We start from the raw sequence: 1,064,864 nt of genomic DNA, 5'->3' as shown, positions 1-1,064,864 counted from the left end.
TAAGCCAAGCAGAGAATAGTCTCCAGTGCCACTACGGTGTGGCCGGAATCTGCCAGCTTCACAGAATGGCAACTCCATGATGACAGTTGTCAATTGCCACTGCGTACCAGTAATGGCCACCAGGTGACAGCAGAGGACCAACGTATTGTATTTGCCAGACAAAGTCAGGCCCCACCCCCAGAGCTAATGATCCCTGTCACCTTTAGACTGAGAGATCAACTGTGGAGAGGAACCAGAGGAACCACAGTCCCAGTAGGCCATTTTATTCTCTGTGGCACTCAGATGAGGTTTAACTTTTGAGTCTATTGTGTTAGTGGCAAGATTACCATCTCCAGTCCAATAATGGATTGAGGCAGTGATGCTGGCCACCAGGGCTGGAGGGTCCAGTCACCCACTTGGCTTCATGTTGTCTCACCTCATATGCATCCCTTCCATGGCATCCACAAGGGTTACAAAAATGTCTCCTGAGGCTGCAGTAGTGGCTGTCAATAGCTTATAGCCCCATAGAGGAGTGTCCTTAATATACCGGTCAGTTGTCACCAACCAGACAGCTTGCTGGCTGTACCCAAGAGTAGGTGAAAAAGGCATGTCTGGTTCTTACGAGCACTGAATAAGGCAAAGGTAATGGCTTTCCATATAGCTCATTGGGCTACGGGCTCCTCCTGCAGCAGCTCTTCCAGAGTTGTCTCTAGGGCTAGATGGCTGCTGCCACCAGGTGGACACCAGCACTTTTAGTCTTCAGTAAACCAAGCCCCAGCATCCTCACAGACTTCCTGGGAGTGGTCTCCAGGTAGTCAAAAGCTGTCCCTCTGAGTAATCAAGAGAGGGACAAGAAGACCCTAAAGGTGAGGTCTCAACTTACTTGTGTAAGGAGAATTATCTATGAGACCAGACTTGCCCTATGAAGTGTTCCACTTCCATTTAATATGAGAAATCTGTGCATTTTCGATTCTGCCCTTAGTACTTGAGGGGAACCTGACAGGTGGGGCTTTAGTTTTTACAAATAAGGCAAATAGTTGTCCAATTAATCAAATGGATGGATTTAAACTGGTGGCATTGACCTACATGATCTCCACTATACATTCCTGCACTTACGTTCAGCAATTCAAAGGTTATTTGATTTGGGGGGCATTTTGGACACTAGGACAATTATTGACATTTTTCACAATTATCAATCACACCTTCTGCAGAAAAAATTTAAGTGATTCCAGATGATGCATAAATTATGGCATCTAGCTGCTTTGAATAAAATGGCTAAGAAAAATATGAGCATAAAAATCCTTTGCTAGGTGACACAGTTTGGCCCTATCTCCACCCAAATCTCAACTTGAATTGTATCTTCCAGAATTCCCAATGTGTTGCAGGAGGGACCCAGGGGGAAGTAATTGAATCATGGGGCCCAGTCTTTTTCCCATACTATTCTCATGATATTTAATAAGTCTCATGAAATCTGATGGATTTATCAGGGGTTTCTGCTTTTGCTTCTTCCTCATTTTCTCTTGCCGCCACCATGTAAAAAGTGCCTTTCACCTCCCACCGTGATTCTAAGGCCTCCCCAGCCATGTGGAACTGTAAGTTCAATTAAACCTCTTTTTCTTCCCAGTCTCAAGTATGTCTTTATCAGCAGTGTGAAAATCGACTAACACAGTAAATTGGTACCAGTAGAGTGGGGCGTGGCTGAAAAGATACCCAAAAATGTGGAAGCGACTTTGGAACTGGGTAACAGGAAGAGGTTGGAACAGTTTGGAGGACTCAGAAGAAGACAGGAAAATGTGGGAAAGTTTGTCACTTCCTAGAGACTTGTTGAATGGCTTTGTCCAAAATGCTGGTAGCAACATGGACAATAAATCCAGGCTGAGGTGGTCTCAGATGGAAATGAGGAACTTGTTGGGAACTGGAGCAAAGGTGACTCTTGTTATGTTTTAGCAAAGAGACTGGTGGCATTTTGTCCCTGCCCTAGAGATTGAACTTGAGAAAGATGATTTAGGGAATCTGGTGGAAGAAATTTCTAAGCGGCAAAGTATTCAAGAGGTGACTTGTGTACTGTTAAAGGCATTCAGTTTTAAAAGAGAAGCAGAGCATGAAAGTTTGGGAAGTTTGCAGCCTGACTATACGATAGAAAACAAAAACCCATTTTCTGGGGAGAAATTCAAGCCAGCTGCAGAAATTTGCATAAGTAGCAAGGAGCCTAATGTTAATTCCCAAGGCCATGGGGAACATGTCTCCAGGCCATGTCAGAGACCTTCAGGGCAGCCCCTCCCATCACAGGACCAGAGGTCCAGAAGGAAAAAGTGGTTTAGGGGGCCAGGCCCAGGGTCCCCATGCTGTGCGCAGCCTTGGGACTTGGTGACCTGTGTTCCAGCTGCTCCAGCCATGGCTGAAAGGGGCCAATGTAAAGCTCAGGCTGTGGCTTCAGAGGGTGGAAGCCTCAAGCCTTGGAAGTTTTGAGTCTCACAGGGGCACCAGCTGCTGGGTCCATCCCGCAGACCCTGGCCAAGCGACAGATGAAAGGAGTACTCAGACACAGGCATGCAGTGTAAGAGCAGCTAGGGGGCTGCTGGCACTAGGGACCAAAGAAAAGAGCAGCCTCGATAAGCTGGAGCTGCTTGCTTTTATTTAGTACAGGCATAATGCCGAAAGCCTGGAGCAAACACAGTCTGTGGGTAATTAACATTTATTATTCTCCTTTTAGGGAACTGGTCACGCGCGGATGATCAAAGGTCTTTTTCTGGTCAAAATGAGTAAACAAGCCTATTTAGATAAATTCCCCTGCACTCCCTTGTACCTACTTCTCACCCACTGCCTCAGGGTAAGAGAACAGCTGCCTTTATCTTATTCTCCCTGAAGCTTTGCAGAGCCTTCTGACCTTTCCAAAGGTTTGTGCCCTTTGCCTATAATTTCTCCCACCACTTTGACTGATCTCCTACAGTGTTGAGCCTGCAGATGCACAGAAGTCAAGAGCTGAGGTTTGGGAACCTCCACCTAGATTTCTGAAGATGTATGGAAATGCCTGGATGCCCAGGCAAAGGTTTGCTGTAGGAGTGGGGCCTTCTTGGAGAACTTTTGCTGGGGCAGTGCAGAAGGGAAATGTGGGGTTGGAGCCCCCACACATAGTCCCTACTAGGGCACTGCCTAGTGGAGCTGTGAGAAGAGGGCCACTGTCCTACAGACCCCAGAATGGTAGATCCACCAACAGCTTGCACTGTTGTGTGCCTGGAAAAGCTGCAGACACTCAGCGTCAGCCCATGAAAGTACCCAGGAGGGAGGCTGTACTCTACAAAGCCACAGGGACAGAGCTGCCCAAGACCATGAGAACCTACCTCTTGTATCAGTGTGATCTGGATGTGAGACCTGAAGTCAAAGGAGATCATTTTGGAGCTTTAAAATTTGACTGCCTGGCTGGATTTTGGACTTGCATGGGCCCTGTAACCCCTTTCTTTTGGTCAATTTCTCCCATTTGGAACAGCTGTATCTACCAAATACCTATACCCCCATTGTATCTAGGAAGTAACTAGCTTGGTTTTACAGGCTCATAGGCAAAAGGGACTTGCCTTGTCTCAGATGGGACTTCATACTGTCAACTTTTGGGTTAATGCTGAAATGAGTTAAGACTTTGGGGGACTGTTTGGAAGGCATGATTGGTTTTGAAATTCAAGGACATGAGATTTAGAGGGGGCAGTGGCAGAATAATAAGATTCAGCTGTGTTCCCTTTGAAATCTCAACTTGAATTGTATCTCCCAGAATTCCCATGTGTTGTGGGAGGGACCCAGGGGAAGGTAATTGAATCATGGGGGATGGTCTTTCCCATGCTATTCTCACGGTAGTTAATAAGTTTCATGAGATGTGATGGGTTTATCAGGGATTTTGGCTTTTGCTTCTTCCCCATTTTCTCTTACTGCTACCATGTAAGAAGTGCCTTTTGCCTCCTGTCATGATTCTGAGGCCTCCCCAGCCATGTGGAACTGTAAGTCCAATTAAACCTCTTTTTCTTCCCAGTCTCGGGTATGTCTTTATCAGCAGCATGAAAACAAACTAATACACCAGGCATAAGAATGACACAGTGGACTCTGGGGACTCAGGGGGAAAGCGTTGGGAGGGGGTGAGGGATAAAAGAGTACAAATTGGGTTCAGTGTATACTGCTTGTGAGATGGGTGCACCAAAATCTCACAAATCACCACTAAAAAACTTATTCATGTAACCAAATACCACCGGTTTTCCAAAAATCTATAGAAATAAAAAAAAACTAAAAATCCTTTGTTGTGTTTCTAACTACTAATATGTAACATATTTTTGTGCCCCACAATGATTACAGTTAATAATCAGCACAGAGGAACTCTTAAAGGACATATTTTGCCTCTAGATCAAGCCTAATGCCCTTCTGTAGGCAGCTGGGAGGTTTTGTAGCTGTTCCTTAAACAACATCTTTCTTACCTTACCATGAAGTCATTAGCTATTGACACCTTAGAAATTAGAGCTGAGAAAGTCTTTAGACCTATTAAATGAGAGTGACCTGTTTTATGTGAGCACATATTCACCATCTCTCTCTAGCCTTTGAATTACTCACCCTTTGTCTCACACCTCCCTGGAAGTATCTGTTCCCTTTCTTTCTCTCCTTTTCTGTGGTCCTCTCTGCTTCTTGAAGCCAAACCAGGTCAGGCTGTGAACTGAAGAGGTACCAAGATTTCCCCTGTGCAGCTTTCTGCTGGACTCTTCCTAGAAGCATGCATCAGTTACTGCCAGATTTAGTTTTGGATTGTGGTATCACTTTTCATCTTTTTCCACCAGAGTAAGAAAAAAATACTGTATTTTCTCTACTAGAATGGGAGAGCTGGGCCTAACTTTAGCAAACGAGTACTTGTTGAAATGAAACACTTCAACAAACTTGAGGGAAGTCACTAAAGAAGTCAGTTTCCTCATCTTTATTTCAGGTGATAATAATGGCTACTCCTTATTGAGGACTATCGAGATCAGATGGGGCTGGGAGCAGTGGCTCATGCCTGTAATCCCAGGACTTTGGGAGGCCAACACAGGAGGATTGCTTGAGTCCAGGAGTTCAGGACCACCCTGAGCAAAATAGCAAGATGCTGTCTCTGCAAAAATAAATAAACAAACAAACAAATAAATAAAATAATTTTAAAAAGATCTAATATAGTAATAATACACAGTGAAGGGCTTTGACAATGATATTGTGCTATGCAGATTCATAGTATGATTATAAATCAGGTAGACAGATAAACTTGATGAAACAGGAAGGAAAAACTCTTCATACATCAGACTGGTCTTCCTGGATAAGGTTGCCACATGCTATCTCAATGGAGTCACAGATGCTTCTGAAAACTGGAAATATGAGTCTTGCAACCAAATCTGGGAAAGACATGAGCCTAAATCAGCCTGATCACTGCAAAATATGAAATCACATCACTGCTAAATATGGAAATTTGTCACAACATTTTGTTAGTGTAAGTTCTAAGCCTAAGACAAATTAAGTTGTTGAATTTATTCAGATAATTGTTTTAAAGGGAGAGTGAAACAGGTTTCTGGCCCCTTTTTTGTTTTCAGATCATTTACATTGAAAGAAGGGGGAACATGTTACTAAATCAAACCTGCCCCATGGGCAGGAGTCTAATTCTCTATCCCTCCCTTTGTCACACTCAGATGACACCGTCCTTCTGTAGGGTTTGTCTCCGCCATGTTTGAAATGGTGTACAAGTTCTCAGGATGAGCTGGTTATGGGATGCCTATACTGTTTTTCCTCTTCCAGTGCCCCAGTGGAATTTCTTCCCCTTGGTCATTCGGGAGCGGCAGCCTGTGTTATCTCAGAGTTTTCCAAGTGGTGACCCCAAAGGACTCCAGAGCAGGGCCTGGCTTGGGGTAGGGAGAATAGAGGACATTGGGCTAGAAGGGGGAGATGTAGGGATTCATGAGGCCATTAAATTAGCAACATATTGCCAGGCACAGTGGCTATAATCTCAGTGCTTTGGGAGGCCAAAGCAGGAGGATCACCTGAGTCCAGGAGTTCAAGACAAGTCTGGGCAACAAAATGAGACCCTGTCTCTACAAAAAAAACTTTAAACTTAGCTGGGTGTGATGGTGTGTGCCTGCAGTCCTAACTATTTGGGAGGCTGAGGTGGAAGAATCACAGGAGCCCAGGAATTCAAGGCTGCAGTGAGCCATAATTGTGCCACTGCATGCTGGCCTAGGTGATAGAGTGAGACCCTGTCTCTAAAAAATATTTATTTATTTATTTATTTAGAGATGGAGTCTTTCCAGGCTGGAGTGCAGTGGTGTGATCTTGGCTGACTGCAATCACTTCCTCTCAGGTTTAAGTGATTCTCAAGACTCAGCCTCCCAAGTAGCTGGGTTACAGGGGCTCACCACCATCCCTACCAGCCAATTTTTGTGTTTTTATTAAAGAGAAAGTTTTTCCATGTTGGCCAGGCCGGTCTCAAACTCCTGGCCTCAAGTGATCTCCCTGCCTCAGCCTCCCAAAGCGCAGGGATTACAGGCATGAGCCACCGTACCATGCCTAAAAAATATTTTAAAAGAAAAAATAAAAATTAGTAATATTTATTGTAAACAAATGTACAATTCATTTTCAAATGACCGTAGATAGCATTGTGGTAAATAAAATGCAACTGTATTTAAAGGCATTACCAATCCCATGTACTATTGTGCCACTTTTTGTTTTCTTTTTTCTTTTTTTGATAGAGTCTCACTTTGCTGCCCAGGCTGGGGTGCAGTGGTGCAATCTCGGCTCAGTGCAACCTCTGTCTCCTGGGTTCAAGCGATTCTCCTGCCTCAGCCTCCCACGTAGCTGGGAATACAGGTGCCCACCACCAGGCCAGGCTAATTTTTGTATTTTCAGTAGAGACGGGGTTTCACTATGTTTGCCAGGCTGGTTTCTAACTCCTGACTTCAGGTGATCCACCTGCCTCGGCTTCCCAAAGTGTTGGGATTACAGGCATGAGCCACCGCACCCGGCCGTGTGGCACTTTTTGATAACATAGGTTAAGTGAATACATTTTTTTGAATCAATGACCTGTTTTGGACTCTGGCCCATCGTTCACTAGCTGTCTGGTTTTGAGTGATCTTTTATTTTCTCCTCTCCATAATGTGAATAATAACAGTACCTGTCTCCTAAGCGTGATTCAAGGATTACATGAGATTATCCACACAAATTCCAAGGAGTAATAGCTCAAGTGGTAGCTGCTGTCACTCTTACCATCACATTGTTTCTCAGTCACAGTTTGTGATTGAGTGCTGCGACGGGCAGGTCTGCACAGAGTGTGGATGTTGTAAGAGGATCCTCATCCTTGGCAAGGTTGACAGCCCCTGGTCTGGATGAAGCCTAAGGTGAAACCTTGAATGTTCCCCCGCAAACCTCTTTGTTGACCTTATCCGTAGCTTTCTTCCAGCACAGGCAATTACATTATAGGTTCTCTCCCTTCTGGGAACAGCGCTCTCCTTCTGGGAGAATAGTTGCTCCTCCTCCAAACCCAGCTGCATGTTTCAGAGGCCTGGGCCATTCATCATAGAATCCTGCTCTTTGGCCATGGTTGACAAATCCAATGGCAGGAATGCGACTCAAGACCAACCTATCATATCTCTCCCTGGGATTGTTCGCACTTCTGCTTGGCTTGGAACTGGTGACACCCGTGTTTCCCACGAAGTAGAGAAAATTAGTCCGAGAAAACAAAGTACAAATGCGGAGAAAAGCTGAGGTGATACAAAACCAAGCATGATGGTGACATTCATGTTCCTTAATCTATGAGACTGGGTGGTCGTATTAATCATGTGCTTTTATTTTTTCAACTCATGCTGTTTTGATACCTTTGGGAACCTGATAAATTCAGGGAGAGACAGACCTCCCTGGGTTAGCTAATTCCTAAAGATGACACAGTATGTTTGGGATCACGCCTGTCACATGTAAACCAACCATTCCCTTTATCTAACTCTCACATACCAAGCCAGTATTAACCCTTACCCTAAATCTACCTGGAGACAGGACCAGACAGCCACACCACGTGCCCCAGAGCCTGCTGGAATTATTAAAACCAGCACATCCGAGACCATATTCTCCATCCAGCCTCAACTTTCCCTCGGAAACGATGATAAGGGCTCTGGCCTAGGTGTTCCCTCGCTCCTGCTTTCACCACCTGACCCAAACCTCATGTTTCTCCTGCTGAAGCCCTGTGTGCTGTGGCATGCTCCTTCTCTTTGGAAAGGTGAGTACAGTCATGCCTGGGTATTTAAGGAGGATTAGTTCCAGGACCTCCATGGGTACTCAAATTTGCAGATGCTCAAGTCTCCTCTGTAAAATGGCATGGTATTTGCATATAACCTATGCACATCTTCCTGTATACTTTAAGTCATCTCTAGATTACTTACAATACCTAATACAACATAAGTGCTATGTAAGTCATTGTTATAGTGTATTATTTATTTGCATTATTTTTCATGGTTTTTTTTAAATTTTTTAAAAAATATTTTTGATCTGCAGTTGATTGAATCCACAAATGTGAAACCTGTAGATACGGGGGTGTGGGGAGGAGGTAACTGTAGTAAATTATTTTTTCAATGGCACCAGCCTCTTTGTGTCATCATTCAGTCACGTTCATGAGTTAAAATCCCACAGGTACGTTTTGGGACAGTTGAGCAGCCGGCAAGGTGACTCAGTGTTCCATAAGGACCGTGCCTCCTTCTGCTCTTGGCTCGTTAGCTGACTGTGCCAACCACATATACTGTATTATCTTTAGGAATTAGCTAATCCAGGGAGGAATTAGCTCTACTTGGGAGGGCATTGCCGGCCGGTGGGGTGCCTGTGCTTTGGCTGCCATTGCCTTGTGCTACCTCTGCTGTGCCCTTTCACAGTTTTCTAGTCTAAACTGTGGCAAGGGAAGGACCTCAGATCTTGCTTTGCACAGGTAGTAGTACCATTGGGAGTGAGAGAGGTCCCCAGTGCACACCTTACTGGACCAAGTGACCAGGCAGATGTGAGGTTAAGCAGGCAATTTGGGTAATTAGTACAGTAAACGCTTTCTGGAGAGAGGAGGAGCAGGGAGTGGCTGCCCCTAGGGTGCTTTGAGGGCACCGAGACTGATGACCTGCCTGCCAAGACCGTAGACAGGGCTCACCATAGAGAATTCAGGAGCTGGGCATTCAGGCCCAGGCACAACTCCCTTCTTGTAACAAATCTTCTCTTACTCTGGTGGACAAAGTCCTGGACAAGTGAGGTCCTCCTTGAACAGTCCATCACAGGTTGACATTGACTGTTGGGCCCCTGAGCATTGGGACTCTATGAAGATACTCACCCATTTGATTCCAAATTTAGACAGGCCCATCTCTAATGGTTGGCGGCGAGGTGTAGGGTGTCTCCCCATGGAAAACTGTGACTCCTAGAAACCTTAAATATTGCTATATGGGCAAATCTCTTTGTTGTTACTGGCCTTGCTGCTATTGTGACCTGAGCCCATGACCCTCTATACTCATTATGTTTTGGGTCATAGGTACAGTACCCACAAGCTTCACACAGCTACTGAGGGCATCTTAGACAGGATGGAGCCAATACTGGGTCCTTGGGCATATTCTATCTCTATAGGGTTGTAGCTTTGTTCATTCTCAGTCACCTGGTAGATGTCATTGTGCTACAGGAGATTATAGGTCTCAGAAAACTGGTGTTGTTGAGATACAAAATGGCCTCCTCAAACAACTTCTTTTAAAATTTCAGGCCATCAGATAAACACCTAAATGAGTTTCTTTTTTGCCCAGGACTTAAGGTGTCTTTATAAAAATTCCATCTTGCCTCCATCACGTAAGGGGAGGAGGCCAAATGTAGGGCCCAAACTCTACAGGGATCAATTACCATAAATTGTCCCAAGGGCTAGGCAGATATGAGACTGATTTCTTCTATCATAATTGAAGCTACCTGGTGTCATCCTGCACACCATTCTGTTGACTTTTGATTTTATTACTCTTGGTCTGTGCCTTCCCAACAAAGCTCATATAGAGGCATGGTCCCCAATGTAATGATGTTGAGAGGCATTACAGGCATTTGGGTCAGGAGGGATCTGTCTTCATTAAAAGATTAATGTTGTCTTGTGGGAATGACTTCTCACTCTCATGAGAGTAGATTAGTTAACACAAGAGTGGGTTGTTATAAGGCTAGGTCCCATTTGTGTTTGGTTTCCTTTGCACATGCCTGTTCACTGCTCTCACAGGCATTCTCACCACTTGATGCTATCCACCATGCTATGTTGCAGCATGAAGCCCTTCCCAGATGCAGCTGCCCAATCTTAAACTTCCCACCATCCAGAACAGTGAGTCGAATAAACTCCTTTTCTTTATAATTACTTGGTCTCAAGTATTCAGTTATAGCAACAGAAAATGTACTAAGAAGTCAGTCTGGGTTCTTTCATTAATTTATGATCCAATGGCTCACACCCTCCTAATAAGCCATTGCTTTAACCAAACATGGCCAATGGTAAGACTCACATCAACTCCACTGGGTACTTAGTTGGGAAAGATATGGCCTTCCAAATGGACATGGCCCTTACTCAGAAGTTTATCACAAAAATAACACCACCCCAGACAACATCACCTCTTAATTTGATGTCAAAATGTCGGAGTGATGAGGTATCACCACTACAGCAATCATCAAAGTGTGAGCCATAGACTCACCTGGTCAGGTCTAGGAAAAAGAGCCAAACCATGTTCATCTTATCTTCCCTTGAGTGCCTGATACTTCACCTTGCTGAGAGTGGTTACTGAATAATGACTGAAGAGATAACATCCCCTTTCCCCCACTGTTGAGCTGTGTTTGCATAATTGCAGGCTCTTGAGAAATTCTTGTCTGCCTCTGGTAGGCTAGATGTCCCAACTCAAAGCACCACAGCTTTCCCTCCAACATAGTCATTAACCTCTGTGTGGTCATGACTGATATCCTTGACGTTTCCCCTATTGTCTGCTAACTCCTCAAGGGTAAGGACCATTTTTCTTGACTGCACTTCCAGGCAATCATTAACACTGAGGGCCTGGACATAGTAGGTGCTTCATGCGTGCTTTTAGGATGAATGAAAAAATGACTGAGTGGTAGTAGAAATGAGGTCGCATTAGGGTCCAGCCTTGCAGAGTCTCATTCCCCTGCTCATTCTTGTCTTCTCCTAAGCAGCATGCCACATGTGTGAGTCCTTTTGCTCTTTGTGTAAGGGCATTCAGCACAGAAGGGTATCTTTCTGTGAGGTGAGGTCCTCCTTGAACACTCCATCACGGGTTGACATTCACTGTTGGGCCCCTGAGCATTAGGACCCTCTGAAGATACTCACCCATTTGATTCCAAATTTGGAATCAAATTTGGTATCCTTCAGCGCTGAATGCCCTTACAGGTCTTTTCAGAGGTGCTTTTCTGGTTTGATTTTTCTAAATATTGTCATCTCTTCATGTGAAGAAAGGGATGTGGTCATAAGCCAATGTGCCTCGTGACTCTCAGCCTTAACACCAAGAAAGGGCAGCTTACCTTCTCCCTTTTTCAGCTTTCAAAGGGAGCAACTGTTGCTCTTTGTAGCACACATGGGCTAGAGGCTGAAAATCCAAAAGGGAGACTCTCTAGGTCCTTCTTTTTCTCCAAGATAGGAAGGGAGGTAGAGGTGGCATACAGAAATGTGTACTTGTGTGGGGTTTTGTGATGTGTGAGCATGTGTGTGGGAATGGGTGTGTATATGTGAGTGCTTTCTTAAGTGCATGTATGTGGGGGTACCTTGAAAAATGTTGTCCAAAAGACACAGACCTCTTTAAAGGGTGTTTGACTGTTTAAGAATGATTTACTTAAAAACAAAGATCCAAAAAGCAAAGAAGTGATCAAAAAACTTGATTTGTAGGGGCAATTGATTATAGAAGAGCTAAAAAAAAAAAACTTTTACAAAAAGAAAACACTGTAAAAGGCTTTGAAATAGCCCTATTACTTGAGAAAAAATACCTATTATTATTAAGTGGTTTCATTCAAATGGCTGATATTCTAGCATTTTTGACATACTACAAATAGTAGTTTCGTATGATTTAACCTAACACAAAAATTGGAGTTAGGTTTCAAATGTGTTGAGAATCAGAACCAACCATTAAACATTGTTTCTAAAAACATGTTGATATGATTCCACTGCTGGGTATATACCCAAATGAAAATCATTCTACAAAAAAGTAAATAAATAAAAATTTAAAAAAACAATATGCACTCATATGTTCATTGTGGTAATATTCACAACAGCAAAAACATGGAATCAACCTGGATGCCCATCAAAGGTGAATTGACAAAAGAAAATGTGGTACATATACATTATGGGATACTATCTATGCAGCCACGAAAAATAATGAATTGTGTCCTTTGCAGTAACATGGATGCAGCTGGAGGCTATTATCCTAAACAAATTAATACAGGAATAGAAAACCAAATACTGCATGTTCTCACTTATAAGAGAAGGAGCTAGACCGAGCACAGTGGCTCACGACTATAATCCCAACACTTTGGGAGGCCGAGGCAGGCGGATCATGAGGTCCGGAGTTCGAGAGCAGCCTGGCCACCATGGTGAAACCCCGTGTCTACTAAAAATAAAAAAATTAGCCAGGCATGGTGGCAGGTGCCTGTAATCCCAGCTGCTCGGAAGGCTGAGGCAGGAGAACTGCTTGAAGCCAGAAGGTGGAGGTTGCAGTGAGCCAAGATCGTGCCACTGCACTCTAGCCTGGGTGACAGAGCAAGACTTTGTCTCGGAAAGAAAAAAAAAAGAGAAGGAGCTAAATATTAGGTAAGCATGGACATAAAGATGGCAAAAATAGGGCTGGAGACTACTAGAGTGGGGAGAAATGGAGGGGGGCAAGGTTAGAAAAACTACCTACTGGGTACTATGCTCACTACCTGAGTGATAAGATCATTTGTACAGCAAACCTCAGCGACATGCAATTTACCCATGTAACAAATCTACACATGTACCCTCTGAACCTAAAATAAAAGTTAAGAAATGTGTTAATATTATGTGGTTAATAACAACATTCTTTCTAAAGTAAATAAACTTAATAGGTTTTCACCTTGCAATCATACCCAATACTATAGAATCCACACTCTGCTATCTCTTCATTTTCTAAAGAAATAAAACTTTCATTGTCCTGAACAGGAATCCTGAAATCTCATGATGAATGAGCACTTTAAATTTGGAATGCAAATATTCTTTTTTTTTTTGTCTCACTTTGTCGCCCAGGCTGGAGTGCAGTGGCACATCTCGGCTCACTGCAAGCTCCGCCTCCTGGGTTCACGCCATTCTCCTGCCTCGGCCTCCTGAGCAGCTGGGACTACAGGCACCCGCCACCATGCCTAGCTAATTTTTGTGTGTGTGTGTGTGTTTTTAGTAGAGACAGGGTTTCACCATGTTAGCCAGGATGGTCTCGATCTCCTGACCTCATGATCCGCCTGCCCTGGCCTCCCAGAATGCAAATATTCTTGAGTAGGTCTAAGATTAATGCTTTTTGCCAGATGAATTAGATTTTACTGATGTTTGCTTAGCCCAATTTCCTTATTTTCTGATAATAAATGTATTTTAATGCACATTATTTGCCCAACAAATTAATATTGCTTTAGTGCAGCAGCTCAGCATTTGCAATGTCTGTTTGTAAAGTAACGTTTGAAGGAAGGGTTGATTTTTGACAACTTTGGCCTGGCAATAAGTTTGGCACAGTTAAGACTTACCTCAGAACCAAATTGCACCCATTATATGAATAATCTCTGGTGACTGCATAAGTAGGGCCAGGCCTCTAGGTCAAGAAGCTATGTGGTAGTAACAGGCATGAGAGTAAAATCAGCTTTTGAACTTCAAATCCCCAGCTGGTGACCAGACATGCATTCAATTACCAGCCTTAGCCAGTGTGTTTTTACCAATTGTGTTCAGACTTCCTTTCACAATCCCAAAGAAAGTATTCATCATTTAAGTTTTGTGTGATCATGAGAAGAATAACATGATCCCAATCTAACCAGAACATGCCAGACAATTTCCAAATTAAGGACATTCTCAAAACACCTAACCAATTCTTCTGCAAACTGCCATAGTCATCAAAAACAAGCAACATCTGAGAAACAGCCATAGCCAAGAAGAACCCAAAAAGTCACGATCACTAAATGCAACCTGGTGTCATGTTGGGATCCTGGACAGAAAAAGAACATTAGGAGCTGAAAATTTAATTCTACACCAAACCTGCACATGCATGTTTATAGCAGCTCTATTCATCACTGTCAAAATTTAGAGGCATCCAAAATGTCCTAGATGAATGAACAAATGAACTCGGGTACATCCAATCAATGGAATTTTAGTAGTAGGTGAATGAATAAAGGGACTTGGATATATCCAATCTTTGGAATTTTATCAGCACTTAAGAGAAATGTGCTATCAAGTTATGAAAAACATAGAGAAACCTTAAGTGCATATTACTAGGTAAAAAAGTCAATATAAAAGGTTACATATTGTGTGATTCCAACTATTTGAAATTCTTAAAAAGATAAAACTGAGGAGACAGCAAAAGGATGAGCATTGCCTGGGGTTGTAGGGGATGGAGTGGTAAGTAGGCAGAACACAGAGAATTTTTAGGGCAGCTAAACTATTCTGTATGATACCATAGTGGTGGGTACCGTCATTATACCTTTCTTAGTTAATTGATATTATGCATGTCATTATACATTTCTCAAAACCCAAAGAATGTACAGCACTTAGAGTGAACCTAATGGAAATGATGGACATTGGGTGATAATGACATGTTAATGTAGGTTTATTACTTACAGCAAATGTACTACCCTGGTTCATGATGTTGAAGGTAGGGGAGACTGTGCCTGCGTGTGGGGAGGGGTATATGGGACTTTTGATACTTTCCACTCAATTGTGCTATGAGCATAAAACTACTCTAAAAAATAAAGTCTGTCAATAATAATAATAATAATAATAAAAACTAGAACAACAGGTAAATCCTAAGCAAGTCTGAATAAAGTATGGACTTCAATTGACAATAATGTATCAATGTTTGTCAGTTGTGACAAACGTACCATAGTAATGTAACAGGTAAATAGGGAACCCAGGTGAGAATTGGAATGATAACTATCTTTGCAATTCTCTGTAAACCTAAAATTATTCTAAAACTTTAAAAAAAAATTTAAAGGGAAGGTATGAAGGGGCAAAGAGAGGAGAATTCCACAATTTATCAGTGTATGCGTACACTGCCTCATTTGTGTTTAGAATGATAGCAGCGGCCTCCAGATAATTCTTCTCTAATTGTGTGTCAGACACTGTGCTTAGTCCCCCTAAGCCTTGCCTCCACATCTGTCCCATGAGGACCTGGGCCGACTTTCCTCCTGGGGTTCTTGTGCAATGGGCCTTTATGTACTCATCCCCAAGAATTACAGAGCCCCTCAGTGCTGGGAGCATGGGGAGGTGGAGGGGCCTGAAGTTACTGGAACCTGCTATGCACTGCGTGGCTGGGGCTCCATGTCCTCTGCAGTCTCCCCAGAGCCACTGGAAAAGGACATCGTTTCCTTAGTTCATGGAGATACGAAGAAAGCTTGGGAAACAGCCTTAGCACAGTGCCTGGCACGCTGTAAGCTCATTGGAGGAAGTGTGCCATTTCTCCCCGTGGACATTCTTAAAGATGTGGGTGGCATGCAGGGCGTCAGGAGCCAATGACACCAACAGAGAGGGGCTCGCATTGGAGCCTGGCCTTGAAGGATGAGGCGGTGTGTGCCAGGCAGAGAAGGAAGGGAAGGGGATCCCAAGTGCAGGGAACAGCAGAGGCAAAGGCAGGAAGTGGGCGCATGCATGGAGTATCTGCAAATGGTGGGACAGGGTTTCAGTGTGGCCAGATTGCAGTGTGTGTGTGCATGTGTGTGTGTGTCTGTCTCTGTGTGTGTGTCAGTGTCACTGTGTGTGATTCTGTGTGTGTGTGCCTATGAGTATGTGTGTGAATGTGTCTAGGTGTCAGTATGTGTGTGTCTCTGTGTGTCTATGAGTGTGGTGTCTTTGAGTGTGTTTGTGTGTGTTTGAGTGTGTCAGTGTGTGTTTGTGTGTGTCTTTGTATGTGTGTCAGTGTGTATGTGTATTTATGTGTCTGCGTGTGAGTACCTGGAAATGAGGTTGGAAGGGCAGGATGAGCCAAGGAGGTGACTGCCCCACAGCCTGCTCTGATGCTGTGCTGCTGAGTCTAGAAGGGAAAGAGCAAAGCAGACGCTGGGATGGGAGTCACAGGAAGGGGAAGGGCCACAAGGAGCCAGTGGGGAATGTGCAGTGTTACCTGGCAAAGCTCAGAGAAGCACTTCCCAGAAAGACCCCGGAGTCCACATGTTTCCTTGTAAATATGTTTTGTGTTCCAACTGCAATCTGCCTCCAGAAAGAATCTGCCTGCCTCCCAAGGATCAAGTAGAATTTTCCATTTTGTAGGAGACTCCCCTTGTTGAGCAAAGCAGCTTTGCCTTGCCTATGTCCAAATAATCCTCCAAAATACCGCATGAGAGAGCCTGTTCGTGGAGGTCAGGGCCTCAGCGGGGTGTTTGTGAGGATAGTGAGGACGGACCCCTGGGTGAGGCAATTTTAGGAGAGAGGCACACAGCTTCAGAAATGGCTTCTTCCAACAGATTCATGCAGAGACTGAGCCTCTGAGTAAATTGGTCAACATCTATAGCTATGACCACGGAATTCTCAAACAGGTGGATCGTTCATAAAATCCAAACACAGTTACAAGTTTTGGCCTGCATAGTGTTGAGCTACAGCTTTATTTTTAGAAAATTTTAATTAGCTGCCAACCAATTTCATATAAACACATCTGGATTTGGGGATGTCATTTTAAAAATCAGACAGTGTGACAATACTGAGCCTAATCCCTGCATTTTCTCAGTCAATTGGAGATGAGTGTTGACCTCTATGGAGGCAGAGACTCTCTAGTTTGCCACAGTCCCCATCACTCCCTATTGCCTTATCTCAAACCCAAAAGTCAGTTGCCATTTAATATCACACTAAACAATAGTTTTCTTATGGCTGAATTAAGGAAAAGTGAACAATTTCTTCTTCTGAAAATCTATGAAAGGTGAGGTGATAATATATAATGAGGGCCACATCTTCCCTGTAGAAGTGAGTTTCTTTTTAAATGCTGCATATGTAAATAACAAATGTCTGTTTTCAAAGTATACAACTTAAGACCCTGTCATGAGGCAAAACGATTCTGCTCCACTTTATGTTAACAGCTTAGCCCAGTAAAAATTTAGTATGCAGCTATAAAGGAGACGTTGTTATTGTCAGCACACTGCAAATGGATGATGGGAGAGGCTAAGTGGTTTGGGCATAGCACTCAGCTAAACACATGCTGTGGCCAGGATTCCACCTGGGTCATTCTGGTGTGGGACTGTGCCTGTAGCAGGCAGGGCAGCCTGAGCTCTCTGAATGAGACCTGAAGGTAAGTATTTACAACAGTAATCTTATATTAAAAATTCCCTCTTTACCAGCCTCTCAGAGCCTGGTAGAATTCCCTGATAAAAAAGAGGGAATTTTTAATGTAAATTTCCCTGCCTCTAGAATTAGGGTATCCTCTGCTTATGTAGTAACTTCAGATGGAAAAAGGAACTCAGACACTACGAAAACTTCGGCAACTTCAGTCACCCATTCAACAAAGATTTATTGAGAGTGGCAGGCAGGAAGAGATCAGACCATGGATGTAGAGAATCTCACTTTTAATTTTGAGATGTTCCTTTTCCTGCCTCTGTGAACTTGGACAAGCTCTTACATATCTCCAGAACCAATTCCTGCTTTTGTAAAAGGGGAGGAATCATTGCACTCCCTACTAGAGCGGATGTGATGAGGGAAAAGGAGAACTCAGGTAAAATGGGCTCAGTAGTTTGGCAGCTCGGATCATGTCATTATAGTTATTTTACTCCTCCATAGACATCACTGCTGGGGTCCTCTCCCCATCAAGGAGGGTCACTGTGAGGCTGAGTTGTCCTCCTATCCTGGCCACAGGGTGGACAGGGAAGGGCCTAGAGGAAGCGTTTGATGGCATGCAGGTAACCCCCCTTTTCACTGGATTACATCCAGCACTTTCCCTGCAGGAACCGGCTCCCTCGGAGGGGCGTGGCTGGGAGGAGCTGTGAGTAACGTGCCACAGTGTTGTAAAAACCCAGTGAGTGTTATAAAAACCCAGTCAGCCTGGCTCCTGTTGAATAGTCTACCCCCCTTGCACTCTACCTGACACAGCTGCAGCCTGCAATTCACTCGCACTGCCTGGGATTGCACTGGATCCGTGTGCTCAGAACAAGGTAAGAGCCTCGCTCCTTTAACAGCTTTATTACCTGCTGCCACTTCTCACTCCACCAAGGGCCTGGAGTTCCTTGGGCCTGCATTCCATCATGGGCAGGTGGGGGCTGAGCCCCAGGGCCGTGAGAAATGACTGGGTGTTTTTCTGGCATATCCAGTCTCCTCTTCACCATTTATTGCTGTTCTCTGCCCTTTTGTGATTGTCTTTCTCCTTCTTAACCCTAGAAGATGGCCAACTTCTAGGGTAGAAATCAGATCAGGACCATTTCCTGGGTCTGCCTCTTTTTATAAAAAATTCTGTGTTTTGTTTTAAATGGAGCACAAATAATACAAATCATCTTATCATTATGTGTTATATGAAACTAAATTGTCATTGTTCATAGTTGTTTTTCTTATTCTTTGGCAATGTTTTTAAAGGGCAGAGTAAATGTGAAAAGCAAAAAGTGATCAACCAGGGGTGACAGAAAGGAATAAGGAGATTGATCTGGCTACCCATACCAGCTTTGAACTTGCCCACTATGAGATCCTGAGCAATTTACTTACCTGTCTGAGCCTTAAGAGTCAGAGCTGTCACCTGGGATGACATATTAATAGCTACCTGGAAGAGCTCTTGTGTGGATTTCACAAGGTGGGAATCAAACCCTAGACCAGTACTTAGCACACAGGAGGTGTCATATAGAAACTGACTTCTCTTCTTCTGTTAAGCATGGGTTTTTATTGTACACATGATCAGATTCATGCAGTTCAGTGTGACGTTGGTGTTCATCCTATTGATTCAATGATTTCTCATGATCCTTGTCTTCGATCTTGTAGTGTGAACTATCTGGTTGAAATTCACCTCTCTCCACCCTGATTCACTTTGCCCAGGCAAATCAGACAACCACCCCACCTCACACCTTTCCTTAAACTCTTACTTCCCCACAAAAAGCTCCCCCACCCCCACAACCCCACCCACCCCACCCAAACCCCAGGCATGTTCAACTCTGGGTCAACATCACCTTTCATGATGCTTACCACATCCTTTCTCATTTTGGGCATCTGTCATGTCTTTTCTCATTTTGGGCATCTGTGTCCATATGGAGTCATGAGATAGAAATCCAGCCCTTTGGAGCTGAAAGTTTGGAGCAGTAACTTGTTTCATATCAGAAACAGAGATGACGGGATAGATTCCCTGATCAATGCTATTTAAATTCTCCCAAAGAGTGGTCTCTAAGCTCTTTCAAATCTGAGGCTTTCTCAATCATGGTGATTTCTTCAACACCTAGTCTGGTGGGGGGCATATAGTAGGTGCTCAGTAAATGCTTGTTGAATGAGTGAATGAAAGAGTGAGGAGTGAGCAGATGCAGGAGTTAATGAGTGAATAAATGATAAATGAGAGTTCGTGAGGCTCCAAAGAGTGGTACTTTTGTGACACTCAAGACTCAAGTCAAGTGGAAATGTGAGTAGACAGGCTGTTTGTCTAGTGACTCCAGGAGCCAGAAGCGTTCTTGGTCTACTCTGAAATCATGTAGGCACCTGTCAGGGTAGGGGGAGGCCAGCGTGTAGTCCTGCACAGCTGAACTGCTGCCTGCCACTGACTCACTTGCCTTTTGTCAAACAGGTGAACGCCCAGCTGCAGCCATGAAGATCTGTAGCCTCACCCTGCTCTCCTTCCTCCTACTGGCTGCTCAGGTGCTCCTGGTGGAGGGGAAAAAAAAAGTGAAGAATGGACTTCACAGCAAAGTGGTCTCAGAACAAAAGGACACTCTGGGCAACACCCAGATTAAGCAGAAAAGCAGGCCCGGGAACAAAGGCAAGTTTGTCACCAAAGACCAAGCCAACTGCAGATGGGCTGCTACTGAGCAGGAGGAGGGCATCTCTCTCAAGGTTGAGTGCACTCAATTGGACCATGAATTTTCCTGTGTCTTTGCTGGCAATCCAACCTCATGCCTAAAGCTCAAGGATGAGAGAGTCTATTGGAAACAAGTTGCCCGGAATCTGCGCTCACAGAAAGACATCTGTAGATATTCCAAGACAGCTGTGAAAACCAGAGTGTGCAGAAAGGATTTTCCAGAATCCAGTCTTAAGCTAGTCAGCTCCACTCTATTTGGGAACACAAAGCCCAGGAAGGAGAAAACAGAGATGTCCCCCAGGGAGCACATCAAAGGCAAAGAGACCACCCCCTCTAGCCTAGCAGTGACCCAGACCATGGCCACCAAAGCTCCCGAGTGTGTGGAGGACCCAGATATGGCAAACCAGAGGAAGACTGCCCTGGAGTTCTGTGGAGAGACTTGGAGCTCTCTCTGCACATTCTTCCTCAGCATAGTGCAGGACACGTCATGCTAATGAGGTCAAAAGAGAACGGGTTCCCTTAAGAGATGTCATGTCGTAAGTCCCTCTGTATACTTTAAAGCTCTCTACAGTCCCCCCAAAATATGAACTTTTGTGCTTAGTGAGTGCAACGAAATATTTAAACAAGTTTTGTATTTTTTGCTTTTGTGTTTTGGAATTTGCCTTATTTTTCTTGGATGCGATGTTCAGAGGCTGTTTCCTGCAGCATGTATTTCCATGGCCCACACAGCTATGTGTTTGAGCAGCGAAGAGTCTTTGAGCTGAATGAGCCAGAGTGATAATTTCAGTGCAACGAACTTTCTGCTGAATTAATGGTAATAAAACTCTGGGTGTTTTTCAGAAATACATTCAAACATTGCTTGGTTTTCTCTGTGTCTGGTCCCAAATAAACTCATTAAGTAGTCCCCATATATCAATGGAAAAACAATCTAAACAGGAACTTCCAGTTCCCCACCCTTCGCAAGTTATCTCTTTCTGGAATCCTTCTTTATAATTGTATCCATTGGTCAGTGGTGTTTGGTGTTTATTGAAGTATAATAACTAGGATCCCTGTTTTCAGGTGGGACACCTGGTATATAATGTGATTAAATCATTTGTCAGGGACTCATAGATGGTAAGAGGGCCGGTAGGATTGGAACCCAGGAGCTCTGACAGCTGAGTCTACAGGGTTGAGGAACCTCCGCTACTGATTCATGTCAGAGCTGCCCATTCCCTCCCCCACCCGAAAGACCCCGGCCTTGCAAAGCTCAATTCTGGAGAAGAAATGAGTTTCATTCCTTCATTCTTCATTCTTGGAGAAGAAAGGCCTAGTTAAGTACAGTGGCCCAAGATAAGGGCTATAAAGGAAGGGGGAGAGGGCTACAAGGAAAACCAGAGAGAGAAGGCAGAAACTGCTGTAAGATCTGGGCTTGAGTGTAACAGGGGAGGGAATAGTGGAGCTGGATTTTGGAAAGAGTATCTGTGGGAATAAAATGGGGCAAAGTGGAGGCACTTTAGGCATTTGATAACATGAATGAAAGTGAATAGATGGGAAGTTTCAGATTCTGGGAGAGGTCAGGTGTCTGGGATCGGATGGGATGCAGCGATGAGACTGCCATTATTCATTTATATGTTAGTATGAAGGATCTGAAAGTTGTATTTTAAGAGTGGGGGAGAGAGGATGAACTGTCTCCAATGCCTTGTCACAATTCCACAACCAGGGAAAGGAGGAGCAGAAGCTGACGAAAGCACTGTTCTTTAGCATGTCTGATGGTGGCAGGGAGGAATGGCAGGTGGGGGGGAAGGAAAGCCTTTTACATTCACCAACCTACTGGGATGCACACTGAGGACGTCAGAGGCCAATCCACAGTGCCACAGCCTCAGAGTGACATTTGGATGTCATCATGATCATCAATAAAAAGAGCACTTATCTCTTACCTGCTATGAGCAAGCACTGTTCCAAGTTTTCCCATGGATAGTGGATTTATTCATTCACTCACTCACTCAACACATAACTTACAGAGCACTGACTCACTCCAGGTTGTGTTCCAGGTGCCAGAGATACAGCAATGGATGTACAAGAGACGAGTGTTCTGCCCTCATGGAACAGTGGGAAAAGTGATGATGAGCTCATGATACATGATACACGATAGAGAAGACTATTAAAGCAAGGGAAGGGGATAAAGTGATCGAGGGTAATGAGCTTTAGATGGGGTGGAGAGGAAAAGCCTCTCTGTGGTGGTTACTTTTGAGCTTAGACCTAAAAAGAGGAATCTCTTTTTAGCCAGGGAACTCTCCTGGGTAAGCATGTTCCAAACAGAGGGACCAGTCAGAACATATGCCCTGAAATCATGGTTAATCTATTTATTCAATCCTATTTGTCCCTTCTTTTTGCCAGGAACTCTACCATAGGTGAGAAATAGCAATGAAGGAAAGAGAAAAAAGAAATCCCTGTCTTCATGGCACTTCCATTCCCATGACAGGGATCATGCTTGGCATGTTAGAGAAATGTCCAAGAGGGTGGGGTCATTGTAGGATGGGGCCTGGGGCCTGACCTGTGAACCTTACCACCAACTCCAAGAGCACTGAAGCAACATTCCAGACCCTCCCCAAGCTCCTTCAAGCCACAGCAAAGAAAGGATATTTTCCCTTAAGGTCTACACAGGTTCTCAGCCCTGTGGCCCCCTCCTCCACATATGTAACATAGCCCTGAGATAGAAAAAGAATAATAATCTCCTCCAGGAGTCACTCAACAGTCATCAGGTTTGTTATGGGTTGGCAAGAACATTGGAGAACAGACCCAAAACCTCCTTAAACTCCTCCAGGCCCGCAGTTGCTGGTTTGAGTTCACTCCTGGCCTCTGGTCACTGGCAGAACTGGAAGGAGTTTTGCCTCTACCATGGAAGAGTGACCTGGATCTCAGCACAAAGTTTGCTTCTGCTGATAGATAACCAGTCTCAGGGCCAATTATTTAATCTTCTGAGCAGAAATGAGCTCATCTTGACAATGGAATCATGAAACCCACCCATTATTAAGGGTCCTGAAACACTGACATTGGTCAATATCTCTGAATCTCTTAATACTATGCCAATAGTTAGATAATAGTTGTTCAACACCACTGACCACTTAAAGTCCACAGCAGGAGACTGAATTGTAGAGGGAAGTCAAAATTCCCAGTGAAAACTCTCTAACTGTGGAAGGTTTTTGGTTTTGTTTATTTGTGTCTGTAGTACAAGTGGCCAGGAGCCACCATTATGGATCACCCACTGTGTGCCAGTGGTTTTGCTCCATTGTCTCGTGAATCCCCCACAACTCCATCTGGTAGGAGTCTCACCTTCATTTTCTAGATGAGGAAAGTGAGGCTGAGAGAAGCCGAGGAACCTTCCCAGGGTTATGAAGTTATTAAATGGCAGAGCCTATAATGGGAATCCCTGGCCTGGAGGTCCCAAGCCCTTTCTGCCTCTGAAGTGCATGATTTTCTTCACTCAGTGATAGAAGAGTGACATTTATGGTCTCTGGATGTAGGCCAAACTTGACAATGAACAATATCCATCAGTCCATTCCACATATATATCTTCTTCCTGTCCTTACAGAGAGAAAGTTCTAGAAGTGAACACTTCCATTGCACTCAGCCTCCGATCATAGTCATATGCTGAGGGGATGTTTTAAGAACACAGTAAAAAGAAATATGTAAATAGAGGCTCCACAGATTTACATTGACTTTCTTTTTTTACCTTTTTTCTTTTTCTTTTCCTCTTTTTTTTTTGAGACGGAGTTTCGCTCTCGTCACCCAGGCTGGAGTGCAGTGGCATGATCTCAGCTCACTGCAACCTCTGCCTCCCAGGTTCAATCGATTCTCCTCTCTCAGCCTCCCGAATAGCTGGGATTACAGGCACCTGCCACCACGCGCAGCTAATTTTTGTATTTTTAGTAGAGACAGGGTTTCAACATGTTGGCCAGGCTGGTCTTTAACTCTTGACCTCAGGTGATCCACCCGTATTGGCCTCCCAGAGTGCTGGGATTACAGGCATGAGCCACCGTGCCCGGCTACATTGACTTCTATTCACCTTAGTGCTACATATTTTCTCCCTGAGAACTTTCTGGATATGAAGTAGAGAAGCCAACTTTCTCTGTGTGTGTGGTCTTTAAGATATGACTTGTTTTGACAGCAAAAGATGGAAATTTTTCGGTAGGTAAGATGTGCTGAAGATTGGCATGTCTGTACCCCCTAAAGCCACTCAGAAGTGGGAATGTCTCTCTTTCCTTATAAAACCACATCTCGGCAGAAAGAGGGTCTCTTCCTTCGGGCACCCCAGCTCTGTGTGGTAACTCACAGTCACACCAGTGCTGACTTGAATCTCTGGAATCCAACAGATCTCACCTAGCCTCCTTCCCCAGCCTCTCTCCGAAGTTGTTTTTGGCAGAAATGGCAGGAATGCCAAAGTGTTTGGGGCTGAAAGCTTTCAAGCAGATATGACACCAGCCATCCTCTGATGTGTTGGTTTGCATAATGTGCTGTGTACAATGCTCACCATTTCATGCAGCAATATCCAAGAAAATCTTTTTGAGACTCCCTCTGAAGAATGGGAGGGATGGGGAGAAGATTCTAGAAGAAGGCTGGCTTGGGACCTGGAGCGCTTGAGGTGAGCTCTCCAGGGGGAGTTTCCATAAAGTAGTTGAAAATGTGTGATATGGTTTGGCTGTGTCCCCACCCAAATCTTATCTTGAATTGTAGCTCCCATAATTCCCACACATCATGAGAGGGACCCAGTGGGAGGTAATTGAATCATGAGGGGCAGGTGTTTCCCATGCTGTTCTCATGATAGTAAGTCTGATGACATCTCATGATTTCATAAAGGGTAGTTCCCCTCCGCAAGCTCTCTCTTGCCTGCAGTCAAATAAGAGATAACTTTGCTCCTCATTTGCCTTCTGCCATGATTGGGAGCCCTCCCTAGCTATGTGGAACTGTGATTCCATTAGATTTCTTTCCTTTATAAATTACCCAGCCTCAGGTATATCTTTATTAGCAGCAAGAGAACAGACTAATACAATGTAGGTAATAACAGCAGAAATGAAATCTGTCTTGTCCACCATCATAGCCCTGGTGCTCAGTGCATGCCCAGCACACAGTGGATCCTCCATAAATATTGGTTGAGTATATGAAAGAGAAGGAGAGAAATCACTGCAGGGGCAATGATTACGGGCTCCAGAGTAAAAGAAAAGTGACCTGTAACAAGTTATTTCATCTCACATTTTCCATTTCTAAAATGGGTCTGGAATATGCATCCAATAAGAACTATTCATAATTAAAACCTAAATCTAGGTCCTTACACATATGTATTCTCATTAAATTTTTGTTATAAGTAAGTGAATGAAGGAACCAATTAGCTGAGACAGGAGATAAGAAGGCAATTTTTGAAAAAAAGCTACACCAGACTCAAGATAGGCCATGCCAAGGACCTGCCTGTGAGATGGAGCCTGGCTGTGTGCAGCATGATCATGGGGTTCCTAAAGCCTCTACCCAATGGGCCTTAAGAACCCCATGCTCATGAAGTTCACAGAAGCACTTTGCATGACGAAGGAGGAAGATGGAGACAAAGCTGGCGCCTATGAGTAGCCTCTGCGACTTTCTTAACCTGACTTCCAGCTCACTTCCTACAGGCTCCTCCTGCTCAGGCTCCTGGGTGGCTGGTTGTCCTGGAGACCCTCCTGTGGGTACAGCAGCCCCTACCTTCACTGCTCTTAGATCTTGGTGCTCAGGGGAGCCACTGATAAGAATCAGGATGCCACTTGCTGTGGGCGCTGGGTGAGCAGAGAATGGATCTGCTTCGCTTCCTACTCTATTCTTAGCACCCACGCAGTGCATGGCAGCTGCTCAATAAACCTCAGAGGTTACCGAAGCGTTTCTCAACCTCGACAAAGTTGAGAGTTTGGGCTGATAATTCCCTGGAGTAGGGAACAGCCCTGTGCATACTTGGCTGTGGAGTAGCATCCCTGGCCCTAGTACCTAGATGACTGTAGCAACCTTCCCCCTGTTATGACAACCAAAAATATGTCCAGAAGTTGCTAAATGCCTCCTGGAGATGAAGTTACCCACAGTGGAGAACAACTGGACTACGGTGAAGTTGTAGCACATTCACAATTCACTTAGGCTCCTTCAACAATATGTGTCCTGCTGTGGAGGGGGAAAGAGAGAAGTGTAAAGACATGAATACTGTAAGCAACTTAATCCACCCTTGGATGCAGTGAAAATGTGCCCGGGGTGTACTTAAGATAGCGGATGGGAGTTTGCTTCTTTTCTGTCTGTCTCTGGTCTTCCAGTGTTTAAAAATAGGTATTTTATTTTTGCTCTAAATGCAAACCAATGCCTTTATCTGGTACCCAACAAAAGAAAGGTTGTCAAATGTGATTTTGACTAAAATAAATTTTACAAACATAAGCACTGCCTCCAGAACCTGACTGCCAGGCACAATGTGATTTAGTAGTGGCACATTTGCTACCAAATGCTGTCAGCACTAGCTTCCGAAGTAAAGCAACAGCCCCCTCCCATTGAAAGTAGCCAAGGTGAGTGATGTCATAGGAGAGTCCCAGAGTTATCTAGGGCCCCTCAAAGCTGAAAGTGCCACCTCCTTCTACACCCACTCCCATTAACACAACTGTGAATTCAGTTCCTGGAATTGTCTTTCCTGGACTGAGTATGAAGCTTGCTCTAAGCCAAACATTGGTAGCCCCAGGGTAGGCTGGGGTTTTGCAACGGCAGGAATCCAAGGACCCAGATGGACCATCCTGGCATATGTGCCCATGTTGTTGGAAAAGCCCAAAGCCAACCCCTTAGTCGCTGGGAAACCAGGCAGGGCAAGGGTGGGGAGGGGAGTGGTCATGGCTTCAGAGCAGAAGCAGGTGTGGGGGCCAGACAGGACAAAAGAGTTCTAGCCAACATTTATTAGGTGCTTCCTGCATGCTAGAGGCAGTGGTTCCCAGCCCTGGTTACAGGTTAGAATCACCTGGGGAGCTTTAGAAAATCCTGATGCCCAGGCTGCACCCCAGAGCAGTCCCATCAGAATTGTAGGGGTGGACAGCTCAGGAATTTTTAAAGCACTCCGAGCGATCGCACTGGACACCCAAAGTGGAGGTCCACTCCTCTGGGCACTGTTCAAACTGCTTTCCCTGCATAAGCTCTTTCATCTTCACGACCACCCTATTGTCAAGACTGTCCAGGGAGTGTAAGGAGTTTTGTCACTTTCCAGGGTCACAGAGTTAGTAAGAGCAGAGCCTGGAACCTCCCCGGGCAGCTGTGCTCTCAAGCACTCATACTGGAGCAGAGGAGTCTGCCGGGGAGGCAGCCCCAGGCAGTGGAATGAGCAGAGCCCTGGGTTTCAAATTCATTCTGCCTCCCACTGTCTGGGGAGGCCTCAGACAGTCATTTCATTTCTCTGATTGTCTTAGCCTTCTTGTCTGTGCTTTGGGGGAATGTTATCACCACGGCAGAGTGCAGGGAGGATTCGGTGAGATGGTGTTTATGAAGCTCCTGACAACATTTCTGGGACATAGCCCAGTGCTCGGTTATTTATCCTTATTATTAGACCACGTTGCCAAAAATGGGTCAGCAGGTGGAAAAGCAGATATTGAAAAGGATCATCAAGAGACATTGACATCCTGGGCCAGGCACAGTGGCTCACGCCTGTAATCCCAGCACTTTGGAAGGTTGAGGCGGGCAGATAACCACAGGTCAGGAGTTTGAGACCAGCCTGTCCAACATAGTGAAACCCTGTCTCTACTAAAAATATAAAAAAAATTAGTCAGGCGTGGTGGTGGGTGCCTGTAATCCCAGCTACTCAGGAGGCTGAGGCAGGAGAATCACTTAGACCTGGGAGGTGGAAGTTGCAGTGAGCTGAGATCGCACCACTGCACTCCAGCCTGGGCAACAGAGTGAGACTCTGTCTCAAAAAAAAAAAAAAAGAGAGAGAGAGATTGACATGCTGAGGGGCAGGTGTCAGTAGTCAAATGCAAAGGCAAAACAGAGGCAGCGTCCAGGAGGGAGGACCACGTAGTACAATAGACATAAACATGCAAGAGGGAACAAGGCCAGGATGGCTGGGGGCATGGGAAGGGGCCATGCCAGGCAGCACCTCCCACTGTCAACTGCACACCCTCACCCACACTCTTGATTGTGGCATCTGTGTTTAGCCACTTTGTTGTGTGGAAGATGTTGTGGCCACCCCATCTTCTTTAGTACTCCTTTTTCTCTTCCCTCCCTCTGTCCCTAGCCTATGCCCATTTTTTTCCTAAGCCTTGCCTGGAAAAGTTGAGCAGACAACTGACATTTACTAAAAAGAAGCCAAGGTGGGACCCACTGGCTTCCCTACCCCAATACATGCACATCGTCAACCAGGGCCCTGCCCCTTTGAAAAGAGACATTGAGGCCAGGCACGGTGGCTCACACCTGTAATCCCAGCACTTTCAGAGGCAGAGCCGGGTGGATCACGAGGTCAGGAGATGGAGACCATCTTGGCTAACACAGTGAAACCCCATCTCTACTAAAAATACAAAAAGTTAGCTGGGCGTGGTGGTGGGCGCCTGTAGTCCCAGCTACTCGCGAGGCTGAAGGAGGAGAATCACTTGAACTGGGGAGGTGGAGGTTGCAGTGAGCCAAGATCACACCACTGCACTCCAGCCTGGACAATAGAGCAAGACTCCGTCTCAAAAAAAAAAAAAAAAGAGACATTGAAAGAAGGAAGGGAGGAAGGAAGAAAGAATGTATTCATTTTTTTTTTTTTAGAATTTGAAAGTAATGATTGTACATAACAACAAACCAACCAGAGAGCACAAACAAGTCAAAGGAAGAAAGAGCACAGGCCCGCCCATTCGAAGGCACCACCCTTCGCGCTTGGGCACAAATCCTCCTTAGACACATACACAAATCTTTTAATTGGATGGTAATATCACAGGCTGATATCTTTTCTTTCACTTAAAATATCACAAATCCAAAAAAAAAATCACGAATGCTGCAACATCTTTTCAAGTCGGAATCGTGTTTTGTGTGTGGATATATTGTAAGTTATGACAGGACCATCCCACTGCTGGAAAATCAGAATGTTGTCAATTGTTTGTTATTATAAACAACGCCGTTAAAACCCATCCTTGAAGAGAATTTGTTTTTTTAAATCATTCTCCAAGGTCCAAGATTTTGCTTTTGGAAATCAGGGGGTTTTGGGAATTTTTTTTTTTTTTGAGACAGGGTCTCACTCTGTCACCCAGCCTGGAGTGCAGCTGTGGCACTATCATAGCTCACTGCAGCTTCTAACTCCTGGGCTCAGGTGATCCTCCTGCCTCAGCCTCCTGAGTAGCTAGGACTACAGGCCTGCACCACCACATCTGGTTAATTTTTTTTATTTTTTGTAGAGATGGGGTCTCACTGTGTTGCCCAGGGTGGTCTCAAACTCCTGGCCTCAAGCAACCCTACCGCCTAGGCCTCCCAAAGAGCTGGGATTACAGGCATCAGATACTGTACCTGGCCAGAAAATAGTTTTTATTATTGAAGAAGTCAAACATTTATAAGTAAAGAGGACCAGAGTAATGAGTGCCAACGTATCCGTCATCCAGCTCAAACAACTGTCAGCTCGTGGCCCATCTTGTTGCATCTATGCGAGATCCTACTTATCCCCACTCCCTGGATTGTTTTGAAACAAATTCCAGACAGCATGTCATTTCATTCATGAGTATTTAACACGTATCTCTCAAAGATAAGGCAAGAGTACACATGTTTAAAACTTTTGGTATGGACTGCCAAACTGCCTGCCAAAAAATTCTGCAACAATTTCCATTCCCACCAACAGTATAAGAATGTGGCCATTTCTCCTCGGTCTTGTCAACCCCGGGTCAGTGTCCAGTTAAGAAGAGGTGAGGGAATGAGACAAAACTGAAATAGATAGTTCAACAGAGGTGATTAAAAATGGGAAACCAGGCTGGGTGTGGTGGCTCACCCCTGTAATCCCAGCTTTGGGAGGCCAAGGTGGGTGGATCACCTGAGGTCAGGTTTTCCAGATCAGCCTGGCCAACATGGTGAAACCCCGTCTCTACTAAAAATACAAACATTAGCTGGGCGTGGTGGCGGGCACCTGTAATCCTAGCTACTCGGGAAGCTGAGGCTGGAGAATCTCTTAAACCCGAGAGGTGGAGTTTAAGTGGGCCGAGACCATACCATTGCACTCCAGCCTGGGGGACAAGAGTGGAACTCCATCTCAAATAAATAAATTAATTAAATAAAAATAAAATGGAAAACCAGTTACAAAGATATTGGAAAAGCTAAAAGGGCAACCTGGGCACAATGGAGCAATCCAACAGCCAGAAGCTTCCCACGGGAAGCCCCATGGCTGGAATGACAAATGGTGGAGGCGGGGTTGCCAAAGCCCGGGGGCCAGGGCACCCAGCTGGAGCCAGGAAACTTTGGCAAGCCTGCAGCTGCAATGGAACCCTGGAGAGAGCAACCACTTCAGGGACACTGGAGTCACAGTGACTGCTGAAAATGCCACCAGAAACAGAGAGAAGCAATGTCTTGGCTTCTTCCCTTCCTCTGCTCCTACTGGCCACATCTCATCAGAAGCAATGAGCAGGGGAGCCTGGGAAATGAGTCTGCATCCACAGCCTCACCTCAACCCCATATAGACCAGTGGGGAGTGTGGGGCGATGGATCTGAGAGTCCGCAAGGCAGTGACGGGCACTCTGAGCATTGCTGCTTTAGTTTAGCTTGTTTAATGAATACGATCTTTTCTGGACGAAAATATTCTTTAAGTCATGAGGGAAGGCATGAGTGTAGACTACAGAGAGAGAAGCCACACTAGTGGGGAGAATGCAAATGAGGACAACCCATTTTCAGAAGAATCTGTCAATAGCTCTCTGAGTTTAAAATCACAATCCAGGCCGGGAGTGGTGGCTCATGCCTGTAATCTCAGCACTTTGGGAAGCTGAGGCGGGTGGATTGTTCTGAGCCCAGGAGTTTAAGACTATCCTGGGAAACATGGTGAAACCTCATCTCTACAAAAAGTACAAAAAATTAGCCAGGCATGGTGGCACACACCTGTAGTCCCATCTACTCAGGAGGGTGAGGCAAGAGGATTGCTTGAGCCCAGGAGTTAGAAGCTGCAGAGTAAGTTATGATTGTGCTGCCACTGCACTCCAGCCTGGGTGGCAGCACAAGACCCTGTCTCAAAAAATAAATAAATAATTTAAATTAATTATTAATTAAATTTTAAAAATAAAATCACAGTCATTTCCAGAGATTTATGCTACATATATTTGCACATCACAAAGATGTGTGTGTAAAGATGTTCATGATGACATTGTTTTTCTTCTGTTTTTTTTTTTTTAGCTTTTATTTTATTATTTACAGTACCAAAGACTGGAAGCAATGGATGTACTCACTCATAGGTACTGGCTAAAAAACATGAATGAGTTAGCTGGGATGATTTCTAAGCGAAATCTATGCTAAATAAATAAAGATTAAAAAGCTAGTGTGTTTCAGAGACTGAAAGCTCACAGTTGCCAAGTGTTTCTATATGTCCAGCACTGTGTTACGTACTCAGCGCACATGGTTTCATTTATGAACTACCATGATCCTATGAGGTAGGGATTTTTCCTTTTTAGAGGGGAAAACTGAGGCAGGACCAGAGTTTGAACACAGGCAACCTATCATTAAATTTTGTGCTCCTAAGTGCTAAGAGAAGGGAATGATTTAACAGGAATGTGTCAGATGCAATGAAAGTGGGCAGAGACCTACACCTAGCCTGGGACAGACAGAAGCCTTTTAAGAGATGACGCTTCAGAGGGTCATTAGACCATGTAAGGAGGAATGGGAAGGGTGCTGTAGGCAGAGGGCTAGCCTGGGCAAAGGCTTGGAGGTGAGGAAAAGCAAGGCTCCTGTGGAGAAACCAAGCAGAAGCAGTGCGGTGCTGCTGGGATGCAATGCCTGAGGATAGAATGGGGGAGCACAAAGATGAGAGTCTTAGCAGGTAGCAGGCACAACATACAGAGTGGCTGAGGAGTATTAATGGGGGGCCTGTTAGCAAGGATGCGGGCAGAGTTAAGGGAAACCAACAATGGGTTACGAGACACCTGGGCTAGCAACTGCAAGTCCAAGAGCCACCACCTCCCGTAGGCTAAAAGAGGCAAAGAGGGAGACCAGAACTCAAGAAAGAACGGTGGCTGTGGCTTTAACACTAGGGACCCCCTCCTGCTACCACCACCACACACCACTGGAGCTGGAGCTTCTGGTAGAGAAGCCTGCAGCTGGGTTGAAATGGAGGCAAGAGAGTAAATATCCCAGCTATTTTTCTCTCCTGCATTCTGACATCTTTCTCATGCCTCCCAATGGCCAAACCCATCCAGAAGGAAGAAGGCTCAGCTGAGGCAGTAGGTGGAGGTCAGCCTTCCAGGTCGGAGAAGGACGAGAAAGGTGGTGAGTGAGTCCAGAAAGGCAGGTGGAGGATACCCAGCACACGTGGTTAAGGAGTTGATATTTTATCCTATCCGTGTCCAGGCTCCATTGAGGGGTTTTAGGTATGGAGGCAACATGGTCAGATATGGATTTTAATAAAGACCTCTCTGGCAGCAATTCAGTAGACAGAGCTGTGGGCCATGAGGGATGAGCCTGGGAGACCAACTGAACCACGGAAATAAGGGCCAAGGTGGGAGATGGTAAGGCTGAAAAGGGCATAAGGTGGAAGGAGATAGAACTTACCCAGGTGAGAGATGAGAAGGAGCTGAAAAGGAAGTAACAGAAAGGACACAAATTAGATTCAACTTTGATTTTTTTGAAAAATTGAGAGGTCATAGTGAAGACAAAAGCCAGGCTTCATATTTGGATAATCAACTGAATTTTAGTGCCAATAACTGAGATTAAAAATAAAAATACAGGGCCGAGCGTGGTGGCTTATGCCTGTAATTCCAGCACTTTGGAAAGCCAAGGCAGGCAGATCTCTTCAGCTCACAAGTTTGAGACCAGCCTGGGCAACTTGGTGAAACCATGTCTCTACAAAAACAAACAAACAAACAAACAAACAAACAAACAAAATATATATACACACACACACACACACACACAGAAATTAGCCAGGGTTGGTGGCACATGCCAGTAGTCCCAGCTACTTGCAAAGCTGAGGTGGAAGGATGGCTTGAGCCCGGGAGGCAGAGGTTGCAGTCAGTCAAGATCATGTCACTGCACTCCAGAGCCTGGGCATCAGAGCCAGAGCTTGTCTCAAGATAAATAAATAAAAATAAAAATAAAATTTAAAAACTAAAATAAAAATACAAAAGTAGCAAAAAAACAGGTTTAAAGAATGGTGACTGATGAGTTTTGTTTGGGACAAGTTGGGTTTAAGTTGCTTATAGAACATCCAAGTGTAAATGTCTAGCAGGCATTCAATTTGAGTTCAAATATTGAGTGTTCTCTGTCTGGAGATTTGGATATTAAAGGCACCAGTAGGCCGGGCGCAGTGGCTCACTCCTGTAATCCCAGCACTTTAGGAGGCTGAGGCAGGCGGATCACCTGAGGTCAGGAGTTCCAGACTAGCCTGGCCAACATGATGAAACCCCGTCTCTACTAAAAATACAAACATTAGCTGGGCGAAGTGGCACATGCCTGTAATCCCAGCTACTCAGGAGGCTGAGGCAGTAGAATCGCTTGAACCTGGGAGGCAGAGGTTGCAGTAAGCCAAGATTGCACCATTGCACTCCAGCTTGGGTGACAAGAGTGAACCTCTGTCTCAAAAATAAATAAATAAAGCTACCAGTAGGTAAATTCTAGTTAAAACCCTGAGAGTAAATGAGATGTCCCAGGGAGAAGGAGCATCTAGAAAAGTGGGCGGGTTGTTTGGGGAGCACCAGCACTGAGAAGTGAAAGGAAGAAGAATCTACAAAGCTATAGACAAGGAATGAAAGATCTGAGAAGACAAGAAGAAAGAAGCTTCCTGGGAGCAGAGGCTGGAGTGATCAGTAGCATTAAATATGGTGGTAAATAAGAGACAAAGAGTATCTGCTTCTTAGGACTGTGAAAGGAAAATATCTTGGGCTCCCAAAAACACTAAGCTAAAAGGAAAATTCAAGCTGGAAACTGCTCCAGTCAAACCTGCCTCCCGTTCTATTCAAACTCATCCCTCTGCTCATTGAGATAGATGCATATTCTGATGGCCTCCTTTGGAAAGGCTTATCAGAAACCCAAAAGAAGGCAACCATTTGTCTGTCACCTACCTGTGACCTGGAAGCCCCCTCCCTGCTTTGAGTTGTCCCCGCCTTTCTGGACAGAACCAATGTACTTCTTACATATACTGATTGATGTCTCAAATCTCCCTAAAATGTATAAAACCAAGCTGTGCCCTGACCACCTTGGGTTCACGTCATCAGGACTTTCTGAGGCTGTGACATGGGTATGCATCCTCAAAGTTGCCAAAATGAACTTTCTAAATTAACTGAGACCTGTGTCAAATTTTGGGGGTTCACAGAACTTAGGAGGTTGTAGGTGACTTTAGAAAGAGCAGTTATGACTCTCTTGGTGGATGGATTGCTGTGGGGACTCTCTTGGTGGATGGATTACTGGGGGTTGAGGTGTGAAGTGAAGGTAAGGTAGGCATTGAGGATGTAGATTACTCTGTTTAGAAGTCTGGATGAGGAAGGAGAAAAGTAGGATGATACCTAGGAGGGACCGCCAGGCCAGTGGATGAGTTTTATGGTATTAGGGGAAGGTAGAGAGGGAGAAGCTGAGGATGCTGCAGAAGAGGGGAGATTGTTAATGAAGCCCAGACCTGGAGGGGCCAAGAGGGCACAGATCCAGGCTCTCTCTGTGCTCTTATTGCCTGATCACTTGTCCATCCTCTACATCCCTCTACTAGTCAGGGAGCTCCATATATGCTGTGCTGAGAGTGTTGCCTGGCACACAGCCATGGCATACTTGCTGAGTGAATGGATAAGTGATTCATACTTGCTGAGTGAATGGATAAGTGATTCATACTTGCTGAGTGAATGGATAAGTGATGGTTGAGTGGATGGTCAGGGATATAAACCCGGATAGAAGCAAAGTGTCTTTGGCAAAACTTCTGTAACTTGCACAAGATGGCCAAGGTCTAAAACATGACATCTCCAGCCAGATAATTGTCTGTAGTAAGGAAATCGTCAAGATTTACCTTACAGATACACACCCAATAAGCAAAACCTCCAAACACAGCAGGCTGAATGAAGACCTCTATGGTGAGGGTTGTTGGATTAGAATCAGTGATGCTGGAAACTGACAATCTTCATGTTTAAATCAATTGGGCACTTGAACAGGCCTGATTTTTATTAGCTCATTTAATTTGACTTAAAAGGTTGCTATAGTTGTGCTATCTTGCTTTTTATCTGGGGCAGGGGATGGAGTTAGATTCTGTCTTGGGACTTTTTCAAGTTTTCAGTTTACTTTTCTTCCCAGAGTGACTAAGGGTTTAGCCACTTGCAAAGAAAGTGGAGGAAGGGGTTTTTGCTTTACTTGATCAAGGTCTCTGAGGACTGGAGTCTCCATTACTCATCCCTCCTATCTGGCAACAGGAATATTTGGGTCCGCAGTAGGCTGGATCAACAGGGAAGTCAATGCATGGCAGCTGAGTGAGAAGCTGCTGGAAGCAAAACCGGGAACATAGTAACTTAGGGAAGGGAGTGAGGGTAAATGAGGAAAGCAAAGAATTAGTATTTCTTTTACCAACCAAGTTACCAGTAACTTGAAGGAGCAAAATGCACTCACACCTTGGGTCCCAGCCTCACATTTCCCATGCATTTGGGCAAACCTCCATGAACCTTATTTGTGAAATGGGAACATGTTACCAGCGTAAAGTATCCCATGGAAGGTACCGGGTGGTGAATCCGTATGGGTCTGCAACAACCTCAATTCTTGCCTCTTCAGGAGAAAGAATTTGACAGAGGGGCATAAGGCAGAAAAGGAGCCCAAGGCAAGTTTCAGAGCAGGAGTAAAAGTTTCTTTAAATGCTTTAGAACAGGAAAGAAAGGAAAGGAAAGTACACTTGGAAGAGACCCAAGTGGGCACCGAGGACAAGTGCGATGATCCTAGGACTTTATAGGCTGGCCCTTTTCCCATGATTCTTCCCTTGGGGTGGGCTGCCCGCACCCACCGCGCCTTCCTTACCCTCCGGAGGTGAGCATGCGCAATGTGTTTAGGAAGTGGTGCACATGCCCATCATCGCTTTTCCAGCAGAGTGCCCCGAAGGTCCGAAGGTCAGACTCTGCCATTTTGTCTCTTTTCTTTTCTTTCTTTCTTTTCTTTTTTTCTTTTTTTTGAGACGGAGTCTCGCTCTGTCACCCTGGTTGGAGGGCAGTGGCGCGATCTCTGCTCACTGCAACCTCCACCTTCTGGGTTCAAGCGATTCTTCTGCCTCAGTCTCCCCCGGCACCTGCATTCAATTAACACTTTGGTGCAAAAGGTGTGGATCATCAGGAAATGATCTCTGTCTCTGGTGTTGGCTGCGAGTTTATAAATTTTAGAGAGGGAATGTGATCATTACCAAACCATCACCCAACATTCCTAGTGGATGGTGGGAGAGCCCTCTCCTGCGCGGCTTGTGCCTGTCTAACTGCCTGTAACAAAGTCATTCAATTAAAATTTAGTTACCCTCTGTAATGTGCCACACACTGCCCCAGGCACTTGGAGAATATCAGTGAAGGATAATTCCCCTTCTTCAGGATGTTTTGAGGAATAAATGAGGTAGTGCATGTAGAATTACCTGGTGATGATCTGTAAAAGGTGCTGAATTGGAGGTAACTGCCATGATGATGGTGGTTCTCATACATATAAAACAATGATATGAGGGTGGTAGTGGACTGATGGTTGATGGTCTCACTTGTCATCTTGGCTGTGAGCTCTCTGAAGCAAGCTGGGGACCATTTTGGAGTCCTGGTAAGTAAGCAGTCACTAGGAAGGGGCCCCAGGTAGGGCAGGGCCCCACGTGGGGAAGAAAAATGAACAATTGTTATTTGAGAGATGGCTAATCACAAACAACCCACCGAAATTAGCTCCCTCCAGCCCCTGCCTCTTTACACACAGCCCCTTCTCTGCTGTTGCTGCCTGTTGCAACCTTGCAACATATTTTCATACTTTGTCTAATAAATCTGCCTTTCTTTACCTATAACTGTCTTGGTAAATTTTTTTACCACCTGCGAAGTCGGCCCCAACCATTTGTACCTATGATAGCCATGTCTGCCTTATATATCTCTCTGAATTCCCGGCACAGTGCATGGCGTAAAAAATATGTGATCATCAGTAAGAAATCATTCTCAACCAATTATTGCCAATTAAGTTATGTATCCCTTTAAAGTTCACATTCTTAAGCTATAAACACACAATGTCCTAGGGCCTTTCTGACAACTAGAGAAGTTCCAAGGTACTGGGTGCAATGTCTGGTCCATAGGGGTTACTGGAAAACCCAACCAGTTCCTGCTGGTCACTTCCTATTGTAGACTCAGCCCAGTTTCACTTACTCACCTAATGTTCACAAGAGGGAGTCTCCAGAGCTCCTCCAGTGGTCCCCACCGTGTACAGGAGAGGGATTAGGCACAGTGATGGGAAGGGGCAAGTGCCCAGAGCCACTCACCAAGAAGAGACAGAGCTGTGGCTGGGCCAAGCTGACGGACGGATGCAGGAGGCTGGTCAGTGCCCTCAAGGAATATCTAGTGTAATGTGGGAGATAAGCCACTCACAAGTGAAACACTTAAATCCACTGTGGCTGATTAAATGCCAAGTGCTGGCAGAGTCCCAAGTGCGGAAAGAAGAACAGGTATAAGGGAGGAGTCTGCATGGAAATGCTGAAATCTCAGCTGGGTTTTGAGTGAGATAAGAGGAGGAGACAGGGAGGGATTTATAACCAGAGAGAACAGCATGAGCAAGGGCTCAGAGGTGAGAGCAGGTGTGGCCAATCCAGGGGGCAAAAAGGAGAGCCAGACTGTGGGAAAGAACCAAGGTTACCTGACCAAGTCTCTGTTGCATGCCTGCCAGGGCTTTCTATCCTAGTTCATTTCATTTCACCCCTCCCAGAAACTTGTGAGACAGATTTTGTTGTTGTTGCCATTTTAAAGACAGGAAAACTAGGACTCCTTGGGATATGGCAAAGCTGGAATTTGATCCAGGTCTAACAGCAAAACTCTTGAGCTTTTCACTCTGCCTAGGTATATTCCTGCACGGTGCAAAAGGGGCTTCATCGGTGACGAGATCTCCCACTGGAACTTGGGAGATCCTGGTTCTACTTCTGAATAGGCGAGAACCTGGGCAAGTGATTTAGCCACTCTCACCCTCCTTCCCTCCTCTGTAATATGGGACATTAATAATTCCTATTATGCAATGGGAACAGCAGTTCCTGCTACAGTTGACCCTTGAATAATGCAGGGCTTAGCGGAACAAACAAACCCCAGTGCAGTCAAACTTTTGACTTTCCCAAAACTTAATAACCTACTGTTGACCAGAAGCTTTACCAATAACCTAAACAGTCAATTAACACGTTTTGTAGTCGTATGTATTATACACTGTATTCTGAAAATAAAGTTAGCAAGAGAAAAGAAAATGTTATAAGAAAATCATAAGGAAAAGAAAATACATTTACAGTACTGTACTGTATTTATTGATTCTGTAAGTTTACAAGATGAACAGTCAATCTAAAATGGCAGCAACTGCAACTGCAGACCTCAATTGATGGTCCATATCTAGCAATTCGACGTTTTCTTGTATGTCAGCTTGTGACTTTTCTTCTTGGGAGGCCTTCTACCATCACTAAATGGCACTGCCTTTGTATGGGATCCCCTGGTGTTATTCAAGATTTAGGGTATTGCACTTAACATGATGTAAAATACTTGAGAACCACACACTATCACTATTTACTGCAATAAGCAAAATGCTGGAGAAATGAGCTGTTCATGTGGAGTTGATTAGCGTCACAAGGCATTTAGAGTGGATACTCACAACAATTGAGCTCACTGTAATAGCAGCCAGCAGTGGCTACAAAATTATTACAGTAGTACATATAGTATGTGCTACAGTTAATTTTATGCAGTTATGATCTAATACTGCATCCTTACATTTATCTACATTTCTCTTGACTGTGAATGGCGCCATGTATGGTCTGTAAGTGTTTGTGTAAGTTTTGATAAATTTTAAATTTTTATTATAGGTTTGTGTATATTTTCTGGTAATAAATGATAAAATAGACTAGTATCTACATGTATTCTATACATTCACAACATACTTAACTTTTTCTAAATTTTCTATATTTTTGGGATACGTGGTTCATCTGCAAGTTTTTTCAAATTGTCACAAATCTACAAAAAATATATTTATTGAAAAAAATCCACATGTAAGTGGACCTGGATGGTTCAAACCTGTGTAGTTCAAGGGCCAGCTGTATATGCCTGTCTCAGATCAGTCCTGTTTCAGATCAGCCTTGTCTCAGATTAGCCCTGTCTCAGATCAGCCTGGGGGGAAGGGGGTGTTCCTCTGTGGGGTTCTCACACCAGGACCTGGGCAGATGGAATGCTGTGGTCACTTTACCTGTGGAAAAGAAGGAGCATGGCAAATCAACATGGCTTCTGAAGCTTCCACCCAGTGACATGCTCATTTTGACTTCTTTGGCCAATGCCAAGCCAGTGGCTACACTCAAGCTTAAGGGTGTTGACAAGTTCCAATTACTATGTGTTGGGAACAGGCCCCCAAAATTCTGGCCATAAACTGGCCCCAAAACTGGCCATAAACAAAATCTCTGCAGCACTGTGACATGCTCATGATGGCCATAACGCCCACGCTGGAAGGTTGTGGGTTTACCGGAATGAGGGCAAGGAACACCTGGCCCGCCCAGGGCGGAAAACCACTTGAAGCCATTCTTAAACCACAAACAATAGCATGAGCGATTTATGCCTTAAGGGCATGTTCCTTTTGCAGATAACTAGCCAGACCCACCCCTTTATTTCGGCCCATCCCTTCGTTTCCCATAAGGGATACTTTTAGTTAATCGAATATCTATAGAAACAATGCTAATGACTGGCTTGCTGTTAATAAATATGTGGGTAAATCTCTGTTTGGGGCTCTCAGCTCTGAAGGCTGTGAGACCCCTGATTTCCCACTTTACGCCTCTGTATTTCTGTGTATGTGTCTTTAATTCCTCTAGCGCCACTGGGTTAGAGTCTCCCCGACCAAGCTGGTCTCAGCAACTATGTATCTGGATGGGAGAAAACTGAAAATATTAATGATCACATGTATTATTCTGAATGTTTTGCAAGAGCTTTTTACATACCCGAGTTCTTTTTCATCTTTAGAACTCCCCGTGAAATTTCAAATCTCAGGATGAAGAAATTAGATGTGATTCTAATCAATGGGGGAGTTCTTTAAGGTTTCTGAGGAAGGAAAGATAGAAGTGCTGAAGTTCAATAAGTCAGTGAAAGCTATAATCAAAGAGATGTTGAAGATAAATGATAATGGTGAAAGAATGCAGAATGCATTTGCAATGGGAGAATCTGAAAACATGGGAGCTGTGGAAAAGATAATGCAATTGAGGCAGGAGAATAAGGAATTAGGGAAACCAAGGATTAAGGCATAAGCAAAAGAACAGCAGGTGCAGCCAGTTCTAGGCAAAATTGGGCAGCATACAGGCCCCATCCTTACTCCTGTGATAATGAGACAGAAGCTTCCACTTCAGCCTCTGATTGGTCACAGGCCAATCCTTCATAGGGTGTAGCCAACTGGAGGCCTCTAAAGGGCACTTAGGGGTGTTGCCAAATTTTTTTTAGCTTAATAAAAGCCCTAAAGAACATTGTAATCATGGCTCTTAAGCCTCTTACTAGAGCCTCCTCCCACTCCATGGAGTGTACTTTTGCTTCAATAAATCTGTGCTTTCCTTGCTACTTTCAGTGCTTCATTCTTTTGTTGGTTTGTTTGTGCGTTTTGTCCAATTCTTTGTTCAATGCACCAAGAACCTGGATGACTCACAGTGAAGACTTTCCATCTAGTAGCAGAATGATCCAGGTACAACCTCGACTTAGGATGCTAGTGATGGAAAGAAATGGCACATTCTGCAGAGACAATTTCATGCAATAAACACTAATTTTGAGAACCCACTTTCTGCCAAGCACTGTTTGGAGATAGATAAGAACAATCTTAATGCCAAGGCACCACTGGTTCTTGTGGATGAGACAGATGTGAACTCAATGTGTCTCACCTCCCTTGGGCAGCCTCTGTCCCCATTCTGTGCCCACCTCAGAGAAAGAACCAGCACTGAGCTGCATCCTCAACAACATCCCGTTAATGAGTGGTCTATATTTTCCTGAAGATGTGGAGAGACTGAGAATGCTATATGGCACACTGCACAGCAAAATGCGTTACCAGTTCCTGTCCCTTCACTGTGGATAGCTCAGAACAACTCAGAAATGACTCAACTAACCAACCCAAAACTTGCTTACCCCACCTTGACCATTTCTTCCTGCAGAAACCAAAGGCTGCTGCCACATTTTCCTCCTGCTCCCCCTGCCTCCTGGTGCTTCCCCATGTGGCCCTGAGCAGTGTAGCACACCCCTTCTCCTGGTGCTTGCCCACCCTGAGTGGTGTGGCATGCTCCCTCCTGCAGGGAACTATGAGTAACAAACTATTTTTTCAATGGCAGCCATCTCCTGGTCTGTTGGCCTCACCACACCTGAAGAATACAATAAAACCTACATTTTAAAACACCCACTTTGTGCAGAGGGCCCAAAACAGTGTATGCAATATCTGAATGCTGCTTAGTTTTGCCTTGGATGCGAAGGAGGGGTCTCTGACTTGTCTCGATCTTTTGATGTCCTGAAACTTCACTGTGATTAACAGAATTAAGGTAAGATCTGGGACAGAGAGGTGAGTCATTGACAATTTGACAGGTCCTAAAACAGAATTAACATTGGTACAGGTTTCCCATGTGCTGTGGTTTTGTGGTGAAGTTTGTCAGTATCCTAAGCCTGTGAACACTTTTTCCACAAAATCCCACAGCCTTCCTAAAGCAAGATATCTATTATACAAGATGAGGAGCATAAACACTTAACCTATGAAATTTGGGCCCTTTTAAGAATTTTATTTGAAAATTGATTACACGTCTCTACTTTCTTATGTGACGTTCATTCAAAAGGGACATGTATTGTCCATAGACTGGCAACCAAAAGAAGATTTACAGTCATTGTGAAGGCCCAACATACACAATCATCTTTCAGCAGAATGTATGAATTTTAGTGTCCAACTAACTATTTCAATGGTTTAAAAGACATTTGTCTTATTTCTTTCTAGCTTTTTGGAAAGTTGTAGCGATACTAATTTTTATTAGTATAATTAACAGTCAGATACCTTGACTGATTATTTACTATCCTCATTGACAGATGAGGCAAAGAAAGATTAGAGAAACTAAGCACCCCAAGATTTATGGCTAGAAAATAATGGAGCTGCGATTTGAAGCCAGATCTCTATGGTCTGATTTCTAAACCTCATGTCTATGCCAAACAGCTAACATTATCAGGTTAGTAACTTGTGGATGACTGGCGTGCTACTGAGTTTCACCTACAGCAAGACTCATTTGTAATGCTGTTGGAATGAAGTGGAATGCCACTAAAACTGATAGAATAGTACAGAGTCAAGCTCCAGCTGGTAGTTTCTATGACACACTTCCTGATGCAACAAAACACCGTATCATTGCTCATTTAGGGAGAGTTTACCCATAGGCTATTTCCCTGCAGGTTTCCCAATCTGAGAGTGTTTTATTCAGCTTTTTGTTGCTTTGTTTGTATTTACCCAAATGTCATGAATATCAGCTTTTCACCAGAATCGCCTGATTAAGAGCTTGTCCCTTATCTAGTACCAGCTGTGTTGCAGTTTTGAAGTCTAGTGACCTGGAGCCATGTGCATCTTTGCCTCAGAAATATCTTCCACAAAGTACTCTTGAGAAATTAATTTGAGACACAGTTCTACACTCCACCGTGGCAAATTTGGTGCAGTATTCACATAACTATAAGTCCTCCTTGCTTTCTAGTATAATGAGCCTTTGTTATCAAGCCAGGAGTGTGTGTCTTATTCTCAGCCTTTCTGCAAACAAGATGTCACCAAGGGCAAGTCATTTAATTTTTATGGACCTTAATTTCAGTCAGCTCACTTAGAAACCATTCACTGAGGTCCTACTAAACGCCAGGCCCCAGGTTAGGTCACGCATCATAGGTGTTAAGAATGCAGATTTTGAAGCGAGACAGACCTTAGTTCACATTCCAGCCAATGACCTCATGAATCCTGTGAACGTGGGCCAGCCGCATCCCTTCTCTAACCCTCTGTTGATGAAATCAGTGTTGCTGAATGGATTAGAGAAGGAATGGTACAAAGAAAATGCAGAAAGTTCCAATTTCCTTCTCCTGCTTCCTCTTACAAAGGCTCTGCTGAGGCCATTGCTATACTTAAATACGTTTGCTCAATGGCACAGAATTCAAAGAAGGGAATTCCTGATAGAGTGACCGATTGTCCCTGTTTGCCCAGGACTGGAGGTCAGAATGTCCAGAGCACAGGACTTTCAGCGCTAAAACTGGTTAAGTCCTGTGCAAGCCAGAATAAAGTGGTCACCCTAACTTCTGGGTTGCTGAAAATGCTCAAGCTGTAAAAATCCCACAAGGCACGGTCACAAAGGGGTTAGCTTGCTAAATCTCTTTCCCTGTGAGAGGAAACAGTTAACCTGCTTTTCAACTTATTTATCTCACAGATATCTCAGGATCCTTTGAAACTATAGGCTCCTTGACTTATTAGGGTGCGGAACTGCACAACTATAACTTTTATTCCTTGCCAAGTGTTGGTTTAATTTATTTGAAGTTGTCATAGTTTCCGATTCCTCCTTGTCCTTCCTGTGAAACCTAAACAACACCCAACAGTCTCTAGGGAAAGAAGCAAAGAGACACTCAATGTTTTGTTCACTCAATGTGTCATCTCTAACACATACAAAATTGTGTTCGCACCCCTGGTGGCTTGTGGCCAACGAGAGTTTGTGGTAAAAGCATCTTCACCGAGGACCAGAGCTCCTTGGGAACTTGAGCTTGGACAGAGCACATCCTTCCTCGGGAGAGGTCGAGTCATCCAGCCTCTGAAACTGCTCTTCTGCTCCTCTTCTTGGCTTGTGGATGGCCATCTTTTCCTGGGTCCTCCCATGTCATCCTACTGTGTTTATCAGTGTCCCAATCTCCCCTTCTTAGAAAGCCATCAGTCACATTGGATTAAGGCCCATCCTAATGCCTCATTTTAACAAATGAATTCTTGAAAGGCCACATCTCTGAATACAATTACATCCCGACGACTTCAGGATAGGAAATACTGGGAAGCACAATTCATGGTTCGACAATTCCAGCAGAGCAAAAGATACAACATGAAAATGGAAGCAGTTTTCCTCTTTCCCATGGCTCTCCACACAGGGAACCACTGCTAACAGTTTCTTAGAAATCTTCCCCTGCCCCCTCCCCACTTAATTTATATGCATAGAGTAGCATAGACACTCCCCTGTCCCCCACCATGAAAATCATGTTGGGAAATGGGATTGTAATTTTTACAGAGTTTTGTATCTTGCTTTGTCCACTTAACAATATATCTTGGTTATCTTTCCACATCGACATACAAATCTGTCTCACTCTGTATGAGCTGCAGAGCCTTCAAGCACAGAGAAGTACCTACTTCTTTTAATTTGGCCCCTGTGGATGAAAACTTGGATCACTTTCTATATTTTTACTATCACATACAAGGGTACAGTGAACATCATCGCATGTTTATCTGGGCAGACTTTTAAGAGTAAATCAATGGAATAAGCTCCTCTTGGGTGGACTGCTGGATCAAGAGATCATGCAGCCTTCATTTTGGAGGTTTGTGTCAAATCTCCCCCTTGTTTATGTTCCTACCAAGAGTGGATGAGGGAGCTCATTTCCTGAGACTAATATCTATGTTGTGTATAATAAATTTCTCCCCTAATCTGATGGGTGTTAATTCATCTAACATCATCATTGCATGCCCTTTGGGATAACTTTGTGCCTCCTGTCCCTCCAGGTGTTTGGGCAGTCACTTCCTTCTGAGTCCCCAACTGCTCTTCTGCCTTTTTTACAGCTGCCACAGTTCCCTGCATGCATTGATTTAGCTGTGAGCTCCTGAAGGGCATAGAAATGTCTGCTTTACCTCCATATACCTAATGCCTGGATCTTAGTAAGTGCTCCTTAAAGTTTAGTGAATTGCAGATTGACTGCTGGGGTCCCTTGTTAATCTTACAATCCTGTGAGTCTGTGTTGGAGATGGTGTTTTATTCACCTGTGTTTCCCTAAGCCTGAACACAGCACCTGACACAGATGAGATATTTAAGAAAAGGTTCCAGAATGGAGCATGTTCTCAGATGATGAACTGACTCTGCTTGTTTTGTCCCCTCTGCTGAGGGCAGGGGCACTGAAGTTGCAGAGAAGGCAGGTAAGATGTGAAAGCATGGTCCGATGGCAGAGGCACTTTTTGCTCTGCGGAAGCTGTACCCAGAGGGTCTTCAGACCAGGTACCCGAGGAGCAGAGGACCTTATGCTGAACGAGACATGCAAGCCAAGTCCCAAGGCATCTTGGGGTAGGTCTGAACCTGCCAGTCAGAGGTGGTGATAGAGTCCATATGGCCTGTCAACTGAAGAATGTGAAGGTTCATAAATCTGGAAAGGAGAGCTTTATTTCTCATAAACCACTGCCGCCTGCAGGGTGACCATTCTGATAGGCTAGGAAGCAGAGTCTGGCCAAAAGCCAACAACAAAAACCTTAGGGGAGAGGCAAGGGGAACAGGAATTTATGCTGAGCATGGTAGCTGAATATATATATTCTATAAGCTATAGGAGGAGTCATGAATATTTACAAAAGGAGAAATATACACGATTGAACTTCATGCCACTTCTGGAGTCCCATGCACAAAAAAATGGCAGTGTTAGCATGATCTGAGGGTGGAGTTTTGGGCCATCTGATGCCCAAAGGTGAAGCAGAGGACACACAAACCCTTAATAGGCATTCTCCCATTAGACTGGTTGGAACCACTCCCTGGTCAGTAGTCTCTTATTAGGCAAAAAAGGAGGAGCAGCATCAGGCAGTTAGTTGACAGTAGTGGTGAGGTCTTTTGAAAGGGCTGGTTTCTGTTTAGCCCTTAGGGAAGAAAGGCTCATGGTGGCTTATGAGGAAGGAGGTATAAGGTGGTGTGTTCAACCTCCTATACTGTCATACCTGAGAACTCAGTTTTCAAGGTTGGGGTCTCCTTGCCCAAGAGATGGTTCATTCAGTCAGTTGTGGGGGCTTAGAATTTAATTTTTATTTCTTAGGCTTCATTGTGACAGGCAGGTCTCCTTGACTGGGACCTCCGGGTGGGGAGGTGCTACCTCTCTGATGTCTCAGTGTCCATCAAAGTAGAGATGGCTCCCCTCACTTGGCAAGCCAGGACTTTGATTTTTTTTTTCATTGTAAAGCTTTAGAAACTCACTTTAGGAGGCTGAGTCAGGTAGAATGCTTGAGTGCAGAAGTTTGAGACCAGCCTTGGCAACATGGCAAAATCCTGTATATACAAAAATCACAAAAAATTAGCTGGGTGTGGTGGCCTATGCCTGTAGTTCCAGCTACTTGGGAGGCTAAGACGAGAGGATCACCTGAGGTCACGCTGAGGCTGCAGTGAGCGAAGATCATGCCACTGTGTTCCAGCCTAGGTGACCTAGTGACACCCTCTCTAAAAAAAAATTTTTTTTAAATTAAAAAATAAACTTCAGAAATTTCAGGATACCTAAGCAGACACCTAGCGTGCCTTTCTTGCCCATCAAATACATTGCCAAGTAATGTTCAACTCTTACCTGCACTGCTTCGAGCCTTCCACTGAGAGTGGTGTTCTTGGAAGTTTGGAAAAGTCCTGGGCCCCGAGCTATCAGGAAGTCATATTTTGTGTATGGTCCATGGCCAAGCTCTGTGGGATCAACCAGGTAACTATTTCATGTGGTGACAATCAGGAAGAAAGTGGATTGTCCTGTTATTTCTTTCCCCAGGCAGAACATGTCTGTCCACAATATAACACAATCATTATTCTCTTATTTCACTTAAGACATCGAGGGTCTCTGCCCAAATCTCATATTGAAATGTAATCCCCAGTGTTGGAGGTGGGGCCTGGTGGGAGGTGATTGGATGATGGGGCGGATTTCTTATGAATGACTTAGCACCACCGCCTTGGTATTGTCCTCGAGATAGTGAGTGAGTGCTTGTGAGATCTGGTTGTTTAAAAGTGTGTCACCTCCTCCCTCACTCTTTTGCTCCTGCTCTGGTCTTGTGACATGCCTGCTCACTCTTTATCTTCTGCCATAATTGTAAGTTTCCTGAGGTCTCCCCAGAAGCCACACAGATGCCAGCATCATGTTTCCTGTACAGCCTGAGGAACTGTGAGTCAATTAAACATCTTTTATTTATAAATTACCCAGTCTCAGGTATTTCTTTATAGCCATAGGAGAACAGACTAATACACTTCATAAGAAAGCAAGCCAGCACTCTCCAAACAGGTTTTGAGCAAGAGCTTCCGACGTGTCAATGTACACTTTCCTCTTCCTAGGTATAGGGTAATGGGTATCGTCTGGGGATACCCAGACCTTGATGTAGCCTTGTTTAAGGACAATAGACAGGGGTCTCAGCTCATTGATTAGAGAGGCTGTATACTTGAACTCCTCATTTCCGTTAGCCCCCCTGGACTTCTCTGTTGGCCTGCCCTGCACAGCCTGGGACACCCCAAATTCTAGTGGAGGAAAGAGAAGGCAGAAGCAGTGTGTTAGTTTCCTATGGCTGATGTAACAAATTAACTCAAACGTAATGGCTTAAAACAACAGAAATGTATTATCTTACAGTTCTGGAAGTCAGAAGGCCAACAAGTTCTCACGGGGCTAAAATCAAGGTGTTGGCAAGGTGCATTCCTTTCTGGAGGCTCCAGGGAACAATCCACTAATTCGCCTGATGCATCTTCTAGAGGGCATTCACATTCCTTGGCTTGTGGTTCCTTCTTGAATCCCCAAAGCCAGCATCATTGCATCTCTCTGACCACCCTTCCTTCCATAGTCATATTTCCCTCTGACCACAGGTGAGAAAGGGTCTCCTTTCTTTTAATGATAAACATGACTATTACTGGGCCCACCTGGATAACCCAGGATGCTCACTCCATTTTAAGATTCTTAATGTTGACATAACTACTAATTCCCTTTTGCTGTGTAAGGCAACATATTCACAGGTTCCAGAAATTCAGATGTGAGCATCTTGGAGGCAGGGGAATTTTTCTGCCTACCATAGGCAGGGACTCTCTTGCCCTGGTATATTGTCAGTTTCATATACTCACATTGGTACTGATGAGTGTCTTTGGGTATACAAGCTCATAGGTATTCACAATTTTCTGATTTTATTGTAGTTAGGAAGATACTGAATTGAAATAAGAAGAAAATATTTTTCAAATGGCTCCATTTTATTTGGTTTAGGGAGTTACCTATTTTACTGTTTGATGTCCAGGACCCTTACAAGCTTTATTTAGATGAGTGAGCACAAAGCAGTAATGTTTGGCAGAATATGAATTGGAAATGAAAATCAAGCAGTCCAAGACTTGGTCTGGAGACTTCCCAAAAGTCTCAGACCCTTACAGGGGTTTCTAAAGTCACAACTATTGTCCTAATATACTAAGATATTATTTGCCTCTTTCACGCTCTCTCCCTCCAGGGCCACTAGTGGAGTTTTCCAGAAGCTACAGTGGTATCATGACAGATTGGATGCAGAAGCAGAAAAAGCCAGCTGGCTTTCATTAAAGCAGACACTAAAGAGATTTGCAAAAATGTGAACCAATGTCACTATTCTAGTTATGTTTGGTTTTGGAAAATACAGTTATTTTTTATAAAACTGTTTCTGTGAACATGTCATGGGTTTACTATTGTTTTAAAATAATGGTTTTTTATTTTCTCAGTTTTAATTTCTAATACAGTAACTATTAACAGCCATAACTCACAGAAACAGAAGCTTTTTGGAGTTCTCAATAATTTTTCAGATCATAAAGGGGTCCTGAGGGCAAAATTTTTGAGACCTCTGAGGCAGGCAGTCAAGATGCAGGGTCACCTCCTATATCCAGAACAATCTGGAGGGGACTAGGCTGGCCTGGCCTGGTTGGAGCTACAGGCAGGAAGAGCCTACACTTCCTAGGCTGCCAGGAGAACAGTCCAGAGGCAGTGGGCAGTTTGGACCCCTTTCTAAATTTCTGATTCAGTGATTCAGTGACATTAGAAATTCAAGGCCAAGCGCCGTGGCTCATGCCTGTAATCCCAGCACATTAGAAGGCCCAGGCAGGAGGATTGCTTGAGCTCAGGAGTTCAAGATCAGCCTGGGCAACGTAATGAGACTTCATCTCTACAAATAATTAAAAAATTAGCCAGGTGTGGTGGCATGCACCTATAGACCCAGCTCCTCAGGAGGCTGAGGTAGAAGGATCACTTGAGCTGGGGTGATAGAGGCTACAGTGAGCTATAATGGCGCCCCTGCATTCCAGCCTGGGCAACAGAGTGACCTTTGTCTCAAAACATTAAATAAAATAATGAAATAAAATAAAAACAAATAAGAAATCCAAGACAAACAGGTTTGAAGGGCAGAATTGGGAGCATCATTTTCAGGCTGGTGGAAGTTGAGGTCTGTGTGGGCTCCTTGTCACCACCTATAATGCGAAATATTAGTTTTAAGTCCCCAAGAAAATCTGGGATAAATAAGAAGATGCTTATTCATGGCAACTTACATTCCTTTAAAAAAAGAAAAAAGAGGATGGGATTGGTTCAGTCCTTTTCAAGGCAAGGGGCTGAGGCTGGAAGCCTGACTGCAGCAAGGGGACAGTTCTTATCTCTCTGCGCCCCCCTTCTCCTTACCTATAAAGTAGGAATTTAAAGCAGCCTCTACTGTCGGGCTTGCTGAGAGGGTGCAATGAGCCAGAGCGCATAAGCACGCCACACAGTGCCCGGTACTTAGCAGATGGGTCAATACATGGCCCTTTGTATGGAGGGGAAGCGGAAGCTCCTTTGAAAGTGGCCATCTCTGCGTCAGGAAACCTTTCTCATTCTTTCCAAATTCACTTTCTCACCCCACCCACCTGGCAGAGTGAGTCACCCACTTGGCAGCCAGCAGCTGGGTGCTCGCAAGCTTGCCTAATCACACCTGGAGAAAAAGGGAACTCGGGCAGGGGCAGGACGCACCCAGCAGAGCAGTGGCGCCCCAGGCCAGAGGCCAGCCCCGCCCGGGCCCGCCCGCCGCCTGATGTCGCCCCATACGCGCGAGGCCAATCCGCGGGGCCGCCGCCCTCGGCAGGCACCCGGCTTGCACTTGCCCCAGCGAGCTGGCGGGCTCGGGGCGCGCTCCCCGGCCCCACCTCCTCCCCTGCTCCAGCCCGCTCCGAGCTGGTTTTAAAAAACAAAACAAAAAAGCAAGAGCTGGGCTTAGACTAGCTTTTTAAAATTTTATTTATTTTCCCTAAGACCTAAACTGGCTTTTTCCGCGTCACTGGCAAAAGTCATCACATGGGATAGGAAATGAGGACTAGGCAAGATCAGCTGGTTCGATGTGAAGACAGTGGAAGGGGGGTGTCATGGTCCCAAAGGTGTGGCTGCCAGGCCACCCCCATCCAGTTACACCATGAGTGCCCTTAAAGCAAGAAGCTTCATCTGACTCGGAGTACCCCCTCCGGGATGCACATTCTAGAGGAAGATATAAAGCCTCCCTTAAATACTAATAATTTGTTAAGACCTATTAAGCGCTTATAAAATGGCAGGCATCCTGCTAAAATGCTTTTGAACCGTTATCTTGTTTAATCTTCTCTGGGAAGTTTGCATCATTGCCCCCAATTTGCAGATAAGAAAACTGAGGTCCAGGGAGGGTGGTTTACACAACGAGTAGGGGCAGCCGGAAAGCAAAGCCCTGGATGTGACTGCTCTGCATGTGTATCCCTCTTAATCCCTACGGGATCAGTTGGCATTCAACAGAGACTCAGACTAGAACACACCAGTTTCCTGGGCAGAGAACATGAAAACAGGATGAGGGAAAATATCTATTTAGTGGTGACTGTCCAACTCACTCTGTCTCCATAGCCCGCCATCAGAATATTCCATGATTCATTTACTCTTTCATTCAACAAACGTGGAGCCAGGCAGTGCAACAATCAGGCAAAAATCCTGGTGGAAAGCGGAAGACCGGCAATGAACAATAAATGTAAGAAAATCATTTAATTATATAGCAAAGTAAGTGCTATGAGAGAAAGCAGAGCATTATGGGGAATTGAGAATGGAGGGGAGGCGAAAGCAGATTGCCATTTTAAATAGGGTTTTCATGGTACAATTCATTGAGAAGACAGCCAGGGTGTGAGCTTGCTGATATCTTGGGAAAGAGTTTTCCCTGTGGAGGGAATGGCTAATGCCGTAATTCTGAGGCTGGAGCGTGTCTGGAGCAACAAGGAGGCTAATAGGGTTGGAGAGACAGGGAAGAGTGAGGGGGAAAGAATGGAAGGATCTAATGTTTGGGTGGGGGTCAGGGTCAGGTCATGACCCATAGGATCTTGTATGTCATTATGAAGACCGACTTTCACTCTGGGTGGCATGTGAGGCTATAGGAGGAGTGACATTATTGGACTTTTATCTCAAACAGGTTACTCTACTGGTATGCTGAGAATAGCATACAGGGTGTCATGGGTGAGATAGAAGACCAGGTAAGAGGTAGTCCCAGCAATCCAGCTGAGAGACCACTGTAGCATGGACCAAGGTGGGAGCAGTGAAGGTGGAGAGAAAACTTGGATTATGGATATATTTGAAGCTGGTTTCAATAGGATTTGGAGATGGACTGGCATGGGTTATGAATAAGAGCAGCCAAAAATTGTCTGAAGGTCTAACCAAATTCAAAGAATGGAGTTGGCATCACCTGAGACAGGAAATGTTGTAGAAGGAACGTTGGTGGTGGAGATTAGGAGTTCACTGTTGTTTCTCAGCAATTGGGCAAACAAGTGATAAGGCACGACCATATTTGGTGTGGGTTGTTTTAGTCCATTTTCATACAGCTATGAAGAAATGCCTGAGACTGGGTAATTTATAAAGAAAAAGAGGTTTAATGGACTCATACATCTGCATGACTGAGGAGGCTTCACAATCATGGCGGAAGGCGAAGGAGGAGGAACGGCACATTTTACATGGTGACAGTCAAGAGAACGTGTGCAGGGGAACTGCCCTTTATAAATCCATCAGGTCTAGTGAGACTTATTCACTATCATACAAACAGCATGGGAAAACCTGCCTCCTTGATTCAATAACCTCCCAGTGAGTCCCTCCCACAACACGTGGGGATTATGGGAGCTACAATTCAAGTTGAGATTTGGGTAGGGACACAGCCAAACCATATCAAGAGGCTTTCCCACACTCCAGCACCTTGTTTCATCATGTTGATTGGACTTGCACACCTCCATGCCCTGACTTCTGTGGCCCACTGTGACCACAGCTTCCTTTCTACCACCACTGCTGGGTCAATTTCCACTTATCTGTAAAATCTTAGAAAAATGACATCTTTCTGCGTGAATCCTCTGGTTACACCCAGGCCTCATTCCCATGAACAATCTCAGTCCCTATAGTGTATGCCATCCAACTGGACACTTGATTATCTGCAGTCATTTGTGGTTCACCAATTCCTTGAAGTTTGCCAGCTATCTTTCTTAAAAGATCAATTCTTACACTTCATCTTTGGCATCTCACAGGGCACTTAAACGTGGAGGTTGGCTCATAATGAGACATTGATTGAGCTTCTTTTATACATTGTGGTGATTGGCAATTGCCACATCAGATGGGAACCACAGATTTGGAATCATTCAGCATTTCTCTAGGTCAAAGCTCTTTTCATCAGATGAGAAACTGGAGTACCAGAGAGTGGAAATAACTTGCTCAGTCTTTTAGGGAATTAGAGAGCCATGACCAGGACATAGAAGCTCTGATTTTTAGACCAGTGCTCTTTCCCCTATACTCACAAAGCTTGAGCCCTGGACAAGGGGCACCTATAAAAACAGACTCCAGGCTGGGTGCTGTGGCTCACACCTATAATCCCAGCACTTTGGGAGGCCAAGGTGGGCAGATCACTTGAGATCAGGAGTTTGTGACCAGCCTGGCCAACGTGGTGAAACCCTATCTCTACTAAAAATACAGAAAAAAAAATTAGCCAGGTGTGGTGGTGCACACCTGTAATCCCAGCCACTTGGGAAGCTGAGGCAGGAAAATCACTTGAATGCAGGAGGCAGAGGTTGCAGTGAGCTGAGATTGCCACTGCATTCCAGCCTGGGTGACAAAAGAGATTCTGTCTCAAAAGAAAAAAAAAATAGCAACAGACTCCAGTTTGAGACTCTTATTGCTTAAGTGTGGGCACAAAAGAGGATGTTTTGAAACAGGCACTCTCCGACTCTGTTAGTAGTAGTATGATTACCACAATCTCTTTAGAAAGAAGTTTGGTAATATCTATTCAAACTTTTAAATAAGCCAACCCTTTAACTCAGAAGATCCATTTCTGGATATTGCCCTAAAATACATGTGGTAAGTGACATGTATGCAACATTAGTTATTGCAGTAGTGTTTGTAATAGCGAAAGCTGGAAACAACCTAAAAGAACATTAGTTGGGAAGTGGCAAGATAAATCGTAGATATCCATCTAAGGTTTGCAATTGTGAAAAGGGATGCAGAAGATATTTTGGGCTGATATAAAATCAGGCCCAAGGGGAAAAGGCAAAATACAGAACAGTGTGTGTGCAAGATGTTCTCAATTGTATAAGAAAAATATGGACATGTCTATATAAGTATGTTTGTTATATACACAATATATTACTAGAAAGAAATATAACAGTAGCTGTTTAAAAGAGGATAACTGGGGGGAAAGTCTTTTTACTTTATACACATCTGCATTAAAAAATTTTAACGTTCATGTATTGCCGTTTTAATTTAAAAAATTGTTAACAAAATCTATCCATATAATTTAAATACTAAATATTGCCATAAAAGTTGGCAAATAGATGTTGCTACCCACCTTTTCCTTGCCTTTGACCAAGATGAGTAAATCCACCAACCCTGAGAAAGGAAATCTGTCAGTAACCACTTCCCTTAGAAAATTCATTCGCTTTGACTGTCATCTGTGCTTTCATTCTTGCTGATGACTTTTGACAAATTGGGAAAAGACTCCACCAGCGAGGTGTCCCTGAGAGGCCAACTTCAGAAGGGGATCAAGAAAATGAGCCTCCACCTGTTATCTCTCCCTAGTAGCTGGGACTACAGGTGCCTGGTTGTTCAGGGATGGGCTCCAGGCTTGTGCAGGTGTGAATCACCCACTTCTGGATGGCAAATATGGCAGCTGCCAGGCCTGACCTAATGAATTAGAATCTCTGTTATGAGGCTCTGACAGCTACATTTTTAAAATCCCCTCCCTGCCACTTTGAGGTAGTTCTGAGACCCACAGCTTGGTTAACTGCCTCCCTCTCCAATTTACACTTAAATGCCCTGAATTTGGCCTCACTAAAAGATGACAGTTTCCTAATGGACTTCTCAGCAAGATGACATAAAAAGTATCCCCTATGAAGCTGGAGGCAGAATACTGTTCAGTCCCCAACAAGGGTGTCCATGTTCTAATTCCTGGAACCTACATATATGTTATCTTCCACGACCAAAGAAAATTTCCATATCAAGGTAAGGGACTTGAGATGGGGATGGCATCTTGAATATCTAGTTGGGCTCAATCTAATTACATGAACCCCTAAAAGAGAAGACCCTTTCCTAGCTGTAGTCAGAGAGAAATGTGTATGGACAAAAAGAGATGATGGTGCTGGCTTTAAAGATGGAAGATGGGGCTACAGCCAAGGAATGTGGGTGGCCTTTAAAAGATAAAAAACTCAAGGAAACAGATTGTACCCTGAAACTCCTAGAAAAGAACATAGCCCTGCCGACATGTTGATTTTCGTCCGCTGAGACCTGTGTAGGGCTTCTAAGTACTCAGGAGGCTGAGGCAGGAAGATTGGCTTGACCCCAGGAGGTTAAGGCTGCAGCAAGCCATATTTCCAGTACTGTACTCCAGCCTGGGCGACAGGACAAAACCCTGTCTCTAAAAAAAGAAGAAGAAGCAGAAGCAGAAGAGAAGAAGAAGTGGAAGTGGAAGTGGAAATGGAAGAGGAAGCATTAGCAGCAGCAGAAGAAGGAGAAGGAGAAGGAGAGGAAGAAGAAGAGAAGAAGGAGGAGAAGAAGGAAGAAGCAGCAGACACTGCATGGCAGGATTGAGGACCCAATCAGAATAAATTTGTGTGAGATGATAAATTTGTCTTGTTCTGGGCCACTAAATTTGTGATACTATGTTACAGTGGTAATGGGAAGCTAATATATAAATATTTTGGGCAAAAGTGTTCAATGTGAATCTAAGATTACAAGAAATACAGCGACTAAAGGAATGATTTAAATGATATTAGAAAGAAATAACCAGGGCTAGGTATGGTGGCTCACACCTGTAATTCCAGCACTTTGGAATGCCAGTGTGGATGGATTGCTTGAGTCCGGGAGTTCAAGACCAGTCTGGGCAACATGGCGAAAGCCCATTGCTACAAAAAATATGGAAAATTAGCTGGGTGTGGTGGTGCATGCCTGTAATCCCAGCTACTCGGGAGGCTGAGGCAGGAAGATCTCTTGAGCCCAGGAAGTGGAGGTTGCAGTGAGCTGAGATCATGCCATTGCTCTCCAGCCTGGGCCACAGAAGAAAATCCTGTCTAAAAAAAAAAAAAAAAAAAGAAAAAGAAAGAGAAAAAGAGAAAAAAGAAGGAAGCAACCAGCAACCAGGCAAACTAAGATTTAGTATGTTATTGAATCAGCTAATTCTTAGTTTGGCTTTATAGATTGGCTAGATTATTCACAAGGCAATGTTAAGCATAAAAAATCCAAAAGGGACTGCTTTGGGTGAAAACAGACAAAGGAAACATAACCAAAAGTAATATATGATACTTGATTAGATCCTAATAAAGCAGCCTATAAAATACATTCTTGAGGCAAATGGAGAAATTTGAATATAGTCCTTATAGTAGATTATATCATAGAATTATTATTAATATTCTTAGTTATGATAATGTGGTTAGTAGAAGAATATTATTATTCCTGGGAAATACTTGCTGGAACAGTTAGGGGCAAGGTATCATAGTGTCTGCAGCTTACTGGAAAAAAAGAAGGAAGGGAAGAAGGAAGAAAATGAATGAAGAAGGAGAAATAGACAGTAAAGAAAGAGAAAGAAATAAGTATAGATGGCAAAATGTTGACTCCTGTGTAACTGGACTGAAGGGTTTCTGGGAGTTCATTGTACAATCTTTCTATTTTGCTTATATTTTAAGACATTCATAGCAAGACTTGGAGACCTGAGCTAGTGGAGAGTTTGAAGACAGAAGAATGGACCCTGAATCATCTGTCTTGGAGATACTATAGATGGGTTGATCCTTGTGTGTTGGATTTTGCTATGGCTTTCATTCATGTCTTCATTCATTTATGTATCCTTCTAGGCACATACTTGTCAAATACACATTAAGTATCTCTTCTAATCTGGTTCAACTTTTATGTAACAAAGTTGTGAATTGTTTTTCAGTTGCCATGGCCCCCCGGCTTAAATGTCAGATAACCTGAGCATGCCCAGATCAACCAAGTGTGCAAACATGCTGGTACCTGTTCTCAGACTGAGAGCAAAGACTGAATTAAGAAGTGGACACTGGGAAGATGCAATGGCTCACTACTGGAATCCCAACACTTTGGGAGGTTGAGGCAGGAGAATCACTAGAGCCTGGGAATTTGAGACCAGCCTGGGCAACAGAGCAAGACCTAGTCTCTACAAAATAAAAAATAAAAACTTAACTGGTTGTGGTGGCACACAACTATGGCCCCAGCTACTCAAGAGGCTGAGGCAAGAGCATCATTTGAGCCCAGGAGGTCAAGGCTGCTGTGAGCCATGGTCATGCCATGTGCTCCAACCTGGGCAACAGAGCACCACCCTGTCTCAAAAGAAAAAGGAGGAGAAGGAGAGGGAGAAGAAGAAACAGAGGATCCAATCAGATCAATCCCTGGCATTTCCCCATGGCAGGACCCAGTCAGATCATCACCTCACTGAAAGATCCAATCAGATCACACCTCATTACCTTATGCTTATAAAACCTGACCCAACCCCAAACTCAGAGAGACAGATTTGAGCACTTCCTCTTGTCTTCTTGCTAGTTGACTTGCAATAAATCTTTCCTTTTCTCAAAAGCCAGTGGCATGATGTTGGCTTCTATGTGCCTTGGGCAGTGAGCCCATTGATTGCTCATTAATAATGTATCCTCAAAGAGATCACAGGGAAAGGACTCCTCCCAGAGGAATTGAATGATCAGGTTGATACTTCCTGCCAACCCCTGGGCAGTTGGCTAACCTCAAGTGAGGAAGAACCACTTCAAGTGAGAGCAGGTCAGGCCGGAAGAGATCTTTGCAGCATTGCCTTTTCTGGGGGTCATTGAGTGGCAAGAGGGAAAGGAAGGGAATGGGAAAGACCTCCTCACCCTCTCCCCAGTTACTCTGAAATCCAAGTTTGAGAAGTTGTGTTTTGCCTCAATCCCAGGATACATCAAGCAGGACACTTGACCCAAACCCCATTCATCTTTTAGAGCAGAACCAAATCATTCCTTCTTCCATTAAACCAATATTTGTTGAACTCCTATCATGTGTCAGGAGCTGATCTTGATTCTCATAGTGGAGAAAACAAAGCTTCTACCCTCATGGAGTTTATATTATTTTTGAGGATGGAGATGAAAAAAAAAGCTAACCTAATAATGTCAGGCAGTCATAATTACTACAAAAACAGACAAAGAAGAATGGGGTGTAGAGAGCCCAGGGGATCTTTTGGATAGAGTAGTTGGCAGTGGCTTCCTGAGGAGCTGACCTTTCAGCAGAGACCAGAGTGAAGTGAGAAAACGTGCCTTGGGGGACAGATGTCTTGGGAAGGGAAACAGCATAAATGGAGTTCCTTGTGGAGAATGTTTTTCATGTATTCAAGCAAGGAGACAGAGTGGTAGGAGAGGGAGCAGGAGAAGAGGAAAAGAGGTTGTAACATAATAATTATATTTCTTAAAATAGCCCTTGTCTAGGGTTTCTGGCACAGAGCTCCCAAAGCCTTTAGAATTTCCTGAGTAACAGAGGTGAGAGGAATGTCTTTTGCTGTTCTTAAGGAGCCCCTTTCACCCATATCTCAGTTTATGCTAATAAGACTACTCTTGGAGGACCCCTGGATAGCTTCAAGATGGGGGCTGGTCACCAGAAAGACTAAGCCTTTGTTATAAGCTTGGAGTTTTCAACTAACCTCGGGGAGGGGAGAGATGTTGGAGATTGAGTCCAATCTCCAATGGCCAATAATTTACTCAATCATGTCTACATAATGAAATCTCCATAAAAACCCCTAAACAATGAGTTGAGAGGCTTCCAAGTTTGCAAACACTTCCATGTGCCAAGAGGATGGTGCACCTCAACCCCGTGGAAACAGAGATTCCTGCACTTGGGACCTCACCCTATGTACCTCTTCATCTGACTGTTCATTTGCGTCCTTTATAATCAACTTTAATAGTAAATAGAATGTTTGCATGAGTTCTATGAGTCATTCTAGCAAATTATTGAACCTGAACCTGAGGCAGGGGGAGGGTGATGGAAATCCTCAACTTTGTAGCCAAGTTGGAAGAAATGGAACTGGTCACTTGCAATTGGCATCTCAGATGAGGGCAGTCTTGGGAGACCAAGCCCTTAAACCTTTGGAGTCAGAGACTTACTCCAGGTAGTTAATGTCAAAATTGAATTGTAGGACACCCAGTTGGTGTCAGAGAATTGGTTGGTTAGAGATAAAAACCCTGTAAATGTCGAGGGTGCCCAAGAACCAGACTGTGAAAGACCTTACAGGCTATGAAGAGAAGTTTGGATTCTAGTCTAAGTAATTGCTTTTGTATCATTTGTATTTTTGGAATACAACTCAGTAACCATCTCTTTACATACACGAATTCCTTTATTTTCAACATTCACAATGACTCTTTGAGATCAGTATCATCATGCCCATTTTACAATTAAGATAAAAGTAAGGCTCAGAAATCATGGGTAGCTTACACACGGTATGCAAATTGGAATGGACATTTGAATTCAGTCCTGCCTGGCAATGACCTGACAAGGACAGTGGCAGGGATAAGGGCGGACATCTCCCCTGGCTGCACATGGCTTCTTTGAAAAGCAGCAATAAGAATGTGCACTGGTGAAGTTCACAACAGGAGGCCACTGCTCAGAGATTTCCCCTGGAGTCTCTCTGAATCTGCTGTGATTCTGGGGGCTGCCCAATTCGCAAATTGTTCATTGTTCAATTAAACTCCTTTAAATTTAATTTGGCTGAAGTGTTTTTTTTCTTTTTAAAAAACAGTTTTGAGTCTCAAAGTTGATTTTCTAGAGTCCCTAGGGAGACAGTAGTGTTGAATCCAAGGCTTTTCTTTTTTTTTCTTTTTTTTTTTTTTCAGGAGAAAAGGGTTTCTCTACATTGGAAAAGTTCCCCTTTACTTATCAAGAGCCAAGCCTAGCTGTGTAGGATCATAGCTACAACACAGGCCAGAGGGGAGACTCCCACCTCAGCCTCCCAAGTAGCTGGACTACAGGTGAGCAGCACCACATTCAGCTAATTTTTCTATTTTTAGTAGAGATGGGGGTCTCACTATGTTTCCTAGGCTGGTCTGGATCTCCTGGGCTCAAGCGATCCACTTGCCTTGGCCTCCCAAAGTGCTGGGATTATAGGTGTGAGCCACCATACCCAGCCTTAAATTTTTTAAAAGGAGGGTTTATTTTGTTTTTGATTTTATTTTATTTTTATGTTAAAATAAAAGCCAGTATAATTTTATATATCAGAAAATAAATACTCCCTGAAGAAATTTCAGTTCTTAAAGTCTAGCTAGAAACTGCTGCCTCATCTAGGCTCTGAGACTGAGTCCTGCTCCCTTTTTGAAGAAAGAAAGAAAGAAAGAGAGAGGAAGGGAGAGGGGCAACGAAGAAAAAAAGAAGGAAGAAAAGAAAAAAGAGAAAAGAAAAGAAAAATGAAGGGCATGGGGGAGAAAAGGAGACATAATAAAAGGAGAAAAAAAATTAAAGGAAATAGTTTTCTTAACCCAAGACTTGTTATTATGTTGTTTCTGGGAATTATCTAAAATCATTAAAAATGCCACCAAAAATTGTCTTTCATGGATATTTATTTTACTTCTTAGAAAGCATAAACTCCTAAGAGGGAGGCTCTGCTTTCAAACAGAGGGAATTCAGTGTGTAAAGCTAAGAAAGAGAGAGAGAGAGAGAGAGAGAGAGAGAGAGAGAGAGAGAGAGAGTACATGTTTGGTGGATATTTGGGGAATGAAATGCTGCATGCACTGTAAACTATTTTCTCTCTTTTCCCTAAAAACCTATCAGTAAAATCTACTTGGGATGCTAAGCAATTAGTTCCTTCAGAATGTAAAAAAAGCACTGAATTGTGCTTCAAAGTTGCTACTTGGCAAAAACAAAATCAGTCAGCCAGCCAACACATGGGCATAAATGCTATTTCACTCAACAAGCAGGGATTGGACATCTGTTAAGTCCAGGCTCTGGCCCCGGCACCGGGAGAGTGTGGAAATGGAGAAGACCTGCTCCCTCCTCTTGTGGTGCTCACAGTAATTAGATGGATGTAGTGGGGGTGAGTTGTCTTCCAAGAACAAATGAGCTTTCACAGGGTTATATGTTGAATTCTCTATTTTTTTTTTTTTTTTTACATTTTAGAGTAAGAAAAGAATGTTTAAAGACCATTGTGGTTTTAAAACAACTGTAATAAATGAGTTTCACTAGCCGGTGATTTTTGTCTCAACCAATCCTGACTAAAGTTGGAGAAATCAAGCTGGTAGCCCCATTGGGGTTACAAATTCAAGATTTCCTCTTCCTGTTTTAATCTGCTATCAGTGGCATACATTGGTAACTGCTTCAGAATGTTGCTTCTTAAGTCTGGCCAACAGATTCATCCATCAGTACTCTTGGGTTTGGAGCCAACCAAGTACTATTGTTCAATAAGAATCACGGTGTTCTGACATTTAAAGATGAATCAGATGTCCCACTGGTAACTTATTGCTCTATAGATGATTCTTGGATTATAAGAGCTTCCCTGTGGAGGAAATCTAGAGGGAAATACCAAGCAATAGAACTTGTATTGAACATGTTTGAGCCTAAAGATAGTGAAAAGGACATCAAACCTCTCTGCCCACCAGGCTGTCAGGACAGGGTTCAAAAAAGATTCTCATTGAGACCAGTAGTGAGTCACCTGCTTTAATCAGTTTCTTCATGTCCCACTGAGTAAGTGTTAGGATTAAAGGAAGTGAACCTTGCATAAGCCTGGAGCATCTCTTAAAATTCTTTCAATACTGGAATTGAACAGAAAAAGAACTAACCCTTTGCTTAAGCCAGTTAAGCAAAAGGAAACATAGAATATTTTATCATTATCATTATTATTACTAAAAATCCCTCTTAGATAAGTCTTTACATTTGCTCTTATTTCCAAATATTCCATATTAATGCATTTATTTGTTCACTGTCATTCATTAAACAAACATTTGCTGTTCATATCTTATGACAACCACATAAATTGCCTTTTCCCTTGAAGAACGGATGGATGTAAATAAGCAAATTGGCCATTTTGGCATATTATCAGCAGCTAAGCCAGGACAGTCAGGAGAGGCTTCCTGGTGTTGGAGAATGGGATTCTAGAGAGAACAGCACAAAGGAAGGACTAAATCTGGGAAAAGAATGAGAACAGCAGATGCTCAGTGTGACTGAAGTGATGGCACCTGGGGGTGATGGTGGGAGAAAAGTTTATAGAGTTTTAGCCCAATCACAAAAGTAGTGGAGAGCTATTTAAGAAATTTAAATTAACTTGGCCCCTTCAGTACCATGTAGATGAAGTAGTAGTAGTACCACTGACAGTAAGGGCCATCTCACACCAATTTTTTAAAAAAGTACATCTAAAACCACAACACAGTGTCTTCTCACCCCCACCAGACTGGCTAAAATGGAAAAAAAATAAACACCAAGTGTTGGCAAGGCTGCGGAGTGACCAGAAGTCTCATACCTTGGGAGACTGTCTGTTTTGACAATCACTGTGGAAATTTTTGTTGGTAGCAACTACTAATGCTGAGCACATGCGTAACCTATGACTCAGCCATCCACTCCTTAAACATACCTAAGAGAAATGTGCACACAGATTCGCCAAGAGGCATGTACAAGAATGTAGCAGCGTTACTCTTATTAATCCCAAACTGGAAAGTACCCAAATGCCTATTAAGAGTAGATAAAGAAACAAATTATGATATATTCACACAACAAAACACTGGGTAGCAATAAGAATGAGAAAATTATAGCACACAACAGGAATGAATCTTGCAAACACAATGTTGATCTGAAAAAGCCAAATACAAAAAAGTTAATGAAGTGTGGTTCCATTTATATATATTAAGTACATGTCATTGGAGACCATAGAGGGAAGAATTCTGAATTAATTCAGGTCCTGAAATAAATGCTATTCAAAAATATGTGGTACACATAAAACTTTGTGGCACACAAAGTTCAAAAGAGGCAAAAAACCACTCTGTGGTGTTAGAAACCAGGATGTAGTTATCCTTGCGGGGCAGTTACAGGAAAAGGTACAAGGGACGTTTTACAGTGGTGCAAATGTTCTTTCTTGACCTGGGTGCTTGTTACACGGTGTGTTCATGGGTGTTCATTGTCCATGTGTGGTGAGAGAGACAGCAAGCTCTCCGGGACCTCTTCTTATAAGGACATGAACCCTGTCAGGTCAGGGTCCCATCCTCATGACCTCCTGTAACCTTAATTACATGGTTAGAGGCCCCGTCTTCAAATACAGCCACATTGGGGGCCAAGGCTTCAACATACGAAGTTGGCAGGGAGTGGGAGCCACAGACATTCAGCTCATAACAGGAGCCGCAAACACTTCATATCCATTTTTAATTTGCCACACAGGAAGTGTTCAAGGTACTCAAGGGCAAGAAATGGAGCAGGAGCTAACAGGAAGTGGAGCTGGACACTGGGAATCCCTGGAAGCTGAGGGTGCCTCTCACTCCTTGTTCTCCCTCAGTGCAAGTGCTCCATTCTCTTCTCTCTATACCGATTCCTGGGTCTATTGCTTGTGGGGTATCCCTGACCCTAGACCTTGAACTCCCAGTTTCTATGGTCATCGTCAGATGCCATCATTCTCTGGCCTCCTGTTTCAAATTATAGACACATAGAGAGAAATCTGATTGGCTCAGCACAGGCAATACTCTGCCCTAACCCTGACACACACCTCTTGAGTCAGGTTTCCATGAGCTGTTTCAAGGACTATATTATGTGATGTCTTGTGATGTCTAGGGCTGCCCTTTCCAGAAGCAGAGGACTTAGCAGAAATGTTTCCAATATAAGTCCTTATGGGTCTTAAGTAGTTATTGTGGAAAAGTTTAAAAATCCAAATCTTCTAGTCTATAATTTGAGGTTTCCCAAACCAACCCACCTGTACCCATTAAGAATGCCTTCAATCACAAGTAACAGAAAATGAGGGTCTAGATTTATATTTAACACATTATAAGATGTTTAGAGCTGGGTAATTCCTGCCTTTAGTTCAGTGGTTTGATGTGCCAAGGCCAAAGTCTCTGATATTTTCTAGGCCTTACCTTCATGCTTATCACCACATCGTCTCAAGGTGGCTGCTACACCTCCAGACATCACATCCACTAGCAGTATGTGTCTGCCTTTTCCAGAAAAAAAAACAAAAAAAACAACCTTAACCAGAGCTCCCAGAAAACTTCCGCAGAGACATATCATTGGCTAGAATTATGTCAAACGACAACCCCAAGCTTTAAAAGAGTCTGGACAGATATTCATATATATATACACACATATATATATATATATATATGTGTGTATATATATGTATATATATGTGTGTGTGTGTATATATATATATATATATATATTTTTTTTTTTTTTTAACTTTTCTAGACCTTAAAGTAAAAGGTGGCAAGACAGAATAGAGCTGAAAATGGCAGTTGGGATAGCCAAGCAGAAATATGTACCACATTCTTTTGAATAGTATTTCAGGACCTGAATTAACTCAGGATTCTTCCCTCTGGGGTCTCCAGTGACATTTATCACATACAAAAAATAGAAATGTTAGAAAACAAAGAAACAGACACATGAAAAAATGATGATCTTTTTATTTCCCATCAAATGCAGCCCCAAAGTGTTATCCGGATATCACGCACGTTGCCCCATCCTCTGCCTGGTGGGGCGTTGAGCCATCCAGCAACCCAGAACTGGCTCCTCTGGCACCTCAGAGAAGGGAGTGTCCACATCCTGTAGCAGGTCTCTGCCAGCATGATTCGGCAGCCATCACAAAAAAACAGAAATAGAGAATCCATCCCAAAGAACAGAAGTTGAGAACAGGAGCCAGGGAGACCTACATGTTACCTTGTTTGGGGAATGCTCAATTGAGCCATCCAAACAAGGCTCAGTTTGAAAAACTGAAGGACAGATTAGTTTTCCTCTTCTTGAATAAAAACATTTAAAACCAGAAAGCAAAAATTTTAGACAAGAAGGACTTTGTTGGGGGGAATATGCAAACTCTACGTGTTTTCTTCCTGTTTCTGTCTTCTGGAAAGGGACTCATAAATCTTTGCAATAATTTGCTTAAGAATAATCACCAATTGTCTCACTTCGCTATTTACATTTTGGAAAGGAAGATCATTACCCAGTAATGCCACAGGGGCTCAGAGGGACCCAGGGGATTTTCCAAACAGATGTTTCAGTTCAACCAGATTGACTTCATTAGCCACACCGTGATTATTTGTGCTGGCAAAACTTTGCTTAAACCCTTCCCCTCACTTAGAATACCTTTGCTCCTCCACCCCGTCTACTAAAGTCATCTCCTTCCTTAAAGACCATTGCAGTTAGAATTACCTTTTGCTGCAAGAAAACAGTAACTTACATAAGTTTTATGCTCCTCATATAACAAAAAACCTAGAAGCAGAAAGCCAGGGCTGGTGCATCAGCTCCTCAGTACTATTAGGGATCCTAGCTTCATTCGTCTTTCTGCTCAGCTACCCTTATTGTTGTGGTTTGAGTGTTTTTGTTCCCTCCAAATTCTTGTGTTGGGAGCTGAATCCCCCATGCAACAGCACTGGGAGATGGTGCCTAATGAGAGGTGTTTAGATCTTGAGGTGGTGCCTAATGGGAGGTGTTAGGTCTGCCCTCATGAATGAAATAATGCCTTATGAATGGATTCATGCTGGAATAAAGCTCTTCACTATAAAAGTGGCCTATGAGAGAGGGTTTGCTTTCCTGCTGTTCTGTCACATGAAGAAGTTTCCCTCTCCCCTGGTGGATGCAGCATTCAAAGTGTTGATGGCTGCTGTGATACCTCAGATCTTGTCTTCTTGGTTTAAAAGAATTTAAACAAAAGACACACAGCAAAGGAAGTGCAGCATAGAGCAATTTATGGCAAAAGAAAAATAATACAGAATAGACAGTACACCCTGAGAGGGAGATTTCAGGGCACGCTGCTTGTAAGGGTGAGACAGCAAAGACTGGCACTAGGGAGACTCCCTTTATATGGGAGCCTTACATGGTTATTCATAAGGAGGTATAAAGAGGTGTTACTAGCAAGCATGTTCTAGGTAGTCCTCTGGGTACACATGGGCAGTAGCTGTACATGCTTGTTCATTTATCACATTCTCATTAGCATCTTAAATCTCCACCCAGGGGTGTGGTTTTTACTATTATAATGAGCAAGGGGTAAGTTTGAGGACAGGTAAAATCAAAGTGTGTAGGCTCTCTAGAGGGGAAAGTCCCTATTGAAGATAGTTTTGCTTGAATGAGCTCAATTATAATGCGAATGCTAAGGCTTATTGTGTTGGCTGTATGGTCACCACGACTGCTACATTCTGAGAACATGGTCATTTCCTTGACTACCTATCCTGCCTCAAAGGCACCATCTTGGAGGAGGAGACGCAGCCCCTCACCAGACAACAAACCTGCCAGCACCTTGACCTTGGATTTCCCAGTCTCCAGAACTGTGAGAAATACATTTCTGTTCTTTATAAATGAACCATTCTCAGGCGTTTTATCATAGCAGCACAGCATGGACTGATAAGCTGATGGTGTCCATCATGATGCTTGTTGTTTTGTGATTTTCAATTGGCTACTCCACCTCCGGCCTCTTATCCACATTGCAGATAGGAAGACAGGGAAGGACGAAGGACCAAACGAAGACTTGGGTCAGTTCATCTGTCCTTTGTCAAGAGCTTTCCTGGAAGATTCTCATGGAAATGGGTTTATGCCTCAGTCCTAGACTTAAAGTGAGGCTGTGATGGGATGTATGGCTTTTTTGCTGGTTTGTTTTCAGTGTTTTTTGTTTGTTTGTTTTTTGAGACAGAGTTTTGCTCCTGTTACCCAGGCTGGAGTGCAATGGCGCAATCTCAGCTCCAGCAACCTCCGCCTCCTGGGTTCAAGCAATTCTCCTGACTCAGCCTCTCGAGTAGCTGGGATTACAAGCATGTGCCACCACGCCTGGCTAATTTTGTATTTTTAGTAGAGACAGGGTTTCTCCATGTTGGTCAGGCTGGTCTCGAACTCCCAACCTCAGGTGTTCCACCTGCCTCGGCCTCCCAAAGTGCTGGGATTACAGGCGTGAGCCACCACGCCCAGCCTTGTTTTGGTTTTTTATTAACATAAATGATCACACTGCAGCCCTGAACAAAAATCTATGCTATGCTTAGAGAAAAAAGGAGAAATTGATATTGAGTAGGTAACCAGCAGTATTCGCCACAGAACCCATCTCAAATTCTGTCTCCTTAATGAAGGCTTAGCTGACATTCTCAGCCACAGTGGTCCCTGCTTCCAGAGCTCCCATAGCACTTTATGTCTGCATTGTGCATTCTTAGTAAGGTTTTCATGCCTGTCTACCTAGGACGTTCTTTGAGAGCTATAAATCTTTTGTGCATCCAGACAATGCAGTGCATTTCCTTGAACAGAGCAGATATAGTGATTAAATAGTTCAAAGGATAACAAATATATAGGTCCTCATAACTTTTCTGTGGACAACACAAATCAGCTTTTTTTGTCTTTTTGTTTGTTTTTTTACTAAAGTGTTTTTAATTTAAATTCCCATGTGTTTTATAAAGACAAATTCAACTTCAATGTTTATCCGCCTAGTATGATTTGATGTTCTGATCTGACAAAACTTTTGCAAGTGGATTTGCCTCCCAGCAGGGTTTATTCCTGAGTCCTAAAAGTTTCATTCCACTTGACATGTCTAAATTCTTAATAAAATATTATTAAAATTATGTTAATATAATTTTAGAAATTATCCTATAACATCTTTCTATCAAGGTTTTGATTTGATTTCACCACCTCCTTTCAGCTTCCATTGCAATGCTGAAGAGCTGATTTTTCAAAGCCCTGTTGTATTAGTCAGTTCTCGCATTGCGATAAAGAAATACCCAAGACTGGGTGATTTATAAAGAAAAGAAGTTTAATTGGCTCACGGTTCCACAGGCTGTACAGGAAGCTGATGGCGTCATCTGCGTGGCTTCTGGGGAGGCCTCTGGAAACTCACAAACACGGCAGAAGGTGAAGGGGAAGCTGGTGCTTCACATGGCTAGAGCAGGAGGGAGTGGGTGGGAGAGGCGCTACACAGTTTTAAACAACCAGATCTCACGATAACTCACTCACTCACTGTCACAGGAACAACACCAAGGGGATGGTGGGAAACCGTTCATGAGAAACTGCCGCCATGATCCAATCACCCTCCCACTAGGCCCCATCTCCAACAATGGGAATTATAACTGAACATGAGATTTGCATGGGGACACAGATCCAAACCATACCACCTGTCAACGCTACCTGTAGAGCTGGAATGAGGGTGGCACTTTGCATTTTTACAATACAGTCTTGATGATCAGAAATTTTGTGTGCAAAAGTTTTCACTTTATGCTTCTTGGTCATTCTCATGAGATTCTTCAGACCTCTTCAAAATAGGAGTAAATTCAGTTTGCAGGCCGGGCGCGATGGCTCACGCCTGTAATCCCAGCACTTTGGGAGGCCGAGGCGGGTGGATCACGAGGTCAAGAGATCGAGACCATCCTGGCCAACATGGTGAAACCCCGTCTCTACTAAAAATACAAAAAATTAGCCTGGTGTGGTGGCAGGCGCCTGTAGTCCCAGCTACTCGGGAGGCTGAGGCAGGAGAATCACTGGAACCCGGGAGGCAGAGCTTGCAGTGAGCCAAGATCACGCCACTGCACTCCAGCCTGGGTGACAGAGTGAGACTCCATCTCAAACAAAACAAAACAAAACAAAACAAAACAAAACAAAACAAAACAAAACAAAACAAAACAAAACTCAGTTTGGGGAAGAGTTTGATGAAGAAATGCGAATTTGTGAAAAGCTACTCTTCACTGTGCTGACCTCAATGGATTGACTGCTAGCATTCTGTTTTGAACATATTGTTTTTCCTGGTTCCTAAAGATTACAGTGCTTTCAGATGACTCAGTTTACTATTCAAATTGCTATTGTTTATTTAATATGTTTATCGTATATGCATTACATGGTAACAGGCACTATGCTAGCCATTTTATATATGTTTTCTTATTCAATCTATACAACAACAATATGTATCAGAAATTTTATTCTGACTTTGCAGATGGGAAAACAGGCTCTGAGTGGCTAAATATGCCCAATGTCACATAACTAAGGAACAGAGAAGGCAGGACTTAAACCTGGGCCTGTCACCTGCAAAGTCCACCCTCTAAACCATATGCTGCCTTATTCCATCCTGCAACCAGGGTTTCAGGATCCCTTCCAGCAGAAGAAGGTAAAGGTTTTTCAGCAATAATGAGTGTCTTTCCGTGGACTCCTGGTACCCTGATATTTAAACTATGGAGGACAAAACCAAGATTGAAGGACCCAACAGTCTCATTGTAGATGCTGATGAAATTTATTAGCAGAATACAAATAAATCTCATATGGGACCCTCCCACACCAATGATATGAGTTAAAGTAAGACTGGGCATTTGCTCCTCATACCTGAAACTTTTTTTTTCTTTGAGACAAAGTTTTGCTCTCATGGCCCAGGCTGGAGTGCAATGGCATGATCTTGGCTCACTGCAACCTCCACCTCCCAGGTTCAAGTGATTCTCCTGCCTCAGCCTTCTTAGTAGCTGGGATTACAGGCATGCGCCACCAGGCCCGGCTAATTTTGTATTTTTAGTAGAGATTGCATTTCTCCATGTTGATCAGACTGGTCTCCCAACCTCAGGTCATCCACCTGCCCACCTCGGCCTCCCAAAGTGCTGGGATTATAGGCATGAGCCACCTCACCTGGTGAAACTTTCTTACAGATGATTTTCCTGCATTAAAAAAGCTCTATATCCTAGAAAAGGAAAGTATAATTTTTTTGATAATTGAAATGTTATTAGTTCCAATAAATGGATAGTAGGACAGTTTTCTGTCATATGAAAAGAATCTTACATGTAAAATGGTATGAATATGAATATGAATTTAATGTCCCAAGAAAAATTTAAATACCAGCTCTTCTACTTGTTAGTTGAGTGGGGCTGGGTGAGTCTTTCCACGTCCTTGAGATTTGGTCTGATCATCTGTAAAATCAAGTCTTATCACACCTGCTTTACCCACTTTATAGGATCACAGTGCTTCAGAGATTGTCTGTGCTCAAATTCCAAGTCTACTGTTTACTATTCGTGAGGCCGGGTGCAAGTTATTTAATGCCATGATGGCTTCAGTTTTCTCAACTGAAGTGAAAAATAGTAACTCTATTTTCCTCATAGAATAATTCTGAGGATTAAATGAATTTATACAAATAAAGCTCTTAAAGCAGTGCTTGGCATAAGGTGTGCCCTAGAGGGATATTTACTATTATTCTCAATAGTGGTGTGTGTCTGTCTGTGCTTGAAAACAAGCACCACACAGGGTTTGTGGTTGCTATTATCAGAGGACATACTCACATCAGAGAGGGTCTTCTCGATCTGCATACAATGACATCAAGGGTATCTGTGTAACAGGTGAATTGGTGGACACAGTCAAAAGCAGTGCCAGTCTGGATAACAAGATCCAACACAAAGATTTTGAGAACTGGAGGGATTAATTTAGAAGAATCCAAACCTCAGTGTGGTTGAGCCATCCACATTTAACTAACAGTTAATTAGCCATAAAAAATAACTAATTATACTAGATGGATTATTCATGTTACATCATCTGCCTGGTTGCATTTTGTTGTCTGCAACTAACTTCTCATCATCTCCATATCCTTCGTACAATCAAAGTTCTTCCTTGACTTTACTTAAAAATGCTTTCTAAAGTGATTTATCTTTTTTTTAATCTCGTGTGAGTTTATTTAGAAAGAAATCCTCATTTACTCATTAAATGCTAATACAAAATGATACCATCTGTGTAGAGAGGAAATTATTCATGCATTTACCCTTTGTTCCAACAACTGAGGTCCTAGGAACTCATCCTGCAGTAGACTGCATAGGTAAGAAACACCGCGAATGCCAGGTAATTCACTGTGGACGTGACTGAAAAGTCAAGATTGGAAACAACCCGAATATGTAGCAATAGGGACTGGTTGAATAAGCTGTGGAACAGCCACACAATGAAGTATTGTGCAACCATTAAAAAATAATGATAACTATCTGTTCGTATTGATATGGAGACATATCCAGAATGAATATATTGTTCAGTCAAAAAAAGCAAAGTCTTTAACCACATACAGTACGTTGTCTTTTGTATAAAAAGAGAGAGGATCACTATATATCTATAATATGTATATGTGTTTAGATGTGCACGTGCATGTGTATTCATGTATATATATGAATAAACCAGAGACTAATAAAAATGCTTTACCTGTAGAGGGCAGGAAGGAAGAAGATGGGAGACACAGAACAGAAGGGCTTTTCAGTTGATCTTTCTAAATAGTTTTGACTTTTGAATCATGTAAATGCCTTGCCTATTCCAAGGGGAGAATCCCATCACCCAACAATGAAATAAATTTTAAAAAATTTAAAAGAAGCCCTATTACTATCATAAATGGAAATGCCACTTGCCATAAATACATAGCAACCATAAAAATAAATCATTACTAAAATCTCTCTCTGCTCTCTGTTTCTCTCTCTGTCTCTCTCTCTCTCTCTCACACACACACACACACACACACACACACACACACATGCATTTGTATCTGCCCCTCTCTGGGTACCACCCTTTGGAAAACATTCTTTTAAACACTGCCTTAGAGGTTGCCCAGTCTAGGAAGCTCATTTGAACCTATTCCCAGGATGGGTTAGGTTCCCCTGCTGTGGGCTCAGTCACTGCATGTGTCACACTCTATTCTAATGATTTATTTGGGATTCTATCTTCTCTGCTGGACTTGAATTCTCTGACGGCAGGAAATGTCTTTTTCGTCATTATAACCCCAGAGTCTAATTATTTGTAAGTGAATAAGTAAATTCATACATAAATAAAGAATGAGTTACTGAGTGCGTTTTTATTTAACCAGTGCTCTCTATGGACTGCAGTTGTCTTTTAACAACAGTAGTCTGGGAGAGGCTATGGTCCCGAATATGCCCCATGTGTGCCTCTCTGGTCTCATAGCCTTCTGCTATTATTTGTGTGTCTCCAGAAGCAATTGGCTCAGGAGTTCCTTAACCTCTGCCTGCATACACTTGAATGTAGTTGACTTCCCAGCAGTTGCATGTCCTGCAGCCAAAGAAAATGCTCTGGTTTCATCCCATTTGCTCTTGGAATGCCATTGCCTCCCCCGACAGTTCCAAGGGTGCCTAGGTAATGCTGATGTTATTCTGTTCAACTCTCACTCTAGATTTCTTCTCTTGCTGAATTGATATCTCTGCTTGCCTGTTTGCTTGTCTCCTTGCTGTATGGCTAGGCCATATTGCAGATGAAGGTTTGGGGGTAAGGGCAGGGGGACTTTTCATAGTGTTGAGAAATAAAAATAAAATTCTAAGCCCCCCAACCAACTGAATGAACCTCTGCTTGGCCAGGGGGCCCCAGAAAAACCTTGAAAACTGAGTTCCCAACCATGACAGGATGGGACATCAGACACACCTCGTTACAGCCCCTCCTTTGATAATCACCATTAAGCTTTCTTCCCTAAGTGTTAAACAGAAACCAGCCCTTTCGAAGACTTGCTCTGCCACTGGTTTCAACCAACCGCCTGCTGCTACTCCTCCCTTTTTGTGGGCTTAACACAGAAACTGACCAGCATTCTCTTCTGGTAAGAAATCCTGGACCATGAAGTGGTTCTGGCCAGTTGATGGAGCCTGCGTGCTGAGTGCTTTCATGTCCTTTGCTTCACCTTTTGACATATAAAGTCTAATTGTAGTACATCTAAATGTGAAGCCTCCACCCAAAGCAAACATATAACATAATGTTAGCTTACTGCACATGTGCATGCCTCCCCTTCATGAATATTCAGAGCTCCTCCTACAATCTGTTGAATATGTCTACTTAGCCAACCTGTTCAGCATCAATTCCTGCCTCATCCTTCCCTCTCTCAAAATGCCTGCTTCCAGCTCTTGCCAGAGGCTACATTTCCAAGCCTGCAGAATGGCCAGCCTGCTGGAGGTAGCTCTTTATAAGAAACAAAGGTCTCCTTTCCAAATTTATTGATTCTTCAGTTGACAGTGGGGAACATGAAACCACTTAAAACTGATAATGAGACATCACTGTTCAAAAGTCCCCAAACGACCCTCCAACAGTGACTGGCTCCTGGGCTGTCTCAGTCCTTGCTCTCCATCCTGCCCCCACGTTGTTGGGGCAAATGTCTCCTGAGAACCTCTCCCAGCTCCCCCTTCCCTAAGTTCCAAGACCCTCACTCTCACTCTCCTGGGCATCTCCAAAAACTGAAATTCCTGTTGGCATATTTTATAGAACTCCTTAATGCTTTGATTGTCATTTTCCTCTTCTAGGCCCTGTTCAAAGAACCTCATTCATCTCAAAGGTAAAGTCCTTTCCAAGATTTTGCCTGAACCAGGGTGCCATGAAACCAGGTCTTGCTTTGAGCTCAAGCTATGATGGCATTTTGTCCTACATCCAGTTCTTAGGGTCCCTCCTGGATAATAGCTCCTGTATGTAAAAAAGAAATAGAAAATGGATTCCTTCCCATGCAGCTGGAGTAAAGCCCAGAGGTTGTAGGGTGGGATGAGATGGTTCCTCCTGCTCCAGGGATTTCTATGAAACGTCACTTCAACTTGATTATCACTGCTGCTGCCCTTGCTTCTGCTCCTCCTCTCTGTCACCAGGTGTATAGTTTCCTGTGGCTGCTGTAACAAGTCACCACAAACTTGGTGGCTTAAAACATCACACATTTATTCTCACAGTTGTAGAGGCCACAAGTCCAAAATTAGCTTCACTGGACTGAAATCAAGGTGTTGGCAGCACACATGCTCCCTCTGGTGGCTGAAGAGCAGAATCTCTTGCTGTCCTCTTCCAGCCTCTAAGAGCTGCAGTCCTTACACTGCTTGCAGGTGGCTTCCACCACTATTTTAGAAGGCATCAGAGTAGCATCTTGCCCTAGTGGTCACATTGCCTTCTTTGTCAGACCTCTCCCTGCCTCCTTCTTATAAGGACACTTGTGATTATATTTAGGGCCCACCTGGATGATCCAGGATACTCTCCCATCTCAAAATCCTTAATTTAAGCACTTGTGCCAAGCTTATTTTGCCAAACAAAGTTATCATTCATACATTCCAGGGATTAGGGCCTGGATCTCCTGTGGGGCATGATTCAGCTACCACACACCTGTCCTGCTGTGCTATTCCAATGGAGCATCCTGCTGCCTGGTACGGGATGCCTCTCTCAGTCCTCATCATAACGGCCCCTTGCGTTTCTGCTGACCTTCCATCCTACATGATTCTCCAGTCTCTCTGGCAGCATTCGGGGAGGAAGGATCGATCTGGTGTCCGCTCACTGGGCTGAGAAGAAACAGCTACCAGATGCGATTCCACCCTTGGGGCCATTATCCTGGAAACAACAGACATTTTACCTTTTATTATTTTTTTTCTATATGCTTTTCCCAAAACTTTTTGCTCTCTGGGCAAAAACCAGGACACATAATAAAATGGTAGAAAATGTAGCAGAATCTCAAACTGCAGGTGTTCCTACCAAGAGGTCAGCATAAATCCATCAACTGTTTGCTGAGCCTCTGCATGTGGGTTACACCCGTGTTTCATAAACAACTGTAGACATCATCAGGGTTACTTCCCACACTTTATTAAATTGGAAATGGCAACAGGAAACGGGAAAACAGGAGAGGGACTATATTGCTATTTAGTTCCTCGGCACATAAGAAAGTGATTTAGAGGGAACTGGGAGGATTTCTGACCCTGCTAATTTGCATTCTGGGATCTGCCAACTTTTTGCCCATGTCATCACTGATAGTGGGTCAGTGTTCTAAAATACTAAGAGGGAAGATTCATGAGTCAAATTGCCTGAGTACATACAAGTCATGGTGCAGCCACTCACTAGCTATGCGCCTTGGGCAAATGATGAACTTTTCTACTGTGCCTCAGTTTCCTCGTCTAGAATATTAGTATCTGTCCTGTAGAATTATTTTTGGAATCAAGTGAGCTAGTACATAGAAAGCACTTTTAATACTCCCTGGGCCTTAGCAAGCTGAACTATGGTGCTATAATAAAGGGAAAGGTATGAATACATTGAAGATGAGTAGACTAGGACTCAAATCTGAACTCCCATACTTACTACTGGGAGTACAACTTGCAGTAGATGAGGAGAGATCTAGCAATTAGACGATTTTTGGGGTCATCAGTATATGGATGGTATATAAAGCAATGAGATTAGAGGCAAGAAAGGAAGTGAATGGGGCTGGGCACAGTGGCTCATGCCTGTAATCCCAGCATTTTGGGAGGCCGAAGTGGGTGGATCACCTGAGGCCAGGGATTCGAGACCAGCCTGACTAATATGGTAAAACCTTGTCTCTACTAAAAATACAAAAATTAGTTGGGTGTGGTGGCGGGTGCCTGTAATCACAGCTACTTGGGAGGCTGAAGCAGGAGAATCGCTTGAACGTGGAAGGAGGAGGTTGCAGTGAGCCGAGATCGCACCCTCGCATTCCAGCCTGGGTGATAGAGCGAGACTCCATCTCAAAAAAAAAAAAAAAAAATGAAAGGGAGTGAGTGTACATGGAGTTCAAGGACTGAGATCTGGGTCTACAACATGAGACCTGGGTGAAAAACAGGAAGCAGCAAAAAGGGGACAAAGAAGGAGTGGGCCATAATACAGGGCATCAACCGAGACAACATGGCATCCTGGAAGACAAGTGAGGAATTGCCAGGGATGCAGTGACCAACTACACAAATACCAAAGTGAGCATTGATGAAGGACCAGTGGACTTAGCAACATGGAGATCATTATGACTTTGGCAAAAGCTCTCTTGTTAGAGTAGTGGACCAGAAGGAAGACAGAATGAGTTCAAGAGAGAATGGGAAGCGAAAAAGTAGGAGTCAGTAAGTTTAGTCAACTCTTCCATAAAATTTTACTATGACAGGGAGCTAATAAACGAGTCTCCAAATGCAGGGGTCCAGAAAAACTGATTTTCTATTTGTATGCCTATTTTTGGCTAAATGTGAGAATTAACTGCATGTTTGTAGGCTGACGAGACTAACCCAACAAAAAGGAAAAAATATATAGAGAACAGAGGGGAATTTCTGGAAAGTGTTCTTTAAAAGACAACAGGAGTGAGATCTAGTCCACAAAGTGATTGGCTTTATATATCGTCTATGCTGGTAGCTGAGAACAAAGAGTATATGGGTACAGATGCTGGTTTATGGAAAACCTCTCTGATTCTGTTTTCTTATCCCTAACTGCAGCTTATAATGCTAATCTCATATAGGTTATATGGGGACTAAATGAGTTAACATAGATGAGTGTCTGGTTTCAAGCAGCACTCAAACAAATGGCAATCCCTGACTTGTCACATTGTCCCTAAGTCACAATTTTCCAGACCTGGGAACCTCTCCACTGAAAGGTTGTGCATATATTAGATAATTGCAGAAGCTAGTGAGTCTGGATTTATCCATAAATAACTCATCAGACTTTTAAAACACTCCACTTTTAATAAAATGCCTCAGGACACTACATAAAATGCATCTTATTAAAATATTAAATCAAAGGCAATGACAAAATCTGACAGCATATCATATTTCATATCTTTAGTGTCCTGTCTGGATAAGCTAGTTAAAACTTAAGATTTGTGTAAATGTTCCATATCCTTTATGACAAAATTAAAGTACAATATCTGCTCCGGGCTATAGGTCAGAATCTGTAAGAAACTACCTCCTACCATACTAGGTTTCATAGAACAAATTAGCCAAATGCATGAGCCAAAAGTTTGAAGTCAGCCAAATTGTACCAGGCTTAGCTCAAGGCTGAGTTCTAGCCTTGAGGTTGACTTGTCCTAATGGACCTAACCACTGGAAAGATATTTAACTTTCTGGACCTGTTTCCTAATCTGTAAAACAAAAAGCTTGCACCTGATGACCACACTTCTCCTCTCAGAGTCTATGATTCTGAGAGTTTAAGATTCAGTAACAATTTAAGGGCAGTGGAAAATGGATTGGAGGCCACCACTATCCTTCTGTGGAATGTGGCCAGATTGTTCAACATTTTTGAGCCTTAGTTTTCTGAAGGGGTGGCCAGACCCTCTACACCTGTGGGTATATCTCATCAGGTGGGATGAGAGACTGAGAAAAGAAATAAGACACAGAGACAAAGTATAGAGAAAGAAAAGTGGGCCCAGGGGACCGGCACTCAGCATACCAAGGACCTTCACCTGCACCGGTCTCTGACTTACCTCAGTTTTTATTGATTATTATTTTCACTATCTCAGCAAGAAGAATGCGGTAGGAGAGCAGGGTGATAATAGGGAGAAGGTCAGCAAGAAAACATGTGAGCAAAAGAATCTGTCATAATTAAGTTCAAGGGGAGGTACTACGCCTGGATGTGCATGTAGGCCAGATTTATGTTTCTCTCCGCCCAAACATCTCAGTGGAGTAAAGAATAACAAGGCAGCTTTGCTGCCAACATGTCTCGCCTCCCGCCATAAGGCGGTTTTTCTCCCATCTCAGAATTGAACAAATGTACAATTGGGTTTTATACCGAGACATTCAGTTCCCAGGGGCAGGCAGGAGACAGTGGCCTTCCTCTATCTCAACTGCAAGAGGCTTTCCTCTTTTACTAATCCACCTTAGCACAGACCCTTTACGGGTGTCAGGCTGGGAGACGGTCAGGTCTTTCTCATCCAACGAGGCCATATTTCAGACTATCACATGGGGAGAAACCTTGGACAATACCCAGCTTTTCAGGGCGGAGGTCCCTGTGGCTTTTCGCAGTGCACTGTGTCCCTGGTTTATTGAGACTAGAGAATGACGATGACTTTTACCAAACATACTGCTTGTAAACATTTTGGTAACAAGGCACGTCCTACACAGCCTTAGATCCCTTAAACCTTGATTCCATATAACACATGTTTTTGTGAGCTCAAGGTTGGGGCAAAGTGGCTGGGGCAAAGTTACAAATTAACAACATCTCAGCAAAGCAATTGTTTAAGGTACAGGTCAAAATGGAATCTCTTATGTCTTCCCTTTCTATGTAGACACAGTAACAGTCTGATCTCTCTTTCTCTTCCCTACAGTTTCCTATCTTTCATCTGTGTTGTGAGAACCAAATACACTCCTTCGAGAAATCCCTTTATTAGGAGTACCCTCCTATTCCATCTAGCTGCTAAAGCAGCCGCTGTCAACAAGGAGAGGGCAGAAAGTATCAGAATCAACCTGTGGAGTGTTTTCAAAACATTTATTCTCCCACACCTCAGAAGCTGAGTCAGGGGATAAATAGGTTTCTTCTCTCTTACAAACTATTAGATTGGTGTATTGGTCTGTTCTTGTATTGCTATTTTAAAAATCTGAAGCTGGGTAATTTATTAGGAAAAGATGTTTAATTGGCTCACAGTTCTGCAGGCTGTACAGGAAGCATGGCGCTGGCATCTGCTTGGCTTCTAGGACACCCTCAGGGAGCTTTTACTCGTGGCAGGTGAAGTGGGAGCAGGCATGTCACATGGCCAGAGAGGGAGCAAGAGAGCAAGGGGGAGGAATGAACTCATTACCATAGGGAAAGTACTAAGCCATTCATGAGGGATCTGCCCCCACGACCCAAACACCTCCTACCAGGCCCCACCTCCAACCCTGGAGGTCACATTTCCGTATGAGATTGGGAGTGGACAAACATCCAAACCATATCAATTGGTAATGGTTGCCTAGACCCTTTTATGGAGAAGACTGCTAAGGACATGAATGGACTTAATTAAACAGTTTTGTGGTTGATGAATGCTGTCTACAAGGGATATAGGATTAGGGAGAGGTAGCTGTGGCTGTGTGTTTGCAACCCTAGGTTTGAAAGTTACAAGTCTGCCAGGATTATTTCTCACTTCCATTTCATTCTTTTTTTTCTTTGTTAACCAATTTTTCTCACTTCAAGACCCTGTTACTTCCCTAGATAAGACTTGAGTGCTATTGGCATTTCAGCTGAAACTGAGAGAAGACAAGTTGGTAAAAGAAGGTGAAAATGACTTTCTTCACTGGATTCTGTTAGACTCTCTGTGAAGACGGTCACTGTGCCTCTACTCCCATTGGGAGGAGAGCCTTGTGAGACCACAAGGGTGATCTGTTCTAGCTGGACCCTGCTCAGATTCCCAGCCCACAGAACCATGCACAACAAAATGGTTATTTTTCTAAGCCACTACATTTTGAGGTGATTTGTGATGCAGCAACAGATGGTGGAAACAGTTTCCAGCAGGGCTTTTAGTTTATTTGAGCACAGAAACGTGTAAGTAAAGAAGAACATTTAAATGTTCAAGCTACAAGTGTCTTATAAACCATGCAGCTCAAAAAGTTCATTTCACTCATGAGAAAATCAAGACTCAAATAAGTTATTTTACCCAAAGTCACAAAAAGAGTGAATTTCCTCTATGCTCTCCATTTTGTTAGCATATAGTTGTTCATAATAGTCTCTGATGACTTTTGTATTTCTGTCGTATTTGTTGTAATGCCTCTTGTTTCTTTTCTGATTTTGTTTCTATGGGCCTTCCCTCATCTTTTTTTGGTCTATCTAGTAGTTTATCAATTTTGCTTATCTTTTTAAAGAATCAACTTTTTCTTTTATTGACCCTTTGTATTTTTTGGTCTGTATTTCATTTAATTCTTCTCTGATGTTTATTATTTCTTTTCTTTCTGATAATTTGAGGTTTTGTTCATTTTTGCCTTTCCAGTTCCTTAGGATGCATCATTAGATTGTTTATTTGAAATCTTTCTACTTTATTTTCTGTTTTCTGATTAAATCTTGATGATATAACTGACATGGCAAATAACCCAAGAGGGTAAAGTGGAACTCTCAATGGAGATATTTAGATAGAATAGATTTAAGAGACCAAAGGGAATTGTGAGTCAGATGCCACAATCCTAAGAATATGCAAAAGATGAGGAAACAAAGAATTACTGTAAACTCTTTGCACCCCTTGAAGATTGAACTCTACAGCCTGCATGCTCCAGGCTTCAATGCACTCTGCCTTTTGGTTGGGTTCAGCCAATAGGAAGCATTAGCAGGAGCTAGGGGTGCAGTAGGAGAAAAGAGAGAGTGCTTATGTGAGTCCCTTGAAACACAATCATGGTGCCAGTATGGTGAGGTCAGGTGGGAGTTCTAATCTTAGCCACACACCAGCCAGAATAAGCCTTTTTATCATTTCATTTCCTTTCTTCCAGGCTGGGGTGGCTGCTTTCCTCACTTAGGGCCACTCGGCAGGTGGCTGATCTCCAATATCCAAAACTATCAACAGGTTCCAGGTACACTCATACCAGGGGGTGGTAACAGCTCCCCAGTGTTGCTACTTCTGTATGCTTCACCATCCCTGGCTGGTCTCATTAACCCTCCCACATATTTGGTAAATGACTCCTCTTTAAGTTCTCTTCAATTACCCTTCTGAGTGTGCCTCTGTTTTCTGTAGATACATGCCCTCATACAGACAGCATACAGGGGCAGAGAGCTGGGATTGAAGGGAGGACCTGTGAAGGGGATTTCCTTTGAGAGAGCTATACTGTGAGCCCCCACCTGACCTCAGCATACTGGCACCATGATTGTGTTTCAAGAGACTCATGAAAAAAGAAGGAAGGCATTCTCCCCACCTCACTTCAAGTCAAGAGGGGAGTTTTCACAAAGCCACTCAGAAAGCTCGACCTTTCCCTGGTGTGCAGGGGGATAAAATATCCCGTCTGATTACTTCATGAGAAATCTAAAAGTTGAAAGGTCAGTGGAACAGTTGCTGGCAGCTGAGGCTAGAGGAGAAGTGTCTGTGAGGGAACTTGCTGGTGTTCTGGTGTTCACTGGAGCAAAGGATGCCTGAGTGTGTCACATGAACCAAATACGGGTGAAATCAGAGCAAATCAGCATAAGACTTCCCAGGTCCCATCCAAAAAGGTCTTTAGGGAAGCCAAAGGCAACGTTGTAGAACATTTGAAGCTCCAATTTCCCAGGAGTTAAGAAGGGTAAGCAGAGCTGGGCATGGTGGCTCACATCTGTAATCGCAGCACTTTGGGAGGCCGAGGTAGGCGGATCGCTTGAGCTCAGGAGTTTGGGGCCAGCCTGGGCAACATAGTGAAACTTGTTCTCTACAAAAAGTACAAAAATTAGCCAGGCATAGTGGTGCACACCTGTAGTCTCAGCTACTTGGGAGGCTGAGGCATGAGAATCGCTTGGACCCAGGAGGCAGAGGTTCCAGTGAGCTGAGATCACACCACTGTACTCCAGCCTGGGCAACAAAGCAAGACTCCATCTCAAAAAAAAAAAAAAAAAAATGTCATGGGCCTTGCCTGAATTCTCATCCAGGGGCAAGAAAACAACAGCCCTGTGCACACAAGTGAAGGGGCAGTGACAAGCCAGCATCAAGTTGCTTTGCAACCACTTCCCACAGGCTACGCTTATTCAAAATAGCTGTTACAGCAACGCATATTCCTTTCTTTCTGTTAAAAATAGAGATGGAGTCTTGCTATGTTGCCCAGGCTGGTCTTGAACTCCTGGGTTCAAGGGATCCTTCTCCTGTGGCCTCCCAAAGTGCTAGGATTACCTGCAGGAGCCACTGTGCCCAGCCAGCTATGAATATTTTTCAAGCATTAACTGGCAAAACTAAGTAACAGGATCAAATCCATTCCTTAAATTGGGGCAACAGATCACCGTGTTTCTCAGGGTAAGAAGGATAGAGGAAAGTGCACAGCACCAGCCAGCCAACACAGAAAGCCAGGGAAACGGGACTCTGCAGGAGCATAGAGCCCCACCCGGTTCTAGTCTCCAGGGATTGGGAATTCAGGAGGATGAACATTGCGTGTGCCTGGAGAAGATAATGAATTAGGTTTGAAACAAACACACTGAGTTTGTAGAGGTTGCTCTTTGTACTGAGAAACTATAAGGCCTTGGGTATGTTTTTTATTCTCTTTGGGCCTCAGTTCCCAAATTCATAAAACATGTTGTTTAAATCAGATGATATTTAATGTTTATTGGCCTAAAAATATCTGAATAACATGTACCTAACCAGAAAAAGAAAAAAGCACTAAAGTATCCCGTTAATTTAGAAGATTGCATTAATCCATGTTAATCCATGTTAGCCTGGCCTTTTTTCTACCTCAGACCATTAAGATTATGTAAAATGAATGTATTAACCTATTCTCACACTGCTATAAAGAAATACCTGAGACTGGGTAACTTATAAAGAAAAGAGGTTTAATTGGCTCGTGGTTCCACGGGCTGTACAGGAAACCTTATAACTTCTGCTTCTGGGGAGACCTCAGGAAGCTTCCAAACATGGCGGAAGGCAAAGGAGGAGTGGCACATCACATGGCAGGAGCAGGAGGAAGAGAGAGGGGAGGTGCTACACACTTTTTAACAACCAGATTTCACGAGAACTCACTCGTGATGACAGCACCAAGGAAGGATGGTGTTAAACCATGAGAAACCGCCCCCATGACCCAATCACCTCCCACCAGTCCCACCACTCCTCCACCAGCATTGAGGATTACTTCAACATGAAATTTAGGTGGGGACACAGATCCAAACCATATCAATGAATAACAACTTTTAAAATGTTCTGCGTAACTTCCATTGCAGGGTAGAGTGGTTTGTTGGTGTAAAAGGTGTTCCCGGAACATAAACAAAACTAATTAAAATATTGACAAGAAAAAGAGCCCTGGAGGTAGAGGAGGAGACTGCCTCTGTTCCTTTTATTCTCTCCTGTATTTGAGTGAAGTGGCTGCCTGGGCCTTGGACGTCTGCAACGATTAACAAAATGAAAGCACAATTCTCTCTGAGTTAAAAAAGAGATAAGATTTGAAAACTTGGATGTCCTTAAACAAAATAGTAAGAAGGTTATTTCCCTCCTGCTGTATTATCTTGTATTATTTTGCTTTGCTCTATTCCTTTTAGAAAGCTAATTCCATTCTTTTTTTTTTTTTTTTTTTTTTTTGACATGGTCTGGCTCTATTGTCCAATCTGGAGTGCAGTGGTGCCATCTTGGCTCAGCATAACCTGTGCCTCCTGGGTTCAAACCATCCTCTCACCTCAGCTTTCTGAGTAGCTGGTACTACAAGTATAAACCACCACACCCGGCTAATTTTTGTATTTTGTAGAGACGGGGTTTCGCCATGTTGCCCAGAGTGGTCTTGAACTCCTGAGCTTAAGTGATCTGCCCTTCTCGACTTCCCAGAGTGCTGGGATTACAGGCGTGGGCCATCATACCCAGCCCCATTCTAATTCTTGATTCCTTTTACGTGATATAACTGAAAAAATATTTTTTTTCTTTGGTCAAATTGTTCCCTGAACTCTAAAATTTCACAATGCCGTGCCCTGGCAAAATTCTATTTTCATCTCTGTTTTGGATACTTGGTGGCCTCTTCCTATTTTGAAATTCAGTCCTTCAGTTCAGAAAAATGCTCTGGATATTTTTAGCAGTGACTTCTTCCCTCACTATTTCTCTCTGTTCTTTCTTTCTGGAATTCTTATTATAGGATGCTGACCTTTTGGTCCGGTTCTCTCATTTTCTTCTCTGTCTTATTTTCCATCCCTTTTTCTTTCTTTCTTTTTTTTTTTTTTTTTTTTTTTTTTGAGACGGAGTTTCGCTCTGTCGCCCAGGCTGGAGTGCAGTGGCGCGATCTCGACTCACTGCAAGCTCCGCCTCCCGGGTTCACGCCATTCTCCTGCCTCAGCCTCCCTTGTAGCTGGGACTACAGGCGCGCGCCACCATGCCCGGCTAATTTTTGTATTTTTAGTAGAGACGGGGTTTCACCGTGTTAGCCAGGATGGTCTCGATCTCCTGACCTCGTGATCCGCCCGTCTCGGCCTCCCAAAGTGCTGGGATTACAGGCGTGAGCCACCGCGCCCGGCCCCCTTTTTCTTTCTATCCAAGTTTTTGGTAGCTCTCTTCAACATTATCTTCCAATCCTTTGACTACAATTTTCATTTGTTCTATAATATTTTTAAGTTCCAAAAACTGTTTTTTTCTCTAAATACTCCTCTTTTCTTTCTAAAAAATAGCATCTGTTATTTTTTGATTCTCATATCTCTGCCTATATTTATTACAGCTTGTTTTTAAAGTTTTCTTCTTCCATTTTAAATTTTCCTCCAGATTTCTTCCCTGTCATTTGAGTATCTAGTTTCTATACCAGAGTATTTTTTTTTTTAGATGTCTGGTGATCCTTAGTTACCTTTTTATCCATCAGAATAATTAGATCATGTTGCAGTCGCAAAGAGGGTAGAAATTTCAGTAGTGTAAAATAACCATGTTCATTTTTTGGTCATGGTATGTGTCCTTCATGAATTGGCCAGAGAATTGGTCTCATCACCTTCACTCTTCAAGCCCCAAGCTCCTGTCTATTTCATACTGTCTCATGTATGTTTGCTCAAAGAGGCAGGGAAAAGAGAGCATGCCCTGGCTTTTAAAGCTTCTTTCCAGAAGTGACACACAAGACTTCCCTTCACACCTAAATTAGCCACATCAGGTCACATGGCTGTGTCTGAGTCCATATGGTGGGGATTATACTCCTTTCTCAGGGAGGGACACAGAGTATTCGTGAATAATACCATAGTCTGCCACAACTGCTCATATTATACAATGAGGCATTGAAACACCAATTGGAAGTTGGCACAAAGGGCAAAAATGAGGGGGCTTATTGAATGTGGGCTTCATTATATGGTGATCTGACTGGACTATTTCATCAAGGGAACCTCTGATGTCTTGGGCTGGTTCAATTCACTAGAGACAATTCTTCAAATCTCTCCTGAAGATTTCAATATTCTGAAATCCATGCTTCAATATCCTGGAGACTGAGTGAAGAAAGAAGGCTGGGAGCAATGTCTCAGCATTCAGAATGTAAATTTTACTTGATTCTTTGTTTTGTTTTGGTCTTGCACCTTATTCTCTCATCTGACTGTTGCCCTGGTCGACAGATTCTTTCTACATTATCCTCAGAAGAAAATAAACCTCAACAATCTCTGGGGATGAAGAATCAGTGGGAACATCAATAGATTCTTAATCAGGCCTTTAAGGAGTCCTCTGGTCTAACACACCACTCTCCTTTTCCTTCCAGAGGTATTTGTTTTCATCAACTCCTTTTGAAGGATTGCAGTGTGCTAGTTTGCTAGGGCTGTCATATCAAAGTACCACAGACTGGGTGGCTAAAACAACAGAAACTTTGCTTACAATTCTGGAGGCCGGATGTCCAAGATCAAGATGTCCATAGGGTTGGCTTCATTCTGAGGCTTCTCTCCTTAGCTTGTAGACGGCGCCTTCTCCCTGTGTCTTCACGTGGTCTTTCCTCTGTTGGAGTCTGTCCTAATCTCCTCTTCTTCTAAGCACACCAGTAAAATTGAAATAGGGTCCACCTTAATGACCTCATTTTAATTTAATTACCTCTTTATAGTCACATTCTGAGGTACTGGGGTTAGGACATCAGGGTATAAATTTTGGGAAAATGCAACTCATCTCACAACAAGTAACATAAAACCAGGCTATTTTGGTCTTCTCAGTGCTAGCCTTAATTTAGCTTTCTAGATTTAAGTCCACTCAACCAGCACCTTCCACTTGCCAAAATGTAGCTCCATTAACTAACTCTTCTCATAAAGTCTTTATCCTGAAAGGTTTATATCTTTCTACATATGTCTTGATTATTCTTTTTTGTGTTGTTTTGGAAGTCAGCAAAAGTAGGTGAAAAAAATATTTTGCAGTAAGCAGCTAATTTATACAGAAGAAAAATGATTACTTATTTGTTTTGCTTTATTCTAATCAGCAAAAGTTAGAGTGCTGACTGCTGAAATAAAGAAGAAAAGAAAAGGAAAGAAGGAAGGAAGGAGAAAGAGAAAGAAAAGAAAGAGATAGAAAGAAAGGACTAACCTAATATTTTTTCCAAATTATTGGGAACTCTTCCTAAAGCTAATTTTTACTACTGTATAAGTGAACCTTCTAACAGAAGGCTATCATGTTCTATCGACATGACTTCCTCATCTGGGGTAAATACCCGGGGCTTCTTGTCTTGTGCCAATAAAATTTAGGACATGGAAACATACAAGGAGTTTAGGAGTGGAGGTTTAATAGGCAGAAGAAAGAGAAAGAACAGCTGAGAGGGGCTTCCTAAAGGAAAAGACCAGCCAGCAGCGGATGCGCCGGATTTTACAGGCAGGCTTGAGGAGGCAGTGTCTGATTTACCTATAGCCCACAGACTGCAGGTGTGATGTTTACATAGCATGCGGGGAAGGATGGCCATCCAATCCTAATCTTATTATGCAAATGAGCTTTCCACTCGACTAGCGCCATCTTGTCTGCTTCTTACTATACACGTGGCTGACAAACAGAAGGGAAGATGGAACCGCCATTTTGGACATGATTGGCACAAGTACTGGCATCCATGTCTGCAGCTCGATTTTACAGACTGCTCTTTATTAGAAAGGAAAGTTATTTGGGGCTGCTTTTCATTAAAAGGAAAACCTTGCCAAGGACTTCTGTACCCTCAATATCTGCGTAAGTAATTTCTCTTTAACTCCTATATCACCATTAATCTATTTGACCTATGGTAGTATTTCTAAGTTTTCAAAAAAAAGAAAAAAACACTACAGTAAGCATCTAGTCAAGAGTATATTTCTTGATAAATACCTTAATTCATCAAATCTGAAATATTATCTATTGTAAGACACAGAAAAAGGGTGGAAGATTGTTTCTGATGAGGAGGGAAGCTGGGTTTGTGACGTAAAGAGATTGATTTTTTTCGAAGTTTTTAAAAAACAATTTAATTCTGTGTACATCTATTAAATCTGATAAAAATAAAAACTGAGGGGAAAAAATGAAGCCCGAAAATTATGTATATGATATGTACTCAATTATTTAAGACTAATAAAATTCGTAGAAAAACTACTAAGGATCAACAAGCGTAAGTTTACAGGTGAGTTTTATTTTCATTATTATGTATTTCTAGATTTTTCACAATATTTTGTGGTAAGCAGCTAGTTTATACAAAAGAAAAAAGTTTACTTGTTTTGTTTGTTTTGCTTTATTCTAAAAAGAAAAATGATCAGAAAGAAACATAAACAATGGCACTTGGGTGGTGAAAGTATGGATGCTATTTCTTTTTTGGGCTTCTCTGAAGTTCCCCAACGTCTTCTAACGAGAATGTTTTAAGGGCTTTAGGTTGAGAAATAGACAAAGAAGTAAAGCAGATGGAGAATACAATATCACCTTTAAAATTAGTAAACACTTGGTTGGAGGACTTGCTTAAAAGCCAGATTTCTGTGTTGGCTAGTTAATTAATCAAATTAACTGGAAACCTACCAAATACACACTCTGCTTTGCGCTGTGAGAACCATCCAAATGTGCACTTGGACTCAGTTGCTGAGGTATGACACAGCCTTTGGGATCTTTTATCATCCTAAACATCCAGAGAATCACCAAGAAAATGTCAATTATTCCCATTAGTGTTATCAAAGGGTGGTTATTTTTCTGTTGCTAAGTGACAACTCACAATATTTAGCATGGGGACAACCAGGAATGGAAAATGGAAACTCTTGCTAAAGTGATTGATTAGTAAGTTTCATAAATATTTGTTAAAGTGCTACAGTGAGAACAAAATTAAGAAACAAAAATGTAAATGTGGGTAGGGGAAGCCTAGGTAGTTTCCAGGGCACACTCCAAGGGGAACTAGAATTTTCCCCGGGCGTCTAGAAATCATGTCTTTCTTGTCAGTCTGGTATTGTCTAATTGGCGAATGTATGCATCTTATCATTTGAAGATGAGCACTTTGATCTCATTTAAAAAAGACAACAAAGAGAAGGAGCCTCTGCTTGGAGCAAGGCCAAAGGAGAGGACTTTCAACCTAGAGCAGGCCTCTACCTTCTCAGTCATTCACTTCATGGTTACCAAACTGTTACAGGAAAGAGGTCCTGATCCAGACTCCAAGAGAGGGTCCTTGGATCTCGCACAAGAAAGAACTCAGGGCGAGTCTACAGTGCAAAGCAAAAGCAAATTTATTAAGAAAATAAAGTGGTGAAAGAACAGCTACTCCATAGACAGAGTAGGGTGTTCCCAAAAGTAAGAGGAGGATCCACAAGATTAGTATTATAAGAGGGACATGGATCCTCCTAAAATGTAGATGTAGCTAAATGATAACCAGACATTGTTCCCTGTCTTACCTTTTTTAATCTCTTGCTGCTCTGGAGTCATAAAGCCAGAGGGCACAAGATTTATGACTTCCCCAATTGCTTCTATAGATAACATCACTATTGTAGAACTTAAGATTGGTCTTTTGAGGTGTTTGTCAGACTTTTTCATTCTGGGCACCAACGGACTCCATCCAGACCCAGGATTCATGACTCAACCGGTCCTATGGCCCCACCCAGAGGCAGACTCAGTGCTTAAGAACTGTTTTCAACATTTTTTTTTTTTTTGAGAGTCTCGCTCTGTCACCAGGCTGGAGTACAGTGGTGTAGTCTCAGCACACTGCATCCTCACTGCACCAACCCTCCATGTATGTATGTATATTTTTATATATTATATCTTATATATATATTATATATAAATATAATATAATATATATTATATATAAATATAATATATATTATATATAAATATAATATAATATATATTATATATAAATATAATATAATATATATTATATATAAATATAATATATATTATATATAAATATAATATATATTATATATAAATATAATATAATATATATTATATATAAATATAATATATATTATATATAAATATAATATAATATATATTATATAAATATAATATAATATATATTATATAAATATAATATATATTATATATAAATATAATATAATATATATTATATATAAATATAATATAATATATATTATATATAAATATAATATAATATATATTATATTATGTTATATATGTATTATATAATATATAAATACAATATAAATATATTATATTATTATATTTATTAAATATATAAATCCAAGCCTCTTGTCACTGGAAAAATATGCCCTGTATGACCAGGAACCTTGGATAATATAGAAACAAAACTAGAGACCACCATAACATTTCTTTACATCTTATGTAGTGTTTTTCTAATTTCTCCTAATAATAATGACTATTTATTGCATCCTTCCCCCATGTCAGATATTGCATTAATTGCAATAAGTATACCAGGCCATTTAATATCCACAACATCTCTATGAAGTAAATGTCATTATTAATTCCATTTTACATGTGAGCTCTCGGAGGTGTAGACACAATGTAACTTCTGTGTGGTTCTTGATCATAAACACAAGAGCTGGGATTTGAAGCTAGGTCTACAGTCCTCACCATGTTTTCTCAGCACCCCGGACTGTGGGAAGCAGTAGGATATCAGAATTTAGAATAACATATTTCCTCTACTGTAAGTGACCTTTCATTGCCAGATGTGTCATCAATAAAAGTTTTTCAGAAGAAAAAAAAACAGAAAATAATCACATCAATTTTAAGACACTCCCAGTTTTTGAAATGGGATCATATAAAATGAATGGGCTTCTTGGATTTGAAGAAATCAGATAAGAGCTTGCCTTTGTGTGGCATTCATAACTTTCCAGAATGCTCTTATATCCAAACCCCATTCACTTGGCTCACTTGCTCAGCAATACTTGCTGCCTCCTGCTGCCTGGCTTTTGCTGAAAAATAATCATTAGTCTTCAGCAAAGAAATGAAATTTTAAAACACCATGCAGAAAAACTGACCAATTGCCCTTCCATATCAATCTGTAATATTTGCAGGACATCTAGTAACGAGCTTCCAGGTTATATGTCTTTCATGAGCCCAGGTCAGTGCTTTAATAACACAGAAAATGGAAAAGCCTAGATCCCTTTTTCAAGTTGAAACTTGGCCTTTGCTTCTCCTGATTTTCAAGGAAATCAGGTGACACCCATGTTATAACTCAAAAACATGGTTTTCTGCAAATGAAATTAAACATTAATGATTTGTCTTATAAATCTCCCTGATATGACATTGAATACTTCGAAAACTCAAAGATATACTACAGCCTTGAAACCAAACACAAGATACATTTACCAGCATAATCAGATGTCAGGGCTCAGCTTGGGTCATAGCTTAATCTACCAAGGCTCAGAATTTTCTTTTGTTAATTAAGGAAAATGCGTCCTTGAGTTAGCAAATATCTGAGGGGTGGAGGATCCCATTTCACTGAGTAGCAGACCATTACAGTCACTGGGAGGGATTATTGCCTTGATACTAGAAGCCAATAATAAATGTAAATTTAACCATGAGTTCTTGAGCTCCTCCTGAGTCCCAGGCACCATTTTCACCTGAGATCTCCACCATAGGCCTGGGACAGAGGTGCCACTTTTTCTATTTTATGCATGAGGAAACAAACTCTGAGAAACGAAGTGATGTGCTCAAAATCCCACAACTAGGTTATGGCTCTGACTCCAAGTAAGGATGACAAGTCATCTCACTTGCCTGAAACCGTGAGGGTTTCCCAGATGTGAGACTTTCAGTGCTAAAACTGGGACAGTTCTGGGGGCTCAAACTGGGACAAGTAGGCCATTGTCTATTCAAGGCCAGTGCTCCTTCCACCAGACAACTCTAGTCAAGGGGTTACATGGGCTGCTGTGAGATGGTCTGGTCATCCAACCAGTGTTTAAAACATGGGAATTTCAAACACCTAGTTTAAGGTACCCTTTCATGCTCCTCCTTTTAGCCAGTTTTATCATGGTGGCCCACAGCTCCACATCATGGTTATGACCTAGATTGGTTTTCTTTTTTTTTTTTTAAGACAGGTGTCACTCTATTGACCAGGCTGGAGTGTAGTGGCACGATCTCGGCTCATTGCAACCTCTGCCTCCTGGGTTCAAGCAATTCTCCTGCCTCAACCTCCTGAGTAGCTGGGATTACAGGTGCCCACCACCACACCTGGCTAATTTTTGTATTTTTAGTAGAGACAGGGTTTCACCATGTTGGCCAGGATGGTTTTGAACTCCTGACCTTGGGTGATCCTCCCACCTCAGCCTCCCAAGTGCTAGGATTACAGGCATGAGCCACCACACCCAGCTGGTTTTCTATATCTAATCATTATTTTGAGGATTTAGAAAAGATATTTATTCCTCATGGATTAATCACAGATGGGACAAAATGGCTTGTTCTTGAAATTCTGTGGAGGTAGGAGGCAATCAGATTGCAGCCCTCTGCACATGCCAAGAGACCATAAATTCTTTGCTGATTTGCTGAATAGCAAAGCACTTAGCAGAAATAAGGACATATCCATTCTATGACTGCAGATTTTATCAGATCAAACAGTTACTGTAATGGCCAGTCAATTCGGGCAGAAAAGTAATTTAGGAAGATGATTTTACAACTTTAACTGGAAAGAATATCTTTTTTAAAAAATTACTTTATTTTCACTATCCTCAATCTCGATGGGAATGAGAAGAATGTCTTGATTGAAAAAGATACAATTTACCCTGACAAAACAATGCAAACCTGGCCTTCCTTGACCAAGCAGTATAATCCAAAGATGATCAACATTGCCAGATGGATATGCACCAGAACTTTTGGGTACAGACCAGACAGAGATGGATGTGAAATTCCAGACCAATTTGTTGTAGGATATGTCCTTGACTATAATTAATACTTTAAGGATTTGAATCATGTTTGTGTCATTAGTAAAATTGGAAAAGCAAAATACAAAGGCAAAAATGAGGGTCAAGTAGAGTAGCAGAGTTTGGGAACATCTGGAGTCTCATTGACATTGCCAGTAAAAGTGTCAAATGTTGCATTTCTGTGGTCATCTGCATAGTAGAGCTTTTTGCATGGATCTTTGGGAATTTTATCTGTTGCATATTTTAGATATAACAGTTGCTGCCATCCTAAACTCATTGTTAGCACTAAGAACCAATAGATCATCAGTTCCCTTTGGATAGGTTGTTGTTCCACTTGTGAATAAAAAACCTCTCAGAAAAAAACAAAACAAATAAAAATCTCTTTAAGAAACATTGAAAGAGAAGATATATTCATTTATTATTTGGTATATTAATATTTATTTAGTCATGAATTTATGAAAAGAACAGAATTAAATACAGTTAATTATTACACCACTTTAAAAACCAAAAAACAGTCAGTTTTCTTATCCTACAGCATATAAGACGTTTTATTCTATTGTATAAACCACGTTTCCTGGAATCATCTTAGTAGTGTTTCAATAGTATTAACTGAATTTTCCCATTTCTTGAGATTATTTCTGATGAGTCAGTCACTTTCTATGGTTTCTTTAAATATAAATTAGTGTGTTTTAAAAACTTTTACACATTTGGAATTCTTCAATAAAAAATCCTTAAAGACTGCCTGTTTTTTTTTCTTTTTTTTTTTTTTTTTTGGAGTTTCGCTTTTGTTGCCCAGGCTGGATCTCAGTGGTGCGATCTCGGCTCACTGCAACCTCCGCCTCCTGGGTTCAAGCGATTCTCCTGCCCCAGCCTCCCAAGTAGCTGGGATTACAGGCATGCACCACCACACCCAGCTAATTTTGTATTTTTAGTAGAGACGGGGTTTCTCCATATTGGTCAGGCTGGTCTCGAACTCCTGACCTCAGGTGATCCACCCACCTTGGCCTCCCAAAGTGCTGGGATTACAGGCGTGAGCCACCGCGCCCGGCCGGCTCTGAAGTTTCATATTCCCTTTGAAGTTTCTGATTCAAAACGTACACGCACACTCCCAATTTGGTGATAGTTCCTGAACAGAATGTCTTACTTGAGTTAAGAGGAAAATCCCATTTTCAAACACTCTATTATTTATGCAGCTTTCCATTTCATTCTACCAACTTTTTTTTCTTTCATACGTAATTTATTCAGGTAAAATATCTTCCCTTCAGGTATTTTTTTAAACTATGTACTGATCTTTCTATTCAATTAGGAGACTAGACTGTATTTTAAACCAAAAAGACCACAAATATTTCCATCCCAAAGCATTTTAAAGAGTGTATGTCTTAATTTACAGAAATAACAATTTTATCTATCTTCTTCAGATAATTTTTAAACACATGGGAGAAGCCTTAGGAGGGATGTCCTGGAGAATACACCTAGCCTTTCAAACACAATAATTGTGGACCCAAACAGTGAAATCCCAGGAACTTTAGAGCTGAGAGACTTTCTTCTGAGGAAGCCACATGGTCTTCATATGAGCAAGTGTGTGTAGATGGATAATGATGATAATGATGATGGTAATGGACGTTGGTTATACACTTACTGTGTGCCAAGGACTAAATGGTAAACGTGTCTCAGCAAAGTAGCTGTCTCTCCAGCACTCATTCTTACCTTCATCTAAAGGAATAGCATTTTTAGGTGGTTCATGGCTGGACAGAATAAAACTTTCATTTTCTTACCTCTTCTCTGACTGATAAAGTCACATGACTAATTTCTAGTCAATGAGGTATTACTACAGGTGTCCTATGGCTGCTTTCTGGAAACTTCCTTAAAAGACAGTGCAAAGTTAGTTACTCTTCAGTTCTTTGTCATGCTTTTCCTCCCTTCCATTACTTGGAGCATTGGTTAGATGACTGGAGAGCCATCTTGGACCACGAAAATTAAAGGATGATTTTTAGTGATAAGGAAGGCAGCCAGGACTCTGAGGATCCTACAGAGCAGAGCTGTCCTACAGGCCCCAGACAATTGGCCTTTGGGCTTTTACATGAAAGAGATGTAAACATCTATCAGATTTAACTAACTGTGATTGCAGATTTCCTGCCCCTTGGAGATAAGCCTAGGTTTTACTAATTCTTATTCAGCCCTCACAGCAACCCAGCAAAGGAAGTTACTGCTGTAATTCCCATTTTACAGATGAGAAAAGTGAAGCACAAAAAAGCTTACAGCCAAAGGGAGAAAGAGCTGGAATCCTCACAGTCTAGTCCAGAACAGGAGCTCCATGAAGGCCCTGTTCTCATTCTTACTCGTTGTGTCTCAAATTGGAACTCCACAAGGCAGTACAAGCTTTAGAAAGTAATAATACTGATAGCAGCTAATTACTGAATCCTTATGGCAAGCTAGGCACTTACTATTTTATGCTTAGGAAAGCTGAGGACTGGAGATGTTAAGCACACTGGCCTAGGTCACACAACTCACAAGAGTCGCAATAGAATTCAAGGTCAGTAATTCAGCCCAGAGCCTCATTCAACCACTAAATTTTACTGCCAGACAAGAGTGTGCCAGCCAGAAAGCAGTGTGTGCTGAGGGTGGTGGAAGAGCAGGCATGGAGGAAGCTGCGGCTGAGGGCAAGAGGGAAAGATGGTTTGAGAGTGGAAGGATGAGCAGGGCTACACCTTTCCCTGAGTAGTCACCACTGATCCTATTCATTACCTTTCTACTCACTGCTCAAGGATAAAAACAGGGAATTTCTTACTGGAAAATGCTCCCTGGGTGAGACATGTTCTTTCATCAGGTTCCCTCATCTGCAGTGGAGTCTGTTTGTCCACCCTGTTCTGGTCACCTGCACGTGAAAGCACACAGCCACTGTGGGGATTTGCAATACTAACCTTCCTCAGTCGAGGGGAACCACAAGCAGCCTTGCACCTCTGGAGTCTTTCTATGTAGATTTAGCACATTCTGGAATCCTTTAATTCATTAAACTTCTAAATTCCTCAACCACCCCCAACTCTCAGAGTATTCCAGAAGGGATGTCATTAACCTCCCTGTTGCCAATTTCAAGAGCTACCTTTCTGCCCAAGGTTTTCTTTATAATTTCTGACATTTCAATCATCTATGAACCTTTCCCCTCCCCTCACTTTTCATAAGTGGCTTTCCTTCTACCCCTCTGGCTGTTACCTTTCAGATTCTTACTCACACATTTTCCTTGGACTCCCACTGCCTGGGAGGGTTGTGGAAAGAGCTTCTTCACAGCCTCTCTGTGTCCAGTGAAGCTACTTTCCCATTAATTCTGTATAGAATCACCAGGGTACTGTTTCTATAATGCAGATCTGATCACGTCTCTTCCATGTTTAAAATCTTCCCAAGTGTTGTTGATTGTAAAAACAGTTTCCACAAATTCCATGTTGTATTAGTCTGTTCTCACGCTGCTGAGAAAGACTTACCCGAGACTGGGAGATTTATAAAGGAAAGAGGTTTAATTGACTCACAGTTCCGCATAGCTGTGGAGGCTTAAGGAAACTTACAATCATGGCAGAAGGAGAAGCAAACACATCCTTCTTCACAGGGCATCAAAAAGGAGAAGTGCCGAGCAAAGAGGGAAAAGCCCCTTATAAAACCATCAGATCTTGTGAGAACTCACTTTCATGAGAAGAGCATAAGGGTAACCACCCCCATGATTCAATTACCTTCCATCAGGTTCCTCCTACCACATGTGGGGATTATGGGAACTACAATTCAAGATGAGTTTTGGGTGGGGACACAGCAAACCATATCACATCTGTTCTTATGTATACACATTCCTTTGCAATGTTAATTGGTAGTTTCCCAATCACAAGGTAAAGTTTATTTCTCTACCTCTTGAATATGAGGTTGGCCATGTGACTTGTGACTTGTTGGACTTGCATTGTTTATAATGGCTTGTTTTTCTTTTTAATAAATTTATTTTTTCGAGTAGTTTTAGATTCACAAAAAACTGAGTAGAAAGTACAGTCTTCATATAATCCCTGCACCCACACGTGCACAGCCATCCCAACCATGGTTTTTATAAAAAATGAAAATAAAATACTTGTACCAAATTAGGGGATGAATAAATTATGGTACAACAATATTCTTTGCCAATGAAAAATAACAACGCAGAGCTCTATTTATTGACTTAGAAAGATATTCACAACATATTAGTTTGAAAAAAGCTAGTCACTGTAGGGTGAGATAGCATTTCTCTAAACATATGATCTCATTTCTCTAAACATATACCTATTTCATTAGATCTAAGATGTCATCAAGTATAAGATAGACTATTAATTATTCATTACTAAGAAAAAGGATGCTTCCACTTAAACTGTCATATGTTGTTTTGTAAATACATTGATTCTAAGATACAGCCTGATGTCAGAAATTCTAAAATCTTTTTAAAAATGTTTCTTAGCTTGTGCATATGTGGTTGATATAAAAATGTAATTTTTAAATTTATTGATACATAATATTTGTACACATTTATGAGATACATGTGATATTTTGTTATGTGCATTGAATGTATAATTATCAAGTCAGAGTTCTTAGGGTATCCATTGCCTCGAGTATTTATCATTTATATGTGTTGGGAACATTTCAAGTTCTCTCTTCTAGTTATTTTGAAAGATACAATACGTTGTTGTTACTTATAGCTACCCTACTCTGTTATGAAATATTAGAACTGATTCCTTCTATGTAACTGTATGTTTGTACCCATTCAGCAACCTCTCTTCATCCCCTCCACCACACACACACACACACACACACACACACACACACACACACACACCCTTAGCCTTTGGTCTCATTCTACTCTCCACCTCCATGACATCAACTTTTTAAGCTCCCATATATGAGGGAGAATATACAATATTTGTCTTTCTATGTCTGGCTTATCTCACTTAGCATGATGACCTCCAGTTTCATTCATGTTCTGAAAGTGACATGATTTCTTTCTTTTCCATGACCAAATAGTACTCCATTGTGTATATACACCACATTTTCTTCATCCATTTATTAATGGATAATTTGTTAATTCATATCTTTGCTATTGTGAACAGCACTACAATAAACATAGGGGTGCAAGTGTCTTTTGATATACTGATTTATTTTCCTTTGGATAAATATGCAGTTGTGGGATTGCCGGGTCATATGATAGTTCCATTTTTAGCTTTTTGAAAACTCTCCATACTGTTTTCTATAGTGACTGTACTAATTTACATTCCCACCAACAGTGTATAAGAGTTTCCTCTTCTCCACATCCTCATCAGCATCTGTTAATGTTTGTCTTTTTAATAATACCCATTCTGAGGTAAGATAATACCTCATTGTGGTTTTGATTTGCATTTTGATAATTAGTGATGAACATGTTTTCAAATACCTGTTGGCCATTTGTATGTATTTTTTTGAGAAATGTCTCTTCCTGTCCTTTACCCACTTTTAAATGGGATTAATTGTGGGTTGGTTTGTTTGTTTACTGTTGAGTTGTGAGTGCCTCGTATATTCTGAATATTAGTCCCTTGTCAGATGAATAGTTCACAAGTATTTTCTCCCATTTGACAGGTTGTCTCTTTACTCTGTTGATTATTTTCTGTGCTGAAGCTTTGTATTCTAATATAGTCCCGTTTGTCCATTTTTGCTTTTGTTGCCTATGCTTTTGAGGTCTTAGCCATAAAATCTTTGCCTAGATCAATGTCTTGAAGTGTTTTCCCTATGTTTTCTTCAAGTAGTTTTATAGCTTAGGGTTTTGTGTTTAAGTATTAATGCATCTTGAGTGGATTTTTTGTATATGATGAGAGATGGAAGTACAGTTTTATTTTTCTGCATATGAATGTCCAATTTTCCCAGCACCATTTATGGAAGAGGGTGTCCTTTCTCCAATGTATGTTCTTGGAGCTTTTGGTGAAAATCAGTTGGCTATAAATATGTGTATTACTTTCTGGGTTATCTATTCTGTTCTATTGGTCTATGTGTTGGTTTTTTGTTTCTGTTTTTGTTTTTGAGAGAGAGTCTTGCTCTGTCACCAGGCTGGAGTGCAGTGGTGCCGTCTCGGCTCACTGCAACCTCTGCCTCTCAGGTTTGAGTGATTCTCCTGCCTCAGCCTCCCAAGTAGCTGGGACTACAGGCCTGCACTGCCACACCCAGCTAATTTTTGTATGTTTAGTAGAGATGGGGTTTCACCATGTTGGCAAGGATGGTCTTGATATCTTCACCTCATGATCCACCTACCTCGGCCTCCCAAAGTGATGGGATTACAGGCGTGAGCCATACCACCATGTTGTTTTGGTTACTATAAGCCTTGTAATATATTTTGAAGTGAAGTAGTGTGATGCCTCCAGCTTTGTTCTTTTTGCTCAGGATTGCTTTGGCTATTTAGTTCTCTTTTTTTGTTCCATATGAATTTTAGGATTGTTTTTCTATGAAAAATATGATTTATATGAAAAGTGTACAATATATACATAAGATGTTATCAGTGGTAACCACTGGTAACCTGGGTGGTAAGATTATCAATGAGTAGAAAGTATAGCACTGATATATTTCAATGATTTTGTCTTTATTTTTTATTATCTGTATTGCTTACATCAAAGAAATGGTAACTTGGTTAAAAATAAAAACATTTTAAAGGAAAACTCTCAATCTCCCCTGTTTGGGGAAGCTTTCATCATCCCTCTCACATCACCCCAAATTGTACTTTGTGCTCATGGGGCATGTTTGTGTCATTGACAGTCCTAACCATCTCATTCTCAGTCCTCCTAAAAGACCAGAGTTTTCCAGACAACACAGTGGGCAGCTGGAAAGGGGTATGGGGGAAATGACTTTTACCAAGTTCAGGCTGAAGTAGAGATTCCCCCTTGAATACACAGGGAGTGGGCCATCTGCTCCACGGCAGTAGCCCATGCCTGTTTCTGTCAATACTCTGTCACCAGCACCTTGCACCTAGAAAAGGATCAGCTAATACTGGTGATCAAATAATCAGTAGGTCAATTATTTAATAGTGAGGCTAAAGTGGCCAGCAAAGCCAAGTCTGGACAAAGAAACTGAGCTACAGCGGTGAGGATTAAAGAAGGCATTATGGAGACAAAAGCCCTGAGAGCAAATACTGACTGAGTTTCTGCTCTGTGTCTGGGATTGAGGATAAAGCAATGAAGAAAAAGACCAGGTCTAGCCATCATGGAAATGAGATTCTGGGTGAAACTAGATCAGAGGAAGAGAGGAAGAGAGAAGTATCTTTTTCTAGAGTTTGGTACCCTCTGCTTATGGCTTCCATTTTCTAAGTCCAAGGCTGCTGCTGAAATTTCATTGTTTTTCAGCAAAGTAAAGGAGATAAAAGTGAAAATTTAGTCCATTGATGATAGACTGGATCAAGAAAATGTGGCACATATACACCATGGAATACTGTGCAGCCATAAAAAAGGACGAGTTCATGTCCTTTGTAGGGACATGGATGAAGCTGGAAACCATCATTCTGAGCAAACTATCACAAGGACAGAAAACCAAAAACCACATGTTCTCACTTATAGGTGGGAATCGAACAATGAGAACACATGGACACAGGGTGGGGAACATCACACAATGGGGCCTGTCGTGGGGTCGGGGGAGGGAGGGAGGGAGGGATAGCATTAGGAGAAATACCTAATGTAAATGACGAGTTAATGGGTGCAGCATATCAACATGGCACATGTATACATATGTAACAAACCTGCACGTTACGCACATGTACCCTAGAACTTAAAGTATAATTTAAAAAAATGAAAATTTAGAGCAAGTGGCTGTTTCTAAGGTGACTAGGCAATTGCATTAATCATCTCCATTCATACCCTATTGGCCAGAGCCAGCTGCAGAGCTGGGATCTGTTCTCTAGCCGTGAAGTCATGCCCTGATTAAAAATGGCAGATGGGGAAATACTGTTTATTTTTTTTAAAAAAAGAAGAAAAGAACACATACTAGGCAACAGTTAGCAATCTCCACCACACCTGTTTGTGGATTCTTAGGCTTTTTGATAGGAAAGAAAGACATGGAAGGAGAAAACCTTGACTCCTAAACTATTGCTCACAACTCCACACACCTTCCACAACCCCAGAAGGACTTAGTATCTTCACTTGTCAAGTAAAGGAGATGAGCCACTGATGTGCCATCATTGTGTTCCATGGTTCTTTCATGATTCTGTAATAAATTATTACAGAAATGTCTATTTTGTTACTTTTACTGTGGAAGTATTTGACATGTTCATGGTAATGAGTGACACTTAGAAAACAACAGGCCGGGCGCAGTGGCTCACGCCTGTAATCCCAGTATTTTGGGAGGCCGAGGGGGGCGGATCACAAGGTCAGGAGATGGAGACCATCCTGGCCAACATGGTGAAACCTTGTCTCTACTAAAAATACAAAAATTAGCTGGACATGGTGGTGCGTGCCTGTAGTCCTAGCTACTCAGGAGGCTGAGGCAGGAGAATCGCTGGAACCTGGGAGGCGGAGGTTGCAGTGAGCCGAGATCACGCCACTGCCCTCCAGCCTGGCTACAGAGTGAGACTCCGTCTCAAAACAAAAACAAAAACAAAAAAATACATTTTAAAAATAATCCCATCTGATAGCACAGAGTCACCCGTGTTCTAAAAGGCTGACAGCAGGAAGGACACCTGATGAGATCCCAGCTTGCTTCCTTCCTCTCACATCACCAGGCCAAACAAGCTGTGCCTGGAGAAGCTCATGACTTCTGTGGCCCAGCGCCAAAGTCATCAAATTCTGAGCGTCTAAGAAGAATCTGGGACTTAGCAGCAGCTCCCACAGGGCATCTTTCCCTCCAACTTGTATCTGATTATTCTACCAGTGCAGGAAAATTCCCTGGAAGGCAAGGCTGGGAAAACTGAACCAATTATTAAATATTATTCACAACGGGAGATTTGTTCTTGTGCAGAAGGTCAGAGATAGCTGTCCCATTTCTTCTTAGCTCTCCTGCTTTCTCAATGTTCTTTCAGCTCACTGATTCCACAGGGAGAAGATTTCTACTCCCAGCACATCTTGTCTTCTGGCTTCGTTGCACCAAGGAAGGCTGCGTGCCTTAACCATCATCAGAGCAGTAAGTACCTGGTCAGGAGAGCAGGGGCTTGAACTGGCAATGCTAAGGGAGGCTGTTGAACTCTTGATCAGCTTGAAGGATGAAATTTATACATTTGAACTTCTTAGATTTGGGAGCAGTGGAGTCTATTGCTGCATTTTTGTCAACCTCCAGCTTGGGATGGGCCAGCTCTTAGTGAAAGGTATCTGGCCCATTTCTCTCTTAGGTGGGAAAGTTCTAATCATCTAGAATGATTCAAAGCTTGTGAGAGACTATAGCTGATCCTGTTGGTTGGCAAGAGAGCCATTCTCTACCCTCTTCTCCATTGTCCCCTAGGTCTCAGGGTCTCAGCATCTAAACTAGGTAGGCTTGTCAAGGAATTTCCTCCGGAATAAAAACAGTCTCAAAAATAAAATAAAATAAAAATAAAAAAATAAAAATCCTAACATTGATACAGTTCTTCATATGTATTAAGCATTATCCTAAAAATTTTGCACATATCACCTTACTTAATGCTCAAAACAACCCAAAATGATAGACACTCTTATCACTCCCATTTTACAGACAGAGAAACTGAGCTCTGTCCTAAGCATTTTACCTGTATCAGGCCCTACACACTGAATGTATCTGTGCAACCGTGAATCTGTGGCTGGTGAGGAAGGAAAGCAGGTGCCATGCACCATCCACCATTCTCTTTCATTACTTCTGTTCCCAGAAATAGCCATGTCTGTGTTCTGGCAGTGATAGAGCGACAGCCAAGTGTCCATAGGGCAAGCGGCAACTTTTCTACCTGACAAGCCAGTAGAGTAATCTGGAGTGTTGTTCTTGGCTAAGTGGCTTCCAAACTATTTTCTCGCCCTCCCAGACAATCTATAAGCTCTTGATAGTTTTTAGAAAATTCACTTTCAGCCTGTGATGGTTGAGTGTCAACTTGATTGGACTGAAGGATGCAAAGTATTGTTCCTGGGTGTGTTTGTGAGGGTGTTGCCAAGGGAGATTAACATTTGAGTCAGTGGACTCGGAGAGGCAGACCCACAGTCAATCTAGGTGAGCACCATCTAATCAGCTATCAGTGCAGCTAGGATAAAAGCAGGCAGAAGAACGTGGGAGGACTAGACTGGCTGAGTCTTCTGGCTTCCATCTTTCTCCCATGATGGATGCTTCCTGCTCCCGAACATCGGATTCCAAGTTCTTCAGCTTTTGGACTCATGGACTTACACCAGTGGATTGTCAGGGGCTCTCAGGCCTTTGGCCACAGACTGAAGGCTGCACTGCTGGCTTCCCTACTTTTGAGATTTTGGGACTCGGACTGGTTTCCTTGCTCCTCAGCTTGCAGACGGCCTATTGTGGGACTTCACCTTGTGATCATGCAAGTCAATACACCTTAATAAACTCCCTTTCATATATCTATCTGTCTTTAGCTCTGTCCCTCTAGAGAACCCTAATACACAGCCAGAGTGGTGTTCTGTTGTTGCAGCTGAGAGCACAGGCTGATACAATGTGTGAAGTACCTTGTACAATAAACATTGGTTTTCTCTTTTCTGCAGGCTGGCATTTTGCATCAAGTTTTTTTGTTTTTTGTTTTGTTTGTTTGTTTGTTTTGAGACAGCAACTAAATTTCTATTGTCCAGGCTGGAGTGCAGTGGCACAATCTCAGCTCACTGTAGCCTTGATCTCCTGGGCTCAAGCAATCCTCTCACCTCAGCCTCTCAAGTAGTTGGGACTACAGGAACATGCCACCATGCCTGGTTAATTTTTGTTTAGTTTTTTTCAGAGATGAGATCTCATTATGTTGCCCAGGCTGGTCTCGAACTCCTGGGCTCAAGCAATCCTCCGTTCTCGACCTCCCAAAATGTTGGGATTACAGGCACGAGCCACCCTGCCAGGTCTTTTGCATCAAGTCTTTAAGTGTTGTTTCATGTTTATGTCACTTATTAAGAATCACACACAAGATCGTCCTTTGCAGGGACATGGATAGGGCTGAAGGCTGTTATCCTTAACAAACTAATGCAGGAACAGAAAACCAAATACCTCATGTTCTCACTTATATGTGGGCGTTAAATGATGAGAACACTTGGGACACAGTGAGAAACAACAAACATTGGGGCTTATTGGAGCATGGAGGGTGTGAGGAGGGGGAGGATCAGGAAAAATAACTAATGGGTACTAGGCTTAATACCTGGGTGATGAAATAATCTGTACAACAAACCCCCATGACACAAGTTTACCTGTGTAACAAGCCTGCACCTGTATGCCTGAACTTAAAAGTTTTTTTTAAAAAAATAATCACACATGTTGTTTTCATTATGTTAAATCCTGTGAGGTCTCAAGGTGAGTCTCCTTAATAGAGAATAAAAGATGCGTCATCACGTGATTCTCGAATGTGAGACTCCTACTGAAAAGCAAACAACATTCTTCTTCAATGTGTTGAAGAATAAAGAGGTGTGAGTAAGGATTTTCAGGTCTTTGTAGACAGTAGCACTGGACTCTTGTTGGCATCTATTCCCGCTTATTCCACCACTGAGACACACCAGGACAGTGACCCATCCTTTCCCCAGCTACCTAACTCACTCAATCGTGTAGTGCAGTAGGTAGGAAGTCCTGTTGTCTTCAGCAATGTGCCACCCACTGAACATGTCCCTTAGTTCTTTCAAGCCCAGAGACAACTCCTTTTAAAAGAATTATTCAGCACAGTTCTTTATTATACTTTTATTGTTTGTTTAATTCATTTTTGTCTGTTACAAATAAATTTCAAACTAGAGAGTCACAGATGTTAATAAACTCGCCCAATGCATCACCTGCCTCCGAATTCCATAGTTTCCACCGCCTTGCGCTACTTGCATTCTGATTAGAGAATGGTAATGTGTGCCTCTCTGAATCAAGTTCAAGAATAAATGCCCTATCCTGGCTAACACGGTGAAACCCCGTCTCTACTAAAAATACAAAAAATTAGCCGGGCGAGATGGCGGGCGCCTGCAGTCCCAGCTACTTGGGAGGCTGAGGCAGGAGAATGGCGTGAACCCCAGGGGGTGGAGCCTGCAGTGAGCCGAGATCGCGCCACTGCACTCTAGCCTGGGCGACAGCGAGACTCCGTCTCCCAAAAAAAAAAAAAAAAAAGAATAAATGCCCCGTTAGGGAATAGTTCAAAGCCTGTTGTGCTTTGTGTGGGTGAGCTAAGGCCAAGCTAATCACCACTTCTCTGGGCAGCACCTCTCAGCTGCCTACTGAGTTCTTGGTGGATTGCTTAAAATACATACTAAAATGATGACTCTTCATAGTAAAAGTAAATTAATTGCTCTGTTATTCAAAGAAAAACTGCGGGAAAATATCTGGATTAGCAATGTGTTGATAAAATGACTTAAAGTTATACAGTATTCTAGGTGTATTTTAATATTTTACTTTATACAATTTTTATGTCATACTTAAAAACTATCCAGCACATATAACAACTTGCCTTTTAAAAACCCACAAAAGCAGTTTTCTGTGCAGTATGGAATCTTCCTGAGAAACTTAAGTTACAGATTTAGGAATTGTTCTAAGGAGGAATAAGGCACCAAGAAGTAAGTCGATGTCGATGCTGTCCCCCTTGTATCACAGTGTGCAGACATGGGTTGAGCTTCTTCCAAACAAGAGCTACAAAAGGCACAGAAAGTTACCAAGGCAAAGCCAAAGAAACAATGTGTTTTGCCAAAATATTTGATAGCTCTGCCAGTTACATGAGAGACGTGGACATGGCACTAAACACGTTGACACAAATGGTGACTCAGGGCTAAAGTAAGACCTACTGGATGCTGCAATTACTGTGGATTGAGAGACACTGTTGTTGTAACAGGAAAGTATATATACAGTCATGTGTCGCATAACCACTTTTCAGCCAATGATGGCCCAAACAGTGGACCACATATATGATGACGGTCTCATAAGATTATAATACTGCATGTTTACTGTACCTTTTCTATGTTTAGATATGTTTAGATACACAAACATTTACCATCAGGTTAAAATTGCCCACAGCATTTAGTACAGACACACGCTGTACAGGCTTGTAGCCTAGGAGGAATAGGTGATACCATGTAGCCTGGGTGTGTAGTAGGTTAGACCATCTAGGTTAGTGTAAGTACACTCTATGATGTTCACACAATGACAAAATCATCTAATGATGCATTTCTCAGAACATATCCCCACTGTTGGCATATGATGTATGCAGGCTTGTGTGCGTGTGTTTGTGTATGTATCATATGACTGTATACAGGCACGTGTGTGTGTGTGGGTGTATGCAGTCATATGCACTTACGTATGTGTGTGTGTGTCCTTTCAAGTATTCAGTCTGAAATCAAAGGACTATATTTGAAAAGGTGCCTCAAACATTATAAGGTCAAGAACCATTACAATAGGAAAATGGTGAGCCTTAGGAATTTAGAAAAGGGGCATTAGGGCCCAGGTCATTCCCACAGCCTTTGGGTAAGCATGATGGTGGGTGAAAGTTGGGATGGTAAGAGAATTTTCTACAGCAAATGAGAATGGAGTAGGCAGACAGGGAGTAGTAGATTTACGAGTAAAATATGAGGTGTATGAGCAACCAGTAATCCAGTAGAGAAGTCACTTATAGGAAAAGTAATATATATTGTGAGGGGGTATTTATACATGTAGGTCAGAAAGTCCTTCGGGCCAGAGATGGCAAAGATACCCACGTTGGAACTACAGGGGGAAAGGAGGTAGAGATGAGGCATTGTGGTAATGAAGATAGACACACAAGGTCATGCACGGAGAAAAGAGCACCCAGCCCCTCACCACCTCTGTGGCTCCCTGGGACCCTCTAAAGCACTGTGCAAAATCCTTGTGACCACCCTCCCCTAAGGTCTCCACTGGCTCTGAACTTGAACACTCAAATGAGTCTTCCTAGGGGAAATTTCAAAAATTGATTTCTAATATTTTGATTTCTTGTTTGGAAGGGGATGTGGCCCAGGCAGCCACTTCAAGGGGTATCCTGTTGAGCAAGGACTCGATGAGTCCCGAAAGCAGCAACCAAAGTGGAAAGGATCTTAAGAGGAAAACAGCAGGTCACCCAGGAGACTGACCGGGCCCCGATTCTGAAGACATTCTGCAGGGGGAGCTAATGGCAACTTGGGGCAAGTCTGATTCTCACTCAGAACTGGTCCCAAACCCCCATCCTCATGTCGAGCCAAGACTAAACTCCCACAAGGATGTCTGCCAGGGGAGAAGGGGCTAGTGAAGAATCCCTGGACTGACCATGGTGGCTACAGCTACAAAGGCTCCTGTGGGAAACTGGATTGTCAAGCAGGGGAGGAAGAAAGGAACCAACTCTGTTGAGTGCTTGCTTATTTAGGAAGCTCTGTGCTGGACTCAATTTTTGCTGTCGTCTTTAGTACTTACCACATTTTAAGTTTTGTAATCCTTATTTGAGTGGCAAGGAAGTTGAAGTTCAGAAAGGTTAGGCATTTTGTTCAAGATGACAGCATGATGTCAAAATATGAATCCAGAAATGCCTGACTCCAACATTTAGGCTATTTTCAATAAATTGTGGTCATTCCCTGAAGGAGTCTCAAATTAATTTATTAATCCTTTGTTCAACACATATGGTTTATTTTCTTTATTTTTGCTTTTATTGAGACAGGGTCTCAATCTGTCACTCAGGCCAGAGTGCAGTGGTGTGATCACAGCTCCCTGCAGCCTCAACCTCCCAAGCTCAAACAATCCTCCCACCTCAGTCTCCAGAGTAGCTGGGACTACAGGTGCACAACACCATACCCAGGTAATTTTTTTGGAGATAATGTCTCACTGTTATTCCCAGGCTGGTGTAAAAACTCCTGAGCTCAGGCGATCCTCCCGTCTCGGCCTCCCAAAGTGCTGGGGATACAGGTGTGAGCCACCATGCCTGGCTTATGTTTTTTTCAAAACTAGAAAATCTCCAGATGTTAAAAACTAGGCACATATTTTTATATAACAATGAATTGAAAGATATTTTTAACTGAAGGATAATAAAGAGAGGCATATCAAAACATAAGAGCTGCAGCTAAAGCAGAACTCAAGGGAAAATATATCGTCCTAAAATCTATGTATACAAAAAAGAAAACAAGCTGAAGGATCAGTGATCTAAACTTCCATCTCAAGAAGCTGAATACGTAAATCTACCCAAAGAAATCAGAAAGCATTTCTATGTTTCCAATGCTAAAGAGAAGAGCAAAACCCAATTAAATAGAAAAAAATCAATGAAGCTAAAGCTTAGTTCTTTGAAAAAGTAATACAATTGTTAAAGCCCTCAAGCAAGGTTAATCCATGAAAAAAGAGAGAAAATATAAGCTGCCAGTACCAGCAACAAGTATATTTTAACTGTATACTACATATATAAAACACTGAGCATGAAGAGGAGGAGGAAGACGGGGGAAGAAAAACATGTGTTTTGGAGCCATCCAGAAGAACTATATTCCAGATTCCATTCTAGTCAATTTAATCCAATATGCATTTGTTGGAAGAGAATATAAACTACTATTAGTTTGGTATGAAAGGCCTAGAAGGAAAAAGCACATGAATTTTGGAGTTGGACAGAGTTGAGTTCAAATTCAGTCTCTAGCTTGATACTAAATGTAGGACTTACGGTAAATTATTAGGTTGGTTCAAAAATAATTGTGGTTTTGCCATTCCTTTCGGTGGCAAAACTTGCAATTACTTTTGCACCAACTTAAATATATAACCTCTCTGAGCTCCCATTTTCTCATCTAAAAAATGAAATAATACCAACCTCACAGCACTGTTGGAAGGGTTGGGGTAAAGCACCAAGTACGTGGGTAGCTTATATCCTACAGAATAATTTTCACCAACATGACCCATGACCATGAAGTTTATGGTTTGACTATCTGTAGGAAGGGTACAAAAATACATCATGCAACAAGGTCATTCATTTGGAAATGTAATGCTTTCTGAAAAACTTGAGCATTCACTTTTCTTCACTTGCCTGTTCTAATAAGAGAGGTTTGGTGTGGTGATTTTTCAATAGAAAGGATGTTACCAATATATAAATAACATAAAAGGATCACATGAGAATTAAAGTGAAGTAACTTAACATACAATTTTCATTCTAATCTTATACAATAATTTTTCTTGACTATTGATAGATCACAATAAAGGTATGCTGATGATATAAGTTATTTTAAGACTTTGGGGAAAAAGGCTTCCGTCTCTGGCATTGACCTTATTGTGGAGGACCCTCCAAAATCTTCAGCTCTGCACCAGCAGGTATGCTGAGTCATGTATGATGACATAAACCACAAGGAGTCAAGGAGCTAAAACAACCACAGCGACTGGCTCAGATCTCAGATGTGCAAGATGAATCCTCAGGATTTTTCACACACTGAAGAAACTTGTCAGGTCTATGACAAGAAAGCAAAAAAGGAAATCAAGAGACCGTAGGATACATCTGTCGTCCAATTCGCTAATGGAGGAAGCCCCTTTTTTAGCGACGACAAGGTGCACAGACCACTTAGCATCCATATAAACTCCTCTCCTGCAGTGACATGTCGGGAGGGGAGCTATCCATGCCACCTGCTGGTCAAAAAAACAGCAGGAGCAGCAACCAAGGCCACGGACCCCCACAGCTTCTGTGGCTAATTTGCTTTCCTCTCTTCCGAAGCTTCCTGAGGGAATGTTGAATCCAGGGTCAGAGGCAGAGTCTGGGAAAAAGCTGGAGACCCTCAGCAAGGGGACCAAACTTGCTTTGAAACAAACCTTAGATAAGTACCTAACAGGTGAATGACTATTATTTTCATAAAAATTAGCTAAAGCAACAGGATCCAATAGGAGTGGCTGGCACATGAATAGGGGGATGGTGGATAGCGAGGAATGGGGTTCTTTAAATTTGATTTTGCTAAATATGAGCCAAGGAAGAGAGAGATCCTCAGAAGCAGCTGCCAGCACCCCTGGGCTTCTGGAAGGAAGAGGTGTCAGAACCTGCCCTTGTGATGTGTCACCTGGTTCCCATTATGGGCCACTGTCTGTACAAGTCCAAATGGAAGCCATGCCCATATTTTCTTTCCAGATGGAGAATGAGTGAGCTCACTTGGAGCCTAAAGCAGACACAAATGAGGGGAGTTGACGAATTATAATATAAAGGTCTTCTGGTCATTTATGAGAAAAAGGTTAATGTTTCATAAGACAAAAAAGGTAAAAGAGTATTGGGGATAAGACCATCTTTATTTCCCAGTCTTTGTCTAGGTTTCTACTATTCTATTTTCTCCATGCAACATATCTTTGAACAGCTTAGACTCGTCAGATATCTGCAAGATTGCTTTTTTTTTTTTTTTTTTTTTTTTTTTTGCTTCTGAGAGTTGTTTTTTATTTTTTATTTTTTTTATTATACTCTAAGTTTTAGGGTACATGTGCACATTGTGCAGGTTAGTTACATATGTATACATGTGCCATGCTGGTGCGCTGCACCCACTAATGTGTCATCTAGCATTAGGTATATCTCCCAATGCTATCCCTCCCCCCTCCCCCGACCCCACCACAGTCCCCAGAGTGTGATATTCCCCTTCCTGTGTCCATGTGATCTCATTGTTCAATTCCCACCTATGAGTGAGAATATGCGGTGTTTGGTTTTTTGTTCTTGCGATAGTTTACTGAGAATGATGGTTTCCAATTTCATCCATGTCCCTACAAAGGATATGAACTCATCATTTTTTATGGCTGCATAGTATTCCATGGTGTATATGTGCCACATTTTCTTAATCCAGTCTATCATTGTTGGACATTTGGGTTGGTTCCAAGTCTTTGCTATTGTGAATAGTGCCGCAATAAACATACGTGTGCATGTGTCTTTATAGCAGCATGATTTATACTCATTTGGTTATATACCCAGTAATGGGATGGCTGGGTCAAATGGTATTTCTAGTTCTAGATCCCTGAGGAATCGCCACACTGACTTCCACAATGGTTGAACTAGTTTACAGTCCCACCAACAGTGTAAAAGTGTTCCTATTTCTCCGCATCCTCTCCAGCACCTGTTGTTTCCTGACTTTTTAATGATTGCCATTCTAACTGGTGTGAGATGATATCTCATAGTGGTTTTGATTTGCATTTCTCTGATGGCCAGTGATGATGAGCATTTCTTCATGTGTTTTTTGGCTGCATAAATGTCTTCTTTTGAGAAGTGTCTGTTCATGTCCTTCGCCCACTTTTTGATGGGGTTGTTTGTTTTTTTCTTGTAAATTTGTTTGAGTTCATTGTAGATTCTGGATATTAGCCCTTTGTCAGATGAGTAGGTTGCGAAAATTTTCTCCCATGTTGTAGGTTGCCTGTTCACTCTGATGGTAGTTTCTTTTGCTGTGCAGAAGCTCTTTAGTTTAATTAGATCCCATTTGTCAATTTTGTCTTTTGTTGCCATTGCTTTTGGTGTTTTGGACATGAAGTCCTTGCCCACGCCTATGTCCTGAATGGTAATGCCTAGGTTTTCTTCTAGGGTTTTTATGGTTTTAGGTTTAACGTTTAAATCTTTAATCCATCTTGAATTGATTTTTGTATAAGGTGTAAGGAAGGGATCCAGTTTCAGCTTTCTACATATGGCTAGCCAGTTTTCCCAGCACCATTTATTAAATAGGGAATCCTTTCCCCATTGCTTGTTTTTCTCAGGTTTGTCAAAGATCAGATAGTTGTAGATATGCGGCATTATTTCTGAGGGCTCTGTTCTGTTCCATTGATCTATATCTCTGTTTTGGTACCAGTACCATGCTGTTTTGGTTACTGGAGCCTTGTAGTATAGTTTGAAGTCAGGTAGTGTGATGCCTCCAGCTTTGTTCTTTTGGCTTAGGATTGACTTGGCAATGCGGGCTCTTTTTTGGTTCCATATGAACTTTAAAGTAGTTTTTTCCAATTCTGTGAAGAAAGTCATTGGTAGCTTGATGGGGATGGCATTGAATCTGTAAATTACCTTGGGCAGTATGGCCATTTTCACGATATTGATTCTTCCTACCCATGAGCAGTTCTTCCATTTGTTTGTGTCCTCTTTTATTTCCTTGAGCAGTGGTTTGTAGTTCTCCTTGAAGAGGTCCTTCACATCCCTTGTAAGTTGGATTCCTAGGTATTTTATTCTCTTTGAAGCAATTGTGAATGGGAGTTCACCCATGATTTGGCTCTCTGTTTGTCTGTTGTTGGTGTATAAGAATGCTTGTGATTTTTGTACATTGATTTTGTATCCTGAGACTTTGCTGAAGTTGCTTATCAGCTTAAGGAGATTTTGGGCTGAGACGATGGGGTTTTCTAGATAAACAATCATGTCGTCTGCAAACAGGGACAATTTGACTTCCTCTTTTCCTAATTGAATACCCTTTATTTCCTTCTCCTGCCTGATTGCCCTGGCCAGAACTTCCAACACTATGTTGAATAGGAGCGGTGAGAGAGGGCATCCCTGTCTTGTGCCAGTTTTCAAAGGGAATGCTTCCAGTTTTTGCCCATTCAGTATGATATTGGCTGTGGGTTTGTCATAGATAGCTCTTATTATTTTGAAATACGTCCCATCAATACCTAATTTATTGAGAGTTTTTAGCATGAAGCGTTGTTGAATTTTGTCAAAGGCTTTTTCTGCATCTATTGAGATAATCATGTGGTTTTTGTCTTTGGCTCTGTTTATATGCTGGATTACATTTATTGATTTGCGTATATTGAACCAGCCTTGCATCCCAGGGATGAAGCCCACTTGATCATGGTGGATAAGCTTTTTGATGTGCTGCTGGATTCGGTTTGCCAGTATTTTATTGAGGATTTTTGCATCAATGTTCATCAAGGATATTGGTCTAAAATTCTCTTTTTTGGTTGTGTCTCTGCCCGGCTTTGGTATCAGAATGATGCTGGCCTCATAAAATGAGTTAGGGAGGATTCCCTCTTTTTCTATTGATTGGAATAGTTTCAGAAGGAATGGTACCAGTTCCTCCTTGTACCTCTGGTAGAATTCGGCTGTGAATCCATCTGGTCCTGGACTCTTTTTGGTTGGTAAACTATTGATTATTGCCACAATTTCAGAGCCTGTTATTGGTCTATTCAGAGATTCAACTTCTTCCTGGTTTAGTCTTGGGAGAGTGTATGTGTCGAGGAATGTATCCATTTCTTCTAGATTTTCTAGTTTATTTGCGTAGAGGTGTTTGTAGTATTCTCTGATGGTAGTTTGTATTTCTGTGGGATCGGTGGTGATATCCCCTTTATCATTTTTTATTGTGTCTATTTGATTCATCTCTCTTTTTTTCTTTATTAGTCTTGCTAGCGGTCTATCAATTTTGTTGATCCTTTCAAAAAACCAGCTCCTGGATTCATTGATTTTTTGAAGGGTTTTTTGTGTCTCTATTTCCTTCAGTTCTGCTCTGATTTTAGTTATTTCTTGCCTTCTGCTAGCTTTTGAATGTGTTTGCTCTTGCTTTTCTAGTTCTTTTAATTGTGATGTTAGGGTGTCAATTTTGGATCTTTCCTGCTTTCTCTTGTAGGCATTTAGTGCTATAAATTTCCCTCTACACACTGCTTTGAATGCGTCCCAGAGATTCTGGTATGTGGTGTCTTTGTTCTCGTTGGTTTCAAAGAACATCTTTATTTCTGCCTTCATTTCGTTATGTACCCAGTAGTCATTCAGGAGCAGGTTGTTCAGTTTCCATGTAGTTGAGCGGCTTTGAGTGAGATTCTTAATCCTGAGTTCTAGTTTGATTGCACTGTGGTCTGAGAGATAGTTTGTTATAATTTCTGTTCTTTTACATTTGCTGAGGAGAGCTTTACTTCCAACTATGTGGTCAATTTTGGAATAGGTGTGGTGTGGTGCTGAAAAAAATGTATATTCTGTTGATTTGGGGTGGAGAGTTCTGTAGATGTCTATTAGGTCTGCTTGGTGCAGAGCTGAGTTCAATTCCTGGGTATCCTTGTTGACTTTCTGTCTCGTTGATCTGTCTAATGTTGACAGTGGGGTGTTAAAGTCTCCCATTATTAATGTGTGGGAGTCTAAGTCTCTTTGTAGGTCACTGAGGACTTGCTTTATGAATCTGGGTGCTCCTGTATTGGGTGCATAAATATTTAGGATAGTTAGCTCCTCTTGTTGAATTGATCCCTTTACCATTATGTAATGGCCTTCTTTGTCTCTTTTGATCTTTGTTGGTTTAAAGTCTGTTTTATCAGAGACTAGGATTGCAACCCCTGCCTTTTTTTGTTTTCCATTGGCTTGGTAGATCTTCCTCCATCCTTTTATTTTGAGCCTATGTGTGTCTCTGCACGTGAGATGGGTTTCCTGAATACAGCACACTGATGGGTCTTGACTCTTTATCCAACTTGCCAGTCTGTGTCTTTTAATTGCAGAATTTAGTCCATTTATATTTAAAGTTAATATTGTTATGTGTGAATTTGATCCTGTCATTATGATGTTAGCTGGTGATTTTGCTCATTAGTTGATGCAGTTTCTTCCTAGTCTCGATGGTCTTTACATTTTGGCATGATTTTGCAGCGGCTGGTACCGGTTGTTCCTTTCCATGTTTAGCTCTTCCTTCAGGAGCTCTTTTAGGGCAGGCCTGGTGGTGACAAAATCTCTCAGCATTTGCTTGTCTATAAAGTATTTTATTTCTCCTTCACTTATGAAGCTTAGTTTGGCTGGATATGAAATTTTGGGTTGAAAATTCTTTTCTTTAAGAATGTTGAATATTGGCCCCCACTCTCTTCTGGCTTGTAGGGTTTCTGCCGAGAGATCCGCTGTTAGTCTGATGGGCTTTCCTTTGAGGGTAACCTGACCTTTCTCTCTGGCTGCCCTTAACATTTTTTCCTTCATTTCAACTTTGGTGAATCTGACAATTATGTGTCTTGGAGTTGCTCTTCTCGAGGAGTATCTTTGTGGCGTTCTCTGTATTTCCTGAATCTGAACGTTGGCCTGCCTTGCTAGATTGGGGAAGTTCTCCTGGATAATATCCTGCAGAGTGTTTTCCAACTTGGTTCCATTCTCCACATCACTTTCAGGTACACCAATCAGACGTAGATTTGGTCTTTTCACATAGTCCCATATTTCTTGGAGGCTTTGCTCATTTCTTTTTATTCTTTTTTCTCTAAACTTCCCTTCTCGCTTCATTTCATTCATTTCATCTTCCATTGCTGATACCCTTTCTTCCAGTTGATCGCATCGGCTCCTGAGGCTTCTGCATTCTTCATGTAGTTCTCGAGCCTTGGTTTTCAGCTCCATCAGCTCCTTTAAGCACTTCTCTGTATTGGTTATTCTAGTTATACATTCTTCTAAATTTTTTTCAAAGTTTTCAACTTCTTTGCCTTTGGTTTGAATGTCCTCCCGTAGCTCAGAGTAATTTGATCGTCTGAAGCCTTCTTCTCTCAGCTCGTCAAAATCATTCTCCATCCAGCTTTGTTCTGTTGCTGGTGAGGAACTGCGTTCCTTTGGAGGAGGAGAGGCGCTCTGCGTTTTAGAGTTTCCAGTTTTTCTGTTCTGTTTTTTCCCCATCTTTGTGGTTTTATCTACTTTTGGTCTTTGATGATGGTGATGTACAGATGGGTTTTCGGTGTAGATGTCCTTTCTGGTTGTTAGTTTTCCTTCTAACAGACAGGACCCTCAGCTGCAGGTCTGTTGGAATACTCTGCCATGTGAGGTGTCAGTGTGCCCCTGCTGGGGGGTGCCTCCCAGTTAGGCTGCTCGGGGGTCAGGGGTCAGGGACCCACTTGAAGAGGCAGTCTGCCCGTTCTCAGATCTCCAGCTGCGTGCTGGGAGAACCACTGCTCTCTTCAAAGCTGTCAGACAGGGACACTTAAGTCTGCAGAGGTTACTGCTGTCTTTTTGTTTGTCTGTGCCCTGCCCCCAGAGGTGGAGCCTACAGAGGCAGGCAGGCCTCCTTGAGCTGTGGTGGGCTCCACCCAGTTCGAGCTTCCTGGCTGCTTTGTTTACCTAATCAAGCCTGGGCAATGGCGGGCGCCCCTCCCCCAGCCTCGTTGCCGCCTTGCAGTTTGATCTCAGACTGCTGTGCTAGCAATCAGCGAGATTCCGTGGGCGTAGGACCCTCTGAGCCAGGTGTGGGATATAGTCTCGCGGTGCGCCGTTTCTTAAGCCGGTCTGAAAAGCGCAATATTCGGGTGGGAGTGACCCGATTTTCCAGGTGCGTCCGTCACCCCTTTCTTTGACTCGGAAAGGGAACTCCCTGACCCCTTGCGCTTCCCAGGTGAGGCAATGCCTCGCCCTGCTTCGGCTCGCGCACGGTGTGCACACACACTGGCCTGCGCCCACTGTCTGGCACTCCCTAGTGAGATGAACCCGGTACCTCAGATGGAAATGCAGAAATCACCCGTCTTCTGCGTCGCTCACGCTGGGAGCTGTAGACCGGAGCTGTTCCTATTCGGCCATCTTGGCTCCTCCGCCGCAAGATTGCTTTTACAGTTGCTCCTTCATTCATTCTTTCTGTTTTCCTGTCTAACTGCTGTAGAATGCTCATGGCCTTTTCTGGCTGTTTCCAGATAGAAGCAAGGTGACTCATGGGGAATTCAGGTCATTTGGGAAACAAAAGCCATCAGTAGAGTCTCCAGAATCTATCCTTCTGCTTTTCTGATGTGGTTAGTGAGAGAAGGTAGTGACATGGAAACAGGAACAATATTCTAGCATCTCAGCTTCTACCTCCTTTGAACAGCTTTTCCTCTCTGCATCAATCTTGTTCCAAGCTATTATACGTGGAAAAATCTCCAAAGATGCTTCTACCAATGAGTACCTACCTACACCATTGGTCACAACTGCTTAAAAATGAGTGAGGGGTCTCAGTTTTGAAACTAGAATTATATGTGACTTTAAAAAATATATATCTATCTGTAATTTTAAACTGTTTTCTAATAAACACAAATTATCAGAAAAATTTTGTAAATACTTTTTTTTTTAATTTAAAAAATATAGATTTTGGTAGACTGCCGTGTGACGCCTTGTCATGTGTTAGGCATCTGTACTCAGATCCAACTAAGGAAGCTTCACTTGCAAAATGATGTCAAGTCACAAGGATTTTACAACTTGGGAGAAAGGGCTTAGCAAAACATTCCCTTGCTCCCCTGAAACCTAGTAGGCCAGTGAACCCTGGACTGGGCCACTCACACTGGGAATGAAAAAATATGCCATCAAAGGTTGTGTCAGCTTTAGAGGCAAGTCCTACTTGGGATCAATAGAGACGGATGAGGAAAGGCAGCCAAGTGAAGGCCACTAGCTTGGATACCTTCTGGACTCGGCTTGGAAGGAGGGACAGAGATCACCAGAGGTTGCCATCTGTGATCATCATCAAGGCCCAAGAAAGATTCACACAGCCCTCCAAGCTCAGAGGAGGCTAAGGAAAAAAGGAAATTCTACAGGTGACAAGACAGTCATTTTTTTCTTCAAGAAGAAATTAATTACCTGTAGATATTCTTGCAGGAAAATTGAATATTCCTTTTGCTTATAATCGATTCCAGCTCTTTTATGGTGGGATCCTGGCATAAGTCTCTGGGGAAGAAAGAAGAAAGTATTAAAATTACAAGATCTCACAAACATTTTTGGAGTCTCTTTGTTTTTGTAGCACGCCCTGGACAAGGCCCTTGGATAAAGAGGTAAAGTAGAGGTAAATCCTCTAAGAGCTCCTGGGTCAGCAGGAGAGCTGAAGTGTCAAGCAGTTAAATATCCTTTGTGGAGATAAAGTTAAGAGGCTGTTGGGATTCATGCACATTCATGTAGTTTCATTTCCTGAGTCAATTTGTTCCCAGTGCGTGCTTGTGACTGTGGATTCTTTTGTGGACTGATTCATAAAATAACACTTGGGTACAAAGTAGTAAGATATACCTGGAATCTTCTCTTCCACCATGTATCACCCAGGCCTCTAGTGTCTGAACCTTCTCTGGTTGCAAATTATGGACTTCCACACTCCCAAAAGTGCTAAAATAGAAGAAACAAAGAACCCCAAACATCAACCCCAAACGAAAGCATCCACACCCCCCTCAACAACCAGCAGGCAGAAAGGCACTGGCTAGGACCTATCCTTTAGAGTTGACACATCAAATTGCAAATCAGTCAATAACCTTTTCTTATTCAGCATGACCCTCGGTTAACAAGATTCTCAAAATAAAATTCTTAATTTGTGCATTAATGTTGATTCTTTAAATATTTGCTATTTGAAGAGTGGTCCTTAGACCAACCTAATGAACATCACCTGGGAACTCATTAGAAATGTAGAATTTCAGCCAGGCATGGTGGCTCATGCCTGTAATCCCAGCAATTTGGGAGGCCGAGGCAGGCAGATCATGATGCCAGGGGATCGAGACCATCCTGGCTAACACTATGAAACCCCGTCTCTACTAAAAATACAAAAAATTAGCTGGGCGTGGTGGTGGGTGCCTGTAGTCCCAGTTATTCAGGAGGCTGAGGGAGGAGAATGGCGTGAACCTGGGAGGCTGAGCTTGCAGTGAGCGGAGACCGTGTCACTGCACTCCAGCCTGGGCAACAGAGCGAGACGCCATCTCAAAAAAAAAAAAAAAAAAAAAAAAAAGAAATGTAGAATTTCAACCACTATAACCTGCTGAAATGATCTGCAGTTGAACAATCCCCACGTGATTCACATGCTCAGTGAAGTTTGAGAGGCAATGCTTTGAAAGACTATGGTTGCCTGCCCTAATCCCATTCCTAAACTCTTCCCTGTTAGTCTCTGACAACTGACACTCCTGTTTCAAGTGCTTGAACCATAATATTAGATCATAAAATTCTGAAATGTTAATGCTTTTACCCAAAAAAATTGGGATCAGAAGACGAAAGGACAAATGCTTCCTTGTAGAATTAAATATTAAAACAGGAGAGAAGAAAAATTAATTTGGGGCACCTAGAGTTTATAAGGCAAATTAATATATGCTTCCTCCTTTCAGTCAGCCTTATGTGGGATTAGAGAACAAAAATTAGAGAACAAAGGCCGAAAAGGTAATCAACATAGTAAAAACTGTAAATATAGAAGGAGATCAGCCAAGGAAGGCACAGGTGTGGCCAGATTCAGTGGCAAGGATCAGCAAATGAGAATAATAGCTGATTCTCATTGAGCACTTTCTCTGTTGTCAGGCACAGAGCTCAGCATTTTTCATCTGTTGTCTCAGTTAATCTTCCCATCACCATCAACTCTTTGGTACATATTCAGGGGCTCACAGAGGTTGACTGCCCTGCCTGAGGTCACACAGATGATATGTAATGACCGCCAGTACCTGCTTTCAACCACTACAGTACATTGTTGACAATGTCTGCAAAAAGATAGTGAAGGCCAAGAGCCCAGCACAGTTCCCGATGTTCCCGGTAGTAGTTTTACTACTGAATTGGGGTACACAATTTTCCTGGAGGAGAGGAGGGTCAAGGCAGGTCTTCATGGATGGTGAAGATTTAGACAGAAGGGAGCAGGGGAGCAGGGGAGGCAGGTCATATGGGGGAACGGTGTGAACAATGGTGAGCAATGGGTAGGGTGGAGGGTAACGGGAGAGAAAGCTGAGAAAATTACACCAGGCCTGCAAAAGTTAAGAGCAGGGGCTAGATACAGTGCAGTGGCCATTAGAACCTGGTAGACAATTTTTGGCAAAGGAGAAATCAGACAAACACATTGACAGGAGACAACTCTCTCCACGGAATTCAAAATTTTTACCTTTTTTGGCCCTAATCTTCAGAACTGACCTGAAACATGAAAAGCATATTCTTTCTAGAGATGAAATATTCACTGTGATATTTGCAACAGGATACTTGCAAACAGGATGCAAAATAAATGTGTACCTGTTTTTGTCAAAGATTTTACTGCGGGATCCATTGAGCATCACATGGACCACATCACAGGCAGCTTCTGCAAACTTAAAAAAAAAAATGCCCACCATTCATCATGCAAACTTAATCACCATCCTCCAGCAGTTTCATTCAAAACAATACTTAGCAATAGCTGGTTAAGGAAGGATATCCCATATGGTTTTAGCCCAGGAATGTCAGGTCTACACAATTTTTATTCCAAGCCACTGGACGGATTATGCTTCATATCAGAGTTCTTGAAGCAGTTGCTCCAATCTCTAAGTGAACAATGTTCAGTGTTATAGTTCATAGAGCTGGTGGTTCAGTGGTTCAGAAGTCAGAAGTCCAGAGGAGTAAGAGGAATGTCTAGAGGGGGAAGATGAAAGTGCTTTCTCAGTGTCATGCACTGTAAACATTATGCTTCATTTAGTGGGAACAGGTGGATGATTCAGGGATGAGGGAAATGGGAACACCATAAGAGGGGAACCTGAGGAGAGAACAGGGGACCCTTAGGCCTGGAAAAGCACAGAGAGAAAGGAGGACTGAATAAGTGAATGAATAAATATGCTTGAGCAAAGGGTCTTATTTCTCCATGCAAGAAACATTCAGCAGGAATCTTTGTTAGACTTTGGAAAAATGAAATGAACAAAATAGTGTTCTATATGCTCCCTCCAGGAGGCCTCCCCAACCCCTGGGACTAGCTCAAGTCCCCTTCTCTGACTCTGACAGCATCTTACATTCCCTCCACATTATCCAACTGTATTGTATTATAATGATGAGTTTAACCTACCCACAAAAATTAAAAATTAAAAAAAAACATGGCCTCTGTTATCAGAAAAAGAAAGGGACAAGTCTGAAAAAAGAAGTCCATCCACATACATCCATGAGTGATTGGCAAAATAAAGGTGCTGGTAGCTCACAAGGGCAGGACGCCTTCAATCACGTGCACCTCTGTATTCCTAGTGCCAGGGACTGAGTGGGGAACGCAAGGAGGTTCTTGATACATATAAAATGTGACTTGGCTTTAAAAGATTTTAGCAACAGCACTGTCCTAAAACATACCATAGAGTAGTGAAATGGAAACTATTCTCAGAAAAAGCAAACAAACAAAAACTATAAAGTGCCCATGAATGTTCACTGTCCATAGTAAGTACTCAATGAATTATTTTTGAAGTGGGTGGATTTTGGGTTATGTTATAGGATGGTGGTATCTCATTTAAACATTGCAGTAACCCTATGGAACAAGTATATTTTGATTTCCATTTGACAAATGAGGAATCAGAAGATCAGAATGAGTAAAGGAATCTGCCCAAGTTTAAACATGGTCTCCTTATGTCAACTTCCAGGCTGTTTTTCTGTTTCCATCGTACCAGGGTTTACATGAATCCCCCTAAGACAGAGATTTAGCTAGGTACCAACCTAGAGTTAAGATCAAACCTGTCATTTAAAAGACAGAACCAATAAGCAGATTCAAAGAACAAAATTGAAGAGCATGGCTTTGGAATCAGGGAGGCCTAGGTTAGGCTCTTAGGTCTGTAACTTATTAGCCCAGGGAACTTGGATGAGTCACTTAACTTCTGAGTCTTAGTTTCTTCACCTTTAATGTAGGGATTTGTCACACTACCTATGGGGATGACTCAATGGGAATGACAGAGGAACTACTTCAAGGCTTGTCACAGATATGCTGCTATGATTTGAATGTATGTGTTTCTTATGTTGATACCTAAGACCAATGTGATGGTAATAAGTAGTGAGTCCTTTAGGAGATAATTGGGCCCTAAGGGTTCTGCCCTCATGAATGGGATTAACACCCTTATGAAAGGGCTCCAGGGAACTAGCTAGGTTCCTTTAGCCCCTCTGCCTCTGCCATGTAAGGACACAGCAAGAAGGCACCATTTTGGAAGCAGACAGCAGCCCTCACCAGACATTGAATCTGCTGGCACCTTAATCCTGGATTTCCCAAGTATCCAGCACAATGAGAAAATAAAACTCCTGTTTTAAAAAAATTACCAAGTCTCAGGTAGTTTGTGATAGCAGCACAAATGGACTAAGACATATGCACTTAACAAATACATTTCCACCTGCCCCAGTTCCTCAGATGTCTAAGTTTAATTTTGAAAGTTATAATTAGTGTATTGTTACTCACACCTTTTTCTTTCATTTCTTTCTTCCTTCCTTTCTCTTTTTTTCCCTAACACACTTGAAAAGAAATGTTTCCTTGTCCACTTAACACTGAAGCAACTTACAAGATAAATAAATATACACAGGTAGCTTTGAGTAAAGTTAGAAATAGATGGGGGTATATGTGCACAATGGAATTGTATTCAGGAATTAAAAAATGTATTCCTGGCCAGGTGCAGTGGCTCACCCCTGTAATCCCAGAACTTTGGGAGGCCAAGGTGGGTAGATCACCTGAGGTTAGGAGCTTGAGACAGCCTGGCCAACATAGTGAAACCCTGTCTCTACAGAAAATACAAAAATTAGCCGGGCATGGTGGCCCATGGCTGTAGTCTTAGCACCTTGGGAGGCCAAGGCTGGCGGATCACCTGAGGTCAGGAGTTTGAGACCAGCCTGGCCAACATGGTGAAACTCCGTCTCTACTGAAAATACAAAAATTAGCCGGGCATAGTGGCCCACACCTGCAGTCCCAGCTACTGGGGAGGCTGAGGTAGGAGAATCGCTTGAACTTAGGAGGTGGTGGTTGCAGGGAGCCGAGATCACACCATTGCACTCCAGCCTGGGTGACAGAGCAAGACTCCATCTCAAAAAAAAAAAAAAAAAAAAAAAAAAAAAAAAGTATTCCTGTCATTTGCAGCAACATGGAAGGAACTGGAGGGCATTATGTTAAGTGAAGTAAGCCAGAAACAGATGGTTAAATACTACATACTCTCACTCATATATGGAAGCTAAAATTAAGTTGATCTTATGGAAGTAAAAGGCAGAACAGAGGCCACCATAGGCTTAGAAAAGTAGGAGGAGGAGGAGATAGGTAGAGATTTGTTAAAAGATACAAAATTATAGTTAGATAGGAGGAATAAATTCTGGTGTTCAATAACACTGTAGGAGGACTACAGTTAATAATATGTAGTTTCAGCTAGCCAGAAGGGGGATATTCAATGCTCCCAACACAAAGAAATGATAAATGTTCGAGATGACAGATATGTTAATTACCCCGATTTCATCACTATACCTTATATGTATCACCACATCACTATATACCCCATAAATATGTAAAACTATTATGTATCAATTTTTTTAAAAAAAATAGGTAGAGGGTGGAGTGGTGAGTTTTTCCCAGCCTAGATTCTGAATCTGGAGTCAGACAGCTTGGGATAAACTCCCACATATGCCTCTTACTAATTCTGTACATTTAGTAGATTCCTTGTTTACTTGTACCTTCACGTTATGTGTTAAATGGTTACAATACTCATGGCACCTGCTTCACAGGGTTCTGGTGAAGATGCAAGTTACTAGTTCATGTAAAGATCTGAGGACCGTACCTGCCACATAGTAAGGGGTCTATACATGTAGATTGTTACGACTGTCCCAGGTATCTAAGATTGACTAATACCTGAATCAGAGGATTAAACCAAGCCCCAGGTTCCTGGTAGCCAAAGTCAGAGTGGGTACGTGCAAAGATTCTGCAACTGGAGCCCATGGACCCTCTAAGAATGTTCTAAAATTGGATGTGTAAATTTTCTGGCATGTGCATCTGAACCTTTTTCTCAGGAATGAATCCTATATTTTCATTCCTAAAAGTATTTGTAATCCAAAAGTGTTAAAACCAAGCACTGACTGAGTAACGTCTTAAGTTCTGTGGTCTCCAAAGCTCTAGAATTTCACTACTTGGTACTTACCCTGCGGGAAACCGTTTTCCAGAATACTGAAACAGGGTTGTTGCTGCAGTCCTTTCTCCAGTCTGGGCAAGATTGATAGTTTATTTCTAAAAGACATAGTTTGTAGAAAATAAAGTGGAAAACAGAGAGTATAAATAAGCTGTACTCTTCCCTGGCTGTTCAGTCATAGTGGAACCATTTTCCAATGTGTCACTGCCAAGACGGAGGCTGGAGAATGGACACATTTTGACCCAATTTAACTAAGTGTCCCCTGAATTCTTTCCAAGTTCTTACCTTATCTTCCAAATCCCAGATGGGAACACAGTGGCAAGTTTTGAGTCATGGTTCTGGGAAATGCTACCAAAAGTTCATCTGACAGAGACAAGCCCTCTAGGATTATCCCCAGTCCAGGAAGAATTAGAGGTAAAACCAGTCCTTCAGTGGTTGCTTTTGCCAACTGCTTTTCTGCTTCCTGACAACTCTCTCTTGCTGTGTTTCCTGCCCCACTTCTTAAGTCTTCACCACTTACTCTCAGATGGCCTCAGAGTCTTCCTACACTTGCCCTCATCAAGGCAGTCTTAACCCTGAGTGAAGTACAATGGACACAGAGCATGAATACATAGTTTCTGTGTCACTTCTCCCAAGGATATCTGCCTTAATGCACATTTATTGAGTTTTAGGTCTTAGAGGTAGAAAGATAAAATAGAAAAATTAGATGGGAACTTTGCCTTCAGAGAGCACATGATATAGTAATTCTAGGAGTCTTGTAATGATTAAATGCTTTAAAACCAAAACCACACAAATAAAAAAGAAACATTCCCATGTGTAGATATAAATAATTATTGTGGAGTCAAAAGGAATTATCTTCCCAACAGAGGTAAAAATGTTGATGGTGGAATGGACATACATTTCATAAGGTGCTTTAAAGTATATATGTTTTCATGAAAATAAACCTCTTTTATCTTCACAACGACATCTGGAGAGAATTCATCACCTACTAACTGAAGAGCCCTTGGGCCCTGAAAAACCAGAAGTGATACCCAATTAGTATGTCATGGGCCTTGGGTGAGACTCTGTGACTTGCTGGCTTCAGGTACAGCCACAGAGAGGTAGAGCACCAACTGGGCTTGGGGTCCCTGATTCCAGGATGTGGCTCTTGGATAGCATTTCTGGGCCTGCCCTGGGCCAGAGGGGAGCCCACTGCTTTGAAGGGTGAGTCCCAGGCCAGGCAGCATTAACCACAAGCTGACTGAAGAGTCCTTGGGCCTTGGAATATTAACAGTACACTGGCAGTACTCCCTGTGGGCCTGTGGTGGTGGTGGCCATGAGGTGAGGCTCCTTTGCCTTAGAAAAGGGGAAGACAGCATGGGAAGGACTGTGTCTTGTGGTTTGAATGCCAGCTTAGTCACAGTACAATGCAATACTAGGTAGACTTCTAAGGTTTTTTACTCTAGTCCCTGGCTTCTGGATGGCACCTCTGGACCAACCCAGGGCCTTGGGAAACTTGCCAACCTGAAGAGAAGAACACGGGTCTGGCTGGCTTTCTCACCTACTGATTGTAGAGCCCCAGAGCCTTGAGCAAATATAGATGGCAGCTAGGAAGTGGTTACTGCAGGCCCTGGGCAAGTGCTGTACTGGCTTCAAGTCTTACCCAGCAAAGTCCTAGTTGCGGTGGAGTGTGTCACCAGCTTTATGTGGGTCAGAACAGAAAGAGAGAGACTCTGGGAGAAAGTAAAGGGACTAGAAAAAGAATCTCTGCCTGGTAATCCAGAGAATCCTTCTAGATCTTGTCCAAGACCATCAAGGTGGTACCTCCATGAGTGTGTACAAGACCCACAGCATTACTAGGCTTGCAGGGCCCCCTACAGCAGATACAACGTAGATCACAACATCCGAGTCCTTCAAAATATCTGGAAAGCCTTTCCAAGGACAAGTACAAACAGGCCCAGGTTGTAAAGACTACAATAAATACAATGCCTAGATGCAGAAAAATATCTACAAGTATCAAGACCATCCAGGAATACATGACCTCACCAAATGAATTAAATAAGACATCAGAGATCAATCCTGAAGAAACAGAGATATGTGAGACAGAGAATTCAAAATAGCCATGTTGAGGAAACTGAAAGAAATTCAAGAATTCTATCAGATGAATTTAACAAAGAGATGGAAATAATTAAAAAGAATCAAGTAGAAATTCTGGAGCTGAAAAGTACAAATAACACACTGAAGAATGCATCAGAGTCTTTTTATAGCAGAACTGATCAAGCAGAAGAAAGAATTTGTGAGCTTGAAGACAGGCTATTTGAAAATACACAGTCAGAGGAGACAAAAGAAAAAAGAATAAAAAACAATGAAGCACACTGGCAGGATCTAGAAAATTGCCTTAAAAGGGCAAATCCAAGAGTTATTGGTGTCAAAGAGGAGGTAGAAAAAGAGATACAGGTAGAAAGTTTATTCAAAGCAATAATAACAGAGAACTTTGCAAACCTAGAGAAAGATATCAATATCCCAAGTACAAGAAGGTTATAGAACACCAAGCAGATTTAACCCAAGAATGCTGCCCCAAAGCATTTGATAATCAAACTCCCAAAGGTCCAAGATAAAGAAAGGATCCTAAAAGCAGCAAGAGAAAAGAAACAAATAGCATACAAGGGAGTTTCAGTACATCTGGCAGCAGACTTTTCAGTGGAAACCTTACAGGCCAGATGAGAGTGGCATGACATATTTGAAGTGCTGAAAGACAAAAAAAAAAGTTTTTACTCTAGAATAGTATATCTGGTGAAAATATCCTTCAAACTTGAAGGAGAAACACAGACTTTTCCAGACAAACAAAAGGTGAGGGATTTAATTAACACGAGACCTGTCCTAGAAGAAATGCTAAAGGGAGTACTTCAATTAGAAAGAAAAGGATATTAATGAGCAATTTAATCATCTGAAGGTACAAAACTCACTGGCAGTAGTAAGTACACAGAAAACCACAGAATGTTATAACACTGTAACTATGACGTGTAAACTACTCTTGTCTTAAGTAGAAAAACTAAATGATGAGCCAATCAGAAATAATAACTACAATAACTTTTCAAGACATATAAAGTACAATAAGACATAAATAGAAACAACAAAAAGTTTTAGAGTGGGAGAATGAAGTTAAGGTATAGAGTTTGTATTAGCTTTCTGTTTGCTGTCTTTGTTTCTTTATGCAAACTGTGTTAAGTTGTTATCAGCTTAAAATAATGGGATATAAGATACTATTTTTAAGCCTCATGGTAACTTCAAACTCAAAAACATATAACAGTTCCACAAAAAATAAAAAGCAGGAAACTGAAAAAATCACCTCCACTGAAAGGAAGACAGAAAGGAAAGAAAGAAGGAAGAGAAGACCACAAAACAAACAGAAAACAAGTAACAAAATGGCAGGAGTAAGTCCTTACTTAAAAATATAACATTTACGTCAAATGTAAATGGACTAAACTCTACAATCAGAAGGCACAGAGTGGCTCAATGGATAAAAATGAAACTAGACCCCTATCTCAAATCACATACAAAAATAAAATCAAAATAGATTAAAGATTTAAATCTAAGACCTCAAACTATGAAACTACTGCAAACTACTACAAGAAACCACTGGGGAAACTCTCCATGACATTTGTCTGGGCAAAAAAAATTATTGAGCAATACCCCATGAGCACAGGCAACGAAAGCAAAATGAACAAACAGGATCACATCAAGTTAAAAAGCTTCTGCATAGCAAAGGAAACAATCAACAAAGTGAAGAGAGAGCCCACAGAATGGGAGAAAATATTTGCAAACTACCCATTCAAGAAGGCATTAAAAACCAGAATAGATAAGTAATTCAAACAACTCTATAGGAAAGAAATCTAATAATCCAATTAAAAATGGGCAAAAGATTTGAATACATATTTCTCAAAAGAAGACATACAAATGGCAAACAGGCATATGAAAATGTGTTCAAATCATTGACCATCAGATAAATGCAAATCAAAACTATCATGAGATATCATCTCACCCCAGCTAAAATGGCTTTCATCCAAAAGTCAGGCAATAACAAATAATGATGAGGATGTGGAGAAAGGGGAACCCTTGTACACTGTTGGTGGGAATGTGAATTAGTACAACCACTATGGAGAACAGTTTTGAGGTTTCTCAAAAAAATAAAAATAGAGCTATTATATGATCCAGCAATGCCACTGCTGGATATATACCCAACAGAAAGAAAATCAGTCAATGGAAGAGATATCTGCACTCCCATGTTTATTGCAGCACTGTTCACAATAGCCAAGATATGGAAACAACCTAAATGTCCATCAATAGATAAATGGATAAAGAAAATGTGGTATTTATACACAATGGAGTACTATTCAGCCACAAAAAAGAATGTGTTCCTGTCATTTGCAACAACATGAATAGAACTGGAGGTCATTATGTTAAGTGAAATAAGCTAGACACAGAAAGATAAACATAGGATGTTCTCACTTATTTTAGCATCCAACAAATCAAAACAACTGATCTCATGGACATGGAGAATAGAAAAATGGTTACCAGACGCTGGGAAGTGTAGCAAGACATTGTGGGGAGGTGGGGATGGTTACCAAAAAATAGTTAGAATGAATAAGACCTATTATTTGATAGCACAGTATGGTGACTGTAGTCAATAACAATTTTGTTGTACATTTTAAAAAAAGCTTGTCCAACCCATGGCCCATGGGTCTCAAGCAGCCCATGACAGCTTTGAATGCAGCCCAACACATAAGTTCAATTCATAAACTTTCTTAGAAATTAGGAGATTTTTTGCGATTTTTTTTCAGCCCATCAGCTATCATTAGTATTAGTGTATTTTATGTGTGGCCCAAGACAATTCTTCCAATGTGGCCCAGGGAAGCCAAAAAATTGGACACCCCTGTTTTAAAATAACTAAAAGAATAAAATTGGATTGTTTGTAACACAAAAGATAAATGCTTATGGGGAAAGAGACATTTTTCATGATGTAATTATTATGCACTGTATATCTATATCAAAACATCTCATGTACACACATCCCATATATACACCTATTATGTATGCACAAAAATTAAAAATTAAAAAACAAACAAAAACAAAATACATAAGGAACTCAAACAACTCAAAAACAAGAAAAAAAATCAATTTAAAGGTGGGCAAAGGACCTGAATAGACATTTTTCAAAAGACATACAAATGGCCAACAAATATATTTTAAAATGCTCAAGCTTCCTAATTAATAGGGAAACAAAAATTAAAACCACAATGAGACATCATCTCACACCTGTCAGAAGGGTATAATCAAAAAGATGAAAGATAAATAACAAGTGTTGGCAAGAATGTGAAGAAAGGGGGTTATTTGTACACTATTGGGAAAGTAAATTAGTATACCCATTATGGAAAATGTGATGAAAGTTCCTCAACAAACTAAAAATAGAATACTACCATATGATCCAGCAATCCCACTTCTAGGTATTTACCCAAAAGATTTCAAATCAGTTTGTCAAAGAGATACCTGCTCCCCCATGTTCATTGCAGCACTATTTACAATAGCCAAGATATGGAATCAACCTGAGTCCATCAATAGACGAATGGATAAAGTGTGGTATATATACACAATGGAATACTATTCAGACTTTAAAAAGAAAGAAATTCTGTCATTTGTGACAATATAGATGGAACAAGAAAACAATATGCTAAGTAAAATAAGCCACCCACAGAAAGACAAATGCTGCATGTCCTAATACATATGGAATCTAAAACAATCAAGTTCATAGAAGCAGATAATAGAATGGTGGATACAGAGACCAGAAGTTGGAAGGAATGGGGAGATGATGGTCAAAGAGTACAAAATCTCAGTTAGAAAGGGTTTTTAAAAATATTTATTGCACAGCATGGTGATTGTAGTTAATAATAGTGTGCTGTACATTTCAACATTGCTAAGACAGTAAACTTCACATTTTCTCACTACAAAAAATAAGTATTTGAGGTCGGGCCTGGTGGCTCACACCTGTAATCCCAACACTTTGGGAGGCTGAAGAGGGTAGATCGCTTGAGCCCAGGAGTTCAAGACCAGCCTGGGCAACATGGTGAAACCCTGTCTCTAAAAAAAATACAAAAAATTAGCCAAGTGTGGTGGCAGGCACCTGTAGTCCCAGCTACCTGGGAGGCTAAGGTAGGAGGACCACCTGAGCCTGGTAGGTCAAGGTTGCAGTGAATTGTGATTGCACCACTGCACCTCAGCCTGGGTGACAGAGTGAGACCCTGTCTCAAAAACTAAAAAAAGTATTTGAGGCGGTGGATATGTTAATTAGTTTGATTTAATTATCCCACATTGTATTCATAAATTCATTTTTCACCCCACAAATACATACAATTATAAATTGTCAACTTAGAATAAAAAGTAAATAAATACATATACATCAGGAACTTGAAAGATAATCTATAAAATAAGAAGAAATTAAAAATTGAGGCCAAAGTATTAGAATGTAGATAAATAAAACTACATATACATAATTCAATTTAAAAGAAGGCAAAAATAAGGAACTCTGAACTGTAAATAAATCAGTTCTTAAAAATAAATTATTTCATTTTCTCTACTTTATTTCAAGAAAAATTGAACAAATTAAAAAATAAAACAAAAGGAGAGAAGTCTACTGTAAATACATTTAAAAGCTAAATGTTAAATGAATGACCAATAAAACAGTCATTGTTAAAAGGGAAATTTAAAAAGGAAAACATGGAACATGGGAAAAACTGTAAAATCTAAAAAAATTAATGGAAAAACATATTTATATTACCATATTCTAGGTGGGAAGACTCAGATCTAAATATGGAAAATATTTTAAACATTGTGAAAGTAAAAATAGTAGGTGAAAATACAGAAGAATGCTTCTCTAAGAAGATCTTTTTAAGGAAGATATGAAACACAGAAGCTATAAGGAAGAGAACAGACAGGTTTTCTGCATTTCTGGGTGGCAAAAGACAGACCATAAACACCGTGTAAAGTCCAAAATAAGAAAAATATATTCGCCAACTTGAGCCAGAAAGTGGGCAGAAAAACATGGCAGTTAAGAGCAAAGTTTCTCAAGTTAGTCTGAGAAACTTTGCTTCTTGCTTTGCCACTTACTGGCTGGCAAATTACTTAACTCCATGCCTCAGACTTCCTATCTCTAAAATGGGATCACCATATGACCTCATGGGGCTGTGGAGGATTAAATGAGTGACTACTTACGTAGCACATGGAACACTGGCACTTTGTAAGTACTTAATACATCGTAGCTCTTATTAATTTATAAAGAACTTCTACTAATTAGAAAATAATAGATACCGCATACAGATGGTCAAAATATATGAACTGCCAGCTTACAGAAGAAACAGAAAATCTACCATTTATGTATATATAGTAGCCTCACCATCAAAGAACTTCACACTAAATTGAGGTATTATTTTCTTCTGAAATGAGCCAAAAATTTTAAAGTAACAATACCTGGTGTTAGTGGGGATATAGGTAAATAAACTATCTCATATACATTCTTTTTTTTTCTTTTTTTAGTGTAAAATAGAGATGGGGTCTTACTATGTTGCCCAGGCCGTTCTTAAACTACTGGGCTCAAGTGATCCTCCCTCCTCCACCTCCCAAAGTGCTGGGATTGCAGGTATGAGCCACTGTGCCTGGCCTCATATATATACTCTTGATGAGGGTATAGTTACCATCTTTTAAATGACATGTTACCAGTTTCTATTACAATTTATCCTTTAACATTGAAGTTTCATTTATAAAAATTTATCGTTCAAGTATGCAGGTGTGTGTGTGTGTGTGTGTGTGTGTGTGTGTGTGTGTGCGCACAAAAGTGTTTCTTACAATAATGACATAATAGCAACCAAAACTAAAGCAACTTAATATCCATTAATAGGATTCTTAATGATAAAGCCTTTTAAAAGAGGATAGCTATCTTTATACCTACCAATTTTAAGTGAATAAAGCAAGTTGCACAACAGCGCGTGTACATTTTAAATATATATGTTTACATTAGCATAGGAAAAGTCTAGAAAGATCTATATCAAATTGCTGATAATAGTTACCCTTTGAGAAGTGATGCGGAGGTAGGAGGTGAAGGGAAAATTCAGAGTGACATTTGCTTTTTGCTTTTATGCATTTCTGTAATGTGCAAGTATTTTTTTTTCAAATAATCATGCTTTATTTTTGTAATTGAAAGTAATGCAAACCTGGGACAAAGAAGCTATAATAAGATAAGCTTTTAAAAACAAACAATGAAAAACAGTAAAAATAAGAATAAAACTATATAAAGTAAAAATATCCACCATATAAACAAAAAGAAAAAAAAAAGAAGTGAAAACTGCAGTAGGGTTTTGGTTGTAGGAAATCCCTTCCCCTGGTGAGGTGTTGAGTCTTTCTGGGCAGGATAAGGCTACATCTGAAAAATGATGGCAAAGCCAGTGCCTGAGATGGAAGAGTCCAGTCCATGGCTACTGTGATGATTCTGAAGAGCAAGAACCTTGGTCTAGGTCCCACTGAGACCTCATCCTGTTCTAGACTTCTTTGGACCTGAATGATGACCTTACAGAGAGCAAAATACCAAGAATTCGGAAGCAGGCTATGTGAGCACTCAAAAGAAGGGAATTAGGGAGCATGGGCAATCCCCAACTCTGAAGTCAATTTTTCAAGAAAACAGGGAATGCTACTTTATATCAGCCTGAGTTGCCATTAAGGGTAGTGCTATAGTTTGGATATTTAACTCTCCAAACCTTATGTTGAAATTCGACCCCCAGTGTTGGAGCTCGGGACTAGTAGGAGGTGTTTGGGTCATAGGGATGATCCTGCACGAATGGCATGGTGCTGTCCTTATAGTAATGAGTTCTTACTCTACTAGTTCCCAGGACAGCTGGTCATTACAAACAGCCTGGCACCTCCCCTGACCTCTCCTTGCTTTCCTCCCTCACCATGTGATCTCTGTAAATGCCAGCTCCCCTTCCCCTTCTCCATGAGTGGAAACAGCCTCAGGCCTTCACCCGAAGTGGATGCTGGTACCCTACTTCTTGTACAGCCTGCGTAACTGTGAGTCAAATAAACCTCTTTTCTTTATAAATTACGCAGCCTCAGGTATTCCTTAATAGCAACACAAATGGACTAATATAAGTATAGATGGCATCAGGATGGGTGCCTGTGGCTCTGTCCTCCACACTAATCATTCAGGGCCTCCAGCAGAAGTCACTCTGTTCACCCTCCACATCCCTGGGCAATCCCACAGGGCCCAGAGCCTCACTGGAAGTGTTGAATTCACCACACCATGTGAGGTCATCAGCAAGGTAGCCTAGCAGCGTGTCCTCCAGGGTGAACATGTCCCGCTGGACCTGTGTGAACTGATGGGCCAGATCTTTTATTCTGCTCCAAAGAAGAATCTAAGGAAGAATAAATACAATCTATTACTGAGATCAATTTAGCATGTCAAAAAAAATTAATCCACAGTTTTGTAAATGAAAAAAAAAACAGAGCATATCAAAGTAAATCACCCATAGTAAGAGTAAGAATTGTTGTAAGCATCAATGATTTCTGTGTGCAGGAGAGTGGCGGAGAGAGAGTGTGTGTGTGTGTGTGTGTTCTAGGTCACAATGTAAATGAATCTTTTATTCTAGGTTGCAGTCAAAAAAGTCTGAAAGCCACTGATCAAAATCTTATAATCAACATAGGATCACATATGGAGGTGGCATCAGAGAGTTACGATATTCCTAAGGTTATCTCCAAAAAAACTTTGTCTACGTGCTATTTTCAGGAAGATGTGCTATTTGATTCTTAAAGAACTATATAACCCCTTCCAAATTCCCTAAATATTCCCTACCCCTACTAAAAAAAAAATACAATAGATTTTTAAATTTAAGGGTCCCTCTTAAAGGTACAGGGAGTCAAAGTTCAGAATTATATTCTGTTTTATGAATCTATTATTTTTATTTTTATTTTAAATAAAATGTATATCCTGGGCATGTATATCCAGGGTATACATGCAGGATGTGCAGGTTTGTTACATAGGTAAATATGTGCCATGGGTTTGCTGCACCTATTAACCCATCACCTAGGTATTAAGCCAAGTATGCATTAGCTATTTGTCCTAATGTTCTCACTCCCCTCACCCCAACCCCAACAAGCTACAGTGTGTGTTTTTCCCCTCCTGGTGTCCATGTGTTCTCACTGTTCAGCTCCCACTTATAAGTGAGAACATGCAGCATTTGCATGTTCCTGTGTTAGTTTGCTGAAGATGTGGCTTCTGGCTCCATCTATGTCCCTACAAAGGACATGATCTTGTTCCTTTTTATGGCTGCATAATATTTCATGGTGTATACGTACCACATTTTCTTTATCCAGCCTATCACTGATGGGCATTTGAGTTGATTCCATGTCTTTGCTATTGTGAATGGCACTGCAATGAACATATGCATGCACATATCTTTATAATAGAATGATTTCTATTATACCCAGTAATGGGATTGCTGGGTCAAACGGTATTTCTAGTTCTAGATCTTTGAGGAATTGCCACACTATCTTCCACAATGGTTGAACTAATTTACATTCCCACCAACAGTGTAAAAGCATTTCTATCTCTCCACAATCTCACCAGCATCTGCTGTTTCTTGACTTTTTAATAATGCCATTCTGACTGGCATGAGATTGTGGTTTTGATTTGCATTTCTCTAATGACCAGTGATGTTGAGCTTTTTTTCATATGTTTGTTGGCCACATGGATGTCTTCTTTTGAGAAGTGTCTGTTCATGTTCTTTGCCCACTTTTTGATGGGGCTGTTTATTTTTTTCTTGTAAATTTGTTTAAGTTCTTTGTAAATTCTGGATATTAGACCTTTGTCAGAGGGATAGATTGCAAAAATCTTCTCCCATTCTGCAGGTTTTCTGTTCACTCTGATGATAGTTTCTTCTGCTGTGCAGAAGCACTTTAGTTTAATTAGATCCCATTTGTCAATTTTTGCTTTTGTTACAATTGCATTTGGCAATTTCATGAAATCTTTGCCTGTGCCTGTGTCCCAAATGATATTGCCTAGATTTTCTTCTAAGGTTTTTATAGTTTTGGGTTATACATTTAAGTCTCTAATTCATCTTAATTTTTGTATGAGTTGCAAGGAAGGGGTCCAGTTTCAATTGTCTGCATATGGCTAGGTAGTTCTCAAGCACCAGTTATTAAATGTGGATTCCTTTCCCCATTGCTTGTTTTTGTCAGGTTTGCCAAAGATTAGATGGCTGCAGATGTGTAGTTTTATTTCTGAGATCTCTACTCTGTTCTATTGGTCTATGTGTTTATTTTTGTACAAGTACCATGCTATTTTGGCATCTGTAGCCTTGTAGTGCAGTTTGGAGTTGGGTAGCACGATGCCTCCAGCTTTGTTCTTTTTGCTTAGGATCATCTTGGCTATATGAGCTTTTTTGGTTCCATATGAATTTTAAAATAGTTTCTTCTAATTCTATGAAGAATGTCAATAGTAGTTTAATGGGAATAGCACTGAATCTATAAATTACCTTGGGCAGTATGGCCATTTTCACGATATTGATTCTTCCTATCCATGAGGAAGGAATGTTTTTCTATTTGTTTGTGTCCTTTCTGATTTCCTTGAGCAGTGGATTATAGGTATCCATGAAGAGGTCCTTCACTTCCCTTGTTTGCTGTATTCCTAGGTATTTTATTCCCTTTGTGAATGGGAGTTCATTCATGATTTGGCTCTCTGCTTGCGTGTTGTTGGTGTACAGGAATGCTTGTGATTTTTGCACATTGATTTTGTATCCTGAGACTTTGCTGAAGTTGCTTATCAGCTTAAGAAGCTTTGGGGCTGAGATGATCCGGTTTTCTAGTTATAGGATCATGTCATCTGCAAACAAAGACAATTTTATTTCCTTTTTTCCATTTGAAAAGACTTTATTTCTTTCTCTTGCCTGATTGTCCCGGTCAGAACATCCAATACTATGTTGAATAGGAGTGGTGAGAGAGGACATCCTTGTCTTGTGCCGGTTTTCAAGGGGAATGCTTCCAGCTTTTGCCCACTCAGTATGATATTGCTTGTGGGTTTGTCATAAATGGTTCTTATTATTTTGAGGTATGTTCCTTTGATACCTAGCTTATTGAGAGTTTTTAACGTGAAGGGATGGTGAATTTTATCGAAGGCCTTTTCCGCATCTATTGAGATAATCATGTGGTTTTTGTCTTTAGTTCTCTTTATGTAATGAATTACATTTATTGATTCATGTACGTTGAACCTGCCTTGCATCCTGAGGATGAAGCCAACTTGATCATGGTGGATAAGCTTTTTGATGTGCTGCTGGATTCAGTTTGCCAGTATTTTGTTGAGAATTTTTGTATCGATGTTCTTCAGGATATTGGCCTGAAGTTTTCTTTCTTTCTTTTTTTTTTTAAATCTCTGCCAGTTTTTATTATCAGGATGGTGCTAGTCTCATAAAATGAGTTAGGGAGGAGTCCTTACTTTTCAATTTTTTGGAACAGTTTCAGAAGAAAGGGTATCAGCTCCTCTTTGTAAATCTGGTAAAATTCAGTTATAAATCTGTCTGATCCTGGGCTTTTTTTTTTTTTTTTTTGGTTGGTATTTATTACTGCCTCAATTATAGAACTTGTTATTGGTCTGTTCAGGAACTCAACTTCTTCCTGGTTCAGTCTTGGGAGGGTGTATGTATCCAGAAATTTATTCATTTCTTCTAGATGTTCTAGTTTATTTGCATAGAGGTATTTATAGTATTCTCTGATGGTTGTTTGTATTTCTGTGGTGATATCCCCTTTATCATTTTATTGTATCTATCTGATTCTTCTCTATTTTCTTTATTAGTCTAGCTAGCGATCCATCTATTCTATTAATTTTTTTTCAAAAAACCACCTCCTGCATTCATTTTTTTTTGGAAGGGATTTTTGTGTCTCTATCTCCTTCAGTTCTGCTCTGAGCTTGGTTATTTCTTGTCTTCTGCTAGCTTTGGGATTTGTTTTCTCTTGGTTCTCTAGTTCTTTTAGTTGTGATGTTAGGATGTCAATTTGATATCTTCCTAGCTTTTTGATGTGGGCATTTAGTGCTATAAATTTCCCTCTTAACACTGCTTTAGTTGCATCCCAGAGATTCTGATACATTGTCTCTTTTTTCCTATTAGTTTCAAAGAACTTCTTAATTTCTGGCTTAATTTTATTATTTACCCAGGAGTCATTCAGGAGCAGGTTGTTCAATTTCCATGTAATTGCATGGTTTTCAGTGAGTTTCTTAATCTTGAGTTCTAATTTGATTGTGCTGTGGTCTGTGAGATTGTTTGTTATGATTTTAGTTCTTCTGCATTTGCTGAGGAGTAATTTACTTCCAATTGTGTGATCAATTTTAGAGTAGATGCCATGTGGCACCAATAATAATGTATATTCTGTTGCTTTGGCATGGAGACTTCAGTAGATATCCATCAGGTCCACTTGATCCTGAGCTGAGTTCAGGTCGTGAATATCTTTGCTAATTTTCTGTCTTGATGATCTGTCTAATATTGACAGTGGGATGTTAAATTCTCCCACTATTATTGTGTGGGTATCTAAATCTCTTTGAAGGTCTCTAAGAACTTGTTTTATGAATCTCGGTGTTCCTGTATTGGGCACATATATATTTAAGATAGTTTGCTCTTCTTGTTGAATTTACCCCTTTATCCTTATGTAATACCCTTCTTTTTCTTTTTTGATCTTTGTTGGTTTAAAGTCTGTTTTGTCATAAACTAGGATTGCAACCCCTGCTCTTTTCTGTTTCCCATTTGCTTGGTAAATATTCCTCCATCCCTTATTTTGAGCCTATGTGTGTCTTTGCATGTGAGATGGGTCTCTTGTATACAGCACACCAATTGATCTTGACTATCCAGCTTGCCATTCCATGTCTTTTAGTTGGGACATTTAGCCCATTTACACTTAAGGTTAATTTGTTATGTGTGAATTTGATCCAGTTATCATGATGCTAGCTGGTTATTGTGAAGATTTGTTTACGTAGTTGCTTCATAGTGTCATTGGTCTGTGTACTTCGGTGTGTTTCTGTAGTGGCTGATAATGGTTTTTCCTTTCCATATTTAGTGCTTCCTTCAGGAGCTCTTGCAAGGCAGGCCTGGTGGTGACGAATTCCCTTAGCATTTGCTTGTCTGAAAAAGATTTTATTTCTCCTTCATTTATGAACTTAGTTTGGCTAGATATGAAATTCAAGGTTGGAAATTATTTTCTTTAAGAATGTTGAATATTGGCCCCCAATCTCTTCTGGCTTGTAGGTTTCTGCTGAGAGGTCTGCTGTTAGTCTAATTGGCTTCCCTTTATAGGTGACCTGGAGAATCTGATGATTATGTGTCTTGGGGTTGATCTTCTCATGGAGTATCTTACTGGGGTTCTCTGGATTTCCTGAATTTGAATGTTGGCCCATCTTGCTAGGTTGAAGAAGTTCTCCTGGATGATATCCTGAAGTGTGTTTTCCAACGTGGTTTCATTCTTCCTGTCTCTTTCAGGTACCCCAATCAGTCATAGGTTCTTTTTATGTAATCCCATAGTTCTCAGAGGTTTTGTTTGTTCCTTTTCATTCTTTTTTCTCTAATCTTGTCTGCCTGTCTTATTTCAGCAAGATACTCTTCAAGCTCTGATATCCTTTCTTCTGTTTGGTCTATTTGGTTATTGATACTTGTGTTTACATCTTGAAGTTCTCGTGTTGTGTTTTTCAGCTCCATCAGGTCATTTATGTTCCTCTCTAAACCAGTTATTCTGGTTAACAGCTCCTATGTTTTATCATGGTTCTTAGCTTCTTTGCAGTGGGTTAGAATATACTCCTTCAGCTCAGTGAATTTCATTATTATGCATCTTCTGAAGCCTACTTCTGTCAATTCATCCACCTCAGCCTCAGCCCAGTTCTTTTTTTTTTTTTAACATTGGGTAAATGTAGCTAGTATCTTTTGTTTTTTTATACTTTAAGTTCTGGGTTACATGTGCAGAATGTGCAGTTTTGTTACATAGGTATACACATGCCATGGTGGTTTGCTGCACCCATCAACCCGTCACCTACGTTAGGTATTTCTCCTAATGTTATCCTCCCCTAGCACCCACCCCTGACAGGCCCTGGTGTGTGATGTTCCCCTCCCTGTGTCCATGTGTTCTCACTGTTCAACTCCCACTTATGAGTGAGAACATGTGGTGTTTGGTTTTCTGATCTTGTGATAGTTTGCTGAGAATGATGGTTTCCAGCTTCATCCATATGCCTGCAAAGGACATGAACTCATCTCTTTTTAGGGGCCTCAGCCCAGTTCTATGCCCTTGTTGGAGATGTGTTAAGATCATCTGGAGGAGAAGAGGCACACTGGCTTTTTGAGTTTTCAGCATTTTTGTGCTGATTCTTTCTCATCTTCTTGCATTTATCTACCTTTGATCTTTGAGGCTACTGACCTTTGGATGGGTTTTTGTGGGGTCTTTTTCATTGATGTTGTTGCTTTCTGTTTTTTCTTTTAGCAGTCAGGCCCTTTCTTCCATAGGGCTGCTGCAGTGTGCAGGGGGTCCACTCCAGACCCTATTCACCTGGGTTCCTCCCGCACCTGAAGGTATCACGAGTGGAGGCTACAGAACAGCAAAGATGACAGCCTGCTCCTTCCTCTGGAAGCTTCATTCCAGAGGGGCACCGGCCTGATGCCAGCCGGAGCTCTCCTGTATGAGGTGTCTATCGACCCCTGTTGGGTGGTCTCTCTCAGTCAGGAGACACAGGGGTCAGGGACTCACTTGAGGAGGCAATCCGTCCTTTAGCAGAGTTGGTGTGCTGTGCTGGGAGAATCCCTCTTGTCAGGATCAGCTGCTGTCTTCAGAGCCAGCAGGCAGGAATGATTAAATCCACTGAAGCTGTGCCCACAGCTGCCCCTTCTGCCAGGTGCTCTGTCCCAGGGAGACGGAGGTTTTGTCTGTAAGCCCCTGACTGGGGTTGTTACCTTTCCTTCAGAGATGCCCTGCCCAGTGAGGAGGAATCTAGAGAAGCAGTCTGGCCACAACCACGTTGCCACACTCAGTCCAGACTTCCCAGCCCCCTTAGCACTGTCAGGGGAAAACCGCCTATTAAAGCCTCAGTAATGGCGGACGCCCCTCCCCCCACCCAGCTCCATCATCCCAGGTCAACTTCAGACTGCTGTGCTGGCAGCAAGAATTTCAAGCCAGTGGTTCTTAGCTTGCTGGTCTCCGTGGGAGTGAGACCCGCTGAGCGAGACCACTTGGCTCCCTGGCTTCAGCCCCCTTTCCAGGGGAGTGAACAGTTCTGTCTCACTGGGGTTTCAGGCGCCACTGGGGTACGAAAAAAACTCCTGCACCTAGCTTGGTGTCTGCCCAAACAGCGGCTCGGTTTTGTGCCTGAAACCCAGGGCCCTGGTGGTGTAGACACACGAGGAAACCTGATCTCAGATGGAAATGCAGAAATCACCCACCTTCTGCGTTGGTCTCACTGGGAGCTGCAGACTGGAGCTGTTCCTATTCAGCCATCTTGGCTCCTCCCCCTATTCATTCTTAATGGGAGTCAGTGAAGGATACTGGTTTAAAGTATGGGCCCTAAAATCCCAGCCCTTATTGAAGCCCAGCATCATCATCACTTATCAGGTGTTTCACCTTGAGCAACCAAAACATCACTAAGCCCCACTTTCTACACCTGTAAAATGGTAATGATAATGACTGAAATAAACTAATGGGGTGCTAGGGAAATTAACTGAGATAAATGCAAGTAAATTGCTTAGCATACTATCCATCGCATAGTCACTTATTTGACAAATGTCAGCCTGGGTTATTATTTGCCAAACACCTTCTCTGCATAGGGCATCACGCCTAGTGAATGGAGAAGTTTCACAATGACTCCAGCTCACTAACAATGGAATGAGAGGCTGTAATTTCTGGATGGATTTAAGGGCTTCACAAAGAAAATTTTAGGCACATGGAATTTTGCCTTAAACATTGGCTATAGAAAAGGTGCACTCTGATAGAGCTTTTCCAATATAACCAATGTATTAGAATCCAGGCCTCTGTGGCTCCAGGTCTCATACCATTTACATTTAAACTGGTCACTTTGAAGCCTGTCAAACTTGGGCAACACTGGTCACCTAAACACACCAACCCTCAGTTTTCTCACTGGTGAAATTGGGATGCTGACACCTGATGTGCCCATTCCAGAGAATGGCTATGAAGGCCTAAGAAAGTAAGGATTAGGAGAGTCTTTTGTAAGCAAGAAAAAGAAGAAGCAGTCTGCAAGTGTAACTTGGCATTGCTGTTATTACTACTACTACTACTATTATTATCATAGGTCAGGGGAAAGTTTTGTTATTATATAGGTCGTGTTAATTTGTTTGTTCGAGTTGGGTTTGGTGTTAGGTTTTTTCTGCCTAGTTTTTGGCCAAAGCCCCTTTCCTATCTCTGTATCCCTATTTCTCTCTCTTAGCTCCCTTCTCCAGATGTCCTAAATCTTAATTATATCATGGCCCCTCAATGGCCTGCAAATTCCATTCCTACCAACCACACTCACACTATAATGTCTGGATTTTTCCTCTTCCTTCATTCTAATAAAAATTTGGACCTATGAATTGTTACCATTGGCTTTTATCCCCAGTTTTAAAATCAATGGCATGCCCCCAATTACCTTGTTGCAAGGTACGGTCTGAGTTCCCAACTTCATTAGTGGCTGATAGTCTTCTTCAGTAATGTTGCAAGGATGTTTTGAAATAAATGCACCCTTGAAAGCATCCCATACACTTTGGCAGTCTACATGTCTGAGATAAAACACAGAAAATAAAACATAAATTATTTGATTTTAAAAATATTTTTGGAGCATAATTATTTTTTAGAATCTTATTTAGGAAGCATCTATTATATGCCAGGTAGTTCATACATATTATCTCGTCTAACATGCAGTCTACCAGGGGTACAAAGAGGAGCTGGTACCATTCCTTCTGACACTATTGCAAACAATAGAAAAAGAGGGACTCCTCCATAAGTCATTTTATGAGGCCAATATCATCCTAATACCGAAACCTGGCAGAGACACAATAAAAAAAGAAAATTTCAGTCCAATATCCCTGATGAACATCGATGCAAAAATCCTCACTAAAATACTGGCAAACTGAATCCAGCAGCACATCAAAAAGCTTATCCACCACGATCAAGTTGGCTTCATCTCTGGGATGCAAGGCTGGTTCAACATACACAAATCAATAAACATAATCCATCACATAATCAGAACCAATGAAAAAAATCACATGATTATCTCAATAGATGCAGAAAAGTCCTTCAATAAAATTCAACATCCCTTCATGCTAAAAACTCTCAATAAACTAGGTATCGATGGAACATATCTCAAAATAATAAGAGCTATTTCTGAAAAACCCATAGCCCATATCATACTAAATGGGCAAAAGCTGGAAGCATTCCTATCGAAAAGTGGCACGAGACAAGGATGTCCTCTCTCACCACTCCTGTTCAACATAGTATTGGAAGTTCTGGCCAGGGCAATCAGACATAAGAAATAAATAAAGTGTACTCATATAGGAAGAGAGAAAGTCAAATTGTCTCTGTGTGCAGATGACATGATTGTATATTTAGAAAACCCCAACGTCTCAGCCCAAAACCTCCTTAAGCTGATAAGCAACTTCAGCAAAGTCTCAGGATATAAAATCAGTGTGCAAAAATCACAAGCATTCCTATATACCAATAATAGACAAGCAGAGAGCCAAATCACGAGTGAACTCCCATTCAAAATTGCTACAAAGAGAATAAAATACCTAGGAATACAACTTACAAGAGACATAAGGACCTCTTCAAGGAGAACTACAAACCACTGCTCAAGGAAATAAAGGACACAAACAAATAGAAAAAATTCCATGCTCATAGATAGGAAGAATAAATATTGTGAAAATGGCCATATTGCCCAAAGTAATTGATAGATTCAATGCTATTCCCATCAAGATACCATTGACTTTCTTCATAGAATTAGAAAAAAACTACTTTAAATTTCATATGGAACCAAAAAAGAGCCCGTATAGCCAAGACAATCCTAAGCAAAAAGAACGAAGTTGGAGGCATCACGTTACCTGACTACAAAGTGTACTACAAGGCTACAGTAACTACAGTACTAGTACCAAAACAGATATATAGACCAATGAAAGAGAACGGAGACCTTGGCCGGGCACGGTGGCTCACGCCTGTAATCCCAGCACTTTGGGAGGCTGAGGCAGGCAGATCATGAGGTGATAAGTTCGAGACAAGCCTGACCAACATGGTGAAACCCCATCTCTACTAAAAATACAAAAATTAGCCAGGCGCGGTGATACATGCCTGTAATCCCAGCTACTCAGGAGGCTGAGGTAGGAGAATTGCTTGAACCAGGGAGGCGGAGGTTGCAGTGAGCCGAGATCGTGCCACTGCACTCCAGCCTGGGTAACAGAGCGAGATCTCATCTCAAAAAAAAAAAACAAAAAACAAAAAACAAAAAACAAAAACAGAACAGAGACCTCAGAAATAATACCACATGTCTACAACCACCTGATCTTCAACAAACCTGACAAAAGCAAGCAATGGAGAAAGGATTACCTATTTAATTAATAGTGCTGGGAAAACTGGCTAGCCATATACAGAAAACAAAAACTGGACCCCTTCTTTACACCTTATACAAAAATTAACTCAAGATGGATTAAACACTTAAATGTAAAACCTAAAACCATAAAAACCCTAGACGAAAATCTAGGCAATACCATTCAGGACATAGGCATGGGCAAAGACTTCATGACTAAAACACCAAAAGCAATGGCAACAAAAGCCAAAATTGACAAATGGGATCTAATTAAACTAAAGAGATACTGCACACCAAAAGAAACTACCATCAGAGTGAACAGGCAACCTACAGAATGGGAGAAATTTTTTGCAATCTATCCACCTGACAAAGATCTAATATCCTAAGTCTACAACTTAAACAAATTTACAAGAAAAAAACAACCCCATCAAAAAGTGGGCGAAGGGTATTAACAGATGCTTCTCAAAAGAAGACATTTATGTGCCCAGCAAACATATGAAAAAAAGCTTATCATCACTGGTCATTAGAGAAATGCAAATCAAAATCGCAATGGATACCATCTCACGCCAGTTAGAATGACGATCATTAAAAAGTCAGGAAACAACAGATGCTGGTGAGGCTGTGGAGAAATAGGAATGCTTTTACACTGTTGGTGGGAGTGTGAATTAGTTCAACCACTGTGGAAGATAGTGTGGCGATTCCTCAAGGATCTAGATCCAGAAATATCATTTGACCCAGCAATCCCATTACTGGGTATATACCCAAAGGAGTATAAATCATTGTACTATAAAGACACATCCACACATATGTTTATTGGAGCACTATTTACAATAGCAAAGACTTAGAGCCAACCCAAATGCCCATAAATGATGGACTGAATAAAGAAAATGTGGCACATATACACCATGGAATACTATGCAGTCATAAAAAAGAATGAGTTTATGTCCTTTGCAGGGACATGGATGAAGCTGGAAGCCATCATTCTCAGCTAAAAAACACAGGAACAGAAAACCAGACACCACGTCTTCTCACTCATAAGTGAGAGTTGAACAGTGAGAACACATGGACACAGGGAGGGGAACAACACACACCGGGGCCTGTCGGCGGGGGTGGGGAGCAAGGGGAGGGAGAGTATTAGGACAAATACCTAATGCATGTAGGGCTTAAAACCTAGATGATAGGTTGATAGGTGCAGCAAACCACCATGGCACATGTATACCTATGTAACAAACCTGCACGTTCTGCACATGTGTCCCAGAACTTAAAGTAAAATTTAAAAAAAAATTAACATGTAAAAATCCATCAATTTAATGTGCTGTATTTTGTAGAATGACAAAAACCATATGATCATCTCAATAGACACACAAAAATATTAACAAAATCCAACACTCTTGTGATGAAAAAAACACTGAGCAGATTAGAAATAAAATTTCCTCAACCTGATAAAATTCATCTATTAAACCCCACAGCTAACATTATACATAATGGCAAAAGACTGGATGCTCCCCCTTAAAATCAAGTACAGTCCAAAGATGTCTGATTTCATTACTTATATTCAACATTGTATTGGAGTTCTAGCCAAGGAATTTAGGTAAGAAAAATAAACTAAACTCATCCAGATTAGATAAGAAGAAGTAAACCTATCCCCTTCATGGATGACATGAAATACTGTATATAGAAAATTATAAGAAATCCACAAAAAGGAAACTGTTAGAACGAGTAAACATGGTCAGCAAGGTTTCAGGTTACAAAATCAGTGTACAAAAATCAATTGTATACTATCAATGAAAAATATACTATCAATGAAAAATATAAAATCAAAATTTAAACAATTCCACTTATAATAGCAGCAAAACAATTAATATTCTTAGGAGTAAATATAACAAAGAATTACAGGACTGGAACATTGAAAAATACACAACACTGTTACAAAGTAAAGAAGACCTGAACAAATGGAAAAACATTCTACATTCATGGATCAGGAGACTTAATATTGTTTTTGTTTTTGTTTTTTTGAGACAGAATCTCGCCCTGTTGCCCAGGCTAGAGTGCAATGGTGCGATCTCGGCTCACTGCAACCTCTGCCTCCAGGGTTCAAATGATTCTCCTGCCTCAGCCTCCTGAGTAGCTGGGATTACAGGCACATGCCACCATGCCCAGTTTTTTATTATTATTATTTTTAGTAGAGACGGGGTTTTACCAGGTTGGCCAGGCTGGTCTCGAACTTCTGAGCTCGTGATCCACCCGCCTCGGCCTCCCAAAGTGCTGGGATTACAGGCGTGAGCCACCGTGCCCGGCCAGAAGACTTAATATTGTTAAGATGACAGTATTCTCCAAGCTGATTTACAGCTTCAATGTAATCTCTATAAAAATCCCAGTTCCTTCTTTTGCAGATAGTGACAGTTTAACTTAAAATTCATATGGAAATGTAAGGAACACAGAAGAGCCAAAAATCCTGAAAAAGAAGACCAAAGTTGAAAGACACAAACTTCCTGATTTCAAAACTTACTACAATGCTACAGTAATCAAGATAATTGGTACTGGCATAATGATGTAATCACAGGACCAGTTCTAACTGGCCCTACTCTGATGATAATAGTATGTCAAGTTATTTAACAGGCACAAAGTCAAAAAGTTGTTAAGTCATGCAGCCGAAGCAATGCAGAAAAGAAGACCTCAACCTTGAATAACACCCAGAAGAAAAATTCCTCTCCTGCCCCACCACAGAAGAAAATGGTCAAGACATGACTGGAACCTGAGGGCCCAAACATTTTTAAAAGCAAGAAACCTGAGCCCAGGCATGTCCAGTGTTAAGACCCTTACCATACCTTACCATAAATGGTCTTGTTTAAAGTACTTCCAGTTGAAACCTGCCCTACCAGTGCTTCTGCATACCAGCTTGCCCTCCCTAACCCATAAAACTTGTCCCAGATCCCAGAAGGGGAGACAGATTTGAGCTTTGCATCCTGTTTCCTTGCAAGTCAACCTCACGATAAAGCTTTTGCTTTTCTCAAAAACCAGTTCCATAATATTGGCTTCCCTATCTGTCAGGCAGCAAGCACATTGCTCAGTAACAATGATAGAAATATAGATCAATGGAATAAAGAGTCCAGAAATAAAGTCTTACAGTTACCATCAATTAATTTTAGACAAGAGTGCCAAGGCCATTCAATGGGAAAAAAAAAACAACACTTTTCAACAAATGGTGCAGGGACAACAAGATATCCACATGCAAAAGAATAAATTAGGACCCATACTTTACACCATATACAAAAATTGACTCAAAATGAATGAAAGACCTAAATATAAAAGGTAAAATTAGAAAATTCTTAGAGGCAAACATAGAATAAAAAATTGTCATAACCTTGGATTAGGCAATTATTTCTTAAATATGATACCAAAAGCACAGCAACAAAAGAAAAAATACATAAATTACACTTTATCAAAATTAAAATCCTACGTTCTTCAAAGGACGCCATCAAGAAAGTGAAAATAAAATTCACAGAATGGATTAAAATATTTGTAAATATTATTTCTGTTTCAGGACTTGCATCCAGAGTAGTAAAGAGCTCTTATAATTCAATAATAAATGGATAACCCAATTAACAAATGGGCCAATAATTTTATACACATTTTTTCATAAGAGATATAAAAATGGCTAATAAACACACATAAAAATGCTCAACATCATTAGTCACTAGGGAAGTAGAAATCAAAACGAAGAGATACCACTCACCACTCACTAGGATTGGGCTAGGGGTTGAATTATGTCCCATTTGAAACTCACATAATGAAGTCCTCAGCCCAGTACCTTAAAATGTGACCATTTAAAAATAGAACAGTTGCAGGTGTAATTAATTAATGCAAGGGTGGCATCCAACAATCATGTTTTAATAAGCCCTCCAGGCAATTCTGATGCAAGTTTAGGTTTGAGAATCATTGGGTTATACATGAAAATGTGAAGAGTTCAACAGCGGTTTCTTTCCAATATCTGTGCACCATATTTCCACTTCATCCACACTTGCCTTTGAAAGCTATGCCAGGAAACCATTATCAACCTGGTTTTCTCCGTACATTATATATTTAAGGAAAAAAAAGCTTATTACATTATGTACTTCAATGTCAATGAAAATTTATGGGGCACCATTTTGGATAGTTTAGAGAAAAGAGATTTGGCAGCGATTTTCCTTTAGGGGATCTTGTTTCAATTCTATTAATGCAGTGGCCTTCTTGGGAACTTCCTGTTCCCATACTCCAACTCCCTTGTAAAACTCTTCTACATCTTTCCTTAGCAGCATCTTTGCAGACAAAGATGGAAGAATAAGATAATTTTCCACTACAAAAGATCTGGCAGGAAAGAGAAATTCATGTGCACTGAGCACCTACATGTACCAGATGCTTTCATAAGTGTGTTTATATATAATCACCAAAACTTTTATTGAGTCCCACAGAGAATTAAGACACCTCCAGAATTATTTTTATTCTTCTTGGGTATATATATCCTACTTCAAGAAACATTACCTCAGTATTCAAGAAAGTCCAGGTTACAAATTTAACAGAATTCCTTGTTTAGACGGAGCAGAGCTATAGAACGTTAGAGTTGAAACAGACCTAGGAAGAGTTTGTAACTTAACTCTCTGCCCTTTCTACATCTTATGAATCCGAGCTTTCAGTGTGCCCTACAAATTAGAGAAAATGAGTAGAGGCAATGAGAAATCTGGGGGCAGGTTTTATGAAACTATTTATTTTATCCTTAAAGCCAAACACCTCACCTTGGTTGTGCGAGTCAATTTTTTTGTTGGTTTGGATATATATGTTGAAATAAAAAGGGATTGGGACTGCAGTAGACAGGGATGGGGGCAGATCTTTCCAACTAAAGAAGGAGCAGAGAAGGAATGAATCATTTCTGGAAGTTCAATAATATTTTTTTCAAAGATTCTTCTGTTCCAAAATTGGAAGTCTTCATCAGGAGACGTCTAGGGGTGCCTGCAGTTGGGACAGGGAGACAGTGTCACGGCAATTACTAGCTCAGCAGCCGTTCCTGAGAGCTCATTCTGTGCCGGTGATTTGCTCCTTCCTAAACCAGAAGTGCTGTTGGAAGTCAGAGGTTCTCAGCCCTGGCCACACTTCAAGGTCACCTGAAGAGCTTTGGAAAAGCTGCAGTGCCTGCTTTCAGACCCACCAAGTGAGAATGGGGAAAATGGAAGACCCCAGAACCAAGAATTTCTAAAAAGGTCTCCCAAACGATTCTAATGGTCAACCAGGGGTGATGAGAAGTAACCTAACGAAACCCCTTCATTTCGCAAATGAGAAAAAGGAAGTTTATAAAGGAAATGTGACTAGCCCGAGGTCACACAGCTGTTAAATGTTAGACCAGCAGTTATTCAACTAGTTTTCCCCAGCACTTAAACTCAGGCAGAACCAGAACCTCCAAGTGTCTCCTGATTCCCTCCACCACCTCCCTCAGCTGCTACTGCCTTACTTTACTTTCATTTCTTACCGCCAGTTAGCCAACAATCAGCAATGACTAATCATTGTACTAATTATAACAACCACAACAATTAGCATTTACCAAGTGCTTTCTTCACGCAGCCATCTGGCTAAGTGTTTTACAGGCATCTCATTGGATCCTCATTCACACATACCTATTATCTCCAGTTTACCTATAAACTCAGAAGACCAAGTAACTTGCCCAACACTCCACAACTAGAATATCCCAGCCAGAATTTGCATCTTGTCCTGTCCAAGTCCAGACCACATACCCCTAGACACTTCACCAGACAGCCTCCCAAGAGGCCATCCCAAACGTTGCTTCCAAGAACAGAGGGCGAGCCCCCTACAATATTTTTAGAGAAAGAAAAGCTTTTCTTGAATAGCTCTTTTTCCAGAGCCACCTACTCAGCCACCATGATGGAACCAAATAGTTACCGTAGGGCCAGGCAAGGCTAATGCAATCAAGCAAACAAATCTGAAAGTAATTCATAACATCATTTTGAACTGTTCAACTATAATTCCTTCATCCTAAGACCTTAAAACCAGGGCATCTTCAATGCTTCTCTGTCCAAAAAACACTAGGAGAAATCACCCCACACTGATCAATCCATGTTGTAAGAATAGCTATCCCTGGACTAGTATAGAGTGGTTTTGTGACCTTCTATTCTCCTTCTTATAGTCTCAATTTTTCTGCGATAAGCATAAATTACAATGGGGGTCATAACAAAAATTTGATTTTCTTGTTAAATTGCCTGGGCAACTATACCAAATGTTGGAGAATCTTGGAGGGTCTTAGGAAATGGAAACATCTCAGGTCCAAGCACCCTTGGTGGTCACCTGTTATTTTTGTGCCTCTCCCAGGTCTCTTGGTCACAATGTATCCTTTCGCATCCCTCATCCAGATAAAGACCACACTGTGTAACAGGTAAGACAGTGTTGGTGCCCCAGACCCATGTGCTGAGGTCTAATGATGTGAAATGTGGGGTGGGGAGGGAGGCTAGGACTACAGACCTCTTCCAATAGAGCTTTCTCCCCAAACACTTCCTTGCATCCTTAAGCAAAATTGGATACCTAGTCACAAGAATCACAGAACACACCCAGAATCACACTACAAATAATGTCAGGGAGACAGGTAATAAAGAGTCTCAAGCAAAGCAAGGAGAGAATGGCACAACCTGCAAAGCCCCACTGGTCCTGCCTTCCTTCCTGCATGAGACATATGCTTTCAGGCCCAGAAGAATGAATAAAGTCACTAAGTGAGGTTTCGTGGGGTTCCTCACACAGTCAAAGGGATCTAAGGGATGAAGTCTCCAATTTATTCCATAGAGAATTGTACAGCTTACATGATCTTCCAGGGAATCATGCCTCACGGATTCTGGATTTAGTTTTCAGAAATAATCCTTTAATCAAGGACATCCTGCTAAGGGTATTCTAGAGATGGAGCTCTTTGTTTTAGCAAATATTTTCAGTCTATCTGCATAGAGCTCCAATAGAAAAGGAGATCAGACCAGCTCATCTGCCTTCCTCTGGTTCCCTCAAGAGCACTCCTCTCCTCAAATTGAGTAAAGTGATCCCAGTCTAGCTGCTTTAGCTCCTTCCTTCTGGGACCTCACATGCACAGGCTGTATTGTATGTGGAGATGTTGATAATGACAAAGCAGTGCAGCCCCCCCTGACACTCAGGAGCTGGCCTGGCCCCCACAGTTGGGCCTTAGTGTCCTTCAGCTGAGCATAATCAACTCCATGGGACACCAGCATCAGACAAGGCCACTGTGTACGTGGCCTATCACCATGATAGACCATGATGTGAACACAAGCAAAAATAGCATCCAAACCATAAAGTAATAGCCAAACATCCTTTTATCATAGCTGATAGGAGTGACTGCCACTTCTTTACTTATTACAGCTTCAGCCTTCTCATTCTTCCAGCCCAGTAGAGGAAATTTATTTAAACATCCTACCACAGACTTACTACCATCCCACTACTTCCTGGCAGCATCCAGGAAAAGCCAGTCTCCTTGAACCTTTCCCCCAAATCTCCTAAAACAAGCCCAAATCCTCAGTAAGTCCTTTCTAACGTCATCGGATAAAACCTGCCCCACCCTCATGAGTCTCTACGCTGAGTGTCCTCCCTTCTTGCAGAGAGCAACAAACCCACCTTTTTCAATTACAGTGTGTTCCTGGTGGTCTTAGGTTGTGGGGGCATTGACAATAACAAACAATCTTGAAGGTGATATTAAAGAATCAAAGGGATTATGACAATTGGACTGCCATAATCAGTGTTTATGCTTGGCCAAAGCTCCGTGATCAGCTTCTGAACAAGACAACTAACCCACTGATGAAAGTTTACCTAGAAGGCTGGAGAAGCCTCGATCTGTTAGCAGTTTTCTGCTCACCTCCGCAAACGGTGACCTGAGGCTCAACACAGCATAGGATGGGCACAAATGTCAAGATTCAAGGTCAATGGCATGTTTTCCCTTTCCTACCATTCTGCTCCTGCCAATAGATCCCAGACCTCTCACTCACCCTATCGCCCTGTACATCATTCCGTCGAGTTCACCTCCCACCACTTTCTTCTGCCTTCTCTGACCTACCCAAGGTGGATTGACTCCAGGTGCTCAGAGGGAGGAGGCAGCACTACCAGGAGAAAGGGATAGTCATGATCACCAAAGAGCATTCACCACCTGCCACTGTGCCAAGTACCTGCCATTTAAATCTCATACTAGTCCATGGGCGGGGTATTAGCATCTTCCCTGTTTTAGAAATAAAGAGACTAAAGCGTTATCACCTTGTCCAAGTGGCAGAGCTGCCTCACATGCCAAACTGTGTTCTTTTTGCAAAGCAATGCTGCCTCCCACAGGAAATTTACAACCATGGCCCTACCCACAGAATAGGATTGGTTCTAACAGAAATGAGGATCTGAGACCCCAAGAGGAGTTCTCATTTCCCTAGATGGTACAAAAGGGTCAGGACCAGAATAGGGCACAGTTATTCCCCAGTGCTGGGGTAAAGTGAGTCAGATAAGAGGGCACGGGGCAGGAAGACATGAAAACACAGATATATTTGGTGGTTAAATCCAATTTGTCTGCGGTCAGCCTACTTCAGGTGTCACAGCTCTGTGCTAGCACCTCTCTCTAAACCTATACCATTCTCACAAAGAGCAACTATGTTTCAAAGTCCCCATCAATTAAGCAATATCACCTTCATAATGTGTCCCTCTCCAGGAAAACTCTCACCCCCTAAATCCTCTTGCCTAAAAGCACTCAGATCTTGCAGGGTAATTACACTCGTCCTTTAAATTTTACAGCTGTCAGTTCCCATAGGGCAGGCTGTCTGGGCTCAAAGAAAACAAGCAGGTTAACTCAGCTATTAATTCTCAAATTTGAGGCTACCAGAACCTGTGTTGAAGGTAAAGACTGCCACCTTGTGGGAGAAGTGAGTGACTGGTGAGAGTCACTGAGACAATTAGGATTATCTAAGTAGAATCTTACAATCAGAAAACTCTTCAGGCTGAAGGAAAGCTTAGAAATCATTAATTCATCAACCTAGCAAATATTTATTGAGCAAATACTAGGTGCTAGAAACACTTGTGAGCACTTAGGGTACATCAGTGAACAAAACACAGGTCTCTGTTCTTCTAGGAGTTTACATTTTACTGGAACAAAGACGGACAATAAACAATAAACATAATGAATATGTAAGTTATAAAGCATGCTAGAAATTTATGAGTTCTATGAGAAAAAAATGTAAAATAGACTAGAATGAATGTCAAGAGTGAGGGGGGAGGAGGTGTTAGTGATATTAAATAGGGTGGCATTAAATACGGTGGACAGTTGACATTAAATAGGGTGGACATATTTGAGTAAAGAATTGAAGGAAGCGAGGACTTAGCTCCACAAACATCCCAGGAACATTCTAGGCAGAAGGAATAAGCGTCACAAGCCATATTAGAAAAAAGTTAACAAACTGGACCTTAACTAGATTTTTTTAAAACTTTGTTTTTTAAAAGTTTTTAAAAGTTTCCATTAAAGAAAATGGAAAGGTAAGTCATAAAATGAAAGAAAATATTTTTAGTACACATCTGAAAATGGACTTCTTTTCAGAATATATAAGCTTCCTACGAGTCAATAATAAGATCAAAAAAACTAATTTTTCTTATCACTTTTAAATGACATGTAATTGCACATATTTATGGGGTGAAGTGACATTTCAATACGTGCATACAATGCATAATGATCGAATCTGTGTAATTGGCATATCCATTATCTCAAAGGTTTATCATTTCTTTGTGCTGGTAATGTACAAAATTTTCTCCTCTCAGTACTTGAAAATATACAATAAGTTATTGTTCACTATAGTCACCCTACAATGCTATAGAACACTAAAACTAAAACTTATTTCCTCTATCCATATATATAATTTTGTATTCATTGATCAATCTCTGTCTCCCTACCCTTCTCAGCTTCTAGTAACCACTATTCTACTCTCTACTTCTCTGAGATCAACTTTTTTAGCTCCCACATGTAAGTGAGAATATATGAAACTTGTCTTTCTGTGCCTGGCTTATATCACTTAACATAATGTCCTCCAGGCTCATCCATGTTGCCACCAATGATAGGATTTCATTCTCTTTTATGGCTGCATTCCATTGTCTATATATCCCACATTTTCTTTATCTCTTCATCTGTTGATAGACACTTCGGTGGATTCCATATCTTCATTATTATAAATGAAACTACAGTAAAGATGGGAGTGCAGGTATCTCTTCGACATATGATTTTATTTTCTTTGGATATAGGTCCAGTAGCGAGATTACTGGATCATATGGTAGTTCTATTTTTAGCCTGTTAAGGAACTTCCACACTGCTTTCCATAATAGCTGTACTAATTTACATTCCTACCAACAATGTGTGAGAATTTTCTTTGTCGCTTATACACTGTTGGTGGGAATGTAAATTAGTTCAACCGCTGTGAATATCACTTTGGAGATTTCTTAAAGAACTATTAATAAAAACTGAATTACCATTCAACCCAGAAATCCCACTACTGGGTATATGGCCCACAGGAAAATAAATTGTTCTACCAAAAAAAAGACATGCACTTATATGTTCATTACAGCACTATTCACAGTAGCAAAGACATGGAATCAACCTAGATGCCCAATAATGGCAGATTGGATAAAGAAAATGTGGTGGTATGTATACACCATGGAATACCATGCAGCCACAAAAAGAAGAATGAAATCATGTATTTTGCAGCAACATGAATGCAGCTGGAGGCCATTATCCTAAACAAGTTAACGCAGAAACAGAAAACCAAATACTACATTTCTCACTTATAAGTGGGAGCTAAACATTGGGTACGCATGGACATAAAAATAGGAATGCTAGGCACTGGGGAGTATAAGAGGAGGGAGGGAAGGAGGAAGGAAGGGTTGCAAAACCACATATTGGGTACTATGCTCACCACCTGGGAGATGGGTTCAATCATATTCTGAAACCTCAACATCATGCAATACACCTGCACATGTAACCCCTGAATCTAAAGTAAAAGCTGAAATGTTTTAAGTTTCCTTTTATCTGCATTCTTGCTAGCTTTGTTATTTTTTCTTCTTTTTGATGATAGCCATTCTAGCTGGCGTGAGATAATATCTCACTGTGATTTTGATTTGCATTTCCCTAATCATTAGTCACATAGAGCACTGTTTCAAATACTTAGTGGCCATTTTATGTCTTCTTTTGAGAAACGTCTGTTCAGATCAATTGCCGATTTTAAAAATCAGATTATTTGGCTTTTTGCTGTTAAGTTCCTTGTATATTCTAGATATTAATTCCTTGTCAGAGAAACCGTTTGCAAATATTTTATCCCATTCTGTAGTTTGTCACATGACTCTGTTGATTGTTTACTTTGCTGCACAGAAATGTTTAGTTTGATGTAATCCCATTAGTCTATTTTTGCCTTTGTTGACTGTGTTTTGGAGGTCTTATCCATAAAATCTTTGCTCAGAACATTTTCCTTATGTTTTCTCTTAGTAGTTTCATAATTTGGGGTCTTACACTTAAGTCTTTGATTCGTTTTGAGTTACTTTTTTATATTATGATAGATGGGGCTCTAGTTTCATTCTTCTGCATATGAATATCCAGTTTCCCCAGCAATATTTATTGAAAAAGGTGTCCTTTCTTCAGTTTATGTTCTTAGTGCTGTTGCAGAAAATCAATAGGCCATAAATATGTGAATTTATTTCTGGGTTCTCTATTCTGTTCCATTGATTTATGTGTTGCTTTAATGCCAATACAATGCTGTTTTACTATAGTATTATATTTTAAAGTAAAGTAGTGTGATCCCTCCAGTTCTTTTTGCTCAGAATTGCTTTGGCTTGGCTAGGAGCAGAGGCTCATGCCTGTAATACCAGCACTTTGGGAGGCTGAGGCAGGTGGATCACTTGAGGTCAGGAGTTTGAGACCAGCCTGGCCAACATGGTGAAACCCTATCTCTACTAAAAATAGGGCATGGTAGTGCATGTCTGTAATTCTAGCTACTGAGGTGGCTGAAGCAGGAGAATTGCTTGAACCCAGGAGGGAGAGATTGCAGTGAGCTGAGATCATGCAACTGCACTCCAACCTGTGTGACAGAGGGAGACTGTCTCAAAAATAAAATGAAATGAAGTGAAATAAAATAAAATAAAATAAAATAAAATAAAATAAAATAAAATAAAATAAAATAAAATAAAACAAACAATTGCTTTGGCTATTTGGGGTCTTTTATGGTTCCTAACAAATTTAAGAATCTTTTTTTCCATTTCTGTGAAAAATGCCATTGAAAATTCGATAGAGATTGCACTGAATCTGTAGATTCCTTTGGGTAGTATGGAATCTTAACAATATTAATTTTTCCAATCCATGAACATGGGATATCTATCCAATTTTTTATGTCCTCTTCAATTTCTTTTATTAGTGTTCTGTAGTCTTTATTCTAGAGATCTTTCACCTCTTTGGTTAAATTTACTCCTAGGTGGAGGTTTTTTTTGGGGGGTAGCTATTGTAAGTGGGGTTCCTTTTACAGATAGTTTATTATTGGTGTATAGAAATGCTACTGATTTTTGTATGTTGATTTTGTATCTCACAACTTTACTGAATTTGTATATCAATTCTAAGAGTTTTTTGGTGGAGTCTTTAGATTTTTCTGTAGGTAAGAGGATGTCATCTGCAAACATGGTCAATTTGACTTATTCCTTCCAAATTTGGATGTCTTTTATTTCTTTCTGTTGCCTAATTGCTCTGGCTAGAACTTCCAGTACTATGTGGAATCAGAGTAGTGAGGGTAAGCATCCTTATCTTGTTCCAGTTTTTAGAGAAAAAACTTCCAACATTTCCCTGTTTGGTACAATATTAGCTGTGGATTTGTCATATATGGCCTTTATTAAGATGAAGTGTGTTCCTTCTTCTAAACCTAATTGTTTGAGAGTTTTTATCATGGAGGGATGTTGAATTTTATCAACTGTTTTTCTGCATCTATTGTGGTGATCATATGATTTTTGTCCTTCATTCCGTTGATGGGATGTATTATGTTTGTTGATTTGCATATGTTGAACCACTCTTGCATCCCTGGAATGAATCCCACCTGGTTTTAGTAAATAAACTTATTAATGTGCTGTTGGATTCAGTTTGCTAGTATTTTGTTGAGGAACTTTCCATTTATGTTCATCAGGGATACTGGCCTGCAAAATTCTTTTTTTGTTGTTGTATCCTTGTCTGGTTTTGTATCAGGTTAATTCTGGCCTTATAGAATGAGTTTGGAAGAATTCTCTTCCCTTCAATTTTTTGGAATAGTTTGAGAAGAATTGGTAGTTATTTTTCAAAGTTTGGTAGAATCCAGCAGTAAAGCCATCCAGTCCTGAGCTTTTTTTTTTAATTGGGAAACTTTTTATTGTTGTTTAATAAAAATTATTATTGAGGTTCCTCAATAATTGTTATTGGTCTATTCGGATTTTGTATCTCATCCTGGTTCAATCTTGGTAGGTTGTAGGTGCCCAGAAATTTATCCATCTCCTCTGGGCTTTCCAATTTATTGGTGTTCATAATAGTCTCTTACGATCCTTTATATTTTTGTGGTATCAATTGTAACATCTCCTTTTTCATTTATTTGGTTCTTCCCTCTTTTTTCTTAGTTAGTCTAGGTAATGCTTAGTCAATTTTTTTTAAAAAACAACTTTTCATTTTGTTGATCTTTTGTATTACTTTTCCAACCTATTTCATTTATTTCTGTTCTGATCTTTATTATTTACTTCCTTCTACTAATTTGGAGTTTGGGGGTTTTGTTGTTGTTGTTTTGCTTTTATAGTTTCCTGAGGTTCACTGTTAAGTTGTTTTAAATCTTTCTACTTTTTTGACGTAGGCAATCATTACTATGAACTTTCCTCCTAGTACTGCTTTTACTGTATTCCATAGATTTTGGTATGTTGTGTATCAATTTTTATTTGTTAGACATGTTTTCATCATTTTCAGTAAGTTTTTTTATTTTTCTTAATTTCTTCATTGACCCATTGGTCATTCTGGAGTATGTTGCTTAATTTCCAAGTATTTGTACAAAACAAAAACCCTAATTTTTAAAGATGGGCAAAAGATTTGAACACATACTTCAAAAAGCCTATGAGATGATCCTCAGCATCATTAGTCATGGGGGAAATGCAAACTATAACCACCATAAAATAACACTATAAATTTTTAGATGGCTAAAATTTAAAAGTCTGACAATACCAAATGTTAACAAGGACGTAGAACAACTAGAATATTCACACACTGATGCTACACATGTAAAACTATACAATTGCCTTATAAAACAGTTTGGTGGTTTCTCAAAAAGCTAATCAACTTATGTACCATATGGCTCTGCTATTCTATTTCTGGGTGTTCACTCAAGAGAAATAAAACAGTATGTGTAAGAATTAAAGAAAGAGGAAAAAAAACACGAAAGGTGGCTTGCCAGTTAAGACAGGTTTATTTTAGAGAAAACGAACCTGTGAGGAGCTTTTGGCTGAGCTAGGTCAACAGCACACTCTCTTACAGACTAAGAGTTTTTAAGGATTTAGGATAGGAGAGTTTATTAGAGGCTTGGACTGCTTTTGTGTTTTTTGTTGTGCTTATTTTGGAGGGAGAGTTGTGTGTCTGTTTTTATACATTTTTCTGCAGCTGCAGGCATACCCCCCGAGTCTGCTTTTAGCTTCCCTATTTTAGTGCACCTGAAGGGAAAATAATGTGTTTATTAACGCCCACTGTTTTACTGGGGCCCACTGTATGAGGGTGAAGTGTGGCAGTTACCCAAGAGACTTTTCTCCCTCCTCCCTCTGTGCCTGAGCTGTTTTATCTGTGGTTTACTGTTTGCTCTTTCTGGCTACTTGTAGTTAGAAGAGAAGTGATTTCCCTGAGATGCATGAGGCTAAAAATGGAGCTGGAACTTAAAGTGGCAGTGTTTGTCCAAGAGGACTGTGCTCCTGCTCTGTCAGTATGTCCATACAATAACTTGTACACTAATGTTCATAGAACCTCTATTCATTGTATCCAAAAAGTGACTACAAGCCAAATGTCTATCAATAGATAAATAAACAAATTGTGATATATACACACAATAGACCCAATAATAAAAAGGAACAAGCTATTAATACATACAACATGGATGAATCACAAAAACATCATGACAAAGACATACAACTCAGACACAAAAGAGTAAATGATATGTATTCCATTTATATAAACTTCTTAAAAATGTAAATTTATCTCCCGTAACAGAAAGCAGACATGTTCTATTGGATATCAAAGCATTAGTAATTTAAACAACGTGGCAGTGGTATAGCGACAAACAGACCATAAAACAGATTGGAGAGTCCAGAAATAAACTGACATACATAAAGAAACACAAGATGCAACAGAAGTGGCATCAGAAAACCCTCGATAAAGGATGGATTATTTGATAAACAGCACTTACACAACTGACTATCCATCTGGGGAAAAATGAAATGGGCTTCCTAATTTCACCACACACAAAGATAAATTCCAAGTGGATCAAAGATCTAACTATGAAAAGCAAAAGTTTAACATTTTTAGAATATTTATAACCCTTTTGTGATCTCACATTAAAGAAATCAGTTCTTAAATAAGATACAAAAGGCACAACCCTAAAAGAAAACATAAATTTGATCATATTTAAATCTTTAGTAAATAAGGGACGTGATAAATATAGTGTCAAGAGTTAAGCCATAGACTGGGAGACTTTATTTGCAATCCACATAACTGACAGAAGATTAGAATCCTGAATGTGTAGAGACAATTCAACATAAGAACAAGCAAAAGACAGAAATAGGCTTTTCACAGAAGAAACCTGAATGACAAATAAACACATAAAAAGATAATTACTTATGTTAATGATCAGGGAATTAAAAAAATAAAACAACAAGGAAATGGGCATTTTTTAAATTTGAGAATTCCGAATGATGACGAGGATGAATAGCAATGAGGACTTTACACCAATTTTGTGAAAATAAAGTGATACAACAAATTTGGTGACCATTTGGCCATATGCAACGTGGCAGACGCCGTTGGTTCCGTACTCTCCAGAAGATTTCTTTTACCCTTCTTTCCTATTGGCAAAGCATGTCTCCTATTATGATTCAAAATATCAAATTCTCACTTCTCAAGCCTCTTTTATACCTTTGGGTAACCGTGTGGCCCAATTCTGGCCAGTGAAATTTAAGGAGAAGCCTAGAGAGGGTTGAAAGAGGGCTGCTGGGAAATATGTTACTTTGGGATGAAAAGAGACTTGAAATGGGGGTGTGCTCTTGCCCCTCTCCCTGCCCTCTGTTCCAGGTATATGAGGACATAATGCAGCAATCTTGTGACAAGAAGCTGAAAGCCACTCAAGGGAGATGGAAGAGTGGAAGGAAAGAGCCTCGGCCATCACTGTGCTGCTGAACCGATCCTATGACCACCCCACTTCTGGATGTCTTGTTATGTGTGTCAACAACATTTTAAAGTGGCCAGGCTCTGTGGCTCATGCCTGTAATCCCAGCACTTTGGGAGGCCAAGGTGGAAGGATTGCTTGAGGCCAGGATTTTGAGACCAGCCTGGGCAACACAGTCAGAACTCATCTCTATAAAACATTTGTTTAAAATTTACAATATATTTTAAACCTTTTCAGTTGAATGTTCTGTTAGTTGCAGCCAAAAACATCTTAACTGGTATACCTGTTGTTATTGATTGAATTTTACCCCCCCAAACGATGTTGAAATCCTAACACCCAGTACCTCAGAAAATGACCTTATTTGGAAATAAGGTTTTACAGATGATCAAGTTAAGATGAGATCATTAGGGTAAGCCCTAATCCCATACGACTGGGTCCTTATGAAAAGGGGAAATTTGGGCATAGAGACAAACACAAACACAAACAGAGAGAAGACAATATGAAGACACTGGGACAACACCATCAACAAGACAAGGAACACCTGAGGTTACTAGAAGCTTGGAAGAGGGCACGAAGCAGATTCTCTCTCACACCTTCAGAAGGCACCGACCCTTCTGACACCTTGATTTTAGACTTCCAGCCTCCAGAACTGTGAGACAGTACAATGCTATTGTTGAAGCCACCCGGCTTGTAGTACTTTATCACGGCAGCTGCAGCACACTAGCATACCCAGTAAAGGTGAAGATGGCATACCTGCCACACCTCAGAACTTTAGTCATTCTACCTTAGTCATTCTATTAAACACACTGGGAAAAAATCATATGCGCAAGTAGACATGTATGCTTTAGCATTGTTTATGCCCACAAAAACTGACAAAAAAGATAACAGACTAATTAACAAGTAGATAATAATAAATAAATGAGTAGTATGGTCATTCAATAGGATACTATATAGCACTTAAAATTGCAGAACCAGAGTTTATATATTAGCATGGGTAAATCTCAAAAGTAATGTCATTAAAATCACAAAAATATATTGTTAGGTAGAAAAGTAAAATTCACTCTACAGGGCAAAAACACATAGTAAATGCAAATAAAGATTAAACTGAGGTAACGTTCCCTTATCAGACCAGCAAAAATCAGAAAATTTGAAGATACTCTGGGTAGTATGGGTATGGGGAAATAGGAGTTCTCATTACCTCAAGAAGATAATTGCCTTGTGAAGAGAAGTTCGACAATTTTTTCAAAATTAAGTAGCATATGCTTTAACTTAGCAATTCTACTTCCAGAATTATATCTTATACACACATCCACGTATGTATACATACAGAAGGATTTCATTGCAGCATTGTCTGTAATGTTGCCAAAGGTTTAAAACAATCGAAACGTTCATAGATACAAGTCCAAAGTATAGTAAATTTGTAAAGTGGAATCTATATAATTATTAGAATGAAACAAAGCTACACTGATCATCAAGATACATTGTAGAATGAAAAAAACTAAGACACGGAAGAGATACTATGTGTGGAAAAATATATGGATATATGCTTATATATGCAGAGAATATTTCTAAAAAGATACAAGAGAAGCAAGTAGCAGTATTTGCCTCTGAGACAGGAGAAAAGAAAATCGGCGGAAAGAGTATTTCGATTTTATTTGTAACATGTTATTTCTTTAAAAACTAGAAAAAAGATGTAAAACAAATATGGCAAATTTTTATTGTCTATTAACTCCATGTGGTGGGTAAATGGGTATTTGTACTACTATTCCATGAACATTTCAGTGTATTTAAAATGTTAATAATTTAATTTTTAATTTTTAAATGGAAAAATTGAGAGGAGATATTGACTGAGAAACATTGAAGGAGGATATGAGGATATTGAAGGAAGAAAAGGAGTTCCCTCAAGTAGGAAAAATGAAGAAAGCCAGACCTGGGAAACACAAAGTATACAGTTTTCAGAGATAAACAAATTAATATATTCAGATCCTGGGGTTCAAAACTACCTTTGAAAAAATTTTATCTGGAAGTATTAACACATAAAAGCAGGACCCCAAAACGTGAACAACTAACTAAATCTTACATTTTTTTTGTGGTTTTAAATCTCTCTCAGTTTCAGCAAGGTGTTTTCAGTCCTTCTTTGCCTTTATTAAGAATTCCCATGGAGATTTAATTACTGCCAACTTAGACAACGTTAGAGATAATTTAACTCATAAACTATCTCTTTTAGGAACCAAGATAATCAATGAAGCAGTTTTATTCAGAATTTCACAATATTTCATCTATGAAGTGCCAAATTCACAAATAACTTTATAATATTTGCTTGATAGTCATAAGATAAAATGAACATTTGGACAATATCAAGGCAAATATGGATCATGGCCAGAGAAAAATATGCCGTCGGAAATTTATAATGTCTCTTCAAATCAAACTTTGCTAATTGCTTCAAAACATCCAAAGACCAAAAATGTAGAATAACTGTCTACTATGTGGATGCAGCATGTTTGATACATTCTAGCAGGGAGTAGACAACTGAGCTTAGCAATTTTTTAAAACATCGTATAATAGAAAAAAAATTAATTGTAACTGTAAGACTACTTATGCTGAGGCCGTCCACTTAAGCAGGTATATATCTTCCTTTTGTGGATCTCCTTATTTATTTTTTTAAATCGTGGGTTTCTCCGCTATTTAGAATTCTACTTGGGGGCTTAAGCGATTTTACATTCTTTTCTATATTTTTGTATTCATCCAAATATTCTTCAATGGGCATGTTTTACTTTTATAATTTTTAAAAAAGAAGAGTTATTAGAGGGAACAAGAATGTTAGCATCTTGCTACATTTACTCTTTAAATTTCTGACCTCAGTTTTCACCTTTTTGGTCTTTAAATAGAAGATTCTTATCCTCTATTTCCAGAGTAGACATTTGCTGGTAATATTTTGCTGAAAAAAAGGTAATCTCCTATTCCCTATTAAGATCAACTACAAAAATCTGTGAATATAACCATTCCTCCCCTTTCAGCCCTTTTCTGTGAAATACACACACACACACACACGAAACTAATTCTTGATTTCATCTATTGTTGAGTTTCCTGTTTTTTCTCAGCATCTTACATCCATTTTTTCCCACCACCCCCTTATTCAAGAAAACTGTCTTTGTGGTTTTCTGACCTAATCTATTACTAAGAGTTTCCTTTAATGGAAGAATAATGCCTAGCCAATTCTAAATGTACTTATTGTCTCAAAAAATTCAACTGATACCTATTTAACTGACTCACTATACTAATCAACACTATTCATTCCCTCTATAAAAGCAAGTTTTCTGTCTTCTACACAGCTAATAAACTACTCTTTTGCACACCTGAGAATTTTTGTTTCTATCTACTTTGTTATTTATTTACCTATTTATAAACATGTTCGTGCTTGTGGTTTTTACTTATATAATGTAATGAAATTGTGCACAAAATTGAATAAGTAGAAAAAGAAAAACCATTTTTTTCCTATGAAAACTAAGTTTCATGTTTTGGAAAACATCCAGCCACTACTTCACTTGTATTTCTGTTCTCCTGGCCAGCAAAACCTCTTGCAAGAGTTGTCTGTGCACAACAATCTCTAATTCCTCTCTCTTCTGTTTTTTTCTTGAATTTGTTCCACATAAGCTTTCATCACTACCACTCCTCCCAAACTGACCTTGCCAAGTCACCGATCCATTGGTCAATTTCCAATCTTCATCTTACTTGGCCAATCAGAATCACTTGAACAAGCTGATTATACCCCCTCTTTCTGAAATGTTTTCTTTCCTTGTGTCTGTATACGCTGTTGATTTCCAAATTTATATCTCCAGCCCAGACCTCTCTCCAGGACCCCCATATTCATATGAACCAGTCTTCTGGTCAACATCTCCACTAAAACAGTAGTCTCCCTTATCTGCCAGGGTTATGTTCCAACCCCCTCAGTGATGCCTGAAACTGCAGATAGTACTAAACCCTATGTATATGTACTGCTTTTTCAATCTGATAACTGAGATGGACACTAAGCAAGTAGCCATCCACTTGCTTAGGCAAGTAACAGGCAGGTACAACATGCAGCATGGATATGCTGGACAAAGGGATGATTCACATCCAGGGCAGAAGACAGCAGGACATCATGAGATTTCATCACGCTACTCAGAAGAGTGCTCAATTTAAAACTTACGAGTTGTTTAATTCTGGAATATTCCATTTAATATTTTCAGACTGTGGCTGGCCATGGATAAGTGAAACTGCAGAAAGTGAAACCCTAGATAAGGGAGGGTTACTGAATGTGGAAAACTGAGCTGCTGTTTCCTTCCCAACTTGCTTTACCACAGTCTTTCTCTTTCTGATAAATGGAAATTCATTTTTTCAGTACCTCTGCCCCAAAATCTTGGAAGCATTGTTGTTTCTTCTTTTTCTCTCACATTCCATATATTAGCCCATGGCAAATCACATGGAACCTACTTTCAAAACATATCCAGAATCCACCCACTTCTCAACATCATCCATCACCATCCAAGCCAAAATCAAATCTTATCTGAATCACTAAAGAGCTTCCAGATGGCTTCCAGGCTGATGTCCTTGTCCTGCTACCATCTGTTCTCAATGCAGCAGCCAGAGAGATCCTTTAATTAAGGTATCAAACACTGGTACATAGTATTTTGACTACACATCACTAGTGGGATAAGTCCTGTGTCCCAAGGACCAAAAGAATCACAGAGAAAACTTACATCATTCAGTAGACGTTTCATTAGCAATAATATATATGCACATATGTATATATAAAACAATTATATACAACATATATATGGGAAGTAAATACATAATTATATTAATGTCATTGAGAACTAAGATTTTCAGTGTAAAAGAGAAACAAGCATAAAATTAACATGTTAAATAAAAACTTTGTTCCCTTTACTTTGAAATGAAATTATCAATATGAGCTCATACTTTGTCTCTTTCTCAAAATGGATATATTTTCTAGCATTGGATACTAAAAAAATCAGAAAGTTATGAAAAACACAGTAGCAAGCAGAAGTACTGGAGAGAGGTCTGGGTTGGAGATATAAATTTGGAAGCCAACAGTGTGTACAGACTCAAGGGAAGAAAACGTTTCAGAAAGAGGGGGTGTAATCAGCTCGTTCAAGTGATTCTGATTGGCCAAGCTGTCAGTCAACAGATAATAAAGGGAATAGAGGAGGATTTTAAATAACACCACAAGGATGTAATTGGCCAAACCCAGAAGGTGGGAAATTCTACAAGATGAATTGCCCAGTCTGTTTAATAAATTAATATGCACTCTTAAATGGGGGAGGGAAATGGTTGTAAATTAAAGGAAATTTAAGATACATATATTTTTAATGCAATGTGCAAATCTTGATTAGAACAAATCAATTATAAAACTACATTTTAAAGAAAATCATGGAAAATTAAACTTCTGATCGATATTGGATGATATGAAAAATTACTCAGTTGTGTCAGGTAGGATGATGGTATGATAGTTGTGTTTTTTAATGTTCTTTTTAGAGTTACAGACTGAAAGATTTAGAGATACAGACTGAAAGATTTACAGACAAAATTATACAAACTCTGGAATTCGCTTTAAAGTACACTTTTTTTTTAATGGGTAAATAGATGAAATAAGAACAGCAGAATGTTGATAGTTGTTGAAGTTGGGTAATGGGTAAGTAGGGGTTAATTGTATTATTAGCCCTAGTTTTACATATCTTTGAAATTTTCCATAAGAGAACATTCCAAACACACTGGCTGGCTTGCTGCTTTTCTTTTCTTTTCTTTTTTTTTCTTGATTCATTCCTTTTTTTTATTTTATTTTATTTTTATTGATCATTCTTGGGTGTTTCTCGCAGAGGGGGATTTGGCAGGGTCATAGGACAATAGTGGAGGGAAGGTCAGCAGATAAACAAGTGAACAAAGGTCTCTGGTTTTCCTAGGCAGAGGACCCTGCGGCCTTCCGCAGTGTTTGTGTCCCTGGGTACTTGAGATTAGGGAGTGGTGATGACTCTTAACGAGCATGCTGCCTTCAAGCATCTGTTTAACAAAGCACATCTTGCACCGCCCTTAATCCATTTAACCCTGAGTGGACACAGCACATGTTTCAGAGAGCACAGGGTTGGGGATAAGGTCACAGATCAACAGGATCCCAAGGCAGAAGAATTTTTCTTAGTACAGAACAAAATGAAAAGTCTCCCATGTCTACTTCTATCCACACAGACCCGGCAACCATCCGATTTCTCAATTTTTTCCCCACCCTTCCCGCCTTTCTATTCCACAAAACCGCCATTGTCATCATGGCCCATCCCCAATGAGCCGCTGGGCACACCTCCCAGACGGGGTCCTGGCCGGGCAGAGGGGCTCCTCACTTCCCAGTAGGGGCGGCCGGGCAGAGGCGCCCCTCACCTCCTGGATAGGGCGGCTGGCCGGGCGGGGGGCTGACCCTCCCACCTCCCTCCCGGACGGGGCGGCTGGCCGGGCAGAGGGATCCTCACTTCCCAGTAGGGGCGGCCGGGCAGAGGCGCCCCTCACCTCCCGGACGGGGCGGCTGGCCAGGCGGGGGGCTGATCCCCCCACCTCCCTCCCGGACGGGGCGGCTGGCCGGGCAGGGGGCTGACCCCCCCACCTCCCTCCCGGACGGGGCGGCTGGCCGGGCGGGGGGCTGACCCCCCCACCTCCCTCCCGGACGGGGCGGCTGGCCGGGCGGGGGGCTGATCCCCCCACCTCCCTCCCGGACTGGGCGGCTGGCCGGGCGGGGGGCTGACCCCCCCCCACCTCCCTCCCGGACGGGGCGGCTGGCCGGGCAGAGGGGTCCTCACTTCCCAGTACGGGCGGACGGGCAGAGGCGCCCCTCACCTCCCGGACGGGGCGGCCGGCCGGGCGGGGGGCTGACCCCCACCACCTCCCTCCCGGACGGGGCGGCTGGCCGGGCAGGGGGCTGACCCCCCCTCCCCCCTCCCGGACGGGGTGGCTGGCCGGGCAGAGGGGCTCCTCACTTCCCAGTACGGGCGGCCGGGCAGAGGCGCCCCTCACCTCCCGGACTGGGCGGCTGGCCGGGCGGGGGGCTGACCCCCCCACCTCCCTCCCGGACGGGGCGGCTGGCCGGGCAGAGGGGCTCCTCACTTCCCAGTAGGGGCGGCCGGGCAGAGGAGCCCCTCACCTCCCGGACGGGGCAGCTGGCCGGGCGGGGGGCTGACCCCCCCCCACCTCCCTCCCGGACGGGGTGGCTGCCGGGCGGAGACGCTCCTCACTTCCCAGACGGGGTGGCCGCCGGACGGAGGGGCTCCTCACTTCTCAGACGGGGCGGTTGCCAGGCAGAGGGTCTCCTCACCTCTCAGACGGGGCGGCCGGGCAGAGACACTCCTCACCTCCCAGACAGGGTTGCGGCCCAGCAGAGGCGCTCCTCACATCCCAGACAGGGCGGCGGGGCAGAGGTGCTCCCCACATCTCAGACGATGGGCGGCCGGGCAGAGACGCTCCTCACTTCCTAGATGGGATGGCGGCGGGGAAGAGGCGCTCCTCGCCTCCTAGATGGGATGGCGGCCGGGCAGAGACGCTCCTCACCCTCCAGACTGGGCAGCCAGGCAGAGAGGCTCCTCATATCCCAGACGATGGGGGGCCAGGCAGAGACGCTCCTCACTTCCCAGACGGGGTGGCGGCCGGGCAGAGGCTGCAATCTCGGCACTTTGGGGGGCCAAGGCAGGCGGCTGGGAGGTGGAGGTTGTAGCGAGCCGAGATCACGCCACTGCACTCCAGCCTGGGCACCACCGAGCACCGAGTGAACGAGACTCCGTCCGCAATCCCGGCACCTCGGGAGGCCGAGGCCGGCGGATCACTCGCGGTCAGGAGCTGGAGACCAGCCCGGCCAACACAGCAAAACCCCGTCTCCACCAAAAAAAAAAAACGAAAACCAGTCAGGCGTGGCGGCGTGCGCAGGCACTCGGCAGGCTGAGGCAGGAGAATCAGGCAGGGAGGTTGCAGTGAGCCGAGATGGCAGCAGTACCGTCCAGCTTTGGCTCGGCATCAGAGGGAGACCGTGGAAGGAGACCGTGGAGAGAGAGGGAGAGGGAGGGGGAGGGGGAGGGAGAGGGGGAGAGGGAGAGGGAGAGGGAGAGGGAGAGGGAGAGGGAGAGGGAGAGGGAGAGCGGCTTGCTGCTTTTCAAGGCCTTTGCACATGCTGTTCCTTTTACCTAGGATGTTCTCCCCAGATATTTCTATGTTTCACTCTCCCTCTTTCTTTAGGTCTTTGCTAAGAGGACACCTTCCAGTAAAGCCTCCTGTTTTAGTCATTTTCTGTTGCTTATAGCAGAATACCTGAAGCTGGGTAATTTATTTTAAAAATGAATTTATTCCTTAAAGTTATGGAGGCCAAAAAGTCCAAGGTTTAGGGGACACATCTGGTGACAGCCTTCTTGCTTACCAGAACTCCGCAGAGTCCTGAGGCAGGACAGGGCATCACACGGTGAGGAGGGTGAGCATGCTAGCTCAAGTCCCTTTTCCTCTCCTTGTAAAGCCTGCCATTTCATTCCAAGGATAACCCATTGATCCATTAACCCATTAGCGTATTAATCAGTAATCCATGAATGGATTAATCCATTCATGAGGGCAGATCTCTCATGACCCAGTCACCTCCTAAAGGGCCAATCTCTCATCCTGCCACTTCTGGGATTACATTTCAAACATGAGTTTTGGAGGGGACAAATGTGCAAACCATAGCATCTTCTTTACTTTAGGTTTCCATACCTAAAAAAGAAATCCCCAAAGTTTATGGCTTTTTATCGCCCTGAGAAACTAACCACTTTTAAATGTACTCGGTGCCTCAAGATGTTCTTTGAACTGAGTTTATCATCTTGCTGATTCCTTCATAAATGAGTAAGTTGTAAACACTACACAGCACTCTTTTTAATACTTTCCACCATCTGCCATACTATGTATTTTTCTGTTTCAATGTCTGTCTCCCCTACTAGAATATAAGTTCCATGTGAGCAAGAATTTCATCTGTTTTGTTTACTGCTATATCTCCAGGATCTAAAAGAGTTTCTGGGACATCATAGGAGCTCAATACATATTTATTGAATAGATATCTTACAAAAATACCTAAAACGTGGAAATAAGGCAAAAAGATGGGCAGCATGTCTTTTCAGAGTCACACTGGGGTACTGTTTGCCAGGTTTACCAAGAATTACTTAATTATCTGGTAAAACATATATTTGTCTTTTCTATTTACCATTCATTAATAACTCTATGAAGTTTTATTCGAACCTTATGAAGTTAGATGGTAACTTGGAGATCTTTTCTGTTAAGTATGCAAATAATTTCTGTCTGATAAAAAAGAAATCCCCAACGTTTATAGCTTTTTATTGCCCTGAGAAACATTAACCAGTTTTATATCTACTCAGAGCCTCAAAATATTCTCTGAACTAAGTTTGTCATTTTGCTGATTCCTTCATAAATGAGTAAATCAATCTTTGATGTGTGTTGATTCTGCATGCTATGAAAGCCACGCTCTTACCTTTTTGAAAACTGATGTTAAATTGTGATGAGCTGGGCAAATTCAGCTGTTACTCTTGCCTATTCACTATTCGGGGTCCTGATTCTGATGTGTGTTTACACAGCACACACCTACCCCCGTGCAACAAGTCTGTTCTTCATCAGCAGAGAACACTCAGATGCACCCCACCTCCCATCAGATTCATCCAAGCTAAGCAGCCCCAGGACCTTGACTCTCTTCATCTGGCTTCTCATCCTGCCTCCCCTCTGTTTGGGGACCTGCGCTCATATGTCAGTCACTTTTTTTTAAAGTAAGCTCCCAGGACTGAAGGTGCATGGAATGATGATGGGATCTTCCTGGGGGCGGATAACGTGTCAGGTTTCCCTGTTTCGGCTGACAAACAACATGTTTCTAATGCAGAATCACAAGGAAATGTCACCTCTCAGAGCAACTCCAACCAATTGGTAGCATCTCCATGGTGCACTGGGTGGAAGATTCTGAGGCTGAACCAGGCTCATCCAATATGCTCTGAACAATCAGCAATGCCCATCATGGGCACAGTACTAGGAGTGCCAGGTGCATGCTGCATACTTCCTGACCCAGCTCTAAGAAGTGATTGTTAAGGTGAGATCAAATATAGGAGATCAGTCAGAGTAGTGGGAGAACCGATAGGGAAAGAAGAAGACCTTTTGAAAGGTCAGAAGGCTCTGCAAAGCTTCGGGGGAGAATAAGCTGAAGGCAGCTGTTCTCTTACCCTGACGCAGAGGGCGAGGAGTGGGTACAAGGGAATGTAGGGGAGTTTGTCTAAATAAGCTTGTTTACTTCCGGAAACCAACCTTTCATCATCCTCTGGCGAGACTGCTCCCTGCACGGCGGAACAACAATGTTAATTACCCACAGACTGCGTTGGCTCCAGGCTTTCGGCATTATGTCTGTACTGAATAAAAGTGAGCAGCTCCAGTTTATTGAGACTGCTGACTCTTCGGCAGTCCCCTAGCCGCTCTTTCACTGCGTACCTGTGTCTGAGTACTCCTTTCATCTGTCGCTCAGCCAGGGTCTGCAGGGCAGACCCGGCAATTAAACCACAAGGAACACGTCCTGGCAACCAGGAGAGGACGTGGCATTCTGCCGCTTTACCTACAAAGATTCGTAATCATTCCTGAAGTACAAAGACAAGGCGTCGTGACTCCCTAAAAGGAGGCCAGTGACCCTGAAGCCTCAGGACTCACCTTTGAGGTCTACAGAAAAATGAGCAGACACCCTGTCCCTGCAAGTATCCCTGTGCCCAAGAGGGCTCAACATTAAATAGCAACCAAACACCAGCATGGCAGGTGGAGGAAGAGACCCTGGAAGAAAGGAAAAGCTGTTTCCTGCTTTTTGAAAAATGAGCCCCACATTTTCATTCTGTACTAGGCTCCATAAATTACATAGCCAGAGTGACTATAGAATATCACCAAATTACTTAATCTCTCTCAGGGTCCATTTCCCCAACCCTAATGAGAGGAGACAACGTGCTGGTGGCCCTCGCTCGCTCTCAGTGCCCCCCGGCCTCTGCGCGCCCACTCTGGCCGTGCTTGAGGAGCCCTTCAGCCCACAGCTGCACTGTGGGAGACCCTCTCTGGGCTGGCCCAGGCCGGAGTCGGCTCCCTCTGCTTGAGCGGAGGTGTAGAGAGAGAGGCGCTCGTGGGCCAGCGCGAGTTCCAGGTGGGCGTGGGCTCCCCAGGCCGCACTCTGAGCGGCCGGCGAGCGCAGCAGGCCCCGGACAGTGAAGGGCTTAGCACCCAGGCCAGCAGCTGTGGAGGGTGTGCCAAGTCCCCCAGCAGTGCTGGCCCACTGGCGCTGCGCTCCAATTCTTGCTGGGCCTCAGCTGCCTCCCCGCGGGGCAGGGCTTGGGACCTGTAGCCCACCATGCCTGAGCCTCCCCCCACCCTCCCTGCCGTGGGCTCCTGTGCCGCTGGAGCCTCCCCGACGAGCACCGCGCCCTGCTCCCTGGCGTCCCATCCACCGTCCAAGGGCTGAGGAGTGCGGGTGCATAGCAGGTGACTGGCAGGCAGCTCCGCCTGCTGACTTGGTGCACAATCGGCTAGGTGAAGCCAGCTGGGCTTCTGAGTCTAGTGGGGACTTGGAGAACATTTATGTCTAGCTAAGGGATTGTAAATACACCAATCAGCACTCTGTGTCTGGCTCAAGGTTTGTAAACGGACCAATCAGCACCCTGTGTCTAGCTCAAGGTTTGTAAATGCACCAATCAGTGCTCTGTGTCTAGCTAATCTACTAGGGACTTAGAGAATCTTTATGTCTAGCTAAGGGATTGTAAATACACCAATCAGCACTCTATGTCTAGCTCAAGGTTTGTAAACACACCAATCAGCACTTTGTGTCTAGCTCAAGGTTTGTAAATGCACCAATCAGCACCCTGTCAAAACGGACCAATCAGCTCTCTGTAAAACAGACCAATCAGCCCTCTGTAAAATGAACCAATCAGCAGGATGTGGGTGGGGCCAGATAAGGGAATAAAAGCAGGCTGGGGGGAGCCAACACTGGCAACCCATTGGCGTCCCGTTCTACACTTCTACACTGGGGAAGCTTTGTTCTTTTGCTCTTTGCAATAAATCTTGCTGCTGCTCACTCTTTGGGTCCACAGTGCTTTTATGAGCTGTAACACTCACCACGAAAGTCTGCAGCTTAACTCCTGAGCACAGTGAGACCATGAACCCACCAGGAGGAACGAACAACTCCAGATGGGAGGAACGAACAACTCCAGACGCGCTGCCTTAAGAGCTGTAACACTCACCGTGAAGGTCTGCAGCTTCACTCCTGAAGCCAGCGAGACCACGAGCCCACCAGAAGGAAGAAACTCCGAACATGTCCAACACCAGAAGGAACAAACTCTGGACACACCACCTTTAAGAACTGTAACACTCACCACGAGGGTCCACAGCTTCATTCTTGAAGTTAGTGAGACCAAGAACCCACGAATTCCGGACCCACTAAGATGTGATTGCTGGAACTTTCCTGACAGGATTCAGAGAAAGTTTAAAAAGAACCAACTATGTAGTTTCCAGCACATTGCAGGCAACCTGTAAACATTGATTCCCAACTTTTTTCCCTCCAAAATATCTAAACTGACATTTGGCAGCTGTTTTTCAAGAGTCCTAAGACAAAGAAGAAAGGAAGAAGCAGAGAAGCCATGAGTGTTTATTGTGATAAAAAAAAAAAGAAAAGGAACGTTCTCCAGGCTGAACACCACCACTGCTTGCAGAGCTATTATGACACCAGAACAAGGAGCAAGTGTGTGTTTTGAGCAGTGGGTTCCACTGACCTTGCTGGGAACAGTGTCTGAAGCAAAACACAAGGCCAAAAGGTATAGAAATAGGTATCTTCTTCTCCCTCTCCTGATATCTGTTGTTTCCCACTGAGCCTTTTCATCCACTCTGGGGGCTTCCAAACAGCCTTTGCTTCAAGAAGATTCTATTCCCTGGCTGTATTCTCCCTGATACCCTGGTAGCACCCCAAGCTCCCAGAATTAGCTAATTTGCGTAAGTACTCCACTCTACCCTTCCTTCCACAGGTAACTGAGACCTATAGTCTCACTTCCCCATTTGTAACTATAGCAGCACCCAGGCCCCACACCTGGAAGGCCTGTTTCACTTCCCCTTCCACATTCAATCTGTCTCAGGTGCACCTGAGATTTTTTTTTTTTAAGACAGAGTCTTGCTCTGTCACCCAGGCTGGAGTGTAGTGGCGTGAGCTCAGCTCATTGCAACCTCCGCCTCCCAGGTTCAAGCGATTCTCCTGCCTCAGCCTCCTGAGTAGCTGGGACTACAGGTGCACGCAACCACACCCGGCTAATTTTTGTATTTTTAGTAGAGACGGGGTTTCACCATGTTTGCCAGGATGGTCTCAATCCCCTGACCTCGTCATCCACCCACGTCAGCCTCCCAAAATGCTGGGATTACAGGTGTGAGCCACCGTGCCTCGCCTGCACCTAAGATTCTTAGAACCCCAGAACAAAAGGTAGGACTGAAGGAAGCCTTCAATCATAACACTAAGCATTAAGAAGACACAGGTAAGCATGAAGCTTTCCAGCACTCTACTGAATCTCATGGTCTCAGTGAGGACACTGATGTTGAGCAGGTGGTCATTCCATCACTCCAGGGGAAAAACATGCTGGAATTCTGTCCTGTGCAAAATGGTCACCCTCATAGTCTCTTGTGTGCTGAGAAGGTCCAGCTGTGGACAGACCAAGAGGAAGTCCAGACCCTCTCACCAGCAGAATCCTCCCCAAGATCCCCAAACCTTTAAGGGTTTAGTCAATCAATTGGCCAATCTTCCCTGGCAGTAGCATCTTACCTGACCGCCAGGATTTTCTCAGCAGGGTAACACACACTCTCCAGAGCACCCTCTTGTTGAAATTCTACCTTTAAAGGAAGACCTGAAATGCTATTTCTTTCTTAAAGTGCTTCCTGACTCTGCCCCACCACATGGGGCACGTCTGCATCTCCATGGCATTGTGCTGGTACTCCACTCACATATTCAGCAATTCACATAGTCTTTCTTGTTTGATAGGGGTACATTTCTTACATCCCTGCAGAATCTAGCGCAGCACTAACTGCACAGAAGCAATGGCTCCTTCCTCAGTGACCTCTTGGCTGTGTACAGGCCTCTTTTTCATTACAGATCACATGGTGTTGCGTTGCTCTGTTCCCAGGTTGGTCCTCCGCATACCTCCCACTGCAGGATCCTGGAGATCAATGCTTGTGTTTCTTCATTTGTGAATCTCCCATGTCTCACCCTAGCATTAGGCAGACAGCTAAGTCTTTGCTAAGTGTTTGCATAAATTTGCTGTTTTGCTCATGTTGTACTAACAAGTTTTGCTGAGTAGACCCTGAGAAAATCCTACAGTCATTAAAATGGGAGGCATGGGGAAGTAAAAATGGAGAATTGGCTCCCAAGAAATCCTGCCAGAAATTTTGAAGAGGAAGTTAAATAAAAAAGAAATCGACATGAACATGAATCAGAAAAGATGGTCCTTGTGGGCACAGAAGTGATCATTAGAACGTAAGGTAAGACAGATGAAAGATTTTCTCTGATTAAGTCTCCCACAATTTCTACTTATGTTCAACCAGCATGATGTGGACTCAAGGCAGCTCAATATAGCAAGCTTCTATTAAGAGACTGTTAGGTGATAAGCAATGTGTTAGACAACTGGAGATGCAGAAGTGAATAAAATAGTCCTTCCCCACAGGGCCCCCACCTTGTCTTGGGGCAGGGATAAGGGGAGCTCTCAGAAATGCCTGCTCCCATCCCTGCATGCTTGCCTAGACCACCAGCAGTCTGCAGCTATCGTCAGTACCTGCAATCACCATCATCCATGGAGAGGGCTGGTTTTCACCCAGGTGAGATTAGTGGAACTGAAGTTACACTCTCTGGATATCTTCCTAAATTCCCAGCTTCCCCTAGGTGCTGGCTCTCCATTCCCTCCTGCAGGCCCCACCCCACCCCTGACATCACCTGGGTCCGTCCTGACTATCACCAGACACTGGGCTCCCTCCCACAGTACCGAGATGCTGTCAGCTCTGACAGTCAGCAAACGCTTTGTTGAGTCTTGGCCATGTGTATTTCAGGTCTCATGTGCCCAGAGACATCTTGGTCAGAAGGCAGCTCTTGTGTGTGGCCCTTGAGACAGCAGAACCAGAGGTGATCTGTTCAGGAATATTCCGCATGTAATGCCCCTGGTTCAACTCAAAGAACCAACCTGGTAACGCCAAGAACAAGCTTCAATACTCACCTACCCACACTAAAAAACTTGCAGAAAGTGAGTTTCTCTGGAGACCCTTACTACTATACTGTGGCACTATTACTAAGACTGTGTGACAGGCAGGAGAGGGGAGTTCTAAAGGAGACTGTTAGTGCAGGCAAGATGGACTTGGGAGAAATTGTTGAGAGATGTTTGGAAAAGGACAACCAAGGAAAAGGAACAGTGAGGAAGATAAAGTGCTACAACCTCTAAAGAAATACTAAGGACCTACTACACAAAGGAAAAATTAACAGTTTCTATGCTCAAGACAGAAATTGAGGGTTTGGGGAGTAATGGTATTAGGTCGTTCACTGGGGAAGTATATTTATTACAACTTTGTTTATGTTATTTTTAATACCCTGGCTTATATACCATTCATTTAATTCAGCTAAATATTTAATGACTATTGTATTTCAGGCACTATTCTAGGTCCTCAAGATATATCATTAAACAAAAGTCCCTAGGCTCAAGAAGACATTCCAGGAGGCATGTATTAGATTTTTATCATCTTAAAAGCTAATTGATAAAAGGTAATAAAATAAGTGTAAGAGAAGGACAAAAGAAAGACCAGAAGAAAATGAAAACAGAAAAGCTAACAAATCCAGATGTAAAGGGTAAAAACTGTCTACATTATTTTTGCTACTTCCTCCATGGAGGGGTGGAGTTTGTTTCTCCTTCTTTTGAATCTGGGCTGGTCCGGTGATTGTTTTAACCTATAGAATCTGTGGAAGGGAAGCTGTGCCAGTTGTGGATCTGAAGCTTTGAGTGGGCTTGCCAGGCTCCACTTTTGAGAGTTTAGAAACCTTGAAGAAATTCACCTCCACCAGGGAGAGACCATATGGAGAGGCCACATGGATAGAGAGAGGCCGTGTGGCAACACAGAGAGGAAGGGAGGCCTGACCAGCCCAGCTGAGCCCAGGAGCCATCGTGTTAAGTGGGACATCTTGGATGTTCCTGCCAAGACAATGTTGCAGATGCCTACACCCCCAGCTGACACCAAGTGAAACAGGCCACTCAGCTGATCCCAGTCAAACCACAGAACCATGGCAGACAATAAATGATTGTTGTTTTAAGTCACTAAATTTTAGGGTGGTTGTTTATTATGCAGCAACTGATGACCAAAACAGAAAGTGATACTTGGAAGTGAGGTCTTGTGTAACAAAACCTTAAAACATGTACGTGATGATTAATTTTAAGTGGCAATTCGCCCAGGCATGGTATCCAGATATTTGGTCAAACACATCTAGTTGTGATGTGAAGGTATTTTTTAGATTTTAAGTCAGGAGACTCGGTGTAAAGCATGTTACCCTTCATAATGTGGTGGGCCTCATCCAATCAGTTGAAGGCCTTAAGAGAAAGACCAAGGTCCCAGAAGTAAAAGAGAATTCTGCCAGAGACTGCCTTTGGACTCCAGCTGCAACATCAACTCTTCCCTGGGTCTCCAGGCTGCTGGCCTGTCCAGCAGATTTGGGGCTTGCCCGACTTCACAATGATATAAGCCAATTTCTTAAAATCTCTTTCTCTCTATTAATGTATTTATATTATGTTATATAAATGTTGTTTCTCTGGAGACCCTTACTACTATACTGTAGCATTAGTACTAGGAATGTGTGACAGGCAGGAGAGGAGAGGTCTAAAGGAGACTGTTAGTGCAGGCAAGATGGACTTGGGGGAAATTGTTAGCAACTAGAAGAAAGGCAGACCCTATTATGTCCTGGTAAAAAGTTTGGTAACACTGTCACCTGTCACAATACAAAGTGCAGAAAATATACCTAATGATCTTATAGGTTTGGTAAGGAGATTTCCAGGCAGAATGTTGAAAGTGCCAACTCACTTCTTTTTTTGGTTTGGTTTGGTTTGGTTTTGAGACGGAGTCTTACTCTCTTGGCCAGGCTGGATCTTGGTTCAGTGCTACCTCCTCCTCCTGGGTTCAAGCGATTCTCCCACCTCAGTCTCCAGAGTAGCTGGGATTACAGGCACGCGCCACAACACCCGGCTAATTTTGTATTTTTAGTAGAGACGGAGTTTCAGCATGTTGGCCAGGCAGGTCTTGTACTCCTGACCTTAAGTGATCCACCTGCCTGGGCCTCCCAAAGTGCTGGGATTACAGGTGTGAGCCACAGTGCCTGGCCCAACTCACTTCTTTTAGCTGTTTCTGATAAGGTGCAGAAAGAAAGAGAGAAAATAATTCTTTATTTTTTTAAAAGCAGAATCAAGAGCAAACATTTCCATGCCAGGATTTGTTGGGTTTGAAAATAAAACTGTCATTGTTAGTCTTTCCAAAGAATATCAAAAAAGAAATAGTCTCAAGGCAATGATCGAGTCCAGAGTGCTGCCAGTAAAACATGTTCACAAGGTCAAGATTTCAGGGATGTGGCTGTAAGACTGTATGTGTGTGTGTGTGTGTGTGTGTGTGTGTGTGTGTGTGTGTGTGTGTGTGAGAGAGAGAATATTATCTAAAATATATAAAAATCTCCCATAAGAAATAAATAAGCAGCTCAATAGAAAGTATCAAGTATCTGGACAGGAAAATCACAGAAAAAAATATAAATGGCAAATAAACATATACAAGATGCTTAGACTCACTGATACTGAGGGAACAATTAGATGCTCTTTTTTCTCTTAAGTAAAAAAGTTGAAAATATTCAGCATTCAAGAGATTGTGGGAAAGCATCCCCTCTGATAGACTGATGATGGGAGAGTAAAATGGCACAACTATTTTGGAGTATATATGGAATACCTGGAATTTGGAAAAATCAAAACTTAAAATATGCATAATTCTCCCTTTTACTCAGCAGTTTCATCACTAGAAATCTATCCTACAGAAATACTCCCATATGTACACACAATGTATGTATGAAGATTTTCATTGCATCATGTTTCTCCCAACTAAGGTGAAAATTTCATGAGTGAGAACTTCGTCATTCACTCTTGTGTCATCAGTAGCTAGATCACTGTCTGGAACATAGTGGGTGCTCAACAGATACTTGTTGGATGAATGAATGGGATTGAAAAATTGGAAACAAGCTAATTTCCTGTCAATAGGAAATGGTTACATCTAGTTTATGAAATACTATGGGCTGTCAAAAGAAATGAGATAGATCTTTATGTACTCACATTGAAAGATCTTCAAGACCAGTGTTACTTTTTTTTTTTTTAATGAGGTTGCTTTCTAACATTACCATTTCATTTTGGATTTCACTTCATACTTTACAATACAGCCTGGAGGAACGCCTCAACTTCTAGTTTCTCTCTCCATTAAGTATCTAATTATGTGTAAATAGAACAACTAACGGGACGCTGGGAAGCCCAGGAGGCAAACATTTTGCAACCGGAACTGTTGAGTGTGCTCGGAGAGGCGAGGGAGGTCTATTTGCTCGTTTCCTCGGATTGCTTAAATGCGGGATTTTGCTATCCCAAAGCACAGAGTGTAAAGTAGCAGCTCCCCCTGCCTGCCTTCCCGGCTTCTTCTGTTTTACAAGCAACGATAATTTCCCGGTGAAAGCGAGGCCTGGGAATCAAATCCAAAAAGTGGTTGTTCCCTTTAGGAGAGGTTAGTAGCTGGAAAGGAGCATGAGAAAACTGGAAGGTCCCATAGACTAATGTGTTTTTTTTCCAAGGTTTGTACAGATTCACCGAGTTGCTGCGCCTTATCATCTAAGTAATGTCTCGGTTTTAGAAGTTGACATTGTTTTGTTAATTACTTCTCTGGTCACATGCATTTCAGGCCGCGCAAAAAGAATCGGAGTGCTGCTTTATATAAATGAATAAAACTAAGTTCCGTGGTTTGGCCCTTCTACACCCTCCTCCCCTACCACAGGCTTTGCAAACCACTTAAGTGTCCTCTGTAACCGTCCGGGGGCACTTTCGGGTCAGAGACAGCGGGCGGAAACCGCAGAAAAAGTTGAAAATGTCAGCGACACCCTGCATCTGCGAGTTCTATTCCGTCCCTGAAGCGGTGAAGCGGGCTGAGCGCGCCGAGGGTGGGCTGCAGCCCGGCGAGGGGCTGGGCTCAGGGCACCTTGCCCAGAAGGCGGGCATCGGTGCCAAGTGTTCACCGGCTACGCAGCAGAGCCACCGAGCAGCGCCCCCCCCCGCCTCCCGCGGGCACGCTCGGTGCCAAGGCCAGCTGCTCCTGAAAGCGGCCCGCGGAGCCCCGAGCCCGGGACTCCCTACTCAGCACCACCCGGCGGGCTCTCGGCTGACCCGCCACGGAAGATGCCCGGTTCCGGGCGATCCGGGCGGCTTCCCTGCGCGCGGGGCCCTGCTGTCCCCGCAGTGCCCACCGGTGCGCCTTAGTCGCCAACCCACCTCATCTCAGGATGAATTTCAGTGTACTTGACGCATCGCGCCAGGACGGTCTCGGGAAAGCGCTTGGTGGTGCCCGGACCGCTCCACTGCTGGCGCCACCTCGGGACGACCACCGCGAGCACCACGACGAGGATCAGGACCAGGATACTGACGCCAAGACAGAGTTGGGCTCTCCTAGAGAGCCGGCAGCAGGGTTTGTCCCCGGACACCGGGCTGAACTCGCAGTTGGCCATAGGGCTCCAGGCGGGGTTGGCTGGGCGAAGATGAGGCCGGCAGGAGGCTAGGCAGCAAGAGAGAGGCTGGCTGGGTTCTGAAACTGCACCTCCCCTTCTGTTTCACTTGCCTTTTCTCTGTTTCCCTTCCCACCCCCAACCCCTTGCCTCAGAGTTCCGTGGCTGGTTACACCAATAAGAGTTTAAAAGACCAACAACTATAGGCTCCTGTGCAGTGACCCACCCACTCCACCTCCAGGGAGAAACAGCCACCTTAATCCTCTGCAGGTGTCCTAAGGGGGCAGACAGTACATCCTTATACTCCCTCCGCTAACTCCCTTCATCAACCGGGCACTTTACACCTGAGCCACATTTGCTTCCTGGAAAGCATGAGGGTGGGCTGCCTGCTTCTATACGTGTGTGCACACAATGCCCTCTGCCTGGAAAAGGATGTCCTACCTCTCTTTCTTAACTCTGACAAATGCCTGGTCAACCACCTTTAAAGACTCAACTTAAGTCTGACTCCTTCTCTCAAGAGGCATCAGTGGCTAAGCTCTGGGTTCAAATTTAGTTCTTGCTGGATGACATGGGGCAAGTTACTTAACCTCTCTGTACTTCAGATGTAAAGCCGGGATAGTAGCAGTACCTACTTCATGGGATTGTTACGAGGATTAAGTGAGTTAATATCTACAACGTGTTTAGCACAATACCTGGCACATGGTAATCACCCAGTAAATGTAAGTTGTTACTACCAGCTCTAGGAGCTGCTCAGAGATGCAATTTTATAGTCCATGGAATGTGTTTGAAGCAGGGTCTGGCACACAGTAATAATACTGCACTCTATGCGGGAGTTTAATAAATAATAAAGTGGCTTTTCTTGCCTCTTCTTTATTAAGAGAACATCTGTGACATTCAAGCAGAGACCTAAGTAATGTGAGCGATCAAGTCACCCAACTCCCTTGGGGCAAACATTTCCCAAGCAGAGGAAATGGCAGGTGCAAAGACTCTGAGGCAGAAAAGCTCTTGGCCTGTTCCAGAGCAGCAAGGAGGCCAATTGTAGTTAGGCTAGAGGGTTGAGGGAAACAGAACAGAAGTTCGGAAAGTAGCAGGAGACCAGATCACCCATAGCTCTGTAAGACAGGATGACTTTTTGGACTGTGTGTTTTATTTATTTTTTATCTTTTTTATTTTGTTTTAAGTTCTGGGATACATGTACAGGACGTGCAGAGTTGTTACATAGGTAAATGTGTGCCATGGTGGTTTGCTGCACCTATCAATCCATTGCTTAGGTATTAAGCCCCTCATGTTTTAGCTATTCTTTCTGATGCTCTCCCTCCCTCCACTCTCCCCAACAGGCCCCAGTGTGTGTTGTTCCCCTCCCTGTGTTCATTGTTCAGCTCCCACTTATAAGTGAGAACATGCAGTGCTTGGTTTTCTGTTCCTGTGTTAGTTTGCTGAGGATAATGGCTTCCAGCTCCATCCATGTCCCTGCAAAGGACATGATCTCGTTCCTTTTTGTGGCTGCACAGTATTCCCTGGTGTATATGTACCACATTGTCTTTATCCAGTCTGTCATTGATGGGCATTTGGGTTGATTCCATGTCATTGCTATTGTGAATAGTGCTACAATGAACATATGCATGCATGTATCTTTATAACAGAATGATTTATATTCCTTTGGGTATATACCCAGTAATGAGATTGCTGGGTCAAATGGTATTTCTGGTTCTAGATCTTTGAGGAATCCCCATACTGTCTTCCACAATGGTTGAACTAATTTACACTCCCATCAACAGTGTAAGTGTTCCTATTTCTCCACAACCTCACCAGCATCTGTTGTTTATTGACTTTTTAATGATCACCATTCTGACTGGCATGAGATGATATTTCATTGTGGTTTTGGTTTGCATTTTTCTAATGATCAATGATGTTGAGCTTTTTTTCATATGTTTGTTGGCTATATAAATGTCTTCTTTTGAGAAATATCTGTTCATGTCCTTTGCCCACTTTTTAATGGGGTTGTTTATTTCTTATAAATTAGTTTAAGTTCCTTGTAGATTCTGGATATTAGACCTTTGTCAGATGGATAGATTTTGAAAATGTTCTCCCATGCTGTAGGTTGTCTGTTCACCCTGATTATAGTTTCTTTCGGTGTGCAGAAGTTCCTGAGTTTAATTGGATCCCATTTGTCATTTTCGCTTTTGTTGGAATTGCTTTTGACATTTTCATTATGAAATCTTTGCCCATGCCTATGTCCTGAATGGTATTGCCTAGATTTTCTTCTAGGGTTTTTATAGTTTTGGGTTTTACATTTTAAATCTTTAATCCATCTTGAGTTAATTTTTGAAAAAGGTGTAAGGAAGGGATCCAGTTTCAATTTTCTGCGTATAGCTAGCCAGTTTTCCCAGCACCATTTATTAAATAGGGAATCCTTTCCCCATTGCTTGTTTTTGTCAGGTCTGTCAAAGATCAGATGGTTGTAGATGTGAGTCTTATTTCTGAGATCTCTATTCTGTTTCATTGGTCTATGTGCCTGTTTTTGGATTTTATTTTTAACCCATTCGTGTGCATTTTATTTTTACCCATACAAGTCACCAAATGACTTGATCTGGCATATTATTTTAAAGGATCAATCTGGCTTTGGTATTAAGAATAAATTGTAGGAGGATAAGGATGGAGAACAGTTACAATGGCTGTAGTAGCAGTAATGAAGGTGGCAAAGAAAAAAAAAGATGGATTCTGAATAGAGTTTGAAGGTAGCAGCAGCAGGATTTGCTGATGAATTGGATGTAGCATTTGCAAGAAAGAGATGAGTCAAAGATGATGCCAAGATTTTTTATTTGTGTAACTGACCAAAGGAAGGAAAGCACTGCAATCTACAGTGATGGGAAAACGGGAGGTGAAGTAGATTTGGTCTTGGGAAGAGGCATGAATCAAGAATTTGGTTTTTGATGTGCTAAGTTTGAGATGTCTATTAGACCCCCAACAGGAGGCATCAAGGAGCCACTTGGGTATAAGCTTCTGGAGTTTGGGCAAGGGATTAATGCTGGAGACACTAATAAGGGAGACCTTAGATATGGACAGTTCTTAAAGCCAAGAGTGTATATATAAGATCATGTGAAGAGTGTGTGCAGAAACAGAAGAGTTTCAGAGTCTCAGCCATGGGCTACTCCTGTGACAGAGGCCAGAAAGATGAGAGAGCTTCAGCAAAGAGAACTGGGAAGGATGATCCCTGAGACAAGAGGAAGGGTGCCCTGAAAGTTATTGATGATAGTGACAAGAGGAATCATTTTAGAGGAAAGATGAGGACAAAGCCCACCCACAGCAGGTTTAGGAGAGTATGTGAGAAGATAAGTGATATCAGTAAGTTAGCTGGGGTTTGCGTGTGTGTGGAGAGCTTTTCTGTAAAATGAAATCGAGAAATAAAGCCATAGCTAGAGGATGCTGGGCAGTCAGGAGAGAATATTTTGTTCTAAGTTGAGATTATCACAGTATGTTTGTAGGATGCTGGGATGACCCAGTAGGCAGGCGACAATTGGCAATTGCTCCAGTAATTTCCCTTGACCTGCTGAGCTCAAGCGATCATCCTGCCTCAGTCTCCCGAGTAGCTGGGACTACAGGCACGCACCACCATGGGCCTGGTTAATTTTTTGCAGTTATTTATTTATTTATTTTTGTAGAGGCAGGGTTTCACCATGTTGCCCAAGCTGGTCTTGAACTCCTGGACTCATATATTGGTGAGAGGTATCCGAAGCACAGGTGAGAGTGTGGGTAGGAGCTCCACCACCTCACAGAAGAAAGATGGAAAACACAGCTTTGGGGGTTGGGAGGTTCATGGATTTGGTGATGATGATGTGGATGTACTTTTCTGCTGCTTTTCAGTGAAATGAGAAGAAAAGGTCATCTTCTGAGAGTTGGTGGGGTGCTGGTAGACCTGGAAGGAGACCAGGAGAGCAAATGGACTGTGGGTTCTCAGGGTATCATCAAGTGGTCAGGAATTTTTTAAAAGGTCGGTTAGTAGGTTGCGTTCTTTTGCCCAGCCACTCCCCACTGTTTAAACAGAAGGGTGAAAGTGAGCAGAGTTGGATTTGACAGGGTTGGGGTTTGCTGTGTGTATTTGTGTTCTAGGGTTGCCATAACAAAGTGCCACAATGGGGTGGCTTAAGCAACAGAAATGTATTGACTCACAGGTCTGGAGGCTAGAAGTCCAAGATCAAGGCGTCACCAGGCTGATTTCTTCTGAGGCCTCTCTCCTTGGCTTGTAAGTGGCTGTCTTCTCACTCTGTCTGCACGTGGTCTTCCCGGTGAACTCCTCTGTGTCCAATTTTCCTGTTTTTATAAGAACACCAGTCATAGTGAATTTGAGCTCACTTTAATTACCCCATTTTAACTTAATTACCTTTTTGAAGCTATTACCCTATCTTCAAATACAGCCACATTCTAAGGTACTGAGGGTTAGGATTTCAACATATGAATTTGGGGTGTACACCATTCAGCCCCTAACACCAGTAAATATAACGGAGAAAAAAACGTCAGGGAAGTAGAAACTTTAAGCAAGAATGGGTTTTGTTTTTGGTTTTTATGGGTTGTTTTGTTTTTGGTTTTTGTTTGTTTGTTTTTGTTTTGTTTTGTTTTGTTTGAGACAGGCTCTTGCTCTGTCACCCAGGCTCTGGATGCAGTGCTGAGCCCGTGGCTCACTGCAGCCTTAACCTCCTGGGCTCAAGCGATCCTCCTGCCTCAGTCTCCTGAGTAGCTGGGGCTGCAGATGTGCACTACCACAACTTATTGGATTTTTTTTGTAGAGATGGGGTTTCGCCATGTTGCCCAGGCTGATTTCAAACTCCTGGATTCAGGCCATCCACTCTCCTCAAGGATGGGATTTTAATAATGGTCCATAACATCTAAGTCCCACAGAAACTGAAGTGGGGGCAAAAGAAGGGTGAGAGATCACGAAAAGATGAGAGAGCTCATGGCTGGGAGGTCCTGAAGGGACCAAAGAGTTGTTAGAAAAGACAACATTTGCATTTGAGTGCTTTCATAGGCAATGCAGACTCATTCTGTCCAAAACTAAACTTTTAATCTTTCTCTGTCAAACCAGCTCCTCTTCTGGTCTTTTGCATTTCAGTGAAAAGAACCAACATCTCCTGCAGTTACTCAAGCTAGAATTTTCCCAGTCTTTGACTCTTGCCTCTCCCTCGTTCCACATATCCACATGAACGACAGTTCCTACTGCCTGCAAATTATTCATTAAATATCCATTTCTTCATCTCCAGTGCCACTAACTTAGTCCAAGAGAAAGTTCACCTCCTTTCTCACCCAGGAAGAGCTTCCCCACCATTCTCCCAATTCCACTCTTTCCGCCTTCCTCCATGTATTGTCTATACCACAGTCAGGTTGGTGGGGTTTTTTTTCCAAGTCACCCCTTTCAAAGATATAACTTTTACAACATAATTCTGACTCCCTCCCCTCTTGCTCTGGACATGACAAGCAGCCTGTCTGTTGGCCCACGTCTGCTTCTCCAGCCTCCATGGTGCGTGCGCACCTCTGTCCCCAACAACTCCTATGCTTCTCCACTCCTGCTGGCCTTCTCTCTGTCCCCAACCAGCCCAAGCTCTCCTCTGCCTCTGGGACTTCACAGATGCCATGCCCTCACCCTGCTGACTCCTACTGACCCTTCATGTTTCAGCTTCAATGAGACATCCTCAGGAAGCCTTTTCTAACCCCACTCAGCTCCCAAGCTAGGTTCGATCTGCAAATTGTTGTACACTCTTCTCGCTGAATAACATAGATGCCAACAGATCTCCTGAGACAATACCCATCTCAGAGGCTCTGGTCTGGACCCCCTAGCCCAGGAATGCACACTCTGAGAATTTCTTCTGGGTGTCCCCTCCTCAGGAGACCAGGAGTTTGCACAAGGCTAGGTTGGCAGCAATTGAAATTTATTCTCTTAGTACCCTGGGATCAATCTGATGTCTATAAATGCTGGTTGAACAAACCAGTTAGTGAATGACTGAGAAATGTGGGTTTTGCCTCTGGATTCATTTCTGTTAATTTCTGACCTTGCTGTGTTCCCTCCTTTCTTCTGCTCTCTTGTTCTGGGCATGTACTTTCTTTCATGATCCTTATAGTGCAAGGTTCAAAATCAGTTACCATGCAAGAAGGTTTGCCACCTGCTGTTTATGAAACTGAACCATTAGGAATTATAGTTTTCCAGCTTGTGAAATGAAACATCTGAGTCCTGCCACAAAACACACCCCTTTGAAAAGGCTATTTGTTTCTGACAATAAATATGATAAACACACGTGGAATAAATGTCAAATAGATCAAAGGGCTAGATTCAGAAAACAATTCTTTCTTCTTCCCTGAACTCCCCTCTTCCCATTTTAATGAACAAGCAGCATACAGAGAGAGAGAGAGAGAGAGAGAGACCTTCATTGTTTCATAAAAATTATAGCATAGGACATATCCTGTTGTGTACCTGGCTTTCCTCACATACTAATGTATGTTGAAGACATTAAACACCAGCACAGGTTGCTTACCCAATTCTTTTAGATGACCCCTAGAATTCTACTGTATAGTATGCTAGAGTTTACTTAACTAGACCTGTATAAATGAGCACAGAATGCTACAACAAATGTTCTTGTGGCAGCATATTTTTTAGGTGTCCAAGTACATACACTCCTAAAAGTGGACTTCCTGGGTCAAAAGACACAAGCACTTATAATTTGGAAAGATATTGCCAGCCAAAGGCTGGTACCAGTTGGCCCTCTCACTGACGGTAGCTGAGAATGTGGGTTTTTCCACACTCACACAGTTACAGTTTCAAGTTTGTTTTGTCTTCCTTTCTGATTATTAATCACCAGGGATTTGGCACCTTCAGATGTTAGTTTCTCTTTCTGTGAAATGTAATAAACACTTGAGAAAATAAAACCTAAAGGAACCCTATAGCCCCTTACTTCTGCTACATCACTTGGTTTGTGAATATTCTCATTTTGCATTTTATCTTTCTGCAGGCAAGAAGCTTGGCTACAAACGTCTAACACTGTGGTATATTTGGGGGGAAGAAGATAATGCACAAGGAACTACCCAGATCCTCCTACCACACCCTGTTGCTGTAGTATGATTTGGGGCAAGTTACCAATATTTTTTAATTTCTATTTTCTCATCTGTAAAATAGGTGCAGTGCAATGTCTACTCATCAGCTTGAAGTGCGGATTAATTGGTAATGTACACACCTAGAACACGCTAGACACTCAACATATGGTAATATCATTATTGCAGACTTATTTGTGCATAGTTACACTGCACTGAGGCTTGAAAAATGGCATATTCTGATATTCATTTATTCAACAAATATTAAGGACCCACCATGGGCCAGGTACTGTGTTAAGTATTGAGGGCACAGAAATAAACTAGCCTTGAGGAATCCCTGTATAGCCCAGCACTTAAGAGCACTTGGTGGTCAGGTAGACCTGGGTGGGCTTTGCTATTTGGGCAAATAGTAAAGCTTCTCTGAAGGACAAGTTTCTCATCTGTCGAACAGGCTGAAAAATATCTGTGGCCGTCATTGAATTCTTTTGAGAGTTGAATCAGGTAATGTGTATAGGGAACAGAGCTGAATGTCTGGCCCCTAGCAAGTAGTCAACAAATAAGCATTAATATTGCAGTGGTGATGTAGCAAACAGGGGGAATCAGAAGGAATCGGAGTGGTGTTTGTTTATTTGTTTGTTTGTTTTGAGACGGAGTCTCACTCTGTTGCCCAGGCTGGAGTGCAATGATGCAATCTCGGCTCACCGCAACCTCTGCCTCCCGGGCTCAAGCGATTCTCCTGCCTCAGCCTCCCGAGTAGCTGGGAGGCACGTGCCACTGTGCCCAGCTAATTTTTGTATTTTTAGTAGAGACGGGGCTTCACCATGTTGCCCAGGCTGGTCATGAACTCCTGACCTCAGGTGATCCACCCGCCTCGGCCTCCCAAAGTTCTGGGATTACAGACGTGAGCCACCACACCTGGCCCGGAGTAGTTTTTAGGAAGCCTTTGAAAAGACAGTGACACCACAGCAGGCTGTTGAAGGGCAAGCAAGGTTTGCAAAAAGGAGGGAACAGCATATAAACAGAACGGCGGGGAGAACAACAGATTTGGGGACACCTGGGGACAAGAGGCATGACTATCTCCAGGCCACACAGCTGGTTAGTAGAAACATTGGTTCTAGAATAAAAAGCACACATGTTCTTCTTTCTTTGGTCAACTTCATTAGTCATTTTAAAATCATTCAAGTAAAAAAAAAAATCACATTTTAGCCATGCCCGGTGGCTTACGCCTGTAATCCCAGCACTTTGGGAGGCCAAGGTGGGCGGATCACTTGAGGTCAAGAGTTCGAGACCAGCCTGGCCAACATGGTGAAACCACGTCTCTACTGAAAATACAAAAGTTAGCCAGGCGCAGTGGCACACACCTGTAATCACAGCTACTCAGGAGGCTGAAGCAGGAGAATCACTTGAGCCTAGGTGGTGGAAGTTGCAGTGAACTGAAATCGTGCCACTGCACTCCAGCCTGGGCGACAGAGGGAGATTGTCTTTAAAAAAAAAACAAAAAACTACATTTTAAAAGTGGAAATAGAGCAAAGAAGAAAAATGCTCCCACTCGTAGCCCAACTACCACTAACATTTTGGTAGTATCTTGCCTTTTTTTCCCCTAATCTTTGTTAGCTTTAAAAATGATTAAAAAATATTATTTGATATTGTAAACATATATATACATATATATATAGAGAGAGAGAAATTCTGTTCTTTCTGCTTCACTGTGTATACGTGGCTCCTTCCAGGCCATATGTCCTCTCCCAAACCACCAGAGCCCAGACTCCAATACCAGCTCTCCACCCCCACTAGCTCTTTGAGCCTGAGCATCTCATGTAACTCCCTGTGGCTCAGGCTTGCTGCAAGAACATGTGAGTGTACATGTCAAGCAAAAAGCAGCCAATTTCCCTGGGAAAGCTTCTAGAAATGGGGGAGCCTCCTCTCTTCAGTTCCCCCACTAGAAGGGCAGCTCCATGCCAACAGGGCCGTTGCCTGCCTTTGTTCACCAGAAATACCAAGTTCTCTGTCCCTAGCACCAGAACCATGCCCAGTATGTGGTTGGCACTCAAGCAACGCCTGCAGAATAAGCAGCTCCTTCTCCCACAGTTCAAACTCAGTGACAACAGGCTGGACATTCACCAACAGATCCAAGGTCTTCATCGGATTCACCGGCTAAAACCATCTATCAACAAGCATCTGTTGGCTCATTTGCTGAGAAATAAGGCACAATGTTGAAGGGAGAAAAGGGAGATGCTGGAATTCATACATAATTCTTGTTTTTTTTTTTCTTTCAACAATAATTGCTAACATCGTTGAGTGTCAGGTCCTTTGTGAACTGTACCCTCACAACACTGCCATCATGTAAACATGTGATGATTTTCATATTGTAAATGTGAAAATAAAGGCTTACAGTTGACAGACTCAGTCTGTTCTCAAAGGGGATTTATGCCCCATAGTGGGAACTTCTGGAAACATGCTCTTGGGTACGGGTCTGTGGCAGCTGTCAGGAGGGCTTTTTTTTCCCCAAGCCAAACTGTATTCAGTTTTATTAAAGATACTGTCCATCGGCCGGGCGCGGTGGCTCACGCCTGTAATCCCAGCACTTTGGGAGGCTGAGGCGGGTGGATCATGAGGTCAGGAGATCGAGACCATCCTGGCTAACGAGGTGAAACCCCATCTCTACTAAAAATACAAAAAAAAATTAGCCGGGCGCGGTGGCGGGCGCCTGTAGTCCCAGCTACTCGGGAGGCTGAGGCAGGAGAATGGCGTGAACCCGGGAAGCGGAGCTTGCAGTGAGCCGAGATTGCGCCACTGCAGTCCGCAGTCCGGCCTGGGTGACAGAGTGAGACTCCGTCTCAAAAAAAAAAAAAAAAAAAAAAAAGATACTGTCCATCAACACTCATGGTATTTCAGCAGGACATGGGCAGACAATCATTAACAGTATACAACAACTTTCAAACTCTCTTCTTCCATGGACTACCAAAAATCAGAAAGCCACTCTAAAACCCATGAAGCTTTCGACTGATGCTCTAAACAGGGAAAGTTTAGAGTGAGGGTTGACATTTCACATTTAGCGCATTGTTTAACAACTTTAAATTCTGCCATTTTTATTTCACTTCCTGAAAGTCAGGGTTATCTGAAGATCCACAGTCTAGAATCGGAACCGCTGCTCTTTGGAGGGGCAGCATCTCAGTGGCATCACTGGAAAGTCCAGATTGCCTAACACACTGGTAACCAATTATTGGGGGTCAGGTCCCAACAGGTGTCTGGATTTAAGGGAGTTAAGTCTGTGCTGAAAGGTAGAAAGGAAGAAGAGGATTTAAAAATGAATGATTTTGTTTTTCCATACCACAAAGCTTTTGTGCCAAGGTGACCATGTGGTCAAAGTCAGGGAATCCCTCCTCCTGGGAGCCAAGAGGAAGTCTTTCAAAACTACAAGGGGGCTGAGCATGGTGGCTTATGCCTGTAATCTCAACACTTGAGGAGGCCGAGATGGGCAGATCACTTGAGGTCAGGAGTTCGAGACCAGCCTGGCCAACATGGTGAAATTCCATCTCTACTAAAAATAAAAAAAAAATTAAAAACTAGAAGGGAAAAGTGTTTTCCCCACATCAATCCAGCTTCAGAGACATTCTATTAGTGACGTATGCCCCTTCCCCAAAAAAACAATAAAGTGTTCTGTGTGCTAACAACATAGCTTTAAAAAGAGTAAAACAAAATTCTGATTTTTATAAAACTTGATTAAAAAAAAAAAAGTAGGGCCGGGCACGGTGGCTCACGCTTGTAACCCCAGCACTTTGGAAAGCCGAAACGGGCAGATCACAAGGTCAGGAGATCGAGACCATCCTGGCCAACATGGTGAAACCCTGTCTCTACTAAAAATACAAAAAATTAGCTGGGTGTGGCGGCACGTGCCTGTAGTCCCAGCTACTCAGGAGGCTGAGGCAGGAGAATGTCTTGAACCCGAGAGGTGGAGTTTGCAGTGAGCTGAGATCACACCATTACACTCCAGCCTGGTGACAGAGCAAGACTCCATCTCAAAAAAAAAAAAATTGATAAAAAGTAGTATTTCAAACTGTGCAGCCACCAGAAGTACACAATTTTCAAAAATGCACACATTTCCCTCGGCACCCCCAGCACCTTTGGCTTTCTGTGTGCCACGTCTGTTCGGGCATATCCATTTTCTGCAGGGTTATCCGCTCCTTGCCAGCGTCAACTTTTCCCTTTGGGTACTTTCTCTCCCTTCTTTGCAGGGGTCTTTTTAGGCTTCGGCTCTGGCTTTGGAGGGGCAGGGTTAGCAGACAACTTGCAGATCTACTATGTGGTTCATGCTTCACCTTGGCCTTATCTACTATAGCATCCCCTTCAGCTGTTCTCTTGGGCATGCTGGCAACGGCAGTGGGACATGGGCACTGGGCGTGGGATGCAGCAACGTGTGGGCATTGGTTGGTCCAGGGATTGTTCTCCCCTTTTCTTCACACTTCTTCTGGTCAGAAGGCTTTGAGTGTCACCAGGAAGCTCAGGGTTAACCTGTTTTTTTTTTAGGGAGGTCTTTTTTTTTTTTTTTTTTTTTTAGGGAGGTCTTTGTCTCCTCAATATGTTTTGTGCCTCCTCAAGTCAGGATACCATCACGAAAAGAAGAATAGATAAATGCTGAATGTCAAAAACAACAGAAAAGCATGCTCGTTGATGCCACACAGATCACACCTGTGACCTGCTTCTTTCTAGCAGATTCATGTAAGACAGCTGCATGATTTCTCCTCCCACATCCTGAAACCGAGCAAGGCTGAATCTTGTATTTACTACTCTTTCTGTATTTTTAATGAAATAAGAGTAAATAGAACTTGGCAAGATGCCTCAAAATGCTTTTAATTCACTTGGGCTGCCTGCCCTTCATTCTAGGCTTCCTTGTTTATTTCATCAGAGTAAAGACAGGAGTTCATCAAAAGTCAGCTTCTCAGCCACATCCTCCCTTAGGTCTGACCGCAGCTTAACAGATCTGGTGACTTTTCAGCTCTCCCACTGCCCCACCTCCCTCATCCAGTTGTTTTTCCTTAACCTTCAGGTGACAGTTTAGACACTCCAAATCTGAGACATCTTTTACAGGCCTTCATGTCTGGATTACAAGCTCGTATCATGGATAACCATATGCATCCTATACTTCCTGATTTTTTGGGACAGTTTTGCCACCCTACCTCCATCCCCAACTAGATTATAGAAGGATGCCAAACAGTCTTTGTCTCAGGTACGTCCTCAGTGGCTAGCAAGTCCCTGGTGCTTAGAGGGCACTGCACAACTGTATGTTGATGAGTATCACACTGTAATGCAATTCTTTTGACTTCCATCCCCTTATTCAGCCATTTGTGCATTAAATATTTACTGAGCACCATGAACTATTTTAGTACTGGGTTTATAGCTGTTAAACAAATTCGGTTGCCAGAAGCTTATGTTTTAAAGGGGAATCGACATATAATAGACAAGATAAGTAAACCATAGCACATGCGAGGTGATGATGAGGGCTAAGAAACAAACTCAGCAGGGAACAGGATAAAGACTTGGGGGAAGGTTGCAATTTTGGGTAAAGGACCAAGGAAGGTCTCACTCAGAAGGTGGCACTTGGGTAAGAATCTGAAGAAGGTGAGGTGAAATCTGGGGGAACAGGGCTCCAGACAGAGAAGAGCAATTGCAAAGGCCCTAAGGCAGAAGCAAGCCTGGTGTGTTCAGAGAACAGCAGAGGTCAAGTAACAGGTGCATGGCACAGGAAGAACAAGGAGGAAATATGTGGGAGATGAGGATAGAGATTTAATTGTGTGTTTGGGACCCGGAGATAGGCAGGCGCTGGTGCACAAGAGTGACATGTCCCGACGTGTTTTGTCAGGCTCACTCTGGCTGTTTGTTGAGCAGAAACGGAAGTGGGGCAGGGACAGAAGCAACGAGGCCATTTTGGAAGCCATGGTGCCATAATCCTGACAAGAGATGATGGTGCCTTGCACTGGGTTGGCATCAGCAGATGCAATTAAATTCTGAATATATTTTAAAGGTACAACAGACCGGATTTGCCGATAGAGTAAAGAGACAATGAGAGTAGTCAGAGACAACTCCAAGATTTTTGGCTTGAGCAACTGGAAGGATGGAGTTGTCGTTTACCAAGTGGAGAAAGACTATGAAAGGAGAATTCATTGGAGGTATGTCAAGTTTAAGATGCCAGTTATGTATCCAAGTGAAAATGTTGAGACAAACACCGTGCCATGCTCCACAAAGGTTAACTTGTTCAATCCCCATAAGAACCCCATGAGGTAAGTAGTACTGACCCCATCTTACAGGAAAGAGACTGAAGCCTGAAGCCCAGAGAGGAAGAGTGACTTTTCCAAGTTTACCTAGCTGGTTGGTGGTGGAAGTGGGGAACTGGGATTCAAACCTATGCAATAGGGCTCTGGAATTCATGCTTTTCTACACTTTGCAAAACACACACACACACACACACACACCTCACCTAATTCTAGTCACTTAAGATATTTCTTGCCATGAGCAGTCATTGAGCCCATTTATGAGCCAATCACTGTGGCCAGGGACTGGAGTGCTCCAATTAGATTGGGTCTGTGTCACTTTCTGTGGGCCTGATCTTGGGGGTGGAGGCCCACATCGGTTGAGAGTAAAGCAACAGGTAGCTCTCCAGAGGAAAATCAGGGTGTCGTCACCAGAAATAGGGTGAATAGATGCTGAATATATATATTTCTTAAAACCCATTCTGATATCAAATTAAGCCCATCATAGCACATGGACAAAGTTTATATATGAGCCATTCTTTATATGCATTTCAAACACCCAGAACACCAACTTGTGCCAAAATTTTCTCAAAAGATTTTCTAATAAGATGTTTACTTGATTTCCTAGGACAATTACACTTTCCGTTCTTATATTCTAACACAAAGAGGCTGAAGGTCAAATATCTCAGCTGAGGGGAGGAATACATTCTTGAATATTTAAGAAGCAACTGTGCAATGCTTTCTCAATGCAGCATTTTTCAGAGCAAGTTAAAAACAAAAGCAAACAAAAATTCCAAAAGAAAGCCCCAAATATAATTCATTGAAAATAGGGATACTGAATATCATTCACTGATTTTTTTTATTTTACTTCATTTTTTAGAGCAGCTTTAGGTTTACAGCAAAATCCAGCAGAAAATACAGAATGTTCTCCTATTCTCCCTTCTCCCTACACATGCACAGTCTCCTCCACTATCAACATCCCACCCAGAGGGGTATATTTGTTAATATCAATGAGCCAACATTGACTTCTCATTATCACCCAAAGCCCATAGTTTACATTAGCGCTCACTCTTGATATTGTACATTCTAGAGGTTTCAACAAAGGTAGAGTGATGTCCACACACTATTATAGTATCATACAGAATTGTTTAACTGCTCATTCATCACGTCCTCTCTTCAACCTCAGACAACCATTGTTGTTTGTTTGTTTATTATCACTGCAGTTTTGCCTTTTCCACAATGTCATACAGCTGGAATCATACAGTATGTAACCCTTTCAGATTGGCTTCGTTCACTTAGCAATATGCATTTAAGGTTCCTTTATGTCTTTTCATGGCTTAATAGCTCATTTGTTTTTAGCACTGAATAATATTCATTTGTCTGGATGTACCACAATTTATCCATTTACCAACTGAAGAATGTCTTGGTTATTTTGTTTTGTTTCCTGACAGTAAATTTTTCTTACTCTAATAAATTGTAAAATTCTGCTTATTAATATTTTACTAAATAATTAGTAATCAAAGCAAAGTTCAAATGTATATTTCAGAAAGACATTCCTTCGTAAAAAGTAATAAGCTCTACAAATAATTTTTCAGGTTATAATAGCAATTGTGTGCTTATATATAATTTTGAAAAATAAGAAGCGTACAAAGAAAAAATACAACTACTTGTAACTTCAAAATTCAGAAATAAATGGCATTAATATTAATATTTTGGTGTATTATATATACATTTTCCCAGGAATTTATATCCTAAGATTTTAACTCCACATTATATGATACATATTTTGCCTTATCTTTAAATATTCTTCCTTTTTAAATTTTTTCCTCCTGTATACATACATGGATAAATATTCTTCTGAAATAGCATTTTAATTTATTTTATTTTAAAACATATTCTAAAGCTACAATCTTTAAAAGTCATGTAGAAAAAAGTAACTCAGCTCTTTAAATTAGATTGTCAAAAACATCAAGAGCCTAGAAATAATTTTTTTCTTTTCAAAAATGCATTTATTATACATTTCCAGATCAATAGTGTAATGCATGGTTTTTTGAAAAGTAATGGGAAAATAACCTCATGTTCATTACAGCATTATTCACAATAGCCAAGATATGAAATCAACCTAAGTATCCATCATATTCACCAATGGATGAATAGATAAAGAAATTGTGGTACATATATACAATAGAATATTACTCAGCCATAAAAAAGAAGGAAATCCTGCCATTTGTGTCAATTTGGATGAACCTGGAGGACATTATGCTAAGTGAAATAAGCCTGACACAGAAAGACAAATACTATATGATTGCACTTATATGTGGACTCTGAGAAAACCAAACTCATAGCAGAGAGTAGAATGCTGATTGTCAGGAAGTTGGGGTTAGCAGAAATGGAGAAATGGTCAAAAAGTACAAACTTTCAGTTATAAGTTCAGATAATCTAATATAAACCAAACTCATAGCAGAGAGTAGAATGCTGATTGTCAGGAAGTTGGGGTTAGCAGAAATGGTGAAATGGTCAAAAAGTACAAACTTTCAGTTATAAGTTCAGAGAATCTAATATACAACATGGGTGGTGATGGATGTGTTCATTTGATTGTTGTAAGCTTGTATGCTTTGAATATATTCAATCTTTATTTTTAATTAAATATTTTTAAATGAAATGAACTTTAAATGTAATAAAATATAAACAATTACAAATAAGCTTATGAAAAACACCCATAATCATACTACCTAGAGAAAATTATGTTTTTACTTACCTTTCTACTTATGTGTGTGTGTATACATATATGTATATATGGGTGTGTGTGTATAAAAGAAAGTTGTATACATACATACACACACATATGTATGCATGGTTTTGAATTAAGTTCTTTCTATTTTTTTTTTTTTTTTTTTTTTTTTTTTTGAGATGGAGTCTCACTCCGTCGCCCAGGCTGGAGTGCAGTGGCGCGATCTCGGCTCACCGCAACCTCTTCCTCCCAGGTTCAAGCGATTCTTCTGCCTCAGCCTCCCGAGTAGCTGGGACTACAGGCAGATGCCACTATGCCTGGCTAATTTTTGTATTTTTAGTAGAGACGGGGTTTCAGCATATTGGCCAGGCTCGTGATCCGCCTGCCTCGGCCTGTCTCGGCCTCCCAAAGTGCTGGGATTACAGGCATGAGCCACCGCGCCCGGCCGAATTAAGTTCTTAAAACCATCTACAAAAAAAGAAAATAGCACATAAACACGAAAATCATGTAACAAAAGCTCACTCATTCATTCATTTATACACTCAAAACCTGTGTTGAGCCTCTGCTATTTACCTGGCTGTGGGCTGGGTTCCAGGAATATAAAGACCTTCTGGACAAGGTGTCTGTTCTGTGCATGTCTATATTCCACCCAGGAGAAGGAATTTCTATCACATAAGAATAATTTATCACTGTGCACACCATCATGCAAGCTCAAGCACAGAAATGTGGTGGCAAAAGTGAGAGAATGGTGAATTGACTAAAATTACAACTTCATCCAGATTCTCATTCATAAATTATTTTCTCATATTTTATGTTTTAAGCTTGGTTTTCTAGCTACCAAGCTAGCAACAGACAGGAAGATAACAATAAAGAAATTACTTTCTTGTTTTTTAGCACTTCAATACGTTCCCTGTATTATGGTATACATGTATTGCCACATACAATTTTATCTCACTTAAGTTTCATGCTCAGTTAATTTCTTTTCCTTTCCAAGTGAGAAGGTGGCACACAGGACAACGCAAAAAAAGCCTCTTTCCCAGAACTGTACAGCTAGAGTAGAATTTTAAAACTCCATTTTTAACAAACAGCAATTGCCAATTTACAAAACTATATGCCCATGGAGAAACCCCATCTCCACTAAAAATACAGAAAATTAGCCGGGCATGGTGGAACATGCCTGTAATCCCAGCTACTCGGGAGGCTGAGGCACAAGAATCACTTGAACCCGGGAGGCGGGGGTTGAGGTGAGCTGAGGTTGTGCCACAGCACCCCAGCCTGGGCAACAAGAGCGAAACTCTGTCTTAAAAAACAAAACAAAACAAAACAAAACAAAAAAACTATATGCCATACATAATGTTTAAACAAAAATATGTTGGCTGGGTGCAGGGGGCTCACACCTGTAATCCCAGCACTTTGAAAGGCCAAGGCAGGCAGATTACTCAGGAATTTGAAACCAGCCTGGGCAACATGGTGAAACCCCATCTCTACTAAAAATACCAAAAAAAAAAAAAAGCTAGGCGTGGTGGTGCACACCTGTGGTCCCCACTACTCATGAGGCTGAAGTAGGAGGATCACCTGAGCCCAGGAAGTGGAGACTGCAGTAAGCCAAGATCACACCACTGCACTTCAGCCTGGGTAAAAGAGACCTTATCTCGAAAAATAAATAAATAAATAAATAAATATATAGTATATATTTATTTATGCATGCTTACATATATAAGGAAAAATTATATTTTTACCAGACAACTATTAATTCATTTATTCAATTTATTTAATAAATAGTTTTAAGTTTACCATATGTCAGCACTGGATCAGCGATGAACAAACCAGACAAAAATCCCTGCCCTCAGCTACTTTAGAAAATAATCTGGCAATTCCTCAAAATGTTAAGCAGAGTGAACATGACCTGGAAATTCCACTCCTGGATATCTACCCAAGAGATATGAAAACATATGTTCACACAGAAATGTACATGAAGGTTCATAAAGGCATTATCATAATAATTGATAAACAGAAACAACCCAAATATCCTTAATTGATGAATGGATAAACAAAATGTGATATGCCCACACAGCGGAATATTATTGAGCCAAAAAAAAAAATGAAATGCTAACGCATACCACAACATGGACGTACCTCAAAAACATGCCAAGTGTAAGAAGCTAGTCACAAGAAGTAACATATTGTATAATTCCACTTACATGAGATATCCAGACTAGGCAAATCCATAGAGACGGAAAGTAGATTAGAAGTTCCCTAGGGCTGCATGTTGGGGAATGAGGAGTGACAGCCCAATAGGAATGGGGTTTCCTTGGGGTTGAGAGGAATGTTCTAAACTTGTGTGATAGTCACAAAACTGAATATGCTAAAAACTACTAAATCATATACTTTCAGGATAAATTTTATGTTTGTAAATTCGATCTCAAAAAAAGATGTTAAACAAAATCCCTCCTCACATAGGGTTTATGGTTTCTGGTGTAACTCCCTTCCATTTTTCCTGGTTCTGATATGAAGATAGCCCATTCCAGATTTGATGCCACTGGGTAAATACTGGGAGTGGAGGGGGGAAGTAAAGGAGAAAGCGGGGTATTGAGCCTTTATTAACTTATGGTAATATCCAACTAAATAGTAGCTCTTTGGTGCTGTACCCCATGACACCCCCTGTTACAGAAACAGGGAAAATGGTTTCCATTGGCAGAATAGTCATACGCTGCCTCTTACCAACTCTTAGGAAGAGAAATAAGGAATGAGGAAGAAGAAAGGGGATGGAAGAGAAGTGAAGAAGTGAGAAAAACAGGAGGAGGAAGAAGTTAGAGAAAGAAAAAAGAAGAAAAATGAAAATAGATGAGAAGTTAAGGTAGAAGAAAATGAAGGAGGAAATGGAGCAGAAACATTAACTGAGCATTTACTAAGTGCCAAACACCATACTGGGGTCTTTCTATACACAGTGTTATCAAATCTGCATAATAACCCCATGAGGTAAATATTCTTACTATACCTGCTTTACAGATTTGAAAACTTGAGTGTGGTGAATACAGCATTTTCAGAGGTGCCACTGCTGGGCGTTCTACCAGTCAGCCCTTGAGCAGCACATCCATCTTCTTTCGCCCAGAAATCTGGGTAGTGGGCTCCATAGTGGACCAGTAGTATAATCTGGATGTTATTCTTGGCTCTTTCCTTAGTCCTTCTCCGTCCCTGAGATGCTTGAGCTTCCTAATATTCTGTAATATACACCAGGAGATAGTTTTTGATATACATAACTAGGAATTTTGACTATGGCAGACAGAGGTCAGTTAACTTAACTGAGGACACACAGATACGTGTGGTGGAAATGGGACTTGATGCCTGTCCACCTGATTCCAAGCATTGACTCTTAGCCATGATTTCCTACAAAAGGCACTGAGGTGTGTAGGCCATAGCTCCGTAATCCACCTGCAGTGAAGACAACACCAGCATGCAGGTTGTGGTTCAGGTGGGAAATGTTTTGTTCTGTTTCATTCCATAGAAATAGGTAGGCATTGACGCCAAATACTTTATACATACTAAAACTTAATTAAATGATCTTAAATAATACTGCATATTCTCACTTAAATGAAGAATCTAAAACAATCAAACTCGTAGAACCAGAGAATAAACTGGTGGTTACAGAGGCTAGAGGGTGAGGGTGTTAGGGAGATGATGAACAAGGTACAAAAATCTCAGAAGGAATATGGAAGTTTCTTTGAAATCTATTGCATAGTGTGGTGAATATAGTTAACAAACAGTATCATACATTTCAAAATTGCTAAGAGAGTAAATTTCAAATGTTCTCATGACAAAAAAATGCTAAGGATATGATTTCATTCTTTTTTATGGCTGCATAGTATTCCACATATTTAGCAGCAACATGGATACAGCCGCAAAAGATGTAGCTTAGGATAATGGAGGCCATTGTCCTAAGTGTATTGATGCAGGAACAGAAAATCAAATGCCACATGTTCTCACGTTTAAGTGAAAGCTAAATATTGAGTGCACATGGACATAAAGATGGAAACAATAGACGCTGGGGACTACTAGAGGAGACAGGGCGGAAGGGGAGGGACGGCTGAAAAACCAGCTGTCAGGTACTATGCTCACTACCTGGGTGATAAGATCATTAGTATACCAAACCCCAGTGACACACAATTTGCCTGTGTAACAAACCTGCCCATGTACCCCCTGAAACTAAAATAAAAGTTGAAAAAAAATGCTAAATATTTGAGATGATGGATATGTTAACTAGCTTAATTTAATTATCCTACATTGTATTTATAAATTATAACATCACGTTGTATCCAGAAATATACACAATTATAAATTGTCAATTTACAATAAAAATTGTTATTAAAAATGCTGATGTTATTGGGTTTTTAAAACATTAGACATTTAATGTTTAAGAAAATCCCACCGGGCGCGGTGGCTCATGCCTGTAATCCCAGCACTTTGGGAGGCCGAGGAGGGCGGATCACCTGAGGTCGGGAGTTCAAGACCAGCCTGATCAACATGGAGAAACCCTGTCTCTACTAAAAATACAAAAATTAGCTAGGTGTGGTGGCGCATGCCTGTAGTCCAAGTTACTTGGGAGGTTGAGGCAGGAGAATCACTCGAACCCAGGAGATGGAGGTTGCAGAGAGCCGAGATCCTGCCATTGCACTCCAGCCTGGGCAACAAGAGCAAAACTCTTTCTCTAAATAAATAAATAAATAAATAAAATTTTTAAAAGAAATTCCCTATAAAGGATTCTCTGTAATATTAATGGAAAGAAATGGTGAAGAGGGAGTGAAGTTGAGGAGAAGTTTTCTTTAACAGGGGACCACTGTTCAGAACAGTCTGCGGGGCGGGGTGGGGGTGTGCTTTTGTCCTCTTTATAGACAGGAGGATCATTATTCTGTTCAGCCAAGGTCACAGGACTAGGACAGTGGAGCTGGTATTTGACCTTGGGCCCAAAAAAATACACTGCAGTTCGTGCAGGGAGAACCAAATGGTCTACCTCCACCCTCCTGGGTTCTTTGGCATGGCTGTGAATTAAATCAGCACACAACAGATTAGCAAGAAAAAAAGCTATGTTTAACTACACACGTTGGCACAGGGGTCCCGCGAAAATATGAGAGTTGAAGAAAGACCAGATGATTGAAGCTTATATAGCAGCCTGAGCTACAGAAAGGAATAGGAGGAGCTTGGGGCTTCTGAGGGTGGTAGAGACAAGCTATGAGAAGGGGAGGGAGGAAATATAAGGTGAATAAAAGTTTGTCTTGTTATGCAAATAAAGTATCTCAGGTAATAAAAATTGTCTAGGAACAGCCCTCTTCCTGATACAGATGGTTTTACTAATATAGATTTCTTTTACAAGAAACTTAACTTTCAATTTACAATAGGCATACATTTCTTTTACAAAGGGCAGCTTTTCAGAGATACTCCTGCGTCTGCAGTGTATCTGAATAACCAGCTTGAAATATGCCAGGAAGTGTATTTTGGGGTGGCACATCTTGTCTCCCACAGTATGTTTTGAGGTGGTGCATCCTGAGCCCCAACAAATGAGCATCTTGGAAAGAGATATGGCTGGCCATTGCACAGCCAGTGCACAGAAAAATGTGAATAGCACTCCAAACCTCACCCTCCGAGGCCGCTAGGGGGAAAAACAGCTCTCCACAGCGCAACATACCTGCTAGATGTTACAATAACCCAAGTCTATGATGATGACCTGAGTCATTCATAGAAGATATACCCATTAAGGACATCATCTTCATAAAACTAGTTATATGCAACACGTCCTATGTCAAAATGTTTCTCAACATGTGTTAACCTATCAAACACACTCTCAACTAATCTCCACCCAGGTCAGGAAAATGTGGTTGAGTGTCACTTCCTGAGTCTGGCTGGTACTGCAAATATAAATTCAACGTTTTTTCAAACACATCTCACCCCCAGACCTGCCATTGGCATGCACATCTTTAACCACAAACCACGATTGAAAATGAGAAAGAAAACTCTCCTCTAGCTGGGCGCTTCATAGGACTAGCCAGGTACGACCATCTCTGAGGGTCTTTGACAGCTCAGTTTTACTGCATAATCTGTTTTCAAGACCCTTTAAAAGACCAGATTGTCTAGTACTTTTCTTTTATGAGAAGAGCTTCCCCCAACCCACCCTGCAGTCTTTTAGCAAAAACACCAGAAAGTCGGTTTTTCCCCCTTGTTTTGTTGTTGTTTTTGTTGTTCATGGTGGTGTGTTTTGTTTGTTTCAGTTTTATTTTTTCAAATTCCATGGTTATTTTCAAAATGAAGATCTAGCTTACAGTGTAATTTTTAAGTTTATGTTTATGTTGCAGAGACTGGGAGAACTGTTTAGTCACCACCTTGAGAACCTTAACATCATCTATCAGTTTACATGGTACTTGCCCTGTGGAGGAACTCAGAGCTCTCAGATTGTTTTACCTTTATTCCCTGGAAGCTTTGGACTATTGGAATATAAGCTGGAATAAGAAACTCATTGATTTGAAATTGGAGTGAAGTGATTATCTGTCTAATAACCCAATGGTTAAGTTTTTTTTTTCAAATAGGGTTTTCAGAGTACACAAATGAGCACACACTCACACACTCACAGATGCATAAACACTCTAAGACCTTCATCACTGGTGGTAACCACCACTCTACATTGACTGAAGGTGACATCTGGACTCAGCATTTCTTTTTTCTTTGGGGCTTTTCACCCATAAATAATATGCAGTTGTTCAATTCATTGCTAAACTACAGAGATCCAGTGAAGAATGAATACATTAATATTGCAAATGCATTTACTCTTTGACTCACTGACCCCATTTCTAGGAATTCAACCTACAAATATCTCTGCCCACATGAAAGATAATAAATATACCAGATTAGTCATTGCAGCATTGTTTATAAGAGAAACTGGCGCCAGGCACGGTGGCTCATGCCTGTAATCCCAGAACTTTGGGAGGCCAAGGCGGGCGGATCAAGAGGTCAGGAGTTCAAGACCAGCCAGACAAACATGGTGAAACCCCATCTCTACTAAAAATACAAAAATTAGCCAGGCGTGGTGGTGCACACCTGTAATCCCAGCTACTGAAGAGGCCGAGGCAGGAGAATCACTTGAACCTGGGAGGCGGAGGTTGCAGTGAGCTGAGATTGCACTACTGCACTCCAGCCTGGGCGACAGAGTGAGACTCCATCTCAAAAAAATAAAAAAATAAAAAAAAGAGAAACTGATTGCAAACAACCTAAATGATGTTCCTAACGGGGTGGGTTAAATAAATTACAAAACATCTCTCCCATGGAATATTATGCAGCTGTAAAAAATAAAGTGAGGGATCTCTGTATGTATTGATACAGAATAATCTCCAGGATGTACTATTAAGGAGTACAAAGTATTTTGTGTTTAATGCTTCCTTTTGTGTAAGAAAAGGTAGGGAGTAATAACATGTATTTGTATGTGCTTGTGCAAAGAAACCCTAGACAGATCTACATGAACTTTAAACAAGTGGTCATCCGAATTAGAGGTGTGGGACCAGAACAGGGGACAGGAGTGGGAATGAGATTTTTTCATAGTGTTTTATTTTTAAGCCATGTGTATATACTACCTTTTCAGAAATAACATAAAAATCACCAAATGTAAACTAAAACAAATCTACGTACTTAAATTACAAAAATGGACCGCTGGGAAAGAGCCCGTTTTTTCCATCTTTTCAGGCATGCTTATCAAATACTTCATCAGTTGGAAATTCAACAAAATAAAGTATGTGTGCAGCTACATCTGACGTTGATTCTTTATCTCATTCAAAACCACACAGTGCTGACAGCAACATCCTTCCTCTCAGCATTCATGCTTCTGCTACCACCCAGGGGCACTGAGTTCACAGCCAGCTCACAGAAGGTAAGAAACTGCACACAACCCTTAGAGAGGAGACAATCTTAGACATGTGCATGCTTCAGAGAACATCTGGAAATTCTGCAATGTTCCTGAACTCAACATACCCCTGTTTCCTTGGGTTCTTTTAGGCCAGTTTTCACAATGGGGTCACACTAATCCTCACAACCTCTACTTTAGCGACTCATGAAGCCTCTATTGTTCTGCAGAACACCATCCCCTTTCAAAGAGCCTCCCTCTCAATATTTCCGGGGGTCTTCGTGGGGATTATCACATCTGCACTTGAAAAAGCTGCCCACAGTCCCACAGGCCTCCATCGTGGTTTTCCTCTCTTTTCAATCTCCACTGATGATACACACGAAGAAGCTGTGGCCTCACACCCCCCCACTTGGCCTTCCAGATCTTCCAGCCTCTCCCTTTGGCTCTCTGCCCTGGATCCAGCCCCAGGAGGCTCTCCCAAAGGAAGGAAGGTGACTGAGGTCCGGTTATCCATTCCCTCAGCTGGCTTCCTCCCTGCAGGGTTGCCTCAGGCCACTGGGTTCCTTGACAGAGGCCACTGCTCTTCTCCAGATGACCTCTCCATGGGACTCTCTCCTTCCGGATTCCCATGACCTCCCTGTTGCCTCACTCTGTGAGGCCTTGGTGCATCTCTGTACACATCAATGGTTTGCAGATAGTCCCTATTAAACCTCCTCCGATTTTCCTGATTTGAGTGTGCTATCTGTGTGTCTGGATGGGCCCTGACCGATTTGGACTCTCCCTGCCTGCAAGGCAGTTTATGTATGTCCCATCATTGCCTTTGGTGGGCACCATCTCTGCGAACCTCCAGCTGTGCCATGGCTGGGCCACACTTTGAGAGCTGGGTCCTATCCCAATACTGTTTGTGGCTCTGTGTCTCGTAACATTCTTAAAGACCCTACTCTTTCTCCTTAGGGCTCACCTAATGGAGAGGGATGCTACTAATAATTATGCAAGGACAAAGGACACCCACTGGCGCGATCGTGAGCCATTCAGGATGTTTGGTTTCTACATGTATACACAGGAGCACACACATACATAAAAAATCTCTGCTACAGATACGATGGATACCTTCTAATTCTTCTCCCTTTTCCAGACCGCCTTTATCTGAAAAAATCCCTCCCACAAATGGACTTCTGAAAGTCCCATGCTATCAGCTCTGACATATCTGAGCCCCAGAGATAGAGACAGCTTAGACAGAGGCTGGAACATATCTAATCTGAAATTTTAGAAGAAGAATGCAGCGTGCTGTATTTTGGATATGACATTTATATCAGAGAGATGAAGATGGAGGGTGATATATTGCCAGATGAAATGCTAAGAGGACAGCCACTTTATCTTCTTAGTGATTTATATTTAAATATTTTTTAGTGATTTATATTTATATTTCTTAGTGATTTATATTTAAATATTTCTTAGTGATTTATATTTATATTTCTTAGTGATTTATATTTAAATATTTCTTAGTGATTTATATGTAAATCACTTTATCTTCTTAGTGATTTATATCTTCTTAGTGATTTATATGTACTATTTACATTATCAACCAGCATCAATGTGCAGTGGCCAGAAGCCTCTCTCCAGTGGGCCTTTACTGGCTTTCCATCTCATTCCAAAAAAAGCCAGTGAAATAGCCTGCAAGGCCTGACCTGATCTGGCCTATTTTCTTCCCTCACCTTGATCCTGCCATCCTGGCCTCCTTGCCGTTCCTCAAATAGTTCAGACACATGGCTACCACGGGGCCTTTGCTTCTGCTCCTTCTGCTTGAAATGTTCATTCTATAGATATAAGAATGGCTTGGGAGGCTGAGGCAGGTGGATCACTTGAGGTCAGGAGTTTGAGACCAGCCTGACCAACATGGAGAAACCGTGTCTCTACTAAAAATACAAAATTAGCTCTGCATGGTGGCACATACCTGTAATCCCAGCTACTCAGGAGGCTGAGGCAGGAGAATCACTGGAACCCGGGAGGCGGGGGTTGCAGTGAGCCGAGATTGCGCCATTGCACTCCAGCCTGGGCAATAAGAGCGAAACTCTGTCTCAAAAAAAAAAAAAGAATAGCTTGATTCCTTCACTCCTTCAAATCTTTGTTTAAACATCATCTTCTCAATGAGGCCTATCCAGACTTCTCATTTAAAACCATAGCCCCAGCCTAGCTTTCCATGTTGTATTATTTCCTGGAGCATGCATCACCTTCGAAAATACAATTTATTCCTTATACAAGCTATTTATTATCTCCACCCACTAGAATGTGCACTACAAGAACATATGCACAATTGCCCATTTACTGAATAGATCCTAGAACTTAGAAGAACACCTGGAACTCATAAACACACAATGATAGCTGTTTAATGAATTAATGATCAAAGCACAAATCTGATCATACACCTCTCTTGTCAAAGTTTTTTAATCTTTTATGGTTTTCCTTTGCTTTCAGTGCAAAACTAAATCTCCTTAGCATGTTTATAAAACGGCAATAATTCATTTTCTAGTCTTATACGAGCCACGTTCCCACTGCCATGAGTTGTTGCAAGAAATAAATTGTTATAATACACAAAGGAGAAGTGCTGGATTCTGTGTGCTGTGATGAGAAAAGAGACTGAGACATAAGCATATTAAGATGAAGAAAATAGTGACTACAGTGTATATTTATATACACTATACACAGTACATCTATACATAGATGTATATACATAGATATATACATAGATGTGTGCATACTATATGTGGATGTATACATTATATCTATGTATATCTATAAGATATACATATACTATATAAATATAGATCTATAGATATACATATAGTGTATACACATATATCTATATACATAGATATAGTGTATATCTATATACACTGTATACACAATAGTGACTATAATGTATATATCTAGATCTCCACTATGTAGGAAGAGTATTGAATCTTCCCAGCACCCTCCCTTTATGGACCAATGCTACCTTTCTTTTGAGGAATTGCTTCTCTTCCTCTTCTGAATAAAAATACCTGTCTTCTTTCATGGTACCACCTCCCTGATCACAGCTAGTCAATTGTAATAGTCAACCCAGCTTGCCATAGTCATTGGCCCATGGTGGTCATGTGACTCCAGCCCTGCCAATCAGAATGTTCCCCGAGATTTTTTTCAATTAAAGGGGATTATAAGGGGAAGTTATTTCACTCACAGGCCTAACCACCGCACAGACTACACACTTTTCTACCTTGTAAAACCCCACTCTTGTGACAAATTAATTCATATAACCCCTCCTCTTTAAAATCTTCTCTAACTTGCTCACTCACCTGCCTATCCACTCCATGCACCACCCCTGCTCTAGTATAAGTCTCTGTAGTGCATGAACTCTGTTACACCTGATTCATGCCTCTGGTAGCCCTGTCTTCTCAATTAAATGTTACTGTTTGTCTTCTCCAAACACTAGGCTGAGAGCTACTTGAGGATAGAAAATCATGTGGATTCACCTTTGTATTTCCAGAACCTACCATAATGAGTTTTGACTGATATTGCACACCATTCATTGTGGACCACCTGATAATTTATTCTTGATCAGTACTGACCAGTAGAAATATAATATGAGCCATATATAAAATTTTACATTTTTATAAGCAGCTATATTATTAAGGAACAAAAAAACCCAGTTACAATTAATGTTAAAATATATTTTAATTAACCCAACATATGCAAAACAAGCATGATCATTTCTACATGTAATCAATATAACAATTATTAATGTGATATTTTATATTCTTTTATCTTTGTACCAAGTCTTTGAAATATGGTGTTCATTGTACACTTACAGCCCATCTTAGTTGGCACTAGCCACATCTCAAATACTCAGTAGCTGCAAGTATTTTGTGGCTACCATACTGGACAGCATAGTTCTGGATAGTAGTTCCTTGAGAGCAACATCTGTCTTATTCACCCGGCTTTCTTTCACAGATAATTAATAAACCTCTCTCTAGTTCTAAGCAGAGACATATTAAAAGTCTTCCACCTGAAGGGATGGGAATGAATTGCCAAATACTCTTTGCTTATGTTGAGTGAAATAAGCCAGGCCCAGAAAAACATACATCACATGTTCACACTTATTTGTGAGATCTAAAATTCAAACCATGCCAGGCACAGTGGCTCACTCCTGTAATCCCAGCACTTTGAGAGGCTGAGGCTGGTGAATCACCTGAGGTCAGGAGTTTGAGACTAGCCTGGACAACAGAGTGAAACCAAATCTCTACTAAAAATACAAAAATTAGCTGGGCATAGTGGTGGGCACCTGTAATCCCAGCCACTCAGGAGGCTGAGGCAGGAGAATCGCTTGAACCTGGGTGGCGGAGGTTGGGCAGCAAGAGCAAAACTCCGTCTCCAAAAATAAAATAAAATAAAAATCAAACCATCTGAACTCATGGACATAAAAGGTAGAAGGATAGTTACCAGAGGCTGGGAAGGGTAGTGAGGGGATGAGAGGTAGATGGGGATGGTTAATGGATACAAAAAAAAAAAAAAAAGAAAAGAATGAATAAGACCTACTGTTTGATAACACAATAGGGTGACTATAGTCAATAATAACAATTATGTATTTTAAAATAATTTACAAAGTATAACTGGATTGTTTGTAGCTCAAAGGATAAATGCTCGGGGGGTGGTGAATACCCCATTTTTCATGATGTGCTTATTTCACATTGCATGCCTGTTTCAAAACATCTCATGTACCTCATAAATATATGCTACTATGAGCCCACAAAAAAATAAATTTCAAATAATAAAAAGTACTCTTTGCTGTCATTTGCTTGTGAATGACACCTGTGCTACCTTTCAGGCTTGTTATGCTGCTAAGCAGGGAAGCTCTTTAGTTCTAATTGAAGAAGTGATTTCCAGAGCTATTCTTTGCTTTGAAAACATAATAAAATGACCAGGACGGTGATAGAATAGTAACTCTTTCATCCATGAAAGCAGATCTGTAGCAATAATGAATTTTGAGGTAGAGGCAAAATTGAAAGGATCCTAGAAAAGATCCCCTGAATAAAGTAAAATAACAACAACGACAACAACAACAAAATCCAGACTCTCAACTGTGAAGCATTTGGATCAAGTGACAGAAAACCCGCTCGTAGCAGAAAGTGCTGGTGTCTCGTGCTTATTCATCTTGGCAATGACCGTTTCTGGACCCATCCTCTCAACTTCCAATGGGAAGCACCTGTGACTGCCTGAGAGCCTTCTCTGACTTCCAATACCTGTTCTGCCCCCACACGGGGCAGCCTGGAAGTGTCAGGAATTAATATCCTTCCTGGGAGTGCCCTCAACCAATGACTGGCAGGAATGAAGGATAGACACCTCAGCTTCCCCATGTCTTTGATTAATTAACTCTGAGAAATTTGCTACACTGTCAGCCAAAGGTCCCCGCAGGATTAAGCTCCAGTTGCCCTCAGTGACAACTTGCTTGGTAATGTGTCCTTTATGGGCTGCTTCCCTCCCTCGTCTCATCCTCCCTTCCTCTGGTGTGCTGTGGCATTTCAATTACTGCGACTCTTGCATGAAGTGAGCTATGATGGAAGAAAGAGAAAGAGATGCACTGACTTACACGCTATTATAGCAACTGAGAGATGTCATAAAATGGTAATCATAAGGAATGTGGAATTAGCTGTTGCTTTCCACTACCATCATGTGCTAAGGGAAGAAAACAACAGGATCAGATCAACTACCAACTATCAACTCGGGTGTAGTGTGAAGTCAGAAGACCTCAATGGCCCTCAACATTGAAGGAGCCCCTCACCCCCTGCAGCCAGAGGGCAGACTGTGCGAAAATCCTACAAGCACAGCATGTTCATTATGATCACAGCAGAATAATCAAGAAACTTTGGTCTCTATTCCCAGCCCTGGCAGATATCCTTCATTAAAGTCAAGGCCTTTGTGGGGAGAGAGTAAGACCCTGAGATGGGATGGGGACATCTTTGCCTATGAAATGGCACACCTTGAACCCCTAGATTCCCATGACCCCCCAGAGAGTTGGCAGGAGTCGCTTTCTCCCCCTCTTACTGAAGGATAGCAGCTCCCTTTGCCTGGAAACTGTGCACAGCCTTGCATTGCAAGAGGGTGCTTGCCTCTTCAGAACCTGTCTCCCTTCACTGCTTCTAGACAAATAACTAAGCTTCAGTATCGGCACCATGCTCCTGGGAAATACTGTCCCTTATTTTGGAGAAAAGGGATTGTTAACCAAAAGAATTGTAGGATCTGCCTAAATATATGTCAGGAATTGGGAAAGCACGCATGAGAATGGTGTTGGACTGATAATGGTGGTACGTAATATACAAGGCTGGATAAGAAAGAATGAGTTGATAAAAGGGTACTCTCTCATGAGTCAAAGTTTAATGACCTGGCAAGGCACTTAGAGCTGGTCCTAATACAACTGTAGGAATGGCTCATTGAAATCTGGAGAAAAGAAGGCCTGAAATAAATGAGATAAGGTTGGCTGGACACAGTGGCTCATGCCTGTAATCCCAACACTTTAGGAGGCCAAGGAAGAAGGATTGCTTGAGGCCAGGAATTCGAGACCAGCCTTGGCAACATAGCAAGACCACATCTCTACAAAAAATAAGAATTTAAAATATTAGCTGGGCATGGTGACTTGTGCCTGTAGTCCTAGCTACTCAGGAGACTGAGGAAGGAAGATCACATGAGCCTAAGAATTTGAGGCTGCAGTGAGCCATGATGGGACCACTGTGCTCCAGCCTGGGAGAAGGTAGGAACTTGTCTCTAATAAATAAATAAATAAATGTTTTTAAAAACTAGATAAGATTTATTTACTACTGTGCTTTGGCTCAGGGAGATAAGCTTACTCCAAAGAATGACATAGAATAACACAGCTCGCTGACAATGTTTCCAAGAGAGTCCAAGAAGACAGTCTTCATTAAAACAGTAAAGAATGTGATGGTGATGGGGGTACTGGCTTCACGGAAAAACTCCGAAGTGGTTTATATTCTGAAGGCCAGGATTGATGGTAGTGATATCATTATGGGACTGGGATTCCTAGTACCAAGAAGCAAAATAGGATTCCAGAATAGTGGAGGCTTGGTGGCAGCAAGGCAGCCATGACTACTATAATGGCATAAAGGCAGCATGGCAAACAGGGGCCTGACAGGCACGAATCTGAGACTGTGGTTAATATATCCCATGGTTCCTAAGAGCTCTTAGATGTGCAGTTGATAAGGATATTGCTTGACCTTTACAATCAAAAGTGATCAGGAGCAAGAGAGCCAAATGTTGATGATGTCAGCTACCACAATGGACGATCACAGTCTGATACCCAGTTCCCAGACTGGTGTCTGGAACCTCAGGCCCAGATTTAATCACTTAAGGGAGAGGAAGTCCTGTAAGCCACAGCAAGCATATAACATAGTGATTCTCCCAACCCTTCCCCAAAGGGACCCATACCCATTTGTTGGAGTTCCTGTGCATTTGGAGGAATGGAATACTCAGATCTTCTGATGGCTTGATCACAGAGTCTGAGCTGTCACTGCTACAAGACCCAAAACACAATCATGGGCCCCCTCAGTTAAATAAGGACTTACTGAGGCTAGATGACAAATGGACTCCAGAACTAAGTTTATCAGCACCCATGCTGTGATCATGTCCCTAGCCCCCTCTCACATTTGTTTTTTGACCTGTGGAGTAAGAGCCTTTATAGTAGGAAAGATGAAGTAAACACCCCTGAAGGTGACCACCATTCCAGAGCAATACCACATCCTAGGTTCCTATGGTTTGAATGTTCCCTCCAAACTTATGATGAGATTCAATTGTCACAGTAACCATATTAAGGGGTGGGGCCTTTAAGAGGCAGAGCCTTCATGAAGGGATTAATGGTGTTATCACAGGAGTGGGTTGGTTATTGCAGGAGTCCTGGTAAAAATGATGAGTTTGGCACACTTCTCTCCCTGCCTCATGCACATGTTTCTTCACTTTGCTATGCCTTCTGCCATGGAATGGCCCCACCAGATACTAGTGCGATGCTCTTGAACTTCCCAGTCTCCAGAACTGTGAGAAATGTTTCTTGTCTTTACAAATTACCCAGTCTATGGTATTATGTTATAGGAGCAGGAAATAAACTAAGACACAAGTGTAATGCAAGGGCTTGGAACCACCCTTAGAGACTCAAAAAGAAAGAACAGTGTGGTGATTTCATCATATCCTCCTTTAATTCATCAATCTAACCCCTGGAAAAAACCAAACACTAAATGGACTATGTCAGATAATTTAGCCAAGTGGTAGCCCCAGTTTGCAGTTGCAGTACCAGATGGTGGTATTTTATGACAGCAAATTGTCACAGCCTTTGAGTCTAGGTATACTGCAAACACCTTATTTTCAATCTCCTTTGGGAAGAAGAATAAAATGCAGTTCATTCACCTTGACTATGCAGGTAACTCACCATCTTGCCCAAGGGCTATGTTAGCTCTACTCTCCTCTATCCCTATGTAGTCTAAAAGAACCTTAACCTTTGTCTAAGCATTCTATATGACATCAGTCTGGCCCCTTATATTGATAATATCATGTTAACTAAAATTAGTAATCATAAGGTGGTAAGTCTTCGAGATGCCTTATTAAAACACATGCAGGCCAGAGGGTGGGAGATAAACCCTACAAAGATTTGGGACTGAGATTATAGTGAGCCAGTGGTCTGGGGACATTCCAGAGTATCCCCTACAAAATAAAGGATATGTTATTTCATCTTCCACCTCCTACCACTATGAAAGAAGTACAGCCCATGGAAGGTTTCTCTGGATTTTGAAGGCAGCACAAGCCACATTTAGGAATATGGTTCTGATCCGTTAGTCATGTAACTCAGAAGGCTCTTGATTTTGAATGACCTCAAGAACAAGAGAGGGCTCTGCAGACAGTCCAGAGCCTGGATCTTGACATTTCAGTCATATTACCTGGAAGAAACCATGATTTTAAAGGCAGGGCCAACTACATAATTTTGGGGGCAATGCAAAATGAAAACGTGAAACACTTTGTTCAAAAAGCAGAAAAAAAGTACAGCTAAGTTAAATATACTGAAACAATACATTTTCCTTTAAAAATATTATATTACTGACAAAATGTAATCAGAGTAATAGTTATCATGAATTACAACATAAACCTACAAATTGCAAGAAAATATTGGTGTCATAATTTTATATTTGTATGTAATTCAATGTATAATATGTAATTTTATATGATACAGTAAACAGTAATACTTTCTTAATGTGACACCTTGATTTATTATGAGATTTCTCTAATTCATTCTTCCATAAATGTATTAGGTATCAGAATTTATGCTTTTTGCAACTTCTTTATTGATCAATATAATTGAATGTGATATAAAACACTTTTATTACCTGCAAAGTTGCAGATAATTTTAATAATTTTAAATTTTGGAAGAATTTTCTGCTAATAAAACTGTTACTGAAATGCTAAACATGTTTTATAGCATTGGAATAAATCTGAAAAAATATTTCATTATATAAATTTTAGCATGTCTAGAAGTGATGACTTACAGAAAACATTTTCCAAAAAATTTAACTCTTCATATCAGTTCTGTATAAGTCTGAATTTTTATTTGAGCTTTGAACATTCATTATCCTTGTTTCTAACACGATTTTCAAATTTAGATAATTTTTGTAATGGCTGTTTTTAACAAGTGGCTTGCAACAAAATTCATGAAAATTGAACAATCAGCCCTCCTGAGTGGGTATAGGCCAGCTCCAGCACTCCTCTGCCCCTAAGCCTCACGATTACAGTGTCCATCTTATGATATTGGCCAAAGGGAGAAAGTCTTGGAAGTGCTGCTTATTGTTGAACTTTCTTTTGGAATGTGATATGGTTTGTCTGTGTCTCCACCCAAAATCTCATCTTAAATTGTAATCCCCATAATCCCATGTGTCAAGGAAGAGACACCAGGTGGAGGTGATTGGATTATGGGGGCGGTTTCCCCCATGCTGTTCTCCTGATGGTGAGTGAGTTCTCACAAGATCTGATGGTTTTATAAGTGTTTGGTAGTTCCTCCTGTGTCATTCCCTTTCCTGCCACCTTGTGAAGAAGGTGCCTTGCTTCCCCTTTGCCTTCCACCGTGATTTGTAAGTTTCCTGAGGCCTCCCCAACCACGTGGGACCCTGAGTCAATTAAACCTCTTTCCTTTAAAAATTACCCAGTCTCGAGCTGCTCTTTATAGCAGTGTGCCAATGGACTAATACAGAAGGTATGGGAGAAAGCAGGGAAAGGAATCTGTAGGCAGACTGCCATAAAGGAACCACTATTCTTTTCACTTAAATTCAGCTTTCGGTGTAAGTCTTCTTTCTTCCTCATCTGTATACTACACAGAGGCCCAGAAGGTGAAGGGATTAGTCAAATGTCCAGAAAAGGAAAAGATAAGAGGACAAGATCCCATCCCCCAAGGAAAGAAAGACTCTAATGCAGAGGGAGCAGGAGCTGTGATGGAGATAGCCACTGCCTCTCTCACCCTCCATTCCCATCCCTTGGCTCAAGAAAGGCAGATGTAGCAGAGTGGGACAGATGCTGTTTACTGGTCTGACCAGCGTCCCTAATGGAAGGCTCAGACAGAGCCTCCTATCAGTCCTGGCTCCCATCTTCCCTTTCCTGGGAGCTCATGACTCACACCAACAGAAAAGAGTGTCCTGAGCAGGGGAGGCAAAGCCAGGGTAAAAATCTCAGAGTTGGGATACAAGAGGGGCTCAACATGTGAGATTGCTAGGCCATCCAGATAAAACATCCATTAGGGCAGAAGACAGACTGTTTCCCTGCACAGACCACTCTGCCCTTGCCAGAAATAGGAGGGGCAGGAGGAAGAGCTTCCCGCAGAGGCTCCCAGCTGGGCCCTTTGTGCCATCAGCATCTCCCAGATGTTGCCCTCAGCTTCCTTAACATTCTGCTCTAGGTAGGATTTTTTTCTGTTTTAGTTCTTTAATTTTTTTTTCTTCTGCTATTTTCTGACTTTCTAACAGTTTATTGTGAACTGCCTCCTTGGATTGAAGAATAAACATTCTTCATCTTCATACATATATCCTACAGCTTCATACAGATTAGTCTCATCCACCGAAGTCATGATCTCTGCATCTGTAAGATGTGCATGCTTTTTTGTTCTGTTTAGCTGTTTGGTCGGTATGTCTGTAAGCTTCACCTTCTGTTGAGTGTCAAAAACTTTGTCTTGAAGCTCTGTGAAGATCCATGGGGGTTACCATCTTGGTGTCTGAATTTTATTTTAAATGTAAAATTATGCAAGGGAATTTTGATGTTTCCTCTGACATTGTAATTTGTGGAAGTTGGTGCAACAAACTGAAAGTGGGTTCATGATTTTCACATACTTCAAAAAGGTCTGTTTATGCATCCTTTCACTGTACCTTAAAGTATAAGGAAAAATTAATTTCAAAACTGTCCTCCTTGTAAATAAGTGGCTCATCTGAAACTTCATATTAATTTGTTTTCTTTCCATCCCATCTCTGCTGCAGCTGGTGCCAGTTGCCATCTCAGGGCAGGCCCAATGTCCTCCTGGGAGCAGTCCTGAACCCATGACTGACAAGTAGATAAATATCTCAACCTCCTTCTGTCTCAGATACAATCAGTTCGAGGTGCATTCTGCACTGTATGCCTTAGTTCCCCAGCAGGCTTCAACCCCAGTTTCCTTCAGTGATAACAGCCTGATAACACTGTATTGGCTTCCTGCCATCCCTAACTCAATTCCCACTTCTTCATCAGTGTTTCCTGTACCTTCAGGTAGTTTATTACCTCCCAAATGAACTCCCTGGACTTATCCTCTGTCACAGGTCTGCTTCTAAAGAAATTCAAAGTCAGTCAACAACTTTGTCTTTGTCTATTTAGTGTTGCTGTAACAGAATACCTGAGCCTGAGCAGTTTATAAAGAAAAGAGGTTTATTTGGCTTAAAATTCTGGTGGCTGGAAAGTTCAAGATTAGGCATCTGTATCTGGTGAGGGCCTCAGGCTGCTTCGACTCATGGTGGAAGTGGAAGGGGAGCCAAAGTATGCAAAGAGATCACATGGCAGTAGGGGAAGCCAAGGAGGGAGGGAGACAGGTGCCAGGCTCTTTTTAACAGCCAGCTCTCAAGGGAACTAAGACAGTGAGAACTCACACACCCATCCCCAAGGGAGCACAGTAATTAATTCATGAGGGGTTGACCCCCATGACCCAAACACCTCCCAGTAGACCCCACCTCTGAACATTGCCACATTGAGGATCAAATCTCAGCATGAAGTTTGGAGGGACAAACATTCAAACCATAGCAAACTTAATCTGGCTTAAATAATAAAGAGGATTCCTTGATGAGCAAGAGAAGAGACCACCTTCTTCTCCATCTCAAACCCTGAAAAACTGCTTCTGGGCTTGTCACAGCTTTGGCAGCAGAGCTGAGCATGTTAAAATAAAATGGAGTTTTATTTGTTTGTACTGTATGTTGGTGAAGGAGGCAGCAGCAACAGAGACCGGGGCGTTATGCACCAACCATATTATGCATCTGGAGATTCCCAGAGCAGCAACTGGGACAGGGACTACTGAATCCCTCAGACTTTAGGCCATAAGCCAATGAACATTTACTGTAAAAGGTGAGATAATACTTTTCGCTTTGCGGGCCATGCAACCTCTGTTGCCACTGCTCAACTCTGCAATAGCTCAGAAGCGGAATAGATAAGCACAAACTAATGAGCATGGCTGAGTTCCAGTAAAACTTTATACACTAAAATTTGAGCTTCATGTAGTTTTCAGACGCCATGAAATAATGTTCTTCTTTTGATTTTTTTCAACCATTTAAAAATGGAAAACCCACGTGTGTCTTTGGGGTTGTACAAAAGCCAGAATGGGCCCCTGCTATGGGCCATTGACACATGCTCTCAATAAGGCTGTGAATTAGAGGTTTCCCTGCACACAATGTTGTAAGCCCCTTGGAGGTTTGGAGATTCCAGCATCTATGACTGATTTTTCATGAAGGTTATTGAGGATGTGAACAGAATGTTTCAGTACTTTCCCCATCCATCTGCCTCAGCTTTCCTCTTCCTACCCTTCCTCCCTTATCAGGAAGCACTTCTATAATAATAGGATTGCTAGGAGCACAGAATTCTCGGGCCATGTTTTACTCCTGGACAAGGTTACTCTACTCCAAGTATGGTGTCCTCCCTGGCCTGTCCACTCTAGCTGTAGACAGGGATGGCCCCTAGAGGGAAGCCTGCCAATCCAGCTGTTACATAATGACAGCTGATCTCCAATCTGTGATTCTACTTGTCTGTAGCAGCCCCGTTTGACAACTTTGTTGGAGGAGGAGTGAGTAACGGCCAAATTCAATCTTTTGTCGCTAGATATAATACCAAAAAAACTGTCACTGCTCTTCCCAAGACTCCTAATCAATATCATCAGTAAATATTGGCTGAGTAAATATATGCAACCTCTGTCACAACTACTCAACTCTGCGGTTCATGACGGATAATGAACCCTGTGGACCCCTCACGAACCACGGAGTTGAGTAGTTGCGACAGAGGTTGCATGGCCAGCAAAGCTAAAAGTATTACTTCACCTTTTACAGAAAATGTTCATTGGCCTATGGCCTAAAATCTGAGGGATTCAGTAGTCCCCGTCCCAGTTGCTGCACTGGGAATCTCCAGACGGATAGTTTGGCTTGTAAATAATGCTCCAGCCTCTGTTGCTGCTCCTTCTTCACCAACATATAAGAAATAAAATTACATTTTATTTTAATATCCTCAGCTCTGCTGTCAAATATTTGTTATAATTTAACAAATTAATAAATTTGTTAAATAAGGTGCAAATGCTGAAGACAAACTCAGTAGTTGAGAACATAAACCTTTGTATAGATTAGTCTCCCTACCTGAAAATATTTCCAATCCACCCCCTCACACCTTCACCTCTCATCTGGCTAATAGCTCTCGTTTTTTCAGGTTCAACTTAAGGAAGACTTTCTCTGGAAAGCCTCCTCTCCCGATACTAGACTATGTTAGGTTTCCCCCAGTGCACAATCCCAAAGGACTCTGTTTCATCTTCATCCCACAAATGAAAGTAGATAATAACTACTAATTTAGGCCCGACATGGTGGCTCATGCCTATAATCCTAGCACTTTGGGAACCCAAGGCGGGCAGATCACTGTGGTTAGAAGTTTGAGACCAGCCTGGTCAACATGGCAAAACCCCGTCTCTAGCAAAAAGAATACAAAAAATTAGCCAGGCATAGTGGCGTGTGCCTGTAGTCCCAGCTGCTAGGGAGGCCGAGGCATGAGAATCACTTGAACCTGGGAGGCAGACGTTGCAGTGAGACGAGACGGTGCCACTGCACTCCAGCCTCGGTGACAGAACGAGATTCAGTCCCCCCTGCCCCCAACTAATTTAGTTATCAGCCAGTGAGGATCAGGAGATACACTCTCTCCCTGTCTCTCTCTATCCTTATCTCTCTCTCTCTCCCTTCTTCCCTCTCTTTCTCTGTCTCTCTCTGTTTCTCTGTCTGTCTGTCTCTCTCTCTGTCAATGTCTCCCTCTCCTTTTCTCTCTCTCACCGACTTCCCTCCCTCCCTTTCTCCTTCCCCCTCCTACCACCAAATTTTATTACTAGCAGCAATGGTGAACAATGACTTCACTCTGATTATATTTCTGTACACATCTTTTTACCCTACAAAATTTAATCGAGTTTAATGTGTTCCCCTGAGAGCTTGTCACTGTATGTTAACTATTTTAAAATTTTACAAGCACCATCTTAGAGTTACTGTGTCACATGTCCTATAGCAAAGTCATGAAGGTGCAGCTGGCACAAGTCAAATGAAAACCCTTCTACTTTTGTGCAGGGGAGAAATACACACACACACACACACACACACACACACACACACACACGGTTTGGCTTCTTAACATGCATTTTTCTCAAATAAGTAAGTCATTTCAGTGAAGAGTTTGGGTAATTCTGACAGCTACCCTTTAATAGCTACATGATAAAAGAAGTTCCAAAGAACCAAATCACGTAACAAAGAATACATGTGCTTTAGAGAACCTGCTGCATTCTACATCTTTTAGGGGGAAAAACAAAACTATATTCCTAAAATTCTAAGCGGAGTGATTTAATACATATACGTTTCATATTGAAACATGTTTTAAAGAGACTACCAAGAAAACACAAATACATAAGACTTCAAGTAATGAGTAATTATGGTGAAATTAGCATAGTTCAGATTTTCCAACCTGCTTCATTGGTTATGCATGTGGGTGTTTGAAACCCTTGCCAGGTCTTTAAAAACAAGCTCCCAGTCTCAGCAATAGCTGTGCCCTGTTCTCCAGCATGGGCTTTCAATTTGCCCTTCTCTTTGGTGCCAAAAGTCTCCTGAGAAGAGTAAGGCTGAGTTCTGGGTTTCAAATGCCTGTGAATTAAGTTCTAGCAACTGCAGAGTCTCCAATGATGATTCATTGTCCTGAGTTCCACTTTCTCACCCTGGGAAACTTCAGAAAGACTGAAATGGAAATGAGCATTAGGAGCTAGGTCCGCTTGCCTGGGCTGTCTCTCAGGTTAGTGGAACTGGGATTACTTCTCAATCAGCCATGTTCATTTGGCACCTTTGGCAAACCTCAATTTTCACAGCAGGAGAAATAAAAAAAGCTAGTGTTCACTTGGCACATGCCTGCTTCTAGTCTTTACTTTGGAAATTTTCATTGTTGTGTTAGCTTACCAGGGTGGCCATAACGAACTATGAATTTGAGGGAACACAGTTCCGTCTGTAACAATCGTGTGGAAGCTGAACTTCAAACAGGTAAGCTATCAGCTGGCTAACGTGTGGTCATTCCCACTTCCCATCAAGGTTTTTTATTTTTATTTTTATTTTTTTATCAAACTCTCTTGCCTTCCAACATATATTTTTAAATCAAACAATATTTAGGAATGTTTTTAGGATCTTTTTCTCCTTTTATACTGACCAACATCATAGACTCCTCACCCTGTTTAACATCTTTGTATTCTCCGGTCTTTGTGAATGTCCCTCTGCTACCTTACTAGACACACCAGACTGACCGACTCTCTTATCAAAGAATGACTTATAGACGTCATTATTCTTTTTCCCAAGTGTCTGAAATTCCTTTTCAAATTAGGCTTTCATTTTTTTGAATAGGCTTTAATGTTTAGAGCAGTTTTAGGTTCACAGCAAATTTGAGCAGAAAGTACAGAGCTTCCCACATACGCTCTGTCCCCACACATACATAGCCTCCCCCACTGGCAGCATCCCCACCAGAGTGGTGGAGTGGTGCATTTGTCACAACTAATGAACCGACATTGAAACATCATGGTCACCCAGCCTCTGTAGTTTACCTGAGGGTTCACCCTTGGTGTTGTACCTTCTGTAGGTTTGGACACATATATAATCACCTGTATCCACAATTCTAGTATCATGCAGAGTATTTTCACCACCCTAAATATTTGGGAGTCCATTTTATCCTGTTTCCTCTGAAGCTTGTGGAGAGCATTCATGTGGACGGAGCTGGACTAGGCAGGCATGCAATTGACTCAACTCTTGCCAGAGCCTCTGGAGATTTCGGCTTCCTTGCTGTGGGAGTGGAAGGCATTTACATCTTTGGACTCTCTGACAGTCAGTATCTTCCCCATCATGGTTCCCACAGTTTCCTGTTCAGGTTCAGAAAGTACCTTGTTACCAAGTCTATCGTGCTAGAGGGAATACAGCCAAGTGTAAGGTACCTGGTACCTACGACAGGAGAGGAAAGAGAACTCAGTTCTTCATGTGCCCACCCAGTCCTTGTGCTCAGGGGTCTTCCATGTGCATTTCTCTTTTGGTCAAATGCTTAGCATTGTTCATTCACTTGGTAGAAGAGCATTAAGTACCCATTAAGTGTGCCAGGCATGGAGCTGGTGCTGGGACCTGTTTGTTGAAGACACACGAGGCTGGTTTTCTTAGCTGCTTTTGCCAGGGCTCCCTGCTGCCCCCTTGCTGCCCAGACCATGGAGGAACCGAGGCCAAGAGAGGTGACCTTGGCCAAGTAAGAAAAGCTTTCTATGTCTATGTTTTCTCATCTGTAAAATAGGATAATAAGAGAATTGATCCTATGGGGTCGAGTGAGGATTGAAAGGGGCCATTTATGAAAATACTTCACACAGTGCCCAGTGCACAGTAACTTCTGATCTGCAGAGAGTGCTGTATTGCAGATGGTGTTTAGACAGCTATCAAACAACTCTAGTAGTAGTAACAATAACACTAGCAAATAACACTTATACAGGGCTGATCTACTATACTCCTGGCACTGTTCTGGGTTCTTTATGCACATTCGCTCATTGAATTATGAGTACTTATAATCCCTACTTACACACACGGTGATGCAGCTCAGGTAAGGTAAGTGAGTTGCCCAAGGCTACACAGCGAGCAAGTGCTGAAGGTAGGATGTGGGCCAACCTGTTAGGTGCCAGAGTCCATGCTCTTGGCCACAATGTTAGGCTGCCTCCCCATTTCCTTTGTCTTGATTCCCCAAACCCAAGGTTCTCACCCAATCTGATCAAATGCTGACTAGGTCATGGCTGGTCAGGGTAAAGCATTATGACAGACACAAAGACAAAGAGGTAAAGTTGCTGTCCTCAAGAGAGAGAGACATAAAAACAAATGGATCTGGAACTAAGTAAGGCTTCGAGGAGGAGGTGAGCAAAGGTACCAGATCCAAAGGCTTATGTTGAGAATACGGAACTGAGAGAAGGTTCATGGAGAGTGCAGTGGGGTCTCCTGGGACACAGACCTAGTAAGGCAGTTTAGGGGCAAATGGAAAGATCTTGAATCGCAGATTTTTTTTTTTTTTTGGAGACAGAGTCTCACTCTATCACCCAGGCTGGAGTGCAGTGGAGCAATCTAGGCTCACTGCAACCTCTGTGTCCTTGGTTCAAGCAGTTCTCCTGCCTCAACCTTCAGAGTACCTGGGATTACAGGCACGTGCCACCACGCCCAGCTAATTTTTGTATTTTTAGTACATACAGGGTTTCACCATGTTGTCCAGGGCTCCTGACCTCAAGTGATCTGCCCACCTTGGCCTCACAAAGTGCTGGAATTATAGGCAGGAGCCACTGCGCCCGGCTTCTTGAAGAGCAGATTTTAAAATTTGAAATTTGTCTTGCCAAGGGTAGGAAACCATTGCTGATTTTGAGCAAGAGGACGATGCACTCAGGACCCTAGCGTAGGACATTGCTCTGGCAGCATTGTGGAAGTTAGGCTGAAGGAGAAACCAAGCAGAAGCAGAGAGATCAGTCAGGAGGCAATGATATGTTTGAAACCCATGATTTACCTTGTACAAAGGCTAGAACCGGCGGTTGTATGGTTCTGCTCTGGGTCGCACTCCTAATGTCCCACATAGCCTCTTGGGTCTATAAATATAAATATGTGCATAAAAACACATAGAAAAATGTCTGCTACTCTGCGTGCAGTATGACAGATGAGATTTGCCTTCTTCCTAATTTTTCTGTATTGTGTAGATTTTTTTCAAGTAAAGAGCCATTATTACTCTTATATTCGGGAAAAAAGTGAAGTTATGTTTAGTTTTTAAAAATAAAGCCTTATTTTTCTTATGGAACTCAAAATGGCATTTCTCTAATTGAGTCGCAGGTCACTGTGCTGTGAGTGGCTAAGTCGCCTGGTAACCCAGGCAACATGAAGGCAGCAGACACTGTGTTTTCCAAGCTTGGTCTAAGAGACGCCCCTTGGCTGGGGCTCCCATGGGATTGGCCTAAGGAGCCAGACGGTCCTGAGACAAACCATGAATTATGAATTGGAAGTTGGTTGGTTGGGTCCTTTTCTCTTTCTCTAAGTACCCAAAAGTCTTATGCTGCTTGTCATCTTCCCTCACGGCTCCCCTCACACACCCTAGCAATATCACACACTTCAAGTGTTTTATGAAAGTATGCCATAAATACAGAAAAGCATGCCACACCTTGTTATTAAGCTTCCCTTGTACCCTCCCTGGCCTCCTCCAACAAAAGAAAGCTAAAGAATCCCCCACCCTCTGTTTTCCTCTATTAAACTTAGTTCATTCACACGTGGAAGGTCTACTTCATCCAAGCAGGGCTAGGCTAGGGCTGCAAAGATGAGTGAGTCTGCAAAGAAGCCACAGTCCCAGGGTGAAGTTAGGCAAGGACCCAAACAATGCTGACACCATGAAGATGGGCCCTGTTAGGGAATTCTTTGCTTTTTTGCAGGGAGAGAGGTCAACAGAAGGATCCAGGGAGGAGGTGATGCTTAAGGTATGTCTTAGAGTCTGCCAGATGGGAGACAGGGCAGGAAGGAAAATCAACACAGAGAGACCAACATGTTCAAAGACCCTGAGGAGGGAGAGAGTAGAGAGCACGTCTGGGTAGAGCACCAAGCAACTTGGTTAGAGGAGCCCAGCTGAGCACACCTTCTGTAAGAAGCTAATACCGCTTTTACAATACACACCAGTGTCTACACCAAATGAACATTCTACCATGCCAGGTTTTCATGGATTTCATTCCTCTGCAGTCTCACTTCCCAAAGTCTCTTTCCTTAACCCTTCTGAGCGTGGCCTGGTTCCCGCTCCTGCCTGCTCCCTGTGGCAGTGTCCGACTGAAACCAGCCCAGCTGTCCCAGAGAAGTGATGTCTACTGTTTTTTGGATAAACATGAAAATTGACCCTCTCATCTAAGATTGAAACTTACATTTGTCTTATCTGAATTCCTTCTTCAGGAAACTGACCCTTAGGCAACCAGTTAGTATCAAGGAACCGAAACTCACCAGACCACCACATCCACACAATTAGATGCCAGACCCTTCATCCATCATGACTCCTGTTTAGCAGCTTCTCTTCCTTACCCCTCCCCCATTCCTGTTTTCTCACATATAGTTACATTTCCTTCCTGCTATGTAAACCCCTAAGTTTAGTCGACTGGTGGAGGAGACAATTTTGAGAATGATTTCCCGTATATATATTATATTTTAATATATTAAATTTGTATCATACTTTAGACATTTTCATCATATAATTAAGTTTTATATTTTATCTCTTACACATTTTCCTATGTGATTAAATGTTCTTTGAAAACATTTCTTTTTGGTTTACATAAAATAAAATTTACTCTTTTTCATGTACAGGGCCATGAGTGTTGACGAACACTTGGATTCATGCAATCACCACCACAATCAAGACACAGAGCAGCTCCATCGCTCCCAAAATTTTTCTCAGTGTCACTTTGCAGTCAGCGCCTCCTTCTAGTCCTGATCATTCTCAACCCCCACAATCACTGGTCTGCTCTCCGCTACTATAGTTCTGCCTTCTCGAGGATGTCATATAAATAGAATCATACAGTTGGTGGCCTTTTGGTGCGGCAGCTCTCACATTTGGGTTTCATCCATATTGCTGCATATATCAAGGTAGTTACCTTTATTGCTGAGTAGTATTCCATGGTGTAGATTTACCAGTTAGTTTATTCCTTCACCATCTGAAGGACATGTGAATTGGTAAACATGGCTTTTACTTGTTGAATGATACTCCATTCTACAAATATTCTAAAACCCATGTAAATAGTTCTGATATGGTTTGGCTCTGTATCCCCACCTAAATTTCATATTGAATTGTGATCCCCAGTGTTGAAGGTGGGGTCTGGTGGGAGGTGATTGGATCACGGAGGTGGTTTCGGATGGTTTAGCACCATCACCTAGTGCTGTCTCATGACAGAGTTCTCACGAGATCTGGTGGTTTGAAAGCATGTAGCACCTCCCCCTTCACTCCCTTCCTCCTTCTCTGGCCATGTAAGACATGACTGCTTCCCTTTTGCCTTCCATGATGATCGTAAGTTTCCTGAGGCCTCCCCAGCCATGCTTCCTGTAAGCCTGTGGAACAGAGAGGTGAAGCCAGCTGGACTTCCTAGGTCGAGAGGGGACTTGGAGAGCTTTTCTGTCTAGCTAAAGGATTGTAAATGCACCGATCAGCACTCTGTGTCTAGCTAAAGGATTGTAAATGCACCAGTCAGCACTCTGTAAAAACACACCAGTCAGCACTCTGTGTCCAGCTAAAGGATTGTAAACGCACCAATCAGCACTCTGTGTCTAGCTAAAGGATTGTAAATGCACCAGTCAGCACTCTGTAAAAACACACCAGTCAGCACTCTGTGTCCGGCTAAAGGATAGTAAACACACCAATCAGCACTCTGTGTCTAGCTAAAGGATTGTAAATGCATCAATCAGCACTCTGTAAAATGGACCAATCAGCGCTCTGTAAAATGGACCAATCAGCAGGATGTGGGTGGGACCAAATAAGGGAATAAAAGCTGGCCACCGAGCCAGCAGTGGCAACCAGCTTGGGTCCCCTTCCACATTGTGGAAGCTTTGTTTTTTCGCTCTTCACAATAAATCTTGCTGCTGCTCACTCTTTGGGTCCGCACTACCTTTAATAGCTGTAACACTTGCCGCGAAGGTCCGCAGCTTCATTCTTGAAGTCAGCGAGACCACGAACCCACCAGAAGGAAGAAACTCCAGACACATCTGAAGGAACAAACTCTGAACACACCATCTTTAAGAGCTGTAACACTCACTGCAAAAGTCCATGGCTTCATTCTTGAAGTCAGCAAGACCAAAAACCCAGAGGTTGTCACAATTTTGTCACAATTCTGGACACAGAACTGTGAGTCAATTAAACCTCTTTTTTATTTTTATTTTTGTAAATTACCCAGTCTCGGGCAGTTCTTTATAGCAATGCAAGAACAAACTAATACAAGTTCCAAACAGTTTCAGTAAATATGTAAATATTACTGGATATTTTGGGTTTTTCCCTCATTATAAGTAACTATTATGGCTGGATGTGGTGGCTCACGCCTGTAATCCTAGCACTTTGGGAGGCTGAGGTGGGTGGATCACCTGAGGTCAGGAATTCGAGACTAGCCTGGCCAACATGGTGAAACCCCATCTCTACTAAAAATACAAAAATTAGCTGGACATGGTGGCAGGCACCTGCAATCCCAGCTACTTGGGAGGCTGAGGCAGGAGAATCGCTTGAATCCTGGAAGCAGAGGTTGCAGTGAGCTGAGATCTCCCCACCTCACTCCAGCCTGGGCAAAGGAGCGAAACTCTGTCTCTCAAAACAAAAAGGAACCATTAACTGAACATCTTTATACCAAATAAATGAAAAATGAAAACTTTGCAGACCATATATGCATACATTTATATAGTATACATATGTCTTAAGCAATCAACAAGCATGCAGTGTCCGTGCTGCTGGAGATATAGGAAAATATAGATGATGTAAAATACAGCTTTATTAGAATTCTCTTAAAATGTTTGATAATATACAAGCAGTCTGACTCCCAATGCTTTGTGTCATTATACAAATAAGAAAATAACTTGCTTTAATTCTAATGCAGCATTTTTTAACCTGCTAAATAGAACTAACTTCTTGTTTCTGAAATCCTGAACATATGCCTCATTGAAATACCATTTTCAGGACATCGTTTTCCCAGCAAAAAGCTTCTTTAGATAACAGAATCATTTGGTATACACAGAACACGAATGATGACTGCAAGGGGAGGCTGCAGGGCTGGAGGAGGGTTAGAGCAACACAGTTTCCAGTTACAGTTGAGTCCTGGAAGCCAGCACCAGAAAGAGGGGAATGATAAGACCCGCCCTTTGTTCTGTATAAAGACTTGGGGCTTTTCTTTGAGTAGCGGCTGCTGCCCTGCAAATTAACAAGGAAATAGAGAAAGTGTCAGTATTGGTGTATGGAATCTACGCTCAAAAATATATGTGCAGTATTAGTCTCTTTTCTGGTTAGCGCGGAGCGAGAAGCCATGAGCAGCAAAGTCTCCCGTGACACCCCGTAGGAGGCGGTGCGCGAAGTCCTGCACCGAAACCAGCGCAAGCACCCCAAGTTTCTGGAGATGGTGGAGTTGCAGATCAGCTTCAAGAACTATGACTCCCCAGAAGGACAAGCGCTTCTCGGGCACCGTCAGGCTTAAGTCCACTCCCTGCCCCAAGTTCTCCATGTGTGTCCTGGGTAACCAGCAGCACCGTGACAAGGCCAAGCCTGTGGATTTCCACCACATGGAAAACGAGGTACTGAAAAAACTCAACAAGAATAAGAAACTGGTCAAGAAACTGGCCAAGAGTATGATGCATTTTTGGCCTCAGAGTCTCTGATCAAGCAGATCCCACGAATCCTCGGCCCAGTCCTAAATAAGGCAGGAAATTGCCCCTCCCTGCTCACACACAAGGAAAACATGGTGGCCAAAGTGGATGAGATGAAGTCCGTAATCAATTTCCACATGAAGAAGGTGTTATGTCTGGCTGTGGCTGTTGGCCACGTGAAAAGGACAGACAATGAGCTTGTGTGTAACAGTCACCTGCCTGTCAACTTCTTGGTGACATTGCTCAAGAAAAACTGGCAGAAAAACTGGCAGAATGTCCGGGCCTTATATATCGAGAGCACCATAGGCAAGCCCCAGTGCCTATATTAAGGCACATTTGAATAAATTCTACTGCTACCAGTATAAAAAAAAAAAAAGCAAATTGTGCACACTGTGGAGAAATGTACATAGTATATAGGAAGTTATAAAGTGGAAAGTAAAAGTCTCTTAGTCTCCCCATTTGCACTTTCCATAGAAAACCAACTTTGATAGTTTGAGTTCTCTTTCCAGGAATGCAATGAACACATGCATGCTGAACCTGCTCAATATAACTAATTCCTATTTCTGCAATCCTGAGCACACACGTCATTGAAATACCATCTCAAGACATTCTTTCCTGAGCAAAAAGCTTCTCTAGACAACAGGACCTGCTGCTGCCCTGCAAATTATCCTTAGATGTCTTTAGATATCCTTTTATCTAAGCACAAATGGAATCTGCAACGTGCGTTCTTCACCTAACATCATATTTTGAACATGCTTCCATATTGGTACACAGGGAGTTAACTCATTCTTCCTTGTGGATGAATTCTTATTGTACGGATGGAACACAGTGTTAGCCAGGTTTCCTACTGATGGCTATTACATGATCAGAGTTTAAGTGGTGAAGAAAAACCTGTCCTGACATGAAGACATCAACAGAGGGCCTGCCCAAAATATGGACCCTATTCATAGTAAACAGTATCTGGCCACTGGGTTTGTAAAAACAGAAATTACTGAATTCTTTTAAACCAACTAAAAGATGAATTTTAAAATTATGAAACCATCTAATGTTGGCTTGGAAATATATCCCATGGCTCTGGACTAGTGGCCCTGTCCTTAAAAGTTCCTGACTCCATTTGAATGCTGGTCCTCTCTTTTTTGCTAAAGAAATCTGACCCACAGGTTTGTATTAGTGCTCCACCTACCGGACATTTTCTACAATTGCACCTGTGATGCAGTTAATGTCCCAGACTCGATTCACTCAAAATTTAAAATTACTTTTGCTTTCAAATAATTAACTAATTAACATAAGGTTACATTTTTCTTTACTTTTTTAAAAAATAAAATAACACATAATTAGATACACTAATAATGACAGCCTCCCTTCATCTTTTTCCAGTTTCTATTCCTTTGCCTAGAAGGAACCCACAGTTAGGTGCTTGGAGTTTACTTTCTCAGACCTATTTCTATCACTTACATCCATTATCATGCACAAATAGAAACATGCTGTTTTGCTTTCTTCTGGTTTACATGTCTCGGTTCATGTTCTGTGCATTGGTTTCTCACTTTGTAGCTTAAAAACCTTTTCTTGTCAATGTGAGACTATACTTGAGGGGGTAACTGCACTATTTGCAGTTACTTTGATTTTTAAAATTGATTCTTGTTATTACATTTATATACTCAAAAGCCTAATTTTCCCATGCCCTTTTATTTAATTTATAAATCACATTGTTCTATTTAAAAACCTGGTGAACTCTGACAATAACTCTTAAGGATTTGTCACACTTACTTAATTCCTGTGATGTTTTAAACTCAAGTTATTTCAGGTTAAGTTATTATTATTATTATTATTCTTTGAGACAGGGTCTCATTCTGTCACCCAGGCTGGAGTGCAGTGGCATGACTACAGCTCGTTGAAGCATTGACCTTCCCGGGTTTAGAGAATCCTCCTGCCTCAGACTCCTGAGTAGCTGGGACCATAGGTGCACACCAACATACCCAGCCAATTTTTTGTTTGTTTGCTTGTAGAGGCGGGGTCTCGCCATGTTGCCTAGGCTGGTCTTGAATGCCTGGGTTCAAGTGATCCTCCCGCACTGAACTCCCAAAGTGCTACGGTTACAGGCATGAGCCACTGGGCAAGGCTTCAGGTTATTTTCAACTTAAATATTAAAATATTACATCTTTTTTAAAAAATATTTTAAATGACTTTAAATTAGCAAAACTTTCTCAATTACTTGATTGTAGTAAACCTAATAAATGTATAAAATTTAATCTTAATTCTTTTACAAATTCCAATACTGGTTCAAAACTTAGTAAAATTCTCTTATAACTTCCTACTAAAAATCCCAAGCCTAAAATCAGTTACTTGGCTGAGCATGGTGGTTCACACCTATAATCCCAGCACTTTGGGAGGCCAAGGCAGAAGGATCACCTGAAGTCAGGAGTTTGAGACCAGCCTGGCCAACATGGTAAAACTTCATCTCCACTAAAAATACAAAAATCAGCCAGGCGTGGTAGCTCACACCTGTGGGCCCAGCTACTTGGCAGGCTGAGGCAGGAGAATCACTTGAGCCCAGGAGGTGGAGGCTGCAGTGATGAGCCAAGATCAAGCCACTGAACTCTAGCCTGGGTGACAGAGCAAGACTCCATCAAAAAAAAAAAAAAAAAAAGGAAGGAAGGAAGGGAAAAGAAAATTTTCCAGTAGTGCTGGCTTGCTCCTGTAGTCTCAGCCACTTGAAAGGATGAGGCAGGAGGATCACTTGAACCCAGGAGGTTGAGGTTACAATATGCCATGATCACACCACTGCACTCCATGCCTGGGTGACAGAGCGATAACCTGTCTCCAAAAAAAAAAAAAAAAAAAGAAAAAGAATTAGTTACTTAATAGTAACCCATATACTGGCATCACAGGTTTAATCCAACAGCTGTTCTTATATGCTACATTCTCTAAAATATTGCCAATAATTAAATACCAAAACATACAGATTGTCCCTAAATTTACCACAAAACTATTAATAAAATGGGTGGATTTACATCAACAGTTGTTTATTTCATTTGAAACCTTTGCAGATTAAAAGCCCTTTACCCCACTATTCCTAAACAAGTAGAGATGAGTAGTCCTGTCTCTGTGGCCTGGGGCATTTAGGATAGAGCCTTCCAGCTAAGTTAAAAGATCTGATGTTTGCCTTTGGCCCTTAGTGCCACACTGAGTCCTCATTCCAGTACTATATGTCTGTTTTCTCATATCATCACCAATCCTGCAGATTAAAAGTCTACTGAATTTTTGGCCAATATTATAACCTATAAGCGCTAAGGTTGGTTTTTTCCCCTTGGATTATTCATGGGGTCTTCTGCTTGCTGTATGATTATCCTACCATTGTCTTTAAGGGCTATATTCTACTCCCTCCAGTAAGTGTACCCTTTGATGTAACTGTTTACTTGTCAGTGGATATTTGAGTCCAGTTCCCAGTATTTCAGTATTATAAAGAATGCTCTGGAGAACATATTTGAGCATATAGGCTGTATGTGCATTTCAAATCACTTGTTTGGAATAGGGCACCAAAAGTACCCTAAAGTGTGACCTAGGTCAAAGACTGTGATATTTTTCTAATTCTTGACACATATTGTCAAATTGTTTTCCCAAAGCACTTTATCAATTTACAGTGACATCAAGCATTGAATAACATCTCTAAAACATTTTTCTGCTATGTTTTAATGTATGCCAAGAAAGTTTAGGTGAAAATGACACCTTGTTGAATTTGTTTTCCATTATTATTAGAGTGATTAAATAATTTTGTATATTTGCTATTTGTGGTTTCTCTTTTGTAAATTATCTATGACTATTCACAGCTAGAATGTTTAAAAAATAGATTAGAAAAATTCCTGCCAGGGTGATGAAAGTTGGTGAAAAACTTGGCAGAGTGAAAGAGAGTTTTATCCTTGACATTCAAAGGAATCAGCCAGAATTGTCAAAAATGTCTACCAACAGTCACTGAAAGAATGCCCACACACAGGGAAGAACAGGTCAGGAACTGCAAACCCCTTACTTACCTGCTGTGGTGTGAGACCCAGAGACATTTTAAGGCAGTGTGGTGTGGTAGGAAGAATGAGAACTTTACACACAGACAAATCTCCGTTTTGCTTCGGCCTCTGAGTAACATTAAATGATCACTTAATCCTTCTGAACCTCAGCATCATTGATGACAATCAAACTGTCTTCCTTCTAGGAATGTGGTTGGAGTAAAATGAGATGATGACTCCAGAGTGCCAGCTGGAAGCCTGACACTGCAAAGTGCTCAGAAATACTGAGGAAAACTCGGGAGGCTGAAGCAGGGGAATTGCTTGAACCCGGGAGGCGGAGGGTGCAGTGAGCCGAGATCACGCCACTGCACTCCAGCCTGGGCAACAGAGCGAGACTCCATCTCAAAAAAAAAAAAAAAAAAATACCGAGGAAAAGTGAGAAGAGCTACCCTCGTTCTCCTTATTCTTCCTGCAGCAGGGGAGCTAACCCAAGGCACTGGTGCTAGGATGGCACCATTTGCCCATTTCAGGAATGGTGGTGTAGGGTGCAGTGGGTTTTACAACAAGGAATTTTACATGGTCTGTTTCTGTATAGGTTGACAGTCTGATTAATGAGACAAAGAGTAAAACCATACAAACCTAAGTAATTCTAACACCACAGACACTTCCCTATCCAAGACTTATGAGGTTCCAGGCTCCTTAGAAAGTCTATACCACTAATCTTTGCAACAACTTTATTCCCCCTTTTCCACATAAGTGAGCCACACAAGGATTCTTTTTCTTGCAATCAAAATGTAGACCTTATGCATATGCAGCCTCTGGGCACTTCTCTGAAGGTGTTGTAGAGCATTTGTCATTCCTTCTGGCTGCCCAGCACCTTTGAACATCGTTCTTCTTAAATCTATGCCTTTCCAGGGTAGAATCCAACCATTCATTCGTTCATTCATCTATTCATCCATTCATTCATTCCTAAGTGTCTACCGAGTTGCAAGTTCTGTTTTAGGTCCTTAGAATACCATCATCAGTGAAAAAAACAGGTCAAAGTCCCTGACCTCCTGGAGCTCATGTTCTGACAGGTGGGAGGCGCTAAAGAATGAATTTGCCAGCATGGGCAATATAGTGAGACCTCATCTCTACAAAAAAAAAAAAAAAAAAACTTTAAAAGTTAGCTGGCGTAGTGGTAAGTGCCTGTATCCCCAGCTGTTTGGGAGGCTGAGGTGGGAGGATCACGTGAGCCCAGGAGGTCAAACCTGCAGTGAGCCGTGATTGTGCCACTGCACTACAGCCTGGGTGACAGAGAGAGGAGAGAGACCTCGTCTCAAAAAAAAAAAAAAAAAAAAAAAAAGACCGCACTTCACAAGTAGGTCAGTCAGAAGATAAACACTATAAAAAAGAAAAAAAATGCAGTCACATGAGGGTTTTGAAGAGCCACAGTTGTGAGATGGAGGCTATGATTTTAAATATTGAGATCAGGGATCAGGGTAACCTCATGGAGGCTTTGTAGATAAGAAAACTGACAATTTCAGATCATCTGACTAACTCAGTAAGAACAGAGTGCTTACTACTGCCAAAACGGTGTTTCCACAGGCTGATGAGCAGGAAAGCATATGATATCTTATGGGAAGTGGATCAAAACTAGCCTTGAAATAAACATTCCAGATGAGAAGCTGTGGGTGACGTGTCTGGAAAGAGTATGATGAACCTGGAAGATGGGACTAGAAGTCTGAACTTGGTAGTAGGTAACTTTGAAGGTTTTTGAGCAGCAGCGACATGAGGGTGGACTTCATTTTCAGGTGAGGAAAGGAAAGACCCAGGTTCACAGGCTATCCTTTACCTCCTGTGAAAGGACTCAGAAACGATGCATGCCAAATTCACAGGGAACGAATAGCATTAAAGAATGAGGAGAGGACTTAAATCCATCACCGAACCCTGGGATGTTGGCTCCTAGAATACATGCTGGAGATGATGGGTCTGTTGTCCTAATTTCCAGCCCAAAGAGCAAGACATCTGCCAGAGTGAATTTTGACAGTTCTCAGACTCCTTCAGATCCTGGTTCTGCCTGCACTAGCTGGGTGGTCTTGGGTGAGTCCTTCATAAACTTCTCTGAGCCAGAGTTTCTTTGCTTCTGAAGGGAGAATATGAACCTACCCACATTGGATCAAATAAAATCTGGCTTCTGTCTAAATGACAGTGGCTTAGAGAAGACAGATGTTTATTTCTCTCTCAGTAACTCTTCAGGGCTGGTAGAGTGATGCCATGGTACAGAGGCACCCGGCTTCCTTTTGCTGTGTTACTCTGCCACGCCCAGTTGAAGACGCTCACCTCCACATCTTGTGGGCCCATATACCAGCCAGCATAAAAGGAGAAAGGGAATGTAAGTCCCTTCCTTTCAAGTGCTAAACCCAGAAATTGCACATGTCACTTGGCCACAGTGGGTAGAGAGGCTAGGATCATTATTCTTGATAGCCATGAACCATCTAAAATTCAAGGGTTCTATTACTAAATGAAAAAGAGAATAAGAACTATATGGGGATGACAAGCCAGCTCACCAGTGCATGTGCTCTCTTTCTCTCTCTCTCTCTCTCTCTTATTTTATTTTATTTTTTGAGATGGAGTTTCACACTTGTTGACTGGGCTGGAGTGCACTGGTGCAATCTCGGCTCACTGCAACCTCTGCCTACTGGGTTCAAGTGATTCTCCTGCCTCAGCCTCCCAAGTAGCTGGGGTTACAGGCACGCACCACCACTCCTGGCTAATGTTTTGTATTTAGTAGAGATGGGGTTTCACCATGTTGGTCAGGCAGGTCTTGAACTCCTGACCTCAGGTGATCCACCCGCCTCAGCCTCCCAAAGTGCTGGGATTACAGGCATGAGCCACCACACCCAGCCTGACTCTCTTTAATGTACTGGTTATTCAGATAAACATACTATTTTATGTAGTGCACACAGCAAATGCCTAGCATATAGTTACTGTGCACTCTGATTAGTTCTCTTCCCTTGTAGATGGAAGAACGGATCCTACAGGCATAGATGGTGCACCTACTATGTGCAACTGTAATGAAAAATACTAAGAGAAACACAAAGAGGAAGGCAGAGTGAGGCAGGCAGATGGTACAGAATGAACGATAGCAGGGCTAGGAAGAGTAAAGCACTGTCATCAGGTTGTGTACAAAGTCCTTGGAAGCAAAGAGAAGGGAGTTCCTCAATCAACGTGGAGAATGAGGAAAGCCTCACAGAGCAAAGAACACTTGAGTTGGATTGTCAGGATAAGTATGATGTTAGTAAATAGATTTCGGAAAAGAATTCAAGTGGAGGGATCAGAAATCTTCCTGCCCACACAAACTGAAATGACAATAATGCACTATGTTTTACCCCTAAGATGGGCTAAAATGATAGGCTATAGGTACAGGCACAGATACAGATATGGATATAGAAAATACATAGCGTGGAGGAGTGGAGAATGGGCACTCCTAGCATATACTGGTGGTGGAAGTGTATGCTGGCACAGCCTTTTTGAAACATATCAAAATTTCTCAGAACATATCAAAATTTAAAATACACACACATTCTTTGACTCAGCAACTCAATTTCTGGGAATCTATCCTACACAAATACTTGCACAACAGCTTAAAGTATATAATCAAGGATTATATTTCAGCATTGTTTATAATAGCAAAACAACTACTATAACAACATACAACCAAGCCAGCCCATGACTCAGAAAGGATTACATAAAAGGTGGTGTGGGCCAGGCGTGGTGGCTTACGCCTGTAATCCCAGCACTTTAGGAGGCCAAGGAAGGCGGATCACAAGGCCAGGAGATCGAGACCATCCTGGCTAACACGGTGAAACCCCGTCTCTACAAAAAAATACAAAAAAATTAGCTGGGCGTGGTGGCAGGCCCCTGTAGTCCCAGCTACTCGGGAGGCTGAGGCAGGAGAATGGTGTGAACTCGGAAGGCGGAGCTTGCAGTGAGCCGAGATTGCGCCACTGCACTCCAGCCTGGGCGATAGAGCGAGACTCTGCCCCCCGCCTCCCAAAAAAAAAGGTAGTGTGACCATCCTACAGATTGCTCTACAGCCACTAACAGACTAGGACAGAAGTATGAACAAACTTTAAAGGGTGGCCCCATTACACCAGCAAGTGAAGAAAGCTCACAGCAGGACGTTATGTGTAGCGTGATTGCTTTTTGTACAAAAACTAAGACAGATACATATAAATAAAAATAAGGCCAAACCAGAATCCAATGAGCACACTTACATCTGCCTCTGATAATATGTTCATGTTTGTGAACTGAAAACTTCTGAAAGGAGATGGTTATCTTTGGAAAGAACGATTTGGGTTAAGACATTTACTTACGACTTTAAGGCACAGTCAGGATGGGTGCTGTGGTCCACGCACTGTAAGAGCTTCACTGGTCTACAGAAAGAAAATAATATTTAAGGGATTATTTAAATAACTTTCATCCATCAACCATTTATGGCTTGCCTGAAAAGTCCTGGAGATACAGTAGTCTCTGACCTCAAATAATACACAAACTATTTCCTCTAAAAATATTAGTGGCCCAGCACGGTGGCTTACACCTGTAATCCCAGCACTTTGGGAGGTTGAGGCAGGAGGACTGCTTGAGACCAGGAGTTTGAGACCAGCCTGGGCAACATAGCGAGACCTTGGCTCTACAAAAAAAAAAAAAAAAAAAAATCTAAAAATTATCTGGGTGCAGACGCTCATGCCTATAGTCTCAGCTACCCAGGAGGCTGAGGCAGGAGGCCCAGGAGTTCAAGGCTGCAGTGAGCTATGATCGCACCACTGCACTCCAGCCTGGATAACAGAGTGAGGCCTTGTATCTAGAAAAACTAAAACAAATGAAAATATTAGCCAGCATTTATCAAGCACTTCCTACGTACCAAGACATTTGATTATATCTTTTGTAAGGATCATGTCATGTAATCCTCATAACAACCAAATGGAATAGGTGCTTTATCTTCTCCAATTTACAATTGAGAAAGCTGACCACAATAACCCACCCAAGTTCTCACAGTAGCAAGTTGAAGGGCTGAACTTGAACTATGCAGGCTGACTCTAGGGCCTGAGCTTCTAACCATTTCTGTATGCACGTACAACTCGTATGACCTGATAAGTACTTTGGGCAGAAGGTTGGACTTGAACCACATGGGTGATGGCCAATGCTCAGGCATCAGAGAGGAAAGCTAACTTGCTGTGCACAACAGAGGGAGAAGATGTGAAGTTCCAAGCCACCAGGAGGGGAAGGGAAGCAGCAATGAAGACAGGAGCCAGGTCTTGGTGGCACACGGGGAGTTAGGTAGGAGGCAAGCCTAGACAGGATCTCTGTGGCACGATCACTGCAGGGGACTATGGAAGAACAGGAACGTGATATTGTTGTCTCTATGGCATGCCATGTCTTCTGTCCTTGACTCAGCTACCTTTCAGTAGTGTCTACTTGATGCACATATTTTTATTTTTTATTATTATACTTCAAGTTCTAGGGTACATGTGCACAACGTGCAGGTTTGTTACATATGTATACACATGCCATGTTGGTGTGCCACACCTGTCAACTCGTCATTTACATTAGGTATGTCTCCTAATGCTATCCCTCCCCCCTCCCCCTACCCCACGACAGGCCCCAGTGTGTGATATTCCCTACCCTGTGTCCAAGGGTTCTCATTGTTCAGTTCCCACCTGTGAGTGAGAACATGCGGTGTTTGGTTTTCTGTCCTTGGGATAGTTTGCTCAGAATGATTGTGTCTAGCTTCATCCATGTCCCTACAAAGGACATGAACTCATCCTTTTTATGGCTGCATAGTATTCCATGGTGTATATGTGATGCACATATTTTTAATAAAAGTAGTTATCTGTCATTGTTTATGCCCAAAAACAGGTATGGAGTTTTCACTGAGTCTGATTCAACACAGTACTGGCAGAAACCAACCAGAAGGTAAGGGAGGCCATGAAAAGATAAGCCCCCTCCAAAATGGGCAAGAACCTCAGGGAGAACTTTCTACTGATGTGGGGCAGAAGGCAATGCCACCTGAATTGTGAGGGGCAGGAGTTTCTCACATCTGGGTTGGAGTTGGATTTGTTATGTTAACCCTCATCACTTTCCCATTTATACCTTTCATTATATCCTCTCTGCTCCTGACACTAACACAGAAACAGCCTATGGGCAATAAAGAAATGGGAGCTTCCTCATTTCTTTACTGAGTCAGGCCTGGAAGAGAAGAGCCCTGAGGCTGACTGAGGTAGGGACACAATAGAGAGGAAGCACATAAGCCCAGACCCAGGGCAGCCGTGAGGGGCAAGGAGACCTGGGCTCTGGCCCGGCTATTATAACTCAGCCCAATGACATAAAAACAAAGCAAAGTGGTTGTGAATGCAACAATTTTAGCTACAATTTTCTCCATCATTGAGCTTTTTGTTGTTGTTGTTTGTTTGTTTGTTTTTGAGGGGGCGATGGCTAGGGGTTTACTTTGTTTTATTTTGAGACCAGGTCCTGCTCTGTCACCCAGGCTAGAGTGCAGTGGCACCATCATAGCTCACTGTTCCCTTGAACTCCTGGGCTCAAGCAATCCTCCCACCTCAGCCTCCCAAATAGCTGGAACTACAGGTGCATGCCACTGCACTTGGCTATTGAGCTGTTTTGGATTAAGAACTGATTTTTTTTTTTTTTTTTGAGACAGAGTCTTGCTCTTGTCACCCAGGCTCTTGTCACCCTGGCTCACTGGAACCTCTGCCTCAAGTGATTCTCCTGCCTCAGCCTCCCGAGTAGCTGGGATTACAGGCACCAGTCACCACACGCGGCTAATTTTTGTATTTTTAGTAGAGACGGGGTTTCACCATGTTGGCCAGGCTGGTCTCGAACTCCTGACCTTGTTATCCGCCCGCCTCGGCCTTCCAAAGTGCTGGGATTACAGGTATGAGCCACTGCACTCGGCCAAGAATTGAATGTTTTTTAAAATGTACTACTGGAGCTTCAATTAAGGAAGGAAGAGCTTGGTAGCAGGAGGGAAAGAGCGTGCGTTAAGGCCATGCAAAGCTGGGTTCAAAACTCAGCTCTGTCACTGAGTTTAAAGCTTAAAGACAGATAAAACTAATTAATGGCATTATAAATCTAGAGAGTGGTTACTATGGGGGTGGTGACCAAAAGAGGCCAATGGGAGCCCCTGGGGATGCTGAGTATGTTCTGTTTATTGGTCTGAGGGCTGGTTGCAGGTATGCACTAAATGGGGGAAACTTCATCCACCTGTGTACTCATGGTTTGTATATTTTTCTGTACATAGATTATATTTCCAGAAAAGGACATTTGCCTTGTTTTGTATTTAAAAGGGGTGATAAACAACATCTAACTTTTGAGAGCACTGGCAATAATTTATGAGTAAAAGGTACAGATAACAGAACAGCCTTGAGGGGCTCCTTGTCTTGAGGAGGCATGGAGTGGGAGGGAGTGGTTCACACGTTTAGGGTGCTTTGCTCAGCTGGGAGAATGATCCAGCCCATGGGGCTGCTGGAAGGCAGAGAGTGGCAGAGAAGCAGGATAATCAAGGGTGTTAGGCAACAAAAGACCACTGACGTCATTTCCACCCAGCGACACTCAGAAATGTTCAAGAAAACCACTCAGTTTTTGCAATGTTGGATTCCAGCCCCTTGCAGAATCAGCAGGTCCACAGTCTTAGGGGCTGGGGCAGAGAGAGCCAGAGGCAGGCGTTTGAGTCCAGAGATGGCTTGCAACTACCTTAGGGCTTGAGCCAAGTTTTTTAAAAAAAAAATGTCCAAGCAACAAGGCCCACAAATGATACCTGATTATAAATATATAAAGTGTCTGGCCCATAGCTGCTCACCAAGTGGTAGTTATTATTATTTTCCTATTGGTCTGTGGTCAAGATGTGTCTGTAAATACCTCAAACAAGCTCCCACCTTAGCACCTGTCATGCACAGGGATCCCACAGAGATCCAAAGACATAGGAACCTCAGTCCCTGTACTCCAGCATCTCGCTGCACAGTAAGCACAGTGAGGAGAGAACTGGGCATGAGCAAATGAGAAAGTGCTGCTCTGTGTGTTCTTTAAACGTCCAGTGCCGTGAAGATGGACTCTGGACAGCAGTGGGTGGGGCCCTGGCCAAACTCAGGCCAGAAAGTGCTCCTTGCCTCCACACCGAGAAGCCACCCGGAAGACACCATGGCCTTCAGAGCTGAGAGCCATCAATACCCTTTCGGCAGCCCACCTCCTCCAAAATCATACACCACCTCTACAAGAGCACATTGATATATAGGCCACCTACCGGTAATCATTAATACAGCTGTACTGGAACCCCATGTCCTTCAGCCTCTTTTCCAGGACTTTCATGCTGCCTTCCCCGCAGGATTCCCTAAAACATGAAAATATATAATTAAAAAGTAAGCAAATAAGAGGAGGAAGAGGAAGTTGTTTCTGGGTTAAACATAATTTCTTTTGACCATGTGCTCCTGGATATTCTACTCTCAGAAAGAAAACTGGAATGTCTCTGGTTTAAAAAGGGCTGCTTCCGGTAAACCTGCAGGACCCAAGAGACGATGCTCTGAGGACCCCAGCACCGGGCCTGAAGCTGGGCAGCCAGGAGCACTGGGAGAGCCAGGGCCAGTGCATGTGCGTGGTGTCAGCCACCTGTGCAGTCTGTCCCCAGACAGTGACACATATCTGCAATGTGCTCCAGGGGCTCGACACAATGCTACCTGCCAATTTGTTCACCCTACACTACAGTATATTCATTTGAAGTTTTAAGTAACCACCAAAACATACAAATTTTAAAATATTAGAAAATGCAAATAAACAAAAATTTTAAAAAATTACCCCAAATCTCACACCCCTAGAGATAGCTCTGTTAACATTTTGGTGTATATAGGTCTAGTCTTTTAGAATATATTTATTTCTGCAAGATTTTAAAAATAAAGCAAAGGGTCTCTGCTATCCAATGTGTTTTGTAGTCTGCTTTAGCTCCTGTCTCTGTGTGTGTGTGTATACACAGACACACACACACACACACACACACACTTCTCTGCCATTATTTTTAGCTCCAGCATGGCCTCCCTTACATAAACAGACCATAACTCATGGAACCCGTCCTCTCTTGTTGAAGACCTAGGTTGATTCTTTCATTTCGATACCATTTACACTACAACAAACTTTGTTGCTGTGGAGTCCTAATTAGGAAAAAGGAGCCAGGCTGGCAGGAGCAGGGTAAAGCAAAAAGACAAAGCAGATAAGCTATAAGTCTACCTTCTTCATGGTCCAGGACACATAGGCTTCCTGCACAAATAACTCACAACCTTCCCATGCCCACCTATCACCAGACGCTCAGCTGATAGAAAAAGGCAAGTTAGCTCACTGCAACCTTGGCATTATCAGAACTGCACAAGTGCTCTTCAGTACACAGCACAAGCACCATTCTGCAAAATGCCCAGTAAGCCTTTGTCTCCATGCAGTCAGCTAGTCTCTTGCTGACCTGCCAGTTGCATCCTTGCAACATATTTTCATACTTTCTCTAATAAATCTATCTTTCTTTACCTACAACTGTCTTGGTAAATTCTTACCTCCCATGCCACCAGCCCAGTCACTAATTGGAACTTCATTTTCCTACACATTATTAATTATTTGTTCCCTTGGCATAAATTCATGAAAGTAGGTTTTCTAGCATCAAAGATTTGAATCCATTTTAAGGCTTTTATAGGAACAGCCAAATTACACCCTGATAAAGTATGAGAGTGGCAATTTCCCACACTCGTACCAACAGTGATTCTTGCCCACTTTCACTAATGGTCACAATTAAGCAGGGAGAATTTACAAACGCAAACAGAGGTAGATACACAACACCACCAGCTGTGGTTATTAGGCACGGTATATTACAGGCAGGACCCTGAGTTTACATGAAATGGGATGGTAAACAGCCTCACCACCATAAAATTAATAGAGGGGGAGTGTACAGGGAGGAAATGAGCAATTGGAAATTTTTACAGAAGTGGAATTCCAGGCATTATAGGAATGAAGAAAGCACAGTGTTGAATAACATCATTTTTTAGAACTTTGCCAATACCCGGGAAAATGCCTTACTCGGGGCCAGGCTCACTACTTAGAATTTCTTTTTAGTAAGCAACGACATCTAGGCTGCAGGACACCTGGACACAGAGATAAGTGAACGTGTTGTTAAAATAACTATAAAGGACGGGCATGGTGGCTCATGCCTGTAATCCTAGTACTTTGGGAGGCTGAAGCCTCAGGTGGATCACCTGAGGTCAGGAATTCAAGACCAGCCTGGCCAACATGGTGAAACCTTGCCTCCACTAAAAATACAAAAAATCAGCTGGGCGTGGTAACGGACACCTGTAATCCCAGCTACTCGGGAGGTTGAGTCAAGAGAATCACTTGAACTCGGGAGGCGGAGGTTGCAGTGAGCTGACATCTCGCCACTGCACTCCAGCCTGGGCAACAAGATAGATACATTAAAACAACAAGCAAGTATAACTTCCAGAGAGAGCAACTTCTCACAAAAATAAGACCAACGATACACGTTTTTCATGCATGCAAAAATAAGTATAATTTGTCTTCTGAGAAGGGGAATGCAGATCTTGGTATAACTTACGTAATTAAGTAGTTTGCAAATTTATCACAATCTATTGCCTAAGAGACGGGAAAAATAACCCCTTATATGGTGAGTCTTAGAAGGTCCTGGGGGCCAACACGGACACAGGGAATTCACTGAAGTTCTCCTAAACACTTTCAATGGGACCTGCACTCCTTGGGGTTAGTAATACCTTCCTCCATGTAGCACGGAGGGACTGTTCTGAAGGACAAGGCCTCAGCTTGCTTCTGAATCTCCATCATGGCTGTCCAGCTTTATTTAGGCTGTGGCCTTGTTGGCTTGTCTTTAAACCAAATCAGTTTAACTTTTTTATCTTGAGTTTGTGCCAGCAGTGCTCTTTACTGCTGAGAAGAATGAGTTTAAGTTTGCATTTACATGTAAACTCGTGCTTTCCCAGAAAATGTGGATCATAAAAGCTTTCTCAACCAGTTATTCAAGACCCAGTTGAAGAGCTGGTTGTTCTCTGAGAATGACGTCTTAATTATAGAGTCCCTAGGTTAATTCTGAGAACCAGTGGTGAGGGCTTTTGAATTTCAAATGACCAGAAGGAGAAACTGGCTTAGACCCTCACAAATGCATAAGGAACTCACCCATCCAAAGCTACCAAGGTCATTCAGAAAGGAACACTGTCTTCGCTGGCTGAGAAGAATATCCCAGATAAAGGAGGCTTTCTCTCTGGGCTCGGGACTGGCTAGTGGCATTCCCAGAAAGTCAAGCTTTTGTCTTTCTCTACCAACCCCATTAGAAGCAAAGAAGGCTGTCATTTCCCCTAAACTGAAAATGTTAAACGAACTTTATCATATTATATACAAGAAAAACAAACTTGTGCAATTATCATCATCAATATCACCATAACTTACACATTGGGTCCCCCAATTTCATGCATAACCCAGATCTCGATTCGTGTAATTTTTTCCTTCTGGAGGTTTGGAATTTCATAATCTGCAAAAAAACTGAGAAACATTTCTTGAAGCCCTAAAGCAATATGATATCTTTTCCATTTCAGTTGTTAATTTACACATTACCTTTCTTAAAAAAAAATAAAGAGCTTTTAGAAGTTTTTCTTCTTTAGCTTTTATTTTTAGGTTACTTTTTATTCCTGTATTCATCAGCTGTTAATGGTTTAACTCTATAGACATGGCTCTGATCACCAGGTCATTCATCTGTTTTGCTTTACCTGAATTTACAGAAGCACGCATGAGATGGGGACTAGGATAATTTTCTTTAGCCTCTATTTAAAACAATTAAATAAATATTTTGGCATTCTCTCTTGTGTTTGAATGTGCTGGTGTTCTTACCCTTTGATGGGATAGGCTCCTGTTGGCTCTGAACCATTCAGCATGACGTGGATCACCCCAGAACTATCCTTGGAATACTACGAGAAGAACCAAGTATTTTTAGCAAATAAAGACGTGACATTTTTCTGCTATGAAATGTGCATTTTTTACAAATTGTCAGTTCTAAATAATGGCAAGGATATGATAAATGTGGCATTTCATATGGCTTAGTAGAAATGCAAACTGGTTTATTTTGGAAAGCAAATTGCCTTGAAATGTCAAAAAACTCATAGACTCAGTAATCCATGTCTGGGAATCTACCCTAAGAAGATAATAGAAAATACACAGTATCTTATCAGCTGGAATAAACTAGCTTATGCTCCCTTAGCAAAGAACCTCGAAACTGCAGTGGCTTTAAACAACAATGATTTATATCATGCTCACACTACATGTTTATCACAGGCCCACTGGGGTTTTGTTTCAAGTGTCCTCATTCTGGGACACATCTGCAAAATATCTGATTGCCAGGAAAGGGAGGAGACAGTGACAAATCATAGACCACTTCTTAAAGGCTTCCACCCAAAAGTCACACTCCCGCTCGCAACTGATTGGCCAGTGTAAGTCACGTGTAAATAATTTCATGAGGCAGGGAGTGCAAACCGTGGGCTCAGAAGACAAGCCAGAAATATTTGGCAAACAGCACTAAGGACTACCAGGAGCACTGTGCACAGAGATGTATAGTGCAGCAATTCCTCATAATACTGAAATATTGTAACTAATACAGAATACTCAACAACAAGGGAATGGTAAGTAAACTATGATACTTAAGGGTCTGAAATCTTAACCAGCCATTAGTAAAAGTCTGTATACAAAGTATTTGCAATAGCATAGGAAGTATTTGCTTTCAAAGCAAAATTCAACAGTCATTTGAGGGGCATGGGCTCTACTGTGTGAAAAATACATGGGCTGAAGTCCAGGAATTCCCAAGGGTGAGACAGGTCCACAGAAATTCCAAAATCTCCACTTGAGAATACTACTGGAGCATGTAATTTCCCTCATAAAATGTTTATACTAGAATGAAGGAGGTGTAGAGGTGAAATATGTGGCACTGACGTATAGGTGGCTGGATTCACTCCCTAGCAAAGTGATACACAATACCAAACAATACACTCCATGTCATAGATTGCTTCCAAATAGTGCTAACAGTCATAGTTAAATTCTTAAATGCCAATACCTGATCACCACTATGCTAAACGGGTTGCCTTTAGGTGGCAGGAATGTGGGTGATTAATTTATATTTTCTATATGTGTCATTCACTATTATGAGCAGCTATTACACTGACAAAAAGAAAAAAATATTAAAAAAAAAATGTGTGCAGAGTCAGGCGCTGTGGCTCACACCTGTAATCTCAGCCATTTGGGAGACTGAGGTGGGCAGATCACCTGGGGTCAGGAGTTTGCGACCAGTCTGGCTAACATGGCAAAAACCCATCTCAACTAAAAATGCAAAAATTAGTTGGGCATGGTGACACGCACCTGTAGTCCCAGCTACTCGGGAGGCTGAGGTGTGAGAATCGCTTGAACCTAGGAGGTGGAGGTTGCAGTGAGCTGAGAATGTACCACTGCACTCCAGTCTGGGTGACAGAGACTGACTCTGTCTCAAAAAAAAAGATAAAAATAAAAATAAAAAGTATGCCAATGCAATAAGGCTGTATAACGTCGTGGTTGAAAGTCTGATCTCAAGCCAGCCTGCCTGGTTTCAAATCCTAGCTCCCCTACTTGTCAGTTCCATAATCCTGGTAAAGCTTCTTGACCTCTCTGTACCTTACTTTATTATCTGTAAAATAAGGGTGTTAAAAGTCTCTGCCTCACAGAATTGTCATAAAGATGAAACTATTTGGCCAGGCACAGTGGCTCACGCCTGTAATCCTAGCACTTTGGGAGGCTGAGGCGGGTGGATTATGAGGTCAGGAGTTCAAGACCATCCTGGCCAATATGGTGAAACCCTGTCTCTACTGAAAATACAAAAATTAGCTGGGCATGGTGGCACACGCCTGTAGTCCCAGCTACTCGGGAGGCTGAGGCAGGAGAATCACTTGAACTCGGGAGGCAGAGGTTGCAGTGAGCCAAGATCGACAGAGCGAGACTCCGTCTCAAAAAAAAAAAAAAAAAAAAAGATGAAAATATTTAAAATAATGACTGCTAACATTTATTGAATACTTGTCTGCTAAAGTTCAAATCTGCTTCCCATCACTATACCACACTACCTCTCCTCTTGCTTCGACTACAGAGCAAATGCCAAGTTCTCAAAAAATGTGGGCACTAGTATGAGATTTCCATTATAGAATTGGAGGAAGTATAAGGTGGTGGTTTGTAGCACACTCTTGGAAGTCTGGCAGATCCACTGGGTAAAATACATGGTTCCTTTACATGTAATGTTGACATCTCCCCTGAGTTACTGTTTGATCCCACTTTCAGATGATGACATCTCTGTAGCCTCCCAGTTCTCAATGAGGGGCCCTGGCAGCCACTGCCAACTGACTGGAGTCTGTGCTCAAGATGAAACCTACAGGTAGTGGGAGCAAATGGTGCTCTCTTGGGGTGGGCAGCAGAGCACAATAATAAACAGAATATGTTTTATCTGGGAGGGACCCCCTGCTTAGCTCCAAACTGCAGCCACCATGGAGGATTTGGCCAAGGTCCTTCTCACCCTGACTAACAATCAACCTAGTGGATACCTGAGGATCTAGGGTAGAAGATGGGACTGAAAAAGACATGGATAGTCCTGAAAGGGGGTTGGCGGTGGTGGGTGGAAGGGGCCTGACATCCACCTGGTCAACCTAGCTAATGTTTTATAGTCAACAGCTCTTTGCCAGGCACTGAACTAAGAACTTAACCCTCTTTATTTGTAATCTCTATTCTAATTCTCATGACAGAGAGTGTCAGCTGTAGTCACTGGCATGTTATAGCTACAGATAGCTGTCATCAACTCTGGTGACATCATTCTCTGGGAAACAGACCTACCTTCAGGGGACCATTTCTGTGTCTCCAGCTTATCCTCCATCTCCTATCAGTTCCTCTCCCATTAATATTAGTCTTGTGGACATTTCTGATCCCCACAAATTGATCTCCAGCATCCTAGGGTCTTCCATAAAGCAGGAGTTGCCCCATTTTATGTAGCAATCAAAATCATTGATTTGAAATACTAATGATAACCAGGACATAATGGAAATAATAATGACTAATTAAAACCCTCATGTATAGCTAACATTTACAGAATGTTTTCTCCGTGCCAGGCACTGCATTAAGTATTTTATTCCCTTAAATTCTCACAACTTTATATAGCAAAGAGCATGAATCATGATGTGGTAAAAGTGGAAAGTGAGGCTCAGAGAAGTTGAGTGATGACCTGGGGCCCAGACTCTGAATGACTATGTTCCATCTCTATGGGTCCCACACATGCTCAACCACTCAGATATCATCCCAGCATTACCTGGATGGATGCCCTTTTCCAAAAGGAATCCACAGGATTATTTTCACAGTCTTCTGATGTAGGGCAGGATTGGTAATCGAGTCCTAAGGGGTAAGTAGACAAACACATTTTATTCCAAAGATTATCTATCTCAGAGAAGAATTAACTTACAATATATCCCAGTTCCATGATGTATACTTAGCTTCCATTCTGTACAATGTGTACAAGTTTAACATCCACAGTTCTTCCCACTCAATCCACAAGGAGCCTGGTGAGGGACCACCTTGTCCATGATACTAAAGATGTTGGTCATTTTGCTCATCACAAATGTGAGGAAGGCAGAGAACTAAATAGCTGGCTAGTGAGTGAGTCTAGCTGACCACTGAGCATCAGTGTATTAGCTGGGTTATTTCTCAACAATGTTTAAAAACCCACAAACAACAACAACAAAAACCTTTGCTTTATTGGGAGAAGAGCCGTCTCCAAAAATTAAATTGTTAGCCATTATCTTAGTAGTAAATGCAAGGAAACAAAGGATTAAGAAAGTGATAATGCTTAGCCAGAAACAGAAATTTTATACAATTGAAAAATATATAAAATGTTAAAATGTATTACATTTTACAATGTTTAAGGACAGACTAAAGACCCTAGCAGATCAATGGGATGTGGGATGTACTTACCATATACTCTATAAAGAAAAAAAATTTCTAATCTACAAGTTGACCTCATATTCCTAGCAAAAACTGATATTAATGGCATTATTCATAATAGCCAAGATATGGAATCAATCTGTGTCCATCAACTGATTAATAGATAAAATAGACTGGGCACAGTGGCTCACGCCTGTAATCTCAGCATTTTAGGAAGCTGAGGCGGGTGGATTACCTGAGGTCAGGAGTTCAAGACCAGACTAGCCAACATGGTAAAACCCCATCTCTACTAAAAATACAAAAATTAGCCGGGTATGGTGGCACGCATCTGTAGTCCCAGCTACTCAGGAGGCTGAGGCAGGAGAATCGCTTGAACCTGGGGGGCGAATGCTGCAGTGAGCTGAGATCGTGCCACTGCACTCTGGCCTGGGTGACACACAGAGACTCCGTTTCAAAAAAAAAAAGAAAGAAAATATGGCATGTATGCATAATGCAATACTATTGAGCCATTTGCAACAACATGGATGAACCTGGAGGACATTATGTCAAGTGAAATAAGCCAGGTACAGGAAAACAAATATTGCATGATCTCACTTGAAAGTGGAATCTTCAAAAGCTGATCTCATAGAAGTTGGGGGTAGAATAGTGGCTACCAGAGGCTGGAGAGGGGAATGGATAAGGGAGATGGGAAGAGGTTGGTCAACAATATTACAGTTACATAGGAGGAATAAGTACTGGGGCTGTAATGCACAATAGAGTGGCCATAGCTAACAATAGTGTATTGTATATTTCAAAATAACTAGTAGAGAGGATTTTGAATGTCTCACCACAAAGAAATAGTAAATGTTTAAGATGATTGATATGCTAATTACCCTGATTTGATCATTACACAATGTATATATGTATAAAACATCACATTGTATGCCATAAATATATACAATTTTTTGAGTAAATCAAAAATAAAATTAAAATTAAAATTAAAAAAAGCACCAAGGCCAGGTACTGTGGCCTGTAATGCCAGTGCTTTGGGAGGCTGAGGCAGGAGGATTATTTGAAGTCAGGAGTTCAAGACCAGCCTGGGCAACATGGCAAGACCATGTGTCTACAAAAATAATTTTAAAAACAGCCTAGTGTGGTGGTGTGTGCCTGTAGTCCAGCTACTTAAGAGGCTGAGGCAAGAGGATCGCTTGAGCACAGGAGTTCAAGGCTGCAATGAGCTAGGATCACACCACTGCATTACAGCCCGGGTGGCAGAGTGAGACGCTGCCTCAAAAAATAATAATGATTTTAAAATATAAATAAATAAATAAATAAAATAAAAAAGAGCTGCTGTCAATGGTTTGGCTTTGCTATTTTCTTGACTTTTTTCTGTGTTTATTTACATAGATGTATTGTGTATATGTGTTTTTATTTGAATAGCCTCATACCAATCACAGGGTTATGTAAATTTATTTTTTGCTTAAAAACATGCCCCTTTCTGGGTCAATAAATAAAAAACCCCATCACCATTGCTGCTGGCCCCACAGGATTCCATGACATACACATATGGTTATTTAGCTGACCTGAACTGCTGGACTTCACTTCTTTCTGAAACAAAGAGCCCTGATAGGAGGGCATAGATAGAAAAGGGCAGCGAGGTGAAGAAGAAATAACTGGTGGTTTTCTGGAAGGCTCTCCCTTTCTTTATGTGTTTTTCATCACATTCCTCCCCTCCTTCTCCCCACCCTCTGCAGCATCATCAAACAAAAGCTTCCTGGAAGTTCTCCATTGAAAGAATGGCTGTGTCCATTTGACGTGGAACCTGCAATGCTGCCCATCTCACTCACAGTGAAAAGCAGAGGCCTCACAACATCCTGTGCCACCTGGCCCTCCTTTATTCCTCTAGCCTCATAGCTCACACTTTCCTCTTTGCCCACTGTCCTCTTTGCTGTTAAATATGTCACACACGCTCCCACCTCAGGGCCTTTGCAATTGCTGTTCTCCCATCAGAAAATGCTCTTTCTCATCTCCTTCAGGTCCTTGTTCAAATATCAGCTTATCAGTGAGGTTTTCCCTCGGCATCTAGGTAAAAATGCAACACTTTCCTTTCCCTGGCCCTCCACCCTCAATCTTTTTTGTCCTTATTACCTGTTTTAATTTTCTCCATAGCCCTTATAATCTTAAGGCAGTCTGTATATTTCACTTGCCTGTTTATTGTCTTATCTGCCCTCCTATAATGTAAGCATGGGGTATTAATTTCATGTTTTATTCTCTGCTGTTTTCCTACTGTCTAGAAGATGAGGGTCTGGCACATAGTAGACACTATAAATTTTAGTTTGATGGACAAATGAATGGAGGAGAAATAAACAGAACTGATATTAGGTTAACTCTTTTTTTTGTGTGTGCCGAGTCTCACTCTGTCATCCAGGCTGGAGTGCAGTGGTATGATCTCGCCTCAGTGCAACCTCCTTCTCCAGGGTTCGAGGGATTCTCCTGCCTCAGCCTCCCGAGTAGCTGTGATTACAGGCATGCACCACCATACCTGGCTAATTTTTTTGTATTTTTAGTAGAGTTTGGATTTCTTCATGTTGGCCAGGCTAATCTCGAACTCGTGACCTCAAATGATCCACCCACCTCGGCCTCCCAAAGTGCTAGGATTACAAGCGTGAGCTACCATGCCCGGCCTGATATTAGGTTAACTTTTGAAGTAACTCTGATACCCAGGAAGGATCTCCAGTCTTCATAATGGAAACACTCCCTAACCTCCTTTCCTTGCTAGCCTCCCTTCTGAAGCTTCCCTGATGATCTGGTGGAGGCTGGTGTCTCACTCTGCTACTCCTCGAACACCATTTTTCCTGCATTATAGCCCATATCACTCGAGCTGATATCCCCCATGAGGCTATAACCTCCCTGAAGATGGGGACTGCTGTGTCTCCAGCTCCTAGCACCACAGTTGGATGAATGAGGAGTGTTTGCAGAACATTCAGGCCAGCTCTTGTGACTCTAACTTTCCTTGTGACTTGGATCTCGAAATATCTGCCGGCGGCCTGGAGTGGTGTTACAGAGCACAGGCTTCAGAATCCATCAGGACAGGACTGAGACCCAGCCTTACCACTTCCAGTCATTTAACCTCCCTAAGCCTCAGCTTCCCCCTCTGGACAAATGAGGATAGTAAGGCAGAGTTGTGCAAAGTTGAGAAAATGGGCTCTGGAGTCAGACTGTCTGCTGCTTACTAGCTATGCCCCCTGAGCAGATTTCTTAATCTTGCTGTGCCTCAGTTTCCTCATTTATCAAAATGGGGATTATGATAGGATCCCATGAGGTTGTTGTGGGCATCAAATGAGTATGTGTGTATATATAGATATAGATATGTATAGATATGTATATATATGTGTATATATATGTGTATATATATATATATATATAGAGAGAGAGAGAGAGAGAGAGTGCTTAGACTGGCACCTGCAAAGTTAAGTATTCTCTAGTATTGTTATTATTAACTATTCTTGCCACTTATCTCAGAGGACTTGGAGAGGATCAAGTGAAATAAATGCATATGAAAGCATTTAGCACAAATGGTAATGCATAGTAAATAGGAGTTCTTAAGTCTCCTGTGATTTGTGCAGGAGTCTTACCAGAGTCATTTTTCTGTCGACACCAGCTCAAGAAATCTGCAACCCTGCCATACAGAACATCGCTCAGGGGCATAAAACGACGGGTGTTGTCTGCAAAGCTGTTAACAAGGAGGTGGCTATTTTCCCAGAACAGGGACTAAGGAAAGACAAACAAAACATCAAAATACAAAACAGAATCAAAACCGACTCCTCAGGCACAATATCATCAAGGCAAGTTGGGCAATCCAGTTCTCATTCAACTCTGACCTGCTGCACAACAACTGAACGTTCTTTTTCGTTGTCTTTATTTATTCATTCAAAGACTGCTAGCATCTCTCCTCCCTTTATTCCCAGGGTATCATGCAAATGTTAATGGAATATTTTCTCACTAGTACTAAATATACGTGCATGTGGTAAGATCCCCTACATTAAAAATGATCAAGGGAACTGGGCTGGAATCCTGGCTCTGTCATGTATTAGATATGTAATCTTGAGCAAGGCATGCAATCTCCCTGTTTCTCAGTTTCTACTTCTGGAAAATGCAGAGCATGAGCCCTTTCTCTTCTTCCAGAGCTGTGGCCAGGATAATAAGCAGTCACAAAAAGCACTTCCTAAAGTGTCAAGTGCCTCAAAAACACATTGCTTTTATATTATACTTTATAGTTTCCACCATAGTGTTTTTATATAACAATAACACAAATCCCCCAGTCACTATTTCATCTGACCCTCAGTAGTCCAATCAGTTTATATTTAGACTAGAAGGTCCCCAAGGGTGAGGGCTGTTTTTCACTGTTACATCCTTAACCCTTAGCACCAATGACTGGCAAACAAATAGCCCCGGAAGTATTTACTGAGTTCATCAACTAGCACCGAATCTATGAAACAGAAGGTTAAAAAGTCAGCTTCCCCACTTTTAGTGACAGGAGGGCAGCAAGGTTCAAAAGACAGCATATACTCAAAAATCATGTTTTCAGTCTATTCTATCTTTGAACCTCACAGTTCCATTTACTTGCCTTTACAAATAACACACAATGGAAAAAATCAGGTTAACAATGTTTATGTCACAGAAACAAAAATGGTGTCTAGCATTCCTTAAACTTGAGGTATTGTTTTAAGCAAGGGTTTTATGGAAATTTTCTCATTATTTTCATTTTATTAGACCTGAGAGTGTATACAGAATATAGATATGTGGTTTTCTTAAATAAACTGGTACTAAATAAATATAATCTTAAGACCCGTTAAATGGAGAGACTGGTCTCCCGGGAGGATACTGAGATTGAGAGTTTTCTGAATTACTCAAGGTTCAGGCCATTGGGCCAGTTAGGATGAAGGTTATTTAGAACTGGCCAGATGTGGAGGCCCAGTGTGACAGGTATGGCCATGTCCTGATGTCCTCATGTTGATTCTCACACTAACTTGCTAACTTAGGAAATTTTCTTCTGCCCACAACCAGCGGGAGATCTACAATCACTATTGGAAACTGATATGATTTGGATTTGTGTCTCTTGTAAAATTGTAATCCCCTATGTTGGAGGTGGGGCCTGGTGTGAGGTGATTGGATTATGGGGGTGGATTTCCCCCTTTGCTGCTGTTCTCCTGAGGGAGTTCTCAGAAGATCCAGTTGTTTACAAGCCTGTGGCACCTCCCTCTGCCCTTGGTCCTGCTCGTGCCATGTAAGACACCTGCTCCCACTTTGCCTTCTGCTGAAGTAAAAGCTCCCAGAGGCCTCCCAGAAGTAGATGTTGCCATTCTTCCTGTACAGCCTGTGGAACTGTGAACCAGTTAAACCTCTTTTCTTTGTAAATTACCCAGTCTCAGGCATTTCTTTATAGCAATGTGACAACGGACTAATACAGAAACAAAGCTAGCTTCCCACAGAGAGCTCAGCACACACATTATGTGTGCTGCCTGATGTTTCTGTGACATTGCAGGATGCAGGGGACAGCTAATGTCAACCTGGCCCATGCACCATCCATTTCTGTAGAGACAGAGAACACAGTTTTACCCAAGATGGTTGTGGTGTTACCTTATCTCTGGGAATAGAGTGCCTGGACAAGTTAATAAAAAGGTCATAGTCTGAGGGCAGCACGGAGCAGGGATCCTTGTCCAGCGCCACTTTAAAGGCTTCCCAGATGGCTGTGCAGTTCTTGTTCCTGTGCAAAAGTACAAGTTGGGAAGAACACACACATGCACATCATAATGTGTTGTGAAGTATGCCCATTTGTCTAAGAGCTTTACAAGAGATTTTTCATATAGTAACTGCAGAAGTAGGCTTACAAAAAAGACAACGAATTGTCATGGCTTAGGTGACAGATTCAGAAATCTGACACTGGAATTGTCTCTCTGAAGGCACTGCACAGATTTCTCAGAGCTAAGGAATACAGCCTTGCCCCAGGCTCACGGAGACAAGCAGAAATGGCACCGAGCAGGAGGTGACAAATTCAGTCAACTATACAGCAGGTGCCTCTTCATTTAGACCTAACGGTGGGGCCAGTCTCATAGTCCAGTTCCAGTGTGGAGCTCGGGGACCAGGTGAGGCCAGGCCAGCCAGCAGGATGTGTAGTGTTAGGAGGGAGGCCCAATGCTGCAAAAGGCTTCCACCTCTGGCAAAGCAGGTGCACCCTCCAGTGCAAGCCCCTCTTGAGGTCCATGCTAGTTTTCAAAAAATATTTCCCATAGCATTTGTAACTTTGTTTCTCATACTGGGTGGTGTGTAACACAGGTGGTTCTCTGCTGTTTCTTATTTGCCTGAAATGTGCGACAATAAAAATGATCAGCACAAGAAAGACATCACAAACATAAGAAAAGGGGGGCCACAGAAGGAACAAAAATCAGTAAGAAATGCAGCACTGGCAAGAAAGACCCAAACTTCAGAAATCCTCCAGATTTAGGGGATCTGAAATTTGAATTCTGGAAGGACTGGACTCAAGGAATTCCAACCTGAGATCACATTCTGGGTTCTGAGTATTCAGACTAAACATCTGCTGGGTGGCAATGGGCTGTTACCCAGTTCACCTCTACCCCACCCTCACTTCTAGAGGGATACCTCTCCACCCTCCTTCACACTCACACACACCTCTCACCTCTAGACCACACACACATCCCTCACCTCTAGACCACACACACATCCCTCACCTATAGACCACACACACACACCTGTCACCTCTAGACTACACACACACACCCCTCACCTCTAGAACAAACACACACACATCTCACCTCTAGAACACACACACAACTCACCTCTAGAACACACACACACACACATCCCTTACCTCTAGAACACACACACCTCTCACTTCTAGAACACACACACCCATCATCTCTAGAACACACACATCTCACCTCTAGAACACACACCCCTCAACTCCAGAACACACACACACCCCTCACCTCTAGAACACACATACACACCTCATCTCTAGAACACACACTCTCCTCAGCTCTAGAATACACATACACCCCCTCACCTCTAGAACACACACACCCCTCACCTCTAGACCACACACACATCCCTCACCTCTAGACCACACACACATCCCTCACCTATAGACCACACACACACACCTGTCACCTCTAGACTACACACACACACCCCTCACCTCTAGAACACAGATACACACACACCTCTAGAACACATGCACGCACCCCTCACCTCTAGAACACACACACACACATCTCACCTCCAGAACACACACACCCCTCACTTCTAGAACACACACACCCCTCACCTCTAGAATACACACACCCCTCACCTCTAGAGCGCACGCACACACACCCCCTTCACCTCTAGAACACACATGCACACACCCCTCACCTCTAGAACACACATACAGACACCTCACCTCTGGAACACACACACCCCTTACCTCTAGAACACACACACACATCTCACCTTTAGAACACACACACACACCCCTCACCTCTAGAGCACACACACACACACACACCCCCACCTCTAGAGCACACACACACACATCCACCTCTAGAGCACACACACACCTCCCACCTCTAGAGCGCGCGCACACACACACCCCCCTCACCTCTAGAACACACGCACACACCCCTCACCTCTACAGTGTGTGTGTGCGCGCACACACACACACTCATCTCTAGACCCCGCACAGCGCACCCCTCACCTGCAGACACACTTCACAGCCCCCTCCTCACTCGCCCCCATCGTTCAGGACCATCGCTGTCTCCACACTCACCTCTCCCCTCAAGGCCTCTCTCATTGCCCCCTCACCCCGAACTTTAGCGCCAGTTTTCCCCTCCCCAGGCCCTCCCCACCGTTGCCTCTTTCCGGCTCCCCTTCCACCCGGCCGACTGCCTCACCGCTGCTCGGGACTCAGCAGTGCGCGGTACTCGGCGCAGCGGCCCAGGAAGATGTCCCGCAAGTGTGCGCTGGTGCCCTCCCCGCGCCACCGCGCGCGCGCCCCGCCCGCCGCCAGCAGCAACAGTAGAAGCAGAAGCTGCAGCAGCAGCTGGAGCAGCCGCGATGCCGCGCACCCCTGGGCCGCCATCGGGGAACTTTGGTCCCTCCAGTCCCGTGCTTCCTCCACTCCCCTTCTCTCCTTCTACCAAGGCGGTTCCGCAAACTGATGCAGGGCGGGACTCTCGCTCGGATATCTCGCTGTTTGCCGTTTCCCGTTCCAGACAATTTCAAGACTGAGCGTGGGGCGGGGCGCGGCGGCTCATGCCTGTAATCCCAGCACTTTGAGAGGCCTAGACGGGCGGATCGCTTGAGTATAGGAGTTCGAGACAAACCTGAGTAACATACAGGTGAGAAACCTCCTCTCTACAAAAAAATACAAAACTTAGCTGGTCCTGGTGGTGCGCATCTGTAGTCTCAGCTACCTGCGAGGTGAGATGTGAGGAGGCTTGACCCCAGGGGATCGAGGCTGCAGCGAGCAGTGATTGCACCACTGCACTCCAGCCCTGGGCGACAGAGTGAGACTCTGTCTAAAAAAAAAATTAATAAATAAATAAAATTAAAAAAGAGTGAGCTTGGAACATCACCCAGGACAGGACCAGTGCACTGTGGCCCAGGCTAATCTTGACCGCTGTCCACGGGGAGGGAGCCCCAAAGAAGCCGCAAGGTTGAAGGAGAGGTGAGGAGAGGTCAGTCATCATCAGAAGAAATACTTTTCTGGCTCCAAAGGACGACAACTTTGACAGATGCCCTCTTTCACACCAACCAATAAGTGGTGTTTGTTTGTTTTCAGGAAATAATAACCACAACAACGTGCCAAGCACTTTGCAAGTATAATATTAATTACTTTCCGCAACACCCTTCCTAGCTAAGTTTGTAATTTCTCTCGCTTTAGCAATGGATAAACTCAGGGAAGTTAAGCATGTTCGGCCCTCCAGATTTGCGGATTCATCATCCAAATTCAGCTAACCACGGATGAGAAACATTTGAGGAAAAAAAGAATGCTTGCATCTGTACGGAACATGTACGGACTTTTTTTTCCTTGTCATCATTCCCTAAATAATCCAATGTAACAACTACTTATGTAACAATTACATAGTACTTGATATTACAAGGAATCTGGAGATGACGTGAATTATAGAAGAGGATGTGCAAATACTGTATACTACACCATTTAATATAAGGGCCTTGAGCATCTGTGGATTTTGGTATCCAGGAGGTTCCTGGAACCAATTCTCCATGGATACCTACCGCCGACTGTAACTTGTCAGAGGTCACAATATCCCTTCCTGATAGATGCAAAATCCTGGAGATGTTCAGTTTAAGAGAGCCAGGATTGGCCGGGCGCGGTGGCTCACACCTGTAATCCCAGCACTTTGGGAGGCCGAGGCGGGTGGATCACGAGGTCAAGAGATCGAGACCATCCTTGCTAACACGGTGAAACCCCGTCTCTACTAAAAATACAAAAGATTAGCCAGGCGCGGTGGCGGGCGCCTGTTGTCCCAGCTACTCGGGAGGCTGAGGCGGGAAAACGGCGTGAACCCAGGAGGCAGAGCTCGCAGTGAGCCGAGATCGGGCCACTGCACTCCAGTCTGGGCAACAGAGTGAGACTCCGTCTCAAAAAAAAAAAAAAAAAGAGCCAGTATTAATAGAATACCACGTGGAGGCCCAAGTCCTCAATTCTTACAATAATGACAGCAATGAACTTTGAGTGCCTGGCAAGCACTTGATAAACACAAGGGAGGACAGAACAGGTGTTCTCTACTGTTTTATTTGAATCTCTTTTTTTCTGTAACCAAAACCCGCATTCTCCTGTTCAGTTCCTCCTTAAGTTAAATCCACTTTCCAGAGGAAAGCATTTTTAATTCTTTCAAGTTTTGTTCCTGTGTTTACTTCCATATTTCTAAATAACATGTGTGAACCCGCAAATTTTGAGACAGGTCTCAATTAATTTAGAAAGTTTATTTTAGCAAGGTTGAGGACACGTGTCCATGACACAACCTCAGGAAGTCCTGACGACATGTACCCAAGGTGGTCAGGGCACAGCTTGGTTTTATACATTTTAGGGAGACATGAGATATCAATCAATATATGTAAGAAGTACATTGGTTCTGTCCAGAGAGGCGGGGACAACTCGAAGCACGGAGGGGGCTTCCAGGTCTCAGGTAGGTGAGAGACAAATGGTTGCCTTCTTTTGAGTTTCTGATAAGCCTTTCCAAAGAAGGCCATCAGAATATGCATATATCTCAGTGAGCAGCTGAATGACTTTGAATAGAATGGGAGGCAAGTTTGCCCTGAGCAGTTCCCAGCCTGACTTTTCCCTTTAGTTTAGTAATTTTGGGGCATCCCTGGCATGGCTCGTCCCACCAAATCTAATGTGAAATTGTAATCCCCAACGTTGGAGGTGGGGCCTGGTGGGAGGTGATTTTATCATGGGTGTGGGTTTCTCAAGAATAGTCTAGCACCATCCCCTTGTTGCTATTCTCATGATAGTAAGTGAGATCTGGTTGTTTTAAACTGTGTAGCACTGGCAGGGCGCCGTGGCTCACACCTGTAATCACAGCAGTTTGGGAGGCTGGTGTGGGGGGTGTGTTGGGAATCACGGATCGAGACCATCCTGGCCAACATGGTGAAACCCCATCTATACTAAAAATACAAAAATTAGCTGGGCGTGGTGGCACGCACCTGTAGTCCCAGCTCTTCGGGAGGCTGAGGCAGAAGAATCGCTTGAACCTGGGAGGCGGAGGTTGCAGTGAGCTGAGATCTCACCACTGCACTCCAGCCTGGTGACAGAGTGAGACTCTGTCTCAAAAAAAAAAAAAAAAGAAGTGTGTAGCACCTCCTCCCTCTCTCTTGCTCCCTGCTGCCACCGTGTAAGACCCATTGCTCCCCCTTTGCCTTCCACCACATTTGGAAACTTCCTGAAGCCTCTCCAGATGCAGAAGCCACTATGCTTCCTACAGCCTGCAGAACTGTGAGCCAATTCAACCTCTTTTTCTTATAAATGAGCAGTTTCAGGTATCTATAGCAATGCAAGAACAGACTAATACAATACCTATATGCTATTTCTTGATGTTTCTGTTTGGGACATTATTCTGTTTGGGACATTATGACATTTTATTTGTTGTAAACCTCTTGTTTACCCTGGAGGTAATCATTATCTAGAAAGTAACTAGCTTGCTTTTGATATTACAGGCTCATAGGCAGAAGGCATTTGCCTTGTCTCAGATGAAACTTTGAACTGTGGACTTTTGGGCTAATGTTGAAGTTAAGACTTTGAGGGTCTGTTGAGAAGGCATGATTGGTTTTGAAATGTGAGGATGTGAGATTTGGAGGGGCCGGGGTGGAATGATATGGTTTGGCTGTGTCCCCACCCAAATCTCAACTTGAATTGTATCTCCCAGAATTCCCACGTGTTGTGGGAGAGAGCTAGGTTGGGGTGGGGGTGGGGAGGCAGGGTGGGAGTAATTGAATCATGGGGGCCGGTCTTTCCCATGCTATTCTGGTATTCTGGTGATAGTGAATAAGTCTCACAAGATCTGATGGGTTTATCAGGTGTTTCCACTTTTGCTTCTTCCTCATTTTTCTCTTGCCGCTGCCATGTAAGAAGTGCCTTTCACCTCATGCCATGATTCTGAGGCCTCCCCAGCCATGCAGAACTGTAAGTCCAATTAACCCTCTTTCTGTTCCCAGTTTCAGGTGTGTCTTTATGAGCAGCATGAAAACGAACTAATACAACTAGATCTCACATCCTCCTCTTTCTTGTTTTATGGAGCACATCTTCCAATAGCTTCTTGAGAAGATACACAGGGACTAAACTTTCTGAGATTTTTTGCATAAGAATTCAAAATGTCATTATTCTACCTTCACACTTAATTGAGAATTTGATTGGATGTCTGAGATTTTTGCATAAGAATTCAAAGTGTCATTATTCTAACCTCACACTTGATTGAGAATTTGGTTGGGTACATTTTTGCATTGGAAAGCATTTCCCTTCAAAATTTTGAAGACTGTGTTCCATTGTTTTCTGTGTTGCTGTTGAGAAATCTGAACCCATTTTCCTATTCCTGTTTATTTGACCTTTTTTGTTGTTGTTTGTTTTGTTTTTTATTCTTTGGCCTGTTTTTTTTCTATCTGGAAATTTTCAGAATTTCCTTCTATTCTTAGGAGTATGAAATTTCAGAGATGAAGTTGGGCAAAAGTAGTTGTTTTTCATTGTACTGGACAATCCATGAGCCCTTTTAACCTACAAACTCATGTCTTTAAATACTGAGATATTTTCTCAATTTTTTGGTAATTTCCCCTCCTCCAAATTCTGTTTTCTCTTTCTGAAATTCCTGTTACTCATATAGGAATGATTTCCTTGTTAGACTTCCTAGTCTTTAATTTTCTATATTTTCACCTTTTTTCTTTGTCTTCTTATACTTTCTTGAATATAAATTTATCATTATCTTCCAACTTCTCTGTTGCTTTTTTAAATTTATACTATATATATATATATATATATATATATATATATATACTTATATATACAGTTGTGTTCTACACGTTCAGGTCTTTTTGCTTTTTATAATCTTCTCTTGCTGTTTTGTGAATATTTCTGAGGCTTTTATTACAGATGTAGGTTTTTCATTTTTCTTTTAAATTTTCTTCTGCCAATGTCTGTTTCCTTTGAGTGCCTTATTTCCATTTTGGTGACTGGCTTTAATGTGAGAAGTTTCCCTCAAATAAACTGATGACCTTTGGCTGATTATTTTTACAAACACAGAAAAACATAAGGAACAGTATTAGTTCATTGTCGCACTGCAGATAAAGACATACCTGAGACTGGGTAATTTGGCAGAAGGCAACAGGCACGTCTTACATGGCAGTAGGCAAGAGACAGCTTGTGCAGGGGAACTCCTCTTTATAAAACCATCAGATCTTGTGAAACTTATTCACTATTATGAGAATGGGAAAGACCCACCCCCATGATTCAATTACCTCCCACCGAGTCCCTCATATGACATGAGGGAATTGTGGGAACTACAATTCAAGATGAGATTTGGTTGGGGACGCAGCCATACCATATCAGGCACTAATTAGAAGCAGGCTCAAGGCAAATGGTCAGAGTTTGTCAAAGGGTGGGCTGCCCTGTAGGATGAACATACTGCACTTTATCACTAAGAGATACCTGTCATTTTCTCTTGGACAGTCCGTTTTTCCAGAGAGTAATATTCCTTTTTTTTTTTTTTTTTTTTTTTTTGAGACAGAGTCTCGCTCTGTTGCCCAGGCTGGAGTGTAGTGGCGTGATCTCGGCTCACTGCAAGCCCTGCCTCCTGGATTCATGCCATTCTCCCGCCTCAGCCTCCCAAGTAGCTGGGACTACAGGCGCCCACCACCACACCTGGCTAATTTTTTTTGTATTTTTAGTAGAGACGGGGATTCACCATGTTAGCCAGGATGGTCTTGATCTCCCGATCTCGTGATCCACCCGCCTCAGCCTCCCAAAGTGCTGGGATTACAGGCGTGAGCCACTGTGCCTGGCCTAATATTCCTATTTTCTACCTGGAAGGATATATGCCTGGATGATAGCAATGTGGAGCTGAGTGGGGGAAGGTGGCTGGGAGAATCTCACTATTCAGTATAAAGATTTTCACTTATCCCTCCTCTCTCACCACATTTTTAGTAGAAGCTCTGGCCTCACTGATGCCTGGTACCCCACAACCTAGAATCTTTGGTCTACTCTTCAGGAAATATGTTGCTGCACAGGATTAGGGAGGGCATTCTTGGACTTCCAACTACTTTTTTGACTTCCAGCCCTACATCCACTCCCACTTTCATGTTAGTGACAGACCTTTCTTCCAATTCCTCTTCCTTTTGAGGGTTCATGACATCAAACAACTTTCTTCACAGCTTACATTCTCTTTCCCCACTAGCCAACTGAGGTTTCAGCCTTCACTGGCCAACTAAATTGTTACCCCTTCCTCATTTTCTTTCCACCATCCCAAATTCTGTTCCTGACAACTCCTCTTCTTTTCTCTTTTCCCTCATGGTTTACTCCTTTTTCATTTTGTTTATATTCATCTTATTCATTGTCATGGGGGATGAGTTTGTTTTGAGGGAAGAAGTCTTTCATACCTCACAAACCCTCAAAACATGACTTTATCTTGATGTGTGAGGCAACAGGAAATACACAGCACCACTTCTGAAGTATCCATGCATCTGTCTGTCTATCTATCTATCTATCTAATCTGAATCTAGCAAACTTTCAGATTTAACTACAGTTTTCAGGAAATATAGAGGATAGAGGGACATGTTAAATGATACCACAGGCAGTCATGCACTGAAACCGGCTGACAATATTTGACAGGTATATTTTCAAAAATGTATCAAAAATCTGGGAGCCATTTGTTAAACACAGTCATATTAAAAATTAAATTATATAAACTTACAATAAAATAAATTATATTAAAAGCAGGCCGGGCACAGTGGCTCACGCCTGTAATCCCAGCACTTTGGGAGGCCGAGGCGGGTGGATCATGAGGTCAGGAGTTCGAGACCATCCTAGCTAACATGGTGAAACCCCATCTCTACTAAAAATACAAAACATTAGCTGGGCGTGGTGGCGGGTGCCTTTGGTCCCAGCTACTTGGAAGGCTGAGACAGGAGAATGGTGTGAACCTGGGAGGTGGAGCTTGCAGTGAGCTGAGATTGCGCCACTGCAATCTCAGCCTGGGCTACAAAGCCAGATTCCGTCTCAAAAAAATAAATAAAAGCAAAGGTAATAAACATCCAAAATACATAACTTCTTAATTATTTTACTACATGTTGCTATTATTTATGCTCTTGGGGATATTTATATCTATTTTATTTTGGGTCTACGTACCAAAAGCCAAAAACCAAATTTATATATTGACATTCATCAAAGCTAAGAAATTCTGCTCTTCAAAAAACACCACTAAGAAAATGAGCAATCCACAAATTGGGATGTACTTGCAATACATGTATCTGACAAAGGCATGTATGTAAAAAACAGGGTTGTCCAATCTTGTGGCTTCCCTGGGCCACATTGGAATAACCCACACATAAAAAACACTAACACTAACATAAGACTAACACTAACTTCAGCCACACATAAAAAGCACTAGCATTAGCTGATGAGCTTAAAAAAAAAAAAGAAAAAGTTCTGTGTGTTACATGTAGTTAGACAGGCATGAGTGCAGCAGGAGAGGGCTCTTCCCCCACCCACTAGGAATGTCGGGTGTTGGTTTGGCACTTATTACATTGCCTCTTTAAAAGTGATAAATTGGCAGCTGACACCAGGGAGAGGCCATTTCCTTATGGTCCACACCTGCGGCACTAAACGGTTAATTGAATGCAGAGACCAGGGAAAAGCAACTTCCAGGGCATGTACATTAAGAGACAAAATGGTGGAGTATGACCTTCCAGGGGCACTCCCCTGGAAAATGGAAGAAAGCCTCAGATGGCATGCATACAGCTTCCTAAACACATTGTGCATGCTCACCTCCCAAGTACATTAAATAAAAGCAGTTGTTATGCTTGTGTGCATGGCCGGCTGGAGGCCCAGAGAGTCCCCTTTCCACTCGGATGGTCTCCCAGTCGACCGGGCATGGGCTGCATGGTAGCTCTCTTCCAGGATTCTACGGCTTGGGGCAACAAATCATGCCAGGCTCTCTCTCTGCTATATCCCGAAGTCCAACACCCTGCGAGTCAGCCCCCGAGGACCACTCAGCTTCCTTTTCCCGTCAATTTCACCTTGTGTCTGTCACCACAGGGGGAGAATTTGGCATTCCTTGGAAGCTTAATGGGATGCCGTGAGCTTAAGCCTTTCCAGGAGCTTACTCATCAGTCTGCCCTTAGTCATCCTCAAACAGATGTATGGTGGTATTGTGGTGAACACTTACTGGACACTCTGCCAGGTAACTGGAGTGGTACTTACACTCTTGTCTAATTGGCTATCCCTTTCACCCTGACATTTCATCAACCAGAAAAAGAAAAACCACAACACCTCCCCCGCCAAAAAAAAAAAAAGAAGAAGAAAAGCCTCTTATGGATCTTTTGACTCTCAAGTTAACATAGACGTCATTGGAGTCCCACAAGAAGTGCCTAACAGATTCAAAGTCCATGACCAAATAGCTGCAGAATTTAAATCCATATTTCCACAGGTAACTATTAATAAAAATGTGGCTTGGATAAATTACATCTATTATAATCAGCAACAGTTTATTAATTACACCAAGGATGCTATCAAAGGAATAGCTGACCAATTAAGGCCTACTAGCCAAATGACTTGGGAAAACAGAATAGCTCTAGACATGTTATTAGCCAAAAAAGGTAGGGTTTGTGTTATAATTAAAACCCAATATTGCACCTTCATCCCAAACAACACTGCTCCCAATGGAAGCATAACAAAGGCCTTGCAGGGATTTACTGCTTTATCCAATGCATTAACTAAAAATTCTGAAGTCAATGACCCTATTTCAGAATGGCTAGGAAAGTGGTTTGGTAAATATAAAGGAAACATAGCCTCAATTCTTATTTCTCTTGCAATCGTACTAGACGAACTCGTTAGGTGATGTGTCATACCATGCATCCATAGGCAAATACAAAAGATTGTACAAACAGCACTTACTAAAGCCTCCCTTAGTTCTCCTCCACCTTATTCAAGTAAGCTTTTCCTTTTAGAAGATCAAAACAAACGGCAAAGCCAAGACATGTTAAAGAGTTTGAAGAGAAAAATCATAAGAAAATTTAAAAGGGAGGAGTTGTAAGATACAATGAATTTCTCTGAGTTTCTCTTCAAAAATGTAGCCTGCTAACTTCCTTGTCTTTTGTTCTCAAACTCAACTTTCCTGTTCCTCCTTGTCCCTAGTTACTGTAAAACAGCCTACCCCTTTTCTGTCATCCCTAATCAATAACTCACATCTATTCCCTTGGTTACCTGCACCCATTGTGTCCCTGAAACTGCACGTCTCACATGCTCCACCTCTGTAGCTCACGTCCCCCTCCCCTTTTATATTTAGAAAAATATGTACAAGTAGCCAATAGGGTCAGCTCAGATTGTGCAGTCTGACCCTACCCATGGGGGAGGGACACAGAAGTAGGAATTGCGTTAAGGATATAAAAACCCCCCAGTCTCCTTTGTTCTCTGTGCTCTTGCGATCTTAGTTGATGCAAGTGGCACCCTTCTGCAGAAGTCAATTGCCTTGCTGACAGGATTAAACTTTTGCCTGACTGCTGGTTTTACTTCACGGCACCGAGCATTTATTCCTCGAGCTTTTTATATCCAACAAACTCAAAAATAAGAAAAACAACCACATCTTAAAATTGGCAAAATAGTTAAACAAATGCCTCACCAAAGAAGATATTCCATTCCTAGGTATTTACCAAAGGAAAAATGAAAATACATCTATGCAAAGATTTGTGCCCATGTTTGTAGAAGCTTAATTCGTAACTCAAAACAGTAAACAATGCAAATGTCCAACAACAATATATTAATAACTTGTAACATCATCATATAATAGAGTATTATTTAGCAATACAAAAAAATGACAAATCTTTTAAAAATATGCTGAATGAAAGAAGCTAGATGTAAAAGAACACAAACTTTATTACTCCACTTACATAAATTTCTAGAAGAAATAGTAGTATGCTGATATACACAGTTGGCGGAAAAGAGATTTCAGATGGAACGAATTGCCTGAGCAAAGGCAGAAAAGGAAAAACCATGGAGCTTCTGAAAACAGTTGAAAATTTAGTTTGATTGGTAAACAGGTTGCAGATGGAGATTGGACAGGAAAGTTAGGGTCATATCTTAAAACCATTGAGCACAATGCTAAGGCATTTTCACTTTGTTCTCTTGATCATTATGAGTTATCAATAATTTCTGAGCTTCCTTATTGAAAACTGTGTTTCTTTTCTTGGCCAAAATTCTTGATTGCCAGAGAATGAAGAGAGATTATGCATTTAAAGGCCTTAGAATAGTGTTTCATAGTGTGCTCTCATTGATGGTTTTGAATGCTTATCTAATATGTTCTGTGTGTTTATTGTCCGTTGTGGAAGGCTGAAAAATAGGCCAGCAAAGATGTCCATGTCCTAAACCCTGGAGCCTATGAATACGTTACTTTACATAGTAAGAAGGCCTTTGCAGATGTGATTAAATTAAGGATCTTGAGATGAGCAGATTATACTGGCTGATCTGGATGAGTCCAATGTCATCTTAAGAGTCCTTACAGGAGGAAGTCAGGTAAATCAGAGACACAGAGAAAATAATGTGATGGCAAAAGCAGAGAGATACTTGAAGATATTATGCTGCTGGCTCTGAAGATGCAGGAAGGAGCCATAAGACAGGGGACGCAGGCAGACTTCAGAAGCTTGGAAGGGTAAGGAAACATTCTTCCCTGAATAATCCAGATGGAATGAATCCTGCTGATACCTCGACTTTTGCCCAGTATACATTGGACTCCAAAGAAGAATAAATTTATGTTGCTTTAAGCCACTATGTGGCAATTTGCTAAAGCAGCAATAGGAAACAAATACAGATTAGGGTACCTGAAACCATCACTCTTTCTGCCCCTTTTCCCCTTCATTTGTAAGGTTGAACTTGGGAATCACCAGGAGTAGGACTATTATTCTTGTTTAATCTTGACCAGAGTCCACAAGGAAGGCACCCCAAAGAAAAAGCAAGATTGGAGAATAGGTGAGTTCAGTCATCAAGATAAAGATTTTTCTGGCCCCAAATTATGACAACTTTGCTGTAACAAACACTAAAATTATGGAAGTAATTTGGATTTGGATAATCTGTAGAGAGACTGGAAGAATTCTTAGGAATATGATAGAAGAGGCCTAAATATGCTCGAATAGGCTGTTAGTAAAAATACGGGTGTTATGAGGGCTTGGAAGTAAGTGAACAGCATGGTAGAGAAAACCTGTATCATACTAGAGAAAATCTTAACACACCATAAACTGTAGAAATATAGATGTTAAAAGTGCTGCTGGTGAGGGCTCACAAGAAATTGAGAAACATATTTTTGGAAACTAAAGGAAAGAGGGTTCTTGTTATACAGTGGTAGAAAGCTTAGATGAATTGTGTCCTATAATTGTAAGAAAACAGAACTTTTAAGCAATGAACTTGTATAGTTGAAGTTTCCAAGCAGTGATGAAGGTCTGACTTGGATTTTTCTTGTTACTTTTAGAAAAATGAGAGAGAAAAGGGATAAACTGAGAGAACTGTTAGAAAATGAAACTATGATTTGATGATTTGAGTAATTCTCAGCCTATCCAGATTGCAAAAGATGCCAAAGCTAAGAGATCCACTGTAAGGAAAACATGCTCTGGCGAGAAAGCCAACAATATGGCTGCACATCCTTTTTTTAAAAAGTTTTTGAATTTTAAATTGTGGTAAAATATACACAATATGAAATTTATTATCTTAACTATTTGTAAGTGTGGGTAGTCTTTTGCTACTGCTTAGGAGGCACAAAAGATTACAGTATTCAGATACACAGAGCTCTTTGAAGAGGCATGTGACTCACAAACCCCCTCAACCAATCTCAGCAGAAGCCCCAACTAGAGATAGGATTATTCAGGAAACATCTGTTGAGAAGCCTCTTTCAATGGAGTGAATCCCTATGACTCACAATGTTTTGTTTACCAATAGAAACACTGTCAAATTGGACTAAAACGGACAGAGTGGTTGAAATGAAAGAAGGCAACCGAGTTCCCTAAATTCTACTAGCAGGAAATGGGCTAATAAAACTATTTAGTAGCAGACATGTGGTACTCCTCATCCAAAAAGATGGCTCTGAGGGTGGAGCCCCAGGTACAGAGGGCAGGTGCAGGAGCCACAGCTATTCCCAGGCTTAGTAACCTAATGCAGTTTGTCCATGGGACTTTGAAAGGAATTGGCTGGTGTCTTCTTTTTGGCTTTTTCTCCCTTTTTGAATGGGAACATCTATGAATGTTACCCTATTTCTGTCCCACTACTGTTGTAGAGCACAGAACTTGCTTTCTAGTTTCATAGGTCCTTAGATAAAAAATTTTGCCCCAGAGTAGATTATACTCAGAGCTGCACCCATATCTAATTTAGATATGAGATTTGGGACTTTTTAGTTGATGAAACTTAGATGAGATTTGGACTTGAGTTGATGCTATAATGGGTTGAGATTTATGGGGACCCTAGGAGGGGTGAATGTATTTTTCACATGGGATGGATGAGTCTTTGGGGACCAGAGGGTGCTACAGTAGGCTTAATAATGGCCTCCCCAAAGATGTCTACATCCTACTGCCTGAAACCCATGAATGTTACCTTACATGGTAAAAGAGATTTTACAGAGGAGACACACAGAAACACACAAACCTCTGGATCAGAGACACAATTTCTTATTCATAGCAAAAACAGCAGCCAGAGTAGCATTGTATGTGTTCCCCATGCTCCAATTCCTATAACGTAATACAGTAAGGGCCAGGTGTTACCTCTGCATGGAGTGGGTTGCACTACAGAAGAGGAGCCCCAAATTTTAAGTCTCTAGGCTTTTATGGGGCTGCTGACATGTCTGCCTATCTTCTCCAGAGAGATTACTCATTATTTCTGGAATGTAGGCAAATTCCCCTCCTGGCGTGAGAAAAGAGAAGGCTTTATCTTTACTTCCCTGGGATGTCTCTAGGGGAGGTGCTATCTCTAGCGTCACTATCCTGGAATGTTTCCTTTACACATTCTTAATTTGGATGTGAACACGGTCAAACGGGATTCAGACTGTGCAGAAATATGAGCTATTCACAGGGAATTGTTTTTCAACACTTTATTTCAAGCATTAAAAAAAAAGAAAAAATCAATTACCTTCAATAGAACAGAAAATCTGAAAAATTAAATAAGGCTAGGCATGGTAGCAGATGGAAAGGAATTACTATCCTGTATGATTTTAATGACAATGACCATGCCAAATAATATCACCCAGTGGGATAAGGGAGTACACAGAAAGGCAGAAGTTGAAATTAGTTTGAAGACTACATTGTATATTACACAATATACATTGCTTAAGCATCAGCAACGTGAAGCAACATCAATGCCGTTTCTGGATGGTTACAGCAGTTATGTCAAAATTAGATTTTTAAAAGTAAAAAGGCAAAGAAATTTGCCACATATTTAATAATTACTCTTGGGAATGACTGCAAATTAGAGATGTTAGGTATTATTGATTCATTTATTCTTTAGCAAATGTGTATTGAACACATACTATGTATCAGGCAAATGGATATCACCTCCCCTACTATGGAAGAATAACAGTAATCAGATAATTAAAAATTATATACTCCAGGGTGGCAGAATGACAATCAGTAATCAAAATTATTACAAATTATATACTACAAGGAAAACAAAGAAATAAAGGAATAATGGAGGATTTACCCTAGGGTGGTTAGAAAAGGTTTTTTTAGGGAAGTAACATTTAATTTTCTCGAGACAGGGTTTCACTCTGTTGCTCAGGCTGGACTGCAGTGGTGCAATCATAGATGACTGCAACTTCAAACTCCTGAGGTCAAGCGACCCTCCTGCCACAGCCTCCTGAGTAGCTGGGACTATAGGTGTGCACCACCACACCTGACTTATTTTTAAAATATTTTTAGTAGAAATAAGGTCTCACTATGTTGCCCAGGATGGTCTTGAACTCCTGGGCTCAACAGAGCCTTCTGCCATGGCCTGCCAAAGTGCGGGGATTACAGGTCTGAGCCACCATGCCCAGTGAGGGGAAAGTAACATTTAATTCAGACTTACCCTAAGAATTTAAAATAGTGACCAGAGTGTCTTTTAAAACCTAGCTCAGATCATTTCTCTCCTTCGCTTAAACCCTTCAACTGTTCTCTAGTCCACTGACAAAAGCCAGAGGCCCAATAATGGTCTACAGAACCCTTCATGGTTTGGTTCCCCAGTACTTCCCTGACCTTCCTTCTTACTACTCTTTCCATAGCACTTAATAGCTTCTAAATATTATAAACCTTATTTATTAGGTTTATTGTCAATTTCTCCTTGCCAGGATATAAACTCTACTAGGGAATTACCTGTTTTGTTCACTTTTGTATCCCAAATGTCTCTAGAATAGTTCCTGGCCTCTAACAGAAATTCATTAAATTTTTGTTCAATGAACATAAAATAATTTTATTAAATATAACAAAAATTAAAACATAACAAAAGTATCACAGTATTATAGTACCATTTAAATATAACATAGAAAAATACTACAAAATAAGAAATACAAAGACAAAAGCTAGGTAAGATTTTTATTTACTATGATGGGTGTGCTTGCCTGTTCATAAGTTCATTCCAGTCTGGAACACAGGAAGATAATGCTACCCGCATAACTGCTGCACAATTCAGCCCATTTCTTTCCTTTGTTTTTAACTGCGTTAAGATGGAAAACCCTAGTTCACACAAACTAGTTGTTGTGAATGGTAGCAATAGCAGGACACTCTTTCTACTTAACAATGGAAAGTCTTCCTTTACCTTCATCCAAAATGCTGATAAACTTAAGGTTTCATAATCATTCTTCAATGTATATGAAGAACTAAGCTGCAATAATTCATTCTCTTCTTCAGGCACCAAGTTTAGCTCAATTATTGATTCAGGGTGTCGAAAAGCAAATGGATCTTTTACCCAACTGTTTTCCCTTAATGTTTCAAATTTTTCTTCTGGAAAGAAATGGTTAAAAGTTTGAGACAGAGAAGTGAGATGCAACAATATCTCTAATTTTATTTCTTTCAAAATGTTTTCATTAATAATATTCTCTTCAATATGCTGCAAAAATCTTGGAAACATGTAATAGCTAGGACGATTACTTTTAAGTCTTACTTGCCATAACAATAATGTCTTTCGAAATCCCTGGATACGTTCAACATGTTGGAATACATCACTGTTTTTCCCCTGTAGTTTTAAACTCAGTTCATTAAGAATGCTAAAAATATCAGTTAAATATGCCAATTTTGTTACCCAAGTATCATCTTCAAAAATACTTGCCAAATGAGATTTTTTTTCAATGAGAAAAAAGTGAATCTCATTCCTGAGCTCATAAACCCTGCTTAGTATTTTCCCTTGAGACAACCAACGAATTTTGGTATGATATAGTAAGTGGGTATGATTAGTTCCAATCTCTGAACAAAATGTTTCAAGAAGCCGGCTATTCAATGAGCTTCCTTTAATAAAATTAACAACTTTCACTGCATTTTTCAATACCTCCATGAGATTCTGTGGAATTTCTCTGGATGCTAAACCTTCACGATGTATAAAACAATGATTCCACACAGCACCATTATTAGTAACTTCTAGTAATTTTTTAATTACTCTGCTATGTTTTCCAGTCATGGTTGCTGTGCCATCACTTGTAATTCCTTTACAGTTTTTCCAGTTTAATTTATATTGGCCAACTATGCGCCTTTCTAATTCTGTAAAAATATCTAATCCACTTAGGTGTGAGGTTAAATTTAAAAAACACAAAAAATCCTCCAAAAAATCATCTTGCCACGCATATCTGACATAAACTAAAAGTGTTGTGCAGCTTCCAATATCAGTGCTTTCATCAAGCTGGATTGCAAAATCTATACCAGACTGTAAACGAGTAATAAGCATTGTTTCTAAATGTTCTGCAATAGTACAAATTCGAAGAGATACTGTGTTATCATTAGGTATAGTTTTTAATTTATCAGCTGATTTATCATCAAATATTGTACGCACCATATCCAAACATGCTGGAAGAATAATTTTTTCAGCAGCTGTGTTAGCTATTTTCTCTTTTGCCACACGATATGCAACTAAATATGATGATAATAAGGCTTTCTCACTAACAGCAGTAGAACAACTAAGAAATTGTGTTGATAACTTTATGTCTTTTTTCTTTCTTTGAAAATATTCAAGAGGCTTATCAATAAGTTCAGCATGCTGAGTTTCTAAGTGCCTTTTTAATTTCGAAGGTTTTAAGCTTTCATTCGCAAGAATATTATTACAAATAACACACTGAGGTCTGTCATTTTCAAAGGGTTTTTCACATTTGATAAAGCCATATTTTAAGTAATCTTCATTATAACGTCTTGCACTTACTTTTTTCTTTTTGAAATGTGGCTCAAATGAAGTTGAAGTTTGCAGATTGGAGTCAGTATTTTTCTCAATATTGTCACTATTCACAATTCCAGATTCAACAGATGAACTTGAACATGCTTCTGTATATTTCACTTCACTATTCCTCTTTCTTTTAATAAAGAAATGATCCATTTTAATAGCAATTTGTTCCAGTTTGATTAAAATGTTATAATTGGCACTAACTCAAAAAAGAAGAAAAAAATATACAGTCTAAATAACATCTTTTCAAAAACTACACTCAAAGTTTGCAATTGAATCGAATATTTCAGACTTCACAACTAGTTGCAAGTAATTGTAATATAAAACTTGACTATAGAACATTAACCGTGCTATTATGAAAATCAAGCAAGACACCCAGGAATCAATGACTGAAAACCATTTCTTAGCCAATATACATTCTATTCATCATATCTCCTCCATCAAATACCCCTCTCGCATATTGAAATTGACCTCAGCATTCCTTGCAATGTGCACAATTCAGGCAAAGGATTCATGCAAAACACTTTGGTATTTTACATTTTATTTTGTTTTTTAGACAAATGTTCATTGTGACTCACAGAATTGATTTCATGCCTCACTAATGGGTCTCACATATACCATGAAAAATACTGATATAGAGACATTTTGTGCCTTTGCTGTGTTGGTACCTTGAGTATGTCTGCTTGATGATGAAAGAGACTGGCTGATCTGCTAGACTGTTGACTTGTATAAGAACATCTTGAAGTGGTGGGAATTTATCTTAGATTTTCATTCCTGGATCATTTTTATGGTCTGATCCAGTGAGGAGCCAATGAGGTTTTCCATGGCTAGGTCAAATATCAGGTTGGAGTTGATGGTATATTTTTATAGAACTTTCCTGGAATGCATCCTTGACCTGGGAATAAGACCAGAGATAAGACATTAAAGCATCACAGTACAAAGTAGTATTACTGCCAGCTATGGGGGCCTTTATGATATCCAAGATCATAGATGGTGAGGCAAACAGTCTATAGCTCTCTTTATCACTATCTTATATTGGCTTAGGCCTATTTCTGTAAGGCAAACCACTTCAACTGAGATTAGTAAATAGAAAAATAGTGACAGTAAAACCCAGAAGTTGGCATCAGGACTTGGAAAGTATATTAACAAAACAGAATACAGCAAGCCATGAAGGAGTATAGCTTATTCACCATACATACTTCCTTTTTGCTTGGCCGCACCTATCTTGGTCATGCCTGCCTTGGTAGTGCTGCACTGCTCTCTTGGATCATAGTATATTTCAGTCTTATGACCATAACAGTAGTTTCAACCCTTCCTTACACACCTTTCCATCAAATTATCTCAAATTTTTTGGGAGGGGTGCAGTCCTACATTTACTGTAGTGTTTATTTATTAAAATTTCCACGTCTTAACTGTGTTAATACTGTATCTTTATTATGACTGTTTGTATTAATTGTACTTTCTTATTTTTGTATTGTTAATCATTTGGTATCTAGGTGGGTCCTTGATGACTGGAGAGGTACTACCTCTCCCAGGGTTAGCTAATTCCTATGCAAACTAACCAATCCAGAATCCCCCAACTCCCAACACAGACATCTTGGGTTCTTATACTCCTGGCCAATATTGCCCTATCCTAATCACTCCAGACCAGCTACCAGGCAACTAGGGATATCCCCTACGCCCGAAGTCGGCCAAAATTATTTCAACTAGCCAATTTTAAACCTGTTCAAGCCTGCTTATCCAGTTTTGCCCATTCCTTCCTCAGAAAACCAAATAAAGGCTTTCCTGCAGTTTCCTTGTACTTCCTCTCCCCATTGACCCTGCTGCTTCTAGGTATGGCACCCTTGCATGGTGTAAGGTGCCATGCTTCCTGTTTCTAGGGATCCATGAGTATAAAAATTTCTTCTTTCATGACAATCATTTTCACATCTGCATATCTTACCATATCTGATTAAAATAAATCCTGGGTACATTTTAAAACACTATTATTTTGTGTTATTGGTCTAGTTACAAAGTTGTATAGTTTGGCCCTAAACCTCTTTTTCCTGATCAGGTTTTATACCTTTTAATACAATTATTTTGCAGACCATGACTTCTTCTAGGAAATCAAAGTCCTAAATGCTTTAACGATGGTTAAATAGCTACAGATTACATATGGTACCTGATTGTACCTTAAAAGGTGTGCATCTGGGAGAGAATTCAGGACCTGGTAGATGCCTTTGACTTAATCTTGGTTAGATGCTTCCTTGAAAGATGACATGTTACAAATAGTTAACCTTGGCTGGAAAGAGACAAAGCTTTTCTTAGGAGGTTTTATGTCCTCTGTCGAGGACATTAGCAGGACTAAAGAGTTTATGGTACATACCTCTTGCATGTCCCAGCACAGTGGGTGGTCATCAATGTATTCAGAACTACACTGCTAAAGGCAAATGCATCTAGATCTCTTTCTAATGCATAAGAAAAGCTGAAGGGCAATACACAGCCTTGAGGCAGTCTAAGCCAGATAAACAGCTGCCTGAAAGGGAATACTGACTCTTCCTTCCATAGTTAAAAGTTCATATAAGGATGCTAACATGTTTTAATGCTTCAACTTTCCCCCAAGAAACCTCAAACTACTACAATTTTGTCCTTCTGCCACCTCTCCCTAGATATTTATCATATATAGCTCAAGAAAAACAGTGCTAAACAAAACATGTTAAACAAAACATGCTACAAAGTCTTTTGTTTGACTTTCTTTACTTATATCTCCGAAAGCGGCTTTAATGAGAAGCCAGAGGAATTTTAGGGGAGAAGTTCAAACCTGAGGTTCTGGCCTAAACATAAATTCTGGAACTTTAATTTAAATAGACATGCTCAATTAGTACTCAATGTAAATCAGAGCATGTTCATACCCGAACACGATCAAGTACACCAGTGTGATTCCATAACCCAGGTGGGTTCTGCTGGCCCAAACACCAAAGACCTATAAATGTGTACACTGATGCTTAAGATGTGTGCACTGAAATTGGCTCCTGCGGCTACATGGCAACATTTCCAAGTAATAACTTTATTCAGCTATCCATCTACTTAGCCTCCCTTAAGAATTGCAATTAAGGTAATCAAATATTTGTAGTTGAAAGTTTCTCATACACCAAGGTGCATTAACACGGTTATATGATATGGTTTTAGGTAAGTGATTTTCCACTAATAAATCTTATCTACCTGTTCCTAGAATAGTGCTTGCTGTATGGTAGTTACTCAATGCATATGAGAGAATGAGAAAATTAATGACACCTGTAGTAAACTGTACAATGTACACTCTATTTTTATCACAGTCAGTAACAAATAAGTTATCCAACTATATTTGGACAACTGGGAAATATGTAAGACGAAGGCTAATAAAACATATTATTTAAAACAGGATTGTTAAAGATTCTACTTCATAATAAACTGCTTATGTTAAGAAATAGTAGAAACAATGATCCTATAAAAACATACATGTAAATTTAGATTTAGCTTTTAAAGCTTAGAACCTAAATCTACCTGAAAAAAAGAAATATACATTAAAAAAGTATCTTATTTTTATATTACTATATATGGATCATTTATCTCTTAGAAGCAATTGTCTTTTAACTATTCCATTCTTTCATATTCTTACTATTCACGTTTCAATCCCCCCTTGAAAGTTTGTAACACTAGTTCAGTTACTATTGTATTAAAAAGATATTTTTAAAGGGTTTACTCTCCCTCCTAAATCAGACAGTTCATCTATAGTAACAGCAGTGGCAGTATATTAGGGAACAGGTCTGGTAGATGTGGTGATGAAAGCATGGGGAAGTTTTTTTTTAACTCAATAGGATGTGAGGTATCATCTAAGTAAGAGGCCGAAGTAGAAAATGTTGCAAGTTTGTCAGAAGAAAATATGAAATATTAATAATTGTTAAGGAATGTGATAATATGATGGACTAGGAAAATGTTTTTGGATTTTTAGTCTGGCTGGTTGTCTTACTTGCTTAATGCAATGATTGTTATTGTTACAATGCTTGATAGTCTAAAATTCCCCGTCACTAATCTTTTATATCCTAAGATATATCTCTAGTGCGCTGTATCATCTTCTGAAAATACAGCTCTAATCAGCTTCCTCATAACTGGAAAAGCATTTAATGGCGCCGAGCTTGTGTAAGCTCTTCAGGATAATATCCTTTAAGCTTAAGCCTCATCTTTCCAGGTTTCTCCTTCATCACATGATCTCCATACATTCTACATTTCAGTACTAAAAGTATGGAAATTCTTGAAATAGTTCATGCACTTTCATGTCTCTGCTTTTGGCTAGTATTCCTTTTGCCTGGAATACTCTTGTTGGGTCACATGAAGTCCTATTTATTCTTTTCTACTTAGTTCAAATGCTACAGCAGCCATGCATTCAACTAACATTTAGCTACCTACAGTGCCTAAAGTATGTCAGGCACTGGAGATACTAAACAATGAACAGTGACATATTAAAATAACAGAATATCTGTTCAGCTATTAAGATGAATAAGGTGGAGTTACACAACACTGACAAATCTCAAAAACATTATGTAAAACAAGCTAGCTGCAAAAAGATGTACACATTACAGATTGCATAAAGGTGGTTAGGAGAGTGGTTTCCTTAGGCAAAAGGAAAGAGAATGAGACGGGGTAGAGCTGACAAAGGACTTCAATCACTTATATAATCATTTATTTCTCCAATTCAGTGGTGAGTACACATGTGTTATAGTTTTGTTTCTACCTTTTTTCTGTCTAAAATCGTCTATTTAAAAAAAGCATCTTTAAGGCTGGATACCTTCCTGAAGGCACTGGAAATCTGTCATACTGCCACTAACTTAAAATTACCTTCCACCTCTTGCATTTCCCTTTGTTTCCTGTTTTGACATTGCGCACACATTAGTTAGTACACTAGGCCTTAAGAGTGGAAACTGCCAGGTACCAGCTTTAGCTAGATTAAAACATGACCCTCTTCCCAGGAGACTCCTGACCGGTTTTCTCGTCCTCCAGGGACCCAGCTAGGATTTCAATGAACTTTGGCCTGAACCCCTCGGCCGACCCTAGAATAATCGCCCTTCAGGCCCGGATTGCTTCTGCTCTCACCTTCCCTCAATTCATACGGGGGGCAAAACCAGACTGTATTTCCCGCAACGAACCCTGGAATGCTTCGCTTTAGCGGACTCCGGTCCACTCCCATCAGAGGATGCCCTTCTTTCGCCTCACCTCCAGCCCAGCCGCAGCGACCCGGCCGGGCCCAGCGCTGCAAGCCTCAGGTCTCTCCAGCAGAGCTGCGCCTCTGCTCTCCCCACACTTCCCTCCGCAACACCACTTCCGGCCTACCTCACAAATTCCCCATTCCAGCCGAAAAGAACTGGATCGGCCCTCTGCGCATGCGTGAGACCGGGGCGGTGTCCGGGGGTGCCGGGAGCGGGCGGTGCAGGCTCCACTTTTCCACTTCCCTACGCTCTGTCGGCAGTCTCGCGGGATTTCCGCCTCTCGCGGGAGTTATTTGAATGCCAGGGCGGTAACGACTCCCTAGGCGCCTGGGGCCCTCTGACAAGAAACCCTAGGAGACACCGCGGAGAACTCTGCCTCTGAGCTGGTGGGCGGGCCGGATGTAGCCGAGCGCGGACAGGGCTAGTCCGGACAGAGTCCCAGAGCCATGGGAGCGAAAAGAGACTGCTGCGGATTAAGGAGGCCTTTCGGTTGGCGCAGCAGCCACACCACAACCAGGCGAAGCAGGTAGTGGCGCTGAATCGCTCCTGCCGCGGGGTAAGCGCTCCCGGCCCGCGCCCGCCCCAGCCCCGACCTGGCGGGGCCAGGACGCTGGTTCATACACTCCAAGGTGATTTTCATAGTCTTTGTGGAAGAATTAGAGAATTTTGAACTTTGATATCATTGCACGTGTTTACTTATTTAGAGAATCGCATTGTGTTTAATAATCATAGTATTCCTGTGCGACTCTTTAGGTTAGCAGATCATTGATTTTTAACATAAAACTGCATTTCATTAAATAGATTTAAATATGTATGTATATTTCTGTCCTCTAATGATTGTAACAAAGCAGATTTCTTGATCATTAACAAGATAGGTTCGTGCAAATAAGTGCATCTTTGTCACAAACCAAATTTTTTTGTGGTTGAGATATATATTTATATATATATGTGAAACAAAAAACATATAAAGGAGAATATATATATATTCTTATATATATAATATATACTGCTTTATTTTTTTGGGTTGACATATATATGTCATATATAGTTTTTTTTTAAATTCTACCTTAAACAGGGAAACATGTTAGATACAGGAGCTTGAATTTCAACTCTGAAACTTAATGCGACTTTATCAGCATTTCTCTTTCTCAAGCTACTTACTTCTTGTAGGATTACACAGTCAAATTTTTAAAAATTTTTGATTCTCCAACTGGATTTTTTTTTTTAATTTTTGAGACGGAGTCTCACTCTCTCGCCCAGGCTGGAGTGCAGTGGCGCAGCCTCGGCTCACTGCAACCTCAGCCTCCTGGTTCAAGCGATTCCCCTGCCACAACCTCCCGAGTAGCTGGGATTACAGGCGACCGCCACCATGCCAGGCTAATTTTTGTATTTTTCAAAAATACAAAGACGGGGTTTCACCATTTTGGCCAGGCTGGTCTCGAACTCCTGACCTCAGGTGATCCACCCACTTGGGCCTCCCAAAGTGCTGGGATTACAGGGGTGAGCCACTGCACCCAGCCTCTCCCACTGGATTTTTAAAGCTGTTTTTTGATTAGCAAATATTTCTTTTACATGGCTCAAACTACATGAAAAGAAATGCAGCAAGAAACACTTCCTCCCTAGTCCCTATCCAGTACCATTCCTAATAGTCTTCACGGGTAATCATTTTAAATTAGTTTCTTGTTTATCCTTCCGGTCTTCATGCAGAGATACAAGCAGATGAGAATATACAGTCTTATTTCACTCGGTCTCTCCTTCAATATTTTCTGCATTGTTCATGTTTTTTTTTTTCCTGTTTTACTGTATATTCTGGATATTCCTCCTTATCAGTATTCAATTAAACTTATTTTTTCCTGTCACATACTCCATTTTGTAGATATACTCCAGTTTATACAGTAAATCACGCGTAGGTGGACACTTGGCGTTGTTTCCAGTCTTCAGATATTAGAAACAACTCTTCAGTGAATACATGTCATTTCTACATTTGCAGGGGTAACTGTCAGATTCTGAAAAGAATTGCTGGATCCAAGAGGAAATGTGTTTGCAAATATGATAGATATTTACAGTTGCCCTTCATAGAGTGATCCATTTTACACTCCTATCAGCAGAGAAGAGAATGAGACATACTGCTTTTTTTTTTTTAGGGGGATTGGAAAGAACAGGAATATAATTGGGATTTTTTGATAGATAAGTAAAATCCTGAAAAGTTTGGGAATATGAGTTAGAATGATAAAACATATAACAAAAATAACTTGTTGTGTGATAAGAAGGCTTAATTTTAAAAAGCAGTATTGAATTGGGACCATTGGGTGTTGGTTTTTTGTTTTTTTGTTTTTTTTTTTTTTTGTTCCTGAACTGTACCTTTAGCATATTTCTCTAGATAGATTCAAGGATATTTAGAAAAATCAAAATCTCTTGTGATCAAAATCTGTGCTTCCTTGCTCCATGACAGAAGCAATTCAAAAACAAGAGACTTGGGTAAATATTACTCAGGTTTATTTTCCTCAGTTTTTTCTACTGGATGGATAATTAATAATTGTTAAAGAGTAGATATTTTAGCCCGACATGGTGGCTCACACCTGTAATCCCAGCACTTTGAGAGGCCGAAGCGGGTGGATCATGAGATCAGGAGATCCTGACCAACATGGTGAAACCCTGTCTCTACTAAAAATACAAAAATTAGCTGGGTGTGGTGGCACGTGCCTATAATCCCAGCTACTCAGGAGGCTGAGGCAGGAGAATCGCTTGAACCCAGGAGGCGGAGGTTGCAGTGAGCCGAGATCACGCCGCTGCACTCCAGCCTGGTGAGAGTGAGACTCCGTCTCAAAAAAAAAAAAAAAAAAAATAGAGATTTTAGTTTGGTGAAAAATTGTTGAGATTTTTGAGAATTATGATAGTGCTAGGGACAGAGACTATTATCAATGTAGTTTGTGAAGGGTTTGTTTTTTATTTCTGCTGACCAGTAAAAGTTTTTTAAGAGGCATTTGTTCATTATATCAATTAAGCTATGATGATCTGCAAATATGAACCAACAGTAGAGTGAGAAACAGAATTTGCAGCAGTTTATTACATCATTTCACCAAACAGAAGGAAGATAATGAGAAAAATGAAGACAGTGACATTTCAAACAAAATGACCTTATAAATATTTTTCTGTAGGCTAAAATAATAAGCTTATAATTAAAAGCTGATTTGTTAAGTAATAATAGCTTACATTTAAAATTATAAGAAACCAATTTTAGGTAAATATACTTAAATTAATGCTCTACCTAGGAAGGAATGCAGAAGATCATTTTGGTCAAAAAGTTGTTGCATTCTTGTTATTTAGCAAATATTTCAGACAAGGACTATTTTGAGACTATGTAAATGTATATTTAGTATACCTATGCATGAAAGTAGCATTGTAGCTTTTCTTCGTTTGCATGAATTGTAACCCCTTTGAGTTATTAAAGCCTTCACTTGGGGAAAATCAAGTGGTCGTTACAATGCCACTTGGGAATAAGTTTTCATTTGTTTTTGTTTCAATACTGAGGTAAACAGCAATGAAGTTTTTGATGTGCCAAATTCTGAGTAAGTTATTGGGAAATAAGCCAGAAAATGCCTAGATTAATAATGTTTTGTGTAAAAAATTAATGAAGCCATTCTTGTTAGATTGAAAGATAAAATTGCAAATGAGAAAATCCAGGCAATCCTGCCTGTTTTGAGACTTAACACCTATGAATAATGACTTGTCCCATAAGTTAAAAGTATGTGCAACTTCATAGTTTTTTGTTTGATTTTTAAATTCACAGTAGTTGAATTATTCCTATTAAATATATAATTTATGAGAAAAGAAAGTATGTATGAAACACACCCACCCGCCCATTTAATGATACATCATTCCAATAGCAATTCCCTGACACCAGCTGAATGTCCTACAATGCAATTCAATTTCGTTACTAATTGCCTGAAGTTAGCACAGTTGCCACACAGGTTAAGCGCTCAGTCCCACAGGACTGCCTCCATTTCAGATGCCAGCCACAAGTCTCAGGTATTCCCAACCTACTTGGACTTCTTCCAGGCTGACTCCATATTTGGGCATTCCCATGACCTACTCCCCAAGTTTGATAATTTGCTAGAATGACTCACAGAACTTAGGAAAGCACTATATTTACTACTACAATTTTTGTGTAAAGGATACAACTTGGGAACAGCCAAATGGAAGAGACACATAGGGGAAGGTATGGAGGACAGAGGGTGCAAAACTTTCATGCCCTCTCTGTGCCACCCTCCCAGCACATTAATGTGTTTGGAAGCCCCTTGAGCTTCCAATGATCAGACATGACTCATTAATCATTAATCACTAGTCACTTATTTGAACTCAGTCTCCAGTTCTTCTCCCCTTGTCAGAGATAGTGAGATGGGCTAAAAGTTTTAATCCTGTAAACACCTAGTTGGTTTTTCTGGTAACCAGCCTCCATCCTGAAGGTACCTAGGGTCCCTCTCTATCTCCCAACCCCTATGAGTCACCTCATTAACATAAACTCAGGCATAATTGAAAGGGATATATTATGAAGTATAAAAGACACCTCCTATTAGGAAATTCCAAGGGTTTTAGGAGCTTTCTTCCAGGAACCAAGGACAAAGAATAAATATATTTTTTATTATACCACAGAAGAGTAATAAGACGAACATATATACCCAGCATCCAAATTAAGAAACATAACATAAAGGTATCTTTTAAGCCTCTTGTGTTCCTTTGTGAATATATTTCCTCTGCTTCCCAGAGGAAACCATTATCTTGAATTTTGTGTTATCTGTTACCTTGCTTGTCTTCAGAGTTTATTATAGTTTTAACGCTATCTAGCGGTATATCCGAAATAAACCTCTTTTTGACCTTAATATAAACGGAGTTGTAGTGCATGTATGCTTTCAGTGGTTTATTTTCTTAATAAATATAGAACATATCATTTGTTAGATAATTGTATTGGGCCATTCGTGACTACTTTTTTTGTCTTTTTGTTTTCTTAAGATTTTGTTCTTAGCTTTGAGAATTTCATTTCTTTAACATGGACTAGTGATATATTAGGTAACATGTACTTAACAGAACTGAAAATCATACTTTAAAATTATTTATTCTGAAAGTGTTCAAATATACACAAAAGTAAAGAATTGTATAATGAACCCAACAACCCAACACCTAGTTTCAACCATTATCAAGTCCTCCCCCTCCCCCCCGTAATACTCATTCACATATACACACACTCTACCCTTCTCTCAGCCAGAATTATTGTGAAGGAAATGTATGACCCTGTAACATTTTTATCTAATATCTAATATTGAGTGTTAAGATTTTTATAATTATTGCCAAAAAATGTTTTTTACACTTGTTTCTTTGAATTAGAAGCTAAACTATGTCCACATATTTCATTTTATTGATATATCTTTGTCTCTCTTAATATATAACAGAGTCTCCCTTTTTTTTGTTGTTGACATTTATTTGTTGTAGAGATTAGGTCATTTGTCTGATTGAATTTCCCATATTCAGGATTTGGCTGTTTCCATCCTCATACAATCTTTCAACCTATTCTATCATGTTTATTTTCTGTAAACTAATGGTAAAATTTAGATGCTTGATTAGGTTCAGGTTTGACTACTTCTTATGCTTTTTATGCGGTAGTTTATAAACATCCTATTGCATCATATCAGGAGGTGAAAGGCTTCAATAATATTTTTGAAACAGTGTCCTAATATATATGGATTAAGGATTATAGAGCAATAATATATAATTTCCATAAGCTGGGTTGCTCTGTAGTCATATCTCCTCTAACCTCCTTTCTGGTTTTAGATGGAGAAGCTAAGATCCAGAAAGTTAAGTATTTGCCAAAGGTCAGACAGCTAATTTAATAGTAAAAGTAGAGCTCTTTTTCACCTCTCACTCCTTTTAAAATTTTGTCTCATAAATCTTTGATATCTGTGGATCAGAAAGAATTCTGTTTGAGGTAGTCAGAATAGCATTTCTGCGTATTCAACTAGAACAGGAGTTTTGGCTGGGCGCGGTGGCTCATGCCTGTAATCCCAGCACTTTGGGAGGCCGAGGCAGGCGGATCATCTGAGGTCAGGAGTTCGAGACCAGCTTGGTTAACATGGTGAAACCCCATTTCTACTAAAAATACAAAAAATTAATGGGGTGTGGTGTCAGGTGCCAGTAATACCAGCTACTTGGGAGGCTGAGGCAGGAGAATTGCTCGAACCTGGGAGGCAGAGGTTGCAGTGAGCTGAGATGGCGCCATTGCACTGCAACTTGGGCAGCAAGAGCAAAACTCTGCCTCAAAAAAAAAAAAAAAAAAAAAAAAAATAGGAGTTTTGTGACCGAGAAGTTAAGACATAGTGAAGGTTCAACTCCTTGAGTGGTTCTGTTTTTGCACTGCCTGTGTGGTAGCTAAGACTTGAATTTGAAAGTAATAGTTAGAGGGGTTAGATAGGATCTAAGCCTGAAGGCTGGTAAATCCAGGATAGGAACAATGCAAGAAAATCTTTATATACTATAGTAGTAGTTGGTCATTTAGTCCTAAATAATTTTTATTTGTGGTACTTATTCACCTCATTTTTATATACTAGTATTTTGCTTCCCATATTAATTTCTACTTGTCTTATAAATGTTAAGTATAAATTAATCTTAATTTGAAGAAAATGAATTATGGAACAAAATATAGGAAGTGAAAACTAGAGGGAGGTAGCTTTCCTCTATAAATTATGTGACTTAACATAAAAAATCAATGATGTGGAAAAGTCTTCTACAAGCCTGGTTACACATCACAGAAATACCTTACAGTTGCTTCATCTGTTTTGATGCATAAAGTGTTTTGTAGTGGCAGGCCCACTGCTTTTTTTTTCGTGATTCCTAGTGAACTGATGGGAATTTGTGCAAACAATGATTGTAGGTATATGACAAATTAATTTATCATTAAAAACCATAACCGACTGGGTGCGGTGGCTCGTGCCTGTAATCCCAGCACTTTGGGAGGCCGAGGCAGACGGATCACAAGGTCAGGAGATCGAGACCATCCTGGCTAACACGGTGAAACCCCGTCTCTACTAAAAACACAAAAAATTAGCCAGGCATGGTGGCATGCGCCTGTAGTCCCAGCTACTAGGGAGGCTGAGGCAGGAGAATAGTGTGAACGTGGGAGGCGGAGCTTGCAGTGAGCCAAGATCGCGTCACTGCACTCCAGCCTGGGCGACAGAGTGAGACTCTGTCTCAAAAAAAAAAAAACCCAAAAATCCCATAACGTTGATAATCTTCTAAGATGATAGAAATGAGTTGATAAGGAGAAAAGAAGGTTTTATGATTAAAATGAAAGTTTCATGAGTAATAATTTTGTAAGGAAAAAAGTTATGATTACATATAATTTCACTAATATATAAACGTAAAATGGAGAAATAATCCCAAATAAATACAATATAATAAAAATTGGGGGACATTTTATTTAAAGTGATGAGTGTGCTATGTATTCATAAGTTGATTTCAGTTTGGGATCTCAAGTGCAGTTCTCACATACCCAGTACAGTGTTAACTCTGTTTCTTTGTTTTTATGGGTTAAGAATTAAAAGTACCAATAGCGGTACTACATTCATGCCACTTAGCAATGAACAATCCTATTTCCTCCAAAAGAATGATACATCATTATGACATAGGGCTAGAGAATTAAAAAAAAAAAAAAAACACGATGCATTTGATATTTCATAATCATTCTTTAGTATTTCCAGAGAAGTAAGCTACAATATTTCCTATTCTGCAGGCACCAAGCATAACTCAGTTTTTGATTCAGAGTGTTGGAAAACAAATCTATCCAGTTTTTTCCTTGAATGTATCAATTTTTGTTCTGGCATGTAATGGTTAAAAGTTTGATACAGGCCAGAAACAATAAAAAATGGACAAAATATATAAAACAATGTTTTCCAAGATATTGGATATCAGGCAATGAAGGACAGTGAACCTTGATCAATAGGAAACAAAGTGAGTCCTATGATTGCCTCAGTTTATTGCCTTGGGAGAATTTCTAAGCCATAGTACAGGGAGAGGGGAACATATGCAGCCTAGTGGAATCCCTCTGTTGATAGAGCCTGGAGCCTGGTGAAACCAGTGCAGCCAGAGTTTGCTAGAAGGGAGAGAGCTGCATAGAGAGAGAATTCTAGTGATCTGGAATGAATCTCTCCTGATTCTTCAGGTAAGTATTGATCACTGTATGCATGTGAGGAAATGACCTGAGGCCAAGGAAAGGATCATCCAAAAATATTACAGTACAGTCTTGGATCACATAAAGACATTTTGTTCAATGATAGACTTCATAAGATTATAATGGAGCTGGAAAATTCCTACCACCTAGTGATGTCATAGATCTCAATGATGATGTCTTATGTGTCTGTGGTGATGCTGGTCTACTGTCTTGCTGATACATTTATCCTTATTTTATCTTTATTTTTTTTGAGATGAGGTCTCACTCTGTTGCCCAGGGTGGAGTAGAGTAGTGCAATCTTGGCTCACTGCAGCCTCGACCTTCTGGGCTCTGGTGATCCTCCCACCTCAGCCTCCCAAGTAGCTGGGACTACAGGCACGGGTCAACACACCCGGCTAATTTTTTGTATTTTTTGTAGAGACAGGATTTTGCCATGTTGTCCAGGCTGGTTTCAAACTTGTGGGCTCAAGCGATCCAGCTACCTCGGCCTCCCAAAGTGCTTATTACAGGTGTGAGCCATTGCACCTGCCCTATTGTTATTTTAGAGTATACTTTTTCTACCTATGTATATTTTCAAAAGTTAACCGTAAAACAACTTCAGACAGATCCTTCAAAGTATTACAGACGAAGGCATTGTTATCATAGATGACAGCTTTGTGCATGTTATTGCCCTTGAAGACCTTCCAGGGTGACAAAATCTGGAAGTGGAAGACAGTGATACTGTTGATTGTGACCCTGTGTAAGTCTAGGCTAATTTGTGTCTCGTAAAAATAAATTTTTTAAATAAAGTTTATAAAATAAGGATATAAAAAATATTTTTGTACAGCTGTACAACATGTATTTTAAGCTAAATGTTATTACAAGAGAGTCAAAAAGTTAATTTAAAAAAATTTTTAAGTTTATAAAATAAAAATTTACTGTTGAAGAAAAACATTTTAAAAATAAATTTAATGTATTTAAGCCTAAGTGTGCAGTGTTTATAAAGTCTACAGTAGTGTTATAATAATGTCCTAGGCCTTCACTTTCACTCACCACTCACTGACTTACCCAGAACAACTTCTAGTCCTACAAGCTCCATTCATGGTAAGTGCCCTTTACAGGTATACCATTTTATCTTTCATACTGTATTTTTACTATAACTTTTCTATGTTTAGATACAAAAATACCATTGTGTGACAAATTCAGTACAGTAACTGAATGCTGTACAGGTTTGTAGCCTAAAAACTATAGGCAGTGCCATATAGCCTAGGTGTGTAGGAGGCTGTGCCATCTAGGTTTGTGTAAGTACTCTATGATGGTCACATAATGATGAAATTACCTAAAGGTGCATTCCTCAGAACATATCTCTGTCATTAAGCAACACATGACTGTAATTGTGTCGTGCTCAGAGACGGCTGGGAATATTGGCTGTTTCCACAAGACAGACTGGAAAGCCTCATTCACGGAGCATTGGGTAGAGTGCATAGAATGGGCCTTGCCTCAGCTGTGGGAAACCATTAGCCCTAGACTGAACACTGTCCCTGTCTTGCCTAACAAGTGTTTAAAGCAAGGCCTGAAAGCATCAAACTATTTCTAAGTAGCTTAACTGAATTCTAGAACAAAGCTCAAGAAGATTTATAGGGATACAAAAACATCCAGCACCTAGAAAGGTAAAATCCACAATGTAATCTCCAAACTAGCAAGGATGCAGAAAAGCAGGAAAATAGGACCCATAATGAGATAAAAAGTGACATGTTAGAATTCAGACAGTATTCCATATGTTCAAAAAGTAGAGACATGGAAGATAGATGTCAATCCAACTTCTAGAGATGAAAACTGCAGTGTGTGAAATGTAAAACCTACTGTATGGGTTTAATGGCAGATTGGACATTGTGGAAGAAAAGATTCATGAGTTTGAAGAAGACATAGCAATAGAAACTAATCAAAGTCACACCAAAAAAATAGTCTATCAGTGAGCTGTGCATAAGTTTAAGCACCCTAGTGTGTAATGGGAGTAGGGGAAGGGAGCATACAAAGTATTTGAAGAAATGATAGCTTAAAAATTTGATGGAAACCATAAACCCACAGATTCAAGAAGATATGAACTCCAAGCACAAGAAGCATAAAAAAACCACACCACCCAGGCGTGGTGGCTCACGCCTGTAATTCCAACACTTTGAGAGGCTGAGGCAGGAGGATTGCTTTGAGGCCAGGTGTTTGAGACCAGCCTGGGCAATGTGGAGAGACCCTGTCTCTTAAACAAAAACCCAAACCAGAGTACACCATAATCAAATTGTTTAATACCAGTGATAAAGATAAAATCTTAAATGGACTAGGGGCAAAAAGGTACTGTTTTCAAGTGACTTGGAAATAGTTACAAAGGTAAGAAGTTACATTTCTTATAGGGAACAATTTGAGAAGCCAGTAGAGCAACATATTTCAAGTACCAAACAGAGAAAAACCCTGTCAACCTAAAATTACATGCCCAGGCCAGGTGCAGTGACTCACGCCTGTAATCCCAGAATTTTGGAAGGCTGAAGCTGGCAAATCACTTGAGGTCAGGAGTTCGAGACCAGCCTGGCCAACATGGAGAAACCCCATCTCTACTAAAAATACAAAAATTAGCTGGGTGTGGTGGCGGGCACCTGTAATCCCAGCTACTCAGGAGGCTGAGGCAGGAGAATCACTTGAACCCAGGAGGCGGAGGTTATAGTGAGCCGAGATCACGCCACTGCATTCCAGCCTGGGCAACAGAGTGAGACTCGATCTCAAAAAAAAAAAAAAAAAAAAAAAAAAAGTCTACGCACAGAGAAAATGTCTTTGAAATACAAAAGCAGCATACTTTTTCAGACAACAACTGAAAGGATTCATCAGTAGATCCGTTGTACCAGAAATGTTAAAGGAAGTTAAGTCAGGCAGGTAGAAATACACTAGGGACCAGAAACCCATGGTCTGCAAGCTGCTATTTTACTGCCTGCAGGCTAAGAATGTTTTTTTTTTTCCTTTTTTCAAGGGTTATAAAAGAAAACCAAAAATAACTCCTGACATTGCCCAGTGTTTCTTTTGTGGGGGGAGGGGCCCAGGGGCAGGGGACATAAAACTGCCTTCAGTTGAGAACCACTGGCTATATATGCATCCCAGTTAAAAGCTAAAGGTTGTTGAATTGGATAAAACAAGATCCAATTTTATGCCTCTTATAAGGCACACACTTTAAATGTAAAAAACCCAAATAGGTTAAAAGGATGAAAAAAGATATGATGGTAACACCAATTAAAGCTGGAATCTCTGTATTATTAGACAAAGCAGATTCTAGAGCAAAGAATACTGCCAAGGATGAAGAATGCAAAACGGAGCAACCACTGGAAAATATTTTGACTGTTTCCTGTAAAGTTAAACGTATCTATCATACGTATGATCTAGCCTTTCTACTCCTAGGTATTTACCCAAGAGAAAATGAAATATTTGTTCATGCAAAGACAAATGTCCATTGTAGCTCTATTTGTAATGACCAAAATTTAGAAACAACCAAAGTGCCTATCAGGTGAATAAACTGGAATACAATGGAACACATATGAGAATACTACTTAGCAGTGAAAAAGAATGAACTGTTGATACACACATGCAATTCATTTCAAGGTACACCTCCATAAAGCTTGTTAAAAGCTTGAGTCAGGAAGTGAGATATAACAATACAGTAGCTCTAATTTTATTTCTTTCAAAATTTCTATAATAATGTCCTTTTCCATATGTTGCAAAATTTCAGGAGCATATAGTACCTAGGGTGATTACCGCCCCTTTAACAATAATGTCTTTTGGAACCCTTGGATAAGTTGGAATGTTGAAATCCCTGTAATTATAAATATAGTTCATAAAAAATGCTGAAAATATCAGTAAAATATGTGGTATTATTACTTAGATATTGTCTTTGGAAATGTTTGCCAAATAGTAATTGCTTTTCAATAAGAAAAAAAGTACTGACCAACTAGTATTGAGTATTTAATAAAAATAACTTTTCATAGTGTGAAATCAGCAGACTGTCTTTGGATGCCAGAGTTTTGTTACATTTTCTGTGGGTTGATGATCATTGAAGCCAAGTATTGGGTAAAAGGGGAGTATTTATTATCATTCTTTCTACTTTTATGTTTGTTTGAAATTTTTTATCATAAAGCATTTTTTTTTGAGACAAGGTCTCTGTTGCCAAGGCTGGAATGCAGTAGCACAACGTTTAAAAAAATTATATTATCTAGCAATAGATATTCTATTCCTGAAAATACATTTCTGTTGTTTGATATATAATGACATTCTGTTAACAAAACACTACATATATGATGGTGGTTCCATGAAGTAATACTGTATTTTTACTCTACCTTTCCTAGTTTTGGATACATTTAGATACAGAAATACTTAACCTTTGTGTTACAATTGCCTACAGTAAAGTAACATGCTGTACTGGTTTGTAGCCTAGGAGCAAGAGGCTGTATATATAGCCAAAGTATGTAGTTTGTATCTGGGTTTGTGTAAGTATGCTCAGATGTTTGGGCAGTGACAATGGCCTAGTGACAGATTTCTCAAAATGTATCCCTGTTGTCAAGTAACAAATACTCAACTATATATCTAATTCAGTTGTGTCTGAGGTTATATTTAAACAACATGGTGTATCCTGTACTAACCGATCTTCCTACATTTCTCTACAAGTGTTATGCAGCTTATTTTCAACAAGGTGGATTATGAAGTCTGTACAGACTTATAGTAACTATTGCTTCCAAATGTTCTGCAGTGGTAAAAAGTAAATGAGCTACTGTGTTGTCACTCTGGATAGTTTTTAATTAATTAGCTGAGATTTAAAGTTATACATACCATATCCAGACATGTTAGAAGAAAATATGTGAGTTGTTTTCTGTCTCACAATATGCTTTAATGATGATAATAAGGCTTTATCACTAACAATAGTGCAATAACTAAGAAATTAGTCTGGGAACTTGAATGTATTTTTTTCCTTTGTCAGTGAGTTCAGCATCTTATATCCAAATAGCTTTTTTAATTTTGAAGATTTTAAGCCTTTATTTCAAGAATACCATTGACACATTTGATAAATGCACATATTAAATTATCTTCATTATAATCTTTTATACTTCCTTTTTTCTTTTTAGAATGTGACTTGTACGATGTTGGCTGTTGGTTTGAAATAAACAAAGAACAATACAAAAACCAAGTACAAAGAACAATACAAAAACCAAGTACAAAAAAAAATAAAAGAATGTGATTTGAATAAAGTCAAAATCTGCTGTTTAAAAACTCAACACTTTTCTCTGTTTTGTCACTTATTTTACATCCCAGATCCAGCAGTTGAACTTGAGCAGTTTTTACTTCATCATTCTTGATTATTTTTATTTTTGAAAATGTGGTTCAAGTGTAATTTGTAGTTTGATTAAAATGTTACAAGTTATAAATTTGAAAATACCATACTAGATAATGTGTTTTGACAAATGAACTGACCATTTACAACTGATACTTTTTTTGTCTTTATACTTCTGTCAGTAGCAGATGAAATCCTTCACACATTAAGTCACAAATAATTGAATTTTATTAACCAAAATTTTAATTGTTACAATCATTGGCTTTTCGATTAAGTTGATAGTTAAATTGACCATCTGTTTTTTTTTTTTTTTAGAGATAGAGTTTTGCTCTTGTTGCCCAGGCTGGAGTGCAATGGCGCAATCTTGGCTCACCGCAACCTCCACCTCCCGAGTTCAAGCGATTCTCCTCCCACAACCTCCCGAGTAGCTGGGATTACAGGCACCCGCCACCACGCCTGGCTAATTTTGTATTTTTATTAGAGACGGGGTTTCTCCACGTTGGTCAGGCTAGTCTCGAACTCCTGACCTCAGGTGATCCGCCCACATTGGCATCCCAAAGTGCTGGGATTACAGGCGTGATAAATTGACCATCTTATACCAGGAAGTCAAATGAGAAGACATCAGTAAAAATATTCTGGCCAACTCATGTTTTATTTATCATATCTTCATCATTAATTGCTTCTCATAATGCCACAGTTTGTCATGGTATTTGTGGCAGCAGGCAAAGTCCTTGTTCAGACTTTGATTAAATTGCTGTGGCATTTTTCTATTAAAAAGATCTCCTGTTTCAATCTATAGTTTGCCTGTGATCTGTGGGTTAAAAAGAGCTATTTTTTAATACTATTTTTAATAGTATTCAAATGGAATACTATTCCATTTGATTCAGTGTTTTGAGATAATATATGATTTTGCTTAGTCTCATTTGGATGAAATGAATATTTCCAGATCTACATGTCAAATAAGAGGGTACTGCAACTTGGTATGTAACTCCTAAAAAATAGAAATTGTTTAATATGAGTTAAAACTTCAATTTTAACAAATGTTGAGTGCCTATATCATATGCCAAGCATTGGACTAGGTACTTGTACATGTTTTCTCATGGACTGCCATCAAGGTTAAAGAGGTTGCCCGTGATCATGTGGCTGTTTAGTGAAAGAGCCAAGAACCTAAGTACTACGACGTGTATTCAGGTGCCCTTTGCACTGTCCCATGATTCAAATCATTAAAGGTGGGATGTGATTTTCAAGATTATTTAATAGCTGCAATTTGTAATGGGTACAAATATGGTTTATAATGTTTACATTAAACTAGAAACTATGCAACATCCAGTAATTTTAAAATTACGATTATTTTGATTGATAATTTATAATTGTATACATTTATGAGATACAATGTGATGTTTTGATATATGTCTACAATGTGGAATGATTACATCAAGCTAATTAACACATTTAGCACTCCATTTGCCTGTCTTTTTTTTTTTAATGGTGGGACATTTGAAATTTACTCTTAGTTTAGTTTAGTTTTGTTTGTTGAGACAGGTAGCAGCTCTGTCACCCAGGCTGGAGTGCATTGTTGGGATCACAGCTCACTGTCACCTTGACCTCCCAGGCTCAAGCCTCAGCCTCCCGAGTAGATGGAATCACAGGCACACACCACCACACCTGGCTAATTTTTTTGATGTTTAGTAGAGACAAGGTCTCACTATGTTTCCCAGGCTTCTCTTAGTTATTTTGAAATATTTATTATTATTGACTGTAATCACCCTGCTGTCCAATAGATCTCAAAACCTATTCCTCCTGTCTACCTGACACTTTGCATGCTTTGATCAACAACTCATTCCCACCCCCACAGCCTCTGGTAACCATCATCCTCTCTTTACTTATATGAGTTTAACTTTATTTTAGATTCCACAAATGTGAGATCATGTGGTATGTGTCTTTATTTTATTTTTTTAGGCAGGGTCTTGCTCTGTCTCCCTGGCTGGAGTGCAGTGGCGCCATCATGGCTCATTGCAGGCTGGACCATCCTGGGCTCAAGCAATCTTCCCACCTCAGCCTCCTGAGTAGCTGGGACTACAGGCATGCACCACCATACCTGGCTAATTTTTTAACTTTTTGTGGTGGTGGAGTCTACTTATGTTGCCTAGGCTGGTTTTGAACTCCTGGGCTCAAGTGATCCTACTGCCTTGGCCTCCCAAGGTGCTTGGAGTACAGGTGTGAACCACCGTGCCCAGTCCCAAAATTCATATTTTTAAACTGAAAAGCCAAGTCACCCTAAAAGGTTTGTATTACAAGAACAAGATGAGGAAATGGTCATTTTTTTTTTTTTAAAAAAAGGTTGTCAGTAGGAAATTGAGGCAATTCTGTTTGTATGCATTTGGCCTCAAGGAAGTGATTCAGCTTCCTCTTGCATTAGCTCAAGGGTGTGGCTTATGGTCTTGGACAGTTCACTTGTGATCCAGATTCCTTTGGAGGGTGTCAGAACAGGTGCAGGTACACTAATCATCGGATTCCTACCAACAGCCAAATCTGTCTCAGTTGAGAGCCATGTATTTTACTGGGTTCTTTTTTTCCCTTAAATTTAAGAATTTTGGACTGGGGGCCAGATATTCTCATCCTAAGTTTGTGTTTCTTTTCTCAGATAAACGTTATTTCTGCTCAACTAGCATAGAATTTTATTTTTTATTACATATTTAAAAACATGTCGGGGCTCTAGTATGCACAATGCTCTAGGCTAGGCAGTGGAGTTGGGAAGAAGAGTGGGAAAGAGTGAAACAAATATAAACTTGGGTTATATTTGAATATTAGCTGTGGGTGTTTAGCATTCAAGTAATTTTAGATACATCTCGCAAATTTGTAAGGTAGTCCCAAATTAAGTTTTACTGAATTGGTTGGGGTAATTCCTGCAAGGTAGACCATCCTAAGGATAGAAGAAATGAGCTGTACTAATAATAAGCCGTTGTTGGAGAGAAGGAGGGATTCTGATTATAGGGGTATGGCTGTACCTCAAGTTTGCCTTGGCTAAGATGCCTGACACCGCATCTGATGCCCAGGGAGGTAGGGGGCTCTAAGTAAATATGGTTGACGGCTACTTCACGTAAACACATGAGTTGAAACAACCCGCCACTGGAACCCTTTTAACAATATGTCACAAATAAGAAAGGCATTCTTTCCTACATTGGCAGCTAAGCTCATAATGGCTACCTGAAAATAGAGGTTTCGAGGAAGAATGGGAGAGACACGTGGCTCAGTTTTCATCTGGGGTAGCAATGTAGCTGTAGTGGGAGTGAATTTATGACTGAGCACATGAAAAACATTCCTGATAATTCAGAAGCCCTTTGCATTAAGGGTGGGGAGATTTTGCTGAAGTTTAGGTTCTAAACTTCAACCTTAAACTTAATGAATCATTAAGATTCACATATTAATGATATTGTGACATTTGTACCTGTAGGCTGTTGGGGACTGCAGAAATAAGGGTTATATAAAGATGAGCAGGACAGGAGTGGTGGCTCATGCCTGTAATCCCAGCACTTTGGGAGGCCAAGGTGGGCAGATCACCTGAGGTCAGGAGTTTGAGACTAGCCTGGCCAACATGGTGAAACCTCGCCTCTACTAAAAAATACAAAAGTTAGCCGGGCGTGGTATCAGGCGCCTGTAATCCCAGCTACTTGGGAGGCTAAGGCAGGAGAATTGCTTGAACCCGGGAGGCAGAGGTTGCAGTGAGCTGAGATCGTACCATTGCACTCCAGCCTGGGTGACAAGAGTGAAACTCCGTCTCAAAAAAAAAAAAAAAAAAAAAAAAGGATGAGGGCCCACTTTGGTGGGGGAAAAAGATATGTTTATGTCAATAAAATAAACAGTATATTTAACTTTATAAGTGAGGTACTGTACTAGGTACCTCATCAGATGACACATAAGAGTGCCTGGGTCCTGTTCAATAGGAATTAGTGTGCCAATATGATTTAACTGAGGGAGAGTCATTAGATTTTTTGTTTTAGAAACATTGCTGACTAGCTGGTTTGGTGCAAGGATTGAAATGAGAAGCTGAAAGCAGGGAAACCAGTAGTTCAAGGAGAAGGTAAGTAGGGCCCATACTAGGTCTGTATTAGTGTAAGCAGAGAAGGGATGAATTAGAGATGTTTGAGAGGACTATGTGTCTTATTAAGATACTGAGTGATGGAAAAATGAAAGCTTTTAAGATAACTCCAAAATCTCTAGAAGCAGTATTGTGTGTTACCTAAAAAGATAGAAGCTCTGAAGCCAGACTGCCTAAGTTTGAATCTTGGCTCTGCTATTTCTTAATGGGGTAGTCTTGGGCAAATTATGTAGCTTCTTTAAGTTTTTCATCTGAAAAATCAGGATAAGAGTGCCTACAATTCATGCAGTCATTCTGTGAATATAAATACTCTAAAACCAAAAAGTCTTTAGATTGGTGACTTGCACTCAGGTTTGTTTGCTGTCATTATATTAGCCAGGGTAAGTCAATGAACAGTGATGAAAATGAGATGAGAATACAGAAACCTTGGCAAACTCAGAGGACAGAAAATGGTGAGTTCACTTTTGGACTTACTGAATCTGTAGCTTCTGGCAAATGATAGTCACCTAGTGTTTGTTGAGTAGTGACAGAAATAAGCAGATTTTTCTTTAAAAAAAAATTATGTGACAGGTACTGTTGTGAGCTCTTTGACTATATAATCTCATTTAATCTCCACCACAGTCCACTAGAATAGGTAGTAGTATTTCCATTTCACAGATGAGTGAGCAGAATAGTGAACAGTTTTGTGGCTTAACGGTAGTAGCAAAGTCCTCATTCCCAGAAGGCAAAAGAGGTTCTGTTTTACCCTGCTGGTAGTAAGTAAGAAAGTGGACCAGCTGAGATTTGAACCCAGACAATCAGTCCAACTCCAGTGTGCTGAATGAACCACTACAACAGGTCAAACCATTTTGAAACCTCTGGCCCCTAATATCTTAATAGAGATACTGAGACTAGAGTCTATTATGGTATCCTATTTCATACAGTGTTAGGTGTCTAATAATAAAGATACCTATCATTTATTGAATGGCTACTATGTCCCATGCAGTGGAGTACTTAGTGTATTGTTAGTTTTTCAATAATGAATGACTATTATCAATGTATAATATTACCCCTATCTTTGGAGAGGAATATCATACAAATATTATGGTATATATAAAGGAAAGGATATCATTTCTAGGAATTTTCAGTAAAAGACTGGCAAGAATAAACATATGTAAACTTGTAATTCTTCACAAATAATAGCATTCCTTTTATTTTGACCCATCTTAAAGCTACCCAAATTAGAAAGTTACATTTGGTAAATATTTTACAACCATTTCTTATTTACTCATTGCTTACCCTGCACACTAGGTCAATATGCTCTATTGTTTTATGGGTCAGTTATTCAGTGACAGAAAGATTATTCTGACAAAGATCTGGTAGTAACAATTGTGCACACTGAACATTTTTTAAAATCTGGGAATAATGTTTAGCCACAAACTTGTTCACTATTCTGCTGTTCCTTGTCAGCAACAAGAACACCTTTGCAAAGACAAAAAAAAATTACATCTTACTATAGTATCAGCTACCTAGGAGTAGATTACATAAAGATAATGGATTGAATGGATTGATTCAATTTTAACTACCTCTAGAATGATATTGAAAAAAACAATTTTTATCCTTCACCATTTCTGGGCTGGGAATGGTGACGAGAGGCTCACTTGAATTATCCAAGTAGAGCTTTTTTATTACCAGTGATTTCTAAGCTTGACCTTTTCAAGGAACAATGCATATCTGATGATCTCTTGGGATAGTCTCATTATTTAATGTATATAGCAATATTAAAAGATAGTATTGAATGCTTAATATGCCAGGTACTGTGAAAGCCTATTACACTTATTCCGTTAATCTTTACAACAACACTATGAAGTATATTTTACTCTTTTTCATAGTTTATTAAGTGAGGACCTAGAAACTCAGAATAGATGATTTGCCCTGGGTCACACAAGTGCCACCACCTTTGAACTTAAATATGAAGACTACCCTCTAGAGTTGGTAGAGCCGTGGAAGGAGCCTATGCCCCTAAATAAAGTAGAGCTGTCAAACCAGTTCTGGACCACGTTTAGCCAGCTTCAAAGATGGCCCTCAATTAATCCCTTCGTTTATTAGGTACACCATTGTGTAAGCAATCCCCTCCCACACTGTACTGGGGTTGTTCTGTATGACCAGTAGCATAGGCATGAGTGATGGGATGTCTCTTCTGAGATTATGTTATAAAAGACTGACTTATTTTGGGTTTGAAATCATTTGCTCTCTCTCTTTATTGGCCCTCACCTTGAGGAAAGCAAGCTACCATATTATAAGTAACTCCATAGAGAGTACCATGTGGTGAGGACCTGAGGTCCTTATTCTAACAGCCTATGAGGATGTGAGGCCTCTCAACAGCCACCTGAGAGAACCTGAAAGCAGATCCTTCAGTCCTAGGTTATGTCATCGGATGATCGCAGCTTTAGCTGCCAATCTGACTGCAGCCACATGAGAAAACCTGATCTAGAACCACCCCATAAGCCACTCTGTAATTCCTGATCCTTAAAAACTGAAATAATAAAGCCATTTAAGTTTTAAAGGGTGCTTAAGCCATTCAAGTTTTGGGTTAATCTTAAGCAACAACAGATAACTAATACATGAGAAAAAGAGAAAAAAAAGACCCCATCTTGCTTAAGGCACTGTTATTTTCTATTTTCTGTCACTTACAACTAAATGTGACAAGTCCCTTCTCCAGTTAATTTGTAGAATTAACCTAAAGAAACAGCTTTGAAATACTATTCCTAAGGTTCCCAAACACTGAAAATTGGCAGAGACCAAAGAGAACATCATGACCAATCTGCTCATTTTACAGGTAAAATAGCTAACATTTAGTGCTTCCCATGCCAGGCTCTGCTAAATTCCATAAAACACTTAGTTCTCAGGATACTCTGGAGACTCACTATCCCTTTACAGATGAGAATACTGGTTCCACACTCCAACCCATTTTGCTTTACTGTCTCTTCACTGTAAAAGAACACTTTTAAAACAGTGCAATTACAAGCACATGCCAAAGTTTTGTTACAACCTTGCACACAGGGGAAACACCTATAGTAGTCCAAAGAATCACCTTGGTAGAGACATTTTAGGGAAAGTGAATGGAACTAATCACAGTTAAATTGGTTACACAAATAAAATAATGATTCGTTAAAGGTTACCTAACTTTTTTTTTTTTTTGAAATGGAGCCTTGCTCTGTCACCCAGGCTGGAGTGCAGTGGCTCAAACTAGGCTCACTGCAACCTCCTTCTCTCAGGTTTAAGTGATTCTCCTGCCTCAGCCTTTCCAGTAGCTGGTACTACAGGCGTGTGCCACCATGCCCGGCTAATTTTTGTATTTTTAGTAGAGATGGAGTTTCGCCATGTTGCCCAGGTTGGTTTCAAACTCCTGACCTGAAGTGATCCGCCCACCTCGGCCTCCCAGTGTTGGGATTACAGGCGTGAGCCACCGTGCTGGGCCACCTAACTCTAGACTGACTTATCTGGATGACTGGTGACAGATTTCCCTTAACAAGTCAGCCTGGGAGAGTCCTTTTTACACATGTTGTAGATTAATTAATATGTATTAATAATCTAGCACCTTTTATCACTCAAAAGTGTCCCAGACCAAGTCTTTACAGTCGAGGAAATGAAGGCTCCAGAATGGCCAAGTGATTTGCCCTAGATCTTGTGGGTAGGTAGGTAGTGAGAAGTGGGATTAGAATTCAAATCAATGTTTCGTGTATTAGCCAGGCTATTGGTCAGTGAACACAAATAAGATGTATACATGACATCTCTATTTCTAGGTAGCTCTCAGCATTTAAATTTTTTAGGAGGTGTCTTGTGTAATTGGGGATTTTTTGGTACTCTGTTTTGAGTTTTTAAAACAATGTCGGGGCTGGGTGCGGCGGCTCATGCCTGTAATCCCAGTGCTTTGGGAGGCCATGTGGGAGGATTGCTTGAAGCTAGGAGTTCAAGATCAGCCTAGGCAACATCATGAGACTGCACCTCTACAAAAAATAAAAATAAAAAATTAGCCTGGTGTGGTGGCACGGGCCTGTAGTCTTAGCTATTCTGCAGCTGAGAAAGGAGGATCATTTGAGCCTAGGAGTTTGAGGCTGCAGTAAGCTATGTTTGTGCCACTGCACTCCAGCCTGGGTGACAGAGTGAAACCCTCTTTAAAAAAAAAAAAAAATGTCAGGGGTAGGGAGGAAGGAAACAGAACTGATACTTTCCTAATACTTTTTTTTCCCCTCTCTGTAGGCAGGGATTAAGCAACTGCCTGCCAGATTTCATCACTACAATGAATGTAACTCTGACACTTTACAGGAACTTATCATTTCTTTCCATTCCAGAAACTTGTGATACTTTCTCACTACATGGTGCAAACAGCTGAGTCAAGTTGTCCCTGAGAGTAGCCACCTTTCCCTCAGGCCATACACATGGAACCATTCTTTCTCCCTACAAGTCAGCCCATAATAGAGCCTCTGGTTGAAAATCAAGATTTTGGTGTTCACTTGGCAATATTTACTAAGAGGTAAATGACGCAAGGTAGGTGACATAAAGGTATATTTGGGAAATGGAAGGCTCTTCTCTGTCTGAAAATTTTGCAAGGAAACTTTATGGACCACTATACACATTATATCTCCAGATTTAAAATGAAAGAGACTATGATTTTAGTATTATCTAAACTTCTCTTCAAAAGGAGATCTAAGGAATGGGACTACTCTATATTTGGACAGTTAACGTAGTTTGCGGTGCAGCTCACATTCTCCTGGTAGAAGGAATTAGAAATCTGAGTAAAGAGATTCCCAGAACTGAATCTTACCCAGTACCCAGTTTAGGAATCAATTTTTGCTTATGAGGTCAAAATGAGAACCCTTTAAAGGAGGGTAACAATTGTTGAAATTAGGACTTTAAATATAGCTTGTTTGGATTAGTTTTTCTTAAAAACCATATATGTATATTACTGAATAACAGGAGTATTTTGGTTTGTAAAAACTTTTCAAATTCTCATTCATGCAGCAAGAAATATTTTATGCCTACTATGTATGCCTACTACTTGTTCAGGGAATGTAGATAAACATTATTACATAATGTCAGGTACTTAAAACTGCTAAGAAATTAATTATTTTACTGGGTACCCTTCCATTTATGACATTCTTCTGATTTTTTGTCATTAAATATATTATTTAGTTAAAGCACAGGAGGGACTGAAATTAATGAGGAAGAAACATTGATCACTGCAGCTGATTAAGGATGGGGTGGATAGTATGAAACTGAGTTTAAAAGCTGGGAAATTCCAAGAACAGTAATCAGGATTTATTCAACTTTATATCTCAAGCTCCTGCTGCATATTGGGTGTCCAGTTTAACGCTGAATATGAAAAAATTAAGTCTCTGGAGTCCCAGATGGATAATTTTTCTTAATATTTAATGCTGAACTTAAGGGCCACTTCTACCAGAAAGCCCTCTGTGGCTATCGAGAAAGTAGATTAAGACATCATCCTGTATGTGCCTGTCTTAGTCTGTTTTCTATTGCTTATAACAGAATACCTGAAACTGGGTAATTTATAAAGAAAAAGAATTTATTTCTTACAGTGTGGGGCTGAGAAGTCTATGGTCAAGGGGCTGCATCTGATGAGGGCCTTTTTTCTGGTGGCGACTCTGCAGAGTCCCAAGGCAGTGCAGGACATCACATGGCGAGGGACTCAGCATGCTGGCACAGGTCTTTCTTCCTCTTGTAAAGCCACCAGTCCCACTCCTATGATAACCCATGAATCCTTTAATCCATGAATGAATTAAGCCATTCATGAGGGCAGAACTTTCATGACCCAATCACCTCTTAAAGGCCCCACTTCTTAATACTGCCTTATTGGGGATTAAGTTTCAGCATGAGTTTTAGAAAGGACAAACATTCAAACCACAGCAATTCCTAAATCAGCCTGCTGCAGCAGTTGTTGATTGACTATTTTGATGGACAGTAAGGATCAACTCTGGTACTGAGTGAGGACTATGATTCCAACTGGGTCAAAACGTAAACATTCTTTCATTGCTTGTTTTCACAACTAATCCCCTATTAGGGAAAGTGCTGTGTCACATACTCAAACGGAGTGAAATGCCTTAGAATTGACCCTCCCTGGCCAATAACCCTTTCCAGGGTTCTCAAAATTAGGCTTGGAAACTACTATAGAAGAGGCCTATTGATAACAGAATAAGTTATATTTTTAGGTTGCCAGAGAGAGAATGAGAGTAGGTAAGAGAAACGACCAATTCTACCAGTTATTCTACAATGTGGGTTTTCACTGCTCTGTTCACATGCCTTATTCAGACTTCTTGTGGTGGTCAATTGCTAGATGGTCTGTTGGAATTATCTGCTGTCATACATCCAAAAAGGTCTCACAGAGAGGTAAAGTGACAACCTTGGTCTTAATAACCCTCCCAAATCTGCTGTAGTTGCAGTAACCTATGGTAATGATACTACACTGATCAATGACCTCTTTAGAGCTAAAGTTCAGTAAAGTCAGTCATTTATTTTGGATATATCAGGTGATTAATTGCTACATAATTCAGCATATGGAGCTAATGTTAATAGCTTTCCATGGGAAAAATTACTCACAGGGATTATTTTTAAAATCACTTTCTTTCATTTTGTCATCTAAAACAAATTCCTTGAAATGGCCAGTGTCCAAAGTGGCTGTTACTACTTTTCAGCTGATTATAGAGCTTCAAATCTGGGTTACAGTGAAACTGTGTGGATGGACTTTTTTTGTTGTTGTTGCCAAATACCTTTTTAATGTGTCTGGTTCTACAGATGGATACACTAGTGAACAGCACAGACACAAACAGTTGATTGGACAAGACAACATAGCATATTAAACATTAGTAAAAATGAGGAAATTACACAGTGCTATGAACTACCCTCATTCTTTTTTCCAACATATTTACTGAATACTCACTTTATGACAGACATCATTCTAAGTGCTGAGGATAAAACAAAGTGCATGTTCTCATGGAGCTCATTTCTCTATATAACTGGTTCACCTGAGGTCTGATTCTGCATTCCAAGATAGCTGGAGTGAAAGATTAGTATGAGGTAAAGAAATAGAGGGTAAATAAGAAAATGCTCTCTGGAGGTTATTAAAAAATATAGAGGCAAAGTCCTGGCAAAAGAACGAGAAACGGGGTGAAAGGGAGAAGGAGGAAGAGAGAAATTAATCTTTATCAAATATTTTATTATTATTCTATTTCTTAAGCCTTATTCCTGCTTCTTAAGACAGACTGTGAATAAGCCATCTCTGTATCCCAACTAATGCAATGACTCTGGGGGTACTGTCAGATCCAGATTTATATGACAGATTTTTGACTTACTAATTTGTGGGACCCTAGGCAACTACTAGAATGTCTTGAAGACTTAATTTCCTGCAGCACTACCTCATAGAGTTGCTTTAAAAAAGTATTACTAGCTTACAGACGGTACTGTTATAAGTGCTTCAAATATATAAATCCTCATAAAGATTCTGAGGTAGGTATTATTAGCTTCATTTCATGTCAGAGCAAACTGAGGCATAAAGAAGTCATATAGCTTGTTAACGGTTGTATAGCTAGTGTCTGGCAAAACCAGGAATCTTAACTTCCAGAGTCTGTGGTTTAACCACTGTTCACACTGTCTATAATAGCATATAGTAATATAAGATTAGAACTAAATAGGGTGCATTCCACTGCAAAGTTCTTTCTCACCTTCTTCTACTCCATTATTTGTTGACTATTTACTGATCCCCATGTTGTCTTGCAACTGTGATAGATAATAGAGAACAAGGGTGAACACAGCATATCTGGTTCTTGCCCTCCTGGAGGTTCTGGCCATTAAGCAAATAACAATTCCTCCCAAGGTTCTCAGGCTTCCCTGTTTTCTCCTATTTCTCTATCTGTCCAGCAGTACTCCAGCCAACCAATCTAAGACTGACCGGCGTGAGCAGAGAACAGAGTCTCCAGGAGGTCTGTGGCCAGGGCCAGGCGATTTATGGGAAAGAGGCAGACATTTTCCTGGGTTAGTGACCTTGTTTTCTCTCCGAACCTCCGCTTAAAATGGCGGGATTTGTACCAAGGTTCTTTCCCGCACCAACCTTCCATTATTCACCCTTCTCCCCACCCCCAAGGCCCGTCGGGCCTATCCCTGACCCGCGTTCCTGCACTTGAGGTGCATTTCCGCACCTGGATCCCCAGATACTGTTTTTCCCCCACGTTGAGTCTCCCGAATTTCACGAGAACTCTCTCTCGCGGTCTCTGCCCCGCCCCTCGCACCCAGGCCCCGCGCCCGCTGTGGGCTGCCGCCCGGGACCGAAGCTCTCAGAGCCCGCAGCTCTGGTTCACCAACCGCTGGGTGGGAGCCAGGCCCGGCCTTTGAGTGGCGGCCGGGGTGGTCTGCGCTCGGCCCCAGGAAAAATCTGGCACGGGCCAATCGCAGGGAGGCGAAGGGCAGCTCCGGAGGTCCTGGCCAGAAGCATTGGTCACCCAGGCCAAGCAGGCGTCGGGGCGTGGGCACAAGCAGAGCTCGCGGCCCTGACCGCGGCCATTGTGCTTGGCTGCCTCTCCTCAAGGCCGTGGTGGGCAGGGCAGCAACGGGAGAAGCGCCGAGAGCGCCACTGCAACGACTTTCCCCTACCCTCAGCTACTGTGCTTTCATGTAGTGAAAGAAACAGGGAAAAGGTTTGGGTTCCTTCTGCGGCTTATGAAGACGACAAAAAACGAAAAGAGTGGGGGCGGGAGGCAGAAGCCGCGAGCCTCTGCGCGCGCCCGGTCACGTGGGCCGCAGGGATCGCATGGCGGCGGCCTGCGCGCCCCCGCGTCCCCGCCGGCCAAGCCGACCGGGCGCGCGCGCCGACGGGGCGGGCGCATGCGCAAGGGGGCGCGCCGCCTCTGCCCCGCGGCGAGGGTGTCTATGGAGAGGCGGCGGCCGCGGCTGCTGAGGCGGAGGCTGAGGCAGTGGCGATGGCGCCCTTTCCTGAAGAAGTGGACGTCTTCACCGCCCCACACTGGCGGATGAAGCAGCTGGTGGGGCTCTACTGCGACAAGGTAACGGAGCGCTGAGCCTCCCGCTGTGGGCGGTGCGGGCGGCGATGGGGAGCGGGCTGGGTTCTTGGGGCGGCCTGGCCTGCGCCGCGCCCGCAGCCCCGTGCCGTCGCCGCGCGAGTAGCCGCCTGCGCAGCTGTCAGCGCCGCCCGCTCCCGCAGCCTGCCCGCCCGCTGCGAGGCCTTCGCAGAGCCGGCCTGGCCGCCGCCTCGGACGTGCTCTCGGGGCGGGCGGCGTCCCCTGCCGAGGGCCTGGCGGCTGAGGAGGGGCGCTACCGGCGTCACTGGCCGCCCTCGGGCCGGCCCCACCGCCGCGCTGGGACTCCCGCTGCTGCCTCTAAGGAGAGCGGCCCTACCTCCTCGAAGCCCTGGGTGCCCCGGCCGGCCACCTGCGGTGGACTCCCATCTGCACCGAGTAGTTGTTCCCGTCCCCCGTCACTCCCCCGGGCCTGTTCGGGGCTCTCCGTGCAGACACCCACCCATCCTCTGCACCTCTCGCTGGCTTCCTGGCTGGAACTGCAGCGTCTCCCAGCTACCCGGTTCCTTTTACCCCCGGCTTTCTTCACTGGTTTGATTTGGGAGAAAAGCCAAGTTTAGAACTGAAGAACCTTCACTCTTCATGTGTCGTTATCGTTTTCCTTGCAACTTTTATTGCCCTGAACACTTACTGGATGTAGATTTTGTTATAAGACAGCAATTCTCTCTTGGATTTCTTTATATGAGCTCGAATAAAGGGGGCCTCAGGAAAAGTTGGTTTAACTGTGAGAACCATTTTGGGCCCATAATTGGTGCAGCATAAGCTGAAGAGGCACTTTTGTGGAGATGGTTCAGGGCCCTTTGCTAGTGATTTTAAAACAATATTAACATTCCACGTATTTGTCAGTTTATGTTGGGGAAAGTCATGGATATCTGCAAACCTCAGGCAGTCCCGTTTCTTGTGGAAATGATCCAACTAAATAAAGCATTCAAATGACTACTGTTTAAGCATAGAAATCAACTTTTAGGAATTCTCAGAAATTGCATAGCATTATGCAGAACCATTGTCTACAGAAAAGAGGGGTGTTTCATAGCTCAGCCAGGCGATTGGAGGATGCCCAGGGTATTCACTGTTAGGCCACACTCAAGACCAGCAATTTAAAGCAGTGACGTTGAATTTCAAATCTTAGCACTCCATCTTCTCCCTCCCTCCATTCTGAAAATTTAGAAACACCCAGTTCACATGAGTTGGAAACACCAGGACTGTCTAGGACAATGGTTTGCAACCTTGGTTGCTTATTAGCCTTAAACTAAAAACTATTAGAAGTCCTGATGTCTAGGTCACTAAAATTAGGATTTCACCCAGACATCAGGTATAAATGATTAAAGCTCTCCATTTGAGTGCAGTATGCAGCTGAGGGTGAGAACCACTCATCTAGGAGAAGCATGAGGAATGGTTAAGCCATTAAGCAAGAGGGTATATCCCTGAATTTTTTACTTAGCAGTATTATAGTGTTTTTATCCTCTCTGGCTTTTGAATATCGTTCATTCAGACACCATTCTTTAATAGCAGGAAAGAAAAAAAAAATGGTCTCAAAAATCGAAAGTGGAAGTGAAGACTAACAGAATCCAAGGTTTTCTCTCCACTTTAGACTGTGGAGAGGTAGCCTAGGATCACCTGAAATTATATGGAAAATTTTGTGCGTGTGTCCATTTTCCTAGGGTGTTTGTAGCTTTCATCGATTTCCAGATGATTGTGACCTCCCAAAATAAAGAATCACAATTTAATTTACTTGCAGACTAAGGCTAAGCAGCCTTATTTTAAAATTTTCAAGAAGTTAGTCGCTCTTTTTCTGTCTCTTCCTGGTGGTTGAGAGTATTTGAACAAATTTTGAAAATGCAGTTGCTTTTTTACAAGATATCTGAGCCAAGAGTCTTTTCAGTAATGTTCCCACTTGCATAACTAGTTTAATAAAGCATTTTCAATTTGACATGGTGTAAGTCAAAATTATTACTAATTCTGAATTAATTAGATATAGTTAATGAGATTGTTGTATACGTTTATCACGAAGATTAAAAGTCCAATTTTCTGAACTGAAACTGAGGCGATTTAGGGAAAAAAAAATGCATAGGAATTTTACATCTGGATTTCTTCTTGATACTGATAGCCAATGGAAATCTCTCTTAGGATGTCCTTTGGGAGCTAGAGTGGAAAATAAGTATTTTGTAATGGTTCAGTAATCTTAAAGGAATTAAAGGAAGAGTACCTTGTTTGTTTTTATCCATTTATCATCTCACGTTTTGCCATCCTTTGGTTGTATAGACCAAGGATATCCAACCAAACAGTTTACAATAAAACTATATAAAATGAGAACTAGTTTTTATGCTCAGACTAAAAAGGTACAAAATAGTTATTTCACTGTACAAATTTGGGCTCTGAATGCCCAGTTATTATCAAGAAGTCAGTTACTATTTTCAATATTGAACTTCTCAAGTAGAATGTATTTTAGAAGCATCCATTTATTTACTAGCATCAAGTAAACCACTTATATGCTTAAGCCAGTTAGTATAATGTATTCCAAAGTTATGTTAGTCTACTTATTTTTTAGGTATAAAGGTGAATAGGATGAGAAAATAAATTTTCAAAAGCTGACAGATGTATGTCTTAGACCATTTTAAATATTGCTGTACAATACCCGATTTAATACTTTGCCCATGGATTTCTTTTTACATCTGTAAAAAGTTTTATGGAAAGGTTTTTCACCTTTGTTATCCAGACAACAGTGCTTTGAGTTATGTAAAGACAAGGTATTTCTGTTTTATAGCTGGGGACTTAGAGGCCTAGATTAGCTAGGCCAAGGTTACATAAGCAGCTAGTGGTAGATTCAGATGGAAACCCAAGTCATTGTTAGGATTCCTAGTTTAATTTTCTTTATATTAAATCATAGTAGTTTCTTACTTTTTTGGGAACAATCTGCTAAGAAATCTCCTGCTAATTCACTGACCTTTCAGACTGGGATGATGTTAGTAAATATTTATATTGAATGACATCCTTTTTCCATTTTACTTCAATTTCTCAGTCTTTTCTCCAGTTCTCCAAGGTTAACTCCATTAATTCTGTCAGTGAGCATTGGAGTTTCTACCGTCTACTCTGTAGTAGCTTGTACTACAGAAAGACGTTGGCAATGTGACATGTGGTCTCTAGTCTCAAAAAGTTTACAGTCCAGTATGTAATAACATCTATGCTAGGATGGAAATCCAAATAGGGTATAGTGGGAGCAAAGGGAGTTACACGGTCAGCTCCACATTAAAGTGTCAGGAGTGGTCTCTTTGAATTGATTTCTGAGAGAAGAGTAGGCTGTGGTTGTCAGGATGTGGTTAGTTCAGAGATTCCCAGGCTTATATATAAACCAGTTATTAAAAACTCAAGTGGTGGAGGCCTTAAGGTGTGCCCAAATTTTTCAGGTAAGGGTATTAAAAGTGCTGTTTACTTTTATGAAAGAATTTATTTATACATTTATTTATACAGATAGGACATTTTATGACCCAAAACTCTTAAGTGGGAAGAAGCTTAGAGTAATTTGAATATATCCTTTTTTAAAAAATGAGTGAGTATAGCTTTATTGTCAGTTTTCCTTCCCCCCTCCGCCATTTTTCTGCATACCTGTAACAATTTATTGACTGGCATTTGAGAAGATTGGCTTAGTGGAGAAAATATTGAATTGAGACCTGTGGAAGAAGGAAAAGGGAATTTAATGAGTTCTTACTACATGTCTACATTGTTTCTTTTAATCTTCACGAACTACTTAAGCCAAATATTATCCTTCATTTAAAGTTGAGGAAACAGTCTTAGTGGTTAAGTAACTTACCCAACTCATTCAATTAGTAATTAGTAGAGCCTGAATTTTAATCTTAGGATTTTTTTTCCCCTTCGGAAGCCCATGGGTTTTGCATTACCTTACTAGTTCTGCTACTTATTGGTAGCTCTATGATTTTATGCAAAACAGTTTACCTGTGGGTCATCATTTTTTCCATCTGTAAATTTGATCAGCTACTTACTAAGGTTTCTTCACTGAGTATAAGTCTCCCTTGATTAAATTAAAGCATTGTCTGAGTGAGTAGACAAAGTAAAAATGTATTTGGGGGAATAATATATGTGTTTTTGTTATGCCGTTTTCTTATCTATTTTTGAATGTACTGTATCGTCTTTAAGTGACATACCACTTTTGAGAATCAGTTTGAAACCAGGCTGTAATACTTGATTTATCACTGTAGAATGTCTGAGACAGAAAGTCAGTTATAGGTTGGGTGCAGTGGCTCATGCCTGTATCCCAGCACTTTGGGAGGCCGAGGCAGGTGGATCATGAGGTCAGGAGTTCAAGACCAGCCTGGCCAAGATGGTGAAACCTCATCTCTACTAAAAATACAAAAATTAGCTGGGCATGGTGGCGGGGTCCTGTAATCCCAGCTACTCAGGAGGCTAAGGCAGAATTGCTGGAATTGGCGATTGCACTCCAGCCTGGGCGACAGAGTGAGACTCTGTCTCAAAAAAAAAAAAAAAAAAAAAAAAGAAAGTCAGTTATAAATCCTTTTAAAATGTGGAAGATATCATGTTACTATTTGTTAATTATGTGCGTCCTTTTATATATATAAGTTCTTTGTTGAATTTGTGAGGCATCAGAGTATATAACTTTATAGGTCACTAGGAACCTTTATATTTTACTGTAGAAGAGTGCTCTTCAAAATGTGTCCTGTGACCTATTAGTAGTAGGTCATAAATCTCTTTTGTGGGTCCGAAACAGCATTAAAAATTTAAACCGAAAAGTAAATACTAGAGTACATCACAGATAAGAGAGGGAAATACTGTTCCCTGAAATTTGTTTGAAGTGTTTGTGATGCGTGTGAATCTGGATTGCACTATATTTCATACTGAAGGTCATGGTTAACAGTATTTGAAAAACAGTTTTCTAGAGCAACATTTCTTAACCAAAGCATTATTGACATTTTGAGGCAGATGATTTCTTTTTTATGGGGGCTGTCCTGTGCGTTGTAGGATGTTTAGCCACATCCCTGGGTTTTATCCACTAGGTGTCAGTAGTACATTTCCGGTGGTGACAACCAAAACTGCCTCCAGATCTTGCCTTTTATCTCTGGGGGATGGGTAGTGGGGTGGCAAAATTACTGCCTTGGTGAGAGCTGTTGCTTTAGAGCAAGTGTTCTTTCTGACAATTTACTCTCTTGTATCTGAAAAGATAGCTTTATTAATGGGACTAACATTGTGTATGTAGAAAAGTCATAGATGTTAGAGTTTTAGGGACTTGGTCTCGGTTTTGTTGTTCACTAGTTGTATGATGTGGGGTAAATTTTCTTCCTGAGACTCTGTTTGTTAGTCTGTAAAATGAGGATTTTGATATCTACTTTTTAGGTTGTTTTAAGAATTAAATATATAAAAACACTAGGGTAATTTCTCACACATCATTGGCTTCCTTCCGTATGTCCTAGAACCATTAGTGTCCAGGTTTTTTTTCTCCATAAAGTCTATATGTGAAGGCAAACAATTTTAAAAACTATTTATATAAACAGATTTCAAAAAAGTTAAATTGTGTATATTCTGTTTATTCTTTTCTTTCTTTCTTTTTTTTTTTTTTTTTTTGAGACGTAGTCTTGCCCTGTCTCCAGGCTGGAGTGCAGTGGTGTGATCTTGGCTCACTGCAACCTCTGCCTCCCGGGTTCAAGCAATTCTTCTGCCTCAGCCTCCTGAGTAGCTGGGTCTACAGGCGTGTGCTAACCACGCCCAACTAATTTTTGTAGTTTTAGTAGAGGTTAGCAGAGATGGGGTTTCACCATGTTGGCCTAGATCTCTTAACCTTGTGATCCGCCTGCCTCGGCCTCCCAAAGTGCTGGGATTACAGGCGTGAACCACTGTGCCCGGCCCTGGTTATTCTTTTAACTGCTAAATTTACTAACTTTAGGTACCGGGTTAAAAATGTTTGCACTTTTCATGTGGAGAAAAACTGAGTTGGGTAGTATCTTTAAGGACTTTTCTCTCTGTTGCTCTTTTTTTTTTGGCTTTGTTTTCACTTCATCAAATCAACAAACATGTTGAGGATTTAATATAGATAAAAATCTTATTTCTTCAACCTGTTGTACAAAATATTTTGTATTCTCCACCAAGAATTTAACTTGATCTGTTGATCTGTTGATCATTTTTTCCCAGCTTTATTGAGGTATAATTGACAAATAAATATTGTATATATTCAAGGTGTACAATGCAATGCTTTGATATACATGTACATTGTATAATGATTACCAAAATCAAATTGACACATCCATCACCACAAACGATTACCCTTTGTGTGGGAGTGGTAAAGACACAGAGGATGTACTCTCAGCAAATTTCAAGTACATAATACAGTATTATTAGCTATAGTCACCATACTGTACCTTATATCCCCAGAACGTACTCATCTTAGAACTGAAAGTTAGTGTTCTTTTTTCAGCATCTCCCCATTTTCTCCATCCCCTGCCCCAACAACCACCTTTCATATTCTCTGCTTCTGTGAGTTCTACTTTAGATTCCATATATAGTGAGATCATACATTATTTATCTCTCTGTCTCTGGCTTATTTCACTTAGCTGTCTTCCAGGTTCATCTATGTTGTTGCAAATGACAGGATTTCCTTTTTTATGACTGAATAATATTTTATTGTATATATCACATTTTCTTTACTCATTTGTGGACAAGCACTCAGGTTGGCTCCATATCTTGGCTATTATGAATAATGCTGCATTGAACATGGGAGTGCAGATATCTCTTAGAGATCCTAATTTTATTTACTTTGAACATATACTCAGGAATGGGATTGCTGGAACTTATGAAAATTACATTTTTAATTTTTTGAGGAATTTCCATACTGTTTTCCATAATGGCTGTACCAATTCCTTTCTAATGATATTTTATTTTGGTCTGAATACAGAATTAATAACAGAAAAGCCTACTAAATAAGCCTTACAGATGCCTAGGTAGGGCTTATATTCTGTGTTCTTTATATTAACTTATTAAATTATCACAGGTAGCCAGGTGCAGTGGCTTGTGCCTATAATCTCAGCAACTCAGGATGCTGAGTCAGGAGGATCGCTTGAAGCCAGGACTTTAAGACCAGCTTGGCCAACATAGTGAGACCCCGTCTCTAAAAAATAAAAAAGTAACTGGGTGTGGTGCACACCACACCTGTAGTTCCAGCTATTCGGAAGGCTGAGGCCAGCAGGAGGATCACTTGAGCCCAGGAGTTTGAGGTTGCAGTGAGCTATGATCATGCCACTGCACTGCAGCCTGGGTGTCAGAGCAAGACCCTGTCTCAAAAAAATTCTCACAAGAACTCTGTGAAGTAGTTAATATTATTAGCCCTGTTTTACAGATGAAGAAACTGAGGTACAAAGAAATGTAATGACTTGCTGGTAGAATGGATTTACACCTAGGCAATCTTGCCCTAGAGTCAGTGCTTTTAACTACTGTGCTAGGTTAGCTGGATATAGATTCTACCTGTAATTTAGAGTCTCTTTATATAGTTACTATAGTTAATTTGACTGTCAGTTTGTGGCATGAAACTAATCTTTACCTTAATGTGTTATTAGATCTAAAAGAATTTCTAATAGTCTAATGAGAATATATGCAAAATTCCCTGTATGTCTTTTAATATATTATTTTTCTTAACTCATGTTAGGGCATTACAGTCTTCCCTTGGTATCCTCCTATTTTGTGGGAGATTGTTTTCAGGACACCCATGAATACCAAACTCCATAGATGCTCAAGTCCCTCAGATAAAATAGCATAGTATTTGCATGTAACTTACACATATCTTCCCATACACTTTAAATCATCTTTAGATTACTTATAATACATAATACAGTGAAAATGCTATGTATGTAGTTGTTATATTGTTTTTTGTTGTTGTTGTTTATTTTTATTTTTTTCAACATTTTCTTTCTTTTTTTTTTTTTTTTTTTTTGAGATGGAGTCTTGCTTTGTTGCCCAGGCTGGAGTGCAGTGGCATGATCTCGGCTCACTGCAACCTCTGCCTCCTGGGTTCAAGTGATTCTCCTGTCTCAGCCTCCCGAGTAGCTGGGACTACAGGTGCACACCACCACTCCCTGCTAATTTTTGTGTTTTTAGTAGAGATGGGGTTTCACCATGTTGGTCAGGCTGGTCTCGAACTCCTGACCTCAGGTAATCCACTCACCTCAGCCTCTCAAAGTGCTGGGATTACAGGTGTGAGCCACCATGCCCAGCCTTTTTCAATCCACAGTTGGTTGAATCTGTGGTTTCTGCATCCCCACGGAGGCTGACTGTGTTTACTTTTTGCCATTAAAAAAATAATATCTAGAAGCTGGAAACCATCATTCTCAGCAAACTGTCGCAAGGACAAAAAAACCAAACACCGCATGTTCTCACTCATAGTGGGAATTGAACAATGAGAACAACATGGACGTGGGAAGGGGAACATCACACACCGGGGCCTGTTGTGGGGTGGGGGGAGGGGGAGGGATAGCATTGGGAGATATACCTAATGTTAGATGACGGGTTAATGGGTGCAGCACACCAACATGGCACATGTATACATATGTAACAAACCTGCACGTTGTGCACATGTACCTAAAACTTAAAGTATAATAATAATAATAATAAAAAATATTTAGCATTAATGGTTTCTTTTGATTTTGTACCCTGCTTCTACTAAGGCTATTTTTAAGTTTGCCTTTTTTTTTTTTTCCAAAAAATGATACATGATAGTGTTTGCAGAGATTAGCCACCAATAGATTTTATTGTAATCTTGTGGGGCATTTCTTATGATTTAAAAAAAAATCTATAATATGTATTTAACCAAGTATGTCCTGCCTGTGTTTTTTGTGTGGCTTAAGAGCCAAGCATCACTTTTACATTTTTAAATAGTTGGAAAAAATCAAAAGAAGAATAGTATTTTGTGACATGTGAAAAATTATATGAAATTTGAATTTCAGTGTTTATAAAGTTTTATGGAAATACAGCTACAGTCATTCATTTACATGTTGTCTATGACTACTTTTGTGCTACAACTGCTGAGGTAAATAATTGCTACAGACCACATGGCCTGCAAAAGTTAAAATATTTATTACCTGTCCTTTTATAGAAAAGTTGCCAATTCTTGCTCTAGATTATTTACTTATGTATTGCAGTTAACTGTTCATTGTCTTATTTACCTTCACTGAAATGGAAACTCCATAAAGGCAAGAAATCTTTGTTTTGTTCATTGATATATCCCAGGTACCAAAGAACAGTGCCTGCCTCATCATAGCTACTCAGTAAATATTTGTATAGAGTAAAAAATGTATGAATTTATAAAAAATGAATATTTAATTTTCAAAATGATAATAGCTAATGTTTATTGAGTACTAACAACCATGTGAAATACAGATGTTTTATTATATCCATTTAACATCAAGATTAACACATTAAGAAAGAAAAGTAGGCCGGGCGTGGTAGCTTATACCTGTAATCCCAGCACTTTGGGAGGCCGAGGCGGGTGGATCATGTGGTCAGGAGTTCAAGACCAGCCTGGCCAAGATGGTGAAACCCCATCTCTGCTAAAAAATACAAAAATTAGCCGGGCGTGGTGGCGAGCACCTGTAATCCCAGCTACTCAGGAGGCTGAGGCAGGATAATCGCTTGAACCCAGGAGGCAGAGTCTGCAGTGAGCTGAGATCATGCCCCTGCACTCTAGCCTGGGCGACAAAGCAAGACTCTGTCTCAAAAAAAAAGAAAGAAAGAAAAGTAACTTACCCAGGGTTACACAGTTAAGTAATGGTAGAACTGGTATCCCATCCTAGAGAATGTGACTTTAAAACTGGTTCACTATGACTCTTAAAATGCATAATCCGCACTACTTTTTATAGAAGATAGTTAATTCTGTTATGTATAGTAGGAATAATTTTGTTTTAGGAGCTTCTATGTCATCTGTTTTGATGCTCTGTCATCAGACCGTCATTCCTGCTGATAATAGGCAATAAGACAGCTTAGATTATGTTCCATTTTAGGAATACTAGATACTTTAGAAAGCAAGTCTAGGAGGTATGGTGTTAGTAGCTTTTCCCCTTTCATCTACCCGTCTGTTGTATTTAACCTAATCAAGTTTCCCTCTTTAAAATTTCTGCCTGCCTGTATTTAGCATACATATAGAGTAATGAAATTTTAGGTTTAGAAGGGGCCTGGTTTAATCTCTTCTCTTTAAAGAAACCGTGATTTGTGCACATATCATTTTTCTGTGTCACCAGGCCCTCCAGAATGCAAACCAACATCTTCCTGGCCTAGTGCACTTTTTATTATACCATTATAACTTGTTAATTTATGAATTTCTTTTATTTGTACTTTAACCAAGTGTAAGGGAAGTATGCTGTGTGCAAAAGTGAATAGGGATGTATTTGAATATTTTTTATTTGTGCATATTTGCACGTATTTATTACACTTTTCTTTTTAAATTTTTATTCAGCTTTCTAAAACCAATTTTTCCAACAACAACGATTTCCGTGCTCTTCTGCAGTCTTTGTATGCTACTTTCAAGGAGTTCAAAATGCATGAGCAGATTGAAAATGAATACATTATTGGTTTGCTTCAACAACGCAGCCAGACCATTTATAATGTACATTCTGACAATAAACTCTCCGAGATGCTTAGCCTCTTTGAAAAGGGACTGAAGAATGTTAAGGTAAGTTGCAAAAATGGATATTCAACTGTCAAAACTTGTGCCATCTTCTGGTATATCATTGGCAAAACTTGTCACTGTTTTATAGTAAATGATGTAATGTTGAAAAAAATTATTTTGTCACTTGTTAAAGATGGCAAGGAAGACTATTTAAAAAGAACTACTGCAGTGGGGAGTTTGCAGTAGTGGAGAGAGATCAGTCCCGACGGTGAATACAGTAAGGACAAGTAGGGATTTATATCCAAGGGGCAAAGTGGGAAGAGTGGATGGAAAACTACTGAGGAAACATCAAGGCCAAGGGGATTCTTGCTAGACTAACTATAAAATTCTTGCTGAAGGCAAGAGGATAGTAACATATTGAAGGATCAGTAGTTTGATTAGATGTAGATGCAGATCAGATACTAAGGCTGAGAGATTTTTCACTAAACCAATTCAGCAGGATTTTTGCTGAAACTGGACTAAGCCGAACAAGAACAGAGTATAAGGTCAGGCCTAAGTTGAGAAGAGGGCCCAGAGGAGCCTGACTCAGGTTTGGTGAGAGTCTTCATCAGTTACCTCTTTATTACTGTTTAATAAAATTTTATAATGAATGCTACTCACCAAGTCTGAAAGCTGTTTTTGTAAGTCGAAGTTTTAATTATAAAATTTTTACATTCTGTTAACATTTGCTGAATTCTTAAAGGAAAGCTATCCAGTTAATGGTGACCAAAGGTATAATTATTACTTAGAATGAATAAACACTTTAATTTTATAAATTTTTACTTGTTTTAGAATTGAATACCAGCCAGGTGCAGTGTGCAGTGGCTCACATCTGTAGTCCCAGCACTCTGGGAGGCCGAGGCTAGTGGATCACTTGAGGTCAGGAGTTCTAGACCAGCCTGGCCAACATAGTGAAAACCTGTCTTTACTAAAAATATAAAAATTTAGCCAGACATAGTGGCAGGCGCCTGTAATCCCAGCTGAGGCAGGAGAGTTGCTTGAACCTGGGAGGCGGAGGTTGCAGTGAGCTAAAGATATTACTGGGTATAGTTTAGGATAATGATGTAGAGAGACTTTCTTCTTAATTACATTTACATATTATAGGATTTTGAAATTTGATCTTAGTTTATTTCCCTTCTGGCTTGGTGAAGCGTAAGCTTAAGTTACAACTCTGTTAAGCCACCATGTGCTCCTCACCTGGAGATTTATGTTCTGGAAAGGCTGTTCTACAGCTTAGGGAGGATGGATTAAAGATAAAGAAAAGACTAAAGGAGGAAGACCATTATTAAAAAATTATTCTAATAGTTTCTGGAAGAATACTTAGTAGCTACTTGGTGGGGAGGTGTGGGAGGTTTGGTTGGGGTAGGGTACTAGATAGTAATATTAATAGAAGGGAGATTTACTTTTTTATTGAATATTCTTTCGTATTCTTTGAATTTTGTATCATATTATGTATTGCCACATGAATACACCTTCGACAAATCTGAACTAAAGTCATGACTAGTAGAAATAAAGGGGAGGGGATCAGACTTGAGAATTATGTAGGAAATAAAATTGATAGAATGTAGTGATTATACTTAAAGGGAGGATGAAAGAAGAGAAAAGAAATAAAAATGAGGATTCAGCCTGACTTTCTAGAGTATATAGAAGAGGGTCAGGAAATAAAAAAGATTCATTCTTGACAGATTAGGTTTGAACTGCTTGTGTAATCCAGATGGGCATTTATGAATAGGAGGTGGTAAAGATGGATTTCATGGTCAGAAGAGTGACCCAGTATGAAAAAGCAAATTTGATAGTTATTATTAGCATATAAGTAGGAATGGAAGCCATGTGGATATGCTTAGGGAAAATGTGTAAAGTCGTAAGAGAACAGGACATTAGACTGAATATTGGGAAGCAGTTGAATAAATTAGTTCTGGAAAAAGAGACCAGAGAAGACTTAACAGAGATAAAATATTTTCATATTTTAAAAGTTTTCATAGGCTGGGCATGGTGGCTCATCCGTGTAATTCTAGCATTTTGGGAGGCTGAGGCGGGCAGATCACTTGAGGTCAGGAGTTCGAGACCAGCCTGGCCAATGTGGTGAAACCCCATCTCTACTAAAAATACCAAAAAAATTAGCTGGGAGTTGTGATGGGCACCTGTAGTCCCAGCTACTCAGGAGACTGAGGTGGGAGAATCGCATGAACCTGAGGTTGCAGTGAGCTAAGATTGCACCACTGCATTCCAGCCTGGGCAACAGAGCAAGGCTTGTCTTAAAAAAAAAAAAAAAAGTTTTCATTATTTTATAAATTTTCCACATGCTTTGAGAGGGCTGATATAGAAGTGGGGAAATGTGATTTTAGGTTATGAGGAAGAAGTTTATAGCTCCTTAGAATTGCCCAGAATTAGAATGAGTTACTTCAAGATATAGTGAGCACCTTGCCTTTAGAAGTGTTGATATTGATATATATGACCTTACATCAAATAATTTTTTCTTTTTTTTTTTTAAGACAGAGTCTTGCTCTGTCACCCATGCTGAGGTGCAGTGGTGCAATCTCGGCTCACCGCAACCTCCTTCTTCCAGGTTCAAGCAGTTCTCCGTGCCTCAGCCTCTCGAGTAGCTGGGATTACAGGTGCCCATCATTACACCTGGCTGATTTTTGTATTTTTAGTAGAGACAGGGTTTCGCCGCGTTGGGCTGGCTGGTCTTGAACTCCTGACCTCAGGTGATCCGCCTGCCTCTGCGTCCCAAAGTGGTGGGATTACAGGCATGAGCCACCGTGCCTGGCAGGATAATGTTAACAGGTACAGTTGACCCTTGAACAACATGGGGATTAGGGTTGCCAACACCCTGTGCTGTTGAAAATCCACGTATAACTTTTGAATCTCTCAAAACTTTACTTACAGCCTACTACTGTTGACTGGAAGCCTTACCAATAACATAAAACAATCGAATAACAATTATTTCATGTATTATATGTAAAATATATATACTGGATTCTTACAGTAAGGTAAGCTAGAGAAAAGAATGTTACTAAGAACATCATACGGAAGAAAAAAATCTATTCACTATTTATTAAGTGGAAGTGGATCATCATAAATGTCTTTATCCTCATTGTCTTCACATTGAGTAGGCTGAGGAGGAAGAAGAGGTGGGGTTGGTCTTGCTGTTGCAGGGGTGGGAGAGGCAGAAGAAAATCGGTAATTAAGTGAACCCGCACAGTTCAAACCTGTGTTGTTCAAGGGTCAACTATATTCTGAGTTTTTTAGTGGAGGAGACACTAGATGACCATAAAGGGATTCTGTAATGATACAGTCCATTAGGCTTGGAGATACATTAAGAGAACTGACATGTAGAAATTATATAAATGTATATAATTTATATATACATCAATAAAAGCTGTGGGCAGATACGTGCTATTTTTAGACTTTTTATGATATTTTAAAAATATGGGGTTACATACATTACTAAAGTAATTCAAAGCTTACTGTTTTATGGGTATCTTTTATGTTAAAAGTACAGAGACCACTTTGCAATTTGTCTATTTTTTTTTCCCCGGAGGTTTTATGTCACATTTTAAACTTCCTGGGACCAGACATAATTAATGAAGCGAAACTTTTATAAAAATGTATTTTTTTTTTGGTTTCCAGAATGAATATGAACAGTTAAATTATGCAAAACAACTGAAAGAGAGATTGGAGGCTTTTACAAGAGATTTTCTTCCTCACATGAAAGAGGAAGAGGAGGTAAGCATAATTTTTCTTTCGTGATTTAGATTTATAACATTCTTAAAATACTATTTTGCTTTAGAGACTCTTCAAAATAATGCATAGGAAGATGTATCTGGTTGATGGAGAGAAGAACGCAGTTCTTTTTGGGAAAAAAGAAAACCCAAGGGAAAAAAAAAACGTTTGTTTTGTTTTCTCAGAAAGGTTGTTGCTTTTCATTGAATAGATGATTTAATTAATTTACTCAGGAAATATTAATTTTCTTTTTTGTAAATGGCTCTGTCTTAAATATTAATAACTTATGCTACCCTAATGTCTTTTCAGAACCTTTAGAGGATTCTTTAAACTTTTAAATATTTTTTTGTTTTCATGCTATGTTTAAAGATTTTTTCATGTTTTTTTTTTTTTTTTTCAGTAGTGTAGTTTAGTATTTAAATGGTGGCTTTAAATGTATTAGTCTTGGCTGGGCATGGTGGTTCACGTCTATAATCCCAGCACTTGGGAAGCTGAGGCAGGACAGAGGATTGCTTGAACTCACGAGTTCAAGACCAGCCTGGGAAAAATAGCAAGACCTCATGTCTGCTAAAAATTAAAAAAATCAGCTGGGCATGGTGGCATGTGCCTGTCATCTCAGCTACTTGGGAGCTTGAGGTGAGAGGATTGCTTGAGCCCAAGAGGTTGAGACTGCAGTGAGCCATGATTGCGCCATGGCACTTCAGCCTGGGTGACAGAGCAAGACCGTGTCTCCAAACAAATAAACAAAAACATTTATTATCTTAAGCCTACTGTACATGTATTAGGGTATCATTGAATGAATGGGCAAAACGTTTTCCCTTTTTCTTCTGTCTCTAATATGGGATGAATATCAGAGTAAGAAATAGATAAATTATTTTATGAGGAACGGAATACCTGTTCAGCTGTAAATCAGTTATTGTAGTGATTCTCAACTATAGCTTCACCTTATAATCAAATTGATATTTAAACAAACAAACAAAAGAAACCCCGATAGTATTTTAAGACCTTTTCAGACAAATTACATCAGAGTTAAATCAGAGGACATGCATTGACCTGGGTATTTTTTCAGGGCCCCCCAACTCATTGTAATATACAGCCAGTGTTGAAACCACTGAATTTCTAGACTGACCAGTGTTTTTTAACTGTATGATATCCATCACAATTATCTGTGGAAGTGAAAACAAAACAAAAAAAGCCTTGTTTCCAACCTCTAAAGATTCTAATTCTGTAAATTGGAGATTGAGACTAAGCATCTGTTTAGCAGAAGAAATCTCCATAGATAATTCTTGTAGGAACCACTGTTCTAAAATAATGATTTGAGGGAACATTTCCAAAATCCAGAAACAATATTGAAAAGTTAAATGTCTCAGTAGAGTTCTGACTTTTATGGTTCCACTACACTGGGTACTACTCTCATGTGAGGCAGAGGCCCTGTTTGGGTGGAGTTCAGTTACTCTAGTACCAGAAGGCAGTTAACTGACCTAAACATCTAACAGAATGATTAAGAGTGACAAATTCTATAAAGGGAAAGCCTTCTGGTCCTTATGCTTTAAAATTGTTTTGGATTGATTTACTAGCTGGAGAAACCATAACAAGAAGGATTTATTTTATTTATTTATTTTTCTGGAGACAGAGTTTCGCTCTTGTTGCCCAGGCTGGAGTGCAATGGCGCAATATCGGCTCGCCGCAACCTCTGCCTCCCAGGTTCAAGTGATTCTCCTGCCTCAGTCTCTCGAGTAGCTGGGATTATAGGCATGCGCCACCACGCCCGGCTACTTCTGTATTTTTAGTAGAGATGGCGTTTTTCTATGTTGATCAGGTTGGTCTCGAACTCCCGACCTCAGGTGACCTACCCGCCTTGGCTTCCCAAAGTTCTGGGATTACAGGTGTTAGCCACCGCGCCTGGCCAGGATCTTCTTGGTGTACTCTTCTCTGCAATTTTTAGATAAACTAACTCAGTGGTGACAGCTAAAATTTTTATCTTTTTGAGATATATGGTCATAATACGACATTCGAGCCATTAATAATTTAAAAGGGTTTAGAGTAAATCAACACGAATGAAGCATCTTTCCTCGTGAATATTTTGTTTAATTTAGGTTTTTCAGCCCATGTTAATGGAATATTTTACCTATGAAGAGCTTAAGGATATTAAAAAGAAAGTGATTGCACAACACTGCTCTCAGAAGGATACTGCAGAACTCCTTAGAGGTCTTAGCCTATGGAATCATGCTGAAGAGCGACAGAAGTTTTTTAAATATTCCGTGGATGAAAAGTCAGATAAAGGTGAGATTCATATATATAAAGAACAATTTATTAGTTGTAAGGTCATTGACATCTTACTGATATGAACTGTAGATTTTGGTTGAGGAATAATTCAAGTTAGGCCTGCACTGTGGTCAGTTAAAGGCATTATTTTCATGTATCAATTTAATTGAAGACGATGGTTCTCATTTTAGAATTTAGTGTTGTGCATGATAATTTAACATATACTTGGGACATATTCAGTGTAGTGTTTCTTGAATAAATTTATATATGAATGAATCAAAATTATTGAAAACCACCAGTACAGAGCACTGGCCTGCTCAAAATCGATCAGTCAAAATTGTTGAAAACTACCATTACACAGAGCACTTTTGCGATATCATCCTGCTTCCTGAGCTTTATTGACCATAGTGGCTGCTTTTCTCTTTCCTTGTGTTTTTTTCATTGGTTTTCAAAATTAGTTATGTTTATAGTTTATTTTCATCCTTTCCTATGTATTATTTTTTCAGCTTGTATCCAGTAATATTCAGAGGAATGAGTACTAGAGGCAGAGTTTTTCTGTATTGTTACTCTGAGAATACAAATGAGAAATGCAAATAAAACGTGCTGCCTTTTTTTTTTTTTTTAAAAAAACTAGTTCCTCAGTAATTATTTATGTTCAGTAGCTTTGCTTCTTCAAGATTAGTGGCAGCAGTGGGATTTCTGTTAAAATAGCTTGGAGTTTTTTGAAATTGGTCCTTTTATTTTTATTTAACAAAGTAGGTGAAATGCATGTTGAAACTAAAATAATTTTACAAGTTAAGCTATAATTAATCCCGTAAAGCTTATATGCCTTACTATGAAATGTAGCTTGTGCTTTAGATACCAAGCTAAGACTTGTTATGTCTGGTTTAATTGTAATTATAACATGGGATTTAAAAGCATCACACTTATTACATTTTATTTTCCCACTCCTTCAAAGCAAATTGTAGCTGTATTATATTTAAAATATTTGGCAGTTTAAAAGTGGTAGTTTAAAGAATGTGATCATAGCATTTCTATATTTAAGTTGCTTTGTGAAACAAATCAGATATATAAAGTACTCAAATTCTTCATAGGACTTTAGTGATGAATCTTTTATATTTTTTATTGTAACACTTCATTTTCATTTTTATTTTGGAAATTATTACTGAAATAATACATTATAGGTTTATACATCCATAAGTACTTCCTGCAATAGTTGCTGACAAAAGTTTCATTATCAATGTGAAAGAACATCAGAAATATCTACATTTTGTCGTCTCACCTGCAACATAAATAACTGAAGTAGTTTAAAGCATCTCTAGGTTAAGGCAGTCAGATTTCGCAGACCTCTTGTATGAAATGTGAAAATCAAAGAGGGAATACAAGCAAGATTATTGACAGGAGTCATAATGCATAAATGGAAAAGGTCATGAGATTTGTGTGTGTCATTAAAAATGCCTTGGAGATCTCATAATCTGGCTGACTCTATACTTGTTGATTTAAAGCTGTATAACCTGTTTTGTTCCTTTTTCAAGTGATGCTGCTTAATGCTACAAAGTGAGTATTGTTTTTTCTGTGATGCCTTTGTAAGAGGAAGTTAATTCTGTGTTCATTATTGTAGCTCCCACTGATGAAGTATGATTTGGGCCATGATAGTTTAACCCTACTGGTTCTTCACAAGTTTAACATCCCCATGTTACCTCTAATACATGTTATTTCATTTTCACATCTTGCAAGCAGGAAGGAATTGACTTCAGGCACTGGATTTTGTTTATAGAAATGTAATTGTAATTTCTTATTGCATATGCTCTTTAGCCTTTACTGGTAAAGTTTTTCTTTTTTATTTCAGAAGCAGAAGTGTCAGAACACTCCACAGGTATAACCCATCTTCCTCCTGAGGTAATGCTGTCAATTTTCAGCTATCTTAATCCTCAAGAGTTATGTCGATGCAGTCAAGTAAGCATGAAATGGTCTCAGCTGACAAAAACGGGATCGCTTTGGAAACATCTTTACCCTGTTCATTGGGCCAGAGGTAGGTAAATGGGTTTTTAAAATATTTTCATGTATTTTTCTAGATGAATATTCATTTACATTAATGAGCAAGGCCAGAGAGAGAAACTCTGAGAGGTCAATCAAAAAGTAGATTTTATAGTTAGATGATGTTTTGGTGGTATATATTTTTGGAAAACTAGCAGTGATGAAATTCATGGGTAAATTATAATGATGTCTGTAATTAAAAAAAATTAGGAAAATATATTTGTGGGAGGGGATGCAAAAAGATTGACAAAATTGATAATTATTGAAGATAAGTGATAGATACATGGGGATTCATTATACTAGTTCTGCTTTTGACTGTTTTTCAGAATTAAAAGTTAAAAATTCAATTAGTAAGCTTTCAAAACTGCTTTAAATAATTATGTTTAATAATAATTATATGAATATTTTTAAAATACAGAATAAATTCTATAAAATTTAAGGGTGATATACCATTATGGCTCCATTTTGGTGATGGCTCAAAATAATTGTGAATCTGTTTTTGCCTTTGACCTATCTTTATTTGATTGGTAATGCCACATTCTCTGAATCACAGTTTCATATTAATATCATTATAGTAAATTACTTTCACATGTGAACAGTTAAAGAAAATTTTCTTTTCATCAACATATAATGCAGTTATGGGTTAAATACAACTAATATAGCATACATTTTTTCTGTCACTGAGTTAAAACAATTTCTGCTAGGTGAGTTTTTTTTTTTTTTTTTTCTTTTTTTGAGGCAGAGTTTCGCTCATGTTGCCCAGGCAAGAGTGCAATGGCGCGATCTTGGGTCGCTGCAACCTCTGCCTCCCAGGTTCAAGTGATTCTCCTGCCTCAGCCTTCCAAGTAGCTGGGATTACAGGCGTGCACCACCACACCTGGCTAATTTTGTATTTTTAGTAGAGATGGGGTTTCATCATGTTGATCAGGCTGGTCTCGAATTCCTGACCTCTGGTGATCCACCTGCCTTGGCCTCCCAAAGTGCTGTAATTGCAGATGTGAGCCACCAGACCCGGCCCAGGGGAATATTAGCTTCAAAATTTACATAATTTTTAAAAATTGTTTTCTGTTTATGACTTTATGTCTGATTTAAATCATGAGTCTGATTTAAAAGCAATTTTATTCATTATAATAATGTATAGCACTTTTTTTTTTTTTTGAGATGGGGTTTTACTCTCACCTAGGCTGTAGCTCAGTGGCACGATCTTGGATCACTGCAACCTCCACCTCCCAGGTTCAAGCGATTCTCCTGCCTCAGCCTCCCAAGTAGCTGCGATTACAGGCATCCGCCACCATGCCTGGCTAATTTTTTGTACTTTTAGTAGAGACGGGGTTTCACCATGTTGGTCAGGCTGGTCTTGAACTCCTGACCTCAGGTGATCCACCCGTCTCGGCCTCCCAAAGTGCTGGGATTACGGGCTTGAGCCACCGTGCCCGGCCACGTATAGTACTTTTAAAATAAGCTGTTAGATATTTTTTTGAATGAAGCTATTTGAAATATTAGGTAGACTTATATCGTCTAAATAATTAGTTGTTATGTGGGATAATTTTTTCTGTTGTAGGATAATGAAATATTTAGTAAAAAGGCAAACATGGATGCAGAAAATATTTTTTCTGGCTTAAAAATTTTTAATTTTTAAGAATTATTAAGAATTATGTCACGATTTGATAGGAATGTCAAATGTGATAATGCTGTGCTTTCATAAATTCACCTAAATCTCAAATATACTGCTTTTTTCTGTTTTTAATATGTTAAACAAAAAGTTCCAATAAGCCTGGGCAACATACAGAGACCTCATCTCTACTAAAAAAATAAAAAAAATGGCCGGGCACAGTGGCTCACACCTGTAATCCCAGCAGTTTGGGAGGCTGAGGTGGGTGGATCACCTGAGTTCAGGAGTTTGAGACCAGCCTGGCCAACATGGTGAAACCCTGTCTCTACTAAAAATACAAAAATTAGCCAGGTGTGGTGGCAGGCACCTGTAATCCCAGCTACTCGGGAGGCTGAGGCAGGGAGAATTGCTTGAACCCGGGAGGCAGAGGTGGCAGTGAGCTGAGATGTGCCATTGCACTCCAGCCTGGGCAACAGAGTGAGACTCCGTCTCAAAAAAAACAAAACAAAAAAGAAAAAAAATTAGTCAGACATGGTGGCACATGCCTGTAATCCCAGTTACTTGAGAGGCTGAGGTGGGAGGGAGGATCATTTGAGCATGGGAAGTCGAGGCTGCAGTGAGCCATGATCACATCACTGTACTCCAATCCGGGTGACAGAGGGAAGACTCTGTCTTAAAAAGAAAAAAAAAATCAATAGAAATCGGTTTTTATTTATTTATAGTATGTGCTTTGAGTGGTTCTCAATCAAATTGATTTTTCCCCCTTCCAGGGGATATTTGAAATATCTGGAGGCATTTTTGTTTGCCCCATCTTTGGGTATCATATTGGCATCTAGTAGGTAGAGGCCAGGGTTGTTGCTAAGCACCCTATAATCCACAGGACAGCACCCAAAAACAGTTACCCAGCCCAAAATGTCAGTATTGTCAAGGTTGAGAAGCCTTAATTTAGATGTAATGTTAAGAGTTCAGTAAATTGGCCAGGCACGGTGGCTCACGCCTGTAATCTCCTAGCACTTTGGGAGGCAAAGGCAGGCAGATTGCCTGAGCTCAGGAGTTCGAGATCACCCCGGGCAACAAGGTGAAACGCTCTGTCTACTAAAATACAAATACAAATAAATTAGCCAGGTGTGGAGGTGCATTCCTGTTATCCCAGCTACTTGGAGGCTGAGGCACAAGAATCACTTCAGTCCAGGAGGCAGAGTTTGCAGTGAGCGGAGACTGTGCCATTGCACTCCAGCCTGGGCGGCAGAGTGAGACTCTGTCTCCAGAAAAATGAGTTCAGTAAATTGATTCCGCATAATCTCTCATTTCATGATCATATAATTTAGTTGCAGTACATTCTCCAGGATCTATAAATTTATAGTTTAGCTTTACATTAATCTTTCCCTTTGCTTCTGTTCCCATCTACTTCTGAACTGCTGACTGGTTGACTACAGAGTAGACAATCCTGCTTCCTTTTAGTTATTAGCTGTTATCATAATGAGGCTATTGTGGGAACCAGTGTGAAATGACAGCAGGGGAAATTGTTTGCTCATCGTGATTTCTAAAATTTTATGCAAGACTTGATAATCATTAAGCTTATTTCTATAAAAAAGTTGAAAAACTTTTTGTATAGAAAGTAGATACATAGCAGGTACATAGCAGACTCTGTACATTTTTGTAGTTATTATTCTGTTTCCATAGTTTGAAAGAGAAAGATTTACTTTGGGAAAATATGAACTTTGGTTAATTGATTATTATCGTTAATCGAACCCACCTGTCATAGTTCTTCTCAGTGTGTCTGAAATGGAATCCTTTGCTTATTTCAGTGTAACTTTTTTTAACCATAATTAAATATTTCTAAAAAATTGCCCATTGCCTGGGCAAAAACTGGAAGCATTCCCTTTGAAAACTGACACAAGACAAGGATGCCCTCTCTCACCACTCCTATTCAACTTAGTGTTGGAAGTTCTGGCCAGGGCAATCAGGCAGGAGAAAGAAATAAAGGGTATTCAATTAGGAAAAGAGGAAGTCAGATTGTCTCTGATTGCAGATGACATGATTGTATATTTGGAAAACCCCATCATCTCAGCCCCAAATCTCCTTAAGCTGATAAGCAACTTCAGCAAAGTCTCAGGATACAAAATCAATGTGCAAAAATCACAAGCATTCTTATACACCAATAACAGAGAGCCAAATCATGAGTGAACTCCCATTCACAATTGCTACAAAGAGAATAAAATACCTAGGAATACAACTTAAAGGGATGTGAAGGACCTCTTCAAGGAGAACTACAAACCACTGCTCAACAAAATAAAAGAGGACACAAACAAATGGAAGAACATTCCATGCTCATGGATAGGAAGAATCAGTATCGTGAAAATGACCATACTGCCCAAGGTAATTTGTAGATTCAGTGCCATTGCCATCAAGCTACCAATGGCTTTCTTCACAGAATTGGAAAAAACTACGTTAAAGTTCACATGGAACCGAAAAAGAGCCCGCGTTGCCAAGACAATCCTAAGCCAAAAGAACAAAGCTGGAGGCATCATGCTACCTGACCTCAAACTATACTACAAGGCTACAGTAACCAAAACAGCATGGTACTGGTACCAAAACAGAGATATAGACCAATGGAACAGAACAGAGGCCTCAGAAATGACACCACACATCTACAACCATCTTCTTTCACAAACCTGAGAAAAACAAGAAATAGGGAAAGGATTCCCTATGTAATAAATGGTGCTGGGAAAACTGGCTAGCCATATGTAGATAGCTGAAACTGGATCCCTTCCTTACACCTTATACAAAAATTAATTCAAGATGGATTAAATATTTAAATGTTAGACCTAAAACCATAAAAACCCTAGAAGAAAACCTAGGCAATACCATTCAGGACATAGGCATGGGCAAGGACTTTGTGACTAAAACACCAAAAGCAATGGCAACAAAAGGCAATATTGACAAATGGGATCTAATTAAACTAAAGGCTTCTGCATGGCAAAAGAAACTACCATCAGGGTGAACAGGCAACCTACAGAATGAGAGAAAATTTTTGCCACCTACCCATCTGACAAAGGGCTAATATCCAGAATCTACAAAGAACTTAAACAAATGTACAAGAAAAAAAAACAACCCCATCAAAAACTGGGTGAAGGATATGAACAGACAGTTCTCAAAGGAAGACGTTTATGCAGCCAACAGACACATGAAAAAATGCTCATCATCACTGGTCATCAGAGAAATGCAAATTAAAACCACAATGAGATACCATCTCACACCAGTTAGAATGGCGATCATTAAAAAGTCAGGAAACAACAGATGCTGGAGAGGATGTGGAGAAATAGGAACACTTTTACACTGTTGGTGGGAGTGTAAATTAGTTCAGCCATTGTGGAAGACAGTGTGGCGATTCCTTAAGGATCTAGAACTAGAAATACCATTTGACCCAGCCATCCCATTACTGGGTATATACCCAAAGGATTATAAATTATGCTACTATAAAGACACATGCGCACATACGTTTATTGTGGCACTATTCACAATAGCAAAGACTTGGAACCAACCCAAATGTCCATCAATGATAGACTGGATTAAGAAAATGTGGCACATATACACCATGTAATACTATGCAGCCATAAAAAATGATGAGTTCATGTCCTTTGCAGGGACATGGATGAAGCTGGAAACCATCAGTCTTAGCAAACTGTCACAAGGACAGAAAACCAAATACCGCATGTTCTCACTCATAGTTGGGAATTGAACAAAGAGAACACTTGGACACAGGGTGGGGAACGTCACACACTAGGTCCTGTGGTGGGGGTAGGGGACTGGGGGAGGGATAGCATTAGGAGAAATACCTGATGTAAATGATGAGTTGATGGGTGCAGCAAACCAACATGGCACATATATACCTATGTAACAAACTTGCACGTTGTGCACATGTACCGTAGAACTTAAAAGTATTAAAAAAAAACAGTTGCTTATTGCCTAGGGCTCAGATGTTTTCTCTTTGTAGAGATTTTTATCGTAAATAGCTTAGTTTTTCATAATTGCAGGCAATCTGATATTATTTTGAACCTTTTACTTGTTTATTCATTGAGTAGGTGACTGGTATAGTGGTCCCGCAACTGAACTTGATACTGAACCTGATGATGAATGGGTGAAAAATAGGAAAGATGAAAGTCGTGCTTTTCATGAGTGGGATGAAGATGCTGACATTGATGAATCTGGTAAGCTTGTTTGGAATTAAAATTATTACATAGTGTTTTAATAATTGATAATTAAGTACTTATAATTATTAGGTATTAGATTTATGTATTTTGTGTTTTCTAAAGAAACTGGTGTTTCTAAGCCTACTACTTTTTAAAATTTGAAGGAATAATAATGAAATTTTAAATTAATTGAAGTACTTTAAAGAGTGCATAGGATTATTTCTCGTTTTTATATTAAAATCAAAAATCAGAAAATGGTACCTTTTTTCTTATGAAAATAATGTACGTTTATTATAGTGCTTTGTAGTTTACAATGTGATTTTAGCACCACTTCAAGTGATCAGTTGCACAGCATCTATTGAGTCATCTATGGCTTGAGGGAAATAGGATGAAACTGTTGAGTCGACTTACTCGTTTGTAGATAGTCTTAATACTTGCCTAATAAGGTTATTGTAGAATTAAGAAGTAATATACATAAATATTGTTTGTAAATGGTAAGGGATTACAAAAACTAATGTAGCCATTCATTAAACACTGTGGGAGAGTTCAAGGATGGATAAGACTTCATCGCTACTCCAAACAACTCACAAATGAGAGAGAATTTAGAAAACATAATTTTTAATTTAAAGTATATGATGGAAAAATGCTGTCATACTTGTGCAGAGAGATGCTATTTGGAAGTGTGAGGAGGAAAACAAATTCTGTCTTGGATATTCTAGATAATAATTATTAAAAGATGGTAAAATAGTAAAAAATGAACAGATGAGACATTCTTCTAGTTGGTAAAACTGAAACTATAGGAAATTTTATTTATAAAGTTACTTGCTTAAAGTAATTTGGTCTGGCGAAAGAATTAAATGTGGAAAAAAGACACGTGGAAAGTAACAGTGTAAGTATAAAGATTGTTGTATCAGCAGCTAAAGTAGTTTATTTTTATGAAACGCAGATGTGCCACATTTTGATGTAAAGATTCAAAATGTCCTATATAAGGAAAAGGTCTATTCTAGTTTGATAGATTTGGTGATGTGCTTACCTGTGGCAGGCATTGTTTTAGGTATGAAGGATCTAATGGTGAACAAAATGGAAAAAAGCAAAACAAAACTGGCGCTTGTTGAGCTTAAAATTTAGAGACAGGAGGCAAACAATAAATACAGGTAAAATATATTCCATATTAGATGGTGACAAGTGTTGTAGAGAAAAATAAGACAAGGAAAACATGCCAAGAAGAATTTAAAATTGCAGTTTTAAATTGAGCGATTAGTTAAGGTCCTTTGGGAAATTTGAGTAAAGACCTGAAGGAGATGAGATATTTGCTCAGATGTCAACTTAAGGAAGTCTCAGTTTATTCATTCTAGAAAATTAATTCATAATACCCGTGGTAAGAATGTTGAAGGTTCTCACAAATTCAGTGTATTTGTCTCCATACTTGAAGATAGCCAGAGGAAAGACTCAATTTCCTTCATATTGAAAAGGAAAAGTTAACGCTGTAAAGATTGAGCCTTTTTAGATAATATATCTGTTGATTATTAAAGACTAAACTGTCATTTACTTCAGTGCTTTTTTCGGTTTGGCTGCCTTGTCTTTTTACTTGTCCTAAGAAGTTATTGTTTTTCATAGAATGTTTAACTTTCTTAAAGATTTCACAGTTCCAGTTACCTTGATTTAATCATCACACATTGTATACAGGTTCCATAGTATCACATGTACCCCCAAAATATGCATAATTATTGTATATCAATAAAAAATTAAAAATTTAAAATTTTCACAGTAAATAGTATACATTTAGATAGTGAGGGCCACAGAAACAAAAGAATGGTTTGGGAATAAAATTATAGTAGGGCTCACTAAAGTAATTTTTATCTCCTTATATTTTATCTTCGTGTGTGTGTGTGTGCGTGTGTGTGTGTGTGTCTGTGTCTGGCTAAAGGAGGAATTTAGGATAATATCTAAACAAGGAACCATGAGTAACAAATTCTTTTAGTTGATATCCTTTTGTCTGCTATACTTAGTTTTGTTTTAAATGAGACTTCCTTAACTTATTCTGTTAAATCATTTTATGTTTAAAGACATTCAAATTGGTCTTTAGGTAAGAATAATAACAATAGGATCCTGAGAAAGGTAATACAATACAATTATTCATTCTTTTTAGTGTAGTGTGTTTTTTCCTTTTTTCGAATTGGAGTTTATGGTGTTTTCATGGTGGATGTTACAGTAGTACATTCTGTTGTAAACATCCAAGCTTTACAGAAGTTATTAAGTAAAACCAAAAGCCATGCTCATTTTTAGCTTCTTAGAAATTCTAAAGTACCTTCCTTTGCTTGATTCATTATGATCAGGCTAATTTAGTTGAGTTTCAAATCTTTTCTAGCTTTGTGCCCTTTTTAGTTATGTGGAATCAGTGATAGTACGTTTTACTATGGATCATTTTTCTTTTGATATCATATTTTCTTTTCTCTTGAAAACTTTTGCTGTTCTTTTCAGTTTTCACATTTTTTTCCAAAACCTTTTCATTGCCTAAAAATGGGATGGTTTACATAAGAAAGTATAAGGATAGCACAAAGTATGTCATATTTAACAATTTGGTGAGCGCTTGAGTAGCTTAATTATTATCAGTTTATCAAGTTCTTGGACTTTTGAATTCATTTTACAGAAGAGTCTGCGGAGGAATCAATTGCTATCAGCATTGCACAAATGGAAAAACGTTTACTCCATGGCTTAATTCATAACGTTCTACCATATGTTGGTACTTCTGTAAAAACCTTAGTATTAGCATACAGCTCTGCAGTTTCCAGCAAAATGGTATGTTTAAATTAACACTAGTTTGGGTATTAAGAAAAACAGCATGATAAGAGTTTGGTTTGCTCATTCCTGAGTTTAATTAAGGGGAAACAAACCCAAAAATGATTATTGAGTGCCTTCCTATGGGTAGGCATACACTGCTAGGTTACTTATTATTTCATTGCAGTTCTCACAACAATCTTTGTAGCATAATTATCATTACCTATATGTTACAGATGAGGAAACTGACTAGAAGAGGTTAAACATTTTATTCAGTTTCACAGATGTTAAGTGATAAAGCCCAGTTTTATGTGATTTTTTAAATAATATGTAAGGCATGGTAAGATGGGCAAATGAGATGAAATCACTGTTTTATAAAAGTGGATATTACGACTTCCTACATCAGAATCTTGAGTGTTCCTTAAAAATGTAAAAATCCTGGTTTAGTCTCATAACTGCTAAAACAGATACTTGGGCGGGTGCGGTGGCTCATGCCTGTAATCCCAGCACTTTGGGAGACCGAGGTGGGTGGATCATGAGGTCAGGAGTTCAAGACCAGCCTGGCCAATATGGTGAAACCCCATCTCTACTAAAAATGCAAAAATTAGCCAGATGTAGTGGCGTGTGCCTGTAGTCTCAGCTACTCAGGAGGCTGAGGCAGAAGAATCGCTTGAACCCGGAAGGCGGAGGTTGCAGTGAGCCAAGATACTGCCACTGCCCTCCAGCCTGGGTGACAGAGCGAGACTCTGTCTCAAAAAAAAAAAAAAAAAAAAAGAGATTCTCAGGGATTTGAGCCCAGAATATTTTATTATACTTTTTTCAAGTATTCAAGTGATTTTTTTTTATATTCACAAAAGTTTGTGAACTAGATTATGTTTACTAATAGTCATCTGTTACTTAGCTAACTGAAGTTCTGCAGATCTTTACAGTGACAATTTCTTGCCTTTTAGGTTAGGCAGATTTTAGAGCTTTGTCCTAACCTGGAGCATCTGGATCTTACCCAGACTGACATTTCAGATTCTGCATTTGACAGGTTAGTTATTTTAAACAATTTAAATATAATGAAAAACTATTTTATAAGGTTTCATTTATGTAATTGCAGTTTAATCATACTATTATTTTTTACTATCAAATCTCAGTCATGTCTGAGTATAATTTGATAGCACCCTCCAGTTCTTCACTTCTTACTCATAGGTCCCAGCTGATCCAAAAATCCCATCTGTATTATCTTGCAATCTCTGTAGTCCTATATTTTGTCTAGGCCCTTGAGCCCTGCTGTGCAACCATGTAGATTGGTATTATATGTTTTTAAGAAGTTTTAGTTTTAGTTGGGCTCTAAGTGCCATTTGGCAAAGCTCCCTCTTAGATTCTTCACAGTTACTCTGAAATAGTATAGTGTAACTTTCTTCAAGCCACCTTCTTCCCAGAGTATATCTCCTTGACCACCAATTCTCTGTATTATTGCTCACTCCCTCTTTCCCACCCAACTATTTATATCAGCACCTTTTTTCCTGCTGCAGAGGAAGAGGTATACTCTTCTCGGGCTAAAGCTAATGCTCCATCTTCCTAGAGCTTGTTTCTTATGGATCTTCCTCATTAACCGTCGGTTATTCTCTTTCTTTCATGTGTTTGCAGCCTTACTTCTGCTGACTACTTTTAGGATAATAAACTTAAGTCTTCCAATCCTTACGCCTCTCAAATCCTACCCTTCTGTTAGGTTAGGAATACTTTGACTTCCTTATTACTCTCATTGAGTTTTTGTATCCCTAGCATCAAGAATAGTACCTTAACAATAGATAATTCACTAAATACTTAAGTGATTATATTAGATGTCAAATCTTTCTTCTGGTTTTCATCTACATGCATATAGTCAAATGCTTTTGAAAAATTTAACAATATTCATTAATAGTCTTGTCTTTTAATTATAGTTGGTCTTGGCTTGGTTGCTGCCAGAGTCTTCGGCATCTTGATCTGTCTGGTTGTGAGAAAATCACAGATGTGGCCCTAGAGAAGATTTCCAGAGCTCTTGGAATTCTGACATCTCATCAAAGTGGCTTTTTGAAAACATCTACAAGCAAAATTACTTCAACTGCGTGGAAAAATAAAGACATTACCATGCAGTCCACCAAGCAGTATGCCTGTTTGCACGATTTAACTAACAAGGGCATTGGAGAAGAAATAGATAATGAACACCCCTGGACTAAGCCTGTTTCTTCTGAGAATTTCACTTCTCCTTATGTGTGGATGTTAGATGCTGAAGATTTGGCTGATATTGAAGATACTGTGGAATGGAGACATAGAAATGTTGAAAGTCTTTGTGTAATGGAAACAGCATCCAACTTTAGTTGTTCCACCTCTGGTTGTTTTAGTAAGGACATTGTTGGACTAAGGACTAGTGTCTGTTGGCAGCAGCATTGTGCTTCTCCAGCCTTTGCGTATTGTGGTCACTCATTTTGTTGTACAGGAACAGCTTTAAGAACTATGTCATCACTCCCAGAATCTTCTGCAATGTGTAGAAAAGCAGCAAGGACTAGATTGCCTAGGGGAAAAGACTTAATTTACTTTGGGAGTGAAAAATCTGATCAAGAGACTGGACGTGTACTTCTGTTTCTCAGTTTATCTGGATGTTATCAGATCACAGACCATGGTCTCAGGTGAGTTATCAGTTCCAGAATATTAAGAAATAGACGTGTTCTCATTTCCAAATGGAATATAAAAATTTTGATCTAAGTCATTCTTTTCAGTTGATTTACTTAGCAAAAAGGATTAACCAAGATCTGCCCTACTTCAGAGTTTTGGAGCAGTGTAACTTCTGTTATCAGTATGAAGTTTCATTTCTGTCAGTTCAAATCCATTGTGATGTATGGAAGAACATAAATTCTAAAGTTTAATAAATACTTAGTAAATGGCTACATCACATATTTTAAGGTACTTTAGTGGATGAAGAAGGTACAATTTTTACTCTCAAGAACATGTAACAAGAAAATATGCATATTCTGTTGCTGTGTATTATTTCTGTATGTTATAGTTTTATACTGAGGGTTTTGGAAAACGTAGGCTGTCCCTGGAAGTCATTTAGTCTGACTACACGGCTGTTAAGTGTTTACAAAAGCCAAAGCTGAGCTAGAGTTTCATATGTAGCTAGAGTTTAGAAATTTTGGTCTTTGATCATGATCAGCTTACCTTCTGTTGCTTTTTTAAGTCATAAAGAGAACATGTGGAAGAAGTTCTACATTTTCTTTTCTGTTTTTTTTTTTAATAAGCATAATCTTCAGCAGATTAAACCGACTTTTTTTTTTTTTTTTAACCTCCTAGAGGAAAGAAGGGCTGAAGGTGACACATGTGTCAGCCCAGACAGGTAGCTCTTTTCAGCAGCTAGGTTCTATATGTTTTATAGGACCCACCTCAAGATTTGTTAGGTTACGAGTATGCACTGTTGGAGAAAATACCATGGTGCACTGACTTGGGAGCATGGCAGACTTGATGTAGATTGATTTTGCTTTTTTCTGTATGACTGGCTTTGTGCAAAATACTTAACCTTATACTTTGAGGCTTATGTAAGAGGAATATATATAAGGCATCTAACAATGATACACAATAGATTTTCAATAAGTGGAAACTGATGTGCAGTAATCGATTATCTTTGACATGAGCCTTTGGAAATTGGATACATGCTTTTCTTTGATAATGGGATGTCAGATATTTTATAATGAAGAATTCTTCCAGCATAAAACTTAATACTCCCTACCATTAGAAAAGATACTTAATATGAAATTATTACAGGCCGGGTGCGGTGGCTCACGTCTGTAATCCCAGCACTTTGGGAGGCCAAGGCTGGTGGATCACGAGGTCAGGAGATTGAGACCGTCCTGGCTAACATGGTGAAACCCCATCTCTACTAAAAATAAAAAAAAAATTAGCCGGGCACGGTGGCGGGCACCTGTAGTCCCAGCTACTCTGGAGGCTGAGGCAGGAGAATGGTGTGAACCCGGGAGACGGAGCTTGCAGTGAGCCGAGATCATGCTGCTGCACTCCAACCTGGGCGACAGAGCGAAATTCCGTCTCAAAAAAAAAAAAAACTATTGTAAAATTTTTTCATAAGTCATATACAGTAACCAAAAGTGTTTTCCCCGAGGTAACTGGTATAACTGTGGTTTGGCTGCTGTGAATCATTTCATTAATTTTCTGTTTTCTCAAATCCAAGGGCATATGTTATAGTTTAAGAACATAAGCAAAGATAACTTTATTCTGAGTTTTATTCTTTAAAAAATTTTTATTACATGTCTGTATTCCTAACTGTAATATGATTTTGTTTTTGAATGCAACTTGATTTTAGAAAGTAAAAGCAATTTTTAGTTCAATTTAAAACCTCGTAATTCATTTTTCATTGTCATTTTTTTATTACTGTCATACCTTATTGAAATTTATTTATAGCTCTATTCAGTTTGCATTTTCAGTATGACCAGTTTTTGTGTTTTTTTCAAAGAATGAAGTAATACATGTGACCTTTCAGAGCCGCAATGACTTCTGACCATGTGGCAGTTTCCTTATCTTTTAGTTTTTTAGGATGTTTTAAAAAACCCAGAACTTACTAAAATTTTATATAATTAAAAATTGATTTCAAGGGCAGTCAAAATTTTGATGAATCAAAATTTTGTTTTTTTTGCTTTCAAAGTATTTAGAAACTCTTCTAGTATAAGGTTTTGGAAAACACTAGAAGGGAGCACACTTTATTTAAAAGCAGAATTGTAACGTTTTGTTTGAATACCAAAGAGTTTCCCTCCCCACTTCCTGAAAAGGCAGAGAGTTAATTTCTTAAGAGAAATTTGAAGAAAAGCAGAGAAAAGGTTTTTAGTTGTTATTTTAGGGTATGATTTTTGGCACTTCATTAACAAATTCTGATATTATCAACCTTAGAACAAAGTGGATAATTTACTGCTGTTGGGATTGGAAATAAGTTGCACTTATTCTTTAGGGTTTTCCTGAGTAGTAGTGAAGAGCTTGCATGTGAGGTATTCTTGAAAAGAAAGTTTGCGTTTGAATTGAAGGAAAAATTCATTTTGGGAACAAGGGAACACGTAGGATCTGTCTTATCTGTGGCTAATTGAAAAAGTCTTGTCTGAGTGCAGATTCCCTCATTTTAATTAAACCTTATCTTGAAGGATTCTTTCTAAACATTTAAATTTTCATTGAGCACCTACTACATTTCTTGCACTGTTCTAATTGCTAGAGGTCTAGAGTAACTAAGACAATTCTCTGCCTTCATGCAGTTTGTAATCTAATGGTAGAAATAGACAGAAAACATAGTATCAGACTGAATGTTCTGAAGAAAAGTAAAGTATGGGTACTTTACTTAAGAATACAGAGAATGCCACTTCATATTGAATGAACCAGGAAAGGCTTCTTTGAAAAGAAACAGGCATCATTTGAGTAGAGAGAGAGATAAAATTAGGGCATTCTGTGTACATTTCCTGAGAGACTGAGGAAATAGAAAATAAAAATTTAATTTTTAGAAGCAACTCTTTTTGCATTCATTGTATCGGTTTAAAAAGTGTTTCAGTCAACCAGTTACAGTAAGTACAACTTGTGTCAGTAGGTTTGAGGAAAAAATACAACTCATGTAAACATACAACTTAATTTATAGGAATAGAAATGTTCAGGTATACCAGTTGGGAGCATTCAGTGTATCCTGCTTTAGTCATTATGTTTATTCAGGATGAGTAGCATGAGTTTTGACAAGTTGGTAATGTGGAGCTTGTTAAAAGAGCATTGAGGCTGGGTGTGATGGCTTACACCTGTAATCCCAGCACTTTGGGAGGCCAACGCAGTAGGATCACTTGAGCCCAGGAGTTCAAGACCAGCCCGGGCAACATGGCAAAATTACATCTTTACCGAAAAGAAAAACAAAAATCAGTTAGGCATGGTGGCATGCACCTGTAGTTCCAGCTACTCAGGAAGCTGAGGTGGGAGGATGACTTGAGCCCTGGAGGTAGAGGTTGCAGTGAGCTGAGATGGCACTATTGCACTCCAGCCAGGGTAACAAAGCCAGACCCTGTCTCAAAAGAAGGAGCATTGACTGGAGAATGTTAAATTGATAAGGTTTTAGTTAGTTTGAAACCATAGGGAACAGATAGGGCCATTTGTGGTCTTAATACATTATTTTCTGGCTTTCATAGGAATGAAAATAAATCTTGGCTGTTAATTAAAAATAGCCTCTTATCTAAATTTTTAACTTTCTTTGGGCCCCTCATATAAGTGGAATCATACAATACTTGTCCTTTTGTATCTAGCTTATTTCACTTAGTGTGTTTCAAGGTTTATTCACATCGTAGCATGTATCAGAACGTCATTCCTTTTTATATACCACATTATGTTTATCCATCTGTTGATGAACACTGAGGTTGTTTCCACCTTTTGGCTATTGTGAATAATGCTGCTATGAATGTTGGCATATAAATATTTACTTGAATTCTTGTTTCCATTTCTTGTTTAATTCAGTGTACAAGTCCTTGGTTAAATTTATTCTTAAATATTACACATTTTGATGCTATTGTAAATACAATTTTATTTCTTAAACTTTTCAAATTGTTCATTGCTAGTATATAGAAGTATAACTGAGTTTTGCATGTTGATTTTGTATCCTACTATTCAGCTAAATTTATTAGTTCTAACATTTTTTTTGTGAATTCATTAGGGTTTTCTACATATAAGGTCGTGCCATCTACAGACAGATAATTTAATTTCTGATTTTCCAAAATAGACTGCCGAGACCAGCTCGGTCGGGGAGACCCTAACCCAGTGGCGCTAGAGGAATTAAAGACACACACACAGAAATATAGAGGTGTGAAGTGGGAAATCAGGGGTCTCACAGCCTTCAGAGCTGAGAGTCCTGAACAGACATTTACCAAAGTATTTATTAACAGCAAGCCAGTCATTAGCATTGTTTCTATAGATACTAGATTAACTAAAAGTATCCCTTATGGAAAACGAAGGGATGGGCCAACTTAAAGAAATAGATTGGGCTAGTTAACTGCAGCAGGAACATGCCCTTAAGGCATAAATCGCTCATGCAATTGTTTGTGGCTTAAGAATACCTTTAAGTGGTTTTCCGCCCTGGGCGGGCCAGGTGTTCTTTGCCCTCATTCCCGTAAACCCCCGACCTTCCAGCTTGGGCGTTATGGCCATCATGAACATGTCACAGTGCTGCAGAGATTTTGTTTATGGCCAGTTTTGGGGCCAGTTTATGGCCAGATTTTGGGGGGCTTGCTCCCAACAATAGACCTTTTATTTTTCTTGTCTAATTATTCTGACTAGAATTTCCAGCATTATGTTAAACAGAAGTGGCAACACTGTTTTGATTATTGTAGTTTTGTTGTAGGTTTTGAAATCAAGAGGTGTGAGTTTTCCAACTTTGTTTTTCCTTTTCAAGGTTATTTAGTATCTGGGGTTCCTTGAGATTCCATCAGAATTTTAGGGTCGGTTTTTTCTATTTCTGCAAAGAATGCCATTGAGATTTTGATAGGGATTGCATTAAATGTGTAGATCCCTTTGGGTAAAATTGACAACAGTATTAAGTCTTTTAACCCATGAATGTGGGATATCTTTCCATTTGTTTAGATCTTTTTTAATTTCTTTCAGTAGTCTTTTGTAGTTTTTGGTATCCAAGTCCTTTACCTCTATGGTTAATTTCTTAATATTTTATTTTCTTTGATGCTATTCTAAATGGGATTTTTTAAAATTTATTTTTCAGATTGTTAATTGTTGATGTATAGAAATGCAACTGAGTGTTGTGTGTGTCGACTCTTTATCTTTCTGAATTTTCTTTTTGTTCTTTTTTGAGACAGGGTCTTGCTCTGTTGTCCAAGCTGGAGTGCAGTGACATGATCATAGCTCGCTGCAGCCTTAGACTCCTAAGCTCAGGTGATCCTCTTGCCTCAGCCACCCTAGTAGCTGGGACTATTGGCATGTGTACTTGGCCTGCTGAGTTTATGTAGTTCTAACAGGTTTTAGGGTTTTCTGTATAGAAGATCTTATCATCTGTAAATAGAGATAATTTTACTTACTCCTTTTACTTTTTTGGGAGGGTGGGGGGAACTGGGTCTTACTTGTTGCTGAGGCTCAACTCAAACTCCCGAGCTCAAAGGATCCTCCCACCTAAGCCTGCTGACTAGCTGGGATTACAGGCATGTGCCACCTTGACATTCCTTTTCAATTTGGATGTCATTTATTTCTTTTTCTTGTCTAATTGCTCTGGCTAAAACTTCTAGTACTGTGATAATTAGAGGTGATAATAGTGTACATTTTTACCTTGTTCTAATCTTAAGGGAAAAGCTTGTATCTTTCACCACTGAATATGATGTTAGCTGTGAGTTTTTCATGTATATGGCCTTTATCAAGTTGAAGAAGTTCCTGTCTATTTCTAGTTTAAAGAATATTGGGTTTTGTCACGTTTTTTTCTCAATCAGTTGAGATGATCATTTTTTTCCTTTATTAATGTGTGATTTGTTGGTTGATTTTCATATACTGAAAGTTGATAAAAACCCACTTGGTCAGGGTGTGTAGTCCTTTTAATATGCTACTGAACTCAGTTTACTGGTATTAGCTGAGGAATTTTGCATCTGTATTCATAAGGGACATTGGCCTGTAATTTTCTTGTTGTGTTTTTGGCTTTGATAATACTGGTTTCATAGAATGAATTTTATATTTGTCCTTCTTGTACGTGTTTGGGAAGAGGTTTTTTTTTGAGACAGGGTCTCACTCTGTCACCCAGTTGGGAATGCAGTGGTGCTATTATGGCTCACTGCAGCCTCAATTTCCTAGTGATCCTCTTACCTCAGCACCCCCCTGCCCCACCACTACAAGTAGCTGGGACCACAGGCGTGTGCTACCATGCCCAGGTAATTTTTGTATTTTTGGTAGTGATGGGGTTTCACCATGTTGCTTAGGCTGGTCTCAAACTCCTGGGCTCAAGCACTCCCAAAGTGCTGGGATTACAGGCATGAGCCACCACACCCAGCCCTCTTTTGGCAGAGCTTGAGAAAGGTTGATGTTAATTCTTCTTTTTTTTAGAGACGGAGTCTTGCTCTGTCGTCCAGAGTGCAATGGCACAATCTTGGCTCAACTGTAACCTCCGCCTCCTGGGCTCTAGCGATTTTCCTGTCTCACCCTCCCAAGTAGCTGGGATTACAGGCACGTGCCACCACGCCCAGCTAATTTTTGTATTTTTAGTGGAGACGGGGTTTCACCATGTTGGCTAGGCTGGTCTTGAACTCCTGACCTTTAGGTGATCCACCTGCCTTGGCCTCCCAAAGTGCTGGAATTGCAGGCGTGAGCCACTGCGCCCAGCCAATGTTAATTCTTTTTTAAATGTTTAGTAAAATTTATCAGTGAAACTATTTTGTTTTGGTCTCTTTGTTGAGAGGGTTTTGATTCATCTTCTTATAAGTCAATTCAGATTTTCTGTTTCTTCTTGATCAGTTTGGGTATTTCTTGAGTTTCTGGATTATGAGAGTATGATCTTTTAATTATTTTCATCATTATTATATTTAGTCTCATTGTGTTGCCCAGGCTGCCTTCAGACTCCTAGGTATAAGCAATCCTCCCACCTCAGCCTCTTAAAGTGTAGTTGGGAATACAGGCATGCACCACCATGCTGGCTTCTTATGATCTTTATTTCTATAAAATTAGTGGTAATATCCTCTGTTTCATTTCTGACTTTGGTAATTTGTGTCTTCTCTTTTTTTCTTAATCTAGCTAAAGCTTTGCCAATTTTATTGAAATTCTCAGAGAACAAACTTCTGGTTTTGTTTTTCTTCATTAGTTTTGTATTTGTCGTTTAAAAAATTTTTGCTCTCATCTTTATTGTTTCCCCTCCTGCTACTTTGGATTTAGTCCATGTTTCCTTTTTCTAATTCCTTTTTTTTCTTTTAACTTCCAACTTTTAAGTTCAGGGTATCTGTGTGAGATGTGCAGGTTTGTTACGTAGGTAAACGTGTGCCATGGTGGTTTGCTGCACAGAGCATCCCATCACTCACGTATTAATCCCAGCATTTACTAGCTATTCTTCCTGATCCTCTCCTTACTCCCACCCACCGCCATTTGACAGGCTCCAGTATGTGTTGTTTCCTTCCATGTGTACATGTGTTCTGATCGTTTAGCTGCCACTTATAAGTGAGAACATGCGGTATTTGGTTTTCTGTTCCTGTGTTAGTTTGCTAAGGATGGTTTACCAGTTTGCTAGTTTGTTAGTTCCAGCTCCACCCATGTCCCTGGAAAGTACATGATCTTGTTCCTTTTTATGGCTGCATAGTATTTCATGGTGTATATGTACCACGTTTTCTTTCTTTTTTTTTTTTTTTTTGAGACATGGAGTCTCACTCTGTTGGGCTGGAGTACAGTGGTGCGATCTTGGCTCACTGCAACCTCCACCTCACAGGTTCAGGTGATTCTCCTGTCTTAGCCTCCAGAGTAGCTGGGACTACAGGCTCATGCCGCCATACCTGGTTAATTTTTTTTTTTGTATTTTTAGTAGAGATGGAGTTTCACCGTGTTGCCCAGTCTGGTCCAGAACTCCTGAGCTCAGGCAGTCCACCTGCCTCGGCCTCCCGAAGTGCTGGGATTACAGGCATGAGCCACTGTGCCCGGCCTTGTACCACATTTTCTTTATCCATTCTATGACTTATGGGTATTTAGGTTGAGTCCATGTCTTTGCTATTGTGAATAGTGCTGAAATAAAAATAGGCATGCATATGTCTTTATAATAGAATGATTTATAGTCCTTTGGTTATATACCTAGTAATGGGATTGCTGGGTTGAATTGCTGCTTCTTGGTCTTTGAGAAATTGCTATACTGTCCTCCACAATGGTTGAACTAATTTACACTCCCAACAGTGTAAAAACATTGCTTTTTCTCCACAACCTCGCCAGCATCTGTTGTTTTTTTGACTTTTTAACAATAGCCATCTTGGGAAAGAGGCAGCTTGCCACTGCAGGCTCTGTGAGACAGCTGAAAAACTGAGTGCCCAAAGTGTGACAGGGAAATGTCTGCCTCTGAACACAACATCCTCACTGGGGAACCTGAAGGTCTAGATAACGGGAGAAGGATTTGAGCTTACCTGGAGCTGAGATGAATTTAGAGAGCCGGGCAAAATACAGGGGTAGAGGAAGCAGTGGGGAGATCCCTGTGGGCATTCTTGGTCCCCAGGGAAGTCATTTCTGACTTTTTCTTGCAGAGGTCCTTGGGGAGGGCTGTCACTGGAATTGGGGAAAGACCATAGGGAGAAGGAAACGTCCAGCTGAACTTTGTTGTAACAGTTTCAATTGAATGGGATGTTTCCTGGACAGAATCTGAGGGAAGGGATGAAAGGGGAGTTCAGATACGAGCACAGAAGCCATGGCAGATGGGCAGGCATGAAACTTGAAAGCCCTGCTTGCTTTCTCAGTGGGGAGGCTTGTAGTCTGGGCAAGATCTTAGCCCTGCTCACCAGTTGCCTGGTTGAGGGGGCATGGTGCTGTTGGGGGTGAGACCTGCCTTTTGGGCTGTGTGGGAACTGGGTGAGGCCTGTCACTGCCAGCTTTCCCCCACTTCCCGGGTGACCTGTATGACAGAGCAGAGGCAGCCATAATGTGTCCGGAATTGGTGGGTTCTTGGTCTCACTGACTTCAAGAATGAAGCCGCGGACCCTCGCGGTGAGTGTTACAGCTCTTAAGGTGGCGCGTCTGGAGTCTGTCCCTCCTGATGTTCAGATGTGTTCGGAGTTTCTTGCATCTGGTGGGTTTGTGGTCTCGCTGGCTCAGGAGTGAAGCTGCAGACCTTCGCGGTGAGTGTTACAGCTCTTAAGGCAGCGCGTCTGGAGTTGTTCATTCCTCCCGGTGGCCTCGTGGTCTCGCTGGGCTCAGGAGTGAAGCTGCAGATCTTCGCGGTGAGTGTTACAGCTCATAAAAGCAGCGTGGACCCAAAGAATGAGCAGTAGCAAGATTTATTGCAAAGAGCGAAAGAACAAAGCTTCCACAGTGTGGAAGGGGACCTGAGCGGGTTGCCAATGCTGGCTTGGGCAGCCTGCTTTTTATTCTCTTATCTGGCCCCACCCACATCCTGCTGATTGGTAGAGCCAAGTGGCCTTTTTTGTCAGGGCGCTGATTGGTGCGTTTACAATCCCTGAGCTAGATACAAAGGTTCTCCACGTCCCCATCAGGTTAGTTAGATACAGAGTTTCGTCACACAGGTTCTCCAAGGCCCCACCAGAGCAGCTAGATACAGAGTGTCGATTGGTGCATTCACAAACCTTGAGCTAAACACAGGGTGCTGATTGGTGTGTTTACAAACCTTGAGCTAGATACAGAGTGCCGATTGGTGTATTTACAATCCCTGAGCTAGACATAAAGGTTCTCCAAGGCCCCACCAGAGCAGCTAGATACAGAGTGTCGACTGGTGCACTCACAAACCTTGAGCTAAACACAGGGTGCTGATTGGTGTGTTTACAATCCCTGAGCTAGACATAAAGACTCTCCACGTCCCCACCAGACTCAGGAGCCCAGCTGGCTTCACCCAGTGGATCCCACACCGGGGTTGCATGTGGAGCTGCCTGCCAGTCCCGCGCCGTGTGCTTGCACTCCTCAGCCCTTGGGTGGTTGATGGGACTGGGTGCCGTGGAGCAGGGGGTAGTGCTCGTTGGGGAGGCTGGGGCGGCACAGGAGCCCATGGAGTGGGTGGGAGGCTCAGGCATGGCAGGCTGCAGGTCCCGAGCCCTGCCCCGCAGGAAGGCAGCTAAGGCTCGGTGAGAAATCGAGCGCGGTGCCGGTGGGCTGGCACTGCTGGGGGACCCAGTACACCCTCCGCAGCCACTGGCCCGGGTGCTAAGTCCCTCATTGCCCAGGGCCGGCAGGGCTGGCCGGCTGCTCTGAGTGCGGGGCCCGCCAAGCCCACGCCCACCCGGAACTCCAGCTGGCCCGCAAGCGCCGCACGCAGCCCCGGTTCCCACTTGCGCCTGTCCCTCTACACCTCCCTGCAAGCTGAGGGAGTGGGCTCTAGCCTTGGCCAGCCCAGAAAGGGGCTCCCACAGTGCAGTGGTGGGCTGAAGGGCTCCTCAAATGCCGCCAAAGTGGGGGCCCAGGCAGAGGAGGTGCTGAGAGCAAGCGAGGGCTGTGAGGACTGCCAGCGTGCTGTCACCTCTCAATAATACCTGTGGGAACATAACTCCACCCATACCCCTGGGAATATAACTCCACTGGCCTGGGAACCATACCTTAATCCCCCACAGCAGCCGCAGCAAGCCCTGCCCAAGGACAGTCTGAGCTCAGACATGAATAACCCTGCCCTCACCTAATGGTCTTTACCCACCCTGGTAGCCAAAGACCAAGGACATAATCTCTTGGGAGCTCTATGGCCCTGCCCACTGCCTGAGAAACCTGAATACTTACCCAGGTGACCCCAGGGCAAACTTGTACCCTCCCTATACTACTGCAGCTGATGCTTTCTTGAAAGTGGCACCTCCTGGCTGGAGGCCAACCAGCACACTAAAGAAAACCACAAACAAGGACCCTCACAGAGTCCACTTCACTCCCCTCCTATCTCCACTGGAGCAGGTGCTGGTACCCATGGCTGAGAGACCTGAAGACAGATCCCATCACAGGACTCATCACAGACATTGCCCAGTACCAGCCTGGAGTCCAGTAGCTCTGCTGGGTGGCTAGACCCAGAAAAGAACAATTACAGCAGTTTGGCTCTCAGGAAGCCCCATCCCTAGGGGAAGTGGGGAGAGCATCACATCAAGGGAACATGCTTGTGGGACAAGAGAATCTGAATAACAGCCCTTGAGCTAGATCTTCCCTCTGACATAGTCTACCCCAATGAGAAGGAACCAGAAAAACAATTCTGGTTATATGACAAAACAAGGTTGTTTAACACTCCCAAAGGAACACACTAGCTCACCAGCAGTGGATCCAAATGAAGAAGAAATCTCTCAATTGCCGGAAAGAGGAAATCAGAAGGTCAATTACTAAGCTACTGGAAGAGGCACCAGAGAAAGGTGAATAGAAACTTAAAGAAATAAAAAAAAAAACAAAAGTTATAAGATATGGATGGGAAAATCCCCAGAGAAATTTATAGCATAAATAAAAAACAATCTCAGCTTCTGGAAATGAAGGACACACTTAGAGAAATGCAAAATACACTGGAAAGTCTTGACAATAGAATTGAACAAACAAAAGAAAGAACTTCAGAGCTTGAAGACAAGGCTTTCAAATTAACCCAACCCAACAAAGAAAAAAGAATAAAAAATAAAATAAAATGAACAAAGCTTCCAAGAAGTTTGAGATTATGTTAAATGACCAAATCTAAGAATAATTGGTGTTCCCAAGGAAGAAGAGAATTCTAAAAGTTTGGAAAACATATTATTTGAGGGAATAATCAAGGAAAACTTCTCTGGCCTTCCTAGAGATTTAAACATCCAAATACAAGGAGCCACCTTTTAATTTTATCCTATTTATGTAAATACTGCTTTTATTCTTCTAGGGTGTGCCATTAGGTTTTATTTTTTATTGAAATGTAATTAACATACCATAAAATTTACTGCTTTTTAAAAGTATACGATTAATTCAGTGATTTTTAGTATATTTACAGGGTTGTTCAACCATCCACCACAGACTAATTCAAAACATTTTCATCATCCCAAAAAGAACCCCATACTTATTAGCAGTCACTTCTCACTCCCCCTTTCCCCAGCCTCTGATAACCATGAATCGACTTGGTGTCTCTGTGGATTTACCTCTTCTGGAATGATAATATTAATGGAATCATTCAATATGTGGCCTTTAGTATCTGGCTTTTTAAAATTAGGTTTATGTGTTCAAGGTTTATGCATGTTATACTATGTGTCAGTACTTTGTGGCTGCAGAATATTTAATTGTATGGATGTACCACATTTTATTTATCCATTTATTAGTTAATGGACATTTGAGTTGTTTCTACTTTCTAACTGTTATGAATAATGCTACTATGAACATTCATGTGCAAGTTTTTGTGTAAACATGGTTTTAATTCTCTTGGGTATATACCTGGGACAGGAATTGCTGGATCATATGCTAGGTGTATCTATAATTTTTTTTTTAGAAACTGCCCAACTGCTTATTAGGTTTTAAGCTTCAGTAATTTTCTTGATAATTTTTACTTACTAATACAGTTGGGTAGGAGAATGAACATTACAACTCCAGGGTTCAGTACTTCCTCTAAGAATTGAGTTACCATGATGTTCTTATAAAGAACAGTTTTATAGATTTCTTTATTGAATGTTGTTAGGAAAAATGTTGAACATTTTCTGAGTTAAATGTATTTCTGCCTAAGGATGAGGTTAGTTATCAGTGTTTTACAGAAATTCTTAAATTTTCTCATTACCATATTGAAAAGTATGTAAAATAGTGGTTCAGTGAACCATAGGAATACAAACATTTTTATAGATTAGTATCTTCTAATTGTCAAATTATTTTTCTTACAGGGTTTTGACTCTGGGAGGAGGGCTGCCTTATTTGGAGCACCTTAATCTCTCTGGTTGTCTTACTATAACTGGTGCAGGCCTGCAGGATTTGGTTTCAGCATGTCCTTCTCTGAATGATGAATACTTTTACTACTGTGACAACATTAACGGTAATGCCTTTTAACAGTGCGATAATTTTGAAGGAATTAATTTAAAATTTTTTTTAGCAGTTCTAATAATTTTTCCATTTAGTTTTCTAGATTTCTAATTCCCAGACTATCTTACTTTCAGATTTAGTTAAATTTGATAAAATTTTAAAATTACATTTTCATTAATTAACATCTTGAAAGGTAAGTTTTTCTTGCAGATGTATATTCTAAATATCCATTGTGTCAGATTTTTGAGGGATGTAATAGTGTAATCAAAAATGGTAAGTTAATAGAAATACTAAAATTCTTGTTAAAAGTTTTAGGTATTCCTCTAGAGTTTTGTAGCACTCATTAAGAATTTAGAACTATTTATGTTCTAGATACACTGATTTCTTAGGGATAATAGAGTCTTATTTCTTGTAAGACAGCTTTATCAAATGTAGAAAAATGAGGACTTTGGTAATGTGGACTTCCAGAGTTTCTGGATCTGATGACAACTCTTAGCAAAGATTGAGGGGAGAGGACAGTATGTAGTATTGAGAAGAGTCTGAGATGCTTTAGACATGACTAGAATTCCTGTAGTATTTTGGAAATTGATTCCTGAACCTACTTTCAAAAATCACAAGAAATACTTCTTGATTTTGTTCTTTTAAACATATTCTACCCTACAGTGGTCTTATTGAACATGCTTTTTCAAAGTATGTTCAGTGCCTTTTTGCACATTTGATAGTCACTGGTAGAGACTGAATTTCCCAGAAGCATAAAAAGCTGCTCTTCTGTTATTAGTAAGCAAATCAACCTCCTGTATTTATAACTGGAGAAAATTTTAGATGGCTCAGACTACTATGTACCTGTCTTTTTATACTGCGCCCTATTGTCTTTGAGTGCCCAGTTCACCTTAAGATGACAGGAAAATCAACAAAATTTTTCTCAGGCAGAACAATTGACAGGAGTCAGGAAGACCAGAGGGAGTAATGACATACCGCAAAATGGAGAAAACTGCTATTTCTCGAGATTAGGTTTTCCTTAAAATATATAAGAGGAAACTGGAGATGGTAGCTCTCTTATTTCAGGAATCACATTGTTATGCAGGAGATGACCTCCCATGTTCTTGATATATCAGCACTAAGTTGGACATTTCTTTGTTTTCTGTTGCCTTCTGTGTATAATCAAGGAATGGCCAAAGTGAATGTCATCATAGTTGGTGAAAGTGAATGTCATCGTAGTTGGTGAAAGTGAATGTCATTGTAGTTGCAACATGCTAAGCCTATGAAAACAAAGTTTGATTGATGCAGTGAAGCTGTTACTTTTGTGGATGCTGTGGATTTGAGAACGGAGTTTTGTTAACATAAAGTTATTTTATTGTAGGTTTAGTGCTATACTTCCACTTCCTAAGGCTTATAGGACATATTATCAAGAGTAATTAATAAGCAATTGTTTTTTATCAGAAAAAATTTTATTTGTATGTTGCATTTGAATTTTTCATATTGATTTCAGCATAGGTTATGCTTTGGAATAAATCTCACTATTGAATTCATTATATTTATTTTTGGATTCATAGATGTTATTGGGTAGAGGGAGGGGACTGGGTTTCAGTTTGTTTTTATGCTTACTTGTTTTATGTTTGTATGTTTTTAAACTTTGAAATAATTTAGATGATGGGATAAAATGAAATAATTAAAATCTTTTGCACTTTGTCCTTATGCATTTCCTCTAAACTTGTTTTGAATATATAGTTTCAGAGGAGCTATTATATTCCTTTTGTTGAATGTAAAAGTTTTTTTGGATAAATGATTGATTTTTTAAAATAAATGAATTGTGATGAAGATATCTGACTTTGAAAGATTTGAAAGGAAATTTCAGTGCTTGTATAATCCAATATTAACTCTCCTTTTATAGCTTATTGAAGCATGATTTGGGGGAATGGAAAGCCTTTAAAATTTACAGGGTGACTTGTTAAATAACTTGTGTCTGAGTTCCACATAGGTTGTTCTTAAAGCAATGCTCTCTCATAGTCTTTTCCTTAAAAGGATATGTGGACAACCTAGAAAGTGTTAGAAAGAAGTTGTGTTGTATCCAGTTTTGCAAGATGACACTTGTTCCAGTATCTTTCAAAACAGCTCAGCTTGTACAGTAGATATCTAGTGAATGCTCAGGGGCATCCTTGTTACTATTTTTATTATTTCTGAAAGTAGTGTGTTTTAATACGTGGTATTAGAGCAATGGAGAAGTGTATTTAGGTGACAAATTATATTTCAAATATTTGAAAGTGACGTTTAGCTAAAAATATATTTTTTAAAAGAAAACATATATAGTTAACTATCAGGTTACTAAATGTAAAAGAAGTTAATACTGATAAACATTAGTCATTAAGTAATACATGATAAGTAAAGCAGAATGATCTATTTTCCAAGCATTAGCAGAGATTTTGGAGATAATAAGTTAGTTATCATATATTCAAACAGTGCCCAGTACAGTGCAAGACACTGTACATAAAGTGTCTTGATATAAAATGCAAGTCTAGATTCTTCTGAATGATTCTTTATGACTTTTAAATTTATTTGATAAGATTTGAAAAGTCTTCTTAGCCATAACATTAAAAAATTTCTTTAACATTTAAGAAGTGTTAAATGGAATAGCATAGTTGTAGAGCTGTGAAGAACATTTGAGCAATGATAGCAAATAAACTTTTTTACTGATTTGCATTTCAATGTATGTATAATTTATAAATTAAGATAGATTAGCTCATAGTTTTGGAGGTGACACAGTCTCAGATGATGTGCTCTTTTATGTTTCTAATTTAAGTTAAAGAGGAATTAAAGGTAAGTGAAGGTAAGTGCAGATATACAGCATAAGTAATATACTTAGAACTCAGTAAAAACAAGTTATTCAATAATAAAAGTCTGGAGAAATAATAGCTAACCTTATACTTCCTATCATCTGATACTTAAAAATGCTTTCTTATAAGATTATTCTTTACCACGCATTTAAATATTTTAATGATTATTCAATTATATTTTTCTATTTTCTTTATTATTCCTTAATGTAATTTAGGCTTTATATATCTTAACCATTTGGGTTCTGTGTCCTACATCGAGATGGAAGTTTGCTGGTGATAAGTCAAATATTTAAAGGGAACTACCTTGTGAATTATCTTCGTCTGTTAAAGCATAGCTGTCTACCTGGCAATCCATCATATCTTAGTCATATTTCTTTCTAGTTTTCCCTCACCTTTTCTGTTGTCCATTTATTCTGTTGTCCATTTATTCACTTCTCTGAACAGTCCTTCTGTGTTACTTAAGGATTTTATTGTTAATGTTGCTTATACTTTCCATGCTTTGGAAGGTGTTAGTCTCCTGTTTTCTACAATGTGATACTGAGTTTAAAACAGTGCTTGTCTTCATTTTTGTTTTGGCTCAGGCCTTCAGCAGATCCTTTAATGGGTGCTGTCACTTTCATGATTATTGGGATCAAATACCAGTAACTACTCTTATTATTTACCTTATCATAGGATTGTAGTTTTGAGTCATTTAATACTATAGTTACTGATTAAGTTCATATAGCCTTCTTTAAACAGATTCTGCTTTCAAATTTGAAAACAATATATTCTCTCTCTTCACTCTGTATACTTAGAATCTCACTGAAACTCAATTCTGGTGAACTTAAAATGTATTCAGAGTTCTTGCCTATATTCATATAAAATGTGTCTACTCACTGAGTAGACACATTTTATATGAATATAGGCAGGAACTTTGTTTTGTGATAAATAAGGAGATGCTGACAGTAGGTTTGTGCTTTTTACCTAATACAGGGTAAAAACTTTTATTTCTACATTTTTCTTCCCCCATTATCTCTGCCACCATCCCTTAGACTTCAGGAGCATAATGACCCAGGTAGCTAGGGTGGAAACTGAGCATGTGGACCCTACATCTTTTGGGGAGGGTGGTGAAAAACTGTGTCATGTCAGGTTAGATCTGAATCTCTAGGAGAATAGCTTTTTTGATCTGTTTGCTCCTTTGAGTCTCCCTTTTACTTTATCCTTTGAAAACCAATTGCATACTTCACTTCCATTGCTTCCAGATATGGCATATTTTTCTTAGGCTACTGTTGAAATTTAGCATAATATTTCTCCCTTACCTTTCTGTCCTTTTAAAAAAATAGGACTATAGTAAGTCCTCCGTGTCGGTGGTATGTTTTTGGAAACTGACTTTAAAGAAAACATACAGGAAGTCCTCAAATAGTGTCATTTCATTATAATGATGCAAACAAAACAACTACCTTTGTTATACGTTATTTTGCTTAGAGTCGCAGTTTCTAAGAACCTATCGATGTTAAGTGAGGACTTAATGGTATAGACATTTTGAAATATTTGAGGGAGTTGCAGTTTGGAAAAATTGTATAGAGTCTTCATGTCTCTTCTTATTTCTTTAAAAAAATTTAGAATGGAATTTTAATCTGATAAAATGATAATCAGATCCATTTTGGCAAAACCCAGTGAATCTGGCATTTCATGATGGACCTAAGGGTCAGAGCAGGAGAATGGCAGTGAGGCAGGGCTTGTGTCTTGAGGAGAGGCACTAGGTGATTGGTAGACAAAACAGTGGGCAGTGTAAGGGGTGAGGAAAGACAAGCTAAGAAGGGGAATAATGGGGATTGGGTGGTGCACAGTGGGTAAAGCTGGCATTATATTCAAAGGAAAAACTTGGTTAAAGATTGGCAGTGGGAGAAGAATTTCAGATCATAGGGTTGCTTCTCAGGGCATTTTTAATAAGTATTCAATATATACTAAAACATTTTATCTTGAGTTTGTGATTAAGATGATTAACATTGTTTCTTATTTTAAGGGAAAATAATTTTAACAAAATGCTGCTTTGTGAATTTTAAATATTTAACATATTTAACTTCTCATTTAAAGACCAGAAAAGATTGTTATTTTGATTAAATAAAAATTGGCTTTAGTAATTCAACTTTATATTTAAAATAATTTTAAACTTCCTGTTATGGAAAAATTTAACATCGAATAATACAACGAATCCTCATGTACCATCAGCTTCAGCAGTTATAAACCTGTGGGCAGTCTCCTTTCATCTATACCATTGCTCATTCCCATATCTACTCCGCCATTAAGCTAATCACAGGTGTCATATCAACTTAAAAATTAATATGACTGAAAGCATAAGCTGTTGTAGTTCCACATATTTGCGTAATGTTTATTAGTTTCTTTCCTAAGACTGTATGTCTTAAGAAATTTGCCCTTTGTATTTTGTATGTGCCATTTGGGGAATATAAGGAAAAGTTAAATTTCTGGAAATTAATGTGTTCTATGTGTTTAGTTGGAAGTAATTGTTATGGTAGTATTAGCTTACTTGCTTTTTTGTTGTTGTTGTTGCAGCCGAGTGCTGTTTTAGAAAATAAAAAGTAAATTTAAAATGTGTTTTTGAGTTAAGCTAGATATCACCCCAGAGTACTGTGATTTTTCAGTTACAATCCATTTGATATATTCTGCAGTAAAATTATATTTCATGTACAGTTTTCATTTTGTATTGTTCCTTATATCACAATTGCAAGTATTTTGGTTGTTCTTGTTGATATGTAAAGAACAAATTAACTACTCCTTATTTGTTCATGGTATAGACATAATGAAAGACTTCAATATAGTTGAAACAATCTTTTCCACATTTGCCTGCTTTTATGAAAATATCATTCATTCAGAGTACTTGACATTTGAATATGTGCTGTGAAACTTCTTCTTTGATATTTTCTAATTCTCAGCTATGTTCCCTAATGGGTCTTGTATCTAGTGCCTGGGTAGCATAGTGTGACTGGGATAAAATGTCAGTTATTCCACAGATTTTTTTTTATTCTTTGTAAGTGAATGATAATTTTTACTATGGCTACAGTTTAATTGATCACTCATTATATATTTAATTTTGGAAAATAATTTCATCTAACCCTACCATATATAGATATTTTTGGCTACAAATACTAAATAAAAATATGGCAAATATATTAAATCTTTGTCTATATAGTTTATTTTGCTTTAAAATTTGAAGATAATATTTATTGTAATTGCTCAATACTGACTTCTTTAGCTGATCGATTATAGTTAGGGCTGTTTTTTGCCTTTATTACATTTCTAGGGAGGATGTTCAGATTATAAGAATCTTTTTATAAGTTAGCTTGGCAATCTTGCTTCTGTGGATTGTCTCATTTCCATTTTGGATTTTTATATTGTAAGTTGTTGCTAAAAATTATTTTTTTCCCTTCTTCCACTTACCTTTTGGACCATGAAGGATATATTAATTAAAGTCAAGCTGCTATTGAGTTTTGTGTCTGAATAATTTCTTATACACTTATCATGAGATTTACTTCTATCATATAAGTACTGCTAGTAAAACCAATGAATGTTTAACTCCTTCATAAGCAAAATTATTTTTATGTGATCTCTAAGAAATTCCTCCTTTCACATTTTTCTGTTTTCATACAGGTCCTCATGCTGATACCGCCAGTGGATGCCAGAATTTGCAGTGTGGTTTTCGAGCCTGCTGCCGCTCTGGCGAATGACCCTTGACTTCTGATCTTTGTCTACTTCATTTAGCTGAGCAGGCTTTCTTTCATGCACTTTACTCATAGCACATTTCTTGTGTTAACCATCCCTTTTTGAGCGTGACTTGTTTTGGCCCCATTTCTTACAACTTCAGAAATCTTAATTTACCAGTGAATTGTAATGTTGTTTCTCTTGCAAATTATACTTTTGGTTTAGAAAGGGATTAGGTCTTTTCAAAAGGGTGAGAACAGTCTTACATTTTTCTTTTAAATGAAATGCTTTAAAGAATGTTGGTAATGCCATGTCATTTAAAGTATTTCATAGATAATTTTGAGTTTTAAAGTCCATGGAGGTGATTGGTTCTCTTTACACATTAACACTGTACCAAGCTTTGCAGATCTTTTCCGACACACATGTCTGAAGACTTATTTTCAAAGACAGCACATTTTTGGAAACTAATCTCTTTTCCGTAATATTTCCTTTATTTCAATGATTCTCAGAAGGCCAATTCAAACAAACCCACATTTAAGGTTCTTTAGGATTATAGAATAAATTGGCTTCTGAGTGTTAGCTCAGTGAGCTAGGAAAGCACCAATCGATATTTGTTTCCTTTAGGGATACTTTGTTCTCACCACTGTCCCTATGTCATCAAATTTGGGAGAGATTTTTTAAAATACCACAATCATTTGAAGAAATGTATAAATAAAATCTACTTTGAGGACTTTACCAAGTAATACTGTTGTGTTGTGATTTTTATTATAAATCTCAATCCAGGTTTACTTTAGTATAGAATAGGACTACATACTTTGTCTTTGGACCTCCCATGAACTTATTACCCTGACAAATAGTTTTAGACAGATACTGAATTTTATTGAGCTGAATTTTCTTTTTGAAATGAGTTATTCAGTAGTCAAAATTTGAATCCGTAAGTATATCTACTTTGCTTTGTTAAAACATCATGAGAGTGGAGGCCTGCCACCCAGAAAGGCACATACTAGTGCCTTTTAGTACAATTTTATGTCATGTAGAAGAAAATGGCAATGTTCCTCCTATTGATACAGATACAGGCATATGTCATCTTATTGCGTTTTGCTTTATTGCACTTTGCAAATAATGCATTTTTTACAAATGGAAGGTTTATGGCAACTCTGCGTTGAGCCAGTCTATTGGTGCCATGTTTCCAATAAAACTTCTCCTTTCATGTCTCGTATATTGTGATAATTCTTGGAGTATTTCATAGTTTTTCACTATTATTAAATCTGTTGTGGTGATCTGTGGCCAGTGATTGTTGTTACTATTGTAATTGCTTTGGAATGCCATGAACTGTGCCCTAATAAGACAGAGAACTTAATTGATAAATATTATGTATGTTCTGATTGCTCCACTGACCAGTGGTTCCTGTCTCTCTCCTCCTCAGACCTCCCTCTTCCTAGAGACACAACAATATTGAAATTAGGCCCCAGCTTATAACCTTGCAGTGGACTTTAAGTGTTGAAGTGAAAGGAAGAGTCATGTCTCTCACTTTAAGTGAAAAGCTAGAAATGATTAGGCTTAGTGAGCAAGGCATGTCGAAAACTTAGGCCCAAATCTACGCTTCTTGTGCCATACAGCAAAGTTGTGAATGCAACAGGAAAGTTCTTGAAGGAAATTAAAAGTGCTACTCCAGTGAACACCCAATGATAAGAAAGTGAAACAGCTTTATTACTGATATGGAGAAAGTTTTAGTGGTCTGGATAAATGAAACTAGCCATAAAATTCCCTTAAGCCAAAGCCTAATTCAGAGTAAGACCCTAACTCTCTTCAATTACATGAAGGCTGAGAGAAGTGAGGAAGCTTCAGAAAAGGTTGAAGCTAGCAGGGGTTGATTCATGAGGTTTAAGGAAAGAAACCTTCTCTATAACATAAAAATAGAAGGTGAGGTAGCAAGTGCTAATATAGAAGCTGCAGCAAGTTATTCAGAAGATCTAGCTAAGGTCATTGATTTGAAAGTGGCTACATTAAATATCAGATTTTCAGTGTGTAGACAAAACAGCCTTCTATTGGAAGAAGATGCCATCTAAATCTTTAATAGCTAGAGAGGAGAAATCAATGCCTGGCTTAAAAGGGCAGGCGGACTCTTAATGTTAGAGATTGATGCAGCTAGTGACTATGTTGAAGAGAATGCTCATTTGCCATTCTGAAAAACCTAAGGCCCTTAAGAATTATTGCTAAGTCTACTCTGTGCTCTGTAAATGGAACAACAAAGTCAGTATGATAGTATATCTGTGTACAGCATGGTTTGCTGAATATTTTAGGCCCACTGTTGAGACCTGCTCAAAAAATTTCTTTCAAAACGTTACTGCTTATTGACAAGGCTCCTGGTCACCCAAGAGCTCTGGTGGAGATGTACAAGGAGATTAATGTTTTTATGCCTGTTAACATCTATTCTGCAGCTCCATGCAGAATTACTCCATGGATCAAGGAATAATTCTGACTTTCAAGTCTTATTAAGAAATACATTTTGTATGGCTATAGTTGCCATAGATAGTGATTCCTCTGATGGATCAGGGCAAAGTAAATTGAAAATATTCTGGAAAGGATTCAATTAGAAGGATTCACCATTCCAGGTGCCATTAAGAATATTCGTGATTCATTGGAGGAGGTCAGAATATCAGCATTAACAAGAGATTGGATGAAGTTGATTCCAACTCTCAATGGATGTCTTTGTAGGGTTCCAGACTTTAGTGGAGGAAGTCACTGCAGATGTGGTGAAAATAGAACCAGAATTAGAAATAGAGCCTGAAGATCTGACTGAACTGCTGCAACCTCATGATAAAACTTGAATGGATATAGAGTTGCTTCTTATGGATGAGCAAAGAATATTTGTTTCTTGGTCGGGCGCGGTGGCTCACTCTTGTAATCCCGGCACTTTGGGAGGCGGAGGCAGGAAGATTGCTTGTGTCCAGGAGCTCAAGACCAGCCTAGACAACATAGTGAGACCCTGTCTCTACAAAAAATAAAAGATTAGCTGAGTGTGGTGGCGTGTACCTGTAGTCCCAGCTACTTGAGAGACTGAGGTGTGAGGATTGCTTGAGCCTAGGAGGTTGAGGCTGCAGTGAACCATAATCACACCACTGCACTCCGCCTGGACGACAGAGCAAGACCCTGTCTCAAAAAAGTTTATTGAGATGGACTCTACTCCTGGCGAAGATGCTGTGAACATTTGTCAAATGACAACAAAGGATTTAGAATATTACATAAACTTAATTGATAAAGCAGTGGCAGAGTTTGAGAAGATTAATTCCAGTTTTGAAAGAGATTCTGTGGGTAAGATGCTATCAGCATTTCATGCTACAGAGAAATCTTTCATGAAAGGAAGAGTCAGTCAATGCAACAAACTTCATTGTTGTCTTATTTTAAGAAATTCTCACAGCCACCCCAACCATCAGCAACCACCAGTTGCTAATCAGCCAGCAACATCGAGGCAAGACCCTCCATCAGCAAAAAATTACAACTTACTGCAGGCTCAGATGATCATTAGCACTTTTGAACAATAAAGTATTTTTAAATTAAAGGTATGTACATTTTTGAGATAATGCTTTTGCACGCTTAATACACTATAATACAGTGTAAACATAACTTTGCACTGGGAAACCAAAAAAATTGGTGTGACTCATTTTATTGCAGTATTCACTTTATTGCAATGGTCTGGAACCAAGTGCACACTATCTCCGAGGTATGCCTGTACATGCAAACCTGTGGAAGATGAAGTAATCTTGCAGTCTTGGATATTTATTTGTTTTGTTTATTTGGAGAGAGGAGGAGGAGTAGCAATAAAAACTGGTAAACATTCAGTTCAGGCAAATTGTCTTAGTGTTTTCTAAAGATGAAGAATCATTTGATGGAATATAACTCACTACTGCTTTTTATTTCAACTAATATTTGAATTAAACACAGCAAAGGAGGAGGAACTCTAAAGGCTCTAATGATGCTCTCTTTAAAGCTTTACCTTGCTCTAAGGTAAAACTTGTTAAGTTTCTCTCACTTTCATTCCATTGCTGTTAATATTTGCCCAAGCAAAAGGTAAGTAAGTACAAAGGAATAGAGGCAGGAAGCTCATAATATATCGTACTGTGGGTAGTCTCAATTGAATTTCAGGGTCAAGTAGCAGACACAAGGCAGACTGCTAAATAGAACACTTTGCACAGTTTGAAAACAGTTGATAATTTTATTATTTGCCAATAATATGTTCTTCTGATGTGATGCATATAATTTAAAATTTTCTCATATCCTAAGTGTAGTTTTTACATGATACAGAAAGTACAGTGAAAAAAATTACCTGTTGCGTATAAGAGAGGCAACATAGATCCAAACAGACAAAACATTTTTGGGGTATGGGTGTATGTATACAGCTAAAGCAAATTCAACATTAGGAACATCAATATTATGTACTCCAGTACTATACACAGCGTCAATTAAAGGCTTCACTTCAGAATAAGGCATGTGAAGAGGAAATCCAGAGAACTGAAGGGAAAAAACATTTGTAGTCATTAGTGAAGTTTGAAGATTTAATACATTTTTTCCTACGTAAATGTATGCAATTAAGATAAGTGTTCTGGATCTCAGTTATTTGCTTGTGTTTTTCTACTCAGCTTTTTATTAGCAATACAGAAAATCGAGAGCTGCTTAATATCCATTTTGTTTTCCTTGCATATAGGTGTATAAGCCACCTGTTAGTCACTCCATCACTGTTCCCTCTTTTTGAAAGTACCTAGTATGCATCGTAACCATTGTAATTCCAGATACATAGGTTAAACTAACAAATACATTTCTTTTTTCTTTTTTTTTTTTTTTTTTGAGACAGGTCTGACTGTTGTCCATGCTAGACTGCAGTGGCATGATCATGGCTCACCACTGCAGCCTCGGCCTCCTGCTGGGCTCAAATGGTCCCCCCACTTTAGCCTCCTGAGTAGCTGGGACTGCAGGCAAGTGCCACCATCCTGGCTACTTTTTGTATTTTTTGTAGAGATGGAGTTTTGCCATGCTGCCAAGGCTGATCTTGAACTCCAGGGCTCAAGCGATCCGCTGCCTCAGCCTCCCAAAGTGCTGGGGTTACAGGTGTGAGCCATAGCGCCCGACAATAATTTTCGTCCCCTTGGCTACAATGATTGATCCACGGGGATGGGCAAGTGATCAAAGGGAGTCTCAGAGGGAATCTTGGGAAACTTGTTAGGAATAATGGCACGTGATGTTCTCCTGCTTTGGGTAGTATGTGCGCAGATGTGAATTCTGTAAGTGTTCCAGCATTTGCTTCCATGAGGAAACCCAGTCTCAGGATGATGCCATCATACGGAAGAGGAGGGCAGAATGGGAGGACTTGCAAAAGAGTGGGACAGCCCTGATAGCTACCCTCTAAGCTTTACTTAAGCCAGTAGATTCTCTATTGCTCAAGCCTTTTTGAGTTTTCTGACACTTGAACTGAAAATATCCTGGCTGAGAACCTGCCTTATAAGTTAAAGGATAAATTTTACTCAGTGAGTGATCTAATTTGACCTTCACACTGTTTAGCTAGTAAGGCTTACTGTTAAGTTTTAGTTACGAGCCTGCTTTGTAGGTTTTATTATCCAGCTATAGCATGTGAACATAGCAGCAGGCAGTAAAGAGGGTATATCGTCTATTAATAACCACCTTTCTTAGCAATGAAAAGCAATCAGTATAAAACCATATCCTTAAAAAAACTGCTCTAGAGTGTTTTGATCCTTATGCACAGTTGTGTCTAACATGATTTAGCCAGATGTTTTCATTTTTTTGATACGTAAATGTATTTCATAAAAGGTATTTTTCATGGGATACTTATATGAAAAATGGTGGTATTTTGCTATTTCATGATTATTGAGGTTTAAAACTTATGATCACAGTTTTTAGTTTATGCTGCTTTAAATATGTACTTCTGGGAGCAACGTGGGTCTTTTGATTCCAGAAACCTATTATTGGCTAATTTCCAATTTGAAACAAGGAAATCCACAGTCAGTTTAGGATCCATTTGTAACTTACCCTGTAGTCTCCCAGCTGTTTTAGCAGTTCTGCTCTGTGGTCATCTTCTACATCTTCTCCTTGACTTTTTTCTAACAGAGGCAAGAAGTGACGCAGAGTAGAGGTACAATACCTATTCCACCGAGTCAGATGGCGTGGCCTCCAGTCCATGATTTTTTCTTTTAGTATTTTTTCAATCCTGTTCACAAAACATAAATTCCATTTTTTGGTGACTCACTTTTCCCTTGTTAAAAAATGTATGTAGTATGTAGTGGGGATTCAGATGATTGTATAACTATATTTTTGTTGATGGAGTTGTGATTATCCAGGCATAGTTAATGTCTAATAATGGGCTACTCCCTGGGGATTCAAAATTAACATGCAGTCCTGTCCTTAAGGGTTGTATATGAGTTGAGATGGGAAATAGTCCTATAAATAGAAAGTATGTGTATCCTAAGAGCTATAACAGATGCTTGAAATGTAACACAGAAGAGGGAGTACTGAATGACTTGGGGATAGCTGAATTCAATACATGCAGCAAAAGTTTATTATTACTAATTTTTTTTAAAGGCAGGATCTTGCTCTGTTGCCCAGGCTGGATTGAAGTGGTACAATCACAGCTCACTGCATCCTCAACTCTCGGGCTCAAGTGAACCTCCCACCTCAGCCTCTTTGGTAGCTGGGACCACAGGTGCATGCCATTATGTCTGGCTAATTTTTTTTTCTTTTTTATAGAGACAAGGTCTTGCTATGTTGCCCAGGCTGGTCTCAAATTCTTGGGCTCAAGTGATCCGCCTGCCTTGGCCTCCCAAAGTGTTGAGATTACAAGTGTGAGTCACTGCGCTTGGCCATGAAATGTTTTTTTGAAATGTTATGACTATACTCATTGGTAGTATATATACAGACAGATGAATTAGACACAGGCGTAAGAAGTAGGGCTTATGTTGAAAGCCTCAAATATTTGTGGAGCTCTTAGTGCCTCGTGATTTATTCACATCATGAATAGTGAATTCTATCCATGATGATTAATTTTTTTCTAAATTGCCTTAAAACTGCCTTTAAAATACCAACATCATTGAAACTGTTTGTGATAAGTACAGGTATTGGGTTCATAGGGTGTGAAGTTTAAGCATGGAATGAAGGAAGATAGCTACTATTTATTGGGCCATTATTTACCAGATACTGCGCTAAGTGCTTTTTGTAGATGTTTATTTAATCTCAATAATAACCTTACGAGGTAGGGGATATTGTCCTGATTTTACAGATGAGGGGACAGTTTGAGGTAGGATAAGTGATTTGACTAAGGCAAAGGAGCTTGGATTCAAATTGAAACCCTGCTGATTCTAAAGCCTCTTGTACATTGCCTAACTAAATGCATGGGTTTAGAGACCTAGCTAGCTTCTCATTGTTCAGTAGTCATAGGGATCATTTCTTTTTTGGTGCTTAGCACATCTTTGTTTTGGATTTCAAGATGGTCTGCGCACGAAAGTATGGACGAATTGTCAGGCATTTTAATATTGGAGAAATAAATGACTTGGGTCCAATCGATAGCATGTTGAAGCTATCAGAAAAAAACAAAAAGGTTGTTTGGAGATTAGTTGTTCTAGTTGGGGATCTTGAATAAGGCATTATGGAGAAATTGAGAGTAAATGAGTGTAAACCGATATTTTCTAGTAATAATGCCTCAAGAGGGGTCACACAGCTTAATACAGTAGAAATAGTACACATGTCTTGAAATCAGAAAGGTTGGGCTGGGCTCAGAAGCCCCCTTTAACACTTAAACAAGTATGTGGACCTCTCTGAGCCTCAGTTTTCACATTGTGAAACCAGGAGAATAAGTTCTATTTTTACAGGGTTATGAGAATTACAGAGACTCATACAGGCTCTTACTGATCTTCTCCATGTGTTAGGTCCATAAACTAGCTGCAGTTCAATAGGACAGAAGAGGTATATTTAAGCTGAGATTTATGATGTGCCTCAACAACACCTATAACATGATGTTAAACTCCAATCCAAGGTGAAGTCCCTGTAGAAGTACGTATTACTGGTGTTCCACTCTGGTTGGTTCCACAGCATGCTGATGCTAAAGGCTCCTTTTGAGCCATGGGATTTAGAGATCACATCTGTATTTGGAATCTATAAACATGAATTAAAGTTAAGTTGCCTAAATTGTTTCACATTCATCCAGGCTGACAGTGGTTTAAAGTTTGGTATTATACTCCTAGTGACAGATTACATGTGGATTTATGGATGTTATGTTACCTGTCTTGTAGCTCAGCTGCAGCTGCTTTGTCTGAGCGCTGGTAAATTAGCTCTTCAGGCTATAGAAGAGAAAATAGTTCAGAAAGTATAAAAATCACCTACAGTTAATTTGAACATCCTTTTAAAAATCTTAAAAATCAATGAAATCTCAGACATCGAGATATAGAAAATAATATAATGCATGCTGATGTACCCATGACCCACCAAAAGTAAAACATCATAATATAGTTCTTTCCCAATTTCATTTTTCTTCTCTCTTACCACAGAAGTAACCATGACCTGAATTTGTTTTAACACCCCTTCATTCAACAAGTACTGATTGCCTGCTGTGTGCTAGGCACTTTCATAGGTGAGAGGGATAGGGATTTGGCTATGAAAAAAAATTCCTGTCTTCATTAACACAATGTGTTTATGATTTTATTACAGATACATGTACCCCTAAACAACATTTTATTGTTTCACATGTTTTCTAAACTTTACGTAATTGTTTTATGAACATGCAACTTGTGCTTTCTCCCTTAACTTTATATTTAGTGGCAGCAACAAACATATTTTTAGAGGGCTTACTAAGATTCATTAATGCTGATTAACTACTGTAAAATATTCCATCGTGTTACATAATTTTTCTCTTCTGTCATTCCAACTCTTATGCTATTTCAAGCAATGCTCCTACTAAAAATCTTGTATATATCACCTTATACACATATGGGAGAATTTCTCTAGGGTAATGTTCTTCAAAGCTTTTTCTGAAAGGTAGATCCGGAGTATAAAATACATTTCATTACAAACCTAGTACACACATACATATATCTATCAAATGAAACAAAACTTTTAGTAAACTGCTTATGCTTACTACTTACAATCTACTACTGGTCAGGACCCTGTAAGTTAATTTTATGAGCCCCTAGTGGATCATACCCTGCAATTTAACTTGATGTTTCATTAAAAGTTATGAAATCTATTTAGTGAATTGAGATGAGCATTTAAAAAATTTAGATGGAATACATTTTGTGGTACTTTTTATGTCATGAAACTTTATATCAAAACTTTTTCTTCCACATGTGTGTAAGATGTGTATACTGGTCCTTTCACATATATGTAAACGTATATATCTGTTTCTTGTTGTGAGTTGAGCTCAGATGCGTTTGATAAACAAATACTGTTCTAGACTACCCAGGGGTAAAAAATATCTTGTAACCCAGTATAATTTCCTATCTTTTACTTTGTCTACATTTAACTGTTAATAAAAGATTTATACCTGAACACTGGAAAGGCCAGGATATGGAAGGCTTCTTGAAAAGAAAGATTTCCATAGCTTGGGCCTGGTGACATCAAAATTTATCCTTAGTGGAGATTCATATCGTTGAATATTAAACCAAATCTAAGAAAGACAAGACTACATTAGCATATATGTTAGCATGTATACATGCACATGTATGTGTGCATGGATGTATGTGTGGCATAGAGGCAGCAGAGAGACAGCAAGTGTTCATATAGGCCGCATACATTTTGTCATTTTTTGATTATAAAAATTGTGTGTATTTTACAATCAGTGGCATCATAGAGTTGTCATTGGCCATTTTTTCACATTTTTTATCTGAAGTTGGGGGTGTACCTTAGTGTTGACTGTAGATTTGATAAAAAGTGAGGTTGTTTTTTGTTATAAAAACCAAGGCCACTTCTTTCTTAGGCTAGTCTTTCCTGACCTTTCTCTTCCCAGCCTCCTAATTGAATTGAGTGTCCATTCATCTCTGCATCCACAGCAATGCGCATTCTCTGAGATAGCCCTTGTGTTGGTGAGGCAGCGTAGCATGTTGGTTCTGGAACCAGACCACTTGTGTTTTAATTTTGGCTCCAACATTTACTATTTGTGTGACCTTGGATGATTAATGTAACTTCTGTATGCCTCGGTTTCCTTCTGTTTAACAGTGGGATAATAAATAGTATCTACCTCAAGGTTGAGTTGATTCAGTGAGTTAATTAATCTGTACCTCTTAGAAAAATGCCTGGTATGTAGTAAGTGCTCAATAATTGTTAGCTATTTTAAAATTATTATTAGTTAGCATTGTTTATAATTGCCTGTCTATTCGTGTCCACATTAGGCTGTTAGACTTTTGTCCTGAGGACATTCACTATGTGCCTTATTTACCATTGTATCTTTAGCACCTAGCATAGCTCCTGGCATACAGTAGTCATACTGAGTAACTATATACATGAATTTGTCCATTCAGTATATTTAATCAGCTACCTACTATGTTGAGGCTCAGTTCTAATTACTGGGGATAAAGCAGTGAATGAAACAGATTTTCTACCCTTACAGAGTATCTAATAAGAAAAGATAGCAAACAAATAAGTAAACAGGCAGGCTCACACTCATAATCCCAGCAGTTTGGGAGGCCAAAGCGGGAGGATCACTTGAGGCCAGGGGTTCAAGACCAGTCTGGACAGCATAGTGAGACCCCCCATCTCTTAAAAAAAAATTTTTTTTTTTTTGAGAAGTAGCCAGGCGTGGTGGTGTGTTCCTATAGTCCTAGATGCTTGAGAGGCTGAGGTGGGAGGACTGCTTCAGCCCAGTATTTCAAGGCTCCAGTGAACTGTGGTCACACCACTGCACTCCAGCCTGGATGACAGCAAGTTCCTGTTTAAAGCAACAACAACAACAAAAACCAAGTAGACACATGGGATAACAGATGATGTTGCATGATGTGGTAAATTGTATCATTAGCCCCAATTCTGCACTCCTTTCTATATGCATACCCTTTCTCGTGTTACTTTGCAGTTCCTCCCACTAAAAGAGAAAAAATACACTTTTGCACTCCTTGACTTTTGGCCAGTAGACTGGGACAGAAGTCAGTGTATGGCTTCTGAGCCTACCCTTAAGAGGCTTTGTGTGCTTCTGCTTGTCCTTTTGTACCTCTGCCATTGTCATTGCACTGCATCCCAGAATAAACACACCTGAAGCTGAGCTCTCCCAGTTGACCCACAGATCTACTGTGAGAAGCAGAGCTTGTCTTGCTACCACAACTTGCAGCAGAGTTGCCCAGCCTCAATTAGCAGAACCTCCCCAGCTGACTCAGATCCCTGAGAATAAATGTTTGAAGCCATTTAGTTTGGGGGTGGGTTTTTACTGTCTTTATTGTGGCAGTAGTTAATTGTGCAAGGGCTGTGGAGAAAACAAAAATGGAGCATTTTAAGGCAGGCAGGGAAGTTCTAACTGGAAAAATCACTTTTCATCAGAAATGCAAGAAGTGAGGGAGAAATCTATGATGATATCCAGTAAGGGGGCAGTGGTCATTTATGCCTAGGAAACAACAAATGTAAAGTGTGCTTTGTTATGTTTGAGGAACAGCAAGGAATATGAAGTAGTTTTAAAGAGTGAGCAAGCTGGAGAGAGCAAGTAAGAGGTGACATTATCAGAGGAAGGGGGAGAGAGGTGGGTAGGGTGGGTATCAGATCATGGAGGTCCCGTAGGCCATTATGAAGATTTAGGCTTTGACTCTTAAGTGAGATAGGAAGTCACTGGAGTATTTGGGTAGAGGAGTGACAATTTGCCTTTTAACAGGAATTTTCTGTGCTGTTTTGAGACTAGACAAAAGAAGGTAGGGTTAAATGGTGAAACCTTCAGTTAGGACACTTGTTTTGAATAATCTGGGTGAGAGCTACAGTGACTTGAACGAACATGCTAGCAGTAAAAGTGGAGAGATGTGGTTGGACGCTGGGTATACTGTGAAGGTGGAACCAGTAGGATTTGGTTTGGATATAGGAGAGAGAGGAATCACAGATGACTCCAAGGATTTTGGCCAAAAAACCGACTGATGAAATTGACATTTATTGAGATGGGAAAGACTGCAAAGGGGAATCAGGAGTTTGGGCATCTTAAGTTTGAGATGTCTCTCTCACATCCAAATGAGGATGTTGAGTCGGTGATTGGATATTTGAGTCTGAAGTTCTGGGGAGCTAGGTGAGCTGGAGATATAAACTTGGGAATCATCGGCATATATGTGGTATTCCCTGGGAGGAATTATAGGTAGAAAAGAGGTTTGATGAACTTTGAGGATCTCTAATGTTTCAAATTTGGAGAATACAGAAAAAGTAGCAAAGGATATAGAGAAGTAGAAGCCAGTAAGGTAGGAGGCCTTGACTTGGAATCCAAATCAGAAAATTGGCTCAAGACAAGATCTTTAAGAACTACAATTTGGCTATAGAGTAGGGAATGTTCAGAAAAGTAGTGGGAAATTGCACTGCATACATAGGGCTTTGAGATCCAAGGTGGAAAGTTTACTCTTAAATCTGTATGCAGTGAAGTTCCCCTCGTACTTTCTGAGCCAGAAAGTGATGAAAGCTTAATCAGGTATCCGTGTATCAAAAAGTGAACTTAATTGGGGATACTATTTAGTTAGTTATTTATAGAAATGTAGGGCAAAACAATAATGGCATGACCTGGGAAATAGCAGAGATAGCATCTGTATGATTTGGCCTCTATAATTAGGATTGAAGTAGAATGAAGTAAGGGAGAGGGAAAATCAAGAATAATTCGAGGGTTTGAATCAGGATAAGTGATATTGATAGAAATAGGAAGCCAGGAAGGGGAGCTGGTTTTGGGGAAAATGATTTGAGTTTTGCATGTGCTGTGTGAGATTTTGATAAGGCACCTGGGTGTCTAGCAAACAGCTGAAAATTCAAGACAAAGGTTCTGGGGCTGGTTACAGATTTATCACTTCTCTACCAGGATAAACTAGATAGAGCCACAATTAATAATAATAGGTGTGGTCCTAGAAGAATCTAAATATAGAATCTTGAGGAACTTCTATTTTTAAGGGGTGGGAAGAAGAGCCATTGAAAGAAACATAAGAAACAACTGCAGAGTAATGAAGAGCAAACTGTCCTTTATCAGTAAACTACGGAGGGGGAAAGTGTTTTTTCATGAAGAACATTAGTTGTGATTTTTATGTTAAATGACAGAAAAGGAGAGGAGTGAAAATGAGAAGCAGCCATTGGATTTATTTATTCATTAGCAAGACAATGGTGCTTCTCAGAGTTTAATTTCTGCAGTATGGTCAGGAAGGAAGAGCTAGATTACAGTAGGTTAAGGTCTGAGTGTGCTTATAAAGTGAAAGCAAGAGATATAACTAGTATTTGAAGAACTTGGGGAGGAAAGGGAAGAAAGGCAATGTAGTTTTAGGTGTATAGCCAGGTTGGGAAAAGGGTATTTTAGAATTGTTGGACCCCTGAGCGTATCAATAGATAGAGGAGGAGAGAGAAAAAATAGAGGAGCTAGTTGGATGGAATAGTGGAGCATGGAATGGGAATGGAAACAAGCACAGTGGAAAGGGAAGAGACTTATTCCTTGGAAAAGGAATGACAGGAGGAAAAAGACTGACATCCAAAGAAGTTGTGTGGTGGAGTAGAGGGCAGTTGAGGTTTCAGAGTGCCAGGACAACAAAGCCAGGAGGAGGTCCTCTGCTGAGTGGCCAAGGCTTAGAGCAGGTTTAGAAGAGCTACAATGGGGGATGCACAACATCATAAGCTACTATTACCCATCTCAGAGAAGAGGAGAAAAGAATGTTCTTTCTTCCTCACAAAACCTTGGCATTATGAGAATTAGTCAACCATATAGTAATTGTTTTGAGAGCTGGTAATAATTTTGACAGATAACAGAGTTATTTGAAGGCTTTTTCAGTGCCTGTTAACCCTGCTTGATTACTAATGACCTTAAAATGATCCTCTAAATGTAGATGAGGCTTAGCAGATCACTTTTCATTATAATGACTTTTATTAAAAATAATAATTAACATGAGAATGGTGTTCCACAGTGCTCTTTACATATGTAATTAATAGTGCTGTAGTTGCTATTTGCTGAACACATGAAGGACAGATATTTTGCTGCGTGCTTGGCATATATTATCTCTAATTTTAGCAGTAATGCTTAAAAAAAATAGGTTGATGGGGCTGGGCACGGTGGCTCACGCCTGTAATCCCAGCACTTTGGGAGGCTGAGGCGGGCAGATCACCTGAGGTCGGGAGCTCAAGACCAGCCTGACCAACATGGAGAAACCCCGTCTCTACTAAAAATACAAAATTAGCTGGGTGTGGTGGTGCATGCCTGTAATCCCAGCTACTCAGAAGGCTGAGGCAGGAGAATTGCTTGAACCCGAGAGACGGAGGTTGCGTTGAGCCGAGATCGCTCCGTTGCACTCCAGCCTGGGCAACAAGAGTGAAAGTCCGTCTCAAAAAAAAAAAAAAAAATAGACTGATGGTCTTCAGAGAAGGGTCCATACCCCAGGAGGATGGGAAGAAAAAAAATAGATTTCATGTTTAAAGTAGTTTTTGGTATATTGATACGAAAATATATATAATTCATAAAAATATGCATGTTGGGGATGCATGTGCAAACAGTTTTTATAGACAGAAGCACATAAAAACAATCATTCAATAATTTGCTGGGTGTGGTGGCTCGCGCCTGTAATCCCAGCACTTTGGGAGGCTAAGGCAGGTGGATCACTTGAGGCCAGGAGTTGGAGATGAGCCTAGTCAATATGGTGAGACCTCATCTCTTACTAAATTAGCCAGGCAAGGTGGCACGTGCCTGTGATCCCAGCTACTTGGGAGGCTGAGGTAGGAGAATCGCATGAACGCAGGATGTGGAGATTGCAGTGAGCTGAGATGGCACCACTGGACTCCAGCCTAGGCGACAGAGCGAAACTATCTCAAAAGAAAAATAATAATTAAAAAAATAATTAAAGAGTTGTTACTCTGTTAGGTGCTTAACATTAATAATCTCATTCACTTCTCACAACTATTCTATAAAGTAGTGACTTTACTGTTACCTCCATTTTACCAGCGAAGAAGCTGAAGCTGTGAGAGATTGACTTTCCCAAGCCCACACAACTAGTAAATGATAAAATTGGAGTTTAAACTGAGGCAGTCTGATCGCATAACTCATTTTTCTTTGAGATGGAGTCTTGCTCTGTTGCCCAGGATGGAATGCAGTGGCTCCATCTCAGCTCGTTGCAACCTCTGCCTCCTGGGTTCAAGCAATTCTCCTGCCTCAGCCTCCCAAGTAGCTGGGATTACAGAGTCACACCATCATGCCCAGCTAATTTTTGTATTTTCAGTAGAGACGGGGTTTCGCCATGTTGGCCAGGCTGGTCTCGAACTCCTGACCTTAGGTGACCCACCCACCTTGGCCTCCCAAAGTGCTGGGATTACAGGCATGAGCCACAGCGCCCAGCTCTATAACTTATATTTTTAACCACTACTTTATTTAGTACCCTTCACAATAAAATCATGCAGCCCTCAAAACTGGCGCAACTAGAATTACCTGGGGATATTGCAGGCCAGGTGAGACCTGGGAATCTCCTTTGAAAAAAGAAAGAGAGAAAGAGACAGAGAAACCCAATCTGTTCAGGTGACAAATTTGCCTCAGTTCTTAAAACACTACGAATTAGAAATTGTAAACTCTATTTTGGATGAGAAAACTAAGGACAGACCCAGGACACAAACTCAGGTCCTCTGAATCTAAATCCTGTATTCCTTTGTTATTCTGCTTTGTCATTCTGCTTCTCGGGCAGGTCAGGTGACTAATTGAACCAAAAGTTGTATTTAGCACAGTTCCGCCACTGTGCTTGACACTGCATTTCTTTTAACTGGTATATATATATGTGTGTATATATATATATATTCATTTATATAAATATTTTGGTTACATAAAATATTTAAATCAATAGGTCAGTTATTTAAAAGAAACGACAGCTAACCATATTTAAGAAGAAATGTTAATACTTACATTGTCAGGACCTATTAAACAGCCCACATTTTTCAAGGGACAGAATGTATCAAATTGTCCATAAAAATGTCCACTGCAGGGATTCCATATTAAATAACGACCTTGCTCCCAAGTTAGCACATAGGCAGTTGGACCCTGAAAGAAGATGGCCATTAAAACTAGTTTTCAACTATTTATGCAGTGAAGGCCAATAGTAGTTTGCACAGACAATTCATTATTTTACTTGGACCCTTAATTTCTGAAATTTCATGGTTAATGGTGAAAACTACTTTGAAGTTCTAGGTTATGCTGAATTTAAAAAGTAAAGTCGAATGCTTAGTTTTGCAAAATTCTTGCATCTGATACTAGTACAATGACCAAAAAAGGACAGTCATCATCTTACTCAACCAGTATATCTTAAGATTGGCTGAAGAACTATTATTAGTGGAAATAAGCAGTCACTGGCGTTTTCTTCTTAGAGTCAGTAAGACTGCCATTTAAGTCTATAGAAGGCTGATTATGTTTGAATAGAAATATTTCTATTTCTAATATAGTAATTTATATTTGATAAACATTTGTAACTATGTAAATGCATAGTAGATTTGGAAGGATATGTACCAAACAGTTAAGAATGACTGTACCTGGGGAGGGGAGTGGAATTGGGGGTTGGGGAAGTAGAAGTCCCTTGTCAAGGTATTCTGGATCTTCTGACAAGGGACTTCTACTTTTTACACAGAATACTTACGTATTGTTAGGTTCTATTTTTACAATGAGAATTTTTTTATTATTTATTTAAATTATTATTTATTTATTATTGTTATCATTTATTCCCCCTGTATGATTTCACTTGATGCTCACAACAGTTTTCTGGGGAAGGCGGGGCAGAAATTATCCCACTTTTCTATAAAACCCAGAGTTGTGGAGTGACCTACTTAGTGTCACACAGCTAATGAGGAGTGGGCACAGAACCTTGAACTTCAGCCTTATAACTTCCAAGCCCAGTGTTCTTTTATTGGGACCAGACTATCTGGGAGATAATGATGGAGAATGAATTTGAATATGAATATGATACTACTTTATTACCTGCCTTGCAGCAACTCATGCTATCGAATTTCCAAGGATTCCTAGAGCCTTGTGGCCTCTTTGGATAAACTGCTCTAATGTATGTGAATTTTCTAAACTTACCTATTTGCATCACAAATGTAGGGATATTTGTAGTGGGCTAGGGAAAAATTCTAATAGTCTCCAATCTAATAAAAATAACAATGTTAATATAAAAATAAAGCTGCTAACGTTCTTTTCATTCCTCCTTATCTGGCTTATTCCCCTTTGCATGCCAGGCTAGCAGCAGATACCTATAGAAGCAGTAGGCATGAAAGGAGAGATCTCTAACCTTACCACACACACTCCTTTGGATCCTCTTCATTGCAAAGCATGAAGACTACCACATCATTAAGGGAATCTGAATTCTTGGGAACATGGCTGGGAAGAGGCCCATACTAAAAGGACAGAGCTAGGTGGGGGCTTTGGATGGTAAAGGGTTCGGGTTTGCCAAAAAATAATCTGAAGTGTTGCATGGGGCCCTGAGGACCACTGAAAACCATTTCATGTCTTATCACTGGTAGTTCTCTCTGCCCGTTACGGCATCTGTGGGCCACTTTCCTAGCAACCCAAAGGATCGTTATGAAAATATGTCCTGTGTGTGATCTGGAACACACAACTCGATTAGACAACTATACTCCTCTGTTAAAGGCAGCCTATGTGGTCTTACCTCAGGAATAGCATTGCCCATCAACAGCCAGGCCTTCTTACCCAGAGACAGAAAGTAATTACACAATAGTACTGCATGTTCTTCTTCATCCCCTGCCAGGAGATCAAGAAATTGCTGACAAAAAGAAAAAAAAATTATGTTGTATGACTCAATGCTTTATTCTGGATTGGTTGTGCAGGATTCTAATATGTCATAGTAGAGGTTAGTGTCTTGAAGTGTAAGACCTATAATCTTGCCCGAAATTTTGATACTATGTTGATAATTCATTTTTTTAAAAAACCACTTTTAGTGGGCATGGTGTTTTCTCTGACATTGATGATGTGGATTTCTAGAATCAATACTCACTATGATTGTGGTAGGGTCGGGGAGAAAAATTTCAAAGTTTCGTTTTTATTTTTAATGTATATATAGTTCATGTGCTAAACGATCTTTAAAGCACATTACTTCATTAAACTTACTTAATTCTAGAACAATTTGCATATTTTACAGATGAGCAAGTTGAGGTACAGATTAATAAGGTAACACTTAGGAAGTAGTAAAGCCAGTCTAGCTCTAGAGCAAGGGTCCCCAGTCCCCCAGCTGTGGACTAGTGCCAGTCTGTGGCCTGTTAGGAACTAGGCTGCACAGCAGGAGGTGAGTAGCAGGTGAACAAGCATTACCACGTGAGCTCTGCCTCTTGTCACATCAGTGGGGGCATTAGATTCTCATAGGAGTGCAAACCCTATTATGAATTGCACATGCAAGGAATCCAGGTCGTGCAGGCCTTATGAGAATCTAATGCCTGATGATCTGAGGTGAAACAGTTTCATTCCGAAACCATCCCTGACTCCACCTCTGACTGATCCATGGAAAAATTGTATTCTACAAAACTAGTCCCTGATGCCAAAAGGGGACTGCTGCTCTAGAGTACACAAATTCTAGTCTTTCAGTAACTTCTTATAGATGTCTCAAAGTTGTAGAAATTTTATCTCTAAAATTGTCAACATTTATGTTGCCAAAATGTATTGGGGAACAAAAAATTTAAAGTGCACTTAAATTTCTTCAATTTAGGGCTATACTTCAAAGGAAGTTGTATAATACAGTTCAGTTTTATGCAAAAGCAGTACAACATGAGATCCAGAAGTAGAATTAATACCTGTGATAATATATGCTTGTTTCATACTACCTATGATATATTTGAGAGATTATGCAGCATACATAGATTGTAAATTCCATGAGGGCAGAGACTATGTTTATTTCATTTATAGCCAGAATTTAGTACAGCATCTGGTATGTGGTAAGTGACCAAGAAGTACATACTGAATAAATAATAATTTGCCATGCCTTACAAAGCCCACAAATTAAGGAATATATCATTTCTAATTATAATATAGAATGTAATTTTGGTATTTTTCATGAACAAAACCAAGAAGTTTTACAGTAATACTGGGAGGGTAAATCAGCATTAAGACATCTGAAGTGTTACTTTTAAATTTTTTGTGTAATTAATTTTTTGTTAACTTCTGAACCTTGAGAAAATTGAACCAGGAAGAAAAAATACTTCAAAATTTAGCTCATATTACTAAACAGCCAATTAGATTTTTATGGCTAATGAATGTTGCAATTTAAAATTATGCAAGTCAGTTAGCTAATATTTCATTAAGTCAGCTCAAGTTTCTAAATCTGTGAAGAAGAACTACTTACATCAGATGTGCTCCAGAGGTCACAGATACCACCAAATGAGACAGTGTCAGGCAAGAAGGGAATCAAGGACACATATCGAGCCACCAGTTCCTGTATAATCAAAATGAGCTTTACAAAAATAATTTATAATAAAACAGAATGCTGCATCCCCTACCTCATTTCTTAAATCTCAAATATTACAAACATTTACATGTACAAAATGAAACTAATGCTCACTAAATATTGTATTAATATCTCCATCCTCACCAAACATCCTATATGGAAGGTTATTGTTATTACCCATTCTTTACAGATGAAGAAACTGTGTCCCTTTGACAAGTCTTTTTTAATTTTCTTTCATTTCGCACTACTTTACTTTCTGATATAAAAAGACTTTCTAGAATCATCTTGCATTTTCACTTGGCCCAGTCTTGAAAGCAGTCATTTCTCTAAGGAGCCCTGGTTGAGAGGGTAATAGTACTTGGGAACCAAGACATGTGGTTCCCAATAGTACTTGGGAACCAAAACAGTGAGGTTTCAATGCATTTACACATTGTATAATGTTGAAATCAGGGTAATTGGCATATCCATCACTTTAAACATTTATCATTTCTTTGCGGTGATAATATTCAAAATCCTCTCTTCTAGTTAGCTGGAAATATACTATACATTATTATTAACTGTATTCATCATACTGTGTAATAGAACACCAGAACTCATTCTTCCTAACTGTAACTTTGCACCTGTTGAACAGCCTCTCTCCATCTGCACTCCTGCCTTCCCTCCCCAGCCTCTAGTAAACACTATTCTACTCTCTACTTTGAGATAAACTTTTAGTTTCCACATATGCATGAGATCATATTGTCTCTGTCCTTCTGTCCTGGCTTATTTCACTTAACATGCCCACCAGCTTCACCCATGTTGTCGCAAATGACAGAATTTCATTCTGTTTTGTGGTTGATTGGCATTCCATTGTGTATATTTACCACATTTTCTTTATTCATTCATCCATAGATGGGTACTTTGCTTGATTCCATATCTTGGCTATTGTGAATAGCACTGCAATACACGTGTGAGTGCAGATACTTCTTCGATATACTGATTTCATTTCCTTTGGATATATACCTAGTAATGGGATTGCCAGATCACATTGTAGTTCTGATTTTAATTTGTGAGGACCCTCTATACTGTTTTTCAATATTGGCTGTATTAATTTACATTCCTACCAACTGTGTATAAGAGTTCCTCTTTCTTCAGACCCTTGCCAGCATTTGTCATTTTTTGTCTTTCTGAAAAGAGCCATTTTAACTGGAGTGAGGTGGTGTCTCATGGTTTTGATTTGCATTTCTCTGATGATTAGTGATGTTGAACATTTTTTCATTTGTTTGTTGGACATTTGTCTTCTTTTGAGAAATACCAATTCAGCTCTTTTGCTAATTTTTAAATCAAACTATTTGGGGTTTTCTGCTATTGAGTTGTTTGAGTTCCTTACGTATTCTAGATTTTAACCCCTTGTTAGACACAGCTTGCAAATACTATCTCCTATTCTGTGTAGGTTGTCTCTTGACTCTATTGATTGTTTCCTTTGCTGTGCAGAAGCTTTTTAGATTGATGTAATCTCATTTGTCTGTTTTTGCTTTTGTTGCCTGTGCTTTTGAGGTCTTACTAAAAAAAATCCCCTCCAAATTTCATGAAGTACTTCCCTTGTATTGTCTTTTAATAGTTTCATAGTTTCAGTTCTTACATTTAATTCATTAATCCTTTCAGAGTTGATTTTTGTATATGGTGAGTGATGGGGGCTCTAGTTTTATTTTTCTGCCTGTGGATGTCATTTTTCCAGCACCATTTATTGACCAGACTGTCCTTTTTCCCAATGTGTGTTCTTGGTGCCTTAGTCAAAAATCAGTTGGCTGTAAATGCATGGACTTATTTCTGGGTTTGCTATCCTCTTCCATTGGTCTATGTGGGTTTTTAGACCACAGCCATGCTGTTTTAGTTACTACAGTAGTATATTTTGAAGACAGGTAGTGTGATACTTCCAGTTCTTTGTTCTTTTTACTCAAGGTTACATTGGCTATTTGGGATCTTTTCTTATTTCCATATGAATTTTAAGATTTTTTTTTTCTATTTCTGTGAAGAATGTCTTGGTATTTTGATAGTGCATTGAATCTGTAGATTGCTTTGGGTAATATGGATATATTAACAATATTAATTCTTCCAATCCATGAACACAGGATATCTTTCCATTTATTTGTGCCTTCCTCAATTTCTTTCATCAGTGTTTGTAATTTTCTTTTCTTTTCTTTTTTTTTTTTTTGAGATGGAGTCTCGCTCTGTCACCCAGGCTGGAGTGTAGTGGCACGATCCTGGCTCACTGCAAGCTCCACCTCCCAGGTTCACGCCATTCTCCTGCCTCAGCCTCCCGAGTAGCTGGGACTACAGGTGCCCGCCACCACGCCCGGCTAACTTTTTTTGTATTTTTAGTAGAGACGGGGTTACACCATATTAGCCAGGATGGTCTAGATCTCCTGACCTCGTGATCCGCCCGCCTCGGCCTCCCAAAGTGCTGGGATTACAGGCGTGAGCCACCACGCTGAGCCCAGTGTTTGTAATTTTCATTGCAGAGATCTTTCACCTCATTGGTTAAGTTTATCCCTAGGTATCTTATAAATTTTTGTAGCTATTGTATATGGGATTGCTTCTTGATTTTTTTAAGCTAGTTTATTATTGGTTTATAGAAACACTACTAAATTTTCGATGTTGATTTTGTTTCCTGCAACTTTACTAAACTTATTTATTAGTTCTAACAGTTTCTTGATGGGGTCTTTAGGGTTTTCTAAATTTATGATCATGTCACCTGCAGATGAGAACAACTTGACTTCCTCCTTTCAAATCTGGATGCCCTTTATTTATTTCTTTTGCCTCATTGCTCTAGCTAGAACTTTCAGTACTATGTTGAATAGAGTTGGAGAAAGTGGGCATCCTTGTCTTGTTCCTGATCTTAGAGGAAAACTTTTCAACTTTTCACTGTTCAGTATGATGTTAGCTGTGGGTTTGTCATTTATGACCTTTATTGTGTTGAAATATGTTCCTTCTATACCCAATTCATTGAGTTTTTATCATGAGGGATGTTGAATTCCATTGAATTCTTTTTCACCATCTGTTGAAATGATCAAGTGGTTCTTGTCCTTGATTCTGTAAATGTGATATATCACACTTATTGATTTGCCTGTGTTGAACCATCCTTGTATCCCTGGAATGAGTCCCACTTGACCATGTTGCATTATTTTTTTAATATATTATTGAATTTTGTTTGGCAATATTTTGTTGAGGATTTTTAGAGCTATGTTTATCCTAGAATATAGGCCTGTAGTTTTATTGTTGTTATGCCTTTGGTTTTGGTATCAGGATAATGCTGGCCCATAAAATGACTTTAACAGAGTTCCCTCTTCTTTAATTTTTTTTGGAATAGTTTGAGCAGAATTGATGTTAGTCCTTATTTAAACATTTGGTGGAATTTAGCAGTGAAACCATCAGGTCCTAGGCTTTTCTTTGGTAGGAGACTTTTCATTACAGCTTCAATCTCATTACTTGTTATTGTTCTGTTCAGGTATATTTCTTCATGATTCAGTCTTGGTAAGTTGTATATGTTCATGAATTTATTTGTTTCTTCCAAGTTTTATAATTTGGTTCATAATTGTTCAAATAAGTCTCTTATAATCCTTTGCATTTCTGTGCTATCAGTTGCAGTGTCTCCTTTTTTATTTCTGATTTTATTTAAGTCATCTCTCTTTTTTCTTATTCCAGCTAAAGGTTTGTTGATTTTGTTTATCTTTTCTAAAAATCAGCTCTTTGTTGCATTGATCTTTTGCATTTTTAAGTCTTTATTTTGTTTATTTCTGCTCTTATTTTTATTATTTCTTCCCTTCTACTTAATTTGGGTTTAGATTCTGTGTGCTGTATTCCAAATAATTTCTTTGCTTGTGTATTCTAGTTCAATAATTCTCTTTATATTTAACTGTATGTAATTTACCTCTTATTTAACTGTATTCAATGTTTTGTTTAACCTGTTTAATTTCTAATTTTAACTATTATATCTTTTATTGTTATAAGTTCCACTTGGTACTTTAAAAAATCTGCCTGTCAATTCCAATGCTCTATTGTTTTTTAATTATACTTTAAATTCCCCAAATTTCTTAAATATATTAAACATGTCTATGTTATATTTTACATCCAATAATTCTCCTGTCTGGAGTTACTATGGCCTGATTCTTCAGTTTGTTGTTTTTGTGAATGAACTCTTACCTTCTTTATGGTGATTTACTTCTTCATTGATGATCTTTCATTGTATGTTCATGTTTCTTGGAATTTTTTTCTGTGGAATTTTTTTGAGGCTGAGTTAGAAGGGCATTCTTCTAGGAATATTTGTGGTATTTATGTTTGCTTTCAACAGGGATCTAGGGGCATTACCAACAGGAAATACTTTCAACTAGATTTTCAGTTGAAGTTTTTTTGGGTTATACAGGTAGTATAAATTCCAGTCTCAAATGTGAGTAAATACAGAGTAGGTGTTAGAAAGTTTTCTTTTTTTCTCTTCCATCCAAAGTCAAGACTGAGACAGGCAGTGTTCCTTCTTTAGACAGGGCATTTCCTAGTTTATCCATTGATGGTATTATCCTGAAGAGTCCCAACTCTGCATTTGAGTCTCTAATTCAGTCTTCCAGGCTGCTGTAGCCCCATGCATTATCCCTGTGTCCCACAGCCTTGTGGTCATTGAAACCCAGCTATAGTCATTAGGAATTATCAGATGACCTGAGAGCAAACACTATTTCAAGCTTTCATCATTGTAGAATCTTCCTTTCTTATTTCTTGTCTCTTATATTTTCCCTATCACTTTACTTTCATTTCAGCCATGACTTATTAGATATTTTATTCATCACTCTTAAGTGTTCTCTACTGGGAGAAATTTTCTGTACATCTACTATGCTAGGTAGAATAGAAGTCCCTATTATTGTTTTCTATAAAAATTGTGTAATATAAAAAGCAAATGAAATGTAGAACACAAAGTGGGGTTTTTTTTGATACATCTATATCTACAAAAAGATATATCATTACCTTGTTTCTAAATTAGTATATTAGTGACTATTAGTAGCAATAACTTCCTATATTATCCACTCTCCAAAGGCAGTTATGGGTTATGGTATCCACATAAAATTAGCCTGGTTAACATATGCCTTCTGATTCACACAAGTTTGTGATGGGTATGGTGCTCTGAAGCCAGAGAATGGTGCATGCATATTTAATGGCCCAGTGTGGAAGTACTTTGGAATGATGGTCTAAATGCTGAAAATACTTAAATATTTGAAATAAATTTTGCTTAATTTGAACTCAGTGATGCATATAGCATTAGGCGTAATACTGGATAGTTATCTTAGTACAGTTGAATGTGTATAACTTCTGAAGTCAGAGGCATCAGTTCAAATCCTAACAAAGTGATTGAGAATACATAATGAAAACATGTTTATGTAATACATTTTGGAAGTGTAAAGCATTTTCCATATGTTAATTTTCCAACATATGGAAACTGTCATCCCTGGTACCTTTAGACTTTTTTTTTTTTTTTTTTTTTTGAGACAGAGTCTTGCTCTGTCACCCAGGCTAGAGTGCAATGACACAATTTTGGCTCACTGAAACCTCTGCCTCCCAGGTTCAAGCTATTCTTAGGCCTCAGCCTCCCGAGTAGCTGGGACTACAGGCATGCACCACCACACCAGGCTAATTTTTGTATTTCCAGTAGAGATGGGGTTTCGCCATGTTGGCCAGGCTAGTGTCAAACTCCTGGCCTCAAGTCATCTGCCCGCCTTGGCCTCCCAAAGTGCTGGGATTACAGGCATGAGCCACTGCCTGGCTGCCTTCAGACTTTTCTAAAGGAAGAAAACCTCATGTTAATAAAAATGTTTTAATCATTACTTTTGTCATTAATGATCTCGATATAGTTAACATCTTAAGCACTATGAAATATGGTAATTAAAATGGCAATATATTGAAATGTGAAAACAGTTTTAGCACAGCACTTATTGACTATGAAATACTTACTGCAGTTGCCTGTAGATTATTGGGGTAGACATTAAGGAGCTCCTGAGGAGGGTTTAAAGGTTTGAGATAACGTGTGATAAAAACAGTTTTTCCGCTTATATCAATTACTGTTGTAAGGCACTGACGATTTGGAAACTTTAAGGCACATTCAGCTTGAAACTTCTCAGTTGCTTGAAGTAATTTCTCATCTTCCTGAGACTCAAACTTCAAAAAGAAAGACTTCATGGAGTTTATGTATGATTACAAGAGAGAAAGTACGTGTTCAGATTCCACAGTCAACATGCAGGAAATGTATGGTTTGGGAATATGACTGACTCCTTACAAAGCTGTCATGTCCTGGTGTCCCTGCAGCTTTATTTAAATTAAATTTGTAGTTTGAAAATTAGACCGACTCATTAAATACTTAAAATATATTTGACAGGATTGAAATAAAGTAGCAGGTAAGCAGCCATATGGAAACTACTACATTAATAATCTATGAAAATTAAACTGTGATGTACTAATTCTGATTGATGAGGCTAGAATTAGGCAGTAGAGTTTTGTGTGTATTTTGATGGTGGTTTTAAGTGTGCAGGCTGGGGGGCGGCCCCAGAAAATCTAACATCTCATATGTAAATCTTAAGCAACTCATGTTAAATGGGCAGCAAATTTATGGATCTATATCAATGTGTTAAAATGTTTCAAGTCCATAAGCAGTGAAATAACTAATAGTAATGGATCTCAAAGGAAAAAAGAGGCAGAACTAGAAACATCAAATGTATAAGAATTATTTTAAATAACTGGTTGCTCATCTTGGTTCTCTGAGCCAAGATGAGCAAACAATTCCCAGACTTTTTTTTTTTTGAGACAGGGTCTTATTCTGTCACCTAGGCTGAAGTGCAGTGGCACAAACACAGCTTACTGTACCCTCAAACTCCTGGGCTCAAGTGATTCTCCCACTTTGGCCTCCTAAAGCAATGGGATTACAGGCGTGAGCCACTACATCCAGCCACCAATTCCCAGACTTTTAAAAAGTAACTCAAAGCAGATGAAACAGAACAAATGTAGATTTCCTTTACACACATATTGTCATTTCCCCCACTAAAGCTGCTACTAACAAAAATAACATGAAAAAGAGTGGGTCTTTAAATATTTTTAAATTTTTTTTGTATAAAAATATTTTCATAGTTGGTTACATTTTAAAGGATTTCAGAACAAATTGAAAATTTTATTTTAAAAATTAATTTTGGGGGCTGGGCACAGTGTCTCACACCTGCAATCCCAGCACTTTGAGAGGCTGAGACAAGAGGATCACCTGAGCTCAGGAGTTTGAGACCAGCCTGGGCAACATAATGGGACCCTGTCTCTATTAAAAACAAACAAACAAACAAACAAACAAACAAACCAGGTGTAGTGATGCGTGCTTGTAGTCCCAGCTACTTGGGAGGCTAAGGTAGGGGGCTCACTTGAGCCTGGGAGGCGGAGGTTGCAGTGAGCTGAGATTGAGCCACTGCACTCCAACCTGGGCAACAGAGTGAGACTCTGTTAAAAAAGAATAATAATTTTAAAACAGAATTTAGAGGCAGTGCTTGAAAATGTTTTTGACATTGTGATATATTTGTTTTCTCAGTCTTTCCCACAAAGTAAGATTCCTGACTTCAGGGATTTTGTTTTTTTATCTCCAGTGTGGAGAATACTACTTGGCACATAGTAAGTATTTAACAAATGAGTGAATGAATGAGGCAATGGAAAACATTTCATTACTTTTTATGACCTCAAATAGAATCTAGATTATCCCAATTGTTCTTGTCTGCCCCTTATATTGGGGCTGAACTGTGGCTTCTATTCCAGATTTGATTACTATACCCTAAGAAGTTGGAGTAGTGGTTGTAGGGGTTATTTAGGATGGAGATATCTCCAGAAGCCTCCTATATATTCTCATAAAATGTCCCTTGACATCTAAATCTTAACATCATCACAGTCATAACTGCCTGCTGCTGAGCATAGTGCCAAGACAGTAGCTACCTAATAAAAGTTACGATGAATATGTAACTAAGTGAAAGAGGTAAGCTCATACAGCTTTGGTGTAGGTGTATCACAGATTTCTAATGTAGAATGGTCAGTCCAGGAGTAATTGTAATTGTGGAAAAATGGAGAATTATAAAACAAGAATGATGTGCAAAAAAGGACACAGTTGAATTCATCTGTGTTCCTCTAAACTATTTCATTTACTCATTCATCCAAGTTTTGAAAAATGTTGGGAGTCTGAAAAATTCCAGGCACTCTGGATAAATGAGTATGGAAGAATCCTCCAAAAGAACTTTTAGTCTACAGGGGAACATTAATAAGCAATCAGGGACTTGAGACCTACAGTGCTGTGGGAGCATGTAAGAGAGGCAGCTATAGGCACTGTCCAAAAGAACAACAACAATCTTGAATCAGTACTGATTATTGGCCTTCCAAGTTAAAAAAAAAAAAGTGTGTCTAAAGCTTTTTCTACCACTTTCATTGGAATGTTCTGTTGAGTCACTTGCCTCTATAAGCAGTCCTTCTTGAGGCCTGTGTTTGAATATTCCTTATGTACACCTAGCATACACATGGTAAGCATTTAGTCTTTAATACTTGTCTAGGCCACCAAGATGCCATTTTATGGTGTGAAACAGGAATTTAAGGATTAGTAGTATGCTATGTTAGTGATCTAAGAAGTGCCAAGGAGAAGTTAAATACTGAAAGAATTTGGGTCACTTATGATGAAACAAATTAAGGTGGAGCTGACAAATTTCAGTTTGATTCAACAGAAAATTTGAAAGGTTCTTGACTGGCTCAATTCTTTGGCCTCTAATGTAAACATTTATAAAAAACTGAATGGGTGTATGTTGCCTTTGAAAAGCTACACTGGCCAGGTGCAGTGGCTCACACCTGTAATCTCAGCACTTTGGGAGGCTGACGCCGGAGGATCACTTGAGCCCAGGAGTTTGAAAGCAGCCTGGTCAACAAAAGGAGACCTCAACTCTACAAAAAAAATAAACAAAATTAGCTGTGCCTAGTGGCACATGCCTGTGGTCCCAGTACTTGGGAGGCTGAGGTAGGAGCATCACTTGGGCTGAAGAGGTCGAGGCTGCAGCAAGCTGTGATGGCACCACTGCACTCCAGCTAGGTGACAGAGCAAGACCCTCTCTCAAAAACAAAAAACAACAACAAAAAAGAAAAGCTGTACTGAGACAGCCCCAACCCACCAGAAATAACTTTCAGAGATACACTGTAAGAAGCAGCTCGTGGGTTTTATAGATTTGCAAAGAGTAGAGCTAGCTCCCAGTATGCAGGTGACATTCAGACTGATGACTTCTTAGATTCAAAGCTAACTAACAGTCTTTCTGGTAAAATGAAATGGGCCAAAAGATAAGGCAGGACATTCCTCATGGAACTGGAGACATCTGTAATTCAATGCCCAGGCATTACACATACGTTAGGACATAACACCTGTCCCTCAGGTGGCAGTGGACAGAAGCAGCTAATTAAAGCCTAATAACTATTGACCAATAAAATAGTAAAACAAAATACTTAGTACCTTCTTAAGCATGTTACTCATCTATCAGAGGCAAGAAAGAAAGAAAGAAAAAGAAACAAGAGGCAGGCTTTAGTAACAGAGATAATCTTTAAAAAAACATTTTTAACAAGATCATGTAAGTGATATTAAAATAAGAGTTTCAGGAGTTTCTACCCATCTTTAAAAATTTTCCATTGGTAAATATGTTTAAAACATCCTATGGAATGGTTCCATATGGCATGGTGGTAGAGGAGAGACTCTAATCTGCTAATCCAGGAAGTATTGCTGTAAGTGGAAAAACAATTCCAGGTTGTTGACCCTATAATTTTAGGATGAGACCTTCTCTTTCCTGAATTGTCTGCAAGTGAATCACTGAGCAGTGTTTTCTGCCACTGCCTCTTTTGGACATAAGGGTTCTGTCAATCAACATGCCTTCCTTATCAAACAGCCACAAAGAATCTGCCTTCCATAGGGGTTTTTTAAGCCCTCATTTTAGAGGTCTAAGATAAATGCTTTCTACAGCCACAGTGCGGTAGTGACCTGCCACCAAAGGCAGAATCTGACTGCCATTTAATAGCTTTAGGGAAGGAAGGCTGCAGGACTTGAGGACTGTGGTTCAGAGCCCTGGAGGCCTCTTTAAAGTCCTGCAGTAAGAAGTCAGGGCCCGTGAGGGATGCCTAGTGTGGAGGAGTCTTGGGCTTTCATCCTTTCTGCCAGGATAGACTGCTTTCACGTGTTTTAGAAACACACCCCCAAGGTGGGGTCCTAGCTGACTGCCTGTTCTTCTGTTACATATACATAGAAACAGCAAAATCATCTTTTGTCTGGAAGTATTTTTGTGTGTAAACATGTTTATTGGCGTTCATTTGAATTTATATTATACATGAAGACAAACATTCAGAATATATTTTCCCTTTCTAAAATATTTTGAAATGCATATATCTAGAGAAGCACTGTTTTACTGACAAAATATACAATTAATTTAAATTTCAGTGCATTGCAGATGGGAGATAGTGATGATATTTTTCTCTGGGAACCAAATTGTAATACTGGAAAAAAAGGAGTATGTTTGTTTTTTTCCATCTCTATCTAAGTCTTAATTATAATGGATAGACTAGAGTAAGCACAATAATCTGTGCACTATAGGTTAGTAGTTAACAACTTACGCTTACATGTGAATGTAAGCTTGGAGGAATTTTTATTTGCTTTTCTAGCCTACTGTACTCCCAGTGCCTAAGAAATGTCTGTCACACAGAAGATGTGCAGTAAATATATGCTGAATATGTACAGTTTAGAGTCAGACAGACATGTGTTACCTCTGCCTATGTCACCCTGCATAAATTGAAGCTTATTTTCCTCTTCTGTAAGTTGGAGACCCCTTGTCCAAGACACCTATGCATATTCAGGTCAGAACATGCATCCAAGGTTTGACATAGTGCTAAGGACAGAGTACGGATTCAGTACATCATGGTGGTTGTTGTTGATGTTATTACTGTATTTGTTTACATATGAATAAGAGGTCACCATCAATATATTCTCCCAAATCCAATGAGGGCAGTATGTATAAATGCTATACAACTATGTTACAGGAAGACATTTATTTCTTAACACATTTATGCCTGAGGTTGCAATTTTTTGAATTTTTGCAATCAGACCTTGGAAATGACCTTGAGAGGTAGGATATAAATAACTCCCACATGCGTAGCGTTCCAGTAATGGAACACTAGGCATAAATAGGTTTAATGAAGGTTCAGGGACAGTTGCTAACCAGTGAAAGTTCTGGAAACTCTTTTCTAGAGCTGTTTAAAAGCATACTTGTACATATATTTATTTCATGAAATGAATTGAGGTGACTCATGAAGGTCATCTAGTCTTATGATCCTATGAATTGATTCAATGCATACCATAGCCAAGGATGTAAGATCAGACATGGAAATGTATTCTTGCCAATACTTGTCAAATAAAAGAGCAATCTGATATTCTAGTTTGTGATATTTCATTTTCTTCACATTGAGAACATTCTTCTAGAAGTAGAGCATGTTTATATTTGTCTTGCTTTGACTAAAAGTCTTAAGTTTTAGGCAAAGCAAGATAAATATAAACATATTGCTGATTGACCCGATTACTGGTTCAGTGAAAGTACAAACCCACACATCTGTTTTCTCACCACCATTCTATCTAAACTGAAAGAATAATAAATGGAGATTGAAGTAAGGAAGGCTCTGTTTGTGTAGGAAAAAGTTCATAAAAGTATAGCCTAGCAAGCATTTCTTGTGTTTTATCAACATAGACATGGGTTTCCAAACTATAAGTAGTTACCTTTTCTCGAATGGACTCTCCAGGAACCAGCTGGGGCTCAATGGTAATAAAGAGGGTAATGTAGGAGCCTTCACTTAAGCTTCGGACAGAATCAAAACCCCGCTCAAGAATCATATTTCGCTCCTTACTGTAGCCCAGAAGAACTGGGGGAATATCTATTTTAAATGTTCCATCAATCTGTGAAGAAAATATGACTTGGTAAACATCCTGATGCTTTTTCCAACAGAAGTTGAGAGGCAAGTGTCAACTCCTCATTGTTTAATAAATTGAACCAAAATTGCTCAGACTGGCATTCAAAGCCAATCCCATCTTTCTAATCTCATCTCTCTAAGCACTCGCCAGAAAGGGCTCTGTACTTCCTTGCCTTCTTTTCATTGTTTAGCAGAGGGTGTACTGAATATACAATTTGCTTAGGTTCAAGTCTTGGTTTAAACGCAGTTTTGGGTTCAAAACTTGGTTTACAAATGAGGAATCTGAGGCTTCCTCATTAGTAAAAAGAGACAATAATAGTATCTACTTTGTGGGGTTGTTATGAGTAGTGAATGAATAGATATAAAACACTAAGAAAAATGTCCAGCATATGGTAAGCAATCAATAAATATTGGCTACTGGCCATTCCCCATTTCTAGAATGCCCAACTTCCCATCTCCATTTTTCAGAATTTTAATTATATTCCAAAGCTTAGATCAAATGTTATCTAAGGATACAGGAAAACAAGAGTATAAAAACGATGGCAGGCCAGGCACAGTGGCTCACGCCAGATATCCCAGCACTTTGGGAGGCCGAGGCAGGTAGAGCACTTGAGGTCAGGAGTTTGAGACAAGCCTGGCCAACAAGGTGAAACTCCATCTTTACCAAAAATACAAAAATTAGCCAGGTGTGGTGGCACACGCCTGTGGTCCCAGCTACTTGGGAGGCTGACACAGGACAATCGCTTGAACCTGGGAGGTGGAGGTTGCAGTGAGCCGAGATGGCGCCACTGCACTCCAGCCTGGATGACAGAACCAGACTCTGTCTCAAAAACGAAAACAAAAAACTATGGCATGGAAAGTACAGCTGAAATAACCGAGCTTGTTTATTCTGTAAAATAGATGACACAGGAAGGAATGTGTGCCATTTTTGAAGATTTGAAGTATAAGGATTTAAGACAGGGTTTCTCAGCTTGGGCACTATGGTGGTTAAGTATCGATTGGACTGAAGGATACAAAGTATTGTTCCTGGGTGTGTCTGTGAGTGTGCTGCCAAGGGAGATTAACATTTGAGTCAGTGGACTGGGTGGGCACCATCTGATCAGCTGCCAGCATGGCTAGGAGAAGAGCAGGCAGAAGAATGTGGAAGGACTAGACTGGCTGAGTCTTCCCCCCTTCATCTTTCTCCCATGCTGGATGCTTCCTGCCCTCAAACATTAGACTCCAAGTTCTTCAGTTTTTGGACTCTTGGACTTACACCAGTAGTTTGCTAGGGGATCTAGGGCCTTCAGCCCAGACTGAAGGCTGCACTGTCAGCTTCCCTACTTTTGAGGTTTTGGGACTCGGATTGGCTTCCTTGCTCCTCAGCTTGCAGATGGCCTGTTGTGGGACTTCACCTTGTGATCGTGTGGTCACTTCTCCTAATAAACTTCCTTTCATATATATATATCTATCCTATTAGTCCTGTCCGTTTAGAGAACCCTAATACAGGCACTATAGATATTTGGCCAGATAATTGCTTGCTATGGAGGTCTGTCCTGTGCATTGTAGGATGTTCAGCAGCATCCCTAGCATCTGCACACTAGATGTCAGTGGCAGTACCAACTCTTATTAGTTGTGAGAGCCAAAAATGTCTTTAGACATTACCAAATGTGGGTACACTTGAGAGCATGCACTTTGGAGTCAAACTTTTTAAATGACAGAAGTAATAAAGTCATTCTCCAAAATGTACTGAAACATAGAAACAAAAAAGTTCAATAGTTTTCTCTGCTTTTACCAACCTCATTTCCCAGGCATAAGCAATGATAGTATATTGAAAGCCAGTACAAGTTGAATCCCACCTCTATTGTAAACTTTGTGATTTGAGCAAGTTACTTAACCTCTCTAGGCTTCTGTTTCTCCATTTATAAAATGAGGATGACAATGCCAATTGTGTTGTGAGGTTTAATTGAGGTGATGTATAAACTACCCGGCAATAACATATAATATGCACCTAATAAATATTGTTATTAATATTATTATTGTTGAATCAGGTTTCTACTTGTTATGTGTGGCTCCAGAGAATTGAACCAGGACCTAAGAATAGGAATTACAGGGAAGTATATAGATTATGGCACAGTTCAAGGAAAACTTTTATGACAGAGCTATTGGGAAGAGAGCAAACTGCCTCAGAAGGTAGTGGGTTTTAGAGACACCCACACAGAGCACAGATATTACCAGAATATAGTGAAGGAAATTCACTTGTCAAGGAGTTTAGAGTAATTATTTCTGAATACCTTCCCAAATGTGAAATTTAGCAATGCCAAACAACTATCACAGGCAGTGTGATTTGCAAAATAATGTGCTCTTGAATTTTTTTTTCCATTTAAAATCTATTCAGAGAAGGAAATGTAAATTATTTTGACAAACATGTCACTGCATAACCTGTAGCTAATCCCTTTTGCCTAGGGAAGATTGCATTTCCAATTGATTCTTGGGATACCAACCAATTCAAGCCTCTCAGACTTGAGTTTTGGTCTTTTTTTTTTTTTTGGTTTAAACGGAGTCTCGCTCTGTTGCCCAGGCTGGAGTGCAGTGGTGCGATCTCAGCTCACTGCAAGCTCTGCCTCCCGGGTTCACACCATTGGTCTTGGTTTTAATGGAGAGTCTGTGGTCCAGACAGCATTTACCCTGTGTGGACATTACAGTGATTCAAAGCCTCCTGTTGCCATAGACTTAATACTGGGACTTCAAAGCGATTTCAGAACCTTTAACTGTCCTAGATTAGAGCTACTAAGTCATTCAAGAGTTGTCAACTTAATGGATCCCCTTAATCAAACCATTAACTCTGAAGAAGGGTGTCTTTGTTAAGCGTGTCTCTGCATTTTTCATGTTTTAAATAGTGAGGACTTGTAGAAATATTAATGGAAAGCACTTGATTGAATGGGCTTTCAACTGCCCTGATTGTTTTCTTCAAGTTACTTTCAGGCATCTATCCATTCCACCTTTGTTGTTTTGACAAGTTTCCACTTTATCCCACCTTATTCTTTACCTTTATTTAATATTTAAAAAATTATCAGATTTGAACAGTCATACATTAACTACTAATTGTAAGGAACATAGATACTTAATGCAAATGTGACAGAAGATCAATGGCTTTAGAGGTTTGTTTCTTTTGAGCCTTCTATGGGCTTTGCATATATATTCTTCCAGTGTTAAGGATGTATCGCACAAAGAAAGTTTTTTTGTTTGTTTTTGTTTTTGTTTTTTCTGACATGGAGTCTCGCCCTCTCACCCAGGCTGGAGTGCAATGGCGCGATCTTGGCTCACTGCAACCTCTGCCTCCCTGGTTCAAGCAGTTCTCCTGCCTCAGCCTCCCTGGTTCAAGCGATTCTCCTGCCTCAGCCTCCCGAGTAGCTGGGATTACAGGTGCGCACCACCACGCCCGGCTAATTTTTTGTATCTTTAGTAGAGATGGGGTTTCACCATGTTGGCCAGGCTCATCTCCAACTCCTGACCTCAGATGATGTGCCCTCCTTGGCCTCCCAAAGTGCTGGGATTACAGGCATGAGCCACCGCGCCTGGCCCACAAAGAACGTTTTAATAGGAAAAATGGATAGAGAAATTCCCTGCTCTCATGGACCTCTAACTTTAGATACTTACCCTTGCTTGGAAATATATTGTGCTAAATGGCATTTTCACACATCCCAGCCAGTGTCTCTCAATACGAGTATGGATTCCACTTCCTCTTTCACGGTCATCCTAAAGGAAGGGTGGGAAGTAATAATTGCTTAAGAACTCCAGAAACTCATTTAATTAATCTGGCAGCAGGAAAGCAGCAAGATTTTAGCTGAAAGCATATGAACTTATATTAGATAGACCTAATCAAATTCTGGTACAGATACATAATGGCTTTGTGGCCCTAGGAAAGTCATTTGACCTCTCTGAACCTCAGTTTTCTCATCAATAAACTAGAGATTTAACAATCTATAGGATTATTTAGAATTAAATCAGACAATGTGCGTAAAGCACCTAGTACAATTCCTGGCACAGTGCAGACAGTCAAGTGAAAATAAAAAAACTAGCTCCTTCTCCCTCTCCCCTGTCCCCATTGATACATGTCAAGTTTCAAATATTTCAAACACAAGAAAGATGGAAAATGTTACCAGAGGCGTTTGAACCAAAGCGACTCCATCTTGAGTGACGGCTAGGAAACATGAGGCTGGGACTTGCTGGGCTGCATTCCCAGAAAGTTAGGCATTCCTGGCCTCTAGATGTTTACAGTTAAGGGAACAGACTGATAATATTTACTAAACAGACCCAGACTTAGGAGTGTCCTGATATCCCGGTATCTTGAGAACAGAGGCATTCCTAATTTTGCTTTAAATATAATAAATAGATTCTTGCAAAATACAGTAATTTAGAAAACGAATCCTTTATCACAAACTCTTGTAGCAGAGCACATCTTCCCATGATCTTTTTTTATCCTATATCTAAACAAGCATTGTACCTAGGGTAAATGCATTCTTCCTCTTACTTTCGAGAACACCCTATTCTGTCTATGGAGTAGCTATTCTTTCACCACTTTACTTTCCTAATAAACTCGCTTTTGCTTTGCACTGTGGACTCGCTCTGAATTCTTTCTTGTGTGATATCCAAGAAAGGATCTAGATCGGGACCCCTTTCTGGTAACAATGTGATTGGAACTTATGTAGTGGGTAGAGGATATGAAAGTGAATACAAGTGTCTTTCTTAAAACTGAGAACTTACCTCTAAGACATCATGCAGTACTTCATCAAAAATGTTAATGAACACAACATCTTTCACTGACTGCAGACTGGCTGTGCTATAATCTCCATTAGGAGCCCTGCAAGACAGCACATGACCAGGGACTGTGAAAATAGGCAACATAGAAATTATGAGCATTCAAATGTCAGCATTTGAAAAATACCCAAATATGAGCATAGATGTTAGAATTAAAAGCATTGCTTTCATTTCTAGGATTTCTCTTGTACAGGGATACTATAATACCTATATTCAAATGGACAGAGCATTACATTAGAGACTCTATGCAGAGACAAACCCTCTGCTGGCTTGTCCTGGTGAGTCTCATATTCCCCCACACCCTTGTGGTAAGCTTTTCAAGGAGGCAGCTTGCCAGGACTGAGCTAGCTTAGTGGACAGGCTACAAGGTTTCCAGCTGACACTGGAGCTAGTATATGGACTTCCTAAGCAAATGGGCCCCAGAAGGGTGCTTCTCCAGCAAAACCACTCTCCAGTGATAAACCTCCTACTGGCTGGTTGGTCTAATGGTCCCTGCCTCACACTCACCTTTTCTGTATATAAGTAAAGCAATACAGGGGTAAGGTCTCCTGTAACATAACCCACTCTGAGTCTAGCTAAGCCTGGAGCAACCGTGCCTCTGCATGGCAGGGCTGGTGTCTGGGGTAATAGGTGTATTTTGTTGAACATTTGACTTTATGTTTTCTTGTTCTTTTTGCTGTTCTGTGCATAATAGTGGTAGCTGTTACCTTCTTCTGACTTAACTAGTTCTTATTTATGTATTTATTTTGAGACAGAGTCTCGCTCTCTCGCTAAGGTTGGAGTGCAGTGGCGTGATCTTGACTCACTGCAACTTCCACCTCCCGGGTTCAAGTAATTCTCCTGCCTCAGCCTCCAAGTAGCTGGGATTACAGGCATGTGCCCTGGCCTCAAGTGATCTGCCCGCCTTGGCCTCCCAAAGTGCTGGGATTACAGGCGTGAGCCACCATGCTCGGCCTGACTTAAGTAGTTCTAATCCTTGCTCTGTCTCTAATTTACTGTGTGGCTTTAAGTAAGTCACCTTCCCTTTTTGGGTTTTAGTTTCTTCTCCATAAAGGTAGAGGTTGGACTAGATAATCTCCAAGGTTGCTTCAAGTACTGAAATAATAAGAACCATTTAAATATCTAAAATCCTTTGACCAAACTTCTGAAATGCCTATTTATTTCTGGTGAGGAAGAAAGTATGATTTATGGGAACTAAGGAGTTTCAGATTTACTTGAGGGGACATGAGGAAGAAAGGAAAGCAGTGTAGGTCATTGGGGTCAAGGGAATGAAAAACTTTGGGCTTTAAGAAGCCAGAGCCTGGAGGAGCATAGGATGTCCCAACAATGAATCTGGGGTTTTAAAAGTTGGACATTTTTCCATTTTTATTCTTGAAGGGAGTCAGCTGTGGTACAAGAGGAAAAGCATGGGACTTGGCGTCAGGACACCTGGATCTTGTTGCCGCTCACTAGCTACAAAATCCTTCACCTTAGCCGTTTCTCATGAGCCTGCTTTCTTCACATTTCTTCAAAATGTCCTATAGTTCTTTAAAGAGGAAAATATGCTTACCTAAATGGAAGTTCTAGTTCTTCATTCCAGCTAGGGTTTGGTCCTTCAGCCGTAGTCGTATGGCAAACTGTTCGTTGAAAAGAGACTTCTACAAAGGGACGTACTAAAACCTTAAAATCAAGAGCAAATTCTGAGTTCCCAATGGTTAGTCAAATTATTTTATTCTTAGCAAAAATAGAGTATATTTACTAAGTAGTATGTTTCCAAAGAAAATGAAGCAGAGAGCAGACTATCCATGAAGTTTACAGTCATTTCTTAAAAACTTAAGGGGCAAGGTGGAAAGCTGAAGTCCAGCATCTCTCACCTGGCCGAGGGGGTAGTCAGCATTGTGGGTTGGGCTGTACGTGCTTGGGGAAGCAGCATGCTTTTCACTGAACATCCTTGAAGACCTCGACGGCTGCTGGAATTTGCTAGGAGAGAAAATGTATGAAGGAAATTAATGATAGAGGAAGTCTAATTATATATTGAGAAGACAATTATTTATTTATTGAGATAGGGTCTCACTCTGTCGCCCAAGCTGAAGTGCAGTGGCATGATCTCGGCTGGTGCAATCTCAGCTCACTGCAACCTCTGTCTCCCAAGCTCAGGTGATCCTCCCACCTCAGCCTCCCAAGTAGCTGGGACTACAGGTGTGAGTCACCACACCTAGCTAATTTTTGTATTTTTAGTAAAGATGTGGTTTTGCCATGTTGCTAAGGCTGGTCTCAAACTTCTGAGCTCAAGTAATCTGCCCACTTTGGCCTCCCAAAGTGCTGGAATCACAGGCATGAGTTACTGCACCCAGCCTTATTTTTATTTTTAAAAAAATTTTTGAGATAGAGTCTTGCTCTGTTGCCCAGGCTGGAGTGCAGTGGCATGATTATGGCTCACTCCAGCCTCAACCTCCCAGGCTCAAGCGATCCTCCCACTTCAGCCTCCAGAGTAGCTGGGACTACAAACACACTCCACCATGCCCAGCTAATTTTTAAAATTTTTTGTAGGGACCAGAGGTCTCAGGATGTTGCTCAGGGTGGTCTTGAACTCCTGCGTTCAAGTGATCCTCCTGTCTTGGGTTCCCAAAGTGCTGATATTGCAGGTGTGAGCCACCATGCCCAGCTTGAGAAGATGCTTTTTTCCAAAGATGTATGGCCCTGGTGGCTGTGGTGACAAACATTCTCCCTTATGCTTGTTGACATTGCAGAAGGCTTTTTAGTATGCTCTGGTCCCCACAGAGTCACCTAGAGATTGCTAGAGCCTTCCCCAACTTCCATGCCCAGGCCTGTGTGCTGAGAACAAAGGAAAATGTCTCCTTTCTCCTCCCTTCTAGGGGGCGCCTGAATGGGGGACCTGCCTTTCCCTCCATAGATGAGAGCCTCAATCCCTCACAGATAGGAGATCCTGAGCTTCCTGACCAGCCTGCCCCATCTCCATCCAGTCCAGGTTCTCCCCACTGTCTGTTCTTTGTACCTGCACTCTCCAATAACCCCAAGCTACACATGTCAGGCAAGGAATCTCCTGGGGCCTGCCAAGCCTCACCAGGAAAGGGAGGTGCAGGGATTCCTAGCTTGAGTTAGGATCAGCGAGTCTTATCCTCTTCTCCCTTCTCAACTGCTGTTCTTAAAGGAACAAATGAAGATCAAATCCAGAGAGTCTCTTCCAGATACCTCCACCATCACCCTAACAACATACTTGCATATTTGTATTGAACCTTATGGTTTGCCAAGTATTTCACATTCATCACTGGGCAAAATACAAATAGTCTCTTTCTATAGACTATCACCTTTCACAGCTAAGGTTTCAGACAAAGGTAATTGGAACATTTAATGCAACAGGTACCATAGAAAAGCTCTTTTCTTTTTGGAAAACCATCAGTTACTTTATTAAACAAACACTTGTGGCTGGATGCAATGGTTCATGCCTGTATTCCCAGCACTTTGGGAGGCCAAAGTGGGAGAATCGCTTGAGCCCAGGAGTTCAAGACCAGCCTGGTCAACAGAATGAGACCCCATCTCTAAAAAAATAATAAAACAAATTAGCTGGGCTTGGTGGTGTGTACCTGTAGTCTTAGCTACTTGGGAGGTTGAGGGAGGAGGATCTCTTGAGCCCAGGATTTCCAAGTCTGCAGTAAGCTGTGATTGCACCACTGCACTCCAGCCTGGGTGACACAGCAAGACCCTGGGTCTAAGAAGTAAAATTTAAAAACCCCCAAAAACCCATTTGTTTAGTACCTATATTTTAGGCCCCATGTTAGACTTTGGGCTTTTAAGATGAAGATAACACTTCACTGCAGACTAGACTGGAAGGCAGACACATAAACAAATCATCTCAATAAAGTGAGATAGGTATTAGACTAGAGGGATGGTCAGAGGCTGTATTAGAACAGTGAGGGAGGCAAAAAAAAAAAAAAACCGTATGTGGATGAGTGCAAAGGTAAATGGTAAAGACTTGGGCAGGCTTAATGGAACAGTTGATGTCTGAGCTGTCTCGATGTATCTGCATTGAATGTGTAGCATGTAGGATCAACTATGCTCCCTTAATTTAGTTGAATAAAATGATTTAACACTTAAAAATAGTCTATGGAGGTGAAAACTACAAGAAGCACCTATATGTTCTTTAAAAAATAGTTTTTCACCCCAGTTGAGCTTTGAGGCAATCAGGGTGAAAGGGTAGGCTGTGAGCTCAGGAAAGCAATGCCACAGCAGATTCAAGAGCTTATATGGACATTTACAAGTAACAAAGCATTAGGAATAGTTGATGATTGTAGATGCTCTCTAATAGGTTAACGAATTAGTTAAAAAATGTAAAGACACACATACACACAAATATGTAGGAGCCGGGTGCAGTGGCTCATGCCTATAATCCCAGCACTTTGGGAGGCAGAGGCAGGAGGATCGCTTGAGGCCAGGAGTCCGAGACCACCCTGGGCAAAATGGGGACAGCCTGTCTCTACAAAAAATAAAAAATTAGCCTCGCGTGGTGGGGCACACCTGTAGTCCCAACTAGTTGGGAAGCTGAGATGGGAGGATCACTTGAGCCCAGGAGGTCGAGGTTGCAGTGAGCTGTGATAGCACCACTGTACTCAGCCTGGGCAACAGAGTGAGACCCTGTTTCAAAATAAAAAATGTAAGGCAAAATAATGGGGTGAGAGGAAGGAGAGAGACAGAACTAAATTAAAGGGGAAGAACCTAGGGAGAAAAGACACCAAGGGCTGGAACAGTGCTCTTCCAAGGAAACAGTTAGGGCTGAATGACCTTAGCCAAGCCACTTATACTCTCTTTACTTCCATTTCCCCTTTTGTGAAGTGGAGATAGTAATAGCAGTAACAGTTAAATGAAATCTTATATGTGAACCTGCCTACCATGGTGCTTGAAACATGGTGAATGCACATTAAGTGCTACTTTCTCCCATTACACTGGTAAGGGCACTACCAAAAAGAAGTTTCACGCCAGGTGCATTGGCTCACACCAGTAATCCCAGCACTTTGAGAGGCTGAGGCAGGAGGATCACTTGAGGCCAGGAGTTCCAGACCAGCCTGGGCAACATAGCAGGACCCTGTCTCTACAAAAAAAAAGAAGTTTTAATTTTTGGTCCTTCCTTCTCTGTTTCCTCAGACTCATCTTCCCAATGGCTGAAGGCTCCCTGTTACCCCTGGTGTAGTGAATTCTAGTAGTCGTAACACATTTCTCCGAACAGATGAAAGGGAAGCCACGTTTTTATGTTCACAGCACATATGTTTCAGAACCTTGGACAGACACCTTTTGTGACTCTCCCCAGCTCATACCCACTTCTCTGAGATCTGTTCCTATCTCTGGGGCTGGTGCTTCTGACCCTGTCTCTCTGGCTATCGGCGATTAGACCATGGATCAACACCTGGCCAAGTTAGCACCTTCAGACTTCTCTGGAGAAAATGACGCTTAATTGGTGGTACTCTAGCTGCATGGGCCACTTCCATCACATGGAGAAAAATGAAGCAAACTCAGAGTGAGGCAAGTGAGAGACCACGGGGCCTCAGGAGAACTATCTTATCCCTGCAGTCTCCCTTGTAATTCAGCTATACCTCTTGTCCGAGTTATTTGAGATGTTCTTAATAAATCCCCTCTTTAGCCTGAATTGATGGAATTGGAATGTATTACTTGCAAACAGTAGGGCCTTGGCTTTGCAAGAACCCTCAGTCCCCTGCTGAACAATAACCACGTTAAGAATGAGAGTGAGTATGCTGTAAAGGAGCGATTGACTTGGCTGGGATGCTGCACACTGCATCTCGGGCTGTTGGGAGGGCTCTCACCTCACTGCCGGCTTCCTCACTGGAATGTCGTAAGCTCGCACAATGTTCACCAGCAGCTTTATGTCTCCATCAGACAGGTTTTGGGCTGTCACCTTCTTCCGACCTTTTCTCCTTGGCCGCAGTGGTCGCTTTTGTTCTGCCAGCTTGAAAAGGCTTAGGCCCAAAATGCTAATGATTACAGAACAGGATCAGGACTCTAAGAAAAAGAAAGGTCTGCAAAATTGTGAGACGACTTCCCGAACTCTGCCCCATGGTCCTGCACACGCCCCTGAAAAACTCCTTGTCCTTTGAAGGTGGGTGGAAATAGTCTAGAAATTCTCCCAAATGGGCGAGATCCTACTGCATGGATTGTTAAAACTTACTCTAGCTGCTGCTTATCCAAGGAAGAGAAGCCATGCTCTGGCCCTTACATTTCCTGCCTTATCTCTACCTTGCTCACCCACCAGTTCCTCAAACATGCCTATGGTCTCCCATCCTTCACATTTGCTTGGGCCAGTCCTGCAGAGGGAATGCCTCCCTGCATCTTCCTTGTCTGCCTAGTTGGTTGCAGTTTTACCCATCCCTTGGGGCCAGTGTCCACCTCCCCCAGAGACTCAGCTACTCCAGCTGGAAGGGTTACTCTCTCTTCCAAACCTCTTGAGCTCCTATTAGCCTGCTCCCTTCACATGACAGTGGGTGTGTACAGCTGCTTAGGCAGTTCCTGGGTTATCTCTTTCACTCTGGAGTTAGAACTGGGTGTGAATCCTGGCTCCACTCTTTGCCCTTGGGCAAATCATTTCACCTCTTTAAGTCTCTGTTTCATCATCTGTAAAATGTGGATAATGATACCTACTTCTTTGGATTGTTGAAGGGATTGAATAAGGAAGTGTGTGTAAAGCACCCTGACACTGCTCTAGCACTTAGTAGATGTCCTAAAATGGTAACTATTGGGTTGATGCCAGTGATTAAGGTGGAAGAAGAGGAGGAGGTATAGGGAGGAGGAAGGGGTTAGGGGAGAAGCAAGAGACTCCTTCTCTCATGTCTCTACCTTTCACGGAGATGATATGCAAGAAACACTTCCTGTAAGATGAAAGCAACAGAGTCAGTGAATCATAGGAGAAACGTTCATGGACCAAATAAATTCTGGCCCAGAAACTAAACAGAAACAAAGATGTGACTGTATCTGGAAGCTGATGTTAATGGCTGTGTGAAACAGCCAAAGAACAAAGCCAGCTTTGCAGAGCTGGCCACAGGCTATAATGCACATGGTTCTCTGCTTCCTTCCTGAGGATCAGAGCTGGCTAAGTGACCTCTTGACTGGAGCCCCTCTTTGCAAGAGGCACATGCCAGCTGAGGCTGAGGTCTCTGCAGCTCCTGTCTAGGCGCTGCTGACAGCTCCTATAAGGAAACCCAAGGAAGTTCCAGGATTCCAGGAGCTGTTGTTCCTGTTTATTCTCCAAGGTTTTACACAAAATAGCTACCATTTATAAGCACCTCCTATGTATTGAGAAGAGTGCTGGGTGCCTTACATATAACATTTCTAATCTTTACGCATATAATATTTACCCTGTATTTCAGATGAAGAAATTAGAGGCTACGAGAGGTGTTATGATTTGCTGAAGGTTCCTTAGTAGTAGGAGGGAGAGCAGGGGTTCAAACTCAGGTCACTGTGACTATATAGCTCATGTTTTTAATCACTCTGCCAGGACACCTACCTAACCCAAACTAGGGGGCCTCAGAGACAGAACTTTGTTAGAGGTCCTAACATGACAACACTCTTCCATTGTCAATGCTTCCTCCCTCCCCTGGAGGTAAGTCCTCCCTGAGACTTTGATGTCTCCATAGCAGTCAGCATGGGAGCACCATGTCAGCCAGGACCATCAAATACAGAAACATCTTAAAGCCAAGAAGGAACTGAAATTAAAAGAAGAAAGAACATACCCTGAGCCTTCAGAACTTAATGCAGAAAGTAAAGCAGAAAAAAAGGAAGGAAAAGAAAAAAAAAACAATATGAAAAATCATCATCTATTCTAAGTGTAATTTTCATGACTTTGAAAACATTCAATGACTGGACTGTGGGCCTGGAATAGAGAGAGAGGTTTTGCATGGATTTATGTGGGTGTAGCCTCCTTTCTATATGTGGAAAGGGGCTGCTATGGATTGCACATTTTTTTTGTCTCCTTCCCAACTTGATGGTGGAGAGAAAGTATATGCATAGAAAAAACCTTTTTAGGAGACCAAGAGACTTAATCACAGAAAAGGTCATGTGGCCTGCACAAGACCACCAGTATGGGAAATTATCTTTCATCTTTTCTATATCCACACCCCTAGTTGAAGCCATTTGACAATTATCCAAACTAATGAGTCAATCAAGCAAATACAGTCAATTCCCAATATCTGTGTGAATATCAAATCTTTCCTGCTGTTCTACACTCTCACCAAGCACATGCACCAGCTCTCTGCCCACCAGCTGTGGTGCTGCAACCAGGTTTCCTCGTCCACCCCAGAAGCTTGTGGGTGGGGTCTCAGCCACCTCTACTGCCATGCGACAGGAGAGTAAGGGAATGTCTGGCACTGGGAGACTAGGAAAACAGGAGAAGTACTTGCAGGAGGGAAATGCTGTCAGGTTTAGTTCAACGGGAATGAGAAAATGGCAAAGGCTAATGAAGTTGATTTGGAAGTAGGGGAGGTGAGATGGGGTTTGTTGGAATGCAATGGGAGAGGCCCTAGGAAGACTTGTTCTAGTAGAAATCCCTCAACTAATGTCATCATCAGGTATTAACCAGGTTTAACACATTATTCCTGGCCCAAATGCATACCATACGATGATTTTTAAAAATCTTATATGATACCTTTCATATAATAGAGTATAAATAATAATTTTTATAAGAATTGATAATAATGGCTTTGATTATTTTTACCTGATATTGGGAACTTCTTCTTCTACTATCATATCAGCAAGAAGAAAATATTGTTTTGCAATTAAGAAACGATTTATCACTGATTCTCTAACCTGGGGAAAGAAATCAGCTTATTTAAAATGTTATTATTTAAACTTCGTAGTTCACTCTCCACACTCTAAGTTTTTACCCTAATGTCATCTCAGTGTCCCCCCAGTCCTCCAGCCCAACTGTTACTTTCCTCTGCAATGCTGGTCTCCTCTTGCTGTAAACCCTCTAGCTTTCTGTACTAGACTGTAAGCTCCCTAAAGTCAGGGGTTTTCCTGTTTTGCTTACTGCAATATTGGAGTTCCTGGTAAAGTTCCCGGCATATAAGATGGCAAAATTTGCTGAAATAATGAATTAACCATTACAAAAAATAGGGCCAGTCTCAAAACACACATACTTAAGAACTGATTCTTAAGTTATTCCCTTATCCAGAATGATTCACTTCCTAATTCCAGAGGACCTCTGGCTGGGCGCGGTGGCTCATGCCTGTAATCCCAGCACTTTGAGAGGCCAAGGTGGGTGGATTGCTTGAGCTCAGGAGTTCGAGACTAGCCTGGGGCACGTGGCAAAACCCCATCTCTACAAAAAATATAAAAATTAGCCAGGCATGGTGGTGTGTACCTGTAGTCCTGGCTATTCGAGAGGCTGAGGTGGGAGGATGGCTTGAGCCCGGGAGGTGGACGTTAGAGTGAACTGAGATCACACTACACTACTGCACTTCAGCCTGGGCGACAAAGCCAACCAGCCCCCTGTCTCAAATATATAAAAATAAATAAATAAATAAATAAATAACCTCTTAAATAATTCATTTTAAAAAATAATACATGAGCCACAGGGTAGATAACACTGGATGGGGAAAATGCACTGTAGTCACTTAGCATTTGTGGCAAGTTAAGTTTATTGAAGGAAGGAAGGAAAGAAGGAAAAAGGACAAACGAAAGGATGTTTCAGCTTTAATTTTTAGTTTTCTAGTGCATAAGGGCAGTTAGTATATGGTTTAAAAACTTTTGTTTTTTTCTGATTACAAAGGTAATCATTGTAACGCAATGCAACATTCAAATATTAGAAAAAACATGACTTAGAAATTGAATCCCTTGTAATCATGACCCATTAAAAGGTAACTGCTGATAATAAACCAGAACATAGCCTGGTTGTTTCATATATTTGAAAGGTGATGATAGTTGTCAATCAATTATATATTTGTGTTTATGAGGAAATTTATGCAAGCTAAGTGGCTTGCATAAGCTCACATAGATATTTAAAAGAGTAGAGGACTTTCCACCTTAGGGTGCTGGCTCTTTTCTCCCTATGAAGACAGTTTTATATGATTTTTCTTACCTGCTGGAGGTACTTGGCTACTATGGCCCTATGGGTGTCTATGTGTTCCTTGGTTTCTATTACATTTCTGTCTCGTAACCGTTTCTCATAGTCCTAAAATTAAAAAGAGGCAATGATTTTAAAGCACTCTCTGGTGCTTTTCTTAAGATCAGGTAATTATTTATCACATATGATTTAAGTTATAACTTGTGGTTTTAAATATTTCTTCCACCTTCTTCCTAACTTTTGGTTCAGAATTGGTCTTTGATAGAGTAACCAGGATTCTGAGACAGGTGGCTGAAATGCCTTACTAGTAGAAGAGAATTCTGTATAGTAGTTACAAGTTAAAACGTTAAGTCAGGAAGAAATAGAGGCCACAGAGAAGCTCTTCCAAGCAATTTAGCCAAAGCTCCTGCTTAAGTTTTGCCTTTTCTGTTTTAAGTAAAGTTTCAGTTAACACATTACCATAATCATATAACATCTGGCTGTAGCTGAGCCAGGTCATCTGCTTGGAGGAGAGTGATGCATACATCTGGCTTTGTCTGCTCAGGCCTCTCCCCTTTTCTGTCAACAAAATTATGTGTGTGCCCTGGGAACTGCTATGTTCTCCTCTAATCCCACTCTTTGGTCACAGTTGAATGCCTGGTAGTGGTACCTAACTCAGGCTCGGGGGACACACCTCTGCTGGCTGAAGATACTAGATGTGAACTTGTATGATGTTGGTGACCATGTGGTCAAGTAGAGAAAACCTGTCTGCAAAGGAGGAGCATGATGCCAACACATCAAAGAAGCCTAGAGAGGATGGAGAAGGGTCCTGGTAGCAGGCCAGGCACAGATGCACTCATGCCATTCACACGTTTTTAGATATTTAATGCTATTTTGAGATTTCATCATCCAGTAAACTCCCCTTGGTGCCTAAGGTAGTTCAAAATTGGCTTTTATCTCCTGTGATCAAAGTCCAAACTAATACAGAGAAGAACCAAATAACCAACCATATTCTTCAAGAATAGTTTTGCCATGAAAAATCTTCCTGGTACTAATTCCTGATGGCTCTCCATTTACCTTGTTAAGTATTAATAAAAGTGCATGTGTCTACAGCTCATGAAAAGCAGGGAAAAAGAAAAAAAAAGTGCATGCATCTGGTTTCACTGGCCTGCCCCACCTACACAGGCCTGTTACCTGCAGTTCCTCAAAGGCTCCTCCACCCCACACCTGGAGGTGCGATCTGCCCTCCTCTGAGTCTTTGTTCCTCCTGCTGCCCTTGACCAGGATGGATGCCCAGCCCTGTTCCTTTACCTCCTTCATGCCCCACCCATCCCATGGCTATTCAGATCCTATCCCTCTAGTTTTCCCTGTAGTGCTTTACCAGTGTGCTGAGTACATGACACTTAGTACATACTGCATTAAAATGGAATTGAATTCCTGACTAAGGCATTCAATAATTAGCCATGTTAATAATTAACTAGCCATATTATTAGCCATATTAACCTCTAAGATATTTTTCAACCCTACAATTCTAATTGTATGCAGTTCAGTTGACTCAGAATCCTGGTTACTGATTAGTTTATATATCATTATATTGAGGCAGAGAGATTATTTAAATGGTGAATTCAAGAAAAAGCATGGAAAGGTTATGTATAAAAGTGAAATAAAAGAGAAACCGCTATTGCTAGTGACAACATAACAAAAACAAAATACATATACAGTAGTATACCTAACAGCACAGTAGGTACTTTATTATTTTATTAACCCCTCTATGGCAGTTTCTTACCTGGAATACCTTTTCCATAATTTCTCGGTCATAGACTGGAACTTGCTTATAATTTCGGAATTCTGGCACCTCTTGGCTTCTAAGATGAAGAAGCCTAAATCGTTTGGATCTATTTAATTCTTGATCTGAAACAAAGTTAAACTCCTGTTGCAGCTGCTCCAGTCTAAAGAAATCAGGGACATAGGATTCACCACTGGTAGCAACCTATAAAAAACGGAAAATGCAAAACTCCAGATGACAGTCAGATCTCATCCAAAGAAACTTGGCACTGAGTGTCAAGGAACATTTAACAGTTTTAGATTAAAAGACTTGAAAGACAAAATACTTTAAAATATAATAATAATGAGTCACATGCTATTATATTCATTTAGTAGCTATAAACAATACCACAAATCATTTTCCAAACAATAAAAATTATATGTTTCACTTTTGGTGTTCATGCTTCCCTAGTAGTGTTATTACACAAATATACAGACTGAAAAAGGAGAGATTTGTGCCAGACTACAGTGTATTACGAGGTGCCTACTAGAAATAAGATTACCCATATACATATCGTATATAAAATCGAATATATGACTTTTTAATGTCATGTGCATATGCAGATAAAGGCCTCAGAGGCAGCTGGTCAGCTTTACTTGGCTCCACAGCCATGCTTTCCTGTCCCTGAATAGCACCTCACAGCCTTGGTCACTGAGAAAAGTTAGCCAGAGATGGATCCAGCCCAGCCAGCCTCCAAGGCCCCTGTGCATTGTCTCAAGAAGGCCAAGTCTGGCACCTCTGAGAAGCTGAGCAGATGTGGACTGCACCTCACCCAGGTGCTGCCTGCCTCTCTGCTTGGTGCTTTGCTGGCTGTAACCTCCTCCTGAGCAGAGGAAAAGCTAGTGCCCCAAGATGTGCTGGGGCCTTGCATGGGAAAGGCAATCCTGGTTCATAGCAAGAGACCAGTCAAGAAGGCAATCCCCGTTTTGTTCTTTGATGGGAAAACATATAGTTAAAAAGAAAATAATGAAAGTGACGTGTCTATTGAAATGTGATTTGAAAACTTTACATGGAATAGACTACATTTTAGGTAATATGACCCAATCTTCCAAATATTTCTATTAGGCACACTAAGGTGTATCATGCTTTAGGAGAGTTTATAAAGATAAAAGTCAGAATAAACCAAGGTTTGTTATGGGACTTGGAAAAACTAGAACCAAAATGAAAATGTTCATGCCGGCTACAATTATCCTATTGATAAACACATACTGATAGCCATGATCATAAGGATGTGTTGCTAGGGCTACCCTCTGGATTACCTACTTGTTTATTATGGCTTTGTGTGAATAATGAAGTTGCCAATAAAACCAATTGTATTCGATACCAAGAAAAATAAACTAATGTTCCAATTTATTTGCAAATTCATTGAAGAAAGAATTTTGAATATTATGGTAGATCTGAGCAATTTATCTGGTAAATACTTAAGTGAAACCTAAATGATAACTAATTAATCAACAACAAGAAAACAAAACAAATTTTCCCTAAAATGCCCCATCAGTGCTTTAAGTTGTGATGAAAAAAGCAAGTGTCCTGAAATCAAATCGACTTATTAGCTGAGTGACCTTAAGCAAATAACGCTGAGTTTCTGAACTCAGCTTCCTCTCTGGAGAAGGGGATATAAAACCTTTAGGAGTTTTACAGAGGTTGGAGGTAGGAGTGACAACAACAACAATATTTACTGCTCACAAATTGTGTGCCCAGATAAAGGGGTTTTGTTTGTTTGTTTGTTTTTGAGATGGGAGTCTCACTCTATTCAGACTGGAGTGCAGTGGCAAGATCACAGCTCACTGAAGCCTCAACCTTGTGGACTCAATTGATCCTCCCACCTCAGCCTCCTTAGTAGCTGGGACTATAGGCATGCGCCACCGTGCCAAGCACATTTTTACATTTTTTGCAGAGATAGGGTTTCGCCATGTTGCCCAGACTGGTTTCGAACTCTTGGGCTCAAGCGATCCTCCTTCCTTGGCCTCCCAAAGTGCTGGAATTACAGGCATGAGCCACCATGCCCGGCCGAGCTAAGAGTTTATCTGCAGCTGTTCATTTCCTCATGACCCCGCTATGACAGCAGCACAGGGCTTAGAAGCACTGAATACTTGCCTGGGTCCCATAGCCAGGCAAGAAGCACAGCTGGAATTCAAACTTGGCATTCAACCCAGCACCCATGTTCTTAAACAGTATTGCATAGGAGAAGATAGTGTAAAGGAAAATTGTGTAAAAGGCCAAGTCAAGAAATGGCATGTGTGCCTCCTGCTACATACCGAGATAAGCTGCATCAAAGGGGCATTGTTGGGGTCATTTGGGTCGAGCTTGGACTCTGCTGCCCACTTGGCCAATTTTTTCATGTCTGTCAGTCCTGATGTGCCAATAGATGAGATGGCATCTGCTTTCTTCAAAGCACTGAAAAGAAGAGTTGATTCCATGAGACTGACTTGACCACAGAACAGTTTGCATCAGGACCTCAAATTCTAGAGACAGCATGACTTGAGGAAGCTATTATCCTCCATGAGAGAAAATGTTATCATAAGGAAGGATTTTGTCATTTTTCTTTACATGATGATGGCTATTAAACATAAGGACAATAAAGAAACAGGAATGGAAGGACTGCAGATATGACTAATTCCTACAACTCTGTCCAGTGCATAAAAGTGCCCCTTGGTCCCTGGATTCTGGCCAGTGAAGAGGGGCCTCTGTATCTGGTGCTGGAAGCCCACAAAGCCTCACATCCCAGGCCACTGGGGCCCACTATAGCTGAGGACAAACCAAAAGAAAAAGAAACAAAACCAACTCTTTTTTTTGAGACAGTCTTGCTCTGTCGGCCAGGCTAGAGCGCAGTGGTGCGATTTCAGCTCACTGCAACCTCTACTTGCTAGGTTCAAATGATTCTCATGCCTGAGCCACCCAAGTAGCTGGGATTGCAGGCATGCGCCACCATGCCCAGCTAATTTTATTATTTTTTTTAGTAGAGATGGGGTTTTGCCATGTTGGCTAGGCTGGTCTCAAACTCCTGACCTCATGTGATCTGCCTGCCTCGGCCTCCCAAAATAGTCGGATAATGGACGTGAGCCACCGTGCCCAGCCTAAAACCAACTACTAAACAACAAACTTAAGCACCAGCTTTGGACACCTGGAGATCAAAGGAAGCCACAGTAGTCAGCAAGGTTGAGCTGGGGCTTTATTAATAGTCCTGCATATCTTGTTACTCACATTGTGTTTTACCTTCTATTCTGAGGAGTTGAAAGCTTTACTCCCCAGGAGATTTTTCTAGCACTAAATGCAAGTGAAATGAATGCAGACTTCTTACATTCAAAGGCATAGTCAGGCCTCCACTGGAAGTGGCTTCTGACTTAGAAAGCAAATAGCAGCATCTCCTTGTGGTTTTTATCACATGGACATGTGTGGTCGTTATGGGGATTGAAGGCATCAAGGGAACTAAACGAGCCCAATTCTGTTTTTCCATAAGTTGAACATGACAGCCTGTGACTTGGAAAGTGTCTTCTTCATGATCACAATGAATCCTTTTATTTTAGAGATGAGGCAACTGAGGCCTGGAATGGTGAAATGATTGACTGTAGACACATCTACTGGGGAATGACAGAGAGAGGCTCTGACAGAGGAAGACCCAGGCCACGGGCTACCACAATCTAAGCTTCAGGGACAACCATCAAACACAGGGAGGGGCTGGCCTAGGGTGAGGCCCAGAGTGCCTTTCTTCTGTTCTGAGTAGAGACTCAAGGATATAGCGATCAAGGGAGGAGGCTGGAGAATGGGGACTTTCATGTAAACAGCAGATCCTACACCAATCATCATTAGCAACAAACCTTTACTAAGGGCAAAATATATACAACTGTGATGCTGTGCATCTCCCCCATCTGTAAAATAGGGGAGAGAATACCTCCTAGAGTTACTGTGAAGATTAAGTTCTTTTCACTGTATCGAATACCGATAAACACTTAATATTTCTTAGGCTATTAATATTTTAATTTTTTGGACTAGAGGTTATTATAAAACATTTTTTGTTTTTACCTTAAGAATAAAAAACTCTTGAAAATACTGGCACCTGACAATAAAAGGAAAGAATATGATACTGCAAGCTTTCTTTCCCCTTGGGTATCTTTAATGATAACACTGACATTGCTCATCAATTTACTCTTGCCATGTATTACCTCCGAAATCCGATGTTCTGCTGTGACAATGGAGGAATTAAAGGTATCCCGTTTTCTCCAATGGCCCATGCCACACTATGAGACACTTTCCCTGAGGTCATCAGAGTCAGCTGGTTACTGCCATCAGCTTCAAATGAGAAGGGCACTCCTGGGGAAACACCAGATTAAACAGGATGCTGTTTAGAAAGAGGGACTGAGCCTAGTCCTGGCAAGAAAGCAGATAGTAGACAAATGGAACTTGGAGTGGGTGGGGGTGATGAAGATGGAGCACATGATTCAAGCCAGTGTCACTGAATTTCTTCAGGTGATGATGCTGACAGCTGCTCAGCTCTGTCTCTGATGGCAGAGAGTAGACATTCTCATGACGCACTCTCGAGTGGGTCCACCTGCTTCACAGCTTTGTGACCTTGGACAAATTAGTTAACTTTCTGAGCCATAGTTTTTAATGTATAAATCAGGGATACTAAATAGCACCTTCTTTGCAGAGTTATTTCAAAGACATTTATTTACTTAGTCATTCAAAGTACTTATTTGAGCTTCTACTTCATGCCAGGCACTATTGCAGGCACTGAAGATAGCGCTAAAGAAGCAAAACTGTTAAGAATCCCTGTTCTAAAAACTGAGAAAGAAAAGAACTTCTGATCTCATGGGGTGTATATTTGAGTCAGGGAGAGAAGCAATACTAAGAGAAATAAGAGAAATACTTAGTATGTTAGAGACTGTATGTAAGTATGTTAGTATACTAAGAGAAATACTTAGTATGTTAGAGATTGTATGTAAGTGCTAAGGAGAAACAAATTAGGGAAGGTATATAGAAAATTTGTGCTTTGGAGAGTGGAGAGGGGATAAACTTTTAGAAGGGGTGGCCAGGAAAGCCTCAATGAAGGCGACTTTTGAGTAAATGGCTGAAGAAAATGAAGAAGTGGAGGTAGAGGTGTATTGTTTTGGAAAAGAGCATTACTGGCAGAAGGAACAAGTGCAAGCACCCTAAGACAGACGTGAGGAACAGGAGTTAAATAAGTTAATATTTGCAAAGCACTTACACAATGCCTGGCAAATAGTGATCACACAACACATGTTAATTATTACTAAGCTGTTGTGGCTACAGTAAACTCTCACTGATTTGGCCTCTACCGATGGGAATTTAATGGTAAAAACGCTCTGGGCAGTTATTTAATCAACTAAAGGAGAAGATTTTCAAGCACTAAATGAAGTAACTCTAGATCTTTCCTTCATATTGAACATCCTATCTTGATCTTCAAAATAACCTTATAAGACATTAAAGGAGCTATTAATAGATCCATTTTATAAATGAGGAAAATGATATGCAAAGAGGTTACAAGACTACCAGAGTCTCACAGCTTGCCAATATCAGAGCTGGAACTAAAACCTAAGTCTCTGGACCTGAGGATTGGATTCGGCCTTAAATAAATAATGCAAATAAAGTTCCAGATATAAGTCACAATAAAAAAACAGACACATGAGGAAGCAAGACACCATAAACAAGAGGCAACAGAATCAGACCAATAAGTAGATAGGTATTGGAATGATCAGATACCTAATATTTAAGAATATTTTAAATATATTTAAATGAATGAATGAATGTATAAAAGAAATGATTGAGAGTCTGAGGAAAGGAAAAAAAGCTGTCAGAACTGACCACACTGATTGGGAAAGAACTAAGCATAATTTCTAGAGTTGAAATATACAGTAATTGGAAGGAAAAACAGAAAGGATTAGTTCCAATAATAAGAGACAGCCAAAAAGTGAATTCATGGCTTGGAGGACAAATTTAAAGAAATTATATAGATTGTAGCAGTGAAAGAAAAAGACAGCAAAGGTAATGAAGAAAGGTTAAGAAACATGGAGGAAGGAGTGAGAAGATCCATCATATATCCAATCGGAATTATAGAAGGAGATGAGAGAATATTAATTAAAAATCTCCCTGTTATAATTATTTCAAACTTTTTGGGCTTATGAACAACACTGTGATGTACATTTTTATGCATACATGTTTGTCCTCCTTTCAAATTATTTTCTTAGGAAAGATTCCTAGAAATAAAAGTAAGGCACCAAAGGTCATTTTCAAGGTTCTCAACTTACACTGCCAAACTACTTCATAGTTGCACAGTTATATGCACTTACATTGTCACCAACAGTATATAAAAAGCAACTTGGCAAAAAGTTGCATAGCATCATTGTTTGAATTTGAATTTTTGATATCAATTTTATAATTCTATGGTTGTCTGGGAAGTGAAATAGATATATACACATTCAAATCTGACAATGAAACAGTGAACCATTGAAGATATTAGCTTTCCATACCACTTCCAACTCCCTCGTGGTCCAGTGTCACATGCTGATTACTGCTAAACTCCACTTCTTCAGTAGGAGCCCTTCCAGTGACAACAGTAGTCTCAGGAATAGGCAGAAACACTTCTGCTAGCAAGGTGGGACTACTGTGTCCGACAGTTTCATAGACCTGAAAACCAGAGAAGAGAAATAGCCAATAAAAACAGCAGTAGTGTGTGCTCACGCTCAGATAATCAGTCCATGTTGTTAGTATTTGTGCTGGTCACTGTTCCAGCCCTAAGGGCTCATCTCATTGTGGAAAGTTGAGTTGTGTTACTATATGGTTTCCATGGAGATGAGCTTACAACTGTTTGTGGTCAAGTTGTTGACACCCAGCTTTCTTGCCTGGACTAATCTTCTGGGTAGGGAGGCTAATCAAAGTAGCAGGCGAGGATAATTGTTTTTATTCCAAACCAATATATGGCTTGCTAGGAGAATGGGCCTCCTCCTTTTCCAGGCTCAGGTTGTATTCAGACAGTAATGCCATCAGGAGGAATGGGTGGGACAGTAAGGACATGCCCCCAGATGGCTTATTATCTGCACCAATCTCCAAGTCAGTCGGAGAAGCTCCATATGCAGAAGCACTCCAGAGTGTTACATTTTTAGTAAATCTATCAAGTTCTTCTCTTTCAGGCCTCATTTTATTTGTTAGCTGCTGAAACTCCAGATTTTTCTCAGATCTTCTCCTAGATGGAGCCAATTAGACCATCAGCAGCTCTGCTACTGATCACTGCAGTGTGTCTCATTATGATGCCATCACCATGAGGTGAAGGGCCCCATTGCAGGGCAACCATCGTTTAAGAATACACAATCCAGCCTCAGTTGGACCCTTGGCTCCATTCGATCCCCTGTATTCTTGGCACACTTCACTTTTGTGGCAATATGACATAATATTCCACAGTTCTCCTGGCTTCTTTCCTGTGTTTTATTCTTTCTGTACATGAGGTCTCTGTGACTGGTTTACATTTTTTGAAAAATGCTGATTTTACTACTTTTATTTCCACTGATTAATCTTTATATTTTTCTTCTTATGTAATAGTCCCCCACTAGTTAATATTTTCCACTTACCACTTGAATGCACAAAGATGACACCATGGATTCTTTCCGCCAACCCTCCCTTACAGGGCATATGATCTGAACTTTTCTTTTTTTAGATGGAGTCTCGCCCTGTCACCTAGGCTGGAGTGCAGTGCCGTGATCTTGGCTCACTGCAACCTCTGCCTCCTGGGTTCAAGCGATTCTCCTGCCCCAGCCCCGCAAGTAGCTGGGATTACAGGCGCCCACCACCACGCCTGGCTAATGTTTGTATTTTTAGTAGAGACAGCGTTTCACCACGTTGGCCAGGCTGGTCTCAAACTCCTGACCTCAAGTGATCTGCCCTCCTCAGCTTCCCCATGTGCTGGGATTACAGCCTGATCTGAATTCTTGTCCAGGAGTGAGGATGAAGTGGTGACTGGCTACTATCCTGGCCTTGCCTCCCCAGTATCCATCACTCACCTTTGCAAGATGGCTGGCTGATCATGGAGGGGCACTGGGTCAAAGACAAAGGCAGAAATTGCACAGGTACTGAATTCAGGACCCCAGACTTAATTTTGCTGTGAGCTATTCTAATAGGCAGGAGTTCAGCAGGAAGCCCGTAAGTGGCACACTTAAAACACACTCTCTAAATTCATCTTTATCAGTTAAAAAGGCAATATTTTGATCTATACTAAAAAGTCTTTTATGGAAAATTTCAAACACATATAATGCAGGAATAATAATATGCCACAGACCTGTCACCCCCAGCTTCAATGATCACTATGTTATGACCATCTTACTTCATCTATACTGTCAACCACTCCCCTCCCCTCCATTATTTTGAATCTAGACATCATTTTATCTGTAAATATTTCAATATGTATCTATAATAGATATTTTTAAAAAGCATAATTACAATACCATTTTTATAATAATTCCTTAATAACCTCAACTATTAGTAAGTTTCAAATTTCCTTGAGAGCCTCAAAAAATTCTGTAACATTTTGTTTGAATCAGGATCAAAATATATTCCATATGTTGTAATTGACTGATATGTTCCTCAAGCCTCTATTAATTTATAAGTGACCCTTCCTCTTTTAAAAAATGTTCTCTATATTTTTATTGGTTCACAACTCTGATGGGACAAGGAGTGCCATTTGTTGCTTGACCCAACACTCTTAAGAGCCTATAATTCTATAATCTTCTACAGCTTAAAGAACATGTAGTAGTTATCATTTATTGCACTGGAGACCTTGGTTTGACCTCTTAAATTACAAACTCATTGGCATGAAGTCTTTTCCCAAGAAAATGATGTGTTTTCTTTCATTTTGTTTGAAATGAAAGAAACCACATTTTTTTTTTTTTTGCCAGAATTAATTGAGACAAAAATTTATTGAGACATCCTTTTGTAGGAAGCACAGGGACTTAAGGGCCTTTCGGAGTGGTACCTTGTTTAATCTTCACCACAATCCTATGAAAGGCTATGAAAGGTGGTTTTTACTCCTCATGGGTGTTCCCTGTGCTGGTCACCATGCCTGGTGATGACCAATAAAACATAAGTGATCACATAAAGGGTGTTTCTGAGGACGTCAGTGGAAGGCGGCTTATTCCTAGTTTCTGGAGCCACATTCCTAGCTGGTGCCTAGAGAGGAACTGAATGGGGGCTCTTGGTGCCAAGTCTGTAGGCAGAGGCAATCATGGACTCTAGGGAAATGGAGGGTTTGCTAGTTGGTGTTACTGTCTCAGGAGATATTTATCAGATTTTTTTAATGAGAAAAAAACGGATTCTATCTGACAAAGCCAAAAAAAAAAAAATCCAGAATTTCCCCAATCTTTATTTCCTACTCTCTTAAGATAGCAGAAGTTCTTTTATTTATTTTTATTTTTTATTTTTTTGGATACGGAGTTTCGCTCTTGTTGCCTAGGCTGGAGTGCAATGGAGTGATCTCGGCTCACAGCAACTTCCACCTCCTGAGTTCATGCAATTCTCCTGCCTCAGCCTCCTGAGTAGCTGGGATTACAGGCATGCACCACCACGCCCCGCTAATTTTCTATTTTTAATAGAGACGGGGTTTCTGCATGTTGGCCAGACTGGTCTCGAACTGCCAACCTCAGGTGATCCACCCGCCATGACCTCCCAAAGTGCTGGGATTACAGGGTGAGCCACCGTACCTGGCCCAGAAGTTCTTTTAAATGCTAGGAAGAAATGCTATTTTTAAAAATTAGGAAATGGGTACTTTGGGCTTTAAGTAGGTATTTATAAGTAGATCTCTGTATAATTTAGTTTCATTTTTGTTTTCTCTCAACGATGCTGAGGGTTCTCAGGCCAAGTAATTCTTTGTTGTGGTGAGTTGTATGTTGTAGGATGCTTAGCAGCACCCCTGGCCTCTCACTCATATGTGGGAGCCTAAAAAGCTGATCTTATGTAAGAAAAGAGTAGAATGATGGTTATCAAAGGCTGAGAAGGGAGGAGGTAGAGGAGGAGGATGAAGAGAGGTTCGTTAATGGTATAGAAATATAGTTAGAAGGAGTATGTTCTAGTGTTTGATAGCACAGTAGGGTTACTATAGTTAACAATAACTTACTGTATATTTCAAAATAGCTAGAAGAGAAGATTTAAAATGTCTGCAACACAAATGATAAATGTTTGAGGTAATAGATATTCTAAATACCCTGATTTGATCATTATACATTCTATTCATGTATCAAAATACCACATGTACCCCATAAATACATACAATTATTATGTATCAATAAAAAAGTTTAAAAAATCACAGAATATTGTAAAGGTACAAAAGAAAAGAATCACAAGTTTTGTTTTTCCCATCTAAAATGATAGCATGTAACCAGCATGTTTTTTTCCTGCAGACATTTCTATACCTGTCATTTTGTCAGAGAAATAAAGCAAGGAAGATTTTTTTTTTAATGGGAATTCTCCCATTATAGTACCCATGGCTTTCTTCGGGATAACACGAGATAACATATGTAAATATTGTGTTCCTGCAGTAGACACTTAGTAAACATTTCCTAGAGATTTCCCAGTTTCACAGGCCTTGTCTCATTCAAACCCTCATTGTCTTACCTTTAGATGACCACACCTGTCTTCTTGCCTCATGCAACCCATCTTCCCTGCAGCCGCCACCCGACTTCCTACCAGCCCTCAACCACCTGACCTTTCCAACTGCACACAGCAGGGCTTTCTGGGATCAGCAGTCTGACTTGCTGTCATCCAGTTTAAAGCATGGCAAGTAAGATGTATGTGAAAACATCTGTTTTGGACTTGGGTCCATAAAGAACCAACAGCAACCACAAAAGTGAGGTAGGCGAGGGTAAACAAGGACACTTCTCCAAACATGACTGTTATTCCCACTCTGATAGAGGAGTTATTCCTCAGATGAGCCAGAGAATTAGGAAAGGCCCTGAGAAGAGAAAGCTGGGCCATCACCAAGTAGGTTAAAAGGAGAATTTCCCTATCTCAATCCACATGCCAGGAATACAAAAGCTTAACAGGATTGACTAATAAGGAAAAATGATAATGTTAAAAAATTTAAAAGGCACCCAGCAATATTATACCACTGTTGTTAGTTGTTTTGGTGTTGAGAAGATGAATGTAGGATAAAGTTACAGATGCAAATGACACAAAAATGAAGGCAAAGCTTTTTAAATTTCTAAGCCAAATTTCATTTTTAAAACCCTACATATTTATTTTGGAAAGGCCTCCAAAGCCAAGATTTTCAAGACCTTTCTGGAAGGACTGTGGCCTGGCTCCAACTCCCCTGTCCCATGAAGTCCAATCTCATCCTTCTCTTGGGGCCAATTTTTTTTTTGAGACAGGGTCTCACCCTGTCTCCCAGGCTGGAGTGCAGTGGCGTGATCATGGCTCATTGCAGCCTCAAACTCCCAGGCTTAAGCAATCCTCTTGCCTCAGCCTCCCAAGTAGCTGGGACTAGAGGTATGTACCACCATGCCCAGCTAATTTTTTAAAATTTTTGTGGAGATGGGGTCTCGCTAGGTTGCACAGGGTGGTCTCAAACTTCTGGGCCCAAGCTATCCTTCCGTCTCAGCCTCCCAAAGTGCTGGGATGATAGGTGTGAGCCACTGTGCCTGGCCCAACTCTGATTCTCCCCTTTTTACTTCCTCAAGTTAAACTGTCATCAAGCTCTGTGGATTCCACCAATTCTGGCTCCAATCTTACTTTAATTAATTCCTTCTTCCCATCTTCCCATTTCTACTGCCAGGCCCTGAGCCCATCCCCTCACTCCTGGCTTTCTGTGCCAGCCTTTGGACTTACCTTCTGCTTGTAGAACTGCCTTGGCATTCTTATCTCAAGCCTGGCTAGAAGCTCTGAGCCTTATGGTTACAAACATGCAAGAAATCAAACATCACAGTCTACACTGCTCCTTTCAAAGGTCGTTAACATCTATGCACCAGTGAGTATTGATTCTTTGTAGCTCTCCCTTATATCCTAGCTGGACTGAAACTCCTGAGGCAGGGTCCTATGTGCCCCTCTGTATACATGGCTTCCAATTCTCCACAACACCCTGGCTTAGATACGCAGTTGGCTTTTCACAATCAAGCAGAAAACATTGACCACTTGGTTGCTGAGTTATCAATTGATGCATTATAGTTTTGAGAATCTTAGAACTTTTTCTGAAATATACTATGCTTTAAAGTTAAGAATTTGATAGCATTGGCATTAACAGATGTATTTTAGGTGAGTTTTTCTACCCTCCTAAAGTTGCCAGTAATTCTTCCCTAGTTTAAATCTAGCAATCATGTGGAAAATTTCCAAATAGCAGAGTACTTACTATGACTAGAGACTTGAAATACAGTATCTCCTAGATTAATTTAATCTGTAGTCACTACTCAGTCTTAAAAAACTATGCCATTATGCCATTGTGGTATGAGAGTTGGGCAGTTATCAAATCCCTTTAAATAGCTTAAGAACTTAGTCAAAACTCCCTTAATTTATAACTTTTTAAAAAATTACATGATTTAGTTTTTAGGACCAAGCTTATTGCCTATGAATATATTCTGGATAATATTCTGGGTAACTTTGCTTTTTTATTTAAAAATTTATTTCATAGTATTGTCACATTGGTTTTTCAAAAATTATTTTGACTGTAACATCCACAGCAAGCTAATATTCAAGGCAATAAGCAGGAGATAGTATTGAAGGCTTTGTTTACATTTTAGAATATATGTGAAATAAAATACTGGTGTGCTGTGGGAGACAGAAGATAGTCTCTCCCTCTAAAGTAATTCAGAACATTCAGAAGTGCCCATAGTGGGAGTGTGTTTCACAGGCTGCCTGGGTAGTAGTCTGAGCTCTCACCCATCAGTGGAGGCATGGCTGGGCACCTGCAGGAGGGGAGGCCTTCTTGCCTTCTCTCCTGTCTTTCTGAGTCTGCCAGTGGGTGTCTCCTGGCCCACTTCCTTTCCTTCCTGCCTGCCTCATTACTGTCTTCTGCTCTTCCTTCTAGCTCTCTATCCGGTCTTCTCATGTTAATCTTGGTCTTCCTGATATCAGCTTTTCCTCTGTAGGGGAGGAACAGGGAGGATGAGTTGATGATGGATGTCAGACTAGGAGGCAGAACTCTGAATACTGACCTCTTCACTATTGATGCCTGCAGAAAGGGAGGGACTCATGTGGGCCCCTGCAGCTCCTCCTCTATTCAGGGCAGGTGACAGAGGAGCGGCAAGTGTGCTTCTGGAGTTTGCGTTTCTTTACTTTCTCAGTCAAGTTTTATTCTTAGTTTAGACAATGTTTTGTGTGCAGTAAGTCTTACTTTAAAATTTAAGTGAATGTGTTCAGGGGCACGGCAGACAGGTTGATGTGGGAAGCAGTGAAGATGGGAGGCTTCAGAATTCAACTCTCCCTAGCAAGGCATTCAGATTTTAAATGTTCCATCCAAATGGAAAGGAATCCCTGCAGGGAATCCCTGGCTAAGAAAGGCTGCTCTTAATCCGTTGTTAGTGGTATATAGTATAATAGACTTTATCATTTAAACATATCTGAAATTGAATGGTCTTCCAGTTGTGATGATGTACATAGTTTAAGTGGCTCAAATAATTGTACATCCCAGTGAGTGGTGATGAGATGGAGAGATTAGCTGAAATTCAGGAAGCAGGATAACAGACCCCACTGACACTGCTAAGAGGACAGAGGAAGAGGAGCCCTTCAAGTGTTCCAGGCCATCAGCCTCAGCAGAAGCCCCAGAGCAGATGGAATAGAGAGTCCACGTGGACCCCACAGCAGGGGCAGGGACCTCACAGGGGCTGTGTCCAGTGACCACGTATCTGAAGGCTGCCCCAGTTCTCCTCTCCAGTGCAGAGTTGGGCAACTCTCTACTTTTACCTGCAGACAAAATCACCTCATTTCATTCTCTGTGTTCATTCAGAGTTATAAATCAAGGAAGAAGTAAGCATTAATAGAAATTATTTTCCCCCAGTTGATATTCAGAAAGTGAATTTTCAGGCTTAAGAAAATCTCAGGTTTTCACCAAACCTCCAACTCCAATCCCCTTTCTAAAACCATTTTCTACTTGCTTTCTCCTCTCACTCATATTATGTTTAAGTTAGCAGCCAAAAAAGTTTGTTTTTTTTCAAGTTTCAGAATACACAGACATTTAAAAAAATTACGTGGCACTTTAAAGAGTTATATGAGTGACAAGACTAAGCCAAATTCTAAAGTTCTAAAATTTCAAGAAAAAAATTTCAGCTATGCAGATATCAATCCTGTTATCAATACAGCAAAGGAATTTTGCTTGAGTCTTGATGCTTGGTGCTTTGTAAATGAGGACCACCCCTGCCCTCACCCACCCCCCAGATCACAGATTAAAAGGTACAGGACAGAACTGCCACAGGCACTGAAGGAATTCTAAGCCAAGGCGGTTGACCTTGGGTGCCCAGTGCCGGCCCTTTCAGGTTCTGCCTCTTATTTCTTGGCACCGCTTCCTCTCTTTCCATTCAGTGCTTCCTTCCCACTGTCAAAAGAACACATCCCAGCTGTCACGAACGTCCTCTACAGGTTGTAGAAGGTTTTTAACTACTGAGATCTAGGCGGGGCTTGATATTCAAAATGCTGAACAATACACAGTATTGAACCCACCTCCTGGGTTCATTAGAAGAGCTGCCCACCACAGCTTGGGAACAGGACCCTGGAGGCGCTGGCCTTGGTCAGCCACCCCCTTTAATTGGTCAATTGTGGTAAGGTCCAGGGGGTCCTTGAAGTGGGGCTTATGTGGCCAGGATGGCATCTGGGAAGGTCAGGGCAGCAGCTATTTATCAGTCAGTACAGAGTATGTAAATATTTTATTAATTATACAGCCATGATGGTACCTGCAGACTTTGTCAGTCATACTCACTAGGAATAGGTAGTGGCTACCTGAAGTACTGTATTGAGAAGAGTTCTAAAATTATATTCAGGCTCAGTGGGAAAACACAACAAAAATAGCACCATCAATTATTGCTTTCTGGCAAGGGTGGTGGAGGGGAGTGAGAAATTTCTGCCTAAGTGATGGATGAGGATCTGTGATTTCTGCCTGGGTGGTGGTGGGGAAACAAGGGCATGCATGCCACAAAGCTGCAATCCTAGTTAACAAGCCTGTTAGGATCATAAGAGAGACCTGTTAGCATTGTGGGAGAAGAGTCACCGAAAGAACAAGCAAGACTGAAGACACTGTAATGGGTTAAATAGCATCCTCCACATATTGATGTCCGCCCAGAAACTCAGAATGCGACCTAATTTGGAAATGGGGTCTTTGCAGATATCATTAGTTAAGGATGAAGATAAGATCATATTAGATTAGGGTGGGCCCTAAATCCAATAAGAGTGTTCTTATAAGCGACAAAAGAGGACCCACAGAGAGAGACACAGAGAAGGCTATGTGAAGATGGAAGCAGAGATTAGAGTTACGCTAACACAAACCAAGGAACTCTAAGTGCCAGGAGGAGCTGGAAGAGGCAGGGAAAGATACTCCTCTAGAGCTTTTGGAGGGAGTATGGCCCTACTGACGCCTTGATTTCAGACTTTAGGCCTCCAGAACTGTGAGTAAACACATTTCTGTTGTTTTGAAGCCACCAAGTTAGTGGTTCCTTGTTATAGTTTAGTTTCCCCAGGAAACTAAAATAGACTCAAATAAATATATTGCTAATGGTGGGATTTAGGCTAGTGAGGAGATTTATTAATTTTTGGGGGATCCTAGCACCTGTATCTTTCCCACATCATAACCTCCCATGATTGCGGCATAATTGATTTCTCTGTTATATTACACTAGAGTCCTTGTAGAGGGTGATGTTGAAATATGTCTTCAATGAATGAGCTGGAGATCTCCCTGTGCCCCACCCCCTTCAGCACCCCTCTCCCATCTCAAGGCAGACACTCCAGAGCACTGTGGCCAGAGTTATTCTGCCAGCATTTTCAGTAGGTGAGTTGGGGAACAGATCTCTTTCTTCCAAGACTTTAAGAACAGATGTGCCAAGGAAGAGGCTTGAGACTCTATCGAGACATATTTATAACCAATGGATGATTTAAAATCATCTCAAAGCTGTAATGAACAAAAAATTATTGGGGCAGTAACTATAATAATAATAATAATTATTATTACTATTGTTTTGAGACAGAGTCACACTCTGTCGCCTAGGCTGGAGTACAGTGGCATGATCTCAGCTCAATGCAACCTCCACCTCCTGGGTTCAAGAGATTCTCCTGCCTCAGCCTCCCGAGTAGCTGGGATTACAGGCACCCGCCAGCACACTTGGCTAATTTTTTTTTTTTGTATTTACAGTAGAGATGTGGTTTTGCCATGTTGGCCAGGCTGGTCTCGAACTCCTGGCCTTAAGTGATCTGCCCACCTTGGCCTCCCAAAGTACAGGCATGAGCCACAGTGCCCGGCCAGTAACTATAATTAAAATGTGTACCTGAAGTGTTAAACTCTCCGGCCAGTTGACTATTTGCAAATTGAAAATCTGCCCAAAGTGAACTCGGAAGTCTGCTCCTAGTGGCCGACTGACTGTCCTGGACACCTCCTTGTTGTTGAACAGCACTTTTAAGTACACTGAGCGCTTCTTTACATCCTCCCTTCTCGAGACCTCCGCTCTGCAAAAGGAGACCATTCACAGGTGGAGTTAGTAATAATTTACTAAGATCACCAAAATATATGATAAATAAGAACTGAACAGAACAAGACACACTGCAGGCAACTCTCCCAATCATGTCAGCCCTCATTTAACCAGAGGAGCCACAGGTCTTGCAGAGTAGTATGGAATTTATGGAGAAGCCATTAACAGACACTGAAAAGGGCACAGAGGATTTAAGAACTAGAGTCCATTCATTGTTGTGCTACAGTCTCCTCAGGTTTTTCAGGCAAGCTTTACATTTGTGTCCCAAAGTTTTAAATTCACATATTCCTTGTTAAATGGAATAAATTCAAGACAAAGGGGATAATAATGATTTATATTTGAGTAAGAAGTTTTATTCTAAAAATACAGCAGCATATTGTAGCAGTTAGATCGAGTTCATTTTTCCAAGATACCAAGTTTTTCTCAACATTTTCAGACAGTAAGTGAATGTTCAATGGATGCAGAGTATTAATAAATATTCCTTATTTTTAAAGATAATTTGAATCAGAAAGTTAAAAAAAAAAACAACCTCCCATTGGTCTTTAATTTTATTGTACATATGTGTATAGACATCCACCAAAAAATGCCAGTTATTGGTTAAGTCAATAGCAATTCAAGCTAATTGAGGAAAGGAAAAGGTTAGGGCATCAAAATTTGAAACAAGCTTAGGTTTTTTTTGGGGGAGGGGTGGTAGTTTATTAAAAATTGTTCCATTGTGGAAAATATATATAACATAACGTAATGTTTATCACTTTAACCATTTTTAAGTGTATGATTCAGTGGCATTACATACAATTACTATGTTGTCTAACCATCACCACTATCCACCTTCAGAGCTTCTTCATCATTCCAAACAGAAATTCTCTAGTAATTAAAGGGGGTGGTAGTTTTAACTTTTTACATGTCTATAATTTAGACTTATTCTAGATGAAATAGCTCAAATTACTTCAGCATTTTTTTAATAAAGGACACTTCACAGCAAATTTGCAAGAAGTATCCAAGACACTGAAGACTTAGACTCCACTCATAAAAGATTACCAAATCAAGCCCAAATTTTCCTTTTAGAAAGCATGCTGTGTCATCACATATTTTGAACATTCATGTCAAAATTAAAATTATAGGGTATGGTACTTGTGCCTTGAAAATTGCTTACTTAGTGCAGGGGAATAGTTTATGTATAATATCTTAATATGTGAAGTTGAGGGAACACATGAAAATGCACAAAAAGCTATAATTTTAAAATAAATCAATCATTAGAATAAATCAATCATTAGAACATTAGCAGAAGTTTGAAACCAAGACTGTGAGAAGTCTTATAATGACATCCTAATTAACTCCCACGTTTTAATGAACTCGGAGGCTGACTGACTTTATTTGAATTCTCATTTTTCACGTTGGGATATTGAAGATTCCAGTGTACAACAGTCCCTGTATTCATGATAGATCTTCTATTTACTGGAGAACTAAGCCTGGGATTTTGTGGTATCGATGATTTTAATGGACTCCCTTTAATTAATGATGATATACCATAACATGCATCAGAATCACTTGGAGACCTTGTGAGAACAGTTTTCTAGGCCCCACCTCAGGGTTTCAGGTTCAGTAAGTCTCAGGTAGAACTTGTGAGCTTGCATTTCTTTCTTTTTTAAAATTATTTTTTAAATTTCTGTTTAGTTGGTTGACTTTAATTATCTGGCTAGTTTTTATTAATCTTTCTTAAACATATTTATTTCAATGTGAGGTATTAAAAATGTTTGGGGTATTTATTTATTTATTCAATAGAGGTGAGGTCTCATTTTGTTCCCCAGGCTGGTCTCCAACTCCTGGCCTCAAGCGATCCTCCTGCCTCAGCCTCCCAAAGTGCTGAGGTTACAGGCATGAGCCACCATGCCTGGCCTGAGTTTATGTTTCTAACAAGTCCTCAGTGATGCTGATGCTGCTGATTCTGGGGCTATACTTTGAGAACCATGGCTATTCAGTGAAGGAAAGAATAAATAGGAAACATAAAAATATTTTTATTATGTTATAATTTTTAAAAAGATGAACTTACAAATGTATGTTTATGAATTATTATATGTACAAATGTATATAAATCAAATGATGTTTCTCTTAGGCATCAAGTGAGAATGACTAGACATGTATTTTTATCATATCTGGAGGGTGTGCTTCAGATGGCCTGACTTAAATACCACCCACAACTTTCTGGGGGGTCTTCAAGGAGAAAAGCTGATCCCTGGAGCAGCTGAAATCAAGGAAGGGGCAAGGAAAGGCATCCGTGCCTGTGCCAGAAAGGTGGGACATGCTACCAGTGGACTGAAGGACTCATTGAGGTTACAGATAAGGGACTCAAATCAAAAGCCACACAGACAGCCACTGTGAAGAGCAGGCAGAGATTTGCAACTGGGATGCTTCTCCTACAGGGAGCTTTCCAGTGTGCTCCTGAGTGGCCAGTGCAGATGCATGAGGTAGGTGAATCATATGAAATCACCTAAAGTGGGCAAATGTCAGCAATTTCATGTGGTTCAACCTAATATTCATTTAGAGTTAATGATACTCCTGATGCTCGTGTAGGTCAGTAAGTGTACACTCCCCATGTCGTGCATGTGTGTGTGCATGTGCCCACGTGAACATGTGTATCAGATGTCAGCCTCATTTACGGTCGGAGCATCCACTCACCTGGGGCACTGGTCATTGGGTGTTACGCTTCCTGCCAGGCTTAGCTCCGGGACCAGCGTGGGCTCCCAAGGCCTCCTCCTGCTCTGGGCTGCTCTCTCCCTCACCTCCTGCTCTATCACTGCCCGATCAGTGGGCTCTGGAGGGCTGGGCTTCACAAGGTCCTCCTCGGGATACGGCTCTGCAATCTCATCACCGGGATGTTCTTCTGCTGCTTGTTTCCTTTTCTTCTTCTTGGCCCTCTGTTGAGTTAGAGGCAACATGATATCAAACAGGAATTTTGGAATTTCATTTAAGAGCACAGTCTTCATAGCCAGATGGACCTGGATACAAACCCCAGCCCCATTTCAACCAGAAGTGTGTAATCAGGCAGGTCACTAAGCCACCTGACCTCTCTGTGCCTCAGTTTTTTCATCTACAGAATGGAGCCCAGGAAATTTCTCCCAGGGCTGTTGAAATGAGACTGTTGAAATGCCTAAAAAGCATTTGTCATACAGCCTAGTCCCTGGAAAGAGCTTAAAAAATGGTAGGTATTCATGTGATCATTAATTTTGGTTTTCAAGGCGAAGTACACATCTTGAAATATTAAAATAAGGCATGTAAGCACAGTGAGCATTGCAGGCCCACCTGATCTATTATTTGTTGCCCTTGGACTCAGTTTTGTAGGGTCATGTGCATAAAGTTATATAATTTTCTGAAGGAAACTCAGAAGCATCAATCCCTACATTTAATGGAATAATGCATGTAAGATACTCAGCACAGTGCTGGACACATGCATTAGTGATTACTACATTATTACTTAAATAGGCACAGAGTGCTACCATAGCATTCTCTGTGGACACAGCTGGCTCTGGTATCAGTCAGCTGGGTGGCTTTTTAAGCAAATGCATTAGCCAGTCAATTCATTCATCCTTTTATCCCTTAGCCAGGGGACGGGGAAGAGACAGAGGGAGCCACAGGATACCCTAGTCTGCCAGTCTGGTTTCCCCACTCCTGTACTGGAGGCTGCCCTCCCAGACACTTCCTGGCCAGCCCTATTCCAGGCTGAGTGTTTGTTTACACACTTGCACTTTCCTCCAGGCCTTCCACTGTTGTAACGACGTTCTGTATTCTTCCATCTTCTGTGCGTACTCCTCCGTGTGCTCTTCTAACAGTTCACTTATTTCAGCTTGAATTTCTGCTTCATATGCTTCTTCATCTGCTTTCTGGTCAGCTTTTTCCCTTTAAAATAATTTGTAGTCCCTTGGTTATTTCTGGAAATTAAGTAAGAGAGCAATAATAACAGCAAATACTTATATTGGACTTGCTATGTGCCAGTTCCTCTTCTAAAAATGTCGCACATGTAAACTCACAATCCTGTGAGGCAGATGCTATTATTATCCACATCGTATACATGAGATGACAGAGGCACATAGAAGTTAAGTAAGTTCCCAAGAACACACAGCTGGTGAGTGGAAGGGCTGAATATGAGCCCAACCCACTGAACACTGAGCAGCCATGCCTCTCTGTGTTAAATGATCTGTGTGGTGTGCTGACATGGGGCCTGTAAGTTCTCAGCTGATAGTGGTGGAAATTTCATTAGTTATTTTATGACTTCTTCAAGTCTCTGAGGAACTGCTTCATTTTGTTGCTACTGAGTCCCTGAAACCACTTTTTAAAAAATTTTAATTTTAATTTTTTAAAATTATACTTTAAGTTCTAGGGTACATGTGCACAACATGCAGGTTTGATACATAGGTATACATGTGCCATGTTGGTTTACTGCATGCATCAACCCATCATCTACATTAGGTATTTCTCCTAATGCTATCCCTCCCCCAACCCTCCCACCCCCGACAGGCCCTGGTGTGTGATGTTCCCCGCCCTGTGTCCACGTGTTCTCATTGTTCAATTCCCACCTGTGAGTGAGAACATGCGGTGTTTGGTTTTCTGTCCTTGTGATAGTTTGCTGAGAATGATGGTGAAACCACTTTTTTGACTTTGGATGGAGGATTTGGGTTTTTCTTTGATGATTTTGCTTATACTCCACCAGGAGATCAGCCCAGTTCAAACCACCGTTTCCCACAGTGTGTTCTGTAGGACATTAGTTCTGTGAGATGTACCACCAGGAAAAGATATTGTGGCCATATTAACACTGGATTAAATAAGTGTGAAAGGTTCCTTGCTGGTCATCTTTTCAGAGCCCTTAACATGTTGATGAACAGCATGGCTCTCCTGGTAGATGGCGGCAAATGTGTGGTGACTTCATCCATCCCACCCAGCACTTTGGAGATGGTGCCGAATACTGACTGCACTATTTCCCCCAAGGCAGTTAAGCTTCGTAATCCATTTTACATAAACTTAGACAAGTGCATAAAGCTGACAAATATTTGCTTATGGACACATATCGCCTGGAGTTTAAGCAGTTTACAGTCCCCCAAGGCACAAGCTCTTGCAGCTCTCTAGGATGACTACCAAATAAGTCACTTTGGATGCACAGTGGTACCCGAAATTTATAAACACCAGGGGGAATTCGGCTTCAAAATTATGTTCCATCTCTGATATACAGAAAACCATTCACTTTTCTCATTGTTATTCAAAAGCATGAATAAACTTGAATAGTTTTTTTTTTGTGGGAAAAACTATGCTTTATTATAAGGTGGCTAGATGAATCAAGAATGTGAAAAAAGGGTACTCCAAAAGAATTTGGAAGATAGCCACTTATCAGGGGAAGGAGTGTTATGACCTTATGGGTAAAATGCCTATAAATTTAGTTTACCCTATAAACTCAAAAAGAAGGAGGGGAGGGATGGAGGGAGAGTTAGCAGCAGGGATGATGGGCGGGATGGAGGGAGAGTTAGCAGCAGGGATGATGGGAGGGAGGGAGAGAGAAAATAATCTGGCAAGGATTTCTGTACTGCTTCTGTGGGAGGCTCAGCCTAGGAGATGGAATTCGAAAGCACAAACACTGGAATTTCTGGGAGACAGCCATTATTTTTGTGGGGTAGCATATTTGAATTTGTTAACCAATATTAACTGAGCAGATACTAAGTGGCAGGTGCTCTTGTAGGGACCAAATATACAATGGCAATAGGGTCCCTGCTCTCAAAGATCACACAGTCTTACACTTGTCCTGAAAACTAACCTTTTTTTTTTCAATTTTATAATTACAGCTAAAGAAAAATTACAATTTGCAGCTATCTTTGGCTGAAATATGGCTGTTTTCAAAGCAATGTGTCAGATAACTGCCTAAATTTGTTACTATTGTTAACCAACATTAACTGAGCAGATACTAAGTGGCAGGTGCTCTGGTAGGGACCAGATATACAACGACAACAGGGTCCCTAGTCTCAAAGATCACACAGTCTTATACTTGTCCTGAAAACTAAGCTTTTTTTTTCTTTCAATTTTATAATTACAGCCAAAGAAAACTTACAATTTGTAGCTATCTTTGGCTGTAATATGGCTGTTTTCAAAGCAATAGGTCTGATAACTGCCCACATTTGTTACTATTTGTGTCAGTATATGGGTACAACACTTATCCAGGTGAAACAATCAGAAAGGGACCAACACCAGCAGCATAGATGCTCTTGTTGTGATAAGCTGTACTCTTAAGCATATATAAAAGTCTAGTGAATTAGGTAGCAGAAATATTATCAAAGCTTACTTTCTCCACACCACAAATGAAGGTCAATTCCAAATAAATTAAAGATGAAATGTGAAAGCTAAAATTATAAAGGTTATAGGAGACAATATCATAGAATATCTATATGACTCAGGGGAAGCATTTAAAAAGCACCAACAGTAAAAGAAAAAACTAATGTATTTTATCTTTTTAAAGTTAAGAATTTGTATCCATCAAAAAGCAACAAAAAGAGAGTAAAAAGACAACTAATGAGTAGGAGAGGATATCTGCAATACACACCACTAACAAATTCCCATGTTATATGCAGAATGCCTACAAATTACCAAAAAAGATAACAAGATAAATAATCCAGTCCAAAAAGTGACCAAAGCCTTGAAGAGACACCTCACAAAAGAGGAAATCCAAATAGTCAATGCATGTATGAAAAAATGCTCACCTTCATGAATAGTCAGGAAAATATAAATTAAAACATGTCAGCAGGTCAGCAAAATGTTAATTAACACCACCAAGTGATAGGCATGATATGGGTGATAAGCACCTACGAGAACCCCCATGAAGGCATGAATCAGCACAACTTCTGGAATACGTTTGGAATCAGCAATGTAAAGTTGAAATGAAATCTTGGGCACATGTACCCTAAAAGACAAGTACAAAAATGCCAAAAGTACAGAAGTGGTTTCTGTAACAGTTGAAAATGGAATAAACTCAAATGCCCATCAACAGAAATGGACAAGTTTGGCTATATTCATATAATGAAGTATTGTAAAGCAAAGAAATCTAACTACAGCTATGTGCTGTCAAGTAGATGAATCTCACAAACACAGTACTGAAGAAAAGAAGCATGTATGTATTCCCTAAAGAATACACACAACATACTTTCAGTTATGTATAAGTCAAATACAGGCAATATTAAACTATATATTCTTAGAGATTGCACATAGTTGGCAAAAGTATAAAAGCAAGAAAACAATGATCACAAAAGTCTAGGTAGTTGTTATTTTGGGGATTGAGGAGAATGTTATTTGGGAGGGGCTGCTCAGGTATGCAATGTTCTATTTCTTAACCTGGGAAGTGGTTACATGCATATTTGTTTGTAATTACTTTTAAAACTGTATCCATGTTTTATACATTTTTCTTAATGTATGATATAGCCCAATAAAATAATTTTTCAAAAAAGCCTACTTTCTCAAAACAAGTTTCAAGGGAGTATTTGTAAATCTCTGGAACTCTCGAAGGGATTTCATCTCTTTCCAAACTTTTATGATAGTCTTAAGCAATGTTCTATCTTTTTCTTGTTCAGCATCACGGAATTTTCTTGTTTGTCTGCAAGATATAATAACACATGAGTATATATTAAAAAGTCAGGTGTGTTTGCAAAAGAAATTAATAATGCTACAGTGATTGTATATTCAATTTGATAGCTACCGTATTTTGAAACAAGTACAGAAAACTAAATACAAATGTGAATGTAAAGACAATAGGATGTCAACCTGTCTTGAGAGATTTACTTGATTTTGTTCTCTTTAGGCAGATCTGACTTTAAGTACTTAAAAAATTTGTATTAAAACTATGCATCCTTCAACAAATAGTCACCTTTGAAGGTAAGAAAACAAAGGCAGTTCTCATGGACTAAATTATTATAAACACAGCAAAGTATGCTGCTGTCCTAGTTAGCAACAAATACATGTAAAGTCTTCCTGTGTTAACACAAATCACAAGTTCCACACTGAGGAGATGAAGTATTGTTATTGCATGCCTTGGAGATTTTCAATATTCACTAGATTACCAATATTTTTGGCTTGATCTGAAGAGGCATCATTTGCAAATGGTTTCATCTTTATTTAATACCTTACTTTAAGTTCTTTTTACAAATGATAGCCATGTTTAGATACCAAATGCATTTTGTTGCATAATGAGACAATTACTAAATTTTTGAACAAGTGCCATGAGTCATTCCACGGGATTTAGAAGTGTCTAAGAGACAGAAGATATCTCCATATGTCCATCCTCAGGGAGTTTATAGTTTAGCTCAGGGGACGGACACATACATAAATGATATCAGTGTGAGGTTTGTCTAAGAAAGTATCATGAGGAACCAAGGATGTAGCATTTCACAAATTAGCACCTCATGACCTCCAGAAGGCAGGCCTAAGTCTGGAGGTTGTACGTGTGATGACTTAGTGGTACAGAGAAATAAGGGGGTCTAGGTTTCTAGTAGATCAACTGGTAGCTGTAGAAAAGGAAGATGGCAGAAAATGATAGTGGTTAGGTAGTCAAGATCTAGGACTTTCTGAAGCCCTTAGAAAAGCAAAAAAGCAACAAACTAGAATAAGAAATATTCTCTTTGAGGACCAGTAAAGCATTGTGGTTAAGGGTGCAGTTGTTGCAACCAGACTACACAGGTTTGAATCTTGGCTCTACTATTTACTAGCTGGATTGGGTAAGCTACTTCCCTTTGCTGGCTCACATCTGTAAAATGGGTATGGTAGGAGTTGACTGCACTGGGTTGCTTGGAGGAGTTAATGAGCTAATCCGCATAATGTGCTTAGAACCTTGCCCGATACCAAGTAAGAGGCCTACAAATCTTATCTGTCACCATCAGGTGGTCAGTTCGTCTCCTATGCCTTTAGCTGTTATCACCCCTGCTTCAGTTTTAAAAACCACAATATAAAATTATTTTACTGAGTTACATGACATCTTCAGGCTTTCTGATATATTTTCTACTTTCTTTTTTAGTATCTAAAAAAAAGATAGTTTCCCAGAAATGCTAAAAAGAGCTCTTAGCAAGAAAAATTTGCATACGAGCTAAAGAAGCAGAAAATTACAAAATAATATTTAATTAAAATTTGTGACCAGAGCTGGGGAGGAAGAGGGAAAGGCAATTTTGATTAGGGAGTCAGGAACAGTCTTCTGAAATCTGATATCGATGGGGTCTGGACGGTGCAGTGGACTCCTGCTCAGAAATGAAACTTTGGGAGCCACTGGCATCTGGGTGATGTTTAAAGCCACAAAGTGGATTCATTTCAGGAGAAAATGCAATTTAAAAAAGGGGGTAAAAAGAAAACAACAGTAACACCTGAGACTCGGAACACGTATAAGCTGGACAGAGGAGAATGATGGTCAAAGAATGATGAGAAGGACAAATGGCTGGAAAGGGACGAGGACACCCAGGAGAGGGTGGTGTGTGGAGATGCAGGCTGTCCTGACAGGCAATGCGTGGGGATGGTGTCTGCGTTCAAGCACTGAGCAGGCTGAGAGGTTCCATTCCACTTTCCCAGGTGGAGGTCCCCAGGGGCTGTGGCAAGATTTGCTTCAGAGGAAAGTTGGGCACAGGAGTGAGATAGGATGGTTTGGAAATGGGAGAGAGCGGAGATAGTATGAATAGCAAATGTTTTCCTGGTGTTTGGCTGTTAAAGGAAATATAGAGATAAAGTAGTAGCTGGATGGGGACTTGGGGTCATAGAATTTTTATGTGTTCAAGACTGAGCACATCTGAGGGCAAAGACCCTACAGAGAGGTTAAGTAAAATATTCCTATGTTGCATGACCATTCATGTTTTCTTCCTTCTACATCCTGGTTTCCGTTCAGAGGATAAGGAATGTAGTCATGATGCCGCTATGGAAAATAAAATGGAAAATGCTTTATGGTGCTGGCCCGGGTTAACTGCACCAGTGGAGGGCTCAGCAGATGCTTGAGGTGGGGAGTTCTCGGGGGTGGCTGATCAGATCCCAGGGGGCTTGAGGAAATGGATCCATGTGATGAAACATCCAGCAATAGACCATCTGCTTAGAAATTGTTTTACCACCTAGTGAAAAGTCAGCAAGGGATGGAAATCTCTTTTACTGGGTCAGAAATGCTAAATCTCAAAGACTTTCATCTCCAAGGGCACAGAATTATTGTAATGGGTCTGCTGTCCATGACTCTGCTGGGCATTGTCTCTAGATCTCACACGTATTTCTGATGTTTTTCAAATAGTGACCAATAAAGACAGTTCCATATAAAATCACAATTGCTTTCAGAATAGCTTTTTGTCACTTTTTTCTTAATGTATGCCAAAACAAAAATTATTCTCACAAGGAGACTGCAATATGTTTTCCTTTTAATATAAAAAATAATTTTTATTTAAAAATATACTCCATATTTTTGCAATTATAGGTTACAAACTTCACTAATTTCTACTTTGCTGGAAGAATTTCCAACTCATAGCTAAATTGCAAAAAGAAAAGTATACATTGAAATGCCTCTGGCCGGGCGCGGTGGCTCACGCCTGTAATCCCAGCACTTTGGGAGGCCAAGGCGGGCAGATCACGAGGTCAGGAGATCTAGACCATCTTGGCTAACGCGGTGAAACGCCGTCTCTACTAAAAATACAAAAAATTAGCCTGGCGTAGTGGCGGGCGCCTGTAGTCCCAGCTACTCGGGAGGCTGAGGCGGGAGAATGGCGTGAACCCGGGAGGCGGAGCTTGCAGTGAGCCGAAATCGCACCACTGCACTCCAGCCTGGGCGACAGAGTGAGACTCCGTCTCAAAAAAAAAATAAAAATAAAAAAGAAATGCGTATGTAACAAACCTGCACGTTGTGCACATGTACCCTAAAACTTAATAATAATAAAATTAAAAAAAATAAAATTTAAAAAATAAATAAAAAAATAAAAAGACCTAAATAAATAAATGGAGAGATATACCTTAAAAAAAAAAAAGCCTCGATTTATTATTTCCTGTTCTAAGGATTTGTTCTGTGGAAGTACTCATACAGGTACACAAATATAATATTTAGGAATTTAAATTACAGTAGAATTACAGTAGAATTTAAATAATAAAAAATAGAATAAAAATGCAAATGCGTATCAGTTGAGAATTATACAAACTACAATAAATCTACATAATTCCAGCCTTTAAAGCATGATATAAATCTACATGCACTGTAACAGGAAAATGTCTAAGATGCATTGTATATAAAGAAGCAAGTTGCAGAATGGTATACATGATATGATTCCTTATCCATGTTGATACCTGCAGATATGAGTCAGTCATTTTAACTGTGGTACAGAAATTCACTGTAAGCGTATATCAAGATGGGTTTACTCTGCTACTGGGTTATTTCTAGTGGCTTCCTTTTTTCTTTTTTTTTTTTTGAGTCAAGGTCTCACTCTGTTACCCAGGCTGGAGTGCAATGGTGCAATCCTAGCTCACTGCAGCCTCAAACTCTTGGGCTCAAGCGATCCTCCTTCCTCAGCCTTCCGAGTAGTTGGGACTACATGCACATACTACTATACTCAGCTAATTTTTTAAACTTTTTGTACAGGCTAGTCTCAAACTCCTGGCTTCAAACTGTCCTCACCTTGGCATCCCAAAGTGCTGGGATTACAGGCATGAGCCACAGTGTCCAGTCTGTCTTACTCTTGAATGATGCTGTGCATATCTTTGCACATGTCCCCATGTACATATGCACACATAGCTCCTTAAAGAACATCTTGTATCTGAATCAGAATTGCTGGGTCCAAACTGATGAGCTTCTTCAACATTCTATGAGTTGGGGCCAAGCTGCTCTCAGAAGCGGTAGCTGTAGCACTTTTCCCTTACACCTGCAGAGTGACCATTTCCTTACATCCTCATTCACATTATTGGACTTCAAATACTGTGTTAATATGATAGATGTATTTGATTGTTTTATATGGCATAATTTCACATGTATTCATTGCATTCAGAAAAAGTATCTGGAAAAATAAACTCTAACAAGTGCACATCTAACGGGAAAAAAAGTAGTTACACTTAACAAACTTTACTCACCGAATTTCAGATTTATACTCATTGATGGTTTTTTGGATGGTATCGAGAGACTGATGAGGTTTTTCTGGATCAAGGCCAGTCTGAACAGCATTTCTTAAAGCTTGGAGCTTAAAACGACATGGATACAAGTTTTGGGTTACAAACTCTATTCCCTACTGCAGTGCAACTGGACCCACCCACTTCTCCTGGGCAAAATGGTGCCATCAGTCTGTGAATGGAACGGATGTTCAAGCATCTGGCTGTCTCCAGACTTTCACATAAATGAATTATGATGGAGAACTGTTTCATCTGTTCTTGAAGAAACTGGATTAGTAAAGCATAGTGTATGTCCATCCTTGTTCCATGGCCCAGAAAATCAAGCTGCTTATGAAAATATTACTTTTATGTGTATATCTTAGAACCAAGTTTTCTTCCAAAGCTAAAAGCATGTTTGTCTGGGTCCAGGACATATGATGGTATTCTTGTGATATAAAGAAACTATAAAATTACAGACTCGTAAAACGAGATATTGTGAAGTTATCTCTTCTTTGGGCAGTAAGGTTTTAAAGTCAGGGCGTGAGACCAAAATTGCCTATAGTCAAAATTACCCACAAAAATCCCATGGGATAGTGTCACATTGGGAATAAATCCAAATGCTTAGCCATTCCTTTGAGCATCAGTTGAAACACTGACTTGTGTTTAAGTGCTACACGATGGGGTAATAAATATCAAGATGAGAATGTTTCTAAGGACAGATATTCTCAAGCCACCAATTTTCTCAGGTTCTGAGATCACGGAAGCAAGTAATAGCCACATATCTTCCACCTAACACCCACTTCTGGTGGGTGCTGTACTGTTTACAGAAAGTCTTCTGTTTAGGGCGAGTGTGTGCCAATAAATTTGTACACATCACATGTATACCAACTCTATCTTTCCCTTTTGTCTCTAGCTGGATAATGTATCACACATCCTAAACCGAGGAAACATGTGAAAGAGGGGCATGAACATTTTGCTGTTAGAAATTTTCATTGTTTGGGCTCATTGGAAGAACCAACTCCATTGACAATCATTATGGAAGAAATCACATGTACCTTATCAGTAAGAAATTTCGCCTTGTTTCTCTGGTGTCTTGCAAGGTACTGGTCATATAACTGGGCCAGCTTGGCTGCCAAAACATGCTCTCGGCTAAAACAGGGATGATGAGTGAAGATTAACCCTGAAATATCAATGTCCAGTTGGAAATTTCCAGGAGGGTCTCCAGATCTGATCACATGCTGACTACTGTGAACGTATTTTACAGCCTGCCAAGGAAAGCAGAGTGTAGACAGAACACAGTTAAAGCACTTACTAGATAATGATTCTCTAATCCACAATGGGAAAACGGTCAGATGCAAAATACCTCCTATCCTGGACTAGTCAGGTGAAAAATGCTTGATTACTTATTTCCAGGTTTTAGAGGCCAGCTCTTTTTTGAATATTTGAACAGCAAAATGAAAGACTGGGAGTTAGAAAAGAAACCATTTCAATCTTGCTTTCCTAAGTCTTTTAGGTTTCATTACTTGCCTAAGTTGTAGTTCTAATCTTTTTCATGCAGACTACCTTGTTTCTTGGAATCTTGGGTTTTGTAGCTGGTGACCTTGAAATTCTTTTACTGGGAGGAGCATAGATTCTAGTTCAAACCGATCATTATTTGGATCCTGGACATACCCCATGTATTTACATTTTAAAACATGTGGAGAAGGCTTCATTTTGTAGATAGCAGCAAGGGACATCTACCTAACTGAGCATCATGCTGGCACTCAGTCTTCATGGGGAGGAGGGATGTTGGTTTGCAAAATAAGAGTGGGGGCTGTGCAGCTGAGCCAAGTGTGTAGAAAACAGAAACAGAAGTCTCCAATAGGAATGTCTTGGATCGTTTGGTATATAATGTATCAGATACATCTCTTTGCTTTTCTTCCTTAAAATCCTCAAGATATTTACTTTGATTACTACAGCTACTGTGGGTGGGAGCTCAAGGGTGGAGAGGAGACATCTTTGATTTTGTGCCTTTATTTTTTCTCATTATAAAGACTGACTATAGTAAGGATATGGTGGTTGAGACATCACTTGATCCTTCCTTTTTGCAGAGATGAGCTATTTATCTAGAAAATGATAATGTATGATAATGATAATGTGGCATAAGTGAATTATTTACAAATCATGAGCTTAAAGGAAAAGTGTAAAAATTCTAATCAGAAAAGAAGCTTTTATTCTCCCTAAATTATGGGTAACATGTTCAGCAAACTCTTCATTTAATTCTTTTGCATGGTGTTATGTAAACATGCTAGATCTGGGCTAGGAGACTTGGATTCTAGGCCTGGCTCTACCTTGAACTTGCTCTGAGACCTTGGGCAAGTCACTATACATCTCTGGGCCTCTAATTTTTCATGTGTAGAAATAGGAGGCTAAGGAAAAAGATTAAATTAGCATTTCGTAGATCACTAGGTATCATATCAGGCATTTCACACGCATCATCTCATTTACTCAACAAAGATTAATGGATGTCTACAGTGTGATACAGCCTGTCTTCAAGCAGCAATCAATTTAGAAGGGAAGACAGCCCTAGGATCTAAAAGCATGAAGTCTGGGATGTGCAGAGGGAGGTAGGAAGCCCAGCCCAGAAGAGGGGATTCCAGCATTAGAGTCCTATGATTATAAGTTTTGAACAGATTGTTTTATTTTAAAAATGCCCTTGAAAACTGGAATGTGCTTACAAATATTTTAGGCTCAAATCAGGATGAATTGACTATATTGCAGTACTTTCTGGAATATGCTGTATTTCCCAAATCTGCATTACCCCACATTCCAATAATTGCTGGTGGTCTCTGCTTTTTGCTTAGCCCAACCAAGTATAAAAAGCTTCCAGGACTCCTTGCAGCCACTGGGCTAGACTGCCCAAAAGACCACAACTCCCATACTATTAGAGAGAAAGACCTCTAGTTCCTTTTCTCTTTGTTGTATCTGTTCCCTTTCTTATATATCGAGAACTATTATGAACACAGTAACAACAATTTCTTCCAAGAATCTTCACTTGGATTTATAGAAGGAAAAACCACTGGGACATGGATCAGCTTCCACTGGTCTTTTGTATCTTATGAAAGCCCTGGGTGGCCTTTCAGAGATCAGATCTGGTCATTAATATCCCTACACTTCAGACTGCAACAATGGAGGGCCATTTTTTTTTTCTCTTTCATTCAGGTATAAGTATTCAATTATAAACTGCATTAGTATTATTAGTTTTTAATCTCCATGTGACCACTCTGTGTTTTATAACCCAGATTACCTGGATTAATTAAAAATTTCCACCTCACAAATACATGTACAACTAGACTTCAAACCACAGACATAATGGAAAATTCCTCTCTAATTGCTTTGCAGCTGCTCATTCTTGCTTTGCCTTGCCTCTTACCTATGGGGTTCCAGAGTTATGAGATCACTCAGGGTGTGGCTCTCAGGTTCCATCTTGTACGCTTCTTGGTATGAGTAAATAACGTGGGTAGAGTGGTTCTATTTACTTGTAATGCAACTTAGGTCACCTGTACTTTGCATCTCCTTCCACAAATCTGCATTAGCCTAAGTTCCAAAACCTGCTAGTGGTCTCTGCCTTAGACTCAGCTCAAGCAAGTGTAAAAGTGTTTCAGGACACTTAGTAGTCATTGGGCTAACTGGATCAAAAGACCTCAACTCTCTTCCTATTAGGGAGAAAGACACCTAGTTCCTTGTCTTTCTTTTTGTTGCGTCTGTTTTCCTTTCTTATTTATTGATGACTATCATAAACACAATAGCAACAATTACTCCCAAGGAGGGATAATATTTAGAGTATATTTTAACTTTAAAATTGATTTGATTTTTTAGTCTTCAACTGAAAACTGAAATGCTAAGAGGTGATGAATATGGATTATCTATTGATGTTCTCACCATGTGCAGAGATGCATACCAAAGGAGAAAAAAAAATTAAAGCCGGGTGCGGTGGCTCACGCCTGTAATCCCAGCACTTTGGGAGGCCAAGGCGGGCAGATCACGAGGTCAGGAGATCGAGACCATCCTGGCTAACACGGTGAAACCCCGTCTCTACTGAAAATACAAAAAAATTAGCCGAGCGTGGTGGCGGGCACCTGTAGTCCCAGCTACTTGGGAGGCTGAGGCAGGAGAATGGCGTGAACCCGGGAGGCGGAGCTTGCAGTGAGCCAAGATTGCGCTACTGCACTCCAGCCTGGGCAGCAGAGTGAGACTCCATCTCAAAAAAAAAAAAAAAAAAAAATTAAAAATTTTACAGAAGGCCGAGTGCAGTGGCTCATGCCTGTAATCCCAGCCCTTTGGGAGGCCAAGGCGGGTGGATCACGAGGTCAGGAATTCAAGACCAGCCTGGCCAAGATGGTGAAATCCCGTCTCTACTAAAAATACAAAAGTTAGCCGGGTTTGGTGGCGGGTGCCTATAATCCCAGCTACTCGGGAGGTTGAGGCAGAGAATTGCTTGAACCCAGGAGGCGGAGGTTGCAGTGAGCCGAGATTACACCACTGCACTCCAGCCTGGGCAACAGAGCGAGGCTGTGTCTCAAAACAAACAAACAAAAATGTACAGAAAATTAATAATCATTGGTAAGTTTAAAATACAAGTTTCTACATTTGCCCTGAAAAAATAATAGCAACAAAGTCTGGGTCCACCTCAGAGCCTGCAGTAGATTCTAGAATTATTATTCTGGTCTTCCCTGGGAAGATTTCTCCTTTCCCGTCTTCTGGAAACATGCCATGTTTTCTGGACATGAGGTTAGTGGATAATGATCCACTTGCCACTGACTAGAGTTTATTTTTTGGTATTGATAATGTGAACTGTGGGGAAAAATATGATTCTTTCCTTCTGGAGTTGTTAAGCTTAGGCTATCAAAGGACACATCCCCTTATGTGTAGAGAATTCTGTCATGCCTGCAATTGCAGAGAATGAGGCCCACCAGTATTCAAGAAGAATCAGAGAAAAGAGGGGTGGAAGAGAGGCCTGCCGGCATCAAATCCCTGGTCCTAGCCCCTGAGACCTTGTTTCCTAAAGGTTCTCCTTCATTTTATGATTTATTCCCAGATCCTTTCCAGTTTTTTGAGCCACTAAGTTCCCTCTTTGCTTAAGCTAGTTTGTGATGGGTTTCTGTCATATGCAACCAAGAGAGTCTTGTGTAGTGAAGTGCTTAGAACGCAGCAGATTAACAATGCTTTGGTGAAAAACTGGTGAGAACAATGATGGGAAAGTGACAGTTTTATCTAGTGGTACCTCTGCGGGAGCTTGGAATCATGACACAGTCCTCCAGTGGGTATGCAGTTCTGAAAAAGGGAGGCTCCTGCACATTGCAGGGCCTTTAACACCTGCTTCCATTTCTGTCTTTCCAGCCAAGGCACAAAGTCTCTCTATGGCCAAGCTAAGATTGCTCCCTCTGTATTCCCAGAATTTAGCACAGCTAAGAATATAGTAGACTTTTAGTTAAGTATTTTTTAGTTAAGGATGGAAGTAATAAAAAAGGAAGGAAGGAAGGAAGGAAGGACAAAGGAAAGAGAGAGAAGGAAGAGGGATGTTTGTACTGCTTTTCAACAACTTTTTTTTTTTTTTTGAGATGGAGTTTTGCTCTTGTCACCCAGGTTAGAGTGCAATGGCATGTTCTCTGCTCACTGCAACCTTCGCCTCCTAGGTTCAAGCAATCTCCTGCCTCAGGCTCCTGAGTAGCTGAGATTACACCCACTCACCACCCCCACCTAATTTTTGTATTTTTAGTAGAGACGGGTTTCACCATGTTGGCCAGGCTGGTCTTGAACTCCTGATCTCAGGTGATCTGCCCACCTCGGCCTCCCAAAGTGCTGGGATTATAGGTGTGAGCCACTGCGCCGGGCCTGCTTTTCAACAACTTTAACCCTACTTTGCTATCATGATTAGGCAAACTGCATTTTATATTGTTTATGTTTTACCTGCAATGTCCTATCTAGCATTTTAATTTTTTACTTTTGCACTAATTACTTCTTAAGATGTATTAAATTGTATTCTTTCTTATTGGAAGTTTAACAGTTTTTCTTTGCATGACAGCTAATTCCTTTTTGCATTTTTCTGTCTTTAATTGTCTCATCTCAATTTAAGAACATCCTAATATTGAGACAATATTAGGAACAGAATATTTCACTTTTAAAAACTACCCTTTTCCCCCTCTGTAATTAAAAAAAAAAAACATTCAAAAAGGCAGGGCTGAATACCAACTCCCTTCTAAATAAAACTCTTAAATTCTCTAATAGGAGGGCGCATGATCCATCATTTGAGTCAATAGCATAGTATTTCTAACCAAAGAACAACTGGGCTTGACTCAAACGGGTGATCAGTGTTGGTCGATCCTGCCGGGTGAAGTTAGCATCAGATCCAAGCGCTCTGAGGCATAAATTCATCAAGGCTCTGTTAAGGGCCCAAGGAAATGCCAACTTTTGTTTTCTTAACATTTTTCCTTGTATGTATGTATGTATGCATGTATGCATGTATTTTTTAGAGACAAGGTCTCGCTCTGTCAACCAAGCTGGCGTGCAGTGGTGTGATAATAGCTCACTACAACCTTGAGCTCCTGGGCTCAAGTGATCCTCCTGCTTCAGCCTCCTGAGTAGCTGGGACCACAGGCATGTGCCACCATGTCTGGTTACCTTTTTATTTTTTGTAGAGGTAGGGGGGTCTCACTATGTTGTCCAGGCTGTTCTCAAATTCATGGCCTCAAGCAAACCTCCCACATTAGCCTCACAAAGCTTTGGGATTACAGGTGTGAGCCCCTGCTCCTAGCTGTAATTGCCAACTTTTGATTTGGCACTCTGACTTGGTTTTCCATTATGTGGATGCCAGGACTAAACCAGAACCTAAGGAAAGCTAGTATTTTGCAGGATAGACAGCTGAGTCAGAGATAGGCATAGAAAAGAAGGAATTTCTTTTAATACACGCAGCAAAGTCATTTTAATGACATTCAATTTGCGCTTTTATTGAGGTATTTCTATGTGCCAGGCACACTGCTAAGTAGAAGACTGTAATCCAGTTCTGGTCCCTAAGTCACTTTCAGCATAGCCAGAGAGGAGAAAGAAAATGGATTAACAGTACATGAGCAAAACAATCTTCGCCTGCCGACCTATTGCCTTGCTCTTGCATCATGCCAGAAACTCCTAGGTGGAAAGTCTGTTTGGAAGTAAGACTGAAAATAGAGGCTGTAGGCATTTAATTTTTTTTTTCTTAAAGGCAAGCCTATTTCATGGAATAATGGAAAAGCTATTTTTGGCAAGAGACAGACTGAATAAATGAAGGAAAAGGTTAAAGTAAATAAATACAATGATAAAAATGTTAATTGTGAAAGAAAAGCACTGTGTTTTGAATAATTGGAAGGTTACAATAATTACATTTTTAAAAAAGACTGAGGTATACAATTCAACAATAAACTTAGTAGGTGACCTGTTATGGAATAACAGATAGATATAATATCTCCTCCATTTAACTTAATCCCCTTTGCTTCTTTCTTGTGCAGTCTAAGACATTCTTCATGTTTTGTTGTGTTCAAAACATAGCCCTCCAATAAATGCCCTTGGAAGATGTCAGCCCCTTTGGACTTCTTCCTTCTCTAACTTCCTTTGCTCTGTGATGCTTTATGACAAGCCCCTGTCAGTAGAACTCTTCTTTCTTGACTTTCCTATTTCTGCTTGTATGATAGGAAGATTTTGCTTCTCAAAAGTATTGAAAGGAAACCATCTGTCCTTCTCTACCCACCCTTCCAGTCCTACTGGCTGCTTCCCAAGAGAGAAGGAAGGACATGTCTGACTGGAGAGTCAGCTGGAGCCCAAGTTCCTTAGTCCAGGTTACCTGCAAAGCTAAGCAGTGGCCCCTAGCTGTCCTGTCTTAGCTGTCTCCAAGGAGAGGTTGTTCACTGGCCTGCATGGTCTGCTTGGCATTCCACCTGGTAAATACACCAGAGCCGCTTAGCTTATGTCTAGATGGGGAACCTAATTCGTGAGAAATGGAATAGGAAACCATCTGGTCTTGGGTTCAAGTGGCATTCTGCCGTCTGGTTTTACCCTTAGTGCAAGGGATATCTGGATCCCTTTCTGATTCCAGTGTATTTCTAAATTAGTTTAGAATTTCAAAAGGAGACAGATGAGATCCATTGGCTCCCTCATGCCCTACCCTCCATATTAATTACTCTTCTGTTTTCTAACTTTAACCCACAATTCAGTGTTCATCATATCTGTGTTTAATGGAATGGATGGATGGATGATGATACAGATTGATGGATTATTCAATAAATGCATAAGTTGATATTGTTTTGATCACTAATTGTATTATGTATTTTTGTCATATAACCAAATAGACGATAAATTCCTCATGGGCTGGAACTTATCTTTACCCTTGTTTTGTAAATCTGCCTCCAGGATCACATTTCTGTACAAAGTAGCCATCCACTGATACTTGTCAGTAATAATATTTTATAGAAATTTATAATTTTTAAAAAGGTCATACTCATATATCACCTCAGTACTCATCATGACCCTATGAGGAAGAGAAAATGATTATTATTCCTATTTTTCAATTAAGGAAAAATATCCAGAGAGGTAAAGGAACTTGCCCAAAGTTGCAAGCTAATTAGTTAGTAGGACAGCAGGACTGTACTCAGAATCCGCCTGGGCCTGTGTTTTCTCTATTCATCATTCCTCTTTATAGACAAAAATGATGATTGTTATACCCACCCCATTCTGTTTCATGTGATCAGTGCTGAATGTTACAAATTTAAAATTACACAGGTTTCTGAAGGAGGCAGTCCCAGTGATATGGTTTGGCTGTGTCCCCACCCAAAACTCATCTTGAATTGTAACTCCCACAATTCCCTCATGTCATGAGAGGAACTGGGTGGGAGGTGATTGAATTATGGGGGTGGGTCTTTCCTGCGCCGTTCTTATGATGGTGAATGAATTTTATGAGATCTGATTGTTTTAAAAATGGGAGTTTCCCTGCACAAGCTCTCTTTTTGCCTGCTGCCATCCATGTTAGATGTGACTTGCTCCTCCTTGTCTTCCACCATGATTGTGAGGCCTCCCCAGCCATGTGGAACTGTAAGTCCATTAAACCTCTTTCTTTTGTAAATTGCCCAGGCTTGGGTATGTCTTTATCAGCAGCATGAAAATGGACTAATACAATAAATTGGTACCAGAAGTGCAGTACTACTGAAAAGATACCCAAAAATGTGGAAGCAACTTTGGAACTGGTAACAGGCAGAGGCTGGAACAGTTTGGAGGGCTCAGAAGAAGACAGGAAAATGTGGGAAAGTTTGGAACTCCCTAGAGACTTGTTGAATGGCTTTGACCAAAATGCTGATAATAATATGGACAATGAAATCCAGGCTGAGGTGGTCTCAGATGGAGATGAGGAACTTGTTGGGAACTGGAGCAAATGTGACTTGTTATATTTTAGCAAAGAGACTGGTGTCATTTTGCCTCTGCCCTAGAGATTTGTGGAACTTTGAACTTGAGAGAGAGATGATTTAGGGTATCTGGCAGAAGAAATTTCTAAGCAGCAAAGCATTCAAGAGGTGACTTGGGTGCTGTTAAAGGCATTCAGTTTTATAAGGGGAGTATAAAAGTTTGGAAGATTTGCAGCCTTACAATGTAATAGAAAAGAAAATCCCATTTTCTGAGGAGAAATTCAAACCGGCTGTAGAAATTTGCATAAGTAACATGGAGCCGAATGTTTATCACCAAGACAATGGGGAAAATGTCTCCAGGGCATGTCAGAGGTCTTCAAAGCATCCCCTCCCATCACAGGCCTGAAGGCCTAGGAGGAAAAAAATGTTTTCTTAGGCCAGGCCTAGGGTCCCCATGCTGTGTGCAGTCTAGGGACTTGATGCCCTGTGTCCCAGCTACTCCAGCCATGACTAAAAGAAGCCAAGGTACAACTCGGGCCATGGCTTTAGAGGGTGCAAGCCCAAGTCCTGGCAGCTTCCACATGGTGTTGAGCCTGAGAGTACACAGAAGTCAAGAACTGAGGTTTGAGAACCTCTGCCTAGATGTATGGAAATGTCTGGATGCCCAGGCAGAAGTTTGCTGCAGGGGGAGGGCTCTCATGGAGAACCTCTGCTAGGGCAGTGCAGAAGGGAAATGTGCGGTTGGAGCTCCCACACTGAGTTCCTACTGGGGCACTGCCTAGTGGAGCTATAAGAAGAGGGCCACTGTCCTCCAGACCCCAGAATAGTAGATCCACTGACAGCTTGCACTGTGTACCTGGAAAAGCTGCAGACACTCAACACCAGCTCATGAAAGCAGCCAGGAGGGAGGCTGTACCCTGCAAAGCCACAGAGGCGAAGCTGCCCAAGACCATGGGAACCTAACTCTTGCATCAGCATGACCGGAATGCGAGACATGTTTACCCAATACCTATACCTCCATTGTATCTAGGAAGTAACTAACTTGCTTTTGATTTTACAGACTCATAGGCAGAAGGGACTTGCTTTGTCTCAGATGGGATGTTAGACTATGGACTTTTGAGTTGATGCTGAAATGAGTTAAAACTTTGGGGGAGTTGTTGGGAAGGCAATGATTGGTTTTGAAATGTGAGGACAGATTTGGGAGGGGCCAGGGGTGAAATGATATGGTTTGGCTGTGTTCCTACCCAAATCTCATCTTGAATTGTAACTCCCACAATTCCCAGGTTTCATGGGAGGAACCGGGTGGGAGGTGATTGAATTATGGGGGTGGGTCTTTCCTGCACTGTTCTCATGATAGTGAATGAGTTTCACAAGATCTGATGGTTTTATAAACGGGAGTTTCCCTGCACAAGCTCTCTTTTTGCCTGCTGCCATCCATGTAAGACGTGACTTGCTCCTCCTTGCCTTTTGCCATGATTGTGAGGTCTTCCCAGCCATGTAGAACTGTAAGTCCATTAAACCTCTTTTTTTTGTAAATTGCCCAGTCTTGGGTATGCCTTTATCAGCAGCGTGATAACAGATTAATACACCCAGGAAAGCAAGAGCAATGCAATTAAATATGAGGGCAGGGAACTGTAATGATAGCCAGCAGTTACTAGGTCTGTTTTAGACACTTATGTGGATTACCTCATTCAATTTACACAGCAAGCCTGGGAGGCAGACACTGCTATCGTGCCTGCCTTACAGATGAAGACATTGAGGCATGAGAGACTAATGGCCAAGTTCACCCAGTGAATGGTAGAGCAAGGGCTGGAATTAGGCAGCTTGTTACCAGACTTAGGAAAATACAATATAAAGGATTTGCAAGGATAGAAACTCTCCGGTTATATAATAAAGAGACAACAAATGGGAAGTGGTCCTGCAGCAAATGTGAGATAACAAGAGAAAAGAGAGGGCAAAAGAAGAAAAATAAGTGTAGCTAACCTGGATGTGTAAAAAAAGATGCAGACTCAGTCATTCCTAGCTAGGAAACTCACTCCTTGTTTAAGAAGGGATGCATTGGGCTGGGCGCGGTGGCTCACACCTGTAATCCCAGCACTTTGGGAGGCTGAGGTGGGCGGATCACGAGGTCAGGAGATCGAGACCATCCTGGCTAACACGGTGAAACCCCATCTCTACTAAAAATACAAAAAATTAGCCGGGCGAGGTGGCGGGCACCTGTAGTCCCAGCTACTCAAAAGGCTGAGGCAGGAGAATGGCGTGAACCCGGGAGGCGGAGCCTGCAGTGAGCCGAGATCGCGCCACTGCACTCCAACCTGGGCGACAGCGAGACTCCGTCTCAAAAAAAAAAAAAAAAAAAAAAAGAAGGGATGCATTGAGTATAATTAGACTTACTCTTACATAATATGCCTGATGTTTGTTCTTTATGTGTAAGATAGTGAATTATTTAAAAAATTAAAGTAGAATGTTATAAATATAGCACCCCAAGCTATTCAGAAAGCAAAGCACTTTCAATTTCATTTAATAAAAGTGGAGAGAGGGGAGTGTCTACCTTTTTATACAGTGTTTCAAGCTCTGCCTTAATGCTCTGCTCCTGTGTTAGTACTGGCGGCCTTGAAGGAAATGGCTTGATGGGGTTTGGCAGAGCTAGGATCCTGCCGTCATCTCCAAACCATCTTCTTTCCTGTAGATGAAGCAGAGGGAATGGCAACATTTTCTTCTAATCGAACAGAAAATGGTTCACAACACAAACAACATTTCTTGAAAATTCTGTGTCAACATATATATTTCATGTACTTCCTCCCCCAACAGAACTGTAAAAGTTCTGTTTCCATTAGAAATCAAGTCTTCACTAACACTTCTCACAATTGATTTAAAATATACACCCTGGCTTCCTAAAAAGTATTTTAAAGAGCTTAAATGAGTGCTTAAGAAAAATTTATCTTCTATTAATTAAACATTTAAGAAAAAAAAACACAGAATAAAAACTCAAAAGTGAAACTATTCTACCTATGGATAATTTAAAAATTCTGTCAAGTAGGAAAATGTTGCCAGGATCTGGTTTAGCAGGAAAAGCCCAGATCTAGCTAGCAAAGATGGGTTTTGAGCAGTTGAGAAGTTATGTTATTTGAGGATCAATAAATGTACTGAGAGAGAAAGTTAAAAAAAAAAAAATGAACCACTTTCTGTGGATAACCTCAAGAGGAAATGAGTACAGTGGATGCAATGACTGCCCTGTTAGGAAAATAAAAGCTATGTCTAGTGTGCCCAGGCTACACCTGAGAGCAGAGGGTGCACACTTACGGGGTCCTGCATCAGCAATCTGTTCTCCATGATGTTCTGATTGGTGCGTGCCACCTCTGGTCTTACCCCGGTGTAAAGGCCTTCATCTTCCAGGAACCTGGGCTGTACATTCTCAGGAAGCTTTTTATATGTAGGGACTAGATCGTTTATAAATAAATAAAATAAACATTAGGGCCAATCTAAATATCTCAAACTGCAGTTTGGTGAATTAATCACCAGAGATTTCATTTATGTTCTTAGAAAATGCAAATTTTCCAAATTAATTTTTAAAAGCAGAACCAAGGAAAAGATGAATGTGCTCACTTGTAGCAGTATGTTGTAGAATCAGGTATTTAAAGAAAACGCCTAAAAATTTAATATGTAACTCATCAGTGTGGCATACTGAGAAGAAGGTAGTATTCAAATCATAGGATGAGAGACAAGTTTTAGTTCTATTACTCTTCAGCTGGGTGAATTAGGGCCAGGCACTTCTTTGAACTCTCTCCTCCTGTACAAAAGAGATACTAATCTACTTAACTGGGCTTCTGGGAGAATTAAATGAGGTAAAGTATGAGGACGTGCTTTGTAAATGAACAAGTTTATTTGATTGAACGTGATCATTACCTCATTTATTCATTCACGGCTTTATTCATTCCTAGAACACATCTTTACTGAGAGCCTCCTTGTGCCAGGCACAGATGAGACTCTGGGAATCCAGGCCAGGCCCCTGCTGCCTTGGAGCTTGAATCATAGTGGGAGTGATAGGCAGCAACAGGAAGCAAAGGTCTCTACAAGATCACGCCATAGAGTAGTAAGAAAATACACAGGAGATGGTGACTTAGGGAAGGTTGGGGATAAACTTAAGAAGAAAGAAAGGCTGTTCTCATAAACTCTAAGCCCCTGTAATGGATCACTGATTTGATAAAGGGTTCCCACAGTACTCTGGTATATCTTCCATTAGTCTATCAATAAGTGTTTGTTGAATGGATATTTTTCCATGTTGTGTTTTTTTTGTTTGTTTGAAGATATTTCTTGATTGTTAGATTAGAAACTGGAATCAGTTCTGGAGATGAGGCATCCTTATACACTAGCCATATTTCATGACAAGGTAAGTGACGATGTCTAAGCTGAACAAGAAAATAAAAAGAGCAAGTACCTGTCTGCCTACTGGGTATGAAGAGCATTTCTCTTTCCATCTGCAGCCGATCATGGATGCTTTCATAATCTGCAGGTCTGACTGCTACAAAATCGTCAGCCACGTGATCTAAGCCCAATAGGAAGTCCTCGGCATCATCACCATTAAGCAGTTCTTCCTCATCCTGCATAATGTTAAAAAGTAACAAGAAAAAATCATGCTAAGATTCTTAGTTAGAAAAATAATTCACAATACCAAACTCATGAAACTTAACATTTCCTACAACTTTATCTTTTCCTTTTTTTAAAAAAGTGAAAGCATAGAACTATATAACCTTTCATATTTAACAAGTGGGTTTTTAAAAAAATTGTTTTGCAGTATTCTGCACACCTGGAAGATGTCAAAATCAGAGATGGCTGTTTCAGAAGAGAAGTGGTAAGCAAAACAATCAAAATCCCAACAAATCTGGCCTCCTATGAGACTGCTTGCTTCTTGCCATTTATGTAAAGAATTGGGCTCATAATTTATGTAGCAGTTTAACCTTCCACCTGGCACTAAACCAAGGGAAAAGGCACCAAGTGTATAGGTGCACAGTCCACACACCCTGTTCAGACTGCCTGGGTTTAAATCCCAGCTTCACCATATACTGCCTGAGGAACTTGAAACAGCTTATTTAACCTTCTGATCCTCAGTTTCCTCACTTATAAGATAGTTATAGTAATGGAGTTTACCTCTAAGCACTTTGTGGGGATAAAATTAAATGATACACTTAAAAATTCAAAGCAAAGAGGCTATAATCACAAATGTTAGCTGACATATATTGATTTTGTTTGGATATTTTCTAAACGTCTTCTCTTCCTTCCTCTTCTTTTTCTTTCTCCTTCTCCTTCTTTTAAAAATTTAAACCTGGTGTCCATTTATGAGCAACATCTTTTAAAATCCTGTGGAGACTTTCAGGTAGCTAAAGACAATGATGGCAGTCTAGCTACCTGCCTCTTAAGATTTCCTCCCCAAGTACACAAAAGAATAAGAAGGAAAAAGGGAATCTATGTAGAAACCATGCTTTTAACTTAACTTGAAGACAGAGAATGCCAAAACATCAAACAAGTGAAAAGAGAAAGATCACCAGATGGCAGTGTGTAATCTTCCTTCTCCTGCCCCACCTCTGCTTCGTGGTGAGCAAAATCACCCAGAGAAAAACTGCAGAGAAGACAGAAAAGGGGAGCTAGCGAAAGGGGCTACAGAGGATCTAAAACTTTGTTCAAAAAGGCTAAATGAACCTTGAAGACGAAAATACTTTAAAAGTGTCTGGGCAGAGCAGAGCATGGACTATAGGGAAGGGCTTCCAAATGTGTGTGATTTAAAAGAGCAGTTTTAGGAACAGAGCTTCTGGGGCAGTGAATAGGCAAAAGGAAGGGAGAAGTGGCCTTTGGAGGAAAGTGCCATAATTTCAGAAGATATTCGCAATTGGAGACTTCTATCTTCAACAGGTGAAGCCCAATTCTCCTCCATTTGAGAGTGCACTACGTCTCGTGACTTGCTTCTCCTGAGTAGAATATGGCAGAAGTGACAGTATGTGGCTCCTGAGACTAGGTCATAAAAGGAACTGTGGCTTCTTTTTTGGGTTCTCCCCTAGATCACTTGCTTTTGGGAAGTTAGCTGTCATGTCAGGAGGACACTCAAGCAATGTTGAATGGCCTGAATGCTGATTTGTAGAATGATTGTTATAGAATAAGCTAAAATATTCCCAAGCTTCTGTAGATCTAGGTAAAAAAAGTACATTTCCGGGAGGCATTTTTCAAGGGAGGAGATTGTAAGTGAAGCACAGAAGTATGCCAATTATGTGAATACTAGAATATCCTAGTGTGTTTTCCTTATTTTTAATGTGGTAAAATATATATAACATGAAGTCCACCATTTTAACCTTTTTTTTTTTTTTGAGACAGAGTCTTGCTTTGTCATCTAGGCTGGAGTGCAATAGCGCAATCTCGGCTCACTGCAACGTCTGCCTCTCGTGTTCAAGTAATACTCCTGCCTCAGCCTCCTGAGTAGCTGGATTACAGGTGCCTGCCACCACACCCAGCTAATTTTTGTAATTTTAGTAGAGACAGGGTTTCACCACGTTGGCCAAGCCTGGTCGTGAACTCCTGACCTTAGGTGATCCGCCCTCCTCGGCCTCCCAAAGCTGGGATTACAGGCCACCGCACCCGGCCCATTTTAACCATTTTTAGGTGAACAGTTCAGTGGCATTAAGTAAATTCATATTGTGATTCTACCCTTACCACCATCCATCCATCTTCCCAGACTGAAATTCTATACCCATTAAACATTCCCTCCTTCCTCTAACCTCTGACAACCACCATTCTACTTTCTGTCTCTATGATTTTGATGATACAATGTAGCTCATATAAGTGAAATCACACAATATTTATTCTTTTGTGACTGGCTTATTTTTCTTAGTGTAATGTCTTCAAGGTATATCTATGTTGTGGCATGTGTCAGAATTTCCATGCTTTCTGCGGTTGTATAATATTCCATTGTATATTTATGTTTATCCATTTATCTTCCGATGAACACTTGGGTTGCTTCTACCTTTTGGCTTTTGTGAATAATGCTGCTATGAACATCGGTGCACAAGTATATGTTCAAATTCTTGTCTTCAGTGTTTTTGGATATATACACAGAGTGGAATTGAATTGCTGGATCATATTGTAAATCTGTGGTTAACTTTTGAAGGACCACCATACTGTTTTTCACAGCAGCTGCACTGTTTTACATGGCTACAAGCAACGCACCAAAGTCCAATTTCTCCATATCCTCTATAACACTTATTTTTTGATAAGCGCCATTCTAATGGATGTGCAGGGGTATCTCATTGTGGGTTTGATTTGCATTTCCCTTATGATGATTGGTGTTAAGAATCTTTTTATGGGCTTATTGTCTATTTGTATGTCTTCTTTGAAGAAATGTCTATTCAATACCTTTGCCCATTTTTAAATGGCTTATTCTCCTTTTATCTCACACATACCACCCACAGTTGCAGAATTTGAGTTGTAGCCTGGGTGTGGTGTTTGGGCACAAAATGCTGCTTACTTTGTAAGGTTGTGGTAAGAGAGAGACCAAGATTTCATTTGCCTTGCAGAGGAACATATTTTGCACATGGAATAAATACTAATCATTACGTGGAGTCTAGCAAGAAAAACCCTCAAGCCACATTATTTAATTCTTTTTTCCACAAAAGAAAAATAAACAGGTTTAATCAAGGTTCTTCCTACCACATTGTAGGGTCTAACCCAGAGCTACAGGGAGCCATGTGAATTCAGTACTTGGGATTTCAACTCAGACGTGGAGTGTCATTCTCCTGGTGGTGGCAGGTTTCTCCTCAGCCACTTTCTTTCTTGCAGGGACATCAGCTTTTTCCTCCTAGCCCTCCACCCACACCTCATTACCATCCTGATATTAAATACCATTTCCTTTCCTCCTCCTTGTGCAGGTGGTTCTTCTTCTTCCCCTTCCTCCTCCTCTTGATTAGTTCCCGCTCTATGTCTTGCTTTTGGTTTTTCCTCTGATCCTTCTGGTTCGGGATCAAAGTTGAAAGTAAAGAAGTTATAGGCCTCTTCTGCAGAAGGGAAGCCAGGTGGAACCTAACGAAAAGCAAGGAGCAATCGCAATTTCCCATTTATAAGCTGTAATGCGCTCTGCACAATTAACTGACAGCTGGCTTAATGCTAATGAGATCAGGCATATTCCAGGCCTCCGAAGCATATTGTCTTAGTTAAAGGTGTGAGACTACTGGTAATAAACTTTAATATCTGCCACAGGCAGTTGGAGGCCTCCTTTAATAGTAACTCTAATTAGTGACTTTAAAAAACCCCAGCAATTATTTACATTCCAACAAGTAAATACATATTTATAGCAGTAAACACTTTAGATAAGATTATTAAAATGACAAACAGTGGATTTATTGTTTTATTGGCCAATGCTGAGATAGTTTTGTTGTATTATGAGAAATATAGAATTTTTAAACAAATGACCTTTTTTTGTTGTTTCTCTTTTGGAGTTAGTACTCTCCTTTTTTCCTATAATGAAAGCCGGGGCAACTTCAGAGCTGAACAAACTGTCTTATCACCAACATTTCCTGTCTTTCCATGCACTCCCTCATCCTCAAGTCAGGCAATATTCTGATCTCTCCAGTTAGTATGAAAGTTGGAATCACTTCTCATACTTTTTTCTTGCAAACTGCATGGCAACAGGAGTCAGGTTATATATGTAGTCATTTATTTATTTTTAATTAAGAGATGAGGTCTCACTCTGTCACCCAGGCTGGAATGCAGTGGCACAATCATGGCTCACTGCAGCTTCGACCTCATGGGCTCAAGTGATCCTCCCATCTCAGCCTCCCAGGTAGCTTGGACCACAGGTGTGTGCCACCATGTCTGGCTAATTTTTGTATTTTTTGTAGAGATGGGGTTTCGCCATGTTGTCCAGGCTGGTCTTGAACTCCTGTGCTCAATATATCTGCCTGTCTTGGCCTCCCAAAGCGCTGGGATTGCAGGCGTGAGCCACCACACCCGGCCTGTAGTCATGTGTCATTGGATATTTGTAAAAAACACAAACAAACAAATGATTTTAAAAAACAAGATTTCTCACCTGGGGTTTAGGCTTGATTTTTCGTGCAGAATCATGGAACTTGACTCTTGAGTAACTTTGGGAGTCAACTTCTTGTTGAGTCCTTTCTACCTCTTTCCCTGGCTATATGAGTGGAAAAAAATGATAGATAAACCATTTAACCCAAGAAACTTAGGCTGTTCTAAAATGAAGGTTAACCCCCCCATCCCAAAGGCTTATCTTCTGACTGCTGCTGCATCTTATCATTCCTAAGGCATGGAATGCTGGCAAATTTCAAATGCAGTCATGCGCTCCATAGCGACAGCCTGTAGAACTGCATGCATGACGGAGGTCTCATAGACTATAAATACGGTATTTTTACTGTACCCTTTTTATGTTTACATAAAAAAATACTTACCATTGTGTTACATTGCTATGGTATTTAGAAAAGTAACATGCTCTTCAGGTTTGCAGCCTTGGTGTGTAGTTGGCTATGCCATTTAGGTTTGTGTAGGTACCTTCACACAATGGGTTCACACAATGACGAAAATGCCTAAGAACACATTTCTCAGAACATATCCCCATCACTAAGTGATGCATGACTGTATATTTGAAGGTTGATGTTGATATTTTCTTACTCAACTCGTCTCTCTCAAGACTGAACAAATGTAAAATTGTATACTCAATAAGCTTTAAAATGAAAACTGTTGTCCAGATGCAGTGGCTCATGCTTGAACTCCCAGCACTTTGGGAGGCCGAGGTGGGCAGATCACCTGAGGTCAGGAGTTCAAGACCAGCCTGGCAAACATAGTGAAACCCCACCTTTACTAAAAATACAAAGTTTAGCCAGGCGTGGTGGCGGGCGCCTGTAATCCCAGCTACTGGGGAGGCTGAGGCAGGAAAATCCCTTGAACCTGGGAGGCAGAGGTTGCAGTGAGCTGAGATTGCAGCACTGCACTCCAGCCTGGGAGATAGAGCAAGACTCCATCTCAAAAAAAAAAAAAAGTGTTATCTCATCCTATAAATTAAGATTATCCACTTCACAGAGGATCATTTCCAAACAGTCTATAAAGAAAAACATTGATAATGTCTGATTGTAAGTAAGTCCAACACACATCCTCCAGGGTACATGGCCTGTCCTCACTGAACCTCTGGTCCTGCTATCCACCCTGGGAAGCTGAGCCCTCTGTCTCTACTTGCTCTATGTGATAGTTATCATATGGGTATTCCCTTTTGCCTCTGAAAGCTAATCTGCAAGGTGCTGTTTCCAACTTCTTACCCATCTCTCCTTCTAATCCACCCCTTTTAAAACCCAGATACTCCTCCTTTTTCATGAAGCACAATCTAAATGTCAAGCAATTTTGAGCAATTCTAAGCCATCCCAGTAGCACATATAGGTGTTCATGGCAAGAAGGAACATACTTATTCTACCTATGACAGAAACTTGATCATTATTATATGGACAGAGAATTATTTCACAGCATGGAATAACTGTCACCCAACAACAGTCATGTAGTGTGCCATCTTCACTGGGGACCTTCAATATATCCTTCCCAAGTCCTACCTGTTCCTCAAGACCACACAAAGCTACTTCCTTTCTCCATCCTAAAATGAACTCTCTTTTTGGAATCAAATTGTCTGATTCATATCAGGCACTGTCTTGTAGAGCTTGGCAGTTGAAACCATAGGCTCTAAAGTCTGACTGCCTGGCTTTGAATTTTAACTGTACCACTTACAACTTAGGCCACTTGAGTAGAGCATCAAATAAGGAAATGTACATAAAATATAACCAGTCAGGTGCATTAATGGTAGCCATTATTATCATATTACTAGCTTTTTCTTACATGTCTTTTTTTTGGTCTATAGTTTGTATTCATATGATACGACTAAACATTTTAGTTTAGCCCATGGGAAACCAGAGCCTGTGGCAAGGGTTTTTCTGTGCCTGTAGTTGACTCTGAGAAGTGACACCAAAGAACAGGAACTGGGGACTGGGAAGAATAAAGCAGGTGGAAAGTGAGTGCAGGAGAACTTGATTGACAAGGCTACCACTGTGGGCAAGAGAGTTTAACCCACAGGGATCCTCTGAGGAGTCACGTAGACTGCTTCTCAGAATTGTCCACCAGGGACACAGAAGAGGGGAATATTTGTCTAATGGCTTCTGTCCCCCAGGTGGTTGGAGGGGCTCAGAAACAGATGGCCCAAAATATGGTGCTTTGACATGCTGAACTGAAGAAGAAGCCTCAAGTTCTCTCTGACCTCCCCTACCCTGGATGCCAAATTCCCTATCTCTCCTAAAGCACAGGATGAGGTTGTTCTCTGAAGTTCCCTTAGCTGCCTGAGTCCAAACCTGCCAAAGAAGAAAACAGTGACCTTTGGTCCCTCTCCTGAGTGTTCATTAACTGTACCCATATCGCAGGAAGAAAGACTGAAGTCCATCAACACACTTGGACAGACTTTAGTCAAAAACCATTGTCTGCTCTGCGGGCCCAACAGACTTTGTCCGAGGCCACTGTTACGTTCTCCAAGCCCATTGAATTCCCCTAAAAATCATTTTCTACTTGCTAAAATCACCCACACTTCTCCATCTCTCTTTCCTCTAGGATGAAGGGTACGTAATTATCTTTACTCCTTGCACACTAATAAATGTGTATGCCTTTTCTCCTATTAATCTGCCTTTTGTCAGCTGATTTTCAGTGAACTTTCAGAGGGTGACAAGGAAGTGTCCCCTTGGCCTCTACATAGTTGGTGCTTCCAGTCTTGCATATGTGTCAGAATACATGAGTGGGCCTCCGCAAGCCTTCTGGAGAGGAAGGGATACCCTGGAATGAAACCTGGAGGTACAGCTAAAGTGAGGTGCTGTCAAATTTCACTTAGGTGCAGCTAGATGTCCAGTAATGGCCAGAATAAAAATGAGGGTGTCAGTTGGGTATAATCTATCATAATATCAAGCAACTGTATACAGTTTCCTTTTATGTTGAATTCTATACTTCTCCTTCATTTTCTCATTTTGTAGTGTTAAGGTTAAATAGTTATCTACCAACTCAATTGTACAGAAGTTGAAGCTGTGCTAATCAATACATTCCACAATGCAATGCTAAATGAAGTTATTATTTGTCTCAGTATTTTAAATGTTTTTGAGGATGAGGAAAGAAGCAGATGAGTATTACCCAGTGTAAGGATTTTTTTTTCTTTTTTTTTTTTTGAGATGGAGTCTCGTTCTGTCACCCAGACTGGAGTGCAGTGGCATGATCTCAGCTCACTACAACCTCTGCCTCCCGCGTTCACGAGATTCTCCTGCCTCAGCCTCCTGAGTAGCTGGGATTACAGGCACCCTCCACCAAACCCGGCTAATTTTTTTTTTTGTATTTTTAGTAGAGATGGGGTTTCACTATGTTGGCCAGACTGGTCTCGAACTCCTGACCTCGTGATCCGCCCGCCTCAGCCTCCCAAAGTGCTGGGATTACAGACGAGAGCCACCGCACCCGGCCTAGGATTTTTAAAAACTGCAGTAGAATAAAGATCAGATTCCTGTGCTTGGTCAGTAAGGCTTTTTAAGATTCTGCCAAGTGAGGTCGCCTTGTAAAATAGGGCTAAGACTTTCTCATGCATTGTTGATGATGCCATTCTATTCCTGTCTGCTGCACTTCCTGTAGCAAAGGAGAGAGACTGATGTGTTTGAAAACACACAAAACAAACCGAGAAGTCAACTCATGAGAGAGAAACTTGGCTGTGTATAGGCAAGCCTTGGGCTTTAGAGATCTGTGAAGATGATGATAATGAAACACAAGACCAGGCAGAAAGCTTAACATTAGTAATCTAGAAAATAATTAGGTTAAATTCCATGTGGCAAAATATGTGGAAATTATTATTTTTGTTTCTTTCCATTGGGTTGGTATAGAAAATATGCTCAGATAATATAATTTCATTGATGTGATTTATTGCAGTATTGATGGTTTTATTACAGTATTTATGGACTTGATAAAAAAGTATATAATGTAATTTTTGTCAAAATCTTAGAAAGTTTTAAAGTCAATTATATTAATACATTTAAGGCCATTAATTATACTTAAAAGGATTGAGCATGCTAAATTAAATTTTAAAGAACTATAATACATTTGTATAATCTTAAAGTAATAATTACATTCAATTTCAATCCAGCAATAAAATATTGAGTGCCTATCATCATATGTGCACATATCCATCTAGAAATTCTTTCTCACCCTTAAATTTGTTGTATCCTCCAAGAAGGCTCTAGGCCCTCTTCTAACTTGAGCTAGACCAATTAAAGTCTCACTGCTTTTGTTATAACATAATTACAAAATATATTAGCTCTAGCCCTGATCTCTCTTTAAACCATAATCTAAACCAATTTCTTAAAAGACACCCTAATCTGATTGTCTTGTAGACCCCTCAAATTTTTATATATGCTTGATAGTGGTCCTGATACTAATCAAGATGCATGATTTGCAAATAACTTCTCCATTTCATGTGTTCTTCTTACCTTGTTCAATGGTTTCCTTTGAAGTACAAGTTTTTAATTTTGATGAAGTCCAATGTAGCTATTTATCCTTTTGTTACTTGTGCTTTGGGCGTCAGATCAAAGAAAGCCATGGACTAATTTTTATATAACCTGATTTTGAGGCTGGGACGAGGTGCCATTCTGGTGGGCTGCTAACAGCACCCACCACAGAGCTGAATCCCCCTATATCCCCACTGGCTGTCAACTCCACTGAGCTCCTCAAGGGTGAGCTGTCACTGTCATCACTGGGTGTTCTGAGCCTATCGGACACCTGGCAGGAAGGAGTTTCTCATAAGTGCTGGCTGGGCAACAGGTAAATTAGATTCAAGGATCAGATCTTGGGTAACCTGAAACAGGGAACCAGGGCCACATGTAGAGAAGTTTTGGTCATATCTAGTGGAGGCTAAGTTTTCAAGGTTCTGTGTTACTTCTACTTTGATGTTTATGTGTTCTTAGAGATTTGCATTTGTTCACCTATCACAAATCTGCTGAGCATAAAGTGAAAGGAAATACAAAAGAGATTAAGCAGTGGTTTGCGTTGGTAAATTTGGATTACTGACCAAAGTATTCCTAACTGGTTTCTCCTTTTCTCTCTGAGTATACAGCATCTAACAATCATTAATACTTAAATACAGAGGGCTGACCATGTGCCCGGTACTATGTGAAACACTGTAACATGTATTCACTCATTTAATCCTCAAAACAATACCAAGAACTAGGTTCTGGAATTACCCCTGTTTTATAGAGGCGGGAAGCGGGGTCTGGAGAGTAGCTAAACTCAAAGGTCACATCACTAGTGAGTGAGGTCGGCAGCCTTTAGCCCTGGTCAGCTGAAGTTCAGCATCTGTGCTCTTCATGTGCTATATTTTTTGATGAACAGTATATTGAACGATTTTTTAGATATTCCTTCTGGATTTGAGGTATATACATGAAGAAATGTGGCTGTGAGATGTCCTATTATGAATATGTGACTTGGTCTAAAGACAAAGCAGTTGATGTTTGCCTCAATACTGTAAGAATGGTACTTAGGGAATATGGAATATTATGAACATATAAGCCAAGTCCTGATTACAATGAGAAATAAACACCCTAGTAGCCCAGGGAGTATATTTTTACTTCTACAACTTCCAGCTTTATTTGAGATATCAGTATTTGTGGCCCATGGACAGTGAGAGCTACATGAATAATGATATCTATTTTTTAAAATGATGCTGTGAAATGATTTTCAGTCAGAAGGTATAGAAAAAGCCAGATATAAAAGACCTGAACCTCCTGTCACTTAGCCAACATGACCAGATGCTTAGCCTCATATGCCCGCCAAAATAACCAAAGTTCTTTTGGCAAGCTGATGGGATTATAGATATTTTTCTTTATTTTCCAATATTTTTAAATTATGGCTTTTGTAGTAAGAAAATAAATGGGAATTAAAGGGAAGAAATGCTTTTTCAGTGGAATGGATCATGAGGGCACATAACAAATAGTCATAAAGCCATTTCACTGGACTGACTAGTGTTCCTACTGACGACCACAAAACATAAACAAGGCTGCCACATTCCTTATAATTATGCAACTTGTGACTTCTTTGGGGTGAATATAGGTAACATTTTATAACACCTCATCACAGAAAAAGAAAAGGCATCATTTAAAAAATCAGAAATATCCCTAGAGCCTGGGCTTCTTTGTCTTAATGGTTAAAAACAACCCAAACCAATAAAAACAACAAAAAACCAATTGAATTGTAGTTGCAAACACCTCCTGAGCCATTTGCTGTTTTTCTTTCTGTTCCTTTTTCTGCCGTCTTAGCGCTTACCCCTCACTGAAATCTCTCTGTTTCTTTTCCTGGCTCCCTCTCCTCCTTAACAGCTTTAACTCTAAGGTTTTCTCCAAAGGCACTCTCAAAACTTCAAACACTCACCACAGTAGAAACACTTCCTAAATCTGTTTTTCCAGGTCTGGGCCCTTCCTCTGTGTCTCTGGAGGAACACATATTGAGATTCCTCACCAGCACCTCAAATACGAACGAAATTCACTCTAGTGCATTCAGACTGCTTCCCCTTACTGTTGTCAATAGCTTTCCATGGCTTGTAGAAAACTACCGAGGCTCCTGAATGTGACATTCAAGGACCTTAGCATCTGACTCCATTTTTCTGCTGCACTTTTATCTCTCTCCCTGCTTTCCAGGAAGATCCATGGATCCAGCAATGCTGACCCAATGAGACAGACTGGAAATGATATAGAGCTGGGATCAAATCCCAACTCTTCCACATGTATGCTCTGTGACCCAGGGTGGTTTCACATCTACTCTGACCCTCAGTTTCCTCATCTGTTAAATGTGAATGAAAATAATAGTACCTGCCCTGTAGGGATAATGAAATGTGATAACATGGGACAAAGGTGGTAAAATGCCTGGCACAGAGTAGTACCTTATAAATAGTAGCTATTGTAATTATTAATATTTTTGAAATAGGGTCTCACTGTTGCCCAGGCAGGACTGCAGTGGCCTAATCATAGCTCACTGCAGCTTTGAACTCCTGGGCCTAAGTGATCCTCCCACCTCAGCCTCCCGAGTAGCTGGGACTACAGGCACAAGCCAGCATGCCCAGTTAAATTTTTTATTTTTATTTTTAGTAGGGGTGGGGTCTTGCTCTGTTGCCCAGGCTGGTGTTGAACTCTTGGACTCAAGCGATCCTCCCACCTCAGTCTCCCAAAGTGTATTATAATTATTAATAAGCATTTAATACCTCCTCTGTGCATAGCTCTGCTCTAAAAACTTTTGCTGGAAACTTTATATTCTGCTTTACTGGTTTTGATCACAAAGTAGAGAGGGTATTTCTCACCTCTGTGCCAAATTCAGTCTCCAATTCTTTCTTACTGGGACTTCGTAAGCGTCTGGGCCGAGGAGTGGGGATTTCCTGCAGCAATGCACTTTCTGCTTTGGACTAAAAAGTCAAACAGAAATTTACTGCTACATGATGTCAGGAATGCCGAGAAATAATCAGTAAAAAATACATGCTATCCTTCTTTAAGGGGAAGAGCAAGGAAAATGGTTCAGAAAAGTGACATTAAATTCTGAAGCATAATTTTCATCTGTGCCAATGCAAAATAAGACATTAACATTTAAAACTTGAAAGACAAATTGAATGGTATTCAAATCCATGCAGTTTGGAGCATAAAAAGTAAGCTAGACAAGCCCTGGAAGATTGCAATCAGCACTGAACAGAATATTCATGTGGTTTCTCTCACCCTCGCTGCTTGCAATTTCTCCCTCATGCGTCCCCTCATGGAAAATTCTGCAAAGCCTGTTCTGGAAGTTGAAGGAATTGGAGGTAAGCCTAAAAAACAAAAACAAAAACAAAACAAAATAAAAAAAAAAGAAAAAGAAAAGAAAAAGGAAAATTACTTTAAAACAATTCCCTCCCCCCAAAAGGGAAGGTTAAATTAAAAAAGAAATAAGAGAACATAATTTTATTTTGCACATTTAGAACTTCACATAAGCAAACATGAGATCATGCTAACAACCATCCTTTTGATGTAGTAAGTACATGTCTTGGCTTTTCTGAAACTGAGAGACAAAACCTCAGTCCTGCCTAGCACTGTCATCTTGACTTAACTAAGAATGAAATGAATGACACTTGATTGTTCAAGGCACATGAATACTTACCAATTCAATTGCCACTGGGAAAAGGCTCTCAAGTTTGTTGATTTGAGAAACAGGCTTGTCGGGTGAATGGGTGGCTAATGAATTTGGGGTTTCCGGGTTTAACTTTCAATTGCACTGATATCTTTGATCAGAGAAACATTTTCTATAGGCCCAGGTTTATCCCTGGGCTATATCATAGAGACAATATACATTTTGTGTATATTATTGAATTTACCCATAAATATCATGAACTATCAGGCAGCTATTGTGTGCCAGGTTCTGTGATACCTGCATCAAATGTATTTCTCAACAATTTTTCTGCTATCTTTGTGAGGAGTGCCCCAGGTATTATGATCACCGGGTATCACAAAGATGAAGGCTCTGCAGTCCTGCGTGATAAATGGCTCTACCATCACACACCTAGGATGTGGAATCCTTGGGATTTGGTCCCAGCCCCACATTCCCCAATTCTCTAAACCATTACAAAAGAGGTGGAAGTAAAATGGAGTCTTTGGGGAACAGAATGTTAGCATGGGTGGAGCAGAGTGTCTCTACTGGGATGAAGAAGGACTCAAGATTGCAGAAGGATTTTGGGATCAAGTTATGGAGAGCCTCTGATGTCACATTAAGGAGTCTCGGCTATATTCCCCAAGCAGTGTGGATGTCGTGAAGAATGTGCAGGGAGGAGGACATGAATGCAAGCAGCGTTTTCAGAAGCTGTACCACAGGATGGTTGGGGTGGAGTGGGTGAGGTGCCAGGGACCCCAGTCAGGATGTCCTGGTGTGAGATAGGAAGGAAAGGGGGTCAGTGTGAGTAAGTAAGACAGGCCACACAAAGGAAAATACAATAGAGCCTAGTGGCAATTGGTAGGTATGGAAAAATGGTCAGCAGCAGCAGCAGCAGTCGTGTCTTCTGGAAACTTTTTAGATACACAGATTTTCAGGCATACTCCAAAACCTGGAGGTACAGCCCAGACACCCAGGGAGTTTAAACACACACTCAACCTGGAGGACCCCGCTATAGAGAAATAAGGAAAAAGTGAGGGAATCTGAGGTTTCAACACGAGGAGTTTGATGATGCTGAGAAAGAAAAACGAGACGGGAAGTCAGACTGGGAGATGTTGGAGTGAATTTGTCTGGGGCCAGATAAGTCGCAGGTGCTTGTCCAGGACACCAAGCTCTGGGAGAGGGGCCAGACTGAACAGTAAAGGCTTGGGAAGGCTTTCAACCATGGTGAGCGCTGAAGCCTTAAGGAGTTTCCTGAGGAGAGAAGGATCCTCACGCTTGTAGACAATGACACTGTCGTGGGAGGAAGGCAGCAGGTGAAAGTAAGAGTGGTAGAAGGAAAAGTGGCAGAGAGAAGGCAAAGATAACAGGTCTGCAGGTTCCTCCTGAGCCTGCTTTATGCAAGCAAAGACAACAGTCACCAGCCTCAAAGCCCATTTCTGCAGCACAGCCACTCCGTTTCTTGGGTTGTGCCTTCTTCCATATGTGTGATAGAAAGCTATAAAATACTACTTATATCATGCCCCCAACTATCACTTAATGCCTGTATGGAGGCATGAAATATTTATGGTAATGATTAGAGTCTGGCATGCATGTGTTGAGGTTCAAAGTTCTTTAAGAGAATCTCCATTAGCTTAATAAAATGGCCTTTGGCATTCTTTTAAAACTCACTTAAAATCAAGTCATTTTTCATTTTACAGATAATATAACTATGGTAGATTATGTTCCTGTGGCATATGCGCAGAGTCCTGAGACTTCCTTCATCTGTCACATTTTGAATTTATATACAGTTATGTACTGCACAAGGATGTTTTGGTCAATGGCAGACCCCATATACAAAGGTGGTCCAATAGGATTATAATGGAGCATATGTAGAGATCTGATCTATGGCACCTGATATTGGCTTTGCAGATCAAGTAGGAGAAATAACTGATATTCAGTAATGATGCTGGGACATTTGGTTTTCCATATTTAAAAAATACATATATATATATATATATATATATACACACACACACACACACACACACACACACACAATCTAGGTTTGTGTAAGTACACTTTATCATGGTCCCATAATAATGACACAATTACTCAGTTATGCGTTTCTCAGAATGTATCCCTGTCATTAAATAACACATGACTGCATTTGTTAGGCTATTTGATTAGTACCCGTTTCCTCCTCCCCAGGTTCTAAGGTCCCCAGCCACGCAGGGAAGGCACACTGTTAAGTATCACTAAGCATGTGTGGAATGCCTGGGTGGGTTAACAGGGGCTTCTAGACTGAAACCCTCCTTCTTGCCAATGCTTTCCTCTGTCTGACCACTTAGTGTGCCTCTGTCCCTGTCACCAACCCCCTCCACCACCAGTCAGAAGCCTTTTTCAAAACTAATAAGTTTTTACGAACATAAAAATAATCTTATTTACCCCCTCTTTAAAAATTCAGGGTTTTTTAGTTTTCATAAAACAGTTATTACTTGTACATGGTTTACTAGAACAATTTTATGAATTATTCTTTAAAAGAGAGACAAGATATTTTATTAAACACTATCTCTTCTGAATAAAGAAACTGAAGTAGGTTTATTATTAGTTTTAAAAACATTGACAATTTTTGAGACCATAAAAAGTAGCTCTTGCCAGATTCTTTTTTGAAATTATGACATTTATCACTTTTAATAGACTTTAATTTTTTAGAGTAGTTTTAGGACCCACAAAAAAGTTGAGGGGAAGTTGCAGAGACTTCCCATATATTCCAGCCCCAACATGCTTACTTTCCCTGATGATTGCACCCACCACCAGAGTGGCACATTCATTACAATTGATGAACCTTCATTGACGCATCAATCACCCAAAACCCATAGTTTGCTTGGGGGCTTACTTTTGGTGCTGTATATTCTACAGATTTGGATAAAGCTTATAATGACACATATCCAGCATGATCCAATGATACAGAGTAGTCTCACTGCCCTTCAAACCTTCTGTGCTCCACCCATTCAGCCCTCCCTCCCCTCTACTTTCTGGCAACCACTGATCTTTTTACTGATTTTGTTTTTAAAGTCTGTGCTACTAAAAGACATGTAGAGGATTTAAAGATTTCCAAATCAGGTCTGTACAACTAGCTGATGGCATGTCATCTCTCCAGCCAGACTGTGACCAGCTGAGAGCAAGAAACATATTGGAGGACTTTTGAACTTGGTTTTTGTAGTATTAGATCAGCGAAGGAAAAACATAGAAAGGAACCATGATGGTGTGAGGGATATTATACTTAAAAAGGTATTTCAAACAAGATAAATGTAATCTTCATTTGTTTGAAACCAGATAATGATGAAGACTTTTTTAAAAAGATAATATTACTAACATGGCATCCATGGAAGCCAAAGGTACCAGTTCCCTCCCTTTGACATCATAGCTAATGGGGTTAAGTACTTTCATTTTTTTCTTGGTAGAATATGGCAAACAGTGTTTCTTTAAACAGCTGGAAATACTAAGACAACCCTCATTAAACATTTTTCTTCTAATTTATTGTCAGTTGCTCCACTCCATTACTAATCAGCTGCATGATCTCGAACTGGCTCTCCCTTTCAAGCCCTGAGGGTGAGAACTGATCTGCCAGGCTCGAGGAAGGGCTTAATTTCACATTTACAAAAAGAGGCGTATTCAGAAAATGGCCCTTTGACACAGCTAAGAAAATCTGACATGAATAAATTTTCTGTAGCATCAAATGCAAAGTGTGATGAAAATAATTTTTTTAAGATTTGATTTGAGGGCATGCAAGAACTTATGGATAATGACAGAATTTTAGGACATTCCATTAAAAATATATACATAATGTCAATGTAGCATGAAATGTGGATTTCTTTGGCAAAGTGATGTTTTTCATCAGACACAGCAAGAGATTAGATGTTCAGCAATGTTGCTCTTGCTCCCTAGCAAACCCATTAACCCCAAGGCTACATGAGCCTTGTGTTTGAAATGGCTTTCAGATCTTCTCTGCACTCTCTCTCCTCTTTCCTATCACCCATACTCACTGTTACCCAGGCTTAATAAAATAGTGGACACTCTCCATTTTTCTCCTAAGGACTTCTGTTATACCTGACCCCTCAGAAAACACAACCATGTTTTCCTAACAAACAGGTATTTCATTTCAAATAATTTTCTGTTCCTCTCATGTTATGTCCACAAATTGATGTGGTCCAGAATCCTGATGCCTCACCTATGTTTTTCATTAATAACAGTTTTATTGACATATAAGCCATATACCACAAAGATCCTGCTTTTAAAATGTGCAGAACACATGAATAGGCATTCTCTGAGAAAGAAGTACAATTGGCTAACTAGCACATGAAAAGATGTTTAACATCATTAGTCATTAGGAAAATGGAAACCAAAACCACAATTAGGTACCACTTCACCCCTATAGGATGACTATAATAAACAAGAGAGATAATAACAAGTATTGACAAGGATGTGGATAAATTAAAACTTCTATGCTGGTAGGAATATAAATTGCTGTAGCTACTTTGGAAAACATTTGGGTAATTCCTCTAAATCTTTGGCAAATATTTAAAAGTATGATAAAAATTTATGTCAACTTAAAAATATGCAAGGAGAACCTAGTATTTCCATAATTATTGCAGGGGAGGTGGACAAAAGAGTTACAAGGACACAGGCCTGAACTACCTTTTACTTCTGCCTCTCCATTCCCAGTGCTTAAACCTCAGCACAAAATTATCTTTCCCTAATGCAAAATTCCAGGATAGACTATAAAATATAGAGATAAGGGGGTAGGAAGAGCATGGGGCAAAAGCCAGCTTGACTTCAGGAACAAAAATGGGAGAATAACAGGACTGAGAGGAAAAATGTATTTCTGGGCTCTCTAACCTGTTCCATTGGTCTGTATGCCTGTTTTTGTACCTGTACCATGCTGTTTTAGTTACCGTATCCTTGCAGTATAGTTTGAAGTCAGGTAGTCTGATGCCTCCAGCTTTCTTCTTTTTGCTTAGGATCATGTTGGCTATTTGGGCTCATTTTTGCTTCCAAATGAATTTTATAATAGTTTTTTCTAATTCTGTGCAAAATGTCATCAGTAGTTTGATAGGAATAGCACTGAATCTTAAATTGCCTTGAGCAGTATGTCCAACCTAACAATACTGGTTCTTCTTATCCATGAGCATGGGATGTTTTTTCATTTGTTTGTGTTATCTCTGATTTCTTTCAGCAGTGTTTTGTAATTCTTCTAGTAGAGATCTTTTACCTTCCTGGTTAGCTGTATTTCTAGGCATTTTATTCTTTGTGTGGCTGTTGTGAATGGGATTGCATTCTTGATGTGGCTGTCAGCTTGGACATTATTGGGGTGTAGAAATGCTACTAATTTTTTTACATTGATTTTGTATTCTGAAGCTTTGCTGAAGTTGTTTATCAGATCTAGGAGCCTTTGGGCAGATGCTACAGAAATTATATTCCTTTGTGTGTATACCCAGTAATGGGATTACTGGGCCAAATGGGTTTTCTAGGTATAGAATCATATCGCTTGCGAAGAGAGATAGTTTGACTTTCTCTCTTCCTAGAAATAAAGCCACACATCTACAACCATCTGATCTTTAACAAAGCTTACAATAACAGCAATGGGGGAAAGACTCCCTATTCAATAAAAGGTGCTAGGATAACTGGCTAGCCATGTGCAGAAGACTCTTTCCTTTCACCATATACAAAAATCAACTCAAGATGGATTAAAGACTTAAATGTAAAACCTAAAACTTTAGAAACCCTAAAAGTAAACCTAGGAAATACCATTCTGGACACTGGCCCTGGCAAAGACTTCATTATGAAGTCTCCAAAAGCAATTGCACCAAAACCAAAAATTGACCAGTGGGACCTAATTAAACTAGAGAGCTTCTGCACAGCAAAAGAAACTATCAACAGAGCAAACAGACAACCTACAGAATGGGAGAAAATATTTGCAAACTATGCAACTGACAAAGGTCTAATATTCAGAACCTATAAGGAACTTAATTCAATAAGCAAAACACAAACAACCCCACTGAAAAATGGGCAAAGAACTTGAACAGATAATTTTCAAAAGATGTACTTGTGGCCAACAAACATTTGAAAAATGCTTAACATCACAAATTATTAGAGAAATGCAAATAAAAATCACAATGAGATTCCATCTTACACCAGTCAAAATGGCCATTACTATATTAAAATGTCAAAAAATAACAGATGCTGGCAAAGTTGAGGAGAAAAGGGAACTGTTATACACTGTGAGTGGGAATGCAAATTAGTTCCGCCACTGTGGAAAGCAGTCTGGCAATTTCCCAAAGAACTTAAAATAGAACTATCATTTGGCCCAGTAATCCCATTACTGGGTATACACACAAAGGAATATAAATCATTCTACCATAAAGACACATGTACTCACATGCCCATCACAGCACTATTCACAATAGCAAATACATGGAATCAACCTAGGTGCCCATCAGTGGTGTACTGGATAAAGAAAATGTGGTATATATACACCATGGGATACTACATAGCCATAAAAAAGAATGAATTCATGTCCTTTGCAGCAACATAGATGGAGCTGGAGGCTATTATCCCCTAAGTGAATTAATGAAGGAACAGAAAACCAAATACCGCATGTTCTTACTTATAAGGGGGAGCTAAACATTGAGCTACATATGGACAAAAAGAGGGAAACAATAGAGGCTGGGCGTGGTGGCTCATGCCTGTAATCCTAGCACTTTGAGAGGCCGAGGTGAGAGGATTGTCTGAGCTCAGAAGTTCAAGACCAGCCTGGGCAACATGGTGAAACCCCGTCTCTAGTAAAATACCAAAAATGAGCTGAGTGTGGTGGCATGTGCCAGTAATCCCCTCTACATGGGAGGCTGAGGCAGGAGAATCACTTGAACCCAGGAGGTGGAGGCTGCAGTGAACCAAGATTGTGCTACTGCACTCCAGCCTGGGCAACAGAGCAAGACTCTGTCTTCCAAAAAAAAAGAAAAAGAAACAACAGACATTGGGTATTTGAGGGTGGAGGGTGGGAGGCAGGTGAGGGTTGAAAAACTACCTATTGGGTATTATGCTGATTACCTGGGTGACAAAATGATCTGTATACCAAACCCCCACCCTCAATATGCAGTTTACCCATGTAACAAACCTGCACATGTACCCCTTGAACCTAAAAGTTGGAAAGACAATTAAAAAATAAATAATTTGTGAAGTCACCATTCTGTTTTTAAATTTACATATGCTTCACCCTGTTACATATTGTAACTGTTTGTTGTCAATCAAAGCATGTAGTTGATTAATACTAATTAAAAACTTTCAAATTTTGAGGATTAAAAAAAATGTAATTAGTGGACAGTCTGATGCAAGACCCTAGGATAGCCTTTAAGCCACAATTAATGCTATGGGTACATAGGACACAATCTTATTGTCAGGCAGGTTTTTACCCAGGGCAAGAAAACGGCCCAAAAGCTTATTGGTGGCTGTAACTAGAGTTTAAGAAAATAGGTCATTGATTTCTTCTCCTGATTTTCTAATTTTTATGAAATAGACTAGTGTCACTTGTGAAAGTGTCACTACATGAAAAGAAAGTCAAAATGGGCTGAGAACAAACTGGCTGTCCCTGTATGAGCCCCAGCACTGCTGATAGTTCACATTTGCTGAGGTGCTCTGGAGGGACTTCTCTGGTCACTATCTTTTTTTCTAGTTCTCCCAGGCTCACTCTTTCCGAGTCCCACTAGCATTTTCATTTTATGTTAGCTGAAAACTCAGGAACCCCGGCTCTGGCACATGCGTCTCTTTCTCATGTGGGGTCTTGGGATCCTGGCCCTGCCCAGTGCCCCTTGCTCTTCTTTATACTTCAGCAGATGGCGCAGGCTTGGGGATCATCAGCCTGGACAAGACTCGGTGCTCTCATGCTGTTGTGGTGGTGCACAGGGCATGAGGCTCCAAACAGGACTTTCAGAGACTCTGAGAGTTGTCAGGAATATCACAGATATATTTTGACATGGAGTTTCTACTTAGGATTGAGTCTTCCCCATTGTCTTCTACAGAGTGGAAAAAAATATTAACAGGTATTCAGGAGGGCCAAGAACTGCATGAGAAATGCTAGGTTAAGTGTGTGTAGTCTCAGAACGAGCTTCATGAATTTCCAAGAGTAGAAATGATATGAAAAGTTTCTCAACTTGAATTCTTTTTTGGGGGCAGTTCATTTCTAAGAGGATACTAGTATTCTACAAACTCCAGTTTTGGCAATGCTGGATTACAGAATCTTGTCTTGACCCTTCAATCATTCAACCAACAAATATTCTTTGAGCATCTGTTATGTGTTCAAGGTACTAGGGATAGGGCAGTAAACAAAACAAATGAATGCCTCCACCCCCATAGAGAATGTATGCCAGTGGGGGAGATAGACCACAAATAAGTTCTGTAGTTAGTATGTCAGATGGTGATACAAGTGTAGAGACAAATAACACAGGATCAGGGGATAAGGAGGGCCAGGAGGGAGGGGTGAATTGCAGTTTTAAATAGACTAGGCCAGATGCAGTGACTCAAGCCTGTAATCTCAGCACTTTGGGAGGCTGAAGCAGGCAGATTGCTTGAGCTCAGGAGTTTAAGACCAGCCTGGGCAACATGGTAAAATGCTGCCTCTACAAAAATTAGCTAGGTATGATGGTGTACACCTGTAGTCCCAGCTACCTGTAGTCTCAAAATTAGCTAGGTGAGGTGGGAGGATGGCTGTGCCCAGGAGGCAGAGGTTGCAGTGAGCCGAGATTGCACCACTGCACTCCAGCCTGAGCAACAGAGCCAGACCTTGTCTCAGTAAGTAAGTAAGTAAATAAATAAATAAATAAATAAATAATAAATAAAGTGGCCAGGTAAGGGCCTCCAGGTGACTTAAGAACAGGTGAAGAAAGTGGGGGATCAAACCATGTAGACACCTAGGGGATGATAATTTCAGGTACAGGTAGGGTACTATCTGATGCAAAGACACTGAGATAGGGCTAAGCCTGATGAGAGGCCAGAGCAGAAATGGGGAACCCAAAAATTGAGGGAATGGAATACTAGGATATTAGGTCATAGAAGTAAGGGGAAATGCAACCACATAGGTCATCCTAAATAATTAAGCATTAACAAATATGATGACATCAAAAAGGTGGTGAAGCAGGCATCAGAGGGCCCCCTCAAGGGCATTCTGGGCTACACTGAGCACCCAGGCTGTCTTCTCCGACTTTAACAGTGACACCCACTCTTCCACCTTCGATGCTGGGGCTGGCATTGCCCTCAGTGACCACTTTATCAAGCTCATTTCCTGGTATGACAATGAATTTGGCTATAGCAATAGAGTGGTGGACCTCATGGCCCACATGGCCTCCAAGGAGTAAGACCCCTGGACCACCAGACCCAGTGAGAGCACGAAAGGAAGAGAGAGACCCTCAGCTGCTGAGGAGTCCCTGCCGCCCTTAGTCCCCCACCTCACTGAGAATCTCCCCTCCTCACAATTTCCATGCAGACCCCCTGAAGAGGGAGGAGCCTAGGGAGCCCCACTTTGTCATGTACAATCAATAAAGTCCCCTGTGCTCAAAAAAAAAAACCAAACAAACAAACAAAAAAAAGAATTTGGCATTAACTCTGAGTTGAGTGAGAGCCATTGGAAGGTTTAAACAGAGAAGTGATGTAACTATATTTTCATAGGACCACTCTGGCTGTTGGGTTGAAAATGAGGGGTGAGAATGGAAGCAAGAAGATCAGTTAGGAGGCTACTGCAATATTCTAGATGAGAGGTGAAAGTGGCTTAGATCAGGGTGGTAAGAGTAGAGAGAGTGAGAAGTAATCATTAGATCTATTCTGAAGGTAGAGCACACAGGATTTGATGGTAGATAGGATGTGGGCAGACAGAAAGACAGGTGTTATGGATGACTCCAAGTTTTTGACCCAAGCAATAGAAAAAAATGTAAAGTCCATTTAATGGGGTGGGGATGACTCTAGGAGAAACAGGTTTGGTTTGATAGAAACAGATCAGAAGGTCAGTTTCAGTTAAGTAAAATTTGAGTTGTCTGAAAATACATAATAGATCTAGAGAAACGTAAGAGCTAAAACTATAAAATTTCTAGAAGAAAACATGGGAGAAAATTTCCATAACCTTGAGTTGGGCAATTAATTTTTAGATACAACCCTAAAAGCACAATCCATAATAAAAATATAATAAATTTGAGTTTATCAAAATTTAAAACTTTTGTACTTCAAAGACACCATTAAGAAAATGAAAAGACAAGCCACTGACTTGGAGAAAATATTTTCAAATTATGTATCTGATAAAGTACTTGTATCTAAAATACATAAAGAATTTTTACAACTCTATAGTAAGACAACTCAATTAATAAATGAGTAGAAAATGTAAATAGCTGGGTGCGGTGGCTCATGCCTGCAATCCCAGCACTTTGGGAGGCCAAGGTGGTTGGGTCACTTGAGGTCAGGAGTTCAAGATCAGCCTGGCTGACATGGTGAAACCCTGTCTCTACTAAAAATACAAACATTAGCTGGATGTGGTGGTGAGCACCTGTAATCCCAGTTACTCAGGAGGCTGAGGCAAGTGAATCACATGAGCCCAGGAGGTGGAGGTTGCAGTGAGCCAAGATTGCACCACTGCACTCCAGCCTGGGTGACAGAGTGAGACTCATGTCTCAAACAAGCAAACGAAAAGTAAATAGTCATTTTACTAAGAAGATATACAAATGGCTAGTAAGAATATGAAAAAATAAATCATTAATCATGAGGGAAGTGCAAGTTAAAAGCATAAGACACCACTATACATCGACTGTAAAGGGTATAATTAAAGACAGATAATACCAAGTATTGGAAAAGATGTGGAGAAACTGGAACTTTCATACGTTGTTGTCAGAAAAGTAAAATGATGCAGCCACTTTGAAAAGTATATCGGCAGTTTCTTAAAAAGTTACGAGTAAGTTTATCATATGACTCAGAGATTCTATTGTAGCAGGACAAGCCGCAGACAAAACCCCTTAGACACCAAGCTAAAGAAGGAAGGGCTTTATTCGGCCGGGAGCTTCGGCAAGACTCACATCTCCAACAACTGAGCTCCCCGAGTGAGCAATTCCTATCCCTTTTAAGGGCTCACAACTCTAAGGCGGTCCGTGTGAGGGGGTCGTGATCGATTGAGCAAGCAGGGGTACGTGACTGGGGGCTGCATGCACCAGTAATTAGAACAGAACAGAACAGGACATGGATTTTCACAGTGCTTTTCTTATGAAAATAACCAATTAGGTCAGGGGTCGATCTTTAACTACCAGGCCCAGGGTGTGGCGCCAGGCTGTCTGCTTGTGGTTTTCATTTCTGCCTTTTAGTTTTTACTTTTTCTTTCCTTAGAGGCGGAAATTGGGCATAAGACAATATGAGGGGTAGTCTTCTCCCTTACTACCACTAGGAATCCTTCAAAAAGAAATGAAAACATAAGTTTACACAAAGACATTTTGCAAGTGTTCACAGCAACACTGTGGATAATAGCACCAAACTGAATATAATCCACATGTCCGTCAACAGGTGAATAAATAAACAAAGTATAGTGTGTCCATATGATGAAATATAATTCATCAACAAAAGAAATGAAATTGAAATGTGGATACATGCTACAATACTTACGAATCTCAAAAATCATTATGCTAAGTGAAAGAGGTCAGGTGCAAATCACTACATATTGTATGATTCCATTTACATGCAATGTTCAGAAAAGACACACTTACAGGGATAGAAAACAGATCAGTGTTTGTCTGGAGCTAGGGCTAGGAGTGGAGGCAAATAGGCACAAAGGAACTTTTTGTGGTGATAAAAATGTTCTAAAACTGGATTGTAGTTTGATATTGCATGTTTATATATCTACCAAAAATTCCTTAAATTGTACACTAACAATGGGTGAATTTTATGATATGTAAGTTATATTTCAATATGCCTACTAAAAATATGAGTTGTCTTATTAGATGTGCAAAAGTGGATGTTGAGTACGCGGTTGCATATTTAGTCTGGAAGAAGTCCACGCTGGAGATAAAAATTTGGAACTGGTCAGTATATAGATTGAATTTAAAGTCTTGAGATGACAACAGTAATTGAGTATTGATAAAGACAAGAGAGCCAAGCACTAAGCCTAGGGTGCTCCAACATGGAGTAGTCGGGATGTGAATAAGAACAAGCAAAGGAGAAAGAGGTACAGCCAGTGAGGCAGAAGGAAAACCAGGCAAGTGGAGTCCTGGAAGCCAAGTACAAAAGTAGGAGAGAATGATGAGTGCCATCAAATGCTGTGAAAGTCAAGTAAGATAAAGACTAAGAACTGACTATTGAATTTAGCAAATGTGTGAGTCATTGGTCACCTTGGCAAGGACATTTTCAATAAATGGGTGGGAGTGTGAGTTACATTGGAGTGATTTCAAGAGAGGACTGGAGACAAAAATGAGAGAAAATGAGTTTGAAAGAATTTTGCTGTAAAGAAGTTTTATTTTTTTGTTTGTTCGCTTTAAAGGAGGGTAGGGAATTGGGGCTTTGAGTACAGATTAATTGCGGCCTTGGCTTTCCTCATAACTAATAATAGGTAATATTTATTCATACGTATTAGTACTTTAATTTAGTCTTCCCAGTACTGTGTGAGGTAGTGAACTGCAGCGTTGGTGAATGTCTTGACATTTCCTACATTCTCCACTGTGCATCCTTGGACTAGAATGTTCATCCCATTCTCCAGCTGGTGGGCACTAAGGTAACCCCCAAGGCCCGGCTCCTTCAGGCAGCTCCCCTCTATGTCTCATGCTGTGCTTTATAACATTCCCCTCCCACCCCAGGCCAGTCTCTCCAGGTCCTCATGACTTTTAAAAAGTATGCCTAAAATAAACACTTTATTTCCTTTCATTTGCATCATATTTCACTCGATTCTGAACTTTCTTTTCCACCAATACTGACAAATTGGCTCTGAAATGTTGGTTTAATCAGAGAAACTAACATGAATGAATGGAAAACAGATGTTAGTAATGAAGAAATTTGTGTTCATAAGAAACTACTTAATGTGTGATAGTTACTCCCTCAAGAGATGGTGCAAGATGGAATCATGGGGGAGTGTGTGTACTTTTAAACTAGATGTTTATTTTATTTGGAACTATTCCATGTTCAGGGAGATGCTTTCTTTATTTGGGATGTCATGACTATATATATGTTTGAAGAGCAGATTAGAAGGCAAGCTTTCACTGCATGGGTTTCTGGTGCGGTTCATTAGGGAGGTGGCACCTCCGGGCATGTGCCCGAAGCAGTGTGTGAGGCCATAGGTTAGGGGTGCTGATCTCTGCATCTCTAAATGCAGCCTGACCTTGACAATACTTGGAGCCTTGTAGGACAGAGGGTCACAGGTTCAAGGTGAGGAGCTGGGCTGGTATCACTGAGGGGCAGCCTAGACTCATGAGAAGTTTGGGAAGTAAAAGGTCAAAGGAGTAATCAAACGTGGATCCAGATATTTGAGCAGGTACAAGAATGTCAAAGAACACCAAAACATTCAAATCCCCTAAGACTACTGCAAGGTCTATAAAAATCACTCTCAAAAGTCAAGGACAAAGAGAGGATCCTAAAAGCAGCAAAAGAAAAGAAACAAATAACATATAAAGTAGCTCTGATTCATCTGGCAGCAGACTTCTCAGTGGAAACCTTATAGGTCATGAAGGAATGGGATGATATATTCAAAGTGCTGAAGAAAACAAAGAAACAAACAAAACTTCCAACTTAGAGTATTATATCCAGCAAAGTTATCCTTTAAACATGAAGGAGAAATAAAGACTTTTCAAGGCAAGCAAAAGCCAAGGGATTTCATCATCACCAGATCTATCTTACAAGAAATGCTAAAGGGAGTTCTTCAATCTAAAAGAGAAGAATGCTAATGAGCAATAAGAAATCTGAAGGTATAAAAATCACCAGTGAACATAAGTACACAGACAAATACAGAATACCCTAACACTGTAATTGCGGTGTTTAAATCACTCATATCTTTAGCCCTGAAGACTAAAAGAAAAACCTATCAAAAATAATAACTACAACAATTTGTCAAGAGATAGACAGTACAAAAAGATATAAGTAGAGACAACAAAAAATAAAAAAGCAGGGGGGAGACGGGGTTAAAATATAGAATTTTTCAGTTTTTGCTTTTTATTTTCTTTTCATTGTGATCAGATTTAAGTTGTCATCAGCTTAAAATAACTGGTTATAAGATGTTATTTGCAAGCTTCATGGTAATCACAGAGCAAAAACCTATGACAGGTACAAAAAAAAAAATTTTTTTAACATACTACTGGAGAAAATCACTTATACACTAAGAAAGACAGGAAGAAGGCAGAAAGGAAGAGAGGACTAACAAAACAACCAGAAAACAAATAAGAAAATGGCAGTAGTAAGTCCCTCCCTGTGAATAATGACGTTGAATATAAATGGACTAAATTCTCCCATCAAAAGACATAGATTGGCTGAACGGATGAAAAAGATTGAAAAAAAGAGCCAATTATATGCTACCTATAAGAAACTCATTTCACCTGTAAAGATGCACATAGACTGAAAATAAAGGGGTAGAAAAAGTTATTCTATGCAATGGAAATGTAAAAAGAGCAGGAGTAGCTGTATATGTATCAGATAAAATAGATTTCAAGACAAAAATTGTAAAAAGAGACAAAGAAGGTCATTATACAATGATAAAGGGGTCAATTCATCAAGAGGATATAATACTTGTAAATACATAGGCACCCAATACTGGGACACCCAGATATATAAAGCAAATATTATTAGAGCTAAATCCCAATACAAGTCTCCCATTAATAATAGTTGAGGATCTTAATACTCCCGTTCAGCATTGGATAGATCATTTAGAGAGAAAATCAACAAACTAATATTGGACTTAATCTGCAAATAAAACAAATGAAACTAACAGATTTAAAGAACATTTCATCCAACAGCTGCAGAATACACATTTTTCTCTTCAGCACATGGAACATGCTCAAGGATAGACTATATCTCAGGCCACAAAACAAGTCTCAAAAAATTCAAAAAAGTTGAAATCATATCAGGTATCTTCTCTAACCACAATAAAATAAAACTAGAAATCAATAACAAGAGAAACTCTGAAAACTCTACAAATTCATAAAAATTAAACAATACACTCCAGAACAACAATTGGGTCAATGATGAATTAAAAAAATAAAAAATTGACTGGAACAAATGAAAATGGAAACACAACATATGAAAACCTATAGGGTATAGCAAAAGCATTACCGGAAGGGAATTTTATAGCAATAAATACCTACGTCAAAAATGTAGAAAGATTTTAAATAACCTCACAATGCATCTTAAAGAAACAGAAAATCAAAAGCACATCAAAACTCGAAATTAGTAGAAGAAAAATAATAAAGATCAGAGCAGAAATAAATGAAAGTGATACTTAATAAAAAGTAGAAAAGATCAATGAAATGAAAAGTTGTTTTTTGAAAAGATAAACAAAATTGACAAAACTTTAGCCAGATTAAGAAAAAGAGAAGACCCACAGAAATAAAATCAGAGACAAAAATGGAGACATAACAACTGATACCACAGAAAATCAAAGGATTATTAGAGACTATTATGAGCAACTATATGCCAATACATTTCTTCTAGAAAGCTAGAAGAAATGGATAAATTTCTAGACATATACAACCTACCAAGATTGAAACATGAAGAAATATAAAATCTGAATAGACAAAAAACAAGTAATGAGATAGAAGCAGTAATAAAAAGTGTTTCTCTTCAAAGAAAAGCCCAGGACCTGATGGCTACCCTGCTGAATTCAACAAAACATTTAAAGAACTATTATTAATCCTACTCAAACTATTCCAAAAATCAGAGGAGGGAATACTTCCAAACCTATGGTACAAGGGCAGTATTATCCTGATACCAAAACCAGACAAAGACATAACAACAAAAAACTTTACAAGCCAGTATCTCTGATGCACACTGATGCAAAAATCATCAACAAAATACTAGCCAACTGTATTCAATAATAAATTAACAACATCATTCTTCATGATCAAGTGGGATTCATCTCAGGGATGCAAGGATAGTTCAATATATAAAATCAATAAAGTAATACATCATATCAACAGAATGAAGGAAAAAGGACATGATCAGTTCAGTAGATGTGAAAAAATATTTGCAAATTACTCCTCTGAAAGGGGACTGATATCCAGAATATACTAGGAACTCAAATATCTCAACAGATAAAACATAAATAATCTCATTAAAAATAGGCAAAAAACATTGATAGACATTTCTCAAAAGAAGACATACAAATGGCCAACAGGTATACGCAAAAATGCTCAAATTCACTAATCATGAGGGATATGCAAATTAAACCACAATGAGATATCTTACTCCAGTTAAAATGGCTTTCATCAAAAAGACAAAACAGATGCTGGCAAGAATGCAGAGAAAAGGGAATGCTTGTATACTGTTAGTGAGAATGTAAATTTGTACAGCTGTTATGGAAAACAATATGAAGTTTCTCAAAAAACTAAAAATAGAACTACCCTATGATCCAGAAATGCCACTGCTGGGTATATATCCAAAAGAAAGGAAAGCAGTATATCAAAGAGATATCTGAACTCCTATTTTTACTGCAGCACTATTCACAACAGCTAAGATACGGAATTAACCTAAGTATCCATCAATGGATAAATGGATAAAGAAAGCATGCTGCATATACACAATGGAATATTATTCAGCCATAAAAAAGAATGAAATTTTGCAGTTTGCAACAACATGGATGGAACTGGAGGACATTATGTTAGTGAAGAAAGCCAGGCACAGAAAGACAACTAGTACATGTTTTCACTCATATGTGGGAGCTAAAACAATTGATCTGATAGAGATAGTGAGTAGAATGATGGTTACCAGAGGCAGGACCCTGTCTTGAGCATTTGTTGTTATGCCCATGGCAGTTTTTCAATATATGTTTATCAAGCTCCAAATATTGCATTGGGGAATAAGCAATGAATACAGCAGACAAAGTCTTGATCTCAGGGAGCTTTCCTTCTAATGATCAAGATAGTCAGCTGATTGGAAAATGCCGGGAGGTGATGAGTGCTCTGAAGGAAAGTAGAACCAGCTGAGAGGAAAGAGGGCAGAGGTGGGAAAGGGACATTCTAGATAAAAGATCAAGGAATCCCTGTCCACTCTCCACCTCTCCCCAACCACCAGATCCCTGTATCCATACATCCATGTCCACTTGGATATTCAGCAGGCATCTCAACTTTGCATGTCCATTCAATTTCTACCTTCAAACCTGCCCTTTCTGCCATCTTTTCCTTCTCTGAAACTCTATTGGGGAAAGTGGAGTTACCCATTTTTGACTCAAGTCAAAAACCATGGAGGCAACCTTCCTGCTTTCATAATTCTTGTTCAATCGAGAAATATACCTGTTCGTCTCTACCTTCCAAATACCCAGATTTCCCACACTCTTTCCACCCCTTCCACTACCCGCCAGTCCCATTCCCCAATAACTCCCACCTGGATTTTTGCTGTTGGCCTCTACCTGGTCTCTGTGCTTCTGCCCTCACTCCTTCCAAAGTCTACTCAGCACAGCAGCCGTCAGCCTTAAATCTGATTATATCAGTCCTGGGCTTGAACCCTCCAATGACGCTCATCTCATTCGGATTAAAAGTCAAAGGGCCCACTAGGCTGGGTACAATTCCCCTCCTCCCTTCTGATTTTATTTTTTTCCTTTTCCTTGTTGTTCACTCTCCACTGCCCTTGCCCCCTGGCTGTTGCTTAATGTCGCAAGCACATTCCTGCCTTAAGACCACTGCCTGGAACATTCTCCCCTTGGGGATCACTCATTTCCTTTCATAAATGCACCTCATCCTCTCACTCCCACTGCAGTCCTGCCAGCTTATTCTTTATCTTTCTCTTCAGGACTTCTCACACCTGCTGTACTCTATGTTTATCTAGTTTACTTCATTTGTTTTTCTCTTTTTTCCTCTCATCCCTCCCACAACTGGAGTATAAACTCTGTGGCAGTGTTCACGCAATCTATTATTGTCCCTGTTTTACAAATAAGGAAACTAAAGTTTAGGTAGGTCGGAGAACTTGCCCAAGGGAGTAAGATAGGTAGAGACTGGTACCCACTCTTGTCTAAGCCAACGCCCATGGTCTTAACTGCAACAGCTCAATTGTGTTTCAATCACAAGCTTAATAAAGACACAATCAGAGAACTCTCTTAAAGTGGGAACCAAAGCCCAGAAATGCTGAGATGGTCACGAGGCATTCAGAGGCCAGTAAGGAGTCAACCAAAGTGGAGCACACTGGAAAACACTGGAAAATACAACCGGAAGGAGCCCAATTGCATAGATCCTTAGAGCCCGGAATAAATAAGAGAGTGTGGATTTTATGTAATGTAATATAATAGATTTCTGAGTAGAAAAGTGAGATAAAGAGGAGTTTTAAAGAAAAATTAATGTGGTAGTAAAAATGTCCATACATTCTTTGACACTCCTTCTTTCAAAAGAAGGAGGCTGATTTTCCTTCCCTTAAATGTGGGCTGGATTTAGGGACATGCTTCTAACAAATATGTCGAAAGGACTGATAGGTGATTTCTATGACTGGGTCATAAAGCACATGGCTGCTTCTATCTTGCTCTTGACCCTCTCCGTGTTTTCTACACATACATCTGTGTGTTTCCAAGACCTGAATTGGGAATCCTCCTCACCCTACAGTTCCCCATGCAGACTCCTCCATATGTGGAGGCTCCATTCTTCTGTCACCTCCCTTGCTATCCTTGCCTGCCTAGGGCAGTCCAGCACTCTGTTGTTTCTGCCAGCACTCATCATTCCTTTTTACTTGTCTGTCTCCTGCTCTAATGCCACTGGTATAATAATACTTCCTCTGCTCTCTTGACTTTGTCTGCTGGCTTTGACTTCTCATTTCTGACAGATGCCTGGCTCCACAGACTCCTTATCCACCATATGCTCCACCCCTCACTGCTGGGGATGTTTTCTCTTCGTCTTGGTTTATCAGTGCTGCCAATTCATCAGCAGCTTCCAGCTCCACCCAGGGCTTCCCAGACACTGGATGGTCATGGTGTGGCTCCAGTAGGCAGGTCTCAGCCTTCTGTTCATTCCATACCTCTCCATTCCCCAATTCAGAAATAGCGCTTTTTGTGGGGGAAGGGACTAATGCATAGATCATCTCCATGGTGACAGTGGACAGTATCTTCTTCATTTTCGAGTTAGAAAATAATCCACTTTTTATGTCACAGAGCCTTGACTGGTGGCCACCTCTCCTGGCAGTCTTTCCCTTGATTTTAAAATAAATAATTAAATATCCAGTAGTTGTGCTAAGGACTGAATTGTGTCCCCCCTCTGAAAATCTGTATGTTGAAGCCTTCTCCCCCAATCTGACTGCATTTAGAGATAGAACCTGTAGGAGGTAATTAAGGTCAAATGCGATCATAAGGGAGGGGCCCTGATAGGATTAGGATTAGTGTCCTTATAAGAGGAGACAGTAGAGCCTCTCCCTCCCCCAGTGCAGGCACAGAGAAGAGGTCATGTGAGCACACAGCAAGATGGTGGCCACCAACTAGCCAGGAAGAAGGGCCTCACTGGAAACCGGCCATGCTGGCACCATGATCTCAGATGTCCAGCCTTCAGAGCCATGAGAAAATAAATGTTGGGTGTTTAAGCCCCCCAGTCTATAGTATTTTGTTATGGCAGCCTGAAATGACAAGTTGTAATCTTTGGTAGTAATAAATAATTTTGAGCATTTAGAAAAAGAAACAGCCATATGAGATAAATTTTGGTTCTGTTTTTATTAATTCATAACAGCTCTCATTGTATCATTGCTTTTAGATTAGAACCACATTTTTCCAATCTAAGAGTCTACTTGCTTCCAAAGGCCTCTAGTTTCCAACAGTTACTTATTTCCCAACTTTGCCATAGGGAAAACAGTCTAACAATTATGTAACAATTAAAAAGTGTAACCACTTCTCCTCTTGTCTAATCCACTTTTCATGAAAAGCAATGCCTGAAGGGTGGTCATTTTCCCTACAATGAGCAGGTAATTCCTAATGTTCATTGTACTGGGGAAGAAGAAAAGGCGTGTGTAGGGGGAGAAGTATATGTGTCCTCAATGGCAAGGTCACCAGGAGCCTCAGAAACCTCCCTCATTTCTTCCAAACATCTGATTCAAGCCTCACTAGGTTAACACATATGTCTTCCCTAACAATTTCATCTTCCTTTGAGTTTCTGCATATTTAATTTCCATTCTAATTAACACTCCCTAACTTATGTATTGTTAGTCCATTTTGCATTGCTATAAAGGAATATCTGAGACTGGGTAATTTATAAAGAAAAGAGGTTTATTTTGGCTCACTGTTCTGCAGACTGTGCAATAAGCATGGTGCCAGCATCTGCCTCTGGTGAGGCCTTAGGAAGCTTTCACTTATGTCAGAAGGGGAAGGGGAAACAGGTGTGTCGCATGGTGAGAGAGGGAGCAAGAGAGAGGGGAGGAGGTTCCAGGCTCTTTTTTGTTTGTTTGTTTTCTGAGATGGAGTCTTGCTCTGTTGCCTAGGCTGGAGTGCAGTGCTCCGATCTCGGCTCACTGCAACCTCCACCTCCCAGGTTCAAGCAATTCTCATGCCTCAGCCTCCCAAGTAGCTGGGATTACAGGCATGCGCCACCACGCCTGGCTAATTTTTTTGTATTTTTAGTAGAGATGGGGTTTCTCCATGTTGGTCAGGCTGGTCTTGAACTCCCAACCTCAGGTGATTTACCCGCCTCGGCCTTCCAAAGTGCTGGGATTACAGACGTGAGTCACCGTGCCTGGCCTGCCCAGGCTCTTTTTAACAACCAGCTCTCCTGTGAGTGAACAGAGCAAGAACTCACTCATTACTAGAGGACAACACCAACCAATTCATGAGTTGTGCCCTCATGACCCAGACACCTCCCACTAGGCTCCACCTCTAACATTGAAGGTCACATTTCAGATTTGGAGGGGACAAACATCCAAATAATATTATGTGGTTATAGAAACACATCCTGAAGCTATGTGTTCTGTCTCCTTGGCAGGGATTAACCTAGAGTCACTCACCAAGTTGGGGTAAAGTGGGTGGAGCAGCAGTGGCAATGCATGAAAAATAACACCCATAAAAAATCCCTATACTGCTCTGTGCTGAGCTCACAGTAGGCAGTTAACAAGCAGTAGCTGAATGGAAGAGGGGCACTTACTCCGTGGGCCTCTCCGGACTGTCATACTCAGGAGGCGGGTCTTGGGCTCCTCCTGCACAGGCTCCTGGGGGTTGCCAAGGTGGGATTTTTCGGACACCATTTCCTTGGGGACAGCAGTTGGTGGCTGGAGGAAGAAGGTCAGAGGTTCAGAGACTCCCAGGACTTTATTTGAGTCTGTTCCTCTCTTGGGAAGATGGGTCACCAGTGAGGGGACAGGCCTTAGTACTATTCACATCTGGATAACCACAGTCTCTGTCACCTGACTCACTGTGAGTACCCACCAGGGAAGAGGTGCCAACCCAGAATTTCTCTAGAAATGCTTTTGTGAAATTATCAAGGCGTCCCCAAATAACGTTATTATTTTCACTTTTTCTAGGTAAAATATGTAGAGCTCTGCAGGAATTTGGAGGAAAGAGAAACAGGAAAATCAGTTTGTTCCCAACTTCAAATAGTTTGCAAACAGCAGCTAAAGTGTTACTGGGTAATTCAGGGGCAAATATTTAGTCCACCCTTTGGACACCCCCCAAGAATAGCCTCTGGTTCCTTCCCCACACTCTCAGTGAAGGAAAACAAGGAAGCAGAATTTGCAATAACACCTTTGAGGACAGATAGACTAAAGCTTGCCTCCAAACTCAGACTGACTGTGGGACTTTGGGCAAGTTAGTTAACTTCCTTGTACACTGCTTTCTTATCTGTAAAAGAAAAATAATAAAAAGAGCCCATTTTTTGAGATGCTACAATGTTTGAGTCACTGTAGAAAGCACAGAGATTCTGACGTAAATAGATGGCCCGGGATGGAACTTATTTAAACAAAAAGTCCCCATGTGATTCTGATTCTGGAGTGCAACTACGTTTCTTGCAATGCTCCCAACCTATAAAGTTCCAAGCCTGGCCCATAAATTGCTCAGCATTTGAGAGCTGTTATATTCCCTTCTCCATCCTTGCCCCTTTCTCCTCTTCAGTCTAAGCTCCGTGGCAGCCTTGGCACTAGTCACCCACTTGCTCACTGTGCCTGTGACTGTGGAGCTAAAGGCTTGAACCCTTTTCATCTACTGCCTCCACAGCCCCTGGCCTTGGGCTGCACGGCTGCAGACTGACCCCACAGGAAGGGGTTAAAGCTTCGGAGCTGTGTCTGGCTGTGGGTCTCCTCAGTCCCCAGGAGTGGCCAGAGAGCTAGCCCACGTGGCCAGGCAGTACCTCCCCAACCACCTGGACCCTCCCTTGAAAGGCTGAAAGTGACTCCTCTGCCCAGATTGCCCCGAGGAGTGTGCTGAGCAAGGGGGGAGCTAGGAGGGAGGTCTCTTCTGTCTCCCTATGACCTCTTCATCTCTCCTGGCCACCCCTCTCTGCAGCCCCTTCACGTGACTGCTGGCTCAAAATGGCGCTTCTCTCCCCTCCCTCCCCTGCTGGCATCTTGATTGTTCCAAGCAGAGCTCCCATCCACAATAGCTGCTTCCCTGCCTCCCTTCTCAGAGGACAACTTCTTACCAAGGACTTACCTTGAAAAGATTTACCCTGCACGGGATGCTCCCAGCCTAGGAGGGGAACTCCTGCGGAGAGGTGGGGGAGGATCTGCCAGCAGGCTCGGGAGAAAGGAGTTGGCTTCTGCCTCAAAGACAGAATTTGGGCTTGGAGTTGGAAAAAGAGGGAGTTTCCCAAGATTTGTAATCGTGTACTGCCATCTACTGCCCATCATAGTCCATGGCCTTCAATGAAGCACTAAAACAGGCTCCTTCCATCTTTTCTAGAGTCCTCTCTCAGGAGATGGGAGAAAACTTAGAGTAAAAATGCTCTAAGTATGGACCCCCGCCTTATTGTGAGGCTCATCTATAAGTCTCTGAATCAGGCTCCTGCACCCTGGACCACCCATCTGCATCCCCGCCTCACAGCCCCCCAGAGCAGGCCAAAAGTTGGTACCAAAAGAAGGAAGGCTGCCCTTGTGGATTCTGTATGGCCCTGGGGATGCAGGCGGGTTGTTGATCAATGACAATACGCAGACACAGTTTCTTGTCACTTCTTACCTGTTTCTTTCTTGGCTGTCTTCGAACCTTTGAGTTCTTATTCTGTCTTCCCATGTCTGCATCCTCATCATTTTCAATGAACTCCTTTGTGAAAATGCAAAAGGGAGAGAATCTTAAGACAGGAAGAGAGGTATGACTTTTAGGTATTAAAATTAAAACTCCCATCTTGACCCTGGGCTTCTATCCAGTAATGCTGAGTGTGAGTTGGGGGACAGTTAACAATCTGTGCGGCTCTCATCATCCACTCTTCTCAACATAGACATGTTTTCGAAAAGTCGTATCCATATTGGACCATCATACACGAGATGATGTTGGATCTTCCATTGTTCCAGGTCCTCATTCATGCATACAGCATTTATTGAGCATTTACTATGTTCCATGCTCTTGGGACACAGAATTGAAAGCCACATGCTGTCTGCTCTTAAAAGTTACAATCTAAGAAAGGCGACTAACAAGTGAATCTGCTAGGACAGACATCACAATCATATTAGGGATTTCACCGGTTAAGTTTTTCTGCTTTCCAGCCTTACCAGCAGGAAAAGGATAATAATGATACATGTTACATCATCACAAATGCTTCAAGTTAAAGGAAATTTTGGCAGATTTTTTTTTGAAAAGGAAAACAATCCTTTAACAGCGCAAACTTCGTTTCCTCTTTCCACCTTACGCTTTCTAATATTTTAGTCATAAAATGTTAGAGCTGAAAGCTCTAAAGTCTACGAGCTCTAAAATGTTTTAGTCCTAGAGTTTTATAGACTGGGGCACAAGTGCCCCTGGGTGAACAAAAAGTTGCAAGATAAACAGAACCTCTCTGGGGTACACAAAACTTACTAGATTTTTTTTTCCTAAAATTAGGATTTTTTTGTTTTTATACTGAAACAAATTCGGAACACAAAGTATGAATTTTAAGGATATATAATTTCAAAGAAATATCATGCAGGTTTCTGGGCCAGACCTCAATTACTCCTGACTGCCCTTGGCCACTGGGGTTAGGGAAGACATGAACCGCAATAACAGAGGACGGAAGTGAGGTCGAACGAGAGAATAGCCTTGGTTTGGGCCTTTCCTTTGTGTATGTGACCTGATCTCTGACTTGTCCTCTGAGCTGCATCCTCACTCTGGACTCCTTCTTTGGGCCTGACTAATAGGGAGTGTTCTTAGTTCAGGGGATTCGCCAACTTAGATTACAAGAAGATAATTATATTGAGGTGTGCAAGCATGGCTTTTAATTCAATTCTAAGTTTTTACTGACTTAGAATGGACTTGTGAGAAACCTACGTAATGTTTTGCTTTTCCGTGATGTTTTCATCCTCTATTCTAACTATCCAGTAGGACTTCAAATAAGATAGAACGTAAGTTCCATGAGGGAACAAGGTTTGTTTACTGCTGTATTCCCAGGGACTACAGGCACAAAATATATTTGGTTATATGAATGAATAAGCAAATATAAATTTATGTGGGTTTGTTGGTACTTGATCTTGCTTAAAGTTTTTTTTTTTTTTTTTGAGATGGAGTCTTATTCTGTCGCCCAGGCTGGAGTGCAGTGGCATGATCTCGGCTCACCGCAACCTCCGCCACCCAGGTCAAAGTGATTCTCCTGCCTCAGCCTCCCAAGTAGCTGGGATTACAGGCATGCCTCACCACGCCTGACTAATTTTGTATTTTTAGTAGAGATGGGGTTTCTCCATGTTGGTCAGGCTGGTCTCGAACTCCCAACCTCAGGTGATCCACCTGCCTCGGCCTCCCAAAGTGCTGGGATTACAGGCGTGAGCCACCGTGCCCAGCCATCTTGCTTAAAGTTAATCTGCATGGTTTTATAATGAGTTTCCTCAGGCTTTTTGGAGGACTGCATTGGACAGCACATATCATCTCCATTTCTGTCTTTGTTGTCTCAAGCCAGTGAGCCCTTGAAGCGAGAGAGAAGTAAGGATTGAGAGGAATACTCTCTCTTTTGTTGGATGGTCTGCAGTCTCCAAATTAGACAGCCTCCCTTCTCTGGTGTGGGCAGTGCTTTAATGAGTTTTTACATACAATGAGTCAGAAATTGCAGGACTCCACAGACAGAGGCTTGTATTAGCAGGTGTCTACAATTGTTACCTTCATTCTGAATGTCTTTAGAAATCAGCGTGCTTCAGGCAGAGCTATGCTCAATAATAGGTAGTAACTTTGAGCTGCTGTGTGTCAGAGTTCATAGAACCGTGACAAAACAGCTTCGGAGCATTCAGGTAGAGGTAAGACCTTGGAATGTCAGCAGGACTGCATTTCCTTCAACATCCACCTCCCCTTCTCCACCACGTCTCTGATATAGCACCCTCAGGGTGCATTTAGTCGGTGTGTGTTAAATTAAACTAAATGTGGCTTGAGGATACCTCTGTACTTTGAGTTCTTACATAACAAACTGCAATCTTAGTAAACTAAATGAAAGCCTAATTTAGAAGTATGCTTCTGTAGCAGGTAGCTGAGTCTCAGCCAATCACAGCAGCTGAGTGTCAATCAATCACAGGTGGCCTACTGATCAGACTGTGTTTAAATAAGGCAACACTGAGCTGTAACTAATCAAGCTGTTTCTGTACTCCACTTCCATCTTCAGTCCATAGATGCTGTCTGCCCACAGAGCAGAGCAGAGCTCTCTGAATCTCTTCAGGTTCTGAGGGCTGCCCAATTCACAAATCGTTCTTTGTACAATTAGACTCTGTTGAATCTAATTCATGTAAAGCTTTTCTTTTAACATGTGCAATAGATGCTGGTTGGCCTAACTTCCTCATTCACAAACACGTGTAACATAAGCATGCACACACAAACACATCCCTAGAGGACATCAAAGTGGCCACTTACCTCTGTAATTATTTTTACTTTTTCTTCCCTGGGATTCATTTTGGCTGGGATGGGTCCCTGACAAAGAACAATGAAGAAGTCAGGCATTTTGAAATCAATGAAATATTGCTTCTCTTACTATGGATATGTAAGAGGCTGGCCATGATGGTAAGTGAAGTGTTTGAGCTGGGTAGACTTTCCACTCACCAGGAACCCTGGCAGACCCCAGGATTGGTGGAGATAAGTGCCAGAGGAAAGGAAGGATGCCAGGTCTCCCTGTCCCTGGGAGCCTGCCTTTACTGTGCCCATAGAGTTGGATGGCACTGGTTGGAATCCAGCTCCAGAAGGACCATTTTACAGCTCATCTCCGCTACTGCCCCTCTGCACTCTCTGCCCTTGACCTTGGCCCTTATTTCACCAAGTAAAAAGACAAGACCAGAGAGGGCTTCTACATCCCCTTCCCCTCCCACCACATGGAGCCACCGCCACCTCCTCTGCTTCCACTTGCTACTATGAACCCCCATGTCCCATGGGGCCCCTCCTTGAACAGTGCACTAGGCCCCATCATTCCTCCTCCTCCAGGCCCTTGATCCTGACAATTCTTCACTTTCATCTGGATTTTCTTCCTGCTCTATTGGCTCATTCCTACCAGTGGAAAAAATGCTGTAATTTTTTCCTTCCTTTAAAAAAAGGCCCCTGCCCCCTACACTTTTTCTTTTGAGACGAAGTCTCACTCTGTTGCTTAGGCTGGAGTACAGTGGCACGATCTCGGCTCACTGCAACCTCCGCCTTCCAGGTTCAAGGGATTCTTCTGCATCAGCCTCCTAAGTAGCTGGGATTACAGGCGCATGCCACCACGCCCGGCTAATTTTTGTGTTTTTAGTAGAGACAGGGTTTCACCATGTTGGTCAAGTGGGTCTCGAACTCCTGACCTTGTGATCCGCCTGCCTGGGCCTCACAAAGTGCTGGGATTACAGGCGTGAGCCACCGTGCCCGGCCAAAAAAAGCCCTCTCTTAACTTTACTTCTCTTTCTAGCTGTTGCTCAATTTTTCAACAATTATAGAAAAATCCCTCAAAACATTCCCTCTCTTTCCAGTTTGTTTTTTTATTTTTGGGGTCTAGCATACTCTGCAACTGCTTTTGCCAATGATTCATCTCCAGTGACCCCTGCGTTGCCATGTCCAGTGATCAGTTCTCGGCCCTCATCTTACTTGACTTGGTCAGAGGCATTTAAAACATTTTCTAAGTTTTTAATTTTTGTGGGTACATAGTAGGTGTATATATTTATGGGGTACATGAGATATTTTGGTACAGGCATGCAAAGCTTAATAATCACATCACAGAAAATTGGGTGTCTATCCCCTCAATCATTTATCCTTTGTGTTAGAAACAATCCATTTATACTCTTTTAGTTATTTTTAAATGTACAATTAAATTATTATTAACTATAGTCCTTTCATTGTGTTATCAAATACTAGGTCTCATTCATTCTTTCTATTTTTTTTTTGTATCCATTAAACAACCTCCCCCGACCCCTGACTACATTTCCCAGCCTCTGGTAACCATCCTTCTCTTCTCTATCTCCATGAGTTCAATTATTTTGATTTTTAGATCCCACACATAAGTGAGAACATGCCATGTTTGTCATTTGCATGTTCTCACTTACTTGTGGGTGAAATAAGCCAGGCATGGAAGGGTCAGAAACATTTAGTGATGAAAGTGACCCATCCCTTCTTTTGAGATACTTTCTTCAGTTGGCTCCTGGAACAAGTTCTTTCTTGGTTTTCCTTTTACCCACTGACTGTTCCTTCTCAAACTCCTTTGCTGGTTTCTCCCTATCTCTCAGACCACCAAAGATAGGAATGCTGTGGGGCTTAGCTCTGCCTGTTTTCATTCCTCTGGCCATCTCATTATGTCTCTTGGTTTTAAATACCATCTGCATGCTGATACTTCCCAAATTTACATCCTGGGTCCAGACATCTCCCCAGAACTCCAGACTCAAGTATCTGCTTGATGGACACCTTCACTTGGCTTTACATACCTCAAATAAAGTTCTTTGCTTTTACTCCTGAGCCTGCCTTGTACTGCAGTTTTCCTGTTGTAGTAAACAGAAATCCATTTTGCTCAGGCCAGAAACCTTGCAGTTGTTCTTAACTCCTTTCTCAGTCTCACATGAATCCATCAGAAATCCTGCCAGTTTTGGCTTCAGATTATTTTCAGGATCTAATCACTTCTAAACATTTCCACTGTTATCACCATGGTCAAACACCATCTTCTCTCTTGAAATCTACTGCAAGAAACTCCTAATTTCTCAGCTTGCCACATTGCTGGGCTACCATATTCTCTGCATTGAAGCCAGTGCAAATTGATGAAAATTTGAGTGACATAATCACATTGCTTCACTCAAAATCCTCCAATGATTTCCCTTTGTCAACAGAGTAAAACCCAAAGTTTTTTCCAAGGCCTACAAGCCCTGTGTGATTTGCACTTGAATCCTGTTGCCTCAGGACCTTTGTAGCTGCGGTTCCTGCTACCTAGTTCTCCTTTTTCCCAAGATATCTGCATGGCTCTTGCTGTTTCACTTTCTTCAGGTCTCAGCTGAAATTTTATTATCAGAGAGCTCTTCTCTGACCATTCGTAATACAATGATCTCCTCCCAACACCCTCCTGGAATTCCCTAACTACCTTACAATGATTTTTTCACAGTACTTATTACCACTCAACATACATACTTACTTGTTAATGTCAGCCCATATCCATTAGAATATAGCTGCAAGAGGGCAGAAACATTATTTTGTTTATTGTTTACCCCCAGAGACTAGGATTATGGGACATCATGGACATTCAATATATACTTGTCGAATGAATGATTAAGTCACTGACTTATTGGCTGTGGTTCCATAGCCACATTCTGGGACTATTTAAAGCTCCACTGTTTCTTCTAGGCTGCTGTGAGGATTAAATGAGAAAACACATGGAGAAACAACAGGCATATGGCTGACAAATCATAAGCCCTTTCTAATATCCTTGGAACCCAAATCTTAACTGGGACTTGGTCAGGTCATTTAAGCAGCTCATCTGAGATCAAGGTTTCACTGACCCTACAGGGGAATTAGCATGTTAAAGGGAAATAAAGCATCTGAAATTCTATTGTCTTCTCTACAAACCTCATCACAGGGTACAAAAAATAGAGGAAGGAAAATGTAAAAGCAGCTAAGAAAATAGAGAGGCAAGGAGATAACCTAGAGTGAATGAGGGGGCAGATAATAAAGATGAAATGCAAAAGTACATGAGAGCTCTCTAATGAACAACTCTGGTCATTGCAAACTGAAAAAAAAAAAAAACCTGTGAAACATTTTAGTAACTAAAAAAAGTTCTCTATAAGTTAATAAATGCTTTATATGGAAGAAAAAAATAGAAGTAGAAAATGAAAAATGTAATGGGATTTTCTTTTTTCCTCATTCTTTCCTGATCATTTCCTTTAAATGAGTTTCTAAGGAAATCAAATGACACCGAAATTTATTTTTTATATGAACACTGTTGCTAAGAAAAGATAAATCAATACTGCCTGGTTTTAATATGCAGTTTGCCATCATCTTATGCACTGGTACTTGTTAATATATTCCTACTGGCAACATCAAAATAGCTATGATTTACTGCACACTTATTTTGTGCTAACTATAGACATGTTCTCTTTAGTCCTCACAATAACATGTCTGGCTTAGTAGTATGTGCCCCAATTTGCGTATGAGTAAACTGAGGCTCTGACAATTTACATGATTTTTCCAAAGTTATAATTATTAAATGTCACATTCAGAACTTGATCCCAAGACTCTGTGATTCCTGAGTCCTCCCTCACTCCACTCTACCCCTCCATCTCACCATTTATTCTTGCTTTTGCAATGGCATCAATAATTATTCTGTGCTTTCCAGAATAGTGGGCTATTCTGGAAATATTTACAGTTGAAAGCTGTGAAGCATTGCACTGGTGAGAAAAGGCTTAGGCTACATTAAGCCAATGATTTATTTTACTCAGTGCAGAAAACCAGATATATTTTTTCAAGGAAAGTACTGACACCTTCATCTGAATAAATGGACTATTCCTAAGAGTCATCAGTGGGTCAGAGCCATACCTGGAGGTTGAGATACAACGCATCTCAACTCCATATTGGTTGCTTAAAAAATCATACAATATATATGCCCTACTCCAGGATGGCAAAAACATGGGTTTATAGGAAGAGTGGTCCACATATTTCTTTGCCAAGGAATATGTGGACCTGAGTTCCAACTTCAGCTTTATTTATTAGCTGTGTGATCTTGGAACAATGCCCTCCCTTCTCTGAGACACGTTTTTTTTTTTTTTGTCTGCAACATTGCAATCATACTTCCTACCTTGAAGGATGATTAATTTATAAGGGCTAAATGATGAAATGTGTGTAGTAAAATGCCTAGCACAGGCTGGGCTCTCAATATTGGTAGGTTTTGTTACTAAGAAAAAGTGATTGTGGGGAGGGAAAGTGGAAAAAAGGAATGAGGAGGGAAAAGAGCTTGGGGGATAGAAGAGGAGTCATGAGAAAGACCTTAGGTGATGTTCAAGCCCACCCACCTTCAGCTCCAATCTTCAACCCCCAGCTACCATAACTCATGTTTCATGTCTCCCTCCCTTCAGCCAGGCCCAGGGCAGTTGCCTTGCTGTTTCCATTTATGGTGCTTCTGAAACCTCCTGCACTTCTACCCATGAGTATTTTCTTCCTCACACCCTGAGAACATTTTTCTGTTCCCTCCTGGAGCTTGGACACCTGGGGAGGTGCCACATACATTGTTTTGGAATACATTATCTTATTCTACAAGTTATTCCAGCTGCAGTTTCCCTTAGCATAAGGTTAGTGACCAATAGCTTTATAGAATCATTTAATCAGCTCGATATAATGTACACTGGCCTTGAAGAGTACACATGAGTACCATATTTGAGCTGTGTTACGTGATATATGACCAGTGCATTTACATGATGTGCTAAGTACTGGAAGCCCCTCCCTGGATGTCATCCCACTGTCCTCTCAGTGTTTTTATAAATCTCTTATGGCACTTAGCTCATTGTACTCTTATCATGTGTTTATAGGTCTGTTTTCCCAGCAAATTCTGAGCTTCTGACCTAGTCTAATTTATGTTTGCACACTCTAAACTTAAATTCATTGCCTGGTGCATTGTTGATGCTCCATAAATGTTTGAATGAATGACTCTATAAGTGAGCTCTAGGATATATATATATATATATATATATATATATATATATATATATATAGAGAGAGAGAGAGAGAGAGAGAGAGAGAGAGAGAGAGAGATTTCATGCTGGTGCTGAATTTATTTGCAGAAAAGGTTATATGAAAATGCAGTAGCAAACATATTTCTTATTTGACTTTATTAGCTTTTCATACCACCTCTTTGCAATGAAGGGAAACAAACAATCAGCTTAAGTTGTAGCCAGTACATTTTCTTGAAGTCTTTGGAAAGCACAGCAACTCTTAGCACTGTGGTTAGTAGCCCTTTCTCTGTCTCATACCAAGAAAAGTGTATTTTGCAGTAATTAGTGCTTCTCCCCTTAAGCCAGTTTGAACTAAAAGGCCCATAAATGCAACACGCAGCTAATGTTTCACAGAGCTTTGGTCAGAGAGCATTTTCACTCAGGACTTGTGATGAACTGGACTTACATTTCCTGCAAACCAGATACCAGATAGCAGCTCAAATCAAAGCTGCCAAGTAATGGTCTATGTTCCCATTTCAGAAAGTAAAAACATAAATAACGATGAGAGCCCCTAAATTTACAATTCATTAAATCCAGTCTCACGGTATCCTGGAGAGGCTGAACTTCAAGCCGGGTAACTGAAAACAGGAAATCACTGTTGCAGCCTAAAGTCCGGTTAGGGACTGATTTACCTTAAGAAACTTTACAAAAGGCACTTTGCAGATTCTGCATTCTAGGATGGAAGTGGAGAGAGACGGTGCTGTTGAATCTTTTAAAAGGGTCCGGAGGGAAAGGCTGAGTGTTGGAGATGCCCCTGGGCTCCTCCCTGGGAAGCTGCAGCCATGTCTTGGAGCAAAAACACCAGCTTAGCAACCCGTTCCTAAGGAAGGTCACTCGGTAGCTTTTTTTTTTTTCCTTTAAAGTGACAGGCTACTTCCAGTAGTGGAGTACAAGCATGCTGGGTAAGCAGAGACGCACAGCCTGCAGTAGAAGGACGGAGAGAAATCAACATGAGCAGCACTGGAAATTAGGTCAAGCCTTAAGAGCTGCCCCTCCCTCATGTCATCCGGTCGTCTTGCATTTCCAATGAAGAACAGGCTCAGAGGTGGGGGGATTTAGAATCTTAAAAGGTCGTCATTACATGGTGAAGCTGTCTAACGTGGCAGCAGCAAAAGCTCTGTGGAGGTGCTGCAGAGTACCAACAAATGTTGCACTTGAGTGTTTTCCAGTTAAAAGTGGAAGGTTGAACGCACAAGTTTAATCTTTGCCTATTCTCTGAATCCCACTGCAATTCCTGAAAACGGATATAAATGTTATGGCTCAAAAAAGTTGGAAAAAAAAAAAGAGGGAGAGGTAGGAGGCAAAGTAGCTGGAAGAGTAATAGAATGAATGGAGCCAAGGAAACACACTCCAATAGACTAGTGTGTATGTGCACATGTGTTTGTGTGTATTTGTGTCTGTGTGTATGGTGTGTGTATGTTTGTGTGTATGTGTATTGACTGTATCTTCTTATTTTCTGTATTCTTGATGCTCTGGCATTTGGAGCCTTGATCCTGGAGAAACTGATTCTCCTATGTTAGCTAATTTCTAGAGATAGCAAATGATTCCCCTGAAATATGCAAAGTCTCCTTTGATATACAAGCCAACCAATCCAGAGCCCACACAACCATCTCCATTATCAAACTCTCACACACTAAGCCAATATTCCTCCTGTCCTAAGTCACCCCAGGTCCAGATACCAGACCACTATAGCCCAGAGAACACCACGATTATTCAAGCTATCCACTCCTAAATTTATGCAGCACCCTACCCTGCTTCACCTATTCCTTCCTGGGAAAACCCTAGTAAAGGCTCTGTGCTGTACTCTGCTGTCTCCGTTCTGCCTTCTGACCAACATTGGTTCTTCCCTATGTGGTCCTGTGTGGCATGCCATGTTCTATGATTTGAATGTGTCTTCCCAAAAGCATGTATTGGAAACTTAATCCCTAACACAATGGTGTCGGGAGGTGGCACCTAATGAGAGGCAATTAGGCTGTAGGGCTCTGCCCTCATAAATGCATTAATGCCATTATTGCAGGAGTGGATTCCTTATAAAAGAATGAATTTGGCCTCGTTTTCTCTCTTTCTCTTTCTTGCTCTCATGTTTTCTTGCCTTGCACCATAGGATGGTGCAGCAAGAAGACCCTTGCAGGATGCCAGCCCCTTGATCTTGGACTTCCCAGCCACCAGAACTGTGAAAAATAAATTTCTGTTCATTATAAATTGCCCAGTCTGTGTATTCTGTTACAACAACAGAAAACGAACCAAGACACCATGCTTCTTGTTTCTAGGGATCTGTTAAGTATAAACTTCTTCTTTTGTGCCAATCATGTTTGTGTCTGTGTGTCTTACCATACCTAATTAAAACAAATCCAGAGTACATTTTTTGACACAGCCTGCATGCATGTGTATGTGTCAATGTATTTGTGTTTGTGTCTCTGTACGTGTATGTATGTGTGTGTGTGTCTGTGTATGATGGGGTGTGCACGTAGGCATGAATATGAGGAAATGAGCTGATTTACTGTGCCAGGATTTGGGGCAGCAGTGTTATAGCTGAATTGTGTTCTCTCTCATCCCCAAAGATGCTGAAGTCCTAACCTCAGTATCTCAGAATGGGACCTTATTTGGAGATAGGGTATTTACAGAGGTAATCACATTAAAATGAAGTCATTAGAGTGAGATCTAATCCAAGATGATTGCGTCCTTACAAAAGGGGAAATTTGGATTCAGAGACAGACAAAATAGAAGAAAGGCAACGTGAAGACATGGGGAGAGCACCATCTCCAAGCCAGGGAACACTCAAGGCTATCAGCAGCCAGGAGAGAGGCCTGGAACAGACTGTCTCTTGAAGCTTCACAAAGAATCAACCCTGCCACACCTTGATTTCAAATTTCTAGTCTCCTGAATTGTTAGAAAATTTCTGCTGTTTAAGCCACTCAGTGTGTGGTACTTTGTTACAACAGCATCAGGAAACTAATACAACCATAGACTAAGGAAGGTGGGGAGAGATACGGGGCTAAAAATGCAGGAAGATTTGAAAGTCTGTATATTAAGGGATTGATCCTCAGGATCCTTTTTCTTGGCAGCCTGAAAAATGCCCATTCCTCAGGCATAATTTCCGTCCTCCACATCTGCCTCATCTGCTGCTGCCCAAAGGAGACTGGCGGTTTCTTTTCTAGGGAAGTTAAACCAGAGACTCTCTGGTCTCAAGTTCCCAGGTACTGCAGCAAGTGAGTGTGTCTCAGGATTGAAAACTGTATATGAAATGAAGATGTTGCAGGGCCCTTTCTGAACCTTTCTCAAGAACTTAGACAATCAAGAACATGCCATTGGCTCCCCCATCCTACCTCTACCTGCACAAAACTGGAGAAAGTAGAAAATTATTTTCTGGAAAAACTGAATGATTATAAAGCACAGACCCTACATACTGACATTTCTGGATCCTCCAATGACAAAGCTAGCATATTGCCCTTACAGAAAAGCATTACAAAAAACATTAAAGGATCTCAGGCTAGGAAATTTAATGCTTGTAGTTATAAAAAGAGAGAACCATGAAAATGGAAAAGTATAATTTACCAAAGGAGTAATACAAGAACAACTGTATGAAATAATGTATTTTCCAATTGAAGGGGACAATCTACTATCTCGTGCTGGTAAAAGAAGACAATAAGAAAACTTGTCTGTCTTGGCTTGTATTCTGCATGTGGTGAGAAAAATATGAAGAATTTACAACCATTGGTTTGCACCATGCAGTTTGTCTTATTTATGCTCCTTATATATTTTAGGAGGCCCCTAAGTGATAACTTTTAAAAAGTGGCCTCTGTCTACTGTATCCCCGTGGGGTGCCAGGCAGAAGTTATTACAAAACTTTTCTGGAGGAACACACCTTCAATTGGACAATTCAGGATGTCCACAAATAAACACAGAGGAAGATGAGCTCACAACCCAAAATTAGACAACAGAAGAGAAACACTCAAGAGTCCACAGACAAACCAGAGGACACTATTAGATACTCAAGAGTTTCTTGCAATACAATAATCAGATGGAGAGTGGAAAAATAACAATGACCAAATATTCAAGAAGATACAAGGAGGATTTGAAAATATGAAAGAAGAGTGAGACACTATCAAAAAGATCAGACAAATTCAAAAAGTAACCAGATAGAACTTTTAGAAATAAATAATACAGTCACAAATTTAGATAAAAGTCAAAGAATGTGCTAAACTGTAGATGAGAGAGCTGAAGAGATGCAAAAGATAGGTTTAAAAAATTGAAATGTGGCACAGAGATATTGAAAATAGGAAAGAGTAGGTAAAAGATACAGGGAGAAATTGATGAGGTCCACCATATCCAGTACAGTACCAGAAGGAGAGGAGAGAGAAAGAAGTTGAATGCTCTGTCTTACAACTGAGGGATCTCGGTCAACTTTCTTAACCTTTCTAGGTTTCAGTTTCCTTCTCTGTAGGAAACTGAGGTTTAATAATAGTAACTATTCCAGAGAGAGTTGTTAGGAAATTTGTTAAGTTAATAATTGTGAAGCACTTAGGACAGTCCTGGCACATAGTAAATGTTGCAAGGTTTATTAAGTGAAGAAAAATATGAATGTTTACCGTAAGAGATTATCTACTTGAAATGGTCAGCTGCCATGAGAGGAAGGACTTGTTCACCACTCTTTTGCTAATTAACCGTCTGATTATTACCTCCCTGATATTTTAAAAGTCTCATGGTCTGCCAACAGAGCTAGCTGGGCACGTCCTCTTTGATCTTTAATACTGAACTAATTCATAAGAATCATACAACTTCTTAAGTTCCAAAAATATTAAAAAGTATCATTGCAAAACACCATTACTTGCAAAAGTTCTTATGTAAGCAAAATAAATGAATCTAGCAAATTTATTTTAAATCATAACACAAAAATCTCATTCTTTTGGTTAAGTGTTCCTAGTTGGCTAAAGAGTTTTTCATCAAGAATAAATGTTGAATCACATTATCACAAGCTTTTTTCTACATCTTTTGAGATAATTAAATATTATTTTTATTCTTTCATCTATTAGTGTAGAGAATTGCATTATCAGGCATTTTAATGTCAAATTGTGCTTGCATTCCTGGGATACACTCAATTTTGTCAAGATACTTCAAAAATTAATATTGGATTTAATTACCACTTTCTAGAAATTTTTGCATTTATGTTCTTAGCTGAGATCAGCCTTGTATTGTTCTTGTCTCATTTTAGGATAAAGGATAGTCTAACCTCAAAAAAAAAAAAAAAAGCAGACTAATATTTCTCTCTCACTCATCTTTGTAACAGTTCAAGTAAAAATAGCTTTATCATTTCTGTGAAGTCTATACAATTGTCTGGGTCTAATAAGTTTTTTAAAAATTATGGTAAAATGTGTATACATGAAATTTGCCATTTTACCCATTTTAAAGTGTATAATTTAATAGTTTTTAACACAGTTGCAATGTTGTGCAACTGTCACCACTATGCTTCCAAAACTTTTTCATCACTCCAAACAGAAACTCTACACCCATTAAATAACAACTCCCCATTCTCCCTTCCCTCATTACCCCTTGGTAAACTTTAATTTACTTTCTGTCTCTATACATTTGCCTATTCTAGATATTTCATGTAAGTGGATTATTACAATATTGTCCTTTTGTGTCTTGTTTAGTTTGCTTAGTATAATGTTTTCAAGGATCATCTGTGTTGTAGCATATGTCAGTATGTCATTCCTTTTTAAGGCTGAACAGCATTCCATTGTATATGTAGATCACATTTTGTTTATCCATTCATCTGCTGATGGACATTTGGGTTGTTTCCACCTTTTAGCTATTTTGAATAATACTGCAGTGAACATTTGCCTAAAAGTATTTGTTCAAGTATCTGTTTTCAATTCTTTTGGGTACATACCTAGAAGTGGAATTGCTGGATCGTATGGCAATTCTGTTTAAGTTTTGAGGAACTGCCAAATTATTTTCCACAGTGGCTGCACCTTTTACACTCCCAGTAGCCCTGTACAAGGGTTCCAATTTCTGCACATCCTTGCCAACACTTGTTATTTTTAGTTTTTTTTATTATTATTATTTTATTTGAGACTGAGCCTCGCTCTGTTGTCTGGGCTGGAGTGCAGCGGCACGATCTCGGCTCACTGCAACCTCTGCCTACCGGATTCAAGCTATTCCCCCGCCTCGGCCTCCTGAGTAGCTGGGATTACAGGCACCTGCCACCATGCCTGGTTAATTTTTTTTGTATTCTTCGTAGAGACAGAGTTTTGCCATCTTGGACAGGCTGGTCTTGAACTCCTGACCTCAGGTGATCCGCCTGCCTTTGGCCTCCCAAAGTACTGGCATTACACATGTGAGCCACTGCACCTGGCCATTTTTAGTTTTTTAAATTATGGCCATCATAGAAGGTATGAAGTGGTATCTCACTGTAGTTTTAATTTGCATTTCCCTGATGAGTAGTGATGTAGAGCATCATGCTCCATTGTACGTATTGGCCATTTGTATATCTTTTTTTGAGAACTGGTATATGGGTGTGGGTGGTTGTAACTAGAATTCTGACCACAGACTCAATTTCTTTACTCCCTACCAAAATATTTAGGTTTTACATTTCTTCTTATTTCAGTTTTAGTATATTATATGTTTTTAGGAAATTGTCCTTTTTCTTTTTAAAGTGATTGACATAAGGTATTTCAAAATATTCTTTATTATTTTAAAACTCTGATAGACTTTCGGTCATATTCCTTTGATTATTCCTAATAATAAACATCCTGTGCTCTATCTTGGTATGCCTTTATGGTGGCTTTATAAACAAAACCCCCAAGTTATTTGGCACCCCTTTTATCAAGAAGTGGGGTCTATCTTTTGTCTATTTGTAACTGAGTGGACTAGTAACTCTATTGACCAAGAGAGTATAGCAGAAGTGATGCTGGCTTCCTGGCTGAATCAGGAGGCTAAACCATAAAAGATGATGTGGTTTCTATGTTATTTGCCCAAACTTTTATACTTAGAGCCCTGACCCACCATGTGAGAAGTTTGACTACTTTGAGGCCACCATGCTATGAGGGAGCCAGGCCACATGGGAAGGCTACACATACACACTCTGTTGGAAGTCCTAGTCTGAGTTGTCCTAGCCAGGGCTCTAGACATGAGAGTGAACAAGCATTCAGATGATTCTAGCCCCAAGTTGTTTAGTTGCCTCCTCAGGTTCAAGTTCTCTCAGTGAAGACTCCAGACATTGTGGAGCACAGATAAATGAACTAGCTGTGCTCTGTTCAAATTCCTGTCTCCCAGAATCCATGTGCATTCTAAAATAATTATTTTAAACCACTACATTTTGGGGTCATTTGTTATGCAACAATAACAACTATAGGAGTTATACCTTTAAATAAATGAAAAAATATGAATGAATGAATGAATGAATGAAATACAGTCATGATTTTTTTACATGGAATTCTGAGGGACATACTTTTTACATGTTGCTGTAGTTTAAATGTTTTTTTCCACAATTCATGTTGAAGTTTAATTGCTATCGTAACAGTGTTGAGAGGTGGGACCTTTAAAAGGTGATTAGGTCATGGGGGCACCACCCTTATGAATGGATTAATGCTATCATTGAGGGAGTGTGTTAATGATCACAGGAGTAGTTTTCTGGTAATAAGGATGAGTTCTGCCCCCATCCTCTCTCTGCATCACAGTTTGCTCACCATGTGATCCTTTCAGTATGTTATGATGCAGCAAGAAGACCCTCACCAGATGCCACTTCTCAATCTTGGACTTCCCAGCCTCCAGAACTGTGAGCCAAATAAATATCTTTTCTTTATAAATTATACAGTCTGTGGTATTATTTTATAGCAGCAGAAAATGGATTAAAGGACATGTTGTCTTAGTTGGCTTGGGCTGCCATAACAAAATATCATCGACTGAGTGGCTTAAACAACAGACATTTATTTCCTGCAGTCCTAGATGCTGAAGTTTGAGAACAAAGAGTGACATTGTCAGGTTCTGGTGAAGGTTCCCTTCCTGGCTTGTAGATGGCCACCTTCTATCTGTGTCCTCACAGGCTAGAGATCAAGTGAGCCCTGCTCTCTTTCTCTTATAAGGACACTAATCCTATCATGGACGCCCCACCCTCATGATCTCGTCTGAACCTAATCACCTTCCCAAGACCCCACCTCCAAATGCCATCACATTACGGGGTAGGTCTTCAACATATGCATTTTGCAGGTAACACAAACATTCAGTATGTGACACATGTATACCTAAAAAAAAATAAGCAAATGCATTCAATGCCTTTGAGGATAATGCCACTAAAGTATGATGCATTTGAAGCCTCTTTGGGAGACTAGGATACTGTACAACACTAAAAATTATAGAGCCCGATATGAGACTACTATGCTATATTCTCTTTGGGGTAAAGCTGCAGTGGTGCATTATTTAGGTCAATAAATGGCTAAAATATGCCTTTCACACTTGTACATGTGAAACACAATCGTAGCTTTAGGTGAATGTGTCATTTTTACTGGTTCTTTGAATTTTATACTACTTTTGATTGTAGCTGATTCATTCTCTCTGAAAGAAAAATTTATCACAAGGGAAAACCTGACTAAAATAAGGTTCAAGTTGGACACTGAAGAATGACTTTTGAATCATAAATTTTATAAAACCATGCCTTTCAATTTGGATTTATCTTTTCCAGTTTACTGAATTACATACCTCTCTCCCTCAAACATAACTTGAACTCCAGCAAATTAGAACCTCTTGGGTTTATAGTAAATAGAGAGAAACACTTATTGACTCAGATACATTGACTGTGTAGCCCATTTTTATTTTATAGATACTAAAGCATTTAATTTTCTTCCTCTAGTGCTATGATTTTCAATCTGTTTTGAATTGCACACTTTCTTCTTATTTGCTGCATTTCACAACATTCTCACTTTCTAAGAGAGCTGTTGGAGCTATAGAGAATAAAATGCTGTAAGACTCATTTTATTTAGAGAGTCATGTCATAATTTGAATTAACTAGAGATGCTCTTACATATCAGAGAAAACTGCTGCTCCAGTATAAGTAGTGAATTTTTGTTATTTTTGTTGAAAAGGATATTTTTCTATAATTTTTATATTCTTTTCTCTCCAGCTACTTCCCTTAAATGCATCTCACTGGCAGGACCTGCTTCACCAGCTTAGTGTACAAATATCATCAGAACTCTTTCATTTTCTGTGTAGTTGCTTGAAAATATTCTTGCCCTTTTTAGCAGGGCATGTAATGTCTCCGTCTTGAAGCTTCATTGCTCTCTAGAATTGCTCATAAATCTTGAGGGGCTCACTTGATTCAAAGGGTAACCCTTTGTGCAAATGCCAATGGAGAGAGAAGTAGCTAGTCAATTACTGCTGGAAATGGTTCCCAAGAAGTCTAAGCAATTTTGCTCTCAGCTACATTGATGTTTCTGTTAGTCATACCAGCTGCCTCACATTAGAGATTCCAGGTTTACCCTCTTTCAGGTTATACTAGTGCTTTTCAACCAATTTTGACCCTCTTGGACATTTGGCAAAGTTTGGGGATATTTTTGGTTGTCACAACTTGGTGGGGGGAAGGGAGTGCTACTGGCATCTCATGGGTAGAAGCCAGGAATACTGCTAAACATCCTACATTGCATAGAACTGTCCCCGCACTGCCATTCCAACATAAAAAAATTATCTGTCCACGTATGTCAAGGATGCTGAGGTTGAGAAACCCTGTTTTTTCCAATATGATTTACACCCATATGATCTGCTACTGCTTCCAGAATTTAGCAGGTTTTAAGACCTCAATCCCAGGTTACATTTAAACCAGGAATGGACCCTCCTGGAGCCCAACATCCTCTGAGTTCTAGTTTGAACCATAGTCACCAATCCACAGCCCACAAACTCCCTTTCCTCATGTTGCATTCCCCTCCATAGAGGCAAGTATCCTTTTTGGCTGATCAATCTCAGTTTTAACCAACCAAGTTTATCACTGAGTTTTTAATGCTATTGAAATTCAGCAGAAAAGAAATTAGTATCAAAATTTCTTTTTCCTCTAGGAGGTTTCTTGGCTCCCTTTGCAGATTTATTCAATGTATGTCAAAGAGCACAAGGGGCATTTTGAAAATTGGGGAGCATCAGTCATGCCACAGAAAATGATGTTATATTCCCATTTTCCAGGGCAGTGGGTGTCCACTTGCCTTACATTTGCATAATCAAGATGAGTTGCTCACAGGACTCTCCATTTGAAACAAGATCTTACCCAAGGAGACTTACTGAGCTTACTAGAGAGAGGATTAGCTGATAATACCCTCCTGATTAAAAAGTAGGTTTTGCTTTCCTACACAGCCTGATCCATCTTTCATTTTTTCATGCCCTGTGATGCCACAAATTGTACTGTATTTCCTTCCAATGCAGCAATTGCTAAAGATACTTGGGAAAAAGGCAGTTTGCTAGACTCAATATAAGAATGACCTCTCTGCTATTCCAGCTCAAGAATTTTCAACTCTTTGCTGTTTGTAGCCACAGCTCCTGGTACAGACAACTTTGCTTTACCCTCTGATGCAGAAGCTTGGGGACCTGTAGGGGTTTGGGTGCTTATATTGGTACAGAGCATAGATTGGTAAAAAAAAAAAAAAAAAAAAAAAAAGTACCCAGGAGCATCTATACTTGTTTCCTGAATTCTGCTAAATTGAGAAGCTATGTTTCCAACATCCTTAGATGGACTAGGGTATAAATAGAATTTTCATGGACTTGCCTCTGATCTCAGTCACTGTTGATGTTTTTGGAAATGCATGGCAGATTCCAAAGAACTGACTAGCAAACAGATTTCTAGAGTAAAATCCATCCATAAATTGGTAGCTGCTTGTGTTCTCACTATTTGAGAGATGGAATTTGGAGCAGAGGACAAAGGGTTGCCTGCTACTATGCATCATTCTGCTCTCTGGGGCTTGGACTCTGAGGGGCTTTGCCATACTAGAGGATTTTCCTGTCAGGGAAATATGGACACTGCCATGTACTGTCCAACTAGGGCCAAACAGAAAAACAGTAGCACTGCAAGGACCCAGCCAACTTCATGACGGTGGACTAGATTTTGTGGATCACAAGTGCCATCATATCTAGTTGCCAGCTTTTAGTAATTCTCTGTGTTATAATTTTCGCCTCTTATCTCTGACACATCTGTAAAATCTTATAATTGTTCCCTTAGAGACTCATCTATGCTGTGGGGGAATTACAGAAAGAATTTATATCCATGCTCGAGATGAGAGGGTAAAGTAAAGAAGAGTAATTTCAGTAGCAAGAATGATGGTATCAGTGGAGATTGCTAAAATTCTCAAAAGGCAAGTAAATTTTAGGAACAATGATTGGGGATCAGTGTTGAGCGTAAGTTTGCCCCTTCCTATATGGAGATTTTCTCTCCTCACTGCCAGCCTGGGTTATTTTTCCAAGGGATCCTGAGAATCACTCACGCTTTCTCCATGATACTAATGTATGCTTGAGACCTTCAAGACTCCCTCCTAATTCAAGTCTCTGCTAACACCAGAAAAGGATCCATCATCATTAACAAGCCTGCCTTCTTTCTTTATCCTTCTAGTGCTTACCACTAGCATAGCTGTTGACACATCATTTTGTCTTTCCTGCTGGGTTTCCATTGCTCAGGGAAGCTCCTGGTGCATAGCAGACACTCAGTAAATATGTTGAGTGATTGAAGGAACAAACCAACACACAAAGCAAAGCCTTCACTGAGTCCTTATATAAGGAGAAGAACTTATGACTGAGAATCTAAAAAACATATGACTGAGATCTAAAAAACACAAACTGATGACTGAGAGTCTAAAAAACACAACCTACTTTCGAATCAGCTGTGTGGATTCAAAGAGCCAGAAATGCTGCATCTGTTAAATTTGGAAAGTCGTCACTAGTAGGAGGGGGTTCCATGGGCCAGTGAAGAGGTCTTTTAGGAGTAGTAGCATTTAGTGTGAAACTGAACTGCTGGCCTCAAATCTTAAATCTGCCATTTGCTAGTTGGGTAGCAAGACAGGTAGCTTTTGGTTTTAGTTGGTGTTTAATTTCAAATTAAAATTTATCTTTCCATCAATTTATTCATCCATCTGACATTTATTTAGTGCCTGCCACATGGCAGATGTGGTGCAAAGTACTAGAGATTCAAAGATGATTAAGAAAAAATCCTCACCCTCTAGCTGTTTACCATCCAGTGAGGTTGAAACCTCTTGATATGGTTTGGTTGTGTCCCCACCCAAATTTAATCTTGAATTGTAGCTCCTATAATTCTCATGTGTTGTGGGAGGGACCCAGTGGGAGATAATTGAATTATGGGAGTGGTTTCCCCCATACTGTTCTTGTGGTAGTGAATAAGTCTCACGAGATCTGATGGTTTTATAAGGGGAGACCCCCTTCACTTGGATCTCATTCTCTCTTTTGTCTACTGCCATGTAAGATGTGCCTTTTGCCTTCTGCCATGATTGTTAGGCCTCCCCAGTCAGGTAGAACTGTGAGTCCATTAAACCTTTTTTTCTTTATAAATTACCTAGTCTTGGGTATGTCTTTATCAGCAGCGTGAAAACGGACCTCTAGTCACACTTATCCCATCAAGCTTTGCAGGAAACCACAGAGGGATTATCTGATAACGAAATGTCATTTTTACTCTAATTGTTTATGAATTACAGTGTATATGACTAAGTAGCTTTAATAAATGTATACTAGGCAATGGGAGGAGATCCACATGGAAGACAGAAGACCTTGACTCTAGTCCCATCTTAGCGACCACTGACAAGGCCCTCATCGTTTATGGATCTCTGTTTCCTCTTCTGGAATATGAGGTGGGCAGAGAAAGTTGATTTCTAAAGTTTCTCCTAGCCCGCACTTGGATTTTACATAATCTCTGGAAATGGTCTCTAATAGAGTAGTTATTGTTGCTGGCCACTAGAGGTCAGTACCTTAAAAAGTAAACTGGATTCTCCTGCCATCAAAGTATGCCTTGAAGCAAAAGCAAAATTACTGTTTTCTTATCTTGGTTAGGAAGAAACATTCCCAAAGAAACAGTTTTCTCCTTGACATATTAGAGCTTGTAAGATGACATTTCCAAACTCTGGCTGAGCATTCACTGCAGAGTTCACTAACAATCTTAGTGTGAGAGATGAAGGAGCAGAAGGTCTGGCCCTAGCTAGTGAAGAACGTATGGTTTCTGCACAGACCTGAATGCATTGATAGCTGTGTAACAGGAGGAAAGAGGAACTGAAAATGACTCTTCTGTAGAGCAAGCCCCTCACTGTATCCAGTGGTGCACTTGCCCCTATCTGGTCACTGAGAATTAAAAGGTAAATATGTTTTTAGATCAGCTCTTTTCTCATAGATGTGGTAGGGAAGGCACAATTTTTGTTCCTTTCCCTGAGTTCCTGCTGCTCTGAAAGATAGGAACTTCCACTCTCTTAATAATTAGTGGCTTACCTCTCCATGGCTCCTTCTGGTGGAGGGAGGAGGAGGGATTTCTCTGATTGGTGAGATGGCAAGAGTCTGGTACCCCCTGGGCTCTGTGTTGGGAGTGGGCTGTGTGTAAAAAGTCACTTGCACATGTGGCCTCTCTTGGGTTCTATGAGCTTGATTTGAGGGGAGGGAGACCTCTGTTCTCTTTGAGGCTGAATGGAAAAGTTTCTGTTGTGGGATGCTAATCAGGTCTAGACCTGGAGGCAACTACTGGGAAGTTTGTTTCAACCTCATATCCAAGTTGCTCTCTCTGATTTGGTGCTACCAGTAGGAAGACAAGTATTTTGGTACATATGTGGCTTCTGTGTGCATTTCTCAATTGGCTTGGCACCCTCAGGGGTGAGGAGTGGGATTAAATGGAAGCCCTTCTCAAATCCTATCAGTGGAGGTGGATTAATATAGTCCCCTCACAATTCTAATGACTGCAGGCTTGCTTGTGATGTTGTTGGTGTAGGGTTTAGGTAAGAGTGGGGCTCAGGGTTGTCCTTGGGGATACAGGACCAGGGAAAGGAGACAGATACAGCCCTCAACAACTTATGCAGCTGAAACCAAACTGAAATGAATATAAGGGGCAAATAGTAGAAAAAAATCATTAAAATTCAACTTGAGGAGTGTGTAGGAGAGAGATGTTTTGTTCTGCTTTGCCTAAGTCATGGTAGTTGTGCAAAAAGTGTTGGTCTTAAAACTCAGGCTTCTTTTGGTACAAGGTGGTTCTGTGTCCCCCAGCTGCTCCCCTTTACCCTCTCCCATCCCGTTACCTCTTTATTCACAAGAGAAGAAAAACAAATAGAAAAGATCTCCAACAATTGTCCAAATAATTCATTCATTTATATAGACATTTCTTCATTCATTCATTCATTCATTCATTCATTCATCCTACCAATATTTACTGAGCTTTGATTATGCACCAGGCAGTTTCAGGTACAGGGAACTAAGCAGACAATACCCCCTTCTCTTGTGGGGCCAACATTTATTTGAGGGTTGACCAAGTACGGTGGCAGATGAAGTCATTGCCTCTTCCATATCCCTTGCATTAACCAATTCAGGGTGCTTTGATAGATTTTTAACTGTCTTATCTCCATCTCTGTGCCTGAAGCCTTTTTTCAGAACCCTGCAAAGTCACTTTACCTGAGCACCAAAGGCACTCTCAAAGTGCTGGAAAAATATTGATCCTGAGAGCGGTCCTCAGCCAATGACTCTTGGGAGTTGGTCTTTAAACACTCCGGCTTCCTCCCTTTTTGGGTGAGCTGATTCGGTGTGTGTTATCCTGTTCTCCTGGGCAGCTCCTTGGGATGAGCTTCAATCAACCACAATGGCAGTTAGCTTACAGACACAGTTATTGTTGCTCTGTTGCTTCCTCACTACCCTATTGGTGTTTCCTGCAACTCCCAAATAACCACTTATACTCAAGTCCTTGTCTCAGAGTCTGCTTTTGGGGGAAATCTGCTAAAATTGTCATTTTTTACATATATTACCACATTTTGTTCTTGCAAAGACCCTGTGAAATTATGAACTGAACATCGCAGTGCCTACCTGATGACACACTTTTGGAAAAAAAACAAAACAAAACTGCCTACATCTCGTGCTGATGGGCTTTGAGCAGGCAACTGTGCTTTATACCAGTATTCACAGTCCTAGCTGATGGGACCGAAGGAGGGTGTGGATCAGCTGCAGCCAATCCCCAGGCTGGCTCTTTGATAAACAGGGGCCTGCCAAACATGAGATCCTCACTCTGGGGATTTGAACTGAGACATGAAGAAAGAGTCAGCAGGGATTGAGCAATTGGAGCTAAAGCAAAGAACATGTCATGAACTAGAGCTGGGCTGGGAGATGCCAGCAGAGATTGAAATGATGAGAAATCAGAATCCATGCTGTAGAAAAGGCAGATAACAGGGTGAGGAAACCTGTGAGTGGTATGAGAAGCCCATGGATGCAAAAGAAGCAGAGACGTGAAGCAGAGTGGAGTCAAGTTCTTCACTGAGGGCCAGTGTCAGGATCTACCCTGGCCTCCACCAAGGCCCTGGAGGGCTGTTGGAGCCACTCAGCTGGAAGTAATGGCCTATAAGGCCTGGTCCAAGCAGAACTCCAGCACCCATTACTCCTGCTCTGATTTTGTAAAATAGCGATTTCAGAAGGCAGTTGCCAAGTTTTGCTTTTAATTGGGAGTGCAAAACTAGGTATAGCCTTGCCTATTGAATTAGAATACAAGAGTTTCCAAACTTTCGTTAGAACTGGAAGGGTAACCAAAGGCTCCTTTAATTCAGGGAAGGCAAGTTGATTTCATCTCAAGGGTACATGCTTGTTGATGGATGGACCTGGAGACTTTGTTGAGAATTCTGAGGCTGCCCTGGGGCACAGTGGGAAGAAATGCTTCTATCTATTACCAATGTCTGCCATGAGTTTGGAGAAAGACAGCACTTACTTTCCACCACCAATCCAGTGTGGAATCAGAGGCTTAAAGGATTTAGGTGATTTGTCTAAAAGTCACACAAAGCTGATTATTGGAATTCCTGGGGCTAGATCTTGTCTTCTGACTTTCCACCCAAAAGATTCTCTAATGGCTTTCTCATCCAGCTAACTTTGGCCCTTTAAAACTGTTTTAGGAAGCTAAGAATCCCTTCTCAAAAGAACAATTACTTCTTGTTATATGAGAAATTATATGCACGGCCTTCCAAAAAGTTAGTTGGACTCATATTTATGTTTTTGTAGGTGAATTTTTGTTCATAATTTAGAGTTGCCAAATTTAGCAAAAAGGAATACAGGACACCCAGTTAAATATTTGAGACAGTTTTCTACTAAATGATTGTTATGTGAAATTTATATTTGAATCTTCTGAATTTTATCTGGCAACCCTAAAAGGGAATCAGGTGGGCAACTCCTTGTGTGGACACACCTTGATATATTGATGGATATATGGCTTCTGGGCCCTGACCATCTCACATACTAACCTTCTAGTTATTATTTGTCAATATTCTGACCAACTGGGACATCTCAGGAGGCTGTGCTTTAATTTTAGTTCTACATGTAGTAAGACCTGGATGTTTTCTGTAGAAAATCCTTGCAACTCTCTTTGTTGTTCTGGAGTAATAATAATAGTAAGACCTGAGTGTTTTCTGTTTCAGTAACAATGGGGATGCTCAGTGGTGCCAAATTTATCTGAAACTGTGGTTGGAATAGATCACTGAGACTTTGTTTTTTCTTGTTTATTTCCACCAAGGCAGCATCTCACAATCTTGTAAAAGATAGTACTTTTGTAATGAAAGAGCATCTATGCAACCCCTTAGAGTTTATGATTTTTCTCCTTTTAGTGCTAGCAGATCATTTTTTGGAACCCTAACTATATTGGGCAAGTCTTTACTTCGGTAAGTTCTGCCACCTCCATGATGGCACTGGAGTGAAGCCATGAATTCAGTCTTCTTCATATAGCTGCTCATAAATGCCTTTGCCATCTGACAAATGCATTGGTTCTGAATGACTTCATACTGTTGTAATCCATTGGGTTCATAGTTCTGGACTAAGAAAAACTCAATAAAATGATGTAAACTCAAGACTAATTTCCCTCCCTGTTCTAGTTAGGAAGAAACAATTTAAAAACATATAAACTAGTATTACTTGGTGGTAATCTTGCTTTAAAAAATCCTCTGGAATAGACATCCAGGTACGCCACCAGGAAACTTTAAGAATGATATCGTGTTTTACACTTCAACTCCTAAGAGTTTTATTTCTCTCTCCTTAGACATTTTCTCTGCAATTTTTGGAAACAAAATAATATGCAACTAGCCTAAGAGCATACATAAAATATTTTATGTAAAATGAGTACAATGTTTATTGTAAAAATTAAAAATAAAGGTCAAAAGAGTAGAGATTTAAAATTCCCCATTAATATTTTAATTTAGACTTTTTCTATGCATATGGGCAAACAGACTTTAAAAATGAAATGAGTACTGAAAATATTCCTCAGTCATCTACTTTGTTTAGTTAATATTTTGTGAATATCTTATGGTGCCAATACATTTCCATCCTCTTTTTTTTAAAGACAGGGTTTCCCTATGTTGCCCAGACTGGCCTCAACTCCTGAGCTCAAGCAGTCCTCCCCAGCAGCTGGAACTACAGGTGCAAGCTCTTGTGCCTGGTGGGGCATCCTCATCATTTTTTATGACTCTGTTTCATTGGATGAGTGTATCACAGCTCATTTCACCCATGTTGAGGCTATTTCTCAATTTTCCATATTGCAAGCTTTGCTGCAGGGCTCTTTCTGCAATTAAACCTTTGCACACATTATTAATTATTTTCTTGGAGTAAATTCTTAGAAATAGGAGACTTGGTGATTTTTGTATCTTAGAAAACATTTTAAAAAATCCTGGCTATAGTAAAAGAGAATTTGGATGAGGGCACAGTTTCTTGCTCTTCCTGTACACCTTCCAGGATGGAGTCTCTTTAACTTGGGATTCTCACAAGGGAAGAGATATCATACCTGAAATGAGGAGCAGCTATGGGGTCATTTCTGTAAATAAAGGTCAGTTGGAAAAAGTAGATTTGGGGGGCTGTGTAGACTCTCTCACCATGACAAGACTGTACAGATATGGTTCACAAGTGGTTCTCAATTTTGACCCCCCAGGAGACATTTGGCAATGATGGGAGATATTGTTGCTTGTGATGACTCACGTGGTTGGGTGGAGATGCTACTAGCATCTAGTGGGCAGAGGCCAGGGATGCTGCTAATGTCCTATGATGCACAGGACAGCCCTTAAAAAAAGAAGGATCTGGCTCAAAGTGCAAGATTCCTACCAAATTTAGGAAACAGTGATGCAGAGCAGAAATAAAAAGGGATCAATGAGTCTCTTGAAAACCATGGTACAGCACTGCAAATTTTATGTTTTCTTTTCTTTCAAAAGAGTCTTCAGTTACCCAATATATTTGGCATGTCTCAGGCTGATCTACAAACCACATTAGGGAACACACAAGGCCTGTGGAATGTGTGGTCCTACTTGCTCCTGGCTTCTGTTAGGATTAATCTTGACAAGAATGTGTAGTGTGTATAGAGGAATTTAGACTGCCTGGATTTTTCTAAGCATGATAGTACAACGATGATGCTAAAAGATTGCCTAGGTTCCTTTTGTGGAACTAAACCAAATGCAGAGGGTCAGCATCAATCCTTTGGGGCCAGTCTCTGTTCCTTGGGCAGAGCAAAGTAGGTTGTTATATTTGGGACTCCTTAGAGTTTGCCGAGCTGCATGTTCTGGCCGCACTGAATATTTTGATCATGAGTAAGCCAGTCATGATTGTGACAGGCTTAGCTCCCAGCTAAGGTCAGAGGAAAATGATGTTTGCTAGGATCAAAGGAAGATAATTGTGGATATTGCATTTCCTCCATAATGCAATGATCTTGCTGTGAAAACATGTCTTAAAGAAGAGGCCTTGAGAGGCAGGGGAGTGCATGTGTGTGTGCTCATGACAGGGCATGGGCATTGGAGGTGGATGGGCAGAGCTAGAATATCCCACATTTATTAAGGCTTGTCATGGGCAAATTGCTCAATTGCTCTGAGCCTCAGTACTGTTACCTCTAAAGGGGTAAGAAGAGTATTTAACTCATGATGAGCTGGAAAGCTACTAGGTTAGAATCTTGAACTCCTAAATCTCCACCAGCTGTTTGTTGCTGTTGCAAGTTTAGGAGAGGGACTTAGGAGGGACACTGTGGCAAAAACCCTCTGTTCATCAGTCCAAGGACTTCACTCCAAGATCCCATGCAATTTTTTTGTAAGTGGAGCTGGGCCACATCTGAGACTCAAGGGTTCCTTGTGCATAAATTACACAGCTCTGGAAAAATGTTCCTTCTGCTGTATGCATTCAAGGAACCAGTAAAAACAGGAAGCCAGTTTTATTGCATAAGCTGTGTGGAGTTTTAGAGAGACTAGAGAAGGAAGAGATCTGGGAGGGGAGCCCTGTGCTGGTTGATTTCCGTTGCTCCTACCCTCTCTCCTGGCTCCCATCCATCTTCTATCCCTGTCTGTTCTGAGTTTTGCCCAAGAAGTTCATCTCTGTGCACTGCATCACCAAGACTATCTGGGCACCTGGAGTCATGGGCTTTGACCAGTGAGGGGTATAAATAGGAGACTGAAAGGTAGAAGAGGGTGGTCAGGGGATTCACAGTCCTGGCTTCTTCCCTACTTCTGGCAGTGGCTGAGCTCTTCTGCAGGTGTAGTTCCTGTAGGCTGGTCCCTCTGCCAAGTCTCCAGTTCTTCACTGCACTTTGCAACCACCACTGCCTCTCCTCCTTTTCAGGATTTGGGATGGTGAAGCATTCCTGCTGTTGCTAGTCCTTGGATACTTCAGCATCCCTGCATGGTTCTTTTCACCCCACCTGCACCTTTAATACAGTTCTTTCATTTGACCTTCCATAGTGAAATCCTTTTGAAAGTGTTATGCTGCCTTCTGCCTGAACACTGATAGGCACATCCTGGAGAGAGAAGAACCCCTAGAGAACTTGGTATGTGGCCTTGAGAGTCTTTGAACTTCTCCATTCTGATGCTGAAGCGGCATCCCAGAACTTGGGAAGCTTCCATCCCAACGTCCATACAAATGCTACTTTTCTTTCTTTTCTTTTCTTTTCTTTTCTTTTCTTTTCTTTTCTTTTCTTTTCTTTTCTTTTCTTTTCTGTGTGTGGGTGTTTTTTTTTTTTTTTTTTTTTTAAGAGAGGAAGAAGGTGAGAGTGGTACTGAATTCTCTCTAGAGGTTAGAAGAATGCGCCACTGACAGGGGCTTTTCCTGAGGATAAAATAAAGTACCATGCTGAAAGGATCCAGTATGGTGCCATTTACTAGGCACACAGTAAATGGTAACTGCTGGTATCATGAGACACTGACTGGTGATCTCTCAAGGAAACAAGAAGGAAAACATGAGGTCAGCAATGTAGTTAACAACTGAGAGTAGCTTTTTAATCTCTCCTTTCAGGGCTGTCATTATGTGTTGGCTGAGGAATGAATTGGATTTACGGGCTCCTTTTTTTTTTTTTTTTAAATGCTTTTATTTTAGGTTGGGGGATACATGTAAAGGTTTGTTACATAGGTAACCTCGTGTCACGGGGGTCTGTTGTACAGATTATTTCATCACCTATGTATTAAGCCCAGTACCCAATAATTATCTTTTCTGATCCTCTCCCTCCTCTCACCTTCCACCCTCAAGTAGACCCCAGTGTCTGTTCTTCCCTTTTTTGTGTTCATGAGTTCTCATCATTTAGCTCCCACTTATAAGTGAGAATGTGTGGTATTTGGTTTTCTGTTCCATGTTAGTTTGCTGAGGATAATAGCTTCTGGCTCCATCCATGTTCCTGCAAAATACATGATCTTATTCTTTTTTATAACTGCATAGTATTCCACAGTGTATATGTACCATGGATTCTGTCATTGATGGGCATTTAGATTGATTCCATTTCTTTGCTGTTGTGAATAGTGCTGCAATGAACATTTGCATGCATGTGTCTTTATGGTAGAATAATTTATATTCCCCTGGGTATATACCCAGTAATGGGATTGCTGGGTTGAATGGTAGTTTTATTTTTAGCTCTTTGGGGAATTGCTGTACTGCTTTCCATAGTGGTTGAACTAATTTACACTCCCATCAACAGTGTGTAAGTGTTCTCTTTTCTATGCAACCTCAAACTGGCTCTTTTTGATACCATAGAGACTTATCTCCAAGGATGCTCTTCCTCTTCTTTTTATCATTATCTAAAATAGTTGCATATGTTATTGCCTATTCTAGGGTATTGATGTCAAAAATCAGAGAGTTTGAGGGGAAGAAGAAGTATTTCAGTTGGAAATAATTTATTCTTTCATTAAAAGTGGCCATTGGAGATCAGCATTATGACAGCCTGTAGGATGAGATCATCACAGATGCCAGGCTTTTACAGTATGAAATATTTAGCCAATTCTGACCAAATATTATCAAAAATTAGATTATTTCAGGGAAAAATCATTCTAGCAACACGTTTATTTTGCATCATGCAGACAAAATAAATGTGGTTTTGATTTTATATGAAAACAGCTTAGGAAATCTCTAGTTAATTTTGTCTGCCAATTAATTAATCTCTCTTTTTCTTGACCTGAAATCTTCATTTTCCTTTGGGAAATAATTTCTTCCTCCTCCTACCACCTCTGTCCATGTGATTTAGATGAGATGGATTTTTCTTTGAGCTCTAGTGCTGGGTTGTGATGTAAGCCTGGTCAATGGCAACATCACATTTCCTTGGCCAATTGTTGGTTGAGGGATAGGCTCATGATTCAAGTAGAACCATTCAGAATCAAAAGGCTGTCATTTCCAGGTATTTCATGGGAATTATTGAGAAAGATAATTTTCTTCCCCCTGCTCGGACTGCAAAATGCAAACCTGAGTTGCTGGTGGCCATCTTTGCAATAAATAAAGGCAATACCCTTCCTGAAAGTGAAGCCAGCAATGTGGGGAGCTGCTCTGTAGGAGGGAGAGAGATAAGACCCTGGTGACATTGTTTGGGTACCCAGGTCTGGCTCTGGGATTTTTGTTATTTCAGTGAGTTTCCTTTTACTTGAACCATGTTGAATTGGAGTCTGGCAGTTATAATCTAAATAATATTGATTAATGTACAAGATGATAATAGGATTTTCCTGTTGTGACACCTCCCCCATTTGACTCTGACCACATGTGTAGATTGTGACTGAAAAGAACTTGTCACTAATTAATTCATCATAATTTTATTGAGCACATACTATAGCAGTCATCATGTAGAGTCCTGGGATATAAAAATCAATAGGGCAAACAAACTCTCCATCAGATAGACAAATGTAAAAAATATATGAGCAATGTGCCAGCACGGTGGTTAAGAGAGTGGGCTTTGGCGCTTCACTGCCTAGGGCTACTGTGCCACTTACTATTTGCTTCACATATTTCATAACCTCTCTGCCTCTCAGTTTATCCATCTGTAAAATGAGGTGAATAATTGTTGTGAGGACTGTCTTAATCCATTTGAGCTACTATAATAAAATACCAAAAACTGCATAGATTATGAACAACAGAAATTTATTTTACAGTTTTGGAGGCTGGAAAGTAAGATCAAGGTGCCAGCAGATTTGATGCCTGGCGAGGGCCTGCTTCCCCATTCATAGATGGCCATCTTCTCACTGTGTCTTCATGTGTTGAAAGGAGGTCTTTGGGGCCTTTTATAAAAAATAAGGGCATAAGTCCCATTTATGAGGGTAGGTCTTTCATGACTTAATTACTTCCCAAAGGCCCCACTTTCTAACACCATCCCACTGGTGATTAGGTTTCAACATATGACTTTTGAGGCTACACAAACATGCAGACCGTAGCAAGGACCAAGTGAGCTGATACATGTAAACCACTCAAAAAGTGCCCAGTAAGTGTTTGCTATTGCTACCATGACTATGCACTGGTTCCCAGATGGCAAGGAACACACACGTGGTCATCTGTAATTCTCCTTAGGCACAGGGGAAGGGAAAGATTAGAGAAAAGAAAGTAACTTTTGAGCTGAACCTGAAAAGGTGAGGCACCCTAGGGCAAAGTACCCTAGAATTGCAGTTATCTGCATATTCTTGGATAATAGTTACACGTGGGTGACTTTTGAAGATGTGACTGTAAAAGTTTGCAGAAGCTACATCCTCAAGGGCTCAATGCACCATGCTAAACGATGCTTTTATGAGTATTAGGTAGGATAACATCTTTTCCAAGTGATCAAATAATCAAAGGGCTTAAGTAAAAACAGCATTTAACAGTTTCCATAATTGAAAAGTCCAAGGGAACAGCTGGCTATAGATATGTCTAGATTGGGGTTCAAATGATGACTCCAAGACCCATTTTCTCTCTTTGTCTCTCTGCTTCATCTGTGCATGGGTCTATTCTTGCATGGTATTATGCTCTGTGGTGGTAATGTGGCTGGTGGAGGTTCACAGGCTTAAGTCCAACAGAAAAGAAGGAGATTCTCTTCTATAGATGTCCCAGCAAAGTTTCATTGACTCTCATAGAGTCACCTGAATCAATTATTTTGGTGAGTGGGATGCTATACTCTGATGAGTTAGGCTAGAGATTTACATACTGGAAGTGTCAGTTCCACTGAGAAGCTCATAGACTTAGCACGTAAAGGAAGATAGTCCTTCAGAAGGAATTTAGGTATGGATACCAGAAAACAATATGAAATACACACCTGATGGCAAAACTTATAGAAGTTCAAAACACCTTTTATAGCGGAGGGATTGGGAGGGTCATTGCTGTTTTTTAAGCCGGGAAATGGCATGCACATTTTCATTTTAAAAGGATATACTCAATCTAGTGTGGAGGATGGATTGGAGGGTTGTGGTTGGAGGCAAAGGGCCAGTTACAACGTTTTTCACTGATTAAGGGAAGTGATGATGAATGTATGAATGACACCTTTTGCACCGGGAATGGAAAGGTGCAATGAATCAGATATGTGCATTTAGTGGCTGGAACCATAAGAATTTTATGCTGGGCAAAATTCAGTAGGGAAGGGAGGAAAGACATTTAGTTTGCACCTTACGGTTTTGACTTTGGTACAGGGTGGGTAGAGATGCTATTTACTGAAAGTGGAGCTACAGAGAGAGAGAGAGACAAAGAGAGAAACCTAATGATGTGGTTTGGATGTTTTTGTCCCTTCCAAATTTCATGTTGATCTATGACTCCCAATGTTGGAGGTGGGCCTAGTGGGAGGAATTTTGGTCATGGGGGTGGATCCCTCATGAATGGCTTGGTGCTGTCCTCATGCTAATGAGTTCATGTGAGATCAGGTTGCTTAAAAGAGTGTGACACCTCCCCCCCACTCTCTTGATCCCTCTCTCACCATGTGATAGGATGGTGGTGCCCTCTTCATCTTCCACCATGATTGGAAGCTTCCTGAGGCTGCACCAGAAGCAGATGCTGGCACCATGCTGCTTGTATGGCCTGCAGAACTGTGAGCCAAAATAAACCTCTTTTCTTTATAAATTACCCACCCTCAGGTATTCCTTTATAGCAATGCAAATGGACTAACCCAGCTCATATCTAAAATTTATTTACGTTCATGATCTTTTACACAGAGTGGTAGAAAAAAAGTATATTTAGAGTTTATAGAATCTATTTTTTATCATAAGCAACACTGTTCACAATGATAAATGACCTGGAAATACCCTTGTGCATGCAGGGGCACAAAGAAACATTTGTGGCCTGAAAATGTGTAACACAGGCACATTCATGTTCATGTACACACAGCATTATATTAGCCTCATTATTTTCTTTTTTTTTTGTTTTTCCCATTTCTTCTCATCTGCTTTTGACTGCTGTTTTCTTTTTATATCTTATTTATCTTCTTAAGTGGCTTTAAACTCTTCTAGAACAAGATGGTGTATAGTCAATAAATATTGCTTAATACATATTCATTACAAGTCAGCCTTTACAAAGAATGATTGCAATGAGACTTGGAACTTTTTAAACCAAAACTGTTTTGCTACTTTCTTTATACAAATATTTACAAATGTGGATAAACTGTATCTGCTATTTTTTAAGAATAAAAGACACCTATATTTGCTTAAGATTTTATTCGTTTAATACCAAAACAGCTCCTCTTTTCTCATGTCAGTTCTCTAATCCCCATTACCATCCCACCAGATATTTGAAAACGAAATTCATCTCTAGGCTTCAAACCAATTAAAGGAAATTCAGTTTTAAAAGCTACTCAAAATAGGCTTTGTAATAAAAGAAACATTTAAAAGATAAGTAAGCAATGTCCAAAAAATGAATGCATTCGTGGATTACGATCAGAAGAAAATTTTAATCACAGTGATTTGTGGTTCATGACTGTCTGCAATAACTTCTCCATTTCCAGTTTATCTAGCAAATCTTGTAGTCTTTAAAGGGCCCATATGTTCACTTTTCCCGGATTAGTTACTTCTGTTGGCTCTTTTTTATGCTTTATAACTTGGAATTCTATCTTTGGCTGTTATCTGTAAGCAGGTGACTACCTCAAACCACCTTTGCTGTCTCCTTTTTTTCTAATACTCATTGTTCTTGGTCTCCTGTACACATGTCCTGACTCAGAAGGAGAGCAATAAGTGCACAAAGTATGGCAGGAAGATGAAGACAATGAAAGCAAGATAGGGTTGAAAGACAGGAAAAGCAAGATAGGGTTGAAAGACAGGAAAAGCAAGCCTTGCCTTTGCACACAACTGCTAGATCATTGCAACTTTCATCTGTGGTAATGGCAGTATCCAGCTCTGAAATACACAGGGTCTCTACACTTTCTTATGAATAAATCCTCCAATTCTCAGGCTGGCTTTCAAAGCTCTTACAAATATGGTCCATTGATTCTCCTTCTGGGTCTCTGTTCTCACTTCGTCCCCATCATTACCTCTGTCTCAAGTGCGCTTTCCCCCAACTTGTGCCACTCCAAGTGTCACCCATCATGTAAGGCCCAATGAGCAGAGAGGATTTCCCTATCCCTTCTCTGTCACATCCTAATTTGGAAGTAAACATTTCCTCTTCTTTCACAGCATTTTGCCCTTATTTCCAGCCTAGAACTTAGCATATTTTATCATTTTCTCATCCAAAATTTAGGTATTTTTTGTGTGTGTGCATGCCATTTCCTTTCTGGTATCCTTAGAAATTTACTAGTCAGAGCTGGCTCCTGCACCCTCTGGGAAGTGAGGAGCACCTCTGCCCGGCCGCCCCTCTGTCTGGGAAGTGAAGAGTGCCTCTGGCCAGCCGCCGCACCATCTGGGAAGTGGGGAGCACCTTTGCCCAGCCGCCATGCAACCCTCCAAGTGTGAAGTGGAAACCTTGTGTGTGATGTTTCCGCCCTCCCCAAGTTTGCATTTTCGACAGTAAAATTTACTTTTAAATTAAAAAATTTAAATTGGGGAAGATTAAAAAAAAGAAATTTACCAGTCAGAGCTATACTATTAATATATTAATCTTGATACTCTTCTGTCTTCACAGAATCTAGCATGGTGATTCAAACATAAGAGGTATGAAAACTATTTATAAGTCAATGAGCAGAGAAAGGAATACATAGAAGGAGGATTGGAAGTTACCAAAAGGGAGGGATAAAGGGAATACTATTACCATAAACCATAGAAATGGTAGATCAGACAAAATCATGGAAGAGAATAATTGAAGAATTGCAGTTCAGTGAAGAACAAGGTGCTGACACAAGCAAGAGTGGGACTAAGGGAGGTGTGAGACTTGGAAGGGATATCTGTTTACTCAGACATTTGGCTCTCTCCCTCCTTCTCCTGTTCATTGCTCTCATCAGCTTACTCGTAAATCAGTGAACATATGCCTTGCTTTATTTGAAATAAATACCTAGCAGATCCATGAGAAGCAATGTCTTACCACAATGTAAAGTGGTGCCCATATTTATGAGAAAGCTATTAGGACAAATGTTTGTCTTGGGAAACCATCACACTAAAGGATTCAGAAGAATCACCTGCTGGCTATTTCTCTTCATTTCAATCTCCATTTTTATCACCCCTGCCAGGCCTCCTCTGTCTCTAGATTTTTCACCCCTTTGCTGTTGAGAATACCAATCATGCATTGAGGGTGCAAAGAGAATGCAGTGCTGAATTCCTCATTCCCTTTGCATCCATCACACCCCCTTAAACACATACACCTTGGCATGATTAGTGTTTTTCCATGCGTAAAAGCTTCTCTGGCCCCCAGCCTCAGGAATAGCAGACCCTGTGTGCTTTTAGCTTCAAATCCATCTGTTTGCTATGCTGCTCATCACACTGAATTGTGATAGTTTGATCACCACACACTAGCCCATAGGTAGGGGCTTTGTCTTAACTCATTATTAAATCTGATTCAGCGCCACAGTGTCTGGTCCTTACAGGCTCATTAAAGGGTTGTTGAGTGAATATATACAAACATGAAGGAATAAATAATAAAACAAAAAACATTTATCATTTCTCTGTAGCTTGCTTGAAAAATAGTTAGCATCTCTTACCTTTGGTTTTTGACTTACTATATAGCCTTTCGAGAATTGTCAAAGATTTTGGGATGTTATGTTTTTCTTAAATAACAGACTAAAATATATTTTTTGAAGATTTAATAAGGCAATATTATTGCCAACTGGTTTTATCACTCAGGGCATTTAATAGAAAATTTGTTAACATTGTCTTTAATTTGCTTAAATATTTATGAACATTGCTTTCAAGAGAATTTATATCTGGGGCTATTCTTTAATAGAATTCATTTTGTTGTGGTTTCAACTTTTCTGTGTTTCATCTTGTTTTGATAAATTCTGCTAGAATTGTCTTTAAATGCTTTAGAATCTGAGTGGGAGTCTCTTTGGATCCCATTCCTGCTTGTTCCACCTTCTGGAACCCCAGATTCAATCAGAGTGTTTACCACAGGGATCTTGGTCCTGATCACAATTCATCATCTTCTGATATGGAATCTAGGTAATCTGTGTCAACGTATAAGAGAAACCCGGAGAATAAGCTGTCTGCCCAACCTGGGTCTGAGAAGAGGCCATTCTGGTCTGTGAAGAAAATCTCCAGCCAGACTTCATCTTCTGGCTGCAGATAGATGACTGTGGACCCCGAAGCCACATCATGGTTTCCTGTGTTGGCGTCGAAGGTCTTTATCCGGTATTGCCCATTGTGTACCAGTCCGATTGCCAGATGCTTATTAGCCAATGTGATATCATAAGAAAAGTAATAGATCCCTGGGAAAGCACAGATGAACTTCCCTGTGGCAGGGTTGTAGTGCTCTCCCTCGTTGAAGAGGACCTTGTTAAATATAATAGGTAGTCTTTCTTCTGGGTAGCTGGTTGTGATGCCAACAGAAAAGGCGGATTTGAGCACGATGCTTCCACATCTGCAAACTCCAGGCAGCCCCGGGTCCCCTTGTTCTCCTCTGTCTCCCTTTGGTCCAGGAGGACCAATTGGACCTACTTCTCCTTTCTCTCCCTCTGGTCCTATGGGTCCTTTCTTCCCAGTCTCTCCTTGGTCCCCTTTCTCACCGGCAAGACCTAGCGGTCCAGTCTTACCTCTCAAACCTTCAGAAAGAGTATATAGTTTGATTAATAGTTCCTCAAAAGATATAATCACAAACAATATACCTACATGGTCCCAGCACATCCCAACTTTGTCTTTTCAGGCAACATTTAACAGTGTACTACTAAATAATAAACTTTTTTTTTTTTGAGATGGAGTCTCACTCTATCACCAGGGCTGGAGTGCAGTGGCATGATCTTGGCTCACTGCAACCTCCGCCTTCCGGGTTCAAGCAATTCTCCTGCCTCAGCCTCCCAAGCAGCTGGGATTATAGGCGCCTGCCACTACGCCCAGCTAATTTTTTGTATTTTTAGTATAGACTGGGTTTCACCATGTTGGCCAGGCTGGTCTTGAACTCCTGACCTTGTGATTCACCCACCTCAGCCTCCCAAAGTGCTGGGATTATAGGCATGAGCCACCGCGCCCAGCCAATAATAAACTTTTAAAACATCACTGGTGCACTAACAACAAAAATAGAAAATTTTCGTCAGAATTTAAGTCAATTTTCCTGAATATGTAAGAAATAATTTAAATCCTGACAAATTTAACATAATTAACTATCATTTTGATGATGGATCACTTGCCACTATATTATTCACATATAGGTACTGGGCACTACAGGAACCCTTCAATGAGCATGATGATATTATTTCTCAGAGTGGGCCCAGAGGGGCAGACAGAACCAGGCAAATCCCTAGAGGCTTCATTCTATTTCTATTTGTGATAATAATAAGAGAATTAATCAAAATTAGATTTGCTTATATTTATGAAGGATTTACTATGTTCCAGGGACAATGTTAAATGCTTTATTTGCATGCATTATCTTATTTAAGTTTCACAGTGACTTTATGAACTCAGAATTATTATTACTTTCATTGCAAATGAGGAAGCTGAGCCATAGAGGAGTTACTTTACTGAAGAGAAGAGAACTAGTGAATGATGGAGCTGTGGTCTGACCTCATGCCTGCCTGCCTGACTCTGGAGCCAGAGCATTTGGCAGGAACATAAATTCTTTTTTTTTCTTTTTTGAGACAGAGTCTCACTCTGCTGCCCAGGCTGGAGTGTCATGGCGCGATCTTGGCTCATTGCAACTTCCACCTCCCAGGTTCAAGCTATTCTCCTGCCTCAGCCTCCTGAGTAGCTGGGATTACAGGTGTGCACCACCACATTCAGCTAATTTTTGTATTTTTAGTAGAGATGGGGCTTTTGCCATGTTGGCCAGGCTGGTCTCGAACTCCTGACCTCAGGTGATCCGCCTGCCTCGGCCTCCCAAAGTGCTGAGATTTGGGAGTCCTGAGCCGCCATGCCCGGCCAGCAGGAGCATAAATTCGAAAGCGCATCTGGCACATAGCGAGGGCTCAACATGCTACAATAACCATAAAACAATGACTGCCACCACCATGCAGTAGCTTATTTTGTGAGGAGAAAACTGAGTCCCAGACAGGTAAAAAAAACTTGCTTCTGGGCTGGGTGCAGTGACTCACGCCTGTAATCCCAGCACTTTGGGAGGCCGAGGCGGGCAGATAACGAGGTCCGCAGATCAAGACCATCCTGGTTAACACGGTGAAGCCCCGTCTCTACTAAAAATACAAAAATTAGCCGGACGTGGTGGTGCGCGCCTGTAGTCCCAGCTACTCGGAAGGCTGAGGCAGGGGAATTGCTTGAACCCGGGAGGCGGAGGTTGCAGCGAGCCGAGATTGCGCCACTGCACATCAGCCCGGGCGGCAGTGCAAGACTCAGTATCAAAAAAAAAAAAAAAAAAAGTTGCTTCTGTACCAATGCTAGGACTAGAATCCAAGCCTTCTTAGTCGAATGATGTTTCCGGTTCATTAAAATGCCTTTTACCTTTGGGGTTGGAGTCAAGAATCTTAAATAGTGTTTGGCTCTGTCACTAAACGGTTGTATCATTTTAGGTAAGTCCCTTAATTTTTCTGAGTCTCTTTATATACAGAGAAGACATAATTGCTGTGAAAGAATTTTCACAAATTCCAAATCACCATACAGGAACATTTTCTGTGTGTCTAAATCTTTATATCTGCAGACCAACTATAGGCTAAATACAGAAAAATGGTGATCCTGGTTGAAGGAAATAAGCAAAATCAGTTTAATTTATATAAATGGTTTAAAATTTAAATAGTTTATGTATATAACACATTATATATACAATATTTTATACATATAAAATCTATATAAGACATTGATTTTGTATATGACATTCACGTTTTATATATAAAATAGATTATATATAAGACATTGATTTATATATGACATTTTACATATAAGGCATTGTTATATATATAAAAAAGCAATGATTTTATATATATAACAGCAATGATTTAATACCATCGAAAGATATCATTCAATTTTATGGCCAAATCTATTTCACAAATAGTGCTTGTATGATGATATTTCCTCAAAAAGTATCCAAATTATTAGTAACCTGTAGTGCACTTTTGTAGTCAGAGCAAATATATTGCTGATGAATTGTGTGTTTTACTTTACCTATGTATTTGTTCTTGAGAAATTTTATTAAGCTAAACTGAAATTTAAATTTTGGGCGAGTCATTTCTTTTCTGGGTTTTAAATGCTCCATTTGTAATAAGGGGAGATTGGATCTAAGTCCAATCCAAACTTACTGGGCAAAGCAGCAAACAGACCTGGGATAAAACCCCAGTTCAGCCATGGATTAGTTAGGTGAATTTTAAGAAAGGGCTTGATCTCTCTGGCTTTAGTTTCCCAATCCTTGAAACGAAAGTGTTGGACTAGATTGTTTGAGGTCTCACCCTCTTGAAAATTCCTTGAGACCAAATCATACATTCTGGGATGCAATTTTACAATGCTGTCCACAAAAAGGCCTTCACGGCCTGAAAGTTTGGATTTTCTATAGTAATGTTTGTTTGAGATGCTGAATTGGGTGATAGATAATCATGGACTAGCTGTAATAATGTATAGTTACTCTTCCTGTTTGTATGAAGAATTTGCTCACATGCTTAGGTTCCACACATTAAGAGTGGAAAGAAGGGATGAGTCATTGTCCTTCTCCCTATTTAGTCAGACATATGCTTGGGTAGAGTGGAGGATTATGGGGGTAAGAGTTAGTCTATGTTTAGGTATTGAAACTAGATCAGAAAGGATTTCTTTATAGTTCTCCATGAAATGGTTCTACCTAGATTTCTTCTTCCATGCCATTTCTTCCTTCCATCCAACCATTCATTCATTCTATCCTTCCATCCATCTATCCGTGGATCTATGCATACATACATGCGTCCATGTAAACCATCTAACATTAATTGACCATCTGCTACATACCAGTCATGGACTAGGGGCTAAGTGAAACCTGGGCATTACTCATGTAATGCCCGAACCTCAAATTAGCTGTCATTACTTATGACCTTGGATCTGCAAATATGGGCCAAAGTTAAGTTCATGAATACCTACATCCATATGATAAACTGGAATGAATGATCTTTTTCAAGAGGTTATTCTAGTGTTATCTGAAGATTTTTATATGGATATGTACCCAGATTAAATTAAATGTTAATATTATGCTACAGTAATAATTGCAACAGACCAGTGAGGGAGACAGATACTTTAATAGAAAATTTATAACTTTGTGTAATAAACTCTGCATTTCTCATTTAGGATAGGGAAGTTGGACCAAAATTATGCTTGATTGGACTTGGTTGGGGTGGATGTGGTGAGGGTATTCACCAAGAGTACGTGAATGAGAAGGCACTTGTAGTGTCATTAAAGGGGAAACAGGGAGCAGGCACTCCCAGCCAGGTTGTGCCCAGTTACAGCCATATTAAAAACACATCCCCAAATCTCCCAGGCTGTTCCTCTAGTTTATAAGTGAGGTACACCTCTCTTCATCGATCATATAGTCATTCCTACCTTTTCTTTCTGAGCTGTTATGTATCCTATGTGTGTATATTGTATTTAAATAATCTCAGGTTAGGAAAGTCATTTTGTTTTTGATGGTTTTTGAATCTCAATTTGTTTTCATTTGTAACATTAATTTTATTGCTGATTATAATTATTGCTAATAGGGTTATAGTAGATGTTAAATATGAAATGTAAAGGTCCTGACAAATAGTAAGTTCTTAGTAAGTGGTTATTATGATGATGTATTTTAATTATGTCTGTATATATTGGCCTCCCCCACATGAATGTCTGCTTATCAAGGCAAGAACAATGTCTTATGCTTGCGTTCCCAGTGTCTAGAACAGCGTTCTCAACCAGGTGCAATTTTGCACTGTCCACCTTTCTACCCAGTGGATAGCTGGCTACGTATAGAAAAATTTTGATTGTCAATTTAGAGAGGAGTGCCACTAGCATCTAGTGGAATGCTATTGAATATCCTGCAATGCACAGAATAGTCACTCCACGGTAAATAATTATTCTACCCAAATTCTCATTAGTGCAGAGGTTGAGAAACACTGGAAGAATAATATTAGATAGTAATAGGTGCACAGAAATATTATTGAATGAATAATGCCTGGATGCATGGATGAATGAGTGGATCTATGAATGTGGTGGTATAGTTAGCCTCATATATGGTTAAAACTGTAGCAGTTCTGAACATTTAATTTAATCTGAATGCATATCCACATATATGTCTTTAATATTAGAACTACCTCATGAAACGAATTACCAATGTCTAGTTTATTATATGGCTTTTGCTAGTCACAAATTTAGCTGTGACTCATATTTGCAGATCAGAATTTAATAAGTTATAACATTTACTGAGTTTTTATCACATGGCAGTTATCCTGTGGAAGGTTTTGCATGTACTCTTTCCCTTAAACTTAACAATCACCCTTATTACCACCAACTTACAAATAAGGAAACTGAGCCTCTAAGAGCATATGTGGCCAAGGATACTAGATTAGTAACTGAAAGAGCTAAGATTTGAGCCAAAGTCTTTCTGACTCCAATGTTTGTTTGTATAGCCACTACATTATTGCTTCCAGACCCAGTAAACTAAAAGCAATATATAACTATAATCCTGATGTTATTATAGGATTTCAAGAATATTCATAATTATGACTCAGTTGTAACTTATATTCACAGGTGTTACCCTATGGATGTCTTTAAAAACTTACATTTTAGCTCCAAATTAAAGCTTCTTATCTGATGTTGAAGCTTTCCCTAAAGGTTCTTTATCTATTATTGTGCAATGTTCATAGATTTGGTAATTGATTTGCCAGATATTATCCGCATGGCAAATTCAGAAATGAATTATTATCCAATAATCTGAATATGTTTTATGATTTTGTTTTACAGAACTCCAGTAAATCAGGTGTGATGATTGGAGTTATATAGAATTTTTTCCTTCCTATCTTTTGTCCCAACTTTTATGCTCAGCAACTTGTCTTGAAAGATTGATTCCAAATCCCTTCCTCTTTTAGAGTTAACACAGCCTGTCTAGAATTTCAATTTGGTTTACCCTGAAGGACTGCAGAATCTGGCAAGCTTCCCGGACCAACTTATTTTGCGAGGAAACAAAGTGAAAATTACTGAAGGACTAGTGGGCAATTGTGTTGCTGTAAAGAGCTGTAAAAATCTGCTTTTTAGCTGCTATGTGTCAGGTGGGAAAGTGATGAGCTAGGAAAGGTAGGCTTTACAGTGCTATTGTCACTTCATCTGTGAAAAATAAAATTTAGAAGCCCTTTATGTATCTTTGTTCAGGATATTCATGCTGAGCAGGATGGCATCTATGCATCTGGCTCCTGGTTTTTGCCTCTGCTTAATCTGTCCATTTCCCCTTCTGTCCATCTCTCTGTCTGTCCATCCATGCGCTTGCACATCCAGCCATTGCCTGCTGGCTGCAATAGCCCAGTACTTCTGGACATCAGATGTTTGAGTCTGGCTCTGGCAGCTACTAGCAGTGCACATCCACCCCGGTCCATTCTCAGTAATTCATTTAATCACACTGTGGCTCAATTTTCTCATCTATAAGATGGGATAACATTCAGCTGAAAGAGTTGTCATTGCAGTGAAATAAGGATGCAGCTACAGAGTTTAGGGAAGCATCTGAAGCCTAGTAAGGGCTCAGTAAGTTACGATTAATGAAAGTACAGAAGGGGTTTAAGGAGCAATTCCCATTAGAAAAAGTAACAAAGAAAGGGGAACAGTTTTAAGGTGGGGGTGAAGGAGGGTGTTTTATGCAACTTCTCATTCATTACCTGCAGTTCCCTTTTCACCTTTCTCTCCTTTCCTGCCGTCTCTACCATCTCTTCCTGGAAGGCCGATGCGACCATGGGGCCCAGGGGAACCATTTGCTCCAGGGGGCCCTGGAGGTCCAGGCAAGCCAGGAATGCTGCAGATATACCTGGGGGAGTAGTTCTCTCCTTTCAACTGATTACCCCGGGGTTGTCCACTGGCACAAATGGCAAAACTTGTAACATAGAGCAAGACAAACATCTTTGGCTCTGGAAGAGAAACACACAGACGTAAATGAACTTTCTGTGTTGGGAGGGGTGTGGTTTGGCATGATTGAATCAGTTTGAACAAGAGAATGTGCATTTGCAACAAATCACTCCAGTGTTCGTCTTTCCAGACATGTAAAACACTGTTTACCTTCATAATTCCATTGAAAATTATCAACACATTATTGATATAGAATCCTCAGTGCCCTACACGGGAGTTGGTGCAGATGAAGAATTGGTTAAAAACATTTCAAAATAAATCACTGCATTTATTCTTCAGAAATCAATGATGGATTTAAAAATGGCATTTTCTTTTTACAAACATAGTGCATTTTTTAAAGAAAAAAATTTAGACCTGGAAATGAAAAAGATAAACATCAACATTATTTTTACCACCTTGAGATTTACATTTTAGTATATATATCCTTCCAGTCTCTTTTGTCTATACTATGGAGAAAGTGATACCATGCCATTTCTACACTTCCTTAACTTCTTTCACTTGACAATGTATCATGAACACCTTCTCATGTCAAAATTATGTGTGACATTAAAAAATAATTGCTTTTGTCTCTACTATCTTTTATGTACAGAACCCCCATTATAGATATTTAGGTTGCTTCCAAAGTTCTCCCAATATGAACATCATGCTAGACATCATTCTAGCTAATCTTTGCATGCACCCATGATTGTTTTCTTAGAATTTATGGACTATTTAAAGCTGGAGAAAAGAGGAGGCATTTTCAGGAAAACCATGGTTTTCACTTGGTAATCATGTATAATGCCAATTAGTGTTAATTGGGGTACTGTGCATGTCCTGAGGGGAGGTCTCAAACTTTAATTTAAAATCTGCAGGATATAATGTCGTGGTGTCCCATTAAGCTGTTAGCACTGGGGCTCAATTAAAGAGCTGTGTGAAATTAAGCCACGCATGGTGCCTGTGCCCCAAGTGAAGCAGGCAGCAGGTCTCTTCAATTCTGATCTAATAGGACTCCCCCATAAAGCCTAGAAGCTCAGAATGATGAGTCATTTATTAGTATGGCACTTTGGCATATAGGCTGAAGGTGAGATGGAGAGTGGTATAGATTGGAGATACCTGATTTTTTAGGCTAAATGGTCCTTAGTATTAGCAGTTTTTTAAAGGGAAGAACATATACAGGTGGTTCTGGGGTCATGCAAATGAGTTGTGTTTGGATGGTTGGACCCATGCTTTAACAAGAAATCTATATAGTGCTTGACCTGGTGTATACTCTCCCAAAGGAAATCATCACAAAATGTGGGGAAAGCAATCAGATGAAATTTCTTTTGTTTTTTGACAGCCATGTGAGAAAATTGACCAGGCACACATCACCACTTTTGTGGTACCCATGGGGAAATTGCAACATCTTGGAATTAGACCCAGAAAATTGCCAGAGCGTAGGAATGACAAACTAAGAAAAACACAGTGTGCACATGTGATTTTGAAGTAAGCTGATTCCTAGAAATCTTATTAGTGAAAAACCAAAGCAACTTATCCGAACTCAGGCTCTGTAACTTTGACTAAATCTTGGTGTTACTAGTTGAAAAAAAAAAAGCAAGGAGAACATTTTTGCCATGCCCTGTCTGGTAGACATTTTTGTATGCCCTTGTCATACAGCACAAATCCAAAATTATTGATTCTATTGCTCAACTGGAATTAAGGCACTTTCTGACAAGCCCAGTGCATTCAATACAGGCCTTCCAAAGGAGCTTCAGATGAAAAAAAAATATATGGAAAGAACATTCTGTTCACACCCCCTGCCACAGTAAGAACAAGATGCATTGATTAAATTAGCAGTTCTCTCTCCGTTGTGAAAGGCTGATTAGAGGAGGCTTTGAGAAGGAATGAGAAAGTGGCCCTGTCTGGGACTTCATCTTTAAAATGTGGGGGAAGCAAGTCTGATCTCAGGAGCTTTAAAGCCCTTCCTCAGGGGGCCACCTTTCTGGGACTTGCCAAGCTCTTTGGGGCCTGGAATCACGATGGGCTACCTGCCGAGGAGGCCGCCTGGAGATTCAGGCTGTCCTGTGATTTCTGGTGATATGTGTTCTCACTTATTTGTCTGCTACTTGTGTGTTGAAATTTAGAATCATTTCCCACAGAATTGTTGCTATTTGACAGGAAGAGAAGATGGGCTAGAGTAAACCCAATCTTAAGTTCTTGTCTTGTTACCATTTAAAATGGACATTTAATTTTTCAAATTGCTGTTGGTGCCTAATCACTTAAGTTATTAATCTATTCTGTTTTCTTTAAAGAATTTTAATACATATCCTGGGAGGGAACGTGTTCAAGTAGGTCATGTTTTTGCTGTGGTGATACATGATGCAGGCCTGGAGCGTGCAGGGCCCATTTTGCTGTGGTGATGGAGCAGGACAGCAATAAAGTCACCCCCCTCCCCAGAAAAAAAAGGCTGGGTGTGGTGGCTCACGTCTGTAATCCCAGTGTATTGGGAGGCTGAGGTGGAAGGATTACTTGAGCCCAGGAATTTGAGAGGAGCCTGGGCAACATAGCAAGACCCCATCTCTACCAAAAAAATAAAGGTTCATAGAAGATAGTCATAATGAGGCTTTTAACTAGACATGGGGTGCAAGGCTATTGGCTGAGGCCAGAGTTGCTTTCAGGAGGGACCTGAAAGCAACTGCAGAGAAGTTGATTTGGACAGTGGCTTCTCAGACATGGTGATGCAGGTGTGAAAGCCTAACTATGCCAATAGTCACAGGAACAGTCTGTGAAGAAGAATGTGGTAAGGGTCTAGTTGATGGTGGGCAAAGGAAGCAGAAATTTTAAAGATGTGATTGGAAGAAACGATATTCAGTATTGCCAATAGCCAGGCAAAAAGGAACTCAAGGAATAAATTAAAACAATGTAAACAGATTTATTCATTGAATAAATAGATTGCTTTTATGACAAGTGCGGAAGAATACTACTGCCTGTATAGGAGTCTAAATGCTTCAAGCATTCCCAATTAAAACTTTAAAAAAGGCACTCAAAGTGATTATTCCGTAAAAATCCTTATCAGAATTGAGGAACAGGCTGGGCACGATGGCTCACGCCTGTATTCCCAGCACTTTGGGTGGCCAAGGTTGGAGGATCACTTGAAGTCAAGAGTTCAAGATTAGCCTGGCCAATATGGTGAAACCCATCTCTACTAAAAATACAAAAAGTAGCCCTGCATGGTGGCGTGCACCTGTAATTCCAGCTACTCGAGAGGCTGAGGCAGGAGAATCACTTGAACCCTGGAGGTGGAAGTTGCAGTGAGCAGAGATTGTGTTGCTGCACTCCAGCCTGAGCAACAGAGCCAGACCCTGTCTCAAAAAACAAAAAGAATTGAGGAACAATGTGTTGTGGTGCCTGATGCATGCTAGTGGCACGATGGTGACTGGTCAGTCAAGTACTGGGATTCAGTTGATGCAAGAAGACCACGGGGTGTGCATTATAATGGAAAAATCACAGTGGGATCACGCTGTTTGGTTCTTCATTGCACCTAAGGGCCCAAAGCTTCATGTTACATGGTGCGATGGTCTACAAGGCCCTCCTTATTTCCCTGACTTCATCTTCTATTCTCCTCACATTGTCAGCTCCAGTCACACTGGATTCCTTGGTGCTCCTCAAAGACACTAGGTGTGCCCTGCCTTAGGGTCTCACGTGTCTCTTCGCATTGTCTAAATCCCTCTTCACCAAGATGTCTATATAGCTACTTCTTCATCTCCCTCTTCACATCGTTGCTCAAATGGCATCTTGTCACTAAGTTCAACCCTTATCACCGTGCTTAACACTGCAATCTGCCTTCTTCTGCCCATGACCTTCCTTTTATCTGCTCTACATTTTTTCTATTCTTTATTGTACTTTTCACTTCTAACTCAGTAGCTAATTCCTATCTTTATTTTATATCTATATTTTTCCTGATAGAATGTAAGCTACATGAGGGCAGGGATCTTTGTTGAAGTCATTGATGTGTCCAACCACTTACAGCAGGGCTTAACCCAAAAAACATGGCTGGAGAAAGAGGAGAATTTTGTGGGGAGGTTTGAGCTTTGTGGGGGAAAAAAACTGGTGAGAAATTATGAAATATGAGAATATTACACAAGAAAGAGGGAGGTGGGGTTTGAAGAAATCTCCCTGGAGCCTATGTGTCCTTTTTGCAGTGTTTGAGAAATACAAATACAAAACTTGAGTTGTTTTAATTTGACATAGTCTAGGGTGTTTAAAAATATTTTAAAATTAATTTTTTATATAGGGAATACATGTACATTTCATAAAATTCAAAAGAAAAAAGAGTATGCAACGATAAGTCAATTTCTTCACCTCCCTTTGAGTCTTCTGGATACCCAGGTTCCCTCCCTAGAGCTGATCACCTGTGCGAGTTTCTTGAGTGTCCTCCTTCCCCATGTTGGCATCCCATATACAATGTTCTGTACGTTGCCTTTTCACTTAGTTTCCATATGAGTATTTATAGCTTCTGTATTGACACCTATATGTGTAGAGCTGTCTTGTCCTTTTTTATTTAGTGGCTAAAAAAATCCATCATATAGATGTGTTTGTAATATTTAACCAGTTTCCTATGATGGGTATTTGGACTATTTTCTTTCTTTTGCTGTTATAAGCAATGGTGCAATGAATCTATCTATCTATCTATCTATCTATCTATCTATCTATCTATCTATCTATCTATCATCTATCTATCTTAATCTACAAATGGCTTATGACATGAGCAGCAAATAATTTCCCCCAGTTTGTCCTTTGTCTTTCCTCATGTATTTTAAAATATTTTTACCATGAAAATATTTTTTGAGGTTCAATTTATTGGGTTTAGAAGGCCTTCACCACTTTAAGGTCCTGAAAAGAATCCTTGTGCTTTTCTTTCAATTTTTTTGTTTCATTTTTTCACATTTAAAAATTTGTTCCATCAGAATGTTTCTGATAAAAAGTGTGAGGTAGGGATATAACTTTATATTTTCAACTCCTTTTATTGAATAATCCACTCTTTACCCACTCCCCCACTGCCTTGCAGTGAACTTGATTATTTTGACTGGGAATAAATCACGTAGGTCACAATTTCATAAACATTACAATAATTTTTAACAGCTTTATAAGGATATAATTTGCACACCATAAAATTTACCAAAGTGTACAACTTAATGTACATCACAATCCAATTAAAGACTATTTTAAAACTCCAAAAAGAAACCTGTACCCCTTAGCTGTCACTCCACATACAATATGCTTTAAAACATTGAATTGAATTCATGAGTAGCTGGGACTACAAGTGTGTGCCACCACACCTGGCTAACTTTTGTATTTTTTAGAGAGATGAGGTTTCACCAAGTTACCCAGGTTGGTCTTGAACTCCTAAACTCAAGCGATCTGCCCACCTCGCCCTCCCAAAGTGCTGGGGTTTCAAGAGTGAGCTGCCACGCCCAACCTGGAAATACTGTTAATCTTGAACACGTCTGTCCTGGATGCTAATTATAAATAATCCTCCATCCTATTTTTCTGTAGGGATTACAAAGTAACAGGTTTTTGTTTTTAAAACACATTTAAAAAATTTAATTTGTGTTAGTTTAGATTCAAGAGGCTCCATGTTCATGTGCTTATATTTGAGGCAGAAATGTTGTATATAGTATTTTGTGAATTTATTTAGTCATGGAGCCCTTTGTTCTCGCTAAACTAGCCATGGAAAATACTTGGAGAAATACTGATTAACTCAGTACAAAGATTGAAATCCTGGAAAACATGTTCATAGATTGAGATCCCTTTGTAAATAGCATATTATTTTTTCCCCAGTGTAAGTAGACTCCAAGTATATTTTTTTCTTGGAAAAATAAAATATGTTGGTGGTGGGAATGTAAAATGGTGCAGCGCCTGTGGAAAACAGGATAGTGATTCCTCAAAAAAATTAAAGAGAATTACCATATGATATGGCAATTCCACTTTGGGGCATATATCCAAAAGAAGTAAAATCAGGGACTCAAACAAATATTTGCACATGCATGTTCGTAGCAGCAAGGACTCAAACAGATATTTGCATAGCCATATCTGCAGCGTTATTCACAATAGGCAAAAGGTGGAAGCAACCCAAGTGTCCATGGAAAGGTGAATGGATAAACAAAACCTGGTCTACACGTACAATGGAATCTTCTTCAGCCTTAAAAGGAAAGGAGATACTGACACATGCTACAACATGAGGAACCCTGAAGACAGTATATTATGTGAAATAAGCCAGTCACAAAAGGACAAATATTGTGTGATTCCTCTTACACAAAGTTCCTAGAGTAGTCACATTCATCAAGACTGAAAGTAGAATACTCACTGTTGGAGGAGGAAGGGAAGAGGGGAATGGGAATTTATGGTTTCATGGGTATAGAGAGTTTCAGTTTGGGAAGACGAAGAAGTCCTGGAGAGATGGTGATGATACTGCATAACAAAATGAATGTATTTAATGCTGCAGAACCGTACACATAAGAATGGTTGAAATGGTAAATTTTATGATATGTATATTTTACCATAATTAAAAAAACTGAATAAAAATGAATTGGAATGCAGGGAGAGCCCAGTATTCTTATTTCTGTGCCAGGTGTTTTAAGGACATCTTTTACTTTATCCTCACACCACTTGTTATGAAGTAAGTGCTATTACCTTCACTTTATAAGTAAGAACATTGATACTCTGTGGGCTCAAGTCCACACAGGCATGAAATGGTGCAGCCAGAATTTGTACTGAGTTCTTTTGTCTTCAAACACTTGAGTTTGTCCCTACATCATGTGAGGGAAACTATAACATATTACTTCATGACAAAGGGCTGGACTTGATAATTAATTCAAGTTGAAAATGTGCTTTGCCTGGAAATCATTAAGAAGAGAATAGGTAACCAGGAAAAGCCAAAACGGGACATTTTCTTGGCCTGCAGAGGTGGAGATTTCACAACAGCAAGCTCTGTGTTTCTCTTGTTGCACTGGGAGTGGCACTGTGATTGGGACAGGATGGAGACCTGAGCTGCTCATGCCTCAGTTCCTTTTATGTTGTTGTTCACCAGTTCTTTGCTTTTGGGGGCTCCAATTTTCCTCTGCAGAACTGCTTTTCCTGTTTGCCATGAATTAACCTCCTTCTCCTCCTGGCACTACTCAAGTCCCTGCAAGGCCACACAATTGCACTGTGTTATGGCTATCTATTGACTTGCTTGTTTCCCCACTAAAATGCAAACTCTAGGACAGAGACTAGTCTACAGTAGAGGCTCAATGAAGAAAAAAAAATTCATCAATATTTATTATTGTCAACAGTTCATTATTGATAAAGTTTTGACTACTTTATGGCACAGTGATTAAAAAAAACCCTGACATTTGCAAAACATTTTATATCCTAGAGAGCAATGCTAAGCCCATATCGTCCTCCCCAAAACCATCTTGTGGTAGGTTAGATGGGGAACCAAGGTCCTGAGAAGTCCCGCAACTTGTCTATGGTTAGAAAGCTAGTGTCAGTCCAGAGACTTGAAGCTAGGTCTTCAGTTTTATGGATTCTTCCTACAGAGCCATCTGTTTAATAAGCTAAAAAGCTCCCGTCACGAGAACAGGCCATTGCATCTACATTTGCCAAAATTCTAAAAAAAAGAGTAAACACCATACCTTGCTCTTAGATGGTGGGCTGCTGCAGGATTCTAAATCCACAAGAGACTGAGGATCTTTCATGAGAGCTCAGTGAAAAACTTGCTTTGGTACCAGACAGAATAACAGATCCAAATTCTCAAAGATTTCCAAATAGTTGTGCTAAAAATAATTTTCTCGTTTAGTCCCAAAGAGCCAAAGGCCCTGGAAGTCATTCATCGAGTGAGGCTCAACTCGGGGACCAGTTAAAATTACAGTTTTGTTTGGGATAAACTTTAAGTGCCTGCTTTCCTTCAGTGGTAAGTTTAGAGCTTCTCCATCTCTGTGTGTTGTGGCCTCTTTTTCAGATTTGTTTACTTAATTTTTTCCCTCTTCATTTGTTTTCCACTGAGTGAATGTTTCAGGAAAAAAATTACTCACTGACTGGAAATTAGTTGTTAACTTAGAGAAAAAAGCCATTTTATATTTGAGAGTTTTGGAGGTAGAGCCTTTAGATTCTGGACCTAGGATGGTGTCTTGTGGAATAATGAACACTGTCCCTATTCTTGGTAAATATGGCAGGAAAATAGCCCCTCATTCTATGTGCTGTGCAAAGAAAGAGGGTTATGAGAATTGCACTGATTTTGTTTTCTTTGTTCTTTGCTGAATGGATAAATGATTGGGTATTTTTAGAAAACTAATATGTCTTTGTGCCTGTAAAGAACTGATCATAACATCTCAAAAGGCAGAATGATTCTCCAAAGCATATGACTAGTCGTCTATGGTGCAATCAATTTCTTTGTTTCCTTCTGCTATGTATTTCTTATATTTCCTTGGCAACAGCAATATATAATTTATGATGTCATTTATGGAAATTAGACGACTGAAAAAAATCTTGTTTTTATCTTTCTTTTCCTCTCATTCTTCTCAAGCAATGAGAACTCTAATTGAAAGGAATGTTTCCAGAGTTAGTGAAGTGGATGTTGACCACACACTTGACCAACGAGATTGCTGGGCTCCCCGTTCTGACCAGCTTAATTTTGCCTTTGGGATCCACTCTCCACACTGGAGGAAATGGTCCTTTGAATTTGTTGGCTTTCCAAAATCTTAATGCCATCATAGGATGGTCAAAACAATGTCTTGAGCATAGAAGCTAGTCATAACTTATTGCTAAATTAGAGTCAGATTTTAATCAGATAAAGTCTCTGTGTCTGTTTTCTCACTTTCAAAATAAGATGGTTGTCCTTGATTATTTCCAGGGTTTCTCATAGTTCTTAATATTCTCGAACCAAATGATGGTGTCTGATGTCACCCATTTACAAGCTTAATTTCAGGTGATACAGCCTTTTAATATGTTCATTTATTTGTTTATAAGTGATAACTTCTTAAGTGGGCTTTTTCCATTATGTCTGCTTTGGAGTAGCCCAGTCTCTGCCAGGGAGCTCAGAAGTGGATGAATTTGTAGACCAATAAAAGAATAGATGCATTCTTATTTTTCTGCCTTAAAGTGTTGATACAATTTGTGGATATTCATATTTTCTTTTCTGTGTCATTCACAACTTCTCTAATTTCTCTTTAATGTTACTTACCACATAAAATAAGGTTTTTTGTATCATTAAAGTATTACAGTATTTTTTCTGTTCTTCAATAAAAATTGAATTTCTTCTTTTTCTTCTTTATTATTTTCATCCCAGATAATTTATTGTAATCTGTGTCTTTCTGAACTCATTCTTTTTCCCAGAGAGAATGAACCTTTGAAAATGTCTCTGAGAGTGTTCAGAACCTCAGATGTTGATAAAGCTTGTCAGTGTCTATTTCACTCAGTTATTTTCACACTTAGAAGCAGTGGTGAAGTGATGGGTAGAAAAATATGCTTAAGGAAGTATTGGCTCAGAGTAAAAGTCAGATTCCATTTTTACCTGCCACTCACCCCAAGGACGGGGTCTTATTTTGTCTTTCCTAGGCAGATAATCTTCCTTTCTCAACTTGTGCTCTTTTTTACCCCATATCCTTTATTTACTTTTCAACTGAATTCATTCCATTCCATTCCAATCCCATCAGTGTTCCCAGAGCACCTAACAGTTTGCCGCTAACCTAGCTCTCAAAAAGAAGGTTCAGATTTGTAGCTTTTGTTAGTTTTCTTGGAGTGAATACCCCCGCCATGGTCAATTTCAAGCTAACAATCTGACCTTCACTGAATGCAGAGTTGGAAAGTTATAGAATGTAGAATTGTAGAATTCGCACTTGCTGGCAGGTATAAGCCAGCTCTGCTCACCACTACACACATACATACACACACACTCACACACCATTTTTCTAGGTGGTAGAAGTATTTTAAAAAGAAGGTTCTAGCTGATATGTAATGAGCATGTACAACGTGCTAAGACATGACAAGCATCACTTTCTTTAATCCTCATCATAACCTCTTGAGGTGAGTAATTGTATTATCCTCCTTCTACAGATGAGTAATTTAGACAGTCTGATCCACAATTGACACACCTAACTACTTACCATATTTCCTCCCTAGGTTGTTGCTAACTTTAAAAGACCATGTTTTTGCATCCAAACAACTTGCAGTTGCATACCCTCTGTTTCTTCCTCCTCCTCTCCATGGGTGCCCTGGGTTCTGTTAGGAATTGAATCTTCTCTTTGTAACCTCAGTGCCTTGCTTATATCATCTCCAGTAGCTGCAAGCCATTACCAACCATGTCTCCCCTATGCCTCTTTCTCCATCTGTTCACATTTATCTTCTGTATGCATCACTTTCTACAGAAAGTCTCCCTGATATTCTCAAGCAGGCACAACCCTGTCTTCTCCTGAACCCTTCTAGCACGTAATTTGGATCTGCCATGCACTTTAGCTCACTGGCTCTTAACTAGATCTACTGAATGAGCATATCAGTAGATTAAGTTAGGCATTAATATTTTTTAAAAGCTCTATGGGTGATTCCAATGGGCAGCCAGGCTCTAGGAATCTTTGCCTTATCTACTCTTGCTCAAATGATGCCTTATCTGCTTGTCCTTACAAACCGGGGAGTTGTAGTGATACAAATCTGGTCTTCTTTGTGTCTCATCCTGTTCTTTTATTTATTACTTCATCACTTATTTATTTAGCTGCTACTATATGTCAGATGCTGAATGCTTGGTCTGGGTATTCAGTAGAGAGCAAACAAAGAGACCTTGTAGAGACAAAATCTAGTGAGGAAGAGAGATATTTATGAAATAATCACAGAACTGTGCTTAACAGGATATGAATTGGGAATTCCCATCCACTTGGAATTTCAGCTGAGAACACAAAGCAGAGAATGATAGGCAACCAATGCTCATACATCGACTTAGAACTTGTTAAAATCCAGCTGGATCTGACAGTGACCATCAGCCATTTTCAGTCCACATAAAAGAAAGCTAGAAATTCAGAAAAGATTAGTGGTTGAAGAGAGGCATCAAGGTAGAGTTGTGGAGAAGGGAGAGGAGTGCAGGGGCAGCTGTTAGAGAGGCAAGAATATATGCACTCCCCAAGAGGGAGATGGTACTGAGGAAGGCAGCTGAGTGGGGCCATCGTGATGGGACTTCCTGAGCCAAGGAGTCCTCCTAGTGGGGGGAGGCCACTAAGAAGTCACTGGGTGTATCACTGAGTACAGAATCTGAGGCTGGTGGGGGGAGCACTGCAAGCTATCAACCAAGGAACACCTTCACCCCGAAAGAGCCAGCATTTGGCTACCTGGAGTGCATAGCAGACATTGGAGCCAGGAGAGGATCATACAAGTAGCACTTACTAAGTAAGAATAATTCAGTCACTTTTTTCCTGATTATTCTACTCTCTGACCTGACTCAAGAGGAGCTGAAAGTGAAAGGAAGTGGCAGGAGATGGGGGAAGAGTGAAAGGGTACAGCATATCCTGAACTACAGCCATGGAGATGGACAAGTATTGTATTGGATATAAAATAGAAAATTTGATTGAGATTTGTCTTTTTAATATCTGAAAATGAGTCACAATTGACTAATAAAATTGTTCATGTAACTGGAAGTTACCAGAAAGCCAAGAAATTTGCCTGAGATGTCATAAAAGGGCAGGGAAGAAAGATCCAACAGAATTTGGCTAGAACAAATGATGGAAGAAAAATGAGGTTATTTTTTATTCATTTCATATTAAGGACAGTTAATACCATTTGATAAACTCAATAAGTTTTGGAGAATGCTTGAAGGAAAAAAATAAAGGATATTGTGGAGTGTTTAGCCGGACAACCCAGTTGAATCTTGCCTAAAGAACTTGCCTAAATAAGAGAGAACTTGCCTAAAGGAATGACATCTGACCTAAAAGGGGGGGAAACGGTAGGCATGAACCTGGCAGAAGGGCAGGAAAACACATCCAGGCTGAGAGAATGTCATATGCAAAGGCCCTGAGGTGGAAGAGGATGATGCTGAGTGGAGGCCAGTGGGAAAGAGCAAAGGCAGGCATAAGCCTGCAGGGAGGATGTGCCTGGGCCAGGCGGGGCTCTGTTGGCCACGGGAGGTTTTGGTCCTTATCCTGGGGTCAGTAGGTTCCTCAGAAGGGCTGTGAGTGGGATTTCATGAACCAGGCTGTTGACCAGGTAGAGGTGGTGCCTGCTGCCGCTTTCCTGGCTTTTCAAGCGGACTTCAACCAGCTGAAATGACTCAGTTTGGTTTCTAAACTGAATCTGCTTTCATTGCAGGGAAAGAGGTGGGTTCTTATGAGAAAAGGAGTTTGCATATTTAAAAAAGGCAATTCAGTGACTCATGGAATGAACAAATGTCATTGACCCCTGTGTGTGCCAGGCACTGTGCTGGGCCCTGAACATACAGCTTGAAAGCGAAGACAGGATCTCAACTCACAGTTCTTACACTGCACTGGGAATTTCACACTGTTAGAGAAGAAGGGATCTCAGAGGTTATCTGCTTGAGTTTCCTGTTTCACAGATAAAAAGCCAGATTCAGTAAGAAGTGACTTGCCCAAATAACCTATTTATGCTAAACCAGAACTGGAACTCAGGTCCCTGCAGGGTGGCCAAAAGAGTCTTTGCTCTACAGCCTTCACTGATACCTGGTTTCTACTTCACATGTAGAAGACAATCCAGTGTTTTAATCTACATAAATATCCATCCTTGTGGATAAATGTGAATTAACAATATAGCATTATCCCAGATCATAATACTTTACCTTGTCCAAAATATCACTTCTCATATTTTAAAACGTAAAAAACTTAAAAACTTATAGAAAGTTGGCCAGACGTGGTGGCTCATAACTGTAATTCCAGCATTTTGGGGGGCTATGGTGGGAAGATCGCTTGAGACCAGCCTGGGCAATATGGCAAAACCCCATCTCTACAAAAATAAATAAATACATAAAAAAGAAATAAAAAACCAGCCATTGCTGGAGTGCATGTATAGGCACATCTACTCAGAAGGCTGAGGTGGGAGGATGGCTTGAGCCCGAGATGTTGAAGCTGCAGTGAACCATGTTTGCACCACTGCACTCCAGCCTAGGTGACAAAGCAAGACCCTTTCTAAAAAAAAAAAATTATCGAAAGTTTTAAACATATTAAAAAACAGAGATCAAGTAGATAATGAATTTCCATGTACCCACTGAGCTATTTGGAAATTTAGCATTGAATGGACAGGAAATAATATTAGATGAAATAATGTTAGGTTAGGGTAGATATTAGATGAGAATGCATTTTCCCTGATCCTTTGGTCTTCAGGAGGAAGGATTTTCCAAGTAAGCTCTTTTCCTTCCTCACCTCTTGATTTATTCTGCCCTGGGGAAAATAGGATGAATTATCAGATAGGCAAATATGAAAAGAATAACTAGGCATGTTCAGGTCAATGAACTGGAGATAAAAAATCTGCCAAATCCCAAGGAATCTGGATTAAGAAGCTCCTTTGCTGTCATATCTGTGCAATATCCTTTTTTTTTTTTTTAAAAAAAAACAGGTTTATTAGATTATAATTATTAAAATGTAAAATTTACCCTTTTGGTATTAATAGTTTCGTGATTTTTGGCCAATGTATGCAATTGTATAACCACCACTAAAAAAGAGATACAGAGCATTTCCATTCCCTCCAAAATGTTCCCTTATGTCCCTTTGTAGTCAGTCTCCTCCACCCCAGCTGCCTGCAACCTCTGATCATATATCTGTCCTGTAATTTTGCCTTTTCCAGAGTGTCATATAAATAGAATCTTACAATATGTGGGTTTTTGAGGCTCTGTTCTTTCACTTAACATAATGTTTTTGAGAGTCATTCATGTTGCATGTTTCTTTCATTGCTGAATAGTATTCCATTGTACGGTTGTACCACAAATTTTAAATATCTATATCTATATATTTATTAACCATCTACTATGTGCTACCTACAGTGAGTCCTGACCACTTAGCGAAGTAGGTATTATTATCTCCTTATTACAGGTGTGGAAACTGAAGTTTCTAAATGAGAGAACTGGCCCAAGGTCACACAGCTACTGAGTGATAGATTTGGCATTCAAACCCAGATTTGTCTGACCTTCAAACCAAGCTCTCGGTTTAGGATGAGGAGAGTGATAGTACTTGGCTCCTTGGATTGTTGTAAAAATTAATTGAAATAATCCCCAGAAAATGAGTCCCTGTTGCCTGGCACTTCGTGGGTGCTCCGTAAATATGAAGTGGGTGAACAGTGCTGACATAGCTGCCGCTGCTCTTACCATTGACCTTTGGCTACTGTTCTTTGGTAAGTGCCATTGACTATCCTGGGTTCTCTATGCTCCTCTTGTTTGCACCTGAAAACCATCCGAAGGCCAGAGACCTGGAAGCAATGCCTCCACTCAATGATGCAAACCACTCCAGCCACAGAATGTTGAGAGTGTCTTTGTGACATTATGTAGGCATAAAAATAGTGGTGATTGTAACAATATTGTGCTAATACCTTACATTTATTATTTAGTAGAAAAAGCTCTTCAACTCTCTTTTTTTTTCAGTCATCTCGGTCTATTTGAACATTTTGGTGTTTCTAAACGTTTATCCGGATAATGGGGGGCCCATGTTCTCTACTTTGTTTATTGCTAAAAACATGTGAGGCATTTTGTGGGGAGGGTGCCTGAGGACATGAGCCAAGTTCAGGGTCAAGAGCTATATTAGACCCAACAAAGGCAAAGATTTAGCGGCAGGTGGTGCCTCTTGCATACATATTCACTTCCAGCCAAAACAATGTCCTCAGCAGACTCCATCACATTGGAGCGAGAGCTGGGAAATCCAACAATGACTCAGTGTGCTGGGGAGGAAAGCTGAGCACTGAGGTTTGGTAAAAAAAAAAAAAAAAAAAAAAAAAAAAAGACAAAGCAGTGGAATGTTACCCTAGAGTCTAAACTAGCAGAAATCTTCATGTCTTCTCCCTTCCCACTGACATTTCTTTGTGGAGTAAGACTGCTGACTTTGAAGGACAAAGTCATCATTGTCCAGCCATGTGACCTTGGGCAAATTGCCTTGGGCAAAAGACTCTGAGGATTACCCCTCTGAAACCTTAGTGTTCTCTTCTATAAATTGAAATTTTAAAAATATCCAAATGAAGTAAGGTTGTTATAAAGTTTGATGAAGTAATGCATCTTGTTGACTGACACATTTGTGCTACTCAAACTCAAAAAATGTTGATTTCTGTTGGTGCAGGGAGGAGCAGATTTAAGTTAGAGGCATTCCTTTTTCTTTCAATAGTGTTTAGAGTTTACGTTCTTGTTGGGACTAGGAAATGCATGTCTTTGGATGCACTTTAGATCTGTGTTTTCAGGATAATCTCATCTACGTGATCAGAAACACTCTCCTTAGGGACTGAACTCCTAAGCAATTTCTTGAAAACTGAAGGTTGACTGTAAGGTGTCTGAGAAAATAAGTGCCAGGATGGAATAAGTAGTTTTTTCATGGAGAGCTAATGGTTTCAGTGAAAGCCTGGCATTGAGAGAGAACAAGGCACCTTGGAGAGTGAGAAAGCTGGGGAGGCTGGAGAAGAGTGAGGAGGAAGAAGGATGGGGGGTGGAGCCCGTTGCGGAGGCTGTGGATATTGAGGCTAAAGCTTTCTTGGGGAACTTAGACTTTATCTTCAGGGCATTAAGAAGCCAGTGAAGAGTTTGCCAGTGATGAGAATCGTATGTGACTCCTATTAATAGATAGATTTCTTGGACTGCTATCTGGAGAAAGGATGGGAGGCAGCAAAAATGAAGCACACTTGGGCAAAGATAGGTAAGAAAACCACCCCACCACTGGCAAGGATTCTAATATAGTGGGATTCTAGAAGATTAGGCACAGATTTGGTTTGTTTGGTTTTTGTTTGGCCGTGTGTGTGTATGTTTGTGTGTGTGTGTGCATATATGTATGTGATTTCCTTCTAATATTTTTCCTATTCATAGTATATACACTTTTTGATCAAAATACATATGCTATTTTTTTAACCTCATATATTATCTATTCTTGTCCTATGGAACTATTTGTATTTTATTTTAAATATACGCTCACGAAATATCAGGAGGAAAAGGTAGGAAAACAAGAGTAAATCATTATTTATTTAGTTCTATTTCTCAGAACTATACCACTGTTACCACTTTAGTTTCTTTCTTTCTGTTATTTTTGTTCTCTCTGTGTATGCATAGGTCTTCTGTTCAAAGATTTGTAATAGTACCTATACACTGTTGCTGTGTGCTTTTTCTTTAACCTAATATTATATCATAAGTGTTTTTCCCCTGTTATGTTTTGGAGCCATTAATGGCCAAACGATATCCATCAAGTAGTTGTACAATAATTTATTTAACCCCCTTCTCTCCTATTAGGGGACAATTAAGCTGTTTCTATTTTTTCCTAGTATAAATGAGATTACATTGAAAGTTTTGTGCATAAGCCTTTATCCCTATTTAGGATTATTTCCTTAGGATAGATTCCCAGAAATGGAATTATTGGATCAAAAGGTCTGTATGTTTTATGTCTTTTTTGGTACATGCTGCCAAACTGCTTTCCAAAAGGTTGTGTGAATTTACACTGCCTTGTCCCTGTATAAAAACAAAATCCTGGGGAATGTAAGTTCCCCCACAGCCAGGCACCTTTTGTCCCTGGAACACAGACGGAGCCACAGAATCTCAGATTTGGAAGTAACTTTAAAGGTTAGTGAAGCTAACCTCTGCTGTGAAGAGAACGTCAAAGCTTGTTCCACAATGGTATTGGCATTTGTGCCATTTTTGTGTTGGGTGGCATCTCAGTGGTCATTTTGCATAAATGCCCCCAATTCCCTACACAGTCTCAGCCAGGGGCTCTGGGCAGACTCTGTGCTGAGGGCTCTGCATACACCAACTCAGTCTTTCTACAACCACAGGAGAAGGTTACTGTTATTATTCTTTGCATTCTTCAGATGGAAAAACAGGCAGAAGAGGTAAATAACTTGCCTGAGGCCATGTGGTCTTAGGACACTTAACTACTGTATTTTACTACCTCTTTTTAGTAAATACCTATATAACTAAAGAGAGATAAGCACTACAAAGGAGAAGAGGGGTTGGTGAAAGAGATTGAAAAGAGTGCCTACTGTGGTTTGGGAGATCAGCGAAAGTCACTCTAAGGATGAGATACCTGGGGATACCTGAGGATGACTTAGCCAGGTGAAGATGGGATAAAAGCCTCACAGGGAGGGAGAACAGTATGTGAGAGGGCCCTGGGGCAGGAGAGGACTTCGGGAATTATAGTAACTGAAAGGACAATGGGTTGGAACTTATAAGACAAAATGGCCTGTAAGAAAGGAGGTCAGAAAAATAGTAGGGGTCAAGTCATTTCAGGGCCTGAAGAGGTTGGCTTTTATCTTAACAGCAATGGGGTTCCATGAGAGGGTTAGAGGAGAACATGATCTTTGTTGTGCATAAAACGATGATGGAGAAGGTATTAGAGAGGGCTGGGGAGGGGAGGTGGGAGCAAGTTGGGAGGCTGATGCAGCTGAGTGGGCAAAGATGATCATGGCTGATCACTGTGGCTACAAAGGATAACGAGAGAAGTGGAGAGATTTTCAACAAACTTTTGTTTAAGAGCTGATGGGTAAGATGTAGCCTCTTACAGGAAGCCTTTTGGGCACTTGTCCATGCGGGCTCATCCTGACGAACCTTCTCTCTGGTCCCATGGTAATCCCCAGTGTTGGAGATGGGGCCTGGTAGGAGGTGTTTGGGTCATGGGGATGGATCCTTCATGAATGGCTTAATGTTGTCCTTGCAATAGTGACTGAGTTCTTGAGAGATCTGGTTGTTTAAAAGTATGTGGCACCTCTTCCCTTCTCTCTCCCACTTGATCCATGTGGCCCATTTCCTCCTTTGCTTCCCGAGGCTCTCACCAGAAGCAGATGCCAGCACCATGCTTTTTATACAGCTTGCAGAACTGTGAGCCAATTAAACCTCTTTTCTTTCTTTCTTTTTTTGAGATGGGGCCTTTCTTGATCATGGCTTACTGCAGCCTTCAACTCTTGGGCTAAAGCCATCCTCCTACCTCAGCCTCTCAAGTATCTGCAATCACAGGTGTGTGCCACCATATTTGTAGAGACAGGTTCTCACTATGCTGCTCAGACTGTTCTTGAACTCTTGGACTCAAGTGATCCTCTTGCCTTGGCCTTCCAAAGGCATGGAATTACAGGCATGAACCACTGTGCCTGGTCTCAACCTCTTTTCTGTATAAATTATGCAGCCTCAGGATCTCTTTATAGCAATGCAAGAATAGACTAACATAGTCACATGTTTCATGAGTCATTTTATATTAAATGTTCAGAATAGATAAATCCATAGACACAGAAAGCAGATTGATAGTTTTCAAGGGCTCAGGGGAGTGAGAAATGGGGAATAGCTGCTTAGTAGTATGGGGTTCTCTGCTGAAGTGATGAAAATGTTTTGGAACTTGATATAGTTGGTGGCTGCACAAGATTGTTAATGTTCTAAATGCTGCTGAATTGTACATTTTAAGGTGGTTCATTCTACATTATGAGAGTTTCATTTCAATAAAAAAATTTTAAAAGTATACATGGGAATGAAATGCACTAGTTTCAGGTCCTCATTTGTTAACTGAAGGACAGAGAAAGAATAAAAGGTGGGTATTTAGCTAAATTTATAATTTTTTAAATTTCTTTATAACATAAAAGATCTGGAGGAAAAGAAAAACTATCACTACTTGGGCTATCCCTGAAAAATCTTTTGTATAGGGAAATAAAGCTAAGACTAGAGAGAATGCAATAGACAAGCAAGAAGGTAGTGTTGGCTGTTGGCTGCACTTCAGCTGATTTTTCTTTCAACTGAAGCCTCTGACTTTTAACATAAGAGGAAGGACTTCAAGGTCATGAGACTCAATTTGCTGTGCTGCGGCCACAGTTCCTATGTTAGAATCAATGCAATAATGCAATGCTAACCTGAGATCTAACAAACTGCAGAAATTGGCTTCTTACAATTAGTCTGTCTTTCCTCAGATGGAAAAGGGGTTGTCTGAGACATCAGAGCACTTCAGGGTCAAGGACTGAGTCCCTACAATCAAGGCAGGGTCGAGTATCGTGGAGACAGCTGGTGCCTCTAGTGAGTGGTTGCCCAGGTTACAGGTAAGGGGAGCTAAGGAACCTACCCTACTGAGAGGCCCCTGTATCCTGCCTGGTCCAGGCACTGTGCACGTGTCAGCATGGTCAGCGTTCAGGATCACCTCTAAGTGGGGGTTGGTTTGCCTGCACTTTGTAGTGGAGGAAATGGAATCTCAAATGAGGAACATGCCTAAGGTAACAGAGGGAGTTGAACCGAGCTGGTATTCCAACCCTGTCTGCCCAGTGCCAGAGCCTATGTTCATGGTAGTGCCTCTAGTTCTAAAACAGAGCCTGGCATGTAGAAAGTGCTGGATATATATTTGTTCAATAAATTAATGAATAATAGCAAATGAAATAATTTCTAATGGCTTATTAGTTTGGTAAAGATGCAAAAAATTAAAACCAATTAAAGAGCAGGCACATTTATAGATTGTTCTTGCAAATATAAAGTGATATAAACTTTTAGGAGTGCAAAATTTATATGGCAAATATATACATAGAGTCTGAAAATCGTGCAAACCCTTTTTCCCCAACACTTTCACCCTTAGGATGTAATTTGAAGACAACAATTTTTAAAAAGTACTCAAAGCTCTATGTACAACACTGTTAATCACAGTGTAACATTTTTTGATGTTATAAATGATTTGTTCTATAATTAAAGATTAGTTAAATCAATGCACATCAACAAAAGGACTGTTTTGCAGTTCTTAAAAATCTGTGTACTAAAATAACATTTAATGACAAAGGCAAATATTTTTTATCATATTGCTTAAGGGAAAAAGGAGGCTACCAAATAGTGTCTCTGGTTTGTAACATTTATTCCAGTTTAAAAATAATACATACAGGCCAGTTGCTCAAGCCTGTGTTCCCAGCAATTTGGGAGGCCAGAGTGGGAGGATCGCTTGAGCTCAGGAGTTTGAGACCAGCCTGGGCAACATAGTGAGAACCCATCTCTAATATATATATATATATATGCATCAAATAAAAAAAAGAGAAGGCCCAATACCAAAATATTAATGTAGCCATATTGCTATACAGAGAGGTTATGGGTGATTTGTATTTTCTAATTTTATTTCTATTGTATTTTCCAACTATTTTTCAATGGGAAATAAGCATATTCCTTTGGTCTTAGAAACAAGTCAATAAATGCTACATAAAAACAAAACAAACTTGCTCTACTCATCTAACGAACAATATCTTGTGTGGATGAAAATAAATGTCCTTTTTCTTAAAGAAATAAATAATTGATAATGTAAAAGAGTGTCTTTGAATATTTCTCTTCATGTATTTTCTCTTCCTCCTCCTCCTCTTTTGTTTCTTATCTTTTTGGTTCCTCAATGTACAACTCTAGCTCCTTCTCTTCCTGGTGCCAACCTTAAACACCTGGTTAATGATCTGAATTCTCTCCTTCTGTGCTTTCTCATTGAGGAGTTTGAAAGCAAAGAGTCTTGGATTTTAGACATTTGGGAATGGCCAAGATTTTGGACTTGTTTTGTGAAAAGATGTATTTGTTCAGTTGAGCAAGTGTGAAGCAAATGCTTTCAGCATGTCTATTAATCTTAGCGGTCTGAGTGATGTAAGGGTATGCGCACTCATGTTTTATGATGTTTGGTTTCATAAAAATATGTTTGGTTTCAAGGCATTGGCCTCTATTCTCTGTTGACTAAGAACAAATTTGGAGTAAGGAAGGCATCTTGAATTTTATCCCAAACCTAGTTTGTTTTTTAATCATCAACTGGAACTCTATGATGGCTATGACTAACACATTTTGTGAGTTCATGAAAACATTTACTTTAATAGAAAAAAAAATAGAACAACTCTAGAATCAGAGTGACTGATGCTATGTTTTGCCAAAGGATTCTTGCTGGAAGGTTCTACTGAGAGTTTTGAGGGCTGTTTCTGCTTATCACACTGAGGAGAAATGGAGAGATTCTAAATTTAGGTCACAGATTCTAAATAGAAAAGGAAGCAAAACAAACGGATATTCTAGTCAGGTTGGGGAACTGAAGCCTGATTTATAACCACCGAGATGCAGGCAGAACTCTCTTTTTGTCACACCAGAGTTAATAATGTGTTGAATGGAAGAAAATGTGTTTGTACCCCCAAAGCCCTATTAGTGTGTTCTTTAGCTTTAATCAAGCTGCAGAACTATGAGATGTCATTGGGCAATGCTTAGGTTATAGTGTGTGTAAAAGTCCTGACAGAAAATGTGTGCATATGATTTTGTAAGGAGAAAAATAAAAAGAAAGAAACCCTCTACATTAAAAAAGACCAGAAAGAAATATCATGAAATGTTACTTGTTTTATGTTATGATCACAGATTTGTTTGTTGTTCTCTCCCTTTCTGTATTTTCTGAAATTCTTAATGATCATGAATTTTTAAAATAATAAATGGTTTATTTATTCATTCAGCACATAGCTTCCAATCATTAAGTTTGAGCTTCAAGGATGATTAAACTATTTATCTGCCCTGAAGAAGCATACAGAACTCTAGGAGAGACATAAATCGACACAAAGTGAATAGCTGCCATGAGTGAGGAACGCTTGAGGTCTAAGTGTGAATCAAAAAGATAGTGCCCATTATACCTGTGTGCAGAGTCAAAATTTAAAAACAATTAAATACACATTGTGATGACAATGTTCCATATACATGAAAGAAAAAATACTGTTTCTTTGACTCTAGGTTGCTCTCTCCAGTTACATTTGTGTTTGAGAGGATTGGAACTAAAAACTGAGATGACCCTCTTTGTAGGGGCTGAGTAAGGATCACGCGGTATTGTGGTTGTCAACTTGAGAAATGCAATCAGTCAGTCTCTCTGAATCCTTGTCTCCATCCACAGAGGCTGTAACTTTGCTGATGCATTTTTGAATGCTATTGTATTTGCTGTTACCTTGCTTCTGTGGCTCATGTGTTTTAGAAAGTTAATCTTCCTTTTTAATTTTAACTACAACTGAAGCATATTCCTTTTAGCAAAAAGTACAGCAGTAAAGAGCTCAACAAATTGGTTAGAAATCAGTTTTTAAAGAGGGAATACGAGCTCTAGATTGGGTCTCACAGGGTTTTCCAAAGAGATTGTGCATTAACTTGGACTCATTGCTGTTTATTTTGGCTGTTAAGAAATCTTTTTGGAGAGTTTGCCAATTTTTAGCATCTCATCCATGTTGCAAGTGGTTGGGTTTATTCCCCTCGATTATCTCCGGGTCAAAGGAGTGTTATCCATTTCTTACACAACCATTTATTTAGTGCCTACTAGGTGCCTGGCCTCTACTCAGAGCTAGTGCAATAGCAGTCAGCAACAGACAAGGTCCTTACCTTCTGAAGAGATGACAATAAAAACATAGATAGGTAACCACGGAAATAGGTGGTAGAAGCACATGATGTGAACACAGAGGATGGCTATGGAGGTTGTGTGCAGGAGACTGCCTCTGTAACTATCAATCCTCGATGCTTGATGTCTTTAAAATATGCTGTTCATTTTGATCAAATTTGGTGTTGGTTATCTTGCTACAGTGGACACTAACTGGGCTTTGAAGTCAGAGCCACCTGGGTGGTGCAACTCCCAAGAGAATTCTATAACGGATCTGAACCTCAGTTTTCTCATCTCTGTTTTGCAGACAAGACTGCACACTGCCAGTGCTGGTGTGACAGTGAAATGGGTTAGGTGAACAGTCTGTGGAACGTATTAGGGGCTCAAAAACTGAGAGGGATTGATTCATGTTCTTTTTATGTGATCTCTGTCTCCTATTGCTCACTCGTTGAGATTGCTGGAATTCTAACAGTTTTGCCTTCTGTAAAAATCTCCAGAAAAGTAGTTACGCAGATGCACTTGTGTCTTTTCAAGTTGTCTTTTAGTGTAATTTACTTTCCAGGTGTGGTGAGCTGCGCAATAGCCTCCCAGAGATGTCTAGTTCTCATCCCAAGCACCTGTGAGTGTGTTTACCATACGTGGTGAGACGGGCTTTGCAGATGTGATTAAATGAAGAGTCTTGAGGTGGGCTGGTTATCCTGGATCATCTAAGTGGGCCCTGTGCTGTAATCACAACAGTCCTTTTAAGAGGGAGGCAGAAGTTTAGAATTATAGAGAGAAGGTGATGTGTGGATGGAAGGAGAGGGAAACAATGAGAGAAGATGCTACACTGATGGTTTTGAAGATGGAGGAAGAAGCCCTGTGCCAGAAAATGTGGGAAGCCTAGAACAGTTCTCCCCGAACGTTTTGGCACCAGGGACTGGTTTCATGGAAGACAATTTTCCCACAGACTGGTGGGGGTGGGGGTGGGAGATGGTTTAGGATGATTCAAAAGTGCATTACATTTATTGTGCACTTTGTTTCTATTATTATTATACTGTAATGTATAGTGAAATAATTATACAACTCATGATAAGGTAGAATCAGTGGGAGCCCTGAACTTATTTTCCTGCTACTAGACCATCCCCTCTGGGGTGATCAGAGCCAGGACAGATCATCGGGCATTAGATGCTCATAAGGAGTGTGCAACCTAGATCCCTCTCATACACAGTTCACAATGGGGTTTGCGCTCCTGTGAGAATATAATGTTGTTGCTGATCTGACAGGTGGTGAAGCTCAGGTGGTAATGTGAGTGATGGGGAGCAGCTGTAAATACAGATGAAGCTTCACTGACTCGCCTGCCACTCACCTCCTGCTGTGCTACCCCATTCCTAATGGGCCTTGCACCAGTACCGGTGCGTGGTTCAGGGACTGGGGACTCCTGCTCTAGAAGATAGAAAAGGCAAGGAAACAGCTTTTCCCCCAGAGCATCCAAGAGGAATGTAGCCCTGGAAGCCCACCTGAGACTTCTGACTTTCAGAACCATAAGATGGTAACTGCTCCACCAGGTTTGTGATAATTTGTTATAGCCGTTATAGAAAATTACTATACCAGGGGAAGCCAGGAGACCCTGCCAGGGCTGTAGGCAACAAAAAGAATAGGGGTGTCCGGGTTGGTTTAGACAGTGATTTCTGAAGCCAGCATACCTGGGTTTGAAGCCCAGCTCCACCTCCTACTAACCACTTTCACATTGGGTGGGCAGAGCACATTGAGACCATGGGCTGTCAGACTCCATAGCTCACTGTCTCCTCTAGGAATGCAGGCTGACTAGGCTGCCAGAGACCCTCCTGGTGATTCTGCACAATGGTGTGTTTTAAAGAGATCCAACAGCATCTCTCTAGGTTCATAGTTTCTGATCATGGCTGTGCATGTGCACAGTGGTTTTTTTTTAATATTTCATAATGAAAAGCATGAATAGTGAAAATAAGTCTTCCTTGCACATTCATCTTTCATCTCGTTTGTCTTTCCTGTGAAAATCATTGTCATCTTCAGAAAATGATGTTCTCTTTATGCCTCAGTGTGCCTTCCAGAAAATGGGAAAAAGTTAGTATATGTTTAGGATATTTAAGAACACTGGCACATTGTAAGTGCTCAATAAATGTAAATGGTTATTAATATAATAAGTTCTTATTGGAATGAATTTGCTGACTCCTTGCAATAATGGAAGTTAGTATGCACGTACATTTCCACAGTGAGAGTCTCTTTCAGTAGGGGGCCAGTGGCAGTTTCTTTTCCTTCCTGTTCGCGTGTGAAACAGGAAATGCAATTTGGATGACAGGCACTGCTGCTTTTCAAAACTCTGTTTTGTTTCTGGGTTGTAACTCGAAATTGATGTTGATATTGTAGCAGCCAAATAAAGTGGTGCCCTTTGACCTTGTTGCAATTCTGTATGTCTCTGGTAGATTACAGGCTGCCTTCGTGCTGCTTTGCAAAAGATTTGTTCCCCTAATAGTTCTGAAAACCAGAGAGAAAGCATATTCACGTGAAATCCTGGTGATTTTTCTAAGTTCACCTAGTTAGTTTAATACCATAATCTAATGTAATTTCATATCTCTAAAACTGAAGGCTAGCCAATTGTGTGAATCTAGCCTAAGAAATAATTATGAATTCAATAAAAATGTTCACATACAAAGATGTTTATTGCAGCACTGTGAAAACCAGAAAAAATTGGAATAAACCAAAATGTCATGTAATAGTAGAGTTGTTAAATATATTGTGGGTTAGTCACTTAGTGGAATATTATGCAGTTAGTTGAAAAGGTAGTTATAATGCCTTTTCCATCATAAGGAAAATATTCACAATATACTGTTAAGAGAAACATTGAGAGTCAAAATTGTGTTCAATATGATTATAATGCTTGTAATGATAAAGCTCACACGTTAACAGCCTGGCAGAAAATATACCAAAATGCTGGTATCCATTGTGAAAGTGGTGGAATTATGAACTGTTTTTTTCCTACTTTCTATTTCCCATATATTTAGTAACATAATTATTTACATCTCTAAGAAAAAAAATTAAATGCAAACATAAAGCAATAAGCCAAAGCTCCAAAATAGTGTGGAAGATGTCTAAGAAAATTATGACTGCACACATTTATAATTCTAAATTAAAATGCCTCAGGAGTTCTAGTTTCCTGGATTAGTGCTAACGGCAGGAAGGCTGGGGTGAGAAATTTTGGCCATTAGCACTTCATGGGGTATGTAGAAACTGTTTTAGCACATACACTTTCTGGCTTTAAGTCAACTGACTTGGTTTTATGAGACAAAGAAGAGTTTTGCTTTCCCAGATAATTCAATTGTGATCATTTCAATAACCTTCATTCCAGCACAAGGACAATGGAGAAAAAAAGAGTCATCATATTTATGATTTACTGAAGGTTCCCTATGTGCCAAACTGTGTGTGGAATGCTTTATATGTATTGTCCTATTTCAGCCTAACAACTCTGGTAAGTGGGTCCTATTATACAGATTTCATAGATGAGATGCTCACTAAAGTGAGCACACCAAGCCCAGGGTGTCTCATTGGGTGGGCAGAGCACGTTCAGACCCTGGGCCGTCGGACTCCACAATTCACTGTCTCCTCCAGGAGCTCAGCCTGACTAGACTGCCCGAGACCCTCCTGGTGATTCTGCACAATGCTCTGTTTTTAAGAGATCCAACAGCATCTCACTAGATTCATAGGTTCTGACCATGGCTATGCATGTACACAATGGTTTTTAAAAATTTCATAATGAAAAGCATGAATAGTGAAAATAAGTCTTTCTTCCACATTCATCTTTCATCCCCAGTTTGTCTTTCCTGAGAAAACCATTGTAAATAAGGAGCACTAAATAAATACAGATAGATACAGAGGCCCATTCGCAAGCTGCAATCACTTAGAGTCTTGGAGGCCTTGAAAATCTCGATTTTTAACAAGCTTCCCAGATAATTTGGATGAAGGGCCTGAGGCTGAGGACCATCACTACCATGATACAGTGATGTCCAGTTGAATAAAAATAATAGCAATTTCACCCTTTTTATGTCAATAATATTTCAGCTGCATGCAGCCTTTTAAAAAGATAGATGTTTGATAAAGCAAGTTAATTTTTCTTGGTTTTACAAAAATCTAAAAATTTTAGAGAGTGGTTATTTTAGTTGGAGATGTTTTTGAGCAGAAGTGGAATTGAAAATTGATCTGAAAATCCCATCTGTCCTTGGGTGTCAACTGGGATACTGGAAGGAACGTTGGACTTGCTGAGACTGGGGGTCTTAGTCAGCTCAGGATGCCCTACCAAGATACTGCTATAAACTGGTGGCTTAAATAACAGACATTTATTTCCCACAGTTCTGGAGGCTGGGAATTCTAAGATCAAGGTACTGGCTGGGGTTAGGGCTTCAACACATGAATTTTGGTGGTGGGAGGTGGACACACACATTCAGTTCATAAAACAGGGAGTCCGTAACACAGGGCTTCTAATCCTCTCCACCAATGAGCAGCTGAGTGCTATTGGGAAAGTTACTCCTGTTTTCAGACTATGAGATAGTCTGATTGGACCAGTTCAGGTATATCCAAAGTGCTCTCCAGAGGAGCTTAGAGCCTTCTTTGGGGCTGAGATGGAGGGAGTGTTAACACCACAGCTGACAGCTTTCTAAGTCAATAGTTTAGCCCCTTCCCACCGTCATCATTCCACCAAAGCAGCTTCTTCTTATCTGTACATACATACTTATCCATATATACATACATACATACATTCTTATCTGTATATATATACATATATACTTATCTGTATCTGTATATACATACATACATTCTTTTTCTTAAGAGACAAATATTTAATGTTGTAAAAGACTTAAACAACATGATTTGCAAACTTGACCTTATTGAGTTATTTGAACACTGTATACATACATACATATATACTTATCTGTATCTGTATATATATACATACTTATCTGTATATACATACAAACTTTTTTTTTTTTTTTTTTTTTTTGAGACAGAGTCTTACTCACTCTGTTGCCCAGGCTGGAGTGCAGTGACGCAATTACGGCTCACTGCAACCTCCACCCCTGGGTTCAAGTGATTCTTCTGCCTCAGCCTCCCGAGTAGCTGGGACTACAGGCGTGCGCCACCATGCTTGGCTAATTTTGTTTTTTGTAATTTTAGTAGAGATGGGATTTCACCATATTGGCCAGGCTGCTCTCGAACTCCTGACCTCATGATCCGCCTGCCTCGGCCTCCCAAAGTGCTGGGATTACAGGCGTGAGCCACCAAGCCCGGCCTACTTTCTTATCTGTATATACGCACATATATACATTCTTTGTTTTGTTTTGTTTTGTTTTTGAGACAGAGTTTCGCTCTTGTCACCCAGGCTGGAGCGACCTCTGCCTTCTGGGCTCACTGCAACCTCCGCCTTCTGGGTTCAAGCGATTCTCTTGCCTTAGCCTCCTGAATAGCTGGATTACAGGTACCCACCACCACACCCGGCTAACATGTATATATATAACATGAAGGAGCTGCTCTTCTGGAATGACTGTATAAAATATTAATTAAGTCCAGGCTGTGCGGATTCCACCAGTTTTTGTTTGTTTGCTTTTTGTTTTTTTTACTAATGCTCTTTGTCTTTCCCAGGATCCAATTCAGTAGACCACATTGCATTTTGTGACTTATTTGATTTCACCACTGATTAAGATTTTAGCCAAAGCAATGGTTCTAGAATGACAGTGAAAGGAAATGTGTGATATCCACTGGATGAGCCTCTGGCCAGGTGTCCTCCACTTGATTAGGCTTGCGGCTAACATCAGTGCAGGTAAACAAGCCAGGTCTTTGGAGTTAGGCAGAGCTGGTCTAAATTTTACTCTCTGGAGGATATTAGACAAGTCTCTGAGCCTCCCTGAATTTCAGGATTCTCATTTCTAAAATGAGAGAATAATAACTACTTTGCAAGTTCTGTGGATGAAGTGAATTTGGCACAGAATACAACTTTAAATGGCATTTTTGGTATGGTGGCTATTTCCTAGGTCCATAGGGTGCTATTGACCTCAAGTTAAGGGCTGTCTGGGCTGTACCACCAATGGGGCTGTACCATTGGTGTTACCCGCCTGACACACTTTTTCCATGCCCAGGAGAGACTCTTAAACATTTACATGTGCTTGAAAATAATTAAGAGCCGCTTGGTCTCCTGCTCCAAGGAATGACACTCTGATATCTAGTGTTTTAATCATACTGTTGAGATGGGATTTAAAACATGAACTTGAATCAGTTGTTCCAAAATGGGAAAATATTACACAATTAATACATGTTAATCATAGAAAAATTAGAGTAGATGAATAAACAAAAGGAAGAAAATAGAAATCAGCTGTAATCAGACCACCCAGCAATAACCCTGTTATCATTTTGGGATCTGCATCTGGAAAGATACATATTCTTTCCCTGTCTCTTTCCCCCTTTAAAGATTTAATAAAATTGAACTATCAATTTTGTGTATCCTATTATCTCTTACTATATATGATCAATTTTTAAATAGTAAAATATAATTCTACAGAGTAATTTTTAAATTACAGTATATGGATGTGTTAAAATTGTCTTCACTAATTCCCTATTGTTGGATGGTATGGTTGTTTTTAATTTTTGTTTTTGCCAGTAACATTGTAATAGGCATCCCTCTAGTGAACTCTTTGTGCATCATTTTCCAATTAGGAAGTTTGACGCTGGCAGCATACTCAGCCCCCACCCTGTTTTCCTCTTACTTCCCTTTACAGAGTCCCTTGTGTTGTTTGTGTATGCGTGTCTTCCTAGGTGGACCATAAACTCCTTTGAGAGCAGCGAGCACACATAGTTCATCTTCATTTTTCCTCTCTAATACGTAGCACTATGGGGTGTCCTCAGTGTGCTTCTACCCTTAGCCTGTTATCCCAAATTTGCATCCCCATTACTGGTTCTGCTTGGATATTTGATGTCTGGCTTCTTAGCTCTGGTCTATACTCTCACTCATTCAACAGAGAGCTATTGAATATGTATTAGGTGCAAAGTGTGGATCCTGGCGGGGAAACTGTGGCAAATAAGACAGAAAAATGTCCTGCCTTTAGGGATTGGTGTTGTAGAGTAGAAGGCAGACATCAAGCCAGCAAGCAAATGCAGTGATTATTCCAACAGCGTAAGTGCTGCAAAGACCAGAAAGCAGTTAAGAGAATGGTAAATCTTGGAGAAGGGGTGGGTAGCTAGTTTAGGTTTAAGGAGTGGGTCAGAGGTGTCTTTGAGGAGGCAGCCTTTGAGTAGAGATCTAAATGATGCAAAGTTGTGACCAGTGAGTCTGGGGGGGACAAGCTCTTCCTACAGAGACTAACAGCTGAAAGGCACTGCAGCAGGGCAATCACCACAGGAAGGAGAGTGAGATGGCAGAGGACAGAGCAAGTGGGGGTATCAGAGGTGAAGCCAGAGGGGTTGGACACAGGCTGGGTTATGCAGGGTCTTGAAAGCTCTGTGGAGGAGTTTTTTTATTTGAAGGTCAATAGGAAGGTCTTGAAGGAAGCCGGAGAGGGACATGACCTCATTTCCATTTTTAAGAGATCACTTTGCTCAAATTTGATCTTCAACTATATTATCCAGGTTATAAACACTCAGCAGGGAGAGTGATAATTCTTTAGCTGGTATTGGCTAGGAGGAAGCAACAAGGTTTTGTGAACTTAAGTTCTCTGAGCCTTTCAGGTCTCATTCTGTGGCAGATACTGTTAATAAATTGATGCCCATTTCCACCTCTGCCTCTGCTACCAGAGTGCCGATTCTACTGGGTGGCAATATATGCCCACCTATATCCTCACTTCCCAGTTGCCTTTGTGGGAGGGCTTGGGAGGCATCTGACAGGAGTCTTGCTGATAAGGCATGAGCAGGCACCTTATGGGAAATTCTGAAAAGGCTTTTGCTTTCCTGATGAAAGGACACAGATCCAATCAGCACATCCCTGTGTCCTACTCTGCTTGCCTCTGACACAGATGCAATGTCAAGTGTAGAGCCCGCCTGCTGTCATTCGACACAAGTGCGAGGATGAAAGACAACATGTTCAGGATGAAACAGTGGAACGAGGGAAACAGCTTCATTCCCTAATGTCTTTAATGAGCAGCTGAACCAGTGCCAGGGACCCCCTGACTTCCTGTTATAGGAAGAAATAAAATTTTTTACTAGTTTAAGCCATGGTTGTGTGTATTTTCTGTTGCATGCAACTAAAGCATTCCTAACTGATACACTTAGGATTGAGAAAAAGTGGGAACTGACTCTGTTATTAATTCCATGGAATATTATGCAAATCATTGAAGTTCTGAATATCTCAATGTACATTAAAATTGAAGCAATTACTGAACCCAACTTATGAATTGTTTGTTTTGGAATAAGGGCTCGTGATCACAGATGCTTTGGGGATGTGTTGTTAAATTGCCACTTAATATAAGAATGAGTTCTGTTGTGCTGTGCAGACATTCCTTACTCGGGAAGTGATTGGTCTTGCTTTCTCTCTCAGACTGTTTGGTTCCCATGCCCTTGGTCCCCATTAAGAATAAAATGACAACCCTACCGCAGTCAACCTGCTCTGACTATGCCGCTGTAAAGTCACAAATGCTTAGCCAAGATCAGAGAATATACTAAGTGATCCTAGTCATTGACTCATGCAAATACTTTTGAGTTTGACCCTTTTCCTGTTCCACAGTGAAATTACTGAGGTGGATCTTTCTGGAAGTCTCTCTGAAGTATAAGTTATAATACTAGCATAAAAAACACTTGCTGTATTCTAAATACTTTATAAGTGTTAACTCTAATCATCATTTAACCTTCACCATGATTTAAAGACTAGAGATTATTTTCCTGGTGAAAATCAGGACTGAGAAGGATTAAGTGATTTTCCTAAAGTCATAGAGCTAAGCAAGAAGAACTAGTACTCAGATATATCTGGTTCCAAAACTGCTTGTGTCTTCAGGGATCCTTAGGCCCCATGTATTGTGAGAAACTCTCTTCTAGCAAGCACTCGCTGCTTCCATGAATGGCATAGAAGGAGCAGCTCATGGTTTTGGTCTTTTTAAAAATATATATAAAAACATCTATATCTATATGGATATTTATTTTAGCCAGCTTGTTATATAACAAAAAATGGGAAACAATTTAAATGTCAAGTTAAAGAAACTACTTAAATAAACTAAGGTGAATCCATTTGACTAAATGCCTAAAATAGATTCATTGTAAAGAGCTGCAAAACAATAAGTACATTATTAGTACATGATATATTTGTATATGCATAGAAAAGTACTCTAGGAGGATACTGAACTAAAATATATCGATAGTAGTATTTTTATGAATGTTAAAAATAGAGGACATTTTTGTTTTTAAAATTTAGGTATTTTATATCATTTCATAATACAGAAAAAAACCTGTTTGAACAAAACATAAAGAATACAACTATTTTATTGGAGTTGGGCAATTCTTGGAGCACAGCTATATTGCAAGCAGTTTTAGTTGTTACACCATTCAGAAATCACACCATTTGTAGTGGGCTGAATAGTAGCCCCCTCAAAGACGTGTCTACCCCAAACCTGTGAATGCAAACTTAATTTGAAATAGGGTTTATGTAGATGTAATTAAGGATCTTGAGATGAGATCATCCTGGATTAGGGTGCACCCTAAATCCAATGTATCCTGAGAAAAGAAGGGGAAAAGAGACAGAAAAGAAGGTGAGGTGATGACAGAGGCAGACATGGGAATGTTGTGCCTACGATCCCAGAAACCCCAAGGATTGCCTGTAGCCACCAGAAGCCAGGAGAGAGGCAGAGGATGAATGACCTTGCAGAGCCTCCAGAAGGAACAAACCCTGTCAAAGCCTTGATTTTGGATTTTTGATCTCCAGACCTGCAAGAGAATAAATTTCTGATGTAAACCACCCAGGTTGTGGTAATTTGCTAAAGCAGTCCTGGGAAACTAATACAGCATTACTAGAGTAAGAGGATGAGACAGAATGAGACCAACATTGGACATCCAAAATGAATAACACAGAGCAAAATTGATTGCTGACTCCAAGAGGGAAGGGCTGCGCTGCCTGGGCACATTCTTCTGAGCAGAGCCGACTGCTGGGCTTGCATAGTATTTTGGGGAAGCATGGGACTCAGAGACAGGCAGATTTTCAGGCACCTAAGTAGCTGACATGATCTGTAGAGAGTGATTATTTGGGGGAGATTGTGGTGATTTTGTGAAAATGTATCTGCTTATCATAAAAATTTCAAGGAATTTTATTAAAAAAAAAAAAAACAGAAAAAAGCAAAGCAAAACAAACTTTCACCTCTCAGAAATCATTTTGCCAACATTTGATGAACATCATTCCAGATTCTCTGAGGCACAGGTTTAGCCAGAAGCCTTGCTGGATATAATTTTACAAAAATAAGTTCATACTACGCATGCTATTTTTATAAAAAATGATTGAATGTGAGGTTACTTGAATGTATCAGAATAAAAATAAACTAGAATCCAACTGAAGGAATTGCTGAACTTCAGATATTTCTAAGGTTAGATGACAACTATGAAAAACAATTCCAGAATTTAGTGTCATTTTGCTTTTTAAAACTTTGTATGTTTTAACTTTATACAATATTTATTTATCTTCTGCCATGAAAGAGGAGGGTTTTATTTATTTCATTTTTCCCTTCCACCCCTAGCCTCCCAATTTTTTTCAGTTACATTATTATTTTTGGATTGCCTGGAATTATAACATTTATATTCTTTTCTGTCAAATAATTCCCACTGTTGCTTAGTCTTGATTCGGTTTTGTAAAAGATCTAATACTTGCTCATGTCCTTATTTGGTGGATTCTCCATTGCTGGGTGTTTAATTTTGATTCATGTCTTGCTATGCTAGATTTCATCATCAAATACTTTTCAAGAAGGGCTTTGTTAATACAGTCCTTGAATTCTTACATGTTTAGGAATGCCTGCCTGTTTCTTTTATAGTTATAGCATAGCTTGGCTGAGTGAAAGAAAAAAACCTCTTGGGTCACCTTGTCCCCTTAGAACTTGGTAGAGGTTGCTCTGCTATTTTCTGGTGTTGAGGATTGTGGTGGAGACTAAAGTAACCTGCCAGGCTCCGCTTGTGATATCTGTTCTCTAAACAACACATACAAGACATTTTTCCTTGAATTTTCACAGTCCATATCTTGATGTTACCAATCTTGCTTATTTTTCCTGGGATATGGTGTTCCCTTTACATTTAGAGAAAGCTTTTTTAAACTCAAAAAGCTTTCTTGAATTGACTTTAAGTTTTTTCCTGTTCCTTTTTTTCTGTTCAAAATACCAATTTGGGTATGTCAGCCTCCCTTTTGCTTCAGTTTGTGTTGTCTTGTCTGTAATCATTTTTATCACACTGTTTCTTTCTTTCTCATTTCGTGTGGTATCTGAAGCTTTCCTGTGCTTTCAATAGCATTTATCTGTTTTCTGTTGACTTTGAAGTTGACTTTCATGTCTATAATTGTTTTATTTCATTGATTTCCTGAGCTCTGCTACTTTTTAACTGGTCTTCATCTTATTTCTTTTCTGATCATTTCTATTTCGTTTTTAAACTTTCTTTTCTGAGAAACTACGATGTTGATTCATTTAAGACTGAAGAGAACTGATCTCTGTGTTCTCTGGTGGTGGATCATTTATGATGTATGTAATTTTGTATCTGCCTTCTGTTTTTGATTTTTCTACTTGTTTCCCCCCTCTTGCAATACCCATGCTGGGACCTTTGCCTGGCTTTGGTACTGGTGTCATTCAAATGTGATGAGATGCCTCCAGCTATTTGGCCAACAACAGTGCAGAGGGGGCTTGCAGCATTCAGTTAACCAGGCCCCAGTAGGTTTGTGGTTTCTGTTCTTCCTACTCAGCTGGCCTTGATGAAACATCCCCCTCAGGTTTTGGTGTCCGGGAGGCCAGTGTGGCTCAGGTTGAAGCACTTAAAGATGCAGATTTTGTTGTGGCTGCAAGGTCGCTCCTCCCCACACGCTCCTCATTCCTTTCCACCCCAGACATGGTCTCCTCATCAGAGACTATCCCTACACAACAAAAATGATATGTTTTCCCAGTTCCTCCTCATTTATTTGCCACTCCCTTCCCCCTCGCTATTGTGCAACATGGAAATAGCTCTCTAAAGGAACTATTCTGACTTCTTCTATGTGTGGTATGCAGCACTGGGGTGCGCCCGCTAGTATTTCCGGTTCTGCCCTCCTCTAAGACACTTGGCAGGATCACCCTTCCTCGTCTCTAAAATTAGGCCTGGCTAGAAGAATTGTGTGGGCAGAAAACATGAATTACCTACATGTCCCCTTTCCCCTCCATGGTGAAATCTGAAGCCTTATGCTGTGATGGGGGTATCGGGAAATGGTGATGGTGGCTGGGTCCTGAGGGCCCACAATGAACAAAGACCCTGATTGCTCCATAGTGAGCATGTAACATAAAGGCTTTTGTATTTATGCATCAGTACATAAACCTTTTTGCTGTTTGAAGCCACTGAGATTTGGGATTTGTTGGTTAGTGCTGCCTAACTTAGCCTCTTTGATTAATACAGGGCAAGAAAAGCCAATAATTTCTATAACAAACATTAGGAAGCCTGGGAATTGAGAAGGTCATGAGGTCTGGCTGGAAGGTATGGATCAGAGCAGACCGTTCATCATCCAGCCAGGACACTGACCAGCTTCAATGGTCTCCTTGAATGTTGGAGGGAAAATATTGTACAATTTCCAAAGTTAGGGTTTCTTGTTGCAGACGGTTTCAGATTTCTTGTGTTCACCAGAAAACAAAACAATGGAACTTAATCCTTTTCTGTTTCTCTCCACTCCCTTTCATACAAATGTGTCTTCTTGTGCATCAAATTTAATGCTGTTGACAGCATTATTTACTGCCACTGAACATACTTGGCTGATTTATGACAGATTACACTGATCATCTATATCCCTCAAAGAGCCGTGGGAGCTGCTGCCTTTAGATCTTTTTGCAATATACAGACTGTAAATGTTTTCTTTTTTCTTTTTTCAGTCAAGTTGTTTATTCTCTCAACAATTAAAATATGTGTGTACAATCCAAGACATTTTTGAAGAATAAAACCTTGCATCTCTGAATTCCTGTGGGGCCTAGCAACAATGGACGATATCTTAGTTGCAGTGTCATTTCCCTAAAATCTAGCTTGTGTGTTACAATCACATTGATGTATCTTCCCCAGAACCAGAGAAGCCAGGCTTAAATCTCTGTCCTGGCATTCACTAATGTCATGGCCTCAGAAAAATTGGATAGACTTTCTGAACTTGTTTTCTGACCCATAAAAATGTGATAATGGCAGTAGTCTTTTTAATCCCACAGGAATATTGGGAAGAACAGATGATTTCATATATGGGAAAGGCCCTGGAGCAATGCCTGGCTTCAAGTGGGCACTCAGTATATACTACTTGAAAGCACCTTCCAAATTTTGCAAGTGGCATCTCAGTTCATTCATTCACTTACTTAATACCTATATACCCAGCATGCTGTGGGAAAGTTGGACTTATAGTTATATAAGACATAGGTAAGGAGGTGATAGTCAAATTAAGCTAACAGTTAAAATGAAGTGTTTTATGAAATTAGCTACATATCACAGGAGCTAATGTTTGAGGGCTTACTATGTGTTCAAACATTGGGCTAAGTCTTTAAATGGGTCATCACATTTATTCCATGCAAAAACACTACGTACATGATTATTATTATCCCCATTCTAACTGGAGGAAATCAAGGCTTAGAGATACGAAGAACCTGGCCAAGTCACAGATCATCGATTGAAATGGGTCCTGTAGTCAGTATGACTTGGGGTGCATGTTCTTAACTACTATCTGCGGAGCCTACAGAGATATTCAGAGCTGCTGGAAGTGTTACAGTAGGTGGCTCATCAGGCATTGGCAGAACAGGAGAGGGCTTCCTCCCCAACACACCCACCCACTAGGAATGTCAGGTGACCATCAGCTGATGGTCAGAAAGTTAACTGTCTCTCTAAAATAATAATTGGTTGCAGTCGGCACCAGGGAAGGGCAGTTTCCCAATAGATAGAAAACACCTGAAACTGGTGATCAGCAGGTTCCTGATAAGATCTCAGGAGTTGGGAGAGTGGTCTCAAGCATGTGCATTAAGAGGCAAAATGGCAGCATTTAACTGGTACATGACCTTCCTCTAGGAATGCTAGACTGGTGGGGGAAGAACACCTCAGGTGAGCATGCATACAACTCCAGTAAACACACTGCGCATGCTCACCTCCCAACCACTAACAGGCCACTGTGCATACGGACAGCCCATCCCAAGGGAAGAATCAGGGGAGAGGCAATGCGAGATCCCAGAAGCACACCAGCTTATAAAGCCCCAAGTCAAAAGGTGGAGTCATGCACTTGATTTCTCACGTTGCCTGCTTGGCCTTCTTCCAAGTATACTTTACTTCCTTTCATTCCTGCTCTAATGCTTTTTAATAAACTTTCACTCCTGCTGTAAAACTTGCCTCAGTCTCTCCTTCTGCTTTATGCCCCTCAGTTGAATTCTTTCTTCTGAGCAGGCAAGAATTGAGGTTGCTGCAGACCCTACAGATTTGCCACAGGTAACAGAAGCAGACTGCTGCCTCAGGGGAATGTTCACAAAAGGCACTTCTGTGAAAGGGATGCCTGAGCTCAGCTTTGAGATTTGAGTAGGGCTTGTCTACTCAGACAGAGGAGTCCTGAGCCTAGACCCAGGTAGTCCCAGAAGAGATATGCTGAAGTGTTCACTGTGGAACAGAAAGTCTGTGAAGGTAGATATTGGAGGACAAGGCTTGTACAGTAGCTGGGAATCCAGTCAAGATGCTTAGCTGTAAATAAAGGGACTTGGACATCAATGGGGCAGGGAGGGGGGGTGGTCAATAATGGATATTAAGCATGAGTCTGATATAATTAGCTTTGCCTTTAGTGTTTGGAAAATGGTTTCTAGCTATGATTCATTAGATCTCTTGGTAACCCCAGGTGCTTTTAAAATTTCCAGTTGGGTGTGGAAGAATAAAATTGCTGTCATCGCTATGGCCTATAAGCTCCTTTTGACCTAGGGCCATATTTCAGTCATGATTACATTGCTGGAGCCAAACACAGCAACTGACGCATGACTGGCACTGAAGAAATTGTTGGCTGAGTGAATGAAAAAAATGAATGAAAAACTAGATTAATGGTAGTAAAGTTGGGAAAAGAAGCAAGAAAGACTGAAATTGTGGCTGCGTTCCTTTGTGGGTCTGGTTTAGGAAGGACTCTACAGGAGGAGGGGAGGTGAGAGTGGTGGGCCTTAATTCCACTGGGTGCTCTTGCAGGTTCAAAATCAGTTGGGATGATTTGGGGATTCTTGGAAGTAGAACTGTGTAGTCGCCAGCATCTGCTGAGAGATTTTAATTTGATTTGTTAATGAATCTCCCTGGGTGGGGCTTTGGTAGGTGGTCTGTTGGGGATCCTATGACTAATTTAGGATCTACAGTGGAGCTGAGTGCATAGAATGTTGCTCTTTTTTATTTCTCAGAAAGCACATTCATAAGTGAAGCCTTAAGAACTCTTGGGAATGCTCACAGCCTAGAGAGAGTTGTGGTCTTCTTGTCTTTGAGACTTTAAGTCCCTTGAAGATAAGGGCCATGACTTACTATCTTCAAGCCCAGTGTGACACGGAGCTGTAAGCTCAGGCCTGTAACCACTATCCAGGTGCCTCTAGAGATAGCCAGAGGTGCAGAGGCACACTCCTGCCTCAGATTTTATGCTCACAAAGCATATTTTAGAGGAAGAGTTGTCTGAGCTCACTCCTGAATTTGAGTAGGGGATGACCACTCAGACAGAGGAGCCCTGAGCTTAGGCCCAGGAGGTTGCAGAGCAGGCGAGTAGCTATAGAGTCCACTGTGGGAGAACAGTCTCCGAGAGGTCTTAGGGGATCAGAAACTGCTGTTGCCCTGCTCCAGGGCTCTCAATCCACCTCTGAGCTCACTTGAAGCTGCAGTGGGAAGTTTCCATCTGATATGGTTTGGCTGTGTCCCCACCCAAATCTCATCTTGGATTGTACTCCCATAATTCCCATGTGTTGTGGGAGGGACCCGGTGGAATCACGGGGGCGGTTTCCCTCATATCGTTCTCATGGTAGTGAACAAGTCTTACAAGATCTGGTGGTTTATCAGGGTTTTCTGCTTTTGCATCTTCCTCATTCTCCTTTGCCTGCTGCCATCCATGTAAGACGGGACTTGCTCCTCCTTGCCTTCTGCCATGATTGTGAAGCTTCCCCAGGCACGTAGAACTGTATTAAACCTTTCTCTTTTGTAAATTGCCCAGTCTCAGGTATGTGTTTATTAGCAGCGTGAAAACAGACTAATATGCCATCACACTGACAGCCACCCCCTGAGTTGCCTGTGTCCCTTTCTCTGGAACTACAGGAAAGTTTATTCAGTGTGTGGGCTGCCAAGAAGGGCTGGTGATGGAAAGCCACCCAGGAAACCCTCAGTCAGTGAAGACACAGCCTCTCCTCTGCTGATGGGACAATTCTGAGGGGTGTTCTGAGGAACTCTCAGGGTCCTCAGAGGGACTGAGCATCAGTTGCCCACAGTGCCAACCACTCAATAACACACCTTTTTTTTAGCTTTATTATCCTTTTTCTGTCCCTACTCCCTGCTTTATGCATATAAATAATGTGCCCCCTAAGTCTTTGTCTTAGGGTTTTTGGAAACTAAAATATGATATGCTGCTTGGTGCTCAATAAATAATTGCTGAATACATGAGATCTGCTCAGCTGCCCCCAGATCATGATTAACACTGGAAGCGCTGAGAAAAGATAGTGCACAATTGTACTACTTCGCCTGACCTCCAGATGGAGCTCTCCTGCTCTGCTAGATACATTTTATGGTCCTCTGTGTCAGTGCTGTCTGCCCCCTGCCCCTCCCATTTGAAGGCACAGCCAGAGCCTCTCAATCTCAATCATCTCCAACCTGATGGAGGTTGGCTCAGGCCCACCTTGGTGGGAATTTGGAGCAGTGAGGCCCAGGATGCGGTACAAGTGGCTGAATCTTCACATTCGGGTGCTGTCAGGCTGCAGCCCTCATCCATTGCTGGTGCCCTGGTCAAGTTGGAATGACATCCTCCCTGAGGTCCTTGTGAAGGTCTCAGCCACATCCACTTACTTGTTTGGAAGCTTTACTTGGAATTTTGCAGCTTTGCTCTGACCTGAAACTCCCACTGCTTAGAGCCCTCTTCATTGCCCCCCACTTACTAAAACTGATTTCTTTGGAGATTAGCATCTGCCCAGGTTCAAGCCCAGATTTCAGAGAAATTAGACTTTAAAGTTAAAACAGTGTCTTTGGAGTCAAAAAGACTGAGGTTTAACGTCTACTTCCACCACTGACTGGCCAGATGACCATAGGGGCAGGATACTTACCCCTCCCAGCTTCATTTTTCTCATCCGTAAAATGGTGATACTAATATGTGTTTCAAAGGGTTTGATTGTTAGAGACAATATATCTAAGGTGCCCTGTATTTTCTCAGCACAGAGTAGGTCTTACAATTTTCTGCTGTTTTTTCGGTGTCATTTGAACAATGGACCCTCCCTCGGCCCTGCCTTTCTCTATTTTCTCACTATCCCCCAGCTCCCAGCCCATCATGCCTCCTGGTAGAGAATGTCTGAGTTACGAGTCTGAGTATACTGGCCTCTTTTAACTGGGTTGTGGTTGTAACAGCTTTGTTTTCTTAGAGTCTGTGTCTATTTGGCATCCATTCATCACAGGGCCAGTTGTATTAACTATCTTTTCTTGTTTTCTGTGTTCCTGATGCTCTGGCATTTGACTGGGGAGAGACTGCACCTCCCAGGCATAGCCAGTTCTTACAGAAAGCAAGGGGGCTTGCCCAAGAGCACTCTTTTTTTAAATGCAAAAACACCAATCCAGAGTCCACGCCCCCCACCATCTCTTTTATGGAATTCTTACACATGGAGCCAATATTCCCTCTTCCCTAAATCACCCCAGGGCCAGGCACCAGACAACTAGGGACAGTCCCTATGCTCCAAAGCCATCAGACTTATTCCAAGTAGCCAGTCCTAAGCTGTTTATCCTGCCCTGTCTTGCTTTTCCCATGGAAAACACAGTGAAGGCTCTGGCCCAGGCTCTCTCTTCTCTCCCTTCTGCCCCCTGACCAGCCAGGCTCTTTCCCATGTGGCCCTGTGTGGCATGGTGTGCCCCCTCCTCTTGGGAAATATAAGTTATAAAACTTCTCTTTCAATGGCATTAGTCTGTTTGTGTTGTCACTGAATCACCTCCATAAATTAAAATCCCACAGGTACATTTTAAGACAGTCCTACTCAAGTTCTTTTGGGAAACAGTTGAGGTGTTCAAATTGTCTTTAATAATGAGAATCCCCTTGGGTGCCGATATCTATCCTAAGGCACTTGGGGATGCCTTAGGTAAAAAAGTACCAGGGCCAGGCCTTATGGTTCAAGACCTTCTGATACCCACCATCATCTCTCCTGTGATCCCCAAAATGTGAAGAGTAGAGAGTCTAGTTCCATCGGAATCCAACACATGTTTGTAATTTTTGAAAATTATAAAAAATATGTTTGTCGTAAAACCAAAAATGATATAGAATTACACAAAGTAAAATGTGGGAGTCCCCACACACAGATCCCTTCCTTTGAACCCAATTCCTCAAGGATTCCCACTGTTCAAACTTTTGTGTGTGCATTCTTCCACCTTTTTGAGACTCTGCACAAACATGTACACATATGAGGATGAATTTGTTTTTGAAATGGAATCCAAACATACCTATTTTCTGCAACATGCTCTTTTCACTAAACAATATGTGGTGAATACCTTTCTCTGCCTAGCATTCTGCAGTATGAGCTGATTGTAAGTTATCTGGGCATTCCCCTACTGGGCACATTTTGGTTGTCTTGGATTTAGCCACTGTTTCTTGAGAGCTCACTCTCCATGTAGAAGGCTGGCAAAGCCTATACAATCTGCCCTTGGGTTTCACCCCAACTTCAGCTCCTCTTATCATCCCTTGCACCTCTGCCCCAACCACATTTACCTTACGTACTTTCCTCAAGTGTTCCAAACATGCTCCCACTTCAGGGCCTTTGCATGGGACTTTCCTTCAGCCTGGAATGTTTACACTTTAGACCTTCACAGGCTCATTCTCTCACTCATCTCCTTCAGGGTTCTGCTCAAACTTCATGTATCTGTGAGCCTTTCCCTTCCCTGCTATATGAAATAGAGCCCTCCTGCCTTGGCCCTACACACCCCCTCTGCCCTTACTTCCCCCTTAATGCAGTCACTATACGATGTAGGAAATGGTTACTGGTTTCTTATCTGTCTATCCTCATTAGAAAGGAAGGCTTGTGTGGGAACAGAGTTTCTGTCTGGTTCACTGCTGTGTCTCTTGTATCCAGAAAGGGCCCAGCACATAGTAGGCCTCAACAAACATGTGAATGAGTGAGTAGCCCTGTCTTGGTGCTAGTGCTCTCATGGCGTCTAGTTGTCACAACTACCCTGTGGAAGAGGTGGGTTTGCCTTATTTTAAAGTTGAGGAAACAGGCTTAGAGAGGTGAACTCCCTTACCCCAGGTCACACAGCAAGGAAGCTACCTGGATTAGTGATGATCAAATCCATTGGTCCTCAGAATTTCCAGGGAAGCCTGTTAAAGGCAAAGATGCCCAAGCCCTACTTCACATTTCCAGAATAAAGATCTTTGGGTGTTGGGCTCGAGAGTCTGCGTTTTAATGTGATCCCAGATGATTCTGAGAAAGGGCAGGGTTGAGAACCTTTGGCTTCTAGTGTGATTAAGCTTTCCTGGGGGCCTCCTTCTAAGATTTAGCAGCCTGGGGCCTGTAGGTTCTTACCACAGTGGAAGAGTCCTGCAGAATGGCCTGCAGAAGAGTGTGGGACCCACGTTGTTTCCAGCTAGAGGGAAACTAGTCTGTTTTCATGCTGCTGATAAGACATACCTGAAACTGGGTAATTTATAAAGAAAAAGAGGCTTAATGGACTCACATTTCCACATGGCTAGGGAGGCCTCACAATCATGGTGGAAGGCAAAAGGCATGTCTTACATGGCGGCAGACAAGACAGAAAAGAGGGCCAAGCGAAAGAGATTTCCCCTTATAAAACCATCAGATCTCATGAGATTTATTCACTACCATAAGAACAGTATGGGGGGAACCACCCCCATGATTCAGTTATGTCCCACCAGGTCCCTTCCACAACACGTGGAAATTTTGGGAGCTACAATTCAAGATGAGATTTGGGTGGGGACACAGTCAAATTATATCAGAGTGTGTCTCCCAGACCAGCTCAGGGTCTCTGTTCCTGGGCTTTTATTGCAGTCATGATGGTGATTTTCTTGTTGGAGGATAGCAAACTCCCAGGTGGCATTCACCTGTTTTCCCGGTTACTCTCACCTGTACATTTTCATTTCACTCAAATGTCTTTTGAAAATCCCATGTTGCCCCTTTCTATATCATAATTATTGGTGTTTTTTGCTAGGTGAGGGAGAAAGGAAATAGGCCCACAGGGAGGCAAAACAGACTCACACGGAATGCCTGGCCCAAATGCCACCCACATCACACCCTCTGCTCCTTCTGCCGGTGCCTGAGAGATGCTTGGCATCATTCCACGCAAAGAGAAGTGAGGAAGTTGGGCTGTACCAGGTCCTCCCTGGAGAGGCTGAGCTGGGGCCCAGGCAGATGTGAATGTGCCTCAGGGCTTCTTGGAATGTGGAAGGCAGGGCTAGTGTCTTTGGGTGAGGGCTGCTTCCCTGCACAGGTGCCTGTGATGGGGCTGAAGGGGCACCGGGCTTGGGGTGAGAGGTTTGGTTCACACACTGGCAGTTAACACTCCATTGTGTGTGTACCTTGGTTCTGCGAGGACGCTGTATCCACTGAGAAGGCTGTGGTGGAAAATGAATGAGGTGATTTAAGTAAGCGCCCCCTAGATATATACACAGGTGTGAATCATGGATCTGATGAATGTGCAAGCCCAGTCTTCTGGCAAGAAATGGAGTCTCTTTTCTCGATACCTGGATGAATGGAGGGTTTAGGAATTCAGACAGAAGAGCATTTAAATTCAGCTTGGTGTCTATGGCACATTCCTAAAATGTTCAGTTCTTTTTGTCCTGGCTAAAACATTCTCTAACAAATTCATTCTAATTAATATCCCTCAGTCCACAGCTTAAGTTAAACTTTCAGCTGGCTAACTATTGCTGAAACTAAATCCAGGCTGAGGACCTGGGCACTCAGGAATGCTTTCCCCACTCCCTTCCTCTCTCTCTCTCACTGCCTGTCTGTATTCATAAGACCCACGTTGTAATGCCAAATTGAAAGAACATGGGTTTTGGACCTGTGTTCAAATTTCCCCTTCTTAACTGCCCAAATAGTGGTGCTTCTTCCTGCTTGTTGTCCCTTTTCCTCCTTTTCCTTCTCATCACAAACTGAAGTCCCACCCCATTGATAAAGCTTTCATCATACCTTATCTGTATGCAATGTTTATTATTTATAAGGCATAATTGTATATGTTATCTCCTTTGATTTTTAATAATACATATTGTTGCTGGGAGACACAAACACGTTAATAACAAGTGTTGTTTTTACTCCCCCTTTGGAGATAGGGCACTGGGACTCGCATTAGGGCAGGATGCCCAGTGGAATTCTCAGATCTGTGCTGGTTTGCATTGGTCACTGGGGCTTGAGGGGTGATGACCCAAAAAAGGGCACTGACTTTTGTTGTTTACCCAACACTCAATTCCCTCTTTGGAAATAGCCTCTTAATTTTCCTTTGGAGACCTTTTCTTCTCCTTCTCTCAAAACGTACAGTTCAGGTGGGGTCTCCCCACCCATGCTCCAGCATCTTCAGGATATTCCGTGGCTCAAGTTAGAGTGATTAATTCATGGGAGGGCAGGTGACTTAAGTGAGTCCACTGAGACTGGACTGTAGGAGTCTACTCAACCCTGGGAGTCCAGGAGTCTTCTCTACTGGGATTGCTGAGCTACTAGGGTGTAGACCTGGAGTTGCTGGTGATACTGTCTCTCGTTACAACATACATACAACAGTCATACCACCTCAGAGACAAGCAGAACTGAGAGATGTGGAGACAGAGTTCAGACCGTATGCTTAGAGCACCTGGATTCAACACAACATGAAGTCAGAAGATCTACCCCCAGACTTTAATTATGTGCATTCAAAAGCACCCTTCCCCATTTTCTTGCTTTGAGGCATTTTGAGTTGGGTGTTCCATTGCTTTCAATTGAAAGAGTGCTAACCGATGGAGTCCCCAGATAGACTGTCTCTTTGGGAGAGTGGGAGGTGGCAGGAACTATGGCTAATTATTTTTTTTTCTGTTTTCATGAGCAAGCTGGCACTGATTAGGTGCCCATCGTCAATTCATTAACCATGAATTCAGTGGAAGATTAGAACGTTATTGGGAGTTTTGATCTATTACTTTAAAAGTTCTTGCACATTGGACTAATAATTCCTTTCCTGAGTGTTCAGGGAAGTCTGGAATAAATTTTCTTTGGGGTTCTTCCCAGCTTGCTTTATTTTCCACTGAGACCAGCTGTAATTCACATGGATTTGCACTGGAGAAAGTTGTATTTTATTTTTAGTATTGTTTGTTCAGATTCTTTACTAAGATTTCTTACCACCTAATCTTGAAGATCTGATCTTTCTGAAATGCAAGGTGGACCATCTCGCTTTTCTTCCTTAATGTTTCATGGGCTCCTCCTCTGCTCACAAAAGGAACTCCCAGCCATAGATCTGTAGGTTTTAGGAAATACACTGATTTCATGGTCAGTTTTTTGCATTAACTTGGCTAGGCTTCAGTCCCTAGTTATTCATCAAACACTCTGGGTTTTGCTGTAAAGACATTTTGTAGATGTGGTTAAATTCAATAATCTGTTGATGGTAAGTAAAGTTTTCCTAGATAATTTAGGTGCCTCAATTCAATCAGTCGAAAGGATTGAAGAGCAGAGCTGTGGCTTTCCTGTGGACCGAAGCATCAGCTCCTTCCTTAGTGTTCCAGCCTACCCTTCCTGGAGGACTCCCCTACAGATTTTAGACTTGTAGCCAGCCCCTACATCTGCATAATCCGAATCCCTGCAATATGCCTCTTAATATATATTTCCTACTCATCTGTTTCTCTGGTTGAATAGTCTTGTATACAGCGGACAAATTCCTCCCTTCCCTGAAATTATAGGCATAATGGTTGTGTAGGATTATGTGGGAGTAGAAGAGAGTCCATAATCTTCATAATATCAAAGGACCTCTCTCACATCACAGACTAATAACCCTGATTTGTGGGATTAATGAAGAAGTCTTTAACACGATGCACAGTTCTCCATAACCTGCCCTGCTGACGGTGTGAGCCTCATTTCCTGCCCCCTGACCTACTCACATTTTATAATCCAGTGTTACCAATGCACCTGTGCCTCTCAAGACAGTTTATGAAAATCTCTAGGGGATCAAGGAAGGCACCCTAGAGATTTCTGGGTGCTCCACACAAGACTTCTCATTTTGGGCTGGGTGAGGTGGCTCACACCTGTAATCCGAGCACTTTGGGAGGCCGAGGTAGGTGGATCACGTGAGGTCAGGAGTTTGAGACCAGCCTGACCAACATGGTGAAACCCTGTCTCTACTAAAAATACAAAATTAGCCGGGTGTGGTGGTGTGCACCTGTAATCCCAGCTACTTGGGAAGCTGAGGCAGGAGAATCGCTTGAACCTGGGAGACGGAGGTTGAAGTGAGACGTGATGGCACCGTTGTACTCCAGCTTGGGCAACAAGAGCAAAATTCCATCTAAAAAAATAAAAAGACTCCTCATTTTCCTACCTCCAATCATCATGCACAGGAGTGAAGAGAAGCCACAGACCTGTCATGGTTTGTGTAGACCCCAACTCACTCCTGCCTCCCACTTACAGCCTCACCAGCATGCCCTGCCTTTAGGCCACTGGGGGCTCTCATCACACCCTTCTCCCCAGTTCATGCTCTTCAAAACTCCCCTGGTCACTGTTCATCCTGTGGACTTTCATCTCCTATGGCTACTTCCTGGCTTATCTCCAACCCCTTCCTGATTTCAGAAGGCCATCCCTACTGCCCCTTAAAACTCAAGGCCGCTCATCAGCAAAGTCCCCTGTATCCTCACCATCCCTCTGAATGTCCTTTACCTTCTTGTCCTGACTGAAGCTTTGCTCTCCCCTGAGGACACCTCCTCTCCTGCACCCCACCAGGTGGAGGCTGTTTTCAACCCTTCATTCCTCATTTCACTGAGCCTGGAGGTGATATGGGTGACCTCCCTGCTCCTCCTTGCTCTTTCCAGACCATCCATCCTCCAGAGGTGAATCTCATGTCCTCTGTCTACACCACTCACTAGTCCTCCTGGATGATGCCATCTACTAATTATACCACCTTCCTCATTTCTTGGAGATTTCAGCTCCTGATCCCCTGTCACTTTCTCCAACATTACTGTCATAACTCTCAGTGATTTCAGTGTCTACTTGGAAGACTCATCACATATCCTGGTCTCACAGTTCCTGAACCTTTTTTCTTCCAACGGTCTTGTCTTCCTCTCCACCACAGCCTCTTACCTACATGATCATATCATTGACCTTGTCATTACCAATAACTACAGCACCTTCACAAATTCAAATTCAAGCTCCCCACTGTCCTGCCACCATTTCTATCCTTTCTGTTCATGTGTATCCCAAATCCCATGACTCCTTGACTTCACTTGCACACTGTACCTTTAATTTGTACCTTATTCATGTTCACCTCTGTCCTTACTCTGCTTAGAGTCTAATTGCTCTCTGAACACATACTTGACTCCTTGGCCCCTCTTTATGTTGTAACTTATTTGGCTAATCCACCATTCTGGCTGGATGGACGGGAGGAAAACACACAAGCATGTCGACTGCTCTCCATCTCAACATATGATGGTTCACCTCAAAATAGTCCTTAATTAATGTTGCATATCAATGATACTACATTCTCATATTTCTTTACATCCAACTCTCCTTTATAACCATTTCATATCTTCTTCTCTATCTTTAAACCTCTGGCACCTCTTCTCTCCTGGTTACTTTCAATGAATGGCTTTATTTCCCATTTTATTGAGAAAAGAGAAGTAATCAGAAGATATACAATCTCCCACCACTGCATAGATATGCCTTTTACATTGCATAATGCTGGTGTGTTTGGCCTTTCCTCTTCAGTAAGAATGAATGGTTAGTGCCTCCGTCCAAGGTCAACCTTGCACCTGTGCCCTGGATACCATCTTCTCTCCTCTTCTCCCTTACTTCATGACATCACTAGAGCAGTTCTCCTCTCTGTCCTGCATACATTTCCTTCTCTTTGAAGGATAATGTATATATCTGTATATCTATATATATGTAATATATACAGATATAGTAATCTAGTCGTGTATGTAAAATTAGATATGTAAATTAAATATATGCAGTGATATATATTACTGTTTATAGCATAGATATTACTGTATATACTACCACTTCTCTTTTCAGACACTACCTTATTTCACTGTTCCCTTTCATCTCAAAGTCCTTGAATAAAGGATTTCTATTCACTCTCTACAATTGCATTCCTCTCATTCTTTCTGAAAGCCACCCCATCAGGCTTCTGTCCCACTAGTCACTGGAATCCCCCTTGCTTCTCCCTCTTTCTTCTCTTGTCCTTCAGAAACCACTGTCTCTTGGTTTTCCTCTTGCCCCTCAGACTCCTCATTGCCCTTTTTTCCAGATCCTCTTTCTCTTCTGAATCTGGCAAATATTGGAAGCCTAGGTTCAATCTTGGAATACCTTTACTTCTCCACCTGCACTCTCCCTTGGTGATCTTGTCTAGCCACATGGCTTGTAATGTCTATTTCTAGCCCAGACCTCCCTCCTGAATGCCACACTCACATTCAGCTACCTGCTAGACACCTCCACATGCATGTCTGATTGGCTTCATGAACCCAGCTCATCCAGCACCTTCTCTTGCTCTCTCTCAACCTGTCCCCCACACACTTCCTCGTCTCAATAATTGGTAGCAAATTCTTTCGGATGCTCAGGCCAAATAACTTGGAGTCCCCTTTGATTCTCCTTTTCCTGCAAATTGTACATTAACAAATCCTTTGGTTTCCCATAAACATCACCTCAAGTGTCTCAGCATTTCTCCCCATACCTACTGCTGCCACCTTCCTTCCTTTCAACGCTGTCTTCTGCCTGAATGATTGAAACAGTCGCTATCTGGTTTTCCTGCTCCTGCCCTTGTAGAAGCCACTCAGCAGACAGAGCCCTCCTGGTAGGACTCTCTAATGGCTTCCCTTCTTACTCTGAATAAAAGCTAAAGGCTTAGAGTGAGCCAGGAGGCCTTCCGTGGCCTGCCTCTCCCAACCAGTCTACATCATATTCTACTTCTTCAACTCTGGCCACCCTATCTCTGTGCCACTCCTCAAGCCTGCTGTGCATGCTCCTGCCATGGGACATTTTCACACACTGTTCTTCCTGCCTAGAAAGCCTTTCCCTCAGATGTGTGTGGCTATGACTCCACCTATACCCATCTATAGCATCGTCTTGCTCTTCCACCTCTTCCAGATTTATACTCAAATTTCACTTTGCCCATGAAGCCTCTTTTGACCACTCTCTTTAAAATTGCAGACCAAACCATTCCACACCCCCTTTTCTTTGTTTTCTCCATGACTTGTATGGTCATCTAAGGTACACGTGTTTTATGTATTTCTTTTTTTATCATCTGTCTTCCCCATAAAATATAAGCTCCACGAGGGCAGGTATTTTTGTCTGCACTTTTCGTTGCTGAGTGCTGAGCAACCAGAACAGTGTCTGGTGCCTATTAGGGACCTGCATTTGTTGGATGAAAAAATGAAATAAAAGCCATAAATGTTGACAAATAATATTTGGTTGGGACCCATGACCTCTTGTATCTAAGACTTCAATGAGCTAGTTTCTGTACTAGCCTCCTCCATGGTCCCCTCAAAAGCTCCATGCATGAGAGACAAGGCCAGGGAAAGGAACAGTGTGTGCCATCTGGAGCTTTGGCCACAAACTCCTGAGTAGGAGCCCAGAACCCTGTGGAGCCGGGCTGGGATGCGGACATCCTCCCTGCTCTCTGAGGGACAGCACTCTGCCAGGAGAGGCAGGTCCAAGGAAAAGGAAGGAGAATAGACAGCTTTTGGTTTTGGCTTCCAGGTCTGGTTTTTGAGCATAACAGTCTGGTATTTGAGTTTTTCTGGCTGGCGAAACAAAATGCTACAAATAGAACTGTCCTTAGTGAAATTAATTTCATTTTATTATCGTGTTATGATGTGATTTGTCTGTCTTCAAACAGAGTAATCTAATGTAATATATAAGCCGTAATGAAGGTGGTTGTTAAACTTTCGGTGTGTGTCTATTTTATTTTTACCTGTGAATTCTTCACCAAGCGAGCCCGCTCTTGTTGAAATTGCCCAGCCAGGGTACTGAGAACTGGAGTGGGGATAGTATAATCCACCTTGCCTTGCCTGCTGACAGTGCATTTTCCAAATAGCAATCGGAGTGGACTTTCAGATCGGAGTGGACTTTCAGATCTGTCAGTCACTCTTCTGTTGAAAACCCTGCAGTAGCTTCCCACCTCTCCCAGGATAGATCTCAAAGTGTTTTCAAGACCTTAGATGATCCCCCTCCCACTGCCTTCTGACCTCAAGTCTCTGCCTCATGGGATCCTTTCCAGCCACCCTGGCATCTTTGTTGTTCCTGAAACAAACCAAGCACAGTCCATCCTGCCTTCTGTCCTCCTTGTCACTCCTCAGCTGAGAATGCTGTTCTCCCAGAGGCTGATGTGGCTTATATCTCTGCTCCAACATTGGCTTCCCATGGCTCCCAGCCTTATCTGACCCACCTGTCTACACTTTTCTGTCTCTATGTCACTTCCTTTTCTGTGGTCCTTCTGACATGTACGTCTTTGTGTTTTCTTTGTCTGTCACCCCTCAAGTGGACTCTAAGGGGCTAAAGGGAGGGACTTTGTCTGTTTTGATCACAGCTCTGTCCCAAGCACCCACAATAGTGCCAGGTACTTGGTGAGCGCTTAGTTCTGCCTCTCTGTTACTGTGCTGGTCTTGCGGGTAACTAGAATTCCTAAAAAACAAGTCAAAGAGACCAGTACTTATTTACAAGAGCTTGGGAAGACAGACAGAAAAAGAGAGAAAGAGAAGGAGAGAACCAGTGTTCAAGAAATCGCAAGCTCCTAACCCTTGTTCTCACAAGAGAATGCCCTTCTTGGGAGCCCTGAAACACTGGCTGATCCTGGGTCTGTCCAATCCTGCTCTTGCTTCTCCCTGCTATGGTGCTGGTGAGGGCTGATAGGGCAAGGTGGAAGAGAATCCTGCAACCCCACTCCCCGGAGGCCACTACTTGCTCTGGTCTGCCTGCCAGCTGCCTCCCCAAACCAACCCTTATGATTTCAAATAATTAAAGGAAGACAGTCAAAATCGGAAACATTTGGAGATAAGAGCCTGATCTGGCCCAGTAAAGTTTATGCTTACAAAAAGTTTCACAGGCCAAGTATAAAAATGGTCTATGGTTTAGATTAACTCCCTTTCATTTGTCATGTCTTGAACCATTTCTATAACACTGAACAGAAAAGCTCCGGAATTCAGTTTTCTTCCTGCACACACCTCTTTGCTGGTGAGGCTCCAGAACATTCTCTAGACTCAGGGGTCATAGAAAGAGAATATGTGTGGTCAGAGGTCTTCTCAAATAGTATATACCTGGGCCAAGTTATTTTCAAAGCTGAGATGAGCTTAGAGAAGTCATTATAGTTTAGGGTTTAAAATAAAAAAAAAAGCTGTATTTGTGTTTCACTTGAAAGGCAAAATATATGCATGGTGTCATGGGCTGTTTTTAGATGAGATCCTTTGTAAATAAACAATTGCTATCATTTCAATCTGTCAAGGAGGACAGAAGTGAATATATACTTCCTTTCTAGTGCTTACTCTATGACAAGCACTGGCCTGGGAGCTCTCAGCACTCATTTAATCAGCTCACTGTCTTTATCTTAAGCAATGATCCCAGGTTCAACCTCCTAGAGAAAAACATTATCATAGTCATCTCAATTTCCCTACTATCCCCAATTTATTCAAATTCCTACCCATCTTCACTTGCTTCTCACCTGCCTCAGTGGACACAGCTGTGAGTCAGGATCCATGCTTGTTCAAGACCAAGTCCTCCACCTGGGTGGTTGTTTTGATCCATCTCTTTCCTCTCCAAGATTACCTGGTCTAACTACCTTCTCTCATTCTCTGATAGCCTCCATTTCTACCACTGGCTGGTTGCTTTTAACCTACACAAATGTTCAATTTTTGTCCATTCTGAAATAACCTTGACTTGGCTCCCATAGCCACCTCTAACACCATGCATCTCTGTCCTTCCAAGGAAGGTGGACCTGGCAGGTTAAAGGCATGTTTCAAGACTAGCAAGGGGTGAAGAAAGCAAATCAGCCCTTTCCAAAGATACTACAGACGTTGCTACCTGAAAGCATTCAACTGTGCCTAGTATTCTGTGGTTGGGAGTAGGTGGGAATGACTATTTCTGAACAATAACAATTTGAAGGTACAAAGCCTTAGGTAAATTTCCTAAATTTCATTGGTTTCTACAGTGTTCTGGCTAAGGCCAGCTAGGAGTTGGAGATTGGCCATTGCAAGTGAAAGGTGTGTGGGATGAGTATGCACAAGTACCGGACAATGGAGGATATAAATTGTTTTTGTTTTCTGCCTAGTGACTGGTTTTGAGCCTTTATGGAGAGAGTTGTATCAGATACTGAAAGGAATGCTTCCAGGAAAATTTTTCAGGAGGGCATTTCTAGGAAAGGCTTAAGTCTGTTGGTATTAGCGTAACCATTTTGGGGGCCATGTGAATCAACATAGGGAAGTGGCTTTCTCTCTACCTCCCTCTGCCCTGAACCTAGCAACACTCTGGCTGCATGAAAATTATCATTTGGGGGGATTGGGGGAAGATAAGAGATTGCATTTGTCACACAAATATTACCATTGCCAAGAAGGACAACATTAGGGTCCATGGTTTGCATAGTGTCTGCTGCCTTGGAGTTCCTGAGTACATGTGGGTACAGCACAGAGACATCAAGAAAGGCTTAGGTGAAGTTGCTCAGTGAGAGGAGAGGGCATGACGTTGGATTGTTGACATTTGAGTGTCCTTATCAGCATGCTTAGGCTCCTAAGTCTGGAGAAATAAAATGTTTTCTGTAAGAGGGCAGGGATTTTTGTCTGTTTTGATCACCTCCGATTTGGTAAGCACTAATAAGTATTTGTTCAATGAACATGTAATGACTTTGGCGGCACTTGGGCCAGGAAATGTGGTGAGCCTGCCGAGAGCTGGATACTTAGTCCGAACAGCTGGAATCAAGTAGGATCCAGGAAGAATCAACTAAGGTTAGATTAACAGTATGGAAGGGAAACAGTGAAGCAAGAGCAGTGGCTTTTTTTAAGAAAGTCTGGCTGTAAAAATAAGGAGACAAATCAGATGGGAGTTTGAGAAGGGTATGGGATTCATCATGTGTAACAATATGATGCAAACTGTACTACAATAGATAGGAAATACCAAAATAGGCCTGAGTATATCATGCATTGTTTTGAATGGGGCTTCTAATGCATTATCTCAACAATCTACATATTGACCAGGTGAGATGGGTGGGACAGGTATGTTAATTCTTTTTTCCAGGTAAGGAAAGAGAGAGAATAAGGTTAAATGGTAGTTTGCTGAAGGTTGCAGCATTCATTCGTGAACAAGAACCCACGGCTTTGAATTGTGTTCTAGAATTTTTTTTTTTTTGCTTTATCATCTTGCAGAAATGAGTTTTTGGCTAATGAATAGATTTTGGCTATGCAAATCTGTAGGCTCTTTTTTTTGTTTGTGATTTTCCTCTTTTTAATTTTGCAATGGTGACTATGAGGTGACAAGCTTTAAATCTTTGACTGGAAAGGTCACAGTGACATGGGGAGATAATTAAAATGGAAAGAAAACCACATTTGAAACCTGGCTTCACGGGTTAAGATGAGGATAATGTATTGAAACAGCTGAGAGCCTCTGTGAAGGCTTTATTTCACATCACAGCGACACAGAACAAATTGCACAAATTCTGGGAATTATATCCCTTGGAAACAAACACTGAAGTCACTTTTTAAAATGTCACCAAATGGCTCTGTTGACTCTATTTTGTAACAAGTTACAAACAGATGGCACTTTGAAACATACGATGCAGCTTGGAAAATGAAATTGCTTAGACATTTTTGTCTGGTTTGCTAAGATAATGTGATGAAGCCCCAAATGAAAGAATCTTGGCATGCACTGATAGAGAAAGGCTACACACCATTCAGTAGATTTGTTTTAATTTCTCACAATTAAAGAGTTGGTTCTTCAACTGTCAATCCTGTCTGAGTTGGGTTCCATGAAGTTGCGTTCCATTATGCACTTGCTGAATAAAAGGTGCAAAGCAAGGGAGAAGAGAATTACCATTTCCTGAATGTCTAGTTCATGCTAGCCTCTTTATACGGCATATAAACAATTTATATATCTTATTTATTTATAAAGAAATTCTATGGGTAGCTACTATTGCTCTTATTTTAAATATGAAGAACCTGTAGTCCAGAGACGTCCCATACCTAATTAAGTGCACAGCTGGAATTCAGACTTTGATATGTGCACCCAAACTCATGTTTTTCCCATTTTATCTACTTCAGGAAGAATTTTGTTCCTATCTTCCCCTTTTCACTTTTTAAGAAAATATTTCCATGTTCACAATTTTTTTTTTTTTTTGAGATGGAGTCTCACACTGTTGCCCAGGCTTGAGTGCAGTGGCGCCATCTCTGCTCTGCTCACAGCAAGCTCTGCCTCCCAGGTTCACGACATTCTCCTGCCTCAGCCTCCCGAGTAGCTGGGACTACAGGCACCCACCACCATGCCTGGCTAATTTTTTGTATTTTTGGTAGAGACAGGGTTTCACTGTGTTAGCCAGGATTGTCTTGATCTTCTGACCTCGTGATCCACCTCCCTCAGCCTCCCAAAGTGCTGGCATTACAGGTGTGAGCCACCGTGCCTGGCCAATAATTTTTAAATATTAAAAGAGATACAGCTAGTAAATGTTTATGTAATATAGTCCAATTTATATATTAAATTCTATATTTATTGTTTTCAGAAATAGGAATTTATGGCATATTTTGACAAGTATGGTTTGTTGAGTCACTCAAGACCCAACCCAATTCACTTCTCCCTCTACCTTTTTTTCTTTTTCTTTCTTTTTCTTGAGACAGAGTCTCACTCTGTTGCCCAGGCTGGAGTGTAGTGGTGTGATCTTGGCTCATTGCAACCTCCACCCACCAGGTTCAAGCGATTCTCCTGCCTCAGCCTCCCCAGTAGCTGGGATTAGAGGTGTCTGCCACCATGCCTGGCTAATTTTCATATTTTCAGTAGAAATGGGGTTTCACCACATTGGCCAGGCTTGTCTCAAACGCCTGGCCTCAAGTGATCCACTTGTCTTGGCCTCCCAAAGTGCTGGGATTACAGATGTGAGCCACTGTGCCTGGCCTCCCCATACCTTTTTTAAATGAAAGACTGGAAAGCAGAATACGCAGACTTCCAGATTCCCTTGCAGCTAGGGGTAACCCTATTACTTACACAGTTTCACCAATAAAATGCACATGGAAAGTCTTGGAGGAAGGCTTCCCTTCTGAAATTAAAAGGCAAAGTTTGACAAGGAAAAGGCTTTTGTTTTCCTCCATAGAATATGAACTCGATACCTGGAGGTGCAGCAGCTATATTGCCACCATAAAAATAAAAGCCCATGCTAGCATTAGTGAGAAGGAATAGAGAAGGACACTGGTTTCCTAGTGGCATCCTTGGATAGCTACAGCATTCTTAGACCTTCCTCTGGGCTTCTTGTTGTGTGAGAAAAATAAACCTCCTGCATAATAAAGGAACTGGGTTTTCTGATACTTACAAATACAATCCTAGCTGATACACTTAATAGCCAGAATTTTAAAAGGTATTCCTATTTTCTAACACAGTTCAATTTTCATGCCAGCTTTTGTCCCAATTTGTAGTTTGCAAACACTGAAAGTATAGCCTTTGAATTAGACAACAGATTCATTGGAAAGATATTCATTTTGTTGGGCATTAACTGCAACAGAGTTGGGTCCACTCCCTGGTTATGGAAGAATGGCCCACATGGTATGATCCAAGCAACTGTGGCCCTTCCAGACAATCTGGACATCACTTCAACCAACGTAATCGGCCTGGGTTAGGGGAAGAAGAATAGGACAGCTGGACTCAACATGTCCCCACCATTTTGCCTTGCATGGATGTAGACTTGGCCTTTGATTGGAAAGTTTAGAAAGGAACTTGAGGAATCATTTTGTCTCTTTTCACCTTGGGGAAGGACCACACTGAAGTCATACCAGACATATATGATAACTGATCTGGTTTTAATAGACCTCCAAAGAAGACAATTCCACAGCCTCTTCCCTAAGGAGACCATGTCAACATTTAAAAACTCGTAGTAAATTCTTCCTTTGCTGAAATAGAATTTGTATTGCATGTGGGTTAAAAAAAAGCCCCTTATTTTTCTAAAGCAGAGTGACAGAGTGGAAAGTTAGCAGGTTGTGGAGTCCAGCAGTCCTGGGTTGACTTGCGGCTTTGCTGCTTGCTAGTTGATGAACTTCCTTGTTATTTAACATCACTAAGCTTCATTTCCTTATCTGTAAAATAAGCAAAGTAATAGCTACACTATAATCCCTGAAGTTATGGTTCAGAGCTAATATATGTAAAATGTTGGGAATATTATTTGTCATAAAAGTAAGTGTTCGAAAGCAGTTCTTTTTTCCCCTTCTCTGTCGACTGGACAACAACTTACCACTATTCTCTGGTTGAAATTGTGTCGGATCCCAAGAAGCATCATGAATTGCTCCATAACTTTCTTCACTACAGGCAAATTAACTCCAATTTCCTAATCCCATCCTCTTTACTCTTATTTTTCAGTCCTTGAATCTTAACTCGGGAACTTGTTTACAAAAAAATTATATTAAAAAAATGTGCTTTGCATTCTGGGGAATTGCAGTTTTATAAAGTAAGCAAAAAATAACAGTACTTGAAAATTGAAAATATTGACCCATATATTCTATTTTGCTATACACACCAAATACTCATTCTAGGTTGCATTGAGGTCACTATGGTGACAAAGACAAAATGGAGTAATGAGACAATCATTTGGATTGTTACAGCCAAGGATTTGGCCACAATTATTAGGCTAATTGAAAGACAAAGTTTACTTCTCTGGTGCAAGTTCTCTGAATGGTGATCTTCATTTTGAGTAGGCCACTAACTTAGACCCAAGTGATCTGCTGTGCCATTTTAAGAAAAGGAACATTTCAGACCCTGGATTGTTTTTAAAAGCTGTACACTCTATTAGTTCTTGGCTAATAGAGTGTTGGATTGACTGACTTCTGGCAGCTTTGGACGTTGACTCCACTAACATATGCACAATTTCAGACTTGAAGCCACACAGGAAGTAATTGTGAAGCCTCACAATTAATTCCTAAAAATCTGCCATGTGGTGGTTCTTATCTCCTCCAACAATGTAATCCCTAGGAATTGTGATGATATGAGCTTTTAAAAAAATTGTTAATTAATCTTCATTCACTTAGGACATACTAGTTTGTCTGTGATGAGGAAGAACATGTTGAAAAAGCCCAGAACATTGAATGAAAGAATGAAACAGCTACTGTAATATAGTTTGGTTCAGAGATTTTTTTCTTTCTTCTTTTCATACAATTACTTATGGCATATGATACTAAGAAAGAGAAAGAAAATTCCAAAGCAGAGTTTTCTGAGCAGAGTCTAGAGAAGCCCCATAGATTTACTCCAGCTGTGCAGTTAATAGGTGATGAAACAGGCTTAAAAAGAGCTTCAGTGACTTGTCTAGTGTCCCATGGTTAGTCAGTGGCTTACTTAATCATGGCTTTGTTTCGTTTTGTCTTTCTTATGATTCAGCTTTGAGCTAAATGCCCCTCCCTTAATGAGGTGGTCCTTGACCATGTTAGCTAAAGAATTAGCTCCTTCCTGGCACCTAGTCACTGTGTCTTGTTATTCTGTTTTATTTTATTCATACCACTTTTCAATTTCTGAAGTTACATTCTGGTTTATGATTCTGTGGTTTGTCTCCTGTAAAGTGCAAGCTCCACAAAGGCAGGGACTTTGGCTCTTGTTCACTATTATATCTAAAATAATGTTTAGGACATATAAGTCCTCAGTGCAAATTTGTGGATTGAATGGACCAGAGCTAAAGAGGAAAGGAACTCTTGTTTCTTAGGTATCTATTATGCTAGTTGCGGTGCTAAGTTGTTTATGTGTGTTACATAAACTAAGAGGTAAGTGATGTGCTTGGAGCCTTGCAGTTAGAAAGTGGAGAAGCCAGAATTGAAAGTCAGGGATATTTTGCTTCAAGTCATGACATCACAAGAAATGATTTTCAGTGTTCAATGCTTCCTGCTCCACCACCCTTTCCATGACCTCTTCCCAGGCATCTAAAGTTCCCAGTACACCAAGTTTGTGTTTGGCATCCCCTGTTGGCTTATATCTGTCTGGGCACTATAGTTTTCAGAGAAACCAACTTGAAGATATTATATTCAACACAGCAAATACTCTATGTTGCTGGTGCTTCTCTGTATAAAATTTACTGAGTAAATTTCTCATAGATATTATAGCTTTATTTCAATTTGATGATGAATCCTATTGAGTTGCACAAATTTGCCATGAAAAGCCTACCAGAGAAAGAAATCCACCCATCTGCTGATGATTGAAACCTGATGCAATCAAAGATGATAGAAAGTTCAGATGACATGGGCCAAAAGTTGAAGAAAGCACGGGGGTATCAACAAGATAGGAAATAACCCTGAAATAGTGTTGATTCTGACCACAGGGTAATCCACAAATTTGAGTTGGGGAAAATGTCAAATTTCTCATCTCTATCAGGACTTTTCACCTTCTTCAGGTTAGGTCATATTGGATATAACAATTTCCATTTTGTCCCAGATTATAGAACTGTCAAACTTTAGTATATACCAGAATCATCTAGATAATTTATTAACAAAGGGGCACAGGGACCTACTTTAATTAAAGAGATTCTGTGCCAAGCACAGAGTGAGGGCTTAATTGATGGTGACCATTAGCATTGTTATTTATTTCACTCTTCCCCAAAGGGCAGGTGTGGGCCTGACCCATTCATTCACAGATTGGCAAGAGAAAGAAAAAATATGCACAAAACTTGGAATTTGAAAACCTGTGTTCAGACATCAGTGCTGCTAATTTCTAGGTATGTGACTTTGGATGAGTCACTTCATGTCTTTGAGCTTCAGTTTACTCGTCTGAAATCATCACAGTCAATAATGTTTATTTAGAAGGCCATTGTAAGAACTGGATAAAGGAATGCAGAAGAAAGAATCCAACAACAAAAGGGCAGGAGGCTGTGGTTTAAAATGTGGACTTTCTCTATTATGATTAAAACACTCATTTACTTCCAAATCCCAGCCCTGCCAGCCATCATTACCTGTGTAATTGTAGGCAAGTAAACCTCGCTAGCCTTGGTTTTCTCATATATGAAAGAGACAAAAACAATACTTTGTCTATATCAACTCTCAAACTTTACATGAACCCTGCTGTTATGAGCTCTATTTTATTGTAAGGGAACTGAGGCACAGAGGAGTTAAGTAACCCAACCCAGATTCACACAGATGCCAATCTGGTTTGTGTCTCCAGGAACTCTGCTTCAGAGTCTCTACACCTTACTAGTGAGCCTGCTGCTCCCACGAGTGCACAAGGCATGTTTAGGAAGGGCCCAGCACACGACAAATGCTCAGTAAATATTTCCCCAAATTTGAATAACTTACTTTCACATTACAAACTTCATCCTTCTATTTCGTTACGCAGTCCACTGCACAGCTCAGACAGTCAGTGTTCAACCCTATTTAGCTATTGCCCGTGAACACAAAAGTGCACTTGGGCTGCATAAAAACTACAGACATGTTTATACAAGAAGGGGAACATTGTGTCACATTTGGTTTTTATTGCTTTCAGCACATTAGGCACATACTATCTGTTTATTAGGTAAAGGTGAAAGGTTACAGATCACCTTAGAATAAAAGTATAGATGAGTTGCTTGAGAAAGGGCTACATAGAAAATTGCTGTTATAAATGTACAGTAACCTAGAGCCTTTCGACTCTTGGAAGCAGCTTATGTGTGTGCTGACAATGACTGACATACTGGAAATGAAACCCGTCTTAACAGTACAGGATGTGGAAGTACACACCAAAATTACTCAAAGAGAGGAAAGGAAGTCAGATGTCAACTAGAGTTAAGGGCAATTATTATTTATTTTGGAGGAGCTTTCCAGTGAGTTGGGGGAACACAACCCAGGCTGAGGGTGTGGGGTCTTATTGAAATCATGAATCAGAACAAATTGGGAGATACATAGTCTGATGATAAGACAGAGTGTGAGGACTCGGGACATATGTTCCTTGCAGCCATAGAATTCATGATGAGGGACTTGCAAAATGGACATTCAAGTTCCTGAGGACAAAGGCTGATCCAAACAAAACGATTCCGTTCAAGTTTGTTGTATTTCTTTTAACTACTTCCCAGTCATTACCCACAATTTGATTTGAAATACTTATAAAAGAAATGTACCCCAGTACAATGCATCATTTATGAAATTATGCATTCCATTTATAGAATTACTATTAATGCAAACTCATAGTTTTACCAACACAATTTAGATATTTCTGCTTCCATATTGCAATGATTGCATTATCCTCCCATGGCCAAGTGGAGTGGTAAGCACATTCGTTTAATAATAAAATAGACAGTAAATAAATCAACACCCTTAATGAATGCTAAATTGAACACAGAATTTATGCCACTATAAGGAAATCTCCACAGAACAATATTCACTTTAATGCTTTCTTTTTCCTCTACTAAAATCCTACAGTGTATCAAAATGAAGAAAGCACCTTCAATGTGAATTATGTAGGAATGGACACGATGACAATTCTGTTTTTCAGAGTAGGGTTACAGAGACACTTCTGCTTGCCCCCGCGAGTGTCGGTGTCAGCCTCACACTCCTCTTGAGTATGGATCTATAGCTATGAAGGAGCATAATTGGCAAGGAAGGGCTTTTCAAAACTAACCCTTCCCAAGCAAAGCCGATTCTGACGACTTTCGCTTTCCCTCTCTTGTTCAGCAGAAGCAACCCCCAGAGGAGTTGTGTTATTGACTAAGCCCCAGTCGGTAAACACCCCTGAACATCATAAAAAAAAAGAGAGAGAGAGAGAGAGAAACACCAACATGAGCCAAAAGACGCCTTTCTAAGGAAAAAAAGCCTGAAGACGTTTATCAATGGAGAGAGGGCTGTTTACTTACATTGCTCACAAGACCTTCCAACAGCTGGAGTCTTTGAACTCTAGTGTGCGCAGATGTGGAGCTTTTGCTCAAAATCCCCTTCCCTTTGGCAGCGAGGATTATTCATAATTCTTTGGGGCTTCAGATTGATAAGTAATTTCCTGATTCGCTTTCAAAAGCGTTCTCCCAGGCTTTGAGCGGTGGCAGAGAGAGGGAGCGGGCAAGGACCCCGGCGTGCAATGACGCTGTGGCCTACACAGATCTCCTGATTGTTTGATCGAGCCCGAAAGAAGACGTCGACATTACAAACAAAAATAAATATCCTTCTTTATCTGTTGGCTCGCTCCCCAAATCATATTTGGGAAATAGCACAGTGAGTCTGGACAATATTTTTTCTAAAAGTGTGATATTAGCTGAACACCTTCTCATTGTTGTGCTGGGAGAGATCAGGGCACCTCTGACTGGTCTTCAAAGACCAGCAGTTGCAATTTCTTTCTTATCAGCTACTTTACAGGATGTTCTTAGAGACCAAGCAGCCCAGCCCCTTCGGTTGACAGTAGAAAGAAACGATGCCCAGGGCTTACAAGACTTGACCAGCATCACACAGCTAGTTAGTGGAAGGACAGGAACCTAAGAGCCGACTGTCAAGCCAGTGCTGTGTCCACTGTAGGGAGGTGGAGGCAGATGCAAGGGCTGGAGATCTGACTCTCGATCTTTTAAGATACCTATCACTGGACATGGCCCTTAATGTTTCTGAGTCTTGATTTTCACAGCTGCAGAATGAAAATCGTAATAGTAACCCTTGCTTGGTCATACAATGTGGTAATCTCTCTGAAAGCATTTTGTCCAGGATGAAAGCAATTGTATCCTAAGATGAAATTTTGTCGTCACAGCCCCATTTACATGCTTCTCTTCTCCTTTCCATTCTCATTTTCCATTCGGTGTTATTTTCTGACTGAAAGAAACCATTGAGTGACTTTTGGATGGAGAAGGAGGAGTATAGTGGCCAGGAAATGAGATAGAATATGGAGAAAATTTTACCTTGGAAATCCAGGTCAAGATTAGATGAAAGGGTATACAGCATATACAGCATATCTTAACATGTGCCTCAGAAAGAACACTAGATCTAGAAATAGAAAATCAAGGCTTGGCCACTGCCTGGAACACTTAACAGCCAAGGGAGCCCTGTGGAGTCATTTAAACGTTCCAAAACACAGTTGACTCACTGGGTATGTGATCCCTGTCCCATTGCACTTACCTCATTTTGTTGTGGTTAGAATCAAATGAGGTGTTTATCAAGATAGTGCTTTGCAATGTTTTAGGCTTTGAAACTATAAAGTAGTTGCCATGGTTTGAATATACGTGTTTCCCCACAAATTCATACGTTGGAACCTAAGATCCAATGTGATAATATTAAGAGGTGGAGCATTTAGGAGGTCATTAGGTCACAATGGCAGGGCTCTCGTGAATGGGATTCATGACCTTGTACAAGGGCTGGAAGGAGATAGCTAAGCCCTTTTTGCCCTCTACCCTTCTGTCATGTGTGGACATAGCATTTGTCCCTCTGGAGGACTTAGCAACAAGGTGCCATCTTGGAAGCAGAGACAGAGCCCTCACCAGGCCTTAAACCTGTTGGCACCTTGATCTTGGATATCCCAGCCTCTAGAACTGTCAGAAATAAATTTCTGTTGTTTATAAATTACTTAGTCTGTGGTATTTTGTTATAGCAGTACTAATGGGCTGAGACAGTGGTATTTTCCAGCGGGATGTGCAACTACCATTGCCCATTTCATCTGTGTCATTGGCTGACACCACTAGGTGCCAGGGCTCCTGGGTTCTGCCTTGACTTTTTTTCCCCCTTTTCCTTTTAGGAGTGTATTTCATCTTTTTTCCCTTGTTATCCACCTCTTGGTACTTGTCTCCCATGCTTGCTGCTATTGGTTTTCTTTCTTAGGACTCAAATTGTCCTTCCATTTTTCATGTAATGTTAAGAATGAAGAACAAAGAGAAAATATTTTGTTCAGTCACACAGAAAGGCATCCACGGTATCTTGACACAAATGGGAATGTCTTTATTTTTGAAGTAGCCATGAACAAAGATCAAATGAATCAAGATCAGCGCCCCCTTGAAAATGATCAAGTCACAAGTCCAACTCATATTTTATGGTTCCATTCACTATCTTACCCTTTTATTAATTTATTATTTGAATGTTATTTAAGATTTGCACTCTATCATCTGTAAGAAGAATTTTCTAGTAGAGTCTTGCTTGGGCTGCCATAACAAAATACCATAGACTGGGTGGCATAAACAACAGAAATGTATTTTCTCACAGTTCTGGAGTCTGGAAGTCTGAGATCTGGGTGCCAGCGTGGTTGGATTCTGGTGAGGCTTCTCTTCTTGACTTGCAGATGGCTGCCTCCCTTCTGTGTCCTCATATGGTGGGCAGAGGGAGATCTTTCTCTTCCTTTTCTTAAGAGACCATAGTCCTATTGGATTATGGACCCATCCTATGACCTCATTTAAGTTGGATTAGCTATGAACGCCTCTATCTCCTGATAAAGCCGTAATAGGGGTTAAAGCTTCAACACATGAATTTTGGGGTGACACAATTCAGTCCATAGCAAGCCTGCGGGAAGTAAAAGAAGGGAACGAATACTTATTGAGCCTTTTTTTTTCCCTCACTGAATTGTCAAAACAACATTGATATCTTGGTAGTGACTTTTCTAAGGTCACAAAGCTAGTAAGCAGCAGTGACCAAATGTAAACCATGACGACAAGAACCCTGCTCCCCTCATGACACATTCTGCCTCCACCTCCTCTTTTCTCCGAGATTCTGAGCTGTGACCCTTTCCTTTCCTTTCCTACTCTTTCCTATTGAGTTGCCTGGAGGCAAGACATTGTTACCCAGAGCACCATGAGAAGGAAGCCATGGGGATTCCCTCCATGTGCCCACTGAGCTTAGATTGACAGCTGTAGAGAGTTTGCCTGGAATGTTCTCTTCCTGCATCCCTCCCAGCCCCCTTCATGTTAATAAGTCCCTTCATTAGTTCAAACTGAACTCACATGCTTCTTCCCCGGGATGTTTTCTTTAATCTGACCCTCCGCACCCTTGCTCTTCCTCGCTATATTCTCTTATACTGTCCTACACTTCCCCTTTATAATTTTTTCTCCTTTCATAGGATGTCATAAGTGTCATTTTATTATTGTAGTGGTTATAGCAATAGGTATATATTTCTAAGATAATTTGCATAATGGTTGTCTCCCTCACCAGTCTGTAAGCTCCCTGAAGCCAGGGATGCTTTGCTCACTAAGATATGTCCAGCCATTAGGACACTAACATGAAAAGCTACAGAGGAGCAAGGGAGGATTAGACAGGGGCAAGCCGGGGAAAATAAATAGTAGAAGAAAGGCCCTTCAAAATTCTTCTGCAGCAGTATGACTAGCAAGCATACGCCCAAGAACAGTCTAATGAGGCCCCTTTATTAAGCCCTCTGTGTACCACCAAATGCATTCTTCCCCTGTCGATTTTGCTAGGTTTGGCTAATCAAGAATGAGGTTGTTAATGTGGAGAGAGGCAGCTTGAGGAGCGGATCTTGGGTCGCATCTGCTGTCTGCTGGTCAATGCCTGGGTTCCTGCAAGGGCAGCACAGCCTGGCCCTCTGCAGGATGGAGCTGCCTGTTCATACCCCAACAGCCTCAGTCTCTTCCTAGAAAGAGCTGACGGGACAGGGCGTGAAGATGTGTAGGAACTAGGAGGAATTCCTACCAGGGAAAGACATTTTCAGTTGAAGGAACCACATGTGCAAAGAAACGGAATGACAGCATGTTGTGTTTAGGGAACCTCAAGAAGCCTAGTTTTGTTGGTGAGTTACAATAGGAAATGTGATAGTAGAAATGAAAGTATCAGATAAATCTTAAGTGTTTCCATTATTATCTATTTCTCAAAATTGTTTGGAGGGCCAATGAGAGAGTACATGTGGAATTGCTTTATAAACTGGAAAAAAATCCTACGAAAATATTTTTATTACAAATTCTTTTGGATGAAGATAACTAGAATATTAGGCTAAGAAACCATGCTGGGAAATGGAACTATTTATAAATTTCTTTTATTTATAAACCTAAAGTTTTGATTAATTTCCTTCTTATAATCTCCTTTCAAAGGCTAGAATGTAAGTTTATAGTATCTGTTGAATATGAGTGAGTTGGGATGTATGTTTTCAACTCAGCACCATCCCTGGCCCTTTCCACTCTCTCTCTCTCTGAGGGAACAGAGACTGGAAGCCTGGAACTACATTTCCCAGAATCACTTGTAGGCAGAGTTCCTAATTACAGCCAGCCAAGGAGGGCACACACAGGGTTGTGAAAGATACAAAATAATTAGAGAACATTATTCTTTGGTGTCAGTTACAGAGTGGAAACAGCCAGCTGATGTATGGTTTGCAGGAACTTCTGGGTGAGATCCTAGAATCTCACACTTTCCTATGGCTTCCCAGCAAGCTTGTTCTTCTCAGTTTATAGCCAAACAGAATGCTTTTTTTCGCCAGTTGTTGGTCCCATGAACCCCTTTTAAACAATTATTTTTTATTTAGAAATATTTATAGACTCATAAGAGGTTACAAAAAAATTTACAAAAATACCCTAGCCTCTTCAAATGGTGACATCTTATATCACTATAATAATCATAGAATTAAAAAAAATCGACATGAGTACAATAGTATTAGGCAGACTACAGACCTTCTTCAGTTTTTACCAGTTTTTATGTAGATTTACTTGTGTGTTGCATAGTTCAGTATAGTTGAATACAATATGATCTCATGTATAGATTCTTTACAGTTCTTTAAATGGCTCTTTAAGACTTTAATTTCTTGTCTTAAATCTCTACCTGATGCTATTTTCTTAACTGAATGCTGACTGAGGTGGTTAATACTTTCTTGGTGTTATCTCACATTTGAAGTCTTGCAGTCAAATTATGGTGCTTACCTTCCATTATCTTCATTAATGTATTCAACTGAAATATCACTGACTGATACAACTTCACAGGCCTTCTTTCCCATTGTTTTCATCACAGGATTACAAAGGCATTCCCAGTGTATCATTACATTATATGTAAGTTACCACAAAAGATTTTTAGCTATTCGTTGGGCTGTTAATTGCTCAGTTTTCAAAGTCATTCTTACTGTAGTAGATTAAAAATGCAAAACTTTTTAAATCATTCTTAAATAATGGTAAAATAATTTATATATGATAAGGCAGGAAACAAACAATAACAGATGTAGCTGATGGATAGGAGGAGGCTAAGCTATCATTCTTGAAGATAATAAAACTATACACCTAAACAATGCAGCAAATTTAACAAGGGCCATTAGAAATAATATATGTTTAACAGAGTTTATAGATACAAAAATACATACATGAAAGTAGCCTTCCTATATATCAAAATAATCAGAAAACAGAATGTTTAAAAACCCTCTAAAATCTAAAGTGATGCTGGTTTCCCTGCAGAGGAAGGAGAGACTTGCCTCTCCCTAATTCTGGGCTGTTTTCTCACTTGAGCCTTAATCAGCACAACTTGTGTGCAGAGACTCTCAAAATTTTGCTAAAATATTTTGTTTCTTTCCCTTCTCATCCTTACCTCTGACTCACTAACCACAAGCGATCAAAATCTGGTCTGAAGAAGCCGAGGGAAATGAACACTATGACATGTTCTTTGTCCCTTCCTAATTAAGACATATTTCCTCTCAAAATATCCTAGCCTGCAGAGATGGTCCCTGGCTGTAACTCAATTTTTTTCTTTTTTACATCATTTTCTCCAAGACAGTGTAACAACTTAAAACCACATATTTCAGAAAATGATCTTCGCTTTACATTCACCATTTGGTTGGCTTTCCCAGAATAAATGAACCATCTGCCCTAAAGAACTCTGCAAGTCTTTGCTACTTGCAACCAGTGAGACTAACAAGTTTCCTGGCTAACCATCCCATTACTGGGTATATACCCAAAGGATTATAAATCATGCTGCTATAAAGACACATGCACACGTATGTTTATTGCGGCACTATTCACAATAGCAAAGACTTGGAACCTACCCAAATGCCCATCAATTATAGAATGGATTAAGAAAATGTGGCACATATACACCATGGAATACTATGCAGCCATAAAAAGGGATGAGTTCATGTCCTTTGTAGGGACATGGATGAAGCTGGAAACCATCATTCTCAGCAAACTGTCGCAAGGACAGAAAACCAAACACTGCATGTTCTCACTCACAGGTGGGAATTGAACAATGAGAACACTTGGACACAGGGAGGGGAACATCACACACCGGGGCCTGTCATGGGGTTGGGGGAGTGGGGAGGGATAGCATTAGGATATATACCTAATGTAAATGACGAGTTAATGGGTGCAGCACACCAACATGGCACATGTATATATATGTAACAAACCTGCAAGTTGTGCACATGTACCCTAGAACTTAAAGTATAATTAAAAAAATGGTTAAAATAAAATAAAAAGAAAAAAGCATGCTGAAAGAGTCGGGGGTGTGGACAACTGATACATCCAACCACACGGGTGACTCTTAAAATCATTATGATAGATTTTAAAAGCCAGACACAAAGAGTCTATACTGCGAGATACTACTTGTAAAAGTCTAGAAAATGCAACTAAGTCCACAGTGACAAAAAAGCAGATCAGTCAGATAAGTGGTTGCATGAGGTCAGGGACAGAAAGAGAGAAAAACTTCAAAAGGACAGAAAGAAACTTTCAGGGGTAAATGGAAATATTCTGTTTCTTAAGTTTTGGCAGTGACTTCATGGGTGTGTACAAAACTCAGCTAATTGAACACTTTAAATAAATTGAATTGTGCACTATAAATGGATGCCTTTTACTGTATGTAAATTATACCTCAATAATGTTGATTACAAAATCATAGTTAGTAAATTAGGAATGTTTGCATGTGAAAAAAAAAAATAAAAACAAGTTTCCTGGCTAACATTTGCTAGGTGCTAGCAAAGTTCATTGATTCTTCTGGACATTATCTTAATTAATCTTTACCACTGTATGGGTAGAAAATTAAAGTCACTTAAACCAAATCTCAAGGCTACCAAAAGGTAGAACCAAGATAAGGGCCATGTGGTGAAGCTCCAAGTCCTTTCTCTGCTTTTCTTGTAGGTGACAATAATTTTCTTTCCCACAGGGTTTCAAATACATGATCTGGGGATCAGCCTGGTCCCTCTGACATTGATACACATACATCCTAGTGAGCTGCATCGGCTGCATCAACTCAGTATGTCTAATTTAAAAAGTCAACTTGTGGAAAACGCCAGATAAATAAATGGTGCTGGTAGTACTGGGTAATGATGAAAATTGTATAAGTGATATATGAATGCTGAAAATGTAGTGGAAGTCCCAAGTATATGACCGCCACTTGGTGGAAACCTTGTCATGAGAGAGTATTTGGATTTGCTTCCTAAGTGGAGTTAATTCTTTAGAACTTTAGCACCTAATAAAGGCAAGAAAATTCATATCACTCTCAAAAGTATAATTTAGAAGACTCTATTTTCCCGAATAATAGTTCTCCTTTGAAGACGACTGGAAATTGCCTTCTTTCTAATTTTAAGATTTGGATTGAAAACATTCAAATGCAGGCCTAGCTTCAAAGCATAGTTTGAAACTAAGAAGCACTTCCTGATTTATATTGCTTCATTAATTGATTCAAAAGCAGAAAGAAGTTCCAAATCTCAGCAATTTTCATTATGGATAAATAGATGCACCCCCTATGTAAATGGTTGAACCAAAATGTCCCTCAAAAGAACCTAGTCTCAAGCCCTTTGAATTTCCAATCTCTTAGTTTCACAATCATCACTATCTTTTCCCCCCAATTTTTCCATTCCTCATGTGCATCAGCATGACCCTGCTGTCTCAGCCAGCCCGCAGGAGTCACACATGCACTTCCTGTCTTAATCAACAATGAAGCTCTCACTTAGTTGGTAGATCATTCAGGATAAGGATATTTACTGAGGCTTGCTTGTTTTAGTCCAGGAATACATAGCAGCTCCTTTGGAGACTGCAGACAACATCTAAGTCCCATGTTATTTGAAAGGTAAATATGTAGCCACAAAAGAAAATTTAAAAAAGAGAAGAAAATAAAACAGAGAAGGGAGAAAGATTGGAAGGAAAAAAAGAAGGAAGGAGAGGAAGGGAAAAAAGTGAGGAAAAAGAAAAAGAGAGAAAGACACAGTGAAAGAAAAAGAAAAGGCAGAGGAGGGAGGCAAAGCAAAGGGTTAGATGCTGTAACTGCAAGTAACACAGACTTGGGCTGTGCATTTTTTTCCAGGGGACTATCCGCAGTTTTTCATGTGCCATACCATTCCATTCTTCCATGATGCAGCAACAGTAAACTAACTTAACATGCCCTCAACTGTAGCTAAGGTTTACACTTACAAGTGCCATTTTTGGATAGGGTGACCAGCCATCCTAATTTTCCTGGGATTGAGGGGGTTCCCGAGATGTGAGGCTTTCAGTTTTAAAACTGGGATAGTTCAGTCTAAAACTGAGGAGTTCTCCATGGCATGGGATTTTCAGTGCTAAAACCAGAAAAGTCTCAGGCAAATCAGGAAAAGCTGTTCATCTTATCTTTGAGTGAGACAGTAAATTGTGTCTCTTACATCCTTTGAGGATTGCATAGGAAACTCTCCAGCTGTTAACCCATCTTCCATGTGCTGGGATCTGTGTTACATTGTGTACACTGTAGTGGACATCTTTTTATTCTGCTTGCTTGGCACCCCAGTAATCTTTGGGTACTGCCTTTCCTATTTTATGTAGTTCTAGTTGGGCTGTCTGCTCAGTGTCCTTCACTCCTGCTGCCTCCCCTGAGGTGATAGGTCCACCAGGGTAGGCTAAGCAAAACAGGCCATCTCTGACACCTCTGGCAACAGTGATTAGTTGAAGGGTGAGTATGGAATGCAAGGAATACAGCCGTTGGGAGGGAGGAGTCCCTTTTGCTCTTAGTGAAGCCTATCATTGGTCATCTTCTCCACCATGTATGACAAAGTCAACAGATACAGAAGGAAGTCAGAGGGAGAAAGAGAGAGAGAAAAAAATACTTGAAGCATCTTTTGAGCCCCTGGATCCTACACACATGAAGCTAACACCATTCCTAGATTGCCCAGTTTCATGAGCTCATGCATTCCCTCTTTTCTTAAGCTGGTTTGAGATGGGTTCTTCTCATGTGCAACCAAAAGAGTTGTGACTAACAGACATACATGAGCTCTGTTATTCTGGAGTCAGTCCCGAGAGACGGGTCTAAGTTGAACCACGTGAAATCACCAATATTCAACTTCTTTTGATGGCAAATGTGGAAATGTCATTTGAAACATTTTAGATATTATTATCTCTATTGCACAGGTGAGGAAAACAATTAGTGGTGAGAAATAATATGCTCAAGGCTGCACATTTGTTAGCAGACCTGGGAATCAAATCCAGGTCTTCTTGATTCTAAGGTACACAAGTATATTTCCAGTAGTTAATGCTGCCTGAAAAAAAAAAGAGATCTCTTAAGAGCTTTCCCTTGCTATTTGACAAAGGCCTTGAAATATACTAGATTTTAATTCATACCTTTATGTATGAACATATATATGGTGCCAAACACCTGCTCGTTTGCTTGTAAAATCCCCATTTCACTGGATGTTTCATGAACAGAAGTCAGACACACGAGTGTGCAAAGCAAGAGGAAAAACCCTGCTCAACTCTAGTGTGTATTTTCATTTCACGTGGGATGAAGCCCCAGGTGATGATATATCAGCTTTTCAAAAGTACTCCAGTTTTGGTTTTCACTGACAATCAAGAGGTGCTATTCTTGCCTCACAAAAAAAGAGATTATTTACCCATTCTACTCTCTGTTCAGAGAGACCATTCCCATACCTCAAACCCAACGTATTTATAACACAGCTGTGACAATGAGAGAAGTATTCTGGGTACTTTGAATTGTCATGATCATCCCATGTGCTTGCCCACTGATGCAATGGGATGATGCTTGCCCAGGAAATATATTTTTTCTCCACGGTGGTGTTCCATACATGTTTTAAAAATCACAGAGCATGTATACAATATGGAAAGTTTATGTGTAATTTCTTTAGTATTTATTATATGTGAAGTTATTACAATTCAGGATTGTCTGTTCATTTTAACTAATGCTAGAGAAACGTGTCTTATTAGAGCATGGATAATATTCTATGGCAAATGTTTTTGGCATTATCTGCTGAGCATCTCTCTTCCATAAATTTCCTTCCCCCATCTACATGGTGGCAGGCTGTAGTCATCAGCTAATGCTGCTATTAATGGTGCTGCATAATAAACACCTCCCAGATCTCAGTGGCTTATAACAACAAACATTTATTTTTTTCTCACTCATTAGAGCTGTGAAACTTGCCCAAGATCACACAGCTGGTAAATGATGAAGCTGAGATTCATTCATTCAACAGACATCATTGAGCTCCTCCTAAGTGCCAAGTACAATGAAGAGGCTGATAAATCACCAAGCCAAAGACTATTTATGTTTTAGCTGATGATGTTAAAAGTGAAAACAATGTCATTATAGCTCTAGAGAGTCAACCAAAAAGATAGAAGAACATGACACAGAAAAGGTTTGACAGGATCTGACAAGTCAGGGGTGTGATGGTTTAGAGAATACAGATAACACTGGCCAGAATGGTAGCCATAGTGGGATCATAACAAGATTAATTAGACAATGCGAATATAAAGGCATTCCAAGTGGAAGCTGACATTGCATTTCTAATTTCAAGAGAGGAGAGAAAGGGAAGAAAACATTTGAAGCCATTTTTTGAGTGTCTGCTCTGAACAGGGTATCATCACATGAGGAAAACTCACATAGCAATGCTCAGAGACAAGGGCATCTCATTTCACATTTTACATCTTTCTGGATATCACTTTCTATATGTCTGATGCAAAGATAGTGACATTTCTTTCTTCATATTGTCTTAGTTTGTGCCTAACACATTTCAGGCTCTCAAAAAATGGTAATTTTCTTACAAGATTCTGTTAGTTACTTTCCAATGTTCATTTTGCCATTATTTCTTGTTAACAGAAGCCTCATTTGTCTGGGGAGGCAATGTGGCCAGGTAAATGCCCACCTTCCTGGGAGCCTTTGTGGCTAGTGAAGGCTGTGACCCACCGAGTTGGGACAATAATAAGTAAGCAGAGGTTGATGGAGGAGGTTGCTGGGAAAGCTTCCTAGAAGAGAAAGGCTCAGGTGGTTTCACACGTTCAGATTTTGTTCTGTGTAGTTTGCTATTGATCCAGAATGCAGTCATGGCATTGAGGTAGAGTAGATGTCTTGTGATTACAATAGGGATTGCTGCATACCATGCATACCAGGATGGAGGAACAGAAAGGTAGAATAAACCTAGGTCTCTTATGACCACAAAGTTTTCGTTCTACTTGAATAAAAATAACAATTAAACATGTCTTTAAAAAAAAGAAAGACCAACCATCCAACACACAATCATTGTAGCCTACAAAAACAGCTCCACCTGGCTGAAAGACTAAGCTCAGCGTGATCTTCCCAACCATGGTAACACCAGACAAAGCAGAAAAATCAAAGCTTAAGATAAAAAAATACCATCAAGGGAAGACATGTAACCAAATAATTAATGAGGTATATTTTAAGATTTTCATTATTTAATCCTATCATGTTATCAATGAAGTTTGGGAGAAAAAAAAGTACAAAATTTCAAGGCAGGGAACCCAGGTTCAAATTCTCACTGAACCTTTTATCAGCAGAGTGAATTTGGGCCAGTCTTTTTATCTTTCCAGGTTTGAGTTTTCCATGCTGCAAAATCATAATGATAATGATGATGATACTTACTTATAGTATTGATGTAGAGCATACTCAAGGGAATGTATGTGAAAGCACTTTGTAAATAATAAACTATTAGGCAAGCTTTTGTTACTACTGAAAAGTGAAAAGATAGTCAAGTGTGAAATAGCCAAGCTTGCCCAGTTAACATCTGGCACCAACGTGTGGTGTAGAGGCATGAAACTGAGATGCTGAAGGATATATGGGCTGTAAATGCTCTGTCAAAGGTTAGCAATGAGTCTTTCATGTCATAATCACACGTTTCTTACAAACAGAGGTGCCAGCCATTAATGGGGGAAGAGGAAGAAGGAAGAAAACTATAATTTTTTAATCACTTATTGTAAACCCTTTGGTGTTTTACATATATGATCTTCTTTGATTAATTGCAGACACAAAGCTACACAAATGCTCTGAAGAACTTTTACATTTTGTAAGTGGAGTTATGCTGCAGGTCAAGTTGCCTATGACTAACGCACAAGGATCAAGAATGCTGACTTAGGTAGGAAAAGTAGGGGATGGGCCAGACTTAGGGGAGGGGTCTGAGATCTGAAGTTAGCTGATTAGTCCCCCACAGAAAGATGAATCTTACTAATCAAAAGTTGAAGACTTACACTTGTCTATATAGAGGGAAAGAGGGAAGGGAATTTCTCAGCCATTGAGGACCTCCCAGGTCAGCTCTTTATACATCACCTCTTAGGAAATAAGAGTGTAGACATTTTGCTGTGTGGCTGGCACTGTGCTAAACACTTTAAATTATTAACTCATTAATTTTTGCAACAGCCATTCGAGGTGTAGGTACTATGTTTACCCCCATTTTAGAGAAAACTGGGGAATAGCGAGCTTAATTGACTTGCCCAAATCCACCCAGTTGGATTGGAACCCAGTCGGCCTGGCTTCTGTGCCCTGCAGTTCACCACGATGCTCTTTTGCCCCTCGAGGGGAGGAATGCAGCAGAACATATGTCAGACAGCTGGGCTGTGGATTTTGAGAACTCAGCTTCTTAAGAAACTCAGAAGAGTTAATGTGTTTTCTTGGTGGAAGAAGGCTGAAGAGCCTCCCAAAGATCCTTTTGGCTTTTCAAGGAATTAAATGTAACCGTCTACTCATACATAGCAATGCCTCTCCTTAGTCTAATATGAGATTTAGGGATTTGGGAAGACATCTGGAATTTATTTATGCCATTTGGGTTTTGAAATTCAATATTAAATTCTTAGAATGAAAGAAACCAGAGTAGACCATATTAACGAAATCTGACTACACAGGGCATGTGTTAGCAAACTGGGCTTGAATGTCTGGCTGAAATATTGCTCTGAATACACTGTGTCATTCCTCTCAAGAGGCAAAAACACCTTTCTGGAATCATTTGGACCTTCTGTATATATGGTAATGGCAGAGAGTATATTTCAGGGTTTTTCTTCCCCCAGATAATGTTGAAAGCAATGTAAGCGATTAATGTGTCTATGCTGAGATTATGGCACAAAGATAATTAGAAAAATATCACCTTGACAGATTCAGTTTTTCATTCTGAGCCTGGGGAGACAGTATGGCCTTCAGAGTAACTGTTTCTTTTTTTTAATCATTCCATTAGTTGTGTAATTTTGAATAATCTCCCCAAGCCAGTTTCTTAACCTATAGGATGTTCCAAGAAGAAGATGGAAAACAGGGGTATAAATTTGGGAAGTTTTAGGTGGTTCATGATGGTCAAAGTGGAAAGTGCTTCTGAAGAATATTAGAAGATGAAACCCAAGAGGTAAGCTTTGTGAAGTCTGGTGTCCCAAGCAGGGGTGTGGACTTTATCTTGAAATTACCAAAAAGTTGTTTTAACTTTAATCCTTTTAAATACTAAATAGAATTGCTTTTCCTTATTAGAAATATAGTAGCTTATCATAGAAGATAATAGATGAGGAAGAGAAAATCCTTAAATTCAATCAATTGTACAGAGGTTACTATGGTGTCCTCTTATAGGTGTTAGATATAAACCTACCTAACATGACTTGACTGGAGACCAGCTAAGGTGAGTTTAAGTACAGATGCTATTTCTGGTAGGTAAGTGTGTGAATGACTTTTAGAAAAAGTCCTCGTTGTTTGAAGGTTCTATAATTGCAAATTCATCTACTTGCTAAAATTTATTTGCAAGCCCCCAGTCAAACCTCACAGTGCTTTCTTGGTTCTTTGTGGATGGATATGCACATCTCAGGTCAAAGACGACAATGTTCTACTTTCTCCTTTCAGCTCTCACACTGTAAACAAGTGTCCTTTTTGGCAGTATATTTAGTGCTGTTTCTTGCATTTTTGTACTTTTTGTTGGTGATTTTGCTATTTAAAATGTCCTCCAAGCATAGAAATGCTGACTAGTGTTTCTAAGTGCAAGAAAGCTATGATGTGCCTTATGAAGAAAATACATGTGTTAGATAAGCTCCGTTCAGGCATGAGTTACAGCGATGTTGGCCATGAATTCAATGTTAATGAATCAGCAATATATATAAAAAAGAAGATGTTCTTAAACGTAAGCATACGTAAAACAAGGTTATGTAATGATCAATTGCCAAAAATATAACCAGGGGCTCTCATGAACCTAACTCTTTATTTCCCTAGGAGCAATGGTTCAAATTCACTATGACTTTATAGAACATAACAGCTGTGAATAGTGAGAATTAGCTGTATGTATTTTTAAAAGATCGATGGGTTAGTTTACCCATAGAACCCAACTCTTAAACACCTGGTCTCCCAACCTAATCCCAAAGCCCTGGCTACTCAGAGGATGGCTGTCTGTCTAAGTGGTAGCCTTTGAAGGCCTTTTCTGTGGATAGAACAGTGCTGTTACACCTGCCAGACCCTTGATGGATGAAGCCAAATCCAAGAATATTGCAAGCCATAGACAGCAGGGATGATGCCACCACTCAGGTCTAACTCTGCCTAGACAGCGTGAGGGACTGTAACTGTGCCCTTCCTTTCTGTCTAGAAAGTCTCCTCTTTTCCTTACCATGTCTAGGAAGGGTGGGAGTAGGTACTGGGGCTTGCTTGTGTTTATCACACACTGTGAAGATGTGTCTCTGGGCGAAGGGCCATGCTTCAGAAGGGAAAGGAGCCTGCTTGAGCTGTATTCCTGGAACTGGAAATCAGACTCACTCCTGAAAATCTGGGGGTAGACTGGTCATCAAGAGTTCTCAAGGAGTTGAAAACTCCAGGGATTTTGATTGACAGCCTCTAAGGTCCCGTCAATGCTAAAATTTTAAAGATCTCGTAGTCCTATTTCTTATATTATCATTTCCTTTGAGCACCCTGTTTTTGGGAGAAAACCTCCATGGGTTTTAATTCAATTGTGGGGATGTGGCATCACAATCCCTTGGAAGTATTTGGGATTGACACTTTTATTTAGGAGGAAAGGGGTCTGGGATGCTAAGTGTCCTACAAAGCCCTAGAGAGTTCTACATAAGGTAGAATTGTGGCACCCAAAACCCAAGTAGTGTGAATCAACTTCTCTTTTATTTGTACCCATTGAGTTCCCAGACATTCTTTCCACCTCCAATTTTACCCCTAGGGCCAACAACATAATTTATGGGCCCAGAACAAAATGAAAATGTGAGATACCTTGTTTGAAAAGCCAGATGTCTTTCCCTTTTTCTGTGGTCTCTTTCATGACTTGTCATAGTGTTTTCTATTTGCTATTTCATGTAACTCCCTTGGGCACAAGGATACTGGTTGGTGAGAGCAGACACTCATAGGCATTGGACCTTGCCCTACAATTTGGCTTATGGAATGTGAGCACCTGACCTTCCTCATGCCTATGCCTAGCCGCCCATTGAGAATAGAGGGTGGCAGTGTTTGCTGGGCAAGAACAAGGGAGCTGTCTGAAAGGGGAAAGGAGAGTCCAAGCCCCTGGTGCATGCCCAATTGTCCCACTTTACTTGCAAAACACAAATGCAAAAATGCAACTATTGGAAATTTCAAGACAGTGACCATAGAGCATCAACTGCCATGCCTGGGACTTCTTGTGAGTGCCATAAGCCCATGAATCCTACTCTGTCCACTCCTAGATCTAGGGTCAGACCTAGTCTAGATGCTGTGGCTCACCTTGCACTCCTTCTCCTCCACACTCCTTGGTCCTATTTGTCTCCTCTGCACGTTTTAGGAGGCACTTACACATTGCCATGTCTGTGATGAGTCGTTAAAATGTGGTATGTCCTCTAATAGAGCCTGGCTTCTTTTCTTTTATCTTCTTTAACATAGAACACAATTTCAAGTTACATAAAAAACATTCTGGATGGTGAAGAGCAGGCACAAGAGGCAAACTTTAATTGATCCTTAAAAATAACCACTGCTTCATGAGGCCAGCATCATCCTGATACCAAAACCTGGCAGAGACACAACAATAACAAAAAGTTTCAGGCCAATATCCCTGATGAACATCGATGTGAAAATCCTCAATAAAATACTGGCAAACCTAATCCAGCAGCACATCAAAAAGCTTATCCACCATGATCAAATCAGCTTCATCCCTGGGATGCAAGGCTGGTTCAACATATGCAAATCAATAAATGTAATCCATCACATAAACAGAACCAATGACAAAAACCACATGATTATCTCAATAGATGCAGAAAAGGCCTTCGATAAAATTCAACACCCATTCATGCTAAAAACTCTCAATAAACGAGGTATTGATGGAACGTATCTCAAAATAATAAGAGCTATTTATGACAAACCCACAGCCAATATCATACTGAATGGGCAAAAGCTGGAAGCCTTCCAGCACAAGACAAGAATGCCTTCTCTCACCACTCCTATTCAACACAGTATTGGAAGTTCTGGCCAGGGCAATCAGGCAACAGAAAGAAATAAAGGTATTCAAATAGGAAGAGAGGAAGTCAAATTGTCTCTGTTTGCAGATGACATGATTGTATATTTACAAAACCCCATTGTCTCAGCCCAAAATCTCCTTAAGCTGATAAACAACTTCAGCAAAGTCTCAGGATGCAAAATCAATGTGCAAAAATTACATGCATTCCTATATACCAATAATAGACAAACAGAGAGGAAAATCATGAGTGAACTCCTATTCACAATTGCTACAAAGAGAAGAAAATACCTAGGAATACAACTTACGAGGGATGTGAAGTACCTCTTCAAGGAGAGCTATAAACCACTGCTCAAGGAAATAAGAGAGGACACAAAGAAATGGAAAAACATTCCATGCTCATGGATAGGAAGAATCAATATTGTGAAAATGGCCATACTGCCCAAAGTAACTTAAAGATTCAATGATATTCCCATCAAGCTACCACTGACTTTCTTCACAGAATTAGAAAAACTACTTTCAATTTCATATAGAACCAAAAAAGAGCCCGTATAGCCAAGACAATCCTAAGCAAAAAGAACAAAGCTGGAGGCATTATGCTACCTGACTTCAAACTATACTACAAGGCTGCAGTAACAAAACAGCATGGTAACAGATATATAGACCAATGGAACAGAACAGAGGCCTCAGAAATAATGCCACACATCTACAACAATCTGATCTTTGACAAACCTGACAAAAACAAGCAATGGGGAAAGGATTCCCTATTTAATAAATGGTGTTGGGAAAACTGGATAGCCATATGCAGAAAACTGAAACTGGACGCCTTCCTTACATTTTATACAGAAATTAACTCAAGGTGAATTAAAGACTTAAATGTAAGACCTAACACCACAAAAACCCTAGAAGAAAACCTAGGCAATACCATTCAGGACATAGGCATGGGCAAAGACTTCATGACTAAAACACCAAAAGCAATGGTAACAAAAGCCAAAATTGACAAATGGGATCTAATTAAACTAAAGAGCTTCTGCACAGCAAAAGAAACTATCATCAGAGTGAACAGGCAACCTACAGAATGGGAGAAATTTTTGCAATCTATCCATCTGACAAAGGGCTAAAATCCAGAATATACAAGGAATTTAAACAAATTTACAAAAAAAAAAAAAAACAACTTTATCAAAAAGTGTGTGAAGGATATGAACAGACACTTCTCAAAAGAGACATTTATGCGGCCAACAAACATGAAAAAAAGCTCATCATCACTGGTTATTAGAGAAATGCAATACAAAACCACAATGAGATACCATCTCACGCCAGTTAGAATGGCAATCGTTAAAAAGAAAGGAAACAACAGATGCTGGAGAGGCTGTAGAGAAATAGGAACGCTTTTACACTGTTGGTGGGAGTGTAAATTAGTTCAGCCATTGTGGAAGACAGTGTGGTGATTCCTCAAGGATCTAGAACCAGAAATACCATTTGATGCAGCAATCCCATTACTGGGTATAGACCCAAATGATTATAAATCATTCTACTATAAAGACACATGCACATGTATGTTTATTACAGCACTATTCACAATAGCAAAGACTTGGAACCAACCCAATGCCCATCAATGATTGACTGGATAAAGAAAATGTAGCACATATACACCGTGGAATACTAGGCAGCCATAAAAAAGGGTGAGTTCATGTCCTTTGCAGGGACATGGATGAAGCTGGAAACCATCATTCTCAGCAAACTAACACAGGAACAGAAAACCAAACACTGCATGTTCTCACTCATAAGTGGGAGTTGAACAATGAGAACACAGGGACACACGAGGGGAATATCACACACCTGGGCCCGTCAGGGGGTTGGGGGCTAGGGGAGGGATAGCATTCGGAGAAATACCTAATGTAGATGACGGGTTGATGAGTGCAGCAAACCACCATGGCACGTGTATACCTATGTAACAAACCTGCATGTTCTGTACATGTATCCTAGAACTTAAAATATAATAATAAAAAAAAGAAACTGAAAAACAAATAAACAAACAAACAAACAAACAAAAAACCATTACCAAGCCTGGGCAACTTGGTAAGACCCTGTCTCTACAAAATAATAAAAATATTAGCCAGGCATGGTGGCTAGTTACTTGGGAGGCTGAGGAGTGTTTGAGCCCAGGAGTTAGAGGCTGCAGTGAGCTATGACTGGGCCACTGCACTCCAGCTTGGACAACGTAGTGGTACCCTGTCTTTTAAAAACAAACAAACAAAATACTGTTGCTATTTATTGAGCATTACAGAGGGCTTGGAACTGGGCAAAGGGTTTTTGTTAAAGCTGCTGCTCCAACTTTCTACCCACCAGTCCAACCCACCAGACTTCCCCAAAGACCAGCAACCACAGGGTTAATGCCTTGCATGGCAGGGAACTTTCCTCTCAAGCTTCAGCCTCTTTCTGATTGGTGGGCTCCTGTGCATGTGATCTCAGTTAACTCCTACCATCCCTTTAAGAGTTGTCTTTGTAATCCACATTTTTTTTTTTGATGAGAAAAGTAAGCTTTGGAGAACATACACAACTAGCAAGCACCTGAATGGTGGTCTGAGCCACCTCTCCAGTGGTTTCACCGTGCACGATCTCAATATCTATGACAACTTGCACATTGCTAGTCCTTGTTTGCAGACTTGCAGCAAAATTGATCCGCTGCTTAGTTTGAGGTTTAACACATGATCCATATTAGTTTCTATTATTTAAAAATTGGGCGATTTCACATAGAAATCTCTATTTCTGATTTCTGTGGCAGCAGATGAGGGGGCAGTAGCTGGTGCTCTCTTCGTGTGAGTCACATGAAGTTTACTTCCTTAGGTCTTCACCCAGCCCACAGCATTCATTTGCATCTCCCACCTGGCTCTGCCAGCATTGATTTACGGTCCTGCTCACTGCTGTGTCAACTCCTTACTTTGGGTAAGATGCTGTCATGTGCTGTTTCCTCAGATCCTCATGTTTCTATTGCTATTCTGCAACTGAGCAAGCTTGTCCAAGGTCACATGGCTAATGAGTGCACTCAGGTTGAATCCTAGTTCCCTGGCACAGCCTTCTTGAATTTTTACAACTGGTAAACAGCATGGACCCATTAATCCCCCAAAGCGCGCCCTGGCTAGGATATTCCCAATGCAAGAATCCTGTGGTGAAACACATGCGAATGTGAGCAGGAATGGGGTGAGGCAACATGTCTAAAGAAAATTATCCTTAAAGTATTGGCCAAGGTCAAGTGAACCCTTCCCATTCTGTTGTTTTTGTCTGGGAGCCCATAATGTAAATTTATGTCTTGTAGCACTAGGAAAAAAAATCTTACTTTTTCCCTCTGATCACTGTGTCTTTGCTTCCTGAGGTCAACATGTGTGTAGTGTGGGGCCTCTTTTATCGTGTGTTCTTCCCTGGAAGATTTTCTGGAATTCACTCAATGTTCTCATGACATTTCCACATCAAAGTCCAGGGATTTAGACCATCCAATGTGAACCACATTGGGCAGAGCACAGGCAGCCTGGATATGCTGCTTCCTCTAAATGGCTTTCCAGAACCCAGGACAGAGCGCAGCTGAGCTCAAATGACACGCAGAGCCTCAGAACAGCCATGACCCTCAGATGTCATGGGATACTTCTGAGGAGAGTTCCCCATCTGGCCTCCCCACATCCAGTACCTCCCCCACACATGGTCAGCTTCGTCTTCCTAAAAGTCTGCTTTCCACATGTCTGTCTCAATCAAAAACCTTTGATGGCATCCCATTTCCTTCAGAATAAGGTCAAAATTATTTCTCCTGTATTCTCTTATCCAACCCTTACCTAACTACTTTCCTTCCAGAACATTCTTCACTGACCAAACAGGGCTACTTGGCATTCACCAAAGACTCTGTGTGAGTCTTTCCTTTCCTGTTCCCAAATTTATGCAGGTCCTCCCATTCCTTCAGACCCTTTTCATCCTTCTGTCCCATGAAGTGTGAGACCTCTGAGCCTCATGTACCCTAGTTGGAGAACGGGTTTGGGTGAGGACAAAGTGCGCATAGCCAGCCTTCCACACAGCAGCCTTGGGGGAGAAGGTGGTGCCTCTTCCCTGAAATCCATGAATACTGCAGTGCACCTTGACTGAAGTTGTGGATTCCCACAACACATTCGCTTCCAATTTTCAAGGGTTAGAATAGATCAGGGCCTCTAGAGTCATTGTATGATGTATTTCTTTTTAAAAAATCTTTTAAGATTCATAAGTTCATTAATTTAAACACATTTTAAACAAGAGTTTCAGCCTCATTTTCCACCTCATATCTTGCCCTACATGCTTGCCGTATTGTCCAGATTTTTTTTTTTTTTAATCTTCCTCAGCCTCTCTTTCTTTCTGGGTGAAATGGAAATAATACCAACCTTGAGGGGTAATTGGAAGAATGACCAAATGAGTTAGTTGTCCCGCTCCCTGGTTAGGACCCAGGGCACAAGCCAGACACACAGTGCACACTAAGAAAATGCCCCTCTTTCCTTTCTTCTGATGACTTTTATAAACAATTAGAGACATCACAGATGGCAACCTTGCCCATGTCTCCACAGGCTCCCTGGACCGATTTGGTCTGATACACAAGCTCTATTTGAGGTATTTGTATTTTATGGGTGTGTCACATGGCTCCTCTCAAATTTTTGTTAGATTAGCTTTTGAAGAAAATCTGAAAATACGAGCTGAAAGAAAAATGCTCAGCCAATCCTCCCTTTTATGGGTATGTTGGCAATTTGTCTGTCCAAACTAAACAGTCTCTGTTATGGTCTTACCCAACGTGATCTTAAAGAATCTAAAACTTGTCCTGGAATGAACTTGAAGGCCAGTTTCTTTTAAAATATAATACTAATTTTTTTAAAAGGCAACACAAAATGTCACTGGCTTTTTAAAGTGGGGATTGCACCAGCAATTTCCAAGATTTGAGACCTTTTTATTGGGAGAGAAAACAATATTTTGCTCATTCCCCCGTCTCAGTACAAAGGATAACTAATTCTAATAACTACAGTCTGCAGACCAAATGGAAATCATCTCATTGACACAGATTATGCAGCTATTTGGAGCTAATATGATATTTTTATTAGATGTCATTCTTTTCTAAGCTAATATTCCAGAAATCAAAGCAGCCCTCTGGGTCATACATACCTGGATATATTAGGAGGAAAATATTGCTTGCAAATGGACACTAATCAGTTTTTAGGAGTAATCAAGGATGTAGAGATTTGATTTCAGCAAAGATGGCCAGATGAGCTGGCGTGTGTGAGATGATTTGGCAGGCAACAGTCAGCAAGGACTACGTGTCCAGGGAAGGAGGAAGGAGTTAGGCAGATGGTGGAGATGAACAGTGCTGAGAATGGCCACTCCTATCCAAAACCCAACAGCCCTTAGTGCAAGATGCTGCACTCTCTGATTCATGTCAGTTATGAGCAATCCTGATTCTGGCTGTTATGCCTTGTTTTGCCCATCCAGCACTCTGTGAAACAATCTGAACCTTGCTCAAGCCCTTCTGCAACCTGAGGTTTTAGCTGCCCCCTCTGATACATTTTCACTTTTCATTCATTTTATTCAGAGGCCATGGTGTTGGGACATTATCTTTCAGCACACAGCTTTTGTCATTTTACAGGTTTTGGAGGGAGCATGCAGCTCTGCAAGGATTAAATTCTTGTGTTGCATCCATGGTGGCAGAGTGAAAAGACCGTGGGCCTTGGGGTCATATAGACCCAGGCTTGAATCCTGGTTTTGCCACTTAATGACTTTGGACAAACTGCCAAACCTCTCAGAATCTCATTTTCTCATCTGAAAAATGTCCTTGTTCTAAAATGGGAAGCAGCTATTTTATAGAATTTTTGTGAGGATGAAGAGATGTATTTAAATGACATATTGGACACACAATGGGAAATTTAATCAATAGCAGTTAAAATGAAATAAATAGTGAGGTGTAAAGCTGCAGCTTGGGCATATTTGGTCAAGATTCTCTGATGAATCTGAACTCATCAAGATGAAATCTACTGGGTAGAGGCAAAATATTCTCATCATTCTCCAAAATTTAAATTGCAAACTTTCAAGTTACAGTAGATGCACTTTTGGTTCAAATACGCTTAGGCCTCCCATACTCTAAATTATACTGCCTTTGCTAACTCCTCAAGCTATCTCCCTTTCTCCTTCCAGATTCCTCTCTATGTTTGTTGAAGGACTAAGTGACAATTAGTGTAGACTCTCCCTAGCCCCTAACTCCTTCCTTTCACAGCCTGACTTCTATTTCTTCAACTTTCCTGAAAAGCCTCTGTAAAGTCTAGAAAGTTACAGACATCCTCACGTCATGCACACAGCATGCAGCCTCATCAGCTCTGCAGCTTTCCACACCATTGGCCACTGCTTCCCCTAAAACTGTGGTTCTCTACTTTGGCTGCATATTAGAATCACCTGAGGAGCTTTAAAAAATTATTCACACCTGGGTTCCACCCCCAGAGATTCTGATGTACTAGTCTCGGGCGCCGCTTGGGCTCTGGGACTTTTCCCTGGTTGATCATTAAGGTGCAGCCATGGTTGAGAAATGGCTAAAATTCCTACTCTCCTTTATTTATGTAATATTGCAATGCTCTGTTTCTCCTACTTGCCAAATGCTTCTTTTGAATCTTTTTCAGGATCTCAGTCAAACCTTGTTTAGGATGTTGTTTGAGTAGTAAAAGATGCAAATCTTATAATTAAGGCAACATACAGTTTTAGTTGTTACTATGGTGTTGTTAAAGAAAAGCTAAAATTTGTGTTTGATTAGGAAGCTTACTAATGTATGTTCATGCTAGATGGCTATGGAGGAGGAGAAAACAGAGGAAGGAAGGAAGGATGAAAAGGACGGAAGAAGACAGAAAAGAAAATCTTATATTTTATGATTTTAACAATACTTTGCATACCTAATGCTTTCTTTTCTGTTTCATATCCCTAAAAGAAACAGCAATTTTAACATTAGCTATGATTTTTAGAGCACTATATTATCTCACTTAATCCTCACAAAAACTCCAATGAGATGGATACTATTATCTTCATTTTTTATAGCAAGGAAATGGAGTTGAGAAGTTGCCCAAGGGCATGAGCCTGGAAACTGACGGCTTGGATTTTAATCCAAGTTGATAGGGACTTCAGAGTCAGCCTACATTTTGCTGTCTCTTTGGATTAGAATCCTAAGTAATTAACATCAAATCTTGGGAAATTACTTCAAAAATCTTACCCAAAGGAGATATTCAAATACCTGAAATCAGTCTCCTATTTCCCATTAGTTTTTCTTTCTCCGGGGCAGCTATCCTGAGGTCCTGCAACTGTTCTTCATGTGCTTTGATTTTAATAGGTTTCATCTGCTTGGACAACCACAGTCTCTCTGGTTCAGCTTGATAATGGCCCTATTAATATGTGGTGTCCCCAGTCCAATATAGCAATGGCAGTCTTAGTCATTAACCAACTAAGGAAAAGGGCTGGATCAAAACAAAATAGAGAATTTGTGGTGATGGTTAAATTTCTATGTTCAGCAGAAAGTGTTAGAAGAAAAGGACTAGATTTCCATTGAGAGGTAGTGGCCAGAGATGGAGAGAGGAATTCATCTGCAGATCTCAGAGGTCAGGCAATGGTGACAGAGGGGAAGAAAATGAGTAACTTTACAGGGAAAGAAAATGAGTAACTTTACAGGGAAAGAAAATGAGTAACTTTAGGAAAAAGTGAAGAAAAATTCAGAATTCTTTTTTCCTTCCTCCCTCCCTCCCTCCCTCCCTCCTTTCTTTCCTCCTTCCTTCCCTCCCTTCCCTCCTTTCCTTCCTTCTTCCCTTCCTTCCTTCTTTCCTCCCTCCCTCTCTCCTTCCCTCCCTCCCTCCCTTCTTTCCTCCTTCCTTCCCTCCCTTCCTTCCTTCTTCCCTTCCTTCCTTCCTGCCTCCCTCCTTCGCTCCCTCCCTCCCTTCTTTCCTCCTTCCCTCCCTCCCTTCTTTCCTGCTTGCCTGCCTGCCTCCCTTCCTCTCTCCCTCCCTCCCTTCCTCTCTCCCTTCCTTCTTCCCTTCCTCCCTTCTTTCCTTCCTTCCTCCCTCCCTTCCTCCCTTCCTTTTATCTAATATTTTTCTCCTATAAACCATCCAGCTGTAGCTTGATTCTGTCAGTATTCAGTGAGCTTTCTGATTAACTAAGAGTTACAGATTTCCTTTAGCAACACCCTAGCAACAGCTTCAACTATAAATTGCCTTCCTTATGAGACTCGTATTCTTTACTACACAAAACATCTTTCTAAATAGGATTTGAGTGAACTCTGAGCACAATACAGCAGTGGATTTTTAGTGAGAGATTAATGGATGCTGAAAATCAAACAGATATGAGGAAAAACATTGGTTCCAAGGCAAGACCCGGGTCAAGGAAAAGAAAAGGAATTCATTTTCTCTCCTTTGGTACTTCACCCAGAGCTCAAGAGAGAATACACGGGTCACTTTAAGTCTGCAAAGGCTCTGAGTCTGGCTGCCAGGAAGTGAAATTTCACACTCAATCATTATAACCAGATTGGTCCTTGTGGTTCACATATTTTGTTCCTCCTCCTCCTCATGTCATGGCTTTGCTTTTCTGTTTCCATTTAAACTGCTTTATTTTGCACATTTCTTTCATTTTGCCTCAAATCCTGTGTAGAAAGAGCCAACTGAAATTTATGCAGTTTCTACTATATCCCGGGCACTGTGCTAGGCCCTTCGGTTATCTGGGGTCCTATATACTGCAGAAAATACAGCGTAAATGCAAAGAAAAAAAGAATTTAGAGTGAGCGGGAGGTGAGTGTACAAAAAAGATGAAGAGAGAGGAAGGAGTGTGGATTCTCCATAGAAGGGGCCAAAGGGGAATGAAGATTTAAAGTTTCCAAGAAGAGCCTGGAGAATCATTGTCACCCCAGTTTGCCCCACTCTGGGGAAATGTGCAGAAATTTACATTTTACATTTCCTCCTCAAGTCCTGTGTGGCAAGAGGCTTAAGAAGACTGGCTCTGTTGGCAAGGAGATTACATATTCTTTTATGTATGTGTCACTTCTAACCGATGGTGGGCTTTGGGTCTCATGTGTAAAATAGGAATAAACCTAGCACCACCTTCTAGGGGTGTTGGGAGGATGGAAAGAAGGTTTACCTGCAACTGTGCTTTCTGTGTAGTGAGTGTGCTCTGCTGTCTAGTTTTACTGTAGAGCACTGTGCATGCCTGTTCATGTTGATTTAGGACTTAGGTGTTGAATGACAAAGACTCTTGAGGTTTCCCACACAGCAAGAAAATGGGAATTCCTTTTATGTCTCTAGATTATATTAGGTTGAACTATATGACATTGCCATTTCTATAGGTCAAAAACAGCAAGGATTTAAAAAATAGAAACATTTCACATAAAAATGTCCAGATGTATGAGTTTTCTTGAAAAATCTGAAGACCTGGCACCAGTGGGCCATATTGCCCCGTGAACACCATGCATTGCAGTGACTGCCCACTTTAGGTAAGGCATGCAACCTAAGTCTCTGGGGTCTCTGCCCTGCCTATTTACTGATGGGCATTTCCTGCTTGGTCCTGCAGATGGTTTAGATGACAGCCCCTGACTTAGTGTATTGCCTGGAGCTACACTAATGTCTTGCTGATAACATATCTCTGAGGAATGTTAGCAAAGGCATGAAGGCAGCAATGTAGAATTGTGTGAGCAAATGGCAAGTACAAATCATTCCAAACCGAACATCCCAGGCCTTGAATAATCAAAGCAAGCCAGGGAGAGGCAGTTTGGACTTTGCTTGTCACTCTGCTTTGACAGCATTGTGGAAATACTTTCATCTCCACTGAAATTGTCTCCTTTGACATGTTTACACCCACATGCAACTCCATTCACTAAGTACTTAGTGTGTTTTTATTCCTTTTGCTTGTACTTTTCTTTTTAATCCCCCACTGGATATCAATTTGTCCAGGGAGAGGAAATCCCCCATAGCAAAGAGGCAAAGAGAAAGATTAGCTGGCCCACCAAATACATCGGGCTCCTAAAGTAACTATCTTCTAGCTTGCAAATATATCTCATTTAATACTTCCAGTGAGTCCAGTGGAGCAGATATATATTATTACCATTATCAATGATGAGCAAACAGAGCTCAGAGAACTAGAGTAACTTAACCATGATCACACAACCGGGAAGGGCTAGGGCTGGAACTGGCACTTTTTAGTTAACTATGAACTAAAACAGGCCTTACTGCAAGTTTAAGAAATGATCTCAATGTTTTACTTGGTCTTTTTATGAGATGGGCTTACTAGCAAAGCTGATGCAAATTTAGCATTAAGGAAAATAGTGTCTTTAAATCAGAGAGGGTAATAGTTCCATGTACTCTGGGCTGTCAGGCAATATCCAGGGTAGAGTGGCCCTGGAAAATATCTGATTCTCCTTTAGATATCACTAAGTGAACTCTGTACACCTTCTTGCTAATTCCAGATAGGGTTCAGATTCTTTCTCAGTACAGGGCTTCAGGCAGCCACTATCCATCCCAGAACATACATATGGAGTTGGCACAAGTTGTGAAAATCATCTGAAATTTGGTGAGCAAGTCTGGATACCTGTTTCAAGAGGGCATGCATATCCTAGGTGAACCACAGGGCATCTGGGGAAAGTCCTCCCTATAAGCACAGGAAGACCCTGAGAGAAGGCCAGGAAGGCAGATGATGAGTCTTCAAGCATTTAAAATGCCAGAGGAAAGATAACTTTTTCTTGCTACTTCTAAAAGCAGAGCAAAGATGAGAATGCGAGACATTAAGAAGGGTGAGATTCTGGTGACCAGTGGTATATTAATGGAAGGAGCGGCCTTATGAAGTATGAGTGTTTTGCTGCTGCTGGCATTTAAGCTGAAGGTGAGATTGATAGCTTGGATAAATTCTAAAAGTCTATTTGGGCACCATTCCATCTCAGCCCCAAGGACAAACAGGAGGACAATGAACACATTTTTATTATATTTAAGAGCCTGGCACATAAATTGTCTTCAAGAAATGAGAGTCTTTCTTTACATCTCTAGATTATATTGGGATCATATAAAGTTGCCATTTTTTTTGTAGGTAATAAAGTGGTTGAAAGTTAGAAAGTTTATGTGGTTCAACATCATTCACATAAAGTCAAGAGAATGGACTCAGATTCCTTAGACCCCTGTTGCATAAGGAAGAAGGATGCCCAAGAAACAGTGAAGAGTTCACTGCGTGTTGGTATTGGGAATATGGAGGAGAGTGGTAGGAACAGAGATGGACAAGGAAGGCAGTCAAGAAGCAGATCCTTCAAAGGCCCCTGGGGCCATGTTGAAGAATATGGTCTTTATTATGAAGGAAAGGAGGGAATGCTAATAATGATCTGGGAAATTGATAGATACACCTGTGATGAAATGGGTTGGTAATTCTGATACATTCAAAGAATCCCTTAATAAGATTCCACTGTGGTCAAATTAGATTTTTAGAGTGGAATGGGATTGAAATGACTTCATAAAAAGTCTTTCTACATAAATTAATGGTGCAAGAAAGAAAATGGAAAAAATTACCAATTTAAGAGAGTAAGCTGTTTGGGGCATGTTAGCTGTTGGAAAGGCCACCAAGGAATGTTTTCATGACAGCTCTCAAAATACTGTCATAGTATATATGGTAGGATGTGTTTTGAGGCAACTACATTAGCCATGACTTTATATCATTGGTAGCACATGAAGGCCCTAAAACTGCCAATATTTAATACTAATCTATAATTCGTCTTAATTAATTAGAACCAATTAATAATTCATTAATTAGAACCAATTTTCTCTCCTCTACTTGGAGACAGAAGACAGACAAACATGTATTGAAGTTTGAGCTGTCTTCTAACCCTCTGACCCTAGGCAAAGTGCTTTATTTCTCACCCCACAACCTTGCAGATGAGCAGTGAGATGGGGTAATAAACCATTCTTTGGGTTCGTTACTATATCTAACAAAGCCATACTATGTTTATGGCAAAATAAATTTCATTAAGAAATTCTCTATTTAAAATACACTTTAGTTGGAAATAATGACTGAAGGATTAGTCAAAAGTAGAACTCCAGATTGCATTTAGCAACAGAAAATAGAAAAATCCTTTCTGAGAGTCCCTGTGACAGTGTGGAAAGGGTGCAGGTTTTAAAGGCAGGCATTATATAAGTTTAAACATCTGCTCCATCTCTTAGTATATATGGGACGTTAGGTGAGCTACTTACCTCTCCTCATCTAAACAATAGGGACAAAGAGACAGTATATATAAAGTCATGGCACACAGTAGGCACTTAACAAAAAGACACTATTAATCTGATTGTAATATATGCCTCCTCCGCTGGCAAACTGAGTAACTTTGAAGAAGCTGTTTTATCATCTGTTGGCCACCTATTTTGCTGATGATTATTGAACACCTGTTTGCTGAGTGACGGAACACCTTATTTAAATATTAATTTATGTGTTGTTTTTCACCTCTGCCTTATCATTTCACGAGTGTTGCCCAGCCTTCTGTATTTCCTTGCTTCAAGGATTTTGCAGAACAGGAAGAGTTTTATTGAAAACAACACTTGCTTTCTTTTCAGAAATTCCAAGCCCAAGAGTATATGCTGGGGAGAGGGGAATGAGACATCCTTGATGGGAGATTTTCTCACACCTGGAAAGACTGGGGGTCGGTGCATCTGTGAGAAGTAGAAATCGTCACCCTGCCTGGCTAGACCTCAGAAGGGAGGGCTGCCTGGTCCTGCTCAGACACCAGGTTCTTGGCCTTGACAGTGACTTCTAGTCCCCAAGCAGGGCTTGAAAGCAGAATACACGGATTCCAAAGGGAGAGGTCATTTACAAGACAAGACTGGGCATAATTGGTGTGAAGAAATGCCTCCCAGGATTTTTGCCTGACCTTAGTGTTAAAGGTGGTGGAGGTAGGAGCCTAAATAATGTAAGAAACTAAAGTTCCTGCTGGCATAGACTCTTGGAATCAGATTTATGTTGATTTCAAGAAAATAAAGAAATAGAACATTTCTTGCAGACTCGTGTTTATAAGATTCAGACTTGCTATAGTTGTAAGGCATTGGAAAATCTAAAGATAAATTTATCTCTGCTCTCTAAAAGCTTACCACCTATTTGGGAACTGCAGAAGATCATAAGACACCTAATGAATAACTACCATTCACAGCACTGTGAGATCCTCATATGTCACAAACTGCAGAAAAAGTTCTCAGTCATGAGAGGTAGACAGTTGAATTTTGCAAAAGGCAGATAGCCAGGAGGATGGAAAAAAGTTTCTCCCGAAGGAATATATAAAAATGCACCCTCCCCTAATCATTGTGTGCCAATACTATTATTATGTAATTGCTATAGCAGTAAATGCATAAAATTTTGTAGACCCTGATGTTCTTTTGGAAATATGCCTGCTTGATATGAAAGAGAAGTTTGGAACCTGCTGATCGAATAGGGAACTGTATAGTTTATGATTTCTATAAAAGTGCTTAGAGTGTTATCTTCATAGAGTGTGAGAAGTCAGAGAGACCTCAGAGGTCAACTAGCCCCTCCTACCCTTCCCATTTTACAGGGGTTAAACTGAGGTCCATGTAGAATCTGGATTTACTGAGGCCTGAGGGTTGTCATTTTGAAAGACTGTTGAGATAGTCAAAGTCTTGATGTTAATTGGGTCAAATGTGCACCTCCACTCCTTAACAGCTGTGTGAGCAACCACTGCTGCTGTCTCTTGCCTGGACATATCTAGATTCCTAATTGGAAGTTTAGTCTCTGCCACAGCTGTGCACTGGTTACTCATCCAATTCATTGTTTTCATCACGTTACTTTCTTGTTTACAAACCTAAATGATTACTTCATTTAAAGAAAATCTAAACTTTGTGGTTTGGCATTCAAGGCTTTCTGTGATCTGATTCCAATCAAGTACTCTAAGCTTATCTCCTTCTGCACCATATGCATGCACTTTGTCTGCAGGGAAGCCTTCCTGCTACTTTCCACGCTGTTCTCTCAGTCTCCTGTGTTTTTGCTCATATTCTCCTCTCTGCCTGGAAGGCCCTTCTCACCAATCCTTATCTATTCTTTAAGGCCAGATTGCATGTTACCTCCTCTGAGGAGTCTTCCCTGGGTAAGGGATACAGAGAATCACATGGACCTGAGTTTGAAACCTTACTCTGCCACTTAGGTCCTGAAAGACTGCAGGCAGGTTACTTAATTTCTCTGGGGCTTAGTTTTCTCATCTGCCAAATGGGTAAGTCTACACCCACCTTGTGACCTGGTTGTAAGATATAAGTGGGTTAATTCTATTGTAGTCGGCACAATTCTTTGTATCTGGTAAGTGTCCAAGAATGTGACTAATTACTGGTATTACTCCAGGGACCTGTGGTCTTGTCTTCTTTGAATTCCCACTCACTGTGAATTCTCTTATATTCTAAATTGCGATATCTAATTTTGCATTTTAGATATTGGAATGCACATTTTATTTCCCCATTCAATTGGTAGCTCATTGAAGTTAGGATGATATTTTCTTCTGGACTGTCCCTATTGCATTGTCCTTTACCACAGTAGGTCCTCAAACTTAGGCAAAGGCTGACTTTCCAAGTGTGAAAATACTGAAAAGAATTTGCTTTGCTGACACTTTTCCTCCTAAAAGTTGAACATAGTTAAAAAAAAAAAAAGTCAATTCTCTTAGAGATGAGAATCCCAATTGTTGGGCTTCAGTTTCATAGAAATACAGAAGAGAATTTGTGAAGTGACTGGTGGAGATTAGTACATTTCAATTAAATCTTGGGAAACATTGATTTAATGTTTAAAGGACACATGGCCTCAACTCATCAGGACAACTCAACCTCACCATTTTCCAGCATGCGTTGGTCTATGTGATACTTCAGAAAAAGTGGTTTCATGGTCAAATGAGTTTGGAAAACATTAGATTTTAATTAATAACCCGATCACGGGAGTCGGTGCACACATTAGCCAACTAAAACATGTGACACTTACTGAGGTAAAGAAATCAGCATTTAATAGCTAATAAGAATAGCTAACATTCTCTAAGCTCTCATTATATGTCAGGCATTTTGATAGTAGACCTTACACAGACTCTCTAATTTAATCCTCAGAATGCCCATAGAAGATAGATGTGATTACTATCTTCATTTAACAGATAAAGAAACTAACTGTTTGAATGGGCCGAAGTTCATACATCATTGAAGGAGCAGAGCTGGGATTTGAAGCCAGATGTTTGTGACCCCTAAGCCAGAGCGCTGATCTACCATGGTGCACAGTTTTCAACATTCCAAAACTTGCCTGACCAGGAAATACTTTTGGTTATCCTCCTATTATAATAATAACCCATGAAAGTGCTGTTCATTGCAAGACACTTTGGGGAATAGAGCCCCGCCAGGCCCAAGCTACTTGTCTTATGGGCTCATCCATGCTCTTTGCACCTCTGTGCCTTTGCCTGCCGGCCTCTGCCTGGGGACCCCTGGCCCTCTTGGCTCTTTCGTGATATTTTACTCATCTTTCAAGGTCTAGTTCAAGGACAGCTTTGTGGGACGCTTTCTTTGATTTCAGCAGGCTGATTTGCAAAGCCCCTCTGTGTTCCTGCCATCTTTCCTATGCTGTTTTTAATGTTTGGTCTGTCTTTGTCAAGGACACGTTCAAAGAGCGTTGATAAAGTATCTGGCACAGAGTGGACACTCGGTTAAGGTTTATTGAATTACCATGGTCTCTTTTTCTAGCCCATCAGCCATTGATCCCTAACCTTGGGGCATTTCAGGTCCAGGTTCACAAACTTGTGGCCCGAAACGTGGACTAAGCCTGGCTGACACCCAAAGCTAATACAGCATGGCTGCCACACTCCCGGCAGTTCATTGGTTAACACTCTTGTCCCTTGCAGACGCTGCCTTTCTCTCCCAGCCTCTCGGAGGCGAGGAGGTGCGATTAGGTCACTGTGGGCCTCTCTCATCAGCGCCCTTTATGGGACAACCCTGACCTGTCCTTTCCAGGGCTCTGTCCAGGTTTCATTACAAAGCCCCCCAGTGACTGCGCCTTAGATGAGTCAGCTGGCTTGGGCTTCATTAGCAACCCTAATAGCCTTTTTGTTTTTGTCCTCTTTGGGGCCCTCTGGGGCCCTGGGGTGGGGCCTGGCGGGCCTGACTTCCAGAGATGCCGCCAGCCTCCATTGGAGCCCGTGAGGAAGTTCGCGCTCCGGCTTCTCAGCAGTCACGTCATGCCACACTGTGCATTTCTCTGCCGCACCCGTCCCCAGGGTGCACTCAGGCGCCATGCAAACGCTGGCCATCCCAGCTCTAGAGCTGCCTGCGATGAGGTCATGGGTGGGGCCCCGGAGACCCCACTCCAAATAGGGTGGGGGCTTCCCCGACCAGCCTGGGGATGGTCCGAGAGGACCGGGAAGGAGACAGTAATATTGTGTGTCCGACCCACTGCTCCCTTTCTTAATGTTCTATAGGCTGGTGTAGACAGAAGTGGAGGGGAAAGGGAGAATAGAAGAAGATTTGGGAAAGAGAAGGATAAGGAATTGGCAGTCGCGGGTCACTCGCTGCATTAACTATGGGTGGAGAGAGGCAACTAATGGTGTCTCCTGATCACTCTGCAATGAGCAAAGTGTCCTTCTTAACCTTAATCCCTTTCTTATCGTTGAGACCATGAGGCAGAGGAAGCCACAACAGTCCACTTTATGTAACTAGAATTTGACACAGACAGAAAAAATATTCCAGAAACAGAGAAAGAACTGGTATAGCAAGAAGGCAGAGCCCTCTCAGCCCAAGAGCAGGGTCCCAGGCGGCCCTCAAATTGCTCACCCAGGCCTAATGGCTGAGAAATTCGCCTTGCTAATGTTTCTGTACCAGTGGGTTTTGCAGCCTGAGGTCACCTAAATGTCGCAAACCACTCAAGCTCTGTCAAATCCACAGGGTTTTATAATCTTTGCCTGTGAGCACGCTTGTGTGCGTGAAGGAATGAATGTGGAGCTGTGATAAAATCTCAGCCTGCTGGAAGAATGTGCAGATTTCTGTGACAATCTAGTTTTTTGCACCTGGAATTGTGCCTCAGACAGATGGGAACACTGATAACAGAGACATTCTCAGGGAAAAAGGGAACAACACATCTCATATTTATATGCCCCTCCACCTCAATGCACAAGATACTTCTCAAGTGACCAATGCACAGAAAAACAAGAAAATATCTTATCCTCGCTGCTCCCTACCTGTGTATGAGGCACAATCGAGAAGGCAAAGTCACCCTATTTAGATAACATTGTCAGCCGACTGTGACTTGAATTAATGAATGTTGAGTTGAACTGTTTCCTTCTCCCAGGATATATAATATCTGTAACATCCTCCCGTGTCAATTACAAGGGAAAAGACAAATGATTTATTTAACTTTTAAAAATATATTCTGCAAAACAAGTTAATAAGAAGCCATAGTAACTGCACTTAGGAGGATTTTTGGAAAGATATTAAAATCTTCCTTGGGAAACATTTCCAAGTTAATAGAAGAATCACAGCTCCGGAAGTTGAGTTGCATATAAGGGGATAAGAAAACATAGATAAGCTGACCTTGGGAATAAGTTAGCCTGTCACCACACTGACAAATGCTAAGTTCATCAGATTGGAGATTTTGAAGACTCCGCTTACATTTTCTGAAACAAATGGGATTTTTTATATAGTGAAAGATATTTACAGAGGTTCATGAATCAAGCAGAATAGAAAGTAGGAGAACGCTCTCCTGCGGAGGTTTTCTAACCTCTGATTTATCATTTGTTGACATATTTTTACAAGTTCCCCCATTTCTTTACAAGGAGCTTTCTTAAGTTCTCCCAGGAAATATTTTGATGAAGGCCGAATAGGAGGGAAAAAGAGAAAAACTGCAGTGAAAATGGTAGCTTACCTTGTCTGGACATTGCTGATATCAAACTTTCCCCCAAAACATGAGGCTTTCTTGCTTTGGTTGTCCCATGAATGTAGTTAACTATTAAAAATTTAAAGCAGAAATATGTGTTTATTATTCGAAGCTACTCCAAAACAATGCAAAAAATAACTTGATGAAAAATAAAGTGCTCGTCTGAGCATGAGAATGCGTTTGAAGCTTGGAGCTCATGCTGTTGTACGAAGTTTTGCAACTGTCTTTCTCAGTTTAAACAACCTCCCACTCCTTCTCCCAGGGACTTGCCAACTTCTATAATTTAAAGCAACTGCGATCCTTCCCATAATACTCACATTTCAAAGAGCTTAATATATACACTAGTTAAGAACAAGTAGGAGTGGGTAGTGTTCTTCTGCAAACCCCAGACTGAGGCAAATGAAAAGCAGGAGTCTCAGGTATCTAAACAGTTCTCTTTCTCTCTTTTATCCATTGCTCTTCTTACCATGTTACTTCTAGTTGCTTTGCCTTTTAAAGTGATGCCTAAAGACCAAATGATATCATTTCACTGGAAGCAAAAAGAGTACATAGGAAAGTTTATGCCCCAACTTATGGAAAAGTGATGCTAGTGAAATTATGTTTAAACGTCACTTTTGCTAACAGAATTATTTCCATGCAATTTGTGCCTAATTTATCTGAATGAAAAATCGGAATTATTATATGCAATTTTTTTCACAAAAGGGGAACTACCTAAAATGATGTTTGCATTGGTCTTATTTTAAACTTTATCTTACATACGAATCATAAACTAGAGAAGATGCTTACTTTGCAGTGTCTGTGGCTGAATAAATCTTCTGACATTTGATCTGTAACCAATGTTACAAATGTTATTATTTTTACTACTTTCCATCAACTGCCACTAAACCACACACACACACACACACACACACACACACACACACACAGAGGAGCATTTGTGAATTCAAATTATAGCCAACTTACAGTGTGATCAACTGAAAATGATGATTTGAAAAATATTTGATGGTATATCTCAAAACAGATCTTGCTTAGTACCTGATAGATAATAGGTGCTCAAAAAATACTGAATAAATAAAGTATTGCATATGTTCACACCAACCAACAGATTTGACAATTTTGGTTTGCGTATATGTTCCCATTAGAGATGGTTAATATGTCAAAGCTTGTATAGAAGTAAACATAGGACAATACATACCTTTGCCAGGCATACATTAATGAATAGTTATGATGTATTAAAGTTTCCTAAATGAATAGAAAACATCAGTTAAATAAACAGACCAATTGGTAGATAATAGAAATATTGACATGGGCATAATCTATTAAGTATGTTCACTGTGCAAAGTTATGCAAACAAGTTTCAGGAAACAAACCTCATTCATTATTTCAAAAACTATAGCTTCCTTTCTGCTATGTTTTCTGAGTCACCTGAAATAACTATTATGCAATGGGCAGAGGATAATACCTCTGATTTTAATTATGCAAAGAAAGAAAGGATTTAAAACTACAAGGAAATGTTCAAGTTTTAGGTTTTAATTGCTGTGAATGCAGAGAAAAGATGGAGTCTATTTTCACTCTAATTTCCACTGAGGAGAGATTTGCAGGCACCAGCACATGTAGTGTCATAGACCTGAACTCAGATCCTGGATTTACCACATTCCAGTTATGTGACCTTGGATGTATTACTTTCTTTGAGCTTTGGTTTCCTCAGTTGAGAAATATTAAATGCCAATAAGTAAAAGCAATCTATTCACATAATTGTATACAACAAATATGAATTAAGCACTTTGCTGCCCATCAGGTAGTTAACAAGACCTACTGAGGAGTCACTGAGATTTAGGGATGTTCATGATAGCAGCTAGCTTAGCTTTTCCTGACCCGTTTCAAAACTGATAATGGGCATGGGATGCTGCTCTGACACAAACCTAAACATAGTGGCATTGGCCTCATTGTGAGTGTCAAGGGAACTGATATCAAAGGCTGGAAAGATGAAGTTCCATGTTTCGCAGTAGCTAAACATTTGGTGAAACTGACACCTATGACAGTTTGTAAGGCAATATGTGCTAAGTAACTCTGTAGCTCTAAGGGAAAAGGATGGGGAGAGAATGTTAGTTATGTGTGTTGGGTACTTTTGAGTGCATTTGGCAAAGTGTTTCAAGAATGAGATGAGCTCAGGAAAGAAATAGCTAATTTATAAACAGAAATAAGAGGGAGTTGGGAAAGAGTACCTACATTTGATGGCTTGTAGTAGCCTCCAATTTTTTGAGGGATGTATATTGCTAAAAACAAAAAACCTGTAATCCTGTACTACAAATATCTCTCAAGGCTGGGAACAACTTCTCCCACTGGCAGGAGGCTGGCTGTAGGCCTGCATGGAGGGAAAGCTCCCCGAAACCCACCTCTGAGGTGGCCAAGGAGAATGGGCAAGGGGAGCCTCTCAGAAGGAAGAACTGGTGGCCACAGAGAAATACTCCTTTGGTGGACAAAGTAATATTCCCTGGAGAGCAGAACCACAGCCAAGAACCAACTCCACCTACAAGGTAGTGAGCCTTTACTATGTTGGCCTGGCCAGCCTGGGCATCAGTGGCTGCTCTGTTTCCCATTCTTCCCTTTTCCAAATTGGATTTTATATTATGGTTCTCTTATTGCTATTACATTGTGTGTTTGTGTGTGTGTGTGTGTGTGTGTGTATGAGATATGGTTTGGCTGTGTTCCCACCCAAATCTTATCTTGAATTGTAGTTCCCATAATTTCCACATGTTGTGGAAGGGACCAGGTGGGAGATAATTGAATCATGGGGGTTGTTCTCCCATGCTGTTCTCATGGTAGTGAATAAATCTCATGAGGTCTGATGGTTTTGTAAGGGGAAATCCCTTTTTCTTGATTCTCTTTTTATTTTCGTTTCTGTTTTTTTTCCTTCTTTTTTTTCTCTCTTTCACTTGATTCTCATTCTCTCTTGCCTGCTGCCATGTAAGACATGCCTTTTGCCTTCCACCATGATTGTGAGGCCTCCCCAGTCACGTGGAACCTTGGATCCATTAAACCTCTTTTTCCTTATAAATCACCCAGCCTTGGGTATGTCTTTATCAGCAGCATGAAAACAGACTAACACAGTGTGTACGTGTGTGTGTGTGTGTGTGTGTGTGTGTGTGTGAGAGAGAGAGAACTTGTACGTTTCATTCATAGATCACTTCCTTTCTAGTTCATAGGTCACTGGATCAAGAGACAGCCACACCCAGAGTTACGCAGCGAACTCCACATGCCCCAGAAGTCCAGATTACCTTGGAGGTGCTGAATGCAGTGAGCGGTGGGATTAGAGGTTGCTTACTCTCAGGGGTTGGAGTGGGGGCAGTGGCAGGGGCAGTAGGGATGTTCTGTTGTTTGGAAAGAGGAGAGGACATTGATTCTTGGTAACCAGGGAGTAAACTATGGCAGATACTTTTGGTGCTTACTGATGCTTGTGTATTCTTCTACATTTCCCAGCCTCCTTTGCAGTGTGGTTGACTGTATGATTGATTTTTGGTCAATGGGACGTGAGCAGAAGTCATGGGGTGGGTACTTCTGGGCTGAGGTAATCAAGAGCTGATGTGCCTACTCCACATTCTTTCTCCTTCTCTCCATGTGGCAGGAAGCAAATGACTCAGAGGAGGTGGAGCCCAGTAATAGAAGGAAGGCTGAACCCTGGGGGATCCCTCAGTGGTCTGCTGCCTAGGAGAGTTGCTTAGCCTGCATCGAATCTTCCTGAATAGTATACACACTTACATTGTGTCTCTCCATCGAGTTTTGGGATATATTTGTCATAGTTAGCTAGTGTCAGTTGCTCTAATACAAGCACTTTGAAAGCTTCTTGGACCATTAAGTAAAATATTATATTTAAAGAATGGAGAAAAGTTTCCAACCCAATAGTAAATGCTCAACAAATGAGAGCTGTTTTATAGAATACCATATTGAGGTATAATGGTATACAATATGCTATACGTATTTAATGTGTACAACTTGATGAGTTTGGAGATAAATATACATCAGTGAAACCACAATCAATGCCACCTATATATTCATCTCCCCCCAAAATTTTTTTCTCCCTCCTTATTTATTATTATTGTTATTTTGTCATAAGAACACTTCATATAATTTCTTTTCTCTTAGCAAATGTTTAAGCATACAATAAGTATTGTTAACTATAGATACTATGCTGTATGATAAATATCTGGGATTTATTCATCATATATAACTGAAACTGTTTGCCCTTTGATAGCTATTTTTATGTTAACTGTAAATCCCTACTTTCTTGCCCTTGCAAAGACAATCCAGCTAAATGCCAGTTGTGAGTACTTGTACAAATTTGAGCTTTATAAATTGTGTGCTAATAGGCTAAGTAAATTGAAAATCATGGAAAGATTAGTGAGAGAAATAGATGTTGAAAACAAAATTTACTCTCCATCTTTTAAAAATGTATGCATTTATTAAGAAAATTATCCAATGACTTACTATTAGATTTTCATGAACAACCTTCAAAGCAGAGCGTAAAGGAATTTATAAACTCCAAGTTATTAATACAAGTTAAATACTCTCCGTAGCATTTACTGCTATAAACTCCACTTGCCTAAATGTTTGCTTTACTGTGTGTTCTGACATTGACTGTTCCAGGCTGCTTCTCAGTGGAAATAGAGTAAATGTCTTATTAATGCTGACCAAGAGCTAATTTTCCTACAAACTGCCATTCACTGAGGCCACATGCTTTTCCTACTGGCTTTGAACTGCTCTGAACAGAGAGAGGTACAGAAAGTCCTAGTTCATACACTTTGTTTCCTCCTCAGGTATTTGGAGCATTTCCACTAGAAATGCAGCTTCCTTCATTCCACAGACCTTTTAAAAATGGGTCAGACCCTTTTTTCCTTCTATGATTTCAAAGCAACAGTAACAATAATTGCAAACATTCATTGAGCGTTAACTATGTATTAGGCAGTATTTTAGTGCTCTATAAATGTACAAACTCATCGTATGCTGCCAACAAGCCTATGAAGTAGATACCAACATTATCCTTATTTTACCAATGGAGACTGTGAAATGCAGAGGTTAAGTGACCAGCTCAATGTCACACAGAAGGTAAGAAACAAATCTGGGATTTGAACCTAGGCTGTTTGTTTCCAGCAATCCAAGCTCTCAAGTGTTGGTGAAAACATATTCATGTCAAATGAAGAAAATATGCTTAAACCATGTATTTTCCTAGGTATTCATTGCTAAGATGGGTATTTGAGATGAGTACAGATTACTTCTGAAAGATGTTCTAAACTACTAGAGGCAGCAAACACTTTCCTATCTGAATGCAATTATAAGCCTTGAGCATTTTTCATGTTTTTCATATATTAGGCTTTGTATGTTAACTTTATTTATACTCCTTTGCTTGCATGCAGCATCCAAGTTTCAAATTATATCCTGAAACCCAGGTAGCTTCATCTGGATTTTATAATACAGTCTTTGCTGAGTTCTATCAAACATGTGAAGACACTGAGGAAGAGGTCAAGGAAAAATGAGACTTGCTTGAAAACCCCATGTTCCCCTTGGTATACATTACTAATGTTTAGAGATTGGAACTCAACTGAAATGCTTTTATTCAGAGTGGTAGAAAATGATCTAACCCAACTTCAAAGGGAAGCCACTCAGGAGGTGCTGAGTTTCTTCCCAATTGTCAGATGGCACACAGATGCCCACCATGTGCTTGTCACTGTGGAGTACTGGAGACACAGAAGTCATGTCTTTAAGTTTGCAGTCTCTGAGTCACTTTTCATTGGTTTCGGTCATGGTGAGCAAATCTGAAGGCTTCTTTTTACTTCCTTGGTGATTTAGGGTAGCAGGTCAACTTATTGCAGATAGTCAAAACTAGAAAAGGAGACTAGAAAAGATCTGTTTGTAGACTGCAGGATCAGAGATTTGGAATAAGACTTGAGAGTGTTTTAACTCACTCTCTCACTCTATTTCTGATCCATCTGCACGTCCTTGGCAGATGGCCACACCACTTTTGCTGGACTGCTCCTAGGGAAGGGGGCCATGGCTTCACATGGCATTAGAATAATTCTCTGAGCAACAGTGACTATTTCTGCTCTGTTTTCCACATGCAAGAGCCTTTCAGATATCCAAAGGTAATTTTCAGCCTTCCCCCCACCCAACAACTTTACCTCCCTTTCTTCAAGTTCAATGATTTTAAGTGTTCTTCATGCAATATGATTCCAATTAGGTTACCATCTTGGTTGGATGCCCTCCAGTGAGCCAATATCTAATTAGTGGCTAAATGACTCATGAGCAGTGTGGTAAGGTGACGAAGAAATCAAAAGTCTGAGTTAGAGACTCAACTCTGCTATTGGCCTTGAGAAGTCATTTTCCCACTGTTGGCCTCTGCATATTGTGGCCACCTATATTACACCTATCTGAGACTCCTTAATTAGCCCTTGACTCTCATCCTGTGCATGGGCTCCTTTCATGGGTCAGGTGTTCACCATTTAGAATCTACAGGACAATGCAACCTCTCCTTCGGCATCATTTGTGCTTTTCTAATGCTTGCAGGATCTCACTTCCTGGAGGTAGTGCATTTCCTTCAGGTTTAATATCTCAAACTGTATCACAACTTTTTCCCCTTAAACCCACTCTTCCTTAGTTGCCTAATTCTGTCATTAATACCACAGTCTTCTCAAGTGTTCAGGATTTTAAACACATGTTATTGGTTTTACTTCCTGTTCTTCCCCAAAACATTCAGTCATCAAATCCACATTGTCTTTTCTTTGTTATATCTCTAAAATTGGCACCCTGTAGCACTTCTATTATTACATTTTTTAAAAATCTAGTGTTTCCCTAGAGTATTGTCTGTGGAATTATACTCTTAAAATGTTCCATGGTAAAAGAAGTTTGGAAGATCATAGTTATATATGGGAATCTCCAAGAGGGGCATGTCAATTAACTATTTCCATATTAAAAAACCCCCCAAACTTAGTGACTTGAAACAGTAACCATTTATTATTCCTCATAAATCTGTGGGTTGCCTGGGGAGTTTTGCTGATCTTGGATGTGCTTGGCTGGGCAGTTATGGTCTTGGCTGAGGCTGACTATCACATGTCTAGTGGTCTTCTGGCTGTTGGATGGTCTAGGATGGCTTTGGCTGGGTAACTGGCTCTGCTCCGTGTGTCTCATCCTCCAGCAGGATAGTCTGGACATGTTCTCAGGCAGTTGAGAGAGCCCAAGGGAAAAGCTGGAAATATTCAAGTACTTTTTCAAGTCTTTGTTTGCATCAAGTTTGCTATTGACCCATTGGCTAACACAAGTGTCATGCTCAAGACCAGAGAGTCACTGAAAGAGTCCACCAAATGACATGGATACACGAAGGTGGAAAATACTGGTACCATTGGTGCATTTGGTCTTCTACTAAGGGGTAAAATATTCTATGTTTTACAACAAAACACTTGGTTCAAAGAATGCTAACTTGAGGAGCACATTATGGTACAAATATTGTGCAAAGCACATTCATGTAATGATACTTGCCTTCCCTTTCCATAATCTTCTTTCCCTTGTCTAGTTTCCCTCTAACAGAAAAGGCATTATCATCTGCTTGGTCCAAGAATGTAATTCACTGGCCATGATTCACTATTTGTGGGGACGCAACGTTGAATGTTTACGGCTTCTTTGGCTGAATTCTCCTCCTATTCTGTGGTAGAACAAGGAATTATCTATCTTCTTAGGGTGGGCAATCCTCTTGTGTACATATTTTTTTTCCTGTCCTCAGGTGAGGTGGATGATTTTCAGTTTTCTGTTTTCGTGTAGTTACAGGCAAGTCATCTCCCTACAGAGTGAATCCACCATTATTTTAGTGTGTTTTAGATCTTGGGTCTGTATAGTTGAGTAAAAAAAAAACCTGGATTTAGCACTGGCTTTGCAGATTAAGGGGTTAGAAGCTGAGAGTAGCAAGGTTTGTTTCAACTTCGAAGCATAAGCCTTGTGCTTTTCAACACCACTCCCAGAGATCAGTTTTTCTTCTCCCCGACCAGAGGGTGGTATTAATGGGCACTGGTTCAGCTGTTAATAAAAGCATGACTTTATCCCTCACTTGGCTATTAATTCTTGCATGCATAGTTCTCTTGGCAGAGTAAAGCTCTGTTTACAAGGAATCTCAATGCTGTCAAGCTGTAGTAGTTTATCTCACTCACAGGGTACTTACCACTTTCTGCTCCATGTCATACTCTTCATGTATGTGCCTTTGTGTGTGTGCGTGTGGTTTTCATTTTCCTATACTAAAGTCTAAGTTTTTCAAGAGCTGGGATTATGTCTTGAACTTTTGTAACTTTCTATTATCCATGGTGCTTCACATAATATCCTGTGTTTATCTACACATTTTAAAAAATGCCAAAGGAAGCCACACAAGACTGAAACCATTTGAAAGGTTATATAGTGAAAAGGTGGTCAGACTTAGGAAGTAAATTTCAGGTGCGCATGCATGCTTTCACCCATTTTCAAACAATCATTAAGTGCTATCAGATACAATGCTTGGGGATGGGCATTATCTTGTGAACCCTAATGAGGAAGAGATAATATTAAATTGAAATGATTACATTCTGATGATAGATTATTGCCAGAATGAAAGAAGAATGGGAATAAAGTTAAAAAAAAAAAAACATGTTCACTTGGATTTGGTCTCAGGAATGGACAGAATCCTTGGCTCAACTTTTATTTTGCTTTCATGAATAAACTCATACCTGATTATGGAGTATGATTCTTTCAATTCACAAAGGGTCAAAAGAAAATGTTATAGAAATCTATGAGAGGATAAATGTTCAAATTTATTTTCAAATTAGCTCAAACTTGATATTATATGTTTTCATTGATAATATTGTTTTTTGAAATTTGCATCACAATTTATGCTGTAAGCTTCATTCTTCAAACCAAAATACCAGACTGTATCTAGAAGAAAGCTAATGGTTCAATAGTATGAAGCATAGAGTAGTGCATACTTTTTATTTCAATGATTTTTGGGGTACATGTAGTTTTTGGTTACATGGATAAGTTCTTTAGTGGTGATTTCTGAGATTTTAGTGCATCGTCACCCAAGCAGTGTACACTGTATCCAGTTTGTAGTCTTTTATCCTTCACCCACTCCCAACCTTCCTCCTCTTAGTCCACAAAGTTCATTATATCATTCTTAATAGTAGGGCATACTTTTTAATATAATTGAAACCTACAATAATTGTAGCATGAATATGAAGGGGTCTTGTTGGGCAAGCTGCTCTTGGGATCAGATTTATAAACACAAATCCGAACTTAAAAGTTGATGAGAGATGTAGATTTACTAAAGGCTTTGGGAAGAGATGGATTACATCACACATTGAACAGCAAAACTTAATTCAAAGCCTTGCCATTACAAGGCTATGAGCTGAGCTGTGTCCTCCAAATTCACATGTTGAAGCCCTATCTTCCAATGTGATGGTATTTGGAGGTGGGACCTTTGTAAGGTAATTAAGTTTGGATGAGGTCATGAGGGTGGCCCTCATGATGGGATGATTGTCCTCATAAGAAGAAACATGAGAGAGCTTGCTTCTTCACTTTCTAATATGTGAGGACACAGAGAGGAGGCAGCTGTCTCCAAACAAGAAGGAAAACTTTTATTGGGGAACTGAATTTGCTGGCACCTTGATCTTGAACTTGGCCAATTCCAGAGCCAAGAGAAATAAATTTCTGTTGTTTAAGCCACCTAGACTATGGTGTTGTGTTATGGCAGCCTGAGCTGACTAATGCAGTATTACACCAGAATACTAAGTGTAAACCAAGACTGTCTTTGACACACCAGAATATATGGTAACTCAACCCATTAACCTTCCTTCTTTGCTCCTGAGTCCAGTTGTCATTTCTTCTGACCTTAAAACATATTGTAAATGTCCATCTCATTAGGGAAATGCAAGTTTAAAATATAGTAATGCAACACTACATACCTACTATCAAGGCTAAAATGTAAGATTAACAGTGCCAAAAGCTGACAAGTATATGGAGCAACTAGAACTCTGGTGCAGTGCTGATGAGAATATAAAATGGGACAACCACTGTTTGGCACTTTCATAAAAACTTAAATATGCCCTTATCATGAAACCTAGCAATTCCATTCTTAGGTTATTTACCCAAGATAAATGAAAGAATATGTCTACAATAGTTTTTTGTTTGTTTGTTTTTATTTTTATTTTTTTTAGACAGGGTCTCACTGTGTCACCCAGGCTGTGCAGTGGTACGAACCACCCGTGCAGTGGTACGAACATGGCTCACTGCAGGCTCGACCTCCTGGGCCCAAGCGATCCTCCTGCTTCAGCCTCCTATGTAGTTGGGACCACAGGGGCATGCCACTACACCTGGCTAATTTAAACATTTTTTTTTTGTAGAGGCTAATTTAAACAATTTTTTTTTTTTTTGGTAGAGACAGGGTCTCACTTTGTTGCCCAGGCTAATCTCAAATTTGTGAGCTCAGGTAATCCTCCCACCTTGGCCTCCCAAAGTGTTCAGATTACAGATGTAAGCCAAAAAGAAGTTAATAAAAAATATTCATAGCAGCCTAGTTTATGATAGCAAAAAAATGGAAATACAATATCCATCTATAAGTGAATAAATGAACAATTTGTGATATATCTATATTACATCCAAATGATAAGACACTACTCAGCAATTGTATTAGTCTGTTCTCATGCTGCTAATAAAGACATATCTGAGACTGGGTAATTTGTAAAGGAAAGAGGTTTAATTAACTCACAGTTCCACATGGCTGGGGAAGCCTTGCAATCATGGCGGAAGGTGAATGAGGAGCAAAGTCGCATCTCACATGGCAACAGGCAAAGAGAGCTTGTGCAGGAGAGCCTCATTTGTAAAACTATCAGATCTGTGAGAATTACTCACTGCCGTGAGAACAGTATGGGGGAAACTACCCCCATGATTCAATTATGTTCACCTGGTCCTGCCCTTGACACGGTGGGATTATTACAAGTCAAGGTGAGATTTGAGTGGGAACACAGTCAAACCATATCAGCAATAAAACTGGAAACAATCCAAATGTCCATCAATAGGTGAATACATAAATAAATTGTGTAAATCCTATCTGATATATGTAACATGGACAAATCTCATAAACACTATGCTGAGCCAAAGAAACCAGATACAAAAGAGAAGATACTGTGTGATTTCATGAAATTCTAGAACAGGCAAAACCAATCAATAGTGACAAAGCCGATCACTGGTTGCCTGGACTGGGGATAGGAGTAGGACTGAAAGCAAAGGGGCTCCAGCAAAGCGTTAGAGGGTGATGGGAATTTCCTATGTCTTGATTGTGGTGTTGGTTACAATGGTAGACAGTGGTCACAACTCACTGAACTGTACATATAAAACAGTTGCATTTTATTACAAAATTGATTTAGACAAAAAAAAAAAAACCCTGCAAATAATTTCCTCAATTATCTTGAGAATTCTGACTCTTCCCTTCAGCTTGCATGTTCTGTTCAGAAAAGCAAATGCTATAGTATTTGGCAAAAATTATGATGATTTATTGATCTTCAGACATGCTGTGAGTCGTCCTCATATTATCGTATCACAGATATATGTCTGATAAATGTTGGAAAATATTGAAATGTACTGCGATTTGGTAGTTGTTTTGAATTATTACCTACAAACTGGTCTTATTTTTATATATTTATTTTAATTTATTTACTTATCTAGGCACAAGGTTCTAAACTAAAATTCGAAAACTTTTATTGGCTACAGCCACTCTATCCTTAGGACAATACTTCTTGCTCATCTTTACCTTCTTTTCATTAAACCTTCCATTGTCCTGGATTTAAATGCCACATAACAACAAAAGTCCAGCCTAGAGGTAACTAGGCACCAACTTGAGTAAGGATTGGTCAGGTTATCCCAACTATAAGCCACCAACACAACTTAAGAAGTGGAGACTGGCATCTGGTGGCCAGCTGTTTCAACTCCTTAAAAAATACTTTAAAAGCCTTCCAGATGAAACAAAGTATGCAGATGGTATCACTTAACTTGATGACATGACTCACTAGGCATCAGAAACTGAGTTCCCAACCGTTTTCCATCTGAACTGTTAAAACGTCAAAAGAGAAAGTGGCTGATGGTGGATGCTGAGGGATATCGTTTGGTGTTTTCAACAAGAATCTAGTCCCATAGCTGGAAGGGATCCATGACATTACTGAACCCAGTTGTTTGCTTCAGGCATGAGGAAGCACTGTGCAGAAAGTTGTCCGCAGTAGAGTTCTTCCAGGGCACCTCTTTTTGGCCCACTCTGTTGCCACCAGCTTTTCTGGGTTTTGCTTAGTGACTAGATCCAGCTGTCCACCCAGCTCAGTGGACTGACAGCAGAGCCTGGGGTCACCAGGGCTGGGGTGGTTTCTAAGAGATGGTTTCCAGGTGTTTGGCCCTCTCGTTCTATGAGCTCCTCCTTACATCTCACCACTATCTCTAGAGCAGTGTCCTTTAACAGACAGACCACAGAGTTATTTTTCTCCAAACATCGTTTTTCAAAAGCAGAGGCTCAGAGCTAGGACATGATGTTCCCAATGACAGCTGCTGATGCCAGGTCTAGAGACCATGTTTCCTGCCTTCAAATATGCCTACATTACACTCAGGGTGTGGTGTGGTTTGAGGCATTTTAGAGAAAAGACACCAATCCAAAAATATATCCTCAAAAATGCTACTTAAATGCTCTCTCTTTGGATTAACTCTCATAAATTGCAAACCACAATGGTAGGGTTTCCTGAGCCTCCTAGACCAGGTTTGAACCCCTCATAGTCATCCTATGCCATTAGTCCTGGAATGCTCAGCTGTTGTCTAGCTGCTGGCATGCCACTCCGGTGAAGATAAGGATTTGAGTTGGTCCTGGTCACAAATGAACAAGCCTGTCACATAGCAGCCAGTCACTCACTGTATAATTGCTGAACCAATTAATGAGTCAATCTATCAGTCTTTTGTGCTTCGGTAAAAATGTGCTTAATACCAGAGTTGCTTTTATAATAATCTACTAACACCAGCATATGTATTGGGGTAAGTGTACGGGGATGTTATTTGGAGGAAGGAGAGAAGGAGAAAGCATGGTTGACTTTTAAGTGGGAGTTTGGGTTCGAACACTAGCTGTTCTGTGCACAAAGGGCAGGTAACTGAGGAGGCTGAGTTACCTGCCTTAGGTAACATAGCAAGTCTGCAGCAGGACACTGAGGCTCCCTGAGAAGGGAAGTGTCTTCTTCATACCCATGCTGTTTGGAGAATGAAATGAGATAATGCATGTGCAAGCACAATCTCAAATGAGCTATATTTGTTAGCCACATTGTGAGAATCTCCTGTGACATACATTTTTAGAATGAAGCATGTGGATGAATCCATAATTCTAAATGTTATAAAATAGTGATTTTCAAGCTCTAATATTGTACATGGAACTCACTGGTGTGATAGGCAGAATTCAAAGATGAGCTCCTGGTCTCTCAAAGATGTCCCACTGTAATCCTGAAAATGTGTGAATGTGATGAAATATCACTCCACTGATGAAGTTTCATTATATGATACAGTTGACCTTAAGATCTGGGGTGGGCCCGATCTGATCCCATGTGCCCTAAAAGGCAGAAAGCCTCCTCCCACTGATCGCAACATAGGATTTCACAGAGATTTGAAGTATGAGAAAATTTGAAGCAGACATACTCAGTACGTGTTGCTGTTTGGAACCTGGAGGAGACCACATGAGAAGGAGTGCAGGCAGCCTCTAGGAGCCAAGAGTGACAGCTCACAGCCTGTGAGGAAGCATGGATCTCAGTCCTACAGTTGTAAAGAAAAGGAATTCTGCCAACAACCTCAATGAGTTTGAAGCAGATTCTTCCTTGGTGCCTTCAGATAAGAGCCCAGCCCTGCCAACTCCCTAATTTCAGGCACGTTAAAACTCTGAGTAGAGAATCCAGCCAACCCTGTCCCACACTCTACTCCCACTTCTGACCTAGAGAACTTTGAGCTAATAAACGGGTGTTGTTTTCAGTCACTATGTTTATGGCCATTTGTTACTCAGAAAAGAAAATGAATCTACCTGCAGCTCTGGCTATAATGATGACTCATTCTGATTTAGCGGGTCTGGGATGGAGCCTGAGAGTCCACGTTTCTAAGACGTTCCAAGGTGATACCAATGCTGGGATTAAATTTTAGGAAGCAAGACTCTAAAGAACACAGCATCACAACACAATCAGTCAAATCTTTTTTTCACCAATAATATCCCATTTAGGAAATAATGGAATTCTTATTATTTGGAAAATAGGGAATCATGGAGTAATGTGAATCCTTATTATTAGTTATCTTTCCTGCCTATTTCCTGACAGCCTTTTCCTAGGACCATTTTTTGTGTTTTTCTTATTTTTTCTATTTTTCTATTAACTCTGGAATTGTCTCTCCAGAGCATAGTGTGGTGCAGTGGAGAGAGAAGGTCTTTGCTGCCCTTCATTAGGGAGTATATTTCATCTCCCCTGGGATACATTATCTAAAGTCAAGGGGCTTCAGTTCCCCCTATAAAAGGGGCCTATAAAAAAGCCTTCATCACAGGATTTGATCATCAATTTTATATGTCAGCTTGGCTAGGCAATGGGTGCCCAGTTGTTTGGTCAAACATCAGTCTAGATGTTGCTGGGAAGGTATTTTATAGAGAGGATTAATATCTACAATGGTTTGACTTCAAGTAAAGCAGATTAGCCTTGATAATATCTGTGGCCTTGATCCGCTCAGTTGAAGGCCTTGAAGGCAAAACTAAGATTTCCTGGGAAATAAGGAGTTCTGCCTCAAGACTGACATGGCAATCCTGCCTGATATTCTAGCCTGCTGGCCTGCCCTACAAATTTCAAACTTGCCAGCCCCACAATCATATGAACCACTTCCTTAAATCTATCTGTCTGTCTGTCTGTCTGTCTGTCTGTCTATCATCTATCTAATTGATACAACTGTGAACAATGTTGCAAACCAAAGAAACCAAGGGTTTTTGCCAGTTCTGGACATGGACAGAAGAATTACTTTAGGTAAGAGGAAACCAGGAGTGCACAGATTGAAAAATAGCAGCAATAGCTATCTATCTATCTATCTATCTATCTATCTATCTATCTATCTATCTATCTTATATCTATCTATCTATTTCTCTCTATCTGTATCTAATCTATCTTCATCTATACCTTTGGTTTTGTTTCTGTAGAGAACCCTGACTGATACACAGAAGTTAAAAGGCATAATGGCATACTGGAGATATTAATGAATGCTCATTATTATTTGTAATTAGTATCACTCCATGTTTCAGTAAAATAGATGAAGGAATGTATGACAGGAAGTGTCTATTGTGGATTCCTGTATTTCATGCCCCTTATTTGGTGACGTCTGTTGGTGATGTGCTTAATTCATTTCCCGATTTAAAGGGCTATTTGGTGATGGAGATTTTGCAGTATTCAAGAATTACAGACTATGGAGATGACTGTCTTTGACATAAGCAGCCAAGTTAGGGATCATGTTATAATATCCCTGTGAAGGGAACATGAAAGTAGTTGTAGGGGGAGGATGGGCAGGAAGGAAGTACTTCTGAAATAATACCAGGTGTTACAATGGGAATGATACTGATGCCTCCCCTTCAAGTCATTGTTTCTGATTGTCCACATCTGCCTTCCAATGGGCTTGTGAACAGTGTTGCAATCCGAAGAAACCAAGGGTTGTTGGCAGTTCTGGACATGGATAGGAGAATTACATTAGGTAAGAGGAAACTGAGAGTGCACAGATTGAAAAATAGCAGCAATCTCATGTACTTGTGTAGTGTTTGCAGAGTAAGGGGTGATTTTACTTTCATTATCTCATCTAACTTTTACAAGCAGAGTATTGCTATCTTTGTTTATACATGAAGGCACTGAGGCACCAAGACTTTGGGCTTTTCTGAGCAAGTTTACTCAGCAAGCCAAACACAGACCCGAGATTGAGCCCAGGACTGTCTGGTTTTAGGGACAGTCCTTTTTCCTCTGCAACAGGCATCTTGCTATGCTATCATTACATTCCAGGAGGCTACCAAAGTCACCAGCATTCAGAGATAGCAGAAATTCTTCTTCAACCTTGCCTCTTGGGTTGAGTGGAGAAACCTAGTGATTATGGGGAAACTCTTAGGACAAAGAGCTCTTTGATGATAGAGGCATTATATATGACCCAGTGCAGGAAGGAGGGTTAGGAGTTGTCAAGGAGGATGGGAACTGGCAAATGCATAATGAGGCTAAGGTTATTAGTGCTCAAGAAATGGGATCAGTTATGTTAAGAGGAGGGTTATGAATTTTTAGTGTAGATAAAACAGACAAAATTTTCAGGAAGAAATTAATTCTCTTAGTGCTAAGGCACATTAACACTTCCTGGAGATGCTCAAACACTGATGTTTTGGGGGACCAGGAAAGAAAGACAGTTGAGTGAGTTGGCCCTGTAGAGGATAGTGGAGAGTCAAGCCCACTCTGCAGAATTGGGAAGTCTGTCCCAACAAGACATCTATAGGCCAAGTTCTTGAGGCCACTAGCTTCCTATCTTTACCTCTAGGACCAAACAGTTCCATCCTCCCCAGTCAGAAGGCAAGAGTTCATGTTCCCTTTCCCTGGGGAAATTGGGAGAGCATGCGCTGAGCCCAGCTCTCCTCTCTAAGTGGGAAGGAGACAAGCCTATGACATTGAGGAGATGCTCATTGCTATAGTGGTACCAAAGAGTGAAGTGGCTTAACCAAGCAGAGGGCTCGACTCTTGATTCTTTCTCCTCCATTTCCACTCATCACCTCGCTACCTTTGATCTCCAACTTTGTATAGCTTTGAAACAATTTTTCAAACTATTTTGGAGTTTAAATCTTTCTTGGCTCCAGTGTTGTCTTTGGGCTACTGTAGCAGAGTATCATACATTGGGTGGATTATAAATAATATGAATTTATTTCTTATAGTTCTGGAAGCTGCAAGTTGGAGATCAGGGTGCTAGCATGGTTGAGTTCTGGTGAGGGGCTCTCTTCTGAGCTGCAGACTGCTGACTGCCTGTCGCATTCTCATATGGTGGAAAGAGGATGAGAGAGTTCTCTGGGGTCTTTTTTCTAAGGGCACTAATTCCATTTACAAGGGCTTTAATCTCATGACCTAATTACCTCCCAAAGATGCCATTTCCTAATATTCTTACATTGGGGATTAGGATTTCAACATGAATTTTGTGGGGACACAAACATTCAACCCATTGCAAGTGTGTATTCAGCTATGGGAAAGGCAGTAGAGGCAGTGTCCTCGGTAGGTCTGACAGTCCCCCCTATAATGGATTGAATAGCATCTTTTGAAATTCCATGTTTGCTGAGAACCTCAGAATGTGACCTTTCTTGGAAATAGAGTCTTTGCAAATGTAATTACGTAATGGGTCTTGAGATGAGGAGATCATCCTGGATTATCCAGGTGGGTCCTAAATTCAACGTGTTCTTATAAAAGACACACAGAGGTAGCTGGGTGTGGTGGCTCATGCCTGTAATCTCAGCACTTTGGGAGGCCAAGGCGGGTGGATCCCTTGAGTCCAGGAGTTTGAGACCAGCCTGGGAAACATGGTGAAACCCTGTCTCTACAGAAAATAAAAAAATTAGCCTTGCGTGTTGGTGCATGCCTGTAGTCCCAGCTACTCAGGAGGCTGAGGTGGGAAGATTGCTGGAGCCCGGGAGGTCAGGCTTCAGTGAGCTGTGAGCATGCCACTGCACTCCAGTCTGGGTGACAGAGCATGACTATGTCCCCCCCACAAAAAAAAGATACACACAAAAAAAGAAGGACACACAGAAGGAGACATAGAGAAGAGGAGATGGTCATGTGATGATGGAAACAGAGATTGGAGTAATGTAGCCGTGAGCCAAGGAATGCCTGGAGCCCCCAGAAGCTAAAAAAAGACAAGGAATGGATTGTGCTCTGGAGACTTCAGAGTTGGCACTGGCCCCAACGACACACTGATTTTGGACTTTTAGCCTCCAGAATGGTGAGAGAATACATTTTTGTTGTTTTAAGCCACCAAGTTTGTGGTGATTTGCTGTGGCAGCCCTGAGAAATTAATCTACTTCCTCCATAGTCATCTCAGGCTTCAGCACGTCTCTCCCAGGCAGTGGGAAGCATCATCTACTGGGTGAAAAGCAAGTTGAAAGAAGATTAAGGTTAATTCCCTCCCAAGCTCTCTGGGTTCAAATTCTGGCTCCAGTGCTTACTAGTTGTGTGACCTTGGGCAAGTTATTTAATATCACTGTGCCCCGGTTTCCTCATCTGCAAAAGGGGGACAACAGTAGGACGTGCCTCAGAGAATGGTCAGGAGAGGGAAAGTTACACTGCTGTAACAGATACCCCCAGATCTCAGTGGTTTCCAACAGCAGAGAGTTATATCTCTCTGATGCTCTGTCTTTATTGTGGATTGGCTGGGAGTTCTGCTCTATATTGTCAGAAGCTCGTGATTACAATTGCCTACATTGTTTATACAGATGTAGATTAAAGTTTCCTTTAAACTTTGAAGCAAAACTGGATTGGAGCCCAGCCTCTACCTATTATCATCCACATGACCTGAGAAACACACTTGGTCTCTCTGAGCCTCAGTTTCCTCATCATGAAAAAGGAAATTATATTGCATGATTGAGGCCGGGAAAAAACATGTGACAAACGGCTTCTTCATGGAGCATCTGAGCATTGCTGGTACCCATGGTAGAGGGAAAAGAGAGCTCAGAAGGGCTGGCAATCAACAGCTCAGCTTGGAAGCCACCTGCTTCACTTTTGAGTGCAGCTCGTTGGTCAGCACTAGTCACATGACTTTGCTCAGCCCCAGGGTTCAGAAAGTGCCTGGAAGGTGGAGACTTGACAATATTTGGTGAGAATAATTAATGACTAGTTTATAGGACTGTTGTGAGGATGGAATGAGGCAATACCTGTAACACCTTAGAATAGTGCCTGACACAGAGTAAGTGCTCAACAGTATTTATTAAATAAACTCCTTCCCAGAGGACACCCCTGTGGGCCACAAAAGAGGCGCTGGGCTGGTTTTGCTAAGGCATGGCCGAAGAGCCGAGCCTAGTGTTGCTTCTTTGGGGTCTGTGGTCCTGATATGGGGCTCTGGAGCTAACTGGCATGAAACCTTCACTTTACTAAGCCCCAAAGTCCTCTCCCAGTGCAATGAGAGCATTAGGGAGCATGATATCTGGGGCATCTCTCAAAAAGGAAGCAGTTCAGGATCCAAGTAGTTAGGTTCTTAGGGGAGGATATGAATGTTTGGAGAATTTGCAAAAGCAGCAGCAGAGCAAATCAGAGGTCAGAGCTCTCCTCAAACAGAGGGAGCCCGTATGAATGACTAACTATTCACATTTCTACAGGTTTGTAGTGAAACTCTTGTCCAGAGAAGGCTAAATTCTATATTCCTAAACAGATTATGGACCATAGCATCACAGGGTGGGCACCCTGTGTCACTTGACCTGGCTGTCTTTCCAAGGGAACTTATTCTTTGGCCATTTTTTTCTTTCAGTGAATAATCTATTTGATTTCAAAAGTATTATTAACTGGGTTTGTGTATTTAGGTTATCAACTTTTTCCCCTTGAGAATAACTTCTCTGCATTGTATGAAGTCATGTGAATGTTGATTAAGGGAGGCTGACTGTGCATGTAAATGCTGATGGAGGGAATGGGGTGTTGATCCCAAAGGGAAAGTCTCCATGAAATTCCATTTTCATTAACTGAGAAACTACTGTGTGCCAGGCACTGTTCTAGGAGCTGGGGATCTGGCAGGGATTAAAACAGCTCTTGTGCCTTAGTCTTCCTGGAAGTGATGAAAGGGAAGATTGGGAGACCCAGCCTGCATGTTGAAGCCCATGAATGCCTGTAGCATTCTATTTACATACCAAAGACAGCAGTCTGTTAAATTCAAATTTGGCTAGAAGTTTGAGATTCTAACATAACTATGATAAATCAGGAACCTCTCTGAGCTTTTAAATGAGAAAGATTCATCATTTGTTTGTCTTTTTGCTATTGGGCAAACGGTTACCAACCACCCACCTTGTAGCAAAGTCTCTTCTGGGCTTGGGATATAGTGATGCACAAAGTAAACAAGGTTCTATTCTCCTGGAGTGAGTGTTCCAGAGGACAGAGGCAGAACATAAAGCAGCACACCAGCATGGCACATGTATACATATGTAACTAACAGGCACATTGTGCACATGTACCCTAAAACTTAAAGTGTAATAAAAAAAAAAAGTGAACAAAGACCATATTCCACTAATTCTTTGATGTGCATCTTGAAAACTTTTAATTTGGAAATAATTTTAAACTTACAGAAAAGTTGCAATAATAATAGAACTAGAAAATGTATGCATGGATACTTACATATATACATACACAGAATGTATCCTGGTACATGCTTAACAACCAGATCTTCAAAACAAAAATGGTCTTACTTTACAGTATTTACTAATTTCCAGAATTTGAACCCAGATGAGTTGGGAGGGAATTAACTTCAATCTTCTTTCAAATGATGCTTCCCACTGCCCAGGAGACAGGAGCTGCTATATTGCATCTGTAGAATAATAATGGTAAAATGTAAACTAATTAGGAAGCTTTGAGTTTTGAGTATTTTTTACTTTATTTTTAATATCATTTATTTAATTTTACACTTATATAATTTAATTTTAATAAGGTGATGTTGAACATCTGGTGCACAAAATGCTGGGAAATTAAAAAATCCACTCTCTTGAACCAGAATGGCTGTTTCTAGTGCACTGTGGGCACACATATGTATGTATGCAAATGCGCATATACGTGCATGGACACACATGTACACATTATGGCAATTATGAGCTTACACTGATTGTAACCTCCAATTTTAATCTAGACAGTTGTTTCTTTCCTTCCCTCACTCCATATTTGAGCATTCCTTCTTCCTTAGTGAGAACCCTGGATCTCAACAAAATCAATGACACATTGCTCATTTGCTCAAGTCCTATCACACATCTGAAACACTTCCCCCAGGCCACTGGGAGAAACAGACCTACTAAATGGAATGCATTTTTCCCCTAATCCTCAATCTCACTCAAGACTGAGAGTCCACAGTGGAATACTGTGCCAGTTACTCGAATTAGTGATCAACCCCCATTTGTGTGGTTTTTACATTCATTTTAAATATAACTGGGTTTATTTATTTTAGTTTGTTTTTTATTTTAGGTTTTCTTTCCTCCTTCTCATCCTTTGTTTATTTTGTTTTATTTTAAACAAGTAGAACATAAACATACTTCTGAAAATCAAATCCATACAAAAAGGCATACTCAGAACAATGCCACTCACTCCTGCATTCCTTCCATTCTATTGTCCTCCCCCAACTTCAGTATTCTGTGCCTTATCCTTCCTGTGCTTCTTTTTGTGAAGATAATAGATATGTGGGCCGGGTGTGGTGGCTTACGCCTGTAATTCCAGCACATTGGGAGGCCAAGGCGGGTGGATCAGTTGAGGCAAGGAGTTCAAAACCAACCTGGCCAACATACTGAAAACCCTTCTCTACTAAAAAAAAAAAAAAAAAAAATACAAAATAATTAGCTGGGCATGGTGCCGGGCATGGTGGCAAGTGCCTGTAATCCCAGCTACTCAGAAGGCTGAGGCAGGAGACTTGCTTGAACCCAGGAGGCAGAGGTTGCAGTGAGCGGAGATGATGCCATTGCACTCCAGCCTGGGCCACACAGTGAGACTCCGCCTAAAAAAAAAAAAAGATATGTGTTTATTTTCTTACTCCCTTTTCATTTTTTACACAAAATAATTCACTCTATAGACTTTTTTTTTCCTCTTTGCTTTTATCACTAAGTAGCTTATGGAAATCCCTTCATATCACTTCATAGAGCTCTTTCTCATCTTTTTTTCCAGCTGCACAATACTCCACTGGGCATGTGCACTATAATTTATTTAACCAATGTCCTATATTTGAAAATTAAAGTCATTTCTAATATTTTCAGTTATCAATAAACCAATAAATAACCATGTGCATGTGTATTTTCATACTGTTGAAAGTGTATATTTAGGGTAATTTCTTAGATGTGAGATTGCTGAGCCAATGGATAAATGCTTTATTTGTTAGAGATTGCCAAATTCCCCACTATAGGGACTGTGTCATTTTACATTCCCACTGGCAATGGCTAAGAGTATCTGCTTCACCACATACTCATATTGTCAAGCTTTGGAATGCCTATCCATATCATGGTTGAGAAATGCTATGTCAGTGTGGCTTTAATTTGTATTTTTTATGAATGAAATTGGACATCTTTTTTTATTATTATTATGCTTTAAGTTTTAGGATACATGTGCACAACGTGCAGGTTTGTTACATACGTATACATGTGCCATGTTGGTGGAATGAAATTGGACATCATTTTATACATTTGGGGCCATTTTTATATCTCTTTGTGTTAGTTGTTAGATGAACTTTTTAAACATTTTTAACATCTTGAAAATGGAATGCAATATTTATGGTGTCATAATTTAATTGGTGGCATTTTATCATTATAGAACATAATGATGTCTCTTACAAGCTACAGAATCTTGGACTTGATAAAATACGGCAAATAAGTAAGAAAAAATGCCGGTTTGTAATAGGGCTTGAGGAAGTAAACAAGATGGCACAAGTGAAAGGAGTCAGTACTCAGCTGTGCGGATGCCTTCTTTATCCTTCAGTAGGTTGTCTTAACTGTCAGAGGGAAGTGGAGAAGCACAGCCAATTGTTTGAATGACTCAGGCACCAAATTGTCCAACAATCCAAACATCTTTTCTTGATTCAGTTAGGTGTATAGAGCAGTTGGGGCAACTATTCTGTGCATAATGACAGAGACTCAGTTATTTACTTAATGAAAATAATTTATTGCATTTGAATTACTTTGATAATTATAATTCTCTGTATCATTTTAGTATACTTTAAGCAGTTAAAAGAAAAAAAAACTGGCTTTGAAATCTGGAAGTTTGGGATTTGAGCCAAACCCCTGCTTTCTTCAAGCTCTATGAGCTTGGGAAATCCACATGGTCCGTGTGAGCCTCAGTTTCCTTATCTGGAAAACAGAGCTGGCAATTGTAGGATTGAGGAGAGAATGCAATGTGTCAGACAAACCTTTTAAATCAAAAAGAAGTGTATAAATGCTGCCTGCTTTTCCTGTACTTTTGGTTGCTTTGTATTCATCTAGATCAAGATATGTTTCAAAAGTAAGAATTCCAGCAACTCAAGGCTCCAAGAAGGCAGGAATCTCCTTATTTGTGGTCTTACTGAATGTGAGCTATAAGTGTGCCAGATAAAATACAGGACACCTGGTTAAATTTGAATTTCAGATAAATAATAATTTTTAGTATAATTATGTGTCAAATATTGCATAGGGCAAATTTATACTAAAAATGTTTTTTTTTTAACCTGAAATTCAACTGGGCATTCTGTAATTAAGACTTACTGCAAAATCTGGTAAACATATAATGGGAATAGGAGAACAAATATTTCCAGGTGAAATGTCATGCCCTTGGTTCAAGATGGTTAAAAATCAAAATTCAATGTCTATAGATGGATGAGTGGCTAAAGAAAATGTGATAAATAATACAATAAATTATTATTGAGCCTTCAAAAGGAATAAAATTTTGAAACGTGATACAAAGTGGATAAACCCCGAAGGTATTATGCTAAGTGAAAAAGCCAGACACGAAAGGATAAATACTGTATGATTCCACTCATATGTGGTACTTAGAATAGCCAAATTCATGGAGACAGAAAGTAGAATAGTGGTTGCCAGGAGCTGAGGGGAAGGTGAAATGGGGAATTATTGTTGAAAGAGTGTGGAGTTTCATCTGGGGATGAGGAAAACATTCTGGAGATGAATGGTAATGATGGTTGCACGGCAATATGAATGTGCTTAATGTCACTGAATGGTACACTTAGAAATGATTAAATTAGTACATTTTATGTCGGGTGTATTTTACCACAATAAAAACAATTAAAATTCAGTGCTGAATTACTTCCCTTCTCTGATTTTCAGTTATCTCATCAAAATGGGGGAGGAGAGTATGGCTGGGCTGTAAGATTAGCAAAGAAAGATTAGGAGTGTCTGGCCTGCTTCTGAGTTGCTCATTGTCTTATTGGAAATATGAGCTTCTCCCCCATCCCACCTGCACCCGGGCTTCTAATTCAGTGGGATTCAGATATGGTCAGGAGCTTTCAGGTTTAATAAGCTTCTCAGGTACATTCTTAGCAGCAGGAGAGGCTAATTCGTTAGAAGAATGAGACACTTTAACAAGGACTTCAGGAGCTGAAATAATTAATGGAGTTCACTAAATTCCTGTATTCACACCAAGCCTCCTCCTTCTGGAGGAAACATCTTTAGAAGTAGTAAAAAAAAAAAAAAAAAAAAAAAAAAAAAAAAGTTCAAAGCTGATGAAATTCAACCCAAATAGAAAGTCAAAGGGCTTAAATAAAATATGTCTAGGCTGATTTCCTGCCCTGACATAGATTTTATTAATCTGTTTTTTCTTCTTTATCTTTCAACGTTTCTCTCATATACTTTGCATATTTTCCTCCTGAAGTTTTCGGCTTTAACTTCAAACTTAGCTTTTTGAGAAACACCGCCATGTACAATATTGATCTTTGTCTTATTAGTCCCTTTTATCAAAGAAAGAATGTAATTTTTGACTAGGTGTTAATCTGCAGATTAAAAAGGATTTCAAATTTCTTTAGAGAAAAGGTCCAGAATATTCATTACTGGAAGAAAGAAAGAACACCAAACTTACAGACTTCCAAAAGTTACTTAAAAAAATATCTGCCTACACTTCAGAACTCCAAAGTTGTCTCGCTGGTTTGTATTAAAACACTTAATAAAAATCACTACTATAAGTGCTTCCATGGTCCACAATGGGTAATCAAAGCAAGCTGCCCATCCTATAAGAACTTCCTTCTTTGTTTTACGTAATGTAACATAGTCTGGCCCTTGCTTGTCTATAAACAAGGCTAATGAGGTCAGCCTGGGAGTAAAAATTCCAAAGGTACTGCTAATTCACTCATTCATCACTGCAAAATCAGGAGAACTCATTTATTAAGAGTGTAAATGACTCTTGGAAAGGTAGCCTATGATATAATTGTTTATACTCGTCAGTGTATGTGAAATAAATTTTTTTCAAGGGCAGTTGGAGCTGGGAAATGTTTGTAGAGGGTTAAGAGTGTCAAATTTGGACACAAATTTTGCTTCAATTCTGGCTCTGCCTTTACAAAGTGTGTGATTTTAATAAAACTACTCAGCCTCTTTGTAAAAGACAGACAATAATCCATATTATTAGCTCTGCAGCTGGTGCCTGAGGTACAAAAGGTAGATAATATTCTCTATATCAATAATAATACAAATAATAACAACTAGTATTTTAACAGCAAATCTTTATATGGCCCCTACTCGATGCCACGTGCTGTTTGAAGTGCTTCATATTTAATAATCAAATTCCCTCTGCAGCCCCTGTTCAGCTCTTGTCACTATCTCACAGATAGAGAAACTGAGGCACAGTATGGAAATTAAGTAGTGTCACTAGAATGGAAGCTCTCTGAGGGTAAGGACTTTTGTTGATGTTCTGTTTTCTTCACTGTGGTAGCCCCAATCCCTAGAACAGTGCCTGGTACCTAGTAGAGGTTTAATAAAGCTCATTGAATAAATGCATGCTTACACATGTAGTAGAGTGCCTGTCTCAAATAAGGTGACAAATAATTGGCTAGCCTCATCCACCCTAATATCTATTATGCTTTGATTATTTGCTTATTCATTGGTTCACCATGTACCATGCATAAAACCAAGTGTTTTACATTTATTAACTCATTTAATTCCCGCTGTAATTCTGTACAAGCATACAGTTATTTCTTCCATTTCATAGATGTGAAGACTGAGACCAAGAAAGATTCTTACTTACCCAAGATCACACTCTTAATAAGAGACACAGTGAGGACTCAAAATCAGGTCTGTTTGACATCAAAGTTTATGTTTTCCATCACTGTACAGTAATGCAATATAAGGTTCATATATTTGAAATCTGAAATCGAAGGAGAGGTTAACAGAGACAAATATCGCTAAGCACTTATGAAAGAAAATGCTTAGCTATTTTTTAATTTGACAGCATCTTATTCTCTTCTTTTTATTTTTGTAGCTCAGTTCTGATTTTAGTGCCCTATGAAAATCCCTTCAATGATGACACAGGACCCCTGGCTTAATGTCTGGAATCCTGATCATGGTGTTCAAGGCTCTTCACAAAGTAGCCACAGCTCACTGTCATGTTGTCAGTGGTCAATGGGTACTTGTTGAGTAAATATACCTATTTTACCAACTAATTTCTCTGTTTCTCCACATGCAGACAAGGTGAATTTAGACATACCTTGGAGGTGTTTCTTACACCTTGAATCCCTTATGGTGACCAGGACTGACATTGGGAACAGCAGGCTTTTAATTGGCATTTGCTGAAAAAAATGACAAATTGAAAAACTCTCAATATTCAAATGTATTCTGATAGTAATCAAGTTCATTCATTTATTAATTTATTCAGCATTTACTGAAACACTACTATACTTCACAGTCTATGTTTCGTGGTGGAAATAAAGAGATGAATAAAATATTAGCCTTATAATCTACTGGCTTAGAGTCATTATGGGGAAATATTAGGTAAATAACATATTTTAAAAAATGGAAAAAATTTAAATATGGATAAATCCATTTAAAAAATCATGGAAGAAACACTGCATATACTGTTACATATTTCAGTAATTAGAGTATTTCTTCATAAAATATCCTCCTAACACTGTACTTTTAAAGTACTTTATAGGCAAGAACTCATTAATTATCAGAACTGTTGGATCAAGGCTGTCCCGAGAGCATTTCCAATTCAGAAAACTGCTGATCGTACTTGCAACTACACAAAAGAGAGGAATTGCAACAAGACTCAATATGTTGGTGAAATATCTTTCAGAGAGTATGGTATATTCTTCCTTGTCTGAACATCTAACCATCCATTCAAACAGCTATCCATCCATCCATCCATCCATCCATCCATCTCTCCACGCATCTGTCCATACATCCATTCATCCACCTATTATTTTATAAAGCAGGAGACTGATGCCAGGAAAAGTGAAATGAACAACGTTTGTCATATAGTGAAGATGCAATAAACATTGGCTATTACTATTACTATTATTATTCACTTATTTGCTGTCTTAGTCTGTTTGGTCTGCTATAACAAAATGCCTTAGACTGAGTAATTTATAAAGGATAGAAATTTATTTCTCACAGTTCTGGAGGCTGAGAAGTCCAAGAGCAAGTCATCGGCAGATTCCGTGTCTGGTGAAGGCTCACTCTGTGTTCCCACAGATGGTACTCTTTGCTGCATCCTCATTCTTCCATCCTGGTGGAAATGAGGAACATTGTGCCCTCACATGGGGAAAGAGACAAACACTTTTCCTTCTATCTTTTTATAAGGACACTAATCCCATTCATGAGGGTGAAATACTCATAACTTAATCACTTCCCCAAAGTCTCCTGCTCTTAATACTATCACCTTGGGGATTAACATTCAACACATGAATTTTTAGGAAACACCAACATTCACATCACAGCATTTGGTGAACATTTACTGAGCACTGCTGATTACTGTGCTAAGCCCTGGGGATTCAGAAATTCTCCCAGAGCTGGGGAGGCAGACATACAAGCCACTTATTGCTAGTAGAATGATAAGTACAACAAAAGAGGCACTTGCATTAAACAAAGAGCATCTGGAAGACTTAAGGCCTTTTACTTCTAGGCAACAGCAGACGCATTTGTTTTCTAATAAGTCTATCAGAGATATATACTTTAATAGAAAGAATGCAGGCTTTGGAGCCAGAAAGGTTTATGCTTGTCCTTTATTGCTCATATGATCTTTGGCCTCAGTTTCTTCATCTCAGGTATGGGAACTATCATCACTATAGTGATGGCAACAGACCCTCCCTCAATGGGTTACTGTCAAGATCAAATGGAACAAAGTAGGCAAACATATCCTCGGGAACTGTGGCCTACAGTAGGTGCTCAATAATGGTTACCTCCCTCCTGTCAGTGTACTCATCACTAATCCATTAGTCTCAGGAGACTTTGGTCATACACAATGTCTAAAAGAATAGGGTGTATGTTCCCTAATAATCTTATGTATTAGTCTGTTTTGATGCTGCTGATGAAGACATACCTGAGACTGGGAAGAAAATGAAGTTGAATTGGACTTACAGTTCCAAATGGCTTGGGAGGCCTCAGAATCATGGTGGGAGGTGAAAGGCAGTTCTTAAATGGTGGAAGCAAGAGAAAATGAGAAGAAGCAAAAGCAGAAATCCTTGATAAACCCATCAGACCTCGTGAGGCTTATTCACTATCATGAGAATAGCACAGGAAAGACCAGTCCCCATGATTTAATTACTGCCCAGTGGGTCCCTCCCACAACACATGGGAATTCTAGGAGATACAATTCAAGTTGAGATTTGGATGGGGACACAGCCAAACCATATCATTCTGCCCCTGGCCCCTCCAAATCTCACGTCCTCATATTTCAAAACCATTCATGCCTTCCCAACAGTCCCTCAAAGTCTTAACTCATTTGAGCGTTAACCCAAAAGTCCACAATGCAAAGTCTCATCTGAGACAAGGCAAGTCCCTTCCACCTAAGAGCCTGTAAAATCAAAAGCAAGCTAGTTACTTCCTAGATACAATGGGGATGCAGGTATTAGGTAAATACAGCCATTCCAAATGAGAGAAATTGACCAAAACAAAGGGGTTACAGGCCCCATGCAAGTACGAAATCCAGTGGGGCAGTCAAATTTTACAACTCCAAAATGATCTCCTTTGACTCCAGGTCTCACATCCAGGCCACACTAATGCAAGAGGTGGGTTCCCATGGTCTTGGGCAGCTCCACCTTCTGCCTTTGTAGGGTACAGCCTCCTTCCTGGCTGCTTTCATGGGCTGGTGTGAAATGTCTGTGGCATTTCCATGTGCACGGTGCAAGCTGTTGGTGGATCTACTGTTCTGGGGTCTGGAGGATGGTGGCCCTCTTCTCACAGCTGCACTAAGCAGTGCCCCAGTAGGAACTCAGTGTGGGGTCTCTGATCCCACATTTCCCTTCTGCACTGCCTTAGCAGAGGTTCTCCCTGAGGGCCCCACCCCTGCAGCAAACTTTTGCCTGGACAGCCAGGCGTTTCCACACATCTTCTGAAATCTAGATAGAAGTTTCCAAACCTCAACTCTTGACTTCTGGGCACCTGAAGGCTCAACACCACGTGGAAGCTGCCAAGGCTTGGGGCTTCCACCCTCTGAAGACACAGCCTGAGATCTATCTTGGCCCTTTGAGCCATGGCTGGGGCAACTGGGGCACAGGGCACCAAGTCCCTAGGCTGCATACAGCATGGGGACCTTGGGTCTGGCCCACAAAACCACTTTTTCCCCCCAGGCCTCTGGGCCTGTGATGGGAGGGTCTGCCATGAAGACCTCTGACATGGCCCAGAGACATTTTCCCATGGTCTTGGGGATTAACATTAGGCTTCTTGCTACTTATGCAAATTTCTGCAGCTGTCTTAAATTTCTCTTCAAAAAAATGGGTTTTCTTTTCTGCTGCATCATCAGACCATAGATTTTCTGAACCTTTATGCTCTGTTTTCCTTTTAAAATCGAATACTTTTAACAGCACCCAAGTCACCTTTTGAATGCTTTGCTGCTTAGAAATTTCTTCCACCAGACACCCTAAATCATCTTTCTCAAGTTCAAAGTTTCACAAATCTCTAGGGCAGGGGCAAAATGCTGCCAGTCTCTTTGCTAAACATAACAAGAGTCATCTTTGCTCCAGTTCACAACAAGTTCTGTATGTCCTTTTGAGACCATCTCAGCCTGGATTATATTGTCCATATTGCTATGAGCATTATGGGCAAAGCCATTCAACAAGTCTCTAGAGAGTTCCAAACTTTCCCACATTTTCCTGTCTTCTTCTGAGCCCTTCAAACTGTTCCAATCTCTGCCTGTTACTCAATTCCGAAGTTACTTCCACATTTTTGGGTATCTTTCCAGCAACGCTCCACTCTACCAACAGGTACTGATTTATTGTATTAGTCTCTTTTCACACTGTTGATCAAGACATACCTGAGACTGGGAAGGAAAATAGGTTTAATTGGACTTACAGTTCCACATGACTGGGAAGGCCTCAGAATCATGGTGGGAGGCGAAAGGCATTTCTTAGATGGCAGCAGCAAGAGAAAATAAGAAGAAGGAGCAAAAGCAGAAACACCTGAAAAACCCATCAGAAATCATGAGACTTATTCACTATCACAAGAATAGCACAGGAAAGAATGGCCTCCATGATTCAATTACCTAGGTTCATCCCACAGCTCATGGGAATTCTGGGAGATACAATTCAAGTTGAAGTTTGGTGGGGACACAACCAAACCATATCATCTGGTGAATTCACCAGATTAAGCTGTGACTGATATGGTTTTACTCTGTGCCCTCATCCAAATCTCATCTCAAATTGTAATCCCCACATGTTGTGGGAGGGGCCCAATGGGAGGTGATTGGATCATGGGAGTGGTTTTCCCCATGCTGTTCTCCTGATAGTGCGGAAGTTCTCATGAGATCTGATGCTGATGGTTTTAAAAATGGCAGTTTCCCCTGTGCGTTTTCTCTCTCTCCTGATACCATGTGAAGAAAGTGCCTGCTGCCTCTTAACCTTCTGCCTGATTATAAGTTTCCTGAGGCCTCCCCAGCCATGCAAAACTGTGAGTCAATTAAGCCTCCTTTGTTTATAAATTACCCAGTCTCAGGTAGTATCTTTACAGCAGTGTGAAAATAGACTAATACACAGAATTGGTACCAGAAGTGGGGCACTGCTTTAAAGATAACCTGAAAATGTGGAAGTAACTTTCGAACTTGGTAACAGGCAGAGGCTGGTACAGTTTGGAGGGCTCAGAAGAAGACAGGAAAATGTGGGAAAGTTTGGAACTTCCTAGAGACTTGTTGAAAGGTTTTGACCAAAATGCCGATAGTGATATGGACAATGAATTCCAGGCTGAAGTAGTCTTAGATGGAGAAGAGGAACTTATTGGGAACCTGAGTAAAGGTCACTCATCTACAGTTTAACATACAGACTCGCAGCATTTTGCTCCTGCCTTAGAGATCTGTAGAATTTGAACTTGAGAAAGGCAGAGGCAATTTCTAAGCAGCAGAGCACTCAAGATGTGATCTTGCTTACTCTGAAAGTGTTCAGTTGTATGCATTCATGAAGAGATGATTTGAAATGGGAGCCTATGTGTAAAAGGGAAGCAGAGCATAAAGGTTTGAAAAAACTGCAGCCTGACCATGAAGTAGAAAAGAAAAACTCATTTTCTGGGGAGAAATTCAAGCCAGCTGAAGAAATTTGCGTAAGTAATGAGAAGCTGAATGTTAGTCTCTAAGACAATAGGGAAAATATCTCCAGGGCATGTCAGAGATCTTCACAGCAGCCCCTGCCATCACAGGCACAGAGGCTTAGGAGGAAAATGTTTTCATGGGCCAGGCCCAGGGCCCCCCTCTTCCCTGCAGCCTCGGGACTTTGTACCCTGCATCCCAGACACTCTAATTCCAGCCATGGCTAAAAAGGGACAGGGTACAGCTCGGGCCATTCCTTCAGAGGGTGCAAGCCCAAAACCTTGGCGACTTTTATGTGGTGTTGGGCCTGCAAGTGCACAGAAGACGAGAGTTGAGGGTTGGCAGCCTCTGCCTGGATTTCAGAGTGTGTATGGAAATGCCTGAATGTCTAGGCAGAAGTCTGCTGCAGGAGTGGAGAACTCAGGGAGAACCTCTACTAGGGCAGTGCAGTGGGGAAATGTGGGGTGGAAGCCCTCACATAGAGTCCCCATGGGAGCACTGCTTAGTGGAGCTGTGAGAAGAGGGCCACTATCCTCCAGACCCCAGAATGCTAGATCTACCAACAGCTTGCACTGTACACTTGGAAAAAGCTGCAGGCACTCAACATGAGTGCATTAAAGCAGCCACAGCAGCTGTACCCTGCCGAGCCACAGAGGTGGAGCTGCCCAACTTCTTGGGATCCTACTCCTTGCATCAGAGTGTCCTGAATGTGCAACATAGAGTCAAAAGAGATCATTTTGGAACTTTAAGATTTAATGACTTTTCTGCCAGGTTTCAGACTTGCATGGGGCCTGTGGCTCCTTTGTTTTGGCCAATTTCTCCCATTTGTAATGGGAACACATTCACCCAATGCCTGTATCCCCATTCTATCTTGGAAGTAACTAACTTGTTTTTGATTCTATGGGCTCATAGGTGAAAGGGACTTACCTTTTCTCAGATGAGACTTTGGACTTGGACTTTTGGGTTAATGCTACAATGAGTTAAGATTTTGGAGGACTGTTGGGAAGACGTGATTGATTTTGAATGTGAATAGGACTTGAGATTTGGGAGGAGTCGGGGCAGAATGATATGGTTTGGGTCTGTGTCCCCACCCAAATCGCATCGCAAATTGTAATCCCCATGTATAGAGGGAGAGACCTGGTATGATTAGATCATGGGGCAGTTTCCTTCATGCTGTTCTCATGATAGTGAGGAAGTTCTTATGAGATCTGATGGTTTTAGAAATGGCAGTTTCCTCTGCACTGTCTCTCTCTCCTGCCATCATGTAAAGAAGGTACCTGCTTCCCATTCACCTTCCACCATGATTGTAAGTTTCCTGAGGCCTCCCCAGCCATGTGAAACTGAGTCAATTAAAACTTTTTTGCTTATAAATTCTCAGTCTCAGCTTATATCTTTATAGCAGTGTGAAAACAGACTAATACAGTGACTCACTTTCATTATTTCCAAACACCAAAGTGCTCCCTTCTCCCACCAAGTTCCAATCCCCTCTGTTAATATGCAGACTAGGCAGAAGTGGTGGAACTGTGGGGAAGGTAGCCACAGAAGATTTCTAATAAAGCTTTGAGGGACAGCAGAATCATTCCTTAGTAGGGATGTTCAGCCTCCTAGAGAGACTATTTTGAAAGAGAAAAAACTTATGGTTGTGCAAAAGCTGGTGAGCTTACTAACAAATCTATCATGTTGAGAAGGTTTCACTTTGCCAACTTCATAATTGTATCTATGAACCTGGGCAAGTTCCTTATTCTCTCCAAGTCTTAGTTTTTCCCACACTTGTTGAGAGGGATTTAGCTTAAAATCGATTATTTTCAAACTGTAAGGCAGACTCCTCAGGTTTCAAAGAGATGCCTCAGAGTTAACTCTAGAACTGATGGTAGAGGATGAGGCAAGGTAGGGCTCTGGGGCTCCACATCATTTTCCTAATTGAGAAGCTCCACTTTCCTGTTTTTGCTATATACTGTGCTTCTGAGATGATTAAAAAAATAAATTTCTGGCGAACATGTTTGAATGCCATTGGATGAGATAATCCTCAAGTTGTTGTCTAGTTCTTGGCTTGAGAAATTCTGCTACCAGTGTAAACAGATACTAACTGCAGGAAAGTAATCAGCCAGTGCAACTACTTTTGGTATCATTTTTAGATGTGGAGCACTGCACATCTCAAACTTGAAAGTGCTTCCGAATTGGAGCACTGCACATCTTAAACTTGAATGTGCTTCCGAATTGGAGCACTGTACATCTCAAACTTGAATGTGCTTCCGAATCATCTGTAGCTCTGCTTAACAGGCAGGTTCTAAGTCAGCAGGCTTCTTGTCATTTCTTGTTTCCTAATGAGCTACTGGATGCTGCTACGCCTGCTTGGTCCATGGACCATCCTGGGTAGCAAGAAGGTAGAGAGCACTCAGCTCGCTGAGATGAAGAAACCATGGTTTCAGGAAAGTTTCCAGAAAGAATTCTAGCAAGAAGTGTTCTCTGGTCAACTTTCAGTGACTCAAACAAGACTCCCAGTTCTCATATCTGGAGTAAGTTCAGTTAATCTAAGTTCCATTTTAATCTCTGGGAGGACTCACTGAGGGAATGTTTTGGTTTTCTATGGCTGGTTCAATAAATTCTCACAAACTTAGTGGCTTAAACAACATAAATTTGTTATTCTATAGTTTTATAGTTTAATGGATCAACACAAGTCCCACTTGGCTAAAATCAAGGTGTTGGCAGAGCTGCATTTCATTCTGGAAGCTTGGGGTTGGGCGTTCATTTTCTTGCCTATCTAGATTCTTGAGGTCATCTCCCTTCCTTAGTTAACAGTTTCTTTTCTCCATCTTCAAAGCCAGCTGCGATTGTTTGAGTTTTTGCATTGTATCACTCCCAAGGACCCTTGTGATTACATTGGGCCAACCCAGAAAATCCAGGATCATCCATCTTCCCATCTCAAGGTCCTTAATTTAATCACATCTGCAAAGTCTCTTTTACGATGTAAAGTTCCATATTGTTAAGTATTGGGGATTAGAGTGTGGACACCTTGGGGACCATTGTTTTGCCTAACTCCTTGAGTGATAACATATGAAGTGTTGATGAGTTGCCAGGAGAAATTGAGAAGAAATGATAAAGATCCAGGTGTGAGAGGAAATAGTGACAGCTGGACTTGAAAGAAGTGGAGGGTTTGGATATTCATGGCTGTAAAGTGATTGACAGATCTGGGTCAGTAGAGCAAAGTAAGAGAGCTGTTTAGAGTGGGGTGGGGAAATCCAAGCTGGAGGCCAAAGCTCTGGACTGCTTTGAGATGGATGGGGGAGAAGACACAGGACTCCTGAAGGACAAACCTTATCAGATGGAATGGGAAAGTGGTTGCAGGTGTGAGGGAGAGAGAGTATCAGGGAAGAGACATAACTGCATTTGGCTCAATAGCTGGGTTTTAATGGACTCCTTCAAGAAAAGAGGGTTGTCTGTCCACTTGCCTTCATCAGGGAGGCCCCAACCAGTAAATCATAATAACCAAAGTGCAAAAGGGGAGAGAAGGCTTTGGTCAAGGAGGTCTCTGTGGTCACTTTAAAACTGAAAACTAATGATAGAAATAGAGATTGGAATTTAAAAGAAGAGTGTGCAGGAATAAAATTCATTTTGACATGAAATTGCAGATGGAATGCTAACCAAGTACAGATTTGTATCTTAACAGATATGGGAGGAAGAGCTTCACTAAATTAGGGCTGTGTGGAGCCCCTTAAAGGGCCAGGTTGTCAGTTTAAGCTTCTCCCATTACTATTACTGTTACTGTGTGGGTGTTGATTACGAACAACAGCCATACAGTAACTGCGCAGCCAAGAGTTGTACACTGGGGATGGACCTGGTTGTCAGTTTCATCACTCACCAGCTATGTGAACTTCCTCAAGGCATTAAATCTCTTAGAGCTTCAGTTCTTGACTGAACAGTGGGGATAATAATTTCTAACTCACATGGCTATTGTGGGGATTAATTAGGTTAAATGAGAGAACATACATAAAGAGCCTATCACATTATTTTACATAGAACACAGGACAGTTGACACATAATCAGAGCATGACCACTCTTTCTTATATAATCACACTTTCCCTTTTTTAAAAATTTTTTTTAAGAGACAGGGTCTCGCTCTGTCACCCAGGCTGGGATGCAGTGTTGCAATCAGTGCTCACCGTAACCTGGAACTCTTGGGCTCAGCGATCCTCCTGCCTCACCCTCTCAAGTAGCTACGGCTGCAGGTGCCTGCTGTCACAACTGGATAATTATTTTTATTTTTGTAGAGACAGTCTTGCTCTGTTGACCATGCTGGTCTCAAACTCCTGGCCTCAAGTGATCTTCCCACCTAGAACTCCCAAAGCACTGGCATGTTCTTTCTGGATCCTTTCATCCTGTGCTTGTTCTGGTAACAAGGTCCTGGCAACAGTTTCTGTATCCTGGGGTAATGCAGTTTATGTTAGTGCGATGTATGGCCCGTCTCCAGGTTGCTCAGTATAGCACAGAATCATCTGGTGAAAAGTCTGCAGGGGCTCCCTCTTGCTTTCAGGTTAGAAATATAAACTCCTCAGCCTGTTATACAAGACCCACCATGCCTACCTGCTGCCTCCTTTTCCTACTCACGACTCACCAAACACCCACTACTCCCTGGATATAAACCTTTGACTCAAGCCCAGATAATAAATTTCTGTTGGGATCACCTCTGGCTCCAACCTCCTTCCTGCCCTTGTCAGTGGTTTTCGCTTTTGGTCACATGTTGGCCTCTGCCTGGAATGTCTTCTCTCCTCTGGAAGTCATTCAGTGTGTGATATGGCCTGCAATAAGGGGAGAAGAGGAAAAGGAGAGTCATTGATGAAATCAGTAATGGAAGAGAAAACATTGTGTCTATGTGGGATATGCTGGTGAGGGGGTGGGTAGGATAGGGAAGGGCAGCTGGTGCAGTTAAGAAGAAAGAGAAAGAACAGCTTCAGGAAGCAGGAAATTGTTATCCTAAAGTCAGCCTGGATAACCTTCATGTCAGAAGGTGGAGAGGTTGAGTGGAGATGGGTGAGATACTGATGACCCACCGTTTTAAGGCCAATAAAAAGAGATGGAAAAGGATAGGAGAAGCATCTGGGTTGCCTAAGATGGCTGCACTGTCTGCTATCCCCTGGCCCCCTGCCTCCTCAGCCTGTCTCATTCCTTACCACTCCCTATTCCATGTTCCCTGCCAGTAACACACAACTGCCTGTGGTCTACCCTTGACCTTGTTATCCAATCCCTGTGTTCTTTGCTTCTTTGATTTACTTATGCTTTTTTCCTCAGCCTGGAATGCCCTCTCCCTGCTTTGTGAATCCGTCATCCTTTAAAATGCAGCTCTGTCCTTCCTCTGGGAAGCCTTGTTCAATGGATCCTGCTTTGCTTTCCCCTTCCCTCACCCGAGTCTCTCCTGTCTCTCTGCTAGGTCACTGCTTCATGCTTCTGCTATTATAAGCATCCTGTTTTCTGCATTCCACTTACTCACTTGTTTGCTCTATGACTGTAGATTGTCAAGTACAGGAACTGTGGTTTGCTCATCTGTAAATACTCAGTGCCTAGCCTGTCATGTGGTAGATACTCAGTAATTTTTACTAAATCAAATTGAATATCTTAGGAAGATTTGCTGACATGGCAAAATGTAAAGCCATAATGTAAAAATCTAGGAATGACAGGGAATTTATTACATAAAAGGAATGGAGGTAAACAGTACGATGAGTATAATAGATATCGTCACACAGACCAACGTGAAGGTTTTAATGAACACCATGTGAGAGCTCCAACATATTCAGAAGCTATAAGCCAAGTATAATTGCTGAGGATTTTGTGAAAAGCAAGCTCTCACAAGTAGAGTCTAAAAATACTGACATTTCACCCAAAGCCTGAAGGATAAAAAGGAAGACAATGGGGTAAAGAGCTAAGAGAAGAAAAACGTCTCAACAGAACTGTTAGTATGCAATTGGTTAGCTTTTGCTGAGTAACAAAACACCTATAAATGACAAACATAGATTATTTCTCACAGTTCTTAGGGTTAGCTGAATGGTTTTCTGCTCAAGGATATCTTGGCCAATCTCCATGGTCAGCTGGCATTTTGCTGGCAGTGGGGGGTGTAGGGTGGCTCCATTTATGCCTAGAGGTTGACAGGACACTTAGTGTAAAGGTCCCCAAATGGGATGCCTTATCTCTCTTTGCATTGTCTCATCCTCTACTATGCTTGTTCTCATGGTTTAGTCAGGGTTCCGAAGAGCAGCAAGAGCCAGTAAGCCCCAGTGAGCAGGTATCTGCTTGTATCCCATGTTCTATTGTTCTGCAGCCAAAGCAAATCATGTGGCAAAGTTCAAAATCAATGTAACAAGGGACCGAGGGAGGCAGAATGGGGACTTTTGAATCACTGGGGTCAATTACAGCAACAGTCAACCCAGCTTTGGGACATCCCCAGGGTGGGAAAGGACCCTTTGGGAGGAGTCAGAAACAGATGACTGATGTGAGGATGATAAGGTAGGCATGACGTAGAGCCCTGTGATTTGATTTGGACAGTCACATGTGATTGGAAGTGATGCATGTTGCTTCCAGGCAAATCAATTAATTCCCCATGTGAGGTTCAACCAGCTAGTTTTCTCCTATCACAGCAATGATGGAAGCTCATTCTGACACAGAAGAGAAATGTTGAACCATCCCATAGAGGATAGCTGACTCAGAGAGCCATTCAGACACCCAGCACAATTTGTGTGAAAAATAAGCCTTTGTTGCGATAAGCCCCTGTGGTTTGGGGGGATTGTTTGTTATTGCAGCGTATCCTAACCCTCAGTGGCTAATATGGAAATGCAATGCAGGTAGCTGTTGAAGGCATGGAGATGGATAATTTTACCTGCAGAAAGAAGGTAAAGAAAGTAGAAAAGAGCACCCAGGACTGAGTGTAGGGTCATCCCAACATTTACAAATTAGGTGGTGGATGAGAAGTTAGCAAAGTTTGCCATGATAGAGACTAGCCTTTGGGTAAACACTGTATACATCCTAAAGTTTTCTTTAAAATTTATATGTGATAGGGACTGATGGTTTTCATCTGTACAGAGCTAACGCCAATGGATGCAGTTGCTACCTTTCCATTTTCCTGGGTTACCTCACACCCTGCAGCTGAATTTACCAAAGAAGCAGGGAGATGTACAGATCCACGCTCAAACAAACTAAACAAAATTATTGTGTAGATGCAAAATCATAGTATCTTTTTATATAAAGCAGGGGCGTAATTAAAGCTGAGAAAAAGACCAGCAGCAGGGCATTCTTTTGGTCCTTTTTTCATCTTCCTCTTCATGTTTTCTTGAATTTATCCTGTAAGCCTGTGGAGGACACAGGCTTGCATCTTCATTGGCATCCTTGATTGCCTTGCCCAAAGTGGGGAGATGTAAAATATTTCCAGATACACATAACTTCTAGTTTAAAGGTGCAGAGGCTAGGAGTCTGGGCGTTGTCTTGTTTCCTGGGATAATTTGTTGCAGAAAATGTTTGCTTTCTCTTTTCAAAGATATCCTAAGCTTTGTTGAACAGCAGACTTTACACCGACAGTGGATGTCTGCAAAATGTAATAGATTTCAGTGTTGTAGTCTGTTCTTATGATTCTCCTGGGCTTGGAGAGAGGCTGCCAGAAATTTAAAATCTGCTGATTTCTTAGGTGCAGAATGTGCTGACCTTCCTCATACTGTGTGTCCTAGCTGTGCTAATTTTGTTCTTCTGAGAAGCAGAGTGGAGGGTATGGTCTAGCTCTACTTTGGACCACTCGAGACTAGCTCTGCCAAGATAGGTCTCTATTTCATGTCAAATTTCACATCAAATGCAGGTGGCAAGGGATGATGACACCCTAGGGACAAACCTTCCATCCTCACCTCTGTGTTTTTGTGTCACAAACAAATCTAAGGGATTTGGCTCTGACTTTGGAGCTACATTGATCTCTTGTGGGCAATTAACTCCACATCCAGATTTGAAACTTTAAGATTCAACTTCCTTTGACCTGAACTAGGCAGGAGAGCTGTTTTATCTCGCAGGTATGCCTGTGGTGAGAAAACTCTGCAGAGAACTGCATCTGCACTACATTTTCTGAGTCTCATGTTTTCTTCCACCAGAATAGTCTCCAGGGTGTAACTAGTCAGCATTGCTTGTTCTTTAACAGTCACTCCATGGATCCACTCCTCCAGAAACATCCTTGATGCCTCTTCTCACTCCTATCTGAGTTGGTTGCCTCTCTTTATGTGCTTCAATGGCACCTTGGGTGTATTCTGTCATGGCAGGAGCTGCCAGCCTGTCTACTTGTGTCCTGTGCCAGGTCTTCATGCCTGGTATCTCATCCAAGGCTCACAACAACCCAGTAAGGTTAGTGCCATTGGTCTAAGGTTAGTGGCATTTGCAGATGAGAACATGGAAGGGCACAGAGAGTAAGTAATTTACTCAAGGTACACTATTAGCGACTGGCACTTTAGATTCAATCAAGACAGCCTAACTCCAGATGGCTCTCTCCTGGACTCCCCTGACTCCGTATAGTAAGGACCATGATGTTTCTGTCTTTGTGTCCTGGGCACCAAGCAGAGAGCCTGACCATGTTGAGAACTCTAGAACTGACAGGCAGACTGATCACGGACTGAAGTGAGCCACATGCAAGTCTGTCATGTGAAGCTGCAAGTTCTTTGGGATCAGGGGCTGTGACCTTTATAGTTGATGCCTAATCCACAGCAAAGCCTCTGGCACAGAACAATTAAAAAACATCAAAAAGAATAGTGAACACAATGAGAACATTTATTATGTGCCAGGAGCTACTGGAAGCACTTTACGTTGATTAAAGTTTATAATATTTATAACAACCCTATGAGGCAAGTTCTCTTATGATGCCTGTTTTACAGACTAGTACACTGAGGCACAGAGAGGTTAAGCAAACTGCTCGAGGTTGCACAGCTAGAAAGTTGCAGATCTGATCTATGGTCCCAGACAGTCTGCAGATAATAAAGGCTTCTCATGATTGTCATAGTAAATGAAATGGTGGGTGTGTGGCCTGCTGCATTTTGTTTGCTAGTAATATAATTTCTTTCTTATCCTCCAGTGTACCCTAGGACTAAAGATTGACTGAAATGAAAGCTGGAGCCCAGGCCTCTCTCCCACAATTTCAGCTGAATTCCTACATGGTCGTATGGTGAAGAGGAGATGACAGTATGGTCCCTTCTTATGCCTTTTCAACAAAAGAGGCAGCATCATGGCCACAGGCAGTGGAAAACTACTGCTATACCTCACATGTGGAGAGACAAGAATAAAAATAAGAAAAAATAGAAACTGCTTAGGATCTCACCATGGGAGATATTACTTTTCTGGGGAGAATCAAAACATAGCACAACCTAGAGAAATCCCAGAGATTGCCCAGATCTACCACCTCATTATGGAGAAGGAAAATGAGGTTCAGAGAGGTGGCTGATTTTGTTAACATCACACAGCACATTGAGAAGTGTTATCAGGAACACATCTTTCCTTATACCAGTCAGAGGAGAAAGAATTCAGTTGCACAGGGAACTGAAATGAGAGTAGCTTCTCTTGTGAACTTTACATGTACCAAGCACTGCATTTGGCTCCATACATACCTTATTTCATTTAATCCTCAGGCATAGAAGATCTAAAAGATCATATTTCAGATGAAGAGATTCAGACTTTGAGGTTCATTGCCTAAGTTTGTGCAGCTAATATGTATTTGAGCCAAGAGATTTTGAAAGTGTCTATTTTGTCTAGCATCTCATAAGTTTCCAAGGTGGAATAATTATTTGGCATGAGACCGACTGCTTAACCATTGCCTTAGCCAATTTACAAAATGACTCAAAATGCAACGAAATTAGTGCTGCTGTGACCACAAAAAGACCCCTTTACCTCCCAAATCCCTTTTCCTTTCAAGAGCTAAACACATTGCTTCCATTTTAAATCATAAATTGTCATTCTTTACTTAACTTGGATGTTGAGTCCATCTCAAATACAAATGAGAGGAAGTGACTTGTTTAATGTCACAAAGCATGTAGCACAGGAAACCTGATTCCATGACTTAATGACCAGCTCCTCCCTAGAAGCATTCTCTCTGCGAATCTGGAGATGCTCAGGGTCCTTGGGGAGCCTGAACTTCAGGGGTTGATTGCAGCCATGGTGCAGGCTTGGATCACATCTCCTTTTGGCAGACACTTTTTGCTCATCTGCAGAAGGTGAGGTTGGACAGGTGAATTCTGAGTTCATAGCTATTGCCATTCTTCTTGGAGCCCATGGCTTGTTTCCCTGGATTGTTTTGATTTGTCCCCGATCTCCAGGTTTTGGTGTGGAGGGAGAGGTCTGGGCTGGGCTGATGAGCTCTGGCATTTGCCCAAAGGACCAGAAGCTGACAGAACCAAGAATCCATTATAAGTTGCCAATTTAGCAGAATCTTTTATTAAGAGTGTGAGTGTCTGTAAAGAAGGCATGGGGGGAGATTTAACTTCATGAGAAAGGAGAAAGGAAACGTATCTTGGCACTATTATCCCTAATAAATGGACCAAGAGAGAGGTCTGCTCTGGACCACTGCTTGAAAAGTAAAGGTTCTTACTGGCATTGTTATACCATAGAGTGTTTTCAAGCAGCAAGTCAATGGAAACAGTGAGAGAGTTGGAATGCTCCCTGGAGGGGAAGCAGGAAGTTTGAGATATGTTTTTCTCTTGACGTTGCCCACGATTTATTGAATATTATCTTTCTAAATCACTTAACTTCTTCATATCCCAGAGTCCTCAGTGATTAAGACAAAAGGATTACATAGGCTCTTTTCAACATCCCTCAGGATGTTGTTAAAGACCAATTAGTTTACGCTTGAAAATCTTTTGTGATTTGGGGGACACTATATGATAGAAAAGAGATCAATACTCCCTCGTTTATACAACAAATACTCATCAAGTGCCTACTAGATATAAGGCCTTGTTTTAGACACTGAATCATCACTATTATATTATTTTATGTTTTTAAATTATCTTGAGATTTTTAAACATGTCTAACTCAATCTGTTGTTTGGCGCTCACTTGCCGAAGGGAATTCAGGGCCCTGAATGATGCCATCTCCACCTCTTACTTTTATTCAATTACAACAGTAACCTGAATAACGCAAAATCCCTTCTAAGCCATCAATCATAGATGACAGCCTGGGCTGGTTTCCTGATCCTTGATTTTCCATTTTAGTGACATTAATGCTGCCAGGGCACAAAAGCATCATGAGAAAATTAATCTGTGGCTTGTCATTGATGACAAAACTACAGACAACACCTCACACACACACTCCTTCCCTGCTCCCTGTTCTAACCTCTCATTTTGGGGGCTTGGTCTCAGGGCTCCAACTGCACATGCATCCCAGGTAATGGGAGGTGTGATCTCTCATATGGACTTGGTGCGGCCTCTAACACAGAGCATATGTGTGGGCTCCTGGGTGATGGCGCTCCAGCAGCTCAAAGAGGGTGTGGAGCAATCTTCATTTTCATCACAGACCTGCTGTACAAAGTTGAGGGCTAACCAAATTTTTTGGAACACCATTTGCTATTGGGATGGGTGCTTTTTCCCATTAGCATCATAAGCCATTGTCTGCCAGAGAAGACCCAGTCACTCATCCTGTAGCTCTGAGAGTCATATTGCTTTTCTGGTAGGTTACATAACTTCTTGAAAGTTAGTCATAATACATTGGATAACCCCATGTTCACCCAGCTACAATTATGCTTTGACCCATGGCCTGAATAGTAGATTAAGGAGCCCTACATTTTTTGCAAATGTTTGCATCAGAGACTGAATTGAAGTCTTCACAGTTGATCTAAGCAGACGACATTCTAAGATCATGGTACTGGTTTCAAGACAGTTTTCACTAAGACCCTCAAGAAGACAGCAGGACTGCAATCACTCATCCACTTAAGCCTGTCAGGAAGGAAGTAGCTTATGAGAGGAAGAGGACTGTTATGTGAATTTCCATAAGATTTTGGGCCAAGACTATTACCTGTCACTACTTTTCAAATATTGAGAGAAAAAAAACTCAACACTCTCTATTATTCCCCTGTCTAAATGCAACCTGCTCTTCTATTTATCCAATTCACTGAAGAAATTTTTTCACTGTTTAGAAAATTGCAAGACCATCCATCAGCAAATCTTGTATTAGGTGTAGTGTTTAGTCTGTGAGAATGTGGCTCATGTTGCATGCATTTTGCTATAAGTCATTATGCAGTTGGCGTTTCAAGTGTCTAGGGAGCAGGAATTGTGGAGACACAACTAAATTAATTAGTGGCCTCATTGACCTATTGAAGAAAGGGCTGACTTTATAGAGTGTGTCCTGTAGTTTTGCCTTGTGTGCATCCATCCCCCTTTCAGGTAACAGTGCCCCTTCTTTTTGGAAATCACTCTTTCCTATTACATGGCCTGGGTATCCTGCCTTCTGCTCAGTGATGCTAATCTGCTTTATGCTGGCCAGTCAGAGTGCCATATTACCCTGGCCACAGTGATTGGTTTAGAGATGGATTACATGAACCAAGCAGGGCCAATCAGAATCTTCACTGGGATTCATATGTGGAAGTTAGAAAAGAGAAGTCCTCCTCTCTCTAGCATTAGTAATTTGGGAGGCTGTGAGTCCAAGGCTCTGTGTAGCCATCTTATTGGCCATATGAACATAATTCATCTGGGAATGGAGCCAAGTAAAGCAAGTGGAGCTCGGGGATGGAGACAAAGCATAGCCCTGGCCACCTCCCTTGAGCACTGATTTTTATCAGCCAAGCCTGGCTTGAAGCCATCCAGAGAACCCATCCTTAAACTGATGCCTGATTATGAGAGCCAAACATAATCAACTCGACCTTTTATTAACACGATTTGAATCAGATTTCTGTCACTTGCAATTGAAAGAGAACATCTATTATGTGCCAGGCAACTGGCTAGGCACCATTTTCTCTGTATCCCTCTTAATCTTCACAGTGTCCATAGGCATGAGAGAATACCATTCCCATTTTACAGATCTGAATACAGAGGTTGAGAGAAGAGTGATAACTCACCCATGTTCCCATGACTAGTGCGTAATGAATTTGGCTTCACACCGAGGCTGTCTGAGATCTGTCATCCCGCCAGAGGGGCTCTCTGAGTAATTTGTCCTCCCTATCTTTCAGTTTTATCTCAGGAAACCCAACTGAATTGGTGCATGTTGTAAATATGTAAACAGGCTATAAGGAAATGGAAATGAAGCTGTCAAAGTGGAAGCACGCTTTGGAGTATGTGCCACTCTGAAAAGAAGCCAGCTTCATTTCTGGACATCGATATTAAGTTCTTCCTGGGACTTCTTTTTTTTTTTTTTTTTTTTTTTTTTAGGTTTGTCATGACTTTTATTTAGATTTTTGACTCTTTGACTCTTGGAAACAAAATGGAGATTAAACCGAAACAGAAGGGACATGATTAAATTCAGCTGCAGATCTTTAGCAGCTAGTTCCTATCTGACTGCATCTTACATAAAATTATAAAATGCAACGTTATCTTTTTAAATTAGATCGAAGCAGTTCACAAAACGTGCCCCACAGAGTTGTTATCAAATGGGAAGGAGAGGAAATCACTTGAAGGGAAAGATCATTCCTGATTTTCTTCCGTAACTGGATTAGGACAGATTAGGATTAGATTAGATTAGAAAAGACCATTTTCAGGGTTCCCTTCCCATCAGGAACATAAATCACACTCACATTAAGCTCTTAAAGGGCTTATCTGTGGCATTTTGTGCCTACTTCATGCCAGTTTTCTGGCATTTGGCCAGAAAATGTTAATCTGGAAATAGGAAATGCTAAATTGGATATGTAGATACACAAGCATCTGTTTGCTGTCAAGTCTCATGTTCAACAAAGGCTGGAGGAAAAGGACAACAGAAGCTTCTAGGTTCTGAAATTGCTTTATATGTTAATTAGCAAGCTACATTAAAATTAACCCATTTTAGGGACATAGAAATAAAAATAATGATAATTACATCAGTGAGCACCTATTATGTACTAGGTACTTGACATCCATTTTCCTGAAATGCTTATGAAGACCTTTCAAAGTAGTGATTTTTAGGACATTAAGACAAAGAGGGTAAATAACTTTCCTGAACTCCCTCAAATCAGGAAAGTAGGGTTCATTCCAAGATCTCTCTTGTTCCAGTGTCTGACATCTATCTGCTTTGCCATGTGACCACTCTGTCCAAGCTCTGGACCCTACTCTGCCATGCTTGTAACTGGAAACCATGATTGCTACAGCCATATATACTAATAAAGACATAAATTATCTAAGCAGAAGGTGCCTCACTGTGAATTTTATCAGCCCACTGGTTGTCAGGCTGGATTAGACTGTCCTGGCTGTCTGGTTAAAATCACATCAAAGCACATGCTTTGTCATTAGACAGACATAGGTCAAAGTCCTAGCTCTGGACTAACTAGCTGTTTGACTTTGCGAAGTCTCTGTCCCTCTCTGGGCATCAACTTTCTCAACTGTGAAATGTGGCTAATTAGCAGCTTCAGAGGGTTGAGGAGAGACTACAATGAGATAACACATGTGAAGTCCTTGGCATAGGACTTGCCACAGCGCAATTGAAAGTTGAAATCCATTTTTAATATTTGACTGATGACAGCTTTTAAGTAAGCTTCATCCCTCTCTTTTATTTCCCCTTTTGCCCCCATCTGAGCAAGCTGATAAGAAAGCCTGGGTGGTCTGTCATTTAGAGCTAATGGGAGATTCAATATACTTGAGCCTCTGAAACTCCTATCTGGCCCTACCCTTAGCCACAATAAAAGCCTCAAGCCAGTTTCCTTTCCTTGCTCTCTAACCATTTTCAGACCAGCTTGGGACGTTTGTTCTGCTCTTTGCAGAAAGCCACATTGTGTAAGCATTTAACCTTTTTGTACTCTTGGTGTGTGTGGCATCATCAGTCTTGACATATGGAACAAGTGTTGGGTAGGCGGGGGCCCTCCTATATTTCTGTAGAATGTCCACAACATGAGTATGTTAGGGATAATTATTATTAAAAAGTTAAATTTTGGTTTTAAAATTACATGCAAGAGCTCATAGCTAATAATATTTGACTCAAACTTATACACTTATTTGACCATATCTAATCTGGAAAGAATGGGCAGTCAAGTAGGTGGTAGGGTTTTCAGTAAGGCTGGAGGGAAGTGTTGTTTATTCCAGTAGAGTGCTTGCTCTCTCCAATTCATTTCTCCTAGAGTGTGAATCAAATCAACCTAGATCTTTGGAGGCCTCAGAGAAATGCACTGGATAGATAATTTGCATTGTATTTTCCTCAGGAAATCAATAAATCACCAGGTATATATTGAAAACTTACAAGATCAGTCTCCTGAAGGGAGTATGGCCTGAAAACACTAGATCTTATAAACTCATGTCACAATAATTCTGTCTTATTTTTCTTCTCCAGAACTTAGACAGTGAAATATCCTAAGATTATTTTAATCTGCTCCAAATCATCTAGCCAAACAGTGAATACAGCTGTGCCTACTGAACAATTTTTTCCTGATGTAAGTAAGTGTTGTCAAAACAAAAGGAATATAATTTATGATTGATATGGTTTGGATCTACGTCCCCACCCAAATCTCATGTCCACATGTAATCCCCTGGAGGTGAGGCATAGTGGGAGGTAATTGGATCATGGGGGCAGTTTCTAATGGTTTAGTACCATCTTCCTAGTGCTGTTCTCATGATAGAGTTGTCATGAAATCTGGTCATTTAAAAGTGTGTGGCACCTCCCCCTACCTCTTCCTCCTGCTTGGACCATATAAAAGTACTAGCTCCCCCTTCATCTTCCACTATGATTGTAAATTTCCTGAGGCCTCCCCAGAAGAAGTCACTATGTTTCATGTACAGCCTTCAGAACTGTGAGCCAATTAAACCTCAGGTCTTTCTTTAGAGTAATGAGAGAATGGATGAATAAAATGATTTTAGTTAAATCAACAGAATAATGTCAGGAGATTTTGGGAACTCTGCATAGATGATTGGGCTCAGAGTAACAGAGCCAAAAGTATAAAATTTGGCTGCTTTATGCTCTTGTTTGTGTGCAAAGATGCATATTTTTCAAAACAATGAAATAAAGGATGCAAGTTTTCAATACCAGGGAAGCACATTCAAGCAAGCTCTTTCAGAGTTAGTTAACTTTCCCCATACACAGATAATGAACTGTTACTAAAATGGGATCTGGAAACAAATGCACAGGGGGAAAGCCTCAGGGAGCAGAGAAGAGTCATTAAGTACAGAAATCAAGCCCCCCAAGGCCCTAATGACAGCGCTGTATCTTCGTAACAGACATCAATTGCCATATTCATAGACACCTAGCTCTTCTACAAGAATTTGACTTCAATACAAAAATTCTTTCTTACTGTCATAAGTAATTTTCTTAACATGCTGGTTCCCCTTAAATTGGTTTTGCGGGACTCACTGTATACTCTACTACTATAAAAACAGTTATTCATAAAAATTAATTTGCTTTTTCCCCAAAACATATATATTTTTTCTCACTAGGGAGAGAAAACTACAGTGAAGAAAGTGCAAATTAGACATTTTTTTTGCAATTGGTTGACTAGATGTTTCTTTTTGACATTTGACTATCTAAACTTTTCCCTATCCTTCAGAACAGAGATTCATGTACACAGCTCTTATATCTCTTCTTCCTTCCCTTTCTTCCCTCCCTCCCTCCCCTCCCCTCCCCTTGCCTCCTCCCTCCCTCCCTCGCTTCTTTTTTTTTCTTCTTTTTCTTTCTTTTCTCTTTTTTCCTTCCATCTGTCCATAATTAAGGCTCTACTACATGTCAGGCTATGGTTTATATCTAATGTATTGGTTACTTAAAGACCACAAATGAATGAATGAATGGATAAGCTGGAAGAGGAAGAAAAGACAACCAATAAGGAGTAGCTTCATTGCTTTAGAAGGGGAGGTGAAATGGTGAAGTGATCAGGATTATGGCCATTACTGTTGAATATCCTCTCCAGCTACAGCCTGTTGCTATCTTTTCTTCTCAGGCACACTGCTCAAAAATCCATGATCACCATTTCCATTTCCTGGTAAGACCCTTTAATCTGCCTTGGACCATCATTATCCACCAGAAGGGTCTTACTAAAGGCCACTGATTGTGTCTAAACTACTAAATTAAAGGATATTTTTCAACTATAACTTTACTTGAAATTAGAAGAATTCTATATTCTTGAATAATCTCTTTCTCTGTTTTTAATAATAGAAAACACTTCTCACTTTCAATCTTCTTTGCAGGATTATTCTCCTTTTCCTGTTCATGACAAATTGGAGCTCATTAAACTTCATCATAGATCATTTTCTTGCTTCTTGCTGTCTTCTTAAGCAACTGACTCGTGGCTTCAATTTCATCATCTGTATGTTGATGACTTACACATTTATATCAGTCAAGGCCTCCTTTGCAATTCCCCACTCAGCTTCTCCATTAGTGATTGAAAAGCATCTTACAATTCCTGTATCCAAAGCCAAACTCATGATTTCTTTCTGCCTTCCAAGCTAAGCCACTCCCACTGTCTTGCTCTCAATGAATGACAGCAGTCTAATTAGATCAGCCAGAAATCTAGGGTCATCCTCCACAGCTCCCTTTCCTATATTCACTCACCATAAAATTATATGATGTTGCCTCCTAAATATCTCTCAAAACTGTCCACTTCTATTTTTACTTCCAACCCCTATTTTCTTTTCCTGGTTAGCCCCAGCTTATTGTTCAGGTTGCAGCAGAAGCAACTCATCCTTGGGGAATGAGCCTTTTCTGACCTTCCAGGCTAGGTGAGGTGGAGGAGTTTACATTTCATAGTACCACTCCCTTCTTCTTCACTTATCACAGTTTATAACCCTACACTGAATTTTGTGATTCTTTGGTTAATATCTCTGTCCTTCATGAGAGCAAAGAGCTGGCCTGACTTTGTCCCCATTATATTCTCAGTATTCTAGAACTGTGCGCAGGACCTAATAGTCACTTAAATATTGTTGTTTAGTGTAATTAGTAAAATTTTAGCTCTGCCATTTAATGAGGATTTGAGCATTTTGTTTTACTTATTGTTATTTTTGTTGTTTTCCTGAAGCCTCTGATTCCTTGTTTGTGAAACGAAGGTGTAATTTCCACACTCTCAGGGTTTGTGTGAGGCTCACATGAGATAATGTATTTGAAATTTTTCTTTTTTAAAGTATATAACCTTTTATGATATGCATAATTTTTGATATATGTATAAGAAATATATATATACACACATTGTGAAATAATTTCCTCAATCAAGCAAATTAACATATCCATCACCTCATTTATTTACCATTTTCTTTCCTTTATTTTTGGTGGCAAGAGCACTTAAGATCTACCCTTTTAGTAAATTTCAAGAATACAATACAGTATTAACTACAGTCAATTGACATTGTCAGACATATACATTAGATACACACACACACACACACACACACACACACACACTCCACATTCACATTCATCCATTGATGGGCATTTAGGTTGTTATTTTATCTTGGCTGTTGTGGATAATGGTGCAATGAACATGGCAGAACAGATGTCTCTTTGCAATATTGATTTCATTTCATTTGGCTATATACCTAGAAGTGGGATTGCTGGATCACAAGGTCGTTCTATTTTAAATTTTTTGAGAGTCTTCCATATTGCTTTGCTGAATGGCTGTACCAATTTACATTCTCACAAGCAGAGTACATGGGGTTCCATTAGTATGTCTTATTTTGAGAACTATCTATTTAGGTATTTCCCCCTTTTTAAAGACAATTTTCTAGAGCAGTTTTAGGTTCACAGCAAAGTTGAGAGGAAGGTACAGAGATTTCCCATATACTCCCTGCCTCTTGCATAGTCTCCCTGATTATCAACATACCACAACAGAGTGGTACATTTGCTAGAGTTGATTAACCTATATTGACACATCACCATCACTCCAAATCTATAGCTTACATTAGGGGTCACTCTTGGTGTTGTGCATTTTATGAGTTTGGACAAATGTATAATGACATGGATTCATTATTATAGTATCGTACTAAGTATTTTCACCACCCTAAAAGTGATCTAAGCTCCACCTATTTATTCCTTCTGCACCCCTCAATCCCTGGCAACCACTGAACTTTTTACTGTCTCCAAAGTTTTGCCTTTTCCAGAATATCATATAGTTGGAATCATATAGTATGGAGCCTTTTTCAGATTGGTTACTTTCACTTAGTAACATGCCTTTAACATCCTTCCATGCTTTTCAAGCCTTTACAGCTTATTTCTTTTTGGTGCTGAAGAATATTTCATTGTCAGGATGTACTACAATTTATTTATTCATTCACCTACTGAAGGACATCTCAATTGCTTCTAAGTTTTAGCAATTATAAATGAAGATTTTATAAACATCCACGTGTAGGTTCTTATGTGGACATGGGTTCTTCAGCTCCTTTGGGAGATACCAAAGAGTATGAGTGCAGGATTATATGATGAAAGCATGTTTCATTTTGCAAAAACCTACCAAACTCTCTTCCAAAGTGGCTGTATCATTTTGTATTCCCACTAGCAGTGAATGAGAGTTCTTGTTGCTCTACATTCTTATCAGCATTTAATATTGTCAGCATTTGATATTGTCAGTGTTCTGGAGTTTGGCCATTCTAGTAGGTGTGTAATAGTATCTCATGATTGTTTTAACTTGCATTTCCCTGGTGATATATGATGTAGAGCATCTTCTCATATTCTTACTTGTCATCTTTATATTTTCTTCAGTGAGGCATATATTAAGGTCTTCGGTCCAATGTTTAGTCAGGTTGTTTTATTTGTGTTTTTAAATAATTCTTTGTATATTTTAGATAACAGTTCTTTATTAGATATGCCTTCTGCAAATATTTTCTCCCAGTCTGTGGCTTATATTCTTTCTCTTGACATTCACAGAGCAGCTATTAATTTTAATGAAATTTCGCTGATCAATTATTTCTTTCTTAGATCATACCTTTTTTATTGTATCTAAAAAGTCATTGCCAGACACAAGGTCATCTAGGTTTTCTTCTATGTTACTTTCTGGGTGTTCTATAGTTTTGCATTTTACATTTAGACCTGTGATACATTTTGAGTTTTTGTGTGGGGTGTAAGGCCTGTGGCTATAGGTTTATTTTTTTGCGTGTAGGTATCCATTTGTTCCCTGGCTCCCCCAACAGTTTGTTGAGAAGACAGACTATCTTTTCTCCCTTGAACTGCCTTTGCTTCTTTGTCAAAGATCAGTTTATTATGTTTATGTGGGTCTATTTCTGTGCTCTCTATTCTGGTCCATTGATGTATTTGTCTAGTCTTTTGTCAATGCTGTTGTGATTACTACTGCTTTACAGTATGCTTTGAAATTGGCTAGTGTCAGTCCTCCAACTTTGTTGTTCTCCTTCATTATTGATTTGGCTATTTTGGGCCTTTTGCCTCACCATATAAACTTTAAAATCAGATGGTCAATATCTACAAAATATCTTGCTGGGATTTTGCTTAGGATTACATTGAATCGATAAAGTAGGGAAGAACTGATGTCTCCATTTATTTAGTTCATCTTTGATTTCTTTCATCTGAGTTTTGTAGTTTTTCTCATAGAGATCTTATATGCATTTTGTTACGTTTATACCTAAGAATTGCATTTTTGGAGGCTCTTGTGTAAATTGTATTGTCTTTTAAATTTCAAATTCCACTTGTTTGTTACTGGTTTATAAAAAAGCGGTTGACATTTATATACTAACCTGTATCTTGCAATCTTGCTACAGTCACTTGTTAGTTCTAGGAGATTTTGTTGTTGTCGTTATTGTTGATTCTTTCACATTTTCTACATAAACAATCATATCAACGGTGAATAAAAATGATTTTTAAAATTCCCATCTATATACCTTTTTCCCTTTTCTTGTATTATTGCATTAGCTAATATTGCATCATGCCAATAAGAGTTGAAAAGGAATGGTGAGAGAAGAAACCCTTGCCTTGTTCTTGATCTTAATGGGAAGCTTCCAGTTTCTTATTATTAAGTACGATGTTAGTTGTAGGTTTTTGTTGATATTCTTTATAAAGTTGAAGGAGTTTCCCTGTAGTCCTAGTTTACTGAGAGTTTTATTATAAATGAAGGCTTTATTTTGTCAAATGTTTTTGCTGAATCTGGTATAATCATGTGATTTTCTTTTTTAGCCTGTTGATGTGATGTGATACATTAATTGATTTTGGAAAATTAAATGAGCTTTGCATACTTGGGATAAATTCCACTTGGTTGTGGTGTCTAATTCTATTTCTATCTTGTTGGATTCTCTGTTAATACTTCATTGAGGATTTTTACATCTATATTCATGAGAGATATTGGTCTACAGTTTTCTTTCCTTGTAATGTCATTGTCTGGTTTTGATATTAAGATATTTATTACTGGTCTCATAGAATTAGTTAGGAAGTATTTCCTCTGCTTTTCTCTTCTGAGAGAATTGTAGATAATTGGTATAATTTCTTCTTTAAATGTGTGGTCAAATTCACCAATGAACTCACCTGGGTTTAGTGCTTTCTGTTTTAGAAGGTTCATAATTATTGATTCAATATCTTCAATAGATATTGGTCTATTAAGATTGTCTATTTTTGTGTGAGTTTTGACAAATTGTGTCTTTAAGAAATTGATCTGTTTCATCTAGCGAGAAATGCCCATTAAAATGATGTATAACATAACCACATTTATTTAGGAATGTATTCTAATATCAAATGGCAAATTCTAACAATGCAAAAACCACAGTTACTTTTGCACTTACCTAACACATATTCTTCTCAAGCTCACATGGAACATTCACCAAGATAAACCATATTCGGTACCATAAGACTCACCTAAACAAATTTAAAAGTATAGAAATCATACAATGTCTGCTCTCAGGCCACAATGGAACTACACTGTAAATCAATAACAAAAACAGAAAAATCTCAAAATACATAGATTAAACAATAAACTTTTTTTTTTTAGACAGAGCCGGGCTCTGTTGCCCAGGCTGAAGTGCAGTGGTGCGATCTCGGCTCACTGCAAGCCCTGCCTCCCTGGTTCACACCATTCTCCTGCCTCAGCCTCCCAAGTAGCTGGGACTACGGCGTCTGCCACCACGCCCAGCTAATTTTTTGTATTTTTAGTAGAGACGAGTTTCACCGTGTTAACCATGATGGTCTTGATCTCCTGACCTCATGATCCACCCGCCTCGGCCTCCCAAAGTGCTGGGATTACAGGCGTGAGCCACTGCGCCTGACCTTATTATTCTTATAATGTTCGTGGGAGCTGTAGTGATGTCCCCTCTGATATTAGTGATTTGTGGCCTTTCTCTTTTTTTCTTAATTAGCCTGGTTAAGGTTTATACATATTATTGATCTTTACAAGGAATTAGCTTTTGGTTTCATTGATTTTTTTTCTATGGATTCCTGGTTTCCAATGTCATTGATTTCTGTTTTAACTTTTATTTATTTATTTATTTATTTATTTATTTATTTATTTATGTATTTATTTATTTTCTTCTGCTCACTTTGGATTTAATTTGCTTTTTTCTAGTTTTCTAAAATGGAAGCCTAGATTATTGATTTTATATTCTTTCCTAACATATACATTCAATACTATATATTTTTCCTCTAAGCGCTGCTTTTGCTCCATCCCACAAAGTTTGATAAGCTGTATTTTTATTTTCATTTAGTTTAAAATATTTTTAAATTTCTCTTGAGATTTCTTCTTTGATTCATGTTATTTAAAAGTGTGTTGTTGGCTGGGCGCAGTGGCTCACGCCTGTAATCCAGCACTCTGGGAGGCCTAGGCAGGAGAATCACCTGAGGTCAGGAGTTCGAGACAAGCCTGACCAACATGGAGAAACCCCATCTCTACTAAAAATACAAAATTAGCCGGGTGTGGTGGCACATGCCTGTAATCCCAGCTACTTGGGAGGCTGAGGCAGGAGAATCGCTTGAATCTGGGAGGCAGAGTTTGCCATGAGCCAAGGTCATGCCACTGCACTCCAGCCTGGGCAAGAAGAGCGAAACTCCATCTAAAAAAAAAAGTTTGTTGTTAATCTATGTATTTTGAGATTTTTCTGTTTTTGTTACTGAAGCCTGCTCTGTCTGAAATTTATGTAGCTACTTCTGCTTTATTATGATTAATGTTAGTATGGTATATTTTTGCCACCCATTTACTTTTAATGTATTTGTGTATATTTGAAATGGGTTTCTCACAGACAACATATAGTCAGGTCTTTTTTTTTATCCACTCTGACAATAACTGTCTTTTAATTGTTGTATTTAAATTATTGACATTTAGACCACTGACATTCAAAGTGATTATTGTTATAGTTGGGTTAATATCTATCACATTTATTACTTTTTAATTTGCTCTTCTTGTTCTTTGTAACTATTTTCGTCTTCCATTCTTTTTCTGCTTTTTATAATTTTAATTGAGCATTTTGTATAATTCTGTTTACTTTATAAACCTGTTAGTTTTACTTTTGTGTTTTTATTTCTTTTAGTGGTTGCTGTAGAGTTTGCAATATATATTTACAACTAATTCAAATCCGATTTCATAGAAAACTATACCACTTCACAGGTAGTGTAAGTAGCTTATAATAACAAAATTATTCTAATTTCTTCTTACCATCCCTTTATTATTACTATCATTTATTTCACTTATATATAAGCATATATAAAAAATATAAACGCTTATTATTTTCAATAAACTTTTATCTGTTAGATTAAGAATAAGAAAAATAAACATTCTATTTTACCTTCACTTATTCCTTCTTTTATGTTCTTCCTTTCCTTATGAAGATCTGAGTTTCTTACATATATTAATATCCTCCCCTTTAAAAAAAATATTTCTTTTAACATTTCTTGCAAGGCAGGTCTACTGGCAATAAATTCTTTTAAGTTTTCTCTGAGAAAGTATTTCTCATTCACTTTTGACAGATAAGTTTGCAGTACAGAATTATAGATTAGTAGGGTTTTTTTTCTCTGTTAATACTTTAAATATTTTTTCTTTTTTTTCTTTTTATTATTATTATTATTATTATTATTATTATTATTATACTTTAAGTTTTAGGGTACATGTGCACATTGTGCAGGTTAGTTACATACATATACATGTGCCATGCTGGTGTGCTGCACCCACTAACTCATCATCTAGCATTAGGTATATCTCCCAATGCTATCCCTCCCCCCTCCCCCCACCCCACAACAGTCCCCAGAGTGTGATGTTCCCCTTCCTGTGTCCATGTGATCTCATTGTTCAATTCCCACCTATGAGTGAGAATATGCGGTGTTTGGTTTTTTGTTCTTGCGATCGTTTACTGAGAATGATGGTTTCCAATTTCATCCATGTCCCTACAAAGGACATGAACTCATCATTTTTTATGGCTGCATAGTATTCCATGGTGTATATGTGCCACATTTTCTTAATCCAGTCTATCACTGTTGGACATTTGCGTTGGTTCCAAGTCTTTGCTATTGTGAATAATGCCGCAATAAACATACGTGTGCATGTGTCTTTATAGCAGCATGATTTATAGTCCTTTGGGTATATACCCAGTAATGGGATGGCTGGGTCAAATGGTATTTCTAGTTCTAGATCCCTGAGGAATGGCCACACTGACTTCCACAATGGTTGAACTAGTTTACAGTCCCACCAACAGTGTAAAAGTGTTCCTATTTCTCCACATCCTCTCCAGCACCTGTTGTTTCCTGACTTTTTAATGATTGCCATTCTAACTGGTGTGAGATGGTATCTCATAGTGGTTTTGATTTGCATTTCTCTGATGGCCAGTGATGGTGAGCATTTTTTCATGTGTTTTTTGGCTGCATAAATGTCTTCTTTTGAGAAGTGTCTGTTCATGTCCTTCACCCACTTTTTGATGGGGTTGTTTTTTTCTTGTAAATTTGTTTGAGTTCATTGTAGATTCTGGATATTAGCCCTTTGTCAGATGAGTAGGTTGTGAAAATTTTCTCCCATTTTGTAGGTTGCCTGTTCACTCTGATGGTAGTTTCTTTTGCTGTGCAGAAGCTCTTTCGTTTAATTAGATCCCATTTGTCAATTGTGGCTTTTGTTGCCATTGCTTTTGGTGTTTTAGCCATGAAGTCCTTTCCCATGGCTATGTCCTGAATGGTAATGCCTAGGTTTTCTTCTAGGGTTTTTATGGTTTTAGGTCTAACGTTTAAGTCTTTAATCCATCTTGAATTGATTTTTGTATAAGGTGTAAGGAAGGGATCCAGTTTCAGCTTTCTACATATGGCTAGCCAGTTTTCCCAGCACCATTTATTAAATAGGGAATCCTTTCCCCATTGCTTGTTTTTCTCAGGTTTGTCAAAGATCAGATAGTTGTAGATATGCGGCGTTATTTCTGAGGGCTCTGTTCTGTTCCATTGATCTATATCTCTGTTTTGGTACCAGTACCATGCTGTTTTGGTTACTGTAGCCTTGTAGTATAGTTTGAAGTCAGGTAGTGTGATGCCTCCAGCTTTGTTCTTTTGGCTTAGGATTGACTTGGTAATGTGGGCTCTTTTTTGGTTCCATATGAACTTTAAAGTAGTTTTTTCCAATTCTGTGAAGAAAGGCATTGGTAGCTTGATGGGGATGGCATTGAATCTGTAAATTACCTTGGGCAGTATGGCCATTTTCACGATATTGACTCTTCCTACCCATGAGCATGGAATGTTCTTCCATTTGTTTGTATCCTCTTTTATTTCCTTGAGCAGTGGTTTGTAGTTCTCCTTGAAGAGGTCCTTCACATCCCTTGTAAGTTGGATTCCTAGGTATTTTATTCTCTTTGAAGCAATTGTGAATGGGAGTTCACTCATGATTTGGCTCTCTGTCTGTTGTTGGTGTATAGGAATGCTTGTGATTTTTGCACATTGATTTTGTATCCTGAGACTTTGCTGAAGTTGCTTATCAGCTTAAGGAGGTTTTGGGCTGAGACAATGGGGTTTTCTAGATATAAAATCATGTCATCTGCAAATAGGGGCAATTTGACTTCCTCTTTTCCTAATTGAATACCCTTTATTTCCTTCTTCTGCCTAATTGCCCTGGCCAGAACTTCCAACACTATGTTGAATAGGAGTGATGAGAGAGGGCATCCCTGTCTTGTGCCAGTTTTCAAAGGGAATGCTTCCAGTTTTTGCCCATTCAGTATGATATTGGCTGTGGGTTTGTCATAGATAGCTCTTATTATTTTGAAATATGTCCCATCAATACCTAATTTATTGAGAGTTTTTAGCATGAAAGGTTTTTGAATTTTGTCAAAGGGCTTTTCTGCATCTATTGAGATAATCATGTGGTTTTTGTCTTTGGCTCTGTTTATATGCTGGATTACATTTATTGATTTGCGTATATTGAACCAGCCTTGCATCCCAGGGATGAAGCCCACTTGATCATGGTGGATAAGCTTTTTGATGTGCTGCTGGATTCGGTTTGCCAGTATTTTATTGAGGATTTTTGCATCAATGTTCATCAAGGATATTGGTCTAAAATTCTCTTTTTTGGTTGTGTCTCTGCCCGGCTTTGGTATCAGAATGATGCTGGCCTCATAAAATGAGTTAGGGAGGATTCCCTCTTTTTCTATTGATTGGAATAGTTTCAGAAGGAATTGTACCAGCTCCTCCTTGTACCTCTGGTAGAATTCAGCTGTGAATCCATCTGGTCCTGGACTCTTTTTGGTTGGTAAGCTATTGATTATTGCCACAATTTCAGATCCTGTTATTAGTCTATTCAGAGATTCAACTTCTTCCTGGTTTAGTCTTGGGAGAGTGTACGTGTCAAGGAATTTATCCATTTCTTCTAGATTTTCTAGTTTATTTGCGTAGAGGTGTTTGTAGTATTCTCTGATGGTAGTTTGTATTTCTGTGGGATCGGTGGTGATATCCCCTTTATCATTTTTTATTGCATCTATTTGATTCTTCTCTCTTTTTTTTCTTTATTAGTCTTGCTAGCAGTCTATCAATTTTGTTGATCCTTTCAAAAAACCAGCTCCTGGATTCATTAATTTTTTGAAGGGTTTTTTGTGTCTCTATTTCCTTCAGTTCTGCTCTGATTTTAGTTATTTCTTGCCTTCTGCTAGCTTTTGAATGTGTTTGCTCTTGCTTTTCTAGTTCTTTTAATTGTGATGTTAGGGTGTCAATTTTGGATCTTTCCTGCTTTCTCTTGTGGGCATTTAGTGCTATAAATTTCCCTCTACACACTGCTTTGAATGCGTCCCAGAGATTCTGGTATGTTGTGTCTTTGTTCTCGTTGGTTTCAAAGAACATCTTTATTTCTGCCTTCATTTCGTTATGTACCCAGTAGTCATTCAGGAGCAGGTTGTTCAGTTTCCATGTAGTTGAGCGGTTTTGAGTGAGATTCTTAATCGTGAGCTCTAGTTTGATTGCACTGTGGTCTGAGAGATAGTTTGTTATAATTTCTGTTGTTTTACATTTGCTGAGGAGAGCTTTACTTCCAAGTATGTGGTCAATTTTGGAATAGGAGTGGTGTGGTGCTGAAAAAAATGTATATTCTGTTGATTTGGGGTGGAGAGTTCTGTAGATGTCTATTAGGTCCGCTTGGTGCAGAGCTGAGTTCAATTCCTGGGTATCCTTGTTGACTTTCTGTCTCGTTGATCTGTCTAATGTTGACAGTGGGGTGTTAAAGTATCCCATAATTAATGTGTGGGAGTCTAAGTCTCTTTGTAGGTCACTCAGGACTTGCTTTATGAATCTGGGTGCTCCTGTATTGGGTGCATATATATTTAGGATAGTTAGCTCTTCTTGTTGAATTGATCCCTTTACCATTATGTAATGGCCTTCTTTGTCTCTTTTGATCTTTGTTGGTTTAAAGTCTGTTTTATCAGAGACTAGGATTGCAACCCCTGCCTTTTTTTGTTTTCCATTTGCTTGGTAGATCTTCCTCCATCCTTTTATTTTGAGCCTATGTGTGTCTCTGCTCGTGAGATGGGTTTCCTGAATACAGCACACTGATGGGTCTTGACTCTTTATCCAATTTGCCAGTCTGTGTCTTTTAATTGGAGCATTTAGTCCATTTACATTTAAAGTTAATATTGCTATGTGTGAATTTGATCCTGTCATTATGATGTTAGCTGGTTATTTTGCTTGTTAGTTGATGCAGTTTCTTCCTAGTCTCGATGGTCTTTAAATTTTGGCATGATTTTGCAGCGGCTGGTACCGGTTGTTCCTTTCCATGTTTAGCGCTTCCTTCAAGAGCTCTTTTAGGGCAGGACTGGTGGTGACAAAATCTCTCAGCATTTGCTTGTCTGTAAAGTATTTTATTTCTCCTTCACTTATGAAGCTTAGTTTGGCTGGATATGAAATTCTGGGTTGAAAATTCTTTTCTTTAAGAATGTTGAATATTGGCCCCCACTCTCTTCTGGCTTGTAGGGTTTCTGCCAAGAGATCCGCTGTTAGTCTGATGGGCTTCCCTTTGAGGGTAACCCGACCTTTCTCTCTGGCTGCCCTTAACATTTTTTCCTTCATTTCAACTTTGGTGAATCTGACAATTATGTGTCTTGGAGTTGCTCTTCTCGAGGAGTATCTTTGTGGCGTTCTCTGTATTTCCTGAATCTGAACGTTGGCCTGCCTTGCTAGATTGGGGAAATTCTCCTGGATAATATCCTTCAGAGTGTTTTCCAACTTGGTTCCATTCTCCCCATCACTTTCAGGTACACTAATCAGACGTACATTTGGTCTTTTCACATAGTCCCATATTTCTTGGAGGCTTTGCTCATTTCTTTTTTCTCTAAACTTTCCTTCTCGCTTCATTTCATTCATTTCATCTTCTATTGCTGATACCCTTTCTTCCAGTTGATCGCATTGGCTCCCGAGGCTTCAGCATTCTTCACGTAGTTCTTGAGCGTTGGTTTTCAGCTCCATCAGCTCCTTTAAGCACTTCTCTGTATTGGTTATTCTAGTTATACATTCTTCTAAATTTTTTTCAAAGTTTTCAACTTCTTTGCCTTTGGTTTGAATGTCCTCCCGTAGCTCAGAGTAATTTGATCGTCTGAAGCCTTCTTCTCTCAGCTCATCAAAGTCATTCTCTGTCCAGCTTTGTTCCATTGCTGGTGAGGAGCTGCATTCCTTTGGAGGAGGAGAGGCGCTCTGCTTTTTAGAGTTTCCAGTTTTTCTGCTCTGTTTTTTCCCCATCTTTGTGGTTTTATCTACTTTTGGTCTTTGATGATGGTGATGTACAGATGGGTTTTTGGTGTGGATGTGCTTTCTGTTTGTTAGTTTTCCTTCTAACAGACAGGACCCTCAGCTGCAGGTCTGTTGGAGTACCCTGCAGTGTGAGGTGTCAGTGTGCCCCTGCTGGAGGGTGCCTCCCAGTTAGGCTGCTCAGGGGTCAGGGGTCAGGGACCCACTTGAAGAGGCAGTCTGCCCATTCTCAGATCTCCAGCTGTGTGCTGGGAGAACCACTGCTCTCTTCAAAGCTGTCAGACAGGGACATTTAAGTCTGCAGAGGTTACTGCTGTCTTTTTGTTTGTCTGTGCCCTGCCCCCAGAGGTGGAGCCTACAGAGGCAGGCAGGCCTCCTTGAGCTGTGGTGGGCTCCACCCAGTTCGAGCTTCCAGGCTGCTTTGTTTACCTAATCAAGCCTGGGCAATGGTGGGCGCCCCTCCCCCAGCCTCGCTGCCACCTTGCAGTTTGATCTCAGACTGCTGTGCTAGCAATCAGCGAGACTCCGTGGGCGTAGGACCCTCCGAGCCAGGTACGGGATATAATCTCGTGGTGCGCCGTTTTTTAAGCCCGTCGGAAAAGCGCAGTATTCGGGTGGGAGTGACCCATTTTTCCAGGTACCGTCCGTCCCCCCTTTCTTTGATTAGGAAAGGGAACTCCCTGACCCCTTGTGCTTCCCGAGTGAGGCAATGCCTCGCCCTGCTTCGGCTCGTGCACGGTGTGCGCACCCACTGACCTGTGCCCACTGTCTGGCACTCCCTAGTGAGATGAACCCGGTACCTCAGATGGAAATGCAGAAATCACCCGTTTTCTGCGTCGCTCAGGCTGGGAGCTGTAGACCAGAGCTGTTCCTATTCGGCCATCTAATATTTTTTCTTTACTCTTTTTTTTTTGCTTGTACAGTGTCTGAGGAGAGATTGGATGCAATTCTTATCTTTGTTCCTTTATAAAAAAGTCTGTTTTTTGCCTCTAGTTTCTTTCAGAAATTTTATTATTATCTTTGATTTTTTGTTTTGAATATAAATGATTTGCCTTGGTGCAGGGCTTAAAGTTTTGTTTTTGTTTTTGTTTTTACATTTATCTTGCTTGGTGGTTCTGTGAATTTCTGGGTCTGTGGTTTGGTGTCTGACATAAATATTAGGAAATTTTCACTCCTTATTGTTTTTAATATTTTTCTGTTCCTCTCTCTCTTTCTTCTCCCTTTAGTATTTCTGTTAAATGTATGTTACAACTTTTATAGTAGTCTCACAGTCCTTTGACATGCTTTTCTATTTTTTAAGTCTCTGTTCTCATTGCTTTTATTTGTGAAGTTTTCTATTGATAAATCTCAAGCTCAGAGATTTTTCCCTCAGCCATGTTCAGTCTACTAATAAGACAATCAAGGCGGTTCTTCATTTCTACTACAGTTTTTTTTTTTTAATCTCTAGCATTTCTTTTTAGTTCTTTCTTAGGATTTCCATCTTTGTGCTTACATTTCTCATCTGCTTACATTTCCTTAGCATACTAACCACTATTGTTTTAAATTTCCAGTATGATAATTCAGACATTTCTGTCATGTCTTGTTCTAATGCTTGTCTCTTCAAATTGTCTTTTTTTGCCTTTTAGTAAGGCTTGCACATTTTTTTCTTTTTTGATAGTTAGACATCATGTACTGGGTACTATGCATTTAGGAATGTGGTAGTAAAGTGCCGAGGTGAGGAAAGTGTTTCATAGTTCTATTATCAGGTCTCAGTCTTTTAACTTTTGTACTCTAAGCTTTACTAGTGCTCCTCAGTTTCTCTCTCTGGTTCCCTTAAGTGGGACAGAATGACTAAAACTGGCTGGAGTCAGGTATTTCCCTTTTACCACCTGAGCTAGGCACTGATAAAACCCCAGTAGGTTAGGGTTTTGTTAAATAATTTCTCTTGAGGGCAGACCTTGGTAAAAAGAATAGAGTGCTGTGATGTACTTCAAAAGGGTTCTTCTTCTTCCTCTGGCAGAAGCAAGAGGATATTTTCTCTGATATTTACTGTGAGAACCTAGTTCAGTTCCTGGAGATAAAACTCACAAAATTGTGGGGATCCCCATATGACTGACCACCCCCTGCTGCCTCCAGAGTTTTAAAGTCTCAGATTGGTCCACACTGTGCTGCTAGCAATTCATCAATTTCAGGTAAGGTTTTATTACAGCTCCTTAGGTGGTTCCCACTCCTGATTCTTTTCTCTAGTAAACTGTGACTGTCTGTATTCACCTGTCTGTCTCTTCAATCTTGGGGGCAGTGGTTTGCCGTGTGTCCTCATCTTTCTTGTAGATTAAATAAGAGTTGTTAATTTTTTCAGGCTGCTGAACTTTTTTACTTCTTGTTATACTAGAGTGGGAATTTTCAAGTTCCTCACATGTGAAAACATAAACTGGAAGTCTCTCTTTGCCTGTCTTTTTAATTGAGAATTTTTTTTGTTATTGAGTTATATGAGTGATATGGTTTGGCTGTGTCCCCACCCAAATCTCAACTTGAATGGTATCTCCCAGAATTCCATGTGTTGTGGGAGGGACCCAGGGGGAGGTAATTGAATCATGGGGTAGGTCTTTTCCATGCTATTCTCGTGATAGTGAATAAGTCTCATGAACTCTGATGGGTTTATCAGGGGTTTCCACTTTTGCGTCTTCCTCATTTTCTCTTGCCAACACCATGTAAGAAGTGCCTTTCACCTCCTGCCATGATTCTGAGGCCTCCCCAGCCATGTGGAACTGTAAGTCCAATTAAACCTCTTGTCCTTCCCAGTCTTGGGTATGTATTCATCAGCAGCGTGAAAACAGACTAATATAATGAGCTACTTGCATATTTTGGATACTTACTCTTTATCAGATATCTATTTTGAAAATATTTGCCCCCCCATTCTGCAGGTGACCTTTTGAATCTTTTAATTGTTTCTTTTGCTGTGCAGAGCTCGGTGTGGTTTGATGAAATCCTACCAGTCCATTTTTGCATTTGTCACCTTTGTTTTTGATATCATATAAAAAATATTATTGTCCAGATCAATGCCAAAAGGATTTTGTCCATGTTTTCTTGCAGCTGTTTTATGGTGTCATGTCTTAGGTTTAAGTCTTTAATCCATTTTTAGTTTATCTTTGTATATGGTATGGGATGAGTCCAATTGTTTTCTTCTGCATATGGACCTCCAGTTTTCCAAACAACATTTATTGAAGAGACCATTCTTTCTTCATTGTGTGTTCTCAACAGTCTTGTCAAAGATCAATTGGCTACAGATGCATGGATGGATGTATTTCTGAGTTCTCCATTCTGTTCCATTGAGCCATATGTCTGTTTTTATGCCAGTAGCATATTGTTTTGATTACTGTAGCTTTGACGTATATGTTTTGAAGTCAGGTAGAGTGATGCCTCCAGCTGTGATCTTTTTGCTCCAGATTACTTTGGCTATTGGGGTCTTTTGTGGTTTCATATGAATTTTAGGATTTTTTTTCTATAAAGAGTGCCATTGGCATATTGTTTTTGTTTTTGTGGGTACATAGTAGATGTATGTATTTATGGGTTACATGAGATATTTTGATACTGGCATGCAATGCATAATAATCACATCATGAGAAATGGGGTATACATCACCTCAAGCATTTGTCCTTTGTGTTATAAACAATCCAGTTACACTCTGTAGTTATTTTTAAGTGTACAATTAAATTATTTTTGACTATAGTGACCTGGTTGTGCTAGCAAATACTAGGTCTTGTTCATTCTAACTACTTTTTTGGAACCATTAACCATCCTCATTTCCTCCTCACTTTCCATGCTACCCTTCCCAGCCTCTGGCAACTGTCTTTCTGCTCTCTATCTTCATGAATTTAATGATTTTAATCTTTAGCTCCGCAAATAAGTAAGAAAATGTGAAGTTTGTCTTTCTGTACCTGGCTTATTTTACCAAACCTATGCCCTCCAGTGACAGGATCTCATTCATTTTAATGGCTAAATAGTACTCCATTGTATATAAATACAACATTTAATAAATCCATTCTTCTGTTGATGGACACAGGTTGCTTCCAAATGTTGGCTATTGTGAATAGTGCTGCAAATAAACATGGGACTGAAGATATTACTTCAAAATACTGATTTCCTTTCTTTTGGATATGTATCTAGTAGTGGGATTGCTGGGTCATATGATAACTCTAGTTTTAGTTTTTTGAGGAACCTTCAAACTGTTCTCCATAGTGCTTGTATTAATTTACATTCCCACCAACACTGTATGAGGATTCTTTTTTCTCCATATTTCTCACCAGCATTTGTTATTGCCTGACATTTGGATAAAAGCCATTTTAACTGGAGTGAGGTGATATCTCATTGTAGTTTTGATTTGCATTTTTCTGATGATCAGTGATGTCGAGCACCTTTGTATATACCTATTTGCTAATTGTATGTCTTCTTTTGAGAAATGTTTATTCAGATCTTATGCTAATTTTTAATTGGATTGTTAGATTTTTTTTCCTGTAGAATTGTTTGAGCTCCTTGTATGTTCTGCTTATTAATCCCTTGTCAGATGGGTAGTTTGCAAGTATTTTCACCCATTCTGTGGGTTGTCTCTTCAGTTTGTTGTTCCCTTTACTGTACAGGAGCTTTTTAATTTGATGTGATTCTATTTGTCTGTTTTTGCTTTGGTTGCCTGTCCTTGTGGGATGTTTCTTAAGAAATCTTTTTCCAGGCCAGGCTCAGTGGCTCACGCCTATAATCCCAGCACTTTGGGAGGCCAAGGCGGGTGGATCACGAGGTTAGGAGATTGAGACCATCCTGGCTAACACAGTGAAACCCCGTCTCTACTAAAAAAAAGAAAATTAGCCGGACGTGGTGGTGGGTGCCTGTAGTCCCAGCTACTTGGGAGGCTGATGCAGGAGAATGGCGTGAACCCAGGAGGCAGAGCTTGCAGTGAGCAGAGATGGCGCCACTGCACTCCAGCCTGGGTGACAGAGTGAAACTCTGTCTCAAAAAAAAAAAAAAAAAAAAAAGAAAAGAAAAAAGAAATCTTTTTGCAGTCCAATGTCCTGGAGCATTTCCCCAATGTTTTCTTGCAGTAGTTCCATAGATTGAGGTCTTAGATTCAAGTCTTCAATCCACCTTAATTTAATTTTTGTGTATGGTGAGCTATAGGGTTCTATTTTTTTTTTGCATATGAATATCCAGTTTTCCCAGCACCATTTATTGAAGAGACTGTCCTTTCCTCAATATATATTCTTGGCACTTTTGTTAAAAATGAGTTGACTGTAGATATATGAATTTATCTCTGGATTCTCTGTTCTCTTCCAACAATTTGTGTGTTTGTTTTTATGCCAGTACTATGCCATTTTAATTAATATAGCTCTGTAGTATAATTTAAAGTTGGATAATATGATTCCTCTGGTTTTGTTCTTTTCTCTTAGGATGGTTTCAACTGTTTTGGGCCTTTTGTGATGCTATATAAATTTTAAGAGTGTTTTTTTCTATTTTGTTGAAGAACGTTTTTGGTATTTTGATAGGGATTGCATTAAATCTGTAGATTGCTTTGAGTAGCATGGATGTTTTAGCAATATTGATTCGTTCAACTCATGAATATGGAATATCATTTTTTAAATGTCTTCAAATTTTTGCATCACTGTTGCGCAGTTTTCATTGGTGAGATCTTTCATTTCTTCAGCTATGTTAATTTTCAGATATTTTATTTTATTTGTACTTATTGTAAATGGGGTTACTTTCTTGATTTCTTTTTCAGTTTGCTCACTGTTGGCATATAGAAATGCTACTGATTTTTGCATGTTGATTTTGTATCCTGCAACTTTACTGAACTCGTTTATTAGTTCTGATTGTTTTTTGATGGAGTCTTTAGGTTTCTCCAAATATAAGATCATATCATCTGCACACAAGGATAATTTGACTTCTTCCTTTTCAATTTAGATGCCCTTTATTTCTTTTGTGTGATTGCTCTAGCTAGGACTTCCAGTATTATGTTGAATAACAGTGATGAAAGTGGCGATCCTTGTTGTTCCTGATCTTTGAGGAAAGGCTTTTAGTATTTCTCCATTCAGTATGATACTAGCTATGGGTCTGTCATATATGGCTATTATTATGTTGAGGTACATTCTTTCTATACCCAGTTTTTTCAGGTTTTTTTTTATCATAAAGTCAGGTTGAATTTTCTCTAATGCTTTTTCAGCATCAATTGAAAGGGTCATTTTGTTTTTGTCCTTCATTTTGTTGATATGGCATATCACATTGATTGATTTGCATATGTTGAACCATCCTTGCGTTCCTGGGATAACTCCCACTTAATGATGAATAATCTTCTTAATGTATTGTTGAATTCAGTTTGCTAGTATTTTGTTGAGGATTTCTGCATCAAAAGTAATCAGAGATACTGGCCTGCAGTTTTCTTTTTTTGATGTGTCATTGCCTGGTTTTGGTATCACAGTAATACTGGCCTCATAATAAAACTTTAGAAGTATTCCTTCCTTTCTAGGAAGATAGAAAGAAATGAAAGAAGGAAGGGAAGACCACAAAACAACCAGCAAACAAAATAATGGGCAGGAGTGAGTCCTTACTAATCATTACATTATCTTGCTGAATTGACCCCTTTATCATTATATAGTGACCTTCTTTCTTTCTCCTTATAGGTTCTATCTTGAAATCTATTTTGTCCGATGTAAATATGGCTACTCCTGCTTTTTTTTGGTTTCCACTGGCATGAAATATCTTTTTCTATTTCTTTATTTTCAATCTATATGTGTCTTTATAGGTGAAGTGTGTTACTTGTAGGCAACAGAGTATCAGGTCTTTATTTTTTTATCCATTCATCTACACTATTTCTTTTGACTGGGGACTTTAGTCCATTTCCATTCAATGTTATTATTGATAAGTAAGGACTTAGTTCTGCCAATTTTTTTCTTTGTTTGCTTGTTGTTTTTTGGTCTTCCCTTCTTTCTTTCCTTTCTATCTTCTTTTTAGTGAAGGTGATTTTCTCTGGTGATATGCTTTAATTTCTTGCTTTTTATTTTTTGTTTATCTGTTGTATGCCATTGGGATTTTGATAGTAATTACATGGAATATGTAGATCACTTTGGGAAGTATGAACACTTTAACAATATTAATTATTCTAATCCATGAACACAGAATATCTTTCTATTCATCTGTGTCTTTTTAAATTTACTTAATCAGTGTTTTATAATTTTCAATGTACAAGGCTTTCAACTATTTGATTAAGCTTATTCCTATTTTATTCTTTCTGTTGCTATTTTACACAAGTTTGTTTTCTTAATTGTTTTAGATAGTTTATTGTTTGTATAGAGAAATATTACGGATTTTTGTATGAAGATTTTGTATTTGGTAATTTTACTGAATATATTTATTAGCCATAATAGTTTTTTGTTGTTGTTATTGAGTTTTTATAATTTCCTATATATATGATTGTGTTTTCTACCAGCATAGATAATGATATATCTTCCTTTCAGATCTGAATGCTCTTTATTTGTTTTTTAGTCTAATTGCTTGGGCCTTCTGGTATTAGGTTGAGTAGATGTGGTGACAGTGAGCATCCCTGACTTGTACTGGAGCTTAGTTTAGAGAAAGAGCTTTTAGTTATTTCCCATTAATTGTGTTGCTAGTTGTGGGCTTTTCATATATTGCCTTTATTATGTTGATGTAGATTACTTTCATACCTCTTTTGCTGAGGTTTTTTTTTAATCACAAATGAACATTGAATGTTGTCAAAAGCTTTTTCTGCATCAATTGAGACGATAATGTGATTTTTAGTCTTCATTCTTTTAATGTGTTGTATAACATTGATTGATTTTTATATGCTTAGCTATCCTTACATTTCAAGGATAAATCCCACATGGCCATGTTATGTAATCATTTTAATGTGCTGTTGAACTTGGTTTGCTAGTATTTTACTAAGAATTTTTACATCTTTGTTTATTAGGGATATTTTGCCTATCATTTTCTTTTCTTGTGATGTATTTGTTTGCCTTAGTATCAGGATAATGCTAGCCTCATTAAATAAGTTTGAAAGTGTTTCTTATTCTTTTATTTTTTTAAAAAGGATTTATGACAAATTGGTACTAATTCTTCTTTAAATGTTTAGTAGAATGCACCTGTGAAGCCTTCTGGTCTTTGGCTTTTTAGAGGGTGAGAGGTTTCTGATTACTGATTTAATCTCCTTATATATTATTGGTTTGTTCAGACTTTCTATTTATTCTTCATTCAGTCTTGTAGATCATACATTCTTAGGGATTTGTCCATTTCTTCTAGGTTATCCAATATATTGGCATATAATTGTACCTAATAATTTCTTATGTTTTTAAATTTATTTTTATTTACTTGAGTCTTGTCTCTATTTTCTTAGTTTGTCTAGATAAGGGCTTGTCACCTTTGTCTATCTTTTTGAAAAAAATCTTAGTTGCATCAGTGTTTCAATTGTTTTTCTATTCTCTATTTGATTTATTTCTTCTCTAACATATATTATGTCCTTGCTTCTGCTAACTTTGGACTTTGTTCCTGTTTTTCTAGTTCCTCAAGATATAAAGTTAAGATGTTTATTTGAGTTAGTTTTTTTCTTTTTTAATGTAGGCATTGATCAGAATCAAGTTTTCTATTAGTATTACTTTAGCTGCATTTCATACATTTTGGTATATTTTGTTTTTATTTCCATTTGCCTTGAAATATTTTCAAAATTCTCTTTTGAGTTCCTCTTTGACCCAATGGTTGCTTATGGGAGTGCTGTTTAGTTTCCATGTATTTGTGAATTTTCCATTTTCTTTTTCTTTTTTTTTTGCTATAGTGTACTAAAAGTCTTTATTGATAAACTGCATATGTTTTGAAAGTATAATGCAATAAGTTTATAGGGAATAGAATATAAATTTTTCACTTATAAGATTGTTTTAGTTCATTTTCACACTGCTGATAAAGACATACCTGAGACTGGGCAATTTACAAAAGAAAGAGGTTAAATGGACTCACAGTTCTATGTGGCTGGGGAGGCCTCACAAATATGGTGGAAGGGGAAAGGCAAGTCTCACATGACAGTAGAAAAGAGAAGAGAGCTTGTGTAAGAAAATTCCCCGTGTTAAAATCATCAGATCTCTCAAGACTTATTCACTATCACAAGAATAGCACAAAAAAGCCCTGCCCCCATGATTCAATTATCTCCCATCAGGTTCCTCCCACAGCATGTGGGAATTATGAGAGCTATAACTCAAAATGAAATTTGGGCGGGAACACAGCCAAACCATATCATTCCACTCTTGGCCCCTCCAAATCTTATGTCCTCACATTTCAGAACCAATCTTGCCTTCCCAACATTCCCCAAAGCCTTAGCTCATTTCAGCATTAGCTCAAAAGTCCACAGTCAAACATCTCATCTGTGACAAGTCCCCTCCACTTATGGGCCTGTAAAATCAAAAGCAAGTTAGTTACTTCCTAGATACAATGGGGGTACAGGCATTGGGTAAATACACCCATTCCAAATGGGAGGAATTGGCCAAAACAAAGGGGCTATGGGCCCCATGCAAGTCCAAAATCCAGCAGGGCAGTGAAATCTTAAAGTTCCAAAATGATCTCCTTTGACTCCATGTCTCACATCCAGGTCACACTGGTGCAAAAGGTGGGTTCCCGTGGTCTTAGGCAGCTCTGCACCTGTGGCTTTTCAGAGTACAATCTCCCTTCCAGCTGCTTTCATGGGCTGGCATTGAGTGCCTGTGTCTTTTCCAGGTGCACAGTGCAAACTGTCCGTGGATCTACCATTCTAGGGTCTGGAGGACAGTGGCCCTCTTCTCACAGCTCCACTAGCTAGCCCCCAAGTGGGGACTCTTGTGGGGGGGTCTACATTTCCCTTCTGCACTGCCCTAACAGAGGTTCTCCATGAGCACCCTGCCCCTGCAGCAAACTTCTGCCTGGACATCCAAATGTTTCCATACATCCTCTGAAATCTAGGTGGAGGTTCCTAAACCTCAATTCTTGACTCCTGTGCACCTGCAGGTTCAATACCATGTGGAAGCTGCCAAGGTTTTGGGCTTACACCACCTGAAGCCACGGCCCAAGCTGGACCTTGGAAACTTTAAGTCACAGTTGGAGCAGCTGGAATGCAGGACACCAAGTCCCTAGACTGCACACAGCAGAGGGACCCTGGGCTTGGCCCACAAAACCATTTTTTCCTCCTAGGCCTCTGGGTCTGTGATGGGAGGGGCAGCCACAAAGGCCTCTGACATGTCCTGGAGACATTTTCCCCATTGTCTTGGTGATTAAAATTTGGCTCCTCATTACTTATGCAAATTTCTGCAGCTGACTTGAATTTCTCCACAGAAAATGGGATTTTCTTTTCTATCACATTGTCAGGCTGCACATTTTCTGAACTTTCATGCTCTGTTTCCCTTTTACAGCTGAATTTCTTTAACAGCACCCAAGTCATCTCTTGAAATCTTTGCTGCTTAGAAATTTCTTCCACCAGATAACCTAAATCATCTCTTTCAAATTCAAAGTTCCACAAATCTCTAGGGCAAGGGCAAATTGTTACCAGTCTGTTTGCTAAAACGTAACAAGAGTCACCTTTGCTCCAGTTCCCAACAAGTTTCTCATCTGCATCTGAGACCACCTCAGCCTGGATTTCATTGTCCATATCATTATCAGCATTTTGGTCAAAGCCATTTAACAAATCTCTAGGGAGTTCCAGACTTTCCCACATTTTTCTATCTTCTTCTGAACACTCCAAACTGTTTCAAGCTCTGCCTGTTACCCAGTACCAAAGTTGCTTCCACATTTTCAGGTATCTTTACAGCAGTACCCCACTCTACTGGTACCCATTTACTATATTAGTTTGTTTTCACGCTGCTGATAAAGACATACCTAAGACTGGGCAATTTACAAAAAAAAGAGAGATCGAATGGACTCACAGTTTCACATGGCTGGGGAGGCCTCACTTTCATGGCAGAAGGTGAAAGCCACATCTCACATGGCAGAAGACAAGATAAGAGAGCTTGTGCAGAGAAACTCCCATTTTTAAAACTATCGTATCTCTTGAGACTTATTCACTATCATGAGAATAGCATGGGAAAGCCCCAACCCCATGATTCAATTATCTCCCACGACGTCCCTTGCACAACATGTGGAAATTATGGGAGCTGCAATTCAAGATGAGATTTGGGTGGGGACACAGCCAAACCATACCAAAGATTAACATATAAATGATATTTAGAAAGCATTGTCTTGAGAAATGTTGTTTGATAGTGTTTCAACTTGAGGAAGATATGAGGCTCTCAAGTACAGCATTTCTTTCACCATTAATGAGAGAGAATCCAACTTTCTGTGAAGAGAAGGGAAATCTCACATTTCTTGGTGTGTTCCAGGATCTGCAATATTCATTAGATATGAAAGAATCAACCATGAAAGAGCTGACTGCTGTGTCTAGCATGTGAAAGTAAAGGCACTGCAGCCCGGGGAGCAGCTCCCTTGGATCCACTGACCTCAAAGATCATCAGATAGAGTTGAGATCAGTGGATGGGTAAACACAGCCTGGCAGCTCAATAGTCCTGAATGGATGGGAGGAAACAGTGCTACTTTAAGACCCAGGCCCATTCTCAGGGGAGGGACCAGCAAGCCTTGGCTCTTGGCCTCTTGACAAGTTTGGAAAAGCTCCTTGTAATGAGATGATTCTCATGGAAAAATCAATATCTTTAAAATGGCATTACTGCCCAAAGCCATTTACACATTAAACACAATTTCTATCAAACTATCAAAGTCATTTTTCATATAATGGAACAAAAAATGAACCCAAAGGGCCCAAACAATCCTAATCGAAAAGAAGAAAACCAGCGGCATCACACCACCTGACTTCAAACTCTGCTATAAGGCTACAATAATCCAAACAGCATGGTACTGGTATAAGAACAAACACACAGACCAATGGAACAGAGCAGTGAACCCAGAAATAAAGTCACACACCTACAACCATTTGATCTTCAACAAAGCCAACCAAAAAAGCAATAAGGAAAGGACTTCCTATTCAATAAATGATTCTGGGATAACTGACTAACCATATGCAGAAGAATGAAACTGTACCCCTACCTTTCACCATATACAAAAATGAACTTAGAATGGATTAAAGATTCAAATGTAAGACCTCAAACTATAAAAATGTTTGAAGAAAACCTAGGAGATACTCTTATTGACATTGGCCTTGGCGAAGAATTTTTGGCCACCTACCCAAAAGCGATTGCAATAAAAGTAAAAATTGACATGTGGGATCAAATTAAACTAAAAAGCTTCTTCATAAGGAAAGAAACTACCAACAGAGTAAAAGGAAAGAAAATGTTTGCAAACTATGCACCTGACAAAGTTCTAATATCCAGAATCTATAAGGAACTTAAATCAACAAATTACAAAAAATATCCCTTTTAAAAAGTGGGCAAAGAACTTGAACAGACACTGCTCAAAAGAAAATATACAAGGAAGCCAACAAACATAAGAAAAAATGCTCATCACTAATCATCAGAGAAATGCATATAAAAATTACTATGAGATACCATCTCACATCATTCAAAAAGGCTACTAAATAAAAAGTCAGAAATAAAACAGATGATACTGGCAAGGCTGTGGAGAAAAGAGAATTCACAGTTGGTGGAAATAAAAATTAGTTCAACTACTGTGGAGCACAGTCTGGAGATTCCTCAAAGAGCATAAACAGAGCAATCATTTGACTCAGCAATCGCATTACTGGGTATATATCCAAAGGAAAAGAAATAATTCTACCAAAAAGACACATGCACTTGTATGCTCACTACAGCACTATTCAAAATAGCAAAAACATGGAATCAACCTAGGTATCCAACAACTGGATAAAGAAAATGTGGAACATATACACCGTGGAATACTATGCACCCTTGAAAAGGAATGAAATCATGTCCTTTGCAGCAACATGGATGCAACTGGAGGCCATTATCCTAAGCAAAATAATGCAGAAGCAGAAAACCAAGTATTGCATATTCTCACTTATAAGTGGGAGCTAAACATTGAGTACACCTCCAGTTTTCTGTTATTGATTTCTGTTATTGATTGTTATTGATTTCTGGTTTCATTTGACTGTGGTCAGTAAAGATACTTGGAATAATTTCTGTCTTTTTACATTTGTTAAAACTTGTTTTGTGATCTAGCATATGATCTATTCTGGTGAATGTTCCAAGTCCACTTGAGAAGAATGTGTATCTTCTAGTGTAGGGTGGGAAGTTCTATATATGTCTGCTAAGTCCGTATGGTCTGTAATGTTGTTCAGGTCAGCTATTTCTTTATTGATATTATGATTAGATGTTCTATCTGTTATTTAAAGTGGGCTTTTGAAGTCTCCTGCTATTATTTTATTTATGTCAATTTCTCCTTTATATCTGTTAATATTTGCTTTACTTATTTAGGTCCTCTGATATTGGTTGCATATCTATTTATAATTGTTATATCTTACTCTTAAATTGACTCATTTATTATCAGATAATGTCCTTCTTTATCTCTAGAGACAGTTTTGTCTATGTATAGCCACCCCTGCTTTCTTGTGGTTACCATTTGCATGGAATATGTCTTTCTATCACTTCACTTTCAACCTATGCATATCCTTTAATCTAAGGCGAGTCTCTTGTAGACATCATATTACTGGATCTTTTCTTATACATTTAGCCATTTTATGCCTTTTGATTGATGAGTTTAATGCATTTACTTTTAAAGTAATTGTTAAGTGAGTTCTTACTATTGCCATTTTACTGATTTTGTTTGTTTGTTTGTTTCACAGTTGTTTTGTTCCTCTTTTTCTATCCTTGTACTCTTCCTTTGTGATATGGTGTATCAGGCTTGAATTGCTCTAAATACCTAAGACTGGGTAATTTGTAAAAAAAAGAGGTATAATTGCCTCATGGTTCTGCAGTCTTTATAGGAAGCATGGTGCTGGCATCTGCTTGGCTTCTAAGGAGGCTTCAGGAAGCTTCTAATCATGGCAGAATGTGAAGTGGGAGCAGGCACATCACATGGTTAAAGCAGAAGAGAGAGAGAGAGAGACAGAGAGAGAGAGAGAATGCCACACTTTTAAACAACCAGATCTCTTGAGAACTTACTATTATGAAGGCAACAGCAAGCCATAACGGATCAACCCACCTGATCCAAACACCTCCCACCAGGCGCCACCTTCAGCCACTGCGGATTACAATTCAACATGAGATTTGGATGGGGACAAATATATAAACTATATCATATGGTAATATTTGTAGTGATTTGCTTTGACTTTTTCTCTTTATATTTTGTGTTTCTATTATAGGTTTTTTTCTTTGTGGATATCTCAAGGCTTTCGTGATATATCTTAATTGTAACTAACCATTTAAAGTTGAAAACAACAACTTTAGTCACATACAAGAAGTCTAAAATGTAGCTTACTGTACTCACATTTTGTGTTCTTATAGTCAGAGTTTTCTTTTTTTTTGTTTTACATCGTATATATACGACAAGGTTTTCACCTTTTAAGTTTTGTACTAGGGTTCAAAGTAACTTATGCACCACCATTACGATGTTATGTTATACTGTATTTGTCTATATATTTATTGTCACCAGTAAGATTTATACATTCATATGCTTTTGCATTGCTGTTTAGCATGTTTTCATTTCAATTTAAGTAACTCCCTTAAGCGTATATGGTAAGATAGATATAGTAATGACAAACTCCCTCAGTTTTTGTTTGTCTTGGAAAGACTTTATCTCTCCTTTATTTTTAAAGGATAATTTTTTTCAGGTATAATATCCTTAGCTGGAATATTTTTTCTCTGAGTATTTTGAATATAGCATTCCATCCTCTTCTGGCCTGCAAGGTTACTGCTGAGAAATTTTTTGGAAGTCTTAAAAACATTCCCTTATATGAGACAAGTTACATTTATCTTCTTTCAAAATCCTCTCTTTGACTTTGACTTTTGGCAATTTAATTATAATGTCTGTCAGTATAGACTTCTTTGTGTTCAATGTATTTGAGGTCCTTTGGGATTCTTGAATCAGGATGCCCATTTTCTTCTTCTGATTTGATCATCTTTTGGTCATTATTTCTTAAATAAATTTTCTTTTTTTTCTTTGTCTTATCCATCTCGAGCATTCGTAATGCATGTATTAGTTTGTGTAATGGTGTCCCATAAATTTATTGTCTTTCTTCATTGTTTTTAACATTTCTTTTTTCTCTTATGACTGATAAGAATCAGCAAACTCAAAGACAGATCATTTTATTGATCAAAATGAATTTTTAACTTCATTCATTGTATTCTTCAGCTCTATAATTTCCATTGAGTTCTTTTTAACGATTTCTGTCTTTCTTTAGCTTCTAATTTTTTTATGCATTGTTTCCCTGACTTTGTTGAGTTGTCAATCTGTGTTCTTTTGTAGATCACTGAGCATTTTAAAAATAATTATTATGAATTCCTTGTCAGGCAATTCACAGATCTCCATTTTGTGGGGTTGTTTACTGGAATTTTTTTGTTTTTTGTTGGTGGTGTCATGTTTCCTTCTTGTGTGTATCCTTGCATGGGTGTCTACCTATTTGGAGGAGCAGTCACCTGTTCCAGTCTTTGGGGACTGACTTTGATAGGAAAATTTTTTTACCTGTAGGTGGACACAAGGGCACTGGCTGGTTGGTCTGCATAGTGGTGTTGGATCTGGCATCAGATCCAGGGATGTATAGGGATGCAGGTTCCAAGAGTGCATTGAGGCACTGGTTCTGAGGATGTGTAAGCGTTCTAGTTTGGGGGCATGTAGCAGTGCTGGGTCTAGTGGGGGTGTGGTAGCATTGGATCTGGTATGTATGCAGTGGGGCTGGGTCATGGGTTTTCCAGCAGTGCTGGGGTCTGGTGTGCATGTGGAGGCACTGGATCCAGGGGCTGTTTGGTGGTGGTGCCAGGTCCAGAAGCCAGGGGCATGTATAGCTGCTCTGCATCCAGGTTAGTATAGAAACATGATTTCTGGGCCATTCCATCAGCTGGGATCTGTGTTGTTGAAGACTGTGGGAGTCTTTGGCAGAGAGAGCTGATAGGGGTTTTCTATTTTTATTTTCCTCTATAAGGAAAAGCCACATCCAAGGGGATTCCTTTTGTTACTGAGTTGTGCCAGCTAGGGGACAAGGTGACACAGGTAAGATACTTCCTACACTTTTATATGTGGCCATCTCAGTTTTAGTGCTTGACTGTGTTGCTCTAGCTTCTTAATTTTACTTTACAATTCTCCCAGAGCTATTTTTATCCATGAATGTTGTTATTGTTTATGTGGAGTATCTGTTTGTTTGGGCTGCTATAACAAAATACAGACATACCTCAGAGATATTGCAGGTTGTATTCCAGAGCACTGCATTAAAGTGAATATTGCAAGAAAGTGAGTCACACAATGGTTATGGTCTTTCGGTGCATATAAAAGTTATGTTTATACTATACTGCAGTAAATTAAGTGCAAAATAGCATTATGTCTAAATAACAATATACGTACCCTCATTAAAAGATACCTTACTGACTGGGCACAATAAAGTACTGTGGCTTATGCCTGTAATCCCAGCACTTTGGAAGGCTGAGGTGGGAAGACTGCTTGAGCCTAGGAGTTTGATTCCAGGCTGAAAAACACAGCAAAACACCATCTCTACAAAGAAAAAGAAAATTACAAAAAATTAGCCAGGTGTGGTGGCACATGCCTGTAGTCCCAGCTGTTCAGGAGACTGAGGTGGGAGGATCACCTGAGTCTGGGAGATTGAGGCTGCAGTGAGCCATGATTATGCCACTGCATTCCAGCTTGGGTGATAGAGACCCTGTTTCAAAAATAAAAAATATAAAATAAAAAAACTCAAAACAAACAAAAAATACTGTGTTGCTAAAAATTGCTAACAGTCATCTGTGCCTTCAGTGAGTCATAATCTTTTTGCTGGTAGAGGGCCTTGCCTCTGTGTTGATGGCTGCTGACTCATCAAGGTGGTGATTGCTGGAGGTTGGGTTGACACTGGAAATTTCTTAAAATAAGACAACAATAAAGTTTGTCACATTAATTGACTTATTTCCAGAAAAGATTTCCCTGTAGCATGCAATGCTGTTTGATGGCATTTTACCCACAGTAGAACTTTTTCCAAAATTGGAATCAACCCTCTCAAACTCTGTTGCTGCTTTATCAACTAAACATATGTATATTTTACATTTTTTGTTGTCATTTAAACAATGTTCACAGCATCTTCACCAAAAGTAGATTCCATTTCAAGAAGCACTTTCTTTGTTCATTCATAAATGCAACATGGATGAGACTGGGCACGTTCAGGGTGGTATGACCATAGACTATAAGTGCAACTTCATACCCTTTCAAGTTTTATTATGAGACTGCGCAATTCAGTCACGTCTTGAGGCTTCATTTTAAATTCTAGTTCTCCTGTTATTTCTGCCACATCTGCATATGCTTCTTCTGTTGAAGTCCTAAACCCCTCAAAGTCATCCATGAGAGCTGAAATAAACTTCTTCCAAACTTCTGCTAATGCTGATATTTAGACATCCTCCCATAAAATGAATTTAATGGCAGCTAGCATGGTGAATCCTTTCCAAGTTTTCAGTTTACTTTGCCCAGATTCATCAGAGGAATCACCATCTATGGTAGCCATACCCTTATAAATGTACTTTTTAAATAATATTTGAGAGTAAAAATTGCTCCTTGATCCATGGGCAGCAGAAAGGATTCTGAGTGAGCAGGTATAAAAACAACATTAATCTTCTTGTACATTTCCATCAGAGCTCTTGGGTGATCAGGTACGTTGCTAATATGCAGTAATATTTTGAAAAGAATATCTTTTCTTTTTCTAAGCAGTAGGTCTCAACAGTGGTTCTAACATATTCAGTAAACTGTGATATAAACAGATATGCTGAAATCCAAGCTTTGTTGTTTTATTTATAGAGCACATGGAGAGTAGATTTGGCATAATTCTTACTGGCCCTAGGACTTTCAGAATGGTAAATGAGCATTGGCTTCAACTTAAAGTCACTAGCTGCATTAGCCTCTAATAAGAGAGTCAGATTGTCCTTTAATTAAAGCTTTGAAATCAGGCATGACTTCTCCTGTCTAGCTATCAAAGTCTTAGATAGCATCTTCTTCTAATATAAGGCTGTTTTATTAATATTAAATATCTGTTGTTTAGTGTAGCCACCTTTGTAAATATTCTCAGCTAGATCTTCTGGATAACTTGCTGCAATTTCTCCTTCAGCAATTGCTGTTTAATATTGCAATTTTGTTATGAAAATAACTTCTTTCCTTAAACCTCATGAACCAACCTCTGCTAGCTTACAATGTTTTTCTACAGTTCCTTCAGTCTTCAGAGAATTGAAGAGAGTTAGGACTTTGCTCTGGATTAGCCTTTGGCTTAAGGGAATGTTTTGGCTGGTTTGATCTTCTATTAAGATCACCAAAACTTTCTCCATATCAACAATAAGGCTGTCTCGCTTTCTTATCATTTGTGTTCACTGGAGTGCACTTTGAATTTCCGTCAAGAACTTTTCCTTTGTGTTTACAACTTGAGGCTGTTTGGCATGGGCTTTTGGCTTATCCTGGCTTTTGACATGCCTTATTCACTAAGCTAATTGTTTCGACATGTGACTCTTCCTTTCACTTGGACACTTGAGGCCATGCTGGGTTATTAATTGGCCTAATTTCAGTATCATTGTGTCTCAGGGAATAGAGACACTCAAGAGCAGAAACATAAATGGGGGAACTACTGGTCAGTGGAGCAGCCCGTGCACACACAACATTTATCGATTAAGTTTGCAATCGTATATGAGTATGATTTGTGCTGCTCCCAATCAATTGCAATGCTAACATCAAAGATCACTAATCACATATCACCATACAAATATAATAATAATGAAAAAGTTTGAAATATTGTGAGAATTACCAATATACGACATAGTGACATGAAGTGAGAATGTGCTGTTGGAAAAATGACAGATAAACTTGTTCGATGCAGGATTGTCACAAACCTTTAATTTGTGGAAAAGGTAATATCTGCCAAGCTCAATAAAGCAAAGGGCAGTAAAACAGGTATGCCTATACCATAAGCTGGGTGGCTTGTAAACAACAGAAATTTAATTCTCACAGTTTTTGAGACTAGAAGTCTGATATCAGGGTCTCGGCATGGCCCAGCTCCTGGTGAGAGTTGCCTTCTGGATGGCAGACTGCCTACTTCTTCTTGTGTCATCACATGGTAAATGAGATGAATTATCCATCTGGAATCTCTTTTATAAGGGCTCTAATACAAATATTGAGGCTCCGCCCTCATGATCTAATCTCTTCCTAAACGCTCCACTTTCTAATACTATCACCTTGGGGGACAGGATTTCAATGTATGAATTTGGTATTGGGGGAGGTGGGCAGGACACAAACATTCAGCTCAAAGAATGGTGGGATGAGGGCTGGAATCTCCTACTGCACCATTTTGTTGATGTCACTCCCTGAAATATTTATTACCAAATTGCTGTTAAACATTCAGGAAGTGGCTACTCTCCCCATATATGAAATACAAAAATATTATCAAGCAGAACAACTTTGGGATTCAGATGAGGGAAAGAGCAGTTTATGACTTGGAGTGTCTGGGAAAGAAGGTTCTGTGAAAGATCAACTGGATTCAAGACTATCTTTAAAATATGCTGTTGGGACCTGAATATGAGCTCTTTGACCTTCAAACAAATTCAGAACCAGCACCACTCAGATGAACAAACAGTGAGAAGAGATGCCTGAATAGAAAGTTTCAGAGCACTTTGGGAGGCCGAGGCAGGTGAATCACCTGAGGTCAGGAGTTCGAAACCAGCCTGGCCAACATGATGAAAACCCGTCTCTATTAAAAATACAAAAATTAGCTGGGTGCGGTGGTCAGTGCCTGTAATCCCAGCCATTCGAGAGGCTGAGACAGGAGAATCACTTGAATCCGGGAGGCGGAGGTTGCAGTGAGCCGAGATCATGCCATTGCACTCCAGCCTGGGCAACAGAGTGAGACTCCATCTCAAAAAACAAACAAACAAAAACAAACAAACAAACAAAAAAACCCAAATACCTAAAAATAGGCAATAGTTCACCTCCAACTAACCAGTTTTGTAGAAAACACTCACGTTGGGGTTACTTTGCATATTTGCATTTCTTAACAGGTAGGCATATTTCCCGGGTTCCAACAACAGTCAGAAGGGATAGAAGGGCGGTAAATTCTGACCTTCAGCTACTCCACATGATGAGAATGGCAGAACCTTGCAACATGTGCAGTATTAGTATTCTGGTAAAGACTTTGGGAAATTGGAGGTGCCATGGCATTAACTGGGACTTTACTGTGTTGCCTCCTGCTTTAAGAATCTATCTCCAAGAGAAAACTTTTAATATCATTTGCCACTAAATAGATCTCTAACTGTTGTGTTGTGTTCTTCTGTTAATTAGCGCTATGATGTGTTGTCCACATAAATTGGATATGATTAGAATCCACTACATTGCACAAATAAGCTTTCTAGGCAGAAGAGACTGTATGCACAAATGCATGAAGGCAGGAAGGTAGAAACATTGAAGGAAAGGTATTAGAAATGTAGTGCCCAGGTGTGATGGCTCACACCTGTAATCCCAGCACTTTGGGAGGTTGAGGTGGATGGATTGCCTGAGGTCGGGAGTTCGAGAACAGCCTGACCAACAGGGCAAAATCCCGTCTCTACCAAAAATACAAAAATCCAGGTGTGGTGGTGCACGCCTCTAATCCCAGCTACTCGGGAGGCTGAGGCATGAGAACTGCTTGAACCCAGGAAGTGTAGGTAGGTTACAGTGAACCAAGATCGTAGCACTGCACTAGAGGCTGGGCAACAGAGTGGGGACTCTGTCTGAAAAAAAAAAAAAAGTAGTATTCAAAAGGAAGTAAAGGAAGATAAATTAAAAAAGAAAACTTGGAAGTAGATCAGGAAGGGTCCTAAATCACCGTCCAAGGAGGTTTAACAGAGTCATTAAAGACTTTTAAGCAAATAACTATCAAAAATTACTTACATTTATCAAGGTTGGGGCAGTATAATAGACCAATTAATAACTCATTCTTTGAAGTTAAACTATCTGGATTCAAATTGCAGCTCTACTATTTTCTTGCTGTAAGATTTGGGCAATGCACTTATATTTTCCATGCCTCAGCTTTTCCATCCATAAAATGGAAATAATTGTAGTACCTATTTCATAGGGTTCTTGTTGGGATCAAATGAAGTAATAGATGTAAAGTGCTCAGAGTGAGTCCTTAAAAATATTAGCTATGGTAAAGGGGAATTTTCATTCTCTTAGCAAGAAGCAACAAGTCATTTTTTAGCAAGAGAGCTCTTTTGTTGAGGAAAATGCTTTGATATTTGCCTTGAAGCTGAGTATCCAGAACCTCTACAATTGTGGGTACTGAGGATTCCTAGAGAGAAGGTGTCCGTACTATAAAATAAAAGAAGAAAAAGAAAGATTTAGGGAGAGAGTGGATGCATTCAGCTTTGAATTTGTTGAGCTTGTGTTGTCTCTATGAAGACTGTGTGCACATTTTTAGTAAGCATATAGGAACATGCATCTAGTATTTAAGAGTGAGTTGGGGGTCAAAACTACATATATAAAAAGTTTCTTCAAAATAATCATATTTGATGTTTTATGCATTTTACCTAGTTTGGGTCACTTAATTTATAACAGAAATCATTGATGTTTTTTCTTTTATGCTAGGTATTTTAAGAGTTGTACATGCACCTTATCTCATTTAATCCTCAAATCAATTACTTGAAGTTGCATTTTTCTTACTAAACACATGTAAAAATTGAGACATAAAAGATTAAGTGTATTTATATCACAAACCACTTTACAGTACTTATGGCATGGCAGATACCCTATTAATCCCTTTACAAATATTAAGCTATTTAATCTTCATAAAATCTCTGTGAGGTAGGTACTGCTAATTGTCTTTGAGTTATGGGCGAAGAAACTGTGTCCAGCATCCCACTGTTAAGTGGCTGAGCTGAGATTTTATCCCACCTAGACTGAACCTTGAGTCCATGCTCTTAACCTCTGTTATGCTGTCTTTCTGAAGAACTTGCCTGAGTCCCAAAACTTTAAGTGGATGATGCAGGAGTCCACGCTGAGTCTGCCTCATTGCAAGATCATTGAATATACTCATTTTCTCCCCCAAATTAGTCACCACTCTGGCCAAGAGGGACAGGGGCTGAATAAAAACAATTTCTTATGGAATGAGCTAGCATTTTTAGGTTTAGGTCCTCAACTGTCTGGTTCTAGCTACTTCACATCTCATTCTGCTACCTCTCAAATTCTTCTAAGGCAAACCACTGGCTCTATTTTCTGTTTATGTTCTTGTCAATTTCCTTCATTTTGTCATGTAAATTTGGTTTCTCATAACCTTCATTGTCAGAACTACATTGAACTATAGCTTTCCTCCTCCATTTTTGACACAGAGAGTCTATGAATGACTTCTGAGTGACATGCCTCGCAGCTTGACCTGGCTGCAAGAATCTCTATTTCATGAGGACAGTCTCCTTCCAAGATAATTTAGCCTGTCAGGCAGATCTAGGCAGCAGGAGCTAATAAGATTCCTGAGAGACAATAATGCCCTTAAAGTGGAAGAGAGGTCAGTGGAAGAACTGTCTTTTATTGGCCACTTAATTTGTGCATGCACTATGCTACCTTATTCACATATATTTCATTATTTATAGCATCCTTATATAGTAGGTATTATTGAGATTCACAGAAACAAATTCCCAATGTCACTGTGGCTAGAACTGTGGGGAGTTAAGAGTCAAGCCCAGGTCTGGTCACTCAAAAGCCCATGCTTTCAATTGCACCAAAATGTCTATTGCAAAATGGGGCAAAATAAGATGAGACCGGGTATTGTAACTTGGGGAAACAGCCAAAGGAGGCAAAGAACAATTAGAGATAAAAGAGAAAAACTTGCAGTTCTGTGTGGAAGTCAAAGGGGAGAGTTTCAAGAGAGAGAATTGTCAATAGGACCAAATGTTATAAGTCTAAGTAGCTATGGCCTGAGAAAAGGCCAGTGGGTTTGGTGACTATGAAGATACCAGTTTCAGTGAAGGTTGGAGGTAGAAGCCAAGAGCTGAGGAGTAGAGTGATGGGAGAGAATGCAAACTACTTTTCAAAAGTTGCTGTGGGTAAAGGAAGGAAAGGAAAGACATCTTAAAGGAGAGATTTGAGGGAATTGCAGGTCAAGGAGAAGGAATGAGGACAGAAGTAGACAGACAAAGCTAGAAGAACGAGGGATGGATGCAAGGACATGAGAAATGTGGGACAATGTAAAGAGTGGAAAAATGATGTTTTTAAGGAATAGATGAAGAGGGGAAGATAGAGAAAAATGATGAGACATTTTGAAGTGAAAGTAGAAAAATGGGAAGACTATACATTGGATGACCTTGATCTCAGAAATGCTGGAAGCATCTCAAGAGAATAGAGTTGATAGTGGATTGAGGTTTTGAGAGCACAGCAACTGGAAGATCTTCAAAAGGGGATAAGGAAGTGTTAGCCAGAAATAAGTAAAAACATGCTGTGGCAGCAGTGACTTCCAGCTAAATTTGGCTAGGGTAGAATTTTCTATTGAGATTTCACCTTAAAAATATGCCTTGGAGTTTGTTGTTGTCCCTAAGCCCAAGAATCAGATCACTGTAGGCATGAGGGATAGAATCAGTCTGCAAGAGACAAAGAGATGTCCTAAGTTAAAAAAATTTAAAACAAGATGAAAGGACCTATCACTGCTCTCAAGGAATTTGGCTTAGAATGGAGCATAGTCACGTAAATCAATAGTACAATGCCGTTTGGTAAGCTCTAGAGTAGAGAGATACGGTTGATCCTCAATATTGTGGATTCTGTATTTCTGATTTCATCTACCTGCTAAAATTTATTTGTAATTAGAAAAATCAATACTCATGGCACTGTTACGGTCATTCATGAATGTGCACAGAGGAGTAACAAAATTTGAGTCACACAACGTGCTTGTTTCCAGCAAAGGTAGAAAAAATTCCTGCTCTGTCTTTTTGTTGCAGCTCTTATAATGTGTCCTTTTTCAGTTCTGCTTAGTGATACATGGGTGGGGTTTATTTATTTATTTTTTTGAATTTTTGTACTTTTTGTGATATGGCCCTCAAGCACAGAGCTAAAGTGTGCCGGTGTTTCTTAGTACCAAAAGGCTGTGATGCATCTTACGGAGAAAATATGTGTGTTAGAGAAGCTTCAGTCAAGCATAAGTTACAGTGCTGTTGGCCATGAGTACAGTGTTAATGAATCAACAAGTATTAGATTTTTTAAACAGAAACACACGTAAAACAAGATTATGTTAACAGTCAGTTGACAAAAACATAGCCAGAGATTTGCAGGAACATAACCCTTTCTTTCCGGCAAAAGCTATGCTAATTCAGCATTCACAGTGACTGTATAGAAAATAATTACTGTAAATGAGAATCAACTGTAAATACAAGAATACAAATTGCAATGAAAATAAAGAGAAGAAATTGATCAATTCTTTTTGGAAAGGTTAAATGTCACAAAGGAGATACATTTTCTAAAAGGTATCAAAAGTTTATGAGAGGCCAGGCACAGTGGCTCATGCCTGTAATCCCAGCACTTTGGGAGGCCGAGGCAGGCGGATCACTTGAGGTCAGGAGTTCGAGACCAGCCTGGACAACATGCTGAATGAAACCTGGTCTCTACTAAAAGTACAAAAATTAGCCGGGCATGATGGTGCATGCCTGTAGTCTCAGCTACTTGGGAGGCTGAGGCAAGAGAATGACTTGAACGTGGGAGGCGGAAGTTGCAGTGTGCTGAGATTGCGCCATTGCACTCCAGCCTGGGTGACAGAGTGAGACTGTTTCCAAAAAAAAAAAAAAAAAAGTTTATAAGAAAAACTATGTCCAATCTGCTAACAGCAGTAGAAGAAAGAGAAGTGACTAATATTTTAATATTCCATTTTTAAATCCAGCTCTTTGTCACACAAAATTTTTAAATTACAGCACAAAGTTGCATGACATTGAAAACACATGTGTTACTCAACTGCATGCATGATGTTAGCGTTTTAGAGAGCTGTTGAGGTGCTATGGGCTTGGAATATCTATTCCTGTCCTGCTGACAGCTCAATGCCTGAGGGAGACTCTCATCTCAGCCTCGCAATCAGCCTTTCCAACACCACTTGCCTTTAACCCTATTGGATCTGAATCATTGAACCTCCACAAAGTTTCTCTGAATTACTAAGATACCATCTCTAATGTGGCACTCCCCAGTAATTTTCACCTAGATTTCATAGGAAGCTATGGTCTTATGAATGAGAGAAGAATGCCACCTTTATTAATACTAATGACTTTGTATAGTGTTTGATGCTTTCCAAAACAGTTTACATCATAGCTACCATGAAGACAGTAAGAATACTAATACTTACACATGATTATCTGAGGCGCAGTATGTTAAATGGCTTTCTCAGTGCACACAGCTCATAGATAGGGTGGCTGAGACTCAAATTCAGGCCTTGTGACTCCAAAGCTTATGTTATTCCTGATACTCCAGTGATTTTCTAGTTGGGTTCCAGGATGCTCCTGATTTGCGCTGAGATGACTCCGCCTCTGTGGAGATAGTTGCTGTAGTCAGAAGTATTTGCCTGTACATTCTCAATGGCCACTGTAACAAAATCAGCTGTTTTTATTAATTTTTAATTTATTAATCTATACATTTTACAAGATTATACACTTCCTTTGAATGAAATGTGTAACACTTCATTTTAGGAAATGATTTTATCTGCTTTCTGGAGTTTAAAACTCAGGAACTCACAGCACTGAAAACATGGAAGGAGAATTAATACGAACTAAAAAATAAATAAATCATAGAATCACAAGCTTTTTCATCTGGGAGAGCTTTCTTGGTCTTTTAGTTCAACCTCTTGATTTTGCTGATATGAAAACTGAAAGCAGTAGAGGGGAGTTTCCCAAACTGCGCTGTGAAAAGAAAAATTGTAATTCAAATAACTCAAGGAAGGGACATTTGCTTTTTAAGGTGGCGGTCTAGCATAGAGGATAGGCCACAGTCTTGGAAGCTAAAAGAGCTTGGGTTCAATTCCACCTTTGTGACCCATATCTCTGTAGCCCTGGGCAAGTTACTCAACTTCGCTGACCTTCAGATTCTTCATATATTAAAATGGGAATGGAAATATTAGTTGTTCTGGCTTAAGGGGGCCATTAAATCATGCACTTGTCATCCCAAATATGTCTGGAACCCCTTGAAAGATAGCTAAAAGCATCACACAGATGGAGATCAAAACTTCAGCTTTATTATTCTTAAGGCTGAATTGAAGAAACATGGTGTGAAACTTTAACCACCTGGGCCCCTAAAATAGTCTCACTGAATTCAATTTCTTTGCTAGTCCCAGGTAAAGCCTAAGAACAACTTGCCTCCCAGGAAGTGGCAAAGGGTTTCCTTGTAAACTTACCCAATTGAGGATCAGGGAGATCTGTGTCCACTTATAAGAGCTATTGCAAGAAGCTATTGCTGAGGGCAAGAAGCTACTACTAAATTCTTCCTCTCAACACCAGCCATTAGTGAAATCTGTCTTCCCTCTTTGGGAAAGAGGACAAGACACTATTCCCCTTTATGGATCTTTATATGAGGTGCTATATGTGAAGTCCTTGGTTGATACCCACTGCAATGTATGTTCTAGATATGAAGATAATACACAGTGTTGGCAGAAGCAAGGCTGTGAACTCAGACTTTTAGTCCATTACTCTTTCCTTTATGACGAAACAAATGGATATATTACACAGGGTTGGTCAGTTTTCAGTAGAGCTACATTTCCAGCCACACTACATTTTCTGTAGCATAAAACCTGGCAGCAACTCAAGGTCCAAGGTAGCTAACATGTACACAGTGCTTCCTTAACTAGTCTGCCAAATATGACCTGGAAATTCAGCAGTAGTGTGTGTGTGTGTGCACACATGTATGTGTATGTGGGTGTGTGTGTGTGTGTGAGAGAGAGAGAGAGAGAGAAAATCTATTGAGAAACAGTATAGCCCAGTAAAATAAGCATAAGAATATGTAGGAGCAATTTTTTAAGCCTCTGTTGTATACAGGGCACTGTGCTGAGAATATTACATACAGTATCTTTAGTCTTCATAATAACACTGCACTATGAGTCTTATCCTTATTTTGCCAATGAAGAAACATTCAGAAATGAGATTTTAAAATTAGATCTCACTTGTTTCAAGGGCTTGCCCCTTTTACCATTGCATGTAATATCTGTAATATCTGCTGCTGTAATATCTCATCTTTTTCTTCTTTGAAGGGGACTGTGTGGAGACAGAATGACTATTCTTTAGGTTTAATAGAAAAACAGCAGCAAACTTAATAGAATGCTCAGGAGGGCAGAGATAGACCCCGGCTGCCAAAAACAACTTTCAGAAAGAGGGGATTCTGGATGGAATAACAGGCAACCCAGAGTTCCCACCGTAGGATGACTTCTGTCGTTTAGATAAAGAGAATCTAGTGCCCTAGACCACAAAGCATCTCCCTACTTAATGACTTAGTGAGGAAAAATAGGGCCAATTAGGAAATTACCTAGAACCAAGTTTTCAAAGGAAAAGACACCAAAACTGCCACTACTGTCAGATTGGCATGGCTCTGCCCAGCAGCAACCAGAGCCCATCTCTGTCTCCATGCTCTCTGATATGGTTTGGCTGTATCTACACCCAAATCTCATTTTGAATTGTAATCTCCATAATCCCCACGTGTCTAGGGAGAGACCTGGTGGGAGGGGATTGGATCACGGGGGCGATATCCTCCATGTTATTCTCATGATAGTGAGTGAGTTCTCAGGAGACCTGATGATTTTATAAGGTGCTCTTTCCACTTTGCTCCTTCCTCTCTTTCTTGCCGCCATGTGAGAAGGTTCAGGCTTTCTTCCCCTTCACCTTCTGCCATGATTGTAAGTTTCCTAAGGCTTCCCCAGCCATGAGGAACTGTGAGTCCATTAAACTTCTTTTGTTAATAGATTTCCCAGTCTCTGGGTAAGCCATCCACTAAGCCATCAGAGCCATGCCAATCTGTCAGGAGTGGCAGTTTTAGTGTCTTTTCTTTTGAAGACTTAGTTCTAGGTAATTTCCTAATTGGCCTTATTTTTCCTCACTAAGTCATTAAATAGGGAGATGCTTTGTGGTCTAGGGCACTAGATTCCCTTTATCTAAATGACAGAAGTCATCCTACAGTGGGAACTCTGTATTTCTTTACAGCAGTGTGAAAATGGACTAATACTCTATCACTGTTTGGCTTTGATGTGGGATTCTTTCTATTGTCAGTGCATTTTCATCTAAGTTTTGTAGTGACTTGCTTTCAAACTAAGCCATCTTAAATAGGGTGCAGACCTTTTCTCCCTTCCAAGCCCCTTTTCCATTCATCCTGGTATAGGCTAGAATTAGACTGTCAGAGCCGTCAGACAGGGAGAGCGTGTCATGGCAGACACAGAGAAAGGGTTTAAGTCTGTGTCCAAATTGAGTCACCAAACATCAAGCAACCTTCTCCTCCTGGCAAGACACATTTCAAACTTCTTTCTTTTAAAAGCAGACTTTTAATAAGCCCTATTAAGAAAGTAACATCTCAGCAGGGCGCTGTGGCTCACACCTGTAATCCCATCACTTTGGGAGGTCAAGGCGGGTGGATCGCAAGGTCAGGAGATCGAGGCCATCCCGGCCAACATGGTGAAACCCTGTCTCTACTAAAAATACAAAAAAAAAAAAAAAAAAAAAAAAAAAAGTAGCTGGGTGTGGTGGCGTGTGCCTGTAATGCCAGCTACTCGAGTGGCTGAGGCAGGAGAATAGCTTGAACCCGGGAGGCATTTGCAGTTTCAGTGAGCCGAGATTGCGCCACTGCACTCCAGCCTGGCGACATAGTAAGACTCCATCTCAAAAAAAAAAAAAAAAAAAAAAAAAAGTAACATCTCCATGCCATGTTGACAAATAGAAGAAGCACTGATACAGCCCAGTTCCTGGGTACCCATAGGTATGAGTGGTCAGTAGGTGTATATACTTTTAAATATATTTCCTAAGAGCCATTAAATGTAAAACCCAAATGACGGCTGCAGCCTCTTCACTCATGAGTGATGCCAAACCACATTCCACAGTCTCTCAGCACCCCTGAAGGGAACAGTGTAAACTCTAGACATCTGGCCAGATGGCTTTCTGTCTTCCATTCCAACTGCCAGTTATTTCCTTTTTTGTCCCAAGACGGCTATGCCCCTGACACACAAGGAAAACAGTTTTATCTAGAACTAGGAGGAGGGATTCCTTTGCCTATTGCTAATTAGGGGCCTATTGGGAACAAATTCAAGTTTTGGGGGGAGGAAAGAGGTTTGAGAAGAAACCACTTTTCCAGCTGTTGTGTGAGGCAGGCCAGGCCATGATATCATCGACAGCATTCTGCTTTTCTGTCTTGTTCTTCCTCTGCACTCCCTCCTCCTGTTCATCATCCCTTTCTTCAGATAATGAGTTACAGGGATAAACAATAACCTTTCAGATATTATATAAAACAAAAAAGTTCTTACTTTATTTTCTTTTAGAGATATGATAGTTCTACTGTTATTTTTTGTTTCTTATGGTCCTCTTCTTCCTCTTATCTTCCAACTTCTTCTTATTGAATATGGCTTATTGAATATGGTTTATTAAATGTCGACTCACCCAAGCTCCAAATCCAAATACAATCCCATTTTCTTGCCTCCATGATAGAAACTGTCAGAGTGAAATAATTGATTTCTCAGCCTTCCTAGTAGCTAGAAAAATAATTTGACACAATTCTGGTCAATGATAAATGAGTTGAAATTTGCTGAATCTACCCTGTCCCCTTCCCTTTTTTTCTACCTTGAATGAAGTTCTGATGTATAGGCCTGAAACCACCATCTTGTCACCATGAGGTGACAGCCATAAGGATAAGACCAAGAAAATCTCAGAAAGTCTAGTTCTAATATCATATCAGATTTAACATTTTTGTTTCTTTTGATGTATAGGCCTGAAACCACCATCTTGTCACCATGAGGTGACAGCCATAAGGATAAGACCAAGAAAATCTCAGAAAGTCTAGTTCTAATATCATATCAGATTTAACATTTTTGTTTCTTTTTTATTTACCTAGCAGTTCATTTATGCACCAAGATTCTTGTCCCCAAGGTTGTAACTTAGCAGATGGAGACAGACATTAAGCAACAGACATGATAAACAACATAATTATACAGAAAAAAATAGATGCAGTAAAAAAAAAAAAAGGTAAAACAAGGTAAAGGGCATGGGAGTGTAAAGGTAGGGGTTAGTTGCAATTGTAAAAAGCATGATCAGGATAGAATATAAGCTATACATGATAGGTACACAGGAGACAGACAGTGGGTGCTCAATAAATACTTGTTGGGTGAATGATGAATAAGTGAATCAACAGCTCAGTCAACTTATAGACTTCTTGTTAGAGAAGAAAAATAGCCTACCTGTGTAATTTACTGTTGGTTAGATTTTCCAAAATTGTAGCAAAAGTACTGCTAACTGATGCACTGAGTTGCATCCTTTTGTAAGTTTTTCAGCAAGTGTCTCGATCTGAGAGTATCTCAATGCCACTCCTACTCCTGAATAAAAGCTAGATTGGTGGAGTTTTTCTTACTCTTCAGCACTTTGGAAAAGGTTGGATCTTTTCTATTATCTGTCGTTTCTGAGGAGATGCCAGTTTCTCCATATGATGCTTGAAGGTCATTCAACTTTCCTGTCTCGTGATTCCAGGATTTTCCTTTTATCCTCAACTATGTAATTTCAATATTACATGATTAGTTGCAAGTTATTTACATTCATCCTACTTAGGAGTATGCTTTTCTGTTTAAATATGAAGATTCTTTTTTTTGAATTTTGGGAAATATCCCAATATTTCTCTCACTGTTGCTCTCCTTAATGTCTCACTTCTCAACATCCGTTACTCCCGTTAGATATCTGTTCATCCTGTCCTTCTCGCCTTTGTATCTCTTAACTTCACATTTCTATTTTCCATCTCCTTATATCTTTTTGTGCTACTGGATATAACTTTCCCATATTTATTCCACAGTTTTGAAATTTTCTTTTTAATTGTCTAGTCTATCGTCTAATGGGTTTTTAATTCACATACCATAATTCTTCAGTTCTAGATTTGTTTGGTTCATTGTCAAATCTACTTGCTTTTTTTAATTAAAAAAAGTAATGTTTTTATCTTATTCTCTTCTTTATCCATTTGGATATTTCCAACATGCTTTACTTATACTAATGTTCTTTTCAGATTACCCTATGACCATGAGTAGTTTCGATATAAATTATCCTATTTACTGAATTTAATGGCTCTTTCTTTTAACAGTTGCTATCTTTGCGTGCTTTGTAAATTTTTTAAACATGAATTCATTATTAATGGGCGTTGTCTTCCATAGGAGTCTTGCTTGTACCCTGGAGTGGAGGAATCTTTAATGGGATGTTTTGATTTGTTCCTCTTCATGGGCATACAAGAAGACACAAATACATAAATCAATTTTTATAACTAAATCTAAATGAAACACCACTCTGGTGTAAATGTATATTAGCACACTCGGAAGAATACAGTGTGTTCTTTTAAGAGTAACTGAAGCAATTGTTAGTAACAACTGCCTTGAGGAATCTGGACCAGAGCGCTGATGAGGAACTGTGCTCTATAGACTAGACATTCTGCCATCAGTGCATCTTGAGAGTGGAGTTTTTGTTATTACTGTTTATGGACAAACATTTTTTAAGAATGTTTGCAAAGCTGTCAAAGAATCTTGTGGATTTGGTAGAAGAACTACAACAAATGTGGGAACTGAGGCTTATGAAAATGTAATCATTAATCATGTCAGCATTTGGATCACTCTAATATAGAAAACTTTCAGAAACTGGGAAACCAGGGGACTCTAATGAGATTTCCAAGGTTGGCTTTTAAAAACTATTTTGTAACCCAATGAATGTGACATATTGACTAATACCCTTATTGCTATTAACAGCCTATATCTGATTAATCAAAAAATTAAAAAAATACATTAACATCAATATTCCTGCTCTTAATACTAATTCTATGACATATAAATAAATAATTTATGTATTTACATAGCACTTGTTTTCAAATGTGCTACACTAAGATTTACATGTCAGCTACATTACATGCTTCATTCATTACTTTAATACTAGCTGTATTTCCTTTGCCAAATTACTCATCTAAGCTGTAACTGGGTTCTCTCATTTGTAAAGCAAGGATATTAATTGTAGCTCTCATTAGGGCAGTTGGAAGATTAAATGAGATAATGTTTATGGAGGCCTAGCACAGCAACCAGACCCCAGAGAGAATAGCTTTTATTATTGTCATTTTCAACATTCCAAGCTGGCTTAATTGTCCAAGGTTTTGCTTCCATATAAATTTCACATCAAACACACAGTCCAAACTTTCAGCAAGCGCCAAGAAAGGAATTTATTTTCTGCAAGAGCCACACCAAAACAAAAAACAAAAAACACATCTTGTTCACTAGGTTATCTCTTGTATCTTTATAAACAGAGATCTAAGGTTTTAATTCTGTTATGGCATGGTGCATGTTCCTAAGTACAGAGAAAACTTCATAAAAAGAGAACCAAAGGGGGAGTTGAAGTTTCCTTGCTCCAGGCCTATACCTGAGAGCACATATCCTCTAAGCATTTAAAAACCTTCTGAAGAATGTGGAAATAGGCAGAGGGGAGATTATTTTTAAGCTTGCTGGTATCTGGGAATGGAGAGTAGCTGTTGCTAATGGCCAATGGGGAGAAATGATGAAAAGATAGAAATGCTAGAACCTTATATTGCCTGCAGTTAGACACTGCATGGATATAGTGGGGGATTTTGAAGAAGGCTCTAGAACACACAGTCTCTACAGAGGAGTGCAGTACAAAGGGCTCTAAGTTTGGACTCAGATGTCCTGGATCTGAAGCTCAGTATCCACTCTGGGTAATCTCTTGTCATGACCAGTTAATAGAAACTCTGAGAATATCAAGTTGTGATCAGCAAAATGGAAACATAGTAACTGTCTAAAAGAGCCATTCTGGGAACAGATTCACTGGGTTAACTTCATTCATTCACTAATTTGTTTATGTATTAACATTACTAACTGCCAATGTATGTAAGGCACTGTGCTAAGTTCTAGGAAAATAGAAAGGAGTCATCTGACTCCATTGCAAATTGGACTTTAAAATTCTAAAAGTGTTATGCTCTTTTAAAAAAATAGTTTCTATTTGTAATTGTAGGATATGAAATATTAAATGGACAATTATTCTGGTTAATGTGATGTTGGTAGATCTGGAGTCCAACCCAACTGGCTTCCTCTTGATTCCAAAGGATGTTCCTGAGTCACTTCCCAGGGATCCTCTGAGTGACATGGAATTGCTCTGAAACCACTGCATCCCAATGCAAGCCACCTTGCTGTATCACTCTATCAAATAGCCCATGTTCTGTACTCCTAAGCAGGATTGTCTTTCACAGAGGTTAAAGAAAGAGAGGGCAAATCCTAGTGGCCTTGGAGTAATGCACATTTTTTTCAGGAGGTTGATGAGAGTATCAGTGAGCAGCTACCCCAGAAAAATCTATTTTGTAGCCTGGCATAGAAAACTGGCCTTGATTTTTAATCTTAGCACAGCACCTGGCATAGAGATGCTCCATACATGATTTGCTGAATAAATGAATAGACTCCCCCATGACAACCTTTCCATCTGGCATGAAGTGGCCTACCATGGTGGCCATGAGCATTGCCTCCAGACCCCCCACCACAGACAGCAGAGTCAGCTGCTGGGCTTTGAAATCCACTGTGGTGTTTGTACCAAGGCTGTGTCTCCCATGGGTAGCTCCTGGCAAGGAAGAGCCTGGTGCAGACACTAAGTAGACTAAGGGATCCCTCTGGGTGAGCAGCTTTTTCTCAAGGACTCCGCGATGGCTTTGCTGAACCCTCTTTTGACTGCATGACAGGCAGTCTGTGATGTTTCCCCTACCCCCAACCTCCTCTCCCTCTCTCCTTCGCTTGAGTCAGATTCTTATCATGTTCTGATGACCTCCTAACCTTCCCAGCTCCCATCATTTTCTCTCTTACACAGGCATTTCTCCAATACAGTCCTTACATGTTTAACCCTGTCTTGTTACCTGTCCCTGGGAGGACCTGGACTGTCACATTTGCCAATCACTTTGTAGGATTAAATTATCTGGCCGTTGATTATGGATTTTAAGAACCAGCCCAGGCAGATAAGCATCTGTGAGGGTGGCCTGGAGTGGGAGGGCCTTGGGGATGAGTCAGCAAGGGAGGGGGTTTCACCCAGGACAGTTGGAGGGGAGTCAGAGTTGAACCTGGAAGAGTAGAAGAAGCACCACATCTCTAAAGAGAAAGAAGCACAAGAACTGATGAATGACCCGGTCAGGCTAGTAGCAAGGAGGGGGAAGCAGACTGCAATCAGATGGGATAAATGAAGTGGGGAGGGCAGTTCAACATGAAGCAGTTCAACATGTGCATAGAAAGGCTTACTTTTTAAGGTTTATGATCAGGGGGCTTTAAAACCTATTTGGCACATAGATTTGGGTACATGGTGGTGGTTGAGGTAAGGGAAACCAAAGGAGCTGGTGGGAGTTTTAAACAAAGAACCAGACTAGGGATCGGCAGCACATGACTCCCTGCCAACCTTGACCTTATCCCTTGACCAGACACATTGACTGAAATGTGGCAAGGACCCAATAGGCTTTTGGACAGGATGATTACCTGGGGATTCTGGCAGATGAGATTCTAGGGATTCTGGCAGATGAGAGGCAACATGCCAAAACAAAAACTCATGACTGGCCACATGTGCTGATATAGTTTGGATGTTTGTCCCTTCCAAATCTCATGTTGAAATTTGATCCCCAGTGTTGGAGGTGCGCCCTTTGCGGGAGGTGTTTGAGTCATGGGGCAGACACTCATGAATAGCTTAGTGACTTTCTCACAGTAATGAGGGAGTTCTTACTCTATTAGTTCACTGATTGTTAAAAACAAGCCTGGCACCCCCTCCCTTCTCTCTTGCTTCCTCTCTTGCCATGTGACACACCTGCTCCCCTTGCCTTCTGCTATAAGTAAAAGCTTCCTGAGGCTGTCACTGGAAACCAAGCAAGTTCTGGAGGCTCTCACTGGAAACCAACCAAGTTCTGGAGCCATGCTTCTTGTACAGCCTGCAGAAACGTGAGGCTAATAAACCTCTTTTTAAAATAAATTACCCAGTATCAGGTATTTATTTACTTATTTTTATTTTATTATCTTTTTTTTTTTGAGACAGTCTTGCTCTGTCACCCAGGCTGTGGAATATAGTGGCGTGATCTCGGCTCACTCCAACCTCCGCCTCCCAGGTTCAAGTGATTCTCCTGCCTCAGCCTCCCACGTAGCTAGGATTACAGGTGCCCGCCACCACGCCTGGCTAATTTTTGTATTTTTAGTAGAGATGGGGTTTCACCATGTTGTCCGGGCGGGTCTCAAACTCCTGACCTTAAGTGATCCACCCACCTCGGCCTCCCAAAGTGCTGGGACTACAGGCAAGAGCCACCGTGGCCAGCCCAGGTATTTCTTTATAGCAACACAAAACAGATCAGCACACCTACATTCACATGCCAGCCTTGACAGTTACTAGCTGGGATGTTTCGGGCTTATTTCTTAATCCTGCTTTACTTTAGTTTCCGCATTAACAACTTAAGGATAGGAATCCCAGACTTGGAGGTTGTGGTGAAGTTACAGAGAATGTAAACACAGTGCCTGCCACAATGCCTGGTGCCTAATGGGTGCCTGAATTATGGCCCCTGCTGTTAAAGCCAGAAACCCGGTGATGTGTGGGAGCAGAGATATGTCAAACCAGGGAGCAAATGTGTAGCCCCAGAATTTTGATCACGGGAAAAATGTGTTATTTTGAGTCTTAAGAAGTTTTTTTATCCTTTATGTTCATGTGGAATCCATTCCTAGAATAAGACTGATTCTGTTATTCAGGAGTATTTATTTGCAAGCTTTTTATTTCACCTTTCTAAGTCAACTCACATGACGTTCATCAAAAAAAAGTGAACTTATGGCCGGGCGCGGTGGCTCACGCCTGTAATCCCAGCACTTTGGGAGGCCGAGGCGGGTGGATCATGAGGTCAGGAGATCGAGACCATCCTGGCTAACAAGGTGAAACCCCGTCTCTACTAAAAATGCAAAAAATTAGCCGGGCGCGGTGGCGGGCGCCTGTAGTCCCAGCTACTCGGGAGGCTGAGGCAGGAGAATGGCGTGAACCCGGGAAGCGGAGCTTGCAGTGAGCCGAGATTGCGCCACTGCAGTCCGCAGTCCGGCTTGGGCGACAGAGCAAGACTCCGTCTCAAAAAAGAAAAAAAAAAAAGTGAACTTATTGTGTCTGACAACTGGCACGTTCATGGGCACCTGGCTTGGTGGGTGGCTGGACTGAAATGATGGACTCATATGCTCAAGTGATGTCGTGAGGCCTGTGTCTCTTTTCTTTAATGTTGCTTCACTCTGAGTAGTCTCTCTTCATGAGGTACAAGATAGTTCAGGGCAGCTCTGGGCCTGTCACATCTTCCCAGACCATGCTGTCAGAGAAAACAGTGGATCTCTTTTTAGATAATTTCAGCAAAAGACCTGAGAAACCGTAGATTGGCCTGATCTGGTTCCAATGTCTATCCCTAAGTCTGTCACTGTGGCCAGAAAGCTGAAGCATCTGGGATTGGCGGCCTGACCAGCTGCTCATCTCTAGAGCTAGGGAGAAGAATGGGTGAGGAAGGTGTCTAGAAATTGTTGTGTAGCCAAAGTCATGTGCCCAATACATCTGCCCATAAGAGGGATTCTTTTCTTTCAACCTTTCTTTTTCATTACTGAGAAGTCCCTAGAGGGCCACACCCCTTTCTAGAGCTAGAAATGTTCTTACAATGAACAATTGGTCCTATTTGGTCTCACAGATTGGGGGACCACCTGGAGATACCTGAGGAAAATTTAGACAGAAGAATTCAGACCCTAAACTTAGAATGGGATGTTGGTGTGCAAGCTTTAGTCATGGTTTAATCTCAGATAAAGAAGTTGGAAAGGAAATCTCTCTTCTAGTTTAAGGAACAGAAATGTATTCTCAAACATTCTGGGACTTAAGTGGATGAGGCAACTGTACACTCATGCTAGTTCATAGCTCCTATGACTCCAAAACACCCCAAAGATTTTGAGGGCAGTTTTTTTTCTCCCATGACCTCACCCCTTCTTGCTACCCTTTCAGTGAAGTGCATAACATATAATATGTGTTCTTGGGAGTCAACTACTCCTGGTGGTAATGAGATTCCTTCCAGCAAGAAGGAAACCAGGGCGCATCTGTGCTGTGTCAGGGCTACCACACATTGGCATGAAAGAAATGTTCTTGATGCAGCAGGTGTTTCTGGCTTTAGAGCTCTACTACTTGTGGCATAATTTCTTTCTTAAAAAAAGATTATGCAACATTCATTTATTTATAGTCATTAATATGAATTTTTAAAAGCAAGAAAAAATATAAATAAAAGGAAGAAAATACAAGCCAATTATAATCTTACTCCCCCGAAAAGAATCTTGTAAATTTTATAATTTTGGTGTGTATCATTCCAAATTTTATCTGTGTAATTCTATTTGATTTGAGAGATGGACTCCCAAAATGAGCTCATCTAATTTAAAAAACAGCAAACTCTAAAGCAGATTCTTTCATAGGAATTAAAATATAAAGTAGCCAGGAATGTATTTTTGGAGCACATGAACTGCCAACCCTTAAGTCAAAAGACTCCTTTGCAACATGCGTCCTGTAGCCGACTCATGAGAATTTTTTCCTTGATTTCTTTTTAATTACCTTTTCCTGATTCTATAATGACTCCAGCAAGCCATTTCCTCATTTCATCTATTTCTCACTCCAAAATTCACAGTTCAGCCTATCACTTCAGGTAATTTTATGGCCTTCTTTATAATATTCAATTGCATCTAACATTTAATTCCAAAGTTGTTGATTTTGAGAAAGGTTTTTCCGTTGTAGTACCACTGCCCAGCAAAAGTTTGGTTGCCATTGTTTGAGGATACAAAAATGATTTAAAAATATAAAAGTGAATCTTAAACTAACAGTATAATCACTCCTGAGATTCTGCACACAAGGCCCAGTGTACATAGCTATGTAGATCCCAAGACGGTGAGCATTTCTGATTAGGAGCCAAGGGGGCTTCAGCAACGGCATCAACATAGATGAACATTGACTTAGACCTCTAGATTTAAGGTTCTTTGACTCCTGTCAGTTTTTTTAGAAGTGCAGATGGATAGATATTATCTTGATTTTATGATGAGATTCTAAATGTTTCTATATTCCACTACTATATATCCCTCCACACTGTGACCTTCCTTCCTCTCTGTTGTACATCATTGTGTGGATAGTCCTTTCCTCCCAGAAATAGGGTTGCATGGTGTAACTTGCTCTTTTGGCTTATCAGTATATCGTGGTTTACAATGTTTGAGACATAGACAATAACTCTGACTCAGCCAGAACAGAGACTGCTTTTCATCACACTGTGTAAACTGTTCTCACCAACTGGAGACAGACACCTGAAGTGTGTCCCCAACCCACACACTCAAGTCTTCTTCATCCTGCCCTGGACCTGGGAAACTGACCTTCGTTGACCATATCCATAGATTCCTGTGACCTCTGGCTTCCGGTTAGGTTCTGCCAACAACCTATGTCTCTGATAGGTTATGTCTACACATCTCTATAGTTAGTTGTTACTAATTTATTCCTCTAGTTTGTGAATTCTAAAATTATTAGCAATACCCAGGTCTCAAAATCCTTTATTCAGGATGGAATTATCCAAACACTCATCACTGCTCCAGGTGCTGGGAATAGTGAGGCAGGCACAGGGGTTGCTCTCCCTGAGCAGTAAGTCTTTTTGGGGGAACAGGACATAAAGCCAAAAGCACGAGTGATGGCTGTGGAGTCTGAGGGACAAGAAGGAATCTGTCTTCACATAGAAAGTGAGGGGCGGCTGCTCCACAGAAGAGACATTTCAGTGAGACTGGAAGAATCACTCTGAGAGAAACAGAAGAGTCTTCCAGAATGACAGAATGGAGCGTCCAATGATGGGGAGGGAAGAGGGAATATGGCAGTTAGTTTCTGAGGGGCTTTGAGTTCTATGGGACCCAAAGCAGAATGATGGGGAAACTGAGAGAACATCTTGGAGACAGATTTCAAATTGGTAGATGGGAACATTCAATGAAGACAATGACCAGTGACATCATGGGCCTGCTCAGTGTTTGTCCCGGGGAGTGTTTAAGCAGGCTAGGGGGGCTGTAAGGGAAATTCAGCTTTGGTAGGGTGCCAGAGAGATGACTCAGACAGTCTCCAATCCTATGAAACTCTCCATTCCTAAAATTCAAAGCCAATCACCCGAGCCTCTTTCCTTAATTTTATGACTTTGTGTTTTTCCTTTGGCCAAATACCAAGGAATATTATCTAATCCCTGTAGAGTTGTACATGGAGTTCAGCCTCGGCTCATTGCAGATCTCATTCAACTGCCATTCATCTGAAGACTTGAAGAAAATGTAACTGGCTCTTGGGCGTTCACTTAGCAGAAATAGAACTTTGGGAAGTGTCAAAAAGCATCTTTAAAAAGATAAATAAAGTCTGTGACCAACACTAGATTTCAGATCTGAAAGCAACTTCAGAAGCCAACAAGCCAACATCTTCATTTTATAGATAAAGCATGACAGGAGAGACCCAGGGACTTGGGCAACGCCTCTCGCCAATGAGGGCCAGAGCAGGGCTGGTGGATCAGGCCTCCTGACTCTGCCCTTGCCATTCAATCTGGGCCCTTTCGGGGGCAACCCATAGGAAATAACCGATGTATATTTCAGACAAATTCAAATCAAGTTCAAACAATCAAATATCTGAAGAGCTGCCCTGTCCCAAGGGTCTTTGACCACACTCTTCTTCTGTCTGGGATGCTCCTCTTCCCCTGGTTCACCTGGCTGGCTCCTTCTCGTCCGACAGATCTCAGCATAAATGCTGCATCCACGGAAAGACCTTTGAACGTCCAGTCTAAAATTGATCCCCTATTATTACCTCTCATAGAGTCCAGTCTTTCCTTCATACATTTAGCAGAGTTTTTTAGTAAGTGTACTTGTCTATTTCCTCTCTCAACCAATGCCCTTTACAGTCTATGCAATCAAGGACCAAGTCTGTTTTCTTAACTCCTCTGTTAAGTGCCTGGCATGTGTGAGGGCTGGGTGTTCTCCATTTGTCCCCCAACCCAAACACTCCAGTCTTCGTCCTGCCCTGGACGTGGGAAGCTGACCTGCATTGACTGCATCCATAGATTCCTATGACCTCTGGCTTCTGGTTAGGTTCTGCCAACAAGAGGTGCAGGTGGGAGATGAAAGGGCAGAAGAGGGAGGTCTGTTTTCATCCTTTTGCTCCGTCCCATGCAGGTTAGCAGGCTGCAGTGTGTAAGGTGGAATCCTTCTATCCCAAGCCACAGATTCTGTCTGGGCTGTCTCCTAGAGTTAACTTCTCCTTCTTCCTGCCCCTTTGGAGTGGTAGAGGTGGTAATGGCTCCCCTCCGTGGCTAGCCGTAGTTAATGCACCAAATCATTGTTTTATTTTAACCTCACCCAAACCTTTGGAAATATGTGTATCATTTATTAAATGTTTCTCAGGGACTTCATCCTAATATGCTTTCTTTGTCTTGCTGAGTCTCTAACAGATGCAATAGATGTTTAATAAGTTTTCGTTACATGTATTAAAATGGAAGAAGGATCAGATGAATTTCATAAGAGCTCCAGGGTGGAGAACTGAGATCACTGGGTAGAAATCAGTGAAACAGGCTAGTGGCATGTTTGAAGGAGAAGACATCAGAGAAATGTGAAGGCAATTGTCAAGGAAGGTGAATGGCTCTTGTATTGAGATTGCAATAGATGCTTGCTGAATGAAATAGTTTTAGCCATTACCATGCTGCATAGATCTTGTTAAAGTTTGCTTTTTAGGTGGCATCTAAAAGGGTGTGTTTGGGGATATAGTTTCCTGAAGCACGTAGAAGCGGTGTTTGGATTCAAACTCCATGAATGGCACTATCAAGGCCAGTTCTGGAGAAGGCAGAGCTGCCATTGGCTCCAAATGGTAGTTGTCCTGTTCTGACAGCCTGCCTGATCTTGGTGTCCAAGTGAGTCTTTGGGGCTCATCTACATACAATACAGGTCAGTTTTTCCTTCTCCCCTGATGAAAAACAAAAAGGCTGGACTAAGTAATTTGCACAACCTCTTTCAATTCTAAAATTCCCCAGTTCAGTGTTTCCATGATGTGAACTGGGTATGGTGTGACTTGGGAATTCTTACAAAGGAAGACAAGAGTATCAGGAGTGTATTTTGCCTTGAGTGGGTGGAGGCATCTTAGTGGCTGCTAAAGCTGACATTTGTCAGAACTCTGCTTCACCCTTTAACCGTAGACTCTTAGGTCAGTCAAGCCTACCCACACACCACGTGGCCAGTGTCCACCCACAAGCATTTCCAACTTGCAGGCAGGGATGGAGTTTCCCTCATCATTGTACTCTCCAACATGGAAACTGGCATGCTGAAGGTGCTCAATGAAATGAACATTCAGAGAATAGAGGAAATTAATGTTCATGGCAGAATTCCCTGGCTTCTCCTGGTCACTGCCTTTAAGACTATTTTGATTCTGAATTTTCCTGGCTCCTAAGCCCTTTTGACTAAATGTTCTGTTCCTGGCCCCATATTTTCTGCTTGGAGCCAGTGGCAGCTCTGCCTTCTCCAGAACTGGCTTGGTAGTGCCATTCGTGGAGTTTGAATCCAAACACCGTTTCTACGTGCGTCAGGAAACTATATCCCCAAACACACCCTTTTAGATGCCATCTATAAAGCAAACTTTAACAAGATCTTCAAGTAATGAGCAAAATGGGTCTCCCTCTTTCCATCTCACCTAATTCCTGATCTTTGCTTGATCACTAACTTACATTTTCTTAACCCCTACGTGAAAGAACAATGGTTTTCTGAGTAATAAACTGTTTAGAATATCAACACATTCTCAGGAACAAAAAACCCAAAATTAACTTGTTCTAAGAAAATGTCACAGACCCCTCCTGTGGCAGTAGTTGTTCAATACATTTAGTAGTAAAAATATGCCATGTGTCCATCAATTTCAATTTCCTTTCATCTTTTGGTCACTGAGCTATTTTTATCACAACACTTTCATTCCAAAGATGTATTTTTTCCCCTTATATCTACCAATTCTCCAATTCTCCAGACACCAGCTGGGTCCCCTACATTTCAATTCAATTTTTTTGCCAACTACCAAGAGTTAGCATACACCTCTTAGTTAGAGCTCAGTCCCATAAGACAGCTCCCACTTCAGACACTAGTCACAAGTCCTGAGCTCTCTATACTTCTAATAGGCTATACATCGGGGGTTCCCATGACCCCCTTCTCAGGTTTAATAATTTGCAGAACAGCTCACAAAACCCAGGGAAACATTTCGTTTATGTTTTCTCGATTTTTTTTTTTTTGAGACGGAGTCTCGCTCTGTCGCCCAGGCTGGAGTGCAGTGTCACGATCTCTGCTCACTGCAACCTCCACCTCCTGGGTTCAAGTGATTCTCCTGCCTCACCCTCCTGAGTAGCTGGGATTACAGGTGCACGCCACGATGCCCAGCTAATTTTTGTATTTTTAGTAGAGACGGGGTTTCACCATATTGGCAAGGCTGGTCTTGAACTCCTGACCTCGTGATCCGCCCGCCTCGGCCTCCCAAAGTGCTGGGATTACGGGTGTGAGCCACCGCACCTGGCCTCTGGCTTATGATAAAGGCTACAAACTCAGAAACAGCCAATGGAAGAGGTGCATGGGGCAAAGTATGGGGAGGCACACATCTGAGTGCACCACCCTCCCAGTACCTCTATGCGTTCACCAACCTCGAAGCTCTCTGGGCCCCGTCATTTAGCAGTTTTCACGGAAGTTCCATTTTATGGGCATGACTGATTCAATCATTGGCCATTGGCAACTGAATTTATTCTCCAGCCCCTTTCCCCTTCTCACGGGTCTGAGGGTGGTACTGAAAGTTCCAGCTTTCTACTTATGCCTTGGTCTTTCCTGAGGCTAGGCAGGGGCCTCCAGCCTCCAGCCACCAGCCATCTTATTAGCACACAAAAAGACACCTTATCACTCTGCACATTGCAAGGGTTTTAGGAGCTACATGCCAGGAACTGGGGACAAAGACCAAATATGTATTTCTTATTATGGCACAGGCACATAGCCAGACTGCATTTCTCAGCCTCACTGGCAGCTAGGTGGCCATGTGAATGAGTTCTGGCCAATGGAATGTGTACACGAAAGATGTCTGTCGCCAACAGGCCTGCTCTCTAAAATTCTCCATAGCTAACCCCAGTGCCCTCTCTTCCTTTGTTTGCTGTTTGGAGGCAGAGTGTCCAGTGATGGACTCAGAGGCCCTTAAGAAGATCAGAGCTAGTGGATGAAGGATCCTGAAGCCCTAAATGATAGCAGAGTCAGCAGATGAAACAGCCTGTGTCCTTGACTAAAACAGAGCACCCCCACCTGCCTACCTTCGTTGCAATGTGGCATTAACAAGAAGTAAGCCTTTATTGTGTCAAGCCACAAAGGGGGCTGTTTGTTACAGCAGTTGGCCTCCACTGACTAATACAATACACCTGCGTGCCCCAGACTTTGAGGCTCCAAACCAGTTTCCTTGACTCTCTAGGCTGGTGCTTCTTCTGGAGAAAATCTGACCGATTTTAAAACAAATTCTGCCAAGAAGTATGTATTTAAACAGAAGCATTCCCCTTAAGTTTCTTTTCAATGGGGTGTGTGTGTGTGTGTGTGTGTGTGTGTGTGTGTGTGTGTGTGTTTAGGGTCGAAGGAGTTTCTTTCAGATTGGCTTTGATGTCTAATAATCCTATCCATTGCTGTTACAAGTAAAATGAACCAAATAGAAAAATAGCTTCTTAGGGAGGGGAAAAAGGAAGCTGTCCCCATCATTTCTGGTGGCCAAGGATTACCGTGGCAGAACTATTGTCTTTTCTCTCGGCCTGTGCTGTCTTTGGCAGAGGCTCCAACTTATGACCTATCTAAATTAAAGTTTTCCCCTGGAGATGGATTTTATGAGGGGAACTTAGCAATTAGGAAAGAATGGCTAGGTTTCTGCCCTGTAGAGTGGGCCAGAAATGTCACATCCAAACCCTGAGATACAAAACACTTCCCCTGATTATCCAACAACCAAGTGCATTTTAGTAATTTGGTTCTCTTCAACCCATCAGTGGCTGCCCAGGGAATGTGAAATGAGGGAAATATCAAGTTGTTTCTTAGTTGTTTTTGGTCATTTCCCTAACAGACATTATCAAAAATATAACAGGAGAAAAGCCAAGGCAAGAAGGACTTCATTTTGTCTTCAGTGATTTTTTGCTCAGTGATGACTGTGTTTTCTTCTGCACTATGCGATGAGCTGGCTGATGTGGCTACAGCTGGGATAATCAGCTGCAACATGGAAAACCCAAAACCACAGCATCTGGGGAGCTTTCCAAAGGCTAATTGGAATTGTTTACCGTGGGCTTTCTTCTTAAATGATTCATTACTCTACAAAACCAGTATGACTAAATTAAATTGTAAATGTGTCCATCATAAAAGGCTAGGAAATACCTCTTTTATTTGCTTCCCATTTCAGCATTACAGTGGAGTTGGAAAAGTGCTTCGCTGTTATCAGCAGCAATATTTGCTGTGAGTTTTTCATAGACCATGGGTGCCTGACCTGTCTATAGAAAAATAAATTTCATTTTACCAAAGTCTTGAGATCATCTAGAGCAGAAGTGGTTGGGAAATAGGCAGATGGGTATAAGCATGGATTTTGCCTCTTTCAGTTACTGTGACTTTGGGAAGGTTGTGGAAACCTCCCCAGGTTCTATTTCCTCTTTTGTAAACTACAGACGACAGTATCCAATCAAGGGTTACTGAGGGGTTTAAGTGGGAGAATAAATAATGAGCACCTGGCACTTAGTAGCTGTTCAGTAAATCCTGTCTTTCTCCCAGAGATTGGCAGCAAAGAGCCTGGGATCCCTGTATTATCCTCCTCCCTCATGAACTCTAGAAGACAGTGAGAGAGAGAGAGAGAGAGAGAGTGAGCGAGCGTGTGTACGGGAGGAAGTGATCATCTAGTGGGAGAGTCACTGCAGATTAGTCAGAGACCTTAAAGATGGGAATATTTCAATCTCCTCGCTTCCAGTCAGAGGTCAAATTCAAGGTTGCAGGAAGGGAGATGACATGTCAGAAGCCCGCTAGCCAGCAGGAGATGGAGCCAGGACTCAGACCTGCTCCTTTGCCATAGTTTAGGCCATGAAAGTTTTCTCCCGAATGATAATAGGCATTATTTATTGAGCACATACTAGGTGCCAGACATTTACAACAACCTTGTGAGAAAGGCTTTATAACTTGCATTTCATTGATGAGGACACTGAGGCTCAGAGAGGCAAAGTTACCTGGCAGAGTCATATAGTCACCCAGGGTATGTTGTGAAGCACCCCCTGGTATACCAGACTTCAAAGCCTTTGTTCATCACACTGTTTGACACTGCTGGAAAGAGGCTCTGAGATTTACCAGCATGCTTCAGTTTCAGAGGTCAGAACATGTGCAGATGAACTAACGGCAGAGGATTCGTAAGCCGAGCCTTTTCTGTTCATTTGTTCCGTACCACATGTAAAAGTTCAATCAGCAAAATCACCTCCGGCCAGCAAAAGAACCACTTCCTGCCCATCTTTTTAGATTGTGTTCTCCTGATGATTTTCAAGGGGGCTCAGAGCCCAGATTAATTCAACAGAATAACAGAGCAAACCAGCTTCATTCCCACAAACATCACGTCCAAGTTGCTATGAGGTGACTTCAGTTCATTATCCGGTTGAGCCTGGAATGGGCAAGCTTCAGGGTGTCCCCACACCCACGGCAGACCCAGGCTCTTGGTGCCCAGATGGAAGGGTGGAAACAGAAGGTCCAGCCCATCTGTCTAATGGTTGTCCCTTGGCCAGCTAGTGGGATCTCCTCAAGAGCTTTGTGTGGCAGCTGCCTCAGCCTGGAAAGAGCTTGGCAAATTAGAAAGGAAAACAAACCCAAAGAGGAAACGCTGCTTGCAGCCCAGGCAGCTTTTGCATTATCACTTTCTCCTCTTTTGTGCTGAGTTTCAGATCTGTGACTTTCAAACAAAAGGGTTTTCTGGCCCAAACCTCCAGCTCGTTGTGAAAAAACCATGCACAAAAGTGGATTCAGCTGGCACAGCCCGTGTGACCTTGTGCCCGTGACTCCACAGCTCCTCTGTTTTCAGTGGGGAAGGAGAGCACAGTAATGAAACACAGGGTGGCTTTGCCATTTCCCAGCGATATGGCCTTGGACAAACATCTTGCCTTCTTTTGACTTCAATATCCATGTCTACAGTAGAAAACAGTAACAGCACTCACTTCAAAGGCTGTCAGGGAATTAAATGAGCTCACAAGTATGGAATCCTTAGAACAATCCTGAGTTCCTGCTGCATGCCCTGTGGGTTCAATGTACACTGTTATTATATTTTCTCATCAGTAAAACGAGAATAGTAATAGCACTTGCGTAGGATTGTTGTGAGGTTCAAATGACCACATGTTTCTGAAGAACTTAGTACACAGTGGGTGCTAGGAACTAAATACCAGATCTCATGCAGAGAGGCTGAGCAGAGATGCCTTTAAGAGGGTTGATTTGGAGACCTTGAATGCAGACAGCCAAGTCTGGTCTCTGCCAATTACCAAATAAGAATTAGACAGATCAGGTCATTAACTTATGCAGTTGATAGTTCCAGGAGGTGATATTTGAGGAAAATGAAAAAGTCAGGCAGGCAGCAGGGTGTGTGGTGAAAACACAGTGGGCTGGGGTCAGAAGTCCTGGCTTGGAATCCTGACGCGACCGTCTGGATGTAGGTAGCCTTGGGCAAATCTCTTCTTCACTTTGGCTTCAATTTCTTCTTCTGTAAAAGGAGAATTTGGTGATGTCCCAAATTCCTTCTAATGCTAATACCAGATAATTTAATGTTATTTTCGGGCATCACTCCCATTCACTGCTAGTGGGAATGATAAAACAATAAATTTATTCAAGTGAATAATTTAGCGTAATCTAGTTCATATGAAGATATGCACGTCCACCTCCATTATGGTGTGTCTCAATAATTTTATACCTGTTCATTCAAAAAATATTTATTGAACCCTAATTATGTCCCAGGTGCTGTTCTAGTAGCTAGGGATACTCCAGTGAACAAAACAGATAAAAATCCCAGCTGTCAAGGAGTTTATGTTCCAACAAGGTAGACAAATCACTCACAAGAAAAAAATTTAAAAAATAAGTGCTTAAGGGAAACTGAAAAAGTAGGGAAGGTTGTGGTTTTGGATGGGGTGTGTCTGTTTCCCCACTGGATGGGAGCATGGCCTCATCCAGGGCGGTACCTGGCACGCAGTAGTTTCTGATTAAAGGTTAGGTGAACAAATGCCCAAATGAGCAGACCCTGAGTCCTGAAAAGACTGATTTGATGCACATGTGTGTAGTCTGCGTATTTTTATCTGAAATGAATTAGCACCAGCAGTTTCCAGAGCAGAGCTGAAATGATTACATTACCATTATTTTAAATCTGAGAAGCACTAGGGAATGAGAACCACATCCTCCTCCCAAACCAGGCCAAACAGAGGAGGCCACAGAGCGGCCTTATTTGCACATTGCTGCCCCCTGGTGCTGGTATAAAAATATGGCCACATTTGCTTACCTCTAGGGTAAAATGAATTAGGCTGGTGCAAAAGTAATTGCGGGCTTGGCCATTGAAAGTAATGACAAAAACTGCAAATACTTTTACACCAACCTAATATCAGTGAGCACACAGCACCATCACTGAAGTATTGGGATTAAATTGTCAGTGTGGTGATGACCACGTTTGTCAAATCCAAAAGTCTGTACAGTATGGCCTTAAGGGGGCAGTGGCTAGAATATTAAGGACTATTTCAGATAAGTCAGTGCAATGATTTTATTTTCACGATGACACATGATGTCTGCTCAGATATCACTTTTTGGGAGTTTATAACTATCCAAATGGATCAGAGCTCATAGAAACCTAAGCTATTTCCTAGTCATAGGACTCCGGGAATGTTTCTTAAGGAGTTCATGTGTAGACTTCAGGGACCATCTGACCTTCTGTTTGAGAACAATGTTCCCCAAATGTGTAAGGAAGTGTTAGATCTAAATAACTGAGGAGTGCTGGGCCAGTTGCCCAAGGTGAGTCCTCCACGAAATGAGACACTTGTGTTCACTTAGCACAGTGGTTCCAGTTTGAATTCTATTTCGTTTATACACACATTCCCCATTTTACCTCATATCAAGGTGGCTGGTAATCAGGTAGTTTCCTAACCACCCTAAGTCCTTGTTTTCTCATCTAAAAACAGGAGAAAAATAATACTTACTAAATAAGGTTTAATCAAAAAGAAAATAGTCATGTGAAAGAAAGTAATAAAATATCAGGCACCCATTAGATGCTTAATAAATGCTTTTAAAAGCAAGCTTGGGAAACACTGACATTGATGGAAACTTACAAAGCATTTCAAGATTCGTCAGTGACAGGAAGACTTCTCTGATGAATTATTCCTGGCACTAAGGTCATTGTAAGATAATGAACACTATCAAACAGTGAAAAATCCTAATAAACTTTGTTTTATTCCAGGTGTGTTTCTATCAGAGTACTTTGAAAACCATTACATTGAAAATGTTGCTATCTTTTGTGTTTGAAGATAACACTATTTGCCCAATTTCTTTTTTTCTTTGGTTCTGATTGAAAATAGTATTATATTATAAAAACTAATGTTTCCTACATTGGGCACCCACAAAAACTGCCTTGGGGCCTGCATCTTAGGGTTCTGCTATGGGATAAATGTTTGTATCTTCCTAAAATTCATGTGTTGAAACCTAACCACCAATGTGATGGTAGTAGGAGGTAGAAATACCGTAAGGTGAGAATGTTTAGTGTCTTATAAAACAGACCGCAGAGAACTGCGCTGCCTCTTCCGCCATGTGTGGACAGAGCAAGAAGGCACCACCTATGAACCAGAAAACAGTCCCCCACCAGAGAGTGGATCTGCAGTGCCCTGATCTTAGACTTCCTCCAGAATTGTGAGCAATAAATTTCTGCTGTTTATTAGCTATCTAGTTTTTGGTATATTTTATGGAAGCCCAAGTGAACTAAGATGGGTTTCTATTTGTAGAATCAACTGCTTTTCCTCTTAAAAAAATTGTAGGTTTTTTTTTATTACTACAAAAGTGATATGTGATTATTGTAAAAAAAAAAATTGAAACATTACAGAAACACATGGTCTGTAAAGGAAACATTTTCCGTAATCCCAACTTTCTTTTAAAGGTTTGGCATATGATTGTGTTCATTTTGTTTCATGAATACACCAACTTATATGCGAGTGCTTTAACAAGAATGGGATCATACTAACATGTTCTTCTGCAATTTGAGTTTTTTTAACGTTCGGCATCCTGGATAAGTTCCACATCTTTCTGCCACTTCTCTCTCTCTCTCTCTCTCTCTCCCTCTGTCTTCTTTTTCTCTCTGTAATTGATGTATAGTGTTCCATGGTGAGGTGTACCTATTGTAACTCTGCAGTTTCCTTTCTAGGTAGTCTGCTGCCTTTATTCAGCAGAAGATCAAAGATCCCACCCATGCATGGTATCTCAAGGACTGGAGGGGGAAAAAAAGACAGCAAGTGGGAGTGCCCTCATTTGAGACTATATTTGAGTGAGCATTAAGTAGTGAGTAGCTGAACCTGTAGAGGCTGAAGGGCCTAGAGGCATTGTGGACAAGGCTCCTTGGCAGCTGAAAGATGAGCGGTGTGCTATGAATCCCACCTTACCTATAAGAATGGTACACTTTAATTGGAGGGTTCTTATGGTTTCTATTTTAAGCTTCATTCATATATCATTTATTCAGTCAACAAACATTTTTGAGTGTCTACTCTGAGGCAACCAGGAATGCAGAAATAAATTTTCTTAATAGATACAAACTGATAAGTATCCACAGAGCAATTGCATTCTATGGGACACAATTCATTTGCATTGATCTGGTCACAAATATTTGCATGACTCAGCTTTCTACAATTTACAGAGTAGTAGAAGGATTCAAAGACAATGAGGCTGGGCGTGGTGGCTCACATGGTGGCTCAATCCCAGCACTTTGGGAGGCCAAGGCGGGCAGATCACTTGAGGTCAGGAGTTCGTGACCAGCCTGGCCAACATCGTGAAACCCTGTCTCCGCTAAACATACAAAAATTAGCTGAGCATGGTGGCACACGCCTGTAATCCCAGCCACTTGGGAGGCGGAGGCAGGAGAATCGCTTGAACCTGGGAGGAGGAGGTTGCAGTGAGCTGAGATGGTGCCACTGCACTGCAGCCTGGGTGACAGAGCAAGACTCTGGCTCAAAAGAAAAAAAAAAAATTAAAAGACAATGAAAGGCAGAGATCACCCAGAAAGGTATATTAGGCTGAACATCCGGGAAGTTTTTTCTTCCTCTCATTTTAAAGACTTTCAGAATTTTAATGGACAAATATCACATTAACATACAACCGAAAAAAATGTGGCACGTAAATGCCAAGACCATGGAGATAAAGGCAGTTTAAAAACAGCAGAATTAATTTATCTGTAAGATGACTTTGGTAGGAGGAAAGTACACCAATCTTTCTACAAAACAGCAAGGAAGTACGGGGGCTGATGTATTTAGCACACATTGTTACTTGATATTGGAGGGCCCGCATAGGAACACTTGATGTTTATTAGTGGGTGATGGGGATTTCATCATAGATTGCAGCTATTTCCTTTAACCTGAACTTCAGGTCAGCTGGAACCTCCCAGACATCAGCAAATGTAAGCCCAAGCCTCTTCCTCTCCAGGTGCTCTGATTACCCAGGTGCTTCTTGTTCAGTTCCAGCTCCTGCTTCGTTTCTTGCCTGAGGGTTGTATCTCTTTTTTGATCCCAGCTTCGCTGGCTTTGACCCTAAGTTTTTCCAAGAAAATAGGACTTCACTTTCTTCCTTTCATCCCTGTGATATTGTTCTGATTATAAGATTGCGATGGTTAATATTAAGTGTCAACTTGATTGGATTGAAGGATGCAAAGTATTGTTTCTGGATGTATCTGGGTGTTTCTGGGTATGGCCAGAAGAGATTAACATTTAAATCCGTAGACTGGGAGATGAACACCCACGAACAATGTGGGTGGACACCATCCCATCGGCTGCCCACGTAGCTAGGAAAAGCAGGCAGAAGAAGGTGGAAGAAGCCGATTTGCTGAGTCTTCAGGCCTCCATCTTTCTCCCGTGCTGGATGCTTCCTGCACTCCAACATCAGACTCCAAGTTCTTTGGCTTTTGGACTCTTGGACTTACACCAGGGGTTTGCCAGGGGCTCTTGGGCCTTCGGCCACAGACTGAAGGCTGCACTGTCAGCTTGTCCACTTTTGAGGTGTTGGCACTTGGACTGATCCACCACTGGCTTCCTCGCTCCCCAGCTTGCAGACGGCCTATTGTGGGACTTCACCTTGTGATCAGGTGAGTCAATTCTCCTTCATAAACTCCCTTTCATATATACAAATATCCTATTAGTTCTGTCCGTCTAGAGAAACCTGACTGACACAAGGGGTCATATCCAATCATTGAGACTTTTGGAGTATCCTGGATAGAGGCCATCCTGTGTCTCCCACCAGCTGAGCTCAGAAAATAGAGAAAAACTGCAAGCTTTTGGAGAACCTTCAAACATCATGTTTAAAGAAAATTTAATTTACTTTCTTTTGGCTGAGCTCTTGTTTTGAACCCATACATCAGCTGAAGTGGGTTGTCTTTTGAAATTCAAGTGAAAAGACTTAAATCTAATTCTGTATACTGCAAGGGTTATTTATCTTTTCCCATCTCTGAAGGGATTTGAAGGGTGGGGCAGGATGGGATAGTTTAAGCCTTTTCCAATCATCTCTAAATCTCCCGCTGCCCATATATTCATTGGGTAATTGGTTGTGACAGTTTTGTCACAATGCTCAGCAAAGTGTATCCTTGTTCTGTTTCAAATTGAACCTCTTCCTTCACTGATTTCCACCAAAAATATCTACCCACACAAGACCCACGTGAGTGCTTGTTTGGCTTAATGGGGATGAGGGTTAGGTAGCAATGCACAAATCACTCCTAACTGCATGCTAGCAACCAAATTCCTTTTCTTCAGTGTTCCTTTAAGCCATTCATGCTCCTTGGCTATGTTCTCTTTTTTCCCATTTCTATTTCTTCTCTTCTCTTTCCTCCTCTTTCTCAGGAGGAAAAAGGCGAAGTTTTTATCTCTTTTTGCGGAGTAATCCAACTTACTCTCAGCCTCTGTTGTCTCTCCCAAGTTCAAATCCAGACCATCTTTTGTATGGACCCATGTATCCAAGACTGTTCTTAGTTGCAAGCAACAAAAATGAGTTCTAGATGAATTAAGCAGAATAATTTATTGAAGGAAAATTAAAAGAGTTCAAGAATTGACAGGGTTGCTGGAGAATCAGGCGCAGGAAATGAACAGGCAAAAATGGGAGAGTGGGTTCCAAGACCAGTGTGAAATGGTGCAGAGACACATGGTGGAGCCACTGCTAGGTTGCTACATGTCCTGGCTGGCACCACCACCAACGCTGTGGTCTGCTGCAGCCCCCCTGCCCCTGCAGACTGGTGTTGCCTCCCACCAAGCCCCATAGACATAAGAAGAGGCTCAAGATCCTGGAGACTTAAGTAAAATGACAACTGTCCACCACAACTTAGGCTTTGGTGAATGAAGAACTATCTGTTCTGCATTTCTCTTTACTCTTCCATCTCTCTTTCTACTTCCCTATATAGAGACATTTGCCACTGATGACCTAAATTGTGTCCTCTGTTTCCCCAGTCCTTGGCCTCAGCGCCTGCTCCTTAGATACAGAATTGGCTACAATCTTTTTTTTTTTTTTAAGCTACAATCGTTCTTGTTTTTAATCATTTTGTTCCCTATGACTATACTTTTGCCCACATCAATCTTCATGACAATTCTATAAAACAGATATGATTATTCCTCATTTTACAGACAAAAAATCTAAGTCATGGAAATGTTATGTGTCTCAGTCAAGGCCACACAGCTAGAAAATAGTGGAAACAGATTTCAAACTCGGGGCTGTCTGATTCCAAAATTCATGTTCTCATTCTAAAGTTTTTTAATTTTTGTTTTTATCAAAACTATGTATGCTAAATTACTATTGATATTTTGTATTTACCTCTATGGCTGTAAATAAACTGCTTCTGTTGCCATTTCTTGATCTGCTTTGACTATCGTTCTCTTACTTGTAAGTACTGAATATAGGTATTAATATTTAACTCTCTTTCCAGCCCCCTGCTCTGCTATCATCACATTTTCCCCAACCCACCATTACAATTCTATCATAATTTTGCTTAGAACTACTATCAATATTCAATAGATATATTACTATGACTAGGTAAACTCTGTTGACAGCTATGCCGTGGAATACACTATGACGCTATTGTAAATAGTATCTTCAGTTGGATTTCATTTTCTGTTTGTTTTTGGTAATTAAAAATGTCATTATTTTCTTTTATATTGGCCATGTATCCAGCAATCTTGCTATATTAGCTTATTAATTCCAACAGCTTATTTGTAGTGTTTTTTTGCCTCTTTACGTTCATAATCATATCTTTGTATAATTGCATTTTTCCCCTTCTTAATTTTCATTCCTTTTTTGTTGAAGTAATCTTCATTGAGGTATATAATTCATACACAATTAAATGAATACATTTTAAGTGTACAATCTAATGACTTTGGACACATGTGTGTACCCAGGTCAGTATCACTACAAACAAGATAAAGAACCTTTCCCTCGTGTCCCTGGCCAGGCAATAGCACACCACATTCTCAGCTCCAGGCAACTGCTGATCTTATTACACATTGTTTCTTTTCTAGAGCTTTTTCTTTTTTTTCTTGAGGCAGAGTCTCACTCTGTCACCCAGGCTGGAGTGCAATGGCATGATCTCAGCTCACTGCAATCTCCACCTCTTGGCTTCAAGCAATTCTTCTGCCTCAGCCTCCCGAGTAGCTGGGATTACAGGCGTGCACCACCACACCCTGCTGATTTTTGTATTTTTAGTAGAGATGGGGTTTCACCATGTTGGCCAGATTGGTTTCGAACTCCTGACCTTGTGATTTGCCCTCCTTGGCCTCCCAAAGTGCTGGGATTACAGGCGTGAGCCACCGCACCCGGTTGCATGTGTCTTTTTGGTAGAACAATTTATTTTCCTTTGGATATATACCTGTTAATGGGATTACTGGGTTGAATGGTAGTTCCAAGTTTTTTGAGAAATCTCCAAGCTGCTTTCCACAGTGACTGAACTAATTTACATTCCCAGTAACAGTGTGTAATAAGCATTCCCTTTTCTCAGTAGCCTTGCCAGCATCTGTCAATTTTTGTCTTTTTAGTAATAGCTATTCTAACTGGTGTGAGGTGGTATCTCATTGTGGCTTTGATTTGCATTTCTCTGTTGATTAGCAATGTTGAGCATTTTTCCATGTTTGTTGACCACTTGTATGTCTTCTTTAGAGTAGTGTCTGTCTGTTCATGTCCTTTGCCCACTTTTTAATGGGGTTATTTGTTTTTTGCTTGTTGAATTATTTAAATTCCTTATAGATTCTGTATATTAGGCCTTTGTTAGATGCATAGTTTGTCAATATTTTCTCATTCTGTAGGTCATCTATTTACTCTGTTGATAATTTCTTTTGCTGTGAAAAAGCCCTTTAGTAGTTTAATTAGGTCTTATTTATCAATTTTTGTTTTTGTTGCAATTGCTTTTTAGGACTTAATCATAAATTCTGGACAAAGCCCACATCCGGAATGATGTTTTCTAGGTTTTCTTCTAGGATTCATATCGTTTGAGGCCTTACATTTAATTCTTTAATGCATCTTGGGTAGATTTTTGCATATGGTGAAAGATAGGGGTCTAGTTTCATTCTGCATATTGCTAGCTATCCCAGCACCATTATAGAATCAGGATCCCTTTCCCCACTGCTTATCTTTGTTGACTTTGCCAAAGATCAGATGGCTGTAGGTGTGCAGCTTTATTTATGGGTTCTCTATTCTGTTCTTTTCGTCTATGTGTCTGTTTTTGTATCAGTACCATGCTGTTTTGATTACTGTGGCCGTACAGCATAGTTTGAAGTCAGGTAATGTGATGACTCTGGCTTTGCTCTTTCCTCTTAGGATTGTTTTGACTATTTGAGCTTTTTTTTTTTTTTTTTTTTTTTTTTTGGTTACACATGAATTTTAGAATAGTTTTTTTCTCCTAAGATTATTGATTTTCAATTTCTTATCTTTTTCTAATAGACTCAAAATTTCCCTGTAAACACAGATATCTACATTCTAAAAATTTTAATATATGGCATTTTTCTTACCACTTACTTCAGAATATTTTAAAATTTCCACTGATTTATTCTTTGACTCATGAGTTTTTTGAAATTATGTTTATTTATTTTCAAATATGAATATTTTCTAGTTATCTTTTTGTTAGCAATTTCCAGTTTAATTCTACACTGGTCAGAATACATTCTGTATGATTGTAATATTTGCAAATTATTTAGACTTGCTTTTCAAAAAATATCGTTAAGTGTCCCACGTGTACACATGATAGTTTGTAAATTACGTGCTTCTTGTGTGCAGAGTTCAAAATAAGTAAAATAATCTTAACTGTGTTATCAAATCTTTTATATCTGTACTAATTTTTTACTTGTTCTATTACTTACTGAGAGAGCTGTATTAATCTCCACCATTGTGTTTATAAATTTGCTTATTTTTCTGTTTAGCTCCATTAATCATTATTGCTTTAGATGTCTTGAGGCCATATTATTAGGTACATACACATTTATAAATATGATATCTTCATTATGAAGTAAATATTTTATCTCATTACAAAATGACCCTCTAGTAATGCTTCTTGCCTTGAAGTCTGCTGGATCATACCAACGATTTTTTTAATCCAATTTATTGATATACAATTTCATGTAATATAACTCACCCTTTGTATGTGTACCCTTTACCAAGTTTTGACGAATTTGTGTAACCATGGAAGCACCACTATGAGCAAGATAAATACTATTTCCATCACTTTATAATATTCCTTTTTGCCTCTCAGAGGCAATACCATCTTACTATTTGTCTCAGCATGTTACTTTTTTACTTATTTGCCACTTAAAAAATTTATTTCAATCTTCCCCTTTACTAGCTTGTTATAAACTACTTATTGTGTTGTAGTTTATGGTATTATTCATATCATAATTGGTATGCAAAACATACATAATAAGTTTTACAAAAAATATAAATTAATGACATTTGATTGGTTACCTTAGAGTTTACAGTATGCTTTCCTGACTTATTAAATGTTTTTAAATGTTCCAGTTCATGCAAAGATAATAGAATGCTTTAACTCCATTTATCTACTCCTGACATATCTGTTATTGTCATTGGTTATTTCAATTATCTTTATATTTCAAATCCTATGAGAATTTTTATTTAACATTGGCAATACTCATTTAGATTTACATATGTTAATTATTTTACCTTTCATATATCTTTGAGCTTCCATCTGGGACCATTTTCCTTCTCTCATGTATTCCTTTTTGTCTGTTGTTACAAATTAGCTCCATTTTTGTCTCTAAGTGTCCATATTTTGCCTTTATTTTTGAAGAATATTTTCCCTGGGCGTAGGGGTCTAAGTCAGCAGTAATTTTCTCTAGCATTTTTAAGATATCACTCTGGGCTGGGCGCGGTGGCTCATGCCTGTAATCCCAGCATTTTGGGAGGCCAAGGCAGGTGAATCATGAGGTCATTAGTTCAAGACCAGCCTGGCCAGGATGGTGAAACCCCGTCTCTACTAAAAATACAAAAATTAGCCAGGCACAGTGGCGGGCGCCTGTAATCCCAGCTACTTGGGAGGCTGAGGCAGGAGAATCGCTTGAACCCAGAAAGTGGAGGTTGCAGTGAGCCAAGACCATGCCATTGCACTCCAGCCTGGGTGACAGAGCAAGACTCCGTCTCAAAAAAAAAAAAAAAAAAAAAAAAAAAAGGAAAGAAAAGATATCACACTCTGAATTTTTGGCTTCCATTGTTTCCGGCAAGAGTCAGCTAATAGTAATATGTATTTTTAATCCATTCTCTTGTTTATTTTCTCTTTTTACTTATTTTTCATCCATTTTATTATGATGTTATGATTAAGATTTGTAGTGCTTCTTGAATCTGTGGCAAAGTATCTTTCCATAGTTTTAAAAATGTGTTTTCAGTCATTAGGTTTTCAAATATTACTTGTATCTCTTTTATAAAAAGTTTCTATATCTAGGACCTCAGTGACTGGTGTACGGACCTTTCCATTACGTTCATATGCCTTATACATTATTTTCTGTAATTTTCCACCCATTTGTGTCTCAGTTCATATTTCCTTCTGACCTATCTTCTGGTTCACCAATTTTCTCTTTAGTTGTGTACCATCTGTAGTAAGTTTATTCACCAATTTCTTCATTTTAGTTACCATATGTATTTAGTTCTAGAATGTTTAGTTGTTTTCTACAGTTTATAGTTTGCCCAAAATTTTAATCTCATCTTTTAATTCTCTGAAGATACTAATCATACCTCTTTTAAAATTTGCATCTGCTAATTCCATTATTTCTATCCCCTATTGGTCTTTGATTGCTTTTTCTCTTTCTCTTTTTATTTTTTGTCATGTATTATCTTCTTATATGGTTCACTATTTTCAAATAATCTGAATACTTTGATTTTTTATTTTGAAGTAATTTTAGATTTACAGGTGAGTTGTAAAATAGCATAAACAGTTCCCATATACCCTTCCCCTGATGTTAACATCTTACACTATTATGCTGCACTTATCAAAACTAAACATTTAACAATGATACAATACTATTGGCTAAAACTATAACATGGTACTCAGGTTTCACCAGTTTTTCCACTAGTGCTTTTCTCCTCCGTAATTTAATATAGGATACCATGTTGCCTCCTCCAATCTGTGACAGATTCTCAGTCTTTTCTTGTTTTTTTATTACTTTGATATTTTGAAGCATACTGGCTATATATTACAGAATTCCCTTCTATTTGGATTTATCTGAAGTTTTCTCATGATTACATGGGGTTTTGGGATTTTGGCAAGAATATTACAGAATTGACATGCCCATCTTATATCTTCTTATCAGTGGGTATCAACATGACTTCTTACTGATGATATTAACTTCAGTAGAAGTTACGGTTAAGGTGGTATGTTCCAGATATCTCTACTCAAAAGCTATAATTTTTCCCCTTTCTTACTGGATTCATTAGAAGTGGATCGCTAAGTCCAGTCTACACTCAAGGGTTGGGGAATGTGTAGGTACATGTTAAAACCATCACAATATTTAAATATTACAAATAAGAAATCTTGAGGCTATTTAAATATCTTATTGCTCTTTAAAGTTTCTCCTACTATTTTAGCATTTATCAGTAGATCGTGACAGTAGCAATTATTCCTGTGGTATGCTCATGGTTATTTTTTATTTATCACATTGCTTCATATTTATAATCTGAAATGTTTCTCTTGTAAAGATTTGTCAATTCCTCCTCATTTGTTTGTTTATTTGATTATTTAATTATACTAGCATGGACTCATGGATCTTTATTTTATTCTTTGGGTTACAATCCAAGACTATTGTTGCCTATTTTGTGCTCAAATTATTACAGCTTTTGCTATTAAAAGCTCCTTTAGGTTTTTTTTTTTTTTGACATGTTCTCATTATAATTTAAAAAATTAGTGATTCTAACTGATATACGGATATAGTGGTATCTCATTGTGGTCTTAATTTGTGTTTTTCTGATGACAAATAATAGAGTGCATTTATTACATGCTTGTTTGCCTTCTGAATATCTTTTTCTTGGTAAAGCATCTTTTCATATCTTATTTGGTCTACTTTTAAATTGGGTTGTTTGTTTTATTCTTATTGAGGTGTAAGATTTCTGGATACAAATCCATGATCGGATATGTGATTAGTATGATTAGCAAATGTTTTCTCTCAGTTGGTGATTTGTCTTTACTTTCACTTAATAGTGTCTGTTGAAGAGCAAATATTTTTAATTTTGATGTCAACTTATCATTTTTTAATTTTATGGATTATGTTTTTGGTATTATATTTAAAAACTTATCAAAAGCTAAATCATGCAAATTTTCTTCTATGTAGTCTTTCAGAAGTTTTAACATTTTACATTTTACCTTTAGGTCTATGATTCATTTTGTGTTAATTGTTGTATAAGGGATAAGGTGTGTGTTGAGATTTATTACTTTATATGAATATTCAGTTGTTCCAGCACTATTTGTTGAAAAGACTATCCTTTCTTCATTGATTTATTTTTATCACTTTGCCAGAATTCAGTTCACTACATTTGTGTGGGTTTATTTTTGGGCTCTCTATTCTGCTTTGTTGATCTATATGGTTATGTTTTCACTAACACCTCACTGTCTTTATTATGATAGCTTTGTAGTAAGTGTTAAAACTGAGTAATATGAGTCCTCCAACTCAGTTCTTTTTGCAAATTGTTTTGGCTAATCTATTTCTTTGTCTTTCTGTATAAATTTTCGAACTAGCTTAAATTTTTTAGATTCATCTTTTAAAAAAATCTCTTGGGACTTTTATTGTGATTGCATTCAATTTATAGATCAAATTTGGAAGAATTACCTCTTAACAATATTGAGTCTTCAAATCTATGAAAACCAGATAGCTTTCCATTTATTTATATCTTCTTTGATTTCTTTTATTAGTGCTTTGTAGTTTTCAGCATACAAATCCTGCACATATTTGGTTAGATTTATATCTAAGTACTTTATATTTTTCATGCTGTTTTATATGGTATTTATTATTTTACTTCAAATTCCAATTGCCAGTTGCTGGTAGATAGTAATAGATTTGATTTTGCACATTGGCCTTATTTTGTGAAACATTCCTAAACTAGGAGTTTTTTTGTAGGTTTGGGGAAAATATTCTACATAGCCAATCATTCAGCTGCAAATAGGTATTGTTTTGTTTCTTCTTTTTGATATGTATTAAATATTTTGTTCTTTGACATGCCTGATTGTACTGGCTGGTACTTCCAATATGATATTGAACTGTGAGCAGAGAGAAAGAATATCCATTTTTTGTTTCTGATGTTATAGGCAAAGTATTCAGTTTCTCACTATTCCACAATCTCTCTCTCCAAATATATTTACAGGAACATGCTTTATTAGGTGTGCTTTATTAGGTTAAGAAAATTACCTTCTATTTCTACTTTGCTGAGATTTGAATTTTGTTAAATGATTATTCTGCATTGAGATGACTAACTTTTCTCATTTAGTCTGTTAATGTGGCATGTAACATAGAATAATTTTCAAATGGTAAAACACCCTTGCATTTTTGGAATGCACTGCAGTTGGTCATAAGGTATTATCCATTCTATTTACTGTTGAATTCAATTTGTTAATATTTTGCTGAAAATTTTTGTGTCTGTGTGTCTGAGGATATTAATGTGTAGTTTCCTTTCCTTTTAATGTTTTTATTGATATTATTTTTTTCTTCTTGTATCATCTCTATTTCCTTCAAGTTTTTCCCTCCCTGATTGTTTGCTTGGATGTACCATTCATATTGGATAATTTTCTAAATATCTGATGATTCCTAGTTGTCTGCAGACATTTTAAGATTTGGGGACTAAAAATCTGTGTGCTTGTAGGGCTTGTTTCCTGTGGACTTCACTAAAGGGCTATCTGGCTAAGCATTTTCCCTGAAGAATTTCAAATTTCTGTCTCTTTTTGTGTCTCTCTATTTTGAGCTGATCAAATTCCTTTGAAAAAATATTTCAATCTTTTAGTCTGGAAAATGCAAGCTTGGCTGAGGATCTCAATATTTGGTGTAAACACTTTTATTTAATGCCCCAGCTTTTAATGTGGTATTGTGTTTTTCTGGTATCACAGATTCTCCATTTTACCTCCTTCAGAGACTCCTCCACCAGTTGTATGCCCGTGAGATGACAAAGAAAGGGATGTGGGAGTTCTTTAAACAAATCTTCAATTAGTCCTGTTTTCAGCCCACGTTTCCCTTGCTGTGAGAAGGACATGGCAATGTAAATTCCTGAGGCTTTATGGTAATTCACATTTTCCATAATGTAAACCTGGTTGACTCACCTTTTCTTTCTTTGCCTTCTTAGGACTCGATATTAGAGTCTTTTAAGCCAGTCACCCAATCTTTCTTCTTTCTATCTTCCAAAATATTATTGAGATGCCTCCTCTTTCCTCTTTCGTTCTCTTTGTCCTTGTGGGCTTATGTGCTCCAAAAATGCAGTTATTTTCATTTTATTAGGGTTCAAAGGGGAACACAGGCTAACACAGGTTTGAGTGCATTAAGCCAACCATTTTTTAATCAGAGAATTCTATTACATTGTACTGTTTCCCTCTAGTCACACTTGGGTAAGGGTTTTAGTCTCCACATTTAAGTCAGGCATAAATATCATGAGAACACTGGCAGGTAGAAAAAATAACATTATTCATTTCAAAAGAAAGGGGAAAATGTATCGTTTTCTTTTAATATTTTTGTTGATACGTGTTTTTTCTTCTCCTGTATAATGTCTATTTCCTCCAAGTTTTTCCCTCCCTGACTGTTTGCTTGGGTGTGCCTTTCATATTGGATGAAATGAAATGGTCCTTATTTGTGCCCTAAGAGAGGACTGAAAGCCTTCGATAGAGATACATTTGCTTGTTTCTTTATTAACAGTCTAATTCTACATCTTTCAGCCCCCATTTAAAGTTTTCTTGACATGAAGATCCTAGAGGCATTTTCTTCAGAACTGAACCAGGGGTAATCAGTCTCTGTAGGGGATCACAGCAAACTGCTTCAAGAAAAGCTTCAGGAGTCGCCTGTGTCTTCCCACAACACCTGCTGTCACAGGACTGATATTTCTTAACAAGCCCTGCCTCTCCACCCCTGCCTCCAAGACCAGGACTCCGCCCCATCAGCTGGCCCCTGTGACATGCTCCCCCAACCCCAATTAATTCTTCCTACTGCACTCAAAAAGACATCGCCACAAGGAAAGGAGACATTTATATAATTATTTTTCCTGTACTGTTGGTGCGAAGCCAGTTACCAGGCACTGTGCAGGTAACCCATGAATATCTCTTGAATTTGCTGAATCATAAACTGTCATCAAAGAGACACAAACCAACTTAGCTCAGCCCACTGATGGTCTCGATTGAGTGATCCTATAAAAATATCATTATTTCCTCACTTTTGAGTTGTCCACATGAGAAAATGTGGTTAGAGGAAAGCCTTTTTATTCAACATGATCAGGATGGATAGCTGGTTGTTTAAGCAAATAAAATCTGTTAATGTAAGAACTCACAAATACAAAAATGTATTTCTCCCTTATTCATTTAACCTAACGTATATAAATATATGTCCATTTACCAATCTTTTTAGGTAGGGCTAACACCTTTTCTTTGAACATGGCAAAGTCTACAAAGGAGTAGACTTTGCCTTTCTTTTATCAATGTGATGGTTAATTGCATGTGTCAACTTGCCTGCAACACATGGTGCCCAGATTAAATATTATTTCTGGGTGTATCTATAAGGGTTTTTCCAGATGAGATTAGCATTTGAATCAGTAGATCCAGTAAAGTAGATTACCCTTCCCAGTGTAGGTGGACATCATCCAGTGCTTTGAGGTCCTGAATAGAACAAAAAATGAAGGAAGAGGGAATTTGCCCTTTTTGCTTCCTCCCTGCCTGCTGGAGCTGGACATTTCATCTCTTCTTCTCTGGCCCTCCAATGGGAATTTACACCACTGGCTTCCCTGGTTCACAGGCTTTCAGACTCTGACTGAATTATATCACTGGTTTTGTGGTTTTCCTGGGTTTTTACCTTGTAGACTAGCAAGTTGAAGGATTTCTCAGCTTCCCTAATTTTATGAGCTTGTAACCTTGTAACCTTGTCATAAACTATACATATACATATACATACACACATATATACATAATACATCTATATACTAATACATATGTATATACATATATGTGTGTGTATATTACATATATGTATTATTCAGTTCTTGCACTGCTATAAGGAAATAACAGAGACTGGTAATTTTTAAAGAGAAAAGGTTTAATTGGTTCACAGTTCCACAGACTATACAGGAAGTGTGGTGTTGGCATCTGCTCAGCTTCTGGGAAGGCATCAGGAAACTTACAAGCATGGCAGAAGATGAAGGGAAAGCAGGCACATCTTACACAGCCAGACCAGGAGCAAGAGAGGGAGCAGGGAGGTGTTACACACTTTTAAACAACCAGATCTCACAATAACTCACTCATTCACTATCACAAGAACAGCACCAAGGAGATGGCAGTAAACCATTCATGAAGAACCACCTCCACGATCCAATCACCTCCCACCAGGCCCCACCTCCAACACTTGGGATTACAATTTGACATGAGGTTTGGGCAGGGATACAAATCCAAACCATATCAATGTGTGTATGTGTGTGTGTGTGTGTGTGTGTGTGTGTGTGTGTGTCCCGCTCCTATTGGAATATATGGATCTATCTATCTATATGTGTGTGTGTGTGTGTGTATATATATATACATATATATCTTATTGGTTCAACTTCTCTCAAGAGCTCTGGAAAATACAATAAATCATATCCATAATGTACCATAAGTGACATTCAGTTTTGTTTCTTTAGACTCTGATGCTGGTAAAATAATTTTAGTGAAGACATGTTAGTTTTTATATTCTTTCCACCATTAATTTAAAATGAATCTTGCCATGCCTAACATAGCAGCGGATATTTAGTTTAATTTCACTTGTTATCAACTTTTTCCAAACATTCCACTTACTTCTTATGAAAAAAAAAATCCTATTTGAGTTCTCTATTGTTGCAATAACAAATTACCACGAATTTAGTGGCTTAAAACAACACACAGTTATTATGTTACAAATCTGTGGGTTAAAAGTCCAACACAATTCTCACTGGACTCAAATGAAGGTTGGACTAGGTTACTTTCTGGAAGCTCTAGGGGAAAATACATTTCCTTGCCGTCAGCTTTCTTTGGCTTAAGTCTCGCTTCCTCCATCTTTAGAGCCGGCAAAGTCAGGCTGATTCCTTCTCATGCTGCCGTCCCTCTAGTTCTTTAGCTACCTTTTTCCAGGCTCTTCCACTTTTAAGGGTGCTTGCGATTGCATTGGCTCACCTAAATAATTCAGGATAATCTTCCTATCCTAAAAGCAAAGAATTAGCAACCTTAATTCTATCTGCAAACTTAATTTCCCTTTATCATGTAATCTAACATATTCGCTGTTACCAAGGATGAAGATGGGAGCATCTTTGGGAGACTATTACTCTGCCTACCAGAGAGCCCATACTTGTTTTACCTTGATGCACATTCTGTTGAGCAAATTGCATAACTGCCAGTGTAAATCAGGTTCGGAAGCTGCTGTAAGTGAATGTTTGTGTTCCACTCAAAATTCATGTGTTGGAATCCTAATTCCCAGAGTGGCTGCATTTGGAGATGGAGCCTCCAGTGAATTAATCAATGTTAAATTAAAGGTAGGACACAAATCCAATAGGGGTTAGTGTCCTTATAAGAAAAGACATCAGAGTCTGCTCTCTCTGTCTCTCTCTCTGCGAGTACACACACACACCAAGGAAAAGCCATGTGAGGACATAGTGAGAGGGCGGCTGTCTAAGTCCAGGAAGAGGGGCCACACCAGAAACCAAATTGGCCAGAACATTGGTCTTACAATTCTTGCCTCCAGAACTGTGAGAAAATAACTTTCTGTTGTTTAAGCCAGACAGCTTATGGTATTTTGTGTGGAAGCCCAAGCAGACTAAGACAGGAGCAAACACCACTGACCACTGGTCAGTGTAAACCTCAAATGATAGGAGTAGAAGTATATATAGGGAGAAGCTTATGAAGAGGGAACAATCAGTATATCTTGGCACCTGTTGGTATTTTCTTTTTTTAAGGAAATGAAGAATGCTAGTTAAGCCGTTGAGTTGGTAAAGAAGAGGTTGGTTAAGAAAGCTTCTTTTGTGAATTCATTCTTTACTCTTCCATGAAATTTTCATTGAACTCTTAATTTAAATGTTTGAAACCTAGAGTGCACTTATAGAATTAAATGGTTAGCAAATGCATTGGCAGTGGGGTGTTTATGTAAATATGCATTTTTTTCTGGTGAAAAGTCTATAACTTTCATCTCATCTGAAAAAGTTTTTACCTAGAAAAGTTGAATTCTTACCATAGCCTGCCCTCTGTGTTGTTTTTTTACTTGGGTACAATCCATTTCCACTATTAAATTGTACATCCTCGAGACTTTCATAGCAGGAACTATACCTGATATATTTTTCAGCCAACCCATAGAGCTTACCACTATGCCTGGCACAGAGTTTATACTCAGGAAATGTTAACTTATTTTGAAGTTGGACCATTGCACTTGTGAGTTGAACAGTTGTAGAGTTAATGACCTAACCAGATTGTTCCAGTTTCAGTCACTTTACTCCAAAAAAAGCGAAATATGTTTATAATTATATACGGCTCATACAGCTTCTTGCGAAGTGGTGACATTTCATGTTTTAAGAGGAAAAAACTCTGATTCATTTTTTTAAAACTTGTTTTGGAATTTTTAAGAGGTGTTCCAATGCTCTGTGGTCAGATTGTACTCATGTCTCCAGTTGTATTGCTGTACTCCAGACCCAAAGTTGGCACCAGTGCCTTGTTGAAAATATTATCAGTGGTAAGAGACCTACTACTGAGGATTTTATTAGCACAAATGAGGCAAACGAGGGTTCCTAAGAGGAACTGAGGGTAAGAAATGTACTGATTACAAGGCTGCTCTGTCCAGAAATTTAAATATGCTGGCCATTTACATTCATTAGATTTGTGATTTAAACCACTGGAATGCTTCCCTGTTAACAGCAGTGGAAGAGTTTTTGGATTTCGTTTCTCCGTTGACTTTTCATTGGAGCTGTTGAACACTGTTCATCAGCTTGAAATGTGTTTGCAATTACTAAATGGCTGGGGGACATGGGTCTTCGATGTGCGTTTCAGCAATTCTGAGCTTGGTCTTGGAAGAGGCCAACAATTTTTCTTCCTCGCAATGCTAAGAATTCCAGCATCCTCAACCAAGAATTGGGTGAAAATATAGGGGTTATTATAGCCAACTTTCCCACCCACTGAATGCAGAAATTTGTTCTACCACAGTGTGCTTCAATGATTCCTAAACTGCAAATCATAGTAAAAAATACATTTTACACCACAACCAAGAACATGTCTTGCATGTGCAGCCTTACACACAAACAAATTTGTGAAAAAAGTTCAAAATGCCCTTACTATATACAATGTATACCAATAGCTTTACTTTTATTCTGTCTACTGATAACTGATTATTATTCATTTTATTATAATTTCTTCCATTTTACTGTATTCTGATCATATAGGTAGGTATGTGATATATATATATGATATGTGTTATATCATATATATAATATATATATATGATATGTGTTATATCATATATATAATATATATATATATGATATGTGTTATATCATATATATAATATATATATATATATGATATGTATTAATGCTGTTAGGTACATCCTAAATTGATTTCATGTCTCACTAGTGTATTGCAAGCTGCAGTTTAAAAACATTGGACTACAGAATTGCTGTCAGATATTTGGTCATTTCGTTTTCATTTGCACAATTACAGCATGGAGGAGTTTTATACTTTACGATCAGTATTCATATATGTAATACTTAAAAAATTTTTTAAGTATTCAGTTAACAACTAAAGATTGACTATATTCAAGGTATACAACAAATTGGTTAGGTACACATATAATGGTGCATAATGATTTCCACAATCAAATTAGGGCTAACACGTTGATCACCACTCATGATACACATTAGCTTTCCAGAACTTGTTCATCTTTTAAATGAAAGTTTGTCCTCTTTGATCAGTACCTCTCCATTTCCTTCACCTTTAACCCCTGGTAACCACTGTTGTACTCTCTGCTTCTGTGAGTTTGAATTTTTTAGATCCTATACTTAAATGAGACCATGCAGTATTTTATCTTTATGTGTATGGCTATTTCACTTAGCATAATGTCCTCTATGTTGTCGCAAGTTTTCAAGAAGGAAAACTGGCAATTTGTGTAACAGGTTTTGAAGAACTGTGTTTTAATAGTGCCTACTTATGTCATGCACTACTCTACACTATGGAATGAAGCATTTTCTACCTTTAAGAAATGTTCTCTCTAGCTCAGGCTTGAACCTGGGCAAGGCCCAAATCTCAAGATGTAGAAAATAGTGTGGCCAATAGGACTAGCAGGAGTCTGCAGGACAATGAAGTCTCCCTAGTTTTCTACATAACTTCAGGATTTTAAGGTGTTACTACTCTCAGCTGAAATTCCTTTTATCTAGTACAAAAATCTTCTAAAAATTTGTGGTCAATCTGATTAAATACACTTTAGGGGTATTGAAGACATGGCCTGAAGTCTACTTATAATGTTCACATTATTAATTTAGTTACATATTTTAAATACTATATTAATATACGTGATAGAGTATAATATGAACAATATTATATAAAATGATATGTTAGTTTAAAAATATTTTTTCCTATGTCACATTTCATGAAAGAACTGTATTCAATTCCACAAAGTAACTCTTTGCTGTTACTTTTTTGGTCATTGCTAGATCTGCTTTGTGAGTCATCTAAGTGAGATGTCTAGAGCAAATCAGCTTTATTCCCATTTAAGTTATTTGGGATCCAAAGCCTTTTGGATCCATGATGCTGTCACTGTACTTTTTTTTTTTTTTTTTTTTTGAGATGGAGTCTTGCTCTGTCACCCAGGCTGGAGTGCAGTAGCACAATTTCAGCTCACTGCAAGCTCCACCTCCCGGGTTCACGCCATTCTCCTGCCTCAGCCTCCCGAGTAGCTGAGACTACAGGCGCCCGTCACCACGCCCGGCTAATTTTTTGTATTTTTAGTAGAGACGGGGTTTCACCGTGTTAGCCAGAATGGTCTTGATCTCCTGACCTCGTGATCCGCCCGCCTCGGCCTCCCAAAGTGCTGGGATTACAGGCGTGAGCCCCTGCGCCCGGCCCGCTGTACATTTTATTCCAAGCTATAGATACCTGTTGTCATAGTTTTCTTTCATTCTTTCTGTGTAATATTTACACAGCAACTAGTTACTAAATTGGTTTTTGTAGTAACTTGATTGAGATATAATTCACATGCCATACAATTTCAGTGTGTACAAGTCAGTGGTTTTAGTATATTCACAGAGCTATGCAGCCATGATCACGCTCAACTTTAGCACATATTGTCACCTTCCAAGTCCACATCTGTTAGTGGTCGCTGTATAATTACTCCCAATCCCTCAGCCCTCATCAAGCACTGATCTGCTTTTTATCTCCATGAATTTGCCTGTTCTGAACATTTGATATAAACATAATTGTACAATATGTTTCCTTGTGACTGGTGCTTTCACTTAGCATTATGTTTTCAAGGTTCATCTATGTTATAGCGTGTATCAGTATTTCATGTATTTTTATTTAAATTGGTATTTAAAATCATTTTTGAAAGGCTTGTTTAAAACGATAAGCAGTGCTTCTATCTGGAAATCATACTCTTTAACCCCAGAAATAATTACTAAATCTGTGTTAAATTCATTTTCTTCCTTTTAAAAACCCAGTGCTGTCAAGCAGTAACCTCTATCACTTTGAAAATCAACATTGAGTACATTTCAGGCAAATATATCTTGACAAATAGTTCATTGGTCCAGATAATTAGAAAAACTCTTTTTATATGAGATCTATTGTAAACTCATGAAAATAAGGCAGCTTCCTTTGTTCTGAAAAATAATTTTAGGGAAAACCCTCATATCGTTAGGAATATGTATTTAGTGGAAATCAAAGGGGTTGTGATGCAATCTTTCAGTCAACAAGGGGACAGGAAGTATTATTTCTTGAAAACTTACCAAAAGCCAGATACTGTGCTTGGCAGTCTATATATTTTATCTTATTCAATCTTCACAATACCCCATGGAGAAGGAAATATTATCTTGATTTTATAAATAAGGAAACTGAGTGTTCAGGTTGAGAAGTGGATAGGGGATCCCTCCAGTCCCACTTGCTTGACCTTTTTCTGTACATGATGCCTGACCTCCCCCTTTCTATCTGTCTGATTTCACGTAGTATGCATCTCATTTACTGCTGTGAGCTGAATGTGTCTCCCAAAATTCATATGTTGAACTTAGTGGCCGATGTATACTATTAAGAGGTGGGGTCTTTTAGGAGGTGATTAAGTCATGAGGGTGCAGTCCTCATGGGTGGGATGAGGGCCCTTATAAAAGGGCTTGAGGGCTGGGCACAGTGGCTCACGCCTGTAATCCCAGCATTTTGGGAGGCCAAGGCAGGCAGATCACCTGAGGTCAGGAGTTCGAAACCAGCCTGCCCAACGTGGCGAAACCCTGTGTCTACTAAAAATACAAAAAATTAGACAGGCGTGGTGGTGGGCACCTGTAATCCCAGCTACTCGGGAAGCTGAGGCAGGAGAATTGCTTGAACCCAGGAGGGAGAGGTTGCAGTGAGCCAAGATCACGCCACTGCACTCCAGCCTGGGCGACAAGAGTGAAACTCCATCTCAATAAATAGATAAATAAATAAAAATGTAAAAAAAAAGGGCTTGAGGGAGTGGGTTCACTCTCTTCTGTCTTCTGCCATGTAGGGACACAGACTTTGTCCTCTTTTTTCCTTTTCATCTTTTGCCATGTGAAATGCAGGAAGAGGGCCTTCACCTGACACAGTGAACCTACCAGCACCTTGATCTTGGACTTCTCAGCCTTCAGGACTGTGAGAAAATAGATTTCTGTTCTTTATCAATTACGGAGTCTCAGGCATTTTGTGATAGCAGCATAGGAATGAAGCGAGGCATTCACCATGAAGTTCAGTCAAGAGTTCCTTGTCTCCAGACATACTATTGCATGGTGTTCAAGTGTTGTGGCAGAGACCCTAAGGCTTGCTAAATATCCCACACGCCCTCCTACGTTTCTCAGTTTTCCTTGTGGTTAGCACAGATCCATATTCCTTGTTCTGGCCAAATGGCTATAAATGGAAGTGCAACTTCCAGTTGGAAATAATAAAGGATGATGTAAACTTACAAATGTTTCTCTCTTGCTGGGAGTACCTTGTAGTCATGTGCTGAAATGACATAATGACAAGATGGTGGTACATCCATATATTAGGTCTTTATTATGGGGATCATGTCTGGGACATGTAGTATGAGCAAGAAACAAATGTCTATAAGTCATGAAATATCAATGTTAATATATTCCACAGCATAAGCTATCTACTGTGATTCATAAATATATTAGACTTAGTTTTCTTTTAGTTCAATTGACTTTAATTGAGAACTTACTATGTGGGATAATATTTCAGGCTTCATAAGGGTTGGGACCTTCAAGTGGGGACCCAATAAAAAGCCCTCATCTTCCCCCAGCTGAATTTTGAACCAAATGAAAAGTAAAAGAGTCAGTAGGCAGGGCCAATATATCATTTTTTAAAACCCTGATAATACTGATATTGCAAAAACAGAAAAGTGGGATTTTTAATGCAATCCCCAGAATTAGAAAGACTGACACACCCAGCCACAGGGGCATTTTTGGCATGGAGAAGCAACTGCTCATTGCAGACAATACTCTCCTATGAGAAAGCAATGAAGATGGTGCTGAACTACGTGTGCTTAACTTCGTCTTCTGCATCTTCCAATCAGAAAAGTAATTCCATTTGACCTGGGGAGGAGGAGAGAGGATAAAAGCACTACACCATGGACAGAAGCATGGAGAAAGAGAAGGTGCTTTCTCCCTAACATTAGGGTTTCTCTAAACACTTGGTACAATGCCTGGTACAGAGTAATCTCAATAAATCTTAAATGTTGATCCTGACAATGCTGGTGTGGTCTGCAAGACACTATGGCAGGTGCTGGGACTATATGGCTGAATGACACAGACTGCACTCTTGAGATGCTCACATGCTGGTGAGGGAAAGAATAGGTAATGATAAACCAAGATATAAGTACTTGACAGGTGGCTAAGGCACCAGGTGGGTAGAAGAAGGGACATTTAAGTCTGATCAGATATAGGGTCTGAGTAGTGTACATAGGAATTTGTGGGACATTAACAAAGATAGAGAGAAAGCACATTCTATGAAAAAGGAAACACATGAGCACAATGTGTAGAGAAAACAACACTGGTCACATGGCATAGAGTGAGTATTAAGCATAAGCAGGGTCAAAATATATTGAGAGATGAGGCTTGAAGAGTGAGTCAGGGGCCAGATCCAAGAAATTTGATGGATTTTAAATGAGGGTATGACATGGTCAAACTTTTTCTTTGGTTTACTAAGAACAAGATAAATCTAAGATGATATATTCATCTGTTCTCATGCTGCTATGAAGAAATACCTGAGACTGGGTAATTTATTTAAAAAAAAGAGGTTTAATTGACTCACAGTTCTGCATGGCTGGAGAGGCCTTGGGAAACTTACAATCATAGTGGAAGCACCTCCTCACAGGGCAGCAGGAGAGAGAATGAGTCCAAGCACAGGAAAAACCAGATACTTATAAAACCATCAGATCTTTTAAGACACACTCACTGACACAAGAAGAGCATGGGTAAACTGTCCCCATGATTCAATTACCTCCACCTGGTCCTGCCCTTGACGTGGGGATTACAAGTCAAGGTGACATTTGGTGGGGACACAGAGCCAAACCATGTCATTTTGCTTCTGGTCCCCCCCAAATCTCATGTCCTTACTTTTCAAAACATAATCATGCCCTTCCAACAGTCCCCCAAAATCTTAACTCATTCCAGCATTAACTCAAAGTCCAAGTCCAAAGTCTCATCTGAGACAAGGCAAGTACCTTCCACCTATGAGCCTGTAAAATCAAAAGCAAGTTACTTTTTAGATACAATGGGGGTACAGGCATTGGGTAAATATACCCATTCCAAATGGGAGAAATTGGTCAAAACAAATGGGTTACAGTCTGCATGCAAGTCCAAAATCCAACAGGGCGGTCATTAAACCTTAAAGTTCCAAAAGGAACTTTCATGCTCTGCTTCCTTTTGAATGCTTTGCTGCTTAGAAATTTCTTCTGCCAGATACCTTACATCATCTCTCTCAAGTTCAAAGTTCCATGGACCTCTAGGCAGGCACAAAATGCCACCAGTCTCTTTGCTAACACATAGCAGGAGTCCCCTTTGCTTCATTCCCCAAGAAGTTCCTCATCTCCATCTGAGACAGCCTGAACCTGGACATCATTGTCCATATTGTGATCAGCACTTTGGTCAAAACTATTCAACAAGTGTCTAGGAAGTTCCAAACTTTCCCACATCATCCTGTCTTCTGAGCCCTCTAAGTCTCTAGGAAGTTCCAAACTTTCCCATATTTTCCTGTCTTCTTCTGGGCCCTCCAAACTGTTCCATCCTCTGCCTGTTATCCAGTTCCAAAGTTGTTTCCACATTTTCAGCACCCCATTTTCAGCTATACTTTTATAGCAGCACCCCACTCCTGGTACTAATTTACTATATTCATCTGTTCTCATGCTGCTATGAACACATATCCGAGACTGGGTAATTTGTAAATAAAAGAGGTTTAATTGACTCACCATTCTGCATGGCTGGGGAGGCCTCAGGAAACTTACAATCATGGTAGAAGACACCTTTTCACAGGGCGGCAGGAAAGAGAATGAGTGCGAGCAGGGGAAATGCCAGAGGTGTATAAAACCACCAGATCTTGTGAGACACACTCATTATCACAAGAATAGCATGGGGGAACTGCTCCCATGATTCAATTACCTCCCCCGGTCCTGCCCTTAACACATCGGGATTATGGGGATTACAATTCCAGGTGAGATTTGGGTGGAGACACAGAGCCAAACCATATCAGATGACATTTAGTAGGAGTTAATATATAAGTCAGAAAAAGATTAAAATCTTGAGATAAAATTTGGGCTTCAAAGTTGTATATATGACATTTAAAGCCGTTAGACTGGATGAGATCACCTAAGGAGAGTAGAGGTTGAGAAGGGAAAGGGGGCCTGGGAAATGCTCTAGGCACTTCAAGCCATTGGGAAGAAATTAACAACAACAACAATAACAAAACTGCAAAACTGGTTAGATGGAAGTCTGAAGAAAGTGAGGACATGGACACCAGAAGAAGCTGGTGAAAATATAGTATCTCTAAAGATGGTAGAGAATAACAACAATAGAACAAGGGAGGGTGTACTTGGCTGAATGCTGCTGTGAAGTCAAGTGCCAGAAGGATAGAGAAATGGTCAGTGAATTTGGCAACTCAAGTCACTGCTGGCTTTGACAAGGGTGGTCTCAATAGTGTTGGGGAAGGAAGCTTGCATTGAAAGGAGAAGTTTGGGGGATCAACAGGAGATACCAATTGCATCTACCTCTTTGGGAGCTTTGCTTGAAGAGAAGCAGATTAATGAGCAGTGCTTGAAAGGAGATAGGTAGTCATGGAGTGTTATTTTATCTTTAAAATTGGTGGATAGTCAAGATATTTGTGTGTTGATAGGGATGATTCATAGTAACTTTTCTAAAATATTTGTTGCATGATTGGATTATAATAGAGTTTTCAAAATAAAATGGAGAGGAGACACACACATACACACACAAAGCAAAACTTCTTGAGATGAACTAGCAGAAGGGAAGAAGCCTATTAAAGTCCATTTGGTTTCACTTTCTCAAATTCACCCTTTGCAGTGGTCCCAAAACATGATTGTGGAATCCCAAAGCTCTGACCTTGAATTGGGAAAACACTCTGTTAAAAAAAAAAAAGTGATATCTCTAGAGATGGTAGAAAGTAATGACAACTATAAAGAAAGTGGCCAGGCACGGTGGCTCATGCCTGTAATCCAAGCACTTTGGGAGGCAGAGGTGGGTGGATCACCTGAGGTTAGGAGTTCGAGACCAGCCTGGCCAACAAGGTAAAATCCTGTCTCTATTAAAAATACAAACTTGGCCTGTGTTGTGGCGTGCACCTGTAGTCCCAGCTACTTAGGAGGCTGAGACAAGAGAATCGCTTGAACTCAGGAGGTGGAAGAGCCAAGATTGTGCCACTACACTCCAGCCTGGGTGATAAAGTGAGAAGCTATCGAAGAAGAAGAAAAAGAAGAGGAAGAGGAAGAGAAAGAGAATGATGGTGATGATAATAGCAACTAACATTTATGGAGCACTTAACAAAATGCCACCATTTTAGTCTAAGCATGTAGCATGTCTTATTTCAGTCAATCTTCATAATAAGACTTGGGAGAGAGGTACTATTATTACTCTTATTTACAAGTTCCTTTATTGGGGCTTGGGTATGGAAACAACTTGCTCAAGAACTCATAGCTAATAACTGGCAGAGCTTGGGTTCAAGCCCCAATTTATCTAATTCCAGATCCTCTTACTTCTTCTTCATGGGAAAGAAGTGGTGACAAGGAATGGACCAAAGAGTGCCTTCCTAAAAGTATTCATTTTTCACAAGAGTGATAAAAAGGAGACCCCACAAAGAAAGCAAGCCGAGCCTTGAAAAGCAGCTTTGGAAAATTAACTTCCATCTTCCCAGGCAAGCAACATCCTTCATCTATTTATTTTTTTTTTCCCATAGAACAGAAGAATGTATACCACTCATCATTACTCTTCCTGACAGCAGAAGATTACATGCTGGCTTGACTGAGTTTCTGTCAAGGAGAATTTATTGCAATTTCATTTTTTTTTTTAATTTAAGTTTTAGGGTACATGTGCACATTGTGCAGGTTAGTTACATATGTATACATGTGCCATGCTGGTGCGCTGCACCCACTAACTCGTCATCTAGCATTAGGTATATCTCCCAATGCTATCACTCCCCCCTCCCCACCACAGTCCCCAGAGTGTGATATTCCCCTTCCTGTGTCCATGTGATCTCATTGTTCAATTCCCACCTATGAGTGAGAATATGCGGTGTTTGGTTTTTTGTTCTTGCGATAGTTTACTGAGAATGATGATTTCCAATTTCATCCATGTCCCTACAAAGGACATGAACTCATCATTTTTTATGGCTGCATAGTATTCCATGGTGTATATGTGCCACATTTTCGTAATCCAGTCTATCATTGTTGGACATTTGGGTTGGTTCCAAGTCTTTGCTATTGTGAATAATGCCGCAATAAACATAAGTGTGCATGTGTCTTTATAGCAGCATGATTTATAGTCATTTGGGTATATACCCAGTAATGGGATGGCTGGGTCAAATGGTATTTCTAGTTCTAGATCCCTGACAAAGATGGTTATTAAAAGGCATGGCTATTTTGCATTTTATATGCAAGTCCTAAAAATATGTCAGGTTTGATCTTCTTCTACAAAACCACCTTGTATAAACTTCCTGCTTCTCTTTCTCTTCTCCCAGCTCTCAAGTTCTCCTGTCCTTTGCACGTCACTGCTGTTGCCAGATCTCTCCCTGGGCAGCCCAGCTTGCAATGGCCTTGTCCCACATTTTGTCTTGCCCTGCTTTTTGTCTGCAAAGTCGAATCTTTATTGTATTTTAAGCAGAACTTAGAATGCTTCCTCTCCACAAATCCTTGTCAAGTGCCTGACTGGAGACCACCAAATAGCTCTAAAGCCATCGTGACCTGTCGATCAGCCACTCTGAGGAAATGAAAGCCAAGATTCCCAGAACATGATAATATAACTACTGAAATAAAAAAAGGTCCTGTATGTGGAGTAATTATTGCTTGTTAAAAGCTGGCAGATGGGCTAAGTGCTTTGTGTATGTTGCCTGTGACTGCAAAACAATGCCTCATTTACCTTTATGCCCAAATTAGAACAGTTTGAGTCCTACTAACATGATTTCTGGGAAGTAGCCCTTTGCAAGGCATCTGGCTGTATCTCAGAGGTCCGAGGTGCTCAGGGACATGAACTTTGAGTTCCTCCACCCATAGTTCTTATTATGCTCCCATGCTACTTCCTCTACTGCTGATGGCTGGTGGGATGGCCACTCTTCTGTGAAGAGGGGTAGCTAGTAGTTATTCTTTCTACCAATTTTGCATCGGGGGATTGTGGCATTGTTCTTCCTCTTGCTACTCCATCTGCAGCACAAGATATTACCACATATAATACCTAAAAAAAAAAAACTGGATTTGGGGTGTGGAACAGGAGTGCATTGAAGCTTCAGGGATAATGGAAGGGCTGTGCACTGTGGGTAATAACGTATCATTCCTCCCAGCTGGCTCAATCTCATCCCAGGGGCTTTTCTCAGACCCCCTCCCTTCGTATCTGATGGTGTGTTCTCCATGTGCTGGGCCTTTCAGCCAGCTTCCCACCACCACAAACTCTCCAGGCATCTTCATACTTTGGGTTCTGGGCTAAACTGATTCTCACCTAGTGTGGGACTCATGCAGGTCCTTGTTTCCCTTCTCAGCATCAGCATCTTCCAGGATGAGTGATAGCAAGGACCTTAGTTCTCTGTAAGGAAAACCACTATCCACAGAGCCATAGCCTGGCCCAGTGACTCAGAGGAGACAATCCCACAATTGTCTAACATTGGTACATCACCAAAAGATAGAGTTCTTCCAAGGAAAATAAACTCACAGTGTTGAGGAGGGAGCTCCTTTCCCCACCTTCATGCCTTCATGCTTCCATGTGGAGAGAGCTCCACTGAGTGACACTCTTGGCTCTCACCTTGTTCCCTCTCCAGGGAAGGAGTAATGACTTGTCTGATAAGTGTGTTTACTAGGCTCATTCGTCTCCTCCGTCACTGCATATTTGCTGAAGTGAACATTCAGGAACAAGTCTTCATAGAACCTGAGGTCATTCAGCCCTGCCAATGTCTGTGGGGTGGTACATTTGTTTACTTCAGGGGTGAAGTTTTAATAAGAAATATTTTCATTTCTATTTACTTGATTCCTAAGGTTTTCTACTACTTGATTTCTAAACTCAAAAAATGGGAAAGGGGAGTGTCACTTTAGCTCTCTAAACCAAAATCTCAGTGTTGAAGAACAAAGCCCAAGGTTGGTAGAGCTGTGCCCACCTCAGTTCACTTCCTGTTCCCTCTCCTGGGGTCTGATTATATCCATGGACATGTACATTATGTTTGTGGTTCCTTGCAGGTATGGAGAAGGACTCAGTATAGTCCTGTGCTCAGAAAACACAGTACTTGACTCAAGTAGGCCCCCATAATGCTTCTTTATTACTTAAGCAAAATAAGCCATCTCCATTCCACAGAATGCACTGAGACTATGTTGGGTGACTTTCCTCTCACATACACCTAGTCATCTCTGCCCTTTACTTAGAGCCTCTCCGTGGCTCATTATCTTCCAGATCAAGGGTATGTTAGGCTGTTTTCCTACTGCTATAAATAAATACCTGAGACTGGGTAATTTTTAAAGAAAAGAGGCTTAATTGACTCACAGTTCTGCAGGCTGTACAGGAAGCATGGTGCTGGCATCTACTCTGCTTCTGGGAAGGCCCCAGGAAACTTAAAATCATGGCAGAAGGTGAAGGGGGAGCGGGCACCCCATGTGACAAGATCAGGAGCAAGAGAAGAAGGGAGGAGATGCCACACACTTTTAAAAGATCAGATCTCACAAGAACTCATTCACTATTGCAAGGACAGTATCAAGGGGATGGTACTAAGCCATTCATGAAAAAGCTACCACCATATCCAGTCACCTCCCACAAGGCCCCACCTCCAACACTGGGGATTACAGTCCAACATGAGATTTGGGTGGGGACACAGATTCAAACCAAAACAAGGAGTTGTCAAAGTTTGGGCCACACGGTCTCAGGAGCAACTGCTCAACTCTGCAGTTGCTGTGTAGCAGTCAAATAATCCCTAAATGAATGGGTGTGGCTGTGTTCCAATAAACCTTCATTTACAAAACAGGTCGCTGGATTTGGCTGCCATTCTAGTTTGCCTACCCCTGTTCCATATCATAAGACCCAAGCTCATCAGCTTAGGATTCAGGGCTCCTCAATACCTGGCCCCCCATCTACTTCTATATCTCCACATACTGTCCTTGCCCACTTTATGCCTTCCCAGCCTCTCTATCTAGAAGCCAGAGATACCCAACTGGTTATAATAACCCTGCCTTACACAAATATGGATACAGACACACATACACTGGTACACACAGACACTCTGCTGTTTCATGATTCTGTGATTTTACACTTGCTGTCTCATCTACCTGAACAGATTTTCCACTCTCTTCACTTGGCCAAATTCTGTGTTTTTTTTTTTTGTTTTTTTTTTTTGTTTTTTAAGGTGGAGTTTTGCCCTTGTCGCCCAAGCTGGAGTGCAATGGTGTGATCTTGGCTCACTGCAACCTCTGCCTCCCGGGTACAATTCTCCCGCCTTAGCCCCCCAAGTAGCTGGGATTACAGGCATCCGCCACCACACCCAACTAATTTTTGTATTTTTATTACAGATGGGGTTTCACCATGTTGGCCAGGCTGGTCTTGAAGTCCTGACTTCAGGTGACCCACCCGCCTCGGCTCCCAAAGTGCTGGGATTACAGGCGTGAGCCACTGCACCCAGCCCTATTCGTCCTTTAGGTGATTCTAAGGTGACTCCTTCATCTGGAAGCCTTCTCTGAGCCACCCATGACTGGGTTGGGTAATTGTTCTCTTTCTTTCTATCTACTTAATGCATTGATGAGACATTTTGCATTGAGGAGGCTGTCTTTCCTGGCCATCCAAGGAACTCCTGGGACCAGGGACTTGCTGTTATTACCTATACCTCCCTGCAGCATAGCATAGTATTTAGCTTGGTCAGCTGCTAAGTTTACAGAACTAAACCATAAAGCTACAGTTATCAAGAGAAAAAAGGCAGGTTATTCTGCAGATGTTATAAGTGGGAAGTTTAGGGATAGAAAAAACTGGCAGGTTTATAAATCCATGGCACAAGTATAGAAAAAGCCAGGACTGAGGGCTGTGTAATAGCACATGGGAATATGGGTGCACTAAATAATGGAAACCAGAGGGACAAATAGGAAGGTTTTACATTTTTTGCTTTCCGGAGTCCAGTAGTAAAAGGCATAGCTACCAGGCTCTAGAACTCACAATGCAGTTGACAGGGTAAGATTTTAGCAAATGAAACAATCAGAGAACCATAAAAAGATAGCCGGTTATCAAATTCTGGGTTATGTGATACAGAGCAAGCTTGGAAAAAAAAAAGATCAACGGACGTTAGAATGGTTTAAAAAAAGCCTCTGGGGTGGCGTTAAGAAAACAATACCAAAAATATCACAGAATTCATATTTTTCTATTTTTTCAAGTAAAAACATTTTTATTGTTGTATAAAATATGCTCCCAAAATTATATATATCATAAATATACAGCTCAATGAATTTTTACAAAGTAAGCACATCTCCATAACTAAGACCTGGCTCAGGAAATGGAACATTGCTAGCATCTCAGGAGCCCCTTTCTATTCCCTTTCAGTCACTACATAACCCCAAGAAAACTACTGCCCTGACATGTAATAGCAGAGGTGAGTTTTTCCTTTAAATGAAATTATGTAATATGCCCTTTTATGTCTGGTTTATTCTGCTGAAAATTATATTTTGAAATTCATTCAAGTTGTGCTTGGTGGTAGTCTACTCACATTGCTGTTTAGAATTCATTGTGCAAATATACCCATTTATTTATTTGTCCTTCTGTTGATGGAAATTTGGGTGGTTTCCAGTTTTTAGCTGCTTACAAATAATGCTGCTTTCTTGTACAAGTCTTTTAAGAGATGAGTATATGCATTTCTGTTGAGTATATACCTAATGAGTAAAACTACTGGGTCATAAATTATAAATATGTTCAGCTTTCATAGATAATATTACACCATTTTCCAAAATGGTTGTACCATTTTTTTTTATCCCACCTGAGGTATAAGCAGGTCCCTGGTGCTCTGCATCCTCATTAGTGCTTGGCTTCATCACTAGCCATTCTGGTGTATGTGGAGGGGCATCTCTTTGTAGTTTTAATTTGTATTCCTTGATAACTAATGAGTATCTTTCTAAACTTTATCCACTGTTTGTGTATCCTTTTTAATTAAACTATTTTGCCCTTTTTCTGTTGCGTTGTCTGCCTTTTTGCTCATTGATATGTAGGAGTTCTTTATATATGTTGGGAATATGCCCATTGTCAGATATATGCATTGCCATCTTACGGGCCTTTTCCTTCTCTCATTAGTGTTCTTGATAAACAAAATAATCTCCCACAACTTCTAATTTTCTCTTGGACCCTTGGACTCTTAGATCCTCATTACTTCCTAGTTCATAGACTCACTGAAAGAGGAGAGAAAGGATTTCCATTAGGTATACAGAGAGCTTGAAAACTGTACTAGAAAAAAGCTTAGAGATCATCTCTCTCAGTTCCCTGGGTTTTTCTTTTAGGAAACTACAAGCCAGAGAGGATGGGTAACTTGCTCCTGGTCACAGAGCTGGTAGCAAAGTTGAGATTAAATCATGGGCTCTCATCTCCTAGCCCATCGTTCTTTGCACAGGCACATTCACTATTTCATTAACTTGGAGTAATGGGAAAAGAGTCTCCATGGGGAGTGACAGGACAATTGATAATCTGTGTCTGCATCAATAAGAGTTTCAACAACTCCAGGACCAGAAGACGAAAAGAGCAGGCCCTTCTGGGCCCAGCCTCCTCTACCCTCTTAACAGGAGCAGCAGGACATTTAGAAAGCTTTCATATGCATCACGAAGCCTTGCTAGGCCGTGCACAGCTTGATAGCTACATCTCCATTCCAAAAATAGCTAGGAGTTATTTATGTTGGCAAAAAGCTTGGGACAATAAAGAGAGATGGTGGATTTAACCCTACCACGGTTTTACTCTAATAAGTCATTGTGCTCTAGCAGAAACCCTGATTACCCAAAGTGGTTGGGAAATTATAAAGTCAAAGCTACAATTTATCTCATCTCTAAGGAGCCGATGAAATCGCCTGTCAAGGCTGTATCCCTCGCTGCCAGGGCCAAGTGTATCTGCTGAGGCAGCAGTCTGCCCTTAACAGGCAGAGGGTGCTGCTACAGGAAGGGTTGTATAGACACTGAACAGAACACCCAGGGTCTCCCTCGAGCACGGTGGATGTTAACAATGCCCTTCTCCTGTCCGCAGGCTCTGCCCATTACCCTGGCATCTTCTGGGGGACATTTTGACTGCTCCTTGATCACCTGGCAGTCCGACTGGATTTTTAGAAAACCTGATCTGATCAGGATTGCACTCCTACTTCATATTAGCATGACTTATTTACAGATAGACAAGATATCAGAAGCTTACACCCAAATGTGTAGCTCTGGATGGCGGTACTATGCATAATTTCTATTTTTATTATGAATTTTCCAATTCTTCTATTACATTAAACCATATGAAAATTTGCTGGTTTTGTAAGTGGCTGAATATTAGCAAGTTCAAGTGTTTTGACCTCATACAACAAGCAAGGATTATTGTGAATTTTAAATGTACTAAAGGCTTTTAAAATACTATTCCTATGTTAGAATCAAAATAATGCTAATATCTGCCACTTATTAAGTTTGTTTTATTGCTAGACTCTCCACTAAGCACCTGATATACTATTTAATACTCATAAGGTGGGGACTATTATTACGCCTATTTTACAGGTGAGTAAACTGAGACTCAGGGAGCTCAAGTTCCAGTAAATCATTCCCTCCATTAATAAGGGCAGAGCTGGAGCCCAGAGGCCAAAGCTCTTGTTCTTAACCATTATCCAGAGTCCCCATATTTCAACTATAACTCCAAGTCTGGAAGTGAAGGCAAACTTTTTGATGATGAGGCCAGGGTTTGTGAGTAGGGCTGGATCTCATTCATTCATCTCATTGTCATGAAGCCTCCTAATAACAGATACTCATTTGCTCAGCAAATACAGTATTTGGGGAATAATAAACAAAGGGTTAGACATCCTCCCTGTCCTTAGCTTTCCCAGTATGCGCGATGGCTTAGAACTAACCATGACCTCCCCAGCTGCCCATCTCCCACCTCTGGCCCCATTTTCTTCTCCCCAGGGTACATGGACACTCACCACAATCAAAACAAAGAATGTATGTTAACCTCAGGCCAGCAGAGGGAGAACCAACACACTAGCCTCTTTCCAGGTTTAAAGCAAACCTCTTCTCTTTAGAAAATGGTCCCATCTGTTTGAAACTGCCCAGCCCTTTTTTTTGAACGTTTCCCAGGACTGTGTAATGTTTCCGGAGAAGGTAATGTTACATTAATGATAAAAACAGCTCTTATTTATTGAATACTTACTGTGTGCCAGCATTATTGGTAGCTATTTTACATACAACCAGTATGTAAAACTAGATCTAGCTGACATCAGAGAGCAAATGTTTTACCAAGGAGCTTCAGTTATAGGTTTCGGAGGGCTGTGAGTACCTACAAAATTGTACTTAATTTATATGTATGCTGGGGAGTGGTGAGGGCTTGGGGGCTGTGGGTCTCTGTGTGTATACAGGCTTATGTTTTTATTTTTTATTTTTCCCAAGGAGAGGAGCCTTGCCTTTCATAAGAGTCTCAAAGAGGTGAATGACCCAATAAGATTTTAGAAACCTCCTTAGGAAGAGAGAATTAAGAAAAAGCTGCCTAACTGACATGAGAAAGTTCTGAAACCATTCATTGTTCTTAAGCCTCTGGCTTTACAACTGAATGGACCGTGTTCAGGCAAGCATGAAACAGTCAAGAACATTGATCAAGGAAGGATGAATTACAGATTCTTATCTATATTATCTAAGCTATACTGGAATAGAATGAAACATTTTGTGCTGTTGAGATTGTGAAACTGGTTTTGGAACCAGAGGAGGAACCAGAGGAGAACTCCTATAACATTGTGGGGTCAGGGATAGGAGAAGGCCAGAGTGGCCAGTGTATGCGTTTGTTTCCGAAGTAGAGCAGAGCAGGGAAGGAGAAAGTTCAAGCTTATCTAAGAAGGATAATCCATTCCACTTGGAAGGCACTTAACAGTTTATTACAAAGCTGTTTCATAAGCGTGCACTCTGAAGGTCTTCAAAATAATCCTGTAAAGTCAGCAAGACAGACTGTTACCTGCTTTTGATCCATAAAGAAATTAAGGCACAGAGAGGTTAAGTCATCTACCCAAGGTCACACAGTGAGTAAGAGGCCATGGTCTTCTATCAGCTAGCTGGATAGATTGACAACTTTACTAGTATAAAATATTTTAGCAATTTTTTTTCGAGATGGAGTTTCGCTCTTGTTGCCCAGGCTGGAGTGCAATGGCGCGATCTCTGCTCACCGCAACCTCCGCCTCCTGGATTCAAGCAATTCTCCTGCCTCAGCCTCCCAAGTAGCTGGGATTATAGGCATGCGCCACTATGCCCGGCTAATTTTGTATTTTTAGTAGAGACAGGATTTCTCCATGTTGGTCAGGCTGGTCTCGAACTTCCAACCTCAGGTGATCCTCCCGCCTCGGCCTCCCAAAGTGCTGGGATTACAGGCGTGAGCCACCGCGCCCAGCTGTATAAAATATTTTAGTAAGAAAGATGTTTATTGCCAAATTTTCCTTAATTGGGGACAAAAAAAAAGTAGCTGATAGATGCTATGTTAGTTTTAAATTCAAACTTTCAAATGTAATAAATTTGAAGGGCATGGCTTAGTGGTTAAGAATTTAGGCTCTGGAGTCAGACTTCCTGGCCCAGTACCAGGGTCACCCCTGACAAGGTGATGTAGCAAGCCAGGGAGTGCAAGCCAGTTAATGCCCGGGAGTGACCCTCACTCATGGAGGGACAGGAGTTGTGAATAAACACTCCAGGTTTCTTGCTGCTTAGGGGTAGAATTCTGAGGCGAGTTCCATGCAGTTTCTCAGAAGGTTCTGGGGAGGTCTGAACCTCGAGTTGCCCACAGAGGTAGCCTTGTCAACATTCTCTGTGGCCTCTCTCTTCTTCCCTGCCTCTTTTCCCCACTCCCTCACTGTGCTTTTGGGATGGCATGTTGTATTAGTTTGGGTCTTCTGAGAAGAAATGCCAAAGAACATCAAATGTGTAAGGAACCCATTGGGGGAATACGTGTATTGGGTAAACGGGAGGGTGAGGGGTAGGCAGGGAGTCTTCAGACGGTGATGCTGATCTGGCCCTTGTGAGGAGGTGGGAAGGCAGGAGGATTGGGCTGGAAGAGTCATGGATTGCATTGCAGTCCTAAGAAAGTTCTGACCAGGCTGATCAGACTCTTGAACTTAAGTCACTCACCTGAGGAGTCCTGTGTCCCATAGGAAAGGGCCTATATGGGTGCCCGCTGTCTTCAACCGCTGGCCTACAAGCAGCCTGTCCTCACCATTGATGTGGAGGTGGGTCTGGAAGGGCAGAAGCTGGGTCATCAATAGACCATGCATCCCTCCATGGGAGTTCTCTGATCATTTTCATACACACTCTGATCTCTGCATCTGATGCTGGATACTCCAAACTAAGACATAGCTCAGTAAGTAATTGTTACATGAATAAACACAAAAAGAATTTAGAGGTCAACACACACAGAAAATGAATAGCTCCTATGCAGGACCTCTTCTGGTAGCTGTGAACTTAATTTCCTTAGAAGATTCTGAGTCATATTTTTACAAAAAGCCCAGGCTCTCACCCTTATCATTAGGTAGTCTTGCAGAAAAGACCAAGATGAGAGAGAACGTAGCAGAAAATGCTGTGGGGGACTGTGCTCCCAGTTACCATGAAGACGAAGTGAAAATCTGTGGAAAGCATTTTACACTGCAATGAAGTGGGTTTCATTTGAAGATCACAGACCAAGCACATGATACTGCCTTCCCCTTTCTTCCCCAAATCCCTGGAAATGCTTTAACAGACATATTTTGAAAAGTAATAAGCCTAATAAATTATTTTTCCAACAAATATTCAGAGTTCTGTGATTACTATAATGCCCCATGTTGTCTAAACATCCCTTTTTATGGGTTTCCCAATAGGAACTCGAGCCTGAGAGATAGTAAGTCCTAGGGGAAGCAGCTGCTTGGTAAAGAAGAGGCTGTGATTTTTTTTTTTTAATGTCATGGATAGAAGAGGCAAGGGAAGGGGAAGTCATTGGGAAGAATACACCAGCCAAACAGCCCGACCTGGATATTAGCTGCCTCCTGCAAGCCAGGAGCAAAGTTGAACCCAGGGAATAATGTGTGCTGGCCAGCTGGGGAGGTAGCCAGCTGGAACATGGACAATGCATTAAATGACAACCCATCCATGCCTTACAGGTTTCTATCTGATCAAGGAACAATTGATCTGGCTCATGTTTCAGAAAGTGGAGGAAATATAAAAACACCTTAACTCTGTGCTTTCGAGATGTGATCTTGCCCCATATGCATTAGGAGTAAACTGTTAGAAAATTGAAAGTCACGACTACTTACTGAGTGTCTCCTGTGGACTAATGGGCTATCAGACCATTTCACAGCTGATGAAATTAAGGATCAGAGAAGTTAAGTGACCTAAATATAGGGTTGCCAGCTTTAGCAAATAAATTAAGGAAAGCCTAGTTAATTTGAGTGTTGGATATACAATGATAGCTTTAAGTATCCTATGCAGTTTTTAAAAATGATGGATAACTTTTAGTATATGCAGGTCCCATGCAATAAACTAAAAGCTAAAAAATTAAAAATACTAACAATATTTTGTTGTCAAAATATCTGGAATATAAATTCAATTGAAAGTTCTATGTTTCTTTTTTCTGGCACTCTTACTTAAATAAGAATGTGCAGCTGGTTAGTGTCCACATCTAGGCCCAAGATGCTCTCATTGTAGTAAAGTTTTCGGCTCTACTGCACTGATTCCCAAATACAAAAATTGAATCTGGGCTAGACTATTTTATTTGTTGTAACATATATTGTATTTTTTCATATCATACATTATTAAGCCCTTCTAAAATAAGCCACTTTTATACTAACCCTTATCTCAGAGCCTGCTTCTGGGTAAGGCACCCTAGGACAGCAAATGACCTAGGCTCCTTCATTCAGAACTGTCCCTTGACTTTGGATGAGAAACTAGTGGTCCCTCGAGGCAGGGACGATACTCACTCTTACCTGGCCATAGGCAGAGACAGAGAAAGTAACACCTGCTTGCAGAGGTGACACAGAAGTGTTTCTGGTAGCAGCATCCGGAGTCCAGCTTTGTGTCCACCCAGAGGAAGTGGCAGCCTGGAACCACTTCTGTGGCTTACATTTTTCTTAGTTATATGGCTCCCGAGTCTGGTTCTCTGTCTTCTCTAGAAAACCTGTCTTATCCGGTATGCTTCTGGACAATCTGTTTCCTATGTAGATTCCTCAGAATTATCTTCTCAACTGAAGAACCCGGATTTGTCAATACCAGAAGTGGTGTGGTTATAGCAGCAGACCCTCAGGACACTGGAAAAATTGGCATTGGTTGTCTGGTTTACTTAGGGCTATGAATAGTGAAAATCCAGTTCTTGTTGAGGAATGGGACTCTGGCAACCTAAGACAGAGACTGGCAAAAACAATTAATCCAATTATCATGCATGGTCAACTGTAATAAAACCCCCAGTGAAGATGAGGTATGGAGACCACATGGTCCCTTGCCGTAGAACTTGCTATAAGAAATTCTAAGATGTGTGAATGGGTGGTGGCTTCTAGAGAAAGAAAATACTAAGTACACAGTCCTAAATTCCTGGCTCAGTGTAAAGACCCGAAATTAAAGACTTTCATTGGCTGGGCTAAAGACTGACTCATTTTGTGCAGCTGCAAAGCTGAAGCAGACAAAACTAAACCCATACCTGATCTTCTTGCTTAATGGCTTATGTCAGGCCTCTCTTCTGCTGACCTAGAGATTTTTCATCACATTTCAAGAAGTATTTCAGTGGGCTGCCCACTGATGTCCACTCTAGGATCCCCATAAGTAAGTAGTCAAAGATCTGCACAGTCAAGACCATTTTGATTGGCATAATGGTGCTGACAGTCAGAGCAGCTTGGTAACTTACCTAAGTTCACACATTACCAAGAAGAGAAGGAGGATGTCTGTCCCATACCACTGCCTGTCTTTCCCAACATTCCACCCATTGGCATCCAAGGATTTGGATCCTTTGCCACATGAAGAAAGTTGATGACCCCAGTGAAGTGGATCAATGTGAGATATGCTTCCTGCCGAGATTTATGCGGAAACAGAAATCTGTTTCCTATGCATTTTTTTTTTTGAGCTGGAGTTTCTCTCTTGTCACCCAGGCTTCAGTGCAATGGTGCGATCTCAGTTCACTGCAACCTCTGCCTCCTAGATTCAAGCAATTCTCCTGTCTCAGCCTCCCAAGTAGCTGGAATTACAGGCACCTGCCACCACTCCCGGCTAATTTTTGTAATTTTTGGTAGAGATGGGGTTTTACCATGTTGGTCAGGCTGGTCTTGAACTCCTGACCTCAGGTAATCCACCCACCTCGACTTCCCAAAGTGCTGGGATTACAGGCATGAGCCACCGCGCCCGGCCTCCTATGCATATTTTTAAAAATATAGAGCACAGAAATATCACATTCAAAGAAGTATTGTTCTTGCAAAGAAATAAAAGTAACTTCAATACTGTATCCCTCAAATAATAGTAAATATGTAATTTATTAATATATGCCACTGCAGCATTAAAAAAAATTTTCGTCTATTCCCCCTGCACTCAGCTGGGTCACCAACCTGTTTTGAAGCCTTTTCTTTCTCCCTCATTTCCTTCTCCTTCTCTATCATATTCACATGTTTCCTCCACAGCTTCTTCTCTTTGTTTCCTTTCATTCCCATTCCTCCTCATTGGTCAATAAATATGGGCTCTTTTTGGGTGAGATAACTCTTGTCTACTTTTCTTCTTCTCACCACAGCTGCTTAGTCCCACCAAACTACAAAAGAAGGCTGAAGAGTAGGAAGGAGAGGAGGTTGGAGGAAGGGAAAAATTTCCTGTGGGCATTGCCAGATAGTCCTATATGGGGAATGGGATGAGAGGAAGGAAATGCTCATTGTGGCGACTTCTACACATAGCATTAACACATGGTTTAACAAGGGCAAATTTTGTCACGATACTTAGCCTCACTGAATCTCATTTGTCTCATCATTAAAGTGTTGATGTCCAAACTTCTGTTGGTGTTGGTTTGAATAATAAATTAGATAATATATGTATGTGATATATCCAGCCTAATACTTAGCCCATGGTCAACAGATAGAAACTATCATGAAAAGCTGAAAATCCAATAAGCCTTTCTACCTCCTTCTAAGCCATACTTCATGCAAGTGTTGGTTGGATATATATTCTATTTTTTTTCAACATGTTACCTGAAATTTATTCAAACATTCAGAAAAATTATAAAAAAGGTACAGCAAATTCTCAATGTACCAACCACCTAGATTCTATAATTATCATTTTATTATACTTGTTTGATCATGTATGTATCCATCCCTCTGTCAATTAATTCACCTGTTTCTGATACATTTCAAAGTAAGTTGAAAACAGAAATACATTTCTCTCCAAACACTTCACCATGCATGCTGTTATATTTTTGAAGGATCTCTTGGAAGGAAATTGCAAAATAACCTTTTATATATGATAGGACTGCTGGTAGGTCTCCTTTTCTTCAAAAACGTAGGCCGGCCTCTCTCTCACTTTCCCTAACTTCAAAACAGCATTTCTCAAAGTGTATTTCATGGAACCCTGATCCAAAGCTATATGGGGGAAAAAATGGTATCTGCTGTCCAAATGCTTGAAGGCCTCTGGATTAAACAAAGTTTTGCAACTTTCTTTATTATAGACTTCTCAGAGGCTTGGTTATGCTAGCATGTATACCATCAAAGGGGATACATTCTACTTACTTGACCATAAGACCCCACTCTTCTTCTGAGAACATGTAGCAGAATGGGTTCTACAGAATACACTTTGGGCAAGGATGCCTGTGCCTAAGTCCTGACCTCTTTTCTCTCTACCCTGTGGCTCACACATATTTTATGGTTCCCAGTTCTTCATTGTATTCATTGTTTTCTGCAGAGTTCCTCCAGTCTTTCAGATCATTTCTGTCTCTGATTACTATGTTTCTGTCAGTTGGGTATGTCCCTGAAAGACATTTTTGTTAATAGTGATATCACAATTAACTATGGAGAACTGCTTACATTTAGAAAACTTAGTATAGATGAAACAAAAATTAAAACCATATTAGTGAAGATAGATAGTAATTATAAAACTCCTTTCTCCATGGCATAAATGAACTGAAAATTTACATAGCTTTTTTAAAAACAAGTAATTATAAAGGACTCTGCAAGAAGAGTAGAATGTTCTGGGAATATTCCTAAATTTTAAGTTTGGAAATATGGAGGCAAGCTAACATCTATGAAATCATCTTTGGTATAAAAGACAAAAGGATATGTTGTACGTTGGTCAATATCTCATACCTCCTATTTGAAATTCTTTTTAACCTTGAGGTCTGGTTGGGAGCACTTGGTCCTCCAAGTTATCCTCCAGGTTGATGGCACAAATTCCTCATCAGCTGTTCAGAGGAGATCATAGGTGAAAGAATTCTGAAAATTATGTGAGTCACAAATAAAAAGTGCTATTTTTATTATCGTTATCACCAGAGAAGCAGAATAATAGGATCTGAAATGACCTTGACAATGTATTCAGCCTTAATTCTTGTCTTCCAGCAGGACTATGCAATGAGGCATTGACCTGGTTTTCTAATTTGTCTAGAGAAGAATTTGTTTTCAATTTCCCTAAGCAACTGGCTACAGTGTCTCACATTCAGCATCTCATAACCCACAAAAGTCACAAAGTACATTCTAAATACTGGCTTTCATTTAGTGCTTGATGAAATATCTTTATTATGACAGACTTAAGAGAATGGAAGTGTAACCCACCTTCACAGGCAAGTCTGTTTTTGGAGAGGAACAAGAAAACCTCCCTTGCAAAACCACAACAAGGAACTGAGTAAATAAAGGTCTGAATCTCTGATAATGACCTCTGTCAGAAGGAACCCAAACCGTGGTGAATAGAAAGCACTTTTAAATAGAAAGCAAAATTTAAGTATGTATTATAACAGCATAGGTGCCATTCTCCAAAACCTAGAGAAAAGAAGGGGAGTTCCAACATGTCTAGTGGACCCTATGGTGTTCAAACCTCACCCTCACTGGTCTGCCCTCTATTTACCTATCCACTCTCTAGTAAATTAGACAAAACCCCACACATTCTCTCACTTCTCTGAGCCTTGAAACACACTTTTGCCTTGACCTGCAATACCTTACCTAGCCGTACACCTAATGATATGGTTAGGCTTTGTGTCTTCACCCAAATCTCATCTTGAATTGTGATCCCCAGGTGTTGAGGGAGGGACCTCTTGGGAGGTAATTGGATCATGGGGGAGGTTTCCCTCATGCTGTTCTCATGATAGTGAATGAGTTCTCATGAGATCTGATGGTTTTATAAGGGGCTCTTCCCCCTTCACCCTCTCTCTTCTGCCACCCTATGAAGAAGGTGCCTGCTTCCCCTTCCAACATGATTGTAAGTTTCCTGTGGCCTCCTCAGCCATGTGGAACTGTGAGTCAATTAAACCTCTTTCCTTTATAAATAACCCAGTCTTGGGTATTTCTTCATAGCAGTATGAAAACAGACTAATACAGTAAATTGATGCTGGGACTGCGACACTGCTGTAAAGATACTTGAAAAGGTGGAAGTGACTTTGGAACTGGGTAACAGAGGTTGAAACAGTTTGCAGGGCTCAGAAGAAGACAGAAGATGTGGGAAAGTTTGGAACTTTCTAGAGACTTATTGAATGGTTTTGATCAAAATGCTCATAGTGGTATGGACAATGAAGTCCAGGCTGAGGTGGCCTCAGATGAAGATGAGGAACTTCTTGGGAATGGGAGCAAAGGTCACTCTTGCTATTCTTCAGCAAAGAGACTGGTGGCATTTTGTCCATGCTCTTGATCTCTGTGGAACTTTGAATTTGAGAAAAGTGATCTGAAATTGGAACTTACGTTTAAAAGGGAAGCAAAGCAGAAAAGTTTGGAAAATTTGCAGCCTGATGATATGATATAAAAGATAAAAAACCCATTTTCTAAGGAGAAATTCAAGCCTGCTGCATAAATTTGCATAATAAGGAGGAGCCAAATGTTAATTATCAAGACAATGGAAAAAATGTCTCCAGGGCATGTCAGACATCTTCAAGGCAGCCCTTCTCATCACAGGCTCAGAGACCTAGGAGGGAAAAATGGTCTCAAGAGCTGCCTACCTCTGGACTTCTTGCTGCATAGCACTTGCTACATTATTTTATGACTGTATATTTATTTGTTTTCTTCTTACTGTGAGACTATATTGGCCCCTCTTTCTTCTTCTCAGTCCTAGACCTAGGATTATTGGCTTGATGAATTTTGAACTCCTTGTATAGAGATTTTGACAACAAAATCTCTTGAGAACAAAGCATGAACCTCTCAATCCTCAAATCAGTGGGATATCATAAGTGTCTGGTAAATTTGTGTATGTATGAATGATTTCATGAATCTGTCAAGAATCATGTTTAATTAGAATTATTAGGCTCTAAAAGCAATGAATTATAAAGAGGACCTTTTGAAATAAGTGCATTAAGAAAAGAGCATCATAGTAGAGTTCACAGCAGAATATTATAATATTCTGTATTGTAATACTTATATTGTAATGATGTTTACAAATTAATAGTGTCCAAAATGAGCAGTTTTTAATCTCCTAAAAATCTCACCTTTTTCCAGATACATTCTTGAGATAATCTCAACTGATTACATTCTTTTCATTCAATATTTATGAGTGAGATTAATACCATGTTATTTAGTACTTGCATATATATGGCCTATTTTATCCTCTTATGCCATTTCATGAAATCTCTACTATTTGATTGCATATTTGGTTATAAGCAACTTATTAACATGAATTCTCAAGCCAGGATAAACTTGTTTTTATCTCTGTCCTTTACCGTTATATGATCTTGAATAAGTCCCTTAAGTTAACTAAACTTTGATTTCTATTCTGTAAAGGTTGGGAAAAGGGATTCCTGTATTATATGGTTGTTTTGATAATTAAATAATAATGTAAGCAAGTGATAGGTAGAAGGTGAAAAATAAATACTGGCTTTATTTTTATTCCTTTCTCTTTCCCTCTACAGAAACATGATGTAATGTTGTAGTGTCAGTGACTATTCCTTAAAACAATAGGCACATTGGATTGAAATCCCTGTAGGGAAATTTGACATGAATTGGGGTAGAATGAGAAGTATTTTCCCTTACCAAGAAGGATCTCATACCAAACTGATTCATCTTTAAAATGACATGAGAATTCAGAGTTGTCATCATCTCTTTCTGCTTGACCTTTCTGTACATTTGGGATATCTTGTAGTATGAGAATTATAGTGTTCAGAAGAGACCAGATTTGGCACTAACAGACTGAACAGCTGGGTGGCTTTTTTACTTCTAGCTACAGTGATAAAAAGGATCTTAAAACTTGAGATCAATGTGTGCACTGTAAAAATAAAAGAGATTCAAACAAACTTTACCAAGATAGAGACTCAGAAGTGCCTTTCCTAGTTTTTAAGTTAGAAAGAGAACCCAGTAAGTAAGGCTGTGAAAAGTCCCTAAATTGATAGCTTCATTTAAGCTTTGACTTTTCTGGATTTATTTTTTTCTAAGTGACCTGATTTCAAAGCACACTATTTCCCCAGTGTGGCTTTCTCTGTCACACCATCAAACACCAACCTTGCCATTTCCATATGTACTTCTGGAAAAAAAATTCCCTCAACATACGTCCCCTGAGCAAGGCTGAAATGGAACAGGATTGAAAAGCTCATCAAATCATTTTCCTCCCAACCTTGTTCAGAGCCTGGAAACTTGCCAGTGTGGGCCAATTCTGAATGCTCTTTCTCCACACTCCCAGCCCCACCTCTGCTCTCTATCTACCGCAGACTAGGGAGTCAGCTCTCAGAAATGAAAACTCCCTGTTTTCTGAGCTCCAATGGTTGTCATCACACTCTGAGGGCATGGCATGCCATTCATTTTCAAGATTTCTCAGCCAGCAGGCGTTGGTGACAAGCATTAGCCAAACTTGTAAACAATACTCAAAGTTATTAACTTGGCATTAGCATCTTTCGTGATGGAGCTTTATCCTACCGTTCCATTTGTTTGTGTATCCCATTTCCATCCCAATAAACAGCTCACTGTACCAGGCTTTTTCTTGTTTCCTATGAGTTCTGACTGTGCATGCTACCCATCCTCCCAGTCCAAAATTCCCACCCTTCTTCCAAAAAATCACTCCTCTTTACACAACAGCACGACTTATTTCTTCTCTGGATTCCTAGGTTCTTTCATATTTATCTTTCTTTAGACTTTTCTTTTTCCATTTCTATTTCATTTTATGCTATGTCTGTCCATATCTCAGAACCCAGCTGTGCTTAATGCTTCTTAAGGACCCAAAATATTGGAAGTCATCTTCCTATCTTTTATCACAAACATAATGCCTTGCCCATAGTAAGTATCTGTAGTTCTGCCGTTAGCAAGCTATGCATTAAGGACATACTTGCTGCTTCAGCACATAAATCCCCAAGTTTACAAGGGACCAAATATGAAAGAAGTTTATTTCTCATTACAGACAGTCCACAACAAGTAGTATTGACCAGGAGGTGGCCATCCTCCTCTGGCAATGATTCAAGAACTCAGGCTCTATTTATCTGGTGCTTGCAGAATCTTTATTCATGGCTTCCAGGTTCACCCTGGGGTTCATCTCCATTCTAGCCAACTGTAAAGGGAGCGAGCATGGAGGAACACATGTGGGAACTGGCGTGGATGCCTTCTGCTTACACTCCACTGGTGAGAACTCAGTTATACGGCCAGACCCAACTGGGAAATGGAATCTTACTGTGAGCCCAGAGAGACAGGTAACTGGGCCTGTGCCACTGTCTGTATTATGAGTTCTATGATCCAGAGGAGGTCATTCAATTGTTAGGAGTTTTAGTTCTCTCATCTACATCATGGAGGAAATAAAATTTTAAAAAGATCATTGTAAAGATTACATTGTATGACAATTATAAAATCTTTTTGTTTTCATCTGAAAAATGAACAAGATGGACTAAGTGATCCCTAGGTTCCTTTCACTGCTAACTAAAGACACACTTGAGTTTGTTCACAAGACTGTCCTAACAAGGCAGGAAAAGGGAACTGCTGTATATTAGGGGGAAAATATATATAAAGAATATATTCTCTGTTAATTTACTGGATCAGAAAGTTTAATTGGCTGTAGCACCTCATTTCTCATGCGATTTGATTAACAGAGGTTCCATCAAGCCTTGTGGGTGAGACTGGGGCCGTTTAGTTAAGCTGCTAGAACCCTTAAAGCTTGAGAGAGAAAGAAAAAAAACATGCATGTGGACATCTGTGATGCACTAACATTTGGGCCTCAGTTTCCTCCTCCGTAGATGTAAAATGGTAGGTTGGATCTGATGTCCTCCAAAGCCCCTGGCTGCTCTAGTATCTTATGAATTAAAGTGACAGAGTAAAATCACTCACTCTGCATAACAATGTACACACCAAGAAGAAACAGCTGCACTCTGGGCCAGGCCCACTCGTCAAATGACTGTTTTTTGGTTTGTTTGTTTGTAATTAAATAAACTGTAAATCCAAGATAAGAAGACAGAATTAGTTGAGGTCCAAAGTATGTAAAATCTTTTATGTGATAAACTTTAGATTCAGCTTTTGATTATTCTTAGAGAAAATAAAAACATAAAATGAGGTGGCCATAGTCACACTAGTATCCAATAGCGATAGATGAAAATGCTTATGGTCAAGATGAGTACTTGATTTATTTGTGTCTAAACCAGTGAGAAGCTGAACTTCTTCTTATATTTATGACACCGATATTAGTGACAATAATTATTATTTATCAAGGACGTCCCATTTTATTTACTTAATACACATTATTTCATGTAATCTTATTATTATTATTATTTTAATTCTTTTTACTTTAAGTTCCGGGATACAAGTGCAGAACATGCAGGTTTGTTAGATAGGTATATGTCCGCCACGGTGTTGGCTGCACCTATCAACCCATCTTCTAGGTTTTAAGCCCCACATGCATTAGCTATTTGTCCTAATGCTCTCCCTCCCCTCATCCCCCACTCCCTGAATTTAATCTTTATAATAACCAATAACATTGGAAGATAGGTATTTTTTGCTCTATTTTACAGATAGGGGAACGGAGGCTTGGGGTCCACAAGGTCATTCAGTTGGTAAAGAGCAAATCTAGAGTTAAGCCTCGTAGCCCTGGCTCCAGAGGCAGAATCTTGGCCATTACAGGAGCCTTTGCCTTGTGTGTGGTTGAGGGCACCATGTAAGTTCTGCCTAGCCTTCAAAACTCACCCTCCCTCCAAACTCTGATCACCTATGCCTTGTCTGTGCATGCCACTCACTTGGAATTTATCATATAATACTCTGAATTGCACTGATGGCACTGTTTTATAGAAGGCATTCCATAAATATTAGTTGACTGACACAAATCTTGCCCTAGCTATATATTAATCAGTTTAGGTTATTTGCTGTTACAAACAATCTGTAAATCTCAGTGGCACAAAACAATAAAGTTTCATTGCTGGCTTATGTCCTAGTTCAATGTAGGTCAGTGGTACGTTGAGGAGGTGAAATCAGGTTGAGGGTGCTTTACTCTACACAGTCATTTGGAAATCAGTGTTCTTCCAGTATAGACTTTGCCTTCTCCAAGAGTCCCAGCATCTTCCACTGGATCACCCAGTTCAGCCAAGTGATTAAGGAAAAGCAAGAGTGTAGAGAAGGCTCACCCACTTTTAACCACCTTGGGCTGGAGGTGACAGTCACTGTTACTTACATTCCATTGATGAGCACTCACCATGTGACCCCCATGTGAGTGGCCTGGGAAATGGAGGAAGGAAAAGGAGAACATGAATATTGATAAACAAAGCACTTGATATTTCTGATGTTCATTTTCCTCATCTATAAAATGGAAATGATAGAGCAGCTGTGAAAACAGCACACACAGGAGGTGCTTAATAAATGTTGATTCTGATTCTCAGTTTATCATTTGCAGTGGGAAACCTTCATTAGTGTCAAATCACATTGAAAGGACTCATCAAAGGCTCTTTAGGAGGATCAAAATTTGATTGGAAGGAAGGGTAAAAAAAAAAAAAAGGAAGAAGAGGTAAAATGAAACCAAAAGGGGAGAAGATATAGCTATCAAACAGTGTTGATGGCACCAGCCATTTCCACCGTGTCTCCCTTAATGCCTAACTTTAGGTAAGGTTTCAGAATGACAAGGACCTGTTACTCACAATTCCCATGATGAATCACAAAAAAAGATGGAGGCAGAAATCATGTTGGTCCTTGTGTCTTCTGCAGGTAATTAAACTAGCGACCAAGCTGGAAACATACATCATACCTACAGGAGGACTATTATTATTAGTCCTGTTATTCTTTTTTTCCATAAGGACAGTAACACGTAGGTTGCTATTAATCATGGCATTCACCAGAAGCAGCTCTGACCTAGTTTCCCACATGAATCACTTCCTTTGAAGGCAGACCCAGCCCACTGCAGAAATTTAGAACCTGCTCCCTGTGCCCCCCACCCTGGGTTTCCTCTTTCACCATACTTTATCTCTCTAGCATAATGGCCTATTTTGATTCCCTGCAAAGGCCAGATCCCTCTGCCTCTGTGGAGTTGCCTATGCTGACCCCTGTGCTTATAAAGTTCTTCAGTATCTTCTGTGTCTCCTGCTTTTTCAGCAAAAAGGTCCTCTGTTTCAGGGAGCCATCCTAGTCAGTGAGAATGTGCACCATTTGTGTTCTCCTGGAGGCTTGTTTTTAGCTCTCTTATTCTACTCTTCACAATGCTCTGGCTACTTCCCTTGTATATAATGAATTTCCTTAGGATAGGAAATGCACCTTTATTTCTATATCTCTGTTGTAGAGCACGCGGACATGTTCAACACGTTTTCCAAATAACAGTTGTCATTTATGTAGCTTCTAAATGCATAACCTTATTTAGTATCTGCAATAACCCACAATGTAGAAACTATAACTATATTTGTATATAACCTGCTATACTAGCAAACTTATAAAATATATTTTTATAAAATATTTATGAAATATGTATCATATATTCGTATATATTTATATATAATTTTAACTATAGTGAAAATGAGGAAACTGAGAGAATTTGACAGCTGTCCACTTAGAAGTATAAAAGTTGAGATTTGAAGCTATATGTGTTTAATTTGAGACCCAGCTCGTAACCCTGACATATACAAGATACATGAATATCAAGAACAATTTAATTACAGTTCCCTCAAAGAGAGATATATTGTACAATGATTCCTTAATACAATCCATATCATTAGTATGAAGAAGGACACTGTAATGGAACATAGTTCTGAGGAAAGCTGTTTCCTGTCTGGGCTCCAGGCTCCAAGTTTCCAACACTTCCTGCTTGGGTCACCATGGTCAGGTTGGTGACTGCGAGGCTACTGAGGGTGGGGTACAACTTTCTTGAAGCCAATGAAGGAACATCAAAAAGCCTGGAACTAAACTCACAGGGATAAAGATCTCTGATGAAATGGGACGACCCTCTTTATCTTCATCACATCCTCTCTGTTAGGAGCTGAATTGTGTCCCCTGAAGTTTGTATGCGAAAGGAGTTGTCATCTCCTTGATGGATGGTCTCAGCTGTGGAGAGCTGCCTTGCCCAAGGTCATGTTCTTTCTGGAGTAGCCCATACCCAGTGGTCAATGAGGGCATATGAAGACCAGGCATCTTAGCTCAACAGTGATGGCTCTGAAGAGCTGCTGTCTCTCAGGAGCTTCTAGAGGCATCAGCCAGAGCTGTTGCTGGCCCTTTCTGGAAGCTCCAAGTGTTTCTCTGCCTGCTCCTGCTTCCACTCCCCTCCTTCCACAGTGTCAATTCCAATACTCCTTAACAAACATCTTGCAGTTGACCCTTTCTCATATAGCTCCTGTAAAAGCTCCAAAGCTCTGGGCTGCTCCAGCTGAAATAAACTTTTCCTCTTGTCTTACCCCTTCTTCGTGCCTTAATGTATACCTCTGGGGTTCCAGCAGCCATCCCGTAACCATAAGGCCACTGCAAGCATGGAAGCATGCTAAGGTTGTGGTACAGAAAAGGAAAGACCCAGGATCTCTGATGACAGCTATAAGCCACTATATTAATTATCTCTGCCCTGCCTACCTCTGGACTTCTTGTTGCATAATAAAAACAAAACTTCTGATATACTTAAACCACTGGTTTTTGGTTGTGGGTTTCTGTTACCTGCAGCCAAACACAATGGCCATTGATACAAAACATTAAACAAATACTCATATAAATGATACCTTTATTTTAATTGAAAAATCTGTCATCAAGTAGATTTAATTATTACTGGAGAATGTAGAATCAGTGGGGTGAGGCAAAATTTTCCATGGGGTAGAAATATCCCTTGATGCTGGAAGGGGGTTGAGTACTTTCTAGTTTCTGACTTACTCTCACTCAAATAAATCATTCTTGACTACGTAGAGCAAAGAGGTGGGAAGCAGGTGGATGAGGTATAGATATAGGCAGATTGGCAGATTGTTGAGAGGTGGATGTCTTTAGCTTGCCTCCAGATTCACTCTCCAGCCTTCCTCACCCTGTTCTCTGGCCTGAGAAGCCAATCTGCATGAATTACACCAATAGGGAAAGCTGGCATGAGATGGGGTGGAAAGAGGAGAAGGTTGTTGGGGTATTTGTTCCTCCCTGTGGTGTGGTCTTTGTGCTGGCTCTGTCCCTCCAAGTAACCTCTTTACATGACTCTTTTCTTCTGTTTTCCAATAGCCAAGAAGTTGTTAATCTGAGATCTGTAAAGTTTAGGAGGTTTGTGAACTTCAATGGGGAAACTAAAAATATATCTTTACAATCACTAATCTCCAACCAAAATTGACCATTTCCTTCAATCACCAAGCTAGGCAACACATCCTAATGGTATTAGCAATACCTGTGACTGCTGTCATGAGTATTTTCGTGTAACATCACAGAGGGTGCAGGCATGTCAAAGTGTCTTTTATGCTCACCCCTACTTTGAAGTTGCAGTCATTATTAGACCCACCATCAGGCCTTGTTAGATAGTGTGTTAAAAAAGAAACCCTTATGTTAATATATTACACACTTATTAGCATATTTTATTCATTGGATTTTAATATCATTGTATTCTTTTGTAATTAGTATTTTATTTTATTTTATTATTTTATTTTTTTACAATTTATTTTATTTTTTTATTATTATTATACTTTAAGTTTGAGGGTACATGTGCACATTGTGCAGGTTAGTTACATATGTATACATGTGCCATGCTGGTGCGCTGCACCCACTAACTCGTCATCTAGCATTAGGTATATCTCCCAATGCTATCCCTCCCCTCTCCCCCCACCCCACAACAGTCCCTAGAGTGTGATGTTCCCCTTCCTGTGTCCATGTGATCTCATTGTTCAATTCCCACCTATGAGTGAGAATATGCGGTGTTTGGTTTTTTGTTCTTGCGATAGTTTACTGAGAATGATGATTTCCAATTTCATCCATGTCCCTACAAAGGACATGAACTCATCATTTTTTATAGCTGCATAGTATTCCATGGTGTATATGTGCCACATTTTCTTAATCCAGTCTATCATTGTTGGACATTTGGGTTGGTTCCAAGTCTTTGCTATTGTGAATAATGCCACCATAAACATATGTGTACATGTGTCTTTATATCAGCATGATTTATAGTCCTTTGGGTATATACCCAGTAATGGGATGGCTGGGTCAAATGGTATTTCTAGTTCTAGATCCCTGAGGAATGCCCACACTGACTTCCACAATGGTTGAACTAGTTTACAGTCCCACCAACAGTGTAAAAGTGTTCCTATTTTTCCAGCACCTGTTGTTTCCTGACTTTTTAATGATTGCCATTCTAACTGGTGTGAGATGGTATCTCATTGTGGTTTTGATTTGCATTTCTCTGATGGCCAGTGATGATGAGCATTTTTTCATGTGTTTTTTGGCTGCATAAATGTCTTCTTTTGAGAAGTGTCTGTTCATGTCCTTCGCCCACTTTTTGATGGGGTTGTTTGTTTTTTTCTTGTAAATTTGTTTGAGTTCATTGTAGATTCTGGATATTAGCCCTTTGTCAGATGAGTAGGTTGCAAAAATTTTCTCCCATTTTGTAGGTTGCCTGTTCACTCTGATGGTAGTTTCTTTTGCTGTGCAGAAGCTCTTTAGTTTAATTAGATCCCATTTGTCAATTGTGGCTTTTGTTGCCATTGCTTTTGGTGTTTTAGCCATGAAGTCCTTGCCCATGCCTATGTCCTGAATGGTAATGCCTAGGTTTTCTTCTAGGGTTTTTATGGTTTTAGGTCTAACGTTTAAGTCTTTAATCCGTCTTGAATTTATTTTTGTATAAGGTGTAAGGAAGGGATCCAGTTTCAGCTTTCTACATATGGCTAGCCAGTTTTCCCAGCACCATTTATTAAATAGGGAATCCTTTCCCCATTGCTTGCTTTTCTCAGGTTTGTCAAAGATCAGATAGTTGTAGATATGCGGCGTTATTTCTGAGGGCTCTGTTCTGTTCCATTGATCTATATCTCTGTTTTGGTACCAGTACCATGCTGTTTTGGTTACTGTAGCCTTGTAGTATAGTTTCAAGTCAGGTAGTATGATGCCTCCAGCTTTGTTCTTTTGGCTTAGGATTGACTTGGCGATGCGGGCTCTTTTTTGGTTCCATATGAACTTTAAAGTAGTTTTTTCCAATTCTGTGAAGAAAGTCATTGGTAGCTTGATGGGGATGGCATTGAATCTGTAAATTACCTTACAGATTTACCATATTGATTCTTCCTACCCATGAGCATGGAATGTTCTTCCATTTGTTTGTATCCTCTTTTATATCCTTGAGCAGTAGTTTGTAGTTCTCCTTGAAGAGGTCCTTCACATCCCTTGTAAGTTGGATTCCTAGGTATTTTATTCTCTTTGAAGCAATTGTGAATGGGAGTTCACTCATGATTTGGCTCTCTGTTTGTCTGTTATTGGTGTATAAGAATGCTTGTGATTTTTGTACATTGATTTTGTATCCTGAGACTTTGCTGAAGTTGCTTATCAGCTTAAGGAGATTTTGGGCTGAGACAATGGGGTTTTCTAGATATACAATCATGTCATCTGCAAACAGGGACAATGTGACTTCCTCTTTTCCTAATTGAATACCCTTTATTTCCTTCTCCTGCCTAATTGCCCTGGCCAGAACTTCCAACACTATGTTGAATAGGAGTGGTGAGAGAGGGCATCCGTGTCTTGTGCCAGTTTTCAAAGGGAATGCTTCCAGTTTTTGCCCATTCAGTATGATATTGGCTGTGGGTTTGTCATAGATAGCTCTTATTATTTTGAAATACATCCCATCAATACCTAATTTATTGAGAGTTTTTAGCATGAAGGGTTGCTGAATTTTGTCAAAGGCTTTTTCTGCATCTATTGAGATAATCCTGTGGTTTTTGTCTTTGGCTCTGTTTATATGCTGGATTACATTTATTGATTTGCGTATATTGAACCAGCCTTGCATCCCAGAGATGAAGCCCACTTGATCATGGTGGATAAGCTTTTTGATGTGCTGCTGGATTCGTTTTGCCAGTATTTTATTGAGGATTTTTGCATCAATATTCATCAAGGATATTGGTCTAAAATTCTCTTTTTTGGTTGTGCCTCTGCCCGGCTTTGGTATCAGAATGATGCTGGCCTCATAAAATGAGTTAGGGAGGATTCCCTCTTTTTCTATTGATTGGAATAGTTTCAGAAGGAATGGTACCAGCTCCTCCTTGTACCTCTGGTAGAATTCGGCTGTGAATCCATCTGGTCCTGGACTCTTTTTGGTTGGTAAGCTATTGATTATTGCCACAATTTCAGATCCTGTTATTGGTCTATTCAGAGATTCAACTTCTTCCTGGTTTAGTCTTGGGAGAGTGTACGTGTCCAGGAATTTATCCATTTCTTCTAGATTTTCTAGTTTATTTGCGTAGAGGTGTTTGTAGTATTCTCTGATGGTAGTTTGTATTTCTGTGGGATCGGTGGTGATATCCCCTTTATCATTTTTTATTGCATCTATTTGATTCTTCTCTCTTTTTTTTCTTTATTAGTCTTGCTAGCAGTCTACCAATTTTGTTGATCCTTTCAAAAAACCAGCTCCTAGATTCATTAATTTTTTGAAGGGTTTTTTGTGTCTCTATTTCCTTCAGTTCTGCTCTGATTTTAGTTATTTCTTGCCTTCTGCTAGCTTTTGAATGTGTTTGCTCTTGCTTTTCTAGTTCTTTTAATTGTGATGTTAGGGTGTCAATTTTGGATCTTTCCTGCTTTCTCTTGTGGGCATTTAGTGCTATAAATTTCCCTCTACACACTGCTTTGAATGCGTCCCAGAGATTCTGGTATGTTGTGTCTTTGTTATCGTTGGTTTCAAAGAACATCTTTATTTCTGCCTTCATTTCGTTATGTACCCAGTAGTCATTCAGGAGCAGGTTGTTCAGTTTCCATGTATTTGAGAGGTTTTGAGTGAGATTCTTAATCCTGAGTTCTAGTTTGATTGCACTGTGGTCTGAGAGATAGTTTGTTAAAATCTCTGTTGTTTTACATTTGCTGAGGAGAGCTTTACTTCCAAGTATGTGGTCAATTTTGGAACAGGTGTGGTGTGGTGCTGAAAACAATGTATATTCTGTTGATTTGGGGTGGAGAGTTCTGTAGATGTCTATTAGGTCCGCTTGGTGCAGAGCTGAGTTCAATTCCTGGGTATCCTTGTTGACTTTCTGTCTCGTTGATCTGTCTAATGTTGACAGTGGGGTATTAAAGTCTGCCATTATTAATGTGTGGGAGTCTAAGTCTCTGTGTAGGTCACTCAGGACTTGCTTTATGAATCTGGGTGCTCCTGTATTGGGTGCATATATATTTAGGATAGTTAGCTCTTCTTGTTGAATTGATCCCTTTACCATTATGTAATGGCCTTCTTTGTCTCTTTTGATCTTTGTTGGTTTAAAGTCTGTTTTATCAGAGACTAGGATTGCAGCCCCTGCCTTTTTTTGTTTTCCATTGGCTTGGTAGATCTTCCTCCATCCTTTTATTTTGAGCCTATGTGTGTCTCTGCACGTGAGATGGGTTTCCTGAATACAGCACACTGATGGGTCTTGACTCTTTATCCAATTTGCCAGTCTGTGTCTTTTAATTGGAGCATTGAGTCCATTTACATTTAAAGTTAATATTGTTATGTGTGAATTTGATCCTGTGATTATGATGGTAGCTGGTTATTTTGCTTGTTAGTTGATGCAGTTTCTTCCTAGTCTCAATGGTCTTTACATTTTGGCATGATTTTGCAGCGGCTGGTACCGGTTGTTCCTTTCCATGTTTAGCGCTTCCTTCAGGAGCTCTTTTAGGGCAGGACTGGTGGTGACAAAATCTCTCAGCATTTGCTTGTCTGTAAAGTATTTTATTTCTCCTTCACGTATGAAGCTTAGTTTGGCTTGATATGAAATTCTGGGTTGAAAACTCTTCTCTTTAAGAATGTTGTATATTGGCCCCCACTCTCTTCTGGCTTGTAGGGTTTCTGCCTAGAGATCCGCTGTTAGTCTGATGGGCTTCCCTTTGAGGGTAACCCGACCTTTCTCTCTGGCTGCCCTTAACATTTTTTCCTTCCTTTCAACTTTGGTGAATCTGCCAATTATGTGTCTTGGAGTTGCTCTTCTCGAGGAGTATCTTTGTGGTGTTCTCTGTATTTCCTGAATCTGAACGTTGGCCTGCCTTGCTAGATTGGGGAAGTTCTCCTGGATAATATCCTGCAGAGTGTTTTCCAGCTTGGTTCCATTCTCCCCATCACTTTCAGGTACACCAATCAGATGTAGATTTGGCCTTTTCACATAGTCCCATATTTCTTGGAGGCTTTGCTGATTTCTTTTTATTCTTTTTTCTCTAAACTTCCCTTCTCGCTTCATTTCATTCATTTCATCTTCCATCGCTGATACCCTTTCTTCCAGTTGATCGCATCGGCTCCTGAGGCTTCTGCATTCTTCACATAGTTCTTGAGCCTTGGTTTTCAGCTCCATCAGCTCCTTTAAGCACTTCTCTGTATTGGTTATTCTAGTTATACATTCTTCTAAATTTTTTTCAAAGTTTTCAACTTCTTTGCCTTTGGTTTGAATGTCCTCCCGTAGCTCAGAGTAATTTGATCGTCTGAAGCCTTCTTCTCTCAGATCGTCAAAGTCATTCTCCATCCAGCTTTGTTCCGTTGCTGGTGAGGAACTGCGTTCCTTTGGAGGAGGAGAGGCGCTCTGCTTTTTAGAGTTTCCAGTTTTTCTGTTCTGTTTTTTCCCCATCTTTGTGGTTTTATCTACTTTTGGTCTTTGATGATGGTGATGTACAGATGGATTTTTGGTGTGGGTGTCCTTTCTGTTTGTTAGTTTTCCTTCTAACAGACAGGACCCTCAGCTGCAGGTCTGCTGGAATACCCTGCCGTGTGAGGTGTCAGTGTGCCCCAGCTGGGGGGTGCCTCCCAATTAGGCTGCTCGGGTGTCAGGGGTCAGGGACCCACTTGAGGAGGCAGTCTGCCCGTTCTCAGATCTCCAGCTGCATGCTGGGAGAACCACTGCTCTCTTCAAAGCTGTCAGACAGGGACATTTAAGTCTGCAGAGGTTACTGCTGTCTTTTTGTTTGTCTGTGCCCTGCCCCCAGAGGTGGAGCCTACAGAGGCAGGCAGGCCTCCTTGAGCTGTGGTGGGCTCCACCCAGTTGGAGCTTCCCGGCTGCTTTGTTTACCTAAGCAAGCCTGGGCAATGGCGGGCGCCCCTCCCCCAGCCTCGCTGCCGCCTTGCAGTTTGATCTCAGACTGCTGTGCTAGCAATCAGCGAGACTCCGTGGGTGTAGGACCCTCCAAGCCAGGTGCCGGATATAATCTCGTGGTGTGCCGTTTTTTAAGCCGGTCAGAAAAGTGCAGTATTTGGGTGGGAGTGACCCAATTTTCCAGGTGCGTCCGTCACCCCTTTCTTTGACTAGGAAAGGGAACTCCCTGACCCCTTGCGCTTCCCGAGTGAGGCAATGCCTCACCCTGCTTCCGCTCACACACGGTGCCCGCACCCACTGACCTGCGCCCACTGTCTGGCACTCCCTAGTGAGATGAACCTGGTACCTCAGATGGAAATGCAGAAATCACCCGTCTTCTGCATCGCTCACGCTGGGAGCTGTAGACCGGAGCTGTTCCTATTCGGCCATCTTGGCTCCTCCCCCTGTAATTAGTATTTTATTAAATTCATTTAAAGACATTCCCTTGAGATAGGGTCTTTGGAGTTCATCAGAGTGACAAAAGGTTAGGAGCCCGCAGAGTAATCATTTCTGCCCTTATTTCATCAGCCTATTGGTGGCAACTGCTCCACTCTCACCAGTCTTAAGAAGGACAGGAATTTTACCTTGTGGTTCGTCTACACTCTCCACACCATTTTAAGTAGTCCCTCCTGACATTATCCTAATTTCAGTACGCTGTCTGTGTCCTGCTAGGGCACTGACTGATAAACCCTGTAAAGGATTTTGACTTCATAGTCAAGAGTGACAGTGGGACCTTGGCCAGGTCACTTGGTTAGTCTGAGTGTCTGTTTTTCTCTTTTGTAAAATGAAGATAATACCCAACGCACTGATATCAAAGCATCCACATTATTGTCAGTCAGAACAAATCAATGTAATACATTTGAATACTGGCACAATAAAAATATTGCATAAGCCATGTCATCTGCACCTCGGCTTTCTCTTCCTTCCTTCCATCTGTTGGGGTTGGTCAGCAGGTTGGCAGAACCAAAGTGGACTGTGTTGGCCTGAAGAGAGAGGCCGTTCCAGGGGACAGTCAGCACATGTGTTGTTTCTACAGTGAAGGCTTCATGGCTGAGGCAGGAGGTATTTCTTTTCATCTCTTTATCTGTAATTCTTGAGTCAAGTCTCAATAAAGTGCGTTTTCATTTAAGAACCCAGAACAATATTTCTGAAACAGGAATAATATATAGACACTCTTTTAAAGAAATTATTTTTTAAAATATGGTGTTTTCCTAGTGTTCAATTATTTTAATTATAATATTACTTAAATGTGTACAAATACATTGGATATATACTCTTATGCTTATAGCTTTTGTACAGCTATGTATTAAAAACAAATTTGAAATTAAATAAAGGAGATGGTATTAAGATGATAAACTGAGCACATGCTAAAATTTCCTTTTCTTGCCCCAAATATATAAAATAAACTATCCATAACAATGTTGAAAAATAAGAACTACTCTACATAGACCAGAAATTATAAAGAATGCCTGAGAGGCTTGAGGCAGATGGTATATGTATAATTGATGAAGCCTTAGTCCTAAACACACCCAGGGGGTGCCTGCTCGCAGTTGGGAGTGGCTTCAAATACTCTGTGTAACTGCTAAGGATTGGATACTGGGGCAGGAGGGAGCTCTAGGGAGCTCTTGATAGTCAAGGTGACTTCTACAAAACCACAGCAGGATAAACCAGATGGCTTGCTTCTCTCTCCTCCCTGCCATTAGCACCCACTTTTAAGGGCAGTAGCAGAAGGGTCCTCCCTAGGCAGGAGCACTAAGTGGAGGCATTGGGCCTGAGAGGCAGAATAACCCCATGAGTGGCAGATGATAGTCAAGGGAAACAGGGAGCCTCCATGACCAGAAGCCTAGCAACTGACCCTCCCAGTACGCAGAACATCTCACCTTCGTTTTATCATTGCAGGCAACAGGCAGTATAGTCTAGTTCTGAAAAAGACAAACAGAGATTCAGAAATACAAAGATCAGCACAAAACATTAGAAACATCAGACATTTAAGAAAGTCAATCTAATAAAGGAAGACAGCAAACTCAACAAACCCAAGTTCTGAGAACTAAGGAAATCAAATTAATACAGCAATTATGGAGTGATGAGAGAGGACATTGCATCCAAATAAAAATAATTGACATAGGATATTTTGTTGAAATAAAAGGAAAAATCAGTAGTTGTACTGAGTGTAGAAATCAGAAGTCCTATGAGGGGTTCTAGAGGAAAAGAACACAGAGCATAGAAAGAAATAGTAAAAAAAGGAGAAACATATTCAACTTGAAGAAGACATGAATTTCAGATTTAAAAAGACTATTAGGTGCTGGACAGAAAGAATGTGAAATATTCCAGATTTAAACATATTTAAAAATTTTTAAACCACTTAAAAAAAAAAGGAGGAAATCCCAAACTTTTCAGACAAGGAAAAAGAAAGTTCCCTATAAGAGAGAATAAATTATATTGGCATAAATCTTTCATTTACAACACTGGATGCAAGAGGAAAATATAACAGTATAACTGGATTTCTATACCCAGCCAAACTATTGTTCACTTCAAATGGAAATACAAAATAGGCACTTATCACTAACTTGGATAGTTTATCATCTTTAATCTGTAACTGAAAAAATCACTAGAAATTGTACTTGAAAAAAAACAAACAAACAAAAAACAAACCCAAGAGGAAGATGTGAGGTAAAAGGAGAAGAGAGAAAACAAAACCAGTAAAATATGCTACTAACAATAACAACATTTTAATTATTAGAATATGTAATAACTTTAATAAATCTCAGATTATCTCACATGGTAGCTGAAGGCAAATGAAAGAAAAAGGAAAACTTAAAGTGTGGTTAGGTCTTGTTCTATTTGGGAGTAACTATAGATAGCAGTGAACTCTAGATATAGACTAAAACAAAAAGAAATGCTAAGCATAAATGCATGTGTTGTGAACCATGCACAAAGGACTTGCTTGAACACTGTGCAAAGAGACTTGAACACACTTCAGCCAGCCTTCCATATGCACTAGGTTGTGTCCCTAAAGCTGACCTCTGGCTTCCACTAGGTTATCTCCCCAAAGGTGACCTCAGCCCCAGCTAAGTCTTTGCTCAAGAAAAGACAATGCTGATTGGGCGCAGTGGCTCACACTTGCAATCCTAGCAATTTGGGAGGCTGAGGTGGGTGGATTACTTGAGGTCAGGAGTTTGAGACCAGCCTGGCCAATATGGTGAAACCCCCGTCTCTACTAAAAAAAAAAAAAAAAAAAAAAAATACAGAAATTAGCCAGACATGGTGGCATATGCCTGTAGTCCCAGCTACTCAGGAGACTGAGGCAGGAGAATTGAACCAGCGAGGCAGAGGTTTCAGTGAGCTGAGATCATGCCACTGTACTCCAGCCTGGGAGACAGAGCAAGGCTGTCTCAAGAAAAAAAAAAGAAAGAAAAGAAAAGAAAAGATAATGCTGCCAGACCTCAGAAAGTACATTGTTCCAGCCCACACCACCAAACCATTTTAGTAATTAATTCTCTATTTACCTCTTTCTGTAATTTTTCTTGTGCAATTTCTCTGTAGCCCCCTACTTTCTTTTGGTTCCTGCTTTCATACTTCCTGACAGCTCCCTCTTTGCTCTCCCTTTGCAGCCTTATTTCCCTTGTCTTGCTTAGAATTGAGCTCAGTTTATACTGGTCACTCTCCTACTGCAGGAGCCTGAATAAAAATATTTAGATAAGAATTGGAGTAATCAAGTAAAACGATAACTTCTTAGCCTGAGGACATCAAGTTTAGATAGTGTAGTCATAAAGAAGGTCCCTTTGAGGAAGAGACATTTAAATCAAAAGCTGAAGGGCAAAAATGAGGCAGACCTCCCCCAAAGCTGGGGAAAGAGTATCCTAGGTAGAGATTACACCAAGTGTAGAAGCCCCGGGCAGGAAAAGACCTCAGCAATTTGAACAACAAAGAGAAGACAAATGTGAAAAAGGTGAAAAGTAAGCAAGACAGAAAGTGGTTTTAGGTGAGGTTTGGGAGGCAGGCAGGGACACTTGGAGATCTCTAGGCTGCCTGATTTTTTGGCTACCCATATTTCTGCTTAGAGCATTATAATAATTCCGAATGATTTATAACTCATATGTGTCCTTGTCTAGCTTTCTCCCTAGGCAAGGAGCTTAAAGAAGGCAAGCACTGTATCTCATCACTGGTATTTCCCCAGCATCACACACACAGCCAGCTCTTAGTAACTGCTCAGTAAATGAAGAGTTGTTAATTCCTGTGCATTTTTTTGGGTCTCTTGCCACAAACTCTACAATTCTGCCAGATTTGAGATTGAATAGGAAAGAGAAGCAGGTATCTTCTTATGTTTCTTCAAAGAGCTGTTAGGCTGTTTAGAAAGAAAGGTTGTAGCTGCAGGCACATCCCTCAAACAAGGGCCAGGCTTCCAGGGTGAAGGCATTTTCCCCAACACTGAATTTGAACTACTCTCCCCGCTCACTGTCCACCTACCCCAGCATACAGGAAGCTTAGACCTGAGAAGCTGAAAACCGGGCTCCTGAGTTGAAAATACGAACACACGTGAGCCACAGATCTTCCGGGTAAATGTGCCTGCACATGGCCCCTCATTCCATGGGCGCCATCCCTGTCAGATTTGAAGATTGGCTCATGGAGTTCTACAGCTTCTCACCAGGACACAGTTGGGTGCCATGGGGCGTGGGGGTAGATAATCAGCAGATGCGGGCCTGCCCTTCCACCCAAGAGAGGTTCTCAAAGGACTCCCTGTTCCCTTTGATCAAACAAAGTGGAGTGAACTAACAACCAGCTCAGTGGAGTTACATTTTCTTGGAAAGAAAAAGCACTAGGAGAGATGACTTGCTAGTTTACTTCAGAAGCGAGCACTCAGGTGGTATTGTTGACTGGAATCGCCCGACAGGGCTGGAGAAACAGCCCCATCCCCATCATGGAGGACAGGAACCTATTCTTTGGAAACTGAGGTCTTTCCATCTGGTACCCTGGAAACACTCAGAGGGACTGTGACCAACATAGCTCTGCATTCCACGGGAGAGTCTTCTCATCATTGTTGCAGAGAAAAGTCTTCTGTTCCTGGAGGAAACCTAGAGCAGGAGACCAGGAGGTCCTTTAGTCTAATTCTCTCCACATTAAGGACCAAAATCGTATAAACCTCTTTATATAAGTGAATGCCCCGGTCCCAGTTCACACTGAGGGTGATGCAAGATTATGAGTAGAGAGGCCTCTTGCTTGGGTATTTTGAAAACAAAAAGTTCCCTGGATGATTCCAGTACACTCTTATAGTAAAAAATATAATATATATATTTAAAAACAGAATGCATCCACTTTTTCTTGAGTTTGGTGTCTGTGTGTGTGTGTGTGTGTGTGTGTTTAGGAGTGAAAGTGTGGAGGTGAGTTCTAACTTGTGCTGCTCATTGTTCTGGGGAAGCAGCTGGGAGAGATGCTGAATCCTGGAATAAGCTGATCTGACAAATTTCCTTACTCATTCTTTTAAGACCTGGTTTAGACATATCCTTTCTGAAGGCTTTTCTGATTCACCCAAGCAGACTTGATCCTTTTCCTCTTTTGACCCCACTCTACCACTAGCAACTTATTAAGGGGCTTCCAATCTTGTAATTAAATGCTTATCTGTCTCCTCCAGTCCATAGTCTTCCTTCATGGGCTGGCTTCATACTTTTCTCTTTAACCCCCATCTTCTGTAAATGTTTGCTGATTAAATGAGGTGGAATGGGCACGGGAATAGTTCCCAACCTAGGGACTGCTGATCCTCCAGACATTCACCATAGCAATAACTAGGATGCATAAGCCATTATTAATCTTAAACATTTTTAATGAATATTGCACATCTACTCTCAAGAGCTTAGCTCCAGCTGTGTGAAATGCCCCTTTACTTGGTGGTTAGTTTATCAACTCTGTGCTAATACAGCTGTCAGATAAGATATCATTGGCTACACGTAGATCAATAATGAAATTATTACTTAGTCAATAGGATGTTCTTTCTAAGTAGACAAAATCATTGGTAACCTGATGTCTTTGTAGGGAAAATAAAAACAATAAAAAGAAAAAGATAACTGGAGCTTTGGGGGACATTGTCTCACAAAACCTGTCACTGAATAAGGGTTAGAGTTGATAGGAATAGTTGGCTTTGCTGACTGTCTAAAACAAAGCCAGGCAGAGGACATTTCTGGATTCAGAGAACAATGGAGGTTCCTTGATTTCAAAACTTACCACACCCTCCCAAAAGGAAAACAAAGAATAACAAGGAGAAAAAGCAGACAAAACGACACATGACCATGTCTTTTGTTAGTAGGAGACAGAAGCATCACAACCTCTAACTTACCTGTAAGTAGAGAAAAAGGTGAATTCCAATAGAGCCCCTGCCTGTGGGTGAGAGATTAGAAAAGGGGAGGCTTGAGAGTCTTCATAAAATGTGCAAACAAAATAAACCCAGAAACGAAAGTCCAACATTAAAATCCAAAGTACAGAATGTATCCTGTGACCTGAAATTGTCAGTACTGGACACAGGGCAGAGAGAGAAGAGAGGGAAGAGAGGGAAGAGCTGCAGAGAGAGAAGAGCTGGTGCCCCTGGGAGACAAACCAATGAAGAACATCAGCAGGGGAGATAAATTACTCTCCAAGAGAAATATACCCTCCTTCACCCCATCCCACCCCAACTTAGGGCCCAAATCATCCATAAAAGAAACTACCTAGAAGAGGGAAGAACGCGAAGAAAGGGAAGCTCTTAAATTAGGAAGCCTGTTCATGAAACGAATAAGAATCAAGAAAATCAAGCATATATATATATATTTATATATATATATATATATATATATATATGTATATATATAAAATAATATATATAATAATATATATCTCATATAATATTTATATGAGATTGTTATAAAAAATTAGAAAATGAGAATCAAAGCATTTCTGTTAACAGAAATTCTCCCCAGGAAATTTAGCCAAAAATCAGAAGAAAACTCTAAAACAAGTGTAAAGGAACACTCCAAAGTGAATCAATTTACAGATATGAAAAAACACATTGAATCAGAAATATGAAAACTAGGAACAGAAATAGACCCCCAAAAAAGCACACACAACAACTACCCAGAAAGAACCCCAAAGAGTAGGTTTTCAAAATAATTTTTAATAAAGATAGGGTCTTGCTATGTTGCTTAGGCTGAACTCAGAGTCCTGGGCTCAAGTGATTCTGCTGCTCATCCTCCTAAGTAGCTGGGACTGCAGGTGGGTGCCACCCAGCTTCCCTGATCTGATCACTATACTTTATGTGTATCAAAATATCACTGTGCATCCCATGAATATGTGCAATAACTGTGTTGATTTTTAAAAAATTAAAAGAATGCAAACAATTTTTTAAAACCCAGAAAATAATAAAATGAGTGAAAATGAATTGGGAAGGGACTTGGGAAAGAAATAGGGCAAAAGATAAAAGTTCATCAGTAATGAAGACTGAAGAGGAGGATAGAATCAAATAAAATGGAAAGAATGTTGACAAAAATAGATCACCAATCAAAATAATGATGACATGAAGAACAAAGTAAAAAAGGTCAGAGGGAAACTGGTTGAAATGACATAAAATTGGAAAAGGGTGTCTAACATACCTATGATTGGCATCCCCAAATAAGAAAATAAATAGAACTAATATTTTAAAAAGTGAAATTCCAGAAAAGTTCCAGAACTAAAAGGAAAACTGAATTTACACATAGACAGGGCCTAAAGGGAACTAGGAAAAAATGGAGTAATTGATTCTGGGACATGGTCTAGTAAAATCAATAGACATTAAAGGAAAAGAAAAAATCCTCAAGTCCTCCAGGCACAAAGATAGAATAACTTAGAAAGGCAAGATAATTAGTTTGTCATCAGACTTCTTTAAAACAACATGAAAAGCAAGGCAATAGCAGAGTTGCATTCTCTGTTAGGGAATGAGCTTCAATCAACCAAAAGATGTCTGGGAAAGCTTTGCCAAAAGTACTAATAAAAAATAATATGTAGACATTACATGTTCTCACAAATAAGAACGAACACAACTTTAAAAATGAGAGGAGACTTCAACTTCTACAAAAGTGAAGAGGACACATTTTCCTATATTTCTACCACTGTGTGAAGCTAAAAATCTGAACATTACATGTAAAATGAACATAAGAAGGCTTGGAAAGGTGAAGAGAAGAAAATAGACTTCTAGAGACTGACAAAAGGCCCTGAATTGGAAAGGTGCACCGAAACATGCCAGCACTAGAGATAAATCAAAACAGAATTCTAAAAAAAGTTCAAGTAACCTACAGGAAGGCAGAAAAAGCAAAGCTGGAAAACAGAAGAAATAAGCAGAGAACAAAAAACAATATGGCAGACTTCAGCTTTATTACATCAATAATTGAAGGCAACACCTTCAAAATGGCAAACTATAGATGGAGGACAAATTACTGATGGCCAGTGTTTTGGGATTTAGGGAGGGATGGGAGTAGAGGTGGCAATACAGAAGTAGCCCAAGGGAGATCTCTGTGGTAATGGAATGTCTGTGTTTTGATCACAGTGGTGGTTACACAAATCTGCCATTGTGATAAGACAACATAGAATTATATAAACATGTTATACCAATGTCAATTTCTGGTTTGATACTATACTATACAATTTTGTCATCTGTAACTATTGTGGGAAACTGAAGTGTACATAGGACCACTCTGTCCCATCTTTGCAACCTCTGTGAATCTAGAATTATCTTTAAATAAAAAATTATAAAATAAGTAACAATATTAAAATAGGAGGAGAAGACAGAGAAATAGTAAAAAGCAGAATAAATCATTTAGGTGTAAGTAGAAGAATTTTTTTGAACTGAAAAGATAATAAAGAAGGGTAAGTAGGAAAATAGAGAATTAGTAGAATATAAAAAGTATTGATACCAATAAAAACACTATGCTAAAAAGAAAATTTTTGTGAAAACCAAAAGTAAAAAAAGGAGAACACATCAAATAGAGAAGAAACACAGTAAATGTAATGAAATGTACACATGTATCAAAACATAAAATAGTCAAAATTGAGACCAAACCAGTCAGTCCTATCAATAAACATGAAGGGATTTAGCATATCTATTTTTTAAGTATGCAGCATTTCAAATTGGTTTATAAAGCAAAACCCAACTCAATACCATATATGAGAGACACTCTTTAAATGAATGAATCAAAAGAACTATAAATGAAGGGATGGACAAAAACTTACCAAGGAAATGGAAATAATCAAAGTCAGGCATCTATGCTGTGTGAATTATTTAAGAACAAGGCTCTGTAGTAGGATGCCTGGGTTTGAATCCCTGCCCATTCCCATCTCCTAATATTTCTCCTTCATTTATTCTGTTCTAGTCAATCTGTCCCTCTTGCTGGTCCTCAGAAATTCCGAACACCCTCCATGTCCATGCTCTCTTCCTGGATCAGTCCTTCTCCAGGTACCCATGGAATTGCTTCACCACGTTCTTTGTCTTTCTTCCCTTAAAACTCCTTATCAGAGAGGAGATACCTAGCCCGTATATAAAACAGTAATCCCTAGCATTGAAATACAAAATAGCAAACTGCACAGCACTTATCATCACTTGACATATGACATGCATTAGTCAGCTTGGACTGTCATAACAAAATACCACAAACAGTGATTTAAACAACAGACATTTATTTCTCACAGTTCTGGAGGTTGGAAATTCCAGATCAAGATCCAGTAGAGTTTGACTCCTGGTGAGAGCTGTCTTTCTGACTTGTACATGGCCACCTTCTCGCAGCAGTCCTCACATAACATTTCCTCTGAGTGCATGTTCTGAGTTCCTCTTCTCATAAAGACCTTAGTTCTATCAAATGAGGGTTCCACCCTTGTGATTTCATTTACCTTAATTGCCTCCTAAAGGCCTTATCCAAATACAGTCACTCTGAGGGTTATAGCTTCCACATAAGAATTTTGGGGGAAGATAATTTAGTCCATAGCATGACATATTTGTTTATCATCTGCTGATGCAGACTCCATGAAGGCAAGAACCTACCTGTTCTGTTCACTGCTGTGTCCTACTGTCTCAAATATGGCCTGACGTAATTAGAGCTCAAGAAAAACTGTGATGAACTGTGAATTAATGAATAAGTGAAAAAAAGCTAGAATGTCTTTGGTGTGTCCTTGCCCTCACGAATCTTCCCTTTTCTCATCCATAAAAAGGGAATAATAAAAATACCTCTCACTGTTCTGTTTTAAAAATTCAAGGAGGCAATTCATGCCAAGTGTTCCCTATTGCACGTAGCATATAGTAAGAGCACAGTTTAGATTAGTTATTGCTGTATTATTGTTGTCATATGATTATGTTGAGGCTAATGTACTACTGTGTTCCTCATTACAAAGCTGATCAAGATGGAGGAGACAGGAGAGAGCTGGCCCAGCACGGTCTAGAGGGATGGTGGTCGTTGTTTCAGCAGATGTCATAGATAGGTGCTCTTGTTTTTAATTTATACTTTGACATGAAATTGGAGATGTTTACCTGGCTTGAGAACAAACAAGCCCATGCCCTATGTTTTATGGTCTATATAGGTAGTTAATAACCTGTTCTACCATCCTGTTTCAAGTTTTATGATATCACTATGATCTGACCTCTACACATGTCACCATTTCCATGGGATGTTGGGAAGCCTCATTCGCAATTGTGGGAGAGGGAACATGCTTTTTTGCATAGCCCCTAGTCCAAATCTACCCCAGCTGGGAAGGCTTTGGAAATTCTGGGTTCATCACACTACAGGGTCTACAGTCAGGCAACCTCGGTGGACACTGATCCCTCGGAGGAAGATAACTAAGCAGATGAGCTTATCCAAACCTTAGACTCAGCCAGCTGATTATCTCTTTTAGCTTTATCTGAGGAAACAATGCATTACCATGCCTTCCTCTCACCCCAGTCTGTCCTCTAATCCTTAACAACCCACACAAACAACCACAGAATTCATGGTCAAAATTGAGCCCTGAGTGAATCTTGACTCTTTGAGCTTTTGTCTTGGGGAACAATTAATCATTGCTGAGAAGCAGATAAGATGTGGCTTGTGCACATCATCCATCATTCTTGCCGAACTCGAGGAACTGTCCAGTTATTCTGGAGTTGTAGGGTGGAGGTTGTCACCAGCATCAGCTGGCAAAATACCTTTATAGAACATTCAGGCCCATGGAGTCTGTTTCAGTCAGCAAATCCAAAGGGTATTGTCTACTTCTCTGTACAGAAGGCAACTGCCCATGCACAGACTCCCACACCAATGCCTGACCTGTCCACAGCCAGACCTGTGATGGGCTTGGTGTTAGATCCCAAAGCTTTTTTGACCCTCACCCAACTGGTTTCTGCCTTTGGGAATAGAAATGCTGATAAGGAAATAGTTGTCTTCAGATGGCAATCACCTTAAGGAAGTACAAACCTTGAAGAGCACCTTAAAATATAAAACCAAACAAAACAGACTGTATCTGAAAGATCAGATTGCTACCGCTATTGCTTCAGACTGCCAGAAGATGGGGCCCCATCTATTTTTTTTTAATATTCTTTTGCAAACTCCAGATATTGTGGGAGAAAACCTGGGTCGGTGAGTTTATACCACAGCAAATGATTTCACTTCAGCTTTATTTTTGCAGCTTTCTTTCTTTCTTTTTCTTTCTTTCTTTCTTTCTCTTTCTTCTCTCTTTCTTTCTTTCTCTCTCTTTCTTTCCTTCTTTCCTTTCTTTCTTCTTTCTTTCTCCCTTTCCTTTCCTTTCTTTTCCTTTCCTTCCCTTTCCCTTTCTCCTTCCTTCCTTCCTTCCTTCTCCTTCCTTCTGTCATCTTTTCCTTCTTTCTCTCTTTCTGTCTCTTTCTTTCTTTCATCACTGTGTATTCTTTGGAGACTATTTGAGAACTCTTTTCTCCTCTTTTTATTTTTAAATATACATAATGACAACTCCTCAAGCTTGGCTTTCAAAATGAGTAAAATAGAAGCCATGGCTCTTTCACTAGTTGCCACTTACTTCAGTTTTTTACCCAGAAAAATAGAAGTTTAATAACATCTGCCATACCTATTTGGTGGAGCCTTATTTTAAGCCTTTGAAAGCCTCAGAAGAAAGGTGGAATGCCCGCTAACAAAGAGTGATTATCTATCCTCAAGGACTCAGCTTGGGAGACCCCATTATCACACCACTCCCACATCAGGAGGTAACATAACAAAAGGTAATAAAGGAGGCCTTTTGTGAGTGTGTTGGGGAAGAAAGATGACTCTTGAAGAATAAGCAGGAGGAGGTGGGAAATGAAAAAAGACAGGAGAGAAATGCTATTTCTCTTTTTTGAGCAGTATAATTTACTGTATGCATCCTCTGAAATGCTCTATTGTATGTATGTGTGTTTTCCCTTTAGTAAAGGCCTAATTTCCCCCCTTAACTCAATTCCTCTGTCCCAGTTTAAAAACAAAACCAAACAACAAACCCTCCTTCCCCCACCCCCTGCCACACACACAATTCACTGGACTTAAGTGCAGTTATAATTTCTGTGACAATATGAAGAATTTCAAAACCACGCTTGCAACTTCTTAGTGAAATTATACTGTGGCTCCCGGAAAAAATCAGCTTTACAGAGCAGCTTATGCTGAATCCTAGCCTGGTTCCCAGTCAAGCTATACACAGAGAACCCCTGTCAGCAGAGGGGAAAAATCTTCTGATGGGTTGATTGGGTGGTTGGACCAGCCCCTCTCAGACATCTTGGTGGCACCAGATACAAGGAATTTACAGATTTTATGGTATGATTCAGTTCCTGATTAAGGTTCACAGGCAAATGGTCTGGCTGTGGCTAAATCTTGCTTGTCTTGGAACCACTCTCAGGCAATACCCTGCTCTCTCTGAATTGAAATTGGCAGTTCCCTTGACTCATTTTTTTTTTCTTTAATTTAAGAGACTGTGTTGTGTCTTTGTGTCAGTGAAGTCTTAAGATTTTTGTAGTTATATATAAGATATTCACTAGCTTGAGACACCTGCCTTGTGTATCTGGACTTGTAGGCTACCTTAGAGAAGGTGCTTTTGGGCTGAATTCAACACCCTGAGTTCTGAGCCATGTTGTGTCTTGCTGAAGAGGTCAGCAATATTGTCAAAAATGTGAACCTCTTGGAAGATCAGGTCTAGTTAAATCCCTGCTAGTCCAGTTTTCTTCCAGATTTCAAGCAATACTGTCAAAGATAAGAGCATTCACCAGTCATGGATACTACAGCTATTCAAGCTATTCATTTCTATAGATGAGATTAAGGTTGACCATGTGGCTGACCCACCTTCATCAAACACTTCTGCAAGTGCAAATGTCCTGCTTTGTCATTTGCACCATCTTCTCCTCACAAAGCAGGCAAAGGGGACTATGTTCCAGCTCCTAACCTTTCTCCATAGACAACTAAAAATGGCAGGCAGTATAGTAGTTAAGCCCCATCAACTTCAACTCACATCTCAACCTTATTAATCACTAACTGATCTTATGTCTTTACTGTAAGCCCTTGTCCTTATATATAAAATGGGGATTATCAGAGTGGCTGCACTCTGCACAGTGTTTGGCACACAGTGAGGACTCAGTACATGTTAGCCCTCATTCTCCTCCATCCTCAGCAACAGATAAAAAAAAAATAGAAAAACTGCAATAGACTTTAGAAATCATCCATTCCAGCAACTTTGAAATCTTTTAAAGCCATGGAGAATGTTCCGTAGAAATGAAACTGTCGGCAGAAACATAAACTTGTGAATTAGATCCATGAAAAGTGTTTCTGAAGAAGGTAGGAAGAGCTGGAAGATGAGGGATCCTACCTGCCTGGCCCTCCTCCTTCCTTTCCCTGTCCCCAGAACACTCCTGAAGATCACGTCTCTAGCACATTAGAATTCCCAGGTTTAGACTCAGACAACCACTCATCTAACCCTGATCCACCATGTTAAAAAAACAAGCTGACAGATGAAATGAGTCTCAGGTATGGCCATGTAGCTACAGAAAGACCTAGTCAGACTTGAAAAGCCTTTCTTTTTTTTTTTTTTTTTTTTTTTTTTTGAGACAGAGTCTTGCTCTGTTGCCCAGGCTGAAGTGCAGTGGCAGGATCTCGGCTCACTGCAAACTCCGCCTCCTGGGTTCAAGCGATTCTCCTGCCTCAGCCTCCTGAGTAGCTGGGACTACAGGCACCCGCCACCACACCTAGCTAATTTCTGTATTTTTAGTAGAGATGGGGTTTCACCATGTTGACCAGGATGGTCTCGATCTCCTGACCTCGTGATCCACCGGCCTCGGCCCCCCAAAGTGCTGGTATTATAGGCATGAGCCACAGTGCCCGGCCCGAAAAGTCTTTATTACATACCCTTGAACTAGGCACTGGAGAAAAGTTCTATTAGTCTTCATCTACTTTATGTTCTGAAGCTAAAATCAGGGTTTATGCTCTTGCCAACAAGCAAAATATTTAGAATTCAGACTTGTCTAGAACATTAGAGATGTCTGGGCATAGTTGATCCTAAGATCCACTGAATGTATAAGCTAGTAGCTGAGACTAGATTTCTTCATAAAAAGATGAGTAGGGCATCCCCGGCTTAGAATCAAATGTGTGGTCCAGATGGCAGTATAGGATCAGAAAGTGGTAATAATCTGGAAACACTGGGGCCCATAGGGGATGCTTCATGAAGGGTTTTGTACATAAGGGAGCCCTTGATGGGAAGTTAGAACCTCAGCAGGGGAGAGAGGGTTAAACATTCACTAGAGAGGGAACTCTGAGCAAAGGTGTGCAAAACAGCATACATGTGGGAAGATACCATGGAGAGATGGTGGACGGGAGGCAGGACTAGATTCCAGCTCTGGACAGAGCAGCATGCGGAGGCTTACACTGTGAATTTTAGCTGCAGATCCACTGCAAGAACAAACTAGCAATCCCAAGAGGACCCACAGACTCTCTGAAGAAAGTGAGTTGCCCCTGCAGGACCTAGGAGACACCCCAAATACTGTGAGTTCCCCAACTGTGGAAGTGGGAAAGGGAGACCCCCCTCTCCTGAACACACCCACCACTGGAGAAGCTGAAGGTCTGTTTGCGGGAGAAGTTTCTAAGTTTATCTGGAGCTGAGTCAAGTTAGAGAGCTAAGCAAAATACAGGGGTAGAGGAAGCAGCAGAAAGGCCCTGGGAGCTCACTGGACCCCCAAGCAGCCCATTCCTGCCTGACACCACAGGGATCCATCAGGAGGGTGGCCAGAGGAGCAGGGGGTAAAACTCCACAGGGAGAAGGAATTCTCTAGCTGAACTCTGTAACAATTTGAACAGGGCTTGAAGCCTCCTGGCCAGAACTCAGGGGAGGGCGTGAATCAGGTGTGCAGACTTCACAGGGAGGGGGAGAATAAAGCCCTTTTCTCTAGCTGCTGGGAGGCAGATAGCCTCCGGCAAGTTTTCAAGCCCCTTTCACACTCCACCAGGAAACAGACTTGGGGCTGTTGCGGGGGACACGGTGGAGCGAGGCCCTTCAGTTTGCATGGGAGCTTGGTGAGGCCTGTGACTACCGGCTTTTCCCGTTTGCTGACAACCTGCATGACTCAGCAGAGGCAGCCATAATCCTCTTAGGTGCACAACTCCAGTGACCTGAGAATCTCACTCCCATCCCCAACAGCAACTGCAGCAAGACTTGCCCAAGGAGAGTCTGAGCTCAGACATGCCTAGCCCCACCCCCACCTGATGGTCCTTCCCTATCCACCCTGGTAGTGGAAGCCAAAGGACATATAATCTTGGGAGTTTTAGGGCCCCGCCCACCACTGGTCCCTCTCCACACTACTATAGCTGATGCTTTCTGGAAAGCGCCACCTCCTAGCAGGAGGCCAATCAGCACAAAAATAGAGCAAGAGACTCCCTAACACATGAGGACTCACATAAAGTTAAAGGGTGGAAAAAGGCATTAAATGCAAATGGACACCAAAAGTCAGCAGGGGTAGTTATTGTCATGTCAGACAAAACAAACTTTAAAGCAATAGTGGAGAAAAGAGACAAAGAGAAACAGTGTATAATGGTAAAAGGCCTTGTCCAATAGGAAAATATCATAGTCCTAAACATATATGACCTAACACTGTAGTTCCCAGATTACTAACAGACCTAAGAAATGAGATAGACAGCAACACAATAATAGTGGAGGACTTCAATACTCCACTGACAGCACTAGACAGGTCATCAAGACAGAACGTCAACAAAGAAACAATGGATTTAAACTATACCTTGGAACAAATGGACTTAACAGATATATACAGAACATTCCATCCAACAACCACAGAATACACATTCTATTCAACAGGGCATGGAACTTTCTCCAAGACAGACGATGTGATAGGCCATAAAATGAGCCTCGATAAATTTAAGAAAATTGAAATGATATCAAACACTGTCTCAGACCACAGTGGAATAAAACTGGAAATCAACTCCGAAAGGAACCTTGAAAACCATGCAAATACATGGAAATTAAATAACCTGCTCCTGAATGAGTGCTGGGTCAAAAACAAAATGAAGATGGAAATTAAAAAATTATTTGAACTGAATGACAATAATGATACAACCTATCACAACCTCTGGGATAGAGCAAAGGTGGTGATAAGAGGAAAGTGCATAGCCCTAAACACCTACATCAAAAAGTCTGAAAGAGCACAAACAGACAATCTAAGGTCACACCTCAAGGAACTAGAGAAACAAGAACAAACCAAACCCAAACCCAGCAGAAGAAGGAAAATAACCAAGATCAGAGCAAAACTAAATGAAATCGAAACAAGAAAAAATACAAAAAATAAGTGAAACAAAAAGCTGGTTCTTTGAAAAAAAATAAATAAAATTGATAGACCATTAGCAAGATTAACCAAGAAGAGAGAAAATCCAAATAACCTCACTAAGAAACAAAACAGGTGATACTGCAACTGACACCGCTGCAATACAAAAGATCATTCAAGGCTACTATGAACACCTTTATGCACATAAACTAGAAAACCTAGAAGAGATGGATAAATTCCTGGGAAAATACAACCCTCCTAGCTTAAATCAGGAAGAATTAGATACCCTGAACAGACCAATAACAAGCAGCGAGATTGAAATGGTAATTAAAAAATTACCAACAAAAGAAGTCCAGGACCAGACGGATTCACAGCAGAATTCTACCAGACATTCAAAGAAGATTTGGTACCAATACTTTCGACACTATTCCAAAACACAGAGAAAGAAGGAACCCTCTCTAATTCATTCTATGAAGCCACCATCACCCTAATACCAAAACCAGGAAAGGACATAACCAAAAAAGAAAACTAGAGACCTATATTCTTGATGAACTTAGATGCTAAAATCCTTAACAAAATACTAGCTAACCGAATCCAACAACATATCAAAAAGATAGTCCACCTTGATCAAGTTGGCTTCATACCACGGATGCAGGGATTGTTAACATATGCAAGTCAATAAATGTGATACACTGAATAAACAGAATTAAAAACAAAAATCACATGATCATCTCAATAGATGCAGAAAAAGCATTCGACAAAATCCAGCATCCCTTTATGATTAAAACTCTCAGCAAAATCAGCATACGAGGGACCTACCTTAACCTAATAAAAGACATCTATGACAAACCCACAGCCAACATAATGCTGAATGGGGAAAAATTGAAAGCATTCACTCTGAGAACTGGAACAGAGGATGAACCAAGGGTGCCCACTCCCATCACTCCTCTTCAACATAGTACTGGAAGTCCTAGCCAGAGCAATCAGACAAGAGAAAGAAATAAAGGGCATCCAAATTGGTAAAGAGGAAGTCAAAGTGTCACTGTTTGCTGACTATGTGATCGTTTACTTTGAAAACCCAACGGACTCCTCTAGAAAGCTCCTAGAACTGATAAAAGAATTCAGCAGTTTCTGGATACAAGATTAACGTACACAACTCAGTAGCTCTTCTGTACATCAACAGTAACCAAGCAGAGAATCGAATCAAGAACTCAACTCCTAGGAATATATCTAACAAAGAAGTCGAAAGACCTCTGCAAGGAAAACTACAAAACACTGCTGAAAGAAATCATAGATGACACAAACAAATGGAAACATATCCTATGCTCATGGATGGGTAGAATCAATATTGTGAAAATGACCATACTGCCAAAAGCAATCTACAAATTCAATGCAATCCCCATCAGAATACCACCATCATTCTTCACAGAATTAGAAAAAACAATTCTAAAATGTATATGGAGACAAAAAAGAGCCTGCATAGCCAAAGCAAGACTAAGCAAAAAGAACAAATGTGAAGACATCACACTACCTGATTTCAAAGTATCCTATAAGGCCATAGTCACCAAAATGGCATGATACTGGTACAAAAATAGGCACATAGACCAATGGGATGGAATGGAGAACCTAGAGATAAACCCAAATACTTACAGCCAACTGATCTTCAACAAAGCAAACAAAAACATAAAGTGGGGAAAGGGTACCCTTTTCAACAAACGATGCTGGGATAATTGGCCAGCCACATGTAGGAGAATGAAACTGGATCCTCATCTCTCACCTTATACAAAAATCAGCTCAAGATGGATTAAGGACTTAAACCTAAGACCTGAAACTATAGAAATCCTAGTAGATAACATTGAAAAACCCCTTCTAGACATTGGCTTAGGCAAGGATTTCATGACCAAGAACCCAAAAGCAAATGCTATAAAGACAAAGATGAATTACTGGGACCTAATTAAACTAAAGAGCTTTTGCACAGCGAAAGCAACAGTCATCAGAGTAAACAGGCAACCCACAGAGTGGGAGAAAATCTTCACAATCTATACATCTGACAAAGGACTAATATCCAGAATCTACAATGAACTCAAACAGATCAGTAAGAAAAAAACAAACAATCCTATCAAAAAGTGGGCTAAGGATGTGAATAGACAATTCTCAAAAGAAGATATACAAATGGCCAACAAACATATGAAAAAATGCTCAAAGTCACTAATGATCAGGGAAAGCAAATCAAAACCACAATGTGATATCACCTTACTCCTGCAAGAGTGGCCATAATCAAAAAAATAAAAAAAAACAGTCGATGTTGGCGTGGATGCAGTCAACAGGGTACACTTCTCCACTGCTGGTGAGAATGCAAACTAGTACAGCCACTATGGAAAACAGTGTGGAGATTCCTTAAAGAACTAAAAGTAGAACTACCATTTGATCCAGCAATCCCACTACTGCATATCTACCCAGAGGAAAAGAAGTCATTTTTCGAAAAAGATACTTGCACACGCATGTTTATAGCAGCACAATTCACAATTGCAAAATCATGGAACCAATCCAAATGCCCATCAGTCAACGAGTGGATAAAGAAACTGTGGTATACATATATATATATAACGGAATACTACACAGCTATAAAAAGGAATGAATTAACAGCATTTACAGTGACCTGGATGAGATTGAAGACTATTATTATAAGTGATGTAATGGAAAACCAAACATCATATGTTCTCACTGTTATGTGGGAGCTAATCTATGAGGATGCAAAGACATAAGAATGGTACAATGGACTTTGGGGACTTGGGGGGAAGAGTGGGAGTGGGGCAAGGGATAAAAGACTACAAATATGGTGCAGTGTATACTGCTGGGGTTATGGTTGCACCAAAATCTCACAAATCACTGCTAAAGAACTTACTCATGTAACCAAATACCACCTGTACCCCAATAACTTATGGAAAAATAAAATAAAATACAAGATAATGGCTCTGGGATTTGTCTCTCTCTATGTATATTATATGTGCGTATATGTATATCTTATTGAACCGGAAGTTCAAAGTTACACTGAGGTAAAAAACAAACAAACAACCAAAACAAAACAAAACAAAACACCAGAATACATGTGGGTAGTTGAAGAAACAATGGCTTCTTAACAAGTATGGTAGGTGATGAGAATTCTACCAGAGAAGGCTGGGGAAAGCGATGGACTTTATCAAATGTGGCACTCCTGGAGATTCTAAGCATGGAGAAGCTGATGTGCAGAGAGTGATGCTCCAGGGAGATTCATCAAGTTCTAAGTTTAGGATGAAGGGAGTATATTAGTCCTCTCTAGCATTGCTACAAAGAAATACTTGAGACTGGGTAATTTAAAAAGAAAAGAGGTTTAATTGGCTCATGCTTCCACAGGCTGTACAGGAAGCATGGCTGGGAGGCCCCAGGAAACTTACAATCATGGCAGAAGGCAAAGGGGAAGCAGGTACATCTTACATGGCCAGAGCAGCAGTGAGAGAGAAGGGGAACGTGCTACACACTTTTAAAGAACCAGATGTCATAATAACTCACTCACTCAGTATCACCCAGAATAGCACCAAGGCAATAGTGCTAAACCATTTATGAAGGACCAAATACCACATGTACTGCAAAAACATAGATCCAATCACCTCCCACCAGGCCCCACCTCCAACACTGGGGATTAATTACATTTTGACATGATATTTCAGTGGGGACACAGATCTAAACCATATCAGGGTGGAATCAGGGAAATCAATCAGGAGGCAGTTACATTAGTTCAGACATGACATCAGGAAGAACTAAACTTGAGGGGTGGCAGTGAAATGAGAAAGAAAGGGAAGGGTGAAGAACTCCACAAGGGAAGAAACAACAAGCTTCAGTGACTCAGCGGATGGTGGGGGAGAGGAGAAAGAAGAGATAAGGATGAAGGCAATATGTGAAGCCTGGGTGGCCAGTCTGCATGACGAAAAGTGGATTTTATAAAGGAAAGCACTTAGGAGGACCCAGCTGGAGTTTGGGCTGGTTGAGTTTGTAGATGGTGGGATATTAGGTTGACCTAGAAGGTGTATAAAGTGTGGTGGTAAGACCATGGGCCCTCGAGGCAGACTCCAGGGTTCTATCAATTCCACCACCCCTAGCTGTGTGACTTTAGAGAAGTTATTTAATCATCTGATGGCTTTAAAGGTGAACTAAGATGAAGCATCTAAAGTGCATAGCAGTGGGTGATGCTCAGTAAGTGCATGCTCCCTATCTATCTCTATTTCTATCTCTGTTTATTAATATTGGAAGCAAGAATTGAATCATTCAAATTCAACTGGGAATAAAGATAAAGACATTGAAGTCATTTCAGAGGTGATAATTGAAGATGTTAGTTATTTTTGAAAAGTAAATAGAGTGATCATGAGGATGACAGATCTCTAAATTGCAACCAGCTGTTTACTGTTGCCATTGGTCACACAGGGAAGTTGACAGAGACAATGCTCTGGACCAGTCTACATGGTTTATTACTGAGGCACTTGGGTTACAAATTTCAATGGGGAATCCCGGCACACAAGAACTGGGGAGTCTGGTCCATCCTACCTCAGGTGCAAGGTGAGGTCAGCAGTTACATCAATCCTCTTTTGTTGAGCTCATTCTCTGATCCTGAGCCTCTCTTTGAGGTCTTATCATTAAAATAGTAATAAAAGTCAAGGTAGAACAAACTCAATAGGAGAACTGGCCACAAGCACCCAACCCTACAATGAAAGCCAATGCCCATTTTATTACAACTGCATTTTGGAATTAGAGAGAGAAAGGAAAGGAGAGGAAAGGGAGTGGGAGGGACAAACAGAGAGAGAGAGAAAAGGAGTGAAGGGAGAATGGTGTCATTTTATTAAGTCAAGACTCTAAAACAAAAGTTTTGTTTTACAAGAACTCTCCTGTACCCCATTGCCATTGCCAAATGATGTCCTGGGTGTGAGCAATTCAGAAGCACCATCCTGGCAGGGTGACTTGGTGATGGTGGAAGAAGTCAGCTTCTCCTAGTAGATCACGTCACCAATAGAATTCAGAGGAGAGGAAGCCTGCAGTCTGAAGATATTGAGGAGCAAGTCTAATGTACAACAGAATCATAGGGACAATAGGAGAAAGTGGAGACACCTGGCAAGCTCAGCGAGGAGAAGGTGAAAGAGGACTACAGAACACCCTGAAGCCAAAGGGAAAACAGGAACAAAAAAAATTTGCTGAAGAAGGACCATCGTTCCAAAGTGTCCCCTCATCTCTGACTCTTACATGAATTGGGCCTCATTTAAGATCAAAGATACCTTTCTAAAGTCCTTTGGGCCCCAGATGGTGCTCTTAGGACCACCACCTTGAATCTATATGCAGTTGACCTCAAAAAACATCTGATTATTTGGGCATGAGTGATGTACACCAAGGTGGCTGGAGAACAGACTGGAATTCCCAAACATTTTCTCAAGTTACCACCAACTGCCCTCTGGTTCAGGCTCCAACAGGGCCACTGATCATCTATCACCACAACCAAATGGCAGTTATTAATTTCGTGATACCATTTCTATAGTATCTGAATATTTATTTGCTATAAAAATGACAAGAATTATGATAAAAAGAACAGTAAAATATGACTCTTACCATTTATGAATGCTTTAGAATCAAAAGACTAAGTCCTTTATAAATGATTCAGCATTTGATTTTTTTTCCTTAGATTGGCTCAAATTTTACTTTACAGGTCATAAAATTTTAAAGCCCTGTGCATTTGGAGGTCTGGTTCAGGATGAAGACTCTTAGGCTTGGAGTCAGAAAACCCAGCTCTGATCCAACTTTTCTTGCTGTGTGACCTTGGGCAGGTAACATCTTCTCTGAGACACAGTTTTCTCCAAATGGAGTGGACAATGTATGCCCTGAGTCTTGTTCAGGCTTGTGGTGAGGAGCAAAAGGATAAAAGGGCTGAGCGTGCTTGGTAGATGAATGTACTGATTGGAAACACAAAGAACATCCGTGACCATTTATTTATTTCTAAATCACTCATTAATCTTTGCTAGTTCTTGTTGTGTTTACTATTATGAATGAATGTTAGGTGTTGCATCCCACCTTCTATTTGAAAGACCATTCTTGGCAAATGTTCAAAACAACATTTATGAGTTAATAACAGATTCGAGTTATTCCCTTCAGGATTAGATAAGTTATGCTAAAAAATAAATTCAGGGGCTTCAAAACAACAAAGGTTTACCTCCTGGTCACATTATATATTCATTGCAAAGTTTCCTTCTTGCAATCACTTGGGGCCTCAGGTTGATGGAGCAGCCACCATCTCCCATGTTGGGTCACCATAAGGGAGGAAATGCTGCTCTGGGCATCTCACCCCTGTAATTGAATGCTCAACTGAAGTGACATCACTCACTTCCGCTCACATCTTATTGGCCAGAGCTGACCACATGGCCCTCTCCCAACCTCACAGAACAAGGGAGGGCCATTCTACTGTGGGCCTGGAAGGCAGAGAACTAGAAGTTTTTAGAGAGCAGCATTTTCAATAACCACATGCACCCTCCATGGATTTGCAGTGGTAGAGCATGTTGACTGGTAGTACTGATGGAGACCACCTTTATTTGCATTATGTAACAGACTTTTATGGAGCACATCCTAGATGTCAGGGATGATGCCCAGCATGGGAGATGCAAAGTCATAGATAAGTTCTCGGTCCTAAAATGCCACACAAGAAATATGCACTGGATGTTCTGTGAGCTTCAACCAGCCACTTCATCCAGCCTGAGGAAAGGGAAATAGATTCCTGGAGGTGGTGAGTCCTACAGGAGCAGTCGAGCATGCAGAGGCTGGAAAAGAAAGGTGTTCTGGGCAATCAGGACAGCATGAGCCAGCCAAGGCATGGGTGATGCCAGCTCTGCATGTGTAGGGCCCTCCAAGCAGTATTTGCTGCTGGAGCATCAAATGGGAGATGAGATGGTCAAGAAGAGTGAACCTGGGTGGAAGGAGAACTGGTTAGAAGGTAGTGATGGCATCCAGGGAAGAGAGGGTGAGTCCTGTAATTGGGCAGTGAAGGGGATGGAGGAAGGGAGCCAGGCTCCAGAAACCATGAAATGCTGCCTTCGGCTCTGAGCTCCCGAGAAGCAGCAGAGCAGAGGGAGGGAATAACATGCAGCCAGAAGGACAGACCTGGATGCTGTGTGCACCTGCTTGGAAGCCACAACTCTTTGGTGTAAGCCCTGCTTCCCCACTTCATGGCTGTGTTACCCTGGACAAGTTATTTGCCTTCTCTGTGCTTTAGTGTCCCCATCTCAAAAGTAGGGATAATAATAGAAAACGCATAAGTCTGAGGTTATGTATATTAATACGTACAGAGGACAGGGACTGTGGTATCTGGCTGGGCTAAAGAAGTGTGGACTATCTTTTGTAGCCTCTGCAGGGGTTCCTGCCTCTCCCAGCCAGGCCAAGCCTGCTCTGCCAGCTGAAATGTCAACATGGGCGGTTCCTGTCTGAAGTCCCCACAGACAAAGGATGCTTTGCACCCAGGGGACCTGAGCAGTGTCCTTTTCTGTTTGTCTCACAGAGGCCTTCCTTTTCTGGCCGCAGCTGACCCGAGGGTGGGCGGACCCCGCAGCAGGCTCTTTTCTGCTGAGTCATCCTGCCTGGCCTGCCTGGCTGGAGTGACATAGCAGGAGGAGCTGGCTCCCCTGCAGGCTGAATCTGTCCTGGGGGTGGGGTGGGGAGGGTGGTAACATTTTATTTAGGGGGATCAAAAAGCCTCCAGATGAAACAATGGTGGTTTTTTTTTAATGGGTATGGTGGGCTGTTTGCCAAAGCTTGGCCTGCCAAATAGTGCTGGTAAAGGAGGGACTGTTGTCACTGGGTTTTTGGCCATGAATTTGCATCCTAGCAGGAGGCAGGAGGCAGCAGCCTAGGAAGGCCTGGTCTTATTTTTATCGTGTAAGAATGAGGTACCCTTTGGTAGAGTTTGTGAGAATCTGTTTCACTTCCAGAGCTACGCATGCTGAGTAATAATGATTGCTGACTTTTTTGAGCACTTGGTGTATGACAGCCTCTCTACCAAGCTTTCAAAGCATTCTTTCATTCAGTCCTTACCAGCTTGTGAACTAGGTTCTCTTCTTATTTCTGTTTAACCCACGAGGGAACTGACTTTCAGAGCGGTTAAGTCAGTTGTGTGAGGTCACGCAGCAGAAGGTGGCAGAGCAGGCAGTCTGATGCGGGGGCACAATCTCTCGATGGGTACACCTTGCAGAGGGCTGTAGGAGTTACTGGGGGCGTGTGCAGCAGGGAGTCTCACACGCAGTGGGTGTACAAGAAATAGCCTCCATCCCTTTTATCACTATTATTTATTCCTTCTAAACAAACAAACAGCAACCATTCAACATGGCGATGTGATTTTGAAGGGATGATTTTGGTCCTGCTTGAGGACATGTCTTGTGTCTTGACTCCACATCACTAGGACATGGGCAGTCTGCACACAGAGACCTCAGGAATGTGACACCCCGGCCCCCTACTTCTATTGCTTTCAGACTGTCTTGGGTTGACCTTCTTTAGTAGCAGGATGACCTTCACTCTCCATATCTTTATTTCATGGTTCAGGACTCAAATGTGTAGGTTGTAGAAATTTTACAAATTCCAGACAGGCTTACCACATTTAAAATACCACTGACAAGTGTGTAATGCCTACCTTTTTAACTCCATGTAGGTCAGCTACATAGTACTCTCAGGGAGTAAGAACTTTCCTAAAGCAACTCGGAACTGGGCCATTTTGCTTACTTGCTGGCGGCCTGATAATACCAGGGCTTCTCGGTGTTGCTAAGAGTTTCCAAGGAGAGAGATTTGCTTCTCTCCCATTTTCCCCTTCCAGGGCACCAGAATGAGCTCGCTGCTGGAGCCTAGGGCACGTTCTTCACTTGGTCACCATCAAAATAAAATTACCAAGCACGCAGGTACTGACGAAGCCTGTCACTACACAAAATTAATCATTTTAAAAAGTAAATGACCCAGTTTCCTGTGGTGTGTGTTTTTGGGGCCCAGGGAGTGCCCTTCCCCCCTCAAGTGAATTGGAGATGCCTCAGATGATGTCAGCTCACTCTGCAAGCGACAGAGAGATGGGTTGGCAAGATCTGCAGCATGAGCCTGGGATCCGGCTGCCATTTGGGCTGCTGTCGGCATCACTGTGGAGACCATTAATCTTCAACTTACGACGACTGAGCCTTCTCGGGGCATTGAGTTTTCTTGTTCTGTTTTGTTCAGCGTGGCATTCAAGATTCCTTCACAGAAATCTGTGTCGGGGCAGGAAAATGCTATGTGAATTATGTCCTTGTGAAGTCACCATCTGGCCAATATTCATCTTGCTTAGTGAAATATCAAGGACATCCTTCGGCACAGATGCTGCGGGGCAAGAACATAGCACACAAGTGACTGCAGTCATAAACCAACACGCAATCAAGTGTAATTAATGCACCTGGTGCCCACTTCAGAGTTCCAGTCCCACAGTCGCACACTGGTTGGCTTTTCCTTTTTCATATGTGGCTTTTTGTTGTTGTCAGGTTTTTTTTTTTTTCTTCCCTTTTGGGGTGGGGATAGATGTTTGCAGTTTGAATCGGCCCTGGGATCTTCAGCAGTAAATAAGTCACCATCATGGAGCTGGTGAAAATGGGAGTGTTTGTGTGCATTCAAGAAGCTGCATCACATGCAAACCGTACAATACTGAGCAGCATTCTGTGCCTTGAAAAGGCCATTGTCCCGTGCGTCTGGAATCCGTTCTCCTGTTGACACTCACTGGCTTTTGAAGGCCAGGTCCAGATACTGGCCTCCAAGTGCTTTTGTGCCAGATGGAAGAAGGGAAGGGATCCAAAACTTGGAAAAATAAAAGATAAAAACACAAAACAGTCCCCCATGACTTCTCTATCAGCAGGATTTCATAGCCTCCTTCCCCCTTTTCCACACTGGTCTTGACCTGGTGGTGTTTTAAAGTGGTGATGGGAGAGGAAGAGCAGCATTTTGCCTCACTGGAACTGAAATTCTGGAAGCTGTGAATCCTTTCTTTGGATGGAGACCTGGGGGTTAACTAGTGGGGCAAAGGTGGGGAGCAGAAGTTGCAGAAGAGAAACAGTGATATGAGGGCTCCTTATAACCCAAGAGCCATGTAAGTAAGGCATGGGGATATGGGAGGCAGGGGGGCCTTTACCTGGGGTTCAGGGACACATAAGGAAAGTGACCTGGGCTCACTTGCAGTGTTTCTGCTGTGCACAGAGGAGAGGAGGGATGCTCCTACAGTGACCTTGCTGTGGGCAGTGCAGCCTGGGTGCATATGGCGGCTGCGAGCTCATCCTCCTGTGTCACTTCTACACGGAAATAGCAAAATTGCCGTTAGCAATTAAAGGTTTCAAAGGCCCCTGAGTGTCATTAGGGGCTTGTCAATGGCTTTCTCTGAGCTGCAGGATGAATGGCTCCCAATTGTCTCCTATCAAATTAAAGCTCCTTATCATAGGCTGTAGCATCCTCTGCTAATTGGTGCCTGCTTCCCTAATTCATCTTTCATTCTGAAGCACCTTGTCCCATCATCTGAGAGCCATCTTCCAAGTCTTCTAATTGCCAGCTCTCTTCAAATCAATTCCATTCAACAGATGTGCACTGGATTTCAACTCAGAGCCAGGCCCTGATAGAAGGGGAGGCAGTTAGGTATATGAATCGGAGGGCATAGGCATTATACTATAGAAAGCCTTTTGTAGTGTCTGAAAGAGGAGGCAATAATTTGAGTCTTGGTCCAAACTTAGGAGCTGAATAATCTTGCTTAAACTCTCCAAGCCTCTGTTCAGGAAGCTTGGGGGTAAATGGGGATAATAATGCAGAGTTGCTGTAAGAATTGAATGAGATTTTATCTATCTATTTATATTTGGCATACATATTTCACAAATGTATATTTCAGATATATACCAATACTGTATATATGAAGCCCCAAAGAACCCATCATTATTTTTACTGGAATGCAGATACGGTCATGAGGGAGGAGTAGTCATCTCTGCCTACAAAGGTCTGCAAAGGTTTTGTGGAGGAGAAGAGACTTGCGGCAAGCTTTTCTTTTTCCTGTAGACATAAGCAGAAAGGGCAGTTCAAGCGCAGGTAACAACACAGGAAATCAGGGAGACAGGAAACAGCCAGGGATGTTTCAGAAAGGGCAAGTACACCGAGAGCCCTGGTTTCCACGGGGGCAGGGAGGGGTGCCAATGGTGCAAGATGGTCTGTATGCTGGAATTCCATTTTTTCTTTCATCAATTTAGGAAAACCCTACTCATGTCTTAAAATCAAAGGTTTCCTCTTATAAAAAGCCTCTCTGAATCAACATATGCCCAGCTAATCAACCCATACCTGTTACTGTCTACTATAATTGTGAGTTGTAGTAGGAGAAAGTTGATCTGATGAATGATGATACCAGGATGTCCCTGACATAACATGGGACAAAGGGAGGAGCATTTAACTCTCTGTCGCTGGTAACAGTCTTTAGGAACACGTCACAGATTGGCAGTATCTGAGCTGGATTTCGAAGGAAAAATTGGATGCATTAGGCCATTGTGACTTGGATTCCCAGCCATCACCAGGGAGAATGTCAATATTGAAGCCTGTTGAGTATGAAGAAGATAAAGTCTCCCAAATAAACCAGGATCGCCGTGTCTTTTGTTCCTCTAGGTTGGGCTGCCGGCCGCTGGTTAGGGCAATGAGCCAGGTGTCCCTTGGCACGTTGACATTTTAAGAGCTCTGGCACCAGTGGCAAGTGTGGGTTAATTTGATATTTACTAAGATTCACTTGCTTCACAAACATCGAGCTCCAGCCATTGGTGAGGGGACTATGCACTGTTGACAGCTGTCATCATTTTACTGACTCAGACACCTTTTGTTGCTGTCAGAAAACAAACACCAACCTTCTGACTGCCTTTAGGAGCCTGGGACTCTCATAAAACAGCACTATCTGGGATGTTTTTCTCTGGGAAACCAGAAGCAGGTTCCTTGAGTCCAGACCACACCAGCAAAGAGAACAAAAAAGCAATCACTGTCATTATCACCATCATTGTTGTGATCATCATCAATAACATCATCATCATCACGGCACTCTCTGTCTTCTAAGAGCCTCTATAAGATGGCTAAGAACCATCTTCCATTTGGTCCTATCTAACTTTAAACGTGCCAAGTAAGGACATCCTCCTTCTCAAGAAGACAGTTTTCTGCTCCTGCAATTTATATTTTAATCTTATTACAACCTATCTTTTTGTTTTTCATTGTTTTCACTTTTTACGTTTCCACCACATAGGCCTATTTAAACCCCTAAATCTTAATCTGAATGAACCCTTACTTTGTTGGGATTTATGTGTTTTGAATATGTGTAGTCTATAATTATGCCTTCTTCCCCCGAACACATTTTTAGGTCTTACTTTTCTTTGTTAAAGTCAACCCCTCTATTCTTTCATTTTATTTCCAGTGTTTCTGCTCCTTTTAGAACGTGAATTTTGTTAGAAGGGTTATTGCTTCCCTGCCGCTAAGGGTGGATTAGGCCATCTGTCATGACGATCCTTACCTGACGAAGAGAATGTTAACAACTACTACTTAGGATGGGCTTGGTACTAGCCTGGCACTGGGTACGATTTCGGACTCAAATTTATTGTTTCACTGATTATTACAATGGCCCTGAAGGTTTCGGGTTATTATTGTTCCCAACCTACAGGTATGGGGATTAGGCTCGGGGTGGTGGGGGGTGTTGAATAACATGTTGAAGGTCAGAGAGTTGGTGAATGACAGAATCTGCCTGCCTCTGATCCAAAGTCCAACGTCCCACACAATCTTTCACTTTGAGCTTCCATTGACGTTAGTTTTTATATCTCCTTCTTTAAAAATTACATTAAATATAGAAAATAAGATCTGGGAGTCAGAAAATACTGGACACCCTACAATTTTCCTCACCCTTTCTTTAGGGCTCCCAGCAGGGGTGAAATTCCATGTCCTTGGTTAAATCTGTTTGAATTCATTTTTAGGAGTTATAATTTGACAAGAAGCTCTAACAACACACTCCACTGGCAGTCAGGACTGCAGCAGCCTTGCCTGTCTGCTACGATCTTACTTTGTTCCTCTCCGTTTTCCTAGCATGGTTTGTCCTTTATAAACCAGCCTCATCTGGGAATAGTGTGCCTTTGTTAATTACCTTTGCAGAGCCAGCAGATGGTGCAGAAAGCACTGCATTGTCGGAGGACCTAAGCCAAAAAAGAGAAGAGGGAGAGAGGGTGGCATCTGTTTATTTGTTTAATTTCTTCAAGAGGAAATGGTGGGTATAAAAATAAAACTAGTCATCACTAAGCATCTCGAAGTGAGGAACACTTCTACCGTCATATAACAATGGTTTAAAAGAAAATTCTATTTCAGGCCCCAAAGCTTTGGACATTTGAAGAAGTATTTGAAACCTGGAACTGGCCATGCCGGCTCAGTGAGGGTCCACTGGCCAATCCTGAACATTGGCCAAGTTTACCTGTCAGATGCTGTGCCCCAGACCTAGGCGTGGAAAACCAGCCAGCAAAGCAGGTTCCCCGTAGAAGCCCCCACCATCACCTTCTTTCCCATTTAACCAAAGACCAGGTTAGCTTCTAATTAACAGGGTTTAATAGCCTCTCTTTCTACAGTTTTGGTGGTAGGTGTCCCGTGTGTAATCTATACCACTGTCCTTGGAATCAGAGCATATTCCAGATGAAAGGGCCCTTAAAACCATTGCAGTCAAACCCCCTCATTTCAGAGAGTGGGACATCGGTACCCAGAGCAGAGAAAGGCTTTACTCAAGTCACCAAGCCTATTAGTGGCAGAGCCAGAATTAGAAGTGAAGTTCCCCTATCTCTCAGCTTGCCACCTCTCCCCTACTCTGCCAGGTAAACAGAAGAGGGAGAGGCAGGGGGAGTTTGGGGAGATTCCAGATGGCTCCATGAGCAAAGTCTTAGAAAAACTACCTGCTGCAGAAAGGAACTAAATGATCAAACCACAGAGGTAGCAGGCACACGACTTGAGAAATAAGAAATAGTCCAGAGTAACTAGAATACTGGGTGTCAGAGACAGTGCAAGAAACGTTGTGGGGACTTGATTGTGAAGGGCCTTGTCATCAAGAAAATGCAGCACCAAAGATGTAAGTAGGAAACAATTATGTCTGGGCCTGTGCCCAAGATGGTGGTGATGTGAGGATGGGTTGATGAGGGAGATTAGGAGGGGGAGGTCACCCAGGAGTTAGATGAGAAGTGTCCAAGTCAATCTGGTGGTGGTGGAAATAGAGAGGTTTCATTTCCCTTCACTCCACAGGAATGTCTCTGTTCAAGGTCACTAATGACCTTGACCTTGCCAGATCCAATGGCCGCTTCTCTGACCTCACATTTCTTGATATAATCAACCACTATCTTCTCCAGATACTTCATAAGGCAGGCGGGGGTCGAGGTGGGGGTAGAGAGTTATGCTTAAAAATAAGAAATGGAAATCTCCTTGGAGGAAGGAAGACAACATCCTTCAGGATCCAGCCCCTCCCTAGCAAGGAGCTCCCACTGGGTCAAACTACATAGGGAGCAGCCCCAATCCAGGACAAGTAGGGCAAAAGAGAAGTCCTATATTTGGGTTCAAACACTGAATTGAAAATATAGCACTTAGAACATATGTGACCTGTTCTAGCTACAGGCATGCTTTTCATCATCAATAGGTAAAAGTCAAAATACCTTAGCAAGCAGATAAACCTCTATGACTTCTTTCTACTTTCCATTCTTAACTCCATCGTTATCTTTCTTCTGAATAAACTGAGTTTGCAACAAACCAATGATTTAGAAAGCTAACAAAATGTTATACAATCTCACAGAAGTTTAAGTTCCAGATCAAGGGAAGTGATAGGCCTGCATTCTTCTGCATTGATTTGATCATATCTGGAGTTCATTCTCTGCCCAGTTCTGGCCTTACATTTGCAAAGAGACAATTACAAGATGGAGAAATAACCCAGCATGGGAAGCGCATCAACAAATCTAAATGTGTGCCTGTGAGGCCTAGATACATTTTGCTCAGTGAAATCTTTATGCACCCTCAATAACTGTTTTCCAGTGTTTGAAGGACTATATGTTGACAATAAAGCAGGTTGATTTTAGAAGAAAAACTTCTAGTCAATAGGTAAATCATCCATGAAGTTGAATTTAGCTTCATGTAAATACTAATCTTCAAAGGGATTGACTGCTGAGAGGGACAGCTGCTTTCTGTACCTGGGAGTGTCCATGCATATGCCTCATGGCCACTTGCAGAGAAAAGAGAGCTGTGGGTCCTGTTAATGGAAGAGTCTAAATTATTTAAAATGTAGCCTTCTCTTAGTGACCATCAACAGATCCCAGAATTTCTTTTTTCTTTTTTTTTTTTTTTTTGAGACGGAGTCCTGCATGTTTCCCAGGCTGGAGTGCAGTGGTGTGATCTTGGCTCACTACAAGCTCCGCCTCCCGGGTTCACGCCATTCTCCTGCCTCAGCCTCCCGAGTAGCTGGGACTACAGGTGCCCGCCGCCACGCCCAGCTAATTTTTCGTATTTTTAGTAGACACAGTGTTTCACTGTGTCAGCCAGGATGGTCTCGATCTCCTGACCTCGTGATCTGCCTGCCTCGGCCTCCCAAAGAGCTGGGATTACAGGTTTGAGCCACCGGCCCCACAGGTCCCAGAATTTCTTAGAGATGTCCAGTAGGCTGAAAAGAACTGGGGTTGTCAGGAGTCGGGAAATGAGAGAGAGAACAGTAAGAGGAATATGAGTTTAACATGAGATAGAACTCTAGAATCTGTTAAAGTGGTTCCCCAGAACTTCAGTTTCCTCTTTCTTGCCCAATGATACACTCTTCCCACCCTTTATTTTCCGCACTTTCAAAATACTTCTTCAAGAAAGGATAATGTTAATTCATGCTAACACGTAAATGGCTTCTTAGAATCCACAATCTTCTCTTCCCAGAGTCATTTTGCCTACTTCTAAGGGATAAAATCTAAAGCTAATAAATAGACTGTATTAGGCAGTTGTATGGAGAAATGAAGAAATTCGCAGTTAGGATTTGGGTTACAGCTGCCAAGTATTGATTGCAAGTAACAGAAATTACTTCCAACTAACTTGAACACAAAATGAATCTGTTTGAAGAACACAGGTAACATGGTTTGGATCTTTGTCTCCTCAAAATCTCCTGTTGACGTGTTCCCCGTGTTGGAGGTGAGGTTTGGTGGGAGGAGACTGTACCCTGGGAACGAATCCCTCATGAATGGTTTAGCGCCATCCCCTTGGTGATAAGTGAGTACTCGCTCAGTTAGTTCTGGTTGTTTAAAACAGTCTTGGACCTCGCTCTTATCTCTCTTTTACTCCTGCTCTCACCATGTGACATGCCCACTGCGCCTTCAACTTCCACCATGATGGTAAGCTCCCTGAGCAGATGCCAGCACCGTGCATCTTGTAAAGCCTGCAGAACCAAGAGCCAAATAAACCTCTGTTCTTTATAAATTACGCAGCCTCAGATGTTTCTTTATAGCAATGCAAAAATGGCCAAACACAACAGGGGAATCCCACAGAAGTAAGGAATCAACAACTAAGATTCAGGAAAGACATGAGCCGTGTGGCTCTGGGGGCCTTGGCAGTAAGGATAGGTGAATCTTCTCTCCTGCAACTGCGACCACAGTACACAGCTCTACCGTCCATTTTGGCCACATCTGTGTGCCTCAATATTCAAATTCCCAAGAGACAAAAATGGCCAATCTTGGGTCATGTGATCCCTTAGAAGCTAGGAGAGAAGGATCTGTTGCCAGATGCAGACAGACAATCAGATATAGGAAAAGGCATAAATGCAGGACTGAGGACATCTGAGTAGCCTGAAATCACATCGCATAAATAGTCTTGAGTGACCTCACATCACCACCATGCTCACAGACACCTGGGTGGCTCCCAGTTGCTAACAGGTGAAGTCCAAGTTCTATAGCAAGGTATCTGCAGTCTATGTGCCCTTGCCCTGGACCACTTTGCTGATCTGGTGACTGCAGTGTGTCCCTCTGAGTGACACTCCAGCTGCTGTGGACCTGTCAGTGACCGTAGTGCTCTTGTTCTCTGTAGTATCATTCCCAACCTTGCTGATTTCCTGTTCACCCTCACAGACAATAGGGCCAAGGTAACTGGCCTCATCCACAAAGCCTCTGTCCTATCTCTAGTATTTTTACTGACTTCAATTTTTTTTGAGGTTTATAGTTTTATTGAGCTTGTTTCCTGTAAGCACGTCAAATCTTTGGTGGAATGAGGCAGGATATAAACAAGTCCCACTTTTTAGAGATGGGGCAGAAGTTACAGTGGATTTGAAGAACCGCGTTTCCTTTCTCTTCTCTCCATTTCCAGGTAGCCTTGCAATGCCTTGCACATAAGAGGTACACGGTGCGTATCTATTTGATAACCTACTGAGGATTGCAGACTTTTAGTCCACACAACCAGCAACCAAAGCCAGATCCAGCTTGTGAAGCCAGAGGCTTGTATAGCTTGGGAGGTTCTCTGGGATAAAAAGTACTAAGATATTGCACTTTTGCAATTTCTGCAAAAACAGATGACATGAGGAATATCTTTTAAGGGGACCATGCAAGAGAGTAGCCTGAGGCAGATGTTTCTTACCTTCAGCAAAAATCCTCTTCTGCACATGACCAGCTAGGCCTCCAGGTCAGTGGTATTCATATCATTTCACAGAAGAGAAATAGATGAAGAGAAGATTTAACCTTCACCTAGTCCTTACCATGTGCCATTTAATCCACACAACACTGTGAAGGAGGATGTATTAGTTCCTCATAGCTGCCATAACAAGTGATCACAGACATGCTGGCTTAAAGCTACAGAAATGTATTCTCTCACAATTCTGGAGATCAGGAATTCAAAATCAAGGTGTTGATGGGGACATTCGCCCTATGGGAGGCTCTAGGGAGAATCTGTTTACCCTCAGTCTCCTTTACTCATTTACTTGACTTGCCAGAACTGTCAAAGTAATGAAGTTTAGATCCTCTGCATAAACAGATGGTGGCAGAACTGAATTAAAGGTCTTGTACAACTTCAAGACCCCATCTAGGAAGTCTTTCTTGAAAGATTTACTTAGAAGTCTTACTTCTTGGAAGTCTCTCCAAGGCTCATGCCATTGTCTTCCTCTTCTGCACTTTTGTATCCCTTTATTATCCATGCCAGTATCTTTGACCTTGACCTTAAGCTATTTGTAATACTGATTATATTCTCATCATAAAGAACTAATGGCTTCTGGCTTTAGTGTTTACATTTTTCACTGTGGGTCAGGTTTCTGTAAACTGTGCTGGAGCTACAATGGCCTTCTTTTGGTGCCACACACACCAAATGAGCACCCACCTCAGGCCTTGCTGCTGGCTTCTCCTGGGGTTTTGGTGGCCTTTTCTTATGTCTTGTGCCTCCTCTTTCTTGCCATTTAGAATCTCAGTTTAAATTCTATATTCTTATGTGATTTGTTTAAGCCAACTTAAAAGAGATACTGTTGAGGAAAAAGGGAAAATTTGACTATAGTTTTGGTATTGAAAAGTATTAAAGACTACGTATTCGTTTTTAGAAAGCCAACTTTACTGTAGACGTGCCCTTTCACCTAATGGTGCTATGATTTGGGGTTAGATATGTAACTTCTGTGAGCCTCAGTTTACTCCACTATAAAATGAGAAAAACTGACAGGGTGGCATGCAATTTAACTGAGAAAATCATATAGAGTACTTAGCACAGTGACAAACACATAGTAAGTGATTAGAAACTCCATTTTTTAATGTATTATTATGTTTTCCCTGTTCTACCTTATTTTATAGTGGCAAGAAATGTCCTCTTATCACTTTATTCTGCTTTTAAAATAATTCCTGCAAGACTTTAGAAAGACTATGAAAAAATTCACATAACCAATAGACAACTTCAGATTTACATGTTTATCACCATGTGCCACTTTGTGCCAATTCACATGTGGAATCTTGTGGTAAGTCTAATTTACCACAGATATTTTAACTAACCATTATACTCTACCTGCTCCCTAAAGGAACATAAAGCACACATTTACAATATTGCAGAAGTTGTTTCCTGCTCAGGTTACCAGAACATACAGATATCATTCCATGTTTATAGAGCACTTCAGGGTTTTCAAACTATGGCTTTTATTTGCTCACCACACATTCCTGGGAGTTAAGATGTGTAGCATCATTCTACTGAGGATGAGAGAGATTCACAGTGATGAAGTGAGACCACCAAGTTAATGTCATAGACTGTGCGGAAGCAATGTAAGTGATGTGGCCACAGGGTAGATACTCAATAAGAACTGATGAAGTAATGGAATGGATGAAAGAAGTGAGCTGCTGTATTAGTCTGTTCTCGCATTGCTATAAAGCACTACCTGAGACTGGGTAATTTATAAAGAAAAGAGGTTTAGTTGGTTTATGGTTCCACAGGCTGTACAGGAAGCATGGCTGGGAGGCCTCAGGAAACTTATAATCATGGCAGAAGGTGAACACATCCTACATGGCTGGAGCAGGAGGAAGAGAGCAAAGGTGGAGGTGGTACACTCTTTTAAACAACCAGATCTCATGGGAACACATTCACTATCATGAGAACAGCAAGGGGGAATTCTGCCCCCATGATCTAATCACCCCATATCAGTCCCCTCTCCAACATGGGGGATTACAACTGGACATGTGATTTGGGTGGGGACACAAATCCAAACCATATCAGGGAGGCATCAGGGCTCAGAGAGAGGATACATCAAAAGTTAGAAGAGAGTAAGATTTATCTACAATGTCCTTCACAAAGTTGAAGGGCTGTATTTGCCAGGCTATTTCAGTTTTGACAGAATTACCACCTGGATTTGATTAAAGCAAAGTAAAATCTACTGACTCCTACAAATGGGAAGCCAGGGGACCAAGTTGCCTTTTGTCTAAGAGTTGATTCAGGGCTCAAGTGAGGCTGTTGGTTTTCTTTCTCTGGCTTGCTCTCTCTCTCTCTCTCTCTCTCTCTCTCTCTCACACACACACACACACACACACACACACACACACACATTCCCTACTTTGCCAGCCAAACTTTCCATGCTTAAAGGAGAAGACAGCACCAGTGCCCTGAGCTTCACATCCTTCCTGTTCTAAGGTCAAGATGATAAAAGGGGTGGGGAGGAAATGTACTGGGCTTCCAAGTCCAACAACTAAAACGAGGTCCTGGTAACTCCATATGAAAGAGATTTTAGTCATTTATGGAGTATCCAAGTGACCGTCTGTATTCTATCATGATATGGACTTCTGTTCTCCTAGTCTGGCCCTGAAACACCAGGAAATGAAAATAGTTCATTCCCATTGGGTACTTACCAAATGTCAGCCTCTGTTCTTTTATTTATGTATTATCTCACTAAGTTCTTTAAGTAACTACTTACTGTAGTTCTGATGTGGTTTGGCTGTGTCCCCACCCAAGTCTCATCTTGAATTGTAACTCCACAATTCCCATGTGTCATGGGAGGATCCTGATGGTAGGTAATTGAATCATCAGGGTAGGTCTTTCTCATGCTGTTCTTGTGATAGTGAATAAGTCTCACGAGATCTGATTGTTTTAAAAACAAGAGTTTCCCTGCACAAGTTCTCTCTTTGCCTGCCGCCATCCATGTAAGATGAGACTTGCTCCTCCTTGCCTTCCACCGTGATTGTGAGGCCTCCCCATCCATGTGGAACTGTAAGTCCATTAATATCTCTTTTTCTTCCCAGTGTCAGATATGTCTTTATCAGCAGCATGAAAACAGACTAATACAGTAAATTGGTACTGAGAGTGGGGTGCTGCTGAAAAGTTACCTGAAAATGTGGAAGCAACTTTAGAACTGTGTAACAGGCAGAGGTTGGAACAGTTTGGAGGGCTCAGAAGAAGCCAGGAAAATGTGGGAAAGTTGGGAACTTCCTAGAGAGTTGTTGAATGGCCTTGCCCAAAATGCTGATAGTGATATGGGCAATAAAGTCCAAGCTGAGGTGGTCTCAGATGCAGATGAGGAACTTGTTGGGAACTGGAGCAAAGGTGACTCTTGTTATGTTTTAGCAAAGAGACTGGCAGCATTTTGCCCCTGCCCTAGAGATTTGTGGAACTTTGAACTTGAGAGAGATGATTTACGGTATCTGGCGGAAGAAATCTCTAAGCAGCAAAGCATTCAAGAGGTGACTTGGGTGCTGTTAAAAGCATTCAGTTTTAAAAGGGAAACAGCATAAAAGTTCACAAATTTGCAGCCTGACAATGTGATAGAAAAGAAAATTCAATTTTCTGAGGAGAAATTTAAGCTGGTTGCAAAAATTTGCATAAGTAATGGAGATCCAAATGTTAATCCCTGAGACAATGGGGAAAATGTCTCCAGGGCATGTCAAAGGTCTTCACAGCAGCCCCTCCCATCACAGGCCTGGAGGCCTAGGAGGAAAAAGTGGTTTCATGGGCCGGGCTAGGGACCCTGTGCTGTGCATAGCCTAGGGACTTGGTGCCCTGCAACCCAGCTGCTCCGGCTGTGCTGAAATGGGCTAATGTAGAGCTCAAGCCGTGGCTTCAGAGGGTGCAAGCCCCAAGCTTCAGCAGCTTCCATATGGTGTTGAGCCTGCAAGTGCACAGAAGTCAAGAATTGAGGTTTGGGAGCCTTTGCCTAGATTTCAGAATATGTATGGAAATGCCTGGATGCCCAGGCAGAAGTTTGCTGTAAGGGTGGGGTCCTCATGAAGAGCCTCTGCTAGGGTAGTGCAGAAGGGAAATGTGGGGTCAGAGCCCCCACACAGAACTCCTACTGGGGCACTGCCTAGTGGAGCTGTGAGAAGAAGGCCACTGTCCTCCAGACCCCAGAATGACAGATCCACTTGCAGCTTGAACTTTGTGCCTGGAAAAGCCAGACACTCAAGACCACCCTTTGAAAGCAGCCAAGAGGCTGTACCTTGCAGAGCCACAGGGACAGAGGTGTCCAAGACCATGGGAACCCACCTCATGCATCAGTGTGAACTGGATGTGAGATATGGAGTCAAAGGAGATAAATTTGGAGCTTTAAGATTTGACTGCCTCTTTGGATTTTTGACTTGCATGCAGACTGTAGTCCCTTTGTTTTGGCCAATTTCTCCCATTTGGAATGGCTGTATTTACCCAATGCCTGTACCCCCATTGTATCTAGGAAGTAACTAACTTGCTTTCGATTTTACGGCTTATAGGTTTGCTTTTGATTTTACGGCTTATAGGTGGAAGGGACTTGCCTTGTTTCAGGTGAGACTTGGAACTGTGGACTTTTGAGTTAATGCTGAAATGAGTTGAGACTTTGGGGAACTGTTGGGAAGGCACGATTGGTTTTGAAATGTTAGTACATGAGATTTGGGAGGGGCCAGGGGCAAAATGATATGGTTTGGCTGTGTCCCTACCCAAATTTCATCTTGAATTGTAACTCCATGATTCCCACATGTCATGGAAGGAACCTGGTGAGAGATAATTGAAACATGAGGGTGGGTCTTTCCTGTGCTGTTTTCATGATAGTGAATAAGTCTCATGAGATCTGATGGTTTTAAAAACAGGAATTTCCCTGCACAAGCTCTCTCTTCCCTGCTGTCATCCACGTAAGATGTGACTTGCTCCTCCTTGCCTTCTGCCATGACTGTAAGGCCCCCCCCCCCACCATGTGGAACTGTAAGTCCAATAAAACCTCTTTTTCTTCCCAGTGTCAGGTATGTCTTTATCAGCAGCATGAAAACAGACTAATATGAGTTCTATCATTATTCTCATTTATAGATGAGGAAAGTGAGACAAGGACCACTTGAGTCACTTCTCCAGTGTCTTGTAGCTATTAAGTGATAGACCTAGATATGCAACTAGATTGCGGTAGAACTAGATCTTCATGTCTGGGTAGTCTTGCTGCTGAGAACATACTCATAATCACCACACACCTGCACCTCAGTTACCAACTCTGTGACTTCCACATTTTATAGGACCTAGTAAAAGCCTCAGTTCCTCATGAGTAATTTTACATATTGGTGGAAGGAATAGAGATAATGAATGTACTTACGATGCATTATACATACTAGGAATTCCATCAATGCTAGTTAATACACTAGCCCAAGAAGATTATTGGCTGTGGATCCTAGTATATCTCAGGAAGCTCATAGGGATAAACTGGGGCAACAAGGACCAGAACTATCAATGACTTTGAGATCTTTGTGTTAATAAGCACAGATCTTTCATACAAGGGTTGTATGTTAGACTGCCTCAATTTTGAGATAGTGAATAAAATCTGGGGATGCAAGAAACAGCAAACTAACTCAAGTTGGTTTAAGCCTAAAGAGAAATTTGTTCATTCTCATAAAAGAATTGTGCACGATAGAGCTAGTGTTCAAATAACCATTTCAGAAATATGTCTTTTTCTCTCAGTTTTACTTTCCTATATGTTGACATATTTATTTAGGGTGGCAAAGGTGGGCTCCATAGGACATCTCTCCACATTTATACCTGCATCACTTTCTGAAACTTCCATCAAAAGGCCTGTGGAATCTCTCATTGATCTGGTTTAAGTCACTTGTCCATCCCTGAGACAATGACTATGGCCATGGGGATACAGTGTTCTGATTGACTACACATAACCTTCCCAGCTCACCCTCAGTTCTGCAGAGGAATATCAGGGTGCTATTACCAAAATAAAGAGGAAAAAGATCCAAGGCAGGATAAAACGTGCCTTTCACTATAGAGCATTGTAAACAAAGCGAAAACTTTCAGTTTGTCCAGTTGAGACAATGTTCTTGAATTTCATTTGTAAGGGGCAATGCCTTACTTGAATTTGGGAAAGTCTAAATCTGGCCTCACTTACAATGTTATCAGACTCTGTGAAAAGAAGTGAGGATGCAAACAAACAAACAAAAACACATACACCTTCTGTAGCCCTTAGGCTAGTGATCATTGTTTGATACAGATGAGTTAAGAATTCCAAAAATTATCTTGTAGTTTTACACTCCTGATACAAAAACCACTTGAGGGTTGGATATATAATCAAATATTAAGTATAAAATTAGTAAGTCACTAAAATAAAATGTAGGAATGTATTTATATAATACATTGGAGGAAAAAAAATATGTTCACCAAAATCTTTTGGAAGACAGTATTATGTTTGTTTGGAAGACATATTTAATAAGCTGCTTGGGTTTCAGACCAAGACCTTCAAGGAATGCTTGCACATCAAAAAGCAGTTCATTAATTGCTCTGCGCAATTAAAAAAACAAACAAAAAAAAAACAAAAAAACCTTTTGGTTCTCACCAGAGACAGAAAAGTGGAAAGGAGAGCATGCCTGTGGTTCCAGCTATCCCGAAGGCTGAGGAGGGAGGATCACTTGAGCCCAGGAGATTGAGGCTGCAGTGAGCAATGATCATTCCACTGCACTCCAGCCTGGGGGACAGAGTGAGACCCTGTCTCAAAAAGAAAAAAAAAAAAAAAGAAAGAAAAAAAAAGAAAAGAGAAAAAAAGAAAATGATAATAGGAAGTATTGTACTAAACGGTGATGTTTCCTTCATCATAAAACCCTCTCTCTCTTTCTACCCTCCCCCAATCAGCACAAAACAATTGGTGTGAATGGATTTATTGTTGAAACTGGTGTGTGGATGGACTAAGCTTCCTGCACACAGATCCTGCGACGGCAGATGCCACAGCTGCAGCGACTGCTACTGCACTCACATCTGGTTTCCATTTACCTAATCACAGGGTGGTGATGGGCTCTGAAAGCATGACCCCAAATGCAGAAATCATGAAAGAAACTAGGGCTAAATATGGTTGCATCATGCTAAAGAGATTCTGAATGGTTAAAATATTGTAAACAAAGTTAAAATGTCAGACAAACTGAAATAGTTTTTTTGCAATATAAATGATCAAAGCTTATCTATATAAAAATATTTTCATATTGGTAAAAAACAAATCAAAGGTAAATACCCCAATAGAAAGACAGGCAGATAATATGAGCTGGTCATTTTCAAAAGAAAAAAATTAAGTGGTTATAAACCTATTAAAAAGTCTATTTTTATCAAGAATGAAAGAAAGACAATCTACAATAAAGACATCATGAAATATCATTGTTTTCCTATTACATTGGGAGAAAAAGGGAGAATAATTTCCAATGTTTGCTAGGTTGTGGGGAAATAGGCACCCTTAAGAGAAATAAACTTTCCTAAGAACAATCTGGTAATATATCCTAGATCCTTAATAGTGTATCAATCTTTAATGAAAAAGAATATTTCTGGGGGCATAATCCTAAAGAAATATTTAGAGTTTAAAAATGTATGAGTACTGCAGTATTTACTGTGGCTTATTTATAAAAGCCAAGAATTAGAAATGACCTAACATTCAAAGGCCGCAGATCGGCTGCAGAAACTGTGTTATGTGCATATAACATATAAATACCAGGAAACTACTAAATATTGCAATATGGATGGATATGTGTGGACATTGACATATAGTTCTAATATCTATATATTATGGAGTGAAAAAAACTGGCTAGAAAATGATGTGCATATTTTGAACCTAATTTGTCATACAGAAAAACACACAAACACAAACATAGAAAAAAAAAAAATGCCCAAAGAGCATCGGCCAGATGTTTGCAGAGGTTATTTTTGGGTGATTGGATTATAGGTGTGTCCTAGTTTGTTTGTTGCTGCTATAACATAATCCCAAAGACGAGGCAATTTATAAAGGACAGAAATGTATTTCTCACATTCCTGGAGTCTTGAAAGCCCAAGATCTAAGTACCTGTAGCTGCAATTGTCTGGCAAGGACCACTCCCTGCTCCCAGGAGGGTAACTTATTGCCACATCTCGGGGTGGAAAGGAATGCTGTGTCCTCACATGAGGGACGGCCAAATGGCAAGAGACCGGATGCCGCATGAAAGCTTTCCTAAGGCTCTCAATCACATTCACATTCACAGGGAGGAGCCGTTATTGCCTAATCACCTGTTGAAGGCCCACTTCTTAATACTGTCACATTGGCAACACCTGAATTTTGGAGGGGACACATTCGAACCACAGCACAGTCTTTTCTACTTTTGTTTTGTTTTTTGTTTTAATAATTCATCTCCATGTTCTGAATCTCCTGAAAAGAAAGTTAGATTCTGATATCATAAAACAATACACATAAAATCAGAGTGATAGGCACAGATTGTGCCATGGAAGGGGTAAGTATAGCACAGTCTAGGAGCACAGGGAAGAGCCTTACAACACCCCCTGGGGAACTCAGAAGTGGATTCTGAGCTATCTTCCTTTGTACCATCTCTCTTCCCAGCTCTCCTACCACAGCCTGGCATCTCTGAATAGGGGCATCTTTCCACTACAAATCAGACTCTCCTGAACATCACCAATGAGCTGGACTATCCTGGATTCTCAGGTGCCCATCAAAATTTACCCATCCTCTGGCACCAGCCCCAGAGTCCTGGTGTTTACCAGCGTGCCCCTGCTTCTGTGGCCTTTCCCCATATTGTTCTCACTGCCTGAAAAGTCGGCCACTCATTCTCTGCCCAGTGATCTCCTTAAAGATTGTTTAAATGCCAAATTCACTGAACTGATCTTTCCCCTTGTCTCTGGCCATACCTGCATCCTACTCTGTTGTTTGGATGCCGGGGTCCCCCAGTGACTTGGAGCTCCTTCCTTCATGCCAGCTTCCCAGCCTGCCCTTCTGGCTGGGATTTGGGCAGTGTGTCTCTGCTGCCCCATAAGACAAAACCTCAAATGACATAGCATTCACTGCTCACAAAAGTGAATGCTCACCTGAGCCTGGGAGGATCACACAGAATCCCTCCCTGCTTTTCTGCTGGGAATCAAATCCAACCCCTTCACCATGACTTAGGAGGCTCTGTTAGGTCTGACACTGCTTTGTGGACCAGCTCTCCTCCTCTGCTCCTGTCCTCCCACTTCTGGAATGTGGCCACCACAGTAGAAACTGGGTTGGTTGCCTGGGTGATGGGGAAGTCACTGGCTCCAAGTATGCTGATGAGAGCTGAATGAGCTAGCAAGTGCCCAGTGGTCGGGCACAGGGCTGGTGTCCAGGGACATGAAAACTGGCAGCTGCGTGAGGCCCATCCCTCCCCCATCATTCAGGGCTACAGTTCATTTTTAGTATTTACAACCTATCAAATTTGGTGGTCACAGGGTTTTTGCAAATAACACTCAGTGGCATTTCTCAGCCCATAATTGGGAAATTCCTCTGAGTTTTCTAAGATTGATCAAAAGGTATGTGCTGTGATGACATGATATACAGGAGTCATCTCAGAAAATATCTGATTGGATTTGTTTTTAAGGGGATTCCTTGGATTGAGCAGAAGTGAAGAGAACAGTCAGGAGACCCTGTCTCCAGCTGGTCTGGGAAGGGTGACAATAATGGAGATGGAGGCACGTAGCTCAAATGGGGTATATTTTGGAGGTAAAGTTGACAGGATTTGCTAATGCATGTGATAGAGAAGGGGAGATGGAAGTGGAAAAATTATGGGAATTTTTTGTTTTTAGACTGAGCAACTGCATGAATGGATGATGGTGTATTTACTGAGAGAGAAAGGAGGCAGGCAGAGTAGGTTACAACTGTGGAACAGTTTACGGTGTGTTGGAGTGGGGGAAGAGAGGGTGTTCTCTTCCCTTCACATTACATTTGAGATGCTTGAGACATCCAAGTGAAGATGGCAGTTATGCAGTTCTTTATGTAAACTTGGAGCACAAAGTCTGAGCTAGAGATAGAAATCCTGTAATCAGCTGGGCATGGTGGCTCACACCTGTAATCCCAGCACTTTGGGAGGCCTAGGCGGGTGGATCACAAGTTCAGGAGATCAAGACTATCCTGGCCAACACATGAAACTCCGTCACTACTCAAAAAAATACAAAAAATTAGCCAGGCATGGTGGCGGGCACCTGTAGTCCCAGCTACTCGGGAGGCTGAGGCAGGAGAATGGCATGAACCCGGCAGGCGGAGCTTGAAGTGAGCTGAGATCATGCCACTGCACTCCAGCCTGGGCGACAGAGCGAGACTCTGTCTCAAAAAAAAAAAAAAAAAAAAATCCTGGAATCATCAACATAGGGGTAGATTTTTAAATCAGCAAAATACATGAGCAAATGTACAGAGAAGGATTGTAGAGTACCCAAGATCAACCCATGAGAGAAGCTGGGTCATCTTTTATAACTTTTCTGTATTCCAGCTTTCTTATCTGTAATATGGAGCTTTAAAAATGTACAGCATGTAGTTAAACGATATAAATTCAGCTTTTACCATTAGCATTATTGAAGATCAGTAAAAGGAGAGGCTAACAATGAAGATACAAAAAAGGAGACAATTAGGCCTGAAGAAAATGTGGAGCATGTAGTTCCTTTTAGAGAGCATGTACATATGTGTGTGTCCATGTGTGCATACACGGTTATGTACATGTGCTGATGCATATATATGTCCATGTGCAGGTACATGACTAGACACCTGTGCATACCTGTGCATAGACACTGTGCACATTCCTGTGTGTATATGTGCACCTGCACATATGTATGCATACTTTCATGTATGTGTGTATGTATGCCTGTGTGTGCACATGTTTGTATATGCAGTTGTGGTAGGAATAGAGGGGACTCAAATACTCAAGAAAAAAAACCCTGCCTTTAAGAAAATCTTAAAAGACCAGACCCAATTCTGTTCTGTTTACAACCTGAATGCATCCAAAGATGACTTTTTAAGTCATTGTTGAACAACAATGACACAATCTAACACCAAAGTCTTAGTCTATTTTGGGCTATTATAACAAAATACCATAAACTGAGTAGCTTATAAACAACAGAAATTTATTTCTCACCTTCCTGGAGGCTGGGAAGTCCAAGATCAAGGTAGACTTGGTGTTTGATAAGCGTCCACTTTCTGGCTCATAGGTGGCACCTTCTCGTCATCTTATGTGGAGTGAGTGTCTCTCTGGGGTCCCTTTTAAAAAGAGCACTACTCTCATAAAGGCTCTGTCCCCATGACCTAATCACCTCTCAAGGGCCCCAAACCCAAATAACATCACATTGGGAGTTACAATTTCAACATGTGAATTTTGAGGGGACACAAAGATTCAGACCATAGTGATACAGTTTGACTATGTGTCCCCACCCAAATCTCACCCTGAATTGTGATAATCCTCATATGTCAAAGGTGAGACCAAGTTGAGGTAATTGGATTGTGTGGGTGGTTCCCCCCATGCTGTTCTCCTGATAATGAATGAGTCTCACAAGATCTGATGGTTTCAGAAGTATCTGGCATTTCCCCTGCTTGCACTCACTCCATCCTGCTGCCCTGTGAAGAAGGTGCCTGTTTCTCCTTTGCCTTCAGCCATGATTGTGAGTTTCCTGAGGCCTCTCCAGCCATGTGGAGCTGTGAGTCAATTAAACCTCTTTCCTTATTAAATTACCCAGTCTCGGGTATTTCTTCATAGCAGTGTGAGAATGAACTAATACACATAGCACCCAGGTTTACATATAATGTAGTTTTAGCAAGTCCAGCATGATTATATCTGTCCTAAGCCAGAAAGCTCCCTGTACATTCTAGTGTAATTTATTACAGTTGAGCATGGGCTGTTTTTAAATACTTACCTATGGGCTCTCTCATGAAATTCTGGGTATAAATACCCAGGGCATTATTTTAAGCAGAATGGGACAGAGAATGAAAGCAGGAGAAATCCCAGAAATATCATTTAAAGAATTGACTTAATGGAAAAGGGGTTGTGTCCTGTATCTCATTTTATTTACTAATGACATTTCAGTGAGTTCTTAGGCAATTTGGAGAATAGTCTCTTAAAATAATAACAATAAAATCCACAGTCCTTGAGGAATACTTTGAGATTTTCAAAGCATATTTGCATCAGCTCCTTTTCTCCTTAGCCTTGTGTGAAGGAGGACAGAGAAGCCATCAAGAGTCCTGGAACCAAATATGGGCCTGAATTCTGCCTCATTCTCTCCATTAGTTTCTTGTGGCTTGGCCGGGCATGGTGGCTCATGCCCGTAATCCCTGAATTTTGGGAGGCTGAGGCGGGCAGATCACTGGCAGTCAGGAGTTTAAGACCAGCCTGGCCAACATGGTAAAACCCGTCTCTACTAAACAAAAATTACCCAGACATGGTGGTGTACACCTGTAATCCCAGCTACTAGGGAGGCTGAGGCAGGAGAATCGCTTGAACCTGGAAGGCAGAGGTTGCAGTGAGCTGAGATTGTGCCACTGCACTCCAACCTGGGTGACAAAGCGAGACTCTGTCTCAAAAAACAACAACAAATAAAAAAGTTTCCTGTGGTGCTGTGAAAGGTTATCACTAACTGGGTGGCTTAAAACAATAAAAATTCATTGCCTCACAGTTCAGGAGGCCAGAAAATCTCAATCAAAGTATTGTTCTGATTGGTTCCTTCTGGAGGGAGAATCTGTTCCATGCCTTGTCTTAGTCCATTTAGGCTGCTATAACAGAATATTATAATCTGGGAGCTTATAAATAATAGAAATGTATTTCCCACAGTTCTAGAGGCTGAGAGGTCCAAGATCAAGGCACTGGCACAGTTGTGCCTTCTTCATGGTTCAGAGATGGCCATCTGCTATTTATAAACTCACATAGCAGAAGAGGGAAACTCTGGTGTCTTCAGCCCCTTATAAGAGCAATAATCCCTTATTATAATGATATGATATAATAATAATCCCTGATCATAATATTCATGAAGGTTCCACTCCCATGACCTAATTATCTTTCAAAACCCACCTCCTAATACCATCACATCAGGGATTAGCTTTGAACATATGAATTTGAGGGGGATGCAAACATTCAGTCCATAACATCTCTCTCCTAGCTTATGGCAGTGGCAGCAATCCCTGGTGTTCTTTTCTTTCCTTTCTTTTTTCTTCTTTCTTTCTTTCTTTTTCTCTCTCTCTCTCTCTTTCTTTTTTTTTTTTTTTGAGGTGGAGTCTCTCTGTGTTGCCCAGGCTGGAGTGTAATGGTGTGATCTCAGCCCACTGTGACCTCCGCCTCCCGTGTTGAAGTGATTCTCCTGCCTCAGCTTCCCGAGTAGCTGGGATCACAGGTGCCTGACATCATGCTTAGCTAATTTTTTGTATTTTTAGTAGAGATGGGGTTTCACCATGTTGGCCAGGTTGGTCTTGAACCCCTGACCTTAGGTGGTCTGCCCTCCTTGGCCTCCCAAAGTGCTGGGATTACAGGCGTGAACCACTGCACCCAGCCTATCCTTGGTTTTCTTAGCTTGCAGCTGCTTCACTTCAATATCCACCTGTACAATCACATGACCTTTTTTTTGTATGACCCTCTGTGTCTTCACATGGTTTTCTTATAAGAACACTAGTCATTGGATTTAGTGCCCACCCTAACCCACTATGACTGCATCTTAATTACATCTGCAAAGATCCTATTTACAAACAAGGTTACATTCTGAGGTTCTCAGTGAGAAGGAATTTTTAGATGGCACTATTCAACTTAATACAATCTCTTACCATTTGTATAAGTTTCTCAGAGAATATGTTCTTTCATTTAAAAATACGCAAGTGCTATACTATTGGGTTATTGTGTGAGTAAATCAAGAAAAACAGGAACCACACCTAGCACAATGCCTAGTATATTATAGACCATGAAAGCTGTGTTACTAAGTTTAGATCCTGGCTATGCTAGAAGATCATAGACCTCTATGAGTATTAATTTCCTATTTTCCTATTTCCGATTAATCCTCTTGAAGGAAAGGACAATGTTTTGCTGCATTTTTTCCGTTGTTGTGTTTCCAGAGCTTTCTAAAATGCATGGTCAATAGTGAATGCTTACCAAATTGTATTGGCATGAACAAATGCTAGCAAAGGTATATGTATCTTACAGAAATGATGGGAAGATGAAATGAGAAGAAATGTCTGCTTCTAAGAACTCAATAAAATGTCTATTCTCTTTTCTCTCCCTCTTTTATAGTACAGACTACAAATAGTGGATGTATTCAGAGAGATGACACTAGTCATCAGTTTAAGGCTCAGGAAGGAGTCAGGGGAGGGGGCTCTGACCTCAGCTTTAATGCTTGGGTAGAGTTTGGAGAATGAGGAAGAGCAAGCTATGCTAGCTTGCCGAACTACAGGACACCTTTTACTTAATCCACAAATAAAATTTTTACAGCCAGCTATGTGTCAGGCACTGTGCTTGTGGTTAGGATATTGAGGGGAGCCGCCCTTTCCTCTTTTGCTCTTCACTTTAATAAAGAAAATAGACCTAATCAGGTTAATGTAATATTATAGGACCCTGTAGAGACATTTTCCAGGGTAAGAATTTTCTGTGAAATATTGCAGACATGCACAAGCATGTAAAAAAAAAAATAATGAACATCACATACCCAGTTAAAGGAAGCATTGCTAATACAATAGGAGACCCCAATTGGTACCTCTCTCTGTGACAGTTGAGAATGTTGTTCATGAAGTAAAGAAGAGAAGAGAAATGACTGTTCCAAGGTGCCACATGGCAAAAAAAAATTCACCTTAGGGTTTCCTAACCTTCCATAATGCAAAAAAGGCATGTTGTCTGATGGTATTTATTTGTTGCTTTCATTTTTAGCAAGGTCATGTATCTTTTCAGTTTATAGGGTCTATGTGGCTCAATAAGAAAATTCAAAATTCCCCATCCCTTCTTTCATTCCACTATTCTTCCTACAGATAATAACTTACCAATCATTTAGCTAATTATTTTGATAATACCATAAGACCTCTAAATAATATGCTGAAATTACTTCATTTTTCATTTTTAGGCATCATGTATGGAATTCCTCCAGTGAAAACTGAGGCCTCATGTCTCTGTGGTACCTCTTCCTTATCTCACCCATGCACCTTCCCTGAGATCTCCATCCCCTAGATGGAAAACAGAGCTATGAAAACAGAGCCCTGAAAGAGACCAGCAAAGATGGAAACTTAATATTTAACAAACCTGGTTTTGTGGCTAGTACAGCAAGGATAAGCCATTCAATAAATTCCACAGAGATAATTGGTTATCTGTAAGTGAAAATAAAATAAAATTGGATCCCTACCTCACACTGCACACAAGAATCCATTCCAGAAGGGTTAGAGCATTAATGTGAGAAACAAAACTTTAAACTATTAGAAGAAAACATAGAAACATAGGAGAATGTGCCCAAAATTAAGGGTGACAAAAATACACTTGACTTCCAGAGAGAGAAGGCATCTCATCTGAAATACTACACATACCACAAAGTTGACTGTGCCCAGGACCCCCTCCTCTTCTTTGCTCTCCTACCCTTATTCTCACAGCTCAGGTTGTATGATGTTGTGGGGGTGGTGACAGTGAGAGTAATTTTGCTAACAGTTAGAAAATTTGGGGGCTGGCTGATTAGAATGTGGGCTAGGAGAGATCCTTTGTCCTCAGCTTTGGACCTTCATCACCAATTTCAAGTTCCAGGAACAGTTCCACTTCACATCCTGTTACATTGCCATTAAATGGGAAGATGACTCCCTTGGAAATGTGTCCAGGGAGTATGCAAAGGATCACTGTGCCATTCTCACACCTCAGGTCTTTAGAATAACTTGTTTCATTTGTTTGCTTCTATAAGGTTTTTATGTCTTTTGAGGGGCAACAGAGGATTAGATTATAGATTTTTGTACTACTGATTTAAATTTTTGAACCAATATAGATATAAATACATGTTTTCATTTTAACTGATTTTTAACTTATTTTACATTGTGGTCACAGCATGTAGTTTCTATGACACCAATTATTTGCCATTGTTTGAGACTTGCTAGATGGCTTAGCATGCAGTCAGTTTCATAAATATGCTATGTCTTCTTGAGCAAAAGTATATTCACTTAATGTTGGCACAGGGTTCATTATATATCTATTAAATCTGTTTAATTGCATTGCTCAAGAGTTCTAGTTTTTTATGATATTTTCTGGTTTGGTTTGTCAGCTACTGAGATAGATAAGTTTCAATCTCATTGTATGGGTGGTAGATTTGTCATTTCTCCTCACAGTTGTTTTTCTCATTTTTTGCTGTAGTATTATGAGCATAAATGTTTAGAATTATTATATCTTCCAAGTGATTACAACCTTTGACTATTAAATAATAACTCTTTTCATCTCTGGAAGATTTTTCCCCTCCTTGGTCTATTTCCTCTGATATTAATACAGCTAGGACAGTTTGTTTTTGAATTGTATTTACCTGGTAGGTTTTTCCATCCATTAACCCTCAAACTTTATGCTTTCTTTTCTTTTAACTATGTCTTCTGTAAGATACGATTTTAATCTTTACCCATTCTATCTATTTCTGGAAGATTTGTGTCTTATATATTGCGATTATGATCTCTCAGGGGTTGTTTCTTTCATACTATTTACAGCTTTACAGCCAGGCACAGGAAGACAAACATCGCATGTTCTCACTTATTTGTGGGATCTAGAAATCAGAACAATTCAACTCATGGACATAGAGAGTAGAAGGAGGGCCAGAGGCTGGGAAGGGTAGTAGGGGTTTTGGGAGTAGATGGGGATAGTTAATGGATACCAAAAAAGAGAATGAATAAGGCCTACTGTTTCATAGCACAATAGGGTGACTATAGTCAATAATAACTTAATTATATATTTTAAAATTAATACTGTAATTGGATTGTAACTCAAAGGATAAATGCTTGAGGAGATGGATACCCCATTCTCCATGATGTGCTTATTTCATTATTTCACCTTGCATACTTGCACCAAAATATCTCATGTACCCCACAAATACATACACCTACTATGTACCCACAAAAATTTAAAAATAAAAAATATAATAAGAAGAATTTTTCATTTCCTGTTTTTTTCTAATTATTTTCCTTTTTCTGTTTTAAATTGATTGAGTTTTAGATTCCATTTGCTTTTACATCCTGCTGGATTGAAAGTTATATGCTCTTTTTAAGTTCTTTTATTGGTTTCTCTTAAAGGTTGTACATATTCATGTGATAATATAATAAGGGCATGCTGACCTCTTTGAAAAAATTGGAAAAAGTGATAAAACAGGAAGGATGGACAAGAGCATCTAAGTGAAAATTAGAGAGAGTAATTGTTCCAAGTAAAGAAAACAGGCTATCATTCTAAAGGCCTGAGGGGTAAGAATGGCACAATAAGCTTTTTCTCATTCCCCTGGACACCATTTCCAAGGTAGTCATTATCCCATTTAATAACAATGTCACAGAATGTTGAGTGGGACTTTTCCTGAATTCTTCAATTGGAGGACAAATAGGCTCCAGTGGCTCCTATTCTAAACAAAACCTCCAACAGACACAAGGATGAAGCATCATGACCAAGGTTTCCTAAGAGGTGGGCCAATTAGCCCCACTACCAGCCACCATAGCCAGTACTGCCCAAGCTGTGAGAATGAGGGGAAGGGAGCACTGAAGAGGAGAGACTTGTAGCAACTGACAATGTTGTTTAAGATGAGACATCGCCCCTCGCTGGAAGCCAGGTGTGGGTGCTCTAAGGGCATCACTTTCAGAGGCTGGAAGCCTCTCACTTGCCAACTGGCTGTGGCCAAACTGAAGAACCTTTAGGCTTTCTTTGGTGCAGCTATTAGAGAGAGTGAAGCAAGGTGTGACAGGCAAAATTCTGAGATGGTCTCCAAGATTCCAGGGCCCTGGTATACACACACCTTCTCCCAGTTTACCAATCAAAACTAATCTAGGTATTCATGGGAAGGAATTTTTTAGATATGAGTAAGACCCCAAATCAGTTTGCCTTAAGATAGGGAGGTACCTCAGGCCTGACCTAAACACCTGAGACATTTACACCTGGATCTAAAGGTCAAATGGAGGGGGCTACCTGGCAAGGCACACAGGTAGCCTCTAGAAACCAAGAGCAAAACAAGTAGACAACAAGAAAATGAGGATCTCAGTCTCACAACTGCGGGAACTGAATTCTGCCAAGAATCTGAATTGACTTGAAAGTGGATATTCCCCAGAGCCTCCAAATGAGAGTTCATTCTGATCAACATGTTAAATTCAGTCTGGTGATAGCCTGAGGAAAGAACCCAGTGAATGCTTCCTGGACAGGAGACCTACAGAATTGTGAGCTTATAAGTAGGTATTGTTTTAAGCTGCTACGTTTGGCAATTTTTTACACTTTTATTTTAAGTTTAGGGGTACAAGTGCAGGTTTGTTACATAGGTAAATGTGTGTCATGGGGGTTTATCGTATAGATGATTTTATCACCCAGGTGTTAAGCCTAGTACCCATTAGTTGTTTCCTGATACTCTCCCTCCTCTCACCTTCCACCCTCGAAAAGGCCCCAGTGTGTGTTTTTCCCATTGATGTGTCCATGTGTTCTCATCATTTAACTCCCAATTATAAGTGAGAACATGAGGTATTTGGTTTTCTGTTCCTGTGTTAGTTTGCTAAGGATAATGGCCTATAGCTCCATCCATGTCCTTGCAAAAAAATGATCTCATTCTTTTTATGGCTGCATAGTATTCCACGGTATATATATATGTGTTGTGGCAATTTTTTACATACCATAGAAAAGTAATAAATGTCATAAAGTATCGGGGAATCTGCCCCGATATTCACGTAGGTTCTTTTCTATTTTCCTTAAGTGTCGGCCAGCTTGAGAAATAAAGGGACAGAGTACAAAAGAGAGAAATTTTAAAGCTGGGCGTCCGGGGGAGACATCACATGTCGGTAGGTTCCATGATGCCCCACAAGCTGCAAAAACCAGCAAGTTTTTATTAGGGAGTTTCAAAAGGGGAGGGAGTGTGCGAATAGGTGTGGGTCACAGACATCAAGTACTTTACAAGGTAATATCACAAGGCAAGTGGAGGCAGGGCAAGATCACAGGACCACAGAACCGGGGCAAAATTAAAATTGCTAATGAAGTTTCAGGCACCATTGTCATTGATAACATCTTATCAGGAGACAGGGTTTTTGAGATCAACCGGTCTGACCAAAATTTATTAGGGGGGAATTTCCTCTTCCTAATAAGCCTAGGAGTGCTATGGGAGACTGGGGTCTATTTCACCCCTGCAGTCTTGACCATAAGAGACAGGTGCACTTGGGGGGGGGGGGGCTTTTTATAAGCCTATACCTCCAGGTGCATGTTCTCTTTCCCAGGGATCTTCCATGCTGAGAAAAAGAATTCAGTGATATTTCTCCCATTTGCTTTTGAAAGAAGAGAAATATGGCTCTGTTCCGCCCAGCTCACCACCGGTCAGAGTTTAAGGTTATCTCTCTTGTTTCCTAAACATTGCTGTTATCCTGTTCTTTTTTCAAGGTGCCCAAATTTCATATTGCTCAAACACACACGCTGTACAATTTGTGCAGTTAATGCAATTATTACAGGGTCCTGAGGCGATATACATCCTCCTCAGCTGACAGGATTAAGAGATTAAAGACAGGCATAGGAAATCACAAGGGTGTTAATTGGGGAAGTGATAAGTGTCCATGAAATCTTTACAATTTATGTTTAGAGACTGCAGTAAAGACAGGCATAAGAAATTATAAAAGTATTAATTTGGGGAAGTAATAAATGTCCATGAAATCTTCACAATCCACATTCTTCTGCCACGGCCTCAGCTGGTCCCTCCATTTGGGGTCCCTGACTTCCCCCAACAACAAAGAAGACGTTTAAGATCTAGGCATTTGCACTTGTAGTTCATGGTGCCTGTTCCCATCTGACTTTTTCTTAGTTTAGGAGGCTTGTGGATTCTGGGCAATGGTATAATGTGCTTAGGTAAAAATGGGGGGCATCTCTGATCTTATCCCCAGCTCTCTCCAATTCTCAGAGAAGGGGGAAGAATGTCTTGATGATTCCTGAGCTCTATGGAAGTAACATTAAAAATCAGAGGAGAAGACAAGTGAGGAGAAGCCCCAAATGGCAACCAAGTGAGGAGGGACCATGTCTGGTCAAGCGGTTGGGAACATGCACCTGGAGTGGAGGCTGAAGTGTTTTTAAGTGGGTACTCAGTGAATAAAGATGTGGATCACCACACTAAAGCCACATCCACTACTGACACAGAGCTACAGATGATGGGGGCAGACAGAATAAAACTGAACCAGAAATGACAAGGTTTTCCTCCCTGCTTTTCCAAGGGATCAATCTCATCCACCTTTTTGCCTTTTTTGTGGCAGACTGTAGTTTCCAAAAATTGCTGCTCCAATACCTCCTATCCTACAACCTCTTCTCCACTGTGATCTTGCCCTTATCTCATTAGGTAGTAAAATCTATTTCCCCTCCCTTTGAACCTAGCCTGGCCTTGCTTGACCAAGAGAATATGGTAGAAGTGATGTCCTAGAACTTCCATTACTAGGTTATAAGAAGTCTTGAAACTTCTTCCTGAACCTCTTGGAATGCTCTCTTTGGGGGTATTTTCTTTGAAAATCTGTTCACCATACAGTGAGATGCTCACACCACATGGAGAGACCACATGTTGGCTGTCAGGTCAACAGCCTCAACTGAGCTCCCAGATGACAACCCGCATCAAGTGCCATCCATATAAGTAATCCTTCTTGGACGTCCAGCCTAGTCATGTCTTCAGATGGCTGCATCTCTAGACACCCGATGCAAGAGCTGCCCAGCAGAGCCCAGTCAACCTGCAGAACCATAAAAGACCATAGTAAATTGTTGTTTTAAGCCACTAAGGTTTGGAGCGGTTTGTTGTGCTGTAAAGATATAAGTGTAACACCCTCTTTTCTCTCTGTCCCCTCTACCCTTCAAAGGAAATGAAACTCAGAAGTAAAGGGACTTATCCAAGGTCACATAACTAAGTAGCAGAACTAAGACTGGAACCCATTAAACACACATTACATTTCTAAGGAGGGTCTTCTGAGGTCAGTTATGCCACCACATACCATGAACTGGATGCTTTGGAAACATTGTGAATAAATGGAAATCTGGACTGAGGAGCAGGGGTAGGCAAGCCTCCTTGGGGCTGCCAGTTTTCATTCCATCTTGATGCCAGAGCTGCCTTGAACATTACAAGTCCCTGGTCATTAAGTCCTGATCAGCCTTTCAGGCCCTAGTCAGCAAACGTTGAGCCAAGGACATCTTCATCACCCTGGTAACAATTCAGGCTCTGCCATGGGGGCCACATTCCAGAGGCCAGGGAACAGACGTGGAGGTGGGGAGCTGGCACAGAAAGCAACCCTTCTCAGAAACCAGCCCAGAAGAAATTCACAAAAGCCACGTTTTCTTTGGTCTAATATTTACAGTTCAAGAATTTCCCCTTCTGCAAACAGCAGGGTTGAGCCTGTGGTCATGGACACAGCCCGAGCTGAATGCTGCTTCTTGCTCTTTATCACTTTTCCAAGAAACCTGCTGTGTTCTGCAGACATTACATGGTCTATCTTTTGAGACTTTCTCTCTCTCTCTCTTTTCCTCCTCCCTTTCTCCTTCTCCCTTTGTCCTTCTCCCACTCTCTTCCCCCACTTACACAAAAATCTTGAAATAAGACATTAGCAGATTAATACTTATGGAGCATTGACTGTTCAAAATACCATGTTGGATACACAATGCTATTTATTCAGCAATCCCATTATAACAGGCCTATTACACTCATTGAATAGTTAAGATCAGAGATGTTAAGTAGCATGCCTACAGTCACACAGCTCCTAAGATGTGCTGTGATTGGAACTCATGTCTCATTGTTCTCAAGGTTCCTGCTCTGCCCACTTTGCCTTCTTGGCAGAAAGCTGAAACACAGCAAAGGCAAATCCTATGGGTGGTGGGGTGCTGGGTTCCCTTTCCAGACTACAATCCAAGATGAAACCCTCTCTTCCTACTGCCTGCCTTGTACGCAACCCTGGAACCACAATGCGGGTCTGAAAGACAACTTGAAAGAAGATTGGGTGGGGACAACTTCTCACCTTTCATCATGCCTTCAGGCAAACATTTTCTGAGGTCCTAAGGATGCCCTGACACACAGGGAGGCTAAAAAAAAACCCCAATTTGATCATTTTTACAAAATGCAATGAAGCTCCAGTCATTATTTTTCTGCTGAAAATAAAAAGATAAACAAGACCATCTCTATCCTTAAGCAAATGATGGCATGACCATTAACAAGCATTTAAAATATTCTACTCTCTTCTTACTCACTTCTCACAATGATTCTATGAGGAAGCCATTCGTGTACCCATTGTATAGAAGTGGAAAGTATGAGTCACAGTGGTTGTCTGAGAACTTCCAGTCAATAAAGACATAGTCACAGCCCAAGGTTTCAGAAGTTGTGTGATCCCAGTGGGTACCAAGTGCATCTGAGCAGTGAGAGGGGACCATCCTGGATCAGGCAATAAAAGGGTCCCTTATCCAGAGATAATCTAACAATACTAAAACTGACTAAAAGTTGTCTGTTTTTTAATCTGACATTGCTATTCAATGTCAGTCGTGAAATATTCCTTTCTGAAAAAAATTTTGCTGGTCAAAATTATAAACAATTCTGCAGTTACTATTAAGTTTAAATATATATGAAAATTTTATATCATCACATTTTAATTTTTTATGCTTTAATAAATGCTACATTCTATATAAAAGTTAACTTAGAAGCTTCCCAGCTGTACAGTTGGTCTCTGAATCCCAGGGACTCAGCAACATGCCCTTGGTTAAATAGTAAATTTGTAATGGCTTGAAATTGTTCAAGCTTGCCTCAGGGGCAGTTCATGTCTCCAACTTACTAAACTTTAGCTATTAATAATTAGTTGAGCACCCCACTGGGTGCCAGGCACTGTGCTGGGCCGAGAATAAGATACGTGAGCTCCCATCTCTCACAGAGTGTCAGTCTTTTGCAAAGTGTGCTGATTAATTTTATGTGTCAACCTGACAAGGTTAATGAATACCCAAATAGCTGGAAAAAAATTATGCCTGTGAGGTTGTTTCCAAAAGAGATTAGCATTTGAATCAGTCAACTGAATAAAGGTGATCTGCCCAGATATGGCAAAAAGACAGTGGAAAGGTTAATTCCCTCTCTCTTCTTGATCTGGGACATTCATCTACTCCTGCCCTCAGAAATCAGAGCTCCTGGGTCTCAGGCTTTCAGACTCCAAGACAAATTAGCAGCCCTAGGAGCCCCTACCAGATTCTCAGGCCTTCAGTTTTGGACTGAACTATATCACCAGCTTTCCTGGTTCTCCAATTTGCAGACAGAATATTGTGGAACTTCTCAGCCTCTGTAATCTTGTGTGCCAACTCTCATAATAAATATCCTCTATCTATCTATCTATCTATCTATCTATCTATCTATCTATCTATCTATCTGACTGTCTTATCTCTCTCTTGCTCTCATTCTGTCCATCCATCCATCTATCCTATTGGTTCTTTTTCTCTGGAGAGCCCTGAGTAATGGAGAAGGAGATAGATCATGAAGAAGAAAACAAAGTGAAACACTTCGAAGTAATTTCAAAGTGTTTTAATTTCAGCTTTCTGCAGTAAAAAATGCTCTGAAGGAGAAAATAACAGAGTTCTTTGGGAGAGTTTATAGAATAAGAGGTATCTGGGGTATTCATTAGACTTGTCAAGTTGACACATAAAATTAACCAGCACACTTTTCAAAAGACGGACGCTCAGTAAGAGATGGGACCTCATGTATCTTATTCTCCTGTTTTTGATAAGATAGACAGGGACCTCTTTCTGCGATGGTGGCCTCTTAGCAGAGAAATGAAGAATAAATGGAGTCAGGCATGGTGGTACATGCCTTTGGTCCCAGCTACTCCAGAGCCAGAGGCTGAGGTGGGAAGGTCACTTGAGCTCAGGAGGTCGAGGCTGCAGTGAGCTATGATTGTACCACCGCACTTCAGCCTGGGAGACAGAGTGAGACCCTGTCTCTCTTTGAAAGAAAGAAGAGAGAAAGAAGAAAAGCAGGAAAGGAGGAAGGAAGGGAGGAAAGAAGGAAGGAAGGAGGGAGGGAAAGAAAAGAGAAAGAAAGAAAGGGAGGAGGAGGAGAAGGAAGGAAGGAAGGAAAGAAATGAGAGTTGACTAGATCTTCCCCTCGAGAGGCGGGAGAAGAGGGTCCTAACCACAGAAAGAACATGTGAATGAAAATTCTAGCATGCCTGAGGCCTTGGGGGAAAACCCTCACAGAGCCTCGTGAGAGGTTGGAAAATGGCAGGAGGAGAATTGAAGAAGAAAGCAGGAATCAACCATATCCAGAGAGGCTAGGAGTGTGGGGTAGGCATAGATTTTATTCTACTTGCCACCAACAGTTTTCAGAGGGCAAGAAACACATTCTGATTTTTATTTTCAAAAGATCTCTCTTGCTGCCATGTGGTGAAGACAGTGGTAGAAGTCAGGAAGGATAATGGCAATGTCCCTGGAAGTAAAACAGGTGAGTAGTAGATATATTTGGGGATATAGTCTTATTGAAAGGGCTTGTTGAGGTTAAGGCAAAGAGAGGAATCAAGAACAGCTCCTAGCTACCTGTTTTGTTTTGGGTAGGGGTGAAGCCATTTGTTGAAATAGAAAATTGGGGAGAAACATTTAGAGGGGAGTAGAGTATGTGTGTGTGTGTGTGTGTGTGTGTGCAATGTAACACATTTTTATTTAACAAAACTTGGAAAATAAGAAAAAAAGTCTTCCATTTGTTTGTATCCTCTTTTATTTCCTTGAGCAGTGGTTTGTAGCTCTCCTTGAAGAGTCCTTCACATCCCTTGTAAGTTGGATTCCTAGGTATTTTATTCTCTTTGAAGCAATTGTGAATGGGAGTTCACTCATGATTTGGCTCTCTGTTTGTCTGTTGTTGGTGTATAAGAATGCTTGTGATTTTTGTACATTGATTTTATATCCTGAGACTTTGATGAAGTTGCTTATCAGCTTAAGGAGATTTTGGGCTGAGACAATGGGGTTTTCTAGATATACAATCATGTCGTCTGCAAACAGGGACAATTTGACTTCCTCTTTTCCTAATTGAATACCATTTATTTCCTTCTCCTGCCTAATTGCCCTGGCCAGAACGTCCAACACTATGTTGAATAGGAGTGGTGAGAGAGGGCATCCGTGTCTTGTGCCAGTTTTCAAAGGGAATGCTTCCAGTTTTTGCCCATTCAGTATGATATTGGCTGTGGGTTTGTCATAGATAGCTCTTATTATTTTGAAATACGTCCCATCAATACCTAATTTATTGAGAGTTTTTAGCATGAAGGGTTGTTGAGTTTTGTCAAAGGCCTTTTCTGCATCTATTGAGATAATCATGTGGTTTTTGTCTTTGGTTCTGTTTATATGCTGGATTACATTTATTGATTTGCGTATATTGAACCAGCCTTGCATCCCAGGGATGAAGCCCACTTGATCATGGTGGATAAGCTTTTTGATGTGCTGCTGGATTCGTTTTGCCAGTATTTTATTGAGGATTTTTGCATGAATGTTCATCAAGGATATTGGTCTAAAATTCTCTTTTTTGGTTGTGTCTCTGCCCGGCTTTGGTATCAGGATGATGCTGGCCTCATAAAATGAATTAGGGAGGACAAATGGAAGAACATTCCATGCTCATGGGTAGGAAGAATCAATATCATGAAAATGGCCATACTGCCCAAGGTAATTTACAGATTCAATGCCATCCCCATCAAGCTACCAATGACTTTCTTCACAGAATTGGAAAAAACTACTTTAAAGTTCATATGGAACCAAAAAAGAGCCCGCATCGCCAAGTCAATCCTAAGCCAAAAGAACAAAGCTGGAGGCATCACACTACCTGACTTCAAACTATACTACAAGGCTACAGTAACCAAAACAGCATGGTACTGGTACCAAAACAGAGATATAGATCAATGGAACAGAACAGAGCCCTCAGAAATAACGCTGCTTATCTACAAATATCTGATCTTTGACAAACCTGAGAAAAGCAAGCAATGGGGAAAGGATTCCCTATTTAATAAATGGTGCTGGGAAAACTGGCTAGCCACATGTAGAAAGCTGAAACTGGATCCCTTCCTTACATCTTATACAAAAATCAATTCAAGATGGATTAAAGACTTAAACGTTAGACCTAAAACCATAAAAACCCTAGAAGAAAACCTAGGCATTACCATTCAGGACATAGGCATGGGCAAGGACTTCATGTCTAAAACACCAAAAGCAATGGCAACAAAAGCCAAAATTGATAAATGGGATCTAATTAAACTAAAGAGCTTCTGCACAGCAAAAGAAACTACCATGAGAGTGAACAGGCAACCTACAAAATGGGAGAAAATTTTCGCAACCTACTCATCTGACAAAGGGCTAATATCCAGAATCTACAATGAACTCAAACAAATTTACAAGAAAAAAAAAAACCCCATCAAAAAGTGGGCGAAGGACATGAACAGACACTTCTCAAAAGAAGACATTTATGCAGCCAAAAAACACATGAAAAAATGCTCACCATCACTAGCTATCAGAGAAATGCAAATCAAAACCACAATGAGATACCATCTCACACCAGTTAGAATGGCAATCATTAAAAAGTCAGGAAACAACAGGTGCTGGAAAAATAGGAACACTTTTACACTGTTGGTGGGACTGTAAACTAGTTCTACCATTGTGGAAGTCAGTGTGGCAATTCCTCAGGGATCTAGAACTAGAAATACCATTTGACCCAGCTATCCCATTACTGGGTATATACACAAAGGACTATAAATCATGCTGCTATAAAGACACATGCACACTTATGTTTATTGTGGCATTATTCACAATAGCAAAGACTTGGAACCAACCCAAATGTCCAACAATGATAGACTGGATTAAGAAAATGTGGCACATATACACCATGGAATACCATGCAGCCATAAAAAATGATGAGTTCATGTCCTTTGTAGGGACATGGGTGAAATTGGAAATCATCATTCTGTGTAAACTATCACAAGAACAAAAAACCAAACACTGCATATTCTCACTCATAGGTGGGAATTGAACAATGAGAACACATGGACACAGGAAGGGGAACATCACACTCTGGGGACTGTTGTGGGGTCGGGGGAGGGGGAAGGGATAGCATTGGGAGATATACCTAATGCTAGATGATGAGTTGGTGGGTGCAGCACACCAGCATGGCACATGTATACATGTGTGACTGGCCTGCACGTTGTGCACATGTACCCTAAAGCTTAAAGTAAAATAATAATAATAAATAAATAAATAAAAAGAAAAAAAGTCATCTCACTAATTAAAACCAAACACTGTTAATAGTTTAGCACATATCCTTCCAGTCCTTTTTCTTTACATTTATATTTTATTTAAATATACAGTATGCAGTTATATGCAGCATAAGTTAGTGTGTCATAGTAATTAGGAGTTAGATAAGCCAGAAATTTTTACCTTATCAGTTACCTTGCTGTGTGACCTTGGCATTGTACTTATCCTTTCCGAACTTCCTTTCTTCATCTGTAAAATCAAATGAATATAACACTAATCTTTAATTCAATCCATTTTTTGAAGTTAAAATAAATGATGCTGATAATGCACTTAGCACAATCTCTGGCAAATGATAAGCACAAGAATTGTTAATTATCATTATCTTTAGTATTTATATGATTATTTCCCTAGGAAAAAAATATTTAAAATGGAATTGCTACCCTAAAATGCTATACAAATAACAATAACAATAACAAACAAAACAGAATACATTCCCAAACTTCACAATAACTCTGATTTTTTTTTTCTGACTCAAAGGAATTTAGGGGAAAAAGGTAACAAAAAATTGACCATGGTAAAATCAATCTGACCCGAAGCCCTATTCACATATCTTTAGGAATATTAAATTAGCAGAGATTAAACATTGAATTTTTTCTCAATTATTTTTATGATGGTCCAATATTGCATTAGAGTTTTATTGGATGGAATTCTTGTCTTGCCACAAATCAATGTCACATTACTATTCCAAGAAGGAACATTCCTCCTGAGCAGATGAACCGATGGATGTCTCACATTGGCTTGGATGCTTTCTAGGGCTAGCAAACATGTGTGATGACAAGGTAGCCCTGAGACACTTCAGAGGCAAATTTCACTGGGAGCGGCTGTCACTGGTTTGCTTTCACCATCCGCAAATCTGCCCTTTCCCAGTGGTTTTTCTCATCTACAATCCCATGTCTCAAAGTTGCTTCTGTTCATACCAAAGTTTCTTAAAGAACCAAAGAGGCCCAGCCCATAGAAAGAGCTGGTGGTTATGCTGGGGGCTAGGCTTGAATCCAGTAATACCTCCAGCCCAGCACAGGAGTAACCCCACCATGAACTTGAATGAGGCCTTAAGGCTAGTGATGGAGCCTGTCCCATTGACCCTAAGTAGCCTGAAAAGCCCCAACAACAGCAGCATGTGGAAAAGTGAATGCAAGCCAAGGAAACATAAAGGCGCAAGGAATAATTTAGAAGCCTAGTTAGAACTGATTAATTTCCTTGTCAAATTAAATTCATTAGCCCGGAAGCCAATTGAGTTGGAACATTTGTGTATTAATAAAAATAGTGCCTAACAAGGACCCCCTTTGCGGACATTGGAAATGATTTGGCTACAGAAATGGCATCACAGAAGGGGCTGGAGGTAAAAAAAGAAAGTGCTTCTAATCTAGTTATATTGGCATCATAAAGTCTTATTTCACAGAACCTGAGCTATACTATTATGACTGCAAAGTGAAATAAAGTGTGTGAAATATGTTGTAGCCCTTAAAATGCTCTAAAATGTATAACAGTATTACCTAGGTCAAGCCCACAAAGATGATAGATGGAAGCCCAGAGAGGTTACATAACCAGATCAAGCTAGCTAACTTGCTGGTTATCTAAGTAGGGTTATCTTACTGGTTAGATAACCAGTAAGTTAGTGCCTTACTTGGTTATCTTATTGGTTAACCTTACTTAGATAACCTTACTTGATTATCTTACTGGTTGTCGAACCAGTAAGTTAGTGGCTCACTCGAGGACTTCAAGCTGTATCTTTCAACTTCCAATTCATTGTTCCCTTTTCATAGCATGATACCTCTATGACCATCATGCTAATACTTTGGCAATGTACTTCTTATCCTTTCCATTTATTTAACATCAGGCATCTTGCACATTTATCTCACTAAATTCTCACAAGAACTCGGCACAGTCACATGGTGGAAGGAGAGGTTGAGAAACTCACTTGTGTCACAGAGGTGAGGAAGAGGGAACTGGAGTATATCTGGTTCTGAAGTCCACATTCTCAACCACTGCAATACATTGCCTCCCTCCCAAGGGTTACCTCAATCTAAAACTCTCTCTCAACTGTGTCAGCAATTTTGCAGGAAAGAATCAACCCTTGGGAAACATTTGCTGTGTTGCAGAAAACAGACTAGCTACTTCACAAGCCTTAACTCACATTATTCTGGTAATCTTTTAATTAGTTGTTCTTAGTCCTAGTTTATAAAAATAGATAAGCCAGCTAATAGGAAGCAAGGAACTTGTCACAGGTCAAAGTGCCAGTGTGAGTGTACTTTTGCCTGGATCCAAAGGAATTCCCTTTGTACCTTGTGGCCTCCCACACAATTGCCATAAAAACATCACAGGTAAGTTAATAACCTTTGTTATGAATGAAAGCTGACTGTAGCAACAGCCAGTCAGTCACGGACTCACTTCATCCTTACTATTCAGCCTAGCAAATTCAAACTATGAGCAAGTTCATAGCCAAACCATATTACAAATAATCTTTGAGTCAGATAAAGCAGGACCAAAGGAAAGGAGAGGCAAAATGCAGAAATAGAGAATTCTACAGCAGTGATAGGAAAATAAATAACACCTTACAGCAAGCATTTATTATTTTTTCCATTTATTTGACATCAGGCATCTTGCACATTTATCTCACTAAATTCTCACAAGAACTCAGCACAGTCACATGGTGGGAGGAGAGGTTGAGAAACTCACTTGTGTCACAGAGGTGAGGAAGAGGGAGCTGGAATTATCTGGTTCTAAAGTCCACATTATCCACCACTAAATTCTAGAGTAGAATCCACTAAATTCTAGAGTGCTGAGAAATATTAGTAGTTCTTCAATGGAAAATAGATTTGGAAGTATAAAAAAGTATGTAAAATAATGTTATAAAACCAAATTGCTGTATATGTGTGAGCTTATATATGCATACAATTGACCTTTAAACAACATGAGTTTGCACTATATATGAGGATTTTCTTCTGCTTCTGCCACCCCTGAGATAGCAAAACAACCCTTCCTTTTCCTCCTCTTCCTCCTCTGCCTACTCAACATGAACACTGTGCGGATGATCTTCATGATGATCTACTTCTGCTTCATGAATAGCAAATACTTTTTATCTTCTTTATGATTTTCTTAGTTACACTTTCTTTTCCCCAGCTTATTTTATTGTAAGAATACAGTGTGTAATACATACACAAAATATGTGTTAATTGTTTATGTTATTGGTAAGGTTTCCAGGCAACAGTAGGCTATTAGTAGTCAAGTTTTGGGGGAATCAAGTTACATGTGGATTTTTGATTACATGGTGGGGGTCAACACCCCTCTCCTCAGCATTGTTCAAGGGCCAACTGTGTGTGTGAGGGTGTATGTGTATTTCTGTAGGATTCCAGAATTTTTTTTTTACTTGTTAGAGTAAAATTTAAATGTTCATGAAGGGATATACTACTTCTTGAATTTACTTAACAGTGGAATGCCTTCCTAACATTTTTTTTTCCCCTCAGAATACTGGTTAGTATCTAGAACAGAGGTAGGCACACTTTTCTGTAAGGGCCAAATGGTAAATATTTTAGGCCATGTGGGCCATACGTTTCTGTTGCAATGACTACATTCTGCCATATAGCATGAAAACAGCCATCAATGATACATAAATAAATGGGCATGGCTGTGTTCCAATAAAATTGTATTTACAAAAAGACAGCAGTGCATGGAAGTGGGAGGTAGGGTGGACAGGGGTGGATCTGGCCTATGGACCTCTGTTTTCTAACCCCTGATTTGGTAGAACAGTTGTTCCCCAAAGGGCAGCTTACATTGTTGTCCATATTCACTGATGTTTACAAAGTACTAAAGTAGAACACGTAGCTACCTGGCTTTCTCTAATTCAAGTATCAGAATCTTGAGTCCAATAATTAGGTAAGGTCCATGCAATAAAACTATCTGGAGGGATTCTTTAACTGAGACTTAATAAGGGTGATAACATTAGCTTTTTCAGATGATTCTAGAATTCTAGAATTAGAACTTGAGGCATACTTTTATATTAAAAAAAAACCTGCAAAGGGATTCTGTTATTAGTCTCTTAAAATAAATCATATTAAAAAAATTAATGGTGTTTAAATGGTCATATATAAAATTTAACATCCATTAATAATAAAAATGCTAAACTTGAAGTCTACGTCCTTAGTATGACAAAGTATATTCCAAAACAGCCAATATTGTATCATGGTTAACAATAAAACACCAGGAATGTCTCCATTGAAATCAAGAACTAAACAGAGCTTCTGGCATCATCGTAATTATTTAAGTGTATTCTGAATATCCTGGACATTCTCATAATGCCTGAAACAAAAATAGGTGTTATAAGTGTGAAAGGAAAATAAATATTGGGACCCCAAACTCACTAAGCCAAAGGGAAAAGTTAAGCTGGGAACTGAGTTAGGCAAACCTGCCTCCCTTTTTTTTTTTTTAGACGGAGTTTTGCTCTTATTACCCAGACTGGAGTGCAATGGCACGATCTCGGCTCACTGCAACCTCTGCCTCCTGGGTTCAAATGATTCTCCTGCCTCAGCCTTCCAAGTAGCTGGGATTACAGGCATGCACCACCACGCCCAGCTAATTTTGTATTTTTAGTAGAGATGGGGTTTCTCCATTTTGGTCAGGCTGGTCTCGAACTCCTGACCTCAGGTGATCTGCCTGCTTCGGCCTCCCAAAGTGCTGGGATTACAGGTGTGAGCCACCGCACCTGGCCTCTCATTTTGGTTTTTTAAATAAGATGGCTACAAAGATGAAGAGCTACATACCTTACTTACATTTTGCCTGCCCACCTGAGACAAACGCATATCTGATTGTTTCTTGTGCCCTACTGTCTACATTATCTTACGTAAAAGTGCAGATTCAGCGAGCCAGACAAAGGCACGAATATTTCCCCTTCCCCCATCTCACATGAAAATTGTGTATTTCTCAATATCCCGCCCTTTCCCCTTTAAATATTGAAGCCCTCAAAATCATCTTCGGAAAAAGGCATAGACCTGTCTCCCAGGCGCGAGTCTTGACTTTGGCAAATAAACCTCCTAAAATGATTGAGCCATGCCTTGGTCATTTTCCTTGATTGACATCAGTATAAGAAAGGGTATCATTATGTGAAGATGACATGGTTTACTATTTACAAAAATCCAAATCAACCAAAATGGTATTAGAATTAATAAGAGTTATGAGTAAAAGAGATCAGAGAGATAAATATATAAAAATCAGTAGCATTCCTCCAAGTCAGCAACTACTATTTTGAAAACATAAGAAAAATATAAACCAAGTATATGCCAGCAGGTAATTATAAAATGTTAGACGATAAATTTGACCAAAAGAAGTATGTGTGGGTATTTATGTTTACATATTTTATTAAAACATGCATATGATTTGAATAAAAATCTCCCTGTTCCCACCCAGGAATAGAAAGTGGATTGAAGACAGGAATCAACCCAAGGGGGACGTTGTGGAAGTCTCTCTTCCTATCGCATATGAACATTAACAAAAGAACAGCATCAGAAACTGGGTCTTAGTCGCAGGTAGCAGCCCCACTAGTGATAAAGGAAGAACATGCTAGGAATGTTAATAGTCATACGATGCTGCTGCATAATAGAGAATTTGTCTGACCTTTGCCCAGGGTTTCTGGCACAGAGCTTTTAAAACCCTTATAATTTCCCAAGTGATAAAAAGTGTTTTTGTTATCCATGAGACCCTTAGACCACACTTGAGTTTATGTTAATAACTCACGATCAGCTCCTAGATAGCTTCAGGATGAGAGCTGCTCACCAGAAAGACCAGCTGCATCATTCGAGGGCTGGGACTTTGAACCAGGCTGACCTCCAGAAAGGTGACAGGAGGCTGGAGAGTGAGTTCAATGACGTGGCCAATGATGTAATCAGTCATGCCTACATAATGAAAGTCCAATAAAAATACTAGACACTGAAGCCTGTGGGAGCTTCCTGGCTGGTGAACATATCAATGTCCTGGGAAGAGGATGTGTCCTGACTCCACGGGGACAGGGCATAGAAGCTCTGCGTCCAGGAGCCTCCCAGGGCTTTCCCTGTGTATCTCTTTCTTTGGCTATTCCTGAGTTGCATCCTTTATAGTAAAACCATGAGTATAGCACATTCTGAGTTCTCCAAGTCATTCTAGCAAATTATTGAACTAGAAGTGGTCACGGGAACCCCTGAATTGTAGTCGGTGTGTCCTACGTGCAGGTGGCCTAGGGGCCCCGTTTTTAGCTGGTGTCTGAAGTGAAAACAGTGTTGCTTGGAACCATGCCCTTTGACTTACGGAGTCTGCACTAATTCTGGGTGCTTAGTGCCAGAACTGAATTGAAGTACATCCGTTGGTGTTAGAATAGATGGAAAACATCTTTCCCTGCGCAGATAATTATGATTATTTGCCCGCTAAATAGTTTTAAATACTATATCTTTTAGCTTTTAATAATAGTTCACACTCTCTTATCTGAAATCCTTGGGGCCTAGTTTTTTTTTTTTTTTTTTTTTTTTAGAATTTAAAATTTTTAGAGAGTTGTGTCCTAAGACTCCTGAAAGTCTTGGCAGCATCTTACAATGAATGACTAATATTTCTACAGTGATATACATAATTGATAACAAAATCAGTAAGGACCCATAAGTAGCTTCATTTCAGTTCATGTTACATGTTTCCACCATGTAAAGCACTGGCTTCAGAGCTTTGTGAATTTCAGAATTGTTGATAAGGAATTGAGGATCTCTATATGAATGTATCCTGTTAGTCTTCTGAATGGGGACCTGGCATGCACTTCAAACTTATTTTACCAGAGAACATTATTTTATTTTTTCCAGAGGACAGACAATGGTAAAAGAAAGGAAACAAAGTTTGAAATATGGAGAACCAGAGATATCTTTGGAAAATTTTTTCAATCTTGTCATGTGAAATTGCCAGCAATCTGGCACTCATCAATGCCTAGTCAAAAACAAGTTTTTCTGCTAGGATATATAATAATGTAGCATATACAATTATAATCCTGAAGAGAATCACACTAGTATCAGAATCCCTACATCTGTAAGGCACAAACCTATAATAGTGCCTCTGCTAGGCAGAATTAACAAATGGCCCTCCAAGATTCCTGGCCCTAGTGTGCACACACATTTCTCTAGTTATTCAATCCAATTCTAATCTGAGTACTACTATAAAGGGATTTTGCAGATGTAATTAACCTCTCAACTCAGTTAACTTTAAAATATGTAGACTAGGAGGAGTAGGGGCAATCCTAATCATATGAATCCTTTTAAAGCTGAGAGATTGGCTGGTAGCAGAAGAAAAAGACATAGAGACATACCCCTAGCTGGTTTGCAGTGGGGAAAAAAAGCAAACATTAATATTGTAAACTTCCTACTGGGGTCACATGGTACGTAAGCCTCTAGATGCTGCCAGTTGTCTCAGGCTAGTGGCTAGGAGGAAAATGGAGACCTCAGTCCTACAGCTGCAAGGAAATGAATCATGTCAACAACCAGTGAAACCAGAGAGCTTATAGGAGGACCCTGAACCCCAAATGAGAACTGTAACCCTGACTGACACATTGATTTCTGCTTGAGACCCTGAGCAGAGAATCCAGCTATGCTGTGCCTAGACTTCAGACCTGTATAAATTGTGAGGCAATAAATTTGTGTGTTTTTAGCCACCCAGTCTGTGGTGATTTGTTACACAGCAATAGAAAGCTACAACAGTACCAAACAGTAAATACATCTGCATGAGAAGTCACAGGCCGTATGCAGCATGCACAGATCTGACATGTCTTGCCCTGACAAAGTGGACATTTTGGATACAACGGCATTCAGAATTGCCATTAATGAAGTGAAGCATTCTAAACTCACAAGTGTTACAGTGACAAAAGTCCTAGACATGTTCATCAGTAAGTCCGTGTATGTAACACAACAGTAATTTGATTATATATAATTATGTAAATCAATAATGTGCCTTGAATTACTTTTGTATATGCCCTAATTTTGTCTATTCTTCAGAATTATCGGTTATAAAAATATAGGTGAGCAGGGCAGATAAATATTATGTTCTTTTTCTAGAGTTTGCGGTATTTGTGGTAATTTGCTAGACTCTAAAAATACATAATTTGCTGTATTTTTCTCCTTTTAGATGAATGCTCCCCCGCATAATTTTGTATGAGATATTTCCTATTCTTTTTTTAAAAAAAGAGTGTCCCCAAATAGCATAAGATTCAGTACCACAAATAGTTAGACACCCAGAGCAAGGATTAACTCTATAATTTGTGTTTCCCAAAATGCAATTTGAGAAAATCCTGGTGTGGTAGCCATTGTTACTCAGCTGCCAATACCTTCTGTCCTGCATCCCTCTTTCTCCGATTTTATTCTGATGCTTACCCTCTTCATGCTAAGGGAAGGAGGTCATGTCCAGCCCCATCATGTGACTGGATTTTCCAGAACCAATGGCAGTTCCTTCCCCACACCACTGATTGGAGAAGGCATAGTCAGATGATGCCAACCTGGCCAATGAAATCTATGAGAGGTCTGTGCGAGAACTTCCAGGAAGGGCCTTCCTCCTTAATCAAAAACAAAACAAAACAAAATCTTGAAAAAGAAACTCCCCTCTGTGACTTTGGAAACTGTGACTGGTTAACATGATGGCATGATCTGGGTCTGAAGTAGCTATCCCAGCCGACCAACTGAGGACGGACCAAATGGGAAAACGCAAAGCCTTGGAGACATTGTGCAGTTGCCAGGGCTAAACCTAGAAAAGTCTTGCCTCAGGGTTTTCTATTGGTGAGGGTATAAATCCTTCCTCATGATTTAGGCTATGTATTAGTGTGTTCTCATGCTGCTAATAAAGACATACCTGGGACTGGATAATTTATAAAGGAAAGAGGTTTAATGGACTCACAGTTCCACATGGCTGGGAAGGCCTCACAATTATGGTGGAAGGTGAAAGAGGAGCAAAGTCACATCTTACATGGCAGCAGGCAAGAGAGCATGTGCAGGGGAACTCCTCTTTATAAAACCATCAGATCTTGTGAGACTTATTCACTATCAGGACAACAGCATGGGAAAGACCCCCCCGCCCCCATGATTCAGCTACCTCCCATGGGGTTCCTCCCATAACGTGGGAATTATGGGAGCTACAATTCAAGATGAGATTTGGGTGGGGACACAGCCAAACCATATCAGGCTACTTCATTGTTGGGCCTTTTGTTGCTTAGGGCAGAAAGCCTCAGGATACAGCAGGGATGCTAGAAGTGGAGACTGTGGGGCTTCCTGAGGCTTCCTGAAGTGAGATGCTAATGCATGTGGTTGGGTGACTTCAAGGGTTTTCTGGGTGTAATTGGGAGGACCTGGTTTACTTAATACAGACCTCATCAAAATCCCAAAGGGAAGTTTTGTTAAGAAACTCGACAACATGATTCCAATCATTCCAAAATTCACCTAGAAACATGAGCAGAATAAACAAACATTTCTGAGGAAAAAATATATTGTTAGGACCAGCCCCACATATCATGAAGCTATGATAGGTAACTGATTGTGGTTCACGTGCTAGTGGGTATGACAGGTTAATGACAATGGAAAGTTGACAGTAGACCCCACTAGCAATGGAAGAAATGCCAATTAAAATAATTTATGCTATCTCTTTTAATCACAAAATTCAAAAAATAACCTAGACTCTTAATGCTGGTCAGCGCGTATGTGATGGATACTTTCATATTCTCCTGGGGGGATTTTCAAATTGGAAGGACCTTTCTAAAGAAAGTTTGTAGCAAGTTGCTTAAGTAAATTTGTGCACTTTGATGTAATTATTCTACTTTGATGATATATCCTAAGGAAATAATTTCAAATATGTAAAATGCTTTATGCAGGCAGATGTTTATTACTGTAATAATGAAAAATAGAAACCAATTAGATTTGCAACATGCACAGGATATTTAAACCAATTATATCACAAAGGCTCTCATGCTGGTATTAAAAATTATGGTGATGAAGACTAAACAATGAGAAATATTTACGATTTAATGTGAAAAACGATGATATAAAATTATATACAGTATAATTTAATATTTGAAAAACAGCAACAATGGTCCATGTAGGGAAATGCTGGAAAGGAATGAAACATAATTTGAACAATAGTTGGATTTGAATAGTGAGATCACCAATTTTTTTTAATCTTTTTAACTTCCAAAGTCTCTTTAAAATGCTACTTTTGTAGTGAATAATTTTAAAAATCAGAGTAATTGCTTTTAAAGATGTTGTATTAGTCAATGTTCTCTGAGAAACAGAACAAATGGGATCAACAACAAGCAAAAGGTTGTTGAAAAAAAATCATTTGCTTCTCTCCTAAATCCTATAAGTATTATTAGGTATGTTTAAAATATTTGGAAATGGGTACTCAGAAGGAGTAAGTGAATTTGCTGAGGACTAGCAAAGCATAATCATTAAATTCCTGACAGGACTGGGTCTCAAGTCTGACACTTACCACCAGCTTTGTGACCTTAGAAATGTTACTCCATCTCTTCGTGCCTCCATTTACAGACCTGTGAAATGAGGCTAAGAACAGCAGCTGTCTTGTGGAGTTGCTCTGCTCATATGCAATTATGTGATTATGAGCAGAGCTGATATTATTATTAGAGCTGAGGTTCAATCTCAGGTCTTCTGGCTCCAAGTCAGCATATTGTTCTTCATACTTATTTGACTTCTTATAAAATTTTGCCATTATACGAAATCAAATGAATACAATCATCTGACATTTGATAGGAGCCAATTTCTCACAACTCCCTTGCACATAAAAGAGTCTTCTCATGACTGAGAACAGCCAGGAGCTGCTCTTTCTTCTTCCAAAGGACCTTTGTTTGTTAGAGGCATCCTGGTGTGCACAGAGTAGCCCTGCCCGAGGAAAGAACACACCATCACTCTGTTTCTCCTCGATGGGCTGGTCCTTCTACTTCTTCCAAGTCCTGTTTCCCTGAGAGTGTCATATGTCTTCTCAAAATGGACCATTGCCGCCTAGGGAATGATGTGCCAAGTATTGAACAAAGGCTCTGTTTAGATTTTGCCACTGGAGAGCTGAAACCAAGGGTCAAATTCCGTTTTGCATTTCTCCTTGTTGCATCTCTGTTCATGTTAGCACAGAATTTTGGAGAATACAGTCTATACTCCTCTCCTCAACCCGCCCTTTGACACAAATACCTGCAGCTCTGCTCCAAAACCTCTATTCCTCTACTACTGCATGGTGGGGCTTCCTGTTGAGTGATATAACACTGTTCGTGGTGCCCTCAGTTAGGAAACACGTTCCTTCCAAAAAATTTGAGTGCATTCCAATAATGACTACTCACATCACCCCATGGAAAGAGAGTGTTTCTATTTCATTAGTAGACACTGATGCTCTGACTTAGAATTAGGAGAATTGTTAAAGAACATCTTGTGAATCTCCTTATCAATGCTTTACAGCACTGGATGATATTGCTGCCAAGTGGTGACCTTGTGCTGCCTTGACTCTATGCCATAACCTACATATTCCAAATTCAAACAACTTTTTTGTTTAAAACTCTTTCTACATAAATGAGTTGGGTGTATCACTTCCTTATAGCAGACTTTATATGTCAGTAAATGAGAAAATTGGTATGATTTATACAAGCATTTTGCCCAGAAGAGCATGCCATGCTGAGTAAATTTATTTATTTAGTCCCAAGGTTGAGGACATAATAAACTTTTGGAAAGTGTTTTAGTGTTTTCCATTTGTCCTTCAAGATTCACTCTTAACCTGCCTCTGCCCTACTTTTTGAGTGAAGAGGTTGACTACTACAGATTCCATCACTGGCCACTGTTGTCTTCTGACATTTTGTTGGTTTCAGTAAGGTCAGGATATTTTTCATCCTGGATTTCCTTGAAGGCAGAGTCCAAGAATAGGGTTCGTGTTCAGGTAGTTTTATAAGTGATAATAGGAAGCAGGAGTGAAGGACTGGGGTGAGTCAGATAAGGGAAGCAACAAAATCAATATAAGGATCTACTACCAAGTTGGCTACTGCAGTGAACATCAGGTATTAAATCTGAGCTGCTCAATGGTTCTAAGAAGAAAACAGACTATGCCTCAGCATTGTCCACCAGAAGGGTAAAATGGAGAAGCAATTCACTATTGTCTCCAGCCCCCAAGGGCTATTGATTGCCCACATTTATTTGTTACTAATGAATGAGTGCTGAGCAGAGTGCCACAGGCATCAGAGAAGACCTGGCAGAAAGAGGAAGGTGGAGTATAAAAGAGGGAAGAGCAGCAGACACGTGAGTTGAGGCACTGCCAGCCTGAAACAGGCCAAAACCTACATAGAATTGTTCAGTAAGGACAAGGGTACATGAGTTGGTGTACAACAGGTTGCATATACTGTGTATTTATTCCCTTGAGTCCCTCCTTGCAAGGCCACCGCAGGTATGATTTATATCACCCTACCTAAGGCTACAGCTCCTGTTGGGTGGCCCATGAACCTCGGATCTGAGCCAACCAACTTATCTCTCAGAAACTCCATCTCTGAATGCTCCGACAAGGAAGAGACCCATGGTACCAAAATGAAACCTGGTTCTGAATTGGAGAATCCAATGCTCTAGGGGATAGCAATGTAAATCTGCCAAACCCAAAAGGCTAAGCATCATGAGATTGGGAAGATAAACTGTAAGAAACATCTACTCAAGGTGAATCTAAAAAGAAAAATTACAAAGTATGTGGTCAAAATATTTATCAGAAAATATTTTGTACACAACTCAACAAACAGGAGAATTTATTACTGAGGAACTGTAAGTTTTAGAACCATATTTTAAAGTAGACTTTACACCATGTGGATAAAATCCCCAACAGAATATAAGAAAATGTAGTATCCATGAAGAAAGAACAAGAAATTATAAAATAAAAACAGGTGGATATGAGTCAAGAACAGAAAGATTTTTGGAGGGAGTTGTCTTTTTAAAACAAGCTTTTTTTTTTAGAAGAGTTTTAGATTTCTAGAAATATTGGAATAACAATACAAAGATTTCCCCTATATCCCAAACCCAGTTTTAAAAAATCATCGTCTTACCTTAGTATGGAACCTGTATTAGCCTGGTCTCACACTGTTAATAAAGACATAACTGAGACTGGGTAAAGAAAAAGAGGTATAATGGACTCACAGTTCCATGTAGCTGGGGAGGCCTCTCAATCACACTGGAAGGCAAAGGAAGAGCAAAGTCACATCTTACATGGTGGCAGGCAAGAGAGAGCTTGTGTAGGGGAACTCGCCTTTATAAAACGATCAGATCTCGTGGGACTTATTCACCATCACAAGAACAGCGGGGGAAAGACCCGCCCCCATAATTCAATTACCTCCCACTGGGTTCCTCCCATGACATGTGGGAATTAAGGGAGCTTCAATTCAAGATTTGAGTGGGAACACAGCCAAACCATATGAGCACCTTTGTTACAATTAATGAACCAACAGATTATCATTATTATCTAAAGACCATTATTCAGATTTCCTAAGTTTTCTCGAATGTTCTTTTTCTGTTTCAGAATCCTATCTTGTTATTTATGTTTTCCTAGTCTCCTCTTTGTGGTTTTTCAGACTTTCCATTGTTTTCCTGACCTTGACAGTTTTGAAGGATACTTATCAACTATGTTGTAGACCATCCCCCAGTTGGAATTTGTGTGATATTTTCGTGTGTAATTAGACCAAGGGGTAATATGTTTTGAGGAAGAAAACCACAGGGGTAAAGTGCCACTTTCATCACATTATATCAAGGATACCTGTTAGCAATATGACTTACAGAAGGATATTTTTTAATGGCCCAAAAGAAATTCTGAAAGAGAAAAAATATAATTAGCAAAAATTTCAAAGTATTAATAGAAGGAATAAATATAGGACCCAAAGATATAATTATAATATAATTATATAATATGGGTTTTAAGTCACTAAATTTGTTGTAGTTTGTTACGCAGCAATAGAAAATGAATATATCAAATATTTGAAGAAAACTATATGAAAGAAAGACACCAAACTCAACTAACATCCGAAGAAACACTTAATATAACAAGTAGAATGTTTTTCTTTAAAAAATACTATAATTTCTAAAGTAATTTTAAAAATTGTGGTAAGAACATTTAACATATCTATCTTCTTGACAAATCTTTGAGTGTACAATGCAATACTGTTCAATACAGTCATGATATTGCACAACAGATTTCTAGAACTTACTTATTCACCTTGAGTAAGTAAAACTTTATGCCCACTGCACAGCAACTCCCCATTTTCCCCTTTCCCCAAACCCTGGAGATTACCCTTCAAAGTAGGAAGGAATAAATACAGGACCCAAATATATAATTGGTGAATTAGAAGATAGTACTGAAAAACTCATACAGAATGCAGCAAGGGGACATCAAGAAATGGAAAGGATGAAATAAGAGACATAACTGATAAGCTCATACAGGTGTTATTGGAAATCCTAATAACAAAATAGAATAAATTGCCAAAAGACAATATTTGAAAAGACAATAGCTGAGTAATTGAAGAAAAGACATAAGCCTTTAGTTAAAAAGTACAAACTAATTCCGGTAATTTGCATCAACCCTTTTACTGAGAATAACTGAACAGACTGGGAATAACAAACAAAATATTTTTATTTAAAAATTTGCTTTTAATCCTTGGAGAGCTAATAAGCAATAAGTCATAAGGAATTATGAGAGGCTGGGCGCAGTGGCTCATGCCTGTAATCCCAGCACTTTGGGAGGCCAAAGAGGGTGGATCTCTTCAGTCCAGGAGTTCAAGATCAGCCTGGCCAACATGGCGAAACCCGTCAATACTAAAAATACAAAAATTAGCCAGGTATGGTGGTGCACGCCTGTAATCCCAGCTACTCAGCAGGCTTAGGCACGAGAATCGCTTGAGTCCAGGAGGCAGAGGTTGCAGTGAGCCAAGATCGTGCCACTGCACTCCAGCCTGGACAACAGAAGAAGACTCTATCAAAAAAAAAAAAAAAAAAAATTAAGAGGTCAAGATCTAGGAAATCCAAATAATTGGGCTGGCATTGAAGCCACTTTTTCTCCATGGTTGTCCGCTGATTTCAGAAGCTAAGCAACCCTTTTGATAGCTTAATGGGATGAAGAGGACAAACATTACAGTCTCAGGCATGCAAATGAGTGAAAGCCCTGGAAACTCACCCTCAGGTAAACCAGAAGTATACAGGTCTTGAAAGGGATAAAAGTCATTTAATTTAGACTAAAGTGGCCCAGATTGTTAGTGCCCTAGCTGCCTGCTGAACTAAACACAAACATTGTCTGGAAAAAGATAAAATTATCATAGGCCTCATATTATTTGTATAATTTTTATATACAATATCTTGTTTAGTCCCTTCATGCTATTATAACAGATTACCATAGATTAGGTGGCTTATAAACAACAAGGGTTTATTTCTTGCAATTTTGGAGGCTGTGAAGTCCAAGATCAAGATGCTCACAGATTTGGTGTCTGGTCAACACCCAATTCCTGCGTCACAGATGGCCACTAGGCAGCTCTCTGGGTCTCTTTTATAAGGGCACTAATCCCATTCATGAGGGTGGAGATCTCATTACCTAATCACCTCCCCAAATACCTTCTAATACCATCAGCTTGGGGTTTAGGTTTTCAACATATAAATGCTGGGGGCACACAAACTTTCAGTCCATAGCAATATCTGATCTTTAATAGAAAATAATCAGTCATATGAGGAAACAGAAAAACATAAAATAAAATTCCAAAATATCAAGAGAAGCAACAGAAAATGGATTCCCACAGGGGAGTCAGATAATGTAGTTATTAGACACAGATTTTCAAATAACTAAACATAATATGTTTAAGAAAAAAATACAAGATGGAGAATTTTGGCAGAAAACTGAAAACTATAAGATTAATCAAATAAAAATTCTAAAAGAAATAGTCAAAAATTAGTTACCATATGGAATATTTGAATGTCATGATTAACAAAGTTCATCTAACTGACAAATTTAAAATATTTATTCAACAATTGCAAAAAATACATTGTTTTCAAATAAACATGAAATATTTATATACTTGGACCAGGTGCTAAGCCATGGAAGTCTCAAGAAGTTTTAAAGAAAAGAAATACAAAATGTGTTCTCAGACTCCACTACAATTAAACTAGAAATCAATAAAAAAAATTAATGATTAAGGTTCCCATATAAGATTACGAATTTCACCTCTAAATAAAATATATTCAAAAAATAAAGAAAAAAGCACAGTGGAAATCAGAGGATGCTTCACCTGAATAACACTGAATATAATACAAATTAAAACTAAAGTAGACTACATTAAAGTCATGCTTAAAAAGGAAATTTATAGCCTTAAGTTCATGTAGTAGAAAAGACAGGAGACTCAAAATCAGTGAGCAAAGCATCCATCTCTAAAGTTTAGGTAAATAAAAGTGAAATAAATTGAGGAAATTTTAGGGAGAAAAAAATAAAGATGAAAGCAGAAATTTGTGATTTAGAAAACAAGGATATTATAGAGAGGCTTAAAGAAAAAAATTGCGTCTCTGAAAAAATAAATAAATTTAATACATTTCAGATTAGACTGATACAGAAAAACAGGAGTGTATTAATTTGCTCAGGCTCCCAAAATAAAATACCACAGACTGGGTCGTTTAAATGAAAGAAATTATTTTCTCACAGTTCTGGTGGCTGAAAGCCCAAGATCAAGGTGTAAGTAGGGTTGGTTCCTGAGAAGGCCTCTGTCCTTGGCTTCTCAATGATGCCTCCTCTCTGTCCTCACAAATTAATAAGGGAGTTTTGCAACGTTGCTGGATACTGGGTCAATAAACAAAATTCTATAAAACTTCTATATCAGATTAACAAAAGATTAGGAAATAAAATTTAAACAAAGATATCATTATAATACCATAAAATAGAATGAAATCCAGAATGTAATAAAATACATGCAGCCTTTTCTCTGTGCAAATGCAGGAAGAGAGAGAAAGAGAGCACTCTGGTGTCTCTTCCTCTTCTTATAAGGACACCAGTTTTAGGGCTGGGTGTGGTGGCTCACACTTGTAATCCCAGCACTTTGGGAGACCGAGGTGGGTGGATCACCTGAGGTTGGGAGTTTGAGACCAGCCTGACTAACATGGAGAAACCCTGTCTCTACTAAAAATATAAAATTAGCGGGCATGGTGGCACATGCCTGTAATCTCAGCTACTCGGGAGGCTGAGGCAGGAGAATTGCTTGAACCCTGGAGGTGGAGGTTGCGGTGAGCCAAGATCACGTCATTGCACTCCAGCATGGGAAACAACAGGGAAACTCCACCTCAAAAAGAAAAAAAAAAAAAAAAAAGACACCAGTTTTGTTGGATTAGAATCCCACCCTTATGCCGCATTTAACCTTAGTTACCTCCTTAAAGGCCCTAATCACCAAATACAGCCGCACTGGGGGTTAGGGCTTCATCATATACATTTTGTGGGAGGCACAGTTCAGTCCAAAACAAAGAGAAAGCAAAAAAACAGAAATAACCATAATCAGAAATCAAAAGGGGAACAAAACTTTATATCCTACCAACCTTTTAAAAAACTATTAAAAGACCATTTATTCCAGTAAATTTGAAAATTTCGATGAAGTAAATAAACTACTAAAAATATAACTAAAAAGTTGCATAATAAAGCTTAGAAAAAGTGGATTGTTGTATATTTATTAAAGTCAGGCCAGATGTGATGGCTCACACCTGTAGTCCCAAAGTGCTGGCACTTTGGGAGGCCGAGGTGGGTGGATTACTTGAGGTAAGGAGTTCGAGACCAGCCTGGCCAACCTGGTGAAACCTCATCTGTACCAAAAAATACAAAAATTAGGCAGGTGCAGTGGTGAGCACCTGTAGTCCCTCCTATTTGGGAGGCTAAAGTGGGAGAATCACTGAACCTGACAGGCAGAGCCTGCAGTGAGTGGAGATCGTGCCACTGCACTCTAGCCTGGGCAACAGAGTGAGACCCTGTCTCAAAAAAAAAAAAAAAAAAAGTAAATGAATCTGTAATTAAATGTCTCCTCACAAAGAAAAATCCAGATCCAGAAGTTTTAGCAAGTGAATTCCAAAAAGCATTTAAAGTTACGCCCATCTTACCTTTTCCTTCAGATAACGGTTAGTTTTTCAAAGGCCAGCATAATCTTGAGCAGAAATCATGACATAAATAAATTAGAAAAATAAGTCATTTAATATATAAAACAAATAACATATAACATCTATGTTGGGCTAATTCCAGCAATTTAAAATGGACTATCTAAAGTCAATCAATGTGATGCAACATATTAACAGAAAAAAGGGGGCAAATAATATAATCACTTCAGTGGGTATAGCAAAATCATTTGATAAAATTGGACATCGATTTAATAAAAATGCAGATGTGAGGGCGATCTGGCTGTGACATCTGTTGCCCCATTGGTTGCCAGGGTTGATTTGGCTGATCTGGCTGGCTAGGCGGGTGTCCCCGTCCTCCCTCACCGCTCCGTGTGCTTTCCTCCCAAAGCTGCACACTTGGTTGAAGAGGACAACCATCCCCGATAGAGGGGGACTAATCTTCGGTCAAGGGTGTACTAGTTAGCTGCGCTTCCCTCTAGAACCTCCAAACAAGCTCTCAAGGTCCATTTAGTTAAAATGCATGTAGTAAATTAGAAATGGAAGAGAACTATTACTTTAATTAGATAAAGAATATCTACAAATAATATATAGCAGTCATACATTTAATAATAAAAAAATATTGGCCAGGCGCAGTGGCCTATGCCTGTAATTCCAGCACTTTGGGAATCTGGGGAAGGTGGATCATGAGGTCAGGAGTTTGAGACCAGCCTGGCTAACATAGTGAAACCTTGTCTCTACTAAAAATACCAAAAATTAGCTGGGTGTGGTGGCACAACCCCAGGGAGGCTGAGGCAGGAGAACTGCTTGAACCAGGGAGGCAGAGGTTGCAGTGAGCCAAGATCGTGCCACTGCACTCCAGCCTAGGCGACAGAGTGAGACTCTGTCTCAAAAAAAAAAAAAAATGTTGAAAGCTTTTCCTCTCTGCTACAGTTTGAATGTGGTTTGTCCCTGACAAAACTCATGTTGAAATTTGATCCCCAATGTGGTGGTATTGAGAAGTGGGGCCTACTGGAAGGTATTTGAATCATGCAGGTGGATCCCTCATAAATAGGTTAATGCCCTCCCTTTGGGAGTGAGTGAGTTCTCACTCCTGTGGGACTGGATTCGTTACCTTGAGAGTGGATTGTTACAAAAGTGAGTTCAGCTTCCCAGACTCTTTTTTTGCTTCTTTTCTCACCATATGATCTCTTTGCACAGGCCTGTTCATTTTTCTGCCTCTCTACTATGTTTTGACCCAGCATGTGGCCTTCACTAAAAGCAGGCCAGATGCCGGCCTATACTCTTGAAATTCCCAGCCTGCAAAATCATGGGATAAATAAATAAACAAACAAACCTATTTTCTTCATAAATTACCCAGCCTCAGGTATTTTGTTATAGGAATGTAAAATAGACTAAGACACTCTGAGATCAGAAATGGGACAAGGATACCCACTTTCATCACTGCTGTTTACTATTTACAGGTAGTCTTAACTAATGCAATAAAGTAAGAAATAAAATTTTTTTAAGTTGCAAAAAAATAGTAAAATGTATTAGCACAGATGATATGATTTTATATAATCTGAATAATATACAGGTAAATTGTCAAAATTAATAAGTGAGTTTAGCAAAGTTGCTGGATACGATAAATCAATAAAAAAATTTCATAAAAATTCTATATTATATTAACAAAAGATTAGAAAATAAAATTTAAACAGAGATCTCATTATAATAGCATAAAATACAAAGAAATCTAGACTCTAATGAAAGATATGCAGGCTTCTATACAGAAAACTATAAAATATTATTGAGAGAAAGTAAAGAGTCATTGAATACTGGGATATATACTAACTTCATTGATTGGTGGACAATAATTCAAAGAAGTCAATTCTTCCCAAATCTATAGATTTAATTCAGTTCCCCCAGTATCTCAAGAAGATTACTGCCGAAATAAGCTGATTGCTTTTTATAGCAACATAAAAAAGAAGAAAGATGTTAAAAAAAAAACAAAACGCTTATTCTAAGGGATATCAAGACTTGCTATAAAGCTACAGTAATGGTATGTAGTATGGTACAAGATCATACAAACAGAGCAACGAAATGCATTCCAGTTCCCCAGAACTATCCCATGCACATATAGGCACTTGATGCATGACAAAGGTGACATCCAGAGTAGTGGGAAGTGGCTTTTTAAAATACACATGCTAATTCAGCTGAATATTCACTTAAAAAAAAAACTTTACTGCTACCTTGCACCATATAAAAAATGTTCAGGTGAATTGGTGAAATAAATGAAGTTAAAACAGTGAAGCTTTCAGAACACTATATAGGTTCATATCTTTGTGATTTTTGAAGAGTTAAAATTTTCCTAACTAGGTCATAAAAAGATACAACAATAAAAAAGTATGATAAATTGGAATACATTAAAATTAACTACTTTTATACACAAGAAATATTATGAAATGCCTAGCCACAGATGGGAGAAGATATTTGCAATTTATGTATACAAAAAAAGACTTGAGCTAGAAGACATAAAGAATTTCTACTCGACAATAAGAAAAAGACCAATAAACTTTTTTTAAAAAGGGCATCTACAAAAAAAGATATCAAAATGGCTAATAAACACAGAAAGGTGTTCATCATTAGGCATTAGGGAAATATAAAATTAAATCAAAATAAATTACCACCATATGCTTACCAGAAAGATAAAAATTTAGAAGACTGACATACTAAGTCTGGGTGGAATTGTAAAGCAATGGGAACTTCATACCCAGCTAGTAGGAATATTAATTGGTACAATGACTTTGGAAAATAGTGTAACAACTTAGGTTGCATATAAGCATCACCTGTTACCTGAAAACTCCTATTCCTAAGTATATTCTTGACAGAAATGTGTGTATATGTGTACCAGGAGACCTGTGTAAGAATGTTCATAGCAGCCTTATTCATCATAGCTCCAGACTGGATGCAACCCAAACGCCCATCAGCAAAATAGCAGATAAATATACGGTTTTTTTCTTACAATGAAATACTATTACAACAAAAATGAACAGACCACAGCTACATATGATATGTATGATTCTCACAAACAATATTGAAAGGAATCAGAAAGAAAACAAACATCCTATATTATTTCATTTGTATAATGTTAAAATTACACTTTTGCTTTTAGAGGTTAGGATAATAGGTATCTTTGAAAAGGAGGAGCATGGCGGGGGTGCCGGCAATATTTTATTTTGTGACCTGGGTGGAGATTACATTGGTGTTCACTATGACTGAATAGTGATAAAGGAGCAAAAAGAGTGAAAATCATGAACAAAAATATCAGAAATTATGGATAATAATAGGCTTGGAGCAGAGTACTTAAAGTCTATGTGACTTTGTAAGTGGAATTATCTAAACAATAATTGATGCTTAGGCAGATACCCGAGACAGTGCTGATAGGCAGCTCGGTGAGGTTGTAGGCTGACTCAGAGTAAAACAAAATTGCAGAAAAACAACAGACTGAAAAAATGCTGGCTACTGAGACACAAACAATGCAGATGGAAGGCAGGCTCTGAACCAGGTGGGCCCAGAAGAAGACATAACCTGCCACAAGCCAAGAGCCAGGAACCATGCAAGGGAGTCTTGAGTGTTGATACTTGTTTTTAATATCCTTAAAATAGAGCTGACAAGTGCAAGCAGGACATACACTAAGATAAGTCATATCCTGGGCCATAAAACAAACCTTAACAAATTGGAAAGACGAAATCTTACAGTGTGTTCTCCATTCACCATTGAATCAACCTGAAAATCAATAGCAGAAAAACAACAAGACAATCTTCAAACACTTGGAAACTAAGCAATCAAATGATCCATGGAACAAAGAAAAAGTCTGAAAGGAATTAAAAAACAAAACAAAACAAAAAACATTAAATCAAATGAAAACAATTTACAACATGTCAAAATTTCTGGAATGCAGCTAAAGCAGTGCTGAGAGGGAACTTTATAGCAATAAATTCATTCGTTAGAAAAGAGGAAAAGCCTCAGATCAATAATCTAAGCTCTCATCTCATGAACTGGGAGAAATAAACTCAAAGCAAGAATAACGGAGGAAATAAGTATTAGAGTAGAAATTAAATAGAAAACACAAAAACAATAGAGAAAAATCAATGGAGCAAAAAGCTAATTCTTTAAAAGAAACAATAAAATTGACAAATCTCTATCAAGGGTGACAAAGCAAAAAAGAAGGAAGAAATCACCAATATCAGAAATGAAAAAGGGGATGCCACTACATACCCTGAAAATGTCAAAAGGATAACAAGAAAACAGTATGACCAATTCTATCTGCGTAAATATGACAACCTAGACTAAAGGGACCACTTCCTCAAAATACAAATAACCACAACTTGCCCAAGATGAAATAAATAATTTGAATAGCCTTATAATTATTAAAGAAATTAAATTTGTAATTTAAAACTCTCCATGCCCAAAGAAATCTCCATGCCCAGAAAGTTTCCCTGGAGAATTTTACCAAATGTTTAAAGAAGTTACATCAATTCTACATAATCTCTTCCAGAAAATAGAAGAGGAGGGAACATTCTCAATTCAATTTCTGAAGCTACTATTACCATGATATTAAAACCAGACAAACACTGTGCAAAAAAGAAAACAGCTGACCAATATTCCTCAAGATTATAGATGTAAAAATCGTGAACAAAATACTACAGATAATTCAGTAATATATAAAAGAAATTATATACCATGACCAAGGAAGATTCCTTCCAGGAGCCCAGCGCGGTGGCTTATGCCTGTAATCCCAGAACTTTCGGAGGCCGAGGCAGATGGATAGCGAGGTCAGGAGATCGAGGCCATCCTGGCCAACATGGTGAAACCCCATCTCTACTAAAATACAAAAAATTAGCCGGGCGTGGTGGTGCGTGCCTGTAATCCCAGCTACTCGGAAGGCTGAGGCAGGAGAATTGCTTGAACCCCCGAGGCGGAGGTTGCAGTGAGCCAAGATGGCGCCACTGCACTCTAGCCTGGCGACAGAGCAAGACTCCGTCTCAAAAAAAAAGAAAAAAAAAAAAGATTCCTTCCAGAGATATAATGTTGCTTCAGTATTCAAAAATTAATCAAATAATCCCCATATTAACAGTCTACTGAGGAAAATCACAGGATCGTATAAATTGTTGCAGAAAAAGCACTTGATGAAGTTCCACACCCATTAATAATAAAAACTCCCAGAAAAAGGAATAGAGGAATAGAGGGAAACTTCGTCAACCTGATAAAGAGCACCTAGAAAAAAACCTAAAGTTATGTTTAATAGTTAAAAACAATAGTTTTCCTCTAGGATCAAGAACAAGGCAAGAATGTTCACACTCACCACTCATGCAGCATAATGCTATGTAAGTTTTAGTCAGTGCAATGAGGGAAGAAAATAAAAGGCATACAGATCAGAAAGAAAGAAATTAAACTGTCCCGTTTGCAGATGACATAACTGTCACGTAAAAAATTCCGAGGGAAGCTACAAAACAATCTCTAGAACTTTTAAGCAAGCTCAGCAAAATTGCAGGGTACAAAGGTAAACATACAAAGGTAACTTACAGGTAAAAATAGAGGTGAACACAGGTAAACATACAATGATCAACTTCATTTCTATATACTAGCAATTGACACATGGACACCAAAATAAAAAGTAAAATACTATTACAAACATTCATACAAAAAGATAAATATTTATGTTAAATTTAAGACATGTGCAGGACTTGTATACTAAAAGCTATTAGGTTGGTGCAAAAGTAATTGCGGTTTTTGCCATTTTTTTTTTTTAATGGCAAAATGTGATGAAGGAAATCAAATGCTGATGAAGGAATGCATGCTGATGAAGGAAATCAAAGATCTAAATATATGGGGAGGCATATATTGTGTTCATGGAGTGGATGACAGCACAGTAAAATGTCAGTTCTCCCCAAATTGATATACAAGTATAGCACAATTTCTCTCAAAATCCCTGCAAGATATTTTGTAGACACTGACAAGATTATTCTAAAATGTATTTGAAAAGACATGAACTAGAACAGCTGAAACAATTTTGAGAAAAGGAGGATAAAAAGATAGGAATCTGTATGTCCGGTTTCAAGGAGTTATATAGCTACCATAAACAGGATAGTGAGGTATTTGCAGAGGGATAAACAGATAAATGGAACAGAATAGAGAACCTAGAAATATCTACACACAAATATGCCCAATTGATTTTTATAATGGTGCAAAAGTAATTCTGTGGAAGAAGGATCATCTTTCAAAAAATGGTACAAGACCAGTTAGAAACTCACTGGAAGAAAGGAGAAGGAGAAAAGAAGGAAAAAGAGAAAGACCTCACCCTAAGTCTCAAACTTTGTACAAAAATTAATTCAAAAGAGATCACAGACTTAAATGTGAAATGTAAAACAATAAATCACTTATAAAAAACAAAAAACAGAAACAAAAACAAAACAAAACAAAAAAACAGGAAAAAAAAACTTCAGGATCTAGGGCTCCACCAAGAGTTTTTAGACTTGATACCAAAAGCACCATCCATAGAAAGGAAAATTTGATCAATTTTACTTCATTAAAATTAAAAACTTTTGCTCATTGAAAGACCCTGTTCAGAGGATGAAAAGGCAAGTTACAGAATTGAGGAAAATATTTGCAAACCATATATCCTATAAAGGTCTATTATGTAGAATATACATAAACAACTCTCAAAACTTAACAGTAAAGAAAAATAAGCAATCCAATGACAAAATGAACAAAAGACATGAAGAAACATTTCACCAAAAAAGATAAACAGATGGCAAAAAAATGTATAGAAAAATGTTCAACATCATTAGCCATCACAGAAATGTAAATTAAAACCAGAATGAGATATCTTTACATACCTACCAAAATAGCTAAAATAAAAAATAGTGATATGGTTTGGCTGTGTCCTCATCCAAATCTCAACTTGAATTTTATCTCCCAGAATTCCCATGTGTTGTGGGAGGGACCCATGGGGAGGTAATTGAATCATGGGGGTCAGTCTTTCCCTTGCTATTCTCGTGATAGTGAATAAGTCTCACAAGATCTGATGGGTTTATCAGGGATTTCTGTTTTTGCCTCTTCCTGATTTTCTCTTTCCACCACCATATAAAAAGTGCCTTTTGCCTATTGCCAAGATTCTGTGGGCTCCCCAGCCATGTATAGCTGTAAGTTCAATTAAACCTCTTTTTCTTCCTAGTCTTGGGTATGTCTTTATCAGCAGTGTGGAACAGACTAATATAATAAATTGGTACCAGTAGAGTGGGGAATTGCTGAAAAGATACCTGAAAATGTGGAAGCAACTGTGGAACTGGGTAACAGGCAGAGGTTGGAACAGTTTGGAGGGCTCAGAAGAAGACAGGAAAATGTGGAAAATTTGGAATCTCCTAGAGACTTGTTGAATGGCTTTGACAAAAACACTGATAAGGTCCAGGCTGAGGTGGTCTCAGATGGAGAAGAGAAACTTGTTGGGAACTGGAGCAAAGGTAACTCTTGTTATGTTTTAGCAAAAAGACTAGCAGCATTTTTCCCCTGCCCTGGAGATTCGTGGAACTTTGAACTTGAGAGAGATGATTTACGGTATCTAGTAGAAGAAATTTCTAAGCAGCAAAGCATTCAAAAGGTGACTTGGGGGCTGTTAAAAGCATGCCATTTTAAGAGGGAAACAGCATAAAAGTTTAGAAAATTTGCAGCCTGATGATGCAGTAGAAAAGAAACCCCACCCCCTGCTTTTTTTTTGAGGAGAAATTCAAGCTGGCTACAGAAATTTGCATAAGTAGCAAGGAGCCTAATGTTAATCCCCAAGACCATGGGGAAAATGTCTCCACTCCATATCAGAGACCTTCATGGCAGCGTCTCCCATCACAGGCCTGGAGGCCCAGGAGGAAAAAGTGATTTTGTGGGCTGGGCCCAGGGTCCCCATGTTGTGTGCAGCCTAGGGACTTGGTGCTTTGTGTTCCAGCCGCTCCAGTCATGGCTGAAAGAAGCCAACATAGAGCTTGGGCTGTGGTTTCAAGGCTTGGCAGCTTCCACAGGGTTTTGAGCCTGTGGGTACACAGAAGTCAAGAATTTAGGTTTGGGAACCTCCGCATGGATTTCAGAAGGTGTATAGAAACACCTGGATACCCAGGCAAAAGTTTGCTGTAGGGGTGGGGCCCTCATGGAGAACATTTGCTAGGGTAGTACAGAAGGGAAATGTGGGGTTGGAGCCCCCACACGGAACCCCTACTGGGGCAACACCTAGTGGAGCTGTGAGAAGAGGGCCACTGTCCTCCAGATGCCAGAATGGTAGATCCACCAGCAGCTTGCACCATGCACCTGGAAAAGCCTCAGACACTCAATGCCAGCCTGTGAAAGCAGTCAGGAGGGAGGCTGTACCCTGCAAAGCCACAAGGGCGAGTTGCCCAAGACTATGGGAGCTACCTCTTGCATCAACATGATCTGGATGTGAGACCTGGAGTCAAAGGAGATCATTTTAGAGCTTTAAAATTTTACTGCCCCACTGTATCTCGGACTTGCATGAGCCTTGTAACCCCTTTGTTTTGGCCAATATCTCACATTTTAAATGGCTGTATTTACCCAATACCTGTACCCCTATTGTATCTAGGAAGTAACTACCTTGCTTTTGATTTTACAGTCTCATAGGTGGAAGGGACTTGCCTTGTTTCAGATGAGACTTTTGGCTGTGGACTTTTGGGTTAATGCTGAGATTAGTTAAGACTTTGGGGGACTGTTGGGAAGGCATGATTGGTTTTGAAATGTGAGGACATGAGATTTGGAGGGGCCGGGGGAAGAATGATATGGTTTGGCTGTGTCCCCATGCAAATCTCAATCCAAGGGGAGGTAATTGAATTATGGGGGTCAGTCTTTCCCGTGCAATTCTCATGATAGTGAGTAAGTCTCATGCGATCTGATGGGTTTATCAGGGGTTTCCGCTTTTGCTTCTTTCTCATTTTCTCTTGCCGCCGCCATGTAAAAATTGCCTTTTGCCTCCCACCATGAATCTGAGGCCTCTTCAGCCATGTGGAACCGTAAGTCCAATTAATCTCTTTTTCTTCCTAGTCTCGGGCATACCTTTATCTGCAGCACAAAACAGACTAATACAGTTAGTGATGAAGATATAAATAAACTGGATCATTCATATGTTACTGGTGGAAATGTAAAATGGTATAGCAACTCTGGAAAACAGTTTGACAATTTTAAAAAAACACTAAACATGCAACTATCATATGACCAAGGAATTACAATCCTAGGTATTTATTTCAGAGAAAGGATGACTTATGGTCATACAAAATCCTGTTCAGACATGTAAATAGCTTCTTTATGTGTAACAGCCAAAAACTGGAAATACCCAGATATATCCTTCCACGGGTGAATGGTTAAACAAATTGTGCTATATCTATATTATGCAATATTACTAAGCAATATAATATGAACATACTAATGATACAAGCAACAACCTAGATCAATCTTCAGAGAATTATGCTGAGTGAATAAGAGCTAATTCCAAAAAGTTACATACCTTACAATCTTATTTATATAAAATTTTTGAAATGACACAATTATAGAAATGGAGAACAGACTAGTGATTTCCAGGGATTAAGAAGGAGATGGGAATGGGAGGAAATGGTTTGGACTATAAAACGGTGCCATAAAGGATCCGTGTGGTGATGAAATTGTCCTGGATCTTGACTACATCAATGTCAATGTCCTGATTGTAACGTTACATTCTAGTTTTGCAAGATGTTGCTAATGGAGGAAATTGAGTAAAGGATGCATAGACTCTCTGTATTGTTTTTTTCACAACTGCATGTATATTTATAATTATCTCAAAATCAAAAGTTCAATTAAAAAAATACAATAGAACTGAAAGTGCTTTCTGCCTATGCAGAATCTAGCTAATGGGTTTTGGCCTGTTGAGGGGTAGAATTCTATTCTTTCTTTTATTCCAGTTTCTGTTGCCTTGGAGAAATGACATATGAACCAATACAAATGATATTATATAGCCATCATTTCCCTATTTATAGTTGTGTGTATCAACATGATATCTAATTCAATGTGAGTTTTCAGTCATAGAATACCTGTGAAAGCACCAGTCAGTGTCTGGCACACCAAAGGAGGCCTGTGATCTTTTGTTGAATTAATGTATTAATCAAGTGTTGAAGGAAGCTACTATCAACCATTAAGATCTATGGTGAATTTGTGTATTAAGTCAGCTCCTTGGCAAAATGAGCTCTAATATTTCCTAGCTAGATCTTGTACAAGTTACTTAAACTCTTTATTCTTTTCTTTTCTTTCTTTCTTTCCTTTTTTTTTGAAACAGAGCTTTACTGTTGTCACTCAGGCTGGAGTGCAATGGCCCGATCTCGGCTCACTGCAACCTCCACCTCCTGGGCTCAAATGATTCCCCTGCCTCAGCCTCCCGAGTAGCTGGGATTACAGGTGCACACCACCATGCCCAGCTAATTTTTTTGTATTTTTAGTAGAGACAGTGTTTCACCATGTTAGCCAGGCTGGTCTCGAACTCCTAACCTCAGGTAATCCACCCACCTCGGCCTCTCAAAGTGCTGGGATTACAGGTGTGAGCCACCACATCCGACCACTCTTTATTCTCTAATCTCCTCATGGATGAATGAAGATTTTTTTGTTTGTTTTGGGAATGAAAATAAAGAGCTTAGCAAAGTACCTGTCATAGAGTAAGCATTTCAGTAAAATGCAAGCTATTTTGAAATATCCTCATCATCATCACGGTTACAAGCAACTCCAGGAGGGATACGTTTGAAAGGAAGGTGGGAGAAGGGTGGACGTCTAGAGCATGCTAGTGGGGTATGTGGCATGAGGGGTTTGGACAGAACGAGTTTGGACATGACTGGAAGAAAGCCACAGTGAGGACTGGGATGGTAAGAAAAAGAGCCAGAAGTTGTTGATGAGAATTTCATTATTGTTCTATGTCTGTTGGACGGCGGCTTATTTTATATTTCAAACCCAGGTATTTGAAGGGTGATTCCTTCTCCCTTGCAGTCAATTGTAAGAGAAAAATTGCCTGTTTTGATTCTTCCTTTGCTTAATTCAATTCATTCACTAAATATGAAGTTAGTCTCTGTGTTTGGCACCGTTATGGGTACTTTTATTATTTGAAATGTAGTGCTTCCCATTTCAATTTTCACCCTCAATATCAATGATCCCATTTGTGATACAGGATTTGAAGGCTAATGCAATGAAGTGGAGGCTAGATAAACACTGTTGCTTTGAACAGGGACTTAAACTCCCTATGCATTAATGTCTTCATCCATAAAATGGGTGGAAGAATTACCTGCCCCAAAAAGTTGTGAAGGTTAACTCAGCTAATCCTATAAAATGCTTTGTGTTTCTGACACATATTATATCCCCAATAAATGTTGCTGCTCCTATAACTGACAAATCCTGGACCAGATCCAGCCTTGCATATGTGCCTGTGAACATGTTCCTCTTCCTCATGATTTGGGAAAAGATCATGTATTTAACATCAGATTTGGATTCAGTTATCATTTCTATGCAATCTGAGCTTTGTGATCTGGGGCAGAGGATTTTACATCTCTGAGGTTCAGTTTCCTCATCAGGGGAGTATAGTACCATGCAGTGCTTAGAAGCATGGTCCCCGGAGTCAGACAGATCTGGACTAAAAACTCCCAGTATTCATGTGACCCTCAGTCGAGCTGGTAACTTAATATCTCTGCACTTTAATATCATCAAATGCAAAGTAGAAACAATAACAGCATTTATCTCCTAGAGTTATTATGAGGATACATGATATATTGTATGCAAACTCCTGTGTATGATACCCAATAATCCCCTTTCTCCTTTGCCTTCTCCTCACCTGCCTTCTTATATGTAAAGTACCTAGTACAGTGCCTGAAACTCAAGTAAGGGTAGCTATCGTTATTACATTTCTTGTTTCCGGAGTAATATACTTATAAGTGATATGTGAATATGAAAAACCTGTAAATGATTAAAGAATTCACTTCTGCTGCATTTCCAGATTACACAAAGACAGCCCGCCCCTCTTAAATTCTGAGAGCTTGGAGAGAATGGCTATATGTTATTCATTTCAGTATCCCCAGGGCATTTGCTATGGTGTCCAGAAAAGCATGAAATGAGATCTATTGGAGAAAGCATGGAGGGAAGAGCTATGAAAAACAGGAGAAAACTCTAATGCTTCAAATCATCCCAGGTGTGACTTTCCCCACTTACACATGCCCAAACAAATTAGAAAAAGTATTATTCTTGTTTAAAACAGTTCTCCGGCTGGGCGCGGTGGCTCATGCCTGTAATCCCAGCACTTTGGGAGGCCAAGACCAGCGGATCACGAAGTCAGGAGATCGAGACCATCCTGGCTAACATGGTGTAAACCTCGTCTCTACTAAAATACAAAAAAATTAGCCGGGCGTGGTGGCGGGCGCCTGTAGTCCCAGCTACTCCAGAGGCTGAGGCAGGAGAATGGTGTGAACCTGGGAGGCGGAGCTTGCAGTGAGCCGAGATCGCGCCACTGCACTCCAGCCTGGGCTACAGAGCAAGACTCTGTCTCAAAAAAAAAAAAAAAAAAAAAAAAAAAAAAAGAAAAAAGGCAAACAGTTCTCTATAAGTTTCTGGAGTTAGATTATTTGAGTTAGAAAATGAAAACTTACACACCATCTTTTATTGCAACAGGTATTGTGTAAAGAGTTTTGCTGAAGTGTGGTGAGATGGGCTCATATGTGGCCAACTGATGCCGCAAACTCATGAGATAAGATATTGAGACCGATTTGAAATAAGAGGCAAGCCTCCTTGAATGAACACTCTGGTCCCTATATTCAGGAGACAACTAAAATCCAGAGAACTTTTAAATTTGTTATAGAAGAGGGGAGTGAGTTTTGAAGGAAATGAATGTGCATTATACTCCATTCTGCAATAATGGGAGTCTTAATAAATCTCATATCCAAAAAAGTGCCAACATGGTGAAACACTGTCTCTACTAAAAATACAAAAATTAGCTAAGCGTGGTGGTGCATGTCTGTAATCCCAGCTACTTGGGAGGCTGAGGCAGGAGAATCACTTGAGCCTGGGAGGCAGAGGTTGCAGTGAGCCGAGATCGGCACTTTAGCCTGGGTGACACAGAGTGAGTTAGACACTGTCTCTAAGAAAACATAAAAAAACCCCAAAAAAGTGCATTATAGGAGTAATTACTTCGATGGGAAGAAGAAATAAGGTACTGAAGTTTTTCAGACTTCCAATAACAAAGTTGTTTTTCCCCTGTAGGAATTTTATTAATGAGTATTTTTTAACTAAAAACATATAGCTATAAAAATGAAACATAACTGAACAAATATGGCATTTGATTCCACCTAGCTTTTCTCTCAAAAACAATCTCTTTCCTTTTTCTGTCACTACTAGCTGTTGTTATACATTCTTACCATCTGTTTTTATCTACTTAGCAATTGTCTATCAAAAATTTCTGCTCTGCATGAGGCATTGTTCTAAATGTTGGGGCTGTCATAGTGACTAAGAAGGGTAAGAATTCTGACTTCAAGAATCTTCCCATCTTCCAATCTAGTGGGAGTGACAGACATGATACATGTAAGCAACCAAATCAATACAATAATTATAGATTTTGATATGTGATAAAGGAACTAGGTAAGACACCGAGAGGGAAGTTAACAGGAAGGGCTCGCTTCAGAATGCATGGACAGGAAAGGCCTCATGAAATCTGAGATCTGAAGACAGAGAAGACCTGGGGGAAGAGCATTCCAAGCAGAGGGAACAGCTAATGCAAAGTCCTTGAGGAGGAAAGAGTTTGCTATGGTCTTGGAAAGTTCAGGGACACCCAAACGAAACAACTGTGCTGCATGTGAAGCAGCATTTTTCTTCATGACTAAACTGCTCAATGGTTCATTTTAATCAATAGCAGATTACGTAATGCAAAATAAGTCTCCAAATTAATATACTGCATTGTGTCTAATTCAGATCGTGAAAAGTCACTCTGTAGGAGAAATGCCTGCACCACTTTGAGTAACGACATCATTGCGAGCCACCAAAATTTTAGTTTCTCAGGCAGCATGATGACATTTCAAAAAGTTCAGTGGAGTGGCTTCTCATGGTCTGGGGGGAAGGCAAGCACTGGACAAAGACTCTGGGGCTCCCATTTTGGCTCATCCACCAAACAGCCTTGGAACTTCAAACCAGTCATTCTCCCTTCTTGGAACTCAGTTTCCTTCTCATCTGAAATAATTGATAAAGTCACTTTAAATAAGTAAGGGCTATGGTTTATTTCCTGTAGAATGGTTAATGATTTACATGTCATCATCAGTATAATTTGAACAAGGGGAAAAAAGAAAGAAATAGAAAGGAAGAAATAAAAAGAGAAAAACTAAAGAAAAGAAAAAGGAAGAAAAATAATGAAGATCTTGCACATGAATGAGGAAATGCTTAATAAATGGCATATAGTAATCATAACTTTTTAAAAACAGAAGTTTCTATGTCAAATATATGGCAGGGCTACCTGTTTAGCTGCTGGTTCCATCCCTGTCCGACAATTCCTAGTGGTGAAAGCCTATAATCTGAACCTGACTCTTCTGATAGCAATAATAATTCTCAATTCAGCCCAGGAACACCACATGTAATTACTGAATTCTAAAGATGGTCTCCCAAGATTCCCATTTCTTATTTTTCAATTGAGCACTGATCTAGGTACTGCTATGAGGAAATTTTGCAGCTGTAATTAAAGCTACATGTCAGTTGATCCTATAATACAGAGATTATCCAGTGGGCCTGACTCAATCAGCTGAGCCGTTTAAAAGCAAAATTTTCGCTGGCTGGTTGCAGAACAGAAAGTTTCCAAACTTGAGAAAAATTCAACACATTTTTTGCTGGCTTTGAAGGAGGAAGCAACGTTAGCAGGAGTGTGGTCAGTCCTAGGAGATGAGAGTGGCCCCTTGCCACCAGACAGCAAAGAAACAGACATCTCAAAAGCACAAATGCAAGAAACAGTATTCTGCTGAAATTTGAATGCTCTTGGAAGTACCTTATTTCCCACAGTCTTCAGGCAAGAGTCCAATCCAGCCGTCATCTTTATTTTGGCCACGTGACGTCCTTAGCAGAGAACCCTGTCATGTTCCCCCAGACCTCTGACCTACACAATTGTGAGCTAGTAAATGCGTTTTGTTTTAAGTTACTAAATTTGTGGTAGTTTGTTACACAGCAACAGAAAATGAATACATCAAATATTTGAAGAAAGCAATATGAAAGAAAGACACCAAACTCAACTAACATCCAAAGAAACACTTAATTTAACAAGTAGGATGTTTTCTTTAAAAAAAACCCTATAATTTCTCCAGTAATTTAAAAAATTGTGGTAAGAACATTTAACATATCTATCTTCTTGACAAATTTTTAAGTGTACAATGCAATATTGTTCAATACAGTCATGATATTGCACAACAGATTTCTAGAACTTACTCATTCACCTTGCATGACTAAAACTTTATACTCACTGCCCAGCAACTCCCCATTTTCCACTTTCCCCAAACTCTGGAGACCACCCTTCTACTCTTTGCCCCTATGACTATTTTTGGAAATTCATATAAATATTTGTTCTTTTGTGACTGACTTATTTCATGTAGCACGGTGTCCTCAAGATTCATCATGTTGTCACATTTGGCAGGATTTCTTTCTTTTTTGAGGCTGAATAACATTCCATTGTATATATATACCACATTTTGTTTGAAGAGTCTTTGACTTTGGTATTAGGGTAATACTGGCCTCATAAAATAAGTTTAAAAGCTTCCCCTCCTCTTGAAGTTTTTGGAAGAGTTTAAGAAGGATTGGCATTAATTTTTTAATAATTGAATAATATTTTTTATTATCATGTCTTCTCATTCCTAGGAATTTAAGTGATAAAAATCAGAACAGAATCTGAAATAGTCACACTACAAAATCGGTTAGATTTCTCTTGGGATACCACCACATGTGCTCATAAGTGGGATCTAAATGAGGAGAAAATAGACACTTAGAGGGGAACAACATACACTGGTGCCCTTTGGAGGGTGGAGGATGGGAGGAGGAAAAGGATCAGGAAAAATAACAAATGGGGTACTAGGCTTAATATGTGGGTGATGAAATCATCTCTACAACAAACCACAATGACGCAAGTTTACGTTATGTAACAAACCTTGTTTGTACAAGGTTTGTATCCCTGAACTTAAAAGTTACAAAAAAAGGGTCAAAAATTATAAAAAGAATTGCATAATCCTAAGTCATCTATTTATTTAAAAGTGTTTGGTGTAACTCACCAGTGAAGCCATCTTATTCAATTTCCTTACTAATTATAGATCTGTTCAGGTTTTTAATTTCTTCATAATCCAATCTTAGTAGGTTGTATGTTTCTAGTAATTTATCTGTTTATTCTAGGTTATACAATTCGTTCGTGTATAAGTGTTCATAGTAGCCTCTTTTGATCCTATTTCCATGGCATCAGGTAAAATGTTTCCTCTTTCATTTCTGATTTTTTTAATTTAAGTCTTCTCTCTCTCTCTTTTTTTTTTTTTCAATTCTAGCTATGGGTTTGTCAATTTTGTTGATCTTTTTCAAAATCCTACTCTTAGTTTTATTTTTTTTAATTGGTTTTCTGTTTTCTATTGTGTTCATTTCTGCTTTAATCTTTCTTTCTTTCTTTTTTCTAACTTTGGGCTTAGATTGTTCTTTTTCTACTTTCTTGAGGTACAAAGCTATGCTGTTTATTTGAGTTCTTTCTTATTTCAATGTAGGTGCTTATTGCTGCATAATTTCCTTTTCCTGATTTTGTTACAGTCCAAAGGACTTGGTATGTTGTGTTTCCATTTCCAGTTTTCTCAAGATATTCTCAAATTTCCCTTCTGATTTTTTATTTGATTCACTGGCTGTTCAGGAGTGTCTTGTTTAATTTACATATTTGTGAATTTTCCAGTTTTCTTTAGTTATTGATTTCTAGTTTCATTTCATTGTGGTCAGAAAAAAATACTTAGTATGAGATCAGTCTTCTTAAATTTGTTAAGATTTGCTGTGTGACCTAACATGTAATTAATTCAGCACTTGAAAAAAATGTGTATTCTTCTGCTGTTTGGTGGAATATTCCATATATGTCTCTTGGATTCATTTGGTCTACAGTATTGTTTATGTCCTCTGTTTCTTCATTGATTTTCCATATGGAACTTCTATTCATTGTTAAATGTTAGGTATTAAAGTATCCTACTATTGCTGTTTTTCCCTTAGTTCTGTCAATGTTTGCTTCATATATTTAGATACTTCTAATGTTGGATGAATACATATTTAAAATTGTTACATTTTCCTTAATAATTATTTTATCATTATATAATGACCTTTTGTGACAGCTTTGTCTCAAAGTCTATTTTGTCTAGCATAAGCATAGGCATGCTACTCTCTTTTGGTTACAATTTGCATGGAATGTTTTTCCATCTCTTCACTTTCAGTTTGTATATGTTCTTAAATCTAAAGTCAGTCTCCTGTAAACAGCATATAATAAGTTCCTATATTTTATTAATTTTATTTTTATCCATGCAGCCATTTATAATTGGAGAATTTAATTCATTTACCTTTAAAGTGATTGTTCATAGGGAAGAACTTACTATTGCCATTTTCTAGTTTTCTGTCTTTTGGTTCTTGTGTTCTTTTCCTTTCTTGCTGTTTTCCTTTGTTGATTTTTTTTTTGTATTGATATGCTTTGATTCTTTTTTACTTACTTTTTTAAATTTACTTTTTACTTTCTTTTGTGCATATTTTATAGGTGTTTTCTTTGTGGTTACATGGGGCTTACAGAAAACATCTTATGGTTATAATAGTCTATTTCAGGCTAGTATCAACTCCATACAGAAACTCTACACTGTTACTTTTCTTCTCCCCACACTTTGTTCTTGATATTACAATTTATATCTTTTAAAATTGTTTATTCATTAACATATTTTATAGTTATAGTTATTTTTACTGTTTTTGCCTTTTTAACCTCTAAACAAACTAAAACTTATTTACCTATCATATTACATGTCATGGTATTTTCAATCTGTATATATATTTACCTTTACCATGAAGTTATATAGTTTCATATGCTTTTTAATAGATGTTAAGCATTCTTCCTCTTCAACTTGAAGAATTCCCTTTAACATTTTCTGTAAGGCACATCTATTGGTGAAGAATTCCTTCAGATTTTGTTTGTCTGGGAAAGTCTTTATCATGCCTTCATTTCTGAAGAACAGGTTTTGCTGGTTATAGTATTCTTGGATGACAGTTTCATTCTCAGCACTTTTAATATATCATCTCACTGCCTTCTAGGCTGTAAGATTTCTGCTAAGAAATCTGCCAATACTGTTATGTATATTTCCTTAGATATAACAAGCTTTCTCTTGCTATTTTCAAAATTCTCCTTGACTTTTAAAAATTTGATTACATTGTGTCTCAGTGTGGATCTCTCTGGGTTTATTTTATTTGGGAGTCCTTGGGCTGCTGAGATGTGGATGTCCATTTCTTTCATAGATTTAAGAAGTTTTCAGTTATTATTTCTTTAAATACACTTTCTACCCTTTCTGATCCTTCTGAGACTCCCATAATGTGTATATTGTTTCCCTTAAGCTTTCTTTCCTCTTTTTCATTCTTTGTTCCGTTTGTCCCTCTGACAAAAACATTTTCACAATCTGTCTTCAAGTTTACTAATTTTTTATTTTTTAGTTCAAATGTTTCATTCATTAGTTTCAAAATTTCTGTTTGGTACTTTACTTTTTTATTGTAATAATTCCTTTGTTCATGCATTATTCTCCTGACCTCATTAAGCATCTTTATAACAGTTATTGTGAATTATCTATTAGTAATTTTCTATTAGCAATATATCTCCCATTTCATTAGGGCCACTTTCTGAAGCTGTATCTTGTTCCCTTCTGGAGGACATAGTTTTCAGTTTTGTATTGTTTTTCATTTTCCTTGACTTTTTGTGTTGGTATCTATGTATTAGATAAAACAGTCAACTCTCTTCATCTTCACGGAGTGGCCTTATACAGGAGAAGACTTTCACCAATCATTCTGGCCAGATATGTTGGGGGGCCTCTCAAACTTTTATGCCAGTCCAAATCATCATCTTTGTCCTTTAGTAGACCCCAAGCATCTAAAGTATGCTGGGCCCTGTCATTGCTTTCAGACAGGTGAGACAGAAGCCTCAAGCAGTACCTGAAAAATTGGAACTTTGGATGTGCGGGCCAATTCTTTCCTTCCTCAGGGAAATGCTAGCATCTAAGATGTATCATCTGCTTGCGTTGTGCTCTGAGGCATGGGGAAGGGCTATTGTGGCTGCTTCCATGCTAGTTCAAACCATTGTCTTTGTTCTCACTTGCCTCTAAGCCTCTAGAGTATGCCAAGACCTATCAGCACTCTGCAATAGGTAAGACAGAAACTAGTCCTTTGGGAAGCCCCTGGAAAACTTTCAAACATTGGACACATACCCCAACTCTTTCCTTGCACCCCAGAAGAAGCTGAGAGCTGCTGCTGTTGTTGTTGTTGCCTCTAAATGTGTCTCTATTCCAGTCTGCTAGATACGGGAAGTGAAAGCCAATGTGATGGTTCTAGAAGGCAGGAGAGGGATGGGAAAAAGCTGATATTTATCAAGTGTATCTATGTGCCAGAGAGAACACTGGGTGCTTTACATACATAATCCCTAATCTGCATAGCAATTCTGTATAGTAGGTATCACTGATGCCCAGTAAGCTTAATAGACTTTCTCAAGATTTTCTAGCTCCTATAGGGCAAGGATAGAATAGAAATTCCTTTTTCTAACTGTATATGCAGCTCCCAGTTCACTGTCTTTCTAGTATATCGGTTTGCCGCTTTTCTGATTTTATAATTTTCTAACATATCTTCTCCAAGCTTTTCCCTTTCTAGACATTATTTTCCCTCAAAGGTCAAGAGCAGCCATGCTTCTCTTACAAGAACATGAGTATGATGATGGGAACAGTAAGGCAGGGCAGTGTGGTGTGGCATAGTCCGATGGCTCCTGACCCTGCCTGTACAGTAGAATCACCTGGGGAACATGTTAAAAATATATTCATCTGGGCCTCACTCAAGGCCTACTGAATAAATATATCTGTGACTGGAACTTCGGGAATATATGTTTTAAGAAACAATCAGCATAGATTTGAGAACCATTGGTGTAGTTAGAACTAGGTTTGGATCTTGGCCCTGCCATTTACTTACTTTCCATTTTTCCATTTTGTGTTATATGACAACTGTTAGTCAAGCTAGACTAGGTCTTGCTGCAGTAATAAATTAGCCCTGAAATCTCATTGTCTTACTACAACAAAGGATTATTTATCACTCTTATTTCACCGCTGGCTTACTGGCCTTAGTGTACAGTTTATTTCCATATTTGTTTTGTATTTACACAACATATAGAAAAATCCTGATTCACACACAAATAGTTTAGCATACTGACTTAGATGCTCACAAGAAAAGAAGCAGAAAAACTGGATGGAAGGTTGTATCACTAACAATATCTAACTCAACTGATGGCATTCCTTGGGAAGTATTCAGTTTAGAGGTAATTGAACAGGTAGATTCACTATTTGGTAGAAAATACTTTTCAAATGGCAGTAAAGTTGGGCGTTAAAATAACAGTATTATATGATATGTTCAAGGGCGTCATTAAAAAAATCTCAGTTGTCTGTTGTACTTAAAGTTTCAAATCATACAGACATATGTTCTATATATTAGGTAAGGCTAACTTTAACAATTATTGTTGAAGTTTTATCAATAAAGACAATAATTTTGTGATTTGCAGTAGAGCTTATTTTGACACACAGCGCCACTACTTATCATATGACTATCTGTGTCTTGATAGTATCACCACATGCCTGCCATTTGTCATGTGAGGCCCAAGTACTAACATAATGTATTTTCTTCTTTGAGAGGAGAAAATGGTAGATCCCGGCTCCAGTGAGTGTAGGGTAGAGAGAAAGCTAATTGAAATGAAGCTTCCTAGAGGAGATGGCAGGGAAGTTGGTCTTGAAAAGTTCCATAATCTGCACAGTTAGATCTCTAACCTCATTATCTGCCATGCCGGGCTTTGGAATTTACGCTCTAGAGACACACCCTACAGGTTGTTTTGAGCTTTGTTCAAACTCTTTCTTCTCCCTAAAATCTCTTATCACTTTTTTCTTTTGGTTAAGTAACACATATTCTTCATGCCTAATCTCAGTTTTTATTTCTTCCAGGAAATGTTCTTTATTCACTTGTTCTTTAAATTATTACTTATTTTCTGTGTTCTTGTGGCCTATTGCACACATCTCCCTTATTTTAATGTCATTGAAATTATCAGAGTACTCCTAGAATTGACCATAAACACCTTGTCTTATTCTTCACATCTCCATATACTTATTTTTACATATATATATGCATTAAGTACATTCACATTGCTGCATAACCATCACCACCATCTATCTCCAGAACTTTTTTCATCTCAACATGAAATTCTATGCCAAACAATAACTCCCCATTGCCCGCTTCCCCTAGCCCCTGGCAACCACTATTCTTTCTCTATGTATTTGAGCACTCTAGGTACCTCATGCAATGGAATCATACAGTGTTTGTCCTTCTGCAACTGGCTTATATCACCCAGTATGTCTTCAGGCTTCCACCATGTTGTAGCATGTATCAGAATTTTCAAGGCTTCCTTTTTAAGGTTGAATATTCCATTGTATGCATATACTCCTTTTTGTTTATTCATTCATCCATTGACAAACATTTCGGTTGCTTCCACCTTTTGGCTGTTGTGACTAATGCTGCTATGAACATAGATGTACAGAAACCTGTTGAGTCTCCGCTTAGAAAAGTTTTCTATTTCTCAACAAGTTTTACAATTATTCATAATGTGAACTGATAGGAAATTCATTTTCTATATGTGCATTACATTGCACAAAATGGTTTTAAAAACAGCCTATAGACCTAGAATTTAGTTACCATGAAAAATCTCTTTGATTCTGTTTTTGTATTTCTTCCTATGTTCCTCACTCTCTTATCCTGCTATTGAAGCAAGCATTGTTTTCTTTTCCATTTTCCTTTTTAAAATAAATTTTATTAGTGAAGTGTAAAATATACAGAAAAGTGCTCAGGAAATAATCATCAGCGTGATAAATTATTCACAAAATGAACACTCTGAGTGTGTGTGTGCATACATGGGGGATGTCTGAATTAAAATATGCAGTCATTTTAGGAGGTCAGCAATGTCTTAAACTGAAAAATAAACATTGTTAAGTGTGCTATTTGGATATAATAAGGCAAATAACATGATACTGTTAAAGTGAAAACACTTAAAAAGAGTTAAAAGTTGCCTTTTATGAGTGGAAATTGTAGATGAGGAAAGGGTGGGTGGGGTTTTATCTTTTTCATAATTTGTGTATTTGACTTAAAATATTTAAAATGTTACATTTAAATATATATTAAATGCATTTAAAAATTACATATATTGCAATTTGAAGACAATTTAGTATTAATAATAAATTAATCAACATCTATAGTCTTATCTTCTTCTATCCCAAACAAGGCTTTCTTCTTCATTTCAAATGTTCATCCAGGTTTTGCTTTAAATTACCTTGAGTTTTAGTTATTATTTTAACATCGATGTTTTAAATTATGACTTTATTTGGACTTGCTTCTAAATTGTGTGAAGCTTTTTAGCCACATTTCGTTTCCTAACTATACACTAGAGCGATATTTTTTACCTATGTAGTATCCCATGTCTTCATGTTTCCTGGGTATTTTATTATCATTCCTTCTTTTTGGTGAAATAGATCTTTAAGTAACTCTTTTAGAAAGGATTTGTGAGTGCTAATCTTTGTATCTTTTAATTCTTTGTTCATGGAAAAATTTAAGTCAAATGCTATCCCCTATGTAAAAGTTCTTAAGTAATTTCATTTCAAGGAAATGAAATTACTTAAGAAGAATATTCCTTCCTTTCATGCTTTATACATGTTTATGAAAGTGTATTTTATCTTTTATTAGCATACTGCATTGCATTTGAGTTAGCCTGGCCTTTCACCTTCAAGGCTATGAGACCTTGTGAGCAAAGATTTGACAAAGTCGGTGTTCAGTACTAAGTTGGTATTCAAAGCTTATTCTTTTCTTAAATAACCGAGGGAAAGGGGAGCATAAGAAAATGATCTTTATGTCAGTAGCAAGGGAATTAAGACACTGTGAAATTCCTGTTGTCTTAGATAGGCCAGAATGTGGAGGCGGCTCTTTAGTTTTATTATGAAAGAGGACTTTGTTGAGGAAAGAGAAAATAGATTCCAAATAGAAAAATGGCAGCATATGCTAAACAAGATACAGATATGTAGAGATGCATGATTTGCTTGGAGGACATGGGTGACAGTGACACAATATGAAGGGCATACAATGGCAAGATTAGCCCATTTAAGGAGTTTCTATGGTGTCTTGTAGAAGATGAGGAAACATTAAGTTTTACCCTTTCTGACATACCTATGTCCTTATAGGTAAAACAAAACATTTGGTTATGATCAGTGATCTTTCATTTTCTGAAAATGCAATGGAATCCTTTCCTCCTTCTGCCCAGTGACTGCATACCAATTTTTAGGTAGAACTTCAGCTTTGTTAAAGTTAAAAGTAGAGCTGTTCTAGTTATAATTAGGATGAGGAACCTAGATTCCAGGCTCCTTACTCTATACTTCTTTTCCTTCTCCCTCCCTCTTCAAAGTAGACACTGAAAAATCCACACAGGCTGTGCAAAGAACAAGTAAAACACTACAAGTGATTCCCAACTAGAGGGTATCTGAGAAAGTATCATGAAAACTGTGCATTTAGCAACATGATTAACAGTTCCTCATTTTTTGAATGCAGCATCAACTTAGATATGGCAATATTAATTATAAGTGATGACTGTAACACAGAAATTTCTATGATATATGGGGGATGAGGGTGGGAGAACTGACACAAGAGGACTCAGGGCTGAAATACTGAGAGATACTAGACAACATGGTCTCCAAGGCTTCTCCTCTATCCTTGTACTGAAATGTAGTTTGGCCTGGGCATCATAATATATTTATGTCACTAAGCTCTCTCTCTAAATAAGATCTTACTGGTGTTTTTGAATATTTTACTTGATTTGAACCGAAGAATAAGATTCCACAACTATGCCAATAACTTAATAGTTTATTAGTCAGTCAACAATATTACAAATATTTAAAAATTACTTAATATAAATAGTTGGCAGCAAACTATTCCATTACAGAGTTAAATTACCAGTACAACAGACAGACTGGAGATTTAGACACCTGGAAGATAACAATAAAATAAACTAAAATATTTAACGAAAAATTTAAGCTGAAGGTGTTTACCTAGTGTCCATAAAAGCATGGGTTCTCTTTTTATTTAGAAAAAAATAAAAAACGGCTTTAACACCCCATTAGGAATATAAAATAAAATCAACTGAAAATATTAATTTGCATATCAAAGAACCATTTATAATTACAATCCAAACACTCCATAAACCACTTGTGCGATTCTATACAGAAACTGGGAATTAGAAACTAGTTGCTTTAATATTACAAAGATTTCAGCTCCAAAAATAATTCAACATAAAATAAACTTTAGCAATTAGTGTCATAAAATTATATATTTCCACATAAAAATACAAAATAATATTAATGACAAGAATATGAAAAATTATTCCAAGTATTTTACTACTATTAAAATAAAATAAAACCCAAAAAAACAAAATAGAAATATGCATGAAAAAAGTCTCTCCTTTTGTTAGCAAAACACTATCCAAAATAACTACAATCATTTACATCAGTACAAAGATTTCTGGATTTAAAAAATAGTTGCAATGACAAAAGGGGTATCTTTTCTGACAGTAAAAAATGACACTGTGGATAAAATCTGCAAAATATGCAATGAAAAAAATAAATTTGCATTAAAAAGGTTTACACTGTTTTTTTTTATACAAACATTAGAAACAGTATTGCACATCACAACACAGAATCGAGGTTAGTCAGCCTTCCAAAATGTGTTATATTCAAGTTTTGTAGCATCTTTGAGGAGAGGCTCTGTGCAGCCAGATGCAACAGGGATAAAATATCAAGTGTTTTCCATACACAAATATATAAATGCTAAATGTTTCCTTCTTAACAAAAAGTGTGGATTTTTAAAGTATTTTTTTTTCCTCCACAGTCATACTTTTGGGCAGCAATATGAATATTTAGGGAACACAAGTGAAGAAGCTTTTAAAATACAAAAATACAATCAAAATTAATAATTTTCTACAAAAATAGTAAAATAAATATGATCTGTAAATTAAAAAAAAACCTCCAATACAGTGTTTAAAAGTTAGAAAATAAGAATGTAGTACATAAAGGGCAAAAACAAAACAAAACAAAAGAGGTAGGGGTGAGGTGGGAAAGGAACAAAACATTAGACTAATAAGCTTTACTTGTACAGAAATGAAGGTAAAACAAACCATACATTTCTGTTATTTTTACCCGTGGCAAAAAGGGTGTTCTAGTACATTCCCCTTCATTCCAAATATTTATTTCTGTTTAAGAAGGGAAAATGATTTTCAACATCTCCAATTATTTTAATTATATAATTTGTGTTCATTATTTAATACATGAAAAGGCTCTTCAATTTTAAACATTAAGCAGAAATTATGAAAATAAAGTTTAAAAATCTGCGAAATTAAATATCTAAATAATTAACATTGCAAAACTACTGATTTCTTCTCTAAATTCCAAAAATTGAGGTATAGCAAAGGAGATGTCATCAGTCAAAAAAAGTGTGCCATAAAATAGCTGACTGTTGGAAAAATCTCTCACAGAGATATAAAAATAGTGCATAACAAATGTCAAAATGGATCAAGGTTTGGCAGGGTTAAGGTTAGAAAAGAATACTCCAAAAAATCTGGAGGATCATGGTTAAGTAACAAATAGGGAACACTGACAAATAAATTAGTAAAAAGCTCTTCTGAAAACAGCATCAACTTTAAACATTAAAAACTTGAACCACAACCACAATAAAACAGCAGAGTTAGACATGAACCACATATTTTTACAGTACAAAAAAGCACACCACAGACAACCAATATTAAGATCAACACTTTGCTCACATGAAGGATTGTCCCAAGGGTTTGCTATAAGGCAACACCCTTGTAATTTTCTCTCTTTAGAGTCAAAAATCTTAGTTCTGCATTTTTAAAAAACATTTACCATTGTTGGGTGCTTTGCTTAGATTGCAGAGTAACTCTTACATTAAAATATAGGGGCTAGTTGCATTAAAAATGCTCTAAAGAGAAAAAATATCACTAATGATATTCTAATAGTGTTCAGTACCAAGAGAAACTCATTAACTACTGCATGTTTCCATGCCACTTTCTCAAAACACCCCAAAAAACCTGCAAGCAAAGTCATTACCAAAATTCCTTCATGAAAATTTTCAAAAAAGCAATTCTCAACTATTAAGAACAATGTTCCATGCAACAGTGACCCCAGTTTAGACAGAAGACCCCAATATTTATAGGTTAAACACATAAGCAAGTTCAAGCCAGATTTCACCATTGTCTTATAAAGGTAAAATTTAATTTTATGCAACTAGCCATCTGTATATTTCCCCTTCTCCATTTTGACTTTACTTAGGGTTTACTAAAGTTTTGCATTCTTCTAAAAAATTCAGATTTTTAAATATGGGTTTCTTATGGGTCTTACATTTGGTGACTGGTTAGCAGTGTGCTGGCCATCTTTGGTTTATAAAGGATGTCTTAACCATGGACTATCAAAGGGGCTAAAACCAACTTTCTTTAGAATTCTTGTATTTTCTTTTACTCATTCTTTTATCTATACTATATCACTGCACATGAATTAGAACCGCACGTCACAAAATTGCACAGGGATTACAAATATTACATCCAGTCTGCATAAAATCGAATTCCACTACTGACCAGATCACAAAATGGCTGCACTCTCTAATCTAAAACTAATTTGCATATTGTACACATGTAAGACGATTTTTTAAACTTGAAGTCACAATAATGCATGCAAGTTTGCTTTTTTAAACAAATTTTATAATTTGTTCATGCTACCTAGATTCAAGAGAGCTTTTTTGAACATTTGCAATACCTCACCTCGTTAGTTAATAATTCTAGTGCATGCATATGGTGTATACAGGTAAGTAAACATGCATTTTTTTCACATTCTAAAACTATGGCAGTTTAGGCCATATTGTGCTGCCTGCATTTTATCTGCAATGCAGTGTGTCTCTAACGTTTTCAGTCCCGTATTAATAGGTGGCATTTACACATAACACCTATATAGCAGCAAAGCTAATACAGCTTGTGATTAAAAATGTTTAAAAATAGCTAATAAATCAGATTATCTTGAGGTATTATTTCTTGCAAGTCAAAATGGAGAGCAAAAAAATCAACCCTAATTTTTAGTTTATGTATACACTGAAAATAGCAACAATAAAAATAAGCATTTGTAGCAGACATATTCCATCTTCACTATTATTTTGCTACCTTTGGTAAATTACTGGGGCAGATCTTGAAGTTAAAAACCCATGTTTAGAAATAAGTGCACGCTTCCCCCACTATATAGCAGCAGACTGTGTTGCCCCTACGCAAAACATTCTCATATCTAATTTTAACTTTACATATAAAAATAACTTGGAGAAAATACAAAAAAACATTTTATTTGAACATGAAAATATCACAAAAATTAGTAAGCCTGAGATGTAGGGTTTTGGTGAAAAACAAGAGGCTTGTAGTGTTTTGGCTGCTGATAAAGATGCATGTATTGATAGCTGGGGTGAAAAGCAGAAGAATGCACTTATTTCTTCTGCATGTCAGTATCTTCAGACACAGTAAGCCACATGCACCCTTTCTTTCCTTGTTAAACAGAGGCCAGTTTGCTATTCTTAGTTCCAGCGGAAGTGGATCTGACGTGGGCGATCAGCACCTTCCTTTACCAATGGCTTATGGAACTCACGTCCAGCACGAGAGTGGATATTTGCCCAACAAAACTCACAGTAATACTGCAGGCAAGTGACATTGGCACAAAAAAAGGGAGCAAATTTTCCACCACAGCGTGCGCCCTGGCATTCATCACACATCTGGTCATCTAGCACATATGGCTTTACCTCCACCTTGAAAAAAAAGAAAGTTAAGTCTCATTAGGGTCTGCTTCAGAAATCAAATTCTGTAATAACTTAAAATGTTCTACAGCAGAAAAAAAGGACCAGCATTAAAAGCTGAGGAAATGGGCAGTTTCTCAAGGAAGGAGCTTTACAATGTAGTAGGTTAAAACACTTTAAAAATCTATAAAAATCTGATTTGCAAAACATTCCACTCTCACCTTTCTTGAATAACATCTTTGAAACACCTGTGTGCTGGTATTTTCAGAGTTAGGGGAGATTATGAGTGAAAAACAAAAGAGATATCAAGTAGTCATGGAAGACAGTTTCCACACCTTTTCCCCTCATTCCAGTATCACCTGTGAGATGGCAGAACCCGAACAGCCACTGATTAAGGCGGCGCCTCTCCACTGCAGGTGCGAGTCACACTCTGCTTGGAAATAACTGGCACAGACAAGCCAGAACTGTGGAGAATCTTACAAAGGGCATGCCTAGACTTCTGTAAATTTATAAGATATAAAGCACAAGTCCCGTTGTGAAGGTCTGACTTGGCAGAACACTTCAGACTGGAGTCAGCTCTGAATGATAAACTTCTCCACCTCAGTTTCCACATCTGTCAAGTGGGAATAACAGATCCTGTCAGAGTTGTGAGGCTTAAATTGTGAATGTAAAAGCATAAGACAGTGCTCGGCACATGGTAAAATATTCTATAAATTAGTATTAGCTACTATTAGCTGCAATAGCCTTGCTTTCCTGCTTGTGATAACTTTATGAATGGAAGGTTTTTACTGTTGTTTGGCTGAAAAGTGCCAGACAGCATAACAGCTCAGCCGTTCCTTAGGAGACAACAGAACACTGAGTGTTCTGAAGGACTGGATTGACATAAAGTAAAGGTTGCCTATAGTAAAAAGTAATGACCCAACAGTTTGTATTCTGAATGTATTCTACTGAAATACTTGCATGAGTGCAGAAAATGAATATAAGGATATTTTCCGCAATATTATTTGTAAGAACAACAACAAACTAGAAACAACCTAAAAGTTGATTACAAGAACTGTAGGATGTTCATTTGATAGACAGGTAATGGAATTACATTGTTGTTTATATTTCATTGATTAGGATTAGGATAAATATATTTTATGTATATTCGACACTTGGCTTTTCTGAATTGCTTGTTTGTATCTTTTGCATATTTTCTTGCTGGAGTTTTGTTTGTTTTTTAAATTGATTTATGAGTTCTCTTTTGTCAGTTAAGAGTTTTTAACCTTTTTTCCAGTGGCTTTACAATCTTTAACACAAATTTTTAAAATTGTTATGCTTAATTTTTATCTCTCAACTTTTTCCTTTATGGGAACATTATTACAAACAAAGAATAAATTAAGGTAGCATGAGAGTTAACTGGATTTCATCTCACTGAATTATAAACTCCATGAACACTGGGACAGCACCCATTTGCTCAACATTCAGTTCCCAGTGCCTAGAAGAATATCTAGCACGAAGTAGAAATGCTATAAATATATGCATAAATGCAATACATTTACATATGTTTTCTGGGTTTCTTTCTCATGGTTATTTCTTTTTTTTTAAAATAAGATTTTAGACAGATTGAAACCAGGGTCTGTGATGTTTACTTCACTTCCATAATACCTGATAAAACACCAGATGTTCAGGAGTTACATTTTAATATAAAACTGTTGAATGAAAATTTCACAAATGCAATGATTTCAATTATTTGTATTTTTAAAATTCTAGATATTAGTTTTATGAAGCTAACCTACTTTACTCAAAACCAGACTTTAAAGATGGAAAATTGAATTTCAAAACCTATTTTTCATTAATAATCTCTAATAATTAAACTCTTCTATATGCAAAAGGAAGTTTCATTAACACTACACTTCACCTAGTCTTATTTTCTAACATTTACTAGAAGTCACAGTGAATTATACTACTTATGAAATAACATACAAAAAAATATAATGAATTACACATCTGTGGTGACTGCTTTCCAGCTATCAGATAGGAACTAAACCACAGTATCCATGAGTCTAAAAAGTTAAGTGGAATAAACAATTTTCATTCCCGCCAAATAAGTATCCCGTGTATCTCTGGGTTGGCAGTTATACACGTATATTTATTCAATTTTTATGGTTTAATAACCATATTCATATTGGAGAGATGAAAGGTATAAAGGTTAATGGTTTAATATTTCTTTGTATAAGCAATATTAGTGACTTGTAAAATATTTAAGGCTCAAATTCTTTCAAATACAGTTCAAAATTACCTTTGTAGCACATATCTTAGAAAATAAGCTTTTCCCTCAGGTATTTCAATGCCTTTTTAAGAAGGCACATGTATCTCAATTCATCTGCTCTGCAACTGAGTTGCTCTTTAAGAGTCAGTACTCTGCTCCAAATAATCGGTCCTTCACTATAATTTCAGAAACAAAGAGGTATGAGGTATGACACTGTAACAGTCTTTTTCTTCTGGTAGTGTATATTAAATACCATGATTACATACTATGTAAATAACGTCGTCTGTGACCTATCACCTCTCTGTTAGCGGTCTAAACCACTGCTGTACATTTGTGTCACTTCCGGAGCTTTATAACCAATTCAGCAGAACCTCAGGGGGTAGGACCCAAATGTCAAGATTTTTCTAAGTTCCCAGGTGAATAATGTACAGCAGAGGTTGAGAAACACAACACTACAGGAACTCTTAATGTTCAGACAAGTTCAGAAAAGTTACGTATGCGTGTCTTGTCAAAAGCAGAGCACCTCCTCTTAGTTTTTTTTTTTTGGCAACCTTTTAAGTAGCAATGCAAACAAACAAAAAAAACCTACTCTGCATTTGTGAACTGAACCTATGCTGCATTTCTTTTCTAAATGAGACGGTTGGGTAATTACATTGAGGACTACTTCTAGCATGCATGGTCTAGTCAATCGGTATTAATTAACCAGCTTCCCTGTCCCCAAAATAGTCTTTTAATGTGCCAAACAGCCCCAGAAGAGGCTTGAAGAAACTGTTATATTGGGGAAAAGGAGTACCCACTCAAATTGTATCTTCTATCTACTAATTCAGATATAAAAAATTCATTTACCCGCATATTCTTAATGTATTTCTGCTATACTATAATTATAAACATGATTATTTTATAATATATTTAGCTATGTATAGGAACTGTTCACAGATTTTGGCATAAAATAGATTTGTAAATGAATGCTAGTGTCTTTCCCTATTTTAGAAGGTAGTCAGTACTTGGAATTATTCAGTAGGGGTTTCAGTTATCATTCCTAGTACTTCTTACAAGTTCTTATTGTGATGATTCAAGCAATGCTACTAAAAAAATTTTAAGTTTAGGTCAATTATTTTAGAGAAATACACACAATGCATTTTTATTTTAGATTTTGTGACAAATGAAAACAAACATTTAAATAACACTCTCCGTCAAGTTCTATTCTAAGTGCTTATATATATGTAAATTCATTTAATCCTCAAAATTACTGAGAAAGACATGTTATCATTGTTTTCTATTTTACAAGTGAGGAAAAAGAGGCATACAGAAGGTTAATTTGTAGAAATGGGGTTCAATCCCAGGCAGTCTGACTCCAATGTACAGGCTCTTAAAACAACCTCTGCCTCCACGGTTAGAATATTTGACCTTACTGGCTGATTAAAAAATTTTGACATGGCTGCACAATGATATTAATATTTTTACATTATATCTAAAGTTTAAAGTGTGTTCAGTAATTTTCCATTTCAAGGATATTTTTATATAATATCCTTTAAGACTTACAGAAGTATAAAAATTAAAGTGTTCAAATTATATTATTAACTCGTTAGGGTATGAGGCTTTGGATCAGCACCTTATTATAGGACATAAGTGATTTCCCAATATGCAACTTACACGTTTATCAATATCACCATGCTGAAGCTGAACAAACCGAGCACTAATGGCAGCAATATAGCTCTGCTGATTGGAGAAAGCAACTCGCCCAGCACCTTTTGGGTATTTTAGCTCAGGATCTGTATCAATTCCTGCATAACAAACTCCACCATACAGCCGGTCCATGATCATAGCAAGTTCCACTTGAAAAGGAAAAGAAGTTTACATCAAATGTGAGAGAACACAGTAATCAACAATTTTTAAGTACTTTTTGTAAAACGTAAAAGTCAATAGTATATTATCATTTGACCAGGAGTAGAATGGCAGATAAGAGGCTGTTGTTAAAAAAGGACGGGGATCGAGGATGCTTTTTTTAAACTATAAAGTGACTCACCACCATCACATCTACCTACTTACAGCACTAAACCCACTATATACTCTATCTTCTGTCCTATAGAGAAATAGTTCCATGCTCTTTCCTAAATCCAATCCTTTCACTTGCATACTAGATCCCATACACTCTCACTTAGGACACTGCTTCAGCAATTCTCCCCTTTCCCTTCTATACAATCAATTTTCCCAAGTACACTATAATTTTCCTATCTTAAAAAAAATTCCCATAACACTTTTTCTCCCTCTCAGCTACTGCTCCATTTCTCTGTTCCCCTTTACAACCAAATTTCTCAAAATCTGTTCCAGTATTCCCCCCAATTCCTCTCCTCCCTTTCTCTTTATTCAACTCTTTTTCTAACCAGACTATCACACCATGACTCCACTATAATTGTTCAAGCCAAGTCCAATGGTCAATCTATCTGTAAGTAGCATTGAACACAATTAATCCCTTCCTTCTCATTCAAATATTTTCTCCATCTGGCTTCTAGAATATATTATCCCACTAATTCTGCTCCTACCTCACTGATACATTTCTTCTGAGTCTTCCTTGATAGTTCATCCTAAACGCCTTAACTTTTCAATGTCAGAGTACCCTAACTTTCAATCCTTGCAACACTATCTACACTCCTGGCTTTGGTACCTTCATCCTGTATCATAGCTTTAAACACCATCTATATGTTTTTAAGCTCCTACATTTTTATCTCTAGTGTGGACCTCTCCCATGGATGCCAGACTTGTACATGCAACTGTCTACTGGACAACTCGATATTTAACAGGCACTGGCCACACTCGGTATATTAAAAATGGAACTCATAATCTTCCCTTATCCCATTAAACCTGCTCCAATGAGTTTCTGCTGACCCAGTTAGAAAGCAACAGAAAAGATGAAGTTGTCAAGATCTTTGGCTTCATTCTTTCTGTATTCTTCCCTTGCTCCATACTGCACATGCAATCCTGTAAACTTGATTTTAAAACATATCTAGAGTCCAATTGCCTCACCTCCATCACTAACATCCTGATTCATGCTAACATCATTTTTCATCTGGTTCATGGCAATAACCTTATCTCTCTTTGCTTTTGGCCCTTGCCTTCCCAGCTTTTTAAAACAGTATAAAGAGTGATTCTCTTAAAAAATACACCAGATACCACCATAAAAATACATAAAAAAATATACCATATACCATGGTTTAATTGAAATTTCTATTTGGGAGCTCTGAATGGTGCCATAAACTTGTGTTCAAAACCAAGACCACAATCTTCCCTCCCTATCTGCTCCTTCTCCAGTTTTCCTTCCATCTCAGTAAAAGGCATCACTATCCACCCAGTGGCTTATGACTGAAAGATGAGATTCAGTCTTTGTGTCTACCTCATAAACATCTGTCACCTCTGTTCAGTTGGCTTTCTCCACTGCTACCACTAATCCAAGCCACCATTGTCTATCTCCTGGATTGTAATAATAGGATGTTAAACTGGTCTGCCCGCATTTACTCTCACCCTGGCCCCCCTCTCTCTGAATCATTAGCTAAAGTGAACTTTGAAAACTGCAAAGATAATGAAGTCTCTCTTTTGCTTAAAAACTCTTCAATGGTTTACCCTTGCTCTGAGAATAAATACCGAGTTAGTCTATTAGACTTGTATGATTTGACCCCTTCCCTCACTCCTTGTATCCCAAGTCAGGCACTTTGGGCTTCTTTCAGTTCCTTCAAAGCACCCTGTTTCCCTCCACTCAAGACCTTTAAATAAGCTGTTCCCTTTCTGTGAAACACATTCCTCAGAACCCTGCTACCACCCTGATCCTACTCCTTTTGCCCAGTCTTTATATGTCAGCTCAACTACAAATACCTTCAAGATATCAGACTTCAAATACCTTCAAGATATCAGATATCATATTTCCTTGCTACATGCTCTTCTGTTCCCTATAGTACTTCTTTGTAGAAGTCATCATATTCTATAAGTATTTCCATGTATGAATAGTTCTTTAACATATATCTCTATGACTGGGGAGACGATGTTCTCAGTGATGGAAATCACTAACACTCTACACATGGTGCACAGTACCATCTAACAAGTGCAAAGTGGGCATATACATCTACAATTATATTCCTCTGTGACATATTTTGGTAGGTTTTTGGTTCCTAGTTATTGATAAACAGAAGTTTATCATCATTCACTTATCTAAAGTGCTACTTTAATGATTAAAATATAGATAAAAGAGAAAAAAATCCCATATTTCTTTTTCAGATATCAGAATCGATCTACACAAAATAAACAGACCCCAAATTCTCTTATCTCAGAGAGGTACACTTAGGAAATCGGAAGTATTTAGGTGGATTCTTATAGATTTGCTTTGAGTTAGCTACTGCACTAATATTGATAGATAAGTACCCAATTCTCCAGTTGGAGAGTTTCAAGAGGGGGCCTCAGAATTTGTTTCAAAATTCTGTAGTTAGCAGCAATTGGTGCATGCAGAATCTGCTCCTGCTCTGTCCAATAGTGTCATGTACACAATAGCTTCCAAACGTTTATTAAATTGACTAGGACATATTTAAATGATTTTTTTAAACAAAATTGTTAACATTCTACTTACCAGCCCTTAATGGCCTAGGAACACCTCCAACAAAAATTGTTTTTCGGGGATCCAAAGGCTGAGAACCATCCATTACAAAATCACTATCACTTAAATTCCAAGGACGTATTTGAACCTATGAAGAAAATTACATTGGGTCTTACTCCCTTGATGTCTTATGAGAATTTTCTGTTTGTTTGTTTTTGCCAGTTAATAGTGATTCTTTTATTGCTTAAAAATTTGTATAGTGGGATCTGGAAACAAATTATTTTTATAACTTTTGTTGATCTAGATACTATAAATCCGCAGTCTCTGACCTTTTTGGCACCAGGGACCAATTTTGAGGAAGACAGTTTTTCTAAGGATGGAGGTGGTGGAGGATGGTTTCGAGATCAAAGTGTTCCACCTCAGATCATCAGGCATTAGATTCTCATAAAGAACATGCAACCTAGATCACTCGCACGTGCAGTTCACAATAGGGTTCGCATTCCTATGAGAATAGAGTGCCATCTCTGATCTGACAGGAGGCAGAGCTCAGGCAGTAATGCTGGCTTGCCTGCCACTCATCTCCTGCTGTGTGGCCTGGTTCCTAAAAGATCATGGACCACCAGTACTGGTCCACTGCCCAGGGGTTGGGGACTCCTGCTATAAATTATCTGGATGTTTCAAAAACTAAAACTCAACATGGTAGTTTAATTGTTCTTTTATTAATTAACAATCATTTCAAAACAATTTTTGAAAAATTTGCATTTGTAGCCTGAAGTTCATGTGGTATTTACTTACTGGTTTGTCCTTGATAGTAGGGCTAGAAACACACAGATAGAGTTTTCCATCTTCTTCAATACAAGCATCAATGAGTGCCTGAACTGAGCTCTCTTCTTGAAAGAGAAGAAATGCATAGCCTGGAATAACCATTAAAGATGAGGCAATATGTCAAGCCAAGTGATTTTACTCCAAATTTCAGTACTATTTAGAAAATACATGCTTTTGAAAAAAAAAAACAAACTATCAAATAGGATGAAAAACCATTTACCTTCTACAAGAGAACACAATATCTTATGTAATACACATTAAAACAGATACTCAGTAAAGCAATTGGCTACTTTATATAGAACACTTGCTATCAGATACTGTATTAACTTACATGCATTAGTATTTGATTCTCAAAAGTCTATGAAATATTATTCCTGTTTTACAGAAGAAAAAAATCAAAGTACCACCAAAGTCAGTCTCATAGTAAATGGTTGAATAATTTCAAACCGAGGTCAGCCCCAAGGTCTCCCATGCGCTTTCTAGTAGTGATACTACCTTCTTAAAGAGCTTGGCAGAATTAACCAGGTGAGTATATCTGGAGCTAGAGTTTGCTATAAATGCCCTCAGGTTAATCCAAGTTCTAGACTTTTAGACTGGAACGCACTTGGAAAGGTCCAGGAAATCCCCTAAGCAGAGGAAACATTCCACAGTCTCATGAAAACTTCCCAATGATACTAAGAAAGCTACAGTAGGAAGGCTGGAATGAAACATGTTCCTTAATAAAACATGGGTCAGATGGATCAAAACTTTTAAATCAAGCCTCAACTTGGAAAGCAGTGGAATACATTTTTCAAACTGTCTGGAGACTATCTAGACTTGTAAACAACCAATTGTCAATCTTTAATAAAAAATCATGTATCCAGCAGACAGAATAGACTACATTATAAAAAGAAGGCATCAAAATTTACACTGCAAGTTTACTATTATGTGATTATTCCCAGCAGGTGATAGCTATAAATGATCTATCCATTACCTTGGCAAGATTTCTATGCGAACAAATGTACAGCATTTTAATCTAGTCCCAGTACAAAGCAGACATCAGGCAAGCCATGTATGTCTGTTCCATCGTATAATGGGAAATGTAAGGTCATGTTTTACTGAAGTCAGAAAACTCAGCTTATTGTCAACCATAGCTTTATGCCACAAAAGTCTGATGTGACACTAAAGTACTTCATTTTAATAAAATAAAAATACCTGTTTGCATAAAAAATACCTGGAGCCATTTCACCTTATATAAATGATTTCACCCTATATAAATACAAACTTCCAAAGGTAAGATTACACAGGATTAAAAAACATGTCTTAGATTTTTTACACTGCTGGAAACAATTTCAATATTCTTGAAAATAATGAAGATTTTTTTAAGGCTTTAATTTTGATACAAAATAATAATCTGGGAACTACAAGTATTTTGTAATAATTAAAAGGATATAAGACCAATTTACTAAAATAGTATATTAAATTCAATATTTTAATGTTGGCCAATTTTCATAATTTTTGATATTAATATTTTAATATTGCTTAATTTAAAGTAATACTCTAAATTCAATATCTTTAATATTGCTCAATTTTTGTTATTATTAGGGAATGTTTATATTACAAAAATTAAGCCATATCAGGTAAATTATGACTTACCTGATGCAAGTCATTAGATATTAAAATATTCTTAACAAAAACATACTACATAATAGCTTCTTTCGAATTTGTTAAAGCAAGCTAATAATCACTTAAGGTGAAGGTTATTCACTGCAAAGGAAACTTACGTACATGTGTGGCTTAGCATCTAAGGGACTCTAGTCACTGCTGTAATTACAAGGTAGCTTCACCCACTGGATGCTTCTATACCAGTGTTTTCCAAACCATGGAAAATGCTGAATTACAGAAATAATAAAATTGCTTGAAAGAACAAGGTTTGGGGATACTGGTCTTTGGAAATGTCTACATTTAACTGTAATTGTACCAAAAAAACTATGATTTGCCAGTGCCAATTTTATTTTTTCGATTAGAGAAACTAAATACTGCAAAACCACAATAACGATAGCAACAATACCAATAAAGACAACAACTATTCTGTTTCATTAAATATGTTCCATCCCATCTTTCTAGGCTTAAAGTACACCATCCTTGTAAGTGAACAAGTAGCTCATGCAAAAATCTGCATCTTTCTCCATCCAAACAATTTCTAATTCCTTTTTAAAATTCTATTTCCATTCCTGCCTGGAACGCTGTTCAAGTGCTTTTTATCTATCTATATACAATACCTTAGATTAATTCCAAACCTCTCAGTGAAGCTTTCCCCCATCTACTTGAAGTAATTTCTCCACCCTATAGTATTTTTTGTTATCTCATTTATTAGGCAGTTAACAATCCGTGAATTATTGAGAATATGAACATTCACAAAGGTGAATAAAGACACTATTTTACAGACCATTGAAAGAAACTGACATTAATAAAATAATTACAAATGTTTAAAGTTGTAAAAATGTAATACTGCAACTGTGATGAGTGCTAGGAGTGAAAGACACAGACAGCACTAGGAGTTGGGCAGGAGGAACTGACCTCATTTGGTAGATCCTCAATGTTTTCTGTGATCAACTTACACTTAAGCTTGAGATACAAAAGATAAGTAGGGAATATATAAAGAGACCTAAGGAAGAGATACAATCAGTCTAGAGAGTATCATACATAAAAGCACTGAGGCTGGAGAGAACAAGGCCAGTTTGTGGGACTGGAAGGAAACAAGCAGCAATAGTAGAAGAAGCTAGAAAGAAGGCAAGGCCAGGCAGAAGGAATGCATTTTTGCTTTTATCCTAAAAATAAGAGAAACCATTAAAGGGTTTATGCAGGTAAGTAAGGAATAGCACCATCCAATGAGTTTTCAAAGACTGCTGTGACTGGACGATAGGAGAAAACTGAAGAGGGCTAGAGATGTGGAGAGACTAGAAAGACAGCTGAAGCAGTCCAGGCAAGTGATGATGGTAGCTTAGTCGGGAACATTACAAAATAACTCAATACTCTTGAGTATTCAATAAAAATGGCATTTATAAAGTAAACTTTATGAAATGGCAAGAGAGTAAAACTATGGACAACACTAAAACTAAGCTAATAAATAAACATCTCTATCTATGTGGAGATAATTTCCTGTCTATACCAAGGTTTTGTGACCTCCAATGAACTCCAGACTACATGGAGAGAGGTAGATAGCTTTAATCAGATTCTCATAGAGGCCTGGGATCCAGAATCCCTACTCAAAAGATGCTCTTGATTCCCTACATACATATAGAATCTGCAAGTATTAAAAAAACATTGCATTACTCCATTTATCTAAAAAACTATGTGAACTATTAGTGAAGGTTCTATAATTCTCAATGGCAGAAAGTAGATATGACTCATATAATTCATCACCAGAAACCTGTACCTAGTTTTTATGTGCTAATAACTTCTTTATCATGCTTCATTTCCCAGAGTCAAAATCAAACCATTTAACAGTTCTATTGGGGTCTTTTCTCCAGGCTTGACAATTCACTAAGTCATGAAACTGAATAGTATGTGTGGTGTGCTTTTTCTAAAATTATATTTCAGCAATGTTTAAAGTAAAGTCTTAATCTTTGAACCTCCCCTCTTTTTTTTATTCATTTCAGAGAACCTTCCATTAGCAATTCTGACTAGCTGAATTAATGTTCAAGACTCCTTTCTCCTCTCTTCCTCTTGTTATTGGGGGCAGGATATACTTCCTCTCCCCACAGATGGTGACTTGATCATGCGACTTGCATGTGAAGGTTAGCACAATTTGTAATTCTTGTCCTGTGGTGATCAGCCACGGTGTCTTCCTAGCAATAACTGACTAACATAACTAAGCATCTTCCTCAAGTTTTACATCTTTATATAATTGAAAAAAAAAATAGACCCAACTAGCTACTTTGTCTTTTATCTAAATTATTTATTCATCAACAGTTGGTAATAATTTCTACTGCTCTGCTGTTATCTAGAACATTTAATGTAAATCTGATATTTCAACTGTTCATAAATTTATATTTTATGAAAGACCAATCACTTCACATAGATCTTAATTTCATAATGCAGAGAGATATTGTTTCATATGTCTATACCCAAGTTACTTGAAATGATGCTTTAGACAGAGAAAATACTCAAACATTTGTTGATCTGAGTCTATGAAATTATCAAATCATAGCAAGTCTCTTATGATTCCTAACTGGCTAAGTAATTGCTATTCTTTCTTTTGCTCTCATACAACCAATTTCCTAGCAAATATTAACAATAACAATCCTTACCTTTTGGTGGAAAATAGGACTTGCTTTCTGCTTTATGAGGCCAATCTACTACCAAAGGCCCAAATCTTCTGAAGCTAGCAGTTATTTCATCTTAAGAAAGTACAATAATACACATTAGAAATTAGTTTCAGTGATTCGTTCTAAGAAATTCTGTACTGTTACTATGAAGATTTAACATTTAAAAGTGCCAAATACCTTAAGATAAATTAGAATATAAACACTGGGAATATGTCTAATATACTTATTAAAATAATATGTCAAGATTAACAATTTTTGTCAAAATAAATTCACTTTTAAGCAATGCATTGGTTAGAATACTCAATTCCATGTGAATTTTAAAATTTTATATAACATTGTATGGATACTAATGACTTTATAGTACACCAAACCACAAATAGCACTGGATTGAAAAAAATGCCAACATATATAAATAAAATCTATTACTGCTTCACAAATAAAATCATTTTATTATAGGAAAAAAGGTCTGCTAAAACAAGACTTGAATAACTACAATGTTGAAAAAATATACAAGGGTCTGATACATGCCTGGTAGTTTCACTGAAATCCACATAGGTTACATCCAATTGCTATGTCTTACGTTATTTCATTACATAGAAAGCTTATGAAGATCAATACTTAGAATTAAGTTTGTGGATATCTGAATCATAACTAAAAAATTTCCTAAAATGTAAGAATGAGTGATACATTTCCCATAACCTCACAAATATAGCTTAATATTTTAAGTCTTCAATTAATTTTCTTTTGTTATCACATACAATTACTAGTGTTTGTGAAACCCTAATTTCCTATTCATGTTCTGTTTCCATTTCCCTTTCGGGTTTAATAGCCTCTTTCTTCCCTGTTTCTAAGAGCACATTTATCCTTAAAGAAATTAAACTTTTGGCCGGGTATGGTGGCTCATGCCTGTAATCCCAGCACTTTGGGAGGCTAAAGTGGGCGGATCATGAGGTCAGGAGATCAAAACCATTCTGGCTAACACAGTGAAACCCCGTCTCACCTAAAAATACAACAAATTAGCGGGGCATGGTGGCGGGCGCCTGTAGTCCCAGCTACTCAGGAGGCTGAGGCAGGAGAATCGCTTGAACCCGGGAAGTGGAGTTTGCAGCGAGCCGAGATTGCGCCACTGCACTCCAGCCTGGAAGACAGAGCGAGACTCCACCTCAAAAAAAAAAATAAATAAATAAATAAAAATAAAAATAAACTTTTGATTACCAAGCATTGCAGATATTATCTTATGGTTGGTTCCATTTATTTCAGTGTATGTGTGCATGCACACATTATGGTGATACAAAAAGCTTTAAGTTTTATATACCTAAATATATTCTATATTTTAAAAACAAGTAGAATATGACCTAGGTCATGAAAATCTTATTTACAAAAAATGCTCACAGTTACAAATATGATAAGATCTAAAGTGAAAAATAAAAAAGCTTTTGTTCAACTACTTTCATATTTCAACAGGTGATAAAGTATTTTAAAAGAAGAAAATGCATTCTAATTCTGAAAATCTCTAGGTGGTAAAAACTTTCATAGTCCATTCACATTAAATTTCATATCTTTTTGTTTTTGTTAAAGCCCAAATCACCATGTTAATAAATATCTTAATAAATACCTTCATCAATATCTGGAGGAAGACCACCAACAAAAACTTTTCGAGAGAAGCGTTCTATTCGCTCTCCATTTTGGTGAGCTGAATAACAGGTGGGTGAATTTAAAACTCCAACTTGATCACTGTGACCATCATCAAGCAAGCCATCATCTATTGGAAAGAGGGAAGAACGACCTAGAATAAAGAACAAATACAACTTGAATCTCAGATCTGAGAAAATGATAAATTTAAGCATAAAAATACCAATGACAAATTCAAAGACTTAAAAATGAAGGTGATGCAGGTGAACATAAAAATTAAGAGAAATTTAAATAGCATGTGGTTTTAATTACCTGGATTCAAGAAAGAAGCAATCTAAAGAGTGACTTAGAAATAAACATAGTCATATGTCAACAATTAAACTGCAAAAGAGATACTAGATCACTTCAACTTGTTATGAGCAAGAACTTGTTATAAGCAAGAACCTAATGTATGTGGACAGTTAGAATGGATATATAACAGGAGAAACTTTTCAGAAACTGGTGGCAGAAAGGAAATGACACAGACTAAATAGATAAGGGGATATAATTTATAAAAAATCACTTGTAGACTACAGTAAGTAAGGATGAGGAGAACAAGTAATACTTGTATACAAGGTCTTCACCTAATTTATTACACGTGTGCCAATTACATGAAACAGTAGACGGAGCTTCCGCACATGTGCAAAATAGAAAAGGTACCCCCTCTAGCACGTTAGTGCCCATTTGAGCCCACATTTCAGGAGGTAATCCTTATATAGGGCACATCCTGCACAATCCTCTGAAGTAATCCCCACTCTGTGGGTAATCCCTCCACAAAACTTAAATGCCCTGATATACTCCCTGGCTGTCAAGGAATGTACATTTAGAAAGATAAGATCTATATATGTAACCATGGTACACATCCATAAGAAAGCTTCAAAGTGCTCAGAGGACATATTCTGGAGGAAAGGAGTCAAATAAAAGGATGATTTCCTAAATCTCTAAGTGAAATTAAATAGCATTTGGGATAAAAAGAGAAAAATAGCAGTACATAGTGAGGCATTAGAAAGAGGAGAATATCTATAGGTGGAAATATTTACAGGAACATGGTTTTCAGTAAATTTTCCTTTTTTTCCAAGTGAAAGGAGAAACATAAGAAAATGTAGGAAAAATTGAACTTACTTGAGAAATAAGGAATAGTCAAGGTTGGCTGAAATATGTTGGAAACAAGGAGAGTAAAAGCCAGAAAAGCCCTTTGAGGCTAGAGTATTTAGCATTGAATGACAGGCTAACGAGACATTTAGTAGGTGGTGAAGATAATAAACTAGATACAGGGATTCAATCAAGATTATAACTTTTTCTATGCATTAGGGAGACTTAGTCAATATGGATAAGGTAGTTGAAAATGAGCAGATCAGAAGCTGTGCAAAAAATCCACAAAGGATGGATGGCAGTCACAAGCAGATAGGAAACAAAATAGGGAGAAAGAATGAAAAAGGAGAGATCTAAGGAAGACTTTAGAAAATGATAAAACCATTAACTGATATAAGGACAGTTAAGACCAGAAACTGGTATAAGAAAGGAAAATAATTTAAGCTTTAGATGTAAAGTTTTATATGCTGTTAGGATGTTCAGAAGCAAATGTATAGTAGGAAGCTGAAAAGGAAGTGGAGAAAAGAAATGTCATATTTCTGAGAAAATAATTTGGAGTCAACTCCATGGGTTATAGTTTAAGGTCCTTTATAACATCAATGATAAACACTCCAGCGAGAAATGATGAGGACAGTTCCTTGGGAAACTTACAAGGAAGAAGCAGAACATTCAAGGAGTTAGAGAAAGGAGTGGTAAGAAAAGTGGGAGGGCAGCCAAAATATCATGGTAATAGAAGCACCAAAAAACCAATAAAAGAACGAAAGAGCAATTAAGTAACAATGTGAGATATTAAGATAATTACTTTTAATAAACAGTTGTTTTTGAGGACATACATGATCTGTGAAGGTAGCTGTTTCAGGAAAGTTGGGTAGGAGTCACATTGCATGTATTTAGAGTTTTATTACGTATAGAGATCAAATGAAGAGAAGTATGTTAGAGAAGGAAAAACAGTAAGAATATGGACAAGTTGTTTTTCTTTCAGTATTAACTGAAGGATTTTTTTGGATAGGAGACAATGCATATAATCTATAGCAGCGATCCCCAACCTTTTCGGCACCAGGGACCAGTTTTGTGGACAACAATTTTTCCACAGCAGGGGGATGATTTTGGGATGAAAATGTTCCACCTCAGATCATCAGGCATTAGATTCTCATAAGGAGCACACAACCTAGATCCTTCACACATGCAGTTCACAATAGGGTTCACGCTCCTGTGAGAATCTAATGCTACTGCTGATCTGACAGGAGGTGGAGCTCAGGCAGGCAGCAATGCTCACTTGCCCTCCACTCACCTCCTGCTGTGTGGCCTGGTTCCTAACAGACCATGGACCAGTATCGGTTTTATGTTGGGTATCTGTCTATATATTAAACAAACAGGCCACGGACCGGACCGTTTTATGTTGGGTATTTGTTTATATATTAAATCACATGCCATAGAACATCTTGAACAATATGACACATGATGCAAGTGATACAAACAAAGACAATTAGAAATGTGACAGCCTGAACAGAATGGGTTGGGGACAAGAAGGAAGGGACCACATGCCTGTCAGAGTGAGGGAGCTAGCTACCTAGATGTTTGACATAAAAATTTAGTTTATAAGACACAACAACAGAGAGAAAGATGATATTTGATATAGGAAATGAATTATTCTAAAGATTCAAATGCTGTTTAAATATGATGTTCTGAAAAATACCCATGTTCACTGAGTAACTTTGTGAATATTGCTTAACTTTTCAAATACCGCTGTTATTAGAAACAGGAAGCAATGTAAAACAAAATGTCAGTATTTTTTGTCATCAATAGAAAGGAAACTCTTCAACATGAAACTATTTTTACTCAATAAAATGAACATCAAGGTCCACTAAAAATAATATTAATTGTGAATAACTGGTCAAACTTTTAAAGGTTAGACTTTAATTGAATAATTCTCTACTTTAAAAGGAATAAGATAAACAGCATACATACAAACGATTTTAAGGAAAAAAATCACAAATCCAAATTCTATATTTATTTCAGATGTACAATACTTTGGAAAGTTTTTCACTTTAAAATGCCCTAACACAAATAAAAACTTAGCAGTGTCATAAATACAGTAAGTATTCAAATGTCTTTCTAACAGACATTTAAGTTGAGAAAAAATATGGATCACAAATACTTAGGGTCTATATTAAAAAAAAAAGAATGCGGTGACAAATCACACTATAAGCAATGCCAAAGAGAAAAGTGACCCAAAAGTGACTCAAACTTTTTGTTTACTATAATAAAATATTACTTAGTATTCATATAACTAAAAACATCTATAATCTATTAACGAAGTTCAGCTAAACAAAGAATGTAACGAAAAGTTTAAGAACATTTTGCACACTAGCCATACTAACAAGAATCTTCACTGTTGGACAATAATGACTGCTTTTTTTCAAGAAGCCATAAAAGCTACAGATTTAAATACTCATTTAAAAGAAGAGTTAACTGAATATATATCATTGACAAAGTCTGACCTTTTACCTTGCCAATTATCCTTTTATCATATTCCAAATTAATATGACAATAAAAGGAGAACCATTAAATAAGTTATATCTACCACTGTAGTATACTTTAAACATGCTTTCTAAGAAGGATACCATACGTATGTTTTCAGGTTCTTACACCTCAAAGGAATAAAACTGAATGATAATGAAACACAACAAATTCATTTTGCTGGAATGCAGCAAAAGCCAGGCTCAAAGGAAAATTCATAGTTTTAAAAGCATATTAGAAAACAAGACATGCTTAAAACAAATCATCTTGTTTCTACCACAAAAAGCTAGAAAAAGAACAGCAAATAAAATACAAAGAAAGTACGATGAAGGAAATAAAGTAACAAAAAAGAGACATCAATCAACACAGAACTTACAAACATTAAAAGATTAAAAAGAATGTTATTAGCCACTTTATGGTAATAAATTTAACAACTAGAGGAAACAAATCCCTTGAAAAATGCAGCTTTTCAAAAATGGCACAGGGAGAAAAAATCTGAAAAGTTCTTTGTCTGCTAAAAAAAAATGAAAGTCATAACTTAAAATAAAAAAATCTTCCGACAGAGAAAAATCCAGGCCTAGATGGCTTTACTGGCAAATGAACTAGACTTTTGAAGAAGAAAAAATGGCAATTTTATACAAACTCTTCCAGAGAATAAAGAAAGAGGAAGCACTTCACAACTTTTTTTTACAAGTGCAATACTAAAATCTGACAAAAACATAAGGAAACTATATACCAATATCCCTCATGAACACAAATGCAAAAATCCTAAAAAATATATTGGCAGAATGAATCCAGAAGTATAGATAAAAATGGAAAACAAATCATGATTAAGTGGGGTTCACCCCAGGAACGTAAGATTGATTTATCATTTTAAAACCAATTACTGTTAATTGTACTACATAAACAGACAAAAATAGAAATACCATAAAATTATTTCCATAAATGTAGGAAATGCATCTGATAAAACTCAACAGCTATTCATAATTAAAAAAAAAAAAACCACAACTCCCAGAAAACTAGGAGTAGGAGGGAATTTCTTCAATCCAATAAAGAGCATTTAAAAAAAAAAGAGTGAAAGTCTGTAATAATAAATTATCAAATGGTTTCTCTTGAAGGTTTGGAAGGATGTTCACTCTATTTCTACTCAGCATTGTACTACTGGAGGTACAACAAATCAAAGAAGATGAAAAAAATAATTTAAAGTCATGAACACTGGCAAAGAAAAATAAAATTACTTAGTATAGACATAATTGTACATGTAAAATTCGAAGAAATCAAACTAGTAGAAATAATTGTATTTATCTAGGGAAGAAATGCAAATTCAATTTACAAAAACCAAATTATTTCTAAATGCTAGTAATAAACTGGGAAAAATTTTAAATATCATTTCCATACCTCATCCAAACCCACCAAATACTGACAAATAAACTTAACACAAGATATGTAAGACTTTTACACCGAAAATGACAAAAATTTGCTGTGGAAAAATGTTAAAAATATGAAATAAATGAATAAACAGAAGAAACCATGTTAGATGTAAATTCTTTCCAAATTATCCAATCTACAGACTGGATACAATCCATCCAAAATCTCAGCACACTGTCTTCTAGAAATTCACAAGCCAGTTCTAAAATTTATGATAAATCAAAGGCCTACGAACAATCAAGGAGAGCGTACAAAACAAACAAACAAAAAGCCAAAGTTGGAGGATTTACACTACCAAGTTTCAAGACTCACTAGTTAGCTATAGTTATTGAGACTGTAAAACTGATATTAGACAGATAAATGGAACATAATAGAGTCTAGAAATGGGCCTATACATGTACAGTCACTTGATGTTTTTCAAAGGTACCAATACAGTTCAATGTGGAAAAGTAAATCTTTTCAATAAATGGATTTCTAGTTGGAGGGGGAAAAATAAATTTGATCCTTGTATCACACCATACTGAAAAATAAATCCAAGAAGGATCACAGACTTAAATGCAAAAGTTAAAACAACGAAACTAGAATTTCTTCATAACCTTGTGGGTAGTGATAATTTCTTGGGACTAAATGACACTAATGGTGAATGAAAATAATTGGATTTTTATTAAAATTTAGACATTTTTCTGCTTATCAAAGATACTGTTAAAAAGTGGATGGCAAGCAATACGCTACTGGAAAATAGGACAAAATATATAAAGAACTCCCATAAATGAAGAAAAATGACCCAATTAAAAATGAGCAAAAGACTTGTAATGGAACTTTACAGAAGAATACAATGGAATGGGTTAGAAGCACATGAAAAGGTGCTTAGATGTCATCCTTAGTCATCAGGAAACTGCAAATTAGAGCCACAGTGAGGGACTACACACCACCAGAATGGATAAAATTAAAAAGCCAACACTTGGCCAGGCGCGATGGCTCATGCCTGTAATCCCAGCACTTTGGGAGGCTGAGGCAGGCAGATCACCTGAGGTGAGGAGTTTGAGACCAGCCTGGCCAACATCGTGAAACCCCGTCTCTACTAAAAATATAAAAATTAGCCGGGTGTGGTGGCGCATGTCTGTAATCCCAACTACTCAGAAGGCTGAGGCAGAAGAATCGCTTCAACCTAGGAGGTGGAGGTTGCAGTGAGCCGAGATCGGGCCATTGCACTCCAGCCTGCCTGGGCAGCACGAGCAAAACTCCATCTCAAAAAAAAAAGGCCAACACAGTCTCATACTCTACTGGGGTATAAAACTGGAAACTATTTGGCAGTTTCTAATAAAGTTGAACATATACTTGCTCTATGAACTAGTAATTCCACTTTTACTTATACATCCAAGAGAAACGAGTGCTCATGTCCACCCACATACAAAAAGGTACAAAAATATTCATGGAAGGTTTATTCATAACAAGTACCAAATGTATAACTCAAACATCTATCAATAGGAAAATGGATAAACAAATTCATACAATAAAATGTTATTCACCAATAAGAAATAACTGATAAAAACTACTAATTGTAATTTCCTTTCTATACAATTTCCGTACAAAAAGCTAATCATTTCTCTTTTACTTGAGACTGATACTTATAAATATTTAAAAGTAATTACTTATGAAATTATTTTTTTCTTTTAAAAGAAGAGCTGATATGGTTATTCCTAAGGCTCTTACCACAAGAGTTAGATGTGTTTTTTATTTCACCAGATAAATAATCTTAAAGGTAATATTTCCTTGCCGTTAAAATCAGTAAGAGAACCCTAAAGATATTAATTTGCAAACCCTATACTCAAAACAATTTAAAACTACAGTTTTGCATTGTTTAAGGTGGCAGATTTTTTTTGCTTATGGTCTTCTGCTTTTTGATTTTAGAAATTATCACTTGATCTTGACTCCAAACACTTCATTTCTCTGCATTGTTATGAAAGAAACCCAAATCAAAATTATTGACCCTACTACAAGGCAACAAGAATAAACCGTTACACAAAAATGCTACTCCCATGAGTCTAAATTAAAATGTATATACGCTCATATATATATAATATGTATGAATATGTGTATATATACACACATATGTACAGGTATTTATGACAGATATTTATGTACATAAGCACTGATACATACATATGAATGAAAGGCAAATTGAAGTTTTGTAATAGAAAATACAGATAAAACATCTGAGAATTTAGAAGCAGAGAAGATTAATTATAACCCAGGCTGGAGTGAGATTCTAATTAAAGGTTCTTTAAAAGAGAATGATTTACAAAGAATGAGATAGTTATAGACAGAAAAGGATAGAGGAGAAAAAGAAGTAGAGGGAAAAAGCCTTCCTTCGGTAGAAGATATTTGCTTAGCCAAAAGCACAGAGAAATATTCCAAAGGCCATATTAAGGTAAAATACAGAAAACAGGAGATATTCTTAACTATGAGTTCAAGAACCCTACCTACAAATGCAAGTATAATAGCTTACATTAAGTTTGCTACCTAAAATGTATAATTTTAAAGGCAAAATAGTAGTTATAATAAAGATTATAGATGAATGAAGTAATAAGAGAAGGAAGAGCAAAACGAGAATAATGGCTATCCCCTATGGTCTCTGGTCTCCGTGTGTGTGTAGGTGTATGTGCGGCACACATCCATGTATGTTAGAGAAGTTATAGGTGGTTACTAACTCTGACACTGGGCGCTATGCTAATGTTACCAAACATTAATTTAAAAAACTATCAAAACAACAGAAGTATATTTCAGATTGATCTATTTTCAGCATTATCTGTTTAATCAAATACACTCGGGTATGATTCTGCAAATAACTGAGAAAGGCACCATAATGTACACACTAACGGCTTAAAAATGTTTTGCTCCAATAGGTTTGTACCTTTCTCATTAAGGATAAAGAAGATAATTTACTTAAAAAATTTATAATCTATGACCTTATATGTCTTTGTAAATTTTATTTAATTTCTAGATATATATGCTTTAAAATTAGGTTTACTAAAATTTGTTTTCTATAAAAATTCATATTGCTGGGTATAGGTGTAGAGCAGACACTACCAGTCTCTTAAAGGTTAGGAAAGGGAGGTCAGCAAATTTTTTTCTTTAAAGGGTCAGTATTAAATATAATATTTTACATTTTGAAGACCAGACATTTTCTGTTGGAATTACTCAACTGTGCTATCATTGTAGTTTCAAGGCAGCCAGACAAAAGTCAATGAATAAATACTGGCTGCATTTCAATAAAACTTTGTTTACAAAAACAGAAGCCTTGGCCTGCGGGCCATGGTTTCCTGACCCCTGTATTAGTGTTACCCCAGCTTTTTTTTCATGCTTCAGAGATCTTGCCCACTCTCTCACAATTATTGAAGTTATTTATCAAGGATTTCAGCCTTGATTTCATCATAAAAATATCTGGCAGTGATGTTATTAGGGAGTGTACAGTTACCCTGGGTACTTCACAATTGTTCCAAATTGAAAATCCTGGATCAACTTCAAAGCAGTATACTATATTATTAATAATTCCTTATTTATTATAGCACGTAAGTCTGAATGACTATACACTATGAATAAATCAAACTTCTCTAATTAACCTTTCCATCATTTGTCTCCCTTTAAAATTATTTCTCCTATCTTCTCATCCCATATGTAATCTACTAACTCAAGCTCTGGGTTTCCTTGCTTAAAAGGATTGCCTTCCGGGTCTTAGAACCATTAACTAAACTACGTTTTTATTTATATTACTAAAAATATTCTATATATTTTTATTCCTTTTGGAACACAGTAGCCCTTTAATCCTTTATTAAAGGAACTTATTGTGCTATAGAAATAGTTTAAGTTGAAAGGATCGAACTTAAATTACACTTCACGCCTCCCTTCACAACCCTCATCCTACTTCAATCCTGGACAAGTATGTTCACTCTCAGAATGGAATGGAAGAAACAATGAATAAAAAATAAATACAAATGATAAGTAGTTTTCCATATATTAAAGTCAGCTCCCCATATGAACCGTTTTCCTTCCTAATGCTGCCCCCTAGGCAGCTCTAAAGTAGAACTCTTTATGGCTACCAGGGGATAGAGATACACAGTAGTGATAGTAGGTTCCAACTAAAAAGCAGGGACAGAAATCTCTGCTTTTCTTAACTACTACTAGCATAATTACATTTTGATTATTCCTAAAGTATATTTCATAAATTAATATCTGGAGCTAGCTTTATTTAAAGTTCTTATTGACATTATTAAGAAATTCAAGTACATAAAGTCATTTTGGTAGTAACTTGATTTGACTGTAGTCAAGTGAGAAATCTTTTAAATGAAAACAGTTTCGTGCCTGGGCTGAAAGAAGAAAAACAGTTCTTCCTGAACAGGACTACAAAAGTCAAAGTCAGAATGTCCTGTGAAAATAACTGTTCACCCATTATTGCACTGGTAGAAGAGCCATGACTTATTTTTAGCAAAAATTATATCAACTCAGTGTGACACATCCGACATGAACAGAAGATAAGCAACTCATTTTTCACAAAATAATTACTAAATAAATGCAGTTTCTTTGATGGATCAAATCTAACACATGAGGCTATATAAAAGGGGGTGTTTGGTGGTTAAAAGGTTATCAGTCTGAGGTTTATTATACCTAGCATGGAATAGGAAAAAACAGTAAAAAATAGGAAGAAAACCAGGTGACTAGCCATTTCTGAGTCATTCCTTTGGTATGCAGGTTTTAAAAAAATTGCATTACTTACCGTTTCAGTGTACTTTAAAATTCAGATAAAATCTCTCAGTAGTTATTTCTAATGAGTGTGCCTTTCACGTGACTCTCACAATCAAAATTTTAAAAGTAGACTGCTAGTGTTCATAATTTACTAAGGCCATATAATTTGAGATGAAAATTCAGGCATTCACTCCCCCTTATGCTAAGCCAAATATGTATGCCAACCATCAGTTCTGTCGTAATGGAAGCTTTTATCAGAAGCCTTAAAACCATGTGAGAGTCTTCCTTCTTCCAATGCAGGAAGGCAGTTCTGAAGCCGAATAAGTCTTTATGGCTTACGGGGGATAGAGATATATAGGAATGATAGCTGGTTCCTATATAAAAGCAGGGAAAAAAATTTTGTTTTTTCTTAATATAATCATAATCTACAATTATTGAACTGAGATGAAGACAAATAATAACATTACTTCCTAATACCTTGTTCCTAAGAACTTCTTAGGTCATGATATTTACATGAGAGCATACGAAATTAGACTAAATGTAAGTCACAACAGGTAAAAGATGAAAAATGTTTAACAAGGCAAGAATTCTGAATTGCTCTATAGTTTCAAAATGCCTAAAAATCACAGACTGGTAAGTGGGTTGTGTTTCAGAGAACTGAAGCTCCATTACTAAAATTGCATAGTGAAATAAGCTAGTCCATAGATTTGAAAATAGGTACTAAACTTCTAAACTGCTCCCCCCTTCTCAGCTTGCTAAGTTTTTAGAAAAGTTGTTCAGCTTCAATTTTTTAAGTCTTGAGTGTCTGTCTCCTCTAAGTTTTTAGTTAGAAAACTGAAGAACCAAAAGATTCAGTCAAGCATTTGAAAAAACCATATTAAAAAATTAAGTTAAATTCAGATAATCTGAAATATAAAATTGGGACCACTTAAGAATATAAAATACTAGTTTTGGTTGTCAGTCGTGGCAAATGGTTTTGCTTGTTTGTTGTTTAAAAAGTACACACATTCATGACTAGTTGAAAAGAAATGGAAGCACTGGCACATGTCTATAGGTGGCTCATGCCTGTAATCCCAGCACTTTGGGAGGCCGAGGTGGGCAGATCACCTGAGGTCAGGAATTCAAGACCAGACGGGCCAACATGGAGAAACTCCATCTCTACTAAAAATAAAAAATTTAGCTGGGTGTGGTGGCACATGCCTGTAATCCCAGCTACTTGGGAGGATGAGGTAGGAGAATTGCTTGAATCCGGGAAGCAGAGGTTGTGGTGAGCCGAGATCGCGCCACTGCACTCCAGCCTGGGCAACAAGAGCGAAACTCCGTCTCAAAAAAAAAAAAAAGTGATCAAAGGGCACTATTATTCCTGTCTATCCTCTATGGCTTAAGGGAGATTTTTAGAGGTCAAAGAAAACTCTTTTTATTCGGTGTGGCACTTGGAATAAGCCTAACAATATAAACATCATGATTATTGCTCATTTAAAGAACAATCTAGTAGCATACTTTTGCTTCCTCTCATCCCATCTACTAGTCTGCACATGGAAAAGGGAGAAGCAAAGTTTTAGCCACAGAAAACATCAGCTACTTTCCTAGGAAGTTCAATAATAGTCTTGCATCACATAGTCCTCTTTCCTTAGGATACCACACAAGAACTCTGTGGGGAATACTTTTGTGGGGGAGGGAAAGGAAAAAGGAAAGGGGAGAAGGTATGTGTTTGTGTGTGTGTGTGAGAGACAGAAAGGGAAAGAAGGGGTTATATTCTTAGAAAACAGAGAAATATAAGCAACATGATTTCTATAAATCACTGTTAAAAATAATCTATTTGGTGTGTGTTATTTTCAACTGGGTCAACATAAAACTAACAATCTAGAGCTGTAAATTATACATCATAAATATGACAGTTACACATTTAGAGAGCAGAAAAATCATACTTCATGCTAACTTCACTAATATTAAACATATTTAAGCAGACAAACCATAAACAGCAGCTTTATTTTAAGAGATACAGAAGTAACTTTAAAAACTAGAGTTAAATCTCAGCAGTTTAAAAGGGGAAAATTTATTAAATAACCACAATTAGTATAAAAATACAGTTCAAAGGTTAGGAGATTTAAAATTAAAAACTTCGACAAGTGCTCAAATCAAAATACAATTGTGTGAGTTTTCAGATATTGCATGAAAAATCTAGAGTAATTAATTACAACATTGATCAGTAAACCCCATTAGAAACAATTATACCATAGCAAACAGAAATGAATTACCTCGTCTTCGCCCATAACTCCTTGCTGCATGTAAACAAAGCACAAATTGTAAAATGTCAGAACTAAAAATAAGCCCACATATACAAATATTTCTGATACGAAAAGCTATGTGGGCATCTGAAAATTAGTGCTACTTTGTTTTAAGAGCAATGACAATGTCACCATATAAGATTTAAATGTTTTACCATTCTACAAAGGACTTTTATTTATAGGTAAATATATATCATCTGAATCATATAAAACTCTGAAATTAACAAGAAACACACATTTCATTATCATTTGTGTTAAAATTCACAAGTATTTGTTTCAGCTAATGAAGACAGAAATATACAACACTTTGCGGTAAATAGCATCCCAAATAATTTTCCCAATGAATGGAAACAACTTGAACTAAATGCTTATTTTTTCTACTTATTATAAAGAATGGTATGGCATATATAGTCCAATAAATAGCTGTTCAGATCCAATCTACATTATACCAAGTCCTGCATGGAAGTAGTGCTAGAAGACACAGATGACTGAGAAGATATACCACCATTAAACTGATACTCTGAAGCCTGTACAGATTAGACAGGATTTAAGAAATCAATGTTAAACTTGTTTAGAGAAATTACTATAGCTAATAATGCTTTCTATCACTTTAATATATGTTATAACAGCTATCTACTAATTGTTTATGTGTCTACCTATGAGGTAAGAGGGATTCAGATACAAATTACTATTAACAAAATCATGGAATAGTACATATGTTAAATACCATAAAAGTATATAGGCATTTCTATCTATGTTACTTGCAGTGACATAATTCCTATGGAAAAAAAAAAGACTGTAATTTCTTTTTCATAAGAAACTACTAGTTTGATAAAATCCACAAATTGTTTTAAAAGAACTCCTCCCCACAAATTTGAATACACAATGAGTATTTTTACCCTGAAATTAATATATGAAGTCAAGGCAGTAAACAAACAAAGACTGTTAAAATTAAGATCTTATTTTAAATTCACAGATTTTTTTAGGCCTGGAAAAAATTCAATATTGAATAAATCTTAAGTAAAAATATGTGCTGAAAGTTGCCAGAAATGTCTACCTAAAAATATAAAACTTAAAGATCAAAAGAAAACATTTCACATTATGAAATATACTTTTATTTTATGCTAATGCTTTACTACAAGGAAGTGTGTCTGTAACACACTAGTTCCTCTAATATAAAGTGGGAAAAACAAACTTGTCAACTCTCAGTCATTTAAATTCTAAGAAAAAAGTCAATCACTATAAGGCTTATATCAGACCCTTTCATATAAAATAACTTCATTTGCATCGCTGCCATTGTAGTGTCTTTATTTAGCTTGTAATCTGTTGCACACTTAACCTATCCTTGAGCTCCAATGACCCCAAAGTCTGGCAGATCTATTTTATAGCTTACCTGACCTATATATTATTTCTCCTCTCCTCAGATAGGAGTGAAAGTAGCACTTAGTATTTTGTTGTCTAGGTCTTCTAAACATAAAAGTTTTTAAAAAGCTCTAAGTGATGGGAGATCAACTGAAAAATCAGACTGATGCAATAAATTTTAATAGAGTGATCAAGAATAGACTATGGAGCTACACACGGGTGGTCATGCCTGTAATCCCAGCACTTTGGGAAGCTGAGGCGGGTGGATCACCTGAGTCCAGGAGTTGGAGACCAGCCTGACCAATATGGTGAAACCTCGTCTCTACTAAAAATACAAAAATTAGCCGGGCGTGGTGGCAGGCACCTGTAGTCCCAGCTACTCATGAGGCTGAGACAGGAGAGTTGCTTGAACCCTGGAGGCAGAGGTTGCAGGTAGATGAGATAGCGCCACTGCAATCCAGCCTGGGAGACAGAACGAGACTCCGTCTCAAAGAAAAAAAAAAAAAAAAAGAATAGACTACAGAAGAGTGAATAGTTGTATTAAGCCTAGAAATGGTCAACAGTCCCCAAAACACTTCACAGGATGTGAAGGGCTTCCTGCTTATCCCTGGGCATAGCCTAATGGTATTAATCCAGTATAAATTTGCTCTGGAAAATTTCATTCATAGGTGTAGAGAATTGAACATTTACAAAGCAAATAAAAATATTTTCATCAAGTTTAAAGTCAAATGATAAATTATGATGTCATAATGTCACAATTATTGACCTATTGAGAAAATTAATGATATCATAGCCAGTTTATGTTCTTAGCTGAGGCTACTCAATACTAAAATGGTAAAAATATGTATAAATTTCATAGCATCTTAAGTTTTCATTCCTTGGCTTGAATATAATCACTTAGAAAATTTCTCCAACTATCTCATACCTGAGGAATTTTAGAATCCTGTAAAGAGCTATTCTACTTATTTTTTGGGCAACTCTCAGATTCCAAGTATCTACATTACCAAAAATAGAACTGACTACAGATGAAGCTAAACCATGTGAAATATTTCCTATTCCCTGTTATGGAAATAACTAATCTGCCACCATCACACTAAACAATGGTGTGTGTATTCACTTTCCTACCAATATTTCTATGTGAATTTCTGGAGTATGTTCCATTATAACTCTTAATCAGAATTATGAGAAATACCTACCTATTAAGAAAAAAACTAAGTGACTTATGTTTTTAAAAAGACTTTTAATAACAATATGTCCTTCAAACTCATTTAGAAAATGATTTTTAAAAGGAAAAACTTGTATAAAAATGAAGAACACTTATGAAGTGTTGTAAAAACAACATGAGGAGCTATTTAACATACCTGTTGATGTGTATATGCACAGGTATGTTAAACATATATTACTGACACATGTGTGTCCTTATTTATTTAAAAATAAGAAGGCTTTGAGAAAAGCCTGAAGACAAGCGACTTTACAATTTTGGTTCTGGTTTCCAAATCGTCTTATTAAGGATCTAATCCATAGCTACAAAAAACAAAAACAGGATGATTCTAATATTCTGACTAGAAACTGTGTAGGGTCATATGTATTGGCTCTCAGCTACAGTTGTGGTAACTTGAATTACTGCAACTAGAGGAAGGGATAGGCATACACATTAAATTAGCTGGAAATACAGGTTAAAGTTCTCTTGATGAGGAAACTAAAGACATTTTTATTTTTTTCAATGTGAAAAAGCCAAAACTAAGGAGAGAACCATGCTACTAAATCACAGTCTTTTTTTTTTTTGAGGCGGAGTCTTGCTCTGTCGCCCAGGCTGGAGTGCAGTGGCGCAGTCTCAGCTCACTGCATCACTGCAAGCTCCAACTCCCGGGGTTCACGCCACTCTCCTGCCTCAGCTCCCGAGTAGCTGGGACTACAGGCACCCACCACCACACCCAGCTAATTTTTTTGTATTTTTAGTAGAGACGGGGTTTCACCGTGTTAGCCAGGATGGTCTCGATCTCCTGACCTCGTGATCTGCCTGCCTCGGCCTCCCAAAGTGCTAGGATTACAGGCGTGAGCCATTGCGCCCGGGCCCTAAATGATAGTCCTTTTCAAGACCCAAAAGAAAGCTTATCTCCTCCACTCATTCCACTGGCATAAAAGAAAAAAAGAACTGATGGCTACCCCACTTTCCCATTTTTATGACTGAATAGATACAAGTTAGAGCATCTGCCTTCAGAAATACAATTACTGACTTAATTTTCTTAATTAAATGATACTCATAACTTTTTTCCTCTCAAAAAGTACAGTAAGCTCTTTATGACATACATAGCTGTATGTGGGTTATCACAGCAAATTTACATTTCTAACTAGCTTGCTAATACCATTCCCACTCCCCCTCCTGGCCACCAATACTTCTGCTCTATTTGTTTCTCTTGAAAAACGTTACGTACTAATAAAAACGTAAGCTATTTTCCTTGAGAAAGGGGTAAAGAAGATATAATTCAAATATTAATACAAATACTTGAATGATACATCATTTTGTATTGCTCTTTACTACTATGGAAGGCAGGGTTTTTTTTTAAACTACTGATAATAAAAAGTGTTTAGGATTTATACATTTAGAAATATAAACATACATACTTTCATTCTAATTTCAGAAGTACTTCACCTTTGGTTTTAAAACAATCTACACAATTCTATATAATGTGACTTCCCTAAAGTGCTTCTGGATGCTAAATACGGACTCTTCAACATATTTGAATTCTTCAATAGTGACAGTCTCCAGCAGTCAATTCAACTTAATTTGGGGAATATGGTCTGTTCGGAAGGAGACTGCTTGTAGTTATATTTATATGGTTTTTTTATTGTTTAAATTAAAAAATATCTCTACAGCCTCATGAGATATACAGGTATTTATTGTATTACACCTCTTTTTTAAAAAATATATATCTGAGTTAACAGATGCTTAGAGTTAAGGATTTGCCAGAGACACTTCATAGTTTTACTGAATTTGACCAACTTCCTGGCTTTTATCCCATTTTCTCTTTATTTCTTACTTAAAGGAATATTGAAAAGATTAACCATAACTGCTGATTAACTATTAAGGTAGAATCATAAAATCTTTACAGGTATGTTTACAGATATATTTGCCATATCGGCCCAACAATTGTAACAGTATGTTTTATTAAAGAAACTCAAGCCTAGCATCACTGTCAGCTTTCTGTCAGTTCTGCATTTTCTAAGGAATGTTCTTTAATTGCAACAGTCATGCATTTATTTTAATGTGTATCTGTGTACATCAAAATCATCTTGGGTACTCCAAGGAGCAACAGCATCACACTTTAGGAAACAGTGCCTCAGAGAGTTATTTTACTTTTTTGGGGGGTTATTTTACCTAAACTTTGTCCCAAGATAGTTTCTAACAAATAGTTCTAGTTTGGCTTTCTGCAACAACACAAAATGGGCCATCTTTGTTGGCTACTTATAATATACTTCAAATAGTTTAAAATATCAGTTATGTTTTCTCTTAAGTTTATATTCTCCAACATAGACATATCCAACTTCATGTATTTATAGGACATGATTTTTACTCTTTCAAATAAATTTTTGTCACTGTTCACCATCACCCACTACTTAGCTAACATTTACTTCCAGAAGCTGCTCTAAATACTTTACATGAATGAATTCACTCACTTCTCAGAACAGTCCCCCTGAGTCAGGCAGTATGCTAATCTCTATTTTAGACATAAACAAACTGAGTCAAAGTGAAGTGAGGTAAGCTGTTCAAGGTTACACAGATAGAAAAAGCCAACCTGGGTTTAAACTCAGATAATCTGGCTCCAGAATCTATGTTAGCAACCACTATGAGCTAGCTACTATTACACCACTACAAAAAAAAAGAAAAAAAGACTGATGCAAAATTTATTACTAAACACTGATTTTTAAAGCTAACAATATTAGCTCTGCCTGTCAGTTAAGTAATTCAACTTACTTAACCAAATGCCTCAAAGTGAGTTAAATGTGTAATACTTAAAAACTTTCATAATTCAAAAAGTAGATCTACGTACTATGAGATACAATTTCTTTAATCAGTCAATAACATTTAATAAATACTTAGTACAGGAGCACTAATATCACTTAATTCTCACATTTCCCAGGAAGACAATATGCTAAGAATATAGCTGAATTGCACGTAGTTAAAAAATAGCTCAAGAAAAACATCCCCTTACCTATTAGTACCTTTCTTGGCCTAGTTCTCTCTTCAGTAACCCTGGTGTCTACTAAAATTATTTAAATCCCTAATATTCAAGACTTCTTTAACCCACAAATATTCCCGATTATGTTGTGACTTCTTTAACCCACAAATATTCCCAATTATTTTGCTTCACTCTCAACCAATGATCCGAAAAAAGTTTTAAAAAAAATTCTCTTTGGATCAAATTGTTTCTTTTCCTGATGTAAACACATTTTCATGTCCTAGTTTCATTATCTTTTTCTCCCCGCTAGTACCTTGCCAGAAAAAGTTCAGAATTTCCAGGCTGGCTTCCTGTACTGAGTATGCATTGTGGCCCCAAATGACTACTAAGACTACTCACATAATACACAAAGCCGACTTGTCCACAAGATGCAACTCTTGCCTGAAATAAAATACTCTTCTTTCTGCCATGTGATGAAACACTTTTCAACCTAACATCTAGATTATTTATAAGGGCTTTTCCCAACTGACAAAATCATCCATTAGTTTAATAATGTTTAGTATAACTAATAATGTAAGTTGCAAATACACTGTGGCTACTAAGCTCTTTGCTTCCACATGACTCAGTATGGCCCCAGGCAATTCTGACCACAACCATCCTGTAGGATTCTCACTAATTAGATAACCGAGTGCTTAGACTAGACTGGCATGCGCTAGACAACTAAACAGTGAAATACTGAATGATTAAATCAATCACCTCATCTAATGCTCTGCCTTCTTCAATTTTTCTCATTGAGAATCCTACTTACCCTGACCATCTCCTACGTGGCCTGGACTTTATTTCCATCCTTCTGTCTTAATATTAGTTCACATAGTCTAGCTTCACATGTACCTTATTTTCAGTCTTTGTTCCTCAACTTCATTGCCATCTTATTTCAGCAAACCTTCAGTTGAAATACAAGAGCCAAGCCATTCTAATGATATTTTTTTAAAGTAAATATTAATACTATTTCTATTCTTTCCCCTTCCTATTTCCCTCTCCACACCCACCCTCTGACTTAAAAATACTCCTGTGAAGGATATTTTAATCTTCCATCTCTACTCCCACAATCACGGAAGTGCTAAGTACTGAGACTCTGAATATGTTAATGTTTGTCTAACAGAAAGAAAACTAACTTTAATGAAATTTATTTATTATTTTCCTTACTTTGGTGAACTTCTCTATGTAAGCTTTCTAGTTTGAGTAAGTTTAGTGTGATCACAATATTTATAGAGTTACCAGTATATTCCTTATTTAACCACAAACACAATGCTATACTAAGTAACAAGTTCTATGCCTTTGCAAACATTTCATTTAAATCTCACAATAAACCTTGAGACTATATTCTCATTACAGAGATGGGGAAACTAAGGTAATAGTAATCTGTCCAAGGTCATACCTGAAACTGGAAAGGCAATATTCAAACCAGGACTGCCTCCAAGTCCGTGATCACTGAATTAAAGTCATACTGTTACAAATGGCTGCTTTACCAGCCCGAACACACTCAGATTCCTAATTCTGCCTTTTGCATAGGAATAGTTGTAACTTTATTTTTATGCTCATAGAATGATTAAATTGTGTGTATGGACAGGTTCAGAGAAACATGTATTAAATCATCTTTACATAAATCAACTGGAAACATAAAATGTTTTTATAAAACTTACCATTTAACATCAACAGATTGTCAGTTCCTGGATGTGGATAGCTCAATCGACCTTTAAAAAGACAGGAAAGGTGAGTTTGAAGATTATGGAGTTATTTGAAAAGCAAAAACAAAAAAACAAAAAACAACAACAAAGGCAGCATAAAGAGAAAATTATTGAGCACAGTATATTTCTTAAGAACTAAAAAGCTTATGTTCAACTAAAAGTATATTAACTAAAATTATCTTTGGAAGTTGAAAGCAAAACAAAAAGTTAACCTTAGTTCCTAGATCATAAGAATACAATGTGATTTGGGAGCAATGCCAATAGAATAAAGCTTATTTATTTTTGGAATGTAAAAACAATATATCTATCATATCCTAGTCTTGCAAATTTAATATGAAATGTGAATTTTTAAATTTTTTCAAAGTTGTTTGTAATTTTATCTATAGATCTGTCAAAAATAAAACTTGAGAGAATTTCATATTCCTAAATCAAAAACAATTAAAATGTTAAAATAAAAAATAAGCAGAAAAATTCATCTCAACTTGCCAATGTGGCTTTATAAAGTCATATTTAAATAAATTAGTTTAATGAAAACATCTTATATTACAAATATTATTGAAAATTTAACTTCTTCAAAGTTTATAAATGATTAAAAATATAAAAAAAATTAAAGCTGATGAGTATAGTGGCATAGTATTTCCTCTGAGTCATTCTTCATTCGAAAGTTTTTTATTTACTAAATGCAGAAGGGACAACAGTATTACAAACTGCTGTGGAGAAGAAAAAAGGTATGCATGAAACATTCTGTGGTTTATCCAGCATTTTTACATCATAACACTTATTTGATAAATGCCAATAGCAAGGATGACCATTATTTTTAGTCTATATTATAAAATACAGGATTTTTCTCAAATTCCTAAATCTCTAATAGACTATTAGAATAGTACATTAAAACCCATTTAGAGGCTGGGCATGGTGGCTCATGCTTGTAGTCCCACCTAGCTGGGAGGTAGAAAAAGGAAGATCACTTGAGCCCAGGAGTTTGAGCATGTAGTGAGCTATGACTGTGCCAATGCACTCCGGCCTGAGCAACAGGGCAAGACCCTGTCTCTCAACAAATGAAAAAAAATTTTTTTAACTGATTTGAAAAATGTCTAAAAATTAAATGTCTGGGATTACATTTTAGTAATTTTCAGCACAGTCCCTTTAAAAACAAAATAATATGCTAGCACACAAGTAAGGAGTACAGATGAACTGCATCTACCTTTACCACCTCAGCAAGTCCTCTACAGATTAACTGCATCTACCTTTACCACCTCAGCAAGCCCTCTACACTCTACAGGCCCACATGTAAGATGGAGATTGTCGGTTGGATTTTGTTTCAGTTATGAAATTAAAGAGTTTGATCATCTACTAATGCAAGAGTAAGTGGCAAAAATAATCCAATTTTGACACTAAAATACATAAATATATATGATAGGTACCCAAACATGTTTCCTGTACATACATATACACACTTCACCTGAGATCTAAGTTAACTATGGAATATTTTGATTTCAGACTCAACACAGGTAAAATAAGTGTTATCAAAAGGATTATCTACCATCTCTTATTTACTCCTGCATTTTATGCAGCATGACATGAGTTAACTAAATGACCTCTTAAATAAAGTTGTCATACTCTAAAACATACAAGTAAATTTCTTGTTGTGATACCTTGGTATGAGTGAGAAATAGAAGCATACATATGGGAAGTACACAATCAACAGCCAGGAAGCACAGCTTTCCTAAACTGCACTTCAGTAACACGGAACATTACTTTGAAGTATTATAGCTTATTTTGGAAATATGCCTATTTCTAAACATCTTGCTGCAGATGGCCAAATTTGGAGAACAGTTTAAGGCCATGAATAAATTACTGTTATTTCTGACTTAAGATTTAAAAAAAAAAAACAAACTCCTACAAAATGGCAACCTGTATCACTGTTCAGCATAATAAGTTAATTAAATCTACGATACTGACAGTGTGTAGGATGCAGAGCATGTAAACATGAGTGGGACATAGTCTTATGATGTGGTAGGGGAGATAGACACAAATATACAATTTCAATAAAATATGCTAGGTGCTAAAAGAGTTATGTATAGAATGCTATATAAAAAAACACAACAGAGTATATAGTAATCAGGCCCAGGGATTAAGGCAAGACTTCCTGGGAAAGTAAATTAAGCAAAGCCTTAACATGAAGCCTAGTTCCACCTTGAAAGATCCTCAACTTTCAATTGTCACATAATTACTCTAATAGGTTCCTGTTCATTTATTTATCCCAAGATACAGGTAATAAAATAGTTTCACTGCTAATAGTCTTTTGATATTATGGCTCTGAATAGACTTTTAAAAGGCACACTTTTTGTGGAAAGTTTAAAAAACATAACTATTTGCAAAGGAACATATATTGTATACATATGTATACATATTATAAATACTACAGCTCGCTACCTAAGAAAATCTCTCAATGTAAGTAATAACATACTCCAAAATGAAATAAGCAAATTTAGACTCATTTTTAAAGATGAGTCTTTTTCTCTACCACAGTGGAAACATTAATGCATCTTCATAGGTTAACTTTTAAAGTTAAGTTTTACTTAGGGTATTATTAAAAGTACTTTCGCTAAAAACCTGCCAATTGATAGTAAGAACTAACAGCATTTGAGGCTATACTCTGAGCCAGGAGCTTTTCTATGTTCTTTACAACCAATTACTTAATCCTAAGAACGATCCTATGAGTTAGGTATTATTATCTTCCCATTTTAAGATGACAACACTATATCACAAAAAGTTAAATAGGTAAGTTGCCCAAGGTTATACCACTGGCAGGTAGCACTGGCAGAACCTGAACCTAAGCAGTTTGGCTCCATACTCTTAATCGCTATCTTAATAATTACTTTATATTGACAACATAAAGGTATACATGGTTGGTTGTAGGACAATTTTATCTCTTAAAAAATTCACAGAATATTCTATAGTATATTTCATAATTTAAGATTTAATATAGAAAAAATAGAAAAAAAACCACATTACTATAAAACTAATTTCTCCTTATTGTTTAAAAGACCTGTGGTGCAGTGACTGATAGATGTACACTAATAACTACCTGTTCCTGTCAATAATAGGGTCATCAAAGCTAGACAGATACAGAGCTTCCCAGAGTAAAAAACAAAAAACCAAAAAACTACATACATAGCCCAGCCTTCTTGTAGGTAAGTGTACCCCTGCATGTAAGATCTGGCCAATGGGATATAAAGTGAAAGTGGTACGTGCAATTTCTGGGAAGTACTGTATCCTTAAAAGGGAAGACCTTCCTTTTCTCTTTCTTGCTTGCTGAAATGCTGATGTGATAGCTAAAGTGAAGAGACCATATTAGACCATAAGGCAAAAACTGTGTTTTCAGGATAATAGAAGAATGAGATAAAAAGGAGCTTCAATCCATGAAAATCACCATACTACTCTAGAAGTGTTAATGTTTCTGGTAAGGGAAACAAACTTCTATCTTACTCAAGCCACTTAGGAGTTTTCTGTTGTCCCTAATGAACCTAAGCTTACAAACAAAGTCATCTAGTAATAAACCTGGGCAAATTAAATTTTAGGTAACCAGGCAATTGCTTATTAATTATTGTGAAAATATGATAATTTCATAATGGTTTAATATATCAATAAAGAGTATACACTAGCTCTTGACACGGCTCCTTTCACATTAAGATACTATGAAATTTAAAATAAGTAATTTAAAAAATATATGTATTTTTGGGTATCAGTGAATAACTAGAGGATCTATCGTATCTTAAAAATTTTCTTATTCGTCTATTACGATTTTAAATAGTAATTTGTATATAACATATACAGTCGGCCCTCTGTGTCTGGGGCTTCTGCATTCATGGGATTCAACCAAGAAATTATATTGAAAATATAATTCCTGATCAAAAATACTCAGGAAAAAAAAATTCCAAAATGTTCCAGAAAGCAAAGCTTGAATCTGATGTGCACCAAGTATGATACGACATTGAATCCGCACAAATGTGATGTCTAGGCACTTAGGTATTATAAGTAATCTAGAGACGATTTAAAGTACACAACAAGATGTGCACAGGTTATAGGCAAAAACTACATCATTTTACATAAGGGACTTGAGCATTGCCGATCTTGGTATCTCTGGGTGGTCCTGGAACTAGCCCCAGTGGTTACCAAGTGACAACTGTATAAAAAAGCCTTACTTCATGTTAGCCACTTTAAATGTATTATCTGAGCAACTAAAAATACTAAGAAATATGACAACTGTATAAAACTTATCACTTCTTTAGAGAAATTACCAGATTACATTTGGAACAAATATCTGGTCCCTGATTCTCTACCATTTTTGCTACACTGATCTCTGCTGTTCCTCAAACATGCCAGGTAATCCCTTTTCAGGATCTTCCTACTTCCTTTTTTTTCTGCTTGAAATACATTTGCCCAGATACGACCAAAGCTTGCACCTCTCACTTCATTCAGGTCTTTAAGAGATAGCATGACAGACTATCCTGTCTAAAATAGCAGCTTCTTTCTCTATCCCCTTGATAGTATATTTTTTCTGCATAGTACTGATTATCATCTAACATTTTCTGTCTCTATACTTCTTTAAAACAGAAGATCCATGAAGGCAGTAACTTAGTCTCTCTTACTCTCTAGCATATAAAACAAAGCGTAGCATATAATAGGCTCTCAAATATTTGTTGAATGGATAAATCAAATATTTCATTCTACTATGTAAACTATGGACTGAATCAAAAACACAAATACCTTAACATGTGTTTGTATGTGTGGCATAGGGAGGATATTCTCTAAGAAAATGAAAAAAAAAAATCATAGAACAAGACTTTTTTTTCAGCTTATTTCTAAATCTCTTACATATTGAAGTTGTGGGGAGAGATATTGCAAAAGTCCTGCTTATTGCTCTTTGCCAAGATAAATTTTTCCCTTCTCTAAACTATTTTTTCTTTAATGAGTTAATAGAGGAAATGAACTCCAAAGCCCTAATATTCAGTTGATGATGCTAACTCACTCTTCAGTGATGAGAACATAGCTAAAGAACAATGCCATGTGCTCTGCCAATTGTTTCTAAAAGAAAAATAAACATTTAAATCACATTAGAATCATAAAGAGTTTAGGTTAGAATTAGCAACAGATCAAAAGGGAGACACTATGGTGCAGTGGTTAAACGCACAAACTCAAAGCTACCAAGTTCCACCACTTACTAGCAGTTGAAATGCAGACAATTATTAAGAATAAGCCATAGTCATCCAACTGTAAAATAAGGGTAAATATCTACCTCTTAGTCATGCAAATTAAATGAGTTAATACATATATGTAGAGTCCTCAAGAACAATGCTTAGCTGTATCAACTGTTCAATAAATGATATGTATGGTATGTTATATACTGTATGTGTTTATTAAACACACAATACACACATACCCTTAATAGAAGATATCTAATACTTCTTAATTAAGTGCTTTAAATAAAGCATTGCCCCAACTCATTTGACAGACTCTTCCAATATTGTTTTCATAATCTACATTTTACCTTTACTTCCAAATCCAATTAGGAAAAAAAGGTTCATTTGAAGTCTGGTAAAATCCACTTAGAATGTGGTCATTACCAACCTTGAATAACTCCAATCTCTGCTCAGATCCAAGGGGCAGGACAGTCATTCCTGACCACACTCCCAAATTTCAATGCATGCCTCATAAAAGCCTAAGAATAAGATCATACAAACGCAGAAAAGACCCTTAGATCCAAAGTACCAGATCCGAAGAGAGCAACAGAATCATTCCTTACCTACATCTAATAAAAGCCATCAATCTACTTTAGATTCAACTGAAATTAATCTAGTTAATGCATTCAAATCAAAATCCTATCATAAATTTTTTGGCCTAATCATATTTTAAGACTTTTACCCAATTAATACTAGAAAATTTACCAAGAAACACCAAAGAACATAGAATACCAAAAAGTTTTGATTCAAGAAAATGGTAATCCCAAAAGACAATAATAATAAAAGACAAAACTTAAGTCATTAATCATTTAGTAAGATAATATATTATCATATACCTATAAGAGTGGTACTAATTCAGATATATTCAACTAATATTAAAGTCAAGTTGAGTTAATGGTTGCAAAACTTTTCACTGTTAAAAGGGTTTTAAACAAAAGTAATGCTGATAACCAGTAGGAATAGCAAATGGGCAACAAAATATTGCCAGTGGAACTGGTATAAAGCAAACCTAGGTTGGCAATATTATGTTTACAGCCTCAGAAACAAGCATATGAAGTTTGTGCTATGAAAATAAACACAGAAAAAGCTAATTCAATTTTATTTAAAAATTTGAAATACCTAAATGTTCAACTATACCAGAATGGTTATACAAACTATTTTACATGTATAGATACAATATACAGGAATTCTTTAAAGTTCTAAATCAATATTTTGAAGAGTATGAATTATGAGAAAATGCTTAATCATTTAACCAATAATTTACTGGGCTCCTCCTATTTGTTTGACATCATGATAGATGCTGATTCAAGGTAAAGCAAAAACACAAGTGGCCATTGCTCCCATGACACAGTCTTATGTGAAAGATTATGTGAAAGATATATATTAAAAAAATAGTTCGGGCATGGTGGCTCAGGCCTGTAATCCCAAGCATTTTGGGAGACCCAGGCGGGTGGATCATGAGGTCAGGAGATCAAGACCATCCTGGCTAACATGGTGAAACCCCATCTCTACTAAAAATACAAAAAATTAGCCGGGTGTGGTGGCATGTGCTTCTAGTCCCAGTTACTTGGGAAGCTGAGGCAGGACAATCGCTTGAACCCAGGAGGTGGAGGTTGCAGTGAGCCAAGATCACGCCACTGCACTCCAGCCTGGGTGACAGAGCAAGACTCCATCTCAAAAAACAAAAACAAAAACAAAAACAAACAATTGAATCTAAAATAAGAAAAGTGCTCTGATTAAAAAGAAACTTGATTCTCTATAAATCTTTAACACAAAAGTAATCTACCCTTGATAGGGGTGCCAAAGAGTCTTTATGATGAGGTAGAAATTGACTAGAGATTAGAGACTGCCAACTGAACATGAAGGACTGAATACACGTGTTCACCTCTGTTGCTTTCCGAAATCCCTAACGTGGCAGTTAAAAAGATTTGAAAGAGGTGTCTCAAAGAAAACAAAAAGATTTTTAAAGAGGCATAACCCCATTAGGATAAAGACACTAGAACAGGATCATAAAACAACTAAGTCATCAAATTTCTGGGAACTGTAAATGTGAATGGTTGAATGGTAACTAACTTTGTAGACCAGAAATCACTGAAACACAAACCTAAGCCGTGTATACATGGGGAATGCCATCAAGTAACACTCCATTTACTGTAGTACACACCTGGATAGGTTCAGAAATCAGAAGCTCTGGTTATAACTGTGTGTAAAAGTCGGGTACAACTAAAAACAGAAGGTTTAAGATTGCTTGTTAGTTTTTAAAAGAACCCTCCTGGGTTCATCTAAGAAGTCTAGCAGCTAGGCCTACAGCTCACAAGCAGAAGACTAGAAGACCCACATCCATGTTCATTTGCCAGAACAAAAGAAAAGACCTAGACACAGGCATGGTGAGGGTCTCACCTGATTGACTTATTACAATCATTACTAGTTGATAATTTCAACTATATACATTGAGCTTCCAATCCCCATTTTTTGTGTCTTACTTTTAAATATGAATAGACAGTAAAAGATGAAGCCCCCAACATGAGAAAAAAAGAGAACACAAACAAATAAAAAAGAACTTTGAAGAAGCACAGACAATATAAGGAACTGGGAAAATAATCTTCAAACACTATAATAGCCTCCAGAGAAATAAGATCAAACAACAAGAATAAGATGTAATTGAAAGTTCTGAGAATTTTTTTAAAGGAGGTTTTAAAAATTAGCAAAAATTTTTAAAACAAAAAACTCAAGATTTGAAAAATAAACATAAGCTCTTGAAATGCAAAACAAGAGACAAAACAATGGAAAACAGAAAAGAAAAACAGATGATGACTATACAACATTTAACATTTGAGGAACAGGAATTCCAAAAAGAGGTAATATTAAAAAATGGGAGGCAGGCATGGTGGCTCATGCCTGTAATCCCAGCACTTTGGAAGGCTGAAGCGGGCAGATCACAAAGTCAGGAGTTCGAGACCAGCTTGGCCAAACACAGTGAAACCCCGTCTCTACTGAAAATACAAAAATTAGCCAGGCCTGGTGGTGGACACCTGTAATCCCAGCTACTTGGGAGGCTGAGGCAGGAGAATCACTTGAACCCGGGAGGCAAAGGTTGCAGTGAGCCAAGATCACGCCACTGCACTCCAGCCTGGACAACAGTGCAAGACTCCCATCTCAAAAAAAAAAAAAAAAAAATTATCAAAGAAATAATATCCCAAAATTCCAAGAACTGAAGATATAAATCTCTGAATTAAAAGGGTCCAATGAAGGTACAGCTTAATAAATTAAAAAATGAAGGCAGGAAGGAAGGTACGTATGCACATACACATTCCAAGATACACATTTCATTACTATGAAACTGCAGAACCACAGGCATGAAAAATAACCTAAAAGCTTCCAGAAAGAAAAACAACAAAAAAATAAAGTAAGAAATCAAGGCAATCATACAAATGAACAGGATTCAGAATGATGCCACACTTAAAGCAATACTGGAGGTTAAAATATCATACCTTCAATATTCTAAATTGCTAATATATAATTCCATAGTGACTTATCATATTATATAGGTAGAAACATTATGTTTTAATACATATAGTGTCTCAAAATGTATGTCCCATTAGCAGGAAGGTAATACAGGTCCAACAAATCAAAGAAAAACAAAGGTGTAAGTCATTAAAGAAAGGACATGGGGATTAGGACATGGATTCCACAGAAAAAAAGGAATTCCTAGGATTATGGAAGTCCCAAAATGACTGCTATATAGGACTGCAATAATGAAAAAAAACAATCTGGATGATAATTTGATGCGTTTGTATGTATTGAAAGAAGCTTTACAGTCTATGGATAAATACTGGGATGAATTAATGATAAATACTTAGAAAACTAAGCAAATAAACTAAAAAAGATAATGATTAATTCCAGGAAAAAGAAAGCTTTATGAAAAAGAAAATGTTACATTACAGTACAAAACATACAAGGTTCATCTATGAATATTATTTGCCTTATCTCAGTAATACAATCCCTGACTTAAACAAAAGTGCTCTTATCATTTTGGAGGACAGAGTAGGGGAAATATTGAAGGATATTAAGTCATATTAGAATATCAACATACAACACCTAAAATGTAGGAAATATAGGAGCACAAGCATATTATTTACAAATAATTACATAATCAGTTCAAAAAAAAAAAGCTCATAGTGGCTACCAGTAAGGAGCAGGAATCTGAAGTGGACAGACAAGGAGGAGGAAGGAGACTTCTATTTTTTCATTATATAAGACTTATAGCACTACTAGACTTTCAAAATTATGTAAATATATTTTTAAACTAATTTTTTAAAAAAGTTAACCAGGTTGGATGGAAGGCAAAGATTTAATTACTGCAAATATTTTAAGTTTATAAATAGAGAATGAAAAGACTGGAAAAATTATACACCAAAATATCAATTATGATTATTTTAGTTTGTGAGATAAGTGATGATTTTAAAACTTGTTTCTCCTAGTGTTTCCACATTTTCTTTAATAAATGAATACTATTTTTTTTGTAACAGGAAAACAAACACTTTAAAAAGGATAAAATGCTATCATTTTGGAGAAAAAACCTTCAAAAGAAATTCTTTGATATATCTTCAAATACTATAAGTAGTTAAAATGCATAAGCCTAATTATTCCAATTACTTGCTTTTATCACTGCAAGTTATATATAGGAAACATTCTTTTTGTTGTTCTACTTTCCATTTAAAACAAGTGATATAAACATTTTTCAAATCATATGAAAGATGTTTTGTGGTGAGTAACAGGATTGCAGTAAGCACATATATGTTCTGAATAAATAAATGTGATTTTAATAAAATTCATTGTAGTTTCTGATGGGTTTTAGTTTTTAACAAAAAAATTTCAGTCTGTCATAATTTAAATCATTTACCTAAATATTCAAAGATGCTTGGAAGAAATAAAACTCAAGTATGTTTTAATAAGTTTGTAATAAAGGCAACTATGTAAAAAGGAATAAAAGCAAAACTTATCTCCATCCATGATGTCATATTTCAAATGTTTTTTTAAAACAAAAACTTTCACAACCACATTTTTATCATTTCCTTTTCAATCTATAGATATTCTCAATTACCAGTCAAACTCATAAATTGTACTTTCACTAAGATGAACAATTCTTAGTAGTGGAAGGGTCAAGTATTAAGATTCCATGTACGTTATAAGAGTAATCACCTCTTAAAGTCAGAATATGTTTAATAAAATACATATGGCTGCTATATAAATACAATTTACTCCAAAAGTTAATAATTTTTTTTCCTATCAAAGGCCAGGAGTCTATAGAATGAAGAAACGAAAAATCAACAAAGGAAAAAGAATGTCAATTCTACTTACTCCTTTTTGAAATAAATGGAAACATTTCATTTAAAACTGAATGCATATATATATTAGATACATAGATATGTATCTAATATATGTGATTTTCTTCTATACTCTTTTTTGTTATTGGCAATTTTAAAACTTTCAACTTCAGGAAAACACCAGTGGCTGAAGAAAAAGTAAACTCAGTTTTGAGAAATGCACCCCTTTTTCTCTGTCAGGGGAAATAAGGAAGAGTCCTGTAAGAGCAGATGACATTCCTGCTTTGGCATGTATATTATTGGTATTTGTTTTATTTTGTACTTTATTTTAATAAATGCCATTAAACTTTCACAGCTTTTTAAAGATCTCTTTACCATTGCTCTCTTATACCAGAGTTTCTCCAGGTGTGTTCTACACCCCACACGAACTACACCACTTCTAGGGTGGGCCCTGAAAACCACATGGTTGACACAGTCTCAGTGTCTGAGAACCTCTGTCTGGCTCGACAGTTCTTAAATTCTAAATATAAGTTCTCACAATGGAGACTTTTAGAAATTTATACAAGTTATTTTGTGACTTGGTATTGTAATCTTATATTAAGGTCAGCTGAAGAGAAAGAGAGGGAAAAGTGGAAGAAAATAAGCAATTTGGTACTACCATAATCAGTCAGCACCTTACAGGAATAACTCCTTATTTTCTCAGGGCTTATATGCCCTAAAATAAACAGAGCTTCTTACTTCAGGAGTCTTAAAAAATAGGAGTTTAGCAATCAGGTAATAAAAATGACACTAGATATACAAAAACTTAGTAAATAAGTTTTAAAGGCATCCACTTCTAGACATTTCTTGGTGTAAAATCATATTCTAAATTCTTTTTCCTTAATTCCCTTTAACTGCTCATGAAACACTGGTAAAGGCATTACGACTTACTGACACAGATCTTCCCCCAAACCGTTACATAAACTACATTTCTTCCTAGAGTTTTCAAATCAACTTTTATGAGCTACAATTAAGTAATTCTGTTTGTCCCTATACTTTGGGAAATGATACAAGCAATTTCTGGCAAAAATACTCACACAGTAAGCCTTTTTACAAATTGTTGGGGGCAGGGAAGGAAAAGAGCTTAACAATAATCACTGTCTTGTTCTTTTGTTAAAGGGGGAATATATATACACATATATTAAAAAATCACAAATTATTTAAAATAGGTATGCAAATCTAAAACTGAAAAACTACAAAACAGTACTTGGCAAAGCATGATTTACTTTAACCATTTAAAGAATCCATGATCTTCCTTTGAAAAGCAAATTATTTGCCAAGAATCAAGATAGTCACCAGAAAATAGGATGTTAATGGAGAGAAACTACCACACAATAAATAAAGCAGACGGGTCAGTGCCATTCATACTAAAGAAAGCATTTAACAGTGTGTCACTGTTCACGATCCATAGCAAAAGATAGCACACTCTCGACAGTGTTAACTGTGCCCTGTTACACCCAGTCGGCATCAGGCAGCCCTAAACAAGCTATGCCAGGGCTAGCCTCCTTTCAGTTCCTCAAATGTAACAATCTCTTCCATGCTTTTGCACATGCTGGTTCCTTTGTCTAATTGACACTTTCTCCCAATTTTTCCATCATTGTGCTGCTCATGCTTCAGGTCTCAGCTTCCTTTACTCCACATCTAAATTAGGTACTTCCATTTATAATCTCTCTAAACACCTCATAATCTTCCTCCACAGTATTTCTAACACACAGTAGATATACGTATATTGTATTTGTATAAGGAATCTCTCTTTCCCCAGTAGGCTATACAATGAGGGCAGACACTATGTCTGTCTCCGACAACGTGCAGTGTCTAGGAAACTTGTGCAAAAACAGACACACTTAATTGAGTAAAGTACATTCTGCATTCCATCTTGGGTTGCCATCATTTCACATCTGTACAACTTCAACAAGACTAGACCCTTCCTACCTGCTATGCCAGACCATGAAAATATTAACATTAAACAATGGAGGTTCCCTACTGTCCTGAAAAAACACTGGGGAGTAGGAAAAGGCAAATAAGCTGCAGTGAAGTGTTTTGGGCATAAACAAGGATAAGAGGGAAGGTGCTTCTGTTAGCACAATCACCAGTCCTCAGTTAGGTCAGGAACCTGCCACTTAGCATTCTAGAGATCTATCTGCTTGACTGCTTTCTTCCAATTGACAGTCTCACCTTGACTAATTTTTCTTTTCCTTTAACTGTGGGTCGAATTGAATACAAATTTACCACTCTGCCTTTTACCTCTGTGGTAGCCAGCCTCTAGTATTCACATCTCTTGAATAGCAGACTTGGCCTAAATTGAGCAGAGCTGATCTATGCAGTTAACAGAATGTTGTGGAAATGATGGTATGAGACTTCTAAGGCTAGGACATAGAAGACATTGGGGCATTTGTTTTGAGCTTTTATCACTCACTTTGGGGGATATAAGCAACCATGTTGTAAGAAAAATTTTACAGCCCTGTAGAGAGGTCCATGAGGCAACAAACCAAGTTCTTCTGCCAACATCCAGCCATGTGAGTGTACCATCTTAGAAAAAGATCCTCCAGTTCCAGTTAAGCCTTCAAATGACTGCAGCCTCAGCCAGTATGTTGACTGCTACTTCATGAGATATCCTTAGCCAGAAGTAACCAGCTAAACTGCTCCCAAATTTAAACCCACAGAAATTGTTTGAGATAATGTATACTGTTTTTTTGATCTGCTAAATTTTGGGATAATTATAGAGAGATAACTAATATCTCTCCTCACTCAAGTTCATTTTCCTAGATATTTTCAGCATTAATATAAAGAGAAATAATTCATTTTAAAAGTTTACCCTCCAACTCCCTTCTCCTTTTTCATCAGATCCCATAACAAAAACAAAACAAATGGCTGGTTTGTAAAACAGCATTTAAAAAGGATAAAATAATATTCATTTTGTTTTCTAGGGGAAAATCATTTTTTTTTAATTAAACAGAGGACAGGATTTCCTACAAGGGTTGAGAAGGTAAGAGACAAGAGATGAGACAGAGGGCGAAATACTGCCCTCAAGAACAGTAATGGAAAGAAGGAAAGCAAATTCAGGTGTTAAACCCTGGATGGTTTATTCCATTTGCTACCACCTTGATTTAGAAGATTCTACTGAGGTCTAGCCCAAAGAAAAAAGTACAATAATCAGAGTACGGAGAGAAAGAAAATATACAACATAATATCCCAGAAGGCAGTGGAATTTGTATTAATAAGAAAAGAAAGGAAAAAAAAAAGACTTAAAGTGGCAGCACTTAGTACCAAGATAATTTTAAATAGGGATATGATGGTGCTTTGTAGAAATATCAGTCTTATTTTTTTATTTTATGCAGAGAAAGTTTCTCGATTTTTTTCTTTTTTCTCTACTTAAAAATTCCGTCATAAAACACGTGGAAGATAAAATATTCCACGTTTTGTGTAAATATGAAGACTTGTCACCATAATGATTCCTAAAGGTGGTTAGTGAGCATGTTTTTTCCCTTCTCACAGCCAAAGATAATTTTCCTAACTTAAAAATTTTGAATTCACTTGAGATTAAAAAACATATATATCTATATATGCGTGTGTGTGTGCGTGTGTATATATATATATATATATATATATATATATATAAAATTCCCCTTAGCCTTATAATGCTTCCATTTCCTTTTCAATGTCCTCTTTTTACGTTTCCCTTCACTTTTACTATAACCCAGGCTAGCAAAAAGAAAAACTGAGATAATTAACAGTGCCACAATGAACATTTTGTCTAACATGTTTAAAAAGCCTTTTGAAAAAAAAAAAAAGACTGGGAGAAACAACAATGAAAAACTTTTATTATCCACTGGTAACAGTTAATAATCTTGACTTTATCTTGTATTGGAGTTTCTAAGAGTTTTCTTTCTTGAGAAGCCAAGGAGATAAACAGGAAACTTCTTAATCATAAGCTGCTGGCTTCTATTCTAAATGGTGGATCTAAGACAAACCACTGAAACTGCCAGCATAACAGTGAAAAAGACCAAGACCCTATACAAAGATACTCAAAAAACTAAGCTGAACTTTGGTTAAAAGGAAAAAAAAAAAAGAAACTCAAACAAACATCCCCAAAAACCTGACATACAACTATAAGTTTGTATGAGGAATTACTATTAGCACACATAATCAACAATCACTAATATCCCCTCAGCTTCTCAAGCTCCTTAAAATTAAGGAATTAAAAAGACAAGGAATTCTTTTTACAAGAAAAATCCATAAACAGAAAAAAATAGTTAGATATGTGGTCAGTATTATCAACTTAGCCCCACATCACCACCTCCCTGCCAATAAGGAAGTTTATAGTTTTTAGGCCAAATCTTGAAAGAGAATTCTAACTTGGCTTTATAGAATTAAAAATGGCGAAAATTTACAAAGTAATCCATGATTTTGATTCAATGAGAGATTTTGAGCCAGAATAAAATAGTTAAGCTGCTCCTGAATTTCTGACTCACAGAAACTGTTTAAGGTAATAAATATTTATTGCTGTTTTTAAGCTGCTAAGTTTTGAGATAATTTATTATGTAGCAATAGATAAATAGTAACTGTCATGACTCAAATAGACAATTTGGTAGATTTTCACCACTGATATAAATGACAATGTGATATATTGTATAAAAATATATAATAATTGCTTTTTTTCATTTTATACACAGAATATGTACAGACAAAAACAAGTATGCTAATGAAATTTCTTCAAATACTACAAACAATTAGTGAAGACTGCTACTATAGGGTAAGTGGGCCGGTTCTTTTCCCTAATTTGTCTCAACTTCTATGAAAAGCTATTTTTCACCTCAGAGAAGCTACTATAAAATACTCCCCCCCCTTTCAAAACCCTATGACAGTAGAAGAAAAATAGAGAAAGGAGGTTAACTAGGGATAATTCTAGGCTGGAATCACTGCAAATTGTGAATACAAGTATTCCAAGAAATATTTTTAGTATTTTTGTACTTGAAAGAATTCTAGAAAAGTGACTAGTGTATACTTTTAGATCCATCCTTCATTCTCTGGTGAACTGAAGCATGTCTCTAAATAGTAAATTTTCCTTAAATTGTAAGTCAAGGGAGGTGAGTTCACATTAAGCAACAAAGGAAAAATATGGCATTTCATAAAAACAAAGATTCTCATTAATAAATGTGTAAGAGAGTTTTATATTGGATATAGGTGCTACTTAGGTTTCACTTTCATATAAAAACTAGTAAGATAAGCAAATTGGTGTATAATATAAACATATATTTTTTTAAAAAGTCACCTACCCTTAAGAGGATCATGCTCTGCTCTCATAATATCGATAAGGGAATTTTCCAAAGAGTGCATATTCAAACTGTCATACATTCTACTTCGATCCTGGAAGAGAAGAGGAAAAAAGACATTATAATCTATGCAGTTTTTTCAAAAAGCGATTATAAAACACTATCTAAATTCTCTTACATAAAATAGGACTTCTGATTATTACTAATTAATCTGTATCCCACAAAAATACCAATAACTAAAGATCTCATGAACTACAATGTTCCTTGCATTGGAGGACATTATTTTCAGTATATTTATCTCTTAAAGCTTTTATCAAAAGTAATCTAATTTTACTGGCAATACTAATGCAAAACAGTAAAATAATTTCTATAGTTACTTTTCTCTATAAAGTTTCCTGAAATCTTATACACACAGAAAGCATTTTTTGGTTAATTTCAAAACTTTTCTCACATATTTAGGAAGACAGATAGTGGCACATAGAAAATAAATATTTGGGAGGAAATATTTTAGTTCCATAATTGCACCATACTTTAAACATCTATCAAACATTTTGTTATCTGACATAGTAGTCTGAATTTAATAATGAGTGCATAAACATCTTATACGGTAAAAATCAAAAGCATAAGATACTAATAACCAGAACAGGGACTAATGCCTAGAATATTCAGATTCATATATTACTCTCTAAAGTGCTTCCATATTTGTCTCTGCATTTTTAAGCCGGCCTCCCCCAACTCCCCTGCAAAATAGGCAGGTGGAGGAGAGAAGAGTAAAAGCACAGTAATCTCATTAAGTCTGCTACTTCACCAAGTCTCCAAAGTCTTGTTATCAGAATCTTCTTTGCTGAATGTTCAATCCCTTCACTTGCTTATTTGAAAGAATCTGACTCTTTAATGTCCATAAATTTCTACTGTATTCTGTTCAATACATACTCAGTGTACCTGAAAAAAGGTATGTGGTGAACTACTAGAGGAAGCTCTGGCCCATGCCCTCCAAATAATCTAGGAGTCTTCCCAAAATACTCACCCACCCAGTTACATATGTGTATACACGCATGTGTAAGCTTATGTATACGTGGGGGATACAGGATAGTCCATTCTAAACTCTCAAAAAATGACTGTCACAGAAAATGGAAAGGAAGAATCTGAAAATTAAGTGGAAATAAAAGCCCCCATAGAAATCAAAATAAGGCACTTATTAACCTGGGTCCATTAGCTTCAAGAGAGACCAGAAGTCTCTGAGATTATATGTAATATACTGTTCATAGGTGTACAGTAGTCCCCCCTTTCTGCATTTTGCCTTCCACGATTTCAGTTATCTGTAGGACAATACAATAAGATATTCTGAGAGACAGAGATGCCACATTTACATAATTTTTATTACATTGTTATAATTGTCCTACTTTACTATTATTGTTGTTAATCACTTACTGTGCCTAATTTATGAATTAAACCTTATCATATGTCTTCATTGGAAAAAAACAGCATATGAAGGCACTATTTGCAGTTTCAGCCATCCACTGATTGTCTTGGAACGTATCACTCATGGATAAGGGGGGACTAGTGTGTACATAATTTCTTTTTTTCCCGAAGAAAAGGTTTATAGCTTTCATCAGTTTTCCACAGGAGTCCACAATCCAGAGAAGATTCAGAATCAGTTCTTTAGAAAGCTGAAGAAAAACCTAAAAAGCTTTTCTAAGAATATGTTCATTTATTTACTTTACTTTGATGTTTAAATTAGGGTTGTAGCCTTTTTAAAGCTAGGGGTTCAGAATCAGTACTGTAGACTAAGTTGCTGTCAGGGATTTAAAAAGGTAAAAAGTAACACTGAATGACGGAAGGAATGCTAGACTGGAGGCTCTTATTCCAGCTTTATCACCAATTAACTCTATCAGTACTCTTTACTGATTTTTACTGAAAGGCCCCTGAGGTAAAACACATGCATCAATAACAGCTGCTCTCTAGAACAGTGACCTTGATTAGTGATGGAGGCACAAAGAATCAATGAGCTGTAACAGTGGTTCCTAAACTTGAACATGCTTCAGAATCATCTGGAAGGCTGGTTAAACACACAGACTGCTGAAACACATCAAATTCAGTAGGTCTGGAGTGGAACCTGAGAGTATGTATTTCTAACAAGTTCCCAGGTGATACTGATTCTGCTGGTCTGGATATCACACTTTATAAGAAGCAATTAGTTTCTTCGTCTGAAGTCACTAAATCTCTCTAGGCTCTGGTTCTAACTCCTAGAAAATAATCATGTCAGACTAGATGATGCCTATAGTCTCTTTAAAAATTCTAGAAAAGAAAAAGACTCAAAATACTCTAAAATAAATGAAATATTAATAAAACTGAAACAGAGAATAGGATGGCCCATATGGGCAAAAATGACATATTAATTTTAGGAATCTATCCAGATATTTCCATCTTCCCTGTGCTTCCACTATACTGTGTTCATAACTAATTTGTTGATTTTCCTGTCTGTCCCACTAAACTTCTAAGTTGATTAAGAATAGGGACTATCTAATTACAGAATATAGTTAGTTCTCATGTCTGTTGAATGAATACTTCTTTATCTCTACCATAAAAACTCAATAAAAAATGTAAAAAAAAAGTCGAGTTCTGTAAGGAGAAAGACTGTACTTTTTAAATAGTAATGGTAAAGGACTATAAAACTTTCTCAGAATCCTCAACGGAACAGGTAGTCAAATGTTAATTGACTAAACTGAGACAAGCATCAGATTAACGTGGCTTGCTATGAACCTGAATTTCCAACCACCCAATGGAAGATTAAGTACCACAATACTGAAAGTTCCCAGATGTATTTAAAATAGAATTATAAAATGTAAGCTGTAATGATAAAAGTTAATGTTCATATAATTAAGCAAAAAATCCCTCTGCAGGTGTGCCATATCATGAAGGTTCTAAGAGTATACTGTAAATACTTTAAAATACTTTATTATCTTCCTTACCCTAAATCCTCACAAAGGAAATATATTACAGTTCATGGTTATCTTTTTAGGTTGTTAACTTTGAACAGAATCAACCTATGCCCAGTCAACCGATGACCTTAATTAATGGTAACTATTAAATCACCCAAACAATATTTCCCAAGTAACTTCCTTTTTCTGGAGGTGTAGGGGAAAGTACCCTCTACCTTCATTGCAAGAGGTGTGATCTTGCTCTATAGCATGGTAAAATTATTGCTCGGGTCATGGACAATATTTAAAGTATGAAAGAGAAACATCCTTAAACTAACTATAAATATCAGTGACCACTATATAATCAATTTTGAGAGGTGTTATTCAAAAAGGCTGCATGTATTAATAACTTCAGCTTGAATGTCTGTATCTAACTGAATCAGTGAGATGCCTACTTATAAGGTCTCTTATTTTCCTTTTTCTGTTAAGTATTTGATCCTAAACTCCTACTCTAGGAAAGAAAACAGCAAAGCTATTTTAAAATGATTAGCTTGGTTGTACTTTGTAAAGCATCAGCTGCATCCCATGTGATTTTTAAAGCAACAAACATAAAACAGCCTTGAGCAACCAAAGAGCACATGACATCTCAAAATTGCTTTTTGAATTTAATGAAACCTATAGGCTTACATGCAAAAGATATTGATAATTCCATTAAATAAATTGCAGGAATTAAAATATGACTTCTGAAAAAACAGAAACAAATCTGGTTATAAAACAAACACTCATGCATTCTTCTGAAATACAGACATTAGGAAAAATTGTGTTCATGCAAACTGCCATCAGTTTGAAAACTAAATAGAAGAACTAAGGCAATTTTCAAGTTACCATGAACGCAACAATACTAATTATCATTAATAAATATGGAAAATCATAGCAATGTAATTTACATTTATTACTATAAGGTTATTTGAAAGCACCAAAATACTTCAGAAATATAAGACTCTATGAGGAAAAGTGTGCATGCAATCTATTCTAAAATATAAAAACTATCTGGCAAACAATCAACTAAATGGGCTTTCAGAAACAGATTACAGAATCTCACAATAACTAACAGAATAAAATGATTAGAAAACATTGTTGGAAAAGGCATAACCTCTTTTATTATAATATTTATTTCATGGTTTTTCTTAAACCCAGACATTTGCCACAAACACTTACAGGAGTATCAATAAAAGCTTAGAAAGGCTGAAAAACACAGAAAAGAACAAAGTAATCCAAATCTTGAAAAAAGATAACCTAAGAAAAGATTATAAACACTGAAAAATAACTAAGGAGGTCAGTGTACAATATTAGAAGCAGTATGACAAAGGGAATTCAAACTTAATCACAAGAGAACTTTTTGAAGAGATATTAATTTTTTTTGCTGGGATACATTAAAAACCCTGTTTTATTTTTAAAGAAGTGGTCAATTAGAAACTTCTCCTCTTGAAAATGAGGTACTCTTCCAAAGAAAAATAAGATTATAGAAAACCCCTATATTCTTATATTTAATGATTTAGCAGATGCTTGAACATGTATTATTCTGCTTAACTAGAAAGATCAGCTTTTATTGTACTTACAATGCTTGTGTTTAGTTCTCTAATTTTTACTTTAAAATAAAGCAATGTAGTGCTAATATTGTCCTTAATTTTAAGTAGATATTGATCATACTTTCCTGTTACACAATGTTATCACACCATACTCAGTAGCAGATGACGTGCTACTCTACTGCATAACGTAGTACTCAATCTCATAAGCTCTCTTCTCATTCTCTAGTTGTTCTACATAGATAACCCTTATTCATCTAACTAGACTCTTACCTTCTCCAAGACAAAGAATAGTATTTTTTATCCATATATTCTAAGGGTAATTAAAACACTAACATACAGAATGAATGAAGATACATTTCTTTTATTTTCTTTATTAATTTCGAACCTCAATAAAGTGTGTTAGCCATTCTCAGAAAAAAAATAAACAAATGTTTTAAAAGGCCAAAGCTATTCTAGTACTCACAAGAATTAAAATAGACAAGTGGAAAACATTTCAAGAACAATTAAAGCACTGAACACAGAATAGGAAACAAAAAGAAGGCATCCATTACTTAAGCTGTAATACAAGAGTCCATTCTTTTCCATTTTCAGTGGGCATGTAACAGTTTGATGACTATGAATGTCCCTGAAGTTCATCTGGTTTACAAACCACTATTTAAGAAATGCTTTATCAGATAAACAAATTGGGTTTGGTATGCAACTATATACTGTTTTTTTGTGTGTAAGGTGAGTAAAGATTCAAATAATATTTTTTCTGAGACAGATCTCCAAATTATGATTTACCACATTATCATAACAGCCTATTAAAGATTAATGGAAAGTATCTTCAATTAATTCAAGGTAGTTTATTATGTGACATGCTCAAGCACTGCAAGTAGAGCTTGTGGAAGAGCAAAAATTGAGAGTTGATATATTGATAATTCCCCAGGTGGAAGGCAGGCGGACATGCACGTACATGCTTCACACACTCAATTACTGTTCCAAGACATTACTTTGTTTACAGTGAGCTGATATGTCATATGTAAACTTGTAAGTAATAATAACCTCACTTAAAGGATATTTACTCTTTGATTTAAAACATATGAATAAATATAGCGTAACCTTAACATTAAACTGAAAACTCCTATTTTTTTGGGAAGAGGGGGTGGTGTCTTGTTATGTTGCCGAGGCTGGACTCAACTCTGGGGCTCAGGCATTCAATCCTCCTGCCTCAGCCTTCCAAGTAGTGCACATTGCTGGATCTGGCTGCAAATTCCATTGTAATATAATTTAGAATTCAAACTTTTGAGTACGATTCTCGCAAGGGTAACTAGCTAATGACATTTTAAAGTACAGTAATTAATAACCCTAAGCAAATTCATGTAGATATACTGGCCAGGCATGATGGCTCAAGCCTGTAATCCCAGCACTCTGGAGGCCGAGGCGGGCGGATTACATGAGATCAGGAGTTTGAGACCAGCCTGGCCAACATGGTGAAACCCTGTCTCTGCTAATAATATAAAAATTAGGCGGGTATGGTGGTGCATGCATGTAATCACAGCTACTGGGGAGGCTGAGGCATGAGAATCGCTTGAACCCGGGAGGCAGAGGTTGCAGTGAGACGAGATCGTGCCACTGCACTTCAGCCTGAGTGACAGAGTGAAACTGTCTCAAAAAAAAAAAAAAAAAAAGAAAAGAAATTCATAGAGATATGTATGTAATACTCATTTTAAAGTCAGAAATGTTTATAATAATTTATATTTGCTTTTAGAAAGTTTTAAATTTGAGGGTTTTCTATTTTTAAAAAATCTTATTTAAAATAAAATTCCAACCCACAAAATTTTACATATTAACAGAAATAAAAATCAACCTACAAAACTAGCTCTTTCTTATTTATTGAATTCGATTACGTGTTCAGCTCTTGACACAGGTAAAGCCCGCGGTATCCAAGTATAAGAATTAAGACTTCAGTTCTAGAATTTTGTATTATATTCTAGGCCCCAATCAGTTTGAGACTAAAGGAAATAAAAAGTAAAATGTTGTAAAATAATGTACTTGTTAACAAAAATATACTAGAATTACACTGTATATGATGATAAAAGGTCAGAAATGCAGATAATCTCCTCAGACATTTAAGTGACTAAGAATCTTCTATAATTTTAATTTTGCCAAAGAATGAGAAACTACCCAACATTTTAAGATATCAATTTCATTTTGTAGCTGCTGCTGTATTTTTAAGAGGCTCAACTTCAAATACTTCAACCTTTTATGGAAAGATGGAAACACACAACAAACTATGTGTAAGTACTCTTAGGGTACTTAGAGGAGACAATGACACTGCTTTTAAGTCCAGTTGAAAGGTCACATACTACCTCCACTGCCTTAGACTAATGCCTAAGACCCTTTGCTCAAAGAAACCAAGAGGCTTGTATTCTAAAAATAGAGGCAAGGGGGGTGGGGCAGCATGGAGGAAAAGAAATGGCCAAAACAGATCAGAGAAAGTGTTAAAAGCTGGCTGGAAAGGCCTTAAATGACCCAGTTCAAGGTCCCCCTTTTACAGATAAGGAAACTGTGACCCAAAGAGATGAAAACCTATAAACTATGTCATTCAATGTCATAAAGATTATGAGGAAGAGGAAGAAGATCCAAGTTTCAGGCCTTCTTTCCTTCCAGTTCCATTCACTTTCCATTATCTCTTTTTTCCCCCACCACTGTGTTTTACTTCATCACATCACACCTCTGGCTCAAAAGTCCAAAGGGAATGCCAATATCTCAGCAGTTTACCAGATAAGTTTATCTTTAAGCACCAAAATCATTTTTCCTAAAATAAATTTCCCTAAAATCTTAGGTTATAATACAGGTAAAAGCAGAATAGCTTTGATTGAAGTCTAAGTGGGAGGGCAGCCCCGGAGGCTGGTGTGAAAGCTTCCCTTTCATTATCACCCCTATCTCCTCTCTAGCATCCCTCCAACTGAAATCAACTCAATAATCTGATTTCTCAACATCTGTCCCTGCCTCATGGACCATGTATGCCAGCTAATTTGTATTCTTTTCCATGGATACTTATTTCTCCTATATATGTATCCTATATATGTATCCATCCTATTGCTTCTTTCTGCACAGAGTAATTATGTCCTCTTCTATTTGAAAACATTTCTCTTGCCACCTTCAAAATAATTACATTAATTTTCTTCTCCTAAACATACCATCTCCTAGGCATTCATGTATTGAATTTAAATACAAAAATGCTACCATAAAAACGTCACTAATAAGGCTTAACTGGACCAGACTAGAGAAGAGAGTAGAGGTAAATAGCTAACTTATATTAACAAGACAATACGTTGCAAATTGCATGAAGTAACTACCATTTCTAGGTGAAGACCCTGGCAGGACTACTTTGGAAAACAGGCAGGACTTGGCTAAAACAATTGTTAGTGGTTGATTATCAAAATTAATGCTAACCTTCTAGATTAGAATGTTACTTACAAACGTATTATTAATCTGTTTATGTCCTTACTTGTAAAATCATCTCATGTTGATAAATTAACCAAGGAAGAGACTTAGAATAACATAGCTCCATTCATATAACACACACAACGTTAAGTCTATGCTCATTCAAACTTGAGCTCTGTAAGAAAGAACCTGCATATATAAGGACTGAGTTTTCTATAACCTATAATAATCCTCACCACCTGGTACCTAGTATACATTCAAATTCAGTTTGCAGGAAGAAAGATAGCATTTTGTAACCACCAAAGGTGTAAATGTAATTTGATTAAGGCTAACTCCCAGCTTTTTGACTAACGGTTTCTCCATAGGAAACTGATTATTTGGAATAAGTCAGGGTATAAAAGCAGTAACAAAATTTAGAATACTAGGCTATATATTTTTTAATAAAGGTGAAAAAACTGAACCAAGAGAAGTCTTTTTTAGAAATATATCTCAAAACAAATACAGACTTCATGACAAAAATTTACTGAAAAGTTCTATGAAACATCAAATATAAAGCTAGATGTTAAGTAAACATATGATTTTGTACCTAATTGCATTTAATTCTGAAAAGAGATACAATCTGCTTAGTTTGACTGATGTTTAAAGTCAGGTGCTCTTGTGTATATAATTCCTTTTTCCAAAAAAAGTTTATTATGTTTTAGAATTATAAAAGGATTACTCTTAAATTTGAAAATAAAAAATTTCTTACATTAAATAGTTCAAAGCAGGTGATCCTTAAAAAATAAATTGCTTCAGTGTCCTCTAACATATGTTTCAATAGGTATAATAAGAAAGTAAATAATAAATCCTACTCATAATATAAATACTAAACTCCTAACCGAAATCCTAAAAAGTATACACTGTGCAGCCTACCTGGTCTATTCTGGATGTTCCGGCTGCAGTGCACCAACTATCTTGGAGTGAATCTGAGCCCCAAGCTGGCAACTGCAAACTAGATCTCACCTTCAATAGCATAGAAGTTTTCATCAGAAATGAGCAGTTGTCTTCCCCATACCCACCCAACGAAAGAAAGAAAGAAAACAAAAAATAAAGCTCTATCTTAAATCCTCATTCCATCCTCTAAAGGTTTAAGAAAAAAACAAAACAAAACAAAAACCTCACTTGCAATAGCCATAAGGGAACTTCAAGAAAATAATAAAAATACTGAAAGAAAAAAAAAGTCTAATCAACGTATTAGGCCACATTTAGAAAAAATAATCGGTGAATTAGTGAAGATAAATTTAAATTAGATGCAAAAAAGCCCTAATATTATTTTGCCACAATCACAGCTGTACTAAGTATATTCTAATATATATACAGCCAATTATAGTCAATTCTAAGAACAGTTACAATTACAGAACATATTAGCTTAGCTATATTAAAGGAGAAACAAATTTTGGTGGCCCATTAGAATTTATAAATTAAAGCATTCTTAAAGAGCTGCTAATTGAAAGCTTCAGTATGTATTTAATAAATACAAAAGGTTTTTCTACGTTTTACTAAGCTTATTTTCCATTGCGTGTTTAGAGAATTATTTTACATTCTCAATTTTCTCTGTATAGATATTTTAACCTTTGTTAATTAAATTACATGCTTAAAAATTAAAACTTTATTTCAAAAAATGTTAATTTTAGCATACCACTACCACCACCACCCAACTCCCTATTTTGAAAGATTAACATTAGAGATAAGGTCATTTACATACCATTCTTACCTGTAAGGGTAAGAGTGTATTACTATTGTTGTCTGTTCTGAACACATTATCTTCAATCCAAGATTTTGGAGTCAGTGATGGAGTTGAGCGAGTAAATTTCGGTGGTGCTATGACATTACCAGAAAACGGTTTCTTCAATGGAGATATCTGATTCATAGTTCCTGGGATTCCCATGTTTCCGGTTCTACGATGATCTCTGCCATGCATTGCTCCCCAGGACATACTTCCAGTGCCCCAGCCACTGCTCTGATGGTTGCTCCAGGGAGACTGTTTCAGAAGAGGCTAGGGAAAACATAGCTATTTAAATTGCGGCATTTAAAGAATTTACAATTCAAATTCAAATTCAAATTTCAGACCTAAGAATTTATATGAATGAAATATATAAAGGCAAAAGAATACATCTTTTCTAGGTTATAAAAGTAACAGTCTTGAGATCTTTCTATGTGAAATCATATTTGATGCTGGTCAAGTTTTCATCTTCTTGTATACTATAAATATCATGATATTTTATGACAGTTACTAAAATAGAACCATGCAGTTCCTTTTTATCCTTCAGAGATAACTGTATACATGATAAATATGAAGAAAAAAATTGAAATTAACTCTGAAGATTCTTAAAGATATAACATACATGGTGATCTTAAAGCAACCATATTAATTATGCTAGGCACACAACTAAAAATATGGTCTTTGTTAATTAAAATATCCTACTCATACAAGTGAAATATATAGACTTTATGTTTCCAAAACAAGTTGCACTACTACAAAAGTGGGAATTACTCTTGTACAAATTAAAATCGCCTTTTGAAATAAGGACAGTATAGAAACTATGTCATTTTTCTGCATTGTTTATTTAACTGTTAAGGCATTTTATTCCAGTTTTAGCATAGTTTGTCTTAATTGTTTTTATTTCACTTAATTATCCATAAACTGTGAAGCAATTATCTGATGTTGCCCATAGGTGGATCCACTGAGGTATACTGCTAATTAACTATATGCTTTGATTATTCCACTAGAGATCTTGATACAAGTCTCCATCAAGTTGATTCATTTTCAAAAGTAAATTACATCCTAATCTCAAACCTGTGGCAAGACAAGTCAAATCATCAAAGAATGGTAAATCCATCAAAACGCTAATAATTGTAGTTTTGGGTTTTTTTTTTTTTTAAGAAGTATTCATTGCTGGTAATTCTACTGTCAGTAAGTTTATACTTTAATACTTTGGTGTTAAGATGTAGCTAAAGAAGTATGAACCATACAGTTACTACAAATAAATATGGTTCTCTTAAAATTGAACCTGCTTTTTGTAAGACAATTAAAAGAGAAACTCCTGATCTACAGCACCAATTTTTAAACACTTTTAAATGCTAACATAATCATGAGTATATTATTACTCTTTCCTCTTCCACAGAGGTCCAAAGCATAATTACAGAGCCATGGACAAACCACTTCATTCTTGAGGGCCTTACTCTCCTTATTAAATGATTTAATGCTCAAAGTTATCTTCCAGTGATCTAAAATTCCATATGAAAGCTGTGTGACCTCTCACACTCCATGGCTAGACCCATCTTTTGTCCAAAAGCAAATTACAGTTAAATATGGATCATGGTATATGTTCTTCCAACGCTCTGTACCACAACTTTAAGTAAATACAAAATTACCTACAGATAATTTTCTGTGGGCAAGTTTCCAGATAACAAAATGAAGATCCTGAGACACAAAAGACAGTTGCTGAGGGTTATAAAAATCATGAAAAAGTGGAACATTATTTCAAAATCCCTATTTTCAATCCTCATAGGCCACATTCTCTTTTCTAAGAAAGAAATCAGTGATTCAACAAAAACTGTTCACTGTCACTTTGGTTAACTTAGATAAACTGTTAACTTTCACTTGGGTTAATTTAGATAATATTCACTTTAAAAAGACTAATCCTTGAAAACTTTGGTCAACTGAAAAAGTTATGGGGTTAAGGTCATATTTTGCGTCTCTGTCAATCCTTAATCACGAAAATAGAAAATGGACTTAAACAGAATGAACTCTGCAACAAATGCTAACAAGATTCAAAACCAACAAGACACTCTTTCAATGCCAATTTACCAATCTAGCGGTCACCCAAAAATTGTATTGAGGGAATAACAAAAAAGATCTTGAATCAAAAAAGATCCGGAAAATAAAAATTCTGCCCAGTGTCATTTCACAATATTACCTACTTAAAATACACACGGCCCACATATTCCCTTGTAGAAGGTTAAGGCAACCAAAAAATGTACCGAAAGTCTACGAGGAAACACACCAATCCCAGATCCAAGTTCAGTTTTGTCTTAAAACCCACAAAACATGACCCCAACATTGAAAAGCACAGAAACTAAGACATTCGTGGGATATCTCGGTTTGAACCCGAGCGGTCACTAACAGTTTCTCTTTCCCAGTCCTGTGACAGCCAAGGAGGCGGCCCCGCGGGAACCAGGTCCTGCGAGGAGGGCGGTCGGCCGCTCCCTCCCGACTCCCTCCTGGGCCGGCGGCCCAGGGTGCGGCGCTGCCAGCAGGTTGATCGGGCGGAGCTTTGGGAGCGGCTCGACTGACCGCCCGAGGGGCTGAGGCTTCAAGGCGAGATCACCGCCGGCCAAATAAGAATAAACAAACTCCAAAGAAAAAAAAAAGCCTTTCCGCCTTCCCTCATTGGACAGCGAGACAGAGTCTTGGGCTCCTCCGCACGCACCTTCTCCAGCAATCATTTTTCCCCTGCCCAAGTTCACTTCCCACGGCCGCTCTTCCGAGGCCCCCGGCCAGCCCCCGGTCCTCGCCGCGCCTCCCCGCGTCGGGGGTCCGGGGCGGCGGCCCTCCAGGCCCAGGGCACAGGGCGGATCCCGGGGTGCGCCAGCTAGGAGGGCCGGGTTGAGACGCCGCGCCCGGCCGCCCGCGGCCCCGGCGCTATTCGGCCCCTGCCCCAGTCCCCACTGCTGCGCCGGGACGTTCGAGGGGGCGCCCGGCCAGCCGCGGCTCCCAGCGCGAACTCGTCTCCCACGCCCCCACAGCCCACGGTGGCCACTGCCCTCCCAACCCACCGGGGGCTGGGGTTCCGAGTCCTGTCACGGTTGTCCGCCCTCAGTTCCACTCTCACTTGGGCGAGTGGCCCCCGTCGCGGCTTCTCTCGGGGCTAAGGTCGGGTCCCCGGCTGCCCTGCCCCCGCCTCCGTCCCCCGCCCATGGTCTCCCGGTCCCGCGGCGCGGCCAGGCCGCCGCCCGCCGTACCTGGTGGTGGTTATAGGAGTTCCTCTGCTGCAGGAAGGCGGCGGCCGCCGCCTGGTGCTGCTGCTGGAGCTGCGGGCTGACGGGCGACCTCCGGCTCTGCGGCTGCTGCGGCGCCGCGGGCGGCGGGGGCTGCTGTTGAGGTATATTCATGGCGGGCGGCGGCGGAGGGGGCACAGCGGTAGCCGAGAAGGGGCCGCCGAAGCCGCCGCCGCCGCCGCCGCTCGTCGGAACGCTGAGCCCAGTGCAGCCGTGCGGCGACACGGGCGAGAAGCTAGGGAAGAAGGCCGGGTTCATGGACGACGGCAGCCCGGGGTAGAAGCCGTTCTCTGAGTCGGGGCTGGGCGGCGGCATGGCGCTGAGCGAGCCGCCGCTGCCGCCGCCCGGGGTGGTGGCAGACGAGCCGGGCGGCTGCGGCTGCGGCTGGGGCGGCTGCTGGGGTGGCGGCGGCTGCTGCTGCGGCTGGGTCGGCGGCGGCTGCTGGGGCTGGGGTGGCGGCGACGCGGTCTGCACCGACCAGGGGGTGCCGAAGCCGGGCAGCGGCGGCGGCGACGCGGAGCCGCCTCCCCCTCCGCCTCCTGGGGGCCCCCCGCCCCCGCCGCCGCCGCCGCCGCCCGGGTGTGGAAGGTCCGGGCTCTGCAGGCTGCTGAAGGCGCCCGCGCCAAGCGCACCTCCGGGCAGGAGGTTACTGGGACTGTTGAGCAGAGGGTGGTTGGGGGACTCCATGGAGCCCGGCGCGGGGTTCACCGGCGTCGAGGAGGCCAAGCCCGCATTGGGGGACTCGGCGGCGCTGCCCTCGCCCGCGGCTGGGGTCTTGCGAGGGCTGCCCGCGCCTCCGTGGCGGCGCCGCGGGGCTGCAGGCGGCGAGGGAGGGAGCTGCGGGAGCGGGGGCAGGTCTGCCGGACGCTGCCGCGGGGCGAAGTCCTGCGGCGAGAGGTGCTGCTGATGCAGGAGGCTGAACTGCTGCGGCGGCTGTTGCTGCTGGCGCTGAGCGAGCTGCGCCGGCTGGAGGAGCGGGCCGGCTGGCGGCGGCGGCGGGCTGAACCGACCGGGGCAGTGGAGCGGCGGAGGCGGCGGCGGCGGCTTCGAGTCCGGAGGGTGGGGAAGGTGGGGAGGGCTGAACTCTTTCCTCTTCTGGCTGCTCAGCTGCTGCTGCTGCCGCTTACTGAAGTCCTGCGGGGAGGAGGTGCGGCAGCAGCAGCAGGAGGAGGCGGAGGAGGAGGAGGGGTGGTGCAGACTCGGTTTGAAGTCCTGGGAGGGGAGGAGGTGGGTCACACCCGCGATCGTGCCGCCGCCGGGGTGGTGGTCGGGGAGTTTCTCCGTGGCCGCCGCCCCCGAAAGCGGCCGCGCCGGCTGCTGTGTCAGCCCCAGAAGCAGCTCATCCTGCATGGTCTGCTGATGCGCCAGGAACGGGGAGGAAGAGGAAGCGGCGGCGGCCGGGCTGCCCGCGCCGCCGCCGAGGGGGACGGAGAAGGGGGAGGCGGCCTCTAAGAAGCCGGTGACAGGCAACGGTGGTGGCGACAGTGGGCCGAAGGGCGTGGCGGAGGGCAGCGGGTTGACGGACCCCACGGCGTAAGGACCATACGCCTCGCCGCAGAACAGGGGCCCAGGACTGCTACTTCGGAGCGGGGCGGTCTGCAGCACCCCAAACCCGAAATCCCTCATTTATCAGGCCGCCGGCAGCGGGAGGAGACGCTCCTCGTCCCCTGCCCCACCTAGGAAGCCGCCGGCGCTGGGGTTGCGCGGCCGTGGTGGAAGGAGGGGGAGTCAGTGAGAGAGGGACACCGTGACTGAGCCAGGGGGCACCGACTTCGGCCCCACCACCCCTCGCGGCGATCGCCGCCGCCGCCGCCGTCGCAGTCGCCGTAGCCGCCCTGGCCGCTTAAGAACCCCGGAACGTGCGTCAGCGCCACCTCACAATCGCGCCGCCCCCCGCGGTGCGTCCCGGCACGCGCGGGCGCGAGGCCACCGCGTCCCCGTCGCCCCTCCCCGCCCCTCATTACTATGCAGACGCAGCCGAGGGCGCGCTCGCGCTCCCGGGAGGGCGGGAGCGAGCGGCGTGTCCCGTTGGGTCTCTCCGCTCCCGGGGAAATGGACAGGCCGGTTGGGGTGGGGGTCGGCTGGCAAACAGTGGTCGGGAGCATTGGGCGGGCGCGCGCACGAGGGCAAGCACGCGCGGGAGGGAGGGACGGTTCCTGGGCAACGGCCCCTCCTTGGCGCGGGATCCGCGCAGAGTCTGCCTGGGTCGCACGCGTCTCCGCCCCTCGCGGTGCCTCCTCCTTCCTGTCACCTCGGTTCCGCCCTGGGTGGGGAGAAGCCCTGCTGCACCACTCGGGCTTCCCAGAGCGGGGCTGGCCCGCGGGGGAAACTGAGGCCCGGGACCCCGACCGGCGCCTGCACTGTGCGACCCGCGTAGAAATAGGCGCCCGAGGGGCCCCCAGCGCAACGCGGGAGCCCGGCCCAGCCCGGGGGTCCTGTGGTGAACTAGCGTCTGGGCTCTGCCGGCTTGAAGTCCGCTGAGCGCCTCGCCGCGCACCTCTAGACCCCGAGTCCCCGATCTAGGGCCTCCTTGTAGCCCTAGGTAGCGCCCTCTAAGCTTGTTTCTGTTTTTAGGCGCTGGTAGGAGTGCTGTCACCGACGTCGTAGAGCCGCCGAGGGTGTTTCTGTAGGGTAAACATGAAGCCTCGGCTATATTCCAGGCATTTTCACTTGGGTAAGAAGGAACAAAGTCCCTGGAACAAACACGCTCCGCGTGGTTATTTACACACTCGGATGCGTGGAACGGGTTCCACGGCGAGCTCCCATAGTAACCCCGGGCCAGCTCCGCTTCATAAAAGCCTTTCGTGTGCCATCAGGGCTGCAGCGTGGGACTCCTCCCCACCACATTCATTCCGGCGTCCCCGCCCCTTCCCCCCAGGGAGACTCTAATTTATTCCTAAGCTTTATGAATTTTCAAGGGAGAAATAGTTCTTACATCAGGGAAAAAAGGAGGTTCTGACTCAGCAGCAGACTTGTTGAGACTTGCAAAATGGAAGGGAGAGAGCTTTCCATGGTAGAGCTCTTTAGAAGCATTAGAGGAGGAACTAATCCTGTGTTTCCTTTTGTATAGAAACATTTTACATAAAGTATTTGAAGGTCTAGATAAAGAATAACAGAGTGATCCATACTACATGATGAGGTGAACTTTATGTTTCTGTTTTGTAATTTTAACTGTTTTGCTTGATGCTTAGAGAAATGAAACTATTAAATGAATCCTAGAATATAGACTCAAACCCCCAAAGCAATAGAAGGTGGATTCAGACTTTACTTGATTTTGGTTTACAAGTGAACTAAGATTAAATATTTAATTTTATAAATTAGCATACTCTTACTGATGTAGGCAGAGTGTACATTTTTATAAGTCCTCATTCTCTATTTGAATTCTACTTCTGTTCAGTGTCTCAAATTTATATAAATCGAAATAAACATGGTAGAAAGAGAGCAACATTGCCCCAGGGAACTATACTTCATGTATAATGTTTATCTCTGCTATCCTGTCCAATGAACCAAGTTTTATGTTGCCTTTACAATAAGGAAAAAGTACTTTTTAAAAAACTCAAATGGTTCAGAATTTGGTCAGGTGAATAGAAAATTGGTTCAACTTATTAATCTCAAAATCATTTTTAACAGTCAGGCAAAATGTAGAACTGGAGAAGTATTTTTATTCTAAATTACAATGTCTAGAAAATAACCTGAGCTCAGAATTTAAAATATAAATGGTTATTTTCAGAGTATATATTGACATATTAAATATTCATTTTTTAAAAGGTATTGTGCAGGAAAAAAAACTACTTCTGCAACTAAGGAATGTAAAGTCTTAACAACGGATGATTTTTTTCCAAGTACAGTTGTATTTGATTGGAATCATTTGCAGATCCAACAACAAATCTTGAAATAGGGGGAAAATACAGGTATAAACCTTAGCTCAATTATCCACTAACACCGCAGTTAGTAAAGAGGAGAGAGCACATACTTTTAAAAGCTAACTGGTGCCTTTCTGGGCTAGAGTTTTGAACAAAAACAAGATTTCTTAGTGCTCTGGTACTAGTTTTGTCTTAGAGGATTTAGAGCTCTCTGAAACGGGGAAAAGCCATCAAGTTTGTTATTACATAATAATGTCAAACTTCATATTAAATACACCAAATTCCAAATCCTGCCAGGGCCTCTACTCACTACTTTTGTGAGGGCCCCATTTTTTTAGAGCAGAAAGTTACTTTCTGACATCTTGTAAGCTGGTGATCTTGCCCTTATTGAAAATATTCAAATGAAAAGGTTTCCTAGGGTGGAGAGTGGAGTGGGGTAGGGAGAAGGAGCAGCAAATACTGAGGAGGGACTATGGTCCTCTAGCAGTTTCCATGCCAAGATCTTATGAGTCCATTCAATGATTTTTTTGGTTTTTTACATGAAAATATTTTGACTCATGATCATTAACTAGGACCTTGACTTTGTATTTGACAGTCCCTTATTCATTTACTCCCACTGTCCTGGGCAAGTATTTTTAAAAGTATTTTTGCTACAACCCAATATATGTGCAAGTACACACTCATGCAACTGAAATAAAGCTGCTATTAAGCAATTCTTTTAATAATGCAACAAACTCCTTTTTATAATTCTATTTTCATTTTAAAATCACGTTTGATCTCAAATTACAAAGTTGGTTTTAACACCCTCTATCAGATTATGAACTGAAAAACCACTGTCCTAGACCATTTCAAACATTCTGCTCAATCTGAAAACCTCTTGTCACATCTCTCCTACATGCATCTGCTAGCATGTAGCACTCTCAGCTGCTGAGCTACATGCTTATTTCACTGAGAAAAAAGAAGCAACCACAGGAAAACTTCCACAGTCTCCCTGCATCTGTCCCTGCACACCTTGCCTTCCCTCTCGATACAATGGATGGCCCATCTGCCCATACTCCTGTCTAAGGCCAGCCTCTCCACTGGCGGAGCAGATCCTACCTCTAACCTACTCAAGACATGGGCTCCAACAGTTTTCTCTCTCTGTCCTTCATCATGACCTCTTTCCTCTCCAGGAAACACTTCCATGTGCACAAAAACTTGCTTTACTAGTTCTCACCTTTGAAAAGTAAAGCCAAAACCTTTTGACCTTATATTCTCCCTCCTTTAGCTACTGCCTTCTTTTTCTGCTTTTACATTGCCTGAACGACTTGCCCATTTGACTGAGTGTCTCATAGATACCTCAAATTAAACACGTCAAAAATTAAACTCCCTGCCTCACTAGGCCCAATCCCTGTGGCGCTCCATTGTTCTGGTTGCTCAGGCCAAAAACCCTGGAGTCATTCTTCACTTCAATCCACTTCTGTCCTTCTTGCATCATATCCAAGCCATCAGAACATGTTGCTTGTCCTACCTTTAAATTACTGGCATAACCTAGAGATACCGTGGGTTTTGTTCCAGATTACCACAATAAAGCAAATATCCCAATAAAGCAAGTCACACCAATTTTTTGGTTTCCCAGTGCATGTAAAAGTTATGTTTACAGTATATTATACTCTAAACATAAGTTCTCAATTATAGTCTAAACATAACTTGTAATTACATTTAAATAAGTGCACAGTAGCATTATTCTGAAAAATATACACACATTAATTTAAAAATACTGCTAAAAAGTGCTAATGATCATCTGAGCCTTCAGTAAGTCATAATCTTTTTGTCAGTGGAGAGTCTTGTCTCGACATTCATGGCTGCTGACTGATCAGCATGGTGGTGGCTGAAGGCGGAGGTGGTTGTGGCAATTTCTTAAGACAAAGATAGAGTTTGTCACATAAATTGAATCTCCCTTTCATGAAAGATTTCTCTGTACCATGCAATGCTGTTTGATAGCATTTTGTCCACAGAACTTCTTTCAAAATTAGTCAGTCCTCTCAAAACCTGCTAATGCTTTATCATCTAAATTTATGTAATATTCTAAATCTTTTTTGTCATTTCAGCAGTGTTCATAGCATCTTCATGAGGAGTAGATTCCGTCTCAAGAAACCACTTTCTTTGCTTATCCATGAGCAGCAACTCCTTCTCCATTCAAGTTTTATTGTAATATTGCAGCAATTCAGTCACATCCTCAGGCTCCACTTCTAATTCTAGTTCTCTTGCTATTTTTACTACATCTGCAGTAACTTCCTTCACTGAAGTCTTGAACCCCTCGAAGTCATCCAAGAGGGTTGGAATCAGCTTCTTCCAAACTCCAGTTAATGTTGACACTTTGACCTCCCATGAGTCACACATATTCTGAATGGCAGCTAGAATGGTGAATCCCTTCCAGAAGGTTTTCAATTTGCTTTGCCCTTATCCATCAGAGAAATCACTATGGCAGCTATAGCCTTATGAAATTTATTTCTAAAATAATACTTGAGGCTGTCCTGGTGACAACTTAGTGATTTTAAATTTTAAAATGAAAATAGAATTATAAAGAGGAGTTAGTTGCATTATTAGAAGAATTGCTTAATAGCAGCTTTATTTCAAAACAATCTCAGCACTTTGGGAGGCCAAGGCGGGCAGGTCACTTGAGGTCAGGAGTTCAAGACCAGCCTTGCCAACATGGTGAAAACCATTCACTTCTAAAAATACAAAAATTAGCTGGGTGTGGTGGCGCATGCCTGTAATCTCAGCTAATTGGGAGGCTGAGGCAGGAGAATCGCTTGAACCTGGGAGGCGGAAGTTGCAGGGAGCCGAGATAGTGCCACTGAACTCCAGTCTTATAGCCAGAGCCAGATTTTGTCTCAAAAATAATAATAATAATACTTGAAACTCATAATTACTCCTGAATCCATGGGCTGCAGAATTGAAGTTGGGTTAGCAGGTATGAGAACAACAATTATCTTCTTGTACATCTCCATCAGAACTCTTGGGTGACCAGGTATATAGTCAATGAGCAGTAATATTTTGAAAGCAATCTTCTTTTCTAAGCAGTAGATCTCAACAGTGGACTTAAAATGTTCAGTAAACTATGCTCTTTCCAAGTTTTGTGGTTCCATTTACCAAGCACAGGCAGAGTAGACTTAGCATGATTCTTAAGGGCCCTAGGATTTTCAGAATGATTAATGAGCATTGGCTTCAAGTTAAGGTCACCAGCTACATTAGCCCTTAAGAAAAGAGTCTGTCTTTTGAAGCTTGAAGCTAGGCATTGACTTTTCCAGCTATGAAAGTCCTAGATGATACCTTCTTCCAATAGAAGGCTGTTTTTTCTACGTGAAAACTTATTTAGTGTAGCCACCTTCATCAGTTATCTTAGCTAGATTTCTAGATAACTTGCTGCAGCTTCTCCATAAGCACTTTCTGCTTTACCTTGCACTTTTATGTTACGAAGACAGCTTCTTTCCTTAAACACGAACCGACCTCTGCGAGCTTTGAACTTTTTTCTTCTGCAGCTTCCTCACCTCTCTCAGCCTTCACAGAATTGAAGAGAGTTAGGGCCTTGCTCTGGAGTAGGCTTCAGCTTAAGGGAATGTTGTGGCTGGTTTAATTTTCTCTATCCAGACCATTCACACTTTTTCTATATCAGCAATAAAGCTGTTTCACTTTCTTATCACTCGTGTTCACTGGAATAGTACTTTTAATTTCCTTCAAGAACTTTTCCTTTGCATTCAGAACTTGACTAACTACTTGGTGCAAGAGGCCTAGCTTTCAACCTATTTCAGCTTTCCACATACCTTCCTCACTAAGCCTAATTATTTCTAGCTTTTCATTTAAAGTGAGAGACATGTACCTCTTCCTTTCACTTGAATACTTAGAGGTCGTTAGAGTGTTATTAATTGGCCTAATTTCAATATTGTTTTGTCTCAGGGAATAGGGAAGCCCAAAGCCTTTATTGATTAAATTATTGTCTTATATGGTTGTGGTTTGTGATGTCCCAAAACAGTTACACTAGTAACATTAAATATTATGATCACAGATCCCCAAAATAGATATAATAATAATGACAAAGCTTTAAGTAACGCAAGAATTACCAAAATGTAACACAGAGATACAAATTGAGCCATGCTGTTGGGAAAATTGTGCTGATAGACTTGCTTGATGCAGGGTTGCCACCAACCTTCAATTTGTGAAAAACCCATTATCTGAGAAGCACAATATAGCAGAGCACAATAAAGCGAGGAGTGCCTATATATCCAGAATCCAAGCACTTCACCCCATTCTCACCACAAGCAGCCTGGACCAGGCTACATCGTTGCTCTCACCTACTAACTCGTATTCCAGCTTCTGATCTTGCCCCTCTCCAGTCTGTTCCCAACATAGCAGCCAGGATGATACTTCTGAAGTGGAAGACAGGTCATGTCAACTCCTCTGACTAAATACTTACATTTTCTCAGAATAGAAGTCAAAACATTTTAATAACCAAAAGGTTCTTCAGAATCGCTCCTGCCACCACTAACCCCTCTGAAAGCTTCCCTACAGTGGAATGCTTATTTCTGTAACAGCCCAGGCCAATTCAGCCTTAGGGCCTTTGCCCTCGCAATTCCCACACCTGGAATACTTGTCTCCTAAGTAGCAACAGGGCTCACTTAATCATGTTTTTATCATTTTTTTTCATGTCTCTCTCACGTCTCTGCTAAAAGTCATTTTTCAGTGATGTCTTCCCTGACCACCATTGTAATAAAATGACAACCCCCCGCCGCCACTCTTTCCCAGCCTTCTTATTCCTCATAAGGTGTTTGTGTTTCCATCTGACCCACTATGTACTTGAACTGTTTATCTGTCCTCTCTCTGAGATCACAAGCCCATGAGGAAAGGTCCATGCCTGTTTTGCTCACTGTTGTATCCTCAGCACTTACAACGATGCCTTGCACATAGTAGGCTTTCAAGAGTTGGGAATTGCATGCACTTATTAAAGGGGTTGTTGAATTAATAAATAGCAATTTTAGGAAATGATAGCTAAAAGAATACAATAGTAATACAAGGGTCTGTTTATAAATGGTTAATTTGTTTTCAGGAGCTGTCCAAACACCATGCAGATGCTCCTAGGATTCTTAAACTAGCCAAAAATAATTCCAGGCATTGTCAGATATAGGATAAGTACATGAAGACAGGTAAGTCATCCCAAGACTATAACGCTGGGGAATAGATAACCCTGGAGTACAAGGGGGAAAACTTCTGTCTCAGGAGACTAGAGTTGGGACTCCAGGAACACAGGGGTTCATTACAGGAGCTTGAACAAAGAGAGGAGTCAAGACCCCATCTCATAGAAATGGAACCAGTTCAGGAGGCACTGCAGTTAAGGTCAACTGGATGCCTTACTTCCATGCTGCTGGTTTCTTTCTGTGGCAGAGCCCATGCCCATAAATGTAATTAACCCCACAGAATGGGAAAGCTTTGAGTCTTTAGATGGGAGCTAATTAGCTCTGGTTTGGAGTTGGAAAAGGAGAAAGTAGAAATTAAGATTCATTCTGACCTTGACCAACTTCAAGGTGCTTTATTGATGTGGCACTCAAGAGTAGTACCATCCTCAATTACTTCTAGTTCTCCTACTTTTCTAAACCTTCCTTCATAATTTCCTCCTTCACTTTCTCCTTACATATTCTTTACGTGTGAGAGTTCCTTAGGCTTATGTTTCTGGTCCTTTTCTATATTTCTACCTACTTTTTCTAGATGAATTTATTATCATGTTTTCAAACATCATCTAAATGCTAATGTCTTCCAAATCCATCTCTTTAGCCTCATGGTCAAAATCATATTTCCAACTGCCTGTTTAACAGTTTGACCTGGGTGTCCTTCAGCCACATCAATTCAATGTGTCTATACCTGCATTCAACATCTTCCCCAAAATCTGCTTCTCCTATTTTGCTTCTTGTCTTGGCTGACGTCATCATCACACAACCAGTTTCTCAAGCTGAAACATGAGTCATCCTCTTCCTTCATCTCTCTCACCCTCCAAAAACAATTGTCAACCATGCTCTGTCAATTATACTGCAGAAACGTTACTCAAATGTAATTCCTTCATGTATCTCCGCATTCCCTTGCCTTTCACATTCCTGGAACACAAGTGCCCAATAAGTATTTGTTGATTAGTAATTGCCCAATGAATGCTGTAAGAAGAAAAGATGAAGAAAAGGAGAAAACAAGGTAAGGAAAGGAAGGAGGGAGATGGAAGGAAGGAAAGAGGTAGATGTTTCCAAAGCATGCTTTACAAAGACATGAGCCATTTTGTGGATAACTGTAGCATTGTTACCTTATGTTTACTGGAGAAAAAATAAAATGAATAATCATAATAACAATGACAAAAAAGTTATTTTCCTTCCCAATATTTTTTCCTTGACAATACCAAACTAAAAGTTTCACTCTGGTTATTACGATCTCTATTCTGGTTATTATGCCATACAAAGATGAACTCATTGACAAAGAAAAATATCAAGAATCTTCCCCTGATGACAAAGTGTAGCCCCGAAACATAATAGAAGGTCTGTGTTACCCTTTGTGGCATCCAGGGGATTTATCATCCCACTCCAATACCCCCACCTAGGAGAGAACCTGTCAGCCTCTCCAGTAATTTCTGCCACGATGCTCACTGGGCCCTTACGTAGACTGACTGACTTCTCTATTGCTACTTATCTTGTATCTTTAAGGCCATGTGAACTCGATTGAATTACAAGTCTTTGTAGGCAGTTGCTATGCCTTATATGTTCTTTAATTTTCCTAGTTCTTATTGATTGATTTATGTATTCAGAAACTCTCTGTTGAGTGCCTGCTCTGTACCAGACACTGTGCAAGGCACTATGGGTATAACTGTGAAAAGAACAGAAAATATATCCATTATTCTGTACATCCTCACAGAGGCTGTAAATAAATACTGTTGACATTAGTTATGATAATTCCCAACCCTAATTATCTGGGCAGAGTCATAAACAGTGAGACTGTAGGCTGAAACTGACCTACTAAATTGGAATCCTACTTGCTGCAATATGACCTTGCCGGGCTGGTCATCGGTGGAGCCTTGTGATCTATACAGAATATTGAGGTAAGGCAAATCTAGCAAGAAGGCAGAAAAAATTACACACTGAAGCTCATCTCAATCCTGGCTTGAAATGGGACTTCTATTATTTCCTTTTCTTGTCACAATATACTTTGTGAGTAGATAAAGCGAATAATATTTTTGTTTTGTTGTTGGAAAACCAAAGCCCAGAGGTAAAGTCGTTTGCTTGAGATGGTTTGCATAGACTGAGATTAATGCCCCCATCTCCTCATTTCTCAGTCTCTTGCTTCATTAGTTGGCCCTCAGGCTAGTGCTAGAAGCAAAGACAAAGAGTGGGCCACTGCTCAGCAAGTACCTGAGTAAAACAGGGTCACAGGGACACACGCTTAAAAACGGTGCTTGGGTATATATATCCTGAGGACTTGAAACCAGTATGTCGAAGCGACGTCTGCACTCTTGTGTTCACTGTAGCATTAGTCGCAGTAGCGAAGACACGGAAACAACCTAAGTGTTCACCAACAGATGAATGGATGAAGCAAATGTAGCATATATACACAGTGGAATACTATTCAGCCTTTAAAAAGAAGGAAATCTGGCTAACTGCAACAACATGGATGAACCTGGAGGATATTATATAAGTGAAATAAGCCAGGCATGGAAAGGTAAAAACTGAATGTTCTCACTTATATGTGGAATCTAACACAATCAAATTCATGGAAGCTGGGAATAGAATGGTGGTTATCGAGGCCAGGGGCTGGGAGAACAGGGAATGTTGGTCAAAGGGTAGAAAGTTGCAGTTAGATTTAAAATGATAAGTATTTAAGCTGATTGATATGTTAACTAGCTTGATTCAATCATTCAACTCTGTATACATATAACATCACTGTATGCAATAATAATATACAATTATAATGTCAAAAAATAAAACTTTTTTTTTTTTAAAGCAACAGTCCCTGCTTCTACTAAAAGTTAAGGAGTGGAAGGGATAATCCTTCAAGTCTTCACAGTGACACCTAGCTACATGAATGAAAATTGGTAGTAGAGACCTCAGAGAAAAAGCATCTTATTTTCAAAATAACATATCCCACAGAAAATCAGAGATATTCCTCACATATGCTTACTCATTTTTCTCCTGTAGTAAGAATGAGGTCTGGCAGTATATATTGGATATATTGTATTTTTCCACATTGTGGTAAGCTAACCACTTCAATTGATAAATTATTCTAGGCAGAGAAAAGTGATGCATCTTGACTAAATATTAAATATGTAGACTTTAAGTAGATGAAGAGCATTGCATCTATCAAATTTGACCTTAATATGTTTAGAATCTTAGAAGATTCAACATTTTAAATGTTTGTTTTCAAAACTCTAAACGTGCAGTTAAAAAGAAATATCATGAAGCTTATATGGTAGCAGGCATTATCACCAGCCTTTGTACAAGGATTGATTAAATGTAAAGACAAGAGAGGAAAAACATTCAGAGGGAAGAGGGATATTTGATTTTAGTCTTAGTGCTTCATTGTCAGTGCTAGCAATTCACTTTTGCTGTCTCCTTTTTTTTGTGGGACTTGAGAAAGGACTATAGGACTTTATGTCATCTCACATCCAAAATTCATTTATAGTGTAAGCCATTGTACTAACATTGGAGTACGTAATTCATAACAATAAGAAAAAACATAGACCTCAATTTTCAATAGAAAAAAATAGACAAACTGGTACAGAGAATAAGAAACTCTAAGATTTTCATAAGGACATGAATCGTGTATATGAAAATACCATTGTTTGTAGGCCCACAGTTGATGCATATTCATCCCATATTAAGAGATAGGGAAGAGTGATATGATGGACACACCAGGGCTATGGAGTCAGAGACGTGGCTTTTAGTCCGACTTCCTCTGTTACTATGTAACTTTGGCAGTTAAACTTTGGGAACCTCAGTATTCTCATCTGTGGAGGTAAAGACAAACATTACCTGTGAAGCGGGGGCTATGGTGATGATAATTAGCAATATTTTAAGTAGAGAGTCTTCTACAGTGTTTGACACAAAATAGATGTTTAAACAAACAGAAAAAACATCTTAGCTGTTATCTGCTATGCAGTTCAAGGTAAAGAGTAGATGAGAAAGCCAGCCTGAACACAGTGGTAGTCCTGGAGAATGGATAACCAAAGCAAAAGCAAAGCAAAACAGTTACCAGACAACATGGAGGTTGGTAATGGCAGTGAAATCCTTGATTGCTAGCAGTGGAAGGAGATATCCAAATAAAAAATGAGAAAAAAAAAAAGCTAAATTCCTCTTGGATCTGGAAAACATAAAAAATTTCTGAAACTTAAATGTTAAACATATTCAATGACTATTTTGTACCTCTAAGAAAGACCAGAGACCAGTTATGCAATTAGGGCAAACTCTGACTTTAAGGATATTACTGAATCCCACTACCAGTTCTGACACCTATGGGGAAGGTTATGTTTACCTGGGCATGTTAACCATCCTCATTCTCTGATTTCTCATCTGATAAATAACATAGAGAAATATGTTTGAAAACACCAAATGCTGTTAGAGCACTGATCTTCAAACTAGGATATGCCTAGACCATTGTGGTCCAATAGAAATACAACACAAGCCATAAATGTGAGCTATATATGTAATGTGAACTTTTCTAGTAGCCACATTTTATTTTTTACAGACAGGGTGTGGCTCAGTTGCCCAAGCTAGAGTGCAGTGGTGTGATCATAGCTCATTGCAGCCTCCCACCTCAGCTTCCCAAGTAGCTAGGACTACAGACGTACACTGCAATGCATAACTAATTTTTAAAAAAAAGTTTTTGTAGAGATGAAGTCTTGCTGTGTTGCCCAGGCTGGTCTCCAACTCCTGTACTCAAGCTAGCTTCCTGCTTTGGCCTCCCAAACTGCTGGAATTAAGGTGTGCACTAGCCACATTTTAAAAATTAAAAAGATACAAGTGAAATTAACTTGAGTAATGTATTTTATTTAAATCAATATATGCAAATTATTATTATTTCACCATGCAATTGATATACAAGTTATCACCACTTTACTGCTTTTCTCCATCTATTAAGATGATTGTAGTTTTATGGTTTAGTGTATTTAGTATATTAAATTGGTTGATTTTCATATTTTAAGCCAACCTTGTATTCCTGGGATACATTTCATTTGGTTATGGTGTATAATCCTTTTTATATGTTATTGGATTTGGATTGCAAGTAATTTGTTGAGAATATTGGCATGTATGTTTATGGGGGTTATCAGCTTGTGGTGTTTTTTTTCTTGTGCTGTTTTTGGTATTAGAGTAACTAATACTAGTCTCATAGAATGAGTTGGGAAGTATTCTTGTAATTTTTTTGTTAAGAGTGTGTGAAGTATTGATATTAATTCTTCTTTAAGTTTGTGGTAGAATTGACGAGTAAAGCCATTTGGGCCTAGACTTTCCTTGTGGAAAGTTTAAAAATTGTTAATTCAATTTGTGTTTGTTATAAGTCTATTCAGACTTTTCATTTCTTCTTATTTTAGTATGAGTTGTTGGTGTTTGGGAATTTGTTTATTTTATCTAGGCTTTCTAATTTGTTGATATACAATTGTTAATGGCATTCTCTTTTTTAAAAAGTTATTATTTACTTATTTTTTTTTTAAATTAATTTGTTGCTGGGCTGGTCTCAAATTCCTGGCTTCAAGTGATCCTCCTGCCTTGGCCTCCCAAAGTGCTGGAATTATAGATGTGAGCCACTGCATCCTGTCTGTAATGTTCTCTTCTAATCCTTTTTATTTCTATGAGGTTGATGCTGAGGTCCCCTTTTTTATTCCTGATTTTAATATTTTGATTCCTCTTTTCTTGTTCAGCCTCACTAAGTGTTCATTAATTTTATTGATTTTTTTAAATAAGTAACTTTTGATTTCATTGATGTTCGCTATTTGTTATCTATTTCGTTTATTTGTGCTTTAATATTTATAATGTTATTTATTCTGCTTGCTTTGGTTTTAGTTTATTCTTCTTTGGTAGTTTTGAAAGATAGAAGTTTAGATTATTAATTTGAGCTCTTCCTTCTTTTCATAATAAGCATTACAGCTACAAATTTCTCTCTGATTGCTGCTTAAGCTGCACCTAATAAGTTTTGGTATGTTGTATTTTTGATCTCATTAATCTCAAATAATTTTCTAATTTGCCTTGTACATTTTAAAACCATTTGTTATTTAAAAGTGTTTAGATTACTTTTTACATATTTGTGTTTTCCAAATGTATTTGTTATTGTGACTTTTAAATCTATTCCGTGATGGTCAAAGAACATCCTTTGTGTGATTTAACAGTCTTTAAATTTATTGAGGTTTCTTTTTATGGCCTTTTAACATACGCTTTATCACGGAGAATTTTCACTGCATACTTGAGAAGAATGTATGCTCTGCTATTTTTAGAGTTTTCTACAGATATGTTACATCTAGTTAGTTTATAGTGTTGTTCAAGTCTTCAGCCATTATTGGAAGCAGGTTATTGATGTTTCCAATTATTATTGTTAAATGTCTATTTCTCCTTTCAACTTATGTATTTGAATTCATGTTTTAGGAGGTTCTGTTGTTAGGTGCATTTATGTTTTTATTGTTTGTCTTCCTGATGAATTGACCCTTTTATCACTATGTCTTTTTTTGACTCTAGTAACAAATCTTGTCTTAAAGCCCTTTTGTCTGATACTAGTATAGCCACTCCACTTCTCTTTTGGATACTGTTTGTATGGTATACAATTTTCTATCTTTTCACTTTGGACTTACTTATATCTTTGAATCTAGTGTGTCTATTGTAGATGGCTTATGATTGAATTGTGTTTGCTTCATTCTGCATTCTCTGTCTTTTGACTGGAGAGGGATACGCATTTTTATTAGAGGAATGATATAGTCATTATTTGATAAATTGTACATTCATTGCTTTATTAAAAATTAGCTGATAAGGATTATCATATTAATTTATATTCCTTTTATAATTGATGAGATGCATTACTTGTATTAGATCTATATTAAGTTTGACGTCCTTTCATAATCTGTCTTATAGGATTCATTTTGTAACATATTTCTCAGTGTTCTGTGGGTTTTGTTGTTTTTTGTTTGTGAGATGGAGTCTTGCTCTGTTGCCCAGGCTGGAGGGCAGTGGTGTGATCTTGGCTCACTGCAACCTCCGCCTCCTGAGTTCAAGCAATTCTCCTGCCTCAGCATCCTGCGTAGCTGGGATTACAGGCGCCCAACACCACGCCCAGCTAATTTTTGTATTTTTAACGGAGACAAGGTTTTGCCATGTTGGTCAGGCTTGTCTCAAACTCCTGACCTCAAGTGATATGCCTGCCTCGGCCTCCCAAAGTGTTGGAATTACAGGTGTGAGCCATCGCACCCAGCCTCAATGTTTTAATAATATTTTTTGCAATGCAAATTAACACATTTGTTTGAATTGAAAAATAGAGGCAGGATTTTTCTGGAGGGAAAGTTCAATTTGGCTTACTGGTTTGCCAATATATGTAGTACACATGTTCCATAAATTGATCTAAATATGAAGGACCACAGTTTTGATTTTTTATAAATGTATAAAATTCAAGGGCAAAGTATAATGCAAATATGAGTTCAAAGAGAAAAAAATCTAAAATTTTTAAATTAAAACATCTTTCTCATTAAAAAAAGATAGTCATGGGTATCAGATTGTTATGATATTCAGATTTCATTAAATACATTAAAAATAATAGTAATTTAAAGTGACAAAATAAAATATATACTGAAATTACATCCTTTGCAACAATTATTTCAACTTATAATATTTTTAGAGGACTTAAAATGTATGTATAAGACATTTAAAAGTGTTCAAATATGCAAGCTATGTTTTGGAAAATATTCAGTTTCTTTAGGTAATTCTTAAGGGAAAAAGTTTGAAGAATAGATTAAAACCCTCCAAACTCATAGTCTCTAGTTGCCTTAGTTACTACTATATTCCTAGTACCAATCACAGCCCCGTGATTGAATGAGTGAATTAATGTGTTAAGTGCCCTGAATGGTATTGCAAATTACATACTTGCTGCCTAAAGAAAGGACAACCCAGGAGGCTGATGTTTTCCTACCTAGGTTAGGTAATTAGTTAGTAGGTAGAGAGCTGGGTCTTGATGTAAATGGGGAAAGGAAAGGGATACCTACAATCCTGACTCTCTTCCAGACAGCCCTGGATGGCTACGTTTACCTTTGGCAGTCCCTAGATAATGAGAGTAAGATTAGGACCTAGACTTAAGAGAGCTCAACAAAGTGTTAAGATCCATACACAGCAATTACCTTGAATTCTACACACTTTCCTGGAGCATCTACTTCTTGCCTGGCACTCTGCAAGGCACTGGGCATGGAAAGGTGAAGACGACAAGGTACATGGGCAATATACTTAAAGAAAGAGTTCTGATGAAGCAGGATAAATGCTGTAAGAGGACCATATCATGTTATAAGTTCAAGTACTGGAAAGTGCAGTTATTGACCATTTTGGCCTACCAAAAACTGGTAACTCATATGGTTCAACCTACATGTTATATGCAAATCCATGTGAAAGAACAGTAAGTCTTGAGGAATTTATTAAGCAGAGCAAATGATGTGCAGTTGGTGACATTTGAGCTGTACATTGAAGGATAAGGGAGAAGATGAGTGGATGGATAGGTGGCAGGTGGGGCATTTGAGAGAGCATAACCAGTAAGAGCAAAAGTGGAGAGTAATGGAAGGTGCAGATGCCATCTGGAAAAGGACACTGAGTGTTCTTTGTGTTGAGATCTGGGAAGTGAGGATAAGAGCGGAAAGGAGCCTCAGACGTATGTTAAGAGTGCTGCAGGCCCAAGACAACACTGTTCCGCAAGCAAAGGCAAGCTACCAAAACTTTTCTTAGAGGGAGTGTTGTTAACAGAAATATTTAGAACCCCCTCAGGTGGCTGAATGGGGAATGGGTTGCAGATAAGGAGATTGAAACTGGAGGCACTGAGATACTTAGGAGGTGGCTGCAATAGTTAAGGTGAATATAGTAGATGTGTACAGGGGTTGAGGAGTGGGCATGTTTCTCTGATGTAATTGTCATAGTTTGGCCAATTATTAGGTTTGACGGGTTAGTTAAAAGAGGTGCAGGTTCAGGAGTGGCGGGAAAGAGTAAGCTGAGTGGAGATATCAGAGAGTAAGAGTAGGGTTTTGGTCTATGGATCTTGGTTTTTGTTGGTGTGCAGTTGATAGCTGAGGCCATGAAAGTGTATGGGATTATCAGGCAAACTTACCTAGGGAAAGCAGGGAAACAGAATAAGGGCAAAGGGCAGAGGAGGGAGTTAGGGATGAATTTGTACCTTGTACTTTGCCTCATTTTATCTCTGTCACAGCACTTGTTTACCTGAGTGTCCACTCTTCACAAGTTTGTGAGATCTCCAAAGATGAGTATGAGCTAGATCTTATCCATTCTTTGGAATCCTCAAAGCTCCACTATACTCAAAAGGTAGCCACTTAAAGAAGTACTGACTGGATCATCCCCTTATTTTCTAGGTTTCAGGCATTGTTCTAAGTGCCACATAGGTGCCATTCCATTTCACACTTCATAATAGCTTTATAAATTGATGCTATTATTAGCCCCATTTTACAGATAAGGAAACTGAAGCATGAACTCATTCAAGGACACAATGAGTAAGAGCCTGGATTTAAACTCAGACAGTCTAAAACCAGAGGTCACTGAGTACTAAAGCCTATGCTATGGAATGAGTGGGATCAGAGTGACTTCTGTTTAGTACTTTGCAGCTTTGAATTGCTTTCATAAGCAATTCTAGTATCCTCAAAGTAACTTTGTAAGATGGGGGGGGGGGTAATACTATTATCTACATTTGATTTGTGAGTAAATGAAAGCTAATGTCAAGTATATTCCTGAAGACACACAGTAAGTGGCAAAATCACCACTGTCTTCCGAGTTACATTCCTGTGTTCTGTTCACTCCATCTTGTTTCCTGTGAATCCAGTTGTCTGCCCTATTGCTCAACAAGATAAAATGTCTGGGCTGGTGGCTGGAGGCTGGAGGAAGAATCTGGAAAGAGAGAGAGACTGTGGAAAAGGCATAGAAAGACCTTTGAACTAGCAGAACATATTTCTTTGAGGGACTTAGGAACTTCATTCTGGTAAGACTACAAGATATCAAACTTACTTGTGAATTCTAACATAGTCTCTTTTATTAATAATCAAGAATGTTTGAAATTTAGGTACAAACTGTGTATAGAAATGATTGGTTTGTTGGTTGTAAATGTAAACAGAGATAATTTACTAACTTGTTATTTCTTCATCCTTGCTGAGGTCATACCGTAACTTTTCCTTAGGCATAACATCAGGGGTCCCTATAGTGTCTAAAGGCTTTAGTCTCTTTGGAGCCTTCTGTAGTTCATTTACTGAGGAGGATAAGATTTATCCTCTTCATTGGAGAATGGAAACAAGAATGATGGATTCTCAACTTGTATAAGGCATTTGTTTTACCTAATCCTCTACCACACATAGATTTTTTTTTTTGATGTCTAGTCTCTTAGCTAGGATCAACTCACAAAAGATTTCAAAGGAACTGAAAATGAGATTGATATTAAGCTTTATACTTGTGTTCAGCTCATTTTAGTTCAGAAAAAAATGTCCCCGTACATCTGACAGATACTGCCTTATTTGAAATTTACAAATCTTAGGCAAGGTTGTCCTGCCATTTCTCTGCCATTACACAAGATTGGTTATCTTGCCAAGTTTCACTATTGCTAATATAGACTCTGAAGCAACAAATATTACAAAGGATTTATAGAAGAGAAATCTCCTGTTTTGTAAGTTAAATATAGACTTGTTTTTTCATATGAATGGTGAAAGTATATTATCTCTATGGCCAATATGTTTAGGCCCTTAACTTATAAAATAAGCAATGTTGTAGAAATTAAAACAGAGATACCTACATTCTTCTTGTTTAGGGAAGGATGGAAGGAAGGAATAAAATTCAGTAACTCTTTCTCCTAATAGTCATATTTATAATATTAACTATTAACAATTTATAATATAAACTATTAGCATTTATGTAGTTCTCTCCATATGCAAGGCATTATTCTGAACATTCAGTACCCTTTTCAAATCTGTGATAAATATTACTATTGTCTTCATTTCAAAGGCGAGTGAACTAAGGCACAAAGGTGTTAGGCAGCTTGCCTGAAACCACAGAGCTAATAGTAGTAACAGTATCCCAGAGTTCCTGCTCTTAATTTACTGTGCTGAAATTGTTGTGGATCTCATGATTTTGTCTCCACTAAACTGGAGAAGACTTCCAAGAGGTGGTGACAGTTTAGAATATCTTTGTTTTTTGTGAGGATATGTGGTGTTTGGTTTTCTTATTTTTTGGTTTGTTTGTTTGTTTGTTTTTGAGACAGGGTCTTCCTCTGTCACCCAGGAGGGATGGAGTGCAGTGCTGTAATCTCAGCTCACAGCAGCCTCTGCCTTCCAGGCTCAAGTGATCCTGTCACTTCAGCCTCCTGAGTGAAGATCTTTGAAAGATGGGAGTTAATTCACAAGAATGGAAATCTAGAGAATTTCAGTGTTTGAAAGTAAACTTCTGATTCTTACTGAAATCCGGAACAGTGCTTCTCCATGAAGCAGAGATGTGATGCTGCATTAACTTTATGAGAAACTGATTGCTGAGTGTCAGCATGGTTTTTCTGTTGACCTTATTGAAACCAGGGGCCGCAGATTTTCATTTACACATTCATGCTCATTGTTAGTGTCCTTCCTCTAGGTCATACACTCTGCAAATGGATGTTGTTTCTTCTTTTTCCCTTCCCTCCCTTCCTTCCATTCTCTAAGTCAATGAAATCAGTTAAACAAGCCTCTGTGCCAGGGGCTGATGAGTAAATAAATAAATAAATGAATAAGACTAGTGCTCTGGACTTTAAGGAGACTCAATGATTTTTTTTTTTTTTTGAGACGGAGTCTTGCTCTGTCGCCCAGGCACCATCTGGGCTCAGTGCAAGCTCCGCCTCCCGGGTTCACGCCATTCTCCTGCCTGAGCCTCCCAAGTAGCTGGGACTACAGGCACCTGCCACCACAACCGGCTAATTTTTTGTATTTTTTAGTACAGACAGGGTTTCACCCTGTTAGCCAGGATGGTCTGTATCTCCTGACCTCGTGATCCACCTGCCTTGGCCTCCCAAAATGCTGGGATTACAGGCATGAGACACTGCGCCCGGCCTCAGTGATGGTTTTAAATGGCCCTCTGTTCATGGTGTAAGCAGGTAAAAAAGAGGGAATTGTTACTTCAACCTGGGGCATTGGGGAAAGGCTTCATTGGAAAAGCTTAGTACTTGAGTTGAATCTTAAAAGATGTGTAGGTTGGGGGTGAGATAGAGGGAAATGGGAAGAACATTCTAGAAAGAGGTATCGGCAAGAATAGCCAAGCCTTGGAGGAGACAAATAGTAGGAAATGTTATAGAAAGGGAAGAGGGTGTTGCCTAGATGGAGCAAAGGGGTGAGGTGAGGCCATTTGAACAAGGCTGGAGAAGTAACGGAAATCAAGCCAGTCGAGACAGGGATTCATCACTGAAAATCCACTTCCAGGACCTGCACCCAACACAGGACCTGTATATGGTTACATAATTTGAACATTCCCAGCAGTTTGTCATCTAGTATCTGAGATTCAGGGCTTCAGGGATGCTGGATACTTTTACTAACATATTCTATGGTGTTTTATATAGGTCCTGGCAAGATTAACATTATTATTTTCTATGATGACAAATAACTAATACGAAATGAGGATCCGTTTGATCTTTCATATAAGGTCTAGAGAATGTTTCTTCACAGTTACCCCAGACCTTTGGTATAGCATCTGTTTTTCAGTTCTAATGCAAAAGTATGTTACTGAGATTGAATATTAACTACTGGTAATATTCATTCCAAATACCTATTTTCATCAAATTTCTTTTTTTTATCTTTTAAGTTCAGGAGTACACGTGCATGTTTGTTACATAGGTTAACTCGTGTCATGGGGATTTGTTGTACAGATTATTTCAGAGGTATGGAGCCTAGTACCTATTAGTTATTTTTCCTGATCTTTTCCCTCCTCCCACCCTCCACTCTCCAGTAGATACAGGGGTCTGTTGTTCCCCTCTATGTGTCCATGTGTTCTCATCATTTAGCTCCCACCTGTAAGTGAGGATATGTGGCATTTGGTTTTCTCTGACTGCGTTAGTTTGCTAAAGATAATGGCCTCTAGCTCCATCCATGTTCCTGCAAAGGACATGATCTCATTTTTTATGGCTGCATAGTATTTCATGGTGTATATGTACCACATGTTCTTTAGTCTACCATTGATGGGCAGTTAGGTTGATTCCATGTCTTTGTTGTTGTGAATAGTGCTGCAGTGAACATACACGTGCATGTGCCTTTATGATAGAACGACTTACATTCTTTTGGGTATATACCCAGTAATGGGATTTCTGGGTCTAATGGTAGTTCTGTTTTTAGCTCTTTGAGGAATTGCCATACTGCTTTCCACAATGGTTGAACCTGATTTACATTCCCAGCAACAGTTCCATCAAATTTCCCAAAACATAAATATGTAATACTTGTGATATGCCAGACAATGTTATATGCATTTTACTAACAATGCAATGAGAGATAGGCATCTTCATTATCCCTAGCTGATAAATAAGGAAACAGTAGTCGAGTAACTTGCCCAAAGTTATAAGCTAGTGAATGTGGGAGGTGGTAATTGTGCACAGGCAACCTACTCCAGAGATCTTAGGCCTGATTATCATTTATCTACTCTTCCAATTTATATATTTTTTTCAAACTAAATCACTGGACAGATTTTTAATTTCTTTTCACCACTTGTTTAATAGACATGACACTATATTATGTTAATATAATTCACATATACAAACATTACATGCCCATATGTGATACATGATAGTTATTATAGATCAGTAGTTCTCAACCCTGGATATACATTGAAATCATAAAGTGAGGGAGATTTTTGTTTGTTTGTTTTTGTTTTTGTTTTCGTTTTGTTTTGTGACAAGTTCTCATTCTGTTGCCCAGGCTGGAGTGCAGTGGCCCGAACAAGGCTCATTGCAGCCTCGATCTCCTGGGCTCAAGCAATCCTCCTACTTCAGTCTCCCAAGTAGCTGGGACTTTAGGTGCACTCCACCATGCCTGGCTAATTTTTAACATTTTTTGTACAGTCAAGGCCTCATCATGTTGCCCAGGCTGGTCTCGACTTTTGGGCTCCAGCAGTCCTCCTGCCTTGGCCTCCCAAAACGCTGGGATTACAGGTGTGAGCCACTGAACCTGGCCCATGTGATGAATTTTTAAAAAAATTGTTATTGGCTTAAGCCCCACCTCCAGAGATTCAGATGTAATTGCTTTAGGTGAAGCCTGGACATCAGTATTCAAGAAACTCCCCAGGTGATTCTAATATCCATCTGGGGTTGAGAACCACTGTACAGACCAATCATTTATGGTTTACTTCAGGCACTGTACTATATATTTTATACACATTATTGTCATTTCACATGACAACATGATTAGATAGGGTATAATTATTGGTGTTTTACAGATGTGGGAATTGAGGAACCAAGGGGTTATATATAATTTGCCCAAGTTCACACACCTAGTAAATTGCAGAGACAATGTATGAGGTAAAACCACATTTTCTTAGTTGTAACTACCATGCATTAAAATTAATCTGTGTCATAAATTAATTTATCAGCATTCTGGAATATATTTATTTGTATATACATGCTAAAACTCTTAAAATCTCAATAATTTAACCAATTTTCCATTCGGTCTGTTAAAAATACCTTTGAAACTAAATTATATATCTATTTCTATTATATACAATATATATTTTATATTATGTAATATATTGTTATATATGCCATGTATTTCTAATATTAACCTTTTCATTTCATCTTTTTTACTTCTGCATATCAATATGTAAAACATTCTAAATAAGCTTTCAAATACGTGAGTAACTTTTAACACCTACTGGTTGTTAATATTTCTATTGAGAAGAAAATAATATAAAAGCCATTTATCCTTAGTGAAAAAAACTTAAGTTACACTGTGTGAAGAATGTCCTAACCACAAGCAGCATCCAACAGCTAATATTGTTTTTGAGCACATGTTTGCTACTATGCCAAATAGAGTGTCTGCTACTTTCTATGTATTATTTCATTTAATATATTCAATGCATTACCTCACCTCATCTCTATATTTAAAACTTCCACGTTTGCATATCTAGCTCAGGACTCCCTTCTGAGGTATGAACTGCTTATTCAACTACCTACTTGATGTCTTCCCTCAGATGTTTGAGAGGTACCTCAAATATAACGTGTGCAAAATGAAGCTCTGTTTTCCTCCATTTTTTTTGTTTCCTCAGTCTTTTCCATCTCAGTAAATGGTTCACTGTCTACCCAGTGGCTTCATGCCGGAGAGCTAGGACACATATTATATTTGTCTTCCTTACCTTCCAAAATGATGTTGTTCGTTTTATCTCCAAAGTGTATCTCAAATCCATCCGTTTCTTTCTATTGCCACTGCCACCACTGTAGTCCCATCCATCGATATCGCTTGACAGAACCTTACTATAACCTCCTAACTCGTTCCCTTGTTTCCACTCCTGTTCTCTTATAATTCATTCTTTACCCAGTAGCCAGTGTTGCATCCAGTTCATCATTTATTTTTTTAAAGTCATCCAGTGGTTTCCTTGGCCTAGCCTACAAGGCCCTGTATCTTCTACCATCAACTCAACCCCTCACACGCCATGCTCAACTATCCTGGTCGTTCAGTCTTCAAACACTCTAAACTTTGTTCTGACTTAGAGTTTCTGTGCTTGCAGCTGCCTCAGCCCAGCTGACTCTTCTCCCAACTGCACAGCTGGCTCCTCATCTTTCAAACTTCATCTAAGATATATTTCCTCCTAGAAACCTTCATGGGCTGTCCACTCTAAAGTGTCCTCCTTCTCAGGCCATCTTTTATTTCCTCAGAAGCATTGCTCACCAATATGTAAGATTTAATTCATTTATTTATTTTATTGTCTATTTCATTTGAATATGAGATCCATGATACACTCAGATATGCCCTGTTTGACTTATCCCCAGCTAGTTACTTAGCATGTAGCACAAAATATGCTCACAATAGAAGATATTTTAGTTCTATGTTAAATGAATATAAATGTCATGAATCTTTAATATGCAATAAAAACATAATAATCTTTCCCTGAGATTTTAAGAGAAAAAGCTAGACTAATGGTTCCCAAACTCTATTTTATGTAGTAATAAAATAAGAGGGAAAAAAAGCAAGAATGAAAATTATGTTGTGAAGATTCTGCTATTGTTGTTAAGTATGTCTAGTTATAAACAAGAAAATCGCCACACTTTGTATGTCTGCCATCGTTGTACCAGACAGAATGGTGGAGAGCTAAAAGCATTCTAGGCCAAAGATTGCATCTATAAAGGCACAAAAATGGAGATGGTATGGTGGCTTGGAGTAAAATCAGTAAGTATAGTTTGAAGAAAGTGACCAATAACAAGTTTGAAGAAGTTGACAGGTTTAGATGATGGAGAGTTTTATAAACATGCGAAAGCATTTGGATTTAACTCTATAGGGAGTGTGAAGCTCTATAGCATAAAACAGCTTTCAATGGGAGAATGATGTGGTCCAATTTGTATTAAAAAATTATTTTGTGGCCAATATGGCAAATGGTTTGGAGGGAGATGAGATACAAATCAGAGAATCCAGTCAGAAGGCTGTCGGAATAACCCAAAAGCGAGATGGTAGGTCAGGCTTGAAATGAGGAGATGACATTGAGGATGAAGGTGAAGAAACTGGTCTTTGCTATTAGCAAAATAGCAAAAATTCTTGGAATGATTCCCATAACGTTCCAATTGAACACTGGTTCCAGTTCTGGCTTCTATCTTCTACCTATGAGATTTCAAATGCATTTCCATGTTGCATATCAGCTGGCCTCATAACATCCTTTTTTTTTTTTTTGCAAATATATCTTAAAGAAAACCATTACACTATAGAGCATTCATTATGAGGATTAAAAGAAGAAATGGATGTGAAAGCACTTTTAAAGTACTAGACAAATGGAAGCTATTTTTACTACCAGTAACTCAATTTAGTTTACAAAGAGAAAAATCACTTTCTAGCATGTAAGCTCTGGTAAGCAAACTCCCTAGGCAAAATGAATCATTCTTACAACCATAGCACTTTTTTGTACTTCTATCATAACACCTCCATTAATTATAAATTGTTTATGCATTTTTTTCATAGTGTATAAATCTTTTGGAGGCAGAGACAGAGGAGTCTTATGAATCATGCACCCTGGTTTATGGTAGACAGTAAATGGTCAGCAAATGTTAATTGCATGCATGAGTGAATGATTAGTTCACAGGAAAGGATAAAGCCAGGTAGCAGGGAGCTGGTACAGACATCAGAGATTAAATAAACAATAGGGCAAACATGTTAAAGTGAAAAGATTTAGTGTTATTAATGATCATATATTCCATTTTAGTCTACAAGATATGTATAGTGTACGTAGTGTATATACTGGTATATATATATGTGTATATATATATGTGTGTATATATATGTATATATATGGTATATATATGTGTATATATATATATGGTGTATATATATATATCTTGTAGACTGTACTACAAGACTGAATGCCAAAATTATCAACTTGCTGTATGTAAAGTTATTTTGTAATACTAATAATTAAAAATCCTTTTGTAGTATTATATTTGTTTATCCATTCATTCAGCAAATCTGTTTCCAATGCCTGTTAAGTACAAAACACCGTGTGGACATGTTCCTATTCTCAAGACGTTTGCTATACAGTAGGAAGGAGAGGAGGGCCTGCTCTCTGCCAAACACTGTCCTAGGAGTTTTGCACAATCCATTGAGTATTCTCTATATTTTTAACAGCCCTGAGAGGTAAGCATTATTACACCCATATTACAAATAAGAAACCTCAACACATGGACACAGGGAGAGGAATATCACACACCGGGGCCTCTTGGGGGGTTGGGGGCTAGGGGAGGGATAGCATTAGGAGAAATACCTAAGGTAGATGACAGGTTGATGGGTGAAGCAAACCACCATGACACGTGTATACCTATGTAACAAACCTGCACGTTCTGCACATGTATCCTAGAACTTTAAGTATAATAAAAATAATAATAATAGAATAAAATAAGAAACCTCAACTAAGAGAATATTATTAATTTCGCTGAGACCACAGAGCTAGGAAGAGGCAGAGGCAGGTCGATTGATAACAAGGAAGAGCATCAAGGATTATTTCTTTTTCAGAGTCTGGATCCATTGCAGCCATTTTGAAATTAACAAATAATAAGGGAAGGCCAACAAGGACAGATGTATAAAAGTATAATGAATCATAACAAGAGCTTCATCCTCCTGGAATTATTGGTTTAGTAGTACGATTTGGGAAAATGAATACAATCACAAGGTGGGAACTTAACCAAAGATGGTCAGATCATTGGGGGAAACAGCTCTCAGAAAGTGAGCAGCATCTAGGTGTGATATGAAAGTGTTCTGGGCTTGGAGGGCCAGAAGATTACTATTTACGACATCACTGCAGTTCTAGTTGTGTGGTGGTGGGAAGGACACTGAAATTTCTTGACCTCACTGCCCTAATTTGTTAAATATAAGAAATAATAGAGCTTTCTACCTTATTTTAAGAATTAATGGGTGGATGTATGGGAAAGCAGTTTCTAAAACGTGTTACAAATTTATGATTAAGAAAGCCAATTTCACAGAAACAAATTTTTGGTATAAGAGCCATCAAATAAGAGAAAGTATAAAGAAGTGACTTATACATGCTTATCCCTAGTAACATGGTGTCTGTTACACAGTAAGTGCTTAATAAATACTTTTTGAGCTTAGCTCCCGAATGACTGAAAGACACAAGAGAAAATCAGATTCTCTCTCTTCAAGTGAGTGGGAAGACATGTTACACCCAACTTGTAACCTATTCAACACACAAAACAGTTGTCAATAAATATTAGTTATAATCTAAAGTGCTGATTAAATTGGATCTTCTTTGTCCATTTGGTTGTTTAAGATACATAGGTACTTATGTGTTGCAGAGAGGTATGTACATGAGTACATGACTGTGTGTCTGTGTCTAAAAGAATATACTTGGGAGTTCTGGGGAGCTGTCCTCATATTTGTTTGGTTCTGTTAAGTATCTAATTCCTTTCTATTGGTAAGGGTTGGAAGCATGCAGCACAATTGGGCTCTAGAGTAGTACCATATATTTTCCATGGATATTATATTTCAGCAGGTATTATAGACACCCGTTAAAGGGATAAAGCTTAAGCCTGGTAATGCTATACGCTAGCCAGAGAGAGAATTTATTTGAGGAAGGCTGGTTTACTTAGCACCATCAAACCACATATTCGTAGTTATCAATCTGCCTACCACAAATACCTTTAAATTAAATAGGTGAGTATACATACACATGCCTTTGCTAAGAATGTGGCCAATACTCACCTACAAATCTTAATCTTGTGAGGAATAACAATAATAAGATTACTAAACATTATAGGAAGTCTTTATTCTACTTTAACGTTTCATTCAATGCCATTTAATTGTGTTTTTGTAATAAGATGTTATTAAGAATAAATGTTTAGAACCTCTGCCTCCTTGAAGATAGAGTAGATTATTTGCCTCTCTTCCTCCCACTAAGGACAATGAATAACCCTGAATATTATATACAAAACAAAAATCTAAAAGTCCAAAAGGTAAAGAAAAGAAGGATAACTGTCTAGGCATCTTGGAACCCAAGGGACAGTAAGGCCCTTTGGTTTCCTTTTTTGCCTTGTATATCCCAGAATTGGAGGTGGAGAAACTAGAACTCTGTAAATGCTAACATGTTCAAACAGCAAACAAAGCCCCAACAAAAGCCTGCTCTCTGTAGTCAAACAAACAAACAAACAAACAATCAAAACAGGAAAAGGGCAGTCTAGCAGCACAGAAGCTTTAGAAAATAACCATTCTATTCCAGCCAAATACTACAGAAAAAAAAAATGTGGCCTGGCTATTAGCTATGCCAGCAAAGACCAAGTGGGTAGCCTAGAGCTCCACCCTTGCTAGGCTGTAACAAAGTGTTTCCCCCCAACACCCTAAACATACCTGGATGGTGTTAGATGGTGCTGGATGGTGTTAGAGGAGGCCGAGTAGAAAACTAGTACTTTCATTCTTGCCGAGAAATAATGAAGACCCCCACTCACAATGTCAGTGGAGACCACATGTAAACCTGGACTTCCACCTGCACCCTGCAGTAATTAGGTTCTACTCCCTCACGCTACTGAGCCGACGTCAGAAGATACCTAATGAAGAGTCTGGACTTTTGCTAGTGTTCAGTGGTAATGAGGCCATACAATCCCTGTAGTGACATTGGAGGACATGTGGGGAGCAGTAATGAGTCATTTGCACTTTTATCCAGGGTGGTATCAGGGGAGGACTAGTGGGGAGCTGAGACCCCCACTTCCTCTCAGTAGTGACATGGAGCCCCCTGTTCTCAGGTATCAACAGGGGCCAAGTGAGGAACCTGGACTTCTGTCTCTACCTGGAAGTAATGAGTCAATATCCCCTTCTGCTGTTGCCAGAGTGATATCATAGATAGCTAACAAAAGTATAAAGTTAAAATAAAATCTGGAGTTTGTTAACAAAATACCCAAAATATCCAGATTCCAGTCAAAAATGATTCATCAAACCAAGAACCAGGACGATCTCTCTTGAATGAATAATAACAACGAATGCCAACACTGAGATGACAGAGATGTTAATATTTGAGGAGTTTTCAACCATTATTTTTTCAGCTTTCCCTTTTTTCTCCCTCCCATATTCCAGTGACATGAATGTTAGAGCTTTTATTTTAGTCATAAAGGTCCCCAAGTCTCTCTTTTTTTCAGTATGTTAAGATTGCATAATTTTCATTGTTCTCACTTTCAGTGTACTGATTATCTTTCCTGTCCCATTTATCTGAAAAAGAAAGTTAAAGCAGCTATTATAAAGATGCTTCAATGAGCAATTATAACATGCTTGAAACAAATGAAAAAAAGTAGTTTCAGCAAAGAAGTAGAAGCTGTAAAGAAACTCAGATTTTAGAACAGAAAATGCAATAACAAATAAAAAAATTCAGTGGATGGACTCAACAGCTGAATGGAAGGAACAGAAAAGAATCAGTAAACTGAAAGAAAGAATAATAGAAATTATCCAATCTGAACAATAGAAAATAAACTTAAAAATTGAACAGATACTCAGGACTTATGTGACTATATCAAAAGATCTAATATTCATATCACAAGACTACTGGAACCAACAGGATGTAATCAGTAGTTACAGAACACTCAATCGACAACAGGATATAATCAGTAGTTACAGAACACTCAATTGACAACAGGATATAATCAGTAGTTACAGAACACTCAATCGACAACAGAATACAAATTTTTTTCAAGCACCTATGGAACATATGCCAAGTTAAATCATATTCTGAGTCATAAAAAGAACAACAACAAACTTATAACAATTAAAATCATCCAGAGCATGTTCTCTGACTATAGTGACATCAAACTAGAAATTATTTTAAAAAATAACAGTAAAACCTCCAATCACTTAAAAACTAGACAATTTACTTCTAAATAACCTTTGAGTCAAAGAAGAACTCTCAAGGGAAATAAAAAAATACATTGAACTGAATGAAAATGGAAATAATACATGTCAGAATTTGTGGGATGCAGCTAAAGCAGTACTGAGAGAAAAATTTATAGCACTAAATGCTTACATTGGAATGCAGGACACATTTCAAATTAATAGTCTTAGCTTCCACCTCAAGAAACTAAAAGAAGAATAAATAAAATAAAGCAGGCAAAAGAAAGGAAATAATAAAGATAAGAGTAGAAATTAACAAAATTAAAAATAGAAAAAGAGAGAAAAAGAAACAGTTGGTTCTTGCAAATTTCTAGCAAGAGTGACAAGGAAAAGAAAGAGAAGATGCGATTTACCAATATAAAAAAATGAAACAACTGATATCACCACAAACCCTGAAGACATTAGATAATAAGTGAATATTCGAACAACTCCACATACAAACATTTGATAACAAATAAAATGAACCAATTCCTCAAAAAGCAAACTCTCAACACACTCAATAAGAAATAGATAATTTTTATAGCCCAACAACTCATAAAAATTGAATTTGTAACTTTAAAACTCTTTGATCCCCACCCAAATCTCATTGAATTGTAATCCCTGATGTTGGGGGAGGAACCGGGTGGGAGTCTATTAGATCATGGGGAGGGGAGGATTTCCCCCTTGCTGTTCTCATGATAGTGAGTTCTCATGAGATATGGTTGTTTGAAAATGTGTAGCACTTCCCCCTTCTCTCGCTCTCTCTTCCTCCTGCTCCTACATGTGAAGATGTGTTTCTTCCCCTTGCCTTCCACCATACTTGTAAGTTTCCTTAGGTCTTCAAGCCATGCGTCCTGTACAGCCTATGGAATTGTGAGTCAATTAAACCTCTTTTCTTCATGAATTACCAGTCTCAGGTACTTCTTTATAGCAGTGTGAGAATAGACTAATACATTTCCCAAAAAAGAAGTATCCAGTCCCAGATTATTTTACTGGAGAATTCTACCAAATATTTGAAGAAGAACTAATACCAATTCAGTGCAGTCTAGTCTCTCTAGAAAACAAACTAGAACTACTTCCTAATTAAACTTACGAGGCTAATTGTATTTTGAAATGAAAACTCAAAAGAAGTACAGAATAAATAAAACTATAGGTAAATATCCCTCATGAATATAAACACAAAAATATTTTATAAAACTAACAAATATAATTCAATAATATATAAAAATAAAATAATTATACTTCATGACCAAAATAGATTTATTCCAAGGATGCAAGTCTGGTTCAATATTGAAGAACCAGCCAGTGTAACCCACCATATTACCAGAGGAAAGAAAGAAAAAAAACACACAATCATGTTAGTTGATGCAAAGAAAACAAAATAAAACAAAAAACATTTGACAGAATTCAGCGTGTATTTATTATAAAGCTATCATAAAAAATAGAAATACAGGATAACTTTCTCAGCTTGAGTAAAAAAATATAAAATATCTACAGCTTAGCATTATACTTAGTGATGAATTACTGAATGCTTTCCCCTTAAATTGAGAAGCATTATACTTAGTGATGAATTACTGTATGCTTTCCCCTTAAATTGAGAAAAAGACATGATGTCAGCTTTCATAATTCTTATTCTACGTAATGCTGAAGTTCTTTCTAGTTGTCGCAATTAAGGCAAGAAAAGAAAGACACACACATCAAAAAGGAAGAAATACTACTTTAACTATTTGTAGAAGACATGGTTGTCTACATAGAAAATCTGAAAGAATGTATTTTAATAACTCTCCCAGAACTCATAAGTTCAGAAAGATCACCGGATACCAGATAAACATGCAAAAATTAATTGCATTTCTATATGCCAGCAATGAAAACACAGACATCAAAATTAAAAGTATGATACCATTTACAATTCCTCCAAAAATTAAATACTGAGGTGTAAATATAAAAAATATGTACAGGAATTGCAAGCTGAAAACTACAAAATACTGATGAAAGAAATCAAAGAATTTCTAAATAAATGAAGAGGTGTACTATGTTTATGGATTGGAAGACTCAACATAATAAAAATGTCAATTCTCCCCAAACTGATAAACAGATTTAATAAGATTCTCATCAAAATTCCAGCTATATTTTTTATGCATGCAGACAAGATTATTCTAACAGTAGTATGGAAAGGCAAGGAAACTAGAACAGCTAAAACAATTGTGAAAAAGAATGTAGTGTGAGGAGTCACTCTGCCCAAGTTCAAGACTTATGTAGCTATAGTAACCAAGACTGCATGTTATTGGCAGAAGGATAGACATATAAATCAAAAGGACAGAATAGAGAATGAAAACAAAGGGACTACATAAATATGCCCAAATGATTTTTATTATTTTTAAATTTTTTAATTAAATTTTTTTTGTAGTTGAGATGTTTGAGTTCCTTGTATATTCTGAATATTAATCCCTTGTAGGATAAATAGTTTGCAAATATTTTATCTCATTCTGTAGATTGTCTTTTCACTCTGCTGATTATTTCCTTTGGTGGGCAGGTTTTTAGTTTGATTTCATCCCATCTGTCTATTTTTGTTTTTGTTGCCTGTGCTTTTCAGGTTTTATTCATAAAATATCTTCCCAGACCAATTTTCTGAAGCATTTCCCTGTTTTATTTTAATAGTTTTATTATATTGGGTCTTACATTTAGTTCAAAATGGGGGTCTAGTTTCATTCTTCTGCATATGGGTATTTAATTTCCCTAGCACCATTTACTGAAGAGATTGTCCTTTCCCCAGTGTATGGTCTCGGCAATTTTTGACAAAGATGGAAAAGCAATTCATAGGAGGAATTATAGCTTTTTCAACAAATGGTGCTAAAGCAATTGTAATTTATAGGCAATAAAAATGAACCTCAACTTAAACTTCACATGTTATACAAAAATGTAAAATGAATTATGTATTTAAACATAAAACATAAAACTGTAATCTTTTAGAAGAGAACATAGGAGAGAAGCTCTATGACCTAGTCTTGCGTGAAGGGTTCTTAGATATAACATTATTAGTAAGATTCATAAAAGAAGAAAATGAATAAATTGGACTTCACCAAAATTAAAAACTTTTGCCTTCAGAATGACACTGCTAAGGGAATGAGAAGACAAGATACAAGCTGGAGACCCAATATTTGGAAACCACTTGCCTGACAAAGGGGTAGCATATAAAATACATAAAGAACTCTCAAAACAAACAACCTGATTAGCAAATAGCAAAATAAAAATTAAAGCCATGATGAGTTATCACTACATACCTATCAGAATGGCACAAATAAAAATTATGACAATACCAAATACTGTTGAGAATGTGGAGAGAGTGGATCTCATTTGTGTTGCTGGTGGTATGTAAAGTGGCACAGTCACTCTTGAAAAGAGGTTGGCAATTTCTTTATAAACTAAATATGCAGCTATCATACCATTCAGCAATTCCACTTTGAGGGATTTATTCAGGGAAATGAAAGCTTATTTTTACAGAAACTTGTACAAAAATATTCAAAGAAGTTTTATTTATAATAGGCAGAACTGGAAACAACCCAGATGTCTTTTAATAGATGAATGGTTAAACAAACTGTGATATGTCAATGTTTATTCATCATCTATTTGGTGTCACAGGACTCAACCAGGTGCTTAAATACACTTGTGACTTAAATCTCAGAATGTAAATATTATTATCCTAATTTTGTAGATTAGAAATTTGAGATTAAGGGAGTTTTATAGCTTAGCCAATGTCATTCAGGGCAAAGGCTAGAATTTTCAACCTGAGTTCATGGCATTCCAAAACCCATTTATATCCCACCACAGGAACCTGCCATGAAAATTAGGTGAGGGACTATGTGTGCTTGTTATTCTTTGTAGTTGAGAAGGATATAACTAATCATGTTATACCCTGTCTAAGGACTACTTCTGTCATTAGATTTTCAGCCCAAAGTGATTGCCTAAGAGCAGACTTTCTTTTTCAGTAGTTCCCATTCAATGCATTTACCTAGGTATCTGCAAAGTCATGGCATTTGATGAGACTTCTCTAAGAAAGAGAATGGGCTTAAACTCTCTTCTGTTGACTCATTTAACTAAGTAACAGAACTAATGCTTGTTCTTTGTCATAATTAGGTTTGCAACCTCATTTGTGGAGCCTAAAACACTCATTTGCACACATAGCTGCCTGAAATGGCTTTGTTTTACAGTGCATTTCCTCGTCTTCAGAGTCAACTAAAACACAACCATTGAGGTCCACAGTTATGGAACAGGCATGGCTGAAAAAGTAGACATATCATCACATTTTGTAGCCAGAAGAAATTATTCAATTGAAACAATCACTTCATTTTGTAGAGGCAGAATAACTTGTCCAGGTCACACATATGTGATTAAAATTAAAACATGAGTCTTAGATTTCTCCTGAGGCTCAAATCTGGGTGTTACCAAAACTTCTTTCTATGCTCCATACGTTGAATTCCAGTTGCTATTTGTTCCAAGTTTTACAAGAGCAATTCTTGTTTTGTGAATATACCATGAACAAAATACTTAATTATTTCTTTTAAAAACCAAACCAATTTCAAAGTCCTTAAACCTAGAAGGAATGGCAGCTGCAAAGATATAACTTGCTATGTTACCTAAGCACCTCTGTGTTTTAGCCATGCCTCTTAATTTTGATTCCTTAACAAATTCTTATTTGGTGCTTACCTTGCATTTTGCTTGGCTCTGGAGAAGTGATTCAATGATAAACCAATAAAAATACTGCCTTTATCTAATTTAGAGTGTTGATGCATGAGAGAAATGAGATAGTAGATGTGAAAACTGAAAACTTTTTGTAAAGTGTACAATTCTGTAAAAATTAGACATAACATGACACCATTTGCAATTGCCAGTGTACATATCATAGATGGAGATTTGAAATATTGAAAACTCCTGATCATAAACAGAAGATACATTTATATTGTAAGTTTATGACATCTAGACATTGAAATTGGACAGAATGCTTAGTAACAAAAGTTTGTTATGTGCCAGTCACTTATTTGTAATTTCTGTTCTCCACTCAAATGTAAATATAGAAAAATTGTATCTTTTTTATTACTATTATTCCAGCTGTTCGAATAGTAAGCACACACTATGCACTAAATATTTGATGAACAAGTTAATAAATTAATACTTTTTGTGTATGTATGTTAGTTTTATGATACAGGACCAAAAGTGGAATTAGTGGACATAAGATTATATAAAGTCTTGATAGATATTGCTAAATTCCTCTTCCAATTAATTGATTATACCAATTTATCTTTTAATTATCTAATTTATTAAAAAGGATACTGAGTGCCTTTATATTTTAAGCTCTTTTGTATCTGGCTAGCATGTTTTTCTTCTGGGAATAACAGTCCCTTCCTCTGGGAATTATGACTTCCCTCATCCTTCTGCTGAGAGCAGCCAAGTTAATGTGAACTCATCTTCTGATGCAACGATTGCGTCAGGAGGGGTTCCAGAATCAAGCTGGGCTAATCATAGAACCTCATCTCTGAGGTCATCAATTATTGGTCCAGGAATGTTCATTGGATCTAGTCAGGGCCAGAGACTGACTTTCTTGGAATTTTTGGGCATGGGAAACGTGACTTGAATCAATAATTTTCTGATGGTTGAAGCTATTAAGGACTTAAAACTCAGAATTTGTTGGTTGCTGTTTTTCACCAAAAGGACAAAGTTAGTTGGCACCAAGAGAGAGAAGTATGAAGCCCATACCCAGAGATGATGGACTTATCCCCCAAGATAAGTCCAAATGGAATTTCAGTGCCTGGTTCTCCGTGCTCCTGCAGTCAAACTACATGAGCAATGTTAAGATTCAGGAAATATCTCAATCTCTTTATGATGATAGTAGTAAACAGTAATAATTTTCTTCTTTTTAACTTAAATTGGTTCAAATTATCTTTCCCCCATTTTTTGTAACCAAGCATCATAATAGTGAAGCTTACTACACCAGCAGGCACCTTGACTTAATGTTCTCTTAAAAAGTATATGAAAGCATCCATTTGCCCATATATTTACCTATAAGGGATGTTATAAATATTTACATTGTTGTGTTCATATGGTGAGTAAAAACAATGGAATCACTTATTTGTTTTAATTTGTGTTACTTAAGAAGCAGCTACGCTGAGAATGTTTTCCGGTCTTTATTGGCTATTTATAATTCTGTGAATTGCTGATATATAATATTTCGTCATTTTTCTCTGGGGTTGTATTTTTCTTATTAATTTGCAGAAACTTTTGAAAAATCGCTATTAATCTTCATTATATTCATGGCGACTATATTTTCTTGGCCTATGATATGCCCAGTTGTGTTTGTTTATGCTGTATTTTATCACATAGAGGTTATTTTATGTATCCAAATATATTATACTTTTTCTTTAGGATTCCTGATTTTTTTCTTGTTTAGGAGCATTTGTCCCACTTCTAAATTATTTTCAAAAATCTAAATTTCCTTTTTACACATCTTAGTTTATTTTCTACCTTTCATTTTATGTTATTCCAATCACTGTACTTTGCTCTTTTCATATGAAATGTAATGCGTACTTTGCAAGATAAGTATTGTTATCTCTATTTTCCAGATTATGGCAAGGAAAATGAGTTTCAGAAATTTGTTCAGGTCACACATAGTAAGTGCTGATATTCTGGCAGCAAACCTCATAATCGTTGATATAGTTAGGTTCTGTGTCCTCACCCAAATCTCATCTAGTAGCTTCCATAATTCCCACATGTTGTGCGAGGGACCCAGTGGGAGATAATTGAGTCATTGGGCCGGGTCTTTCCCGTGCTGTTCTCATTACAGTGAATGGATCTCATGAGACCTGATGGTTTTAAAAACAGGAGTCTCCCTGCACAAGCTCTCTCTTTGCCTGCCGCCATCCATATAAGATGTGACGTGGTCCTCCTCAACTTCTGCCATGATTGTGAGGCCTCCCCCAAATTGCCCAGTCTTGGGTATGTATTTATCAGCAGTGTGAAAATGGACTAATACAATCCTTCAAATTTTCATGCCATCTGTGCAAAATATAGATGAGAAACTGGCTAATTTATAACTGCTGGAATTTTATTTATTCCCTAAGTGATTTGAGTTAATACTGCAAATTAATATAACAATATAGATATATATTGTATATGGGACCTTGGATCAGTACAAACTGTAGTCTAAATGCACTTTGTATTCAATATGTCCTTGATTAAGAAATTGGTGAATAAATAAATGATAGGGACTGGGGTGGCAAGGGTCACACTAAGCTCATCTGCGCTTGGAGAGTCAAGGTTAAACTAGAAGCAAAGATGTGGAATAGGATGAGGAAAAAGCTGGATGTCAGGTGTGTGCAGCAGCACCGTTAAGGCACAGCTTCCTACCTGGAGTTCCCAGCTATTCACTATTCTTCCCATAGCGATGAGTTGAGGCTCACTCCTCTGAATTTGCCTAGTGCCTTCACACACCTCTATAGCACTTTTGTCCTTGTCAGCTTAGTGCACTAGGCAGTGTCCTCCCAAGCCGTGGCACTTAGTCTTTTTGTTCTGTGCCCCTGGTCTCCTCATAGCACCAGGTATACTATGGAGATGTGGTCCACACACAGGCCAGAGAGCCAGCTGGGGCTGTTGAGCTTGGAAATGTGGCCTGTGATCTAATTTCAGGATGAGAAACTTAGAAAGTTGCCTTATTCTTGATGTTTTTCAAATAATTCTAGATGTAATCATTTTGGTGGCTTAAAAGCAGTGCCAACTTTCTTAATGGCATTCTTCTACTCAATAAAGCAGGCAATTTAAGTTCCAAGGATGTATATATTTCCTATGAAACCCAATAAGTCTATTTTCTTTTTGAATGAAAGAAATATAGCCTCTAAGTAATACACACACACATACACCCCTATGTGTACATGTATGTATCCATACATATTATTCCTGTATTGGCCTTCATGTAAAAGAAGGCTGCTCAGTACTGGACTCCATGATCAGCAAATGCCAAACTTGGGAAATGTTCAAGTCATCAGTCCATAGATACATTTAACCAGTAATGCATCAGTCTTCCCCATAGGTAGATCCCATCAGAGAGACATCAGTAGCCTCAGCTGCTTCCTCCTGGCTGATACCCCAAAGACATTAGGGTGTTCAGTGGTACCTGCCAGGTGCCCACCTCCCAGAAATGGTGTTTAAATGATGGCCTAACAAAAAAGGTCAGTGGACATCATGTTATGTGTGCATTTCACCTGCATAAATGCAATCACAGGGGCTGTAGTAACCATAGAAGTGTGCCACTCAGATTCCCTTTTAAGAGGACCTTTTGTGGGAAGCACAGCTGTTGGCAGCTGTTAGACTTTCACATTTGAAACTGCCAATGCTGTGCGTCATCTAGACTCTTCTAGCCAACATCTGGGTATGGCAGGGGCACTGGGTCCATTCCTTCTCTACCCAATGTGGGATTCCACTAACAGGCAGTGTTGTGTTTGCTTGTTGACTCCTTATTGGTTTGGCTGAGATTTTCTTAGAACTTCACTGTAGTCTGAGCTTTTCCTGGCCAATCCTTCTTTCTCCCTCTCCTTGCATAAGTATCCAATCTGTGTTATGATCTGAAAGCTCTTCCTCATCACTCCTGCTCCCTTTTTCTTTATCTTTCATATGTGTTTTCCCCATCAAATCTCTTGTTTATCTAATCCCTTTTTGGTGCCTACCTCTCAGAAAATCTGAATTGATACAGCAGCTCATCTGAAAAAAAAAGATGGGGTGGTGGTGGTGGTGGAGAAAACAGCAACTTAAATAGTGCCATCTACGAATTAGGAGTGTTCACTGAATGAGCATGAGATGCAGGTACCTTGTTCCCTCAGCCAGGTTCTATGTTCCTTAAAGTCCTAATTTTAGTCAGTAAATATTTATGGCATTTACTCTATGCCAGACAATGTTCTAAATATTTTATTTATACTGAATTATTTGGTGTTTACATCAGCCATATGATTAACTACTGTTTCCATTTTGCAGATGAGAACATTGAAGCACAGAGAAATTATGTTAACTTGTCCAGTGCCAAAGAGCTATTAAGTGGCAGAGCTGGGATTTACTTCCACTGCACTGTTGCCTCTTTGGTTAGGAGCTCTTTGCTGTGCTGAGATTGCAGTATTTAAAGATAGGTATTTTTGATAAAATATGTTCATTAAACTATCTTCAATTTCTTTGCATGATACTTAGCTAAATAAATAAGAATTTCTTTCCAGCAGTGAAAGGAAAGCTGACTACACTGAATTTGTTAGTCTTCAGTATGGCAACTTCCTACAAATTGAGGTTCAGAAAGTTGTCCAGGTCATTTGCAAGAAGAATATTGATATTATATATATACATATATATATATGACCATATATTATATAATTAATATCTATAATCATATATTACATATTATATGATTATAGATACTAATTATATATATTATAAATATATAATTATTACATCTATATTATATATATATTAAAAAAATATATATATCAGCTATTTCAAATGACAATTCCCAGATTTGCTTCATCCAGGCAAAGTCTTTTAGTGGATTTTTGTGGGGTAAGAGTGAAAAGGGTCGGTGGTATGTTCCAATGTTGGAAAATTAGTCAGAAATATATATTTCTCTTCTATTACCAGCTGGAAAACTCTATTTTCAGAGGACTCATGTGACTCAACAGGACCCACTTGGATAATTTCCATATTTTAAGGTCAACTGTGCCATATAAAAAAATCTAATCACAAGAGCAGAATCCACCATATTCATGGTCAGTAAAGCAGGCAATTCAAATTCTAAGAATATATATATTTTCTGTGGAACCCAATAAGGCTATTTTCTTTTAGAATGAAAGAAATATAGCTCTTAAGTAATACACCAAGAATTATTTAATTTAATAAGTTTCAATTCAGAAATATATATTTCTGACTAATTTTCTGACATTAGAATATACCACAACCCTCTTCACTCTTACCCTGCAAAAATCCACTGAAAGACTGCCTGGGTGAAGCAAACCTGGGAATTGTCATTCAAAATAACTGATTTTTGCGGAGTGATGGATGACAATTTTCAAGTAGTTACGATGCTCTGGATAATGTAGTAGATAATGAACATGCATCCAATAATTTAAATCACACAACCACCTGTGGAGTGGTTGCCCATTTAAGAAGGAAGAAATCCGGGCCGGGCGCGGTGGCTCACACCTGTAATCCCAGCACTTTGGGAAGCCGAGTCGGCCGGATCACGAGGTCAGGAGATCGAGACCATCCTGGCTAACACGATGAAACCCCGTCTCTATTAAAAATACAAAAAATTAGCCGGGCGTAGTGGCGGGCGCCTGTAGTCCCAGCTACTCGGGAGGCTGAGGCAGGAGAATGGTGTGAACCAGGGAGGCGGAGCTTGCAGTGAGTGGAGATCACGCCACTGCACTCCAGCCCGGGTGACAGAGCGAGACTCCGTCTCAAAAAAAAAAAAAAAAGAAGTAAGAAATCTGAACTAGATATATAAATGAATTGCTCAACGTCAGAGCTCGTAAGTAGCTGAGTCAAATGAAAACCAAACCTTACCAATTAGTCTGTGTTGTTGTTATTTTAAACCGCCTGCATTAGCTAACAGGGTTTATATTTCTGAGCTACCCCCTCACTCCCAACTATTCTTGCTTCTGTGGACTTTCTTCTTAACCATGGCAAATCAGACCTACTTTAAGCTTTTCATGATGTCACAGGACTTCTTTATGAATTAAATTACTTTAATGCCAACATTTGTGAGATTATGTGTGATTTTAGACAACTACTTTGTTACTCATTCTTTTTTCATTCACCAATGTTTATAAAATACCCTCTCTCTCTCTTTTTCTTTTTCTTTTTTTTTTAAGACAGTCTCTCTGTCACCCAGGCTGGAGTGCAGTGGCGCCATCTCGGCTCACTGCAACCTCCGCCTCCCGGTTTCAAGCAATTCTCCTGCCTCAGCCTCCTGAGTAGCTGGGATTACAGGTGCGTGCTACCACGCCTGGCTAATTTTTGTATTTTTTTTAGTAGAGGCGGGGTTTCACCATGTTGGCCAGGCTGGTCACGAACTCCTGGCCTCAGGTGATCCACCCACCTCAGCCTCCCAAAGTGCTGGGATTACAGGTGTGAGCCACTGCGCCAGGCCTAAAATACCTTCTCTTTTAGGCAGATAGATAAAGGCCATTCTAAAACAAGCCCTAAGATTTCCTGCTTACTGTTGCACATATTTTTCATAATCCCCAGGACAATGAATATGGTGGATTGTAATGGTTAATACTGAGTGTCAACTTGATTGGATTGAAGGATGCAAAGTATTGATCCTGAGTGTGTCTGTGAGGGTGTTGCCCAAGGAGATTAACATTTGAGTCAGTGGACTGGGAAAGGCAGACCCACTCTCAATCTGTGTGGGCACTATCTAATCAGCTGCCAGTATGATCAGAATAAAAGCAAGCAGAAGAACATGAGAGACCAGACTGGCTTAGCCTCCCTGCCTACCTCTTTCTCCTGTGCTGGATGTTTCCTGCCCTCGAACATCAGAGTCCCAAGTTCTTCAGCTTTGGGACTCGGACTGACTTTTTTGCTCCTCAGCTTGAAGATGGCTTATTGTGGGACCTTGTGACTGTGTAAGTTAATACTCCTGAATAAACTCTCCTTTTTAAATACATCTATCCTATCAGGTGTGGTGGCTCATGCCTGTAATCCCAGTACTTTGGGAAACCGTGGCAGGCAGATCACTTGAGGTCAAGAGTTCGAGACCAGCCTGGCCAACATGGTGAAACACCGTCTCTACTAAAAATCCAAAAATTAGCTCTGTATTCTGGCACATGCCTGCAATCCTAGCTACTTGGGAGGCTGGGGCAGGAGAATTGCTTGAACCCGGGAGGCGGAGGTTTCAGTAAGCCAAGATCGCACCATTACACTCAGCTTGGGCAAAGAAGTGAGACTCCATCTCAAAATAAAGTAAAATAAAATAAAATAAAATAAAATAAAATAAAATAAAATAAATACATCTATCCTATTAGTTCTGTCCCTCTAGAGAACCCTGACTAATACAGTGGACTTTGCTCTTGTGATTGGATTTTTTTATATGGCACAATTGACATTAAAATAGGGAAGTTATCCAAGTGGGCACTGTTGAGTCATAAGAGTCCTTGAAAACAGAGTTTTCCAGCTGTTAATAGAAGAGGAAGTCAGATTGGAAAGCATAAGAAGGTTTTTCCACACAATTGCCAGCCTGAAGATGGAGGGGCCCAGATGATATGGAGTGTGGGTGGCCTCTAGGAACCCTTGGCTGGCAGTCAGTAAGGAAATGGAGATCTTAGTTTTATAGTATAATGAAGCTGGATTTTGCTAATACTCTGAATGAGCTTGGAAGCAGATTCTTTTCCAGAGCCGCCAGATAAGAACTTAGCCTAGTCAACACCTTGATTTCAGCCTTTAGTGCTCTCATCAGATCATAGACCCTAGCCAAGCTGTGAATGGACTTCTGACCTAAAGGACCAGGACTAATAAATGGTTGCTGTTTGGAGCCACTAAGATTATGGTAATTTGTTATGCTGCACTAGAGACAAATATACCCTTTATAGAGGATCATGATAGTTCTTGGTCCTGAGGATATAACATAGCCTCTGCAATCACAGAGTTTATGTTCTGGGAGAAGGATGGGGGATGAAGAAGATGCATGAAGAAATACCAATAAATAAACACACGGTAAAATATCAGATGGTGGTCAGTGTTATGAAGAGAATTATAATGGGGTGATATAATTGAGAGTGTTAGGGGGCTTCTTTAGATCAGTTGGTCAAGAGAAGTCTCCTTGATGCAGTCTTATTTGAAAAGACTCGTATGACAAGAAGTTTCCAGTCAAATTCAGTTCTGGGAGAAGTGCAATCCAGGTAGATGAGGTGCCACTGTGAAGGGCTTCACGTGAGGAAGAACTTGTGATTGACAGACAGGTGGTATGGCTGGCCCCTAGATGATGGTGGGGCCAGAGGAAGTTGGAGAGATGGTTAGAGGTCAGATTTGGTGGGACTTTGTGTATTATGGTAAAGAATTTGAATTTGATTCTAAATGTGTTGCACCATTGGAAGACTCTAAATAGATTATATGATTTGATTTATACTTTCAAGATTTTATACAGTGCGGAGACACATAGAAAGATTTCAGTTAGAAATAGAGCAAGACTTTTTGTTCCTCTTTCAAAAAATTGAAATACTTATCCACCTGTACATGTGGAGAATATTTATATTTTTATTTAAAAATTAAATATTTATTTTATATTTTATATTTTTATACATTTTATATATGTATTTATATGTATATATACACATATAAATTTATATATATGTATTTATATGTATATATGTGTATATATATACGTATATGTATATATACGTATATATATAAAATATATATTTATACATTTTATATTTAAAGTTTTAACGCATTTTTTTTTAGCTCAGGGACATTATCCTTTTACACTTTTTCTATCCTCCTTTTACCCTTGTCCTTTTTATGTTTTCTATCTTCTCCTTTCTGTGTTTACTTTTTTTATTTTGAAAAAAATCAGAAAAAGTTTACAGAGAAGAGTATCAAAATATCTGACCAAGAATCAACATTTAACATACTGACATGTTTGCTCCAAGTTCTTATGCTTTTTAAAAGAAGGGAATGTTATGAGTTAAAGTCAAGCCCATTTTGTCCTTCATCCTTATCCTAATTTTTTTTTTTGAAGAAGTTAAATGTATCATAGATTTTGTGTGTATCCTTCTAGGCCTTTATTGATTTTTAATTTTTTTACATACACATGTATGTTTAATTGTTTGGTGGATTTTTAAATTAAAAACACTATCTTTTACATATTTATTATTTATTTATACAATGTCACTAAATTAAGTTTGTATAAAGGCTATAATAAATGTTAAAAAAAGGTTTGCCTAGGCTAATAGGAAAATGAGGACCAGTTGAGAGTCATCTGTGGACATTCAGATGAGCAAAGATGGTGGTTTGGACAAGGGCAATGGTAGTAGTGGTGAAGAGAAATGGATAGATTTGAGATCTGTTTCAGAGACAGTCCTTGCTGATGCATAGGATGTGAGAGATGAAGGACAGAGAAGAACTAAGATAACTCCTAGATTTTTTTTTTGGCTTGAGCAATTGAGAGGATGAGATTGATGAAAATAAGAGGTTGGATTGTGGAGAATCAATAGGCCTATTTTGGCCATAAAACGTTTGAGCTGCCTATCGGGCATCAAGTGAAGACGTCAAGTTTACAGTTACATATGTAAGTCTGAAATTCAGAAGGAAGATTAAAATTGGAGATAAAAATGTGGGAATGATCAGCAAAAGGAATCATACATAGGACCTTGAGATTACCTAAAGAGAGACTACAGATAGACCAGATAAAAAGGATAAGGACTGAAGTCTAGGGTACTCCAAAATTTGGGGATCAAAGAGTGAACCTGCATAGCAGTATGAGCAGGAATAGCCAATGCATTAGAGGGAAACAGGACGGTGTGTGGGGTGCTGGAAGCCAAGAAAAGAGAGAGGAGGGAACAAGGTGTGAAATCCAGTCAGTGATTCTATGCAGCAGCTTTTCTACTTTTGATCCCCACCATGACCCTGTAGAGTAGGAAATGACAGAATTATTATTTTTATTTGTAGATAAAGAGCAGCTTTGAGAGATTAAATGACTTTTCCAAGTGGCCTGGCTAATCAGGGGGCCTTCCAAATGCCTGGTTGCTGATCCCTTTGCCTTTCCAGGGAGCATTGCAGCGACTTTGTCTCCTTCTGTTGGGTTGTATTACATTAATGTCTTGGGGCCTGTGGCACACTTAATATTCAGTGCTTCTATAAAAAATGAATGCTGGGGTTTTATATGCTTGTGACCAGTTTTTATGGGTTTCCTGCTTCCTCATTTGTTGTTAGGACGTCAATTAGCCCTTCTCCTTACCCTTAGTGCTCCTGCCTGCAGTGACCGTGGCTTGCCTTCTGTTATTTTAAATTTGTTGAGCACTTTATAATTCACACCTGAATTCCAAATGTGTGGCAGGTACCCGAATTTTTCATAGATGATGCCAAGTGTATATTAGTAGGGCTTTAAATATTTACAGAATGCTTGGCCCTGTTTAATTATTAACACTGGGTCATGTTAAGTGAAACAATGTTCACCTGGCATTTTGATATTCTTGCAAAAGTGTTCAAAAGGGTTTGTGGAAAATAATAGCACTAAATTTTCTCTATTCTGTCACGACAAATAAATTTGTACCAAGATCATCCTATAGCTAGTCCTGGAAAAGTACTGTGATTCAAGTGGAAAAGTACTCTGATTTACTCTTTGGAAAACAATTTCTGGGATCTAACAGCCTCAGTCCCATGATTGAGAATGTCTTTCCTTTTTTTTTCTCTGTCTGGTTTAGGGAACACTCAGTTACTGAGAAACAATAAAGAAAAAAATTTAAACAATAAAAATTAGAGTAAAGCACCAGGAAAAAAATACACACACACATATTTGCAAGACATGAAGGTTAAGTTTACGTGTACAATGACTTGGTTGATTTGGTAGTGTATAATGAAATTAAAGCCATTTGTTCTAAGTGTAAACTACAGCCAAAGTTTCTAAGTAAACTCAATGAACCAGGATTGTTTTTTAATGAAAAATTTTAAGATACCAATTAGAATGTTTAGTTCACAAAAATTTAATTCTCCTTATAAACTAAAATGGCACTTATTTGTCATCTCTCCAGTCAAACTATCTTCATGATTTTTCTGCCTATTGTAGAAGGCTGCTGGATAATAATATTAAAGGAAAAAATGCCTTAAAATTGTAAAGGATTTGAGGGCCTCCTTCCTCCTTCTGTGGAGAAAGAAGTATGTATTCCATTGCATGGAGAGCAAGAGAGCAAGGAAAGAGGCTCACATTTATATTCGTGGGAGGTAGGGCCGTCTGAAGGATTTGAAGATCAGTGTATTAGTTTTCTAGGGTTGTGTAACAAAGTACCACAGAGTGAGCAACTGAAACAACAGAAATGTATGGTCTTGCAGTTCTGGAGGTTGAAAGTCTGAGATCAAGGTGTGGGCAGAGCTGGTTCCTTCTGAAGGTTGTGAGGGAAGGTCTATTCCAAGGCTCTCTTCTTGGTCATGTCTTCATATGATCTTTCTTCTCTGCATGTCTCTGTGTCCAAATCTCCACTTCTTATAAGGAAACCAGTCATATTTTATTGAGGCCACCTGTATAACCTTGTTTTAGCTTGATTACTTTTTTAAAGGCCCTACTCCACATAAGGTCACATTCTGAAGTGCTGGAGTTAGGACTTCAACATATTAATTTTGAGGGGAAACAATTCGGCCCATAACAATCAGACGTCTTTAGTTCATTAACTTATTAATTTATTGGCCTCTTGTACCAAAACAGACACTGCACCAGGAACTGGAGGACAAGGTAGCCAATTTCTTGCCATTCTATTAAGGGAGGAAGATTTTAAACAAATAACTACAACAAAATGTACAGAGTGGCATGATCAAAGGAGTACAAGGAGCTATCAGAGATGACTAGGAGTTGGCCAGATGAAGAAAGTGTAGAGGGAAGTGTCTTGAAACCTTTCCCCTGAACAAACCTGAAAGGTAGAAGACCATGAGATGACGCCTCTGGGGGACTGGGTATATAGCTCAAGGCTGTCCACACAACTGGGATATCCTTTCATTGAGGTTTTATGCTCTCTTTTTCATAGCATTTATGCTTTTTATATTCTACTCTGTAATATATTTATGTTGGTTTAAATATAAAAGTAATCTTTTAAATCTATTTCTATCAAGAAAAAGGCCAAACCAAAATGATTTCCTTCCTACCACAAGGAATATGTACTACTTTTACCTCCTGTTGTGTCCCCAGTAGTTCTAATTCTACCCCAGTTTGAGAGACATGGCTCTTATCACCCCAGATTTTATCCTTAGATTAATCCAGAGCATGTGAGAATTGTCTTGGTTTGGACCAAATATATCAGAGCAACTAAATTAAATCTGTGGTAGTGTTGATAGATGTTTTCAAATTCATCGTTACATACACCATAGGGATGCTACTGACAGTTCCATTGTCATGCAGTGACCCCTTTAGGAAGACTTGTGGGAAAAATGATTTATCTGAGGACTCTGGATCAGAAATATCTTTATTCCTCCAAAGTATAATGTGGCCCCTTTAACTGATCATTCTTCTTTCTTTGCTTTGGCTGCCAGGAGGCTCAAAAGAAAATTACTGTTTGTTTGTTTGTTTATTTATTTATTTATTTATTTAGAGATGGAGTCTTGCTCTGTCATCCAGGCTGGAGTCCAGTGGCGTGATCTCTGCTCACTGCAAGCTCTGCCTCTCGGGTTCATGCCATTCTTCTGCCTCAGCCCCCCGAGTAGCTGGGACCACAGGTGCCCGCCACCATGCCTGGCTAATTTTTTTGTATATTTAGTACAGATGGGGTTTCACCATGTTAGCCAGGATGGTCTTGATCTCCTGACTTCGTGATCCACCCACCTCAGCCTCCCAAAGTGCTGGGATTGCAGGCGTGAGACACCGCACCCAGCCTACCATTTTATTTTTAATCAATTTGTTGGGGCTTTTACTGTTCAGAGTCTATCTAGTAATTTTCCCATTGTTCTCCTCTCACCATTTTACCTTTATTATCTCTTCAGCTTTATCTTGTTATTTATAATATAGCAGTACTATGTGTTATTATATAGTCTATAGAGCTATATAGACTATAAAATAACACTATAAGACTATTACATTGCATCAGAACGTTTGTATTATTTTTTATTTTATTGTGAGTGCAGTGGATATTGCTGTTTATATACCCATTATTGTATTTGCCCTAAGTAAACTATCCCAGTGTTCATTTAATGATGCATCTCCTTCTGTCACCCTTGATTTCAGGAACCCTGCCTCCATCTTCAGCTCTGGAGGTTCATGCAAGTGGTTTGGAGCTAATTCATCCAAAACTGGCATAGCGATTCAGGAATCCAGGTCTAAGACAGTTAGCACTTGCTAGGCCCCTGGACTCCATTCATGAATCGATCAAGCTCAGGCCAGAGACACAAGAGGGAGAAATTCTTAGGGTTCTAAGTCAGACATTTCCTATAACTGAAAAACAAACCACTGGATGTCAGAGGGAAGTAAATACACTGAGTAAGGGTCAATCAAAAAACTATGGAGAAACTGAGTTATAGTCTTCAGGTTAATAAATCCTCAAGTCTAGCTGGTTTCTAGGTTTCTTTTTTCCTGAGCCAAATGTATTTCCTTATTATTTAAGATAGTCTGAATTTTTGTTGCTTTGTTATTGTTGTTCTCACTTAAACAAACCACCTCTGATATGTTTTGTTCCTTCTCTTGCCATGAGACACACTGGCTCCTTTTCACATTTTGCTATGATTGTAAGCTTCCTGAGGCTGCCAACCAGAAGCTAAGCAGATGCTGTTACTTTGCTTGTGAAGTCTGCAGAATGATGAGACAAATAAACCTCTTTTCTTTCTGAATTACCCAGCTTCAGATGTTACATCCTTGCCTTTACTATCATGCTGGAGAAAAATCATTCTTTGGAGAATAAACTAGTGGGAGTGTGGTCTCAGGGACACCAACATCTGGGGAGAGCAAGGTAGTGTGGCATGGGATTAAAGAAAACGTATACAACAAATTCGGAGACCCTCAGCAGCCTTCCCCCATTGCTTTAGAAGGCCAGCAGCCAGACATATGTCCTATTCTTCACCTTCTACAGCAGCAGATTGGAAGGTCATTTTGTGTAGAAATGAAGTGGGCCCAGAGAGATTTTTAGACACAGACATGTGGAGCTCTCCATCAGGAAGGATGGCTTGCCCTTTCATTACCCCGAGTAAAACCCAGCAATTAAGTATCTGCCCATGCTTACAGTGCTTCAGATGAAACACTTGATGCTTCACTCTGAAAAAACAAGCGGACAATCCAGGATAACTGGATATTTTGAGGAAGGCTTTCCACATGAAAGAGCTGAAAACACGCACAATATCAACCAGCCAATGAAAGAAACAAATCAACAAAACAACAAGGAAAAGGAATTCAGTGAAATAGAGACAATGTTGGGAACAAAGGAAAATTTTCAAAAAGCTGCCACTAATAACTTCAGAAATACAAGAAAATTTGTTGCATCTTTAGAATAACAACAGGAAGCTTGGGAAAAAGAAACATCAGAGCAATAAAGAGCTCTTGGGGAAAATATTTTTATTTCATATCCCAGAAAATAAATTTAAAAGTGCATACAATTTTGGAAAATAACTTTGTTGAAAAACAAGAGGAATAATGATGAATAAGAAGGAAGGAAAGAAAATTAGAATCTCAATCTAGGAAGCTTCACCTCTAAACATTAGGAGTTTCAGAAAGAGAAGATAGAGAAAAAGGAAAGGATAAGATAATCAAATGAATAATGTAGGAATATCTCTTACAGCTGAAATACGTGAGCTTCTACACTGACGGGTTCCCTAATTACTCAGCACACTATACACAAGAAGACCCTAGAAGAGTTACTTGAGATGAAAGAGGGAGGGAGGGAGGGAGGGAGGGAGAGAGAGAGAGAGAGAGGAAATTCAGAATGGCTTCTGAATGTTCTAGCATTCAGCAACACTGAATGCTAGAACAAAAGAGAAATATTTTCAAAACTTGGAGGGATAATTATTTTCAATCTACTATTCTATACTAAGCCAAATTATCGATTGAGGGTACACAGTAGTATACAGACATTTTCTGACATGAAAGGCTCAAACGTTTTGCCCACTACACATCTTTTCTTAAGAAGCAAATGAAGAATGTTCTTTATAAAATGAGGGAGTCAATCAAGGAAGAGAAAGACATGGTATTAAAAAACCAGGCCATGTAATGCCTGGGGTGGAGGAGGGTGAAGAAAAGAAGGCTTAGCATGAAAGCCAGGTAGCTGGCCCGGAGATCAAAGGGTCCACAATAGGAGCAGAAGAACTGTAGGCCGTGGGAGAGAGGGTGCAGGATGGGTGGGTCGAAGAAGGGAGGGCAGGAGGCAGAAACGTATAGAGTGTTTGAAACTGTAGCCCAGCAAGTGCAAAAATTACCGATAGATTTTAAAAGATCCGTTGGGGCATTTAGGACAAAAGTAATAGTAAGTACATTTAAAAAATTAACAGAAACCAGGATGTATTAAGAATCCGAGGAAAAACAATAAGTTCTAGGAGAAGGAATAAGTAATTATGGTACATTACATGGTTTAGTAATAAACAACATTTATATAGTCATAATGATGCACCCAGTATTTGATATATAATTAAATTGAGGGATGTGGGTTGAGGATGGCATAAGAAAGCTAACCCCTTAAGTTCTATAACAGGAAGTCACTACAAAAGGCTGAAAATTTATAAAACAAGATTTAGCAGTGTAAGCATCTTATTTTGAAGATAGGGAAACAATTACCAGGAGAAGTAGGTACAACAATTGAAAGAGGTTGGCTCTGGGGAGCAGGACTGGGGTTTTGATGGTGACTGGGGCAGAAGATTACCATTTTCTCAGTATAATCTAGTTTATTTAAAGAACATTTATTATTTAGATGAAATAAAACAACCAGTATTAAAAATCATGCTTCCTGTGCAGCTTTTTTTGATGCCTTCCATGCAGTCAAAATTACTTGTCTTCCCCTCTTCTCCCACTCCAATTCTCCCTTCTCATTTTGTACTCATCCAGATTATATGACCTATTTTGCTAGTTTCATTTATTTATGATCTGGCTTTTGAGACTAATGATGAGTTATTTGAGTGTAGGGGCTATGTCAAAGGTTTCCAAAATTGCCTTGGTTCACATTGCCTTTATTGTCTCAGTAATGTTTTGATGAGGCCCCTAGTCTAAAATAAACACCCAACAGGTCTATTTATTAGGTAATGAGGTCCAAACAACTTAAAATATCTTTTGTGTTTCAGGAATGAGCACCAGGAGTTTACAGCACATGTTATTCATATCAGAGATGTCCCAGTTGGTATCCCTCAAATAAGACAAACTAACTTCCCCCACAACAAGGGTTGCTGAAATTGCTAACCACAATAATAGTCAAAATTTAAAATGAAAGAGAAAAAGACTAACCCAGAATTCTGCCAGTCAAAAACATCACCTGTTTTCACTTCCATATTTCTATCTAGTTTTTTCCATATGCAGAAAATTACATATTTTTACATATAATCAGTAAAGATGTAATTTTGTGTCATATTTTCTCAAGACTTTCAGACACAGCTTTCCTTGCCAGTACATGGTCTTCATAATGGTCATTTCCAACAGCTGTGTTATATTTCATCAGATTTTAGTGGTTATTGAAACATTTCCCTATGAATGGATGTATTGATTGACTCTTTCTTCCTCTACAATTAACATCTTCCTACACATTTCTCTATTCTTCTTTGTGATTATTTACCTAAGTTATTTTCTGGTGGAGGCTAAAATGGGTATGAATTTTTAGAGTATAGGAATCTCAAAACGGAGAGAAGTTGCTTTGTTAAACCTCAAACTTAAGGCAGGGACACCCTCTAAAGCCATATGCCTCTTCTTGACTCCTTTCTATAAATTTCACTTTCTCACAAGAAAGTTTATCCAATTGCTGGCCAGTTCAAATTTCTAAAATTCGGAGTTTCTTGATCCCCACGCAGCATCATTTGCTTGACTTGCTGGCCCTCATTCTGTCCTCAGGAGCCATACAAAACAAGTATGTTTTCTTCTTCCACATGACAGCCTTTCAAATATTTGAGGATGATGATAATGGACAAGTTGACCTTTGTACAATCTTTTGACTAAGGTATTCCCAGTCTCTGACTGTGAATCCTCCTACTCAGTCACCTTTGCCATTTTCTGCCCCAGTTACCCAAACTTCTTCCATTCCTGCCACACATCCACAGCTCTCCCAATGTCCTCCATGGGCTGTCCCTTTAGATCTATGCCACTGTATCCTGTTAAATCAAAGATGCCATCAATTGTAAGATGCAATATGATTTTTTAATTTTTTTAACTAAGAAACAAAAACTACTGCCAATTAAATTCTGACATGATATCAATTGTAAAGCACACCTCATTTTCCAAGAGAATAAAATATGAAAAAAAAATGTGTCTTAGAATCAATGACACACAGGAAGGCAGTTGTTTCTTTTGTTTTTTAATTTTTTATTTCCATATGTCTTTGGGGAACAGGTGGTATTTGGTTACATGAGTAATTTCTTTAGTGGTGATCTGTGAGATTTTCGTGCATCCATCACCTGTGCAGTATACACTGAACCCAATTTGTAGTCTTTATTCTTTACCTTCTTCCCACCCTTTCCCTGTGAGTCCCCAAAGTTCACTGTGTCATACCTTTGCATCCTCATAGTTTAGCTCCCTCTTCTTAGTGAGAACATATGATGTTTGGTTTTCCATTAATGGCAGTTGTTTCGTCTCTTCCAATTTGTACCTTGCAAGTGGGTCCCTGGGTTGGGGGTGGTTTCTGGTGTGTGTGTGTGTGTGTGTGTGTGTGTGTGTGTGTGTGTAGTATGTGTTGCAAAGGTGTGTCCATCCATCCTATAGATAACAATATAGTTCTATTCCAATAATCATTTATAGTAAGAATAATTGCAAAGTTGTAACTCAGGAATGGAGAAATTGCAGTCAAAGCACTGATGATGAGTATGGAAATCAGCTTAAAAGTAGAGCAAATCTGAAAAACTATTGAATTTATGTTCACATCTTCAAATGCAAATGGCATAAGCTTTCACAATGTCATGGTAATAATTTAACAAATTCAGGATGGGGTAGAGAGAAGATGTGTCTGTTGGGAAGTATAAGTATTCTAATATTCTCATGTCAAATAATCCATGAATGGTATATAAATTTGAAGCATAGTTTAAAAACATAATGACCCCAGCCTCTTAGTAAATTCACAACCATATTCATGTCTTTAAATTTAGCAACCTAGAGGGGTCATTTAAGAATTGATATTTCTTGTTGGGAAGAAAATTGAATGGTTTTTAGCAATTTAATTCTACATGATTTATACTTTACTGTAAATTCAAATAAATGCCATTTAATACTTTTATTAATGGTAGCATTTATAGTACAATCCATTAAAATTTATATTTCTAAGTTTTCTAAAGTACAGTAGATTCAAGAATTTATGGTTGGTGTGTTCTATAAAGTCGCTAGGAAAACTGAATTAGAGAATACTCAACCATTGTTCCTGGGGGAAATTATGTTTCAGGTTAGGTTCCTTTGAGCCTCTGATCACAGCATCTTCATTAACTGATCATTACAAAATTGTGTGTTTTATGTGTGTTTCTGTTTAAAGGCACCTTATTTAATATATATTGTTGATTCATTTAAATTGAACCCGTGACTGACGGCATTATAATTCATGACTGAATTGAGCTTATCTAACACTTGTATTTTCTCACATCATAGCTTCTTGCACTTTGGAAAACTAGGTGGAACTTCAGCATTATGCTTCGAAGCCACCGTAACCAGTAAAATCACCAACACGAAGCACAATAATGGGAATTACATGGCACAAAATAGACTGTGCAAAGGACACTTATTTACAGTATGAGTGCTGAAACCAAATGGCAGAATATCACCTGGTTTGACTTAGCTGGGAATGTGTTTGTCAGGTGACTCAAATTTCTGCTACTGTGTGCATATCTGTGAATGGCCACAAAAGCTCCAGTAGTATTGATTTTGGGATTACAAACAAATTTTAGCATGTAGGCAAATTCACAAATATGGAATCCACAAACAAGGAGGATACACTGTATCTCTAATAAGGTCTTCTTTCACCCTTCTTCCCCCTTTTCCTCCCTAACTTCATACCTGTTCTGACATCTTCTTATCCATAGAGAGATGTCTGAAATTGTATGAAGAAAGAGTTGACGAACACTATGACTGGGTGGTGGAATTTTTAATCTGTATTTGAAAAAATATATAACAGTATACATTTTAACACATATAATGAAGTCATTATTGTTAAAACATTGATATTAAACTTTATTATTACATATTACAAAAAATAAAATATAGTAAGACTTTTTGTTTGTTTACCACAATGGTATTTGTGCTGTTTTTTTCTGCACTATAATTCAATCTTTCATTAGGAGTTAAGGAAATAGGCAGTCATACACTGCTGATTTTAGTGTAAATTAGCAAATTTTGGGGGGAAGAAAATTTGGCAAAATGTATCAAAAATGTCAATGATTTTCATTTCACTCATTAATTCCATTTAGGAATTTTACCCATGGAAATAATCCCCCCAAATTTATTAATAATATTATGATTGTTAATAGTTGTAAATATGTGAATCAATTCAACAGAACATCAATAAGAGCTCAGAAAAAGGAAATACAGCTTTTAGAAATCATGTTCTTTAAGAATTTGGATGACATTGTTAATGTAATGACAGATAAAACACCATACATGCAGATACATATGTTAAAAAGACTTGAAGGGCTGGAAGAAGTAGGTCATGCCTGTAGTCCTGGCACTTTGGCAGGCTGAGGCAGGTGGATCATCTGAGCCCAGGAGTTCGAGACCAGTCTGGGAAACATGGCGAAACCCTGTCTCTACAGAAAATACAGAAATTAGCAGAGCACTGTGGTGCACGCCTGTGATCCTGAGGTGGGAGAATCGCTTGAGCCCAAGGGATGGAGGTTGCATGCAGTGAGCTATGATCTCACCACTGCACTCCAGCGAGAGAGAGACAGAGAGAGGGAGACAGAGAGAGAGAGAGAGAGAGAGAGAGAGAGAGAGAGAGAGAGAGAGAGAGAAGGGAGGGGGGAGGGAGGGAAAGAAGGGAGGAAGTAAAGAAAGATTTGAAGAATATATAGCTAAAATGTCAGCAGTGATTGTCTGGGAGACAGGATTCTAGGTAAGTTTCATTTAAAAACTATTTGTAGGTATGATTCACCATTTCTACAGTAAATATGTACTACTTTACAAAAATTGATAAAATTATTTAAAAAATATACTTGGCCCCTCAAGGAAACATCATGATAATGGTCTAATTTACACAAATATAGGTGCCTGTTTTTCTGTTGTTGTCATGATTTTTCTTTAATTTTTATCTTAAGTTCTGGGGTACATGTGCAGGATGTGCAGGTTTGTTACATAGGTAAACGTGTGCTATGGTGGTTTGCTGCACCTATCAATCTGTCACCTAGGTATTAAGCCTAGCATGCATTAGCTATTTTTCTAGGCAATACCATTCAGGACATATGTACGGGCAAAGACTTCATGACGAAATTGCCGAAAGCAATTGCAACAAAAGCAAAAATTGACAAATGGGATCTAATTAAACTAAAAAGCTTCTGCACAGTGAAAGAAACTATCATCAGAGTGAACAGGCAACCTACAGAGTAGGAGAAAATTTTTGCAATCTATCCATCTGACAAAGATTTCACATCCAGAATCTACAAGGAACTTAAACAAATTTACAAGAAAAAACAACCCCATTGAAAACTGGGCAAAGGACATAAACTGACAGTTCTCAAAAGAAGACATTCATGCGGCCAACAAACATATGAAAAAAAAAAGCCCAACATCACTGGTCATTAGAGAAATGCAAATCAAAACCACAATGAGATACCATCTCATGCCAGTCAGGATGGCAATTGCTGTCATCATTTTTTTTTTGTTTTGCTTTTGTTGTTATTTTTTGAGGACCTTCTGCTTGTTTGGCACTCTGATAAATATTGTATCATTTAAAGTAATTTGTAATACAATCTTGTGAGGCAGATTTACTTATATTCAATTTATGGATGTGAGTACCTAGTCAGAGAGATTAAGCACATAACCCAAGGTTGTCCAATTAATTAAGGTCCCCCCAATTAAATCCAGAGTCCAGATTTAAACACAAACCTTCCCACTTTCACCTACAAATGACAATGTCAGAGTTGGAAAACCATTGTTCTGCAGAGATTAGTAGAGCAAGCTACCATTTTATTGCCAAAAAAACCATTTTCTATAAGTAATTTATTTGAACTTCACAACAGTCCAATGAGTAAATGAAAGTACTGCTAAAGATGGTTCTTTATATATAATTAGAAATTATTCCAATTAGGAATTTATGATGTTCAATATATCATTCATTCATTGATCCTACGTGTTCCTGTCATGTTCCTAAAACATGCCAGGCATTGTTCTAGTCACTGGTGATGTTAGCAATTAACAAAAACAAATTCCTTGCACTGATGAAGCTTTCCTTCTTGTTTGGAGAGACTTTGCCCTAAAAGCAAAAATGAGAAAGGGCTTTCCCAGTTTTATGATTCTTCTATTTCTGGGTAGGGGGCTTTGAGCAGTATGGTTAACTTTGTCCTCAGTTGGAGAAATTGGAGGAGGAATAGTTTTTGGAGACTCAAGTGTGTATGGAAAATCAAGGCCTTAAACTGGAGATGCCTATTAAGTATCTAATGAGGATGTTAAGCAAGACTCATTTATGAGTATGAAGTTTAGGTGAGAGGTCAGGTGTGGAGATAGAAATTTGGGAGACATTGGCTTATATATGGTACTTAAGTCATGGAATTATATGCAATTATGTAGGGAGATGGTGCCCCGAAGCACACCAACATTTAGACAAGTGGAAGATTTGGAGGCACCGAAAGGGACTGAAAAAAATAAATACATAAAGATAGAAATCCAGAGAAGTCTGGTGTTAACGGAAATCATTTACTGTAGAACCTGGCTTAGAATGCGGTTCTGATTCCCAGTGTTTGTACCATTCTCCAGTTACTGAAGATTTTAGTATGCTTTTTTTTCTTTTTATGCTTAAAATTTGTCTCTAAAAGAGTTATTTAAATGATAATTGAAGTGGTAGATTTGCCAGATGGTAATTGCTAAGATGACTTTCTTTACTTTCTAAGTCTTTTGGGCGCAAGTCCAGTTTTCTGTAATCTTCAAACATATGTGTAAATAGTTCAGTGAGTTCGTTACCAAACTCCCCGAACAGCAAAGCATGATATCATCCAGAAGCCAATTCTCACTTTAAGGTAAATGGAGCAATGAACCATTTACCTTAAAGGACCTTCACAAGTAGGTTCATCTACTTGTAGTGTCCTTCAAAATCCACACTTTGTTATTTTTTTTTTTATAATTCTTACTTTTCCATAAAGGTATAACCATCACATAATAAATTGAACTAATTTTAAATGCAGTGTGTTTTTATACCTGCATATGCTCATCTGTGCACCACCCAGACTGAGATATTCAAATTTTCCAATACCTCACAGCCACTTCCGTGCCCTTTCCCAGTCAATACCAACACTCTTCACTTTCCTCCATCACTATTCTGATTTCAATTTCTATGAGCTACATTTACCTGACCTTGAACTCCATATAAATGAAATTAAACAGTATTTTTTCCTTTGCTTCTGGCTTCTTTCATGTAATGTGATGCCTGTGAGATATGTGGTAGTAGTTCGTTCTTTTTAAAATCTTTCTGTAATATTTCATTTTATGAATATACCATAATTTATGTGTACATTCTGCTGATGATGGACATTTGGTTTGTTTCCAGTGTTTGACTATTATGAATGAAAGAGCTATGGTGAACACGCCACTCATTTCTCCTGGATATATGCCTGGGAGTAAACTGATGGATGTATAAATGCATTTAGGAGTGGAATTGCTAGGTTATAACATAGGCATTTGTGTTTTTCTTTATTCCAGTCTCTAAAAAATACAAATTAAAATAATGTGTCATTTATTGCTTATGAAGTTAGTAAATATTTCAGTATGTAGACTACCATTTTCTGTTCTCACTTTCACACACTGCTGGTTGAATTATGAATCGGTATACTCTTTTTAGAAAGTATTTTGGGAAGTATTTTGCCTTTAAAATTTTTATACTACTTGACCCAGGAGTCTTTTCTCCTTTTACTTTTTTAGAACCCATCCTAAGAAAATAATCATAAATATTGTTAAAATTTCTAAAACAAGATATTTACTGGATAACTATTTGTAGTAGAAAAAACAATGAAGATGGTCTATGTCCATCAATAGGGAATACTTGAAGTAAATTATGTAAGAACCTCTCAATGAAAGATTACATTTTATCTATGTAGGTATCAATAAAATGTGATTTAGCATTTTATCAATTGTATGTCAGTAAAGTTTGACTTTTTTGCCTATGAAAGAGTTTATAACAGTATAGAAATATGGTTTGCTACAATGCTAAATGTTAAAAGTAGAACATATATTTAAAGTTTGAACATAACATTGGATATGGAAGAAATATCTCCCAGGAGGAAATATCAACAAAATGCTAGTGCTGACCAACAGCGTAATAAATTGCTGGGTGATTATTCCCTTTTCTCTATTTTAAAAAATTTCTGAAATGTTTAGTCTAGTTTTATTTGTGTAATTGGCTGCTTTTACTGGTCATTTGAGATAAACACTGATTATCCAACTAATACAAACTTTTTAGTTTCATACTTACCACAGATGGTGGGACGTGGGTAGAACCAAGCTTTCCTAATGCTTCTTAAGAATTTCTTTTGCCGGCCGGGCGCGGTGGCTCACGCCTGTAATCCCAGCACTTTGGGAGGCCGAGGCGGGTGGATCACGAGGTCAGGAAATCGAGACCATCCCGGCTAAAACGGTGAAACCCCGTCTCTACTAAAAATACAAAAAATTAGCCGGGCGTAGTGGCGGGCGCCTGTAGTCCCAGCTACTTGGGAGGCTGAGGCAGGAGAATGGCGTGAACCCGGGAGGCGGAGCTTGCAGTGAGCCGAGATCCCGCCACTGCACTCCAGCCTGGGCGACAGAGCGAGACTCCGTCTCAAAAAAAAAGAATTTCTTTTTCCTAATATCCTTCTTAGTGATAACACTATTTCTTATTATTGTGTTTTGCATAGACATAATATTTTTACTATTTGCACCAAACAACTGGTTTTGGTGTTTTCAAACCAAACTAGTTTCTTAGGGCTGCCATAACGAAGTACTACAACCTGGGTAAAACAACAGTTTTACTCTCTCACAGGTCTGGAGGCTAGAAGGTTGAAATCAAGGTATTAGCAGAGCCATGTTTCCTCTGAAGGCTGTAGGTAAGGAATTTCCTTGACCCTTCCAGCTTCTAGTGGGTGCTGGGGTTATTTCGCTTGTGGCAACATAACTCCAATCTCTGTCTCTGTATTTTCACATGGTCTTTTCCCTGAGTGTTTCTCTGTGTCCTCTCTTCTTATAAAGACACCAGTTTTTGGACATAGGATCTACCCTAAATCCAGGATAATTTCACCTTGAGATCCTGAATTAATTACATCTTCAAAGACAGTATTTAAAAATATCGCATTCTGAGGTTCTGTGTGGACATGAATTTTGAAGGAACACTATTTAATCCACTACGAACAGTAACAACAATATTATCAACAATATGTCTTGTGATTTTTAAGTCCTTAAGCTTAATATACCTAATAAATATAACAATGGTTTCCTTAAATATATTGCCTTCTTTGTAAAAGGTGGGTGGAACCCCAAATTTTTAATAGTGTGATTTTGAGAAGTAGGAGCCAGAAAAGGTTAAGGAATCGTGTAGTCTGAGAGGCTTCAGGCTCTGATTTTGTAATGCTTTGGGAAGACGCAGTGTCTCCACAAGAGATGAGATCTGAAAAGGTTAAGGGTTGTGTCTAATGTGAACTTACTGGAAAAACAGGAAATGAATGAGGCGCCTGAACATCGAACAGAGATTTTGTTCTTTGCCATTTCTCTTCATGACGTAGGAATTCCGGTAATCCATTATCCACACTCAATCCTTCAGTAGGATGATGTGAGTTGCTGTGTCTGGTGACTCTTCCGTTGGTAGTGGGAATTGTTTTCCCAGCAACTGAGACCTCTAAATTCTGATATTTTTGTTGAGGGAAATTCCAAAAGCACTTACTGTAAAATGAACATGCAGGGGTGAGTTTCTGGCAGTTGGGCTTTCCACAGTGTTTTATAGTCGTATAAATTAGATGTAGTAAAGGAAGCCTTTGGACCACAAGGGTCTTTATCCTGACTAAGCAGCAACAACAGTGTTTAGGACAATACCAAAGAGAGAAGACTGACATTCAGTTACTCATTTATTTAAAAAATATTTATTGAACACCTATGTGCCATGCCCTGGACTGTGTGCTGGGAATACCACAGTGATCCAAACAGTGCACCTTCTTTCAAGGAAGTCTGGGGTCTTATGGTGCAGATGAACAAGTAATCAGGCATTCAGAGTACAGGGAAGGATATGGAATGGGTGGCATAGGGAAGTGCAAGATACAAGCAATTATGGACCACCATAGCAGTTTAAAAGACGCAGCACCTAATTTAATCTTTGTGTGGTGGTGGGGTACCATAAAGTTCTTGGTCGAAGTGTCAACTAAGCAGAGATCTGTAGGGTGAACTCAAACAGATCTTTGTCAAAAGAGGAGTGAAAAAAGGTATTCATGGTTAAGTTCTTGGTCGAAGCGTCAACTAAGCAGAGATCCATAGGCTGAACTTAAAGAGATCTTTGTCAAAAGAGGAGTGAAATTATGTATTCATAGTCTTCCACGCTTATCAGAAGAGTCTTATTTCCACTTTTCTTCCTATAACTACAATTTCAATTAATAGGGGAATGCATCAGCCTTTGAATGGGGAACCAGAAATTTAGGCAGTTGACACCCAGGGTATATTCTGTGACGCATTGTTTGGAAGAAAGCCTTGTGATCAGTTATCTCCATGTATTAATAGTAGGAGTTCACCTAATGCTGATTAATAACAACAACAAGGATTTTTTTATTTTTATTTATTTATTTTATTTATTTATTTTATTATTATACTTTGAGTTTTAGGGTACATGTGCACAGTGTGCAGGTTAGTTACATATGTATACATGTGCCATGCTGGTGTGCTGCACCCATTAACTCGTCATTTAGCATTAGCTATATCTCTTAATGCTATCCCTCCCCCCTCCCCCCACCCCACAACAGTCCCCAGAGTGTGATGTTCCCCTTCCTGTGTCCATGTGTTCTCATTGTTCAATTCCCACCTGTGAGTGAGAACATGCAGTGTTTGGTTTTTTGTCCTTGTGATAGTTTACTGAGAATGATGATTTCCAATTTCATCCATGTCCCTACAAAGGACATTCACTCATCCTTTTTTATGGCTGCATAGTATTCCATGGTGTATATGTGCCACATTTTCTTAATCCAGTCTATCATTGTTGGACATTTGGGTTGGTTCCAAGTCTTTGCTATTGTGAATTGTGCCGCAATAAACATACGTGTGCATGTGTCTTTATAGCAGCATGATTTATAGTCCTTTGGGTATATACCCAGTAATGGGATGGCTGGGTCAAACGGTATTTCTAGTTCTAGATCCCTGAGGAATCGCCACACTGACTTCCACAATGGTTGAACTAGTTTACAGTCCCACCAACAGTGTAAAAGTGTTCCTATTTCTCCACATCCTCTCCAGCACCTGCTGTTTCCTGACTTTTTAATGATTGCCATTCTAACTGGTGTGAGGTGGTATCTCATTGCGGTTTTGATTTGCATTTCTCTGATGGCCAGTGATGGTGAGCATTTTTTCATGTGTTTTTTGGCTGCATAAATGTCTTCTTTTGAGAAGTGTCTGTTCATGTCCTTCGCCCACTTTTTGATGGGGTTGTTTGTCTTTTTTCTTGTAAATTTGTTTGAGTTCATTGTAGATTCTGAATATCAGCCCTTTGTCAGATGAGTAGGTTGCGAAAATTTTCTCCCATTTTGTAGGTTGCCCGTTCACTCTGATGGTAGTTTCTTTTGCTGTGCAGAAGCTCTTTAGTTTAATTAGATCCCATTTGTCAATTTTGTCTTTTGTTGCCATTGTTTTTGGTGTTTTAGACATGAAGTCCTTGCCCATGCCTATGTCCTGAATGGTAATGCCTAGGTTTTCTTCTAGGGTTTTTATGGTTTCGGGTCTAACATGTAAGTCTTTAATCCATCTTGAATTAATTTTTGTATAAGGTGTAAGGAAGGGATCCAGTTCCAGCTTTCTACATATGGCTAGCCAGTTTTCCCAGCATCATTTATTAAATAGGGAATCCTTTCCCCATTGCTTGTTATTCTCAGGTTTGTCAAAGATCAGATATTTGTAGATATGTGGCGTTATTTCTGAGGGCTCTGTTCTGTTCCATTGATCTATATCTCTGTTTTGGTACCAGTACCATGCTGTTTTGGTTACTGTAGCCTTGTAGTATAGTTTGAAGTCAGGTAGCGTGATGCCTCCAGCTTTGTTCTTTTGGTTTAGGATTGACTTGGCAATGCGGGCTCTTTTTTGGTTCCATATGAACTTTAAAGTAGTTTTTTCCAATTCTGTGAAGAAAGTCATTGGTAGGTTGATGGAGATGGCATTGAATCTGTAAATTACCTTGGGCAGTATGGCCATTTTCAGGATATTGATTCTTCCTACCCATGAGCATGGAATGTTCTTCCATTTGTTTGTATCCTCTTTTATTTCATTGAGCAGTGGTTTGTAGTTCTCCTTGAAGAGGTCCTTCACGTCCCTTATAAGTTGGATTCCTAGGTATTTTATTCTCTTTGAAGCAATTGTGAATGGGAGTTCACTCATGATTTGGCTTTCTGTCTGTTTTTGGTGTATAAGAATACTTTTGATTTTTGTACATTGATTTTGTATCCTGAGACTTTGCTGAAGTTGCTTATCAGCTTAAGGAGCTTTTGGGCTGAGACAATGGGGTTTTCTAGATATACAATCATGTTGTCTGCAAACAGGGACAATTTGACTTCCTCTTTTTCCTAATTGAATATCCTTTATTTCCTTCTCCTGCCTAATTGCCCTGGCCAGAACTTCCAACACTATGTTGAATAGGAGTGGTGAGAGAGGGCATCCCTGTCTTGTGCCAGTTTTCAAAGGGAATGCTTCCAGGTTTTGCCCATTCAGTATGATATTGGCTGAACAACAAGGATTTATTAGGGGCAGCCAGAACTTGAGATATTTGATGAATCTAGGGTTTTATTTTAAAGTCAAAATAACTGAAGCCTCATATAAGAGAGTTTGTAATGAAGCTTGTGTCTTCTAAGTATAGCTTATGTATTCTACGTTTTTTGTATATATGTGTATAGAAGCTTAGATTACTTTTTAAAAATAAAGGAACAATGGTGCAAAATTGACCATTTGAACATTGTTAATTTTTTAATTACATGGTATGTTAAAAATACAGAGAAAGCAAAAATAAATATGACAAATATTCACGAAATTACCACCTCACTGTCATCTTAATATTTTTGAAATATTTGCTTCAAATAATATTTATTAAGAAGTAAATAATCAGAAGTACAGTTGAACCCCTCTGTGTTTCTTTTCCATCCCGTTTTATGTTGTCATTCATCAGAGATAATTGCTGAATCCCATTAGAATATTATTGTGAATTGGGTGTTTATCATTACCTAATCGCTTACCATAATCTATTCTTCTCTTCTTTGGAACAGGTAAACCTTGATTTTTAAAGGGAAGAATATGTTTCCCAGTTGCCCTCGCAATACTGTAGTACTAAGATTTGGCCATTAATATTAGATAGTTGTGTTGTGTGTAACTAGAAGGAAATCTCCTTACAAATAAAGAAAAACATCTCCTTTGCCTCTTTCTCCATCCTGCCACTGGAACTTTGATATAATGGTTAGAGTTATAGCAAGCATCTAGGATCCTGAGATGAAAGACATTGTCTGAGAAGGGCAGAGAGACAGATGGAAGAATGCTGGGACTGATTATCTTGTGGGTTGGCCATATATAAACCTTGTATGGTCTATCCCTCTGCATATCTTTTACATGAGAGAAAAACAGGCTGTCATGTTTGTTGTTATTTCTTCAGTCTTTATGTCTAGCAATTAAACCTAACACTAACATTGTAACTATTCTAACATATAGATATTAGTAGTGTATTTTTCAAATTTAAATATATCAACGTTCTATTTTTAATATTTGACTTTTTTGTTACATTTTGAGATTTATTCATTTTAACATATCTAGTTCTAGTTCATTTTTATTTTGTTTATAATATTACAGAATTTAATAATTTTCTGCTCGTGAACATTTAAGTGGTTTCTAACATTTTCTTATTACAAACATGATGTGATAAACATTTTAAAAGAGATCTTTATTTTTACACTTATGCCAGAATTTCTTATTGAGTTTGGTATATAGATCTTGTATCTAGAAATCTTGCTGAACTTCTAAAAAAGTTCTAAATCGTTCTATAAATTATCTTTGGGTTTCTATGAGAAAATTTTACTGGGAGAAATAATAATTTATTCATTTCTAATTTTATACCTCTTATTTCTTTCCTTATTGCATTGTCTACGGCCTCAAATGGAAGTCAAAAAGAAGACAACTTTATTTTATTTCTTCACTTAATTTGAATGCTTCTAAGGATACATTATATTAAATACATTTGCAGTTATTTTTAGTTAAATAAATTATATTTACTACTTGTTTGATAAGCATTTTGTCAGGAATTAACAAGTGAGCATTTTGTCATTTTGTTATGTTGAATGCTTTTCCTGTACCTATTGTTTTTATTTATATTTTTAATGTAGTACATCACATTAATACATTTTTATGTTTTCCTTTTAAATTTAATTTGATTTTATAGCATCATGAGAAAATATTTTTAAAGTCAAATAGTTCTACAATATTAGGATCCTTTCCAAATTACCAGTACCCAGAGGCAACCCATTTCAAATCTTTTAGTGTTTCTTTTTGTATTTACCTCCATATTTCCAAATAACATGAACATATTGCTATTTCTTGGTTTTTCAGTTGTATACGTTAATATGCTGCTATTTTTTTTCTGTTTTTGATAGTATCTATTTAATGTTTACTTTGGAAGATGGGTACTTATCTCTACCTCTCCCAATATAGTTGTATCACATTTGTGTTTTAAAAAGTATTTACATTACAGTATGTAAATATTCACCATTGAGCAAGGTAAGGTACTAGGATCAACTTTTTTTGTTTGTATGTATATGCATATAGTTTATATATTATTTACTCTAGAGTTAACACATTCTTCACTTTATTTGCCTATTTTTTCCGTGTACCTATCCTTAATTCATTCTAAAACTCACACAGTGCAATCATTTTTTCAGTATATTCAGAGAAATTAAGGCAATATATCACGGGTGGAGGTGTGTGGAATAATCACACATAGAAAGACAGGTTTTTGTTTTTTTTGAAGCCTTACATCTTTGAGAGCAGCTGTTGACTGGGGACATCCTTTACCATCATCATGAGAATTACCTTACCTTTGCATCTCTCCTGGGTTGGAGTTCAAGTTAGTTTTTCATTCCTTGCTTTCTCTTTTTAGGTTAATGGCTTTGTTTGGTAGAACATACCCTTCATCTTCTTTCTGAATAAGAATTCATGGCATGAACACGAGGACAGGAGCAACAGACACTGGGTCTACTTGAGAGTGGGGGGCGCGAGGAGTGAGAGGAGCAGAAAAAAATAACTGTTGGGTACTAGGCTTAATACCTGGGTGATGAAATAATCTGTACAACAAACTCTCATGACATGAGATTATGTATATAACAAACTCTCACATGTAGCTCGAACCTAAAATAAAGGTTTAAAAAATAAAGAATTCATGGCAGATAATTTTTAAAGATATTGCCAGTTTGCAAAATTCTTCTTTCGACCTTCACATTTGGTTGATGGTTTTCCCTGGTATAGACTTCTAAGTTTAAAATCACTACCCCTCTCTTCACATTTGAAGATATTTCTCCATTGTCTTGTAGAATCTGGTGTTCCTGCAAAAAAGTTCCGTGCCACTCTGATGCATGAGTATGTAAAATTGTATATTTTTCTCCTGTATGGACCCTAAGTCTTTTATTTACCTTCACTGTTCTCGTATTTTATAATACTATGCCCTGGTGAGAGTTTGTTTTCATTTCTTGTGCTTAGAGTGTGCTAGACACCAATGGGGTCTTTTAATCTCTAGACCCATATCCTTTAATCATGGGAAATTCTTGTACTGTTTCATTATTATTTCTTTCCCTATGTTTAATCTTTCTTTCTGGAACTCCTAATATTTAGCTGTTGGTCCTCCCAAACAGATCCTTTATTTTTAAAAATTTCCTATTTTTAGCTCTTTGGACTTTGGTTCTAGGAGATTTCTTCAGATTTATCTTTCAAACGCTACATTGGATTTAAAATTTTTGCTGTCATATTTTTAATTTCAAAGAGCTCTTTTTTTCCTTGTTGTCCAAATGGTATTTGTTCTTGTCTCATGAATGTACTATGTTTTACCTCTTTGAGACATTTTAAAAACTTTCATTCTTACTGCATTTTCTCTGTTTTTTGATACTTCTAAATAATTATTTTCATCTGTCTATTATGTTGGAAGTATTCTTCAAAAAACTGACAATTTTTTTGCTGTCCATTTATATTGAGAGGTGAGGCACTTAAAAGTTCATTGAATGGCCAACACGTGGGGTGAGGACTTTCTGAATGATGGGCTTCACTACTGGGTACCAAGCAGAGAGTCAACTAGTTCCTTGCAGAATCACTAGTAGTCCAGTAACTACATGTCTTTTCACATGGGGTCAATAGTCCAGAATCCTCAAGGCTACTCCCTGGGCTTATAAACCTAGATGATGACCTTCTGGGAGTTGAGTGAAAAAGGGAGCTGGGCTCTCCTTTTGAGCATTTTTAGTTCTGCCCTCTTCCCTCAGCTGTACCTGGTATCACTGAGTTCAGAGGCTTTGGATTCCACGGTTCAAGTGATAAACTTCATCTTTTGAGGCCCTGAGTGTAAGTGGAAATGAGGAGAGTAGTTATCTCATTTGGGGTTTATGAGGTGTCCTAGGAGTCGAACTGCTTCTCACACACACCTTTATTCTTTGTTTCACTATATCTCCAATGTCAGAGGTATCTGGCATTTCTGATTCCTGGTTTCTGTTCTATTAGGGTTAGGCTAGGAAATAGGGCTAGGGTTAAATGAGAGAATTTTATTCATTCTTTTCTGTCTCTATCTACATTAATTCTGTCCTATCCAATGATTTAAAAATTGTCTTCCCCTTGCCTTCAGGCCCGTATAGGTCTCTAGGTCTCACCATAGCATTTCAGACATCCTGTTTCACACACAACAATAATGGGAATGTTGTAAAGCCAGGCTCCAAATCAGCTTGGTTCCATTTCTAATTGTGAGGTAGTGACTGTGCCCTCCAGTCCCTCTTGGGTTTGAAGCCTGCTAAAATCCATAGCTCCATGTAGAGCTGGGAAGCAGGGATTTTCCCCCTTATTTATAAGTGGGAAAACCCTGTATGTATAGCCACTAGCTCTAAGCAGTGAGCCTAGTCCTGATTGTCCATCTTGGATGGCTTAAGTTTTATGATAATCACTCTGTGGGACCTGAACCCTTTGCCCCACTGCTGAGCCCCAGGTGCAGAGACCAGGAGGCTCTTGGCTATATTCTCGATTTCTCAAATTGTATTTTTTTTTCTTTCGAGATGGAGTCTACCTCTGTCATCCAGGCTGGAGGGCAGTAGTTTGATCTTGGCTCACTGCAAACTCTGCTTCCTGGGTTCAGGTGATTCTCCTGCTTCAGCCTCCTGAGTAGCTGTGATTACAGGTGTGTGCCACCACACCTGGCTAACTTTTGTATTTTTAGTAGAGATGGGGTTTTGCCATGTTGGCCAGGCTGGTCTCGAATTCCTGACCTCAAGTGATCCATCTGCCTTGGCCTCCCAAAGTGCTGGGATTACAGGCGTGAGCTACCATGCCTGGCCCTTGATTATATTCTCTCTCACTCATTTGTGTCTTTGTTCCCTTCCTTATCTGATAGAAGTCATCTTTTCTCCCCCATTATTCCTATGTCTTTTTGCATGTACATGCATGCATGCATCCACACACATGCATATTTTTCTTTGTCAGTTGTATTGTTTGGAAAAGAGAAACAAAGTGTGAACACAATATACCATCTTCACAGAAAATTTAAATAGCAGTTCTTTGAAAACAAACATAACAGCAACAATGACAACAACAAAATCAAAAGCCAACAACCAAATGCAAACCCACTGCCTTTCACTTAAAAAAAAAAGCAAGTAAGATTTGGATTGGGTCTAATTTGGATACTATATATGACCATGCCTTGTATTACCTAATGCCTCCTCACAAATCTTAATTATTCATTTTATGCTTATGAATCTAGGTCACCTCATTAAGAAATCTTATGACCTTCTTCACACTGGCCTCATTTTTTTTTTAATGCTTCAAACATAAAAGATGAACTTTTGAAGACCTGGGATTTAACTCTTTCTCAAACATATTCCCCAAACTTCCAATATAATCAAAGCATTTTTCTGTTTCTGGAGTCTTTGAGCAGTGTTTGGCTGAGAGGTACACAATGAGAGGGTTATAAGGTTGTTCTCGACAGCCTGGGTGAGATAGAGTGACCTCCTTACTGCATGCAGTTTTCCAGCGCTGGCCCACTGCCGGAAATGCAGAAGTTTCCCAAGAAGACAAACACTGAGAAGTTCACTAAACATGTGGACTTTAATTTGCTTCTTGAAATGCCAGGCTGTTTTCTTTTTCTGGCAGAAATTGTTACTCCTCCTCTAATCTCACAGACTGTAAATGCTAGTTCTACTTTGGTAACAATTTTCCCTGAACTTCGTCAGTTCCATTCAACAAGTATTTATTGAAGCGTGCCAGGCAATGTTAGGTACGGGGAATATAATAATGAATGCAGCACAGTTCTGGTGCTTAATGACCTCGTGGTCTCATGTCAGCAGAGACACACGGGACTGCAAACCCAAAGACTTACCAGGTGGCAAACCTTTGTCCTTAGTGTTCTAGCTGCCGAAGTTCACATTTGCAGAACCATTTGCTCACTGAGACCTTGAAAAATAAGTTAGTCTCTCTGGGCTTGAGTTTCCTCATCTGTATAAAGAACATGATAATGGTACTATATGGTATACACATATATACAGACATATATACACTATAGATTATCATTCTCTTATACATACTGTTGATCCTTGAACAACGTGCATTTGAACTGTGCGAGTCCACTTATATATGAATTTGCTTCCACCTCTGTCACCCCTGAGACAGTAAGACTAGCCCTTTGTCTTTGCCGTCCTCCTCCTCCTCAGCCTGCTCAACATGAAAATAATGAGGATGAAGGCTGTTATGATGATCCACTTACACTCAAGGAATAGTACATATATTTTCTCTTTCTTATAATTTTCTAAATAATATTTTCTTTTCTCTAGCTTCCTATGTTGTAAGAATACAGTATATAATACATGTAACATACAAAATACTTGTTAATTGACTGTTTATGTTTTCAATAGGCTTCCAGTCAACAGTAGGCTATTAGCAGTTAAGTCTGTGGGGAGTTAAAAATCATATTGGGACTTATGACTATGTGGGGGGGTCAGCATCCCCAGCCCCCACATTGTTGGAGGGTAAACTGTACATATGTAAATATACATACACACAGATATGTGGATATATGTATATATTCATATATTTGTATGTGTACACATAGTATACATACCTATGTATGTATATACGCGTGTGTGTGTTTGTGTATGTGTGTGTTGTAGATTAAATTTCATAATACACGTAAAGTATAAACTTGAGGCTGGCAAATAGGAAGGACTCCTTAAATATTAACTTCTATTGTTCTGTGTATTTTAGCTCTATAACACGAAGGAAAGCCTAAACTAGTAATGGATAAAACATGGTCTTTAGAGACAGGTAGGTCTGGGTTTAAAACCTCATTCAACAACTTATAAACTTGAGTAACCTTGTATGTGAAGTCCTTCGTCCATTTTATAATCAATGCTCAATGAGTGTTGCTTTTATTATTATTATTAATATTTTTAGAGGCAGGGTCTCACTGTGTTGTCCAAGCTGGAGTGCAGTGGCTGTTCACAGACATGATCATAGAGCACTATAGCCTCAAACTTCTGGGCTCAAGTGACCCTCTTGCCTCAGCCTCACAAGTAGCTGGGACTACAGATGTGTGCCACTGTACCTGGCACTTTTATAATTACCATTTCTTAATATTATGAAACAAACCTTTCTCATCTCAAAAGTAATTACTATTATCTTTAAATTATAATTATCGTTACATTATTTGTGTTGGAAATAATAAATATGATTATATTATCTACAATATCATATCTTATTTATATTATATAAATTATATATTATATTAATAATATATAATATGTGATATAATAGGTTTATTATATATTTTATATAATATATTTTATATTTATTATATATATCTTTGTGTTGGAAATAATATATTAAATATTATTTCCAACAGTATTTACTTTTCTATCTCCATTATATATTTTGCATTCATCTCATCTACTTCATTTCTATTCCCATTTTCTAGCTCATATCTTGGTCACTTCTCCCTTTATTATATTAGTCTTCTAATTCATGTCCCTGTTCAATTACTCTCTCCTCAAGTCCTCTTTCATAACACTTTCAGATAAATTTTCTTTAACTGCAAATCTGATGATATCACTCCTCTATTCTCCATTGCTGGTATAATAAAGCCAGACTCTTTTTTCTCATTTCAACCTAAATTTGAATTCTGTCTACCTTCTTATCTTTAATTCTCACTATTCCCCTTTATATACTTGACATGAAAATTTCAAGGAGATAGTCCCTCTCTGCTGAAACCTTGCCGTTATTTTCCTCTGGCTTCTTCCTGTACTACCTCTTTGAGCTTTGCTGCATGTCCAAATCTTCCAAGGCCCAATCAAGCTCTTTTACTTGGTGGTGTCTCCTCTGGTCCCCTCTCCCTGTCTTTCAAATACTCTCAACATTTTAACTACATCTTCATAATGGCTAGATTTTGACTGTGTTCTAAATTTTACCTGCCTATTGTTTATCCCTGGTACCTTCAGCATTTAGCATATTCTGTTCATTAAGATAATACGAAGTTCTCTAACAAATAAACTCCCAAATTTTGGTGGCTTAATGTAAGAAAAGTTTATTTCCTTCTCAGTTGAGAATATAATGGGGGTGTTTCTGCTTCATAGACAACTTCCCTTCAAATAGTGATTCAGAGACCCAGACTCTCCCCATCTTGGGGTTCTGCAATTTTCCTAAGATCTCAGAGTTCTCTGCCTCCAGCCAGTAGAAAGGAAACAAGAGAGTAGAAAAGCAACATCCACATCTTAATCACCATCACCTGGACATACATCACTTATATTCATATTCCACTGCAAGACCAGTCAGTTGGTCCCTCACTGATGCAAAAAGGCAAGGGAAGTGTAGTCCCTGGCTGGGCAGCTCCTTACCAGAGATAGCTCTATTCTGTAGAAGAAGGAGCAGAAATTTTGGGTGAAGAGTAAGCCATCTCTGCCATGCTCTGTTATTAGGAGACACTTTATATCAAACATGTATAGATGAAAATGATAATAATACTTAGAATACCCACCATTTATTACCTATAATGACTCTTTTTGTCATAGGAATGGTATGTGTATGTATGTGTGTGTGTGTGTATATATATATATAATATATATATTATATATATAAAATATATATTATATATATAATATATATATTATATATATAAAATATATATAATATATATTAAATAAATATATATATAATATATATTAAATAAATATATATATACACATACATAAGTGTATATATATTTAAGTAAATGTTAAAATGTTGAGAGTATTTGAAGGAGAGAGAGAGGGGACCAGAGGAGACTCCATCAAGTAAAAGAGCTTGATTGGGCCTTGGAAGATTTGGACATGCAGCAAAGCTCAAAGAGGTAGTACAGGAAGAAGCCAGAGGAAAATAAGTGCAAGGTTTAGTAGAGAGTGACTATCTCCTTCAAATTTGCATGTCAAATATGTAAAGAGGAATAGTACGAATTAAAGATAAGAAGGTAGATAGAATTCAAATTCAGGTTAAAATGAGAAACAAATGTCTGGCTTTATTATACCAGCAATGGAGAATAGAGGAGTGATATAATCAGATTTGCAGTTAAAAGCATTTATCTGGAAGTCTTGTGAAAGAGGACTTGAAGAGAGAGTAATTGAAACCGGGGACATGAATTAGAAGACTAATATAATAAAGGGAGAGGTGACCAAGATTTGAGCTAGAAAATGATGGTAGAAATGAAGTAGATGAGAGGAATGCAAAAATGTATAATGGAGATAAAATAAATACTGTTGATTGTGTTTGTGGGGCAGAGGGTCAGGGGTATAAAATAGAATCTTAAGTGCGCTAATTTAGGTGACTGGGAGAATGATGGTGACATTAGTAGAAGTGAGGAAGGGAAGATGAGTATGGAGAAGGAAATGGGGGGTGGTTAATTTTATTTTGGACATTAGTAATAGAATATTTGTGTGGGAGAGCCTGTTGATGTTGACCAACAGGTGGTTGTCAATTTTGGACTAGCGTTAAAGAGAGAGCATCAGTTAAATCAGCAACATTTCTTGTGAGATGTGGATTTGCAAGGATTATTTGAATGGGGAGGTGAGAGACTAATTGGTAAGCTCATTGGACTGGAGGTACAGTGTCTTAGTAACAAAATACCATAGACTGGGTGCCTTACGTAACAGAAATTTATTTTCTCACCGTTCTGGAGGCTAGAAGTCCATAATCAGGGTGACGGCTGATTTGGTGAAGACTCTCTTCTTGGGGTGCAGACAGCCATCTTCGCTGTGTCCTCACATGGCAAAGAGAAAGAGGAAAAGGAAGCAAGCTCTCTGCTGTTTCTTCCAATAAGGACACTAAACCCAACATAAGGACCCCACCCTCATGAAATAATCTAACTCTAATTACTTCCCAAAGGTTCCATCTCCAAATACCATCACATTGGGAATTAGGGCTTCAACATATGAATTTTGAGGGGACACAACATTCAATCTATAACACACAGGTATCCAAGTCTGAAGAAAAATAGTAGAAGTTAGAGTAGGGAAGATTCTTCCTGATAGAAGTTTATTAGAAAAGTCACAATCGATTGAAGTTGAAAATGTTCAGGGGTTCCATTATATTAAGACAAAGTAATAGGCAGACACTTAATACCCTAATTGGTCATTAGGGAGAAGCCAGGAATGTGGAAATGCTACCCCTCTCTAGCTCACGAAGTTGAAAATGTCTGCCACAACAAGAAGTGAATTTTGACCTTACCCAGTATAAAATTAACTTCTCAGTTCATTTCTCAAAACTGAAAAAACAGTTTTAATACCTTTAACATAAGTGTTATCCATAAGTGTTATCCAATCAATACAGTTTATTTGGCATGGTCTCCTAGATAAGTAGAGGCCTGGAATAGCCCCCTAGAGATGATCTGAGATTGCTGTCTTTCAAACTGTGTTTCATCCCAAGGATGAAGAGAAGGTACCTCAGGGTTGACCCGGGATGTGAGAGTAGTCAGAGCCTGAGATAGAATCAACACCGTTCATATCTCTCCTACCCCTTCTACTCATCAACCAGGCCAGAGCCACACTTATTCTGTTATATATTAGGCTTCTGGCTAAGACTTCATCTGAAGAAAAGATTTCATGCTCTCTGTCTATGGGCACATGTATGCCTAGCCATGTCATGTCTGTATCTAACAACTATGTGAAAAACAACACCTAGACCAGAGCCTGCCAACTTTTTCTGTACTTGGCCAGATGTAATTTAAACCTTTGGAGGCTGTACAGTCTCTGTCATAACTATTTAATGATGCTGTTGTAGCATGAGAGCTGTCATAGACAATACATAGAAAAATGAGCATGACTGTGTTGCAATAAAACTTTATTCGCAAAAACACATGGTGGATTTGCTTGTAGATCTTTGATGTTGATCAACTTCCCTCTTGTTTTATATATTGAGAAATAGAGGTAGAGTGAGGCTAAGAGACTTACCAAAGGTAATAAAGTGGTGAGTAGTAGTCATGAGAATGAAACTGCAGTCTCCTTATTCATTTCAGTCACCCCCTATTCTACCTCATGCATGTTCCATCTTTGTCAAAATCCCTCAAAGTGTTGTTCTGGTGCCTTGAACATGCTGTCAGATTAATTAGTTGGTTTTGTATCTTTATTATGTGCCCTCTTCACAAGCCAAATGATTTGCTGTATTATCTCTTTTAATACTCATGACAGCCCTGTAATGTTGATATCATTATTCTCCATTTTACAAAGAAGAATATGGAAGTTTAGAGACATGTTCAAGATCGCACTTTAATGAACCTCTTTAATAGTCCTGATTGGCTCAGGCTGCTAACCTTACAATTTATCGTCAACTCATCCTTTTCTCTTGGAGTCCCTAGAGTCAATTCATAGCAAGTTGTTTCAGCTTTCAAAACATTCAGGATTCAGCCACTTCTCATCACCTCCAGTATTACTATTTTGGCCTAAACTGCTGTCACCTCTCCCCAGGATTGCTGCAACGGCCATCTAGTAGGTCTCCCTGCCCCCAGCTTTATACACTTAAGGTCTATTCCCACCATAGTCGCAAGAGTGATTCTGTTAAAATATGAGATAGATCCTGGCACTTGTCTTCTAAAACCCTGCCAGGGCTACTCATGTCACTCAGTAAAGGCAGAAATCCTACCATGTCCCTTATGGCCCTGCATACTCTGCCCCAGCCTTAACTCTCTTACTACTCTCCCCCGCCAACTCTTTGCCTACCTCCTGGGCTTCCTTGCTGGCCCTGGACAGAATAGGCATGGCCTCTCTTTAGGGCCTTGTGTCTAGCTGTCCCTGTCTCTGCATTGCTTTCCCTCCCCTACGCCATGTCCACAAGCCCGCCCAACTCTCTCACTGCTCCTGGTCTCTGCTAACCTGTGGGCTTCTCAGTGAGGTTCACCTTGACAGCCTTATTGAACACGGCATTCGAAATTCCTGGGCCCCTGGCCCTGCTCTGTGTTTTCTTTTTCCCATAGCACTGGCCAGCTTCTAACATACTATGCAATTTATTTGTTATGCTTATTGTTCATTGTCTCTCTCCCTCCACAAGCCCCGACCAATCAATGTCCTTGAGGGTAGGGATCTATATTTTGTCTGCCTTTTTCTCTCTAAGGCTGTGAACAGTGTTGGGCCCTAAGTAGGCGCTGAATATATCTTTATTGAATGAATGAATAAACCTGACTCTCTTATTTCAAGGCTTTGTTCTTAATTACTGAATTATATGGCCAAAGAAGTAAGATATTAAATAAATAAATGAATAAATGGAATGAATGAGTCCTCTAGTAATTTGGGAATTCTCTGGGCCCTGGGATTGTCTCTTAATCATGTGAGTATGCCTGGAACAAAGCAGGTGCTTAGTAAGTGCTTACAGAATTAAATTACATCCTGCAGGCACCAATTCTGACATTTGGGAGGCCCTGTTACCCCATAAAATGCTTCCCTCCTGTTTTGGCCCATCATGACCATAATTATACTTCTCTTAGCCAAAAAAGCCCTTTGTCCCTTGGCTGAGGTTCAGACCCTGCTGCTTCCAGCCAGACTGGACAACAAAAAGGAGCTTCAGAAGGAAGGACAACAGTCAATTTCTTTCTGCAGAATTCCTCCCAAGCTGCTTAAGCCTCTTTCCATGTCCCCCCATTTTAAACCTTTTTGCTTTCTTTGCTCTGAAGGATTCTAGCGACAGTCCAAAGAGGTGACTCTGGCTGGATAGTATAAGGAGAGTATAATCCTTCCTGGGGGAAGGATTCCCCAGGAAATGAGTATTAGGGGCTCCTTTTCCTGCCTTTTATCAAAGATTTTCCAGAAGCCAGATATTAGCACAAATTCAAGGAAAATAACAATTTGCTACTTACAAAAGAGCAGCTTTGTAGCAGCAAACTTGCTGTCGATGTTAAATCTGAAGACAAAGCCCTGATAACTCCTTCTAATGCTATTTCACCTCCACACTCTATCCTTAAAGTTGAATCTTTAACACAACACATGCTGAGTGTCAGAAAACTGCAGGTAGCAATCCTACCACTGAGGAAAGTTTAATATACCTCCCCGAGTGGAGAAACACAAAGGTAGTGGAAAGTAGGGATTTAAACCAGGGTCTACAAAAAGACACATGCACTTGTATGTTCATCGGCACCCTATTCACAATAGCAAAGGCATGGAATCAACCTAGGTGCCCATCAGCAGTGGATTGGATAAAGAAAATGTGGTATATCTACAGCATGGAATATTACCCAACAACAAAAAGAAAGAAATAATGTCCTTTGCAGTAACACAGATGCAGCTGGAGGCCATTACCCTAAGTGAATGAACGTAGAAATAGAAAACCAAATACTACATATTCTCATAAGTGGGAGCTAAACATTGGGTACGAATGGGAATAAAGTGGCAACAATAGACACTGGGACTGCTAGAGAGTGAAAGGAGAGAGGGAGGGCACAATGACTTAAAAGCTATCTATTGGGTCGTATTCTCAGTACTCCAAACCTCAGCATCACTCAATATACCCAGGTAACAACTGCACACACATACCCCCGAATCCAAAATAAAGTTGAAATTACATAAAACAAAAGCAAAAACAACCAGGATATATCTGGTTCCAAGGCTATTTTTATTCATTGGCTCATTCATTCATTCGTTCATTCCTTAATCACATGTTTATGGAGCACCCACTGTTGGCCAGGGACCATTCTCAGATCTTGAGAGACAGTCATGAACAAAGCAGATAAAAGTTCCCGCCTTTGAGAGGCTTTTACATTCTAGTAATGAAATACAGATGATAAAAAGTAAACAAAATTTTAAAAAATATGTATGGACAAAAAAGAGAAAGAAGAGCAGGTAAGGGAAATTGAGACTGCGGGGCAGGGGAAATTTGCAGTAGGAAATCCAATGTGCTGGATAGACTTCATTGAGAATATTGGATATGATCAGGGTTGAAGGAGGCAATGGAGTTCACCCAGAGGATGTTTGAGGAAAGAGCATTTCTGGTGGAGGAGTGGCTAGGGCAGAGGCCCTCAGACAGCAGGCATGTGCCTGTGTGTGTGTGGCCAGCCCAGTGACTGGTTTGGCTGGAGTAGAGTGAGTACACGGGAAGGGCAGATCATAAGGACCCCAGAGAGCATTGCAAGGGCTCTGTGAGGACTTTGGGTTCTCTTGGGGAAGAGTCACTGCAGGGTTTTGTGCAGAGGAGCAGCTGCTTCATGTCTTTACAGTCTCTCTGGCTGCTCTGTGGAGGCCAAGGTTGTGTCAAGGTTGAAAGCAGGCAGACCGTTGAGAGCCTGTTGTAATATTCCAGGCAAGAGACAATGGTGGCTTAGACACAGTGTCCAGGGTGGAGGAGCTGCCTTTCTTCTGACGCAGCTCCTCTCCCATCCACCTTCCTCTCTCCTGATGACATGTTTATAGAATCTCATACAATTAGTTCCTCCTGGGTAAGGTGGCCTTTTCTTTCTCCCCTCTGTCCATTGGCTCAGGTCTTAACTCCTCTTCTCAGCTGCCCTGCACCACGCACTCCAATCCTGGCCCTGAACTTTGTATCTCTGGCCTCTTCTGTGGCCCTATTTTGTGCCCAGGGCTCACCCACAGCAGCCCCAGAGCTCTCTCTTGCCTGCCTGTCCTGGTTGGTTGTTGCTATATTCCCTGTCAACCATTTCCCCTGTTTCGCCTAATCTGTGGGATATTGCAAAACAAAAAGGCACAAGTGTGCTAGCTAATGCATCAATTTGGGACAAAGCAGGTGCTTCTACCATCCCAAATCCAGGAGGATGGCAAACTGACTCCCAGTTTCCACTTCTTCCAGCCAGGGATCATCAGTGCTTGTCTCGAGGGGCTGTCCTATCAGCCAATGGGACAATACATGGGGCGTTACATTGCAGCAAGAATGTTGCATAGATGATAGGGAAGGGGAAGGAAGAAGATGTTCAGCACACACTATGTGTCATGCACTTTGTCTCCAGTATGTTATGGAACTGTCACAAGGACTCTGTGGGTTGGTTCTAGCATTCATTGTTCACTGATGAGGGAATGAAAAATAAAACAACCTGCACTGAGCCTATAGTTGACTCCAGTCATGAGGGTGTGAGCAACCTCCAAAGTAGAAAGATGTTCCATGTCTGGAGAAGACAACAGATTCCTTGTTTAAAAAGGAAAAATACGATATTAAAAGGACGGCGTGGTTTCTCAGGCTGGAGTGTGACTCAGTCATCACGTTAACTCAGCAGTGTTGCCAGAGCTTCAGCCAGTGCCAGGCTGTGGAGAGGTGGGCACCCAGGCCAGGGCTCCCACAGCCTATTCCAGGCACTTCTCCTTGGCCCACATAAGGAAGGGGTATGTGAGGGTGTGTGAGTTCTTTCCCATGACACCAAAATGCAACTATGCAGAAAGGATGCATGGCTTGGGGCTGGAAAAACATTTACAACAACCTGACAATGGAATCCATCTGTCCAGGTCTAGCTAGGTGTGGCAGGTGAGGCAAGAGTCCCACCTAATGATACAAGAGCTCCTTTTCATCGTCTGTGGTTAGGTTTTTCCCCACTGCCAAGGAGGTGCAAGGTGCATGGTCAGGGGGACTACGCCTGTGGTGCAGGAATGCACTGAGAAGGTGCTGCCCAGGTAGCCCTGCCCTGCATGTGTGAATCACCCAGTTAGAAGGCCATTCCTGGCTGGTTTGCATCTTGTCAGCATTTTACAAACTGGTAATTCTCTTGCTCAGAATGTGTCTCCCCCTTGCCAGAGTCTGGAAATGTGGCCAAAGAATTTGGCATTTTCAAAGCCAAGAGCCTTCTTATTTCATCTATCATAGGGGCTTTCTGAGAGCTGGCAGAGTTGTGGCTTTGAGGGCGAAATTTTTGTGTCAACTTGGCTAGACTATGGTGACCAGTTGTTTGGTAAAGCATGAGTCTAGATGTTCCTGTGAAGGTACTTTGTAGATGTGATTAATATTTACAATCAGTTGATAGTAAGTAAAGTAGATTATCCTCCATAATGTGGATGGGCCTTGTCAAATCAGTTGAAGACTTTCAGAGTGAAGACTAAGGTTTCCTAACAAGAAGGGATGTCTGCCTAGAGACTGCAACATAGAAATCCTGCCTACATTTCCAGCCTTCAATCTCAAGACTGCATTATTTCTCACCTGATCTTCAGCCTGCTTGCTTGCCTGATAGATTTTGAACTTGCCAGCTCCCACAGTGGCGTGAACCAATTTCTTAAAATCATCCTTCTATCTCTTTCCCCCTTGCCCTACATAGGTACAGTCATGTACCACATAATGATGTTTCAGTCAACAACTGCATATATGATGATCTTAGAAGATTATAATGGAGCTGCCCTACACAGGTGTACAGTATTTAAATGTTTCACATTGTGTTTCTGCTGTTTCTATGTTTAGATACATAAACACTTAACGTTGTGTTACAATTTCTTACAATATTCAGTACAGTAATATGCTGTATAGTTTGTAACCTAGGAGCAACAGACTATACCATGTAGCCTCTGTGTGTAGTAAATTATAGCATCTAGGTTTTTGTACGTATACTCTAATGTTTACACAATGACAAAATCATCTAATGATACATTTCTCAGAGCATGTCACTGTCATTAAGTGACAAATAACTATAATGTGTAAGTGTGTGGGGTATGTGGATACATACATATACATGCATATGTGTGTGTATATATATAAAATATATAATAGTGTATATATATAAAATATATATAAAATATATAATATATTATAAATATAATGTATAATATATAAAATATATGATATATAATATTATATATTTTATTATATTATACATTATATAATATATAATATAATATATCATATAATATATCATATAATTATATATAAATATATAATATAATATATAATATCATATATTATTAATTATATATAAATATATGATATATTATATATTTATATATAATATATGATATATTATATATTTATATATAATTATATGATATATAACTATATATACATATATATATTTATATATAATTATATGATATATAACTATATATAAATATATATATATTTATATATAATTATATGATATATAACTATATATATTTATATATAATTATATGATATATAACTATATATATTTATATATAATTATATGATATATAATTATATATAAATATGTATAATTATATGATATATAATTATATATATTTATATATAATTATATGATATATAATTATATGATATATAATTATATATATATAATTATATGATATATAATTATATATATAATTATATGATATATAATTATATATATATAATTATATGATATATAATTGTATATATATAATTATATGATATATAATTATATATATTTACATATAATTATATGATATATAATTATATATATTTATATGATATATAATTATATATATATTTATATATAATTATATGATATATAATTATATATATATTTATATAATTATATGATATATAATTATATATATATTTATATATAATTATATGATATATAATTATATATCTATAATTATATGATATATAATTATATATATAAATATATGATATATAATTATATATATTTATATGATACATAATTATATATATATTTATATATAATTATATGATATATAAATATATATAATATATATTATGTATTTATATAATATATATTATATTATTATATAAATATATAATATATGAGTATATATTATATTATTATATAAATATATAATATATGAATATATATTATATTATTATATAAATATATAATGTATGAATATATATTATATTATTATATAAATATATAATGTATGAATATATATTATATTATTATATAAATATATAATGTATGAATATATATTATATTATTATATAAATATATAATGTATGAATATATATTATATTATTATATAAATATATAATGTATGAATATATATTATATTATTATATAAATATATAATATATGAATATATATTATATATTATATAAATATATAATATATGAATATATATTATATTATTATATAAATATATAATATATGAATATATATTATATATTATATAAATATATAATATATGAATATATATTATATTATTATATAAATATATAATATATAAATATATATTATATTATATAAATATATATTATATTATATAAGTATATAATATATAATATAATAAAATATATATCTTATATATAAAATATATAATATTATATATTATATATTATACATTATATTTATATTATATATTTTATATAAGATATATTTTATATATTATATATAATATATAATATATTATATAGAATATATATTATTTATATCATATATAATATATTATATATTATATAGAATATATATTATTTATATTATATATAATATATAATATATTATATAGAATATATATTATTTATATTATATATAATATATAATATATTATATAGAATATATATTATTTATATTATATATTATATATTATTTATATAATATATTATATATATTATATACATTATATATATACACAATATTATATATTTTATATATATACACACATATGCATGCATATGTATGTATCCACATACCCCACACATTTACACATTATAGTTATTTGTCACTTAATGACAGTGACATGCTCTGAGAAATGTATCATTAGATGATTTTGTCATTGTGTAAACATTAGAGTATACGTACAAAAACCTAGATGCTATAATTCACTACACACAGAGGCTACATGGTATAGCCTGTTGCTCCTGGGTTACAAACTGTACAGCATTTTACTGTACTGAATATTGTAAGCAATTGTAACACAACGTTAAGTGTTTATGTATCTAAACATAGAAAGAAACAGCATAAACACAATGTGAAACATTTAAATACTGTACACCTGTGTAGGGCAGCTCCATTATAATCTTCTAAGATCATCATATATGCAGCTGTTGATTGAAACATCATCAATATATTATATCATCAAAAATATAATATATTATATATATAAAATATGTATATACATACAGACACACACACCGTTTTCCTTTGGCATCTGTGGGAGATTTGTTTGAGGACCCCCTGCAAATACCAAAATCTGTGACTGCTCATGTCTCTGATGTAAGATGGCATAGTATTTGTATGTAACCTACAAACATCCTGTGGTATACTTCAAATTATCTCTGAATTAGTTATAATATCTAGTACAATGTAATTACTATGTAAATAGTTGTATTGTTTTTTAAAGTTTTATTTTTATCGTTGTATTGTTATTTACTATTTTTTTCTCTGAATATTTTCCATCTGCAGCTGGTTGAATCTGCAGTTATATATAATAATTATAGAATCTATAATAATTATATATAATGTAATTATAATAATATATAACATTGCTATAATACAATATAATAATATGAAATATCTATATGGATTTCTGAACTACTGAAGTATTATAGTTTGGGAACTGCGAAAACTTCCTCAGGACTCCTGAAGTCCTTCAGAATTCTAAAATTTCAAGCATTCCTCATTTGCACATATGGATGATGGAACCCTGCCTTGAGTCAGGCCTACAGTCTGGTACCTGGTTCAGGAGCAGGATGTGACTGAAGAGTAGAATCTTAGCCAGTGAGGCTTCCCTCTGTAGACTTGCTCAGCTGCCTCCCTGTGGGGCCATGGCTCCAGGGAGCTCCATAGCCTGCATCTCTGTTTGTCTTCTGGATCTGTCCTTCCAAACACCTGGCAGAGGTGATGGACTGCCCAAGTGATACTGTTTCTCTATTACTTCTTTTTGTTTTTGTTTCTGAGATGGAGTCTCACTCTGTCACCTAGGGTGGAGTGCTCTGGCATGATGTCAACTATCTGTAACCTCCGCCTCCTGGGTTCCTGCCTCAGCCTCCCTAGTAGCTGGGATTACAGGTGCCTGCCACCATGCCCGGCTAATTTTTTTGTATTTTTAGTAGAGACAGGGTTTTGCCATTTTAGCCAGGTTGGTCTCACTCCTGACCTCAGGTTATCCATCCACCTCACCTCGGCCTCCCAAAGTGCTGGGATTACAGGCGTGAGCCCCCGCACCTGGCCTTGTTTCTCTATTACTTCTTGAGACACAGTTATCTCCAGGTAATCCTACAGTGGCAGTTATCCATCCATCCATCCATCCAACATAGATTTATCCAGCACCTTCCTTCTACCAGCTCTTGTTCTGGTTGCTTCTGGGGGAGGGCACATGAATGCACAGATAAGCTATTTTGGAGCTCTGTGGTCTAGAGAGGTCCTACCCTTGAGGCCCACAGAGGGAAATTCTAATCTCCTTTTCCCCAGACAGCCTCGGCACTGCTGACCATCTGCTTGTGTTCCTTCTTGCATCTCTTTGGACGCAGGAGCATGCTTAACAGCACTGTGGCTTACCACTGTTGCCATCCTTGGCTACATGTCTTCCTGTTCCATCTTGACAGTTGAGGGTCTAGGAGTTCTTCAGGGAACCCCCGCTGGGGTTTGCAGTCATCTCCCTTTCCCACTCCTCTCTGGAATTGGCTTGCTAGTAGGAACTGATGTTGACCCATCCCTTTCCCTGATCCTCAGGCTGTTTGATCATGACTGTATTTCTTGAAGATTCCTTTTCTTCTGGTGTGATCTTTTTTGAGGACCAGCCCCAGCCTGGAGGCCCAGACAGAGCTCTAGAGAAAGAGCATCTGGACAGACACATCTGCTATCCCACTGGCCTCACTGCTCCCACTTCGCTCTCAGGCCCAGGCTCTTGCTGCTCAAATACCACCATGGCATACCTGCATCCGTGGTGGTGGCGCGAGCCAGGCTTCCTGGTCTTTCCCTTCCCTTCTGGATGTAATTTCATGTCTCCCCGTTGGAAAAGAGATTGACATGAAAACCAAAATTAAAATACTGTCATAAGTGCCAGGAAGCGGCAGCTATAGTTTTCTGTACGGCCTCCTGGAGCCTGAGGTGGCAGGTCAGGTCAGGTTCAGCAAAGGTCTGCGAGCGAACGGGTGGGAAATAAGAGATCTGAGTGGTAAAAAGGAGTCAGAGAGATAAATGGACGGTGGGGAAAAGAGTTTTAGGCACAGTGAACACCAGCTGTGGCAGCACAGTGAGAAGACATTGAGATGTGGTCAAAAACCTGGACTCAGTTTGTGTAGCAGGAACACTGGGCAGGAGAGATAAAACACTATGGGGTCCAGCACTTTGGGAGGCCGAGGTGGGCGGATCACTCGAGGTCAGGAGTTTGAGACCAGCCTGGCCAACATGGTGAAACTCCAGCTTACTAAAAATACAAAAATCACCCGAGCATGGTGGCACGCACCTGTAATCCCAGCTACTTGGGAGACCAAGGCAGGAGAATTGCTTGAACCAGGAGGCAGAGGTTGCAGTGAGCCGAGATCATGCCACTGCACTCCAGCCTGCGCCACAGAGCAAGACTCCATCTCAAAAACATAAAAATAAATAAATAAATAAAAAACACTATGGGGCTGTTTCTCATCCTGGAGTACAAAGAGAAGCACCTTAACTTGACATTGCTTTCTCAGAGAAGTGAGGCTTCTCTAGTGATGACACTTTCTGGCACCCTGGCATCCTACCTGCGTAGGGTAAGATGGATACCTTCAAATTACCATTTCTTGTTCCACTCCCCTTACACAATGAGCTAGTTCCTAAAAATTTGCATTGCAAAATCATGAAGATACTCTAACTTCAATTCTGTGAACACATACACGAGAAGGAAAAGAAGCTGGGAAGCACATATGCAAAAGGTGGTCATTGGTTAAGGTGAGTGCCGTTTGGTTGGTTTAATTCTTGGCTTTATTTTTTGTGTTTACTTTTGTTTACTTAACTTTAAAATTATATTTAAAAATTATATTTGAGTCATATTCAAACAGCTCCTCCCCCAGTACATATTCTGGGTCTAATTTCTAGGTTGCAGCATAAGACACTTATCCTCCAGGTGGAATTAGTCTTGTAGCAGAGGCTCTACTAGGAAGTGATAAGGCCACATACTAAGGTCTCCAGGAATATAGGTGATTTTTCTGCCGGTGGCAAGGAGTGTTATCCCAGATCAGCCTAATAAATTTGCATTCATGGCACCCGTTAGGGTGTCTTCTTTGTGGTGATTGCTAGTTTAGAAAATGGAAGGAAAAATTCAGCAAGGCTGTTTGTGATGTGGCTGCAGAATTCCCTGATGGCTGAGAGTCCCAGAAAGCTGTGTGTCCAGCATACAATATCCTTTGTTTAAGCATCTGCATTCTTCCCCCAAGCAGGCTGTCAGGGAGGCAGTCACACCCCATCTCTCACTCCGTTCAGGCAGGAATCGAAGCACAATTTGGCCTCTTTGTCATTTTCAAAAATCAAACCTGCCTAGGGACCAAGTTCCAGCAGCAGCTGTTTTTGCTTTATGCTTTATTTAAAGACATTTAATTTTGAATCCTGTATGTTTTCAATGATATTTTTAATTTTTGGTAGAGCAGACTGTGTACATGTATAAAATATCCTTGATTTATATAGAGGAGTTCTTTCATTAGCTGACTTTTTTTTTTTAGGATAAAGGCAGATTAATGATCCTAATTAATAACTAAGTGATTATAGCTTTTTATTGTTTTAATTATTTCTTAAAAATAATAGTAATTAAATATCAAATATATTAAATTATTACTTTATGGACAGCTTTGTGTCAGATAGTTTACATACATTTTCTCATCAGGCTTTATCAGAATCTTACAAAGTGGACGGAGAAACTAATGTCCATTTTATGAATAGAGTCTCAGGAAGGGTAAGTGGCTTGTTCAAGTTCTCGTGTCCAATGAGTAGGGAAGCTGAGATTTTTAACCCAGGTATGTCTGATGCCACATAACATACATAATGTGATATTACATGTATACTGTACATGTATATTTATGTGTGTGTGCATACCTATATATTATATTATTTATATGTGATACCCAAACTTCCAAATCACATTTTCTCCTCATCTCTTTCATTTTCTTTTTTCTCTCACTTTTTCTATCTCTTGGCCTCTTCGCTCCTTCTGATGGTTGACTAACCGTGCTGTCATTCATGGGCTGTGATCTGAGAGGACAAAGTGTTAAAGCATTTCCCATCTTATGTGGACTTCCCAGCTCACCTATGCCCAAAGTGGATTGAGCCCCTGATCCTGAGGCCAGAGGACCTGGGATCATATGTCATTTCTTTTTTGTTCTAGCCTCATATATTTGGGCAAGTCTTGCAGCTTCTCTGAGCCTCAGCTTCCTTATCTCATGTGTTGGCTGAGGCTCACAAGAGCTGGTGTCCTGTGTGCCTGCCAAAGTTATCATGAGGATTCAATGTGAGGATAGATGTGAAAGCAGTTTATGAGCTGTAAAGTGCAATGGTCACTCTATTGTGTTCTCTGGGCTGCACGTCCTCTGTGATGAGAGTTTATCTGGGAGGCAGGAAAGTGAGGAAAAAAGGAATCCCTGCAAAGCCAGCCCCACAGATGAGTAGGAATTAGAAAGGTCATGTGGGATCCAGCAAAGCATCCAGGAGGCAGGATTAGTCATCATCCCGAGGCAGAGGCACTTGTTTGTTTCTACTCCAGGAATTTGTCATCGTCACAATTCCACCACTCCCTGCCTCTGCTTATTCTGAACCTGCCATTACTGACCAGCTTATTTCTATTCCTATCTCTCAGCCTTGTGGCTTTTGCTGCCTCATGCCGTTGTCTGTGTCCTGTCTTTTGCACCCAGCCTCCTCTCTGAGTTAGTTCTGCCTTTGTTTGTGTTAAGGACCGCTGGCTCATTCTGTAGGTCTCACACTTCTACTGCCTGGGGAGAAGGTTCAGTTTGCTATCATCAGTGTTGTGCTGGTAATGTTTAATAACTGGTTCTCTGTGGGAGGTTGGGTGGGGGTAGGGGAAACCCTGACACCTGTGTGTTGCCAATTTCCTTGGCACAAATACTCCTACGAGAGATGGTTTCAAGCTGTCAACATAACGTCACCTGGCTCCTCAAATCCTGAAAATGGAACAGTTGGGGCCCATAAGCTAGCATAAGCCAGCTCCAGCATATCACTGTCACCCCTGTCTGCTGCCTCATAGCTGCTGGTCAGTCTAGGGATTGGCTGGTCTTGAACTGGGGTCGTATCCTGGTCCATTTAGCTGTGGTCAAGGTATCAGGATTACACATTTAACTTCTCTCTGAAAGTCCTGTGGACAGAGGAACTTTCCAGTTTATTTGTTTGACTCTCATTTTACAGACGTCTCTGTGACTTCAATAAAATAAGGGGAGAGATAGAAAAGGAGGGTAAGTAAATATAAATTAGAAAATGATTAATGCCACAATAAAGGTGTAAAAGATGTAAAATGAGGGTTCAGAGACAGGAAATGTCACTTGGTGGCAAACAAGGAAGACTTTATGGAGCGGATAACATTTTAACAGAGACTTCAAGAATGATAGGGTTTGGAGAGGTAGAAATAGAGGAGAAGGTGTTCAAGATACAAAGAAAAAGGTTTGAACAGAAGTGTGCAGTGAGGAGGCATGGAATAGGTATGGAGTTTGTGAAGAGGAAAGAGTGATCCTATTAGGAAGAAAAGTTGGACCAGGCATAGTGGCCCATGCCTGTAATCCTAGCATTTTGGGAGGTCACGGTGGGCAGATAGCTTGAGTTCAGGAGTTCAAGACCACCCTAGGCAACATGGTGAAACACCATCTCTACAAAAAATATTATTAAAAATATCTATATTATAAATTATATTGTATTAGGTTGGTACAAAAGTGTGCTTTTTGCAATTATTAATACTTTTAATGGCAAAAACTCACTTACTTTTGCACCAAACTAATACAAAAATTAACCAGGCATGGTGGTACACACCTGTGGCTACTTGGGAGGCTGAGGTAGGAGGATCACCTGAACCCAGGAAGTCGAGGCTGCAGTGAACCATGATCATGCCACTGCACTCCAGCCTGGGCAGTAGAGTGAGACCCTGAGACCCTGTCTCCAAAAACAAAAGTAAAAACAAACAAAAAAATAAAAAAGAAGAGAAAAGTAGAGGACTTTTAGGTGTGTCAAATAAGCCTGAAATATCTTATACTGCTTTTCTGAGGTACTGTTTGCAAATAAAAGTGAAATACAAAATACAAATTATAAGGCTATTATGTATTATTATTACATGGGTCTATTGGAATAGAGTCTTGAGAGCTTATGAGAGTAAGATTTTGTTGAGTCACATAAATTGGTTCTGATCCTCCAGTTTTTCAAATAGATGATACTATTGTGGGTATTAGTTCTTGCACTGAATGGTGTCAGCAAGTTGAGGCAGAGCATTGGTGAGAATAAGACTGGGCTGAATCTGGATGAATAGAGATCCTGCCTTGTTGCCAACTCAAGGAATGACCTGGGCAAGTCATTTCTTTTCCAGCCTCGGTCCCTCCTCATGCCTGTAATCTTGCAGGGTGGTTATTTGATGGTTGCTTTCATAGCCTTCCCACGTCTATAATTACATACACTTGACCTCTTCAACTTTATTTTAAATGAAGTCATTCATTATTTGAGGACTGGCAAAGAGCAAAATTCTCCATGCCCTCAACATGGAGATCCTTCCCTTGAGAAAGAGCTGCAACTGGAAGCACTGCCAAGATTCACATGTCATGGGGGAGGAGAATTCTGGTTAACTGAATATCCTTGTCAAAGTGAAGATTAACTAGCATGATCTATTTAAGCCCTTGATGTTAGCAATATATCTAGAGTGTGCTAGTTAACATCTCTAACTTAGGAAAACAGGAAAATAAGAATTGAGAGCTACATATATACACATAGTGTATATATATATATAGTGTATATGTATAGTGTATATATATAATATATACAGCATATATATAATATATACACAGCATATATATAATATCTATATATACAGCTTATATATCATATATAGGTATATATAGCATATATATAATATATATGCTATATATTATATATACTATATATGCTATATATATAGCATGTATATATACTATATATGCTATATATATAGCGTATATATATACTATATACGCTATATATAGCGTGTATATATACTATATATGCTATATATGTATATATACTATATGTATATATACATATATACATATAGTATATATACATATATATGTATATATACATATATACATATAGTATATATACATATATATGTATATATACTATATGTATGCTATATATATAGCTATATAGCGTATATATAGCTCTCAATATATAGTATATATATAGCTATATATATAGCTCTCAATATATAGTATATATATATAGCTATATATATAGCTCACACTCTCTCTCTCTCTCTCTCTCTCTATATATATATATATATATATATGTATGTATATGCCAGCCTCTGTGATAGTCACTAGGAAACAGAATGATAATAATGGCCATCATTTATTGAACATTGAACATTTTATTCTTTGCCAGGTACTGTTCTGAGAGCTTTATGTGCATCATCTCCTTCAATATTCCCAACAAATATGAAAACTAAGCAAACTGTTATAATGCCTTGTAGTGGGTTGAATAGGGATCATCCAAAAATGATACGTCCATATGCAAATCCCCGGACCTGTGATTGTGGCCTTATTTGGGAAGGGGGTCTTTGCGGATGTAATTAAGTATCTTGAGATGAGGAGGTCATCCTGGATTATCCAAGATGGCCCTAAATATAGTGGCAAGTGCCCTTGTAGGAGACACACAGGGAAGAAGCACACAGAAGAGGAGGCAATGGGACCATGGAGGCAGATATTGGGGTGATACAGCCACAGGCCATGGAACACCCAGAGCCCCCAGATGCTGGAAGAGACAAGACACAGATCATCTTCTACAGCCTTCACGGGAGCATGGCCCTGCCAACACCTTGATATCAGACTTTGGGCCTCCAGAATTGTGCAAGCATGAATTTCTGATGTTTCTGTCCACCAAGTTAATGGTAATTTGCTACAGGAGCCATAAGAAACTAAGAAATACCCATTTTGCAAATATGAGAATGAAGCATAGAAGGCCCAATCAACTTACCTAAGATCCCACAGTTAGTAAGAAATGGTTGCAGGAGATTCACCTAGGCATCCTTAGAGTTTGCTTTCAACTTTAATAGACAACTGCACCTCATAATGTCTCTACCCCTAATGAGATATATAAGTGACCAGTTACTCTGAAAAGTGCAATGGAGACTTGGGGCAGACATAGGGTGCAGCTATAGGAGCACAAGATGGGCATATAACCCTGCTTTTGAGGGGAGGCTTGAGTATCAGGGAAGATATCCTAAGGGAAGTGATGATATTGAGCTGATAAAGATTTTTTTTTTTAATTTAAAAAAATTTTAAGTTCAGGGGTATGTGTGCAGGATGTGCAGGTTTGTTACATAGATAAATGTGTACCATAGTGGTTTGCTGCATAGACCATCCCATCATCCAGGTATTAAGTCCAGCATCCATTAGCTATCCTTCCTGATGCTCCCCCTCCTCCCCATTACCCTCTGACAGGCCCCAGTGTGTGTTGTTTCCCCCGATGTGTCCATGTGTTCTCATCATTCAGTTCCCACTTGTAAGTGAGAAAATGAGGTATTTGGTTTTCTGTTCATGTGTTAGTTTGCTGAGGACAATGGCCTCCTGCTCTATCCATTTCCCTGCAAAGGACATGATCTCATTCCTTTTTATGGCTGCATAGTATTCCATGGTGTATATGTACCAGAGTTTCTTTATCCAGTCTATCATTGATGGGCATTTAGGTTGATTCCATGTCTTTGCTACTGTGAATAGTGCTGCAATGAACATACACATGCATGTATCTTTATAATAGAATGATTTATACTCCTTTGGGCATGTACAAGGCACTTAAACAAATTTACAAGAAGATTTTTTATGTTTTTTTTTTTTGAAGAGAATAAAGTGGGGACATTTTTCCAAGCAGAAGGAGCAACCATAGCAGGTGAGAAAGAGCAGCAATATTAAAAAGATTCAGTAGCTGGTCATACATAGCAGGAAGTTGTGGCTAATGTCTGGGAAGCCCTGACTGCAGATCCCATCTTCTTTCATGCTGCCTTCTGGACCGAGAGGCAGGGGAGGTCTTTGTGTCATGCTTTCCCCATTTCTTAGCTGTCTGACCTCTGCAGATTTGCTTAACCACCCTACACCTCAATTCCAGCAGCTGTCAAAAGAGGATAAAAATAATAGTGCCAGCTCTCTCTAACTCGCATAAGAGTCTGTGAGTAAAATCTTTGTAAATGGAAAGGCTTAGAAAAATATGAGTAATTGTTTATGTGATGAGCCTAAGTTTTTCCTTGGAATTTTATTTTTTGAGATAATCTTCCAGTTCAGCACGTTTTCTTGTGATTTGCTGATTTCCCTTAAAAGTCTAGTAGCATAAGTTTTCTCATTAACAGTTTTTTAGACATGGGCTTATTTTAATATTCCTATCCAAATCATTCCAAGCAGTTTTCAAATGTTTTTCTCAAAAGTCCAGTAAAAACTTAATCCATTGATCATGGATTTTCACTGGACATGTGAACACGAGACCTATATTACATTTGCCTCATGAAAGGTGTTCAGAGACACTCTTTACATTAAATTTGGAGATCATAATAGAAGAGACTCCCAGCACCTCAACTGAACAACACAGGTTTGAATTACTTTAGAACATCAGCACCTAGGTGTGGACTACGTCTTCTCATCCTGCAAACTCTGCAATCCAGCACAGCCATGCGTCTTCAATGGAGAAAATGTGGTTGTTTACAATAGGGTGGTATTTGTTCCTCCCTAATCCCTATCCAATTTTACAATTAAACTTTTACCTTGAAAAGCCTAGCATGGGAAAATAAAGAGAACTATAAAATCAGTTATAAATAAAAGCCAGTAGCACATTTTAAAGGCATGGGTGCCTGCATGTGCAATGTAAAGTCACATCATCTTGTATCCTGTCTTTAAAAAATTGTGTAAGAGGTAACAAGAGGTAGCAGAGCAGAAACAGTGAGAGGACAGTTGTGTAATTAGCAAACAAATCTCCTTTCTTGGAGGGGATATACTGTCTGTATTACATAACTCTGCCAAAGTCTCTACAAGGGTGATGAAGACAGTAGGGTACAGTGGAAGGAAAAGTAGCTTGGGAACCAGGCTATTTTTTTTTTAATGTTCTTAAACTCTTGGGCTATTTGGCATTGGGTTTTTATTACATACAACTGTACCTGTGGCTACAATAGTGGGTGTGTAGGGTAGAGGAGGGGGGAAAATAAATTGAGTATATTCATTTTAGCTAGAAAAAGAAATACAAATCCTAATGCCTTGGAATAGATCATCTCAATCTTTTAAATCATTCTAATTGGATATTTTTAGGCCGATTGTCCATACTTGAACCAATCCCTGAGGTCATGGTAATAGAGTCCTCACATTTGTTGTATTATTTGTTCACTCTGGTAGCCAGGATAATGGAGTGGTCAGTATTGGTGATTCACAATGATTTGCTTCCCCATTAGAAAGATGGGCTTTGTTTTCAGAAGAAGAAATGAGTGCTGGGCAGAGAAGGATAATAGATGTCCAGCAATTCTTTGAAACCCTATCAAGCCTTGATGGTAGGGATACTACAGGATCCATGCTTGTTTCTGTGGTTCCCACCACATGCTCCCCAATCATTGTCTCCCACCTGGAGTCACATCTTATTCTTTGTCATTGAGTGCTTAGCTCCCATTTCATCACCTCTGTGGCACCTTCTCTGGCAGCTCTGATCCATAAAGGCCATTTTCTCTGATACAGCACCGTGCTTCACAGATCACCAGTCCACCATAGCTTGCTGAATCTGAATCTCATCCAATCACTTTTCCAGGCCATTTGCTTCCCTTAATGTGTCTCTCATTTCTTTCTGATTCTCCCTCTTCATTACCACCTTAGCTCATTCATTTCTTTTCACTTGGATGAGCGTATATTTTCTTAACTTTCTGCCTCCAGACTAATTTCTCTTTATCTGCGATTTCTTTCAGGGCAATCTTCCCAAAAGGTACACAGCTCTGGACGTACCAACACTCTATTTAAAAACCAGTAAGGTAGAGTGGAAGGCAGAGCTGAGTGAAACTGAAACCTGGTATTTGCTGGAGGTTTCTTTCTGGAAAGCTGACAGCACACCTCTGACCCTCTCCAAAAGGTCTGATATGAAATATTGCGACAAAGTTGGAATCAACTGGCAGGCATTTCAGTAGATGTGCTAATAGCATGCAACAATGGGAAGGCGCCAAAACTGAACTGAGGTGGTGAAATGAGGTAGAGATAAGCAAGTACCGCAAAAAAGGAGGCAAGAGAAATGGCAAAACTGGGGTGGTTCAAAGAAGGAAACAGGGTTTGATGCCAATGGTTATTGTCTGGCTTATTCGAGTAGTTTTTAAAGGGAGAGGAAGGGAGAGGTGTGTCGCTACCTGCTGGTACTGTGGTGTGCCTTTATTGCGTTTGGACATCCAAGCAGACCTATTTATTTGTTCCCTAAGCAAATATTTATTGAATATGTATTATGTCCTAGGCACTGTGTATCAGAAATAACTGCATATATGAGCCTTGGAGGGTGATTGTGGTTGATATGCATTGACATGGGTGAAAGGGAAGAGACATATTTTCAACTTTGTATTTTTCAACACATCCAGCTGCGTGCTTTCAGCCCAGCAGGTGCTCAAAATAGGTTTACTGAGGTGAAAACCAATTCTTGCCTCTAAAGGGTGTTCCATGGTCTCACAGGAATTAGGAAGGAGTGAGGAGCATCTTTAGTAAATAAACAATGTGCTCATAGCATAAAAAATACAACTTTGGGTTTGTTAGACTTTGCTCTGTCTTACTTATTAATTAGAACCCAAATTTCATTCATGTGATTCTTTTTCTTCTCTTTCTTCTTCTTGCTTTCTTATTTTTTTCTGCAAAATTCTCATCAACACATTTCAATGAGTATAAATGAGGACTCCATGTCCCAGGAAACAGGGTAGCCAAGCAGTGAGGTGGCCGCCGGGGAGGAGTAGGGAGAGAATGAGAGAGAGAGAAAGAGAGAGAGAGAGAGAGAGAGAGAGAGAGAGTTATGATGTCTGAATCTCCTGGTGCTTACCAAATCTGCAGAAAATGACCTGATTGCATGAGAAAGATAAGATTGGTGATAAAAGTGCAGATAAATAGGTGTGTGTGTGTGTGTGTGTATAAATATAGGTATGTATGTGTTTGTGTGTATATATACTCAAAGCATGTTGCTTATAGGGATAATGAATGTCTTTGACACTGAGCCTCCCTCACTGACGAAAAATAGAAAGGTGTTCTGTCTATGATTGGTGTGGAAGTGGAGAATAAAGATGCCAATAGCCATGGGATGGTGGTCTTCATCACAAGGGTGAACCAGCCTAGAGTGAATGGGATGGTGCTGTGACTCTTGGTATTGGCATTCTTCATCCAAAAGTTGGTGTCCCGGGTTTTGGGCAGAAACAGCAGCAGCAGGAGCAAACAGAGGGTGATTTGGTGGACAAGGGAGACAGAGTGAACATTTTGATGTCTCTGGTGATCAGAAATAGCAGCATTGCAATCTAGAGAGCAAAAGAGAAAAGGTGGAAATGTAAACTTCACAGCACCTATAAGAGGCATTCTCCTAGGGCCCAGCAGCACTCTTCTGGGAGCATTTGAAAAGGCTGGGAAGAAGAGGGATGAAAGTTAAGTGTCTGGTCCTCTTTCTCCCTGGCTGGTGGGGCCCAGAGAACAGCCGTTTATTAATTAGAGTTATCCCTGAGGTCTGTATGAATTTCCTCTTCCAGCCATGTGGTGGATAAGATGAGCTGGAAAGCGTTTATACTGTGGAATATCTACATGCTGAATAAATCACAAAGAAACCATACTTGCCTGTGCATTGCTGAGCCCACAAGAAAGTAAGGAATGTCCTAAAAACCACAACTCAAACAAACAAATCATGAGCTGACACTAGAGAGGTGAGTGATTGTGAAGGCAGAGTCATTCTGGGTAAAATGATGCAACCAGGTGCCTGAAACGTTGAGGATTATTGATCATACCAGGTATGAGAAAATGGATCTGGAGGTCATGCAAGGGGGAGGATGCTGGGCTTGAGATGCCCTCCTAAAGGTTTGCTCTCACAGGGTCTAAACAATCAGTGAAAAGCTAGACTGAAGAAACAAAAAAAGCATGTGTGTCACTGCTGTGACTCTGGATAGAATTTAATTAGTGACAATACTGGTCTCCAGTGGAATTTGTTAGCTCTGGTACAGGACTGTTCTCATATGGATCTAGGGTTATTTTAGTACCATCCATAAAGTCAGAGAAAATAAAGCCAATAGCTTAAAGCATCCCTAGTTTGAGAGCCATTCCTATTGTCCAGAAATAGAAGATGCAGAGTACCTTGGGGAGTCAGCATCTTCAGCTTAGAGCCTCCAGGGTGCTCCCAGGTTAACTTCAGGCAAGTAAGAACTCCTAGGGAAAAATGGCAAAACACGCATGGATGACAGTCAGTCTAAACAACTATGAACAGATTTTGACCCCTGAGGTCTTCAAATACTCTGGCATTATCAGGTACAGAAGACATTCTACCTAAGAATACCATGTTTAAAGAAATAAAAGAGAATAAAGATAGCAAGCAACAATGGATTATCATGCATGACCAAACAGATTTGGAAAAAGAATGAAAGGGAACTCTGGAGATAAAAATGTAATTATTAAACTTAAAATCTGATGAATAAAGAAGGGATTTATCATAAGGATGATATGACAGCTAACAGGTACATATCATTTACTATATACTAGACATTGCTTTGCAAACACCCTTGAAGAAAGGAGTGAACTGGAAGTTAGATCTGGAAAAATTACCTTTAGAGACACCAGGAGAGAAAAAATATAAATATGAGTGCTGTGGCTCAAATTTACTAGTGTGGTATCTTAGACGTAAACTTTATAACCCATCTGAGTCTCACTTTCCTCAGCTATAAAATAAAAACACAGAGGAGGTGATTTGGCGGATTTCATTGCGTGACTATTTCTGGAGTTTAGGTTTGTCAACACTGAAAAAGTAAAGTACTAATTAAGAGAGGGTGAGACTGACTTGAACTAGCCTCAATATTTTCTGCATACATTTTTGGGGAATATTTTCTTGGCTTTAAAAAAATCCCATTGTTACGTAGATTTAGAAATTGCATGTATATTTGCATATATTTGCACAATTATAATTTAATGCTTCAAAATAGCATTTTATCTGTTCCAAATCTTATAAATGACTTAGAACCATCTTGGCTTGGGAAGGGAATGTCACTGAGACATCCCACAGCAGGTATTTTCTATCCACCAGATCATATCATTTTCATGTACCATGAGTCACAGCAAATTCATTCATTATTAGAAGCTGATTTAGTAAGTGAATTATCATTTAAAAGTCCTCTTAGTTAGAACAACTCTAATGTTTAGTTCCTTCCAGGATTTAGAATCTTGAAAAACACAATTCTGTATTGGAATGCTGCCCATTTAATGAGATGGTTTGGACAATTGAAGAGATAATGGAATCACAGTTAGTTGCTCATAGTAGATACTTATCCCTTTCAAGTGTTTGTGGTTTGCAAACAACAAAAACAAACTCTGGCTTATTTAAGCAGGAAAGGAATTAAATGGAAGGAAGGCAAGGTAGAAATGCTCATAGAATTGGTAAGAAGGCTGGAGAAACAGCCTTAGAAAGTGGGCAGAAACCACAGGAAGCAAGGCCCAGCCACCACCAACCACAGGCCCAGTCAATGAGGAAGCTGATTGGCATCTCCCAGCTGGAAACTTATCACCCACCAGTGGGTCCTTGAATCAACCTCTTTGACAAATTATCTCCATCACTATTGTGACTCTGTAGTCATCCACATGGTCTGGTGTAGGTCATGTGCTGGAACCCTTGGGACTATGGGGTGGAGAGAGTATGTGGCCTCCTTTGGCTTCTATCCTAACAGAATATTGATATTAATGCAGTCAAGATGCAGAACAATTTCTTCACAGTATTAGTCCATTCTCATGCTGCTATGAAGAAATACTTGATACTGGGTAATTTATAAAGAAAATAAGTTTAATTGACTCACAGTTCCTCAGGGCTAGGGAGGCCTCAGGAAACTTACAATCATGGCAGAAGGGGAAGCAAACATGTCCTTCTTCACATGGCAGCAGAAAGAAGTGTCAGCAGTTGAAGTGCGCGATGCTTATAAAACCATCAGATCTCATTCACTATCAAGAGAACAGCATGGGGGAAACCACCTCCATGATTCAATTACCTCCCACTGGGTCCCTCCCATAACATGGGGGGATTATGGAGATTACAAATCAAGATGAGATTTGGGTGGGAACACAACCAAACCATATTAATCACCAACATGGTGACTGTAGTAAATAACGATATGTTGTACTCTTGAAAAATGCTAAGAGGGTAGATTTTAAGTGTTATTGCCACAAAGGACAACTGTGTGAGGTAATGCATAAGTTAATTAGCTTGATTTAGCCATTCTACAATGTATATATATTTCAAAACATCATGTTGTACATAATAAATAAATATGATTTTACCTGTCTACTAAAAAAATTTTAAAAAGGCAGGATTGCCATTTTAAAAAATCAAAACAATACAGAATGTTCTCCTTTTCATGAGAGATCCCCAAATCCAACTCACCTGAGTTACTTCTTTTAACATTATGATACATACACACATAAACATATAATGTTATTTCCTATAAAAATTAAAGAATACCTATTTCAACAAACATTTCTGAAACTTTTCATGCAACAATCTGAGCAAATCACTTTTTCCATGCACAATAACTTCTATTCTTTTTTGTGAGTCTGTGTCTTCCATACTTTTCCAGCTCTCTCTTCCTCCCCTCCTTTAGGCTGCGAACTCCTTTGCAGATGGGACTATCCATCATTGCTACATCTTCGGCACTTAGCTACATTCCCCATACATGGTGGCTCCCAACATATGTGTGTAGGATGTCAGGAGGACCATATTGTCTAGAAAGAAAAAAAATAGTCCAGTGGAGAGCCTTGCAATGTATAGCAATCTCTCACTGAAGGCAAACCCTAAGATGCCTAGAAACCAGAGTTTCAATCTGACCTTGGGTGGGGAACTGGGAGCAGGAAAATCTCACTTCCCTCTGTAGCTGGCATAGTCTGCCCATTTCCACAGCAGGTCTCCCTGATTCATTCAGAAACAGTCTCCTTGCCTTTCCCTCTGGGTCAAGGAATGGCAAATCCTCTTGAATTGAGTTGCATTGCTGCTTGTTCTTGAAGCTTATTTTCAGAAAGCAAGAAGTCACTTCTAAAAATGCATTTTTGACACAATTCCACAACCATTTCCTCAAAACCCTACTGAGTAGCAGTAGGTGCTGATAACACAAAAACAAATTCAACCACCAGCCATAAATTAATAAGCATTTTCTGAGCACCTACTACAAGCCAAGAAGAGGACAAAACACTCAGGCCGGTCCAAGGTGAGTAAGACGTGGTCCCTGGCCTTTCATAGACAAAAATTTTCTGGAGAAGATATGAGTAGATTACTAAAAACATTGAAGTAAAATAACATGAGTGTTATACCAACAGTGGAAACACCATGTTTGGGGAATGTTGAGGAGGTATCAATTTTGATCATCTTGTGTAAGTGAAACTGACCTAAAGCTTTTTGGAATAATGATACATGTCAGCTACAAAAAAGAGCAATTTCTCTCTTATCTCTCTCTCTCTCTCTCTCTCTCTGTTAATTATAATCAGCAGAAAGGGAGGTTAACTTCTCTGGGCTGTCCTTGGGAGGAAGGAGGAAGTAGAAGGAAGCAGGAGGAGTCCTTGGCTTCAGGGTGAAGGTGACATTTGTAGGGTTGTACTAGATTATTAGAATTCACTAGAGAAACTGGGGATGAGGAGAGAATAGCATGTGCAAAAGCAAAGAGGGGGTGCAATGCAGGTGGTTTGGGAAAAAAGTTAAATCTAGTGTTATTGGAGCACAAATGTAAACCTCAGATTAAATAGCACACTCCAAAAACATGCTTCCTTGGAGAAGAAAGGGGAAAAGTGAATCATTCCTCCATACCATTTTCACTGACAACCTGCCCTAATCAGAACAGCAAACACTCATGTAGCATTTAATATATCCTTGTACTGTTCTGTTTTTCATATAATCTCCTCACAACACCCTACCATATACTATTATACTATACATATTTATTATCTTTTTTCATACGTATAGGCTGAAATGCAGAGGTTAAATGGTTTTGTCACACAGCTGTTAAGTAGTAGAGGGATTTTAATTCAGGCATCCTAGTGGTATTTCCACCCTCAACTGCTGCATTTTACTGCTATATGCAAAGAGCTGTGCCATGCTCTGGAGATACAGAGGTGGCCATGGGTGTGGCTTTACCCTGCTCTCTAGAGCTTACATTCAGGGAGGAGGAGTTAAACACGCAAAAATAAGTGTGAAATTAAGCACCTATTTCCAATTATGAGTGCACTGGAAGTGTAAACCAGAGGGTTCTGGCCTGGAGCGGGGTCACGGCTGCTGAAGAGTCAGGACAGACAGTTGTACCTGAGTAGGTGACAGTCATTCTGTGGCCTGCAGGATGAGCAGGAGTGATCCAGGAAGAAAGGATGGAGACTGTGAGGACAAGACTGTTCCTAGAGCAGAAATCATGCTATGTGAAGGTCTTGGGCAAGAAGAGCAGGCCTCCTTCAATATACCAGCAGAAAGAAGGCTGGTGAAGTTCAAAGCCAATTTTGTGGGGTTTTTCTTAAGTCAAAGGTGGTGAGGAGGTGGAAATCTGATTCTGCAGGATCTGCTTGGATTTTGCTTCTTATCCTAAGAGCAATGGGAATTCTCTGAGTGATTCTAAGGAGGGAATTTGCATGATTTGCATTTTAAAAAAACACACTCAGGCTGTTGTGTGAGGAACAAATTGTGTGTGTGTGTGTGTGTGTGTGTGTGAGAGAGAGAGAGAGAGAGAGACAGAGAGATGGGCAGGAAAGGAGAGCCGAGCGGCTGCTAGGAGGCCTCGTAGGAGGCCAATGTAGTAATGATGGTGGCTTAGACCTGGGGGTGGCTGTGGAGGTGAAGAGAATCACAAAGATTCATGAGATATTTTGGAGATAGGATTCACAGGACACAGAAACTGAGGAGTGATTGCACTGAGGAGTCACTAGGGAGCAAGGAAGCCAGTTTGCTTGAGCTGACTCCCAAATTTCACAGCTCTCTGGAGTGACTGTTGCTAAAATTTCCAGCAAAAGGCAAGGAATAAATATTCTAGGCTTTGTAGACCATATGGTCTCTCGTAACTACTCCACACTGCCGTGTAGTGCAAAAGCAGCCATAGAGGATAGTAAACAAATGGGCAAGGCTGTGTTCCAGTGAAACCTTCCTTACACACAGAAAGCAGCCTAGATTTGGCCTGTGGGTCCAGACTCCTGGTCTGGAGCGTGTGAAGGTCACTGAGAAGTGGTCTCCTGGAGGAGCACCAGCTAGGCAAGTAATTTCTCACATTGTTTCCTCCTCAGGACAATACCATGCAAGAGCCGATATGATGATCTTCATTACCCCTGCCACTACCAATTGACTTCTCCAAGGCCATATAGCAAGCAAATGACAAAGTCAGTGTTTGAGCCCAGATCTCTATTTCCAAGCCCATTAAAAACCTTCCCACCACCACATGCTATCTCCGCTTCCATTTCCTTCTGCAACTGTCCCCTGACAGTGGCAAACTTTGTTTTGCAAGCTTTTTTCACTTTTCCTGAAAGAAACTTTTCCTTTTTGAATGATTTTTTAAACAGTCAAACAAAAAGGGACAGTGAGTCTCCAAACGTGCCATTGCTGCTTTTGTTCAGTACAATAGACTTTATCTTGCTTTGTCCAGTTTCTATGAAGTGGGACATGGGGGGTTTGTTTTCAGGAAATTAGCATCCTATTTTTCTTTTTTTGCTCCTGACACAATTTTTTCTTGGAGATAAACTGTTATTTTCATTCCCTCCATTTGAGCCCCGTGTAGAACGTTTTCTATTAAAATTTAAATAAGCCACTTCAGAGACAGATGAAGATGTGAAGCTCAGATGAGCTGATTCACTAGAATTTGTTCCTGAGAATATAACTTATTTGCTCTTATAGCTTATGCAACTGGGTTTCATAATAGAAGTTTTAAGTGGGCCAGCATCGTGCTGCTACAGTCATTTCATCCGAATTCTCCAGCTAGAACAGCCAATTGCAAAGGGAGAAATGAGGAACATAAACTCTCAATTCCCCTGCCCCAGAGAGATGCAATTATTATTCCAGGAAATTGCTGGCAGCTGACATGTTTTTGAAGACACATTGAATTCTGTTTGTGTGATCCTCAATCAGTATACATTGCAGTAAAATACTTTGCTACTAGCTGACTGTCCGAATTTTTCTCTTTTTCCTTTGATTGAAGTAGGAGACAGAGCTTAACAAGGTGGAGAGGTGTATATGGGATTGGGGGTGCTGAGAAGAGGTGGTAGTGGAAACAGAGAACAGGATGGGTGCTGAAGTAGAACAAAGGCAAGGCCAAAAACTGAGTTGGTGTGCAAAGACCTAAGAGGAGAGACTAGATGACTTCTAAATCAGATGATCTAAAGTCAAGGGATAGAGCAAAACATTCAAAGACCAAGTAGATGAGAGAACTGTAAGTAAAGTGTGGGAGGGGTAGAGCAAAGTGGGAGTTATTCTGAGTGATTACAGAGAAGAGCATAATCCAAGCTGTGTTCCTTACCAATCAGTGTTCTGAAAGAGAGTGATTCTTGGAATAATTTTGAAAATACATGATTTTTTATTCTTGGAGAGACATATTGATAGAGATAACAATGAAAATAATAATAATGATAAAAAGTAAATACATAGATGATTGCTGATGTAAGCCTTATGACCACCTACCAATATGCAATCTTACTCCCTTTCTGGGTATATTGAAAAAATGTATTTTTGCTGTTACTGAAGTTAGCTACAGACAGGTGACTCCTTGGGCCAATGAAATATGAGTAGAAGTGACATGCAGAAGTGCTAGTGTTCACATTTTCTGTCTGCTTTTCTTCCTGCCTCTGTAAGTGATGCCATTTCCAGAATAAAGATGACCCCAACCCCTGCCCCACAGACAGCATGTAATGAACATGTAGGATGAAGAAGTAACTGTTTTTCTAAACCATTGAGATTTTGAGATTGTTTTTTATAGAAGCATAAGCATGCCTATCCTGACTGATAAAATAATGAAACCTAGAGTTTAATGGCTTCATGAAACCATTAAATGGTCACTCCCTATGTGCCATATACTATTCACAGAATTTTACATGTGCTTACACAATAGTGTATTATCAGAAGTTCTGGCATATCTTTAAGAAAATAAGTAGGTAAATAGCATATAGAACAACAGAAACCACTCATTCCTATTATCTTTATTTTTGGCACAGAACCTATTGATGTCCTATGGAACACAATCAGATAACACACACTGAAAAACTCAGGCTTGAAACATGCTCCACTGTCCATGGCTGAGCCGGGATATCACCAGCTGCAGGGAGAATGGAAGCCTTATATAGTGGGCTAAAAGGAGATGATGGGTTTACAATGCTGGCAGTTTCTCTTCTCCCATGCTTGTTTCCATGGCAGTGCCTGAGATGACTAGTGGTTCTTCATTAAAGCATGACTCTGACCCTCAACTAACATTTAGTACCCAGGAGGAGTTTGGAAATAGAGCACTGAGGAAGTCGAAGGTTTGCTTTTTTGGTGGAATGTTCTTCCAAGAGGAAAACTTCCAGGATACTACCTTCTTTCTAACCCAAAACTCCAGGGCAAGATAAAATTCCTTACCTGTTGAATAGCTAGTGGAGCAACTAAGGCTAAGATCAAGAGTTAAGGAAGGGTGATCTTAGGAAGGTAAGGGTCATGTGGCTAAAGCACCCATAGCCAGTACTTCTCTATCCATCATAGTGCTATGATTAAAGTGGTGATGTGATGAAGAATTACAGAGAAGCTGGATGACCATAGCATTGTTCTCAAAATCACTGGGTATCTTGAGGTCTGTCACTGGGCTAGGTAATCAAAAAGGCAATAAGGTTGGATACAGAAGCTGCGTGGGAAGGATGCAGGGCCCTTGTGTTTGTTGTTTCCATTGCTGCAACAAACTTCTCAGGACCATTGCCTGTCTGGCTCTTTCTCATCGTTCAGGTCTCTCCCAAAATGTTGTCTCCTGAGGGGACTTTGCTGACTTCTGAACTGGAAAAGGGCCTGGCTACATCACTCTGTTTTACTTATGCCCCAGAACTCATCACAACCTAAAATTTTCTTATTGATTTATTTATTTATCATGTGTCTTTCCTTAGTAAAATATAAGCACCATAAGCATAGAGACCTTGTTTGTTCAACAACGAACTCCCAGTGTCCAGCACAGTATCTGACACCTAACAAAAGGTCAATCAGTATTGGAGAATGATCAGCTGAATGAATGAATTATTGAGTGAACAGCTGACACAGAAACTAATGGAGCTCCATACAGTGAAACATGCACAGAATGAGCAGAAAGAAATGCTAATGTGATAGCAGCCTAGGAACAGCAGAATATAGAAGTGGGTAAAGTACTCTGTCTATACCATAAGCTGGGGTTGCAGTGTTGCCCAATCCCAAAGGTTACCATTCACATCAAGTGTCACCAAGGCTGGGTTTGGGGCACCTACTCTATACTTTCAGAACCTACATAGGTTAACACTAGCTAAGCGTCCATAATCCAGGAATGTGAAGATTTGCTGACTTACCTACCTCAATAACTAGCCCATATATTCCTAGAACCACTGTGCCTTATTTATAACAGTGTTCAACATATCGAGATGATATTTAGTAAAAACCTGTGGAATGGGTAAATGAATGAATAATTATGTTACATAGACAATTCCCTTGACATCTTAACCCAATTGCTAACTCCTCTAGCTTTAGCCTACTGCAGAGTTTGGGTCCAGAATGGCAAAATGTTTCATCATGCATGACAGACAGGCTACTGTTAGTGGCTACTTAAAGGGATGCAAAGAAAAGGGACTTAAGGCTGATTCTAGTGTCAAATGAAAAGGAATACCATGATGGATTAGTTATGTCTGCAGTGGGCAAGGGGCAGAGGAATAGCATGAGATCCCTGTATTTTCTAAGCTGACTTTGTGGCCATGGACACTTCCTCATTAGTAAAAATGACTCCAACTTGACTCAATTTTTTCAACCATCGCTTTGTAGTCAGTATATCAATCCTATGCATAAATCACAGTTTGTGGGTTTTAAACTCTCCTCCTTGTATTCTCTTCTTGTTAAGACATATTTAATACTGTATACCACAGCGAGAGCCATATTCCAGAACAAGAAAGTGACATAAGGAAATGTGAGTGGGAAAAGAAAAAAAAAAAGGTAACTTGGATGTTTAAAAATTGGAAAGAAAGAACAGGAAAGAGAAAGAGCAGGAAGAGTAGGTTAAAAGAATGGCTAAAAAAAAAAGATAGAATGCAAATCTTTTCTTGAGTAGAAATACCAGATGTGAGGCTTTAAAATAGGCCTATTAATACCTGACCCCTCTGAAATCAGAGGGCTAAATCAGATGTTCACCTGAGATTTTATCAGCTTTATAAGTTAATGAGTCTCTTGGTTCATTAAAAAAGAATCTCTTTCCTAGTTTCCTCTCCTTCTCCTCTCTTCTCCCATCCCTCCCTCCCTCTCCTCCCTCCCTCCCTTCTTCCTTCCTTCCTTCCTTCCCTCTCTTTTCCTCCCTCCCTTCTTTTCTTCCTTCCTTCCTTTCTTTCTTTTCTCTTCCAAGGTCTAGGCTAGAGACATCTTCCTTGAGCACATGGGAAAATAAACATTTGAACAAAATCAGGGATTTGCCATGAAGAAAGAAGAAAACAGAGTTGAGGGGTTAGTTATGCAGCCAAGAATGTCTGCTGTCATTCACATTTATATTTCAAAATCTCAGCCAACTGCCACTTACTTAGTAGGTCTTCTGAAATAACCATGGCAAGAAAACTCCATTCTTTCTCATACTTCCAGCTGCCTACTCAATATTTTCACTTGGATGCATGTAGACAATTTAGACTCAAGAAGCCTGAGACTAAAATTAGTCTCCCTTATCTAAAATCTGCTCTTTTCCTTTTGTTTATTTTTTCAGTAAACGGTGTCACCGTTCTTCCAATTTACTCAAGCTAAAAGCTTCAGAGACCTGTTAAATGTCTCACTCTCCCTCATCTCCAGCATTAAATTGGTCTCCAAATTTTGCATAGCTACATGTTGACCTGATGCCCTCCACTATATTTTGCTTCTGCTGCTGAGAATTTAGCTCTTATGCCCTCTTACCTGGACACTACATCTGGTCTTCCTGCCTCCAGACATACTTCTTTCCAATCTGTCTTCCTTATGGTGTACATTATGGTCAACCTTGCATGCATACGTAACAGATTCCCTCTCCTGCTTGTAACTCTTCAGACACCTTTTGTTATGGAATGGGTTGTGTCCCTCCAAACAGAAATGTTGGAGTACTACCCCTCAGTACCTCAGAATGTGACCTCATTTGGAGACAGTGTCTTTACAGAGAGAATCAAATTAGAATTTGTCCATTAGGATAGGCACTAATCCAATATGACTGATGTTCTTATGCAAAAGGGAAATCTTAACACAGACATGCACACAGGGAGAGTACTTAAGGTGAGTGCAGAGATTGGGGTAATTGCCAGCAAACCACCAGAAGCTTGGAGAGAAGCATGACAAAGATTCTTCTTCACAGGGCTTAGAAGAAACCAACTCTGCTGTTACCTTGTTCTCAGACTTTCAGTCCCTAGAACTGTGAGACAATACATTTTTGTCCTTTAAGCTACTCAGTCTGTGGTACTTTGTTAATGGAAGCCCTAGCAAACTAGTGCACTTCCCCTTGCCTACTAGGTAAAACCCATGTCCTTTATCATGATGTAGAAGGTAATCCAAGATCTGGTTCTGGCCCATTTTCTAGCATTTCTCACCCTTCTGTCCTTGAGAGATGGCCTATATAGAACCTTCTCAGGGTTCTATGAACACAACTCTATTTTTATTGTATATATTCCTTTATTTTCTTGTTACATCACATTTGTCCTTTGAAAGTCAGATCAACTGCCATCTTTTCACAGAGGCCTCTTCAACCCTGTCTCTCTATAGGGAGTGTTCTCTCTTCTGTTTTCCCCTAGCACTTGTGCAAGCCTCCAGTGAAACACTTACTCCATTGGGTTATGTTTGTCTTTGTTTTAAGTATCTCTGTCTAGACCGAGAGAACATATTGGGTGGAGATCACTTCTGACTCACCTTTCCCTCTAGTGTCCAGCCCAGGGAGGTGGCTTATGAGCTCCACCAATCCATGCTGGATGCTACTAAGTAACTGGGGATTCGAGTGTGGACTCCTGGAAAGTGGGCTGGACTAAGGTGGTGAGAACTTGGTTCTGTGTTTACTCTGCTGCTAATTTGCTGGATAATCTAGGGCAAATTCCCTCATCTCTTTGGGACTCTGCTTCTCTATTTGGATGATTTGTCAGATGATCTTTAAGATCATCTAAGTATTGAATGAATTTCAGGCAGATGTAGGTAAAGGGGCAACGTTTCCTCACCGAAGGGTCTGCTCAAGCCTTCCACTTGTTGCTGTGAAAGCAGCCATTTCCTTTGCTTACTGGCAAGGCTGATCATAACCAAGAGGTACAAGGTCACTATGGCTGGGTTTATAGTTACAGTTGGAGTTTTAAATTGAATGGCCATTAAGAACATTGTCTGGGCTATTTAGAGCCACTCCCTCTTTTGCCACTCCATCTTTTGCCAGCAGAGATCTCAGGGGCAGTTAGGAGGAAGGTGCAAGAGGAAATGGAACTGCTTTCAGCAAGATACCTGCAAAACCTGAATGGAAAAAAGCCTTAGGGTAGAAAGTAGAGCTTCTTATTGCACCCATGACCCTCCTCCTTCTCTCTCAGCACTTGCAATCTCTCCTCAAAGCAATAAAAGTCTCACTTGGTGAGACAGAATGTCTCTCCATTGTTAAGCTACCTGAGCTTTGGGTATCCAGGGTTTAGACTATACCAAGACTGTCACAAACCTGGTGAGCTTGATTTTGTGATAGGGTAAGACAAAAGTCTTTACTTCTGCAATGTTGCCAAATTGTGGTGATTACTGATAAATTTTCACATGGGAAATTCTTGGCTGGCTTTGCCATTAGTGAAAGCTCCCTTCACTTCAAAACTATTCCTTGGGGGATCCATACCTTGACAGCCTGAAGCAGTCTAAGAAATTGTTCCTATGCTCTATGAGTAACTAAAGATGGCTCTGCGTGTGTGTAATATAGACACTTTTTTCCTCTCTTCCTAAGATGTCTAATATAGTATTTGGTTTATAGCTTGCTAGCTTGTGTAAATCATTTTGTCTCCATGGACTGTAAAGTGGGTATAATCATGTCTTCTTACCCTTTACTTTTTACTTCTAACAAATCCCATTCATTTATCTCATCTAAAACCTTTCACTCAATGATGTTACTTCTAGTTTTAATACCTATAACTGGTTGAAATAAAATTATGGTTTTAGCTTTGCAAAAGATCATTTATTTAACTGACTTTAGTGAAAAGAAAGTGCTATTAAACTCTGCACTGTCATAGGTCTGGTAGTGACAAACTTGGGTCCTTCAAAGGCTCTGGTTTGAATAATAATTCAGTGACATTTCTTTCTAGGTTACCCTGCAACTTTTTCTTCTTTACTGGCCATTTCATTTTTTAGAATAACCAAGGAAGTTGATATTATCACTTCCATCTATCAGTTAAGATTAATGATACTCAGGGAGAATAGATGATTGTTCCAACATCACCAAGTGACAAGAAGCAATCAGTACCGAGAGCAGGGTCTTCTAACTCCAGGTCCAGTACTCTTTCCACTACAGACAGGATTGCATTCACCATGTCTTGGAGCTGTTCAATGCTTTATCTTAACACAGAGTCAAAAAATATATTAAGTGCTTGTTATAAGACAAGCTCTCTGATAAATGCTAGATAACTCCCAATCCCTCCCCTGAAGAAGCTAACAATTGAGTAGTAAAGATAAGATTTCTGCAGAAATAGCCCCAATACAAAGCAGAATATAAATAGCTTATGGGTTAGAAAGTTCTTAGATTGTCTAGCTAAAGAGTTTGGAATTTATTGGTAGGTCATGAGGAGCCACTGACAATTTGTTGAGTGTCCTGTATCCACTGAGCTTTTAAAAAATGGGATGAGTTTAGAGCAAGGATTTACACTAAAGAAAAATGAAGGAGGACAAGCAGGAGGCAATGACCTGTTCAAGTCGCAATGAGTGAGAGGGCAGAAATGGAACTTCCAAGAGATCAAAAACATCCTCCACCATGCCCTTCCCTCAGTTTCTATTGTGCAGTTGAGTGAAAGTTGGCTGGGAAGGAAGACAGGAGCTAGCAGGCTACAGGGGCTAGCTGAACTTTGGTCTTCCTCTCTGTACCATTGTGCACACACCTGCTGGCTCATAGAGCCTACTTCACTCATGTCACTTTTCTTCTTGGCTCTTTGAGAGTGGACTAAACCATGCCACTTGCTTTGGACAATGGGTTGTTAGCAGATCTGACACAAGTTATATCTTCAAATGGCCTTGAACTTTGGGCTTTGCTCTTCTGTGCCTCTGTCATCACCAGATGAGCATGCCCAGGCTATTAGCTCAGAGTAAGAGGGCACTGCAAAGTTGCATAGCAGAGAAAGGGGGTAGGGGCAGGGGGAAAACTGGGGCCATCATTGCAATTTTCCAGCAACCTCTGCCCTCATGCCCAACTTTCATACCATACCATACTGTCTTTCTGTAGCACCTACACTGTATCCTGCTCATTTTATCGAGAGCTACCACATGTGAGTTGACCAAACTCTTGATCCTAGCTGTATCCCTCCTTCAAGCACAGCTGAAGTATCATATTTTCCAGAAGGTAGTAAACACTTCTAAATCCTACTAATGGTGCTTTTCTCTGGGTGCCTAGCACAAGTATATATTGGCACCTTGTTTAATATACTGTATCTTGATGAATGCCTTATTTGAATATCTCCTTCAAGCAAATATGTAACAGACAGAGAGTCTAGGGAAGAGGCAGAGAGAGCATGTGAAAGCCCCAAGTAGCCAGGAACTCCTAGGGTCAAAGGGGTCTCCACCCCCAGACACTTAGAACCTCTTCAAAGTTGGTTCCTTAAGAACTCCAGTAAAAGGACTTATGCAAGCAGGAAGCAAAGAGCTAAGGCCTGTGAGCCTTATATACAGGGGCAGAGAATAGGAAATGAAATTGTGAATAGATATTTGGTGTAACAACAAACTTGAATTTATGGACAATCAGAACACAGTGTCATTGTCAAAAATATTAATACATAACAGTTTTCTGTGCTGGTAACTTATTTTGTGCCTTCCAAGTGGATGTTTTAACTCCCACTTAACAGATGAGAAAACTGAGACTTAGAAAAGAGAAGTAATTTCCACAAGATCAACCAGCTAGAAGCAGAAGAAATAGCATTCAAATCCAGACCTGCTTAACTCAGGGCCCAGTGCCTTTCTGCTGTGCAATCTCCAATGTCTGTTGTCAGGCCATTTCTAGCTGTAAAACGCTCTCCTCGATGTAGGCCATGCTGTTCCCCATGGGGCCACACCAGTAGTTAGGGATTATGATAGGAAGGCAATTATAAAGTGTCTTCAGAGAACCTGTCTGTAATCCCATGGGCAGACAAGCATACCTGGTTCCTTGAGTCCCACTGTCGACCTGCCCCACATGTCCCAGCAGGCCACAGCATTGGCTGGTAGAGCACAAAGGCACTTACTAGGGAGGAAGAAGCTGAGATTCTAGTTCTGGCTTGACTCTGTGACCGTAGACAAGTCACAGACCTGTCTGGATTTGAGTTCCTTCAACTATAAAATGAGGGAGTTGGACCACACTCAATTCAACAGAAAACTATTTGGCACGTACTAGAGCTAGTGAGTGAATCAGGGTGAAGAGAGACATGGTGGGGGGTGGTCAGTCTTTGCTTTCAAGTAGCATATGGCACACTGGGGACAAGAACACATGCCCAGTTCCCCTAACACAACTCAAGCTCAGAGGTGAAACCATACTGTGGGACATCAAGGAAAGAGACACCTGTAGGGAGGTTTGGGAGGGGAAGTTTGCACCAGGAAATTAACAGGCAAAGAAGGCCTCAAGGATGAGTGAAATTTCAAAGACAGACAAGAGTCTTATGTCATCTAAGTATCCCCAGAGTGTAGACACACACACGCACACACACACACACACCTTCCCCTTTTTATAATATTTTTTTACTACATATAGAATAAGAAATATATTCAGACAAGAAAAAATGAAACTATGTAAGCTGAATAGTGTCATTTGACCTTTTATCTGAAAATAGAACTCTTGGCAACATAAAAGAGGGACATAATATGATATTTTAGTGTATCCATTCTCAAAATATAAAAATAATCTCTTTTCTTCCAAATGTAGCCTTTCTTTTCCCTGCAAAACGATGATGATATTAATGGTAATATTAATAATACCACTCATTAACCTATCATTATATACCAGGTAGTGTACAAAGTACCTCACACATTTTATCCTTCTTTAACCTCACCACAACTTTGTGAGGTGATGTCTCCATTTTATAGAAGAGCTTTAGAAAGTTGACAAAAACTACTCAGTTGGGAACTCAGGCTTGACCAACTGAAAGTCAAGTACTTAACTAGCCTCCAAGGATGTTAGAATGTAGTTCTAGAGGTCTTCACACCGCACAAAGAACAAGACTTCTAAATGTCATAGGATCCTTCCATGAGTTTAAAGGGCTTCCAATGATGTAACTTTGTGTATAGGGGATGTAATGGAGATAACAATGGGGCCATCTCAGCCGGCTGTTGGCTGCTGTGCCTGTTGCAGTCCTGAGTTGACCTGCCTGACAGCCTTGAATGCCCGAAGTTGCAACAGGCACCCTGGTCAATGACCCCTGTTGTGTTGCCAGCCAACAGCCCATAGCAACTGCCAGCCATGTGCATGAGCCATCTTGGGGCCATAGTTCAGGGAAGCCTTTAAGTCAGCTCAATGGCCAACCAACTACAACCACATGACAGACCCAACAGAAGAACCTACCAGTGGAGTCCAGTCAACCCCTAGGACAAAAATAAATTGTTTTGTTTTGGGTAGTTTTGTTACATAGCAATAGATAATCATAGCAGTACATTGAGTTGGGTTGAATTTTAGGCCTAACACAATTTTTCAAATTTTTTTTCCAGGAAATGGATTTTTGGCTTTCAAATTCAAATTCTTAGGTGGGAAAGGTTGTCTTTGATTATTACATAATAGGTCGCCTCCATTAGATGTTGGCAGTGAGTATGTTTTCTGCATCTATATTGGCAAGAGACTCTGTGCAGACGACATTTCAATAGATTAAGGTTTGGCAAAACCATTAGTGTATTTAAAAAGGGGGAAAACATGGTGTCTGGTGCCAAAGGACTTTTAAAGATTCCTGGAAAACAATGAAAAAATATTTAGAAATATCGAGAGTAGATTAGGTTATAGAGTAAAGTGCAATTCGGTGTTTTAACAGGCAAATCATGTCGGCCATTTCTAATTTTCTCATATGATAACATTGTGGACCAGTAGAGTAAAAGGAAGTAGGCTTAAATTCCTGAATCAATTTGTATTTGGTCATGCTATATTATTCTTTTAAACACCCATAGATTATGCAGCCTTGTGTCTTAGCTACGGTTTGTATAGAGATCCTTTATTACGTTTCCATTTTTTTCTTTTTGTTTGTTTGTTTTTTTCAGATTCTAACATTTTGCTGGCTTCATGAAGGAATGTCGAGGTTTAGGTTTTAATGATCTGGAACATTCTAAAAGATATTTGGTTGATTTGTCTTCATAGGCTTGATAGAATTCTCTTGTGAAATACTCTTGACCTAAAATGTGTGTGTGTGTGTGTGTGTGTGTGTGTGTGTGTGTGTGTGTTGTGAGAAAGTAGGCATAAAAGAGAAGAGAAGTCAATGATGA

The 1,064,864-nt window shown here is 39.8% G+C and overlaps 8 protein-coding genes, 8 long non-coding RNA genes and 4 pseudogenes across 92 annotated transcripts, besides 48 other annotated features; 11 read left to right on the top strand and 9 right to left on the bottom strand.

Annotated features, from left to right (window-relative positions):
• Positions 1-17,828: 17,828 nt before the first annotated feature.
• On the top strand, positions 17,829-20,992 carry FGFBP1 (fibroblast growth factor binding protein 1). The gene is made up of 3 exons (NM_005130.5): positions 17,829-17,882; positions 18,098-18,318; positions 19,917-20,992. Exon 3 carries the CDS (start codon positions 19,937-19,939, stop codon positions 20,639-20,641), a length of 705 nt encoding a protein of 234 aa, NP_005121.1. The 5' UTR covers positions 17,829-17,882; positions 18,098-18,318; positions 19,917-19,936; the 3' UTR covers positions 20,642-20,992.
• Positions 46,817-46,977: a silencer, noted in NCBI's record as "fragment chr4:15911215-15911375 (GRCh37/hg19 assembly coordinates)". NCBI's record gives its function as "represses an EF-1alpha promoter that drives an FKBP-Casp9 reporter gene in an ReSE screen in K562 erythroleukemia cells {active_cell/tissue: K562}" and the evidence as "EXISTENCE:reporter gene assay evidence [ECO:0000049][PMID:32094911]".
• On the top strand, positions 91,372-91,831 carry HPRT1P1 (hypoxanthine phosphoribosyltransferase 1 pseudogene 1; annotated as a pseudogene).
• On the bottom strand, positions 103,337-178,241 carry CD38 (CD38 molecule). Of its 2 annotated transcripts, NM_001775.4 has the most exons (8): positions 177,922-178,241; positions 139,929-140,058; positions 131,553-131,688; positions 122,267-122,352; positions 118,404-118,477; positions 116,451-116,543; positions 116,031-116,117; positions 103,337-108,030 (listed from the first exon to the last, which is right to left on the bottom strand). In NM_001775.4, the coding sequence occupies exons 1-8, from the start codon at positions 178,152-178,154 to the stop codon at positions 107,967-107,969; spliced, it is 903 nt and encodes a 300-aa protein (NP_001766.2). In that variant the 5' UTR covers positions 178,155-178,241; the 3' UTR covers positions 103,337-107,966. The 2 variants fall into 2 exon arrangements, 1 of the variants encoding a protein (NP_001766.2); NR_132660.2 differs by lacking the exon at positions 131,553-131,688.
• Positions 103,646-103,839: a silencer, noted in NCBI's record as "fragment chr4:15854353-15854546 (GRCh37/hg19 assembly coordinates)". NCBI's record gives its function as "represses an EF-1alpha promoter that drives an FKBP-Casp9 reporter gene in an ReSE screen in K562 erythroleukemia cells {active_cell/tissue: K562}" and the evidence as "EXISTENCE:reporter gene assay evidence [ECO:0000049][PMID:32094911]".
• Positions 143,538-144,257: an enhancer, noted in NCBI's record as "H3K27ac hESC enhancer chr4:15813935-15814654 (GRCh37/hg19 assembly coordinates)". NCBI's record gives its function as "activates a minimal SCP1, AML or CMV promoter by ChIP-STARR-seq in naive H9 embryonic stem cells {active_cell/tissue: H9 hESC(naive)}" and the evidence as "EXISTENCE:reporter gene assay evidence [ECO:0000049][PMID:30033119]".
• Positions 164,058-164,739: an enhancer, noted in NCBI's record as "NANOG-H3K27ac hESC enhancer chr4:15793453-15794134 (GRCh37/hg19 assembly coordinates)". NCBI's record gives its function as "activates a minimal SCP1, AML or CMV promoter by ChIP-STARR-seq in primed H9 embryonic stem cells {active_cell/tissue: H9 hESC(primed)}" and the evidence as "EXISTENCE:reporter gene assay evidence [ECO:0000049][PMID:30033119]".
• Positions 177,483-177,532: a silencer, noted in NCBI's record as "silent region_15302". NCBI's record gives its function as "represses an Ori minimal core promoter by ATAC-STARR-seq in GM12878 lymphoblastoid cells {active_cell/tissue: GM12878}" and the evidence as "EXISTENCE:reporter gene assay evidence [ECO:0000049][PMID:35858748]".
• Positions 177,723-177,772: a silencer, noted in NCBI's record as "silent region_15301". NCBI's record gives its function as "represses an Ori minimal core promoter by ATAC-STARR-seq in GM12878 lymphoblastoid cells {active_cell/tissue: GM12878}" and the evidence as "EXISTENCE:reporter gene assay evidence [ECO:0000049][PMID:35858748]".
• Positions 177,814-178,456: an enhancer, noted in NCBI's record as "H3K27ac-H3K4me1 hESC enhancer chr4:15779736-15780378 (GRCh37/hg19 assembly coordinates)". NCBI's record gives its function as "activates a minimal SCP1, AML or CMV promoter by ChIP-STARR-seq in naive H9 embryonic stem cells {active_cell/tissue: H9 hESC(naive)}" and the evidence as "EXISTENCE:reporter gene assay evidence [ECO:0000049][PMID:30033119]".
• Positions 177,903-178,402: an enhancer, noted in NCBI's record as "active region_21345". NCBI's record gives its function as "activates an Ori minimal core promoter by ATAC-STARR-seq in GM12878 lymphoblastoid cells {active_cell/tissue: GM12878}" and the evidence as "EXISTENCE:reporter gene assay evidence [ECO:0000049][PMID:35858748]".
• Positions 181,741-182,940: an enhancer, noted in NCBI's record as "CDK7 strongly-dependent group 2 enhancer chr4:15775252-15776451 (GRCh37/hg19 assembly coordinates)". NCBI's record gives its function as "activates an origin of replication core promoter dependent on BRD2, BRD4, P300/CBP, MED14 and CDK7 cofactors, with strong dependence on CDK7, by STARR-seq in HCT116 cells {active_cell/tissue: HCT116}" and the evidence as "EXISTENCE:reporter gene assay evidence [ECO:0000049][PMID:35650434]".
• BST1 (bone marrow stromal cell antigen 1) lies at positions 182,396-253,504 on the bottom strand. Of its 8 annotated transcripts, XM_017008565.3 has the most exons (10): positions 253,237-253,504; positions 250,928-251,054; positions 248,923-249,058; positions 244,680-244,762; positions 241,208-241,284; positions 240,770-240,862; positions 237,576-237,662; positions 233,635-233,694; positions 220,438-220,516; positions 217,071-218,782 (listed from the first exon to the last, which is right to left on the bottom strand). In XM_017008565.3, the coding sequence occupies exons 1-9, from the start codon at positions 253,422-253,424 to the stop codon at positions 220,450-220,452; spliced, it is 918 nt and encodes a 305-aa protein (XP_016864054.1). In that variant the 5' UTR covers positions 253,425-253,504; the 3' UTR covers positions 217,071-218,782; positions 220,438-220,449. The 8 variants fall into 8 exon arrangements, with proteins under 8 accessions (XP_011512180.1, XP_016864055.1, XP_016864054.1 ...); XM_011513878.4 differs by lacking the exons at positions 217,071-218,782; positions 220,438-220,516 and adding an exon at positions 182,396-182,462; XM_017008566.3 differs by lacking the exons at positions 217,071-218,782; positions 220,438-220,516 and adding an exon at positions 197,280-197,425.
• Positions 184,973-185,062: an enhancer, noted in NCBI's record as "active region_21344". NCBI's record gives its function as "activates an Ori minimal core promoter by ATAC-STARR-seq in GM12878 lymphoblastoid cells {active_cell/tissue: GM12878}" and the evidence as "EXISTENCE:reporter gene assay evidence [ECO:0000049][PMID:35858748]".
• LOC107986186 (uncharacterized) lies at positions 200,143-202,498 on the top strand. Its single transcript, XR_001741393.2, has 2 exons — positions 200,143-200,245; positions 202,028-202,498. It is a non-coding gene; the product is annotated as an uncharacterized LOC107986186 (long non-coding RNA).
• Positions 212,987-213,337, bottom strand: PFDN1P2 (PFDN1 pseudogene 2; annotated as a pseudogene).
• On the top strand, positions 224,908-225,639 carry RPL10AP7 (ribosomal protein L10a pseudogene 7; annotated as a pseudogene).
• Positions 253,486-253,565: a silencer, noted in NCBI's record as "silent region_15300". NCBI's record gives its function as "represses an Ori minimal core promoter by ATAC-STARR-seq in GM12878 lymphoblastoid cells {active_cell/tissue: GM12878}" and the evidence as "EXISTENCE:reporter gene assay evidence [ECO:0000049][PMID:35858748]".
• Positions 260,838-261,434: an enhancer, noted in NCBI's record as "OCT4-NANOG-H3K27ac hESC enhancer chr4:15696758-15697354 (GRCh37/hg19 assembly coordinates)". NCBI's record gives its function as "activates a minimal SCP1, AML or CMV promoter by ChIP-STARR-seq in naive H9 embryonic stem cells {active_cell/tissue: H9 hESC(naive)}" and the evidence as "EXISTENCE:reporter gene assay evidence [ECO:0000049][PMID:30033119]".
• Positions 266,122-319,778, bottom strand: FAM200B (family with sequence similarity 200 member B). 24 transcript variants are annotated; one of them, XM_047450112.1, is made up of 4 exons: positions 319,326-319,778; positions 305,002-305,066; positions 271,610-271,719; positions 266,122-270,333 (listed from the first exon to the last, which is right to left on the bottom strand). In XM_047450112.1, exon 4 carries the CDS (start codon positions 269,589-269,591, stop codon positions 267,618-267,620), a length of 1,974 nt encoding a protein of 657 aa, XP_047306068.1. In that variant the 5' UTR covers positions 269,592-270,333; positions 271,610-271,719; positions 305,002-305,066; positions 319,326-319,778; the 3' UTR covers positions 266,122-267,617. The 24 variants fall into 24 exon arrangements, with proteins under 24 accessions (XP_047306068.1, XP_047306073.1, XP_024309778.1 ...); XM_047450117.1 differs by lacking the exons at positions 305,002-305,066; positions 319,326-319,778 and adding an exon at positions 274,785-274,840 and having other exon boundaries at positions 266,122-269,568; positions 270,107-270,333; positions 271,610-271,683; XM_024454010.2 differs by lacking the exons at positions 305,002-305,066; positions 319,326-319,778 and adding an exon at positions 274,548-274,742 and having other exon boundaries at positions 266,122-269,568; positions 270,107-270,333.
• Positions 274,473-274,522: an enhancer, noted in NCBI's record as "active region_21343". NCBI's record gives its function as "activates an Ori minimal core promoter by ATAC-STARR-seq in GM12878 lymphoblastoid cells {active_cell/tissue: GM12878}" and the evidence as "EXISTENCE:reporter gene assay evidence [ECO:0000049][PMID:35858748]".
• Positions 274,533-274,772: an enhancer, noted in NCBI's record as "active region_21342". NCBI's record gives its function as "activates an Ori minimal core promoter by ATAC-STARR-seq in GM12878 lymphoblastoid cells {active_cell/tissue: GM12878}" and the evidence as "EXISTENCE:reporter gene assay evidence [ECO:0000049][PMID:35858748]".
• Positions 274,943-275,242: an enhancer, noted in NCBI's record as "active region_21341". NCBI's record gives its function as "activates an Ori minimal core promoter by ATAC-STARR-seq in GM12878 lymphoblastoid cells {active_cell/tissue: GM12878}" and the evidence as "EXISTENCE:reporter gene assay evidence [ECO:0000049][PMID:35858748]".
• FBXL5 (F-box and leucine rich repeat protein 5) lies at positions 275,000-352,188 on the top strand. 21 transcript variants are annotated; one of them, XM_047450050.1, is made up of 14 exons: positions 275,000-275,216; positions 288,529-289,193; positions 296,647-296,828; positions 300,230-300,340; positions 311,861-312,076; positions 315,686-315,781; positions 317,875-318,061; positions 319,893-320,075; positions 325,778-325,903; positions 328,536-328,684; positions 329,614-329,696; positions 330,592-331,317; positions 344,155-344,303; positions 350,770-352,188. In XM_047450050.1, the coding sequence occupies exons 4-14, from the start codon at positions 300,314-300,316 to the stop codon at positions 350,844-350,846; spliced, it is 2,019 nt and encodes a 672-aa protein (XP_047306006.1). In that variant the 5' UTR covers positions 275,000-275,216; positions 288,529-289,193; positions 296,647-296,828; positions 300,230-300,313; the 3' UTR covers positions 350,847-352,188. The 21 variants fall into 21 exon arrangements, 20 of the variants coding, with proteins under 20 accessions (XP_047306006.1, XP_047306016.1, XP_047306007.1 ...); XM_047450060.1 differs by having other exon boundaries at positions 275,000-275,289; positions 300,227-300,340; positions 311,912-312,076; XM_047450051.1 differs by having other exon boundaries at positions 275,000-275,289; positions 296,647-296,842.
• Positions 300,688-300,807: an enhancer, noted in NCBI's record as "active region_21340". NCBI's record gives its function as "activates an Ori minimal core promoter by ATAC-STARR-seq in GM12878 lymphoblastoid cells {active_cell/tissue: GM12878}" and the evidence as "EXISTENCE:reporter gene assay evidence [ECO:0000049][PMID:35858748]".
• Positions 301,108-301,217: a silencer, noted in NCBI's record as "silent region_15299". NCBI's record gives its function as "represses an Ori minimal core promoter by ATAC-STARR-seq in GM12878 lymphoblastoid cells {active_cell/tissue: GM12878}" and the evidence as "EXISTENCE:reporter gene assay evidence [ECO:0000049][PMID:35858748]".
• Positions 301,108-301,319: a biological region, named in NCBI's record as "ReSE screen-validated silencer GRCh37_chr4:15656873-15657050".
• Positions 301,142-301,319: a silencer, noted in NCBI's record as "fragment chr4:15656873-15657050 (GRCh37/hg19 assembly coordinates)". NCBI's record gives its function as "represses an EF-1alpha promoter that drives an FKBP-Casp9 reporter gene in an ReSE screen in HepG2 liver carcinoma cells {active_cell/tissue: HepG2}" and the evidence as "EXISTENCE:reporter gene assay evidence [ECO:0000049][PMID:32094911]".
• Positions 301,458-301,527: a silencer, noted in NCBI's record as "silent region_15298". NCBI's record gives its function as "represses an Ori minimal core promoter by ATAC-STARR-seq in GM12878 lymphoblastoid cells {active_cell/tissue: GM12878}" and the evidence as "EXISTENCE:reporter gene assay evidence [ECO:0000049][PMID:35858748]".
• Positions 301,558-301,777: a silencer, noted in NCBI's record as "silent region_15297". NCBI's record gives its function as "represses an Ori minimal core promoter by ATAC-STARR-seq in GM12878 lymphoblastoid cells {active_cell/tissue: GM12878}" and the evidence as "EXISTENCE:reporter gene assay evidence [ECO:0000049][PMID:35858748]".
• Positions 307,812-307,911: a silencer, noted in NCBI's record as "silent region_15296". NCBI's record gives its function as "represses an Ori minimal core promoter by ATAC-STARR-seq in GM12878 lymphoblastoid cells {active_cell/tissue: GM12878}" and the evidence as "EXISTENCE:reporter gene assay evidence [ECO:0000049][PMID:35858748]".
• Positions 309,180-309,405: a silencer, noted in NCBI's record as "fragment chr4:15648787-15649012 (GRCh37/hg19 assembly coordinates)". NCBI's record gives its function as "represses an EF-1alpha promoter that drives an FKBP-Casp9 reporter gene in an ReSE screen in K562 erythroleukemia cells {active_cell/tissue: K562}" and the evidence as "EXISTENCE:reporter gene assay evidence [ECO:0000049][PMID:32094911]".
• Positions 320,800-320,996: a silencer, noted in NCBI's record as "fragment chr4:15637196-15637392 (GRCh37/hg19 assembly coordinates)". NCBI's record gives its function as "represses an EF-1alpha promoter that drives an FKBP-Casp9 reporter gene in an ReSE screen in phorbol 12-myristate 13-acetate-treated (for megakaryocytic differentiation) K562 erythroleukemia cells {active_cell/tissue: K562(+PMA)}" and the evidence as "EXISTENCE:reporter gene assay evidence [ECO:0000049][PMID:32094911]".
• CC2D2A (coiled-coil and C2 domain containing 2A) lies at positions 355,012-486,704 on the bottom strand. 8 transcript variants are annotated; one of them, NM_001080522.2, is made up of 38 exons: positions 486,512-486,704; positions 483,314-483,347; positions 480,598-480,654; positions 477,763-477,846; positions 475,742-475,865; positions 454,052-454,140; positions 453,646-453,747; positions 446,329-446,430; positions 445,146-445,322; positions 441,700-441,862; positions 440,565-440,701; positions 439,813-439,944; positions 428,913-429,122; positions 427,843-427,949; positions 423,236-423,376; positions 419,493-419,649; positions 418,432-418,670; positions 415,555-415,732; positions 405,589-405,745; positions 403,264-403,411; positions 401,359-401,497; positions 399,062-399,265; positions 397,312-397,404; positions 395,947-396,038; positions 393,047-393,214; positions 389,087-389,192; positions 388,783-388,892; positions 387,180-387,276; positions 386,073-386,171; positions 382,243-382,419; positions 376,398-376,601; positions 370,323-370,412; positions 368,640-368,753; positions 366,890-367,024; positions 360,362-360,484; positions 359,104-359,162; positions 356,863-357,040; positions 355,012-355,332 (listed from the first exon to the last, which is right to left on the bottom strand). In NM_001080522.2, exons 3-38 carry the CDS (start codon positions 480,634-480,636, stop codon positions 355,144-355,146), a joined length of 4,863 nt encoding a protein of 1,620 aa, NP_001073991.2. In that variant the 5' UTR covers positions 480,637-480,654; positions 483,314-483,347; positions 486,512-486,704; the 3' UTR covers positions 355,012-355,143. The 8 variants fall into 8 exon arrangements, with proteins under 8 accessions (NP_001073991.2, NP_001365544.1, NP_001365546.1 ...); NM_001378615.1 differs by lacking the exon at positions 483,314-483,347 and having other exon boundaries at positions 355,017-355,332; positions 486,512-486,687; NM_001378617.1 differs by lacking the exons at positions 477,763-477,846; positions 480,598-480,654; positions 483,314-483,347; positions 486,512-486,704 and adding an exon at positions 477,241-477,357 and having other exon boundaries at positions 355,017-355,332.
• Positions 385,709-392,871, top strand: LOC124900671 (uncharacterized). The gene is made up of 2 exons (XR_007058061.1): positions 385,709-385,838; positions 392,373-392,871. It is a non-coding gene; the product is annotated as an uncharacterized LOC124900671 (long non-coding RNA).
• Positions 412,300-412,881: an enhancer, noted in NCBI's record as "OCT4-NANOG-H3K4me1 hESC enhancer chr4:15545311-15545892 (GRCh37/hg19 assembly coordinates)". NCBI's record gives its function as "activates a minimal SCP1, AML or CMV promoter by ChIP-STARR-seq in naive and primed H9 embryonic stem cells {active_cell/tissue: H9 hESC(naive and primed)}" and the evidence as "EXISTENCE:reporter gene assay evidence [ECO:0000049][PMID:30033119]".
• On the top strand, positions 441,862-448,957 carry LOC124900672 (uncharacterized). Its single transcript, XR_007058062.1, has 2 exons — positions 441,862-442,113; positions 448,459-448,957. It is a non-coding gene; the product is annotated as an uncharacterized LOC124900672 (long non-coding RNA).
• Positions 454,194-454,749: an enhancer, noted in NCBI's record as "OCT4-NANOG hESC enhancer chr4:15503443-15503998 (GRCh37/hg19 assembly coordinates)". NCBI's record gives its function as "activates a minimal SCP1, AML or CMV promoter by ChIP-STARR-seq in naive H9 embryonic stem cells {active_cell/tissue: H9 hESC(naive)}" and the evidence as "EXISTENCE:reporter gene assay evidence [ECO:0000049][PMID:30033119]".
• Positions 477,017-477,667: an enhancer, noted in NCBI's record as "OCT4-NANOG-H3K27ac-H3K4me1 hESC enhancer chr4:15480526-15481176 (GRCh37/hg19 assembly coordinates)". NCBI's record gives its function as "activates a minimal SCP1, AML or CMV promoter by ChIP-STARR-seq in primed H9 embryonic stem cells {active_cell/tissue: H9 hESC(primed)}" and the evidence as "EXISTENCE:reporter gene assay evidence [ECO:0000049][PMID:30033119]".
• On the bottom strand, positions 508,075-510,242 carry LOC107986185 (uncharacterized). Its single transcript, XR_001741392.1, has 2 exons — positions 510,208-510,242; positions 508,075-508,552 (listed from the first exon to the last, which is right to left on the bottom strand). It is a non-coding gene; the product is annotated as an uncharacterized LOC107986185 (long non-coding RNA).
• A 159-nt stretch (positions 510,243-510,401) lies between these two features.
• C1QTNF7 (C1q and TNF related 7) lies at positions 510,402-616,783 on the bottom strand. 6 transcript variants are annotated; one of them, XM_011513772.2, is made up of 4 exons: positions 616,691-616,783; positions 616,362-616,442; positions 520,588-520,833; positions 510,402-514,401 (listed from the first exon to the last, which is right to left on the bottom strand). In XM_011513772.2, exons 2-4 carry the CDS (start codon positions 616,372-616,374, stop codon positions 513,770-513,772), a joined length of 891 nt encoding a protein of 296 aa, XP_011512074.1. In that variant the 5' UTR covers positions 616,375-616,442; positions 616,691-616,783; the 3' UTR covers positions 510,402-513,769. The 6 variants fall into 6 exon arrangements, with proteins under 6 accessions (XP_011512074.1, XP_047305522.1, XP_011512075.1 ...); XM_047449566.1 differs by lacking the exon at positions 616,691-616,783 and adding an exon at positions 581,800-584,404 and having other exon boundaries at positions 616,362-616,581; XM_011513773.2 differs by lacking the exons at positions 616,362-616,442; positions 616,691-616,783 and adding exons at positions 527,154-527,257; positions 528,463-528,536.
• C1QTNF7-AS1 (C1QTNF7 antisense RNA 1) lies at positions 528,655-951,627 on the top strand. The gene is made up of 6 exons (NR_125911.1): positions 528,655-528,740; positions 693,105-693,172; positions 938,688-938,767; positions 945,997-946,076; positions 949,999-950,098; positions 951,412-951,627. It is a non-coding gene; the product is annotated as a C1QTNF7 antisense RNA 1 (long non-coding RNA).
• Positions 555,160-555,219: an enhancer, noted in NCBI's record as "active region_21339". NCBI's record gives its function as "activates an Ori minimal core promoter by ATAC-STARR-seq in GM12878 lymphoblastoid cells {active_cell/tissue: GM12878}" and the evidence as "EXISTENCE:reporter gene assay evidence [ECO:0000049][PMID:35858748]".
• Positions 555,350-555,469: an enhancer, noted in NCBI's record as "active region_21338". NCBI's record gives its function as "activates an Ori minimal core promoter by ATAC-STARR-seq in GM12878 lymphoblastoid cells {active_cell/tissue: GM12878}" and the evidence as "EXISTENCE:reporter gene assay evidence [ECO:0000049][PMID:35858748]".
• Positions 677,003-677,640: an enhancer, noted in NCBI's record as "NANOG-H3K27ac-H3K4me1 hESC enhancer chr4:15280553-15281190 (GRCh37/hg19 assembly coordinates)". NCBI's record gives its function as "activates a minimal SCP1, AML or CMV promoter by ChIP-STARR-seq in naive H9 embryonic stem cells {active_cell/tissue: H9 hESC(naive)}" and the evidence as "EXISTENCE:reporter gene assay evidence [ECO:0000049][PMID:30033119]".
• Positions 700,543-701,091: an enhancer, noted in NCBI's record as "OCT4-NANOG hESC enhancer chr4:15257102-15257650 (GRCh37/hg19 assembly coordinates)". NCBI's record gives its function as "activates a minimal SCP1, AML or CMV promoter by ChIP-STARR-seq in naive H9 embryonic stem cells {active_cell/tissue: H9 hESC(naive)}" and the evidence as "EXISTENCE:reporter gene assay evidence [ECO:0000049][PMID:30033119]".
• Positions 702,965-703,154: an enhancer, noted in NCBI's record as "active region_21337". NCBI's record gives its function as "activates an Ori minimal core promoter by ATAC-STARR-seq in GM12878 lymphoblastoid cells {active_cell/tissue: GM12878}" and the evidence as "EXISTENCE:reporter gene assay evidence [ECO:0000049][PMID:35858748]".
• Positions 773,004-774,203: an enhancer, noted in NCBI's record as "P300/CBP strongly-dependent group 1 enhancer chr4:15183990-15185189 (GRCh37/hg19 assembly coordinates)". NCBI's record gives its function as "activates an origin of replication core promoter dependent on BRD2, BRD4, P300/CBP, MED14 and CDK7 cofactors, with strong dependence on P300/CBP, by STARR-seq in HCT116 cells {active_cell/tissue: HCT116}" and the evidence as "EXISTENCE:reporter gene assay evidence [ECO:0000049][PMID:35650434]".
• Positions 796,965-797,683: an enhancer, noted in NCBI's record as "NANOG-H3K27ac-H3K4me1 hESC enhancer chr4:15160510-15161228 (GRCh37/hg19 assembly coordinates)". NCBI's record gives its function as "activates a minimal SCP1, AML or CMV promoter by ChIP-STARR-seq in primed H9 embryonic stem cells {active_cell/tissue: H9 hESC(primed)}" and the evidence as "EXISTENCE:reporter gene assay evidence [ECO:0000049][PMID:30033119]".
• Positions 797,684-798,403: an enhancer, noted in NCBI's record as "NANOG-H3K27ac-H3K4me1 hESC enhancer chr4:15159790-15160509 (GRCh37/hg19 assembly coordinates)". NCBI's record gives its function as "activates a minimal SCP1, AML or CMV promoter by ChIP-STARR-seq in naive H9 embryonic stem cells {active_cell/tissue: H9 hESC(naive)}" and the evidence as "EXISTENCE:reporter gene assay evidence [ECO:0000049][PMID:30033119]".
• Positions 805,558-806,757: an enhancer, noted in NCBI's record as "BRD4-independent group 4 enhancer chr4:15151436-15152635 (GRCh37/hg19 assembly coordinates)". NCBI's record gives its function as "activates an origin of replication core promoter dependent on BRD2, P300/CBP, MED14 and CDK7 cofactors, and independent of BRD4, by STARR-seq in HCT116 cells {active_cell/tissue: HCT116}" and the evidence as "EXISTENCE:reporter gene assay evidence [ECO:0000049][PMID:35650434]".
• Positions 805,558-807,549: a biological region, named in NCBI's record as "BRD4-independent group 4 enhancer GRCh37_chr4:15151436-15152635".
• Positions 805,636-806,592: an enhancer, noted in NCBI's record as "H3K27ac-H3K4me1 hESC enhancer chr4:15151601-15152557 (GRCh37/hg19 assembly coordinates)". NCBI's record gives its function as "activates a minimal SCP1, AML or CMV promoter by ChIP-STARR-seq in primed H9 embryonic stem cells {active_cell/tissue: H9 hESC(primed)}" and the evidence as "EXISTENCE:reporter gene assay evidence [ECO:0000049][PMID:30033119]".
• Positions 806,361-806,500: an enhancer, noted in NCBI's record as "active region_21336". NCBI's record gives its function as "activates an Ori minimal core promoter by ATAC-STARR-seq in GM12878 lymphoblastoid cells {active_cell/tissue: GM12878}" and the evidence as "EXISTENCE:reporter gene assay evidence [ECO:0000049][PMID:35858748]".
• Positions 806,593-807,549: an enhancer, noted in NCBI's record as "H3K27ac-H3K4me1 hESC enhancer chr4:15150644-15151600 (GRCh37/hg19 assembly coordinates)". NCBI's record gives its function as "activates a minimal SCP1, AML or CMV promoter by ChIP-STARR-seq in naive H9 embryonic stem cells {active_cell/tissue: H9 hESC(naive)}" and the evidence as "EXISTENCE:reporter gene assay evidence [ECO:0000049][PMID:30033119]".
• Positions 835,059-844,289, bottom strand: LOC124900673 (uncharacterized). The gene is made up of 2 exons (XR_007058063.1): positions 844,224-844,289; positions 835,059-837,538 (listed from the first exon to the last, which is right to left on the bottom strand). It is a non-coding gene; the product is annotated as an uncharacterized LOC124900673 (long non-coding RNA).
• Positions 862,476-862,722, top strand: RN7SKP170 (RN7SK pseudogene 170; annotated as a pseudogene).
• Positions 886,418-954,088, bottom strand: CPEB2 (cytoplasmic polyadenylation element binding protein 2). Of its 13 annotated transcripts, none has more exons than XM_005248135.4 (12): positions 952,234-954,088; positions 948,974-949,264; positions 948,142-948,231; positions 939,291-939,381; positions 923,358-923,408; positions 916,082-916,105; positions 903,985-904,155; positions 902,352-902,441; positions 898,030-898,148; positions 897,268-897,382; positions 894,309-894,490; positions 886,418-890,416 (listed from the first exon to the last, which is right to left on the bottom strand). In XM_005248135.4, the coding sequence occupies exons 1-12, from the start codon at positions 953,893-953,895 to the stop codon at positions 890,189-890,191; spliced, it is 3,114 nt and encodes a 1,037-aa protein (XP_005248192.2). In that variant the 5' UTR covers positions 953,896-954,088; the 3' UTR covers positions 886,418-890,188. The 13 variants fall into 13 exon arrangements, with proteins under 13 accessions (XP_005248192.2, NP_001170853.1, XP_016863223.1 ...); NM_001177382.2 differs by having other exon boundaries at positions 948,983-949,264; XM_017007734.3 differs by lacking the exon at positions 952,234-954,088 and adding an exon at positions 952,048-952,071.
• Positions 951,642-952,208: an enhancer, noted in NCBI's record as "H3K27ac hESC enhancer chr4:15005985-15006551 (GRCh37/hg19 assembly coordinates)". NCBI's record gives its function as "activates a minimal SCP1, AML or CMV promoter by ChIP-STARR-seq in primed H9 embryonic stem cells {active_cell/tissue: H9 hESC(primed)}" and the evidence as "EXISTENCE:reporter gene assay evidence [ECO:0000049][PMID:30033119]".
• Positions 951,642-952,249: a biological region, named in NCBI's record as "H3K27ac hESC enhancer GRCh37_chr4:15005985-15006551".
• Positions 951,650-952,249: a silencer, noted in NCBI's record as "silent region_15295". NCBI's record gives its function as "represses an Ori minimal core promoter by ATAC-STARR-seq in GM12878 lymphoblastoid cells {active_cell/tissue: GM12878}" and the evidence as "EXISTENCE:reporter gene assay evidence [ECO:0000049][PMID:35858748]".
• Positions 952,630-952,839: a silencer, noted in NCBI's record as "silent region_15294". NCBI's record gives its function as "represses an Ori minimal core promoter by ATAC-STARR-seq in GM12878 lymphoblastoid cells {active_cell/tissue: GM12878}" and the evidence as "EXISTENCE:reporter gene assay evidence [ECO:0000049][PMID:35858748]".
• Positions 952,940-953,089: a silencer, noted in NCBI's record as "silent region_15293". NCBI's record gives its function as "represses an Ori minimal core promoter by ATAC-STARR-seq in GM12878 lymphoblastoid cells {active_cell/tissue: GM12878}" and the evidence as "EXISTENCE:reporter gene assay evidence [ECO:0000049][PMID:35858748]".
• Positions 953,140-953,449: a silencer, noted in NCBI's record as "silent region_15292". NCBI's record gives its function as "represses an Ori minimal core promoter by ATAC-STARR-seq in GM12878 lymphoblastoid cells {active_cell/tissue: GM12878}" and the evidence as "EXISTENCE:reporter gene assay evidence [ECO:0000049][PMID:35858748]".
• Positions 953,950-954,809: a silencer, noted in NCBI's record as "silent region_15291". NCBI's record gives its function as "represses an Ori minimal core promoter by ATAC-STARR-seq in GM12878 lymphoblastoid cells {active_cell/tissue: GM12878}" and the evidence as "EXISTENCE:reporter gene assay evidence [ECO:0000049][PMID:35858748]".
• Positions 954,524-1,046,608, top strand: CPEB2-DT (CPEB2 divergent transcript). The gene is made up of 8 exons (NR_038857.1): positions 954,524-954,631; positions 954,844-954,943; positions 955,340-955,408; positions 961,219-961,315; positions 963,667-963,857; positions 966,015-966,115; positions 971,193-971,348; positions 1,045,801-1,046,608. It is a non-coding gene; the product is annotated as a CPEB2 divergent transcript (long non-coding RNA).
• Positions 955,050-955,099: an enhancer, noted in NCBI's record as "active region_21335". NCBI's record gives its function as "activates an Ori minimal core promoter by ATAC-STARR-seq in GM12878 lymphoblastoid cells {active_cell/tissue: GM12878}" and the evidence as "EXISTENCE:reporter gene assay evidence [ECO:0000049][PMID:35858748]".
• On the top strand, positions 989,859-1,000,159 carry LOC105374498 (uncharacterized). Of its 2 annotated transcripts, none has more exons than XR_001741391.1 (3): positions 989,859-989,895; positions 991,924-992,072; positions 999,347-1,000,159. It is a non-coding gene; the product is annotated as an uncharacterized LOC105374498 (long non-coding RNA). The 2 variants fall into 2 exon arrangements; XR_001741390.1 differs by having other exon boundaries at positions 989,861-989,895; positions 991,627-992,072.
• Positions 1,046,609-1,064,864: the final 18,256 nt, after the last annotated feature.

Source organism: Homo sapiens, chromosome 4, assembly GCF_000001405.40.
Source record: "Homo sapiens chromosome 4, GRCh38.p14 Primary Assembly".
NCBI classification, from domain to species: Eukaryota; Metazoa; Chordata; class Mammalia; order Primates; family Hominidae; genus Homo; species Homo sapiens.
This window is presented reverse-complemented; position numbering and strand designations above follow the sequence as displayed.

Bases quoted from the DNA above. Each gene is read 5' to 3' on its own strand.
- FGFBP1 (NM_005130.5), top strand. From the start codon at position 19,937: ATGAAGATCTGTAGCCTCACCCTGCTCTCCTTCCTCCTACTGGCTGCT.
- CC2D2A (NM_001080522.2), bottom strand. From the start codon at position 480,636: ATGAATCCCAGGGAAGAAAAAGTAAAAATAATTACAGAG. The intron at 445,323-446,328 runs GTGAGAAATCTT...GCTTTTCGTTAG, and splicing joins AAATCAAGCCTAAACCCCAG to GTTCCACCTGGCTTCCCTTC. The intron at 382,420-386,072 runs GTAAGTATCTAA...TTTTCTTCACAG, and splicing joins CAATATATTTCCAAGCAAGG to ATTGATGGAACATTTAAAAT.
- CPEB2 (XM_005248135.4), bottom strand. From the start codon at position 953,895: ATGAGGGATTTCGGGTTTGGGGTGCTGCAGACCGCCCCGCTCCGAAGT. The intron at 949,265-952,233 runs GTACGGCGGGCG...TGTTTTCCCTAG, and splicing joins ACTCCTATAACCACCACCAG to CCTCTTCTGAAACAGTCTCC. The intron at 916,106-923,357 runs GTAAGTTTTATA...GTTTACATGCAG, and splicing joins CAATCTGTTGATGTTAAATG to CAAGGAGTTATGGGCGAAGA.
- CD38 (NM_001775.4), bottom strand. From the start codon at position 178,154: ATGGCCAACTGCGAGTTCAGCCCGGTGTCCGGGGACAAACCCTGCTGC. The intron at 140,059-177,921 runs GTGGGTTGGCGA...GTTTTATCTCAG, and splicing joins GAAATTCATCCTGAGATGAG to ACATGTAGACTGCCAAAGTG. The intron at 116,118-116,450 runs GTATATCTTACT...TTTCTTCCCCAG, and splicing joins GGTGGAAGAGAAGATTCCAG to AGACTTATGCCAGGATCCCA.
- FAM200B (XM_047450112.1), bottom strand. From the start codon at position 269,591: ATGGATCATTTCTTTATTAAAAGAAAGAGGAATAGTGAAGTGAAATAT.
- FBXL5 (NM_012161.4), top strand. From the start codon at position 301,282: ATGGCGCCCTTTCCTGAAGAAGTGGACGTCTTCACCGCCCCACACTGG. The intron at 328,685-329,613 runs GTATGTTTAAAT...CTTGCCTTTTAG, and splicing joins CTGCAGTTTCCAGCAAAATG to GTTAGGCAGATTTTAGAGCT. The intron at 329,697-330,591 runs GTTAGTTATTTT...TTTTAATTATAG, and splicing joins TCAGATTCTGCATTTGACAG to TTGGTCTTGGCTTGGTTGCT.
- C1QTNF7 (XM_011513772.2), bottom strand. The intron at 514,402-520,587 runs GTAATGAATGAG...CTCTTTCTGAAG, and splicing joins AGGTGAAAAGGGAACTGCAG to GTTTGAGAGGTAAGACTGGA.
- BST1 (NM_004334.3), bottom strand. From the start codon at position 253,424: ATGGCGGCCCAGGGGTGCGCGGCATCGCGGCTGCTCCAGCTGCTGCTG. The intron at 251,055-253,236 runs GTGAGGCAGTCG...ACTTTTGCACAG, and splicing joins CTGCTGAGTCCCGAGCAGCG to GAACAAGAACTGCACAGCCA. The intron at 241,285-244,679 runs GTAATGCTGGGA...TTCTTCTCGTAG, and splicing joins GGAAAAGGGCATCCATCCAG to TATTCCAAGGATAGTTCTGG.